Below are 1,153,433 nucleotides of genomic sequence, written 5' to 3' on the forward strand. Positions count from 1 at the left end.
TGCCTTTCGTCCCCTCCAGCCCCCCGCTGTCTGGAGTAATGCCCAAGGGCACGGTCCTCTGCCGTTCCGGGTTATTTTGGTTTGTACCCAGCTCCCTTTGGAAACGCTCCTTGTCCCTTGGACAGCTGCAGGAGCTGTTGGAAGCATCAGGTCTCCGTATCTCCTGATGATGGAGCCCATACAGGCATTCAGGACAGCAGGTGGCTGGGCAAAAGGGCTGATCATCATTATAAAGCGTCAGAAAAACCACCAGTGCCACGAGACCCTCCGCTTTTAGCAGGACGAACATCAGCAGAAAGGAGGCCAGCTTTGATGGAGCCTGCACGTCTTACGCTTTTCAAACAATCTTGATCGCGTTGCTCCAGCTCACTGTGTGCACAAAGTGAGTCCTGCCCCACAGATCAGTATGCTGTACAGCTAGAAAGGAAACAACATTAAAAAACTCCAGATGTTACGCTGATGAAATGAAAGAAAGAGAGCAGCTCGGCACTGCGTGCACCGGTCTTCGCTCTTCGTTTTTCTGTGCTCCCTCTGTCTGGGCTCATTTCTGTCCTTCGCTCAGGATTTCGCCCGTGAACGGGCAGCAAGGACGAGCTGCTCCGATGTTTCCTGCACGCTGCCCTGGGTCTCCACTCGCAGCCAAAGCTCCTAGAGCTGCTGCCACAGTTCAAACAAGGGCTACGAATTCCGGGTGCTCCAAAACCAGTTCTGGAACATCATGATAAAATGGGGAGTGTCCTATTAAGGAAAGGTTTATTACTATTACCCATGATCTGAATTGCATTCTTCAGTTATTTGAACCTTTTGTGTTTTGATGGAATGGATTACTTGATTTTCATGTGAGCCTTCTGTAAACCCGGGAGTCACCGGTGGTCGTAAAACCAAAAGGCCCGTGTTTGTTAAAAATGAAAGCAAGGTCGTCGTGGTTTGGAGGGTTTGGAGCAGAGCGGGGCTGCCCACGATCGACACCGTTCAGGCTGCAATCGCCACGGGTGACAAACCTGATACCTTCTGACGTGCTCAAGGCATATGGGTACCTGTCTTCCCTTTGATTTCAGTAGCACTGGAACACCCGACTCATTTTAAATTGTTGTGCAGATTCCCACTGAGAAAAACCTCACCGGGAAATGACAGCAAATTACAGAAAATGAACAAAAGCCCAGATAAACAAGTGAAGCGATTGACCGTTTTGCAGGCTATCCCCTGCATCCTTGTAGAACGCTCTGTGGTTGACTGTGCGTCTTGCCAGATGTCAGATACAAAGCCTGTGGCAGATTGCAGATAGTTTTACCCAAAGATAGTGTAATTTTCGTGCTTCTTCAGGAGTTTGGGGGTAAAGAAGGATCTACTGTGCACCTGGGGCAGTAGGAGAACAGGTAATTGGGGAGCCTGGTTTGGTGCAAGGCGAATCCCCAGGTGAGTTTGGTCAGCTCTCCCTTTCCATCTGCGCCTGTAGAAAGGCTGTGTTGGTACTGACCCGAGTAATGCTCAGCCTTTTACATCCCCCTGACTGCAACTTTTGTTATCACTTACAACTTGGTCGTGTGTTGTTCCCTTTCCAAAACCGGCTTGAAAGTTCTCACTGTGTCCCTGGTGTACGGAATTGCATCCGAGGATTTGCCGGTGCGATCTGCGTGTGCTCCTCGGTGCTATCAAAGGGCTCGGACCTCGCCGCTTTATGCGTAAAAAGATGCAGACAGGAAAAGAGATTTATATCTCTGCGAGAATGGCTGGAGTTGCCACTCAGCAGCTTTGGTGGCTGACCTTCCCACCAGGGCTGCCCCCAGCGCCTTTTACCCTTCTTCGCAGAAAAACCGCATCATGTTTTAGCTGCGTTTCGTCACAAAAAATAGGTTCCAGAAGGAGAGAGGCCACTAAACTGGCTGCCTTAGAGAGGGGGAAAGGGGAGAAATTCAGCACTGGTTTATATAGTTGTCTGCGGGAAACCTCTAGAGCTTTGCTTTTTGAGATGGCCGGGGTGTGGTGGCACAGTTTTTTTTGTAATGGAAACCATTATTTACGCGACACTTAGACCACAATGCTCATTTCACTCATTAACTCAGCAACATTAAGACTGCTTTCCAGACAATGGGAGCTAGATACTTAGCGTATTGTTATTGCCATTCCTGTGCCCTTTATGCAATGGAAGATGTTTGCATATTACATTTGTCACAGACAAGTATGGGGTATCAGATGTAGTGGTATTATTTTAAAATAGAACTGGAAAATGCAACTAAATATGCTCAGCTGCAGAATGCTTTGGATTTTCTCAACTGAAAATTCCCATAATCTTATAAGAATGTGGTGCAATGTGAAAGTTAATGGCTCAAGGGACTGGGGAAGGGAAACAAGGTTTCTTAACTCCTGATAAATAACACAAATCAAACCCAGCTTGATCATGTCTGAAAGTCACTATTATTCTCAGATTTCCTTGTATTTTGTTTTGGTTTGCTTGTGGTTGGGCTATATGAATTTATGATCCAGTTTCCCAAAGAAAAAGGTGAGTCATCCTGATCTTAAAAAGAGAGCGGGGTTGAAACTGAAGAGCAAACATTTTTTTACGTACTGACACAAAACGAGGGCTTGCTCACCCGCCTCTCTTGGAATGAACACTCCTAAACGTACCCTCTCCGGGGGGAGAAACCGTTCTGCCCTCCGGGATGAGGTGACGGTGCTGGAAGTCAAGTCTGCACTCATTTCCACCTTGGCTGTTTTCGCAAAAGGTTTTTCTGCACCTTTGGCATGAGAAGGGAGGATTTCGAACCTGGGTGGAATAGAATAGCTCGGTGGGGACCCGGGTGAGGGATCCCGGGCTGCTCTACGCGGCCACAGCAGAAACCGAGCCGGTTCAGCCCCAGGGCCACGCTCAGCTTCAAGGGGGCAGATTTTGAGAAATTATATGTTGTATGTTTTAATGAAGGGGATGGTGAATTTAAAAAAGTCTGCGGAGGAGTGGTAGAAGGGTATGTAAAAATCCTTCAAGTCTGGAAATGGAGCAGGTAATGCTAAAAGACATTACGGTTGAGGTAAAATATAGAGCAATTTGGTTCTGCTATGTAAAATAAGCTTTTGATTTATGGAGTGTCAAAAATGTAGATTTCTACGCCTTTCACGATGAATTTTTTTTTGGCAAATTTTTGGATGAAAATGATTATGGGAAAAATGTTCAGAATATAATTATGACTTTGCTGAAGAGCCGAGGGCTCTTTAAAGATGTTTTGTGCTTGTATCTACCATTGCTGCTGTCAGGGTCCCTCACAGAGCTACTGGGTGGCCCCAGCTGTTCGGTATATTTCCCCCCCACCCATTCTCCAGGGAGCAGAAGCACAGTTTGGCCCAATACTTGCTAGAAATGAATTGATTCCACTGCAGGCTCCATGCAGTGCATGCCGAGATAATTAAATAAGGACGATAAACTGTTGTAATAGAGTATCATGATTTGAAGCAGGGATAATCGTCTTCGTTTTGTGGTAGGACAGCACCTATGGGTCCTGGCCCATAACGCCAGCAAAAATGATGATACAGAACATCCTTCACACGCCTCTGCTTCTTTCGGGAGGCGAAGTCCAGCTGAAAACATTTTGAATGCTGGTTACTTGAGTGAAAGTATTTTTATTTCTAGCTTCTGCAATTAGAACAGTGAAATTTGAGTGGGAACGTTTTTCTACCCGAGAAAAGCTTAGCCTACAATTTAGTCTCAATTTATTTGGTTAGAAGAGCTGAACAAGACGACTTTGGGGGGATCCACTGGGTAGTAACCTCACCGTGAACCGTTTGCGGTGTATCTGGGTTTTTTAGCACTTAGCGTCCCTCTCGTAAATATGCTGTGGACCCCTCAAAGGACTTTGGGCACCAAGAGAAGAGGAACCTCACCCGCTCATGAAACCGATGCCGACCCCACCTGAAGGCCCCACGCTGGTCATTCCCCCGGAGGACCTGGCCTTGGGCTCGGGGTATCTCTGAGCACCAGCTGCACCCCTTCTCTTCCGATCTCACCTTTTGTCCTCTTAGAGAATCGCAAACCCTTTTTTATTAGCAGCAGACCATTTAAAACAGCCACTTCTCTGCCATCAGAAATTCATCTGGTCGTTTTCAGAGGCCAGGGATGAATTCATATGAACCATTAATTTCCGTGCTTGGCTCTTCCTGCGGGCTGCCGTGAACACAAACCCCAGGCTGAACAGGAACACGTCAGTATTGCCTTGGAGAGATTTTATGTCCAGCAAGCCACTTATTCTTATCTTGCTGTAGTCTGGAGTGATTAAAGATATTAATTAACACTTCCCTCCGCACTACATAAGGTCTACATTATGGTGTGCATCTCCAGCAGGCTTTTGAGGGAGAAGACGTTGGTGCCGGGATGCGCCTTGGTGACCTGTAAGGAGCGTTCCTCCTCTTCATCGTCAGCCAGTGGGGTTGTTTCTTGCTTTAAACAGCCTCTACAGAGATGGATCAGATGCCGATTTGGTAAAAATCGGTGTAGCGTGACCCCATTCCAGCGTACGAGAGCTGGTCCTGGCTGCCCTCCACCAGGGCTGCCGCCTGCCTGCAGCGCTCTCTTCTCTTCCTCCCATTAGCGCGACTATAATTAAGCTTCTGCCATCATTTGCTGCCCTTTTCTACACATACACCCTCCTCCTACAGCTTTTGGAGGAATGTTCCCCTAGCAAAACAGTTTGCACGGCAATTGCTGGTACAACATTGTGTGCTGGATGCCATGAGGTTACGTTAGCGCTTGCGGTTGCGTGCACGAGGGTTGTTGCATACACGGAGCCTGGGAGGCTCCGGGCTCGGGGCCGTGCCGTGTTACTGGGCAATAATCTCGTGATGTAACCATAAACCTCGATTGTCTGTTTTATATCTCAGATGTTTCAATTTGCATTTCGTTAAAACTTGGCAAAAGGTTATCAGCTCAGATCCAAAATTCTCGCAAAAATTGTTCTAATATGTAAAGTAAGTTTTGATTTATGGAGTGACAAAAATGTAAATTTCTGAGCATTTCAGTTTATTTTTTTGCCAAACTTTAGACTAAAATGACTTTTTTAAAGTGAAATGATTCTGGATGGAGTTATTTTCATGACTGTGGAGTAAAAGCAGTTGAAGATGTTAATTTAACTGCGTTTACAAATAATTCTTATAAAGAGTGTTGCTTCCCAGGAAGTGAATAAGGCCTCTCTACTGACCTTATTAAGAGGAATATCTATAGACAGAATATTCTATTATTTTTGCAGGCAACCTGAGTATAAAATCATGTAAATACATTTCATATTACTAAAAATATATATTCCTCTTGATCTCCTCATGAAAGCTGTTTTCTCATTTCAGAGGAATTCTGCATTATTAAATATGACAAATCGTTGTGTAACACTTGTTGTAAGAGAGCACAGTAAAAATACGTGATGTTTCAGAGGAGGTTTGTCTTGCAATAGGAATACCTTTGACCACTGAGGAGAATATTCATTTCACGTTGTATTTACTGCTGCAATATCACCGAAACTAACACAGACTTCCAGTGTATATAGATGGATTTTGTAGAAGACATGTAGAACAGCAGATTGCCTTTGATAGCGTAACATTTGAACATTGGGCTAGTCTCGGATTTGTACTAGTAGTTTGGAGAAGGAAAGAGTATCAACACCTCTCATAAAAATCCTCAATTTAAATTCAATTCTCAGCTTTTCCTTTAAGATACACAGAAACATGATATTTCTTTCATAAATCCCTACTTTGTTGTTGTTTTACGCATAAAACAGGCAATGGGGTCTCTTGTGTTTAATCATTTAAATTAAAAGTGTGAATTTTGCCAGTTGCATCAGCTGGTCTCTCATGTTCTACGGAAGGATTTCTGCTGTGAAATTGGTTTTAAATCTGGTTACCTTTTAATATTTGAAATCCCAGAAAAGTGTTTGGATTCAAAGAGAAAAATATAACCCATTAGCTTTGCTTTTAATATTGGAAGGGTTTTATTTAAATTTGATATTTTCCATAAGTCCTTTAAACTATTCGTGGGGTGGGGTGCAAGGAACCGAGCCTTACTCAGTGTACTTGTAGGCACAGCTTCTCTAGATAAAGCTTGAAATATCTCATGCAAGAAATGTCAGCATTTCCAAATTCTTTTCCCCCAGTGAAACAAATAAAAAAAAAAAAATCAGAAAAGGAACATTTTCACACAGCAGGGAAAGGATTCTGAGGAGTTTTGAATGGGAAATGTCAAAACAGAAAGTGTAACTGTTTCAGTTTTCCATTTCTTTTCATTTTGATTCAAGATGAGATGTTTCATTTTGATTATCTCCATCACAGAATGAAAGGCCTTTGTCAAAACTGCCATTTTCACACGAAAAAGTTTCCAGCTCTAAAAAAAAAAAAAAAAAATAAAAATCACCTTTTTTCCAGTGAGAAATCGTGTTGCCTGAGGCAGGTGGCCTGGCTGGAAGGCGATGCTGCCCCGTGGCTCAGCAGAGGGGCTCGGGGATGCTCCGCACAGCGGGTGCCCCCGCTCTGCCCCTCGGCCCCCCGCGAGGGCTTTGCGTGGGCGCCGGGCGACGTGGGACACGGGCAAGGGAAGACCCCAAGGTGTCCCCGTCGCCAGGGCGATGGGCGAGCAGGGCTGGATGTGCCACATGTGCTCTCCGTCCCGCGTCCGCAAGCCGTCCCGTTAGAAAGGGGTCCAGGATTGCCGGCTCCCTGGAGGCAGTTGATCAGAGAGTTTCCCGCAGGCTTGTGCGTCTGAAATGTCAGGCGCTGCGCTGACATTTTCGGGTTTGACGCCACGGAGCAGCCAGGGATGGAGGACAAATCTGCGGGTTCCTCCCTCGCTCCCTCTGTCCCTGGCGGGCAGCAGGGCTGTCTCCTCCTCGCCGTGTCGCGTGGGAAGCACCAACCCCGGCGCTGGCGAAGTCTCAGGACAGGCCCTGCAGCTCTATCCCCGCTGGGACGGCTGGTGTCCCCGCCTGGTCCCCAGCCCCGCTGCTCCCAGCTTGTCCCCGTCCGCCCGGAGGTGTCCCCTGAGAAGGGAATCGGTCCTCTGCACGGGGACAGCCATACTTGGGGGTCTGAAGCGGGACACCCCAGCTCGCGTTCACCGGAACGACTTGGTCCTTCTTCAGGGCTTTTAAAGTGCGCGCGTGTGTGCAACGCGTCTCCCTGCAAGAGGGAAGGTACGTCCTAGGGAAACCTGTACGAGAACAGGACGGGCTTTGGTAAAGCCTGAAGGCACAGAAGGTACTACAATAAATCACCACGTAGGCTCCTGATCCTCTAGTTACGTGTTTCACGCCTCATTGATCTCATCAGGGTGACATGATTTTAGTAAAACATGTGAGTGCAATTTGCAGGGGGCTTCATGAGAGTAAAGTTCAATTTTTTGGTGACAGAAACCACAGCGAGAGTTTTTTCATATCCAAGAGGAAAACAAACAAACAAACAATTGACCTCTCTCAGTCTCAAACTCTGTTCAATCTTCCCCCATATAAAAGGACCGATTTTAACTTTTCCTTATTGCGTTCCTGATGCTGCAGGCAAACCTGTTACTGTATGTGCTATGTCAGTGTGATCTGCTTAGGAAAGTAGTATATATTTTTAATATATATCATTTTATATTCATATGGATATTATTTAAATCTGTATATGCATATTTAAAACTAAAATCTGCTGGATTTTTTCAATTGTTACAGCAAAGAGAAAACAAAAGTTTGGTTTTTAAATGCTTATAAGCAGTGCTTTTAGACCTCACGATAAAGCTTATTTTTCCATTGGAGTTCCCGTGTCTGAAATGTACTGCTAGTTGCTAATTTTGCAGCACTTTCATCCCGACAGTGTTCACCTGAGTTCTGCAGGTCTCAGGAGTGCTCACCTGGGCTCTATTTATGCGGGTTTGAGTGTACCCAGGAAATTGCAGTCTAAACGATATCATCGTTCAGCCCCAAGCCCTTCCCTATTAACACTCTGAGCCTTTACCACTTCTTTGATACGTTGATTAAATTTGTAATGCTCCTGCTCACGACTGCCCAAGCCAACAACCTCTGCGTGATATTCAGCCATGCCTTTATCGGTCCTCGGTGCGCGTGGCACTACAAATTATTCTTTGCATTAGCATAAACAAAAGAAACGCATTTCAAGAAACATTATTGTGTTTTCCCTATATTTGCGTTAATTATAAGTACACCATACCCAAGTACCGATATAACTTTATTGTATAGAAGCCTTCAAGTAAAACAGTATTTATTGTGAAAGATGATTGCAGTTTCAATAACAACTCCTTCTTATTACTTAAAAAACATGTATTTAGCCAGATACCATGAACACTAAGTTTAGTTCACTTGGCAGCACTTTAACCAACGCTTTTATAATCTTCATATTTAAAATCTCAAATAAGCCATAATTCACTGGCCATGCTGAGTAGTGACTGTACGTATCCTATGTTTTAGAATAAAAGTATAAAATTACAGAGATATGATCAATTATTTAAAAAAATGTAAATGTAGTGAAATGGTGTAGAAGAGAACCACGTTGGTCTTCGTTACTCTGAGAACAGAAATTGCTGGGAAGCGGGGGAAAAAGCAATCTGCAAAGCGCTGGTTCCTGGGGAGAAACGGCTTTTCTACAAATGGCACCGAGTGAATTCAAAAGAAAGTGGCTAACAAGGCATTTCCTAATAACAAGGCAAGGGTGTTTCATACCCTTCCATCTTTAAAATTACAAATGTGAAGTAAATGTACTCTTGTCTTATCACAGGATTGCTCTCTGGAACCCTTGTTTTCCTTTGGGACTGCGCAGTGTATAGTGTAGCGCGGGGTGTGAGAATCCCTTGGTGCTGCAGGCGGCCGTCTCTTGGAATGGTGCAGGGAATGGCCGGCGTCTGCCTTCTGCCACCTTCACCTAAAACGTTCTCCAAGGCCAAGAGTTGGGAGGAGACTGGGAAAATGTGCCGTGCTCTCTTGTGCAGATACAACCTTGCCTTTTTTGGTTTCTTCAGGAAATAAAGGGCCTTGGAAGGCTCTTTGCAGGAGTCTTCTTTGAGTTCCTGTAAAAAAGGGGATTTAGCTGGCATGCTTGCAGGGTGGATGGCCCTGTGGACTCCAGGGGACGTGGGACAGGGGGTCTGTCTACTTTATCAAAGTGTAGCATTTCGAAATTTTGGTTAACTCGATGAGAGTTAGGAACAACAAGAACGATTATAAATGATCTTTTGAGGCTTGGTTATAGGAATGAGCTAATATTTCAGTATTTTGAGTTTATGCTGTGTTTTTCCAAATTTCTGAGATGGACAGCATAGAAATAAACCAAAAAGAAGTGGCGCTACCCCGTGGGTAAGGAAACAAGCTTGATCCTCTTCTCATGGCTGAAGTCGCACGGTGTCTTCCTGCTTCGTTCTTCAGCTTCTTCTTCCCCCTGTAAAGCAGCATAAAATCGCTGCCCTCTCTCTTGAGAGAAGTGACCGCTGCAGACAAAGGCATTTTGGAGGTAGTGCCCCAGGAATGGTCTTCTAAATACTTTTGCCTGAAGCTTGGTCTTGATGGGATTTTTTTTTTTTCCATGTTGTTTTGGTTCTTCTGTCGGATGATATGTTAAGGATATGGGATTGCTTAGTAATGTTGTTCTGCATGTTTTGTACCACATTCCAAGGCAGTGGAAGCTGTTGGCTGCCCTCAACCAAATTGCTTGAAGCAGTAAAGGCCTCAAGGATAATTAATTTCCTAGGAATATACGTGGTTGGTTAGAGCAGAAAGGCTCTGTCGGTTTGGAGAGGTGGGAAGGACGTGGCGTTACCAGGCGTCGGAGGACACCGTATGTCCAGGGACCTGCAACGCTTGAGTAGCAGCTCAACGGCCCTGCGATCTCAGGCTTCGTTATTTCCACTGCTATTAGAAATGCAACTCAGGTTGCACGTTTGCTGCCACTTTGCTGCCAAAAACGCTAGTCCTACCATCCATCCCAGTCCTGCCTTCCCAGTCGCAGCCCAGTCATTGCGACAGCACCAGTGTGTCCACTGGGGAGCCCCCGCGTGACTCGCTCTGACCAAAACTGAATTTTTTGGGGCCAAGTTAATCTGTAGCTTGATGAGATCCTTGCCCTAGTCTCTGTGACAGGTGTGTCAGTGTTGGTGCTGGCCCAAGGGACGAGCAGGAGCCTGTACTAGGGATGGGGCTGCCCCTTTTGGTACCTTCGGCTGGTGATGACACCGAACCCTGGCGGTCCCAGTGAGCTATTTGTTTGTTGGGAACTATCTGTGTGCTTGCCCCACATTCTTCTGCTCCTGTTTCAGGTAAACCGTTGTGAGTGTCAGGAAAGCCACCCTGCATCTTTGTTTCCAGCCTTTCGGGTGAACAGCAGCAGCTTTGCGTTTGTGAATTTTCTTCTCTTCTTCCTAACCATATTCCAATTTGGAGTTTCTCATCTTTCTGTTTAACAGGAAAGATGCCTGCTCTAAAAATACAGACTATGGCTCCAGATCCCTGTTCTGAGAACAGCTGGTCACGTTCAAAATGAATGCCTAAAGAAAATAGCAAATTTGAAAAGAAATGTGAATTTCTGAATGCTGGGAAGTGAAAGGCTGGCCTGGGGTAAGGCAGCCAATTCCTGGATGACTCCAGCGCCAGCACCAGCACTTTTGCCTTCTCTCTTTTGCTGCAGAGCTGGTGCTAAGGTTTCAGTTTCGCGTAAACCGTTCCCCAAATGGTTCGTGCTGGAAATAACAGCCCAGTTCCAACGATGACACAGGTGACATTTTCAAAATCAAAAACTGGGACAGTTCTGTAGTGACATTTTTAGGGTCCCAAAATATCCCTGCAAAAGACGAACGTATGCTTAAAAAAACATGCTGATGTCACTGCTGCCGGTGTCTGCCTCGGCAGCGGTACGTACATACGTACTGCCCTGGGCGCAAGGTTTTTTCCAGCTGCTTTAATTCGAAGTGAATTGTGTCATGAAACACCGAAAGTGCCGCTCACAGTCGTTCTGATCTTGTCTGAATCGTGAGGCTGAACCAACTGAACTTAAATTAGTCCAGTAAACTAGTGGAACATGTGTGTAGAGCCTCCTGGGTTGTTTAGTCTCTGCCTTTTAGCCCACACAGTTGATCAGTGTGTGATGATAGATGGCCACGGCTGGGGTTTGGAATGTCACGTAGGCATTTGGGCACAAGGCCGCCTGTGACATCGCGTGGCTTTTCCCCCGCATTGGAACAGGCTGCCCAGGGCAGTGCTGGAGTCACCGTCCCTGGAGGGGTTGGACACACGGAGATGAGGTTCCCAGGGACATGGGGCAGTGCCGGGGTTGGACTCAATGATCTTGACGGTCTCTTCCAACCAGGGGAGCGCTTTGACCCTGTGTCTTGCACCTAGGAAGAAAGAAAACACTTGCGAGTTCAGATCGAAAGTGAAAACCTTGTACACCTTTGATGTGCTGAAACAAGCTCCCAGGTTCCTGAGTTGTTTTATGGGGCAAGGGCAGTCTTGCTAAAATAAATGTCAGCAGTCCTTAACAATTAGAAACTGAAATAGTTTTTCACACAAACTCAGAAGTCCCACTAATGAGAAGGGGTGCTTTCCTGTCTGTCGTGAAAATACAGTAAATCCTGGAGGTTCTGCGAGGCGTACAGATGTCGGAGATAAGAGAGCTATGGAGCTAATGAAGTACCGACCACGTTCCCCTCGGGGACTGCAAGGCGCACTGTGAGCGGAGATAATTGAATTGTCAGAAGAGCTTTGTGGAAAAGGCTGTTTTGCCCCAACTTGCAGATAACCTATGAGCTCGACCCTTGGTGTGCGTTGCCTGGCGTGGTGCAAGGCAAACGGGGGGGGACAGGAGCTGGCCCTGTCCCCTGCCAAAGCCTCGAGCCTCCGTCCTCAGTGGGGCCGAGGACACGGAGGGACCAGGTTTGAGCCGCTGGGCCCCCAGGAGTCAGCAAACGGACCCAAGTCGTTTGTGGAGACCCCTGAGCTTAAGGACGACTGCTTAAAGTACTTTACAATGTTAAATGTACACAGCGTAAGGTGACGGGTACACAGAAGTAAATTGTAGGCATCTTAAACATACCGGCTCTACCCCTCGTTACAAAATGGCTTTTCTGCTGATGGGTATTTCCTATGGTGTTTGTCAAACAGTAGGTTCATGGCTTAGTCAGGGACAAAGTTATTAAGGACATAAAACGCCATCTGGATGATGCTAATAAACATAAAACCTAACCTTCAGATACACTGCTGCAGTGACCAGGCTGCGCCAGACCAGCTTACCCTTTGTTTGTGTTAAAATCTGAGCCCCGTACTAACCCTCTTGGCTGCCCAACCTCATATATTTTACTCTGAAAACTTAAAATGTGGTTATTCCAATGAGACAACCAAGCGACCTGTCCCTGGCATCTTACTGGAACACTCTCTTATAAGGGCTGATTTCCTAGTAGAGTTTCCTTTTTGCTTTCTAAACAATTGGTGGATGGTTTGAAACTTTTATTTAGGATTTCTGCTTCTGAGTTTAGTTGGCAGTCCATGTGACAAAGAAAAAAAAAATTTAAACCCTCCTGCAAGCTGAAAAAACCCGAACCTATCCTATAAATGCATTTTGGACTTCTTTATACAAGAAAATGATGGGATTTTCCATTCGGAATATCTTCTGTGCTGTAGGAATGACCTAGCTGTGGCTTTCGTCCCAGCGCCTCCTGCAGAACGTATCGCTGGAAGGGAGGAGAAGGCTACACAGGCCTCACCCTAAGCTATCTAACGTTAAAGGACAGTTTTCCTCTGTGAGAAGGGTTTGGTTTTCTTTCTATGACGTGACACAGTTTGTCAAATGAATTTGTGCCTATTGCTGGCCCTTGCCACTGAAAGCCACTATTTGCTGACAAACATTACATAGGTGTGGTGGTTTACTGCTCTAAACACAACTGCTTTGCAGATATTATAGCAGATGAGAATCATAGAATGGCTGGAGTTGGAAGGGACCCATGAGGACCATTGAGTCCAAAGGCAGCCGTTCCAGCCCCGCCACCAGCGCTGACCTCGGCAGGGCTGGAAGACGAGGAGCGGCACCGGCTCCGGCTGAGCGGTGCTGCGTTCTGCCGGGACCTGGAGCACCAGTGTGATGGGAGCGGCTGGGGGACCTGGGGGTTCAGCTGGAGAACAGGAGCTGAGGGGAGACCTTCTGATCTCTGACCTGCCTGAAAGGAGCTTGGAGCCAGGGGGGGTCGGGCTCTGCTCCCCAGGAACAAGCGCCAGGACCAGAGGAAACAGCCTCAAGTTGCGCCAGGGGAGGTTGAGGTTGGATCTGGGGAACAATTTCTTCCCCAAAGTGCTGTGGGGCCTTGGAACAGGCTGCCCAGGGCAGTGCTGGAGTCACCATCCCTGGAGGGGTTGGACAGACGGAGAAGAGGTTCTCAGGGATGTGGGGCAGTGCCAGGGGTGGACTCAATGTTCCCTTCCAACCAAAGTGATTCTATGGTTCTAAGACTCCATGACTTGCACGGAAAGCACCGGCTCAGCTGGCAGTCGGGTACCGCACACCCTGCACCAGGACATCAGGATCTGACCCCTGCGGGCAGCACTGCAAATAAACACGTGCCTCTTCGCCCCCCCGGCCAAACGGAGCAGATCTCTCAACAAACGCAGCTTCATGTGTTATTCAGTGCTGTGAGGAAGATGCACACGCTAAGGTGTCCAAATCTAATGCCAGAACTAGTCAGATGCTTCCCAAATGAGCGTGCACATGTGTGAGAATGAAAATGTTGCACTTAAAAGGGATAGAAAGTGAAGTTTGCTGTCTAATCACAGGTTTCTCTGTGCCGTCAGGCTGATCTGCAGCTTTGTGTATGGCACATTAAAACAGGCAGGACAATCGTAAGGTACCCAACGGCCTTGCCTAAGTTTCCAACAGAACCCAGCAGTAGAGCGGTTCAATAGGTTTGCCACTGCCACGTGGTACTTGTCACATAGTGCCATTTTTTGAAAAAACAAATCATTAAACACGATGAGCCATGCAAATTGCCGTGCCAGCAGCAGCGAAGGCTTGAGCACTTGGCAGCATCAGTCTGTGCCCACGGGCCTGAGCAGCAAGCCCAGCAGGGGAAATTGCAACTCCAGGCACACGTATCTTCTTCTTCTCCTTTCTCTGGGTAGGCTCAGTGTTAGAAAAATGTTTTGTGCAGGAGTAAAAGCTATTTCCACTGTGGCTGCGTGATGATTGTAGGGGCAGTTGTGGGAGCGGGAGTGCAAGCAGCTGGCTCTCACTGTGCAGCGGTGTTGATGTTAATTATTCCTCTGCACTTCCACACCTCTGTTGCGACCATCATTTAATGCTTGCTGAAGCTGACACTTTTGTTATGTAAATTTAAAAGTATCCCCTTCCCTTCCCTCCATAGAATTCAGCTGCTGGACGTCTGTTCTCTGTCTCTTTGCTAATAACACCGCTGTGACACGAGCACCCCTCATCTTCACGGAGCGGGTGAGCACAGATGAAGCTCTTGTGAGGTCTCGGTCGTTTTGCTGGGTTTTCAGCAAACGTGGCGAGGGGAAGTTGGTGTTTTAGTGCAGGGCGCGGGTTTCCATGTGGGGACATGTCTTCTGCTCCCCATCAGAGCACTTGGTTTCTCCTCACCAGTCCCCTCATATGGGTTCTTTTTGGAACATCCGTTCAGAGGCACGAGGTGCAAATAAAGTGAAAATGCTCTGTCGGTACCATGCGCTCAACTCAACCAATTTCTGCTCATGAACTTTTAATACTATTAAGCCATTTGGTAAAAATCTTGGTTTGTCTGAAGCCATTATGGGTGTATGACACTCGAAGAAAAGTAGCATTTCTGGTTTTCATCCGATACATACTTTGGCTCGGATCTTACGTTCCTTTTCAAGAATATATTGCCTCTAGTTGTCTCCATGTGTAGTAGATTTAGCTTCCGGTGGAATAAAGTAGCAATTTTTGCAATGAAAAAAATTCATCCTTATGAAAATCGGTTGAAATTTAATAATTCATAGAGTAATATTCAGAACAAGAAACATCAGAATAGAACCTAACTAAATATTCACAGTTTGGGAATATCCATGTTTACTTGCTAATGCTTTTTGTAAAATATGAGCCCAAATATAGGAAATCTGTGCTATTATTCATTACAATTAAATGGGCTTTGGTTCTCAGAGACTCCTGCAAAAATCTGCACTCTGGTGAACAAGTCTGTACTAGATTATTTAGGGTCTGCTATTAATAAATATTTCATTGTGGTGCTGGAAAATATTTCTTTTGCTTTGTGATACAAGCCCATTTTTTGCATCCTGAAGAATATTTAAGGCTTTTTTTTTGCCTTTTTTTTTTTTTTTTCCCCTGGGATAGGACTTTGAGCAGAGGCAGCTGCTGATCTGATGTAGCGGTTTGTGTTGGGGTTAGTTGGGTGTGACTGAGCCGATGGGCTGGGGAAGGCAAATGGCAGAAGTGATAAGGAGCCCGAACCATCCTTGGGAAACTGTCCCCTCCTCCAGTGATACTGCGATGCTGCTGGATTCACGTGAGGCTCCTGACCTTAAACCAGGATTTCAAACGGAGAGGCCTTTTCAATGGTCTTTTTGTGGCCAATGGAAAACAAGCGAGTTTTCCAAAATCCATTTTTCAATGGAAACGTTCCTTAGCCAGAGATACCATGAGTAACCGCTTCCTGCCACCAGAATGGGCCCCTATTGTGTGTCGGAGGAGCGAGACGGAGGAGGAAACCTGGCCAAAACGTCTTTGTGTTTCACCATACAGCTTTGGGAAACCAAGGACATTTCTGACAAAAACTTTTCTTTTTTTTTCCCCTTCATTTTTATCAGACCATCCATGGGAAGGTAACAGAGCAGGAGGGAAGAGTGGGCAAGAGGGGGCAGGCATGGGGGTCCCGGCCAGGGCGGCTTCCTTGGCTGCACGTCCAGGAATTTCTGTCCCTCAGGACTTGACGTCTTTCCCTCTTCTTGGTTGATGAATTCAGTGGGCCCCAGCGATCCTACGGACCCAGGGATGCTTTCTGTGCTACTTACACGTGCTCTTCTCTGGTCTCGGCAGGCTAACTTCTCAGGAAGGTTTCTCTGATCGTGCAGCCCCCTCCATTGATATCTTTATATAGGGGTCGTGCACAGGTGAGCGTTAATTTAGCATGGGAGTCAGATTCGTTCCTGAATGAGATTCCAACACTCATAGAAACTATCGGGAATTGTCTTTTCTCCTCAATAAGAGCAAAACCAAGTCCGCTTCAGTCAGCTGGCTGAGATTCCCGCTCTCTTTGGCTGACATAGAGTCATCAATTTTCATGTTGAGTTTGGGGTTTTTTTTGGGAGATCAGTGATAGCGAAAGGACAATCTGCGAGGTAATGGTCCTCCATTACTTCAGGCAATTGATTCTATTTTCTAGCTGGAGGTGTTGGCTTTTTATGTTGAATGAGCCACATTCCAGTGTCCTTTCATTATTTACTTTCATTAATGAACAATCCCCCCTCCAGCCCTACTACCTCCCATTTGCCCGTAAGGTAGTGGCCATTGTGTCCTTATACCAGAATCACACACCCTTAACTGTTTTTAATAATCTGCGTGTGGTCTGTCTGGCTGTTCTGTCTGTCTGGCACAAGTTTCCAAGGCTATTAAAAAGGAAAAATAGCATTGGCTCCTGTCAATGAGACTGGGGAAGATTTTCAAGGTCAAATCCTGCAGCAAACTGCCTTCTTTCACAAATGTGGGAGACTCGTAAGGACCCCATTCACGTGATAAATATTTATGATTCGGGAGGAGGAATTCAAGAGTAAGTGAAATCTTCTGACATTGACTATCGTGGGAATTTGGAGGGGAGAAGGATGGGAACAAAATTAAGGGGAAAACCTTCAGCAATTTTAATCATTTCAATTGCTTTTTCTCAACAATTTACTTTTCACTTGGGAAAAATCCTTTTCCATTAGAAACAGTGAATGGGAGGGAATGTTTTTTCCTTTCCAGCCTAAGTTCCTTATATTGAGTCTTTAAATCCTGAAGTGGGACTTTCTCGGTGCAAAATACTCTCACAGTAATGGCTTTGTTGGCATCCCTCAAAGCTGAGGGACTACATGAATTTGCCGATGTATGGATCTGCTTTCTTTCATTCCAAGTTTCTCAGCTGACTTATAATTACATTACATGGAAGGCATATATGTTTTCTTGGGGTAAACTGAGATTTTGACCCAGAGGAGAAGTAACTTCCTACTCTTTTTTCCTGTCTTCATGTAGAAGCCTGAGGAGGTGGAGACCATTCCCTTTAGACTTGAACATGTTTCTTTGCCAAGAGCATTAGCTTGGTTTGAGGGATGAAGTGCATTGAGTAAATATCCCTTACCCATTATCGGCGAGTTTGAACCCTGGGTATTCCAGAAAAGACTGGCCAGATCTTCTCATTAGCACCTGGACATTTCTAAGAAAGCCTGGAAGCACAAGTCAGCGTGATTCCTGTGCAATCTGATTTATAGATGGGATTCTGACTTCTTTTTTTTTTTTTTTTTCCTCCCCATCGAAACCATCTCGTCTCTTTTTAGTGGGTCCTTCTGTGACTTGGACTTTTTCTTAAAAAATGAAATTCAATTACATTTTAAAATCTGACTATTCAGAAGCTTTGAGTAGAAAACATTGTCCCTCTAACAGAGACATTCCTTTGGGGATGCTGAAGCATCCACTCAGCCATGTCTGACAGAAATTTCATATTCCCAAATAGGAACGTTTTCCTTCTAGCTCAGTCTGACTTTATGCTCTATTTGTGCATAATCCAAACATACTCCTGCATGGACTTCGGTTGTTAGTCTGGCTACATCCTCCAAGATGCACCTTTTGCAAAATTTTCTGCAAATTTATGATAGTGAGAGCAGGTATTTGTGCTCCTGTGGCAGATGAAACTTTCTTTGAGCTGATGAGGGAAACAAAAGAAAAAAATGAAATTTTGTTCTTCATCTTTCTGCCTCCGTGGCCTCCCCAAACACCCCTCATGCCCTGGGTTTTGGCCATGGTCTCCAGCACCTGGAGGACCTGCATTTTCTTCCGAAGACCTGAGACAGGGCCAAACAAGAGACAGCAGAATCCCCAGGACAAGAGAACACTTGGATTCAAACTCGCCCCCTCCAGTTTTGTAATATTTTCATGTAAAACCAAAGCTTTCCAAGTGGTGCTCTCAAATTATGGGAAATCTGTTGGGCTGAGCACGCAGAGGGTTCATCCAGGCATGGCGTGTGGCTCTGGGCAGCCCCAGCGTGCACTGACCGTGACTTCTGTCCTGGGGAGAACACAAAACGTGGGTCACTTGTGTCTAAGCTGCCAAAAATCTAAAGGAAAAATTACATCTTCTGCTCTACTTTCACGATTTGTAGACAAACACGATTTCTGTGTTGAAGATAACAGCTTCAAATCTGAGAATCTTGGAATAAAGGATTTGAAATGGGACCTGCAGTCCGTCCTCGTGACGAAGTTACTGCCTCTCTCTTCCTGACACTGTGACCGATCTTTACAAGCCGTGGCGTGTTCCTCCCGAGTGGGCGAGACTTAGTTTTGTCACTCGCACATAATCTTTGGCAACACCACGGTAAACACAGTTCGACTTTGAGTGGAGACACGCAATGATGAGGTCAGTGGTATTATTTTACGTTATCATTTACTTAATACCGCTATTTACTTGATTAGTGCTTGCTCTATGTACCCTATTCGTAGAGGAAAACCAGCACGTACCTGTCAGTGACAGGTAAATGTTAAAAGAGACAAAACGGAAGGCAGGGATCGCAGTGCTGCTGTCTCATCACCAGAGCATTTGGCTTCAGACACGTCACCTCCTCCTTCCGCCCGCCGCAGCATCTCCGCTCTGCGTCATCGCTCCCTAAAGAAATCAGACACGAAGCAGGGGAATGATTGGTGAATCAGGCGCACGTTTTCAAGTCATGATCGTTACTCATTGATTAGGAATGTGGGTTTTACTTTTTAATTTTTTTTTTTTAGAGGTTTTGCTTCTTTAGGCTTGAGGAAAAGCAAACTTGTAGATGGCAGAGATTGCACAATGCTTCTTATTTTCGAGCAATTTAAGGGAAATCACAGACATGAAACCAATGTGCTGCAATTGCTCTTGAAATTGCTCTTTTTCTCATCCTCTCGTTCCGTTTCAGGAAAGAAGTCAGATAAATAACTTTAACTGAAATAGGTTAGTACTCCCTAGAAATGGCAGGGCCTGTTGCCATAGGACAAGGGCTGATGGTTTTAAACTAAAGGAGGGAGATTCAGGCTGGACATGAGGAAGAAATTGTTGCCCCTGAGGGTGGTGAGATAGATAGAGATAGAGATAGAGATAGAGATAGAGATAGAGATAGAGATGGAGATGGAGATGGAGATGGAGATGGAGATGGAGATGGAGATGGAGATAGAGATAGAGATAGAGATAGAGATAGAGATAGAGATAGATATAGATATAGATATAGATATAGATATAGATATAGATATAGATATAGATAGCAAGCGTCTCTCAGTCCTGCTCTCATAACAACTTTCATCCAACTCTCCTGCTTGATCTAAGTCCTGGAGATGAGCTGAGGGCAAGCTCTGCTCTTGGTTCCAGCCCCATCACAGCCTGGTCTCACCTGACTTCAGGTCCACGCTTAGGAGAGCTGTGTCTTTGGCTTTGTGTCGTTCATCACTCACGTTGTTTGAGTGAGATGATTAACCTGGCAGGGCTGGTGGCTGCCTGAGGTCAAACAGAACAAACACGCAGGGAGTTTAACGATACTTGGGGTGGTGGCATCAAGGTTCACAGTTTGCAGAAGTTAAAAACTCTCAATTTGCAAATAATTTTTTTCCCGTTAATTTGTGTAGGGCAGTAAAATAAAAATAACTTTTTCCACTTTCTAATCCCTGTGAAGAAAACCATGCTAATAATTAAGCTGTATGCCAAGACGTTTAAGAAAGAGCAGATACTGAGCTGAATTCTAAACAAAAGTGTAACAGAAAGCAAAACTGTGTTTTCTGTCTAATTTTCTCAGATGTTAGGGCCTATTTATGATCTCCCTCATGCCTCAGAAACCTCTCTGAAATCAACACATATGTGCTGTCATGCAACCTGGTTAAATTTAGCAGGGGATGAATTTTCATTTAGGACAACTGTTTGCTCCAAGCTGATCTTGTTTAAGTTTCAGGAGGAGCTCTGGCTTTATTTGCTCCTGATCCGCCGCCGGGAGAGCTGCGTGATGGTCCAGATAACGTGTTCTGCAAGTAGCCCTGGCGTCGGGGGCCAAATCCTCAGCTGGGGTGCCCAGACTGACCCCTTCCCAGTGCCCATACAGCTGGGTCGGTTTGCACCAGTTCAGGGTATGATCCCGCCTGCAAATGGCACCAGCAAGTTAAACCAAGCAGCTTCCAGTTTTATTTCTAAGTGGTCCAGAGGTGGGGTATAAGACATCCAAAGGTGGAGGTTGTTCCTCCCCCTCTGCCCTGCCCTGGTGAGGCCACATCTGGAGCTGCGTGTCCAGTTCTGGGCTCCCCGGTTTAAGATATTTTCCTAGTTTTGCATTAGGCAGTACTGATTTCACAGCTTTCATTTTTGTCGGAAAACAGTACTTAAGAAGCTGGCTGTTAGATGGGGAACACTAACGGGACTACCTTTTAGTAAACGTTACTGTTTTAGTGTATGTGGATGTGTACGCACAAGAGAGAGCATATGAATAGTTGGTAACAGCTGGAATTTAATTTAATAAATGAAAGTAGAAAATGCAGGGCTGACTGGTGAGGTGAATTATTGGCTTTTTCATCACTGAGATCATGAGCCACATCCAGTCCTGACCAGAGACATGAAAAACGCTTGTGATTAAATGTAAGGAGCCATAAAGGCAATTCGAGTAGAGGGAGGCCAGCTCTGTTCCGTGGTTGCCACGCAGAGGCTGCAGGAGATCCCAGCTCTAGTACCAGCTGCTGGGGAAGCATTCAGGACCTGTGGCCGTGGACTAACACAGTCTGGATCCCACCTTTAAGGACGCTGTCCCAGTATTAAAAACCAGAATCTGAGACAAGCTTCTCGAGCGATTCCCCTCACTCTACCTTACATAGCAGCAATTCTAGCAAATTTGGGGTGGGGAGGTGTTGTGGGGGGTTGGATTTTCTTTAACCAAAAGTATCAGCAGACTCCTAACCAAGGGGATTGGTTTTTGTAAGTTTGGGATTAAACACAGATGGCAGTTTGGACATACTCAGGATTTTTTTTTTTTTAAATATGGGCATTTTCATTGTTTGCCATCATGGCTTTCCCCTAAGAGACGATGGTGTTACCATATGTGAGAACGACTTGGTCAGAAATCTTGCATCTGTTTTATCTTGCTTGCTCGTGCTGTGAACTGGTGTGTTTGATTAAAGTTCTTAAGCTGTGTGCTTACTGTTGGAGCTCTTCTGTTCGCGACGTTAGGAGTCTGAAAACTTCACTGGCTACTTTAAATCTTATGTACTTAAACCCTGCAAGGAAGTTATTTTTGTTGGCCATTTCTCAAGCACCCGCAACGTGCTCGGTGACATGTGAAATGCTAATATCAGGAAACTTTCTTTCTCAAATAATTTACACTAGAGAAGGAACAGATTCAGTAAGACAGGGCAAAGCCCCAGGCCCCTGCCACGGAGTCAACAGATGTTTTCCCCCTCCTTAACCCAGGGAGGGTTTTTATTTCATACCGTTGCATTTTGGAAGTAGTGATCTTCTGAAACGTCGGCTTGTGCAGGGCACCGCGTGTATTTTAATGTCTCTGTGGCGGGAGGGAGAGCAGCTAAGAGGCAAGAGAGAGCCCGGCTCGGTGTGATCTGGGGACTAGGACAACCAAAGCCTTGCTAGGTCTGGCTTAGGGTGCCCGGGTGCTGAGCAGGGTCCTGGCAGCGTTTGCACCAACTCTGCAGCGGCGTCTGCAGCTACTCACGGCACAGATGACAGGTTAGATCTGCTTCAAGTGTCCCAGAAGTCCCTGGACTTGTCATTTCTCCAAGTTTTAAAGATATACTTGGAGATTCTAAAAATATTGCTTCTTCCCACAAAAAAAGTAATAAATTGAAAACCGTTAGGATTCATTAAGGGCACTCGCCCTGACCGTGCCTAAAATGAAGGGAGTGTCCACTTTAAGAGAGTACATATTCTTCCTGTTTTAACCCACACAAATCGCACTTACAACTTCCCCTGACAGACACTGTCTCTATAAATAAGTCCCCGTCACCTCCTCCGGGTACAATAACACAGTATACTAGAGGTGTCAAACATACGGCCCATAGGCCAGATCAGCCCACATATGTACTCAGAACTGACAGAATCTAATCTTTCATCTGAAGAAAACGAAGTCTCTAGACCTCAGAGTTTTAAAAAAAAAAAAGCTTCGGCAAGAAGTTGAAACTACAGAGTTCAGTAACATCTGCTTGAATCCGCGGGGATGAAGGGCAGGAATTTGTTGTTGACTTCATGGGGATGTCGATGCTTTGGGAGGATTATCAAGCCTCATGTTTCTTTGGCTGAGGGACCATAGTTCATTTAAACTCCCTGCAGAAAACATTAATGTTCATTTATGGCTAGCTGACTGCTTCTTACCTATCTCTTGCCAACACTATTATTGAAAAGTATTTTCCTCCGTGATGCTTATTCCTCCTTTCGCACGTCGGGTATTGAATCCCACCGCATTTCTACCACTCCAGTCATCCAGTTCTTCCAGTTCTTCTCCTCCAGACCAGAAATATCCACCCTATGCACTCTTTTCTCCACCTTTGTTATGCTGACCCATTCATCTAAATCATTAAGAAAATAAGAACACTTGTTAAAAAAGGATGTTTAGTATTTTTTATGTCAGGTTTAAAAACATAGTTTTTTGAGTCTTATTTCGTTTTGTAAGAAAAAAAAAAACATAGTGGAAAATGGAGTTGCTTTCTCTTGCAGAATTATTTTGGATTTGTTTTTTTGAAAGGTTGCCATTCTGACCTAGAAAAAAAAAAAAAGCAGTATGGATATTAATTTGATAAAATGCAACGACTCCCCTGATGCCCCATCTACATTGGGAGAAACCCTTTTGTCTGGGGCCCGAGACACCACTGAGATGTGCTCTGCCCCAAACCACATTCATCTCAAGTGGCAGCAGTACCAAAAAGCCAAAGTATGAAGTTCTGCTCCTTGCCCCAGTCAAGTTTTTGTTTTCCCTGACTTGGTCCAAAGAAATTGAGGTAGGTACAAATAATGCAGTTATCTAAAGAACACTGGTGGCCTCTGGTGACCGATGGCTTTACCTGTGATGTTGTAAATGCACTAAGGTGTCTCCTCCCACACGAGAAATTTGTGGGGCTGTGGGAATGTGATTTTTTCGTGATCAGCTGGTTAAAGGGACTCCCTCTGCCTTCTTCCTTTTCTGGTACAGAATGGGTTTAGCTGCTCAGTGCTCTCAATTCCTTATTCAGTAGTGAGGGAGTTACACCGTGTCCTGTCAACTACCTTGAGGGGCTTTTATAGCATTTAAGCACTGCTTCTGTTCATGTACATTCCTAGGCATGGCCGTTTAGGGCGCAGGTGACTTTTTTGGCCATAAACCAGGAGAATCCTGTTGGGGCGAAACGGGAAACCATCACACCCACAGTGAAAACACCGTCATAAAGTATCGACAGGAGAGTGAAGGTTGGGACTCTTACTGTTCATTCTCATTTAGGAGACAGAGGCACTCAGCATTGCCTCACTCAAAACTTTACCGGAGGAAAAATCATCAAGATAGATCTGTTTTCAACCACAACGCTGAAGTTGTTTTTCATTTTTTAAGACAGGTTATTTCTACAACGAGACTTTCGCACGAGGCGTAGAGCGCAGGCCAATATATCGTATTCATCGGGGCTGGGAAAACCAAAATGACTTTCTTTTTGACCCTTGAGAGTTTCTGATAGCTCCATTTGGTTTGGATTTTCCCAATCTCCAATATGATGCTGTAGCTGAGCAGAGCATATGGTCCTAATAGATATTCAGTCCAGATGTTAGTTGTCTAATATGTATCCTGAACGGCTGTGCTGAGCAGCGTATAAGAAAAGCTGGTGGAGCAGTTAAATAAGGAACATGCACATTCCAGTATTCTCACCAGTTTACGAAAGTTAAGAGTTCCAGATTGCAATACCTCCGGTTCTGTCACTTTGAATTTCTGGGCAATGTTAAGAGCGCGAAGCTTGCCGTACGTGCAGAGAGCAGGCGGGGAACGCGCCCACCTGAAACCGGAGCACCAACGCGAGGCCGCGAGTTGCTCCGCGCTGCAGACGGGAGAAGCGCTGGGATGTTTGTGGTCTCCTGGTGCGAGCGGAGGTTGGATGGCAGCTCTCGGGAAGGGGGTCAGTCCGAGGGAAAACTCCGTGCTTAGGGAGGGAGGGGAGCTTTGGGCAAAGAAGGACAAAGAGACGGACGAAGAGACAGCGTTAATCCTGCTGCTGAGCGGCACCCGAACGCCCCCCGCCAGTGGGAAGAGCTTCAGAGAAAATCCCACCGCAGATCACAAAGCCAAGGAAGCCTTCATGTTTTCCCTGCTGCTCGGAGAGCTGTTTATATTGTAGTGTTCGCCATAGCACGTAAGCTGAGAACAGACCGGCTTTTCTTGTCCCGTGCCGTGTCCTCTCCCTGCGGAGGTGATGCTGGGGCTCCACGCTGGTGGTTACTGGTGTGAGCACGAGGGGGGCTTGTGCACAAAAAAAAGGTCAAAAAACCCCTTCTCTCCTCATCCTTTCTGTTCATTGGCAAGATTCACTCCCTGTAACAACACCCCCGTAAGCTGTGACAACGTGAGGTCCTGACTTTACTCTCCGAGTCTTCTCAGCTCAAGCCTTGTTCTGTTTCTGTGGCTGTAGGACCCCAAGTCAGGAAATAAAGCAAATTGCTTTATAGTTTTAACCTGCGAGTGCAACTTACGAAGGAAATTAGCGGCTTCAAACACATGCACAGGTACACACAAGCCCTCTTATTACTTAAGGAAACCTGAAAGTAGTTTTAGAGCGACAAGTTTATTGACTGGGAAGTCAATAAAAAGGATTAGCTTTTAAGATTAACAGTAAAACTTGATTGCTGCTTTCAGCAGCTAACCTAATAATTTCAGGAGCAGAGACTCTGGGAGCTGTAGATCACATTCAAAAACTTGGTGAACATCTTTGAAAAGGAATGTTTTTTTACACATGGATGGAAATAATTTAAGCCACATAAAGCAGCCTAGATATGCTCTACTATGTGTGGTTTTTCTCCTTGTCAAGTAGAGAAAAGAAGACTTTGACCTTTTTAGGAACAAAGGGAGAGGATTTTCTTTATGACATGTACTCTTTAGTGATTAAGTACAAGTGTCTTATTGTGTTAATTCTCAAGGTCTATGCTTATTAATGTTCAATTGTTGATTAAAGGCATTGTCTGCAATTAATGCCTGTCACTGATGTTTGCACGTGATGCTAATATTTCATCACAAAAGGTAATACTGTTAATAAGTCGCAGCCCTGAGAAATAAGCAGAGTAAGATCCCGGCAGAGGACACTGAGCTCACACACACACACACGCTGCTGGGTACAAAAGCGGACGCTGGCGCATCGTCCCCGTGGTTGCTCACAAAGGCTTTGCCCCTCTGCAGAGGGGCAGGTTTTGGATCAGCCCCGGAGGTGACGGAAGGGGCGCGAGGGGCAACGTGACAACAGAGCTGGCTGGATCTCTGAATTCCTACTCTGTGGCCTTTGGAAAAATGTATTTGACTTTTCCTCCAGGCTTTCACAGTTGTACCTCACCACCTTTGAAAGACCTTTTAAGATATGTGATAGTTGGAGGCAGTACTGTCCCCTTGTGTTTCAACCTGCGGCGTCTTTCATGTATTAACAACGTGACTGTGAGTCCCTGAATGCTGAAGGGAATTTGCATTCTCAGCTCCCTCATCCTCAAGCAAAATCGTGGGTCTGAGGTGAAGCTCTCCAAGACCTCCCATGAGGGTGATACAGAAGAGGATTTGAGTTCTCTCTTCTGAAATCAGTAGCTGCCACTTGGCTGGATGAGATGCAAAAGAAATGTCTATCAGCGGTCCAGGCAGTTAGAGTCAAAGGTGGGAAGTGCATATTCAGCAAAATAGAGAGTTGTCTTTAACATCTTCTTGGAGGAAAGGTGTTTGTAAGGAAAAAAATACTATAACTGGGGAAAAATAATTCCAGTGCCTGTAGCACAATAGCTATACGTGCATGTATTGTGTTTTACTGTTAGTTCGTTACTTAGTGTCATACCTGAAGCAAATCCTGACTTTAATAGAGCCGAGTGATTCCAGTGACCTGGCACTAGCTCCCATCACTAGGAATCACTCCTCTCTGAGGAGAGTTTAACATCCAAAGCTCTTGTCCTCCCGAAAATAGACCTTGAAAGGTCCACTGCAAGGTGGATCTCTCCCACGGTGCAAAAAGATCCTTGGAGAACAATACTGAAAGTATTGCCCTTGTTCTGTCAGTCCCCAGTCCAGGTTCTCCAGTCAAGGCACTCTGACACCTCTGGCTTAGATTTGTCCAACCACGGGTGGATTTAAATACTCCAGGATTAGATGCTCTTCAGATGTTGCTAGTTCTGCGTCAGCAGTCAAGCTCCTCATTCCAAGATAACATAGTCTGTACCCATGGGAAGTGCGATGCCATGCTTCCACCAAGAAAAAGAAAAGCTTTTGCCCTCTCACCAATTGAGTTGCCATCATGGGGCTCAGCACAAAGCTGTGGCCAACTCTGAGTCATTACAAACATCTTCTGTCTTCATTTTTAAAAGGAGGAAGAAAGCAAATAGTGTCAGGCAATGTTCACTTTTGCTTCTCTAGAAGGTAACACTGAGATGCCAGTGGAAAGGCACTTTTGTGCGTTACAAGTATTAAACCCTCGTTTCTCAGTGGGCGACACGCGGTGGTTTCCACTCTCCCACTGGTAGGTCAGTCGTTCTCCATACAAACAGAGCTCCACTTCCCAAGGCAACCCATGTCAAAAGAAGCAGAACACCACCCGCCTCGTGTCTTTGGAAGTCTTGCCCTGTTCAGACATTCTTAGCGTACTAAGTTGAGCTTTGAGGTCACCCTTTCAGTGTCTCTATTTTCTTTGATGTGACCCACCTCATTTGTGGTGTTCTGGATTCAGTCAGGTCTCCAGTTTATTGATGGGAAGGTGCTCTTTTGAGGCCAAATCCCCAGCTCAGCTCAGCCACTAAAAGGGCCCTCGTTGCCTTCAGTAGATGCTGGATGAGATCTCTAACGTCTTGCTCCATTATCTTTGGCGTCTACTGCATAGGGAGCACAGCTTGCAGGCATTCCAGAGCTTCTGAATTTGCCCAGCATCTGCATCCCAGATAACCAAGATGCTTACTTCTTAAAAAAAAAAATAATAATAAATGGTGCCTATAAACCATCCTGGAAGTTTACATTACATCAAAGTTCAGAAGAATGCATAACCATTTCATTCTGCTTCCAGTCTCTTGTGCACAGTTCTAGGTTATCCTTTCTATTTTAGGAAAACCTTTAAATATGATTCGGGGTGACATAAAACAACCTCGCTGACAGTGTGACAAAGATAGTACACCCTTTCAGAAAAATCATTGTGTCTATTTAAATATTAGGCTTCAGCTTGTTAGTGAAAAATGTGTCACACACAGCTTTTTTTTTTTTTTGGTGTGGGAAAATACAGTACAGATTTTGAAGTTTAAAAAGTCTGGCAAATTACAAATTAGGATAATAATTCATGGGAGTAATAAAATATCAGACTTTTATTGCACTATTGAGCAGGGCATTAAAAAGCATCTGGGAACTTGAGGTTTGGAAAGATGGGCTTTGAAAGAATTGGTGGGTTAAATATTAATGTAGAAAATATGGCATCTGTAAATGCCTGAAAATATGCTAATAGGGCTTCATTCAGCAAAGGATGGAGCGTTCCTTTGGGGTGCAGCACGACCCCTCGCGTCTCCAGTGAGCTGCAGGAGCGCTGGCCAGAAACACCGCGGGTCCCAGCGCGGTGGGAAGGGGGCAGCTTTTCTTCTGGGGCCAGCAGGGCTGGAGCAGGAGGCCATCACATTCTCCCCGTGTCCCCTAGCTCTGGGTAGCAGCTATGGAAACCCTCTCATAATGTCTTGTTCTCTTTTTACCTTAATTCCAGTCAAATTTTTCAGGCTGTGATTTGTTCAGGTGCGCTGGTCTCAGGGGAACTGAAGTCCTCACTCATCAGCTTTTTATTGTTTGTGCTGAGGAAACCAGGCCTTGTTAGCAGTGGGAACCTCCAGAGACGTGTGCTTTTCGTGCTGTTTTTTAACGCGGAGAACCGGTCTGTGCAACTTACTGTCCTTTTGAAGATGCTGGTGAACTGGAACAAGACACCTTTCTGCTTCAGCCACCAGTTCCTGCCCGCAGAGGGCTGTCCTGGCTTCCCGCTTGGCTCCAGCAGCGGCAGGTTGCCAACCCCTGCTCTCGAAACACCTCGGTTTTATTTACTTTATTATTTTTAACACCCTTCTTTCTCTCTCCACGTTCCAACAGACTGAGAGTTGGGGTTGTTCAGCCTGGAGAAAAGAAGGCTCTGGGGAGACCTGATGGCAGCCTTTCTGTGCTTAAAAGCGGACCGTAAGAAAGATGGGGACAGACTTGCGAAAGGAGAAGGGGTGACGGTTTTAAGCTAAAGGAGGGGAGATTCAGGCTGGAGATGGTTCTATGGCCGGTGCTATGGTTTTTAGACGGCTGGAGGAGTTACTGCACCGTGTGCTCCGCATCATCTGTGTGCAGCAGCGGGGTGGTCGGTGATGGTCACAGCGGTGACAGGTCCTGATGCTCCACTGGTCACCAGGGGTGCCGGCACCGTCAGTGCAAGGTGCCGGGGAAGCCTCAGCGGTGCCATGGGCCTTTGTTAGCACTTGTCAGGGAGCGGAGCTGTGAGGAGGCCGCGGATTGCGTTTCCTGAGACAGAATAAATACGTCTCAGCTTTCTGGCATTGATTTTTGACAAAGGATTCAAGAAGCTGCAGCTGTGCCGGCTCCCTCATCCCTTCCCCCACTTTATTACAATGCGTGTTGTTCTGAAATACTCAATTCAGCTATAAACAATCTACTCTATCAACAACATGCTTTTGCACTTTTTGAAATGGTGCTTTGAGGCAGATAAATGAAAGTAAGTATGGCAGCTTGCCAGTAAAAATCCTGCAAACTGTATCATCACAGGGGCACTGACTAAGACAGCACATTATTTTATTTACTGTGGAAACTGAAAATCCATTTCTGCCCATACAATAGCTGTTTATTTCATCTTTGCTTGATGTTTGTTCTAATCTTTCTTGACACTTCTAGATAGTAATGGTTCACAAGCTGTTCACATCAGTGCTCGTAGGGCTCCGTCAGCCAACGCTTCTTTCTGGTTTTGGAAGTCCAGCACGCTCTTTGCTGGCGTTTGCCCTCCAGCCGACAGCATGGGCACCTGCGCAAGCCCTGGACACAGGCGAGGTGCTGGGGGGGTCCTGCAGCTCCCCGCGGCCACCCGCTGGTTAAATTAGTGCATTCACCTCTACCAGCCAAGATGTGCGCAGAAGCTCATATTGTGAATGTGTTGCAGTGGGCTGAGCCCCCAGGACGAGGGCTGATGGTTTTAAACTAAAGGAGGGAGATTCAGGCTGGACAGGAGGAAGAAATTGTTGCCCCTGAGGGTGGTGAGAGCCTGGCCCAGGTTGGCCAGAGAGGTGGTGGCTGAACCATCCCTGGAGACATCCCAGGCCAGGCTGGACGGGGCTCTGAGCAACCTGAGCTGGTGCAGATGTCCCTGCTCATGGCAGGGGGGGCACTGGGGGAGCTGGGAATGGCCCTTCAGCACAAACCATTGTGTGATTCAGTGATTCTATGACCCAGACAACAGAGCTCCTCGGGTTTTCAGTTTTTCTTTCTAGCCGCTCAGCTCATTGGATGTTTACATTGATAGTTATCTAAGTTATATCACGCATCCCATATTAGATAAAACTGATTTTGAAACGCAGAAGGATGAGGTGACGGGTGGGCAGTGCGTTCCTGCTGAGATTTGCGGGATTCCGCCCAGCCCTGGTGATCACACAGAGTCACAGAATGTTAGGGATTGGAAGGGACCTCGAAAGATGTCTGTATCCCGGCGCTGTGTCCTCTGCCGGCGCGGTGCAGCGGCTCCGCCGGCACCGTTCGGCACAATGGCTCGAGATGGGTAAGTCACAAAAAATTAAATTCCTACAGGGTATTCCACCTCCTGTGCAGGAGACAGGGATATCAGCAAATTTATACCAGGCTAACAAGAGCGGGGGCTTCACAGTTTTAAGTGGATGTATAGTTTTAAATCAGTACATCCTTTCAAATAAACACAGTCTTAGCCCTTGGAAGCCGGTGCTGCTTAAAACCCAGGGTGGGCAGGATTACTGTCGTAAGACTTACCCTAATAGCCCAGGGCCCCATCATTACATGAGTTTATTCTAAAATGACTGGTAATGTTTTGACCGCTGCAGAGCCCAGGGCAAAGCTATTGTGCACACACAACCCTTTTGACAGCAAATGGAAAATAATGGCATGAAAGTGTCTTGGTGAGTACAGCTTCCGTCTACTCCAGAACGCGATACAAGCCATGCCAGGCAAATACCAGCGCGGAAGGAGTCGTCACCCTCGGAGCAGCTCCCACCTGGACGCTGCTCTAGCCCAGGGAATGGTTGTTCCCAACCTGTGCAATGCCCAAGCGAGTTCAGAGCTGGGGGAACCAGATAGGAGGGCATAGGAAAAAAGGTATTAAGGAAATCCTGCTAAAAATGCCCCTGGGCCAGGAATGCCTTTGCTTGTTTTTTCTTACTGAAAAGCAAATGTTTTAAAAGATGTTTCTTCTGGATCAAAAAATCAAATTTTATCTTGTCAAGTACTGATAGGATTCCCAGCTGCTTCCAGAGGCTCAGAGAGCTTCCGTGGCAACGTGAGAGGTATCCCCCGCCGTGCGCCATGGGGTGACAGAAGGGGTGTGCTCCGGGTGCCCCCCAGGGAGGACATCTGACATCCCCTGGAGAGAATGCCGGTCAGTGGCACCAGTTATTTCAAAACAGGGACCTAGGGAGAAGTTGTCTGGGGGAAAGCAAAGTAAATTTAACTCTCCTCACCCCCATTCCTCCAAAGAGTGCTTGCTCCCTCAGCCTGCAGTGGGAATTTGCTACTAAACAAACAAAAAAAAGAAGTGGGATTTTCCATACCAAATGTAACTGCTGGGGGAGAAAGCAGGTGGAGAGATTAGACATGCCTGATGCTGACAGAAAGCATGTTTGTGCCTAATACGTCGGAGAAATTGTTCAGGAACAATTCAGCCATGTGAAAACGCGACCCTTACAATATTGCCAAGGTCAGAGAAGCCCGAGGAGATGTGCTGAGTAAGTGCTGGTCCTGCAAGGAAACGCTGTCCCGAGGCAGCGCGGCCGTTCGCTGAGGCAGTTCCCGTCGGGTCCCCGAGGGGCAGGGGCAGGAACAGGAGCTCCTGCTGCTTTTCTCTGTTCTTGCTGCTCACAAGGAAAACTCCTATGTCGAGGTCCACACCTGCTCGAGGTCAGCTGGCTGTTGGGTCTTTAATCACTTCCAAGTGGACTCTAAACAATCAGTCTGGTCCAGAAAGGTTCATGACACCTGTGGGAGTCGAGACTCCTATGGGTCCTGTTTCCATGCTGTCGTCTTTTCCTTTTGCTCTGTTCTGAAAATAATGAGGTTTAATAACCTGTTTCCTTCCTTCTTGTCAGAGCCAGCTTGGGAAACAGAGGGAATGATGACTTTTCATACCCTAAAACATGTCCCTGCCGAGAAAGTCCCTCTACAAACCCATAAGAGCAGTTTGGGGCAGTCCTGGGTTGCAACTGGGCATAAGCTTTTACAGCAAAATGACGGGCATAGAGGCAGGAATATTGCTCCTCTGAAGTCCTCTCTCTCACTTCCTTGAAGTTTTTATATAAAAGACCAGTCTCTTATCTGCTGGTAGATTTGAGCTGAAGGGAAGCAACAGCCAGGTGCTCTTCCCAGGCAACTGCAAAGTGCCGTGGGTTGGATCTGTGTCGTGCCCTGGCCAAGGGAGCTGTGCACAGACAAAACGGGCCTCACAACCGCACCACGGAGATGTGGAAGAGGCAAATAGTTTTGTGTTGGTGCGGGCAGTTTTCCCAGTGCCAGCTCGGCACTCCGTCACCCTCTGGGTAGCGTCTGGGGAGATGCTTGCAGCGAGAGCAGCTCTGGAGATTGTCTGAGGCTCTGTGAAGGAGAGGGGGAAAAAAAAGATGAACTGGCAAAAAGTTAATTAAAACTCTTCTGATTATGAAGTGGAATTTAATACTTTAAAAAATGCAGTGTGACACAGTGCAGCACTGCAGCTGAATTAATCATGAATCAGGGTAGTAATTTTTAATTTTGGTGTGCACGAGAAAAAACACTCAACAGATTTGACAATTAGAGCAGGGTAACAGCATTGCATGGCACAATGTGCAGGAGTTTTTCCCAGTGGTTTTTGAGAGGGAGCTAAACAGATGTGCTCAAATATTTACAAGTGCACAATATTCACATGCTTTTCAAATGCTGACCCTGCTGATTCGCAAAAGTCTGCTTCAATCTGGAGACCAGCTACTGCGGTGACACGGGCTATTTATCACCGGTAACACAGCGGCACTGCCGGCAGCTCCCGCTGCGCTCGTGTGCGCAGTCACCTCCTACTCTACGCACCGTGTTCCGACACCTCAGCAGCTCACCTGCGTCACCGGTTTGTCCCACTGCAGTCCCGGGAGCAAACTGGGCCCTGCTGGGGCCGCGACCTGTGGGGTAGGAGGGGGTCCCTGCACCACAGCAAAGAGAAACAGGTTTGATTTCAGCCACGGCAAGAAAAATCAGAGCTGAAGTGACACGAGGGCAAGGCAGTCCTGTACAGGTCTAATATTACGTGTTTACACTGTGTAGTTCAACAGGGTGAGCCATCAATTATCTGCGTCCAAGTGACCACCCAGAGACCCAGTGTCTTTGGCCTCATCTGTCACTTAGCTGTCCCCTGTCACGCTTCAATTAGGAGCCGAGAATGCAGGCTAACATTGTCCATGTCACCAGCAGTGCTGAGTGTTTCATTGCCTTGTTTTCCTCAAAAGCAGCCCAAAGAAAAGTCAGGTTTGTTCAGCACAGGCTGTAGCTGGGGAGGATTCAGGTAAGCCAGATGGCAATGGCAGTGATGGATGGTACAGATACCGTAGGGCTGTGCTGGAATATCCAAACTGGGAAAGCCGCTCTGGGCTGTGCCTCACTGAAATATTGACTATTGCAGCAGTTGCTTTACACTGTTCAATTGGCTGTGTAATTGCTTTCACAAATTAAAGAAAAACAATGGTGAAAATATGTAAAACGTCACCTGGGCTGAATTGTGGTTCAGATCCCCGGTGGCTGGGGTTGGCAGCCTCCTCTCCCTTCTTACCTGTTCGAGTTCAGCTTGCACGCCTCTGCTCCCAAGCCCAGGTCGGTGTTGCAGGTCAGGCTTTGGCCGCGCTGTGGCTGCTGGGTGTGAGAAGCCCTGCTTATCTGGCTCAAGCCGGGGTAATTAGCACCCCATTTTTTCCAAGCCATCCGACCCATTCCATGCCTTGGATACTTTCTGGTTTGCAGTACCTGCTCTCCTGCGCTTCTTTACTTTGAAGGGCAAACATGCAGTGCTGCACACTTCTCTTGAGCTCACAGTTCTTTTCCTTTAGCCCTGTAAATGTGATAGTCATTCATTTAGTGAAAGCAACTGAGGGAATGAGAAGGGGTCAGACAAGTCAACGGGTCCCATGGGTGCTGACTGCTCCTGTCCAAGCCCAGTGGCACAGACACGGTGCACAGCACGCCCAGCTCCATCCTCTCCCTCCCCGCTCCACCGAACAGCAGTTAGGAGGAATTAGGCAGCCGGGGTTCTCCTCATGCCAAAGGGTCCCAGGCACATATGCATTTCAGCGCTTTCTGCTGCACATTTGTGGGGGCCGCACTTGCTCCATTTTCTTTCTCTTGTTTTTCAGCCCGATTGTGTTACTGATGCGGTGTCCTACGTTTAGGAGCAGCGTGGAGCTGCCGCATCCAAAGAAGAGTGTCCAGAGATGCTGCCACAGACCTGCAGACGGTAACCGTGACTGCTGTGATCCATCTCACGGATTTTCAGGAACCAGAGGTTAGTTCACCCACCCCTGAGTGGGGAGAACGGCAAACTCTGCGTTCTGAGTTCCCGTGGAAATTATGATTATTCTCACATTGCCTTTACCCAGAGCTGTGAAGACCCCTAGCCAGTGTTAACCACTGTCTCGTCCTGGGGCCACAGAATAGCTTAGTTTTCTCTTCTTTAAGCAATTTAAACCGGAGAGCTTTTTTCAAGTACCAAATGAAAGATGGCTCTGTTTGAGCCATGCTCTCGAAAGCCAGCACGCTTTTAAATGCCAGTTACTGTGTATCCTGAAAAGAACGGGCAGCTGTGGGTTAGCTGGGTTTGGGCTGACAGTGCCCCGTGTAGAAAGAAAATGAGATGTCTGCATTCAGCCTGAGGAGCAAGTACAGTCTTCGCTCTCTGAAACTGGGGAAGTTTCTGTACCGGTGAGAATCTGCATTGCCACAGCTGGAATCACCATCAGGCAGGCACAGAGATACTGTGTTTTCAGTCAGGCAGGCTGGAGGAGCCCATGCTTCTCATCAGATAGATGTAGTAGTGCTTTTTAATACTTTTTAATAGTTTACAAAATTGTTATAAGCTCTGCAAGGCCGTTTAAAATGGATAATCTTCAAGTGGTATTAAGGATTAAAATGGGTCTGCCTTGTATGCCTTAATGGGCCCCTCACAGGCTGTTCAACGTTATCAAAAGGTGATTTTAAGAGTTTGTAATAAATACATTCCTTTGGGGAAGATTAGGAAACAGAGTGGGATTTACCGTCCTTCTGCTACCTCCAAATTGCTGTGCTCTAACTGAATTAATGACGGTGGGTCTGTCTTGAACTCCAGAGTGCCGGCTCACTTCTAATCTGTTGTTCAGTAAAGAGTTTTGTCCTTAGGGGGAAATGTTTGCTCCAAGAGACAGGGCTATTTAGTATTTGATAATCAGCCTAGGAGTTAAAGTAGTCAAATAGGGCTCGGCTTTGTGAACACTTAGGTGCATATTTAACCTTCCATTCCTGAAGGGTCCTTTATATTTCAAAGTGCAGTAAAATAAAGTGTGCCAGCAGAAATCTTACGGGGACCAGGGACTATAAGAGCTATTTATTCTCAAATCAGAAGTGAATTACTTCATTCAGAAAGTTCTCCTTGAGCAAGCTCTGCTTATCCCCTTTTAGTGTCCAACTCCTTGTCTTGGTTGCAAACCCAGCCTCTGTCCATGCCACTGGCAAGGGTTGGGCCTGAAATTCCCAGGACATTTGAGTATACGAGTGAAACTGGATACAATTACTGAAGGTACCCTCCCTAAGCGTTTATTTGTCATTTCACGCTTTTCCATATTGACAAAATCCATGTCCTTGGGCAACCAAGTTGTCAGAGTGGTACAAAACCCGCAATAATAATCCTTCTCTGTGAACTTTCTGAGGTTTCTTTTTACATATAAATTCCACTATACATCAGTTAAAGGGTTTAAAGTATGATTATGAAACTTTCGTATTCCACAAGATTTTGAAGGTTCAGAAAACTTCTCATAACACCTACTGCCAGTGTCCTGCCAGCAATGTGCCTACTGCTAATTTCATCTTGAAACACACTGGAATTCACTGATTTGTTGAAAATTAACAGGTTTGGAAGAGACAGTAGTTTCTTTTGGTTTTACCAAATCCATTTGTTCTTTCCTGTTCCTGAAGGAGGTTTTTACCCCCTTGTTTCCCCAGTCCCCTAAGCTTTGTGTTTTGGAGCCACTATTCCCAGAGCTTTCGTATTACCTGATTTTCAATTCTCCCTGCTGAGATACTGAAAACCCGTTAGGACTGAGATGGTCTATATTTTCATGGAGCTTGAGTGTCATTTGGCGGCCTCAGTTCAGTCAGAGTGCCTTCAAAAGTCACAATATTTTTACATCACTGAAGGATTTATTACTGGAAGCTTCCTGCAGTGATGTGTGCGTTTGTTAATGTCACCCAAATAGATGTTGCACACAGGATGTTCAATTTCTTATTGTAGTTTGCTTAACCATTGGACCGCAGAATAACAAGATGTAAAACAAGAACAGAAAACATTAATATAATAATTTGTATCAGCCACACAATATGATGAGAAACTGGCATCTGTATCTTCAGCTCACACTGATTTTGACCCCAAAAATATCAGAACTAGAGGTTAAGGGCTAGAAGACGTATTGAATTGGGCTGGTGATGGTTAATCTGAAGGAATAACGTGCGCATGAGGCTGCAGCCCTGCTAGCCCCGTGCTGGTGGCGTCCCCAGTTCACACACCACCCCGTCCCAGCTCTGCCTACGTTTGCTCCTTTTATTGTGACTGCCTCCGAGGACGTCGTTCAGTTAACTCTGCCCCAAGATACACGCTTCCTAAATTTCAGATTGTACTTTTTGAGTCCATGATCGGCGCCTAAACTCTGTCTCAGGAGTTAAACTCTGAGTCAATGAATTGAAGTGGGCAAGTGGTCCCGTTGCCTTCTGCATTTCACACCCTTAATCCTGTTTTTAGGCATCTTGGTGAATCAACCTAACACCCTGCTAATGAAAATGCTAAAGCTGATATTTTACTTTGAGCACATGAATAATCCTGCACCAATATTTGAAGGCCAGGACCCTTTAGATCCAAGAATAAGCTGGAGAATGCCAGTGAGGCATGTACTGCTTTCACTTTTACCCTACGGGACCGTGGCATTCACGTATTTTTGCCTGCAGGACCACGCTGGGGTACTGAAAGCGCGTGTGGAATCTGGAACATTTATGGTGCAAACATCATTTCAGCATTCTCCTACGCAAAGAGATGATGAAACTTCCTAAGATGAGAGCCCATGTAAATATGTGTTATGCATCGGCTCGGCAAACAGATGAGGGAATGTTGTTTTTAGAAGCTCCAGATGATGGCCGTGATCCTGTAATGCGATTACTATGAGCAGAGACATATATCCCTCTGCGGAGCCACCCGTGCCAGCTGTGGTTCGGGAGAACCCAGCAAAGCCAAAAAGGCTGAACCTGTCACCCCGAAAGAGGTGACAAGGCATCAGAAGAGCAGGAACCCTGCCATCCATACCGAGACAATACTTGTTCAGTTAAGCATCTTCTGACCCCGGGTAAAAAACCATTAGAGCTGCCACTCTAAGCTAGTTATTAACAGACCTCTTCTTTTGCAGCAGTAGTACTTGTATGTATATTTATATATATATGTAAAAGAATATAAAAAAGACTACCCTCCATAAATTGCAATAACTTCTGTATTCTTATTAATGCTGAATTTAAACTTTGATGTCTAACTCTTCTCGAGAATTCTTGAGTAATTAATTTATAGTTTGTTCTAAAAGCGTATCAGCAAATGGGCGTCAATGCAGATAGCCATTTATTGCTCCAGCAGTGAGGCTAAACAGCTTGTGCTTTTAACCACTTGGTACAAAAGACGTAAAACTATTTACTTGAGATATTAATCCAGGATGACCTGATATAATGTGACAGTAAAAGTGCTTTTCCCAGGAAAGGGAAATACATGCTCTGCTCAGTTCCTCCTGCTGGCTCTCTGCTCCAGGTGGATAAACTGAATTGTCCCAGACAGGTGTGACCCAGGAACAAGCTGGCAGCACATCTTGGTGTCTGCTAATGTCACTTCTGCCTCACAGAAGTGGCCCAGCAGCAGCTCCGCATTCAAAGTGCTTGCTCTGTTTTCTCAAGAATCAACACAGAATAGGCCACAAACACAAAAAAAATCGTCTGGTTTAAATCTCTAAGGACAAAGCACTATGGTTTATACTGGTATACAATGAAGTATCACATGCAAGAAGTGGTGTTTCAGGACTCAGCCACTGTAGATGAAACGGAAGCAAAAAGGGAAATCTTGCATGAAGCAGACAACAAATAATCTTAAAGACAACTTGCAAAGTCTAATCTCTGCAGAAACCGTAGTGATCTGAATGGGAAGGGCTTATGTTGGAACATCTCATCTGAACTAATCTGCTTCTCAGAACATAGGAGCCACACTCAGCCTGCAGCTGCCAGACTGTCCAGCAGGTCAGGCAAGGAGAATTGCTTGCTGAGTCTAAATATTTGTCCTGTATTTGTCCCAAGTTTAGCTCTGTGCCTTTATCTTTGCTCAGAAAGAACACCAAACACAGTTAAACTCAGCTCAACAGCTCAGGCTGCAAGAGCACATTAGCTCTTGACTGCAAGATGCACACATGGATTGGAAGAAGTCAACCTTGTCTTGGTATGGTAATAAGGGAAAAGAGGGTTAACAAAAGATGTGGTCATATACCTAAGGATAAGAGAAGCTGGGTGATAGATAGCAGTGTCTGAACAGTCTTTCACAGGACTCAGCTCTCACACAACAGAGGAAAAATCAAGCAACCTCATGGTTAATTATTGCAATGAGATCCTGATAGTTGCCATTGGCTGAGAAAGAATCCACGCATTTGGGATCCTCTAATTCACTGTGATCCTTTGGATGTTAAGCTCTGAAGCATTGCTGAGTTTGGCAAAGCGAGGACAAAACCCCATTCCTATTCGAAGCATGTTGCTTTAGCGACTAGCTTTTCATTCAAGAGAGGGATTTGTTGACAGCAAAATTATTTTCTTAGAAAAACACCAAATGAGAAGATGACAAATGCTGTTGTGAATGTTCACACGACTCCAGGAGCAATGAGCTGTGATTATTCAGACAGGGCTCCTGCAGGAATAGATAGAACTACAGTCTTGAAATGTGGCAAGAATATGGTCCTCAAAGGAGTAGCACTTAGAGTTGCTCTGGAGAAAATCTAGGTTCATTAGCCAGATCTATGCTGATTTGGAATTGACCATGTGCAGTAGAACATCTTGTCTGTATGGATGCAATTAAGAGATGCACAGTGAATAGCTGCCCTGCAGTTAGTGTCGCATGTGCTCCAGAACTTCCAGACGTGAGTACTGAAGTTGGTAGCAAAATCCTGATGTCTCCAACAGGGCCTTGGTGTTAGTCATAAAAAAACCTGCTACGTGTGAAAGCAGCTGGGGATCTCTCTCTTCTTTGGAAAAATGTGAGAAAGAGAAGAGGAATCCATGCTGAGGAACCGATGGAGAGGTTGGATCGGCCGGCAGCTAAAGCCCTGGCTCGTAGCATTCAGGAGACAGAACGATGCTGCTACCCAGACTGTGACCTGCTGTTTGCCTTCAGGCTGGTGCTTTTATATCTCTTAAACTCTGCTTTGTGCATCTCAATAACAAATCCTCGACCCGTGCCCTGCTAAAGGCATCGGAGCACTCCTCCGTGGTCTCCATAAGCACTGATGTGATGTGCTTAACTTTTAAATCCCAAGGCCATGTTACTGTACGCTCAGGAAGATGAAAGGCTCGATCGCTGCCCTGGACCACTGTCACAGCATCTTGGCCTCAGGGACTGAACTCACTCGGTGGGTCGCAGCCTGTTTGATACAGGACAGGAAGAGGCTGAGCTCTAATGAGTCAACGATCTGAGGAGAAGCAATCTCAGTCCCAGCAGCAGCTCTGTGTCTGAAGCCTCCTTAGCTCTGTGGTGCCAAATATCCAGGGCTAAACTCTGCAAATCTCACATATTTCCCCAGCGCCGGTTCCAAGCAGCCCCCGGTGGAAGGGTGTCCGGCTCCGCGCGGGACCTGGCTGACGTGAGCCATCTCTCATCACGACCAGCCCTGCGGGTGGTGCCCCGGCTCATCCCGCGCTCCAGTCCGTCACCAGCCCTGCAGGTATCAGGACCGTGCTGAAGCTTTAGACAGGGCAAACAATTTCAAGCAAGATAAGGACAGACTAGATTTTTGCCCAACCAGTACTTATTTATGTGAGGTTTCTAGAAGTTTGGTAGTTTTCATTCCACTGCTGTGTGCTTTACTGCTGATTTCTGGACTCAGGAGGGGAAGTAACAAATTAACACATGGGAAAGTGTTCTTGCAGCAACACCACGGTGGGAATAAAGTCATGAACTGCTGGAAATCCACCCAAAAACATTCCTCTGATCTTCCAAGATTTTTAATCCCTGTTCCAGATCCAAGAGGTCTCTGATGCAATAAGTTTTGGATAGGCCCTGAAGCCAAATTTGAAAAGGCATTTTTGATGCTCTCTCCTGACTAGTTTCCTTTTCCCAAGGCCAAGGGTTGGAACATTTCCCTCTTCACTCTGGGAGCGGATCTCCTGCTTTTAGCAGCCCCCCAGGAGCTGGGGCCGTGGTGGGAGCAGACGCTGGGCACCAGACGCTGCGCTCCGAAAAGCCACCCGGGAGCCCTGCGAACCGCGGCGGCTGCTGCCTCCTCTCCCCGGACTCCCCTGCTCCTTCCGTGCCCTGCACAAACGCCGTCCCCACCCAGGAGAGCAGGTCTGGCCACCCGCTCTTTCACTCTGCCCGTGACTCCAGGACTCTGCCTGTGACTCCAGATCCCTGCTCTGGAGCCAGAGCTGGGTTCTCCAGAACTAGTTTGAGCATCTGCATTTGACAGACTCAAGTTACATGGTTTAAAAGCAGGTTCAACCTGCTCAACCACAATAGCCAGCAGGTAATTCAAGTGTAAATCTGCAGCCTAGGCTGTGGATTTGTACGTATCACGAAAATAAATGTGAGCACCCCCTCCTCCTCGCTCCCAGGAAGGTTGTGGAGAGCACTGGCTGGCATCTCCTCCACACAGCAGTTGTTAAAGCATCGCTGCAAGGTCATGGACATCATTCCAGCTCATCAAAACTGCAGATAAACACACTTCCTTCCCAAAGAGCGTATGAAAACAGCTGTTCGGCATTAGAGTGTATTGCAAATGGTTTCTTGTCTCTTCAAAGGCAGTTGTTCGTCGCTAATCCAAAGGTGGCAGCCTGAGAAGCACTCATCACCTGCACAGCTGGGAGAGGAAGCTGGAGCAGAGGCGGTGATACCTCAGACCCACTGGTTTGCATCCCACACTTATTAACATACTTTTGTGAATTAAGTGGAGAGAAAAAAAATCAGGTGTTTAACGACCAGACCTCTGAGGCCGGCAATATGTCAAACATCCTGCAGTCTGACAGTAACACTCATTTCACTTTCCTTGCTTCAAACGTGTAGGCGGGGCTCAACCCCGCGAGGTTTGGGGCAACGTGGACCTGTGCAGCAAGGCACAGCCACGGGTGGGGTGCAGGAAGGGTCTGTGGGGAGCGCGCTGGTGCCAGGGGCAGAAACGGGAGCATCTCGTGTGGGGGAAGCGACACAGGGGCTCTGACACCGTGGAAAACCAGACCCGCTTGCACGGGGAAAGAGCAGAACGGGACGGGACCGAGGACCTGGCCTGGGCAGGCACAGAGCTGGGGGCAGACTGGAGGTGAACTGGGAGCTGTGGGTCCTCCCCGTGCTCTGACACAGCCCGGAGGGCAGACAGCTCTGCGCTTCTCCTGTCTCCTGGTCAACAGCCCCCAGACAAGGCAACCCATCCTGCATGGACCTGCTGAGGAAGCAGCCAGCATCCCCCGCGGGGCCTCCTGGCAGGAGGTAGGAAAATGTATGAAAAAACTGTGTTCTGGTACCGTCCTTGTCCTTTCTTTAGTTGTAAAGCTACCCAGGATAGTGTTTGTTTAGCATCCTCGGCTTGCATGTGTAAATGGAGTGCTGACTTGCTGTTTAAAAGCCCCCCGCAGTAGGCAAGCTTTCTAAAGCCAAATTAAAACCATTAGTTTGCTGCATGATCAATTGGGACAACTGACAATTGATGAAAATGCTTTAGTACAGACAGAACCCTCAGAAATAAATAACTCAGTTCTTCCAAACCAGAGGCAGCCCTCCATCCCCCCAAAATGTTTATGTTGAGATACTGTTTACACAGATTTAATCAGTGTTGTCACTGGGGCACAGCAAAACCTGCAATGTGACCTGCTGAGATTTAGCACCAGATTGCGATTTACAATCAAGGCACCAAGAGTCACTGAAGTGCATAGCTCCTGCCCCAATTACTAATTAATCAGACCAAAAGAGGTCTCCATAAAAGGCATAGCAGTCAGCTGTGAGCCCTATAAATTCAAAGGGCTTCTCCATCCTTTATGTAGGAAAGGTGACCTGGGAAGCTCTGCGTCCTGCAGTAGAGGAGCTGGTCCTGGGAGAAAACAAACTTTCAAAAAGTATTTTTGGTTTTGCTTTTGTTGTTTTTTCCCCTCCACTCCTTATCAAGAATGCAGCTAGCTTGTTTTCAGCAAAGCCTCGTTAAAAGATGCTGGGGTGAAATGAGTTGGCTGACTTTCTTTCTTGAAAGTGTGTGAATGCTCACATGCTTTCGGTTGGGTTTTTGTGTATGTGTGTGATGTTTGTTTGTTTGTGTGCTTTTTGTTTGTTCGCTTTAGTTTAATTTCCTTAAAAGCATTAACAAAATGGCACGTGAGTCCTGGGAGAGCGCAGCTGCCTTTGCATGGCAGCAGCCTCCCCCTCTGAAAAGGGCACCGGGGCTTTGCCACTGCCTCTGGCTCCGCTTACACCGCTGTGTGATGGGCTCTGCAAAACATCTCAAAGAGGACCTCCATCGTTCCTCAACGTAGCTTTTAATTATTCCAAAGCAAAAGGGATAGTTCTGACATTTAAAAAAAAAAAAAAAAAGAGATGGAAATGTGAAACTATGAGCTAGATCCTCCCGTTTTATGTTTTGGGTCACTTTCTTGTGCTCTCATTCCTTTTATGGTCAGGACAATACTTCTTGATGCTGACAGTCCAAAATGGAAAGTTATGGGTTTTAACATAGAAATAATGCAAGCTTTAAGATGAAACCGTGAGATACTGTGAAAACAGGAAGTCCAGTGTGTCATTGAAGTGGGTTATTTAAGTATAAATATTCTATTTTTTAAGAGTTCTGTCGATGTTTTAGGACATGATACAGAATTATTTTTGAGAGCTAGAAATAATAGCGTAAAAGCATGCTGGTGGCATTTTTCTAGGCATTTTGTCAAATGTGCGACTGTGCACATTACATGGGGGAAAGGAAAAACCATCCCTCTTCTCACCCCTCAGCAACAGAACAGGGAACAGAACCGCACATCTGTAAATAAATGCATCATTAGATTCTCATCAATTTGTAAGCTTCACTTGATGTACGGCTAAAATAATCCCACAAGGATAACTGAGGAAGTGTTTGCTTTTGAGCACACACAACGCAGACCAGCGGAAACGCTATTTCAGTTGAGTGGGGTGGTTTTGTTCTTCCTGTTGGCCATTTTTTTTTTTTCTTACAGCAGTCCACATTGAAGAATTATTTTAGATGTATTGCTACCGATATATTCATTAGCTGAGGATCTCTGGACATATTAAAAGAACACAATAAAACAACTAATGGTGCACTTGAGCAGTAACAGGTTGTCATTAGAGCAGCATCTGCTCTCATCAGAGTTAATTATTCAGTTGCTTTGTTTTCCAAGTAGGTGTCTGGTAGAATTTAGCAGAATCTTAATTAAAACACATTTTCAAACTCCATGGATGCTCATCTCATCTAAAGAAATCAAGACAATTTCCACCATAAACATCAAGCTTCAGTTGAGCCATCAAACAGCAGAAGGATCTCAGCCAAGGCAGGTTTTTGGCATTAACCATTGCAGCGCCAGTGGGATGCGGGTTCCTGTGAGCTCGGTGCCCTGGTGAACTCCCCCGATACACTCTTCTTGTACTAATAACCAACACAGGCACACGGGTAAGTACCCAGAATACTCGTGCTGCGTAATTACTTTCCTTGTACAAACGCCTCCAGTGCTGCCCATTCGTTCTGAGCTGCAGAGGGGCAGCGTGTGCGTGTGCTCCCCAAAAACAGGCGTTGCTCCCACACAGAAAGATGAAGCGGTCGCTGTGAGGCTGCCCTGACTGTCCGAAACCCGCTGCTAATCCAATAGCCACAGTCACGCCGAGAGAACTTTTCCCGTGGGATGTGGCGAACCAGGGAGCTGCTTGCAGGGAACTGGACAAACCCACGGCCCTGTGCTCAGCTCAGCTAAAAACTCTCTCTAAAGGAAACACGCCCCTCAGCTACACCAGCTTAAATTCAACCTGCTTCACTCCAGTGTCGTTATCTGTGGTCTCCTCTTTATTAGATTTCAGCAAGCGCATACCAAAAGAGTTCAGTCTGTGAGTAAAAGCTTAATTTCCCGATGGTCAGCACAGCATATGAGAATTGAATCTTAAGCTTGGACCTGTTTGCTGCAGTGTATTGACTTACACTTGGAGCTGGTCAGGAATTTTTTGTCACAAAAATTCTACTTCATCAAAAGAAAATGTTTCATGGAAATATTATAAGTATTATAAACAGGCTGAGACAGCTGGGTTCAGCCTTATACATGGGGATGGGAATGTTCTGATTTTTCATTTTGAAACTGTTTTTATAGAAACATCTTTATTAGTAATCTTCTAAAGAGTTTTTGGAAACTATAGATGAAAGAAAAAAAAACGGGATGTCTCCAGGGATGGGGCATCCAGCACCTCTCTGGGCAACCTGGGCCAGGCTCTCACCACCCTCTGTCAGAAATTCCTTCTGACGAGGGCTCTGCCTCTCTGCCGTGAACACTTCTGTGCCTGCAGAAGTGCGTTTTTCCACGCTAAGCGAGATCAGATGGGTTGCGATAGCGGAGCAGGCAGCGAGGGGGGTGCGTAGCGAGCCCAGATCCGTAAGTGGGGAGCTACAGCGACGCAAATAGCTCGTTCCCAGAACTCACACTTTCAGCTCAGCGATATGATCTGATCAAATTTGTCAAATTCTTTGACAGTTTAAAAAAAAAAAAAAAAAAAAGAAAGGAAAATGAGGACTTTATATGGGTAAATGGATTTTTATTAAAACCTTTATATAGACAGACAGAGCGAGCAGTCTGGGGTGCCCGGCTACCCCAGGCCTTGCAGGAGGGGCGGCTGCGGGGAAGGAGCCCCTGGGTGGGACCCAGCAGGGCCTGGGCACCAAGTGCTCTGAGTTACCCTCTGATTAACTTCTTTTGGTTTGTATTTATTACAGCTGGGGCCCAGAGGAGCAAGGCTGAGAGTGGGGCTGACCTGCAGAGGAGAAGCAGCGGTGAGAAGGGTTGAACCCCTTCACCCAGCCCTGATGGGGAGATGCGCAGTGAGGGCTCCCCAGATGCTTCCCTGCCAGCTTGGGGTCCCTGCGGCTGAGATCAGGCTCAACCTGCCCCTGGTGCACCCACCATCGCTGCGACAGAGCAGAAATGCTACGTGGAGACCACCCCGAGCTGTTCGGGCAATGCCGGTAAGACAGTGGGAGTCTGTGGCCAGGTGGTTTGTTTTGGGGCGCTCCAATGGGTTGTTATGCCTGGCTTCCCAGCAGCGATGCAACTTGTTGCCTTTTGTGCTGGTTTTTTTTGCTGGTTTTGCTGTGGTGGTGCATGAGTGAAGTATTGCAGAGGCTTCTTCTTGCTGGCTTTGTGAAAACAGAAATGAGAGCAAGTGATTTAATGTTAGTGGGAGAGCAGGGGGAAGCTACATGCTCGGGCAGAAAAATCTGTTTTTAAAACCAAGACGCTTGCTGTGCTCTGAAGTGTGTTGTTGCTGCCAGGGTTTGACCCGGTTCTCCGTGCAGCTGGGCCGGCTGGTTCTGGGAAACTCCCTCTCTCTTCAGTGCAAATACAACATCAGCTCAATTAATCGGGCTCCATACAGTGAAGCACTGAATGCCAAAAAGTCCTCTGTGACATTTATCTCTGCCTTCGTTCCCGGGGGAAAAAAACACAGGCACACAAACCCCTCCTAATGAAAATCAGACAGTGTGAGCAAGTGGCTCTGAAGCAAAGTTTTTCTGCTCCTAAACTGTACTTCAAGTCATTACAAGCTTTGCTTGCCAACGGTACAGTAGCTGAAGCAGTATGTACAGCCTGTGATACGCAGACTGGAGTAAAACCTTCTTCATGACATTTTGTTGTATGGGAAAGCTTGAGTTTTTGGAAGACGCTCTGATAACACAATATGGAAAGCATGCTATCTTAGCATTTCCTACGCCGACTTGGAATGCCTTCTGTTTGGAGAAGATCCACTGGCAAGTGAGGGAAGGTCTGAACAGTCAATTTAGATTTTTCTTTTAAATGTATTCTGTATGCATATACTGTGGTTATTTTGAGATTTTTGCCTTCTGGAATGATTACTGTCTGATACCAGATAGAAAAGTCATTACGCATAAAACATAGGTGTACAACAAGTTCAATAGCGTAAGGAAGCTGTGGATGAAACCGATTAAGTTTTGTTAGGAAGTACAGGCCTTATTTGTCTTTAAAACCCTATTCCACACCTGCAAAGCCATTACCATTTCTGTTCAGAAGTGAATAAGAAATGCTGTAATAAGCTCGTTGCATCTACTTTCTTGACCAAGGAAATTACCAGAAAAATACAGTTAAATTACAGTTGGTTGTAGAGGCTGCCTTTTTTTTTTTCTTTGAAGTGTGGTTTTGCTGAGGGTAACTAGACACTCTTAAGAGAGGAGGGACGTACAGTGCTGTCCCTGGGTCAAGTGTGTGATCTCTTTGTGTCTCAGCCCCTTCTGCGATTACGTCCTTCCATGCCCAGCTCAGGTGGGCTTGACGTAATTCTGGGCGGGGAGGAAAGTCAGAGTCGTAAACTCTGAGTTAGACTGACATCGGTTTCCTCTGGGCTGCATGGCTTACCCAGAGGGGAAGGGTTGTGACTTCTGTCTCTGTTTGAGCACGTAAGGCCAGCTCGTGCCCTGCGGGATGTCTCTGTTGTGCAACGGGAGCATCGTGTCTCCCTCCCAAGGAGCTTGCAGGGTGCAGCAGGGCCAGCGTGTGGCCTTAACCAAAACCGGGCTCAAGTAAGCCCCGAAGCTGCTGAGCTGTAGCTCCAGCAGCCTGATCCAGCTCTCTGCACATCTGGGCAGCACATCAAAAACGTGGGATGCTCAGCTCTGCGGCGGCTTCGCGGATCCCTTAGTCACAGCCCGCGTGGGAAGGGGAGGCGGTGAGCTGCCAGCAAGGCTGGCACCGGCCTTGGGTTGCTGTTGTCCAGTCACTGCTCTTCATCTCCGGTCAAAAAGGCATTTGCTGACCAGGCTGCGAATATCTGGGTGCCATTGCACCGCCAGCATGGGGGGGTGTGCATGCTGCCCCCTCAAGCGCTGCAGAGCATCCGTCGTGGACAGGGCAATGTCCAGGCCTATTGCTGCGCTCCTGGTTCATGCCGTGCTGTTTGCAGGCAGCAGCAGCTAAAACCTGAGGCTGTGAGCTAGCAGGGAGAGCAGCTTTTCCTCCTTTCCTCTCTGCTCAGCTACCAAAGTATCTGCTGATGCCTGCTCAGCCCCTGGCACTTGTGGATGCTATGCAGTACAAAGCCAATAACCTCTGTGCTGTGTGCAAGCAGCTAGAGGAAGGCAATCCAAAAAGAGCATGTGAACAGAAGGCTGGAAAAAGAGCCACTTGATTATTCAGTTCTTAAGAGGAGGGGGGAAAAAAAATTGCTGCAAGAGCAGCAGAGCCTATGAATCTTGCTTTTTCTCTGGCGCTCTCTCCCATGGCTTGATTATCTTGCATTCATCCTGATTAAAGCTTTTCCTGTGGCTGGAGTATTCGTAGCGTTGCTTTCCCATGTAAGATCTGTAGTATCTAATAGCATGGGTAATTTCACGTTGCAGTCTCGTTCCTCAGAGGGGACAGCAGTTCAGCTCTCTCTGCGTATTTTCTTGAGGCTCGTAGGAGTTCGGTACATCTGAGATTCCTCCACAAGGTTAAATTGGGCTGAAATCAGTCATTGGAGCACAGTGGTAGCAGAAAGGACTGAGAAGTATATAGTGCGGTTGCGTGAATCTTGCCTCCTCAAGCAACCGGACTAGGAAAAAATACATGTATTGACAACATAGCTATTGAATACCAGGTCATCTCCCACATGCCCAGCTGAAGGTGTACAGTGGTGCTTTGAGCATGCCTGTTCTCTTACTAAGCTCTAATCGTGCAAACACTTAGTTTTGCTGCTGTGATAAGTGCCCTGGAAGCTGCAGAGCTCTGGCAGGACCCGGATGAGGTATTAGGCTCGTTTGTGGTGGAGGGGGAACAGCCTGCGCACCTGAACCCCGATGACTTTTCACAAAGTCCTACTGCCGGGTGGCTGAACGTGCTGAAACACCGTTCCCGTGGGCAGAGGGATCTGCACCCTCCTGCGAGGTGACACCGTGTCCCTGTTCCCCGTGGGTGACGAGGGCAGTGTCCTAAACCAGAGGGTGCTGGGGGTGCCGCTGATGTTGGTGTCCTGGCTGTGGCACGAGCGCTGGGGCTGGCAGGGAAGGAAAATGTTGGGGGGTTTTTGGGGGAGCTCTGGCCTTTGGTGTGAACTGACATAGAAAACGAGGTGCCCATGGAAGGCATTGTATCCCAGCTTTGTTTGGGGAGGGAGGAACTCGAGGTTTAGCCAAAATCCAAGGTGCAGCCCGTTTCCGAGCCCCCGCCGATGGTGCCTCGGCATGGCCAAGCGCTGCTGGCAGGCGCTGCGGCTGCTCGGCGCTGCCGCCAGCCAGAAACACACAGGCAAAGTGCCACGCCAAAGAAAAGGGAAACGTCTTACTCCTTATTTAATCAATATCAACAGACATATTAACAATTGCATATCAACACGCGCTATTATTTGTAACCCACCAGTAAACGTGCTCTTTAGGCCAAATCTGGTGGTCCCCTGCGGAGGTGAGAAGGCAGGAGTGTGTTTAGGGGTGCACCATATCCCCTGGGAATAGGGATGGGACGGGTGCCACCGGGAGGAAAGCTGGAGCTCCAGGAGCATCCCAGCTCCCAGGGTGGCATGTGTTCCAGGCTGCCGTGCGTGGGTGACAAGGGCAAAGTCATCTCCTCTGCCCAGACCTGCCTGCAGCGACCACCACGTCTGCTCTGCACCCCGCGTGTGTTTACAGAATCACAGGACAATTAGGGTTGGAAGGGACCGCTGGAGATCATCTAGTCCAACTCACGAACCTTTTACCCTTGTGCAAACTTTGCACAAAAGCCTGGAGCTTCATTTTTGTTTGGCGGTGCTGCAGCTCCATGTTACGTAGTGCCACAGGCTAGAAAAAACGGTGGTGTCTAACAAGTAGAAAACCAAGGTCTGGCCTCCAGCAGAGTGATGGTGGCCTCGGTGCTTGGTCCCCCCACCTGCACACCTGGGGCTTCAGGTTCTCCCTGTGCGGAGTTGGGCAGTGCTGTTGTTATGGCATTGGTTTAAGAATAAACTAAGCCTCAGTCCTCATCCGTGCAAATTGCATCTCTAGGAAGTGAAAAGCAGAAAATGCCCAGTGCCAGGCTGCTTGCATTTTGTGAGTCCCAGTGGCTGCAACAAGGGTATGTCCGTAAAGAGGCAAAAATGCAGTAGTCCTCTGCTTTAATGTGAGCAATGCAAGAGCCTTTCTCTGGCAGTTAAAGCCCCCCCAGGTGAACGTGCTGTCAATGAGTGCGTGTGTGGATAGGAGAGGCAGCGCAGCCCGTTTGGGTGACAAGTTGGTGGGACAGATGCTGCCACCCCTCTCCCATGGCCAAGGGCAGCGTGGCCGTCCCGCCTGGGTGACACCGATGCTGGGGTGCGGGCTGCTTTTCCTCAGCCCTCTCGGTGTCCGCTCCCTGCAGTACTTACAAATATATCTGCCCCTAAAATCTGCCCGAGTTTATCAACAAAACGGGGATAGCATTACAGAGCTATGCGCACACATGTTATACATTCCGCCAGCAATAATTCCTTCCTCCAGTTATGCTGTGTATTTAGTGCATTCCTCCAGTATGGTAATCATAAACATGCTTTCAGAAAAAAAAAAGCTATTGAGGTCAAAACAGAGAAGCTGACCAGATAGTGATCTTCCGTGTCCATGTCATTCTTGGGCTCCAAACCCACTTTCCCACAGTTTACACGTGAAGCAGTGAGCAGTGCAAGGCTGTTACCTGTGTCACAGGCTCGTGTTTGTTTTAAAAATTGATTGGAGGGCTGATGCTCGGATACCAATGAAATGTGCTTGGGTGTCTGTGGCCAGTCTCTCCCCTTTGGCTTCTCCTGAGCAGAAAGCTGTTTCTCAAGCTGGCCCCAGCACAAAGCAATCGCTGCTCCTTGTCCTCTGTCCCACCTGCTTGGGGACAAGCACCCTGTGAGCACAAACGGTGGGTGAGGGTGCGGGCAACTGTCTGAGCTCGCTCTCCTCCCTTTGCCATCATCGGATGGTGACACGTTGGCCCCAGGTTTGTGTTCTGGTGGCCTCTGCAGTACTCTGGCCTGCAGTGTTGCTGAGAATGCTTTGGGCAGCATCTTCCAAGGCTTTCCTTGGCCAGGACTGACAGACGGGATCTTTTAGGGGTGAGAAAAGTGGAGACAAGTTGCCCATGTCTGTTTGCTCTCTGGTGAAACGGATGCTCGAGCATCCCGATGGCAGCACGCTCTCTTCAGCCTGAACTGCTCACTTGCTTGCTAGTAAGGAGGAGAAACATTAACCGTGACTGGTGGTAAAATGCTTCAAAGGTGGCTTTTCACAGAAGGATTTGCCGGGGCAAGGGCTGCTGGCTTTGGGGAAAAAAACAGCCCTTCCAGGACATGGCAGTGCTGAACGCTTCCCCAGACTTTTATTTTTTCCCCTAAAGGTGACAGAGGCATTTGGGAAAGACAGCAACTTTCTGCTTCCATCTCCTCCCACTACGCAGGCACTGACTATTTTTGCTGGTTTGGTTTTTTTTTTGTTTGTGGTGGTGTTTGTTTTTTTTTTTTCCATCCCCCAGGACAATTTAATCATAGCATTTCAGCCGGGCAGCCTGCGCAAGCCCTGCTTCCCAGGACAAAGCAGAGCTCCGGCTGTCTGATGGCGAGGAGCGTACGAAGCAGGGTCAGATGGGGTCCGGGACGAGGAGGAGGAGCAGGAGGAAGCTCGGGTTTAATGCCTGAAGTGCAAAGACTTGGCGAGTAGCACGCGTCGAAGCGCGACCGAGCGTGCCTCTCTGTCTGCATTCGTCTTTCAGGCAACGAGCAGCAGCACATTATCGGGTGTGTGAATACATATTTACTACGGTAGGCCCAGAAGGGCTTTTCAACAACTTTCCCTGCATGTGTTGCTAACAAGTCACTCTGCAGATTTACCAAGTGAGCAGAATCGCAAATGTTTCTCTTTACAATGAGAAGTAATCAGAGAAGGTCTAAATGGCAAACAGCGATCCAATATATACATTTGTCACAGATAGAATGTAAAGTCAGCTCAGCCTCTTTGATGTCACATAAACATGTCATTTTGAAGTGACTCAGTTTTGCTGGCGTTTCATCAGCGAGCGCACAACAAACAGCGCCAATTAAGCTCCGTCGCTGTTTATCGTTTGCCTCCTTTAAAGTGCCCATCCGTTACCAGCAGAGCGGTTTGCAGTGTTTAGTCTCTGGTGGGGATGGTATTCCATAGCCCGCAGCCCCGGGGCAGATTCTCTCTTTTGCTGTTTAACCCACTGGTTTAATTACTGTGTGGGTTTTTAAAAAAAACCAAACAAACAAACCAAAACAAAACTCCCACCACTATCACCAAAAAACTTTGCATTTTTAAAATTCTGTATTCCTATGTAATGGTTAGACGGCCTCTGGAAAAAAAAGAGATGCTGTGGAGAGATGTGTTGGGAGTAGGATTTCTGTTTGAGGAGGAAGGGGAGGACACATCCCCATCTCTTCAACGTCCCTGTTATTTATCTGGTTCCCTTCTCCCAAGCGCCCTTTCCCTGGGGAGCTGGGGCTGTGAATTCACAAGCAAGCGTCTGAATCCCAGCGCTTTTGCTTTAAAATACATCCTGGGTTAATTGAAGAAGGATGCGGTACAATCCGTTGTGTATTAGAAATACATCGTTAGTAACGTACGTCAGCCCCCACACGTACATATGACGTTGTCGTCAGATCCTATATTGATGTTATTTCAAAGAGTTTGGGAGATGGGGTACTATAAATGTGGTGTTTGGAATACTGATGCTACCAGCTGCTGAACTCACCGAAATAATACAGTTATTCCGTTTGCTTCCCTGGTAGTAGTTAAAAAGTAATGAGTCCTTTTATGCTTTCTTTACATAATAGGCTCCAGCCAGAAAACTGGATGTTTCCTCGTCAATAAAATAAAAAACAAAATTCCCAATATTAAAGGAACAAAGATGAAATTGAGCAAGTCGTATGTTATTGTGGTTAACAGTCAATAAGGAAAACCAGAGTTTTGTTCTGCTGACTTAAAAAAACCCATTAAGCTGTAAATATCTAACTCCATTCTATTTTAGTGTTGTGTGTTTTGGAGGTTTTTTTTCTTTAAATTTAATTAATGAAAAAAATTTCTTCCCAAAGCTTCCGTGTTAGTTTGCTTTCCCCCCCTCCTCTTTCCTGAAAGCATCAATTAAATTATATATGAAGGCCTTATCTTCCTAAAATCTACAAAACTTAACGGAAGCAGTAATTTTGCACCGTAAAACGTGACCACGCTCTGCTGACTTATTAGCGGTGTTTTTGAGGATTGTTTTCACATCTGAAGATGTTCTTTGACGGATGCTCAGTCCTGCTGGAAGTGATTTTTTTTTTTTTTTTTTTTTTTTTTCCTGGGTGGGAAAGCCCAGCAATCCTTGCCTGGCACTTTTCTTCTGAGCAAGGGTACGTCCAGGGACACAAGCTGGAGCCAAAGGCTGCAAATCCAGCATGGCACAGGGAACGCGTTAGGAGTAATAACATATCTGAATAATTCCGAGCAATTTATAAACAACAAAGTTGAACACATACATAAATGAGTTGGCCTACAGATTGTGCTGTTCATTAAACATAGCCATGCTGTAAAGTGTGTGCGTGCAAATCCGCTCTATATATTTTAAGTGCCCCCACAAAGGCTTTGCTTGCAGTATTTAGAGGAAAAGACTGTTTTCTTTCCCCTGAGCCCAAACTGTTCCCAATGAATAATTTGTCCAGTTCTAATGTATAATTAACATTGGAAGGTGGAGACTGCTGTCGCCTATAAACATTACCATACTTCTACTTTGCAACTCACCGGTTTTTAAAAGGAACCTGCACATCCATGCACAGAGGAGCGAAGTGGGGCCGGTGACCAGGCAGCAGCGAGTGGTTGCCGGGGACCCTCGCCCCGCAGCCCTTCGCCTTTGCAGCCCCATCACCTCCTTCACAGATGTTCTGTACTTTCCTCAAAAGCTTATTTGAAGGCCAGGGCTTGTGGGAAGCCGTGGGTTGCTGCAGGTGCAGGTTCCAGGTAGGAACTGAGTGGCTGTGGGTGCATGTCCCTGCGGTGGCCGCGCTGGGACTGCCATGAACGCACCTGCCAGTCCCCTCCCGCACGGACTAATTGCTGCCTACCAAAAACTTCCCAAGGATCTGTCCACAGAAACTATGGACAGGTTTTGGATTGTCTGCAGAAACTTGGTTTGTTATTTGGGCTTTATTTGTGAGAATGGTTTATCTTCCCCTTCCTCCCCCATACTTTATTCTAGTTCACTTAACAGATCATAGAAACCTATTCTTCTTTTTTTGGGCTGGTACCATCCGCTAGAATTAATCACTTGAAGGTGAACAGTGCTTGTGATTCAGGAAAGATGCATCGCAAGGCCTCCGCCTCCTCTGGAGCAGAACCGGAGCCGAGATGTGCGATGCTCTGCCTGGTGGGACACACGGCGGCTGGTGGGGTCGCGTTGGGGCCCGTAGAGCCGTGAACCGACAGGACAAGGGGTGATGGTTTTAAACTAAAGGAGGGAGATTCAGGCCAGACATGAGGAAGGAATTGTTGGCCCTGAGGGTGCTGAGAGCCTGTCCCAGGTTGGCCAGAGAGGTGGTGGACGAACCATCCCTGGAGACATCCCAGGCCAGGCTGGACGGGGCTCTGAGCAACCTGAGCTGGTGCAGATGTCCCTGCTCATGGCAGGGGGGGCACTGGGGGAGCTGGGAAGGGCCCTCCGACTCAAACTGTTCTGTGATTCCATGTGTGGGATGGAGGAACCCACCATCAGCTCCGTCCTTCCTGTGCCCAAACCGTGCGTTGTCTCCGTCCCGGTGCGGAGCGGGGGCTCTGGTCCGGCGCATCTGTCGGCCGGGGCTGTGGGGTCTCCGTGCTGTGCTGCAATGACTCTCTTTGCTCTGCAGCGTGCAGCACATGGGAGCATATGGCTCTGTGTCTGGTTTGTTTGTTTGTTTTAGGTTTTTTTGTTTCTTTCTATTTTGGTTTACTGTCACAAATAATTTAATTATCCCATGACTTGCCGTTTCAGTTATGCATTGTCTCTGTTCCTGTTTGACTTGGGGGCAGCTGTTGAGCTCTCCAGATTTAGGGCTCAAATCTGCTCATCATTACTTGTGAGCACAACACAGCCCATCTTGTAAAATCGGCAGCTCTTCGCAAGGTAGGCATGTGCGAGGGCTGATGTGCTGGGATGCAGCTCGTATCCCGCACTGGGAGACGGGACCAGCCCCGGGCCCCCCAGTGACCCACAGAGCCCTGAGCACACACTGGGTGTTGGTTAGCAGCCACCAAATATGACCTACCTGAAGGTAGGCTGCAAAAATCAACTCAGATTTCTTTTTTTTTGAATTATTCTCAACAAAACCAGCTGTGAATTGTTCTTAATTTAGCTTTTTTTTTTTTTCCCCTGTTAAGAGCCTTGAGTTTATAGTCCCTCCTGTTCTCAAAGTTGTTCCTCGTAGCTCTGACACCAAGTAGTTTAACAGCAATCCCCCCTCACACCACTTGTACAACAGGGAGAGGTCAATGAGTATGAGACAGAGATGTCTTGAATGTCCCTTGAATAGAGCAACCCAGGGCTTGAAGAAAAACGCCTTGCAATAAAATGCCAATTAGCATTGCATTGATGACTGATAAACTAGGTGCTGCAGCCCTTGCTCAGAAAATCGAATCAAATTGTGTGTGAGTCCATCACTTCTTATCAAACAATCTGTGTTGGTATTTACATCCCGTAAATCCCAAGAAGTAGCTGTAACCACTCTGCTGGAGATGGATGGATGAGTTGTGCCTACAAGGGGAACATTTGGTTGGCTTTTACCTATGTTTTTTCTCTCACGCAGTGGATTTAGGAGGCATGTCCTGTGGGAAGATAGGGAAGCAAACAATTCAACAATATCTCGCCGGAGCTCTGCAGATGTTTATAAGACATACAGCTGTTTCTCTTTTTAATTTGGAGGAATACAGGCCTCACAAACAGGGTGGTTGGTTGTTCCTGCAAATAAAAGCCCACAGCTCAAAGGCAAAATATTTTGAAGACAATGTACAATAAGAGCCTTTTCTTTTTTTTAGCCATGTAAAAGCTGTTTTATGAAATTAAGCTGGAAATATCATAAGTGGGAAATGACCACAGAATAAATAGGAACCTTTTAGAGAGACAGCAAACATGTGTTATTTATTTTCCTAGTAAATGGAAGTGGCAGATTCAATCAGCAAGAAACATCAGATAGTTATGACCATTTTAATCACATAAAAAAAAAGTTCATAAGTTTTGTTTATGGTACATTTAACAACATTTTCAGTTTAGTATGAGGGAAGCGACTAAGTCGTATTTACTTGTAAACCAGAGATAAGATGGGACCATTTCTTCAATACAGGCAGAAAGGGGGCAAGAGGTAGAACACTGAAGTGTCTGTGCTGTTACCTTTTGCACTCCGTGTACACATCTGCAAAGAATTATGACCCGTTGCATCAGGAATATTTTAAAACTATCAAACAGTTCCAAAGCATGCACTGTACCCCACGAAGGGAGCCAGCCTTCATGCCTACCCTTTCGGGAGGCTTGTCAGCCTGCCAAGGAGACCTATTTTACATGGGTATATCTCTGCTTATATTCGCCCGAAAGCTTTAAAGTCACGTTCAAAAATGTTAATGCTAGATGTTAATTTTAGAGGTGGGACAAGGCGAGGGTTGTGAAATAGCCGGCTGAGATGAGATCCCTCGGTAATGACAAGGTGCTGGTGTGCGTCGGTGGCTGCAGGAGGGTGCTGGAAGGAGGGGCTGGATGCGGCGCGTGTCCCTGGCGCTGCGGGTGCCAGCGCCGGCCAAAGCGACACCAAACCGGGAGGGGTGGCTGACACGCCAGAGGCTGTGCTGCCATCCAGAGACCTGGACAGGCTGGAGAGCTGGGTGGGGAGAAATTTGATGAAATAGAACAAGGGCAAGCGCAGAGTCTTGCATCTGGGCAGGAACAACCCCAGGTTCCAGTATAAGTTGGGGAACGAGCTGTTGGAGAGCAGTGCAGGGGAAAGGGAGCTGGGGGTCCTGGGGACAGCAGGGTGACCATGAGCCAGCACTGGGCCCTTGTGGCCAGGAAGGCCAATGGGACCTGGGGGGGATCAGAAGGGGGGTGGTCAGTAGGTCAGAGAGGTTCTCCTGCCCCTCTGCTCTGCCCTGGTGAGACCTCATCTGGAATATTGTGTCCAGTTGTGGGCCCCTCAGCTCCAGCAGGACAGGGAACTGCTGGAGAGAGTCCAGCGCAGCCACGAAGATGCTGAAGGGAGCGGAGCATCTCCCGTGTGAGGAAAGGCTGAGGAGCTGGGGCTCTGGAGCTGGAGGAGAGGAGACTGAGGGGCGACTCATTCATGGGGATCAGTATGGAAAGGGGGAGTGTCAGGAGGATGGAGCCAGGCTCTTCTGGGTGACAACCAGTGATAGGACAAGGGGCAATGGGTGCAAACTGGAACACAGGAGATTCCACTTAAACATGAGAAGAAACTTCTTCCCGGTGAGGGTGCCAGAGCCTGGAGCAGGCTGCCCAGGGAGGTTGTGGAGTCTCCTTCTCTGCAGACATTCCAACCCGCCTGGACACCTTCTGTGTAACCTCATCTGGGTGTTCCTGCTCCGGCGGGGGGATTGCACTGGGTGAGCTTGCGAGGTCCCTTCCAACCCCTGACATTCTGTGATTATGAAGAGCATAGTCATAGGCAGCCGTGTTGAGATTTTTTGATGTTCCAAGGTCTCGATCTTCTAAGTGTTCTTGTAGCTGACGTGTGTCACTTTGTCAGCCTTTGCAGACCTCGGCACGTTGTCCTTGCTCGGTGCGTGTGTGTGGTCTGGGGGAGCTGGGCAACTCCGCTTCCTTGGTGGGAAATGTTGATTTTTCTCTCAGCAAATGTTCTGTTACAGTAGGAGGGGAAAGCTGGTGTGTGAGGGACATAGAAGGAAGCTACACAAGCAACATAAATACAAGGGGGTGGTAACTGTGTGTGGAATAGACTAATTTGTAAGAGTGTGACAACAGCAGTAGACAGAGTGTAAGAGCATGTCTTTATTGCCCATCCTGAAAAGAACTTCTGTTATCAAATTAAATGGAATGTCTTGCTTTTGCTCTCTAGCTGAGCAAGGGGCAAGAGGTTATAAGATCCTCTGGTGCCCAAATCCTGAGAAAACCTTAGGAGCGAGAGCGGCAAAGGAATTTTCTTGTGGTTCAGCTTTGCTTGTCTGAGGGCAAGATAGAGCCATAAATCTTTCAAATAAACACGAAGCATGTTTTGGGCTTTAGAAGTCCGTGCAACTTCATACCACTCCATTTGCCTTTGCTTTAAAATAGCGTCTGTGAACGAAGTCACAGAAGGTGCTAATAAATTAATAAAACTGCAAAACCTCCTTGTTTTGTTTGGCCTGTGTGTCCCTAAATGTGTATTTATAGTGTGGGGAAAAAAGCTGTTGTCAAAAGCACAGTAGCTGTGCTGCAGGTTCAAGGCTATCGCTTATATCCTGACTGTCCCTTGGGCTCTCTTGCAGACTGCACTTAGATGTCCGCTGACCTTGGGGGTTTTCTTGGTTTTTGTGTATATCTGATACTGGTTTTGCGTGGACGTGGTGCTGTGTCAATGCGTGGTGACGGCCACGTTGCCTCGGTGTGACGTTGGGAAGGTGGATGCGTGGTTAGCAAGTGAAGAAACACAAGGGAGCCGGTCGGTGGCATCAGCCTGCTCCGAGTGAAAGGGGTACGAGGTCCCCTGCCTGTCACCTCGAGTTGTCCTGGGTGGGAAAGCACAGGTCTCCTCTGGCCCCTCGGCAGGTTCAGTGCTGGATCTGCCAGAGACTGGGGGGTTCTGGGTTCCCCAGAAGTTCAGCAGCAAAAACCGCGTGATGCAGTTCTTCTGTCAGAGGAAGCCTTGTGTCGCCTAAGAAATGTGACAGCCTTGTTCTCATAGTTGTATGGAGCAAATACAGGCAGAGAGCACCATGGTTTGACAGCTTGGCTTTTTGGTGAGGGTGAGAAGGAGCCCAGGAGGGCCCAGAATGGTTGGGAGAGACCAGCTCTGCCCAGGGCTTGGGGAGCGAGGGCACAGCATGTGGCTGCCGGGGCTTGTCCCTGGTTGGAGATTTCTTCCATGTCCTTCAGAGCACCAGCTCTGAGAGCACTGGTGGGAGATGGCTCCTTTCCCAGCGGGCTGGTTTTGGGGGACAGACTTTCTGGGAGGCTCATGACTCCCACTGCTTTGGCAGGGACCCGGAGATGGAGAGAACACAGAGCAAGAGTTTGACATGCTGGGAAAGATGTTGAACCCCTGAAATGCTGAAACACGGTTAGGCCATGGCCACTGCAGCAACAGCAGCCTCGGCGTCGCCTGCTTTGGACAGGGCTGCTGATCTCCCAGTCTCTGCTCTCCCTCTCTATATGTACGTATACATATATAGCTTAAAATAAACAATGCCACACAGCTGCTGAGTCAGAGGCTGGGAGCCCGCAGCTTGGCATTGCCTCTCTTCCCTCGGGGGATTTCCAGCATAATTTAGCCTTGAGCTTGATTGAGACCTTGAGTTGCAGCAGCCAAATAAAGGCTTATAATAATCTGGAAGAGTTAAAAAAAAAAAAAAAGTCATAATGCTGTGTATGAGAAAAGCGAAGAACAAGGGTCATGTAGCGGAAGGAATAGTCACCATACATAGCGGTACAGCCTCGCACGTGGCGTGGTGATGGATCCTGGGCACAACGCTGCTGCTTCCAGTGCAATGAGCAGGGTACAGCAAAGTCATGCAACGGGTGACGCCTGTTTCTTCTGACCCCTAATGGTTTGTAGAAAAAAAAAAAAAAGAAAGAAAAGAAAAAAAGGAGGGTCCGTGACACAACCAACACTCAGTTCAAATTACACTGTGGAAATACTGAACCACACCAGTGAGGAACCTCAAGGCAGGGTCGTGCCACCCCAGTCCTGCCCAGCACATGAAGCCAAGCCATGGGCTGGAGCCGGCCCTTGGAGGATGCTTAGTGTGTTGACTTTGGGTTTGGAAAACGGCACGCTTAACCCATAGAGAGATGAAAAATTGGGTTCTCCTGACCCGCACACGAGCAATGTTTCTGCATCAAAGCATGGGTGGTGGCAAGGTGCAAGCGTGGACGCGTGCAGGGGGAACAGCCCCTCGCTGCAGCTCGGTGGCTGGCGCTGGACCGGGGGCAGAGTGATGTCTGTTCTGCATTCAGGCTCACCTCTCTCTCCCCTTGCCCCAAACACACACAACTGGGTAATTAAAGTCACCAAAATGTTCTAACGGAGGAAGGTAGTCTGCGTTTTGTCAGGAGGGAAAAAAAAAAAAAAAAAATAATAAAAATGTTGGCTGCTGCGCAAGGCTGTGGACAATAGCTGGAAGGAGCTGAGCTCTTTTCTCCCTCAGAAACAGATCTCCCTTGCTAAAATAGACCTTGGCTGTTGCATTCTTCTTACACGGCTAAAAGAGACAATTTTAAAACAAAACATAATCCAGGACATGATGCTAATTCTTCTTTGCATCTCGGGGGTCGTTTATCCCAGCACGCTGTCACCCTGTGCCAGCAGCATCTTTGGACAGGCGCTGTGTCACAGGCTGTCCTTGCGGGAGCAAAGCGGGACACGGCGGTGCGGGGTACGGCATCCATGGCAGTGATGGTGCCTCTCGCCTTGTAAAGCTAGGACCGAAGCTTTGTACGTGGGACGGGTGGCAGAGTCCCAGCACGGGACTGGTCACCAGCTGCGGGGAGCAGGAGGGTTCCTGGCAACCCTCTGCCATGTGGGAGCGATTAAAGAAAGACTTGTGCTGGATAGATCCCAGATGAGTTAACTTAATAAAGTTGTGGCCTAATTAAACCACATCCCTTACATCTTATCTGTCTTCCCGCATGTCCAGAGCAGTGCCCGAAGACTGCGCTGCTACCGAGCCGTCACCTCGCGCTGCCACCCAATACCTGTGCCCCTGGTCGCTGGGCTAAGCACTTACGAAATTGTTGGGGAGATGTAATCTGATTTCATATTCTTGTTATCCGGAGTCGTTACATGCTGGTCAAGTGCCTGAGGGTTATCCCATCCTACAAATAGGGAGGCAGATGCATGTGAGTCTTTCGAACGTGGCTATTTCTATTAAGTATATCTGATTAACCTTGAGCAGTATGAAGATCTGAGAGCCGGGAACAAAACTCATCATGTAAAGACATGTGGAGTCTTCAGTAACGAAGTAAAACACCTGGGAGTTTAAAGGGTCCCTCCTGCTCACCCAGCACTTTGGAGGTTTATTACTCCCCAGCCTCTCCGCAGCCAGGCTGGAGATGTCACCCGTGGGTGACAAATCTGTGCCTGCTGCTGGTTAAACGAAGGAGGCGGCATTCGGTGGGCCTGGCAGGGTGGTTTTGCAGGCGGAACCTCGCACCCACGCGCCTGTAGGTGCTGCTCAGCAGATGCAGAAGCTGCTGGTGTGCTTTACGGTGAGCAGATGTGAATTTTACCGCACATCTGCAAAAACGCCAAAGCTGGAGGGTGGCTGGGCAGCCCCGGGGTGGCTGTGTCAGGAGCAGCGTTCTTGGCACGTCCCCTGATGCCCGTGTGTGCCAGCGTTAGGAAGGGCTGCCCGCACGCCGCCCTTCGGTGCTGAGCTGGCACCGGACGGCTTGGGGGACTGCTGGTATACAGATGTCAAAAAAAAAGAAAAAAAAAAAAAAAAATCTTTTCCCCTAGTTGTTTTTTAAGGAAACTAGCTAATGGTGACCTGTGGAATGCCACCGCTACCACAGGTGGAAATCCTCTCCTGGGAATTTGTGATTGAGCTGTAAGAACACAACCGAAAGCTGCTCTGGAGGGAGCACGGGGGTGTCTGCAGCCGGGACCGGGCAGGTTGTTCCCTCTCGCTCGGCGCCGCCGTCACGGCTGCCTTGCTGACTCCTGGCTCGCCGCGCAGCCAGAAAGCTGATCCCCAAAATTACAGGCTGTTAAATGACTTGGGAGGAAAAAAACAAACGTATACTCGCAAGTCCTAATAGCACAGTTTATATTCTGCATATCTGGTCTATGTCTCGCTGCAGAAATAAACAGCCCTTAACTGAGAAGTCTCTGCGGACAGGAGCATAATAGATGAAGGAGAGATGGTTGTATCATTTTGCTCAGTTGGTCATTACATGGAATTATACCTGTATTATCAATAAGCCTCAATGTCATTACCTCGCTGTACTTGGCAAACGCACACGTGCGCTCAAATAAACATTCTCTATTAGAAATATTGCAGCCCGTGAGCTGACTCTGGCCAACTCCCTGCTGCTCACCCGGCCGGCGGGACACCCGCGCCCCCCCTCCGGCTTTACTGGGATTTGGGCACCAGCAGCTGAAGTGTTTTGCTGAGCCTGAAAGTCCTTTTTCAAAGGAAAAGAAATTTTAGCACTCACATAGCCATATCAGCATGTGCAGCCTGTGCAGTAAATCTTGTTGCGAGTTTCAGGATATTTATTTTTAAAGGGAGAATTAATAATAATTGTTTCCTTCCTAACGAAGATAAGTATCACTGGAGACTTGAGCTATTGTGTATTTCATGTATATGTTCTCAAATTCTTCTGTATCCCTCTGCAATTTATTTTCACTCAATTAATTTTATTTTATGATAAAGTAAATGGCCCACAGTGCTGATGGGCATTAGCTGTGGAGCTATCACATTATAATACGATCAGGTTAACTCCTAGCTCTGTGAGTTAGCACTCCCATCTGCCACACGTGCCCCAAAAATTATCTTCTTTCTGGAAAAGCACATCTCTAAGTGGTAGTGACCTGCAGCTGCGATTCCATCACAAGCTGAAGGAGCTTGCATGCTGCAGCGCGGGACCTGTAATGCTGCTGAAAAACACCAGAGTAGCTCAGATGTGTTCGTTATCCTTTACGGGATTTCTTCTTTTTTTTAATTAGGCTGTTCCCAGTGTATTAAACTTTGTGGGTTTTGAGCAGCAATAAAAAAGGTTGGGTTTCACAGAATCATTTTGGTTGGAAGAGACCTGCACGGTCATCGAGTCCAACCGTTACCCCAACACCGGTACTAAACTGCATCCCTAAGAACCTTGTCTATGAGTCTTTTCAACCCCTCCAGGGATGGTGACTCCACCACTGCCCTGGGCAGCCTGTTCCAATGCCCCACAGCCTTTTCCAGGATTTGGAGGCACTGGTTTTCTCACCCCATATGTACCTGAAGATTTGAAGCCTTTCCTAGCGGTCAGTACAGCTGGAAGCCTTTTGTCATTAAAGTCAGCTATAATACCCCGCCTCTGGTAGGTGAAGCTTGAGAGAATAACTCAGTGATAGTGACAAAAATGATTTAATCAATAATAAGATATTCCTAGAGTCTGCGCCACTGGTTTTAACTCCTGGAGGAAATCTCAGCCGTTGGTGCTGGGGGTCGCCCGGGGGGACACGGGTGACAGGGCCCTGTGCAGGGGCTCCGGGCCGAGCCAAACGGCAGTTTTACTGCTAAAGTGCAACCAACTAAAAATGCTTTCTCAATGAGCAGCCAATAAAACTGTATTATTACATCCTGTGAACAGCTCCGAAATCCTTAACTCGGGGATATCAGCAGCTCCTCAGTGAAACTAAGCTAATAAACAAGTAGATAATTAACAAAGGCAAACATGAATCTCGGTACCAGTGACTTCATATTAAGAAACCTTCTGGTTTTAATATTTGGCATGTATGCATGAAATAATTTATTGCTGTTTCAAAGCAATTTCAACTGTTAAACATTCATTGGTTTGCTGAAGGAAACAGTAAAAAAAATTTCTTTCATGTGAACATTAGCTCTTAATTTGAACATTTCCTTATTTTCTATAGTGGGATTTGATGTGGCAAATAAGCTTTAGGAACAGACCTAGAGTGGGAAGATGTTGTTAGCAGGTGAAGGTTTTCTTACGGAAGCAGGTTTGGGTGGTGGGGAGGATCGCCCTGCCGCTGCCTGCCTTGGGGGAAATGTCAATTTATTGGAGGTGCATGGGAATAAAGCGTGTCGGCTCGTGACTGTGTGAGCCCCTGGGGGACCTGTAGTATAGAAATGGTGTTTAATCTTCCCCACGGGTCTGCCAGCCCTTGGCACCCCAAGCCCGGCCCCAGTTCCCTGCCGGAGCTGGAAGAAAAGCACCGTTTTGACCATGGCTAGCGGTAACTTTTAAGTTTGTCAAAAATTGAGTTGTATGTAGAAATCAGGCATTTTTGCACACAAATTCCGTGCCCTGCTATATCTGGTCTGTGTTTATGCTCTGATTGAAGAAAGAAGACGTTTTGCTTGACAGCACCGTACAGCTAAGAGATAATAGACAGAAACGTCTCCAAAATACTTTCAATCTATTTCTATTTTCAAGCAGTCCTGGATAATGTCAGGGCACGGTGCACCTTTAACTCGCTCTGGAAAAGAAAGTCCACGTGAGGCCCAGCATTGGGCACTTTGGAGATTCGGCTGGACAGGGTGCTGGACCAGCTTGTCTAGACCGTGCTTGTGCCGAGGAAGGTTGGACCAGATGGTCCTTGTGCTCCCTTCCAACCTGAGATTCTGCGGGATGTAGAGAGGTGTGGATAGGCAGGAAAGCGGTGGCAATGCTTTTGAATAGGAAATCTAGGACTTTCTTAAGGTGAGTTTTATCTCCTGCATTTTCCCCAGCTTGGTTTTTGCTATTAGTAAGCACAATTAAAAATTAGTAAAGCTGAAGTAAGAATTCAAGTTTGTCATCACGTTTTCTCTCCATCCCGTGGTTAGCATGAGTTTGATGTCGATTTACGAGGAAGACTCCCTTTTGCTGCAATTAGCTTTCAGAGAATTAGGCAGTAATGAAAAGTATTTGCTAAATTAAGAAGAGTATGGTAAACCGTGGCCATTTGCGGAGAAGGGTTAGCTGTGCTCGTTGCAGGGCTGGTGACAGGCTCCGGCGTCTGCTCGGCGTCCGATGCCGCTCCGTGTCGGTCTGGGATGCGCTGGAGTCGGAGGTTCCCTCCAGGCTTTGCTTCTCCTTTTGGTGCAAAAGTCAAATGGAATGACTCACGCCAAATCTTTTCCTCTCGTTGCTGCGACTGTCAGCGTAGCTGAGCCTCCAATATGACTATACTTATTGGAAGGGGTTATTTTTAAGTACCGAGCATATATTTATATGTGCAGCGATACTTCGTTTTCAGCTGATTTGATCTACCGGAGCACAATAGTCCCTCTTTATAATAATCTCCAACATGTTAACTCATTCATCTGGGTAAGGCAACAAGTTCAAGTGAGGCCTCCAATACGTTAATTATTCATGCATGAATCTTTTATTTCCTCTAGCCTCATCTGCACCAGACTGCCTTTTCTAGGAGAGCTCTCTGCTGAGAAGAAAGCAACAAATACTGTACGGTGATTTGAGGGGGAAAAAAAAATCAGCTGCGTATTCCAAACTATAAATTGTCTAGTCTCAGCCTTTTTTCTCTACTGCCATCTATTGTGCAGCAAAAAATGAATAGTTCACCGGCACAAAATCACGAGTTCTGGTTTAAATGAGAAGGGTTGTTTGGTGGTGGCTCCTGGGTGCTTGCAGTTGCTTCTGCTCATCAGAGAACCTATTAAGTTAATAAGGACAAGTAAAAACAACCAGGAAGCAGTAATTAAGAGGCCGCAGGAGCACCTGAGAATATAGACAGGATCTTGTAAAAAAATTTCTTGTAAAAATTCCCCTGTAAATTGGGGACTTTCCCCTCTGTTTGCTGCTCTCACAGGCCATCTCCTCCCTCCAGAAAGGCACCGTGGTTCTGGAGAATGGGTCGTGCCGCTCGTGCAGAGGGCTCGAAGATGCTGTTGGCCGTCTGTAGCGATGGCACCCGGGCAAAAGTGCCTTCAGCGAGGCGAGCTGGTCTCTTCCCCCAAGTAGCAGGTGATAGGACAAGAAGAAACGGCCTCAAGTTGTGCCGTATATTGGATATTAGGAAAACATTCTTCCCGGAAAGGGCTGTGGGGCATTGGAACAGGCTGCCCAGGGCAGTGGTGGAGTCACCATCCCTGGGGGGGTTGAGAAGACGTTTAGACGAGGTTCTTAGGGACATGAGTTAGTGACAGTGTTAGGTTATGGTTGGACTCAGTGATCCTGAGGGTCTCTTCGAACTGAAATGATTCTATGATTCTATGCGTGCTGTGGGCCAAGTGGGTTTTCCCTGTAGGATCGATTCAGGTGTATCACAGGTGCTTTGCCTGCTGCCCGTACTGGTCTTACACTAACCCTGCTCGTTGGAATGGGGTTAGTCCTGGTTTACACCAACACCATGGGAGAACTCACACCTAAGGCCATCCTTTTTAGGGACACCTACACCATATCAGCAAAGACAGACCTACCAGTAAAGGTGGGATTAGTGCCGCTGGGAGCTCAGGTCCCTTCCCCTCCGTGGCTCTGTTTGCTTCGAATTTTTGTCAACCATTTCCTGGGCAGTAAAGTAAAACTGCCCGGCAATAAAGATAAAGCCGGTCAAGGCCTCCTCCACGTAGGCTGCCTCTCGGGATGTCCCCGCGAAGACACGCTGTCTCCCATCCCCAGTGGCACACGGAAGGGGAGGTTGTGGTCATGTCCCAGCTCCCAACATAAATGCACCTGTACGGCATCAAAAGCCATAAATCCACAAACTAGAGGGAATTCAGCAGCAAAATCAAGTGCAGGATGACCACAGCGATGATGCATGCTTAAAAAAAAAATTTTTTTTTAAAAAATCCTAAAAGGTTACGACCAGAATATTTTCAAGGGAAGGTTAAAACAATGAAAAATAGGATTAAAGTAACAGAAAGCATATGAAAATTAACAACCATCCTTAATACATCTAGCATGAAAGACAGCTGAAAGCCGGTTGCTAGCGGGGTGTGTATGACAGAGCATTGAATTGGTTTTGATCATGTGAATGGTGTAATGCGCCGTGGCCCCCGGGCAGAAAGGGATCCAGCTACCACACCAAGTGTCGCTCCTGTCGCTGAATGCCATCGCAGTACCTGTTTTACAACTTCACAAATACTAAAAAGTCATCCATCTATATCTAAGCCAAAACGACGTTACATATTTTCTCTGATTTATTAGTAAACTACTAAGTAGTAACATTAAGCTTTTAGGAAAAGATTAACAACACTGTGCAGCGGTAACCTGTCATCTTAATTTAAGGGAAAGCCGCTGAAAATGCTCACTCTTTGTGAGGGAACATGCAAAATCCTTTGCCTAATGGATGTGGAAATGGTATTAGATCCCTCTCGCATCAGGACATTAAAAGCATGTTATTTGTTCTTTATTTGTTGAAGTTTTGCTCTGGTTTTCTTCGGGTGCAATTTCATCCTAGAGAAGGTGTGCGGGTCCTCGTGCCAGTAAAATATACGGGCCAGCATACGTTTTATGGGGAAGATACTCCGAAGTCAACATTACCATTTACTAATTCAGTAGAACAGCTGGAAAAATAAATTTGTTTAGCTAGAATAGCACATCTATTTATTGAGCCTCCTTCCAAAGCTCTGCACATATCAACAGTAGGATTGGTCTCTGAAACACGGGGGAGGAGAGGAGGGGGGTGGATGTTGAATTCAAATTGATGCGCTACTTATTCCACACTAGTAATTCAATTAATGATTTTATAGACCCCGCGCTGTCTCGCATTCTCAGTCATTCTCAGGCAAATGAGATGGGGAATGGAGCAATTAGCGGGGTTGGCAACGTGGCGGGTTGAGCCTGAGCAAAGTGCCACACAAAAGGTGACGGGGAGCTCGCCCGCGGCTTTCGGAGAGCAGCAGCTTCGGTCACCGACAGCGAGGGACCGGCCAGCGCTTCCATCTCATCGCTCGTTTCCAGAACTTTTTTTGGTGGGGGGGGGGAAAAAAAAACCAACAAAAACCGTAACTGAAGTTTTCCATACTCACTCTTTGCTGAGGGCTGATGACATAAGGAAATAGTTGTGTGTGATTTCTGAGTTATGAGCAAACTTTCGGTCAAAGCTACAGCGAAGCCAGTGCTTGAAACTTGATATGAATGTAAACTCGATCCAGGAAATTGTTTGGGTACCTGCCTAATTTTAAGCAGTGAAATAGTCCTATTGCGTTCACCTGGATTACCGAAGTGCTTAAAGACAAAGGTTTGTGGACATCAGGCCCTGAGCCCCCGATCTGTGTTTCTCCCAGACCCGCGTGAAGCCGGGGCTGGGTAACAAACCCAGCGTCTCCCGTAAATCACGCTTTGGGTATTTCATTTCTTTTGCTACTTCATAGCAATATTTGCTGATCTGCGTCAGGCCTCGTATTGTGCTGCCACTGAGAAATTCTTTTTGTATGTTCGTATGCGCCGGTCCCTTCGGGGGGTGTCACTGCTTTGTTTGAGGATGAACCTGTCTCTGAAGATGTCAAGCTGTGGTTTTGCTGGGGTATCTGACAGGGACCGGCCCCGATCGCGGGGATGCTCTGCACCGGGTGACTGCGGGCGCTGCTGCGGGGACACACTTGCTGCTTTTCCTCCTATGCAGCGAAATTACCTTTTTTCAGGAGGCCAGCGGAGGTCTCTTTATTTTATTCACATAATCCAGACCTTCAGTGTCAGTGCCTGAAACGAATTACTGTTTATATTAGAAACTTAGTTTAATAAATTAAGTCTGCTCTATGAACTGTCAAAGTTCCTATAGTCTGCAATTCATATAGAACAGATGCCTTTTCCATGACTCTCAACTAGAAGTGGCCAACTTGATTGCTTCCTTTTTGCCATTACTACATTCTGTAGGTTTAGTTATCTACTGCCTACAGAGAATTCAAAACAATTTAAAAGGGCATCTGGTATAAAGCACTCTCCGGGAAAAAAAGAAAAAATCTTTCCATATACAATAACTTTCTGTTTAGGTCAGAGCATTATTCAATAATTGGCACTTGTTTAACTAGACCATTCAGATTCAGTTTGGTTTGGGTTTTCCAATTGTAGGTAGAGTTACAGGGTTTTTTCCTTTCCAAACAGGCAGGTTTGCAAGTCCTAATTTCCAACATATTTGTGGCACTGCCATGATTAAGACCTAACAACTAATTTTTGTACAAGTAACAAACAATGTATTTCAAAAGTGCCATAAATAATTCAGTGGTTTTTTTTTTCCCAGATTGTTTATAAATTATAAATTTTCATTTACTCTGTCCTAGTTTTATGTAATACTGATAAAAATGAATAGCTATAAGCGATAGTTTAATTGAAGAACAGAAAACAATGGTAGGATGATCAGAACAGACCTCTTCGGCTTGTGTTCCGCTTTCCCAGTCACCATCATTTAAAGGCTGGACCCGCTAATACGGGCTGTTAGAAATCCTCGCTTCCAATATTTATGTTTTGCGAAGCACTTTTAATGCACAAACAGTTGCCACATGAAAAGTTAATAATGAAGCACATCTACGAGGATGAAAAGAGCGGGGCTGGTGCTCGTTGCCTCAGGAGTGGCACATCCAGACGTTTTCAGGTAACATTTTTTCCGTGTCGCACGTTAAAACGATTCTGGGCAGGGGACACTGGAGTGTCCCACTCGGAGTGGCCGTGGTTCCTCCGTCTGGTCTCACAGCCCATGGCAAGAGCAACCTGATTTAGAGGAAGGTGAGGGAAATTTTGTAACGCCAAGTCTGAAATGCAAGGTCTTGGACCTCTGCAAACGAGCAGCTGTTTTGTGTCCGGAGACATGAGGGGTCCCTGCCTGCAGAAATGCACTCTGCCTACTGCAGTTATGAACACTCGCTCTTCAGACTTGCAATTTCTTTACAAATTCTTTTTAAAATTTGGGGTTTTTTTGTTTTTTTTTTTTTAATTTTACTGTGATAGCTAGTACTAGTAAATAAAAAAATCTTGTGACAGTGGTGGAAATTGCCAGGAAGGCTGACGCAAGGAGGAACATGCTGACGTCCCTCTCCACGGTATCTGTGAGCAAAACCAAGACCCAGAGTTTATCTGTGCGGCAGTGACGCTTCCCCATCCCACTTCAGCTGCGGCAGTTTGCAGCAGCCAAGGATCAGGCCCACAAGCCTTAAAAAAAGCCAAACCCAAACCTGCAAGAAGAGAGAAGGGAACGTACGGGTGGCAGATCAGAGGGGATTGGGGCCTGCTCAGGGCTGGGAGGGGTGTGGGGTTGATTGAAAATTGATCGTGACAACGTGCATGATAATGTTACTCGTCATAAAAGTTGCTTCCCCTGTGGAAAACGGAACTGCACAAGGACGGTTATATATACATCTGTGTGTTTATAGTAAGTGTGCATCTGAATTATGTATACATGTGTAAGTAATATGTAGAAGCGTAATTTTGCTTGTGCGGGAGAGCAACATCTATGTTACTGTGTTTGTGTAGACCTGCGCTCTTGTGCAAATACATTTAGTTGGATGTTTAAACACAAACTAGAAATCAGGATTACGAAACTCGAATGTAAATGGCAAACACGTAGCGGAGCTGGGAGCAGGCTCTGTGTGTGTACGTACAGCCTGGATGCCTGGTTTGCTTTCGGGCAGGAGGACAAACAACTCCGGAGCTCGGGAGCACCAGGGAAGTGTTGTCGCTACACCCGTTTTAGTGCAGCCTCTCTTTTTCTATACGATAGATGCCTGCAGAACTTGTCCCATTCTATTTGCTGGCAAAATTCCGGTTGGCTTGGGTGTTCTATAACGTAGAGTCGCCTCAGGTGTGCCGTGCCAAGGGACACGGTACTAAGCAGGGCTGGCAAGCCCGTAATTGTAGGGGCTGCTGGGTCTGTGCCGTGCACACATTAGGACAGAGATTGGAGCCCTGGCTGAGTGGGGCTCAGACCTGGAAACATTGACTGAGGCGCTGCTGCTGCAGTGAAAGGCTTCTCCGTTTGTATAACTGATTTTTTTTAATTACCTGGCTTCTCCTGCTCCCAGTCAGGCCAAACGTGTGAGGGTCAACTCAAAATACGACTTCCAAAAGTAGTGGTTTTCTTCTCTCACGCTTCCTCTTTGATTTCTAATTTAAATCCATTCAGAAGCGCTGTGTAACTCCCAACTGTGTTTTTCTTGGTGCTTCTAAATTCCTTTATTAATCTCAAATTGCTGGGAGGTTGGTGGTTTTTAACTTGGTGCATGTCCTTTTCCTCCTGTACAAATGACAATTCCAATCTGTTGGGTACACTTTTCTCCTTCAATTATTCTGTTCCGAAACTTTCTTCGTCTCTGTAATCCTTTTTTTATTGGCTTGTCTTTTTTTGTCTTCTACCCTTTATTTTACTGCCTCTCCTCTCCACAATGCTCTAATTATCTTGACTTGCCACAGCCATTTTGCAAGCCACTAGCCAAGGCAATTTCAATATATTTGAGCTTGCCAAAGTATTCTTGGATGGTCCCTGCAATGGAATTATACTGTGCTGAACCTAAATCCGACCCGCTGCTGCTCAGTTTATAGCCCTGCTTGGTCTGCACCGAAAACCCCAGCACTTTTAAAGAAACAGGTTTCCTATTATCCTAAGAGGGAGCTGTCATTCTCCCTCATTCCTGCTTTTTCTAATTAGTTTAGTGGAATGGTGTCTGTCAAACCCGCTCTTAGCAGTGATCTTCGCACTCCATTTCTGGAGCTGAAACGCCATTGTCCGGTCAAGCCTCAAGGTCCACCGCCGTCAGCGGCTCGCTGTGAGCGACTCTGCTGCACAGCACTATGAAATAAAACATTTTTTTTCAGCCAAATCCACATGTGCCTGGTTCATAGGCCACTGGAACTAGGGGGCCTCTTTCCAGTGGCTTCGGGGCTTCGGATCCCTGAAGCTTTCGGCATCGTCCTCTGACCCACAGCTTTACTTCTCACATCTCCCACTCCCAGCAAAAAAAGCTGCTGTGTAGCTACCGACCCTCGATGACCTCCTGGGGTTGTTCCCCACTGCGTTGCGGGACTTCTCAACAACAAGCTCAACATCATGTTTTGCAGTCATGTACTTGTCCCCTGAGGTTTTTGCCGTTTGCAGAGTTTGGTATGAGGGCCCAGTTTCATGTAAGGAAAGGTTAATCCCGTGATACCTGCTGAGGAGCTCTGGTTGGGTTTGAAGGGTGTGTCTGAGGCACATCTGGCAGCGTTTGGCAATGAGCCGTGGGATTCCTGAGGCTGCTGTGCTGGCACTGCTGAATGCTGCCTAGTGCAATGCCTGCCGAGGTCAGCGAGAATGAATTTAGGGGAGTATCAGAATCATTTTGGTTGGAAGAGACCCTCAAGATCATCCAGTCCAATGGTTACCCCAACCTGTGTCCCTGAGAACCTCATCTCCATCTGTCCAACCCCTCCAGGGATGGTGACTCCAGCACTACCCTGGGCAGCCTGTTCCAATGCCCGACAGCCCTTTGGGGAAGAAACTGTTCCAAATGAGCAGCTTTGAGAGCCCACGGCCCAGGTGTGCTGGAAACCCCCTGTGTCATGGCCAGAGATGGAGACAACTTCTTGGGATAAAGAATAATACCAGGATGATATTTCAACACCACCAAGTGACAAGTCATAAAAAACTGAATTATTTTAGCACTACCTATGCACATACCTGTCTGCCTTTAGGAATGCTGCTTCCTTCAAACTGCAAAAGTCTGTTAATCCCTTTTTGACACCTCCTTCTCTTGGGACAAACTTTTTCTGAAGCTACCTCACCGACACCTCTTCTTTGCGCTCCCTTTTAAAGGATCTGAGAATTAACCGTGACCCTCCCAGCTTTCTTCCTACAGGCTTAAGTTATGCAGAGCCACAAGCAATATTTAATTGGAGCTACCCAGTCTGCCTGATGAGCTCCGTAGAGTCTTGAAGCCGTCTTTTCCCCTTTGATTTCTCAGCTGCTCTCCATCTATTTCTGCTCGTCCGCAGCTTCTCAGCGATGCAGCCGAGGGCTGAAGCCGAAGTGCAGCCCCCGGCCCTGCTCCATCCCTGCAAACTGCAAGGGACGGACCCCTCGGCACCTCCCAGTTATTTCCCACCCGCTGCGAAGCTTTTCCAGGCATTGTTTTGGCGATCAATGGTGCCTCGGTGTTTTTGCAAAAGGATTCTGCGTCCCCGTCCCTCGCCAGTGTTGTTGAGTCCCCACGTATTCGCTTCAAGGTCTCTGGCGACAGCAGATGCAGGTGGCTCGGGTCCTTGGGTCCCTTTCTTTGTCCTTGGAAACCTTGGAAGTTTTCCCCAGGTGGGAGGTGAAGAGACTGTTAATTTCACACTTCAAAATAATCTTTGCCCTCTGTCTCTCATTCTTAAATACAATTGTGTTATCCAAGGAGATGTTTTAGGGACTGGGGAACAATGTAGGGCCTTCTCCGGGTTTCTCATCCAGTGCTCCCATGATGCTTTTATTTCCATTGACTCGAAGCACTTCTTGCCATCCACAAAAGCCGACCACAATGCCCTGCGGGCTGCCACCCCTCCGGCTCCGCGCTCGGAGATGGCCGGCCAGGCAAACCGGCGGTAAATACCTAAATCTTGGCAATGGTAAGAGAACTGATTTTCCCCTGCGCTGCAAAGACTAAGGACACGGAGCAACCGCAAAATGTTTCTTTGCCTCTACCTTTGTGAAAGCCGCTTTTGCACGGTGAAGTGACAGAGCAATCGAAGTGCGGTATCTTTGATTTTACTAATTAAATGAAGGCTGCGCTAAGTTCACAGCGTAGTAACTCGGGCTACCTGCTGGCTTTGGTGGCAGCTGCGTGAACTGGGGGACGGGCGGCCCTTGCTGAAGAGCCCGCTCGGGTCCGCGCTGGCTTTGTTCCGCGGAGGTTAAGTGCACTCCAGCGCTGACAATCGCGGCGTGAGAGGCTCTCAGCAAGCGGCAGCTGCGGCGAGGCCGGCGCGGGAGGGAGGGAAGGGAGCCGCAGCGCCCGGCACAGACAGCCAGCCCTTCGTAAAACCGAGCGCCGGAGGGAGGATCGGCTCTGCTTGGGAAGCAGTTGCTCATACATGGGTCTCTCGTCGTGCTTAGGGAGAGCACGACATGCTTAGGGAGAGCCTCTTCACTTGGGAGGGCAGGCTGCCCCAAAATTGTGCTCTGGCTGCAGAGAACTGTAAGCAAAGCCTCCCACGGGTACAGGAATCTTTCCCAGATTCCTGCTGTGCGCTGGACCCGTGATCGGGCAACACCGCTGCGTATTTTATACTTTAACTCCATTAATTACAGAGCAAATATGTGCTTTCCTCTATGCATTTCAAACAACTAGGGAGACAGTATTACTCCACCAACAGTACCCAGGGCTGTTTGCCTTTGGTTCGTGCTACAGTGTCCAAGCCCTGGTCTTAGTTTCAGCAAGGAAAGTCTGTCCCGTGCAGCCCACCAGTGTCAGGAGAGCTGAGGCTCATTCTTCTACGGAGCTTATTAGTGGAAAACCCGGATGCTTAGTCTTCTCTTCCCCAAGGTTTAAAAAAAAATGTTTTCCAAATATTGTTGCGTGCCATAAGGTCTTTCCCCCACTGCCAGTCGCGTCTCCGCTGCTTGGATGGGAGTCACGAATTCGCTGGCAGGCTGTGCAGCAAACCCGCCGCTCCTGTCTCCTGCCACCCAGCAACTGGCCCCTACGAGGAGAGAAATGGCAAGTGGTTTGTTTGCCACCCGTATGGCAGCCCTGATGGGGTGGGCGTCAGGGGACACCCCCTCCCCACCTGCTTCTCTCAAGACCCTGCTCCTCCTGCACGTCCCTTCCACCCATCCTCATTTTGGGCATAAAAACGGGGGCCGTGGGGTAAATATCATAAAAATCAGGACGTGCCAGGATTCTGCTCCCCTTGGGGCTTCCCCACCTGCGGAGCATCTCTCTTAACCTGCCACCGGCGTGGTCCCTCCGTAACCCCCTTCTCCCGGCCTGTTTTCTTTGGAAAGGCTGTCGCTCCCGTGGTTGCTGACAAAGTTTCTTTCTAAGTGTCCCGCAGGCTGTCAGTGCCTCCTTCCCCGGCAAGGAGGGCTATCACTAATGTGTGCCATTCATCAAAGCAAAATTACATGTGTCCCCCAAAAAAAAAGGACAGCACGCAGACAAATTACAGCGTGCAGCAAATTGCTTACTTGCAGAGAGAAATAAAAAATACAGCGCGCTGTTTTCCTCCCCTCCCAGAGGTAGGTGTTTAATTTGACGTATCAAGACTGAGGAATCTAATTATGGCCGCGGGACGGGGGAAGCCCAATTGCAGCGGCCACGCTGTGAGCGGCTGGTGCGGGGAAGGGGGAGCTGGAAGGGACCCCCCAGCCGGGTGTTGGCCACGTGTCCCCAGAGCCGGTGGTCGTCCCAGCACCCGGGGAGCTGTGGTCCTGGCACATCCCTGGCACTGCACCCAGCACGGCTCCTCCGGCCCCCAAGGGAAGGGCGAGAGGGGGCCTGGCCCCCTGCCACCCTCGGGTCCCCCCACTGCCCCACTGAGAGCCCCCCGGCAGAGGTCTGCTCACCTGGTTTTAGCTTTCGGATTGCCAGAGCCCCTTTTACATACTTAATTGATTTTCATTAATCACAGTCTTCTCATCTACTTGTTTATATTCTTCACTACTTCACGATCTAATCTGACATCTGATTTACAGATTTCAGAAATTAACCTTCCCCCAGTGTTTCTGTTTCGATGTACCTTTATTTATTTATGTTCCTGTCAAGCGCCTTTCAATAGGAATGATTTCTACTTTTGGCAAGCAGAGGACCCTGTTGTTTTCCACAGAAATGTACGCTTTTGCCGATGGGGTAGAACCCAAATGGGTAATTATGGGTCAAACTGTGACACCCTTACTGCAGTTCAGCAGCATGGGGCTGTGAGGCATCCAGGATCGCTGGGCTGTGGTGCAACCCTGGGATCCCCAGTGTCCTGGGAAGGGGGAGCTGATGGCAGAGCCCCTGCCCCGGCATCCCTGGTGTCCTGGGAAGGGGAGCTGATGGCAGAGCCCCTGCCCTGGCATCCCCGGTGTCCTGGGAAGGGGAGCTGATGGCAGAGCCCCTGCCCTGGCATCCCCGGTGTCCTGGGAAGGGGAGCTGATGGCAGAGCCCCTGCCCTGGCATCCCCGGTGTCCTGGGAAGGGGAGCTGATGGCAGAGCCCCTGCCCCGGCATCCCCGGTGTCCTGGGAAGGGGAGCTGATGGCAGAGCCCCTGCCCTGGCATCCCTGGTGTCCTGGGAAGGGGAGCTGATGGCAGAGCCCCTGCCCCGGCATCCCTGGTGCCCTGGGAAGGGGAGCTGATGGCAGAGCCCCTGCCCCGGCATCCCTGGTGCCCTGGGAAGGGGAGCTGATGGCAGAGCCCCTGCCTCTCACCTTCAGAGCACCCTCTCCAAGCTCAGCCCGACGCTTTAATTTGGTTTGCTACAGCGACCTGGGTGCTCCTCGATCAAGCAGAGAACAGCTGCCTCCAGGAATAGGGATTCTGCATTTCTGAAGCAACAGTTAACCTGGCAATGACATTATTTTCTTATTTGCAGAGGACGGTGTGTGCATTATAACTGAGGCACTGCAGAAATAAAGCTCTTTGGCTCGCTCTGCCTTTGAGAGCTATTGTCTTTTATAAAGCATCATGCAAAGAGCAAGGGTAGCTTCTCCTGCAGTGACTGCGGTAGACCTTGCAAAGGAAATTAAAACAAACCGTGAACAATTCTTTATCAGAATGAAGAAGCAAACAAAAGGGGGAAAAAAGTGAGGGCACAATGCACCAAGGATTAAAGGTAATTTTGGAGCGGCCCCAAAATAATTGCCTCGGTTTTCCCGGGAGATGGTGGTGCCACGGGCGGGAGGGAGGCAGGGAGCGAGAGCTAATGGGCGGCACGGCGCAGAGGCACAGACCCGCACCATCACAGAATCACAGAATGTCAGGGATTGGAAGGGACCTCAAAGGATCATCCAGTCCAACCCCCCCGCCGGAGCAGGAACACCCAGATGAGGTTACACAGGAAGGCATCCAGGCAGGTTGGAATGTCTGCAGAGAAGGAGACTCCACAGCCTCCCTGGGCTCGCCGTGCCCAGCACCGGCACGCACGCCTTGCTGTGCCCAGCTCCAGCACCGGGCAGCAGAGAGCAAACAGCCATGCCTGAATAATACAGAGCAGGGTTTACCAGAAATAATATTGGGGGCTAAATGGTAAATGCAACATGCAATAAAATGCAGTGTGGGTTTACCAAAGGCAGTTGGTATCAGGCTAATCTAATTTCTTTATTTAGCAAAAGGTTTATCCAAAGCAATGTTATCTCTTCCCTCTCATACAATGTCCTGTGGGAAATAATGAGCTCACCAGGTGACGATGGGAACCGGTACAGGAGCTGCGGGATGGCGAGGGCAGCGAGCAGAGATGACATCTTTATCCGCTTCAAGGGGATGTGTTGCGTGACAAGGTAGTTACTTGTCCAGTTTCTCAAGTATCCTTCTAGGGAGCAGATTGCTTCTGTGTTTTAACCGGTTACCTTGACATAAATGTGGTGATGTGTTGATGAAATGTGCTGGTGAGGACAGAGCAGGACGTGGTGCTGGGGCAGCTGGATGGCCAGGGACAGGGTGCTGCCTGGAAGAGAATCACAGGATGGTTTGTGTTTGAAGGGCCCTTCCCAGCTCCCCCAGTGCCCCCCCTGCCATGAGCAGGGACATCTGCACCAGCTCAGGTTGCTCAGAGCCCCGTCCAGCCTGGCCTGGGATGTCTCCAGGGATGGTTCAGCCACCACCTCTCTGGCCAACCTGGGCCAGGCTCTCACCACCCTCAGGGCCAACAATTCCTTCCTCATGTCTGGCCTGAATCTCCCTCCTTTAGTTTAAAACCATCACCCCTTGTCCTGTTGCAACAGGCCCTGCTGAAAAGTCTGTCCCCATCTTTCTTATCGGCCGCTTTAACCATCATGCACTCAGGAACTCATAATTACCTCTGTCATTAGCCTGGAGTGCGTTGCTCAGGAAGCACGTAGGGGCTGACGGACCTGGCTGAATTAACCGAGCCCTGGGTAAAGCCTGAGCCTGCGCTGGGGGGTGGCCACGGGCAACCAGGGACGGGGCGTATCGGTCCGGGCAGCCCTGGAGGAAGCCGCACCAGCCAGTTTGATGTCGAGGCGGCAGATAATCGTCCACCTTCCTGGTGAAGTTGTGGGCGGCTCTACCGCTGCAAATGAGCCTGACCCCAGCGCAGCCCTCCCTCACCCTTGGCTGCTCTCGCCAGCAGACCACATCAGAGCCAAATGGCGGAGGGGATAAAAAGCCATAACCTGAAATAACCAACCTGAAATAGCCCAGGGGACCTGTTCCTGACCCCGTGGCCTTCCTGCCAGCGTCTCTGCCTGCGGTAGCGCGGGCGGCAGCCGGTGCCGACTGCCCGGTGTGCACCCTGGGGACCCCGGGCCACCCCCTCGTCGGCAGGGCGGTGGCGAGCCCTGTCCCCAAAACCCCCCATGTTGGGGCGTTGGGAGAGCTGCCGGCAGAGCCTGTGTGTCCCCAAAGGCCATGGCACCGTTTGGCTGCCCCGTGGTTACAAACCCAGCCGCGACCTTCCCTCCGTCATCCGGCCGCGTGGTAATGGAGGGGTTTCTATTCTTGCTGGGCTGAGCCCACTGGCACTGACCCATCCTGTAAACAAAACCAGCCCTCCGGAAGCCCACGGACGTCAAGGATGTAATTTAGTTTCTTAATAGCCTTGCTGAGGCTATTTCGGCACGCGGGCCGCGATGGCGGCGCCGCGCTCCCCACCGCCTCGGCCAGCGGTCAGAGACAGTGGGACAGGAGCCCAGCAGGACACACGGATGGTCAGAGTCCTGCAGGAGGAACACCATGTTAGTCTTGCTTCATTACGGTTATCTCGCTCAGGTGATCTCCTCACCTTCCTTGGCAGTTGCTGTAAGGTTATCGTACCAAGCACAAGCGCGTTGGCATTTCGTTTCCCTCCGAAACGCGAGGGCAGGAGGTGCAAAGCCCAGTTTTCCCCCAGCAGCGTCCTCTTGGTGGTTTTACTTCAGCCCAAACCGTAAATTTGTTTCTACGCTGGCTGTACTTTTGCCACGGTGTTGCTACATGGCATACTCTTAGCCTTGGTGGCAGTGCACTGTAAATCACTATTTATAAACATCAAGTGCATCCTATTTGAAGGCGGTTGCATTGGTTTGGTTTTGGTCTGCGGAGCGACGCGCGACTTTCAGAGCAGTGGGGCGGAAGGGCGTAATCAGAAATATATCTCTTTTGGGTACCTTTGAAAAGCAGCCAGGCGGCTGTAAAGGGAATCTTTCCTCTTCATAAAATATTAGAGGCAACAATTAATATCTTGTGTGCATTTTGTATTTCAGTCGCTCCCTCTCCTTTCCACTGAGCATGGACTGTGCAGCTTATTCGCCTGCAGCCGCTGGGATTTCGGTGGTTCGGGCACCCTTCGGGAAAGCGTTCCTTGCCGTAAATCAAATGGCTCTGACAAACCAGCTGAAACGCTGTCACCAACACCCCAAGGACCGTGGTGCCGCCGTCCCATCCCCAGCGTGCTCCTCTACAGTGACTCCGGTCTCGCTGGCAGCCAGGTACACCAAATCAATTTATTTAAACTTCAGCCCTCTGAAACGCTCATATATTAGAAACGAAGCCATTTTCCTTGGCACTTGCAGCTCTCCCTACATGTGCAAACTCATTCAAAACCCAAATTCCTTTTCTGAATTAAATTGTCAGCCTCCCACTCAGGCAGATACATTAGCACTGACTGTGTAACATCAGCTCAGCTCTCTGTATAACATATGAATAAGCCTTTTAAATGGTGTATTCTGCCCTGCAGCATTTATCTCGTATTTTGATTCTGATTTTTCTCTGCTAAAATGCTCGCTGGTCTATGCAAGTGCCTTCATGGTTTACACGCTTCTAATTTAGGGTTCATTTGGGACTTACCAGTTTTATGCTCGTTTGGTAACAGCTCGCTCAGTTACTAATACATTCTCAAGGCGTGGATTATAAAGAATTTCTGAAGTTGTTAAAGATAGTGACAAAGGATTTTTTCACATTTCAGAATGTGTAGATGTAGCAGTTTACATTTCTGAAGGGGAGATCTTAGTCACCATTTTAATCCTCTTTTTGAAAGAAAATATGTTATTTATCTTTAGAAGAAAAGACAGGGTTTGGGGGTAACTTTGAGAGCAGGGTATAAGAAGACACTTCAATTAATTAAAATAAAAAGTCATATTGGCTCGAAAAACGTATGTCAATACATTACTCCAAAATTAGCGGAGAGTTGGTGCCTGCCACAGAGCAGTAGGTTGAAATGTGGTGGTTAAAAATAATACCTCTTATTTTCAGTAAATCGCTTCATCTGTTGCCTTCGTGAAATTCCTCACGAGCAGTCCGGGTTACCAGCAAACCTTAAAGGCCAAGGAATAGCATCCTGGAGGCCAGGAGCGGAGAAGCAGAGCTTTGCTGGTCTGCAGCTCCGGCATCGGGCGGATCCCGCTCCATTAAAATCAACGGCAAACCTCCCGTCGGCTTCGAGCGAGAAAAACATCCCGTCTTTTCATGTGCAGTGTGAGTGATACTAGGTTGGTGCAAAAGTAATTGCGGTTTCGGACCGTGAATTTTAAGCTAGGCTCAAACACGTCTTTATTAATCAAAATAGGAAACATTATAATCAACACATTTTTGCCAATGAGAAATAAGCTTGTTTATTCCTGTGGTGTAAAAATCCGTGCCTCAGGATTTGACAAACTCTTGGAAAGCATTTTCTGCATCCTGCTGGTTGTGGAAATGTTTTCCCCGCAAAAAGCTGTCGAGGTGCTGGAAGAAGTGGCAGTGGGGTGGCGAGAGGTCAGGTGAATGTGGCGGATGAGGCGAAACTTCGTAGCCCAATTTGTTCAACTTGTGCAGCGTTGGTTGTGCGATGTGCGGTCAGGCATTGTCTTGGAGAAGAACTGGGCCCTTTCTTTTGACCAATGCCGGCTGCAGACGTTGCAGTTTTCAGTACATCTCATTGATTTGCTGAGCAGACGCCTCAGATGTGACCGTTTCACCAGGATTCAGAAAGTTGCAGTGGATCAGAGCGGGAGCAGACCAGCAAACAGTGACCGTGACTTTTTTTCGCTGCAAGTTTGGCTTTGGGAAGTGCTTTGGAGGTTCTTCTCAGTCCAACCACTGAGCCAGTCGTTGCTGGTTGTCGGATAAAATCCACTTTTCGTCGCACGTCACAATCCAATTGAGAAATGGTTCATTGTTGTAAAGAATAAGAGAAGACAACACTTCAAAATGACAGCTTTTTGTATTTTCAGTCAGCTCCTGAGGCACCCAAGTCTCGAGCTTTTTCATCTTTCCAAGTTGCTTCAAATGCTGAACGACTGTAGAATGGTCAATGTTGAGTTCTTCAGCAACTTCTCGCTTAGCTGTAAGAGGATCAGCTTTGATGATTGCCCTGAGTTGGTCATTGTCAAGTACGTTCCTCATCTTCAAGGCTCCTGTCTCCTCTGTGAAACCGCCACTGCACCGGATGTTCGTTAGCAGCTCTTGGGCCAAAAGCATCGTCGATGTTGCTTTATGACCAATTTTTAACTCAAATAAGAAAATGGCTCGAATTTACTTTTTGTCTAACATCATTGCCACAGTCTAAAATAAATATAAAACAAACAGCCAGTAATAAGTCAGTAGGAAAAAAAACCCCAGAAAGCGAGAAAAGTGCATTAAAATGATGTGTAACATAGAATACATTCTTAAATGAATGTGGTTAATATCAAAGAGCATCAACAATGCAAAAACTGTCATTCCTTTTGCGCCAACCTAATAATTAAAATAAACGTATGGGTTTTCAGCTGATGTACGGCCACATCAGGATTATCAATGGTATCTTCCTCCTGCTCCGTGTCTCTGCCCCATAGATCGATTTGCTTGCCCAACGGCATCGAAACTTGGCAAAAAAACCCAAAAAGGCGCCATGCTTCTATTGTGTGCCTACAACTGCGGCGCTACCTTTTTCTTTTCTCAGAAAGAAAAATGCAGACCGCCCTGCAATTAGCAGCGAAACCATGAATACTTTCTTCGTTAACCACAAATGGTTCTTTTCGCGACGAGCGGGCTCACATATGTTCTAAATATGTTCAGTTTCATTAGGCGGCGAAGCGCTGTGGATCTGCTATTTTATCCGGGAAGGCAAACAAGAGCTGCATATGTGCAACATAAGTTGAGGAGAATGGGAAAAAACTCGAGGCAGTTGCAGAGAGCCCGAGATGCTCGGACGTGCTGATTTAACGCTCCCAGCTCGTTCCCAGCGCCAGCGGAGGCCGGCGTGCTGGGGCCGGTGATGCTCCTGCCCTCTGCCAGCCTGAAATCCCTTCAGAAAGGTGGATTTTAGTGCCGCAGGTGACCTGCTTTGTCCCCAGTTTGTCCCATTGCCCGTGGGGTGGGGGTGAAGGGACAGGCGGCCGGGGGCTCCCACGGATCTTCTCCCATTTGGAGAAAATTTGGCAAAATCCCTCCCAAATGTTTGCGCTTTTAGTTTCGAGGGATTTCTTGCTCATTGCCTGCGTGTTTCTCTAGTTAGCTGGTCGCAACGTTTCAAGTATTGGAAATGCATTTTTTTTTTTGTAGCTGAGAAGCACAAACATTCACTTTTTCTTATTTTCTTCAAATCGTTGTAGACACTGGAGGCAAAGCAGCATGGCAAGCTATGTGTGAGCAACCCCCGGATGGCTGCACGGCCCCTAAAACCAAACTTTGGACATCAACACTTTTCCTCCTAAGGCTGGATCCCACCCCGACGTCACTCCCACACCCGAGGTTTGTTCTGCCAAACAAACTGGTGGGAGCCGGGACCTCGGTGTCACTTTTTTGTCTTTCCCCTGAAAGCGTGACCGACTGGTTTTAATCTGTGTAGCAAGTTTATATAGCGTAGAAAATGAAGATTTGTGTAAATCACATTTCTTATGTAAACACATACAGTGTTAAAAGTATTCACAGCCTTAAGTGTTTCCCATCGTGTGTGCGCTAATGAGTGGATTAGGAAATATGTTTTCTTGGTCTCGTACGTGGTCCTTCTGATCCGCTTTCTGCCACCAGCAGGGCCCCCCGAGGAGCTGGACGGACCTGTGGGCAGGGAAGCGCTGCGAGAAGCTTTTAAGAAAGTACCTTGTGCCCTTTATCCCCACCGAGAGCTGGAGGTGCCGCGTTACCGATGCCACACCACGGGAATTTGCATTTGTCACAGGGAAAACTGTCTGCTAGCAACTCGTGACCATGGCAGGTACGGGTGGGACTTTAGAGGCGGCGTGGATGGAAGTCGTATGAGATTATTCTTATTTGTTGCTGGTACAATGCTCTAAATGCCCCATTTGCGGCAGAGAAGCGACTGTAAAGCGCCAAATCAAATAGACCGGGGAGAGCTGCCTTTGTAGGAACAAGCCGCCATCAATAAGTATCCCAATATCTGCGGCGACTGAATTAATTTTCCTTCCCCTCAGCCCGGGCGTTGTGTTGATAAGGTCTTTAGCCGTGCTTGGGTTGCTCCGGTGTCTTTGTGCAGCCGTCCCCACCCGGCACCCCGCGCCGGCTGCTGGGAGCTCAGGAAGCATGGAGTTAAATAAGTTTGCCTTCTCCTCCATCCCAACGATTGGAATCAGCAGTTTGCATTATTTTTAAAATGAACGTTCAGAATCAGCAATTTTCTTCTTTTTTTTTTTTTCTTTTTTTTTTTTTTTTTTTTTTAAGATCTTGAGGGGTTTTTTTATTTAAAGTGGAAAACTACATTAAGTGCAAGGCACTCAACAAAGAAACAGTCATAAAGCCTAAGTATTCTTAGAGTTATAAAATATGTCCGTGGTGGCAATTCTACTGCCAACAATGAAGTTTTAAGCATTAATATGCCTTCATTGCAGTTTTAATGCCTTAATATTGACTCTATAGCTCTTTTGGGTAATTTTGCTTTCTCTGGTACTTGAAAGGTGATGATGTCAGCGTTCTTCGTACTGATTCATATGCAGGTTGATGAAGCTGAGTTATTTATTGAGTTCCATTATATTTTCTATAAACATTAGTTCTCAATAAACAGAGACATTTAGCCGAGGGTTTATTTATTAAATAGGTACTGTACAGATGGTTTTGCCACACATGATGTGCTGCAGAGGATATTACTCAGGAATAATCAGCTGTGTTATAGCTTGGCTAAATTAATAAGATGATAATGATGAAATTGATGCTTTTGAGCTAGGCTTGGTAAATGGTTTTTGCATAAACAAACTGATAAATTTGAGAAGCAATTACTTGCTTGTCAAAGATAAAAACACAACAGGGCCCATTTATAGTTAGGTCCTATTTATTTTTAAAGATTGTACCAGATTTTATGTTTAATACGCTGCAATTAAAAAATAATACTTAAATGAAGAATAATAAAAAACTAACTTTCGGAGCTCTCCTTCAAATTTGAAGATGCAGCATTGCTTGGTTAGACATCAAGTAAACTTTTTCAAGGCTTTCACTACATGGAGAAAAAAAAATAATTGTTTTATGAAAGATGCTGTGTGGAGTTGTGCGACGCAGACTCCGGCAGCACTTTGTGTAGCAGTGTTTGCTCTAAAATCAAGCTGGGTTTCATATAGAGAAATACGGTCTCCAGTTCTCTGTTTAATGTGGGCTTTGCTGCAGTGATCACGCCAGTGAACAAAACACCAACTTCACGTAACTCTCCAATAATGACGAATTGTGTGTGTCTAGATGTATATGTGTGTACATATACATATACAACAAATACTAATTGCTGCAGGGGTTCAGCCTGGAGAACAGGAGGCGGAGGGGAGACTTTCTCGCTCGCTACAACTACTTGAAAGAAGGTTGTAGCATGGAGGGGGTTGGTTTCTTGTCCCAAGGAACAAGCGCCAAGACCAGAGGAAACGGCCTCAAGTTGCGCCAGGGGAGGTTGAGGTTGGATTTAGGAACAATTTCTTCCCCAAAGGGCTGCGGGGCCTTGGAACAGGCTGCCCAGGGCAGTGGTGGAGTCACCATCCCTGGAGGGGTTGGACAGATGGACATGAGGTTCTCAGGGACATGGGGCAGTGCCAGGGGTGGGTTATGGTTGGACTCGATGATCTTGAGGGTCTCATCCCACCAAAATGATTCTCTGACTTGCCAGCTAACAAATGTGTGCGTTATGTGGATTTATATACCAACCAGAGTAGCTTATTTATGTTTATTTAGAAAACCAAATGGACAAGTGCAGGGCAGCCCTCACTTTACAGTGGCCATGGCCAGTAGTTTCCATCAGAGGGTCTGAAGGCACCTCGTGAACTTCTGTTTAGCTTTGTAACGTCCCCGGGAGGTCGGTGTTATCACTCACATCGCCGTCTTCTCGGCGGGAACAGGCAGGTCCCGTGTGCACCAGGGGGACAGTGATGCTCCCAACAATTTATTTTACCTTCTTGTGCACTGAAGGAAGGACTCAGACCTTCAATTAATTCAAAAATATGGTGCAGCTCAACCTGCTCATCTGGGACAGGTGTGCAGGGACAGGGACCTTGACACCACCCTTCCAGGAACAAATTGAGTGTGAACTGACATCCTGCTGCTGAACCGGATTGTTTTTAGCAAGAGGGTATTGAGCAGGGAAAGGCGAAGCCGTTTCCGTGCGGTGGTGCCACTTGCCCAGGCTGGGGGTCGGTGTGAAATGGAGCCGATGCCTTTTGGCTGGACGGCGTGGGGTGGCTTCAGAGTGTGTCTTGGCAAAAGATTTGGGGTGAGACCTTTCTTGGAAAAAAAGAGTCTATTCTTTTGAACATTGCCCAGTTTTTTTCTGCTGAGAAGGAAAAAAAATGCAAAAAGTCAAAGTCCCTTCCATGCTTTCAAAATAAAATTACTTTTTAAGTATTCCTGGCAATTTCATGTAAAAAATTGTAAGTTTATTCAGGTTTTTTTTTTTTTTTAGAAAGTGCCATGTTCAAAGAAAATATTTACTTTTAAGTAAAACAAGCTTGCTGTCAGTGAAGATTTTCTCCCCCTGCACAGCTTTACGGCACCCAAAGATATTGTCGATCAACAAAAACCGAGGCAGAATTTTCCCAGAACATTGTTGAAGTTTTTTCTTGCTTTAGACGAGGTCAGCACGGAACTTTGGGTTTGGTAGGAGAGTCAGCTCCGCACTGCCATTGCAAAAATAATTTACTTTGAATAGAGAGAAATCTGGAGGGGCAGCTGCAGAAGATGCCTGGGCTTAGGACTGCTGGCTGTGCCGTGCTGTGCCAGCACGGGCACCAAACCGCTTCGGTGGCATTTGCTGTAACTCCTGAGTTTGCCTTAAAACCCAGCGTACGGCAGCGCTTTAAATTAGAATCATTCGTTAGTAATTAGGTCGCGATTAAAAAAAAAAAAAAAAAAAAATCCTCTGGACGCATTCGTGACACTGAATGAGCCGGTCCCCAATAATGCGATTGTAATGAATTCCAAAGGAATAAATAATGACTGGCCATTAGCATAAAGTGCCAGCCACAGCTCTGCGCTGCCCGCCTGGCACCGCTGCCAAACCCACCCGGGGTTGGGGTCTGTCCCGCCATGGGGGGACACTGGAGGGGTCACGGTGCTTTGGTGGCTTCTGCCGGTGGCATCGCCCCCAGCACGGCCACCCCAGAGCCAGCAGGACAACGTGGGAGCGTGCAGGAAGATAGTTTTGCACCTCTTGATAATCAAAGCTTTTGTTCCATGGCTTGCACAAGCAAATTAATTAGAAAAGTGTCTGACCACAAGTTCAGTTCGGTAAGGCAGAGGCAACCCCTGCGCGCGTATTTGCTCTCGTCGTCATGGAACAATTATCTGCCCATTTAGGAAGTGCAAAATTTGTTTCTATTTTAATAGATGCTCCTAACCATTAAAAAAAAAAAAAAAAAAAAAATCAGACCGCTTCTGATTGTAGCGTGCTTAAAAACCTCCGGGAGGAAAACATCATTTGTAACCCCCCTTCCTCCCCAGGGCACGGCCCCGGGTGTTCCCGGGAGGCCATGGGGCAGGGACACGGGGACAGACGGACACAGGGGTGACCTGGGGGCACCCAGGTGAGCAAAAGTCCCGGACGGCAGGAAAATAATCCAGGAGGAGGCTGGAGGGGAAAGCAGTGTCAGGGGTTTGGGGGCCAGCGCCCTCTGTCACCTTCACCAGGCGCCCCGGCAGCTAAAATACAGAGACCAGGTATTGGGGACGGCGGTGGGACCCGTTTTGTCAGCATCCCCTTCCCTCCCAGCAGCTGAGCAGACAGGCGCGTCAGGTGCCTGTGCCCCCTCTTCTGTCTGCTGTTCAAAAACCCAGCCAGGGAATGTCATTAGAAACAGCCACACCATCTGCCTTTTCCTCCCCTCCCCTTTAAATAAGGAAACACCTTGTCAAACACGTCCCACTAAATATCCCTGACGCCCTCCCCGCGCGTGGTGCCGGGCGGTTCGCGGGATCGTGCACCATCTGGACCCGGCGCTGCGGCGCGGCCGCTCGGACCCGCCGGCTCTGTCACGGGTCACAAGCACAAGCAAGGACCGCACAAGGCACAAATAAGAAAACAAGCCCCGCAACTCCGCTTCGTACCGTTAAACCTAGAAAATTAACCAAGGAGGACCTTAAACACAGACATTTATTAACATGTAAATGGACTGAGTCAGCAATTAGTCAACAGTCAGCATAATTGAATAGAATATAGTAATTAACTTGCCATTTAATTATTCCCATTTCGTTTAAGGTAAATATTTACTGCGGTCATGGGTTTTCCATTGTCTTTCGCCTGGAAAACCAGGGTCTGTGCAGAGGGTCTGCGGCAAAGTTTCCCTGAACTTGGGCAGGGCGGGTTGTGTCCGGGCAGCGGTGACCGCGGAGCATCGCCCGCTGCCCTGCGCTCGGGACGGGCCGCGACCCCCTGCGCCCCCCGCGCGGGGGCACACGCGTGTGCACGCACACACGCACGCGCACGCCCCCGCTGCTCGCTGCCCGAGCCGCCGAGTCTTTGTTCTTGGTGATTACTGTGCAGACAACACACTCACCCGGCTGCGCCGAGACACTGCGGACGAAGCCAGCGATGTGCTGAGCAGCAAAATAGTGTCGAGAGGCCCTTAGGAGATGGACGAGCGTGATTTTTTAAAATTATCTCGGACATAAAAAAAGCAAAGGGAGGATCTGGCAACCTTGCAGCAAAAACCTCAAAACCAGTTATTCCTTTTAAATAAAAACAAAAATGAGAAACAGTAACTATTAGAAATCCCACCTGGTGCTTTCTCTGTGTTAATGATGCTTCTTAAATTGCATGTGGGTAAATGGTAATTTTGTCTCACACCATTAAAAACTAATGGAACCCTTGATGATAAGAAATGCCATAGCTAGCTTGTTGGAAAACGTTTAATTAATAAAGTAATAAAATTATTGTAAACTAGTGCAGTTTCACAGAGGATTCAATGGGATATAAAACAGATCAAACATCCTTGAGAGTTGGTACAAGAAATAAATGCTCCTCTATAAAAAGCAGCACTGTAAAGTTAAGCTGGTCTGCGTTAGCCTGAGTTAAGACAAGCTCTGCTGATAATTTAGGTATTCGGAGGAGCCTTTCGCAGAAAGCGGTGGGCAAACCAAACAAGGGCAGGCGGGTGGGGTTTGGAGGAGCGCGAGCTGCTCCGGGCACCGCTGGGACGTACGCACCCCCCCGCAGGACCCCGCCAGACTCGTTCCAGCTTAAATATCTGCAGGTGTTTAGATTCGGGATGGGGGTAATACAGCAGGTGCCCGAAGTTTCATTTATGAATAGCCTGAAGACCCGACCTGTACGTGGCTTCTTTAACCAGGGCTTGGTCCAAGCCCTGTCACAGCCTCTGGCTTTCACGTAACTGGAAGAACTGATCTTGCAGTACATACGACTTGTACATTGATGCACCATCAAGGTGCTTGCGTTTGTTCACCTCTTGTGGCTTGATAGTAACAAGGGGACGGTCGGACCTTAGTCCCCAAAGTCCGCTCTGCTCACCAAGTCCCCGCAGACGTTGTTGTGCCCACTGATGCACCAACAGCTTCTGGATGGTGTTTGCAGCATCATCTACTTGTAATTAGAGCGTCTTTAGTTTCCTCTGCGGTCTCCATCTTGATCCTTAGAAGCCATCCTGCATGAACGCTAGCTTTAAAATAAAGCGGGGTTTAGCGCGTTTGTTGGGTTTTTAGCACATCAGCATAAACAATAGTGCTGACGATACCATTGGCCCAGCCCCCCGGGTGCGACGATGCTCCGAGGGGCTCCTCACTCCCTTTGGCCTCGGTGCTTGGGCAGCCTGGCAACATGAGACCTTTTCCCCACCCAAAGCCTCTGGGAAAAATCCTGTGGTTTCCTCTTGGAGGCAGATTTATTTCTGAGGTAGCCTCAAAAATGCAGGCACAGGGAGAAGGCTGCCGGTCTTTACTGACATGCACTGTGAAAATGTTTATGGGGCTCCGTAATCCAGCCCCACTGGCAATACCGGCGATCGCTTTTTTAATCTCCTTGGAGTGTGCGAAATGAAAACACGAGGGGGAGTTCAGTAAAAAGCCGGTACGGCCAAGGCTGGGATATTCGTTCCCTGGCGAACTGTGGTTTGCTCTTGATTTAGCCGCAGTTTTCCCAGCCGAGGCTTTTGCAGAGCAGCTTTCGGTGCTCTGACAGCGGAGGCAGGGCTGGCAGCTCCGCCGCCTGCTCCCCAAACATGTTGCCGGTCCCAGGACCGCAGAGCTGCGGGGGCAGGTCGCGACGGAGGCTTCGTCTTTTATTTTTCCCGTCTGTCATAAGTATGTCGTCAGATGATGACAAAATAATAACGAGTTGGTGGCTGCTTGAAACTTTTTTTTTTTCAGCAGCTGTGTTTTTAGAATATTATAATTAACCACCCTTTTGACTTAATCACTTTAAGATTTCTAAAATAACTGGGAGCTTACTGTACCTTCCCTTGACATGAAGCTTCCCCATGTGGGGACCATGACTTTATTTTCAGGAAGGGAGGGCACAGCTAGAAACACACGGTCAGATTTATCAGTAGAAATTACAGCATTAATTGTTGAAAGTACTGTAATGATTTTAACTTACAGCCATTGTACTACAAGCAGGAAAAGAGGTGACATTGTATTTAATCTGCACAATGAGTCACTTAGCCCGGGCTTGCTTTTGCAAAAATTTAAATGAAGTAAGCGTGGTATTTGTCGGAGAAAAAAGAAAGGGTGAACTGTGAGTAAAATGAAGAATATTTGCCGGCTTGCCAGGGAGAGGCGTGATTAAAAGCCGGTTGTTAATAAAGCATGTGGGTGACAGGGCTGTGTCCCCTCGCGGTGCCTGGCTCAGGTAAAAGCCGAGGGCTGTAGCTCAACCACGCGCTCCTGTCTGTCAATGGGAGGGCTTTTTGTTTTTTTTTTTTTTAAATGACATGTTTTCTTTCGGCAGATGGGAACAAGCCTTGAAGAATAAATTTTTTTGGAGGCAGACAAATGGGCTGCCTGGAAATCTCTGTCTGTAGGAAGGTGTCGGGTGGCTGCGAGTGTCAGCGCCAGCCCAGCTCCGCGTCTCCCCGCGGACCCCCCGAATCCCCAGCCCGCCACAGCCGGCCCGAGCAAAAATGACAAAACCCATATAAGATTTGCTCTGGATATTGCTGATATTGCTTTGTGCCTGCCTTATAAAACGTCCCCGCTGGCTGTTTCTCCAGCCGGGGGATTTGACCCAGATGAATGCGCTCGCCGCTCGCCCGCCGGCTGCCAAAATCCAACTCATCTGTAAGTGGAAATAACGCCGGTCGATGGGAGCCGCAACGCTCTTTACAAGAGGAGGCGAAATAAAACCGTTCCCCGTGTTAACAGCTGCGGAGGCCGGTGTGCCGAGAGGTTAAGTGATTTGCCGGGTGTGAAGGAGGACGGTTCCTGGCTCTTGGGAGCCCGGGTTCTGCAGCGGGGGGGAGCACAGGGCAGCCCCGTGCGGGGGAACACAGACCCCGGGCATCGTCACCAACCCCGTATCACCTCCTTGTCACCACGCCAACAAGGGCGGCCTCGCCAGACTGGGCATGAGCGAAGTTTCACCAGCCAAAAATAGATATATTCTTCAAAAATCCCCCCAGCATTAGGTACTGAAAATGAGCGTTGGGTTTTGTGAGCCGGCGTCAGAAATGGGTGGCAGCTGGAAAGATTGTTTTACCATCTCAGCAGCACCTAAACGTTGGACGTAAGTGAAGGAAGAGGGAGATGAAGCCAAACCCAAGGTGCACACGTGCCCAGCACAGCTTCTCATCTGCCTCGGGACACTGAGGCCTGTTCGCTTGGCCAACAGAAACGGGCGCTTTTTAAGAGCAATTCAGGATGCCCAGCTCAGAGCCTGGGTATCTATTCATACCTGGTCCTTCGATAGAGGTGCTGCGGCATATGCTAAACCAGCAGGATAGTTAATTTCTAGAAATGTAATATTTATTGCCGCTTGATTAGGGAAATGTGCTAGACATGAAGGGTGTGGATATCTGCAGGTAGGTAATAGGGGAGCTGTGGTAAAGGCACATTCAAAAATAAGCAGCGTTGTTCCCCGGCGTTGAGGGTCGGTGGAACTGGTGGCAGCTCACTAGCGGTGCCTTCATCTCCACACTCGCAGTGTGTGTTCTTAACACCTTCCTTCACTGCAAAACTGAAGTATTTAACCCAAAACACACAAACAAATCTGTTATTCTCCTCCTTTACTAACCTTCCGAGTCCTCAGAAGTCTCACACGGGGAGAAAGCTCTTCCCTTTTCCTTTGTCCAAGTGAAGAGGTTTAGCTTAAAATACAAATAGACATGTGCGTACATGTAAACCTACCCATGTAATCAGATACATGCAGCCGGCTCTTTCTCTACAAATATATATATACACATGTGTATATGCACGGCTATACAGGCATGTGTGCATATGTGTGTGTACAAAGAGGGAGAAAAAAGACTCTCAGAAAATGAAAGACAAATGTTAGAGAATGATATTCCCAAGCCCTCAAATCCCTAATCATGAGTTTGATGCAATATTTGCCCTAATGGGAAATGATAACTGGCGCTATTCCAAAGCAAACCTCGAAGAAAGGAGCAATAAAAAAGGAAAATGCTAGCTTGGCAGTTAAAGAAAGAGGAGCCGAGGCGAGAACTGCTGTCGGAGATAATAAAGAATTAACCACAAACCCCTTTTCTGTTAAGCACAAAAAAAGGATATTAAAATAACATGCCCCCTCCCTAAATGTTTCAAGGCTTGTGTCACGCTTTGCCGCGCAGCCTCCCCGGGACGCTCGGGGCTGCAGCCCGTGCAAACCTCTCGTGCGAGGGCGGCCGCTCCGCGCCAGCACGCGCGAAACGCGCCGGCCTCAACGCGCTCCTGGTTTATTCTCGTTTCCTTTTTTTACCTTACACAGGATGTTGCAAATCTCGCCCTTTCCCACAAGCGGGAATACGGTCGCAGCCCGTGATGGTGTGGACGGTCAGGAATGGGCATCGTCTCCCCACGGGAGCCCACGCTGCACGCGGCTTTGCTGTGTTATCCGCAACGATGTCCGTGAAGTATACACCGGGTCTTAATGCTCTGTTTTCTGGCTACAGCGGCAAACATCCGTGCTTTTACCTTCACGTTCTTATGATGATTTTCACGTTCGGGGCATTTTCTCGCTTTAAGAATCGCACGCGATAAATTACACGGAAAGTGCCATGGGTTTGAGGACCAAAAAAAAGGTGCAAAAAAAGTTGAATCAGCAGCTGCTAGATATAGGAGAGGTGAAAACAGAGGGGAGGGCTCTGAGTCAGAGGCACTCGGAGGCACTTTGCCGTCCAGCATCCCCCTTGGGAGCCTGTGGGGCCATCCCAACACAGGGGGTTTCGGTCAAGGGGATTTTGCCCATTTCATGACGACCCGACCCATTTTAGCAGCAAGATCCAACATAACACCCCTCGAAATTTCCACCTCACCTAAATGGCAGCTTTTAAATTTGCGAAAGCAGCTGTTCTCAGTGGCCCACAGACCCGACAGGCTGACGTTCCCCCTTTATATCAAGTCAAAGAAACCCTCAATGATCTTATATTTCAAAGCTATTATGGACCTAGCTTTGGTTCATTAACACATAGGGAGGGCATTAATCGCACAGAGTAATGATATATAACAACTCCTTTGGTAAGTTGGTGTTATCTGGGCCTCTAATACGCAGTTTGGCAGGAGCTGGGATTTTGCAGAACCGGTGCTCGCCTGTGCACCAGGAGCGCCTCAAACCCAAAATCACACCAGCCAAAAAGATGAAGATGCAGTAAGGAATCACTAAGAGTCTATCATAAATGTTAAATGAAGTACATCTGCCAGTAAGAGCTTATTTAAAAAAAAAAAAAAATCGTATATTGCATTGATTTCAGCCACTAAGAGGGTAGAGCATTTAAAGAGGGGGAAAAAAAAAAGCCTACCTGTACAAGGCATTTTTTAAACCTACACATCTTACTCCTTTAGACTTTTAAAATTCTTTGTGAAGAAGATATAATCCAAAACTTGGGAAACTACTAATGCAATCTATCTTTCAGAGACTAAAATCAAACCTCCCTCCTGAGCTATGTCAGTCCAGAAAAGCAGAGTTAAACATCAGCTGCTTTTATCTGAGTGCCTGAATTTAGAAATACTTAACCAGGATGATACCAACTATTACACGGTTTGAAAAAAATGATCCTTTGTATGCCAGGACCAGCTTGGAAAAAAAAAAAAAAAAAAAAGAAAAGTAGGTGGAGAGATTTAAAAAATAACTACTGGCAATGGTGAGCCAAGATCTTTAGAACAACTTGTCTGTGCCTGAGGTACAGGCAGGCTGGTTTTCAGATCAGTCCCCAGAAACTGGTGTCATGAAGTGGAAAAATACCACTGGGAGTCATTTTCAGCGGAGAACACCAACAGCTCCCTCTCACATTTGCATCCAGTGAAACTCCATCCCGGTTTAGATTCATTGCCAAATTATCAATTCTCATTTGATTTATCAATCACCATTTTATATTGTTAATTCATATGTTCATTAGACAAATCTGTCCCTCCAAGGTAATCACTTAAGGTACTGCTGGCATGTGAACATGCACAAATGGATAATTCGTAATGACCTTCCAAGTTGACATATTTTTGGCATCAGTTTTCTGTATCCTAATTTCAAGCTGCCTTCACTCGAGAAGGAGGACTTGCAATTGGAGGTCGCTTTTCAGATTGTTCCCGTCAGATATCAGCAGAACGAGGCACAATTGAAATTATCTCCTTGGGTGAACCCCCCGTGTTTCTAGCTGGGGGGGACTGGTAAGCAGTCCTCTGGACTTGGAACGAGGAGAAAACATTCAAATCATACAGTTTGACTGGTTTTGTGACCTTTTCAGTATTTCCACAGTAAAAAATTTTTTTTTTTTGCAGCAGCAGCATTACAGCAACCAGAGAATGTAGGAGCGTTTTCCATATTCTCAGTTTGGTACCAGGGATTTGTCCATTATTAGCAGTGATACCCGGACGCCACGAGAGCAGCTCTTGCCATGCAGGCGTTTTCCCCACCATTCTCCAGCCAAGTCTTTAAGTTCTTTACGTTAGTCCAGACATCAACCTGTGGCTGATTGGGTTTTTTTTCACATCGTGCTGCTTTTACCCGGACCCCATCGGCGGCCTCACGCTGTTACAGCTGCTCGTCCAGCGCCAGGAGAAGGAAGAAACAAACAAAAAGGCCTTAAACACAAGGTTTCCAGGACTGCCAGTGTTTTCACGGTGCTTCCCAGAGCAGATCTGGGCAAGGAAAGAGCGATTTCTGGCATCTCCCAGAGGCTGAAAGAGATGGGAGGAAGAAATGTCAGGGGAAAAGCTGCGGTAGCCACGGAGCCGCCATCCACTGAGCTTGGGCGATCGGCTTCTATCGGTCGGTCTTGGAAGGGAGCAAGATGGGACGGGGACGAAAAGAGCCAGGAAAGAGCCTTTCCCCAACCGATGGCCACCCCGATGGCCACTGCGACCCTGGAGCAGGAGCCGCTGTCAGGGACGTGCCCGCGACGCGCATCCCCAAAGTTGTAGAGAAGAGTTTGCATCCCTTCCTCAAAAGCACAGCTCGGGTTGCGAATCCAAATGTATGGACAAAATGTAAATGCATTGTGACAAGCTGTACGGAGAATCAAAACAAGGAACAAGGAGCGTATGTTTCTTTTAGAGAAATGTCCTTTATCTCGCAGGCAGAATGAAGCGTGTGGCATTCAAATGTTAAGATTTTTACACACTTTCATGAAATACTAAAGAGAAAAAAAAAACCACAACACACCAAGTCCGTGTCACTTCTCAGCTAGTTTGGTTATTGCTGCTCCTGAGTACTGTAACATATGCACTTTCCCTTTTGAAAATGTATCAAAGTTGTTATTTTGGGGGTGGGATAAACTCTTACCCATGCATATCTTATGTTTCGAAGCCAAGAATGCTGAAGAACCTGCTCTGGATCCGCACATCAGATGCATAAGTGATTAGTGACAAGTGACACAGAAACAGAGAATGTGCTGTGTTACGATGAATAATAAACACGCGCAATTTATGCAGGCGGAGTGAGCGGGGAGATGGCATCCTGCACTTTTTCCATATAAATAATGTGAATCTCTTGGCGATGGAGTTTCTGCGGCCCCGGCAGCCGCTCGAGCCGGCGGGGAGCAAAGGGGGACGGGCAAGGAGGGGTCGCCCGCCAACGGACCCGTGGCAATTAGTTGTCTCTGAACTAGAATCGACATGGGAAAAAGATTCACCACGGGCAAAATTTTTCAGTCTCTGGGACAAAGGAGCATTTAGATAAACAAAAAAAACCGCACTGAAAAATAATCAAATTAGGTTTTGGTTTCTGGAGAGCATCACTACAATGGCCGTGTAAAAAAAAAAAAAAAAAAAAGCTTTGCAATAGGATTGATGACACCTACGTGAAAAAGCAAATAATAAGTAATCGTTGAATGAACAAAGTCATTTTTTAGACGAAGTTTCCCCAGGAAAGGTGAAACGCTCCGGAGGGCTGGCGAGTTTCCTGAAGGGCCGTGGCGTAGCTGGCAGGCACCTCATCCCTCTTGGATTGTCCATTAGCAAAACCACGCTTCACCCCTAAACACACAGACGCCAAAGCCAGACAGACACTCGTCCTTAGCCCAGCTGGCCACGGGGGCTCCTGCAACACCCCCACTTTGCCGCCTGCCTTCCTTCGCCCCGTGCTGCCATCCTCCAGGGAAAAGCGAAACAAATAATAAAAATTAAAAAGAAAAAAAATATCCCAAACGCACCTGCTACTTAACTCCGCACATTTTTTTTCCTAGCTGTCCCGGCCTGCCAACTCCGAGCAAGCTTTTCGCTCTCATTTTTACACTCTCTCTACACTTCCAGAAATGTACGCACTTGGATAAAAGTAGAACTGAGAGGAGAAAATGCATATTCTGTTAAATAAAAAAAAAGTTGAAAAAAGTGTCTAAAAGATGGATGCGTAAAGAAATCATACTTCAGCTCCGGGTTTGAGTTATATAAACTGAACCGTGGTAATTACCAAGCTCCTCCAGATTAATAAACAATTACCATAGTAACTACACCATCAGATGAAACCTATGCTCATGAATTTTTAAAGCATAAATGGAAATACACGCCGGTTGAAAAAAGTCTCCTGTTTATTTTGTTCCTGGAAGACGAAGGAGACAGATCCATTAAAGGATCCCGTCAAGTTATTTCTTCCTCCGCTGGTTCCTGCACCACACTCCGGACAAGTGCCATATATTATGTACTAACTAGGAAAGTCCATTACAGCCCCTATGCTCTCATGCCTTGTTTCCCTGGGGGTTTTTACCTGGCGTGATGCACCTCTTGGTTTGCCAAAATTTAAGGGGTTAGCTGGCAGAGCAAGTTCTCTCTGTTTGGCCAATGGGCGCTGTTTATTTTTTGATGGGTAACGTGTGAGAAAAGATTCCGGGTCGACGTCGCGTGGCCAAACGCGGGAGAGGCACCTCCATCAAAGGTTTGGTAAGCAGGCTGCGGTGAGACCACCCGCAGAACCAAATCGAGCCTTCCACTGCACGGAACCGGGGGAGGTTGGGGTTGGATGTGGGGAACAATTTCTTCCCAGAAAGGGTTTTTGGGCCTTGGAACAGGCTGCCCAGGGCAGTGCTGGAGTCACCATCCCTGGAGGGGTTGGCCAGACGCGGAGATGAGGCGCACGATGAGATGCAATCGATGAGATGCACCTGAGGTCTTCAACCAACGCCAACTCTCCTATTTTACAGTCACAGACAAAAATGCGGTTTGAAAGCTGCACCCGTATTTCAAAGCTGTAACACTGGCTTCACCGCACTTTGCAATTTGTTTGTAACCTGTGAAAAGAAACATCGGAATGCCATGGAACGGGATTATATATCAACCTGTTGATAATTCTGACAGGAAAGCTGAAAAGCAGCGCTGAGTTAAAAACCACTGTTCAGCATTGGCAGTAATAGTCTAAAAGATGAGGTGAGACCTCCACGCTTCAAGTTTGAGCCGCTTGCTTTTGATAATTTTGATGAGCTGAAATAATATCCTCCTTTTGCAAGAAAGTATTTCTTCAGAGACTCTGAGAGTTAGGAAAGCCATTAAATCCTTGTGGACTGAAGGTAGAAAAAGAAATTGTATGTATTTTAGACTTTGAATGATCTTCCTATAGCAATTTTCGGGAAAAAAACCTATGAAGAATTCTGCAATTTTAATCTCCTCAGTAGCTTCCCATTACTAAACAAGCAGAACGCCACAGCACAAATGTGGATGTTACATGTCATCTTGATCTGCTGTTTTTTTCTTTCATTAAAGCTTTAATGCAGCAATTATGGCTACGTTGCCCTATAAAAAAAGGAAAAGGCAGTTTACTTTAAAAAGTGAAATTGCATAGCCTACTATTTAATTATACACAAATGTAAATGGCCTATTTTTCCATAACTGGTTATTACAGCACTGTTTTACTTTCTGAGTTTTCACAATCTCTAAAACCTACAACGCTTCCTGCTATATAATTGTTTTGCTACATTATTGTTTTCATCTTATTTTTTCTTTTAATGTGAGTGCAGCGGGATAAATCTTGGTTTTAAGCCAGCCAGTACTTCATCTACTTAAGCTTTTATAGATGAAGATTGCTGTAATTATCAGAATACCCGCTTATTTCTGAAGTATTATCTTGGCAACCTGCTGGCATTTACAACCAATTAACAAGCTTTGCCCATTAGTTGCATAAGGGGTATCACAGAGTAAAGCCATTGTGTGCTAATTTTCTATTTTAGATAATCAGTTTGGCCATCCAAAATGGAAAGGGGAAGAAAAGAAAGGTTTGACACCCAGTGGCAGACATGTAAAAATGACTACATGCCTCCCAGAGACAAAGGTATCCAGCGACTGCATGATTGCTTCACTGTCGTCACCACTGGGTTTTAAGTATTTATTCCCTTTGTCTCTTTTGGAAGAGAAAATAGAAAGTACGGCTTCAGCAAAGTAATCATGTCCTCTTTTTATTTTTTAAACAGACTGGCTTCTCCCTCTGTCCTCTCGGGCTTGTAATTTCGCCAAATTGTACAAGTGTTAAACACGATTTCTGGGGGAAAAAAGAAAAGAAGAAGAAGAGAAAGCGAGCAAGAAAAAGAAACCTGGCCGGGGTGGAAATCACAGCTTTCCTGTCCTGACGAGGGGGCCGCGCACAGCCCTGGTGCCCAAGGCAGCCCCTCGCTGGCCGTGCCATGCGCGGGGCTAAGCAGCCGCCGCTGTTCCAGTGGGCTACCGGCCATCGCCCTGTGGCTACCGAGCTGTGTGCCAGCCCTGGGCGGGCGAACGGTCCTGCCTGTGGCCGTGGTGCTACGTCCTCACGGCGGCTGTCCTGGAGTCACTTCTGGGGTCCGCACGTCCCTGCGCATCATCTTCTCATGCTTCATTTATTGGCTTTATTGAAGACTTTGCGAATACCCAGCTAGAAAAACAGGAGAGTGACCCAAGGAACAAACGCCGGGACGAGAGGAAACGGCCTCAAGTTGTGCCGGGGAGGTTGAGGTTGGATTTAGGAACAATTTCTTCCCCAAAGGGCTGTGGGGCATTGGAACAGGCTGCCCAGGGCAGTGCTGGAGTCACCATCCCGGGAGGGGTTGAAAATACACAGAGATGAGGTTCTCAGGGACGTGGGGCAGTGCCAGGGGTGGGTTATGGTTGGACTCAATCTTGAGGGTCTCTTTGAACCAAGATGATTCTACAATTCTATGAAATCAGCAGTTTTGCGCCCCAGACCTTGCAGCACAGCGGCCTTTCCCTCCGCCTTCCCAGCCGCTCCGTCTCCCGGTCACCCTGGGCCCTGAACTTGGCCCTTCTCAGCGTCACCGTCCCCTCCTGCCCGCGGGACCATCGGGGCTCCCTCCGCGCTGGGGTTTGCCCCGCCATGGGCAACACGGGGCTCTGATCCTGCCCAGGGAGCCGCAAGGTAAATAACGCCGATGAAGTGATTATGCTGGAGGCGGCAGGGCTTGTCTGTTTAATTGTATATAAAATTAGATGTTAGACCTGGTATAGAAGCCTGCATTTTGTAATAAGGATAGAAACTAATCAGTTTAAAGATGAGCGCGGTCCTTAAAGCATGGTTAGATCCCATTTACTCCATTGAACAGAACGGGTGGATGGCTCATGTTGTAAAATGGTTTTATAAAACGTAGCGAACTGTACAATGACGTGTTTTATTTGCCTCCTGTGGTTTAGATTCATATTTTGCTTTAGCATAAGTTAAACAAAATTAAGACTATGATTATGCTAAGAGGATGCAGCCAGTAAAGTAAAGATAGAAAATGTTGAACTCCTCGAAGTCATAAAGAATTATCAACTGTGCAATTAGTAAAGACTGAACATATACACTGAAGTCTATTAAGTCATAAATGAATGAGAAAAATGTTGTGCTTGGCAATTTGATGTGTATATTTGTCTTAATTATTTTAAATTAATTGCTATTGGCTACCATAATTAGAAAATTTAAGATTTCGGTAAGGTACGGCATAAACCCCCTCCCATAAAGTTAATCTAGTTATATAGCCAAACTGGATTTTTAATTATTTAGGCTATTCTTGCGCGACGTAAGGACCGTGCCAGCGCAGCAGCTCACCCGGAGGCTGCGGGCACCGCGGGGCCGGCGTCAGGAACCGTCTTCTTGGGGGGATTTCAAGATGCTACAACTAGTCAAGGGTAGGAACGAAATGAAGCAAAACCAAGCATTTCAGAAAAGCCAACATGTTGGGGTTGGTTTTTTTTTTCTGATGTTTTGTAAGTTAAAAGTTTCCGTTTCCCGTTCTAAAATGCTTTTTGGAGATCTAGTCGTGTTTTATTTCTTTTTCAGAATAGAGACGGCTAAAACCGTAAGACAGATATGAGAAGGTATGCCCTTTTCCCCAGGTTTCCATTTTGCTAACAAGAAAAAAACCCCTGTATTTTTGGGGAGTTTTTTTTCAAAGTCTCGGGTGCAGAAAGCAGCTATTTGCCCAGTTCTAATTGAGCCATTCCCAGTCAAGGTTAGCGTGTCCCAGTAGCCTTACCAAGATGACAACAGGGACAATTGGAAAATAGATGAGCAGAGAAACTCTCACCAGAGAAATCAAACAGTACAAAAAACCCATTATGTGTTCTGCATCTGCAAGAGACAAGTTCCTCCAGGACTCTAATCTCCATCACTAATATTATTATTAAATATTTACGTGCCACCCGAAGTTTGCATGACACTTTACAGAGATAAAAGATGCTCTCTTTGCACTGCAGATTTTACAGCCTACGTCAGACAAAGGAAAAAAAAGCAAAGTTAGCAGAAGGAAGATATGATGAAGATTAAGAAACGGATCTAAGGCTGGTGACCCAAAAGCATTTTTAATTTGTAGCAGAGCATGGGAGCAGGGCTGAGGAAAGCTGGCGGCTTCGGGGCCCGTTTTGCTTTCAGTAGCCAGCCAACCACCTTTCCAGCTCACGTGGTCGGGGGGGCTATTTCCCCACAGCTTTGACCCGAGCGAAGAAAATGCTGGCATCCCGTAACCCCTCGAGAAAATACAGATTTTATCTGACTTGTCTGAGGAAAAGAGAAGCTGAGGCATCACGCAGGGGAAGCAGCATCGCTCACCCGACACGATGGGCAGGACCTGCAGGACGGTTAAGCGCGGTCTAAGGCATAGAGCAATATATAGACACACGCATGCACACACACATATGCACATATATGTATGTATACGCACATACACTCCTAGCAATTCAGTTAGATAAATCCGCCTTGGCTATTCCATTATTTTACTGTAGTCCTTGTATAGTACTTAAAAATCAGGTTAAGCGTTCTGCATTAGATACACAAACAATGCTGCTTTACCTCCGCATGGATGTTGTGAGACTTTAATTAATGTTTGTAAAGTGCTTTCAGATCCCCAGAAGAAAGGCACTATAGAAGTGTGAAGTCTGATTATTTCACAGCATACAAAAGTAGAGGTGAAAAGAAATATTCTCCCCCTTACACATAAAACTACTGATCTCAACTCCTGCATTTAAAAAACCAAGATGTTAAGAAAGAAAAGAATTCTGACCATGAACCTACTTCGGGCTTCCCCTTTGCCTTTTTCATCTGATTTCTGGTTGAGTGAAATAATAAACTATTGTATTGCTGTAAACTCTTTGTAAGTAGATTTGACTAAGACAACAGAGTTCAGTGCCAGCAGCTACTCTGATCATTCTTTTAAATGGAAATTTACCGTCTGCTGCATCACATGGAAAAAATATAGAACTATTTTTCACAGCTTGTTCACTGAACAGATTATTGGAGGGAAGAAAAAATAAAAAGGCTTCATTTTCTACAGATCCCAAATCTCAGCGTAGAAAGTCTTGGCAATTTCCTTTTGAGAGGAGACAGATTTCACTTTCACATTGACTTAACAATGAGAAGTGCGTCCAAAATGAGGGCCTGATTCTGAACAGTTACATGGTTGGCCATGGCTGATTCAACAGCTTATCTATGGGAGCAACATCACTCACATCCATAAGTCTATGTGGGATCTGGTCCTAATATAGAACCAGTTCTTGATGTCATAAAATCTTTTTTAACAGCATCTTGTGTTACATTTAATTTATTTCACATGGCCTCATAAAAGAAGATAAAAGCTTATAAGTCTAAAAGTCATATAAAGAGGGTGGAAAAAAAAAAAAAAAGTCCTACCATGTATTCATGTTTATTAAGTATTATCTTCATGCAACTTATGGAGTTTTAACTCCAGAATTTCTGGGTTTTTTTCTAATCCTAATAGCAGTCAGCAAGAGCTGGCAGTGTGTAATATAAACAGATGACAACACACAGGGTTTCTGGAGAAGAAAATCCTTCCCAAAGCTCTGTCCCGGCCGGGTCCTCCCTTTCGGCTTGTCCTGGCACAGGGTAAGCGGGTTGAGGGATGCGAGGCAAGAGGCGAATCTCGATCCGCGTTCGGGGCACCCAAAGGTGTGTGTCCCTCCGTGCTCCTCCAGGGCCGGCCGGGGGGGCAACTAAATGCCAAATGCGGGGGGGAACTTCTAATTCACTGTATGGGTCCTTTACTTGTCCAAGTGTGTAACAGAAATCTTTATAAAAGTGCCATCAGCATCTCAGAGCATGTCAGTAACATCACAGGGCTACTGGTATGAGTACTTATTTGCCAATAAGAAAAAAAAAAAAAAAGTTTAAAACCCAAAAACTAAACACAAAACAAACAAACATCACCAAAAAAACCAAACCAAACTAAACAACAACAAAATACCAAAGCCAACAGGGTGCCCTGATGGTGATGCCCAGTATTGGGCATCATTAAAAAGCTAAGGGAATGTTACATTTAAAAAAAAAAAAAAAAAAGGCAAACCAAAACAGTCGCTCTTTTCTTTTTTCAGCTAACATTTCCGTAGTTTATCAATGCTGGCCGTCACCATAAGAAAATGCTGAGGTCTTACCTGTTGCTGCTGCTAGTAAAACGCTTTCCCCGCCAGGCGGCCATCCCAGCCCATCCCTGTTTTAGGCACGATACAATTCAATTAAACGGTATTCCCTGAAAACAAAGCAAACAGTTTCAGAACAAATACGAGGCCTTGGTACTTATTTTTAGAATGTTCTTTGAGGTCCAGGCCTCTTTCGGAACCAGCCGCAGAGCCATCTCCTTTCCCCGGGAGGCGGAAGCCAGAGGGCTGAGCAAACACCGCGCTGCCAACCCGCGCCCTGGAACAGAAAAAAGTTACTTTTCATGAAGTACGAGGACTCCTGAGGACAACTTTCAGTAAAGATAAACTTTCAGGCACAATCCGACACAACTGTCAATAAATAGCTTCAAGATAATCGCACGTACCTCGTTGGTAGGCAGTGGTCTAACCCAGGCAGAGATGCTTTTAGAACATGGCTGTTCTCACCAGCCCTTGATGTTTTTCTTGCGATCCAAGCAACATCCACGTCGAAAAACCTACGCCACAGCTGCCAGGGCTTCTCTCCAGCAGAGAATTGAATTCCAACTCCATTGCCATTGTGACAAGTGAGCCGGAGTTCAGCGATAGCATCTCTGCCAACCAAAAAAAGCAGGAGAGCCGTCAGCTGCGCGCCGTCCCTGGCTTTGCTGCGAGGAGAGGTGGCTGCGGTGCTTGGAGACCCCTGACACCACCACGAGTGCGTCTCGAGGGCGATCGCGTTGGGCTCCGCGTGCTCAGGCCTGGCCAGAGTGCAGAGCCAACAAGTTTAAAGGACTTCCGAGATCTCTTCCAAACCGGAGAAAGGCAGGGTCTAGCTCGGGTGGTCGCAGGGTAGCGGTTTGCTAAATGGATATGATGAAGCCATTGGCATCTTCCCTTGTGGATTGCCCTCTCAAGTTGTTCTTTTAGTTTATTTTTTTTTTTCCTCTCCTACAACATGCACATCCTACGTTTCTTCATACATGTCTGTTTTCCGTAGAATATAGCTTTCAAACTGAGCTTATCCATCAAAAATCAGACTGCACATCAGTTGGGACCTACTTAACTCTCTAATAACTGCTTTTTCGTAACTATTTTGCTTCGTGTGTTATTTCCAGGCTAGTTATTGAGCTATCAGCATCGGCCGCTGCGTTGGGAGCTCTGAGGCTTGACGGCCCCTAAACGCTGGGTGTAGAGACTTAAAACTGTGGGTAAATAGGTTGGCCCCTTTCTAGATCTCAGCCTAGACTCTCAAAGGCTGAGTTTATTCATCACCCTATGTGCTTCGCTTGCAGCATTGGCTTCCCTGCTTGTCAACACGCCGAATTCTGAATTCTCAGTGCAAAGGAAGCCTTTCATGGTTTGGCATCCTCTTACATGTTTATGCTTCTCAAGATACATTCTCTAGCCAAGTCTTTAAGTTCTTACATTAGTCCCCAAGCCCAGACATCAATCTGTTGCTGATCAGGTCTTTTCACATCGTGCTGCTTTTATCTGGAATGCTGTTTTTGATGCTTCCAGGGAAGCTCTGGCTGATGTTTTCAAGAATGTGGTTAATTTTTTTTTCCTTTTTGTTTAAAATGACACTTGAGCACAGCTATTTCTTTCAACCTTTTGCTTTTACAGTAAGACTTTAGCAAGAAATTTGCCTTATAAATGCTATTACACCAGGGCAGTCCTGATTTGCATCTTTGTCCTTGGATAGTGTAGAAGCAGCACAGGGGTCCACAAACAGAGAGAGATTGATTTTTTTTTTTTTTTTTCCTTTTATAGTCTACAATAAAAAGTTTCTTTAAAGGGGAAGAAAAGAGAGGCACATGCTTAATATCGAAGAAAAGCCTGCTTGTGCTTGGTACGTCGGAGAAGCAGTTCAAGAACACTCCATCCTCCTGCAACTATCTCCAAGGTTAGGGAAACCTTGGCTTAGCTGCCGTCTGAATAACACGGGCTGGTATCAGTCTGAACAAGTTCAGCTGACTGCTTAGAAGATTTTCGTCTTTATTCTTCCTCCTGTTGTCTCTCCGCTTGGGCAAATAGAAATCGCCTTCGTCTTTGGGGGAGGCCTCGGCCTGAAAGCGCCCGACAAAGAGAATTCCCTGCGAGATGCTGGCGGGGGGTCAAGGTCCCTCCGTTGAGTCCCCGCCGTGTGCTGGCGATCAGCCGGCTCTTGTGAAAACAGCGCTGGAAATCAGCATGGGCCGGGACCAGGTGGGGCAGAAAACACAACAGCACAGCCTGACAAATGACTGAAAAATTACAATAACAGAAAGGCAAGAAAGATCCACCCTCCCATATGTAAACTCCTATTTTTTCACAAGAAACGAAGCGGCAGAATGCAGAGGCATGGCAAACTTTACCTCCTTTTTCATTTGACTTTCAATGGAAAACACCGCTGACCAAAACAAGCCTTGGATGCTGACTGTTTTTGCGCACGCAGCTCCTGATGTGCAAACCCGGAGAGGAGCAGCGCTGGGACGGGAACGCGCTGAGCGGTGTGGACACCCCGCCTTGCTTAACCGGAGACAACAGTTGAAGTTTAAATTTAAACTTTCCAAATTAAATTAAAAAAAAAACAACCCCGAACAAAAACCTAACAGATATATCTGGAGTGCCTCATGCAGAAGTGGCTTGGGTCAGATCTTTACGCCATGGAGTAGAAGCTCGAATGGGCTTTGCCAGAGTTACGACTGTTCTGAAGTCCATATAGCTGCCCCAGCATTTGTGCAGAGACGACGATGCTCTCTCCTGAACACATTCTGCGTGTCATAGAGAGAACCACCTGGGTAAACCTGGCCTGCTGGTTCGTAAGACAAAAATACAGCAAATTCCTCCTCTAATGGTTGTCTTCTTTGTAATAAGGATCGTGCCGATCGCCGCTTTCTCTCGCAGGACTGTGGTCTGGGCTTAAATGAAAGACCTGCAATCATTTAGAGGTGGGAAATGGAGAGCACAGGGATGGGGAAGAGCTTGAGCCCTTCAGCAGATAAAGGAGAGCAGCTCCTTGTCCTGTCTGCTCCCATGGGGAAGCTGCTCAAGACACATTACCTACCTCGGCAGACAACTCTTTTTCCCAATATTTTGTGGCAGCAGGAGGGATCGTAGAATCACCGAAGGGTTTGGGTTGGGACCTTCCAAACTCATTCAGTCCAACCCGTGTCCCCATCTTTGCTTTAAGCCCAAGGTCTCCCAGTTAAAGCTGTATTTTTCTTCTCTCTTCCATGAGGATATGGCGGTGGTGGTTCCCGCTGGCCAGCCCGCCTCTTCCTGCCATGCCTGCACCCCCAAAAGAACCAGAGAACGGGGGAGGACCAGATGTTTACTGGGGAGGAATGGGGGAGGACCAGAGGTTTACTGGGGTGGAATGGGGGAGGACCAGAGGTTTACTGGGGTGGAATGGGGGAGGACCAGAAGTTTACTGGGGAGGAGTGGGGCAGGACCAGATGTTTACTGGGGAGGAATGGGGGAGGACCAGAGGTTTACTGGGGTGGAATGGGGGAGGACAAGAAGTTTACTGGGGAGGAGTGGGGCAGGACCAGAGGTTTACTGGGGAGGAATGGGGGAGGACCAGAGGTTTACTGGGAGGGAATGGGGCAGGACCAGAGGTTTACTGGGAGGGAATGGGGGAGGACCAGAAGTTTACTGGGGGGAATGGGGGAGGACCAGAGGTTTACTGGAGTGGAATGGGGCAGGACCAGATGTTTACTGGGAGGGAATGGGGCAGGACCAGAGGTTTACTGGGGTGGAATGGGGGAGGACCAGAAGTTTACTGGGGAGGAGTGGGGCAGGACCAGAGGTTTACTGGGGGTAATGCGGGAGGACCAGATGTTTACTGGGGAGGAATGGGGGAGGACCAGAGGTTTACTGGGGAGGAGTGGGGGAGGACCAGAGGTTTACTGGGGAGGAGTGGGGCAGGACCAGAGGTTTACTGGGGAGGAATGGGGGAGGACCAGAGGTTTACTGGGGGGAATGGGGGAGGACCAGATGTTTACTGGGGAGGAATGGGGCAGGACCAGAGGTTTACTGGGGTGGAATGGGGGAGGACCAGATGTTTACTGGGAAGGAGTGGGGGGAGTGGGGTGCACTTAGTGATTGTCACATCTATTCTATGATACCTGCTGGGTTCCTCCCAACACCGCCCAACTCATCTGCAAAGAGGGGTCGCAGACCCCCCTGTGCCCCGCAAGGTGGCAGGTGGGGACGCGGGAGGAGATCCCCCCGCACCCAGAGACTTCATCAAACACACACTCATTTCGGGATTGCTCTAACATCGCTCATTTCTAGGTCAATTATTGACTCGAATCATGTTAAAGTTTAACATAAATATGCTCCTATATCACCTGTACGTATATTACGATAATTATATGGTTACAAAATTCTTTTAAAAGGCTAAGGAAACTAGCTACTGCTGGCAAGGAAAGGCTCACAGCTCTGAAGCCCATGCAAAGAAATGCAAAGATTCCCATTACCTTTGCATCGGCTTCAAAAGGAAAAATCAATTTAGATTATTAAACACGCCTACAAATTAATTACTCTCCAATTAAAATCTTTGCTTCCTACAAATGTTTCCTCTAAGCTCATCAGAGACGAAGGGAGATAGAGGGTGAGCAGAGAAAGGGAAAGCATCATATCATAAGCAGCTTGAAAAACTACAAAAAACATGTGAGTAATCTTTAAAAAAAAAAAAAAAAGAAAAAAAACCACCAACAAACCAACAATGCTAACTTTTTCACATTTTAGCAAACTTTTCAATTAGGATTTCTTCCTGGCTATTTAAATATGCTTAAAGTAATGATTTTCTGTAATTTGTCTTTTTCCTTTGGAAACATACCGTGCTATTGTCAGCTTTGAAAAAGAAGCAATTTTCTGACTTTTCAGATTGAGCAGGTCATGGAAAAATTACTACTGTGGGAACCTATAATTAAATAGAAAATGCAGCTGCACTTCTGAAAAACTAAAATTAAGTTTATTCTATTAATACTTGATTCTAGCCTGGTATTTGACTCTTCAGAGCCAGGTCTGCGCTGGGACTGTTCCTTACCTGCAGAACACCCCCAGCTGCACGGGGACTTGCACAAGCAGACATGATATAATATATGTGCAAACATATCGCCAGTTATTCACCGTTCATCTGAATCAGATTCCATATAGCACCACAGTCATTTACACGTGGAGTCCCCTTCTTGCCTCTTTTCCCAGTATTGGCACTTCATTTTGGGTGCGTGGCTCTGGTTTTGTTTTTTAGGGAACTCAATTAAAATGAATCTACATAAAATCGGTAATGTTGATTATAAATTTAACTGGAAAAAAAGAGGTGCAGAAAGGGACTTCTGAACAAAATTCTGCGGTACATCTGAAGTGAATAAAGATCTCTTCCCAGCATTTGACCAGGCGTGAAATGGAGACAAAATTCTACACGACACCATGACACAAACCCAGGCTTCGTGTGTATGTAAAGAAAACCTATCATAGTTGCCGACTGAATGTTTAGAGAGTACCAGATATGGATTTTTGAATTAAATTCTAAATTAAAATATTGAAAAGATATTTTTGTGATCCACCATAGATTTTAAAAGACCTAAAATATACAAGATTAAAAAAAAAAAAACCTCACCGAGCAAATAAGGTACAGATATGTTGACTAACAATTCATGAGACTTGCTCTGATGTTTGATGATAAAAAAATACTTGCATGGAAATCTTAAAAGAACTACATGAAATGAAAAGCAGGACAAATCAGCCTAAAATAACAATATTATTTTTATTTAATAATAATAATAAAAATAACATTGTTAAAATAACTGAATTTAGGATTACCAACTCTCATGATTTTCTAGGGTAATAATAGGTAAGATTCCACAACCCGTCCTTATTGCAGGATATTATAGAAATTACTAAATGCAAATGCTCTTCTATACACAACGCAGTAATCTGTAAAACTATATTTCCTTTAAGCCAGCACTAATTCACTAAGTTTAGGGGTTGTTTTTTTCTTTTAATAAACAGGAGGAAAATTTTCAATCCTCATTTCGTCAATCATTTTCACATATCCAGCTTTCTGTGCTATTATAAAGAATATACCTAAACCCATATAGTTTATATGAATGTCTATACCTATTTATAACATGTGAGCTGAAATCCTTTCTTCACGTGCAAAAGCAACCTCTCTGTTTTTAATACCCTTATGTATTATACCTAATACAGCTCTCCATAACTCCTGTGAGAATGAAAACAGCGTATCAGAAACGGTAAAAAAAAAAAGTGTAGAAACATCATACACAACCCAGAATACATATTTTTTTTTTTCCCCTTTCAGAAACAACTTGTGCGCAACAGTGTCTTCACACAGAAAGCCCACAAAACCTGCATCATCACGTACGCTGCTTGACTAAGATGCCCAGAAGTGAACCAGCAATATAATTATTTCAATTATTTTGATTTCCCACCTCTGCCTTGCTTTCCCTCAGCTGCCTCTTTGGTCAGCGGCACATTTTTTTGTTTCATTTTTTGTTTTTTCGCTTCGTGCCGTGGAGCTGGATTTCTATTTTCCAGCTGCATGTATTCCACGGAGGAAAGGAAAACTGATCCATGAAGTTCCTATTTGCATAAAGCGCAGAAACATCTGTCACGAGATTCTTGTTGGTGGATTGGAGCATCAGGAGATACTGCGCTGATCTTAATATAATATTGAATTCTTTTTCTGTCAGCAGGAGCTCAGAGTGAGGGTATTTCAGGAGGCACAGAAAAGAGAGGATTTGCTCAGACATATTCTTACTATTACTTGAAACGAGTGATGGGTTACATGACGCTGTCTCACAGAAACACTCGCAAACGGGCTCTGCCCCAAGATCAGCGGATACCCCGTTTCATCTGAAATCAGTTCTTTGCAAATACAGATCTTTTAAACGTACACGATGATTTAATCGGCGTCCTGCCGTTGCCTACAATGCACAGTAGTTTTTTCCTGTTAAACTTTCCGCAGTGAATGATCCGCGGTAGCAGGGCCAACATTGGAAAGCACTCAATCTGCAGTGCCGGTTTGAGTTCTGATTTCGGTTTAGGGAATCAAACAAAAAAATCTCGAGGAAGACTTATCTGTGTCTTAGATCAGGAAAATTTTCACTCTGTTTTTCTCTCTCTATATATAATGCATGTCTCCAATCATAAATATCAGGTGGAGCAGCCAATTTGTTTATACAGAACACAAAAATAGAGTGGAAACAGAGTGAAATATAATAGCAACTATTTAAAAACCGGAATTACTATGTTGGGTCAAGTGTTATTTTTAATATCACTAAAAGTACTTTTGGTAATAGCTGAGATTCATATTTCTGCATTACGTTTTGCTCTTTTTTTTAAATTACGGACTATTTTAAAAAATTCGCTAGCTCTGTTGGTACAATTGTACGAACAGATTTCAGGCCGGCCTCCTCTCACCCCACGGGGAGTCAGAAGTCGGTCTCACCTACGGTACGTACTGCGAAGAGCTCCTCTCAGCTCGTGTGTTTGCTGGAGTTTAACAGCCAGACTGAGAGGAAAATAAAGTTTCTTCACATTTACTGTCTGCTTATCTCAGAAGCAGCAAGAAGGTGATCAACACAGCGCACACGGTCCTCTCTGTTCTCTGCCAATAGCACCAAGACCACCAGCTTCCTAAACCAGGTCAGCAGAGATTAATATCACATTAGCAACATCTCATCCGTCATCGTCTTTGTAAAACGAAAAGGCTTTAGACATTTCTTATTTGGCGCAGGCAATACCTGCTCAGGACACAACGGGAGTCCAGCCAGAGCAACAGGATCCTGCGAAATAAACAATTGTAAAAATAACACCAAGAAACAGCAACGGGGATGATCTTTGCTCCCAGGCACATATTTGTGTAAGAAGTTTCTCTGGCAGTGGTTCACCAGCAGGCAGTAATCAGCTCAGATACTTCTTTGTAATTTTTCTGTTTCATAAATAATACAGGAGTTTACTAACAGGAAGTTTGTGGGAAGCAACAGTAAACAGTCTAGCAATCCATCTGTTATTGCGGAGTGCAGGAAAGCTGACTCAGGTTCCCTGCAAGTGGACTATTTTGGTTGTTTGTGCTAGCGAAGACGCGTGGGAAACGGGCATTTAGAGTCGCTATTAACACGAACTCTTGCAGACCTCCGTGGAAAGGGATGGCTGGGTGTGATTCCAGCCAGCAGCTCGAGTGGCTACACGGCAGCTTGGAATAAGCCTGAGCGAAAAAAAAAAAAAAGACAAGGGAGTTGTATCAGGTATGAAATATCCAGGTGATGGTTACAAAGAGATTTTTGCTTCCTCTGAATCAATCTCAGCAGGAGCAACTTCCAAACTAAAACACGCACAAACTCCCATTAGCACCTTCCTCAGTGTATTTATCAGGAGGAAAGTAAAGGTTTGGAGGGACCTGGAGAGGGAGGAAAGGAAACGAGGAGAAATGAGGTAACAATGGAGGTTGTGCTGACGGTCTGTCTGTGCCAGCGCAAGTAGAGAGTCAAGCAAGGGTGAAAAAAAGCTCGCATCTCTGCCGAAGACAGGCTGTTCTGCTGGCGTTCGGCCACCCTTGGTATGCTGCTTATGAATAGAAGGCTAGAAAGAGAGCGGGGGCAGGCGTGTAAATTAGTCACCACTACTACAAAAGCAAGGTTTTTGTGCTGGCAGCAATGCAGCGTCCCACCCCAGAGATTGATTTGTAGCACCCAAAGTGTGCACGCCAGGTAAGAAGTTGTGGCGACAAATAAATGAGCATCAGAAGGCTAAGAACAGGGTACTCTGCTAAGTAGGAACCATTTCATTTTAACGAGATAACAAATTCTGCTCATTCACAATATGTCTGAATATTGCACATGGCGCCCGGTTTAGATGAGACAGTGAATACAAAGAAAACCTCTGTCTGAAACAAAACCGACTGAGAAGATGTAGGAGGCCGTCAGGAAGCAAAAATGTCAAATTACCGGGCGTGATATCGGTTGATCGTGGCACATTTAACAAAGTGGGGACAGCCGTGCAAACCTGCGCTGCGGTAAGAACAATTTTCAGCAGAATGAGCGCCAGAGTTTCAATCTTGGCGAAGCCCTTGCGCTGGCAACGCACCGGGCGCGGGGTGCGGGGCGAGCCCCGCGGGTGCGCGGAGCGGCGCGAACCGGCCCGGCCGCCGGGGCAGCCCGTGCGGCGCGGCTGCCACCTGCCGGCCGCGCCGGAACTGCGCGGGCAGCGCCGAGCGCCTCCCGTGTGAGGAAAGGCTGAGGGGCTGCGGCTCTGGAGCTGGAGGAGAGGAGGCTGAGGGGTGACTCGCTCATGGGGATCAGTATGGAAAGGGGGAGTGTCAGGAGGATGCAGCCAGGCTCTTCTGGAGCTGGAGAAGAGGAGACTGAGGGGTGACCTCATTAATGGTTATAAATATATAAAGGGTGGGTGTCAGGAGGATGGAGCCAGGCTCTTCTGCGTGACAACCAGTGACAGGACAAGGGGCAATGGGTGCAAACTGGAACACAGGAGGTTCCACTTAAACACGAGAAGAAACTTCTTCCCGGTGAGGGTGCCCGAGCCTGGAGCAGGCTGCCCAGGGAGGCTGTGGAGTCTCCTTCTCTGCAGACATTCCAACCCGCCTGGACACCTTCCTGTGTAACCTCATCTGGGTGTTCCTGCTCCGGCGGGGGGGTTGCGCTGGGTGAGCTTTTGAGGTCCCTTCCAACCCCTGACACCCTGTGATTCTGGGATTCTGTGGTATGTCACCTCACAGAGGTTGTCCACACGCTTAGGGACAGCACTTCACATTCTCTCTTTTCAATTCCTTGTCTTACTCAGAGACCGCACGTGTCTCCTCCAGGACACGCTGGGAAAGCCTCAGTGCCTGTGCCAGACCCGCGGGACGGTGTCCGGGCGTTTGTACCACTGCACGGGGACACGGTGCTGAGCCTGCCGGGAATACTCACCACCGCAGGTTCAGAATGATTTGGGACCCTCAAGATATTGAGTCCACCCCTGGCACTGCCCCATGTCCTGAGAACCTCATGTCCGTCTGTCCAACCCCTCCAGGGATGGTGACTCCAGCACTGCCCTGGGCAGCCTGTTCCAAGGCCCCACAGCCCTTTGGGGAAGAAATTGTTCCTAAATCCAACCTCGACCTCCCCTGGCGCAACTTGAGGCCGTTTCCTCTGGTCCTGGCGCTTGTTCCTGGGGAGCAGAGCCCGACCCCCCCTGGCTCCAAGCTCCTTTCAGGCAGGTCAGAGATCAGAAGGTCTCCCCTCAGCTCCTGTTCTCCAGCTGAACCCCCAGCTCCCTCAGCCGCTCCACCACACTGGTGCTCCGGCCCCTCACCAGCTCCGTTCCCTCCTCTCAACTCGCTCCAGCACCTCAAGGCCTTTCTTGGTGTGAGGGGCCCAGAACTGCCCCCAGGATTCGCGGTTTGGCCTCCCCAGAGCCCAGCGCAGGACGGTCACTGCCCTGGGCCTGCTGGCCACACCGGCGCTGGTACCAGCCGGGATGCCGGTGGCCCTTTTGGTGATGTCCTGGCCAGCAAAGCTCACGCACTAACACTTTCTCAAATAAGGGTCTTGCCAACCAAACGCAGCCCTTCTTTTTGGGAGGAGAAGGCAGGCGGTGCCCGCGGGTGCCGGGGGGCTGGCCGGGGCTTTGCTCCCCTACCTGCGCACGCTGGCAGCAGCCGAGCCTGCGGGTCGGAGTTACGGAGAGGCCGGGGGGGCAGCGCCGGCGGGAGCCAGGAACGGGCCCGAGTGCCCGCGGGGCGGCAGCGCGGGCTGGGCGGCGGGAAGGGCTCTGCTGCCCCCTGCCGGGCCCCGCGCGCTGCGCCCGCTCCCTGCGGCCCGGAACGGCTCCGTGGGGCCCGTCCCCCGCTCCGTGGGGCCCGTGACCCGCTCTGTGGAGCCCGTGACCCGCTCCGTGGGGCCATGACCCGCTCTGTGGGGCCCGTGACCCGCTCCGTGGAGCCCGTGACCGGCTCCATGGGGCCCAAGACCCGCTCTGCGCAGCCCGTGACCCGCTCCGTGGGGCCCGTGACCCGCTCTGTGGAGCCCGTGACCCGCTCTGTGGGGCCCGTGACCCGCTCTGTGGAGCCCGTGACCCGCTCTGTGGGGCCTGTGACCCGCTCTGTGGAGCCCGTGACCCGCTCTGTGGGGCCTGTGACCCGCTCTGCGCAGCCCGTGACCCGCTCCGTGGGGCCCGTGACCGGCTCCATGGGGCCCAAGACCCGCTCTGCGCAGCCCGTGACCCGCTCTGTGGAGCCCGTGACCGGCTCCGTGGGGCCATGACCCGCTCTGTGGAGCCTGTGACCCACTCCGTGGGCCCATGACCCGCTCTGTGGAGCCCGTGACCAGCTTTGTGGGGCCCATGACCCGCTCTGTGGAGCCCGTGACCCGCTCTGTGGAGCCCGTGACCCCCTCTGTGGAGCCCGTGACCCGCTCCGTGGGGCCATGACCCACTCTGTGGGGCCCGTGACCCGCTCTGTGGAGCCCGTGACCGGCTCCGTGGGGCCCAAGACCCACTCCGTGGGGCCCGTGACCCGCTCTGTGGGGCCCGTGACCCACTCTGCGAAGCCCGTTACCGGCTCCGTGGGGCCCATCCCCTGCCCTGTGGAGCCCGTGACCGGCTCCGTGGAGCCCACTACCCCCTCCGTGGGGTCCATGACCCCCTCTGTGGAGCCCATGACCCCCTCCATGGGGCCCGTGACCCACTCCGTGGAGCCCATTACCCACTCTGTGGGGCCCGTGACCCACTCTGTGGAGCCCGTGACCCACTCTGTGGGGTCCATGACCCCATCCGTAGGGCCCATGACCCACTCTGTGGAGCCCATGACCCGCTCCGTGGGGCCCACGACCCCCTCCGTGGGGCCCGTGACCCCCTCCATGGAGCCCATGACCCACTCTGTGGAGCCCATGACCCGCTCCGTGGGGCCCATGACCCGCTCCGTGGGGCCCACGACCCCCTCCGTGGGGCCCGTGACCCCCTCCATGGAGCCCATGACCCCCTCCATGGGGCCCGTGACCCGGCCCCGAAAAAACCACCCGACTGGCGGCAGCATTCGTGCTGCCTTGCGGGGACACTGAGGGATCACACGCTGTCTGCAAATGAGGACTTGGGGCCCCGACATTTCTGACAACCTGAAACTCCCAGAGATGCCAACAGAAGGGGAAGGTGCTGAGCACGTTACTAGAGGTGCACAGAACCCCACAGCAGCAGGTCGGAAGACAACTCGGTGCAGCTTGACAACAGAGCCTCTTGCACAGAGCAGAGAATGAGCAAAAGAAAGGAAACACAAATAAATGCCTTCGCGCCTACAAAGGAAGACCTTGTCAGATCTTGTCCGAAAGCCACCTCAGCACAACACAGCCTGAATGATCCCACGGACTCGCTCAAGCACAGGCTTTCTGCTCTTTTGTCCCCCTACAGAAAGCCAAGCAGTTCAGATTCTCCGGTCATCTGTCCTCTTTGGCAAACCATGAATTGCAAGGCTTAAAACAAGCAAAAAATGTAACAAAGTTAGCTAAAATAGGCTAAATTCAAGATTAAGTGGCTGAAGACCTAGTACATAGTAGCAAACAATAGAGACCCGCCAAATAGGTTTTTCCCAGGCACTGATCATTCTTGGTTCCTAAAGGCACCAGAAACTGTTTGATGCTTTTGTATCCCTTGTAAAACTAAGATCAGCACAGATTTAGATGGTCCTAACCAGCCAGACCTCAATCCCACCCACTAACCCTCCAGCTCGGGGGACCCTTCTGCTCTGGTGTGCCAGGGAGTTTGTGTCTGACAGGTTTTGGGAAGACATTTACCAAAGCAAGGCCCCATGGCGTTGCCCTTGTCTGCTCAGCTTGCTGTCACACCTTCTCCGAGGTCAGCTCGTCCCCAACACAGCTGCCCACATCTCTTTGCTAGAGATTGAAAATTGCTGGAAATTTTTAAGATATCCAAGAAAAACAGTCACAGGAAAAAGGAACTGGGAAGGGCAAACTACTGGCACGCTTGCTGACAGAAACTGTATTTTCTTCAGAAGGAGAAATATGCTGATTCCAGTTTGGTTACTCACAGAAAGTGCTGCTGGGCGTATGCCAGAAATACATACCTACACATTCGTCACTCTCGAATAATGGCAAATAGAACTAGCGCTAGAGATGCTGAGCACTGCTGTGTATTTCCTCCCGTTGCTGGTATATCTCTGCAATAGGAAAAATTAACGTTGAAAATTCAAGGCATCTAATGAGCTCGGTGCTTATTAAAGACATCATGTTTTATTAATGATGAACAAATGGGTGCATCCCTAGAGAACAAGCTTAGGTTGCAAATGCAGCATCTCTGTGTGTGGGCTTTATAACAAAAGTTAACACAGGATAGGGTTAAGGACCTACAATATACTTGGCCAGAATGTGCATAACTACCTACAATCAATAGTTACCAAAAACTGTGTGTTCTGAAATAAAGAAATAATTACCTGGGAAACTGAAACACAGCAGCAATAATTTTCAATGTTAATCTAAGCAATATTTAACATTAATTTTGTTTTAAAGTGTTCTGACATTTCCAGTAGAATAGTTCCATACAGAGCCTCAGAGTTAAAAAAAAATTGCCAGATCTTCCCAGCTTTGAGTTCTAGCGAAGGCCACCGTGAGGTCAGTCTTTGTGATGTCCTCCCTGGAGATTTCTGTCTGCCCCGCTCTCCAGATACGCTTTTCTGTCTTGGGTCAGTTTTATTTCCCAGGCTCTCTCGTTACACGCAATAACACATTCTTCTGTTTCAGCTCTTGTGTAATGTTCTCCAAGTCACATCTCGGAACTTTCTTCTGCTGCCTTTTTCCCCACTGTCTGTCTGGAGTGCAGAGAGGTTTACCAATAGTTCTGTTCTTTCTTGCAATATTCCTGCTTTCCGTCTATTCCACGCCTTCTCTGTCTACACAACAGCAGCAATACCAGCATCTCTGAGCGATGTCCCTCTGCAGTACCTTGTACGTTCTCAATCCTTAGTTCTGCTACTCCTCGGCTTCTGCGAGGCACCACGGAGATCTGCGCTCCTGCGGGTAACACCGTGCGCCTTTGTAAAACTAAACGTTTTACAACACGGGGAAAACTTGCCACTAACAAAGTGCAAGTATCGGGGGGTTCCTCCTCAGAACGAGCACTTCAGGGTATGCAGGAATAAAATGAACAGATAAAAACAAGTGGACAAGCAAGCGTGCTACGGTTATAAATCAGACGCAAGACGCACACGGTGACGAACCAAAGCTCTGCTAAGGCGTCGATAATCCGCCTCTCGCAGAATCCGGTCGCAAGGCCGGGCGTGTATTCCGCGGAACACGACGGCAGCACCGGGCATGAGCGGGACTGAAACGACCACAGCTCGGCTCTCGTGTTTCAGGATTTCAACCAAAATGCAGATTCAACAAGATACCATTCTTCATGTTCACCCCACGTAACCCTGGAAAATTCTGGAATTGAAAAGTTTCTCTTAAGAGGACTGCAAGTTTTAAACAAGTCATCTTCATTACTTGCAATCCAAAAACCTCCTTTTTAGTATCTATGTGGAATCTAAGCATATATTTTCTCAATGCTGCAACATTAAAAGTACACAAAACAATTGTTCCTGATTTCAGCATTAAAGCTTTATTAATTCCAGGACTTGGCAATAATGTATAAACCTCAAGTCAATAGCTGTAAGTGAACCACATATTTTTGCCACAGTACGTTCAATGAAGCTCTCAAAGGTTTTAATTTTAAAAGACTTTTGAATAACTTTTTATTCTGCTATATCTTTCGTAATATAGATGGGAAGAGTTCCATCTTCAGAGGCTTCAGGACCAGGCTGAAGCCAGGACAAGTGAGAAAAGCCCATCGCGGGGTGTAACACAAGCACAACGTTCCTCAAAGAGAAACTGCTCCAGCCAGCAGATTTCAAAACAGTCAAACATCCACTACTTTCTTCAGGCTATATTTTCCCAAGGTCATCATTAATGGGTGTTTTGCCTATTAGATTGAAATTTCTTGAGAAAATGTATACTTTGCAAAAGGCCAAGTTAGCTGTTATTGCTACAGTGACATACAGTCTCATTTATGAGCTCTAATTATTTTGGAATAATTTTTTCTGTCAGTGAAAGGCAGCCAGAATGCTTGGAATTTGGCTCCACTGATAAAAGCAGCAAACATTTGCTTTATAGTCCATTTTCTGGGGGGAAAAAAAAAAAAAGCCTCATTTCGGAAAGGTCAAAATTTAGAGGGGGAAAAGGTAGGTTTAAATCCCCAAAATGCAGCAGGTTTAGCTCTGTCCCTTTTAATCACCTGGATTATTGGAGCTTGGCTGACACTAAATCAAGGAAAACTGAAAGCAGATGGTGTAGTTGCAGGAGTTCCCTATACTGATCTTTTAAAGCAGCGCTGACACATGTAAAACACGGTTATGTGAGGAAAGCACCAACGTACTAGAACCTACTAGTGAGACATTTAAAAGCATTGAGATCTTTGCTGGCTGCATGACAACAGTAACCGGCAAACACAGCGTGCAATGAAAATACATTCCTTTCTCCGTTATCCTCAGATTTTTTCACTCTCTTCCCCTTTCCACCAGCAGGAGTCTCACAGACACCAGGGCAGAGTAAGAACTGATCAAAGACTTGCAAATACATGGGATGGTTTTTTTTTTCTAATCAGAGTCAAGGAAAAACCTTCCATTTCAAGACACCATAAAGCTATTTCAGAGAGATTCCTCTATCAATAGCAAGTTGACCCTATTTAATGGAAGCCTGGAAAGTACACTGTCAACTTGAATTTGTACCCACATAAAAAAAAAAGTTTAGAAACCCATAAAACTGGTAGGAATGTTTACACAATTTAAAAACATTCCAGTAAGGACTGCAGCTATTAAACAAATCAGCATGTTCCAGAGTGTTCGAAGTCCAAACACTGAAACACTAAGTACCAAGGAATATAATTTGCCTTCAAACACTTAAAAAAAAAATGCACTGTATTGTCAAGGGAAGTTCCAGCAGAAAAAGGCAGGGACAGAAGAGTCTCGTGAGTGAATTCTGAGTGCGGCATAGACAGAGGGTTACAGGTTTGCAGGAGTGGTGCTGGTTGTCGTGTCAGCTGGGGACTGTGATTATGATTTATAAATTTGCAGCAGCCCTTTCAAGGGCACTTTAGGCCTTTGGGATGTGGACCTGGTGAAGAGTCACGGCTCCAGCGAAGTCAATAGCAAAAATTCTTCAGTGCGCACGACCCCACTTCTTTTGTTTCAGAGACTGCCAGTACTCACATACAGAGACTCTACCAAATTGCTTGCATACCACAGCCAAAATATGTTCTAATAGGTGATGAATTCTTCTCCTTTTTTGGCAAAGTCTCTGTTGAGGAGCACAGCAACTCAAAACAGCCAGTGCAACCCCTTTTTAAATGACAGCACTGAGTATCCCTAGCCACATTCCACCCGATCCCTCAACTCAGGGCTGAAGATGAGATGCTGCTCTGAAAAGTCTCTCACGGTGTCCCTTTTTTCCTAATGATGGCAGCAGGAAGGTTTCCTGCCAAATGGTCGAGCCTGAAACTCAGCCCAGATCCTTTTTTTTCCAGCCCTACTGCAGAATTAGCTTTTTTACAAAGAAAATGTGTTACCAGTTCCATCGATGATTAAGAGAATACATCTCAGCTTCTCTTAGTGTTGTCATTAATGAATTAGGGACTTTAAAAACTTGATTAGATTCAGCATACGCCAGAAGGTCAAGAGAGAGACCAGGAAGGTGTCATGTTTAGAGGGGCTTTCATCTGTCATAATCACAATCTGCATAGCAGAAATTTTCTTTGTGATCCCTCCCATCACAGTGCAATGCAGAAGGAATGGAGAGAATCGCACTGTGTCCATTCATGTTACCAGCTCACACCAATGCAGTTACCAGATGTAATGATCTATTTTCCGGCTCTTCCCAGCTGTGTTCTTCAGGGGACAATGTTCCCATCCAGTTGGATTTGAGAAATACCTGTGTAGTATGAACAACTCTCAGGTTTAGGCTTGGACGATTCTTTGCATTTGCCTCCTGAGAAAAAGAAGGATGAAAACATGAGAAAGACAAGATACACTTCACTGAATTCCCTCCACTCCGCCTTCTCCGAGTCCAGGAGTCAATATGTTTGTGCTGAAGAGAGGATGATATGGCAGCTCCTTGTCTTTCTGTCCCTTTATGCCCTATTAAACTGCCCCTCCTGTTCCACTTCACCACACATAGAAAGAGCATCAGCACAAATGGGAAGGTGCTCTGTAGTATTTCACAAGTGCGGGTGTAGACGAAATAATAAATACCACCTATTGGTCTGATTTAATGCACGCTTGTCACATTCATTTATTTTCCTAAAGGCCTGTCTGGGTCTCGCGCAGGGCTGCAGCGGGGACCTGAGGTGCTCCAGAGGAGCCAGCATTTGGAGAGTGTATTTGGGATGGACGGGCAGCCCACGGGAGTGCAGCCGGTTCTAAAACCATGGCACAGGTTGCAAACACTACGAATTTACCACACAAATCCAAATGTTCTCCTCCCCGTGGGAATTCCAGAGCATACCTCCAGGCTGGAAGTCTGCGTGGTGGATTCGTTCTGGTTCTACCTGACTTGTCCCAAGAAGTAAATTCCTTCCTCTTCAGAAGCGTCTTTCATACCCTTAAAAAAGAAAAGTCGGGAAGAACGACATTTCCACCACTCCAGAGAGAAAAACCATGATGACGTCCCCGGTGGCTGTGGCAGCTCAGTCACAAGTCTCAGGGCTGTGCTTGGGCATGCAAGCAAGAGGAAACGGCAGTCTGACTAGAGAGGACCAAAAAAGGAGCCTTTCAAAGTGACTCATTACAAAGGATGAAAAAAAAAAAAAAAAGGAACTTGCACAGATAACTAAGTTCTTTGGAGCACTCATGACCTCCCCTGTTTGCAGCTCTGCTTTGGAAATGGGAGCCAGCACCACAGTACGTGGGCAGATGACTCTGGCCAGCTCCTTCATGACATATTCCTGCAATCCATCCATGGCTCAGCAGTTTCCATGGTCATCATCGCACTGAGACAAGGCACAACAGGGAACGCCAAGCTGTGTTCCAGATAACAAGATCCAGACTCTACACAAACTGCTCTCGTGGCAGAGAAATCCCAAGATACAATGCCAACAACAAAACAGGGTAAAGACTGTTTGGCAAGCAGGTTTTGGCTGCTTTTTGATAGAGGACGCAGACTAAACATGTTCCTGTGGCTGTTTAAGACAGTTACGGAACAGTGCTAGAAATGCTGCTCAGTGTCCACATAAGAACCTCCACCATGGATATATTTGACACCAGATTATCGACAAGGGGCTTTTTTTCTACAAAAAAATGCCTTTGGAGCAAAGATACATGTGTTTGTGGGTAACTCAAGTACATACCAAACCTATACAAACCTCTCGTGCAATGGGAATGAAATCAAACAGGCCTGTGCAAGAGCTAATGTTAGCTGCGTCTCAACTATTCAATACTTAAATAAAAATCAATTCAAAAGCATTTTTTTCATTTAAACACGCAACATAAAATAAAATGTCAGCTAATGTTACTGAAGGACAAAAATGTGACTTTCGTAACTTCAAAAATCTCAAGTACTCAAAAGCCACAAAATGCATCTCTAAAGACATCAGTTCTCACAAAAAACACCCCGCATTCTTGCAAGCTATAAAAAGCACATATTTCCTCACAACAGTAATGGTATTTGCACACAGATTTATCAAAACTCAACACCACGTACTTTCTTAGCTGTGAAGCACAAGCAAACTCTGAAGAAGCAGCAACTATCAGCACTTCCTGAAAAAATCCTTGGTCCGAGGGTATCGCATCGCTAAAAGCAACTTGCTAAATCCACTAGTCAGAGCTGAAGTTGTAAGTCAACAGTAACGGTCGTTAGAGGTCCTGCACTTGATCTCCCGTGTTTGTTTTCTCTAAGTGACATAATAGCGACCACACTGGCACTTGAGCAGCTATAATGGTTTGTTTGGGAATTATTAACCTACCCCAACTTCATTCACATTCACGGCTCCTCTGGAATTTGTTTCAGCTTTCCTTTTTGACCTCCAAAAGAGCAAGGTGTTTCCTCTTTACCCCCAGCTGCCAAGATTTGTGGTTTGTGTGTTTCCCTGGTAACAGCCGGTGCTGTCAGACATCACTGAGCTGGTCCAGGGACCCCGGGGGACTCTGCCCAGTGCTGTGTCACTATGTTGGGAAATGGGGAAACAAAGAGAGCAGGCGTAACGCCCTGATTTCTGACCTGGAGAATGACATCCAGGAGACGTGCGTCTCCCAGGAGAATCCAAACACACACAAATGCGCTACAAGTTTCACTTTATTTCACGACAGAGTCACCTACAAGCATTACAGCATATGCGTTAGAGAAAAAAGGCTTTCCCATCATTAAACACTAGGAGATAAAAGGAATAATCACAGAATTACATCTATAAAAACTCTATTGTTTGTGTGCTGCAGTCACTTTCTAGCATATAGGGGCAATGGAACTGGCGTTCCAATCCTGAGATATGGCTCACGGCTACACTGAAAAGAAACAGGTCTGCATTTGACTCTTCCAGATTAAGCAAAAAGCTTTTTATCGCAATTCAGCACATTTCTCTCTGAGGAAGAGGCCAAAGGAAGAGAGTCAGGCATGTTACAGAACTATCAGTGTGGTATGAATCTGATTTACCTGATGGTTTCAAAGTGAGATCCTCCTTGACGCAGCCCCTTGTCATGCTTCAGCTGGATGCTTTGAAGAAGATAGAAAGTAAGGGAATTCTGTACATAAAAGAATTCCTGAGGCAGCTGGACAAACATATTTCCCCAGGACTGAGAGACAAAAGAGTTTTAATATTTTTCAAGGTCTGTCCTCCTGGTAGGCTAAAAACAAGCCTACCAGAAGATACAGAACTTCTGCAGAAGTTTCATCAGCGCTCTGCAGAGAGAACTTGCCTCTCTAGTTTTATGCCCACTTTGTATTTCTGATAGATCCGGGATGAGGAAACACCTGTGCACCACACTGCAGAGCCATGTGGCTTGTTAGCAAACCCAGCTCAGGTGTCAGCTCAAAGTCACCCAGGGCTTTACTATGGGAACCGTACCTACTAACAAATACTGTTCTTGTCTACGTTGGCTGTTCTTTCAGTTTGGTCTAAAGCGTTTTTTAAAGGTTCTCCATCTGCCAGCTGGTGCCTCTTTAGCTCTTCCTTCTTCCCCTCAACTTGCCAAATAATGAGTTTGCTTGGGACTCCATCAGCACCAAAAATTAATGAAGTAAAATTACTACCAGAGATAAGACCCCTGTTATTTCCCTTTTTATTTTTTTTTTTCATATACGGCTTTAGCCTAGAGCTAAGGTCTTGCATGAAACAAAAGAAAAACAAAAGGACAAAACCTTCCACAAACCCCAAAGTCCCTAGACAAATAAGAGGAATTCAGAGCACACTGATGAACTCTACAGCACTCCTTAGAAAAGACGCCTAGGAAGAATATTACTGCTAGAAAAGCAATCACCTTCACTACTGGTACACAGTGAGGGGAAGAAAGCCCAAGCCGAAATTGATATCAAGCTTATTTTATTAATTTCTGTTATTAAATCACATAACCCTTGAAATCACTAAGAGGCCAAACTGGGCAGCTGAGACCATTTATTCAGGAAAACATACTATGGGAGAGGAGAGCTCTCCCGAATATTAGCAAGAAACATGGAAAAGTGCCCATATGGAGGCATTGTTGGTATTTCAGCGTTTTCAGCAGCCGTGGCTAATGGACATCTCTAAACAGAAAGCAATTAGGATTTGAGGGCTCACCAAAACATTTTGTTAGCTTCTATAATAAGCATCAAAGTACCTGGACCTTAGATTCAAGCGTCAAGTAAATATATTATGATTTCATTTACTATAAGAGTGCACTCTACCTGCTAATAGGGCATTAAGAGCAATAAAACATGAAGGGCATCACCACGTTAGGCTTAGAACTAGGTAATGGCATATTTTAACAGCAAGGGTCCTTACAAGAGGTTAATGAAGTCAGACTGTGTTTTTCAAAATAATTGTCAAGCTAATCTTTAACAGTCTGACACTGCTGACATTGGAATGCAAGAATAAGGGGTCACATAACATTAAACAGCTGACTGAGGCATATTAGTTGTAGCGTAAGATGTAGAAGCAATGCATAAAATCTACAATATATATGTATTTTATGTTTTAACGATGATACAGGCATACCTAATGGTTTATAGGGAAAACAAGCTATTTTTCTAAGAAGTCTGTAACTGGTTTATCCTTCCTGCTTCCACCAAGCACAGGAGATTTTAATTCTAAGATAATTAAGAGTGTTATCCTTCAGAAGGTGATGCAGAATACTTGCATGATTTTAGTATAAACTTAAACCCTTAAACTTTTCTTGTGCCAACTACAAGATTTCCAATAATGACTGTAATCGGTGTCTTGTGACTTTTTAGAACAGCAAACCCCAGCTATTAAACTGTGCTGTCTTCACCTTTATGTAACAGGTAACAGCCTGATAGATGGGGCAGAAACGAGGGAGTCCATCTTCCTTCTCAGCTGCAATGTTTGTGAAACGTGCAGAACACAGACATGTTCTCCACTGGCCACAGAGCTGCCAACAGTATTTCTACATTAGTGGTCAATTACTTTTTACTGTTCTGAATGAGAGAGATTTTAAAGCTCCTATCCCAAATAATGGTGAGAAGTGGATGGAAGCCCACTGAAAAAGACCATCTCGGAGAAGTTCTGATTTGGTCTCTTGAGGTTTCTGAAGCTGAGAAATGCTTCAGATATATACCAAACCAAGGGATAAGTGCCAGATGTACTTAAAGCTTCAATTTCCCTATTTTTTTGTTTTTCTTTAGTAAGCAGTGCCGCTATCTTTGCGATCCAGAACTTAACTCTTTGCTTTGCTAGCATAAACTGCATTTCTTCAGGCATTGTGCCTGGTATGAAGACTGACACCAGCACAACATAGCCTGCTATGTTAGCAGCTATTCTGCCCAAAGAGGTCCCATTACCAGAGCTGAATGCTGGGATATGAATGGAAATCTGTTCCTGAAGAGGCAGGCGGTGGTTGAAGTGATACCATTCCCACTGGGAGCCTCATATCATCCCGAGATGTCTCCTCAAAAGAGACTTCGTTGTTACTCGTTCATGGGCCTGTCTCCCTTCTCCCTCTCTCTCATCTTTCATCTCTGTCACGTACCACAGTTCTTGACGCTGAGATTATTCCATCAGGCATAAAATTACCCCCTTGTCTATGGGCACGCACGTGCATTTAACAGCTTAAAGAGCTTCAAAGCCCTTACCTTGCAAGGAAACTCAGGTCCTGCTGCTCTGTAAATCATTAGCCAAGTGCACACGGGCAGGTGAGGTGAGGTGAGGTGCGGCTCTCCATCCTTCAGCGACCTGCACAGAAGAAAGGACCTTTTCTGTAAACCTCGTTCATACTTTCTCTCTCACTTCAAATGGCTTTAGCCATTTAGTCGATGAAAGCCACCGAGTGCTCCAAAGCGGCAGATGCTGAAGATGTGCAGGGGTCTGGAGTCATGGGCTCCAGTGAGCAGATTCAGGTGCTCTCAGTGCGGCGCTACGCAAGCTGACCTTGCAGAACACCTGATACTTACAATGAAGCGATTAGTCATGGCAATTCTTAAACAACCAAAACCCAAAATACAGTTAAACCTCACCAATTCCCAGTTGTGTCTGGAAAACTTAATTTTGTTGATTAGCAAATAACAACTGAGTTGCAATGGGAGCCTGTACTTTACCATGTACTAAAAACCAATTTCATAAGGTCATATTACATCTCACTATACTATCAGCATTCACAGACACAAGAACATTAATAAAAGACGAGTTCGTGTTTATATGAGTGTATATATCTACTTGTGTGTGTATCGATACACACATTTCTTTGAAACTCTGTGTTCTTAGATTAGAAAAGCTCCACTCTGAAACCTCAGGAGAGGAAGACAAAGAGGTTTTTGCACCGAGTAGAAGACATTAGCATTATCTGTTGCTGTGTCATTCGGACACCAGGAGAGACACTTGACAAACCCAAACAGGTAAATGTCAGTAAAGATAAAAGGTAAAGCAGGGCAGTACTGCTGCCTGGGGAAAGTGGCTTTCACCACTAATTGTCACCAACCTCCAGCCTTAAGTCTCTGCAAGGAGGAACCAGCCCTCAGCTATTTCATTTTTAAGTGCTGGTATACATTTTCCCTGGGGTTCTTGCCCTTCCCTCATGCCTGCCACCGTGAATCGGGATTTACTTCACTCAAGCAAAACCAGGGAGAAGAAAAGCAGGCCTTCTATTTGTTTTTCACGAAGAACATTTGCAGTCACTTTTTACCCTTTTATGACGACAAAGCAATCTCAGAATTTAACTTCACCAGCTCCTTCACCTTCTTCAAATAGTGACATTTGGCACAATTACCATAAGGCAGTTTAAAGAAGAACAACAGCCGCAATAACAACCATATCCTGAATTTGCCTATTCTGATTAGGAGAATGTCCTGTGGCTGTCATCAGCTAAGAAATTCATGTAGATTTAACACTTTGCTTAACTGGAGACCTCAAAAGGCCACATCCATGACAAAATCAGCACATCAAGAATGTGCTGAATGAGATGCAGTCAAGATCCCAAGGCTGTTTTGAAGCAGACATGGGTTTGTAGAAACAGCAATGTTATTAAGTCCTGTTTTCCATTTTATCTTAAAAGAGTATTGATATGACTTTTCTTGCAATGTTCAAATATTACTGTGATAAAGCTCTAACGCCAGTGAAATGAAATATATTGTAGATTTGTTGTTGACTCTGGCATAACAAATTGCTGTATTTCTAGGTTGCTGCTACTACTGTACCGAGAGTTTATTTAAAATAAGAAATAAATCTTCTGAGCAACAATGCATCCATGTAATGGGAAAAAAAAAAGAAAAATAGGAGAGCGAAAGATCACAAAGTGATAGCTTTGATCAGATTGCAAGCAATTTGACGTGAATATATTCTTAACTATAATTTGAAAAACCCTTCTCACACACACACCAAAACATCTCACTAGAGATGTCTGTTTTTAACAGCATCCAATGTCTGACAGAGGCAGATTTCATCCTTGCCTTTCACACACAGTGAGGATGAGGAAGAAAAGAAAGTAAAAGGAAGGAAAAAAGAAGAGAAGCAGCAGACACATTTAGTGTTCCCTTTACTGAAATAAAGCTTAGCTTATTTGTACCTGTTGGCTTCCAGCCTTTCCTGCTAAGCTGACTGAATTCTTCAGGAGACGCATCTGGGGAGGTTTCCGGGCAGTTCTGCCGAGGAACTGAAGACTCCCGGGAGAGTGATGATAGGATGAAATGATGGGTATGATAGGAGGCATTGCAGATACACCAGGAAGAACCAACCAGCTTCAGCTAAACACGGCCAAAATGCAGAAGCCTGAAAGCTCATTGAGAAACTCTCAGCCTGGAACGATGCCTGCTTCAGCAGAAATGACTCGCCAGGGGCAAGCAGCCCCTTTAGGACGTTTTGATCAGGATTTCCCCACTGCTGCACTGCAGTTGTTCCTCCTGGCAGCGTTACGCACTTGGCTGCCCGTCTGCCTGACCGTAATGCTTGTCTCTCGGCCTTTTTACTGGGCACCAGCAGGCTCTGGTTTCATTCTTCCTGGTTACTCAGCTTTATAAGGCAGCAGCCTTCCAGCTGCATGACACATGCAGCCCACAGACATCTACTTTTAACATATGCTGCACCTTGTCCTTCACACTGCTCCTATTAAGCCGACACAAACCGAGGAGATTGGGACTGCTCTGGCCTCTAAGCAGTCAGTACGTCCAGGAGCAAGAGCAGAAAAGCTGAATCCTGAAGGATTAGGAACAGTAAGGATTAAATTGCCATGTGTTTAACCAGGCCCTCACGCTGAGCGTTCTTGCCTTGACTTTTCCTTGTAAATTATCTTTCTTTTAACACACTCTCTGCTTTCGAATGCAGAAGTGCTCTGGAGTACTCTTGTAAAACTCAATCTGAATAAATCCTCAACGACACTTTAAATTAGATCACATCACTGCTCATGAGACTTACCAGGAGGCAAAGTACAGGTGTACGAATTACATGAGCTACTCCTGATTTATATCCATTTAAGCGACAATTGAATCAGAGCAGCATTTTTACTGCAGACCAAGATCAAAGACCTGACTGTTTTACCTGGCTAGCTAAAAAAATGTTACCATTCCCTTGGTCATTCACAGTCAGTTTTGAATTTGAGGTTCAGCCAGGAAACTTGCATTCTGCTGGATACCAGAAGTAAGCATTTGCTTGTGCAGAAACTCTTTGTTAGTCCTCCCATGGGTTGTGCAGAAAGCTCCTAATCCCACCACCCAGTACTTACTGCATTCTTAGCTTCAGGTTAAGCAGCTATGAAGATCTTTAGTTTACAGAAATGAGAAGTGGAAGTAGGTGGTCAAACCGAGCTTTTTCTCACTAATATATGCACCACATGAATATATACCCACACAACAGAATTTGCTGCATTCAAAACACAGATGACCCCGTGAGTCATAATCATGTACTGGAAGGTTTAAAATAGAACTATCATTTCCTGAATCAGCAGGTCATGAAGCATTACTTTGTGTTGGGCACTAAGTGCGACCTGAGCACTCTGACTTTCATGCTACATGTTCCAAAGCACTTTGCGGTCATGGAGTTGGTGGTTCTCCACTTACATCCATGCATAGTCTGCACATGGAAGGGAGCAATACATAGAAGGGGAAATTAGGGATGACAGACTGCTCTAAAAAAGCTTTAGAGGAAAATGAGAGTTGCTCTCCTACCTCTCCAATTGTCTTCCTCACAAAGGTGCACACTGTGGTTCTCCATTTCACGAAAAGCTGCAGTTTCATTCTTGATAGAGCAGAGTGCACGTGCTCAGCATTACTTACAAGAGTCAGTCTTGGCAAAAGGGGAGAAAAAAATAGGCTTTCAATAACCGGCATTTTTTTTAGCAACTTCAGAAGTGCTGGGAACAAAAGATCCAGCCTGGCTGTACAATTGTAAAACTGGAAAGCAATTTATGAAAGTCTGCTCTCATCAGGAGCTCAGAGTCTCCTCTTGAAGGGCTAAAGTTCTCTAAGTGCTGGTGACAAGCAGCTCTCTTTCTTTTTCCAGTGTCTCTTGGCGCTCTTCGCTTCCTATGTGAACCTGGGATTAATGCCAGGCTGTGCCTGAAGCTGTCAGACCTGCAGACCATTTATCAAACCTCTAAACCAGAGGATGGCCACAGTGCAGAGAAGGAGGGTCAATTAGCCTGTGCCAAGTCCTGCGGCTGGATTTCTCTGTGATATACAGCGCACTTCATTTAAAACTAGCTCAGGAACTTCTATACTCCACTGCAACTCAGGCAAACTCCCCAGGCTTTGTACCAAAAACACAACGCCTCTTTAAAGGGGAGTGTCATGCTTTTGATGAAAAATCATAAAGCAAGGAACATACAAGTCCTTAGTGTTCCCTTGAGCCTCAGACTTTCGTGGATGAATCTTTTGTGGCAGCATGGAAGCAAAGCCGCATGCTCTTGGGGCCACCACAGAGGCAGGACCGTGCAGCTGCCTGACACTAGACTGTATCCATATTCTAAAACACAATGAAGAAAAAATTACATGCAATTCTCCGGCAGGAAATGAAGAGGCATTTTGGTTATGTTTTTTGTTTTGTTTTGTTTTTTCATTTGGCAGGCAGAGGGCATACTCAGCCTAGACCTAAATATAGCCTTCTGTCTGCTTAGGGACTATTTATTCTGTCTCCTGACACCAGTACACACAAAATGTATTTAACATTCAGCAGATGCAGCACTCATGAAAAACCATACAGTGCGTTCCTGAGAAATCAGCAGCAATTTTAAGAAGCCATCACCATGCTGGGGGTGGAGGACCATCCAGCAGCACCACGACAGTCGCCCATTCCCAGCAAGGAACCACTGTTCTCCCCTACACACCTGAAACCGGTACTGGGAGTCAGGAAATTAGATGGTCAGAACCAGTTGAGGCAACGACCGATCAAGAGCTTTTCACCTGATTTTTCCAGTAAAAAGTAATGGAGTGCGCTCACCTCCAAAATAACTTTTTTTCTGTCATCAAATTCAGACCCATGGCTCCTTGCCCAGCAGCGTCTAAAGCTTTTGCGGTTTTCTTTCTGCCTCCAGGAAAATGGCCTTGTCTGGATCCCTACAGGTATACTAACCACATGGAAAAATGAGCAGCAATGAAAGTTTCAATGCAAAAGCATTATTTTCCATACACAGAGACTCTGCTGTCATTGATTAAATTAGCACCCTTAATCTCAGCTCATATATTCATCAAAAGAGTTCCATTACATAATAAATAGTGCAGTGCATATATCCTCACTTAATTTCATAACTATTAATCTGATGGATCTTTAACTATTAGAAATGAACTATTTCACACAAAAGATTTCATAGAATCGTAGAATCACCAAATCATTTTGGTTGGAAGAGACCCTCAGGGTCATCGAGTCCAGCCAATTTTGTCCATTTGCTGGTAAAACCAGTTACTGAATGCAGTGAGTCAATTTATATATACAGTACGCATCACGCAGAAACATTATTCAACGCAATATTTACTAATATCCTTTTTATCTTTTCAATATCAAATTTTTCTAGAAAAAGACACACTGTTAAAAACAAGCTGCACAATTGGGTCTCTAGGGGTGGGGCGGGTGCCTCAGGTGACTGGGTCCCTGGAGTCCCCATATGTCAATGGGTCTCTTAAACACCTGGGTTCCTGTGGGTTGGTGGGTGCCCCAGATGCTGGGGTCCCTGGCATCCCCAAATCCTCACACCTGGGAGTCTCCACAGGTTAGCCGTACCCATTGCCAGGGTCCTCAGCCTTCCCGGACACTAAGGTCCTTGCTTCCAGGACATGGTGGTGATGCTGGAGGTGCTGACCCAGCTGTGGGATGAGCCCAGCCCCAGCATCGCCTTTGCAAGGCTGAAGGGGACAGGGTGACGTGGGGAGACTGAGGCACCCAGGCAATGCTGCAGCAGCAGGTCTCCTGAGCCCCGATTCTTGAGCCGCGTTCAGTGCTGGCTGGCACTCACAAATCATCCTTTGCTCATTATCCAGGTTCTTTCTGCCCTATTAGTAGATGAGTCTGGACTTCACATTGCTGAGTCTGGGTCTCGCTGGCTCTAACGGTCTGAAATGACGGGTGTCTACGTGCACGGACTGCACCACGGCACGTGCCTTGTCATCCACTTCCCCTTCCATTTAAGATCACAACACATATCCATGGCAACTGCAACTCCTGCTTACAAGAAAACAGAGGCATGAGGAAACGTCTAGAATCTCCTACCACAGTTTGGCATCGAAACATGGGATGTAGATCCAATGCCTCTCTGTTCCCTGGGAATGATGACCATCTCCTTCCATGGTCTCCTCCAGAGACCTCAGAGCATCATAGTTACCCTAAATACACAGCTGCAACCAAGAACAGCGCTTGGCTTGAAGAGAACCATTTCCTGCTTGAAGGATCCCTGCAAAGTAGAAAAGACGTGACAGTAGAAGGAAGAGAGCGTAGGAAAAGAATTAGTTCATTATACAGGAGAAAGATACGAAATAGCAAGCAGCTTGCACTTCATATGGGCAGAAAGGTGAGGTCTAGAAGAAAAAAAACATGACGTGTTGGAACAGTCTGTTCCAGCGTAGCACAAAGCTAAATGTGGCACAGAGACATGCTATTCACCCACAAACTCCAAACCTACAGAGGAAGCATACGCCTGTCAACATTTCGACTTATAATAGAATTAGCCACACATTACAGCAAAACCAAAAAAGGCTTGAAAAGAGGACCCTGAAATGGAAGAGAAAAATGAAGGTAATGACAGGGCTTGTTATATTGTGCTGATCCTGGCAGGCAGGTACAAAGAGGTCAGAGGGGCTGAGGCTGTCAGGGCAGAGTCCTTTTGCAGTGACGAGGCTCTGAAGAGACTGGCCCTTGATGGTTTTCAGACCAGAAATGGGATGCGAAGAGCAAGAAATGTCAATGATCCTCCAAGGTTTCTAGACCTTCTGCTCCCATTGAGTGCTGAGAGGTGATTTTGCCCTTCACACATCCTGCTCTAAGCTCTTCAGAGCCCAACAGAAATTTATTGAAGGGTCACGGTTTAACTTGGAATTCCTTCCAGTTAGTCGGGCTTTTTATTTACTGCATTTGCCCATCAGACCTCCTCTCTGGTGTGCCCTAGCGCTGGGAAAACACTACATGGCTGCTTTATAGCGAGCTTTTATTAGGCTTGAGGAAGAGAGGGCAACCCGAGCGATGAAAATGTAGCTCTGCTACACCAAGTTCTGAGAAAGCAAGAAAGTGGAGTGCACGTGAATAAGCAATAATACGTGAACAGTAATATAAGAGGAGGCTATAGATTTATATGTTTTCTGGACATAGCAGAAGAACTCCTTAAATGCCTGGTGAAACCAAACATTTTCTTAGAAAGGAGCTACAGCCCATCTATATTTACATCAGGAGTCGGGGGAAGGCGAGTAGTGTGAATCCCTAGGGGAAGCTCTACTCCAAATATATATATATATACACACACACACACTGTACAAAGGCTGGAAGCATGGTGGGAAAACACTGCAGAACTGCAAAGACAAGGTAGGAGCACCAGCATGTGCATGGCTCCATTTCAAACCAAACAGGGACAATATTTGTTGCTTTTAGCCAGTTTCTGGGGAGATCAAATGCCACACTGTTCTTTGCTTTACGCTTGGTGTTTAGGAGGCCAGCGCTGTTAGGGAATTTTAAAGGGGTTTCTTTTCTTAACAGGTTTTACCTTTTCCAAGAAAAAACTTCAATGATTTAGAATTAGTTGCTGTAAAAGCGTATCTGCTTGATACAAAATTTGCAAAGTCAACTAGATCCTGGAAAGCTGACAAGCTCGTGAAGCCTTACACTGGTTTCAGTGGGAACAAACTTTAATTCAACACATACTGCCAGATTTCAAACAAGGCAGTTTAGACCAGACTGGAAAACAAAAGTAAAAGAAAAAGCTTTTCAATTAAAATAATCAGCTGTTTGTAACATACAGAAGAAAAATGGTTTTACCTGCAATCTGCCATTGCCCCTTTAAACAAGTTTTGCTTGTGATGATCTGCTTTATCTGGCAAGCAAGACAAAAGGATTCAGTCACTGTCCAGTAGAGCTTTCAAGAAGGAATAGCCAGGAAGTCAGTGCCAGAAGGAAAAAACAACCACAACCTGAGGATTCTCCAACCTTAAAGCAAGGCAGAATTTATGCTCAAAATGCAATTTTTTTTTTTTTTCCAAAGAATATCTTGGCAAGAAGAAGTGGAAATTTAGAAGCACCTTTGGCTTCACTCAGATGATTTCCATCAAGGCCAACATCTTCTTCCTTTGTATACTTGGTTACTGATGATGTGTTAATAGGGGACATATGAACTTTGTTCGCCGACACCAAGCGTGCTCCTCCAGCCGGGGTGGCGGTACCACAGGGAGCGGTGCTGGGTCGTATCCCTAAGAAGCACAAGGTGGGGGCAATGGAAACACCACAGGCAGGAATAACAGGGCAGCCTGCAAAGCCAAGGTCACCGCGAGTTCCCAAAAGGAGCCCTCGGCAAGCGGGTGCTCAGGCTGCCCCGCGCTCTGGCTCAGTGGCATGAGAAAGAAGCAAAAAATTCAGTGTCTGCTTCGGACACAGATGCACACAGACAGAATTTTATGCGTTCAGACTAGTTTTCCCCTTGGGACTGGGGCTGTGATGGAGCCGCTGGCCACCTGTGTCCCTTGCAGCTTCTTTCAGAAAACCCTGGGAGAAGAAATGCAGATATATTTCGGGAAACTACACAGTGATCGGTAGGGCTGGAACATCCTTCACGCAGCCAGCAGAGCCGCTGGCTTCAGCCTCTGCGGTTTTATTTCAGCTCCGGCAGCGCGGTTCAGCAGAGCCGTCGCTCCCTGCCCTGGTGTCGCGAGTACCAGCCAGGCTTGCTCGAGGATTAGGGACTTGCCCAAAACAATTCAGGAGGTCTCAAACTGAGCTTTAGGCTGCAGAGGGCCAAGGCAGCACCTCCTCGACTGGCAGTTCTTCCTCCCTTGAACACCACAGGCAGATTTTACAAAGTTGCAGCAGAATTTTCTGTGGGTTCTGACCGATGAGTAAAATCGCCCTGCTAGTGGCCGCTCAGCGGGAAAGCAAGCGCTACCGGTGGGCTGTTCTCCATCTCTTCAGATCTTTTACCATTTTAGTAGTGGTGTCAGCAGGGAACAGGAAATCTCAGCAGTACGGAAGATAAAAAAAACCTAGAAGTCCTTTATTGCAATACACAACTCTGAGTCATTAGCGGAGCCTGCCCTCAGCTGAGTTTTCCCATCAAAATAAGCCCACTGAAACCAGCTGTGATCAGAAGGTCTTTGCCCTGCCTCCCATTTACCCTCTCAAAGCCGCTTCCATCTGCGCCTCGGCAGGGAGGACAGAGCCAGCGCCCTGTGATTCCACCTCCTGTCAAACCCCCTGTGCCCTGCTGAAGGTGACAGACACAATATCTTCTGTAACATCCAACAACTAACTGTTACTGCACGTTAGGAGTATCACCTAGCACACGATCTCCCTGCTTTATTCCAATTTAGGTGGAAGCAGGACAGGCTTTATCCTGCAGTGCTTAAGAAACTCTGTTCAAATATACTCCCTTCACTGAACTTGTCAAAGTTCTCTGCTGTTCTGTTCATTTTTACCATATAGCGACACAACATTTCCCCCGAATGTCTTTAAATATTGGAGGAAAATGCTGGCTCTTCAGGTACTTCTGTCTGCATCTGATCAGATGTAGTCTTTGAGTTCGGAGCGGTTGTGATGCTATTTCTACTGCACTTCAAAAGAGCGAAGCTTCTCTTCTGCCAGAAATTCTTCTTAGAAAAGTGTAAAGCAAACTTAATATTTTGCATAGTGCATTCTCAGCAGCCAAGCTTCTGAAGAGTAAAAAAGTCTAAGTTTTCTGAATAGTCTGACTGCTCAAATGACTTCTATTAATAATTTGCCAGAAGGATTTAGGACAAGCTTCTTGAAGGCACATTGATCACTTTGAATCAATGCACAAGATAATAGCTCTGGAACAGCATGTACGAAGCTGCCAAGCGAAGGTCATCCTTTCAGATAATCATATTCATGAGGTCAGTAGAGTACAGTAACTCTCAGCACTTTGCTTAGTTTCCACGTGTTCTCTTCTCCCTGAGGGTATGAGATTAGATTGAGAGAGAAAAACCAGTTACCTCTCATCTCCCGACCAGTCACCAGCAGTTTTGCCTCATCCGCCACATTCACCTGACCTCTCGCCAACCCACTGCCACTTCTTCCAGCACCTCGACAGCTTTTTGCAGGGAAAACGCTTCCACAACCAGCAGGACGCAGAAAATGCTTTCCAAGAGTTCATCGAATCCCTAAGCACAGATTGTTACGCTACAGGAATAAACAAACTTATTTCCCGTTGGCAAAAATGTGTTAATCGTAATGGTTCCTATTTTAATTAATAAAGATGTGTTTGAGCCTAGTTATAATGATTTAAAATTCATGGTCCAAGCCCGCAATTACTTTTGCACCAACCTAATATCTCTATGGCAGCTGCCAGGGAGCCACACCGTGCTCATTGCTGGGGAGAAGGGAAGAAAAGGGAGAGTGGAGAATACAAACCGGAAAGCATGGAAGCCGGAAGAAGTTGGAAAACCCGAGTAAAACTCTGTAATGGAAGCATTTTGGGCAGCTCTCCATATGAGCAGCAGCACAGCATGAGAGAAGATGTCCGTGGCTTCTGCTGAGAGGACAGCACCAGCTCGCTGACATGTTGGAAGCAGTTCGGGTGCTGGAAACTGTTCCAAACCCCCTTCACATGACAAGTGAACCCCGCAACCTCTCTTGTATAACCTATATTACTTTCCTTCTTACAAAAAGATTCATTGACCTGAAAGAAGGATTACTAACTGAAAGACATTAGGTTTAGGCTCCCAAGCAGAAATCCTTACTAATCTTGGCTAATCTTGTGCCTGCTTAAACTCCACTTCCAAAATTTTCTGTTCAATCAGTTACAAAACAACCTACATTCAAAAGGCAGACTCACGTCATTAATTAACTTTATCCCTCGTCACATCTCTCTCATCTGTCTTAAAGAAAAGATTAACCCTCCCCCAAGTTAAAAGTTTTCCTTGGACGCGGTGGTTCCCGGAGGACGGGGAGGAGCAGGGGGCAGGCGAGCCCTGCGCTGCGTTCACAGAATCACAGAATGTTGGGGGTTGGAAGGGACCTCGAAAGCTCATCCAGTGCAACCCCCCCGCCGGAGCAGGAACACCGAGATGAGGTTACACAGGAAGGTGTCCAGGCGGGTTGGAATGTCTGCAGAGAAGGAGACTCCACAACCTCCCTGGGCAGCCTGGGCCAGGCTCTGGCACCCTCACCGGGAAGAAGTTTCTTCTCATGTTTAAGTGGAACCTCTTCTGTTCCAGCTTGAACCCATTACCCCTTGTCTTATTGTTGGCTGTCACCCAGAAGAGCCTGGCTCCATCCTCCTGACACTCCCCCTTTCCATGTTGATCCCCATGAATGAGTCACCCCTCAGTCTCCTCTTCTCCAGCTCCAGAGCCCCAGCTCCTCAGCCTTTCCTCACATGGGAGATGCTCCACTCCCTGCAGCATCTTCGTGGCTGCGCTGGACTCTCTCCAGCAGTTCCCTGTCCTTCTGGAACTGAGGGGCCCACAACTGGACACAATATTCCAGATGAGGTCTCACCAGGGCAGAGCAGAGGGGCAGGAGAACCTCTCTGACCTACTGACCACCCCCCTTCTGATCCCCCCCAGGTCCCATTGCCCTTCCTGGCCACAAGGGCCCAGTGCTGGCTCATGGGCACCCTGCTGTCCCCAGGACCCCCAGCTCCCTTTTCCCTGCACTGCTCTCCAACAGCTCGTTCCCCAACCTGTACTGGAACCTGGGGTTGTTCCTGCCCAGATGCATTCCCAGGGAGAAGCTCAGTTCCCTCTCTTCCCGGGTCCTCGTTAGCCCACCCCCTGTGCTTTCTGTCCCTGTGGCCCCAGTGAGAACATGCTGCCTCATCTGATGGATGTGGGACGCAGAAATATTTCAGGGTGCAATAGTGTTAAAATAACGACCCTCCGCCGCGGCTCTGCTCAGGCCCCAGCGCTCTGGCAGACCTCACCACACGGGCGACAGCGCTAAATCCCCGTCTGACGTCTCAGGCCTTCTGGATGCCCTTAGAGGCAATTCTCTGTCCAGCCGCCCGTTTTAATGGGATGTGCAGTTAAACAGATTCATCCTTTCAGCTTCACTCTGCAGAGCCTTCACTCTCCCGCCGCCACCGCTCCCGTTCCTGGGGAATTACAGGGCTCTGTGTTTCTCTCTTGCAGGCAGGCATGTTGCTCAGAGAAGCAGCTCTTGCCAAGAAAAGTGTATAATCTAGAAAGCCACCTGCTCAGCTTTCGTTCTTTGAACCCCCTACAATCAATTTGCCTTTCCCAGGAGAAGGTGCAACTGTCTGCAGTGTAGGAGGAAACGGAGGATTCATGATGTGCTACAAAAGCACAGCCAGTCCCAGCAAAAAGGTTAATTTGCCTCACTGAGAGGGCTGAAACCTGTTCTGTGGGAGCAGCAGACACACGCTAGGACCCCCGACGCTGACCTTCCAAATTCACGACACTGTCCTCCTGCCTGCTTCCGTCTCTTTAAGATCACCTTCATGTTCCCACCAGGCCAGGTTGTAATGTTAGTACCATACAAAACAAGATGTGGCCCTTTTCTTTCCTGGCAGGTCTCAGTTTCCTCCCCAGGGCTTTGCTCCTGCCAGAAACGCTGCTCTGCTCGGGATGGAGGCGTCTGGCGTTTGCTACAGGGGATTCTCTTGGCTGGTCACCTGGTTCACCAGCCTTTCCCATGCACATCGTCACTGAATAACTATTTAGTGAATTTTCACCTCCAATTCATATAAATAATGGGAGAAACCAAAACTGGTGCCATTCGTCTTCATTAATGTCGAATGACTCCACATCAGACACTTTCATCTGTCCTTAATTTGACGTCTGGTAGAAACATTTTTCCTGTGGACATTCGTGTTCATTTGATGTTAATTATGACCTTTAAGCATTAACAAAAGAAATCCCCTGGCAACAGCCTCTATGCACAAAGAGAGCATGACAGACCATGGTGTGACAGAGCATGGTGTCAGTTTTCGCATAACACATCTCCTCAATACCTGGGAGAGACGATTCCAACTGAATCACAGCTACAGGCTTATTGCAATCACCTTCCTACGAAATATCAAGTCAGAATCCATAACAACGACAACAAAATTATCTTCTATGGAATGGACACATCCTTCAATACTCTGTTTCTGCCCCTCCAGCACATTCTATTTCTTAATTTTTCACTTTGGTAGAACCCAGCTATGAAATGCAGCAGCGACCGACGCTTTGGCCCATTTGCTTTGTGCAGGATGGAGGAGCAGTGCCGCCCACCTTCTCCTCCGCACAAGGCACGCAAAGCTGCAAAATCCCCCCTGCGCTTTGCCGGTACCTTTCTCCATCCATCAGCATCATAAATAATCACAGCTGCTGCCCGAATCATAATTTGTATCATGTTTCTAATTGTATTATGTGTAGCTGGTCCACCAGACCCTATCTGAGGACGCATACAAATAATTCATCTGTATTCCTCCATTCTCCCCATATGTGCTTCCAGACAAGCCAGATTAATACTGATCTTTGTGTACTTCTAATCTCATCTCCATGTTGTATACCTAGTAGTATCTTATTTAGCTGCCTTTCCAGCTGCCATCTGAAAATAGTGCTTCACCTAGCATATTCAATCTCTTCTCATATTCTAAACTCTTGATTACGCACACTTCAGAGACTGAGAACTGTAGGCATTCAGTCAGGTTGACTTTGAGGACTGATACGTTCTGGGTCAAAAAAGATCACCACTGTTAACTCAAACTTGCCTTTTCAACCAGTCATTTCCAGAGTAGAGTGGTGTGGACTGTGCACAGCAAACAGCTGTCAGACGTAACGCCGCCTCCCACTCCTCATTGTGCTGTCTGCCCAGATTTTGATTTCTGCACATTTTCTTGAAATTCCTCCAGGAGTATTTTCTGCAAAAACAATTTGTTCACAAACTGTTTCAAATAACGGAAGTGAGCAGAAAACACTCATGTAAAACATGACCCGTTTGATGGGGGGCATGTCCACGCAGTGCTCTCTGCTGCAGAGGAACAGCTGGTGGGACAGCACTTGCATCATGTGTCCGGCCTGGTCGCTCACATCCCGGTTACTGAACTCACATATTCATCAACATTATTTTAAAAAGGAAGCTTTTTTTTTCAGGGACCTGCTGTGCAAAGCAAATGCAAGACCCTTCAGTCCCAGCCTGTGCAAAGGCAACCTGAAGGGACCGCGCCAGAACAGATTCAAACAGCGCAATTATACAGGTACAGTATCATGGAAATCTTTGGATTTTCGTGCCTCCCAGGGCGGTGAGAAGGGCTGACAAGGGAGGGTGTTCGGGTGCCCGGTGTTTGCTCCGTTCCCCAGCGCACATTCACTATGCCCAGATGTTTTCATCCTTCACAATCACCTTTCGCCTGCCAAGTGCTGCACTTTGCAAGGAGTCAATCTCGGATTCATTGAGTACGTACATCATCCGCTGCTGCAATATGAGCCGTGGCCACCACGCTCAGTCCTGCAGCAAGCAGTGGAAGCAAGAAGAGATTGCTCCACAACCCCTCACCTTGGTCTGTTCTGAAGCTTCTCCGGTTCATCCCCTTCACAAGGCTGCTCTCTGTCACTGTAGGAGCGGGACGGAGGCCAAGGAGGCTACGACCTAATGTTTTAGTCTGAACAGATAGATGGAAGAGATGCATTATTACACAGGAAAGCTCACTCTGTGCATGCAATTATCTGATAATGATCTATTTTGGGAGCTGAATCTCAGAGGGAGGAACATGCAAAGCTCCCACCTTGTTTGCACTGGGAAGCTGCATTATCTCTTTAAAAATGGAATAAAATGTATGAAAAATGAAAGCAGCAGAACAGCATGGTGCTTTAACTCGTGCTGAGCTCAGGAGAGGGAGGTGGGACATCAGGCAAATTGTCCCAGCACAGGGCCCGGAGAAGGTTCTGGTGCCACTGCAAGGAGCCAGGCATGTCACGAAACTCTTCCCCAAAGGCCAGGCAGTCATACCCCATGTGTTCTTGCTGTTGATGTTGGATAAGATTTTTCCATGTGTTCTCCTTCAAGGCTGAATTTTTATGAGGCCGACTGCTGCTTTATCGTCCACTCCCGGTGAGTTCAAAGGGGCCCGGAGGCCGGCGAGCTGAGCTCTCGCTGCCAGCCAGCCCTCCCCTGCCCAAGGTTTTCTGCTCCCTGTCTTTTGGCACAGAAACCTGGGCAGCGTGACCTTGGCACAGGACATGACATAAATGCTAAAGATTGCATGCATGCGATGGGATTTCAGTCCAGCCACCATCTTCTGGTTCTGCAAATACACATGGAGTGAGAGCTATGGGCACCAAAAGCCCTTCTCCGTGTAATTTTATGGTCATTTGTTTATAACATCAGAGAAGGAAGGAAGACCAGAACGTAATTTGCCAGCAGTTCCTGTACAGACATTCAGAGAGCCTTTTAAATTGAGAAACCCTCGCTATTTCTAGGTTTAAATGAAGCACCAAGAGGCAAGGCACTCACCTGTCCTGAAGGCACCTCTCCTATTGCCAGAGAGATGCTTTCCCAAGGCTGACCCTTCACAATCGATGCTGCTTGGTTAGCAGTTTCCGTCCTCTGTAACTGTAAATACTGACGGGCAATTGCTGTTTTTCACATAAACACAACCCGTGATGAAATCGGGATGGCAAAATGTGACCGCACACACTTCACCACCGATCTGGGCTTTAAGCCTCGAATGAAACGCAAAGGCCACCCCTCTCCAGACCTCAGTGAAGGCTAAATAGACACCCACAATCTGATGGAGAGATAAACAGAGGACTTAAGGCTGGATCTGAACAAGCGTGGCAAGTTTTACTGAAGCGGTATTTAAGGCATCTGAGTTATAACCTTTGCAATAATACAGTTCCTATTAGAGCAGGACCTCCTCTCAAGCAACTTACCCGCTCTAACCTACCTTTATCCAAGTCTCACTGGCTATCCCGTGTTAAATCACATTAAAAACATGGGTCAAAGTTGTTTCATAGCTTTACTCTCTCAGTAATGTGCAACATGAACATAATAGTGTTATTAAGAAGTCAAAAATAACTTAACACAATAGCTATATAAGATTCTCCAATGGTCAAACTTTCAGCAATTACTTTTTGTTAAGTTCAGAAAATTAGCATATTTGTTAATCAAATTAATTTTAAAAGTAGCTTTTCAAAATAAAAGCAATGCTTTAAATAAATATAGTCTTTTTTATAACCATAAAACACATAGTCCTGTTAAAGGTAACACAAATACTACACGCGAGCACAGTACTTAAACGATTGAAATGAATGTTGTGAGCACACAAGAGCTGGACACTGGGAGGGACGAGGACACATTGCATCGTGACATTCTCCATCTCCTTAACAGCGGCACAAAGAGGCACCCAATTCGCAGAACTACCCTAAACCTGTGCCATGCGTCAGGATATTTGTAACTGCTATAAAAAATGCTGGTGCCCTGTTGTTTTCCCCGAGCTATTTTCACCCGTGGCAGGCCTGCAGCCTCGCTTCACATTTCTAGCAGAGCACAGTTCTTCGCCACAACGTAAGGCCAGATCCCGCTTGCTTCATCCAGCCGACTCCGACATCTAAGCAGAAGGCGGAAAGCAAGACCTGACCTCTCGCAGCTCCTGCGGTAAAGCTCAGACTTGGGGAGATCTGTAAAACCTTCCTTCCAATCCTGGCACCGCGGGGTGTTTAGGAGGGCTGGTGATCACCGAAGGATGTTCACGCTCTCCTCGTCACTGCGGGGTTGACTCGCTGTGCTCCTTACTACACGAATTAATGCCTATCAGCAAAGACTACAGCTGTTCTGCAGATCTACAAGGTAGCAAAGATTTACTGGACTGAAATAAATCAGGTAGTTCTTACGTTAGGATGTGCTATCTGGGTGTATCCTGAAGAGCAGTTTGCTAAAATTCAGTAAAATATACACCTCAAATTTAACCACAATCTATCGAGCAACTCAGCCCATTTAATATCTCATTTACTTGGTTTGAATTGTTCATTAAAAATCACGTCCAGGGTCTGCAGTAAACCGCTGGTTTTGCCCTCACGAAAGCAGCTGTCGGTGACATTTGTTGCTGTATTTCGTTTGTTTAAACAGCGCAACAGTAATGTAGCCTGTAAGTTAAATGGTAAAAGCTGGAGAGTAAAATAAAGCACAAAACTGATACCAGTACTCTCTATTTGTTTTGATCTTCAGAATGAGCAGGCCTATTCAGAGATGACAAAGGAATAAATTAGCAAATGGCTAATGCGATGCATGAAAGGGCGTCTACGGGATTTGCATGTGCGCACATACGCGCACTTGCACACAGACAGCTCGGCTTTGACAGAAATCTCACTACCAGAGTTGAACTTAGATAAATTAACTGCATTAAAATACTGATGTCGTGAGGATTTTAATACTATCGACACCCTGTAGAGGGCATTCCCGTGTGAATTTTTAAACGCTTTAAAAAAATAATTTGGAGTTCTTGAAATCTGTGACAAATGCAAGGGCTTTGCCTGCCCTCACGGCCTCCCATTCTCGTCGCCGGTGTCCTTCTCCTGGATCGCCTCCAGGCCCCGTTTCGACTTGGCGTCCACCTGCCCGCTCTTGCTCAGCCCGCAGGACAGGCACGCCAGCTGGATCTGCTTCATGTTCTCCAGGGCTTGGCTCCTGGCGTTCTTCAGGAGATCCCCTTGGCCCTGAGGATGCACAGACAGAGTCAGGGATCGCACACATCGCTTGGCACCCAACGCTACTCCGGTGTCTCTGCTGTGGGATGGGTCCCAGGCCCTCTCCCAAATCCTCTGCCCCCCCGGGAAGGGTCTGGAGCCCTGGGATAGGCACCGCCCCCCCCGCTTCCAAGTCACCCCTGGGGAAGGAATTTGGAGAATGGGAACGTGAGACTTCACAAGCAAAGTCCTGCTTTTGTATCTAGCTTCTCAGAGCGCAGAGAGGCGAGGTGACGAGCGAGTTGTCGATCCAATCTGTAACTATCAGGAAAAATGTGTTGCATTAAATTTGTATTAGGGAGTTCGTGTTCAGAAATGCCAAAATGAATATTTATGCAATATTGATATCTCAAGTGCCATGAAGCGACAAAATCCTGGTGCTGGAGGGTACATAAATAAAAGCCAGGAGATGCATCTGGTTATTGAAATTCAGTATCACTAAGAACTTGAGCTGCTCTTCTGCTAATGTCACCCCAAGCACAGCTTGAAGCACCCGCCCAGGGTCACACACGTATTCCCAAGCAAAACCTTCACTGATTAAAATGTCACCCTCGCATCCCTGCCCCCCCAGAGCATCTCTCTGCTCCCCAGAGCTCCGAGCAAGGATTGATCCCACACCCACGGGCACGGTTCCCTTTTGCCAGCGCCTGGCACCGGACTCGCACCGCCTGAGACCCCGTAAATAACGATCACGCGAAGACACAATGGTGGCTTTTAAGTGCCGCTGCCCTGGTAAACACCACGTGGGGAACCACGTCAGCCAGAACGGGGCTGCCTCATCGCCCGGTGACAGGAGTCTGTCCCTGCCGAACAATGCCAATCCCTGCCCAGATGCTGGGGATCCAGCGCAACGCCAGAAAAACAAAAAGACTGCGTGAGCGGCTCTGTGCTGTTCGGTACGATGCTCTTTTGAAGAGGTTTGTATCTCGGCAGCGTGACGGTTACAGGAATACACAGACAAATAGCTTGGGATACAGTGAACAGACATGGTTTGAAAAAACAGGAATGATTTATCCAGGATTTATTTGCCATAGCTGTGATCTTGCTCACAGTTAAAGGTGGCAGGAGGACCCCAGGAGCACCCAGTCCCCCTCCCCGTTTGTGAATGGAAGCAAAGGCACCCAACAGCAGCATCATGAACGACATGATAATGTTATCAAAAAGGGTGGTAGGTTCTTCTCTACACAAACGCGGTTTTAAGCGATCAGGTTTCCGGATGAAACAGCCAGCTGCAGCAGGGCTGCTGCTTTTCCTTATCACACACGTGGGGCTGAAGACACCAGAGGCTGCGCCAACGTGCCGACAAAATGATGATGCTCCGCGGCCTTAACTTCTCTAAGTCAAAACCCGGCGCTGTGTATTCACGCGCAAGAACAGAACAATCCCCTTGCCACAAGAAACAACTCAAAATAGACACCCCTACAGCACCAAGAACAACTACATCCAAAACCTGGGACAGCCAGTGCCATGGAGAGGTAAAATGGTGATGATGATGATGCTCTCCCTTATACATATTCTGATTTCACTTCTAAGTCACCAGGCAATTCAGATTACGGGTTTCATCTGAGGCAATGCACGACACATCTTCGGGTTCCAAGAAGAAAAACACTTCTCCTGAGCATACTTGCAATATTTTGAAGGCATTCTTATTTTACAGTGATCTAAGACCAGAAATGGACTTATTAAAATAGTGCGATTCCATTCATGGACAGACCAACTGATTTATGTCTTAGTCTCCTTGTATTTTTTATTTTTAAACAGCTGGTTCATTTGAGCAAGCTGAAGGAGGAAAAACAATTTTGAATCATCTGTCACAAAAAAATTAACAACAAACCAGCCCCCCCTGACAGAGCTGTCATAGTTCTAGAGACACCATAAAACAAAAAATCTGTGGGCATGCTCTGTTTGAAAAGCCATCTGTTTGATTTTAAAAACTGGCTGTGAGCATAATCCACTTTAAAAAAGAAGTCAGCAAAATTGTGTCAATACCTTAACAAACCACACACTGGAGAGAAGGTGGAGTAAACTTTAAAAGTATGATTGCCTTGAAACAACCTTCCTAAATCAGCCATTGTGATGATCTCTGTGCGCAGAACAATCCTCTTTGCCCTTACAAACAAAGCGTCTCTCTTCCACACAAAGAGATGACGATGACCCATTTCAGCATCCATCCATCTCTCTCCCTCCTGCTATCGATAGCATCAGCCCTGCTGAAAATAAGTACTTGTAAAAAAGGCTAAACTCAGCAGTTGGCAGGACACTCAATTAAGCCAGAAGAGATTAATCGAGTGTTCTACTTGAAAAACTGATCGAGGGGCCCATTTTTACTTAGAGTCAGGGAACGTTAAATGTCAAGTTTCACATACCAAACTACAACTAACCACGGAGCCTCAGCACAAATTAACGCTACAGTGCAAATAACACAGTTTGCCAAGCAAGTGTAAGATTGTAAGTCTTTACCTTGATGGGCTAATACCACTTAGAAAACAGGGATATTCTGAGATGGTTTTAAATATTGCTCAGTTTCAGCAACAACTCCTGAAAGGCTTTAAGAAGCGTAAGGAGCTCTAGACAGGCACTGGCAATGGCCACGGATGGGATGAATTCTGAATGTTGGTTTGGTTTTGTGTTGGTTTTTTTTTTTTTTTCCAAATCAAACTCCTAAGTTTTTAAGAGTCAAGATGACAGTTCGTTATATCCAAAAACAACCCAGGTGCTGAGGTTGAGGAAACGCAAGGAGAAGGTAGCTTAGGCAACTGGTATCATTCTGTGTTCAACTCCAAAATATGTATATTTTTTTAATCTGTTGCATGTATCTCTCTACGTAAATACATGGGTATGTATAATATATTATTATTTAATCACAAAGTAAGATCTCCAGAGGCTGCCAGTGGTTGGCTGAAAAAGCCAGATGCGGCCAAATAAAACAAAGAGCATCACATCTCTCCCCATTTTGGGGGTAACATGGGGAAGGAAATGGCACCAAGGTCTGTGCCAAGGGACTGGGAAAGCAGAAAAGCTGGAGAGCTGCTGGGATATTGGGATACGCCATGGGGAGGTGGCATTTCAAAGTGTCACAGTGTGACTTTAATTGTGTTTAATATTAATAAGGAGGCACACGATTAAATGACAGCACATGGCTTTGAAAATGTAATCCCGAGGAGGAAATCTTTAATGAAATGATTAGACTGTTATGTTAAACTTCCCACAAAAGGCAGATATTTTTTCATGCCTCCTCCAAAGTTACGTGTGGGAACAATTGATATGAATTTGATTATGATACATCTGCATTTCAGAACAGAGCACTTCAAAAACAAACAGAGGGTTTCTGTATCAATGCAGCCTTTTCAAACCCGCCCTTTTCATTATGACTGTGTACAGTTTGTCAAGAGCTTTGATTTATTCTCCGTGATAGAGATCATAGTGCACATGTTGGCATGAAAAATTACTGTACACAAAGATTACACACAAAGCATATAACCACTTCTCGCACACCGAAAAATAAAGGACTGCAAAAATGAGTTACCCCACAGGAAAATCAAACCTTACTTGCCAAACTGTTTTAAACCCTTGCATAGCAGAATTTCATATATACATGGAGAACAGATCTGAGATGTCTGAAAAAAAAAAATCCACCCAGGGAGCAGCACTGACCGTTATACAAAGTGTTAAATCTCTGCAAGCAAGAGCAGGAAAGAGAGACTATTGTGGAATAGATGGTCGTGTGCAGCTTTGACGCAAGGTTACGCAATAAAAACAAGACGAACAGGAGCTTTTAAGGTGCACATTGGAATGGAATCAAAGATTGTGCCAAGGAAGGAGGTCAGAAGCCCCAGGGCTGATTTGCCCAACACACCGTAGCCAGCAGCTGGGACACATAGGACAGCAAGGATGAGGAAGAAGTTAACAGGAACAATCTCCCAATACTTCTGTATCTAACCCAGATTACTCCTTACTTCATCCTTTCTCCACTTACTTCATGAACTAGCCATATGGATGGCTCCAGGCTCTCCTGCCCGTCTCTCCTTACACAGGGGGCTGAGCAGGGTCAGCAGAAAGAAACTCCGGAAAAACCCAAGAAAAACACCAGGAGCGCGTGGACCAGCCTTGCCTGCACTGCTTTCCCAACTGCAGGGAGAAAATTCCTGTTCGCACCTGGTATTTGCGCAGGTCTCGGAAATGAAAGCACACCTGCAAGCACGAACCTAAGACGATGCACCCCCGGTGGCAGCCAGAAGAGGTCAAGGAAAATGAATAAATGGTAATAGAGTCAATAAATAGCAAACAAAGTAAAGTAGGATTCAGAACAGCTCAAACTTGTAACACAGATCAAATCTGAAGCTCACCTGTGACTCCAGTGTGATCACTCAGCATGGCCGTGGGCTGGACCATTCTGCCAACACACCCGATGGTTTTGTGACTGCGGACGGGTACCCTGACACTAAAATTGTAAATGTGGTGCGCTAAGAACACCATCCAGACTACCCAAAAACCAGTTCCATCTCACTGTAACTACTCCCACTCAAACTCCCAACGCAGACCAATCCACCAGTTGTTCATCGGGCTGCCCCGCGCGAACCTCAAAACTTTTGAACTGATTTCATCTGCCATTTGGGTCTCAGCCCACAGGTCTGCATTGGAGAGGACGATTCAATGGGGATCGACAGCGGTGTCCAGCATCAGCCTGGCTGGCTTTCTAGGATCTAAACGGCCGTGCTGGATACGGAGAGCCAGCCCTCTCGGTACCGCACTGGGTAACGCTCCCCAGTTCTTACAATTCCACCATCCCACCTCTTGTACGTTCCCAAAATCGCGCGATACAGCCAAACGCAGACCTCGAGGGCAGCCTGGGAGGTGTAAATGAACGCGGCACCTCTGCCACACAAGGAGAACCTTAAAACGAGTCATGCGATTAGCAAAAAAGCAAATACTTATAGAAACTTCTGATTGTGGCTGCTGGCTTTGCCAGCCCGAGTACATCGCTGCCCTGTGCAGGCATGGCAACTTAGGAACAAGGGTCTGTATTTGTAATTCTCCTACAGGATTTGCCTAATGAAATAAAGGTGAAGGGCTCAGGGGGCCAGTTTGCTCTCTGAAACACAGCCAAGCACCCTCCCAAACCCGCCTGGCCCCTCACCGAAGATGAGAAGGAATTAACGTCAACCATTTGCTCGAATACCCAAGTGGCAAAAGCGCTCAGGCCGTAGTGTTCCACATTGATCCGCAAACAGAGCTCTCCACCAAAATCCAGGGGCTCTTGCAAATCAATCACACTGTACTAACCTATTCCTTCAAGTAGGCATTTTATGTATAAAAAGAGTGGGCTATTTCCTTTTTTTTTTTCTCTCTCTCTCATCTGGGGCATTTAAATTAAATTACCTTATATCAGGCTGTCAAAAGCAATGAATGTGAACACCGACTGTCTAAGCGTGGTTGCAGCAGGAATTTGCTTTCAGGAATAATGGCATTAATTTGACATTAGCCATGTGCTGAGCGGTTCAGCTGCTCGTGTGTCTCTCAGGCGCTGCATCGAGCAGACGGTTTGCAAGCACAGACACAAGCGTATGGATTCTTGCTGTCAACCCAGGAGCCCGCCTTTTTTCTGGTGATAAGTCTGAAATCAAAGGGTTGGCTGGAAGCCCAGGAGTGCACAATCAGCACTAACAAAAGCCCACACTGTTGAAGAAATGGAGGCATTGCTTATTTTTGATACATAGCCGTGAGATGGAAATCAAAGCTGCACGTCCGGGTATTTATTTCTTGGTCCTCCTTTGGTCACGAAACCCAATTCCTCACATGTCCCGGTAGCTCCAGTAAAGTCCAGCAAAAAACAAAACAAGGGGAAGAAAAATAAGGCAGAGAGGGCAGACTTTTTCTGAGTAAAAGGACCAGCTACAGGAAAAGGTCTGTTTTGCAACTAACAAAACACCTGTGCAAGGCAAACCCTGAGCAAAACCCTTGTCTGGGAATAGCTGGCACCCGCCCAGGCTGCAAGCCACACAGTTCACCCCAAAATCACGTCCTTCGTTGCAAACAGTGACGGCAGAACGTCCGTTTACTTCGTCAGCAGCTGGAAAGGCTTTACTGGCCATCCCCGAGTTGATTCTGTCTTGGCTTTTTTTGTCGTTTGGTTGGTTTTCGGGTTATTCTTGGGCATGGAGTGCTACAGGAGATGCAGCGCAAATACTCACTGCTTTTCTTAGACCACTGCTTAGGGTAATAGCTAAAAAAATTTAAATAATAATACCTGCAGCTGTGCTTAATGCTAACCGCAATAATCTAATGAAGATGAGGCAGGTAAGGGAGCACCCAAGCGGCGCTTGCTCCTGTGTGCAGCTCCTCACGCTCTCGTCCCTCTGAGTGACTGCTTGGCACAAATGCTGATTCCTTTGCAATTCTCCGCTTTGCAAATCCTCCTGCTGCAGTGGCAGCTGGCAAATGTCTGGGGTGCAAGCACTTGCAGAAACCCCCCCAGCTCCCCATTGCTGCTTCCCCAGCCTTGGCTGCTCCTCTCCATCCGTGCCAGGTGCTGTGGGCATCGGTTTAACCTGTTCACAAGCAGCACAGACCGCAAACACCTTTGTGCTCAAGCTGAAAGCTTTGAGACCGAAACATTCCCTGTCCAGGGACCAGCCCTGTCACTCGGGTCAGCCAAAGGTGGATTTGCTGGTAAAAGCAGAGCTGAGCCACCTCCTCCGCTCGCCTTCCCACAGGTCAAGGATGAAGGATGCTCCATGGGGCCTGTTTCCCTTGGGGAATCCCACCCGCCTCCCAGGGAAACCAAGGACAAGGAGGAACGGGGACGGTTATTTCAGTGAGCACCACGCTGGCCCCGCAGGCACAGATCCACCAAAACAAAGGGACTGCACAGGGAGGACAAAATTCAGTGGGGTCAGAAACAGGCATGGCTGGAAGTGAGGAGTCTCCATGAAGGACGGGAATGGAGATGCCAAGCAAACGGAGTCAACCGAGCACAAAGATAAGTGGTGCGGGACGGGGACTGTATTACTTGTTGAGACACTGGTTGTCCCAATATCCAATTAAACCTCCCCTGGCACAACTTGAGGCCGTTACGCACATCCCGAGAGGATTCCTGTCTATGGGAGGGAGAGAGGAAGGACCCAACCTTCACACAGACACCAGCCCTGAGCTTCAACAAAGCACAAGGGATTTGACCAAGGCCACTGGCAGCGCCGGGGAAAACCCAACCACCATCTCGGCAACGGCAGAGGAGGAGGTTTCGATGGAGCAACCGGCAGCTTTCATCACCTCCCGAGCTCCCGCAGGGAATTTGCTTCGATGAGACACCTGTCCCCCTGCGGGGAGCGGGGTTTTGTGGATGCTGGCACGTAATCCACATGACAAAAGAGGCAATCAACTTCACATCATTTATAAGCACTCGGAAACCATATGCAATCTGCTGACAGTAGCTGTAACTAACTCAAAACACACCACAAAGGTAATTTTTAGAAGACGTTAAACCTCTTGGCACAAAGCTTACATTTAAAAGCAACTGCTTCAGGCTAGCACCAGTTTACAGCTCCCAGAGAATGGCGCAATTCAGATTTAACAATAAGCAAACGTCGGAGAAAAAACAATGTACAAGCAATCCTCTCTTCATGTCCTCCCTGTGTACAAATCAGCACCCCGGTCTCTCCCTGGTACTCCACAGCCCTACACAAATTCAGAAATGATGACTGTGGCCGGAGGCCTCAGGCAGCAATTCCCTCTTGCTCTGTCCCGCCACGGACCACCAGAAATGCAGCCCTTTGCTCACACGTGTGCTCCCTTGCATGCTGGAAATGCACGCACAGGCTGCCAAAAGGAAAAGTTCCCCAGCGGCACAAAAATCCACGTCTAAAAGAACTATTTAAAACACAAGGGAGACCAAACACCCCACAGGCACCACCGCTGTCATCTCCAGACGGGCCAGAAGTGGGAAGAGATGAGGTGAGCCCAGCAGAGGCCAATTCCAGGTTGTAAAGCAGATTTGCTAAATCATGGAGATTAAAATATGACCATTTAAAAATGTAACGAGTCTTTTCAGTAACAACCATGCAACTGAATCTCTCTTCTCATATATTATTTAAGGGATATTATTTAAGGAATCGTCCAAGTTGTATAAAGAGGTAACTGGAGTTTCCTAAGCAATATTCAGTCATCGAGTCCGAGAAAATAACATCAATTTTATGAGAAATACTGACCCCAAGGCCAGTGCGGGGAAAGGACAGGGAAGAAAGGCTCTGGCACCCCCAGCACTCTGTCCCACTGGATGCTCGGTTTGGGTTATAATGCAAAGCTGCTCATTTTCTGTCTTTGTTAGTAGAGCCATTGAGAGATAAAAGCAAAGCAATGTGTGAATTTCTGCTGAAACTCGTACTTTCAGCACAGCCCTTTTAATTCCTCTGAATGAGGTCATGTTGTCAGACTGGCACAAATAGGATTCCCAACTTCCATGTTGTGTTAATTAACTCCACCGCCGGGTACGGCGGTCTTTGATATCCCTGTCTCAGATGAAAATGTCACCATTGCAGGGGAGGGGACGGTGGCAGAAGCTGCTGAAGTTCCTGCGCCACTTGCAGTTCCTGCCTTCGCTGTCTCCTCCTCCAAGGGATGGGAGGTGACACTGACCCAGTTTTTACACCCAAGCAATCCCCATTTAGGGAGGAATCACCTATAAACGTTATTCCATTCAGTCATCTTCCCCTCACGCCCTTTCTACTACCCGCTTCCCAGCTCAGTTCTGCTCAGACACACACGCGCGCTGGAGTAGCTTTTTCCTCAAAAGACAAGTCCCTTCAAGGAACCTGTAATCCTACCCACTCGTTTTTCAAATAACCTCCTCATAGGTGCTAATTTGTCACTTCACTCAGAATAACAGGTCACATCACAAGACTGCTTGCCATCTATCTCTGGCTTACTTTAGTCAAATACAGGGAACATGGGCTAAGCAAGGTATCACTCGTGGCTTTTCATACCATCTTTCATTTCTCTAATCTGCTCTTTTTGTCCCAAAGCTACCATAGTTCTGCATATATATTTGACGGGCTGGTCTCGCCTCCTATCTACATAAAAGTACGTGTATTTGCACACACACAAATCCACCCCAGTGGAACTGAAGGGATAATACTTACATCCGAAATGCCGAACTTTGGATTACAGTCCAAAAAAACCAAACAAGGCAAAACGAAAAAAAAGGGTTTAGACCAAAGGAAAGCCGCTCACAGCACCTGTTTTCTGGATGAACTTCGGTGACTGGCGCTGAAGGAGGAAGAGGGAAGTAAGAAAAATGGCACAGACCCACATTTCTGCTCGGATGACTCCGGTCACCAGCTCCTGGGTCCCACAGAGAACACCTCAGCCTCACACCAAGCACCATGCCAAGGATTTGAGCAGGGCTTGGATTCACTGCAGCTAAATATTCGGTTTGATCCTGCTGGACAATTGCTTCTTGCCAGTCAGTGAAACGCTCCTGCTGTGCCAGTGTTGGACAAAACCCCAGGAATAAGCGACTAATACAGGGCAAAGCCCCATCCTGGGGCTCCGAGTCGTTACACATCTCTAATTTACTCCAAATCCGGTTCATGTTTTGAAATTTTATTTGGCAAGGAAACAGAGACCTTGTCAGAAGCCCCATTAGGGCTTCCAAAGCCGTCGGGGAGCAGGGGGCACCCCCAGAGGCCACACTGTACGTGAGGCTGCTCGATCTCCCCGGAGCAACGTGGCCGATGGCCAAAAAGAACAGGATATTGCAGTTGATTAACCCGCATCGCCGAAAGACTGGGATTATGCTCGTTTTACCCCGATACACGCCGCTGAAGCAACTCGAGAAGTTTCCATCACAACTGACAAAATCCACCGTGTCTTTTATAGAGCTTTGGGTCCCGCCTTCGGGCTTGGGCAAGGAAGGCAAAGCCAGCGCTGTGCAGGGTGGGAGGGAGCTGGAGGAGTTCGCAAACCGAATCATCAGAGAACAGCACGCTGCTGTGTACAAGGACCCACCTACCTCATAGTTACACCGGTTGGTTCTGCCGCTTACAAAACACACTGATCAATAACAGCTTTGCGTGTGAATCACGCACTTCTCCCTCCTTATCTCGTAACTCAGTATCATGTAAAGGACTCTAAATCTCCCCATCCCGGGAAGATGTTGAAACAGCTCCCCAGAGCATGGCCCAAGGGCCAGGAGCATTGGCTTTGCTGTCCAACAGCTCCAGCTCCTCCAGACCCTTCACACACTAAGGACCAACCTAAACCCATCTCCTCCCTCACCTTCCCCTCTACTTCTAAATAAACTGCTTCAAGCTAAGGTTGGTATTTACAGGACTAAATGGATGTTGAGCTTGTTGGACCTTTTCACCTTCTCTTTAGCACCCTGTCAGAAAGCCACATGGTTTGTGTTGGCTTTTTTTTTGCCTTTTTGTCCTTCAGTTCATGTGTCAGAGACCAACCCATCAGGTAACTACATGAATAATTAGAGCAGCTGTGCATTTCCTCACAGGTTTGTAAAATCAGGCTGATTGGCTTGGCCAGTCTCAGCTGTAGCTCGGAGGGAGGCAGCAGATCCTTCAAAAGCAGCAAGGGGAAAAATTCTGGAGAGGTTTAAGAGGCAGGGACACTCTTCTGCACTGCATCAGCAAAGGAAATGCAAACACGGGGATGAGGCAGCAGGAGAAGCATCGAGCCGCTCCGGAAGAAGAGCCTTCGGGGTAACCACATTCAACATATGTTTATCTAGGGAGATGTGGAAACAAGTAGACATGGAACAATACAAGGAGCCCTTAATTTAGAGGAACGCGTGGAGCCTCCGTGCCACACAAACCGCTCCTGCCTGCTGCTCTTGCTGGGCTAGCACTGTCACAAGATGACAGCAAATCACAAGAATTGGTTGCTAAGCCACTATGGCTTATATTTCATCTATTTTTGCCGTTTCACAAATTGAGCATCGATGTGCTTGTGTCCACAGAGATACGCTGCGAAAAGGAGGGATGTAGGTCTGAGGAATTTTTTGAGGGGCAGGGGGGAGCCTAACTGACACTTACAGGGAAAGAAATGTACGTTACGTGGAATTCTCCAGCTTTACGGGGACTCAGGAATTCACCGTGCTCTCGCTGAAGATCTAGATAGTGTAAATTGTTGTGCACATCCTTTGGCAGCAATTACATGACATATGGTAGAATATAGTGTCACCGTCGTGTCTAATGACATGAAATGTCCCCAAGATACTGCCATGCTGCTCTGTTGTCTACTCTGTAGAATGACAAGGAGTGAAGCCATGGTTCTTGCCCAACTACAGGAAAAAGGACTGATGTGAAAAGGCGGAAATAAATCCTACAAAGTACTGAATAGTATCCATTAAAAACACTTCCATAGTGCACTATAATAATCCTTAAATGAAGGCTGGGAGTGGACCTAGTTCTCCCAAAGATCAGCAGCAACTCCCTGAGGTACCATTGTGCACAAGGTGCTTCAGAACAAAAATCACAGTCTGATATATTGCTTTTCTTCCTGAAGAAAACCGATACCTTGTAGTGATGCTAAATTCAGTTCAGTTTACGTAAGGCCAGATAAGTATAAGGCTGTCTGTAGGTACATCTTTCAGAAATCTGGCTTTTGTCTCTCCGAGTAGCCTCAAAGTTCACACTTGGGGCTCTGTTACCCCAGTGAGAGGTCTGGATGCTGCAGATCTCCCAGGCGACTGGGATTGTCACAAACGACCAGGAGAAACGAACAGGTCACTTGTGAACATGACCCTCCAAAAGTGCTTTTTGTGCACAGTTTTGCTGCATAAAACCACTTACACCAGAGCTAACGCTGATCACGACTATGTCATAAAATTGTGGATTTCTCCCCCAAAGAGAGAACCACGTTAGCAATTTAATAATTGTGCGTGTTCTGCATTCAGCGACCTCTCTCTTTATACATCTCATCAGCATTAATTTGAATGCAGCACTCTGAGATCATCAAATTAACCCAGCACTGCCACATCCACCTCTAAACCACGTCCTTTAGAACCTCATCTCTGCATCTTTTAAACCCCTCCAAGGATGGTGAGTCGCTGATTGCGAAAATGGGCAAATATCTCGTGAAAAGGAATTGTGAGCCTTGGATGTAAAAGAGAGGGTTGGCCACGCCAAGTGGTTTTGCATCTCGTTTCTGGCATCGCGGTCCCCATGAGGTGGTAAACACAAAATTTCTTTTGCTACTTTTGCATTTCACTGGCATGTGATTAAATACAGAAAGGAAAACAGGGGCACAGAGGCGGTGGCGCATGGAAATAAAAATGAGAGTGAGACTAAATTTGGATCATAACCTTTCCTGTAATTACACTGTGAGAACATGATTCTTCTGTCTATTGTACTGACATTGTGCCTCTCAATATTACTGACTGCAAGCCTGACAGTATTTTACATGACGTGGGACCAAATAGGAAGATGTGACATTTTAAAAATATGTATATATGTCAAAGTTGACTGTCACCAGGTTATAATGTCCCTAAGATTTTCATGTTCTGGCAAACAGTTTGTCCTTCTAGTGGGTATTACTAATATGTAATTAAGTTTTTATGAATTAGGGAAGAAAAGGACATACTATTTTGATTCATTCTCATTAGGTACATCCTAAAAGTACCTCAGGGCATTTTTAAACATGAAGAATGCCCACAGTTATGATCTTTATAAAATACACTTTAATCTCGCACTCTGTAACTATTTAATGATTTTGCCAGTAGCAATTTCTTATTGCACGTAGCTGTGGCTTAGAAATGAAACATGTCAATTATTCCTTGACCTTGACTAGATGTTTGAAATGCTCTTCAATGTGTTGACGATATGTGCCAGGCAGCAATTATTTTCCATGGAGAATGTTTCTCTGATACTCTGCTTGCACCTTCATTAATCATAGGTCACCCTCAGAGGTCTGAACTTCTCTATTTGACAAATATCTGAAAATGGAAAAGTTTAGAGTTGCCCTGACCGCATTTAGAGTGACTCTGAGCACGAGGCATTTATTTTACCTAATACAGCTAAAGGTAAATTCCCTTCTACAGCTTCCAAACCAGAGCAGTAATTAGATATACTGGGCAAATCTCAATAATACAGGGTAATTTATACATCCCAGTAAAACAAAATATTGCTTCAGTATTAGTAAGACAGTACAAATAGATGAGCTAAAAGAGCAAAGGTTTGCTAATAGGAGACACAAGGGGGTGGTTTCTGTGCTTACCTTCAGCACTGTGATATTCCAAGCAAAACTCTCAATGGCTTTGCTTAATTTTCTTCCTTTCAAACCTTCCTTTGTCCCGAGGTTATGAAGCTCTTCGTGGAATTCCATCCCTAAAAAAACCCCAGATTTTTATATCACCCAGTGCAGGATTTCCCCTATAAAATGTTCAGTGAGCATTCAGCCGGTACTTCCTACAACCCTTTCTGCCTTTCCTCCCGCTTTCCCTGTTATGACCCCATCCTGGAAAGCATCTTCCAGAATAAAAAGTCACGTGCAACCTTGCGGTTCTGCTTTCACTTCATATGCAACTCGCCCTTCCACAAACCCAACTCCAGCGCTTCTGCTCGCAGCCTGCAGTGCTGGCAATATCGCGACAAAATCGTCACGCTCCTTCAAAAGACGATTTTGTACCTTGGAAGGCAGTCTGACAGACGAGGAAGATACCTGTTCGGCACGGCAAATACAGACTCAAATGCACAGCTCCTCATTAATCTTAATCACGGTCAGACAGAAAAGCCCTGGTACTGCACAATGATAAATTATGTCAGAAACGCACACCGCTAATCACAAGAGTGCTGTTCCTGCAGCCTGGAGAACTGAAACTTCCAGCCACAGACCTGGGAATTGTTACGTTTCGTTGCCAGTTCCTGCGGCAAATGTCTGCAAATCTGTTGCTAGATACAAGAATTCAGCAAATCTGGGAGCAGAATAAAAACCTGAATGATTCCAATTAGCCCACCAATTCCGCAAGATTTGCACAGTGTAGGCAAACATTTCTCTGAGTCTGGTGTGGATTAAGAGACAAAATAGAGAGAGAGCTGCTTGTGTTGCCTTAATTTGTACCTTACAAAGGCCAAATTGGCGCTAAATCGCTCTGAAACATCTGAAGCCGATCCTGGCTGAGCAAGTTCCACCTCCAGTTGTTTCATAGCTCTCCTTCCCCTAATGTTTTAAGGCAAATGTCACTCGTAAATTTGAGCTTCGAGGAAACCACATCAAAGAAATGCCCACGGAGAGAACACCTGTGCGGAGCAGAGGCCGAGGGCTGCTGAGCGGGTTGCAGAAGGAGTCCTTCGGTAGCCCAGAGCAGGCTGGCATTGCTGGAAGCTCGCCCAAAGCGCCCCTGGGCACACTAACAATAGGTTTCTTCTTGCCTTGCACCAGCTCCAGGAGCTCGATAACACCGAGGCAGCTCGACCTCGCCCAATGCAAGATTTCTCTGCTCTTGATTTTGCAAAACTTCGCCCACTCGCAAGTTTTGCCTGTCTGGGATATCAGAGCTCCTGCAGCGCTTCCCTTGGAAAACACTCTAAGTAATTGCACCCCAAGTCAGGTTTCCCTGCAGCTGTGCCTCGTGCCAACCCACTTACAAATCATTTCACTTCCCTAAGTGATAGAAAGCCTTCAAATTACTGGCTCCGTCTTCCAAAAAAAAAACATGAAGGCTGACACTGCTCAGCTCCATGTGGACATTATGCAGCATCCTTTTAGTTATTTTGCCCCTGGACATCACTTCCCCCAGCTGTAACCTGGAGACTGTTCTGCCCCGGAGAGAGGGAGCCACGAACATTTGTGAGGATGAGGGTAGGAGCACCAAGGAAAACATTTAGCACTTTGGTCCTCCAAGCTGCTGCTGACCAGGGCTGAGACTGCACATGAAAAAAAAATGAGAAGTCATCCGGGTACCTCTGACACCTCTTAATTTTGAGTGCTTCACCTCGCCACATTAAAAACGTTATTTAACAATTTGCCTGGGTGACACTTGCAACAAACTGATTGGCAATTGAGCGCGGTGAGGGATCCTCTCTCTCCTACTCCTTTCCTCCATCTAAACCCTGAGGCTTCAGAAGAGCACTTCATACCTCTCCAGCCTTCTTCTCAATCAGAAATGATATTTTTAAGGCTAAAAAAGCAAACAAATGAAAATACAAGTAGATAAGTCAGCAAAGAGAACAAACTTGAAAAATTAATCCTTTTGCTGGGGGAAGGAAGGAAAGGGGAACTGCATGAAACTCTGGGCATCAGCGTGGTGCCACGGTCCTGCGTCGCGTTCTCTGCACACACCTCCAGCCCTCTGCTCCGATTTGCTACAAAATATTAGTTTCATTCATTATTTAGATTTAATAGAAGCGAATGGGTGGCGACTGTGTCACTTGCCAAATCCAAAAATGTCTATCAGAAACAAAACTATTTACGATTGTTGTGGTCCCAAGAACATGAATTAAATGCAGTAGCAAGTGTTCGCATTGCTGACCTTCAAGGCTTGTGACAGGTTAGGAAAGGTGCAGCTGTACAACTAAACGAACTGAAAAGATATTTAAGTTCTGCAGTGTAAACCCCTAATAGAAATACACTGCGTGGATTTATTCAGCATGGTTTCCAATACACGCAAGCTGACGGATTCAGTTGTAGAGGATTACCACCGCCAAACACCTTATCTCTCTAGCAGGGCTTATTCTTGTGCATCAGTGGAAAAAGCAACGTATGATCTACTTTAAGCCTACTTACGGTGGTTTGCACCCGTAAACCTCATGTAAGTGATGCACAGGCACACAGATTCACTGTGACACAAGGGAATTATATTGGCGTAAGCACCCAAGATGTAAAGCAAACCTAACCAGCAATAAGTAAGTAAAGACAGGCAGCGGAGCTCAGTCTTGTGGTTTTCAAAGCCTCTTGCCTCCTATGTTTAAGGGAATGATTGTGGTAGAGAACCGAGCTCAGTAAAGGCAGCACGCCTTCTCACTCCCTCTTTTTAACTGAATGCCTTTCTAGTCCATTTGACTAATTTAAATGCTGTCAGACACCTCAGAGCTGCAGAGCAGATGGAGAAATAGCTTTTAAGGTGAAAGCTGAGGATTTTTCCCTGATCCCATGCCTGCATTACTGCTGGAGGCTGAGCCTTCGAGAGGCTGCAGTCTGCAGGGCAAGACCGGGATGCTCGCTTGAACACCAGGTGAGAGACGCTGCATTAGTCACAAACTATTATGGCACATTGTTTCCCCTCTCCCATCCAGAACTGCACAATAAAGGATTACCTGCTTTTTGGCACTGAACGATCTTGTCGTGAGTGATGTCTGCTGTCTCGATGAGAACCCTGTTCTCTTGAATCATCTGTCAGAAAATAAACAGAAAAAAAAAAAGCAGCAGCATTACCAGGGTGTCCTGCAACATCTAGTCCACAGAAAAGCACAAAGGTTCAAAATTAGAAAGAGCTCTGCAAGCAACACCATAAAGATTGGATAATTCCTTCACATCAGGGCTCCCAGATCTGTATCAAGCTAAGTGACAGCTGCTCAGAAAATGTTTTGCTCCAGAAGTTAAAGAACAGCTGGTTTACATCAGTGAGACACCACTGCAAATAACGCGATGGAAACAGAAACGATCTCAGGAGAAAGCGGAGTTAGCACGCAAACAGAATCCACTCTGTGTGAAACTGAGCCCTTTCTAATTAGTACTTTTCTTAAAACAAAAGGAGAAACAAGTACAGTCCTTGAGGTAAGTGGTTATCAGAAATGTTACCAAGTCATGAATAGCGCTGATTTCAAGAGGCACTTCAGCCTGTGCTGAACTTTACGCACCACAGCGGATCAGACAGCTACAGCTTTTCTTCAGTTTCTCTTTGGGGACATTCGGATCCAAATCCTATCTTAACCGCAACATTCCCATCCAAGTTTAAAAGACAAATAAAAAATAAAATTTAAAAAAAAGACGAAAGAGACAGGCAGTGTCAAAAAGCCCACTCACAAGTTTAAGGAGATATTCGTATTTATGCATCTTCTAGAGTAGCCCATTAAGAGCAAGCAGATGAAGTGTCATTCTGTGACAAATTTCCTGAGCCCCTCATTGTGCAAATGCTCTTCTCCTTTGACGGTAACAAACCTTCCAAAGCCTTTCAGAAACCGAGGCAAACAAGCAAATTGTTTCTATGCTACCTTCAGTGAAACCGCATTCTGTGTAACAACGTGTGCCTGAGAATCAGCTCGCTCTCCCGGGACGTTCACAACAAACCCCAACCAAATCCCAGCAGCGTGAGAGCCGTGCCAATTAAAAATGGTGCAAACCGAGTCCTGCCTCGTGTTACATCCCAAAGTTACAGCAGCCGCCACCTGAAAGCTTTGCCAAAATGCTACAGCTACTAAAAGCCTTCCTACTTTCAATCACACTAAATATGAAACTATAGCCAGCAGGTTTTGATGATTTGAGTGGAAGACAGTACAACGGTATTAAACTAACACTGGTAAATTAGCACATTGTATTGTTTTAATTAGATACAAGGGAGAAGAGATGCTTCCAGTTGTCACACCTGAACTTCCAAATTCTGGAGAAATTCAGATCCAGATTTTGCACCTCATGCTATCTTCATTTCTAATTAAACCTATTCATACAGGCTTCATTCCACAAAAACATCTACACCTTCGCTTTGATATAAAAAAGAGCATTAAAAAAAAAAAAAATCCATTACCAGTTTCACAGGCAGAAACAAAAAGGCCTGCTACATCTGCAGAGTGCAAAATTGGTTTTTAAGAGAACATGCCCAGTGGATACGCCTGAGATTGTAATGACTTTTGATAGTATCCTTTGCCTTTCATTCTTATTACCCGCTTGTTCATGCACCACGTTGATTTTTTCCTCTTTGATATTTTCGCTTGTCATCCGGAAAGATACGGCAATTTCTGCCCATCCTCTGGCTTTTCTGTACCACAGCACACGGTCCTTTTGTGCAGAAGGGGCCACTGGGACGGGACGTCCAAAGCTCCTGACCCTCCTGTGCTCAGATCTCCCAAGCAGAACTTGACTTGGGAGAGGGTTTTTTTAATATATATACATATGTATATATATATGGCCACGAGAAATTATCCTACGACGCGCATAAAAAGCAAGCTTGAGAACCATGCGATCTGGTAATCTACGTTTGACCGTATCTTCGTCCAACCACTGGACCCACTGTCAGGAGCTTCTGGCACGCCTGCTTCAGGATTCTCAGACGCAAAGGTATTACATTCATTTTTTAAGAGAAAAGTGGCGATAGGATGTCAATTTTCCCTTAATGCAGAGTGGGTAGAGCGGCCCTTCGCTCCTTTGATGCTGACATCAAAGTCTCACTGCTCCCGGCTCAGCAAGAACAAATAATTAAAAGCCGATCTCAGAGCAGAATTTAACCTGTTCCTGTCTTCCTGCTCAGCAGCAATCTCAACAAGAATCAGCAGCTTTTGTCCCATGACAAATCCTGAGAGTGGATTCTGAGCTCCTCAGCTCGGTGATGGGGTTTAGGGGACGCCCTTAGCGCTACCCCGGCATCCCACCTCACAGGCTCCTCTAGAAAATAATGGACCGGGTAGAAATAATACACCGTGGGCTAAACATGAGAGATGATTTTGGCCGGCCTACGGTGTCTTTGTCACCTGTGACGACACAGCGTGCAGGACACGGTGTCTCTACAAGACAGAGATCCTGTTCCCATCCTTAACCGCAGCGTTAGGATCAACGTGCTATGGCGAGGACGAAGCCTGGGTGTTCACTGTGAGGAACCAGAGACTGATTCATGCAGATAAGAGTCCAAACTGGTCTGAAAACCCACTTTTTTTCTTTTTTTTTTTCAAGTTTTCCCCTATCATACGTTTTCACTTACACACAAGGTAGCACCTCAGGGGATATTTACTAAGTAAATATTGTAAAGGTCACCTAAAAAGCTCAGCAACTAGTAACTGTTTGCGGGAATTAATGTTAACAGCTTTCAACAGGCTTATGGTAAAACAGAGTATCTAAAGTACCCAACTGGAACTTCATTCTGTAAGAAAAGCTCCAATCTGACCATTTCCAGGTCCTGTTTTAGAAGGGACACAGGGACATGGCTTTCAGAGACAGAAACGGAGAGAGTGGTGGGTAAATAAGAGAGAGGATTATAAGAAGTGGAGAAAGAAACAGGAGAATCACTTCCCCAGTCTGTGCCTGATTTGGGGCGGAAAACTCTTTAAAACACATAGGAATTCAAGACAATGTCCATGTCCTGGGCAGTTGACGTCAGTGCATGGTGACACTTCCTTGGCAGAGGATGCTCCGCGCTGCAACATCTCTTGTCTTCAGCCGCTCAGACAATTGTGAAAAACGTCCCTTTGGGGACAACTCTGTCCAATCCGTTATTGTGATATAAAAAAATCTAAGGATACTTGGGGAGCTTCTTTTATTTTTCGACAAACATTTCTGTATATATGCTCACGAGCCAAGAGACTGGGTAAAACCAAGAACATTTATTATCACTTGTTTATTGCTTTTGATTTGCAAATGATTCAATCATTTGATCTTGGAGGAAAAATAATGCTGAACCAGTAACTGAAAAGCAAAGTGCACAAGTGTCCCTCGATTCACACATGCCTGCAACAGCAAATTAATATATCATGCAGACAGCAAAACCACAATCTGTTTCTGAACAATTTGCAACCAAAAAAAAAAAAATCAAATCTAATTTCACAGGATAACTGTTTGCAATGAATAATTCAACCATCTGTCACGCCCAGCTGGGCCCCATCCCTGCTCTTCACATTGAGTATCTCCTTTTTTTTGGTGTGATCAATGAACACCAGCACCAACGTGAGGGGTTACAAGGCGCTGCCCACCTGAGCGAGCATCTCCCACCACCGGCCACCAAGCAGGGGGACAGGGGGACAGGGGGAGAGTCCTTCCTTGGAAAGGCCAGGCCCAAAGAGCACCACGCCATCCTGGGGTGTATGTGTGGGAATCAACAACACTACTGAGACCCATTCGTTGTACTCTCTCTATGGGATCGACCAAAGCTTTAAGTCGAAATAAACCGTTCTAAACTCCATTTCTGGTAGTTGACATACTTCTCAAACGTGTTCTGTGTATAGAATCATAGAATAATTTTGGTGGGAAGAGAACCTCAAGATCATCGAGTCCCAACCATAACCCACCCCATGTCCTGAGCACCTCATCTCTGTGTATTTTCAACCCCTCCAGGGATGGTGACTCCACCACCGCCCTGGGCAGCCTGTTCCAATGCCCCACAGCCCTTGGGGGAAGAAATTGTTCCTAAATCCAACCTCAACCTCCCCGGCACAACTTGAGGCCGTTTCCTCTCATCCTGTCACTTGTTCCTTCTCTCAACTCGCTCCAGCACCTCAGGGTCTTTCTTTTTGTGAGGGGCCCAGAACTGCCCCCAGGATTCGCGGTTTGGCCTCCCCAGAGCCCAGCGCAGGACGGTCACTGCCCTGGGCCTGCTGGCCACACCGGCGCTGGTACCAGCCGGGATGCCGGTGGCCTTTTCGGCTGTATTATCACTGTATTGTCAACGGTCCACCTTATTTTCTTGCTTTTGGCAAATGCCATTCCCTGCTCTCCTCTGCAGGGACTCCCGCACAACCCAGGACATCACCACAGAAGCCTCTTCCTCCACGAGACAAGGCCACGGTCAAGTTCCACCAAATCACTGCGGCGCGACCATAAAATAAATAAATAGAGTCTTGAAAAATAATCCTGGTCCCTTAAACAAAGCACACTAAATTTTATTCTAAAAAAGGCCTTTCTTGAAAGAAAATATTGAATGCAGAACACAATGGTGAAATTAATTGCCCAGGAAAAAAAACAACAAACAATCCGCACAAGCCGGGCTTTGTCTGTGTGCCCGCTGAGCAAGGCGAGCGGGGGAACAGACAGTTAATTGTTTTCCAGATCATCGGGGCAGGTCTCCGAGCACTCGTACCTCCACTTGCCCAAACTGTCAGTGCTGTCTGTGCCCCATTAAACACACAGGCAGAGTTTATACTTCCCAAGGAAAACAAAACAAAATAAAAAAAAGGTATGTTCAGTAGGCAATTTCCTGTAAAAGGAAAAAATTCCAACACTTTAGGGGTGGTTTTATCAGAGAACTTGAATAAGAATTACTAAAGAAAAAGCGAAATTATTTTATATTGCTTTCTAACATCATCTCCTTGTGCTCTCATTTGCACCACACACAGAAAATTAAAATATTACAATTAAAAAGAAACACACCCTGAATTGTATATGCCAAGTCACTACAAACACCAGAGACAAGAGGAGACCTTTCTCAACATTAAAACTGCAAACCCCTCCCCACACCGTATTTTCAAATATCAAGACTGATAGAGACAGTTCACTTTTTTAAATACAGAAAAGACTAAACAGATCTCGATATTCTGCTGCTGGAGTTGCCTCAAAAGGCAAATATCCAAAACGCAGCAAAAACGTTTATTAAAGCTGGCTTTTGCCTTTTCAGAAGCAAATAGTTTTAGCGAAGTGAGAGGCAATCCCAGCCAGCCAAAGTGGGTAAAAATAATTTAAAGTAAAATGTTCTCATTACATCTCAAATCAACCCTTACCTAGGCATGGAAGAATTTCCTTTTCTCAGCCCTCTGATTTTAAACTCCTTGCGCTGTCTCTTGACATTGGAGGTACATCTTCCTCCATCAGAGACAAATGTGAGAGCAAACATTATTTAAAACAGTTATACAAGTGCTTTTGTCTTCGTCGGGAAGAGGCCTTTCACCTTTTAAAATTGAAAAACTGTTCCCAAAGCACAAGGAGGCCTTGAAATGTCCCATGTGTACTCCTCAGTATATAATTACAAAGATAAGAGGTGACACATTCATTTTGGCAAAACTCCACTGAGCAGGCTCCCAAAGACAGAAAAATCTCTTATTTATGTATTTGCTCTTTCAACAGACATCACACCACATATCAAATCTATGCCAGAAATGTCCAATCTAAAATATGGCAATCAATAGGACGTACAAATCCTCATTCTGGAATTGTTACAGCTGGTATTTTATTACCGCAACTTAATCATCTTCAAGTAATATAAACTACTCTGGAAGAGACCCAAAGGTTATTTCAGCGTTTTTCTAGTATTTCTCTTTTCATCAACATCAGTGTCTCCCTCTTCCCCTCGAGCTGATTTTCTCATGAGAAGTGTGTTAAAACAGCAAAAAAGGAGAGGAGGCGAGTTTTTGGCACACTGAATAACTGGTTGAAGATGTGATCGCTCTTTGCAACACTTCAGGGTCTCTGGAAGCAATTTGATACCCCCAAATCATAAAATCAATCACAGAATAGTTTGTGTTGAAGGGCCCTTTCCAGCTCCCCCAGTGCCACCCCTGCCATGAGCAGGGACATCTGCACCAGCTCAGGTTGCTCAGAGCCCCGTCCACCTTTTTTTCACCTTTTTATTCCTTCCAAACACAAGCTGCAGAAACAAGTGCCGTGCACCGATGGTTCATCGTGGCTTAGCCTGGTTGCCACAGCCTAATAGTTAAGCCAGGGTTTGCAGAACCGTGCGGTTTGCTGTGGGTTGCTGCAGACTGTCCGCTGAGGAGGGGCAGCAATGGGGCAGACTCGTAGCCTGAGGGGCACAAAGTGACAGCAACTTCTGCTGCTGGAGGCACAAAGCGGCACAAAGCGACAGCAACTTCTGCTGTTGGAGGCACAAAGCAACAGCAACTTCTGCTGCTGGAAGCCACACGCAGCTGTTGCTCCATCACGCACGGCAGTGACATCTGTCATATCGGGCTGAGCAGCAGCATTCACCTGGAATGACTTCAGCTCATCTCTTTGGACCTTTTTGCAAGTATTTCTGTACCATACTGACTTCTCCCTCCCCATGCAAAAACAAAAAAAAGCATTTTAAAGTTCCCAGTGCCCTTCCCAATGGCAATGCTGACTTGGCAGGGACACGGGCACCACTTATAGCGCTGCGGAAAAGTGCGGGGATGGGGAGGGCTCAGCTGCAGCCGCCTGTCCGTCCTTGATTAAAGGACAACTTTGCATGGCCCAAGTCACCTGAAGAGCCTCATTCATCTAACTGAAACATTTGGGCTGCCTGTGCAAGGGTGTGGGAAGGCAGAGGTAGCGGTGCTGAGTGCCTACCAGGTCATAGGCGGCCAGGAGCTTTTTCTGCACGTCAGGCAGGGTCCCCAGCGGCTCGAGGTACGGAAAGGCGTCCTTCATGCAGAGGGTGACAGAGGGCACGTTGTCGCTGCCCACCAGGCGCGAGGACAGGGTGAGGATGCACTGCTTCAGGCTGGCCATGGGTGGCAGCCCGCACAGCTCCTTCACAGACACCATGGCATTCTGCAGGAAGGGAAAAGAAATAACACTTTGAGCACGTCACATTGCCACTTGCCACCCGGTCCCCCCCACGCCTGCAGGGACCTCGTCAGTGCCCGCCTGCGTCTCCCCACAACGTGGGGCAGTGCTAACCCACTTCTGAGGCTGTTTTGACGTCTCATTCTCCCGTCATCATCATCCTCCAGGAAGAGCAAGCTTGACACATCTCGTATTTCCCATGGGGAAGGAAAGCGGGGCAAAAAACCCACTTTGTTTTCAGCCTTGCGTTACCACATCATAAAGAAGCACAAATACTCTTTCCCCTTCATGGGTAACATGTAAGAAAATCAATACTGGGTATACAGGTCAAACCAAACTAACACACCAGGATATATTTATTTACCAAGTCAGTGGATGTACAGCTGACATGCTTTCATCATTTAGCTTCTCCAGTCATACAATGAATGACCAAGATGCACAAAATGTAAGTAAGCGAGTATTACAACACCCCATATCTTGTAAATGTTCCCCTACAACATCTTGCTGAAAAAACAGCCATCAGAAAGTGCCCAGCGAATTAATAGAGGTTTTCCTCATCAATAAAATACATTAGCATGCAGCTAAATCTAATGACTGAGTCTTTACAAAGCATTCCCCAGATCTTGTGCTGAAGTTTTGTTTGGAAGGCACATTGACGCTGTTTCTGAGTCAGCTTCAGACTATTTTCTTTCATATAGTTCAATACATAAGCCAGACCTAGACAGAAGGTGGAGTCAGCAGTTCCAACTAGCAGGAAAGGAAAAGCTGGGAAGTTTCCCATTCTTAAAAATATGCTTAGACTATTCCTTTGGGAGCGATTTAAAACTTATGTCATTTTGTAAACTTTTCCAGCTGCCAGCATTTAATTTGTTTTAGACTCTGTCCAGAAGAGTGGGGTCAGTGAAGTGCTACGGGTTTTTCTCCTGTTTTTGAGAAAGAAAACCAAATTGTTTCCATATCTTTACCAAGGAGATAGTTATGGGTGATTTCGGCTATTTATTAAAGAAAACTTGTTGTTTAATGCTACTCGGTTTTGTTTCTAGGCAGCGCCTGGACCTCTGAACGGAGCTGCCCCTCACTGAACGTGCAGGGAGAGCGCCGGGCGGGCTGGCTCTGGTTCTTCAGCTCCTGCCCACCACCGAGCGGTTGTGACAGTGATGTGCTCCTGGGCCTGGACATCTAGCAGGGAGAAAACCACAATCCAAGTGGCTCTGGGTGCACAGGTCAAGCATGTCCAGCCCTTGGGCAAACGGTGGCAACACACGCCCTGGGAAACGTGCTGCTCTTTGCACAGTGTTTCTCTGGTGTGGACAGGAGCTTAGTGACACATCCACTGACTGGTTCTTCTACTCAACCAGACAGGGAAAATCAAGGGCATAACCCTTACTCAGCAAAACAAAAGCTTGCTGATGTTTTCCACGACCAGAGAGCAAATGAAGTTTTTGAGACCTGAGGACCCTCATTTCTGCTTTCTCAGACAAATACAATCAGAAAAACATCTTTAGAGAGGGCATAAAAATCATAGAATGGTTTGTGTTGTCAGAGACCTTCCCAGCTCCCCCAGTGCCCCCCCTGCCATGAGCAGGGACATCTGCACCAGCTCAGGTTGCTCAGAGCCCCGTCCAGCCTGGCCTGGGATGTCTCCAGGGATGGTTCATCCACCACCTCTCTGGCCAACCTGGGCCAGGCTCTCACCACCCTCATGTTGAGCTTTAAAACATTTCTGCTTCCCACATTTGCTTGTTGGCTAACACCAGTAACCATCAGCCTTCTGAAGTCCGGTTAAAGGCTGACAACAGCTGTGGGTCTGAAGCTTCACCAGCTCGCGCCCGCTTCAGCAAGCTTGCCCTACTAGCAGCTCACCCAAGACCTTTGCTTCCACCGACACACACAACCCAAGTGTCATACCTGCATATTTTCCCTCAGGTCAGTGGCCTCTCGTAGCGGATGCACTGCCAGCTTGAAGATATCATCGATGGTCTTGAGGCCGGTGTTCCTCAGCATGGTGTACTCCCGTGCTTTCTTTCCTATCCTCACCGAGAGGCTGCGCTTCTGGGCCTTCCCACCTCCACTCCGGTTGGTTATTGCAATGTGAACAAAGAGGGTAACGTGTTCCATGATGTCGCCGACAAAAGACCGCAGCGGTATGTGCCTGTATCCGGGCTGCAAGCACTCCAGCGGGATGGTGTACTGCCCGATGAACTCATCCCCAATGTAGTCATCATCCAAAACAACAAAACGGATCATGGCCAGCTCCGGTAGATTGATCTGGAACTCAAAGCTTTCATCAAAAATGGGGTTATCACTGTTTTGCTGAACAGTTTTAGTTCTTTGTTCAGTGCAGTCTGCAGGAATCCCGTGTATTTCTATGCAGACATAGGGGTCTATGACATCCCCTTTTGCACATGCACCCTTGGGCTTTGGGAAGTTCTGACCGCTAATTATTTTGACATGTAGGACTTGGGGAGAGACCCCCGGAACAATGCCCTTGGTGTTTGCGCTGAAGTAAGACACTTCGTCACGCATCACCGAAGGCCTGAGAACGTACCCGCATCCCCCGTTCTGCAGAAACCAGCCGGTGTGTAGGTCCATCATGGGGCCCGGGGTCTGATAGTTCATCGCCACTATCTGGCAACCACAATTCCAAAAATCTTGAGGATTTAAGTTACTGGAGTCTATCCTCATAGCACTTGGGTACACCCTGGACAGAAACCTTTTGTTGTAGTTGACAAAATCTTCAGGGTTTTCATTTGCAATCCGACTGGCTTCTGCCTCACTGAAGGAGCACATTTCCCAATAATTTTGAGCTTTCATGGACGTCTTGAAGTCTCTGTATCGGACAGATTTGCATAGGGACACCAAGTCGGACAATTCCCTGCAGAGCCAGATCAGCTTCGGTTCCCTTGAGAAGTCCTCTGAGAGTCTCCGGGATATTTCAGCCTCTTCGTCTTCATCTGTGACTTCTCCTTCTAATATATCCTGGTCGCAGGGCAGCTTCTTCCCCTTCACAATGATCTTCATTTTCAGTTTCTCGGGTGATGGGAGGTAGACTTCTGAGGATAAAGGTTCCTGTGTATAGAGTTTGTTTCCAAAGATCCTTTTCATGTGTTGTACCATGACCTTCTGCTGTTGTACTGAGCAGTGGTTCCCCAAGCAGAGAATAAGGGGGTATTCTGAAGCAAAGAAAGCCAATTTATTTATTACCTCAATAACATTTCGAAAGGCAAGCGGCGATGTCATGTTGTTACGGTTACAAATAATGGGTTCATTATCTGGGCCGTCGCAGACGTCTAGTTCGATACTCCGACAACTCATCTTTAAAGCTCTCACATAACCATTGATATCAGCTGGTCCTCTGAGCTGGTCTTCTATGAGATACGTGTTGTGGGACGCATTGATGTAGTAATGTGACAAAGGCTGTGTCATGTCTTGGACAATTTTTTTGTGCTCTGGGTCAAAAATGTCACATTCTGGGGACAACAAGTATTGAGTAAATCCGTCAATCGCAAGAAAACCTTTCAAACGCCCTTCTTGAGAAAGCTCATACCTACGTATAATATCTAGACACATTTCTTCTGTTATGTGGGTCACTCCTTGCTCAGCCTCTAAAAACAGCATGAGGTCATTGGCATCTAGGTACTCTTTGTTTTTAGAGATCTGCACAAGCAAGAAATAAACTTCAGGTCTTGTGCAAAGTTCGCAGAATGCTTCACAAAATTCCTCCTCTGTTACTCGTGTTGTCAGTTTCTCTTTGCTCTTCTGGATTTCCTTAAATTTTAATCTAATCTTGGATTCCTTTAAGGTGGGGTTAAGCTTCTTTATTAGCTCCACAGATGTATCTTCTAACATGATGCCGTTACCATCAACATCTGCTGCTTCAAATACAGTTTTTAGCCAGGCAAACCGTGGGGTATTATGGCTGCTTTCCATCAAATCCAAGGGCTGTTTGCTACGAGAGACCAGGTACCTTAATCCTGATACCCAAATATTGGCCACATCAGCTGAATTAGCAACCAAGTCAAGCGACTCGTAGTTCTCACCGTGAATCACCGACAGCGCACAGTCCTCAGAAATCTGGTCTGCAAGTCCATTATTCCTGAACGTTTCCGTGTTCTTCCCTAGTCTGATTTCTTTTATAGCAGAAATATCAAGCTTGGCTTTCTCAAGGTCCTTCTTGGAAGGCTCCCAACGAAGAGCTTGCAGGTCAGGATCCAGAGTGAAAAAACGGTTATAAATCCGGGAATTTGGACGAACTTTCTTCAGTTCACACCCAGCCTGCATAAAGCTGATACAGTCGCTGGCGCTGCTTATTTTCTTCTCCGACGGCATGCTGCTGAACGACACCGTTTTCTTTCTTCCACACTTTTGGTTTGAAGGATCCTGTGGAATAATTACATTAAAAAAAATGAGTAAGTTTTCTTCGGCCATTCCACAAATGCATAAACGATAGAGAAGATACATTTATGTAAAGATAATTCATGTTCTCCTGAACCTCAAAACACAGCACCTTATCCCTTTCCACAATCCAGTTCCCTACTGAGCTATAAAATATACTGAGCTACACAGCACCTTGGTTGATTGCAGCATTAGAGACACCAAGTTTTCCTGAGCAACATTCGCATCTATTAAACTGCCTTCCAGATCTCATCAACTCGTGACGGTTGTGAGGAGATGGTTGTGTCACCCACATCTTCAAAACGATTCTGTTTGGGAAGCTTTCTGTAATTTTAGTGCAGCAACTACACTGAAATCTTTTCCCACATATTATCAACTCAAAACATTTCACAACAATTATAAATTTTTCCTCTGCATGATTTCCATCTATTCCATTAGTATTTAAACTATCCAAAGGCTACCAAAAATATTTTTAAAACATCATTCCAGGCTGTAATTAATAGTCAAACACTTGTTAAAATTGCTTGTTCCCTGGCCACCAGCAACACTTTTCCAGTTCTCTGCCTTCTGCTGTTGAAGGGACTTTTGGTGCCTGGCTGTGGAGTAGAAGAGGAGTCCCAAGGAGAGGAAAGGTCTGGAGAGGTGGGAATTGTGATGTTACTAATTTCTTTTTCTGCAGAAAACTAAAAGCCATTTATTTTTAGTACCAAGATACCTGCGCTTTTTGATGAAAATAGGCCACGGAATTAATCAGGGTTTGTTCAGGTATTAAGGTGGAAAAGAAACCTAATTGGCCTCATGGAGAATCCACAAAAGTTGCTTTTTAGCATTCAGTCTCAATCTCTCAGGGATTTGGAGGGAATCCTCTGTGTCCTCTTTCCCTGCTTTTATTTAGATGTCTGCTTCTGGTTTCATACTGTTGCGTAGGGCACATCAGAATAATCACACAACAGCAGTTCTTCATCTCTGGGCAGGACCTTCCCATGTCTTTTAATCAACTGAATAAAATCCAAGTCTAATTCATGGACTGATTGCCTAAAATTAACAAGATTTGAGTATTATTGACATTGATAGGATTATTTTAACTGATATTAACAACCTCCCCAATCTGCTGTGCAATACACACAAACCCTGCAAAACCGCAATTGCAATTAGAGCTGAGCTATTAGTGCATCGGCTGCTCCCCTCGCAGTCTCTGCAGAACAGGAACACACTCGGCCTTTCAAAGTTGAGAGCTGCCGATTTACATTTAACGAGACGGTTTTCATTCAGAATTACCAAGAAGGTATTTATCCTAGTGTGGCAAAAGCTCCAAATGTGCTCCTGTAAGCTCAAGTGCTGTTTTCTCAGCTTGAAGAGCCTGTTTTCTAAAGGTTTCTGAAGGAGGGGCTGGGAGGTCCAGGCTCAGCACGCTCCTAAAAGAGAATTTCTCCTGTTGAACACATCATCATCCTCGTCAGAGGGACTGGCTTTGGGAACAGTGGGACCAGTAAGTCATCGGCGGCTGTGGGAAAACTCCACCCCATCCACCCTGACCTTTGACTACTCCATCTTCTGCTGTTTAAATCAAAGAGCTAACAGAAATAAATACGCGGGACTGAAAAAAAATAGGAATAAACATGCTCTCCATCTCAACCTACCCCCTTTGTCAAAACCCTGGGATCTGAAGTTAAGAAGCAGGGCGGTCATAAGAGCTGTAGAGCAACCCTGCACACAGAGGTCAAGCTCATAATTTATTCTTTGTCTGAAATTAAGTTACCTGAAGGGCCCAGGATTGTGCTAAGGAGGATGAGGAGGGCAAAAAGCATCACTTACCCAAACACCAGCAGCCCTTAAAGAGCAGCACGGTTTCTGCGGAAGGAGGTGAAGTTCTAACGATGCTGAGAGCTAAACCTGTTCAGTGCAGCTAAGAGCTGCTTCCCCACAAACCGATCCACATTTTCACTGCTGCTAAAACAGCTTTATCCTGATCTTTGCCATTTCCCATGAACCTAGCGCTAAGAAATCAATACCAGACAGCTCACTAATCGAGCAGCGGTGCATCCTAAAAGCCATCTGCTCTGGAAACTCCACATGAGCCACTTCATCGGCCAAGTCATTACATGGTTTGGTTTTTTTTTTCTTTTTCCAGGAGAAACTAATGAGCTCTGTGGGGTAAGGTATCCCTTGTCCCTGAAAATCTGGAAGCTCGTGGTGGGAAAATGTACCTTTAAACATGAAACAAAGTTAGCGAGTCACTCGTGGCACCCAAAGCACCGTGCGGCAAGTTGACAAATAATGGTGTGACTTTTCTATAATGAAGCAAGCCAGAGCAGGGAAGGTTTATATAAGCTAAGAGAACAGAGAAAGTCAATGTAGGGGCCAGGGCTGCAACAGGAAATGGGAAAAAAATGGGAAATGGGAAAGCTGAAAAAACAATTTGATTAAGAAGGAATAAAAAGATAATTAGCATTAACCATTTCCAACATTACGGAAAACAGAGCTTGCCAGACTAAACTGATATTTCTTCTTTTATAAGATTAAAAGTTTGGTTGATACACATAATAAAGTCGTAATATATTTAGACTCTGTAATACACAATACACTTAGACTCTAATATATTGTGGTTTCTGCAATGCATTTGACTTGGTACTGAATTACATTTTGATTAAGAAGATGATACAGCAATAAAAACAAACTCAGAAGACATTAAGTGGATCAAACACGAGATAAATAATGTGTCTCAAATGCAACAGTAAATGTGAAACACTCATTGAGTGGATATGCTTCAAATGGGATCCTGCTGGGACCCGTTCGCAGCCCAATGCTATTTAGCATTTTTAGAGTGACCTGGAAGAAAGCATAAAATCAATATACGTGGAGTCTGGAGATGATACAAAGCCAGGATGTGATCAGTGATGAATAACAAATAATATGGGTCAGTGACCAAAAGTCAAAAGACTTTGCATAAAAAAAAAAAAAACAAACCTTGTTCCAATAAGGACCGCAATATGAGGTCATAAATCTAAAAAGGCAAGGGGCAGGTCTTATTTATAGGACTCTGATTGAGGAACCAATAATTTTGGAGAAAAACCCCAACTTTGTCATCACAAATGATCAGCACAGAATATAACACTAAGATCACAACGGTATACTTGGCTGTATAAACATAATATCTGCTCAGAAACAAAAAGTTCTAATATCTTTGTATTTGTGATACCCTTGGTTTAGAAATTACCTTGAAAACTGGAGAGAGTTCACAAGAGCCACAAGAATCAGGAAGATTTTGGAAAACACTCTCAAGTAAGAGATTCCAGATTCTTTCTGTTCTATACACACGCCGTCTGGTCAGAGCAACTGCAGGAGCCCAAATTAATATACGCGATAAATTCAAGGGACAATTCTTATGCCCTAATAAAGGCATATCTCGGCACTTTTATTCAGAATGTAATGGTTTCAGTTGAGTAGTTTAATTAAATACTGAATCAATCTATTTTAAAAAGTCTTTCAAATTACATTTCCTTATGGACACCGTAGACACTCAAGATGTAGACTGACATTGTCATGGATTATAGACGATTATATAAAAATCAGCACCGTCAGGGGACATATCCTCTCAATATCTGAAACAAAAACCAAAAACCAGACCAACCCAACAAACAAAAAAACAAAACCAAAAAACCAAAAGAAGCCAAAACCGAAAAACCCACAGGAAAAAAAGATGCTCTGGTATCATGGCTCTGGTATCACCAGGCACTTGGGGCCCAAAATACTGTGGCCAATTTAATTTCATTCTGAATCTTACAGCAATCCTCCAGGAATAAAATGTGTAATCCAATAAGCCACCCAAATCTCCACAGCCTAATCACATTATTTTAAGCCCTTTTTAATCAACTTAAATTATTTCTTCATTAATCACACTTATGCTGATTCAGATCAACCCGAATCCTTAGATTTTGCAATGAGGTTACAAAAATCAATAAATCAAGGTAATGAGCCTGGTTTAATGGGAATTTTTTTTTTTTAATTCTGATACAGTGCGTATAATACATTCAACATCCTTAGGCTGAAAAGCCGGGTTATAGGTATAAATTACGCTGCTGATATAAGAGCAGACTGCGTCAAACTGTGAAATATTCCACTACAGCGACAGCAGAGCTGACAGGGCTAAAACCAACATACAAGTGAAGCAAGGATATCAATGGTCTACTTAGCGGCAGGAGAACACATTAAACGGCTCCCTTAAAAGCAAAACACGGATTTCCCAATAATACAAAGGAAATAAATACTCGAGACAGCTGTGGCAGCCTCATTAAATCATATTATGTGAATCTAATAACTAGGCGTGTTCCAAATTTGTCCCAGCGCAGATGCTGAATGTTTGCGCGACTCATCAAACCCACGAGTAACTGATGTAGGTTACAGGAGCTTTGAGAAGCCTTCACAGCAACCTGCAGCATTGCAAGCATCCCATTTATTTAAAGAATCACTGACTTGCTACGGTGATGTGCCACAATCTTTATCGTATTTCTTCACACCATTCCTGAATGTTTTTTTCCCACTAGACTGCCTGGGATACCTTCAGAAAAAGCAGACTATATATCTGAAGCATAATCCTTTTCATTTCTGACCACAAAGATGATCTGAGGGCAGGTAAGAGAAATAGACTTGAAACCTCTTCACCTCAACTATGACCCTTTGACCACAAGTTCCCCAATAATTAAGCAAGATGTAATAAACAGTTGGGATGATACCAAATGTCGGTTCTTACCTAAAAGCTTCAGTGTAATTGTTCTTCCTTTTTGTGTTTGAGCGTTCTTGTTCGTGTGGCACCAGAGAAGATCCACAGAAGTGCCCGTTACCTCCGCCCTTTCCGTTTTATACACTTTAAACAGTGATGACATGAGAAAAAGCTTATTTCGGCAGAGTTTTGCGCAGAGCCGGCCCAACATAAAAGCAAACCCAGGTTCACGAGCAGTCCATAGGCACAGCCTCACCGAGAAAATGACACACTGCCCATAGCTGAACCACAATTTTCAGAGAAGGAAAGTGTCTGAGATGTAGGTTTTTTGCTACAGGGGGGAGTAACAGGCCTGGAAAAAATCTTCCCTTGTTTTCCTATTTAAGCCTGTGCAGAGAGACAGATGATGTTTGGCAAATAAAGGTATTTTAAATACGCATCCTAGACATGTTTATACTCCGTTTGTGAATAACGCAGGGAATGGAGAATAAAGCTGCATTCGCATGGTTTGACACACACCCCGGACGGGGCTGCGAGTGATTTTACCACCTCCCTTCCAAGAGAAACCTGCAAAATTATCAAAACAACATTCTGAGCCATTCCAAGAGCAAACATCTCCCACAGAAATACCTCCTTGATGCCTGGAGAGCAATTGCATTTGGCCAGGATGATCCAGAAGGAAACGGAGAGGCAGAATCCCAGCAAAGAGAAACTGGGAAAACCAGCACAAAACATCTCTCCTTATAATTACTTTGCTAGGATAACGGCAGAATTATACAAACGGAGCAACCGGAGCCCCTTCCATTGCTACCGCTTGGATTAATCAGATAGAGCTGTTCTTGAAACCACTACATAAACCGATATTAGTTCAGTCTGCATGTATAATTTAAATTCACTCTCATTTTTCATGCCAAATGATGTCAGGTTTTAATTAAAATCTTTTAACTGAAAATTAAAACATCAGTGGTAATGCACAGATGCTGCTGAACAGATTTACCTCCCCCCTAATGTAAATTAAAGGAAGAGGGAACACCTGAGAGCAAGAGTTTCAAGGCATTCTCTGCTCAGCCGGCATCAGGGACTGAGCGCCACTGAATCAAGTCCCGGGGCTCTATTTTCTTTCTAAAAACGCCTCCTGCACCCGCTACACGCTTGCAGGATCAGGGACTACCCAGCTAAAGTCTCTAATTGAAATAGCGGGGGAATGTACAAGCAAATAGCTCCTCAGCGCAGTGTATCAGTGCGACTCAGGAAAATCCAAAGCGCTTTTTCACTCATCAGACAGAACTGGGCAAACCCGCAGCCTTGAGCTCCACCTCGGGTACAGCCCTTTTAGCCCCGCGATTACCATCCAGCTCACAGCTATTTTTATCAACAGTGCGATCTACAGTGGCACAAAGTGAGACCTGCAGCTCTTTCTTTTCTCCAAAGCTGCTGTTTCTGATGCTTCCGGAGGTTGTTCTGTTTGGTTCAAAGGAGGCAGGGTTAAGAACTTTGTTCGTGGCCAGCAGCTTCAGCCCGAATTTCTGAGTTTACCCGTGGTTTGGCTGAGCCCATCGTCACATCCAGCCAGGCCCTACTGATGCTGCTGGCCAGTGGCAGAAACACCTTCTCTGGCTCCACTAATAAAGCCCATTCCGTGGCTTAACTTCATCCTCTGGCTACAAATTAAACGAAAGAGACAATAAAACGTTGCATATTGCAATGTACTCTTAGGGTGAACAGCAAGCTTTGGGTTTCTGCTGATTTGATGAGGGTCTGCTGCTCAAGCTGCTCATGGTTTGAGCTTGATTTTCTGATAATTTGTTTCTGTGTTCTCAGTGACTGCACTTATCAACCTTTCCTCACTGCTGAGGGATCACCGTATCTGCCGGGCGCTGGGAAGGGAAAATTATTTCTCTGCAGTACTAAAAAGGCTGAAAAAAGAAAATGGGTATTGCTAACGGGCAGCTCCAGTGCTGCTGTTTGTACAGGATGTGCCAGCTCCACAGAGCTGAATTTCATTACATATTTGCACATGGCAATTTGTGCTGGACAGGAAATACTCTTCTCCTTAACTGAGTCTCATTGCTAAAACAGACCAGCCAGAAAAAAAGAGAGACACCAGAGGCTGGGACGGATCTTTCCAGCTTTCCACCGGCCAGAGCAACAATTCCTTCCTCACGTCCAGCCTGAATCTCTGTCCTTTAGTTTAAAACCATTACCCCATATCTCCTAGTTTACAGTTAAAACTTTTACCTCGGTTCTCCTGCTGCTCATGTGGGGCTGGGGGCTGGCAATCAGGGGCACAGCTGGGGGGCCAGAGCTCAACAGCACATGCCCCGGACACCCCACAGTGATTCACAGCATCCATTTCAGTTGCCAAAACTATTTAATAAACCGGTAGTAGACTTCAGGCTCGAAATCTCGCAGGGATGTTTAGACTGAGAGCTCATACGGTGACAAACTTCTGGCTTCGAAAACAGGCTGTTAAAGCCTATCTTGGGTCGTTTACACATCCTCCCTTTCGGTGCGAGACCTACCATCTGCCTACCGCGATTTGCCAGCGACGCTGCCGCACCGCCAGCCGCCGTGCTGCTGCCACAATGCACACAACCACCTCTCTTGGTGTTGTCACCTGCATGCTGCTCGCAGCCAAATTCTTCCTCCTCGCATCAGTTCATCACCTGCAAGATACAAACTCACTCCACAGAAGGTGAGCTGGGGGAGCAGCACGTGGAACAGCATCGTGTTCAAGCGGGGGTCGTGTGTTCAAACGTGGGGCTACTATCTAATATGAATTAGACAGTAGTCGTAACCCATTGCAGGAACGTTCCTGAAAACCAGGCATTTGGATTTATCGTATTCAAACACCCAGCTCCGCTCTCGCCTCGCCTTAGTGATTCAGTTCCCGCTGTGGGGGGCTATTTATCTCATATTCCCCTTGCAACGTAAAAGCCATTGCTCCAGTCAAACCTCAGCATTAGAGATGGTTATTTCCTCCTTTATCATAAGCCCGCTAATAGTCTGTCTCCCAAGGAGGCAAAGCAGAGAGCTGAATGATGACGGCGGCGGCAGAGAAGCAATGCTGCTGGCGCGAGAGACCTCTCCCAGGACTTTAAGCGGTTTGCAAAGGGCTGACTCCAGTGCCTCGCTGGCTGTACATCACTGTGATTACACTGACTGGGTTATTCTGATTTACTGCGGAGAGAGACGGAGAGGCAGGAAATTGGCCCAGCAATGATGTACTAATGTATACTCCTCTCCAGAAGCTCAGTGCTTCTAAACATGAAAACGTTAAAACCATGTTTTTGATAAGCATGACAAATCACGTAAAGTCATTACAATTTTATTAGAGGAAACATTTTCGAATACATTGATTAAATTTAGGAATAATGACTTGGACCTAAAGATATAAACCTCTAATCTCATCAGCCCTAATGATCTCCTGAAATAGAAGGGAGGAAGTCAGTGTCTTCGGGGCCAGGACATAAAGCACACAATGCACAACACCAGCCCTTTATCGGCCTCACTGCAATGGGTAAAACTGGGTGAGAAGACAAAGATTGCGGAGAGCCACATCACAACCCATACGTTAAACAGCATCAGCTATCTGCAATTTTAACCACTGTTTAAAATCACTTCGTTCTCGAGCTCCAACAAACATCGAGACATGTATTGTAATCAAAAAGCAGCCTATATAGGAGCAGTAAGTGTTACTCTGTGCATATTCACAATGTGGCATATGGAAAAATGAATGTGTTCAACCTGTCGTTGTCTTCCCAATGCAAATGGCTCCTGGTGTGCACTTCCTGATGTATAAGTTGCATGCAAACAACCCACAGCCCGACCTGCTAACTCCTCAGTTTCAATCCGATTGCCCCTCACCTCCCTGACATGGACTGACAAAGAAAAAACATCGCCACAAATAAACCGGGAAAAACAATTATCATCATCTTACGTGTTTTCTGAAACACCAGCAAACATAAGAAGCTGCTGATGGAAGAAGAGTTGTTATAGCAAAGGTTGTATCTTTAAATTTAGCATTGCTAGGGAAGAATAAAATAGCAAACAGTGCATCTTTGTGGAAAACCAGAAGAATTATTTGAGTGCTTTCCCTCACCTTCCCTTTTCTATGCAGTTTGTATATGCAGTCCCTTTTCCTATGCAGTCTCTTTCTCGCAAGGACTACATCACAGGATAACGAATGATTTTGTTAAACTGTAATTCCAGATTCAAGGTATGAGTTTGGTTGTGTTTTCTTCCCTTTTACTTTATTACAGGAATAAACTTGCTATTATTCGTCTGTATCTGGCACTAAATCTGTAGAGTGTACAAACACTGATGGGTGTTTGTTTGCTCTATCAATCTCTGTTCTGTTGTAACAACTGGGAACTACATCTTATACGGCATTACACGTATGAAATATTTAGAATAAACAAAGAGAGAACAACAGGCTACCCACACACATTAAATATTGGGTAGTAAAGTGAAAATAATACGTGGTAGTGCAGCTGCACATTAAGATAACTGAGTCTGTCCTCCACCACTCAAGCCACTGAGTTTCAGCCTTTTTCAATATTCTTGAGTTATCTTTTTTTATCACTGTAAATAAAAAGACTTCATTTCCAAGCTCTTCCCATCGTTGGTTTTTTCCCTTCAACTCACCTCTGAGTGACTTAATGAGGACAGAAAATTGATCAGCAAGTACATTTTATGCCTTATTTGAAAGCACATGACGTTTCTCACAAGTCACCTATGTAGGGAAGATACTTCTGGCAAGTCCTTCTCTTCCATAAAAACATTAAGGATTAAAAACAGAGACGTGGCAGCCCAGGGCTTGTGTTTAACAGTCACACGCAAACCCCACCTTTACTTCATCTCTTTACGGACCATTATGTGGGTTTTTTGTCTCCTAGAGCTGTCTAATTCAAATGGAATGTACAGCCCTGTCTTGAGAAGCACAACACTAAGTACAGAGTGACAGGACGGGGGAAATAACCAACCTTTGCGGAGCACACTGGATGCAAATTAGCAAACATGCAGCTAAAAGAGGAGCAGGGAAAAAACCCACCTCTCTGGCCAACCTGGGCCAGGCTCTCACCACCCTCAGGGGCAACAATTTCTTCCTCATCTCCAGCCTGAATCTCCCTCCTTGAGCTTAAAACCATCACCCCTTGTTCTATCACAACAGGCCTTGCTGAAAAGTTTGTCCCCATCTTTCTTACGGGCCCTTTTAAGTACAGGAAGGCCGCACTAAGGTCTCCCCAGAGCTTCGGGTCTAGACATGAGGAAATCTTTTATGTGGAGGGTGGTGAGAGTCTGGCCCAGGTTGGCCAGAGAGGTGGTGGATGAACCATCCCTGGAGACATCCCAGGCCAGGCTGGACGGGGCTCTGAGCAACCTGAGCTGGTGCAGATGTCCCTGCTCGTGGCAGGGGGGGCACTGGGGGAGCTGGGAAGAGTCTTTCAACCCAAACTAGTCTGTGATGCTATGAAAGCTCTTTCTGTGCCTCAAAGAGCCGAGGGCAGGAGCAGGAGGCCCATCGCCCAGGGCAGCACCTCGCTCACTGGTCGCGCTGCAGCACGAACGGCCCAGCCAGACGCAGGGCAAGTCCCGGCCCGAGGGCTGCGGTTCCACAGCCATGGGAGGCAACGGCAGGAGGGGTGAGGGAGGCGAGAGGCAGACGAGGACACACCGTTTCCCTCCCTACGGGGTTAAACGCAACCCATGCTCAAGGTGGAGTTCACCAGGATGCTATGATTGTACCTGCAGGAAATGCGGCCATCGCTCCTGCCCATCTGCTGTGGATGCACAAGGCCTGCGAGGAGCAGGAGGAGAATCACAGAATCACAGGATGTCAGGGACTGGAAGGGACCTCGAAAGCTCACCCAGTGCAATCCCCCCGCCGGAGCAGGAACACCCAGATGAGGTTACACAGAAGGTGTCCAGGCGGGTTGGAATGTCTGCAGAGAAGGAGACTCCACAACCTCCCTGGGCAGCCTGGGCCAGGCTCAGGCACCCTCACCAGGAAGAAGTTTCTTCTCATCTTTCAGTGGAACCTCCTGTGTTCCAGTTTGCACCCATTGCCCCTTGTCCTGTCACTGGTTGTCACCCAGAAGAGCCTGGCTCCATCCTCCTGACACTCCCCCTTTCCATGTTGATCCCCATGAAAGAGTCACCCCTCAGTCTCCTCTTCTCCAGCTCCAGAGCCCCAGCTCCTCAGCCTTTCCTCACACGGGAGATGCTCCACTCCCTTCAGCATCTTCGTGGCTGCGCTGGACTCTCTCCAGCAGTTCCCTGTCCTTCTGGAGCTGAGGGGCCCAGCACTGGACACAATATTCCAGATGAGGTCTCACCAGGGCAGAGCAGAGGGGCAGGAGAACCTCTCTGACCTACTGACCACCCCCCTTCTGATCCCCCCCAGGTCCCATTGGCCTTCCTGGCCACAAGGGCCCAGTGCTGGCTCATGGGCACCCTGCTGTCCCCAGGACCCCCAGCTCCCTTTCCCCTCCACTGCTCTCCAACAGCTCGTTCCCCAACTTATACTGGAACCTGGGGTTGTTCCTGCCCAGATGCAAGACTCTACACTTGCCCTTGTTACATGTCATTAAGCCGCAACCTGGCGGAATCCACAGCCCGGCGCCACCGCGCTGCAGCATATGCTGCCGGGCTTCCCGGGGCTGCGTCCAGCTGCACGCAGTGAGACACCCTGCCCTGGGCTCTGCTGGCGGGGAGAGGTGCCAAGGGGAGGGCAGCTGGAAAAAGCCGGTAAATCCTTCAGCTCAAGCTAGCAGAGATCCTGCTGGGCCCCCCCCAGCCCTGACGGCGGGTCGGATAAAGAGCAGCGCGCTCCAGGTAGCTCATAAAAAGAGATTAAAGCAACGCAGTCCATGAGACAGTTTCCTTCTGTTTGCCCACTCAGGCAGAACAATTTCCCCTCCCGATAAATCTCTGCCTTCCTCCGCTCAGTGCAGGGGGCTGTAGATTGGCCCTGATGGGTGGACACCGGGGTGGCGCAGGTGGGGACATGGCAGAGCTGTGCGCAGAACAACCCCGCGTCCCCCCCCGGGCACCGGGCCGTTCCTTCGGGAACACACATGTAAAGGAACGGTCATAAAAAGGAATTTTAAAAGCATTCAGTTGTCATACAACTAAACAATCATTTCCACGGCGCTAGCCATGCCCTAGCCAAGCTCCAGGGATGGTCATCCGTCATGTCAGCATTCCCATCTTCCCCTAGAAGGGCAAGGCTGGCTCCCCAAGGCTCAGTATCCCTTAAACTTCTCCATTAGAACAGATAAAAGAGAAAAAAAAGAAGTGACAGAACAATACTGTACAGCAGCTATGCAATTACTGATTGTATGTGAAGTCCATGTTGGCTATGCTTTTCCCTGAAACCTGCAGAACACCACCCATGTAATATCTACATCGACAAAAAGCACTTGGCCACCTAGCAAATCCACTGAGCAAGCCTCGGGTACGGGTCTGCACAAACAGTTTGGAAAGACGGAGACCTGCAAAGGAACAAACACACCTACTCCTTCATCCACGTGCCCAACGTCTGTGTTGTACTTCATACCAGGTAACAAAACACAGCAGGACAAAAACAGCAGCACCCCAATTAACCAGCTACTTAATCAATCAAGATTTTGTGTGGGTTGGTTGACATTTCTAGGGAAATACAATGTAATCACGAAAAACAGTGCATTACAGGATTCTCTTCAATAGTATCCAGTTTGTTTTTCCAAGCTCAATAACTGATGGGTTAAATACCTTTAATGCACTGAAAATATTTGCTGTATAATCCCCAAGAACCCCTGCTCCCTTTAGCTGCCCTAGTCCTTGTAGTCTGAGGTTTCTGTTAACTGTACCATGAGTCTCAAGGGAACAGCAAGATAAAGAATCCACATTCTCGCTTCCGCAGCATCTCTATTGGAAGTGCTGCTCACAACACTCCTGTGTGGTGCCTCCACATATTCACACCTGGGCTTGCACTTACCCCAAGTTCTTGACAGATCATAATTTTGAACTTTCTTCCCTGTGGAGAAACTTCCATCTCTCCATCTGATTCAAGCTTCTACCACATGGCAGTTAAGCACAACATCTGAGCTCTGAGCTCAGATTATTAAAATTTATTTCAACATTGTGCATAAGACAAAGCATCAGCTTGCAGCGGGAATCCATGTGAACAATTAAAACCACAACAGAGGTGCCTTTTTCAGCTGTCAAGTGGCCATTCATGTTTTATTTAGTCTGTTAAGCGTATTGCTGATGGTTTAAAAGGAGGAGTAATACGGTTTGTGGACAAAGATAGTTTTATTGTGGAACTGCACAGGTGTGACACAATAGGTTTGGCCTCACCCCACAACAAAACCAGGCTGTTTTACCTCGATTTCTGCCCAATACCTTTGTCTTCTGCCATGCACCTCACCGTCAGCTGCACCTTCTGGGAAGAGCTATAGTGTTATTAATATACTTATTATACTTAATATATACATATATCTGGAGCTGCTGCGGTGCCCCCCAGCTGCAAAACAACCCACGGACAAGAAGGTCACTTTAATTAGCAGGTGACAGCGAGATGGTTTCAGACACGAAGAAGTCTTTCCTCTCTCATTTTCTGTTTCATGGCCTGTCCCCAAGTTTCTAATGATACATATTCACACCTCCACATAGAATTTAATGGCAGTGGAAAGAGATTGTTCACCTGCAAGCAACACATCATTTTCCTCTAAAATGTGGAAATGTCACTAGGAAAGGAATCCCAAGTGCCTTCGGATTATTTAACTGTCCACACAAAGTCTTCGCATACACCCTGAAATGAAAGGATCCTTTCCATTTTAAAAGTCCATATATTTTTAAGACTTTCTTTTAAGTATGGAAAGGCTGCAATCAGGTCTCCCCGGAGCTTCTCTTCTCCAGGCTGAACACCCCAACTCTCTCAGCAGAGCTGGAAAACACGAAGGGGTTGAAAGACTGTGATTTATTCTTCAGAAGATCTCAACATCCATAGGATTTCCATTAATTTGCCCCACAAAAATTCCTCCTTTGGTTCCAACTCCAACATGGAAGAAAGGGAAAGACTGACTATAGAAAGGAAGGAAGAGTTTTAAAAAAGAAACATGAGACACAGGGAAAACCCGTCATTAAATTTAACTTCATATGATAAGGAGCTTCATTTGTGAAAACAACAATAGGAGGAGGTTTTCCCCGTGACCAAAGCACATCCCCAAAAGATGCCTCCCACAGACACCAGGAAGCAACAGAGCAGCTGCCAAGTCTGTTCTGACATTGTAATCACTCGGTTAACCACAAATCCCAGTGACTTCTCTTTGCTACATAAGTTGGGGGTTTGTTTTGAGGGGGGGGGGGGGTTGTTTTTTGGGGTTTTTTTTGTTTTAAAGAAGCTTTAGAAATAAAGACCTTTTCCATTTGGTCTACATGGTATTTTAGTTCAACTGATGAGTCTGGTCTTGTAATTCCTACGCTCATTAATGCAGCCTACATTCGAAACCAAAACCTGCTCTAGAAGCCATGGTTCCTGTATATCTGGGAGCTGTGTTCACCACAAGAATGCTGGAAAGAGGAATAAATTTAAACCTTTCTGTATTCATTAAAACATCTAATGAGAAGATTGCTGCCTAGAGCAGTAAAAGGTAACTTGTTATGGCTGATGAAGGCAGCAGAGCTCATTTGTAAATACAATAAGTGCTATTTCAGCTACCCTGGCCCTGAATCAAAGAGCCAGGCTGTTGTTCATTCACAAAGTGATGGGTTTCCTGTGGTCTGGAAGTGCCCCAGCGTTGGGTATTGATCCCACTGAAGTGCAAAGCTGCAAAGAACAGGATCCTCTGCTCACTGCAGCCAGGACAGCTTTTGACTCCAAGGGAAGCAAATTAAACACTGGTGCCTCTGAGCTGCTAGACCAGTCCAGATGAACTGTTGTGTCCAGAGCTTTAGGAGTAAAAATAAAGCAACCCGCACTGAAAAAACAGGAGTGAAGCACGATGTTGTGTAATAGCCACGGTTAGTTCTGGAACTGCCCAAACCGGCAGGGAATAACATCTCCCCCACCTTTGTAATCAGAAACAAAACACAGGAATATTTCCTCACCATCTCGCATCACCAAACAAACAGTAACACTCTTCATCCTGAAAACAAATGATGCCACAGGAAACTATGGAGTCAGCAGGGCAATGGGAGGAAAATATCCCCAGGCAGCTCCTCAGTCTGTCAGTGGAGCCGGGAGCTTCATGGAATCAAATAGTTTGGGTTGGAAGGGACTTGGAAGGTACTTTCAAAGGCCATCGAGCCCAATCCACATTTGGGCTCCCCAGGCAGAGATGCGGCCCCTACCCCTGGCACTACACCAGTGCTGGTACCTTCAATATTGCATGATGGCTCTTTGTAACTTGTGCATCCTGATAGATCTATTGCCATCGTTGCCATTCAGACCACTACAGGCAGCAACTGGAGCCAGCAAGCCCTAAACTGGACTTTGATCTGCTGTTTCGTTTGTACAGGAACCTTTGTAGCAAAATCCATCGTAACCAGTTTGGTACAAACTAGCAGGTGACAGCAGAGCAAAAACTCCGAGAAACATCCGTATGAATCTGAACTGAGACAAAGACATTTATTAATATTTCACCACGCTGAGTTTAACACATTGCCTTTCACCTATTACATTAAGCAAGGGCAAGGCACTTTCCCATACTCACAGCAGCGGAGTCAAATTATGCATTCAGAGCTAATTATCTGATATGATGTTTAAGCCCTGTCATTATGCATGTCGAATAATGAGAACGCAAAATGTAGCTCCCAGGCAAGTAAGACGGACACAGAAATCCTGAGAAAAGAGCGATTCCTTTATGACCTAGAAAAGTTTGTCAAGAAATGATGGCAAAAGCAAGCATTATCCGTGCTTAACAGTCATGACTGGCAAGGCCAGATCATGACAGTGATTACTAAGAGTCCAAAAGGATGTTGTACCTCCAAAATTACACCTTTTAAAGCCATAAAAAAAACAGAAAGTGTGTGCTGCTTTGTCACAGTGAATATGTACTTGGTTAAAAAGCTGACCAAGCAGCGGGACACCAGAATTCTTTGCTCCATCCTGGTTTGTGCTACAGAGAGTGCGAGTGTGGATGGTCCACAGGGTACCAGGCACCGTGCAGAGGTAAAGCTGCCAAGCAGCAGAAGTAGCCAAGTTCTATTAATCACTGACAAAGCATCCTGATGCTAAACGCTTCACATTCATCCTTGCCTGAGCTTTTCACTTTGCAGTTTATTATAAACAGAGCTTGGCTCCAGAACCTCAGTGAAGCCCCACACAAAGCCGCATTTTTCAAACTGTCATCCCCAGCAGTCCCGCACCCTCCTGATCATCCACAAACGTTCCTCCATATTTACATTATGTACATTAAGAACATTTTTAATTATTCTTCAGCCCAACAAACGAGCGCTGACAATAATTCGGACGCTGGCACTATCTGCGGCAGGCAGACGCTACCGTGCTCCATAGATGAGGGAGCTATTTTTATTTTTAGCATGTGGGCAGGCAAAGCTTTACGGAACAGGCAGACACTAGAGAAATGTTTGCTCCTTTTTTCTGCTGCTCCCTGCAGGAACGGCATGTTTCAACTAAGTAAGAGATAAGAAACCTGTGGCTCTCAACAAGGGCTTGAGAGGTTTTTATATAACGTTCCCTGACAGGAAAAGCTTCCTGTTGATGTTAGATAGATTAGGCCAGATTCTTCCTTAGGGTAACTCTGAACTGCAAAATGGAATTGAACTAGAGATTGACTTGCTGTCGTCATCGTTTTTAGCTACACTTCTGCTTACCCTCTTTCCCAGGACTTCAGCTCCCCAGTGGAAGAGAAGGCCATGAGAGCTGGGAGAACATGACATGCCTTATGACACATCTGTCTGTACGCCTTTCTGGTGAGAGAGGCTTAAATTCTGGTGGTTCTGTCATACAATTTACCAGCGACCCAGCACAGGGCAGTTCAACAGACGAGACACATTTCTGTGCCGGTGTTCAGAGGCTGACAGGATACTGAAAGCTCTCGCAATTTTCTTGCCATTCAAACGGAAGCCTCAGCTGCACAAATCCCAAATCAGCAGAGTGCAGCAACTGTAGATAAGAGAGTCAACGTACCTTGGTTTCCAAGTCAGGGCTCTTTAAGTCATTACTCAGTAAAATACTTGTGCACTCAGCATCTCGCAATGCAGTGGGCTGCTTGCTCTCTTAAAAGTCAGTGCTTCTCCAGAAACAGCCTCCAACTTCCAGAGCGAAGGGGAGGCAAATCTCATGTTTGCTTAGCTCCATAGAGACCTAAAACCCTCTTAAAACAATCACTACTTCTTAGAGGCTTCTTCCAGGCTAGAGTTGAACATCAGGCCTTTCAATTGCTCTCAGAACAATCACCACAGGGCTAAAACTGCAGCTGCAGACCACGGGCATCCTGCACCGGTGACAAGTGACCCGCTCCGTTGGGCTCTAAAGAGACACTTCATCTACTCACTACCCGTGCATTCACGATGCTCCGTGTCTATCCAGGCTGGAGCTTCAACGCCTGTAGTAACAAGCTGTAAAAACATGTCAGCAGAATTTGAGCTGCAGTTGCCAAGTGTCAAAATAGGATAGCGTTGAAACACTTGCAAATTTTGCTTATGATACAGCAGCACAAGGCAAATATACCACCATTAGCATTTCAAAAATAGCTTCTGAGTGAAAGGAAGCTTTAAAAATAACTTTGTTTTCTCCTGGCATCCCTATGCTAATAGATTCTACTTTTAATTTTAAAAGTCTCTTGTACGCAGGCACAAGGCGTCACCATCTCCTTATGCAATTTAAGCTCCTCCGGCAAAGCAGATCAGACTGTGGTCCACCCCTCGCTTCTCTTCCACAAACCTGGGAGGTTTGTGCCCAGGTTGGTGGCTCGTGCCACTCCAGGTGTCCCTGTCCCACTCACAGGTGACAGTGAGCTCACGGTGACACCGTTCTGAGGGAGCTCTTCCAAGTGAACTGCATCACATCACCAAGAAATATGATTAACTTCTCTTATAGATAAAGCAGCTGAGCCAGAGAAATGAATTTGTTTATCCAAAGTCAGCAAATGACCTCTTGTCCCATCGTTAGTACCACAGCAGACAGGAAAGTACTAAAGCAACAGGAATCAACACAAAACTATAAGGCAGAAAAAAGAACAAAGTGAGATTCCTACTGGAAAAGTGTAATTATGTAATAAACAACAGTACTGTAATGTATAACTGCAGGGGCAGTGAATTCTATTTACACAGGCCGTCCTTATCCATGAGATGCTTTGCTGTGCAGCGCCAACATTTTTCCGGACCATTTTATGCGTGTGTTGCAAAACACACTGAGCTGTTTAATCTATCTGTCAGTACATGGTTTTTCCCCCTTTCATTATCTTCTCAGGTTTCCAACCCAGGTCTGTGGTTTGTAAACACCGCTAACTAATTCAAGAATGATCTACCCGGAAATCTCATTAGCTAAGATAAAGCATTGCTAACATAGATAATGATGATTCAGTTTGTTTCTATCAGCCAAAAGGACACAACAAACAGCTGAGAAGATCTAAAATTACACACTTAACGTGAAGTAACACTAAATTTGAGTACGGTGCTGAAACAAAAACACTGCGTAAGCAAGAATTCTGCAAGTAAGGTCCTCCGGAAAGCAAGTTATTAACCCTGACTTTTAATCTGCTTGGCCCAGTACAGCTCCAGTGGTCAATATAATAATACTCCACAAGCTCTGGGCAGCTCCAAGACCTAATGCACTTTTTGGTAAAGTAAATATGAAGGTAAAAAGTTATTTTCTTCCCATGAAGAAAATTTCTGCTGATCTCGATTGTTAAAAGAGAGAACAAATGTGATCAACTGAATTTTAGTCTAAACTTGCCACTGTGCAGGAGCAGTTCTGGCTCCTGTGTTTCTTAACATAATAAAATAGCGCTTTGTTTTATTTACCTTTTTCACATAGTACAATTCTGACAACATATCTTCAAATCATGGTTATACGCAGTATTTGTTCCCTCATTGTTTTTGGCCTTTTCTTTAACATGGGAGGCAAAATGGCTATAAGCTACCTGAATAATTTCTACCGAAGGAATACAAGTTAGTATTAAAATGACATAATCAGTCATTTTTAGTTCAAATATTTTAAAGACTACTACATTTTCAAAGAAGAGTTTTTAATGTGGGGGTTTTTTTTCCATATGCATTTTAGAATCCTGCTCTTAAAAGAAACAAACCCAAAAAGTCTTTCCAGGACTATTTTAGTATCTTAGCAAATATTAAAAGGAGTAGAATAGCTCGAACTGACAGTAAACTCAACTGTTTTGGGAAAACTTCCATCTTGGCAGTGTTAGCTTTACAGCTGAACTTGATGATCTTGAAGTTTTTTTCCAACCTAAATGATTCTGTGATTCTGTGCCAAAGCCCCTGTGCATCCAACGCTCATCTTCAAACCCCGACCAACTCGTTTGGAAAAAGAAATATAAGGAGGAAGATGTGAATTTAAATCAAATCACGCGGGCAGACTGCACAAACACAGAGAGATGAGGGAAACATAGAGTGCAAATGTTGTCAGAAATCCATCAGCACATGCTGCCAGTTTTCCATTTCACTCCTAACCCAGGCAAGTGCCAACCCTATAGCAACACGGTAAAGCTCAGCTTTGGCAGCTTAGTGTGTGCTAAAATATATATAATTATTGATGGTGCAAACTCGTACGTAAGAATCAGCAAAAACCCTGAAGTCCAGGGGACACTTTACCTCACAAAACCAACAGAATTCCTTCAGGAGCTTCAGGAATGGTTCACCTGTAGGTACCTTATCTGCCCAGTTATTGACGCTCACAAAACGCATCGCCAATATTTACCAACAGATTATGCGGCAGTCCCTCCCTGAAGCTGTCAGAAATTGTTATTGCCATCTTTTAGGAATTAGTATGAGGTATAATAAAAGAACTCCTGCGCGGCGCTCGGAGTGCGGCCTTCACTTCAGCGTAGGCGGGCGAAGGGCCGGAGGAAGGGCCTGGAGCGTCACCTTCAGCATACGTAAAACCACAATATTTATGTTGTGCTGTACAACTGTACGTGGCTTAGACAATCATAAATAGATGCGATTCAGCCTGAGGATTACAGCACTGATTTCATGTCTGGCCTTGAAAGGTCCCCAGACAACACCCGTACCAAATCCAGCCTCGTAAATGTAACCGCTGAAGGCGTTTCACGGGCACCGTTCCCAGGGCCTTGGAAAACAACGTGTTTTGTGCAAATAGCATCCGAACGAAACAGGCTCTTTAACCGCCAACAAAGCCCTGCTTGATGCGCCGCATTCCAGGAAGCACAGCTCAATATGATTTTATCTGTCTGTTGTCAGGCCTTTTGTTGAAAAACTAATACAGCTCCGCAACAGGGGAGGAAATATTCCTCGCTAATAAAGTATGCAGCCAGAAAACAGTTGATATTAAAAAAAGAACCGTCATACCAGGTTTCTCTGGCGTTACGCTTTCTGCTTTCTTCCTTCAATGACTTAAATGCTCACCTCCCAGAATTAGGGTCTTTCTTCGGGCCACCTGTAGCGGCCAAAGCATTTGTACTAATCCAGCTGGTAAGGCAAAAACCAGAACGTGTTTTGTTCGGATGCATCCCCTTCAATTTCCAATATCTGTCCATCGCTCAGTTTGCTTTTAATTCATTAGTCAAGATTATCATCCCACTGCAGTCAGCGGGAGGCCTTACAAAAGAGAAGGATGCTTCCTTCCTCCCAAGGGCAGGATGGAATACGTCTCAGCATAAATCTCATTTTTCATATGCGTGTAGGCCCACACAAGCAAATCGAGTACATTCTGCTTTAACGACAGTGCACATCCAGGAGGGAAAAGTCTTTGCTTGCACTTCCATATGCAAACTCGACCAACAAAACCCTGCACTGTCAACAATACGTATGAGAAGACAGGAACGGGGCTCATTGTTCGTAAGCACATGTTAGCAAATTAATGTCAAAATCTCAGGTTTTAAATCCACTTAGCAGGTTAATTCAATACAGCGGGAGTTTTTTTGGATTTTGCTTTTAATCAAAAAGACGCATATTACTAGTTCAAGCAATTTGGAGAAATCTGAGTGTATTATATAACCACTGGTTTTTAATCATGAAAGCATATAACCCTATCAAAACAAAAAGCAAGCTGACAAATCTACCACTGGTTAAAATATACTAAGTAGGAATTGTATTTTTAGCCTTTAATACTTTGGAGTATTAAATTAATAGAGAGTCCTAAACAAACCGTCCTGTCGGGCTGTAGCCAACATCAAATCACGTGTCCTACCAACCAGGGTTACACTTTAGGGCCCGTTTTAAACACTGGAAGGGTCTGAGAGTCCCACAGGCCTTTGGAATTTTCCCAGTTCCCCAAGATTTGTTGAAAATGAAGATGATTGTTTCAGAGAGTGCTGCAGCCATCCTGCCCTTCGGCTCAACACAAATAACCCCTGAGCATCTCTGCTGCTGCTGCATCTGTAATTACACCAAGCATCACCCCTTACACGTTAATTAGCTCTCTGGAAAGCGCCACTTAGCCTGTTCTCTCCTGAGACTGAGTCACCTGTTCCGAATCCCCATCTCCATCTTGTGTTCACTTAAATATAAAGACAACAAAACAGTTTTGAATAGGTCATTTTTATAAATACTGCCTCACAGATACAGCTACTTGTGCACTGGCACGTCATCTCCTTGTGCAGGCACATAAATCTGTGAGTGAATATATAGTCCTGCGCATATATCAACAGGCAATTGCGGCTTCTCACATATGGATGTGGAAGAGAGATTAACCCAGCGCTCCTTAAATAAGAGACTGCTTTGAAGTACTTCACAAACATACTTAGCATAACGCACTTTGCATCCTGAGCGGGGCTTCCGGAAACGACCAGAATATAAATAATATAAAGCAGGCGCTGGGCTGGGGCATCACCGAGCAGAGGTGACCCCGCGCAGCGCTGGACACTGATGTCCCCGGGGGACAGGGGACCTTGCCCAGCTAAGCTGGACCTGCCCGCTCAACTATTTCGAGCTCATTGTGCCACTTCCCTTTGCACAAGCTACTGCTCCATATGCACACAGATGATATTGCCTCATGCCTTTAATGGTCATTTGTGGTCCAAAAAAAAATTTAAACGCAGGTAGAATGGCGACAGATGCCATATGGGTCATATTTCAGACCCATATTTTGCATTGTGTAAGCAACCAGACTCCTTCCTCATTCCAGAAAACTTCCAGCCTTTCTTCCACGCTCCAGAATAGCAAGGGGTATACAATTAAATTTGAAAAGTTGCAGCACAAACTTTCTAAATCTCTGCTCTCACCTACAAACACAGGGATATTTGTCATTTCCAAGAAGGCAAGCAGCCTGCACCTACAGCTATCATTAACTAAATCTGTGCCTTCTGATACTTCTCACTTTCCACCCTCATCTATTATTTTCCTTCCTCTCACTTGCAGGAGCACACTCAGGCTCCCTGCGGTGCTGGGGTAAAGCTGAAAAACAATCTGTATTTAATAAGCAAAACTGTGTCTATTTTATTTATTTAGACAGTTTCTCTGAACTCACTAATCATATTTGCATTACAGCTCCTCATCTGGACTAACCTGATGCTACAGGAAAAAAAAACCCAAACCACCACAACTCATAAGTAATTGATATTTCATGAAAAACTTACACTTTGGGAACTCTTCTGCTCCTCGAGACCTTGCTGCTAATCCTTCAAAAACTGTCCACTACTTGTTGGCCAGTAAGGACCAGTGTCACCACAATGAAAAATGCTGTCATCTGCAAAATATTACTTGCTTTATTTCTGATGATAACAGCTGTTTTCATACACATGACACACAAAATAAGACTTTAACTTATCTAGGTTTTTAAAGAGTTTAAGTTTCAGCTACAGAATTTAGCTTTTACTCTAGAAGCGTTTTTCTGGTAGTTAAGCACTTGCAATTCAATTTCCTCAATTTATGAACTGTGCCAGAAACAGCTCTTTAAGACGCACTCTTTGCCTTAGGACCTTCATTCCATTGTGTTCATCCCGAGCACGACCGCTCTGACACTGCAGCACTGATTTTACCCACTCTCATATATCTCCAGCATCCCAACTATACCCACTCCGGGAACAGGGAAGGTCTTTTCATTTCTAGGAAGAGATACTTTACATGTAAAATCCCCAGGATAGCTGGAATTCCCCAGATAAGGGCGGGCAGCAGTGGGAAGAAGGGAACAGGCTGAGACAGAGGCAATGGTGTATTTGCAGGAGTCTCAATTATCTCCTGGAGTCGACTGCATCTCTCTCAGATCCTTGTAAAAGTATTCTACTGTCCGACCAGTACAAAAAAACCCAACCAACCAACCAAACCAACAAAAAAAACCGCAGAAAATGAAACGGAAAGAGCCAGGAACACAAGATATGATGCAACTAGTGGGAAATTACTGACTCCCTGACTTGAATTCCCTGTACATCTTTCAGGGGATTACCGATAACTCTTCTGAAGTCGGCTTAAAAAAACATGTACTTCCTTGGAGGAAAAAAAAGAAAAAAAAAAAAAAAATCACTTTCTCATCCATCCACCTCTCTTCTCCCTGTTAGTAAGACAGAGAGGAACCATAGCTGTCTGACAATTCATTTGCTCTAGTTTATTGATTTCTCATATGAAGCCATGCTCCCCAGACCGTGATGTCATTTATTTCCATGGCAACTGTATAACATCAGAGGACTAGAGCTAAGCAGGTGGAGGAAAACCTTGAAAAGAACAGCAAAATTTACCCTTCCAGATTAATATTTAAAACGTAAGTCATCCCATCGGTGCCAGCCGTCCCCGTCCTTTGCAGGATGAACTTCCGAAGCCTCTGGCCACACAGCTGGCTCGGAAGATCCTTGTTCTGCAAAGGAGATGGTGTGGAAGCGGTCCAAGGACAGAATGATTTGATTGCATTAATTACTAAGTACACTCATTACCTCTCTCAGAATGTAATTTCTACCCAAAGTACCAAAGCTTCAGGTCTAGACATGAGGAGGAGATCTTTTACATTTGAATTAATTACACTCATACAGATGACCCAATGCAATCAGCTCTTCCTACCATCAGTAAATATAAAGTAACTCTACTTCCACCCCTGGAAAATACTTCTGTATACTGATCAAGTATTCAAGGCTGATTTCTGCTTGGTATAAAAACAGAAAAGGAGAAATCAGCCACTTTAGATGGCAAATAAAAGCAGAACAAAAAGCAAAAAAGACTGGTTATTACATCTTTTTTCTTTTGTGAAAGTTGAGAGATAAACACCTTGAATGAGGTTCAGCTAAAGAATCTCTCATACAACAAAAGCACTAGACAGTAAATGTTGCCTGTTCAGCAGGTTGCTAAATCTCTTGCCATCAATTCCCGATCTAGTGCATTTTAGCAGCACAGAAACTGAGAGGTTTGATTTGAAAAACTTCAGACTGCCACAAGAAGCTGGTCTTCTCTTTTCCTATTAGCAAAGTATATAAACTGAGAAGGGATGTTTTGGGTAGATTAAAGACTTTAATTATTCATTAGCTTGGCTGATTAATCTGCAGTGGTAATATTTTCTTTAAAGTAACCACAGAACTCATGAAGACAGAGAGCAACAACTGACAGTGCAAATAGATTTTTCTTTTTCCTTATTACCACCACGTTGGGCTGTGCACAAAACTTGCTTTCGACATGCCAGTACCTTCCCATTGAGGTCACACAGTATGAGTTCAGATTACTGCTGCCGATGACCAATATTTTCCATTTTTATGATCTCTGTACCCTTCAGAGGCTTCTCTCCGCTTCATAACTCCATTGCCCATCCATTTGCAGTTCTCTCCAGTATTTGCAACCTGTTGCCAACCATGATTTGATTTGCTTTGACGGCAATGCCCCTTCAGTCTGTGCTTAAACATAAACTATATTGACAGCTAGAGAGACTTGACTGTTTAATGAGAAGGATGGGGGGAACAGGTACCCCAAGAAGCTGTTCAGCTGGGAGCAGAGTCGGACAGAAAGCACAGTTGCCCCTTTGAAGAGCTGTTACGGAAAGACACTGACGGCTGCTCCTCCTACACCTGTAGAAAAACTCGTGCAGAAATCCCTGCCAGACAATGGGGAACATCCTCCCGGCTTCCAGAGGGTCGCTGGAGATGTTGCCATTGATGATATTTACACATACCAAAATACTCCGATTTTCCAAAACAGAAACCTACACCTTGACAGGCAGTTCTTTATCTGGCCAAATTTTCCAGCTCAGTTCCCATTAGCCCTTCTGACTTGAAACTTCATCCTGCAGAGTGTCTGCTGCCCAGTGGTCTCCTAGCTCTGTGCTCCATCCCTGCCGGGCCTCCCACTTGCTCCACCTTCACAAATCATTACTTGACAGCTTATTCCATAGGAAATATCAGAAATCAACTAATTCTTGCTCGCAATTCAATTCAAATTTAATTAGACGTAATTAATTTGGAATGCAAGAACATGCTACCTTTTCCCAGGTACTAACTCCCTCTTACATATCTCGCAAATATCAAAATAAACTGGAAGCTCATTCTAACCCCAGCTGACGTTCATATCCATCGCTATTACCTCCAGCACCAGAATACAGTCTGTCCAGGTGTTCCAAGAGCATAATGAATATTGCAGTCTGTAAGATCACACTGACATTACCTAGAATGGGAAAGTGGAGCATTTAAAAAGTATTTTCAGATCTCCATTTAAACTTAACATGTGGAAAACTATTTTCACATGTGCAATTAGCTTCAACCCCAAGAATATTTTCCGACTGTATTCACTTGGGCAAGAGCGAGAGCTCAGCCAAAACAGGAGCAGAAACAAGCTGAATCAAGCCCATTTATGTCGAGTTCTGCTCCTCTGTCTTTTGTGAGCAGAAGGCCCACATCTGACAGACAGCTACCAGCCTCTTGAAACTGAATCGGCTTCTTCCAAAGAATAGTTGTATTTCGTAAACCAATTAAACCACATGAATAGTACGAGCATGAATAGGCTTTTGTTTTCTTCAAATTAAGATATTTTGGATTTGTGAAGATGCAAACAGATATGACAAAAAAGGTAACAAGTGTACAATAGAAAATTATGGAGCGGTGAGAAATTTAATTAGATGGCTGTTTGATTGCAAGTTCAAGGTTCTTTTCATATTGCTTCAAATCTAAAAATTCACAGACCCCTCTGTTTTCCAAATATGTTCAGGAAAATAAGTTGGTTGAATTTGTCCTTCCATGGCTTTTTATTTCAGTTGCATGCTATTTAGATCCTTCTATTTCTGTGGAAATGCAAGACCAGTTCCAAGCCATTAACTAATACGCTTCCTTTTCATGAAGATCAAAATCTGCAGTCATTCCACAACAGAAAACTCCTGCAGAATTTAAAAGTGCATGATAACCCCTCTAAAAAAAAAAAGGTTCAAGAAAATCTAAGACAGCCAGCAGAGCTCTACGACACTGTATTCGATGGTTGAAAGAAGAAGCTCTTCATCAAATATCGGAAGTTTTTAAAGCAGTTCTTTTGAGAACACCCTTATACTGGATTTCAAGCGGCAACTCCTACTGACACAAGTGCTGGGTTAGGACTTCAGCCACCTGGGCCTCGTCACACTCCCATGAAATCCAACAGGAATTTTGGTCAGTTTTATTGTGTGACACTGCTGGGGGGAGAAGACACCTCTGGAAAAAGGCACTGACCTGGGTCTTCATCAACTTCTAGGTGAGAATTCACCACAACGACACGCATGTGGTCACTTATGACGTGTAAGACGTAAAGAAATATAAGCCCTATCCGGGCCCTGATATTTCCCCACATCCTGTCAGTTGTGGGACACAAGCCAAAGATGCTAAAAGTGCGAGTTGCCAAGTACCTCGTGTAAATTAACTCCTTGTGTGGTCGGTCCTAAACGGGGATGCAGCCACACAGGCTGCTCTTACTGGAAGGCTGCTCAACGTAGGCCTTCACCTATTAATTACTCCTCCACATATTAATTACCCCTCCACGTGACAAAGAAACTGTTTGTAAGGACCATGACTTACATCAAAGGAAGCTCCTCCAGAGAGGAGCTGCACTTGAAATAAATTAAACCAGAGGAAAAGCGAGAGCACTGGGAAGCTCTCTAGCCCATCGGCCTGCACGAGGCAGTAGCTTTATAATAGCTCTTGCGGGGTAATAAATGTGCTGCCATTAATGCCAATGAACCTTGGAGTATATTGAAGCACATTTGGAGTGAATTAAAGCTGGCAGCACGAGGCAAGGTGCTGGTTTTAGACAACAGCCTTTAAAATTTAAACAACAGCTGAGGGTTTGGCCCAGCAAGCGCAAAGAAAACTCAACCAAAAATCCATCATCTGAGGCTTCGCAACCAATGTTTGTGGGGTGGAACGGCTGCAGTTCAGTTTTCCCTCTGAATTTCGACTGGATAAAACCGATCTAACAATTATAACGGGATAAATTCAAGGCCGTGAGGGGGTGTCACACTAGAAATGCTGCAGCTCTCAGTAGTGGCCTAAAAGCCACTTCAACAAATTTCACTTCGACACATTCCTTAAGGCTCCGAGACTGTTTTAAGCTTTCATAAAAGCAAAATTAATGGACATTGCTGAAACAACAAGTGTGATTTGATCTTTACAATAGTAAATAAAAAGCCTTGTAAAGCACAAGAGCAAGCAGCAATGAGGCTGGAAACTAGAAAGCATCAGGCTTCCTATTACACTCAATTAAATTGTTAATCATGTCATGTACTCACTTTTTAATCTCTTTAAACCAATACAGCAGTATGATAAGTAATAAATTTGGTTTTATGAGAAAGTTTCTGATGTATCCTTGTTTGCCAGGAATGAAAACTGTTTATGAAAAAGTAATTTACTGCAAAAGTTTATAGGAAGCATAGAGCTTCATGGATATCAAGCCATATGAACAACAATTCAGAGCAGACAGGAACATAAATATGCTAAACTTTAATATTAATTCCCCACATTTCTGGGACCTTTAATCTACAGTTTGTAAAGCTTATATTACAGTTTCTACTGTTTCATACTACTTTATATCGTCTCAGTTTTTCCAGGATTAGTGAAATCCTGGAAATAATGTGCAACAAACATTATGCAGCTGGTACGTTTTAAAAATTGGGACTTCACTATGGAACCTGTTACCTTTCTATATTAAAAAGGTGAAACAAAACCTGCAAGAAAATTAATCATAATCTACATGCCTTTGACAACAAAAAGTGTTTTTCCTAGTCCCGCAGCCTAAATGGATTCAACGAGAACACGAGCTTTTCCATCCCCTTTTTTTCTAAACTTTAATCCCCATCCCACTGAGACCTGCACCAGGCTTAGTCCCAGCTCCATCACATCCTCAGAACCTTGTGACCGACCAGCCTTTTCATACAAACCACCATCTCCTAAACCCCGAGCACAGGCAAATTCACCTCTGCCAACAGCCCCCTCAAACCACGGAAATCGCTCCAAAAATGCAAACTTCACCTCGCTTCTTTTATCACACCTTTTCTCTTACTTGAATATGAATCTAACTCCTAACTAAATCACCAATACCTTCGCAAAATGATACACACAGCCTTGGCGTTTGACATCACCAGCATTCACATCACCAGAATGATCCACATAGGATTCAAAATTATATTGAACTGCTTATCCCCTCCGCAAGCCCTTGTCTTCCCAATCATAACTCTAAATTTTGTCTATAAAAAACACAACTGCCATTCATTTACAAAGGTGACATTTGCAGCTGCCAGCCTTCTCCTTGCCCACTCCAGACACAAGATCAGACTCAGACAAAAACTGAACAATTCTCTCACCCAAAATTGTACCAAAAAATTTATGTTGTTAGACATAATTGAGTGATTATTACCTGCAAAAAAAAAATTACAAAAAGCACATTTGCATGAGTCAAAGCCAGCCACGCCACAGCTCTGGGTCCTGTTACTTTTACAATTGCTCATCCTCTTTTAACAAGAATGTCAATGTAATAAATGCCCAAATCACTCATCATGGCTGACTTCACTAACAAAGTTTAACATGACTCTTCTTCCCAATTCAACCCATATCCCACAGCTGAAGGGCACGGAAGATGTAGCAGGAAACACAAAGCCTCACTCTCGTGTTTTCAAAACGTAACCTCACCAAACCCTAAGTCCAGCCTTGAGGCACCGGGGCCACCAGCAGCTCTGCTGAAGATAAACTGGCACATTCTTCCCCAGCTCCATCTCCACGCACAGCGCTGGTTCCTTGAAGATATGGGAAGAAAGTGGCCTCTGCTCTTTCCTCACCACCACTGCCTCTATGTCCAACCTCCCACAAGCCAAAATATCCTGCGCTCCCTCCTGCCAAAGCCACCGCTCGTTCCACGCTCACTGCTCCTGGAGGGGATTCGGCAAGAAATCCATTGCTGCCTTCTCCAGGGGAGAAAAGCTGGCAGCTCTGACGCCAGCCTAGAAGGAAAAAAAAGGGGCCAGAGAAAGAAAACGCAGCGACTTTGATGAATTTGTCATTGCTTCAAACCTAAAAAGCGAGTGTCAGAACCCTCCGTGCTGGCTGTTGGGAAGCTCTGGTAATTCTCCCTGCATTTCCAGAGGCAGGATGATTAATAACCTCCCCTGTACCAACGGGGAGATGACGACAGTGACAGATCGCCGTGGCCGAGGCTCCTGGCTGCCTTCGGTGAGTTCTAAATGCTGGGATGTCTTTATCGCGCGGCTCAGGTGTGTCAGCATCCCTGCCTCTGGTCAGAGCCCGCGACCGCAGCCTCCTGCACGGAACTCGCAGCTGAGCAAACATCCTTCAACAGTCTGGAAAAGCATTGGCCAGGGTAAGACAGCTAGAAGATTCTCAATCACCAAGTCATAACATTTTCATTTTTAAAAACCCTTTTAAAATGTCTTTTTAACAGCGAGTGTGTGGGACAGATCTGCCCGTTCAGTAAGGCCTGAGAGCCCGTTGCTTTTTTCCCAGCACATCCCCTCGTGATCCTCAAAAGCTACCCAATCTGAACTCCTAGAGGCATCCTGCTAACTAACAAAGGCAAGTCCTTCATGCCACCCTCTAGAAGATCTAGGCTTGCTTTCAGATACCTCCCCTGCTCTGAAATCCTTGGAAATTCAATCTGCATGCCTAATTAGCATCTCTGCCCTCGTGCCACGCTGTTTACAAGCAGCAGTCCCCATTACACAGCTACGCATCTGTATCTCCTCTGCTTCTGAGTATACATTGTGCATTTTAATTCTTGAATCTGTGTCTCTTGCTGCCTTGGATGCAAGAGACACATCAACACTGTGAAGAGCCAGTCTACCACCTTTATTTCTGTTTTGCTCAGTTACATGTATGATCCAGCTCCTGAAATTCCTTTCCATGAAGCTTTTCTGAAATACCTGAAATCCACCACAGCTTCACCTGTGCAACTGTGAAAAGCCTTTCGATCTCGGAAGCAGAAACGACCCTGGAAGCTCGTGCAAACTTGAAAGGTAACACAGCGATGGACGGAGGGCAGGGCAGCTGAAATCTGAGAGCTGCATCAAAAGAATGATTTTTTTTTTTTTTTTTAAATGAGCATTCGTACTTGTTTTCTACACTTTCTGTTTGTCTCTGCTCAGCCCCCAGTGCCCTCTCACACGTACACAGGTCAGGCGTGCAAGGGAAACGCCACCTCGTAGATGGGGAATTGGACAGGCACACACAAAGGTGCTGGAAGAACTAAAGATACCACACAAGTAATGCAGTGATGTATCGCAAGAGGCAATTAAGAGTGCCATTAATGTATTCTCCGAGGGGTATATGAGTTGGCTATTTGCGTCCACAATGGATGAACAAAAGTTGTCTGGGGAAACAGGTTGAACAGAGTCTGCAAACAGCCCAGATGCCGTGCGGTGCTGCTGATGAAGCACGACCGAAAAAGCTTGTATGGCAAAATCGCCTGAGTGAGACTCGCCAACTAAAAAGTAACCCTATCCCTTTTATATCCTAGGCTTAATACCTAACCACTTAATTTGCCTGTTCTTCATTTGCTGACTCTTTGCATCTTCTTCACAAGACAGGTTTTCACTCACAATGGGTGAGGTGGTCAGAGGGCCTCAAACTTCTCCGTTTTGTGACAAAACACTGTCTGTGGATCTCGCCAAACCCACAGTAAGGGCAAGCCCCAAACAGAACTTCACATCTCGTCATAGCCTCTCTCCTACAGCTGCTGCACTCCGTTTGCACCCTGACTTGAAAACCCAGCGTGACCAGACACGCTTTTTCCTGCTGTGTGTAAATACCGACCTGGAACTACCTCCCAGGATAGCCAACTACTTGTTTGTATGTGATATACATTTTATGTTTTCTTGTTTGATTTATTACTTGGTTTTGATGGATGCTTGAGCATTGCGATATGCTTCAGCTGCTAATAGGAAACAGTATCATTTTAAGATGGGGCACAGCAGGTTCAGGCTCCATCATGGTACAGACCATGGGTGATAAAAGCTTGGAAAAAAACCCCTTTATCTAGCCTACACCTTCAGTTTTCAGAAATCCAGGGGTTCCCACACAGATTGGGAAAAAGGCATCTTTGCAGAGACTTAAAGAACTCTGCATACAGATTGCTGTTATTGATGCTCTTGTTCCTCCAGCAATCAATCAAATACGTCCCTCACAAGTAGCAGCACTTTATAGACCCATAAATGCACGACCCCTGCCTCAAGCACTTCACAGTGGAATGAGAAAACACGGTAAAAGGAAGGGACGTGGAACAACAGAATTGATGCAGCATCATGTCAAGAGGGTGTCTGCCCTCTCGGGCCAAGCATCCCGCTATTTCCAGCTTTTAAAGCACCGGCACAAGCCTTCAAACCTGTCTGCCCCGTGGTCACCGCCGTGCCAGCATGGTGAGCCGCACTTTCACGTGAATGATTCCCCCCTCCAAATCCCTCTGTTCCATTGCTTGCAACACTATTGTTCCCATAAGATCTCATTACGTATTAATAACCATTCACCCGTTCATTCCGATTCCAGACGGGAAACACCAGCTACATAAGGGCTGACAAAACAAGACTTTACTCACGGGTCTTAACATTTCTCTCCCTCCTATTTCCAACTTCACCATGGTTATTGAAGCAGAGAAAAGAAACAGCCTGGCAGGCAGCCATGCTTAACATCTACTTGACTTTTTCCAGGACTACAATCTCACTCTGTGCCTGCCTACATGAAGAGTTTGACTCTTTGTCGCCTCGTCCCTCGTTTTCCAGCCGCTGCCCCTTCTCATCGTGTCGTCTGCTCCCAACCAAGGCAGCGGCTCCGGCACGATGAACCCCCCGCAATTAACAGCCAGGGATCTCGGATCAGGATAGCGATGATAAGCGTATTAAGCGCCGTGTGAGAAGTTTAATCGTTTCACAGCCTTCCGCACTGGAGCTCCGCTTGGCATCTCGCAGCAAAACAGCGGCAACAGCTCCCGCAGACTTAACCACAAACACCAAACACACACCACGACAATTCTACACCGTATCTTATTCCTTCTTCCTCTTTCCCTGCACCATGAGCCTGGTAGTCACTCAATGAAAATGAACAGTCTTTAGAGTTTAAGCTCTTTGACCCAAGTCTTTTATTATCTGCTTGTAGAACTCCCGGCTGTCTGATTTCTCTCTCTTTGGAAATGGATCGATAATATATACTCAACAAGAGGAAAGGTAAGGCTGTGGAAAACCAAATATCTATCTCCATATCACACGGCAACTATGTCAATGTAGTGCCTCAGGTCCCCAGGCAAGTTTCCTATCTGATAATAAGAAAAGTTAATTACTAGCCAAGGTTTGAACATACTTATACCTTAGCTGTGAAAAACGACCATTCTGAATTGAGATGCTCTATTAAAACAAAACAACTTGAAAAATTTAGTTACTGGGACAAAAGGGTTATTTGTGTAGCAAATCACATCTTCAATATTTTTTTTTAATTGTATGTTGCTGTGATGTTAAGCAGGATAAGGTGTACATGCAGACAGACCATACTTAAGGGTATGTGAGAGGCACACGTGTGCAAACACACACACAATAAAAAGATTCAGTTACAGATAGAAATATTTTCCATATATAATTCATTTTTATCAGCATCTCTTAAAAGATAGGCTTGAACAGAATGTACTTTCTTGCATATGTATTTCAAGAAAAGCCTAGTACATCCCCTACAACAGCTTTCCATCCTTCAGTGGCCTGCACGGTTTATTTTATAGTTCATTATTAAGGTGATCACAAAAGCCATCTTCATTGTCCCAGAATTCAACCAGAAGACCAAAATCTCTCTAACATTTAAACTGTAAATATTGCTCACACGGAAAAATACACAAAGGACACAAAGTGGACTACAAAGGTTGCACGTTCAAGAAAGTTCCCCTTGAATAGAAGCACTCCTCAAGCATGAAAAAAAATAAACTTTCTCAATTACCTGTGCCTGGGAAGCTTCCTTTAAGCAAGGCCATGTTTTTTGCTTATTTCTGCAGAATTTAGACTCTCTGCAAAACATAAGTTAATAATCTTAGTGGGTAAATGACAGGTAGTTTCCAAATGTTAAAAAATGCTGGGATTCTTGCAGAGACCGCTGGTGTCTCTGGTACCACCGGTGCCGCCTTGTCAATAGAGTAAAATTGGGATGGGGGCGACTCGGCACACAGAAATAACCAAAAACCCCATCAACCTCAAGCCCTGGCTTGTGAGAACATCGAGCAGTAGGCGAGGGCAGACACAGAAAACCTGCAAAATTTAAAAAATGGGAAGACCAGCCCTCTCTGTTTAAAGGTTCCGAGAGCATCTCCAGTGTTTTGCACGCAAACATTCCACCTTCAGCAAAGTTTTCAGCCTGGACGTCTTTGCATTAGAAAGCACATGAACAGCGGGTGCATTTTAAACGGAGCTGAAGATGAAGACGCCTCCTCTTGTCCTGGCGATAACTGAGCAGTTGACACCAATGGGCACAGAAAAAGATGCGAAAAATCCCAGTGTAATAACCAACATTGATGCGAGGTGAGCTCTTCAACCCCTCTGGACATTTAGCAGACGGGCAAAGTGTTTAACAGAGGATTAGCGGAAAAATCGCCTTTCAGCGGGTGTTGACCACCAGGGTTCTGGTACATCGGCTTTCAGCACTTGCTCACAGGTTTTCTAGCCGACACTGTCTGTGCAAACACTTCTGCGTGTAAAAAGCAATAGGTAGAGGGAATTTGTATCTGCTACTGTCAACAGAAGCATCAAGATTTCTTTTAAAATATTATTTCCTACTGGAGCAACGTTTGCTTTCCTCCCCCAATGCGTTATGCTTTTCAGAAATGCAAGTTCAACCATTTACATCTACTGAAAATCCACTTTAAGACTAAAATCCACTTTATCTACTGGAAAAAAAAATAATCCAGCTTTAGTGATGTGTGCCCAGTCTTCTGTATACTCATGACAACTTAAAAAAAAAAAGAATGAAGCTATTTAATACTTAGGTCCGCTGGGACTTGTATACAAATAAATCCATCAGAAAGCATCATCCTTATTTTCCTTCTTCCTTATGCTAGGCCATCTGTGCAACCCACTGCACAGCTAGAGAAGGAAAAAAATAAAAGTAGACGCTCTAACATGAAAGGAAAACAGTTATTTGAGAGAAGAGCATTTTGGCAGTGGGAGCATCTTCAGCAGACACCATTTTTGGACTCGATGGTCCTTGCGGGTCCCTTCCAGCTCAGGACGTTCTGTGATTCTGTGACCATGCTCTGTTATCCCAAACTCTTTAAGTAAATGCCCACCAGCCAGACCTACAAGTCCTCCATGGGAAGACTGGAACATTTACTAACTACCCTGTAATTACTGAAGTCAAACGAGTGCTTAATTCAGGCTCACCAGTCATGATCAGTCTCTACAGAAACAGCCTGCTTTCAGTGCCTGCTTCCCACTTCTCATAATAAATCAATAAATAAAAATTACAGCACATAAACAACATGCCACCTTTGGGACTTTTGATTCTAAATAACAATCAATTTAAGGCACTCCAAAAACAAGCCCTATCCTTTGTATAATAAGAAGGGAAAAGGAGCGGTAGAGACTTATGCTTCGGTCCATATTATTTTTCAAACTGCTTTTCCAAACAAGCCAACCATATGGACATAATTTGTAAAAGCTTGAGTCATGCTGTCACACACTGTTCAGCGTGACCTGCGACAACAAATGGAAATCACTTTCAACTGAACACGAGTTAGGTCTTTTTTTCCAAAAAGTGAGAGACAAGAAATTGTTTGCTCTTGAAACAACATAACCCAAATACTGCATTCACCTGTCTGAACACTTCTTGTCCCTTAATTCTATTAGAAGGAAGAGGTTCATGCATATCCCTATTAAGATGGGTTTCAAATATGAAAAAGTGTCTTGTTTTCTGACCTCAGCTGTACAACTGGCTAGAATATCTCAGTAAAAATACAGGTTTTCCCTCCACATTAATACGAGGTCCAGGGGACAGAAATATCAGCTTTTACCAGGAGCTATTGGAGGCGTTGCAGTATTTCTGTACACTAGGAGCACAATAATTACGATATGCCAGAATGAAGAGGACTCTGTGCTGATGTGGTGACCGTGTTCACAGAGTCCGAGGTTGTTCCATCCGTTCTACTCCTGGTGCTGGATCGTTCCTGACAGGGTTTATTCCAGTACTTCATCCAGGTTAGTTTCAGATGCCCCTAGATGGAATGTGATTATTTGGCTTGGGATAATCCCCAAGCTGAAGGTGTCTCTGTGCCTAAGAAGAAACTAAGCCCAATGAACCTTAAGAGGAATTCAACCTGGCTTTCTGCTTTCTTTAATTTCACCTAATCAGAGCCCCTTGTAAGTATAACCTGATTGCAGCCGATGCTTTCACGATAAAGCTCGTAATCCATCAGAAAGTCATCCGCGACCACAAAACTCAATTTACGTATGACCTTTGAAGCCGTCCGATCAAAATTATTCCGAGTCGCTTTGGTTAACGTCAGGTCTGACCTGCGAGACTAAGGAAGCTCATCAAGCAACATACTCAAAGCACACACTGACGTTTCTCCCCGAAGAGGGAGAATATTTCTCAGGGGTTCCTCTGCCGTTCCCACGTGAATCACACGCTAACTCCCATGTTTTCTCTGCAGCTGTCAGCTGCTTTCGAATCGCAGCATCAGGACACACAGCAAAGGACATACACAGAAATTAAAACATTCCCCTAAGCCAATGTGTGGGAAGAAGTGGCTCCCCCGTGATAACGAGCACTTCATGGCTGATTGTGAAAAGTCAGAAAATAATGTGGAGGCAAACTGAGTCTGACATTGGGACCACAGAGAGAATCCACTGGACCGGTTTATCACCGTCACTGTAACATGATCCACCATCTTTATTTAACTTTACATCAAATACATCAGACCGATCAATTATCTAACAGTGTTTCTAAATTAGTCTCCTTCAAAGACGTGATTTTCTTTTTCAACATACCAATTTGTGCTTTTTTTTTTTAAGAGCCCAAAGCAAGCTGCTCACATTCAGCCCAGTTAAATAACTGCTTAAAATGTCATTAGCAGGTTAAGTGTCTATAGGGGCTGCAGGATTCATAATGGTAAAACAATCTCCGAGAGCTGATCACCGTATAGCCTGGGAAGAATGAGTTATTGTCATTCTGCCCCATTTGCTAAGAAGGGCTCTTCTGCTTGGCTAAACCCCGAACGGAGACAATTTAACTGTCTGGGCACTTTCTTATCTCATCCAGCCACGGCCAAACGACTTCAAAATTTCCCAAAGCAAAAGAGGGCAGCCAATTAACTACTGGGAGGGACACCAAAATATATTCCCAATCAAAGTAAGGATTAAGAAATTCCCAAAGGAAGGTTTTGCATCCGAAAAAGACCCACAGCTGAGTTGGAAGCCTAGGAGGGAGCCAAGGCTCCCCAGATCCCCATCATCTTCCGCACACACAATACCTGGATGGAAATAAAAACCATAAAGGCCCCCACCAGGAAGACCTGAACATGCTGCGAGGAGCCTGTGGAGCTAACCCCAAACATACAGAAAAGCAGATAAGAGGATTACTGCGCAGCCTTTTTAATTCCTGTTTATCCCTGCCTTCGTAAAAGTGTTGTCTCCTTTAAACTTCATATTTCCTTCTCGCCACTCGGAGGTACAGTGGATTTCCACTTACCATCAAAGCCTTCTGGGCAAGGCCAGAAATTGGGGAATTTCCAACCTGTACGGTGAGGGCACAAGAGGAAAAACCCGGATTGAACAGCACACAGAAATGGTTATTAGGAGAGCTTGCCACAGCTGTAACGAGGCACGGCGATCACACACAGCTGTGACAGAGTCCACCTGGAACCCTGCAAATAACAGCAAAGTGCAAAGCCAGCCGGCTGGAGTGGAATTTGCACACCCTCTAAACACAAAAGGAGTTCGCACCATATTCGCAGTCTTCAAAGAACTGTGTTAAAACACAACGGGACACTAACTTGTAAAAATCTTAAATGCAAAGCGTTCCCACCTCATCCTGGGACAGGAATACCGTGGGGTTAAAGCCTGCCCCAACAGGTTAGGCATCAATTTGGATAAAGCAGAAGAGGATGGTTTTGAGTGTTTGTGGAGGACAGGAGGTGCATTTGCCTTAATTAAAACAGTCCGAAAAACAGGGCTATGGGAAGTCTAAAACACAGCCCTTCGAAATGGGAACGATCCCGGTCCAGGCTGGCTGGGAAGCGCCTCCCCTCTCACTGCAGCATCCACAGGTCTCATTCCTTTTATCTAATTAACACTAACAGGCATCTGCTGCTGTTTGCATCCCTGCTCTAATGAGCGAAAGCAGCAGCCAGCGCTGGCTGGAGCTGGGGAGCAGAAACGTGAGCGCAGAGATTATTTTTCCTGAAGTTCATCAGAAGGAGATCCAGTGTCCTGAAATTGGGAAGAGGGGGAAATGCAAAGAGATTATAGAAAGAAGAGCTAAAAAGGAGGTAGTGAGCGGAAAAGTACATCCAGGGCTAATTCCTAACCCCCACTGCTCACTGGGGACAGATATTTTGGTAGGGCCCAAAAGCAACTGCTGCCTTTAAGACACACACACATCAGAATCTGAATTGTCTTTTCTAGTGCACCACAAGGGAGCTGTATCCTATTTCTCATGTAAACATGGGACGCGGCGCTCCAATTAAAGATGTCTCTAGCCCATAATAAAACTCGTAAGTGACATTTCTGGTTTACCAGATTTAACAAAGCCTATTTAAGAAAGCCTCGCAATGCACAAGGTGCTCTGGGAATCATCTCTCTCAGATGGCAAAGAAAAGATGGTTAGAGTCGCTCATTCAAAAAATTAGTTTTTTAACTTCTTTGCAAAAAAAAAAAAAAAAGAAAAAATGCAAACCTGCCTTTTAAAAAACGTAGCAACTACCCATAATTTTGTTCAAAATGTACACATATATTAAGGTCACTTACCTTGCAGGGAAAACAGATCCCTCTAAAAAATAAATGCTTAGGAAAAGCTATTACTCTGACAAAAAGGCACAGATGGTGGATTCAGTTCCAACGAGTCTGATAGAATGCTGCGCAGAGTCAATAGATGGAATTATTCTTTTTCCATTTCACGTCATTTAGACCATCAGCCCTGGACGACAGATGTAAAACATTTGCCTCAAAAGACAATCACTTGTAATACAGGTTTGGAGGAGAACACAGACAGGGGGTTTAGGATAAGTATGGGATTTTCTCTTTTATTTATTAGAAGTATAAACCTGAATAATGTGAGGTATTTCCTCCATATTCTGAGGAGCTACTACAGTCCTTCCTTAGCAGGAGTTTGAGTCGTTCAGTTACCTTGCGTAGAATTATTCCCATGCTTATGGGGATTGTCAGCCTCCCTCTCAATATTATAAACATTTTCCATATAGTTTAGAATCACAGAATCATTTCAGTTGGAAGAGACCCTCAGGATCATCGAGTCCAACCATAACCTAACACTGTCACTAAACCATATCCCTAAGAACCTCAATCTTTTACGCCTTTTACTCACCAAGCCCGTCATGATTAAATTTCTTTGTGCAGGAGCCTTGCAGAATTAAGCTTGACCACAAGTACCAATCCGAAACGCTTTGCTCATATTTATCGACGCCTTTCTATCACACTGATAGCCTCTCAGCAACAAGCAGAGAGTAAAAGCAGTTGGAACATGTTCCTCAGAACTCTGCTGGATTGCAGAGCTGGCGCTTTGGTGTTTTAAACCGAGATTACCGCTCATACTGATAACTGACTTTCCAAGTCACGCTTACCACCCAAAAAAGAAAAAAAATACTTTCCCTTATTGCCGTGTCTAAAAATCTAACTCGAAGGTGGTTTGTATCTTGAACGTTTGCGTAACGTTCCTCTGAAAATGCTCTCCAGCCGCATGCATGCTCAGAAAAGCTGTCGGACCACGACGAAACCGTTCTGAGCAACAATCCCAAAAAACGCAGAGAGATTATCCTGCTTGGGCTTCATTTCCAAAGCAGATCACGGGCAGGAGACGGGTTCTTTCCTATAAGAAAGGAATAGGGGGGAAAAAACCCCAACCTGCAGATGATCTATCCCTCTCTATTCCCAAACGTGGGAAATGCACGTGCACGGGCTGCTTAACACGGGGTAGTAAAGTCACTTACACGGCGCAGCGTTCATTAGAGGGTTTGGTTCGCTGAAATAACCCTTCCCTGCACGCTGAATCCATTCTCTGCCTCCCAATGGCAACGCTTGCGACTGCTGAATATAAGGAATATCCGCAACCACAGCTGGACCGCGGCCATGCCCTTCGGGTACGTTCTTCTCTGCTCATTAGAACAGCTACAGCCCTAAAATAAGTCTTTCAAGCAGAAGCTTCTGATGTTTTTAACCACTTCACGCTTCCATTTTAATGCCTGTTTCACACTAACCACACAGTATGCGATTTGGATGCAAAATCACTAGTATCCACCTTTTTTTTTTTTTTTTGCTGTACTTAACATAGCTGAGGCCCTTTCCTCAAACAGTAACAGGTTGTAGACCAGACACTTCTCCAAAAGAAATAAGATCTATTATAAAAATGAAAACTTCGAAAGTGCTCTTTACATAGTTTGCAAATGGATCGGTGTCTGATTTTTTTACAGACCTGACCCGCAAAGCTCCTCAGACACACCTCATGCTCAGGTTTGACCGCCACGCACCGAGTTGCCTTAAGACCCCGATACTTTCAGTTGTCCCAGTCTAGTTATAGAGCAAAACCTGACTCTTCCATTCCTGACATTCTGATTCTACAACCTAGACGCTGCCAGTGAAAAAAAAATCAAAACAAAACTTGCTTGTGGGTTTTGTTTTGGTTTGGTTTTTTTTTCAACAGAGCCGGTAGGAATTTTTCTACCACCAGCCCGCTCATTAAAAAAATATTTTGAAATACGGGAAATCCTGATTTTAAAATCATACTTCCTTGCTAATTTTGGGAAAGTGTCTGGCTTACGGCAGGGCGATCCAGAGTCCCATGAGCAATCTGGCCATCCTTTCCTAGATACACCGAGCGCTTCGGCACCTACTTGTGCCATTTGATCTGAAGGTTGGATCAAACCTGCCTGGCAGAATTTGGCCTCTGCGAACTGATGCTGTTTGTTGCTCGTTGATCTTCTCCAGACTTCCCAGCACAAAAGTACGCTAAGCCAATAGAAAAATCACAAACACTGAAAAGGACAATTCCAGGAGTAACGCCACAAAATACTCACACAACTTGGGTGCTAACTAAGCGTGTCTCATTCTGAGCGTCAGGTTAGCGTGATATCTATGTCCCATTTTTATTTTTCCCAAGGAACAAGGTCAGGACAGGCCATTCAGCGCCAGTAACATGGTGTGCACAGGGAGCACCGCTCTGTACTCTCCTCTGTCTGAACTCAGGCTTCAACATCTCCTCTTGCCAAGGCTCATTTATCAGTTTCAGTAAACGATAATGTAATTTCAAACAAAAGTTTTTCAAACTATTATAGTAGCTGGAATATTTCAGCAAATAGCAGGACTATTTTCAGTGGTTTCGAGACCAAAATAAGTAAAGAATATGTATTTTCTTCACAAAATAGTCATCTTAGGGGGCTCTGTTTTGTTTCTGAGATTATTGGCCACATCCCCAGTAAAAACCAATGGAGCTATGCAGCTTTACCCCAGCTGAAGTTCCCACATTCGCTGTATTATATATTTTATCAGCTAGTGTTTATTGCTTTGGATTAATCAGCCCAACACAGAATGAAGAAATGCGTTATCACTGTTGAAAACAATCCCACGTCCTAAACATCCCCTATTGCATGGCTCTATTGATCATACAGCTTTCTCAGAGTTCACTCACAGCATCTGTTCTGGCCATTTTCTTCCAAAAATGCATGAAAACCGCATTTGTTGGTTTATACAGTGAAGAGGATCATATGAAATGTTGCGATTTCCATATAATGACAGCTGTGCCATCTTTTCCCTGGAATATGAATGTTTTCTAATCCACGCTTATCTGGATCACAAGATTGAATCTAACAATTTATGCCTGCTGATAGAAGTTACTTGGAAAGGAATTATTTCAGCAAAGCCAGTATAATTAATTACTAATGATCTGATGACTAGCTACTCTCTTCAGATGCTTAGTAAACCATCCATAAATTCATCCCACCTACTATCTGTTTATCTTGTCAGGCAAGCTTACCGACAGGGAGTGAGAACGGCTTTTGAAAGGACAGAACCAAACCAACCACACACGCCTTTGCCCCAAGGGATAAACAACAGTATCAAGCAAAAAAAAAAACCCCTTTGAATCCAATTGTTGTGCCTGTAGCAACATCGGCGTTGCTCCAAATAAGTGTGTGGCCACATGCAACGTGGAATCACGGAATCATTTTGGTGGGAAGAGACCCTCAAGATGATCGAGTCCAACCATAACCCACTCCTGTCCCTGAGAACCTCATCTCCGTCTGTCCAACCCCTCCAGGAATGGTGACTCCACCACTCCACGTGCAGAGTCAGTGGGGTTTCCCCCTCCACCCCTTTTTTTTTTTTTTCTGTTTTTTCCCTCAAACTTGACTCCTTCCCTGCTCTGCCTCCTTGACCTGCCCAACTCTTTTTGCCTTTCCTTGGCTCCCCAGCGCTGGCAGCTCCTCCAGAGCAGGGAGCCAGAACCCTCCTGCAATACAAGCTGCAAGCGCAGCTGCTTCTCCCCAACCCCTACCAGACAGAGCGGATGAAGCCAATTAACAATCATCTGCTCTTTCCTGATCCGTTTAAACACTTGGTGAACTCCTTTAAACTTTCCCACAGCTCTGCTGGAGGACACAACCCGCTTTGACAACCGCAAGCCCGAGGCAATTTTGCTCACAAAGCAAAGCCGCGGCGGAGCAAAACCATCTTCACCGATGGTTCGCTTAAGGGTCCTGCCCTTCTGTTGTGCTTCAGAAGCACCCAGTGCTGCTGCTCTTCCAAACACAAGCTGACGTGTGATCTAAATCCACCTTCGCAGGAGCACCCGGCTTCTGGTAGGGAACAGCAGCTCCCGAAGAAGTCAAGTGTGGTGTCTGCAGTTGAGCTGCTTCAAGATGAGGAAGATACAATCGCCTCTCCACCTCAAAACCAGTCCCATGGCAATCGTGTTTGGTTTTAAATAGACTTAAGCCTAATCTTGTATACGCTGTTCTAAACAGAGCTATAACCATCACTTACTGTGCACTCCCGCAGGCCGCTTGAGTTTTACAGCTATCAAAAGCCCCTTAATATTTTAGTTGTTTGCATTCCATACTCTTTTGTGTTTATTTTTTAATAATTCAAAGGAACGTTCCATGGCAGGGAGTTACATTTATACAGTCCTAAAATTACACTGGGCCCTTTGAAGGCAACCATGAGGCTGATGTGTCCCCCGGTGAAAATGAGTTTGACACCCCCAGGGTTGGGGGTTTTGTTGTTGTTTGGTGGGTTGTTTTTTGTTGTGGTTGTTTTGTTGTTGTTGTGGGTTTCTTTCGTTGTGTTTTTTTATAAATAACCAATGACTTTTCTCCAAGAGTTAGTCGCAGTGGACTGCTCATTTTCTGGCATGTCTTCTGAGTACTTTGCAGCACCTTCTCAATGCCATCATGCAATCATCTCATTAGTCTCAACTGTTTCACTTGGCAGTCGACGCATTATAAAATGATGTCACCACTTGGAAAAATATAGAAGTCAGAGGAAGTGGCAGTTTCAGGGGTACACAAACCCTAAAACCACAGCCGCTTGGAATTCAGAAAGCCCCATTTGTATACCTGTTACCTCTCTTTTTCCCCAGTACGCCACATCATCATATCACAGTTACCAAACACATCCAGAGCTGCGGAGTTGCTGCCACCATCCTTTCACCCTCCCAAAAAAGGCACATTCTGGACCCGTTTTTCGAGAACCTTTTGGGCTACCAGAGGTGAACTCAGACCCATTTCAGCACCCAAGGCAAAGCAATGACATGAGGATGCTCCTCTGTGCTCTTCGCGACTGTAGGATGATGTGATGTGCACGACACGAGCCACCACAAGGTAACAAAGCACAATTTGTCACCACCTTGACACCCGACAATCATATTGAGAGGGTTTTACTCCACAAATAAAGACTTCCAGAAGCCTGAATACAGGACACACATCTTATTCTCGCCTTAAGTCACCCAGTGGTTCCTGGAAAGCCAAATGTTTCCAGAGCAATGGAAATTCTGCTGATGGAAAGCGCTGTTTCTGGAGCAGAGGGTCCCCTTCTCCACCGTGTGCCAGGTGAGATCTTGTCTTCAGGGGCTGCAGAGAAGTGGCAAACCTGTTCAATTTTGACATTTGCAGTTCTGATTTCCCAGACTGCCTCTATCGACCAACAAGCCTCCTTTCTGAGAGATCACACAGCCAAAGAAAGCCACAAAGACAGTATTTCTTCATAATGGTAGCAGGATATAGATTGCACCATGCAGCCAAATGGTAATTAACCAGTTGATATATAAGATATGAAAATCAAATCAAATTCCAGCTCTAAGTGGCAATAGTGGAAGATGGTGGTGTGTCACCTCCCCTCTCCCTGTGTCCCCACCACGAGGGCCACTTGCCTGTTACCCTGGGACAGATGCTCCACAATCCAGGAGTCCAACCTGGGAAAACGGCTGATCACACAAACCATCTCAACAAACAGGGTCCCCCAATTCTCAGCGAATTCCTGGGTGCCGTATTAACCCCTCACCACAGTCGTCATGACGATTTTATAAGCAATGAGCAATTAGAACAATGCGTAATACCCAGCGGAGCACAGAATTGCTGACAAAAGCGATTTCGCCGATATATGTCAATATTTTCTGACAAATATCTAGAGGAGTCTCGGTAAACTGCCACCAGAATGAAATATGCCACAAACGAGAATTCACATTTTTAAACAATGTCACTGAAATGAAATACCGTACATCAAGTGGATAAATAATTGTTCAGGGAACCTACAAGTAAAATTTGTAGGGTAAAGGCAAAGCAGTCAAATCAATGCCTCATTTTTGTAGCTAGAAGAAACTCTTGTTCTTCCTTTCAATGGCTGCGTTCCATTTTTAACGTGTTAGACTTGAAGAAGAAATGATCCTGAAAGCCTTTACAAATAAAACGGAGCTAATATTTGTACTATTCCTCTGAGCCAAGCTCCGCGAGCGCTACCATAAGTATTTAATTGCAGTGTCATGCATAAATCAAAGTCACTGGGAGCACAGAGAGGAAAGCAACAAATATCTGCAAGGACCACAAATCAGAGCGTGACAAAAATGTAAATAGGCTCAGTTTCAAGTGCACCTTTAAATACTGCCAATGTGAATACATTTCTTTTAAAAAAAGCAGACTGTATGAAAAGCCAAGAGAGGTTATTTACAGCACTACAATAGCATGACTTTTTTTAATACCAAAAGAGCACTGGATGAATAGTCTACGCTTCCAGTGCCTGTTGCACCATAGGAGTCACTGCCACATCTGCCACAGCGATGCCTTCAGCGCATACGCCGACCTGGATTTCCTTCTTCAAACTTGATCATTTTGCCTTCAGGGCACTTCACTTTAACCACTGTTCGGCAAACCACTTCTCAGGTGAGTCTCCTTGCCGGTGTTAGTTACCTAATAAACGCCCAAAGGAGAGCAGAGTAACCTTTTGAGCCTGGGTGCTGGAGTCAGAAATGAGGACCAGGGGATTACACGGAGTAGAAACAGAAACAGGAGAAGGAGGAGACCCCAAAATACTTCTCAGACCCTGCTCCTCAGGCCTCTCTGTTCCAGGATTCATGTAAATGGAGCCAGACGCTTCTCCGCACCCCCAGCTCTGATGAGCTCTCGCAGTCTTGTCGCTTCAATAAAGCAGAGAAACAAAGAGCGAGCTGGCCTTTATTACAGCACCATGCGGGATGCCATAAATAACCGCTTTGGAAGAACAACTAGACAAACACTTCAGACCCTATTTGTCAGATTAAATGGGCAGAATACATCTGGTGATCACATCAGCCTTGCTTTTGTATTCATGAACTTGCTTTTTAATCCAGCAAGCAACCGCGCTGACAGCAGGTCTCTCAGCCATTAATGAAGTCTAATTATTCTTTTTGACTCCTCATCCCCCGCCGAGGGCCCACTGAAAAGAACGGGGCCTTGGAGAGGGGAGGGCTGGCTAACCCTGCGAATGGGGAGCCAGACAGAGCCGGGCTTATCTCAGAGCTGGGCTTATCTCTGGGCCGGGCTTATCTGAGTTATTCAAATTCAAAAATGTGAACTAACAAATTCCCTGCCCTGACCATGTGCAACGTACTGGGATCCTGCAAACACCGCTTGTTCTTAGTAGAGAGCCTTTTCCTCAGACTTTTTGGAGGGTCTGTACCCTCCTATGGAAGGATTTGGGTTGCGGTTCCCCCTGCACAAGCGCAGGGCGGTGGGTGGGCTGCACCCCATGCGGATCCTTCAATACTCCGTGTTTGCAGAAAGCCCCAGGCCCCCTCAGCTTACAAATCATCCTAAACCCTCCTCAACAGTTTTTAGATCAGAGACACGCTCAGTTTATTGGATCAAGTGTATCTGTGCCTGTGCCTCTGCACAGATGGGATATTTTCTGTGGGACTTGCTTTGGGCAAAATTCCTAAGCTTTTGCATGGAAGTTTTTTCCCTGTGCTGTCCAATAACAGTAAACTGTAAAACAGAGTACATAAACCATTTCTTCTTCCTTCCCCTCAATCACCTTGCAAATCCAAAAAAAGTCTGAACAAAGTCTGTTCCAACAGGCACAAGTCTGGTTTTCTTTTTCATTGCAAATATTTGTTTAGGCAGCCTATCCAGATTCAGGATAATTTTGATGTGATACAATCCTGTTCACTTCTGGTCTCTGCCAACATTATCTTCCATTGCTATTTTGCTTCCACCGAAGCAAGTATTTAAATGAAAAGCACACTAGTCGTCTTCTGCTCTAAGATACACACATCTATTATAAATTCCTCGCCCTTCTGGAACACGCACCCTCCAAATACACACTTCACACAACCCAACATGCCTGAATTTCTGCTTGGCAACATGCAGCAAACCAAAGTGAACAAAGCTGATCCTACCACGGGAAGTTGTAGTAAACAAAAATGTTCGCGATCTTGAGGTTGTTCTCGGCAGTTTCATCAGGCCGAACTTTTTACACCCACTGAACAAGTCAGAGCTTGCCAAATAGCAACACGCATTTTGGAAAGTCTCGGCAGGGTCTGTCGGGGTGAAACATCATCCTGAGGTCACGTAACTGCTCTGTTTTTGAGAAATGTGAAGGAAATGTATGAACCAACAGCAGGAGGACCTCCTGTACAGCACACATGTGCCACTTCTCTTAAAATGAAAAAAGTGGAGGGGAAAAAAACAACCCAAACCAACCGTAACTAGCAACATAAACTACTTTAACCCACGCTATTAATGATGTATCATTTATCAGCATAAATGATATGTCGCTCTGCAAGCTCCCGATTGTTGAATCTCTGTGCATAACCACAACTGCAACTGTTACTTCAAAATAAGCAAACCGAAGCGTTAGCTCCAGAGGTCAGAAAACCAGACCGCTTTGAGAAAAGGCCAAGCGAGTTCTCCTGCGTGCACAGAGGACACGTAACACTCCAGCGAACGTGTGGGCTACGAGATCTGCACATTGTGGCGCAACCAAGAGTTTGTAAGTTTGTTTGTAGGCCACGAGAAGCCCACCAACCTCGCTCAGAACTGCTGGTGACACCAAATACCATGTTCTTCAGGTTTTGCCAGTCTTTCCACAAATACGGCGAGGTGCTCGAGGTTTACAGCAGCTGTGTCGCAGTGTCCTCAAGGCGTCACTCGTTATACCCATCGCAGACACATCCATGGGTTACCTAGAGATGGGTTCCCACCAAACACCCTACAGATCCTCATTTTGGGTTGTGACATTCACTGGAAGCCTTTCCAGACCACCAGTTTTGAAGATCGACACTGTCCTCAGATTAATCCCGACAATGCTTTTGCTCAAGGACATATTTTCAGTGGTGATTCTACTTCAGTTTGTGTAGGTCAGGTCCCCACAAGACCAGAATAAATCTTTCACAGCTGCAGCAAAGGGACAGATGATTGATGCTCAAAGCCACTATCTGCTCCTTCTTCCAGCCGCCCAATCGAGTACCCAGGGAAGGCCAGGTAGCGGTAGAATGCATTACTTTCACTTGAATTGGTAAATATACAGTATGAAGCCTTATTTCTACATATGTACGACAGAGGATAACACACAATCTCAGGCTGTGCAGCTGAGTACTCACTGTGGCTGTTCAGATTTGTCCAGCGCTTCTCTCTGTTTTTTTCCAAAACACTTCCTGTTTTCCTTCTCTTTCCTTTATTCTTTATTGATGCCAACAGGGGCTGGGACAGACCAGACGGACGGGTGTTGCGGTTTGCTCCAAAAATGGTCAGGCTTTGACTCGGTCTTATCTTGCATAAGCTCAGCCCAAGGTCAGTGCCTGTGGTAGGAAAACCCAGTTCAAGCCCCGCTCTCACCAGCTTGGTTCCAGCCGAGTAATAAAACATGGTTTTCAATCCCAGGAGCAGCTCGTTGTCTTCACCTCAACTGCAGGCGAGCGGAAAGTTTTCCAAGGTTCACATATATCAGGAGTCTATAGGTGAGGCAGTGTTAGTCATACAGTATTTCTCTGGAGTTGGATTTTTTTCCTTCTTTGCTTCGTTAGGAAACAAGTAAAAACCCTCCTTTAGGCAAACTTTATGCAAAACACAGAAAACCTCTCGGGCTGCCTCAAGACTCATGGTCTCCGCAGCAGAAAGAGCTTTCAAGTCAAGATGACTTAAATTGCTAATTTCAATCAAGATTTACTGCAACGTAATAGTTTTTAAAAGGAGATTTAAATCACTGTGCTGTTTTCTCAAGTCTGCTTCTTTCCTTAATTACTTTCCTAAGAAAAAGCCCATTCAGTCTGTAGGAGCGCAGCTCATTTCAGTAATGAAATTGCAGCTCTGTACATTCAATCTCGCTCTGCCCATTTTCCAGCTTGGAAAAAAAAACCCAAACCCAAAACTGAACACCAAGACAACCACATAAAACCATCCCCAAGTAATATTTCCTATAGTACCATGGGCCATTCCTACAAATGTCTCCATGCAGAATAGTAAAAACTACAATCCACCGCCTTCGTTTCCCAGTTTCTACTTTTTATTTTAATCCTACGTGATTCCTCTCAATATTTGGTATTTTATCATGCTCCCTCTAGCCTAATTCCAAGCTAAACCATTTTTAAACAGTGGAATTACTCGTTTCACCCCCTAGCAGCTGGGATGCAGATTTATAGCTTTCCATAGTCCACACTTTGCCAGATTCAGTCTGTACTTGCTGCTTTCTTCAGACTTCCCTCCAGCGTTTTAATTATTTATTGCTCTCTTATCTGAACTCCCTCCAGTTAGCCTGTGTCATTCTGACACTGAAAAAGCACAGAAACAAAACTGTGTGTTAAATGCAGGCACCAGAGCTTTACAAGCAGGTCTGTAACCTACAAGCAGAGTCTCGTTTGACCCAAGCCTCCTTTGCCATTGTATCTTGCCAGGTGTCTTGCCCCAGTTAAATATCTGGTTTACTTCTACCCAGTACACTTGCTTACATACGAGGCTGAATTTCACTGTTTCGTACTTGTGATGCATTCGTGGAAGCCTCTGGCACTTCTTTCTTGGGGAATAATTACTTAACCAACGTAGGATACACAGCATTTATGTTTTAATAATAGCAGTTTCTCATATCTTGGCTACATTTTCTCTCTTCCATTTTTTGCTTCTCATCTTCGCAACTTACTTTATTAATAAACTTAATGGCAATGCTGTGATTTTAATTTCAGTTGGAATATATCCAAGCCACTAAATCTACTCTGGAGACCTACTGATTTATGGTCATCTTTTAATAAGTTGCTATTGGTTTTATTAAAGCACCTCTGAGTGCTATTGCAGTGGAGCTATTTGCAATTGCAAATGAACAATGAGGCAGATTTTCTAAGGAAAAAAATCCAGAGGGCTGTGGCAAATGCACACAAGAGAAACAGCTTTACTTACATGATCGCATATAATTCAGTGAAATGCCAAATTGCTACGTACCGTGTTTAAACGAGACTATAACAGCTCTTAAGAAGAAATGTGGTTTTTTGATTGCTTCTGTAAACAAATCTGGACAAACCTGTGTCAGAGATGCACTATTCATGATATAGCAGAATTATAATACCCTTCCCATCCCAGCATCTTCTCTCAAACCACAAGCAGAAAATAATAAAGGAAAGAGGAAATAAACCTAGAAAAAAATAGCAAAAAACCCCACACCATGGATTGATTGGGCCTATTGTGTACTCCAGGGCTTTTGCTTTTTTCCTCCTTTTTGTCATGATTAATTCTCCTGCAGACACTCAGTTGCATATTATGGTACAAAGGGGGTTTTAGAATGAAAGACAAACTGTTGTTATAACCAAGTAAACACTGAATGGGCTCATTCTAGCTTACTGTATTGTGAGACTGCAAAATCAAGACAGCCAATCCGGCAAAACAGTGAGGAAGTCAGACAAATAAGTAGAAAGTAAAAGCCACAAGCTGTCCTACAGACTAACCATTAAAATTAATTTTGATCATTCTCTATAAAAGCCCCGCTTTCCTCTTCCCTACAAAAAAAGAAAAAAAATCCAAGGGACAAAACTGCTTATCACCTCCGGACGCCTTTGCAGCCACGTTCTGACCTCAGCTCACCTGCTGCTTCCCGCGGTGAATAAAAGTGGTTTGTAAATTATTATGGTTTCTACCAAAACCGGAATCTCAAAAGGCGTAGAGCGTGGGAGGGGGAAATCTACCAAGAATTCAAGTTCAGGTCTTTTTTCGACATTTAATGTAGCATTTGAATGATCTGTCATGTTCAGCGGGGACAACCACATCCACAATCCAGTCGTTCTTGGCCTGTGGAACAATTTAATGTTTGACGTAGGTGTCCAAAAACATCTTAAATGCTAAATTAAGTAGCGCAGAAATTAAGTCTAAACATGACGCATTGCTCAGAGCATAAACCAGATGCCTGGGGGGATGGAGAGAGCGAGAACACCATTAGAAACATAACCACTGAGTCAGGTCGAGCTTTAATTCCAGTGAAGCAAAACCCGATTACATCTTGGCACGGACCCCATCAGCCCCTCGGCAAGGGGAACAGATTTATCCAGACGACAAGAAGCAGGGACACGTAGAAATGGCATCTCCACTCCTCTCCCACAGACACATGTCTCATTGAAGCAGAAAAGGGTTTTGGACGCTGATCAGGAAGCATCGGGCAGAACAACTTTGTATGAATGGTGAGTTACAAAATTTTAACGCCTAGACTCCGATATTTTTTCTAGTGGCGGAGTGAAGTGCTCTGAAGTATCTTTGACTAGGAAACCTGCTTTTCCTTTCAGCAGATCCCTCACAAATATTCAGATGTCTGTGGTCCACGTGCCACAGCTGGTGAGAACACCATTGCTTAGGGAAAACAAAACAACACAGCTCTGTGATCAAACGAGAAGTTTGAAAGGTCCGTTTCCATCTCCACCCAGCTAATATATACTCTATGCACTCTAGGACGACATTTAGAAACCTGTTCTATGTAGTTCTCATGAGTTCTGTGGCCCTGGGAGCACCAAACCACAGACTGGACCCATTCGGACTCCTCCAAATCCACATCATCTCACCACGTACGACAAATGCTGACGGTAACACCCCATTTCCTTATTTAAAGGAATAACCTCTGTGGACGCAGAGCATTACATAAAAGACTGTTTCAATTTCATTGTGGCTCTCATAGAAAGGCTTTGGATAATTGTTGCCCACTAATCTCTCTAATCTTTAATTTCCATTTCATAGAAGACTGACTGTTTCATCGTAAAACATTAAGTGTCTCTAATTCTTCAGCTCACGGTGTTGGTTACATGAAGCCCTGAAAAGACAAAGACGCAACAACAGCACAGGCAGAAGCAGCATCTTCTTTATGACAAACTCACCCCAGAAACACAAACTTTTGGTGCTTTTCTCCTGCTTTCAGGTTCCAACTGCAACAACAAACCACATTTAGGGGACTGAATCCTTCTGTCTACTAAGAGTAGTTTAATTCCAGGCACTGAGCTGCATTTGGGCATTCACTTTTTAAAAAACAAGATTATTAATTTCTCAAGAAAAAGTAATCTGGATATACAAGATGTGCCAAAGATGTAAAGCCAGAGCCAAACACGTTGATTTCTCCTCCCTCTCCCAGACTAGATGGATACTCGGTTATGGTTCAACATTTATAAGCAAATTCACATACACACAGACCCTGGAAGAGAATTAAGGTACACAGGACTCCACAGGGTGAGCATAATGGTGATTACAAGAGAGTTAACAATCTTTGCACCTTCATTTATGATGAAAAGAAGGCAAATCTTTCTTCCTTCATACTCATTTTTATATATCAAGCTCCAAGCAGCAAATGTTCTGATAAACTTTTTTTTTTAAATGCAAAACAAAAGCTATGTTTATTTTGGAGTGCTCCTGTGCCTGTTTTCATAACATCATCTCCACTTCGAGCCAACTTGCATTTCTAGAATGCAGGTACAGAGGCAACACTTCAGCAAGGTGCTCCAACGAAAAATCAAACATAATTTCCTCTATCGCTCCTAAGAGAGGAGCCCAAACAAGCCCTTATACCCAGCGGGAATCCTGGTCTGACAAGCAGGGATAAATATAAAAATCACGCAGTGCCTGGGGTTATAAACACAGCGTGCAACTGCTGCTCGCGAAGCGCCGGGTGCGCAGGACACCGACCATTATCTCTGCGCTTTATTCTCCCCACGTGCCATCTGTGAAGCGAGATAAACCGGTACCAGGCAGAAAGAGGTACGGTGTCTTCGAGGACGGGTTAAATCGAACCATGCCATGAAAGCAGTGTTGTCTGAAATGTATTTTTAGTATAATCCCAAGGATGTGGGTTTATCTTGCTCCCACACAGTGACTTCTTATCGAGTCCCGCGGTCTGTGTTATAATTCAGGGCAAACGGCCCCGACTGCTGCATTCTGCTGTCGCCAAGAAAAGCCAGCACTATTTACTGCCTTTGAAGCACCACATACAAATGAACTGCATTGCTCGTACAAAAACGGTACCAAAAAATATCCTTAGACCATTTCACTTTTATTCCAAACAGGAGAGAAGTCACTTCAAAGAAATACAAATTGAGAGGGGGAGGGCTCCTGCAAGGCAACGTTTGTGGAGGCAAGACGCACTTGTTTTATTTTGGGGTAAACTAAGTAAGGAGAGTGCTCAGGCCTAATGGAGCAGCTGCCTTCAACGGAGATGCAAATGGTTTGCCTTTAGTCGCGATTTCACAGTGAGGTGTCTATCGTCATGTTTCTTACCTCGTTAGAGGTTTTAAAGAAAATCAACTATTCGAAGCCAAAAGGGTTATAAATTTGGCAGCTAAAAGGAGCTCTTTTTGTGGAATAACCCTCCCGGCATTCCCATCATACAACAAGTGTCCTGGGATAGCTGGAAGGATCCTTCTCATGGAGCCATCTGCAGCTGTTACCGCTCTTGTGCGTCCTCACAAGATCGAGCTATTTTAGTTGGGACTTGGAATAAAATCTTTTCTTAAGCATCCTTGGCCTGAGGTATGGGCCCAGCAAGAAGAAACTGAACCCAAGTGGTTAAAGTTCAGGGGGAAACAAAAAAAAAAAAAATCTCCATACAACTAAAGCACAACCTTTGGTTGCTTTGTGGGGTTTTTTTTGTTTGTTTTCTTGTTTGGTTGAGTTTTTTTTAAAAAGGAAATGTAGTACCATGTGCCTTAAAAAAGGAGGCATGGCTTTGGAATACACAAGCAAGCAACAGCTTTAAACAGTCTTAACCTTTACTAATCTACAACTTGATTAAAATCTCCCCATGAAGATAAAAGTCTGGTTTTTGTTAGGAGACCTCTCAGCTGTAAATTTTCCTGCCAAGAGGAATGCTTGCGATATTGCCTATCAACAACTTGATCTACTTTCTCTTCCTGCTGTCAAAAAAATTAAATCATTATATTATTTTACAAAGATTAGCATCATCACTATGGAAACAAACCTATGACCTGGAGAATACCATAAAATAATGCGGCAAGAAAAAGCAACAAAAGGAAGTGCAACAAAGAACGGAGAACAGTTCTGGAAGCACTCCTCTGCCTCAAAATATTCCTTTTTCGGGAAACTCGATTCAGGAAATCTGCGGGCCCACTTAGCAAGGAAACGAAGATGAAGTGACTTCATTGAAGTTTACAGGCCCCAAGCGCAGCCCAGGATTCCGGCCCAGGCCAGGCTTTGCTCTTCAGCAGGGCCTAAGACATTTCTGCTGGGACTACTCATATACTGGGGTTATTTTGCACACAAGAATGATTAAAGGCCCACAAGGAACTCGGCTTAACATTGCTTAAACACCCTTTTTTGGCAGCCCATTAGTGCTGGCGACTGTCTAACAAAACAGTATGGCTTACTCCGTGGCCTACCTTGTAATAAGAACTGTCAACACAACGCAAATAACCAGCAGTTTTGACTGTGCGCTGCAGCATCCAACGGAGTCCAAGAGCAACTAGAAAATAACTTGGCTAGAAAATAACTTGCCTTGAAAGCAGCCAGGGACTCCAAAGGTCACTCTGAGTCACGCTGGGCCTGCAGCTCAGACATTTCTTTGCGCTACAGCAAAACGAAGCCTGGACTTTACATCGACACTTTCCTACTCAGGGCAATGATTTCTTGACTTAGAAAGAAATCAAGCCGCATTTCCTTTTCATCCAGAATGGGCTTTGACTCCATTATGTAAATGTAGAGCGGAATTTGGCCCTTCTTTATATACTCTGAACCCCAATTCACTTCAACACTCTTTTACTGTTCATAACTTAAAACCTTTTCATATCTTTTTTTTTTTTTAAATGAGCAGACAGAAATATTTCCTAAGGCCATCCAGAGGTAATAAAGCATCTTTATCATCTTGAGCAATCCCACTTATTAAATGTTAAGCCAATGTCAAGTTAATATTTATGAAAGAAGTGGGTTTCCGTGAGTATTTCACAGCCAACACCATAGATGTCATTCCCACCCCACATTTCTAACTCTTCGGTCTCAGCTATTTTGCGAATGGAAATCAGTTCACTGCTGCTGCTGTTCGTACTACAATCAAGGAAATGCAATGGAGATTAAAAAGGTTGTTTAATATTATCACAAAGCTTTATGCTAGCAGACGGTCTTATTTTTAATTCATGTAACCACTGAATTCATTTATAAAATGCAGAGCCTGTAGAAAAGGCAGTCGGCATTCGTCTGTGAGATGAGAACCAGACTTCATATTTTTCAGCTTTTGCTTCAGACAATTCATTTTGTCAGGACTGGTACTTCGGGGTAACCAAAACAACAGGTATATACAGATGAATTTTGCTGAACGCTTTGGCTGCAATGAAAGAAAAAAAAAAAATGCTCCTTAGGTATTTTCACACCAACAAAACTTGGGGTCCGTTGGACACCCATCTAATACTGAAGTGACAGCTGGGGAAAATCACGTATGATTTTGGTTCGCTTTGCATTGCACAATCAAAGAATAATCCTCACGTGAATAACCTGCATGTGAATAAAGTTACTTGCAAGAAAGGAACGTGCAATTGCACGGGCTGAGAAAGCACAGATCAGAGTTTGTCTTCACTAAAGAGCAGCAACATGGTTGGGAGTGTTTGACTTAAAAGCAGTTTAACCTCTTACTGAACTTTTTAATGCTCATTTTCATTGAGCCATGATGACAAAAACATTAATACAAAACTAAGTTCACTTACAGATATTCAGAGGCGCAACACAAACATTTCAGGTTTTCTTTCAGCTCTATTTATCTAGCCTTAATCTTGTGAAATGTGTTTATGGCAATTTCTCAAAGTTCTGTTGATTTTACAAGTAAACAACGCTGCCTACTTACAAATACATCTCTGACTAAAGCAGCACTCACTTGATATTTAACAGGAAGCAACCAATTTTCTCCACAGCCAGAAAACTGTTCTACAGCCAGTAACTTCTTTTATAAATATACATTGATGGTGCTACTAATCATTAAACACAGCTTCTAACACAATCAAACATTCATCATTAATGACATTAATTGCCAGTTTGTCACAGACTTGGTAGTCTCTTAAGTGAGCAAAAGCCTCATTTATTGTAGACTCCAGGCACTGATTCCCTGGGTGATGAATGCAAAGTTTTCCTATTACACTAGTGAGAGCATCATCAAGGTCTTCACTGACAACTGTCTTCTCTGAAGATTATAAACCAAATGCATCTTGCATTTTTTTCCCCCTGAAAAGAAAATTGTTTGGTTTTGGTTCACTTGATTGGGTGCACAACGCATCAAGAAACCTTGAGGTATGTTATTTCTTATGAAAAAAAAAAACCAAACCAGAACAGCCTGCAGCTCTACTGCATAACCGGTAACTTTGGAAGAGGAAAATTATTGCAAATTCTTCTATCTTCATGTCAGAAAAACAGAACAGCGAGAAGGACCAGAGAACATTTGCAACGGGACCAACTGTTAACCCACCTAATTAATACACAGTTATTTGGGAGCCAGTTGGTAACAACAGAACAACATCCTTCCCATTCCCCAGCAAAGGACATAAGAAAAAACATCCAGCCTGAGCTGCACTGGAAACCAAGGATCTCCACTTAATTCACAGGGAGTTCCCATTTAAATCAGAAAACCAGGCAGAACAGGTAGTGACTTGAATATTAAGAGAAGGGAGAAGGACAAAGCACATCAACAACATCGTACATAATAAAAAGGTAAAACTGGGAAATGGGGAAAAAAAAGCCTTCTTGTTAAAGGTTCTTTTTTCCCCTCTTTATACAACAAAGTATCAGATGAGGTCTAAAGAAGTATTTTTTTTTTCCCCACAGCTACCCAACCAGGCTTCAATTTAAAAAAAGCATCCGTATTCAGAATGGAAAAGGACATGCTAAAGTTCAAACAGGGGATAAAGTCCAGTTCTCATGGGGTTTAACACCAGGAAAATATTAAAAGGCTTGTCTTGAATAACAATATCCTGAAGACTAATATTTAACTGCTTTGTTGAACCGGGGCCACGAAGGAACTGTAACCCTGCAACTGGGTGGGTAGAGCGGTAACTTGATTAAAAAAAATCAATTGTACATTACTACTAAGATCAGTGGCCGCAGACGCGTATTAGCGTATTTTGGTTTGGTTTCGTACTTGAATTATGTTTTGCCGATTTAGAAATCTGGAGGTAGGCAATTCATGCCTTTCCACCACATGAAATAGCTCCTGTGTCCCAACAGCAGTTTTTATCCACACACCAATTCCAGTGTCACAGAGCTCACCCACGCAGGAAGGGGCAGAACAGAACACCCAATCTAAATTCATGGTGTTCAAAGGCCACCTCATACATCCAATGTTTAATTTACTGTTAAACCTGTCGGAAAAAAAAAAAAACCTATTTTAATTCAGCTGCTGAAGGACTGCTTAAATCATTTGCGGGAAAAAAACCACTTTTAAATGCTCCTGCCAGGAGACCCAACTTCAAGACTGCAGCACAAGCCACCAGTCTGCCCAGTTGCCATCTGCTCTTAGCACTGGGACGGTGGGACATGGAGTTTCCAATGATTACCAGATGCCTCTCCCAGCACAAAAATAGCACCGATCATGGCCATTTGCAATAAAGCAACCCTGCAACACAAGGTATTTTGGGTCCATCTTTTTGAAACACCCTGTTATTTCTTCTCAGAGAGGGGATGGACCATAGCATACTGTACTGAAAAAACACCACTCCCTTTCCCATGGCTTCCTCTCGGATGTTTTTGCTTTAGATTTTCTTTTCTTCGACTTTTGTACTTTTTCTTGACATTTGTGGTCTTTTCAATTTATTTATTTTTTTCTGTATTCATTGCTTATGGAGGGATCAAAAGAACAAATGTCAGAGTTACAAAAACCAGATGCTAAGTACACATCCAACACCATTTCATAGGTACAGGTGCTGTGAAATATTGACAAGATACAAATCCAGGATATAAGCAAGGCCAAGGACCCGCTGCAGCACAGCATCAGACAGCTCCGCCACATCCCTCAAATATGGCTTTTCTTTAATTAGTGTAACAGGAACGATGGAATATCATCAACAACCCAAACCTGTTCTGCGAGATTGAATGGCATCCAATACAGAGTAATTTTTACAGTGGATTAACCCCCACCTCAAAAGAGGGGTCAGACAAAGCTGAGGCAATAAATGAAATTAATTTGAGCATCTGGTAATCCTACTCAGGCATAAGGAAGCCCTAAGCAGCAATATTAACTTTACTTTTAGCTTTCCCAAAAACGTTGCTTTTAATTCCTCTTTTTAAAAGCTTCAAAGAAAGTTATTTTAAACACGTGTAAATGCAAAGAAAAGAATCCATGTTTACCCATTCCTTCCTGAGAAGCAAAATCACTTATAGATTCCCACAGCTTATAATAATTGGTGGTTAAGATGCATATCAGAGCCTGATTCACCTGAGTTGTATAAAGCCACTATACAATCACCCATCCAAGGAAAAGTAATCCACACCTTATAACAGAAATGTAAGGTAAAGTCACTTGGAAGAAGGAATTCATTCAAAACCCAGCCCAAATTAATTACAATAAGATTCTTCTGATTGACTTGAATTGACTTGAGATCCGGTATTTTCTAGCTGTGCTCTTGGAAACCAGCGGTGAAGATCAAATAGCAAACGTGTTTTGATTTAGAGCCCTCTCATTTGCAGTGCACCGTTCAGCTCCATTGCACTGTTCCCCCACGAGCACTTACAACCAATTTTACACTTGAACTCACCAACAATCAGCGCTTCCCCACTTAGGAGAACTTCAAACCAAAGTCTTTCGGCGAGTTAAATATTTTTAAATCCTAGGAAGGAAAACAAAACGGAACAAACAAACAAAACGCCACACACCAAACAAGTAATTAGGAAGCATGCAGGATTCAAACAGCCCCTCCAATTTTAAGAAGCAGACAAAGTGGCCACACAAAGATTCTCCGTTTCCCATTCATCTCCCTCAGCACCGCTGGCTGCCCCCACAATAACTTATAGAGCAATCCAGGTTTGAATACTGTCCTTCGTACGCATGGGGTGAAATCACAAGGACCGCGGAGGTGACAGTGCCATGCGATTTCTTTCTTTCTCATAGCTTTTAATGAAACAAACAAACAAAAAGTTTACAAGCCCTATTTCCTTCACCCAAGATGAAAAGAAAAACTAGAACCGAAAGGGAACAGAACTGATTTAACAAACAGAGAGCTGGAAACGCTTTCCTATGGGTCTTTGGCTGGGTTGAACCACAGTTTTACCTCAGATATCCTGAACAGAGCCACAAAAGCAACATTAAGGGTAGTTATTGCACTCGGGTTTGGAGCCAGTCCTAAACCAGCACGCCTCAGTATACACGCTCCCTCTGTCAGGCTGCAAATAAACAAAATATTAATATTTCAGCCTCTGCAGCTGGGAAAAAAATCCCAAAATCAAAGCCCCGCTGCACCCGACCCATCTATAATCAGAGTAAGAAAAGAGATGGGATGCTCGTGTGGCACTGATGGAGACCATGCGTATCGGCTTTGAACTCCTACCTCTTTTGGGAAAGGTCTCATTATTATCACAGGTTTTCCTTCCAACATTACTGTCAAAGAATGATCAGGCAGGTGGAAATCTGAAATTTTCAATTTGTTTACCTTCTACACTTGACAACAGGTATTTTTCAGAGCCAGAACTAATCCCCCGAGGAGCGTTAATCAATTTCCTTTGCTGTATATGGATTTTCACACAGCTTGCAGGCAGAAAAAATATTTTTAAATGAGATAAAGCGATTGCAAGAAAACCCACCAAAAAATCAGAGAGATTAACTTAGATGTTTTACCTCTTTTTTTTTTGCCTAGAAAGGAGGAAAGAAACTCCCAACAACATATTGCTATACACAAATTTCCTTCTATCCCAGCATTTTAAAGGATAAGAGTGTAATAAGGCAGGACAAGAATAACAAAAGTAAATAGGTCTCTTAAATATTTGGGTTTTTTTCCATTAAGGACACTCAGAAAGGACTTGACTAAATCACTTTCCTGCCCACGTGTACAGTACGAGTAACCAGCAGAATGTATGTTATCAAAAACAGGCTTTATGTTGTGTTAGCGCTTCACCTACTGTAGCAAATTTTTATTTAAATTCTGCTGTGATTGTGATTCTTACACTACTGACCTTAAGCATGGGGTAAAGTTCTCTGTATTTTGGCTTTGCTGGTGTTGCTTAAGTGTTAGTGCTAAGATTTATTGTCTCCATGTTAGTCATCTTTGCTATGGATTCTGAAAATTCTGTAAGAACTTTACCTCTATTTCACCTAAACAATATGTGCTTCTGAAAACATGCTGCCCTTGGGGTATGCTGAGTGACATGGTACTATATAAAAGCCTTATTTTTGCACCCAAACCATTAAAAAGAAACAACTGTATCCTTAAGAAGACAGCTCCATTTACAGGGTGACACTCTCTTCAGTAAAAATTGGAATTTTTCAGAGACAATAAGATCTAACAGAGCCACAAATACTCCCTAATGCTGATACGATGAAGCAGCTTTTTGCAGTTGGGTTTAGATGCTTTTTAATTCATATTTTCATCATGTAAAAGCTTTATAATATTAATGCAAATACATTACTCATGAAAGAGAGAATCCAAGGGCATCAGCTTGACCTCCACAGGTTGTGAGCAAACTGAAAGCGAAAACAAACAACTGCTTTCTTGAGACTGTCATCAGGATTTTTTTGTGCAGATTAGATTGCTGATAGGTAAATGCGGACTAAATATAGAGTGCTGAGGAAATGTTTCTGGCTCTCTTTGAACTCTGTGTTCGGAAGTCAGGCACGTTGAAGGCCAAGACGATGAAACCATCTATTGCTAATTTTACTCGCTAGCAAGAGCTTGCCTTTTTTCAGTTGCTCATACACTTGCCAGCTGAAATTTGCCATATCAGGTGCCTGCCTTTAAAGAAGAAGGAAAAAATTAAAAGTATCAAAATAATTCAGCAGTTCCAAGAGCAAAGCTAGGAAAAAAACTAAGTTGCCTTGCCAACATTTGAAGAGTGGTCAGGAGAAGGTTCAAGACGCAATTGCACATAAGGACCTGTGCTTTGAGTGCCCGACTTTGCAACCTTACCGAACGTGCATTTGAAAGAGCTTTTTGTGTGTAACGTGCTATTAGATGGGAACTCGTGTATCAGGTAAGCTCACCTCAACTTGCAGTTTAAATGTGAAGATATATGCTACTGCTCTTGCAAGTTGTCTTTTCCCATAGCAGTGGATGGGGGGGCGACCGCTTGTAGAAAGCTGGTAAGGATCGGGGCCTGGAGCATTTGTGTTTTCTTTCTGGAGCCTGTTCCTATTGAAAAACATTTATTAAGCATGTAGCCAAGAGCTGAAGAACGCCCTGGTTATTCACATTACCCGGCCGATACCCGCCCGCAACCCGACGATGCAAAGCAGAGCGTCCATCTCTGATTTCTGCCCTTCCCTCCAGCCCCACAAGATCATCACTATGAAATGATGTTCTCGCCAAGCACGAACAGCAACGCAAGGGCCAAGGACGTGAAGAATCAGCTCTGCGAACCTCCGTGCTGTAGCAAACCCAGCAGGAGCTGAGCATGGCAAGAAACAGAATGAGTAAGCAATAAGTGGGTGGCTCAATATGTTCATTTTCCTCCACTATTTCCATTTCAAGTGTCGGCTTCCCAAAATGTATTTAATTTGTACTATAAACCTTGATTCCCAAACTCTTGCCATGCTGTTCAACAAAACAGTCTGCACGTACGCATGTAAAAGGAAATATTGCACAAAACCCTAGCGACAGCAAGGGCCCTTGTATAAAATCTGTTGCAGATATATTTGCTTCTAGATTTGAAATAAAAAGGTAAAAGGTTTTTTTGGCTCTATGGCAAATCCCCCTAACCATTCTTCCGTCACTCCGCAGTTTGCACCAAGCTTTCAGCCAGCAGCAAACTGCTGAACATGTTATCAAAGAGGTTCCTGTGGGCTCTTAATCATGGTTGTAGCCTCTATTATCATAATATCCTCCTAAGTCCTCATTAAAGCCCAGCATTATGTTGGAATAACAACATTCTACTGCTCCTGTTATTTAATCTTTAGTATCTCCTGTAAATGCAATAGAATTAAGGAAAATGCCATTCTGGAGATATCCTTCATTGTAACGTGCAGCAAAGAAAAGCTCCGTGTTGTAGAAGGCAGGTGAAAAAATCACGTCCCACAGCCCAAAAAAGAACGAGAGCATCTTTAAATCTCAGTCCTCCGTTGTCTCCTACATTGGCAATGTGTATCAACTACTTTAATTAAAGCATTGTAACTAACAGTAGAGCAATATTTAGCGAAAGGCAGGAAAACTTAACTGATGCAACTGATACAAAAGGGGGAAAAAAAATTCCTAATGATCAATTATATACCCATCGAACCCCATTACTCACTCCAGCTGAGTGGGAGAGTGGAATTTTGTAAGCTTGTCACAGAGCGGGATTTACCGTGTCAGCTCTAATTTTAATTGTCACTTTGCTCTGGAAACGTGATACAATTGGCAAATAAATATTAAAATAATGGACTGCAGACTTAACGCTGTTACAATTGCAAAACCTGTTAAGCTCCTTGTATTTATATTAAAAACCTACAGTCTCTGCGCCCATCCAAATACTGCTGCAGAAGTAAATTATTTGCAAACGTGTGTGAAGTGGGCAGGCAAAGCCTGGAATTATTACTTATTATCAATACTGCGGTCAGTCCTTCAGGTGTTATTCCAGCTCAGGAATCTGCTGTGGCAGAAACTGTTTGTATGAAAACTGGACAAAGACATTTAACGGCAATTGGTACAGAGATGAGCCAAACAGCTCAGTCCTCAAACAGATTTTGCTTTAATTCAAATTCTAACCTGCCGCTGCTTATTCCTAAAAGCTTTGCCAGTTCACAAAAAATCAAGTTATTGCCCACAGAGCCACAAAAATTACAGTCCTTTACCACGGCTGACCCTGAGTTTTTCAAATGCAATATGAAGTTGTGATTTAAAAGCTGTCTGCAGGATCCAGAGCGTGCACTGAAACAGATTAATTTGGTTTTTTTAAAAGGAGCAAAGTAACTTGTCATAAGCCTGAATTTCCTCACCAAGCCTATTCCACCCTTAAGGCTACTAACAGTGGGAAACAGCTAAGACTGAAGCAGTCATTCCAATTATTTTTATTTGTAAAGAAAACGTTACTTCTCTTACATCTCTTGCGAAGCATCACTAACCAAGCAAAGTCCTGACCCAAGCGATGGCAAAGATCACACAAGATTTCACATTTCTCTTCTCCGTTAAATCGCTTGTTTGTGATGATCTCAGTAAATGGCTAAACAAAGGCAGCTGCTTGGTTGTAACTGGGTCTTTGTGTAAGGCACATCAGTCTCACACCCTTTCTTTCCTTATTGCACATCTTCTGAAATATTCACACATACAGAACCGCTTCACTGCCGAATGCGTGCTGCAAATTCACAAAAACCGTGACGGTTTTTATCCCGAGAGTATTAACTCACCCAATTCAAATCAGTTTTCACTGGAGCACATCATGTTCATTTTACCTCTAGAAAAACAGGCTTCTTGCCAAACATGCGCAAGATCAAGATTATAAAGTTGCGTGAAATCGTGTATATTTTTATCTTTTACATGGCATTTCCTGCATATATTTGTGCACGTGCGGTCACTTTTTTCGACCAGTCGAGAAAATTGCCAACTCAGAAAACGAGTTTCACAAAGGTAAGTCCAAACAGAATCACAGAATCATTAGGTTGGGAAAGACCTTTAAGATCATTCACCAGGGCACAGGGAAGAGTCTCCTTTTAACACGAACCACCGTGACCTTGGAGCCAAAGTTCTACCAGATGTTTCTAATCCAACATTAGAACTGACCAGTAAAACTGCCCAAAGACAGTTGAGATGGAAGCAACCTAAATATGACATTAAGTGTCCATGCAGGCAAATGGTTTCAACACCCTGTCTCGCTCTTATTTTAATAGCTGCCCCATCCGGGAGCTTGCAGAGGTAAAGGAAAGCAGTATCTGGCTCGGTCTGCTTTCGTAGCCATTTACCTCAAATTCTGTGGGTTGACGCTGAGGGCAAAGAACAAACGCACGCGTACAAAAGCGGTGCTTTAAAGTCCATTGCCATGATTAGAATGAGTAATCCAAGCGCTAAGCCTCTCGCTCCTCAGAGTTCTCCAGGCCGTGTTGCATCACGCCTCAGCAAAACATACTAAGCTCCTGTTTACATTGCTTGGGTAGAAATAAAACTATTGATGAGCTATTTTTGTATGTGCAGACTAACACCTCTGTGTCTCAGTGGCAACGTTTGCTTCTTCGCTGGGACAAATCCTGGATCTACGTGGTACCAACGTTTTGCAGCAGAGAAGCATCATTCGGGAGAATTGTATCACCTCCTTTTTATAACACACTTGCCTCCCCAAAACACATTTATCTAGTCCAAATTTATCCCTTAAATTGACTTTTATAGCAACATAATTTAACACCCTGGGCTTAGCTTTCTCTCCAAGGCTACCACAGGAGGGCCAGCGCACTGAGGTCTTTGCTACCTTACACTGCTTTGTTTCACACATTTTAAAAATCGTTAGCATCATTATTATTGTTGAGAGAGCAATGAGGAGACTAAAAGTCAATCAGAAGCGTATTACAAGTGGATCCAGCACCTTTTGCAGCCGGCGATCCTGAGGATGCTTCAGCGCAGGAGCAGTTATCCCTCGCTGGTGCCACAAAAACCCATCCTTTAGACCCAATCTCTAATTCCTCTTAGATCAAAATACATGAACATTTTTGTTAAGTCGCTCTCAAAAGGCCCAACGAATCATTTAAACATCTTTCTTGGGTTAACAGCCCCAAAACAAGGTTTTGCTAAACAGGAGTATTTTAATACAAACATCTAATCCGTGAAAAGCCTGAAGGATTTAATTTGTAACCGAGCCTGCAGTTATCTCCACCTCCTACTTTCACAACTAAATTGACAAGATGAAGACAGGAAGGGGAAATAATAATTCATCCATCAGCTTTGAGACCTGTCTAGAACTTGGAAGAGTCACTGGGACAGTGTTTAGAGGAAGGTCCCAGCCAGCACAGGAAAACTGGCCTCTCCAACCCCTCTAAAAACAGAGAGAAAGAAAAAAGCAACCACTTTCCATTGATATTTACAAGATAAACCGAGAAATAAAACATTTTCCTTGTGTTTTCAGTTAATTGTATTTTTAAAATGTATTAATATGAAATATTAAGCTAGAATACACCTTACCTAAATTATATCTGTGTAAGAGAACTATTAATGACATTGAAACTTAATTTGACCCAATGGTTTCTGTTGGACAGGGAAGGAATTACCAGTAAACGAACCCAAGGGAGGGTGTTTGTTCTAAACCATCGCACTCCATTAAATTAATGGTCACGCTGGCCAGGAAAGCAGCTCATTGCTTTACGATACCGCTTTTCAGGGCATTTGACACCCGAAATACTGTAGCTCCCAGGGAAAAGGGGAAAGCACATTAGTGTCCTTTATGTGGAATTGAGAGACTGCCATGAAATGTTCTGCACCAATGCACTGCTTAACAAAGAGGCTATAAAAATATTTACGGATTCTGCTATATCAAGGCTGGGTTGATCGGAAAATAGCTATCATAAAACAAAGCATCTGGAGGGACGGGGAGCATAAGGACATTTCGGTACATAAACACAGAGCGAGAAAAAAATTCAGGCAACTGGGATGGTCACTATAAGCCAGTGCGATATAAATTAGCGTGAGAAAGATAAGAAATGACGCTTTTGAATGAACAACCTCCGAAAATGAGAGGTGGGAGTCGCTTCAGACCTCAGCAAGCAAACCCTGCCTGGAGGAGCATGCAGTATCCATCCTGCACAGCTTTTCCTTAGCGATCCTATGCGGTAATTAGAGGTGAGAAAACACGGTTCCCCAAATGAAACCCTCCGGAAAACACGTCCCCTCAATTACCCAAATCGTTCGAACAGCCACTTTGGGCAGGAATCAAGAAATTGCAGATAGGACTTAAGGATTTCTTGGCCATAAATAATGTGCTGGTGGCAAAAGTGAAGCAATAGGAAATCAGTTATGAATAACTCGTCTTCATAAGAAGTGCCACAGTTACGGCTCTGTCAAAGTAGCAGTTAAAGGTTTTTAATATGCTCTAAGCTCATACCTACGTCATTTGCTTCTTCAAAGGAAGAAAAGAACTGGGAAATCTGCTTTTATTTTTATTTTCACTAGTTCCATGTCATCCCTGGAATAGATGGGGATGGGTGCTTTAGGGAGGGGGTTGTTTTAGCTGATATTTCTGCACCTTTTGAAAAAACAAATGAGAGCTTTTGCATGCAAAAAACGCTCAGGAGAATGAGCGTCAGGAAGAAATTAAATCAGGCTCAATTGCAGAATTTTCAGTTCTCACCACTACTCACGCTCAGCTTTAACCTCCAGGCATGGGGTTTGATTTATGTGGAAAAAAAGAACACGTACATATAGGCTTAAACATCTCTGTGTGCTGCCCACTACGTACATACAGAGTACGACTTTCTATTGAAGGCCATCGATACCCAAAATAAACCCAAAATAAACTTGCAAAGGTGATGAACACAGAGAATTAGGTCTTATTTAGATGTGACAACCCACTAAAATAAAGATTTTTCGGTAGATCAGACCTTCTCATAGCTAAAACAATCTTTGGAGAATAAAACAGGTTACCGATTCAGAAACTATATTCTGGCAAAATACAAATTTTTATCCAATACGTAATATACAATATCCAGCATAATGGCTGTTTGGTGCCCAGCACTAAGGGTATTTCTCTTGGTGGTCTCTCTTGAGAGAGAAGGAGGTTTCATCACCCTGAAAGTCTCCAGAGTTTTGAGAAAGTAATCTGCTTTTTCTGTGGAAATCCATATGTCAAAGTATTTTGTAAAAGCAGCAGGAATAGCCATTTCATAGACAGCACATTTCCGTTCCCATGGTTGTAACCTTATAAAACAAGATACATTTGAAAAATAAAAGAGAACTACACAGATTTTAAGTAGAATAATAACTCGCTGGCTTTTGGTAATGGTAGCCTCTAAGGAATTATATTTTTGCTTGGCTGCAGAAGTGATCATTCTGAAATCCCTTTCCATTTGTTTCCAAAGTAACCCCTCGGGAAAGTTTATTTCCCTTCCTAAAAACCGCAGGTTGAGAATTTTTTTACTTGTCAAACACATTATTCCAATAATTCAGTACATCGTTCAATCGCTCTTGCCATTATTTTCTATAAAACTGATTAGCGTAATGCTACCTGTATCCTTCAGTTATTTTCCTCATCCATTAAAATATGGATAATTGAAATCTGAAAATATTTTCAGCCTAGTATTTTTCTTTATAGTCAGAAATTACAATTTCTAGGACACATAAAATACAAAACAGTTTGGAAGCTTCTTTCCAAAATAATGGAATGCCAGCAAATTTCAAAGGGAATGTGGGAAGAAAACTAAACTCACGTTTGGTGCAGCTCTAAAGGGCAGAGCAGGAAAGAATGAAACGACGGGTAATTTTGATTCCCTAGACTGGAAAAAAAAAAAAAATCTATTAACTTTTCCAGTAACTGACTCCAGTAAGACGCTGGAGAACAACGAAGCTGAGAAAGTGCCGTTATTGCACTGCAAGAGGAAAATTCTGGAGCAAAAGGAATTCCATCAGTCTGGAAAAATAAGAACCCTAAATAGCTTTGGGGCACAGTCCAGCAAAACGTGAATACTGAATACTTGGATTACCATCCAAGACTCTTCAGGTTTCCGTGTTAGTCGGGAGAGTAACGTATATATAATCTCCATCCTTATGTGTCTTTTCTGTGCCTTCTCATTTCTTTCTCCAACCTTCTAACACTGCTTTTTGGGAAGAAGCTTATAAAAAAAATAAAGCAGCACTGCAATTTTATTGTGCTGCATAATGTCCTTGGAAATGTTAAAATTTGAGAGTGTCTTACCATCCATCTTAAATGCACACAAAGCATTTTATCTGTGTCCAACGCCTTGTATTCCTTCCCAAAAAGACAAAGCATGGGGGTTTCATAGCTGAAATTATTCTAACACACTTGAACTAAAGAATCACCACTACATTATTGTGGCAACAAAAATAATACAGCTTCAAGTGGGATTTAATCTGGACTTCTGTGTGTTGGTTTTGCATCTTTAGTCGATTCGTCTTGCGTTTCCTAAGAATTTCCCAGTGTAGTCAAGGCCACAGAGCAAAATCAGGGAGCAGATTCTGAGCTGACAGTAGCAAGGTTACGATGGATAGCGGGTGGAAAAATAAAAGATCAAAAAACCGTGTGCCCGAGTCGAAATTCACAGGTTGATCAACCCCACTGTGGCTTGACCAGCCATTTGGAAACCAGCGCACACTCCCATAGGTTCAAAGCAGCACGGATTTAATTCCAACATACCGGGCAAAAACGTTACTACGTGGACAAAAGGTTGCAGATTATGGGTTTTTTAACTCGACAACTGTAATTAATGATCTTCACCATTAACCGATGACCATTTCCTTTGCAATAAAAGAAAATGTTCTATTTTTAAGTGACAAGATGGAAAAATAGGAAAGAGCAGGCGGGTTTGGGCATAAAATGAGGTAAAGCAGCTATTTTTAAGTGGCTGGCAGACTCTGGTAAAGGTTAGAAATCCTTAATCGAGGCGTTGTTAAGTCCCACTGAGTTTTCTGCCCCGCTTACCCTGCTCCACACATCCACGTTCTATGATGCCAGTCTCCTCTGTTCCCGACTTTTAGCACCAGATATTGGCTTCGCGGAACGGACACAAGTGGCTAAACAGGATGAAGCTTTCACACACGAATTATCCTTGCTTACAGAAGAACGGAGAAATTTTATTAAAAAAAAATTCGACCTGGGGTTATGGCACATTTCCCCCTTCACTGTGCCCCAGGATTCTGTAGGTCCATTACTACCTTCGTAGTTTATATTAACAGATACTCCAGTATCCTCCTGTATCTGCCTGTGTTTTGGCGATAACAGACACTCCGATACCATCCTGAATCCCGCTGTGTTTTGGCACCAAGCACACACTGCAGTAATTAACACCAGCAGCATCTTCTCCAGCAGAATATTTGTATATTGTGCAATTAACTCCGTACAAGCTCTGCTCTCTCTCCTGTCCATATAGCCCTTCCCCTGCAAGCACAATATTGCACAACAGACTTTAAAGCGAGCGCGAGAAGGGAATTATTTCCTAGATGTTCGACTCTTTGAACACTTCTACGTGCAGTTACTTGGCAGTTAATGTTTTCTTCTTGCTTTTCACACCTCCTAGCAGAACACCCAGTGGTGTCCTCAGGGAAAGAGGCACTCAGACTGATCTGCAAAACCAAATATGAATCCGTCATCCTAACGAGTCAATTAATTAGGCAGCCAGGCGTGGCTGGACGTGACCGCGACACTGCAACTAACTGGTGGTTTCCACAGGCGGCATTTATCAGTCCTACCCTGAAAGATGCCATTCATTTACAACCACCAATATTCACCACTCACTGAAACTTATTTTAATTAAAAACTAATGCAAATCTTGACATAGACGACCTAGTACCGGCTTTAATTTTAGCTAACTCCTGATGACTGTCAGTTTAAAAAAAAATCAAGACTTTTCTATACGCAATTTCTTTTTATAAAAATCCTTTTGAATAAACCATTGAAATTTGTAGAGTAGGAGGTAACTAAAAAAAAAGTTCTTGCAATATAGGCTAGTTATTTGGCAGTGTAAACCCTCCTCTTAAACATATATCTCTGCTGCAACGCTGAATTAAAATGGTCTTTTTTTGCTTTTGAAAAAAAGTTGTATTTCACAATAATTACCCAGTTTAGCTCTTGGGTTCACTAAAGGAAACAACATTACCATTTTCTGCTGCTAAAATTATGTAATAATGCAAATTCAGCCTAAAAAGTCAATTTAACATGTTCTGGGAATTTCTATTAGCATGCAAAGAATATGATACATACGAAGATAGATGGGTGGAAAGATAATAAACTGAGCAAGTGAAACTATGTTGTTTAGAACACACAGATACCCAGACATGTGAACACTTCAGTATTTTCCTTGAATGATATTTGGAGAACAGTGCAATATGTGCTCCTGGCTGCAATACGCCACAGCACAAGCCAGAGACATTCTATGATCCCTCAGCAGGTGTGCAGGGAGGTAAACAAAGTACACGACATTTCAAATGAAATGAAAAATTTCTGGAGTATACCACATCTGCACCACATAAACGGTGTGTCTCAGCAGGGTCGTGTCTTCTGCCTCACAACTGCCCAAAAAAAGACGGAAAATGCTGCAATCATTTTAGGTTAGAATGCAAATCTTTCCGCTCCTTGCCCAGTGAACGGAACACGGTGCCCACACTGTTCCTTTCACATCCTCACATTTCTGAAAACGATGCCAAAGGCGCTTGCAAGAGGATATAGCTCCGTTTATTCCAGCTGAGAGCTGAGCATCTTTGGCAAAGTTAAAAGCTGGGCTGAGGGAAATATGCAGCTTTGCAGAGAGGGCTAAGTGGAAGCCAGACAGCAGCTATATGCCAATTTTCTTAAGAAAGCTAAGAAAAATGTACAGTCCCCTCCTGTTCGGGAGGCAAGGCACTGCTGTAGGGTCTGAGTGTGCTCTTAAGCTCCAGGGTTTTTACTTGACAAACCGGTAAATGGGATCAACCATCCCGAATCAGCTCTGATTGAACTGCGAGTCTGGACATTTGCCCTCAGAAAGGTAGGCCAAGGGACATGGATTTCACCACCACACATGAAGGTGGGCTCCGTCGGGCCCTGTGCCTCCCTCTCATCCAGAAAGACGTAGCAAAAAAGCCTCGAATACGAGCAGAATGGGTGACATTCAGCACACAGACCCCGCGGCAGCGCTGCCAGGCAAACAACTCACAGCAAGGGCATCTGTTTATTAAGCCGTCTCTTCTTTTTCTCAGCTCTAACAGCAACCTAACTCTCTTTTGGTGTCTTTCTAATTAGAGCAACTGTTATCTGGAAATAATCCCCTAAAAGTTATTCTTCAGCAGTGATGTTGCTCTTGTTTAAAGCAATACAGTTTTGCCGAACGAACCTCACCTAGGTCAACGTAGGATCAGCATAATTAAATTAACAATGTTTTAAGTCCTTAAGGGCCTGAAAAAGAAAATTTCAGAGTAAAATCACAGTGGTTAGTGATCGGGTATTTGTGTTGAACCCAATCCTTCCTCCATTGATGGCAATGGGAAAATTGCCACTGATTTCAGGGACTGCAGAATCCTTGTTTCCACTCAAAATCTGCATCGCTTCAGGGAGTAAGTGCCACCGTGAATCATAACGCTCGCAGAAAGAAATTCACAGGCTATATACACTGTGACTTACATTTGCAAATCATACAACTGATTTTCCATAACGCTGCAAGACGAGGCTCCCTTCGGGGTCCCTCCACCCACATTGCCCAGAACAAATCTGTCCTCACCCCAGCACCAACACTCGGGTCTGGGCTCCATCACCACAGAACACAAAACCTCTGTGCAAAGTCCTTTTTCAGACATTTAATGAACTCCAGCGCGTATTTTTTAGACAGCGCTCACAGAATTTTTTTGTTACAGTATTTATATGAGGTAGCCTGGAGGTGCGTCATACTTCAATGGAATAGAGTTCTTCTATTAAACTGTTACATTTGTTAAATTAATTTAATACGCTCCTACATAATCTCATTTGGAAAAAGAAGAGAGATCTTGCAGTGATTCATAGTGCTCTCTCCTGATAGCTCTGGCTTGAAGAGATCAGCACTTACTTTGGCTGAGCAAAATGCAGCTTCTAATCGGGCATTTATGAAAATTGTTATAAAAATAATGTAAAAGAACAACAAAAAATAGAAACACATGGCTCTTCCAAGCAGAAGTACGGCTTATAAAAGCATTTAATGCAAGAACCCAGAACTCATCTACATTTACAATGAGTTGCCTGTACTATATTTTGAAAACATCTAAGGAGGAAATCCTGTGCATTTTATTCAAGCAACTCCTTTTCTCTTGTGTTTTCCCCAAAAACTACCTGGAAAAGCTAAATAAGATTTTTTGTATCTTACAATCAAACCAGATTAGCAATCCATCAAAAACTGCCTAATGCACTAAAACCATGCAACACCTACCCATGATACAATACACAGAACTAGATTCAAATTATGCTGAAGGATCACGGCTCAACACAGCTTGACAGGCTTTGGGTCCGTAAAACTATAAACCACGAGCACTATACAGCTCAGGAGGAGAATCAAACCTTCACGGTATAGATTTACAGCTAGAATATTTTTTAAAATCCTCTCAGTACAGTAGCAAAGTAATAATATTTTGGTGTTGGTTACCTTTTATACTTTGATGCTCCTTTAAATAGGCATTACCTGGTGCATGCTGCCCAAAATAATCCCATGACTAATTTTGTTCATGTAAGTGGCTCTGGAACAGGAATACTTATCTCTGTTTGATTGCATTTAATTACTTAAATTAGGACGTGCACACAATCTTAATGGTTGGAGACTTTCAACTTAATAAATACATGTGTTGAGAATGAACCACGACTAATCATTACAATAATCACAGAATCACAGAATAATAATCTCAGTAACTTAAACACACTTCAGAAAGGGGCTCAATAATCATTAAAACTGCAACTTTCTGACATAAACACAATCCCCCAGAACACAGTATTATATGTAAGTAGACTTCAAAACCAAAAATGTTTATGAAACGGAAAGATTTAAGAACAAGGTTTTGCCTGTAAATACACTTCTACACCAATACGTACAAATACATCGGTCTTCAGAACTTGTTAGTCTTTGGTAAAGTCATTTAGCCTTTTGCAGAACTTCACTTTTTAATCAAGTCTCAAGAGTTCCTAAACTGTTTTGCATGTCAAAACCTCCAAGTCATATTGGCTAAAAGAAAAAAAAAAAAAGGCGCTAGAATACATGTGTAATGAAAAGCTATATTAATCAGCATTCCCCACTTCTTAGAAAAATCAACAAGGTATTACCAAAAATTAGACCTACCAGGTGCATCCTGCAAAGCAAAAACCGTGCTGGTTAGGTTACGAGCATCACCACAGAGGCTGCAATATTGGTTCTACAGAAACTGCATTTTCACACCTACTGTGGGGAACAGCAGAAAAAAACCCATGCCATTAGCTCAAATCAACCATTTTTACTACAGATGGAGTTGATCTCAGTGGAACTACAAAATGAATAACGTATTATCATAAGGAACAGGATTTGCATCTCTGCACAGATAGGAAGACTTGGTTTTATTAACAGCTGCTGAACATATTTGGAAAGCAGCAGAAAGCATTCCTCACCGCTGCTCTACCCACCAGCACCATTGCGCCAACAGAACATCATTTTTCATCGTTACTTATGTACATCTGCAAAATAGTGCACATAGCATACTTGAAAAACAAATCAACCAGTATCACCCAGTTCATCTCTTATTCCTGACCAAAACAGCTCCTACTTCTTACCTAGAAAACCTATCAAACAACTGCTGGAACCTGTGGTTGCAGATCCCTGGACTCGCTGGCATCCTACAGGAAACATACTGTCTCTCCAGTTTGAAAAAGGTCACCTTTAGGTAATTTCAGTGGAAGATACACCCAAATAATCTTGACTATTATGGCCCTGCATGGAAAGGCACCACAAACACAATGCTATTGTCCATCTCTACCCACACGTTTAATGAGATCACTGGTCGTGTGTCACATTATATGGAACAGACAAGAAAACTACTCCAGAGTTAGCACTCAGCATAACAGACACATTTGCTAGAGATGCAGTGTGCCCTGGATGTAGGTTGTTGAGGTTTGGGTTTTTTGAAAGTATGAACTCAAGTTTACACAAGTCAGTGAAAAGGCTCCAAGTTCTCCTCGAGCACAAGTTAACTTAAATAACTTTTTAGTTGAGCGCAGAGATGGCTGGAAATTGCAATTATTGTATTCTGTGGCAAATCCAACCATCAGAAACAGAAGGTCTGAATTAAACATGAAAAATTCCAAGAAATCTAGTGGAAAGAAACCTTCAGCTATTATTCATAGACTGGCTTGGCCACGAGGTACATATTAAAAGGCTCTGCAGCATGTGTGAGTGACTCTGGGCCTGCACCAGAGAAAAATATCTGTAAGAAACTTTTCTGGCAAAACTTAGATCCCTGAAAGGCGTAAGAAGTTGGGGGTTTTTAATCTTAATTCCAGCTAAAATTTGCATTCAACACCTGAGGAACATTTCCTAGGACATCAGAAATTCCTGAAGGTTGCAGACAAATACGTTTTTTAATTCCTATCCCAAGTTAAAAGTATTATCCATTCACCAGTATAATGCCAAAGGAAAACTGAAATTCAAAACACTTTTGTACACCACCGAGACAACCTTGTGGGAAAATAAACGTAATATTCTGTCTGGGGTCCCGACAACGTGCCTGAGAGATGCATAACCCACAAATTCTCAAGTTCATGTACCTGCTATCAAACACAACCGTGTTATCTAACTTAATTCACCATCTTAACAACTAAATTTAACATGCTTTTCATTCCATTTCTACCGCAAGACCATTCCAGACCCTTACTGTGATTGGGATAATTCTCTAGTTTCCAGACTGGATCTGTGCATAGGCATTCTTTGTTCTAAAGGCGATGTTGTACTAGAAATCAAGTTTTCCCTCATGTAATATTCAATCCATTGCCCTTATCAGCCCACCCTTGTTATCTTTCTTTGCACCCACTCCAGTTTGAACGCACCATTCTCTAAGCACAGGAAACTGAGTTCATCCCGTGTTTCAGATGAGGCTTAACAGTTCCTTAGATAACAACATCAATACTTTCTCATCTCTATCAGAAATCTCTCTGCTGATAAATACCACCCCAGGATGGATCATTATCACTCCCCATAGTATTGCTAAATATCGAATGTAGTAAAAATGCTCATTAACAGTTATCTACCATTTGTGGCATTAGAACGTATCTACCACACAGCACTGGTACAGTCTGTAAAAACAAGGATATGTCCTCTAATTTAAATCTAAGACTGTGTCTTTACAATTTTTGAAAACTTCAGACAATTCCAAGGGAAAATACCATTTCCATACCAGAACACTTAGAGAACTTTGCTCCCGATTTAGTAAAGCATTTATGTAACGACAGATTGGAAGCATTCCCATCACATGCAGTGGATGCCTTTAGACGACTAAAACCACGCTTCAACGCTTCGTTAGACTTAATGGGTTAATATTTCAAGGTGGAACTTTCAAAGGATCCTCAAGGCTCTTTTGCACTGGTCTCCTCTGAATGTTAAAGCTTTAAAATGCAAAAAAAAAAAAAAAAAAAGGCAAATAATCTTGTTTATGCGTTCCTCCTTCGAATGGATACACCAAGCTCTAAGAGCTGAGCATGTGTTCTCTGCTCCTTGCCATGAGCCGGAGCTCTGCCTTCACACATTTACACAAGTGAAATCTCGTTTTCCCGATGCCTTCCAAGTGCAAATCACTACACGGGGACCACGTGTGGCCATATGCTAAATAAAGTTTCCCAGGAGACTTCATTCATCATCTCCCGAGAAACTACCGATGAGCCTACGCACTTGCAAGGAGATACCATTTCATTCGAAACCACATAATTTATTCTTAAAAATTAAACTGGGGGGGGGCAATATAAAAATAATCATAAGGCTATTTTCATTACCAGATTATAACAAAGACGGAGGCTTTTAAGGTCACGCTCGACCTGTTAATGTCACACAGAGAGTGTTAAACACAGTTTGCTCCGTAGCAGTCTGTACTACATCCAGCCTCCGAACACGCCTTCTGTTAATTTGTGACGCTGCATATTTTGCTACTCGAGAGCCAAGAAAACCATCGCTGCAGAAGCTATTTATTCTGCCTTCAGGTGCTTCATAGATATCAAATAAGCACAGACACGAGCTGCTACACAAAAACTTTGCAACTCCTTGGGAAGCTGCCTCGCTGCGAAATCCCCGGGGCAGGCGGGAGCGACCCGGCCACCCCCGCACAGCCCCGCTCCCCCGGCACCGCCCGGCCGCTCTGCCCCTTCGGCAGCCCCCGGCAGCTCCGGGGGGTGGGCAGCGCCGCAGCCCCGTCCCCCTGCAGGTGCGGGCAAGGCAGCCGCTTCACCGGCCGCTCGCCGGCGGGCTCCCAGCCCGGCCCATCCCCGGCCGCCCCGCACCGGAGAACCGCTCCAGCCCGGGCAACCCGGCGGCGGCGGGACGCGCGGGAAGCGCCCGGGCGGGGCAGCCCGTCCTTACCTTGATGATGCTGCTCCTCCGCGGGGTGGCCTTGGCCGCCTCCAGCAGGCAGGCGTCGGGGTCGGGCGCTGCGGGTGCCCCCAGGCTGCTGCCGGCCAAGCGCTCGGCGGCACCGACGGCCGAGACGCCGCTGCGGCGCTCCCGCCTCCTGCCCGGGGCGTCCAGCGCAGCCGGCTCGGGCTCCTCCTCGGCACGGGGAGCGGCGTCGGGAAGGGCACGGCCCGCCGCCGGCGGCTCCCTGCTGCCGGCAGCCTCTGCCATCGCCCCGCCGAGCCGTGGCAACTTCGCCGGGGCGCTGAGAAGGCGGGGGACGTGCACACACAAACACACACACACACGGACGGCGCCCCGCGGCGCTCCCCTCACGGCACGGCGGCGGCAGCGCCAACTTTCCCCGGAGGGGCCATCCCCGCCCGCCGCTGCTGAGCGTGCCCCACGGGGCTGCGCAGCCCCGCGGTGCTGGAGGCACGGGGAGAGCGGCGGCGCCGAGTGACGGGGCGGCGGGGCCGTGCGCCCGGCGGGCGCGGCAGCGCGCAGGAAGTGCCGCCGCGGCACCGCGCTGTTGTGACAGGAGCCGGGCGTGTTTTGACTGGCGGCGTTGACGGACGGGGCGCCGGGCCACTCAGCGCTGCGGCTGCCCCCGGGGGCTGCGGCGCCGGCCAATAGGCGTGACGGGGGGGCGTGTCCGCGGGACGCCTGGATAAGCGCTGGCAGGTAGGGCTGTGAAACGGCGCCCGCCGCAGCGCCGAGCGAAGCGCTGCGGGACGCGCCGTCCCGTCCGCTCTCCTCTGGCCGTGGGGAGCGCGCAGAGACAGCCCCGCGCGCGTTTTGCGAAGGTCTGGGCTGCGCCCGTGTCACGGTAAAAACCGCGCAAGGGGACGCAGGTTACCTCCCCTGCTGCGGCGAGGCAGGGACCGCGGTCAGCGAGGGAGCGCGGGGCAGGCGGCGCGAACGGAACGCCGCGCTCAGGCCCCGGTTGCTGAGGGCGAGTGAGGGGTGTGTCGCAAAAAAAAAAAACAAAAACCAAAAAACCACAACCCACGGCAAAGGCTCACGTCGCGATCCCGCATCCCTTGAAAATGAGGCCAAAACCCCCCGCCCCGAATCACGCCGGGCTGCGATTTCGCCGCCTTCTCCCCTCAGCTCGCTGCCCTGACGGCCGGCGGCCCGGGGCGCGCCCCGCACAGCCCCGGCGGCCGCCGTGCGCGGCCAACAGCGCCCCCTGGCGGCGCGGCCCCCGCCCCGGGCCGGACACCTCGGGAGAAACAGAAGAGCAAAGGAAAAGCAAGCAGGCTGATGATGAATAGGTTCTATAGAAAGGTGAAAAATAGGTGGGGTGGGGCTGGAGCAGGTGTTAGCCATTGGAGACGTCAGTCTTCAAAAACTACAGCTGTTGGCTTGAAGGGCAGTAAGACTCAGTGGAAAACGTAATTTATTTCTGATTTCTAAAGTAATTTCTTGTGTTGGGCACCTGTGGGAAGTCTGTGACGAAGCAGGAAAGGGTAAGAGAACCATCTTATGGCAGGCAGTCAGTAGCTACTAACAAATACCTAGCTACAGAACATAATTACCACTTAAAAGCCATGAACTTTCATATATATACCCACAATATATATAATATTTGTAATTCCATGTAAAACAGAACTTCTGTCAAGGTTACCAAGTCATTTATCATGTTCGACACAAAAAAATTCTAATTGAGGGACAGAGCTAAATACCACTGAACGTTTTTATTAGGCTCCATCTACATTCGATGTGAAAAATATGTCGTAATACTTGTATACAACAGTTGGTTTGTTTGTTTTTCAGTGAGAAAGGCCTCAATATAAGTAACCCTAAAAAAGATGCGAAGCATTCACATTGAAGAAACATTTATCCTAAAAAATACTGGAGGACTCAGCCCCATTGTACAAGAGAGAGAACATGATACCAGGTCATTGCAACAAATAGGGGAAAAAATAAAGAAAGAGGGAAAAAAGCTGATGGTTACATATCCACATACTGTCCCAGAGACTGACCTACAACCAGTTTAAAGACAATGGAAAAGGTAATTGCTGTGCAGTATGTTATCAGAGGGAATTACTACTTCATGTAGAAATACATTGTAGCTTTTTCATATATTGTGTGAGGTCATATGAAGTTAACCACCAGTTTTACACTAAAAGTGCTTGTGTAGAAAGTAAAAAAAAAAATCACGATTGCTTGGTGATAAGTGCGTTTTGAGATGATCTGATGCAGCTCATTGTAGAAAGATACCGCAGTGTCATCTACAATTACTCGAGACAGAGACAGATTTTCAAGAACAGTCAAGGAAAGGCAAGATGATAGATAAAAAAATCTATTTGTGTTTGCCTGAACAGATGAGTCAGCAAGTGCCTGCAGTGTCTATTTTAATGTGGTTTTTTGTACACTCAACTTACTCCATCCACGAGGCACACAATTGTTCCTGAGTGGGTGTATTTTGTATCATAAAGCTGCTGAAAATGCAGTTGTGTTGGAGCCATGCTGGAGCACAGCTTACATAAGCCAGTAGTTTCCACCTAGATGAGGCATTTTGGGAAGCTCTTCAAATCAAGTGTTGTGCTGGGAGTGGTGCTCCTGCACCCATTGACCGTGGCTGATGAAGTGTAAAAACTCACATATTTTCCTGTGTCAGGAACAGCTAATTTGCAAGACCAGGAAAAAGCAATGGGGAACAAGTTGTAATTTCTTCAAGTGTGCATTCGCAATGATAGCAAATCATAATTCATTTTAGAATTAATGAGGCTTATGCAAAGCTATTGGTGAGAACATGTATTGCTAGGTAATTCCTGAAGCACTGATATTTTTTTTTTTAAGTCTCAGTGGTTATTGTGTCTGGTTTTGCTTTTATATCCTGCATATGATATTACAAAACAAAAAAGCATGTTAATGGTATCATTTATTTATACAAAGCTGTACTTGTTGCTAAGCTTCACTCAGGTTTTGGCAAAACGACCCCAAGTCATATTTTGCATATAAAACTATTATTAAGTTTTTAAGCTGGAAAGAAAAAAAGAAAGGCAAATTAGCATCAGTATGAAGCAAATATAGACAAAAGGTCATAATCTTTACTTTCAAATGTACTGCATATGTTTTCAAGTTTTGTAAAATTTTAAAAATATTTGCACTAATTGAATCAATGCCTCCTAATTTTTTTTTGTTAATTCTCGTTTTCTCTTGCCTCCTACTTTGTTGGAAAAGCCTCAGACAACTTATTTTATTTTCTAGGCAGTTCAAATGTTTGCTGTGGTTTAACCCCAGCTGGCAACTCAGCCCCACACAGCCGTTTGCTCATTCCTTCCTGCTGGGATGGGAGAGAGAATCAATCAGAAGAGTGAATGTGAGGAAACTCATTGGTTGAGATAAAGACAGTTTAATAGGTAAAGCAAAAGCCGCGCACACAAGCAAAGTACAAGGGATTCACTCCCTGCTCCCCATGTCGGGCTCAGCCATCTCCAGGAAAGCCGGGTTCCATCACATGTAACGGTGACCGGGGAAGACAAGCATCACCCCCTTCCTTCTTCTTCCCCCAAATATAAACTGAGCATGACGTCACATGGGATGGAATGTCCCCTTGGCCAGTTTGGGTCGCCTGTCCTGGCTGTGTCCCCTCCCAGCTCCTTGTGCACCTGGTGCAGCCTGAGAGGCTGAAAAGTCCTTGACCGCTATCCAGCAACAACTAAAACATCAGCGTATTATCAACATTATTCTCATTCTGGATCCCAAACACAGCATCATGCCAGCTACTAGGAAGAAAATTAACTCTATCCCAGCCAAAACCAGGACAATTCTTCTTCTCTAACTTAGCAAGACATACTTTTGTGATATGCCTCAGTCTTAATGATGTTTTTCCTCCAGCTGAAGTCACTAATTAATTATTTTCACCACCTGATAGTACTTTCAGGCTAATCCAGTGGTTTTAATAACCACAGTTATGGAAGATTTTTGCCAATTCTTAGCTCCGAGGGATAATCCTTTGTTTTAGCAGCATTGTTTGCCCAAATAGATATGCCAATTAAGTATGAGAAAGGGTAAAATCAGAACCTCAGTTAGGTCGTGTTTAATCCTATTTCACAGCTACTGCTTCCTATCTAGACACATGCCCAAGCCCTTGGAGTGGAATGTATTGATTTCCAAATGGCGATCAGTGCATGTGGCAAGCACTACAACGTTGGTGAACACCAGAATTAACGTTTGTGGTCCCAGTGCATCAGAATTTTTCTATGGGAAGACGGTAAAATGCCACGTGTTTCCTTGTTTTTGTAAACAATTAAAAAAACGTTTTTTTCCCTATTCTGATTTTCAAGGGTAGATGTTTGACAAGAACCCATTTCCCTTACATAAGCAAAGAACCGCAACATGAGTTGTGATTCAAATTTTTGGCCATCTTCAAATTTTTGGCCAAAGTGATTGAAGCTTGGGAAGTTAACAAGTCATTGAAAATAAAGTTTTTAATGGACAGCTAATCCCAGAAGTGGTGCTACAACCCGGGCAAAACAGAGTTTATTCATTCATGCAACTAGTGAAGCTTTCTCAAGTTCCAAATGTTTAGTTGCTGGTTGCTTAAGTTGGGAGGGCAGAGAAGGCACGTGGTATACATTATAACAGAAATTGTCTTGAGGATTTGGAGGAGTCTTAAAGATCCACTCTTATTCTAGTGTAATAATACTTAATAATAATAATAATAATAATGGCTCTTGTTTGAGGTAGGTGGTAATTCCACTTAATGAGAACATTTACCAATGACTGTCTTTTTCACAGAGCTCTTTTTAACTCTGATCATTGCTTTTAGTATTTCTTCGGCTGTGACACGTGCATAGAAATGTAATTGTAGTTGTTGCTGCCTTTCAGGCTACGTGAACTTACTTGTTAACTACTATGAACAGCATGATCTAATAGGTGTGTGCTATTTCCTCCTTTCTTTGGTCATTATCTATCAACAAGGACAATTTCATGCCAGCGTACTACATTACAGCTTTTCACATCCTTGCTGGCTCAGTGTTAGAAATATAAATGGATATATTCAGTGTTAGAAATATATGTGCCGCTAAGGTTCCCATGCACTTACATGCAATTTTGGGGGAACATTTGGATTATCATGAACTGTGCAGCTGCTGGGGAAGGAGCATTAGTGTTAAATGATACCAGGAATTCTTCTTATTGAGAAGAGAAAGCATTCTGGTAATATCCCGATTAAAAAGCTACTGTTATGCTCTCTAATCTTGCCACCTCAGAAGAAAATTGCTAGCAATGTCACCAGTAGCCATATTCATACTTATTTTGCAGTTAAAGTCTTTGGAGGAAATGTGGCCAGTATACCAAGCACGGAACCTTGGCTATTCATCTGCATTATTATCTACAGATAAGTAACAGAAGCAAAAAGCCTTTTCCAAGGTCAGGGAATCAATCAGTGAAACGGCAGTCTGTTGCCAGGCCCATGTATTACTCATAAAATCATCCTTGTCTTTTTGTGCCTGGACAATTCTTCTTTTCTCCTCCCAAGCCATTTTTTCTCCCCATTTTTCTCTCTTGCCTTTTTTTTTCCCCAGTTTATCTTTCCTCGCTTAACCTCTGACATTCTCTGATGCTATAAGGAAAGGAGAGCCGGTTCCTCACCAGGAGTCTCTTCCCTTAATGAACCCACCACATAGCGCTAGGGCAGCCCGGCAACTTTTGTTGTAACATTTAAATCCTAAATGCAAGGCATTTTTTTTTCCAGCCCTGCTAGTAATCTTGTTAAATTTACAGAGGTGTTGGCTTTTCAGGTTTTCAGTTTTTAAATTATCAGAATAAAAAATAGCTCAATCTTTCTCATTTATTTGCAACAGTCCTATTTTTGTCGCAACTGCCTTATTTTAAATGTAAATGTCCCAGATTTAGTTTTTTTAACTTGAAGAGGAGGTGTAATGTAGAAGATCCAACAATTAAAACTATGCAAAATACACTTTCATGTCTCTGAATGTTTCTGTATTCTCTCAGCTGTTCTGTCTTCAAATTCCCCAAATCAAGATATGAAGTTCATGAAAGGCTTGGCCTATTCTGTCTTTCACATAATTAAAATGTATTGCTGTTCTTAGGATAAGCTTTGTTGTCATCTGATAAATATTCATAAAAGTCAGTGAATGCATTTCAGCAGAGTTCTCTACTCTCACCAAAAAAAAAAAAAGAGAAACTACTTCTAAAAATCTCATCAGCTCTACTAAAATTGCCTTTACTCTTATGCAGTTTGCTCAGACAGCTAAAAATACGCCACTACTAAGAGTCAAGCATTATATTGTCACAAGCACAGAATTATTAGAATGTCTCTTTTAGATTTGTGGGCGGTTTCTGTTGTTGGTTTGGGGGTTTGTTTTTTTGGTTTTTGTTTTGAGGTGGGAGTTTTGCTGTTGTTGTTGGATTTTTTTGGTGGTTTGGTTGTCGTCGTCATGGGGGTTTTTTTGTTTTGTTTCTTTGGTTGGTTTTTAATTCCATGTGGTAACAATAATGTTGCAGAAGCTGGTAGATGTTGAAGCAACACCAGAAAATGACGGAGCAGTGCAGGGTCCTGTGAAGACAGCACGTCTGGCCCTGCCTGCGCTTGGTGAGTTAAGTGATGAAATTTATATGGAAAGTAGGTTTAGGTTGGATCAGTATAATTTGCACAAAGCAAACTGAAGCAGGACACGAAGATTTGAATTCAACTAAAATGTATTCTGTTGTAGACAATATCAAGATAATCTTCCTTGAAGTTTTTTATTTTAAAGCACCTGGAAAAGTATGTCAGGAGAGTAGCCAGTGATGAACTGACCTCACAGTGATCCTGATGTCGTATCTCAAGGTTGCGCTGCTGTGATTTAGCCCATGGACACTGGATCACTTTGAAAAGCAGCTTTCCCGCTGGGGTGGTTCTCCCAGCACACATCTGTCCACCTCCCAGCTCCTGCCGTCATCAAATCAAGCATTTTTGTAGGGCCATACCTTATACCTACATTGGTTATGAGCTTGACATTTGAATCACTGTTTTGTTTCGTTTGTTTTTTTTTTTCCAGACCTGTTTAAGTAGCAGAACTATTTTCAGGGCAAATCGCATTTGCCAACAGGATGAAATTGCAGAGCAGGGGAACAGGTTGTAGTGCTGCTCATTAAATGACCGGAGAAGTACACCCGACACAAGCGTTACTCTCGGTGCATCTCTTCCAGTTCAGTAAGGGCTGAAAAAAGAGTTGGAATATTTTAAGAAGTGCTTATGAGGGTGAGTGATATTTTCTAGTCATCTCTGCTCATGGACTAATTGCATGTCTGAGGTTATCCCATGTCTGGAGTTGCACAGCAGCTTCTCTCATTATGAAAATATAAGGTCACTACAAGTCCTCATTAAATAATGGATTTACTGTGTTGTGTACTCTTTAGATTTATTGTGGTAAATGAATTGGATGGCTCAAAAGACCATCGGTAATTTTTTTTCGATTTGCAATGAACAGATTAGTACAGAGTGCTCACTTCTGGCTTTAAAATAAGACAGACATGTGGATGCTGACTGACATATCTGCCCAGCTGTTGCAAGTCAAACTGACAGAAATGTGGAGCTAAGACAGCAGAGAGTAAAATCAATGTAAGAAAACTTAGAAAGTTGTAGAAGTATTCCTCAGTTTTAAGTATAAATCATAGAAATATTAGTTTTCAGTAGCAGGTTGACTTCAAGTGCTCCAACGGCTAAAATGAAGATAAAAGCATAAATAGACAAAGACCTGTTCCACATAAAATCACACACAGAGTTCTTAGTAATCGAAAAATATCTATACAGTTGCACAGCGGTTTCCAGGGCGGCCTGCCTGCTTGAGTGAGGGTCTCTGTGGGAGCCTTAGGAAGTCTCTCTGAGTTGAAGGACTTTCACCTCTTCATGCCGACAGTCATAAACTCTGAACTATGTTTTCTGGTGAGTCAGAGCTGGGGAAGAGCCTCACTGGGCTTTTCTGTATTTCTCCCGCCGAGGCCACAGCTGAGGTGACATGCAGGACCCATGTAGAGGAGAAGAGGAGACTGAGGGGTGACTCTTTCATGGGGATCAACATGGAAAGGGGGAGTGTCAGGAGGATGGAGCCAGGCTCTTCTGGGTGACAACCAGTGACAGGACAAGGGGCAGTGGGTGCAAACTGGAACACAGGAGGTTCCACTTAAATTTGAGAAGAAACTTCTTCATGGTGAGGGTGCCAGAGCCTGGCCCAGGCTGCCCAGGGAGGTTGTGGAGTCTCCTTCTCTGCAGACATTCCAACCCGCCTGGACACCTTCCTGTGTAACCTCATCTGGGTGTTCCTGCTCCGGCGGGGGGGTTGCACTGGATGAGCTTTGAGGTCCCTTCCCACCCCTGACACTGTGATCCTGTGATTTAACTCCCCGGCTGAGCGGATAAAACCCCGGCGGGAATCCGCCGCCTGCCTCTTGAGGCGGTGAGGGCAGAGCTGCAGGAAGGGGCAGAACCGCCAACCTCCTCCCGTCCCAGCCTCCCGGGCGCCGTTCCCGGGGGCGGGCTGGCCGGGGTGGGGGGTCCCTCCCCGTGCCCCGGCAGCGACCCCCGCCCGCCCGCCCCTCAGCAACGGCCGGTGGCTGCCGGTGGCTGCCGGTGCTCGCCCGCCGGGCGTGAGGCGGGGCCGCGGAGCGCGTGCCGGGGCTGAGGCGGCGGCGACGGCACACATGGAGCCCGGCGGCGACGGACACACGGAGCCCGACGGCGCGGTGAGGAGCGCGGCGGGAGCCCGGGCCGCCTCCCCGGGAGTCGCTGCGGGGAGAGCGGCGGCGGGGTGGGGTGAGGTGAGGTGAGGTGGGGTGGGGTGGGGTGAGGTGAGGTGAGGTGGGGTGGGGTGGGGTGGGGGGAGCGCGGCCTTCCCGCCACAGCGGCTCGGGCGGGCGGTTGCGGCCTCGCCCCCGCCGGCTGCGGCCATTTTCTGTGGTAACCCGCTGCCCTGGGCGCATAACCTCGGGAAACGGGGGGGCTCATTTCTGACGTTGTAGAACTGTAAAACGTTGGTGGTTTGTGAGTAAGGTGGGCTTAATCCTCAGGCCTTTGTAGCGTTCGGTTGGTTGATGGTGGATGTGTTCAACACAGAGATGAAAAACCATCAGCTGTGGTAAAGAGCAGTTGTCAAACATGGTAAATAACACATTAAAAATACTGACGAATATACATATCCATACTGTTTGGAAAAAAAAAAAGTTTAAAAGTGGGTTTAAAAACCTGTAGAAACACAAAGGGTTAGGCAAGTGACATGCAGTTAGCACATAATTTGTCGGGGTTTTTGTAAATGCTCTTTTCTCACTGCTACGCTGGCATTGAAGAGAGGAAACAACGTTGAGAAAGATATCAGAATACAGATTTCAATGTTTTGAAATTTATTGGGGTTTACTATATTGTGAGCTCACAAGTTACGTGTTCGGCTTCTCGTTCCGTTTGGGGTTTGGGTGGTTGGATTTTGGGTGTGTTTTGTGGGGTTTTTTGGTTTTTTGTTTTTTTAAAATAAGACTTAGAACTCTTTAAACTCACGTGGAGAAAATGGAATTTGAGATCTTTGAGGTAAGAAATACATTTTGGCTGTGGAGTCAACTCTTAGTGGTGACTTTATAGTTAAATTCAGGTATTTTAGTGCTGTACACAATTGCCCGATGGTTATATGAATGGGATATTTTGTTCGTTGTGAGAGATGTAGAGGTAACCTGTTCCATCAGCCTCCAGAAGTTGTTCTCGGCAGAAAACTCTCCTCCTCCTCCAGTCTTTGCGACTGTAGGGATAACGATTGTTCTTGGCCTGCGAGCGTTGGGTGTTTTTTTCAGGTTAGGGACTATTCCAGGGTCGTGTTCCCAGGAGGAGGAATGGACACTTTCTCCTGAATAGATCAGGTTAAAGACTTGGGTTTTTTCCTCAGCCCCAAATGTGTATGTTTTAGTAAATATGGAAAGGATTTTCGTCTTCCCTAAAACTAAAAAGGCATGGGCTGAGCTGGATTTATTGTCTTTAAGGTATCCAAAACAGGGCTTGCAGGGCAAACAAAAAGACAACTTTCTTCCTAACGCTCTTCGTTATTGATCTTCCATTTCTCACTGCACTTTAAGTGTCAGCCTTCATTTTTTTGTATTCTCCCAAAGATAAGGGATTTGTTTTTACCTGGGCATGCTTAAGGGCGAATATGAGAAAATGCTGCCCATGTGGACAGGGTACTATCCTGTGGATAAGACAGAAGGAAAATCAGGATGTATAACACACGGTGTAAATGAAAGGGGGATTGTTTGAGGAAGACTGTTCAAGAACACTTAATTTTCTGCTCTAGTTTTTGAGAGGCTAGAAGATACGGATAGCGCAAGAAGTGAAAGAACTTTCTACCGGATACGGGAACTGTTTTAAAAATATACTTGCAAATTGTAAAGGTTGTGCAATGGTAAGAAAAACGCATTTCTCTTGAAATCCTTTCAAAAGAAAGGTTGGAGGCTGAGGTACCTACTTAGAGTTTTCACTGCCCTGCTGATGATTAGTTTTTGTTACCTGCAGCAGCTGTTTGTCTTTCACTTTGGGCTCCTTCCCCAGTAGTACTGGCAGGGCACAAAAGCCCAGGCTGAAAAGGGTTTCCAGTGAGATCCAAGCCTGGATTGTTTCACAGTTTACAGGTGTAAGCATGGTGGAAGTTAGAACATCAGGCAGATTTCGCTATAATAAATAATAGTTTCTATGATGTTCCCCCTGTACTGCATTCCCCTCCTTTACTGGGGCAGGAGTAATCTGGTGGTTATCTTGCAGAGGATTTCTGTTAGGCTCGTTGTGTGCTGTGTTTGTGGGCCAAGGGAGTACTGAATTAAAAGACTGGTCTTCAAGTGCTGTTCTCATCAGTTGTAATGAGCTTGTTGATTTTGTCTGGTGGGCGCTCGGTGCTTAGAAAATCAAGCAGAAGCCGTTGCAAAGAGTTTTGTAGATGTGTGTGAGAGTGCAGGTTGAGTTGAAAAGGTACTTTATATAGACTAAACTAAGGAGCTTCTAATAGATATAAATTAAGCTCTGAAATAGAATTAATAACTTGGGATTCAAGGTGCTGTGCAAAAAGAAAAACTATGATTTGGGGCTTAGGCCCCAAATGTCTAATTCAGAAAGGTATTACAACAGAAGCCAAACTTCAGACCGTAGTGTATTCACTATTCAGTAGCTTACTGGACGGCTTAAAACTAAGCTTATGATTAAATATTTTGAACTGCATTCTGAATAAAAAGATGTGGTACACATTCAGTTGTTCAGCATTTGCTGAGCCTCCCAAAAAATTCTGTATATATTTTCTGTTGAGAATTTTTTTTTTTATTTAATAGCTTATGACATGTAAGACATTGAAAATATTTTCTTTCAATCAGCAGACCACAAATCAGATGCAAACAGAATCTTTATCTTCATCTCCAAACGCTGTGTCACCGGTGCCATTAAATAATCTGATCAGTGCTCCGGGGGTTGGAAGAGTTACTCCAAATCGCATCTTTGTAGGAGGAATTGGTTTTAAGGTATTTTCTCCTCATTTTACTGCTAACTGATAACTTATAACCCTATAAAAATCAATAAGAAAATGCCAGACATAATCATATGTGCATTTGTTTAGGTGGTAAGTGTCCTTCGCTATAATGTTCAAATCAATAGTAGAGATTAAAGCTTGAATCTTCGTACACCTGGCTGCTAGAAGCTTTTGCCATACTGGTTCTTCAGAATTTTCTAAGAAGGTGGCTTCTGTAATCAGCTGAGCTTATGGTAGAAAAGTATGTAGAAGGTTTTTTTATTTGTATAACATTTGGTGTAATTTAATCAACCATAAACACAATGCTATAGATTGCAAACGGAGCAAGTGTCAGTAGCTTCAGTTCCTCTGGTCCTTTTTTCCAAGGTCATACAAAGAAGGAGCTACAGTACTTGTATTCCTCACTTACCATAGCAGTTTTCTGAAAAGCCAGTGTTTGTTTTAAAAGAAATGTTAAAGCTTCTCTGGGCAATGCACAATACTGATCTTAATTCTTAAAATGCTTGTGCCTTTGCGTATGTCCTAAAAGCCTCAAATAGCAGTGAATCTTGAACTGTTCCTACATTGTTCAATCGCTTTGAACATTTGCAGTGAGATATGCACCACACCTTTATACCAGCTACTCTCATTTTTCTTTCTTACCACTTAAGAGGATGAGTTAAGTCACTGGCTCCTGTGAAACATTCGTGGTCTGCTTAGCTGGTTTTGTTCCCACCAATAGTATTTCTTCTGCCTTAATCCTCCGAGGCTGAGGATCTCTTGAGCACTGACTCAGATGAAGAGGAGGAAAAGGGACAATTCGCTCAGACTATTTTGCATAGTAAATACAAGAAATTCCAGCATCTTCTGGCTCCTTTGGCTGAGATAATTCGAATGGAGATGTTCATAATTCGAGAGATGTTGTACAATATCTTCAGTGTATTTGGGCTTTAGCAAAGAGGCACAGTAGCCTTTTGCATTAGTAGTAAGCAAATTCCTAGGGCTGTAAAAAGACCTGTCTCACACTGTTCTTTTTTCACTGCAGTTTCAAAGCTTAAAACACTTCTCTGCATAACATACCAATATTCTTGTTAATTGCCATATTTATTGTTCCTCGTGAAGCATCCCTTTTTGGTTCGGTCAGGGATAGGTCAAAATAAATTGTGAATCTTAATTTCAACAATAGAGGGATTGTGTTTGTATCTTTAAGTATAAAGCAGATGGATTTTGTTGGGAAAGGAAATAGAAGAGAAAACCTCTGTAGACACTTGAGCTACTGTTCCATTTCCTGTGACTGTTGATAAATTTCTTGTCATAGGAGATATATGTCAGTCTTGGATCATTTTTTATTGTGAATCTTATGGCCAAAAAAGTTGGTGGTTTTTTTGTAGTTTAGTGGAAATTTTTTACATATTTGACCTGCACAAATCCCACAAACTGCCATTTTGAAGTCTGAAAACATCACAGTGATGTTTTGTATTGTAAACAGCGCTCTAATGTGTAATTTACAGAAACTAAAATTCAGATCTAGTAAACCTGCTTCGGTGGTCTGACACAAATCCCACTAAAAGAGGAATTCTAATATTTTTAGTGGCTTTCTAGCATTATTGCAGAATATGAAAATGCAGTAATTAAACAGAGATGCCATTCTCTTGCTGTGAGGCTCATACGTGCTCATTCTCTCTTCCTCTACAGGGTTATAATTGGTTTGTAGCAAACTTTATCCAAACTATATCCATTAAAAGTCTTATGGTAAATATTCATTAAATAACTATGAAAACCAACTTTTCTTTTTTCTCCTCTCTTGATTTGCTATAATAGACTAAAGAAAATGATCTGAGGAAGTTTTTTGCTCAGTATGGCAGTGTGAAAGAAGTGAAGATAGTCAATGACAGAGCTGGAGTATCAAAGGGGTTGGTATAGTAGAATAAGCATATTGTGGGTATTGAAAATAACAAAGCTGACTGACTATAGTAAACTTGATTATAATTTTTGTAGTTGAAATATTAATTTTATGTCATTGTTCCCAGTTATTCCGTGTGCACAAGAATCTGCTCTTGCCCTTGAACATCTACATATAAATGGCTCTCTAATTAGTATAACTGTAAAACTCTCTAGTCCTGTTATTGTAAGATGAAGCTGTGTGCAACTAGGGAAAAATCAATAGTCCTTTCAGGTTTTTTAATGTCAATGATAATTTAAATTTATGACAATAATAATCCTAAAAAGATAAATTAAATATACTTATTTCTACTGCTGAAAGCCAATGTGGAAAGGAACCTAAGGATGGAGTAAGAGGCGAGATATACCTGGTTGTGCTGGAGTGCGTGGCAATAACTGAGATTTTGTGTGAAGATTTTTGGAACAAGAACATAGGGGACGAATCTGTGTAGAAAGCCTGTTGGATTTGTTGGAGTAGTTGGAGGAGGTGTGGTGGAAGGGTTGTACTGTCTCACAACGTATGAGAACACTTCACCCTTGATCACCACAAAAGTCTTGTTTGATGCTAGTCATTTCAAGAATGATGAGTAATTTGCAGATAAACACTAACTCTGCATTGCTGCTTTTTCTGAGAATTTGATTTAATATTGTGGATAGTGCTTGTTGGAAGCATGGAGCATTCACAGTTGTCACTGAAATAGGTGGGAACTGTGCTGTGCAGTATAATAAAAATATCCCAAGTGTCTTATCTTGGACACCCATAATGAATGAGGAGAGCTTCAAATCAAAATGTTTGTTTAATAGCAGTGAAGGAACTAAAAGAGCTGTGCTGAGTAACAAGGACAATACAGAGAGTTTTGCACAGCTTTCTATGTGGGCTAGTCATTCATTGCACAGAGCAGTAATATATCACCACGTATTTAAATATATATTAATAAGCAGACTGTAACAGGGATGTTAAATTAAGGTTAGTTGCCACTACAATCTTTATTTCTGCGATTGATTTTTTTTGCCGTTAGTTTACCTATTGGTGTCACTCGTCCTGTATATCAAGTAATAATGTGCAAGGCATGTAAATATGAATTGCAGAGGCTTAACGTCTGCTCTCTTTGTTTAGGTATGGCTTCATTACTTTTGAAACCCAAGAAGATGCGCAGAAGATTTTACAAGAGGTAAGTGATGGTCCCCATTATGATTATCTCTTAAACGAAATATTTAATTTCATACTAGACACTAAGTAGCCCTGGTTCTTTGGTCCTCTTCAATTTGCCAGCTTGCACTTGAAGATCTGTTAAGTTTGGTCTCCGCAGTTAAGAAGATGGCTTAGAGAGATCTAGGATAAGATTTATACTGAGATCCGCTGGAACTAGGGAAGGGGAGTTCCCAGTTCATAGTACAGCTCTTGACTTTGACATACAGTCTTTACTTTTCTAGTCTATATGTGGTCTGTAGTACATATAGAGCTATAAAGGCTCTATCCTTCACAATTGCTTTTGTTTGCTTTACTAGAATAAGATTTTATGGCAAGTTGGGAAAGATAACTGCTGTCTTTTACTCTGACATGTTTGTCAGAGCTGATGTAATTATTTTCAGGAATAATTAGATTCACTTGAAGTCTTAACTAATGAAGCTCGCTTTATGTTATGTAATTTTTGCTTCTCCTCTTAGCTAATTACTGTTCTTGATGCATCTTGTAGAACTTCCCTTGAGACGTGGTTACCTCTTCAGCTGTGCGTTAGCTCTTTGGTTTGTTTTGTATTGGTTTTAAACATGTGCTTCATGTTCTGGTTGGAATGTATTGGAGAAATCTGTCAGTCGGAATCTTTGCAGGCATGTGAAAGCATCTGGGGGGAACGGGACGCAGAACCCACACAGGAAACAGTATCCAAGACTTGCAAATTGCCCTCTGCCAAACATAAAGCTGGTTAAAATGATCAAATACTGAAAGTTAGTTGGAAAATAATATATTAAAATTCAAAATGAGAACTGGGACACATTCAAAGAAATTTTCAGAGTATTTTCAAGAAATATGGTTATATGGTGCCAGAAGAGCATGCAGACAGGAACTTCTTGAGTCAAGTATTTTTCTCCCCCTGGTTTTTTGGTTTTATTTCTGTGAACTAGGAAGAATATCAGTGGTACCGAGTACCATTGGCAAACTGGCTTAGGATTTTTGCCTCTGGTGTAGCTGAAAGGCTGCTCCATGTGAAGTCTTACTGGGGTCTCATTCAATGATACTAATACATCGTTTGTCTACTATAAGTGCTTGAATTTAGATGTCTTACAATTCTCTTTTCTTTTTCATCCTTGCATCATGCTGCTATCTCATGTTCATCTTAAGATCAAGTAGCATCTTGGTCTTTTTCAGACATCTTAAGCGGAGAGTTTTTAGGCTTTAATTGTGTATGAAATGATTTTTTTTTTTCATTTTGTACTCTTGAATTTCTTCTCACTTATATTCTGATCATCCTTTGCACTAATTTTGTTTTCGTTTGTGTGGGGTTTTTTATCCTACTTTTCTATCATGAGTAACGTCTCCAGAAATTTCTTTTTCTACGTTGCAGTCTTCAAAAGTATTCAATTGCATTAGTAGTTAGAGCAGGCCGTGAAGTTTCGCCAGGATCCTCTTTCCAGTCGTGTGCTGTAACTACTAATGCTCCCTCTTCCCACCTTTCCAAAGTATAAAAGTAGTGAATACATGAGAAAGGTAAAGCTAAAAAAACCTGTTGACAGATATAGGTATCAGTTCTTAGTCAAGAGGGTCCATGAGTAATAAGTAATACTCGAAATGACTAATGATTGATTTTGTGGATGTGGAAGCTCCGGTTAGGACAGAAAAGGAATTAGTGTAGCTTTTGGTGGTTTTGAGATGCACTGTAAATAAAAAGCAGGAGAGAGTAAAACAAGTGCCTTGTCTACTTCTGATTTTTGTTTCTTGGATGCCTAGATATGTGTAGAAAATACACGTACTGAATGTCTTTTTCCTTCATTCTAGGCTAAAAACCTTAATTATAGGGATAAGAAATTGGATATTGGTCCAGCAATAAGAAAACAACAAATACGAAGTTCTGGTATGTATTTTTATTTACATTTACATGTTATGTAAGTGACATTATGAATGTAGGTTTTTAACCAAGATGTGCCTGGTTGTGCATTGCATTAAGAACTGATCTTTTGTTTTCTATATGACCCACACATCTAAAAAAAAAATCTACCGGTAAGTAAAGTTTAAAATATTAATTCCAGGTTCTGCTGTAATACCAGAAGCTGGTACAATGTACTTAACTACTTCAAGTGGATATCCTTACGTTTACCATAATGGAGTGGCTTATTTTGATATGCCTGAAGTTGCTTCTGTTCAACAGTCATGGCCAGTAAGTAATTTATTTTTGTATATATGCTTTTCTATGCACCAGGGTGAGTGCAGTGTTACGGCTGTGCCTCGTGTTTGGTGTTTAAACAGCTTCCGTAGATTAGTCTGTTTATTTTGTGCTTTGTTGGGGGTTTTGTTTGTTGGTTGTTTGTTTTTAATATTACTGAAGTTTATTGTTTTTCTGCAAGTGACTTCTGGTTTGATGTGCCCTATGGACAGGGTAGTTCAGAATCGGTGTGGGCACTGCCTCAGTAGAAGTTTTACTAAGGAGTTGTCAGTGTTAAAACTTGGTAAATCCATTTTCAAAAGGGAGGGGGATGTAGTTCAGCATTTTAATACTTTAGAACTGTTCTTAATAGAAGTGGCAATTTATGAAATTGCTGCATTAAGACTTGTAACATTTTTCGTTTTAAGTTGCGCTCTGCTTCCAGTTCACCGATGATGGTAGCTCAACCGGTTTATCAGTCTCCTGCATATCACTATCAGGTATCTGTTTGTGTTTCAAACCATCCATATTGCTTCTAGTCGTGCAGTTTTATTTGCAGCACTGTCTCAGGTCTGTCTGTTCTTAAGAAATAAAAAGACTGTTCAAAATAGCTGTAAAACAAATTTTAATTTCATCAAAGGCTTTCTTTTTACTAGAATACAACTTATTCTGCCTATGTAACTGCAGGGAAATGTAATAAATGACAATTTTTTATGTTGTTGCTAGACAACTGGCTTAGTACCATCTTTAACTTTGATAATCTAAGCCAAACTCCTGCTCAAAGCAGGGCTCGGTAGATCAGACTTCTCAGGAATTTGTCCAGTTGAATTCTAAATATCTCCAGTGATGGAGATTCCACGACTTTTCTGGACAGCTTCTTCCATATTTGACCCTTGTCATGGTAAGAGACTTTCTTCCTTTTAACTAGTTAGAATTTTCAGTGCTCCAACCCGTGTCCATCGACTCTTGTGCTCGGAACACCTCTGACAAGAATCTGGCTCAGTCATATTTATGCCCCATAGGTAGTTGTAGCCAACAATAATTATCCCCTCTCACCTTTATCCTTCTCAAGGATGAACAAACCCAATTCTCTCAGCATCCTGATGTGTCTGTTCCCCACTCCCTTTTGGCCCACTACTGGATTTCTGCAGTATGTCTATGGTTTTAATGTGTATTTGAAAGTTTACTGCATTTTATATCTTCTGTCTTCATAATTAGGTGTGTTTCTGAGATGCTTCAGTATTTTGGAAGCTTATGAAATGCCCAAGCTGGAGCGGAAGTAAACAAAACTATGTTCCTGAATTATTTGGAGGCCTATGAAAATCATATTTCTTCATTTTAATTAAGAATTGATTGTTGATTTGAGATGGTTTTGATTATAGTATGTTGAGAATTCTAGTATGTGCATGCATATGTTCTTAATCACCTAAGTAATATCTTTTTTGTTTGAATTTAGGCATCAACCCAGTGTCTTCCAAGTCAGTGGCAGTGGTCTGTTCCCCAGGTAAATACAGTTCAGAGTTGCAGCATTTTACCATTAGTTTGCATCCAGTTTAAAGGTACGCTGCACTTATCTAACAGAGAAATTTCACGCTATTTGGAACACTCTTGAAATAAACAATTTCTATATTTTAGCAATGCATTTGCAACACTTTCTGATACAATAGAAGGCATAAAACAGCATTTACTGAAACATCAAACGCAAATCTGATGTAAAGAAAGCATCTTGCCTTCCCCTCTTCCTCTGGCAAGAAGTTTGTATTAAATTATATCGGAAGTTCTCAGAAGCAGGTAAAAACTGCCGTGTTTTGCCTGATGGTTAAAATGAGTTTTAACTAGCTCATTAACTGACACTGGCTGTGATGTTTCATTGGAGTTAGACCCAGACCCTTGAAATGGGAGGAAAAATTTGAAATGGCTGAGTAATTTGGAGTAGAAACTATCGGGTTTGATTCTGTACCAGAGGACCTTGATATGGAAATGGTGTCACTCAAGGCACTGGAAGAGGTTGAAGCTAAAAGGGTGACAGTGTCGTCAAACTGTTACAATGAGTCCTCATTGCTTTAGTAGCAGCCAGCCCTGTGCAGTTATGGTCAGGTCCACTCTATTAAGAGATGTCAGCCTGCTGCTGAGTTAGAGAAATACCGTGGGATTTATTTTAAAACAAATATACTTGGTTTTTAATGTAACATTTTTGCAAGAGAAAATGAAACTGTTATGTTTCTGTGATCTTCAGAGTGTCAGTTTCATAAAGTTCAGGATTTATCTAATAATATTCTCCAAAATGTAAATAAATCTGCAAAACATATAAAAATGGACATTTTTGTTTCATCCTACTACTTAACCTTTCTACTCACTTCTCCCTCACTTATTTTCTTCAGGTTATCAAAGATGAATTTGACACTTCCTTTTAAAGCTTTATCTTTGTTTATATGTAGCAAAGACTGTAAAAGAAGCTTTAGTGTTCATAGTGCATAAATCCTACAATTTACGAAAATAACGTGTTTTATTTCAGTCTCCTGCCTCTTCACCTTCATTCTTGTATCTGCAACCATCTGAAGTCGTTTATCAGCCGGTAGGGATCACCCAGGACAGTGGCTGCATACCTACTCTTGTCCTGGTGGAAGCTGCAGTTCCCGAGGTATTTTCCTAAAAAATTGTACTTACAACTGAAGTGTTTATCTGCAATTGAAAAACATAATTTTTTTGTTTAAGCGCAGGCAGCTCAGAGCGCTTATGTCGACTGTTGCCTGTACTTAACCCCACACCCATGCTGATGCTGTTAGATCGTTTCAGGTGTCCTCAAGCTAGAGTATTTCTTGCAGTTTTCTAGGAGGATGCTTTGATTCTGAAATATTTTCGAGTATAAAGACTAGTCAGTTTGTTTTGTTTGAAAATAGCATTGAAATAAAATGGGAGTCAGACTCTTTCGAATGCTGGATTAGTCTACCCCAGCCATAACGGTCTCCTGAAGCAGATGTTTTTTTGTGTGAGTAGAAGCTGGTTTCTAAATATTCTGAAGATCAGAATTAATTAAGAATAGTTGAATGACTAAATAATGGATTTTTCTTTGGTTTTTTTGCTTCTGTATCAATAGCATTTCTGATGTTCCTTAAGAGATTCTGAATGTACAGTGAGGCTGTTTCTTTTTAATTGGATATTAAAAATGACAGTAAATAATTGGCTACAGGAAAACTTATTGTAACATTGAAAATGTGTTATGATTAATTGGTACTTTTCCTCTTCATTAATTCATTCCTCATTAACCAGAATGCCAAAATTAGAACAGTAATCAAGTATTTTTACAAAAGTTGAAGAGTATTTTATTGCTTCACGAAAAGTTCCAAAACTGGGATTTCTAACATCTTAAGCGGGAAATCGTGACGTAGCTGAGTAATTTAATTTTTATAAATAATGCAAGTCTTTGGTTGTTGGAGGCTTTCTTCTATTTTTTTAAAGTGCATAAATCTCAGTATTTATTGCATAGTCATAACTCTTATTATCAATGTTACTTTTACCTTTTTTTATTTCATAAATTGCATATCAGTTTATACAGTGAAATCTGAAATCTGTGAGCACTAAGAAAAACCATAAAATTAGTTAAGGAATATTTGGATGTAATATGCTCTCAGTTCACAGGTACTTAAGTATGTGGAAATTTGGGGGATGTAAAACTCAAAGAAAAGCCTGTGTATTATTTTTATGTAAATATCTCGTAAGAGGAATAATGCTGGAAATTGCATTTTGATATGCTAATCTGTACATTTAAACATTTCCAATTGGAGCTGAGTGAAATGGATTTGTAATAGAGAAGCACACTAATTCTGACAAGGAAAGTGCTTTTTGACACTGCTCTAGATAAACTTTTTACCAAACTTTGGTACGGTAGGGAAAACCTAGAGTTAAATATTGAAATTTTTATTTTAAAAAAATAAGTAGTTTAGATGAACACAGCCCACAATTTGAAGTTTTAACTGATCTAAATTCATGTGAAGGATTTGCAAAACCATAAAACTGTGTAAACGAGCTTTTGGGCTCATTTTTTTGTATCTTGTTTTCTTGTGTACCAGCTGTATTCTGATCATGGCGTTCAAGCCCCGTATCCCCAGCCCTACACCCAGAATGCCATAGCTATGCCTGCATCTGTGAGTATGAAACCAAGAGTTCACATACGCGCTGGAGCCGTAATGTCCCCTTCCTGAGGGGGAACAGTCAGAGAAGAGGGGTGGGCATGGAAAAGGCTTTTATTAATGGATTAATAAATAAGGAACACAGAAATGTTGCAGAGAAACTGATTTTTCTTCACTTTGGGCTTTGTTACAGAGCTAATAAGTATTACTTATTTTGGAACTATATGGAGAAACTAAAAAAAAAAAAGCTATTTTAAAGCTTGAGGTACAAAGAGAACTGCAAATGTAAAATGTGTTTTGAGAGAAAACAGTGAACCTTGTTCAGTTATTTGAAATTATGGTTACAGATCCTTGTCTCTCTGGATCTTGAAGTTGAATTCATTTCTTGCAGCCTTAGACAAGCACCTCATGTTGTGGGGAGGTGGCGTTTTGGAGCACAGACCATGAAAAACTGTCCCGGTTGGCCACTTCTGGGTGTTTTTTTTCTCCAGTTCTGATTTTTGAATGGCCATTCGAAAATGTGATTCTTCCATGTCACCAAGTTATTGGGGGTTTTTGGGTCCCAGTTTAAGGTCCTTTTGCCTAAATTAATAAGGTTGTTAATGTATGAAATAATGTTTAAACGAGATTAGCCAGTATTTGCCTAGTAACAAAGGACTACAGGTATCAATAGTTTGACCTGATGTTACAGCACTTATTCTTCTGTGAAAGGTGCTTACTCAACTACAACTGACAGGCTGAATGTGAATGAATCAAAGCCACATTATTTGCTCCTTTCTGTATATTTTTTTCATCTTTTTTACATTTATTTTAAGAATCTTTTTTCCAGACTATTGTGTAACAAGAATACTAAATATTTCCAGTAGAGGGGGCTGTGACATTAAATGTTGTCTTGGAATAAAATGTAAAGACTCCTATTAAAAAAATAGAAGGTGAACATGAGTTTGAGAATACTAATCCTGAGTGATTCACAAAATACTTAAAAGGGACTTGATGTAACATGGTGATCTTAATATCCAGTTTATTTTCTGTTTTCTAACAGTGTATGAGAACACATTAAAAATGGCAATAGTAGTCTCAGAATCAAAACCAAGTGCATACTTGCTCTATCAAATAGAGAAACAAGCTTTTTCACCTTGGAGTTTGACTTTTATTACCTTTCCTAAGGCCAAGGCTGGCATGAAGATCGACAAGGTCGATCTAGAGCACGATAAGCTCTTCATTTTCTGCAGTAATTGCCACAGCACCATGCTTTGCATTATAGCAGAGGCCAAGTTGTTTCCTCTTGTGCTGAGTACTGATGTGTTCATTTACAGCAGAATATGTGCGTGCATGGTAAATAGAAAAGAATCTGCAAATTTAGACTCTCTTATCTCCTGATGTTTTTCTAGGCTTCTTCATAGCCTTAGTGATTTCACACACAGCCAAAGCTGGCATAACCCAGCAAGTCATTCTGCTTTCCATGCCACCCGTTTCCTGGGCTGGTAGAGGTTTTTGGGAGGCAATATGGTAAAGGAGCTCAGGGAACTGATGTAGTTAAGATGAAGCCCCACTCCCACCACCCCAAAAGAGCCAACTTAAACTTAGATTAGTTCCTCAGACCAGTTTGTCAAGCAACTGCACGAACTCTTGTACCTATACAAGAAGTTTGGGGTAGGATAGTGGAAGTAAGGCTTGTGTTAGCAGTGCAGATTTAAACTTGATGAAACGGAGCATGAAATAGCTAATGCTGTGCATTCCTGCACAGGATTTCTTGCTCATCCTTGCCTGCTTTCTCTGAAGTCTTTTGTTATCCATAATTGAAACTGCTCTGTTCAGGTCTCAAGTAGATTCATGGGTACAGTTAAGACCTTACAAAGACTTGCTGAATTCTCACAATTTTATTCATTGCAAGGTGATGCCAAATAGTTTTTGTCAGATTTTGGGTTTTATTTATTTAGTTAGCTTCATTTAGTAGTAACTAGTAGTTCTGGAATGTAATTCTTACTTTCCACATTTCACCTTACCTTTTCACATACAAGGTTAAAGTTTCAACTATATTCCATGTGTAATGAATATTATCGGCTTGTAGTGTGTCTGTCACGGTGGCTGAGCACTCAAAAATGATTTTTAAAAAGAGCAAATGTTGACAGCAGACTGTTCTCTGTCCAACAAGTGGCTGTGTCATTACCACCTGCTCCCCAGCTGCAGAAAAATACCGTCTCCAGGATGTAGTCTTGTTAAAATACCTTAACAATTGTATCTGCTGCCTGAAAATTGTATACATGTTTGTATATATACACGTGCATGTATATATTCATAAACTGCGGGGCTTATAAGGAGAAGTCTTGGTGTAGTCATTTTGGGAAAAGTATGGCGATTTTATGCTAGTACTGTGTGCTGTTGTATGATAATCTATCTGGAACAAAAAAAATAAACCTTACAAGCCGTTTTCTGCATAGGTAAGTATTTTTTTTTAATTTATCCATGAAGAGAAACTGAGAGAGAATAAACCGTTTGTTTAAAGTTAGACTCAGAAACAGGAGTATAACTTCATGGTTGTCATAATATGTGACTAACAAGGCCCTGTCCCTAGCTGTAGTGAGGTCTGTAAAAGAGGTATTTTAAACTCCACCCAAACCATATTTGTTAATTTGATATTAACATGGTAAAGTGCAGATGGCGTGTTGTGTTTTTTTTTTTTCTTGTGTTGTTTCCTTCTATGTTCTCTTTACAATCTCATTTTTGTTCTCATTCCACTTTAGTGTTTTGTTGTGTTGGTTTGGGTTTTTTTGGGGGGGGTGGTTTCTTTTGCTTTCCCTGATCTGTATATTCTCTCTCTTTACTTGACAGACACTATGGAACGTTCACTATTAAGCCATTTGGGCGGCTCTACTCTACCTGTCCTGATTTTCTTGTCCAGTCCTTCCCGTGTGACTGAGATCCATCCTCACCATACCAGCCAGCAGCCGCCTCTTGGGAAACTTGGGGTCAGTTGTTTCATTGCAATGCTTGCTGTTTACAAATTGGTAACTAATAAAACATGCTCAGATAGAATTTAGCATAGTCTGCAATGTTACTTAGCTGCTCCCTGCATGTCTGTACATTTTCTAGTAATTTTCTTATGTAAAAAAAAACTTTGTACAATCCATGTCATTCATTCCTGGGATAATCATGTGTATGTTAATTCCATCATTATTTAATTTCTAGTTCAACTTCCCAAGTTCTGTGTGTGTTTGGATTATTTTCCTTCAACAGGGAGGGAAAATTTCAGCACTTTAGTGTATGATTTTTGTTTCTGAAACTGTTTCTATTCCTTTATTGACAACTCAACTTTCTCCTCTTTTCTCCATATTTTGTTTCATTTTTACAGTGGTTTGTATTTATGGAATAATATTCTGGCAGGTGCTTCCCCATGCTTTTTATTGAGAAAAAGGTGCTGCTTTTAGTTGTTTACACTTCTTTAAAAAAATAGTATTTTAATAAAATAAAACTAGGGAAGGATACATGTTTTCCACATGTTAAAATTTGTGTCCCTTTTTTATTTGATAGACTTTAAACAGCCAAGGGATTTGTAGCAGGGACTTGCAATTTGTTTAGGTGTGACTTGTCTGTCTATGTCTGTGTGATTTATGCCCAGATTTTAAAAAATATCAGAAGTTTGCCGGGAGTTAAAACTAAAGAGTAAGAGAAATAGGTTGGGACTGAGGTCCTGTGGGGCTGGTGTAATGAAAGCTGAAGTGGGCAGGGAGACTGTCACTAGATGGCCACAGAACCTAAAAATTCAGGAAAGCAATGCCCAGCACGATGTGGAGCTAGCAGATGATGCAAAGAAACTGAAATCTCGACATTAAGGAGCCAGAAGGGAGGGGAAAAAGATGAGTAAGTTTAACAAAACAGAGTGATGAAAAGGCCTGAGCTGAGAAGATAAGGTTAGAAAACAAAGGTAGTTTGAGTCTGTCATATGGCATGGTAGGAATGGGAAGAAAGGACTCAGATTGGCTACATAAAGAGAATAAAACAGGTGGGAGTCCCATAAATGAGCTACAGAGCAGCTGAGATACAAAGGGAGGCTGTAAGAGAATTGGATCTTAAGAAGAATAAACAGAACGGTACCAGTATGCTAAAAACTGCTCTTGGCAGCACCTCAAACGGTGTTTTCTGGGTCTTGCCATCCTTTTGTCAGCAGCTTAGTGGCCTCTGTTGATAAGTTACTTAATCACAGTCCGTTGCCTGTTTGTTAGTTTACAAATAAGACAGCTGTCAGTTATTCAGCTCTGGTTTTTAAAATCTGAGTTTTAGCTGCTGAAAAAAAAAAAGCATTATTCTAAGTTCCAATAGTAATGCTGTGCTCTAATCTACATTACAGAGAATGCAAAAGTAAAAATAGTACTGGCTAACTAGTTTTACACGGTAACATATTCTAAAACCAATTTTTCCTACCCAGTTAGAAAGATAATACAATTGCTGTAATAACGTGACATACTTTACTAAGGCTGTATGATCAATGAACAAAAGTTTGTTTGGATTTTTTTTCAAGTAAATTAATTCTGAAGTAATTCTAAGATTCCATACTTGTAAATGAAGGAAGATGTACCTTGCCACTATTGACTTCACCTATGTACATAATTGAAATCCGATTTTCCTTCTTGAACTAAGTCTATCTAGCTGATGCAATATCAAAATGGCCTGTGACTTTTCGTTGAAGCATTATTAATGTAGTAAATGGGACGCACTTTGAAATAGAGGAAACAACATGGCGTTTTTCCCTCTCTTTAGGAATTGAGGTCACATTCTGTGAGAAGAAATTTTTCACAACATTCATCTGTGAGTCTGAAACATCGATATACATGAAGTCCCTATCATCCTAGAAAAGATGATAGAATGGAAGATAAAATTCTTACAGCACCTTCTTCTACAGATTCTGTAAAACAGATTTTTAGCTATCTGCTTTGTTGACATACCTATCATGTGGCGGGTGTTCTTCCTGATGTCTAACGTTTCCCTGAAAATGCTGAAGTTAAAATACCACTCCCTTTTGTAAAGAGACAAAATGAAATTTTGTCATTTGGACAGGTAAAAGCACACGAAACCATTATTTTGTCCTGCATTTCCTTGCCTCAGAAAGGATAGTGTTACAGGACAAAATGATGATTTCTGATCCACAGCCTGCTGTATAACTTTGGTTACTAACACAGATTGAAAACCAGCATACTTCTATTGGAGGGAAAATTTAATGTTCAATTTCTGGATTACACAAAAGATCCATTAATTACAAAGTAAAAGGCATTTCCCCCACATACTGACTGTGGTTTAAAATCTGGTTATTTAAATCTGTATGCATTTTGTTTCAATTCCGATAGAATTTTTCTACTCTTTTTTTTTTTTTTTGCCATCAGTATTCTCTACTTTTTATAAGGTGTTCTACTTATGTGTCATCTTAGTGTGTGGGAATAATAACGTTTTAAAATAAAATTTGGTTTTTAGTTTAATAATTTCTTATCCTCATATAAGGCTGTCATTTTTCTTGCATATGGTAAGCAAATAAACGTGGTTTTATGGTAAGTTTTTAGCTGTAGAAGAAGGCAAGAATTGACTTCTTATCATTATAAGACCATTGAACCCTTCTACTCCTTTGACATTTTCTGTTGTCTGTGCAGAACCTGGAAACTCCTTAGAAGTATCAGGAGTTGAGATGGAATGTTACTTTCTCCTCAACTGCAGGAAGACAGTTTTCTTTTTTTTTTTTTTTCTTCCTTCTCCTCACGTTCCCCTTGGATAGGATTCCCTCTATGTTTTATAGAAGTCGGATTCCTCAAAAGTTAAAATGCAGCCTCTGTAATTAATAGGAGTGCAAGTTATTGCTTATGTAGTGCTGAGGTCTTTATTTTATGTATGTAAAATATCCTTGAGCTTTTCAGGTTTTTTATCTGCTCTGTAGTAATTTGGGGATTTTATGTGTGTGTGTGTGGTTGTGGTTGTGGGGTTTTTTTTTCTTTTAGTTACTCAGGGATCTTGGAGTGGGCATTATAGTCAATAAATAATTGATGTGTAGTATGTAGATGTATTTAAGGCTGGTTCTATCAGTCAATAGCATTATTTTGTATTGTACAGGAGGAGAGGTGGACTCTGGTTCTGTTCTCATGCTGGTTTGAAATTGTTGTGAAAGGACATGCCATGTACTATATCTTGGTTACAAGTTTCGTTGGTCACAAGTTTCTACCTTTTGCTAGGTAGAAAAATCTACACAAATATGATTTAATAGTTTCTGTTTTTTAAAAACATGTTACCATAGCAGCTGTGGGGGGTTGTTTTACCAATAACTATCAAAAAATATATACAATTTGCTGGATACGTGGGGATCTCAGCCTGTTTTTGAGGGGGGGGAATACTCATCTGCTGGAGATTGTCGTGGTTGTGAACCAATCTGTGCCACTAAAAACATCTGTCCAGTTGTTCTTCTGTTTGATTTTGAGCTTTCAGAATTCATCTATATAAATATATTACACAAGTCTTGGCACATGGTAACAACAATTTCCATGGAAGAATTATTACATAGTAAATACTTTTGTAGATGAAGTTGCGTCTCTGAAGTTGCCAAAGAAAGTTCGTATGTTCTGTTAGAGCCTCATTTCTTGTATCATGAAACAAACACGCATTTGACCCAGGATTCAGAAGACCTACTCCTAAGTGCATCTTTTTGGAATTCATAATTTACCAAATGTCACTTCCCTGTTTTCCAAATGCTTTAGAGATCAAAGAAATAAACTCCACAGCAAGTGCTATAATAAAAAAAAAAAGTGTTTAAAGGGAAGTATTTTGAAGGAATTGCTTGGAACTGTACAAATACTGTGCAGCCACTTACGTGTCATCAGATTGTGCCTCTAGTCCAGATACTCACAAAATGTAGTTTATTTTCCATTAATTGGTACTGATGTGAGATTGTTGCTAATGCGCTGATCCCATGGTCTTTGCTTCAAAGAACATTGTCTTGGATGTGAACTTGATGATCTGGCAAGATGTTCAGCATTGGGCACAGAAGTAAACGTGGTGTTCTGCTGCCTGTAACTCCAGTCTGGAGCTATTCTTGGTTAGGGTTCTACCACCAGGTCTTAACAAAGCTTCACTTTGATTTGAGAGACCTAGAAGAGACCAAGACAAAGCTCTGAGCGTTGGTTTTTCTCCAGGGGCCACAGGTTGCTGTTGAAATACTGAAGGGCTCTCCACTGATGTTGCTCATCTCCGCTCAGAATGCTTGCCAAGAATAACGGCATAACATCCATGAGTAGTAACTGAACCTTTTAGCTTCCAGGACTTGAATCCTTCCATAGACACAGCCTTGATAAGAGGCACAATAACTAACTTGTGTAATTCTATTACAGGGAGACACAAATGATGTGCACTAAGAACTACATCATTTCCTCGCATAGTGCCTTATCTTGGCGTTCTAGCATTCACGACTTTGAATCTCTTACACTACGTGGTATTATTCTCCTGCCGCTTAAAATGTCCGTAATACGAAATTCTGTGCGTTTATACAGAAGCCGTTTAGTTACCTGCAGGTACTAAGATCCTGATCCCTCTCTGATGTGGGGGGCTGGAGAAGGGGAGCATTCTCTTTGACCTTCTGCAGTTTCCCATTGATAGTTGCAAGGCTTTTTAGGAGGGAACACATCAGAATAGGACAGCAAATCATCATTTTTGTCTTGGTGCTGCTTGTCCCATCCATCTATTAGCAAACTAAATTAATTTTCTGTCTTCCACCCTCTAGAATCTAAAGACCCTGCTGGTATCTTCTGTTTTCTACAGAGCCAGCAGTTACAGTGTTTCTAGCAACCCTTGTCTACTTAATGTTATATTTATGTGGCAAAATGTTAGTTTTAACATTCTCTATTAGATAACACTGGATTAAAAACCCGTAAACAGGCAGAAAAGTTACTGAAGTTATCTTTCTCCTTTATTTTTATGTGTTTGATCAAGGGCTATTTGCTTGCGTTAAGTAGAATTCTGGTTCACTATCATTTTTGGTTCCTGCTACTTCTAATCTTAAGCATCACAAGTCCATCATCCCTGAAAAACTGTTTATATTTTCACATTGAATTGGCAATTCTTTGTATTCTGATACTCATCTTTCAAAATCGCTAATACTAAGTCAGAGGAAACTGCATTCCAATAGTAACTGAGCAAAATCTAGTGGAACACATGGGTCTCTTGCCGTGTTTTTCTCTGTTTAACATAGTTCTAAAATGTGAGAAGTTGTATGGTTGTAAAATAGTTTTTTTACAATAAAATAGGTTTGTGTCTTTGTGATGTTGAGGTACTACAGTAGCTTCAGTTCACCTGGTGTAGAAGTTTCTTACTTTTCCTATTTATGTAAAAAATACAGTTTAAATCAGTATTTTAAGGATCCAAAATACAGTGCCGTTGTCTTGATAGATGTGTGCAGTTCTGTGCACAAAGCCTTATAAGCTGTTATGCAGAAAATCCAAATAGAAATGCAGGAAGCAGAACAGTAATACGTAGCTCTCACTTTAACCACGTTTAATAATGTAGCTGAGATGTAACGGGGAAGCGTAGGTTTGGTAAGGCCTCCTTAGACTTAATTTGAAGGAGTTTTGAACCGTAGTTTTGAGGGCATCACGTGGTCACTTAGTACCTGTGTCGGTGGAGCTGCCGCCTACCTAACTGCGTACATAAAGGTGAACAGAATACTGGTCATAATATTTCCAATGGGTTTAATCAGATAAACCAGAACATCCAGTTTCATTCCAGAAGGCGTGATTTTAGTTGCTCACACGGCCATGTTCTTTGATGCTGTGGCGCAGATACAGATTCGTGCAGCCTTGATAAGCGCGATACTGTGGATGTGCGTAGGGAACAGCTTAAGAAATTTGCAGATCTCATTTTAGAGAACTGTTAGCAAGCTTGTAAATCGGATGCTTTTTCTGTTGAAACTACTGTAAACCAGCAATAATAAAGTTTATGTAGTTGTAACTTCTAGTAACGTTCTGTGTTGGTAACTAAAAGTTTAATTCAAATGGGTCTTTATCTACTGTTTGGATTGTATCTTTTGTTTATTGTGACATTGAGAAGTTTAAATAGGGGTTTAGAAAAATGTGGAAAATGGAATTGATGAACTTTTATCATTAAACTGTGCTTTTGCAGTCATTAAAACAAACTACTGTTGTCATCTCTGTGTTAATTATTTTGGGAACATTAAGTTAGTATTATTTCAGAAAAGCTGTTTTTTCTGCTCAAGTTAACATGTTGTGTTTGTGTTACATTCACAAAATTATTCCTTCAAAGGAGAAAAAAAAAAAAAAGTTGCCAAACCAAGGAGCCTTCAGAATGGAACTCTGCTACTTTCATAAAATCTTTACATAAACTATGGGCAAAACAGTTTCAATGAAATAATTCGACAGAAAAAAAACAATTAAATGTCAGTGTTTTGTTTTAGTTAAGTAATAGTTCTTGGGGACAGGGATGTGAAAAATATTTCACAACCGCGTTGCAGAATTTTTCTGATGGAATTTTTTTTTTTCTGTCGTCCTGTCCCAAGCAAAATCTTTATATTTGCCTTGAGTAAACAAAGTAAACCTAAGAAGAAGTTCAGAAAGGAACTGTGAAATTCTAAAGTGTTGCAATTCGAGGTGATGAATGTTTAGGGGGTTTTTAATGTGTTGGGTTTGTGTCCTGTGGCTGTTCAGATAGACTCAGCTTCTGGAGAAGTCTGACTAGCTCAGCTTGTTTGTAACTTGCCCCCTTGGATCTTACTTTACATGTCTGTTAGAAACGTTCTGTGTCAGTGATAACTGATCTATAGTTGATCCTAATTCTGATTTTATTTTTGTATTATTTTGTTTTTAGTGGTGCTCTTTTATGCCTTTGTAAGCTGCAAACCTGGGTGGTTATAACCCCAAGTGGGAAACATGTTTGGTCCAATTATTTTATGTTTTGACTTTGTCAGAGGAACAGAGAGTTATCCCTTCTGTTTCTTGTTAGTTGAGTCAGTTTTGGTCCTACTGAAATTTTTCTAAATAGCAATAATTTATTCTTTAGGTAATAGGTATGATTTTAAGCTATTTGTATTTCTGATGTTAACTGCTCTTTAACCTTGAGAACAGGAATTGATCTTTAAAGGCTCTGCAGCTTGTTATAGTGAATTATTCCAGGTAAGCTCATCAGTTAAAATGTTGTGAGTGAATAACCTGCCCACACACGTCCGGCCAGCGATGGGTTTGTCCCAGTGGTGGCCTCGCAGGCTGAAAAGCGGGAGATGTTCTCTCGAAGCTTCAGCCAGTTCGAAATCATGTCAATGAGCAGGAGTCAAATTTTATAGCCCTTCTTATGAAGTCCTTTGTTTATATTTTAAAATTTAAAATACTGCTTTTGGAGCTTTTTGAAGTTAACATAATGTTGAAGCAGTATGAGTCATTGTGCTTTTAACATACTAGCGCTTAATCAGAAAGAGAGATGTCTTTAAGGAAATATTTGCTCTGGATCCCGCTGTAGCCGGCTCTCTGAATCGCAAATACAATGGCTTATGATCTTTCTTGACTTTCGGTATCCATTAAAAATTAAATGCTTATAGTCAATTTCCCTGTATTTTTATTTATTATTTTTAGCTTTTATCTTGATGTTGTGCATGCACAGACAAGGAAGATCTTCTTTTTTGGGAGTAATTTTTGTGTAAGCCGACATGCAGGGAGCTGAAGAATTTTGCTTCTTTGGTATGTTTTCCTAGGTTTTAATCAAGAAGATGACGCTGAGGGATTTACTCTTGTTTTCAGCACCTGGGAGTTTGTTTCAAAGACTGTAGGACTGAAGTTGTAATTATTGTATAGGGTCTGCACTCAGTCATTTTTAAATTCTTCCAAAGTTCACTAACTTTAAACTATAATGTGGATTTCAAAGGGGATATAGTTTACAGACTTAGCATTCCTGGTAAGCTGCTTAAATAAAAGCTAGATCACTTTGCTTGCAGGACAGGAAGAAACCCACAGTGGTCAATGCCTAACTTGCAGTGATTGATTATAGAAAATGGGGGCATTTTTTCTAAGATTAATATTTTTTTCAGTTAAAAAAAAAAAGAGGAGGGGGCAAAAAAGCTTTTTAAATTCAAATGTCGGGTTCCATTCATCCAAAATAGTATTATAGATCTCTGGTTTTCTCTAGATGACTCTTAATTTCTCTGGATGAAGTCTTAAAAGTAAAAAGGTAAATTTTCTAACCAACCATCTGGGCAGTAACAAGCCTTAGAAAATCAAGCACTGTTCTTTTTTTTTTTTCCTATGCATTATCAGAGTCTGCATCAGGTGTAATACAGTTACCAGTGACTTGCAGTAGTTAATGTAAGAATAATGAGAGCCCTTAAAGTTATACTAAATTTTCAGGACTTAAAATATACTTAGGAAACAGTGTACTGAGGTCATCCTGACAGAGGAGGATTTCACTTGTTCAATACCTGTGAAAAATGGGGAATGAAGTCTTGTTACTGTATTAATCTATAACTTTGAAAGTCTTTCTGCTTTGAAATGAGGAATATTTCAGTGTTTATCAAAACCAATTATGTAAGTTGATTTTAGCAATGTAGATGCTTATTGTAATCACGTGATTTTCTTGTTAAGAAATTTCTTTATTGCATATTTTTACATTCTTACAATATTATTATGTTATTATTATTATATTTCTTTTTTCTCTGGAAGAAAGTTCCTGTGGAAAGGAAATAGGAGCCAAACTTTGAAATCTAAAATAAAGAGTAAACTGCTTTTCATGTACTTTTCTGCCCTTTGAGATGCCAGAAGCAATTTCCTCTGGAAGCTAACTTCCTTTCTGGAAATGATTTTCGTCTCCAACCATGTTGAGGCTCTTTTCTCATTCCCTCATTCTGACTAACTTGCTTTTTTCCCCTCTGCCCGGCTCCCGCGCTTGAGTAGAACTTGTGGAGGTAAGTAGTTCCAGCCCAGTTTCTCTGTAACTTTCTTTTTTCTGTTCTTTTTCCCCTCCGGTGCCCCCCTCTCCCTGTCGGTCCAGCAGGACAAACAAAGCGCTCTTGGTGTCCTCTGCCCTGATAGGGGCTGGCTGTAAATTGACGTGGCATGGAAAATCTCTGCTAGTTCGGAGCAGCTTGAACGCCGCTGCGAAATCCGGGCTGCTCTGCCCAAGTTTGTAGCTTCAAATCGTCACGGGCTTACAGTTTCTATTTAAAAAAATGAATGGAAAGGACCTTTGCTTTTTGGTTTGGGACCTGGACTTTTTCTGTGTTTGGATTTATGGCTAATAGAAAACAAAATCAAAGGGAATTACCCGGTTACTTTTTTTCGCTGTAGCGAGAGCGACAGATCGTGCTGCTCCCCACACCTTTTCCTGCCATTTAATTGTTTGCAGATCTTGCCATGGGGTGCGGACTGAGGAAGCTGGAAGACCCAGATGATAGCAGCCCTGGAAAAATCTTTTCTACGTTGAAGAGACCACAAGTTGAAACAAAGACGGATTCTGCTTATGAATATGTACTGCTGGATTTTACTTTAGAAGGTATTTTTTTACATCTTTACTATTGTGAGAAAGCAAAGAATAGAATTTAACTTAGTTCTGTCTTGTTTGTAGATCTTAGGTAGTTTTATCAGAGCCAGCCAAAACGTTAGACTTTTATTTTGAAACACGAATCATGACGAAAGTCCTCACTTAGATAAAGTTACAGTGGAAACTACCGAAGTATTTTTAACAACCAAACCCTCCAAACTACACAACTGCCCTTGTGAAGGAAGCTGGCTAAAAACTGCTATTAGAGATTTTCCTCGTTTCCTGTGAGTCAGACTCTGCTGTCTGTGCTCGCTCTGAATTCAGCGTGCCAGTTCAGAAAGTACAGTGTGCCTGAGCATTAATTGAAGAACAATTTTTAAAATGCGCTCAGCTTCTGCAAACAGGCTGTCATTGTCCTTGTCACTTTATGCAGAAGTGAGTCTTGGTTGTGTCCCCGGAGCGGTTTCCCCTCTTCTGCCCGCCCCAGTCTCTCGGTAGATATTTTTAGTAAGAGTCTTACCATTTCATCTTTTTTTTTTTTTTTTTTCCCCCCCCTCTCCCCCCCAATGCTTTCCTTGCGGTTGTTGAATAGTCTTTTGAAATGGTGAGCGGAACGAGAGGGGATTTGTATGCGTGGCTGGAGGCAGACGGCGCTCCGTGGGACGCTTCCTTCCCCGGGCTGGCCCGTCTAACACAGCAACTCCCTGTTCCACACGTTCCAAACATCAGCCAGCCCAGATGGCTGCCCTCTGAGCACAGCTTTGCAGTCACTTCGGGGGAACTTGTGTTTTATAACAACCCAATCGACAGGAAATTCTCAATAACAAGGATTTGAAGTAAACGCAGTAGCTGGGGAGGGTCTGATAAAGTGCAAGCGCCTGTCTTGTTACGTTTTCAGGAGCTCTTTCAGAAACAAAACTTGGCCTCTGCTTAGTTTTACTCCTAAATTAAAGGACTGTAGTAATAATTTGCTTAAAATATCAGGCTGTTCGTTGAAAAATTGCAAGATACTAATAGAAGCCACATTCTATAGTGCTTGACATCCAGCTGTATTTGTTCTCTTTATTTGCACATCTAAAGAGTTTCTCACTGGCTTGTTCTTTTTGAAGAAACAAAACTCTGTGGTGAGTAAGTAGTAGTGGTAATGTACTGGAAATAAAGTGAGGTTGCCTGATGCATACATGAATTGCCTGCTAATTCACTGACAACAGAAAGGATACGAAAACTTTTTATTTTGAGACCAAAGAGCATTTAATGTTCTTAAATAGTCCGTGTTCTGGATAGTTTTGCTCTATTTTAAAGGAACAAGTTTCTAGAAGTGCTGTGTAAAGGATTTGTTGTAAAGGTGGTTATGACTTTCAAGAAAATGCACATCAAACAAGTGCAAATCAAAGGTGTGTCTCCGTATTATTTTAATAATGTCACTACAGCAGTAAAAACCTAATTTTCTCCTTTTTAGTCTGATACTCAAAAGTGCTTAGCTGCAGTGGCTTACTGTGGAATTATGAATGCTCAATAACAGCAAGATAATTTTTAGATAGTTGCTTAACTTTTTTTTTTTTGGTTTCTAACCGTAAGCAAGTGGATTTGTAAACACAGGCATCTTCCTGTCGAATCATTCTAGCTGTGTGTCTATTTGACCTTAAAATACTACTCGAGGTCTCTACTCTTTAGGGTAAGATCATGAATACAGAAAAAAATGGTGTATACACTGTCTTGGAGGCATTTCTGGATTTGGTTTGCTTGTGAAACATGGGGATTGGCTACGTGGGGATATCTTGGGTGCTTTTTTTTAAAAAAAAAAAAAAAAAAAATTAATTTCTTCTACCCCAATCAGCTTGTTCACGTACTTGCTGCTACTTGAATAACTGGAGTCCCTGTGCATCTTAGCTAATTATCAGCAGTGTATTGTACCTTGGCTTCTCTCCTCCTGGTCCTCAAAATACTCCCATCCCTACTGTAAAAACCAACTTTGAGTTCCATGGACGTTCTTCTAAATCGGGAGAATCCCAAACAAGAAAACGACAGCCAGTCTTTTATTTTGGTGGGATGGAATAGCGCAAAGGAAATGGAGCGGCGGCCTCTGAAGTGTGATGTTAAATGCCTGTCAAGGATTGTACATTCTACAGCCTCAATCTTGAGGCTCATCTGGGTTCCAAAAACAGCTGTTATTTTTTTGAGGTGTGTTTAACCATCAGGTAGGGATAGTTTAAATACTCCTATCAAGCAGAACGCTTCTGCCTTTTCCACAACTCTCCTGGTAGGGAAAAGAAGGAATATTGATGCAAGGGTATTTCACATCAGCCCACTAAGATGACATGCCATGAAGTTCTTGTCACTCTGAATAACAGTATGAATACAGATGAAGTAGCTGTTTCGGTGTCACCTTCAATATTGCGCATCCAAAGTTTACTATTCAACTAGCGAGTTAGTAGTTGTGTTATTTGTAACAGTATTTTGGCTGCCTGTTGACAGCACATCAGGAAGGACATTTTCTTAATGCAAAAATGGCAGAGGCATTTGCAAAATGAAATGACAATCCCGTTGCATTCCTGCTTTTTTGGCTTGTGGGCTGTAGAGCAGCTATTTCTTCAATACAGATTTAATGTCTCTCGGATTTACTGGGAGTGGAACTATGGGATGGAGGCATTACTAAACAGGGCAAAATATCATCCATCTATGAAAAAAAATTCTAGTTATCAGCAATAAACTGTCAATATGTACATTAGTGCTGCTCGTTGACAGTGTGCATCTCACAGTATACGCTATTCTGGCTTTTCTCCATAGTTTTTCTGAGCTGTTAAGGCTCTTACAGCAAGAGGCAAAAGAGTTTAATTTGAGTGTTGTAAGCCATTAATTTTTTTTTTTTTTAAAAAGTCCTTCATAATGTACCTAAATCAATATTATCCCCACTTTATGGTGGGAAAAATAGTATAGAGATTGAAGTTTTACAGAACACGTCACTCATGAACCATCAGAATTCTAATTCAGTTTATTAGACTAGAAGATTTTGGCAAACTAAAGACTCACATGTCTGATTTATGATACTTTAAACCAGTAGGATAGGTAGACTTTGTGACATGCTGTGTCTTTGATAAGTCTTTAAATTCCTTGCTAGTGCCCATCTACAAGATATTAGAGGGAGGTAAGAAGATATATAAGAACACAAAATTAACTCCAAGTGATCCAATGCTGAGTGAGGTCTATGTGATGGCATTTACTTGTTGTTTTATTCATCTGACACCACTGAGGAATCTTCCTTTTCTCTGTGCAAAACCTGTGCATCAGACCATTCAGAAAAGGTTCTCCAAACGGTTTTTCCCTAGTTTCTCTGTAGTACCCAGCTGGTTTCTCTTGATCAGAAGTGCCTGCACACAGAGGGATCCTCCTTAGGAATTAGTGACAACACATGGCTTGCTTAAGTCTCCTAGAAAAAAGGAGTTGAGACTATGTTCAAAATTCAACCTACAATCCACAGATCACTTTTAAGGGGTCCAGAAAATGTGTTTAAGAAAAACAAACCAATTGTTCTAGGCTTGAATTCATTGTATGGGAACTCACCTCTCAAGCAGGGTTAAAGGATGCTGCTTTGGGAAGGCTTGGGCCAGACAAAATAGTCGCCTTAAGGTCAGGCCTGCTGTGTGTTTAGGTGTCAATGCAGCTGTTAAATTAGCTTGGCAAAGCTCGATCCAACAGAAATGTTGCCAGATAGGTTAAAGATAGATCATATCAGCTTGTAAAGATATGTGCTTCAGCTAGTTGCATACTGTTGAATCAGCTGTGAATCTGCTTTTTCTTGTATAAATATAACTGTAGCTTTTCATTAAATGCCTTGGGATAGATTGTTGCGTGGTTTATATAAAAGGAACTCGCTCAAAAGTATGCTTTCAATGCTTTTAGCTTCCTCAAACCCAGAAGTTATCCAGATTGGCTCTGTGGTGGATATCGCATCCAAGGTGGAAGAATATTACAGCAAGGGGTATGTTGTGGGAGCTGTTCATCCCGTTATCCTGCCTGTCGGACGCAGAAGGAACTTCTCTGCAAGTCATATGTACCGGGTGGTGCTGTCACGCTTGAAATTGAGGTAATGGTGAAGTAATTTGAATACATTAGTCCATTACTTAAGCCATTTGTAAGCTGACTGCTCCACATGCATAATACTTTATCAGCTTGAAATAAGCACCTTAAAGAATCAAATAACTATTCCTTGTCTAGAAAGGTGAGCGACTAAGTAATGTTTTTTAATTAATGCCGAGTGTGCAATAGACTGACGTTTACTCTGCCTTAGTAAGTGTCCAAACAAAAATCCAAATTTGCTTATCATAATTTGTGGGAAGATAACTTGTTACGGTTTGCCTTTTTATTTTTAGTACATTTTTATAATAAAGTATCATCTGTCTTGGAACTCGCAGCAAATACAAGATTAAACAAAACACTGGGAGAGTAGAAAGCTGCTCTAAGTTCTCTCAAGTCCAGTTTTTCTTATCAATTTTCAGAATTTCTGTGGGTTTACTTTTTCCCATAAGAGCATTATTCAGGGAAGCAACCTCTAGAGTGTCGTTAGTTTGTCAGAGATAAATAGTTTGTTTTTTCTTTCTTAATAAAAAGGACATAATCATTCTGTGATGGGGGGTGTAGAAAAGTTTGGTTTTGACACTGAGTGGGGAGAGTCAAGAGTTTGTGTTTGTTCCAGCTCCATAGCCGTGTTTATTACACCTATTTTCACTGCATTGTCATCACCCTGTGTTCATAAGAAAATGTACAAAGGAATGTTACCATTAGTTCCTTTGAATGCAAAGAAGATAACCTTTTGTTCGATTCTCAGCTCTTAGTGATTTAAACATCGCTTTGGGTTGAGTAATCATTACTGCATTGGATTTCTAGTATTTGCCTGTCCTGTGTTTCATACAATAGCTGCAGCTCTGCTTTAGTTACAGAAACTAAACAGCAGCATGTTAATAGTGTAAAAGTACCATTTCTATTCATAGTGTGTTTCCTACAAAACTGAATCTATCTTGTCCTTGCTATATTTATAGCTTAAATTTATATTTTTTCCCATTATCAGGGATTTTGGGGTTTATTTATTACAAAAGCAAGGCTGGCTGTTAATCAAGCTCTGTCTATTAGCCATCTTCAGCTGAAATTCCTGTTCAATATTCATATTCTTACCCTGACATTGTATCACACAGTACCTGTCACTTTGTGTAATACACAGAACACCCAAAAAACGCTGAGTTCTAAATAAAAGTATGAAGAAGCACAGCCAGGATTTCATTCATAACTATTCCAAAAGAGAAGAATTCCATATGCAAGCACAAACTCTTGACAAAGACTTTCTTTCTTGTAGCCAGAAGCAGGCGGCACCCAGAGCACAAAGACACCCCAGGCTGGTGATTGAGGAATGTCCCTTAACGTGTGACACGCTGACAAACGAAGTGGTGAAAGAGCTGTTAGAAAAGGTAACTGAGGGGTTTTTCAAACTTCTCTTAGATTTTTATTTCTACCGTCCATGTAAGTGATATACGGTGTTGGTGGTGGTTTGTTTGTTTTGGGGGGTGTTTTTAGTTTTGAGGTTTAACCACAGTTTATTTTATAGAAGCTACACAGGCATTTCGTGATGCAAGAGAGTTATTTTTCTTCATTAGTTGCTTTTTCTGATTTAGGACTTAATACAAAGCCCTGTAAGGCTTTGGGAGACTGGCCACTTATGCCACTGAAAGCAGAATCAGGCCCAAATTCTGAGTCTTTGTAAAACGCTTGTATAATAGCTTTTTCTGGAAATAATATTTAAAAAAAAAAATCTGAAGTTTTATGTTGTTGTGGGTTAAGTAAGGTATTCCCAAAGAACACTAATATATTCCATTTCTAAGAAATATGTTTTTAATTCTTTAGCAGAAAAACAAAATACATAGTAACTGCATAAAGATTTACTTGGCAGGGCTTTTGAAAACATTGTATAGTCAAACCAAAGTAAACTTGCACGCTCAAGTTCTAGAGGGTTTTTGTGTTTAACTTCCTCTGCAAAACTGAAGACTTAGCGAAACAGGAAACTATTGTTATTACAAGAGTTAGAGTGATATCTTTTACATTGGTTGCCAAGGAAAGAAGTAGAGGAAAAAGCATATTGGAGATCTCTAATGCTCTTCGAAATTATCACAGGGCTGTTTAAAATTTCTAAATGGCTCATTTTGAAATTTTGAGGTGTTTCAATTTTAAACTGGATTCTATTACCCATTTATACTTTATGTGTGCTGCCAGGTTAGTTGTATCACATACCAGGCAAACGTTTAAATGAAAAATACACTTGAAATCAGCAGTGATTGTCTTGCAAGCAAATCTGGAACAGAATTAGTATGTGAAAAATATTTTTTAAATGTTCCCGGTGTTTTAAAATCACGGAGCTAGTAACCCAGTATAAAATGACTTCAGATTAGTTCTAAATGAAGGATTTTGTGTACACTGAAGTCAGTACCAGTGTTGGCCACCTTCCTTGGCCCAAGTCCAAAGACATGCTGCATTTGCTGTGGAATATGGGCAGCGTACAAAGACGAACCACCCTCTGCAACACAGCGTGGTGTCCTCATGTCCTTGGAAATCAGAAGTGTCGTTAAACAGAACATGTGTATGCAAGTTGGTTTTTAAAAAAAAAAAAAAAGTTACATGCAATTCTAAAATCACTCTGCAGATAAATTTCTTTTGTAAATACAGGTTAATGAAGCTGCTAAAAGAGGAAAGAAGTTTGTGGGGTTTGTAATGCAGCATTTTCCTCAACCTAAATCCTGTAATGGAACCAGCACAGATGGAAGCACAGAGCTGGAGTCGACTCTGGGCAGAAGAAACAGAGAACACAGAAGAAGAAATTCTGATGAGAACTATAAAAACTGGAACGAAGGGCCGTTGAGCGGTCACTCATCTGAGAGCGGGATGGAGGAGGAATTGCCTGGAGAAGGGCTGTTCCAGGATGCGGATTTCCAGTTTGGAAAAGAAGTCAGCCCTGGGAAACCACAGAAAGGAGACGGTAATAAATGCTGCTTGTTTCTTGCAGAAATAAGTTATTTTAGCGAGACATATTAAAAAGATGTTGGAGTGAAACAACAGAGCAGCATGTTCTGTTGTCTCACATACTGGTTTTTGAAGACTCAACTCCCTTAAATATAAACATATTTCTTAAAAAGTCATCAGTTGAGGAAATGGAAAAAATATTTACCTCCTGTTCTATGTATGTGTGAACTGTGATAATATACTAAAATGATATTTCAGTTTTCATATAGAATATTACAAGGGTACTGTCAAAATTCTAGTTTATAATTTAAAGAAAAAGGAAAAAAAATTGCCCACAGGGTAATTCTGATTTTTGTTACAGTGCAAACAAATAGCTTTCTTGCTTGATATGTGTATGATAAATGTGGGAGTAAAAACCTTTTGTTTTAGAAGGATGCAAGTGCTTTAAAACCTTTTCCTAAATACATATAGTTTTCACTTGCTCTTAATAGAAATTCATTACATGTTCATAATTTAATAAGAATATGTTATGATTCCAGCTCTGCCTGTTTCAGAACTGACAGCAAAGATCTTCCAGCTAGAGCTGTAATTTTATGTGCTTCTGGCCAACTCACATAACGTGCAGCAAACAAATCCGTTCCTAATGGATTCTTTCTGGTTAACGTGCCTTCAAGAAGCATCTTGAAAGAGATGACTTGAATGAATGCGTTGACCATGAAATCAAAGAGGATAATTGTTACAAAACGAATTGACACCAGAGGAAAGTAAGCGTTAAAAGGTTGTGTGGGAAGGAAAAGTATCGCTGAAAAGTGTTGGTGCTGTAGCGGAAGACTGAGTTGTGGAAGAACCTGGGGGACTTGGTGTAGCCTGATACCAAAACACCGAGGCCTCCCGGTTCGCTGGGAGGAAAAGGTGAAAAGGAAGGAGTAATCTGAAGCATGAGAACTGATGCAGCGTGGGGTTGTGTGGAAAATGGGCAGCATGAAACCTTCAGGTCAGGGTTTTGACATAATAGGTTCTTCCCTGATGGGCCAGCTGTGTTTTAATTGCTCTCCAAAGCAACCTCTTCACTTTCCTGGGAAGAGTTAAGCACCCTCTCTGGCTTGTAGACCGTCAGGATAATGACTGAGCACTGAGTTAATCAGTGTCCCTCTTATTTTTAACACTTGAATTAAAGCAGTTCTTGTACAACATGCTGAGCCTTTATAGCAGGAGCTGTTACAGCTTAACTCTGTCCTTACAGCTCGAACCAGTACGTGGCAGAATAGAAATCCTGTCAGTAAAACGCTGCAAACTCTTGATTCTGTTAAGGAGCTTTGTTTGTGCGGCTGGCGTGAGCAGGAACCAGCGCATCCCTACGTACGGTGTTCTCGGGCAATTCTTCCAAAAGCTCAGGCGAGGATTTGCCAGGCTTCTCTGCTCTACTCAGGAAAGTTATGGGAGTTCTGAGGCAAAACCTGGGAAAACTTCACCACCTTTCTTTGCGAGTGTTGTCTGTAACCAGCACTCGAAAAAATACTGATGTGAATTTTCAAAGTCAGTCTTACATGGCCAAGGTATGTACTGCTGCTTCAGCATGCCATTTCTAGTTAGGTCTCCAAAGATGCAAAACTATGTCTGAGTTCTAGATTTGGGGGTCATAACATCTGGATTTTGACTATAAATACACCCATTGCAGAGCCAAATTTCTGATATGCATGAGGAATTGAATAGTTGTATCAGGAAACTTGATTTTCTTTTTTTTTTCCTAAAGAACAAATATAAAGGTGATCTCACTTTAGTATGTGGGAAAAATGATTTGTCAGCACAAACATGTTTATGCTACTACAGCCAACTGTGGAGGTGATAAAATAAAACCGTATGGAAAGGAGAGTCATCTCTTACTGATAGCATTCAAAATTTTGTCCCAAGTGTGCTCCAGCTGATCCAGCACCTGATGTTGCAGTCTGAGGCAATCTGAGAGCATTTGTCCCCAGCTGCTTTGTTATTTCTCCCCAGCACTGACATACACGTGTGTTTGTAGAATACATTTAGAAATCTAGGACTTCACAACTCTTCACCAGTGATTTTCCTAAAACGCTGTGGATTTGTGAATTTTAATTTGGGGTGAGTGCTTGTTTCTGACTCTTTTTGTAACAGCACTGTATCAATATCTACATGTAAAAGCGTTTGAGGATACACAGATTTTGCATGCTTGATTCACACACTCGGCAGTTGCTTTGTGGGAATTCCGAGTGGGCAACTAATTATACTGGTACTCAAGTAACCTTCAGAAAATAATGGGTAAAATTCAATACTGTACACAGCATTCAGAATATAAAACATTTAGAAAATTGTCTTTAATCTTCAGTTATAGTAATTTTAAATACTTGTCGTCAGAAGTTCTCTGAGTAGCAGAAATGAAGGCTGTTTCCACTGGGTTTTTTCTTAGCTGTAGCATATTTTCCCTATGCAAAAACCCACCTACCTAAAAGGTCTAGCAACAACCCACTCGTAATATGTACAAATTTTTCTTATATTTGGCAGCATACTCCCCTCCCACCTCATCCTGAGTGTGTCTAGGGCTCATGCTGAGGTTGGTCACATCAAGAAACAATTCTTAAAACTGTTGCTTAGAATTAGAAAACCATACTGAAATAAGAACTTACTATTTTTAATTTGGAGCACTGTCTTCCAGAGGTTAATTCTTCTTCCTCTTTCTTTTCTTAGACAAGCTATTTACAGTCTTCAATGTTTTTGATGATGATTCTACCTGCTGGACCTACCACGAAGGCGCTTTGTCTATGAAAGTAGCAAGAAAGGGGCCGGTTATTAGTACACTGGACGCAGACTGGCTGGAATTAACCACATTTTATTATAAACAAGGATTGTCCTTAATTGATTCTTTTGTACACTGGGAAACTTCTAAAGGTGAGTACTGTCCCAGAATACCATGAAGCTTTTACTTGTTTATGTAGAACTACATAATTTTCAAAAAGTAGATCACGTTTTGCTGCTTGGTGTGAAGGGCAATATGTAAACATGTCATTGTGAATGTATAGAATTCGATACCCAAAAAGGGAATAACTTATGTTCTAGGAAGTCGTAGCTCTGAATAATTGAAATTTCTGCTTTGTTTCGTCAAATTGATGACTTCCAAAGCAGGAAAGTCATGGAGCACTATAATGAAATAAACCTTTTATACTATCCTTTTTTTTCATTGTTTTGTTTTAATAAAGGAAAATATAAACGGGGAAAAAATCATCAGATCCCTGCATCCCTGCTGTTCATATTCAGCTGCTCACTGCTTTGGGTCCACAGGATTTTCAGATTTTCTCCTTTGTTCTGCCAGTTTCAGTTCAATCTCAGTTTTTATTCTGGTGAGATGATCCCACTGAGCTTTCCGAGTTCCTGCCTTCATGTCTTGCTTTTGTACCAAGTTGTTGTTCCTTTAGAGTTGCTTATGGCAGCTCAGTGTAAGCGAGCAAAACACGGGGCTGCAGTGGAGAAAAGTCTTGTAAAAAGTTTGTGAAGATTTCGGAGACCTTAAATGATTTTTGCGACACTAAGGCTGATTATCAAGTGCAGTAGTTTACTTAATTACATATTAAAGTGGCTTTCATAAATCATTTTACATCTGCTGCTTACATGAATTATACGAGGAGGGTAGGATTACTGGGATTTTGAGTAGTTTTTATATTTACCATATACTTTATTTAAAGCTCTTTTCCCTGATGTTTTGATTTAAAATAATACGCGTTTGGCGTCCTTTTCACAAGGCCTGATTATTGAAGCATTTAAATTAAAAAAAAAAAAAGTTATAGCATATTTGGAATTTAGATGATCTAGGTTCTTCAAAAATCAAGCCCTAAAAATAATGAGAACTCTTCAGTTTTTGTTCTCAGTAGTTTAGTTTTGAGTGTGAATCTCTGCATTTCTGTAGCTCTGCAATAAAGTAAATTTAGTGATTGCCAGAGGAAGACGAGCGCGTCAACACCACTGTATTTACCTCAGATGGAATTTGGCAGCCGGTCCCTCTCAAACTGCGGATTTAGTGCACATTAACTAACGGTACCATTTGTATTTGCCATCTTTTTTTCTCTGAAATGATTCCTGTCTGTTGAAGGCCGTGCAAGAGCCAAGTTTCCCTTGGGGGATGAGAGGTCAGAAATCAGACTCCAAGTTTTCAGAACACACTTTTTTTTTTTTTTGTGGAGCTGGAAAATACCTCAGGAGCTATATTACAATTCACTGAGGGGTGTTTTTGGCAGCTGTTGAAATTAATCTTTGCAGCTGTTGTCCAACACCGGTTTCGCAGTCCTGCCATTCCCTGGAGCTGTCGGAATAACCATCCCAGCTTCCATAGCCATAGCTTTGGGCTGGGAGTTCTGCAGCAGTTGGTGCTTCTGCTTCAGCCCCACTCGACCGGAATGTGTGTGTTAGACCCACGGCTGGGACGCTGCTGAATTAAACTGGGTATATTTGCAGGCACAGCTTGCTACGTGGATGGAATTCTGCAGCTGATCGAGTGTCTGTAACCGCAGCGAGAAATTAGTTTAGCTACTGAGTTCTTAAGCTAAAACGTTTGCTCTTGAGGTGAGCGTTGAAGAGTTTTATAACCATGTAGAAGTTTGGCATCTGACAGAGGGAAACCTAAAATGCTTTTTTGGGGAAAAATAAAAGTCTTCAAGCACTTATGCTCGTTTCTAGAATTACATCTTGTATGTCTCCGTGTACATCTAATTGTCATTTTCACCCCATGTTAGTTTGCTTTCAGACCATGAGGTGTCTTTAGCAGTAGTTGTCCTTTTATACAGCTGTAGTAAAATGAGCACATTTCAGCTATTGTTGTAATAAATATAAAGCCACCGGATACAAGTCCGGCAGCTGCAGAAATCCTCCTCGGGTTTGGACTGTATAGATGTTCTGCAGAGTCAGCACAGTTCTGATGCTACCAGGATCAAAACGGAATACCCAGTTTAAGGCAGGAGGAAGTTTTAACATAAAAGGAATTGAAAAAAAAAAAAAAATCATTGACAATTCTTAATAATTACCTGTGTTCTGCTGCCAAAAGAGGATACGGTCATAAAAATAACCAAGGTAGGTTCTCTTTTAGCAGCTATTGGATCACTGTAGCGCTTCCTACACTTGCAGCTGCTTTGGAGGCTTTTCTGGTCATAGAAGTACCGAAGATTAGTAGAAGTGCTCTGGCAATATTTTTGCTTTTTCTGGTTTGCGTTATCTGTCATGCAGCACGTTTTTTTTTTTTGAGTACTGTTATTAACAAAGATAAACTCTTGTAATTGGGGCAGATGAACCAGTTAGCCACATCTGTAGCTTTTTCAATGATTTTTGATGTGGTACGCTATGAGTTATCAGTTTGTCCCAAAATACCACTGAGTGGAGGTGTCTTGTGTCAATAACCGTTTAAAATTTAGAGTTATTCTAGCATGTTTGAAAAATGATAGGAAAATAAATATTCTCACATGTCGTAGGCGTACTGCCCATTTTAAGTATCTGCCTGAACGCTGGAGAAAGCTTGAAGTCCATGAATTTATAAGATGGAGTATTTATGAATTGTTAGGATCCTGTGCAGATATTCATATGTTCATATTCAGTTCCATGTACAATCACATTATATTTATGTGTAATCTAAAATATAATAACATATTCAACATCTCTACAAGTGCATGGAAGAGATATATATGCATGCAAGTATCTAGATAATCATAACTCAAACTACATAAATCTGCTACATGAAATACAGTAAAAAATAGTATGAATAAATAATTGGTGGTACATCTGCAGAAGAGGCTTCCCAGTGACTCTCAGGAGAAGCAAAACCAGAAAATGCAGCAATATTTGGTGCAGAGCATTAGTTTGGGCCAACCGGATACTGTCGGGCTTCAAGTAAATTGGGAGCTGTGCTCTGAAACTTCCTTCCCAGCAGGAATCTTCCTACAATTACTTCTGTTTCAGGCTCTTCCTGTGGCCATTTATGGCTTTATTGAAGTACCAGTAGCCAGGTTTTGCACTTCATGCTTCATTCATCTTCACGCTCTCTCCCACCACGTCAAAAGCTGCATTTATTGTCAGACACGCAATATTGAATAAATAGGGTCTGTGCCCATCAGGGATACGTTGAATACAGGAAACCAAAACTCAGATTTGAGCATGGACATGGTTAATGGTTTTGAGAAAATGAGGTGGCTCAGAGCTCGATTTGTGTAGAAGAAAGTTGTGAATAACCAGTTGACTTGCATACTTCATTGAGTTGTAACTAGACACAGAAATAGCCACAAATTTGAGGCATTTGCTGTCTCAGTTCATTTTAGAGGACTGTTCAATGAAAAAAACAAACCCATGTGTACATCTCAGTAAGACATCAGCGTAAAACTTTGTCTTTATGTTCACAGGGGACTATTTGCCCAAATCTTTAGAAGGATTATTCATCTACGAAGAAGAAGGTGCTGGGGTTCCAGGTTCTAACAGGAAGGGAAATGATGCAATAGTGGTTGAACAATGGACAGTCATCGAGGTAAGCTGGTCATTATTTAGCAATGCAATTTCCTACATAGTTTCCTTTGTGTTTTTCCCCGAATGCTGGTACCAGTGTCTGATAAACATGCAGGATGGTTTCTTGAAGCTACCTGTGTAAGTTAAACTGAAGCCTTGAATCGTAAAAATTGAGTCAGGCCTGTGGCCACTGGGCAATGTGCATAAAAGAAATAACGCTGCAGGGATTCTGGCCTCACACTTAAAAATACTCATACCAACAAATACAACCAGCGAAGAAAATGTTTTCGTGGGGTTGTTTTGCTTGTGGTGTTTTGGTTTTTAAGTATGTGTTTCGGACCAATTTAGATATAATTTCAGCAAGTGCAGCTCCACTGACAATGTGCTGAAGTATTTTTTATTTAAAAAGGAGAAGAAAATAACAAAAAACTAGAAGCAGAACAGTAAAAAATTGATAGTGAATTAATTGGGTATGTTTTTCAGATGTATATTCTTAGTGAAATTTGACTGCTAAATATGACTGACTTAGTTGTTCCTAATAAAGTTACATGCACTACTGTAGCGTGGTGCAGCAATAAAATTATTTCATGTTTTTAATGTTATAAGATTACTTTCAGATGTCGTCAATTCATACCAGTAATCGTTGCTGGAGGATACTAAGGGCTTGCTTTGGAGATACTCAGTGTAAATATGGGTGTGAAATAAAAGCCTAAATACATCAATTGAGACACCTATTATGGTGTTTAAAAAGTTTTAGGCATTGATTTAGCAACACGACAAGTTTAACAAGTGAGATGTGCTTTGGATATCTTGCTGAATCAGGGCCCTTGCCTAAAGTCAGTATGTTCTGCCTGCTTTCCTAGTTTTGCATAGTTTTGAACTTCTCAAACTGTTTTCAGTTTTCAGTAGTGAATCTCCACCAAACAAGAGTTTGTCGTCTAGAAGGATTAGATTCTCTCATTATAGATGAGAGAAGAGTCGTCACAACTTGTGTAGAAATGCAAATAAAACCTGTACGGAGTCTCTTTACTACTTTTTATGATTATTAATGTAGGGGTGTGAAATTAAAACAGATTATGGACCTTTACTGCACACGCTGGCTGAATTTGGATGGCTCCTGACCTGCGTCCTGCCCACACCGATTGTTCGACACGACAGGTACCCAGACTGTACATTACAGAATTTTGGGTGGTTACGTCTCGGAATTATCAAGTGATTATTTGCGTACTTAATGCAAAAGGAAGAAAAATGCTAATAATGTTAACTGCATGTAAAAATGTGAGATGTAGGTAGCATTATGGTGGAGTCTTTTTATACCACGCTGCTTTAGGACAGCTGACTGCAGTGAGTTTCAAACTAGACCAACGATCTTAAATTTAAAATACATTGTTTAGATCTAAACATTAAAGATATTATTTAGGAAACTTTTTATTGTGTACCCCGTCCCCAGCAATGGGTTACTCATATGCTTCAAGTTTAAACAGAGTGTTGAAATGTTTCTCTAATTTAGGACCTGGGTGAGTGGTTGTCACAAGACAGTCATACAATGTTGGTTGCAAATTAGGGTGGAGAATGTGTTAATCCAGCAAGTTATTGGGCTGTTTCTTCTCTTCTTTAACATAGACGTTACGTTTCATTTCAAATCTAGTACCAACATACTGGATTTCAGTTGTCTTACTGCAATATTTATTTAGATACACATAAGAAGAGCTGAATAGCAGACCTGGATGCTCTATAAGGTTCCAGGTTAGGGTGGTGGTTGTTTATTTAACTGTGCTCGTCTTCATGGTATCACGCTAAAAAAGGCAAATGAAACACTGGATTAAGCATACATACGCCTCTTTTCCATTTTTTTCTTTTAAGAAAAATAAAAGTCTCTTCCTATTAGATTGCCAGGACTTGAAAACAAACAAATGTACTGAGGCGCAGCTACGGGCTCATTAAGGACAAGGGAGAGTGTGGGCAACTTGAGTAATCTTTGGATCCAGAGCTCACTGTATTAAATCAAGACAGCATGAAAAAGGATGTGAATGAAAGGTTTGAAGAGAACTGCTTCAAGAAACTGGAATTTTGCTCGAGTGATTTGACATAATTAAAGCAACTCACCCATGTGAGAAGGAGGTTTTTCTAGTCAGGAAGTGTTGTGGTTTATTTTAGCTGTGTTTCTTTCAATAGTTGATTTTTACCAAGTGGTTAAACACGAAGAAGAAATTGTGGTAAAACAATATGGCATGTTCTGCCTTTTTTTTTTTTTTTAAGGATCTCTGTATGTTTTGCTTTCTTCTGCAAGTTATGAAATTCTGAACTTGTAAAGCTTGTGCTCCAGAGGGAAGCAGTTCTGAGTGTGAAACAAAGTGGTTATCCTTTAATTCATTTCTTCAGAGAAAGTAGCTGAAGTGTGTAAGTATGGCCAGCAGGACCAGGACAGTGACGATCTCCTGTCCTGGGCACTGGGGAGGCCAAACCAGTAGCGTTAGACTGGACCTGTTCCTTGAACCAGTAAGAAGGGAATATACCAGCAAGAGATTTAAGTTGCACTGGGTGTGTGGAGCAGCATTGCTTCCGACATGTGCCACAACCAGCCCGCTAATAGAGCTGTGATCACGCAAAACAGGGTTGTAACCTGGCCAAATCTGAAATAGGATTCGTTTGGTATCAGCTCTAGAATAATTCAGACTGATAAAAAGCATATGCTTTCTGGGCTGAAGGGCTGGGTGGATGTCTGCAGGAATTATCTAATACTTGTTGTCCTCACGTGGGTCATGAGATACTTTTAGAAGAAAAAGGATGAATCAAGTTTCGTGTGCCTGTTATGTATCTAATATACAGCTATTCCTTTTCTTTTTTTCTTTTTTTTAAAAAAAGCTGATGAACAAGAATTCCTAATTAGGAATTAAGAATCCTTAAGAGTCCAAAAAAGATTGTTTCTATCCTGATAGGCTAAGTAGTGAATGACAAATACTATTTTTAGGCATCGATGTTGGTATTTAAGGAGAAGAAATTCCTGGATGTTTACTGTGTGTCTGATGTGAAAGATGCCATGACTGCAGTGGTGGGTTATCCCAGGAATGCAAGTGAAATGGCTCAATAAAGAGGACACTTGATGCTGCTCAACAGCTGTTCTTTTCCCAGACTGGGAACTCTGACCTCAAAACCCAGCCTTGAATATTAACAGGCTTCAAAAACACCGAACAAACAAAATGAGCAAAAGTTCCAGAAGTTCTCCTCTTCTGTCAGTGATTCTCTTTTCCAGGGGTATGAAAAAAATGTGCCTATGATGGAAGCCTTGCTGTATCTATATTATACATACCTTGGGTATTTAAATGTTGTCAGCAGTCACTATAGAATTTTTTTTGAGCAAAAATGGATATAAGAAAGACCCTCAAATAATATTAGTGATCCAAAGAGCCTCCAGCATTATATACAACTCTTAACTAGGTAAATGTTAACAAGGTAAGAATTTGACAGTAATTAAGCCAAGTTCAGAAGCTATAAAATTAGTAGTCCTTTTAGGAATTAAATCTGGTAACTGGAGGATAAAAAGAATACCTTGGAGAATACTTTGTTGGTAACGTAGTGCTACTGCAGTTACTTATATTATCATGAGTTTGTAGAATTTCATACATGTTTGGTCTAAATTTCCTAAGGATTTTTAGTATATTTTTTTTCATTAAACAGAACCTTTAAGCCAGGAGACTTACCTGAAGCTGCCGTCTGTCTCATAACTGCAAGTCTACATGCTGTGCAGTTCCAAAGGAGGGCAAAACTTTATTTTAGGGAGGGAGAAAAAAAAAAAAAGGTTAAAAAGAATTAATTACCCTGCTCCTTTTATTCATGTTTCAGAAAACTTCATCTAACCTGAATTTTAAGGGCTTGGTATATAAAATGTTCCTGTAAACATCAGAGCCATTGGCAGAAGCTTTCAGCTTGATGGTTGTTTTGAGGGCCTTATTAACTATGTACGTATAATAAGAGGACATAGACAAGGAAATTGCTGGTGTTTTAACAATAGAGTCTCTGTTGCTCTTCATTGCTCTTGGAAGAAGAGCCAGGAAAAGCCTTCAGCGGCTTTTCTCTGTGGTGACCTTTATTTCCCCTCCTCGCAAATGGGCAGGGAAGCGGGCAGGCACATACAGGGCAAACCCACGGATTTTTGGAGTTATTAATTTATCGTGACAAACTACTCAATCGAAGTTTTCCAAACACCCTGACTTGTGAGGCACAGCCGGAATGAGGAGAGGAGAGGGAAGCCACGGAGTGGTTTGCTCCGAGTGCTTTTTCCTCATTTAAATTCTGCGGAAATCCCGCTGTCATGGAGTTCTTTGTGAATTAAGCTCGTAGCCGCTTTCTCGTGTGTGGCATTTTAATAAGGGCAGACTTAGAAAATTGTTAATTTACTTTTTGTCTGCTCGCCATCGTGTCCTTTCTCTGCTCTAGTAGAATTTGTACAGGCTGTATCTTAATGTTTGGCGTTTTTTTCTTTTCTCTGGAGGAACGCAGACACTGTTTCAAAATAAGCCGGAGGCTCCTCCCCGTGCTAGGGCCTGTGCTCAGGAGATTTCCCAGCTGATATTATCAAAACAAACATAGCTGCGGCAGGGAGAGACACCTGGCCGAGTGGAATAAGGTTGCAGGATTGCTGATTTCCTTGTTGTGACATAAAATTTTAACACGTTTTCTTTTAATGAATGCAGATAGTGAGGTGGGGACTCTCAGAGCAGGAATCCTTGATAACTGAAGGGAACTAATGAGTTTGTTCTCCTGACTCCTCGTTTCCCCCAAACTGGAGTTTAAGGTAGTTCTGTTCTCATCCAAGGATGACGTGCAGAGACGTGCCATGACCTGAGTTCAGGAACATTGTGAGGGTCCAAACACCATCACAAAACCATCACCCCTGATCATTATCAGATGTACACTGGGAATAGCTTTGGGTGTTTTCTCAGAGCTGCGCTGGGGCAGGCTGTTAACAAGCTTTCCTGATCTCATAGGAACAGTTGTAATCCCTGTTTTTTCTTGGAGCAAGTCCCTATTGTCAAACATAAATCAGGTGTATCAGTCCTAGCCCTGGCATGAAACATGAATCAGTTATCTCACATTTATCTGTGTAATAAAAATGTTTGTGTGTTTTATGCCAATTTTCATGTGCAATATCTTAACCCAGCTCTATGCTTGTTTCTTTTTTCAATGTGATTATAGAACCGTTTAGGAATTAATAATAAGGCAGTTAATGCTTGGTAACCTGTCCTCACTCATGGACTCACACACGTACAACTTACAGTTGACTCGGGAAGGTATGAACATGTTACAGTGACTATTATTGCCTTTAAAATATTGAAACCATTTTCTTTCCGTTTTAGTGAAGGAAACCTGGCCACAAAGCAAGTTGTTTTTCTTCAGAGACCTGTTATGTGGAATTCTGCTGTCCAGACGCCAGAGGTGAGTAATGTGTTCGTGGTACTAATACAAACAAATCAGTTCTTCACATAGTGGTTAGGTACAGAAACAAGCTAGACTTCAAAATTCATGTGAAAAAAAGAGGTAGAAGAGGATTTCACTTGAAATAAGTTCGTGGAGGGTTTTTGCAGCTGAACTCGTATGACATTTTTTTTCTCAGCCGTATGCTTTTTAAAATTAAGCCATAGAGAAGAGCACAGGCATGCTAAAAACCTGCTTTGTGCTAAGAAATCACCGTGTCTCAGGTGGATGAGCTTGGCTATGCTGTAGGTATTTCTTTAGAAATCTTCAGGAAGTCTTAATTGTTCTGATTCAAATCCTGGATCCTGTTGCACATGAAAAAGAACATGTAATTTTGACCTTCTAAACATCCATTTTCACACTCATAGAAGAACACAAGTGCCAACTGTGCTGTAATCTGGAAGTTAACGGGGTGAAGGGCTCTTAGCTGTTGCTGCATGAACACGTGTGTGGCAGAAATACAGGATTTAAAATTCCTGCAGCCGGACCTCAGCAGCTCCTTGTCCCATTTGAGCGGGACTCCCATGATAGCGGTTGTACAGAAATACTTGGAGGATTAAGTAACGCGCAGTCACCGTGTTCTGCTCCGACAAGGTCGCACCAGTTATTGCACTTGTGTAGCACTATAGGAAATCCTGCTGTGGCCACAAGGATGAACTGGTGGCCCCTTCTTTACCAAGTCTTCACAACATCCCATAATGGATTTTCATTTTTGCTATTTCTGGTTTTGTGTTGTTTGGTTTTTTGTTTGGTTTAGGTTTTCCCAATGGCTATTCAACCTTTCTCTAATCAACAAGGCTTTTTTGTGATGGTCTTAAGCAGCTGTGAAAACTATGGACGTTTTCAGTCATGTCCAGTAGTAACTTCACAGACTTTGTCATTTGTGTTATCATATCCTGTTACGAGGGAAGGATACCTGCTCTCATCTTTCTCCAGCTGTATGAATAGTTCCACAAGTCTCGGCATTTCTTGCATTCATATTTGATCTTTCTCTGTCCTTTTTACCTCCTGTCCAGACTGTTACCATCATCTGTGTTTTCCTCTGCATTGTGTTTCTAAAATATACTCTCACTTTAATTTTTTTTTTTTTTCCCTCCAGACTTTAGCTTCTCTCCAGCCTAACTTCCCCCTCACTGTGTCCCCTGATAATTACTATTTCCATGCCTGGAAGAACTGCATTCAACATGCACAATTAAAAACTTGTTCTATTTTTCATCTCTCCCATCATCTCAATTCCCAGCTAGTTCTTTTACACTATCTGTAGTTTATTTCCTCGATTACAACATTTGAGCTCCTTGGTTGTTTTCTCTTCAGTGTTCTGTGTGATCTCCCTTGACAACATTTTAATCTCATCTTCCATTCATACTCTAAATTCTGCCAGTCCCTCATACGATAGCAACAGCATGACACAAGTGAGAAGGGTTAAGACTGGATTCTTCCAAGAGACATAACACAGTTCTGTAAAAACATTCTGTCTGAGAAGCTGCTGAATCTTTGAGATGTGGTTTAAATTAAAAATAGGAAGCGTTATGGTCACAGTTTAAATTGTCACCCAGCTGGGAGGTGAGCAGCAGTTGAATGACCTTCGCTGCTTTGGTTGATACAAATAGAAGGGGTGCAGTGGTTTGTGGTCATTGTTTCGCTTTGTAATGGGAAACCTTTGGCTTAAGCAAGATACTGGAAGTAAACAAGAAATAGCTGATTTGTAGCTGTTTACATCAGGATTGCCGTGTTTAAAATCTGAACAAACTTAGCATCTAAATATGCTCCTTCAGCACCAGTGAATGTTTTACTTCTCCACCAGGAAATTTCAGCATGCTGAGGTCATTTTAGTCTGGGATAAATAGGTAGTTGAGGCTGAAGCTGAAACATTTAGCAGAGTAACATTTGTCCTTCTGTTTTTCCAATTATCCTGTTATTTCCCCTAAATTTAAAATCTTTTTACTTCATTGAGGTTTTTTACCAAAAATGTCTGAACTGCCGAACAGCATATTACCTTTGTTACAATTCAAATTCGTAGATTTGCTACTAATATGTAACTGCTATGGAATGTCATGCTAGGTTTGCCTTGTGTTCGCATTACAAATGATTTCAGGTGCAAAACAAGTTACTGAAATTTGAAAGCATTACCTTTTGCTCTAGCAACTTTAATAAATACATTTATTTAAAATGTCCCCTGCACACTGGCAACATTGCAAACACTTCAGTAAAAACATCTGATTCCTGTGATTCTGTATTGTTGGGCATGACATCCTTATTTTCATTTGTACTGCATATCTTTTCAGTGATGTTTAAATCACATTAAAGCTGTTGTTTAGAAAATTTTCATGTCCATGACTTGGGACATCTTTGAAACACAGAATACTTAAGACAACTCAAGTGTTTTAAGTTAAAAAAAACCAAAACAACAAATGAGGCATCACAATCCAAGATTGAACCACAGAATGCATGAGGTTTTTCTGGTTTGTTCATTTTTGTTTGGTTTGGGTGTTTTTTCTCTTTTAGGCAGACTCCTCCATCCTCTTTCTGTGGCATCCAGGCAAAGCTTATTTCATTCTGTTTCTCCTGAGGCAACACTAGTTCCTCTAAGTCTAATTTCCCAATCTCTCCCATCACGGCTTCCCTAAAAACACTTCCTTTAGCCACAGGGCTGTTATTTTTACTGTTTCAAAAGGGCTGGAGAAAAAACTTAGCAATGTAGCGAAGGGGAGCCAGAGCCTGGCAAAACCAGTGTGGGACGGTTTGGGGTTTGAAGTGTCTGCATTTGGGCAAACCCTCCTGCAGAAGCGCTCGTGTCCTTCACCCAGCGAAACGCAGCTCTGTGCTGAGCCTGGATTCCTCCTCGGGCCCATGTCTTTTCTTTTTGACATTGGCAACTGTCACTTCAGCAAGAAACACGTCAGGAGATCCCAGTGCTACTGTCAGGTTGTATTTACGCTGAGTTCTTCCTGCGCAAGGTCTCTCAAGTTTAAACCAGAGTGTTAAATGCTGCCTTACGTTAAAATGCAGTTCATATTAAACCCATGCATGCCTCGCTGCAAAGCGTTTGTGGGGTTTTTTTTAATTTCCTAAATACGCTAACATGTAAACATCCTCTTGTGTTTCAGAAGAAATCCCTAAGACAAGTTATTGGGGAGGAAAGAGGCAAAGTCTCCAGCAGAAGTGTCGGATCAGACACGGCTGCTTCTCACCCTGGAGAAACGGGACCCCCAGGAGATGAGTTTCACCTGTCTGCTCCCAAACAGTGTTGGATCAGGGAGGGATCCACGCACTACGGGGGTTTTCCAGGGTTCAGTAGCAGCGATGGAGCGTTAAGGGAACTGGATGATGGACAATTTGACCAGGAAGATGGAGTCACTCAGGTCACGTGTATGTGATGAAGTAAGTAACTGCATCAGATGGACATGTACATAATTCAAACAAATGTTTGGTTTGGTTTTAAATCGTACTACTTTAAACGTGTTGGTATAATCCTATGACTCTTCTCAGATTCTTTTTGTACTTTTGTCTGTTTCTTTGTGTTAATCCTACTGTAGTAATACTACTACTGCAAAATAATTTGGTTTTCTGTCTCTCTTTAATAGAATAACTACATGACTGGGTGCTCTGCTAACTTGTTAATGCTTTTGACAAGCAAGAAAGCAAATGCTGCTGAACAGTGACAGTTTGAATTGTGTAAGAGAGAAAGGAATGAGGATGTTTAGTATTTTCCACAAGCTGGAGGAGTGTGTGTGTGTGTTTTTGGTTTGTTTTGGTGTGGTTGGTTGTTTTGCTTTTCTTTAAGAGTGTTGTAAATATTGCTGGGGGGGAAAAAAATTAACTGTCTGTTAAGTTTCAATGTAATTTTCACTTTACTTGCCTTGCATAAATTGAAAAGCCTGGAGAAATGTAAGTCTTCCACTAGAGTGGTGTTAATTTAAGCTACATTCAGACTTGGTGTGTACAAAAAACCCTCAGGGGGTTGTAGGCAGACACTTGCTCCTGTAATATAATTTCACCTATGCGGATTTTATCAGGGTTCCTTGTACATCTAGGCCAAAAGCACATAGCTTGTATAATGATGTATTCATAGTTTACACAGGAGTGGAAATTAAGAACCACTCAACCCCTGCAAGAGAACTTCCAGTCAATGAAAAAGTAGCTTGAGAAACTCACTGCGAGGCATTGACAGAAAGGTGCACAGTGATGCTGATAAACTTCATAGGCAGTAGTGGATAGACTATACACAAACATGCTGACGTACATGTAAAAAACTTTGCAGTTAAATGTATCTCACACTGGGTAAAGTATATTGAACTGCATCAAATAGCAAAATGGATGTTGAGAGGAAAAGCCAAAGCTGTGGTGCTGCTGCTGTGGAAGGGGCGCTGAACAGCGGCCGGGCTCTGCCGTGGGGGGCGCCAGTGGGAATTGTTTTTATGCTGCTGCCTTGAAATTACATTTTACAGAGGAGAAGCTGAATAAAATAGCATTTCCAGAAGATAAATGTGATTTTCAGTTAGTTTAGAAGCAAAAGCTAGAAATGCTCATCAAATAATTTGGTCAAAATGAGAAATGGGAACAGAACAGAGTGAATGTATTCACGACACTTCTGGCGATGTTTGCAGTATGGCGCACGCATCACCCAGGGATTTTGATACCGGTTTCTGTGCGTGTTGTTCTGCAAACACTGAGAGAAATGCTGCAAATATGTGTAACCCACAGCGCCTCGCACGCTTGGGAGCCTCCCTGTCTGCACCGGGAAATTAAGCACTAAACACAGTTGGCAAATGAATGAAGTGACAGGAACAGCGATAACTGACTCCAGACAAGGACCTCAGGAGATGACCAGTGTCTCACACTGTGACCTCTGCTGCTTATTTCAATAAGCAAAAAGTATCTCATGAAAGAAAAAAGTTATGCTTGCTGTGATAAGCAAAAGTAGTACAAATCTTTAGTGCTATTTCAGTTTATTTTTACGAGGGGAGAAGAAAAAAAATGAGAATCACTTACCAAAATATAGCAGTATGGATAAAGAAACAGTTTAATTTTATATCTTTTTTTTTTTTAACAATATAATTCAAAGACAGTCTTGATTTCCCTATTATATAGAGTCTAAATTAAGCCTGTTAATATTTATTAGACAAATCAATGGTTTGCTTAGGCTGACTGAAGTTTTACAGTACCATTCAGGCACGTGTGTACACAGTACTCGTAAACAATAGCAAGGGAAAAAATACAAGCAGTGTTTTCATGTAGGTCTTATAGAAAATCAGCTTAGTAGAGCAAGTCAGTTTTACAGTGCACGTCTGAATGAGAATGGACAGGATGAAAACTTCCCCAGTTTTGTTTTGAAGTGAAACTCTTAAAGCGTAAGAGGAAGAAAAGAGGTTTAAAATTTTAACGCAGTCCTGAGCACCACCTCGTTTTCTTCAGTTTAGCAGAAGAAGCGTCCTTAGCAACACCAGCTCCGTGGGTTTGCGTGTACCGGCCCCTGCAACTGTCCTCAGCACACAGCAGGGCTGGGCCCAGCAGACTGAACAAAACTAAACACATCTTACTACCTCCAGGCTCCTACCTGCAGTACAAGCTTCAAGATGTCTATAAAGATCAAGTTACCTGGTCTCTACACTGCAAGTTACAGCTCAGTGTAGAGACAGTAACTAAAGCTACTTTGACTAAGACATCTCATGCAATTACCCTGCTGACAATTAAATACAATGATAAACATGAGACAAAAGGAGCTGCTGAAGAATACAGCTGTTGAAGTACTCTCTTCTCATTGTTTGAATTCCCTTTGCATACAGGTGGTACAGTTGCTTTTGAGGTGTGCTTGATTCATATAGAGAAAAATAGAATTTAAGGCATGTTTAGCATATTATGAAAAAAAGACTTATTAAAAATAGCTGGACTCCCTTCTTTCCATCTAACTTAAAAAATGAAGTGTAGGTTACAAAAACGAGCCGAGTGAGCCCATTCTGACCTGCTTACAGAAATACATGAAGGTCCCTGGCAACCTCAAGAGAGACCCAAGCAGCCAGCTTCTTAAAACAGCTATGCAAAATGGAATACATGAACACTGCTCGTCCTTTTAGACCTGCGTTCATGTACACTTAGCAGTATGTCTGCTATACTCACCTCTAAAACATTGACTTCTGTCATTCTAGACACAACACGATTAAGCAGCACTCATGGAAATTGTCAGTTATTGCAAATCTGCAAGCACAGCTTGAAATAAACATCTGATAGAGAACAGAAGCATGAATCCAAATCTTTCTGTCAAAGAATATAATTCAGGTGAATGAAGAAAAACAAACTAATGTACACTGAAAATATGATTAACTGTTGCAATGAATCAGGTCCAAAATTTCAAGTACTTAGAATATTTTTACTAGGAATACAAGCGAAGACCGCGCTAGTGCGTTATGTAGTGTAACGTGAATATTGAGGTGAGGTATAATCCATAAGCATTTGCCATAAATACGCACAGGTGTCAGCCACTGACGTTCCTGCCACAGTTGTTGGTTAGAGAAGCTGTGGGCTGGAGAACAGCAGGACAGAACCCATCCCCTGCTCCACACACCTCCGCTGGTCACAAAATACAAGTTTAGGAAGGATGTTAGATGTATAGCAAGAATATATATGTTCAGTGGCATCATGAAATTATCCTTTTGGTATTAGTAATACTATAGATGCTATTAGTATTTGGATATACACATACAGGAATATGCACATCCAAAAGTAAATCTTCAAAGCCATCTTAAAAAAATAAAAGCTAAATTAGGACAAAGCTACATTGCAAGAAGCTTCCTGCAGAATTCCATCTTTAATGTGATAATCTTTGAGCTGAGATTTCATCTAGCTACTGCATTTAAAAATGCCTTGCTGTGAAATCTTCATCTCACATTTGCCCACCCAATCAAACACGCCTTCAGGATTGTGATTCAATGATTGTTTAGCAGCAGTTTTAGAGAACTGTAAATTCTTTTATTAACAGGCATTATAAACAGATACTACTACTTTTATTTAAAAACCATGAGTGCCACATTGATGAATATACAGCTCATGAATAACTTAAAAGTATTTCCCATATTAAAAGGCAATGCACACAGCATACAAAAAGTATACTAACCAAAGCTATGAGGATACGTGATTGAAGTGTCTAAAATTATATATACAGTACATAATTAATGTTTGTTTCTATTCAGAACTGCCATTCCCATCATGCCTCGCTCTCCCCTGACACTGAATTCTGCACCTCTTCTTCCAAAATGGGAACAATCAGGTTATCCTTGGACATCAGATTATACTTCATCACAAACTTAGTGAACCGGTGACACAAGAAAGTTTCATTCTGGAGATGAAAAGAGGGGCGGGAGGGAAACAATATACACAGAAGGAATATTTAAAACAACTGAGGAGAACATACTAAAAAAACTCTGCTTATGTGTAATTGCCTCATTAAATTTACAAGTCTTAGAACTCCTTAACTCTTTGCGTAACATATACAAACAGGAACCATATGTACGTAAGCAGCGTTAACTATACCAGGTGCTTGAATACATTCAGGAATCTTCAAAACAAGATGCATTGGAGTTGTTTGTACACAAACTCTCAAACTCTGACCTTTTATCCAAATCAAGGGACACCATAACTGGGTAAACTCATTATATAAATTATTTTTCGTGTATGTATGTATAATGTAGCATTTCTCATAAACTAATCTACTAGAATCAATAGTTCACCTGAAGGCAGAACTTCTGGTAGGACTACAAGCAAATGTGTAATACAATCACCTCACAGCTATAACTTCAGTAAATGCCCTTCTTTCAAGATGGAATCTGAAACTACTTACCTCATATTCATCGAATATCTGCCGGTGATGAAAATAAGCATGTGAAAATATTCTGTAAATCCTTCGGCACACTGATCCTAATTTGGCTACGGAGGATTCCTTTATGCTGACCCTGTAAGCACCAGGAGAAAGGTTACAAAACAGCTCTGCCCAAAGAACCTCCAAGAGACACGTTGATGTGAATTTTGATTGTTAAACCATACTATATAATTGCATATGAAATTCAGGCTTAAGTGTTGCAGGTACGTGTCTGCAATTGCTTATTTTTGGAAGGAAAATCAAAGTGTTGGTGCATACTGTCAGCTCCAGAAAATGCCAAATTATTTGAATAAGGAGTAATTCCTCCTTGGCTTAAAAGTGGCAGTAGCTCTACCAACAAGTGGCACGTGCTGCGGCGTTTCTGCTCTTTTCCGTAGTCGTCCATAAAAAATGCATCCTGCATTTCCACGTGCTTTTGTTCAGTGTTCAGGTGCCACCCCCTCCCTCCCTCCTCCAAAAAGGAAACATTTTTTACCTGCTGGGGAAATATTTATTGCTATTCAGGAGACAGGCAGCTCCATCAAGTGTGTGTCTGGTGTAGTCTATAGCAGGACACTACAAAAACAGACATGCACGAGTGCATACATGACATCGTCGGATAACTTTTTAAAGACAAACATTTTAGTTATGTTTCCTGATGCTTTTAACTTCAGGAGTCATTTTTATTCCTACATGTTTCACACAGCTGCTCTGAAGATGTAACTACATTTCTTCCTCAATTGAGCCACTTTTCTGTTTCACAACCGACGTAAATTCTTTCAAGAAAAAAGTTACTATTGAAATGTGATGATGCACGAGTAGTGAGTTTCATGTCTTTAAATAAAGCTGTACAAGATACATACTGGCAGAACACTGAAAGGATGAACATTCCCTCACAGACTTCAGTTGTTTCCCACGTAGTCAAGTTGCCAGATTCTTTTACAGCCTAAATTAGCACCTTATCCAAAAACCCAAGTGCGAAGTCTCTTAATGCTGCAGTAAGAAGCAGCTCCATCCTACCTCATCCCCTTCTTTTATAAACCACTACAGAATGGGAAAGAAAGAAACCTCAAGTGATATTCTTAACCTGCAGAAGCCCTCAGACTGACTAAGAAGCCGGCAGTAATGGTCTCCCCGTGAAAATATGAACTGTGAAATAAAAACCCCACATCAACAGGGTCAGTTTTCCAAAATCCATCCCTACCTCTTTGGGAGTTTTATGAGCTGCACAAAGAAAAATCCATTGTTCAGTTGCTGTCATCTGCGTACATGTGTCTGGGTGACATTCGCTCTGTTAAAACAATTGTTCGGTTATGAAAACTACCCCAAAATGAGCTGATCTTTTCCGATTGCTTTCTTGCCCCATCCCACCCCACAAGACGGGTTTTTTGCCAGAGGTCTTTAAAACCCTAAAAACCTCTTGCATCAAACCACTGCTTAAGGCTACGTGGATAAATTGAGAAGAAGCAGTTCTGCCAAACTCTGACTTTTACAATACAAATAAGTCTCTTCCCTGATACAACATAAAAATATCAAGGAAAGGATTACCTGAAGCTTGACAGCCAGTCCGTTGAGCTCCAGGCAGAATTGTCTAAAAAAGTTGGAAGACAGCAGCATCAAAACCAACAACTTGTTTTCCTACTGGAAACATCTAATACAAAACGAGGTTATACATTCTGACCTTCACAGATCTCAGTGTTTCTGGAAATGGTTCTTGGGAAGTGGAAAAAAATACATCAGAACATGAAAACAATCGTTCTTAAATAATACCATCAAATAATTTCAGCTGCTGTCGGTAAACAAATTATATTCTAATTCTTATCTGACAGTAGAGGCTTAACAACTAAATGATTCTTAGAATGTGCCTTTTGCAATTGTACATATACATTTTCTACTCTTTAGAGGATTCTCTGTATTTATTTGAACTATTCCAGACCAGGGCAGAGAAAAAGAAAACGGGAGGCAAAAAATCAGGATACATAAATCTAGGAGTAGCTTAGAACTACTCTTATTCCTGAATTTGATAAAGTTACACACAGGTATAAAACACACTTATAGGAAAAAAAAATCAGGACACAAGGATACTAAAGTAACGCCAGGGAAAAAAAGGATTACTACAAAGGTATTAACAGGGTGTAAACCTACACTGCAACCGAAAAACCCTGTCAGGCACAAAGTACCCAGGCTGAATGTCTTTTTTACACTGCGTGAAACAAAGAGAAGACAAAAAGTGGTGTGTTTCCCTACAACTAGAAAATGAGCTCTAAGACACGGGTACTCCACCTTTCCCAGCTATTTTCCTGCAAGTCCCAGAAAAAGCACTGGGAGCATCTGGAGGGAGGGAGATCACGTTCCCAATTAGTGAAGATGAACTGATGATACTTAGAGGAAGCACTATGGAAATTCATTACTATACTTTAACGTTCAAAACCTGCCAGTACAACTTTGTAAGTGAGGTACAAACATTTTCTTAAAAACCATCAAAAACTAGATCAGAGCGCATCGTAAATCTTTAGAAAGAACAAGGAATTCAGAAAATCATTAATACCAAAGTATAACAACATTTAATAGTAGAAATACCAAGTTTCATTTAAGTTACTTTTGATCTGTCATATTCAAAATGGCTCATTACCACTGCCAATGAGCAAAACTTAGAACTGGGACACCATGTTGACAAAAAACTTGATTCTTACCTTAAATGTTCATACTTCCATACACCTTCATCCTGCCCTTCCGGAGGCTCGAGGATCTTGTCGATGTTGGAACAGTCCGCCCTTATGTTCTGCTGAATATACTAGGACAGGGGGGAAGAGAAATCTGGATCTCTAGATCTCGTTGCAATTACGGTAAGGATATTTAGGACATCACATCTTTGAGGGACTTTTTCTCTTTACTTCAGAAGTGATTGATGGACTAAGAAGTTACAGAGTAGATGGGCAGGGTAAAAAACTGGTATTAGAAAAATGCCTTTAATCAATTTGAAAAGGTGAAAGAATGGGTAAGTTTTACAGCTTTTTTACAACATCATCTCAAAACAAAACCCTGCAGGAAACCCCACCATTTGCTTACATCTGATTTGTTTAAACCAGACATAGGAATTCTAGTTATTTCTGCATACACAATTAATAATTACTATTTTTTGAGTATATGTAGGGCACTTATGAAACTCACTCCGTTGCAGTAACATTCTAAGCAGATAAATAGCATACCCTGTTCCCTGCTTTTTTACCAAAATACAAAATTGTGAAACTGAACTTCCTAACAACATTTCCCATAAGTAAGAATACCTGCTGAACAGCCAATGTACTGTCCATTTCTTCAAAGGATTCATCAGGCCAATTGTAGAAATCCTGTTTAAAAAAAAAAAGAAAAAAAGTTTAAATCGATTTAACAAAAATAGAGGGGGAGGAAGAAATACGCACAACCTACAGCAAGCTTGAACATGCAGGAAAATAGATGTGGGGGTAGTTTATACAATTCCAGGAAGCTACATCTTAACAGAGGCAGCACAGCCTTGGCAAGAACAGGGTGAAATGTGACTTGTGCTCCTAACGTCACAACAGTAGAACATCTTGAAATGAACATCTTGAAATAGTAGAACATCTCGCTGTAACACCTATTTTTAAATGAAATACTTGCATGCAGCGCCCATTTTACATGTTGGACTACGTAAGACTGGGGATGAAATGAGGTCTGTAGAAAGCAGCATTATATAATTATTATTAAATTAAAAATCCCAGGGTGTTCTAGTAATAACACGCCACGGAGCACATCATCTCTGAGCGGAGATGATAACGTAATGCGGAGCTGGCCAGACTCGGTACCACGTCCCCTCGGTGTGGTGAGTGATGCTGCGTAAGCGGATGGTTATCGGCGCTGGTTATTGGTGACAAAACCCTCCTGGAGTTTCACCTCCGACCAGCTGCACTGCAGAGTCCTGCAGCAATTCACCCAGACATGTGCACTTTCTTACTTTGCATTTTTCACAGCTAAAATTTAGTGCTATCCCCTCTTTTCTCCAGAGCTGCCGCACAGCAGCCTCCCACAGCCGTCCCAGCAGACGCGGTGACTCAATGAAAATGTTCTGACTGCAAAGCTTCGCAATCTGTTCCTGAGCAAACACTCATCTCTGGAGAGAGGAGTGGATATCCCATGTTGAAACAGCATTAAGTAATTGTATTTACATACTGAGTAGCTATAACGTGGTGTCATCCAAAAAATTAAATGCAGCCACAAAAATATGTTGATTGACTCGCTCTACGCAAAATTCTTAAACCTGCATGAACGTTATAATATTTGAGAAATCTGGGTGTGTGGCCAGCTGTTTGTGAGAATACCCCAAACGTATCAAACAGCAGGCACACAACGGCTGTTATTGCCTGTTCCCCAGTGTATTACGATGAAACGCAATTGCTGTGTTACTGGAATTCTGAATTGTGAAATAAGCCCACAATTTTTTTTCAAAGATATTTTTCATAAACTACCATGTATTTTCATCTTATTTTTTCTTCTAGTGGTGTTATGTAACAAGCAGCAACAAAAACCAAAACCGAACCTTACATGTGGGATATTAGCCACAGAGTTAGTCAGAGGTTGCCTTGATTCTAATCAATGACTGAGCTTACTTTTTGGAAGCTTTTCTTGGTGGCATTTTAGCACCTTAAGGCTACTTGTATTAATGCAATAACTCAAGATTCCTTGGGAAAAGAAAAACCTTAATTTTTGAGAAGAGCATCAATTCTGAGACGCTTGTTATATTGATGCTCAGTTGCCAGTTACTCTGTAAAATTGTTCTTGTGAAAGGCCTTGCTTTTAGTTTTACGTGCATTTAATCATTTTTTACTTGTCAGCGAGCAAATTTGTTTCTTTGATTAAAAGATCACGGAACATTAGGTCTTTGACATAAAAAAGGAAGAGGGACAAAAAAAAAAAAAAAAAAAAAGGCAGGGAAGTTGTACACAAACCCAAGAGTTACTAGCTTGAAAAAAGTTAAAATAATTTTGCTCTATTTCCTTCAGAGATTAGATGTAGAGAACGAGCTGATTTACAGGGTTGTGTAACAATTTTACCTCTGCACGTTATGACGAAGGAGGAAGGAGACGCGTTTTCCTGCAACCCCGTGTCATGAAAGGCCTTGCTTTCAGTTTTACGTGCGTTCCATCATTTTTTACTTGCCAGCGAGCAAATTTGTTTCTTTGATTAAAAGATCGCGGAACATTAGGTCTTTGACATAAAAAAGGAAGAGGGAGGGGAAAAAAAAAAAAAAAAGCGGGGAAGTTGTACACGAACCCAAGACTTGAAAACACACCTTGAAAACCCAGTTGAACCCAAGCTTGAAAAAAGTTAAAAATAATTTTGTTCCGTTTCCTTCACAGATGAGAGGTGGAGAAGCCGCTGGTTTGCGGGCTCGTGTGACAATTTTACCTCAGCGCGCTACGACGAAGGAGGAAAGAGACGCGCGTTCCCCTGACAGTGTCGCACCCTCGGTGTCTGAACGGCGGCCCCCGCCCCGCTCGCCTCCCGCCGGCCCCTCTCCCCGAGCCCCGCCGGGGAACAAAGCGACCCCGCGGAGCGGCGCCGCAGCTGCGGGCCCCGCTAGGCCCGGCGAACCCCGCGGCGGGGCCCTGAGCGCCAGCCGGGCCCGGCGCCTCGCTGGCGGCGCCGCCCGTCCCCGGCAGCCACCCGGCCGCGGGCCGCGCGGAGCCGGCGCCTCACCTGGGCCTTGGTGCCCGGCCTGTTCCGCCGCAGCACTGCCGTCCCCTCCGCCATGACCATAGTGACAGCGGCGCCAGGACCCGGATGCGGCGGCGCCGGGCGGGGCGGGGCGGGGGAACGGGCGCGGGGCGGAACAGCCACGGCGGCTGCGCGGCGGGCGGGGCGGGAACAGCCGGTGGGCGGCGCTTCTCGCGAGAGGAGCCGTGAGGGGGCGGCCTGAGGGAGGCGGGAGCGGGTGTTCCTCCTCCTCCTCCTCCTCCTCCTCCTCCTCCTCCTCCTCCTCCTCCTCCTCCTCCTCCTCCTCCTCCGAACACATAGAACACGGTGCCGGTGCTGGTCCCTGCCGCTTTCAGTGGCCTCGAGTTGCGCCAGGGGAGGTTGAGGTTGGATTTAGGAACAATTTCTTCCCCAAAGGGCTGTGGGGCCTTGGAACAGGCTGCCCAGGGCGGTGGTGGAGTCACCATCCCTGGAGGGGTTGAAAATACACAGAGATGAGGTGCTCAGGACATGGGGCAGTGCCAGGTTTATGGTAATGGTTTGGGCACGAAGATGCTGAAGGGAGTGGAGCATCTCCCGTGTGAGGAAAGGCTGAGGAGCTGGGGCTCTGGAGCTGGAGGAGAGGAGACTGAGGGGTGACCTCATTAATGGTTATAAATATATAAAGGGTGGGTGTCAGGAGGATGGAGCCAGGCTCTTCTGGGTGACAACCAGTGACAGGACAAGGGGCAATGGGTGCAAACTGGAACACAGGAGGTTCCACTTAAACACGAGAAGAAACTTCTTCCCGGTGAGGGTGCCAGAGCCTGGCCCAGGCTGCCCAGGGAGGCTGTGGAGTCTCCTTCTCTGCAGACATTCCAACCCGCCTGGACACCTTCTGTGTAACCTCATCTGGGTGTTCCTGCTCCGGCGGGAGGGTTGCGCTGGGTGAGCTTTGAGGTCCCTTCCAACCCCTGACGTTCTGGGATTCTGTGATCTCGAGGGTCTCTTCCAACCAAACCGATTCTGTGATTCTGTCCGGGTCGCTCAGTGCCTGCCTGAGGAAGCCTGAGCTGCACGGTGAGGCCGGTCTCACGACAACAGGGCTGTGGCAGTGAGCCGAGGTGTCAGTTTTGTGAAGTCTCCAGAGATTAAGGAGCTGACTGGTTGTTGAGAAAACACGTTCTTCAGATTTCACCCCATTTCATCAGCGCCTGACTGTGTGTGCGCTCCCGCAAGGTCAGTCCTCACTCGCTCTGTATAGCCAGTCTCTGTACAACACAACTGGGTCTATGAAATTTTGTACAGTGTAAACCACGAGGGTGTGAATTTTAAATTCAAGTCCTATATTAAAGATATATGGTTGTTAATGCTAAGGATAATGAATTAAAAAATATATATTGGGGGCTAAATACTTCAAACAAGGTAAATATGAAGCCATTCTAGGTCTTCAAAGGCAGGATTGACAAACTCGTGTGTTTGGTGTGCAGAGGTCACAGACTGCTGTGCTAATGTAAAACAGAGCCTGGGTTTCAAGGTTTACTGAGTCGGGTGTTACACGTGTTGGCTGTATTTGAGAAGAAAACATAAAAAAGGCACTGTTAGCCTATAGTTGGCTGAAAAATAGGTCTGTGTTACAAGCAAACAGCCATTTTGGAAGACTAGAGTGGCTCATGTAACTTCTACGGGATAAATGAAAAGAAAATAATTTGGAAGCTGCTGTGTTTCTAGAGAACAGGTGGTAGGAGGGAGTATCTGTACTGATAGGTAAGGAAAAGTGAATTGCTTCTGTTGGTGGGCAAGAATGATGGTAGAGATACCTCCCCTTATGCCATCAGGAAATAAATGGTTGCTGTTGTGTGGTGTCTCCTGACAGGTGGAGAACGCTGGTACCTGATGCTGCCCCTACTTCCACTGTGTTACAGAGCGAATTCTAGGTGTGGTTTCCCTCCCTCACTCAATTAATTTGCTCTAAATAACATGTGCTTAAAACCTCTCCTTTCCACCCAATGAGACTTAAGAGTATGTGAAACATTTCTGTATTGAAAAAAATCTCTAATTAGGTTTTCCCATCAGAAAGCAAAGTGCTTTTTGAATACTCGTGTTGCTTGGGCAGCGCCATGACCAAGATCCAGCCTTGTTCTGGAGGCCAAGTTAGAGCTGCGAGCTGGAGAATGTGCCAGCGATGAGAAACAGGTAAACGGGGTCACCTCTAACCAGGTTATATTGGGAGCAGGGGCAGCTCCCTTCATGTTACACTGTAACGTGGAGCTGGAATTCCGAACTTTAGGCACCTGAGTTCAGTTTGCATTAGTTACTTTTTTACCGCTGGTCAGCATTCCTGCCCCAGAGATGTTGGCTCTTCCAGTCACATGGCGATAACTTATGGTTAACTTATATCTAAACTTATGGAAAACCTAGGGCTTAAGGTAAGAAACCATGAAAAGGTTATTAACATTAGGAGAAACTGGTGCATGAGAACAAAGGATATGAATGTCCTATTACCTTGTTAGATCAGCTGTTATCCAACATTATTTTTTTATGAGATTGATTTTATAATTAACTAGACTCAAAAGCAATTCTAGCTGTTAAAATACTTTAAATTTCAGCAGCTTGTTTGTTTGTTCTTCTTCTATCATCATTTTCAAGGTTTAACTGATATCTAAAGCACAGAGGAGTTGGGGATTTGACATTTCCCTTTGTCCCTGACTTTTATTTCATGGACATCTTGCTTGAACAACACAAATAAATCTGGCTCTCAGAGAAGTACATATCTGTTAGTTCATTGTGCAACGGGGTTGCGGGTTTGCAGAAAAAGGAAAGAAATCTGCAGAAATCTTGACGAAGATGTTGAAGTCAGTAGGTGTCCCGTGTTGCCCCTTGATAATTAATCTCGTGTTCCTGGAAGCTGCTCGTTATTTTTGTTTTATTGGGTTTCGGGGCAGGGTGGGGGGGTTAAACAAAATCTGATCAACAGTAATTTCACACAGAAAAAAAAAAAAAAAGAGCATTTGTTATTGATTCTGTCCTCCCCTACAGCATCTAGGGGTTACAGAATTTGGCACGTGGTTGTGGACTAAAAACCAGTAAGAGCAGATGGATCACCTTGGATGTGTGATGGTCACCCTGTCCTTGCTCGCAGCGATAGCCTCATGGGGCAAGAATAAAATGTTCTGTCTGCCGATCCATCAGATGCCCAAGCGTGTCCTCCATTTGATTGCGCCTAGGAATGCTTCCCCCCATCCATAAATTACTTATTTCCGTGGAAGTTTTTCAGGAAAATGTGACTTTTGTTTTAAATCAGTTATGTAAACACTTGTAGATATAGCCACGCTAAGTATTTTATTAAATAAGCATGATACCAAGCTGCAGCAAGTATAATAGTAAGGGGGTGTGTGCTGCCGCTGGGTCACCTGCCCTCAGATTGCACCCCCATGGATTGTAGTGGCTCCTCATAAACGAGCACTGTAGAAATTATTTGCTGTGAGCGGAGATCCTGTGTAAAATGTGTTTCTAAAAGATATTATTGAAAGAAATGCTGAAATGTTGGGAGCTGATTCCTCCTGCATGGTTTTCTCATTGAGATGTTGTCTAGTTTCCTTAAGTAGTTTGCAAATATGTTAAATACCTTCCCCTCTTTGGTATGTGCCTACAGCACAATACCTGCCTTATCAGAGAAGATACAGGCATGCTTGCTCCACTGCAAGATAAGGCTTCTCATTGAGTTGGTTTCATTACACAATCAATTGTCTTTTACAATACTTGCTCTGTGACAAGCCTAAGTTTCAGCTGTAAAGTGCACTGCTATAACTAGTTCCTAAAGTAAAACTACCATAGAGCGGATTTCAAGAAGCAGACCTTCTAAACTAAACCCTCTATTTTTAATTTGGCATCTTCCCTGTCAGGAATGATGGGAAGAATTGGGGCTGATGCTGATCTTAAAGCAAGTTTCTTTCGTGATTACTATATTATCTCAGGCCAGATCTCCAGCTTTCCCAAATTTAGTAGAGAGCTGATATGACAAATTGTATTTCCTTCATCCTTAATGCAACATTTGTAAATAGCAAGGCGTTTACTGAAGTAATGCCGAAGCAATCAAATTTGCGTATTTCTAATTCCCCCCATCTTGCCTTGGAAAAGGATGGTATGCGTACATGGATCCAGCACAGTCTAAGAATATGCACCACCTTAAAATCCCCAATTCTCCCACTCCTCCAGTGGGAGCTTAACCACCTGCAGGGTGTAACTTTTGCTGGTTTGCCTCCAGCTCCGAAGAGGGTGGGTGGTAACCAGCAGCTGTGGGGAGCAGAAGCCATTACAGACAAGATTGTCAGGAAGAGCTAATTGGCACCTAGGGAAGAAAGTGGCTCCGGCTCAGAGCTGTGCTGACATTTCTGTTGGGCAGAGAGACCCACAGCTGCCCTGGCAGAAAATACAGAGTATATATGTTTCGGAGTATGTCAAAGCTCAAGTACCTCCCCCCCTGCAGCTACTCAAGCGTTGAAAAATATTTTTCATTACAGCAGTGCTTTCCCGTTATCTCCAGAATAAGGCCTCTAGTGTATCTGGCAATGTTGATTTCCTAACAGCTTGAATGTAGTAAGAAGTACTGTTTAATCACTGCTATTAGTTTCAGTAGTAAAAAGCCATATACTGATTTATTTCACATCAATCTACATCAAAACATTTTAAGGCGGTGCATATTCTTAGACTGCGCTGGATCCATGTATGCATACCAACCGAAGGCATCATTAGGAACACGAACAACCTTGAATCCTTTTCCAAGGCAAGATGGGGGGAATTAGAAATATGCAAATTTGATTGCTTCAGCATTACTTCAGTAAACGCCTTGCTATTTACAAATGTTGCATTAAGGATGAAGGAAATACAATTTGACATATCAGCTCTCTACTAAATTTGGGAAAGCTGGAGATCTGGCCTGAGATAATAAAGTAATCAGGAAAGAAACTTGCTTTAAGATCAGCATCAGCCCCAATTCTGCCTGATAAACATCTGGAGGGTAGAAACTTGTTTTTGTAAAAAAAGCATGATCATTCTTATCTGCTTCATCTCTGATGTGGCTGATTTTGTTGTAGCAGAGATGTGACCAGCACCCCCCTCTTTGCAGCCGGTTGTGGCGGGGGGTTTGTGCGCACCCCCCTTGCAGCGTACACGTGCCTTAGATTGTGCTGAGAGAGAAGTTCAAAAACCCATGTGACCCTAAGATAAAGTTCCATGTCAAGGGAGCGAGCTGCGAGTCCCCTTCATCGCTGCATCTGTGCGATAACATTTGGAACTTATCTCCCAACTTCATACAAGCTGAAGGAAAATGTCTTACTGCAATTGAATTGTGATTCAGAGAGATTAGTTCATCGCACAACCGAGACTCGGTTTCACTGAGCAATAGCAGAAACTGAAGCAGAAGCAGAATAGTTTTAGAAGTTTATTGTAAAGACCTTTACAATCTCGGTACAGAGAAGGATATAAAATGATGTTGTTTGGAATAATTAAGGCTGGTTGGCAGTCATCTGAATTTCACTGTTCAATGGAATGCAGGCAAGAACAACTCATTTCTGACTGTACATGTTTTTATTTGTTTTCCATCATTACAGTGAGATCACAAGTTATTTCAGAGACTCAATGCCTGCTTATTATAAAATAAAGGACATTATTTACATGATGAAAGAAAAATTTCAGCATTTTAGTGGAATGGACAACTGATACTGCAACAAGTTTAGTCCACGTATTTCCCGAGAATGTCACCATCTCTAAACAAGTAGTAGTCCTGCAAAGAAAAGAAACATTAGTACTGTCGCATCAGTTGTTTTGCAAATACTGTCTTGTTCTGAAGTCAGGGCTACCAGTCACAAAGGACGAGATCAAAATGAGCTAACCAATGTGAACTCTACCTCTTCACTTCTTGAATTTTTTTTTGTTGTTGTTCATAAGATACCTTTTGGGAAAGCTACCTAGTGACTATTTTTAGTAGTAGGACATGCAAGAGCTGTTAGAAGACAATTCTGCGAACTCTCCCTGTCAACAGCAAGGATACCCCCAGGAATTTCAAAGCCTTTTAGGGGTCTGTCTTGGCACATGGAGCCACTTTGTCCACCCAGCAAAGGTCAGGCCAGAGATTTCCTTGGTGACTCCCTTTTGAGCAGGGGTGGAAGTAGCAAGTACTACAGGTCCCAGAAGCTGCCTGAAGTCAGCTGCTCCCACTTGAATACCAACAACTGCATTTCTTGAATGCTGAGAACCCCATGAAATAACTACAGAATCTATCACTGGCAGTAGGACATCTTGGGAGCCGGCTTAATTTGCATTCACAAGGCTGGCAAACCTACCTTATCTTCTAGTACGATCTTAGTGCCACCGTACTCTGGTAGCAAAACCTTTTCACCAACTTTTACACTCACTGGCTGAATCTCACCATCCTGAAAGAAAAAAAAAATCCTTAGTCTTCCACAATTTAGACAGATGTAATAGAATTCCTCCAAACTACACATAAAGCATTCAGGAACTCACAACAATGCTGTATTTTCATTGTACAGTGAAACCAGAACATACAGGTTTACTAGGAAGAGAAGCACACCAGTCGATTCTCAAGCATTAGAGTCCTGCGATAATTAGGCAGTAGAACTGCAGTGGTTTTCTGAATATCATTGATTTTCATTTAGTTTTAAGTGTAAATACAACTGTGAGGTCTTCACTTGACACACTGAATAGGACTTAATAGGAGAAATTAAGTGGTGGGCTATAAAACCCCCTTCTAAAATGAAGAGGGAAACTCTACAACCACGGCTAATTTCTCCACGTGCCACTTAAAAGTACTTTCCTATCTTGGTTACTTTGATCAACTTGTCGCTGTTGCTGCCAAATCAGTTTAGAGATACCTGATAAAGCTTAATTATATTTCTGTATTATAAATATATTATCAGCATGTTAGTCAAATATTAGCACCATTTCACAATGCAAAGCTTTAAAAAGCAGATACTGACACAAACCAGCATGATACGTACGGAGGGATTCATGGTAAAGAAAAAGTCTGAGTCAGCATACCCAGGTTGAAATTTAACCACTATCGCTACTAACTGAACATTACTGTGGTGGGGAAAAACCCCTGGTGCTGAAACCCACTGCCACTGTCGTTTTTGTGAAATGAGGACTGCCTGTTTTTATGATCCCGGATGCATGTTCAACATATAAAATTAATTAATTTTGATTCCTGATTTTCTTTTGTCCCATAAGCCTAATCCTTATGGACAATGATATTTTGCACAGCACAAGACAGTGAGTGACACCACCTGGGATGACACCCTGCGTGCAAATCACAGAAACGTAGGCAAGTAATCGTGTTAACACAAAAGGCTGATGGTCCTTCAAGATTCTGGCTAAGTGATGAAACTAGATATCCCCCAAAACACTGTTTATGTATTTAAAACTGAAAAAAAACAAACAAAAAAACCTCACGCCTATACTGTTTAAAGCTGCTTATAAAAATCAATAAATAATATAGATTTTTAAATGGCACGTATTTTCCATTTTACAAACGATGAGAGAATGCTGGACTCCGAGGTCAGAGCCAGTCACGACAACCTGAGATTTCCACCTCCCCTTGGAATCTGCACTTCCAGCTTCAGTCATCGCCGTCCTCCATTTCTGTGAGCTACCGCTACATTTACACTGCAAACACCCCTTTCTGATGAAAATATTCCAGCTACCACCACACCATCACGAATTCTACCCAGACGAAATGCTTCAGGATATTTACCTTCCCTCTGGCTCCCGATCCAACTGCTACTACTGTCGCCTGGAGCACCTTCCCTTGAGCTTTCTCTGGAATCATGATGCCTCCTTTGGTTACGGTCTCAGCCGCGCAGCGTTCGACCAGAACGCGATCGAAGAGGGGAAGAAATTTCCTGAATGCTTTTCCTGCCTGTGGAAATAGTTGTACATTGTAACAAGAAGAACATTTCAACAAAATTGCAATTACAGGTTTAAAACACCAGGCAGAGCAGCCTCCTCCCCTGGCTGGTCCCAATCCCTTCGTTACTGTAGTTTGGCGAACATAGTTTTTGATTATACGTTAATATAATTATGCAGTTCAGAACCAGATGTAGCGATGACCTCTTGGGACAGTTGCATTTTTATTCGTGGAGTGTTTTACAGTAAAGCGGCAGCAGCCTGGCCAGAAACCCTGTAGCGGTCTTTTTTAGGGGCTTTCAAAGCCTGGCATTTCACATCCTGCTGTGCAGCTCTTGCAGCCTGATGCAACAACGCTGTTACTTGTGCTGCCTTCTACAGACTGCAACTGTACAAGAAACTTTAGGTTTAAGTCCCTAAAAAAAAGAAGGCTGGTCTACTTTGCTCTTGACTGCTTCAATTCAACTCTGTTTAAGGGTTAGGGGTTTTTGGTGTGTGTTTTTTCTATTTATTTTGGGGTTTTAATTCAACTACTTACTGCTCCTAGCTGCATTTCAGCACCAGCAGGCTGTCTACCTGCCGTGTAGCAGATAAACGCTGGCACCGAATCCCAAGGCGCAGGGGTCCGGAGCCGCTTTGATTCCCCAGGACAGCCGTGGCCACCTGCCAAGCCACACGGAGCCAGCGCTCCCAGACAGGTACCCAGAGCCCAGCTCACAGAAACCGCTCGAAACACGGGCCTGGCGCCCACCTGTCCTTTCCTGACACTGACCAATGCGCACAGACTCAGAATTCCTGCCGCAGCAGGAACCACGCGTATGAAAGATGTGTCTGTCCCCCAAACTAATGTTACTACGGCAATGATGAAAAACGGCAGAGGAAACGGCTGCCGATTTTGATCATTTTGATGCTGTAAAGATAACAGCTCTGATCATCTTTTTTAAAAATTATTTTTAGAGAGGTGTTCTGTGGTCAGCAGAAATAAGCAGCCAGAGTTATGAGTGGGGGGCGTTTTACGGTAAGTTTTAAGCAGCGCTATTTCCGCACGTCAGCAGGATCATAGGAAGAGAGCGTCCCTGCAAGCACAGGGGCAGCCCTGCTGGCCGTCCAGGTGAGGTCTCCGCAAGAGAATCATCAAGTCTAGAGAACGAGTGGTCGGGAACGCACCACGAGCGGTTCGTCCGCCCGCTCCGCGGGGTGCGCGGCCGGGCGGGAGGAACCCGCAGCCCCCGCGGACACCCCCGTACCCAAGGACTGCGCGACCTTGCGGCGGCACCGGACCGCTGCGGACCCCCCCGCACGGAGCGATCGCTCCCGCCCCCGGCGGGGCTGCCGAGCGCGGCGCCGCTGCAGCCGCGGGCCCGTGCCCTCCCTCCTCCCCGCCCTCCGCTCAGCGCGGCCCCGCGGGCACACCGTGCGCGGCTGCGGGCTGCTAGCGGGCCGCGGTGCAAGCCGCCCCGGGCGCTGCGCGGCCCCCCGCCGGCGGGCAGGCCCGGCGGAGCGGGGCCCGGCAGCCCCGGGCACTCACCATGACGCCGCCGCGCTCCCGCCGCCGAGTGCCCGGGCCGCCGCGCCGCACGTGAGGAAGGTCAGCGGCTGCGCATGCGCGGCCCGCCCCGGGGCGGAGCCCGGCCCCCCGCCCCGGCCCCGCTCGACTTTAATTCCGCCGCGGTTTTTTTGGCCGCCGGGGTCCCGTCCCGGGTCCGGGGGGTGCGGGTGTCCCGGCGGCACCGCGGCCCGCGCTGCGCAGCGCCCGCCGGCTCCCGCGGCCCGGCACCCGGCCGGAAGTGAGCTCAGCTCAACTTTGACCTCCGGCGAGCATGAGCGTTCCAGAAGGTTCTGGAATCGGCGGGCCCCGGAACCTGAGTGGCTCATGCTGGAGCCTGCCGCGCATGCGCGCCGCGCGCCCGGCGCCGCAGCCCAGCGGGAGCGCGGCGGGCGGGGCCGGGCGGCTATGCCGGTTCCCGGGCCGGGCGGCGCGGAGCCCCACATGGGCCGCTGGCTGGCGGGGGCGGGGCCGAGGCGGTGAGTGCCCAGCGCCTTCCCGCCGCTGCGCGCAGACCCGCCCGCTCAGCCGCGAGTCCGGACGGCGGAGGCGCCTGCTGCTCCCCGCAGGTGAGCTCGGCTCGGCCCGGCCCGGCCCGGCCCGGCCCGCGCAGGGGGCGCCCGCAGCGCCGCCGCGCCCGTTCCCCCCGCGGCGGCCGTTGGCGCTCGGGGGGTGCCCGCGCGGGTAACGGCCGCCGGTGGGCTGGGAGCCCCGCGGGCCGGGCGGCGCGGCCGGGCCCGGTGCAGCGCGGCGGGGCGGGCGGCAGGGGGCGAGCGGCCCTTGACCTTGCTGAGCGCGTCCTGCGGCGGGGACACGCGGCCGCAGGCCCCGCAGCGCCCGGCGAGCGCGGCCGCGGCAGTTCCGCGGGGCCCGCCCGGCGGGGCTCGGTGCGGAGCCGCGGCAGTTCCGCGGGGCCCGCCCGGCGGGGCTCGGTGCGGAGCCGCGGCAGGGCAGCCCCGGGCCGGCCCGAGAGCCGCGCTCCACCGCCCTGCGATTTTCCATCTTTTTCTATCAACCAGCCGAAAAACTAAAAGTTCCCGATCACTCGCTTTAGCTCCTGAATCCTTTTTTCCTCTTTTACTCTAGAATTAACTGTGCAAACCCGTAACGCTTGTCTTTTCCTCTGGATTTGTTTGAATCTTTTAGACATGCTCCGTTTGCCTGCAGTGCTCCGCCAGATCAGGCCGGTGTCCAGAGCGCTCGCCCCACACCTCACACGTGCGTACGCCAAAGATGTGAAGTTCGGAGCAGACGCCAGAGCTCTCATGCTTCAAGGAGTGGATCTCCTAGCAGATGCTGTAGCCGTCACCATGGGGCCAAAGGTAATGCAAGACTTTGCATTCATCGCTTGTCGATGCTTTGACCTGGTTGAAAATGCCGCAGCAGGAACCAGCTGTTATTTTTGCCCTGGTTGAGGCGCGCGTTTGCCATCTGCAGATCTGTAACGCGAGGCTGTAGCTGCATGGACAGAGTGCTGCAAGCAGCCATGTTCTCGTTTTTGTCACCTCGGCCGTGACAATAGCGCCTGTGCTTTTCACAGTAACAAAGTAAAAAGGATTAGATCACTGAAAGATGCAGAATGTTTGTTTAAACAGTTTGAAGGTGAAGGGGATGTGTGTAATGGGTTACAGTGGCTCAGTTGATAGCCTGTAACAATGCACTAGATCATTTAACTATTTACGTTATGAGGTGGGTTAAATAGCATGTGATTTTTTTTAAATTTTTTTTTAACAAATTACAATTTTGTACCCCTTTGCATTTTAGTATTAACAAGGTGAAAGAAACATTGCAAGTGTCCTGTTGGGTTTTCAGTTGGCTGGTGTAAATGTTCCCAGCGTAAGTGAAATTGGTGGCGGTGCCATTCGGTGGGGTTGGTTATAGGACAGAATATAGTGTATGATGCCCTGGAAGTTCTCAGTGTATCCTGCACAGTCATGCAACGTGCAGTAAGGCTTCAAATGAGAATCCTTTTGAAGGAAGAGACGCTGTTTTTTGGGCTCATAGGAATATCTGTTCCATAGAATAACAGCATATGTACAGTAGTTCTTCTCGAGACTGCCTGGCCTCTGCAAAATCCATTCATCTATTTCTTGCACATTTTTGTGGTCTCTTAGCTTTAGTCAAAGGCAAATGTGCCATAAGCTGAGCAAATGAAGGTTAAGGAACAGTGATGCGAGCGAGCGGTGGCTGCTTTCCATAAATGAACAAAGTTTAAGTGTAGTCAGTTAATTTAACTCATTTTTTACCTGGATCTGGCTACTTTGTGAATGCCTAAGCGCGGTTCTCATGCACTGGTTAAAGGTCAGTTCTTCATGCAACTTAGTGTAACCCGGGAGGGCTTGTTCCAGTGTTCTCATTTTGTCTGCTGTTCTGCACGTCTTTGTGCAAATGTAGGAGTTGTACTGTGATACCTGACTCTGTTTCCAGCTTTTTGAAGAAATACCACTCTGGTGAGGAATGTGCCTTTGGCATTGTTCTGTATTTAAAGAAATGTGGCTTGTGATCTTGCACAATCTTTTGATGCTGCTGCCAACACAGTGATTGCTTTGTCAGAACTAGATTATGTGGGTGCTTGGGTTCTTGATACACAAGCCCATTCCAAATGCATGTGTGTTTATTGGTGGTGGTCCTTTCAGAAACACAGACAAAAAGGGTTTAAGGCCTTTAACGTGATGGGATATAAGAAAATTTTGTTGTGCTGCTGTCTTCACAGCTACCAAACATTTGGAATAAGGCCACGTTAAAATATAGAACAGAATTGGGCAAAACAAGGAGAGGCTACACGAGGAACTTAGCAGGATTCTCCAGAGAGTGTTTGCTTAGCATCAAACCGCTTTTCGATTTGGGAGAAGTGCAGGTCAAAATGAAGCAGCAGTAAGAAGTCAAATGATGCGTTATTTTGGCACAATTGTTTTATAGCCCGGAGTTAGAATTATGTAAGCTCTCCGACAAGTTCAACATCAGTAACTGAAGCTCATGGCTGCGCTGGGGCGGGAGCTCGGAGCTGGGGCTGGAGTGGGGTCTATGGACCCCACTCCAGCCCCAGCTCCGAGCTCCCGCCCCAGCGCAGCCCCAGTTTCTGAGCCTATCATAAGAAGAAAACATAAAACCTTGGAGCCATTTTTCCAGTTTTGTAGAACATTGGTGATGTGTGCGCTGGCAAAAGGTCCCAGGTGCAAGCTGGATGCAGGGGGATGTTTCTGTTCAGCTGGGGCTGCTGAAAAGGATTTTAATCTTCAGTTGAACTTTTACAGGAATGTGCTGTGGATTATGTGGCTTTAATATTTGTTCTTTGTCGCCCTAGGGAAGAACCGTTATTATTGAACAAAGCTGGGGAAGTCCCAAAGTGACAAAAGATGGGGTGACAGTAGCGAAGGCAATTGACTTAAAGGACAAATACAAAAATATCGGAGCAAAGTTAGTTCAAGATGTTGCCAACAACACAAATGAAGAGGCGGGAGATGGTACCACCACGGCGACCGTGCTTGCACGGGCTATTGCCAAGGAAGGCTTCGAGAAGATCAGCAAAGGAGCTAATCCAGTTGAAATCAGGAGGGGTAATTTTTTTTACCTTGTTTTTAATGTTCAAGCTTTAATGTCATCTTTTCACACCCCAAATTTGACGGGCTTCTTGAATAAGTTGCCTTCTTTTAAAGAGCCATGTAAAGCTTTATATGAAGAGCAATGTGTAGAGAACCCACTTGTTTGTGTGATCTTAATCTGAACAATTCTTCATTTTTCTAAATGTTTCACTATTTTATATGCAGTTAACTTGTTTAATTGATCAGAGGCAAACTCAATTTAAAGCTGTTTCTGCATCGAATTAATTTCTGATAAGTATATAAATTTACTGGTGCCATGTGAATAAATTTGCCACAAATTTTGATCATGAGGTAAAGTACATCACACCCACTCCAAAAATAATTGCTAGGTGTACAAATGACAACATGGAATTAGAACTGCCAGGGACTTGTTTTTGAACGTGCTAACTTGATGCATTTTTGCAATGTTGACTTTGGGTTGAAACTGAACCTGGTTGATAGGTTTTGGTTTTATTTTCTGTGCTGTATACCTTGTTTTATTCACTCACGAGTATTCCGTTCATCTTTAGGGGTGATGCTTGCAGTTGATACTGTCATAGCTGAACTGAAGAAGCTGTCGAAACCTGTTACAACTCCAGAAGAAATTGCACAGGTTAGAAAAAAATTAAGCCAACTTTACATAGCTGTTCTTTAGAAAAAGGCTTGGGAAGTCAGGCTTAACGGAGCTGTATTGTAGGGGTATGACACCTGAGTATTTGTACTGAGAATATATCAAGATTCAGGGTATGTTTCATTGAATACTCTTCATTTTCTGGAGTTATTTAAAATTCCCAGTGTTCTGCCTTCAGCTGCACTACTGGAAGTTAGCGCAGAAGTAGATGGTTTTTCTCATTTTCCAGTTTCATTCCAAAATGTGGTCTTAAAACGTAAATTTGTGTACTTGCGAAGACCTGCCAAGAGCAAAGCTGCGGTTTTGGATGGGAGGGGATGGCAGAGGTGTGGGAGGTTCAGGCTGAGGTGGGTGCCCTGCTGGGTCCCAAGCACTGCGTCTGGTGGCCTCGGTGGCTCGTTTCTGCCCAGGGCTGCGGATTCACACAGTCTGTGGGTCCTGGCGCGGGTGCCACAGGTGCTGCCCTGGCTTGGCAGGGGATGCAAGCGCTGAAAATGGTTGTTCTGGTTTTCTTCCTAGTGAGGAAACAAATCACTTGTGTTACGACATGATATTAAATGGCGTACTCTTTCAGGTTGCCACGATATCAGCAAATGGAGATCAAGAAATTGGGAATATAATCTCGGATGCAATGAAGAAAGTTGGGCGAAAGGGTGTAATCACTGTGAAGGTAAGAACTGACCAACACACAGAGCAGGTGTGAGGCAGCTGGCTCTTCTGCAGCCAGGACTGGCTTTTGTGGCCTGTGCTGCTGCTGCTGCTGCTCACATAGAGTATCGTGCTGTGATTCCTCCCTCCAGAGCTCCTTTCAATCAGGGATTGATCGCTGTCCCCTCTTTTATTTTGGATGGGAAGTGCATAAAACTGATAAATGGTTCAGAGCCTTCTATTCTGTTGCGTGTAGCATGTATTTGTGCTTTTGGTAGTAAACAAGGGATCTTTAATGCAGACTTTCTTGCATCTAAACAGGATGGAAAAACTCTAAATGATGAATTGGAAATCATTGAGGGTATGAAATTTGACAGAGGCTACATCTCTCCATATTTTATTAATACAACCAAAGGTGAGTTACCAGTAACTCATGTCAAATACCTCACATTGGCTTGTGTAAGTTAGAAATAATGGTACCTGTTACAAAGATTTCACAATGTCATACAACGTGCCACGGCAACAGGACAGCAGCGGGTCCTTCCCCGTCAGAAACATTTAACTCATGAAAACTTGAGGTTTGTGGGTTGGTTGGTTGTGTGGGTTTTTTGGTTTTTCTTCTCAGTTAAGTGAGGATGGTGTCCATGCTGACATCAAGCTGGTTCTGCCACACTCCAGTACAATGTACAATTGAAAGCGGAGTCCTGGAGAAAACAATTTGTGTCTTTTTTTTTTTTTTTTTTTAATGCCCTTGAAAAGTGGTAACAGTTGCTCCAAAGTAGTTCCTTGGGTTTAAGAGAATGCCTGATATGTTGTTGCAGTCGGGTTGTTCAGATAATATGTGGTGTTTTTCAGGGCAGAAATGTGAATTCCAAGACGCTTACGTTTTAATCAGTGAAAAGAAAATTTCTAGTGTACAGTCCATAGTTCCAGCTCTTGAAATTGCCAATTCTCACCGCAAACCTTTGGTCATCATTGCTGAAGATGTTGATGGAGAAGCTCTCAGCACTCTAGTCTTGAACAGGTGAGGCTTAAAATCCATACTTTTAAAGAAATACTGCTGCTTTTTTTGTGTGTATTCATCCTTCAAAAGGAATACACACAAAAGCATATATTTGAATTTGCTGTAGTGGAGTGCTATTGTCCTCTTAGCAGTACCAAAGAAACAGCAACTTTTGTACGGAGTTGCATCAGTTCAGACAGAATTTCAGTGGTTTGCTACCTTTTTGAGTAAAACCAGTGCGGTTCATGAAGGTCTCTTTGTTTGATTGGTAGAGCAGTACTGAAATGGCTGGTTTTTAGCCATTAGACTCATTCTCTGAACACACGTGGAATGTTGCTCTCTTCATTTCTTCTCTTCAGACTGAAGGTTGGTCTTCAGGTGGTTGCTGTAAAAGCACCAGGTTTTGGTGACAACAGGAAAAACCAGCTTAAGGACATGGCGATTGCTACTGGTGGTGCTGTAAGTAATGATTTTTAATTGGATTTTTGTTTGAAGAAATGCTAATGGTATTAAAGGAGGAAGATAATATATATTTTTAAGTCCATGTCTTGCTGTGTTCAGGCTGTGTCCTTTCAAAAATGTAACTAGTGTTTGAATATCAATGTTTCTCTTGCATGCGGATATTGATTATTGCTATGAAATACAGCCCTGACCAACCAAAATGTCCTTTCAACTGACAGAAGTTACATGCTGCAGGGAACTGGTGTGTAGGTTGTCAAGGTGAAAGAGGAATATCAAGGAAATTCCTTAGAAATAGCAAAACCTTCTTGCCACTTCAGAAAACTGATTGTCTCACAATTGCGTAGACTTGAGTATGGCAAATGTAAATGTTTGGAATAGACTGGATTTTTTTTTCATTTTTTGTACTCGCTGTCTCTTTATACTTCTTTTTTTTTAATATACACACTTCAAATATGGAGAAGTTGAGATTTCCAACTTTTCACGTAATTTGTTCCAGGTGTTTGGAGAAGAGGGTTTGAGCCTGAACGTGGAAGATATTCAGCCTCATGACTTTGGCAAAGTTGGAGAGGTCATTGTGACAAAAGATGACACCATGCTTCTAAAGGGGAAGGGTGAAAAGGCTCAAATTGAAAAACGCATTCAAGAAATCATTGAGCAGCTAGAAGTCACCACAAGCGACTATGAAAAAGAGAAACTGAACGAGCGATTGGCCAAGCTCTCTGATGGAGTAGCAGTGTTGAAGGTGAGGAGTTAAACTTCTGAAAGTGGTGGTGTCAGTCCTCTATTGCTGATCTGAATTACTGCTGCGGGGTTGTCTTGTCATCTTAGCAGCTGATTCGGATCAGGAATTTGGCTTCTTACAGCGTTACACCTTGGTATTATGAACTCGATGAAATAATCAACTAAAGCTACGTTTAAGCCTCTCGAGTGCAAAGGTACAAAAGAACACTGCTGGTATGGAGAGCACAGCTTTCCTTCCTGGCCATTTTGGGTTAGGTTCGAGTTTGCTGTTGAATTTTGCGCCGCACAGCCAGCAGTGCTCTCGCATGGGCTCCCTGCGTGGACCTTGACGTGTGGCCTGTTTTGTTGTAGGTTGGTGGCACGAGTGACGTTGAAGTGAACGAGAAGAAAGACCGAGTGACGGACGCCCTGAACGCGACCCGCGCTGCTGTGGAGGAGGGCATCGTCCCGGGCGGTGGCTGCGCCTTGCTTCGCTGCATTCCAGCATTGGATACCATAGCTCCAGCCAACGAAGATCAGAAAATTGGTGAGTAAATTACTCGAACAGACTTTGCTTCTGTCCTGAGGCTTTTAACTACAGATTGTCTGCAGTGGGTTTTTTAGCTACTTAATCTTCAGAACCTCGTATCCCAAGGGTCTGGCAGTCTCTGCTTTACAGTGGGAAGGAGCTTTCACTTGGATATGAAAGCAGCAGTGCCCCCTGCAAAGAATCGCCAACCATGAGAGGAAGAGCTGACTGTTAAACCATTGCAGACAGGCAGAACATCTAAGAATGTTTGAGATTGCGTGGCACATCAAATGCGAACAGGCTTTGTGCTGTTACAGTAATAATGCTCCTTACCACCTTTTGCAAAAGCATGAATGGCCTGCAATGATTTCATTTGTTGACAAATGCCGAGTAGCAGAGAACTTTTTTTCCCTGGGACTTGTAAAAAGAGTTTATGTTCTTGCTCAGAGGGTTCTCCCTTTTTTGTGTTGATCTCCAGCACGATTCCGTGCCTTGGCAATAGGAGCAGCGTATATAATGTGTAACTCTGAACATCCTTTTGTTCCAGGCATTGAAATAATAAAGAGAACACTGAAAATCCCGGCAATGACTATTGCAAAGAATGCAGGTGTTGAAGGATCATTAATAGTTGAAAAAATCCTGCAGAGTCCAGCAGAAATTGGCTACGATGCAATGCTCGGGGACTTTGTAAATATGGTAGAAAAAGGAATCATTGACCCCACGAAGGTAACCTAAAATAGTCTGAATTCTCAGCTTTCCTTCTTCCCAGCTCATGTGATAGTCAGCAGGCATTAAGTTGTTTCTTTGCTATTTTTAGGTTGTGAGAACCGCCCTCATGGACGCTGCGGGTGTTGCGTCTCTCTTATCCACGGCAGAAGCGGTGGTGACTGAAACTCCTAAGGAGGAAAAGGAGGCGGCGATGGGAGGAATGGGTGGGATGGGCGGAGGGATGGGAGGGGGCATGTTCTAATTCCTGGGCCGGGGATGCATCATGAGCTGTGCTGTGAGACTGACAGTTCTGACTTCAAAACCTTCAGCTGTCAGTGCAAGAGGGTGGATGGTGACTGAAGTGAGGCTGGTGTTTAAAAGAATCACTGTAACCGTCAGTTACCGGATTTCATTTAACACACACGTAATTGTTTACAGTCATTGTCCATGCCTACAGATAATTTATTTTGTATTTTTTTGAATAAAGACATTTGTACATTCCTGATAACTGGGTGCAAGATCCATCTACCCAAGGTCCTGATTTAAACTTAATTAAGGCACTTGATATTCTGTTTCAGAATTCATTGGTGCTTGCCAGTACTAGGAAGAACTTGGAAGCCACTGTGCGTGAGACTAGACAATTGTGTACAAAGTAGGCAATGATACAGTTATGTGACCTTTATGTAATAAAACAAACTGCTCAAAAGTTACAAAATGTATCACCTTATTCATCTGCACACAAAGCCATAGTCACAGGAGAACCATGACCCACCCCCTTGTTTCTAAGATTTACTAGAAATCTGACACATGCTTGGAAATGACAGGTCATTTCCCTCCAGGAAACATTCCTGTGCCTAGAATGTTTCTCTGAAATACAAGTGACTTTTAATTTTGCTAAGAAATACCTAAGCTGAACTGACACTGCAGTTCTTTGGCATATTAAACAATGCTATGAAAAGAAGGCACGTGCACTGACTTTATTTGCCAGGTCTGTAGTGCTTGTTCCGTGTTCATCTTCCACAGCACTGTGGGATCAAACAGGTCGGCTTTGCTAACAAAGGGTTGGGGGGGTGGAGTTTTAATACTTCTCTTGCTCAGGTGTAGTGTCTGGTTATCTCTTTGACTTGAGACTTCCAGCTTTCTGGTAATGTGCTCCAGGATTTAATTATTTTGCACTAGATGCTACTTAACATTAAAAAGATGGCTTTGTTTGCCACCTACTGTTTTTTCAACCTGATACAGCTGGTGCCATTGATGTGTAAAGTCTTTTCTGCCTGCTTTTCACCTCTGCTTTCCAAACTTGGGTATGTTAATCTGTCTCCACAAACAAAATCGCTTTACAAACTTCTCAGTGCTTTAAAACTGACCTCTTCATCCAGCTGACACTTTGCCCAGCTTCCTACCTTGAGTAAGAACTATCCTTCACAGATACAACCTGTGAAATTTCAGTTGCTCTTTCGGAAAAGTATCTAAATGGCCTGAAACACACCTTCCTGTGTAATTTAACGCACTATTCTTTAGTAACCATGCAGATTGCAGACACTTGGGAGCAAGGACCAGCCTCAACGCCTGCCCTGGACCTCCGCCTGGTTTTGGTAAGATGTACTAAAGAGAGCACCAGCCAGGAGTTACAATCTGTTTCATTTACATTTTTTCAGAGGTTGGAAAGAGAATGTTAATGTAAGGAATAGAACTACTGACAACTCAATCAAGATGTGGAACAATTGTAATGGACTAATTAAATAAACGATAGTATGGTACTGAAAAAACTCTTAAGAACTGAAGTTGAGCTGTATTGTCAGATTTAGTGACAAGCGTCCCTGGGGTGCTCGGGCTGCAGCCAGCAGAGGACAGACAGACGGTTGTGCATCCGTGCCCCAGCACTCGCAGAGGTAATGTTTATTGACTTGAAGCTTTGTTGGAACGGGAACTATTTGCATTAGCTGAGCTGTGTAGCCCTTACATCTAACTCCTGGAAACTCAGGAGTGCTCAGGCTGAGTTTTCCTTGCAGAAAGCAGCAGCTGGAGGCTCCAGCCTCATGCTTGTCACTCATTTGGATTAAAAGCACCTGCTGCACAAACTGTTCTGTACTCCCCAAAGCCAGAATGTCAGCTTCCCTGGCTTGAGTTGATGCTGTTAAGTTACATTCACGCTCCTAATAACTTAAACTGGAGTTAATATGTTACAATGCTGAAAAAAAAAAAAAGCTGTAAGCTTGGAAAAGGCAGAACTTACGCTGTGATGGGCAAGTTCATAAACGGCAGCCTGAGATACCTTGTGTTACAGTAGCTGCCAGTTATCTGTTACTGGTAACACTTGACTGTAGCTTGAACATTCTATATACATCTGGCTGAACGGGTGAGTTTGTACAGTATAAAGTCACACACAAAGCTCAGACATGAAATAGATGCCCCGAAGGAGGACATGGCACCTCTTGTACAAATGAGTTTATGATGGAGGTTGTTACAATTATTCCTTTTACGTCTGATGCACTTCGTGAAGCATTAGCTCCCGAGGTATGGTTGTTTCTGGGCCGTGCAGTTTGGATGCTCTTCTTTCAAAGGCAGCCACCATCTGCTTTACCACTTCATCGAAAAAGAGCGTAGCGAGTTTTGAGTGTAGAAGTGAACGAAATTCAAAAGAAACCTGTTCAAGAAAATAGAGATGATTGTTTCTCCTGTAGGTACTGTTGTGGTAAAATGCTGTTACAAATAGAAGATTCCATGAAAGGATCTCCAGTTTGCAAGTAAGCTGTGGGAGAAAGAACAGCTAAAACTGAACGATGGGTGAGTGTGCCTGTGAAGAAAAGCCTTATTCCATGGTCAGAAGACTCTCTTTTGTTCAGAACTGTATTTTACTTAATAAATGAGGCATCACAGAATGGAAGTAAGATATCCGGGATAATGAAAAGCTACTGACAAATAACTTATTTACTTTGTACACAGAATTCACTTGGGGAGAAAAGCTGTCTGAAGAAAATCCTGCATGGCAAAACGGCAGACTTACAGGTAAACTGGAGCCGTTTTTAGGAAAAGCAACACATTGTCTTCTGTGCATTTATCACTTCTGCTATAGAATGTCTTTTGGATGGAGATTCAAGTATTTTTGTCATTCCTGAGGCATCAGCAGATTAAATGCCAAATGGGGCAAATACAGCTTCTCCGAAGTTGCTTATGCAACGCATATTAACTGCGAAACAGTAGCACACAAGTAATTAAACTACTTGGACTATGAGCCAGGTGTAGCTTCATTTATATTTGCTTGACCTCAAGCATGAGGAAAATTAATGTGCCTTTGGAAAGTCTGAGATTTGTCATGTTTGGCATCATGTTCAGTAACTGTGTAAAAGCTTGAGGTATGATACGCGTTTATGAAGTTCGCAGATGGTAAAAAGAGTATTGTGCTTTAGTCTATATACTAAGCCATTTAAGAGCTGAAACCAACCTAGAAAAGTTCCCTGCTGTACTCACTTGCCTGGATAAATTAAAATACCACAAGCAAATAACATGGAAACGTTGCTGGCAAATCCCACGAGAAATGTATTTTTGCGTGCTTATAGATTCATTTTTACTGTTCAACTGTACAAAGTGCAATACAGTAATAAGCTGAAAGTTACTAACCCAAGGAGATTCATGCGCTAGTTTACAAATAATCCAAAAGTTTTTTTCATAGTTACAGAAGATAATTTTTAAAGCAGAGTATCCCAGTAGATGGCAGCAGGATCAACTCATTTCTCTGTACTTTTGTAGCCTGTTCTGAACCTCAGTTATGTGCTCAATGCAACACCTACTCTACAGACTATAAAATTTAAGAAAAAATGTGATGACAGACTAAATAGACAAAATGGAAAAGCAATAACTTGAGTGGAAAACAACTTGTCTAGGAGTAACAGACTAAATCAGATACTGCATTTAAAGAGCTGTGGTCTTGAGCTGCAGTGATATCCCATCATTAAGACAGCAAAAATCTATTAAACCTGTTATTACAGAAGGAAGGAGTAAGACTCAAAATACATGAAAAATTGGAAGCCAGGAAATTAAACTGATCAAAGTGCAGACCAAATAGGACAGATGGGAGAGTACCTACTTTCTGGTACCAGGAGCACTTAAGTTGTAGAGTAATTAAAGGAGATAATGGCAAAGTATGTTTGTTATTTCTCCCTCTGTATTTGACTGTCTAAAAACTTCTGCACGATCAGAATTGTATAGCAAGAAATACCAATCCCTAGACTGTTCTCTGATGTCTGGACAACTCACAGAAAACTCCTGTCTCTAAAGGACAGTGTAGTGGTTTCCATATACTAAAAGTTTGCAAAAGGGTTTTTGGATAGTAGTGACTAAAAATAACTTTTTTTCCTGTGTGTATGTATTTTTAAAAATTAATACCAGGCATTTAAAAAAAAAGCACAGTTAGAAACACTGTTTCTATACCTTGTTCCTAGCATGTGGAATTCTTAGTTACAATACTTACTGAAAAATCCAATGTACATGTCCTTGGATAACCAGGGATCCCAGGGCTGAAACGCCACACTGTTTCCAGGTGATTAAATAGTTTTCCATCTGTGCAAGAGGCCTAAAATAAAGTTTAAGAAGTCAAGCTACAATTAGGCTTTTACAGATGTGACAAATCGCTATTACTAAAGTTTGTGTTTGTATTTTGTTAGACAGTGGAAGTCGTGGCATAGTTATTGTTTTAGTGCAGCCAGGATGAGATCCCATTTGGACAGAGTCATTTAAGACAAAATAATTGAATTCCTTTTAAGGGAGAGGGGAAAAAAATTGTACTGAGGCTCATAAAACAGACCTCTAGCATGATGCACAGAATAAAAATAATGCTAATGCTATTTACCAGAATTTAGAACAACACCGCTGTAAGCAAAAGATATGGATTTTTACTGGGTTTGTCTACTTTTTTCGTCATACATGCAGAATATTTTATATTTTATACCAGTCTGATATACAGTCTGATATACAGACTGGTAGCCTTGGGCTATAGGAATGCTTAGCATCAAAACAAACCTGACTAAGACAAACTCCAAACATTTTCTGTCACAAGATACTATTGTGATCAAGAGCCACCACAAAGTCAATAAGACTACAAGTTCAAGTTCATAATCAGCTTCAATGCTGGCTTTTAGTTACTGGCAAGCCATATTTCACTAATGCATGCAATCCTCCTCTAAATAAAGTATTTGCAATAGTTGGCTTCATAGTTTTCATGACAACAGGGTCCTGATTTTCACTCATTTTGCGTTTAGCACATTTAGCTAATTTTCTGTGGCTATAAGAGAAAAAAGATTGATTCAAAATCATCCAAACACATAACCTCAATTGGCCTGGAGTTTCTAGAGAGAATTTCTGTACCTTTTGTGTTTTGTGGGGTTTTTTTACCTTTTTTTACAAGTTCTTACTGTTCCACAGCAGCTCTGCTCCAAGACCACTACCTGTGACGCACAGGTGTTGTGTGGTAAGGTAAGCCATCTCAAAAGGCTAACCAGCAGCACAGAAAATACCTACATTTTTCTGCCCAGGAACAAGCCGCAGTTTCTTGCTACTTCTACAACAGACGAGGAGGAGTGAAGGGAAGATCGGACACGAAGAACTGGCCTTGCTTTGCTTTTCGTGCTGCTGCCAAAAGGGCAAGAAGAACGGGAAAACTGCCAGCGTGTCCCTCTTGCTCCCAGCCTTATAAGTAGCAAACTCACTCTGTGCTTTACGGTAAGAGCTCCTGATTTTTTTTTCCATTGCTCAAGCACCTGCTGTAAGGAGCAAATCTTGCTTGTTTTGCGGCCCGCGGTAGCACACTGTGCTGGACCAGCATGCCAGCTGCCTTTGCCCAGTTATTCCTGTCGCTTCTCTAGAAATGTTCCTACTGTTATAGGAACGTAATGTAAACTTCTAGGAATAATAATCCCAGCAGAGAAAAGGCTACTACATTTAGGAGGAGGAAATCTAAAGAAATGGTTCTCCTCGCCACTTTCATGGTCTTTTCTGAGACAAGAAATCCTTTTGAGTGAATTAGAGGGGGGAAAAAAAGTTAGTAAGCCAATCTAACAGCTATGTGAAAGAAAAAAGCCTGTCTTGTCAGGGAAGAGTAGAAAGGGAAAGCAGCCAGCATGTAAAATGCAGATTTTCCACTGTAGCTGTTCAACTTTATTAAGAAAGGGAGAAAGATAATTTTTTTTCTTTCTAGAGTCACTAAGTGCTTTGAATAAATGTACTTTGCATATTCCCCTTCCAATTCATGTCTCCTCTGAACTTGAGAAACCCAGTTTCTGTTTTGAGCGGTGTCTCTTAAGAGGAAGCCTAGAAAATAATAGTGAAACACGATATCCAAACAATTATCTTGAATGGCAATTGACTGTTGTAATTCCACTAGTTATTCCAAAACCCAGTCAAGATCTGCCACAGGAAGGGAGAAGTAGTTTTGCTATAAGGAATCTGTTCCTAACCAGAACACATTTGAACATATAAGGCAAACTAGTCAGAAGATCCAGACGTCATTTAAAATTTCTCCCTTGATGTTTTCAATTATCACTCTTGAAAAGATGAAAGGAGGAGAAATACAACTGCTTCTATTCTGAACAAATTAATTCTAAAAAATGGACTTCAAATCTACCCTTCTATCTTATCAATACACTGAATAACAAGCTCTTCAGCAGATCCTACACTTACGTTAAAGACTTCTCATATTAGCGAGTTAAAATTGTCAGAAGAAAAGTAATGACCGATACCAGTTTTGCTAAGGCACCAGAGGCTACAGTTGTCAAAGATAACTTTAAAGTCAGTACTAATCTTGCATTTAGAGAGGCTTGGACAAAACTTTAACAAAACCAAACAAAAATGGTGAATTAATGGCTGCTAGTTTCTTCAGAAAAGGGACATTAAAAAGGAATTCCTCCCTCATTTGGCAGCTTATGCTTTAAAAGCACATTGAAATTCTCTCCAGTTAACCCAAGTCTTTAAACAAAAGCAACACAAAGCACTTTCAGCACCAATTTTGCTTTGAAGCACTAATGAATTTGAATTTCACCAGAAAAAGTTTACAGAAAGTTACAGCTAAGAAAAAAAATTAGTTACCTTAACTAAATGTGGTCTCACTAGGGTAACAACTGACGTATATCTCTCCACTACAGGAGGGAATCCTATTTCTAGCTGTGCTTTGCAGTATCCAGAGCGCTTCGATAAGATATCTGACTTCTTACACCAAGGAACAAATAGCTTGTAATTCTCCACAACAGCAACAACTTCATACATTTCCTGCATAGAATACCTGGGAACAGAAACATGAACATTATTTACAAGGTATTAACTTCAAATTCAGTGTTAAAAAGTTTCGAAGATGGTATAAATGGCAGTTTGCAAGGTGAACATCCAGTCACCTGAAAACATTACCACTGGTTTTGGAAATCAAAAAGGTGTGTGGGGGGGGAAAGTAATAAACGGGGAAAAGTCTTTGCATAAAGATGCAAAACACCACACAAAATCCAATAGTACAGTTAGTGAACAGTGAACCTGCAGTCTGCTACCTTCTGCAGTATCAGGTAAATACACATACATTTCAAATGGAAAAACAGTTTTTCCAGTACAGCAGCGTCTCCATTTAGGTAGCGCTTAGACATTCCACATAAATAATCTACACTTCATGGCTACTAAGAAAAGGTGTATCAGAACTAAAGTACTGTATTTCATAAGGTTTAAATAGAGGAACACCACTTCCCTTATTTTAGCCCAAATAAAAACAATTAAGTGAAAAATGCGTGCACTGGAAAAACCTCACAGAACAGCTGAGGTTGGAAGGGACCTCTGGAGGTCATTTTGTGCAGCCTTCCTGCTCATGCAGGATATTGAAATCACATGAAAGAATATGATGGCAATATTTTAGTTGATTCTATTGTAATGTGGCAAAGTATTACAGAGCTAGGGTTTTTAACTTTTAGTTCTGACACCAAAAAGGATTGAAGCACACGCTTAATTCCATCTGTGTTTAAAATGAAGCATATGGTCAACAGTACTCAACAGTGAGTGCTATTGGACAAAGGCTCTTTTGAAATGACTAACATAAAGCAATGTTAAGCATAGTAAAAAAAAATTACGCTAACAAATAGTTTGTACTATTGTGGACCAGAGACTGGGGGCAGTTCCGAGTTTCATTAAATGACCTGGAATTGTCCCACTAGCTTTAAGGCAAGCAGAATTTCAAAATCTTTTTCAATGTGCCTAATTTTCTTCATTACACAACTAATTATTTTCCTTCTCTTAAAGAAGAAAATCTCAAGAAGTGAGAAGCACGACATAATGTAAGTGCGAACACTAGCATGTATTTGGGACAGAAGGGAACAAAGTGACAATTTTCACACCTGTTGGTTTCACCATTTCACCAGATGTGAATTCTTCCCTTTCAGGGTTGGTTTTGTTTTGTCATAGAATAGAAGGGTTATTTCTGCTGTTTCTTTCTATGGGGCGAGGGGTTCAGGTTCCTACATTTTTTTTATACTCAATTTCAGACTGGAAAAGCCTGATCACTACAAATTCTGACAGTCAAAACTCCTTTGTAGTCTCCAGTTGAGCAGAGTCACAGGGACATGTGTCTTCAGGGATGCTCAGTCTTTGAACATCTAGTGGTTTGGGTTAATCACAGCAAACACAAAATTGATAAGCACACAAAGTCTCTTTCCACACTTCTATACAAACCCTATAATTCTTCTTTCAGAATATTCTTTTCTTTTGTTGACTAGTGGTGCAGCAATCTTGAAGAAAGTTCTTGAAAAGGTATGGCTCACTAGAGGTACTTGCAAAGGAGAAGTTCTGGTCATCAGAATACCACAGGAAGCCAAGTGCCTGCAACAATGAAAATGCTTTTAGATGTGTTTTGTATCAGCAAAATAAATAACAGCACATTCAGGTGAGATGAACAGTCTGTTGTATAACATTACAGAAAATGTCAGAGTCAGATGGAAAAACAAAGGCTTGTAACAGTATACGAAGTGTTAAAAATACAAGGGGGACTTTTTTTTTTCCCCTTAGGCGAAACTAAAAATAGCCCCAGTCACGAGAAAAGTAACTGGCAGAGTAAAATACAAAGGGCCCCGTTAAACATTTGCTTCGCGGCAGCCTGAGTTCATGTACAAGCCTCATATGCACTTAATTTGCAGAACAGACTTTCTTAACAGCAAAATCAAGGCACAGTGTGCAATACGTTACCCTTTTGGAATACACAAAGAGAAGGTTCCACCTGGAGATAACAAATTGGATCTGCTGTAATCCTCTGCTGCCATCCTTCCTTCTCTTCAAAAGACAGTTTAATTTTGAAAGTCCTTTCAGAAAGTGCATCGCTTGCCTAGATTTCAAAATTTCCTCCAGAAAATATAATGCAAAACCTTTGACGCAGTATTTTCATAAATAAAACTTAACAAAACCTTTAAGAAACATTAGTAATTCTAAGATTGCACCTCAGTCTTCTCTGTCAACATCTACACATCTAACCAATATTGTGATTAATAGCTCTGTTCTGCAAAATTATTGATTTTTGCCTAGATCAGCTCAGTTAAGGTGCAAAATCCTACCTCAAAAGCTCTCAATTTTGGCACCAGAAAGCTAAAAATGCCCCTATTTGCTGTCAGTGATTCTACAAACAGAAGCTGATGAGCAGCCAAGGTCTTTTTCTGCCCTTTCTCTAATGAAACTATCAGGACTGTTATTAATACTCCGGGATTCACATAGTCAAAAATTGAACCAAACTTCCTCATTCAACATCAGGCTGGTTTGGTGGTTTGTTTGATTGGTTTGGGTTGTTTGGGATTTTTTTTAAACATACTGAACAGATAGATGCATTTTTTACTAACCACCGAAGTAGTCTAGGAAATTAGAGTTACCAATTTCAGACAATTGAAATTATTAGTAACATGTTCTTTAAAAAGCAACATAACTTTGAATTCTGAAGAAACACAGTAATAACCCAGGACTGACCACATCAGCTTGTATGGTTCCTGTATTAGGAGATAGGCAGATAATTAACTGGTAGTGAGTTTAGAGGAAAATACTCATCACTATCAGCTGTCTGCACAGACTTTAAAAATAAATAAGCAACTGTGATACAAAGCAAGATGACTGACACCACAGATTGTAATCACTGCAGTTGAAAAGGAATTACTGCAGATGGAACAGAAGTACAGTATCGAAATTAAGAAAGAATAGGTTGACTTTAAAAGTCTTAAGAGATCAAGCTCTTCAAATGTTTGCAACTGTATCTCAAAGGATGTGGACATAGTCTGTATTTTTCCACACAGTCTGGAGAAGACTCTTAAGGAAAAGCATTGCTTTGACAGAAATGCTGGAAGGGTGCCAGTAATATTGTAGCTGCCTCACCCAAATTCATAGAAAGTGTTCAAATGTTTGGACCAGACCCCATTCCGGAGAGTGAAGTCACTTTAGTTTCTCCACCTGGGGTTACATGTGGTACACAGTCCAAACCAGTTGCCAGGTTCCTTCTCTTGGTTTGTTTTTTTTACTGCCACGCTACACTGGTATATTGTTTCACACAATTTTATCTAGACTTGTTTCAGCTACAAGGCTGAAAAACAATCTCTGCAGGTTATTATTAAAGATTATTATCTTTTAGCTGCTGTAAGACAATGTCCTTGAAGTTCTTTTCACAATTATATTGCCAGTCAAGGAAGGCAAGGTTAAGAGAGGTTATAACGCTAACAAACATGGTGAGACTTCACCTCTCTCCCAATTTTATCTGAAGGAAAACAGATGCTGTGAGAACATGCTGGGCTCAGTCCCAGTTCAGGAAAGCAAACCTCTTCAAGAAACCGCAAAAGCAACAGATTTCGATGGACCGTCACACGTGTTTTGTGACCCTGATCAAGGCTGCAGAAGAATTCAGACATGCCATCCACCCATTTATCTTCTGACAGCAACACCCCTGCTGCTCATACAGCATCGCTCAGTTCTGCCACTCGCTGCTTCTTCTGAACATCTGGGCAGTGATCGCAGTATCACTTGACTGCCGTGACCCCAAAAGGAAGCATTTACCAGTGTATGGCAAATGTACATACATGATCCATATTCATATTATTTTTAATAGCTACAAAATTTTCAAAGCCTAAAGATCAACTTAATTTTGAAAAAAAGGGACCTCCCACTCCTGACCGGGGCAATTGTGTTTACTGTTATTCCCAGCTGCTACTTCCATAAGGTGACATCTTCACTTGTATGAGCCCATCTCATTCAAATTCTTTGTCGACATCTGTTCACATCCCCAAAAAACGAGTGTTGCCAACAAGCATCCTCATTAGTATCTCCGTCTGAATAAGTGCGAGAGGCCAATTTACCACCCGAGTCCTTGAAGTCTGCTGCTCAGCACAGGAAAGGCTCCGACAACAACTGCAAGAGGTAAAGAGCATCTGGCTCACGGCCACAAATCACGCGGCATCCGTCTGGATTCAGCTCGCACTTTTCTAAAGCCAGCTGCCAAGATCCTCGCAGCTTACACTAGAAACTAAGGTTGCAACCAGTTAATGAGTTTCCTTATCCGCCCACCCTTCCCATTTATTGATTTTTGCCCTCAGTTCAGCACTCTAATATACTATTTAAAAAGCAGCGATTTTGTTTTACCAAGATTGAACTATTGCAAACACATCCTAAAAATTAAACCACAAAGAAATGTGGCCCAAGTGAAATGACAGATGATACAACTGCACAGTAACAGTTATGTCAAATGACTGCTTGAAATTTGACATCCTGAACCAACCTCTACTCCGCTTTTTCACTGGTTTTATGAGGATGACAGTAAGGCTTTGAATTTAACAAAGAAACAGAGCACCACTGCCATAACAGTAGTAACAGGTGAACTTTTTTCCTCCTCTTTTAAGATTTTCAGATTACACTCTCATCTGCTTGTTCATTTTCTTCCAGTTACCAGATCAGCTCTTCTCCCAAGGCACGTTTTGTTTTTCAGGTTGTTACATGCGATCGGGAGACAAGCAACTTGTTGCATTTTCTGAAGTGGAAAACATTTGGGCACTTGACTCGGTTTTTCGTTTCTTTAATGGATTGCTCAAAGTTATGCCACTGGCTCAAGCAAAGAGGCAAGTTTATAATCTGAAAATCGTTTAGTTCTTCTGTCCCCGCGTTGGAAGGAGCCAACAGCTACTGAACCGCAGAATGCAGAGCCGGGGGGCCGCGGGGTCCCTCTCCCCTTCACAGAATCACAGGGTGTCAGGGACTGGAAGGGACCTCGGAAGCTCACCCAGTGCAACCCCCCCGCCGGAGCAGGAACACCCAGATGAGGTTACACAGGAAGGTGTCCAGGCGGGTTGGAATGTCTGCAGAGAAGGAGACTCCACAACCTCCCTGGGCAGCCTGCTCCAGGCTCTGGCACCCTCACCGGGAACAAGTTTCTTCTTTCCCTTCCCCAGAGCCACCAGCTTCCCCCGGGCAGCGTTCACTCTGGAGCCTACTGAGGGCCCGCGCGCCTCAGACAGCCCCACCCGCCCCCGGGCCCGGGGCCGCTCGGCCGGCGCTCTGAGGGGCGGTGCGGCGGCGGGGCCCCGGGACGGAACACGGCGGCGAGGTCCCGGCTGTCATCCCAGCTGTCATCCCAGCTGTCATCCCCGCGCTCGCTCCGCCTCGCCCCGCGTACCTGACAGCGGCGGTGCGCGGCGGGGCGGCGTTGGCGGCGGCGAGCCCCCGGGCCAGCGCCCTGCCCAGCGCCCGGCCGCTCCGCGCCATCTCGGCCCCGCTCCTCACCGGCTGCCCCGCTCCGCCTACCGCCGCGCGCTGCCTAACGGCCGGGCCGCGCGACCGCGCCCCCCGCCCCGCCTACCGCCGCGCGGGGGCCGGCGTCACGAGACAGCGCGAGCAGGGGGAGGGGAGCGGCCTCGCGCCTGATTGGCCCGGCGGCGCGCGAGCCCCGCGCACGGCTATAATTGGGCTTGCGGGCGCGCGGGCAGCAAAGGGGGTTCCGCCTCTTTCCTCGCGTGTCTCCACAGGCCGGGCCGCGCCGGGGGCGGGACCTGCGGGTCCTCCCTGGCCCCCTGCGGGTCGTCCCCGGCCCCCTGCGGGTCCTCCGCGGCGCAAGGAGCTGCCGGAGCCCCCGGTAAGAGGAGCTCCCCCCCGCCCCGCAGTGGAGGCGGCCCAGAAGGTCCTTCCCCCTCGGTGCGTGCCAGCCCCTCATCCCGCGCCTCCCCTCCCCTCCGCAGGGGCTGCTCCCTCGGGTGTGTGGTGCTGCGGTGCTCAGCCTGCCGCTGCTCGGTGCGGGCTGGAGTTGAGAGTAACCCGCGTCATTAAAGCTCACCAGTACCTCCACAGAGCTGGCTGTAATCATAGGGCATCGGTTCACAGAATCCCAGAATGTCGGGGGTGGGAAGGGACCTCAAAAGCTCACCCAGTGCAACCCCCCCGCCGGAGCAGGAACACCCAGGTGAGGTTACACAGAAGGTGTCCAGGCGGGTTGGAATGTCTGCAGAGAAGGAGACTCCACAACCTCCCTGGGCAGCCTGGGCCAGGCTCGGGCACCTTCACCATGAAGAAGTTTCTTCTCAAATTTAAGTGGAACCTCCCGTGTTCCAGTTTGCACCCATTGCCCCTTGCCCTACCACTGGTTGTCACCCAGAAGAGCCTGGCTCCATCCTCCTGACACTCCCCCTTTCCATATTGATCCCCATGAATGAGTCACCCCTCAGTCTCCAATACAAATTGGAACAGAACACTTGAATTGTTAACTTGTGCTTTCTCATAGTTCGCCTTTCAAATACAGCCTCAATGAGCAAAGTGTGTTTTACAACTATCCTGCAATTGAACAACTGCTGTTTAAGTATCATTTATCTCATCATGCATCTCATATGCTATATTGTGTTACATGTAAGTTCTTTAAAAGTAAGTCTGCAAATTCTATTTCCATACAACAGTATTTTTTTTTTCTTTTTGTAATTTAGTACCTGATGAACTGCTCAGCTCTTGACTGGGAATGTTGAACTGAGCCTTAAAACTTTACAGTATTTACACGTTCTTAACTTGAACACATGCCTAGGTTGCATCAGGCTAGAAAAACAGCTTGGGTGCATGGTCAACAATGTCCCTTCAACTGTGTGATGAACCTGTTCCCACTGATTAAATGCAACTAGAATTTTAGGTCCGGTGTAAAGCTATGTTAGTTAAATCAGTTAAATGCTGAATGCAGGGAAAGTGTGTTGAGAAATACAAGATAACAGATATTTGAGGGTACTTTGAGGGGGGTTTTGCCTTTTCTGTCCCTTTGGTAGGTTCAGAATTACAGTTCTTACACCTTGCTTGATATCTGCTGTTGGAAAAGAGATTTGCATTTACTAACTTTGACAGGAAGAGTGGCCCAAATTAATACTTAACACCAGAGAGATGCAAGACCTTTCTGATACACCAGAAGGAGCTGTACTGCATGACCACAGAGATTTTTTTTAATGCTATTTTTGTAATGCCACGATCATAAGAAAAGGTTCAGTTTGAACTCTGATTATGAGGTCTATGCTATTTTGAAACCATTTAAGAATTTCAAGGACCCTTTTAAGTGGGCGGGGAGACAGAGTCAACCTTAGATGTGGCAAGCATATCCCTGTTTAAAAGCAGGATATTTTTTACACAATACATTCAGCTCTTTTCCTACAGATGACTGAATAGGGCACCTACTTTACTATGCTCCTTCGGCTTGCAAGCATATGCTGAGTAAAGCAAAAATATAGCCGTTTTATTTATTTATAAATGAGTTTTGAATAATACTTGCCTTTGAAATATCTCAAAATCTCTCACAATCATACATTTAGGCTGGGAAAGATGATCTACAAGCATAGGTGGTTATTAAGTTGCTAGTTACATGATCTGCAAATGATGCAGCTAGGAACTAAGGGCAGATTTACTGTTTCAGATTTAAGTGGATTAACGAGGAGCTACAATATAAAATCAAGAGAATTTTCTTGTATTTCATATAGCACCAGTGAACTGAGTGTTTCTGGCATAGCAATAACTAAAGTACTCAGCTGTAAACCTGTTGTGCAAAGGTTCAGACTTGTTACACCTTCGTAAGACTTTGGTGGGCCTGTAAATCCAAAAAGAGGTTGAAACCTCAGTGCACACTCACTTATAGCCAGTTTTGAAACCTTTCATTTATGTTTGTCAGCCTGTCCTTACCAGCAGTGACAGACAGAGCTGGAGAGGTTTGTGTTTGGGTTACACACACATCTGTGCTGCAAAACACAAAGTAGCCCTCATTCAAACCCCTCCAAAAAGTTTATCATCCAAAGCCTGGGTTTTTAACTCATTGGCTTTTCATTGAGAAAAAGGATCCTTTTTTACCTTACTACTTCTTGATATCAGAAGCAAAAATGGGACTGGAAGAGATTTTATTTCGTGTTAATTTTTTCTTACCCATATTGTGTGAGAAACTCTAAGTTTCTATGGAGCTGAGACATAGCTGCCGCTGTTAAATATTTCCTCTCTTTGAGTTAGGAATTCTTGCCCTTTAATAGACAGATAAATGTCAGTGAATTGTCCCTGGCACATGAAGCTGAGCACAGACCTGAGGTAAATTGAAGGACTGGGAGTTTAGACCAGGTTTGTGGTTTGTTGCATAATGTCAGCTCACTGTGCAATTCCAGCATTGGGTATGGGAAAAAAAATAACACAAATAAGAAGTTCTTTTTGGAAGAATCATCAGGAGGATGTAATCAGAAGTGTGGCTTCTTTGAGTGAACCAGTGCCAGAAACTTCTCCTGGCATAATGGACAGGGTCAATCAAGGACATAGCGAGTGGCTGGATGCTGCTTCCAGCAGTGGTGCCAGCTAGTGATAGCTTAAGCTGGCCATGAAATTGGACCTGAATCTGTTACGTAAAGCAGGACCTCACAGGTCTGTAACTTAGGTGTGATTCCAGATCTGCAAAGCTCATGGGCTTTTAAATCTAATCTGTTTCCAACCCATACTGGGATCTCTGTGAAGTGTATGTTCATGTGTATGCGGGGAAGAGGGGGAACTTGGGCAGGCAAAATAGGAGTGGTAAACCACTAAACTACTACCTTGTCCATGTCCTGTGGAAGCTATGCAATAGAGAGGTAAAAAAATTTATATCTGGATTCAGGGCTTTGACAGCCAGACACAAATTAAATAATCTGGGGCAGCATACAGAATTTGGCAGGAGAGGAGGGAAGAGACACAAGCACTTTACAATGCTTCATCATAGCACAACTCCCCTCACAACACAGAACTCCCTCTTCCACAGAAAATGGCATACTCCACAACTACTATTTAAAAGTGTTCTTTGGAATCGCAGCCCCTGAACTTGGTTCTGTTTAAAAACAGAGGAAATGCAATATCGCAACTGTTCTGCCTAACGTAAGATGGAGGCCAGGCTGAAGAAACAAGAGAAAGTTCTTGCAAATTGATCTTCATAGTGAACCTGAGCATGTGACATTTACTTAAAATAGTTACATGCATTAAATTCCTGCAGCAGGGCATTACTGTCTGCCCCGACCTTACCCTCACATGTCCTTGGGCAGCTCAGTAAATATCTCCTGTTGTGGCCTGTGAGTATGTGCAAGTGCATCTTTCTAGAAATGCAGAACGTGAGTTTAATGGCACTAAGAGAAGAACCAGAAGACCCTCTGCACCCTCAAATGACAGTGTCTCCTAGGAACATTTGAATACTTGTAGTTTATGTAAAATATTACAAGCAGAACTGTTCAGCAGACTTCTGCAAGGTATGCAATGTGGACAGTATCGATCAATTGACTGGTCAAACATACATATTCATAGAAAACACACAATCTTGGCTTTCTTTAAGTCAATCTTCACAAAGCCATAATATGAACTGCCAACTTTCATAAGGGGAATGATTAGTCAGTAGTTGTCCTGATTTTGGCTGGGATAGAGTTAATTTTCTTCCTAGTAGCTGGCATGATACTGTGTTTGGGATCCAGAATGAGAATAATGTTGATAATACGCTGATGTTTTAGTTGTTGCTGGGTGGCGGTCAAGGACTTCTCAGCTTCTCAGGCTGCGCCAGGTGCACAAGGAGTTGGGAGGGGACACAGCCAGGACAGGCGACCCAAACTGGCCAAGGGGACATTCCATCCCATGTGACGTCATGCTCAGTTTATATTTGGGGGAAGAAGAAGGAAGGGGGTGATGCTTGTCTTCCCCGGTTCACCGTTATGTGTGATGGAACCCGGCTTTCCTGGAGGTGGCTGAGCCCAACATGGGGAGCAGGGAGTGAATCCCTTGTTGTGCTTTGCTTGTGTGCGCAGCTTTTGCTTTACCTATGAAACCGTCTTTATTTACTTATTATTATTTTATTTTTATTATTTATTTTCTCACTTTCACTCTTCTGATTCTCTCCCCCATCCCCCCAGGAAGGACTCAGCGAGCCACTGTGTGGGGCTGAGTTGCCAGCTGGGGTTAAACAATGACAGTAGTGAATATGAGTTTTACCATCATGGATTTATCGCCCTTTATGCAAATATTTATGCATTTTACCATATTGGAAGTTCTCAAGTGGACTCAACTTTGCTCATTGCAAAGATGCCTGAGGAGATTAGAATCTTAGCAGTTGTACAATAGAGCTGCATGATAGTAAATAAGCTATGTAAGATTACATATTACGGTGTTATGAAATATCATTAATGCATTGTATGATTAAGCAATCGTGGACTTTGAACTTGTGTGGCCAGCTGTGGTGTTTTACTGAGGTTTGTGCTTGCTGCTACTGAAAACTGAGAGAATGAAAAATGAGGTCATTCACAACACCTGGCTGTAAGGGAGAGTTTCCAGGGCTTGGCACGTGGACAGAATCCATCCCACTCAGTTATGATCTATACTGTGGGCAGCGATGTTGAAATATGTATATGTTACATCAATAGAACCAGGGGAAAAAAGTTAATAGCTTCCAAATGAAATGCAGAAGGTGCATAAGGACATTTATTGCAGAACAGCTAAACAATTTCTGTTTGTTAATACATTCCCACCTAAGTCATGTTTCATGAACCTCTCATCATTCCTCCTACTCTCCTGTAGACTGTGGCGGCTTCGTCCATGCCTTTGTTGAGCCGCAGTCCCCAAATGAACCCTACCATCATGTGCTCCACTGAGGGCTTTGACTCTGCCAAGTGAAGCAAAGGTTTTATATGCAATGCCAATTCAATGGCCTACAATTAGATTTACTTCCTCTGCAGCAGTTTATTGCTACTGATACACGTTTAGCTCTGATTTGCTATCCACGTGTGATCGCTGTTTATTTTGGCTACTTCAAATTCATATACTTGATTTCAAACTCCATTATGTAGTATTTTTGACTCTGTTGTTAAAATTCACCTCCTTGATCTTAGATTATTTCTTGCATGGATTAATATGATTCTTAAGTCTTTCTTTCACCTGCTAGTGGCTTTTACCAATTATAGAACCATAGTTTGCATTCCCTCTTTCAAGCCCTTACTAAACTACTGAATAGACGATCTGCCTGAAGTGCTGCCGTCCAGTTATGCCCCCATCTTGTGGCAAGCGTACATCTCAGTGCTTTATTCTGATATCTCGCCATTCGTGTGTTGGTGCTGGGCCAGTGACTGCTCAGATAAAGCAAACAGAGCCGAGTGCGCAAGCGCAGTGGGGCTGGAGCACCCGAGCCGTGCCCGCCTTCCTGCCGCTCAGCCGCGCCCTCATTCGCTAGCCGCGCCATCCATCACGAAGTGGGCGTGGCTTAGGCCACGGTCCGGAGGACTGCGCAGCCGAGTAGGAGACGGCAGCTCGCTGCGGTCACTGCGCCTGCGCAAAGCGCCAGCTTTTCTGGGGGGGGGGGGGCCCACTCTGCAGCCGCGCTTGCGCACTGTGCTCTCGGCCTTCCCCCTTGTAGCGGAAGTGGCGGGGCCGCGCCAGTTCCGCCTCGGCGTTGTTCGCTGTGGACAAAATGGCGAAGATCGCCAAGACCCATGAAGGTAAAAAGCCCGAAAAAAACCCCCACAAAACCCCCCGCAGCGGCGCTTCCTGCCCCGGCACCCTCGGCCTTTGTCTTTAGGTTGTGTTTTTGCCCGAATCCGGGCAGCGTCAGGCCGGGCTCGGCGGGCGGGCTCTCCCCGCGGCGGGCGGGCCGGGCCTGTTTGTAATGGCGTCTGCGCTTGTGGCACCGCCATGGCCGGGGCCGCCGTTCGCGGGCAGGGGCTGGAGGGACGGGGCCGCGGGGGCGAGGCCTCACTCGAAATGTCGATACCACGCGGTTATTCTCTTGCCCGGGCCCTTCGGCCTGGGTCCGCGGTAAAGCGGAGGCCGGGCGGGGGGGGTGCTCGCTGGGAGCCACCGCGGCCTGAGGTGTTCTGAGCGACGTGGGGCACACTGAGAAAAATGCCCTGAAGGAGGGGAAGAAACAGCGTGAGATCTCGAGCATTTCAGCTGCCGGTTGAGCGCCGAGACCTCCTGCTGGCTGGGGCTTCCCCCAGGAAAACTGGTCTCTGAGCGGTTTAATGAGCGAGGGCTCTCCTGGGCGGTATGTTGTTATTTTCAGAGGTGCTGTGTTCACTGCTGCTTCCAGCTCCTTGCAGCATGAATCAAGGCTTTCCTGGACAAGCTTGCCCTGCTCTTAAATACCTTCAGGCAAAGAAGAATATTTTTTTTTTCTTTGGGGGTTTTACTCATGTTTCTGTGCGTGATGAGTGAGCTGCTGCGTTTTATGTAAATTTACATCTGCAATTCAGTCATCAAAAAACTACCTCGGGACAGTCGTTGTGCACTCGGAGGTAGGCAGGGCACCCACATATTCATCGCCTTTGGGGACAGTAAGTTTTGCACTGAAAAAAACTTGAAATGCAGAGGTGTCATTTCCGGTGGAAGTGAGGTTTAATGTAGTCTTTAGCACCGCAGACCTGGTTTGGGTTTATGGATGAAGAAAAGCTTAAACTGTTCCATTCACTGTTTTTTTTGTCTTTAATCTGATTTTATTTTCTTACGTTCCAGAACATTTTTGTAGAATTCTCTTTTTTTAATATACTTTGACATGCATAAGGCTTATGTGAGATACTACCCAAGTGAGTATTACCCATCACAGTGCTCTGCCTGTCCTATTATGTAAAGAGCTTTTAATAATAAAATAGTGGATTAAAAAAAAACCAAGCCACATACACACAAGATAAAAAAAAAGAAAAAAAACCCAAACCAAACCCCCAAAATAGCTTATTTATTGAAGCAAATGGTGCCCCGTTGAATTCAATGTTAACATTGACATGCTTATAGTTGCATGTGTTGAATCAGAGCAGATTTTTAAAGGGGGAGATTGTATGTAGGTAAATTAAAAAATATGTATAACTGGGTATGATCATGTAATGCTGTCCTTCACAACATGAAGGTATTAGCTGAACAGCTTATTTTTTTTCTGAGTTCTATCTTTTTTTCAAATCCTGACCGATTTTCCAAATCGAGTAGTTTGTTACTAAATAGTCTTAGACAGTTTTTCACATCTTTGTACTGTTTGTTAAATACTTGTTGATTGATGTGTTCAAGACACAACTTGAAAGAGGTCTTGAAATATTTTGGGACTGTTTCAGTTGGGTAGCTTAGGGGGAAACTGTTTTGTTAGGTTGAGGAGTCAAGTTTTAAATGGCAGCTTATAAAGCCTCAAGAAATGCCTGAGTTTTGAATGCTGTCCAAAGTGGTTCTCAATTTGCATCATTTTTTTTTTCTTGCTCAGAAACGGACTAAGAGATCTCCAAATGTAATAGAGAGACCTAACATGTATGAGAGTGCTAAGGTTGCTAGAAGTAAAGCTGCACAGCAGAAGCTAAATGTGCAAAAATATGATAAGGCATGAAAACACAGAAACTATTTATGCTGTAAAATGCTACTTCAGCAGAGAGTCTGATTCTTCTTTCTTCTTTTGTGCTGAATAATGTTTTACACTCCAAATGTTGCAGGTAGAACTACATGTATGGTAATGGAGTATATATTTTGAGAAATACTATCATGATCTGGCTCTGAGCTAGATTTTCAGGGAGTTCAATTTTAAATATGTTGGCTTTAATAATATTCAACATTTATCATATGTTTCAAATCAACTGTGCATGTTAAAGTTACTTCTTTCAAAATACCAAAATATATTGAATAGAGTAAAATACAGAAAAAGGAATGATCAGTAGGATATTATCCTCCCACCCCCGTCAAAAAAAAAGAAAAAATCCCACTGCCTTTACTGTTTCTCTGTCTTTGATTGAAGTTTCTGTTTGTGTCCTGGTTGACTGAGTCATCAAACAAGTACTTTGCTTTACACAAGGTGTTTTTAAGCCATGTGATTACTCTTTCTTAATTTGATTTGTATTTAAGTGCTTTGTGAAGTAGGATGTGAGCTTTTTCAAGAAAGCGCCAGTTATCAAAGGAAGGGAAACACATCTTTAATGCCAAAATAATCTTTCCCAGCTAAATATGTGATGCTTTTTAATCTAGCAATCTCTGGCTGCAGACCTTTTACATCTTCTGCTTTTGGGGGGATGTTAAATGTTTGTTGGTTTTACATATATTAGTGGTAGTTTGTGATAAGAAAAGGACCCAGCTTTGAGTTCAGCTCCTGGAGTTTACAGGGCTGACCACTTACTTTTAAACTAACCAATTCTGATCTGCAGTCTTTCAATCATTTAAAAAATAAAATCCACCAAAACTAAGCCACGCCCCCCAATTTACATCTCAGGTCTAATAATTTGGATTAGCAGTAATCTTACTGTAAAAATAATAATAAAAAAAGTATTCTAATCTTAATTTTTGTCAGGTTTCTTAGCAGATGTTGTTGTATAGTGTCTTTTGCAAGATGTCTCAGTGGGAAAACCTTGGGAAATGTGTTTGTCTTGATAAAGAGAAATGAGCAACAATAGTAGAAAACTAGTGAGTAGTCAAGATATAAGACTCTTTGTGAAGAGAATTTCCTGCAGTGTTGTAAATTGGCAGTTTTCCCTCAAGTTAATGTAGCAGGAAATACCACTTCAAATGGGAAAGGGTGAATCACAGAATTGCTGAGATTGGAAGGGACTTTGGAGACCACATAGTCCAGGCGTGATCCTTGCTTGGTGTTCCTTCAACCATGAAGTGCAACTCTTGGCTGTTCTTTTGACTGTGGAAATTAATTGCTTGATCTACTGAAATTCCCATTGTACATGTAGTTATCTTTACATATCTGTTGAATCAAATAAGATTTAGATGGAAACTAATAATTTTCATGGAGTTAGCTGTGCTTTGGTATGCCTATGTCACAATTAAAGTCGTTGAAGACAGTTGAATTACTGTAACTTATTTTCTTGTTACATTAGAACAGGTAGGAAGAAAGCATGGTTTAATTTGCTTCCTTGTTTTCTGGGTTAACAAGTTAATGTTTTTTTCTGAAAGTACAAAATTTCTGAGGTCAGAGGTGGCCACCCGAGTTGATTAGAGTCAGACGCTGATATGTTAAAAGAATGACAAAGCTCCCGTTAGTCCTGTTGGAATAGGCAGGAATGGTCATGAGTAAATAATATTTGAGCTGCCAGAGTGGAAAGAAACTGGCCCTTTTAAAAATTTTTGCTAACTTGATATGCAGTAGCGTATTAGATGGTTGTTTTTTTCATTTGTTCAAAGATAATACAGCTTTGCAATCCATTAGATAACACAGTCCAGTGTTGTTTTGTTAAACGTTCTGAGATTTGGCAACTCATATGGTAGCTCTTTTGAACAGATTTGCTTTAATTAACAACATTGGCTTGTTAATTGGTGATAACATTTTGAAAGGCTTTTGTCACGAGAGGATTACCTTTGTTGCGAAAGGGTTAGTGTAGTGTTGAGAAATATTGCTGTGGTGTAAATTACCTTCTCTGCTACCTCTGGCAGATAGTGGGTTTCAATATTTTGCTTCAGGCCATACAATTGAAGTTGTCTGTGCTGAATAATACTACAACTTGAGGAAAATCTGCTTATAAACATCATGTCATAGTTTTATGTGTTGTATTTGTTTATTTCTTTAGAGGTAATCTTTAAAATTGAGTGAAGAGCTCAGTTTGTTGTCCACAGTAACATGAATATTACATTTTGTATGTATGTTTAAAAAGACCTGAAGTTTTTTTTTTGTCTTTGCCCTAGATATCGAAGCACAAATTCGAGAAATTCAAGGAAAGAAGCCTGCTCTTGATGAAGCCCAAGGAGTAGGCCTCGATTCCACAGGATATTACGATCAAGAAATCTATGGTGGCAGTGATAGCAGGTTTGCTGGATACGTCACTTCTATTGCAGCAACTGAATTGGAAGATGTAAGTGATTTTAAGTATTTGCTTGTTTAGCGCATGTGTTCTAAGTGTATTGGAATTTATTTTGAGTAATTTTTAACAGCAGTTGCTGAAGTAAAAGCAGTTATTGTTGTTAAAGCCATACTGGACCAAATATGTCTTATCTGGGAAGCCCGTAAGCTCCAAGTCTGGCTTGTTCTTCATGAATTGTGCTTTGAAAGTCAGGTAGGCCTAAGCAGAAGGCAAAACATTGTGGCCTGCTGCTTAATCAGTGTTAGCCTTGACTGGAATAATTAACCTTGTTCTGTTGTTGCTGCCAAGATGAAAAATAATGGTGAAAAAAAATTCTAATAAAACTTGGGCCAACAAACTTAAGTGACTATTTTAAGATTTCCGTTTCTACTTTGTTTCAAATTTCAAAGCATTTTTTGAGAATTGGCTTTTTCACTGTATTATGTTCTCCTTACCTGTCCTGCTTGTAAGATTACTTTAAATTCTAGTGTTAAACATTTGACCACATTTTCAGTTGCAGGAGCAGTCAGAAACTACAGTTCTGACCATAAATACATAGGCAACTACGTATTACATTGAGTTAATTATATTTTTGAGAGGAAGGAAGATTGTTATATTCAGTTTAGTACTAGTTGACGTTTTTCACATCATGTACCATGTGTCATTTATGGAATTCTAAAAATTCCTTGATGAAAAATTTCCATTACAGGGTGTCAGTGAAATCAGTTCATAGTTTTAAGACCAGTTTTTCTTTTGGATTGCTTTAAATTATTGCACACAAACTGGCTACTAATATGAGGAAATAGCACACTGTTTACTTGTTATTGACATTGTGATTGGGAAGCTGTAACTAAATCAACATTAATATATTTCTGAATTTTTCACTGTTTCTGAAGCGTTTATAGAGTTATTTACTGAAGTTTTGACCTATATCTAGATGACTTTTAAGAAAAAAGGATCTGAATTTCTGTGGACCAGTTTTTGCTGGTGCCAATGCTGACTGGTGCCAATATGAAATACAGACTTTTTGTATAACTAATGTAGATAGCATACTTGATTAACTGTAGCGTATTGCGGAATACTTGAGTCTTGTAGAGAAAAACTAATCTTTTTAGTGATGTGGATAGGTTTATTTGATTCAGCAGTTTGGGAGTAATGAAACAAACTATGGAAAAACTTGCTAAAATTTGGAATTAACTACTTTATTTGTCCATTTTAATCTTTTCTATGACCACAGTATGTTAATTTGATGTTATTTTATCTAAATACGGTATCAATATGAGAAATTTACCATGTCTTTTTACTGCCAGGATGATGATGACTACCCTTCTACAAGTTTGCTTGGCCAGAAGAAGCCAGGGTACCATGCTCCAGTGGCATTGCTTAACGACATACCACAGTCTACTGAACAGGTACATCCTAATTTATTCTTATAAATAAAATATAATCACTTAGGTTTTATATTCCTGGAGTGTCTTTCTGTGAAATTTTAAAAGCTTGTGAAGAAGTGTTAAGTCCCCATGCAAAAAGAAGGGGGAAGGTTGACAGCATGAAACGCTTTGGTAACAGGTGAATAAACTTCTTAAAATAGCGAATTCTTGTCACAAGTTATTTCATAAGACATTTCGTGTTTAGAAGAAAGGTAAAATTCCAGTTACAGAAGTAAAATTTATATTAACGTAGTATTTTGACATTCCTACGTAGTTGAGATTAAAATAAAGTAGGTCTTTTTAGTAATACTGAAAATGAGTACAGGCTTACGGTCACCAGACACTTTTCGTATTGTTCTTCTTACATATGCGACTAAGCAGCTTTTTTTGTTTGTTTTTAGTATGATCCTTTTGCAGAACACCGCCCTCAAAAGATTGCGGATCGGGAAGATGAGTACAAAAAGCACAGGCGGATGATGATAATTTCCCCTGAGCGTCTTGATCCTTTTGCAGATGGTAATTTATTTTGACTTTCCTATACCCTTTATGAGCTTTGTTGTCTTTAATTGTCTTTAGCCCTTTGATTTCTGTTGGCATGCTTATAAACTTAGTTTTGTTTTAAACATCCCCTTTTTATAGAGATTTGGTTGAAAACCTAGATCCCATATTCTTCATCTTTATAATACAAGTTTTCTTTCCAGGTAGAAGGACAAGAAAATAATGAGCCATTGCCATAGAAACACAAAGGGTTAAAGGTTTCTCTTTTCTTTTTGTTTTGGGTTGTGCGTTATACTTTGAACAACTTGTGTATTGAGTGCTCAGATTCTTTCAGTATCTTGAAAGTTTTCATTCCAAGTTGTAGATTTACAGGGTTACTGCTTTTGAAATGCTAGTTCTCAAAATAGAGCACCTAATTCTTACCATCCTATGTAAACTTAGGTGGTATAGATAAAAGAAACAAAAGCAGATATAAGACTTCGATACTATTAATAGTTCAAGTCTGTTCTGATAATTTTGGAATGCAAGTCAGGAAAAGGGGTATAGTGGGTCCGACAAACTTTCTTCAGATGAGTTTCACGTGTGGCAATAAGGTGCCTGTTGGCTTAAAATTCGCAGCTATTTTGCAGGTTTTACAAATTAGAATTTCAGCCTGCATGAATTAATAGGGATATTAATTATTTTACTTGCTTAATTGTACTTGCTATAAACATGTATTGTCAGAATTCACAGGCCCATACTAACTGTCCTTAATTTCTTTCCTACAGCAGTACTGCTATATGCCAGTCCTGTCTGCATTCTTAAGGGTGCAGTTCAACACATCCTGTGTAGATTATGGTGAAAAAGTATTCCAAAGGAAAGTCTTATCAAAGCTAGTGTCAGAGTGACACAGCCAATTGGGCAATCATCTCCAGCATAGAAATGTTTCAGAAGTTGGTCTTTTTTTTCCCTAAATCAGAGTGCTATACCACTTGTATAGCAAATCTGCACATTTTTCTAAAAGAAAAGTGGTTTTCTTGTCTTATTTTTATAAAGTTGGGCTTCTTGTAAAGTATTTAAAAGTTTAGTTAAGATACACAGCATAAACCAACATATGGTATACAAACCCCATTACCTGTGAGTATCTTTGTGGTGGTGTGTGTACAGTATTGCATCCAGCTCCCAATCACAGCTGTACCTTGAGAAGAAGGGGAAAGTGCCATCAAACAGTTTTTTGGGGTTTTTTGTTTTGTTTATTGGTGAAGCCCTATTGCAATATGACTCTAGAAGATCTGGGAGAGGTCTCCAGATTTGTCAAACTTCTAAATGGGTCTTTATGCTAAAACATTTTAAACATTACGTAGGTATGCACTAGTTAGTTATAGTCAGATACAGCTAGGATTGAACAGCTTACACAAGGTAATGTTTTGAATATAAATATCTTTCCAAAGTGTTACTAATGGTAAAGAGATAATTTTCTAGGCTTCTATTCTGCTGCTTGAAGTCAGAACTGCTGATGGACACAAAGGCACGAAAGTGTACGTATTCCGGATTAGCAACCCAGGAACCCATCACTTCTGAAGACTCTTAACTGTGTTGTCATTTTATCATTTATATCGTCTTTAAAATATTTGTTTGAAACTGCAGTAGTTATGTTTGTGTTCAAACAGGTTAAATTGATCAGCAAACTGAATAAACGTAAGATACGTGTAATTTTTAAAATTTTCAATCAAAAAGTAAAATTAAATGATCACAGAATAATATAATATTAGAGCAGGACAATAGAAAAAGGCAATAGTTTCTGCTTATCCTGTACTCATTGTGCTCCATTCCTGTTGCTGTTCTCTTCTGCAGGAGGGAAGACGCCAGATCCTAAAATGAATGCCAGAACGTACATGGATGTTATGCGTGAACAGCATTTAACCAAAGAAGAGGTGTGTATGGGGAGGGTTTTCCACTTGGACTTTGTTTCATTTTATAGCCTTCGAAAGCATGTTAAGAAAGTGGGAGTGGAAATTTTTTTCCTTGACTTATAAGTCTTTGGAAAATCCTGTTTTTCACATGTTGAAAGTCAGTAGTATTTAAAGGATGAAAGTTTTGAAAAGCATCTGTTCTGTATAGTACCTAAACAATGGAGGGAGAAATAGTCTCAACATATTTTAATCTGGGGTTTGTTTGTTTGTTTGTTTGTTTGTTTTAATAGCGCCTAGACCTTTTGCTCTTTATTTTCTTTCAGAGGATGAGAGACAAAAACTAACAGTCACTGAGGGGGATTCAGTGTCAGAAATGTTCAGTTTTGTGAACTCTGTGTAAAGGGGATCCAGGGAGGTTTTAAAAGGCTTTTGTTGAAGCATTTACAACATATATTACGGTACTAAGAGTAGGTTTAAGGTTGACATTAGGCTTTAAGTATTTTTTTTAAAGTACATGCTTTATTCATGACTATTAAAAATTCATTTCATAGGTAAGAAGATACTGGTAGTACAATCAAATTTCTTGTGTGATACCGACAATGCTATCTTGTTGACTGCAGCAAGATCTTGTAGTTCCAGTGACCTCTGTAGACTTATATTGATCTACCCTACTCGACTTACCTTAATTGAGGACTTAGTTCATAATTTTGACAGTCTTCCTGTTCATGGACCCGTTGATAAGTGAAAAACAGTCTGGGTTTATGTGCCATTTTAACAATGTCATCTCAGGATTTTAAATAGAATTTCAGGGGTTTTTTATGTTGTGGGGTGTAACTCACATGAACCCATTTTCTAACTCGTCCACCTTTTAACTTGCTGAAGTGGAACTTGTTTTTTAAGGCATACATGTAGGTGGCAGAAACTGATAGCACTCAAAATTCCCCATGGGTTTGCATTTCTTGTAGTAATGACTTTTATAAGATATCGATTTGAAAACAACCCCTCCAAACACATAGCTGCTGTGTCAGTATAGAAGAATTTGAAAATCAGTGAACTTGAAATTAAAACAGTAGCTAATCGCATGTTGTTTGAGCAAAACCTCTAAAAACAGCACAAAAAGATTAAGATACAGCTGAAAAATCTCCTTTGGAAGTATAATCTGAAAAGGCCTTCTTTAGAAATCTGTTTCTTGTGTTTGTCTCTTTGTGCCCTTGAATAGAGGGAAATTAGGCAACAACTAGCTGAAAAAGCTAAAGCTGGAGAGCTTAAAGTCGTCAATGGAGCCGCATCTCAGCCGCCTTCAAAACGCAAACGGCGTTGGGATCAGACAGCTGATCAGACTCCTGGTGCTACACCTAAAAAATTATCCAGCTGGGATCAAGCAGAGGTAAGAATCCTAGTGTTCATCATCTTATCTGCAGAAGACATTATTAATGCTAATCCTCTGGAATTTCGGAAGTTTGTTACTCTACTAAAAAAACAGTAACTAGCAGACTTTTACTGGATAGTACAAGAGTTATTAATACTTCGTGGTTTGCGTTGTACAGACTCCTGGACATACACCATCTCTGCGATGGGACGAAACTCCAGGCCGTGCAAAGGGCAGCGAAACTCCTGGTGCCACCCCAGGCTCAAAAATCTGGGATCCAACTCCCAGTCACACACCAGCAGGAGCTGCAACACCTGGACGGGACACGCCTGGTCACGCAACACCGGGCCACGGAGGGGCCACTTCTAGCGCACGTAAAAATAGATGGGATGAGACACCTAAAACAGAAAGAGGTATTTATGGCAAACTGGAAAGCGCATACGTTTTGCGTGGTTAATAGTATAGGATTTTTTCACCTGAAGGGGAAACAGTAGATTGAGAAGCCAGGCAAGAAGTGATTATATTCTGACATCTAGTGGCTGGTGTGGTGGTTTTGCCTGAGTTCGTAGAATTGAATTCTGCCTGCTAAAGCTTAACTCGTGTCTGTGCAAACACCTGGGCTCAAAAATTGAATCGAAGTTTTGTGGTATATCTAGTGACTGCTGCGGGTTTGGATTTTAATGTGTAAAGGAGCTCATGTAGAATTGGTTTTTGTGAGATGTTTGTGTGTGGTGTTTTTGAACTGTTTAATTTTTTTGAAGAGGTTAGCATTAAAACAAGTTTTGGAAGCATTTTCTCACCTGCCTAATTGGAATAAAGCTCATGTGGCTGGGAACAATGAAACGCCATTGTTCCCTAATGCTTTTGTTGAGAGAGTACATGGAGTACTTCATCCAATTTCTAGAATATCTGAGTTCTCTTGTATTTTTTAGAATTCTATCTATTTAAGCTAAGATTAAGCAAGGAGATGACATGCTCTTTTTCATAAAATGAAGTTCTCTTTGATGTTTTTAGTGTAATGCATGTGTGTTTTCAATATTCACCGAAGACCAAAGTAGTCTTTACTTTTTGTCTAGTGTATTTGTTTACCTGTTGATTTGTGTAGACAAGAGGATGAGATATTGAAAATGGGTTTCTATAGTTCTTTCTGCAGAAGTTGTTTTGTTTTTCCTTAGACACTCCGGGACACGGCAGTGGCTGGGCTGAGACACCTCGTACGGATAGAGGTGGTGACTCCATTGGGGAGACACCAACCCCGGGAGCAAGTAAAAGAAAGTCGCGATGGGATGAAACCCCTGCCAGCCAGATGGGCGGCAGCACTCCCGTTCTGACGCCTGGCAAAACACCCATTGGCACCCCAGCTATGAACATGGCAACCCCTACACCAGGTGAGCCCCGTCCCTTCTCAAAGGCTTCAATGTCTTGTGGAAATGAACCATTTACCTTTATATAGTGTTTTGAAATAGGCTCTGCCTAATGTGTTCTCCTGCCTGTATGAAAGCAATCAGAATACGCACAGTTTGCCATTTTTAATGCCCATAGCAGCTCAGTTCTGGAGGAGAGAATCAAAACTAAGGTTACATGTCTGTTCCTGTGCAATTTAGTTGGTAAAAAATAGATAAGAGGCTCTTGGGAAGTTTGATAGGCTACAGATTTCAAGTCCTTTGGAAACTTTGGCTCAAGAGAACACTTAACCTTTAAGTGAATAAGTAATCTCCTTCTGTATACAGAAGATTTTATTTTAAAACTTTTTTGAATATAGGTCATATCATGAGCATGACTCCTGAACAGCTGCAGGCTTGGCGGTGGGAAAGGGAGATTGATGAGAGAAACAGACCGCTTTCTGATGAAGAATTGGATGCCATGTTTCCAGAAGGATATAAGGTAATTCATCTGGATTAAAATGTAGCAGACCAGGTTGTGGTGTTTGGTTAGTTTGTTTTCTGTGTTCTTCTTCCTCTTCCTTCTTCCTCTCTCCCTGGGGATATTGATTTTTTTTTTTTTTTTTTTAACCTAGTTGTCCTGGAAGTAGAATGTTTCACATTAAGTATTGATTATTTGTTGTAGATGCTTGTTTAATTTGGTTACTGATTTATTGTAACTCCATTAGAAAAGGAGAACCAAAGTTGATCTCAAAGGCCAGTTTTTATTCTGCTTCTCAATGTTGTGAACACCTGTCAAGGCCAGAAATGAGCTGAGTGGACTGATAAAAATATTAAGTCCAGATGTAGAAAAACATAAGAGTGTCACAAATTCTGAGTCAGCAAGTATGCTGTGCTGATACAGACACTGAAGTGCTGCTTTAATATTTTATAAAGAGACTTAAAAGAGACTTCAAAGTTTATTAGCTAGGCTCTCAGCAGCAGAATTGAGTTTTGTTCTGAAATATCGTCAATACAGGATAAGCATGAATTACAGACTGTCTTGGTGAATTTGTATTGCTGTGACCATGAAATCTGATGTATGCAATAACACTCTCACAAATCCCCAAACAGATAAAATGGAAGGTAGAAATTTAGTAGTGTTTTGTATTCGATGCCTTCCTCTTGTTATATCTGTTGTGATAAGATCAAATTTGTTCTTTCTTGTGTAGGTTCTTCCCCCACCAGCTGGTTACGTACCCATTCGCACTCCAGCTCGCAAGCTCACAGCAACTCCCACACCTTTGGGGGGGATGACGGGATTCCACATGCAGACCGAAGACCGGACTATGAAGAGTGTTAATGACCAGCCGTCTGGCAATCTTCCATTCCTAAAACCAGATGATATCCAATACTTTGATAAACTACTGGTAAGTGAGATTTCACTCATGCTGGTTAAAGTTTCCTGAAGTTTTTCTTTTGACTATGTAGTAATGCGTGTTTATTTGTCTGGAATTATTTCTAGGTTGATGTGGATGAATCAACTCTGAGTCCTGAAGAACAGAAGGAGAGAAAAATAATGAAATTACTTCTGAAAATAAAGAATGGCACACCTCCCATGAGAAAGGTAAGAGGAATCGTCAGATGCATTTATGTAATTTCGTTATATAAATTTGTTTCCATGTTTAGTTTCAGTTGTCTGTGGGATTCTCTTTAAGATAATCTACTAAACTTTGATATCTGTTTAGTGCTCTCTTCCTATTCTGTGGCTTTTTGTTAGTCATTCTATGTAATTTATTATTGCTGCTCTTTGTACAGTAATGTAAGTCACTCAATAGTGTATTTTATTTATTTTATGATTATGAGAAACTAGATTTATAGTGTGTTTTGGTTACAAGGCTTCGTAACTTTCTGGATTTTGCTTCTTACTCTTAAATTAGCAGCGTAGCTCTTATTTAAGTTTCAGCCTTACACGTTATGCAATACGTTAGCAATCTTTTCTGCACAGTTTTGCTCTGAATTGACCATAGCTCCAAGCTGCCTAGTTGCAAGTAAGGGCTGTGGAAGCTACTTTTCAGATGGAGCCACTCGTAATATGAGACCAGGAGCATACTTTTCTCGAGAATTGAACATCTGGGAGCTAAGATCAGGGTGTTTCTCTTCACGCATTCATTTTTAAACAGATCAGCATAAAATTGTTTGAAGTACAGTTTTACAGTGGTAGGAGCAAGTATTTTGAAGGCTGTGGTTATGGTGAATTACATTTTAACTTGGTTAATATCTACCTGTTTTGTAGTTTTTCGGTGTTGTTTCCTTAGTTTAGCTGAGGCTGGTTTTGGGTTTTTTTTTTAGGCTGCATTGCGACAAATTACTGATAAAGCTCGAGAATTTGGAGCGGGGCCGCTATTTAATCAGATTCTGCCTCTGCTGATGTCACCAACACTTGAAGATCAGGAGCGTCACTTACTTGTCAAAGTCATCGACAGAATTCTTTACAAACTGGATGACTTGGTCCGACCGTATGTGCACAAGGTCTGTTGCAGTTTACTATTTCATCTTTGGTTTGCTCTTTCTGATCATTGCTAGGAGAAGTGTATATTTTAACTTCCTGTCGGGTGATTGAAGTGTGGGCTTTATGGTATGTAGCATGATGTAAAAATGAAATATGCGCACTTAGGGCTGGGAAGGGGATCTTATGTGATCTAGGTAGTATCTTCAGGCCAGGTCCTTTTAGAGACCAAGAGCTCTAGAAAAAGCGTAATAGACTTTTTTTTTTTTTTCCCCCAGTCATCATAAAGCTTTAAGCTTGGGTCTATGTAATCATCTCTGCTCCATGGTGCTAGAGTTACGTTATGGTTGGTCTTCATGATCCTGAGGGTTTCTTCTGACCAAAATGATTCTATGATTCTATGGAATCTAGTAGAGCCAGAAATACTGGTAACAGTATTAATGAAAGGAAATATTAATTTGCTCATCTCTTTCAGATCCTTGTCGTCATTGAACCACTGCTGATTGATGAAGACTACTATGCTAGAGTGGAAGGCAGAGAAATTATTTCAAACTTGGCTAAGGTAAAGTTCCATCCTTCATTAAGGCACTGAGTTAGCTTACACATAGCTAACTCCTGTTTATAGGCATGGCAGAAGATTTATGAACAGCATAGTTAATTCCAGTTGGTATGTTTTGCATGTTTTTCCTTCAGGCTGCTGGTTTGGCAACAATGATCTCTACAATGCGACCTGATATTGATAATATGGATGAATATGTCCGAAATACAACAGCTCGAGCCTTTGCTGTCGTCGCCTCTGCCTTGGGCATTCCTTCTCTGTTGCCCTTCTTGAAAGCTGTCTGCAAAAGCAAAAAATCCTGGCAGGCCAGGCATACTGGCATCAAGATCGTACAGCAAATTGCAATTCTTATGGGTTGTGCTATCTTGCCTCATCTCAGGAGCTTGGTTGAAATCATTGAACATGGTAAGTTCTGCTCTACCAGGCAAAGACTGTTTGATTTGCTTTATATTTGGAAAAATTTTCATACCCCAGTGAGGCACAGTGGTAGTAAGGTCCTTGTTTTGTGTGGTCTTCTGACACCGAGAGAGACTTTGGCCGAACTGTGAAAGAGGAAAAGTGGTTGATTTTTCCCGAAAATAAGTTAATCTCTTTTATAGTGCCCCTACATTTTTGCTATTTTGAACTTGAATCACAAGATGTGGTACTAAACGCTACTCTCTTGCAGGTCTGGTGGATGAGCAGCAGAAAGTTCGCACCATCAGTGCTTTGGCTATTGCTGCTTTGGCTGAGGCAGCCACTCCCTATGGCATTGAGTCGTTTGATTCTGTTCTGAAGCCTTTATGGAAGGGTATACGTCAACACAGAGGAAAGGTATATCTAAAATACTTTCTTTAGTTTGAACTGACATGGATGTGTACCTTCTGTAACTCACTAGAGACCTATTTCTGCATTTCACTAGGGTTTGGCTGCCTTTTTGAAGGCTATTGGTTACCTGATTCCACTCATGGACGCTGAGTATGCAAACTACTATACCAGAGAAGTCATGCTCATCCTTATCAGAGAGTTCCAGTCTCCTGATGAAGAGATGAAAAAAATCGTGTTGAAGGTGTGTCAGAGTGATTGTTTAACATTAATATTGAATATGTATGTTTTTCCTTTTCTTAAACAAACAAACCCACAACCAAAAACTTACACAGAATTAAAATTGGTGGATTTTTTTTCTTTCCTGTCAGGTGGTAAAGCAGTGTTGTGGTACGGATGGTGTTGAATCAAACTACATCAAAACAGAAATCTTGCCACCTTTTTTCAAACATTTCTGGCAGCACAGAATGGCACTGGACAGAAGAAATTACAGACAGGTATTTTGGTTTCTTTGATTGGAAAATTTATTTACAGGAGAACAAAATTCACATTAGAATGTTCGTTCAGGCTAGATGCTTAGTTTTGTCTGTGTCCTGAAACTGAATTTTGTATGGACTAGCGATTTAGAAGTTGCGTAGCCGGAAGATTCATGAGTTCTTGGTAGGCTACCGGACATTTTACGTCTGTGAATGAGCCTACGTCGGTTGTAAGTTGGGGTACTTCACCCCATTTGTGTTGCTCAAAATAGTGCATGATTTCTAAAGGTAAAAACAATTGTTCCTAGTGCGCTTCAGATGTGTGGTGCTGTTTTTCCTCTTCAGGCTAGGGAAATTTATATTCAAGATGTAGAAAGTAGATTTCAACAATGTTTTGCTCACTTAACACTTGTATATTTCAGTTGGTTGATACAACTGTGGAGCTGGCAAATAAAGTTGGAGCAGCAGAAATTATTTCTAGAATTGTGGATGATCTGAAAGACGAGGCTGAGCAGTACAGAAAAATGGTCATGGAAACAATTGAGAAGATAATGGGGAATCTGGGGGCAGCCGACATTGATCATAAACTGGAAGAACAGCTTATAGATGGCATCTTGTACGCCTTTCAGGAACAGACCACAGAGGTATGGCCAAGGGTGTTTAGGATTTGTTTGCTCTAATTGTAAGCTAGTTCACCATTAGTCACACAGAAACGGATGCTTTTGAGTTAGATTTTTAGAATCATTTTTAGATGTCAGTGCTCGAATCAGTGAAATCTAGAAGCTAGCTCTGGAATGTTAGCATTTTAATAGCAATTTTAGAGGATGTCAAGTTTAATGAAAATGTTATATTGCTTTTGGTCTGATTTTTCTTTTGTTTTTACACCCAGGACTCTGTGATGCTGAATGGGTTTGGCACAGTGGTCAATGCTCTAGGCAAAAGAGTGAAACCCTACTTGCCACAAATCTGTGGTACAGTTCTGTGGCGTTTGAACAACAAATCAGCCAAAGTTAGGCAGCAGGCTGCTGACCTGATCTCTCGTACTGCAGTTGTCATGAAGACTTGTCAAGAGGTATTGTATCCACTTCTACCAAGTTTGCTGTAGCACGTCATAGTAACGAGAGGGAGGAGAAATTTAACTTCTGAATCTTTTTACTTGCTTGCAGGAAAAACTGATGGGACACTTGGGTGTTGTGTTGTATGAGTACCTGGGTGAAGAATATCCCGAAGTACTGGGCAGCATACTCGGAGCACTTAAGGCTATTGTGAACGTTATAGGTATGTTTGTGTATTGATTACATGCCCGTTCAAGTGCGAAATTAAAAGGCATTATAAAACTAAATATGCCTCTTTGAATTCACTAGGTATGCACAAGATGACACCACCGATCAAAGATCTGCTGCCACGGCTTACACCTATTTTGAAGAACAGACACGAGAAAGTCCAGGAAAACTGTATTGATCTTGTTGGGCGCATTGCAGACAGGTAAGCTGACCAGTGATCACATATTTGACCCTCTGGGTCATTATTGTAGCAAAAGCTAAAGTTGAGTATCAGGTTTGGCATCTGGGTATTTATTGTCATCTCTCTTGACATTTCTTAAGTTGTGTATAAAGCTTAAGATGAGATATTTAGCAGATGGTCTGTTGAATGTGTTGTAATTACGTTACTTTTTACAAAGTGTTTGCAAAATATGTTGTCCATTTATGCAAATTTAGAATGCACACAACAGAATAAGTTTTGAGTAAACTGTTAACCAGTGAAAGTCTAATGTGAACAAATACCTAATTAAGGAAATTACTTAAGCAGTCTCCCTCTGATAGCAAATGAATAGGTGGTGCAGTTTCTGTGGTTTTATTTAAAAACCTTAACATCACTGAAGAGGTAACTCTCTTTTCTTTCAGAGGTGCAGAATATGTTTCTGCAAGAGAATGGATGAGGATCTGCTTTGAACTGCTGGAATTATTAAAAGCTCACAAGAAAGCTATCCGAAGAGCCACAGTGAACACTTTTGGTTATATTGCGAAAGCTATTGGGTAAGTTGGTCTAATACTTATCCACTTCTACAGACATAGAGATAATTGTGAGTTTTCTGGTGAGAAATATTCAAACTTCTCTACATTTAGCATGTTAAATGTGTAGACTTGATTTTACTCATTTTGTAGAACACAGTCACCTATTCTTCATTAAAATAGGGTGCTGTACTTTTGAACTAAATGTGTAGATGTTAGAGTATAATTTGGTAGTGAGAGCTGTTTGTCTCATGAATTTATGATACTGTGATATGCATTCAGACTCTCTCTGTATTCTTCATAAACTCTACTTGAAATAGTCTATCTTCTCTTATTTTTCCCCGAATCAATACTTCTATGGATTTGCAAAGATGATAATGCAAGTCAGTAATTTGTAGAATGAAGCACAATTCCCATCTTTATGCATGTTCTTAAATAAGTGACCATTTACTGACTCAATGCAGATAGAGCAAGCAACCATGGAATGTCATAACTGCGCTTATATATGCAGGACATTGCCCGTCTCTGTCAACCTGTGTGGTTTTGTACAAGTTTGTCATTACCTGTGGGATCAGAGTAACAGTGGGGAGTCTGCTCCTGTCCTCCGGAGTTCACAAGAGGTAGAACAGAAGGCAGGGAAAAACCTAAATCTAGAGAAAATAAAAAATGTTGGCTATGAAAATGAGATCATGTAGTTGCTTAAACTGTTTTACAGTTTTGTGGTTTCTGTTGTTTCCCAGTTATCTAATTTTTTTGAAGGGCTAAACCACTTGCTGTCTGAAACTTAACTAACTTTAACCAAATCCTCACTGAATCTGTTGACACACATGTTATCTCTTCCAGACCTCACGATGTGTTGGCTACACTGCTAAATAACTTGAAAGTACAGGAAAGGCAGAACAGAGTATGTACTACAGTAGCGATTGCTATTGTAGCTGAAACATGCTCACCTTTCACAGTGCTGCCTGCACTCATGAACGAATACAGAGTTCCGGAGCTGAACGTCCAGAATGGGGTGTTAAAATCTCTTTCTTTCCTGTTTGAATACATTGGAGAGATGGGAAAAGATTATATTTACGCTGTTACGCCATTGCTTGAAGATGCTTTAATGGACAGGTGAGTGCACTTCTTTCTACCCATAGTACAGTTAGCCATAGTCATATTTTAAGTATATAGCTGGGTCTTAACAATAGCAGATATGCATGTTGTCCTCGTTTGCTAAAAATGTTAAGTGATCAGCATAATTTTGAAGCCATTGTCTGCAAATAATTCAGATTATATACTCCTATTTTACTAGTACTTTTGAGGATTGAAATGATACAAGCATCTTAAGTGAGTCAAGAATTCTTAAATTCAAACGGCTTTTGATAATTTCTATTGTTCATATTTTTGCTGCGGAATTAGAGTGCAGTAATTTGTCAGAAAACTGCATCTTTTTAAATTTACTGATTTTCATTACTCTGCCTATTGCTGTCAGTAAGTATGGGTTAAAAGTGTCCACTAGTACTTTCTAAAAAAGCGTTATTGAAAAGAAACGCTATGCTTATCCAATCACATTGCTTCTAAGTATACTTTCTGAACAGACCACTATTCTCTTTGCAGGGATCTTGTGCACAGACAAACAGCCAGTGCCGTGGTGCAACACATGTCTCTTGGTGTTTATGGGTTTGGCTGTGAAGATTCTCTTAATCATTTGTTAAATTACGTCTGGCCTAATGTGTTTGAAACCTCTCCTCACGTCATCCAAGCGGTGATGGGGGCTCTGGAGGGTCTCAGAGTCGCCATCGGGCCCTGCAGAATGTTGCAGTATTGTTTACAGGTACGTCCCTTGTCTGCCACAATAGCAGAGACAGAGATTGTCGAGCAGGATGTCTTTCCAGGAGACAGAAAAGTCCATTGAAAATGGTTTTCAGCAAAGGAGAAGAGTCTGGCTTTTGCCTCTTTAAAGTGTTCTTTAAACATGGCATTCTGTACCAAGGACTTCAATAATTGACATACACAACAAACAGGTTTTTGGGTATTGTGAGATAGCTGAATACATTGAGGAACTTGCAGAGAAGTAGTAGGTAACTTAGAATAGAAATTGGCTATAATGGCCTGGCGCTCTGACTTGTAAAATGTAAGTATCTCACAAATTTTGAAGTGTCTCACAAATTAATGACTGAGGAGTAAATTAATAGTGCAAAGGTTAGCAGAACAAGTAGCAAGTGAGATAAATAAACGAGAGGATAGACAATATTAAATCAACATTATTTGTAGTTAGCAAAGAAAAACAGTAAGACATTGAAAACTGTGTAAGAGTGAAGCACTAGAAGACAGCGCTTTGGTCAGAGTCTACACCGTTACATCAACACCAGGCACTTCAGCTTCTGTAAATGTGTACGTGGCAGGAAAATCTGAAAGCGCCTTTTCTGTGTGATTACACCTAATAGGTCTTGTGTAGAATATAGAATCTAAACTCTTGTAACAGGTGGGAAGCAAGGATGAATGTAGAGATGTGGCAGCATTTCGTTAATTATTTGCAGATACGGAATTTTGCTGTGTGGTTTGTTTTGGTTTTTTTTTTAATGTGGGAAGGCCTCAGCATAAAGATACTGACATCAGTAGGAAGGTGAAGGAAGTCTCTTGCACAGTGTATTTTTTGCAAATACTACTAGTATATTATTATTTAGAACTGCTTTTTCTAGAGCTTTCTGCTTTTTTTTTTTAAGGTTTAGTGATAGCTTATCTCATGTTTTCATATCTAGCTCTCTGTAAAAAATCACAGTTAGCAGAGCCAAAGATCAGACTCAGTTCCAGCCAAATATCCTGCATCAGGTTTTAGTTTTTATTTTAAAAGAAGAAATCAAAGCTAGAAATACATCCAGTGGAATTTCTCCCTGCAGAAAAAAAAAGATAAGAAAACCTGCCTCCAAATAATAGCTAGTTTAGATAGTCGCAAAAATTGGGAATGACTGATTTAGCGTATGTTCTTTCTTATAAGTGGTCTTACTGTAATCGCTTTTTTAAATGCTTTTGTGCAAAACTTGATTAAATTCAGTAACTTCAGTAACAGACAACTAGACCTTAAGTTTTAATAAATTTTGTTCCATTCTGTTTTCTAGGGTTTGTTTCACCCTGCCAGGAAAGTCAGGGATGTTTATTGGAAGATCTATAATTCGATCTACATCGGATCACAGGATGCTCTGATATCACATTATCCAAGGATCTATAACGATGAAAAGAACACCTATATTCGTTATGAACTCGATTACATCTTATAATCTTCTTGTTCAATTGTTTGTGTTTAATGCACAGTTGTTATTCAATTAAATGCTTCAGATTCGACGATGTAAAATTTTAAAATATTGGCGATCAGTATAGAGCTGGTCAGAGGCAGAGCTAGGAATCCAGTAGCATGATTTTTTTAAATATGTCCTTGTTTTTTGATGTTAAACAGTTAAAGCCAGTAGTGACCAAGAAAACAGTGATTACAGTGTACTGGAGGGATTTCGTTTTGGGTTCATCTTTATGAAGATTTAGATTTCATTCCTTGTGTTTAAAGGGGAAGTTTATTTGAGAAATAAACATTTGTGTATAAAAACTAATGGATGTGTGGTTTTTGGACAGAGGGGCTGGTAAAACAAGTCCCTTTGGATTAAGTATTTGTTCATGTAATAAATAGCTGGCATAAAACATTTTAACCCTTTTTGTCATCCTCTAGCTTTTGAATAAATAAGAAAAACATCCAAACTGGAGTTAATGTGTGTATCTTTGTCACGCAATAATGTAGCCGTAGTCCGGCTGATGGTCGTAGTAGTGGCAGTTTATTTTCATGGAAAAAATAGTGTTTAGTTGCTTCTTGTTGTTATTGCTTCATCCTCAGTGTCATGGTTGTAGGGATGGATTAGCTTGTTAAATTTTCAGAAGTTAAGCCATTTATTGTAAATGCTATGTGTAGAATCCATTGTGCAAGTTACGCGTATTGATCACATTTAGCACATATGGCTGTATATAAAACAAAATATTTATAGACTGTGCCATAATTCCTATAAAGAGGCAGGAAATAATGTCCCCAGCACCTGAGGTGAGGCAATTTCTAAGCTTGTGTGTGACATAGGAAATGCTTCAGCTCGAGATAAGAAATGCTTTTCATTTCCTTACTTGCTTTTTTCCTTCTGTGCATGTACTAAAGTAAAAAAGGTCTTGATATCTGAGAGTAAAGCGCACAGGTTAAATCACCCTGGTGGTATCGTACGTTATCGCGTGTTCACAAGATAACACACGGGAGTAGTTGGCTGTTGGGCGTGTTGTTCTCAGAGTCCTTGATTCCATTTGAATGCTGAAGTTGCCTCTCGCCAAGGCCAGTGCAGTGTTGTTGGCTGATGTCTCTCTGCTGTTCTGCATAAGCGTGCGATTCTTCAGCTGTTCAGCACGTAAGAAAATTCCACCCTGGCTTTCAAGGCCTAAATTTTTGTTAAGGGGCTCGGGGTGGCACAACAGCAACTTGGGACCCTTTTGTTTGTGAAGGTACAAATTTGTTCGGAACTGAAGGAAGTGACTTGGTTTATTCTAAAATTCTTTAGGTGAAAACAGCTGGAGCGTCTTACTCTTTGTTGCTGAACTCTTCCCTTGGAGAGTAACGCGTGCGATATAGTTTTCTAGTGCTTTCTCATTTAATGCTATCGTTTGATTTACAGCTGGCCTGCCATCTTCAGTAGTTCTGCAAGACAGGACCAAGCAAGTGCCAATAGAGAGGGTGGAGGGCTGAAAAAACCCAGAGTTTTGAGAGACTAACCAAAAGAGAGCTCTGAAACAGGTAGGAATGGGTGATGGCTCATGACTTCTAGATGCATCTTAGCAAAATAGTTATTTTATAATCAAGTCAAATTGTAAAAAATTTTGTACTAAGATGGAGGGGAGCAACTTCAGCTTGTTGTCACTTTTTGTATCTTTCAAGCTCATCACTATAGTTCTCAAAAGTATTTGCATAGATCTTTTTGAGGAAGATACAAACCACATTGCTTTCCTGAGAAAAGAGGGAAAGGGGAAAGATATCTGTTTGAAACAGAATTGCACATAAGATTGTGGTGTTCATTGTTGCGGGTTTTTGCTGACTCGAGTACCTGGTATGAAGTCTGGTTTGAAACGGCAGTATTGAAGCACGATTCTTTAAATGTGCTGTCATCAGTAGGTCTTTTTTACCTTCCTGAGACTTTTGTGCATCTGTGGAACTCTTACCTAAAAGGGTCATCTCTGGGTCACACGCTCTGACTTTCTAGGAGCCTACAGCACCTGTGAAAGAATTTTATGTCCTTCAGCAACCATACCAAGTTTTATTTTAACATTAAGGGGACAATATCTAGGAACACTGACTTACATTTTCGTTCTGCCCAAGGGCAAAAAGTTTTAGGGATGTTACTATCTAGATACAGACTAGTATGGCATCGGTCCATCTGTAGACAAATGTTTATTTTCCAGTAGAGATCAAAATCAGTAATGAATGGAAAAGTTTGATGCTAGTGCTCACCTGCAGACTTCTGATTTTGGACAACAAAGGGCAAAATGTTAAAACGAATGGAAAGATTGGGCCACCGCTATTTAAATTCTGTTAAGGAGTAATTAATTGTGCCATCAGTATAGAAAAAAGAGACTAGGATAAGTGAATAAAAGATCTACTTCTGCTGGTTTGCTGCTTGTGTATAAAATGGGAGATGTGCCACGGCTTGGCAACTGGGAAGTTTACCTTGCTACAGAATTACTGTGTGGTGTAAAAGCATAAAATCTGAATGTCCAGAGAGTCTCTCGTCTTCCTTGTTTAGGTGTCTATAAAGGGAACGAAGTGTTCCTTCCCAGCTTCCCCCCGCATCGTCCCTTCTGGCTTTACATGCAGCTCCTAAATTTATCAGTGAATTGCAAAAGAAACTGTGGACAAAGGCCTCACTGACGGTCCCAATTCTTCTGAACAGGCTCATCGAGTATGCAGAATGAGGTGGAGGGACCTATAGGAAGAAAAGGTATGTGATTTTTCTATTTTTTCTCTTAATTACAATGCCGCATTTGGCAAAGGGCAGTGAATTAAGAGAATGTAAGCCATCCTGCGGTAAGCAATGCTGCCTTGGGCTTTTCCTAGTTTAGAATATTTGATTTTCCAACTTCATGTGGTTCTTGATTGTAACTGCTTTTTTTTGGTTTTGTCCTTTTTAATGGCAAAAGGGATGCAATAATTGTGTATACCGACATTTTCTTACCATCTAAACTTCTCCATCAAAGCATGCCCCTTTGCAGCCTGAGCCTATGGGGCTAAAATTAGTAAAAGTTAGTAAAATTCTTCAATAACCCTGAAACTCACCTTTTTTCAGAGATCCTGAGATTGCTCAAGGAGTGGCATTTTTTTCCACAAGAACAGAAGTTTGATGCCCAGCATAAGCTTTTGGGGTTTTTGGCAAAATTTCAAAGAATTATGCAGCCAAGTACGGATGTGATGATTTTTAGGTAAAATTGGCTGTAAGACTCCTTGAAAATTAGCAAACCAGACTTCCAACATTTTGTTGTTGTCAATGGAGGAGTTCTGCTCTCTGAAAAATGGTTCATTATGAAGTAGCTTCTAACACATTAAGAAAGGTTGGAGCTTAGTATGCTTGTAAGAACGATCTTAACGATAAATACTAGGAAACCTCAATGTTTGCTATCACTGGCATACATTCTGTTCACTAGCTTTGCAGACAAACCAAAGTGTTTTCCTTACCAATTTTACATCCACGTGACTCCCAGAGATTAGACGGTACAAGTTTTTTCAGTGTTACTTTTCACAAGTTTGTCTCTTCAGGCTGCTTCTTTAAATCTTTTGGTGTAACGACTCTTGTGAAATCAAATTTCAGGCAGTGTTGCTTCACACTGATTATTCCCCTACGCATTTTTCTCCAAGCTAAGCAACATACTTTTTCCCTCTAAGCTGCTGTAATGAATAACCTCATTACTAATAGACTGGGGTGGGATGGGAAACAGCTTTCTAATTTGTGGTTCTTCACTAAATGTGGGAAGTGTCGATGTGTGAGTGAAGTGCCTGTTATTTAATGTACATCTGTGAACCAACTGCAGAATCTCGCTTTTTGCCTGTTGATTAAAAAGGAAAAAAATGCTCTCCGAGTTATGCATAAGTTGTTTTATTTGCAAGCAAACCAGCCACAAGTGTTTTAATGAATTTGCTGAATGGACTTGATCTGCTTATCCCAAGACTGTACCTGGTGGGTCTCAAGGCAGTTGCAGTGATCATAATTAGAGTTTCACGTTTGATGAGAGCTTGCTTGCTTGATGAAAAGCGATTTGTTTGTTCACTTGGTTGTCTTTAAGATCTTCTCCAGGGTCTACGTCCACTGATTTATTCACTCCGAATCTCCTGTTCCTTTCACGAGTAGGAGACAGTTTCATCACCTTTGTATTGAAGTGTTCCTTTCTGTTGATAGGGAAAAAATTGTTTTATTATCCATCATCTTCTGCACGGATCTGGCTAATAAACCACTTCAGTGAGCTGTACGAGTAGTTTTCCCCCTCCGCCCCATCTCTAACAACTTGCATTTCTCACTGCAGAATCCCAGCTTTCACTGCTCTGATGCCCTGTACCAGGTTTTTGTGTTAAAACCAAATATGATCTGAGCTTTTGACCAGGCCAGCTGTGTCGTTACTGCCTTGTGATTGAGACCAGATGTGATGGCTGTTAACCACCGCAGGGTGACATGGGGCTGAGGAGACTCATTTTCAGCATTTTCTTAGGTAACCTCAGAAACAGTGCCCTTCAATCCCTGCCTGTCATCCAGAACAGTAGAACAGAGCTGTATTCAAATACAGGGGTTTTCCTCTGAAAGCCAGACGTGTTTGCGTCCGTCAAACTCTCGAGGGATCTGTGGATCTTGGGCCTAACTGATAAAAGGAATAGAACTGGCCATTTATTATTTTAGCTAATAAAAGAGGATATTGTATATTAGCTTTTTCACATTCCAAGGCACTAGCAACAGAATGAGGGTTAACGGTGTCTGATATTCACAATTAAAGAATGGAGCCTTTGTTTTTAGCACAGTGTACAGCTGAGACAGAGGGAATAGGCCAGGAAATTAAAACCAGGTGGCTTGGGTTTGAGTTTTCAAGACCAAAGAAATGACCTTCAAAAAAGGCTGTTTCCCTATTTAATAAAAATAAGTTAAACATATACAAAATCATTTCATTATTCTCTGCATTGGTTTGCAGCTGTTTCTGTATGTGTATCTTGTATTTCCACAGAACAAACATGATGATGAACAGATTTGTCTTAAAAATCCTGCTGAGATAAGGCTGAAGATTTCTGTAATACTGGGTTCTTAGTTAATTGTGACAAGACTGGAAGGTACATAATATCCAGGGAGAGCAGGCAGAAATTGGACTCACTGCAATGTATGTTAGACACTCAGCTGCATACAAATATTATCATTAATATTGCAGTAATTACACTATCAGTGACATGATACTACTGGTCTTGTGTCAGTACCTTAAAAAAACGCAACCAAGCTGATATGTAAAATAAAATGTAAGCAAAATCAAGGGCACGATTGTTTCTTGTTTCTTCCTGTTTATTATGCTATTTATTGTAATATGTAACCATGGTAACTGAAAGTGCCAAGTTATCATTTAACACAATTACCATTTCTTCAGGTGCAGCTTTCATTTAATGCTTAGGAAACTGGAGGCAACACGCTTTGCAGATCAGCTTGTTTTTTGTGAAAACGGTGAACGTGATTTCATAGTGACAAGCTTGTAGGGTCATAAAAATTACCCGCTCAGCAGAACCATTGCAACTGCCTTAGGGTGCCACAGAGCTCTGCGTTGCAGCTGTTGTCCCCGGCTGTGGCATCGGCTCCAAGGTTTGCACAGGTGACACTGGAGAAGTGCGATGTACCACGGGTGTAAAGCATATTTTCAAGAACAGTTTTTCTTGTTTGTGCTTCAGGATGTTTGACATGTTCTGCCATGTGCGCGCAGCGTGCGATTGCAAAGGACAGCGGCTGACCGAGAGTCACAGCAGAAACTCAACCTACCTTTTCCAAAGCTGACTCTGACATTCTACTGAAGATGCAAATGGGCTTCTGGGCTTCCTAAGTTTAATGAACAAGTCCATCTTCGTCCAAAATGCTTCCCTGCTAGTCATCACCACCCTACGGTTCTCTGATTTTGTTCTTTGTGTGTAAGATCTTAGTGGAACGTTCCTGCAGAGTTGACAGGAACAGAGATGTTTAATTACCAAATGCTGTCATATGCACATCGCTTGCTCACGACTTCTAGGAAGTTCCAATTAGTAATTGCATTAGCCTTCACACGACCTATATATTAAGATCCTTCTCTGAATCACTGTCTGAAGATGGGAGAATAACTTCCCAGTATTAATATACATGTACTTGCTCATGTGCAAGTAAAAAATGCATATATGTTGAGTTGCAGGTTGCCTTTTCTCTTCTGGCCACTTATAGTTTCTTTCCAAACTACTTGGTGTTGAGGTAGCTCTTGGGTGTTTCAGTCAGTGGAGACAGGCCTGCAGTACAAACTTTTAGGAGTTATTACATTTTCATCTGTTGGTTATTCTCTTGATGTTAGAAATGCCAGTCTGCTGTTGGTGACAGCTTGTCAGCTGCCAGCTCTGCATCCTTCCTGCTGATGGAATGCCAGGTACCGTAGTTGTCCACCCTTCAAAAATCTTATTTTTCGTGTCGTGTAGGGTATGCAGTGATTTCAAAACACAAAACAAACACACAATCCAGCCACCACATTTGCATTTTAGCTTGAATCACTAGTTGCTTGGACTGCACCCATTTTGATTGGGTTATTTTTAATCACTTTCCGAGCGAGTCTTATCAAACTTCCCCCGTGTCAGAGAAGAGCCCCGCAGGCAGGGCTGCTGCTCTCAGGGACACCCCTGTGATACAGATGCCGCCGTTCGCGACATGTTTTGAGATTTCCTGTGCGGTTCAGCTATCAAAGAGCTTCCTGACACATCTGGTAAAGGTTTTACCTCTGTTCTTGCTTCCTTTGGATTTCTTGGGGCCTCCTCATTACCTACCCCTAGAGTTGTGCTACGGATTGTAATCCTTCTCCCAAAGGAATTAACATGCATCTGACTGTAATACTTCTGTTACTGCTGCTTGCAAATCATCTCTTTGTAAACACGTGCAGTCCTTTTATTTGTTGTCCCCATTTCAGGAATGTGTGCTCTTTCCATCGATAAAAGCTGTTACCCTTGACCACGCTCGGTTCGTCTTTTAACACCCCAATTGATGAGCAATTATTTTTACCTTTTTATTTCAAACATGTTTAATCTGTTCAGTTTTTATACGGTTTTACTCAGATGTTTTTCTTCTTTAACTGGATCGTTTTCTTGTTACATCCCATCCATTTTTTAGGACTTAAAACCAGAACAAAACTCCAGGTATCCTAATCAAGCTGGTAAAGCTGGACTTTGTCTAAAGTACCCGCTACCACTATGTTTAGCTCAAGTGCTTTCTTGTTTACCCCGGAATATATTTTCTGAGGATGGAGAGTTAAGGTCTGGCTCCTTGGTCCAGTGTTATGTAGAACACGGGTCTCAATAAGTAAACAGTTTTGCTTTGCTCTTTTGATTTAGGGTTAAATGTGGAACTGTCTAGCACACCTTGTGTGTTGCCTTGTCAAAAATTTGATTTACACACTTGAAATTGGGCAAGCGTGGGTGTAACGAAGGATCAGCGTGTAGTGATTGAAGCATCGTGGTGGATACTGGGACTCCTGCTCCACCGCAGGGTTTGCTCGGTGACTCCATAGCTAAACTGTTCTGGAAGACACAAATTGTGACACTTAGTTCTATCAGTCCATGGAAAACAGACTGAGGGGAGTCAAGAGGGATCTTGTAATAAATTAGAGGACAATTGTTACCTGCTTCCAAGGGGTGTTGTCAGAATAGAAGAGGCACTGGCTGAAGCACTGTTCCCAGGAAGAGAACAGCATGAAAATGTATTTGGCCTGCAAATTATTGTTTTTACCTGCTATTCTCTTGCACTTTATCTGTGTGTACATTGCTTATAGTTACTTTGCGAAGTTTTCTGTTTCGTTTTAACTATATCCCTGAAAGTTGAGACTTTTAACCCCAGTTTCTGCGAGGATGTATCTGTAGGAAGAAGGCATTTATACTGGGGAAACCATGAGCTGAGCTTTAGGGCCTGCAGGAATGAGTGCCAGGGTCTGAGCTCTGGGGAGATTTAGGTCTGCAAGCCACGACTGAGCTGGTAAATCCACCCAAAATCCTGGGGGTGTTGTTGAGGCTACCCAGCTCCCTGGGCTGTGCCGGCAGCGCTTGCCATCCCCTTCTCCTCCTTTTGCCAATGGTATCCGAGTGGATTGAGCTGGTTTATTCTCATATTCAAGCAGTCTAAGAAACAGATTGTCCTTCAGGAGGCAGATTCCCCTTCCTTCCCAGGGCTTGGCTGTGTCTCGTTGCTGCGATCAGAATGCTGCTTAGTGTTTCTTTTTTCATACCAGCTCGAGCGAGTTGCTGGAGCGAGCTCGGGCCATCTGTCCTGCTGCTGGAAAGGAGGAGTCCGGCCGGCTGGCAGTGGCCTTAAGCCGTGAGCAAATCAGCAGTGGGACGTGGAGGGCTTAGTGAGGAGTCTCACGCTGAATCGCAGGCCATCACGGTTAAAACCAGTCTGCCCTACTTGGCGTAACTGGTTGGAGATGTCGCTGTTTAGCGGGTAGCGTTCTAATAATACAGGTGTAGCTTTTCCTGCCTCTCTGGCCGTATCCTCCTCCTTCCACGTAAGTGGGTTTGAATCCATAACGTACTCTTTGGAAAATGACAGTTTCCTGCAAAGTCAACACAGAAAGTCATGGAATCACTGATATACTGTAACGAAACTTGTTGCTTCCTGCGCTAAAGGAACTGCAGAACCCGCCAGGAAGTTCTGCGTGATAGGGGTGTGATTTGCTACGCGTTATTTATTGTAAGTACTCGTTACTTCTGCTGGGCCTGGACAGCAGAGTTAAGATGTTAATGCATTAGTAAATCATTAGCGCTAGTATACAGGCACAAGGTTGTTTTTAACGTGAAGTAAGCAATCAAAGAAGTTATATCCTGATACTTGGGTGCAGTTTTGTTTTGAAAGAAATGAGCTCTCGCCTTACCATTCCCCAGAGATGCAGGTTGGACATTTCTGGACTCCAACATTTACCTCTCGTACCTGAGCAGTGGCTGCTCCATGCCGCTGTTTTTCTACCAGCAAGGTGTTTTTAAATTCTCACTGTGTTCTGGGATTTAGGGAGCTAGAAGGGAGTAAGGTAGCTGTACTATAAGCTTGGAAGCTCGTTTCTGACCTGCTTTCTTCTTGTGGCTGTATCTGTGATTGTGTCTGGGGATGTTAATAGTGACGTTATCTGGAGCACAGCCATTGACCGAACCTTCTGATCTTGTAAGAGGCTTGGGGAAGACACCTGCACTTACACAGAATGTTATAAATGTCCTTGAGGCATCACACAAGTGCAGGACCCATCCGTATAGGCTGAATCCATAGACTTTTATCTTGGGACCAGGCACGTGTGCTGAGCATTATTTATTCTATCCTTTGCTGGGTCAAAATACTGTGCAAAACGCACGTTTAAGAATAAACAACGCCAAAAGAACTTCAACCGTTGCATTCTGCACACATAAAGGGTACTTCACTTTTTTTTTTTTAGAGAACATATAGCAGATATTCACGTTGTATGAGCTGTACAAGGTTTCTCCAGCGAAAGAGAAAGTCATTTAAAAGGATTTTAATAGACCGCAATAGAGTTACTCACTCTTGGAGTCACGACTGTCCTCTCTGATACATTGTTCCAATAAATAGAGTGCAGCTCCTCCTTTCTTAAGAGGGAAAGTAGGGTTTTAATCTGTTGGATCTTTTTCATTTGTTTATTAAAGACTCTCAGCAGCTCTTCCCCACAGAGGCCGGGTTGTGGTAAACGTGCAGGATGAACTGGTGTTTGTAAGGCAGAGCAAGGTCGTGTGCTGTCCAAAAATCCAGTACGAATAAAACCAGCCAGCCACGGGATCTTTCTATTCATGGCACTTTCTGCCTCTCTACCCTGTTTCTCTCCAGTCACTACAGAGCTTTAAGTGATACTCCTGATCTAAAGAAAGGTTTTTCCCTCCCTGGAACACAATAAGCCCCTGTCAAAAAAACCAGTTGTTTATTCCGATGAACGTATGTAATTATTAAACACAGAACAACCTCTTGGAGAAGTGGAACTTCCATCAAAATCTTACACATTTCTCCTTCCATTACCTTGTTTGGAAATGAAAAGGGGTTGGGGTAGAGAATGCTTTGTTTTCTTTTTCTTTGGAAAAATCCTTATTTGGCATCTGTAAAGCATTTACATTCCCTAGTTCTGGATCAAAGTCTTTTCATGGCTCATGTTACTTATTTCCTTCTTTAACTGAAGCACAGAAAGAAAAATTGATTTTTCCTGCCTCAGGCTTACAGTGTAAACCATCGTAAAAAGTCAAATCCCAGTTTCCAGCAAGGAAGTAGCAAGAATGAGGAATGAAACATCTCGAGATGGATCATCTGATGAACCGTATCAGAATGAATGCTGTCAGTAAATGCAAGTCTATGGCAGTTCTGAAGCATGTGAGGTAAAATCTAGTAAAACTAAACTAAGATAGCTGTGGTGCTGGATTTCCTTCGTTCCTTATGTTCCAAAGGTTTGTGCTCTTCAGGGGAGGAACTTTGTCCTCTTCAGCGTGTGTAGCGGCTTGTACAGCTGGCCAAGTGTTGGGGTACAAGCTGCAGTTGGACCAAGCACTAGAAATGTCAGAAGCAAAACACCATTTTCTTGTATTGCATGAGTGACAGGCTGAAATTTGGGGTTGGCAGAATGATTTTCTGCTGGAAGAACAAGAAACTCCTGTGAATCAGCTGTGGCACGTGATCTTGTTTAAAATTTGCAGGAGAGTGGAGATAGTTCTGCATTCAGAAGCAAACCCAAGTGTTTCCAAGCCTGCCCCTCCCACTGATTCTGTGTCCCAAAGAGGCTGGTGTTTCTGCTTATTTTCAGAGCCATGCTGGCCATTCCTCTGGTTTGCTTTCTTTCGTAGACACGTGGAGCTGAGCCAAATCACCCGCTTCAGTTTGCAGATGAGCTTCTAGGCTGTGGCCTGTGACTGTCAATATTGGCGCTTTGCTGTCTCCAAATATCTCTACAGCAAAAGGGCGTAGAATGGCTGTTTCTGACTTATCTTCTAGGAAGAATTTGGACATCATGGCCCGTGATGATCCAAGTAGCTTGAGGTAAGTCAATACCATGCTATATGTGCCTTTTGTTCTTCAGAAAACAAATCATAAATTGTCATCTATGTTTTAATGTATTCAGATATTTTAATTGATTTACATCACAGACCTTCACTCTGCAAAGTTCTAGTCTAGTGTTCCCTTTTTGTAAGGGAATATGCACAGCATGTTTTATATTTAACTATTAATATAAAGCAACGTGGACTAGAGTCTCTTAGGCTGATTTGTTTCCATTAGCTTTCATCCAGCTGATCTGAACTTAATCCAGACTTCCAGCATTCCTCCAAAAATACTGTTACTGACACCCCCTGTCACACTGGTCTCCCCACAGAGCTCTTGGCCACGTAATGTCTCTGGTGGAAGGGAAAAATAATCCCTTTGGATTATGACCTGAACTATTAGAGGACAGGCAGAGACCAGCGGCATGCTAGATATCTGAAGTCATCAGAAATGGTTAGAGATAAATGTGTCTTCTGCCGTCAATCCTGTCTCATCTGTGCTCAACAGTGGCAAATAAACGCTGCTAAGGAATACACCGGCTGTATTTACTTCAGCTTTCTTCACCAGGCAGGAGCCAAGTGAGCGTCCAGGAGCAATTGCACCCTCCGTCTGCGAGTGATCAGCCTGCTTAAATACAGAAGCAGAGCTGATTTTGGAGAGCAATCCGGAGCCTCTGCGGCGCAGGGAGGAGGGTGGTGGTGCAGACTTCTGGCTGCCTTGAGGTGACCACATCCTGTTGGGCTGCGGAAACATCAGAGCAGCGCAGAGATCTGTTTGTCTGAGATGGAGGAGCGCTTGTGGGGACCCAGCAGATAATTTGCAGACACGTTTGTGTTGCTGCAGGAGGAACAGTGGTGCAGGGAGAAATCTGGACCTTGCTCCTGCACTTGTTCTGTTCACCCACTTCTCACTCATGTTCCGGTTCTCTGTAGCATCTAAGCGCAGTGCAAATGGATTTACTGCGATGAAGTTTCTTTCTTTTCCTCTGATGCAGCTCCCAGATACTGTTTTCCTGATGCTGCATGGAAAAAATATCACGGAGTCTGTGATGGCAGAGTGATGTTTGGGGTAGCAGCTGGCGGCCTTTACCTGAGATCTTCCCCCAGCCATGTCAGGGTGCTGCACCTTGTGAGGTGAGAGAATTTCGGTGTACAAGCAGGAATCTGGGCCCCACAAGACCAGGATGCTCGCCCAGGATGAGACAGGAACACTGTGGCACGACAGAGAACTGATAGTGAGTCTCCCAAGTCCTGAGTCAGTGCCCACACCAAGACTTGGATATCACACCAAGTGAAAGAGCCGTGTGGCATCTTAACAAAGGGCAGATTGTTCCTGATGATGCTTAAGTTCTGTTGAAGGCACATACTTAAATCTAAGCGTGCCTGGGAGTTTTGGTGAGCCCGGGTGGGGAGGAGAATGCTGAGTGCTTTGCTGACACATAATGTGAATGAGGAAGTGGCTCATGCGTGTACAACTGCTAATAGCAAATGGTGTTCACCCAGTTTCAGATGGAACTGGAAGAACTTTGCTTTTGCTGGGGACAAAAATTTAAAAAAATAGGAGTAGGAAAAAAAAAATAGGCCTGTTATAGTGAACCAGTATTCTACAGAGCCCTATGGTGGTATGGCCGGGTCAGTAATCTCAGTATGGGCAACTGCAAAATATTTGGGGCAGTTCTTTTCTTCCTTGCCATTGGTTAGAAATTGCTTAAGTGCTAAAGTCCAAGGCCTCATATTCCTATATTGCTTTTTAAAATACGTAATGGGAGGTGTTTGTGCCTCACAGAAGGGTTCAACTGAATGCACAGAACCTTCTTACTATCAGACATGGGTCAGTAAGGAGCAAATGCTCCTTGCATTCTGTGATGATTCTAAATGCAGCAGCCATCCTCAGAGGGTTTCTTTCCACTGCCGTGTCAGAGGCCCAGTGTAGCCCTAGGGCTTTTTCCTTTCCAAATACAGCTTTAATCCAAAATGACAATATCCAGCAAGCTCAAGTGTATTCTCATTAAGGCTGTTGCACACATCTTTTGATGACGCTTGTTAATGTGTCGGTATGGAAAGTCAACATAATGCCACAGGTTTGAAAGTCACAGGTATGACTATTGCTAGGAAAATTAGCTTTGGCTACTGATGTCTTTACCTCTTCTTCCCAAAAAAGACAGTTGAGCATAGTGCATCATTTCACATGAAAATGTGCTATGAAATTACTGTTGTGTACCAGCCAGGGCTAAGACGTTTTTGAGTAAAATAGCTCAGAAAAGAGAGTAGATTCTGCATGATAAGTCAGAAGCCTGTTATGCAGTTGGCTGTGCTATTTTGTGAACAGGAGAGGAGGGCATCGTACCTTGAGACAGCTTGGACTCCTTGACTCTGACGGTAATGATTGTGGCACTGCGGCGGATCTTGGTATTTCATGCAAATGCCACTTTAGATGGAGAGTGAAAATATAATTGTAAGGACCCCTCTAAACTGAGTGCTGCCCTGTGAACACAAATGCAACACTTGTTATCCTCCATGCCCTAGGGGACCTTCCCGAGGAGCAGGAGATGGTTGGTCCTCCCAGACACCATCCTGCAGGGGCTGGGAAAGAAAAGCTGGCACAAGACTCTGCTTGTTCAGACCAAAAAGTTCAGCAAAATATTTTAACGCTAGCTCACATCTAACCCAACTATTTACTCCCAAGGAACTGGGCTCCAACTGTATCAGCAGATTTCCATTCAGACTGTAAACCATCAGCTTAGCTCCCTGACGGGATATTGTTGGGGCTCCCAAAGAAAGCTCAAGGGTTTAGACCAGATTCTTAGATCAGGAAGAGAGAGGAGCACAGAGCAAATCTGAAAAGTCATTTTCCGTCTGTATCTACCAAGTTGAACTGCAGGAAAAATGCTACGGTGAACGCTAAGCCCTTGGAAAACGGGTGGAAAATCACAGAGCAGACCTTGCCTCAGAATGCTGAAAGTTCCCTCTGTTTTCCCTTTTTTCTCGCTCTGAGCTGGGAGCTAACTTCTGCTCACCTCTGTTTTCCCCCAGAGCCTGGGAGCGTTACTGTCAAAGCAGAACTTCTGGATGGAATCAGCGGGACACAGAAAAGGCAGCGCAGAGCTGCCAACTGCCCTTCTTGGTGCCTGGTGTGACACAGAGCAAACCTGCTGATGCAAGCCTGATGCTTCTAGGGATTCTGGCATGGTGAAGATACTAAAAAGAAAAACCGCCCGAGTTCATACATTCCTAACAGGTACTGGATCCTCTCTTGCTGTTTCTTGACGTTCTTTAAAAGAATGATTTGGATTAATATGATTTTTGTGCGAAGACCTCTTTAAAATAGATGGAGTCAAAATGTGTTGTAGCTTGTACATTATTTTTAATCCCCATTTATAATGATGCCTCAGAAGCCTGAAACCAATATCTGTTTCCTTCTTGGATTGTTTTTCTTCTATAGAAGACACTTCTCTTTTTTTAACTACTTAAAGTCGCCCCATTCTGTAATGAAGTGGTGAAAAGTCATAAATCACAGTTACATCAGATGTGTTGTGGGACAGGGGAGCTCATTGCTCCAGAGTGTAACTTGAGGGGAAATACTTGGTCTCTGTGCGCAACAGGGAGGAAAGGAAAAAGGAATCTTCAAGCCTTTGCTCTTCAGTTACGTGTCCTCGGAAAAAATGTAATTACCCCTCATTACCTTCATTGTGTTTGTAACTCCTGTTGCTCGCATTGTGCCAATGATTCTAATCAAATTATGTGCTCCAGGGATTCAGCCTGTCAGCTCTGAGAGGCAAGAAAGAATTTGCACCTTTGTGCTTTTATTTTTTTATAATTATTTTTTATTTTTCCCTCCCCCCGTTATGTGCTGGGCTGTGCGGTCTTGCTCTGGTGCTCGAGTCCCACTGACAGCCACACGTGAGGGTGGAACTGAAGCTGAACAGGAACACTGGATGATGCTCATTTTCCTTTGCAGCACCTGGCAGGGACTGTGTGGCATGTTTGGTTGCTGCTTTAAAAAGAAGTACAGCTACTCCTTGGAAAGTGAAGTAATACATTGAGTATGAAAAGACTTGGGCTTGCCAGGAGTTACCAAATTCTGCAGGGCAGCTGTAAAAACCCTGTAATCCAAAAAGAGGTAAAAACCCCCAGAAGGTGATGTCAGGTCTGACTTTCCCTCTAAGAGTTGCGCTCGTGTGATGCGATTTGATGAACACTTTGTTCCTCTGCATGTGCGTACACACATGGAAAAAAGGGAGAGGCAAAGGCCTCGGTTTCCCTTTTACGTGGGTTTGCAATGGCACGTTCAACCCCAACTATTCTGTGATTCTGTGAAGGGCCCTCCCCAGCTCCCCCAGTGCCCCCCCTGCCATGAGCAGGGCCATCTGCACCGGCTCAGGTCGCTCAGAGCCCCGTCCAGCCTGGCCTGGGATGTTCTCCTTGAACGTTCCTCGCCTTCCCTCAGCACGGTGGGAACCAAAGTGGGGCTAGAGCCCTCGGTCCTGGTGGGGCGAAGCCGAATTGGGGGGAGCGGCGCCCTGAAGCGGGGCGGGGGTACCGCGGCCTCCCCCGACGGAGCCGCGGCCGCTCGGCTGTCGGCTGCCTCCGCACCCCGCTCCGCGGCAGGTGCCCCCGGCCGCCGCTCAGGGCGGGCCCGGGGCGGTGCCGCCCGTCAGCCCGGCCGCCGCTGCCCGGCGGGGCGGGGGCGCCGACAGCCCCCGGGGCGGCCGTGCGCTCGGCTCCGCGCAGGCACCGCGCTCCGGCGGCAACAAAGGCGGCGCTGGCGGCCCGTGCCAGGCGGCCCCCCCGCCCCTGCTTCCTGGGCCGGGCCGGGTGAGGCCTCCGCGCCCCCGCCCCGCCGGCGCGGAGCGGAGCGGAGCCGCTGCCGCCGCCGCAGCAGCGCGGGGCGCGCTCGCCGCCCGTGGCAGGAGCTGCATGTGCGCGGGAGGAGCGGCGGGCCATGGCGGTGCTCAAGCTCGCCGACCAGGTAGGCACGGCACAGCACGGCACGGCACGGCGGGCTCCCCTCGGCTCCAGCCGGCTTCGCTGTGCGAGGCGGCCGAGCCGCCGCGGGAGGCCCGGCGGAGAAGCGCGGGCTGGGGCTGCGGAGCGCAGGCGGCCGCGGCGGGGGAGGCGCGATCCCCTCTTCCCCGGGGGTGCGCCCTGCGGTGCCGGCTGCCCCCCGCCCGCCGCCGCGCTTCTGTTCCCCCCGGCGGACATTGTGGCGGCCGGGCCGGGCCGGGCGCCGCTCGCCGGGCGGCAGCAGCAGCAGCCGGGGCCGCCGCAGCAGCAGCAGCCGGGGCCGCCGCAGCAGCAGCCGGGGCCGCGGGCGCTCGCCCGGCCCCGCCGCCCTCGCCCCGCGGGCTCCGCTGAGGCCCCGACGTCTCCCGCCGGCCGGGTGGGATGGAAGTGCCTGTTGGCTCGTTTGGAAAGGCCTCTGCTTGTCCTCGGGATTCCTCCCTCGTTTCGTTGCCGTGCCGTACGGATAAATTGTTTTTCCTGTCGCCTTTTTGCTTAGGAAGTGCCTGCTCGGTTTCGCTGTTGTTCGCAGGCTATGAGGAAAAACCAGAGTGTTAAACCCGTAGATCGTGTTAAATTTAGCAATGGGCAGACAGCTGTAGTCAGTGCTAAACTATTTCTTATCTCTGGTAGTTAAAAGCATTTAAAAATAATGGTAAACTGATATTATGGCTCCCGCATCCTGACTTATGCACATACTCTACCAACTGTTAGACACTTTGCGTGCTTTAATCTGCTATTTTTAATGTAACGTGGCCTGCCTGTGATCTGCAGCGTGGGTGTCCTGCAAGCCTCAGACCTTCCTGTTGGGTTCAGAAGGGCTCTGCAGCCAGCCCCTCCAAATACCCCTTACTTACAGCTCACAAGCCTCACTCGCAGTCCATTTGTGCTTTTCTAAGAAAATCTTCCACGTGTACAAAGCTACCACACAACACATTGAAAAGAGTTTTGAAAGGAAAAAAGGATAAAGCTGCTTCTAAAGTAAAAGTGGTACTGTGTGACTGAGCACGGGCCGTACCGTGTTTTCCGGTGTAACAGAAGGCAGTATTTGTGGGCTGTCTCCTGACATGTCCCTCGAACATCCTCATCTTTACATGTGTGGTGCTTATGACCGGCAAAGAAAATGTTTCACACCATGAGGCTTCGCAGCCCTGTGGTGCACAGACTGAGTCTCGTAAATAAGGAGGTTCCGGTAGGACCTGTGTATTAAAAATACGTATATTACACCACAATTGTATCATTTCAGTGCTTGTCACATTTAATGAAGACCTTGAGTTTACCGCCTTCAGAGTTTTAAAACCTTTGCTGCGATCTTGCAGCAAGGATTTTGCTGCAGCAGCAGCAGCAGAAGTCAAAACAGGTTTAAGTCAAGTGGATCGTGTCTTGACGAAGTCTGTATTGCTATAAAAAACGACAGGCTGCTGTCTTGGCGTTCTCGCTTCTCTTCTGAGAACCCTCAGAGCTGAGGGACGAGGCTCCTTAGAGCTGCCGCCGTGCCCCTGCGGCCCACCTGCTTGGGGGATGCTCAGAATATCGGGGGATGCTCAAAATATTGGGGGATGCTCCTGGTGGTTCCTGGTCGGGCTGTGGCCTGGGACAGGATGTGACAGGCTGATGGTTTTTCTTTGTGGGTACGTGTCTCCTGTCATTTACAAAGGGATGTGTCGCTCTACCTGTACTTGTCCTACTGGATCTCTTGATTTTCTTCGGTTTCTTCACCAGTTCTTTTACTTCTGAAAGGCTGGAGGAGGGGGAGGAGGCGTCCAAAGCTGGCTGTGGTGCTTCCTCTTAAACCGGGTGCAGAAGTTTACGTGTTTCTGCGCATTTGGAGCCTTTCTGCGGTGCAGCCGGAGCAGCGCGGGGGCCGCACAGCCCGCAGCAGCAGCTCTGTGTGCAGCAGGCCAAGCCGGACTTCTCATCTACATCAGGTTTGAAGAGCACTGTCACCAGGCTGTCCCACCTTTAACTCAAAGAGACGCCGTAGCAGCAGCCCCACGTGTTTGTAGACACTCAGGCCAAATAGAGGTGAAGCAGGGACCAAGAGTGACGTGTCTGGGAAGATTTGCATTCGTGTCACAACTCGTGCCCGTGCTCAGACTCGCTGAGGCTGCAGGACCAGGCTCCTTCTGGGTTTCTTCCTGCTCCTGAGGATCGAGGCAATTGTGGCAGCGATTCAGGAAACCTCACTGTGATTTATGTAGCATGCGCTTTCCTCCGGATCCACGGCTTTCTCGACCAGTGAGGAGAGCTTCATGGAGAAGACTTAGAGAACCCGCACACTGAGGATTTAAACACGTGTTTCTCTAAGTAATCTGCTTCCTCACCTCCGTTCTTGACTTCTCTTACCAACTACGTCTAACAGCACATGGAGCATTCAGACACGAGAAACTAATCGTGCTGTTTCTCATACGGGCTTTGAAGACAGGCAGACTTTCATTGTTGCTTCTTTTTGGATATACTCTGTTTCTGCGAAAATACGACCTACTCCAAAAATAAGCCCTAGCATGATTTTTGAGGATGCTCAAAATATAAGCACTACTCCAAAAATAAGTCCTAGTTACAGTTCATTTTAAAAGTCAATTCAAATAGTGTCCAGGCAGCTATTCATGTAAAAAAGTAAGCATCTTTTGGAGCAAAAATTGTGTAAGACCCTGTCTTATTTTCAGGGAAACAGGGTAGCTGAAAGGTTCTAAGGTATTGCTCTGCTTAATCCTGCAAAGAGGTTATTGGTACTTTTGGCTGCATTCACTCCTTAGGCAGGAGGGCTTAATTTAAGAGTTTAGCATTAGTGTAGGTTACTTCAATTTGCTTCCAGTGCTGCTAATTGCTAGCTCGTCAGTGGGGCCATGAGCAGCCCTTCAATCAGTTAACCACAGGAAGTGTGTTCTGCCATCATCCGTTTCGGCATTAATTTCTTCCAGGCCTTCCTTTCTTCAGTAACCCCTGCTAGCCATCTTTGAATGACTAAATGTTAAGCTCAAAACAACCTAAGGTAATTCATAAAACTTAAATTAAATGCCCGGGATCGTAACCTTTGTGGCGGTGTGTCTGTGCAGTTGTAAACATTCTGTTGTTCTAAATATTTCACTTGTCATGTACAAATACTGCAAAACTAAATCTTAAAACTTTTATCCATTTTTTAACCATCTCCACAGTGAATGTTGAGAATGCTCCTGTTGAGAGGGTAAAATATCTGAAAACGTTTCTCTATGTAAACTTGTGTGAGTTAGCTTTTGGAATATCTAAGTTTCTGTAGCGTGTCCATCTCGCTTCGAGACACAGGCTCTGTGTAGCCTTGGCCCAGGGTACCTGGGGGCCAAAATTTACCGTGACTTCAGGTCCCGTGTGTGCCCAAAACAACAGAATTATTTTTAGGCTGCCCCTACAAGCGTGCATATGCATGCAGGAGGATAATGAAGCCCAGATAAATGGTTAGTGTGTGCACTTAGGCTGCTATTAGCTGCAAAACCTCATCCTGTCTGCTGGTATATCCTGCCTGTAGTCCTTGATTGCTGAGAGTGTGACTAGAACTGAAAGGACCATTTCTCTCCCTCCCTCTCTTTCCCAAATGTTTTCCTGTGTTTGACAGTTCTCCACTGACCGTCAGGATCCTTTTTATTATGGACACAGAGAAACAGCATTAAACAGATGTTTAAATAATTTTAAACAAATGTCAAAGATCATGAAACTTGGCTGGGCAAAGGCTGGACTTGGCGTCTGAATACACTTAAAACCGAAACGAATACAACAGTAACAAATGATCTCCTAACAAAACTGATTAAATTTCCAAATGTGAAATAAGTCTTTAACTTATTTCAGAATCATTCGATTGACAAGGTTGTCTTTCTGTGTATCCTTTCTCTCTGACAAGTAAAAGCACCTGAGAAGATGCCCCTGAATCTGCTGTGTAAAACAGGAGTAATGACCTGTGCCCCATGGCCACAGCCAGCCTGAGCATTCATTTTGTGTGGCGTGGGATCCAATGATTCCTCCCCTCCTCATATTGCTGCTAGATAATACTGAGGTATGTATTAATTTGCAGGCTGTTTTTGAAAGGGCTCACAGCAAGGAAGAGATCGTTGGTTTTAGTACAAAATACCCAGGTAGCCACAAAACAGAGGTAACTGGGGGGAAGAAAGGAGGAGGAATATACCCACAAGAGTGTTTCTGTTTTGTGAAATGAAAATGTGGTTGGACTAAAATAACTCCGCCGTGGCAGCCATTCGCTTCCTAGAGCCGTGGTGTTCGTGGGCATGCCATACATACCGCTCCGTGCATTTCAGAATTAAATAAAATCTTTGCAAAAACTGGGGTGTACCAGCGTTCCTGCCCCTGTTCAGACCTGCGGGAGCGATGGTCGCTGCTGGCTGGTATAGGTGGCAGCTGAGCTCTGGCACAAGAGTGTCACAGAATCATTTTGGTTGGAAAAGACCTCTGAGATCATTGAGTCCGGCCATTAACCCTTCTTGGTCCACCTCTGAACCCTGTCCATATGGGGCTTTTAAATGCCTCCAGGAACAGTCCTGTTCAGAAAGGACAGGGAGGGGGAAGCTCTGAGTTGCCAAAGAGAGCAAGATACGGCCTCAAAAAGGAAGCTGCTTGCTTTTTTTGGTCGTGGCTTCTGCAACAAGTATCACTTTCTGATCATTTTTGCAGCTTGTTTCAAGGTACACAAGCAGCACTTCAATGAGAAGAAGTTCTGGAGTGGTGTAACGTACTCAAATCTATCACAGATACTCCTTTAAGCAGAGAAATCCTCCCAAAGTTTGCTGGTTGGTAATACCGCAAGGGTTTTGCAGTGGTTGCACCTGGATGCCTGGGCTGTTTTGAGCGGTGTGTGCCTGTCACATTATTAAGATGTTGGTTTTCTTGAATTGCTGATGGCATTCAGCAAAACTGACCCTCCCGTGCCCACTCGGGGCGTGGTATTTTATTTTATCCCTGCGTGACAAATGCCTCATGACCTCTTCCCGCTCATCTCTTAAATGAAGATGTGGTTGTCATGGCTACGTTTAGCAGAGAGATAAATGTTCCGGCTTGGGTGCTTGTGTAATGACAAGGTGGTATTTTTATCTGGATCCTCACTCAAGGGTGGGCAGAGCATCTCTGTGACCCAGGAATAAAAGCTCCCCAGCTGGAGCGAGCTGAACGCGGCGCTTCTCCTGGGCACGGTTTCATGCACCACTCTTGGGGGCAAATCCCTGAAAAACAGCCAAGAAAACTTGTAAGGGTTGTTTCTAGCGGTCCGGCTGTAGCTGATGCTGTTTGCTCGTTGCCAGAGAGGCAGGGACTCTGGGATGTGGTCTGACCAGCAGAGCTCTGATTGTCGCTTGTTAGCTGATTCCATGTTAAAATTAACAGGGTTTTATTTTTTTCTTCAGAAGTGCATATCTGACATTTGTCGCTTTTTTGTCAGCTGCAACGCTTGGGCTGGAAAGTTCCCACAGCTGCTGCCTGTGGCTTCAGTTTTGTTTTAATTGCTCCTCTAGAAACGTGTAGCAACACGCTGCTGGAGCCCTTCAGCTGGTGATGGGTGGGAATCAAAGCATTACAAAATTACATTTAAAGGGGGGAAATTATTTGGCAGTTTTCTCCAAGGGTTTGAGGTCATCTTTGGAGTTTGCAAGCAGTTGGGCAACAAATTACAGCATTTAGCTGTGGCGAGGTAATTGTGACATTCTGAAAAAGTACGTGCTTTTTGATGGCAGACATTTGCATGTGTTTTGCTTCTGAGGGAAGAAAAAGTCTTCCCTGGCTGCAGATGCACAACCAAAAATTGCAGCTGTTTAATACGTTCCTGCCATGCAGTGCTGAGCCTTCTAACCTAACGCAGGCTTGTCTGGTTGTTGCTTGCACTCCGTGTTACGAGCTGGTTTTACGTACAAACATGCATTTCGGTGCTGGAATTATTTGTAATGGCTTGTTTTCTTGTTTTACAAAGAGTACTTGGGGAGAATGTCCTCACAAAGCCCTCGCTTGCTCCTCGCAGCTGCATCCTTAGGAGGAAGTCAGCAAAACCGAAAGGGCTGACTTCTTACCGCGATCTTAACAGATGTACCTGACGGCACCTACTAACTGAGCTAAGGCTTGAAGGTTTTTTGGCACCAAGGAGTTGATTTCTTATGAAAAATCCTTGTACTATTGAATTATGTACGTGTAGGGTTGCTCCAACGGCCGCATGTTGGTATCCTTAATGACACAGAAAGTCTGCACATACTCGCTAGTGATGAATAATTTGCTATCTAAGCATTACTGTTTCTATTCTTGCATATTATTGGATCTCATTACGTGACCTGTTTTTTCCCCATCTTGCAGCCTTTTTAATTTTATAGATTTGTTGCTTGACCTGATGTTGTCTGTCCATGTAAAAGCTTTTAGCAAAACAGTTGTTTGGTACCTACTGAGTTGCATACCTCTAACTGATGTCTTTGTAAATGAGGTATTACCAGCAGCAGAGAGCATGTAACTCGAAGAAATTTAGTAGTAAAAATGTAAAAATCCAGTATTGCTGTCTGCAGTATATGAACTGAAAAGAAGACAGCAGTCTGCTGCGCTGTTAGATGCGCAAGCTTCACATTCTGAATACGATCAAATCATTTCTGGGAAAGGAAACTAGTGTGAACATTACAAGCTTTTATATGCATTTTGTCATTAATAATGCAGGCAGCTCCATCCAGATGGAGAACATAACCCGTTTTATCACAGCATCTTTTTAACACAATAGCCTCCTTGCCTTTCCAAGGTGAAGAGGCTGCAGATTGCCTCTGAAATCCCATCCTCATGCTAAGTTTTGCTTTTGGCTGCATTGAATCTAAACCGACTTTGCAGGAATATGGGGAAGCTGCTTTGTATTTATAGTAACGTGCTGGTAGCAGCACCTGCGTTTCCGAGTTTCTACGTATAAAGTTATTTTTTTCCATGCGTTTACTAGACAAAGGTGGGCAACACGTCCTTTTCATTAGTGTTTTCATTTTCCCATTCCTAGGTGGTGGGGGTTTTGTTTGTTTGTTTTATTTTTTAATAAAGGTGATGGGGTTTGCCTGTGAGTTTTGTTAGTTTTGTGTGCGATAAAGCAGCAGGACAAACCATGGCTGTGCCGTGGGGTCCGTGGGCCACCAGATTGGGGCTGGTGCCAGCAGGGAACCTGGGATTTTTGAAGCTGAAAGCCTGCGGCATTATCTGGTAAAACACTGATTTGCTCAGCGTGGTCTTTAGTTGTTTAACATGCCAAGGGTAAAAAAGGAGAGAACAAAGGCCTGAAATACCCCATATTGTCTTTGTGCTTCCAGCTGCTTTAATGTGCCTGCCAACGCGACGCGCGGCATTTATCTCCAATTTAAAATCAAGAGAGGGACTTATTTAGTCATTGACTCCAGGAATGTTTCCAACGGGCACTACCAGCGAACGCCGTGTGCCAGATCCTGATCTGTTTGAGGAGTGCGCTGGGGTCCTGCTGCATCCCGCTCGGCTTCAATCCAGCCCCGTGCAGGGAGATTTCTTTCTTTTAATGCAAGCAAACCCCGATCCTTTAGGTATACGCGTAATCCCGCGTCTCTGGTAGGAGATGCGACCCTGCTTCTGGTGGGTTTTTCTGCAGACGGAGCACGTGGCTCAGATCCCCTCGGCTGGGCGCAAAGCTGAGGTTTTAAGAAGCTGCCGAGGTGGCTTTGGAGGTGGGAAGGAGGGAGGAGGAGTGGGAAGAGCTGCCCCGCGGAGCCAGGGGACGTGAGGAAGAGGAGGCGGAGGAGAAGGGCGCGTGTCGGAGGTGGTCGTCAGCCCAGTTGGCAGTGGGAGAACTGGGCTGCAAAGCAGCCCTGTGACAAAGATCAGGCCGAGAAGGGAGTGGGCGACAGAGCCAGAGCCAAATCCTGATTTACTTCTCCGCTCTGCCTCCTGTTTTTGACTCTGTTTACTGCGTGGGCTGATGCCAACCTTAAGACGTTGCAAGATGAGAAATGAACGTGGGCATGCAGCTCCACAGTGCATGTGAACGTACAGTTTATTTAGATATTTGTTCTATAAAGTGTAGAATCGGCATTGGCGCTGCTCAAGAGAAAGTGCTGTGTTAGGAAATGGTTTCTAGGTCACCTGGTAGATGGAGGATCATTCGGGCTGATTGCCGTGGGTGGCTGTATTTGGTCACTAATCTGTGTCACAGGCTTTAGCAGCGCAAACCGTAAGAGTGACATCAGCCTGTTGAGTGTCTGTGCCGCTTGTTTAGACTAAAAGTCCTGATAATCCAGAGCTGTGCGACTCTTGGCCTCGGAGCACGCACGCGAAGCTGTGTGGGATCAGAGAAATGGAGATAACCTCTCGAATATGAAAATGTGCTGTCAGTGAATCAGATGGTGCCCTTTGGTATGTTCACACAAGGTCCATTTCATCTCAGGCTGAAGCTGAGCAGTCTTCTCTCTAGGTTTTGTTTTATTACATGTAAATATTTATAGGCATATAATCTAGTTTCTAATCAGAAGAGGATGCTCCTTTTAGAGGCATTTTCATGAAGACTGGCGAACGTGCACACAGCTTTCCCAGCCATCAGGGATTGCTTTGAGGATCTCCTGGTTCCTGTTCCTGGGTAGTTTTTTGCATATCCTTAATGTTTTTTTTTTAATGAGTGCTTCCTGCCTGGCAAGGCAGGTGTGTGATTTACCGGAGAGCTGCCTGGAAAAGGAGACACAAATGGTGGGAAACCGCAGAGAACTCCAGACGACGGTCTGAAAACCCTTCTGTGACTCCTCATAGATGACTCTGCGCAGACACATGGTCTCCAGCACTTCGAAAGAGGTCTTTAAAGACCCGCAGGCTTTCAGACAGTTGGCTGGAGAATTTTTCAGTCGCCTCTGTTGCAGGGACAAGAATTAAAAGTATTATCTGGCCCTGTCAAATTATTGAAATGCTCAGAGTCTGCTGGATTGAATTGTGCTGCTGCTCGCTGGGATATTGGGGTATCAAAAGTAAGTGCTGTGTGAATAGCTGTGGATGCGGTCCCAGTGATAACGATGCATTTGAGCCAGAGCGATCATTTCATCCCTGACACTGCTTCTCCTGGTGTGTTTTGGTTGCTTTCAAGCAGTAGGCTTGGAGAGAAAACAGCCCGGATTTTTGTGTGTTTTTAACAGACCATTCAGCCGATATGTTAGTTAAGCCTTGAAAAGTGCAGTTGTAATTCTAAGCCACGGTAGATGTTTCAGTAACGAGGTAATTCTCTCTGCAGAGGGATGAACAGTTTGCTCAGGCAGAGGAGAGCTGGGTTACTCGTGCCTTACCCCATCCATCCACACACGTTCTGTTCCCTGGGGAGCTCTGCTGATCCCTGACGTCCGTAGCGTGACAACCAGAATCAACGCAAATCCACGTCTGCTTCAATCGAGTTTACAAACCAGTCAGACCTGGTTTATGCTGCTCATGCCCCCCGCCCTGTTTTTTTAGGAAACAAATGTGGTTGTAGAAAAGCTTTGAGTTACCGGCAAGCCCTTAGAGGGTAGTTAAAACCACCTGCAGAAGTATAAATAGCTGGGCCGTGGGTTCGGCTGTTAAAGCGTTTGCTTCCCCGTCCTTTGCATCAGGGATCCGACCTGTGGGGATCTGCTTCGTTCTGCTGCCAGCCCCTTCCCCAAACACGGGCTAACCCCGGATTGCCGGATCCCACAAGGGATGAAGTGTCTTTCTGATCTTTGTTGCTGCCCTCAGGCGAAGTCGGATCCTTCGCCGTGAGCCCATCTCAGTCCTGCTTGGAAATTTACTGAAACAGCTACTCCAGAATAATAATTCTGAATAAATGTTCTGGTGTGGGCGCTTATGTTCTTGCATAAGAATGTCTTTTGCTGGTCTGTCTTAATGCACCATGGAAATAGAATAACTGCTGACTAATTATTTTGAGAATAGCTCTTTCGGTGAATGCCCGAGCACAGCAAAGCCCCGCTACAAAGAACAAAGGCTCTTCCCATCCCACCCCGGTTCAAAAGAGGAGGTTCTTCCCAAGATATTAAAGGAGTTCTATTCATTCATGGCTGTTTAGAAAAGAGCATGCCAGCGGTAAGTTTTATGGTGCATGACTTAAAATATTTCATATTAATTAACAAACAAGTACCGATTAATTTTACTTTATGATGGTTAAAGAGTAGACTGCAAGGAATGGTATTTAGCTGTGGCTGTTTGGCAATTATGACCTTGTATATAATAACAGACTCAATAAATTCTTGTTGTGAGAGGGCACCATTAATCAGCGCAGAGTTAATTAACTGTGCTGCATACAGAGGAAGCACCAGCACAGAACTGTCTGGATCTCTGTGGTGCTGCGGGCTGGAAATGTTTGATTTGTCTGACACCTGGCTCGGTCCCACAGGATTTTCTCTCCAGACTGGTACCATTTTCTTGGTTTGTTTTATTGTTGGCTCAGTGTGCTTATTAATGTGAAGGAGGGATTTCTAGCCTGGGATCGTACATTTGAAATCTCCTGGTTTACCTGCTTTTCGATGTCCTGTGTGTCTGCGGTCACTGTAGACTGTGTCAGGAAGAATTCAGCGGTTCCTTAGAGCCACGCTTATTATTCATTTTCTCCTCATTCGTGGCTCATAATTTTGTGCATTTCTGTAGAGTCTTTCCTCCGTTCTTTTTGCCCTTATGAACAGCCCATGTTTTTTCCCTTTAAACAAAGTGGAAATGATTTTATGAAATATGTTAGATGTGAGTTGAAGGCAGTGATAGAGATCTGTTGCGTGATGTGGAAGGTGTGGCAATAATGGATGCAACCAGAAAAGGCTGAAAAATTACAATTTAAAACAGGCATAGCAATGTGAAGTTTTGTACAGATTATTTTTGAGCATGTGAAGGATGGGGAAAATACAAGACTGGAGACAGGCAAGTGTTATGGCTTTTTTTTAAAAGGGGAGAAGTGAGGAGCCAGGGAATTGGTCAATTTAATGCCAACATTGTGCAGGATACAAAGCAAATTGTTGGACAGCAGATTTATAGGCATCTAGAGGACGTTAAAGTAATTAAAAAAAGAAAACAACGAAAAAAAGCGCACGGAAACAAATGTTAAATCTAATGAAGGCCCATATCTTTGCAGAGATTCAGAGAGATGGGAAGGTGTGGTATTTCAGATTTCGAAATTGCAATACCATTTTTTATGGTTGGTTCATGTTTTAACAGCTGTAAGTATGATGGGCTGTATCCTGGTCCCCCAAATTTCAGCAGCATTTGTACTTCCCTGCTGTAGATTTTTCTACTACATTCAGGGAAATGGGACTTTTTTGCGCTCATTTAGAAACTAGCATTCACGACGGCAGCAGGAACAACCTCGTCAAGGCTCTGCACTTTTGTGAACTGCTCCAGCCACAGAGGAATAATAAAGAACAGCAAGCACTGGGCTTGTTCCTCATACCCTGTTCACCACAAAATAAGCCCTACCCCAAAAATAAGCCCTAGCATGATTTTTCAGGATTTCGAGGATGCTCCAAATATAATCCCTACTCCAAAAATAAGCCCTAGTTACAGTTCATTTTAAAAGTCAATTCAAATAGTGTCCAGGCAGCTACACATGTAAAAAAGCAAGCATCTTTTGGAGCAAAAATTGTGTAAGACCCTGTCTTATTTTCAGGGAAACAGGGTACGAGTGTGATGAGATAAGGCAATTTTTGGCTGTTTTTAAGTTGGGAAGCTGCTAAAAGAACCTGCAGTCTCTTGGCCACTGGCTTTCCATGACTTTCCTTTGCAGACCCTTGCACGGGTGCTCTTGGCTTTCTGCGGGTGATACAACTTGCTTTGCTGAAGCTGCAGCAAACTTGGCGATACAGGAAGAAAGACGCTTTTGGCACGAATCGAAATTCCAGGATTTTGTTGCCAAGGCAAGCGATTCCAGTTTCAGCACGCAAAGGGGGAAAAAATATCTCATTGTCTAGTTTAATGAAAGTTGTACAACTGAAGGAAGATAAATGTACTCCAAAGTATCCTTTTAAATATGTACGGAATTTAACAGCGTATGAATCTACCCAGCATTATAAGGTAGCGGCGGCTTGTAGATACCGACTCTTCTATTCAGAAGCATTTTTAATCCTTAAATGGTGCACGATAGTTGCTTTCTTGCGTGCCAGTACAAGTATTTCCAGCATGTTACAAGACGGATGAATGAACGGAGGGGAGAGAGATAAAGTGGCATTTTCCTATTAGAAGTTTTACTTTTAATAAGTCTAGAAGAGCTGTCTGTTCAGGGCCCTTTGGTTGTATTGGTATGGCTGAAGGATGACTGAATGGAAATTTTCATTTTAGGAGGGTGACGCGGGTCTGTTAGTATCAGAACTCTTCCTTGAAAAAGGTTTTTTTGCTCAATGGCTTGTCAGATGTACAAGCTAACATAACATTTGTTAAATATTCAGAATTTTGAAGACTTTATTCTTCTGGCTGCCACTGGAAAAAACCAGAATTTCTGCCGCTTGTATGGATTTTAAAGGTTGGATAGATTTGGCTTCTTTTTACGTTTGTAATAAATGCCAGCTGAAAGGAATAGCGATTTAAGAGACTTAAGAGCTGATAACGACACACAGCAGATCTGAGAGTACATTGAACTGTTTCTCACAGTTGCAGAACATACACTTAATTGCTCGAGAGGCCTTCAAGGTGAAACGAATTAAATCAAACATTGAAAAGAGACAAGTGAGATGGGGAGAGTAAGAGCAGGGACCGTGATTTCCGCATGCCTTAAATACCTGGGACAGGTTGTTTTGTGATTTGTGGAGGCTGTGTGATAAACGGGAGCTCCCTGTGGCTGATGCCAGTCCTTGCTTTGAAGTCCGTGCTCTCAAACCACGCTGTAAACGCTATTTTTACCCTAGCAGGTCAGCTGGGTCTCACGGCTCTGTTTAATGCATTCTTGAAAGCATTTTGAGCTTGTTGAGCTCTTTCCCGTTCCAGTCGATTCTGAATGGAACCAGCACAGGTGCTTGTTCCAAAGAACTGGAGCCCTTGGCGGGGATGGGAGTGGAGAACAGGAATGACGCTGTGTTTCCATTGGGAAGGAGCAATATGGACATCATGCTTATGGTTTTTTCCTTTTCTGCTACTGGATGGCTTAGGTGAACCCCGTGTTCAAAAAAACAACGATGCTGCTTTTTTCCTTTTTTACCGTTCTCTTCCAGAGCTTGTGAAAGTCAATATATACCGCTTGCAGCTGTTGTCTGTCTGTTGCCAAACTTGCATCTTTCATAAAAAGTTAACACCTTCTTTCCCACCTCATCCTGGCTCCAAATGGTTATTAAATTCAGCATGTTGATCCCCCGTGACATTTCTCTCCTTGTTATCAGAGAATAGCTGAGACCCTTTGGCTGCCTCCGCTTTTCCCTTCCCGAGCTTTGTCTTGCTTCTTTTTAAGCCACCCAAAGTCTGTCTCCGAAATCGTCTTATAATTATTTTCATCTGTTCACTCCCTTTGAATTTTTCTCCTGCTTTATTCTTGTCTCCTGACGTTATTTCATGCTCCGTGTTCTGCTAGCTGCGATTTTTGCTTGGCTTGCAGGGTTTGTGTAGAGAGAGGAGGGCTCTGCAGACCACGCACCAAAGCACCTTGCGAACATTGAGCCTTCCAGATAGTTTTCCCTGTTTCGTAGTTAAAACCACTCAGCCAAAAGTTCCTCCTTGAAAGTCATTCCCTATCATAGTGCCATAAAATACTGTGCCTCATTTTTTTGGTATTGTGTCTGGTTTTGAACTATCTGGTGCTAAAGCATGTGTGTGAAGCACTGCCATGGTATTAGAAGGCACCTGCTTTTGTAGCTGTGGTTTGGTTTGTAAAAATGTCGACTTTTTTATCAAAAAGAATTTCTTCTGCTGGGTGGCTCCATGTAGCTTCGTGCTGAATACAGCAATAAAACCATATCCTGTCTCTAAAGGGTAAGAAGTGTTATGGAGTGTTCAGGAATGTGTTCAATATACAGATATAAATTAAAAACTCAATCCCTGAATATCGTAATAAAAAAATAAGGACTAAAATAGCGGTCGGCCTGTGGGTTTGATTATGTCATGGCAAGATTTTCTGTGAACAATGCATAAAAGACCTGGATTCTGCCCAGAACCAGCCAAGGCTCCTGCTCCTTAGGAGCCGGGGCTGTGGCCACCAGTTCCTGCTGCTGGTCCAAGCACTGGCTGCTAAAGGACCGTCCAGACTGGAGTGATGCTCCATCCTAGCCAAGGAAGGGAAGTTTGTTATACTAACATAAGAAAAGTGTGCTGTAACCTAGCCTTACGATGTCTTCCTAAAAAAAAAAAAAAAGAGAAAAAAAGGCAGCAAAAAAAAAAGCCCACCCAAAAAACCAGTCTGTAGCCACTTCTTTTTGAAGGCTCAGCAGATGGAGGATGTGGCGGCACACGACAGCGTTACACTCAGTAACACGCTGGTTTCTCTCCTCCATACTTGTGCTGCTTTAGCAAGATGCCTTACAGCCGTGTAATTTCACCTATCTGATTTATTCCTGATGCCTGTCTTCCCTCTCCTTTAAATCACAATTATTTCCTTTGTGAAAAGGGCTGACGGTATTTTAGTTTGCACAGTATCTCTTGCAACCTTGGGGCGCTTGTAGGTAGAACATAAGCTTGATCGTGAACCTAAGAGCCAGGCTGGGATTTCTGAGACCATCAGAGGACGCAGGAGCTCCTTTATCTGGAGGAACAAAGTCTAAGGAACGTGGATTTTTCTGCAAGGCGTTCGTTCCTGCTTCGCCTCCCAAGGTGAGGATGGTGTGGCAGGACAAAGAGGCGCTTGGAGCGTTGGCTGTGGCTTGTGGGGCCATCTGTTTCACAGTATAAACTCTCTGCAAGTGCGTTGTTACTCTACAATATGTTTACACAGTATGTGCAGGTTCAGGCTAGCAGCAGAAATGCATCTGTCTTCTGCCGGCAGAGACAGCAACCTGGTAGCACTAACATAAAACATAGTTGTTCGCTTGTGGGATAAACAGAAATCTCTTCTCTGATTGTTAACCAATTTCTTCGAATGTCACTTTTTACGATTAACCTCTCATAAAATGCCCTAACAAAACCCTTCTGGGATTTCCCGCCCCAGCACGGCTTTCTGGGTTTACATTAGTTTTCTATAACAATACTGGTAAATATTATTGCCATTCAGGATACGTTTTAGATGCGCAGACACAAAAGCTTGGCTCCACCAGAATTTACAGGCGTGTTGCCATTACGGTGAGCGGGACCAGCATTTCCCCCTGGATGCTGGGAGTGCTCCATGGACACTCTGGTTTGCATTTCTCCATCATTGTTGGCATGAAGCTCCTCGGGCTGGAGTTGCAGTGCTTGCGGAGGAGCACGTTGGAGCTTTTGTACTAAAGTATTAATCCAGAGGAGTAACTGGGGCCAAGGCAGTAGGAATTCCCAGCTTGTATTTAGAATTTTGGAAGATCATCCTAAAGTTCTAATTTTTGTCTTTAGTTTAGGCCCGGAATTTTTGAAATCGAGTATTGCAAGTGACTGTTCAGCCCTGGAGCCTGCATGCTAACAGCACAGACGGATCTTGTTTTTAATTTAGCCCTCATAATTTGCTTATGTTAACGAAGCCTGCTGGAGGAAGCACCATGATGCTGGCAGCTGGCCGTACGAGGCACCTTGGAGAGGTTGGAGAAGGTTTGACAAAGGGTGGGCTTTGGGATTTCGCCCCTTGAAAAGACCAGGGTGCCCTTTGGGGCACTAAATCTTTTGCTTAGTGGGTAATACTGAAAACAGAGGTGAGTTGGGTAGAAAATAGAGCTGTACTGACACATAAGACATTGATTTGCTCAGCAGCGGGCTCTTCGTGGCGTGTGCTTCTCGAGTGCTTCGGTCGCAGTGGTCACGCTTGGCTTCCACCCCTTCCCAAGCCACAGGTATTTCCACCGTGGTGCCACGGCTGTGATCAAGGTGTCCTCCATCCCTGTGCCAAACGTCTCCTGCTGGGCCATTACACCAGCTTTATTCCTTGCCAGAAGGAGAAGATGAAGTCTGAACTCGGTCTTTTGCTTGTGGTTGTCTCTGTCTTTCTTGTGGCTGCCGGAGCAGCTTGCAACCGGAGCTGGTTTGGGGATGTTGATGGAAGGAGCAGAATGGAAAATCATGGGAGTGTATCGGATGGCACGGGCTCAGGAATTCTGTCTGACGTGTGGCTTTGAAGCGATGAGCTTTGCTGCGCTCATCATCCTCCTGCGGGCTGGATGCATTGGGCGATGGGCACTTGGGAGACGAGGGAAGGGTGCTATTTTGGTAAATGTTGTGTGTGAAATACACTCCTTTTTTGGTCTAATCTTTTGTGGGGATGGCGGTGCTGTCAGTTTCTGAATAATTGCTTTGGATTTTCTTGATACACCATTGCTTGCTTTATGTCCTAACCTCTTCAAAGGTGTTTTCAACTGTTACACAGTTGCCTTTTTGCATCCGACCATAATCATTTATATCCCTTTAAAATCCCTGTGAATAACTTTATTTCATTACCAGCATATTTGATAGTCGTCACAGACAAATGCCAGTCATTCCTGGCCTCCTTCTTAAAGGAGACAGGATGGACCTGACATATACTGTCCTTTCCCTTCTGTACACCTGGTTAAAAACTAGGAAATGTTATTTTTTTATGTGATAAGATTTAGTTTAATTTGTTGTTAATGACTGAGTTGAGGGATCTCTTTTCCTCCCAATGAGGCTTGTACTTTCAAGAATCTGCTCCAGTTATTTGAGGGTGAAATTATTTATGTCTCAACATTATAAAAAAGGGGAGTACATGATGTATTTGCCAAGTAGTTGTTAACCATATTATTTTAGACACTGAAGTGTGGTTTACTGATTTTTTTTTTTTTTAATTAGTAAAATATAATTTCTGCGTGTCTTCTTGTTCATGATATTAACTGCAAGTTTAAATGAATCTCTGCTGTCTTGGATTACATATAAACTGTCAGTTTGCTGCAGTTAATGGCAGCACCATTCTGTAATCGCAGTATTCTGCATTGTGACAGACAATTTTATATGCATAGATTTTTCCGCCATAATATCTCGTGTCCAGGGATCAGTGGTCTGTGAAATCTGATCTATCTGACTATTCCTGGTGTAGTAGCATTACCTAATTTTCTGTGACAAACTTTGGTAATGCAATATGCTGGAGGTTTTTGGTTGCCTTTGTTCAGCTGGAAGTGACCTTAATTATACGTGAACTTGACACGCTGTGTGGCATTCGGGTCTAGATATACAAATAAACTCGCTTGATGAAGTGACAGCCGCCTGTTTTTCTAGACGGACAGGTACCGACTGACTCAGTCTAGGTAGATCGAGAGAAGAGGGATTAAGATTAGGGTGTGAGGAAACAGACTGAATCACAAAATGGGTCTGTGATCACCATCCTTCCACCTCCCTGTTCCTTTTTGATCTTGTGCCTGTGCGGCAAGTTGTGAGAAAAACCTGTTGTTGTTCTCACCACCTATTTGATACGATACTTCACCCCTGCGCTTCTGTCCATCCCTGTCTGCCTGGTCTGGTTTGGGCCAAACAAAAGCACAACTGGTACAAGCAGGTAATCTTTATTTTTGGGAGCTGGGTGCTGCCCTGAGCAGTAGGTGTGATGACACAGAAAGGAGATGAGAGATGGTGAGTCAGGACGGGGAAAGGTGGAGGTCTGCTGACCAAAAGCTTCGCCAGGGTCTGCTGCAGGCATCAAAGCTGCTTATTTGGTTTTGTGTTGCTTGTTTGGTGTTTGCTTGGCTGTTGTGGCTGGAAGCTCTGCTAGTTTCTGTTTTGAAGTATGAGCAAGAAGCCTGTAGGTAACCCAGAAGCCTCAAAGAGATGGTCTTGTTTTGCTCCACTTCTTAATACATATATATATATATTATTTTTTTTCCCTTTGCTCAACCTCGTGCTAAGGAGACTTTTTGGGTTACTCGAGGGGTAAGGCAGAGGAGCGGGATGGATCGGCTGTAGGCAGCAGATGCAAACAGGGCAGCTGGTGCTGAAGAAGATGCTGGTGCGCCCTGCGCTGCAGCGGGAGCTGCTCTCCCTGCCCCTGCCGCTCGCCTCGCTCCTAATTACAGCCGGAGATGTCTCGGTGGAGGAAGTCGTTTGTAACCCCGTGTCAGTGCCGTCTGGTCGTTACTCATCCAGGCTGGTGCTGGAGATCCAGCGTTGCAGGGAGCTCAGGAAGCCCTGGGGTCAAGGGCCCTGGAAAGCGGGCGGCCAGCCAAACCAGGTGGCTTTACACTTCCCTCGCCTCTTTTCACAGCGAGATGGTTATTAAAGTTACCGCAGACAAAACAGCACCTTGCCCCTTCCTCTCCAGTATTCTTATGTTAGTCATCCCAACCTCTTAAATCTTTATACGTGCGTGAGCAAGATTTGACTTGTCACTGAAGTTCAGCAGGTGCATAGATGTCAAAAGCGCCGTGTCTTCTGTAATTTATCTGATCTAGTGATTTGGCGTTTACCAATAGCCCTGCATTTACATGGCACGGGATACAAAAGAGGAATTAGTTATGCTGCTATGCTTGTTTTAATAACAATTTGAAGCAATGCCCTGGAGTTTGTGGGGACGTACACTAGCAGAAGTTGAGTTTCAGAGGCCTGGCATGGCGCCTGGCTTCTGCAGTGGCTTTCTCAGAAGTAAAACCCCTTGTTGGAGATTTGTGGAAATGCAGGGGATTTTGTTAGTGTTTGGGCTTCCCCGCATCAGTCGGAGGAATGCTGCGCAGGGAGCTTTCACATCTTTAAAAAGACACATAAAGCCTGAGTCTGGTTTTAGGGGGGTCAGGCCTAAGGCCTGGTCTGGGCCTCTTGCCCTGGGACCAGCCAGGGCAGGGGGGCTCTGGTGCAGAACTGGCTGCTCCTCCCTGCCAGGTAAACAGCAGCCCCAGCTGGTTCGTCTGGCGTGGTCGTGGTGTGTTGTGCCAGTGATGTAGCGAAACTCTAATGTATCATTTCCCCTTGAATCCTATATATACTGTACGCTACTATCCTTGCTCTGTTGTGACGCAACAGCCATGTAGAATGATGGGATCCCTAAATCCACTACTGATGTTACAGTAGAGCAAAATCAAACTGTTATTTGAGGTACTCGTTGTAAAACAGAGCTATGTTTACACTGAAAAAGGGGTGTATATGATTTTATTTTACAATAAGGTATTTATTAGGAAGAGTTAACTGCAGCTGTCTTTTCCAAGGCAGTTTAAGTCTCACAAGGGTACGATACTCAGCTCAAATATATCTCACCTATTGACTGGTGAAATTTGGATACTGAAGAGCTCTTGTTGTAATAGAGCCTCTAACAATGGCCTATGTGTGGTTAACGTAGCAGTTTGCTTGTTTTCTGGTTCAATTACCTTTGTCTATCACTTAGGACGTGACAGCATTTATAGCTTGTGTTACAGCTCAGACTGTCCCTTTAGTCGTCCGTACCCCTTTGGTGTGACACAAAGGCCCAGAAGAGACTTGACAGAAGGAACTCCCAACAGGCTGCCCCCAGCAAACTGCCCCTGCTCCCCCCTGCAAAAATAAGAAGCGTCTGATGGAAACCGCAAGGATGCTGAAAGAACACAGATGGTGGATGATCTCCCCATCCGCAAAGGTTTTCTCATAGGCCCCAATTGTTTGAGTTGGATTAAGGCCTGAAATCCAACTTTGTAGATCTTTTTCGGAAGATGTTTGTGGTTTATGTGTGTGTGTGTGTAGAATGCATGTGTGTATAAAATATTGCATATGTTACTTACGAAGTTTTGACTTCTAGGTACAGCAGATTTCTTTGCCTGAGGAAGCACAGCGAAAGGTGTAATTACTAGATATTTTCAAAACCGCCTGGCCTTGTCCATGTTGAAAGAGAAGATGAATCGCCTGTCCCAGCAGAAAGTTGCAGGGTAAATTCTGCTTGGCGTAATTTCTTAGAAGCTCACGACTGGGTCTGTGTGGGCAGAGGGTCTCGGGGGTGAGCCGAGCGCCGCACAGACACGGAAAGTGTGTGAGGGGGACCGCGTGGGACACGGCAGCTGCAGCGATGCCCCGGGCCCTGCCGTGTGAATCGCTGCTCTTCAGAAGCCCTGTCCAGTTCGGGAAGGGTTTCTCCTCTGAAGACAATGATGTTGGGGAGGAAGGAGGGTCATGCCGTGGACGCGAAAGGTTAACAGACTTGCTGAGGGACAGATGCGTCGTTGTTTCTTTGCTGTATGAATTCAATTGACGATGAACCCCAAGCAACATTCGGTAGCCTTGGGTGGTTTCAAATGCCTTCAATGTTGTTGGCTAAAGCTGAAATGAATAATAATATTTAAAAAACCCCAAACCAAACCACAACATAGTAAATAAACCAGCTCTAAATTTTGCAGTTAAATCTTCCTAGTGATGATTACCTGATATTATCATTCTTGAGGCTGCTTTGTTGTTCCTTACTCCTTTGATACTGTTTGACTTATGTATCCTAAGCTTAGATGCTGCTCTCCTACGCCAGCCTTACAGCTATTTGGCATGAATACATGGAAATGACACACAAGTTCTGCCTATTCTTGTTTAAATGCCAACGAGCTTCATTAATGCTGTCGTTGTGAGTCTGGTATTACAGGGCTTATGTGAGTATCTACTAATATTTTAAAAAATATTGATCCTTTTTCAGCTACAAAAGGCCTGACTTCCAGAATAAAAGTTGACTTCTTTATGCATGTTTGCTTTCCTTTAACTCTGAGAAACTCCAGCCTTTCATTTAGACTTTGAGGGTGTTTTCCGTCCATGTCATAAACTCGGTGCTTGCTTCAAAGCATACATGCAATTTGTAGACTTGTATATAGAAATTTTTCCTAACAACAATAATAATAATCTCGACACATTATTTGTTATTAGATTGAAACTGGTATTTTTGCTCAATCACATTGCAACACGACAAAAAGCTGGTTTAAGGGTTTATTTTGAAATTGCTGCTGGGATGTCAAGCTCATACATGTGTTGGGTGAGGGAAAGACCAAAGTGCAAATCCAAGCACATTCATCTACAAAGGCTAGAAAGCCACATTTTCTTAAAATATATTTTTCTAGGTTTAACTTAAAATAGTGATTAATGCTTATTATTTAACACAGGAATTCAAGGACTTATAGACTTTTTTTCCCCAGATTTTATATTGCAAAACGTGAAACAGGGGTTTGTTATGTGAAGAGTTCCTAGAAGACTTTGGGATTTGCGTTAAAGAAAATGAGTCTTTTTCCTGACAGCTTCATGCTGTTAAATACCATCTCCATGTGGGCTGTGACAGCATCAAAGATTGCTTTGGTTTTGCCTCCTTCGTGACCTCCAAAGCGAAGAAGCAGAAGAACATTAACCTTTTCATATGTACATGTTCGAAATTACAAACTTAAAAATCCATGAATGTGCTTCTGGAAAAACTTCTTCCCAGCTGGGTTCCTGTAGTCCAGCTCATTTCACTGTTATCTTTCAGGACTGAACAACGCTCTTGCTCTTTACCATGCATTTTTTGGCTAGTTGCCATTTCCTGCTATATATAGTCAAGTTAAGCGTAGCTTAATGTAATACTGTTTTGCTTGGTTTTGGTAGTGGAGACCTGTAGACATTGGTTTGGTATCCCAGCTCTGCTGAGGGAATTTGTGAACATTTCTTTTGTATATCCTGGTTATCGCCTACTGAGCTGCAAGCTACCCTGGCATTACTCAATAAAATGGAACAGCAGCTCATTTTTTTTTTTTCTTCATGTGTATAAACTGAAAGAGAGATAGAGATTGAAATTCTTCTACAATTTCAGTTTCTGAATGAAAACAGAGCAAAGATATGTGAGAAAGTGGTGTAGTGGTTGGGCTCACTTTATTAAAAATTGGTTTAGCAAGCTTTCAGGAAAAGGTTACTTTGGCTGTAACAGAATCTGTATCATCAAAATACTGTTTCCAGAAGAGTGGTTGTTAAATTATTTTTTAAAATCTACTTCATCTGGCAAAATGAAGGTTAGTTTTTCACTTGTCTGAAGTGGGTTAGAAATCCAGACATCGAATGGTGGCCTCTGTAAAGTAAATTGCCTTTCTTTTCTTGTTTTAGTCTCTTGATGAATGGGGCAGTCTCTCTCATCCTTAAGCATTTTATGAGGAGCTCAAACTTGAGTCAAGTCATCTGTTTATTCTAGGCCTGGGAGGTTTTTTAATAGGGCATCTGCCAGTGTGAAAAATGATTTGGAAAACAACTTTGTACCTGTTCCCGGTCCATGTGTGTGGCTGGGACTGAAAGTAAGTGCTTATGATACGTGAGAATATTTGCTAAAGACTCTTCTGATGTTTGAAGAAAGCTCTGATCCAAACTTCAAGCTGGGCTGAAATACTGGGGTCACCTGTAAGGATTTTAGGAGCTGACTTTTCCTCCAAGTTGATTGTGTTCATGCAGGTTTTGGATGTGAGCTGCCCTAAAATAATGCGAATGTTACTCTTGTCATTTGGCACACACAAACCACGATCTTCCTTTTCGCACATCCTAGTATAGCATCGTGACTCTTTTTTTTAGGGGGTGGGACTACCCAACATGTAGTTTGTAATGGAAATTCTCATCCTCCTCTTGCCACCCCTTGGATGATCTGTCATCTCCTTCCTTCACCCAAGATGCTTTGAAGAAGTTAGTATTTTGAAGCAAACATAATTGCAAGTAAATGCCACTATATTGCAGCACATCCTTCCTTTGATGCCAGCCAAGCCGTGCTGGCAGGAAGCAACGTTAAAACCTTCAGAAGAAACTATAAATCCTTGCTGTAGCACATCTAATTCGGTTGCAGGTCTGAAACGGCTGCCGATGAAAAGCGATTCCGTGTTCTCGAGCAAGAAGTGGTGGCATTTAGAAATAACTGAGTCTTTCCTGTTGCTGTTTTCCAGCATAATGAAGTGATGGAGCCGCTCACGGACCCGACTTTGAGCATTGACGTGTTTTGTTTATCTTGAACGTTTTCTCCATGTGGCTGAAGGTTACTGAGCAACTCACCTTCTGGAGACCCACATTCCCCTGGAGACTTGTTGCTTGAATTCTTACCTGACACTAACAGGTTGCTCTTCCCTGTGTTTTTCTGCCTTTTCACAAAAGATTTCTGGTGTCCTCTAGGTAGTCCCTCTCATCGCCTCAGAATCTACAGAAGTCATCTTGTATTTCAACAAGACGTTTTGTTGTATTTTTAGTTTATTTGGAAGGAAATAAATGAAACAGCCATTCAACAAGAGTCTATATCAATGATTTCGTCTTTATTTTGGAATGATACCTTAGCTAGTTGTTCTTGCACAAAAATCTCTGTAAACATAGAGAATTGCTGAGTTTTTCATGTTATTTCATAGAAATCAATAGATTCTTTCCTCCTCTTCTCTCCTCCTCCTTCTCCTCTTCTCTCCTCCTCCTTCTCCTCTTCTCTCCTCCTCCTTCTCTCTCTCCTTCTCCTTCTCTCTCTCCTTCTCCTCTTTTTCTTTCTCATATGGACAGTTTGTTATATCAGCAAGGGAATCCTTCCTCATGAATTAGGCAGTTATTGTGCCAGCTGCCGTTCAGACCCCAGCCAGCACAAGCGCTTCCCCCAGCAGGACACGCTCCGTGTTCGCCGGCGAGGAGCGCGCAGTTGTAAGGCAGCCAGGTTGCTGCAGGGTGCTTGTAGCTCTCCGTCCTCTTGCAGACAACCCTTTGGTTGCCTGGGGAGGGTGGTGTAAACATCCACGACAGCTCTGCTCCTCCACAACCCGCCTGAGGAAGCCATTAACTCGGATCCGGGCTGGGCTGTGTAGCTGCAATCACATGAGCGTGGTGTGGCTGAAATCGCTTGCCTGCGGAATGGGAAACATTTTTCCTTTTCCCTTTTTGATGGGCGGGAAGCCGTGATTCATTCACGTGCTGGTCTCCACACCTTGGCCGCGTTGCTAGCGGTGACGGCGGGTGCGCAGGCGGTGCTGTGTCCTCACCTCTCCCTGCCTGCAAAATGGGGCAAAACCCTCAGACATTGGGTGCTTGTACGGGCCGTACCGAACGGCAGATCTGCAACGTCGTCTCCGCTTCCCTTCTCCCCATCCGTTGTTTATGCTGAGCCTTAGATAAGATGAGTATCTTTTGTTTTTCCTGTAGATAATAATAACAGCCTGTCTCTACCGATACAGGATTAGTTAATTCTTTCAGGAAGACTTGGGAAGAAAAAAAAAAAGTGAATGTGGGTTTTGTAAAGTATGTGTGATAGAAGAGGTTTGAGGGCAGGGACACAGGAGGCTGAACTCTGGATGGGGATGCAGAAGTGCCCTTGGAGAACCTCCCTGCCCCAGCCACATCAGCCATGGCAAGATCTACTCAAGGTCAGCATTTTCCCTTCATGAAACACTATCTTGCTGCTCAGTGGCAAAAAGCAGTTGTCACATTGCTGGTAACTGTGATGAATATGTTGGAAATGTAGGAGTTGCATGTGTGTTGATGGGTTTCCATCACCGATCTGGTCAATCTTTGGCCTCTCGTCACCTTTCTTTTCAAAAGAAGTGTTGTCCCTTCCTTATGCCTGTTCAGATATTTGTTGGTATGGAAAACTGATCTGCTTTCTCTGCTAATGGTAGCGACCTGGATTCAGTTTCAGGTCTCAAAGTGGGAAGCTCCGTTGATATCTTGTTGGCCAAAGCTAATGAGGCAAAAGCTTTCTTTTTCACACTGTGTTTGTGGGAATGTTCATGTCAGTCTATCGCTCTGGATATTCTCGGATATTTGTAGGAATGTAGGTGGGTGGATTGACGGATCAATACCTGAAAGTCATTTGAAATCTTCAGACTCATCATGTGTGAATTGTACTGCAAGCTGGGATAGAGGCCTTTTCTCTTTTTCTCGCTCTACGCTGAAACGTAGTGGCTGTAAAGTAATTGGGAAGCATGTGCAGAGTGGAAACTCCCCGGAGGGTATTCACATTTTTCTGTGTTCATTCTGCTGTTGCGGGGGGATGCGTGGTTTGTTCTTTTTTTGTTGCTGTTCTTTTTTTACCCCCTTCTCACTAATTCGTTCACTACCTTTAGGTAAGTCAGTCTTGTAGATCTGATTTTGTCAGCAGAGGCTGTATAACTGGACTCTTTGCTGTTTACATGATTCCTATCTGCAGTGTGTCCTCATTATCGTACGGCTTTGCTGTAATGTGGACTTCTAAGGCTGTGAGGACATATTGGTTCCATTCTGCCCCAAACTGCATCCATGATGTTTGAAAGCAAGACCAAAATTTCCTGGGGCCTCCTTTATCTCTTGTTCTATCTCATGCCTCTTTTTTTTTTTTTTTTTTTTTAATATTTGTATATATTTTGGCTGTCTTATCCCGTGAAATGTGCTGTCATTTAGCTGTAACCCGCAGTTCCTCATGATTTATTCCCTCCTTGCTTTCAGAGTTTTTTCTTGCTTTAAATGGGACTTATTTGGACGGCAGCCTTTTGCACTGCAACTCCCTTCCAGAACATAGATCACTGGATCTTGTACTTACCCAGCAAAATATGACTTTGGAGAAAAGCGGATGGGTTGTCACAGAGTGCTGCTTTCTGTCTTTTGATATGGTTATGTTAAATTATCTTGTGTTTTCGGTTGCTTTCTGTGATACTTGCTAGCAAAACCCTCTAAGGTGTCAGCTCCTGCCATTCATCTTGCTGCTCCGGAGGAAGCGCTAATCTGAGCTAGTGGATGCATTTCCCTTAACTCGCCAACGACACGTCAGGGAGAAACTTTGGGCCAGCACAGTGTGGCACAGCACGAATCGTTTTGTAATTTCCAGCAGGAATTTTCGATCGACGTGTCAAAATCAAGGCATTAGTGGTGGTGTCTTCTGAGAGGGGCTGCATGAGTGGAGGAATCCTGGTGGTCTTCTGCTCAAAATGAAATTGCTGATGATTTTGAGATGTAGTTTAAGAACTAGAATATCTTTTCTTATAACAGATTCATGAAATGTAGGATGTGTGCTAAACTTGTAGGCTGAGGTTTACCTTGCTTTTTCTTTGCCTGTATTTTGCAATGCCAAAATCCCAAGGCTCCAAGCGTGCAAAAGCAGCAGAAAGTGTTTGTTGTCCATGCAGCTTGGAGATGTGTTTATCCTTTTGATCTGAACAGCTGAGGCCTAGCGCACTGCTGGGTGCTCATGGCAGCCCTTTTACGTGGGGAGAGTCTTTCAAACTCTGCGTGTGGGTTTCTGTTTGGGTTCTGACCTTACAAGCGCGATTGCCCTAATTATGCTGTTTGTCTTGACTGAAAGGTTGGCTGGTGCAAAGGATATTCTAGCTGGGCTGTAACAGACACCTGCCTTCAGTAATAAACCTTTCTCTGTTCTCAATTCATTCTAACGTCATCTGAGACATTGTGATCTGCGTTTGAAACGGGGGAGGGAAGAACAACCCTCTTGGCATCTTTCTTTTAGATACATATGGAAAAGCTCTGGGAGGGCTCGGTGTTTTAGACGCTGTTGCTTAGAAGTTGGCTGTGTCTTTAAGAAAAAAACCCTAAGTATTTATATTTGGTGCCTATCTGAAATAATGTTTACCCTACAGTGTTTATTAAACCTGAGTTAATTTCCCCCCTCTCTATGGCTGCAGGAGCTTTGCCAGTAATGTATTCTAGTGACTGGTTGTCCCAGTTCCCTGGTCCTGTGCTGTGGCTGGGGACTGGCTGCAGGCTGGAGAGCTGGGCGAGGAAAAATTTAATGAAATATAACAAGGAGAAGTGTAGAGTCTTGTATCGGGGCAGGAACAACCCCAGGGTCCAGTATAGGTTGGGGAACGAGCTGTTGGAGAGCAGTGCAGGGGAAAGGGACCTGGGGGTCCTGGGGACAGCAGGGTGACCATGAGCCAGCACTGGGCCCTTGTGGCCAGGAAGGCCAATGGGACCTGGGGGGGATTAGAAGAGGGGTGGTCAGTAGGTCAGAGAGGTTCTCCTGCCCCTCTGCTCTGCCCTGGTGAGACCTCATCTGGAATATTGTGTCCAGTTGTGGGCCCCTCAGCTCCAGAAGGACAGGGAACTGCTGGAGAGAGTCCAGCGCAGCCACGAAGGTGCTGAAGGGAGCGGAGCATCTCCCGTGTGAGGAAAGGCTGAGGAGCTGGGGCTCTGGAGCTGGAGAAGAGGAGGCTGAGGGGTGACTCATTCATAGGGATCAACATGGAAAGGGGGAGTGTCAGGAGGATGGAGCCAGGCTCTTCTGGGTGACAACCAGTGATAGGACAAGGGGCAATGGGTGCAAACTGGAACACAGGAGGTTCCACTGAAAGATGAGAAGAAACTTCTTCATGGTGAGGGTGCCAGAGCCTGGCCCAGGCTGCCCAGGGAGGTTGTGGAGTCTCCTTCTCTGCAGACATTCCAACCCGCCTGGACAACTTCCTGTGTAACCTCATCTGGGTGTTCCTGCTCTGGCGGGGGGGTTGCACTGGGTGAGCTTTCGAGGTCCCTTCCAATCCCTGACACTCTGTGATTCCGTGTGACCGGCTGCCCGGCTGTAAAGCCCTGCGCAGGCTCAGCCTCGCAACCCAGCGCTCAGCTGCTTCAAAATAATCATTATAAAGCCTCAATTACTCTGTTTCTGTCCCGTCTCCCTCCTGTCCCTTACTCTGAAGGGTTCTTGAAATAGAGCAATTAGCATCACTCTGTCACATGGCAGCCTTGCACTGTTTAAAAAAAAAAAAAACAAACAACCACAGCTCTGTGTCTATTGCCTTTTATTTTGCATGATGACTGAGGATTACTTGCTGTTTTTAGTCCCGTGATATTTTTGTCTTGGCCGAGGTGAGCACTATGAGTCATGCAGCTCCATCAGTGTTGGTTTTTCATCTGGTCTTCCTCAGGAACAAACATTTGCAGCCCAAAGCCCGGGGAGCTGATGGGCTTCTTGTCACGATGCTTTCAGAGGCAGAACTTGCTGTGGGTTCAGGCCTGGAATCTTGCTTGGCTCGGCTATTCACAAATGGAATTTTCAGAGAGATGTACCTGTATCTGATATGTATGTCTTTGGCAAGTTTGGAAGAAGTTGTTGCAGTCTGAGGTGCCTACAGATGTGGATTTACCTGAGGGCGACTGAAGGTTTCCCAGCGTATACGAACAGTAGAAAGGTGCTTGGTAAGTGCCCATGACCGTCTGAACAGCACAGAGATATCTGTATTTAGGTATTATTTCCTTTGTGTTGCACATGTTCTGGTAGCCTTGCATTTTACTGGCGTTCCTGGGCACAGCCCCTTTGTCTCAGTTGGGTTTTCTGGCAGTTATCCCGAGAGTTCTCTTCCACAAATAAAACATTAAAGACCTGAGGATTGGGGGAGTATGAGAGTTGTTCTCGGTCTAACAGTAAATCAGGGATCTGGGCTGCGAGGCCATGAGTTTTTGAGGAGGAATGTTCCTGGAAAAGTAAAAGTGAAGATTTTTTTAGTAGGTCAATCCTACTCCATTGGTGTCATTAGGTTGGCTGGTTGTGGAATGGAGAGACAATACACAGTGCATGGATCCACATACACATATATTTCCATGTGAATTACAATATTTACGTAATATCCTGCTTACACTAGAAATTTCTGTTAACATGTCCGTGCCAACCCAAGGCATGTGGGGATTTTCGGATTTTTTTAATTTTCCTTTTTTGGCCTCCTGGTATAGACAAGGTCATACCAGTTACACCAAATCATACCAGATTTAGTGCAGCTGTATTTTAGTTTGTTCAATGAACTGCACAGACTAAAATTAAAAGTCAAAACCCACAAGAACGTTTAAAATTCTTCTAATCCTTCTGGTCTTCACTAGGGGGTTTTTATTATGCAGTCACATCAGCAAAACTAAATATGGACTATCATTTTCCTTCTCCCTCAGCTGGATGGTTCATAGATAAGAGATTATTGTCTTGAGTGTCTTACAGCATTTTAATGCTCAGCAGAGCGTATTCTCAGGATGTTTGTAAGGGACGAGTAAATAAGAACCATCGTTCCTGGAGATAAAAACTTAATTTTTCTTGTTCTGCTTCTCTGCTGATTTATTTGTTTGTTTCGTGTTGCAAAAATCTGGTTAAATTCAGTTACCACCTCAGAGAATTGCTCTAGTGTGTAGCAGTAATTGTGATTTCTTGCAAACGAGCTGAGTGCATGGGAGCGATGCCAGCGGAGCCGTCGTGGGCTGTAAAGTCACCTGAGCATGAGATGCTCCCATCTTGATGAGATTTGCGTTGATCGTAGGCGCGCAGAAGCAGCAACACGGTTGGTTTTCATTTTCCACATTTTGCTTTTCTAATGAATTAAGCTCCGTTTTGCATTGAACTTCCTATGAAGAGACATTCTTTTTAGGACTATGGATCGCTGGGTGAGCCTCACATGGCAGGTTTGTCCTCCTTGGTGTGGGCTGGATGCAAACTGGTGTTCAGTGTCCTGTTACATCTCTCTTGTCCCTTCCCAGTTACTTTGTGAAAATGAATTTCCACCACTTGCAAAAAAGCATTTTATGGGGTTTATTTTGTCCAGACTCTATGGCGTTATGATGTAGAGAACATAAACTGCCACTTGGGGTTGTCTGCTGCATCAAGTTTAAATGTCAGAAGACTATTTGTCAGTAAATGAAAAAAAAAATCTGAAAAATCTGAGGAATAATTCACGCTTTATGAAGCAAAGCAGCTACCTCCTGCCTAATTTAGAAGGAAACTTCCTCTGTAGATAGGGTTTGACGAACGACATGTCTTTATGTGATTTAGATAAGAGTTGGTCTACGCACAGTAAGCAAAGACAGTAAGAGCAGACTGATGGTGCCCATTGAAAATGAGTAATTTCTGCAGGAAGAAATGGCCTCAGCAGTGAGCAAAATGAAGGAAAAAAGGAGCAGAAAACAGGACCGCAAACCAGACAAACCCAGAGGAGGGGATGTATGTATATTACAGAATCATAGCTAGGAAGTACTACCTGGAAATATGTAGGAAATATAATTTTTTATGCAGCAGGTTTTGCAGTAAACTTGCCAGTTTTCTACTAGCTGAAACATTTGGTCCTTAGCAAGTTTTATTTTGAATTCTGCTCCAAACCTGGCACGTTATGTAGGTAGAGAAATCCCTGCCACATTTTTGGCCATGGAATTGTTGTCAGTGGTGTTGTATGGGTGAAATTGGGATGCACTGAACTTAAATTTATATTTTGCTTTTAATTGCATCTTATTGAAGCATGAACGGTTCCCTGATACTCTCTGAAAGGCATGATGGTTTCATACTCTGGTTGTTAATTTTTACTGCTACTTAGCTCTTTTTCTCCTTGAGGGCTTATTAGCAGGTTCTTCATTCAGTGACATTGTTGCCCTTTTTTAATCAGCCTTCTAGATTTTAACATATGACGTTACATGTGAGGATGAGAACATTATTACTTCATTCTTTTCGCTCCAGTAATTTTTATATTATAGTGAACACCCTGATTAAACATTTATCTGGAAAAGGCCATTATGAAAAGAAAATGTAATTAAATATAGAAACTAAATATTGAACCCCTGACTTGAAGCTGAACTGATAAATGTAATTAAATTTACACAGTGAAAAATAAAAAGTATTGTAAAACTCATCCAGTATTGCATTTTAATGTTTTGGTCAACTAGGTCTGCAAAGCAAGATGTGTATGTCAGCTACAGGAACTGATCAATTTCTCAAGGTCTTATTTAGACTCCGCTTATTTTGTTTTATATATACATGTATATGTGTATATATATCTATGTATATGTATGCCGTCTCTGCATGCGCGTTCAGACTTCTTGGCACTCACTGTAGCTGAATCAGGAAGACAGAACTGTCTTTCCTGTCGAACTAATTATAGTTCTTTAAAGAGCTTAATTAACCCTTCTTTCTCTAACCCAAGGGACTTTGTCGGTGAATCCCGTGTCAGAGGGGAGCTGCAGAGCACTACCTGCTGCTTGGGAGTATTTCTTGCTTTCTGCTTTATACTTTCTGTGAAGTGCTTTTCATCTTCTGCATCTGTAGCACAGGAAAGTTACCTGTTTCCTTCCTTCCTTGTGCGGTGGGCCTGAGGAATGGATGGTTATTTCTGTGCCATGTTGCGTTCTTCTTTGTTGATCCGAATGTGGTTTTCAGTCACTTGATGCGATTTCCCCTCTGGAAATCTTTGTCGATGTTCTGATGGGCGGCCTTTAAGGAGCAGTGTTTTAAGGGTGTACATATATGTCTTTGGTTTTGCAACCAGATTCAGAGCTAGGTGGCATTTTTCATACAGCCCTGACTTGATTTGGAGACTCCCTTTTTACAAGGAATCCCTTGGAAAAGATGAGGGGCAATGGGTACAAGTTACTTCTGGGGAGATTCCGACTGGACACAAGTGGGAAATTTTTCACAATGAGAAGAATCAGCCACTGGAATCGTCTCCCCAGGGAAGTGGTGGATGCCCCAACATGGGACACTTTCAAGATTTGGCTGGACAGGGTGCTGGGCCAGCTTGTCTAGACCGTGCTTGTGCCAAGGGAGGCTGGACCAGATGGTCCTTGTGCTCCCTTCCAACCTGGGATTCCGTGATTCCGTGATGGGTTTTGCGGCGCCTACCTTGGAACGGGGCTGGGACTGACGTTCGCAGCCTGGCCCCTTGTTTCCACAGGAGAAAGCAGAGAGCTGGGAGCGAGCATGAAGTCCTGGCAGAGAGTAAGCACGAGCAAGGGGTTTGAAATTTGGCTTTTTGAATGAATGGTGGGTATGCAAATATGACCCCAGTGCTGCGATGCCATGCACACTTAGGCCTGGTTCTCTGCTCACGTAAATACCTTTTTTTGGTTGGAACAGGACGAAGAGGAGAGCACAACCCTTTTTTTTCCTGGCTTCTTGTAATTCCATGTATTCTGGTGCCTGGGAATTCATTTACAGATCTTATCATCAAGTCTTCTATACATCCCAATTTACTTCTGAAATTTAATACTGCTGTCACTCAACAAAGTGTAGTGGAGAAATATTCTCGGTGTTTTGCAAATGCTGAAAGCCTAAAACTTGAAAATACTTGAAAGGAGCATCAGTCCTATAACAGTTTTACATGTGCTTTTCTCTGCTTGTTTCTCAGTCTGAAGTTGGGATCCACCCTTATGAAGTGTTTTGAGGTTGTGGGATGATAAAGTGTTGCTGTCTCCAACTGTGAAGCGTGGTAGCATTTCATCTACCTGTCAATTTTCATCAGTTTAGGTAACACAATTCTAATTTGCTACAAACCACCAAAGTTACCCACTTACGGGCTTCAGGAACCTCCAGCTTCTTCAGTGTGGGTTTTTTACCCCTCCCATCATGCAAAAAGGCTTGTAATTTGTTCGTTTATCTAGAACATCTTAATTACACTTTACACACAGGATGGTGTTTGAGCAGCAATATTTGTGAGAAACAATTGGGAGAAACGAACGCGAGAAGTGGTTTTCTGACCACAAGAATAAAGTTCCTTACCACCTTCTTTTAAAAATAGCACAAATTAGAAACTCTAAAATAAACTGGCAGAGATGTGCAAAGACATCATCGTCGTGGGGCAAACTTCACGCTTTACTTGAAGACTCTAATTCAGGGTATAATTCTTGACTTTTTAGAAGTACAGTCTTTTAAAATAGTGCAGTGCATGGTGGTTTGAACTGAAGTGATCATTCCAGGTGCTTGATAACATTGAGAGTTTTCGTAAATCCATCCTGGACAGCTCTAAATGCTTGCTGTTGTTTTAAAGCTATGTGATCTTTAATATATACATTTCTTCATTTCCTTTTCATTATGTTGGTTTTAAATTTTCAGTTGAGGGAGAACACAGCATTTATTCCTCTCTGCTCTCCGATGTTTGTCCCTGCTTTATCGTTAGCAATCATGGTTCTTCCCTGCAAAATTGTCGCCTCTCCAGGCTGATGGAGTAGGGTGTAGCCATTTAGAAATGAGATTTGTGTTTTTCTTTCTTCACAGAAACCCGCCTAAAGTATTTCCTGAGGCTTTTCTCAGAATCTGTGTCTCAGCGCAGTAAGTTAGCAAGTGGTAGCTCTGTCTCGCAGGGAAATTTAGCACAGTGACACTATAATATCTTCATAAGATGACCTAGATTAGAAATGTCTTGTTCTTGGTTTGCAGAAATCTGTTCAAATATTTAATATGACTTGGAGCTGGTTGGTTTTTTTCCTGGTTTTTTTTTTTTTTTTTTCACTCCTGTAGAGAGAGAAACAAAATTCAAGTCGGAAATGCCTCCAGGACCCAAACAGTTTCAGGCAACAGGGGAACTGGAGTTAATATACATCAGAAACATGCGGTCTGTCCCCATGGTGTCTACGTACTTCGTCCTTCTCATCTTACCCCAGAGGAGAAGGGAATCTGGAGCCTACGAGAAGTGGCTGCAAGCAGAACAGTCCTGTACTTCCCCGTGCAAAATTCTTAGTGAAAGCAGTTGGGCAGAGTTTTGGGAACAGGCTGCTTCCTTTTTTATGTCTGTCTATCTATCTATCTATGTATCTATCTATGTATGTATTTTTAATTCCTTGAATCATGGTGAATTAAGATGGTGAGAAGGCACAGACTTTCCCACCCCTCGGAAGCTTTTCCCATCCCTCCAAAAGATCGTGCAGCTTCATACGTTGAAGGTGGAGGTTTTCAAAAGCACCAAGCATCGCTCTTGGTCTCTCAGCACGGTTTGAAAGCTTTTGCCATCAACTTAAATGCAAACAGGGTTAGGTGGCCCTTAAATGCATTTTGTTTATCCTATCCTGAAAAATCTAAGGTCTGTGATACAAGAAAACTGCTTTCCTGCATACCCTTCGGAAGTGTTGGGCAACCAGTGAATGGTGAGCTACAAATACCAGTGTAAACAAGACATCAGAGAAGGAGAAATACAGATCTTGAATTACCATCAGCACCACAAAAAGCAGATGAGAGCTTCACAAGAGCTAAGAAGCAGCAGCTGTGAGACGCGGAGAGGTTTGCTTTGTTTAGCAGAGTGGCAGGGTGGCCTGAGAATGAAGAAACCAGACAACAAAATAGGGCAGTGCCAAACCAGTTCCTTGACAAAGAGTTAAGCAAGCGAAGAGCAAAGCCTGAGCTTAGCTTAGGCGCTCTCAGATCTCACCAGCTTCTGATGCTTGACTTGAGTCACTTGTAAATGAATGAACATGAATGGAGATGATGACTAATTCAGCTCCACGGACTTTGGGTTGGCATTTACATGGAATTTAGAAGGGAAAGAGTAAGGTCAACACCTCCGCCTTCTTGAGTTGATGTAGGGGGCCCATCTCCCGTGGCACGATCCCAGAAATACATCTCCTTTCAAAAAAAGGTCGTCTGGGGTAACTAGTGGCAGCGCAGACACGTTCCCCAGGCTCTTCCTCAAACACCCTCTTCTCCGAGGGGCAGAAGGACTTGAAGAGCTCCCTGTTAAGTGGAAGTGTTCAAATACCACAGGCATCCAAGGCGGTGTGGCCGAGGAATCGTAAAAGAACAGTCAAGTCAGACTGGATTGGGAAGCCCTCTGGTTCGTTTTGGTTTTATCGTTTAGCTAGGTTATGGTAATTCAGCTTTCCTGATCTCATCAAGTGGTTGATATCAAGCTGTCACCAGCTCTTTCTGCTCTTGTCGTTAGAGAGGGGTTGAGAATAATGCCGGCTTAACAGCACAGGTGAAAATGAGTGTAGAGCATGTTGCCACTGCCTTGACCACAAGCACTTACATGTGTTAGCCGATTAAGTGGCGCTGAGTTGCTTTTTGTTTTGTAGTAGGGTTGCATATTTTTGGGGCTAATTTTGACAAGACTAATACAGGAATATTTACGAAGGAACTCGGGAGGAGATGGTGGGCTGTAGTCTTTTGAGACTCAAAATCCAGATTTGTTTTTTCATATAAAACCTCTCTTCAAGAAAAAATAACACTTTTTCTAACCTTAAAGTATTCCTTTCTGCAAGTGTTCCTTTTGGCACCAGAGTTGTGATGCACGACAAAACAACACAGAATAGTAAGGGTTTTTTACTTTTGAAGTGGAACGGTTCATAGAAAATGAGAGGCTGAAGTGTTAGGCTATGCAAGTCTGATTAAACCTTCTTTCATCTTTAATAAACTACGGCCTCTCTAGCAAAATAAAACATGGGATTTGGATTACAAATGGCACCTGCAATTCAGGATTAAAAAATTTACATTTCATCGCTTTGGCCTGGTTACTTGACATTGCATTAATCAGCAAAGCTTGATTTTTAATTTTTCTTTCACTGGTTTGGTTGATGATGAGTATGAGGGTATTCTCAGGATATATTGAATTAAGCTAACGTTGCTAATCTGTTCCAGATTCAAAACAGAGGTGAAACATCTGCTTTCGTTGTGGAGCTGGAGCCCCGTGCCAACCGTAGCATGCCTAATGCAAAGGGAGAGATGAAATGCTGTTACGGACTGATCTGCATGTTCACACGTAGTTACTCTGCTATTAATGGAAATAACGCTGTCGTCAGCCTCAGTTGGCAAACATTTTTAATCTGAGTTTTATACTAGCTTACCAAAGGCAAATGCCAGAGACGAAAATCTGCAAAGGATTTTACTGTTTTATGAAAACAGTAATAATTGACCACAGTGAGCTCCGTGACCCTCCAAGACAAATCAGGAAACAAAAGCATTCGTGTTTAATGTCTTTTAAAGTGTATTTGACACCTGCTTATGTATGAAACAGTACATTGGGGGAATTTCGGAGTTTTCTGGAGCTGACAGGAGGATGGCTGTTGGGATGGCACTCCTTCACTAGAAGGAATGAGCTACGTAGCCGGGGACAGGCGCTGCTGAGGCTTTGCTGTGATGTGCAATGCAAGAGGAGGTTACTTGAGCCTGAGCAAGATCCACCGGTAATATAATAAACTGAAGGTCTGCTGGTGTCGTGCCACATGTTGGTGTGTTTGTACCCAAAGGCACTAGACTTCCCTCGAATTTTGGAAATGTGTATATTTTTATTGATTTCTGTAGAAATTTCTCTAGCGCCAGCCCCACGCTATTTAAGTAATTGTCCCTTTTATGGTGTAATACCCAGGGAAAATGCTAGAAAAAGCATGTTCTCTGCTTTTTATTGGGAGCGCAGTCCGCTGTAGCTTATCCTTTTTGCGTTAAGCTTTCTACTTGTGTAAGCGTGGTGTGAATTTCGTTTGGGTTCTTTTGCTTTTGTATATTCAATCCCTTGCTGTACTGAAGAATCCCTTTGACCTTCAGTGATCATTGGACTAGATCTGTTTCTGAAATGATGGGCTGCAGTTCACTGTAACTCAGCCAAACCGGTAACCAGTGTCCTGGTTTGCATTGCCTTTAATGGAGCAGAAGCGCATCCTCCTTGCGTGCAGCCATTCGAGCTGTGTAGGTCTTGGGTGTGGAAAACAGATGATTTCTTTTAGCAACAACCTTTTACATATTGCAAATCGGTCTCATGCTCCCTTTAAATTTTTTTCTGTGTAGGCTGAATAGCTCCAATCTGTTTAGATGTTCCCTGAAAATCATGTTTTAGAGCTCCGTTTTGCTTCTCAAGTGAAGCGATGGCCCAAATTGTCTCACTGCCGTTGCAGCCTAAGCAGTACTGAGCGGCGTGGAAGGACTGCTGTGTGTTTTGCAAGCCGTATTCCTATTTTAAGGTCTCCTCCTCTTTCATAACATTGTTCACTTACATCCCGTTAGTGAACTGTGGTTCCAAATTCTTTCTTACACAAAGCGACTCTGGATTTCTTGCTCACAGGCATACTGTGTTCTCCTCCATTCTGAAAAGTGTCCTCGTCTCCCTCCAGTTGTTTGTGTAACTTGTCGAGGTGGTTGTAAATTCTGATCCTGCCCTTCGGCTTTCTTGTAGTCGCTTGTATAACAGCTCAGAAGTATCTGCAAATTTATTAAGGCACTCTCTGTTTCATAGCTGCCTTCTTTGTGTGTACATTAATATAAACCAGACACCATTAACCAGCGGAAGTCCTAATCTTACTGAGTAAGATCTTGCAGGCTCAGATACCACTTTATAGTTCACTAAATCAGGGTTAATTTTCTAAAACTGATTTTTGTGAGGGTGCACGATGAGTAGCGGTGCGTGCTGCGTCGATCAGATGTAGCACTTGGTCGCGGTACAGGCGGATTCACTGGGCTGTTGCTCCGTGGGCCGCTCAGGACGCGAGATGAAATGCAGGTCTCGCTGCTGCTGCACTGAGGGAGGAAAATGAAAAAGTTGCTTGAACCAGCTGCGGTGTGTGATCACGCTCACCTCAGTGAGGAAGAGAGGGTTAAGACACGGTTTCATAAACTGAAGGAAGATAAACTTGCAACATTTCCGTTTCTCTCTCTTTTTTTTTTTTTTTTTTTCTTCTCGGTTGCTGCTGGTACGGTGGGGGAAGGCGGGATGTCCGCGTTCTCCAGAGGACGTGGGGCCCCTGAACTCAGCCAGCAGCAACCTGCTTGCTCCCCAGAGCATTCCCTTGCTCATAGAATTGCTTTTATCGCCTTTTTTTTTTTTTTTTTCCTCAAATATGATTGAAATTGGCCAAGAGGAATTACCGCAGGGAGTCCAGGGGCAGGCTATGAACATGGCGAGGGGCCTAGAGCACCTTTCTTGTGAGGGGAGACTGGGAGAGCTGGGGCTGTTCAGCTGGAGAAGAGAAGCTGGGAGGGATCTGATCGACGTTTATAAATATCTCAGGGTGGGTGTCAGAGGATGGACCAGACTGGTCAGCGGTGCCCGACAACAGCGTGAGGGGCAGCGGGCACAGACTGAAGCACAGGAGGGTCCGTCTGAACATGAGGAGAAAGTTCTTCACTTTGAGGTGCCAGAGCCTGGGCCAGGCTGCCCAGAGCGGGTGTGGAGTCTCCTCTGGAGAATCACAGAATCACAGAATGTTAGGGATTGGAAGGGACCTCGAAAGATCATCTAGTCCAATCCCCCTGCCAGGGCAGGAACACCTAGGTGAGGTTACACAGGAAGGCGTCCAGGCGGGTTTTGAATGTCTCCAGAGAAGGAGAATCCACAACCTCCCTGGGCAGCCTGTTCCAGTGTTCCGTCACCCTCACTGAGAAGAAGTTTCTTCTCACATTTAAGTGGAACCTCTTGTGTTCCAGCTTGAACCCATTACTCCTTGTCTTACTGTTGGTTGTCACCGACAAGAGCCTGGCTCCATCCTCCTGACACCCACCCTTTATATATCTATAAACATTGATGAGGTCACCCCTCAGTCTCCTCTTCTCCAAGCTAAAGAGACCCAGCTCCCTCAGCCTTTCCCCGTAAGGGAGATGCTCCACTCCCTTATTCATCTTTGTGGCCCTGCGCTGGACTCTCTCCAGCAGTTCCCTGTCCTTCTGGAACTGAGGGGCCCAGAACTGGACACAATATTCCAGATGCGGTCTCACCAGGGCAGAGTAGAGGGGCAGGAGAGCCTCTTTGACCTACTGACCACCCCCCTTCTAATACACCCCAGGATGCCATTGGCCTTCTTGGCCACAAGGGCCCAGTGCTGGCTCATGGTCATCCTGCTGTCCACCAGGACCCCCAGGTCCCTTTCCCCTACACTGCTCAAGACATTCAAACCCGCCTGGCCCGACCTGTGCGATCTGCTCTGGTGACCCTGCGTGAGCAGGGGTTGGACTGGGGGATCTCCACAGGGCCCTTCAACCCCAACCAGCCTGTGACTCTGCGAAACGTGTTTGATTTCGTTGCAGTACAAGTGAGCAGGAAATGAAGCTTTTGGTGCGGTTGATGTTTTTGAAGTGATCCTCTCCCCTAACCGCTTTATTCTTAACTCTCTGGTGAGGAGCGGGCCTGCCACCAGGGTTGCCATTGCTCTGCCGTACTGCCAGACATCTTATTTCTCGTGAGGTTCGCAATCTCGTGCCGCCTGGCCACCTCTCCACCCTCCTTCTGGTGGGCAGAAAGCACAGGGCTTTTCGGAAAACACCTCACGTAAAATTATCTACACCGGCTGGAATTTATGCCCCCAGAGATGGGACTTTCTGCTGCCCTTTTGGTCAGAAACACCGCCGTGGTGCCAGGCCTTCTTCCCTGCTCCGACCCGGGTGGTAGATGGGTTACGGAGAGAGGTAAAGAAAAAAACCAAAAGGGCAAAAGCTCTGGGAGTCAAAATGTCGATGTAACAAGAAGGAAATATCGATGTGACAAATGGATTAGTGGCAGCACTCGCTGCTGGAAATGTATAAGAAGAATATGGATCTTTTTTTGGTAGTGCTGTTACAATCCCGGGCTGTTATTTAACAGTGTTGTTGATATTGTGTTGTGAGATATTACGCAACACACACTTTGGATCAAGACAAACCTCCAAGAAACTTCTAAGGAACAAATTCAAGAAGATGAAATAAATTCAGGATACCGTTAGATCGGTTATCCTCAATCTTTGTAGATATTCCAACCAATTTTATTATGCTGTCTACAACAGACTTTTCTCCACTAAAATGGGTAACAAATGCTGGTGAATATCACAAATGTTATGCTACGATGTTTATTGTCGTTTCCTTTAAAAAATGGTTTCTTATTTTAACTAGTCTGCAGCATGCTGAGTCTTTGTCTCCACTTGACTAATGTAACTTCAAGACAGTATTAACTAATTTTCTGATACGATCTGCCAGCACTTAAAAACCCCGCTTACCCCCCCAACCTCAAAGGCCAAAATTAAAACCCACCACGGATACCAAGATCAGTGGACAGCAATGAGAATGAAGGAAAGGACACGGGGTAAGCTCAATTAAACATGCTTAACTCTTTTCCTTTTTAGAAGTGATCTAAATTTAACATGCCATGAGTTATTTCGGTGCCTGTAACTGATAAGTCTAACGAAACATAGGCCATTCAGAGCACATTTGGCGTGTGAAGGAATTTTGGGATTCCAGGAGCGGCAGGATGTAACCTTTGCTTCACCTGGAAACTTAAGCAATTCTTGAGGCCGTTGATGGGCGTCGTAATGAAAAATGGGAGGCAGCCAAAATCTGGAGCTAAGCTAAGAGCCAGAAATAGGTCTGCTGAGAGGCTTGTTTTGCACCGTCCGGAATGGCATATCAGAAATGGTGTGAACAGAAATACCGGGCTCGACCCAGCATTGCACGAGCAGAATGAATCCCGACCGTTTTCCTTTTTAAGTATCATGAAGGCTTGACTAAATAAACGCTGCGTTAAAGTTTCAGCAGTTGTTTCTTGCTATGTTGTAATACTGTTTCTCTGCATAGTTTTCATTTTGCTTATGGTTTTCTTTCTCGCTTGAAATGCAAGTGTGTATTGGATAGTGTGCTTTCTTTTTTTTTTTTCCCCCCTTCATTCTGAGTGTTTAACAACTTCTGAATTTGAAGAATTTTAAAGCAAAATATTTCTCTTGATGAAATAACCTATTAATGATGTTGTCACAGCTTTTATAAATTATTTCCAAAAATATGCTGTATCCATCTTTGATAATTAGGAAGTGTCTATCTGCCCTTCAGGAATTAAAAAAAAAAAAAAAGTTATTTAAAGTTGAAGTCATTAACGCATGAACATGGTTATCGCTGAAGATCTGTCTGTTTTTTCCAGTTCACAGGCTCTGATCGTTCTCCGTTATCTCTGTCTCTTGCTGTTACAATTAGCAGTGATAGATTCTATTGTATTTGATCTATAAAAAGTAAATCTCATGGCAAAAAGATCGGAAGGACTAGGGCCCTTGCAAATGGGTATATGGCAGCTATCTCCTGTCAGCAAAGGTTATGTACATCAGCAGTGGGACACTTATAACCTGCTTCAGAGGCACAATAAATACCGAGTTTTGATGTGAGGAACTGCATGTAGATATGACTGGGGTATGGTGGACAAAAATTGAGATGAGGATCTTGTATGTCTTACAGGTCTAAAGGGCACGGTGTTGTTCTCAATCTGCTTTCTGTGTTAAGCAGCAGCTGGTGCTAATTAAAAAGGTCAAGCATTTCCTGTAAAACCGGGTGTCTCGTTCAGATTTCGGGCAGAGGGAAGAAGGGTCAAACCGCCTCATTGTACACTTTCCTCTTTTTAAAAATGTAACGGTGCACAGTACTTTACTCTCTCCCTATTAAAAGAAAAACATCACCTGCAGTTATTTGTAAAAAATCCAATAGATTTGAAGTTCTTTTGGGTTTTTCTCTTGTGATGGTGCCTCTGAAGTCTCGCCCCCAGAGCCCGGCTGATACCTTTAGTTGGGTGCCGGCTGTGCCTGCAAGCGCGTTCAGAGGCTCATCCGGCTATTTGTTGCTTGGCCATGGGGTTTTGTTGCCATTCAGCTTGAAATTGGGGAGTTCTTTATTTCATTGGGGAGTTTATTATTGGGGAGTCCTGTTTATTTCATTATTTAAATATTATGCTAAATGTACATGAAATGGAAATATTTTGGTGTGAGCATTCTAATTTCATTCATTCACTAGTTCTTCCTAGCCGTTCGTGTTAGGTTTGTGCTAAGTCTATGAAATACTAATTTTTATTAGCATGCATAAGATTAGAGAATCACTTTAAACAAGAGAAAAGTGCAGAAATGAGACCCCCTCAGCCTTAGGTAAATTCTGATTTGTTTGAGTTTGGTAGAAGGGAGCAGACTCTCAGGTTTGGCGTTCGCATTCTCTGGTGAGGAGTCGTCTGTGGCCATTCTGCTGTGGGTTGGGAAGGAAACCTGCAAAATGGTTCAAGTGAAATGCTTTTATTTTTTCTTTTTCCAAACATCCTCTACAATATGTAAGACTTCAGACGGTTGTGATAAAAGGTGCTGCTTTTCTCCTTTTTTCCATCGGAGGAGCGGCAAGAATGAATTTCCAGTGTGAATCTTTCTCAAGGACATAAGGGATTAATATGTCTTAAAATAGACACCATCAACTTAGAAATGTATTTTCTACATTTGAATATGATTAATTTTGCAGTGAAAAGCTTGGAGCGAAACAGTATTTCTTCTGTTCTTCCAGCTTGTTTGTGAATTTTGAGATAATCCGTTTACAAGACAGTAAAATTGTGCAGAGTCTTAAGAACTGATGTGGTTTTGCGTGCTTAAGTAGTCATGCTTGCTTCCATTTTGCAGGATTATTTTAAATTCTGCAATGAGCAGGGCAGATTGTTTCTCTCGTGTGCCTGATTATTTATTTATGCATTCTGATTCATAATAGCGTAATAACAGACTTGAAACAATAAGATAATTATTTTGCTTCTTGGGTGGTTAAAATTAACTGTGCTCGCTGCATACTTATTCAGTAAAAAGATACAAGATGTTTATTGCCCAGAAATTCATTATCTGCGTGACGTTCTGTTTCTAAATGTGTGTTGCGTGACCATTAATCTGTGCCAACAGCAAGCACGCAGCAATATCTGATGTAATTAGTTTTCCCTTTACATGCCAAGAGGAACATCTGGGCTAATTGTGTGTTGTTGACAAAAGTTGCCATTCTAATGGGGGTCCCTGATTGTGCACACACACGCTCATTATATGTACAAACATACTCGTGATTTCAGTTTATCCTCAAGCAAACTGATAGTTCTGACTGATGAGATACTCTTGGTGATTTGTTACTGGGGTCATACAATGTCTGTGGGCAGCGTTAATAAACATCAGCAAGAATAATATGCTCTCATTTTAAAAAGAAAACAGACAAACCTATAACGCTGCTGCTTCTGTGTTTGTTTTTTCCAGCCACCACTGGTCCAAGCGATTTTCAGCGGTGATCCAGAAGAGATACGGATGTTGATCTACAAAACTGAGGATGTCAACGCCTTGGTATGTGCCTGGGATATATAAGTACCATGCTTAGGAATTGTTGCAATGACAGTATTAATCATATCTTTAGTAATTAACACATAACAGAATGGAAATTATTTGGAAGTTAGAGATTTGGGGCTTCAGTGGAATCCTAATTAGTAGTCTGAAATATAATTATCTCCAGGAGGTGACTTTACATTTTTGAAGTGTATGGTGATCATTCTGAATGTGCAGGTCAGTCAGGGACATTGTTTTCTCTCTTACTGAGAAAATGAATGAAAACAGCTGAAAGCTGCATAGTTTTACTCTCTGTAGACTTTGCTTTTATGAAGAGTCTTTGCAGATCAGGAGCTGTTATTCAGCATTTGACTGTATTTGAAATAAAGTGTCACTATAGGTCCCAGCAGAGAGAGTAGGGAAGCAGTATCTTGGCCATGATTTGCCCGCAAAGGAATTACTGTTCTTCAAATTGGCTTATTCGAGCCAGAACAATGGTAAGCAGCTGTAAACAAGTAGTAGTTAAGTAGTTTTGGCAGTGGGGGAAAAAAAAAAAAATCTCCATTTGAACTTGGTCTTTTTGCAGAAGTTGGGTGTTTTCCCTCTTTGATTTTTAACTTAGATCCTTACTGTTAGAAATGAACCATGCTGGTCCTGACCACCATCTGTGGCCTCTGAAAGCGGTGAGAATATAAAGCAGAAGCAGAATGGTGATTTCCAGGTGTTTCCTGGACTTTTGAACCAGCCTGCCTTTTCTTCGTGTCTTTCCCTGACATAAAGCCGTCGGGTAATTCGTGCCTAACTCCAGCGGTTTGCCTGGTGGAGTCTTGGCTCTGGTTCAGAGCTGCACAAAGGAACTGCAGAACTGATCCGACATCTCCCTTGAGTTTCCTCCTTGTTTTCCCTGATGGTCTTAGAAAACAAAAAAAAAACCCCAAACCAACCAACCAACCAAAAAAAACCCCAAATCCAGATGAACAAGATAGTCCTAAAATTTCCTCTCTGTTTCTTGTTGTTGTTGTTTGTTTTTTTCAAAATAGCATTTCCTGTACAAGGTTGTTATTGTAGGCTTCTCAAATGTTTTTGTATCCTTTGGCTGCAAGTGTGGTAGTGATGGTTGCTAGGGAGATGTTCTGAACGGTCAGGTGTGATATTAAATGAAGAAATATGTCTTTTATAGATGAGTACCATAGTACTTAATAGGAAAGGTCATTGAACTTAAATGGGATTCTGGGCAAGACCATTCAAGATGGTAAAAGTCCACCCATGGATGCTTTGCCTGAACAGCTGTTTTGTCAAGAGCAAAACCCAAAGCTGTTCTTTGGAGTAACGAGAAAAATACCGGTCGACCTGAATCCTGAAGATTCTGTTCTGGATAGTGATCGCAGACAAGTGGCAAAAGCTTAAAGTGCCACTAAAGAACGATCAAAAGATAGCGTTTCCGTCCTTGTGCTGTGAGCTGGCAGTTTGCACCGCGTGCTTACACTTCTATTTTAAGGGTGTTTTTAATTACTTCCATGTTAATGTTTGCCTAGTGCTTGGTTGTTCACGTGAGAGGAAACTCTGACAGTGTTTGGCAGCGATTTGTCCTTTGTTGATCATTCTGGTTAGCTGCATTAATATTGGGATAGTTCAGATGTAGGTAGGACAGGGAAACAAAATAAAGCTGTGTTTTCGCAGCAAGCTTTGCGGATTTCTGAAGTTTTAAAACTGGTTTTCTGGAATCTGCAGCAAGAGAGGTATTTGGAAGGCAGAAGAAAAAAGCACATGGAGAAACTAAGCAAAATTAGGGATGTATATTCATATTTCCTAAGAGAAAATTAATCTCAGAGGAAAGAGTTTAGAGCAAATCGGAAGTTTAGAAGGTTACTTCTTTTTTTTTTTTTTTTTTGGTCTGGTAAAATAATTAATATCTTTCCAAGCTGGGAACCGTATGTTGATGGAAATGGCTATGTTCTGGATGCTGCTATCGTTGTGACTTATTCTTTGCAACAAAACAAACACTGTGGCTGTTTGGCTTAGAGGTCTGGAAAGTCTTCTGGAGGATTTAGTCAGGAACTTTGGAAGCTTCTGCTTTGACACAGTATGACAGTTTGGTGCTAGGTAATAGCTGCATTTTCAGTGGGTATTTAGCCTCTAAAGTGCTATTTGATATGATGTTAATTTAAGTGGGAAACGACTGAGATTTTTTTTTTTCCTACAGAAGGAAATTGTGAGCATTTCAGTTGTGTAAGGAAATTTAATACGAAATTGCACTGATGTTTGCAATGCAAGGTAACCAGCATGACTTTCAGTTAGAATAAATATTTTTTTTCTTTTAGAAAAGAAATATAATATTTTATATTTTATAAAGAAGGTGTTTGAACTGCGAAGAAGATTCTGCTAGAGTTCCCTGAGAGTCTGAAATGTTCTGAGTTCCTTTGTAAAGCATGCTCGTATACTAGTGGGTACTAAGTTATATATATTTATGCTGGTGACTCATGTTATCAGTGTCCTCAAAATATTTGATACAGTAAGGATGTATAGGCTATTAAAAGCAGGATTTGGCTTTCGCTGCTTTATTTTCTTCTAAGGCAGCAATGCCAGCCTGAAATACCTGAATTTTCTGAATGCGCATTCATGAAAATGGAGGAGTTATTATATTCCTTACATTGGAAACTTGCTGCTATAGACATTAAAATATTTCCATTAATTAGGATAACAGTTCCTACAGTCTCAATCTAGGATTAGTAATTAATTTTAAAAGTTCTCTTTTCTCTAGCGTGAAATCTCCTGCCAGCCCCGTGGAACCAAAGTGTTAGACGGGGTGAGGCAGAGGGAGGATAATTTTTCTTGTCTCTAGAAGATTGAAGTATTCTTCTCTGCCACTTCCTGGACACTTGGCAATTAAAGACTCAGTCCAGAAAAAAAAATTCGTTGTTTCTGAGGCTAAACTGAAGCCTGTGGGGATGAGAGGAGCTGGAACCAGGATCTGCATTTTCGGATGGGAATTTCTGTGCTTGGTAATAGCAGAAGAAAGAGCACGAGGCATGAGTTACACAGCTTGACTGTCACCTCCCAGCTGGTGCTCACAGTTAAGCTTTTCCATTTCCTCGGTGAATTACGGGCTTTAATAAGAGAATCTGGGAGAGGGAGAAAATCGTAAAGTGGCAGAGATTTTCTTTGTATGGCATCAGCTTTTTGGCTCTGCATGGTTGTAACTAACCCAAGAAGTAGCTGCTCAATTTGTTTTTAGCCTCTTCAGTAGTTCTTAACGCAATGTTTAATTTACCTGAAGTCAAGTTGGATCTGAATGTCTGATTTAAAAAAAAAAAAAATTTTAAAAATTTTTGAATCTGATTTTTATAGAAACATTTTTTATTTTTTAATGGTACCAGCTACTTTGCGCTATTTAAATAGGGTGTACTCAGATGTGTAACAACAGTGTGAGCTCTGTCCCAAGCATCTTCTGATCTGAACAGCTGCGGTTGATATCAAAGTTCAAGTCCATTACCTCCTTTGAGATGTAGGGTGTGTTGAGGAGGAACTATTGGTGTTTTTCTTAATGTGCCTGTATATCTCACATGTGCTGATATGATTTATCTGAGGCGCTGTTCTGCTAATCTTCATGTACACTAAGGCTCCGATCCAATAAAGCACTTAAGGACTAGCCTAACTTTAAGCCTGTGAAGGGCCTTATCAGTGTCACTGTGATCACTTGAAGAGTTTAAGCACGTGTTGAGTGTTTTTCTTGCTGAGAACCTCTGTCCCCGATTGCCCGTTTGTTAAATTCTTAATTTCCTTTATCTGTATTTTTTTTTCATGTGTACGGATAATGTTAACATGCAACATCATCTCTTCTGTGGACTATAAAAGTCACTAATACAGTGTTAATCTCCTCTCAGCATGGTTTTCTAGCCATTGTTTAGATTATCTGCTGTCTCCACTGACCTTTTGTTGCTCTGAGAACCGCACTTGAAGCAGGTCCGATGGGCCCATGTTATTTCTAGTTCGCTTTTTGCCATTAATCACTAAAGCGCCGGATAGCCTCGGTTCCTTGATAGAAAAAATTGCTTGGTCTTGTATCGTTACCGTTCCACTTCAGAGTACTCTGTTCTGTTGCCAAACTTGGCCGTGTTGCAAAAACCTGCCGCAAAATGTTATCACTGACAGGTACGATAGCTATTACAAACGCTACATTGTGCTAAAGAGAGGTTCGTGCGTTAAAACGAACAAGCTAAAAAAGAAAGAAAACTGATTCTATTTTTGTACAAACGTTCGATCAGTCTTAGCGTATTTTTCGCCGTGGTTAGGTAATACGAAGCAGTACTTAGGAAAGGTCCTGTATGCACTCGTGTAGCCTGTAAAAACGAGTCTGTGGGGGATTGTGTCTTAGGAACTGGGCATATGAGAGAATGCAGTTTGTCATTTTGGTTCCTGGATGCACACTGCTTAATATTGCTTTAATTTGCCTGCCAGGTGACGTTCTGTAAGGTATCTTTCCCTCTGACTGTGACAACCAGGGTGTCACGTCATCTGTATTTTGAGTGGTTTGTGTGCGTGATAAGATCAAAAGCCGCTGCAGCAGAATCCGAGGACTACATGGACCGCATATGTTTGAAAAAAACCCATGCAAACATTAAAATGAAATGTCACTTCTTCTGGTGGCCGGTGGCTCTGAGGCTCACCGTGCTGGAAAACAGTTTTCAGCATTCCCATGACAGATGGTTCTGCACTGATTTGCCCACATGTCCAACATACTTTGAAGACAGTCCAAACCAGCTTGTGGCTGATGACCTCTTGGGCATGTTAAAAGTGAGATTTTACTTTACAAGCTCAGAGAAATGTTTCGGGGGAGCGTGTAAAGACCAGTAGGGTTTCTGTGTTGGTATCATCTGAACCTGTTACCAGCTTACAGGATTTAATGCTGGTGGGTTATAATGTGATAAGTTTGATTGATTAGACTTTTAGAACTTCTTTTGTATTAGTGGTTAAGAAACCAAAGTGCAATACGGGTCAAATAGCATGATTAGCAGTATTAGCGGTTCTTGTGTGATTTTTGTTGCCCGTATTACAATGTTTAGAAGTCTCTTTTAAAGGCCTGTATTCTGGAATCATCTGAATAAAGCAATAAAATAAAGGGTGGGGTTTTTTTGTAAACACTGTATTTACAGCCCTTGAAGTTAAAAAATAAAATCCTGAAAATGTGACTCCCTGAGGCTGAAAATTACAGAAATCAAATAAAAGTAGATCTATTTTGGAAGATGTATATATGATTATTAGCAATTCTTCTAGGTTTAAAGGTACAGACCTGACTGGTAATATTTTCTTTATTTGTACAAATTGCTGTATTTGTACAAATGGGTGTACAAACCCATTTGGGGCTGCTGTAGACAACCAGGCTAAATGGTGTGCAGGAACCTTTGTGGACTAAGAGGACTGCATCTCGTCCTTGTGTGGAGTTCTAAACCATTCTCCAGAGATATTCTTCTGAGGAGTCCGGTGTTGTATTGTTAATGCAAACTGCATTACAAAGTCTGATGTCCAGAAGCATGCGAGTTATGTTGTTGCAATACTTAAAATGGAAAACGTTTCTGAAAGAGACTCAAGGATGATGTCTTCGCTCATTTTAGATTCGATTCGATTTCATTTATCTACCTGTAAACAGGATATCAGGGTAAAGATAGTGTCTCTGCAAGGTTTGATAGAAACAAGTGATCAAAAAGCTGAGGATTATTGGGAGGAAACGTGTTATTCAGACCTTGAATGTTGTTGTTACGGTGGTTGAGATGGCATTTCTAATTATAAACAGAAATACAAACAGAAAAATGAACACTATATACAAATCCATTGCTCTTTAACACTAACGCTTGCAGTTATTGACCACGACTTATAACTGAACGATATGGTTTTGTAGGATGCTGAGAAACGAACTCCTCTTCACGTTGCATCATTCCTGGGGGATGCAGACATCATTGAGCTTCTCATTTTGTCAGGTAAGGTACTGTCCCTCACTGTTATTAGCTGGTAAATCACCTAATTTTAAAGCTCCAAGGAATACCCAGAAATGCATATATGGATGAGCTTTGGGCAGTGCTCATTTCTGAGTTTCACAGAGCTGGTTGCAGTTGTTGCATGCATAGAAAATATATTTAAATTTGGTGATACTGGTATAAAACATGCACTTTGAGCAGAATTGATAAACAAAGCAACTAGTTTTAAAAAACTTTTAAAGCATTCAAACTTACAATATTTGTGGATTCAAAAACTTGCTACGTACCACGTACCACAGCTCATGTTTTCAGGAAACAGTTGGGCAAGATTTTCAGTGTCGCACCCACGGCATGGCTGTAACCTCTGCTGTTTCCTTGCAGGCGCTCGTGTTAATGCCAAGGACAACATGTGGCTGACTCCACTCCATCGAGCGGTTGCTTCACGGAGTGAAGTGAGTAAGATCTGATTACTCTGCTTTTGCACATAACCTACGTGCTGGGGTAAAAAGCAAATCATTGAGAGCCGTAGTCACACGAAGAGGCAAAGCATTTTCTGTTAGCTGGGCCTTTAGCATTGCAGCTGAATGTCAGATTTACAAGTTCGTTATAACTGCTTTTGAGCCTCGATGTGGTTGATCTTTGCCTTGTGGAATGCTTTACGTTACCAGAGCAAGTCATACTGAGCGACCGTCAGCTGGAGTGGGTGACCACGGCTGAGGGTGGGGTATAGTCCACAGTGGTCTACAGTGGCCACATCATCTTCGAATGGTGAAATAAAGAGGAATAAATCCATGTGGATGGGTGCACGCTGTGCGTGTGCCAGAGGGGAGTGGATGCGTATGTGATCCAACATGTATTACCACATAGTTTGGTTTGGTTAATTGCATTTAAAGGCATCCAATAGGTATTCTGTTAATGCATTTGATTCATGCAAAAAGGGGGGTTAGCCCGTATTTCCTCTACTTGACAACTAGAAATCTTCTGGCATCATGTTGTTCTTCCGCTGCTGTCTCCAGAAGGAGCAGCACTAAATATCGGGAGTGCAGCTCAGGCATAACTGCGTTTTCAACTGCACGATTATTCTTGGCTTTCCATTTTGGCCCTCCCCGTGTACTTTTATCCTCCGAATACTTCGTTAACAGCGGGCCCAACGGCAGACCGAACGGGCTGCTGGGGCCGAGGGGAGGAGCTGGGAAAGGGACAGAGGGTGGCTGTCCTCCAGGGCCTGACGCCTGGAATCACCTCTGTAACAGCCCCAAGCACTTGCCAAGCCTGCAGGCCGGAATCCTGGGCTCGCCTCTGAACTCCGGCATTGTTTGCCTGCTGGCTGAGCTTCCCAGCTGCTGGCATCCGCTGCAACCCTCTGAAAGGAATATCTGATAGACTGTGAATGCGGTAATGGGGCAAAATACAAAAAGCCGTGTTGGAAAACAAAGGTCAGGCTTGAACCTTAAAAAACAGCCGCAATCTTTCTGATGGGGGAATTGCAGCGCGCTTGGTTTCTTTTTTTGGATGTGTCAGAGTACATGGCTTTTATTGTCAGCGACAGTCCTAACAGAAAATGCCTGTCTTTCTATGGGTTTGTGTCTCATCTTTAACTCTTTGTTAGCTGAAGGCCAATTGCACAACGAGAAGCTGTGATGCCAGCAGCGCTGGTACCTCCAGCGGGTACCCAGGTGTGATAGTGATGCTGAGCCTTTGATGCCTTTTCATGATCTGCTCTACATTTTATAAACACACACGGCTTTCTTCTCCTGGTCTTTCTCCTTTGTTATTTAGATCATAATTGCTACTTTTAGCAGCAAGTTTCAGCTTTTTGAGGCTCTTTCAGTGCTGTTCAGCTTCAGTGTAATCGGACAAAGCTGATAGTGATAGTAGGTGAATCCAAAGTCCACATTGATAGTAGAAGATGAATTCGTGGTCCAGAAGTTGTGCAGCAGGACTTGGTGTGGTTTTTGAAGTTCCTGTGGACACAGTTGCTTTTAGAATGGTCACCTACAAGTTTTAAATTTTATTATCAATCTTTTCTTATGAAGCTTTCGCAGGATTCAGAAGCTGTCTCTTTGCACCCTTTCATAGGTTGTTTAAAAGCATGAACACATTTTTACTTAAGCCTTAACGATTTTTCAAGTGGGCTTTAGGGATTTAAATGTTTGTTTCCAGAACGACAGCCCTCAGGTGTGTCTGCAGGATTGTTAATGGATGTAACAGCTTTCAGCCTTAGATGGTTTGAAAATGTAAAGAGATTTCGCTCTGATAACTTGGGGTAGCTGGAGACACTGAATACAGAAGCTGACACCATTTTCCTGCTGACTTCGTGTCCCAGCTGGGTAGGTCTCCAGTGAATTACATTTAAATGACTTTAAAAATAGTAGGCTTGTAATTTAAAAAAACAAAATGCAGTTGGGACATCAGCAGTGATGTATCATTATTGGTGCTGTAGGAGACGCAGTGTCACTAACTGAACAAACCTGTTGGAGGCCACTGCGAGATGGCTGTAGAAAATGGAATTGCTGAGGTTAGCTGAGGAGAAAGAACTAAAGCTCCTAGTGATGGACGAACTGTTGATACTCAGGCGCTCTCCTGGGCCTTTCTAGATAAAAAAGTGCTATCTAAACACACTGTATGTTTTATTCATTAATAAAAGTTTGGCTGGGCTTACCAGAAAACTCCTCAGTTTATGGAACAAGAATAAGGTACTGTGTAGGACGAGAGCACTCCCACTTACCAGCTGTGACTCGCAGCCAAGGCTATGTGAACACCACTGTGTCCCAGTGTTTCCTTTGTGATTTGTTTGTTTGTGGGGAAAAAAAGGAAGAAGAAACAAAACATACTTTTGAGAGAGGCTTGTTTTTATCATCTGACTTGCTTAATGGCAGATGCATGGGGAGAAGCAGAAAAGACCTGGCGGTGAATTCTGCAGTAAGACCGTCTCTCAAGAGAGAACGGTACATTTTCTCACTGGGAAATATTCACTTTTAACCTTCAAAATTAACCTTACAGGATGTTGTTTGGTCTCAGGCTGACAGAATGGATCTTGCAGTGGAGACCCTTGGCCTATGCTTAGCCCTCGGGGAGTGACGGAATGCAATTGCTAATATGGGGACACCAGCATCCATCAACCCTTGCCTGGGATTCTCATGTTTCTGCAAAGCTAAATTTTTGGTTTCGCATATTTTATTTTATCCTTTTTCCTGTTTATAAATAAAACCTACAGCGATTTGCTATGATTTTACCGTCCAAAATTATGCGCTTTTCATTTTGTAAATGATTTCTGTAACAGTGAGCTGAAATAAGTACATTCGTTTCTTCACTGAGAGCACAGTTGTGATGACTGAGGTACTTGAAGGTTCCTCAACCAAACAGGCCGGGCTCTCTGCACAGGCCCAGGAACCGCTTGGTTATGGATATAACTGTGTTGCAGGAAGCAGTGCAAGTGTTGATCAAGCACTCAGCCGATGTCAATGCTCGGGACAAGAACTGGCAGACTCCATTGCATGTGGCGGCCGCGAACAAGGCGGTGAAGTGCGCAGAAGTCATCATCCCCATGCTGAGCAGCGTCAACGTCTCTGACCGAGGAGGGCGGACAGCACTGCACCACGCGGCTCTGAACGGTCACATTGAGGTGGGTGGTTGAAGAGCCTCATGGATCGATGTATTTTCCCAGTTCAAACGGTCAACTTGCTGTGGCTGGGTCTAGACTGAGCCCCATAGCCCTGACCCTCATGATTCCTATCGTTCAGCTGCTTTCCAAAGTGTGCGACAGGTTTCCTACCTGCAGAAATGAGACAGTGGCTGGTAAGTTGGGTGGCAGTGTTGATCTGCTGGGGGCAGGAAGCTCCACAGAGGGATCTGGACCGGCTGGATCGCTGGGCTGAGGCCAATTGTCTGAGGTTCAACAAGGCCAAGTGCTGGGTCCTGCCCTTGGGTCACAAAAACCCCATGAACGCTTGGGGAAGAGTGGCTGGAAAGTAACCGGTGGAAAAGGAGCTGGGATTGTTGGTCAACAGTGGATGAACATGAGCCAGCGTGTGCCCAGGTGGCCAAGAGGCCACCAGCATCCTGGCTGGTACCAGCACTGGTGTGGCCAGCAGGCCCAGGGCGGTGACCGTCCCCTGTAACAGATTTGTTATGACCTGTTGAGTGTGTGATCTACAAAGTTGGTTTATTTGCCGTTGTTACTTCTAGATGGTGAACTTGCTCTTAGCCAAGGGGGCAAACATCAATGCTTTTGACAAAAAGGACAGAAGAGCTCTCCACTGGGCAGCGTACATGGGTAAGATTTGGGCTGTTGCTCCTTTTTTTTTAATTTCCTATTTGCAAACCAATGGTATGTTTTAAAATGGAGAAGAGCAGACCTGGCTATGGCAAGGGAGTATTGTCTTTACCCTAAAGAGGGAAGGGTTCAGCTGATCTAAATACACAGTGTCCATTTTAGGTTTTGCATCTGCTGAGAACTTGGCTGTGATTTCCTTTTTAACACAGTTAATGGTGGGCTTTTTGTATTCCTTTTTTCATTTTGGTCTTTTTATCCTGACTCTTAATTCCAGCCTGAATTATGTTTGGTCTTGAAAAAATACAGGTTATATTTGTTTCAGTTTTTGCTAAAAACTACTTTATATGAAATGCAGATAAATATGATAATAAATTTTGCTGTTTATAAGTAGCTAAGTGATGATATTGTTAGGAAGCGCTTCATAGGCTTTCTTCCTGTTAAAAGCAAATTGTCATATTTTATTGCAGAGTGGACAAGAGCAACCAATTAGCCTATTCAAAACATCAGTGGTGTTACCAAACACCGCTCAATTAAATCAATTGACCTTATCATTCCTTTCGAGTTGAAGGAAAATTTCTTGTAGTGGGGCATTATAATTCAAAAAGACTAGGACAAGATCGCCTGTGATTGTGGTCACACTTGTTCAAGAGCTTTTGTTGGCCAAGCAATATGTTCCAGATTGTAATGTGTGAGGTGGTGTGTGCCCTCGGCCAGGAACTCCTTCATCTGACCTGTCAAAATCTTGATTTCGATCCTGACACTTTTAGAAATGAGATAATAGGAGATTTCAAACTGTGAGAAAAGCATATTGTGTGGTTTTTTGCCATACACAGACAGATGGAAGACTCTCACCAACGAATGTGGTTTGGCTTTTGAGCTTTGAATCCATTCCGCAGAGGTGAAAGGGTTTTGCATTGTGCTGTGCAATTCCACATCTTTTTTGCTGTTAATTATTTTCAGAAATACATGATGTACTTTTCAAAATATTTAGTTTACATTTAAGGCCTAAATTAGCAATGGGATTTAGGAGTCTGTAGTGTAATTTGGACAGAATTTACATAATGATACCTGAACATCTTCTACTGTAAACCCTCATGTAATTCCTGGAATGCTTAAATATCTTTAGGCACTTTGCACTTTCACCATGAAATTTCCTAGCTCCTGCACATGTCCAGAGCTGCCCCTGTCGTGAAAGCGCTGTACAACTCAGATACTTTCATTTGAGCATTTATTAAAAGTATTTTGTATTGCTAACAAAAAAACCACCACCAAGTGTTAGCAGTTGTGTTTGCAGATGACATCAACCGGACGCTGTTTCGGGAGACTCGTGTTGTAATGCTCCTGTGCTCACTGTAGCAGGGAGAGTAAACCACAAACTGTTACTGTTAGATAAATAAATGAGAAAGAAGCGTGTTGTTGTTCTTTTAGTGACTGGAACACTAATTCAGTAAAGAAAAACTGCACACATCTGGTGAAGGTGAACGCATGGATTTCTCGACAAGGCCTGGAGCTAGGATTAAGAACATTTATGTAAATGCATTTTTTCCCTTGTAGAACTGTGGGAGCATCGTAAAACAGCAGCAAAAGGGCCAGCGCATTAGCAAGAAAGCCATAATTTGGGAGAAGTGGTGCTGTAGGATGACGCACTCATTGATTTCTATCTTACCTCTTTTGAAGGTCACCTGGAAGTTGTTGCCTTACTAATTAATCATGGTGCAGAAGTGACGTGTAAAGACAAGAAGGGTTACACCCCGCTTCATGCAGCTGCATCCAATGGGCAGATTAACGTTGTGAAACACCTCCTGAACCTGGGGGTAGAGGTATGTGGTTATGTGCTCTTTGTGGCTTCCGTGTTACTCCACACTTGGAGATATTCTATTCTTCTTTCTTGTGGATGCTGCTACAGACATTGGCAGAGCTTCTAAAAAAGAGAGTTCGCATTTTCTGGATTGCCTTCTGCTTCATGTGGTTTGTTGGTTCAAGAGCCAGGAAATATTCTGGAATAAAAAATGTCTGATATGGACAGTAAATTCCAGGCCACCTTGCTGAAGAAATCAGAAAATATATGCTGTTCCTGCAGAGGAAGATGGAATAATGAAATATCCCTTGGCTCAGTGTTCCCCAAAGGGAATCTCATGAGCGGTTGTTCTCAACATATACACTGCGTGCTTTACTGAACAGCAATTCAGGCTGTTTAAGTTTAGGGACCTGTATTTCATCTATAGCTGATGGAGGGCAGGAGAAGGATTATTTTTCACTCTGGGAAGGAATATTTTTTTCAGGGCACAGACTTTTCTTAGTGTAATATTGTCACCTCAGTGGTTCGAAGCAGCAGTGAGATGACCAGAAGAGCCTGCACTGGCTAATCAGAGATGTCAAATAAAGCCATTGCATTTGCCTTTGCATTTTCAGCTGACTTGACCTGCCAAAAAATATCAGAAGTCCGTGTTCACAGGCTGTTGACGGTGAAGGGGAGTAGGTGTTTCCTGTTATTAGCAGTATTATGCTAATAACTACCTTTAACTTCCACGTTTTCCACCACTGGGGACGTGATCTTTGAGACGGCTGTTATTCGTTGAAGGGTATTCACGTCACCCCTGCGTCTTTTGTACAATCTGTCTTGTCCTATTTTACAGAACAGCACTTGAATACTAAGCCTGTCATCAAGCAGTAACGTAATCTTAATTACATCTTTATAATACTGAGCTACTGAAAGTGGTTCCTTATTGAAGTGTAAATGGCTGTCCAGTTTCACCTCCCCTTCATGCAGACATCTTTACTCCCTTCCCAAAAGAAATCTGTGGAAAGAGCTCTTAAGCCTGATTCTGTTCACAAAAATTCAATAGTCGACGTTTTATTTTATTTTTTTTTAATAAGGATTGTGAGCTTTTTCTTTATCCTACTTTCCCACTTATACGTAAAAGCTTTTCAGCTTGTTAGGACTTTTGTCATCATCATCATCATTACATAGTCCAGCTATCAGCTTTAAGCTTCAGACTGACTTTTAGAAATTGCTGGTAGGATAAAAAGTTAATAACTGTAAAGGTAAATCTTTCCAAATTAAGTTTTCTGGGGGTATATTTTTGTCAATGAAATTTGCTGGCAAGAAATATGCCCTACGACAGTTGAAGCCTTCAGCTATTTCCACTTGCAGCATGTGATGCATTATGTAAAACACTAAGCTGGTGTCTGTAATTTTAACCGTGTCTCCTTGTCTCATTGTAGATTGATGACATGAACATCTATGGAAATACTGCACTCCACATTGCCTGTTACAATGGTCAGGATGCTGTTGTTAATGAGCTGATTGACTATGGTGCTAATGTAAATCAGCCTAATAATAATGGATTCACTCCCTTGCATTTTGCTGCTGCCTCCACTCATGGAGCACTGTGTCTTGAACTGCTGGTGAATAATGGGGCAGATGTCAACGTTCAGGTAAAACTCGCATTGCAGCTCTTCGGTTTTACTTTACCCTGTTTTGCATATCTCAGGAGACTGGAAACTACAATAACGAGTACAGCGAGGCTTTAAATCCTTGATGGAAGTAGAGTGATGCTGAGAATATTGATCATTAAACTGTTTGGATGAGATTACTTCCCAGCAGACGAGGTCTCAGTGCCTTGATAAGGGTAATGACAGCTTTAAACTCTAGGCCAGCCGTTCTCCTGAAGGCACGAATCACTGCTAAAATATAGTCCCAGGAGCTCTGCCAAAATGTTGTCTCGGGGAGTGGTGGTAAGTCAAGGAACTATTCCTTTCTGGTGTTTTGCTTCCCCCTACAATATGGATTGAATTAAACCTGATTCTAAAAATTTCCTTTTGACCTTCCCGGGGAAGTAAGAAACGAAGGTTGTTAGTTTATCTGGTTTAGAGCCTGAGTTTATGAAGTCCGATTGCGTTTAGGATATCTGAACGCTCTTGATATGTAGCTGGTACATCCTGATGAAGCTGAAAGGGACTTGCTGTTATCCAACAGAGAGTACTGTAGGTACCAGGAGACTTGAAATCTCCAAGTTCATACAAGGTTTTGACTGCTTGACTTTAAACTCTGAGTGTTTCAGTTTCCCATCTGTAAAACTGGTCTAGCATAGAACATCTCTGGCAAGTCCCTTGAGATTAGTTGATAGTCTGTGCACTGTTTAAACGCAGAATCATTAAAATGAAGTTAGGGATTGTGCTTGCCAATGAATGCAAAGCCTCATGCCAAGAAACATGAAGTGATGTGAGCAGTGAGGCTGGTAATTGCTGTTTTCTCAGCTCCTCAGCCTCCTCAATCTCAGTTTCTTTCTCTAGAACCCAAAACATCAATCTCTACTTGTTGTACCTTTCCTTTCATATGCCTTCCCTATTTTCTAATTGCCTTTTGTAGACATCCTATTTTGGATTGCGTGGAAATTTATTAACCAAAACTTTTTAATATAGTGGCTTTTATTCTGGGATGTGTCTACAAAATGCAGATTGATAAACAGGATGTAGTTCTTGAATCTCTCAGAGACTGCTCCTACACAGCTCTGTGGTTCCTTTGCTTGTCATTATTCCCCTTGTTGCAAGGGTTAGGGAAAATAATGACTGAATGGGAAGTGTTACTTAAAAATAATATTAAAGAATAATATCTGGAACTGTTTTACTCGTATGCTTATACCTCCTGCATTTACCATCGTGTACAGATTCAGTCCTACAGTCTTTTGAAGCCAGTGGAGGTTTTATCTGAAGAATAGCTGTAGGATGTTGAGCCGAGGGACTTCAAACTGTTGCCAGCGCTTCACATGCTAAATGGTTGTTTTTCTGTTTTGTTTCTGTTAGAGTAAGGATGGGAAGAGCCCTCTGCACATGACAGCTGTCCATGGGAGGTTCACGCGGTCGCAGACCCTCATTCAGAACGGTGAGTTTCTGTGCCTGTTTAGTGACTCTCCAAAAGACAAGGCATCTCCAAGGTTGCAATTGTCAGTTGTTCTGTCCCAGAGTGCCAAAGTTCTGCGCTGAGAGCTGCTTAGCTCTCTGTCAGCTTCTGGCTTTGAGGTGCACTGACAGCTCTCATTCCAACCTGCCATCACAAGTCAAGGTTTTGATTGTTAACAAAATCCCATCTTCCTCCAGCTGACAGTGGTCCAGCTGATGTGTTGTGATTCTTAACCTGAAAACAAGACTTCAAAGCTGCGTTTAGGTATTTTTTTTTTCTGCTGAGAAACAGGCACAACTTTCTTCCTGAAATTATTTAAAAACTAAAAAAAGAAGTTGTTTCTAGTTTCTTGGGAGCAGTGATGCCCTTAGAGCTCAGACTTTCTCTGCCCTCCACTCAGCAGCTGTGCTTCTGTCACCTCCCGCTGGCTGCATTAAGTGTTGGATAAATACTCAAGAGAGTGAATCAGCACCATACTGTTTGTTCTGACATAGGCAGGATTCCCAATTATCAGTCACTTATCAGGTATCTCTTTTGTCCAAGAATACTACAGAGTATAACAAATGTTATTGTTGGTAATAATAAGAAATCTTATTGTTGGCAGAGGCCTGTTTCTGATTGACAGAGGTTGCTACTACTGATCGTTTACTTGTGCTTCCCAGCTTTGGCCACTGTACCAGACAGAATGGTCTGGGGTTTGTTGGTTGGTTGAGTTTTTTGCTTGTTTTCCAAAATCCCAAACTTGGAACTTAAGTGTGAAATGTTGAAGATAGCTGAACAGTTACCCTTACATTTACACGAGGTTGTATGTTAAAATGGAGGTCTTCAGTACATCATGCTTCCTTCAGGTCATCATGCATTGTTGTCGTATCTCTCTTTGGCAAAACAAAATAGTAATAATAAAAGGAGTTTGGGTAAACCGGAAGAAACTGTACTTTAATGCAATTTTTAGTTGTTTAGTCAAATATGCTGTCTGACTTACAGCTGTCTGCTCTCTGTTGGGTTTGCGTGTGGAAGGACTGACAGTTCGGCATCTGTCCTTAACACCTCTCTACTCTTCTTCAAGTTATGTGCATTTGGCTTTCATAAAGTATTCCCACAGCGAACTAGTGGAGTATTACAATACTGCGGCGCTGGTGCATAACTAGTGGAAAAACTACATTTGGAGATTAGCGATAAATGGATTGTTGTTGAAATGGAAGGTGTAGTGAGGGCAGTAAGATGAGCAGTAAGTCTGAATCATGTACTCGACTGTTCTGGGTCATCCTGTTCTTTTATTTTCACCATTTTTCCCCACCGCTGCACTTGCAGAGGGAGGTGAAAATGCTGCTGCCAGCCCACACCCAGTACCGGTGGCTGACAGCTGCCGCTTGCCGTGTGCTGGTTCTCCATCTCTGTGGCTGGACTGGTTACGCTGCAGAGACAAATCACATTTGTGGTCACTGGTTCACGCTTAATCTTTCAGTCTTAAACTGTATGAAAATGCCTTTTGCAGGAGGGGAAATCGACTGCATTGATAAGGACGGTAACACCCCTCTGCATGTGGCTGCGAGATACGGACATGAGCTTTTGATTAACACCCTCATCACCAGCGGAGCTGACACTGCCAAGTAGGTATTTCTAATGATCAAGTGTTCTGTCCGGTGCCTGGAAACACAGTTACCCCTCAGGTTCTGAAGTGTGAAGGTTAAAATGGATAAGCACAATTGTACTGTGCTGCAGTGGGTGACATGGGGCTAAAATACAAACACTTGGGAAATGCGGAGGAGAAGAAAGCCCTTGCAGAGTCCCCGTTGTGCCTGGTTACGCGCTTACAGGTGGTACAAGTACTGCTGCTTTTGCCCAAAGCATCGGTCAGTCCTGGAGGCAACGGCATTTGAAAGGGAAAATGTGTAAGTGATGGGAGGAAGCAGCGTGAACAGCACTGTAGAAGCGTGCCGCTGGTTAGCAGGTTTGCAGCCAGTGTATTTCGATGGAAATCAGCCAAAACGTGCCGGCTGGAGATCTTGAACTAAAAGAAGAAAAATATTGCTTTGGATAACTAGGTGGAGGACGAGATGGCGGGAAATGCGTGTAGGAAGAAGCTCAACAATAGAGAATGCTTAATGTTAGCTTAAATAAATGAATCCACAGCTAAAAATTTCTACCTGTTCATACAGATGCAGCAGGTTGGCAGAGCTTGTGCTGTCTCCTTCAAAGAACGGGCTGTCAGATTGTCTTTTAGTAGGTTGACTCTAAGATGTAGATGCTGGCACCAGCAAAATTAAAATTTGTACGGTGTCACCAGTCACTCCTCAGTGAAGTGAAGCAGCAAGGACAACACATCTAATGTGAAGACAGAAGAAGGATGAGCCTATGGATTCTGGAAAGAATTTTATTTTTTTTTAAAAAACAAACCAAAATTAGTTAAATACGTATATGTGTAAAATGTTGGAGAGAGCAAGATATCTTTATAAACGTCCACATTCATTTTTGTTTAAAGCTTCATAGATAATTAGGATTTATGATCTTGGAGAAGGACAATTTCCTTTATCTTTGGGTCCGTATCTGAAGTCCTCTTCCATGAGGTGATCAGACTCTCCCATCCACAAATTGTCCTGCAGAAACGAAGGGCAGATGTGAACCTACGTGCTATTGTTGAAGAGCGTGTCATTTTTCAAAAATATATCTGCCGAAGCAGGCAGGAGATGATAATCTTGTCAAAATAACTGGTTTCAGAGGCTCCACATTCATGTGCAATTGGAGGGCTGCCAGTAGCATAACATTTCTAAAATAACAAGATGCTTCGCACAAAACAATGCTAAATGCCAGAAGCTAAGATGCGCAAACCCAGAAGTCTTCTAAGACAGTAAACAGCAGCGTGCTTGGGGACTGAGCCGGGATGATTTGCTGATATTAATAAAAGCTACTGAGTGCTCAGCTTGTTTAAAAACTATGTGGTTGCCTGATACAGATTTAGCATCACGATAGGTGCCCGTCTTTTCTTTTTTACACAGCTTGTCTGCTCTGAGGGGTTTATGATGTAGTTGAAAAGAGGGCTCTGTGTTAAAAAGGGGAAAAAAGTGAAAGGGAGCGTGAGAACAGCTGGAGCGAATGGGAAGATTGGATGTTTAGTTCCTAGGATGTGGGATGAAAACTGAGAGAGGGAAGAAGGGGAGGCTCGGAAAACCCACATGAGAGTCACGTAAAGGATGTTAACTGTAGGAAAAAATGGGTTTCAGAAGTAACACTGAGAAGATTTCAGCATTTGCTTTTACCCTAGAACGGCAGGTGCAGCGTGTGTAGCTGATGCAGAAATTGGTGCATCCCGCACCAGGGAACTGACTCCCAGCAATATCTGCTCTCTCGCTTCCCCCCTTACCTTGGCTTTCACCTGGAATTTTTAGAAACCTTCCTACCACGTTCTGTTCGAAGCACAATGCTAAAAAATTTTGCTGCCTCAGAATATTTTTAACTCCTGAGAAGGCCAGTAAGGAAATATAGATAAAAATAACGCGACAGGAAGAATCTTCCTTGAAAAGGATCACAGATTCCGCCTGTGTGGAAGGAGCTTTTGATGCGTTGTGTCTGTGTGCAACCCTCATTTTTGCCTGACTCTGTGTAATGAGGCTGTTGTGCCTTGCAGGTGTGGGATCCACAACATGTTCCCTTTACACCTGGCAGCGCTGAACGCTCACTCCGACTGCTGCAGGAAACTGTTGTCGTCGGGTGAGTAAATCCCGCAGGCTCTGCGGAGCTCCGGCAGCGTCTGTGTCTTTTTTAATACTTTAATACTCGTTGTTGTGAATCGTTCCAATGAAAGGCGTCCCGTGCTGCTGTGTTTGGCCGTACGGGAGCGTGCGAAGCTTTCCTAACAACATGCTGATACTTCTGTGCATCCTGTGTTCTTCGTGCCTGAAGCTCTTTTCTCCTGACAGTTTCAGAGAATTTAGATTAATTCACCAGGAGGAGGGAGGAAGTTTAGGACCCTTTTCCAAACTGCAGGAATGTGAGATACTGGTTTGTTTTGCTATTTTTTTCCCCCAAAGAAATAATTGTGGAAATTATCTCCTTGGGCCTGCGCTGCACTGCATCATCAGTATTTCCATCTCACTGGTGGTGATGTATTCTAAACACAGCTCAAATGTGTGTCTGAATCCGGACAGACTGAAGGAGTGAGGCTGCCCAAAGCCTGTGGGCACGAGAGGGGAAACGAGGGACAGTGTAGTGTCAAGAGAGCGGCTGCAGGGTCTCACCACAGCCCAAAGCAGAAGCAGCAGGAGTTTGCTGACGCGACCATTTCAAAAGAGGCAGTATTCAGGTGCCAAATCCTCAATTCTTCTTCCCCAGGCAAGAGTTCCCATGAGCTAAAAATTCACAAGGTGGATGGCATTCTTTTTCTAGAAAATTGCTTCATTACTTAACACATAAAATCTCCTACAGCTACTTTTTCCCCCTAAACTTGAGTCCCATAGGATGTTAAAAAAAGTGTGAAAAGTGGCCATTACATGCCCCGTGACATTAAACCTTGGTGCTCTCTGGCCTTGACCACTAGATCAGGAAGGAAGAGAAGCAGCTCTGGGTGACCAGAGTCAATACTGCCAGGCTTCTATCTCGGTGAATATCCCTGTGTGCTCCTGGAAGCCTCTTTCCAACCTGAAAACCACATGCACTAAAAATGCCCCCATTTCATGCTCAGGCTGAATCTGTGGTTCTTGCTCATTCCTTCATGTTTTCTGTCTTTTTCATCTGCTGTCGCAGTCCTCTTGATGAATATCTGCCTCATAAATGCTTGTCACATGGTTATAAATAGGGATGTGGTGCAGAGCTGGATGTGGAAATAGATGCTTGTCGGCTTTGCAGCTCTTTTTATAGAGCTGCCAAACTGGAGCAGCTGCTCGCCGTTCCCCTGACAACCTCTTTCTGACTGTAGTTGCTTGCATTCTGTTTTTTTTTTCTTTTCCAACTAACTGATTTTTCTGTCTCTGCGATGTTTCTTGTGGTTTAACTAGGACAAAAGTATAGCATAGTGTCCTTGTTTAGTAATGAGCACGTGCTGTCTGCAGGCTTTGCCATAGACACCCCTGACAGTTTTGGAAGAACGTGCCTCCACGCTGCCGCCGCAGGAGGGTGAGTTGCTCTGACTGGAGCTCTTGTTAAATTATTTTGGGGCTCCGTTGCAGATTTGGTGCCAGCCAACCTGACTGTACCATCCACAGAAGAATTTATAGCGGTACGAGGGAATCACAGCGGTCTCGTGTCAAATTTGGGTCACTTGAGGCTGGTTTTCACCACTACCCTCACGTAGGGGTTGCTTGCAAAGTAAAGGAAATCATCAGTTCCTACAGCAAAGCGAAAGAGGAGCAGGAGTTATTCCTGGTCTCCGCTTTTGGACTGTGTGCTTGTCCAAAAATGCAACCGCACAACAGTGCCCATCGGATTGCAGCCCTGGAGTCCAAACGCAGCTCATCTCCCTCTTGCCCATTTTTCAGGCGCAAGTTTAAAAGCTGCTAAAAGAAAAGCCAAGAAACCAAAACAACAACAAAACAAGCCCAAACCAAGCCCCAACCTCCAAATTAGAAAGTCAAAAGACGGTAATTCTCTCAGTGTGATGCATTCCTGCTAAGTGCTGGGAGGCCAGAAATGGAAACGAGTGAAAACTGAAATACATCCTTTTAAGTTGTAAATGTTGCATCCAGTTAGTTTAAGTATTTCCCAATAATTGTCAGTGGGGAGCTGTGAAGTGAACCTAGCAAAAGGACTAAGAACTTGGCGAGCGTTGAGTTTTGACTCTTCTGTGCAGTAGTTTGTGGCTCAGAAAACAGCTGAGATGGAGCCTTGGCCGGAACCCAGCTTGGATTCTAGCTTGGTTCTGACACGAAGAAATGCTCATCCCCTGCAAATACTTGGCAGTCTTTCTGGAAGTTGTTTTTTCTTCTCAGTGGACCAAAACGTATGTCACAAAGTTTTTGTTATTACAAAAAAAACCCCCAGACAAACAAAGAAACAAACACAAAACCCTAAAAAAACGGATGCAAATGCAGTTTTTATTATTCTTATTGTATTACTCTCCTTGATACTTGTCTCCCATTAATAGAGGAGGTGTGACTGTTGCTTGGATGGAAATTATTATAGTATAGTTCAGATGCCACCTCTTCGATAAGGCTGCACCCCAAGAAAATAATAAAACCAACCTGGAAGGCTAAAGACAAACAGAGGCTCCATGAAAAGAAAAAGTGGCTTGTGAAATTAACCCGTATTTTCCCAGTGTTTTACTACAACCGTCATCATTAACAAGTGTTTTTATTTTTAGTACGTTGTGGTGAGTGTTCTGTAGCTATTTTATGCCACGGCAATTTAGAATAGGGATGAACATATGCCAGCATATTGCATCTAGTCTTTTTTTTCCTGAGGCTGGAGCTATACAAAAGGCATTAGTTTCTCTCCTGACATATGCCTGGTACTCCCATTACATTAATGGGAGTTGCACGGGTGCGAGGAAAAGAACAGACTTCAAAGGTCTGCTGGTCTGATTGTGAGCACAGATGATTTATTTATTGCCCCTCGGAATGCCAAGGAGTCTTGGAAAGTGCTGCGCTTCTTGACATCATTTTCTGGCTTGGAATCATACAAAAGATGTGCGAATTCACACAGGCAGCTACGTGGTGAATTCTTTCAGCAGATACAAAGCAATGGAGCCCAACTCATCCTCTTATGTCAATGCAATATTGATATGTCAGTCGCTTGAAATAGCGATGCCCCTTATTCCACAAAGCACTTAGAGATATGCTTAGATCTGTCAATAGTCAACAGATCATATGAGAATAAACCTCCTGTGATTAAATCTCACCAAGTAAACAGGATTTGAGCAAAGTGCTTGCTGTTGAATGCTTTGCTGAACGGGGGTGGATTTCGTTAAATGTCTCCTCTTCGTTATTAGGCTGGCATTTTACAAGCCTGCAACAACTTTCCTTTGAAGTCCTCTTATACAGGTTGAGTGTGGGAAGCATTTGAGTACAGCTCCCATCGAAAATCTCCAAACGCACTGAATTCCAATCACATTTAGTGTGCTCTCTTTGCAATTTTTTTTTTCTTCTGCAGAAGAGAACTTGGAGGTTTTCTAGAAAAAAATAAACCAGTTTTTTAAAGCTTTGTTTTCATGGAGTTTCACATTGTAGTTGTCTGTACCCTGTTTCTGCATGGCAAATAATACAAAAATAGAGTAATTTTGTTCATTTTAGGGAGAGGGGGCGACACAGACGTAAACTTCTTGTTTGTTCATCTTTTGTTTTCTTCTCTTTCCAGTAATGTTGAATGTATAAAACTCTTGCAAAGCAGTGGAGCAGATTTTAATAAGAAGGACAAACGTGGGAGGTAGGTAAATTATGAAGCTCATTTAAGAAAGGAGAAAAAAAAATAATCTGTCAGGCAGGGAAGAAAGACCTCAGTCTGGAAATCACATGTTCTACGAAAAATGACAGTGAAATAAAGCAGGAGTTTGGCCTTCCCTGCAGAACTCTTGCTGCTGCAGTTAAATGCCAGACAGACAGGTGCAGGCTTCATTAAATACATAAAAGCCATCGCACCCTCTTGAGTTTTCTGTTTTAAAAATATCGCAGTTTGGGGTTGTGGTGGGTTTTTTTTTTCTCTTATTACTTCTCTTATTGCCTAAATTCTTGTGCTTTTGTGCCCGAGACAACACCTGGGTTCTGATGGGAGGATTGCCGCTATATGACTTGCTTCCTAGAGGTTTTTTGTTCTCCATAGGACGTGTTGCTGTGAGTGTTGTTCTGCCAGCTAAACGAGATGCTGCAGGAGCACCAAAACTTCCTATTAACACCATATTTTGTTAAATTTGCCTAACTTTAGATTTCAGCACGGGAACGTGAGGCGCTGATACTCCCTGCTGGAAATCTGTAGGAATTAAGATTTATCGCTATCCTCAGTGGTGCATACTGGAATACGAGGTAACAAATTGTCGCTTATGTTCCAGGACACCTTTGCATTACGCAGCTGCAAATTGTCATTTCCACTGCATTGAGACACTGGTGACAACAGGAGCCAACGTTAACGAGACAGACGACTGGGGCCGAACCCCTTTGCACTACGCCGCTGCTTCCGACATGGACCGAAAGTAAGAAAGCCTGTTCGTATTCCTCGTTTCGTTTGACGCGTTTTGCCAAATCCGTGTAATTCTATTCTCTTCACGACGCTACGTCCTGTGAGCCAAAACCCCAATCCTGCCAGCAAAGGAATGTCTCTGGGATGGATGTGTAACTCCACATGGAGTTGCTCTGACTCTAAGCCAGATTTTCAGAGGATGTAGCATTTCAGCTCTGCGCTTTACCTTTGATGGAACGCGCTGGTTTGCAGCCACCTTGTCCTACCCAACTATCTTCACAACATTTTGTCTTCTGTTTTCTCCCGTGTGGTTTCCTCACAGGAGTAAGCTCGGAGAGTTTTCTGTATGTGCTTTGTAAGTCCCTCAGAAGGGTTGGAGCGAGGACCGGCAGCAGGGGAGCTGTTTACTGGGAACTGCTGGCTGTTCCAACAGACTTGCTGGAAAAGCTGGGATAGATGTACCCGTCAGTCTCTCTCCACTGGCAGAGCTGATAAAAATGCTCACCCTGTCCAAACAGGTTGCTTTTTAGGGACTTGAAAAACAGAGAGGCCTGGGGAATATGCCTTGGCAGAATGCAGTGCTGTTCTTGTGAGAAAGGGGGAAAACAGCTGCAAAACTTAAAAATCCTGTGGTTAGTGTCTGCAATTTCTAATTCCCAGATAGTTGCATATTTTGGCAATCCCTTCCTTTTAACATACTGTATAAAACAGGCTCAATTACTCTGTTAGTTCTCTCTTAAAACTGTTAGCGACCTGTATTTGTTTTAGGTCATCCCATGTTTCTCTGTCTAATTCCTTTAGATGCTAAGGAACTATTTTTTGGTTTCTTGTGGAGAGATCTGGTAAAAATATGTCTGGCTTCTTCCCAGCAGAATACCACCTCAAAGCCACTGCAAGAAAACTTCAGCTTAACTTTATGGCAGAGCTTTGGATGCCATACCAGAGCCTTGGGAGCTTCTTCATCATTTGCTGTGATTATACTGATAAAAAAAGTCTTCCAGTTTGAGATGTTCTGGAAGAAGCCTTGTTACATAGATGAAATGCTATTTGCAGTCTATGATTTTATAGGTCAGCATATATATATTTTTTTTTTTTCCTGCTGAATGGCAAAAAATTCCCAAGGTCGGGCAATCTCAGTCCAGAGAATATTTAGAATTATTCTGTCCAGGGAATCTTATTTTGGGATCTCATCGATTTGTAGTTAACTGAAAACAGATGCAGGTAGGACTTCAGCACAGGAGTACTGTCTATGAGCTTATGATGTTAATATTCAGGGGAGTTATTTTATTAATAGTTAAATTTTTTTGAGTCAGTGGACATCAGACAGACCCTGGATTTGTAGAATAACCTGGTATTGCCAGCACTCACAGGAAGAACATCAAATCTTGCTGTTAAAAGTGGGAAATTTCATATTAAAGAAAGAATGTCCTCTTCTGCGTTGTGCAGAATGCAGTCTGGAATTTGTGTGTTAAATTGGGATTGAGATTAGCAAACTGTCCTTCTACAAACCTTTCAAGATCCTAATCCCTGATGACAGCAGTTTGTAAACGTATTCTGTGTTAGCCTCGGTGGCCAGGAAAGATCAAAACGCAAGTTTATGATGGTAAGATCACAATCATAGTATTTTCCCTGCTATCTGTCCAGCTGGGAAGCAGAGATACCAAAAAAGATCCAGGTGTGCAGGGTGTGAAGACGTGCCGGGCTCTTTGAAGAATCTGACCGGGAGATTCACACAGTGTTGCCGAGATATTTCACAGAAAGTGAGGAGGGGCAGCAACCTGGCTGCTGCAGATTCAACAGAGACCAATTTAGTGTCAGTCCTTAAAGTTTCTCTAAGTCTGAAATGCTAGACAAGTACTAGCAGGTTACTGTCAGAAGAAGCAAGCTGTAGTAATCCTGAGTTCCTCTCCACAAAGAAAACAAAACGCACAGCATCGCTGCGGGAGAAACAGAAGGATTTGAGAAAGTGATTTACAAACTGTTTCTGATAGAAACCAGAATTTGCAGGTTTGGTTGGTTGGTTTTTTTCCCTGGCACTGACTTGCGGGACAATAAACGACCGTGTTGTAGTCGTTTCCGTAGCTTGCAAAACTTCCTGACTGCAGACCCGTGCAGTACACTCATTTAACTTGGATAATTCTTAATGTTGGCTGGAGGAGGTCAACACCTTGAAGAGGCCATTGGGGATGGGTGGCAGACTGCGTCAAAATCAGTGCTATGATGTTTGGAAAATAAGTTGCGTTTTTCTGTCCTCTGTGCTAAGAAGAAAGAATATTTTAGGTAACTCCCACGAAAATGCTGAAGAACTCGAAAGAGCCAGTGAGATGAAGGAAAAAGAAGCTGCATTGTAAGTTTGGTGTCAATGAAGCGGTTAGACCTCATTTCTGGAGAATGCCACTGCTCTGGGCTGCGGTTTTACACTCTGCTTTTGCTCATGCATCGCTCTGCTAAACACAAGGCTTGGCTCTAATGAGGGCTAACCTAAAGAAAAAGGCTCCATGCTCTTCTCTGTGCACATAGTCCCTAATATTTCTGTTTCTGTGCTGATTGCTGTTTTGTAGTTGAAAATACACTGCTTCGGTAATTTAATAATTCTTTAGTGTCATGAACTGTCTTATTTGAATGCTTTGCACTGAGTTTGTATGTTGCAAAAAGAAGTAGCCAATGGCTAAGTCAATGCATTTACCCGGACTGACATTTTCATGTAGCTGCTTCATGTTTTTTTTGTTTTAAAAGTCCCCTTCTTCATATGACAGCCTCACATTCACTACAAATTACAAGCTATGGAAGAAAATACTAATAACAAAGTTATGATAAGTGGCAGGAGCTATAAAGCGCATAAGGGATCCTTTGAAAAACACGATATTAAAAAAAAGCGTCAACAAAGAAGAAAATATATTTATGTACGGAAATTAACTCAGTTAAGTCTTTATTTTTCAGCTTGGCATAGTGCATGTTTGGAGGGCAACTGTTTGATATATGAGTTTTATGTCAGCAGTAGCAATTCTAGGCTGCTTACATCACAGTACAAAGTTGTGTAGTTTTCTTTCAGGCTTTGTAATAGAAAATAATTTTGTAATCTAGAGTAGCCACAAAAGTTAGGTTGAAGATTGAAGTGTGGATTTTCTGTTAAAAACAATGTCGCGAACGTGGGGATCTGTTGGTGAAAAGTGATTTGAGGTGCTGCTAGAAATAGAGAATTAACTGCCAGTTCTTGGTGCTACTCCTGGTTGCAGTGAGGGATGAGTCTGTTAAACACTGTGAGCTCGCATTTACACTGGTGAATTGTCCACAGGTGTCTAGAGTTCCTTCTGCAGAACGAGGCCAATCCAGCCATCCAGGACAGAGAGGGGTACAACACCGTGCACTACGCTGCTGCCTACGGGCACCGGCAGTGCTTGGAACTGGTGAGTGCTCAGACAGCTCTGGAAGGCTCTTATCTGCTGATATATACGTGCACACGCTCGTATTAGCAACTCTCCTCACGGTTACTGTTTGATTCTTTGGATATCCACAAATTTGTGAAAATCTGCAATGCAGTGCAGTAAACTCCAATATATGCAACCAGGTGTATCTTAAAAACATGTTAACCTTGACGATCCAGTCCTTGTTCAACAAGCTGGTGCTTAAATACTGTCTTTGGGTGGAGTTTATGTATGCTCAAATTATTTTGAGCTGTGACCCCAATATTCCCAGTGTGTGGTTGTGCCAGCGCTAAGGGAGAGTTCCCAAGCTGCACGGTGGTGTATGTGCACATTATTTGACTTGCAAACCAAGTAAATAGCTTTTGTCAGCTGCAAACCTGCCGTGCCTTTTTACCTCTGGTGAAACAATAGCAGTATTGATAAAGTTACCATAATTGAGTTTAACCTTGTGTGAAATTTAACTTTTTTTTTTTTTTTTTAATATCCTGGACCTGAATGATCAGAAATTGCATCTCACAAGAAGCCCAAAATTTTTAGCCAAAAATTGAATTCGGGAGATATATAGTATGGATTTATACAAGTTTATGACTTGTAAAAATAAATGTCATGAAGATGGGCATTGACCGAACTGCTTTGATATACAGGGTGATTCAAAATTATTGTGTCATGTATAAATAGGTTTTAATTGTTTTAAAAGAAAAGCTTTAATTAGAAAATCATATTGATATTCATGCTTTAGTAAGAACACTGTGTGCTGTTTAGTGTGTTATGTTGTTTAGTTTTTTGTTGAAGAGTCAAAATACTTAATTATTGAGAAGGAGCTCTGCACAGCACGTGCTGCTTTCACGCCACATCGACCAGCTCTGCCTGTTAGTGCTGCCACGGGAGAAATCCTGCAGCAGGTTACGTCAGGGTTACAACAGCTGGGGAACCGGGATTTGCAATTACGCCAGGGCAGCCCTGGCTCAGAATTTCAGGTGGGATGTTAAGCCTCTTTAGCTCCCTTGAAATGTCACTGCTTTTTTGCTGCTCGTGGCAGCGAGTTTGCCCTTTCCTTGTTCAGAGCCCGTGGGGACCGAGGGCTCTTCTGCTGAGCCTGCTGCCCCTTTGGAACAAGAGCAAATGTTCTTGGGATTTGAAGGGTGGATTTACAGAGTAGCCTCCTCTGCGCTGTGTACAAGCCAAGGCTTGTACAGCCACAGCAATGCGCGTTGCAACCTTACCCGCGTCTTATCGGCACGTTCTTGCGTGACTTGCTCGAGCGGAGATCTCTGTAACGACGTCTTCACTGGGGAATTCTCTTTCAGCCTTCACATCGTAGTCGCCGTGTGCCACGAGCAGGCACGGAGCAAAGTCTCCTCTCTTTTGCTTGTTGCAGTGCATATTTTCTGGCAACGTTTCAGCTGCAGACAGTGACCTGCTGTCGAGTGCTCGTGTGGCTTAGGCTGGCCAGACAAGGAATTGCTGGGAATGTAGTGCGTATGAGCGGTGCTGTGGGTTGCAGTTCTTTTTTTTTTTTTTTTCTTTTTTTCTTTTTTTTTTTTTTTTTTTTAAATTTTGGAGGGTGAAATGCAAACTGTGGACTAGACAGCTGTGCGGCAAGTGTTCTTTTAAAAGTGTAGCTTAAACCTTTTATGCCTGATGAAAGAAATTAGCTCCTTTTCTGCCTAATGGTAATTTGAAATTACTGAGATGCTCCATTAAGCCTCTTTTTTTTTTTTTTTTTTTCTCCAGAGCTGAATTTCAGAATATATTACAGTCTGTAAGGACAATCGTAAGAACTACCTTGACTCATTAACTGGCACATTTGAGTAAAAAAAAAAGCGAGGGGGAAACCACCCCCCCCCAGCCATATAATCCTTTATTATAACCCCAGAATAAAATCTAGCAGCAAAGCCTCTTATGTCTGTAAATACCCTTACTGTACAAATAAAATTGTGAGAACAGTAAATGTTATTAATCTTCATACCGAACTGGGGGAGAGAAGACAGTTTATAATAGCAGTTGCGCAGTGCTATTAGTTTGTAACAATAGAACGGAATAATTGACATGTTTTAGCTTACTTTGCATCTCACTCCCGAACCATTCAAGTTCCTGTTTCTGAGTGTGAAGAAGACTTTACAAAATCATTACGTACAGTATTAACTAGCACCGTTATGGGAAGTGAAGGGGTCACGCTGGGAATTTCCAGGAGGCAGGAAGAGAAGTAAGGGTGTCCTTACCTTTTAAAAGCTTCTAACCTAACCAGAGGGAGCCCTGCGCACCCATTTCACTTGCAGTGTCTCTGCACAGGTCTGACATCTGCTAAAACTCTGCGGACAAACCAATACGTAAAAATGCAATCAGCTAAAAGACATAATTCCAATGGCACGAGGAATTAGAAATCAGAAGTGCTGGGCCGTTCTCCAATCAGCCACCAGTAACCATAAATTGTTCGTAATTCAGGCTTATTTGTCTGTCTTCGGTGAAATGTGCTGTCGGGCTTCTAGCAGGCAGGGATGGATCGCAGGTTTTGGGTGATAAGTTCACGTTTTTCAGAAACAGATGCAACTGTGGGTACATTATGGAAGCATTATGGAGCTAGAGCCCTGCAAAGACACGCTGTTTTTTGTGTTCTTTTAACAAGTACATGTAATTGACTACAAATGCATTTTTAGGACCATGGAAACACTGGTGAAACTGGGGAATTTGCTTGGTTACTTGGACCTGGTACTTTCTGTCTCTTCGAGCATGATGTTTATCCTTCAGATGACCTTGTTTTAGTTGTTATGAAGCGGTGCTTGACAAGGCATACTAAAAATTATTAGTGCTGTGTCTTTAATCTTCCTCTTCTTGCTCTCCTTTATAATTTCTCTTCTGGTGTTGTCTGGCTATGTATCTGTGAGCTACCAGGTTTGCCATCAAATTCTTGTTTACGCTTGACTTTATGATGGAGACATTCAGCTTTATGAGTAATAAGCTCATTAAGCCTGGTTTGCATCAGCTTAAGCTGCTTTAACTCTAAGCCATGGAGATGCCTTTTGTGAGGGGTTCTCCAATCCCACAATTTGTTCCTTCAGAGCCTTAATTTTGTCCATTTTCTGTGTGCGTTTTTTCATCTACTCAAAAGGCAATTATCAACCTTGTGCCAGGAGGCTTCTGACAGGTTAAGAAAAGTATTTCTACGTTAAGATTTTGATCCTGGAGTTTCAACAGGTGATGATAAATGTAATTAAAAGTGATTACATTAGTGTGCTGGGCCGGACTCAGAGTAGAAGCCAGTATTAGGCAGGCAGAGGAACAGGCTTAGTGCTTGGGTTTGTTTTGTGGAATTTTTTTAGTTTGTTTACTCACCGTAGAAAATGAGAATGTATTCATGTATTCAGAGCTGGCTACTGCTTCATCCTGTTTATAGCTGTCTTGTATAAGAGAAGAGCAAGATTTTAAACTGGAGGTGGCTCCACATGGTAAGACCAAATGTGTTTCCTAAGCCTGCCTCAAACTTACTGAAAAACTGGTGTGCAAATTGATTGTTTTTTTTTTCCTTAGCTGCAGGTATGTGTTAAAATCTGTATTACCTGTTAATACACACGCCCACTTGCTTATGAGTGGTAATTGCATCAACACACATTTCTTTCGCAGTCCTGACATTTTACTAGGCACAAAATACACAAATAAACAAAAATATTGTTTAATTTTCTAGCTTTTTCCATAGGATTCAGGTTAGTGTCACCGTAGTAAGAGATTTGTGACACCTTATGTGTTATTAATACTAGCTTGTGTTCCAGTTTGATTTTTTGGATAAATTTGTCCTTGATGTAGATCTACCAAAGACTGATTTGTTACACCAAAATTTCAGGCATACCTCAGAGTTTAGGATAAGCCATCATGTGGTGCAGGCAGGTCAGCTCTGCCCCTACCATAGGCTTTCACTGGCCTCTCTGGAGAGTTTTATAGTTTTATAGTCCATGAGAATTTACCCTGTCTGATGCAAAGATGTTTTCAGACCTTTTTCTTTTTTTCTTTTCCCCCTAGCTTCTGGAAAAAACCAACAATATATTTGAGGAATCTGATTCTGCAGCTATGAAAAGTCCTTTGCATTTAGCTGTAAGTATGAGATGTGTAAACTGTTCGAGCATTATCTCCTGGAATAATTCCTTAATCTCTGTCTTTGAAGCAGGTTTAATCACAGACTTGTTTTGAAAAAGCTGGGAAGGGATGTAGGCCTAGATATAATAAAAACAGGTTCTTACATAAAACATCCCAATTTCACAGTTCAATTGCAGCCATCCTGGAGTGTCTCTGACATTCGTTTCAAACCCTCTCATATATTGGGGTGCCTGTGGTCATCCATCCCCAGGTCTGGCAGTGTTGGCACCAATGTCTCCACACCTGGACCCAGAAAGCTAGCAACCTGCACCAAAACGTGCTTAGTTTCCTGGCTACAGTCTCATTTGGGAAAATCAAGTTGAAGAAAGAGTCATAAGGAATCAAGAAAACTGTGGTATTTCTACTGTATTTAGGAGACTGTGATAATGATGGATTTTATGTTTGACATGAAAGTCTTTGAAAGATGAGAGTTGTGTTCTTTACGTGACTGATTTCCGTATTTCTAGGCCTATAATGGTCATCACCAAGCCTTGGAGGTACTTCTCCAGTCTCTGGTCGATCTGGATATTAAGGACGAGAAGGGCCGCACTGCTCTGGACCTGGCCGCGTTCAAAGGACACGCAGAGTGCGTGGAAGCTCTCATCAGCCAGGGCGCTTCTGTCACCGTAAAAGACAATATCACCAAGAGGACCCCCCTCCACGCCTCGGGTGAGCGTGCGCTTCTGGCATGCTTGTGGCCTCTCCTCTCTTTCTCCTCTTCTCTTTCATTTCCTCCATCATTTCCTCTCTGTTACCACCTACTCTTTAAGATGCACGATGTTTTCCCTCTTAACGGTTCTTCAGCCAAAAAATCAAGGAAAGAGAGAACGCTTGCCTCACTGCTTCTCCTGAGGAAAGATGGTTGAAAATACAGGTATGCTCTCATTGGTGATGAAATTGTCCTGGGGTTCAAAACAGTCAACTTTTTGCAAGGGCAGCACTGCAGAAATTCACCCTCTTTCAGACATAATCCTCCTCCTGAGCTAGCTGGTGAGCTTGCTGTTGCTGCGGGTCTGCTCCATTCCACATGTGTTGAGTGGTAATTAAGCCATGTGCATAATTAACTGGAAAATGTAGAGTTTGCCATTTATTTAAAGGTTATTGTTTAATTTGTACGTGTCAGATAAAACGCAGGGGCGCCAAAGGGAACGTTGCTCCTCTGGCTCTTCATCGAGGGGCTCAGTACAGCAGAGCAGTGACCTCTAATGAGAAGTAAAATTAATACTTCATTGGATAACAACTATTTTCTAGGCCAGACTTAATTGCCTTTCTGATTATGTTTTAATTTTGCTTAGATTAAAATGCATATACCTGTAATATCAGTTTGCTCTTCATGCATGATCATACAAGTGCAACCTGGAAGCATAAGGTCAAACAGATCAATTTTGTGTGCAGTACTGAAGAAAATAAAATAAAACAGTAGATTTAAAATCTTATAAGATTTTAAAAATCTCCCAGGGATACAAGCAAGATGTTCTTTAAATCTGCAGTTAAACAAAATTAGTTAGGTGTGCATTTTTTTAAAAAGGGAAAAAAAAATAGGCAAGAAACAAGAAAGCGCTACCCACAGGAATGAGACACAAAAGAAAACATGTACCTTAAGAAGGGAAAATACTGCACAAACAGGTTGAATATTTGAACTCTTAGTAAAGGAAATATATCACTGTCGTGAATTTGGAGGTTTTAAAATGGGAGACAAGTGCACTTTGGATAAATATCTGTTAAGACAACGCTTAGATCAAGAGCTGTGCAGAGTTCTGCGGAAAGTAGCTCTGGAATAAAGCTTTTTATCTCCAACCATTATGAAAAGCCACTTGCAGTCTGATGATTTTTATTATGCTGTTTTGTAACAGTACACTTTGTTTAGGAGTGTTTTAGCAAAGAACAATGCCACCTATCGAAAACTCAGTGTGCTGCCGCTGTAGTATCCAGCGTTTCTTATTTGCAATGCAACTGTAAGAGGTAAATTGGCACCTTTTGAGAAATCAATCAGAGTTCTTGCCGAATCAATCCCTGGCTTGGCAGTGCGCATTTGCATATGCAAAAGTGAAAACTTGCATGTATTTCACTGCAAGGAAACAAGCAGGCGTGTGTGCCCATCCCCTCAAACGTGTTTGCCTTCATTCCTGCTCGTTACACAAGCCTAACCGCAGAACACCATGGTTAAGGAGACCTGACGCGGGGGCTGGATCACAGGATTCTGCAGAGCTCCCTTCCCTAAAGGCGTCTGTAGCATAACTAAAAATGTCTTTTATTCTTCTGAGTAGAGCAACTAAGTTTATTTTTGGATGAGTGATTTAAATGTGATGATGTCCTCCCGTTTCTCTGCCAGAACGATGTGACATAGGTGGTGTCAAAGGTGGTGTGTAGATACCTCAGTGGTGAAAATCGGGATTTCTGTTTTGCTCGTTGGGGATTTTTGTATGTAAGAGAACTAATTGTCACCTTACTGAGGTCGAGGGGAAAACGAGCTCACCGTTTCATCGGCACGAGTTAAAAGCAAATTGTGGGAATACTCATTTCTTATGTTGTGGAATATTTTCCTTCTTTATAAAGACATTTCTTATCCGTACGCTTTCCAATGGAAAACTATCTGAAATTAAACATTTTAATGAAGCTTTTTTTGTTTTCTTTATAGTCATTAATGGCCACACACCCTGTTTACGGTTGTTGCTGGAAGTTGCAGACAACCCTGACGTGACAGACGCCAAAGGACAGTAAGTTTGCTTCGCGATGGTTTTCTTTCAGCTCTGTGATTCAAATCGTCTCTCAGATTTCTTAAAAAAAAAAAAGCGTTTATTTGAAATACCGTATTTCCCGCACCTCTCCTTCTAGAGTTTGGCAGAGATTACAAAGCGCACATTCAGTTGATCTAAGCCATGTGGAAAGGATTAGTCATTAATCTCAGCCTTTGCTTTGTACTTTAAACAATTTTTCATAGATGCTGAGGCCAGATTCGGTAAAAACTAACAAGGTCCTGAGATGCTTCTATAGAGTCTTTTTCTTTCTAAAACATTTCTGTTTCAGGGTTTAGTTGGTATATAGGGCTGGTTCAGTGAGACAGAATGTTTATCTGAGGTGACAGATGAATCTGAGATGTTCCTACAAAAATTTCACTTCTCTTTAAATGACAGTTATACGGGGAAAATAAATTATAATTTTAAAGTGGAAAATATGAATGGTTTTAAAAACTCATTTGGGGTGTCTGGAACATATCTGACTATACGTATAATTTTAAATGGTATTAGTCTTATCTAGAAATGGAAAGAGAATAGATCCCTTTCAGAAAAAAATAAAAAGGAAGATACTTTTGTCCAAACTTTGGCTTGAATATTTTCCTCATGTCCCTTCATCTCCTTTAGGCAATTGCAGCATTTGCAAAAGAAATGTTTTGGGTGGTTGTCATCTTGGTAACTAGCAGGGACATTCATTCACAACACTTGGGTATTGGAAAGCTCATGTGTCGCTGGAGGCAACAATAATTGTAGGTTATTAAGATTGTCTTGAATGACGTTGCTCTGTAAACTGCTTACAAACGTGTTTGTTTCTGTTTCAGTTGTGGTAGTTGGTTGTTAAACATCTTAATTTCATACAAAAGGTCTTCACTTGGGTGTTGTGTAGATGAGTATGGTGAAAGAACCAGGTTTGTGGATAGGAATGGAGAGAAATGCAAGGCTTCCTGATTTCTGTGTTCCTTTATCTTAGCAGTGGCAAGTTGTATGTCATTTTATAGCTCTGACTGTTGTGTGCTGTTGGTTTTTTGTTTTTTTCTAGAACTCCGCTAATGCTTGCAGTGGCATATGGGCACGTTGATGCTGTTTCTTTATTACTTGAAAAAGAAGCATCTGTAGATGCAGCTGATCTCCTGGGATGCACAGCTTTACATCGAGGGGTGACTTCATTTTTATCATCCTTAATTATTTGTTTTACTGTGGCTACAACTCACCTATGAATACAGGGATATTGAATGTGGGGAATACTGTAAATGACTGGAAACCTGACCAAGCACAGTCACTGTGGTAAAAAGCAGGACAGATCTACTCTAAGTAATGCTCTGCTTTTGACTTTATGTCACATTCACTTTAATTAATTAGATGAAAGACTGATTAGGCCAGTTTTTCTTGGCTCTCGACACTTTGCAATAGCAGTCACTATTCTTAGGACAGAGCACCTTATGAATTCTGAAAACAATTTCTTTAAAAGAACTGCCCAGCAGTTATTCTCATTTTTCTTGGGGAGGATGGTGTAAATAAGTAAGCCGTAGGTTTTGATCTGGAGGCAGTGAAACTCGAGGCAGATCTGATCTTTCCTAGGAGTCCGCTTCTTACCCGATCTGAAGTTGATGCAAGAGATGATACTTATGCAGAACTTGATAACTTCAGTGAGCAGTTCAGCTTAGGAGTCCAACACCTTCTGTAATAAAAGCTATGGCATAAAATTTCTGTTCTGTATTGATAGCAATACATGAACATGACCGAGATACCAGAGCTAACCTATGGATGACGCAGAGGGCACTGATGGCAGCTGGCCAGCTGTTTGAGCTGCTTTTCCTATTTCTGATGATATTCTTGATATTTTTTTCCCCTCAGTTCTTCTCTCACATTTGTACGTGGTTTTGAGAAGCCAGATGCCAGTTCCCTGAACCACACCCCTTGTTCACCTGTTTCCTTAGTCTTAAACTCCTCCTTGGTTTTGTGCCTAACTTAGTGGAGTCTCCTTGCACAGACTAGGAAGCAACGCCTTTGCAAGACAGTACCAAATACATGTTGATGTCTCAGTTAACATACGTACTCACAGGAGCAAAGGAGCTTTCATCTCTGCCTTCTGAATCCCATCCAGGCCCTTTCGTGTTCACAGGCATCAATCATATGCCATATTTCCTGGGCGAGAATCTGTATTATGTCAACCTCTTTCCTCATTTCTTTGTTATCAGATTATGACTGGGCACGAAGAGTGTGTTCAGATGCTGTTAGAGAAAGAAGTATCTATTTTATGTAAAGACGCCAGAGGCAGAACACCTCTGCACTTTGCGGCAGCTCGGGGTCACGCCACTTGGCTGAGCGAATTACTGCAGGTAGCACTTTCCGAGGAAGACTGCGGTCTGAAAGATAATCAAGGTTACACACCGCTGCACTGGGCTTCTTACAACGGTAAGGTTCTACCCGGGGACTTCTGCCAAGTTCAGATGTGGCCTCAGTTTTAGGGCAGCATGATAACAAAGCAGCCTAACACTTTGCGAAGCTCAAAATGAAGCCTGGATCTACCCTGTTTCTGCAAAAATAAGACAGGATCTTACACAATTTTTGCTTTGCTCCAAAAGATGCTTAACTTTTACAGGTATAGCTGCCTGGACACTATTTTAATTGACTTTTTAAATGAACTGTAACTAGGGCTTATTTTTGGAGTAGGTCTTATATTTCAAGCGTCCTCAAAATCCTGAAGAATCATGCTAGGGCTTATTTTTGGGGTAGGTCTTATTCTTGGGGAAACAGGATATCTTGCTTCTGCCATTAAAAAAACCCCAAACCAAACCAAAAACAAAAAAACACCACCTGTTTATTATTTTATCACACAGGAGTTCATATACACATTGTGTTCAACTTTGAATTTAGTGTTAAATTCTAATCTGTATAAGCCTAATATGGATTAAGTGAATTACTTGCTTTGTGCAACGCTGTGAAATTTCTGATCTCTTACAGGTCATGAAAACTGCATTGAGGTACTATTGGAACAAAAACTTTTCCGCACATTCTATGGTAATAGCTTCTCTCCATTGCACTGTGCTGTGTAAGTAGAAATCTCCAGTAACAAATGCTTTAGGATAGGTCCGGAAAAAGTAGCAGTATGAGAAGAGTCGCTTTTGGTTTTATTTCGTGGTGGTTTTTTTTTTTTTTAGATTATTTGTGAATAATTTTAAAGCTGATCATAAAATTGTGCTTATAGTAATACTTCTGCTGAAAAAGGGGCCGAATAAAGTGGGTTTGCATAAATGTAATACATTTAGGCTATTTGATGAGATTCTGACTTGCAATTAAATAGCTGCATTTCTGCTGCCTTTTTAGTTTCTTTTCCCTTGCTTACAACTACAGACCTGTGCCAAATTTAAAATGAAAACATAGGTATGTGTTAGCTATACTAGATGTCCAATACTGTTACTAAACACTGTTCATTTTCATAATGAAATGAGACAGATTGACAATAATCAGCAAGAGTATTAATTGAGTATATCCATCAAGGAAAAGTATTACATGTGTGAGTTGGAAGAGATGTGGGCTTCAGTACCTGAAACGTTAGAATAAAGCTTTTGTAGGTAGCTATCTGTGACTGAGTGCCTTCCAGATCCAGGTGTGTTTGACATTCAGACTAAAGGATTTGAAGGTATTACAGTTTTAATCCTAGGTTTGAGCTGCAGTTACCTTTGTGCATAGTGAACTGCAGGATCAGCTTTGCTTTAGAGCCCGAAATTCCTGGTAGCAGAGGCAGTTTGGTTAAATGGAGAGACGGTGAACAATCAGAAATGTGACTAAAAGCATTAAGGCAACGGTATGTTAGGATAACTTATAAATAACCAATAAAAATATTACTGGGAAGTGAAATAAATGAATATTGGAAAGTGGGGAAAGATGTAGACTTTTTACCTTTTTGAAAGTGTATTTCTTTGGCAGAATCAATGATCATGAAAACTGTGCATCACTGCTCATCGGAGCCATCGATGCCAGCATTGTCAACTGCAAAGATGACAAAGGAAGGTAAGAGTTTCCTAAACAAATGGCACTTCACCTTCATGAATCCATCTAGTATTTTTCATAATTCTTTCTGAACCTCTGGAGCTAATCCTTACCTAGTAGAGCTGAGCTCAGATTTATCGTCCTGACTCTTTCAGACAGCAGTTTACACTGCAACAGAGTTAAATGGTGGCTCACATGAAGCAAGAATACTATGAAGTATTCCATTTCATAGCACATATGAAAAGAAATACAAAAGAAACAGTGTTCTGTTTGTTTAGAACAGCTATGACTATGGGCTGTTTCCCTGAACCTGTTTTCTTTGTGAAATATTTAAACACGTTTATCTTTGCTAAATGATGTGTTACGTACACATAGAAAAGTATTTATCTAAATGCTTGAATGTTATGTTAGCATTTCCCGGGCACGCAACTGAAAACATCTATGCAGCAGAATAATACTGGTACAGCAAGAGATTAATTAAAACAAATTCAAGACCTTCAGTAATGGTGATTAGTTACTCCTGTAAGGGTAAGACCACCTCACCTTTACTGATTAGCAAAAACCAAAGTGACACGGTGAGCTGGGTTGTGCACCGTCTTTCATCTCTGTTAGTCACGCTTCAGACCCCAAGTACCATGGGGAGACAGCGAATGAATTCTAGTGTTTCAGTCTTGTGGAGACTGATAATCTTCCAAGTGGATGGAGTTGGAGTTCCTTCTGCATTTTATAGTAATGCTCTTATTGTAGCTGGTCGCTGCAGTATCTCTGACTACGACTTAAAATATTTTAGTCTTCTTAAGCAACGGATCTGTTACTTTCTGATAGTTCTTCCCATCTTAGGCTTGTTAAAAAAATATCATGGAATTACAGAATAGTTTGGGTTGAAGGGCCCTTCCCAGCCCGCCCAGTGCCCCCCCTGCCATGAGCAGGGACATCTGCACCAGCTCAGGTTGCTCAGAGCCCCGTCCAGCCTGGCCTGGGATGTCTCCAGGGATGGTTCATCCACCACCTCTCTGGCCAACCTGGGCCGGTATTTTACCGTCCTCATTGTAAAATAAAATCAGATGAATAAAAATGAGGGATTGTACTGCTTTTCATATTACACAGTATGCTCCGCTAAAATAAATATGCTGCTAATATGAGATTCTCCACGGTGTCATATCTCCACGCTGTCACATCCACCTTCTGCTTCCCTTTCTTTCAAGTTTCTATTGCATCAGGACAGAGACTGTAGATGTTATTTAACTGATTTCAGATGCTGCTAGTATAACTAGCTCATATAACTTTCCCCTGGTGATAACTTTAAGTTTTGTAGGAAAAAAAAAAAGAAATTAAAATATCTTGCCCCTTCTGGTTCTCGGGAAAAGAGGAATATTGTCGTTGTTTAGCAACAGCTGTGCTGCCGTTGGTGTCCCCGCAGGACGCCCCTCCACGCAGCCGCCTTCGGGGACCACGTGGAGTGTCTGCAGCTGCTGCTGAGCCACAGCGCGCAGGTGAACGCGGCCGACCAGGCGGGCAGGACACCGCTCATGACGGCAGCGCACGGCGGGCACCTCGGGGCTGTGGGTACGTACGGCCTCGGGAAGGCCGAGTGCTACTGCGGTTACTATCCCAAATAGCCAGGCGTTTTTTTCCCGCCCGTGAAAACGAATGAAGACAAATACAGTAAATTGTGTGGATGTCTGTAAGAAGCTACCTTTCTATCTGTAAAAAATTTCTTTTGCTTCTCAGTTGTTGTTTCTCAGCAGTCTTGGTCAACATTTGCAATAACAAACTTGGGTCTTATTTCCTCATAAGAGCACACTGTAAAGAGCACGAGGGGAGTAGCAGTTCTGTTCTCCTGTTCACTTCCTTGATTTTATGGACCAGTGAAACTACATGTGTGAAAAACATTGTGTAACCCTTTTTTCTGCTCTACTATAGGAACTCCTGTTCTTGAAATGGCAGCTCTCAGCAGCTGCTTTTTCCAAGCTAGACGGTATACTATAGACACACAGATTAGGGTCATATTGGCTTAACAGAATTCTCTTTTCTCTGGCTTTAACAGCACAGACTCATTTTTTATATTTTTATATATTATATCTATTATATTAGTTATTATTATTAAATATATATTAATTAGTTGTTAATAATTAAATTTATTATTGATTATATATTATTGATTATATATTTTTATATCCATTTAGCCCTCTCAAAGCAGGATCCACAGTTTTTCTCCAGAGAGGGCGATTCAGGCAGAACGTGCCGATTTGCAAATGGCGAAGTTTTAAAATAAACAAATATATGTTTGAGGCACTCTGAATCAGCTATTAGCTCTGCCTTTGCTTGCTGATTAGTCTGTTCTCATTCCTTATTTTCACTTCATGTTCATGAAGCTTACATCACATAAAGGCTTAATTGATTAGCATGTATGCACACGTATATTGAAACAGTAATTTTTTCCCTCTGTTTTTACATGTTCGTCTGCCCATTGTTCATTGATTTCTATTCTATACTTCAGACTTTTTGGTGAACATTGCCAAGGCTGACCTGACGTTAAAGGATAAGGACTTGAACACATGTTTGCACTTGGCTAGCAGTAAAGTAAGTTGAAGACCTCTGTATGCTTCTCTTCACAGTCTGTATGTATGTGTGCGTTTATGCTCCTGGATGGTTTTCTGCAATGGAAATGCGATGGTCAAAGTTGTGGTGAGGAAGGGAATGTTGTTCCAAACTTTTTCTCAAGTCTGTCTCAAGGTTTAGTAAATTGAGAAACAAGGATGCCTCTTATGACAGCTGAAACATGAGGAAGGAGAACTAAGTAATGGAAAACCCTTTGAGATTTTACCAAATAATCTCACTGTAAAATATCTTAACATAGGTTCAGTGGCAAAGAAAAAAAAAACAAAAAACTTTTTTCTTATTCTTCGATTCCCGTGGAAAGAACCCAGAATTTTCCCTCATGGTCTGCAGCAGTAAAACCAGAGGCATTGATTAGATTGGTGGTGGTGTCTTTTCCCACCTTTTCTTCCTCTTAATACCAATTGCTACTGCTATTTCTGCAAGAAAAAACGTTCATGGGATTCCCTCTCCGGGGCTTTTTCTTTAGCTCCTATTCACAGACGGGATTCCAGGGTGATAGGATTGCTCCAGTTTCTGCAGACACATGAGCCTCGCTGAATTCTCGAGGTCCTTCACCTGCCAGGGCTGTAGGATCAGCATCTGCAACTTGCTGTGCTGGAGCAGTACCACAAATAAGGCCCAGATCTGTATTATTTCAAAGGTTTTGTTGTTAGAGGTCTCATACTGAAGGGGATTTTGTAGTAGCTTATTAATAATATAGAAAGGCATTTAAAGATCCAGAAAGTATAGTATTCGTTTTTGAGATTAAACTGTGTTACTGTGTCGTTCTAATAAATAATCCATAAATAATCCATTGAATACTCTCTCAAGATGAACAGCAGTCTTCTCTGAAAGCTGAGGAGGTGAATGCATATAGAATGAAAGGAGCCTTGAAATGGAGGGTGAATGTCTCAATTTCTAAATGTGCTAAAGCATTCTAGCAATGGTGGTTCATAAACAGCATTTTAAGGCTCCTCCAGTTCACCTACTACACATCCTTATAAACTGAGCAGCATGTATTTCAAATTGAGTTGTTAAATTTCACTTTTATATGTAACATTTCTTTTGCTTCAAACTCCTCAGCGAAGTAACACCACTTGGTTTTTTGTTGGTGTTTTGTTTTGTTTTGTTTTTTCTCAACTACAGGGTCATGAAAAATGTGCCTTGTTAATACTTGACAAGATACAAGAACAGAGCCTTATTAATGCAAAAAATAATGCATTGCAGACGTAAGTATAGCCTGAACCTCTCAAGATCAGTTGACTTACCAGCAGATTGTGATTTATCATTTCAAATTCACATCTCAGATTTTTTCATAGAACAGTTAATTTCTGATTTTTTTTGAGTGCTTGCCCTTGAAAAGACTAGATATGTATTGCATTTTCATTGTTAATTTTGATTCCTTTTATGCCAATTCTGTACATGGCCTGGTGTAAAAATTACATGAGGTCATTTATTTGAAGACTATGTCCAAATGTCTATTAATCATGTGAATGGGTAAGTATACATCTGGCATTTCCTAGCTTTTTGAGCTTCACCTTAAATCTAGATAATTTGTTTAGACTTCAGGTGTTACATTTAATTTTCAGAGGTTTTTTTAGGTGATAGCTTACATGCAACTCCTGTCCATACCATACATTATCAGCAGAGGGAGAACCATCGATATTCTTACTCCAGCTGCAGCAGTTTGACTGGAAAGGGGGAATCCCACAGGAGGAGATTCAGTCACGAGTTCAGGTGGCAGATTGTCTAATGTTTGCAAAAGAATTCATTCCATCTCAGCCCTTTTTCCCCTTTCCGATATGGAGTTGTTTTTCTTGTTCCACTAGCTGTCCCCAAGCAGGGGCACTGGGTGTTGTCCCGCAAAGGGAGCGAACCAGTGGTTATTTTTAATTTCATAGAATTGGAGAATAGTTCGGGTTGGAAGGGACCTTCAAAGGTCATCTAGTCCAACCTCCCTTTTTTCCCAGTTGCTCTGTGGTAACAGAGATTAGCTCTTGAGTATTCAAGGATAAAAAGCCAATACAATAATTTTGAACAGTCTGTAGCAGGCAGAATGAAGGATGGAACAAAAGCCTTTCTTCAGTCTTAGATCCATTTTCCTTTTAAATATCAATTGTGTGCTGCAAACAGTGAGAAAATGAGAGCTTTTAAAGAAAACCTTTAGACTGGAAAGTATTAAGCAATCCGTGTGTAAAGGTAATTGTCTTGCACGTATGTTTTATAGATGTGGAACATGAGGCTTATTTTAAAGGCTGTAATATAATTTAATTTCTACAATATAATTGTAATGATGCAAAAAAGGAAAACATTCTCTTTCAGATGCCAGGTACGCTTGAAGCATTTTTTTTTTAGAAAGTCTGTTTTAAAGTGATCTTGACTGTAGTCGTTATGTTTTTGTAGACCTCTCCATATTGCTGCCCGAAACGGCTTAAAGATGGTGGTTGAAGAGTTGCTGGCCAAAGGGGCATGTGTCCTCGCAGTAGATGAAAATGGTAAGTAAATAAGACACTTTGACAATCTTCAGTAAGACCCAACAGGTAATTTTACAACAGACCAAAGCAATAGACTTATAAGCTGATGATAGGTATCACTGATGCTTTTATCCCTCCAAGAACAATGAGCTGTGTGAGTACCTATTAAAAAAAAAAAATCAAGATACTATTTGTTTTTCTTTAATATAAAAATGTATTCTAAACATCACGGCAGTCCCTTTTACTGTTCATTTTGCATGTACTGTCAACAGCTAGTCTTTTTTAATGCTTGAGTGCAGTGGTAACTTGAATTTCCTAAACATGCAAGTGGCACCGGATAATTCTGACGCCTTGCAGAAGAATTAAGGATTATGCATTCAATCAGCGCATGTTTTAATGGGTAGGAAGAAAACCATCGACATATGTTTGATTGTGTCCTAGTTCATTCTGAGATCAAAGCTTGTGCTTACAAATTGTCTGACTTAATCCGAGATGCAAGTAAATTACTGTTGCCTCATAAAATACACGATTAGTTAATGAATCTGATAATTCTGTTTCAGATCTCAATGAAGTCCTTCCGTAAACGTTGTAAAGCCCATAAGGGCTGTGCTTCTGTAATTAATGTTATCAAAAATGTCTTCCTGAAATAAGCTGGTCTTTCTTAAAATACTGACTTCATGGCATTAATGTAACAATTCGGTACCTCCATCTTCCCATATCTGTAACGTATCAATAATAACACTCACCCATCCTTGCAAGACATTTGAGATCTATGGATTAAACGAATTGAGTGGTGAGTATTTACTATTAACCAAATGCTTCCTAGATATACTTGCATGAATGAATCCCATTGAAGTCACCTGGGCCATAACCTCATTTTAGAGATGGAGACAGGAAAACGAACCAGACTAGTTTCTAACCACAGTTTTTATCACTCAAATTGTACGTACGGATCCAGCTAATGTGAATGTATGTACGGAGTGAAAATCAAGTTTATATTTTATACACAATTTTTCTAGGAACAACTGCATATGCAGTTTAAAAGAGAGAAATGTAAGTGCACTCTTAGTATAAACGCAACTCTGAAGAATATTCATGCTTGGAACTCGGTGGAAGAGGAAGTTCCATTCGCTGCAGTCAGTGCTTAAATGTGGGTAGTTTGGTACAAACCTGTTCCGAGGTTTGTCCACCGAACTGCTCTGCCCTGCAGGCGTTCTCAGCTTTAGCCGTCTTCAAAAGAATTTGCTCTTCATATAAAGGAAGATTTGTTGGGAAGTGCTGGAGTACTACACAGCAACCAGCAAAATGGATAGATAGCAAGTGTCATCAGCATACTGGTTTCCAAGATTTGTATATGGGCAGAGCTGCTTTAGGGGCAGCGCTTGGACAGGAGCCACGTTAAACTGCAGTGAAGACAAGCGTTTAGTAGCTCCCCAGTTCTTTGTTTTACTGATATCTGGGGAATATTCACTTTGTATTGGAAGTGTATGCCATACTTTCTGAATACAGACATTATTCTAACATAATGTAAATTTGGGTAACTAAACACCCATGTAGTCATACCTGATATACATGTACTATGTGCACCAGTCTAATTAATTTATCTCGTAATTTAATTCCTAAATAAACTGCTTTCTGAGTTGAGGAGATACTCAACTGATTAATCTTTAAAATCATTTGCTTACTACTTCAAAATGTTTTTTAAACTAATATCTTTTATGTTCTAACGAAAGTCATTGTTCTCAGAATGAGACTTGTTCATACGCACAGAAACCGAAGCTGGTTTCTGTCCCTGTTGCTGTACTCCCCCTGTTCTGTACCCATCACACTGCCTGTGCCGTAGACCTGTGTTTAGCAAATGCTTTTATTCATATTGTAAAGTCTGTTTGCTGCCTGATTTAAAAAAAAAATACATAGTGCTTGTTGTGGTCACATTGATTTAAATGCTCCATAAAGTGTGTATTGCCCCAGCATGTCTAATTTAAAATAAGTAACATACCCCTGTTGCCTGGCATGATTGTACCGAACATACATCTCCTGCTCCCGACGTCACGTAGAGATGTATCTGAGGAATGCCGGGTGCCTCTGGCGGTTCCCGCAGTACTAACCATTGCCTTGTCTGCGTTTGTGCCCAGGTCATACGCCAGCCCTGGCTTGCGCTCCTAACAAAGACGTGGCTGACTGCCTGGCACTCATTTTGGCTACCATGATGCCTTTTTCTCCTTCCAGTTCAATGACGGCTTTCAACTTCGTTTGTTTTAAAAAAGACAATTTGGGCAGGACGCATCTCTGCGATGGCTCCAGTATGGGTAGCATTAACTCTTACAATAAGCCCTTGAGTAATGATGTAGGAACAGAGGATGGATACAATGAAAATGATTCGGATTCTGAAACATTTTGACCTTTTGGTATTCCAAAACTTTTTTTTTCATTATTATTTCATTTCAGCTTTATTTTTGTCTTTTTAAACAGCTTAAATCCCATGGCTACATTCTTAACTATTATTCTTGACAAGTAGATATTCAAAGATTTGTAGTGTTGAGGAGAATCAAGCCTTTAAATAACAAAAGTTAGAGGGATTTACCAGAACATAATCCCATTAATGTTCTGCAGCTTTTCGGCTTCCTCACTTTTGCTTTAGGCCCAAAGTGCCCCTGTGGAAAGTCTCTACCTCTTACTTTAAGTAGAAAAAGGGAAAATGCCTTTTTTCTTTTTGACAGCACAAATAGACAGGGAACTGTTTGTAAAAAGTTCTTAAATGTTTTATCTGTACCTTTAGCTCATGAACGTATTTCTAGTGTAGCCTTCATCTATTTGAGTATCACCCCTTTCCTCTGTCTGTTTCCTGCTTCCAGGGGCTCTGTTAATTTTTTTTTTTTTTTTTTTTTTTTTTTTACACAAACCAAAGGTGAAATTGTAAATCTTAAAACTGCCTGTGTTACTTTTCTACAGGAAACGAAACCTTTCACATCCTGCATGTCTTAAGCACTTAAGCCTACGGAAGGCACTTTTTACAGTTCTCAGTTGCAGCACACAATTAGAAAAATATAGTGATAAACTCTGTAGGCCAAATTCTCCTTGTCTTACCATATTTTCCCAAAGGCATTGGTGGAAGCACTTGTGTAAAATGAAAATCACTCGGCCCTTATTTTTTTTCAATTCAGCACAAACATGTACAGTTTATTTGCACTACAGCATTATGGTAATTTGATGTTTGTGTCACCTTAGCCATTAACCATTAATCTACTACCAGGAAAAAAACATTGGGGAGGGGAAATATCAGGTGTAGACGAAGGTGTATGTAAAAATTTATCATGACTTGCCAACTTAAATGGATTTTTTTTTTCCTTTTCTATGCTAAAATAACTTATTTTTACTGCAAACAGTATCAAATCTTAAAATACTTTTGCCAGCGTTTGGATTAACAGAGCAAAGGCAAAGCAATGAAAGTGTAACACCAAAAGTTGAAACCCCAAATCCCAGGAACCATAGCAGTGTACCGTGCAGGAGATGGGAAATACGTGCTAAAAAAGCCTGTTGTCACCAGCTTTTAAAGCAATGTCAACTTTGTGAATATGTTTACTCCTTCTGCCAAAGTTTCTAGGTCAAATGGACCACGACCCTCCTCTGCAACAGATGTACAAAAGGAAGAATGAGACTTTGTAAACAAAAACTAAAACTAAACAAAAAGCTATCAACCAGCTGTACCAAGAGGACCAAAATGCTTCAGTAATTAATGGAAGACTTTGCTACTTTTTTTTTTCTTCAAATGTGAGTGACATAATGAAGTAGTTTTTCTAAACCATAAAAATATAAACTTTTGAGGTAATGAATAATCTTGAGCGAACTTTACATTTTATGACGCAGGTTTCAAGTTGACATTTGTAACTGATGATGTGTTGACCACAGTTTGTTTGGTGGTTTGTTTGTTATTTTTCAGACAAAAGAATATGTTCATATACTTTTAATGTAAATGAATTTATATTTATTTGAAATGAAACAAATGCCCAGGAAATATAACCTATGGCTTGTTCTCCTGCTTAGCATTTGTGCATATTATTTGGCATGATGCGAAATGAAATGTGAATCTAGGCAAGGCTGATGGCCGGAGCAGAAAAAGGAAGGGCTGAGGCACCCTGGATTGCCCATTTTCTGGGATGGAACGCGAGGAGAAAGTGTAAAAGCAGAAAGCAAAGCACCTTCCCTCATTTAAGAGCAGAAGGAAGAGATCCAAGCCCTTGCTATAATTGTGCTTTTGAGCCATGTTCCACTGAATTATTAAAAATCTGTTGGCAGATTGCAGTTCTTGAATTAGGAAAAATATTTATGTATTAAGTTTATTTTGCCTTGCTAAAATTAAATAGGATTTCCTTAGCAGTAGGTAAAATTAAATATTGTTTCCTCGAACATTAACAAATCTCCAAAGTTTACAACAAAAAATCATAAGGGATAGTGTCTCTGAAGGTGAACATTTCTTTTCCCTCAGCTCTATATTTTCTGCCGAATGACAGAGCACCTGAACCCCTGGTTTTCTCCTCAGACCTAGCACAGAATAACATTTTAATGATGGATTTTTCTCAACGGTTTTGCTTTTAAAAGTTGAAAAATAGCAATAACCACCTTACTTTAAGCACTGAAAATATGAGGAGAGATCAGTTGCTAAAGTTTTCAGTGGTGTCTGTTTGGAAATGAAAAGAAATCCCAAATCTTGCTTTTTTTTTAAAATGTGGAATGATGATATTGGAAACAAATAAACAAGGCTGCCACCCGTCTGACAGCAGGATCAGCCTTTTAATCTTATTTTAACCGGAGATGTAGGTAGGCCCCTTAGCAGGATTAGTTATAAATCTCAGCCTGAAATTCGGCAAGTTATCCTACATGAAGTTGCTTCATTGGGAGAAAACCAGTCCTCTTTACAAAGAGGATGGTGTATTATTTTAAGCAGCCATTTAAAAAATGTCAGTATTTTTACTTGCTACCATGCAGAGTTACTGAAAATATTTGTGTACATTTGCAATACCTTGTAACTCTGGTAATTGCAACAGCTGCTGCCTCTTAATGATGTTACAGAGCACAGGTGATCACTGAATGACTTTGATCCTTCTAGGAAACAAATCTAAACCTTACTGACTAAACTTTTCTGTAAATGATCTAAGTATGCAATATTCCAGAAATATGATTTGTTAGCATCTTAAGGGCATTGGGAAAGTCATGTTTTGAGTACGGTGTATTTAGGAGGAAAACTGTCACGAGCCAGACACTGGGAAGTGCTCAGTATTGGTCTATCCCACATCTCGCCAGTTACCAGAATGCCATTCTTTGTATGCTAGTACATTAATCTGCAATATAATTTATCACTTGTAGAAACAGATTTGTAATTTACAGCAGGTATTTAAGCATGGGAATAATTCCACTCTTGTAAATAATCACCTCGCCTTTCTGCGGACTTTTTACAAGAGTTAATCGTATGTAGTTGTTGCACTTCACCCTGGATCCTGCGCTTTCCAGTACGTGGACGACTTGTGCGTGTGCACCAAGCAAAGGGTGTTTGGGGAGGGTTCAGCAGGATCGTTTTAACCACAGCAGGACAGGGTCCCAAGTCTCTCTCATAAATACCGAGTTCCAACCTCCGGACTGCCTGAAATTGCTGTGAAATAGCTCAGGGGATTTCTGTTCATCGCTACTAAAAGGGCAGCGTAATGTGTTTGGTACTTTTCAGCAGTAAACAACTGCCAGATTATTGAGTTAGAACAAACACATGAAATGAATTGTTTATCCATTGTACTGTTGAGAAACTTGGTTATGTATCTTGCGGATGATTTTTTTTAAAATTGTGATTTTTATTCTTAGTCATGTAAGAAATATTAGAGTGCCTTTTTATATTTGTGTATTATGGAAATGTTTTGTGAAACTTGTCTTTTTTTTTCATTTGAGTGTTATAAAAGCAATATATTACCAGTAAATTTTAATTTCAGACCTTCTTTGAATGTATAAAGTGTTTCTTCTTTTCATATGTTCTACCTGCATTGAAATGAAAATTAATATGCTAAATTTCTATAGGAATAATGTATAATTTTTGCAGTGCTGAAAATGCTTTCTTATTACACACAAAGTAAACCTTAGGTCAGTGTCATAGGAAAGGGCGTTTTAAACTAGTGACAATCTGAGTGTGTGTATAAAACGTAATTTTATGCATTTCTTATGCAGTGATCTACATATTAAAGCCAATATCTTATGTTTTGTAGGTTTTGTCCTATATTTTATGCTTTAGCATGTGCAATATACCTTTAAAACCATGGTGATACCGATCTGGTGCCAGTGTTATATTTTGCATAACATTTGTAATAAACAATATAAAATATTGTTGGATGGTTTCTGTGGGGTTTTGTCGGTATTGTTTGCTTTTGTAAATTGAAGATTAAGGACTTGGGTAAACGTCACACACGAAATGAGGAAAAAGACTTCAGCAAATGACTTGGAATTCAACCTGAATCTTCTCAAGCACAGTTTGGTAACTTCTTCGACTACTGAATGCTGTATTAATGTAATGAAGAACCCTAACTGTAAACTACTCTTTCAATGCATTCAGATGGTTATTTTTACAAATAAAAATGGTACAAATACTGTTGGAAAACTGAGTAAATTTTGTGTCTTGTAAAGGAGGGGAAAAGGCTTAAGTATTTAGCAGTGAAGATGAAAATGCAACTATATGTATTTCTACTTTGTACTTCCCTCATCTGTAACGACCCCGTGTCTTAGTAAGCTGATGTTAGTGTTGCTTCCTCTGTAGGTTGAAAACAAACATACACCAAAACAAAACCAAAAAACCAACCACAAACAACAGTAACATTTTTTTTGCCAGATATTAAATTTTTTTCTCTTAGTTTTCATTGATGAGCAACACCAGATACGCATTAGGGTGGGGTGGCTCTCCCAGAAACTAAGAACCAGTGAGGAGTTCCTAACGATAATAAAAGATGATAAGTTGCTGGAAGTGTTTAATTAAAGCAAACAAACAAAACCGGTGAGAAAAATTCACTCTGAGCTTCCCAGTTTAAGAAGGACAAGGAATTACTGGAGGGCGTCCAGTGGGGGATCTGCTGTCTTTCTGATGAGGGGAGACTGGGAGAGCTGGGGCTGTTCAGCTGGAGAAGAGAAGCTGAGAGGGATCTGATCGACGTTTATAAATATCTCAGGGTGGGTGTCAGAGGATGGACCAGGCTGGTCAGCGGTGCCCGACAACAGCGTGAGGGGCAGCGGGCACAGACTGAAGCACAGGAGGGTCCGTCTGAACATGAGGAGAAAGTTCTTCACTTTGAGGTGCCAGAGCCTGGGCCAGGCTGCCCAGAGCGGGTGTGGAGTCTCCTCTGGAGACATTCAAACCCGCCTGGCCCGACCTGTGCGATCTGCTCTGGTGACCCTGCGTGAGCAGGGGTTGGACTGCGGGATCTCCAGAGGGCCCTTCAAGCCCAAGCGGTCTGTGATTTTCGGCAAGGTGAAGCACACGGCTCTGCCCCCGCACTGCTATGCCTCGCCCTATCATGGCGGACACGCCTCCCCCCCCGGGGAAAACCCGTTGGTAGGTTCCTGACCTCCCCGTAATGGCTCCCGCCCCCCGCGACATGGCGGACGGGCCCTGCCCAGCCCGGGGGAGCGGCAGCCGGCCCAGCGCCGGACCTTCCCAAGATGGCGGCCGCCCTCCCGCTGCCTGCGGCCGCGGGGTTGTGTCGCCAGCCCGCCCCGCCTCCCGGGCGGTGCCGCTCCCCGCCCCGCCGCGCCTGTGTGCGCGGAGAGCCCGCGGCAGGACGGCGGCTCCGCTGGCTCCGCGCCGCCATGGGGCGGGCGGGCCGCTGGCTGCCCGCGGTGGCCGCGCTCTTCTACGCGGCGCTGGTGCTGCTGGGGGTGCGGGACGTGTTGTTCCTCTACGAGGAGAACCGGTGCAGCATGACCTACATGTACGAGTACCCCGAGTACCTGGTGAGTGCGGCGGCGGGCGGTGTAACAGGTGGGAGGGAGCCCGGCGGCGCCGCTGGCTGCGGGAGGCGCTGCCTCGTCTGGCGCCTTCCCGCCTCTTCCCCGCTGAGGGGAGGAAAACAGCCGCCAGTAAACAGGAGGCGCCTCGCAGGCTGTCGCGGAACTTTGGGGTCAGCCGGCTCGCTGAGGCGGGCCCTGCAGAACGGCAAGCTGGAAATGGGGGGGGAGAAGAAAAAAAAACAAAAAAAAGAGTTTTGGTTTGTTTGAGGGGTTGGTGTGTTTTGTAAAAGGCGCTGCTTTGGCTGCGTCATTCGGTGCACCTCGGATAGCTGTAGAAGCTGCCTGCCTGTGAAGCAAGGAAGTGGTTCACGCTGCGACCCGTACGAAAGAAAATTAATGGAAAAGCTTCTTATTTTCTGACCGCTAGTTACCTGTAGTTCTGGTAAAACCGGCCAAAAGCTCATCCGAGCAAAGGAGGAGGCCGGGCCGGGTCCTCTGACCACACTCGCAGCTTCAGTCCTTTCTGTGAGTTTACGGATTGTGAAGCAACTAATGTGTCGGAAAAGCGAATAACTGAGTGTATTTCTCAAGCTAGAGAGCAGGTTGCGCAAAGTCTTCTCGGTGAGCGCTTTGTCCCACAGTTTACGGCAGGACTTGTAAATCCGCCTGCAGTCCCTCTCGCTTTGCTGACCAAGCCTTTTAGAAACCTCTTTGAAGCCCTCATGGAAAACCTCGGATCAGTTTGAGAGAGAGGACTGCCGATGGAACTGCTGTTTTCCAGGCAAGATATGGTTTAATAGCGGGAGGATGTAAATATGTGAGTATATGTAGGTTCACAACTAGCGCTGCATGCAGCTGTTAGAAAACAATTTCTCTTTTTTAGTAGTAGTTCTTACTACAGGATTTTCTGTCCTATTAAAAGCATCCCAAAGCATAATTTGGTGTCTCCTTAAACATTAATTTAGCGTTATCTAGGATATAATCCATGCCGGAAAAAATATTAAGTACCCTAAATAACATTCTGAAGTAGGTTGCAAGCTGGCTTGCGTAGTAAAGAAGATCTTAAAGTGAAACCTTAGTACCTAAATTGGTAATGAAGCAGCAAGTTAATTTTTGTATCTATTAACCTTCATTTGCTAATCTTGACATAGTCCTGTTAACCTGCAAAAGAAAACCTTGCCATAGCTGCACGGGTTGATTGGTCAGTGCTGTAGGACACAATTGTTTAAGCAGCTATAAATACTTCAGTACGACATGGTAAGTTTTCAGATCTCCCAGCAGCCAAAACCCACTTCAGCTTCAGTCCGAAGCCACCTGGCTGAAAGGCACTAGCAAAAAATCTGTGCGATGTTGTTGGAGGTTGCATGAAATTCTCATCCGCCACTACACGTCTTTTGTATTTACTCTTTATGTCAGGACTTAAATTCTAAGCATCTTCAGGCAAGTGTTGTGCTGGTAAGAGGCTTGAGGGTCAGCAGCAGTTCCATGCAGGAGATGCAAGTGGCCGCTGGCTGTATCGCCCTCTGAATTTCTGTTCCCTGAAAAATCACCTTTACTGTGTGAAAAACGCTACAAGGGGGGTAGAAAGTATGAATTTGTCGGGGTTTGCTAAGGCGTGATACTTCTCAAGTACGTCTTTATTGTTGGAGGTGGTGTTTGTGTAATTGTTAATGTCTTTGTAACGCTGGCCTTGGTAGGAAACCACAAGGTAGGAATTTTGGGTGGAGGAAACCTGTCCTCCCTTCCAGCTTTGGTATCGGCATTACAAAACAAGAAACTATTTTAGCAGTTAAGCATCAGAAGTTTCTTTTCTTTTTATGTCTGACAGGGTTAGCTCACAGTCAAGCTAATACTAAAAAATGGAATCAGTTTGGACTTTTTTTTTTTTTACTTAATCCCATCTTTTTTTGCACAAGTTGTAGAATTGCAGTATTTGAATTTAACCTGCCCTTGTCGTGTTCAGCTAAGCTTGGTAAGAGCTTTGGAAGTTAGTCATGGGGGCTTTTTCACATAAGCCCAATTTCTTGAGGAAGCAGGGTGAAAAATGAAGCCTACAGCAACATTGTAAAAAGTTACTGTAGCTCATTACAACCAGTTATGTAACCGATGTTTTGGGAATTCAGAATTTAAAACTACTGTCATGGAAGATGAACATCTGTTTTCCTTTGGAATTAAGCATTCTCCTTTTGCTGTAATATTTGAACACCATGATTTGCAGAAAAAACCCCAATATTTTGGTAGTGCCAATTCTCGTGGATTGTGTAGGCTTTTGCTTTCAATATTGATGCAAAGAAGGACCTTAAAAGTTGAGTTTTGACATGATTTTTTTTCTTTCCCCTGTAGTGTAAGACACAGTAATACCTATTTAAACAAAAAACTTGATTCCTTATTTTTAATTATTTTTTAAAGCAAAACCCAGTTTTTCATTTTGTATGCTTTAGACTGTAATATAAACCATAAGCCAGATCATTTAAATTACCAAATAGCCACTGTATTTTCTTGTTTGCAACAATATAGACAAGTTAATTGGTTTCTTTTAAACTTTTGCAACAGAAAATAAAATTACCGAAGAAAACAGCCAGACGATACCCAGCATATGAGCTGTATCTCTATGGAGAAGGGAACTATGCAGAAGAAAATAAAAATCTCCTATTGACGGGAATTCCAGTTCTCTTTCTTCCCGGGAATGCTGGCAGTTACAAACAAGGTAAGTTATTAGGTGTGTTACAAAGAGCTCTCGTATTTCTGCATTACTTAATGGCAAGAAGTTTTCTGTTTGAAATAACATCAACAAAATGGTTGATCATATTATGGTGTAGATATCCTTGTTAGTCCGTGGTTAAAAGACTTCATTTTTGTTTGAAGTCGATTGTACCGTTGAGAGAGAATATTTTTCTGGGGTAAGACTTTGACTTTTGGAAGCCAGAAACAGCACAGTTTGTGCTGTGCTGTGGCAGCTCTGCACCATTGCAGTGGTTTTGATCACAAACTTCTAGTTGGTTTTGATTTGAACGAGGGTTAGTGCAGTTATGCCAAGTAAAACGAGACCTGAATTTGATTAGAAGGAACTGAACCAGCTACTATGTGCGATGTGACGTTATTACATGCTATAGAAATAAGCATCAGCTTGTGGCTTGCCCTGTGTCTCCGTTGTTTCTTACCTCTTGATGCAGGAGTGTTTTTTCCGTAGCATCATCTTCCCACTTTACATAAAACCTGCTTTTCTTTTCCAGGTTATTGCCTCTAATGCTTCTAGGCTTCACATGAAAAGAAGGGATAGTTTTAAAGCATTCTTGTAGCTCATTGTAAATACTGAAGTTAGTAGTTTGAACATGAAGTATTATGTTTAAGTGTTTATTCAAGTATCTGGTATTCCTTCCAGGCTGGGTTTGTCAGTTAGTTTCTCTCATGATTTTAGCAAAATTGATGTGCATGTATGGGCAAAACCACCACAGCCTGATCTCTTACTGTGATAATTTTTCCTTGTATTTGCACTGAACTGGAAGACTAACTTGTCAGATTTCAGAGAACCTTTACAAAATTATTTTCTTTGAGAACATACCTGCTTCACTTACAACAAAGAAAAAGATTTTATCAACTCGTGCTTCCAGAAAACCCATCCAGATTGTCAGGCACAATAGTATCCAAAGAAAGTTATGAACATAATGATGACAAGAGATACCATACAGACTTGTGTACTTGTGCATAAACTATTACAAATCTTCCATGAGTTAATGCTGTCTCTAAAAACGCGGCAGTACATCACCGTGCAAGAAGTACAATGGTACTTTCAGGGTATGTTAGGAATCAAAATAAAATACATGAAGAAAAACTTAAACTAGGTGAGTAGAAGTACTAGGTGCTATGGATATAATGTGCCACTGGAGATCAGTAAATATTTAAATACTTATTATGTACTCAGAGAAATTGATTTAGGGAAACTGGCAGTAAGTCATACGTTCATTTTTCAAAATCTTTTTAAAATAAGTTGTTCTGCTTTAAATGAGTGGCTCAGAATAGTTTTTGCTTTATTACGGAATTTATGAAAATTAACGTTTCATACAGAATTTATTGTGGGATAACACATTTTACTTCTAATACCTAGGTCAGCAGAGAAGGTGGTGTTATTGGTGTTTTCATACTTGTTTAAGATATATTCATATTTGCTAGGCAATGAAGACAGAAGTGCTGATGCTGCCTTTGCTGGCTTTGTTATTGTGAGGTGTTACAGGCACTTTTGAAACATGTTAATTCATCATCTTTCATGGCCACTAAACCAAACCTTTAAAAATGTACAAAATTCAGACTCTGAGTAAAAGATGTTGGTCTAGTTTAATTGCTGGGAATGCACATGAGGTTGTGAGAATTGAGATCCTGAGTTCTGTTTAGGAAACTGTCACACACTTGCCTTATGATCTTTGGCAACATTCTTGTTCCTTTTACCATGGCTTCTGAGGTATAAAGTTGTGATGTTTATCTTGTAAATACTTTTTAGGTCTTTTCAAATAATTTCGAAGGTGTTCTTATTGCTTATTAGTTTTAGGACAGCCTAGCAGCAGCAACGCCTCTAGAATTGGAGTCAAGAGCACTCGTTCTGTCACCTTGTCCTGGTGGCATTAAAAAGGTGCAAATGAGATGAGAAAAACAGCCTTCAGGTGGAGGAACATAATCCTTGATTTTGTATCTGTCTCTCTTCTTTTTTTGACATGAAATAGTCAGCAGTAAACTAGTTTGCCTGGTTAACTGCCATAAGCATAGTAGGCAGCTCTTGGTAACTCATTCCAAACTTTCTTTTCATCCTAGCAGGTTTGTTCTTTTTCACATTCTTCTGTAAGCTCTCGTTATGCTAAGTTTGCTAATATTCTTTTATCAGAGAGATTCTTATAAAAATAGGAAATAATTCTTTCTTTTCTCTTTTTACAATTTGGTTCTGACAGTAACTTTCTGATTCTTTCGCTCTCATTATTTATATCTTCAAATCTGTTTTTATAACACAAGTGTGATTGTATATTAGGAAAGAGCTTATTTGCTTTTGGATGTCTTTCATCAATTTTTTAATTTTATAAATGATTTGAGATGGACAATGGATGTAAGATAACATTTGTTTCTTAATATATTATATATTTATGTGTTTGTTTACCAATGATGGTAATAGGCAGTGACTGTTAGACTCTTCTAATTGATGTGGTTTCTTTTCCTAGTACGTTCTCTTGGCTCCATTGCGCTTAGAAAAGCAGAAGATATTGACTTCAAGTATCATTTTAATTTCTTCAGTGTCAACTTTAATGAGGAGTTGGTTGCATTGTACGGTGGTAGTCTGCAAAGACAGACCAAGTTTGTGCATGAATGCATAAAAGTAATTCTTAAGCTGTACAGGGTGAGTAGTGACGTGCGCTGAATAATGTGCTTGTATTTTGGAATGGAATTCTGGGCTGCCTTTTCTGCTGGGAAACTGAAGAATGACGAAGAAGGGAGGGGGACTTTATGCTGTGTGGAGATAATCGAATGTGATAATAGTGCAATAGAGAAGTGCTGCTCCTTAATAGGTTTTTAATGCTTGTGATAATCCCAGAGCATTGGTGTTAGGTTTTATATTGTATTTCTAAATAAATACTTTGCTGCACAACGTGTGCTTTTTTTGGTAGTGGAGATGTAAAACTTACCTAGCTTATTAAAATAGTAATATAGCATCACCTTATAGCCACTTTTCTCTAGGAAAGTTCTTTGGTAGCCTATGTCTGAGAGTTTCAGAAATTAAAATAAGCTGAAGTTTCCTGTGCCTACACAGGCTATATAATACTGCCTTTTGAGCTGCAAACTTCAAGATAATCGTGATTTTTGAGGTAGCCATGAAATTTATATTCATTTTGTAAACTTTTTGATACTAGTTATATTATCATCCTTGAGAGGACATAAGTTAATCTGGGGCAAGGGGCTGAAGTACAACTGATAAACATAGTTCAGCGTCAAATCTATTTTTATGTGTCCAATTACTCTTTGCTTAAGGATCGAGAATTTGCACCAACCAGCGTTGCAATAGTAGGTCATTCCATGGGTGGCCTTGTTGCAAGAGCATTGCTTACTCTGAAGAATTTTAAGCCTGAACTTATAAACCTCCTCATTACACAAGCCACGCCTCATGTTGCACCTGTAATGCCTTTAGACAAATATCTTACTGGTAAGTGTTGCAGGTTATCTAATTATGTTGTGTTTCTTTGATCCTCTCAAGCATTAATTGGTGAGATTCTTGCAAATCAACAGCAAAATGTGCTGGTTTGCTTACTGTAATTAATCTATTCCTTTGTTACTCAGGTGGTTGGTTGAGAGCGCTAGAATACTGAGAGAAGGTGTTATGTAAAATGGGTTATGTGGACTGGAGCTCTCAATAATTCGTAATTTTAGTAAGTTGAAGAGCATGTTACTAAATTTATAAGCTCTCCAGGGAATGACATTTTTTCTTTCTTTTTTTGTAAATCTTGACCTCGGTAATGGCTTTCTTTGTCAAATGAATTGCCTAAATAGAGTTGCTAAATTTAATGCTTGTCATGCCCAAAGGTTGGGGGAGTGAGAATATTGAATATAGATATAATTATATATTTTATATTAAATATTTACACAAAAGGCAGATTGTCTTTCCTGCTCGCCTAAATAGCTGTGGCATAAAAATGAAGTATAATCATTATGCATACACTGTATACTTCTTGAAAAGCTAGATTTGACTAAACTATGCTGACGAAATACATGCTCAGTGCTAATTGTGCTGCGACATGGAGATGTAGAGTGGATTGGTGAAGGAAAGGGAATAGACGTTTATTTTCATTATTCTCTGTGGCACCTGAGAGGAACAGATTCTCTTTAGCTGCCAAATTTGATTTATTGTGCTTGTATGAATTTTCCTTTGTACAATTGATTGCAATGCAATGTGTCTTCCTTGCTGACTGTTTCTGGACTGTGACTGTCCTTAAAATAAACCTGTGGTTTGCTACTTAAGTGATATATGTGCTCAGCTGATACAGAAAGTGTAAGTTTATTTGTCTTTCCCAACTGGTCCTTGCTTGAGGTTAAAAAAATAATTTTCCTTCCTTATATGAATCAAAAGTGAGAACTGGAGCTTGAATGCCTCCAGGGTGCTTACGGAAACTTTTAGTTAAATGTTTCTATAGCTTTTTTTCTGTATCAAATAGACTAATGGAGAAATTGTGATTGATTTTAATAGTTAATTTATTATTTTATAGATTTTTATACAGCTGTAAACAATCACTGGATTCTAAATGCCCAAGATTTAAGAAATTTAACTACCCTTTCGGTGGCGGGAGGATTCAGAGATTACCAAGTTCGTTCAGGACTGGCTTTTCTACCAAGACTGAGTCAACATGACGGTGCCTTATCTGTTGTGGTAAAAAAGCAAACTGTTTGTTTTGGTTTTGCATGCAGCTATGTTAGATAGCTATTTATGTAATGTATGTATCTGCGTCTAATTATAGTCTATATGTGCAGCATAGTACAACTAAATATGAAAATACTAATTGTGAAAACACAATGTAGATAGTGTACGGTTATAAAACCATAAATAGTTGAAATAGCAGAAATGAGTGTCCTCTGGAAGAGCATGCGCTGGGGTGGATTTGAGTCATCTGCCACTAGGTGCTGTTTCTTCTCACTATATTCTTGCACGTTTTTAGTTTCAGAACTCAGGTTTTGTTTTCCTGCGTTTTTACAAGAGAAGTGTGTGTGCAGACTGGACTCTTCTTATTATATGTATTGTTTTTCAAAAAGCTAGGAATAGAAAGGATCTACTGGATCATCATGCCCAACCTTCTGCTTTTGCAGGCATTTATCTCCCTCCAAAATGAATCAAGCAATATCATAAAAGTAGTCAGGTTTGTCATTCCATCCCCACGCCATCAACATCCCAACACGGAAGAAGCTGGAAAATGCTCCTCAACAGGAAGAAAATTTGTAATTTCCAACTTCTGTTTACTGCGCAAGCCAGCTTTTATATGTTTGGTCTGACATCAGCTTGAAATGTTACCTGAAATAGTTATTATTTCCAGTCCATTGTACAGAAAGCTGTCTATAAATAGTCTCAGTTCTGGCTCTGCTAGGCTAAGAAGATTAACTCTGCATTCCCTTTGTCCTAGTAACCCTGCTCTGCATCTGCTCTACTTTCATTTCTCTTGAGTGTTGGTGACCAGAATTTTGGGAGGGATCTCATATGTAGTGGTACCAGTTCTTTCTCATCTTTCTCTTGTCTTTTTGGTTTATGGGTTTTGGGTTTGTTTTGTGGGTTGTATTGTTGTGGTTTTGTTTTTATTTTTTTTTTCCTGGCTGTAATGCAGTGGTAGTTCATAGCTTACTCGAATTGAGTTTGTACAACTAGGTGATGAGCTCCATTTATGGGAGATGTTTTTGATATTACCAGTCTGTCAAATGCAATACATCTATACAAACAAATAGCTTCGGTTCTTCCTGCATGGTCTTCTGATGCTCCTTTCTGTTGAGGATGCCCTTGATTTTCCAGCAACAGCTTCCATTGGCATGCTTCTATTCTTATGTGCCAGGATCACTTATTGAAGTAGTAAGAGTACTCACAGAAGCAGTCTTTGAAGAAATGTTTGGTAGGTTTCCTCCATACCATTATTTGCCCTTTCACCATCAGTATCTGCTATCTAACATAGAGAACTTGGTCATTTTGGTTTACAAGTCCTGCTTTACAAGTGCTTCAGCACTTATAAGGTTTTTAACTGAAGAATTCATTCTATCGTACCCTAGTCCCTGACACCAATAATTGAGAAAACTTGTTTAAATAAGGGGGGAAAGCTTGCTTAGAATTTTAAAATGTTGAGTACTAATAAGATCTTAACTTTTTTCCTTCCGCAAACAGAGCTCAGCTGTGCCTAGAGCATGGGCCTCAACAGACCATCTCTCTATAGTGTGGTAAGCTAATGGAACAAAGGTTAATTGACTCACTGTACATCCCTCTGTTCTCTGCTGTTATCACATTATACAAGAATTTAACTTCAACGTTATATGATGGTGATCTTCTGCTCATTTTTATTCCCTGGATATTGTCTTTCGAGATTTAGTTTTACTGATTCTGTCTTCTAGGTGCAAAGAATTGATCCTGGCTACCATTAGAGCTTTTTTTGATCTTATAGATGAAGACACAAGACAGGTTTGTATATGCGATCTCCTTTATATTTCCCCATCACACGTTCTTCCATCCCAGAATACTTAATCAGGACCAATGTCACCTTATTACACAGAAAACTCCTTTTTGATTTTTCTAAGTCACGCTGAGAAAATTGTTGCTGTTTTGTACCACCCTCAGTGTCAAAAATTTCTTCCCATGGCTTTGTGTTGTTTTACCAATGTGTCAGAAATAATTAGGTGTTAAGTCAGTTTTTATTATTGACTACTTGATGCTTTGTAGCTGTGGTGTGAACTGAACTTTTCTTCCATAATGCAGCAGGTCTAGTTGACCTTGCACCAGGATAAAGACATTTTGCTAGCTGTGTAGCTTTGGATGTGACCTCTCCGTGTGTGTTTGACTCAGCTTCTCTGACTAGTATATAGAGAGTGAAAAACTGTGATAGTTTAGCTCGGACATAGTACTTCTTTAACCTACCCATGTGTCATCGTCATAGTGGCCAGCATGTGTTTGCGGTGTTCTTTTGCAAATAGCACTTATAAAACCAGGATGCAAGTAAAATACTAGCGTATCTATTTACCTCCAGCTACCATTATTTATTGTTTTTCTAGATAAATATCCTGCATCTTCCGTTTTGAAAACTGTTGGAGAAGTCTGCCATTGTGCTCTGTTCTCTTTCTGAAATGTTATGCAGCAATAAGCATATATTGGAATTGGGGTCCGAGAGGTTGAAAAGATGGAAGAGGAAGGTTTCCAGGTGTTCTTTTTGAGGCTGTTTGGAGCAGACTTCTCTAGTTTCTTAGGTGTACTCATTTCAACGTGTGATTTAGAGAGGCAAGAAGGTGTACAGTTTTTCTGGAGTTGACTGGCAGTGTGTGGGAGGATAGAACTTTTCAGAAATCTCTTGTATTGGACACAATTTCAAAAAGCTGAATAGACAAAAATAAGTCCTGGAAATGTGATTTTGAAAAAAAACCTTAACCAACCAACCAACAAACCCCAACCAAACAACAAAAAAACCCACAAGCCCAAACAAAAGCAAATCCCAGTGTAGCTCTACAGCTTTGGCTGCTTGAAATATCAAGACGCACTGTAGTAAACTGGATTTGGGATCTCAGACTTGTAAATATAAATGTGAGAATTTTTCCTGAACTTCAGCATAAGTGTGTCACTTCAGGAAAAATGCATGTGTGTATATAAAGAAAGTTTAATAGAATGATTTCCTTGTGTTTAAAGAGTAAAAAAGGATATAAAACTGCTAATAGTTTTAGCTATGCTTTATAATGTGACTTTCTGCATTGCAGTGATTGACTATTGATGGCACTTTATTCAGATAATTGAATTTAGAATGTGTACCATGTTTTCAAATAATCTCTCATGCTTTCTGTCATCCAGACTGTATTGCTAGCTATGATCATGTGATGATTGTAAATCACACAAATTGATAAAATAAAATTTGGCAATGTTCTCTTTTTGTAGATAACTGAGGATCCAAAGAAGAGAATGTCTGTACTGAATCACCACTTTGTGAGACACCCTGCAAAGATATTTGAGGAAAATCCTGAAGCTTTAACGGAACTCACAGGTGTGCAGCAGTTTCCTTTTGAACAGGATTCTTGCATGACAATTTGCAGTGTTTGTGTCTCTAATCTCTTCGTTATTCTGTCTTATTCTGTTCTTTTTCTGCAGACATACCTTTAAACACCTATTGTTTTCTTGTATGCGTTACTCACTACTTCATCATTGACTTGCTTCTACACAAGTTTCTGTATTAGTTTTCTTAAAAGACTGGCAGGAGCAAAGATTCGGGCTGTTTCTAATGTTGCCTCTGCTTTAATCAGCCACCCTTAATTACATTAGTATCATTCTGTTTCTTATTTGTTTTGTTGCCTTGAGAGCTTTGTTCCAAGATCCACAGAGGTTTTATTTCACAGTTAATATGCAGTAATTAGACCCTAGGGTTTTGCTGTTTCCTGTGTAACTGATAACTGTTGTGTGTAATTCTGAGCAGTAGCAATCCTGAGTGCGATTAAAGCTTATAAAGTTCACAGCTGCTTACAGATAAGAGATCAGACCTTGGCCGCAGGTAAAGGGTATGATTTTTGGAGATAAGGATGATAGTTCCTGCAGTGTGGCATGTAAAAACATATTTATTTTTAGGAGCTTTCACATGGATTACAGTCAAAGCCTTGAAATGGACTTACTCGGTTTACAATGTAAGTAACGTTTTTTCCTGATTGTGTTTTTCGGCCTTTTTTTTTTTGCCTCATGAGAATTTTTTTTTTCTCTTTCTTTTAAGGATTCTGATGGGAAGTATTTCACATTTCCTCTTGCAAGCCACAGAAAATCATACAGTCATGTTTACTGTGAAAACAGTATGTTGGTGAGAAAATACTACTTCAATGTCTGGAGTTTGTTTATAAAATTGTGTTGTTTCAGTTTAGATTTGCTGCAGTTTTAAGAGAGTTTAATGAACACTTATTGAAATTACTGGCATCCTTTTATATTCACAGCCAAATATGTTGTAATAGATATACCTCTTTTAGTGTGTCACGCTTAGTGTTCAAAGTCTGAAACCTTCAATGCCACGTGAATGTTTTATGTTTGACTCTCTTATGGTTAGCCCTAGCTTACTTTCTCCTTTAATTTAGTACCAGTGTGTATTGAGGATTTCGAGTGAAGAAGTTGTTGTTAATGCTGCCAGGATTCAGCTGTATGTCTAATTTGGGAAAGCTCTTTATAGGTTTGCTTTCCTATAATAAAATTTGAGTGAGCCTGAAAGGCTACAGAGATCTTCCACTAAGCAGTGGAAGCGAATAGAAGCCACATGAAAAAACAGCACCTTCCCACTTGTCTCTCAGTGAGAGAAGAGACCATAATGTGCATTTCTTGAATTTTTAGCTACATAAATTCAACCAAAAAGTTTTTGAAATATTTTTCGAAATTTTTTTTTTTTGAAACTGGAGATGGATAAATGTGCTTTTCAGAATGATGTATTTTAGATTAGTGGCAAGAAAATTGAGACGCTTTGCTGATTCATCCTGCCTGTCCCTGTCGCTACTCCTCCCTCTCCCAAAGAAGAGGTTCGTTCTGCCGTTGTGAAAAAAGATTGTATATTCCCAGTGCTTTTGTAATTGTCCTTCCCAGTAGCACTTTCAATATTTACACATTGTTGTGGTCTTAGTTGTGCTTTAATAGGGTAATTTTGCCCTTGTTGTAATATCTTAAAGACAGGACAAGTACTGCTTGAGGAGCAGGAAGTACAGAACAGTGCCTGAGATATTTGCATCATGGTGCTATCGCTTCAGAACATTTATATTCTCAGGGAGGGGAACAGTAAAACGTTAAAAATCTAAAGTATTCCTCAACTACTTCGGATAATACCTTGAAGCATTTCTTTTAGTTAGAAAAGATTAATAGAATTGAATCCTGCATCATATGTAAGGCAGATATTTTTTTGAAGAGAAACAATGGAAGTTTGTTTGCTTAACCTTGTATCTGGTTTTAGAAAATGTATTGATTCATCATCACCAGAAAAGGTGGCAAATGGAAGTTATTTAAAATGGTTCCTAGAAACCCTCACCTTTCACTCTTAGGCTTCATCTTTCCGTCCTTGTAATTGTAATTCCAAGATTATGATATCACACTGTTAATGGAGGACATCGCTTGCTGTTAACAGAGAGGTCTGACTTCATTGTGAAATGAAGAAGAAAAGTTGGTGGATATCTTTCATTATAAATAATGGAGGAAATCTGAGAGTCGCTGTTTATACCATCGTCTTTGCTTTTAAACTTCAGCATTTGACATCTTTCTGAGAGTTTGGTTACTCTAGTGATAGCTACTGCAGAGACATTAAGAAAAAAGGAGTGAGATGGAGGGGTTTTTTTTCTCTTTAGTAAGTTAGTTGCACCAAGATCTTGCTGTCAGAGGATTTTTAGAAGAGTTGCTGACATCTGGTATACTGAAACAGCTTATAGACATTTTGGAGAAGATTATCGGCATTAACTCCTGCATTGTTTGGAGTAAAGATCTGCTATTTTTAGTTTATTTATTAATACATTCACATATAGCTAATGTACTGTTTTATGGTATTGACTTTACAGGACACAAGTAGCTGGATTTATGGCTGTATGAACAGTAATTCATCGATGTGGTGAGTATAAACAGTTCCTGTTCTTTATTCGAATGGATCTTGTGAGACTACATTTGAATTTAAAGCATATGAAATATCCTTCTCCCTACGAAGGGATTGGGAAGAAAAGTAAAATTCTTACTGTGAATAATTCATGCACATCAAGAACGCAGGCAAGAATAGGTTTTCTCCAAATTACTGCATGAATGCAGAATAAAATAGGTGATTTTTTTCTTCTTTAAGCTATATTTGTGACCTTCATAGCATTGAAGAGTCACTCCTGTTGCTCTCTTGCAGGCAATACTGCTGCCTAAAACCTCCTCTAATAATAATAGTGGTTTTCCCGTGGACTGCGTGTCCAGAGTCCACGTAACATATTTAGAGAAACAGAAGTATCCTGTTATTTTAAAAATCATAACTTAAAATGACTGAATGTGTTGCAGTTCAGTGTGTTAAGTACGCACCATTTTAGAACTGGTGCAAGCTTTGTGGCCGCTAACAACGTTTTTGTTTGATATGATAAGTTTTAGATGTTCCCATAGGAAAAATTGGTACTTCTGATGTTTAAAAGATGCTAGTAAAACTGTGTGTTAATTCAATGCCAGTGCTGTTTTAGCTCATTAAGAGTTTTCATTTTGTGTCTGAAGTTGCGTGGCTAATAACTGCTCAAAGCTGTGTGTATGACAAAGCTAGAGCTGGGCTTGCTGCGCTTTTTTTTTTTTCAAAAACCCCAAGATTTGCAGTATCTGAAATGATTACAGTTTGATAAATTACTTTGGTAGCTAACTGCAGTAGACCTAGACTTGTTCTCAATTTAAAATCATGTGAATCCATGTAGAGAGGGAGAAAAGCTGGTATGTTAATCCACTGCCGTGATGTAGTGACTGCATAATGAATATGTTCATCCTTTAATGTTCACGAATTTTTACAGCCTGGAAGCTACTGATTTATCCTGGAGAGCTGAGTTACTTCCAACCACCAAGGTGAGTATTGTACGTAACTTGTAGGAGGGTGGAGTAGTTGCATATCACGGGAGAAGGATCCATTCTGTTCACAGCGTTGGAACACACAGTTGTATTCCAGAGCAAAGGGACAAGACGGGGACATCTGGGAGCTGGCACGGGGCATACTAAGGGGTATATTCAATAATGGCTTTTCTGTTTCTTTCTTTCTTTTTTTAGGTTGTAATACTGAAACTTCAGGAGTATCCTTCTTTGTCCCACATTGTCATTCAGGTGCCACCCGCAGCTGGCAATAAGGTAAAAAAAAAAAAGGGGGGCAGAAGTTGCTCGCTTAGTGTGTTTATAGCTTTCAAATGCTATGTTGGAAAGAAAAGGAAGTGTATTAAATAGTTACTTGGAGAAACCATAAACTTACACTCCAGTGGGGTCTGAAGGTAACTTTGTTGTCTTCTGTAAGCTCAAAAACATTTTCATTTGATAAAATACCAAACGCAAGGCATGAGTAATACTTGAAACATAACAGAGCAGCGCGTCTCAAACCTGTTCTTGTTGGAGGATCTAATGTTCTTCTTCCTTGTTTTTCTGAATTCTGGTTGCATTTCTGAATATTTACGTTTTTGACCAGTCAGTTCTCTTATCCATGGTAGCGGAGAATGCTGTAGATAATTGAAGACAACACACATGGATTCTGGGGAGCTTGGTACAGATACCTCTGTGAGCTCTGAGGCCATAAATAATGTGGCAGACTGAGTTCTGCAGAGTTTGATAGTTCTGGATCTCACAGATGAGTTGGTTGTCTTTGCATCAAGGCCCCTCAGGATCCCAGTAAGAGGAACCCTTGCAGTGAATCTCAGCAGACTTTGTGTTATTACGCAGCTGGGCCTGGCAGGCCTTTCTAGTTCAACCTGAAAATGGCAGAACACTGGACTGGAATTTAAAGTCTAAGTAGATCCGACATGCCTTTCTGCAACACAAATACAGTCTCTGCGTCTGTGGTATAATGATGTAAGAAATTATTCTCAGCCTAAGGGATTATAATGCTTGTCTATGAGTGTATCTTCAGATAGTTGTGACAGGGACATCTTGCAGTTAAATTAGTATTCTACGGCATTCTGGATAAGCAAAGACAGACGAGATCACCTGTGATATGTTACCTGCTACACTGCAGTACAGAGTTAAATCTTGGAAACTGCTTGTATGAAGTAAACAAATACTGGATTTACAGTGGGATGGGAAATAATTTTCAAGTGAATGAAATACTTACTAGAGATGATGCAACTTGTACCTGCTGGATACTTCGCTTTGCTTTTGAATGATTAAACTTCAGGACACAAACTAAAGATTATTTTTTGCTTAGGAAATTGTATCCGGAGTCTAGACAAGTCACTCTCCTTTGCAACACCCCCCCAAAAAAAGAGATGTAGCTGAGAAGGAGGGGTGTGAACTGGATTCTAGTCGTTGTAAGCTATTTGAATAGCCTTTTAGACACTGTTGTAAATGTGTGAGAGCAAAGTGCAAAGGCTTTATTGTCTTGCGCTGGGTTTTGATCTGTATTTAATATCCTGAATTGCAGTATGCTTTGGACTGTGAATTCTTCCAAGAGGATTCCAGAACAGTACAGCTTCCTGTAACACATCTCTTTTCACTTGGTAAGTATAGCATATTACTTTTGGGGAAAAACAAACAAACAAAACAAAACAATGGAAAACTAATATTACCAACATTTGGATAATACATTTGCCTAGAAATTCCAATGGTCAGGGAAGTTTTTCGGGGGTTGTTTTTGCTAGAGGTAACATCACTCTTGTTAGTAACAGACAAAGACATAAGAAATGTGGGGGTTTTGACAATCAGATATAGAAGCATAAATATCCTTAAAAAAATAATCTGAAGATGTAGTGAGTTCTCAAATAATTTTATCTAATATGTGAAAATAATACATCCCTAACAGGGCTTTCTTCAAGCAAAATTGTATTAAATTCAACTGGCTTACTTTATAACGTACAGCTCCAGCACTTTAACCAAGTAAGAACACTACTTAATTTTTGAAGTTAATGTAACCGTTGTTTGGAGAACATGATTTTTTTTTTTCTATGTTCTAGATATATCAAGCATTCAAAATTCATGTAGAGAGCCACTGCCAGTCACTCAAAGGTAAAAATAAGTCTTCTATAGTATAAATTTCTAAAACAAAGCTTGTTGAAAATTCTCAAGGCTGAAGTTGGTAGAAACAAAAGTCCGCTCACGTAATGGGCTTTAGGCAGGACTGTTACAATCTGCTCAAATGTCTCTGGTAATATCTCTCACTTTCTACTTTTTGCTAAGAAGGACAACTCAAGGAAAATGTGGAGTTAGTCCTCAGGTGCTTGGTTTTTGGACTTCCCAGCAAAGGGAAGTTCAACTTTCAGCGGGATTCTGCATTATGGCGGAAGTTTTTCTCCAGAGTAGCACATTTGGCTAGGATTTTTATTTGTTAATTATGGGACATGAATTTGAATGTTGAGCGACATGAGCCTAAACAGAATGGGATGCTAAAGGACTTCGTTTCCAAAAAACCAAAAAAAACCCAAACCAACAAAACTCATGGATTTAGTATCTTGAGTTGACAGCTGTGTCTTGAAAACCAGGAGTTTTCTCCTAACTGTCCTGCCTTTAAACCTTGATTTCTTCCTGTCTTGTTCTGTAACAGCATGTGTTAAAAACCATAATCTTTATTCCATATTAACTACACTGATCTGCATTGCAGTGTCAATTGCCCAGGGATGCTGTATAGTGATCTACATGCCACTTCTGTTTTACTTGCGTTTTAGTTTTTGGAGACAGTTGCCACATAGTGTTCTTAATTAATTTTATATTTATTTAATTATCTTCCATTTCAGAAAGGAAACCTAATGTTTACAGACTTCATATACCCTGGTCACATGAAGACTCAATAATTGTAGCAAAGTAAGGACTTTAACAATTATAATTTGCTTCTTGATATGTTTTTGAAGGCTGTTTACATCCTGTTGTGGTAAAATTCCTGGTATGAGACAGTTTCATCCATCTTAAGTGTTTGGCTTCTGCATCTCTTCCCCATTTATCTTTCTGCTATTGTTCACAAAGTTGTTTTGACTTTTCCTTGGAATAAGAATTTATACAAATTGTTTAATAGTTCTCACTGATTTACTTGTCTGCTTTTATAAGTACTGTTCCGCGATAGTTCAGAGGACAGGGGATTAACAATGTTACATAGTTCTTTGCGATAGGAAAAACAAGTTCATTTTACCATTTCAGTCATAGCTCGCGGTGACACTTGGTGTCCTAGTTCTGCTTTGTGTGTGCTTGTCAAAGACTAAGGCGTGTTTGGCTTTTTCTGATTATAAGGACAACGATTACCAATTAAATTGCTGTTTCAGAGTTCCGTCTCTTACTGAGATTTCTGCCAAACTGCATATTGCTCAGCCTCAAAATGACAGCAGGGTTCCAGAGCTAAATATTTACTCTTCCTCAGACTGTCAGTATGAAGTGAGTAATGCACATTTATTTTATAGCTATTTTGCATTGCTGTATAATTTTTGCATAATTCGGTCTTTTAAAACTAAATACTAAGCAAATCTAAAGGGTGGTCTGTTTGGCCTTTTTAAAAATGTAGTGCATGTTACAAATACTTTGCAACAGTGGGAGTAATGTTGAAAATGGAGCTCTCATTTCTAAGAACAACTTTAAAGCATTTGTTTTTGAAGTCAATAATAAGCTGTTGTACATTTTAGTTATGTGATTGCTGTATTCTAATACTTAAATTGTCTTCTTAAAAATGAAATATTTTTTATATATGCTTACAGTTGTATAAAATAATAAAATATTTGTTTTTTATCGAGGTAATTCTGCAGACGTCACTTATACAGATTCTTGGGCAAGTAAGAAAACCGTCTAGTACTAGATTGGTTTTTATGTCTGTAGCATCCACAGAAGTTTTCCCATCTTCCCTTCTCTCCTCTGGCACTGCAGGTTCCACCCTGATGCCAAGAGGAACACTATGCAATGGTCATTGAAAACCTTGGCACTTGTGTATTAATCAGATATCCTGTCATGACTTGGGACAGTGGAAGCCAATTAAAACACAGATGAAATAGCTTCCAAAAATTCGTTGCCCAAAAGCATATGTAACCATATGCAGGCTTTGCTTGGAAAGTGGCCTTTTAATTTTTTTAATTTATTTTACTGAAACATCATTAACATGCTACTGTATTCTTTTAATGTTTTTCTTGACTGGAAAAAAAGCATTCATTAAGAATGTGGTCATTTATCAAAACACATTTGATTAGCCATTTACGAGAGGTCTGAGTATTTTCCACATGTAACGTTAATTGCTGTGGTGGTTATCAAATACTTATGCATCAAAACAAGAAACAATTTGTATCTTAAAAGAAAGATTTTCCAGTCTTTCCAATCAGCCAATGCTGTCTTCATGATAATATTTGTATGTATTTTAAATATTTTCGTACATGTAAATTGAAAGTTATCCTTATATCCTTGTCTTTCAGATAATGAGGTTCCATGCTGGTGCTCTTCCTGCCTATGTTGTTTCTAATATTCTTCTTACTTACGGAGGACAACTGAGCACATGGATATCAACAGGTAGCTTTCTATAATTTTTTTTTTAATCCAGTTTCTGTTGAAATACTACTTGTGAATTTTTTAAGCCAAGTGTCATTGAACTTGGTACTTGGATCTATGCTCTTGAGTTTTGGTTGTTGTTTGTTGGTAGTTCTCCAGGGTTGTGTGGTAGCAGAATATTTCCTTATTATTTTACTCTTCACTCCCTCCTTTGTGAATGATTGATGTTACACAATATCTTAGAATTAATACAAGTCTACCTAAAAATACATCTAAAAGTTTAAAATAGATTGTTAATACGCACAAGCACTTTATTTCTTGCGTGAGGATGAGTTTTGCAGACTAACTTTTAGACGTATCTTCAGACAAAAAGGCATTTTGTTTAAATTCATGTGATGTTTGTAATAAACTCTCTACTCTTTCTAGAAGCTTTTCTGACATATTACCTGAATATGAGTGGTTCACCGATTAAGGGCCTTGCTGATGAAGTATGCTGACTTACTGGACTGTTATAAGACAGGAGTGTCTTGTTTTAAAGTAAACTTTGAAACCTTTGTCTGAATTTGCTTTTTGTTGTGGATTTTCTCTGTTGAAGTTCATGACAAAATAATAACTGTAAATGCTTTCTGTTCTTGATTCTAGGCCAGTGTTCAGACTTTACCCTTGAACTAGTTAGGACAGCTAAACCCTACAAAGTAGAACCTCTTATAAGCGTTGTCGTGTTTCTGCAGGGGTGAGTTTGCATATCTTATCTATTTATGTAAAACAGTTTCCTAACCAGAAGTTTCAGTAAAGCTATTGGTTATTTTATCCGTAGTCATTGTGAGCACCTGACTGTGATTTTTGTTGAAAGGCTGTAGTAGGAGGCGTAGTTGATATATATCTTTCTGTAACGGTGATTGGAAGTGATAAGTAATACTGCTTTCATGTTTTTGGCAGGTTTAACTGGTTTAGAGAAATATGGGAATCACTGTCACTGCCAGAGGTGGATGCAGCTGCACTGAGTAGTCAGGACACGTGGTTCCCCCTTGTGTCCCTGATTCTATTTCTTTTTGGGACAGGCATTGCCTACTGGAGTGGAGTATTTTTCTCTATATCTCTGAGACTCTTCTCTTCGTTATGGTTCACTCTGATTAGGTAAAACAACATTATGCTGTATAATTGTACTGTTCTAGATGGCTGTGACCCTGTCAGTTTTTTCTGTTTGCTTCACTCTGAATGCTTGGGCAGACTAAATTCTGCAATATAAATGGTGTAGGCATCTCAGTTTGTCAGTACTAATGAAGTGTGAGGATTGCCTCGTATTCCTTATTCTGCATCTCTGAAAGGGAACATAAATGGCTTTCTTGTTTCCTTTGCCAGCTGTTATGAAGGCTTTCCGTTTGTTTTTGAGAAAGGTTCTTGGGGAAAAGAAAGCACCTGGACTGTTCCCTTTTCAGCAGCTCAAAAAATGGATGCATATATTTAAAAAAGAGACTATTAGCATTGCAATAGTTCGTATTATTCGTATTGGATAAACTGCACTGAAGAATTTAAACAGGCTTGTAAAACAAAAACCTCTTGGATGTTAATTTCACCATACAAGACCGATTAATTATATGGATCTAGGAACACTGGAATGTGTTTTGCTTGTAGAGATGAGTATTCAAATATGAAAGGGGTCTTTAAAAAAGCAAGGAAGATAAAAAGATTTCGAAGGAGTAAATTAGTAAATTGGGTAAGATGCTTAGCTGTTGTAATGGTTGGACTGTTGCCATGCTGATAACAGTCCTCAGCTAGATTTGAGCCAGCTCTCTGTCTCCAGAAAGTTGGTTGGGATGCTCTTTACTCAGAAAATATCCAGTAAATGGATATTTGAAAATCCATCACTAGTGCTTTTGGTCTTATTCTACCAAACATCAGATGTCGTATCAGCTATTTCTTCTCAGCCGTCTTTTTTTATAAATTACAGTGGATGCTCAGAAACTTCAGTATTAGTTTTTGAGTGATGAAGTGATGAACTTCTAAGTTTTGAAACTACTCTTAGTAAAATTTAAAGGGGTTTAGCTCCGTTCATACCCTTTTCATTAGCACATTTTATTTCCTGCAAACCCTGAGAATGTCTTGGGCAGAGGCAGGAAAGTCAGATTTTGTGTGCCTGCCTGTAGGTCAGCTGGTTCGCTTTGAAATTCTAGTACCTTACACAGGCTCTGGTCTCGTCCTGAATTTATTGATGAAAAAAAATTTTCCATAAATCTCTCTGAAGTAGATAGTATTGACTTTTGCTCAGTGTTCTGAAATGATCTGATAATGGTCAGCAGCAAAGAATGTGTCCGTGGAATTCTTTGTTCTTGCCGACTAGCCTTCTTTTTGTGGTTATTCTCCACATTTGTTGCAAAGGCTTTTAAAATAGTATTTTCCAAATAATGCTTTTTCTGTTTTCAATGTCTCTTTTACTACTGGCACATCCCATGAATGTGCAAGAAGTACTGACCTTTTCATAGTTGTGTTGCACTTGCTCCCCACCCCATTCCCCTCGTCACACCTCAGCTCGTCTTTGCAGCTTCAGATTCATACTCATCTCTTAGTCCTATCAGCTAGAATCCAGAAACTTAAAATAAGCTTTTCTGTGTTTCTTGGACTGAGCAAGCAGAAATTCCTGTCTGGGAAGAATGCACGATTGTTTTGTCAGTTGATTTGATAAGAAAGGTGTGTTGTTTTTTTTTGCAAAGTAGCTTATGTAGCAGTTGGTATGTATGTTCAAATGTGTCTTTATTTTTCCAGTGTTTAATCAATATTCAGGAGCAATTTATTCTTTCCAGTCATTCACAAAACAGAATTAGTCTTTGATCACTGTAGTTATGATGTTGTTACGAGAGTATAACAGCAGTTTTGTCTTTTTTTTTTTTCTTTTTTTAGACCTACTGTATTTCAAAAAGATACCAAGTTACTGACACCCAGAGGACTCTGTGGAGTGTTATCTCTTGCTTTGGTCAGCTGGACCACTTGCGGTGCATTTGCTATAGTCATTATTTACCTTCAATACTGGTTTAAGGTACTGAAAGGCCAAACATTTTTCATTTATATCTGAATTCAAAATTTTATATGCTTTGAATTAACCTCATGTTAAAAGCAAAAATACAAATTACCATTTTTCATACTTAAAAGAAATGTTATTGTTCGCATACTTCAAATAATGCGTCTTTTTCAAACTTACCAGGCTCTAATGATCTTGTAATCTTTAGAATTATTTTGTTCTTCTGATAACGCTTCTTACAAAAGAAAGGTACAGTCCCATTTGTCCACTACAATAATCCATCTAATTGTGATTTTTCAACTTATGGATAGGTAATGTTATAAAATCAAAGACTAATAACTCCCTTGAAGAGAAACTTTAGCAAAGAGAGGACTTGGAACGTTCTGTCAAATACTTCTGTGAAAAGTCTTTAAAGATAAAATCTTTGTGGAGTGAAAGGAAAGAGAGTGGATATATTGTAGGATTAGAATAGTCTTAGATATGCAGATTTTCACTCTGTATTCTCTGTTGAGCAGAGTGGAGGGGACAAAGCAGAGCAGCAAAAGTTTTCCATCTGTGCCTGAAATCCTTCCTTAAGAGAGCACTTGAATGCTGCTGATAAAGGGAGAGGGAGTTCTTGCTTTGCAGCTCCATTGGCGCCCTAGAATCATCTAGCTATGAAAAAGGTCAAAAAATAATTAACCCAAATTTTTTTTCTCGTATACTGCAGCTTTTGTGTGAAGAAACATTACTAAAAAATTCAACTGTCTGTCTTACAGGTTATAAAACTACATGTGAATCTAAGAGCAGAACAAAACACGCTTAATGGGGTAAGTGTTTTCCAGTTCAAAATTGTGACCAAAAGCTGTTTGGCAAACCTATGCATTATGAATTGTTATCGACTTGGTAGCACGAGGTTGTGCTGTGATGACCGGATGGCTGTAGTTTAGTTATTGTGTGCATGATGCAAAAGAAAAGCCAGGACATGAGAAGCCTGTTCATCACATATGACTATTGCATTTGCTGTTCAAGATCACTGCAGTGTGAACTTGTCTGAGGTACATTTAAGAAGAAAAGTGAGTCTCCGAATACACACAGAACAATAGTTTTTGTCTAAATCCTGGTATTTGACTGTGCATGCCTTATCTGAAGAAATAAGTTTAATTTCTAGATAATAACCTATACTACAGGTAAATATTTTTTCCAAGTACATAGTTTCTGGAGTTTAGAGGTTTTTCAATTAGAATTTATTAGATGGATATGGACTGAGGCTGCAGTACGCTGGGAGCCGTTTAAAAAGGAGGGAAGAAGCACTGGGTTTCATGCATAGTGAACATTGTTTGTCTGTTCAGTTACTTTAAGGTTTAAGTTCCAACATTTAAGTGTGTGTGGGAACAAGCATATAAGAACTACCTGTTCTTTTTTTACAGACATAGTTAAGAAAGTAGTCTGCCAGAAAAAGCTGTTGACAGGTTTTTTTGGGTTTCTCTGGGTGGTTTTCCTTGATTTTTAAATCCCCTCCTTCTTTCATCTCTGTATTTTTTGGTTTTGTTTAATTTGTGGGTGTTTGGTTTTCTGTCTGTCGTTGGAAGTTAGCATCTGCCAACTCATTAGTTTACCTCGTTATTTATTCCTACAGCTAATGTTTTATTCTCAGTTGCATTACCTCCTGTATCTTTTCCCATGAATGAGCATCTTTCATTTTCACCCACACGCTTTATTACTCATTTTATTCTGTTCTTTCTACATGCAGGAACTGCATTTCTTATCACTGCATCGGTGTCAGGGCATCTCTACTCTCCATTCTTTTCTTCCAAAGATTTATAAACTGTTGGTGTAAGAGAATTTTCTGGTTAAATCTAGATGCTCTAAAATTGAACTATTGAATTTTGCTTTCCAAGTTCTCTTGTTAAATCAGAGCTGGTGTGATAGTGTTGTGATAGTTTCTTCCTTCCTCCACCATGAGTTCTTATAAGCCTGTGGATTTTTTTATTATGGCCTTTGTCTTTTGTTTTCAGGATTCAGACCGCTCAAAAGAAACTTCACGGAAGTCCAGTAAAGACACAGTCAAAAACCAGAGTTCGATCGACTGTACTTCAAAAGCAACACAATCTGTTCCCAACAGTACAACTGCTGAAGCTGTTAACAGTCTTAAGATGCATGTTACAGTTCTCCATTTATTCACATGGGTTATGCTGCTCAACTTGCCATCTTTAATTTATTGGTTAAAAAATCTCAGGTAACTTCTTAAATTGCCAGTAAGGTGGAAGAATATGCAACTTTGAAGACAGTAAAAATGGAAAATGTTTGACTCTCTACATTATTACCTACTTATAGTATCAAAGACTTCTGTTAATTATAGCTTTCTTTTACGCGGTCTGGTTTATGAGTAGGTGTTAAGTGGTCGGTGATATGCTGAAGGAAGTGATGGTTCAGAAAGGATTTAAAATCAGGCTGTGATGCCATATACATTTTGTGTATGTTTGTTGTTATCAGCACGTGCTTGTTCCCAACTTGGATGTTATTTGGTAGCCTAGTTTAGGAGGTAACATGCTTTTTAATCCATTTTTTGCAGGTACAGCGTTAGACTTGATCCTGATCCATGTAGATCTACAGCTATTATCCTCGTATGCATTTTGAAAATTCTCATTAATTCAAATATTTCTGAATTGAAATCAAGGTACTGTAGCCTGATCTTTAGTTTTTGTTTTCCTGCTTCTTTGTCACTACTTCCATTTGTGTGGTGAAACTTAATTTATGCTGCACAGACACGTAATTGTTCACCTTACACAGAGATTCATAAACTCGTATAGTTAAAGACTGGGTAAAATGCATGCAAGGTACCTGTGATTCAGATAAGTGGAGAAAATAATTGGTATTTACTACATGGACTTAAATGAAGTATTTGCTATCACAACAATCAGTTGCATAAAGACTTCTTTAACTGGAACTTTTTCATTCACAATTGACTGAATCCTTCCAAATGGTACAGAATCTTAGTATATTTAGCAATTATTGTCAGGAAGTTACAAGAGAATTCTAAACCATTATAGTTCTGCTCTCGCAATTCCTCCTTATGGGTACACGTGTGGAAATGTTATGTGCTTTCCAAGTGGGTTAAGAAGTTTTGGGTGCTGGGCTTTGCTGACAGAGCATTTCTAGTTCAAATATAAAATTAGTGCCTTGTGAAAGACAACGAATAATAACCAGTGTACTTTGTCCTCTTGAGCAGTACCTGTTAAATGATCTAGAACATTCAATCTATCTTTGTTACAGAAAGCTTATTTCTAAATTAATATAAGAATATTTTAAAATGACATTTTATTAGCCTTTTTAGATAATTGCTCTTATGCAGCAGTTGTTATTGCCCATTACACCTATTTGTTCTGTTTTAAAAATGAACAAATCCTTGACATCTATAAAATATTTTTCAAAAGAAAGCGACGTATGATATTTGTGTAGCTTCTGCATGTGTGGCTACAAAAATGGCAATTTTTTCTTTATATTCTTACAGTAAACTACTGAAGATCGCTGCCAAAGTTCCACTCCCTTTGTCTGTTGCAATGGTGGCCTTTGGACGACTGCATTTATACAAAGTACCCCACTTCGTAACCTTTTCTCTTCTTCTACATGTGCTGTGTTGTATTGTGTAACCTTCAGTATTACATAGGAAGAAAGGTGCAGCCTAGAAATTTCTCACTGGAGATGGGACAAATTTCAACAAGAAATGCCTAGAAGTAACATCCACAGAAGTTTACGTTATGTGGGAAACTGGACAGAACTGTGAATACTTCATGAAAAGTTCGTGGTTCTGTTCATGTTGCTTAGCAAACTTTTCATGGTGTTTATTTCCCACCTCTGAAAATTAAGTGAATTAACTCTGTATGTGTGTAAGCACATAAACCATATTAGAGTAACATCTCAATACTCTGCCTTGTAGACACTTTGATATTTCACTGTACTCCTGTATTGAAACAGACTTTTTTTTTTTGACTCACTGTACCATACAGTGCGTATGTTCTGAACTTGTATCTCTTGCAGGTCTAAATTATGCTGGTTAAAACTCGACACATTTCAAGCACACTGTGACTATCACAAAAACTACACAGCCAAGTAGACTTTTAATCATTTTATGCTACATTTAAAAGCTGCCACAGTTGTGTCTGGACAAACTAGAATGTACTGCTTATATAGAACTGTTATTTTTATCAAATCGTTTGTTCAATCAGTGTGACTTGAACATTTGTGAGATTATTGAAAGTCTTACACATTTTACTTTTTGTGAGAGTGAGAAAACAACAATATTCTGTGTAGCTTTCTATTCAGGAAGGATACCAGCAGATTCATAAACAATTTGCTGTAATGTTGTTTTAAAACATTGCCAGTTTTCTCTGGAATTTTGTAAATTCTGAAATTACTCCTTGTCCATATGGAGAAGGTAGCCAACGCTGAGGTATGGTGTGAGTTTCCAGTGCAGTTGCTGAACCGCACTGTTTCCAAATAGACACGGCAGGGGTGTTTTTTCCCTATCGTAAATGGAGAATCTACTGTCTCGTGATAAAAGTCAATATGTGAAATGAATATGGAATAGTTCCAACGCTGTAAATTCCTGCCCTGCCGTACAGTGCTAACTTCCACACGTGGACAAAGTCTTAGTAATAGTGGGAAATACTGACCATAATTATTAGTTCTGTACAAAGTATGATTTTAGTGCCTAGATGCTACAGTGACTGCCATTTATAATAAAGCCTAAAATAGCTATGTGTGAGGAATTCTGGCCCCTGGATGTGTGTTTTGCCAACAGAAGGAACCTCTGTAACCGTTAGGTTGAAATGATATATTGATTCTGTGTAGAGATGAACCTACAAATTGCTTCTGTGTTAGCTGTCTCCACTCTCTCCGAGATACTTGTTATTTTCATGTGGAAATACTAGACTAGCTCAAGCATCTTCTACAAATAATAAGAGGAAATCTGCTACCCACAGTCAATCAAGTATATTCTTGATATAGTAGTACAGCCAGCCTGACCCATTAATTATATCCTATCTCATTAATCTTGCCTAAAGTGCCTCAGGTTGAATGTGTTGTTAGGGCCAATTTATTTGAGCTGGCTGGAAGGACTCAATTCACATAGTGACTTTCCAAAGTGAAAGAGAAATGTGAAGCAAGCACTTCTTTTGTCTGCTTACATAAGCTAGCAGTTCAAGCTCTCAGTAAGTCATTAAAACTGTTTAACTGAGTTAGATTATTGTAGTTAACCAAACCATGATCGCTGTTAACCAGTAACCTATGTGCTGGTATTCTAGTCTTAACCTTTTTAAAAAAATATTAGATTATACATAGTGTCTGTACATCAGAAAAGTTATATGTATAGATGATACTTTGATGCTCTCTAACCAAATGTGTGCTATGGTATATCTATATAAGATAATTTGTGTGTCTAAATATACATGTAGCTAAATCCACCAGTTGGTTTAACCTAGAAGTTGCTGTTCAGACATGGAAGAACAGAGTAGTTTTTCTACTTTTAAATGGCCGTGAATGAAAGAGGCTGGCAGAACTGCATTGGGGCTGGTGAAGGCTGGCTGTGAAATGTGCAGGATCTGATTGCTGTGGAAGATCATTTTCCTTGGCCTTTGTGGGCCTTTTGGCTTCCTGTTGTATTTTACTGCTGATTACGTTTTGCTACCTTAAGAGGTTCTTTATGCATGAATCCATTTGTTGAAGTCATTGGTGGAATAAAATAATCAAAATAAGGGGAGCAAACAGTCTACTACTGCATGTAGTAGCTTTGATAGCTTCCAAGATCTGTCACAGTGTGAAAAGTACTGAATTATAGCAGCATAGAATAACACCATTTATTTCCATTTAATGGTATTTTAAAAGCTGGGAATTGTGTTGATAGTTGTTATCACTCTTCATGAAATAGGTTACAGAATCTTGTGTAGATTCCTACCCTGGTTTTCAAGTTGGAGGTGGGAATAGATACAATCTGGAGTCGTGAGCTCCCAGATGACAGAATTTATCACATCTCCTTCAATGCTCCCGTTTTCATAGATGGTTTACCTTTGCTGAGGGAAGGAGGGGAAGTCTGACTGCTGCTTTGGATTTATATGCATGCTGTGTTATCTGGGGACAGGATTAGAACCAGTTCAGGGGACAATTCATCCCATTCTAAGAGAGGACGAATGATCCTACTTGCCATTCTGAAAAGGACAAGAATTTATAACAGTCTAAAATGTTTTTTCAGGTAAAATGACAATGATTGTGTGTTGTTACTTTTGGAGGAGACGCTTCTGTTATGCAAATTTCTAGTTCTGCCACTGTTCACAATTATCTCAGCAGAAATGTGGGGTAACCCACTATAAAGACTTTTAATTGAGTGTATCAGAAAGTGTAAATATTACTGAAATATCCTTTATTATGAGTAGGCTGCGTTTATGAAACATCTTTTGGAACACCTTTAACTACATTAAAATTCCAGTTTATTCTTTAAGTTTTAGATTATCTAGACTGTGTGGGAGAAGATAGACACAAATTAACTTGTAATAGATTAGACCTTGCTCTGTAAGGGAGGATTTCTGTTAAGATGCAGACTCAAATTCTGTTGTTCTTTTCTTTTTTAGAAGTTGAGGTATTAATTTCGCAGAAGCACTGTTCTTCATCCATGTGGATGTTTGCCACGTTTAGATGGAGATTATGCCATGTAATCAAACCTTTACGCTTAGATTAAGCCACCATTTTTTGGCTTGTTCCTCAAGATGCATTCAAAATAAGAAATATTTGTGTGGCTCTTTTCTAATATTTTTATAAGCTATCAGGCACAGAATTAAAAAACAAACAGGGTAAGAACCTAGAGTACCAAATGTCACTAATTTTAGGTACAGTTTATATGTAGAGCAGATCCTTTCTTTGACAGGGCAGGGAGAGGTTTAGTGAGACATCTCCATACCCCGAATTGCTCTTGAAGTCTATAAAATTTTCTGGTTGAGGTGATCAAACGTGTTCCTCACAGTCTCACCACACTGCAGTTGTTGTAGCTACATGTGTAGCGAACCGTTCATAAATGGTCTATATTCTGTATTTGTCTGGCAAGGAAAAACTGTTACCTCTAAACTAGAATTACCAAACCTACCTTGAAACTGAATGAACAAATGTTGTCCAAAGGTGGTATTTTCAGTTTTCATTTAACAGATGGTTGTGGTATGTTGTGTTTCAGCGTCCTTTTAAAAGGGGGGGTTGTTTTTTGGGCTTTGGTTGGGGTTTTTTTTATTGTTTGTTTTTTGTTTCAGAAAAATTGCAGTAACTGGAATTTAAGTTAATATTATTTCTAATATTTAGAGTTCAGCTCTGATTTTGTTTTTCAGTGAACTGATACCTGTAGCAATTCATTCCACAATATTAGTTTTCTACATTTTAAACCAAACAAATAACACAATGAAACCCTAAACAGCGTAGTAATAATATATTGCAGAAGAAATAGAAACAGTCTCTATGTTTAAGTGAATTTTTCAGCTATGACCTAATTGGGCTACCTTTAAAGTCAGTGTTTAAAAAGACAAACTAAAATGTATTGATACTTTAAAAAAACCCAAAAAACCAAAAAAAACCAAAAAGCATTTCTGCATAGGTTGGTATTTGATATGAAGTCTAATTTTCCATGCGTTTGCCAGTAACGAGGTTATAAACTTGTTACGTTTTTCCAAAATCTGATATATCTGCTTCTAAGCTCCGACAGGACAGAATTAAGTTGATTATGTGCTTGTGAATACAGGTCAACGTTTGAGAAACTTTTCATGTGATCGAGTTTATTTTGATACAGTGATGAGTGTGTTTAGACTTTTGTCTTATTTATACTGAGAAAAAACCAGCCATTTGTAGACCTTCAGTACACTCTTCAGTTATTGAAAATGTTTTTGGAAGCAGTTATAGTGTCTGTACAATAATTGTGCTGGTGTTTTAAGTCACTAAGCTACCAGAAAACTGTTAACTGTAAACCAGACTCAATTCTTAATGCTGCTTTTCCATTTCATGGTGAATGTTACTCCCTTAATTTACAGCTTTGACTTTTTACGTCTCTTTTTCTAGGAGGTAATCAAGCTGGGTTTTTTAAGTACTTAGCATTGTACTGTAAATGGTTTTAAAACTTTTCTCACCATTCCTATAGGAGAGACATGCTTCTGTCACCAAAGCTACATGCTGTTCTTACGTACCTCTGGAAATGTGTGCCAGTGAGTGACAATTGAAAACAAATCCATTTTTATGTTAAAGTAAAATAGTTTTTCTACTTCCGTCTTAGAGTCAGAACTTTAAGCTACTATTCATAATAGAATCCTTAAAGTCTCAGAAAGTTTCTTTGAAAACCTTTTACAAATCCTGTATTTTCTGACTTGCATTCTTATTTATGTAAGAATGTATTCAGAGCTTTTAATCAGTTCATTTATCTTAAAGCTTAAGTAAAATATATAAATTTCATCTTGTTAACAAGCATTACGGCTCTTAAAAATAAATTTTAAGCATTTAAGGAGAAAACTCTATAGCTCTTGAGCACATCTGCCCAGCTCCTCAATTTTTCAGGTATTTAAGCACGTAACTGCCTCAAATACGTGCTTATTGCCCGAGTCAGAGCTGTGATGTTTTGACTTGAGTTTTGCGTCAGGTTTAGGGTCTCTTTCTACATTCTTGAATGCAGGCAGATGTTGCTACTCATGCCATCATAGACAGATCTTGTGCGTGTGGCCTCTCTGCGGTTGTTGGCAGGTTGCGGTCTAGATTCTGTAGGAAGCATGTGGTATCCGAGCTCCTTTAGCTGATTTTGTGTCTCTAAAAGCCAGGCGTGGCACACACAAACTTGTTCCTTCGTCATTCCAGTTCCTCCTTCACCACGCAGTTATCCCGGGTTTCCAGTGAGTAATTTCAGAGTTTACACATTAACTATCAAATGGCAAACGCGTTGATTTTTAGTTTTATAAAACGCCAAGGGCAATATTTGGGGATCAATTCAAGCTTCAGTATTTTCCACTTGTGTCACTTGGAGTACGAGAATAGTATTTGAGACTGCAGCACCTGACAACTCAAATATTTTACAGGTGTCTACAAGCAGTAGATGTGACATATATAATTAGAGTGCCAGACCAAAATTGAAATGTGGAATTCCTCACTGTGACTTTAAACTTGTAGCTTTCTAGAGGAAAAAAAAAATACTGTGCCTTAAACCAGTAGATGAATACATTCTTAACTGTAGCCTGCGGACTCCTGTAGCCTTATATTTGATTTTTGCAGTTGACCAAAAATATTTGTGTGAATCATAGTGAAATTTGATTTGGAGAAAATACTTGTAAAAAATTATTTTGACCCCCTTTTACTATACTTACAGAAATGAAGATTTATTACAAGTACAGTATATTTGTGGGTTGGAATCATACCAACCAAAGTCAGAAAGCTTTAGCTGACCTTAATGTCGGAAGTCTTTCTATTGTGACAAAAATAAAGATAAGGAAGAAATACTAGTCTTAGCTGTCTGTCTCAACTTTGAAGTCTCTGTGTCAAATTATTATTTTTTTTAATTGCTCTTTAGTTTCTTCAAAGTAAAAAAATCCTCTAATTGTAGTTTAAGCAATATATTTTATTTGAGCCATTCAGTATCAATATCTACGGCAGTGTGACAAGAACACTAGAAGTTGCTGGGGTGGGGTTGTTGGTTGTTGTAAAGCTCCAGAAGTTTTCAATAATTTAGTTAATTTTTTAGGAAAAGTGCTCATATATAAAACCCTGAAATGGGCTTTTTTTGGAGGGAGCGAGGGGTTGGGGATGAGAGGGTGGGAAGGTTTTTATATTCTCTTTTTCTCAATTCATTAAAGAAAACCAGAAATAGGCAAGATCTTAAAATCGTGTTGTGATATTGTTGTGTAGGAGGATTTCTTATGTATATTTTTTAATATGAAGAGCTCAGTAGAAGCCACCACTGGCTTTCCTTATGTGTCTATAAGATTCTTTTTATGTTTTGAACAAAACTCACCAAATTCTGACTTCCCCCTTCCCGCCTCAGTATTGATTCTATGTAACACTGGATCTTGAATAAAGAAGCCATCTCAAAACTTACAGTTGGACTGTGAGTAGTTAAATACACACATGGAATTGCTGCGTGTCAGAATCAAATTTATTAACCTTCTCTAGAGAACTGACTTGTACCCGGCTGCCGCAATGCTGCAGATGCTGCGGCACAACAGATAATAGACCGTTTTTGTGTCTTCCCTGCTCCTTCCTTCTGTGTGTTCATTTAGGGCTTTTAAAGCTCTCGTTCTGGTCACCTAATTTTCTCCTCTTTCTTTTGTGATGATGCGGTTTCAGTAATCCTGGCCATTCTTGATTTCCCAGCTACAGGAATATTCTAGTATTAAAATCATGGAGAGGGCAGAACTTGAAGACCTTCGTATATGATGATTAGTCTAGAAAAATTGTGTAACCTCAGCCCTAGTAACTTGGTTCTTTACTTACCTTTTAATTGTTCTTCCAAGCACAAAGACAGAATCATGTTGGCCAAAATACCTGTTTTGAGTACTTGGAAGAGAGGGAGGGTGCTGTTGGTTGTTTGGTGTTAAGAGGACTTAAAACTTTGAAGAACACATATATAATTTTTGGAAAACTCTTATCACTTCTCAGGCAACCTGTCTTTCATCTTTTTAACTCCTCCTCTGGTTTCAGTTCTTATATAGCTGGTGTAATTTGGTGATGTAGCTGCAGCTAAATAGCTACAGGTTTTTAGAGATGTTGATAGGGTCTTATCTAGAAATGCTTGAATCATGCTAGAATAAATTATTGTGCATATGTTTATGACTAAATTCTCAGATACAGATCATGCAATGCGTGGTAAGCTTTGGCAAAGTCCTTTTCTTGTGAGATACAGAGAGAACCTCAGAGAATGGGTAGCGTCTTCAGCGAATGTTGAAATTGCTGGTAACTGAAATCTCAGAATCCTTCAAAAATGCTTTAGATACTGGTACTTTTTTGTTGCAGCCGAGGGCAACTTGAGTGGGAGCAAGTCTGGGGTGTTCGTATTTTATTTGATGATTTCCCTCTCTGCAGTGTATGCTTCACATGTTTTTATTTGTCTTTACCTAAGTGTGGTTGACATAAGAGTACACTGTATAGCATATGCTCTAGCTACATAAAAACACCTCTGTGTATTTTTGTATGGTGTCCTAATACGTTTGTGTTAGTACGTGTTAGTACAAATGGTTGTAATTCACAAAAAGTGCCGCTTACCAGTCATAGTGGGTAGATTGTTGTGAACGTTACCTGTACTGCTGTTGTACAAACACGCTCATGAGTGTCGTGATCGACATTTGCCTTTAGTCTTTGCTCAGGTACTCGTGTGGAGCAGTTTGGTGCTTTTCCTTCTAACTTGTAATGTGTGGGATTTTAAGCAGAGAATAAAATCAGTGGAAAAAAGCATTGTGGTTAGAGTGGTACTTTAACTAACAGACACTTTTTTCACATCTCGGGTAGAGTACAGTAAAGATCATACCTGATGAAGCTTGTCTCAGTATCTTAACTCATGCACCTGTTACACCTGCCTTGCAATAAAATGGAAAATGTTTGGTGAATAATACAGTTTATATAGAGCATCATATGTATACAACTTGTTCCCAGCTAAACCATTCAGTTTCAAATTTGCCTTTTGTTCTAGAACAAGATTTTTACCTTTTTGAAGTTAATCTGCCTGAAAACTGAACAGGCAATGCTGAGAGCGTTTTCAGCTTCAGTGCAATTTGATTCAAACATACATGAATATTCCTCACTGTGCCACAAAGGCTATGTAATAAGTGTACCCACTTTCAAAAGGCTTGCTTTACTGAAGATGTGTCTATATATGTAATTTGTCAAGAAAGCCTAGTGCTTAAATTTGGCTGCGTTAAAAGGCATGTGGCTTGGAAAGCATTTGTTAAACTAGCTACAGATCTCAAAGGTGGATGCAATTTTGTTCAATCAGTGTAACTATACTAATAGTATTTTAATATGAATGTCTTCCCCTTATATTTGACTTTCACTGGAGGAAAGAGCTGTAATGGAACGATCTGGTTTTGATTTTGTTTTTTAAACAAACACCCACACCAAAAAAAAAAAAAACCCAACACATTAAAATGAGCACTAAGTTTAAACAGACTTTTAGCTCAAACGCTTCTAGCTCAGAAAGCAACAATACAAGTTTCTAGGGATTTTTTTTTTTAAGACAGCTCAGAGAAAATATGTGCTAATTGAATCTCTTGCATATCTGCCTAAATTTCTACAGTAATAAAACTTCTGTCAAATTTACAGATGACTTTGGTGTGTTTTACTAGTGAATATATTGGGTATCCCCCATTTTTTTTCTTTCTAAATAAGTCAAGTGAATAGAAGAATTGGTGTGTCGGGGGGAAGATGTAAAGTTTCAGGTGAGGAATAAACATCTATAATCTGGAGTGAGATAATGGCCAAAAATCTTTAGTATTAGCATGTCCACTTAGAGATATATTTTACAGGATACTAACTAAATATTATCTAAATAGTGGAGACAAGAGCGTGATGAAATTCTAAGCAAAAATTTGAGCCGCTTTGAGCTGAAGAATGCTATGAAATAAGGCCAAGGTAAATTAGCATAGTCCTCCTGCAGCTATTGTCTTAGTTCCTAGTCTGACAGGAGGATATTGACTGCTGATAAAATCGGGGTAGGAAAGCAATGCTTCCATTAAAATGTTACGATTTTGGATATTGAAACAGACCTTACTTTTCTCTCTCCAGCATCAAGAAAATGATCCCTATCTCGCTTGAAAACTATTCAACCAGCTGTAATTATCTGTTAGTCACCATTCTAGAGATATGGCTAATCACTTTTAATTAAAAGTAATGTTTTGATACAGCTGTCCTTTCTCTGCTGGGAATTGTTTTAAACTTACTACGTGCTTACCACCAACCTTCTGCAACAGGGCTTAGGGAGGAGGAATTTGCACTGCGCCGTTCGATAGCAACAGGTCTTAATACTCTTAAGGATGAAATTCTCAAGAGTCTTTATGTCATGGATGGAAATGGAATCATTACTGTATTTTTGAGCTCCTGCTGACGTCATTGACACCCACCTACAGTCCACTAGAAATATAAGTGCAGAGATCAGTTTGTTCACAGATTGCAAGGAGACCAACCAAGACGGGGCAAGCCAGAGCCAAATTCACTGGTAAGTTTTATTTTTCCATAGAATCAAGTTGTGAAATGAGTCTCGGGCTGTCTTATTATTGCACTTATTAATATATGTAGTACACTTCCATTTCATGCAGTTTCAAAAATTGAGCTATCTGGATCTCAAGCCATATTTTTGCATTCTCCGTGGAGCACACAAAGATCTGATGCTGTAACTCATCAGCCAATGCAAATGGCTGTACATAGTAACAAATGTAAATATTTTGTGATAAATGTCATACTAGTCCCTTTCAAAAAGAGAATCCAGTGTCTGGAAATAGCATTAGTACTAGAAAAACAGAAAGAGTTGATAGCACATGGATGTAGGCAGATTTTCCTTGCCGTGGATAATGATTTTCAGCACTCTGCTGGATTTTCATGCTTTTTTTTGTTACCAGTGGCAGCTCTAGAGGACTTAAGGAGCGTGGTTTGTTGTGCTTCTTACAGATAACAGTTCATCTCCAGCATGTGGAAAGTGCTGCTCCTGGGGCTATATACAGTATTGGCCGTGAGAGGGTTGGCAAAGGGCGCTCCGTTCCAACCAGAAGAAAAATGGAAACCTCTAGATAACCCGAGAAACAGAGAGCTGGTAAGGAAATGCTGCGAGAAAGATAGCCTTAGTTTCGTGCTTTTTTGTTTTGTTTTCCATCATGAGAATTTCTCTCTTCTAAATTTAAAGGTAAAATGGGGCCCATTAAATGCAGCGTTGGCGAGTATGCACTTCAAATAGTCAATAACCACAACTGGATGAGCATTCCTCAGTCAAGATGTGCTCCTTCACTGGAGAGACATTCTTGGTGTGCACTAGTGCATAAAACCTCCTTGTATCTCCATCCAGCAGCTTTAGTTTTTAAAAATGTACTTTGATTATACAAGCACTCTTTTTATGAAACAGAAGAGGAATGATGATATTTCTCTCACATGTGTACTCTGTGGATTCCGTGTTGTCTCATCTGCTGGAAGGACAAGTTTGCAGCTGACACATTGTCGGGAATAGTGGCTGAAGATCTGAAAGTTAATTACAGCTAAGAAAATGTCACTAAGGGAACATTTGCAAGAACTTATAAGGAGTTTGTGATGGAAAAAGTAAAATAAATTTCCCACAATTTTTCCTCACTGTTTTAAGCAGCATTAATTTTTACTTTTAAGCAATCTAAGGGGCTCATTCAAATCAATTGTCCCGTTGTTTACTCTTTGGAGTACATTTCTCTAGAGAAACGTGTGCCAGAACTGTACTGCTTGCCCTCAGCAAGGGTTTTCATGTGCCTGTTTTGTAAGCCATGCAGTTTGAATCCTCTGTGGCTCCGTGGAGAGCACAGATGGTCACTAAACCGGTGGCCTTTGGACACCACGTAAGGTGTACAAGCCATGGATGGAGTAGACATGTCTCAATTATATTGCCTATATTGTACCCGTTAATGATAAAAACAGAGGATTTCATCCCACAGAGGAAGAAAAATTACAACTCCTTTGTGTCAGTAGAAATAAGTGATCTCTGTTGGGCATGCTCTGTTTTCACATGTGAAATATGTTCAGTTTTTCAGAACGCTCCAGGCTTATTTTTCGGGCAGGGGTCTTGATCTCACAAAGTTCCCAGCTACTTTCACTATGAACAATGAAGGACCAAGGCCTGTCATGTTCTACTCAGATCCTATTGCTTCTGCATTTGCAGATTATGAAGAAAGGAGAAATTCTTTTCCAAATTATTTCAAAGGCTGAAAGATGCTGCTGACCCAGGTAAAAGAGGGTGTTACACGTAGCCAAGTGAAATACTTAGATTCAAGTGATTCTCATTTATGCCTGAAGTATAAAACCAGCTTCTTTTTCAGAGGAAATTAAAAACGTAGCACTTGCCTGAAGTTGCTTTAAAATTGTTGAAGTAGAGATTTATAATGTATTTACTGTTTTGGTAAAATAACACATGGTGCTTGTGCAGACCTATAGAGATGGTGCTTTTTAATTTTCTTTTTCTCCCTTTTTTCCATGTGAGGGATTCTGAAAATGTACAGATAATAGAGAATGCAGGTCTTATTTAAGTAATTGATATCAGTAAAGTTATAAATTGAGACCAATGGTTTCATGTAGTATATGTATATTAAGGAAGTTAATTTAGATATAAGATACTGCACTAACAACGCATACATTACCATTTGCATCTTTGACCATTCATGCTGTTTTCCTTCTGTCAGCCACTAAAACGGAAGGTTGAATAAAATTAGTGCAAACTTATTCACATCTCTCTATAAATATGAAATAAAATTGAAGTGGGTCAAGATGGCATTATTAATAAATCCATCCTCAATTTATAGCAGGTACTTCTGAGCTATTTTATCTATGCATAACCATACTCTGTAACAAATAAATCCTTTCATACCTCATTTTTTGAGTCAGTGAACACTGGCAGTTCGGAGGAAAGTCAATAGCTGCTTTCTCCCGTTTTACAAATAGGTGAAGAGCTCAGTAAAATTTGAATCTAAGAATTTTGGTGATTTACCCAGTACCTTGGAGATTTATTTCTAATCAATATTCAGCTTAGTATTTGTGTATATGTGCCCTCCTCTGCTTGCTTAAGAATGTGTCAGTTACAGCAATGCTGGGTAAATAGTGGATCCTACAGAATTCAGGAGGATCGTGGTGGTTCCCTTCAGCGTTTGAGCTGTTTTCTGAAATGGGAGATCTGCTGGGGTATTTCAGCCAGTGTTACCAGGTCTTGCTCTGGATCATACTCTGGTTGCATATAAACATTTCTGTATTTGTCTCACATCCTTTTTTTCTTTTCTCTTTTTCAGGTGTTGACTTTTGAACTCCACGTGAAGCGGTAACCTTCATAGCAAAATACTACTGCTTTGACTTTTTAACTGTTACCGAACACTTTCACATTTTCCTCACTGTCACGGTTTTTACGTATGGGATCTGATGTTGTGCTGTAATGAGCACACTTGCTGTCTATTGACAAATAACGTGATGCTTGGCTGCTGCTGTTTGCCCAGAATTGTGTGTGTTTAAACGCCAATAAATGAGGAGTGCAATGGAGCGCTTCTAACTACTGCTAAGTGTCTTTGTTCGAAACGGTAAATAAATTTTACCTTTCAGTTTATTGGAGCTAGACTTCATATACTGTTTCACAGTGACTTTATTTTTTTTTTTTTTCCTCAGTTATTTTATCAGAAGTCTTCTAGTTTCTCAAAAGGGGAAAACAGCCACCCAGGGGATGGCTGGTGGTTCCTCACCCCCACTCATGACCCTGCCCGTAAGCGTACACGAAGTTAAATCCTTTCTGTTTAAATAACACCTATTTCTGAGGAAATAAAAGGTGATTAACCCCTCAAGAGTGAGACCGCTGACAGGAAATCAAGGATTATCTGACCCCCCTCAGAGGGAGGCGGGTACCAGAGGGGCTCTCCTCACGGCTCCCGCCCTTACGGGGCGGCCCCCAGCACCCCGCTCCGGCCCCCAGCACCCCGCTCCGGCCCCCAGCACCCCGCTCCGGCCCCGAACACCCCCCTCCGGCCCCGAACACCGCCCCGGCTCCCGGGGGGCGACGCTTCCCCGCCCCGCGGCGGCGGCAGCAGCGGCGGCGGCAGCAGCGGCGGCTCGGGCGGGAACTGGTGTGCGCGGCCGCGGGGCGGGCGGGCGCCATTACGGGAGGGACCCGCGTCCTGCCCTGAACAAGGTTCCGCTGGTGCGGGGCGGTGCCGGCGCGATGTCGGGCTTCAGCCCGGAGCTGATCGATTATCTGGAGGGGAAGATCTCCTTCGAGGAGTTCGAGCGGCGGCGGGAGGAGCGCAAGAGCCGGGAGAAGGTGAGTGTGTCCCGGCTGACGGGCCCGGCCGCTCCCCCCGCCCTGGCAGCGCCTCAGAGACCGGGAACCCGCCGCTCTTTGTGAGGGGGCTCGCGTTGAGTGCTGCTGCTACAGCTCTTGGTTGCTGTCTGTTAATGTCTGCGCAAAAAATACAAGCAGCTAACTGCTGTTTGTAAGGGCCGTTAGGTACTTGTACAGCAAGCTGTTCAGGGGAGGGCCCCCCTGTCAGAAATGAGCTCTGGGGATCGCCCTCCACAAGCGCTCCAGAGACTGGATGCTCTTGCGCTGCTTATATCCACGTAATTATTACATACGCATTACAATTTTTGGAAATTTTGACATACGTCTATGCTGAGAAATAATTGGTGATGTTAGTTAGAATTGTTTAGTTTGTTGCGTACAATGCATCTATTAATTGTTGAATATAAACTAAGCACTCTGCTTCTAAACAACGCATCACTTAATCATCTGTCTCCCTCTTGTCATGCAGAAGGATCTAAAACTTGAAAAATAGCCCCTGTTTTTGCATTTTGCATTTATCATGTCAATTGGTTAATGATGGGTACGTCTTTTGCAACTTAATCGCAGTATACGTTAATTTAGCAGCCTCTCTTCACTGGAGCAGTGAGCAGAAGCAAGTTTTGATATTAAATCATCCAGTGTGTACTAGTACAGCTCCCCCACCATCTGCTGGGCAAGATCCGAGACATCCAGTTTGACTCTTCGTGGTAACGACTGCGGCTTCTGGGCAGCAATAAATGCAGGAACACCCAGCTTTTTAGAAGTACGCAGGGGGAGCTGTTATGAGAAATTCTGCACACAGAATTGGAGTGTTGTAGTTGGCTTGAGCTTTACCATCTTTATGTCAAAATGCAACTGAATTTTCTGTATTTCCTGGTCTTCAAGAGAGCAAATTCAGCAAACTCGGCTGTCATGGAAGGACAGGTGGTACCCTAAGGCAACATTCTTACTGCTCGAACAAGTGCTATTTTGAGATTTCTTTTTGTGTTTAAAAAGGTAGGCTTCTTAAAAGGATTTGCCACACATTTCTAACTTTTTTATTATTTTAATACAGTCAACCATGTCATCTTATCGCACTGTAATGCCAAATAAGCACTGGACTAGTCTCTTCAGTCAAAAATAACGTGAACAGTCACCATCTGAGTCACCTTGCATTGATAAGAGCATAAATGTCTTGAAAGCAAGTAATGCTGGGTTTTCTTCGTTTAAAAATATGGTGCTTATTCCACCTGTTTCACTGGCAGTGCAAAACTGGAAACCCACGGTCTAAATGCTAATTGTAAATATTGGGGGAAATAGGAACGAGTCATGTTATAAAGCTGACAACTGATATTGTTGGCGTGATAGGATGGCGAAAATGCATCTGCTGAGGAAAACACTGAAGATGTAGAGGCTCCATCTTCATCCAAAAAAGCACCTGGGAAATCCCAACAGGAGGATGAAACTGATGGTAAGTGTTAATGTAATAATTTCAGTAAAAATGTAGTTAAAAGGCTGTTGAAAGCATTTGCTCTTCAGTAGCTGACTTTATAAATACCTGGCTGCTTCTTTTGAACCTGAGGGTATTGAAGCACATTGTTAGGATGTATATCATTGTAGGATGTTTCGAGTCATAGCCAGAGTTTTAACTTTGTTCAGTGTTTTTAAGGGGCTGGGGCTGGCCAATTAGTCATGTTTTACTGGGAAACCCTCCATTTCTCCCCTTGTGGCTTCTTAACCACACGGTCTCAATTATTTACTCTCTCGAAAGTAACAAATAATTTGAAGCTTTTAACTTACATGGAAAAGTCTTCTGTCTGTTTTGGTTTTGCTTTCTTCATGTTCATCTCTTTTCTAGTCTTTTGCTGAGACTTGAATGTTTCAGAATATTTGATTCTACTGTGCGAGTGTTGCCGCCTTCCATTGACATCCAAAGTGAAATAAAATATCTAAAAAGAGGAATTTATTTTTTTCTCTGTGTTTTTTTTCTCCTGCTTAGTTATCCTTTGGCCTGTTTAGAGTGCCTACATTTATTTATCTCAATTTCTGCCCTAGCAAAATAAGCTTAACTTCCCTGCGGTTCCTACCTAACGTGCGTCAATGGTGCCTCAGTTTTTGAAGGCATGACCGTACCTCATCCTGGAAGGACAGAAAATTAACACTGCAAATGTGGTTGGAGCCATGTATCTGTGGTTCCTTATTGACCTCTTCTTTTTGCTGACAGCTCTGAAATACTTCCAGTCCGCTCTTTTCTGCTCTGTATTCTATCCAGTCCGTTACATGTTTTTGCATGCATGTCATCTTTATCTAAGAAAAAACATCCTGATAGATTTGCGTGACAGCGTTACTTCTGCTCTGACTGCAGGGAACACAGAAGACTCAAGAGCGGTCAGAATCAAGGAAGCATTGATAATATTTATCACTGTTTAAAGAGCTGTTATTAGAATCTGACACAGGATATTCAGAAGGAAACTTGGAAAAGGTCAATGTTAAAATCACTTTTGACACACAAATCTTCAGAGCTAACCTGTTACAAGCTTCAGATGATTCGTGCAGCCCAGGAGACTGAAATAAAAGGGAAAATAAATTAATAATCAGTTTTTTTCCAGACAGGGGGAAGAAACATCTTGATTTTTAGAAGCTTAATATCCAAGTCAGAATAAAAACAACAAAATATATCCAAGTCAGAAACAAACAAACAAACAACCCCCCCCAAATAACCATAAACTCAGGTGTAGTACCCAATTCCCTCTTGTATAGAGGCAATACATGAAAGATTTCTTTTTTGGTCCGAACTTGATATTGTGGTTATTATTTTATCAAATCTTTAGATGCCCAATCCCCCAACTGGAACCTTTGAACACTATGTATTTTGATATTTTGCATAGGTCTAGACTTGTGGGCAGTTAAACCTGGATTAACTTAGTAATGACAAGTTGTAATTCAAAAATCTGAAAATTTTTAAAATTACATGCTTTGAGCATATTTTTTTGGGATATGTAGCATCATATTATTATTTATTTTAAAGAATTTGATTTCTTTTTTCTGGAGAAATGTGAATTATCTGGATTTTGCGTTCACAGACGTTAAAAGGTACTTATTATCATGGGTAGAACAGTTACAAGATCTTCTTTTAAATTCTAAAAATTGTTTGCTGGGTTACTGTTTAGTATAATTGTCTGCTCACTTAGCCTCTTCAGGTGAAAAGCTTTATTCCATCCAACCAGTTCAGTGCTTGAAAATTGCTTAATATGCTTCTCTTGCATGGATTGAGAAAAATGTTGAATAAGCTGTTGCTTCGTTCTGTGTGTTCCTCCATGCTTTCAGTTCAAATATCCAGAAAATGTTAGAGGCTGGGGTATACTAAGGCTTGGTGATGAATAATGCAGAGTTTTAAAACCAAAGAGGTTGTTAATAGTTTTTCTGCATTTCTGCAGGCCTTTTGCTTACAGAATAGCTGTTTCAAGTGGGCTACTAATTATGAAGGATTCTGTTTTCTCTGCACTTGTCCTGATAAGCAGCGTGTACTCTTCATTATATCATGAACCTTTTTTGCTTCTTTCTCAACAAGGAGAAACTTCAGATGGCGTCAGTAAATCTGTTCATCGGGTCTTTGCATCCATGCTTGGGGAAAATGAAGAGGAGGAGGAGGATGAAGAGGAGGAAGAAGAAGAGGAAGAAGAAACTACTGAGCAACCTACAGCTGGAGATGTTTTTGTGTTGGAGATGGTACTTAATCGAGAGACCAAGAAAATGATGAAAGCAAGTATTAAACTTTGATGTAACTTCCCTGTATCTCCTGAAGCATAAATGCCAGTTTGTGTGATTTTAGCTACTTGCTGAGAAACTTGCCTGAAAATAATTCTCTGTAGGATACTTCTGCTCCTGTTGGCGTTGCCTGTCTTCGGTTTTTAGAAAATTGCTGTAGGCTACTCTTCGAAAACTTTCAAAAATAATGTAGCGAGTTTTTCCAGTGCCTGGATTTTGTTTGTGTTGGATATCAGCGTTACTCTGTCAGTTACGAAAATGATCAAATATTTTGGTCAGTCATTGTAAGATCACAAGTACTTAAATAACTTGTTGTTAGGCTGTGTTAAGCACAAGTGTGACTGATGCCTCCTGAATCTGGGCACAACTGAATCCTTGGTAGCAATAATATCCCTTTTCCATTTAGGAGAAAAGACCCCGCAGCAAACTGCCTCGTGCCTTGAGGGGTCTGATGGGAGAAGCCAATATCAGGTTTGCTCGAGGAGAACGTGAGGAGGCGATTCTAATGTGCATGGAGATCATTCGACAAGGTATGTTAGAATGGTAAAAAAATTTGGCTTTAAGGATAGGGTGAAACTGTCATGTGCATCAGGAAGATTCAGTGGGGTTTCACTGATGGTCAAAATACTCAGGACAAGGAATGTCACTGCATAAGTGGTCTGGAATTAAGAATGTGTAGTGTGTATCCTTCATTATTTTGCTTATACAAAGCACCTAGCACCCTAATTCTGCAGGGGTCTTGGCCTTTGTTAGCTTTACACAGTTTGCTTTCATTGTCTTTGTAGAACCAAGGTATAAGCATCAGCATGACTTCCAACGTAAAATAATGGTGTTAGAATGTTGTTAGATTGTCTGTTGTTAGATTCAGTCAGGCTGCTTAATAATTTATAAAAAGGAATCGGAATCCTGTCTGCAAGTTTTTTCTAAATTTAAACAAGCAATGTTGATGTTTTGTATAATTCCGCTATTTTTGTTTGCAGAAAGGCAAGCTATTTGTTTTCAAGGTGGTTTTAAAACAAGAGTTCTTAATTGTTCTTTTTGGCTTTACACAGCTCCTCTTGCTCATGAGCCATTTTCCACCCTTGCCATGATCTACGAAGACCAGGGTGACATGGAGAAGTCGTTACAGTTTGAACTGATTGCAGCTCACTTAAATCCGAGTGACACTGAGGAATGGGTTAGACTCGCAGAAATGTCACTGGAACAGGACAACATTAAACAGGCCGTTTTTTGCTACACGAAAGGTAGCGTAGCAACCATTTAAATATTTTAGGATAAATGTTAGGTGCTAATGGCAATAATTTTGTTTTCTTCTGCTTTCTAGTTTGCTGTGATTCTAGTACCTCTGTCCAGACTTTGATAGAAGATTCATGAATCTTTAATATAGGACGTCCTTTTCTTACAAAAATCTCGTGCGTGTCTATTAATGTTCATCTAGTCAGGGAAATGAATAGGTGAAATCCATTGTTACTTTTTTGCTAAACTAGGCTACTAATACGCCTTTTTTTTTCTTTTTTTTGGTAGCTCTGAAATATGACGCGACCAATGTGCGTTACCTGTGGGAGAGATCAAGCCTGTACGAGCAGCTGGGGGAACATAAGCTGGCCATGGATGGCTACAGGCGGATTTTGAATCTCCTGTCGCCCTCTGACGGAGAGCGCTTCATGCAGTTGGCTAGAGACATGGCAAAGTAAGGTGGATTTAAAAGTACTGTGGTTTGTTTTCCCAGAGCTTCTCAAAAACTGGTCATTAATAAGCTTTGCAGCCGCTTCAAGCTGGGTATGTAGCTGAACTCAAGGAATGCAGGTGTTTTTGCTGGGGGTGACCCCCACGCAATCACGCACCCCCTAAATATTGTGATGTTTCCGTAGCCTGACACGTGGGAATTAGCCGTGTGGGATCAATGCATCATCTTAGAAGTGCTGTGTTTTCTTAGAGGAAGAGAATAAAATGCCAATACTGGTGACTGGAAAAATGCGAATAATATACAATTATATACAAATGCAGTACATTTTTAATCTATATAATATTACTAGACACCTGGAAACTTACTGCCAGAAAATCTGAACGAAACAAAGTATTCAATCTGAAATACCAACCGTCTGCAACAGAATATAGTTCATTTGTCATTTGTGATTCATTCCTGGAGCAAGTAGAAATCTACTTCTTCCCCTCTTATCGTAGTTTTTAGTAAGTTTTTTAACTACTTTATATCTCAACTTTCTCATGTACAGCTTGTAGAAAGCTGTTATTGGCCTGTTTCGAAATAGTTTCAAGTCTTGATCTTCATGGTTGTGAAAAACACCAAAAAAATGCAATTATGTCTATTGATACCTGGCTTGAAGTGGGGAGACATTGTGATGAAACTCCAGTAATCTCCTAATGTATTGGCTAGAAAATAATGGTAATTATTTGAAATACATAAATATTGTCAACAGTTGTAAGGAAAGAAAAAAACACCCTCATTCTCACCGTCTTTTGCGACTTACTCTTGCTAATGAATATATTTGCTGATGGGCAAAACCAAAAGAAATATGAAAATCCTTTGCTAGTGTTCAAAGTACATATTGGCAGTTATCTCAAATACTTAGTGTGTGATATCTGTGTTTTACAGGAGTTATTATGAAGCCAATGATGTGACCTCTGCTATTGACATAGTAGAAGAGGCCTTTACTAAACACCAGAGCCTTGTCTCCATGGAAGACATTAACATTGCAGCTGAATTATATATTTCGTCCAAACAGTACGACAAAGCATTGGCGGTATGGAGAATTAAATGTATTTCTATATCGTGTTCAGCACCTCTTTGCTTGCTCAGGGTGGGCTGTTTATTTTCCTATAGTGCTTAAATCTGATCATGTTTCTACAGTGAAACAGCTGATCAGAATCAGGTAACTTTCTGTTAGTTCTGTAGTAATTAGTATTGAAGTTAATGGCTTGATTTAATAAATTGGGCACTGATAGACTTGTATGCTGTTACAGGTTTAAAATTTTGGCATCCTTCCTCTCCTTCTCTACAGTTGACATGACCTTAGTAGCCAAAAAAGACCTATGAGCTGGTTTTGTGAGTACTGCCAGCAAAGGGAATTCTCTAAGGTGAAGGTTAAAAGCGTGACACTGAATGGTCTCATGTTCAAATGCAAACCCTCATGCTGTATCTGGTGTACTTGTATTATGGCTCATCATTTATGCATGAAGCATCAAGCATAAATTCCAGAAAGATAATACATCTTGACTCTAAGGCATCAGGAATTGGAGAAGATCACTAATCTGTTCCAAATTGGTTCTAGCGGTTTTTAACCCTCACTTTTGAGGCACGTTTCTGAGTTGATTTGATCTGGCTTTGAGGGGAAAGACTTTAATATCTGGCCATTGTTTTACTTTCCAAGGTAGATCGAAGAGACGCTAGTAGTTGAGAATTTCTCCTCTTCTTATTTGCTGATACTAAATCAGCTCTTTTTTTTCCTCCTTAAGATTTTATTTAGATCTCTCTCTGTCAGTGCAAAGTATCATGAGCCTGCAAACAATTCCTCTGACCCTTCTCTGTACTTCCCATTTTAAAAATCAAAGTCAATTCTATGTACACAGTGTTTCTGTCAGATTTATTAATACAGTAGTCTGTCATAGAACTGTTCCCCTGTTTCTTCTTAATGGTTCTCCTCGAGTCTATTCCTGTGATGGTATTTCTTTTTCCTGGATCACTGAGGCTGTGTGAGCTGGTAAAGTGGGCCTTGCAAAAATAATTATCTTAATACAGTCATCTGCTATGTTCCTTTAAGCGCCATGTACTCTTTGTTTTAATGACTTAAATATTTACTTTTCAATTAATGAACAAAAGTACTAACCTGCATTGGGTCTTAGAGCAGCAGTCCTTCACCCTTCTGCATTTCCCCCTCACTGCTCCCCATGGCAAGTGAATGTCTTGAACTGTTTGTCTTTGATTTCTGTTTTTTTGATCAGTTGTTCTATTGAATTGTGCTAGTTTTATTGAGGTCATGATGCTTTACCTGGTGCTTTGCTTTCTTTTGCAATCTTCTTGCTGAAGAGATGCTGATTGGATCATCTAAGTAGTCCAAAAATACTGGACAAAGGCGTAAGGTGATCGAAGTCAATGCTAGTCAAATAACCTCATGTGAAATTAATGCAGCTTTTCTTCTGATAACTTTTGTGATGTCTGAAATAACTGCCTGTGGGCTGGTTACTCCATAAATCCTTTAAATCTTTAATATGACATGAGTTACTCATCTGTTTTAGGTTATTACAGATTTTGCTGGAATTGTACTTGAAAAGAAACTACCACAAAAAAGTCCAACCGAGGAGAAGAAAGGTAAGTAGCTAACAAGCGGTTAGCATGACCCTGCCCATCGTCAAATATGGCATCTTTCTTTCTGTTACCTTTTCAACTCACAGATATATTTTGATGCATGTTGATAGGCTTTTCTCTTTTGAAACTTTTCAGTGTTTTTAATGAGTTACATGGCATGACCTCAGCTTTCTATAAGGAGTTTTTCTGATGTCCAATTAGCCCTGCTGACTCATTAAGGACAAGGACTGCTCTCCAGGCAACTGGAGGCCTTTTAAAGTTCTGAACATTCCTCTGAGTGTTCACATCAGACTAGTTATTTCTGCCAGCTAAATAGCCTCTGAAAAAAAATTACATGAGCTTATTGGCATCTATAGTCAAGAATATTAACCTTTGACCTGAGACTAATACTATTCATAAACTGTTATAAAACATTTAAGTGTTTTGGTATATATAAATCTAGGAATATTGGCTGGTAATTGAATAAAGTGGGTTGTCTTTGAGAAACCTTTTCCAATTAAACTACCAATCAATTTTGGATTCAAAAGCAAGTAACTGTTGGCATAGGTGGTGCCACTAGGGTAACCTGTTAATCTTTTTTGAAAGATACAGAGGCAGTGGTAGAAACTGAGGAAAGCCAAGAGACAGCAACTGATGACCAAAGTCACCCAGTTGCTGAATCCAGTGCTGCAGGTAAGTAACTTAATTTCTTAATTTTGTACAAGTCTATGAATTGATTATATGCTCAGGAACCAGGTTGCAATCATATAAAAATTGGGAAAGATTTCTAAGAGCAGAGAAATAGGGCTTCATCCAGAAAAGGTTTCTTGTGTACTGTCGTCTTTACTCAAAACTTAGTTCTGACCCAGCCACCCACCAAAGCGAAAAGCATTCTTCCAAGGTTTCCCCACTTTGAAAAGAAAATTTTTGATTTTGTAAGAATTTATCAGTAGGTGAATAGTTACTCTCATGCTGGGTATGTTCAGAGAACGATGAATTAATCTGCATGTTGCGATTTGCAGTAACTGGATGTGGATGTAGAAGGTAATAATGAAGCCTTATGTTGGAGATCACATTTTTTCAGGTTATAGCAATCACCCTTTGAATGTCTGCTGTAAGAATTAAGGTGAAGAAAAACTTAAAGTAGTTAAGGAGTTGTCATGACTGCCTGTGAAGGAAACGTGATCATGGAGATTTGCTGTGTGACATTTAATTTTCTAGCATTATCATGGGTAACTACTTTGTCTCATGTTTGAGTTCTTGTCAGATTGCATTCTGCCTGTGTGTTATGTGAAGTTCTGTAGTTATCTGTGTTTAACGATAAATACAGCCAGAACCCTGGTACACAGGACTTAGCTTAATAAGAACAAATACCTTAATACAGGGTTTTTCCTTCAGAAAGCAAGGAGAAGAGGATACAGGTGCATAAACTGCTAAAGGAAAGCTTTATGATGCAAGTACGTCTTAAGAGGGCGAAGGCTTTATGCACATCCTAGGGGATCCTGCTGTTGAAATCAATGCACACTGTCAGCACTGGATACTCCAGATGGAATTAGGAGGATCAGAGCCAGTAGGAAGAATTTGTTCCAATTATTGGGAAGATACAGCAGAGGGAGAGAGGCCAGGCCCACACCACCATTTGCTGGAGTCAGTGAGAATATATTTTCTTCACTGGAGCTGAACATGGCCTGGGGGGGATGTGGAGCTTGTGAAGTGCTTCTTCAAGCCTGTGGCTTCACAAAGAAATTCTCTGTCTTCTCACAGCTGTGGAGAAAGTCACCTGCTGCATACCCGAGGGTGTTCCCATAGACATCACGGTCAAGCTGATGGTGTGTTTGGTTCACTTGAACATCCTAGAGCCGCTCAGTGTAAGTAGAAACCAACTCAGAAGTTGGGGGATGTTCTAATAAATTGCTAAAAGAAGTAGTTTTTCCTGCCTTTATATGACAGAGGTCATTGAGAGAGCTGCGGAGATTCTTTTTGCTTCCCTCCCACTCCAGGAGAGACACCCAGAAAACCTGGATAGCAGAAATGCTATTTTTGTTCTTATAAATTTTGCCTCCAGTGGAAGTGTTAGTAAAGCACAGCAAATCACAGTAAATGTGCTGTGACAGGCCCAGGACCACAGTGTGAAGTTGTTGCACACTAAGGAGCACATCTTTGCTCTGTTTTAAAGCCCTGCAAATCTGAAGACTGTTCTTTCGTAAAGAGCACTGCTCACCGATGGGCGCTTGCACCCACTGGATGTGAAATGTCTAGAATAGAAAAATGTGGCTTTATCAGGAACTCTGAAATTCAGATATTTATTTTTCACTTTTAAACTAACATTTAAATAAAGGAAGTGTAGCTCAGAAGGAGAGTAAAAATCATGGCATAAAAACATAAGCTTCCAATAACCATATCTTAGAGAAATGTTCTCGGTTATATGTGTGGGTTTTTTAAAGCCTCTTTTGACCACCCTGGTGGAACAAAATCCGGAAGAAATGGGTGACTTGTACTTGGACGTCGCAGAGGCATTTCTGGATGTTGGAGAGTACAACTCAGCGCTGCCTCTCCTGAGTTCCCTGGTCTGTTCAGAGCGATACAACCTGGCTGTTGTCTGGCTTCGGCATGCAGGTGAGAAGCGAGAGCGCTGAACACGTGGTACTGAGAGGTGACAATACAATGCCAAGCATTTCCAGGGACCTTTAGCGAAGATCAATGGAATTTTACATTCACCTGTTGAATCATAATTGGTATTTGCAAAACCATAATTGGAGTTTATTATGACAACCCTGTCGTGGAGAATTTTCTTGTTCTTCCTATAGGTTGAAATTTGCTTCAGTTAGAAATACTTTACATTCATTTAAGTGAAACAGCATTTATTCTGCATTCCATCCTGCGTCAACTGATGATACTTTAAATGAAACTGTGGAGGCATCAGTACATAGTTCTGAATACTTTCACTTTAGTAATACATGTTTTGGGTGGTCTTAACTGAAAAAGTATGTAAAACGTATATTTACTATTTTGCAAGCTTTGAAATCTTTTTCTGCCATTTAAGTGCATTGTGTTGTTTGTGGTATTTCTAGAGTGCTTGAAGGCTTTGGGACACATGGAGCGTGCCGCAGAGAGCTATGCCAAAGTCGTTGATCTCGCTCCATTGCATCTGGATGCAAGAATCTCACTTTCAACACTTCAGCAGCAGCTGGGCCGACCCGAAAAAGCTCTGGAGGCTCTGGAACCCATGTATGATCCGGATACACTGGCTCAGGACGCTAATGCTGCCCAGCAGGTGGGTGAAGTGTTCTGTGCTTCCAGTTTGGGATATATTATTCTGCTAAACGATGGTAGTCATCAGCTCTATAGCACCAGGGCTTGAGACTTGCTCATCTACAGAGTCTCAGGCATGAGCTCTCGTGGCTCTTGCACCCTGACCATTTTATCGGTATTTCCCTGGTCCCACCTGATTACTTCTGGACACAGATCACTTTGCATCACCTTGATCAGCAGTTGCGACACACGAGCTACATGGTTTGGCTTCTGTCGATTGCAGCTGATGGCATAGCAGAAGTTCTGTATTCCCTCTCCAGCAGCACCCTCGCTATAGCTAAGAGTTATGCTGAATTTCTCTGAAATACGAGAATTTGAAACAGGAACTACTGCACGGCAGCTTAGGGAGATCTTATCTGCTGCTGGTAAGATTCTTACAGGTCCCTGGAAGCTTCTACAAGCCTAGTAGCACTGTATTGTTTGTTTTGTAAACTCTCTCTGTGCAAGAGGTTGAATAATGATGTTCAGTATTCTCTAGGAATTAAAGCTGCTCCTCCATCGTTCGACACTGTTGTATTCCCAAGGCAAAATGTATGGTTACATAGACACTTTACTGACGATGCTGGCAATGCTGTTGAAGGTAAGCCATTTTTACAGCTGTGAAGAAATCAAAAGAAATTGGGCAGCTAGTTGGGTTAAGAGACAAATTCAGGAGGAAAGCTAGGGGGTTTTGTGTGCAAATGGTTTCAGAACGTCGTTAGATAATAATCTCGCAGAGAGTCTGTAGCACTGGTGTTCAGAGCAGAGAACCACCTGTGTGTATGAAACAGCGACTTCAGCTCTGCGTACATAGAATATGCTGAAAACTAAAGCTGCTTCTTACTTTTTAGCAGTCAGCACAGTGCTTTCTTGAAATTTTGATACTGGCTTCTATTTCAACAATTTTATTTTGAATTCCTCTTTCTCTTTTTTTTTTTTTTTTAATGTTTCCTCATGATGACCAAAGAAGAATTTGTTTAGCCAGTAAATACAGTGGTGATGGGTTTGTGGTGTTTTTTGTTTGTTTTTAAATAGCGAGTGAGGGAGAAGAATATTTAGACCTTGATTTTAGCCATCTGGTCAGAGCTATTCCTGTTGTGTAACACTGGCTGAATAGCTGACTATCCACATATTTCTGAAACTCACACAGAAAGGCATTGTTCTTGTTATGCCTCTATGCAAATACTTTGGATTTCAATATACACAGAGATGTTCCAATCCCATGAAAAGTCTTTTGAGTCGTTGAAAGAGTTTGTGTTTTTCTTTTGCGAAGCCCAGGTTGCACTGGAGCCTTAGACAACGCAGAGATAATGCTGCTCTTGGGGATGTTCTCTCTTGTTTTCTTGCTTTCTTGTGGCCTTGTGAAGTTGCAGACTGTTCTGGCACGCAACATCAGCAAGATGGATTTATCATAGGATGCTTTTATCATAGGATGTATAAATGTAACCTGAAATGCTGCCCTTAAATTTGTTTCTAGGTAGCGATGAGCAGAGCCCAGGTGTGTTTGATATCTAGTTCCAAATCTGGAGAGAGACACCTCTATCTCATTAAGGTGTCAAGGGATAAAATTTCTGACAATGATGACCAAGAGACAGCAAATTGCGATGCAAAAGGTAAACAGTTATTTTAAAAAGTGCAACAAGATGAACTCGTTAGTTCTGAAAAATGAACTAAACGTTACTATTTTGCATGCTAAATCCATGCAGTTCTTGTTAACATTGCTTTATTTCTAGGGCAAAGAAGGCAGCAAAAATGAAGATAATATAACTTAAAAGAATAATCCTCATTCAAAGAAAAATAGTAACATTACACAATAATTTAGATTGGGAAGGACGTCTAGAGGTCATACGGTCCAACGTTCTCCTCAGTGCAAATATAATACATGCAAATCTAGAACCTAATAAGAAAACATGTTTTAAAAGCGGTGTGATTTTTTTTTTTTAACTGAGCCAGACCACACATTCTTAAGCACTGTTTGGTAGATTAGGAAAAGTAACTTCAATGCATTCATGTAGTGTGTTTACAACTTGAACTGCCTGTATTTCTTGCCATTTGTTCCCAAGTTTTGACTGGGTTTTTTGCTGCTATTTTTAAAACCGCACTTAAACTGAAGAAAGTAAATATTCTATCTTTATTTTACCTGTTAATGCTGAGATATTTTTGAAAAGATCAGTTTATTGTATGCACCTTCTTTTTTCAAGATTTAGCTCTGTTGTTTTAATCTTCTCGACTTACTGACTTAAATATTTTTAGCAATCTTTGCTGTTCTCACGAGTGTTCTGACAAAAGACGACTGGTGGAACCTCCTCCTGAAGGCTATTTATTCCTTATGCGACCTCTCCCGGTACAACGAGGCAGAGCTACTAGTGGATTCCTCATTGGAATATTACTCATTTTACGACGACAGACAGAAGCGCAAGGAGCTGGAATACTTCGGCCTCTCGGCTGCAATCCTGGACAAGAATTTCAGAAAAGCGTACAACTACATCAGGTGGGAGATGGAGAAGGTAGAACACTCTGTTCTGGAGCTGCTGCCACCAAGGCTGCAGTCGAACAGCTGAAAATATTGCTAAAGCAGCCAGGTTGATGCTTGCCAGCTTTCGCTAAAACAGATAAGGCTATTGAAACTAAAGGAGCTTTCCGATGATTCAAAAAAAAAAAAAAAGCATAATGTAGTAGATTTGGCCAGAACTGTTGGTTCTGTCTTTCACTCTCAACTTTGCGTCAGTCACTGACCTGCTTCTTGAGCGTCTCTTTGTTTTCTTCCCTAAACGGTTGAGGTTCTATTGCAGATACATTATTTACTACAGCGTTTATTCATTTCTTGTACACTTTTCATTCTCTAGGATTATGGTAATGGAAAACGTCAACAAACCTCAGCTATGGAACATATTCAATCAAGTTACGATGCAATCTCAGGATGTTCGTCACCATCGCTTTTGTCTCCGCTTAATGCTGAAGAATCCTGACAATCATGCACTGTGTGTCCTGAATGGGCATAACGCGTTTGTGTCTGGCAGTTTCAAGCATGCTCTTGGTAATGTCATTCATGTTCTAATATTAACAAATATAACAAGTGAATGTTTTTTCAGAGAAAGATTTATTGAAGTAATTTTTTTCTTACATCAGAAAAGTTATAAGTGGCTTCACAGTGTTAGTCTGGTGCAAATCAAAAAGCGTTGCTAAGACTTTTGCTAATAAAAATTAAGCTGGTGTGTTTCCAGTTTAGCACATTCTGCAAGTAAAACCATCTTGCAAAGATAATTGAAGGCTAATGATAATAAAGAATAAGGAGGACAGAAACAGACTGATTTAAATGGCAAATAAAGTTGGTTGGACATTTTAAGCAGGACTTGGAAGCAAACCTGCTGCTTCCAGTCAGGGCCTCCAAATGTCACACTTCAGATGTGTGGTCTCCAGATATAAATCCCAGCACGGTCCTTGTTTGCCTTCTGTCTGATTCTTTTCTGCTTACATTTTTACATCACAGTTTGCATTTTTCCGTCAGAATCCAGGGAGTGCTGAAAACAGACATTTTTCTTTGAGGTTTTTTCCTGTATATTTTGATGTAGGTACGTTAAACTGTTTCTTTTCTTAGTTCACGCTTCTAATTTGAAGATTTTTTTGCCCTTAAATTCTTAGGGAATGCTTGTCACAACAAACATCCTGATTCAGTGATTTGCTTTTAGGACAGTATGTGCAAGCCTTTCGTGCAAACCCAGATGAACCTCTGTACAGTCTTTGTATCGGCTTGACTTTCATCCACATGGCTTCTCAGAAATACCTGTTGAAAAGGCATGCTCTTGTAGTACAGGTGAGTTAGTGGGATTATTTTTACCTGTAGTGTCTCCTGGATTTGTATCTTGCTATGATGTACTCTGTTTAAATATCTTTTAGTAATTCATGTGGCATTTTAAAAGCGAGAACTGGTATAACGTGAACACAGATGGATATGCTTTTGAATGCTGGTTAGACCCACCTGAATCTCCTTTTAGTTAATTGTAGCTTGCTCTGCTGTGTACAATGCTGACTCACACAGATGTTAGCAGCTGCCAGCTGGTTGTGAAGACATCACTGATTTCAGTCTTGACGGCTCTAGTCTGGATTTTCTTGCAGATTTTTCCTCTTGTCCTGAGCAAGTGCTGTAGAGTGGAATCTGTGCCGTGCGCCCTTCATGGACATGTCTCATAAACTGCCTTGTTGAAGCAAATTTGGACTTGGAAAGTGGGGGTTTCTCCATCCATCTTTTTCTCTTCCCCCTTTTAGATACCTCTTCTAGCTCTCTTTGTAAAGAACTCCAGTTAGACTACCCTCCATTTTTCAGCTGCTTTATTCACATTTTTCTTTCATCTACCAGATCCTGTTACAAACCACGGGCTGATTATTCCCAAACAGCATCTTGAAAGTAATTGCCTCGACACCAAGTATTCTCATTACCTTGAAATGCCTTTTAATTCTTGTGGCCACTGAGCTCAGTCAGCAGAATACGGTGAGGATCCTGAGCTCTCCTGACTTTGGAAATTGCTGTAAAACTGCAGCTTGCACTGATTTTGACAAAAGCTATAGGTCCTCAGCTAGTCTAAATGAGACCAATAATGTCAGTATCCAACTTAAGACATTTTGAACTTGTAAACTTTGGCCTAATTTTAATATTTTTGCCCATTCCTTTCTGTAATCAACCTGCCTTTCTTATATGGGCTGCTATGTTCTCCTTTTTAAATGTACTTGAACCATGTCCTATTTATGTTAACACAGTTCCCTGCTTTCTCTTTTCTCCTTGCTTGCTTACTATACTTGGTATTTTTACATCCTCTCTTGCTCCTGTTGTAGTTGATTGATAATTCAACATGGTGACATACACTGGTAACCTAAATGATGATCAATAGCTGCTTGTGTCTGAACTAATTACTCATGTTGAGGGCGCTGTTATCTTCTCCGATTACCAACATGGTCCCTAGAAAGAAAGTCCTCTATTTACAACAGAATCATCACACTGAGAGTGGTAACAAAATGAAATGCACGGGAGAGGCTGGCAGAGAAATGATGTATGCCTGGGGTTCTGCTAGCCATCTCCTTTAAATATATCAGCATATATTTTCATTTGAAACTAAAAGCAAAATAAGAAGGTATAGCTCTTACAGAATGCTTTGATTTTAAATTCGTTAAGGCACAGCACTGGAATTGCTGGGTATGAGTTTCCTTTCCAGTTCTCCTGGAAGCTTGGCAGTAAAACATCTGCTGGCTGCAAGAAGGGACGTGAACTTGTGCTGCCGATTGCTTAGGATAGATGAATTTTTCATGTGCTCATTCAGTGAGGTTTATTTTTGGCCACTTCATAAAATGATATACTGGTTTCCCTGAGAACTGGTATTGGAGTAAATATTTATATAGGGCACAAGATCAAGAAAATAATATGCTTGCATTCCACAAATAGTACACTGATATATACTTCACGGAATTCAGAATTTTGTAACATTCTGACAAGTTGTAGAACTAAGCCATTTCTTGGTTCTGTGGGGAAGCATGAACCAGAAGTTCGAATATATACATTTAAACATTTGTTCCCCCACATATTTTACCCCCCATCTTCTTCAAGGGAACGTTCATGTATGTGCATAATGTGTGTACAGGGATTCTCCTTCCTGCACCGGTACCTGGACCTGCGTGGGCCCTGTCAGGAGTCGTTCTACAACCTTGGCCGTGGCCTCCACCAGCTGGGATTGCTGCATCTGGCTATCCACTACTACCAAAAAGTACTTGAACTTCCTCCGCTTGCCCTAGAGGTACGGGATCTTTCCAACTTACATACAAGGTCACGTCAAAGTTCGTAATTTCTCAGCCGTAGTTGAAACAGGTACATAAAATCTGCATAGTCCAGTTGCCTTTAATTTGTATTTAAATCTCTGTTGTTGGAAGCCCAAATCCGATTGCACCTGGCAATGGATTTATGCATGTGCTAATTTCAAAGGTTTATGAATTTGGGAAGTTTTACTAATAGGCTGAAGTAGCAGCAAAAAGAGTTGCTAAACAACCTGACCTGAACAAGTTACCTGAACTTTATATATAAGACATGCAGTAAATGATAACTGGCAGTTCTATGTGCTCACCCGTGCTGGAGCAGTATGAACCAGGATTAAGAATGCCTAAAGGCATCTGAGCCACGGGTTTGCTCTAATTGATCTGGATTAGATCATCCCAATTGACGTGTCGTATGTTTACAATCTGGTCTGAAAGTTTTTGCCCAGCTTTGGCACTGGTAGGTAGAAAAATTACAAGTGTATTTTGAATATTTAGGAAAGGGGAAGGGCTGGTAAAGTAAGAAATGTGGGTGTTGGTCAATGCTGGGAGTTCGAAGCCACAATCGCATTCTAATGACAGAAACAACCACTGGGCACACGAACAGGAGTTGAGATAGTCCTTTCCTGTTTTACGAGTTGGCTACCTAATTTACAGCTAATATTTGGAGCATGTAATTATATAACTCTGTGATGATTAACAAATGGAAACTCATTAAAGAGGGAGGGCACGAGGAACATTGCTTTTGTTTCTGTACAACTGAAAACCCATATAAACCATGAATATGTGTTTCGATTTGCTGCAATTGCTACTCATGTTTCAATTTTATACTATTTTTACATATAGATAACTTTTTAAAATATTTTTTTACAGGGAATAGAAACTGATCAGACAGACCTGAGAAGAGACGCTGCCTTTAACTTGTCCCTGATTTATCAGAGCAGTGGAAACACGAGGCTGGCTCAGAAGATGTTGTATACTTACGCAGTTGTTTGATGAGCTTTGTGGCAGGTGGAATTGTGACTCTTTGTATGAACCTTTGCATTATGTGGTGCTGGGGAAAGCAGGTTCGTGTACAGCTTTTTCTATAGGTAGTAGAGACATGGCTTGTGCTGTATAGAGCTCTATGCACCTTTTCTACTTTCTTTTTTAGGGAAAATCTGCAATGTGCAGTATTACAACTAGTGACCAGTGAGGTTGTTCAAGAAGACATATTCACTGGTGACGAGGGTTTTTTAATGTGTAGCATTAAATTACTATAATACAGATGAAATGGGCTCATACTAATCCCTTGAGGATGGAGAGAACAGTATTTCCAGATCTTTGTATTCAGAATTCTCTAGAGTTCATATTCCTAGCAGCTGGTCTATTTGAAGGAGACTGATTTCTGTTTTACTGAAATCAGTGTGACCTTTGTTCTTCTGAACTTGTTAATAAAAATTCTGGTGTTAATGTTTACTCATTCTCAGCAACCTATATCCTACTGAATCGCGTATAGCAAAAATTAGTATAATAATATCATACAGCTTATTATTTAATATATATTGCAAATGGTCTGGGGTTTTAATTATTTCTGACAGTAGCAGATGATGGTGGAAGCATGTTGCTTCCAACCCAGCAGGAAAGCAGGATGCAATGCTTTATCATCATAAAGAGTATATAGTTATATGGATATACAGAAATGGATGCAAGTTATGCACTGCAGCAAAATTAGGCTGAAAAATATTTTTCGGTAAGGAGTTTGCTGAATCAAAACCAAACTGTGCCGTTGCCTCCAAACACTCTTGGTACTAATGGTATCACAGCTACCTACTATGTGCTTTCAGCCCACTTCTGTATGTACTTGTGTTCTGTAATTATTTCACGCAATTGCAGTCAATGATTAAGAAATGAGTCTTACAGATTTGCCTAGACTCGTTTTAAAGGTAAGGCAATTTTATCTCAAATGTTAAAGTACAATATATTGCATGTCCACTTCACTGGGCCATAGTGAGAATACAAAAGTAACAGACAAATACCAAGAAGGTCTCACTAACTCGGAAAACTTCAGGGTGTTTTACTTGGAAATAGCGCTCGGCAGCACTGCCCAAACACAAGTTCCATACCAAGTGTGCAGAACTGTAATTAAATAACCGTTTTGGGTATTCATAAGCTGCAGAAGAAGGACGAGAAGGACTCCCTTACCTCTAGTTTGTTTCTCATTCTTTGCAATACCTTGTGAAGGTTTTTGACATGATAACCAACTGTTGCTGCGTGACCTGGAGCTGACTCATGACATAAGTACAAGCGTTATATTGTTGCATCAGCTTGGGATATAAACTCTTCCCCTGGAACTTTCCTTATTCTTTACTGGCCTCTCCACATCCTGAAACCCCACTGATTTTTCTTTTTCTTCCAGCAAATGACTCCTGTCCCTTCATACAAAAGGTTTATCATGTCCCAGGCAATACAGCCCTCAGCACTGAACTAATGCTTAGAAAACAGAAGCCAGAGATCCAGCACACAGATTCCCTTTGCATTATTTTCCAAAACTGAGTGTGAAATACTCAGAATCCTCGTACATCTTTTTTTTAAATAGACTTGACACAGAGGAAGGCTGTGGGGTGTTTTTTTTAAGAATTGTCTTAAAAATTGACCATCATCAAGGTATTACAACTAATTACTTTGTTTCTGGTCCCTACTGCTGCTGGAATTCTGAAGCAGTTTAATTTTTAAACCTAGGAGGTATGAATCTTTAGCATTCATACAAATAAAAAGGAAAATACAATCTGAACGCCGATGACTTTTAAACTGCTTTCTAAATTGGTTTTAAGCACCAAATAACAGAAACTTGCATTTAATTAAACCTCATCAATATGGACTGGAAAATTCATAGTGCTAGCAAACAGTGTTCTGAAAGGATGTTCTCAACTATTTTGAGCATCTGGAAGGGAGGGGTATTACACTTGTCTCAGTGCAAATTATCTACAGCTTTCTTGAATGCTTGTGGGAAAAAACTATATATGAAGATAAAACTTACTTAGGTTTCTCCATAGCTATCCCCAACTTGCACTTATGAGATAAACAGACTTTTAATTAGATTTCACTTTACAAAATATTACAAATGTTATATTTAACAGTGCAGCAGTAATAGATTAGACTAGGCAAGACTACAGACAAAGCAAGAGACAAAACAGACACTGTAGGAGCATGAGCTCCCTAATAAAAAGACAAATATGAGATGATCTTTAGTTGAACAAGCATGAAAACTGCCCGTGTTATAATCTTCAACACATTATGATGTAAGTCATCTTTTTCAACTACTCTTTCCCCAGCGTGCTGGTCCACGGTCAGACAGGTTAAACAAATTCCAGTCATTCTTTTGAAGGTGAGACGATGCGTGGTATAACAGCACACACCTGGTAAATTCCTTATATACTCCTAAAATGAGCCCAAGGCTTACGTTCTCTTGTGACCCAGGTATCATCTACCATCGCCAGTCCTGCCAGTTCCTCCCTGTCCCAGTCACGTCAGCATCCAGCCACAGAGACGTGACTCCGCCTTCACGCAAACCTTCTGCAAACCAGTCTGAGATGGGTTTTGATAACACCGGCCAGGCCTCCGTCTGAAGCTGGCAAAAGTGATGAAAACAAAGATGTAGCATATCAACAGCATATAGTTTACAGTAATGATAAATAAAGAAGAATTGTTTTGCTATAAATAGCAGTTTTGTCAGTATCAGCCTCACAATGGAAAGCACCTGAGTCAAAAAGCCATGTATGAGTTAATTCAAATCAGAGTTTATGATTTCAATGAGCATTCCTACGTCCCCTAGATATGGGTGCCCTGTGAGCACCTTTTTTTTTGCAAGGCTTTCCCAGTGACACAGCCCTACCCAAGCACGTCAGCTCGAGGTAAGTTCTGGATTTCTCGCAGGGGATGCTCTCCTGGGCTGGGACTCACCCCGGCACATGAGCTCATTTCCTGCCCAGCTCACGTGGGATTCCTGGGGCTGAGCTGGAGGTGCTGGCTCCTTGTCCTGCTCTCCAGGGAGGTGCGAGCGGGAAGATCTTCTTGCCTTTTCTCCTGGGAAAAGATGGAGCATTTTATGAAGCTGATGACTGTTTGGGGAATCGTTGTCATTACTGAAGACGAGATTAAATTTTTAGCAGTTTAATACAACTCTAAAAAGCTGATTACACAGCTGTACAAGAACTGTCAACTATGGAGAAGGCTGATGAGTTGACACACGCAAGGTAAGCGCGGCTTCCGAAAGGGTATCTGGAAATGTATGGAGGATGGGATGGTGAACCACTGAAACAGAGGTGAATGCAGAGGAGAAAATATGCTGTTAGCTTTCAGATGAGTATTTGGCTAATGAACAAAACATGAAGTATCTGCAGTAGAACTTTTCTCAGTACAGAAACAATCCTTTGAAGCTATTTTGTGCCTGTAATATTCTTTGCTGCTTAAATATGTCCTTTGGCAAAAGAGGAGGAAACAAAACCAGAAGAGGGACATCTGTTTTCCAGCCCTGTGGAAGGAACGACGAAAGTTTAGGAAACTGAAATCCTGACTGATAATGAGCTACAAAGTACTTCCCCCACCTATTTTCTTTGCTTCCCTGTTTGAAACGAATGTGCTTGCTTTCTTGAGTTTCTTTTTGGAGCTGTTCTCTTTGGGGTTCTTTGGCTGGTGGTTTTGCACAACTTCGAGCTGCAGGCTGTCAAAACTAGAGTAAGAACATAGAATCATTTCGGTTGGAAGAGACCCTCAGGGTCATAGAATCCAATCACAACCTAACTCTAGCACTAAAACTGCTTTAAAGCAGTTTGGGGTTTTTTTTCCGCCTTTAACCTTGGTCCCTGCAAGGCGGCATTTTTGAGCTCTCTATTATCTTTAGAAAGGGAACACTTTTTTTTTAAGTCTCTTTTGCTTTGCCTTTTGAGCCATCTGTTCACTTTTTTCAGTCTCTTTTGTTTTCCGGGAGCTGTTTTTGATGGAGGGTGACTGTGTCACCTCTTACCACATCTCCCAATGTTGCGATATGGTTTTGCTTGCGTTGCATTGGCTTTCGGGGTTCGGTCTGGCCGTCGCTATTCGGGGTGCTGCCCTTCTCCCCTCTTCCTCAAGTCACTGCATTCCCCAGGCAGGGCCTCATGCCTGCTGGGAGGGGCCAAGTCACCGCAGCGGGGACTTGAACCCACAACCCCTCCCTTATGCCTAGTGTTTTATCCATTAGGCCCCTGGGGCTCCATTGAGCTGCTTCCAGGCTAGGGGTGATGTAGGCAAGACAGCGTAATTAGAACTGCTATTAAGGTCTCTTTGTAATCACAGAACAGTACTCAGACTGATAAGCAGCATGTAAGACCTCAGGCCGGGGCATTTTTTTTTTTTAGTTTTGCTTTTTGTTGGTTAATACCCTATAAAACATCAAACTCCTGAGATTTTCACCCCAAACTACTACAGTAATCCACGCAAGCTGTAATAATTTAGATATTGTGGTGGACTAGTGGAAGGATGAGGTGATGCAAAGACAAATGACTTCTTGGGGTGGAGGGGGAGATGTGGTTTTGCATGATGTCACGTACAGAGTGACATAAGAGCAGCTCGGGGAGCAATTTTCTTGGCCGCAACACTTTTGTTTGGTTGTTGAACGCAGATATCCTGAACCTGATAAAAACAATCGGCTGTGGGGGACAAAAGCTCTTCTTACAAGCCCCACTAAATTGAAGAGATTCACGGAAAAGATTAAAACTGTATTTTTTAAAAGTATGATAAATGCTGCTTAGTTGAAAAGGTCGTACCTCATGCTTCACCAGAGACCTATATCTGAGATTAAAGGGTTACCTGGTACATAGGCTGAAATACTATCTTGTTACTTGCGGTTAATTATGTAACTGGTCTCACCTGTTCTGATTCCATGCTGGCTTCCTCCAGGTTCTTTTTTGCCTCCTCTTTATATTTCTTCAGTTGTTCAACTGTTTTTTTCCAGCTTCTAGGTAGAAAAAGAAGTAAATATTAATTTCTATATTTTTTTTTGTGACACAAATGAAAAATTGCAATATAATGGAAGGACTCACCAATGTTTACTTTTTCCATTAACTGTTTCCTTTAAAAAGAAACAAATTCAGTTATTCATGTTTACATTTAATATACAAGATTAAAAAAAAATAGAAAAGACAATTCCATTGTAAATACTTCTGTCTTGGATATACTCTGCACCACTGTGGTTTAAAGATAGGAATGTGTTTTCTAATATTTCATATTCCCTTTAAATAAAGGAGGTTCAAAACAGCTATGCAAGGTAAAGAGCCTTTTTGGAAAAAAAACACTTTAGGACAACTTACTCTCCTTCAGAAAATTAAGTGCCTAAGCCTGTTTAGACAAAGAATGAGGAGATTAAAACTGCACCTACACTTAGGTTTGAGGGGGTTTTGGGAAGAAGAAAACATGTCCTTTGCGACCAGTGAGTGCGTTTGGGTTGTGAGGTAATCCTTTTGACACTAAGTGTTAAGAGGAGCGATTAAAGCGATTCCTTGGGCTCTTTTCCCCCCTAGAACTTGATTTCTGTCCCCAGTCTGATGTCCTCTGTTCTGAAGCACCGAATGTAAGAGTGCAAGCACTACATAGCAACACATTCTGTAACACAATTAATGAGACTGAGTGACATATTCCATTTAAGTTTTCTTCAGGGAAAACACTAACAGAAGCGTAAGACTGAAATACCAGAGAAATGTAAGTTCCTGGAAAGAGAGAGAAGCTATTGAGAACTCTATGAACTAAAGCTGGGATGAACTTCAGTCATGAAAATGAGAGAATTACAAACCTCAAATATTTTTATTCTTGATTTGCTATGTAATTTTGTTTAATTGACAGAAGAACAGATTCTTATTATCAAAAGTGTCTGCTCTTACTGCCAACAATATATCATAGGCTCCTGAGTATACTTTCTGTTTAACTGTGCCAGAGACAAATGTGCCTAAAACCAAGTCTGTCAATACCCAAAACTATAATATCATAATGTTTCGTACCTCGGACGCAGTTGTCACCTCCAGAGCAGTACTCTGCCTCCGAGGTGCTTCTTTTTGCCTTTCCTTCAGCCTCTTTTGTGTCGCTTGGGTGCTGCCATAGAATTACCTCGCTTGGCAGAGACCCCGCAGGATCGAGCCCGGCCATCACGTGACCCGCCCCCGCACGCGCGCCAACGGCCGCGGCCGCGGGGCATGCCGGGAGCTGCAGTCCCGCTTTGGGCGGGAAGGCGCCGGGCGCGCCTGAGGGAGGCGGCGGCGCCTGAGGGAGGCGGCGGCGCCTGAGGGAGGCGGCGGCGCCTGAGGGAGGCGGCGGCGCCTGAGGGAGGCGGCGGCGCCTGAGGGAGGCGGCGGCGCCTGAGGGAGGCGGCGGCGCCCTCTGGTGTCGAGGTGGCGCCTGAGCCGCCGGTAAGCGGGGTCATGGGATTCGCACAGGAGATTCCTCTCTCCCTGTCCCTCCTCCTCTCCCTCTCCTCTCCCACTCCGCTTTCGCCTCATGATGACATAGCTCTCTCAGCGAAGCGTGTTTTACAACAGAACGCTGAGGTGTTTCAAGGTTCGAAGGTGCTTAAAATCAGTTTGCGGGTTATCTGGGCTCAAGGCTCCCCAGGGAGGATGCTCTGCAGGAGCACGCTGCCCTGTGGGCTGCTCGTTATTTGTGGTTAATTTACTGCGTATCAAATGCCGTCTTCACTTCCAGCTGTAAGCGCGCTCACTAAGGGCTCTCCTGTAGTCTTGGTGCATATTTGACACAAGGTTATTTGCCTTCTGTCTGTGTTTAGTTTTGCAAAGGAGAAAAAAATCACAACTAACTACTACAAGCTTAAAATAAAAGATGGGTCTTTTGTTACATTGGGAGTCGCTGGTTCAGTTGCATGAACCCTTGGACTAAAGAAGTAGAATACATTGTCTCTAACAAATACAGTGGTTTCATAAGTACTTTTCCCTTAGCAGAGGTGTGTAAACGCTTATTGCTTTGCCCCATTTTCAAATGAGATTTGACCTACTGCAGTATTGAAGAAGAGCCTGGACAAGGTCCTCAGACACACAGTGTGACCTGTGGGGTTGTCCTGTGCAGGGACAGGAGTTGGACTCGATGATCTTTGTGGGTCCCTTCCAACTCAGGATATTCTATGATTCTATACTTCCTGGGCATGCAGTCACTTAGTACAGATCAGCAACCTTACTGAGTTATTCTGTCTCCACGTCTGAGGTGTCAGTCTTTTAAAAACGTACCACTTGCTGCCTTTCATTTTTATAGAGAGAGGAGAACTGACTTTGTAGCCTGCCAGTTAGAAGATACAGTTGCAAAACTGGAAATGTGGTGTCTGAAGCAGGTGTCAATGCTGCAACCATTAAGCATTAGATATTCTGAGGACTCTAGCAAAGGTACCTAAGATACCCATACTAGAGACTTACAATCTCCTTTTCACTTTTGGCAGCTCATCGGACCTCTGAGGGGCGTCTGTGTACGACTTAACTCTTCCCATTCACTGAAAAGGGAACGTGAGCCCCTAGTTCCCAGCCAAGGACTTTGCACAGCTTGCGGAACACCTGGGATCGAGCATCACTCAGAGTGCAGTGCCGCAACATCCAAATACCTTTTGACGACCTGTCACTTGGGCTCAGCTTTGCCTGAAGCTTCTAATATGTTGAGGTAATACATAAATGTTTGGGATGAGCTGGTTTGTAGGACATGTTGAGATCTATTGTTATAACTGGAAGTGAAAAGTAGGGTTTTTTAAAGATTTGAAATGTGTCTGTAGATGGCAGCAGAGAGGAACAGTATTTATTGGAACATCTAAACATGGTGACTACGCATTTTATAATTTGTGCAACTGCAGCTGGTGGCTATCCATTAATGCTGAAAATTTTGCGTTCTGTTGATGAATATAATTACTTAGATTTAAGAATCTTTTGGCATTACTTTTATTTTGGAGGAAGCGTTGCAGCTTTTCTGAGCAAAGAGAGTGACGCCGTGGGCAGACCAACACTGCATTTGATCAGTAGTGTGTGTGTAATAAAAAGATCCTCAGCTACTGTAAAGCTGTCATTGCTCCACTTGAGAATCTGCTCCAGGAAACCTTTGCCTGGGGGACGTTGCCAGGAGGTTTATGAAGAAACGTGGGATGTGAGAGAATATAAAGATTACTAGGGAAAAAGGAGATTAAAAATGATAAATTAAGTAACTCTCAAGCTTCTCACCTAACAAAGAGATGCATAAATAACATTGAATATTAAAAGTAACATTGGTTTTATTGTACAGTTTCTCGGTAATTACCGGTGTTGTACTTAGGCAGTTCTTTAATCAGAGGTATTTATACAGTGGTAATGCAGGGATGCTTCGTTTATGCAGTAGAATAGTACGTATAGGAAGTGAGAACATAAAAGAGCAACTGATATGTGGGTCGAATGGAAACTATATTTGAGAGATTCTTTCATGAGCTGAGGTAGGATAACAATATTTGACACATAGTTAATTCTGAAGGCACTGTAAAATTTTTGAAACAAACAGATCAAACGCTATTCTTAATTTAGTTTGCACTAAAAGAGCTGATTGATCTGAGCTTTTTTATTCATACTCTTTATTTTACTTTCAGAAGTTGGTGTATACTTCAATAACGGTAACTTCATGTAAAAAATGTCGGAGTAAAACGTAGACATCAAACTGTCTGTGGCATGTTTTTCATGGGAAACTTTTAAGATGACAACTGTGATCAAAGAACTGAGTGTTGAAAGCTGCAGTTAAACAATTTGATGTCCTTTTCTGCTCAAAATATTCTGCCCAACAGTTTCACAGGAGCCTACAAATAACTTAAAAATGGTATTTTCTTTTATTTTTAATATTGTTTGTATGGCAATAGGAGATGGGACAGGCAAATGCGTTATGATGACAGATCACCTACTTTTTTTCTTCAAATCAGTATAATTTCCACAGTAGTTTGCCACCTACATATATGCCTGGTGGAATCATCATTAGTGCATGAAGTTCCAAGCTAAACTGTGGTATAAGAATGTTTTGGTTTGTGGTTGAGAACACAGGTGTACTTTTGTTTCTTATCAAAACACCCATGCTTTGTGTGACGTGTACAGCAGCTCGCATATCCCAGTAATACTTCCATGTGAATTACATATATTGAAAATTGGATAATTCGTATAACGTTTTTATTATTTCAGCAGTTTTATGGCTCTAGTTTATTTTTATATATTGTCTCCAACCAGCTTTTCAGTCTCATTTCAAATTTTTCAGCGAATGAGACTTTCCCTGGGAAGTTTTTCCGTATTCCAATAGAGCTCACTGCTTAAAGGTGCTGTGAGGTTTTTATTTTCTGTAATGGCATTTCTGTTAGTTACAGCTTTTTTACTCTTTGATAATTTAATTTCTATTTAGATTTGCCATGTATTTGTAGAGAATTATGTGCTACGATTGTCATAGTTAGGAAAGTTTTATGGCAGCATATGTAAGATACTTTCCTTCTTCATAGTTTTGTTATCTTTCTTGAATTCCTTCCACTGTGTTGCAGTAGGACTGAACTCTTTGTTCAAGGTGGAATCTGAGCTGCCAGCACTTCTGCAGTACTTTTCTTTAGAATTCTTTTCATCTCACTCAATTATTTGCTTATGCAGAACTCTTTGGTATGAAGGTAAATCAGAGAGCAAACACTAGTACAAAGATCTCTATTTTGGATTCCTTGGACGGTCTGAGAGAATGCTGCTGCAGTACATGGAACTTGCAAGTTTGAGTGGAGAGGTGGGATAAATCAGCTCTGTTAAATTGGGTCAGTTTGTCCATCCAGGTCAGCATTCTGCAAAGTACTTCGTAGGAGTAAGGGCCTCAAATCTATTCTGTTACTGCTGTAAGTCTGCTCTTCTCCAGTCTTGCTTCGATTAGTTTCTCCCCTTCTTCTAAATTACCCATTTTTTGTTGCGTCAGATACAAGTTGTAGAAATTGTTTGCTGAAAGTTTCCTCTTCAGAACCTGTTGTGATTTTACTTCATCCTGTCTGGCATGTTTTATTGTTAATGAGATACTAACTCCTGACTTTGCTTGGCCCATGTTGCTGGGCTCCAACATGCTTTAATTTAATTCTCATAAACACATATGTGTTTAATTTATTTATTTATTTTATTTTTATTCTCACCATTTGTACATTTAGAAGGGTATCAACATAAATATGCTGAAAGCACTGTTCTTTGATCCATCCTTAAAACTCTCCTACACTGTTATATCTGCAAAACTTGGTGAGAATTCAGGTTGTCAGTCTAATTCAGCCACTGTGGTAGTTTACTGGCAATAACTGTACTTTGTGCTGTTTGCATCCATCTGCTCCCTGTAGCAACCTGATCTTTAGGAAAGCTGGAGACCAGCTTTTGAGTAGAGTGGCATGAACAGATCATCCCCGGCTTAGTGTTATTAGCCGCTATAGACTCTTACAGTAAGTATATTATTAGCTATATTACAGAATAATATAGCAGTATACATATCTTTTCTTCCTCGTGCTGCCAGTATTGATAATAAGTATTTTGTATACCAGATAAACAATGTTCTGGTTTTATCTCTCTATGCTTACCTGCCTCTGATCTGCCATCCTTTCCCCTTCCTCTTTTTTGCAGTGAGCTAACACAATATTTGTGCAGTTTGACAGCTTTGTCTCAGGGAAAGAGGGATAATAGTCAACAGTGAACATAAACAATAGCAGAATCCTTAGATATCCAACCTGAGTGTTAAATCAGTATTGCTGACAGAAAGTCACCTTTTTTTGCAAGTATGGTATAAGGATGTTTATGCAAACCAATGAGCATAAAGGTAATGTTTCCATGAAGATGCTATTGTATTAAAATATTAATCAGCAGAAGACCACTTTTGTTTTCCGGTTTCCTACTTACCATGTCATCTTTACTGCAGTATAAAATTAATGTACGATGCTAATACTCCGATTTATTTCATACAGCGTAGACCAGAGCAAAAGGGAGTTCCACAGGCTTTCAGGTGCCTTGACACAGAAGTCTAGTGCCAGTTTAGATATTGCAAGCCCCTGAGGATCTTCTCACAGGGCTAACTCATGTTGTGCAAAATGTAAGGGGGCCCCAAGCCAAGGGAAGCCGGCTGACATACTTGAGGTTGTCTAAGATGGCCCCTCTGTAAGCAACCAAATTCCATTTGTGGTGTCCAAGAGATCATTTGCATGTATTAGGAGGAAAATAAACACGTTAGGTGATTAGTAGTGTTTCATTCCTCTTCCTTGAATCACCTACTTGTGGTTAAGATAAGGTTTATGAAAACATAGTTCAGATTGGTATGACTAATTTAAATTTATTCTCTTTACTTTCCTGAGATAGTCTGTAATACCAGTAGCATCTTTAGAATGACTGATGATGATGATGATGTCACGCTGAGAATTATGAGTTCAAGGACATAGACACTATGATCAAATAAACTAAAACAATCAGATTTTGTATGAAGACTAACATATTTGATAAGAAACATGCAAGGAGATGATTCTGTCTGTATATATGTGTGTAAATACATATATGCAGAAAATATAGCGGTAAACTTGCATCAAAGTTATTTAGCTAAGTCTTCCCGCTTTTTGATAGGACATACTGAGTTACTAAGTGCTTTTCCATCCTGTTGCTTTTTCTGAGAATACTGATTTTTTTTGTTGTGCTGTTGAGCCCAGACTGAAAGCTTTAAACAAACAAAAAAAGTCTTGAAGTTTGGGTGTGTATAAATACAGTTCTGATTGATTCTCACATGTAGTTTATCTTTACAGTTGACTCTAGTACCTGTAGTTCAGAACACTGTCAGAAACATTTGAAATATAAATACAGGTTCTGCAGCTGTATTCTGTTTTTACTTTGTAGGCACATAAGAATTCTCTAGTTAAAATGTTGCAAAAATAAGACTTATTTCTCCTGCTTTGGTTTTCCTTTCAATGTCTTACAATTTCAGTAATTAAAAAATGAACCTGCTGCATACATCATGTACAATGTTCTGGCTATGAAGGTTCATATTCTCTAAAGAACAGAGGATGCAAAACTACTTGTCAGTCTTTTCTGCACAACTTTGTGGACAGGATAAATGACGTTCTTCTTAAACTTCATCGTAACAAATATTCCAATAGACAATATTTCTAGTGTGTAAATGTATATATGAAAGTGTGGAACACTTGTAAAAGAATTGGCATTTTATCTGTATTCTATTAATTTACTTAAAGAAGGGTCTGATAAGGTGGCAGTTTAAGCGGTATATTGATTCTGAATCAGAACTCTCACTTTTGGAAATTGGGAAATGGGCTATAGAGCACTAGACCAAGGGACAATCAATATCTGGAAAATGTGTCAGTTTGCTATCGAGCTCCTCTCTGAGAAGTTTGCAAAATATGAGATGGCATCTACTCTTTTAGGAGTGTGTAAAAGTCTTATTGCTTTAAATAAAGAATGTTTTCATGCTCCCAGGTTTATTGCAGCAAGTAGTTATTAGCCAAAGTGCAATTATTGATCATTTTTTAACTGCTGTGTACAGTACTAAGAAATTAGAAGGACAAGAAATAATGACAACACTTTGATATCATTCATGATTCACTCTGAGATATGGGAGCAGAATCAGCTTTTATCTTACCTGGTTTGTATCAGCTCATCAGACCAGCGTCTCCAGGGGTTATAGCATTAAAAACCTGATGTGGCACTAGATGTTCTTTCCCTTTTACCTTTCAGCGATAAGTACCCCCTTTTTGGGCACTGCACTAAGAGTAATCAAAGTGACATTGTACGTGACAAGTTAATGCATAAATTTCAGCAGATTTGAAGATATATGCCAAGTCTAAATGACATCTAAACCAGTTAAACATGATAGTCCTGCAATGACAGAAGTGTTTGTCATTATTGCAGTTGTCACTCTTTGCACCTCTTTCACTGAAATCAAATGAAATCACACCAGAACATTTGGTACGTTTAGATTATAGAACAGTGACCCCCACTCCTGCTGAGCAGCAATATTTCATGTAAGCAGAGTACAGTGAGTTCTTCTAGATGTTTGAATCCATTTCAACAGATTGTCAGTAGTACTCCTGCAAACAGTAGCATTCCTTATTTATATCTGTGTAATTCAACAAAGTGTGAAACAATTTTATAACTTTTGTGAAAATGAAAGAAAAATTCTATTCTCTGTAGATACCTCTCTTTTCTCATGCTTTAGGAGCTGGCAGTGGAAATGTTGATTTTTAATGTAAGAAAAATATTGTGTGAATGCAAAAAGATTTATAATAGCTTTTATTGTTTTCCATATTGTGACTGTCTATATGTTCTGACTACCTGGCTGAAAGTCTCCAATCCCAATATGTAATATCACAAGTTTCAGTTGTTAAATCAATAGCAATGCTCTCAGTATTTTTTTTCTATTTTAAAATTCAAAATTTGAAAGGTGTAAATCCCATTTAAGTGCTTTTTGTAAAATAGAATGAAATTCTGAGCAAGGGTTTGCCTCTTGCCTTAATGCCAGTGACACATCAGCTTAACGTATCCGCTGGCCTATTTCTGAAGTGCAGGAGTCTCTAAGGGTAAGAAAGACACTGACATGATAAAAGAGGTAAATTACTATTGTGCTTTCAATTTGTTACTGGAAGAATGATTCTCCTTCAGAACAAGTGAACAGCAAAGCGGGAGGACCCCATCAGATAGTAAGATAACTAGCGGCAGATTTAAACCATGCGTAGAAAACAAAGGCATCATACAGAATACATTGCATTTGAATTTACATTTTGTGTTTGAGTTCAGGAATTGTTTATGCTGTCCGTACGACGAATGTTTTCTTTTCGAATATAATTAAAATTCAGCGTATATTTTTGGGAGGGATTTTGCTGTCATTACGCACTAAACCTGCATGGTGCACTCTTTGAAGTGCTGTCCTATTTTTGCGTGAATAACCAGAGACTGCTGCACAGCTTTGGTGAGCGTGGCCCAAATCCCAGAGCTGCAGACTGACACGTGCAGTAAACCAGATGCCTGCACAAAGGGAGAACACGGCTTGCCTTTTTTTCATTTTCACTTCAGATTCTTGTGTCCGCTTCATCTAGAATTCATTCATCAATGGGAGGGCAAGTGTCATTTATCTGCATGAGAGTGATGGTGGTTCTGTTGGGACTGAACCACAGGCCTGAGGGATTTGAGCCTGGATTTGTCAGCAGCAGGGAAAAAGGAGCCTTTTTTTTGCAGCTAACACTTTTAATTATCTTGAGTAGCAGAGTTTAATTTATATTTGAAACTTAATACATTCAGCAAAATATATCACTCTGCTCATTGTTTTGAATGTCCTGAAGTTAATTAATCTATCTCAGCAGTATTCTAATATTAGTGGTTTTCTTTTTCTCTACTGGCTGTCATTTTTGTTGATGTAATTATGAAAAGGTGATAGTCTGATTTGAAAGGCTTAACCGCATTTACAAACAATGGAGGGGTTTCCGTACTTCCAATGGTGCAGCAATTAATTACGTTAAAATGCATTTGCCCTAAATACTACTTTATAAAAGACTATTTCTCCCTTCAGACCTTTTTTTCTTAAATGCCGACTGACAGATTTTATGTTCTTAACTCTCTACATCAAACTGCAGACAACATCCTGGTTCCTGCTCAAAAAAAGTATTGATGAATAAATGCTATTTATTTAAAGAGAACATTAAAATTGTTCCGCTAACATTGACCTTTGACAGTCTGCTCATGCCATATGGAATTTGACGTTTTTCTCCCGATTTTTTAAAAAACACAGATAAGTACTTTGGCACTGGAGACATTTTCAGTGACTTTTCCTGCCACTTACAAAGATTTGTATGATTATGGCAAGAATGCACAATTGCGTTCAACAGGGCAGTGTCAGACCATTTAAAAAAATATCACAGAGTTAGAATATCTTTCAGTAACTGATAGGCTGCAGGATGCAGGTTCTTACCTGTATGGTCAAAATTACTGAATCATAGAAAATACAGAGAGAATTAAATGTTGGCTTTTTCTGAAGTCTGTAGCACTTACTAGCTGCGTTTACTAGGGCACAGTTTTTTTTCCATTATATTTTGTAATCAGAATTCATAACTGTGTACACCAAAAGTGTATAATATGCTGTAATCTCACTATCAAGGTGATCATTACTCTTTATAGAATTTGTGGCCAAAGACAGTGTTGTGATCATTTGTTCTGGTTTCCTGTGTAAAATATCTCAGAAATGCTTCGGTCATAATTCATGCTACCTTAGGGCAGAAGGATGGACTAGACCTATATGAGTACACCCATGATCCATAGCCCCTGGTGGTATCCTAAACAAGAGATAATGGCTTCATCATGTGCAAATAATTGCATTTACAAAAAGCAAAGTAAAACCTCATATGAATATATTTTTGTGCGAGTTAGCAGCTATGTGGCCAAGTCACAAATTATTATTATAATTTTTCTAATGAATATTGTAAATGAAGCTGGTGCATATGGTAATATTTTAATTTAGTAGAACTTTTCCTAAATGCTAAATATTTTTCATATGCCTTCCCACCAGCAAAAGAATACAACATTTTCCATAGATTTTTTTTTTTCCTGAAGTGCTATCTGGCCATTGGATTTTACAGCAGGTTTGGAAGCAGTGTCCTAGATGACCTCTGTCAATTCATTCCCATCTTTCCCATTTGAAAAAAACTGGGAAAGCTCTGAACGTATACGGTGCAAACAGACTGTGGCAAGAATGTGCCACAGAATGGAAAACCAGAACTTGGTGGCCAGGTGCTCGTATAGTGTCAGGTATTTTATATCAATGTATGCTGCTTGAGAATCTGATATCAGAATTCTGGGGCTCTAGCTGAGGGGCTGTTTTGCCAAAGTGAAGCTTCTTTATTGAACTATACTGTATGTGTAAAATAATAATGATAAAAACCCTTAATGCCAGAGCAGCAGTGAGGTTTTTGCCAAGCCCCGCTGCTAAAGTAATAAAGTTTGCATTAATCTGTCAAATCAAGAAATAGCATCTTCCCTGAGCAGAGTTCTGATGGAGCACATTGGGAAAGGTCTTGGAGGTACAATAGCCATCATTTGCAATGCACCACTATAGCTCTGTAAAGTATGTGAACACCTAAACACTGTAAATATGCTTTTTTTTTATAGAGCTGCTAGTAAATTTACAGTTGAAGTTGGTTTTAAGTAGTGTTCTTCACTTACTATGTTAGAGGTTATTTACCATTCCATGAGGTTTTCAGTGACATGGAAAAACAGGACTACAGAACCATTTCATGGGTTTATTGTACTGGAAGAAGCTAAATTCCAACATTTATGAACATAGGAATTGCAATGTTTAGGTGACACTTATGGAAAGGAAAAACAAATACACAAAAACCTTAAAAAAAAGAAATGATGGAACCCTTCAATTACATTTTTTCCCAGTATACAAAACCCATGGGGAAACTTTAAGCCGTTTGTAGCAATAGTGGCAGGGAAATCTGTTGCTACATTGAAATGGCGATTGCAAAGGAATTAAGCCTTGTGGATTAAAATATTGCAAATTATTTTTTTCCGGTGAACTGAATAGATGCACTCAAATACATTTATAATAAACAAACAAAGAAAAAACCCCCACCATCTGTCTATAAAAGCAGAATTTAACCATAGGGTCTTACATGGAATTTAAAATCAAGCTTTTACAATCTAACATAAAAGCTTCATGTTTGGCTGACTTCATTATTGCCAATTTTTGGGTTAGGATTTTCACTGTAAAGAACTTTCCTGTGACTTTTCTATTGCCTCAGATAATCTGATGGGAAAAATTCATGACCTACTTCAGTCTGATATTGTATCTACTTTTGGGTCCATTATGGAATAAATGAAATACACAATCTTGAATGAAAAATTTACATCTTTTCCTACGCAGTCACGACATTCTGTGTTCCAGACCTTGATATCCTCTCCAATACTCACTTGGATAAAATTTGAAAGTGTAAGGTATCTTATGTGAATCCAGAAAACTGTATATTCAGTTCTAGTCCTCTGGTTAAAAGATTTGAGAAAGTAGCGAGTCCTGGACACGTTCCAATCAGGGACTGATAAATCTTTGCTTAATTGAGCGTCAGCCATATGGTGCAGTTCAAAAGGTCTAGGCAAAAATGTGCTGCTGCTTCATTTTTAAGCTTTACATTAGTGTGCTTGCTGTGGGAGAAACAATATTTCTTTTCCTGCCACTTTCTGTTCACGTGTCAACCTTGCACTTCTCAGAAAAAACTAGACCAAATACCTGAAATAAATACTAGTTTCAGCAAGCTCCTCCAAATCATGTGTAACTTGAGGCAAAGGTTTAATAAATATATACTAATGGTATTCTCCAAAATACCCCAAGTTGTAATCATAATGATTTTTAAACAGTTACATTGCATGGAATATTTTGTTTTTCTCAGAATGTCATACCTACCTTTGTGGAAATGTTATAACTTCATGTGAAAGCGGTAGCTCGATGCCTCAATATCATTCATTATTTATGGGAATATTATGTGGAGCTGATGTCTTCTGCAGTAGTATATTATAGCACTTTATGAAAGTTATTCAGACACCTTTGATAATAGTGTACTGAAGTACCACGAATTACCCATCAAGGCTAAACTAAGTAATGTTTACTCCTTTTTTTAGCAGTGCTGTTAATCACTCCACAGTTCTTATTTGGGCCTTATTTCCCATACTCTGTACTGTATTGTTATTTACTCTGTAAAGCCAAATATTTCTTGTTCTTTGTCAGTGTGAAGATTTCTAAGATTGTTGCTGCCCCTAATGTTCTTTGCTACTATCATTTCTTCTAGATGTGTCATCGCACTCTTCTGAGCAGTTTTATAATATTGAATGGGATTGTTTTTCACAGATACATGTGATGGTTTTGCCTGTTGATGTTCGGCTTAACTTGAAGTGCGTGTTTAAATTTGTCCCTCTTCAGTTAAGCAGTTGGATTTGTGTTTGAATTTAAGTGCGTGCTTAATGCACAAGCACTTTGCAGCATGTTAATATGCCTCATTGTGGCTTTAGTTTGGAGCCTTTATGTTTTGCTCAGCCAAGGTCCCCCTTCTTGGCCGTACTGGTTGCCACACCACCACATCACTAGGTCTGGGTGTTCAGAAGCCATAGGCCTCGAAAATCTACTTTTTTTGTTTATTTTTTGTGTGGTATGTACAACATATGCTGGAAATCTGAAGAAGAATTCTGAGTTTTGTCAAACCTTTCTATTGTAAGGCAGAGGAACATGTTAAAAAAATATACTTACATTACATTTTATGTAAACTTTCTAACAGAAAGGTACACCTACAGGCCTTTTTCTAGTCCAATGGTTGTTTTCTGAATGTTTCATTTATGAAGAAAAGCGTTGGCTCACACAATAGAACTGCCCAGTGGGCTACTGTGTAATAGATGTATATTAGGAATGGACAGGCTGCAGCATTTCAGGGTGGTCAGATAGTTTACACCACATTAAAAACTAGATTGTTAGATGTATATTCTGGTGGAATGCATGTTGCCATTGTTAACAAACTATTGGTTTGCCACTGCTGTCTTTCCATGTGTTGCCAAGGAAAAAAAGCCAGGTTAAAATTGCCATTGAATTTGTATAACAGCTTGCAGTTAAGAACAAAGTAAAAATCCAAATACAAGCTCTTCCTTTTGTTTTGAGACTTAACAGGGAGTGAGATTATATTCATGGCTGTTAGGATTTTGCATTTATCTTTGTAATGGTACTGGATATGGTTATGGTGACACTTCTACACAGAAAACGAACTGAACAAGGGCTTTAAGGTCACCATCATTTATATATGATGAATAGGCAAAAGAGTTGTGGAAGGTAAAGCCCCAGTAATTGTCACCATTCTGAATTGAATTCTTAGCCAAAATAACAGTCTCAGTGTCTGTACTTTAGATGACTCTGTGGATTCTTAAATATAAATGGATAGTCCTTTCATAAATTGAAGAGGATATAATGGGTAAGAAAGCCATTGTGGATGGAAATCATGTCAAGTATCTGTTTCGAATGGGATTTTAAGAAAGTTTAGCTGGATTAGGCACGAGCAAAAAATCATCTTTGTTGATTCTTTAGGCTTTCAGAATGACTTTATTTTTCTAGCATTAATGTTTATTTGTTCTGTGTAGGATAAATGTGGCTCAAGTGTTTGACCGTTCTCTCTCAGTTCCTGATACATTGGAGTTCCCATTGCTGATCAAGCCTGTTAGTGAGATGTATATTCATTTTACCTGTTTGATAAAGAGCAGTGAAGCACAATTGTCTCCTGAAGAGAAGCTTCCACTTAGAGTGAGTATATTATTTCTGCCGCAGCTGCAGGGGCATTTTCTAGCTCTTCTAATTCCACAGTCAATCCTATATAGGATGCAGAAGGAATTAACGTCACTAGGGTAACGTGCTGCCTGGTTGCCAAAGAAATAACTGCTTTCTCCAAATCATTTAAAGAAAATTAATTGGTAGTATAGCTCACTCACTTAGTATCTGCTTTATTTGTTTACTAAATGGTGTTGTGGGAAGTGGTAAGACTCCGAAAGAGACTATTTGAGGATTTTAGTCAAATTATTGACCAAATCTATAATTCAAATAATCATTGTTATTGTCTAGAGGTGTAAACTAACGCCAAGAGGGGCACCGGCTAAATACTCTGGGATTTGAATCCTAGTGATATTAGTGATGTGCCAGTTCTGCGCACCTGCCTGAGCCTTTTCTGCTCTCCCTTCACTGGGGAAAACCAGGAATTGTTCCACTACTGTCACTACAGATGTTTAACTTCTCCAGGCTTCTAATACAGATTGGTGATCCTCTTTTCAGCTTCACTAATGTATTGGTACCTTCACAATCTCTGTGTCATTTGTCTTCTCAGCATGATGTTGGGCTGTTTCCTCACAGAGTCCTTTTATTTGCTTCAGCAAGAATATTCCAAAAGAACAATACACTCATTTGCTTGAGTTATGGAAGCTTCCTGATTGTACAAAAGCATGATGCATTGATAATGTAACATACTACCTTGATAGAGCCTACCTCTACTGCAGGCTTTCTCTGCAGGTTTGACTGATACATTTGTAAGTCAGATAGCAAGATCATGAAAGTGTGTTTTACAAGTGACATTTCTGTATGACTTCGGATGCAGTGTGCATGGATCTAATCCTATATTATTTCCCTGGGGGTACAGTTCTAAAACTAAATCTCTGCAAGTTCCAACAGAAACTGACAATTGCTTTTATCATCATAACTTTAACCCCAGCTCAGTGATCTTTGTGCACATTTCAGTAGCTATCTGGAAGCACTAGGAACTGCAGCAGATTTCATTTCTGTACCCAAGAACTACTTCCATAATTTCATAAAACGTTATGGGTAGGAGATTTCTTTAACGCTTGTCATTAATGGTTTAAATGTTTCTGAATCAAAACTTGGCCATGAGTTTGCTTTATGTATTAATGTTCCTCTAGGTCCAAGAGCAGAAGGCCAGCTCAGGTAAATGCTCCGATATATCCGTGGGAGTTTTGCCAGAGGAGGGTCTGCAGGTTTGGGGCTGTGACCAGATGAGCCCAGCTGGCCCTGTGCAGTGGGCCTGTTCTCCGTACACCAGAAGGGTGGAGAGCTGCTGGGGAGCCCCTTGGCTCTCTGGCTGGATTAATGCCCGTCCTGGCACCAGGTAGTACCAGATGGCCACAGCTCTGAGGGCCTGTGGACCAGCTGCGGGTGGCTGGGGCAGCAAACCCCAGGTTTGCATTCTTTGGCTGTGCCGTCCACTGTCCCTGCTCAGACTGCAGGAGCATATGGCCTCCCATGGGGTGGACAACTCCACAGTCACTCAGGGGCTCTTTTCTATCACAAAAATCCCCAGCTGGGGACCTGCAGATGATTTTCACTCTCATTAAGTCTTTGTGCCGCACAAAAGAGGCAGGCCAGGCCAGAGAGTATGTCCTGCAGATTTTGGCACCTGAGGTGATTCTTTCAATTAGTAATTTCACCTGCCGCAGAGTAATCTGTGCGGAAGTCTTCTGAAACATTTACATTTCCATTCCACGTGAGCGTTCTTCCATTTTAGCCTTTTTAAGTTTGGCTTTTTAATGGTCATGTAAATAAACTCTTATTGGGGGTATTCAGCCTGACCCCTTGTGTTGCATTGTCTCAATTGCTGAGAAAATGTGAAATCTTCATGTAATATAGACAGCATTTCTCGTCTTTTAGCACTTCTAGCTGTTGTATAGGAAAGATTTCCTCTCAAAGGGCATTGTTGTTCAAATACTCTACTGCTGATCACACAGTGCTGGATTATGACCTTCGGTAATGATTCATCAAGTCCTTCTTTGTTTAGTGTAAATGATAACCAAAAGGAAAATAAAGGGATGGGAAGTAGTGAAATATTGCTTTATTTTCTTTATTTACCGTTTGCTGAAAAGTTATATTTTGCTTTTTCTGTACTCATCTCTTGAGTATTTGTGTGGGAATTAAGTATAAGTAATGCTGCCAGGCAAAATGTATATTGCTTTTTAATGGTGATCTCTAATGAATTATATTAAGTAAATGTCTGCATTTGTTAAGCTACCAATGTCAAAGAGCAGCTGAAAATCCCTTTTGTAGAGGGCGCATCTGTATATTGGTATGTCATAGGTTCTCATCACATACAGAACTTCAAGAGCATTAATTAGAAATTTTGGATGTCTAATTTATTTTCATGGTAAAAGATTTTTACAGTTCATAGCGTTTTTCAGGTGTTTTACTGAATTATTTTTGTGGATGACTGAGAATTGTTTTCTCTTCAGTGAAACCATTTCCAAGAACATAACACTAACATTATTTGGAAGTTTTAGGATTCTAGTACTACTTCAGCTATTTTTAGGTCCTAATCTCCAGGTGAGAGTAATATAATTTTTCCAACTTGAACCCAATAATAGTTAGTTAGCCTGTTCCTTATTAGCATAGTGTCCATAGGTATGTGAGCACCCATGGAGACAGAAGTAGCGATTCCTCTACAAAATGTGTTTATTTTCTAGTGTGCACCCATCTCCATTCAGTTACAGCCTGAGTTACATCTGGGGAAAATAGAAAAAAATCCCTGAATCACACCAAAGACACAGGAACTGTTAATAGAGAGCTATGCATGTAGCATTATGTATAATGTGAATCTAGAGAAATAGAAGCATAGAAATCAACAGGTTTGTTATTACTGGAAAACGGTAGTGCTGAATTTCTACAAATACTTTATATTTTACTATTGTTGTGATCGCAGCCATTTATGTTTGGGGGCACATCAAAGGGATTGAAAGATTCATATGAATTAACATTTTTGCTCAGTGGTAATAGGATTTTTCTAACATGGGCACTAGAACATTCTCACAATCCATTTTGAGGGAGAGCAATGTGAAAATCCAGTGTATGATTTATGTAGTTTTTTAATTTGACAGATGAGAAGTCTTAACTTAAAGACAGTCTGCGCTCGTGTCACACCGTCAAAGGGCTTTTACAGCTTGTGAATCCTCTGAGAATAATTCATTAGCTAACAGTTTTCATCTTCTCAGCTTCTCATCTTATCATCATAAAAATGTCATGATAACCAACAACAAAGCACAAATAATTATAAATGTTATGAAGCTCTTGGCATTACACATACTTTTTTCTTTTCTCATTACGTTATCAATGCCAAGTGGAGGTAATGCTGAAGAGAGAGATGTATCTAAGAATGCCCAAATTACCACTAACCTATATATGATCATCCAAACCTGAGCCCTTAATGTAAATCCAAACAGATTTATTGCAATGATACATTGGAGTATAAGGAATCAGGGAAAATTTGTATGAGACTGAGGAGTTGCACCCTGATCATTTGGACACTTGGCACGTTTAAACCACATTGTAAGTGCCAGTACACGTGCAACTCACGGGAAAGAGCTAAAATAAAGTTTTAAAGCTTCAGGTAGATGGAAGAGTGTTAATGACGTTCAAAGCTTGACCTACTTTGGAATCCAGCCACACAGTTCCTATCTGGAGCAGTTTGTCTCATGTTGTATGGATGGGCTGAACAGCAAATTCCTTCTTCTGTTGAAGCCCAAGATAAAAGTGCAGAAAGGATTTCAAGCGCAGGGCTTTGAGAATCCGCTATAGGCTATACAAAGTTTACTTTGTATTTTGATGTACATTTAATTTAAAGTAGTTGCCAGCTGGTTTTTCTGAAGAAAGTGTCTACAGAAACTTGTTTAGTTGCCCATATGTTGGTAGATATTTGTAATTTAGAAAACAGATGTAGAATACAAAGTAGGTAAGATTGATGTGCTCTTCGATTGTGGGAAGATTTTGCCTTAATGTGACTCAGGGAAAAAAAAAAAAGGCATGAGGTCTTGTCTCATAGTAATAACCAGGACCTGGATCATGCGAGATTAGTCAAATGTGTCAATTTTTTTTCTGTCATTGGCGTTACAGTGTTTTTGTTGGGCTGTGATCCTGCAGTGCTTCACATCACCGGTCCCTTGATAATTACTGTGCGTATTTTAAGTTTTCGTTTCATTTACATTTTTTGTAACGACATTTTCCTATGAAAACATTCCTGACTTCATTGTGATGGACAAAGCACGGATAAAATTGCTGAAAAAGTGTGAAACGTAGAGCTGATTGCACCTACCTGCTTTCAAATAGAGGGCAATTGACACCGAGAGAATGATCAAGGCTGGCTCATGCTCCCGCTGGTGACACTGGTAACTGCCCGTGCTTATAGCTGTGTGTGAATTAGAAGGAAATGGGCATAGCGAAGCACCATGTCGATGGTGCTTTCTCACGAAGAGCGGTTAAAATGTAGCAGCTGCAGCAGCACGTTCCCCCGGCTCCGCACGGGGAGGGGCATCTCCGCAGCCTGCCCGGATCCACCGATTCGGGGAGCGCGTACCGGGGCTCGCCGGGCGGATCAGCCGCAATCCCCCTCCCGTCGCTCTGGCCGCGGGGGCGGGCGGCTTTGTCAGCGGCTGCCCGCGGAGAGCTGCCCGCCCCCGGCGCCGCCCAGCGCCGCCGAGCTGCGGCCTCGGCCCGGCCGCCCCCCACCCCGTTCTGCCGTGCCTGGCGGTGGCTGAGGGGAAGATGCCGGCGCGCAGGCGGAGACCGGCGGAGGGGCGGGGGGCCCGGCTCCGCCGTTGAGGCGGCGCGGGGGGCTGGGGGCCCTGCGCGGGGAGGCGCTGCCCCCGCCGTGGGCGCGGAGCGGCCGCCGGCAGCGGGGAGCAGCCTGCCGCAAGGACGGGGTGACTCCGCAGCAGCGCAGCGCGGGAGCCGCGGGGCCGCAGTGCGCGCCCCGGAGAGGTGAGTTGGCGCCGCGGGGCCGTGCGGGCCCCTGGGCCGGTACCCGCGGGAGGGGCGCGGCAGGTGCGGGCCCCTGGGCCGGTACCCTCGGGAGGGCTCGGTGCTGGGCGGGCCGGGGCGGCCGCTGCCTCGCCCCGGGCTCCGCTTCTCGCCCCAGCGCCCGCCTCGCTTGCCCCGTCATGCGGGAGAGCCGGGCGGCCGCGGAGCCCCGCACGGCCCCTTTGGGCTTGATGTTAATCGCTTTTGGGCTATTTAATTAGGACTCGTTTCTTGCCTGGTAAATGCGTTCAGCAGCTTGAGCGCCGCGTTCATTTCCTCCGCTCTCTTCCCCCCTCCCCGCGCCTTACTATATTTATTTATTTATGTATAAGGTTATTTTCCAGATTTCATATAGCAGTCTCCGTGGAGGGGAAAGATCATTGCAGATTTCAAGCATGTTGTTTTCCAAACAGTGAGGTTTAATGAGTGTTTCTATTCTTGTATGGACGAAATACAGCACAATGGCAGTGGGGGAAAAATAGGCTTATATTTGTGTTGTGACCATTCTGTGCATTATTTGTTGATGTGGAGGTCTCTTTTTTTCTTAGTACACTTGTCTTGTTCTCTCAACCTTTTCTGTGCACGTCAGTACAAACCATGAAGGTATTTTTAAAAAATAAAAAAAAAAATTCTTTTTTGGGCTGTATGATGTCAAAATACGAGGAGCGTGGTGTGTGTAGACAGTAATAGTTACATAATTTAATAGATCTTATTTTTTTGCTAGATGTATGTCAGGAGCATAGAGAGAGTATTTATCACTTTTAAAAAATTATTTTATTTTCTAGGAGTCTGTGCACTACACTACATTGCGCTGGAATGTTTGTAAGAGATTTGGCCCTGAATCCCTCTTGTACCAAAATCCCAGCAAGCACCTCACATTGCTTCACTTCACAAATGTCCAGGACTGCTTCTTGTATGCTCAAAAACTTCTTTTGTAGGTTTTTTTTTCTTCTTTCCCCAACAATTATTTTTTTGTTGTTGTTTTTTAAAAAAGTCAAACCACTATAAATATTTCAGTAGTAATTATTCACAGCACTAAGGAACAGAAAGAAATCTGTGTCATGGATGGATTAAAAAGAAAACCTTCTTCTATACGCAGGTGAGCAGTTTGCCCAGTTCTTAGATTCCTTTGGAAAAATTTCCCTTATTCCCTTATAAGACAATAGTGTGCGGCTGCAGCGTTGAGCCATAAGGTGTGATGTCATTATTAGCATATGAAAGGAACAAACCTAATGCTATCAGACTCTAATTCAATCAGACTCTAAAGTTGGAAACACATGGATAGCTTCATGTGAGCTGGAGATAACCACAGTGCATGACAGACACTAGTCCATGTGTGTGCATATCTATTTACGTCTTATGCTGGAATTTAAGCATATCGCCCTAAAACAGACTCTTGAGATTGCATGGAGCTCATCTGTTTGACTGGAGACCATTTTTAAAGTCATGCTTAGTAGCAGTTTAACTTCACAGGACTGTAGTTGCAAAGTCTTCCTTCCCTTGGTGTGTCTTTATGCCTTCTTGTGATGCCACTGCAAACTCGTGTATCTTTCTGCCTTGTTCGCACTGGTTTGCTTGGAGCATTTGCCAGTCTCCACAAGGACCCTCTCCCTTCCTTAAAGACTTACTTGCTATCTTGCTATTTAAAGTCAGTTTAGCTCATGGGCATTTCTATTTGTTTTACACTTCCCGAGCTTTCTCAAACCTGGTAGAATTCACGGTGTTACGCCTTTAAGAAGCGCTATGATGGTACAGTGGCTGCCAGCCAGAAACAATATGCTGTTTTGTCAGGTTTCCTGAGAAGAAATGGAATGAATTTTGTGTTGCACCCTTTATAAGATGAAATAGTAATGCCTAACTGAAAAAAACTTAACTTCTTTTTCTTTTCTTCTTTGTATGCCAGCATTCTTTGAACTGCAAGTAAAGCACCAGTATGGGACTCAATCAGCAGATTACTTTCTTTAGTGTAATTCCTTTTCCATTTTTTTTCCTTTTTTAATCCAACTCGGCATTCTGTTTTTCCAAAAACTCTCTCTTAGTCGGACAGAAACGGATTTTTAGGCTGTTGCATTTACTCCATTGACTAATTTGATAAAGGGAGATGGTGCCCAACACCTGTTTGGGTTGATGTTTCTTAATCACTGAAAATGAGATGTAAATATATGCCTAAAATTAAGTAGCATGTTCAAAACCTCTTATTTGAGACTATATCCAGCAATGCTGCCTTTCATAGTATGGGATGCTCTGAGTAGCTGAGCCTGATTTTGTTTGATCCTGCTATCATCAGGCACAGCGTGGTCACAGCCTTTGTCTTCACATAATCTGTTGGTGATCTTTTGGTTGGATTCCAAAGTGGGAGAGGCTGGAGTGGAGTTAACCAGTCAGAAGACCATTAATTTCATTGCCCGACAGATGGAACCGAACTGAATGTTTTCTATAGAAGTCCTCCAACCTAAAAGGGAACAAGATGGACTCTTGCAACCCGGTGGGTCTGTGTTTTGGCACTTTGAAGCTAATGGCAGCATATGGGGCGTTCATCTAATCATATCAAGGCCCTTTGCGAGATGAGAATGGGGTTAACTGCTATTAGAATCATAGCATCGTTTCAGTTGAAAGAGACCGTCAGGATCACTGAGTCCAACCAAAACCTAACTCTGGTACTAAACCATGTTCCTGAGAACCTCATCTAAGCGCCTTTTAAACCCCTCAGGGATGGTGACTCCAGCACTGCCCTGGGCAGCCTGTTCCAATGCCCAACAACCCCTTCTGGGAAGAATTTGTTCCTAATATCCAATCTAATTGTTACAAATTATTTTGATATTTGAGTTTAGCATCTAAGTTCCACGTCACTTCCATTGAAATGGAAAAGAACTGTGCACAGTTTATACAGACAGTGATACAGGGATTCTGTGGATTCCTCCGCAGCAGCTTGTTTGTGATTGCTTGGAATATCAGGGATTTTGAAGAAAAGGTTGAAAATGCTCGTTTCTCTGCCAATAAGATTGACAGTGGTGATAAAGCTTTATGAAGCATGGACACGTGTTACAAGGGCACTCTTCCAAGCAGGATGTGATCCTGAAATACTCTAGTATTTGTGGAAGAGTTAAATAACACTTTTTTCCCTCTTTCATATTTTTTACAGAAATGTAGACATCAGTGCTTGAAACCTCTGTCTTTCCTTAAAATTGATTGCTGACAGGATGTATGAATTTAGATTTTGAGGCCAACAACTAGTCAGAGCCTTCATATCTCTCTGTCCTACTTGTGGAGAGCTGTTCCATCTTCTCATGATACCCTCTAGTACTGGGGAGAAAATTAAGAGTGACTAGGGCTAAATGTGGTTTGGATGTAGACACTTATGACAACTGTCTTGATTGTGCCGGTATTTTGTGTTTTGTTCCATTTACACAGTTTTGTGTCACAACTGTATTTCTTTGTGATTGGGCAGGACTTGGTATGCTGATAGTTCTTTAGTGGACAATAATGCTTGTATTTCATGATTAGTTTAGTAAATTTGCCTTGAAGTATGCAGTTTAGAAAAAAAATAATTGTGTGTGAAAGATAGTTTTGAAAGATGAAAAGAAAATTTTGGAAGAGGATCTTTTCTTTGAAGTGTAGTCATCAGCCTTTCTGTGTGGCGTGATTGCAGCTTGTGTGTGTTCTGGAGAAGCACTAATAATTGAATTTGAAATTGAGATGTGAATCCAGCATTATTTGTCCAAAAGACCCCATTAGTACAGTCAAGCCCAACTTAGTTGTTGAGATAGTGTACTATTTGTGCTTTAGAATGAAGGAAGTATCCAAAAGTGGATGATTGATGGGTTATCTCAGCTGCTTGATTCTGGGGAGGTCAAGGAGTCATTGTGACATAATTAATAGTAGCATGGGAAATGAAAAAATCTTGAAAATAAAGAACAGGATGTTTAAATTAAAAAAATACCCAACTATACTCTTGGTGTTGATGCTGGTGTACAACAAATCATGAGATCAGCAGACAAACCAGGGGGGTTGTTCAGATATTGTGTTGGCTCAGATTTCTTAAGGTATGTGCCTCTGTTTATTTGTGAAGCTGGATTTACACAGATATGGTTCGACTTGGGGACTTTTAGTCATGAAAACTTTAATAACGTGGTCAATATGCCTGTATGCCTTGTATTGGACCACAAGATAGAGACATTAGGTAACAAAAACTATCATTTTGGTAATAAGCCCCACCTAAATATTGCATGGAGGAGAGTCAGATGTGTTTTGTTAAGTGCTATGGTGGCCAGGATCCATTGGCTAGGATCCATTTGAAAAATCAGATTAAAAGTTTCTGTGCTTGACAAATACAATGGCATTAGTTAAAAAATTCCCTGAGGGCCGGTGTTGGAATTAGATGAGCCCCAAGCATGAACAGTAAAACTCTGTTTCTTCCAGGAATGACCAGCAGCATCTTCAAAAACTGAAAACCTTGACTGATCCATGTAACAACTAGCTTCTTGTGTTTTCAGTACTGCTGTGTTGAGTGATGTCCAGATCTTCCCCAAATGTTGTTAGATATTGTAAGCATGTGCAGCAAGGTTATCAGAAGTAGAATAAATGTCAGAGTTCATGTTTGTCTTACGTGATGTTTTTGTATCAAATGTTCACCTAATGATCTCTTGAGTGTGTAGATATGACACCATTTCTCTGTTTCATTTCCTAAAAGGTGTTTTGTCCTTCATGGAATGAAATAACTTCCAGCAAAATATAACTTAGACTGAGCTCAATGTTTTTAAACACATTCTATTAACTTGAGTAGGTGTGTATGATGACATTCTAAGCGGTGGACTAATCACTGGTTTGAAATTTTGCCCTTATTTTCCTTAATTGAATTTGGGTGGGTGTTTTCATTTGTTTATTGTGGTGAGTGTTGTGTTTATTTTGCCTTGTAGTCTTGAAAATACTAATTTCCAAAGAGTGTCTTTTAAAAAACTGATTCACTGCTTTGGAAGAAATCTTTGCTTTTATATTCTTTGATTCCCTCTTGATACTGATAGTGATGCTGACCATGCGCAAAGGCATAAACTTAAATACTGGATTTCTAGCTCAGGTAAGTTAATAGGTGAAAAGCTTTGGCTTAGGTACCATACCAAGAAATCTGGTTTTGACTTATGTTGAACCCTGATAGGATAAATCACGAACTGAAACAATTAACTGCCAAGGCTCTAAGAACATTAAGTCAGGAGGTTTGCACCTCTTTTAAAGCTCGCTTATGCTTCTCTCAAAGAGTTCCAGGTACTATAGATACAAGAAATATGTTCAGCACCTCTTGGCGTAAGCTTCATCAGTTGGCAGCTGTATGGAGACAGCCCTTCGTTAAGAGGGGGTAAAGAAACCTAACACGTTTTGTTTCTTCTGGAGATAAACTCATTGTGTTTCTTGATTATAAGTGGCTGGGGCAAGTAAAGTCAATATAAAGAGGACTAATGCATGTATTTAATTTTTCTTTTCATTTTAATGGGAAAACTACCATGTGTTGGCGTGAAAGAAGACTTTGTTTTAATCTCACAGCTTTTTTTTTTTTTTTTCTTGCTGTAAATTGCGCATTCCTCTGCTGCCTTTTTTTTTTTTTTTTCTAAGTGACACAGTCCATTTTGAATCTTCATGGAAGAAAATGTAAGCCTCACGTCTGTGCATGTCACTGTGTCTCCTCTCCAAGGTCTGTGTTATGATGGTTACCATGTAGGTGCTTTTTCTTACCAATGCTTTGATAGAAATCGACCCAAACAAATGGGAGACTGCTGTGGGGGAAAAAAACATAAGCACTAACAAACTCAAATACTCGATCTGGAAAAACAGAAATACTTTTCCTCAGATCTTTCTTTTGTGTAATTTCAAGGAGGTTTTTTTGTGAAACTCCAATACATGGAAACTTTTCTGATGCATTAATTTGATTTTTAAAGCAATGAAATCCCTTTATTAATGCATAAGACAGTGTTGGCTATCTGTATTTTAACAAAGACCTTGTTAACTAAAATATTCATTGATTAACCACAAGTGAAATGTTTTAAAACAGAATAGAAACAATCTTTGTAAGTGTGGGTGATGAGGAGTTCAGTCTTCCAAATGCCTCAGAGAAGTCATATAGCCAAACTTCATTTCCAGAGGAAAAACATGTTGATTTGGTGTCTTAGCTGATCGTGTGTCATTTGGAAAACAAAAAGCATCACTGAAAGAGTAAAGGATTTATCTTTCTGCTGAATGTGCTTCATGACTGGTGGTGTAGGCTGTAAGTCAGCTGCAAGCAAGCCTTATTTGTCAAATTATTTTGATCTTAGTTCTCAACCCTAATGTACACTGATTAATGTTTATTCATGTAAGTAGCCTCACTAAAAATCAATATTGTGATCATTTCTTGTTAGTACAGAATGGGCTGTGAAGTCTGGACAGCAGCGGGGCCGGGGCGATCAGGATCCATCCAGTATCACAACAGATTCTGATCCAGTGTCTTCTTGCTGTTGTGGATCCTTTTGTTCCTCCCCTCTCCAAAATACACTTTAAATGTAAATCTCATTCATTACCTCTTGGGAAACCAGTGATGAAATCTAGTACTTTCAGACTCACAACCTAAGTCTAGTGCAGATTGCTGAAGCCTAGAAATTGTGTCTCCTAAGGAAGGACAAAGTTTTGCATCCTGTGGAGAAAACATGAGTCTTCTCAAATGAGTCCTGTACTTAACGACTTGAATAGGGGAAGCTGGTGTTGTGTGTCATACTATTCTTATTTTTTCAATGTTTTCAAACTTGCTGAGATTTACCGGAAAAGGAAACACTTGTAGGTCCGATTCCAGCTGATGTAAATGGGTATAACACTGAATTGGGCTACTGTGATTTACACTTCCTAAAGCAGGCCAAGTACAGTTTAAATGTTAAGTGTATCGGCAGAACGTAACCTGCTTTGATTGGTGTCTCTGATCAGTTTTTCCTTCGATCTGTGCAACGTACTAAGAAACTAGTTAAAAAATCTGGTGAAATGTAGTTTACTACAGAAAAATAGAATTATTGCATGAGACATTCAGATTTCCTGTACATGGGGAAAAAGTTTTCTCGTATGAATGTTCTACTCTCCAAGTTATTTCCAAGTATTACTGCACATACTCTCATCTTTGTAAAATCTTAGATAGTTCAGTCTAACTGAACTTGATTGAAAACATTCTACCTCATTAAAATGTAAATGTAGGTAATCATACTTAGCATTTTTGTAGCTCTTCTCTTAAAAAGTTCAGTTCTTGTTGTTAGTTACCTGAAATTAAAAACAGCCCATACGTGATCTGTAGTGCATGAATATTCCAAGCTGTAGTTAGGTGCTGTAGGCACGTTTTCATCTGCAAGTAGTATTTTACCTAGCTATAGTTTATATTAAATAGCATGGCTAGAATCTTACGGAGGTGAACAGAATATCACCTGTTTTACAGTTAGCAAGAACTGAATGTGTAAGAATGTGTAAGAGTGCAAACGATCTGCTTTTTTGTGGACAGAAATATAGAATAGATTTAAGTATTTATCCATTATTCATACATGGAAAGGACCCAAGGAATACAGAATTCTAAGTGTTTTTAGCACTGCTCCTCTCAGACCATGCAGGGAAAAATTTGTGGTGGAAAGAATGAGTCAGCCTGTGAACTCTCCCATATAGGTGTGCCCTTCTGGCATGATGCAGTTAGCAAAGCCCAGCATTAACGCTGAAAGAACTGGGTGTAAAATGCTCTTGGTTGTAAGGATTCAGCAATGGAACAGTCTTTGAAGTGAAATTCAGTGAAACCTGAACTCCTACAAAGGTTTCCAGACTCCTGGTTTTGAGAAAGCCCTTTCATGACAAGTGATGTCTCAGTGTGAAAAGCCTCCTCATGCCATCCTGATCTCGCTTGCAAAACGCACGTAATAAAAAAAGCTGCTCTAAACAGTGCTTTTGTTTCTTAAATGTGACAACTTCCATTAAATCCGTTAAGGACCTCACTATTACTTTTGGTTTTTAAACACTGTAATATTGATCTTGAATAGAGCATACAGCCTCCCGTGTGCTGTTGGAACTTAGGACAGGGCAGGAGTGTGTCCCCAAAACACCGTCAAGCTTCATAAGTATCGCACCGTCACAGGAGGAATGTTCTTTAAAGAGTTAGGCCTAGCTTAACCGCCAAGTTCAACCGTTATGGAATTATTTTAGTTTCAACTTGCTTATTGTAAGAGTCCAAGTGATTTTATGTAATATCAGATCATGAGATTCTTTTTCCCCTGATTATCATTAGTGTGTTTTAATGTGACTTTTTAATTACAAAACCACAGAGCTTTAATCAATTTAACCACAGAACAAGAACAATTTGAGTTTTAAGAATACGTATTTTGAAATGTCGTGTATCCATTATCTTTAAATTATTCTTTTGATTCTCTTCTTTGAACTTCTCCTGTCTTATCGTCCTATATGCCCCAAAGCACATTCTCTTCTGATTTCCTTCCTTCACCGATTTCCCTATCTCTCTCTCTCTATTAGTTCTGTCTTCAGGCATCTCTGTGGTTCTTTCATCACTCTTCTCCCTCCCCAGACCTCCAGTAATTTTGAATTTCTGCAGTTCTCTGCATACACATTCATACTGATGGTCTTGCTGATGCTTTTCTGGTTGGGTCAGTCTGCAAACTCATTTGCTGCAGGTGTGCATATGGGTTGTTTATCAGCTGGAGCTGAGCTTTACTGTTTGTTGGGGGTTTTAAAATTTTTTTTTCCATAGAACTTAGCTGTAAAAGATTAAGGTTAGCACAAAGAATTTTTTTAGTCTCTTCAAAAAATTAAAAATACAGTGGTATGCCCACACACCGAATACTAATTTTAGGTTAGGACTTTTTTAGCAAAATAATGAAATTATTAGAGCCATTTCTGAGCTGAGAACAAATTCGCAACATTTTTCCTTTTTTTTTTTTTTTTAATACAGTAATTTTGACCCATCAGTCTAGAAGTCATCCACGATGCTCTATTAGGTTTGGAAAAGTAATTTTATCAGAAGCCAGGAGTGTGAGTAATAAGTAAATGTAAGTGATTTATATGTACTTTTGCAGATATAAGTGTTGCAGAAGTAGTTGCTGCATGTTAGTGGTGCTTCTAAGATTCCTGAATAATGAAAACACTTTTCTGTTTCTTGTAGGACAGTGGTGCTTTAATTGCATCTGCTCTTGGACTTCTTGACACAGGCAGTTATATTTGTTTGAATTACTGGAAAAAAGTAATTCCTCTGGAAGTTATGATGTCCAATAACCTCTGGTACTCTTGTTTGCTTTATTAGATTAGCATCAACAGTTAGAACCTTTACATAGGCTAACCTTACTGTCATAACTGATCCTACTGAAATGTATTTATGTCTAAAATTCTGAATTTGGATCCTTTTGGCTTTCCTGTTTAACAGTCTTGTTGGATGCTCACAGCAAAGAATTTAAAAAGCAGCTGTGTAAGGATTTCCAGTCATTAACTCCTATCAGAGTCCTCCGTTCTTTCAGGCTGCCTGAATCCATATATTGTACTTTGACTGCGATTGTCTCATTGGAGGCACAAAATTGTAGGCCATGCTCTCGAATTTCTGTTGTACTTGATGAGAATTTAGCGTTGGCTTATGGCTGCTGAGCTGCAGCCACGTTTTGCCCTGCAAAATAACATATCAGGTATATAATTCATAACAAAAAGATCAGTTAGGAAAATTAGAATACCCTTTTGGAAACCTATGGAGGCAAACAAGCATTTTCATGGGAGATGAACCACTTTTGCAAAATCAAATGCACAAGTCACAGTTTCCTTGCGAATATTTGGCATAGCTTGATACTTAACACTGTGTTGCTCTGCAGTTGTACTCAATTGCCAATTTACAGTTTATTTTCACTGTTATTAACACATTTGGAAGAAAGCTCATCTCTAGGGAGAGAGGAAGAGAAAAAATATACATGTCAAAATGCAATTAAATATTTAGCCATCATTATTTTGCCTGGAGCAGCCTCAGGGAATTGCATAAGCTGTGTGTTGGATGTGTCCGTCTCTAGTTGTATAAACCAGCATTGCGTGACTGGAAAAGTGTCCCATGGTGGGAGGCAGGTTCACCTGTGTAAATGCAGAGCGTTTCAGCATGCAAGGCAGGGTATACAAAGCAGCTGCGAAATATTGAATTAACCGTTTTATTAAACTTGGCTGACTGCTGTTTCCAGTGTGGTTAGCACTACTATTTTCACAGAATCACAGAATGTCAGGGGTTGGAAGGGACCTTAAAAGCTCATCCAGTCCAATCCCCCCGCCAGAGCAGGAACACCCAGATGAGGTTGCACAGGAAGGTGTCCAGGCGGGTTGGAATGTCTGCAGAGAAGGAGACTCCACAGCCTCCCTGGGCAGCCTGGGCCAGGCTCTGGCACCCTCACCGGGAAGAAGTTTCTTCTCAGGTTTAAGTGGAACCTCCTGTGTTCCAGTTTGTACCCATTGCCCCTTGTCCTGTCATTGGAGCCAGGCTCTTCTCGGTGACAACCATCCTCCTGACACTCCCCCTTTCCATATTGATCCCCATGAATGAGTCACCCCTCAGTCTCCTCTTCTCCAGCTCAAGAGCCCCAGCTCCCTCAGCCTTTCCTCACACAGGAGATGCTCCACTCCCTTCAGCATCTTTGTGGCTGCGCTGGACTCTCTCCATTTTCCAAGTTGTGAGGGGCATTGTAGGACCTGTATCTTTCCCTGTGTGGGACATCGGTCTGTTTATAGCAATTTTTTAAAGCAGTGTTTTTTCTTCGAAGAAAACAGTATAAGACCCCTGTCCTTCTGGAACTGAGGGGCCCAGAACTGGACACAATATTCCAGATGAGGTCTCACCAGGGCAGAGCAGAGGGGCAGGAGAACCTCTCTGACCTACTGACCACCCCCTTCTAATCCCCCCCAGGTCCCATTGGCCTTCCTGGCCACAAGGGCCCAGTGCTGGCTCATGGGCACCCTGCTGTCCCCAGGACCCCCAGCTCCCTTTCCCCTGCACTGCTTTCCAGCAGCTCGTTCCCCAACTTATACTGGAACCTGGGGTTGTTCCTGCCCAGATGCAAGACTCTACACTTGCCCTTGTTCTATTTAATCAAACTTTTCCCCACCCAACTCTCCAGCCTGTCCAGGTCTCTGGATGGCAGCACAGCCTCTGGCGTGTCAGCCACTCCTCCTGGTTTGGTGTCATCAGCAAACTTGCTGACAGTGCACTCTATTCCCTCATCCAAGTCATTGATACATATATTGAATAGTACTGGCCCCAGTACCGAGCCTTGAGGCACTCCACTAGATATAGGCCTCCAACTGGACTCTGCCTCCTTGACCACAACTCTCTGGCTTCTGTGTGGAAGAAATGACTCTGGGTTGGCTTTACGGTTAAGATATGTTCACACAAGTACAGGCAGTCAGGAGCATTTTTAGGGAGATCCCTGATCCACACTGGAAGTGTCTGTCCATCGCCTGAAATACCATCGGTGCCCATGTGCGTTGGGCCTTAACGTGAAACTTGTGCGGTACAGGCAGCCCGTGGTGTGACTTCAACTGCTGTTCCCGGTGGTGGAACAGCTGACTCATGGGTGGGGGGGGTTCACAATAGGTTTGGGAAATCTAGAAATAAACAAAATGAATGGGAGGAAGAGAATTTCGAAAATGCAGTTCAACAAAATGGATTGGATCATGAAGATTAAAGAACAGCACGTGCAAGAATCAGGCTTATTGAAAAGAGTTGCAATTTAAGCAAAATTAAGTTTGTTGCAAGCCTTAATGAATCCGTACATCTTCATTCGTTTTCGTTAAAGTCTTGGAGTGCAAGCTAACTTGAAAAAAATATTGTATTTTGGTAAGTGGATGGAGAGTTTGTCAGCTTTTGTGGTGCAGAAAGAGCCTCTGAGATAACATTAATGTGAAACTCTGAACAGTAACAGCACTCTAAATTACTGTGTCTTACCCTGTTCTTCCTGTATTCATCAAACAGAAGGGGTAATAAGTTTTGTTCTTTTAGCCACTGAAGAACATCAGCAACAGAAAAATAGAGGCTCAGCTGCTTTTTCTAGTGTGTTTTTAAAATGTACTGTCTAAATCTGTAGGAATTTCAGAAGACTAAAGAAGACCAAGGCAAAAGATGATCAAAAGTATGAAAGAGCTTTAATGAAACTAAGTTGAGTACAGCTTTTTATATCTTTTAGAAGAAGGCCAGTGAGAAGGATGTGACAAATACCTGTAGAATCATGCAAAATACAGAGAAACAGAGTAGAGATTTTATTTTTTTCCTATCGTTTCAGATAATGTGACATCTAGGAGGCATCTAGCAAAACCATCATGGAACAAGCTTTAAGAAAGCATAATTAATTCATGCTTGTCGTAAAATATCGTGGGAGCCAAACCCAGATACATTCCATGACAGCAGTACTCAGAAATGGCTCAGAGCATTGCACAAATGCGGCAGAATTTGAGGGGAATTGGAGGCGGAATATATAGCTTGTACTGAGTGAACTGGGAGGACTGGGGGGAAGGAATAAACAGGCTTTTGAACATACAGGTCCTTTTTTAGACTTCACATAGCAGCACCCATCTTTGAAAGTAAATGCACATTGAAAATAACACCTCTAAGTTTAACTAGTAAGATAAATTGAGTGCTAGTAGGTTGATGGGTACCTGAGAGAAAATGTTCTCGGAGACAATAGGATCTGCAAAAGGTACCTGCAGTTTCTTTTCCTTGTTTGCAGACTAAGCTTATAATTGTATTTGTTGTTAAAGGGAGAAGGATTTACATAATCCCGCTGCTACCATAGTTTACTTCCCTCCTTTTCTGTCTTTAGCTGGTTGCCTTTGTAGATCGAGTGATGCAGACCCCAGAAAGAAATGCTGTTAATTTCACAACCTTTATATAAATTCTTCCAGAGGTAAATTAAAGCTTTCACTTTACAAACACATCTTGTGGCAAAGATTCTGCCTGATGGTAAGCCTTGTGTTTTTGCCCTCTATCTTTCCCAGTAAACTGCTCCAAGGTTCAGCTGCAGTCAGTGTTAGGAAATTGCAGGCTGTTTCAAGGTTGAATTGATCTGGCTTTAATTGTTAGCTGCTGGATCCTATTGCATTATCATCAGCAAGGCTGAAAAGGTCTTGCTACCACATCTCCTTCTCAGTGAGTAAATGCTTATGCCTGGTAATCAAATGACCTCTCAGCCTTCTCTTCATTTAGCTGACGTAGACAGGACTCCCTGAGACTTCGGAAATGGAAAAGTAGATGGCAGAGGAGAACGAGTGGCGACTGATGGCAAGAGCATAGGAGGTAAAGCAAATAAGATGACGTTGATGAAACATTTCCCACCTCAGGAACAGAAAAATTGTCCGAGAAAATTCGAGTAGACCTCTAGGTCCTTTCCCAGGTCCTTGAAGTCCTTCACGGCCCATGAAACGGTGCCTGGCATGGCCAGCGGTGCCAGCATGGATCTCAGCCAGGCACTGTGATGCAATTTTCAATGACTGTCTTTACAGCAATTACAGTGAAACAGGGAGGTGTTAACACAAACTCACAGCTTGGCTGAGACACTGGGAAAGACGCTTCTTGGAATTAGTATTTAGGATATTAATCCACATGTTTCATTAAGAAAAACAGAAGAAATACCACATGCGGTATATGAAAATGTTTAAACACTTTTTCCCCCTCCAGCATTGTTGACTTTCCATTTTACATCTGTATCCAGTGTTGATTTAAGCTCTAATTTTGGGACCACTTACGTTTGTGCAAATTTCCATTACGTTCATTATGGATGTGCAGAGTCAGCTTGCACAGAAAGAGCTGCAATGTTGTAATCCTCTAAATTCAAGGATTTATAAGGTAACAGAGGGCTAAGAATAGCTCTAGGAAAATGCTCATTGAAGGTTGCTCCTACCAGAGCCATTCATCCAGCCTGCAGCCCACTCTGTGTGCTCTGCAGCTGGGCCAGAAAATAGGCGGCAGAAATAATTTGGACAGTTGTGGCCTATTCCCTGCTTCTTGGCTGAATTTCAGAACGAATCGGGAGGCGTGCAGGCGCACGTGCTCTCTGGCAAAATACCCTTTTCAGAAGGGTTGGAGGAGGGTGTGTAACCCAGGAATGTGTATGTCCAGACTTTGGTGCACACAAGGGACAGAGAGGAGATGCAGGATTTGCTCTCCCATTGACACTGGAGGAATCTCAGGTGTCTTGCCCGGCCAGGAAAACTGGATATTCTGTATTCTCCTGCTGAGTACAGGTCAAAACTTTTCCTGGCCTTGTTGGGTGGGTTAACGCACAGCGTCTGGGGAAGGGAGCTGCAGGATTTGACGGGTGAATTCTCCAACCTGTGCCATGCAGGGAGACAGATTAGACAGATGGAAGCCAATTCTGTGGCCGCTGCTCCATCTCCCAGGCTCAGGACCTGTACATGGCCTGTGTACAGTTTTCAAGCGGTGTCACTTGTCTTTTTCCCACGTTTTAAAATATATTTACTGCATTCCTGTGTTTTCCTTGTCATTCCTTCTACTAGCTTTCCTTTTGTGGCCTTTTAGCTTCTGCCAGATATTATTAGCTCTGATCCCGTTGGTGTAACTTTTTTTCGTTTGAAAAAAAATGCAACTTGGCTGCTGTTGTCTGGAAACAAGCCAGGAGCAGCTAAAGAACAAGTGGAAACAAAGTCTGCCCAAGTTTCCTCGGTTTAGATGAACCTGCCTGACTTGGATCTCAGCAGTTTGAATTTTAATATTTTGTTTTGAATGGTCTTGTGAACTTTATTTTGTACTATTTTGACATCAGCAGGGGAAGTGGACATCCTTCCAAGTACTGTACCAGCTAATTAATGCAGAGAAGAGTAATCTTTATGTCTTGTTTTTGGTGAACTGTGAATTGGCTTTCAGATTGAAGATAATACCATAGAGATATTGCAAATAGGATAAACGCAATAAAGAATACAGATGTGTATTATTTGATAAACTTAAAGCTTTGGTTTAGGAGGAATTTTGAATCAAACTGTATATGAGCATTACAATGAAATGCAGATGAATGTGAGACTTAACTCAGGGTTAAGCTTCAGAAACATTTAACTAGACTTAAAAATTCAGTGATTTTAAAGGTGAAATGCGTGTAGCTTTTAGTCTAACGAGCTGTAAAATCAACACATCAGAGTTTCCTTTATTTTCTTCTGGCATCACTCTTCTGGTTTGTCAGATTTTTTTCTTGTGTGGAGAAATTCAGGACCAGTGTCTAAGGATTAACAGACTTTTTGGATAATTTGTTAGTTTGATAAAAAGGGCACACTGCGAAACTGGCACTTAATTTCGTTTCTTCTTGAAATTACTGTGTTGGGACATACCAGACTGATGAATATATTCAGTATCAGTGTAAAGATAAACTGTGATTAGCTTTGAATTTTTGTGGAAGGAAATATACTTGCATGAAGGGAGGGAAGGTGACCCATGTCTTTTAAAACTCAGATCAGATAGATGTTGCAAGATCTCTTTGTGAAGGTCTTCCACAAAATAATTATTAGCGTGTGGTAAAGCTGAAGTGCGTGTGTTCTACAGAAATGAAGAGTAAGAGTGTTTTAATATAATTCCCACTATACCAGTAAAGCTTCCTAAAAAATAACATTACAAGAATGAAATAGCAGCTATCAAAAGTATGTATTAGTCACGCACTGAAAATGGTTTTCCATTTAATCCTGGGAAAAATAGAGACGATATATCCCATTTGATAAATGTGTGGGTAATTTAGGGTGAAGGCATGTGTCTCTGCAAAAGGAACAAACGCTTTGTTCTCCACAAATGTATTTATGAACTTAAAAAGTAATCTTTGTGTAGGAGAGATGACAAAGTTATATGAGTTCTCCTAAACACTACTAAATAGCTTTGGAGGCTCAGCTGTAACAAATTGCTGTTAGGAGCTCCTTCCTTTGTCCACATAGAATCATTTCAGTTGGAAAAGACCCTCAGGATCATAGAGTCCAACCGTAACCATGCACTAGTGAGTTTTATTTATATAAAGTATGTAGGAGTCTGTACCCATGCCCCACTGAATTTGAATGCTTGTCCTGAGTTTTGTCTAAGTTCTGCATAAGGATTGTGTAATTTAACATCATAAATACATTAGTAAACACAGATCTGTATCTTTTGGTAGATAAGCTTCACTGGAGCAAGGGCCTCTACTTGCAAATACAAAACATCTTAATTTTTTATTTAGTTATGCTTTTGAGTTTGAGATTAAAAAAAAAATTATAACTTCAACCCTGGTAATTTCCATTCATATACTTATATGTGTTTGTATAAATACATGTATGTTTATGTGCACACATTTTTTATAGTTGTATATAATATGTAAGCATGTGTGGATGTGCCTCCACACAGGTATCCTTTCCATTTTACACCAGAAAAACTGCAAACGCAGAAGTGAGACACAGCGGAATGGAGCCGCGTGGAGGGCCCGTTGCCTTGGTTACCAGGCAGCTACATCTTTTCTGGACTCTTCACTCAGTGTCTAGTATTTAAATAGAAAAACGTATGGATGCTTTCACAGCGGTTTTGCTCTCACATTGTTACGGTGTATCAGAGAACGCTGTAGCCAATAATTCATTTCCAGTCCCCTAATGCTAAACTTATGAATGATTTGCTCTCCACAGCAGCAAAAGCTGCATAATTTAAGAGAACGTTAAGTAAGGATGGCTTTCTGCTGGTTGCGGTAGATGCACGTGCATAAAACAACTTTCAGGTCATGCTGGGTTTTTTTCTACACTCAGGAAATACCTTTTAGGAGCGTGAATATAAATAGGAGAGAGTAGAGGACGCCGGAGTTGAGCGTTCCCTTGGGAAGGTGCCCGATGCTGCGCGGTTCGGCAGCCAAGGGTTGGGAGGGGAAGGTCTCCAGCAGCCCCGGGACATGGGGTGCAGCGAACAGAGGAGAACTGGGGGCTAATGCACTGAGGGGGTGGGCCCTGGATCAATTAGCAACATATTACACGAGGAAAGCTTCTTGGAAGGAAATTGGGATATGTAATTTTTATGGGTTTTACCATCCGTGCCACATCCGATCTGAAACCTCTTAAAATCTGCAGCTTTGTGAAAGCAGCTTCAATCTTTTTTTCTTTGGTTGGTTTGATACTGTGCTTGTGACTTACCAATACTGTGCTGGAGGTTTGTATTAATTTTTAAAAAATGCATCGTATATCTTCATTTTAGGATTTATTCTACTAACCTGTTGTGAAAACAAATTTCGTAGTGTACCTCTTAGTATCTCGGTATCTTAGTATGACCTAAGATACGTTCCTGTGTGAAATTACAGATTACAGGTAGCATTCATCCTTTGCAATGTAGCGTGGCTGGATGGGCTAGCAAGAGCATAAACAGCATTTATTGAACTGCAGAAATAGTGTTTTAGGCTAGATTTCACAAGCTATCCAATGATTTGGTCTTCACTGTACAACGATATAAAAAAAATACATAGTAATTGAATTTAGCTCCTTTAAGGCAGGTTTTCAGGCAACTTATCTTTGTAGTAGTATATACAGTACTGGTACACAGTAAGTAAGGTACCGTAATCCTCGTTCTAAAACATTTAGCAGAAAATAACTGATGAAGGTGTTACCATACTAATTAGCCCCAATATGGAATGATCAAATATTTGTTACCGCATTATCTTGGAACAACAGCGAAAAGCTGAAGCTTTTTAATGTCTTGCTGAAGTCTTTAGTCTCTCTGTAGTACTGGAACAGTTTCCTTGGATGAAGTGACTAACAGTCGTTAGGCACAAGGCTGGAAATAGACACCTGACGGGATTCTGCCCAGTGTTCTGTGGAAAGCCCATTGGTGTTACGTTGTGATTTACCAGATTTATTGATGTGTCTTACAGCTTGTACCGCCTGCGTGATTCCCAGGTATCGCTAACTGGCAGTTTTGATGCTTCAGTGCTGCTGAAGAGAAGGAGGATTCTGGTATTGTGTTTTTACACCATTTTCTGGGTTAGGACCTTCATCTCCTGGGGCAGGTGGTTTCCTCCAGTAGCACCAGCATGATTTCAACAGAATTCTGGTGAGTTTGGCTACTGGCGGGAGGCTCTGGAAAGTATCTGCAGTGGCCAGAAGCTCCGTGTGGTTTTTCACACTCTGCCAGCGGATCGTAGTCCCTTCAGAATAAACATCTTTATGAACAAGTGCTCGGACTGTATTTGATTTTTGAAAAAATCTGATACACACTGTGAATGTCCAGAGAAGACAATAGCAAAACTGCTTTTATTCTAGCATTTATGTAATTGTATATTATGGCCATTTATGTGATATACCTGTATTTGTGTTCTATTTGAAAGCAATGGATGTACGTTCTAACCCAATAATAGATGATGCTGTAAGTGACCGAAAGAAAAAGAAAAGATCCAATCTCTTGGTAGACTTGATGGAAATACTGATTTCCAATTCCAGTTAGTGATTAATTAATGCATTGATAAGTGTTTTAATGCCTTCCTCTTTCTCCTGCCTTCTTTGAATACTTTAAGGAAACTCATGTTTCTATAAAATCAGATTCATTACTGAGAAAGGACTCAGACAAAAAAAAAGGACACTTGAGATAAGAGGCAAATAACTGCTTTACTCTCTCCTACTGCCCAAAGATGCCTTGATAGAGGATAAAATTAAATTATTGTTGATTTATTCATGCTGATTAGGTGCAGTTCTTCTCTTAAAAAGATGGAGTTAATTAACTTATGCATTTACCAAAAGCAGAAAGGAGTCCTCCTAAATCCCAGCTACAATGCAGCAGGATTTTAACTACATTGAAAAGATCTCTGTGAATTCACAACAAATCTTTTGAGGAGGCTATAGAAAATTATTTCTTTCTAAGAAGTAGTTTATCTAGGGTAAAATCAATTCGCTTGTTCCTTGAGAAGACTCTGCATCTTTTTCAGGTTTTTAAAAAGGGAAAAAAAGAGTGTTACAGTAATTTCACTAATAAAAATTATTTAAGAGTGTTTCTGAAGGATAATCACAAAAGTACAGTAAGTTACGTAGTAAAAGCAGCTACGGTGTGTGGAGGGTTTTCCTGTTTTAAGTCAGTTATTTTTATCAAGTAATGTTTAGCATGAGACTGAATTCTTCAGGCTTCTGCTAACAAATAAAGTGGTACTTTGATCTGTTGTACTATCAGTTTTGTGCTTTACTTAGAGTCAATTTCAATTAACTTCTTGAGTGGTATTTGGCTAACACTTAGTGGGATGCCGAAATAAAGATTCCAAACCATTTATTTCCCCCAAAGAATGCTTACATGTAAATCTTCCATGTTCTGAAATTTTGGGCTTGAAAAGGAAAAATAAGCCACCCCAAACCCCTAAGCGAACTACTCTTAATTTTGCTGTCTTTTAAATTCCTGAAAAATTCTGGTTTTTCTTATTTATTTCCTTCAATTTACGATTTACAAAATGAAAAGTAAGCTGAGTTTGCAGGTAGTGGTGACTTTACAGGATGGATTTTCCTTCTCCCTGGAGCAGGTAGCCTTGACATAATGCTCTTATGACCCTGAAACCCTGTGAAAGTCAGGATTGCTACCTTGGAATTCCCAGTTTGGTAAATACTTTTAAAAGGAGAAGATATCCTTATATTCCTCTAGACTGGAAGCTCTTGCTCTTTGTGGGTATATCTGTTGCCAGTTTGCCGTGTCACTGAGCATGAATTATCGCTGGAGATTCTGGAAGGGAAGAGAAAAACCTCGCATCTAAGTGTTGTGGTTTTAATTCTGAGAGGAAGCAGGTTGCTGGGAAATTGTTTTACCACTAATTAAAACCAGCAGTAAAAGTCATTGGAGCTGGCTGTATACATTTAACCACAATCTTTCTGTGCAATCGCAGTGTCAGCATGGAGGAAAGCAGCAAAGTTCTTATTTTCCCAATGGTGGTGATGATGAGATGCGGTGAGGTGCATTCCGTGTAGATAGAATTCCTGCTCGAGATTCTCTTTCTTCATATTAATTATGTTGAATGAATGTAAATTGGCTTTTGGAGGATTTGGATTTTGGAGCTCCGTGCGTTAGTAATATTCCAAGGTACTGTATTTCAGCGAGATGAAGCTCAACAAGGGCAAGTGTTGGGAGAACCACAGAGACGTGCTGCGGGAACTCGGTGACGGTACTAGATGAAGCTGGCAGAGACAGGCTGGGATAGAAAGAGCATTATAAAAAATTATAGCATAAGGATGCTGAAACTTCATTAAAAACAGTTCTGCTGTTTAAAACTCTTTCACCTTGGCAGCAAAATGTTATTTTAAGCTGCCCCTCAGCACTTTTAATTGCTCAGAATGAACGAGGTGTTGTGTATGAATCAACACAGTGCTTTGCAAATATCGGCTATAGCTTTAAAATAATCAATATAGTTATTGTTGCGGAAAAAACGATAAATATTTTGAGATGAAAATAGAGAATGTCAGCCACTTACTGTGGAGAGTTTGGCATCCTTTCCAAATTAGGCAATTTGGACTAGTTTTGTGTTATTTTTGGCCAACTTTGCTGGCACTGAACTGATCTGTCAGAAACATCACAAATAAAGTGAATTCTTTGGGAGAAATAAGATAGCATACATTGTATGGGAAAAGATTGTATATCTAAGAGACTGACCTATGATAGAACAAATCTTCTTTTTACTTATTTCACTGAGACATGAGATCTTTGAGCGCTGGAGGGATTATGCGATAAGCCTCAAACTTACTCATTCCCTTTACAAAGCACCAAAAGACTTGAGGAACGTGCACTTGATCACTGCAGTAACTTTTGGTAATTAGAAGCGTGGAAAAATACCTTCCTAAAAAGTGTAGAAAAAGAGTTGAGACTGTTATCTTTAGGAAAAAGAAGGAAATATGCCTAGTTTCGAACTATTGTGTTTCTACATCCTGCAAGGCACAGATTAAGGTTTTCCATGAGGCAAAGGAGAATGGTGAAAATAAGGGCAGGTGGCAAGACTTGTGGGTGTTTTCTGAGTACATCTTGACAATCAAAGCATGGACATTTTCTTCTGTTACTCTTTCTGTTTTTCAGATGTTGGACTAGATCGAATGAAAACCACAAAGGTTTCCAAGGATGAAAAATTCAGGAAAACACAAAAAGCTTAAGGGAAAAGTTTTAGCAAAGAAATCTCTTTATCATGTGCAAGAGAGCTTCCCGTCTTTCCTTTGGTTTTTAGGACATGACTTATCTTCTGCCATGGCTGCTTTTTACCAAATGTTGACCATGTTATCCTTGTTGGCATATTCCCTTGATTTTGTCCCCTTGGAGAACGCTTTACCCTGTTGTGTTTAATAACTAAAATAAATTGCTTGTGCATATAGCTTTAAAATGTCATACTTGGAGTCTGCTGATTTTTTTTTTTTTTTTTTCCCCTGACATGTTTCCTTTGTTAGACAATGAGTCACAAGCTGTCTCATCCTATTAATAGCTTGTTAATTCTTAATTTCAAAGCCTACTTTTGTAAATGCACTGTATTTAGTAAATCATTATGAGTACCCTGCTTCTCTAAATGCCTAATTATGTGTTTCAGGGTAGTTTTATCAGTTTAATTCATTGACTACATACAAATGGTATGGATTAACAAACACCTCCAGCACCCTCTGGGTGAAGAACCTTCTCTTCAATCTTTTTTCATAAATATTTTGAAAGTCATTTTAAATATTCCCCTAGTTAATGGCAATGCAGTACTAACACCTATCGAGGAGCTGTCAGGGGTGCTGTGGTGAAGTCAGGAGAGCTTTATACTGCGATTCTCAGCTGGATGTGTTGGGAGGGTTTAAACCCTTTTCCCAGCATATCATACTTGGAACAGTGGTTTTGGGATGGTTAAGATGATGTTGATGTATTTTGATAAGGAATCTTGAAGTAAGTGGAGGAGGAAGAACCTTAAACCCAGGAAGTCATGAAAAATCTGCTCTGAAAGTAACAGTTTCTGTGGTTTTAATATTTATTTAACAGAATAAGAGCAGAGATTTAGTCCTGGGACTCTCATTATTTAAGAAATTTCATTCTGCCTGTCCAGATGGTCTCTGACCAGTTCCTGCCTTTTCACCACTCTGTTTCCTCCCCTTCCTGCTCCCTACTATAGATCCTAAATCCTGCCTCCTAAGAATTTAAATTCTCTTAGAAACACATGCCTATTATTCTTATGTGGAGTCGTTGCGAGAGGTAAAATAGATTTTGTATTTCCAGTATCTCACCTACTTCTGTTTTCACCTTGAACAAAAATAATGGTGTGTTCTGCAATGCAGGGTGTCTGCACCATTGTGTTGGCTAATTGAAAATGGTAACGCTTTAAACAAACAAACAAAAACCAGCCACCCCCCCCAGCACAACTGTTTAATGCCCACGAGGTGGCTGATTGTGTGAAGCTGAATATTCCACTGTGGAGCTATTAATAATAGAAAAGGTTAGTCATATCTGAACCGTGACTGTGGATGCACAATGGGATCGTTGTGAGTTCTCGGTAAGGACAAACAGCCGCCGTAGCTGTGACTTTTATGCCTCTTACGAGTTCAGGCTTAGGGGTGCTTATAGGAGATGACATCTCCAAAGTGGAAATTTAAACTGAGTAAAATATTTGCTACATTAAATGCCTTTTTGAGGATAATGTTTCACTGTCCACACTGATACTGGGTAACATTAAACTGCATTTTACTGCGTGCCCCACCAAATACAATGGGCAGGCAGATTTGTGCCTTAACACAGAAAGTTTAGGCCGTCTGTTGTGTAGATTGTAAACAGGTTTTAGGCAGGAGAGCCCCTGCGTTCGCTGTGTGCGCAAGAGAACAAGTGGGAGTATTTGAAGAGTGGAATGAAAGAATTGCAGATTCTGGTTAGCTGCAAAAGGCCGGTGACATGACATAGAATGGGGAAAATGTAATTTTCTGACCCGCTAGAAAGTTCTCTGGTAGATCTGTGGCAGTATTTTCTGATCTTTTAATTACTGTGCCTCTCCCTTTGCAAAACAGTCTGTCCAACGGCTAAATGCGCTATTAACACATTTTAACCGCCTATCGGTTTGCTTTTGTGTAACCTCTGCTCCCTGTACGTCTGCAGGTCAGCAGCACCAGCTGCCCCTCGCACTGATGTCCGGCGCTGGGCGAGCGACGAGGTCGATTCCAGACCCAGCTCGGCTCATCGGCGCGCACGGGCAGGCTGGCGATGGAGCTCAGGGCTCAGAGGTTATCAGCTACCTCACTGAAATTCACAGCCAAGAAAGCAAATTTTAAATCTTTTGCGGTCATGCAATACTTCAGCTTTGAAACTGCCCATTGTTACTTCTGCCAAACTTTTGTCTTTATTTATTATAAGTATTTAGCAGTTTGCTTTGAAGATTGGAATATTATCCTAGGGATTTTCGTTTGCAGATCTCAACACTTGGCATTCTAATCGTACCTTTGCTAGGTCTTTTATTACCATTTGCTTCAGAACTATAGCTCTACGGTAAGGTACTAAGGAAGAAGTACAATTACAGTGATGATCCACATTTACGCTGCCAGTCCACTGCACTACAGATTGGTTTTGCCAGCACAGCACTTTTGGTGCTAATTTTCTACAAGATGCCAGGAAGGAAAGCAATAGGTTTCAGAAAGTTATTTTCATAGAAAGCAGTTGGCATCCGTGTATGTTGTGTATATGTATATATGCTGTGTTAGGTTGGATGCGATCATAAAGCAATTTTTTTTTTTGAACTGATAAGAAATATTAGAAAATAAGTGTGTTTGAGAATAGCATGTTTTATAATGGAAGCTCTGTTTTTGTTCTAGATGAGATACAGCATCTGATGGGAGGTCAACGACACGGTTATATCTGTTCCTCTGTGACCAAGGAGAAACAGATTTAAAGTAATTATATTTGTGTTGATGACTTTCAGAATAGTCTGCTTTGTTTCCTGCAGTCGGTACTAGTGGAAACCTGGATATTTCTATGATTGATTTCCAGTGAATTTCTTCTACTGATCACAAACTGGTGACTCAGTGTTATGACACTTGGATCCCAAACTCTTGCAGTGTCCAGGAGGGATATTAATTAGAAGTGACCTCATCTGGTTAACATTGGGTTAGTACTGGCGACTTGCCGAGCTGTTTTCAGCGGTTTTCCAGCTTTCCCAGCTGCAGTTGCCATCACTGGTGTGTGTTGGAGTCTTGCAGGGTGTTACTAAAGGCTTCCAGGGAGCTTTTTGGGTGAACGATCTGATTCCCCAGTGTCTGCAAAGCTGGTGGCGCTTCAGAGCAGACCTGTGTTGTCACTGGACACGGTTGTGACGGCCAGAATAGCTAATTTCTGATGGGGTTCGTGACTTTCTGAAGTGTCCAGTTTCTGGGTTCTATCAGCAAGTTTTAAAAAGTGTTTTTCTGTTCTATCATTGCTTTGTCTAAGAGCTGGTATTCTTTTGCAGCTCTAGCATCCTTCCTGAGTTTTTGATGTGGGGAGCTGTAAGATTTGGTTGTATTTGAACCTGAGGTTTGTGTACATGTTGCAGGTGGGGTAGGATTGTTAGTGAAGTACAACAACATCCTCCACCTGATGCTGCTGCCGCTGGTTAGGAAACACAGCTTAAACTTGCAATTCGGCAACCCAATGGAAGGTAGTTGCCTAAACCTAACATTTTTTTATTATTGAGCTACTGTAATGACATCTTAGGGATAAAACTATTTAATAGTAATAATTAGTAATTTAACTGTAACCGTATGGTCACATCATTTATTAGACAAAAAAAAAATCAAAGCAGTCTCAGACTACATAGAAAACTGCAGTGTTGGTAGGAGAATTCATTTGTATGTCTTAAAATAATGATGTAATTTTGGCAAACTATGAAGTCCTATCAGGATGCAGGTATTTGGTTTTAGTGATTTCTTTTTAATTCTGCTCAGTACTAACCTACAGCAGAGGCTGGCTGTGACAATTTGGCATGAGTGCAGGCCTGACACAGAACCAGAAAGCTGCATTGCATCTTACTTCTTTGGGAAGGTCACCCCGTGAAGTTAAATTCCAAATGTGGGAAAATGCAGGGACATTTACATTAGCAGTAAAAAACCTCAGTCCCAGTGCGAGTTGGGCATCTGGCCGCCAGATTTCTATTTTTTCCCCTTTTCTCCTCTCCCCTTTTCTCCTCTCCCCTTTTCTCTTCTCCCCTTTTCCTCCCCTTTCCCTTCCTTCTTTTTTTGAGGGGAAGAGGGTGCTCTTTCTTCAAATTCCCATTGATGCTTTAAAAATCAATGAATACATAAAATTTATGAATGCATAATAGAAACCTCTCAGCTGCATCCAATGTTACTGTTCTCTGGGGCCAGATTCTGCCTCAGATGTGCAAAGTGGTACCCAGAGAGGAGGTGGTTCATCCCCCGTTGTCACCGTCACTACCCAAATTATCGGCTAAAATCAAAGGCGATGTTCCTGTTTGAGTCCCTGATTTTCACAAGTAATCCAGCTGTAGGAATTCTTGCGCTTGGTGCAAGGTTAGTAACCGTGTTTTTAAACTGTATTTTTAAAACTTGGTATTCAGAGGGTGCATAGAGCAATGGCTGCTCTAGGACAAACTGGGTTTTTAAGGCTGAACTGTGTTGGAGCAAATAGGTTGTTGGTGGGTCATGGTGCCACAGAGTCCTTTCAAGGTACTAGGAAAGGCCCGAGGGGCGTTAGGAAAGAATCTCATCCTGCCATTGTACAGAAATCAGATATTGAGAGACAACTTGTTCTGGATGAGGACAGAAAAGAGACAAACAGGCCTAATATTGTTCCGGATGAAAAATCCTAAACTTTGCAATTAAAAAAACCCCACCACTGCCACCAAAAACCAACTGAACAAAAAATCCATCACAAAAAAAAAGGCCCTCGGCTGTCCCCCAGTCCCAAACACCTGGATCCTGGATGGTCAGGGGAAGGGGGTTGTTTGAAGCCCAAAATGCACCTGTGTTTAGTAAAGGCACCAAAATAAGGAAAGATCTCAATGTTGTGATGTGGTTTGGTTTTTTTTTTCCTGGTTCTGTGTATTTTTACAGCTGTGGTGAAAGACAGATTGTCTCTGAAACGTCTGAAAAAATCTGTGTTTCTGATCACTCTGACTAAAGTGTGTCATAGGAAAAACAAACGTAAATCTCGAGGTTCTACTAGGATGGAGCTCTAAGGGAGGAAGAAAAACGTGCTTTGACCATAATATTTGAGCTTCCAGAAAGTCATGTCAGTTTTACTCTGAAGTAGTAGTTGTATCTCTATGAAAACCTGAAATTCTAAATTGTCTTCACAAACACTAACCCAAGGACATTTCAGTGAAGGTCGCTGTTGTGTTGTCGCACCTTTGGTACTGAACCCCAGAAAAAAAAGATGGAAATGGTAATAGGTGATACAAACATTTTTGGTTTGATAAACTGTTATTTAAAACTTCGTATTTATCCATAAAAAGCTGAACATTAGGTCTGCTGTAAGGGGGTGATGTGCTGTTTGTTTGTTTAAATTAGGAATGTATCTGACGTGGATTAAATTACTTTTTGTTGTTATACATTTAAAAAAATAGAGAAAATTCAAAATCAAACCAGGATTATTTTTATAGTACAGATTTCAGAGTAATTTAAGAAGATACTAGAACGCAGCGTTGTATCATTTCTTTGGTTTTGTTTTCTTTTGCCACACAGCATTAGCAACGGCTTTGATTTAAATAGAGCGAAGCCATTTTAAAAGCGTGAGTACACAAGCCAAAACATATTTAAAAAAAAAAAAAAAAAAATTCCTCAACATGAATAAGTGTAGGAAATTTAGGCCTCCAGATGAGATTGTCCTAACGTTTGTTTCTGTATTTTAGTGGTATGTGTGTTGGGGTTTTTTGGCTGTATTTATAAACACTGATTTCAATCTTGTTCCGTTTCCTGGAAGCACCTACGCCCTGGGCTGGGTTTATATGGGATTGTGGTGCGTTCCACAATCGCTCGCTCGCTCGCAGCCAGAATTAGCACAGTTTTATTAAAATCTTTTGTTCATTTCTATCTGCCATGTGACATGATGTTAGAAACGAATGTTAAAATCCAAACAGAATATGTGGATTTGTTGCATTTGCGTAATTTTAGACTTGAAGGAAATGGGGAGAATATGAGTATTTTGTTTTTTAAATGAAAGATTTAAGATTAAAAACGAAATATTTGAATAGTTATTTCAATTTTATTTAAGTCTAGTGGTTACATCTGCTGCTGTTTGTTATTTTTTCAAGTGGACTCTTTCTAAACACGAATTGGGGATGGGGACGAGAGACGTGTTCCTGCTGATAGATGGGTGGGCAGAACATGAAAACCCACAGTTTGCCACAGATTCCTTCAAACCTCATGGCAGAGGGTTGAGATCTTCAGAATCCTTTATGCCTGGATCCCAGAGGCTTTTTTTGTGTGTGTAACGCTGAATTTGGGCCAATGACAACGATGTAAAAATGCAGAGCGAGAGAGTCCTTTTAGCACTGGCCCACTTCTCACAGGATGAAGATGAAGTGGAAATTGTACAGCCTGGAGAAATCCTGTGAGACATGGCTCTATTTTTAGCTATACTTATTAAAAACTCATGCATACTTAATAGCAAAAGTGATGATCCATAGTAGGCCTCATCTTTATATAGCCCATTTTGTATTGTTGTCTTTTCATTAATTGCTCGTTTAGATTCTGAAGGATTTCTGCTTCATTTCATGCACAAACTGGGGAAGGCGGCAAATGCAGCAGTAAACCTGCAAGAAAAAGAATTACCGTTTGCGATCGCTGAACGAAATAATGAATTGTAATGTGTACTCAGAAGGCAGGGAAGCGTGGGCGGTGATGGCTGTGGCATCTTGAGCTCCCCAGTGGCCGGTGTTCCAGCTGAAAGAATTTTATCGTATAGAGAACAGAGAGCAGACATGGATCTGTGTGCTGGCTGCGCTTGCAGGTGATGCTGGTGTGTCACTTACCCCAGGGGTATCAGGTTTGACTGTAGCTAGATATAAATCTGAGTTCCTTTTACTAAAATGATGAAGTATGCTACTTCTTAAATTATCCAGCTAAACCGTTTGCTTACAATTATTTAAGCAGTGTTCTCAAAAAGACAGTAAAGTGTAAGAAGTCTATCATAGTGTTCAATGATGAAATTCGGAGCTAAAATACGTTTCTGGGAAAAAATCTGAAGAAAGATATAAAATTGCAATTTGCATTTCTTTAAAACAAGTTGTTAGACCTGGAAATGTTTGTGTGTTGTTATTTTCTGGTTTGCAAAAGGCAACCAACAGATGCGGTTTGGTTTAGAGCCGATATGTGGTATTAGAAGTGATGTGTCCTGTAAGCACAGAATCATCTGCACCTCAGTACACAGCCCTCCTGACCTTCTGCTTGGATTTATTGAAGCTGGAAATCAGCATCTGTGTATAACACAGACGAAGAGTACAAACAGAATGCAAACAGCTGGGGTTTTTTCCTTATTCTGGGCTCTTTTTTGCAGGTTACAAATAAACAGTTTAAAAGAGGTAGAGCAGGTAAGGTTTGTGGAGGGGGAACATCTCTAGTTTCTGCAAAGATTATATACTTCTTTGATTCTCTGCAATATTTGTAGCTTAATATACTAAACATAATCAGCACTGCATTTTGGCAGTGTGTTACTGTGATAATGCTCTAAGTTCTGCTCAAAAAATATATATGAGCATGGGGCTTCATTTTTACCTTTTAGCTACAGGTTCTTAAGCGGTTTGAAGTGTTACGAAGAAAAGCTGATTAAAGGAAATTCCTAGTGAATACTGTTATTCCTAGATTCACTAGGAATTTCCTTTAATCGGCTTTTCTTCGTAACAAAATACCATAGTTTTGAAATGGTTTTGCTAATGGCACCTCCTCCTTGAAGACATACCTTGCACCATCCTGCTGATTTCAGGGATGTCTTTGGTAGCTGATTGCTCAGGATATTATGAAGCAAAAATCTCTGTTAAACTGTGGGCAAGCAGAAGTGGTCTGATGTTTTATTTCTGCTGTAAGAGTCCCCTCAAATCTTTAGGGAAATGCAGCTTTTTTGGGGGAGCAGGAGGTTGGAAATTTGAATGTATGCTGATGGATGGTTAAATTCACCCTAGCAAAATTTGTCAGTTTTTAAAAATGATTGTTTCCTGTTTTCCCAATCTACTGATGGTATCTATAGTTTTATTTATAAGACTTAGGTACACAAAGCTCTGGGTTGGTTTTGTTTTTAATTTTACTTTGTTCTTTAAGGAGACCAAGTGAGTCTTTTTTTTGAATGTCTTCCACCCCACTTCGCAGTCAGTTTTACCAGGCGAGAATCAGGGGAAATCACTTATCTACAGACTGCTGGGAACTCTTTTTTTATTTCACTTTTAGTCTGCTAGCATGTTTCAGTTAAGAATTCTTGAATTTGAAGTTGGTGAATATATGTTTTATACAAAGAAATGCCATTTTTCAAGTTGATAATACCCCCTTTGTGGCAAAAATGAATAAATAACATGAGGAATTGATGTGCTGCATTGAGAACATTCCTGTGTTTCCTGGTAACGTGGGAATCTCTCAGCATGAGAAATGTACCTGTTCTGTGGGGGTTTGATACCATTTCACTGAGTGAAATCAGTTTTACATGGTGGAAAACGGAGCTTGGACAGGCTTGATAATGGGAATGATTTTAATGGATTTGGACCTGGATGGGTGGGATGGTGAACATTCATTCATACTCACTGTGTATTCCAAGAATTTCTATCAGTATAGAACAGATTTCTAGCTTAAAATGGAACAAAAATAAATTATACAATCCGTATTGCACGGTATATATGCTAGCTTTTAATAACTGCCAAATAAATACTTAAATAGGAATTGCTACAGTGCAGCTGTCGTTTATGGATGTGACACTCACTGAGCAGGATCTGCATTGGTACGGATTGCAGGGACTTGGAATCAAACTGCAGAACTACTCTGATAGTCAGTAGTAAATAATTGTACTCCTTTTATAAATGGCTTTTTGAATGGTGGCTTTTTTGGCCTGGCATGTTTCCTTTTTTTTTTTCCCCCAAAGGAACACATCTTTTCTTTGCTGTTTGTCAGGCTTTTTGGCATTCTAGTCTATCTTCTGGTTACGCATTTATTTACTTTCCTGGACAGACAAAAGCTAAATTGTTCTTTTCTGTAAAAGTTCTGTATTCAGGTCTTTACTGTCTCTTGTGAAGAAACCTTGGGAGAAGACGTAGTAATTGGAGAGCTCTGGGCTGGTGCTGCTGATGTTCTGGAACTCCTAAAGACAGGAGGGACTTTCAACAGAGTTCAATGGGCTACTCATTTTTCTGGCCATTAATATATTCTTGCAGGCTTTCACATATGCATATATTACAGTTTATTCACAGAATAATTAAATTCACATTTTCCCATCCTATAGCTTCTCATGGAGATTATATTCTGTCTTTCTGGTATAGACATTTGAAGGAGTCTCTACTTTAGATGGATGGTGTGACCTGACATCAAAAGGCTAAACTGAGAGCAACTGCATCAGTACTTCAAGCGAAATTCTTCAGGACACCCAATCGACAGCAGCTAGCAGCAGATATATTAGTGTCACGAACACTGAAGATCAAAACTCTGGCAGTGGGGATTCTGATTTTAAAGTTTTTATAGAGTAATATTGTATGGTGAATTATGCAAGGCCGTAGTTTCCTGGTACAGTGGGTCTGTACCCATGACTGTACCTCCGGTCTCTTCTGCCTCATTTGTGAACTCAGCTCTTTGAGGGGAGGTGCTGCTGCTCAGGTTACTGAAATAAATGAACTTGGGTACAGTAGTTGCCACTCCAGGAGGAGGTTGAGGGGCTGTATAATACACACAGAGTGTAGCCTCGTGGCTATGAAATTGTGCTGAAATTTCCAGTCAAGTTTTGTTTCTTCATGTGCATAGAGGATAAGAGTGTATCTGGTATGTTCCGCTTACATTTATGTCCAGTTCTTGTATTGCAGCTTCCAGTGAAAGATGGAGATGAATTTTAGGCCACAGGCATCCTCTTGTAGTCTGCAGAGCAATACTCAGATACATCTGCAGGCCAGCCAGAAAGGATTGTGTAAACCCCCCATAACCTTCTCAGTTTCTTTGCTCTTTCAACAGAGCTTCTGTGTGCGAGAATTAATACAATGAGTTTTACCAAAAGCAGAGCGGTGCCTGATGGGCTACGGAACAGGGTGAGCAGAGCTGTCAGAAAGCTGCAGAACCCTTTGAACTGCTGGTCTTCACAACAGGCTTGAGCAGCAACTTCTGCCTCACGTAAGGGAGTCGCAGTTGGCGAGGTGGGAGTTGTAAGCCTTCCTCAAGCAGCTAAGGAAACATGATGAGTGACATTGGTTTCCAGCTTTTGTTTGCCACGAAGATGTATAAGGACTGACTTTAAAATTGAACTGTACAAAAATGAGTTGACAGGGTCTAAAATAGGTATTCTGTTACACTCGGAATTAACAGAGTTATTCTCTGGCCAAATAATGTGCCACATAGACTGGTTTTGTATTGTTTTTTAAATACATATTTATGCTGAACTGTATGCTTCTTTCCTTTAGGGAAGATTTTCAGCCAGTCTAAATTACATGGTGGATTTGTAATCTGAGCTGATGTTGAACATCTGAGCTGAGTCACCAGGTTTGAGTCCAAAGGAGACTGGAGCACGCACACTTTCTCTCTCTTTCTTTTTTCTCCTCCCTCTCGTGTATGGCAACATCCCTGCAAAATTTCAGCACAAAAATTTTTAGCTTTACCTTAAAACGTCTGAATACAGTTTCCAGAAGGAAATTCTGGTTTTGTTGAGTTCATCTCTTTGTCTCGGGCAAAATCAGTTACTGATGATCTTGCTTGAAAGCTCTTCAGTCTTGAGAGCAGGATAAGTGCAGACAGGTTAAGCACGAGTTAATCATATGGTGAAGCATCACCTAGCTTCTTAGGCAGGGTTTGCAGCCAACAGTGAATATTGACTGTTCTGCTTTTAGCAAGTTTGAAGCCAGAGTATGGATAGCTGCAAATGGACTGTAGTGATACCTTATCCCAGAAAACAGGCTAGTTTTGAGTTCTGTGCAGAGAAAATCCTCAAATTCCGAGTTTATTGAAGAAGCGTTGTCTCAGCCATGTAGAGCTCAGAGCTGGTCAGTCTGAGCCCTTTATTGTAGCATTTTATAAATCTTTGTACCGAATAAAGCAATGTCATGCAGTATAACTGGGAAAACAGCACGCTTTCTGTTCTTCGTATTCTTATTGTGTTCTTTTGCCTGTATAATTACGTGGATCGCTTATCTCGGCATGGAAGTGGCATTTGAGAGACGAACCAAGAATCATCTGAATGTGTCTAGAGAAGGGAACAGAGCTGGTGAGGGGCCGGAGCACCAGTGTGGTGGAGCGGCTGAGGGACCCGGGGGGTTCAGCTGGAGAACAGGAGCTGAGGGGAGACCTTCTGATCTCTGACCTGCCTGAAAGGAGCTTGGAGCCAGGGGGGGTCGGGCTCTGCTCCCCAGGAACAAGCGCCAGGACCAGAGGAAACGGCCTCAAGTTGCCCAGGGGTGGCCGGTCCTGCCCTGCAGCCTCAGTTTGCAGTAAATGCTGTGGGAACAGCCAGTCAGCGAGACCCGTTCGCCATGTAGGAGATTGCTACGTAAACAAGAAATGAATCATTGTTGGGAGTAACATAAACAGGGCAGCATGTGAAATCTGGTTTGTTTTGTATGGTGGGGTGGGATGTTTTTAGTTATTCCAGTGCTGGAACTCCTGTTCTTTCATTCATGTATTTTTTAAAACTATTGAATGTTTGACTGCCTGTCACAAATGGTTTCACGTTTCTTTTCTGTCTCCTCTAGTGAAGAAGGTTGGGCAAGGGGATTTTTCCTGTCTGTATTTTGTATATTATGTGGAACTTTTTCCCAGTTCTTTTTCTTCTGTGATTAGTAATCGAGGAGTATATTTAGGTAGAAATAATCATGAACTTGTGCTACTTAAAGATTAAGAGGAAATCAGTCCTATTTCTCTCTAAGCTTCTTGTCAAGTATTGAAGCAAGCGCTGTGATACAGATAAGCAGCTTTGGTATAGGTTTTACTTTTCGACTAAAATACTTTGCTACTTACTTTTGCAGGCAGGAAGGCACTGTGTAAGCTTTTCATCCATTTTTGGATGGAATTTTCAGACTGCAAATAGTTAAAACAGTGGCTCTTTTTCCCCTTCCATCTCTCCTGATGGTTTGGGTTTTATGGCAGTTGCCTTTTCCCCTTTTACAATATGCGTGTCATAGTTCTCCCTTCACAAATCTCCTTAATTAATGTCCCTGCTTACCGTGAGATCCTACGTAGCAGAGTACGGTCTGACACTAGGGCCCCTTTACAACATATTTCACTGAATTTAGAAAAATATTCTAAAAGCTTACGAGCCCTGAATTTTTGGAGGTATTTTTTCCATAATAGGAGCTCATTTACGTGTGAGTTTAACTCGTGCATTGCAAATTGATTTCAATTGCTTTAAGTTACATGATTTGTTGGGTTCATTGTTTAAATCCCAACCTTAAGACACTTGGGTTTATGAGTAGGATCAGAGAAGTTACCCAGCACTTAGATTTGTGTTTTACTTGCCTTTCGGAAACTGTTAAGATGTCCGTGATTCACCAGTGCGAGAACAACATAAGAAAATGGGCCATTGCAAGGGGGTTAATGTTTTTCTCAGGCTGTTCTCAGCTCTCAAGCCGTGGGATAGTCCTAACTACTACAAGTTAGTTCTCATGTGTCCTTAAACATGGATGAGTTTGTCCCATCTGCCACAAATAAATTTTCAATATGTTCCAACAAATGCCAGTACTGCCTTGGGTGCACTGTACAGCTCGGCAGCTGAAGGAAAATTGTTATCCCTCCTATTAAAACTTTGTCTTTAACTTGTAATCCTCCTGCATGGCACTTCTTTTGCAGTGATTTTACTGCCATAAAAATTGGAGCTCTTCCTGCCTAGGGGTACAAATCTTTCACTGTGACATTTAGGACTTAACTGTTAGCGGGTGCTATTGCCCAGATCACAAAGCAAAAAATAAAGGGGGAAAAAAAGAAAAGGGAGAGGAAGTTGGTGACTGTTTCTTATTTACCCTCTGCTCTCAAGTCACCCAGGATTTTCAGATATAGGGAATAATATTCCGCAGAGAGAAACAATACACTGACTTCCTGACTCTCATTTAAGGTCATTTTTACCAAAGTTTCCTTTTTGTCACCGACACCGGTGTTGGAGGCGGAGCGTGCGGGAACACGACAGAGGAGGGGTTAGTGAGTCCCAAAAATAAAATGTTTTGTGTACACAGCCCAGTCATTGCTAATGCCAGGAAGGACCGTGTTACGTACTTTGTGAAGGAAGTATCGTCATCTCCATGTCACTTCTGTACATGTATAATTATTGAACTCAAGTTCTGTTTCTTTCCTTTTCTGCAATATTTGATGCTGCACCATGTGCAGTGTGTGATGAACTGCATACAACTGGATGAGTTGAACTTTATTAGTTCTTAATATTTCAAAACATCTCCAATTTAAGAAAAACTGAAAAATAGCAGAAGAATTTGCGATACGCTGGAAGAGTGCATACACTGAAATGTTACTGAAAAGAAAACCAAAGATGAGTGAGAGAAGTGAAGAGGCAGGTTTTGAAGATTGGGAAGGAGGGATGAATAGGAAAAGAAAACCTTCAAAATATGAAAATGCCTTTTTTATTTATTCTTTTTTTGTTTTTAAAACAATTTTTTCTCAATCGTAATCTTGTGATCTCCAAGTGCTCTACTTGTTTTTTCTTTTTAATAACTAAATGCCTTTTGACCTCTAGAGGCAGAAGTTTCTGTTTAATGACCCAGTTGTCAGACGTTTGATGGGTGGTAGGGTGCTGTAGGTCTAATTACAGTTATAATCCTATGCAAGCCACCACCTAATCCACTCACTTCTCATGGGCTCTGCCTAATTCTGCATTACAGGCTCCCTTGCTTGAAACAGGGAACATTAGAGCAGGTGACACCTGGCACTGTCCGACAATGCCTGGGTTTATTTTAGGAGAACAAACACATCCGTGTGTGATAGCTGAAGGCTGTGGCACCAAGAAGAAAGCGCAAGAATAATACACAGGTACCTCTTATTGGCTCTTTTAATATGTGTGCATCCACACATTTTTCTTATAAGTGGTTATTCGAATGTGTGACAATAAATCTTCCTTGTGTACGTCCCTCGCAGAAGGTGCTATAGTGGAATAATGTGGTCACTGGTGAAGTTGCAGTCTGGTGAGAAATGTTGAAATAATATTTTTAAATTGTACGAAAAGTGTTAGAAGCCCAGGACTTCACCAGCCCGGTGAGCTCTGGAGTTACCACTGGGTAAGTGGGCTGGCTTGGTTTGGCTTTGGGGGAAATGGCCGGTTCCTATTCCAGGGAAGTACAGTACAGAAGATCATCTTCATGGTTTTGACTGAAAAACACATTACCAGAAAATTCAGCTGCTTCTGAAAACAAATGGTTCTGCCAAACGTGAGCTGTTTCTGTCAAATAAAGAACCAATGAGTTGATATAAAGTGCAGCTTTTGAAACAGGCAAACAGCTTTGGTCAAAGTCACAGAGCTTAGATAAGGAAACTTCCATGTTCCTCCTATGGCAAGAGGTTCCCCATCGCTGATTCCTTCTGTAAGCCGTTCTCTCTTAATATTTTGCTATTCTTGTTTTTCCGATCATTTATCTGGGATCGTGAGTGATGTGAGGCTTATTTTCAAATGCTGGTATTTTTAGTAGCCGTGGATAGTTCTGGCATGATGGGACCAGCGTGACCACGGCAGTGACAACCGCCCAGAGTGTCTCAGGGCTAGAGGAAAGCTCTGGAATTTATAACATGAGACCTCTGGTTGCTGATGGAAAAGACCAACAAAATCCGACTGCACAGACAAGCTGACAAGAGTTAATTGTATATATATCCATAGTCTAAAGTACCCCAGTCAACGGTCCGGCATGTTTTTGTATGGTACAGAGGATCTCAGAAGCTATGCTTCGTATCTTAAAAAAATAAAATCCTTCCAAACTGATTTTATAGTAGCATAAATCTGTGATACTGTGTTGCTACTGAAATATGTCCGACCTTATTAAATATCTTGAATACTTTGCTGATTCTGAACATACAGCGCTTAGAGAGTATTGTTGGAAACTAACACATCTAAATGAAAGTACGTCATATACTGCTGCGATTTCTTTGGAAGACGAGTTCATTATCTCTTCACTCTTCAGGCTACTTGCCAGACTTCAATTAGCTTTGTTACTGCGCCTGTTCTTGCTTGATAGATGCTCTTGGATGTTTTGCTTTCCGGCTTATAAATGTTATTTCATGGTGTGTGGTTAACTCTGAATTTTGTCACAAGTCTTTTTTTTTTTTTTTTTAAATTTGCACTAAGGTGACTGCAGTGGAGCAATGAAGTAAAAGAATTTACTCAGTCCATTTCAGGCTTCTGTAGGAACATTTTTGCACTAATGCCTCTCCATTTAATATTTGAGTGAGTAACCTGCTGTCTCACTGTGACACTTTATTTTTTTCTTCTTCATGATAGATCTCTGAACAACAACTTCTTCACGTAAACTGCCAGCGGTGGAGAAGAGATGGCCAGTTCAGCCCGCGAACACCTGCTTTTTGTGCGCCGGCGCAACCCGCAGCTCCGCTACACCCTGAGCCCGGAGAACCTGCAGAGTTTGGCATCTCAGGGCACCATGGCCGAGAACATGAACCTGCAACGCGCCAACAGCGACACCGACCTGGTGACCTCGGACAGCCGGTCGAGCCTGACAGCCAGTATGTACGAATACACCTTGGGGCAATCGCAGAACCTTATCATTTTCTGGGATATTAAGGAAGAAGTAGACCCGACTGACTGGATAGGACTTTATCACATAGGTAAGTCAGAGCCGTGTTGTAATATTTCGGTGTGTTTCTTGCTCTTTTGCCACTTCATCTTTTCTGAAACGCGTTCTGGCTCGCTACGTAATTAATCTAAAGTTGAGGTAAGACTGCAGAGAATTACCTTGGATTTCTCTTTGATTTTCTTAGTGCAGTGAGCTATGTAAAAACATGATTCTAATTAATGCAGATCTGGTTTCATGATGACCCCCTAGAAGATGAAATGTATTCTTCTTAAACAACAAATGTGCACACAGTTTCCTGTGTTCACCTTTGGTGGCTGGCTTACATGCTGGAAAATTCAGAATATCATATTCATCGTGTAACTTGACATGCTTACTCACCAATGTTTATACAGTTTTCTGGACAAGTAAAATCTTAATATTTGTGAAAATGTATTTTGCATAACTCTTTGATTTTGTAGAACTGAAATTGTAGCAGTTCCAAAGGAGTGAGAATTTGTGTAGAAGTACACACAATTTCTACTTACTCCTTTGGAAGCTGAGGACACTCTCTTCTTATTTGCTCAGGAGCCAGATGCTCAAGGGTGAATATATTTAAAACTAAAAGCTCCATCATTATTATTATCATTATTATTATTAATAACAACAACAACAACAATAGTAATAATATATTCAATGTAGTTACTTGAGATTATCCATCCTGTTCTTTCTTTAAAATGAAAACCATTTCTCTTGCAAAATTCCTCTCCTCTGGCACTGGCTCCTGAAGGCAGCGAAGATTGTGCGTGGTTGCTAATGTGAGACAACATGTACCCCCATGTCCGCCCATGTCTCTAGGAAAGCACCGTTTTTCAAGGAGCTAGGAACAGAAAAAGGCAAATATTTTGCTCTTATTTATTTACAGAAACAAAAGCACGGTTCTGTGGCTTTTTTCTTATGTTGGTTGTAGAATTGACTGTCATGAAAGATGGATCAGTGTGTTTTGGGGGAAGAAAAAAGGTTGTTCATTCTGTAAATTAACAGAAGATGAAATTCTGAAAATGAACATCATTCTGTGCTCGGGCACTAGTACAGAGAGATCTGGCAAAGGTCTGAAGCAATCCAGGTAAATGTTCACTTCCAATTAATTTCATAGAATACATCCATTATAAGAGGAATTGAAAATGACACACTGGGAAACTGCCTTCCCTCTTCATTCTTTCGTTGATTCAATTAGCTGTCTCGTTAGTTTTCTATCATGAGGAAGCTGTTAGTTCTGTGCTTCCGAGTGTGGTTTTACTGCATGGAATAGTAGATGAAGATTTTTGCAAGTGCAGTACAAGCTCAGTGAAATGTTTGGCCTGCTAAGTGGTTATAAAAACAGATGTTATCTTTTTTAAAAATAAAAAAGCCTAAGCTGAGAAACACAGTATCATCTTACTCTGAAGGACTGATTTTTTTATTTTTAAGTGCGTGTGGATTTTTACCAGACTTCTGTTGGTTTTGTTTGTTTGTTAAAAAAGGAAGGAAGTCATAAATGGACGAATACTTTGTAGAGAAGACTGCATGTTTTATTGGACGCTAATTCAGTATAACGTCCACAGGATGCTCCTCTGCAGTAACTTTGGATCTTTCATTTTTAAATGCAAGAAGTTAAACCTAGCTGTGGACAAAATCTGCATAGCTCCACATAGCTAAATTCGTGCTCAGTCATTCTGGAGTTTTCTATTTTAGGAAATGTTTTTGGATACTTGTGAGAGTTTGCTGCCTTGGGTACTTTACACGTATCTTCCTCCGTTTCACCACTGTGTACAGCTCAAATGTGATCTGTTTTCTTTTTGAGGATCTTTTTCTTTTCCAACGTATTCCTAAGGATTCCCAGGACAAAAGCGCGTGCGAGGGACACGGCGTATACTGGGAAGGCAAACATCCTTTTTCCTGATTATTGCTGGGTTTGTACTATCTGAGCTCTAGTTTCAGCAGCACTTCGAACAGCCCTATCCATCAGGGTTTGTTGAAGCAGCTTTCTAGCTCCAGAGGCAAGATTCTCAATTCTCTCAGTTTTTTTTGAGAGCTAAACTAGGATTTAGAGTGAAAACCTTCTTCATCTTTTGAAGTGGTAGAAGACTATGGAATTTAACAAACACACTTTGCATCCTGTTAGGCCCATGAGGTTTGCTTGTCCTGTACTTCCCTAGCTTTTGCTTTGTACATGTGTGTTTTCAAAATGTTTGTTCCATGCCATATTTAAGCTATTGGAGTTTTAAAGACATTTTTTTCTTCTAATTAAGAGGAAACTGAATCTTGCTATGGCAAGAGCGCTCAGACTCTGAAGTTCTCCAGTGAGGAAGGCTGCACAAAGTATTGGACCCAGTTGGAATCGAAGAAGATAATAAATATTCAGTTTGAAGGGAATATGAGACCATCCCAGTTTTCTTGCCACTGTGTAGCACTTTTTGTCTAGTTTCTTCCCCACCGCCCCCCGCCCCCTCCCCCAGTTTTCTTTCCACTATTGCAGCAACAGGGCATCAAGGCTTCCTTGGGAAGTGGGAATGGTTCAAGGATTCGCCGGTGGACACTCCACCACTCATGGGATGCTCAGGAAAGTTGAATCTTGAAGAGTTTGATGGATTGCCACGAAGTCTCATATTTAAAGAAAGCGGAAAGTACAAAATAAAGAATAAAAAAGTCAGGAGAGAGAAGCAAACCCTACTTTTGGTTTAAATAGATGAACTCCCATAGCCAAATTGCCCAGGTTGGCCTATTTTGTGTTAATTTATGCAGTCCTAATTATGAGATGCACGCCCTTATTCTAGAGATCCTTAGCACATTTATAACGCTGCCTATCAAAGGTCATTATTTCCATTAGTTACTTTTCACAGACTGCTTGGCTCTTTGTTGCACTTACTGCGTGGATCCACAATAGCATTACAAAAACAAAAATCAAACCAAAAAAACCTGTTGCAGAGTTATATAGGGCAATTTAGATAGGATCTGGGTTTTCACTAAGCCTCCTGGGGTAATGAAGTTTGGAGCCTTTCCATTTCAGGTCAGACAAGATTAAAAAGAAAAAAGCTTTCACATAAACTGCCTTTAATACACTTAAAATAGTGGCTTATGTTAGACAGACTATAAAATGTTAAGATACTTTATACCCAAAAGATTTCTCTGGCTTCCATTATAGAAAAAAAAGTAATATCTTCATTATCTTCCAGAAAAGCCTGATTATTCACTTGAGTTTTTCCTTCCTGTTTTAGCGATGTGAGTACTTTGCTGCACTTTAAAATCCGAGCAGTACTGTTAATGTCTATTATGTCTTACTAGGCATAACAGTGTTAATTTGTGGTTACTCCTCGTTTTGGCTGCTGCTAACGCCTGCAAACCATGGGCTTGACAATATTGGCACCTTCAGTAACCTCCTCCAGTTATAATATAAGAACCTGTGTGTCCAATATCAGCATATATTAAAAGGTTATGTTAAACATACCCACCAGTAAAATGTTCGTTTCAGAGTCCTCATATGCACGTTTCTTATCTTTTTAAGTGCCACTAGTTTTAACTTCATCAGTCAAGTCCTTAACATACTATATTTAACATTCAGCTTATGACACTTTTTCATTAATTCAGATTCTTATTAATAAATCCATGCAGATGAAGGAGCCAAGAACTTCATAAAAAATTTACAGGAGGGATTCTAACACTGTTCGTAATGCAAAATTAATCCATAATCTATTACTTACAAAAAACAAATCAATAGATGAATTAATGCAACTGCTTTTTCAATCCAGTTGTCAGTGATCTTGTTTTTCCCAAATTATTTTGAAAATACTGGATGGCGTGTTGATTTGATGATAGAAAACAGCTCAGCAAATGTCGTAAAATACCATTGTATTGCAGTGAGTGTATCTTTTAAGGCATCTGCTGCATGCAATGAAAATACATAAAGAAAGCACCTTCTGCAAATGTTGCCTAGCTTTTGCAGTAAAGAAGAGGTTATTATGCTGTCCATACTCTGATTTTTGAGCAAAATTCACTAGCTCACAACTGTGGACAAAGTACCAAATTCCATGTTGGGGAAAAAGTAGCTTTGCATGTGGGTCGGGATCTAGGAAGAGAGAAAAGAATGTGACTGAAATGCAGCACTTGAAGGTAAAGCTTTTAAAAAGCCTTGGTTTGTACAGATTTTATTTTTTTTTTTTTAATCACTGCATCTGATTTCAGGCTACAATCCCTGTATTAGACTGCCTTTGCTTTTTCATCAGCCCACTGAAGAGATGGCCTTCCCTTCAATATCACTAAGTCAGCAGCAAGTGAGGTATTTCAAGGCAGCTTTTTCCACATGCTTGTCATAAATACCAGCATTAGACAGACACAGACTGGTGCCAGTTCCAGCTGTAGACCACAGCAAATTCAAGTTCTTTGCCAGCCCTGCACATCTGCAGGCGTCCCCGCTCGGTAAACATCAAGCCAAAGGCATCTGTTCAGCGTTGTCGCGCTGCTAAATGTATGTCTAATAGGCAATGACAGCGAAATGTTTTGATGAAAAACTGTCTTTTTTTGCTTAATGACTGAGAATACTCAAAATACTCGTCACACTCTTGACGTTTCATAAGTATATGAGAGTGCAGATAAGGGCAAAGGCAATTTGTAATAACTACTTTTTCATGAAAAATGGATTTTCATTTGCTCCTGTCGTGATTTTATATATTCAAAACCATGAAACCTGGGTCTTGGAAAGGCTGCAAAGGTTTGCTTCTCCCTCCTGACTTTTTTATTCTTTATTTTCTACTTTCCGCTTTCTTTAAATATGAGACTTCATGGCAATCCATCAAACTCTTCAAGATTCAACTTTCCTGAGCATCCCATGAGTGGTGGAGTGTCCACCGGCGAATCCTTGAACCATTCCCACTTCCCAAGGAAGCCTTGATGCCCTGTTGCTGCAATAGTGGAAAGAAAACTGGGGAAAAAAAAGGCTTTGCTTTTTGTTTTCAAAGACTTTTCCAAGATGGTGCACTTGATTGCATTGCTGGAGAGCCTTGAAGGCCTTAGGGACTTTGTGTTTCTTTGTCCTTTGACCAGCATCCCAGTGCTCTGGTCTGGGGGAAGATATTCCTGCTCATGGCAGGGGTTGGACTGGATGAGCTTTGGTCCCTTCAACCCAAACCGTTCCATGATTCTTTATCGAGGTGGTTCTGTGGTTGCGTTACGCATCTCGCTGAAATTCTTTGTCTTGGGGTGTGTGTTATAGTTTGACCAGAGATCTGAAATAAAGTTCTCATGGGGCATAATGGCAGCAATTTTTTAAATGTAAATATTGGGGAGTTTCACTAAACTATATCAGGGAAGGTTTTTTTGTCTCTACAGGAAAAAACAAAACAAAAAACCCCAACAACAACAAACTAAACACCCCCAAAATGCTTTGCCTTCCTGATTAGCCAGAGTGCATTGCTTTTAGAGTGGGCAGAAGCAGCGTTATGATGATAGGAAACAAACCTTGTGTTTCACAGAAAATATTTTGGTTTTTTTTAGAACTTCCTCCTGCTCATTTCTGTAGAAACCTTAAGACTGACTTATTTTATTGTGTGTGTATCGGATGAATTTCTTCCAGGATGTGTCGGCTCATTTCCTTGAGTACTTCTAAATTTTCTGAATTTTTTTCAGTCACAACAGATAGCTGAAAGAGCTTTAAGGAAATGAGTCAACCTCCTGAAATAAATTGCTTACTGAATAGAGGATACCGTGTTCAGAATCGTAGACACCATTGAAAGCTATGTGGATACTAATTTAGAGATATTCTCTGAAAATTTATATATACGCCATGTTGCAAAGGGATTTGGGAGGAAATAACCCAAAAGAGCCACCTGAGCTTTGCTGTTAGAAATGTAGGACGTGTTTTCAGGTTCCCAGGTATCAGCGCGAGAGAGGCGCAGATTGGGAAGACAGACAGACAAACAGAATCTCTGATGCCAAGTTAAGGAAGCCACAGAACTTGAGTGTAAATTAAGAAGAATAATGTGAAGTTGCTGAGCTGCAGGCTACTGAGGTTTCTTAAAACAGCATCCTGGAATCTGAAGGCTGCAGGGGCGATGTCCTTCTCTCCTGATTCCATCATGAACAAACAGTTTACATCCTGAATTTCAGGAGCTTCTCTGCACGTTGCTTTGCTGAGTCACCGCGTTGGCAGCTGGCTGGAACGCTGCACGGTTTGGTTAAAAATAACTAAGATGACACCATTTTAGTAACATATATGACTTACACAGCAGGTAGGCAAGGCTTTGAGATTTTCTTTGCTTCCCAGGAATTACACAGCAAATCAGAGACAGAAGTGAGGGAGCCAGAATCAAACGTCATGGTTTGGGGTTTTCTCTCTGAGCCAAACTAAAAGTAAAACCAGATGTTCTGGAATTTTTAAGAAGTTGGACATCTGGATGTAGATCTGAACTTTGAACTTGGACGCAGCAGTAATTAGCCGGCTTGCCCTGCTTTGGTGTATTACGCGGAAAGTCCCTGATGTATTTAGTGTGTTACACAGAAAGTCCCCGATGCAAGCAATGAATATCCCATCTCCAAACAGGTGACACACTGTCGACTTCTCAGGCACTCCAGAAAAATTTGAACACATTCAGATCACAACGGAGAGAAAAAGTGCAGAGTAACTGCATAGGAGTTGAGCCTATTGGTATGTAAAGTGTCTAAAAACGGTGAGAGCTGGATAAATGCAGGTATGAAATAAAAATCCAGCTGCGATCCTCTCTCCAAAAATTCCTCTGCCTCTGGTTTTCTAGTTTTTGTCAGTACTTGTCCATGACTTGCAGCTATGAACAGTTGAGTTGCTGCATTGCTCTCGTTGGAGCGTATGTGTTGGCCATGGTACTTTAATACTTTGATTTATAAGCTTTTTAATATGACCTTTAGGAGTGAAGTAGCAGCACGTATTAGGAGTTGCAGCTCCAGCAGTGGCTTTGCCGTCGTGTTCAGTGCAGCTGAAATATTTTCTGAAGAAGGATTACAGTTATTTCTTAGTTATTCTGAAGTGTGTGACCAAGTTAGATTTCCTCTGCTTGTCTACCTCGCAAAAATAGCATCTTTGACAGTCCGTGTGCAAATTTAGAATGCGCCGTGCTCCTAACTGTCACTGGCTTATCCTGGGTCTGCTCGAAAATTAATACCATGTGTAATCACACTAAATTGTTTGGTGGAAATGACTGAAAAAAACTTTCTGAAAAGTGAACTGGGTCAGACTTCAGTCTGTGCTTTTCCAAACCCCCCTTCGCCTCATGTGTGTAGTGATTCCTTAATTGTGCAGTTAAATTCTGCCATGTCAGCGTGCTGGTGCTGGGACACTCCGCATTTGCAAGTAATCGATGATACACGATTTAAAATTATACAGAAATGCAGCAACCACAGCTCAGCTGAAAATTATGCCCCAGGGACTCAGTTCACAAAAGGTATTGACAAGGTTTTCAGGATCAGAGCTTGCTCTATGAAATTGTTCATAGTTAGGTGTAATTTAACCAATCTGAACAGGATTTTTTTTTCTGTAAGAAAGCATTTTTATATGCTTCTAGAAGCATAGGTTTATTTTTTGTTGGTTTCGTATATTGCTTTTTGCATATATTCTACCATATTGAGTACTTATGGCTGTTGTCATCTACCACTAAGGGACTCTGTTAGCGGGTTTTACATTTGGTTTAGGTTACTGAATAGGTGAAGTGTGCCATAAGCGTATTGTTTAAATATAAATATTTTTCTCTGCTCCAAACCAGCAAGCTCTCTGACTTTCTAATAAAATCCCTAAGAAGCCTATTACTGTCAGATGACAACAATAGACTAGTTTGCATTCCTGTTTAAACAGATCACAATATTGAAGGTAAACTTAAAAAATAACAGCTGCTAAGGGAATATTAAATCCCACAAGATCCTTGAGAGGTGTGCACTGCAGAGACATATTTTATTGACAACTTTCAGAAACTAGAAGGATTTGTAAAAGGCAGTGAGAAATCACAAGGAAAAAAACAACCAAGCAAAACATCTTTAGAAATGTTTCTGTATTAGACATTGGAATGGACTTTGAACCCTGGGAATGAAATGCCAGCTGATACTGTGACTGTCCAAAGGCTGGGACAGATTAAGAAGAATATCGATCAGACAATGTCAGAAACTGCAAGAAATAATGCGGTGAAAAGCGAAGCTGAGGAATGCGGGCAGTCTGCCCTCTCCTTTCAGGGGTGAATCGGTCGTCTCACCCGCTGTGAACGGACGACACACTGGGGGAAATCCAGAGATATTTACACCATTGCAATAGTTGCAGGGTTCAAACCCTGCAAACCCTTTGAGAAGGCAAAATCCAAACTAACCTCCTGGATCCCTAAATAGTTGCTGTATGTAGGAAAACCCCTGCTCCTCCTGGGCATTGTTTCTCTCCTGTGGGTGTACCGCAGCTGGAGTTTCTTGGTTTAGCCCTTCAGCCCCAGCAATAAATAGAACTTTCACACAGCATTTAAAAAAAAAAAAAAAAAAATCAATCTTTTTATAAATAGAAATCTTACGGAAAACCCTCAGTGATTCTGGTTGAAACTTTCACCTGCACAAAAAGCCACGTGTAACTGGTGGAGGGTATGCATGTGTGAGCAGTTAAACCATTTTTTGTGGTGGTTTTGCGGTTACTCTCATTTTCCCCTGTGGCCATGGGCAGAAAGTGCCATCTGGCCAGGGAGGGCCTCCTGCCCCTTAACGCCTGAGAGCTCCCCGCTAATGAGATTTCAGCTCATTAGGATGCTTTAAGCCCTTACAAGGATTTAAGAAGAAATACATACCTTTTATCTCTCGTGCTTCCTTCTGGGTTGTGTTATTTGTTCAGTTCTAGGAAATAAGTGTATTTACTGAACTCAGCCTTTTTGTTTGCTTGCAGTTTGCATATATACAATTAAAGATATTTCTCTAATTTATTCAGAATTATTCTGTATACCTAATGAATCTCTTTGGGCCTGTGGCTCTTTCACGCAAAGTTGTGGCGTGAATTGAGGATTAGCAGCGCAAGCTCTTGCTGAGTGACACAGCCCTTGTGCTGATGGGCTCCTTTATTGTGATGAGTGAAGATGGAGAAGTTATTTTCCAGGTGTAGCTGCTTACACTTGGTTGGTGTTTGTATCTCTGCGGTGCTTGGAAGGTCTTGTTGCCAAGATGTTGCACACAGTAGTAGGTGGCAGTTCTCGATCTGTAGTGATCGAGCTCATCCTTTGTGCTGTAGGAATGTTCTCCAACACTTGCTCAAATGTAAATATTTCGGCCAGTAATGTGTCTGTTAGAATACGAACGGAAAAACACATAATTGGATAATGCACCAGGGAATTCGGGACAGGTTTTGTAGAAGATAACTGCAGAAATTGAGGAATTTGAAACACTTAAGTTAGAATGGGGCTTTTAAAATTATTGCGGACTACTCCGATCAATACCTACTTCTTGCTTTCTAGCAGTTTTGAGGATTGTCTGTCAGGTGAGGTTTTTAACTTGATAAATGTCTTAACCTGAAAACCTTGCTAATAAATTATAATTTCTTACAGTGTATCATAAACTCAGTGTTAGGACCAGAGGATGAAAAAAGGAAATAAGCACAGTACTTGTCAAAAAGTGTTCGCAAAACCGATGTGAATTTTTAAAGTACTTGCATACCATTATTAAGTCATAGGGCAAGGGAATTAGGATGGGTGGTGATAATTAGGGTCCTGTTAATTAGGGCAGGAAGTTTTGTAGTCTGTTATACAGGTAGTAACAGGCTTGGTTCTTGCCTTAGATACTTCTTGGGGTACCCATCGTACCACTGACAGGGGTTCTATAATAATGTACCAGTGCTACTGTAAAGCCCTTATGAAGTGGTTAGATTCTTCTAACTGGACTGGAGGAAAAAGGAACAGGGAGCAGAAGGATGGACAAAAAGGAAAGAAGGCAACTAGAAAAAGTTCTGTGCCAGCCTGCGGATCAGTAATAGCAAATATGCTGGTGACACATGTACTCTGCTTCATGGGCAGCCAGTGTAAGGTGTACTGCAAAATGTAACCTGGAAAAATGGTGAGTACTCAAGCCCAATGGGTCAGTAAGTTTTGGCGGACAATTGCCAAGTACTTGTTTGCTAGGATCCGATTTTAAAATTTCATAAATATCAATAGAACAAATGATACTTGCGACTTGTTTCAAAATATAGATTTAAACTAATGTGTGTGTTTTAAAGATCTCTTGTGTTTTTTACACGTGTGCGTTTCAGTGATGTGTGTGATGTTTAAAGGGCAGATGTACGTTCCATAATGAGTCAAAATGGTGGTTTATTTTTAGATTTGCAAACAAAAAAAAAGTAAATAGCGCATATGGTCATCTTGGCTCTATTTTAAGGCCCTTTGGTCATGGCAGTTGTGTTTGCTGACCATTCCACAAGAATAAAACACTTTTTGAAGGGTTAGTTACAGGAGGATGACATGTGGAATAAAGTGTACTTAAGGTTAGTTTTTGAGCTAGTAATGGTTCTCAAATGAGCATAAATTTTAGAAAAATTAAACCCAGAAGAGATTGTTACATCATTCAGTCTGGTTTCCTTTATATTATAGGTGATTCAGTGCTGTCCAAACTTTAACTAGCCTGAATATTTCAGTTCACAGAAAGTTAAAATAGGTACCATTGTCAAAGAGCAGCAGCAAACTGAATTATAATAATAATCTTATTGCAGAGGAAACAAAAACCATGAAGCAGAACTCCCAGTTTCTCTGGTACCTTTCTGCGTTGGGTATCTCTATACATGACTAGATGCCGGTGGTCCATAAAAAAACAGCATGAAGGCCATGGGATAAATGACCCCTCACTTTTTCTGCTAGCGGTGAGATGACGTACGATCTGTCCAAAGCCAGCCTGCCACAGAAAGCCGCTCTGTAAGCGCAGCTGCACGAGCAAAATTGTGCTTTTGTTGATAATGTTTATTTACCAACAGAATTTCTCCCGGGGCAGGATAGGCTATGTTGACAAAAGCGCAGCTTTACTGGTATCATGTCTTCCCCAGCAGGAATACTTTGTTGTGTTTTCCAGTTTTTCTGGCAAAGACTTGTGATGGGAACACGGTCGCAGATAAAAAGTGTGTGCCCTTTATTCTTCGGAAGCTGCAAATCCTCTTCTGCGCGCGGCTCGAGCAAACGAGTGCTTATCTGACACCATATAAGGTTGTGGTTGAGAAGGAAAATGATGAAAAACATTCCACAATAAACTTGGACTGGCACAGAAAAGCGTAGATACAGTTTCTTCCTTTTTTTTTTTTTTTTTTTTTACATTTAGCTCTGACAGTATTTATCTCCAAAATGACCTTTTACACTTAATTAGCAAAAATGGCTTGTGTTTCTAGATTTGCTGAACAGTCCTGTCCCAGAATAACAGGCCTTTAGGATACTTGTAGACACAGAGGTGGTTTTTTGTTTGTTTTTTCTTGCACTTGCTGCCATTAAAAGCAGGAGATGATGACATTTAGGCCACAAGGTTGTGGGAGTGTTGGGATGTGCTTGGGGTTATGGTTGGGAACCGGAAGGGAGTGTATTGTGCAAGAATTGTGGCTGTGAAGATGGGTTTGGATCAGAATTTTAACAAGGTATGAGACACAGCAAAGTACTTAAAAAAATGTTGCTGAAAGTAACAAGGGTGATGCTATAGGGGAGATACAGGCTCCCATTTTCCTCAATATATTGCAGTATGATCAAGTATTTAATGGTCTTTATGGCTACGGGCGTGCTGTACCATCTGTCGGAGTTACTCTCTAGTTCAATATTTTTAAATAAAAATACTTTTATTTTTTGTCTAGCGTTATGCCTTTCTCGTAGCATGCAGTTTTTGCGGCATGTTGCAGAAACTCCCTGCGTTGCGTCTGTGTGCGGTGCAGGGTCTGGCTTCCAGGAGAGCCTGGTCTGTGTGTGGAACCTGACGTGTACGTGGGAATGAAATGCACGTCATTTTTCTGGAGGAGAATTAATAAGATTTTCAGGAAAGAGGTTAAGCTTGAGGTCATTTCCTTCCTATTGTTACGCTTTTGAATTTTTGCCAGTGAGATGGGTGAAAGGATTTATTTTTGTCTTTGAATGCTTTGAAATTAAGTGATGTCTTTGCTTAGGACACGCAGAAGTGGAATTCCACTTTATTCCTGCCATTATACTGTGCCATGTATCTGAAAAAAGTACTTGTACTTTTTTTCAGTATCTTTGTCCTGCATTCTAGTTAATTAATCCTTAGAGCTGCTGCTGCACCTCAAAGTATCACATCGTGTGAGGGCACATGGACATGCTCTGATCCCCACGTTGAAGTGTTAGTGTGCATATAGCAGGAAAAAAAATGTAATATTAACTACTAGTAATATATAATCCTTGAAAAAGAAGGCAAGTCTGTCTTACGGCTGGTGTCAAAATAAAGGCTGTGTGTGAAAATGAGAGCGAGGATCTTGCCACTCTTAATTTAAGCTTCAATAGCAAAAAAGGTTTAACCGTGTGGTGTTTGAATGGGCTGGATGGGGTGGCTTTGCTCTGTTTCTGCAGCTGAAGTGGGAGTGAAAGGTTTGAGAAATACAGCTTATTCCTGACCATCCGGAGTCACAGGTAGAAAAATCAGTGATCGCTCTTGCTGTGTGAAGTAGTCGAGTGCAATAAATATCAGCAAGATAATCTGTGTGGTCCGTAGGGTGTTGCAGAGGCCGCCCAAGGGAATGCCAGTGGAGTCTCTTACTTCTCTGCCCCTGCTTTTCTCGGCTCAAGATTTGTGTCTTATGTTTTTCATTACTGTCCAAGTTTTCCGAAGTGTTAGGAAAAGACATCTGTGATAGCATGTAGTAGGATCTCGTAGCTGCTTAGGCAGCTTTTAAGACTGTCCAAGAATTCTAATCTCTACATTTTGTGGGTTTGCTCTGTTGGCATTCAAGGGAGAAGAGTTTCCAGCCCTTCAGCACACAGCAGTGTTTGAAATGTCTCTTCCAGTAGTCCGGTCCTGGTGTGCTTTCCTCTCCTGTTCTTTGAAAATACAATTCCTAGAGGGGCTTATGCAAGCATAAATCAATGCAGGAGCTTTCAGTTCTTCGTTAGCAGAAAGTCCATCTTAATTTCTTTGTCTGGAAGCATTTTTTGGAAAGCCTTCAAGCCAGGTATGAATAAATATTCCTGTAAGACTTTCCCCCCCACCCCCTCCTTTTTTTTTGTTCTCTGATTATTACTAGGAAAACCAAGATTTGCTTTGAGAGCTTGAACCTAGTGCTCCACAACCGTACAGGTGCATGAAATGTGTACTGCAAAGGACTCGACCTACAGACCACGGACCAGATTGCAAAGATACCTTTAATACCCTTTTTCTTCTTGTGGTTCTGGGGCCACTTTGGCAAGGTTTGGGTCCTTGCTGTAAGCTGGAGGAGCTATAGGTCACCACCAGAAGGTTTGTGAGCAGTCACAGCTTCTGGCAAAAGAGTCTCGTCCGAGCCCCAGCGCCGAGGTGGGATTGAGCAGCCTGCGAGAGGAGAGGGGGCAAGAGCAGCTCTGGCATCTCCTTATCTCCTGCTCAGGAGTACCCAGTGCAGTTATCCTGGGTTCAAGGCTTCATCCCGCCCACATGTCACGGAGCAGTCCCATCTTGTCTAAAACAACTGGATTTGTGGGGAAGTTGTGCAGGAGGGTGAAATCATAGAATCATAGAATGTCCTGAGTTGACCCACAAGGATCATGGAGTCCAACTCCTGTCCCTGCACAGGACAACCCCACAGGTCACACTGTGTGTCTGAGGACCTTGTCCAGTCTCTTCTTGAACACTGTCAGGCTTGGGGCTGTGACACCTCCCTGGGGAGCCTGTTCCAGTGTCCAATACCCTCTGGGTGAAGAACCTTTTCCTCATGTCCAGCTGACCCTCCCCTGGCACATCTTCCTGCCGTTCCCTCCCTGTGTAAACAAAAACCAGCGGTTCCAATGGGATCCCGCTGTGCTGGTTGCTGTGGCTGCCTCGCCGTCATCTCTGGGGTTTAAGGATCCTCGGTGGCTCGGGATCCTCCCCAGGACAAGGCGAGGAAGGAAGCGCAGGGAGGACGGGGCTGCGCATCCTGTACCCTTCGGAGGGGAGTGGCCGCAAATAGCCGAGCGTGAAGGACGTAAGGCTTTATATGTTTTAACTGGGGCTGTTTGAACCTAGATAAACCCTCGGTTAAAGGAGAAGAGGCAGAGGATCGTGCGTAACGGCTCAAAACTGCCGGGGAGCTGGAGAACATCCGTCTCAAACCCTTTCCTTCAGATGACAAGAGGAAGGGAGAGCTGAGGTTATGCAGCAGAGCTACAGCCTCCGAACTGGAACTGCACAGGCTGGAGCCAGGAAGCAACTTTTGTAGAAAATACCATTTGTGATTGGGAACAGGGATGCTATTTCCAGGATCCGTTCCTGAAAAACATTAATTTTTTTGTTATGCTTCGGCTTGTTAATTGGGCTCAGATGGAGGAATGCAGTTTGGGATCCATCCTTTGGATTGGCCAGGTGAGGCTAGAAGGTGCAACAAGGTGTTGATGTTTAATTTCAACAATGTGCTGCGCACACTAGTGCTGTCTTCTGTGAGCAATGTTTCCATTCCCCCAGAAAGCCTGTGAACTGTTCACAGTCCGAGATGGGGAATTCTGAAAATTGCAGAAGGTAAGCTGTACATAGTGGGTTAATATTTGTTTGTACGGTAGTAAGTGATATGTAGTGTATTTTAAATGAGTTGACATAATATTATTTATTATAATAATTACTTGCCATGGAAGCTCAGCCTTGAAATTGTTAATTTACTTACTGGCTTTCCAGAAAAGGAGTGAGGCCTCAGGTGGTAAAATTTGTCTTCTCCTTTAAAGGTGTCCTGGTGCAGTTTTCAATTGCTTTTAAGCATATCTTGGATATAAAGGAGAAAATGATTTAGTTCGTTAGTTCGGTAAATATTGTGCTGCTACTTTAATGATTAATCATGGAGGGTTTTTTTTAGTATTTCTAGAATTGAAATTATCAGAGGTTACCCCTCTTAATAATGGGATGCCTCGCACACATCATCTTCAGTGTCCAAGAATTTATTAAAATTAACCTAACGTGCTAAGGAGGAAGTCAGTGTTTTAACAATCTGAACTTAATTTAAAATTTTAAATTAAGAATAAACAATACAAGCAACTCAAAAGATTTTGAATAAAACATCTTCCAAGAAAGGGGTGAAAAACAGAGATTGGGATGTACATCCCAATTGAGGATAACAGAATAATTCAGCAATACAATGGTGTCACCAATGTGATTGATCTTTTCTGAGCTAAGCTGCGTGGTTTTTTCAAGAGCTGTGAATTAGAATACACATATATGGTGGTGAAAGATAAAAAGTATGTATGATTAAAACCATTCAGTGACATTGGGAGTCTGTTTAAGCATCCCCTTCTCTCTGAGCTCTACATAAGCATCTTCATAAATGTGTTATAGAAAAGAGATCAGGATGCCGAAGTCTGAAGCTCTTACATTGCTATATAGGGAATTTTAGAATTTTTTCCTATGCAGTAAGCAACCTGTGGTGTTTCCACAATAGGAGGTTGTGGCTTCTGTAATGTTTTTGCATTTGAAGAATAAAAATCCTTCATATTGCTGGAGACAAGCCTTTTATCACATAACCTGACACTACTGACCACAGAAACTGGGACTGGAAAGTGAGCACTGGTTTGCATATGACCAGTCTGTGCACTGGGACTGTACGGCTTCTTTCACATATTAATTGGTAGCAGTTCTTGGGTTTTAACTGTCTTATAGAAGACAGAAGATCTTATTTATTTGTTGATTTAAGTTATGCAAGATGACTCTGTGGGGTGATGGATTTCAGGTAGTTTGTCCTTTTTTCCTAAGACAGAAATAGGGAAAGAAGTAAGATGCAAAGAACAAAACGTGAGCTCTGCAGAAGGCTCCCGATGGCAGATACTGGCTCAGCAGGGTTTTCAGCACCGTCTCCTGGAACTGTCCTGCAAAACAGGGAGTAGCAGTCGATAAACCAGACCATCCAGACAGGCTGGAGAAATGGGCCAGGAGGGATCTCACCAAGTTCCAAGGGAAGTGCCAAGCCCTGCCCCTTGGGGACACTTTGCAGATAATTTTATTGTGAAAATTAATTCTGCAAAAATGATCCCTTCTTCTTTCAATGTGCTGTTCATCCATTTATCCCATATCTTGGTATCTCACTTACATTTAAGGGTGGTGTAATGATGGTGAAGCCTGAAAGTAGAAAAAAACGAGTTCGATTCTTAATACCACATTTGGATAGTTGCTTAGTAGTTAAAGAAAGAAAACGTTATTACTTGGAACACGTTTGCTTTACAGTGATTTCAAGGTGCACTAGTCAGCGTGAAGTTCCACACAGTGATATGTTTGTTACTACCCACTTTGCATGGTAGAACATGATATCTCACGTGTGCTGGTTTGTGCAAGGGCTGTAGCTCTGAAAAATGAGTTACCGTCTGTAATATTTTCTGTCTAAGAACTACCGAAGACAGAAAGACACTGTGCATCGTGCATTGTTTTCTTTCTTTCAGAGTGTAGATTCACTGAACAAGAAACCAATGCAGTAAGACAGTATTTTGTTGCATATTTTATGTTCTGGGAAGGGATATTTATATCTACGTTTTGGCCCAGATTCTGGAACAGCTGCCAGTTTCACAAACCACAACAATTATCTGCTAAAAGGGGACTAGAACTTCTTGGAATTGAAGTTCCCTATGGAAAATCAGATATATATTTCGACGTATATATATAGTAATTATATATATGCAGTGCGCCTGTATATATATGTGTGTGTATACACGCGTACATACATATATATGTTTTGAGGAAAAGGAGATGTGAGGTAGTGGTAATTCTGACACTGCTTTTTGTGCTTTCAAACACATTTTTTTTGCATAGCTGAATATTTCTGAGGCTATAATTGTTTAACTGGTTTTTATTGCAGTGTTGATAAGCAAATTTTAGCAATATTGTGTACTTCAATGTTTTCACGCGCTTTGATTTATTTTTTGCTCTTCAGTTTCTCGTTTTTGAAATCCATAAACTGAGCTTTGAAGTCATGTTTCCATATGCATTAGTGATGTTATTTTTCCCCTATGTGAATATCGTAAGAAAAGTAGAAAAAAGGAACCCAAACAGCTGTTTCAGAGGAAAATCAAAGCTATCCAAACGTTATTCTGCGATTTGAGTTGATTGCTGATGGTCTGTCACATTTTTCATCCGTCTGTCTCCCAGCACCTTCTGTCGCAGTGGCAATGTGCCTGTGGGCAGAGTATCCCTGATTTCGTCCCCATTGGTACTGAGGAGACTGTTCTTCATGAAAGGGCTGAAAACCCAAATGCTGGATTTTGTTCAATAATGTGTAAGAAAATGTTCTGCTCTCTTGTAACCATCAGCTGGGAAGCTGAGACTCTGTTATGTAGGACCCTGTAAAAATGACCATTGACTTAGTTACTGATTTTAAACAACAAAGAACAATTCCTTGTGCCTTAATGCTGGGAATCTCCCTGTTAAAGGCATATTTCATTGCTTCAGAGTTTCTTGATTTATTGAACCATAAACGTGACATTTTTTGTTCTTATAATATACCCAATATCTGTCCTTCTGCTTAGAATTATGAACAGACTCCAACTGATTACAGAAGAACTAGAGCACGTTAAGGGAGGTGTTTTTTTTTATAATACAATACATCTTTATTTACGTAGATGTAATGAGAACACTGAATAATTGAAGACTTTCTGTGTTTCAGTTAATGGAATTTTAAAGTAATCTGCTTGCTTTTGGTAGTGATGGTTTGGATAACCAAGTTTGTATGGTGGACCAGAGCAGACACCAGTGTAGTTTTGCTGGAAATTAAGCTTTTATCTCATGTCTTCCAAAGTTCTGCCTGTGGAAGATAGTACTGGGGCCTTGGGTTAGGAAGGCACATTTAAAAATAAAAAAGGAAATAAATAAGTCAGAAGTGTATTATTTCAGTTAGTGTGTTATTGTAAACCATACACAGCTTTTGATGTGCGTTTTGTTTGTTTCGAGGCCCATGAGATGATTTATGGGCTGTACTTTTGGAGCTTCTCTTTATATTTCTTTTTTTGAAAAAAAAGAAATATATGGGTGAGATACAGCTTTGTTTCCTCTGAAAGTTTTTGCGGTAATGAAGAATAGCTATGCATATTTTAAGTTTTTACTGCCTGCGTGCCTGACTTCATGGTATACACAGTTTATGCCCCATCTTGTTGATTCAACAGACAAAGTTGTGCTTGAGGGTGTTAAAAGCTCGAGGATCACAGGCGTTAGGAGAACCCTACTGTCCCTTCTCATTGTCATAATTATGAGACTCTTTTGGACTCGTCAAAGTGTTCAGACCACAGCTTTCTAAAAATTTTCAAAGTCTCCCATGCCTGAAGGCATAAAAACGTCAGTGCCTTGGCTGGGCCGCCTCTTGGCTTGAGGAATCACAGAAGTCCAGCATGTGTCTGGTAACACTTCTTTGATGGGATGGGAATGTACGGACCGCACTAAAGATTGCAGAATGTGCTCAAATATATATCATAAAATGGGAGTTGTTATTTTTTGTTTGGCTGTTGTTTTTGTTTTTTTCTTTTTACATTTTTTTTATTTTAAGACTAAGGGATATCAAGTACTGGAAAGAATTAGGTTGCTGTATTTGAGGTCACAGGTATAATTATCTAATTAAGAATCAACTGCCTATGAATGTAGTTGTACAACGTTGCGATGCGTATTTCCAAAGAACTTCATGTACTGAAGAAATGAAGTTGGATTTATGTTGGCTTCCTTTGGCTCATCATAACTAACCTTTGTGCCCTTTCAAATAGTCCTCTCTTCCCTCTTTCCCTCTTTCCCTCTTTCCCTCTTTCCCTCTTTCCCTCTTTCCCTCTTTCCCTCTTTCCCTCTTTCCCTCTTTCCCTCTTTCCCTCTTTCCCTCTTCAGTGTTTTGAGTGCCTGAATACCAACTGGTAAATAAAAAACAAACCCCAAGACTTTTTTTTCTTTGGTCACTGGTAGGACAAAAAGCGTAGTTTGTGAGGTTTAAACACGGCTGTCGCTCAGCTGAGCTGTAGGTGCCATTTGCTTCTCAGTTCTTCTCTTTTGAATGTATTTTGCTGAATTGCTTATTTGTGTCTCTGGCTTATTAAGTGACAGTTCTGCCCTATGTGTCAGGAAACTGCAAGTGTCAGTTTTTTCAGTGTATACATAAAAATACTCTCTAGTTTCTAAAATATAGGAATAGATGAAAAACGGATGTAAGTCCTGATACCTGTATTTGCAATTCCGTACTTTCTAGCTAAGGAATGAATGCTAGATTTTCCCATCACGGAGCAGGCCCGCTGTATAGAACGGTGTGATAACACTGTGATGAAGCTGCAGTCACCTCTATGTTCCCAACAGCCTCTCCAGTGAGTCAGGGAAGTTTGGGAATTTAATTCTTTACCTTGGCACGTCACCTCTTCCAGGAAACCATGTATTTACTTTGGCTGTGTGCATGTCTGCTCACTCTGCATAAGCTGATCTAAGTATCAGCTGTAAAAGATAAGCCATTTATCTTTTACTAGTTAGTTTATTTTTTTAAACAAAAGTTGGATTTTGTTTCTCAGCCTCTTGAACTGAACAGGAATTAAAAAAAAAGGCAAAACCTGTTATAACCACTACTTGACTAAATTTTTTTTCTTTCCTCTTTCAGATGAGAACTCACCAGCCAATTTCTGGGATTCCAAGAATCGGGGAGTGACTGGCACACAAAAAGGACAGATCGTATGGCGAATTGAACCTGGCCCCTATTTTATGGAATGTAAGTACCTGTTTACCCAGTGTAAGGCAGACATGCTTTTGTGTCAAGGCAAGTCAGCAGCACGGCACTTGTTATCTGTTTTGTCAAACTCTCTGATAAACCAGAGGAATTGATCGCATTGCCCTAAGGGGCAGCATTTTCCAGTGTGTTTGCTGGACATTCTAAAAAATAGAGTTGAGCTTAGATGTACATTTGTATTCTTAAGTGTTCTTAAGCAGCGTGCTTCATTTTAAGGGAGGAAGAAATTGCCTTGCGCAACCAAGTCCCTTCCCAAGAAGTTTAAAATTTCAGCTGGACAAACATTAACGGTAAGTGCACCCGAAGGAGAAAGTAATAAGCTAGTAGTGCTTACTAATGGTTGTTAGTGTGCAGCACAGGTTAGATTTGACTCTAGGAAGTGCCACGCTCCTGTCCAGTTGCATAGGTATTTCTCAGCTGAAGTCCTTGCAAGTATTTTTCAATACTTCAGTTTTTCTTCAGTGTATGCCTTTGGAACTCGTCCTCCTTGTAGCAGTTTCATTAGGTTAGAACAAATGGCAGTTCTGTATAATGTATAGTAATGGCCAAAGATGATGTATATCATGTTTATACAGGTTTGTGCTTTTAATCATTGTCATAGGAAAAAACCCACTTATTTCCATAATACGTATGACACAAAGTATTAAACTTGCATGATAATAATAGAGTAATACTAGGTCAGTTAAAATTAAAATGAAGTATTTGGGATTATGAGATTCCTATTTGCTTCTGTTTTGTATAACTGTATGTTTGTACTGAAAACCCCCTTGTCCAACCTGTATGGGTGTCTTCCAACAGTATCAACCATTCTTAACAGAATATTACCATCTCTTTGTTTCGTATTTCTGTGTACACATATGCACATATATGTGCATTTGTGCTTATGTAGGTATTCCTATGCCTATAATGTCTATTAAATGGTATAATGTCTATTAAAAATGTCAATTTGAAAAAATAAAGCAACACTGAATATTCAAGTAAACTGAATATAGAACTAATAACTATCCACTCTCAGTTTCAAATCCTTGCAAGGTACAAAGTCCAGCTCCCCTTGACAAACAGCCGCTGTCCCGAAGCTGTCACCTTGAGACAACGTGAGTGGCTCTGAACTGCAGAGCCAACCGTTCCAGAGGCAGGTGCTCCTCTCCCCATGCCCCGGGGAAAGAGCAGAAGTGCCACGTAAGCATGAAGGGGAATTCTGTCATTCTAGAGATTCAAGAAGGTGAATTTGAGCATCAGTGTGCCCGAGATGGCGTTTCCTTACTCACGTAGTAGAGACGGCTTTGAAACGTCTTGCTCTGAGGCTTGCTAAAATGTGTGGAAAGGAAAAGAGCGACTCAGTAGGTGACTGCCTGTGTGAAGTACGGAAGGATTGCTGAACGTGGCTGCAGCTCTGCAAACAGTTTCCAGCTGTAAAAGGAAAGAACAAATTCTTGGAGTATTATTCTGAACAAGAGTCAATAGCGTGAACGTGCAACACAGCTTAATCCTTTTGTGTTTGGTGTGGTCATCTGGTATTTAGCTTGACATCGGGCCGTTCAGGTCCTTGAGGACATCAGGACCTTTGGTCTGTGGTGCAGGAGAGGCTGCAGTTCCCCCAGGAGTGATATTAGAGGACAGAGTGTTTCTCTGTGAGCTTGTGATGGCAGGGGCTCCCCTTGGGGCATCGTGGTGGGACAGAGATGATGGTGTTCCTTACAGAGAGCGGAGTTAGCAGGAACGTGGAGTGAAATGATCCGTGGAAAGGCTGGTAATAGAAAAAGCCAGCCCTTCCTCCCATGGCAGGGACGCACCGTCATCGTTCGGCACTGTGGATGGTGCTGTGCTCGTACTCGAGTCCCTGCCTGGTCCTGCCTGGCTGATCAGTAAAGCACAGGCCAAGAGCCTCCTTTTGGACTGGACTGGACTGGTATTTATTAGTTACAGTCTTGGTCCCATGAGTATTAATTACAGTATCCACAAGAAACACCTTCACCTACTTTACCTGTAGCGTGAAGTCTTTGTTGTTATTTATAACAGTCAATGTCATGGTCACTACTGTGAGTGGAATAGAAATACATTGATTCGCATATAATTTCTTTACCGATGCTGTGGCTTTGTGTCTTGCACAGTAATCCATAGTGGCAGCTGTTGAGAGTCATCCAGAGACTGCCAGTCTCGTCACATCAATCTTTTCCAGATCACCGTGGAGATGTTTGTGGTTAAATTACCTGTGGTGCCACATGGTGATACCCAGACGCAGTGACTGTGCAAATGCTGTCTGCTTTGTACTTAAAATTAGAGGTTTGTGGCACGAGTAGGCTACGAGATGCATGCAGAAAATGTGGCAGTATACGTGTCTGCATTACATGGGGATTATGTTACAAGTGAGGTTTCGCGTGGAGTTCTCTGTATTCAGTTGCTATTTCCATGAAATTATAACTTTTGCAAAAACAGTGTATTGAGCCTGAAACTGCCATATTTTGTAGGGAGCAGAGCGGACTCCTAGGTCGCTTTTTTGTTAAAAAAGCTAATACGTATTGAAGGAAAAAAAATCAGTTTAATAATTGAACTTGATGTGCTTTTAGCTTTTAATGGCTGCTGTAGCAGAGTTGTTCTTACTAGAGATATGAGCACAGTTAAGTATTTTTAGTGGTTTTGACCAAAGTGGTCAATCTTAATGAACGTTCTGTCAACATCATTGATTACTTGTATCCAGTCTTTATACTTTGTGGACCATTTAAATGAAATTCTATGGAGGTTTTCTCCCGTGGAATTGTTGTGAGCCTGCAGCACGTGTCTGTGGAGTGCCCTGCAACCAGCGCCCTTTCAGTGCTCTGGCGTGGTTATAGTCCCTACCCTATTGATACACACATCTACTGAGCTACAAATACCTCTATTATTCTTCTGTTATTTATATCTGTTGTCTCTTAACAACTATTTTTGAGTATCACAAATAACTGCAACGCAATCAGGTCTCGTGGTTTTTTTTACATTTGTGGCAAGCCTTGCTGACTTCCTTAAGCACATAATACCCTCAGTGTTTTGTTTTAAAGGTTAGATTGCCATACAAAGCTTCGCCAAACCGGGATATAATGGGCAACGCTGGTGACTGTGAATAGGAATGTCTGGGAGTGACAGCAGATGAGCGGGGCTGGCAGGGACACATGGGCTCTGGCATCTCAACAACCATTTGCCCAAGGAGTTTCCTTTGAAGCAGCTTAGATGAAAAGAGACCACTGGGACATAAACATTTTCTGTTATTGATCCTAGTTTATCTAAAAAGTTTTCTGTGAGTCTGCTGAAGTCACTTGCTAGGTTTTATTTTTTTCTTTTTATCCTTCCTTCTATTAAATAAACTCTGTGATATCCTTGCTGAAGAAGATGGCGAGTTCCCAGTGGGAAGTAATCAAAAAGGTACATGGTTAAAGTGATGCAGAGGACAGAATGCTCAATGTCAAAAAAAAAAAAGGTTTAACCCGATGCCTTTTCCCTGGATTGCATCTCCCTTTATAGCTTTGAAAGCCTGGACGTGAGTGACTGAATTTGTTCTAGTGACAAAGTTTTCTTAAATAAGTTTCGCGGAACACGGTCTCATATTTTTCAGAGTTCATGTGATGTCAGCTTTCTCTTCGTTCAGTGTTGGGTATATCTGGAGCAAACTGTTCTTACAGCAGAAACATTTGTTTTCCTGAATTATCAGTCTCCTGGAAAGAATGCATTCTTCTAGAATTATGTTCATGTGTTTCTGTATTCCAAGTTTATGTATTCCAAGTATCTTTCTATCCTGAAGCAATTATTTTGATGGGCAAAGTTAAAGTACTGAAGGCGATAAAAAGGTAGTTAAAATGGGGGACTTGAGGCAATTAGTGATGTTTTAAAAGCAAGCTGTTATTTGGTGTAAGCTGATCTCATCATTGAAGAGGCAGGAGTGTACGGTCCATAGAGGGAAGTACAACACTATAATTTCATGCAGGAGTTCTTTTGAAATTCAAATGTCAGTGTTTGACTCCCAGAAGCCTTTGTTAATTCCAACATTTTTATGTAACAGATCTGAGCTATAAAACTATGGTTATAAAACGATAACAGCTACTGCCTTCCAAAGAAGGGGCGTATGGTTTTGCGGAGTATTCACATTATTTAACATATATATCACTTTTTATATGACTGTGCGATATCTTCTGGAGAATCATAGATACCCCAATTCTATTTTTATCTCATTTTTAGATGAAGAAGGACTTTCTTGCGGTCTGTATGATGTCTGGAGGAATGTCAGTGATAATGGGGCATGTGTGGTATCAAGACCACAGAGCTAGGCACAGTCATTCTCCCCTCCCTGAATGAAAATATTTTTTGTTCTGAAATGTAATATTTTTCTTCAATGAGACAGCAGATAGGCCTGTGGTCAGGTAAAGGTGTCTTTCCCTTGCCAGATTTACTGGCATTAACTGTTTCATTACAGATCACATGCAAAGCAAGCTAATTAGCTTGTTGAGGGAAGAAGTAGGAAAGAAAAAAGTGCAAGTTTTTCCCTAAAGGGAGCACATGAAAACAAGGTGGCAGGAGGGAAAAAACTGGGAAAACTGTGTAGGTGACACATGCTATTGAGCAGTTTGTTGTATGGAACAGATCTGAGGAAGCCTGTGTATTAATACGGTTTTGAACTCAACTCTCTAACTATTAAAGTCCTGTTTGCAGGTGATTGTACTTACTGTTTCTGAAGAGGTCTGTGTATTTATGGGGCCGTATTTATAGGTGGTAGGCTGAGATGTATTCTAGCAGGAACAGCCACAGATACCTGTTTTCAAGATATCTGGAGCTCAGGAATCCATCAGTCATCAAGAAAAAAATATTCTAATCAACATTTTTTCTGATGCCACAGTACAAGTAGTGTCAAAATGTGAGATTCTCCGCTGGTTTGAACTGACAGGGTTCTGCTGAGATTTAAGTGTTAACTGCAGTTTCCAGTATTGTTAGCCACTAAAAATATTACTTAGGGGTCTCTGGTCCCGTGAAGGGATTGTATTCTTGCTATACATAACATCCAGCCTTGCAAACCCATAATGACCCTGGCAATGTCTGCATGCTTCTGGTGGGTGGCCCGTTTTACAGTTTTGTGCTGAATTTCAAGCACAGCTTCTCTTGTGTTAATCCCATGGCCACGGTTCTATTGGCTCTGCCGTTCCTGTGCGTAGTGCTGTATAAACCCAAACCAAAGCAGTGCTGCTTCTGCTGGGAACTGGGAGAAAAGGTCTCCACGCTGGGGTTTTAAGTGCTCTGCTTTTTCTAATTATTTCTAGCAATTAGTCCTGGAGATGCATTGGATAGTCCTGAATGCATTGCATCCCAGCCTTTTGGGGAATGTACATATCAGTGTAGTGAGAATATATAACAAACTTCTGTCCATCGTCACATTATTGACTGTCTGCGGACAGAAGCAGCAGCTGATACCTTTTCCATTGCCGGGTTCTTTTCCGAAATGATGAACTGAGAGAAGGCAGTCAGTGACAACAGACTGAATTAACTGCAGCTCCAGAAACTCTCTGAAAAATAAAGTTTGGGTTGCCATAAAGCTGAGCAGTGTAGCTGGAAAGTCTTGGTGAAATGGTTCATAGTCTTACCCTGCTTTCGTGCGGTCATAATGCATTCCCAGGGTGATTAAGAGATGCTCAAGACTTGAGTCTTGGTTACTTGAACATGTATTTTACAATATGGAGTGTCCAATACTTTGTATAAATACTGCCAACTTTTGCAAGTGCTGAAACTCCAGTTTTATGTGAGCTAGAAATCCTTGCGTGTCCATTTGGATCTAAGTATTGTTGGTAGGTCAACAGAATTTCTCAGTTTAGGGAGAACCTCCAGGTCTTGACCCATAATTTTTAGGTCTGGTAAATCTTTCCAGGTGATAAGAAATCCTGTTTGCGTTTTGGGATTTTGCTGTAAAGCTTTTGGTAAATAGAGAATAAATGTTGACCTGTAACTGCAGCAAATTTAGGAGTAAATAAATGATCCTTTGTGGCTGAGCCAGCTTGCAGGATGGATTTCTGATCCTTCTGAGTAGGGATAAGAGAGTATTTTATCTCGCGTTAATGAAGTAGCGCAGCTCTCAAGGCATGCTGCTGTATATCTCAAAGCCTTATACAAAACATTGCAGGTTTGTATTTTAGAACTACTGACGTATCGTTAAACCGAGTCAGAGGAGCCGAACTGCTAAAAGTTTCATGCGCGTGCTCTGGTTTGTGTGACCTGGCTGCTGTAATTCCTGCCTGCCCGTGGCCATTTCTGTATCTAGAAGTAAATCCTCATCAACCTAATGCAGAAGAGTTATCTCAATGAAGAAGGAAAACAGAGAGATTGTTCCAGATAGGGAAGATCTCACAGGATCAAGGGCAGCCGTAAATACAGCTGTTCTGCTGGGCTGGAAGAACACAGAGGAACAGCAGCAGAGGTCAGGCTTTGCTTGAACATAATGCTCTCTCGTGTGCAGTAAATGCAAAAAAACCAGTTACTTTAACTATTTTGTAGATTAACAAGATATAAAACCTTTAGTCCCTCCTCTCCGTGGTAGAGAGAAGTCCCATTTTCATACGATTAAATAATTTCAGAATAAAACATGCGTAATTATTTTTACTTGCAACTTGCAAGTCTGCTGAAAAATAATAATTCATGTTAATCCTATTATGTTGCAATGAACTCGTCTTCAGAGATGAATACTGGTCTCGTTTCCTTCCCTCTGGACCGACACAAAACGTACACAAGTGGCTCCGTGTGAATTGTGGCTTGTGAATGCGCAGATAATTCTTACCCCAGAGTGCCCATGGACATCTCGCTGGAAAAAACGAGCCATTGGTTTTTTACTGACTGAGAGGAAATATAGTTAAAATTAACAATTTTTTAAAAAGGCAGCATTTACCAGCTCTTTAGTGAAAAATGCTATTCAGACTTTCTTTGAGACAGATTCCCAATTTTCTACACGTTGAGAGAAAAATATATTTCAGTTACAGTTATTATGTGTTTTTACAATGAAGGCGTATCTGCCCAAACTGGGGCTCTGGGAACACAAGTGAACCACGACTTCCGTTGTCTCTCTTTTGCATTTGAGTTGGTCGTGAAGGGTTTAATGCGATTTTTGTTTTGTTTTCCAGCTGAGATAAAGATCTGTTTTAAATACTACCATGGGGTTAGTGGAGCCCTCCGAGCTACTACTCCGTGCATCACTGTGAAAAATCCTGCTGTGATGGTAGGTTTAGCCTATTTAATACTAACTGTCAGACACACCTATTGATATGTCTCCTAGTTTTACCAGTAACTGCAGTTTTTGCAGAGAACTATATCGCCTGAAAAAAATCATTAAAATTGGAAAATGCTTTTTGTGGTTTTGTGTGTTTCATGGTAAAATGACATTAAAATCACTGAGCTTAGCTGAAATCTTTTACGCTAAGAACTTCATTTTGCTTGCTTTCAATTTTGCAGCTTACAGTTTGCTGTAATTTAACACCATAGTATAAATTTCTTCACAGTGGTTATCTAACTCAAACTGAATCCTTATTAAAAGTCTCAATTTCTTTTTATTATTTGTTAATATTAAAAATGAAATTGTTGTCGAAATAGCAATTGTTAGTATAAAAATGAGACTTGAGAGAAATCTGCTTTTGCAGAAGTTCTTGATTTTTTGGGGGTGTTTGTATTTTGATAATTCCTTGACTACTGAGAACTTTTGTCAGTGTCTCTTTGATCTCTTTGCTCTTTTTGTTGCACAGTAAACGATCTATTTGTAGAAGGTGACAAAAGTTGCACTTGCTGTCCCTGGCCAGCTCAGCCTTTGGTATATATTACCGATTCACACTGTTGATTTCATTTTACAAAAGGGAAACCTGTAAGAAAATACAGTCTTCTTTTCTCAGATGAATAGTGTCTGCACATGTATTATCCTATACATGTTTGGAAGATTCCAAATACTGCTGTATTAGCACTGCATGGCAGGAATAATAGATATTTTCTAGAAACAAATGCTGTAGATTTGCCTGTCCATGGTGAGATGCCGTAGTTGCTCAGGTTCTTCTGCATAATATCTGAAAATTGCATTATCATCCTCAAGCATATACAAAGCAGACAAAAACTTCTGTGGTATATTTATTTTTTTTTTCTCCTCTTCAGATGGGAGTTGAAGGCACAGATGAAGGTGCTTCTGGAGCCCAGCACTCTAGGAAGTTGGTCAGCTTTACCCTGTCAGGTAAAAAACAACACTGCTCTGTTTTAAAAATTACTGTTAAAAAAAAAAAAAAGCTGTTTAAAATAAGGTCAAAGATAGAACACTTTTTCTTCATTAGCCTCTGTAGGAGCACACTCTAGTGGCTTGAAAGATCTCATTTCTTCAGAACTCCTGGTTGTTGAAAACAAGCCAGAATTGTGAATCTCCAGGAGTGAAAGAAATGGATTTGATGGATCCCAGCATGACAAATTTGGAGAAATTTCCAGTTTGCACAAGACAGAGTTCCTTTCAGATTGGAAGAGTGGAAAGCTTAGCTTCTAAATAAAACGCAAGCTTGTTCCATCACTTCGAAGTAGTAAAAAAGCAATGGCTGCAAATGGTGGTTTAGAAAGAAAAACAAAATCTTTATTTGTAACAGAGCTAAGCTGTCACTACAGCAAAAGAGCTGGAGGGGTACAGTCTACCAGCTTCACTTGTTTTGATTAGCACTTCATTCCACAGAAAGTTTTGTGTGAGTCTAAAGCATATTCAGCTTGAGCAAAGGCAGAAGAAAATTCCTTTTGAATCTTAAGAGCTGACAATGAAAACATTTAGAAAGTGTAGGGGTAGAGCAGAAAAAAACCCCTTTTTGAAATGGTCTTTTAGCAGTTGTCTAGGATACAGCTGATAGGTTGTATAGACTCCCATAGAGTACTATAAAAAGTAATTGTTTTGTGTATTCTGAAAAACCTGGTTTGTTTAATAGAAGGTTATGACTCAGCCTGAGGAGCCTCCTAAGTTAATTTTAAAGATGTCTTGACTGATAGGTCTGTAGCTTATTTCCTGCAACATTTTTTGTTGCTCATTTGCACGTGCAAAATTGTTGCTTTTAAAGGCAATTACACTTTATTTCATGGTATTTCTACTGTGTGGCTTAATTTTGAACATTGGGTAGATTTTTGGTTTTTTTACTGGATCCACAGGTGTGGCATTTCATTTGAGTGCAGTGAATTTTGCCTGCGTGTATAAACCGCTCGTGTTGTATGTGTGTGCTGGTTGCATTAGAGTCATGAAGACTGCACGCCGCATTTTGGGGTACCTGATGGAGAAAGACACAAGAACCTTGTGCTTCAGCAAACCTAAACACAGAAATATTTTACAGTTATGTTTAAAATCTAATATGATGTAAAAAAAGCCTCTTTCTTTTTTGTTCTTGTTGAAGCTTGTGCTATCATTGAAGTGATTCTCACATCTTAGATGTGAGAATATGCACCTGAGGAAATTATTATTTATTGTTGCAAGGGCTGCAGTACTGAGGTTTCCCTAGGAAGAAAGAAGCTTTTTCAAGAGACTTTGTCTCCTTTTTTGTGAGATAGGTTATTTTTTTTCTAAGTTGGGAGGAAGTGTCCAGGCCAACCTGTTTGACGGTATGTTTAGCAAAGTCTCGACTCTGGGCAAGTGTGGGATCGCTACATTACCTCCCATACAATGTTTTTAGCTTAGCCCCTTACTTGCAAACGGAGTGAGCACTGTGTTTCATTGGTTTTGGTTTTTCTTTTCAAGAGTGGAAATACCTTATGTACTGAGAAAAACATTAGTAGGTGAGTTACAAGTTCATGCTTTTTGTTTTACAAATGACTGGAAGCTAAAATGTAAAGGAGGATGTCGAGACCTTTCCTCCCCTGTATTCTCTGGGGAAAACACTTGACCTTCTGCTTTATCTGTCTTCTGTACACTGGATCCAGTTAATGTATGAGTAATTTTAAGTTGCTTTGTTTAGTAGTTTATTGTGAATTGATTTCCTGGGTAATACTTAGGAACGCACTACTATGTGTACTAGCTTAAATTCGCTCAATTCCTTTTTCTGTCCCCGTTTCGCTTTATAGATATTAGAGCAGTTGGACTTAAAAAAGGCATGTTCTTCAACCCTGATCCTTATCTAAAGATGTCCATTCAGCCAGGCAAGAAGAGTACATTTCCTACATTTGCACATCACGGCCAGGAAAGGAGGTCGACTATCATCAGCAACACGACTAATCCAGTTTGGCACAGAGAGGTAACGTGTCCCTTTGAGAGCTGCCTGCCAGCTGACGCAGTGTATTTCCTCTTTATGCATTAGTCCTTACACCCCGAAAGCTGTGAGCTTATTTTGTAGCTAGTCATTTAAACTGACACAGAAATTGTAGTCATTTTAGGATAGAAACAGCTATCATCTGCATATTTAAGCTGCACTGCTGTGAGGTTTTCATTCTCTTCTCTGCTAGCAAGAGTTGAACTCCGTAGATTTCTTGAAATCGCAAAAGTAAATTAATTAAAATGGATTATATGTTGTGAGAAGACTCTTTAAAGTACAATAAGTGAGTGTTTATGCCCAGTGACTGCAACAACTGTTTATTTGGAATTGATACTCTCATTGTGCCTAGCGGGTGCGCGCTTTCAGATGCCACAATGCTACACAGGATTAATTCTTCATCTTTCTGTCTGTCCATCCATCTATCCAGTAGATGGAAAGAAAATCTACTCTTTATTTTTCCTCTTTTTTTCTCCTCCAGTTCTCCTTGGTTTTGAAGCTTATTAGGGAAGTGTTACTGTTCGCTGGTGCACACATTATATCAGCTTGCATTAGCTGCTGGATCTTCCCTGTAGCAACGCTCGAATGACAACAGCTAATGATCCCATTACATATGCTGTCCTAGTGGTGCGGAATTGATCCCGTTTTACGTCTCTGCTCCTTTCTGCAAAATAATTTACGATTTTCTAGCAAACTGAGGACGGCAAATTTATAAGTTCTGTTTATCACAGAACCTCAGCTCTGACAGTCACCCAGCATGAGAAAGTTTTTATTCCTGACCCAGTTTAATGGCTGGTTTTTAATATATCTAGCTGATGTCCACAGCTGAACGGAAGAGTTGTTCCTCCTTTATTTCTTTGCTCAATACATCTTACCTCTCCAGACAGATGTGTATTAGGCATTTTACTCAGGTTGTGATTTACTTGCAGGTCTTAAAGATGGCAGAGACTAAAAGTATAACCAGCTGACCTCAGCTTTTCTGAGTAGGTTATCCCATACTTTTTTGTTTATTTATCTGAAATATCTTAAAATCCAGAGGAAAAATAAAAATCCATTGTTCCTAAGGGAATTTGTTATCACAGTGTGTGTGTGTCTCCCAAAATGCCTGTTCATATATTTGCCCTGTACCGCTTTCGAAACTTTTGGCTGTTTTCAGGCAGACTTGACTGAGCAGCACATACCTCAAAGGTGACATATTCATAAACCGCGTGAAAATTGATGCTCGGCTGAAGAGAATAACGGTGATAGTGTTCCCGCACAGGGCAAGGTGGAAGAATGATATAACAAGACATCCAGAAATCTTCTATAAATTAGCACCTTATTGTTGAAAGGCCCAAGCACAGAGAAAGCTTCTGTTGGAGCTTGCTGAGATTTGTGAACTTTGGGGCAAAAATCTATACAAAATTCTCTTCCTTTAGTTACACTGCTGCTGGAAATACTGTAAACACATTGCCCTTTTGACTTCTCTCATGCATGCAAAAAATGAATGCAAAGAGTGGTTCCTCCCTCCTGTGTTGACCTGGCTACTCTTCTAGAACCTGGCAGAGCACAGCAAGGATTCCTTCTCTTTTTGCTTTGAAATTGCAGCCAGCACTAGGATGCATTGCTTTCTCCTTTCTGATGGAGACCATGAACGTGTGCAGTTTCTTTCTGAGCAGTTCTTTTCAAGGATATGGGCTTCCTGAGGGGCTCGTTACGTATGCAAAAATCCAGTGCTTAATAAATGACGTTGGCATTATTTTGCAATGTGGAAGCTGCTGTCGTTGCTTTCAGGGTACATGGCATGCTAGTAGTAATTATGTATGTACATTCTGATTAAAGGTGTATTGATATGGTGTCAAATATGTTCTTTCCTTCCAGAAATATTCTTTTGTTGCACTTCTAACAGATGTCCTGGAAATTGAGGTTAAAGACAAATTTGCCAAGAGTCGTCCGATCATCAAGCGCTTTCTTGGGAAGTTAACCATACCGGTTCAGAGACTGTTGGAGAGACATGCCATCGGGTAACTAATACTTTCTTAATGCATGCAGCTTTTTCTAATAAATTTGCACACTGCTAGACACTCAAAATAGCACTGTGATACAGGCTGGTTTCAAAACCTTGTTGAGGGTGTTCATCTCCATGCCAAACCCCAAAATGTGTTTCTGCTCTGGGATTCCTTGTGTTGTGAAGTCTGTAAATCACCCGTTTGCTGTGTTCATCAGTTCTTGCCTATTTTTTTTCAAACCAATGCTCTGGAAGGCATTTCCTGTTTTCTTCTCCATCCTTCAGTTCTGGATATTTGATATATCAAATCTTTTAGGAAAGGAAGGGCTGTATAATAAATATGTAGCAAGAATATAGGTAAGTGTTCAGTTTGGCTTTGCCATACTGCTGTTAGAACTGACATTAAATCAGTCTCGTGGATACTTTTGCCTCTATACCTGTACCTTATTTGTCCATTACAGTTAATATAAGAAGTTAATGTTTGAATGCCAACTGCTGCAGGTTATTTCAGTAATGACCTTGCATTTGTTTTCGTCTGTCACTCATACTGCACTAGGAGTGCTCCCAGTAAGGGAGAGGTGTTTATACCAGTATAAATTTCTTTACATAAATAGCAATAATTTCTGGTGCTGAGGGCAGCCGGGGCTGTGAATTCTGGCTGTGCCTAAAAGAATAGATAGCCTAGGATCGGTCTCAAGCTGATACAAGCACTTAACTCTGAGTCTCACTGCATTAAATAACCTCTAAGAATGTATTTGAAGTTAAATCAGAGCCTTAATAGCTTTTCTAAATAGGAATGCAGAAGTGCTTTATTGAATGAGAACCAAAATGTGAAGAAACTCTCTGGGAATTTTGTATATAGTAAAAACCACAAGGGGGCAGAAGGTTTTAAAAAAACGAAAGGTTTTGTTAATTATAAAACATATTTGGGGTTAGGAGAAGAAGGAGGTTAGGGGAAAGGGATCCTTTGAAGCTTGATTTCTTTACAACTCAAGAAGAGATTTAGGGATGTATGAGAATTGCTGGGGCATGAACTGTATTTGGAGATGATCAAAAATAGTTTGTTAGGCTGTTTTATTTGTTAACTAAAGGTATTTTACACCATTGCTGGTGGTTGTGCTTTTCCATACAAGTCAGAGTATGTGGCTAATTTTAAGATTCTAGTAGAAATTATTTCTTTGTGCTGACTCTTATCTCATAAGAGCCTCTGATTCAAAATAATAGAAAACCAAAACCAGTTAAAATTGTAAAAAAAACCCCAAACGGTATCTTTGTTTTTGCAGAGACCAGGTTGTCAGCTATAATCTTGGCAGAAGGCTCCCAGCTGATCATGTAAGTGGATATCTCCAATTCAAAGTGGAAATCACATCTTCTGTTCACGAAGGTGAGAATTTGTCAAGGATCTGGATTTCCGCGTAGTTGTATGGAGAGAGTTTCTACGAGCTCCTATGTCCAGGATTTTCTGTGATAGTGGACTTTCTCATTTGTGTACAGTGCCTCTGTTATGAATTTTTCTATTGGGATTCAAAGCTTAGATATATCAGGTACCACTTGGGAGATGGTAGTTCCAAAACACCAACACTACTCATATTATTTTCCTGTTTTGTTAGATTTTAAACAAATCTGCTTATGATTCTCATTTTCTGGGACAGATTGGGTCATCACATTCATATGTGTTTATTTATATGTTTATGATCTTAGATTCTCCTTCATTAGACTTAGTATAATCTCTTTGGTAGTGAGATATTACTCTATCTTTTAACTTGACGCAACCTTCTTCCCTTCTTTGTGCCCACGTAGTCCTGTATCTCAGTAGTATTTTTGCTCTGTCATTGATTAAAAAAAAAAGCTTCTGTCTTCAGTCCTGTTAGTTGCCAGGCACTCTAGTTCACAGACTTCACTGTTAAATTTCTTGCAGACATGTATAGACACAGCTGGATTATTCGACTCTATGCCTGTTTAATGTACATGTGGGCAGTTACTGTCTCCTCTCTCAAATGAGGTGGCTTATTTTCATTGTCCTTTTCTATGCATTGCCGTCTTGTGAACTTTACTTAAGTAGATTCACATTCTTTACAGTGGGAAGTCCTATAAATTAACTCAAAATAAATGTGCTGTATAGAATTTGATATCTGTACACTTTATGATTCCTCGTGTGATCTCGGCTGCTGGTTTGCATGTTACTAAGGGTGTAATGACAGCTGGTGTCAGTGACTGGCTTTGTGTAAGTCCTGCTTTTGGGTGAGAACTGGTAGAAAACTGGTTCTTTGGTTTTGAGGCTGGTTTTACTGACAGTTTGGCAAGATGCTGGGCAGTGCTCTGTCTTTTGAAAGCAAATGGGAGTCCTTAAAAGTCATACTTCACAACCCTTAGATTTCTTACATCTTACAAAGTAGTGTAAACTTATACAAAGAAAATTCTGTAATTGCTGTTATAATGCTGTGGATGCCTCCGTTGTTTTAATTGTATTTTCTTCCATTAGTTGTCTGATTGAAAGAAGCAAACATCTTGAAAGAAGTGTATTTTTATATCACTTCGGTGATGCAGAGAAAGCAGAATGACTGTCTGTTGCTGCAATGTGTTTCACATTCAGTCTTTGTGTCTCTGCAGATGCTTCACCAGAAACAGTTGGCACTTTGTTAGGGGTGAACTCTGTAAATGGAGACTTGGGGAGCCCCTCCGATGATGAGGACATGCCAGCAGGACATCTCGATACATCCACGGTGTGTTCCAATGGTCCGGTCCTCGAGGATTCTTCTGGAGAAGGAATCCTGAGACACTCTTTAAGGACTAGTACAACCCTGGAAACGAACCAGGATGATTTGACCTCTGGTGCTTCAAGATCATCACCTTCCAGAGGTCGCCAGGACTCACTAAATGACTATCTGGATGCAATAGAACACAATAATCATCCCAGACCTGGGACATCTGCCTGTGGGGAGCGTCCACGTGGAGCCTCCCCAAAACTGAGGAGTAGCTTCCCTACTGACACGAGACTTAATGCTATGCTTCACATCGACTCAGATGAAGAGGAGCATGAGCTACACCAAGACTTGGGTTTTCCGTCTTCCTTGGAAGACGATGGTGGTTTAGTAATGCTTAATGGTGCTACGAGAAACGTTGAAAGAAATGGTTTAAGTTACTCGTCAGATCGGGTAATGCAAGGGCCTGCAGAGAATGAAAACGTTTTGGCCTCTGAAGCCCCTTTGCCATCAACCGATGACCAGCAAGAGACTCTCGCAGAGCCTCCACCGTCACAGGTGGCAGGAGGTGACAGCCCGCAAGGTTCCCAAAGCGAAGCGCCAGCAGAGCAGGTGGGCAGCGAGCCCTGCGCCACTCGGGAGGCGCAGCAGCCTCCCAGCAGTGGCGAGACCGGAGCTGCCGATGCCGCTGCCGGGGCCAGACGGGGCGTCAGCGAAGCAGAATCCATTGATCAAGGGTCTGAACCTTCCCAGATGTCATCAGAAACCGAGCAGAGCGATCCTGCTCGCACGGAAAGCGTCAGCGAGGCGAGTACCCGGCCAGAAGGGGAGAGCGACGCGGAAGGGGCAGACAGCTCCTGCAACGAAAGCGCGACCGTGCGGCGTCCCTCGGTTGAAATGCGATGTTCATCTTTTGAAAGTGCCAGGTTTCCTGAGACTCCGGCCTTTTCCTCTCAGGAGGAGGAAGAGGGAGCTTGTGCCGCTGACGGGACTGGAGCCGAGCCAGGGGCTCAAACCCAGGACGCTGCAAGTGCTTCTGGTTCCCTGCCTGCTGTCCTGATCCCTCGGGAGGAGGCACAGGAGGCTGAGGCAGGTGAATTGCAGGACCAGGAGGAAGCAGAAGAAATCTGGCAAAGAAGAAGAAGCCTGCGGGCAGCTGCCGCCAATAGCCAGTCCCAGGATGAAGAAGCCGAAGGAGCCCAAGCGGCTTGTGAGGGGGCCACGGCACAGCTTGAAGGAGCTACTGGAGGTCAGTACTGCAGGAGGCACTTTCTGAAGTGACCTTTCTGCAGCAAATACAAATTCTTTTAAAAATAAGCATCTAAAAGTAAAGATCTTCATTTCACACTTTCATTATCTTTCAAGATTGGGTTTTTTTTTTGTTCCTTTGAGATTTATTCCCTTCTTCAAGAGACTCTTGGGGTTTTTGATTTAACAAAAAATCAAAACTTAAATATCCAAGACTTCTTCATTTTGAAACTGGATATATTTTAATTCCTGAGAAAGTAATAAGGAGGAGGATGAAGAGGAGGAAAGAATTCCACAATATTACCCTGCTTACTGATCAAAATGGTAATGGAGAGGGGGAAATAATCCCAAAACTATGAAATGCAAACTAGAATTTGTATTTGGGTCTTTTCTTCAGCGTGTTTATAGGGGAAGGAAAATATATGCATATATTAGCATTGAAACATATGGGTGATCAGAAGGAAGGAAACAAAAAAAAGAATATTTTTTAATTCACACTTCAGGCTGTTTATCTTCCCTTTCCCAGTCTCTTATCTGTGCAGACACATCCTAGCACAGCTGGACCCGAGGGAGGAGAGGAGTGAGCTATTCAGGTTAACACTCAAACTCTTACCAATTGTAAAATTATTGTAACGGTTGAGAATTTTGTGTCTCACTAAAATCACTGGAAGTAGAAATGTGGATGGGTTGTTTCTGAGCGTGTTTGAAGTGGATCTGATCAAGCGGTTTTGGGATCTATTAATTTCTTCTCTTCATAAACAACCCTTTGATTTGGAAAACGTAGTTTTGGTATTTATTTCAAACACCATCAATATGTTATTTTACATAAGTTTCTAGACATTTGGAGCTCTTGGTTAGGCATGAGGTTTCAGATCAGTGTGGCTGCTGCAGGGAAGCTCAAGGGGCAGTTTCACCTCCCACTCTCACAGCAGCTTCTGTGGTGACCGAGTGGAGCGTTGTCCTTGTCCCTCGCTGGGATATGGCTCTGCCACACGCTCTTGTCTCTGGATTCCGCCGGTCACGGGCAGGTGTGACATGTCCTAAGAGGTGACATTTTCAGGACCGGGACTGCAGCACATCCCAGAGGAATAACCCAGAACTGTAGGCGTAACTTGTTTTGCCCCTGAAAATAGATGACTATTAGATATAACTGAAAATATCGTAGTCCCGTAGAAGCTTTAGCGTGTCTTGTTCACTTTAGAGGCAACTCTAGGGCTTCCCCGCATCGACTGAAAAAGTAATTTGTGGACGTTTTGATTGCAGGTTCTCAAGCCAACGGCCATCAGCCCCTGCGGTCGCTGCCATCGGTGCGTCAGGACGTCAGCCGGTACCAGCGAGTGGACGAGGCTCTACCGCCAAGTGAGCTTCTCCATCCTTCAACTGGGGGCTCGGCTGCCAGGATCTCATTACTAAGATCTCATTACATTTCTTTTTTAAACGTGAGAGCTGAGAATGAACAGCTGAGAAGTTAAAAGCTGAAAGCCTAGTGTTGTTTTGCAAAAGGCGTTGTGCTCCGTTTGCCAGCTATCAGGATGTGTGATGATAATTACACCTGGTCTGTGTTTTCCTTGCGTTTCTTGAGGCAGCGTGAAGGGTTGTTGAATTAAAATAAACCTGGATATTAAGCAACAGTTAGCTGAGCCTAAATTGACAGATTTGCTATGACAATTGCAGACTTGGCAATTCTGGAACATGCATTTCATATATGAAGGCTTTTGATTGTTATAATTGTCCATCTTTTCTGGCAGGTCTGCTTGCCTTTGATGTGTAAACCCAGGAAGAGCAATGGCATCTGTTTTATTATTAATACTATTAGCTGGGGAAAAACAATGTCAGGTGTCAAGCTTTGCAAGGTTTTTGCTACTTATCCATTGGCCTTTTGCACTGGAATAAGCCTCAGAGATTGGATCTTGAATTACTTCAGTCCAAGAGAATTAGACTTAAGTATCCTGATTTTTTTTTTTTTCCCCCCCTGGGACAGTTACTGGTTAGTGGGAAATAGAATAGAGAAAGGCATAGAAATTATTAGATATGGATTCCACAGAACCTTAACTACAGTGGGAAATGTGATTTTGGGGATAAAATAGGGAAAAGCTGTATCTCGTATCTTTTCAGTAAGAAAGTTCTGCGCTGAAGTCATCATGTAGAAGAGAAAGTTGGAAAAATAGACTCAGCTACAAAAGTGACAGACCTAAAATAAAGAAATAGATAAACCCCAAGCCCTCCGTAGTTCACAATGTTTTCTTGCTACTTAGACTGGGAGGCTCGAATCGACAGCCACGGCCGGATTTTTTACGTGGACCATGTGAACAGGACAACAACGTGGCAGCGACCCACAGCCCCCCCAGCCCCACAGATCCTCCAGAGATCAAATTCCATCCAACAAATGGAACAGCTGAATCGCCGGTAAGAATGACTCCTGTTCTTTATGAATTATGTGCTCTCAAAACTTCATTCCTCATTGTAAGACTGACTGTGGAGACAGGGTCACAGTTGCTACCGCAGCTGGCCATGTGTGTTTATTTTTATCATATGTGGCTGTCCCTTTTAATTTGCATGTGGGCTTCCAGGGTTTTTATATTTCAACTGTATTCATAAGCTATATGGCTAAAAAAAAAAAAAAAATCTGATAATGGTTTTCAGAAATTAGGAAGGCTACTAATGCAGAAATTAGAGGTCAATGTAGATTAACCTACATGGCAGAAAAAATGGGCACGCTGTCTCGGAGCCAGAATTGGATCATAGTTCCCATGTACTATATATAAAGTCCAGTTTTCTAACTCTAGGTACCAGAGCATCCGGAGAACAATGACTAACGACAGGCCCGAAGAGCACACAAATGCCATGGATGGAGCTGGAGAGGAGACTGACTTCCACCATTCTAATGCAGGTTGCAAAAAAAAGTATTTATTTATTTTTCCCTTCTGAAGGGAGCACTCATAGGTGATTTAATGAGAGTGACATAAGGCAGAACCTAACGTCTGCCCATGAAACTCTGGGTGAAAACGAAACCATTTGTTTTCATTGCTCAGCCTGTTCCATATGCTGAAGAGATGAATGTGAGATTTGGAACATTTTTCTGTCAGTACCCGACTGGGTAAAAATATAGGCAGGACATTCGCAGTGAAAAAGTATAAAATTGCATGGTCTGCATTACAAATATTTTGAATCATCTTCTGCATTTTGAAATGGTAGAATATAGGACTAGAAAGGATTTTAGGCAGTCATCAGCTTCATCTCTGTGCTGAAGATAGATGGGATGAGTTGTACCTCAACCATACTTGGCAGATGCTCTCTCATGTGTTTTTATAACGTGTTCTCCAGTTGATGGACATTCTCTAACTATTTTTAGACAGTCTACTCATGTTGTTTCCCTTACAACGTATTCTTAATTCCATGACTTCCTAGTCTTTCCTCATGGCTTGTGTTTTTAAGTCTCCAGTTTTGTCGTTGGCCTTCTCAGGGCTGTCTTCAGTTGGTTGCATCTCCTGAGGAATATTTCAGAAAATCAAATAGAGCTATGACTCTGCTGTACTGAAGAGATTGCAGAAACATCACTTGTCTTACATACAACGCTTCTGTAAAATTATTACTTTTCTTTTTTTTATTTTTTGGTGATAGTTTGACACTAACCACCACTGTCCAAGTCTTTTGATCTGCTAAAATTGGGTCCAGACCCTTGCGTGCAGATCTTTGGCACAGATGTCTGGTTTTCGCCTGGTCTTTGTGCCATGGTTGTCCCCTTCTGCACACAGCTCTTTGCACTTTTCTGATGTGTCACTACGGCACTTGGCCTTGTTGAACCTCAGACAACTGGGCTCAGCCCATCGATCCAGCCAGTCCAGATGCCCCTGTAGAGCTTCCTACCCCCAGCACATCAACACTCCCACCCAACTTGGTGCATCCAGATGTCCTGTTGATTTTCAAACCTAACTGAGGGGAGCAGTTTCAACACAGTAGCAAATACCACTCTTAAATTTTCAGTTCTTGGTATGATTGAAAAATCAGTGAGCTTCTACAGTTGCTAGGAGAAGACCCATAAGGTTACTGAAAGTTGAAACTTGAAACTTGAAAGGTACTTCCTTGGTAACCATTTTCCTACTTACATAAACTGCTTAAATACTGTATTGGGATCAGGGCTGTGTTAATGGCGGTGATTTGTTGGTTTGGGTTTGGTTTTTTTTGAGGAGGAATTAAACATTTTTAAGCATACAATGACTTTTATATCCATTAGTTAGCATTTTAAAAACAAATTATCTGCATATAGTTACAGTATAGCAATATAGGGACCTTCTTGCATCTTTGACACGTTTCTTAACTCAAATAACTGGATGTGATTTTTTTTTTTAATGATTGTTCACAAAAAGCAATAAGTAAAAGTTACTAAAGTAAAATTGTCGTATTTTCAGGAATGTCAGTGCTATGTTAGAAGAAATTCAGGTCCACTTATGTGAAGAATACTTAATAAATCTAAAATAATTGTATACCTAGTGCTTTTCTTGCTTGTGTGATTCAAATCGATATAGTTGTTTGCAGTGATGTTTTGGTAATGATTATTACTGGAAGTCTTTGTCACTCACTTTGCTGTTAGATTTTCGAAGAGAGAATGTGCTGCCTCACTCTACCTCCAGATCCAGACTTACGTTATTGCTCCAGTCTCCCCCTGTGAAATTCCTTATCAGCCCGGAGTTCTTTACAGTGCTGCATTCTAACCCTGTAAGTATAGTGTCTACAAATGAAAAGCTTTCATAAATACGTCCTAATAAATATAGTTGTCATGTGTACAAACATATTGCTCAGTGTTTGATGCAAAGATATTAGTAGTACACAGAGGGGCTGGATAAATTCAAACACCCATCATCATTCCTTGCTATTAGAGTCATCCTAGTTGGCATTATTTTTCACTCTGTTCCTCATCTTTCTAATGATACAAACCTCATTTGTTTATGGAAGCAATAGCTTTCTTGCTATGCTTTGCAGAGGGTGAGACACAATTCTGAGAATGAAAATTAGGCTTATTTTTTAAGATCACTTTGCAGCTTATGGGATGATTTGTTTTCTCTGGGATATTTTTTATCAAAATATATGAGAGGTCACACTGATCAAAAAGAGATCTTAATGTATATTTTCTGTTTTACGTGTTCTTCAGTGCAGCTTCTTATATAAGTTTTTTCTTCAATGTTTCTTTTCCTTTGTGTCACAGGTTGTATAGTGTAAAGAGAAGTAATGGAACGAATAACTTGTCGTCAGCAAGCAAACTTGTTAATAATTCAATGTTTTTTAAATTACTGGTCAGCGTTAGTTTGCTTTCGATATATATGTATATACGTCTGTATCTGAATGATTCTGCTTTGCTTGCACAGCTTTATCTTGAATATCTCAAACAGACCAGCGGTAGATAAGAGCTCTGGACGCAGCGGTGCAGGGTGATTCGGGTAGTAGAAAGTGCAATAGCAACGCCGGTGTCTTGGCTTCTGTCTGTTGCTAATCCCGAGAGAAAGACTCTGTTTCGGGTTGGCCAGGTTTTTTTAGAGGGAAGGACACTAACTGTTTATTTTCCCTTTTTATTTAAAGTTTTCTCTGTTCCTCAGTGCTTCCTTTTACGCTCATATTTTAATTTTATTACATGGGCATGCAATCATAGGGTATTTTTGAAAAATGAGTAGGTGGAAACAACATTTATGTAGATGTGTGCTAAGTTCTGCAAGCGTATGTATCTCTGTCCTGCAGAAAACCGTCTGAGCTTTATTACTATGTTTTGTGGCTGCATTTGACTCATTATTCCAAAATTAGGGAATATCTATAAAAACTCTACTTTTAAAGCAGTTTTCAGTGTTATAGGATTCTTTGCAGTTCCAGGAACGAGTGTTTTAAATGGCACCTGTGGCATATTTCACACTTTGCTGACGTGAGTCAATTATGAAATTTTGTATATCTCAAGCAAAATAAGAAACATCAAACACTTATCCCAAAACCTCAGAAAAAGGACCATTTTTTTTTTCGTATCGTTGTGGCTTAATTGGAGATAATTTTTAAGATTTTATAGATGATGATTTATTTACAGTGGAAATGTTGTCTTTCGTAGTAAGAAGAAATGTTACATTTTAAAAGTAATTCCTTCTGCCTTTTTTTTTTTTTTTCCCCCAGAGTGCCTACCGCATGTTTACAAGCAACACGTGTTTGAAGCACATGATCACCAAAGTCCGGCGGGACACCCACCATTTCGAGCGCTACCAGCACAACCGGGATTTGGTCGCCTTCCTCAACATGTTTGCCAACAAGCAGCTGGAGCTGCCGAGAGGTTGGGAGATGAAACACGACCATCAGGGCAAGGTAACTCCTGCACCTGTGGCTCTGAGCTCTTCATCTTGGATGTTGTGATGTTGCCACAGGGGAGGAATTTAGGGTTCTGCTCGTGCAGAACAATGTTTAGATTTCTCGAAGAGAAGTGCGACTTAAAAGAGTTTGGTGGCAGGTTCAAGCCGGGTACCTGCGCAGAGGTTCCGCCTCAAACATTGCAATTAAAGTTGCGTTTGTTGGACAGACTTCATAGTTTTTGGACTGTGGAACGGTCAGTTTCACTTGTGTGTCTATCAGGATGTCAGATGATCAAAACAGAGTTCTGACTGTTTAATGGGATTCCTTGCTTGTAGGCACAGGTTACAGGTACAGGCGATGGTTTTGCAACTTCGGTGTCCCTCTGTACGCTTCTCCTTCCTTCGGAAGTGGAAATATGAACTGTGAACAAATGGACATATGAAATACGTCCCAGCACAATCTAGAATGTTATTTAGTTGCTCTATAGCGTGACACACTGGTTTGTCCACGAACCTTCACAGCAGTCAGCAGAACTGCATTTTCTCTGGTCTGGCCGTACCAAGCAGTCAGAAACCATGATTCCCTGGATGCTATAAGCTGGTGTTGTCGCCACAAGAGCCAGTTGTGCTCTCCTCTGACCAAGGGTGGAGGAACCAGCAGAGAGAGGGACAAAAAAAGAGTAATTTTATCCTGGACCAGCTGCCCAGTCGGGTTCAGTGTGTGGCTACACAAACACTTGTGCCCGCAGGAGGCGGGAAGGGTGGGCGAGGGATGCGGCAAGTGGTTCAGGATGGGGGAAGACGAGAATGTTTCTTTTGCTGACACCGCAGGACTGAATTGGTTATGAAATTGTGGTCCAAGTACCTCCCTGGTGTGCAGACACAGCAGTGAGTCCCTCAGCCCCAGGCCACCTCTCTGCTGGTCCAGATTCTTCAGTTCCTCAAGCCAGGAGTCACTTTCCTGTAACTCTCCTGCTCAAAACAGGCATCTTTTTTTTGCCACTTCCACATTTTCCCAGCACTGTAACCAAAAAAAACCAACAACAACAAAAGAGCGTTGAAATAGAACAGTGCTGGTTTCCAAGTGCACCACTAACACTGGAAAAGTTTAAATTTCAGGGCTTAGAAACCTTTTTGGTTCAAATTGGACAGAGCTGTAGGACGTTTTTCATTTTCCAGTGTACATGCTCCTGTGACCTTGCTTTCAGCAAATGTCTGACCAGCCAACATGTGTTATTTCTCACCAGCTGCCTGTTTAAATGTTTGAGGTTTTTTGCCATATTTGTGTCCCTGACTGACTTCTCTTTTTTTTTTTTTTTTTTTGTTTTGAGGTTAGTGAACTTAGCATATTTCTGGCGAAAATGCCTGTTGGCCTGTAATCAGAGTTCATCACAGGAGGCAATCATACACTTGATATATATACACCCAATTGTGATCATAATTATATGGTGAATAATTTACAAAAGGGAATGTTTTTGCCACTTAGTGTCATCTTTTTAGATGTTTATAAGGAAATAAAAGGGAGAATACACCAGGTTTACTTTTATTAACTACTTAAATAGTCTCTTTACAGTCATAACAAAGCTTCCTACTGATGATGCTTGTCAGATGAGAATTTCAAAGGGCTTTATAGACATGAATGACATAAGGCATTCAAGAATTCATCCCTCCAGTGAGATGGAAAAATGTTATGTGTCTTCTGCTGAAGGGAAATGAAAGCCACAGTAATGGGAGGAAGATTTTTCCAAAGCCTCACATCAGCGAACGAAACCTAGATCCTGGAGAGATGTTAACCTTGGACAGAGTGAAAAAAAATAATAAAAATAAATGTTGGCTGTAAATTCTTTCTCCTTCTCCAGGCTTTCTTTGTTGATCACAACTCCCGCACCACCACGTTTATCGACCCTCGGCTCCCGTTGCAGAGCAGCAGGCCCACGAGCGCCTTGGTCCATCGGCAGCACTTGACCCGGCAGCGCAGCCACAGCGCTGGGGAGGTGAGTGGGAGCTGCCCCTTCTCTTCGTTTGGGAACCACCAGCTTCTTAGGATCATCCTCTTTCCCATCACTCTGTTCACAATTTCATGTTGTGAGGAGTGTGATTCTTCTGTGACCATACAGTACTCATCTGCGAATATTTATTATTTTATTTGCTAGCCATCGTTGCTTTTGAAATGTATGATTTCAGAGGAAAAATAGCAGACATGGTTTCTGTTACTTTAATATGCAGTAACCCCATTTAACCACAGGAGAGCATCTGATTACAGATTGCCAGTATCTGTATCCTGCCTTTCCATGTCAAAATAAGTATTGTTGTCTAGCATGGTGTCTGCCAAGTGTGTTGACATAACTTTGCAAATAAGAGGGGAAAAAAAAGTACATGTGTTTATATACAGCTAGATGTGCAGCTTTCCAAATAAGTATTAAAAAGCCTTAACCACAAAAAGTCTTATCAGACTGATAAATGCATCTCTGCATTCTAAAGAGAAATACATGGAGAACACTGTTTTGTTGACCATTTTCACCAGCAGTCTCCATATTGTTTTTACCTGCGAGCAAGTGTCTGTACCATGGCTTTGGCTTCATTTGTACTTTATTTAACCTCTGTGCTGTTGGCTGTAAGTTGGCTTTTCAGAGGAGGGCTGTTCATCCTTGCAGAAGCTCTGTGCGTAGAACAGAGAGATTCATATCAACTGTGCTGCTGAAGCTCTCAATACTGAAAAAGAAAAAAGTAGTTTATCTGGCAGGAAGTCATCACATATATTCATTATATGCAGTGCCGATTACCTGACAAAATTGTCCACTCCATCTAGGTACATGAAATTCCTTAAACCATGTTTCTACATGTAATTTTAGGAATATTTCCTTGATATTGTTACGGTTGTAGCTTGAAGTATAATTCTAGATAGGAATCTCAAACATAGCAATTCAATCCAGTATTCCCATTGTGGGATTCATGACGTAATGATGTTAATTTATGTGCATGTTTATGAATCTGAACACCACTTTTTCTTCTGTGCTTGTGACTTAAGTGTTGCATATTTGCAGCTATTTTCCGTATTTTTAAACTGTTGCGTTGAGGAACTGTACATTATTACAAAAGATGAAAACTTAATGAAAAAAATTCTCAAAATACTTTCTTTGGATTTGCCTTGCCACAAACTTGGATATTTTGAAGCCACTGACCCATTTTTTTACAGGGAGATGCTCTAAAGCAAACGTTAACCAGTATAAGGAATGCCTTTTTAGTTAAAGCTGAACTGCAGTGTGAAGCCAGAGCTGGTAATAATAATGTAGTAATAATGGCATTCCTTTGCCAGCACAGCGCCTACAGGAAATAATTTTTCATTTTTCTGATGTAGTATTATCAGAGAGCACAAAGATCTTGGGAGAGATACCTCAGGACTTTTGCTGCCTCATGATTTATATTTTGTAGTTCGATGTTTTAGAGATCTCTGGAGCTTTGAAGTGTAGTTCAGACGCTAAGCATTACATGTAGGCACAGGAACAGAGAACGAAACATGAAGGTCCAGCAGAATGAAAAAGTAGATAAAATACAAAAGACCGAGACTGTAGAAGTGACTGAAGCCTTAGCTCACAGAAAACTGCACAAGTTGCCCTGACATCACAAACGCTACCAGGAATAATTTTACATTGTGGTTCTACCCTAAAAAATGTTCACATGCAACATTTTTTTAATCCCGGAAGGTGAACACAAAAAAAATCACGATGATTTTACTGGATGATTGTAGGAAACATATTTTTACCGGTTTTGGACTCATTTGCCTTGCCTGAATATGAACTCCCTTCTTTTATCTTTCTGCTTCAGCCACAAACTTGTTTCCAGTTCAAATTTAGGGCAACTCCATTCATGCACAGAAGTAACAGAGGTGCTAATGGAGGAGCAGAATTTGATTTTCAGAACCTTTGATATGGATAAAGATGCCCATGAAGTACGAAAGGCCCTCAGAAGGAATGCCAGTTTGAGTTTTTTTAGTCCCTTTTCAGAAGGGGACTGTCACTTGGAAACAGCAATAAACTTTCAATCAGTTTTGATTCTCCATGTGAATAGGCACAGTTTACTGTCACACAGCACAGCTGTGGTCACTGGGGACGGGGATCAAGCGAAGCGTTGACGTCCATGCCCAGTTTTAAGCCCTATGAGTTCTCATTTTTATACATCTGCTGGAATAGAGACACTCATTGTGGTTCCTTGTGCGTTTTCAGGTCGGGGAGGACTCCCGCCATTCGGGACCGCCAGTTTTGCCAAGACCATCCAGCACGTTTAACACAGTCAGCAGAGCTCAGTACCAGGATGTGGTTCCAGTGGGTACGTCCACGTGTGGCCTCTTCTCAGAGAAGTTCTCCATGACTGAGGGTGTTGTGTCCATGCGCACTCCTGAGATTTTCATTTGTTTGGGATGGGTGGAAGTTATCGTTTGTTATGATTACTTCATCAGCATTTCCCAATTGTTCAGTGACAGCCTGCAGGAATAATACTAAAAAATGTCTGTGCAGAACCAAATAATGTAAAACTTCTGCCTTCCTTGCTCGCTCTATGTGGTGACAGGAGGAATTGAAGCCAGTGAGCCAAGTTGTGTCCTAACTGGAGTCTGTGTATTCCCAGTGATTTTTGTACAACCTCTGAGCATCTATTTTGGCAAGGTTCCAGAAAGTGTTAATCAGCCTGGAATTAGTCGCTAGCTTAACGCCTGTTCTCAGTTACTTACACGCAAAGTTACTGACTTCTGTGCCACCAAGAAGATAATTTAGCTTATCGAATCTAACAGCTGTCACGTCATGCTAAATCAAGATAAATTCATCCAATGGACTGTGCGTGGCTCTTTGTACTGTAGCATGTTTACTTGAAAATCTCTGCTGATTTAAATCCTTCCCCTTGCCATGGACATGGTGTGCACCCACTCCAGGCTCAACAATCAGTGAGGATTTGATATGGGTGTTTCTGATGACTAATATTGAGAATAGATTTCAGTGCACTGAAAACCAAGGTCCCTGTAGTTTTAGTCTAGCAATGAATATTCTACCTCAGCTCAGAGTGTGAGTGATAAAATATAATAGAAATAGCTAACAAAAGTAGAACTGCTAACAGTGGGAAGAACATGTCGCAGTCAGGTTTGGTTCGTAATCAAGAAGCATGTTCCCCGAATGATAGTAGAATTGATGGCCTTACATGAAAAATTATTAACGTAATATTGCTGAACTTAAAACTGTGAAGATGAAGTCTTGCCGTTGTTATTGTTTGAAACTCAGAAGGAATGCAGTCCTGTCTTCTTGTTTCAGCATTATACTTTTGTTGATGTTTTCAGCTTACAATGACAAGATTGTTGCGTTTTTGCGCCAGCCCAATATATTTGAAATTCTACAAGAGCGTCAACCAGATCTTACTAGGAATCATTCGCTCAGGTAATAAAATTGGTGAAGTCCGCTATTCCATTTCAATACAAAATGGTAATTAGAATTTGTTTCTTTCATTAATACTAGCAGTGGAACCTAGCAGATTGTAGCCTTGTGGCCTATTCAAACTTACTCATAAAGCTGTGGGAAGTAGTTCTTTATTTTTATATAACTGTGAAATAAGATTTATAAGAACAGAGGTAATGTGTTATTACCAGATAAAGGTACCTACAATAAAATGTTTGGAACTAGTGGCATAAGAGATTTGTTGATGTCTTCAAAATGTGCCAGGCCAGCTGGATGGCACGGCAGATGAGTACATGTCCAGCTGGGACAGTGAGGCACTATGGCACAAATGGTTTTGTCCTTGTCTTCTTACTAGGTCCTGACCTAATGACCTTGGAGGTAGTCTTGTATTGATCAGAATTTTTAGTGTTTCTCCAAAATTTAAGAAAGGAGTAGCTGCAGGTTTTTGCATAGTTCAATGAGCCTGAACTTGAAGGACTGATGTTTTGAAATTTGGATCACTCTACTACCTGAAGCAGCCTGCACATTGAAGAGATGAGGGCAACAGGAGGATCGTTCCTCAAAATAAATTAGGTTTTTGGTTGTAATATTTTGCTGCTCACAAGGACATGGTGTGGCAGGGAAAAAAATGGTTTCTGTAATGCCTGGAGGTTTTTATGATGTACCCTGTACTTTTCTTGTTACTGTGGTGTGTATCAGTGCCTTATTTGCAAAAGAGATGTTGGAAGCTTTTTTTTGCTTCCCCAGGGAGAAGATCCAGTTCATCCGGACAGAGGGAACACCTGGGTTGGTGCGTTTATCCAGCGATGCAGACCTGGTCATGTTGCTCAGGTGGGCACAGCTGCTTCCCGTGCACCTCTGGACCGCGCTGGGGCCGCTGCTGAGGGGCCGTTAGGTGGGGACTGTGCTGATTTGGGGACCTCATCATTTCCCCTTCAGTCCTTGGACCTGCAGCTGGGACAGCTACGACTCAAGGCTCAGATTTTTTTATTTTCATCATGTTCAGTTTCTGTTAAGTTGGTGCAAAAGGAATTGCCTTTTTTGCACTGTTGAAATTTGCCATTTGATATTGGATACATTCTGATATTTAGATATTCTGTCTCTTTTTGGATTTGCTTCTGTTGACTGAAATTTTACCATCTATGCAGACTCTATGTACACAGATACAGTGATTGGGCTGCAAAATGTTTATTGTTTTTCTCTGAAAAGTTGTGTAGCAATAATAGATGAGGCATGAAATAACGCAACCTAAGCAGACGCAATGTGGTGATACCCATTTCAGCAACAGTGTTAGTAGTAAAGATAAAATAAGGAAATAACTTTTTGTGCCCACGAGCTTATTATTCAATAAACCCAACAAGTTCTGATGTGATTCTTAATCCTGGAGGCTTAGAATGTTTGTGTCTGTTCCTGGTCTTCGTGCAGTATTGCAGATCTTTTTTCCAGGAAAGTGTGACTAAGGTTATTGACCCCTTTGTAATGAGAACACAATAGGGGGGTTTTTTGGTTGGTTTCATTTTTAAAAAAATTAAAAAAATTAAAGGCTGATTAAATATATTTTAACCTTGAAAACAAATACCACATTATGTATAGTGATGTCCCACAAAAGTAGTAATTACTGTTGTCTAGTAACTTTCGAGGTCTGGTTGAGGGCATGGCAATAAAATATTTTGTAGCACTCTAAGTGTGCATAGTAGAGACAGCAGACTAGAAACTAAAGATTTGTTCCTAGAAAGTGAAAAATGCCATTTATTCAAATAAATGTGTTATTTGCTCCTTTTGACCAGCTTGTTTGAGGAGGAGATCATGTCGTACGTGCCGCCACATGCCTTACTTCATCCTAGTTATTGCCAGTCGCCGAGGGGCTCACCGGTGTCTTCGCCACAGAACTCCCCGGGTAAGTTGCTTGGGCACAGCAAAACCATTGCTCCTACTGGGTAAGGACCAGTTCCAGATCAGTAAACTCAGTATAGCTCACTCCTTCTGCCTTCCCTAAAGTCAGAGAATAAAAACAATAGAAAAAAACATTTTGACTCTCATTTTTTGTTGGCTGTCAAAATTGAAATTCGTGGCAGACTAAAGCCAAGATACTGCTGTTGGGAAGCTGTAACCTATTCCCCGTTGCAGTTCCCAGCTTTTAGATGGGTAAAGTTAAATGAGCCGGAGCATCTTCCGGGTGGTCAGTGAGCTTATTGCTGCAGTACTTTCATTACAATGGTATCTGTAAGATACTGCAGTAGAGCTAGTTCAGTTTACATTAGGCTGCATGTCATGACTTTCCACCTTCCTGAAGATGCAAGTTCTGTTGCTCCACCACCAACAAAAGATTTAGTCCTATTTTTGAGCAAAGTCGACTAATGTGATTGCATTTGATTGTCAAACTTGAGCCTTTGCCTTGGGCTCACAAAAAGTTTTGCCGGAAGAAAAGATTGGTGGATTACAACTTCAGAGGCTGTGATTTTGTTCTGACTTGTAAAACATGCAAACTTGTTTTTCAGTGATGAGAAACAACCAAGTGACTGCTCATGCCAAGATCCTGCTGCCTAGAGAATTAAAACTATGAGATCTAGTAACTGTACATTAAAACGCCAGTGTTAATGGGGCTGTGGGGCAACGAGTGCCAATTTTATGTAAAACCACCTTGTTGTCCCTTTAACATGAGTCCAAAAATAGCATTTTGCGGCTGTCTGGAAATACGCATATCAGAACGGAATGAAATTGAAATTTCTCATATTAACTAAGCTGCAGATCAGAATTATACTATTTCCAATATGACAAGTTGCATTTGACCTCTGAAGGGTAAGTACAGCAATTTGAAGTTTATAGGTGTCACCATTCTTAGTTTTCTCAAGAAGATAATAGGTAAATAAAATAAAATCACTGCAGTAAATTGGAAGTGGCCTAAGGGGATTTCTACAAATTTGAGAACAAAAGTATAGAGAAATAGGGAATATTTGGGATGTAAGCAACTCTAGGTAGTTTCAGACAATAAGAAAATTTTATCAGAAAAAGTACGGTGATTACTATGGGCATTTCCCAGTCCACAATCATAAAAAGCTCTGCCTTTTCAAGAAACCAGATTAAAACCGTTCATAAACATGTCCTGAGTGGTAGCTTTTCCTGCTGCTGGACGCAGGACTTCTGTAGGAGGTATTCAAAGAAACCGTATGAAGATCTTAATGATCTTACGACATTCTGCAAAACAGCAAATATAATACTCGCATGCATTGATATTTTTGATACATGTATGCTTTGGATATAATTGTTTCCCTTTGAAAAGAAAGGAAGAATGAAATCTGCATGTATGCATTTTATTTTCAACTGCAAACCTGGCAATCTTTGAGGAAACACAATTTTGGCTTTTGGAGTTACAATTTCTTCATTACTAGTGCATGCACCAAAGCACGCTGGGCAGGGCTTCACTCCAACAAAGTTATTTCAAAACGCGTTCAGTCTTTAACATGTGATATTCTCATCTGTTCCTCGAAGAAGTAGCACACAGTAAAGGATGGACAGGGATGGTTTTAGTCCTGTTCTCCTTAAAATTGTACCCTCTATTCCATTTCATAGAAAATATAGAGACCATTGAATCTCTCTGTCAGTCTGCAAGTATGCATGTTTGTGTTGGTGTACAAATGACTCTTTTGATGAGAAATTGCAAATAGCTCATGGTTTCTGTGGAGGCTCTGTGGTTTTTTGTCAGCTAAACTGGCTGTGCTTCAGTGCACGAGGGTGTGCGTTAAGGATCCTTTGTTCACATCAGTCACAATCGGTTGTACTTTCTCTTTTGGGGCAGATAATAGTCATGAAGCTGCTCTTTATATCTGTTTTAGAATATAACCTCTTTGAAAATCAAATATGATTATCACATCACTGGCGTTTTTTAGCTCTTCCATTAACATCTTTTGTTCCCAAGGCAGAAGTAATCACTATAATTGCCCAGGAATTTCTTGGCGCATGCATCTGATTTGCAATGAGAACTTGTCATGTGCCGACAGAATCCTGTACTGCTGATTTCTGAACCGTGAAGTCATGTGTTACCAGATTTATGTTCTGTGGTATCTCTCAGCAAGAACTTCCTTCGGGGGTTAAGATTAAAGTATGCTTTAGCTGCGTTTTTTTGGTGACTACATTTTTGTACCTACTTTGGCCCAAAGCAAAATAAACAAAGTGGGGGAAAAGGCCGATAATTAAAAGGCTGTTTACAGTTTCAAGTTCCTGTCAGTTTTCTAGAGAATTCAGCCGAGAAGCCCTTGGTGCTCTCAGTAAAAGAGGATACCCACCGTACAGTAATCAGGGACCGCGATTTGTTTTTCCAGAGTGGTCCTGCACGTTTCCATTGGAGCTCCCTGGATTTCCTGACACTTTCTATTCCTCCTGCACATCACTCTAAGCCTAGAACAAGTGGCAAGTGCCTTTCTGGTCAGACAGGTCTTGAGAAGACCTCTCATTCTCTCTCTGATCTCTGCAGAGAGATCGACTCTGCAGCTTCTTCCAGCAGCCGCTTCCGCAGGATGTTGCTCATCGTGTTTTCCCCCAGCCCTGTGTGCTTTGTGGCCGAGCAAGCTGCCCACAGCCTGAACGGATACACGTCCTCTTTCTTTCATAACCTCAAACGTTACCTTCCCATGCCTTCACCCATAGCAGCAATAAATGTTTCTGTATTGGCCTGATCTTGTACAGGGAGTCAAAAGAAAACTTGTGTAAGGTACTGGTTGTCACTTAAAAGACAGAAATCTACATGTACGTGCTTCTAAAGCACTCATTTGCGTTTCCAGTGAGTGACAGGCCGGTTAGATGACCACCAGTTGCAAATAAGTAGTTGTCAACCTATGTATGCTTTAGGGCTTGAGAAATTGTACATGTCCCCTGAGTTTTTGTGGGGGATGTCTACACAGCCATGCACGGGAGGAATTTCATGTCGGGAAAACTAGGGAAGAGGAGATGAACGTTACAGGGCTAGCATTAACTGCCTCTTTGGCACACTGTCTTGCAACCAAATCAATTGAGTTAATTTATCTAGGGAGGCAGTGGACGTTCTAATGGTTGTAATATTCAGAACAGATCAGACTAAACACATCATTTGTATATACTAGACTTGTACATGCAGATGTGGGGGTATGACATTTTTTTGGCATACAGATCTCATCTCTACTTTTAAGAAACCGACCCTCAAAAACAGTTTTTCAAAAATAAGATGACCGTCACCAGCACGTATGTTCCTGCAGTCACAAGTGAAAAGTTTCACAAAGTTAGATTTGGTAGACTTTTCATTTTTCCAATATTTTTCTTCCTTGTACTTCCCCAAGGAAAAACTTCTACTAAGGAATTTCCAAAAGTCTTCCTCCTTCAGCTTGACGTGTTCAACAGGGACACAGCAGAATACAGTCTGTTTAGGCTTCATTTCTGAGTTGTGGTTTTTCCTGCTAATATTAAAACCAGAACAGAGCAGAACATTTATTACATGAGCTGTCGTAAAGGTTAGATGTAAAGTGTACTTGACAAACAAAAGTTAAGTCTTTCCAGTTGATTGTGCTGGGTTATTTTATTCCATCTTTTGAATTGACCTGGATTTGCTCTTTTAAGACTTACTTTAGAAAGATGATACTATTGGAAATGAGCAACCAAAACATCTTGGATGCGGAGCACATTTGAAGTTATGCAGCTTTTACTCTTTATAAAGGTGACTAAGCTGAACACTTACTCCTTTTGCTGCTAAGGAGTCTTCTCAATAGAGGATGGGACATTAATCAGTTCATGTCACCACGGCTCATTCTTTGCTTGTTGCTTCCCGCAGGTACCCAGCGTGCCAATGCCCGAGCTCCAGCTCCTTACAAAAGAGATTTTGAAGCCAAGCTGAGGAACTTTTACAGGAAGTTGGAGACTAAAGGATATGGACAAGGCCCAGGGAAATTGAAGTATGTTGAAGAATCTCATGAAACCAGAGTTGTTTCTCAGGCAGCTTGCCCTGCCTTGTATGTCTACAATCTTCTTCCTACTAGAAGGAATGCAGATGTTATGGTTACCCTTGTACTTCAGGAAATATACAGCCTGCCATAAAATACTTAGTGCCAGCATGTGATTCATAGCAGGGGATACAGCGAGTTCTGAGCACTTCTTCTCTGTGTTTCCTCCAACTATATTTTCATACAAACAATATTACCAATACAGTACCAAAAAGCACTTTGGGAAGAGGCATACAGAACAGGAGGCATGTGAATTCTTCCATCATAGGAATTGCTGTGATAGAAACAGTTACGTTTTGTTATATCTTTTTCCACTGGAAAAACTAGACGTGCTTATCTTTTGTACAACATTGCCTGTATCAGTATCACAGTCCTCTTTAGTAAAAAGGACTCATAAAATTAAATGTTATTAAATTCTAAGCATTGCCTTAAAAAGTTGTTTATATTTTTACTTCAGCGCTCTGAGTGCTAGAGTGCTTGGCGTGAGGTCTTCCCTCCTTAATTTATTTGGTAATCATGTGTTTACATGTTAAGGGTCATCACAAGGCACTTTCCTAATTTTGTAAATTACCGTATCTTGTGCCAGCTATCAAACTTTCATAGTTTGATACTCTCATAGTAGCCATGAGGCACTAGAACTTTTTTAATCGTTTATTCTCTTAGAATAGGGAGGTAGGATTTTTGAATATACAGCAAGCTAAGTTTCAGGAAACTAATTAGACAAAGGTTTTTTTGGCAGAATATAAAGTGTTTAAGTAAGGAGGATTCTTTCACCTGTTATTTTTAGATCTTTGTGACACTTTCTCACTTTCACAGTCTTTTTTTAGAAAGTACGTTATGTTTTCACATGCGATGCTTCGGCCTGGTTTGGGGCAAACAATTGCCATTCCTTCTAGACTTTTTGTCACGTCACACTTACACTGGGGATAATGTAGGGATGTGTGATTCTGGAGTTACCGTTCAGTGCCTTTACCACTGGTTTTATCTTTTTCCTTGTTAAGAGGTTAGATTCTTGCTTACGGTAAGACTGATTTAGAGGCCCAGCCTTACAAAAGGATTTAAAACTTAATGAAATTGCTCACATCGAGACCCTTCCCATTGAAGCCTTTAGATAAGGGAAGAAGCAGGGTAGAAAAAATAAAACTACGCTTCTCTGTATGAGAGACGTTTTACTGAAATCTAAAGTAGATCTTTGAAGGAGGTAGATGAACAGACAGAACCTGCCTGATCTGGATCCAATTATCTGGCAGAAACTTGTATCTCAGTGAAGTCATCCTGTTACCTTGCCGTGTAAATAGATGTTTCCAACTGTGCCTCATGTTCACGAGCTGCTGTTTCAAAATTATTTTGCCCTTCAGATTAATCATCAGGAGAGACCACTTGCTAGAAGATGCCTTTAACCAGATCATGGGCTACTCAAGAAAAGATCTGCAGAGAAATAAACTCTATGTCACGTTTGTTGGTGAAGAAGGGTGAGTAGAACAGGGAAGTAAATGTGATCTCAGAATTCAGTGTGTCTTGCAGCTGCTGTTTGACCAAGCCTTGTGGTCTGGAGTGAAAAGAGGAAGGCTTGTGCTCAGGAAATGCCCCATACATAAGCCTAGAACATACAGCTGTTCAAGATGTCATTGTAGGCATTGTGAAATGTAACATATCCTGCCTTTGCAGAAGTAATGCATGTATTCATGTGCATTTTCACAATAGTTGGTGTGTGTTCCGGAACGTTGCTGGGAAAGCAAAGAAAAAACAAACTGCTTTCTCAGGTTGGACATAATTCTGTTCTGTCAGTGCTGCCATTATATCCCCTGTGCTGCGGGAGGTGTTCACTGCTGCTCCAGGCCAGGGCCTGTCTCACAAATAAAAGCAACTAAAGCAACTAGGCTGTCACTAGTGGTCAAATAAACACAAATATTCCTGATGTTTCAAAGGCACTTCAGGAAATGCTCAGTCTGTGTCTGATGAAAGTCTAACATGTTTTATACAGGTTGTGAGATGTGCATTGCAAAGCAAGATGTGGTTAGATTTTCTTGCAAGTGAAACTAGAACAACGTACTGTCTGCCTCTTCAGTCTCTCGATTTGTGCCCACTTCGTCAGATCTTAAAGCCCGCTGCATTAGGCACTAATATTTTTGTTTTATACATTTCATGAATGTATTTGTGAATACATTCACGATTTTATTCCTTGATATTTAGGAAGCTGCAGCACACCGCTCTTGCAATGCTGCAGTGCACATTATTGCCATGCTGTGTGAGTCTTTAAAAGAGCTCAGTTGTAATAGAAACATTTCATACAAGATTAGATAAAATTAATCTGTCTTGAAAACCCCTAAATCCTGTTGTTTGTTTGAAGTTCACCCTGAAGTGCTTAATGTTAATAAGGACTGAGTGAAGTCTTAAAATAAAAAGCGTTGACAGCTGAGAGCCAAGTGTGGACTTGTTCATCTAAATAATATCACCGAGCTGTGTGAGAAGAAGCTCAGAACTGGACTGACAGGGCTGGTGCAGGATGAGATTGCACTGTATTGACAGAGCAGGGCGGGGATGCAGGAACCAGGCTTGTCTTCCACAGCCCGACCAGCCGTTCCTTTCACAGCTACAACCTCCACTCACATTTAAAAATGAAAGGGAAGAATTTAAAATTATACGCGAGACAGAGGTCGACCCAGATAGACTGTCTCATCAGATGTCAGGCTGTTGCATTTCATCAGTCAGGACACTGAGGTGAAGAGTGACCTGGAAATGGGGCTGACATGTCCTGTTCCCATTATATCCAGCTTTACAGAAGAGTCTCCTCTTAATGGAAAAGAACGAGTTAATTAAGAACAAAGTCAACTTAAAATGACGTCAATTCTCGATTTACAAATCTGTGTTTTGAATGCAGAAGGGCTGTGTGCAAACAGTATTGTTTCATCAGAGATGGTGCAAGGATAAATCACATCAAACCGCTCATTTGGCTGGGTGTACAAAGACAGGCCAGGGTGGAGGAGAGGAGGACGAGGAGGTGGAGGAATACCCAGAGTTAATTGTTTCCTATTTGCTCCTCCTTTTCCTTTTTCAAGTTTTTAAGTGAGAGTTTGCCCTTGCATTGCTTTTCCTCTCAGTAAAGAGGTATAAGTCTTAAAGTAATGGGTAGTGAAATCCTTACAAATGAAAACATTTTAGTAATTAATGATTTATTATTGTATAAATTAGAAAGTGGGGCAACTCAGACATAGTTATTGCTGTTCATATGATTTTTCTCATAAGTCTCATGATGTTTGTACCTTCCTTGAACCTTCAATTTCTACAGTCGTGATGCTAGTTTAATGTCGTTACACTCATACCTCATGTGGTGATAAATGAAGAAAAATTTATTACAAAGTATATGGTTCTTTAAAGTTATTTTCCCTAAGTTCAATTAACTATTAGTAGAAGCTGCTTTGCATTTCAGAGTGGTAAACCTGAAGTATTAATGGTGCTTCCTAGGAGACGTGAGTCATGTTGCCAACAACAGATTTCTCTGCTCCCGAATACCCAGATGCCCCACAGTTGCAGCTGCTCTGTGGTTACATACCTCTCCTATGAAGTTTTCTCGCCCCTGTGCCAAGCCTTTAATTGTGGGATAAATCTGACTGGCAGTGCAGGACTCTCATGATTGATTTATTTAACATGACTCACAGTAACTCTGCGTAGAAAATGAGCTGTAGGAAATGGCTGGTAGTCAAGCACACAGTTTCTATTCTATCTTCTATTCTAATGAGTCTGATTATCCCAGAAATTTGCAAGAGTCTTCCAGGTGACCCTTAACTTAATCCTGGTATTTGTGCCAAGATTAGGATCCAACAGTTGTCTGTGATATCGAACCATTTTAGGTTTTTTTCTGCATTTTGAGGATGGACTTTGCCCTTCTTGCCAGGGTAAGGATTGGTTACAGTACCTCACTTCCAAAGCTTAACAGGAGCTAAGTGTTTCCAAATGACTGAGGGGAAAATGTTTCAACAGAGGAAAGAGGCTTTGTCCTCAACTCAATAACGCTACCTAGCCTTTACTTTTCTGACAACTTCATCCTCACAAACAACTCATATCTTCTGTAAAAGTTGATGAGCCAAAACATGAGTAGCAGAAGTCCTGAGCTTCTCTGTGATACTCCTGTCTGTGCACTTAGTACTAAAGGAACACCAGCTATGAAATCTTCAATCTATAGAAGATACGTCTTTGTATTTACTTTGTTAGAATTATAACAATCTCTCTTCCCCACGGAAAATCCCCAGTTTTCTGTTTTCGAAGTCTACCAGAGCATTGGCTTCATATTGAACTCATTTCACTGGTGACCTGCAGCATAATGTCAAAATTCAGTCTTACTGCTTTGTCAGCAATGAGTTTGTTTACGATTCAGGAAAAGGGGGTTATTTAAATTCCTTATTCATTAGTCCAGGAATCTCGACATAGCAAAAAAAAAAGGAAATGCACTCTCCAAAAGGCATTTAAATGCACTCAAGTTTGGAAGACAGACAAGAAAATTTAGACCAAGAAAGATAAATCACTGAAGCAATCTCCGATTATATTGCTAGGGAAAACAAATTCAAATTGTCCTGTTGTTGCAAATCTGCGAAGACAAAATAGGACCATTGTTCCTTTTCGTTCTTAATTTGTCAGATGCAGATATGTCTAATGTTGGCTCTTTTCATGTTTCGTCCCTGACCCCCAATTATTTGGTGATATTCCTGTGGCAAAGAGGCGATTACAGCTGGAGCCAAAATGTTTGATGAGTGCAGCCCGCACAGAGCACTTGATTCCTGCCCTCCAAGCCATTCCATTTCTAAGTAGCCCCGCGAGGACTTCACATACCTTGGCATGAAGCAATCTGCAGGATAAGGCTTCTGGTTAAAATCTTGCGAAATTTTAATTAAAATACAGCGTAAGGAATGTAGATTCAAAAAAAGCTTTTCTTTGCACAAAATTAACACTTTATAGTAATGTCAGGTTTCTCTTTAAAGGTTGGACTACAGTGGGCCTTCAAGAGAGTTTTTTTTCCTGGTGTCCAGAGAGCTCTTCAATCCATATTATGGTTTGTTTGAATATTCAGCCAACGATACCTATACAGTACAAATAAGTCCCATGTCTGCTTTTGTAGACAATCACCACGAGTGGTAAGAATTATTTTTATTTTTCTTTTTTCAGATAAGTTTTCTGCTATTCCCACTTGTAGAAGATTACTCATATCTGCTCAGACATATAACACAGAATCTGATCTTTTTAACCAGCAGCAAAATAATTGCATCTCTTTAGACTTTCCTGGTTTTGTTTTCTCATGTGGTTTTAAATGATGTTATTTCTCACAAGGTCAGCAAAACTATGATTTGGAACATGTGCCACAGGATTGTCTCACAACACAGCTCTCTGTGTTTCTTGTACGTTAGCAGCCATTTCATAAAAGCAATTAAAAAAAGAAAAAAATGAAAGAGTGGCTTTTTGTCAATAAGGAGATGAAGGGAGATTTCCAACAGGTGTTGCTGTATGTAGTTTGATTGAGTCTTACTAAAGAGCACAGAGGTCTCCTCAGTGGGAAAAAACCAACATTATCCATTGGAAGGAACTCTATGGAGTTACCTTAATTGGGGGCAAAGGGAAGATCCTGTTTACATAGCTCTTAAGCAAATTCTGTACACACACACATACTTCTAAAATAGTTATCAAGGATTTTTTACATAATCTCATTTTCACACTTATAAGTCAGTTTAAACTATCTGCAGTTGATTTAAGCCGTCGCCCTAAGTCTGTAAAGCTGTGCCATGAATATTAACAGAGGATTCTGTTGTGTAGGGAGTTAAATTACAGTGACCATGGAATGACAACTGCTCATCTGTGTGCGACAGATACTTACAGAGTTCTTATTTATTGCAAGCCAGTTATGAAGAATGTGTATCAGAAAGGAATCTCATTACTAGTTTTAAAAATTAATAGACAATTCAATGGTTTGCTGCGTCCAGTTCAGTTAGTTGAAGCCACCTACCTGTTGAACCCCAGCGCTGCAACAATAAATGGCATGTGCTGTATTGGAAAAGCAGAACAGTCTGGCAAAAAGGGAAGGAAGAAAAACTTAATGTGCCGTGAGGCTTCTGCCAACATTTTGTGTTCATCCCTGGCTCATGCCGTGCTGGACCAGAGACTTGGGGTGCGGGAGGCACGACCCCTCTCTCATTCTCCTGGGAATATTTGCAAAGACCCTACTATTTTGAAGTTGCTGCCATCTGATCTCAAATCTGTCCAACTCCCTCCCTCCCCTCAACCCTCCTTGCACACCCGACAAAATGTGTGTAAAGAAAATGAACAGTGGCTATCATTTTGGAAGATACACTTTTATAAAGAGGCTGGTCTGGCAGGGGTTGATGGGGTTAATATGGATTTGACATTTTTGAGAAGTTGCAACTTAGGTATCTGAGGGATTTTCCACACCCCGCAGACTTGCATTTTTTCTGTGCCTTACTGAGAATGTAAAAGAAACACGAGAAAAAAAAATACCACAATTCAGACATAGCTATCTGATTTAAAAATGCTATTTGGAAATATATGTAAGTTTTGATGACAGAGCAGTGTCCAAACCACCAAGTTTCAGTATAATGATTGTAACTCCTTCTCTTCCAGGTTCAGGTTTAGTGGTCGAATTCTTGGTCTTGCTCTGATACATCAGTATTTGCTGGATGCCTTTTTTACACGACCCTTTTATAAAGCCCTCCTCAGAATGTGAGTACAACTGTTCTGTCTCCTTTTTTGTTTGGTTCCTTCCCAACGGACAATGACATTTTGTGTATGCATAAACTATGAAGTTTTATCGTCAAAGAAGACAGGCTATTACTTATAATTTGATGATTTTATTTCAGTCCAGGACTTTTTTGAAAAGTTCACTTGTTTCCGCTTATAGTTTTTAGCCAGTTACGTAGTACTCAGAATGTTGTTTCTGATTGGTATGAAAACCTCATGTTTTGTTTTAGCCATGTTATCAGCTTTCTTCTACAAAATCTCACATTTGAAGTTATACAATGAAACGCTGTGGGTTTATTCCAGATTATTAATAGAGTTCTTATTCATTTGTCTTGTAATGACTCAGAGGATAGGATATGAATCACTTTGTAGCTTAGACTGCCAGACCCGTTCTCAGAGGTAGGCTGGTTGGCGGCGATCTCCATGTTGAGGAGCTTTACTTTGATAACAGTTCAGACTCTGTTTTCAGAACTTCTTTATTCTATGGATTTTTCTCTTGGCCCCTGTTCTCAGTCTGTTTTTCAGACCCGTCCTATCTCAGTGTAGTTACTGAGCACACGCCGCTGCCGTCATCTGAATTTCTGTGTTTTCTTCTTGTTTCCGCCAGACTCTGTGACCTGAGTGACCTGGAATATCTTGATGAGGAATTCCACCAGAGCCTGCAGTGGATGAAAGACAATGATATCCATGATATCCTCGATCTCACATTTACTGTAAATGAAGAAGTTTTTGGGCAGGTGTGCAAGATTCTTAACTTAATTTCCTTTGGGTATTCTACCGCTAGATAAACACTTATTTGGACAGAAGAATGATTGTCATCCCGTGCTCATTTGACCTTGTTTTTATAAAATTCTCGCTGATGAAAACAATGTTGAAATCTAAGGAGGAATTGTTATTTGTAACCCAGCAAACATGTATTTCTGGTTAAGGAGATTTTCTGGAGACTATCTGAAATACCCAAATTTTGAACTGCTCTGCTGGAGGTAGTTCACCTGAATTTAATTGTGTCAGCATACAAAGGTATTACAATGCCTTTGTTATGATAGTATTTAGATTGCTTCACTACTTTAATTACTGCAAAGATTGTTTCTTCTTCTCTGCTTAATTCTTCATACTAAATGTGAAGATTCTTCAGACTAAGTGGGATTTTAAATATTATTTTATCAAAAAAAAGATTTCTCTTATGTTCTCTTATTTCACATGCTAAAGTCAGTCTTGGCTACTGCTTTGGAGGAATTACTTCAACTTAAAAGTTTATATTACTATAATTCTTTCTTTTGTCTTTATAATACCGTGTTGTCATTTGGTCATATTTTTTTTTCCAAAGATCACAGAACGGGAATTAAAGCCAGGAGGTGCCAACATCCCTGTCACCGAAAAGAACAAGAAAGAATATATAGAAAGAATGGTGAAATGGAGAATTGAGAGAGGAGTTGTACAACAAACAGAAAGTCTAGTTCGTGGTTTCTATGAGGTAAAAAAACTCCAGAAAAAAAACTACTTTCTTCCTTTATCCTTCCAAAATATTTTTCTCCTGATATACATTTCCCCAATAGCATCCCAAAAAGCAGATACAAATGTAATGAGAAGTGCCCTTACAGGTATCTGGGAGGGTGGGTGGAAATAAAATCATTGTTAGTCATTGCATTAAACACTATGGTTATATCTCTTCTTTCATCTGGAAAAACAACTGATGACTGTTGGTATGATTAGCAGGAATGTTTGTTAAAGTGACCCATTTGTTTCTTTGTTGGGCCTTTGAGGTTTTTTGTGTGCAGGTCATACTCAGTGTAACATGGTAGATTGAGTGTATTTCAAGGTATTTCTCTCTTACCTGTTTTAACATGGACAGTTAAATTGAATGTATTGAATTTAATTTGTCCTGAAATAATTCAGTGTTATTTGCCACTGTGATCCTGTAATGAAACTGAATGGAACTGCAGCATAAGAAAAAGAAGTCCTTTAAAAAGAAAAAAAAAAAATTCTTTCCACTCGTGAGAGAAATGTTACCTGGTAAACGTCTTAGTAGCAGAAAAGCTATGGGGAGATAAAAATCACTAAAGGAAGATATGTTTCTAAGCATTTGATTTCCTTTCACAGGTGGTTGATGCGAGGCTGGTGTCTGTGTTTGACGCCAGAGAACTGGAACTGGTTATAGCTGGAACAGCAGAAATCGACTTGAGCGACTGGAGAAACAACACAGAGTATAGAGGAGGTGACCTGAATTCTGAATTGTTCCCTGGCAGTGGTGGGGGGCCTGGAATTACCCAGTTTCTAAGACACTAAAGACCATCATATAAGATACATCTTTGGTATCTTCTGAATTTCTGTGGTTAAGGTTGCATTAGGAGAAGGTAATTTGTCTGGTTGAATTCTGAGTAGGACCTACCTCCTTTCCACTCTCAAAGATGACAGGGAATTAGAAGCAATCCCAGTGACTGCGGGCCAGCACTTGAGATAATTTGAGAACAATGGAAGATTTAGGAACTACTTTGAAGAGAGGTGGTTGCAGCATCATTTGTAGCTTTAGATATATGAAAGGTACAGCACTGGAATATTTCAAGAATTGGCATTCCTAATGGAAGAAGTGCTTGCAAAAGAGTTTTCGCTCCTTTTTGTCATAGTAAGTTAATTCTCTGCCCTTAAGGTTTTTAAACATTTCAGGAGTCTTCTTTCACCTCCTGTCTTTTGCTGCAATTGAATAAGAAACGTGGCATTATTGTCGCTAGGGCCAAACTAGGAACTATTTACTTACTATTCTCTCAACCACTTTTGTAGCACCTGAAGGTATAAAGACTCTTCTTGTTTTAACAGGTTATCATGACAATCACATTGTAATTCGGTGGTTCTGGGCGGCTGTGGAGAGATTCAACAATGAACAACGACTGCGACTTTTACAGGTAAGAAATCGGCTGATCTGTGTCGAAAGAGTGTGCATCATTAAAATTATGTGCTAAACTCGTCCCATCCAGGTTTATGACATCTAAAAATTATGGTGATGCTGGCTAGTGGGAATAACCTGACAATAAGCAGAGACTAACTGTACTAATCGTAAGGGACTGAAATAAACAGCAAGTAATAAGTCAGTAGCAAAAAAAACATAAAGGGAGAAAAGCATGTTTAAAATGATGTATAACTTAACCACATTTATTTAAGAACGTATCCAACATCAAACGGCAAATTTCAACAATGCAAAAAATGCAATTCCCTTTGTACCAACCTAGTACTTAAAAAAGATCTGTAAAAAGCAGCGCAGGACATTTCATTTTCTGGAGAGCCAGAGGTGTCTGCTGATATGTTCCTATCACATCTGTTAGTCAAGTTTTTATCATATCCAGATCGTTAAATATTAAGTAGCCTCTGATCTGTCAAAATCCATGTTTGATCTATTAGTTCAGAACAGGTTCTAATTAAATCTGCTCAATAGACAGCATTCTACCTAACCTTCAGAATTTAGTCCTTTCCTTACAGTATTTAGTAATGGTTTATGAAGATAGAATCATAGAATCATTTCAGTTGGATGAGACCCTCAGGATCATCAAGTCCTACCATAACCTAACCTAACTCTAGCACTAAACCATGTCCCTAAGAACCTCGTCTAAACACCTTTTAGACCCCTCCAGGGATGGTGACTCCAACACTTCAATATTGAAATCCACATTGCCAAAAAGGCTTAACACAAAGCCATTATCACACATGATTACTTTTCTCTTAGTTCCTCGTAATACAGAATAAAAACAGTAGGGAAAACCTCACTTAGGTAAGTTACTTCCTATTAGTAGTGTTTTATTCCACAGTATTTATGTAGAATAATTACTCTTTTAAAGAGAAACGTTTGAAGGAAATCAATCTGATAAGTTGTCTCTTCTGGAGCCCTATCAAGGAATAATGATCTATTTTCCCTTCTCCACCACCGAAAGTAGCATTTCTTATTTGTGCCTCACAAATTTCAAATGCTTTTACATAAGCATTTGGACCCATTTCTGTCCTGCACCATCTGCGCATCCCATCTCGTGATGCTTTGTGTGCAGTTTGTTACAGGCACGTCCAGCATCCCGTACGAAGGATTCGCCTCTCTGCGGGGGAGCAACGGTCCCCGGAGATTCTGCGTGGAGAAGTGGGGGAAGATCACTGCTCTTCCCAGGTACAGCTGCGCGTGTGTTAAAGCTAGAGATGCTTTAGATAACCAGTCACCAGGATGATAGATAAGCTGTTTGAGAAACACAAGCAAGTTTTAGCTGAATATGAAATATGCTCTGCCTTACGTGAAAATTTACTTCCCCATTGTTCCAGTGTCTGATGCATCCGTTTTTCTTTGAACTAATTTTTTTTTCTAGGGAGATGGACAAGGCAGTGTGGCTGACATCCATACTTTAATGCTTTTTTTGTGGAAAATTATATTAGAATGAGAACTACTTCTGAATTTGATTTTGTTATATTTTGATTAAATGTGCAATATTTACTCTGTGAACGTGCAGTTCATCACTTGGGAGCAAAGACTAATATGAATTCAAATTAAATATCACTTGTGACTCTGAGTGAAAGCTAATATCAGACTTTTTGGATTAGACACATAACGGTATAATTTAGTAATGTAATTTTTATGCTTTGTCAGAGGTCAGGAGTGTTAACAAATACGGAAGATGCAAGTTATGAACTGCAGAAGGGGTGTGTTTTGAGGAGAAGACCATTTGACTTAAGAGGCAGCACAGGGACAAGAGAAGGCGAAATTTTAAAGAGCGCAAGCAGGGTCAACTGAAATACATGAAAAGGGTAAAGGAAGAGCAGGAATTGGGTTGTGCAAGGCGGGTTCCAGCCTTTTCTGTATTGTGATCAGGCCGATATGTTTCTAGATTTCCTTTCATCCAGTTCTATAATTCTGTGGCCTCAAAAGTGGGTTAGCAGTGGTTAGAAATACAGATTAATGTGCCGAGTGTGGGGGAGCTACCACCACTTAATCAGATCTCAGCCTTAGTGTGCTGCTTATAGCCTGTGGTAGGAGTTTTGGGCTGGGCTCATCCCTGGAGGACATTCAAGCCTAATCCTCGCCCATTCCTCTTAAACAAGATTCCTCCGGAGTAACTTGCATTCAAAGTGTCTTTTTAGACACAAAGCACCTGTCAGGCACACAGAGAGCTCCTCTGACCAACAACCCTTAGCTTTTTCCCCCAGGTCACTGCAGGAAAAGTTTGGGTTTCGTCTCTTGGGTTGGGTTCTGCCTGGACGCTGCCATTTGAACCGTATTGAGAAAGTCAGAGGCGCAGAAGCGGCACCGAAATCCACAGGCACAGCAGGTGGCCTCTAACAAAGCTACCTTGCCAGTTTACAGTACAAGTGAGAGCCAGGCGACCGAGGATTAAAGATAAGCAAATTCTGGAAATTGCTATTTCAAATCAAATTCTTGACTATCTTTTGGCGGCCTAGTAATGCCTTGTAGCCTGGTAAGTCTGCTTTACAGTTTGATTATGATTGACCTATGCACTGGCTTTGATTCTGCTTAAAAAGAAAAAAGCTTTGATTTAAAAAAAATAATTTCTCACTTCAAAATGTAAGATTTCTTTGTGAGTTTAAGTAAGAAAAGAGATTGTGCGAGTTTTTCCATATATTGTCTGGTACTGGAATTCCTGGTGCTGACAAGCACGGCTTGCAGTGTGGAAAAAGTCAGGACATGCCTGAACCCGATGCTCAGAATTTCCTCTGGAAAGGTTATATAGAGCCCTGATTGTAATAAACTGCAGAATAAAACTGCTTCCTGTAGAGCAACGTGGAGAAACATGTCAAGAATCTCTGCTACTGTTCAGCAAATACAGGGGAAATGCCAACTCTTCACATTTAGGAGGATGTATCATACCCTTGAAGTTTCATTTATGATTCCCTTGGGTAGGAAACATTTGATTTTTGTCTCTGTGGATAGTTTTTAACATGCATGCGTGAGAATTAAAGTAGACTAACACCACACTTCATAAAATAAGGAGCTGCATATGACACATATCTACAGCTGTCATGAGCTGGCAATTCCTGCCATTCACACGTGGAAACTCTCATAAAAATAAAATGATCTTCCACGTTTATGCTTAAAATGGGATAAGCCCTAAGCAGAAAGGAGTATTTGCATTTTTACGTATCTGGTTCCTGCCTATAGTTTTGTGTAGCTTCAGCCTGTGTCTCACCAGCTTCAAGGACTCGCTGTGTGAACACCAGGTAGCACTGGCTTGAAGGGAAGACGCGGTTACAACCACCCCGAGACGCAAACTTTCCACGGGTGTCCAAACAAGCCCTGCCTGGGTAAACACCTGCTGGTTCTGCCCAGAACGCTGCCCTAGGACTCTGCGACTCTTCCTGATTCTCAGATAAGGAAAGCGTTTGTGCGAAGGCACCGTCACTCCCTCGTAGCAGTGTTACACTTTGCAAATTGTCCTGTTGATCTCAGCGGGAGCGCTGGTGAAATTCGGTAATACTTGGTGTGAGGGTGGCAAAAGCTCGGACTCAACAAGCTAGTGGACTTTGTTTCTTCCTCTGTCTCTAAAAAATCTACTGTGCTGCTGAAAACACATAAGAATATCCGTCCCCATCTCTTTGAGACACAGGAGGCGAGTATTGTAGTTACTTAGGTATGAGATTGTGGTCTAAGGAGCTGCGAATAGAAACACAAAGTATTCACTAGATGTTTATCTAGTTCCCGCTGTTCTGGCTGCTGTGTAATCAGTACTGCTGAATCAAAATTGCGAGATTTGTGAGAGGCGCACATCAGGTTGCCTGGGTTGTATCACTGTCTTTTACGCTAGTAAGTCACTAACATGTAAAAGGGCCTGAAAAGATTATTACAGGTTTAGTTAGTGCCATCCCCGATGCCACTTCTACCATCCCGAGGTAAAAAAACCTTTCTTCTCAAAGACTTGCAAAGCTCCTTGCCAGGGTGAGAAAAGCATGTGTTGCCTCAGAAGACAAAGATCTTAAGTTTTTGTCTGTTTTAATGACTGGTTTTCCAAATCAGTGGTTGCATTTTTGAAACTGCCCTCAAAATTAAGATCGAACTCAGTTCTCTCAATAAATGTAAACAACATGCCGGCTTACTATTAAACCAGTTTGGAATGAATCTCTTGCTAATTATATCCTATGTCTTTTATAATTTGTGGTTTTACAGCCCACACAGCGTGATCCATGGTTCTAATGAGCGGCTGTCAGCCCCATGCAGCAGGAACTTGTGGTTAGACTGTTAATTGCCTAAGATTCTTCCACACTCTGCACTGAACTCAAGGGATCACTGAGTTCCAGTTGCCCAGTTGCTGCTGGGTCTAAATCAGTCTCTTTCTTCAGAAGGGAATATTTTTTTTTCCTTTTAAGTATTCTGCAGGAAATGCAATAATTTAATCTACAGCACAGATGTTACTTTGTAAGGTTTTTTGGAAAGGCAGATGAGGAGTAGAAAGCAAGCTTAGAGGGGTGCCTGGGTGGAGAAATTTTACCAGGCTCCTGGAACACAGGGTGGGGAAAATGCCCTCTCTGCTATACAGATACACTATGTATACTATCTGTATATATGCTATGTACTGTCTGTACTGGCCATGTACTTCTAAGTACCCTGTATTTGGGGACGGCGCAAAATTCAATGCTTTTTTAAGCGACTGCACATTTGATGTTCAGACTATATTTATAATAATAGTGTGAGCTTCTGTACAGTGTATACATTTCTTCAGCCTCATATTTTTGTGACACTACAAAGCTGTATCTAAGCGAGTGTTGCACCTTCAATGAGGGCTTGTAATGGACTCTTATGTTTTTAACAAATGAGATTAACCCACTTCATGCTCCATCCCCATAACTGGGAGCCAAGAGCCACTTAAAACAATAATGAATGAGCTTGTTCCCATGGAAGGCAATGCTTTCTGGCTCAGAGAAAGCTCCGTACAGGTCTGTTGTAGACACTCGCATTTCTGGGAGTGGTTTGGCTAAATGAGGAGTTGTATTTGCTGCAAAGAGCGACCTTGGTCAGTCCTTCCATTGACATTATGTTACCCGTTTACACTTAATATGGATCATCGTGACGAAGGGCAGGTCACTGCAGGAAAAGTTTGGTTTTCAGCTGGATCTTATTTAAATAACACCGTGATGCGTTTTATTGCAAAAGAATAAAGTATTTGTAAGCAGAGACCTGCCAAAATACAAAAAGGTTTTAGTCCTCTAAAACCAGGCTAAATGAGGCTTTGGTACAAAGCTTCAGAGTGGCAAAGATGCCTCCTTTGGCTTCTCCTCGCATCGTTTCTTCCTCCAGAACCCATCCCATTAGTAGTTCTGCTCTCTATTTCACTAGAGCAGGCTCATCCAGGGTAGTGTTTTAGAAAGTGTTATCCTTAGCCTGCCCTGAAGTCAGGCAATGACATCCGTTATTCTACTACAAGGGAGATTGTCATCTCCCTTTTCATTCCCTGGAAGGGGTTTTGAGAGTCACTTCCAAGCATGTCAGAAAAAAACTGAGGTAGATGGACTTTGGGAACTGAGAAATGAGGCCTGTGGTTGGCCTCTTAAGGAAGCAGGGTGGAATGCTAGAGGAACGTGCATAGTTTCATGTAATTACAACAAGTATTGTTCTAAAGGTCGTTGGCTTGCAGGGCCAGAGATGTGGACAGTGTAAATCAGCACAAACAGTAATTTCCCAAGAACATCATCCATATGCCAAGGAAATGTAGAAGGAGGAGCATCTAATTTGTCTGTTCCTTTACTACTGTGGGATTGTTTCCTGTATATCTAGAGTATTTTTTAATACGTCATCAAATCTAATATCTTATGCATATTCAATCTATTCTAATATCTTGTTTATGATTACAAATACAATATTTAAGTATCATCTCTACAGGAAAAAATACTACTTCTCAGAAGGTATATTTAAAGCCAAGATTTCAGAACAGACTGAATTGTACCATGTTATATCATTCTTTTCTCATTCTTTACCCCACGCCTTTTGGGCTGTCAGTGTGTTTCTAAAGACCTTCGTAATGCTTCTGACTGGCTTAGTTTAATTGGAAAAAATTAGATTAAACCTCACTACCTGTTCAATTGGAAAGCATCATTTGACAGAACAAAGTCTTCTGAAGGAATACTGCTATCTGCCCATCTCCACACAAGCACATACCAGTCTGTGTGTTCTCTTTTGAACTTTTTAAATCATGTACTTCTTCTCTTCTTTCTTTCTTTCTTTTTTTTTTCTCCCTCAGGGCTCACACTTGTTTCAATCGTCTGGACCTTCCCCCTTATCCGTCATTCTCTATGTTATATGAAAAACTGTTGACGGCAGTTGAAGAGACAAGTACTTTTGGACTTGAGTGATACACAAACCACAGTGCCCAGCTCGTTGGACTTTTGTGGGTCTGTCTTCTCAAGGAACGAATGAACGTTTGTAGTGGATTTCCTAGAGGAAAGTTGTTTTGCGCTGCAATTCAAATAATGAGGTTCCATGAAAGATCTTGTGAAGCAACTAAAGTGCGTTGTGATAATGGCAGAAAATTCTCTGCGGTGAAACTAGAGTGTGCCTGATGTGCAGGGGAAACCAAATCTTGCAGTCTGTGGTTTTTCGAGATGGCCAAACTTGTGATGTTCTGAGCAAACAAGAAACGTGATCCCACACTGTGATCAGCCTGGCTACTGCAAAACTGACATGTCCCCGAAAACTGGATTTCAGCAAAGCTGTTTAACAGAAAATTCAAGTCAAAATGTCAAATCATTCAGCCCCTTACCTACCCAGTAACTTATAAAAAAATCCTACAATAGATTATTATTTTTTCTTTTTTTTAATTCATGAAGGTACATTATTTTATGCCCTATGTTACAATTAGCATATCCAGTACTTGCTTTATCTTAGATGACGAGTGCCTGCATGGTGTGCACCACAGAGCTCAAGGTCCCGGGGCAGAAGTGAATTGGAAGGAAAGTCAGAAAGTCAGAAATTCAGCACCAAAGGATGTAGCAACACCGGCTGGCATTGAGGAGGTTTGTGGAAATGGGCTGGCCAGGGGTGTGTATGACAAAAGATGAGCTGTTCTAATGAACTTAATCACTTAATAAGACTGATTTTATGCTTTATACTGCATGGAAACTATTTTAAGAAGAAACTAGCAATTTATCACAGCATATCAGGAAAAAAACCCTAACACAGTGACTTCTGTTTATTTTTATAGGTTCATTATATTATGTTTCTTAGAGTGTAAGCAGGAAAGAAGCAAACTAAAATGCTGTTTCTCTTTTTGTCACTTTCCATGCTTGAACAGGCATTCTGCTAGTGTTTATTCTTTAAGCACTCTCAAGGGGAAAAAAATGCCTTTTATTTTTATAAGAGTAAAAGACTCCCCAAAATATTTTGCACTGAATGTACCAAAGTTGAAGGGACGTTACAATCTGACCGATAGCCAACTGCATCACTATCGAGTACCTGTAAAAATGCTTAGGAACCAGGCTTTCTTCACGGTGCCACGTCTATAGATATCAGGACTGTGCACATAAGTAATAATTTTATAATACTATATGTGATATTGTAATATGCATTTATTTTAAATGCACCTGGGTCATTTTTCATGCGTTGGATAGCTTAATGCAGTGGAGTTGAATACAGATATTTCATGTACTCCCCACACCTTTTTGTTTGTACAGCACCGTAAAATACTTGCTCATTTGGAGACCACGAGTAACCTACTTTATGTCACTGGTCACAGTGACACTGTCCCACGTCAGGGAACACCTGCAAGATGGAGACTGGTCGTAGTGTGTCTACGCTTGCATTTTCACTGAGAGTTTTCTTAGCAAATGTTACTCGAGTTTTTATGGCATACCAAGCACTGCATGGACACCAATTTCTTTATGCTTAATTTTGCTGAAATACACGAGGCTTCCTCGCATCTATTTTCGGTGTTTTCCTCCAGATGGTCTTGTGGAACACTCGCGCAGCTGCTGTCCCGCAGCACGTCCGCCACATTTTAAAATTCCAGGAAGTTGCAGTTGGATACCGGATGAAAAGAACATGAATCTGCCTTTGCGCAGCCCCCTTGGTCACCCTGAAGCACAGCAAGCCCTGTTCTGTGGGAAAAGTAGCTTTTCAAGTCACATCCTCACTTTGGAGACTCTGGAAAGGCCATCTCAGGGAGGTATCCTGCTTGGTCTGGTAGGATTTTTTTTTTTTGTTCCAACAGAGGTGAACATCAATGGAGATGCCATCAGCAAAGACCAAGAAAACCCCTCAGGCTCACTGAGAAAATGTTACCTGTGCAAAGGAAAACCCACTTGTAAAATCAGAGTGAAGGCGTTATTTTATTTCAGGAATAACTGAACTTCTGCGTGACATCTGGGACTTGCTTACTTAATATAGGTTTTCTTACGCTACTTCTGGCCAGTATGAAGTGGCAAAGAAAAGTCTAAACATGTCACCTTATTTTTACGCATATCTTTATCAGTCTTTGCTAAGATCGCATGTCACAGATCCTAATGCACATCTTTTTTTCAGAACACAAATGAGCAGCAGGCAAACTGACTTTTCATCAGGTCACTCCAGCATGGCTCATGTTTCCTATGATCCATTCACTGAGTAACTAAAACTCTGGCACTCGAAGCAGAACGCGATTTTTGATCAGCTGAAGGACTGCAGAATTCTGATTTTACAATACTGTGTTATCTGTAGTCTAAAAAGGAGATTTCCCAGGTGGAAACTTTATCTACAAGTTTTGAACCAGAAACTCTTTGGAATGAAACGTTTAAATATTTGGCACAAAGTAAGTTTATACTAGTCTGCCTTTTAAGTTATGCTTTTGTACAAATCGAAAACAATAAATGCATCTTGTCAATTTTTATTTAAATATGTCTACTGCACACATTTTTTCTGTATTTATGCATATATGAATAACTTAAATCAGTCACGATGACCCGGTGTTCTGTAAGATGTGACAGGGTCACCAGCTGGGGCAGCTGTCAGTTAAAAAAAATAAATCCAGAATCCCCATTGCATTAAGACTGAGAGTTTTAAACAGAACTTTCATTAGCCTTGTAGTGAGCCCGCCACGAAAAGGTGTTTGTATGGCTTAGAGGGTATCCAGGGTGAAATCCGTCTGCGTACGCAGGCACCACGTGAGGTCCACATAGAAGTGGTTAACCTCGGGTCATACAGTGTACGGTGAATATATATATGGAATTTGGGGGGAAACTGCAAATCTAGGCAGTGGCAGGCTGGCAGGACATTAGAGTTTCTGGCATGAGTTAAACTGGCAGAGCACCGGAATGGTAGTTTGCTCCGTCTAAAATTATAGGAAAGAGGAGAGCTTTGTGGTTTCTTATATATTCTTAATCCTTTTAAAAGTAAAAAAGAAACAAAAGCTTCCTTCTGAAGCATTCAGAATGGTATAAGCTGGTTGCTACATGTCATCTCAGCAGTATTAATTGCAGACGTTTGCTGAATTACTGCAGTGGTGGCTGCAGAGGTTTGTGCGGATACTTCCAAGCGCAGCGTCGCTGGACGGGGGAACTCCTGTTCCCAACGGGGAATGTGGCAGCTGTGTTTGAATAGCCTCTATAAGGTCATTTCCCATTGCTTGAAGCAAGTTAATTCTTTTCAGCAAATGAAAATCATTTGTATTAAATTATACTAGTAGTTCTGTTTCTCTTGCTATTGTTTTGATGTGGAGGGGTGATTTATTCCTGTTAGCACTAATGGGAATTGAGCAATAAGTGTGGCCTCCAGTTGTGAGATTACAGGCTTGGCTTTAACGTTAATCTTCCAGTAGTAATACTCAACCACTGCTGCTGTTTCCCCTTCTCATCCGTTCTTCCCTGGGCGAGCAAATTGAACTCCAAGCGAAATTTCAGGATAATTACTCAAACCTAGCTCCTAAAACTGTTTGCGTTTTGGCTCAGTTATGCGGTACAAAACAGAACTGAGGGTCTTTTCCAACCAAAATGATTCTGTGATTCTATAAACATGCAGTTTTCACAGTGTGTACTGCTTTATGTTTTGCATCTCGTTCAAATACACCACGAGCTTCATAATGCTGCTGTTCAGCTCCAGAATGACTAGTTTCAGCACTAGGCTGCTACTATTTAGTATGTTCATTATTATGAAAAGTTTGTTATTCAAACGTTTCTAGTATTTTCTAAAACAATTTTACTGTCAATTAAAGAAGTTGTTCGGTTGAAACTTCATGTAGGGCTCTACTTTGTAGGCTTTGCTCAGAGCCATGTTATGCCACAGAGCATTTTAAGGTGAACTTGTGATTAACTTGAGAGTTCTGTTTAATATCAGTGACATTATAATGACCTGGTCAGTGCTTAGAAAGGCTCCTCCTGACTCTCGGTGAAAGGATGATGGGCAAGGACTGCTCTGGAATGGTTACAATCCATTGTAGCCTCTGTATGTATTCAAAATCCAATTAAAATATCTCCTGAGGGCTATGTGAAATAATTACTACACTCATTGATTAGCCCCCTCCTAAATCAATAATTGGAATTTTGAACTTGTTTCCTTTATGTACCAAATGCAGTCAGATTCCATTGCAGAATAATAATAACAATTTAACCAGATGTATTCTGACAGATCTCTTACAGTGAATGCGAAAGGGAGCTGAGCTATGCTTCTTTCAGTCCTTCTGAATAATGAGAATTGTATTTTGGTTTTCAGTTGTTTCTTGTTTAGAACTTTCAGAAACTTCTCCCTCTGCCCCTACTAGAACAACCTTGTCTGCTTGGAGGGCTTTGGTAAGCACTCAGGTGTATCGTTCCACTAATCTCACTTCGTTTTGTGCTGACATCAGTGTAATCAGCTTTGAAACGTGTGTGCCTACAAAAGTCCACAGGACTCTGGTCTCCCTTATTCTGGGCTGCCATCCAAAGGCCGCCTATCCTCTCCCTTTTAATTGCATATAATCCCAAGGTCACTCAGGAGACTATTGCTGACCACCTATGCTGACTGAAGCTGGAGCATCAGAGCAGGTTTATTTTTTCATCAAGAATTAAACTGGTCTCCTTTGCAACAGAGAGAGAGAGAGTGTTAATAGGATCACAGTCACTCTGACATCCAGATTGTGAGCGGTCTGAGAGAAAAAGTCATACAAGATTTTTGGAAAACGGTTGATTAGGTATCCAAGACAAAAATTGCCCTTTTGTTTTGTTTTTGCAAAATTAATAGTGAGGCAAGGAGTTTTTCTTGCAATGCATATTAGGAACAGTTTCTTCCCCAAAGGGCTGTTGGGCATTGGAACAGGCTGCCCAGGCCAGTGGTGGAGTCACCGTCCCTGGAGGGGTTGAAAAGGCGTTTAGACGAGGTTCTTAGGGACATGGGTTAGTGCCAGAGTTAGGTTATGGTTGGACTTGATGACCTTGATACAAGCAGCTCCTGACATACTCCAATGACTAACTGGCATCATTTTAAGTGAGAATTACCATTTTTATAGTTAGAAATACTCATCTAGCAGTAAAAATCAGGTCAATAAAAGATTCCTCTGAGACATCATATTTGATTGCCATGCTGGCTGCAGTCAGACGCTGGAGCTGAGTAATTTTAAAATCAATTACTGTATGAATAAGCAAAACTCTAAAGCCTGATAAATAATGCTAGAAAAGGAATGTAATTGCAGGTGCTGTAATGATAAGATACGGCAGTTCCAGTCAGCAGGTACAGGTTACAAAATGCAACCATGGAATAGTGCAAAAGAGAAGGCTGGAAGGGGAGGCAAAAGGACTTTTTGGATGGGGAGCAGTGCTGACCACTGGCTGTACAAAAGGGGACACATTTTGCTTGAAAATTAGGCTATGAGAATGTACCCAGGAAAAATGCCTGTTCATTCTGAGATGCACTAGTGCTACTTGCCACTGCAAGACATATTTTACCTAAAGTACACAAGTAGAAAATTTCTGTGGGTTTTTTTTTCCTTGTTTTATTGGGTTTGGGTTGTTTGTTGGGGTATTTTTTTGTGGTTTTGGAGGGAGTTGGGGTTGGGTTTTTTTTTTTTTTTTTGGACTACTCTCAGGAAAACGAAGGTTTCTAAATAAAATAAGGGTGGTGTCTGGAAGTCCTCTTTGTTCTTATTGTTTGTACAAATAAATACTCTGCTTGTTACTAGCTGCATTTGGCAAGAGACATAGTATCTGATAAAAAGTTAAATCACCACCACCAAAGGTGATGTTTGTTTTAAATGAGATGGGCCAAACCCCTAAGATTTAGATGTGTAAAAATACAGAGGTTTGTTTCAGATGGTTGGGGTTTGTGTTACGGTTGCATAAGAACCACGAATTTCCATGAAGAGTGTTTTGTCATTCTGCGATTGATACAAGATTTCTAAAGCTTATTTAAGGTAATAAAAATATTCTCAATGATCTAGTTAGCTTTGGCCAAGCTGGCGTGACTCTTGACGCCAATGGCGCTCTAACGACATTATCAGAAAAAATACTGTATAAGAGGGTGGGAAGATCTCAGGACCTGGTTCTCTATGGAAAAGCTGACCTGGTTCTCTATGTAAAAGCCAGGACTGTTGGATAAATCAGTATAAGAGTCAAAGGAGTTTTCTTCTTCAACATGGGAAGTGATAAGAATTCTATATAAACTTAAAGTCCTCAAGTAGAAGATGACTCGTACATTGGACCATAGTGGTTCCATAGTTCAGAGAGCAGGACATTTTTCTGCAATGAGTCTGCAACACTCAGGAGGCTGCTGGTTATGTCAGCATTGCAGGGAGGGAGAAGAATTATCCTACTATTAAGAACATAAATCATTTAGGAAGATGCTTTTTCTTTCTTTTTCCTTAGAATGACTTGGCCTTGAGGGCATCCATGGATCCTGATCAGCAAGGCTGCTTTTTGTATAAGCGACTGAACATTTGTACTTGTAAGGGCTGGTACAGCATGGAAAGGGAAAACTTCAGAGGAAAAAAAAAAGAGCTGTTGAGGGATGTGTTGTGGAACAGTGGTACCTCCAAGTCACTTGATATTCTTGCCTTTACCAGGCTACAGTTCGAGTTATTCAGCACGTTTGAGAGCGCATGTAATTTTACAAGTTTTTGTAGTGGGGATGCAGGCATCCAGAATCTAACAGGCGTAGAAGTGCATCTCCCTCATTTTTTGACAATTATTTGATATAATTTTATACCAAGTTCTTTGTTTTTAAAGAATTTCAGGCACTGAGAATAGAGAGTGCGTATTTATTTCGAAGCTTGAAGTAGAACACACGTGGTGTATTTTTTAATCCTTTCCATGCTTTTCAGTTAAGTGTTCACGGGACTGTATATCGAATACAATACCAAGTTTTTCTACCTTTCTACAAGGCAATTTAAGTTTCATCCGAATTTGGTATATGTCTTTCACAAAACACTAAATGGGAAATATGTGCTTCAAGCATTAAGGTGGTCTGCGTCCTTTCCTCTGTTTACATTGCGTTACACTTCACTTTTTTTCCTTTGAGGCAGAGAGAGCAGATACAAAATGTGTTGAGTGTGTGACAGGGACACACAATGTGTTTCGTTGTGCCTGGCTTCAGGGAACGGACTATAATGTTTGACTGCTCACACATTTGCATCATTATTTACTCAGTTGAATACATGACTGTTTTGTTGTATTTCCTGTTATTCAAAAACGTTTGGGGAAAAGATTTTTCTGTGTATAATTTTATTTTCATACTGATCTCTATTTTGTTTAAGACCATGTTTCATCATGAAATCACTTAATTAAAATAAATCTTCTTACAAAATCCACTTTGGAAATCGACTCTATTATTGTGCCTCCGAATATGTCGTAACATCGTTTTTTTAATCTCTAGATCATTTAACGTCCTTCGCAGCATTTTAAAACCTTCTGGTGGCTTATGGAGTTGGGCACGTTAACAAATTGGAATTTTGGAAACAGAGAAAGTAAGGATTCTGCAGCCATGTGCAACATCATTTGAACAAGAGCTACGTATGAAACAAAGAGTCTATCACAAATGAAGCGAACAAAGCACCAGATGCTGCAATCGACACGTCGGAGAGGCCCAGACATCATGAAGGAGTTTCTGCCTTTGAATGGAGCATCAGAACTGGCAGGGGCTGTAACGCAAAGCACCGTTATCTTCATAAAAATAGATTTTTATGCCTTTAGTAAAAGTTGGTGCCCCCCACCAGTGTTCTCTTCCTCCTTTTGTAACAGGTTATACTTGTTCCAGGAAGAGATACTGGTCTTTATTCAGCACGTAGACGAGGGTTCTCGCTGAGGCACCGTCCAAGACCTTTGCTCTGGAATGATTGAACGGCAAGTTGTCACTTCTGTTTTATACAAACTCACTTTAGAATCTAATAATGAAGTGAATTTTCTTTTCTATTATTTTAAAGCTATTTCTAGAAAGTAATTTTGCGGTATCTTGCTGCTCCCAGAAATGTGATGCATGCCAATCTGAAGCCTTGAAGGGGAAGAGAAGGGGCTTTGAGAGCTGAGCCCTTTCAGACTCTGTTCTCGGTCATAGTTCTCGATCTTAGACTCACAAGACATTTGCATCCAGATCACTGATAACTGGTGCCCCACGTGTTGAGCAATTGCTCATTGTTCCCTCAGACTCGAGTTTGTATGAAGCTCGTGCCAGGTGACAGAGGCAATTCTGGTGAGCAGTGGCTGGTTGGGATACAGGGACTTTGCCCATTGCGTTGAGAATTGCCTTTTCGTGCTTCTTTCCCACGTGCAGAGGTGGGGAGATTCCTGCAGAGATTTTGGCGTGGGCAAAAAGCCGTGTGATGGATAGATAATTAAGGAAGGGAATAAATTGTTAAGAATGGGACTCACGAAGCTAACACCTGTGGGATAGTTAAAAACCAGCCATGAATGAGGAGATGCATGCGTTAGCAAGCAGCACAGTTCACGATCCCAAACTGTTGTGACCTCCAGCCTGTCATTCCCGCTCCTCACCCTTTGTTCGTGTTTCTCGGTGCTGGTGGATCAGAGTAAAATTCCAAAGTCCTCAGGGTGGAGTCCAGCCAATTATACCCTTCTCGAAGTGCCAGACATGTTTCTATGGCATTATATAAACAGATAACCAAGACTACAATAACACGCATGTCACGAAGCATTTTTAGTATTTTTTTGGTTTTCGGAACTTAGAGCAGAGCAAATCCTGGCCTTGAAAAGGATCTGTAAAGACACCCAAGCAGCTAAGGAGACAAACATAAGCGCTGGCATTTACTTTTTGGCACCATGTGCTATAATAACCTAAAACATCTTAATTGCAGCCATCATTTAATTTGACTCCTGTGGATCATTCGGTATGTCTGGAATGCTGCTTGTTTTTCACCCTGCACAAAGAGCCGCTTCTCAACAAAACCGACCTTTTCTACATGTTGTGTTTTTATTTGGCAGATCTATTTGAAGTCCTGTTATAATGAAGAAAGGGTACGGTCTGGACCTCTGCTGAGACGGTAGAACAGTGCGGAAGAGAGTAAAGATTTCGGACTTTGTCAAAAATATCCACAGCTCAAAATGCTAAAAATCTAGATGGAAGCTCAAGAGAGCAGGAGTTGCGCTGGAAAAGCAAATTCTTAGTAGGTGTATCTCATTGTCCCAGCTCATGGTATGACGTATTCCGAAGTCTTCGAGAATACTTTTAATTTTCTCAAACTGCGTATCTCATCTTCATTTATCCTCCTTGAACTACCTTATGTCAGCGTTGCAGCGACAGCGTGACTCACCACGCGTGTGGCAATTACCCGCTTCACTGGCAGTGCCACGGCATCAACAAAATGAACCCGGTAACTCTAATGCTGCCCTGCCGAAATTCAATTTCCAGGTCCTAAGATCTTAACGCTACGTGACTATTACTGCCTTCACGGCAAAGCTTTTATAACATGGATGTTTGCAGATTTCCAGGGCAGCTGGTTGGGTTGCTTCACAGGGGAAATCAATTTGACAAACAAATTGCAGCTATTTTAGAACACTTTCTAGTTTCAACTTATTTCTAAAGCATGCCTTGGGCCATTTTATATCCTCAAAAAGGGGCTTTGAAACCACAAGTTAGTCTTTTAACTTTTTTTTTTTTTTTCCCCTCTGGGCTCCTTGAAGCAAGAGGCTCTGAAGAACCAGTTGCCACTTACAGGCATTAAAAAGCATCGTCAAACAGGCTCTGTGCAAGATGTGTGCTGGTATAAAACCAGTACAAAGTAGGTTCTGTCCCTGTTTCAACATGCGAGGGTGAGAACTGATGCACCAATCGCTGTTTTTAACTGGGTGGGGGGGGCGGCTGGTCCGCCTCAGCGGGGCCGGGCAAGGCCGCGCCTCCCAGCACGGCGGGAAGGGGGAGAACAGGAGCGCGTCCCGTCTCTCCGGGTCGCACGAAGGAGCCGGGCGAGGCGGCGGCCCGGCCAAGGGGCACCTGCCGCTGCCGCTGCCGTTCCCGCTCCCGCCCGCCCCGGCAGCGCCTCGGCCACCGCGGCCGCCTTCCCGGGGCGAGGGCAGCCGGGCGGGGGCGCTCCCGGGTCGGAGGGCGCCCCACCAATCGGCGCGCAGACGGCTCGCCCCGTTGGGCGCCGATTGGCTCCCCCGCGGCCGAAGTGGGCGGGGCCGGGCGGGCGCCGGCGGGGCAGCCACATCTCAGCGGGCTGAGCGTTTCAAACGCTGCCTTGCGCGAGCGCGGCGGTTGGCGGGCGCGAGCGCGGGCCGTTTGCGGCGACCGTTGGGCCCCCTGAGGGGCTTCCTGGGAGTCCGGCGGGAAGGGGTGAGTGTGCCCGGGCTGCAGCTCCCGGCCTCGGCCGCCGCCGAACAGGGCGGGTGAATCCGCTGGGGTGCCTGGGGAGAGCGTCCTGCTGCCACCCGGTGTCGGAGCTCGCCGGTGCCCGAGGCGCGGGAGTGGCTGTGAGGAGGGCTGAGGCGGACCGCGGGCTCTCGGTACGGCAGCCCCGGGAGCAGCGCGGGGGGCGGCGGCCAAGGGAGCGATTCGCGGCTTCCAGCCCTGTCCGGACAGGGACTCGGTCACGGGGGGAAGACGGAGAAATAAACTTAACAGCAGGGTCAGTTATACTGTTAAGCGGCATTCTTTATTTTATCAGTGCTGGGGAGCTCTGGGGATCACCCTCCATAAGTGCTCCAAAGACTGGATGCTCTCGCGTTGCTTTTATTCACATAATTATTACATATGCCTTACAATTTTTGAAAATTTTGACATACAATACACCTATACCACGAAATAATTGATGGTGTTAGTTATAATTGTTTAGTTTCTTACTTACATCTATTAATTATTAGTTAAATATAAACTAAGCACTCTGCTTCTAAACAATGTTTCACTTCATCTTCTGCCTCCCTCTTGTCATGCAAGAGGATCTAAAGCTTGGAAAACATCCCCTCGTTTTGCAGGTGGTCAGAAAGCATTTATCATGTCCGTTGGTTAATGATGGGGATGTCTTTTGTAACTTTTAGTACAGATGTATGTCAAAATTTTCAAAACATGTAATGCATATGTAATAATTACGTGAGTAAAAGCAACACAAGGGCATCCAGTCTTTGGAGCACTTATGGAGGGTGATCCCCAGATCGCCTTAGCATGGAGCAGGGACTTGACTTTTTGGAAATAGTTGAGTTTTTGCCCAGTTAAAGATAGTTTGGTGGGAAGTTTGCAAATTTCTGTGCTATCCCTACTTCTAATGTCCGTTACTCAGGGCTTTTGGTGCAATGTGTAACAACACAAGGATCGCTTAATTTTGGAAATAATTAATTTATTAGAATTTTCTTTTTGGAATGAGAATTGCCTATTTTTTTTTGGTGACTAATTGGATTCTAAATTTGATCTCATTCTCCTCAATAGATTATGTGCCTGTTTGTGGGTTTGTGCCTGCTATGAATATGTCTTTCTCTATTATTGATGGTACCAAACCAAAAAGAGGAGACTGGTGTCTTCTTAGAGGAACAAAGCTAATTCAGCATGACAAAAGTTCTTCTTAATAGTTAAGGAATAATGATATAAAATGAAAGTTGACATAATAAATTTGATAGAAATAAACTCCTAATCAGTTGTCTAATACCGATAAATCTTCTGGTGCTGAAGTCCTGCAGTAACAAGATAACGTTAACTGTTAAACTGTATTTAGTGAGGACAGCTCTAAGGAGAGTCATGTAAAATTTCAGACATTTGAATCAGTCTCTTAAATGACAAGCTGTAAAAGAAACACATACATGTTACAAACAAGGTGATTTAGAGACTTGTATGTTAGATTGCATTGTAACACCTTGATAATTTTTTAAGAAGTTATTTCATGCTCATCAAATGCTACTTGGAAGATATTCTTAAACTCTGTAAATTTTTTTTTCCCGCTAAAGCATGAATCATTATCTAAATCCCAAATAGTTCCAATATGAATATCCACGTTCCAAGAACTGGTATTTGAACAATATTTGATGGGTACTGAATTATATTTGAATTGTAACTAGTTTGAGTGCTCTCCCGGGAGGTTCTGTTAGTACATTTCTATCATTTAAAAACTGGAAGTGTATTTCTGTAAATTTGTTAACTGTATCTGAACTGTAATTTGACTTGTGATTTTTTTTTTTTTCTCTTCACTAATAAAGGTCAGCCTGCTCTTTAACTTAGAATAAACTGTCAATTAAGACTTCTGTTATCCTTCAGTAACCTTTTTCTGCTTTGCTTTTGCATTTCGCCTGAAGAGATGCTTCAGGCCTATAAATGTGAATGCCAAAACCCAGTAGTTTTACGGCTTTGTTTGTTTGTTTTTAACAGTAATAGAAATAATGTAGGTGGGTGTATCTTCATAATGTGCTGTTCTTCTAGTTTAAGGTAATTTAATCAGGATTACTACATCATTTTGTTCTAAGTGATCTGAACTTGCAAGGAGGATGTTGTCCATTCATGCTGCTTTCCGACAATCTAGCATTAACATTCACCTTAGATAAGCTATGAGTGAGTGTAATAAGAAATGTGACTCTTCCCACTGGAAAGAACCTTTTTTTTTCCCCTGTGTTTGGCTATTCCTGCTGGGTTGCAGACAGCAAACAAGAAGGGTTGTTTGGTTTTATTTTCACAGTGATTAAATGCGTTGTTTTCAGGTCACTACTGAACAAAATCAAGGTTCTTCTAGTCTGATAGACCTGAACTCTAATATTTGTTTACTTTCCTGCACTGTAATTATGGAATTTCCAAAACTCTTAATTATTTTGCTTTAACAGGTGACTAGTAGAAGAGAGAGACCTGACTATGTCGAGGAGGAAGTTGGAGAATAAAAGCCTTTCTGGCTTATTAGCTACATCTCTGCAGACACAAATCAAGACAGACAATTTCCACAATTTTTATATGCTTGAATCAAAAGAGCTAGGAAGGTAAGATTATTCCTATTTATTTTATTTAAGAGAAATTTCTGCTGCAAGAGAATTCATTGTGCAATGACAAACCTTTTCTGGCAAACTTTTATGGTAGCAGATGGGGAATGAAGAGATTTAGCCTGTTCTCATGGTCATGTAGAGCTGGGATTATGTTCTTTTTCTTCCATTTCCCCTGCCTAGTCACACATCACATTACAGGTACATAAACTAAAGAGATGACATAGGGTAATATGAATGGGGGGGGTTGAGTTGGTTGGTTGGTTTTTTTGAAGTCTAGGAAACAAAGACCTTTTTCTCTCCCCCTCACACCCTCAAGCAGTTAGTATAAGTTTCTAACTACCTGCTGTTTCAGAGTAGTTCTGCAGCTTGCTTCGCTTGTGTTTGCAACAGTAAAATAGGAAATAAAAGGCAAAAACCCCCTTGGTATTTATGTTTGTGTTTCAGACATCTGAGTTAATGCTTTTTGAAATAATTGTGTGAGTCTCACAGTTGTGCCCTGCTGTGCTACAGAGCAATCCTGTGCACCCGTAACCTGTTTTGTCAGCAAAGATGCTCCTCTACATGTGATTTTGTAAGCTCTTTAGCTTTCATTGTTCCCTGGTTATCCTTTTTTTTTTATTTTTTCCCTAACATGTGCTGTATCTGGTACCCTTTTACCAAAGTGCACCTTGAGGCTCATCACTTTCCTCTTTTCTTACCCCTCTGTCAGGGCTAGTTTTGAATTCTAGGCTCTACAGAAGCAGTTTATATACACAGTCATCTGGAACTCCAGTATTCTGGATTTTCAGATTATACATACTTGTGAGATGATGTCTAAAGCAAACAAAAGTATAGATTTTATGTGGATTCCAGAACAGTCTTTAATACTTCCTGCACATGCAAAACCAGGCGTAACAAAATAAGTGCCAAAATGCAGAGAAGCAGAGTAGTATGTTTTCTGACATACTTTTGACTTTTCCTGGCCTCACAGTGTGTGTATGCATTTTTAAATGTTTTTCAAAAATGTTTACAACACTGAAATATCTGTCTTTGTAGTTTCTCTAAAAGATTAAATATACTTGCAATTTTCTTCTTCCTTTTCAGGTTATTTAGTAAATAGTTCTTTTGTTCTTCTCTGCTTAAGCTTCCCAAGTCCCATTTCTTCTTCACACACCCTGATCTTTGAGGTCCTTTGGTATTTGAGACAGTGACTCAGGAGGGAGTCAGGTTCTGTTTAGTGGGTTAAGCAGTTTTGTCCCCAGTGTGTGGATGGCTTGGCTTCTTTTGATGTAGTTGAATTTCTGTGCTTTATAACGTGGGATATGTAAACAACCTGAAATTGGTTTTTATCTGATAAAACTGGGCTTTAAAGTTTGATGGTTGAGCAGTTGCTTTGCAGGCAACAAGGCCTGGGAACCACTTTGCTTGCTTCAGTGCAACTTTTCACATCTGGGGAAATTCCACTGCTCTAAACTGATTTTATTTAATCTTAATAATTTTGTCTTAATTGGCACACTACAAATACAGTATAAACAAGCGGAAATTCTTACATCGTCAATCTGGAGATAGTGCTGACCCTTTAAAGCTCTTATATCCACAGCGACTAGAAGGAAGATGTGCAAAAACTACAGGGGAAGATCTTGCTGTTCTCATGAAACTCAACCAGTTCCTCTTTCTTAATTTTAGAAAACTTTTGTGGTTGACAGGGTGATGTGATGTTAGAATAAGAATGTTAGCTGTGGTGCAGTATCTTAAACTTTTGTATATTATGAAATTCAGCTCAATAACTTCAAATGTTCTGCAATAATAAGCCGATTTAACAATTAGGAAAGGACTCAGACATTTCGGGCTTACAAATAGTTGCTAAAATGAAGAGTGTGCATTACCAGATTGTTTACAAAGTTTACCTCTTAAATTAGTTTTACTTTTGAGTTTTGTACTCTTACCTTTCTAAATTTAGTGCTTAAAAAAACGGACACAGAAATCATATAACTAATTTGCTGTCAAAGTAACTGATGAAAGAGAGGCTTTTTTTGAATTTATTTCTAAATAAGGAACAGCAGTTTGCTTAAAGGTCAACTTTACGTGGTTTATGATTGTCAGGTTTGTACAAACTGGATTTTACATGGTTATTTGCAAATGGAAATCTGATTTTTTGGTGAGATGCTCATACCTTTTTTGATTAAATACCAAAGTCTAGATTTTTCAAAAAAGCCTCAAACATGCTTTTTTTTTTTTTTTTTTTTTTTTTTTTTGATAAGGAGAGAGAGAGAGGTAGAGATAGGGGTTTTTGCACAACAGAAAAGGCAAAGCCTGAAGGGCAGCATAACCTTTTCTAGTGAAGAAGCTAATTTAGTTGAGAGAAAGTGCAGGACAGGTAGCTCATACTGAGCTTTAACAGCTTGTTCCTAGTATGCGGTGGTAACAAAAAAAGGTGTTTTTTCGAAGACATAAGTGTAGATCTTGTTCTTTGTACACAGTTTTATAACTGTTTTTAGAACTTTACCCAATTTATTTTACCTCTTCGAGTTTTTGGTTTGTTTTTTGAAATAAAGTTTCTTGTATCATTTGGAAACACTTTGCAAGTATGCACCTTGGCATTTCTGGGAATGCAAAAACTTTGTTCTTTTCTGGAGTTTATAACTTGGCTTAAAAAAATGGATTTTTTCCTCTAATTTTTTAGAAGGTCAGGTCAGTGATTTAACTAGAATATGTGGTTTTCTTTTAAAAACATTTCTCTGCCAAAATACATTTTTGTTTCCGTACCTAAAAAGTTGGCTAGGAAATAAAGCAGCACACTTTGTTGAACTGAAATGGAGAAAGAGAATGATAAGGAGGAGGTGTTTTCCTGTTGAGATGTTTTTAAACATTTTGCAGATACCTGGTTTGGGGGAGGTTGTGTGTTTGTTGTGTGGGGTGTTTTTGTTTGTTTTTTTTATTTGCTTTGGTTGTTTGTTTGGGTTTGGCTTTGTTTTAGCAGTACTACATGATTTGTGGAGCAGAATTATTTTTATGACTCTCAGATTTTCTCCTCAAAGCTTTATCTAGCTTAGTATCATTGCTCCTACGTTGGCTGAACGTTCAGGGAATAGTCTAAGAACAGGCCAAACGTAGGTTTCCTCTGATAATTTTTTTTCTTCGTTTCAATTATTTGCCATGCCTTTTTATTTCTAATGTCAATTTATGTACTTCTTACGTTTTGGGTCTTTAATGTTTTCTCTTTTATTTTGCAGAGGAAGATGTGCTGTGGTTAGAAAATGTATAGCTAAATCCACAGGCCAAGAGTTTGCAGCTAAATTTTTAAAGAAAAGAAGAAGAGGTCAAGACTGCAAAGCAGAGATTCTTCATGAAATTGCCGTGCTTGAATTAATGAAATCTAATCCTCGCGTAGTTAATCTCCATGAAGTCTATGAAACAGCAAATGAAATCATCTTAGTCTTGGAATAGTAAGTATGCTTTTATCAGATGCTCCACATTTGTAGCTACAAATCTGTCAGTATACTTGGTTTTTTTGCATGAGTCGCTTGAACACCCAGAAGAATTACAACAGTATGCTATCTACATTATGCTAATATTTTATTATTATAAACTCTATAAGCTCTTAGGGACTTTTTTGGGTATGATTTTTTTTTCATGTAAATGCAAGAGTTGAATCTACTGCTGTTCATTTGAATCTTTGTTTTTGTATGTGTGTTTTGTTACATCTACAGCTAATGAGTTATGTCAAAACAGTATGGAATGAGGCATCAAACAAAATACACCAAAACCTATAGTAATTCTGTGCTCAAAATTTTAAAAAATGGACTGAAAGATTTTTTTTTTGACAAAAAGCTATAAAAAAAATTCAAAGAGATTCTTCTTTCTTCTCCCTGCATAGCTCAGTTTCATAGACAATTTCACTCAATTTCAAATTAAAATAATTTTTATGCCTTTAAATACTATCTCAAGAGGGTAATTTTGAATAAGATTTGCTAATTTAAGCAGATGATTTCTTCTGCTAGTTGGATTTTTTATAAAACAGCTCTGATCAGCTTTCAGGTCAGCCTAACCTAATGGAAAACCTGAATACAAACTCCAGGCTGTAATTTTTTTTTTTTTTTTTTTTAAATTAACTTAAAGAATCTTTCATGCAAGCTGACCAGAGAGAATATCCTTGAATCCCCCAGAAAGCGTATAGTGCTTTGATGCATCTCAAATCATAACAACAACAAAAAAGTATCCACTGATGCCAATTACACAGATTTCAGAGAAGCTGAGCACGTGCGTGTTCTATGAACTTCAGTCACTGCTTGACACATTTTGGTGACCGAAAACTCACAATTCATTTGTGGGTTCTGAACTTCTAAATTTAGTGGGTTTATTGTTTTAAAACTGTTTGGCTTTTGGAGTTTTTTCCAAAATTCCCATGTCTTTTTAGATGCCCTTGTGGCTTCTCATAAACTCTGAAAACAAGTCTTAATTTGGAAATCTAATTTGAATTGTCTATCATATTTGTTGTATGTGTGTTTGGAATGTGAGGAACAAAAATGCAGTTTGTGAAATTAATTTGGGAAGTCTCTGTCTCCCTTTCTCAGTTGGTACTGAACTATAGACTCTTATTTTTTCTAATGATGAAATTCAGGCTTACTAATCTGTAGTTTTGAGTGAGCTCTTAAGGACAGAGGGAGAAGAGCAGGTTAAATAATGATTTCAAACCCATCATGAAACAGCTGACACTGCAGCAAAGTGCAGAAGTATAACTAATAAACCACATGCAACATGGTTATTTCCCTGCTTCCTTTATGCTGTACTAATAGTAGGGGTTTCTGTAAGTAAACAGGAAGACATATTTGAGATGCTATGTGAAAACATGAAGCTTGTCCATCTCTGTTAGTGTGGAAATCATAGATTTCAAAGCGACGGAACTGAGTCCTTGTATTTCTGAGTATTCTGTGTGTACTAGAGTTCTGGCAGACACTGCTCACTAACTGATTAGGCAACTGGATATTTAATCAGCAGCAGCATGCTAGATTTTCTTCCTGGTAGCTCTCTGATAGAAATATCAGATTTTCAGTCTTCCATCAGAATGGTAGGACCTTGGGTGGCAAGTAGGCAGTTTCCTCCCACTCCAGAAATATTATTCAGCAACTCCAGCTGTTCATTGCATTGTGGTTCTTAGATTTACTTTTACACCACACCCATATCGTGTAACAAAAAATAATTTTTTTTTTTCCTTTTGTAAGTGTTTATGTGCTGTGTATTGGCATAAGTGTGTGTTTAAAAAAATAACAATATTCCCAGCCTCTCTGAGAATATGAATATGATAATTGAATATATATTGTATAAATAGGTACTATGTATAATTTTTTTTTTCCCACTTAAGCTTGAAAATTCAACCTTAAGATGTAAGTGTTCTTGAATGTATTTCAGTGCTGCTGGAGGAGAAATATTTGACTTATGTGTCCCAGATCTGGATGACAGAATTGGTGAAAGGGATATTGTAAGACTTATAAGACAAATACTCGAAGGACTTTGCTGCTTGCATGAAAACAATATTGTCCATCTTGATTTAAAGGTGAGGCTGCAGCACACTTTTTATTTTAGTACTTTATCTTCTATTTAATATCACATTAATCAAAGCAATTCGTTAAATACGTGACAAAGATGAGGAGAAAAAGGAGTGTGTTAGAGATTAACTGATTTTTTTAAAATAAAATTTAGCAATAGGTATTACATAATAGAAACTGAAATGTCTTTCTGTACATTGGGGTTTTTTGCAGCTTATACTTGATTAATTGAGAATTAAATCTTTTCTATTCTAGCCTCAAAATATTTTGCTGAGCAGTGTCAATCCTCTTGGTGATGTAAAAATTGTAGATTTTGGTATGTCTCGGAAGCTTGAGAGTTCTAGTGAACTGCGGCAGATCATGGGAACAACAGAGTATCTAGGTAAGGAAGAGTTGCTTCACAATTTCTGCTGTGTGGTTTTGGGAAAAGAGGAACAGTTCATGTAATGTGCTTATCAACTTATCAGTCTTTACTGGAGAAAGAACAGCAGGACAAGGCATCAAATATTTGCAACAAAAAAATCCCAAATTATATTGATAAGTGCACCTCTAATTTTATGCTATAGTATTTGCTGTGATGCAGACTGTTAAATCAGCACAGATTGGCTGTTAAATTCTTTTATTAGATCTGAAATACAGCATTAACATGCACAACGAAATGCTCTTTGGATTAGGAATGTGTTTAGAATGATGATTTAAAGAGATTAAAATATTCTTTGGGAATGGAAAGCTTGCCATTAACACTCAGCCCTCTCTGAGGGGCAGGTTTCCTTAATGATCTGCCAACACTCCATTTGAAGAGCACTTCGACCTGTAGTGAGTAACTCCCTGTCTAGCATACGTTAACAGACACTCATCCAAAAATTGGCTTGGTCATCTGGCATTGCAGTGTTAACATGCTGAAGGCTTTATGCATTCCCCTTAAAAAGCTGTGTACTTGAAAACCTCTTAGAAGAATCTTTTATGTGATCCATCTGATCAGAAGATATCTTGGGACTTGGATAGAATAGACTTTAGAATGTATACTGCCATTTTAGTGTGAACCAGTTGAGCATCGGTGTGTCTAATCAAACAGAAGCAACTTTTTTCACTTTTGTGGCTTGAAAAGAATAAACTTGATTATTAAAACTGGATGTTTAGTCTCATAATAATGGTTGGCAAAAAAAAAAACCCGCCAGAAATGTAGTATATGATTCGAGGTCAATAAATAAGTGTTTTTCTTCTCCTCATCTCTTTCTCTAGCTCCAGAAATCTTAAACTACGATCCCATTACCACAGCTACAGATATGTGGTAGGTCATATATTTTAATTTAATGTATGGAGGTAAGCGTGACCATTTATTGATCTAGGGGCCAGATCCAGATTCTGATGCAGTTTTATCTGGCTTCCAAGAATACCCTTCTGTTCGCCAACCAAAAGAGGGAGAGTTGGGAGGGGAAGGAGCACTCAGGATATAACCTGGGGCTTGCTGCGATTACTCCATTATGTTTTATCTGTCTATATATACACACACAGGGGGTTTCAAAAAGATGGACACGGGGGTTTCAAAAAGATGGACCCAATTTCAAGGCAGTAGTAGCGATCAATTTGGTCCATCTTTTTGAAACACCCTATATATGTAAGTGAGTAATTTGCATAAAATCCATTTAGTGAGATACATACATAGCTTTCCTTGTGTGCGCATGTGTATGCATGCTTGAACCACATAAAAGTGAGCTCTCACATGGTGTTTCTAGTTCTTTGAGTGTGGCACACATCAGGAAGTTTGGTCTGCAGCACGATAAATATGAGGGGTATCCTAGTAGGGTCATACATTGTGTTCTTATTTCAGGAACATAGGTGTTATTTCATACATGCTGCTGACACAAGAATCTCCATTTGTGGGAGCTGATAATCAAGAAACTTACCTTAATATATCTCAAGTTAACGTGGATTATTCAGAAGAAACGTTTTCATCAGTTTCACAGCCTGCCAAAGACTTCATTCAAAAACTTCTCATAAAAAATCCAGAGTAAGTAACAAACTCCATCAGGCAACAATCTTATCTCTTATGTTTGTGGAGCACCTAGAAAAAGTGAATGTTAATTTGGGTGCTTAAAACCACTGATACGGTCAGTCAGACATTTCGCAATGCACTGGTATTATCAGCTGGATATTTAAAAGTGTAGATTTATGCTTTTCCATAATGTATGGAAAGGAACTTGGGTTCACTGTCTGGGTATTATTGTAGTCAGGCTTGTGCTTTGAGTTTTCTATTTTGTATTTCTTTATATTTTCATTCAGAAGATAGATTATGAACAAATCTGATTAAATATATTCTAGAAAGGTCACATTCTTGTCTATAACTCAACCTTTTATTGCACAATTTGGAGAGAGAAAATGCAGTCTTTTTGATGCAGTGCTTTCTTGTTTCTTATCTTTAATGTATCATTCTATTTGAATACATTTTATATACAAATTTGGCAATCTTGTGACTAGCACATATTCTTCAAAAATACATAGTATTTTGCCGTGTGTTCAGTCTTTTAAAAAAATGTTCTCAACCAAAAGTACAACCTTGTTGTTTGTCAGGCACATTTCCGTAACTTTGCGTTCTTTGGGAGTTCAGGCTCTAGTCAAGGCATCTCAAAGTAGCTGAACTTTGAGAAGATAGCCGTTGAGAGTGGGAGAATTACACACATGAACTGCGTCTGCTCTTGCTGTGTAGCATTAAATCTGGGTATATTTTTAACTGTTGCACCAGCAAATATTGTCATTTTTGGTGACCCAGAAGTCCCTGTCGTCTTCAGAGAGCCTGCAGCAAGCAGGAGTGACCCTGTTTGGCTGAGAAAGGAGAGGGATGATGGGGCATGGTATCCATGAAGTGCTACTTTGATGAAATAAGGACTCCATATAAACTCATGTCTGGACAGGGTTTGTCACCATCTGGAATAACTTGTAAAGCCCACGCTATCATGCAGGAAGTAACCATGAAGAGCCTGCTTTGCTAAACGTTGGTGTGGACCTGTGGGATGTTTGATATTCTGTCACAGTTACCACTCCACTTGCTTTTTTGCTTCTGGGCATCTCGGAGTCTTCAGTAGAACCTCAGTAACCTTTTTTTCTCTTCCTGTTCCAATTCTTGATGGCTATACCTTCTTGAATCTTCAGAGGAAAAAATACGTCCTCAGGTAGTCAAGTCTGTAAGGTCAGAGTTCTCTGACCAAAAAATATTCACGTGTTCTGGTAGAGTTAAGGACAAATAGGGGGCTCTGTTGCATTTATTGCAAGTTCTCTGGAATTTAACATGGTGAGAACTGTAGTAGCACTTCACTAGGTTATCCAAAGGAACGCTTTGTAAGTCCGTGGTCTGTTTGGTAGTAAATACATTTTGCAAGGGTTTACGCCAGTTTATGATGACTTGCAAGAGTAACAGACTGCAAAATGTCTGATAGAGTTGATGACATCGTTATTTGGCCCTCCTTGAAAACCAGATGACTAAGTATTCATTAACCTACATATTTACAATGGTCTGTGTAACACATAGGACTTCAAAAGCATAAGAATGTGCGCATATATATACGTATATACATACACACACACCATGTTGAAAACGTTCCAAGGGACTGTGAATACTGGCTGAGAAGTGCCTGTTCCTTGTTGTGAGGAAAAGCTTACCAGTCCTGACACCCAGTGGTAGGGGAAGCTGTCCACTCCAATTTACATGCATGTTGCCAATACTTAACTATGATGGGGTCTAATGTGCTTTTTAGCAGCAGTGGTAGGGGTGGGAAACCAGCAATATTAACTTTTTTGTGTCAGTTCTGCTTAAGATTTCTTAGCGTGTGTCAGAGCTATTGTAATTATGTTTTCAGTATTTCCGAAGTTAACTGAAGCAACTTTACCATTTTCTCTTTCAAAGGGAAAGACCCACAGCAGAGGCCTGTCTTTCTCATTTGTGGTTGCAGCAAGAGGAGTTCATCCTCTTGTCTAGCCCTGAGGAAACTTGTGGCTTTTCTCTGATGCCAGGACACACAACGAAATGCTCAGAAGAGCGGAACGTAAAATCCAGTTGTAATGGTACCTGTAGCAACAAGGAAGACAAAGAAAACATTCCAGAGGACAGCAGTACAGTCTCCAAACGTTTCCGTTTCGATGATTCATTGCAGTATCCCCAAGACTTCGCGACAGACTTCATATGTTAATACGTAATATAGACTTTTTTATAAAAAGAATTTAGCATAATCTATTCCAGTGGCAAATATAAGAGTATAGCTTGCCAATTCGTGCAGCATTGGCATATGGGAAATGCACTTTGATCTTTTTATGCTGGTGCTTCCTTATCTGTCCATTGCTGGCAATGGATTTAACTCCTGAGAAATTGGGGTTGTTGCACCAATAAAATGAATTATTTTTTTTAAGAAGATATAATTAAATATTTTTGCACTTTTCAAGTTTTAGTCCAAAAATTATGCCAGAGGGAACAAATTAAATCCTGAAAATGAGTTTGTTTAAACTCAAGCTTTGCCAAACAGTGGTTGAATACATGCACATTTGTATGACTAGCCTTAATAAGAAATTGGTATAAGCAGGGAAACTGGGCTTATTTGTGACCATCCTCATAGCTTTAAATGGAAGCTGAAGTTGGTGTGGTTTGGGAATAGGATACATCTGTTGGGGCCATTTGGAGAACTCCTTTCTCTCAAGGATCACTGGTAGCTGAGGAAGTGTTTGTGCCTTATAGATCTGGTCCACTTGGGCTTCATAAGGCATAGTCTGTGTGTTTGCCCTGTGTTGGATCTCTGGAATGTTTCAATAGAAAACAGACTGTCAGTCCTTGCATTAGTGGTCCTTTTTTATCAGCAAATTAGATTTGAGTAGGATGAGGGTCCCATGCTGATGTGAATATTTGATACACTCGTTAGTTTGCTGTCATCAAACCTCTGAAATAGTATTGTCTACCTGCATTGACCTATTCCTCATCTTAAAAATAATAATTAAAAAAAACCAAAAGAAAACCACCACCACACAAAAAATCCCAAACCAAAAAGTCTCTTTGAAGTAATAACTGAATAAACTGAAAATAGCCATTTTTGCCAGTGCAGCTGCAATTAAAAGCTTTTCATTATGCACCTCAATGTAGCAGTGCAGTGCATCTCTGTCAGTTATTGGTATTGCTAATGACTTGGCTTCCTGCCCACTCAGAGAAACGGACTGCAGTGTCAAAAGACAAACTACCTAATAATTGTTTTAAGCCTTTAAATTTGGTATGTTTAGTAGGCTTGTTATTTTTGAAGTTATATCCCTTCAACTTCCTGTTTCTAGGCTCTGAGGAAATAATGCCTTTGTCAAGTTTTGACTTGGAGCAACTACCAGTCATGCCCTAACAGCCTGAAACTCGTACTGACAAGGTAAAATCCTCATTGTAACACTGAGGCTGGAGGTCATCTTGTGTAGGGAATGTATTAAAACTCTTATAAATGTTTTGGAAGTGGCACTTTAAAATACTTTTGGGGTTTTCCACTCCGTAAGACTTAATCGTCTTTGATTTGGTTCGTATAATAAAATATCACAATTTAATAATATTTTTTGAGTATGCCTGTGGGCTTGTCAATTGCAGATTGAAGTTTTGGAACAAGCTGTGATTGAGAGGTGAACATAATGAGTGCTAAAAGGTTGTATTTTATTTTTCTTCACGCAAGGAAGGCACAGGTTTTTTTACAAATAAATTTCAATAGAAGGTATCGCCAGAATGCTGGGGGAATTCAGGACTCTTGTCTCTATTTTGGGTGACGCTCATGTCGAGAAGTGAGCAGTCGACTGAGATGTAAGGTGTGTAAGACGCTTTCAGCTCATGTTTGTCAAGAGAAGGAAAAGTTTTCTGAGACTTAATCTCATGTGAAATGAAGTAATGGATATACTCAGCATGGATGATGCTCAGATGCCTGGGTATAAATGAACCACACTGAGTCTCCTCTATGGGTTAATTTTCATGGAACTTTTTTCAGTGGTACTGGTATTGTGTATATAATGATAAAATGACTTTGGATGCAGTTGTTGGATTGTGTTCAGGTACCTTATACCCTCACGTTTCAAAGTCATTGGCTTTTCCCACTTGGAGTCTTTTCTAACCCTTTGTTTTTCTCTACCAGCATGGAGCCTAATTTGAACTGAGTAAATTAAAAATGCAAACTATTTTGTAGATACTCAGAAGTTAAAGTTCACTTAAGATGAAGAAAATATCAAAAAGCTCTAATGGAAAAAGGTAGAAAAGAATGTTTCTAAAATTATTACATTTTAAAACTCTGCAAAAATATTACTGAAATTACAATGGGAAGCTTCGTACATTAGTATTCTATTTTTAACATATGGAAAATAAAGCCGAAAGCTTATACCAGCACTTTATGACAAAATTGTTATTTGTTAAGATTTTTATCATGGTATCTGATGTTTACATTTCGTACTACTTTTGGAGCTAACTTATCTTTAAATTTAAATAAATGAAAATTGGTCTTATCCAAGGAACTTAAGCTTTGAAGACTTTATTTGTACTTCATGTAAACTTAAAATACACATTGAATCCCATCAATCAATCGATGCTTTTGATTTATTTTAAAGTCTTACTGTGCATGCGTAACTTGTGTCACCTCATCTGGGTGTTCCTGCTCCGGCGGGGGGATTGCACTGGCTGAGCTTTCGAGGCCCCTTCCAACCCCTGACATCCTGTGATAACTTCAATGTAAATACAGCTCTTGTTTCCTGCCATGTTACCGGGAATTGCCGAGCGGAACTGAGTGATGAGGCACATTTTAAGATGGCTGAGCGGGTGTTTCTGTGCGGCCAAGCCGAGCCCCGGGCGCGGCTCCCCCTGAAGCCGGCGGGCGCGGCCGGGAGGAGCCGAACCGAGACCCCGCCCCGGGCGGGCGCGGCGGCCACGTCACCCCGGCCCCGCCCGCTCCGGCCCAGAGCCGGATCCCGGCCCGGGCCGCCCTTCCGCCCGGCGCGCTGGCCCATGCTGCCCCGCGCCCGGCCCGCTCCTCCTCCGGCTCCGAGCCGCCGCTGCCCGGTAAGCGCCGCGCCGCTTCCCCGGGGCCGCGCCACCCGGAGCCCCTTCCCCCGCCGGCCCCGCGGGGCTGTGACCTCCGGGCTCCCCGCGGCCCTCCCGCGGCAGCGGGGCAGCTCCGCGGCCCGCCGGCCCCCTCCCATCGCGGCTCCCCGGGGTCCGCCCGGCGCCGGAGCGGCTGCTGGCGCAGAACCACCCGCTGCTCCCGGCAGAAATGGCCCCCCGCAGCGCTAAAAGTGAGTCTGGAAGATGAGTGAGCCCCGATAAAACCGCTCTTTTTAACGGGATGTAAGTGGCTGGTACGTAGTGGCATTCTGGAAAGCTTTGCGTGATGACCTCGTTCACAATATACATCATCAAGAGATGGTCTGTCACTTGTGTGGCCTTCAGAAAGCCATCCACATACCTAGTGTTCATGTGCAGCCCGCACAAGCTGGTATGGGCTTCTTTGCTAATGCATATTTACTGAATAATTAGCAAAATGTACTTATTTGCTTTTTCCTCCCTTTTCTTACAGGTTGTAACTTTTGCAAGACTTGCGACATGCGGTAGGACAACCAGCATTCTGAAGAGCTCCGTCCTAAATCCAGCTGGATCTCTGAATGCTGGTGGATTTACTGGAGACTCTTCCCAAACCTTGCTGGGATCAGAACCTGTAAACTTTCCAAAAGCTTCATAATGGAGTTCTCAGTATGCAAAGGAGATTATATTAGATATTTCAAAAGATCCCTATTGCTAGTTTTAGTATGTGTCCTAGTTCTTGTGTGCACTGATCAGGACTACTATAGTTTACTTGGAGTGTCCAAAGAAGCAAGCAGTAGAGAAATACGGCAAGCTTTCAAAAAACTGGCATTAAAGTTGCACCCTGATAAAAATCAGGTACGTTACATCTTTAACAGGTCAAAGTTGTCGAATTAATGACTCTTAATGTTTTAACAAAAAGTGGGTTTAATTTATCCGAAGTGTTTCTTTGTTCTTGTGAAGCAACGTAACCACCTGATAATGCGGTTCGGCTCAGATTTTCTGCAGAGAGAATTTACAAAAAGGTATAGACTGGTCATACATGGTTGTGCTGCATTTGGGCTATATTAGTTTGCTGCAGTAAAACAAAGAGCCAAGGTCATTTAATTCTCGATTATATTTTTGTAAATTAAGGAAAATGTAAGCCTGTACCACATGACATTGTTGGTAAACTTACGAGTTTGTTTCTTTCCACTTGGTTTAGGGGATCTTACTGTTTCCCTAACACAAAGTCTGTGCTGTGCTGAGACATCAGTCTCCAAATATTGAATAGGCCAAGGCAGAAATTGTGGGACTGCCGAGGCAGAACGAGGGAGGGGGGTGAGGAGCTCTACCATAACTAGAGAGAGGACTTGGAACAGCTCAGTCTGTGCTACCACATTTTCTGAAGTACAAAGAAGTTGATTTTAAATTTGAACGTCATCAGTTTCTCCTCAAGACTTCCTGAAGTAGTCAGAAAGATTTCCAATGATTATTTTCTCAGCATTATATGTACAGTATGCTCTATTACTTACTAATTATAGTTTTCCTTAAATAGAACGATCCAAACGCACATGAAAATTTTTTGAAAATAAATAGAGCCTACGAAGTACTTAAAGATGAAGATCTCCGGAAGAAGTATGATAAATACGGAGAGAAAGGGCTTGAAGATCAGCAGCAAGGAGGGCGTTATGAAAGCTGGAACTATTATCGCTATGATTTCGGTAAGTTATTCTGTACGTCTGTGATTTGCTTAAAACAGTCAAGTAAACGCAATATTCAGATCTATATCAGATCTTTTTACACATTTCTGCCTGTTCTGCTGTACCTGTCACTTGCTCTCAGTTGACCCAGTCTTTTTATTTACTCTATTAATAGCTACCCCCCCCCAAAAAAAAAGTTACACTCTATTTACCTAGTCTTTTGTTTCTGCTGCTTACCTTTTTTATTGGTCATCTGACTTTTTTTTTTTTAAGTGCAAAGCTTTTTTTTCACTTTAATTCCAATGTCAATGTTTCATCAGTATCCTTTAATGTAGGAACACCCTGTTTGTTTAGATAAAGTATTCTCAAGTGGATTTTGAGAGGAGACTTTTGCACTGTCAAGCCTGTTTTACATGCAGTTATACAGTTAGAGATCAGTAAAGAGGTAGTAGAAAACAAAAAAATAATAACAGAATCATACTGGAAATTATATTGAGACAAGTTATTTAAGGTGTGTCTAAACAAATTTTAGGTATTTGCAGGGAAAGACTGGGATGAACTGTTCTCAGAGCTGCTGGAACAGGAGTCAGCTAAAATAGGGACCTGAGGAACATTGCTTTGATTGCTATGAAACAAAGAGCTGAAACAACCCTCCACCTTGGAAAAACAATTTTTCTGGTGTAGTTGGATTTAATATATCCCAATCTCTAAAACATTAATGTCTGTGCAAATGGAAATTGAGTAAACCAGAGGTGCTACTATCGCAGGAAAATATGGAAATCACCCTGAAACTTCTTCAGATAAGCAGATTTAAGAGATTTTATTTGCCTGAAGTTGCACTGCTTGATTGGGAAACAGCATCCTTGAATGTCTATTGAGCAGAGTGTCCATATTTTTATATTTAACATGTATATATAAAAATACAGATATCTCTATGTATGGCTGAATGTCTGTATTATGTTACATTACATATAAATGGATAGTAATCTAAAAAGTACCTTGTCACCTGTAGAAATTAATTCTCTTGTTATTTATTTGCATTTAATTTCTGTGTACTTCAGGTAAAATGGCATTTCACCACCTTAGGTACTGTAAAAGATCTGTAGCCATAGTAGTGTAATCTAATGCTGTCTAATAGTATTTTTGGTGTCTCTGCCTTTCCTGTGTCCTTGGAGCACAGACTGGCTTTAGTGCCGTTCTAGGTAGGGCTGGGTAGCTTTTAGAAAAGCTTCTTACCTTTATTCTGTCCGCTTCATTCCTCTGTGTTCACACATTCTGCTCATGGAAGAGGTTGTGGCTGAAACGCCTTTGTCATCTACATAGTTTAGATAACCAGAGGCTAAACAAATAGAGCTTTGTTGTAAAAACTCTCTTTGTCAGTTCACTATTTCAACCTAACTGTAGCGTCTTCTGGTTTCCGCCTTGTGATTAAATGGATAGTTTGTTCCTTCATTTTAAAAACGGCAAAAATAAAAAGCAATTGTTGTTTTTCTAATAGGTATTTACGATGATGATCCTGAGATTATAACATTGGATAGAGGGGAATTTGGTAAGTTTTAAATAAATAGCTTTGACAACATGGCAACCCAAAGTAACAATTTTCACACTCTGAGCAGTATATCTATAGGCTTCTCTACATATCTATACAAAAAACTCTCGGAAAATCATCCTCAGATGAGAAAACAAACAAAAAAAACCTCTTAACACTTCCTGGCAAACGGTAGTTGGCAAATAGATCAATATCAGTAAACCGTTTAGGTTAAGTTTGAAAGGTATTTTGTGAGATCTGTAAGAGGAAATGATTTGGATTAAAATTTGGGTTCTCCTAAGTTATCGTTACTATTTTTTTGGTCTCTTGTCTGAAAATACACTTGATCGAACTTTTATATTTCTATTAATTTTTTTTTTCTGTGAAACCCAGTTAATTGTGCCTTGCACGAGAGGTTCAAGACCAGAAGGTGATACTGGGTATTAAAAACACAGCTAAGAAAAACAACGCTTTGAGTGAGGATACAATCCAGTTTATTTCTTTTAAAATTATGGCTAGAATGTTCATATCTAAAAGAGACTAGAGGGAAAAAATGTGGGGTTTTGTGTGATTTTTTTTTCAGCTGCATTCTGAGTACAGTTTCCTTTGTATGGACAGGATCTACATGCTGAACCCGTTTTGTAAACTGTTCTGACAGCAGAACCTCGTGATCTCTCCACGAGAAATTGGTCTTGCTTTGGTGAATTGATTTGCAGAATCTACGCACTCCTTAGTATTCTTGTTTGTGAAGATATTTTAATATAGGCAAATATAACTTGGAAAATTCACTGTAAAAATTCTGACCAAAACCGGAGAGACTGAAAGCCGTGTCATTCAAGCTGATAACCTCTGTGTGTGTGTGTTTTGTTGCTGTTCCCTTTTATAAGCAAGAGTATTTAATTATGTTTCCCTTGACTTTCCTAGTAATTGCATTAACTTTTTAAATTGCATTTTCACCTGTTAGACAAGGATTCTACATAAAAAGATTGCCTGGTGGAACCCAGAAAATACATAAAGTGATGTAAGGAAATGGAAACATCTAGTGGGTAAAAATCTTTTAGAACTTGCATTTTGTTTTTGAGGTAACCAGATAACACTATCTCACATTTCAGCTAGGTTAATCTGTAGAGAGTACTTTTATTCTTAATTAATAGAACAGATGTGGAAAGTCCACGTGATGGTATCCTCTGAAATACGATTTTTGTGCGCTTGCCTACAACAGCGAGTGTGTGCAAGTGAGGTGCAATCTTTATCTCACCTCAATTACTGTTACTAACTGTGTCTGGTGTATAAATACTTAATTCAGCTTTGGGGAAAACAATATAGTAAAAAAGTACATCACAGATATGCATTAGTTCCTTACGGTTTTCTTTTCTCCATCTAGATGCTGCTGTTAACTCAGGAGAACTGTGGTTTGTGAATTTTTATTCTCCTCGATGCTCCCACTGCCATGACTTAGCACCTACGGTATGTATAGCAAGCAAATTACCTCTGAAAATTCGTCGTTTTTAACAGTATAAAACTTAATGAAGTGGATTTTGACACTGAAGCTCAAACCAAAGAAAACAATTCAAGATGCCAGTAATAAAAGGTACTGTTTTTTCATTATAACTTGATAGGAAAATATCCTTCTTTTTTTTTTTTTTTTCTTTCCCTTTTTTCTAGTGGAGAGAGTTTGCTAAGGAGATGGATGGAGTAATACGCATTGGAGCTGTCAACTGTGGAGATAATAGAATGCTCTGTCGAATTAAAGGGATTAACAGTTATCCCAGTCTGTACGTTTTCAAAACTGGAACGGTGAGTGATAAAACCACAAGTGTTTTCAGGAGGATTGAACTCTGGAACACTATTTCTTTAATACTTGTTCAATCATAGATCTTTACATAAAGATCTTCTAATATATTACTTCATTTAATAATTTATTTTTTCTCTTCCCTCACCTTGGTTAAATTAATTGGTGTACAGATTGCACTTGAATAACTGGGTACATTCTGACAATGATAAGAATTAAGAGGTTGAACGCAGAGATTGCGCGTGCACTAAATGGACTGACGCAAGCAATTTTTATTTAAATAGAAATGTGATCATTGGGAGTCGGTGTTTTTAAGGCTAAATTATCCTTGTGTTGCTGGACTTGGAAAGAAATCACATTACAAAATTAAAGTTAAATTCCAAACATTCCAATATGGGAGGGAGAGAACAGTTAGGGCTGAGGTTTTTGGGGATGGGGTCCTGCAGTTGCGTAAGTACTGTTATTAAAAAAAAAAAAAGGTAGATTTTGCATTGTTTTTTTTCTTGTTTTGAATTTTACAAACTTTATTCTTTGTCTTCTATAGCAACCAGTGAAATATTATGGAGACAGGTCAAAAGAGAGCTTGAAGAACTTTGCTATGCAGTATGTTACCAGCACAGTCACCGAGTTATGGGCAGGTAATGTTCACGTATTTTGCTTGAGCTGTTGATCTTGAAATTGCTTTTACAATAGAAAACATGGCAAGAACTATGCATACAACTGAATCTGTTAACTAAGTGTTGGTTTCGACTTTAAAAATAGTTTACTGTAATTTGCTAATATAAATAGAAAACCTTCTCGCTTCATAGTCACGTTTGACTAGTCACAGACTGATGCAAATTGTTTCACTCTTAGGAAACTTCGTTAATGCCATTGAAACTTCATTTGCTTCTGGCGTCGGTTGGCTGATCACGTTCTGTGCTGAGCGTGGGGGTAGGTGTATTACATACTTTTCATGTAAGGCAAACAGAAAAAAAGTACTTTCGCTGACAGTGGCATAATCCCTTTCGCTTCTAACAAAAAGTCGTAAAAGGCGATCACGGTATTTGGCCCATTGGTCGCTGAAGCTCTGTTTTAGAGGCAGTTTGACAAAAGGGACAATAACAGAAAGGTGGTGCTATTGGGTATGGTCCAGAGAAAGTTGCCGTGGTTCGCTGGGAGAGCTGAGTAAATGCGCTGCGCCTTGGACAAATAAAGATTTCTCAGTCTTCCGAAGAGACCTTTGCTCTGTGAATGAATAACCAGAGCTGCAGTCTTGGGTTTACATTTGTGAACGCCTTGATTTCCAGTTGCAGTCCTTTCGTTAAGTCTGCAGCTTTGGTCCGATGAAATAATCTGCATCAGAACGTAACTGTTCAAAGGCTGGATGGGTAATTAGAGCATATGGTGTATTTATTAGAGTGAGTTATTTGAATCACAGAAAATTGATCTTTCCGTTGAAATCTCATTCCAAGACAGTATGTAGATACCTCTTTAAAAAAAAAAAAATTAAAGGTCAACCTTAGTATAGCAAATAAATCATTAAATTTTTTTAAATGACAATTCTGTGTTGATGGAAGCAAGACAATGTTATTCATGTTATTTTTAACTTAGACAACCATCAGGTGCTGATAACCAGATGTTACAGCTTCAAGTCACTGAACACCAGAGGACTGGCCAGAAAACGTGGCTTTTGAAGCCGTTCCGTTGCAGGGAGGAAGGGGGTCATTCTAAACGAGTAGGTTTAGCGCATTAGTAATTAGAAGTTTTATGTTTGTAAATAAGTAATTTTTATTTTGCAGATTGCCTGAGTTACCAAACCCGCCTCAAGCTCGCCGGCATGTTGGTAAGCGGTGTGCACCTGTTACCGGCCAAGCAAAATAACACGCGTGAAAGCATAAAGTTCAGCCAAAACTCCCACCGAATTTAGTGGAACCATTAACTTTCAGAGCAGTGAAATATTTTGGCTTAGCAGCTATTGAAATAATAATTTATAATAATAATAATAAAAAATCAATAAATAAATAAAAATAAATACTAATGTTTTTCTAAAATATGAATATTAACTAGTGAATTACAATGTGGTCTCCTTCCATTTTCTAAATGTCGTATATAATTGCTTGTGTTGGGATTTTCGAAAACGTTTCTGAACCTGAAAGTAAAAAATACTCTTCTTGGGTTTTGTGTTTGCTTCTGTTGGTTTGTGGTTTTTTGGTCTGTTTTTATTACAGGAAGGTCTCGTTAATGTGGGCTGGATGGACTGTGGCACCCAGGGGGAGCTCTGTGATAATTTAGATATCTCGTCCAGCACGACAGCGTACTTCCCACCTGGAGCCACCATCAATAACAAAGAGAAAGGAGGTGTTTTGGTACGAGTTGTTATCTATATCTTTAAAAGGAGGAAATGAATTTTTTAACCTACCCGCTTTCAACCTTGTAATTTACCAACTCCCAGTTACTGATTCATATTATTCCTAAATATAAAAAAAAAAAATCACTGAAACTTAAATATCAGCACAGTGCAGTTAAGGAAGGCTGTAAAACTAGATTGGGAATCTTGTCAACTTGATCGTAAAATTTGGGTTGAAATTTGGATTTTAGACTTTTAGCGCCCATTTTCACAAAATATGATATCTTCAATGTTGTGGGAAACCAAGCTAAAAAGCAGTATTCTGAGAGTGACATTCGTGAAACGATATGTGAAAAAGAAATCGATCAAATAACGTATTATTAACTGTACTTTTCAGTTGATGGAAAGGAATAAATCAGAATAATTTCCCTGACACTTTGAGTACTAATCATCAACAATCAGGTTGATGTTTGCAATTCTGTACAATAAACACAGTTAATTTTTCTTCGTAGTTTCTTAACTCCTTGGATGCCAGAGAAATATATCAGGAAGTAATGCAGCACCTGCCAGACTTCGAAATTATCTCTGCAGCATCATTAGAGGTAATTTTTTAAAAATATGTTAAGATTTCTTTAAATAATGCATTTTTATATTTTTATCAGTACTTTTTACATTTTTCAAATCCTGTTGATACAAACTAGTATTTTATGTAACTGAAAACAACTATTTTTTTTCCCCGTAGCCAAAATTATTTAACATTGTTTGTCTACATTTATTTTTGTTGTTTAGCACAACAACAAAAGTAAGGGGGGGGCTTGTATTTACTAGGAAAATGGAAAACTACAAAAACTGCCATTGCAACTCACTCTGCAACTAACTTCCTAGTTATTTTTTAAATCAACTACGTTGCGGAGAATTTTGTTTTAAATGTATTTTGTCAGTAATGTAAGAAAGAAAAAAATACTTGTTAATCCATGATAAGTTATGTATGAACTGAAATTAGACGTCATAAAAGTTACTCATGTCTTGGAGGAAAAAAAGAGGAAAACTTTTCGCACTTGTAGTTGTGCTTGTCAGCTCGATCTACAACAGGGAACGCACATAGAAATTCAAAATTTAGAGGGCAGCGTGTAGCCAGCTTGTTTGCAGACTTTTCTCCTCTTTCCTGCTTATGATGCAATAAATTGAAGTTTAATGGAAGGACGACATGAAATAATTTCTTGAGTAGAGGAGGTCACTCAGAGATCAGATGAATAATTGGGAATTTGCCTTTATTAAACATATAAGCAATTTACACGGTGGTGTAAGTTTGGAATAATATTTTTTTTTCTCCGTGTTTTTGTTGTTTGGTTTGTTTTTTTTCCCTTGGTATCAAGGACCGTCTGGCTCATCACCGCTGGCTGCTTTTCTTTCAGTTTGGGGAGAGTGATAAATCAGGTGTACAGGAATTTAAGAAACTTAAATTTTTACTTAAAGATGAACACATTCAGGTAAGACGGCTCACTCATCTAGTGTTAAACACCATTTGCATTCAGACAACAAGTCGGTATCTTTTTCATTATTATTAACTGTTACAACCACCTGCCACCTCTGGTACTGAAAGACGTAGATTATCGTGTGGTAGATCCGTAGTAAAGTTTTTAATGTAAAGCAAGCAGTGAAGTTTCCCGTACAGTTTCAATAATTTAAAAGTAGTTAGGAAAGATGATCTTGTAAGTCTGCTCTCTCATGGGAAATGTTGCTGCAGATCCCATTCAGTTAACAATTAAAAGTTAACACTTCATCATCAAATTGATGTATGTGAAACTGTATTTTAATTACTCGGAAAACCCTATAATTGAGAATTTTCTTAACAAAAAGAAACCAAATTCAAAGTTTGTACTAAAGACATATGGATTGTGTTATTTATAAGGTGTGTACTTTTTAAAAAATTGTTGCATTGACTAGAAGAATTTTAACATCACATTTATTTTAGGTTTGCTTCCTTGCTATTTTATTTGGAGCAGGGGTGGAAAAAAAGAGGATTCTTAAAAGGTTTTGTTCTTCATTTTGGTCTTTAAGTTAAAAATTAGCAAACAACCTAATACAGCTTTGGTAGTAGTTTTCCTCAAACATCACAAGATTGGTTTAAGCCTCCGTTTATAAAAAAGCGACTACTTTTCTGTATTTTAACCGTTTTTAGTGACTCTTACTGCCTTTCAGGACATGTTAATCTGTACAAATTAGGATGCCTCCACTAAAATGTCACTGTCTGTTAATCAGGTGGGCAGGTTTGACTGCCTTTCCTCACCAACCATCTGCAACAAACTGTACGTCTATCAGCCTTGTTTAGCCGTCTTCAAAGGAAAAGGAACTGGAGATTATGAAATTCATCACGGTAAGGGAAACTTTGGCAAGTTTACATCACTAAAGCTGTGTCAGAAGGAAGTTGAGTTAGACCTAAAAAGCTGCGATTTATCAATATCAGTTATTTTGCTTGAAGTCTTTCCTGTGTCAATACCTTTGCCAAGGCAGGTGTATCTAGAGTAGTAATTTTTTAATTCCAACAAACACTAGTAAGGTGGTAAAACAGCCAGTAGCCTGGTCACCAAAAAAAAAATCATTTTGTCTGACAAAACCATGTTTTGTCTTGGATAAAATATTTATTTGGCTAATACTAGGTAAATATCCAGTTTAATGTCAGCTGTGAGGTAGAGTGTGTCGTACCTGCGGATGTTTGGACAGTTTAACATCGTCTTCCTGAGAAAAAGCGAACAGTGCCCGTTCAGTGTATTTAAGCCAGGGCCATGTTTAAAGCTCCGTCAAGGGAACTGAAGGACTCCTGTTGCTGTCAGTGAGTTTTTAAATCACACCTTTCATAGGGAAAAATAAAGTTTCCTCTCTAAATTGTTCTTTGAAGGAAAGAAGATCTTATACGACATTGTTGCGTTTGCCAAAGAAAGTGTCAACTCTCACGTTATCACACTGGGACCTCAGAATTTTCCTGACAAAGAGAAGGAACCGTGGCTTGTGGATTTCTTTGCACCGGTAAATACTTAATATCTATATTTCCCGTCTTCTAAAATCTGTTATGAAACTACGTAACAAAGTACTAGCAGTATCTTGAAAGTGCCCTTGGGTGTCATGAGATGATTGCGGGGAAAGCAACCGCGCAGTCGCGCCGACTTGTGTCTTGTTTTCTAGTGGTGTCCTCCTTGTCGAGCCTTGTTACCAGAGCTGAGAAAAGCATCAAAACATCTCTATGGGCAGCTTAAATTTGGAACACTAGACTGTACTGTCCACGAAGGGCTTTGCAACGTGGTAAGATGCAGGAGCTAAAAAAAAAAAAAGTTATATATTTTATATATATATATATATATATAAAAATCCTTTCAAAGAATACTGTTTTCTTCTAGTTGGGGATGGGGGCAGACAATGCTTGTTGTTTAATATTGCTTTCTTAAAGGGTAGCGAACCAAACAGGACACTTGTATCATCATATTTTTCAAAGGAGCAAGCTTTGTAACCACTACTATATTAATGCAAAAAAACATGTCACGTTTTGCTCTGATTTCATAGTCTTACTGGAAGACTCTGGAAGTGTCAGAATTCAATAATTCCTGGCATTTTTTTAAAAGGAAAGAAAAAAAACATTAAACCCAGAAAGTATTTTCTAGTGTATATATAAATACATACATGCATTCTTTTTGTTCTTCACATAGGATAAAAACAGTAAAACATTTAAAAATACAAGTTTTGTGTTGATACAACACTTTTGGAAGATGTCTGCAAAACCACTTCTAGTTCAGTTTACCCGACTTTGCTTCTTGCTTTGTAGTGCTTAAGAAGTGCAGGATCAATTTCAAAGTAAAAGAAAAGTTGACTACTTACCAGTTTACACTTTTTTAAAGATATAGTAGTGGAATGAAAAATATTTTTAAAAAATTCTTGCCCGATTTTCCATGTTTAAATTTGCTTAACTTTTTTTGTTTCAATGAATTTAGCATGGTAGAAATTATTGATGTTACTTTTCCTGAATTCCAGAAAATACTGCATTTTGACAGCTTTCCTGCAACTGCACGTTTTATCGTTCACAAGAGCAATAAGCAAAAAAGAACAGTTTTTTGAAAGTTTTATTTAGATGCGTTTACACCCTGAAGAATTCAAATCACAGAAGTATCTATTCAACAGTGAACAATACAGTTTTTCATACACTACAAGCATTTTCACCTGAACACTGGGAATAGCTTTAAAGTTAATGCTTAGAAGGCCCATCGATTAATTCCTGTATTTGCAGAGCATGGCAAACGAACTACTGCCCGGTTTTTAAATTGAGAAATTAAACGATGCCATCTCTGAATACAATTGGTGTCTTTTCTGTACTGATTTGTGATGGTTTCAAACTCCCACCTGCATGTGAGGCCGAGCAGTTGTACTGTGCAAAAGGGCAGTAAAAAGACACTACAAGAAACCTAATAATTCCTTGCAATTTCTTACTGTCTGTTTTGTTAGCATAACATTCGAGCTTATCCAACCACAGTTGTGTTCAATCAGTCCGATGTTCATGAATATGAAGGACATCACTCCGCGGAGCAGATCTTGGAGTTTATAGAGGTACGTCAATTAGAATCCTTGTTGCAGTCGCACTCTGTACGCAGCTCATCCATCTTAGGTGGAAGAGTCTAAGTTTGGCGGCGTTTGGTTTTGGTTTTTTTAATTGATTAGACTAGTAAGATAAAGAGTGAAAAAACCTTGGGCAGGAAAAGTGATCCAGCAACTGTCAGTGAGGGACTTGACACTCAGTGGATTCATTTCCCTACTGTCAAGTAATTTGAGATCATTAGCAAATAACTTAAGATGTCTTCCAGTCCGCAAAGTAATAGTAAGGATTTCTATCTCATAGAGAGGAGAAAGGAATTAAAAGTCTGAAGTGCTGTAATATTAAGGTGCAAATGCCTCAGGTACACGCCTGGACGCAGGAGGACGTGCCCAATGTTGTCAGTGAGCATTCTCAGAACTCTCAGTCTGTTTGTACGTGATGGCACCAGACAAGGAATAACTTACTGCAAAGTATATGTCTATAAACTGTCTTTAGGATCTCAGAAATCCCTCGGTGGTGTCCCTAACACCAGAGACTTTTGTTGAATTAGTTCAGAGAAGAAAACGAGAGGAAATCTGGATGGTTGACTTCTACGCGCCGTGGTGTGGACCTTGTCAGGCTTTAATGCCAGAATGGAAAAAAATGGCCAGGGTAAGTGACATTCAACCGGTTTTTCTGCTGTTGTGTCCTGTTCTGTGGAATTATTGAGATGGTACAACTGCTGTCATAGGGGTCTGTCAGCTGAGAAAGTCTAGTGATTAATATTGCAGGCAAAACAGGGAATTTGTACCTGACAGGTTTATATTGTTTCACATACAAAGGGTTTTTCTGAGGTTCAGTACATTGATACTGTAATCTGTTTTTTTCCTGTTGATAACAATTGTGTTTACTGAGATCTAAGAAACTTCAGAGTAACTAACTCGCCTTGATGTTTAGTGCTTCACTTTAAAACAAAATATGAAAAAAAAATTTATCTATAAATTAGATAAGAATTGGTCGAGGTAATTTACCATTTTATTCTCAGTATTCTTTTATGATCATTAGTTATCTTTAGCACTTAGACCTTGGTGAAACCTCTGAATTGAATTTAAGATTAAAGGAGTTTAATCTTTTCCATCTTAATTATTTCCTATATTAGGAATTTTTTTTTTTTTTTTTTTTTGAGATCTTACTTTCTTCACTGAAAGTAAATAAATGTTCGGTACCACCCACTTTAAGGCTGATTATCCATTAGCTGAATTACACATGCTGAAGTGTGGAATTTGTTTTGCAAGGTCATTCCAGTGCTCTCTCCTTTGCAAAGGCAATATTACCGTACTGACAACCACCTGGGTTTTTCTGGACGTGTTTACAGGAATTTGAACTACAAACTTATACTAAAGCTTATCCTAAAATATATGTACACAATGGGAATGTACCTGGGTGGCTCCCTTTAGATACCAGTAACCCACTTACCAGAAGAATAAAGCCTTGTGGTAATCTTGGTTTGGTTTGTTGGGTTTTTTTCCCCCAACTAAGTGTTAAAGACTTAAATTGTGAAGTATTACTGAAATTGTAGCAGTACTGATTATCGTATTTGATTGTGGGTTTTCTTTTTTTTCAGATGTTAACTGGGTTAATCAGCGTAGGCAGTGTGGATTGTCAGAAATATTATTCTTTCTGTCACCAAGAAAGTGTTCGGGGATATCCTGAAATAAGACTCTTTCCTCAAAAATCAAGCACAGCTCATCAATATTAGTAAGTAATTGAATTCAGTTTGGGAAATGTTTAGATGATGTGGACCATGATGATAGTATTTTCAACAAGAAAAAATTACACTTTAAAGAGAAACTTTAAGTTGTTGAATATAACACCTGCCAAATTCCTAATCATGAGCCAACTATTTCCTGTAAAAGGAAAAAGAGTTTGTCTCTTAAAATAAAGATGACCAAAAACTATCAATTCAGATTTTGACCAGGTAACTCTATTGAAAAATACTTCATTATAAAGTTGTAAATTAGTGGATGTGAATCTTGGATTAATCTTTTTTTCTAAGCTGTCACCGGAATTTCAGAACTAAGCAATGCCCTGAAAGTCCAAATAAGAAATCCTTGTCCAGGTAGCCAGTTCGCCTGGCTCTTCTACCGTCAAATCAAGGAAATGTAGATAATTAACAATTGGTTTATTATAATGAATGAACATCAATTAGAAAATATATTAAGATATTTCAGTTTAATTCTTGTGTTTCTTAGAGGATGCAGTTCTATCTGGAGTTATTACCTTCATTCAAAATAGTTCTACTATCAAAGCTTATGTGCTCCAAACCAAGTTTCTTACTGTCTTGACATGGAATTTTCTTCCCTTTCTTCTCTTCATCTTCTAGTCCTTAGTTCTCTATCTTTGAATTGTATTAATGAGACTTATTTATTCAGATTGGAAAGCAAGGTAGAAATATATCCTACAACATACACATTTAAGTTCATTATTTCATCATCTCCACTCTAGATCTAGAGTGATTTTTTTCAAATGTAATTCAAACTACTGTAGAGCTGGACTTTTATTTTCTTTTTCATCTTTTTATAGTAGCTACAACGGATGGCACAGAGATTCCTATTCACTGAGAGGCTGGGCACTGGGGTGAGCTACTGCATTAGACTTTGTTCAAAAGACACATCGTTTGCTTGCTAGGAGAAATTCATATTTAAATGCTATGTAAATCAAGAATGAGAAACAGCTGTATGTATTGCTTAATTTAAAATGTTAAACTTCCTACGTCTTTTAACTCAAGCTTTTAAAATGTGGAGAAATAGCACACTCCTTATTGTCCCTCCGCTTTCTGAAGACCATACTATTATTTTGTCTACTACTTTTAAAAAGTGATTCTCTTATAGTACAAAGGGTAAAGCAGGGATTTCCAGACTACTAATATTCTTAATTTCAGAAATTCTTCTTGTGCTTAAAAAGAATTTGGATGTGCTTAAAGTTCGGAATGGATTATGACTTATTCTTCCTTTCCACAGCTATTTACCCCAAGTGTCTGTAGACCTGACTCCTCAGAGTTTCACAGAAAAGGTTCTGAATGGCAAAGATCACTGGGTCATTGATTTTTATGCTCCTTGGTGTGGACCTTGCCAAAATTTCGCTCCTGAATTTGAGATCCTTGCGAGGGTAGGTTTTTAACTGTATTAGCGGATTGTTGTACTCGTAATGGTCAAAATAGAATTCATCATCACTTTATTTCTTACCAATCATCTGGAAATAGCATACCCCAACTGATGCTCCTTCTCACTGAAAGTCTTTTCTTTGCAGACGGTTAAAGGCAAAGTAAAAGCTGGCAAAGTCGACTGTCAGATGTACGCTCTGACCTGTCAGACCGCCGATATCAGGGCCTATCCCACTGTTAAGTTTTACCCCTACCACGGAACAAAGGTAAAGTGTCTCCTTTGTGTACGCTGGCGAGTGGGGACGGGTAGTAAATGTATTTCATTTCATATTAAGATTTAAGAGACCGTTTTTGTAACATATTAAAGTGCATTGTTTAGATATTCAGGAGATACAATAAATAATCAATGTCAGTAATATGTGAAATACCGAGACAACGATACAGTAATAATGTTATTGAAAAATGAACTGTAAATCAATAGAACAGTAACTAAAATGTGGACTCAGCCAGAACCAAGGTTTAATTTTGCAGGGATCTCACGTGACAAAATGTTTTTCAACCTTTAGCGATTGTACCACCAGCCACCCAAATCAGGCAAAGTCTCTCTCTAAATGAAATGTGGACAACTTCATTTTGGCTAAGGAGAAATATTCTTTCAATGTAATCACAGCATTTCATTATAATTTTGACCTAAGTAATCTATTTTAAGATAGAAAATAGTTTAAAAATATTTAGTTGTGTTCTGTTTCAAACCATTTCAATTATCAATGTGACTCTGTTGAGATCACCATTTCCTGCTAACATATTAATAATAATAAATTAAGAAGTTGAAAAGTATCCAAATAGTTCTAGGTAATTGCCATTATTCTTGTAAAACCATGAAATTTCAAGAATATTGTAGCCATCTTTTTAAATGTATAATGCTGAAGAGAAAGCGTTTGATGAATTCCGATAGTTTTAATTATACTTTTTTTAACTGACTCTCTTATGGGAAGTTCTAGAAACCCTTCCTTCAATGGGACTTGTCAGTAGTAAAGAGGCTTTTCAGCTCTCAAAAGCAGTGACCCCCACCAACAGATTTTGTGGACACAGATGCTGAAGGGGCAGACTTTGCAGTGGCTGGCTGGGTTAAACACCTGAATAAATGTGAGAAAATTATAATGATTACAGGCTTCTTTAAGGACCAAGACAAAATTTGTTTAGTTTTGAAAGCTAGCAGCTAAGAGTGGTTCTTACTATAAAGACAATTAGTATTGTTTAAATGGAGACAAAAATATATCGATGACTTAGAACACAACTTACCAGAGCTATTTTCTTCCTCCTTGCATTCAATGTAGAGCATAGGTAATATGTGACACAATTTTTTTTTTTTTTTTTAAGAAAAATGTTCTTGGTGAATATATAGACAGCAGAGATGCCAAAGGTATTGCTGACCTTCTGAATGAAAAATTAGAAGCAATCCAAAATAAAGGAAAAAGAAAAAAATCTAGAAATAAGGTAAGAATACTTATTGGGGAGGCTTTTGCAGAAGACTCATTTTTGTAAAGAATAGCCTTTACAACGAGAAAATAGTAACATTGTTTTAAAAATATTAAATCCCGAATCTTCAAACAGTACCAGGTACATTTTACTTCTAGACTTGTTTTCTTTACTATTATTTATTGAAGCCCAGTTCTCCATGTCCACAGATGTAACAGACAATACTGCCATTGCAACACCAGTTATGGCAAGACATACAGAATCTATAGGTATCTGTGTTAAAGACAGGTGCGTGAGATGCGCCACATCCTTCAGTGTAATCCTTAGACCAAACTTAGCAAGCAGGACCCAAATTACTGAGGCCAATGAGTGTAAGATTGGAATTGACATTTTAACTCAGAAAGAAGATATTTATATAGAGCTGTTAAGAAATATTCTGAATTCTATTTAAGAAACGTTTGTCCAGTCGAAAAATTAATGCCGCAGATAAATTTAAAATCACAGAGAAGGAAAAAAAACCAAACCCCAAAACCTTGATTTGTATTTGTACTTACAGAATAACTTAATTGTTTATTTTCTTGTCACTAGGATGAACTCTAAGTGGTACTGGAAGTAAATACAATTCCAAATATTCTGAAGCTGTGAATACAGAAGACACCATGAGGAAAATAAAAGGCTGATTACAGGACAGGACGAGATGAAAACGAGTTTTTGTTCACGGGCATAGGTGACTGTTCGAATTCTGTTTAAACTGTGGGGAGATGAAAGTGTTTTGGTTTTGGCATTCAATGTTTCTGCAAATGGATTCTGCACATCCCTCTTCTGATACAGCAACTACCTTCTTCTAGTCAAATGGTGGAGCTGACCAAAAATGTGGACTGCGTCACTTTTGCCTACCCATTTACTAGTTCTTTCTATTTTTCTGTCTCTTTTCAAACACTTTTGGAATGTGGCACTCAGCCCGTGGCTGAATATGCACTCAAACCACTCTGCAATGCAGAAACATGACGAGGGATTGTCTGTTGGAAAGACAAACAGTTTACCTGGTGATTATTCTGCTTTGGGGTTACATTATTGTCTAGTCCATTGCTAAGAAATAAAATCCAGAACTGGTAGCAGGTGTCTTGAATCACAGCGCTTCTGCCCTTGCAGGGATTACTGTATCGTGGCACTGGTGAGAGCGCCTGGATGGATGAACTTTGAAGAGCTTCTTTGGTTGCTTTGTGCTTTTTTTTCTATTTTATTTTTTTAAATAATCAGAAAAAAAAAAATCAAGGACTTCAAACTCAGCATTTCGTTGACTTTCAAAATCTAAGTTATGCCATAGAAGCATCTGCTTAAGACAGTAGGTCATAACTTCATTATTGTCTATTAAATACGAATGTATTCTGTGGACATATTTAACCTCTTTTGGTATTACCATTTTTCCTTTCTCTGCAGACCTGTTTTGGGGGTTTTGTTTTTTATATAATCTTTAAGGCAAGCAGGATAGCAAGTGCCTTTTTTAATTTAATAATGAACACTGTACATTACAATGTCTCCTCATACATCTTAATAAATTCCTACTCTTTAGTATTTTTTATAGCTTCTCAATAGACAAGAAAAGTTACAGAAAACAACAAAACGTACTGCGTTTAGGAGTGCAACATTGAAATGTTTCATGTTTTTAATAAAATGCTGCTGAGAACTTGTCAGATGGACTTTTCTCCCTGCTCTCCCTGTATTTAGATTTGGCATGACTAGTATTATAAATTTGTAAATAGTTTGTTATCTACAAGTAACTTATTTTATAAAGAAGGTAGCAAGAAATAAAAGGAAGAGATTCAACTAACTGAGACATTCAAATGCTTCTTCCCTCTATTGCTTTGCAGTTTTGGAGTATATTAATCTGAGAAAGAAGAGAATGTATTGTGGCTGGTTTTTAATAAAGTAGATCTTACCTCATCCAAGTCAAACTTCAAACTCAATCACAGTCAAAAAGGCAAATTTTGGTATTTTGTGGCTTTAATACAAACTCTGTTCTGGTGAGGTTTTCATTTATGTTTAAGTTCCTCCTACCTTCTTCTGGGGAATGAGGTCCTGCTGACATACTCGAAGATCCTACTCTTAAAAAATCTAATAAGAAAAATAACCTAGTATAGGCATTTATACAGTTTCTTCTTTATTCCTGTTAATGTGCAGTTTCTCTACTATTTCTGCTAAGAGGAACAGACTAGGAGGACAAAAAAAGTGCTTCCCAGTACTCTCCTCCATAAGGTGACAGCAACACAAGAACTTTCTGGCTTTACTCACACTTCAGCTTTTTGTAAAAAATTACTATATCCTTTCCTTTGGGTTTAGTGGTTTGAAGCATACAGATAACTATTATGAAAAGACAACACTACTGTCCTCATTGAAATACCTTCTCCACTGACTTACTTTGTCTGGGTTCCTGGTTTTGAAACTCATTTAGGCTGTGGGGAAAAGGATTTAGTTTAAGTAGCAATAAAATTCATTTTTAAGATTTAATTCTCTATCATGATACTCTCTTTGCATCCAACTTTTTAAATTTCTAAGCTAGAAACCAAACAGAGGTATGGATGTGTATAGGCAAAGAGCTGTAGATGATTTAGGTTTCTAAGAAGTTTTTCCAAGGTGGTTTTGGGTTTTTTTTCCCCCCCATCTCTCCTTTCTGACAGTTTTCAATAAGCAGCTTAGGGGAAATGCATTAAGAAAAACCTTACCTTTATTCCTAACCGTACAAAGAAATACATAGTTGTATTTCCAACCTGTAAGGACAAATTCACGTAATTACATTATTCAGTTTTTACTAATCAAGGGTTTAACCCTCAAGACACTTCCGGAGCAGCACTGGTTTTAAATAGGAACATCTGGAGGTAGCCAAGTCCCTCAGTTTTCTCCTGTAGAATCATGGACACATCAGCATTGCCTCATTCTTCAGAATTACCACCCCCAAGCCACAAAACCCAATCACAAAGATCTTCTCAAAATGCAATGAAGAACAGATATTTTGCAATATATGCCCCACCCCACTGTCAGACATAGTTCTAAACAAGTTATAGCCGTGTTTTGGTAACTGTTTTGAAACTTAAATTTCTTTTCATATTGTAAAATAAAAACCTTCAAATTCACATATCCAAGCAATAAACTACATGTGCCCAAAGAAAGGGCAACATGTAATACAACACAAGACGCACATCTGCTGCAGAATAGGTGGCATAGTACATATGGTGGCCTAATGGCTTTAAGATTTACCTCTGGCATCCTATTTTGCTTTAATTAAAAGAAGGCCTGTGGCTGTTCAGTGTTACCGAACTGATGAGCTATCATGCCTTAGATTAAAACAACCAAGTTCCCAAGACACATTTGGCCCCTTTAGTTTCTGCTGCTAAAACACAAAAATTGAGTCGAGATAATATCACAAAAGTTTTAAGAAATATATTCGTTTTATATGATCTGCAGTGGGAAAGATCATGTTTTGATCAGATTTGGCAAGTTTGATTTTCTCCATTCGTGTGCATGCTCCAGGTTTAAGTAGTTCTGGAAGTTCCATGTATTTTTATCAGTTTATAAAAAGGCTTAAAATGTTCTAATATTTAAAGTTTCCAATAGGAATGCACAAAAAGAACTTATTTCATTTACTGAAACTTTACATCTGAAAACACTGACATTACAAGTCCAGATACTTTCAACCTTGGTCTTCTCTCTATGCTAGAATTCAATACTAGTTTATTCTTCTTTCCATCTATATGTAAACCACCACACTTTGGATAATAAACAGCTAAAGGTAAATCAATGCGATATTAATCCCCAACGTTAAACACAAGCCTCCTTGTACCACTGATTTTCTAAGTTCTAATTGACTGCTCTATATGTTCCTAGCTGCCAAGATTAATTAATTAGTTAATTGAGTATAAAGAAGAATGTTTCCTAAATCAATGCATAAGATCAGTGTATTCTGCAGACTATTTCTTGACTAGGACTACAAGAGTCATGCCTGTTAACATCTGGCATGTATTCTTCACAAGCCAACACATCTTGTAAGAGAACATATACCTTACTTAGAATGTCAGCGTTTAAAAAAAAAAAAAAAAACATTCAAGAGCTGAATTAAACAGGAGTTGGGACTTTTTAGAATATGATACACAGTAAAAACAGGTTAATTGTGGTGAATTCTTACCATACAACTGAGCTGGAATGGGAAATACTCTCCCCCCATGGTGGGACAGCTGCAGCTGCTGATGCAGTTTCATACCGCAGCAGATTAAAGTACTCAGACTCACCTGGCAAAAGTGGTGATGACACATAACACAGGTAAAATCCTTGGTTTAGACTTTCGGCTTTATATTCTAATAGTGACCAAATCTCATTCCCAGAACAAATCACACATCAATATTAGCTTTAAGAGAGAAGGTTACTAGGTACCAAGTTAGTATGAAGCGATCAAGATATGCCAACAATTTTCAGACCTCCTTGGATCTTTACCTAGTGCACTTAAGAGAAGACTATGGAAATACCTGGAGATTTTTCCTGAGGAATGTGTTCCACCTCCTGGAATAACTGGGACACAGCAACACCATCATCTGCTGGACAGACCTGCCTCCCTGTCTCACACAGCACCGCGTGGTGAAAAGCAGCTGGTTATTTGCACATTTTCCTGCCACTGAGCTGCAGAGCTGCCCAGAGGTCCCGCTGCTTTCGAAGAGACGAGCTGCAAGGCACAGAGACATGACAGACATGCTGACGCTGCACACAAAGCTGGCAACCCCAACAGAGCGAGAGTGGTAGAGCAAGCAGAGGGCGAGATCAAACACATGGGATGCTATGAGACCCAACTGCTCCACCACAGGGAACAGACTCAAGTACATGTCAGTCACTTTATTTGTATCTATATACATTACATTTTGATTCTCCAAGTAGTCAAGGCAGTTATTCTCAAACAGCTCAGTACATCAGTTTTATAAAATACAGCTGAACCAAGGTAGATTAGAAATACATACATTATTGTACATTAAGTGCTTTGAACAACGATCAGTCTGGCCACCTGCTAGTGAGTGATTCGTTAGGTTTTGGTCATTCTCACAGAGGAGAGTCCACTCCACAAGTAACTCCCCTGAGCCCAGCAGAGCTACTTACCCAGTGAGAGTCCCTTGTGTGCTTTTGGGGACAGAATGCATCACTAGGCTGCTACAAGGCATTCTACTGTCCGCATGACGACTCAAAGCAAGTCATCGCTTCTGACCGCAACAAGATTTAGACATTTGTCACAAGGCCTCAGATCATAACTACAGAAGAGCCGCCAGTGTAGCTCTGAAGAAATGCAGTCTTCATTTGCAACTGGGATTTGTTTACACATGTATATGCTAAACCCGCGGTATAAAGAAATTAAAAAAAAAAAAAAAATCTAATCAAAAGGCTTATGTAATACTTCGGGTCTTCCCCTAGGACATCCTTAGGCATGCTGCAGGGACACAACACCCCACAAGGAGCTCTCAAAGATCTCTTCCGCACAAAGTATCACTCTCCTCTTGAGACAGCCAGCTTCGTAGCTAGTGAAATGCCAGGTCAATTCTTATTCTGAAAAGGGAATGGTTTGAAGAGATCTGTTCAGCTGCTGGGATTTGAACTAGAAATGCTTACAGGTTTGTGTTACATGGCACCCAAAAAATGTCCCAATTCCAGCTGATATTGCAGCTACTGTGTTACCCATGACTAGTAGTTTGCTCTTCACTCCAGTCTGGTCAGGACCAGCCCGTCAGCCACATCCTGCTCCATCAACCAATCCACAGACTGACAAAGGTGGAAGATAAGATAACATAACCAGCTGCTATAGATAGGGTCACCTTAGCTGGTCAAGCAAGTCAAGTTTCTTCCCTGTAAACTTTAGGAGGGAAAAGAAGAACACATGTAAACTTAAACTGAGACTGGAATAGAATCAGGCTGCATGGCCCAAGGCAGAAGGTAGAAGCACAGAAAATGAGAGCAGTATCGAGCTGATGGACTGGTTGGTTCCTCATTACATGAGGTCCCACACACAGCCAGCCATCCTGGGAGTGCGTTTCAATGCAGGAGGCAAGATGTGTCCCAGAAGTGCCAGCTGTACCTGATGCACTGTGTTGGACCGAGGGATTCAAGAGGAAGCAAGGAGTACTGTGTCACCTTCCCACAGCACACATCACTGCAGCCTTCAACACCGCACCTGCAGAAATAGCGATTACGTTGCACAGAGGAAGTGAGAATACTTTCATTGCTGTTGCTTCAAGGTCAGCATGTTTGCTCATCCTCCAGCCGGGCTTTGCAATGGAGTGGGGATGACTTTTCCAACACCAATGACTCTTCCCTCCTGGCAGCTCAGACCTGAGCTGCACTGGTTGTTTTTGGAGCAAACAGTTCAGTTCTCCCTGCTGGCATTCTCCTTTGTCCTGAACAGAGCCAGCACCATCTGCTGCAGAAGAAAATACTGAACACAGGAGTGAACGAAATGCACAGTTGAATCCATAGGCGCGGTGAAGATTGCATTACCAGGTAACTGGTCAGAATGAGCAAGTGGTCATAAAGAGCTACACTGTCCCAGGCTCTGTGCTTGTTTGAAGCCCTTCCATCACAGACTAGAAGTCAAAAGGACAGCATTCTTCCCTCTTAAAGTCATAAAAAACCACCTTATTTACTGGCCTACATTATAATGGAGCTAAAAAGTAAACTCCTCACCTACAAAAACAGGTAAAAATTAATAAAAATGGAAAGTAGTGCTTATTGTCATAACATAGAGATTCACAGATCTCTGCACATCTTATCCATCATACAAGATACCTGTTAGTTCAGGTTTTTGTTGGTTTGGTTTTTTTCCAGAAAAAAAATGACTACATTCATCTCAGTGGTGCAAAAAAAAAAAAAAAAATCTAATACTGCTGAAGAAACAGTTTTTCCATTAGGACTGCACAGTGGGATGAGATCTGGATGCTCATTCTCATCAGCATGTCACGAATGCAAGAAAAACATTCTCCTGGCAAAGTTTCACCATGAGGTAAATGCACTGTTCGACAGTCCTGGGGAACTGAAATGGATTTGGAGTGATCTGCCAGGAACGATGGTTTCATTAAGGAGAACGTTGTCACTCTAAGGCAGTAATGCTTCATTTTGTCTAACAACTTAGTGCCTTCTGCTAAGGAAAGGGTAATGGGTGTATTTTCAGTTACCCATTTCCAGGGATTCAGGCAACATTCAGACCAAAGTACTGTTTAGGATTGAAGGAATATGTTTCAGGTTGCACAGTACACTGATGACTGACAACCCATTTTTGTGGGATTCAGCTAAAATGAAATTATGACAGATAAAGACAGTTGTACTGCAGTAATATAACTTAAAAGACAGAGTGATACAGCATTACAGCTACAGAGCTGCCTCTAACAAGAATACTGTTGAGAGAACCCAGGAAAAATTGAAGCTACAGAGCATAAGCAGGACAAGTTATTCATGGATCCTAAACAGGTCAGCTACAGACCACTGCAACAATAGCAGAACTCAGGAATTTACTTCATTCTTCTCTCATTCACCCACCCATTGTGGGGTTTATTTCACATTTGCAGTATCAGGCGTCCACTACAGAAACATGAGCTGTCCGTATTGAACACCGCTTAGGGAGTGCAAGCCTTACAGAGATCAGGTTCTTCTACACCATCATGAACTGGAAAGTATCTGTTTCAGTGCTCTTACATGGAGATAGCATCACCTTCCCGACTGACAGAGGGAATGTCTCTTATCAATGCTGTCCAGTGGTACCTTACAGCTCAGATCCTTAGCTAGGCTGGTTGGCTTATCAGCCTCCAGGAGAGGATTAAAGTGCAAAAAGCAAATTTCATACTTCACAACATGATGCACGTGGTCAGTGTAAACATGGAACTGCAATCCTCTTGCTTACTGCTGGACAGACCACAGGAAAAGAGTGGCCTATAATGTCATTGTCCTCTTGTGCTTTCCCAATATGGGCTTTAGCTTAGCAATTCAGGCCCAGTCCTGTCCAATGGTCTGGCACCATCAGGAAATACTTGTCCATAGCTTCACAAAACCTGGTCCGGTACAGTTCTGGAGAGACCACAGTTGGCATCTTACCTAATGTGCAAGAGTCAAGAGCAGTTAGAAATGGGCTAAAGAGGATGCTGCAGTACAAACACGTCACATGAGATTACAACGCCAGACAGCATCATCATGAAGGCACATAGTACATGAAGTGATCTTGGAACCAACAAGCATTACCAGCTGCCTTGTTTTGTTTTGTTTTTAATTTTTATTTTAAGCATTTAGGAGAGAAGACAGATCAAGGTCTGGACCCCTGAGTTGAGATACCTAAAGATGGAGGACTCATCTAGGCTTTTTGCATCAGCCCTAATCAGTTTGTTTGTTTTTCTGTTCTTCTGTTTACAGGTCTTTGAGGTTTTCCAGCAAGGATCAAAGTTTCTCCCATGAAAAATGTCACTCTATGGACATGCTCTTATCTTCTCCAGACATTTATGCAGTGGTACATCATGTGTTCACCTTGCTTTCTCGCTCCAGCCCTCCTACTAACATGTAGCCAACACTAGGCAATGCTGCACAAAAGGTCCTCTACTCACTTCCACAAAGGGAACTCCTCAGCTCCTCAAAATATGGGCAGTAGTCAATCATTTGATAAGGATTCCTCCACACTAACTCAGAGTGTATCTGGTTTTCTGGACTCAGAAAACATCATCTGAAACCAGGCAGCAAGGTTTTTTGCCAGTATCTCTGTATGGATGACTAAGTTTGTATGTAAGTAGTCAGTAACTAAGAAACAGAAAAGAACAGTCTGATAAGTAAATGACATTTACTCAATTCCCAGTAATTATAGTACTTAAAGGGCCACTCATGGAGGAAGATCAATGTATTAATTTTCCTGAAACTTGTTACTCCTTCCCCTGTTCTGGGTAACTTAATCTAGTGTTGCAAATCTGCATGGTGGGGAAGTTGTGGCTTTAGTAGCGCAGTTATGAGAAGCTTCCAGATAACAAGGAAACACAATCAAAAGTTTTGCTTTCATTGTGCACTTACCTTGTCCTCCCAAGATGCCAGTTGACTTCACCACCATTTCAAGCTTTTTGTCCCAGGTAAAAGTGCGAATATAGTCTGTTGCAATTAAAAAAAAAAAAAAACCAAACACACAAGCATCTCATATCTCCTATATCAGTTTGTGCATTAACTACTGTTACTTCTCCCCCAAGGCCCAGAGTCCCACACAACAGAGCCTACAAATAAAATAAAGTCTTCACAGCTTCTCACAGACTGAACTTTCCTGTATCACATTAGGATCTAAAATACGTAGAGATTCTCACCTCAGATTCAAACTCAGTCCAACCTAATGGTTTTTTGTGCTGGCCTCACCGCAAATTTAGCTTAAGTACCTTCTAAGTTCTCAGGGTTTCATTTATAGAACATTGCAATAGTCTGATACAGCAGGCATGTTCTCTCTTCTTGAAGATACTTGTGTTAAACAAGCCCCTTCAGATCATGAACAGCTGTTATCATCACATTGAATGAACTGATAGATTTAAACATCATGTAAAATGTACTCTTCAATCAGGCACGACTTTCCATAGGACAGCAAAAAGCCACATCTACAGAAGGAGCGGAGTCTCGCCCCATTTACCCAAACATTCAGAAGTATGCAAAGTTAGCAAGTAATAACGACTTGCAGCTCTTTATAGCTGGGACTTCAATTCTCAACTGGAAGTGTTATTGGAATATCTTTCAAGCTTTATCAGAAAAACAGTAATCCAGATCTCCTGGCTTGAGATCTCATCTGGAAGCATTTCTGAGCATCTCATTTCCAAGAGTCACTTCCACATCCTGCAAAATGGCTTTATCTCCAAGTCTTTCGCACAATACAGGTTTGCCTGTCTGAAGATGAGGCTTTACTTTCCAGCCACAAGTCAGAGGATGTGGCAAGGTAATGACTGTGTTACCGCCCATATTATACAGGTCAGACTACTTGATCACAAGTGATCCCGTGATGTTTAGCTATCGTCTACCGATACTGGATCCCCTCCACTCATTAAAATTTAAATGGCTACATAAACATTACTGAACTTAACTTTAAACACACAGAAGTACACAAATAACCTCCCCTACTTCAACTGGAGTCAAAGCGTTGGTTAAACACCAACTTAACTGCTCTTTCTCTACCTGCGATGCCTCCTGCATGTATTCTTAGTAGTGCAAACACTAACACAAGCCCATCCAAGAGCTGGAGAGAAGATTTCCTGCCTCCACTTTGAATACCCATTGCAGGTGAGAGTGGGATTCCACCATAGAGAAGACAAGCTTTCCTGACACACATCTCTGTGCTGGTGGTACAGTTCTAAGAGTATTACAAACATCTAAGCCAGCAGAAAGTAGTTTCACCAGCTAAGAGCAATAAAATATAAAAGATAACCTACCAATGATCCCAACAACCAGCTCATTGTTGGTATCATCACGACCCACCAGCAGGGAATAGTCAATGATGAGGTGGCTGGAGAGAAACTGGGAATCACTGTGTATGGAAGCTCTCAGCACAGCTTTGCAGTGGGAACGGATGTACAAAGGATTGTCCCGGACCATCTTCAGGAGGTTCTCATCCAACAGGACTACATCACAGCTTTCCTTGCCTGTGTCTGTTTTAACATTTCTGTTCCGGAGGGAGCCCTTCAGGTCAAAAACCTGCAAATGGAGAACAGCACCATTTTGTTCATTGTTCCGCGAGGTTTAAGACTTCAACGTACTTAACTGCAGTGTTTGAGAAGGCAGCACAGCAGGGCAACTCTTTCCTTCTCTGTAGGAAGAGCACAGTTAACAAAAACCACTTTCGTGCTACAAAAATGAAAGTTTCCTGAGTGGAGAGTAGCACGTAAGCCCCACATGAAAGCTCTGCCACCACAATTCACAAGTTTTAGGCAACTTATTTCATTAATATTTAGCCTCATTTAAGGGAAAAAGGGTGTACCTATTTTTATATTGTATGGATAAACTCAGTTTTCCAGCCAGCTTTTACGGATTCAAATGCTGACAAAAGTAAAAGCCACTGCAGAGGGAGGTGGGTCTTGCAATAAGAATTGTTAAACATCTGTCAGCAAGGCAAGAAACAGGGCATTGTTAGGCTGCAAAGGATCTCTGGAGGTCTCCAGTCCTGTGCCCTGCTTGAAGCAGGTCCTGGTAGAGAAGGTTGCTCAAGCCCTGTCCAGTCAAGATTCGACCAACTTCAGTGATACAGTCCACAGTCTGTCTGGTCTCTGTTCTAGTTCCTGATCACTCTCATGATTTTAAAAAAAAACCCCACACAAAAAGAAAACCCACAACATTTTACATCTGTCTAGAATTCCCTCAGTTGACTTTCTCCCATAAACATCCCCTGTTTGAGGCCAGGCACTCGGAGGGGAGGTGGAAAGAATTGATACTATCTAGTTTTAGAAGTGGCATTTGTTTGAGCTTCCTTTTCAGCATCACCTCTGTATTTGAAGATCATTTTCCCCAGTCATTTTAAGATCTTCATTCTATTGCCTCATAAAGGTCACTTTACTAAGAACAAGACTGAACTCTGTATCTTGTCCCACGCATGAAGCAGTCCAGAGAGAAAACGGCAGGTTCAAAACACTGTTATTTTCTCCCCCACTACACAGTAGCTTGCCATCTCTGAGTGAGGCTTTACTTCTAAACAGATTAGTCTGCAATCTCAGTTAGCTCTTCTAAAAACTCTGCAAACAGGTTTCGCATTTTCCTAATTAGGTTGGCGATGCTCTCTCAGACACCGGAGATGCAGGGACAAATAAGACTTCTAAAAACTGAAGGCTGCACTAGCCAATGTAGGCATGAAGTCATGGAGGATCACAGAACAAGGAAACAGGCACAGACTGCCAGCTTTGAGCAGCACAAGCGAAGTTCAAAGTTACCCAGACGGCTCCTGGTAACCCTGCGCTTGCTTTGATTCAGAACTGCGCTGCAAGGGAACAGACGCTTGGTTCTCACCTGAGCCATCTTCCTGCCATAGAAAAGGTTTTCCATGACAAGCAGATCCAGCTTCTTTTCAGTGTTGTTTTGAGAGTTCTTGTATCCAATTCGATATACCCCAAGGATTTTGGCCAGTGCTGTGGGCTTCTGATGAGGAGAAGACATGGGGTAAGATCTCTGCGTACAGGCAATCAGCAATCCAACACTAGAGGTGCCACTGTTCTGTCTGACTGTATTACAGCTTAGAAACTCCAGCAAAATGCCCACTTTTCATCTTAAAAATTAATTATTAGTACAACTCATACCCTCTGACATTTTCTTTTACTTAAAGGGGTAATGGAAACTGTTTCTAGTCTGTAAAATACAGGACACTGCCTAAAATAAAAGGCAATTTTTAAAAAAATACCTTCTGCTGAACTGCATTAGTGATGTAAGTGAAGTAGTGTGGAGCAAAGTCAAGGAACGACTGGACTTCCAGACGAGGCATCTGCTTCAAGATGAACCTATCATCTGTTTTAACATCAGACAGAGGCAGCAGGGTTATATACAGTAAGCGATATAGTCTTTGCAAGTTCTTTAGGACTGTCACACAGCTGAAGTGGTTTGAAAAATTAAAGGATTGCAATTTTCTTAAATGCTTAGCTACAGAAGCTCATTTCTAGAAACTTTTTTACTTCGTGTATTCTGAATTTCAGCCTTTCTGGATTTCACAAATCTTTCTAGCAAATCAGGGAGAAGAGACTGCCGAAGTTATATTTTCCTCAGCTATATGGACTTCCTACACAGACAACAGAAACCACCTACAGACCCTTCCATTCAAGACTTGTTTTAAGTATGGGCCTAGAATCAGCCACGGTTAAAAAAAATCCTAAAAATCAACTACAGCATGTGGGATTATAAGAAACACTGAGCCTATAATAACTAGATTTCCTTGAATTATACTCAAGCTTTGTTTTCTGAAGCCTGCTTAAGAGAGCACGACCCTTCTGCTCAACTGGCCTCCCTAGCTACTACTACTGAAAAACAGAAGTACATTTTGTTCTCCTGCACATACAACAAACCAAACAATCCAATATTGAAGATGCCAGAACAATCCACTTAATTGGCTAGAGGTGATCAGGGATTTAACGACACACTAACCACCATCCCCCCTAAAATATCATCGTTTAATTACAAAGCAGGAAGCAGCTGCATTTACCCTCAGTCACATAGAATGCAGCCCCAGATTTGCCACCTCGTGCCTGCCAGGGCATGGAGTGAGAGAGGGATCGGATGAAATCCTCTTCACTGCTCCCCAGTATCACTTCACGCATCTTGTGAAACTCTCCAGCGTAATAAATCCGGCAGTAGAACTTGGCATTCGCATCTGAAAACTCTGGGGGAAAAAAAAAAAGTTCTTCCTCAATAACGGCATGCAATACTCACTGACTACCTGAGGTGACACTCAGAGATTTTACTGATGTCTAGAAGAATATCATTGTGCTAAACATTCCTCTCTCACACCTACTGTACTTTGGAACTTTAAACCAATAGGATTTAAATGTAAAACATACAGGAAAGTCAACTCCCTTTAGGTTAGCTCATAGTATACATCATGGGAAAGTGTCCAGACAAAAGATCAATTAAAAAAAGTTTTATGGTGTATTTCTGCAGAGAGATTGATTACAATAAGTAAAAACTGCATTGCTCTATTCTTGATTTGTTTTTCCTTCCTACCCAATACAAAGAAAAAATAATAATTAAGTTGAAGGTTTCCATTACATTTGCATGCAGAAAGGAGTTTGTCAACTAAGACCTCAAGTTATTATTTACAATTACTCACGGAGTTCCACATGGGGATTCACCAGCTGTTTCTTCTGTCCATCTCCTCCATCTACGTCATCTGAAGGCATAAAAGTCATTCAGTCAAGGTTGTTCTTTATTTTTACTGAAAAAACCGTGTGAGATACTACTTGTAAACTCACATTACAAGAAAAATATTGTCTTTTTTCAAGAATACAGAGGGAACTATACAAAGGGAACTAGACACACAGCTATATTGTATGATATGATATCCATGCTAGGAGGGCACTGCTGTTCATTGGACACATAAGTACAAGCTTTCTCTTTGTTTTCCATTCGTTCATTTTCCATGAGCTGAAATAATGAAAGTTAAACAGGACGCAAAGACAAAAGACTGGGCTGCTTAACTAGAGTCAACTCAGTCCAAAGGCATTCAAGCCGAGACCCCTCAATGCTCCTACAGTCACCACGGTTTGAAAGACCCCATTTCTCTTCTCATAACGCAAAGCAACGTCTTTAGGAGAAACCTACATTAGAGGCCCAAATCATTCATTTTCAGTGCATGTTGAGTAATCCTGGACTGTTGAAAAAGTCTGAGCAGGAATGCATTCTGGGCCTTGCAAGTACAAATGGGGTTGGGGAGAAGAAACAATGCAAGACAGAAGATGGGCTCAGTCTTGTACCTTGAGAGTCTGCTCCTTGGTTTTCTGCTCCCTCCTTGCCCATTTGCCCAACCTGGTAGTAAGCACTGTCAGCACCACGCAAGGTCTCTTTCTTCTGGGAAGACAGGTCTGGGCTCTTCCCTCCCGTGCCACGGAAGAAAGACAAAACGCTAGATGGTTTCTTCGCTACAGGGAAAAGGAATCAAGAAGTTTGCCTTGGCGTTTCCACGGGCAGTTTAGTATAAGCATGACTCATATGAGTATTCTCCATTCATTGTTCTAACTGCAGGAATGATGCCATTCAACACTAACTCATTTGCTAGTCTTCAGGCAACCAAGGTCCATCATTTTAGCTGATTTAATGTTCTGAGTCGCATTCTGGAACACTATGTCATTTGAAAACACAAACCAAGCGTGAGCATCTTTAACATAGTAAGAAGCTCACTTCTCCATTTCAAAAGATTTTAACTGCCATTTTTTAAACAAGGCAGTGCCAAAAAAGGTCAGAATACATGGGCATCGCTGCACTGAACAGGCTGGATTAAAAAACCACCTAAGGTCCACTACATCATAACATATCATATCAGGAAATGATAGCCTGATCTTATAAGAATCAGAAAGCCATCACCGGCATAGACTTCAAAAAACAAACACACACACCCTCCCCATGTTCTACATCAAGTCAACTCAAAGACTAGTCAGAATTTCAACTCGGAATGCATTTTCTTTGTTCTAACTTAACATTCACAAGAGCCAGAACCCAGGTTAAGTGGACTCAAGTCTAAGCTGAGATTAGTACCACAGATAGGATTTTGACAAAGCGGTCTTACGCTGTTCTAGTTCTGCACCACGATTTGAAGGACCCACGTTAGCCTCAGGCAGGCGGACAGGGCTACTGCTCTTTGGTTTGCTGTCTGACATGCTGAAAGGAGAAAGAAAAAAATAAAAGTAATGAGCCTAACAAATACTGCCACCCAAGACACTATTGCTATACTCCTGTCCATTTATTCCTCCTGCATGCCTAGCACGACGTACTGCTAAAGGCAGAGGATAAAGTTGTCAAAGTGTGGGTCTCTGCAAAGCTGTGATTCTCCATCTCCCTGAGAAAAACCTCTCAGGGCTCCATAGCAACAGTTCCATCCATCAGCACAGGACAGGTCAGTAGGCCTGGTAATCCCTGCCACGCACACGGCCAAGGAATCGGGTGATGGAGCCAGCACAGTCCCCAGCATTAAATGGAAACTCAGATACTGCAAGTATGTATTTGTTACATGGAATGTGTTAGATTCCATCAGAAAGCAGAGATCTGAACAGAGGCATATTTTGAGGGTCCTTCCCCATCCTAGTTTTGGCTTATTCACTACACTTTATGTACTGTAGTTCCTGCATGTAACCTGTTCGGCTGTAGTCCTTCTTCAGAACTGTTCTTCAGAGATGCTTTGGACAACTCATCCAGGGCATTTCTGTACTCCTTGCAACTGATGGGGAAAGAAAAAAAGAAAAAAAGAAAAAAAAGAAGAGAGTCAGCTGTTCTCTGGGAGACTCTGTAAAACTACCCAAAGATTCAGTTCAGAGACAACCACAAGAAATAAAAGCCACAGTCGGAAAAAAAACCCCTCCCCTTCTTTTTTCTTACAATTAGAACTTGATTCTCTTAGAACAGAAGCTGCTCTAGATCATACTGCAGGAAATAACCCTCCTTGTTTCCCCCTCTCCCACTTCTTTACCAGTCTGCTGTTTTATGACACACAAACCCCAAAATTTACTGCAGCAGTTGGTTTGGAGAGCCAAGTAGTATCAAGAGCTGCCCCATCTGAAGGCAGGCAAGGGACAGACTGCAGTATGAATAGTTAACTGTTGTTCCTTAACTCAGCTGAACTTCGTCCAGGCTGGAGAGCTGAGCAAAGTTTAGTTGCAGTTCTTTCTCTAACAATATCACATTACAGAGAACACTACCCAACTAATCCATTTTTGTGTCCTACAGTTCAGCAAGAAAAGCTCAAAACCCAGTTGCAAGTAGGAAAAATCTACATTCCATATCTCAGTAGTAAAAGAAGAGAACTTTAGCTTTGGCAGAAACTCTCAACACAGCTGAGTGAAGAAATTCTGTCATGCTTGTTCTCTACCACTAGGATTTAAATATTCCTTGCACAGAAAAGCTGCAAAAGTACAAAATGTGTCAGATGAACAGCAAAATCACACCAGTACCTGAGAGCAAAAGCTATGATGGAGCTTGGTTCTTTCTCACAGACTGCAATAGGCACACGTTCATGCTCATACATTAGGTAGTGCTTATCCGGCTCACTAAATGAAAACAGAAAGGAGACTGTTAGTAGGCTGTAAAAGTTTGTGGAAAGTAAAGGTTAAGTTTTCATCAAAACCCAGATCTCATCACTGCACTCCCAGGCACAAGCTGTAAGTCTCAGCATGGAACCCAACAGACACATTCATAGCTATGTGGTTAAATCTAAATGGCAACGTGTTAGGGCGATCAGCACTTCAAGCAAGCTCCTTATATGAGAAGATCAGCTCCAAGTTAGAGTGTATTTCTGTTTAGCAGCCACTGTTTCTAATGGCAACAAAACCTGCCTGAGGTTATTCTGACTGTCCTGCAGCATAGCCTGCAGAGCAAAGTTTGGGGACAAACCTGGACTCTTTTCTGAACAAGCAGTTTAGCACAGAAAATTCCCAAAAGCCTCCTGGGTTTCTGTAAGATGGATTTTATTTTACTCTCTGTAGGGTCCAGTCATTTAATTTCATCTCATTAGCCCATGGCCTCCACTACTGCCCCGGGGGTAGGATTAAGAAGTTAAACTCAGGCTGCCAAACGTTAGGCTCGTGTCAAACAAGAAACACTACAAAGCACGCAGACCAAGTAGCTGAAAGACTTTCCAGCCTGCCCATTTTCACATGAGAGGGGAGCTTGAGGGCACATGCAGTAGCCACTGAACCTGACCTACACCCAAACAATGCCAATTTGAGTCCAACCCTTGGGAGAGGTCTGGAAGCAAAAACAAGAGGCAAGCATGTAGCTTTAGTGAGTCTTTGCTACAGAAGGACATTTCTGCTCCCTCCCTGCAGCAATGAAGTTAGAAGGCACCACTTTCCCCATCCCCACCACTCCTTTCCCTCCCACAAGAGTTCTGAGGAGGATAAACTGATCATGTATACGCACAAGGGTGGATCATTAATAAGACAAGCGGGTAACCTACAAACACCTAGAAAGGACACAGAAAACCTTCTTGCCTTGAGAAAGTTCTATAGCTTGCTCAGAGGCAAACCAAGTGATGACTTAAATTACATACTGAGCAGAGGAAGCATGCAGGGCTCTGTTTGGAATTTGACCAGGCTGCTAGTTTTGTATATCATATATACTATGCTGTACTTACAAGGGAAACGGAATGGGGTTATAGTTGTTTCCAGGTAAAAAGTTAGCCAAAATAGCTTTCATAGTAGACTTCTCCTTCACTTGGCTGTCTGTAGATCCCAGTGAGTGTCCATCAAACACATCTGGAACAGAGGTAAGTTAAGCACGCATCACAACTTCAAATTGTAAATTCAGAAGGAAGGTTGCAGAGCACAGTTACCAGATTTGCTGTTTCCTAAATGGATCAAACACTTGATACAGAGAAGCAAGAACACAAGACCACCATTGAACTATACCTTCTGAGCTGCTTGTTGTATCCTGTTCAGACAGCGCACTGGCACCAGTCATATGCTCCGATACCAGCTCTGGAGGGGTGGGCAGCTGAAGATGGGTGGAGCCTGTGGAGCTCTGACTTGATAAAGCAGTCAGGAAACGGTCCTCTGAGAGTACAAGGACAGAAGAAAGAATTTTACGTGGCTGGCAGAAGTGATACCGCTTGCTGTCAGGCTCAGCTATCACCAGTGTCTACTTTCAAGAAGTTTTTACTTCCAAAGGAAGTAAGGCCACCCAGAGCAAAGGAATGGGTGGGCTGGTCACTGCAGCACATAGAACCTCCAGAAGATGCACACTCTTATACCCACTACCTTCAGTTCCCACAAACTGCTGATATACCTCACAGCTGAGAGGTCTCAGCACCCATAATCACTTCACAGAAGAGGCGAGGGGCATTTCCTAAATTCCATGTATTTATTCAGTTACTTAGAAAGCCTCTGAAAGTTTTTAAACTCAAGTTCAAAGGAAAACCCTTGCTGGCCAGTGTAGCATCATTAGTAATTCAGCTTCATATTAGAAGCAGACTTTGCTTTTTGTAACAGTAAGCAGGGTTCGCTGTTTCTCAAAATTGTCAAATTTGACAAAGGCTCCCATGTTATGTCAGGTAAAGGGTTAGAGCAAGCTTCTTTTGGCAGCCTAAGGAAAATAACCAGATAAATAAATAAACGCACAAACAGACCTTTCTCTCCATTTTGCAGCGCTGGAGAAGCATTGCGTGGGGAAGCATCCATGTTACTGATCTAGGCAGAAAAACAAAATACCAATGTTGATGCCAAGCTCTTTCTGGCTGTATCCCTTCCTCTGTGGAACACTTGCAAAAGCAGATGTACCACAAGAGAGCACTCCCACCCACTGCACTGTCACTGTATCTGCCACCACAGGGAAAAGACAAGGCAAGAGCAACCCAGCTTCACGAGATGCTTACGACTGCTATCATCTCTGTATGCTGCTTTGAAGAGTACACTCTTCCTCTATATAAACCCACTTGCTGCTAGATCAAGGTTAAGTGCATTTCACCATCTGACAAATATGTGTTAAGTGGAAAGGACACATACGTACGCAGCAGAGCAAATCCAGCAGTCCAATAATTATTTATACATTCCCTCAGCCAAATCCCACAGGACACATCACAGAACAGAGATGAGCCTGCAGATTCACTATCAGTCCTTCCTGTGTTCTTTGCTCTGCCTCTCCTGATATTTTTTGCCTTTTCTTTTTCACAGGGGATAAACCTGATGGGCAACAGCCTAAAGCCTAACAAGGTGACCTCATTCGTATCTCGGCATACACCTGGCAACGAGCGCAGCTCTCTGCTGTCGGTATTCAGGTTAACTCTACACCAACGCCACAGAAAACCAACAAAGCCTATTCATGCTTTGTGAACCAAGAGCAGAAGAAGACATCTTCAGGAAAAGATACCTATACTAACATGCAGTTCCAGCTTTTACAGCTGAAAACTACACGATGCAGTAAAACAAGTTTACTAAGTGAACTGAAGCCAGTCTTAAGACTACTGTGTTGCCCCAGAAAAAAAAAAATTCAAGTAGCTTCTAGCCTGCTACTCATACCTTGCTTTCTTCACCTTGCCTCAGTCTCCCAGGGCTGGGTGGTACTGATGGTCTTTTTCTCCCTTTCTCTTGTTGGAAGAGATCCTGTAATCTTAAAAAAAGAAAAAAAAAACCACACCACACACATACAAAAAGAGAAAAATTAATCAAAATATGTTACAGGTATTAGCTGTGAAAGGCACAAGTTATGAAGTTTCTCCATACTAGAAGAGAGCCAAGCATGCCTTCACAAGTCTTGACGGCAAACTCAGATGGTTGCTAATGTGTGTCAAAGCTATGTTTCAAATGGCCAAAAGCAGAACATTTTCTTTACCTCCGAGATAATTTTACCCAATTAATTGTGTTCCCATCCCTCCCTCTTCCCCTTTCTTCCTCCTTTCTTAAAATGACAATTTCTTATCTCAGATGTAAGTTGTCCTCTACAACATAATACTTTTATTATCTGGCCTCAAAGTGATTTTCTGTTTCAACCAATCAACTCTGTGGTCTTAACCAGTAGAGGACATTGACCACAAGCTGTCATAAAACATTATACATGGCAACTGAACTACAGGGAAAGAAAGCACAAAAGAACTTCTTCCCTTCTATAATCAACACAGTATCAGTGTCGCTCACGATTCCAACATGTGTCCTCTTACCTATTATTCCATGCTTGTAGCATCTCACAAAGTCCTTGTTTTTTAGCTATCAGAGACTCAAAAACAGATTGCAGCTGTTGAGGTGTGTCTAACGATGATGAAAGCAGCCTCGCTTGGATTTTCTCAGTCCAGTTTAGAAACTCTCCCTCTTCCATCTGCCAAAAGAAAAACTGTCAGTGTTCTGTGACCAGAGGTGACACCAGATCCAAGTGGCTTCTCCACACACTTTGCAGCCTCTGGCCTGCTGATGCAGAAACGGTCCATTACCTCCTTTTGGGCAAAGAGGTCTTCCATCTTCTCTTCTCTTGTTTTGCTGAAAGTATCCGTTTTCAGGGAAGCAAGGCGATCATCAACAGCAATATACACTTGTGACACCCTGTCGACAGGGGTGCAAGGAGTTAAGCTGTGACTACTTGGAACACTTTCAACACTCTTTAATAAAAGTCTGAATATGTTAAGGTTAGCATTTAAGAATACGAAAGACAATACATGACAGTCTTCTAATGTAGGTTGTCCCACTGAATACAAGAAGACTACAAGAAGGTACCGGACTGACTGCTGTTGCCATATTCAATAGTTAACAAAGGCAATGTCTTTGACACACTACAGAGTTTAGTTGCCACATGACCAATATAAGGAAAACAGTTCTATTCGGACAATACATTTGAGCAATGCTTTCGCACTTTTTCTGGGCTGAAGGCGGGATTTAAACTTGGTCAGATCTTTCAAAAAGGAATGTTAGGGTAAGGGTACGAAGTGGTAGCTGCAGTTTTCAGATTAAGCCTTCTAGGACCATCTCCCCCTGTTCCACTTTTAGTATTAGCGGGAGGAATTAGGAATACTTTAGTTGTGCTTGAGAAGGCATGTAGTAAGAAAACGTGACACTTCAGACACCAGCTGACGGTCAACCTTTCAGTGACTATTGGCAACATAATTCAGAAACATGCTACATCACTCAAATATCAGTGCAATATTCAGAGATGGAGAAGATAAGAATCTTCATTTCTACTGGCTATGTTTAAGCTGAATTGCTACCAGATGAGAAGGTGAGTGATTAGTACAGACAGAGGAGGTAAAGGTAATAAAGAAGGTTCCTATACCACCCTCCCTTAGAAGTACATGCACATATAAATGAGTTTAAAACCGTTACTTTTGTATTAAAAATGAATATTTAGCGAGTCTTAACTATACTACCAAAAACGGTTTTGTGTTCTGCTAATACAAGTCCAAACTACAAATAAGCTGAGGAAGGCATTACAAACAAAGCTTACTTTTGAGAGAAATCCTTGAGATCCTGCAAAATAGTAACCTTTGATGGAGCCTGTCGTTTGATGTAGATCTTGGGGAGTGGGACACACACTTCAAGCAGCCGGATTGGAGAGTAGCTGAGAAGGCAATACAACAGCTATTAACAAAACTCACCCCCACAGTACTAGCTCTACACCATATTGCAGTTTGTGGCCCTTATATGAAAAGGGGCACTGCCAACGTGTCCAAGGCTTTAGTTATTTTAGTAGCAATAACACCCTGTTCATTTATCTCCTAGGCAAAAACCACAGATGACATTGCAAAAACAAAATTATGGAAGTTTGAGATTAGACAGGGAAAAGTGTTTTCCTTCTGTATCACAAACTGGAGCCATCCATTCTTGGGAACACTGCCCGGCCCATCCAGGACAGTGACAGCACCCACAATGGGCCCTGTAAGCCAGCACACAACCCTGCACTTGTGGTTTTCGTGCAGTTATGCTACCCCATGCTGTACTCAAAGTGAAGGACAGGCTTGATGAATCCTTACTGGAGCTCTATGCTTCACACAGAACTAAAGAGAGAAGGAAGTTTTCAGCAGTGGACCTCACCTGAAAGATGCCACCATCTGGTTATAGGAGAAGTACTGGTGATAGTCATGGTGAATGGAGTGACCACAAGGCTCTGCATTGGCCCTTCGAGTGTACTGGTGCCCATAGAACCTCAGCTCAAGGTACTTCGCAAAAGACATAGACCAAGAATCATTGGAAAGAGGAACAACTGGTGTCACCTGAAAAATGGAAAACCAAGTGTCTTAATTTCAACCTTCAACCAAGATTAAGGTCAGGCTAACCTAGACAGCAATCTAGTATTTCTAGTACCAGAAGAGCCCATGACCCTGAAACACACTCAAAGACAGCATTTCTGCACAGCTAAGACCAACACACAGTTACAATAAATTGCATAAACAACTGACAGGTGATAAACAGGAGGTACAAACATATCCTTGATGGAAGCCTGTATCTGGGATGCCATTTCTCTGCATAAAGATGATTTCCAAGCAACCCACTGAGCAGCAGTGGTTTCATCATATACTTTTTCCCTGGTGCTTCTTCAGCTACAAATACCTTGGTATTGCTCTGCAGTGTATTTCAACTTCAGCAGCACTTACAAACTTAGAGTAGCCACTGCTTCATACATACTTAATAGCCACGAAGATATTAGTGTTTACAGGAGCACATGGAAATAAAAGGTTATAGAACAGGTGTATACACAGCAGCTTAGGGCTTGCCTTCAGCAATTACATTAATTTTCTCCAGGTATCTTTACATCCAACACCCATGTTTAAGGCAGCACACGTAGGTGAATTGAGTCATCCACATGAGTAATTGAGATGTTTTGCATTTCAGGCACTGTATGAATCTTTAATTAAGTGTTGTTCTTGTCTCTTTCAAGGCTCTTAAATTTTACAATGTTTAGCTAGAGAGGAGTATCCAGTTAGTAATGTTTTCTTAGCTAAATTACAGAACAAGTTCCAAATAATACACGGTCATACTATCTTGTGTTTTTTAAAGCAATTTATCATTCCTCTAATGAATGATTTTACCTACTTTCTAATGACTACTACAGGAAGTCTAGACATCATCCTGACGCAGTGCAGACCGTCCAGTCCACAGCAGATCAAAGAACACCACATGGCTTTGGCCAGTTACTAAGCCAGTAGGTCTCAGTGTTTGCCCTTCCCCACACACACATTCTTTTGACGGTCGTACTGATTCACTGCAGGGCAGGGACCATACTCTTCACCTTTAAGAGGGCAACTCCATTTTTCCCATGGGTCAGAAACCAGTTTCCAGCAATATTTCAGCTCCACTTAAACCTACCCTCTCAGAGCCAGGTTGGACACTTCCCAACGGGACTACCTAACACAAGAAGTTTCGCCCTCAACAGCCCTAATTCTACAAGAGGAATTTGTAGATAAGTGAGAACATCTGTATCAGTTACAGGTTTTGTGCTAGTTTAGCCACAGCTCCAGGGATGAGCCCTTTCTCAAAAAACCTGCCTTTCCATACAAGGCCAGTCACAATGGAAATACTAAAGTGGAATAACAATGACTCTTAAGTCCTTACCTCATTAGGTCCTTACCTGTTTGCACAGTCTACACCAGGAGTAAGTGAGAATGGTGTGCTGGTACCCAGGGACTGGGGAGTCCAGTTCCTTTAACACAATCTGCACGCAGCCTTGCCCATGAACAAAGCGGCGGATGTGGTGCACCATCGGTGTTTCACAGAACATGCTGGGGCATTGGTAGGAGGGCCTTACAGAGAGAAATGAAAACACGTATGAGTGATCATGTGCTAGGCACTGCTGAAGAACCAATTCAACATCTCTAATATCACGGTACTATTCATCTTCACTGTATAAGTTTCCTAAGCCTTTAGCGAAGGCTGTTTCTACCGAGTGAACTGTATTATACTCATTTAGAAGCAGCGTGTAGGGAAGTTCCCTTGCCAGCAATGGCTGTATAGGTCCTGAAAGCAGTGACGGGATACCAGTTGCTATCATAATCTTTTTACAATGAATCGCTTTCTACCAACATATTCCATATAGCTCACAAAATACAGATCAAGCATCTGGAAGTCCCTGGCACCAAATTAGAAGACCCCTTTGCCAGGGTACCAGAGCAAAGGCTACTGAGGACAAAGATGTGCCAAAGAGCCTTCAAAATGATAATGTTTCAGCTCCTGAAGGAAGAGGTGAGCAAAATGGTGCCATATAATGTCTTTAAACAGAAAAAAACATGACCTTTCTTTGGCTTGGTTTAAGTCAGAGACTGACAGTAGAAAAATAAAAGCTGAATTGTTTGGTGAAATAGGGAATTCTTCAAAAATTGAAAGAGCCTAAAAAAGCCCGGATCCTACTTACTCATATGAAAAAAAAAAAAACCACCACACCACAAACCTACTGAAACTATGGAGATTGAGAAGCATTCACTGTAGCACACACGAGCTAGTCAGCAGAGAGGAACAAGAAAAGTGGGCAGCTAAGCTCCTCCTCATTGATCAGCACAAGCAGAAATACTTGTTCCTCCAGAAAAGGTTGAACATAAAGAGCATTTTGCTACTGCAAGCAGCCAATGGAGAGAACAGAGTAATCTTGTCTTTTGAGGAGACACAGGCTGCCTATCCAGCTCCACAGCCTGCTGAGACTCTGTATGACGTTCTGTCAGTGCTGGTTATTACTGAAATGTAACAACTTGCACCTTCCCCAGATGAAATAAATTACACAGTACTTTGTCAGGGCTAAAAGTGTTCTGGACCGCTAAAATCAGCCACCTTGCAGATATGACAAAGCCTTACCCTGAGACCTTCAGATAACACTAAAGGAATAGGTATTTTTTCCAGAATTTGTATGCAAGTTCAAGTAGGAACCTCAGAACATTGTGATGAGTTCAGCCGCTCATCCGGAAAAAAACAGCGATTTGGAATACATGCTCAGACTCTTATCTAGGCCTTTAGAGCCCTAATTGCTACAAGAAAGTGCTAAGTGAATATATTCGCCTTTATGAACGTATGTCTTGGTTTGTAATCTCTTCCACTTCCTCATTAATGGAAATAAGAGGGACAGAGCCAAAGTGGGAAAGCAGGGGATGTGTGTGCTTGTCAGAAGTGAGCATGGCTAAGTGGATTCTTAAATCCAGGTCCTGTTTCAATACAGCATGATAATAAAGCAAAAGGAGCAACAGATGCAGTGGTAAGCTTTAGTAGGACACAACCAGCTCCGCATGCTATTCTCCTAATTGCACAGAAGTCGAGTCTATGAAGATAGCAGCGGGTCAACTTCACAGAGCTATCAAAGGCTTTTGTTTTGTTTAGAATGAGATTTCAAATAAGTTCCTCCTCACCTGAAACAGTACCGCTCCAGAAAAATCCCTAGGGTCAGGTCATTTTTCCCATAGAACTCCATGGTCACAATCCTAAAGCAGACAAATAAAAGCTTTAGAAGGTGGATGCTGCCACTTGCAGCTGTGCAATGGCCTTTAATGCACAGATCTGCACCCACTGCTGGTGTGTTTTCAGCCTCGGCTACCTTCAAAGGCTTTTTTTACCCCTTGACGACCCTTCCTAGATCCCTGCTGTCAAGTTTACTAATAACGAGATCAGAGTCCTGCTGGAACATCTCTAGACTTGACATTGAAAAGTCACATACAATTCAACTGCACTTTGGAAGATCATGCTCAAGAATATCTAGGCACAGAAATCTAGACAGCTTGAAGCCTCAAACACTAACGTTTAAACGGTTGCAAAAAGGGTACACAAAGACGAAAAAAGCCTTAGGAAAACCTTATTCTTCTAGAAGATTTAACAGTAACTTTTGTTTTCTCAGAACCTGATATGACCAAGCCACTTCAGATATGGAAGGATCAGTTTAAGCATCACAATTCAGGCATCTCTAATATCAACAATTTATATCCTCTTACTGTTGCTGTTTAGTGAGCTTATTACCACCTTCTTTGGTTCATTCCTAAGCTTTTACAGGAACCTCAGACCTTTCACTGTAAGGCAGCCATCTCTGTATTTTCACCTGAGCTAGCTGATGAAACACCAAGACCTTTCCTGTTTAGCAAAGCCGAAAGCATGTAATGTTGCACACAATTAACAAATTAAAGCCCCCTAAGCTGGACATACAGTTAAAGCCCTTAATGTTGCTGACTATAATACAAGAAATGTAATGATATAGTCAAACGACACTCACAGATAATACAATCTAGAAGTATTCTGAGATTCTCTCAAGGCTTATTTTTGTGCTTGGACATTCTTCCGTGTTTATATCACCAACTCTTCCCCACAAGACTGCACGCAGTGTCCTCCCCACACGTACGTTACTCTGCAGTGAAAGGACTAACTAAAGCATTCGGTTTTAAGCTGGGCTTTCTCATTCGTGCTTGGGGATGACCCCAGCTGTGGGATCCTGCTCTGGATCCGCCTGACCAGGCAAGTCAAAACTCTGCTGGCAACAGTTCCTGTGACAGGATGGGCACAACCTACCCAGGAGTCCTCAAAGAAATATAATACCACTACGAGGCGAGCACTGATCTTGACTTAGGAAAAAGCACAGCAATGATACAAGCTAGAAAGGAGCAGTTTTCATACCAGGGGCTAACACAGGCACTTGGAGCATTGCTGGACTGAGCAGAAGAGCTACTGAAGAGAACACAGAGCCTCTGATGGTTTACTGGACTCAGGCAATCCACCTGGCAGAGAGAAAACAACCCATTTACTGGTTACAGACACCTCCTGATGACAAAATTCTATTCTAGTAGTTTTATTTAAAGAGGAATCTCTGCTTGCTCCTTTTGTACACATTAACCTTGCATTATCTCTGAGCTTCAGGCAGACCTGTGCCACTGCTGTCATTTTTAGAACAGCATAACTAATATGCATAATGAAACCAATGCACTCATGTGTTTCTGCGGAAGGCAAGCTAAAGGAAACAGAAAACAACAAAAACCCTAAGACAAACATCCAGAATCTCCAAAAGTTTAGGACACCATAGAGTCAAAACTCCACCAATATAAGATACCTCAATTAGTCGTTCCAACTTTCTTTCCTCTGTGAAGAGATTTACCACAGTGCTGCTGGAACGGAGCTGTTTCCCCTTCCACGCCCTGCAGAACTATGAAGTTACCAAATACTTTTCTTTGATCACTGAATAAATTTAAAGCAGCATCAACCAGTCTGATCCAGAGCAAAGGCTACTCTTACCGTTTGTAAGATTATGGCCTATGAAGCTACACAGATTTACATTTAAGCAACAATTAAAAAGTGACTTCTCATGAACTTGGAGGCTGATTGTCTCAGGACTAAAAATGTTTGGCTATTTCAAGAGATGAGTTCTGCTGCTCTTGTTCATAAATTCTTCCCTGAACAGCTTCCAGCTCAAGGAAATCCCAAGATCCTTTTCCTCAGACACAAGTTTGTTGCTTTCAAAGCAGTTTCCCAAAACTTTAAATATTTTGATTACAAGCACATTCTGCCTTGCTTTGAAATTTCAAGGAAGATTCTGGCCCTCCATTATGAGATTCTCACATTTCTTCAGATCACTCAAACTTTTACAAACACTTTAATGTAATTGCAGTCTACTGACATTTCCATGACACTAAGCCCTCTGAAGATGAAAATGTTACACTTTTAGAAATTACCATTACAAGCATCAAGAAAGCGCAGCTTCAGAAACTTCTTTAAGTTTGCTCCCCCTTGATGTACCCATTTTCAGAAATCAGTCATGTACACACCGATTCTGGGTTGACTTTGTGCATTTCTCAGAAAAGCGGAGTCTCAAAACATCTTTCCTTCTCAGGGAAATTTTGCAGTCAGTCTCTTGTTCTGCTTTCTCATATCCGCACAGTCCCTGGTTATATTGGCTTAAGTGCCCAGAGCACTGCAATCTAAACTGCAGTTTTGAACCAGTCAAAAAACAATAATCGTCAGCTCTGGTTTGACATTTAATACAAAGACACAGCTTCTCTACGACCAGGAGAAACTGATGTAACCCTGGTTTTCAGCAGCATAGCTTTGAACCTTACCTTATGAGACCACGAGGATTCACTCTGAGTCAGTCCCTTCTCATCCTCTTCAGTTCTGCACCCAGTTTTTCCAGTAGGAACACCAGACACATCCTTACTTTGGGCAAAGGGATCTGTGCTTTTCTGCAGTATCCGCCCTCCTCTGGCCCGATAGTCAGCCAGCATCCTGGCCAAGCTCTGGCTATCACCTACATGTTCTGCTATTCTAGTGTTAACCAACTCGTGAGAAGGTAAGATTTGGATAGCCTTGGCTTGGATACTCCCATTCATCCCTTGCAGTCCAGAGAGATCCCGCAATAATTGTCTCTTCCTTCTGCTCTCCAGCTCCTTGTATTCCTTATTGAGGAGAGGAGACCAATACACTTGCTCAGGGAAGTATTCCCGGGCAGGGCACCTCATGCCTTTTTCAGTCAAAAGAAACGGTTCGCGGAACATCATTACAGGAGAAATACAGAGAATGACATCTTTCAACTCCTGCTTAAATGCTGCAGAGTAAGTCTTGAGACGATCCTCAGAAGAAGCTACCTCTTCTGTGACATATAAACCAGTATCATCCTGGAGAGGGTCTCTGAAGACTCTCATCTGACTCTTGGGCTCCTGCAGATCATCTGCCTGTTGAAGAGGCTCCAGTGGCTGGCTATCCAGAGTGCCCAAGAGCTGGTCCATGCCATGGAGGGGCAGCAGGGATGTTTCAGGTATTGCAGCAGGTACAGAGTTGAACACTGGAAATGGTGACTCCACTTTGAGGTGCTCCTGCTGTTTTGAGGATGCCATTTCCAGCTGACTGTTTTCCTGGTCATCTCTCTCAAACAAACCTCTTTGTTCCAGCAAGTTGACCTCATCAGAGGGCACTGACTCAGAGATCACAGACAGCTTTTCAGAGGACAGTTCAATGTCTCTGACTGCTGTGCTGAAATCCTCACCGTTGAAGAGGTTCTGTTCTTCGTTTTCATCTCCTGGCTCCTCAATCAGGGAGTGAAAGGAGGCGTTTTTGGTCAGAGTAGGGGGCATGGCAAACTCATCCATAAGGAAAGATATTTCCAGCTGGGAATGATAAGCCACACAGACCATGAAGATCAGGATCTCCTTCACACGGGCCAGCTCGTACTCTGCAGCACCACACAACTTGATCGTGCAACCCAGGTGCTGGGGACACCCTTCAAAAAACATCAGGGTTTTTGTCTGATCTAGAAGACAAAAAAACCCCAAAACAAACACAGAAGTTAGGATGACAATTATAGTTAACCTGCTCCTATGTGTCTCACACTGAAGAGACTCACAGAAACTAAGAGCAAGTAACACTGGTAGCACAATTCAGGTGCAGAAATTCACACTGCTGTACGGAAATAACTTATTTCTGCAAGTAAAACAAGCATTTTCTATAAAAACTTTCCAGTTTTGTAAATTAAGGCATCATAAAGTCCAAGTGAAGGCCACATGGAACACATTGGCCTAAACAGCATATTCTAAGATCACTGTGGACTCTGCAGCAGTGAAGCAAAAGAACCACTGTCCTCCCAGGCACATTTGCTCATCCTTAGAAGTTAAAAGCCTACAAGATTTTGAATGAAATTTAAAGGCTGGAAAGGGGCATGGGGAAGTGATATAAAGATTGCACTTCCACAGAGATTTGCATCAACAGAATTTATATGTACCAGCACCATTGGTAACCTGCCAAGCAGCACCTCTTCCTTCTTCCTTCGCAGACTTCCACCGCCTAAAGGGGTTACAGAGGAAAAGGAACCCGATTTCTCAAAGGTGCACAATGACTGGACAAGGGGCAGTGTGTACAACTTGCAACAAGGCAAATTTTGATTGGATATGTTAAGGCTGGACCAGATGCTCTTCTGAGGTCACTTCCAACCTGTGCTGTTCTACAATTCTCTGTACCCACATAGAAAAATTCTTAATGAGGAGGACGCTTAAGCAACTGAACAGGTGCTCAGACAGGCTATGAAATCTCTGTTCTGCAATGTTTTCAACAGTTGGCTGACAAAGCCCTGAGAAATCTGATCCTGCACTGATATTAGTCCTTCCTGCTTTGAACAGGAAGTTGGTCCAGACGAACTCCAGGGTGGTGGGAAGAGAAAAAACAGTTAGGAAGGAAGAAGCCAGCCTAATTAAAATTTAGTGTGTCTTATCTTAGTAAGGTCATGCTTTTTTGTCCACAGCCAGTTCACTGTAGTGCTGAGATGTAACAGAAGAAAGATGAGTAAGAAGAATAATAACTGATCACACAAGGTAACCAACAGTTCAGGTCTAGTTAAGAAGAGCAAAGCATTTAACCTTTCACACACAAGCTCAGACACATCAAGCTTTACTCACCATTGGGCAACTGAAAAACTTGCATATAAAATTTATGACACGTTCCCAAACGCGGCTTGGTCAACAGTTGATCCATTGACATCACTAAGTCTCCCTGGGTCATTCGACTCACACGGTCTAACACTTGCTATAAATACGAAAAGAACAGTAAGAATCTGAAGTGCAAAGAGGAAAAAAAATGGAAAAAAAAAAAGCCAGCGTGATCTAGGAAGTGTCTCACTGAGACATAAACTCTAGGTTATACCTAGTCACACAAACACACATCCACAATATGTACAAGAATTTCATTAGAGGAGAGAAAAAAAAAAAAAAAAAAAAAAAAAACAACACCCAGACAACTTTTTGCTTTTTCTGGGGATTTGCTACAAGGAGAAATTACAGAGATCCACAACAAGGCCCAGTCTGACTCTGACAGGAAGCACTCACCGGTTTGACGTTGATGACCAGAGTGATACCATGCTCCAAGAGCATGTCCTGGGCAATTCGCGACACAGTCTTCTCAACAAGGACCAAATTAGGCCTGACATCAACTATCCGCTGTACGTAATTCTTCAGGAACTCCCTTTCCTGCAGACAGGAAAAAAGTATGGCAGTTAACTACTGCAAACCCATCTGAAAAAACCCCACTTAATGCTTAATATTACTTTCTCTTTCATTTATATGCTGACCTTTCCTATAAAACCTTTCCTATATGTTTGAAAGGTGCTAGAAGTAGAGCATCCTAAACATTCACGTTAGTGTCGCAAAGACAAAGCTTTTGCTAGAAGGTCCTATGGGACTTTAACGCAGATACACAAATAGTTATGATCATGTTCTGAAGCAGGCACTGAAATAATCACAGAGATCAATATTTAGAAAGCATAGCAGATACATCTACCTCAATCAGATGAAGGACAGGTCTCAGTTTAAGCTTCTACTAGAAAACCAACTCACTAGGCAGAGACAAGTTTTATTGCTAAAGCTTTCATACCTGTAATCCTGTCTATTAATCAAACAGAAGCGGTCTTAAACACTTGCTAAGGAAATAGTCAAATACAGAAACAAACATGGGCCAAGCTCAGTAGGGCACCTTGTTACAAGTGTCCTGGCAAACACCCAAAGACTGACTCTCAGACAAGAATGCAGTGTCAAAGAAAAGTTCTATCCACTTCAGTGTTTTCATACTTCAGGCATTTCCCTGCTCACAGGGCATGGCACCTGTTCCCAAGTGACATCTGGTAGCTTGTCACTTCATTATGTTGGTGGTTGTTCCATTTTTTTCAAGCCTGATAAGAAATAACACGGGTGCAACCTAATCCTTACCTACACCAACTTTTCTAATATTTCTTCACGCACCTAAACCATGTCTAGTGCTGACCTTCTGAACTGTATGTTCCTTATACAACGTATCATTAAAAACAAAAAGCGTTTCCTAAAACATTGCATTTAATTGTGAGGATCAGGAGATCACTCTCAATACATGTAACAAAAACCCTCAGCCCAAGACTGCAAGCTCGTACTGTATTTACTGCAGCAGGTTTTTTAGCTAGCTGCTAGAAGAGGAAATTTTTCTCTTTCCTATGCAATCCCACTCACTCAACTCCAGCTTACACAATGAAAAACAAAACAAAACACCACCAAAACCAGATGTGCCCAGATCATCATTTTGTTTGAATCACGAGACCTCAGGCAATTTTAATCGAGAACAAAAGCATGCTCTCACCTGAAGTACTATAGGGTCTATGCAGGTAAACTTTGTTTCTTCTCGATAGAGGTACTCAATTGAGCACTTCAGCAGAAGAATTTTGGGATTTTTTAAGCAGGAGTTCATCTAAGAAAGACACAAAAATAGTTAAAGCAAAAGTACAAACACCTGGACGGGAAAAAGTAGACAAGGAAAAAAAGACAGACTTCTCATGATTGATTTTTTTTTTTCCCCCCAAAAAAACTGTCTCAGTTATCCTCCCTCCCTGCAGACACGACTACACGTTCTTCCTCCTTACAAAGAAGTTACACCCAGTTCTTGGAATTTCACAGCTACTGTCCAGTAAGTGCAACACTAGAGGTTTCTGCTGTGACCCCCAAGAACCCTGAAGTCTTGATACACCTTAGAGCCTCCACCCAGGTCACTTCTCTCTTGACCTCCTGCTTTATTTAAAGTCTCGCTTTACTATGTTGTCATAAGTCAGAACTACAAATGCCTATTTCTGGCTAAAACTTGGGGCAACTACTAGATGCCTTCTGGGGTAGGCAGACGTGGAAAGGATGATTTTCTATGCATGTATGAGGAAAGCTTTCCCCTTAGAACCTCTAGGCTGAAATAAAACAGCTTGGAAAAAAATGCTTTAAAAGTAATTCTTGTTTAGGGTCTCAAACTAGAGAAAGCTCAGAAACCTCCTGAGTAGCGAGAAAAGCTTCAAAACCCAAAAATCAAGTCACAGCACACTTGTTTCCTCAGAATGCACTACAACCAGCATTTGATTAATCAAGCCTGCATTACCTTTTTGTGTGCAACGTTCTTAGTGCAAACAAATCCATTCACCACCATGGAGTCAAATTTCTTTCCACCAGGTATCTGATAAAGCAAATAACATTTTTAGAACTGTCATATAGTCCCATAACTTCTAATGCAGTCAAGATAATACATAGAATACCTATTGTAGCTGATGTGTGAGCTTCAGCTACATCCTCAATTATCAGATGAAAGATCAGATACAGTAATGCTGGACACAACTCTTTAAAGTCTGGCAAACTAAGGACAACATGAAAACAAGTACTAAGTTCCAGGATCTCTACGCTCCTCCCAACAGATGCATATTTGTTAAACTGGGAACACTCTGGAACATGATAAGGGAACCCAACTAATATAGGCCATGGGAAGCATATACCTTGGCACACGCTAATTCCATTAACAACAAACGAGTTGTACAGAAAGAGAAGGAAAAAAAAAGAAAGAAAAAAGAAAACCAAGTAAATCTCTACTTACTATTTGAACACAAACACTTGACTGGTGTGCCTACAGTCACAACTATTCACAAGAGTAATAAACAACATGAAAGAGACCTCAGAATAACTTGTTTTTCAGAGGACGTTTCTGTTATCAGTATGTGAAAACAACAGGCAGCTACAAAGAGCTTTCACCCCTGAACATCTCTTCTTTGAACTGGAGTTTCAGGAGACACAGCCACAACTGATGCTGCTTGAAGAGATGCCACAGAGCTGCCATCGGCATCATAAGGCTCTCATATTTTACACGGTTTCCAAACAAAAGGGGCCTCCCAAGGTAAATTTTGCCAAAGAAAAATAAGACCAAGCCTTTGATCCTCAGTCACACCAGCTCCTTGGATGTTCTTGTCACATCAGCCTCCCAGAAGAAACTCCGTATGCCACAACTCCAGGCTTACAGTTCAACAATGTCAACACTGGGGCATCTGGCAGAACCGGATGCACCATCCCATAACAATTAAGTTTTCCTCTTGAAGAAAGTGGTTGTACTTCGCATGGGAGGAGCTCAGTCCTCCACAATGGATAGTTACAGGGCAATAGATTGCTACAGAATCCTGCAAGCTACTTATCCAGTATTCAGCACATTTCCAAGTCCAAGCAGAAACCAAAAAAGGAAGCAAGACATTACAGAAGAGGTGTTGCTCTTCGCTACCTTCTGCAGCCTACAGCCTGGAAGAAGAGGTTAACTCCAGGGCATTAAAGCACCTTTCACAGTATGCAACATTCCTTCTGTGCAACTTCTTCTAGAACCCCACCTTATCCAAAGGCCATGTTGGCCAATTACACCACTGGACGTGCTGGGGGCAGTGGGAAGGGGGCTCTTCTCTTTGAAGAAGGGGTGCTGCCAGCAGCTGCATCCTTTTGTTTCCCTACATCCACTGTTTGGAACTTACCTTTTTGATGTGGACAAACTGGCGGATATCCATGTCATCATCTCTGTTCTTGACATCAGGCCGTACAGTTTGAACTACCTGGCACACCACAGGCACAATGATATCCCTCCAGGACAGTGACAGGGACTCATTGTACAGAAGTTGCTGAAGCAGTGCCATCATGTGGTTGTGATTAGCAGATCTGTAAAAAAGGTGAAACAAATAGATTTGTTGTGAGAAGAATACAGAGCAGTGATTTGATGTCATATTTCAGAAGTCAGTTTCTTAACATCTATACTGCAGAACTCCACTGAACGAACAGCTGCCTAGAACCTTCTACGGTCAGCTCTGGTCCTGTACTTTAGTATATAAAAATCACAGCAAAAGAAACCCAATCAAAATATACTGTAAAAATGCTGTTTTCTTAATGCTGTTTTCTTAATGCAAATTAGTTTCTTGCATTGTCCACTAAATCAAGTCCCACTGAAAGTTGGTGGAGTATTGGGGCTTCAGGAAATATTACTTGGGATTTGCAAATTCCTTTTTCTACATGTTGCTTACAGCAGCCTTTCCATGGCTTGTTTCTCCCCATTCTCTTCTCTCAGCAGCTCCAGACTGCTGTGGTGCCAGCCTAGAGGCGTGAAAAAGAGTTCTTTGGACTTCTCCTCCACCCTTCTGTTGAATAATGACTCTGCAAGAGACAAACAAACCTTGTTAATATAAGGTCACAGCTGAACGCCTGTGCCTTTCTGAAAGGCTACTTTGAAAAGGAAATAATTTACTAAGACATAAGTCTAAGCTTCTTGAAATACTGAGTTTGTGCTAGATGTGGTAACATGATGCAGCAAACACCATTGAGTATAACAGTGGTGAGCGTACAAAGGAAAAGTGGGCTACTAAAATTCTTGTACCACCAGCACAGAGCAAAAGGTTCTCTTCTTGAATTGAATTGTTACTAAGTTCATTAAGACAAGGAAGAAAAAAAAAAATTCAGCAGATTCCAAATATCATGTATATTCATAATACACAATCACAATGGCTTTTAGACTTAGGACACTGGTCAAAGGCACTAATTTGATCCAGAAGAAGCTGCTAATTTGAGGACATCTGTGTATAAGTGGCATTAAAAAGATCCAGTTATTCCATTCAAGCTGCAGCACAAGTATCTAAAATATCTTGGTAAAGACCTTTAAAGAAATGCTATGCTAACAATTCATATGCCGGATTTCTGAACCTTTATGTGACCTGCAGCCCTGATCCCACATACAGCCCCTCTTTGCTGCCAGCAGGCTGGTTCATCTCACCTACGTCACACTATTTAATACTACAGAATTCTCAAGGATCTTCTGTCAAGAAAGTGGCACAAGCTTTTCAAAAGATCTCAGCATATCTTCTCCATCCACATAACCATCATACACTCTGCTACAATAAACAGGATGCTCATGAAGGCTACATCCACTGATACAATTTTTTAAAATCCTGAATGTCAGCATGAGCCATACCCATTTCTGTTTTGGAAGCACAAAGCATGTTTCAACAGTGTAAGACAGTCCTCACTGGGAGGGGGCCCGCCACTTTCAATCACTGTATTGTCTAGTAACCCCTTAGAACTGTTCTGTGTTTTGCCGTGCCAAAAGGAGAGGTTATTTCAGCACAGTTTTTGTGCTTTGAAAGAGTTACTAGGTTATTTCCCACACAGGTATTTATGATATTACAGAGGGAAGTTATAAACTTCCCCATTCTCATAATGGCTGACTATATTATAAGTCATTTATGTCAGTAGCATATAAATTTTCATCAGCAAGCATGTACGCTTAGAACTCCTCAAAGTGCATGATACAGCTGCAAACCCCTTATACAATAGTAATCTGAGCAGGACTACTGAAAAAAACCTCTTTGAAAACAACAATTACATTCCTCTAGACTCTCCCAATCCAAAATTAGCTGTGTAGAAGATCAGCAGAAGTTACATTGCTTTTTCCCCTTTCCTTTCTCCTGCAAAAGCTCAGTTAAAAAACTAAGCAAAGACGCTGTTTTTCCAGCTGCACAGACATTGGGGTTTCCCCCTTATTTCATCCTCATACGAGCTCACCAAAATCAACATCATTAACTGGGGAAAAAAAAAAAAGCAGCCCCAAAGCACCCCTGGCCATGATATTGGAAGGCACATGGGTTTTAAAACTCACAACTGCATCTAATTGCCTTTCATTTCAGAAGTAGTAGTGGTGAGGGCAGTGGTGGTGACAGGAAACCCAGAAAGATTTACGATATGAAGCTTTCAGCTGCTCTGTAGAAGCAGTGCAATTAATCATATCACACGTTGATTTGCTTGCACAGAAAGTTAAAACTGGTGTCTGTTACATAAGTTTGTAGGTAGGGAAGTTTTGAACAGACTTGCCACTTACACTTACTAAAAAAAAAAAAAAAGTAAAAACTTTTGAGTACTTTTGAAAGAAGCAATTTGAGAATTCAAAGAAATTTAAGCTTGAAAGTTCATTCAAAAAAGAGTATAGTTTATATAAAAGTTTTGCCACTAAATAAGTTCAGATTTACTGCCAAGTAAATATTTCTAGAGGGTCAACGCTCTATTAAAGGAGTATTGAGTTTTCACCATTATACTAAAACCCCACAACAGCAACATCTGAAGTTTCTCCTTACCTTTAATAAATGCATCACTTATAGAGAACATCTGCTGCCCTCCGTTTTCAGGATTCAAGTACTCTGAAAGAAGAGAGGAGAGGGAGATAGGCGGAGACAAAGCAATGACAGGTTACACTGGTGCGCCCGTATAATTACAATGTGCACGCCCACACCAGAAGCAGCAGCATTACTCATCTCAGTGTTCAGTCACCAATTTAGCAACAGCTTGATGAGTGGTCAAGACAAGAATATCCTCTCATTCTCGTTCTATCAAAAACTTCTAAGACTGCAAGAAAATAGTACTTACTACTGTAAAGAAACAAACAAAGTAGACATGAGCAAAGACTGAACCAGAAATTAAAGAGTTTACTCTTCCAATTGAACCACACCGCACTTTTCTAGGTCTGAATATAAACGTGTTAAGCTGTGAGTAAACGCCGTGAGAACATCCAGACAGGGAACAGCCTCCTCACTCTGCTCTAAAAATTCAGCTTCAGAAGCCATTTTGCTCTCACACTCCAACAAAATATCTCAGACCAAGGGAGACCAGCCATAAGATTTATTTTACACAGTGAAGGAACAGAGGACAGCCTGCCTTTCAAGAGCTGAAAGTCTAAAGTCTCAGCCAGCCTGAAGTGTTTTGAGGAATCCATGCTGACAGAGGCAGATTCCCAGCAACAAAGGAAAGCAAGAATTATATTTCATTTTACACGTCAGAAATAGGATGAAGCTCCATCAACTACACTTGTTCAGCTTGCTAGATCTTGATCTTTCATGCAGGCTGGCTGCCTACAAAAAGCTTGTTTTCTCCAGAGACTATTAGCTTGTTGTGCCTTTAGTTGGTTCCTTGCTTCTACAAAAAAAGATTGTAGAGTGGGAAGACAGAAGCATTAGCCCAACTGGTTATACAGCGTGATGATCTGAAGTCCAAAGCTAAGCCTTTATCATCTTCCCTGAGAACGGTCCAGACCTACTGCCACAAAGGGAACGCAAAGCCAGGCAGCTTCAGACATCAACAGAAAGCAACAGAATGTTAACAGGACACAAGCAATCACAAGTCTGAAGAGCAGCACTCAAGAGACACCTTACATGCCACCAGTTTAAAAGTCTGAGCTTGTCTGCAGATGCCGAGTTTGCAAACAGATACTCATAAGATGATTGATATACCAAAGAGGGGTTGCAAGCATCCCTGCAGCTTGATGGTTATTTTCAGGTTCCTTTCATCTCTTGCTTAGACGAAGAGTTTAGCATTACAAGCAACCTACTGCCTGATAAACGCTGGCTCACCCTCAACATTCATTCACCCACAGACTACCTAGAGAAAGTTCTGCCATGCTGTACCTACACATCAGCATGTCTACTGGCACCTCCATCCCTCTCCACTTTGCAACAGCTCAGAGCACCAGCTCTTCCTGCAAACACACTCAAATTAGGTCTGACACATGTCCCTGACTGGCAGAGCCAGGGCAGGAGTTAATCCCAGCTGAAATCTTGCCTTGGCAAGCACTGGTGATAAGGAACTGTGTCGTGGTTACTCAGATTCTCTTCTCCTTCCCCTTCCTAACTAGATGCAGGCACCAAAAACTACCCAAAATACCTGCTGCCAGGATCAAGGACACTGGGCTGCAAGGACATCTAGAAAATAAAGTTTCCCGTATTGACAACAGTATCTCTTTAAAATAATAACTAGAACCCACATTTAAAATAAATGAGTCACTTAATCTCTTCCCTCCATTTAAATGCAGAAAGAAATCTTACTTTGCTTCCCATTTTGATACATACTATAAAGTGCCACTGTTTTTAGGCAGGCTATACTACAAATGAGTCACTGTACTCACTTGTGAGATACTACAAGCCAGCTAACTGGAAGTCACTAGAATTTCATGGCAACACACCGGCCATTAGTCAGCCTGCAACATCACAAGAAATCCTGCCGTTAGACTCAGACTATATACAAACCACTCTGCTCTAAAACACAGCTGGTACCTCCCAGGCCATTGCCTCAAAGCAGCTGACCTCTGTGACTGGTGGAAATTGCATCTCCCTTACTCATTTCAAGAAACTCACTAACCACTTGGACAGAAGTTGACCTGCACTTCTAGCACTGATGTTTGGTCCTGCCAGTCCCCCCCAATGACTGTAATTTACTCAGTTGTGAGGAAATAGTTTCCTAGCCTCAAAAGGTGGGTGTGATCTTCAGTTTTACTTCATTATTTCACAGAAAAATAAGTCATTGTCATCCAGTCTAAGAAAAAAAAGACAATTCCAAAGAAATCAAGCCAAATACATGTGCCTGTAACGGTCATATGGAAGTCACTGACCCTGACAGCAGCAAACACCTCATGTTGCTGATTGACAACAGTGCTCTGCTCTTAAAATAACCATGTCCCATTTTGCACAGAAGCGGATCTAGTTCTGGCTGTCTAATCGTTGTGATACTCCATAACATCCTGGATGGCATCTTTTGTTGAATACAGCCAGGATAAAGCAGGAACACAAGGTCTTCACACTCTGACTTTAATATTTCCAGAACAAAGTTTTTAAAGTCACCCTTTTCACTACTCTAGGCACTGCAGTATCACTGCAGGGTTTTGTCCTAATTTTTGAGGGCCTTTAATAACATATATATATAAGTACCTACAAAATTTCAGTTGCCCTATTGCCAAGAAGTGTTTCTGGCTATCCAAGATGTTGTCACTCTTTTTAACTTGTTGCTCCCTAGTTATGTCTCTCCTCTAGAAACTCATGCCAGGAACCCCCAAAAAATATGTACAGTAAGTCCTCTGTACTTGCAGAGGATACAGATTTTTTTTTTTTTTTTTTAAACTGCAGGATAATACCTACCTCTCCACAGCGCATTTTAGTGACTCACACCTCCACTCTATCCCAGTCCTGGGCATACTACTGACACTTTCCCCTCAAGGGAAATCCATTCTCTTAAAAGGAATTGTTCCCAATTTTCTACTATGAATTACACTCCTACAGAATAACCTGGTTAAGAATCCACACATTTCAGGAACAGATAACAAAAATCAGTCAGCAGAGATTCACCCAAGATAGCAGAGTGCTGCCAACATATATAATTCAAAGGCAAAGGTCTGTCTCCTTTCAGTCCCCTCACCACTTGCCTTTTCTGCTGATCTTCTCTGTGCTCTCCATCACCAAAATCCTTCTCATAAGAGCTTCAGTTCTGGCTATAAAAAGCCTTGATTTAGTCAACAGTTTCCGAGAGAGGTAGACTCTCTTACGTTCCCCCTTCATCATGTACTGCGTTTTGTATAAGGAGATAAAGACTAAGATATGTTTGAAACCAGGACTATTACTCTAGGAGTCCTTTAACACACTGAAAGATAAACCTGCTACAGCTGTAAATTCATATGATAATGCAGCACACCTGGGCCTGTTTCAAGCTCACTTAATCCAGCAGTAGTGCTGACAACCTGTTCCTACTGTTGAATCATCTGACATCAACTCAGATTTCAAACCTGCTCTGCTCCTCTCTTTGGGGGAAAAAAAATAAGCAGTTTGACTTTCTTCTTCTAGACAAGTTCTAAGCAAATAAAAGGTGACTACAATAGGCACTGATAAATGTCCCCTCTAATTTGCCTCTCTTTCTCATTTCTAACATACTTCAAAAGTCAGCTGTGACCAGTTCTCCTGCCCTACTCTCTCCAATGAGCATTTCATCATTTCAGAAAATTCAGTCTGTAAGCAAGCATAAAAAGTCTTGCATTCTGATCCACAACAACAGAAGAGATCCGTTAGACTTTATAGAATAATGAAATCATTAGAAGAAGTCTACATTATTTAACAATGGAACATCTTTTAAGGTTGGAAATATCAAAGAGGTGGGACGAAACTATTTAAGAATAAGAAACTCCTCAGAAGCAGCAAAGAGAGAAGTCTACAAAGCTGATGTAACCTTAGGTAAGGAAGCAGAGCAAAGGCATCAATTGCTACCCAGCATGTAAAGCAACTAGAATATACGAGACCCAAGCCAGCGGCAAAGCCTGGTTTCAGTCAGCCCTTGTCCAGTTTATAGAATGCAACTGTCAACAGGCAGGCACATTGTTTTTTCTATAAGAATTGTGCTTAGAGTACTTCAATTTAATATTTATTTAGGAGAAAAAAAAACTTTCAAAAGAAGTCTTCAACACTGAGCATTTTATTTCTTCCTACTTTGCTTAAGTGGATTTTTGCTTTTGAACAAATGGTACATATATGGACTAAGGCTTTATTCCACATCAGTAAGATTCTTCTGTCAAATGTAAGCTTATTAAGGTACAATTAGAAGTCAGCACAGAGCTCTTCCAAGTTAATTTTGTTCACTTGTTGTTTGAGTGTTTCTTCCTTGCTTGCTTTTCCAGCTTAATCTCCAACTGTAGAGACACATATCAAACTGGTTTATGCACAGATTATTTTTCCACCCCAGTTAGCCAGAAACTGTATCTGTGGATCTGCCCTATTATGTATGGGCAGGAGACTTTGCTTCAACTGCAAAGAGAAAGTCACAGGGGAAGTTACACACTCTGAAGAGAAGGCGTTTCGACAGGTCTACTGAGCCTCCTCAGAGGTGAGCACATCAAAACTGCAAGTGAGTGCCAGCTAAATATCGTATTTTCCCCTCTGTAAGACAGCTACAAAAGTAGTGTCCAAACAGGTCAGTATTATTAGGGCCCAGCTCTCTCCATCATGTGCAACTCCAGCTGGTGACTACCTCGTACCTTTTTGGTCGGCAGGGTGAGGGGGCACATGTGGGTACTTGGAGTGCTTCTTGATATGGAAGTTCACGTTGTCCAGCTCCACGTTCAGGCTGATGGAGGCGGCTGAATCACTGTCCATTGTGGACTGGAAGCTGCTGACTGAAGTGCGCTTGCTAGGGCTGGCGGAGTCTTTTAGTGTTGGGTAAGGGGGAAGATACGGGGAGGAGAAGGGTTCAAATGGGTATCATGAGGGTACCGGAGAGGAGAAAAATTGTCTTTAATACATAAAGACCAGTGTGCAATACTACAGGAACACAGTATTTTCATAGTTCCAATCTTATCTTCATGTGTGCATGCTGATATATTGGGCATTCTTTAGTGCATCACTATAGGGTCCAAATCAAGCAGGAGTCTGCCTGAGAAACAGAAGGCAGCAATTTACACGCTTCTCCTCCATTAGAAGTATGAAGCTTTGCCAGTTCCACTAAATACAAAATACTGTATCCATCGTAAGAAAAAGGACTAGCTAGCTTATAGTTTGCTTAGATCCTTACAGCCCCATGCGCGCACACAAACACACACACATAAAGCAAGACATGGTTAAAGTACTGTGTCCCGAAGGACTGGGGACAGCAGGGGAGAAGGCAGAGTGAGAACAAGACTCAGGTGAAACTCACTGGCCAAGTTATCTTCTCCTTCATCAGCAATCTGCTCTGTGTCACTGTCATCAAACTTGATGTCTTTGAACCAGGATGGCTCAGAGTGCCCCTCTACAGAGTTCACAGAGTCGCTGTCTGGAGATGGGGTTTCTGAGAACTCCGTGCTCTAGGAAGAAAAAAAGATGTTGAAATGCAGCTCTGCTGAAATATTAAGCAGCCTTAGAAAGCAGCCTGCTACAAATGCAGATCAGACATTTTTAAAATTAGAGGATACTCTCAGTGGGTCGAGCCAGGTTAGTCACAGAGCCACCCTCCTCAGCACGAAATAGGAACTGGGACAGGAAACAAGTATTTCTTTATACTTCCCATGTGCTTAGTCTCTGTGTCCTCCCCACCTCCACACAAGTTGTGACCGAGTGGCACGAAAGGACAAGTTTATTCTACTGCACATTTTCTGTCACCTCATCCAGCTAAGCAGTTTTGAATGCTTCTCATCCCCAGCTGAGGGGGGTGATGACCATATCCTTTGCCCAGAAACCACCATATACATGCAGCTTTTGGTGGAGGCTAATTCTAAGTCACTGGAGCAATTCTGTGACTGACCCAAGCAGCTCTAAGAGTTTCACTCACAAGTCAGGCTCTAGCTGGGGCTACTGCGTCAAAACAAAGCCTGCCTAGAGTGCCAGAGAACCTGGAGAGCATCTAAGCAATTTCCATCAGTCATCCCAATGCCTCCAGTCTCCTCAAGAGGAAGTTCTCACTATCGTTCCTTCGGCTACAGTGAGTACAGCAAGCAACTGAGTCAACAACACTGTTTCTCCTGACTCTTGTTCAGGAGCAGTGACATCAGACAGTGCTTTCAGCTGATGAGAACAAAAATTGGCTTTAAACCTTGCATAACATAAGCCCCTTACAAATAGTTACAAACAGGGATCCACAAGCACTTGCTAGTTAAGGGCAAGCTTTTACTAGCTAACAGGCAGTGCAGTTAACTAGCTGAGATGCCAGATAAAGCCCAGACCAATCTCAATGGAAGACCATGTGATTGTGGCCAAGAGATGAAATGCATGAAGAAGACAAGATGCTAATGGCTACAAGCTTTCTGACTGAGGTCCACGGGACAGCTGAGCCATTCTTATTGTGAGAAGCTGCAAAACACAGAAGACTCTCAACTGAATGCTTTCAGGTAGGAGAGGCTACAGAGATATCTTCTTCAAGTTAAAAAAACAATCCAGTCACTCAGGCCAGTGACTGCTCTTACCCCTCAGCAAGTTTAATTGCAATGAAACGCAGTAGGGTAGCACCTCTGGTCACTGGCCCCCTGCCTCCCGCTCAGCTAGCCAGTCCTATTTGGGAGGTATGACGAAGAACACCTCCCAGTCTCACACCACGTAGCTAAGGTACTGAATTCTTTCTTACTGCCATCACTGGAGATCAGAAGGTGGTGACCAATACAACATAGGAGAAGATCCCATACTGTATATCTAAAATATCCATTCTTTGGAAGTTTTTAAATAAGGAGTTTTGAAATAGAAGTAGAATACCACCATTGTGTCTCAGATTCTGCACATGATAGCACAGCTACCACAAGCACAGACTGTGCCACGCCAGGGCCTCTGTGGAAGATGTCCACCATGAGAGGTACTGGCCTAGATAAGAGACCCTTTCCTCCACTTTAGGCAGCACTACATGCAACAACCCATCCTCCACAGAGGACACCCCAAAGCTTTCTGGGAAAACACAGCTTCCTCAGACTTTAGAGCATTAAGGACTCCAATTCTCTGTACAAAAGAGCTGATTTAGAAAACATATAATGGCTGCTGAGAACAGGATTAGAAAAGATTCTAGTGAGCAGCCAAACTCAGTAAGTACCATAGCTTTCCTAGTCCTTTTACCTGTAATGGTCTGTAGAGAGCATACTCATCTCTGAAGAGCTGATCATGATGACTGACACATTCTAGCCAGCGTCCATCAACCAGCGCTTGTCCTATTGCAATAGCTTGGACCCTGGAGGTATAAGAACAGAGACGTTTTCTAAGTCTAGTTCTAAACACACATGGTTTATGGTACAAGCATGCTACAAAGAGTCGCTTGCTACACACTATTTGACTCAACAATATCCCATTGCCATGTTTAACCAGACACTATTTAAAATATTGTGGAGAGGCAGCAGAGTGTACTGGTTCAAGCATGGAGCTAGATGAAGAGACAGAGACTGCCAGGACTCTGAACACTCACTTGAGGTGTCCAACAGACAATGGAGACATATTGTATGTGCTCCTCCAATATTGTTAGCTTGAGTTATACATAGTGAGCACCTCTGCTGAATGAGGACTGCTGCTCTGCACTAAAGAACCCTATCAGTTTTATCACCCTCTCACATAAATACACCAGATCCTTTATACTCACAAGGTTAATAGCCTGACAGCCCACCAAAAATTTAGCTAACAAACACTATTAGTGATATCCAATTACAGGGGCAGACTTGCACTTCAGAGCATCAGTGAACATTTTTGGATAGTCTTTGTAATACACTCACTATTTTCCAGCTGTTTTGAGTGATACTTGTCCCAAAAGCTGCTTCCCAAAGCAGACACCTCCTGTGCCCTGTTGTTTTGGGCCGCATGGAGTCAGAACCCTGCCAGTAGAGATCTGAATTTTCCTTCTTTCTCATCTCCCTGCAAAGGAGTCTGCCATCTAAGGTATCCTATATCAGCTAAAATTCACAACCTCCTGTCACAGAGAAAGACGACACCTGCTGTCCTAAAGCCTCAGGGTTACCTTGTGGTTATGTGCCCATTTCTGATGAGCCAGTTGACCAGCTCTTTTCCCACAATGCAGTTGGGATGTGTCCGCAGCCAGTAGCGATGGTCTTGAAACTCCATCCCACTGTTGTGGTGGCAGATTTTCTTCCACAAATCTTTCAGCTGGACCGAATCCTGGACAGGGAGATGTGCAAGTTACTGAGTAGTCTGACCTTAGCACTGGTTTTAAGGGCATCAACCTGTGCCCTCAGATCAGCTTCTAGATCAAGAGCTCTCCACAAACAGGCATAAAATCTAAGCCGTTCTGCACAACCTATGCAAAGATGTAAACAGAGACAGCAGACACAAGACCAGCTCCTTATATCCTTCCTTTCATATAAAGTTGAGAATAAGGAGGAAAAAAGTGGGTACCCTCAGATCTGGGTTTATTTTGAGAGAGAACAGAGCATCCCAAGGGGTGAAGAAGAAGCACTGCAGCTCACTGCCTCAAATGCCTCACTCATTCAATTTTTGTTGAAGAAGAAAAAAAAGGAGGGGGGGAAAAAAAAAAAGTGCTTTATTTAAATTTTAACTGGCTTCAGCTTTCCAGTGAACTGCCAGACTCACATTACCACACTTCCCAAGGGTGCCCTGAGATCCAAGAGTTTTGCTCCACTTCTGTAACTGGACCAGCTTTCTGCTTTTATTTCCAGCACTGGCTGTCCTGGGAATTATCCTAAAACCAATGTCAGCAGCTTCCCTTCCATAACAGGTATAGAGTCAAATGGATCAGTAACAGAACACGTCACAGGATCACAAGATTTGATGCCACTGGCGATTCCACAGTTCAACTGCCTTGTAGTTTACCCTTAGTTTACACGGTGAATTCAGTAAATTGGACAAACTGGCAGAAAACAGCAAATCCTTTCAACTAAAGGATTTTGACCTCTAGTTCACAGAAGTATGTGCTTACTTACTTCACTGTACATACATCCTCCCCTACCTTTTATTTCATGAGCAAAGTTCCTTAATCTTCTGAATGGAACACATTAAACTTTAACTCCTGATATAGAGTCAGCTCCACATGCAAAGTGCATTAAACAAACAGTGGGAATTCACAAAAAATCCTACATTAATTGACAATGCATCTTCTGCTCTTACCTGAACAGAAGCAATGCTACAAACCCTCTTTTTCCCCAGGGAAGGAAATAGACAAAAATTAAACCACATGAAGCTGAAGTGCACTGGGACTTGATCAAATTGGTCCAAGTTGTGTTCATAGCATTTAAAATATCATTTTTCCTGCAGTAACATACACACACTGGGCAAGGCGGTGTAAAGACGTGCCTTAATGTTTCTCCCTCACGTGGTTATCCATTTACAGAGCACGCTGGAAGGAGTTGTGCAACCGAGCAGGAACTAGAGTGTTTCTGCACCCTCAGGAATACTTGTATGCATTTTGCTGACAGCAGGAAAATACCTGGCACAGAAATTAGTCTTCCTGATTTTAAATTGGCAATCTTGAACCTTTTAATGTGTGAAAAACACTCTCTTCCCTTCTCCTTATCTTCTTTGCCCTATTTGTTGGAAACACTTCCTCACCCTCAAAGAAATAAACCACTGTTTTCTGCTGAACATTGTCTAGTAATTGCCACCTACAACACTGCTTCTGTCAGGGAGGGATAATAGGATTACACAGAACACTGTGGCACATTGGCTTTTCTTCGAACAAGTACGTCACTACAACCTTCTACAAAATGTTATATTTATTCTGCAAACAAGGGGAGGGGCCAATAAGCTGTAACAGCTTAAATTCATTCATCATAGCGTAACCATTTTGAGGCAGCCATTTAAAGTTTCCGATTATGTGGCCTATGAAAGGGCAAATCTGAACTTGGAGAAATACAGATTCAGGTCATTGCATTACAGCTGCAACCATTGCAGGGTTTAGCCCACAAGAAGCCACGTGCACCAACTCCACAATGCGTAACACACTTCCCAAGAATGAAACTGTAAACACCTTTATGGGAACACCACATGAAACTATGATTTGTTTCAGGAACACAGAATTTTCCAAAGCAGCATCAATATTCCCCATCCCTGCAGCACCTGGAGGAAGGGTCCAGGTAAGAGTGCTCAGACAAGAGCCTTTAAAGGCAGCAAGATACTCCTGCTGCATGACTCAAGAAAGGTAAACTTCATTGCCTTCACAGAACAGGACAAACACAAGTCTGAAAGGTACCAGAAGGATTTTGCGCTCATCCTCACTGGTCTCTGCCTTCATATGCGTGCGGCTGGCCTGGGGGCTGACGGATGTCTCATAGGCAGGGACCATTGGTGAACCTGAGCGGTCCAGTGACAGGTTAGTAATGCTGGCTGACCTGTAGTAGAAGAGAGAAGAACTGAAGTATAAGTGTTCATCATATGAACATATGATCATATGAACACCTCACCAGAGCAGGCATTGATCTTGTAGCATGCTAAAAATGAACTTAAACCTGTGACGTTGTTCATTCTCCTCAGTACAGACTTAACACTTAATGCTCCCTCCCCTGTCAAAGCAGAAGAAAGGATCCCTAGGAAGCAAGTGTATTGCTTTGGAACGTCTAATTTAAACACAGACTTTTGTAAAACTCTTTGTAGGAAGCAGTTAGAACTAAGTTTAGGCACAGAAATTAATATGTCTGTGGATTGGATTCTGGGTAATTAGAAGCTCCAACAGTTTGGAGGCAAAACAGATGACAGCAAGGGCGGCCAGCACCAGGATCCCTGTAACAGGGCACTGACATTTCCCCACCTCCTTGAACCATTCAAAATTCCCTCTCCTCAGCTCTCTGGAATACACAGCTGACCGCCTGCAGAGTCCGGACTTTTGAGCACCTGTTCCCAAGGGTAGCTACACTGTCTGCTGAAGCTGGGGGTCACTCCAGCTGACGATCTTCCTTGTACTGCGATATGGAGCATCCACCTGATCTCAGCCCAGCTGTTAGGAAATCTTGGTTATGTACTGCAGCAGACACACGCCGTTTTGCAATAATCATTGCAAAGCTACAAATGCAAACACAAGTTTCCAGATACCCTCTGCTCCAATATCCCACAACGAGACAAAGCCTCTGAATAACCAGAGTGCAACTTCTCACGCAGCAGCAAAAAGGACATAGTGTAAACTATTCATGTTAACAGTGCTCCAAGGAGTGAGGATGGAAAATGCTTCTGCACACAGCAACAAGGAAGCTCAAAATGCCAATGCTGAACTGACTCAAGAGGCTTGCAGCAGTCTCAGCAATGGGAAATGTTGCCTGCCTCTAGTCCTTGGAACGAAACTCAGATAACTTCACAGAGCTTGCTAACTGGCTAACAGATACTTTAATTATTCCCAAGAATTCCCAGTGGATGTTGTGGCGGAGCCCAGACATGAAACAGCAACGCTACTCTATTTCAGCTTTTGTACTGCAAGGACGTGGGCACTGAAGGTACGACAGTCTCAAAATCACTGCTGATTCCTCCTCTATCTCTTAAGGGGGAACACTGGGCTGGTAAAGGGTTTTAGTTAGGTCCTTTTTAGTCATTTATGCAGAAACAAAGGAAACTATGTTGGCACTACATCCACATACATCTAGGGGCGATAAGCAAAAACTTTCTGCCATGGTCAGGCACTCAATGCAAACTAAAACTCTGCCAGTCTTCTACTGTTCAGATGATCTCAAGTTAAAGTTAGAACCAGCAGTTATGCAGCTTAACAAAAATCATTCTCATGTGGAAGATAAGGCAGACATGAAAGCCCGTCATTAAACACTCCTCCCAGTTGTTGCACAACAGCTACTTCAATTGAGCCACCTATCTGTAAGCAGTAGGTGTTTTTAATTTGCATAAAAGGGCATTAAGCAAGAGTTGAGCAGTCAGATTTCATATCTGTGTCTTTATCATCACCAGTTACACCTGGAACTTCATTTATCTTTTCTAAAATCAGAGGGGGAGATTTTGCAATGAAAATCCCTGTCCTTTAGGGGGACCTGCAAAGGAGAAGTTCAAATCCCTCTGCTTGCAATACTGGACTGTTGTGCCATTTTTTTCCCCATAAATAACCAGTCTGAGGAAAAAACCACCACATATGCCCCACCCACAGGGAAAACAAATAATACTAAGTAACTTCTGCACTCAACCTGCACCTTTTTTGCTTCATCTCAGCTAGAAAGAGGCATGGTCAAGCTTGCCTCAAAGGAACAGCTCCGGCTGCTTTGAGAAGACCTAAACACCAGTATTGCTTAGCCCAAAGCCAATAGCTTTGTTTCTGCAGGTTCAGAATTTTGACAGCAATAGGCTATACTTTATCATTACTTCTCAAATGTGAGTCTAGACAGGTAAGTATGATGGTGAGGCCGCGAATAGCCAGAGAGTTCAATTTTAACCTGAATGAGCAGCTTGGGCCTGCCAGATCCAGCTTAGAACCCTCTGACTACTGCACGTGTGAGCAAACAGCAAAGGCCTTTTAAAATAGACATCATCAATTCAAACGGGAAGCAGAGCAGCATCCTCAAGGTTTCAGACATTTCTTGACGTCACTGCAGTTATTTAGCATTGAACTTTTAACTGGACTCCTTGCCACGTTTGCCCAGAATTGATTTTTGGTACTAGTTTATTCACCAGTATTTTACTCCCCCTAGGCAAGATCTTTGGTTCTCAGCTGTACAGTCTGTGTGCATCTCCTCCTAACCACCCCATCACACAGGTGAGGAGTCTGTTCCCTGAAAGCCACATCCAGCATCCTTCTCAGCTGAGTTCCCCAGTCACCACCGGTCCTGCCAAATGCCTCCAAACCACTAAACACTCTGCATTCCTGTAACACCAATGCAAAGAATCTTCTGAATATCTCCTGACTCCAACATTGAAATTTGGATTATCTTTGCTCTGTTCCTCAGATCCTTGCCTCACCTTTATTTCCTCAATTTAACCATAATGCAGATATGTAACCAGAACCACAGCAGAAGCACCGTGAAGTGGAAATTACTTGTTCTTCTAATACTAGCCTACTGAGTGGGATTAAGCTCAAGCATTCACATTTTATACTAAAGCTCTCATGAACATTTCCAAGTTCATTTTAATACTCTTGCATAAAGACCTATGATGGGATTTTAGCCTAAGGAAGCCTGGTAACTTAAACAAGATTATACTTAATGGAAGAGCACAGGGAACAGATAGAGGGAGGAGGTGGGAAAGACTCCACAAAACAAGCAAAAACTACACCCCTGCTCCTCCATGACCTCAGTCTTTGCCTCTCATTACCACGGCTCTGTTACTCCCTTTTCTTCAGCTTCCTCAGAACTCTACCTTTCTTAGCCACTTCTTTCCCTTTCTGTCCTCTATACCACCACCTCTGTTTGACTGACTCAGCAGGTTCCTCAAAAGCAGTACATTTATTAATAAGAATATGTACATAGATGGTCTTTCCTTACCATTACATATGGGTAATGCGGTGTCCCATTTTGGACATGAAACAGCATGCTCAGTAAAAATAAGCACCAAAATACAGGCTTTGCAGTGAAGAATGTGCTAGGAGTGCAACCAGAACAGAAAATACTTAGATATGATCAGTTCACCTGTTCCTAGCTGGTGACTTCCCTGCATCCTCCTGGACAGACCCAAGGCGTGCAGACAACGTGGTAGTTGAGGAGTCTGGGTGAATCAAACTGCAAGGAAAAGTAGCATGTTACAGATGTTTGAGAGGTTTGCCCCATGCAGCAGTGGCAGAACAGCTAGAATTAAAATACAGTTAATTATAATGTTACCTCTCATCACACTCACGATTGTTGAATCAATGAGGGAATAGGGAAATCATTCCCCACCTATAGGCCAATGATATCTGGAGGACAGTGCTCAAGTCTTCTCCCTTCAGACCCAAGTGCTGGACAATACAGCCTCTTCCCACTTCCCCTATCATCCTGCCTTCCTGCCCTCTTCCCCTTTATCCCTTTCTTACACATTCTCCTTTTTTACAGGCTGCTATTCCATGCTTTGGAGGTAGAGGCATTGTCCCCATCTCCCCAACACATCATCTTTGCAATCCAAGTATTATTAAAAAAAAAAAAAGCACACTGTAGCCCACTGCAAAGTTTTACATTTTAAGAGCAACAAGCACTGAAGAAAATATTAATTCTCCTAAAGCAACCATAAACTACCTAATCTCAGTCCTTCTCCCTCTCACAAACAAAAGCAGCCCATGTTTACTCAGTGACTCCCAACAAGATTTAAGTCTTCCAGTATAGACAGAGTTATCAGACTTCCAAGAATGGGCAGTACTTTTCTCAAGTGCTACAAGCTGCCCAAAATAAAGATACAAATCCTTTCTTTACATGTTATGTCTCCAAGCTGTTGAATTTCTGTAATAAAGATACTAATAACACATTAGAAGACAGAACTAATGATACCTTCTATATTTCACAGGCCTGAAGAGAAGCATTCCAAGCACACATACTTATTCCCTAGTTCAAAATTTTGTAATATTTATCCCAAGCATTGCAACATTACTGCTTTAGCTGACCATGACGTTAAACCAGAAGTACTTTCATTTATTTAGGCCTAAAGCTGATTATTTAATTGCTTCCATATAGGAGTACCACGCTCTGAAAAGCAATATGCAAAGCAAGAGTCAGGGCATTTTCTGAAGATGGACGGTTTTGAGTTTTTTCTTTTAATCCTGTCAGAACCACTAGAAGAGATCTGCTGGGAGAGGCACATCACTAACACTACCCCTCATTAAAGACAGGCTCCGACTCAAGACCTCCTCAGTAGTTTCACGCCTGCCTGTTCTTCTGTTTTAGGAAAACGAGCACAAACACACACACACGTATCTGATTACTTCTTCCTCCCCCTACCTTAAATTAAATTGAGGTCCTCAGAAATTAACCTGCATACCACTTGATAAGTAGTACAGTGTTCTTTTATTCATCTTCCAAAAATAAAGATCCCCTCATTCAAGAGCAATAAGAAGAAATATACTTTGAAAAGAGACCAGAGAACCTCTACAGCTGTCCTTTCAACCCCATTTCAGCTGAAACAGGTGGTTAATTCCACCATTTCTCTCTTACTTATACAGACAGCATCTCTTACATTCTCTTGCCCAATCCAAAACCTGACAGGTAAAGCATCAGTGTTACATTGACTTGTCTCAACACACTGGTGGTTAGAAGCAATGTCTTTTGGTTCTGTCTTTCTAAACTTTGAAGCTAAAAGCCTGCTCTGTCACTGGTATAGAATCACTGATTCAATAGGTTGAAGGAAGAACTGCAAATAATATGAAACTCCACTAGAAAAGTTTCCACATTTCAACTTGAAGAACATTAGAAGCAAGCACAGGATTAGATTCTTTTTACAGAAGACACACTTCTAAGTTTCCTGGATGGAAAGCACTAGCTTGAAAACACAGTTAAGATCCTGGAGCTCAGCATGAAGCCATTCGCTTTACCTTTGCCAGGTTAGATCCTCCTCCAGAAAGATGTTGCGGCTGGCTTTCCGGCTCCCGACCGGTGTGCGTGGCTCACCAGGGTCCAGCACTGACACAGAACATGCAGAATCCGACAGAGCATTTAAGTCTTCTCCAATGGAGTTACTGTCTGTGGAGTGCGCGTAGCTTAAGGCTATTTTGCGGCAGTAAGTGCAGGCTCGGAGATCCCCTATGGAAAGGGGAACCAGAAAGTGTAAGTGAACAGGAACAAATAGCGCTCTGTTCCTGCAGGATCAGAGGTGTGTCGCAGTGGGAAAAGAAGGATTTCCTGTTTCAAAACCTCTTTACACGTTTAGTTCTCATATTCCCTTAAAGAGCAAAACCCCAGATAATTATACACTCGGGGGATTTCTCCAAGTGTAATGATGCATAACACATGATCAGAAAGAGAGACAGGCTGTGAGGGCGGGGAGAGAGAGAGCGCGCACATGTGCACACTGAAATCATGGTACAACAGTAGCCAGACAGATACGATGTACCAGCTGGTGTCTGGAAAACATTACCTCCATCAGGAGATGTCTAGAGTTTGGTAACTGGTATTTGAAAGAAATTCCCTGACCCTCAATTAGAACAAGCAGCTCATTACATTCTAAAACTACCATTACTAAGAGCAGGTTTCACCGGAGCACACATTTTGCAGTGAACATCTTTGTTAAGTAGTGGCCATATTTGTTTTGTCATCATGGACACAGTGTTGGTGAAAATAAGCAGCATGGCATAATCTATCATCGTGCATGAAGAAATTGACAGAATTAGGTCCTGTGATTCTTTTTTGCTTATTTCTAAGCCCACTAGAGAGCTGTTCAGCATTCTCTATCAGATGCCAGAATCTAAAATGCAGTAGTGCAAACAGAGCTGAGCACACAGAAAATGTTCTGCATCTCAATAGATAAACCCTACCTGTGTAGCCCATGAATTTTCCAGGGATTTCCTGATTGCAGCAGCGACTACAGAAGATCTGCCCACAAAGTCGACAGTGGTGCCTCCGCCGGAAGGTGGTGAATTTCTCACTGCAGTCGTAGCACTCTTTGCACTGGCTGTCAGGCATCCAGTACTGCTTCAAGTCACTGTCCTACAAGGGAAGGCAGCAGAGAAAAAAAACCTTCCTTTTGTAAATGAAAAAGCATGTTTAGACTCACAATTGCTTTGTAGATCATGCACATATATGTGTGTGGGTGCACGCTCTTGTGTATAAGTACACACATGCACAGAAAGGATTTTTCATATGGTTTTATAAGGAGCCAGAAGGCTGAGTGAGTTTCTAGCTGCGAGAATAAATCTAGTAAGCCTTTGCATTCTTCATACAAGATGGAAGCAAAGCAGATAAAACTACCATGAGCTGTAGATAAAGGCCAAGAAGAAACAAACATATGAAGTACTGTTCGCTCTTCCCTCTCATTTGCCCTGAGCAAATGACAGGCCCTCAACTAGCACAGTTTTTTTAAAAATACACACACCACACGTTAGTTGAAGCTGTTATCCAGGGGCAAATCAAGTTATCGGGATTTATCAGTGCAGGAAGATCATTTCAACAGCTAACACTGGGATGTACTTTGAAAGGATTACCGGTACATGTAAAAAGTTTTGTTATATGACCAAACTGTTCAAAACCTCAGTAAGCAGTTGTAAAAGCCTGTGTCCCAGATTGATGTTGTTTCAAAACTCTAGGTTAACTGCTACGTGAAGACAGCTGTGGAATATACATTCGGCAGATAATGATATTTACTGGTTTACAGCATGGGTGCAGCCACAGGAATTTTTGTCTGTTTTTAAGACTTGAAAACAAGTAGTTAAAACTTCCTTTTGGTGTTGCAGCTATAAACAGAGCAAGAAAAATCTCTCAATTATGATTCTGAGCACATCACCTACAATTACCACAGATGGAGACAACTGCTAGTGGTCACAAGACAACTCTGACCATGAAACACTGTTTGCCAGTGTTCAGTGTTCATTACGCCTTTTCAGGGGGACTGAATACTCTGCATTTTTCTTAGGAAAAGAAAGCGCTGCAAGAATTTTCTCAAAACAACCTGAGAAGAGAGTAACCACAGAGAAGAAAGGTGAACCATACTCTGCTTTTCACATAACCAAAAAAGCATACCTTGAATTGGAGTTTATTTTTGGATGTTTACAAAGTGAAGTTCGACATAGCTGCTAGCCCAATTTTCACACCAAAACAGCTATGATCAAAAAGACAACAATTTTATGCTGTCCTCCTGCAAGAAAACTCATACAGAATGAGGTCAAAGACTGCTTGAGGCAGTCTAGTGTTCAAGAGAGCCTAGAAATTTTTCAGTGAACACTAAGCTTGGAAAGATGCAGTGAGGAGCTTTGCCAAGGAACTGCTGCAAAGCTGCAGGGGATGACGATTTACAGTCCTTGCTGTGGCTCTGCAAGACAAGCCAAGCCTCTGGTTCTGCCATTGAGAGAGTGGCTGTTCCGCAAGTCAGCACGCTGGCAATTAACACACCGCTTTCAGAGAAAGATCTAGACATGTTCGTTTACTGCTGCATTCTGTGTGTGTGAGCACTTCTCCAATAGCCTCAACAGACTGCTGAAAATCTCCAGGGCCTTCAGAAGGTGCCACAAACTGAAATATTAGTAGGGGCCACACTCAATGCCCCGCTTACTGCAATGAAAGGCTTTTGGTTCACCCTCAAAAATATCACCCTTTCTACCAAAGCAAAGTTACTCTTACAAGCAGAAAGGCACTGGAAGCTGAGTTTACTCAAAGTCTACCTGCAAAAGCTACCAACCCAAAAGCCTTTTTCCTCTTCACTGAGCTTAATTAAGCACACTTTGGCTTGTCCATGTCTTGCTCCCAGACAGAGCTATTTATGGCATCACTTATAAATAGTTGCGGCTTCTTCTCTCAACTAGCTCCTGCCCTTAAAGGCATGGTCCAACGCAGCAGAGGGAGCTGAAATCAGCAAGTTAGTAGCAACCACTAGACCCTTATCCAGACAAATTAAAACTGATTAACAGGACAAGCCTTTCAAGCAAATATTGCTGACTGATCATTACCACACTAAGTAGCAAATTTAATTCATCTTCAGAATTCTCACTACTATTTGTGACAGCCAATGTGTTTCACCTGCTCATGCTCAGCCTTGAAGGGAAAAATTAAAAAAAAAAAAAAAAAAAAATCAGGTAATACAGAAGTAGGAAGGAGTCTAAAATGAGAGCATCTGGTCCAAGTTCAAGAAGCTGAACAGCTGCAATGCTTCACTCCCACAACATGACAGATGTTTGACAAGTCAGAAGTCAGCATCCGCTTGTATTGTTTCCCCTACATTCACATAGTGAGTTTTGAGTTTATTTGCTCATCCTTCAAGCATCTGAAAATATCTCCATGATGTATGTAAAAATGAAGCTCCAAGAAACCCAGTAACAGTTCAGGTTTTAGATAGTTTAGCCTACAAATCCCTCAGAAGTAGTACCTGGCTCTTCCCCTCCATGATTTCTTTGAGGCGCTTTAAAACGGTGCTGAGGCTTCTCAACTGAACTGCTGTTCGAGGATCATGACCTCCAAGAGGTGGTTCTACTTTCCTTCGATTGTCTGGAAGGGAAGGGAGAGTAATATTCATTTCTTCCATGATGCATCAACATTCACGTCGCAACACAAAACCCCATCGGAGGGAGAAATGTTCACATATGTTTGCACTTTATGAAGTTACAGCGTGTATAATTTCTTGCCCTTGCACTCTCCTCCCTCAGCAGGAGTTTCTGACAGCAGACCACTTGCTCTGATTGACATTTTAAATACCATCCTCTGTGTTTACAAGAACCGATTTAAGTTTTCTGAGAATGAAAACATCTTTTAAAGAAGTGATTTTCAACCTACTATCTGAACCCTGTAATAGCTTTTTAGAAAGCACTGAAGTCTCATTTCAGAATGCCCTCTAGGATACTAATACTTGAAAAGAATTGCAAAAATAGTCACACTCACCCTAGTATTGGAATAAGTCAATACCTTAACCTGAAATTATTTATAAATGACTACAGCAAATCTCAATTGCTTAGTTTCTATTAAAAACAGTAACTCAGAATAAAATGCATCCAGAAGTTCATGGTTTTGAGGGTTTTTTTGTTTTGTTATTTTCTAAGAAAAAAGCCAAGTTGTTCAGAACTTGTACAGTCACTCTTGATTACCTATAGCAAAGAGACTCCTGAATAAAAAGATACTGCAGCTAATTTCATTCCTATAAAATGCTAATTACTTTGAAACATTGCTGTACAAGGTACAAACAGGATCCTTCTCTCCAGAAAGATCTGCCAACGCAGCACTGTATCTACCCAAACACTTAAACATCTTCAGAGTCACTTTTCTACAGCTTAAAGTTCCTTACCAGCTTCGCTGCTCTCCATCTGACCAGCATTTTATTGCGATCCCCCAGCACAGGACGCACAGTCATGGCTGTTCTGTTTACTGCTTCAGCTCCCACTGATGTCAGCGGGACTGGCAGCACCAGCACAACCGCATTAACTGTTTCCGTGCAGTAACGACGAGGCCGCTCCTTTGTGCGCAGATCAAAACCCTTACAGTATATGTCATTAAAACTGGGGGATTCCATGCCTCCTCTTCATGTTCTTAATGGATATTTTTAGTTAATCAGCCCACATATAGCTGCTTAATGACCCATGCACAGCAAAGAATCCACAACAAGAGATGATTTTAAAGAGATTCTAGGGTGCTTAAAGCCAGTTTTGTGGCTAGCCACTTGGAATTTAGTTAAAAAAAACCAAAAAACCCCAAAAAACCAAACAAATATACTTTTGGACAGTAACAAATTGAGTATTTAGGGCGATTAAAGGAACTTTAAAATTTCAAGAAAACACTGATAATACCATAGAAGCCTTTGGCTCCTCCTCACTTCTGTCACAAGACCTACGCTGCATTTACTTCCTGGACTTTCCTGCTGTAACTTTTTAATTCAAGAGTATCTTCTTTCCAGGAATGTTGCTTCCAATTCACAAAATTACTGTAGTCCTTCCTGCCTAATTAGCTATAAATCCCATCAGGCAAGTGACTCCAAAAGTATGAACATACACAGCACTGAGGAAATGCCCCAGTAACTCCACACTGGCTCTCTTGTTAGTTAAATGCCCTTTTCTGTGTTACATAAAACAGTGTCAGAAGGATGTAACCTCCATTTAAAAAAGCACGCCATCAGCAGCGGGAGCACAGGGCTAGCCTGTTTATATTAGAGAAGCTGACTGATTATCGGATTAAAATTCAGTTGGCTCTTTTTCTTCTCAATCACATGGTTTCTCCCTTTCTGGAGGAAAACACACTGTATAGCAAGAATGCAAGAAGTTATTCCTGCAGTCCAGGACACACTGTGTCTAACACACTATCCTTATAAAAGAATTCTCATGTAGCAACCTTAGGTTAACTCTTACTTCTGATTCAAATTCCATCACTATAAATACCACAGCCATTTTCTCAGTTAATGCATGCGCAATTAACAAGTGTATATGTTTTTCAACATTTTAACTGTATTTCCTTATTTCACCATTAAATCTGCAAAATTCATGTTCCCTTCCACAAACACGGAAACTATCAGAGTACTTTTCTTGCTTTGCTGACACCATCATCCCAAGCCATCAGTGGCCCTTCTGAAGAGATTTCATTTATTCTTTTGATATGATCCCAAGTAATGGTAACCTTTTTTAGTGCTTCTGAAGCAGCAAATTCAGTATATGCTACTGGAAGAAAAACAAAACAGAAGGAAAAAAACCACAAAACCTCACGCACCCCACCAGCCAAGATTAAAATTACACATAAGAAATTAGGTTTTTAAAATAAAATTAAACTTGATTTAAGTGTTATTTAATCTGTTATGAAAACTGGATCAGCTCCACAAACTTTTGCTTGTCATTGTCCAGCCAGCGCAAAAACGACCATAGGAAACATAGAATCACAGATTAGTTCAGGCGGGAAGGGCCCTTCCCAGCTCCCCCAGTGCCACCCCTGCCATGAGCAGGGACATCTGCACCAGCTCAGGTTGCTCAGAGCCCTGTCCAGCCTGGCCTGGGATGTCTCCAGGGATGGGGCATCCACCACCTCTCTGGACAAGCTTCCTCATGGTTTTGATATATAGTCCTTAAACTTCCTCAGTTCACAGCTCTACAATATCTTCATCCGTTTAGTCTTCGTCCCTAGCCAAATGCTCATACAAGACAGTCATTTTTCACTTTACACCATTTTGCATTTAACAAACAAAAGCCAGCTGCATCTCAGCCCTCCAGCATAACACATCAACCCTCATCCTTCCTATATGTATTCATGGCTGCTGATGCTTGGCAAAACCTATACATCCTCTGCAATACTATTAATGTATGTTTTTCTCCTCTTTTTCCTACTCCCCCCATCTGAACTGTGATCACTGGGAAGGAACCTGCATTACCATTCCAGCTACAACTACCTGCTCAGTACACTCTTCTGAGTTCAGGCCACAGAAAGATTTGCTCAGTAAGTCATGCAATTCATCTGCATCCTCAGTTACTGAATCATTGAAATATATTTTCCTAGGGTTTCTTTTACGACCCTACGTATTTTAGCATAGATTTTACAGTGAATGACAAGTCAAAAACATAACAAGAACTACTTTTTTGCAACTTTACTACTAGTTTCAGTTTACAGAAAGAGAGTTGACCATAGACTAACAAAAGAGGTACAGAGTATCAACAATAAACAGATACTCCCACCAGGGATACCACAGTTTTGCTTATACAAGTCAACATGGATTGCTTTCTAGGTACTCACTGCCAAAGCATTTCATTTCATATTAAAGTTCACTATCACAGTTCAAACATCACATCTTCCTCAAGTCACTGCTACACAAAGTACTGACATGAGAAGTATGAAAGCTCTCTTTAACTTCATTTTACAACGTGCATTTTCATTTTCCACAACCTTTTTCAGTAGAAAAGATGCTGCCTGGTAATAAGACGTCCTTTATGATTCCCAGTAACGACCACGCACTTTCCCCAAGCCTTTGTCCCCCCCTCATATGATCGTTGGCCTTTCCTTCCTCCTCCTAAGCTCCTTTGCCGTTCCCTATTACTGCCAGCCTGCTGCAATTGTCTCGCATTAACAGCATTATCCTGCATGACAGGGTAATAAGCTAGAAGTGCTTTTACTCGCAATGCTCCATCTCCAATTGGCCAGCACTTCTAGTTCTCCTTAAACCGGATTTGTCAGCTGTGACGCTATCTCAGTACGAGACTATTTTGGTTCAACCCAGCTCCTTGAAAGCACAGGGCTGACAGCACAGGCAGGCTCGTGCAGTCCCATACAACTGGCAGGGCCCGCGGTCTCTGTACAAGTGACACCAGCTCTTCAGCATGTAAAGATGCAGCAGATCACCCCGGAACAAGGCTGCAGAGTCTCAGCACTGGTTCTCCAGCCGTACAACCCACAAAGTATCTCTGATGTCAGCCACGCATCCAGGAGCTTCTCCTATTTTCACAAAAGCCAGTAGGGTGCTATTATAACATTTTCACGTAAGCAGTCCTGAAGGGAAGCACACAACTGAAATCCTACATACTTTGACAGTAGAGAGTTTCCTACAAAAGCCGCCATCCCTCCATGTTGTTCTGCATTTGCAGTTGTCAACCAGCATGGTCCCTGAGCAGTGAGAATATCTGCTCTGCAGACAGTGCAAGCTAATGGACAGACAAGCTATGGGAGTCAGCATCTTCAGGCACAATTTCATTCCATCACTATTTAGAAGTACCAGCAGCCTTTTATTTATTTATTCCTTTCAGTTTGCTTGAGTTTGGCATGTTATTTAAACTCAAGTAGGCTACACAGGCCTTTGTGAAGGACTTAAAGCATTTTCCTGCCTACATTTATCAATATTATGAAGTATCTGAGTAATTGCCAAGCCTAGAGAGACATTTACAGTCCTACAGATCCAAGGCTGCAAGAAGACTCAACCGTATTAGACATGTCACTGAACTGAGTGGGTGAACTGACCTACCAATCCACGTGTTTATGTAAATCACATAACTTATTTTCATCCTTTTCATTCTTTAGATATGAGAATAATTTCTAAGATTATTTGTGCAGCCCAGCATCAGCTGCAATGGCAGAAGTAAAATTCTCCTCTGCTCAATGTTCAGAAATCCTCAAAGACCTGATTATTCAGCAACTTTTACGACAAGAGAAGGCATGAAAACTAATTTTCTAAAGTTTGCTTGGAAAAACAATGCTCGATTTTTGGAGAGGGAAGATGCAAGTACTTTTCCCCTCTTTAAATACAGTGAGATGACTTGAAAAACTCCCATGAAACCTCCCCACCAACCCAGTACACGGAAATCTCTTCCAAAAACCAGCAATTCAGCAATTCCTGTTTGGTCTAACTTCCTTCCAGGCTGATTCACCCTCACATTTTCCTAAGCGTACTTTCATCCAAACCCAGGGACATGAATGGAAGTCCTGAAAAGGAGCTGGAATAATGTAGCAAGAGTTCCTCCCCCGGACCGTAGACTAAGTCTCATTTCCCTGGCTGCCTATTCCCAGTGAAGTCAAAGAGCAGGATTATTTCTGCCTTCTGAGTACCAAACAACCCACCTCACCTAAAGGTTTCTAACCTGTAATCCCCAGATAAATTCCAAGTGATTTACAGGAGGTAACTAAGAATGAAGTAAAATAAATTGGCAAATCAGGCAAGAGCACACTGTTGTACTTTGGGCATTTGAGAGAAAGCCTTAAAAAACCAAAACAAAACACAAAAACCCCACACCTTAATTAGTTTATTGTGACAGGTACAACTGAATAGCACAAACAGTACTAGAGGGCAAGGAGGAAGATGATGAATGTGCTCAGCTATGACAGAATGCAAATGACAGAAATGAAAATACTAGTTATCTGCACCAGACTTTTGCCTAGTTACCAAGACTAGACATCTTTCTAAAAATCCCATACACATTAACAACGTTTAAGATCTGATTTGTTTGCACTAGGTATCATACTCTTGCAAATACCATCTTGCACAGGATTTTTACCCAACTGAGCATTTTGCTCAAGGCGGTCACAAACAGCCAACAGTAACTGGGCAGATCAAGAGTGACCCCTGCAATCTACTTACTAGTTCTTCCGGATCTTCATAAAGCCATTACACAGTTGCACATTTGAAATCACATTCAATTCCCATTCTAGCTAAAGAGATTCAGTATTGCATCTGGCAATAGTTCCAAGGTTAGGAATGAAAAAGGTTTAGACACAAGTTCCTATTAAATGCTTCTCAAAACACATACAAACAAAAACCTGCATTTATAACTCCCTTGAAGACACAAACATCAACCCCATTCAGACTGAGCTCTAAAGTTATAGTTTGCATGTGGCTGTTAAGAAACTGAAGTCTCTCAAGACAAAGCAGAAATTTTCAGGATCAAGGTTCAAGTGACTTTAAGACATTGGATCTGTTTTGGCAGCCTCTTTTGCTTCAGACTGTTCTGCAATTGAAACAGTAGAGCCCCAACAACCATGTCTTGCTGGAACACTAGGAAGGGTGGAGAAAACATGTTTCTGAGGTTAAAATGCAACCTCACTAACAGAAGCAGTGTAGCTTGATACCAAATTCTGCTATCAAGCTGGACAGTCAACAAACCTTTGTTCACCTCTTTCTGCCTCACTCTGAAGCCTCCCAGACTGGCTAGTACAACATTCCCTTGTAGCACAAAGAGCTGAAATTACCCAAGGCTGCAGAAGATCTTCTTTGTAGCTCGCCAGTCAGTTGTTTTTTGTAAGGAATCGGTGACCTCAGAGACTGAGCCCTGGTGGGATGCTGAGGACTGGACCAGCCACCACTCAACACTTGTGGATCATTCTGTCCTGCCTCTGCTCGCTCTGCTGGGGATGAAAGCCTGCCGTCATCTGGAGTTGACAAAAAGCAAGAAACCAACTGTTCAGACATGATAAAGAAAACCAGTAGTGCATGCAAAACTAACAGTAAGAAACTCTCATAAATAGAGCATTTGGGTCATGATTATACATAACAAAAGACAATAATTTTTAGTCTGAAAAATACCGTACAAAATAAGGAAACAGGCCCGTATGTAGAATTTGTCTGTCAAGGCTCAGGCTTTTTCAGAAATATCCCTAATGTGAAAAGTGTCTAAAAAACCAAACTGGCAAGCGTGAATTAATCTTGCTACATTATCAGCTTCTGCCCTGAAAAGAGTTTTTCAGTTATGTTAGAAGCCAGTGCTGAGGTCACATTGAAGTTACCACAGCCTTTAATAAACCACTCTTTTCCATCAGAGGATCAAGTACAGACAGGTTCTCACTGATTCCAGGAACGTGCCCATTTCATGTGCCGTTTCAAGGTTGTTTTTCCATTCTTTCAACACAACACTTTGCTGACTCCAGCTACATTTGTCAGAGACAAACAAGTGAAGCAAATATTGACCACATTTTACATTACTTTCAATAAATGAATAATGACAAGCAATATTCTACTATGCAAACTAATCGCAGTCATACCAAGTAATTATTTTTAATTCTGCATAAGAGTCTGAACAGATCTGTTTACTTATGCAAAAAGCTATCTAGACCCTTTTTCCCTAGCCCAAACATTGCTTAGCAGAGCTGGATAACGAAAAGACTAAACAAAAGCAGCTGACCAGTTTGCCATCTCCAGCAAAAAGTTTTGTACAAAATCAAGGTGCATTCATTCACCATTCTTCACAGTATATTTCTTTGAAACAAAAGAGAAAAACTCATATAGTTCTTTAAGAGCCTGCCTACTGAAAATGTGTTTCATGATACGCATGGCACAAAGGCCAAAATCAAGTAGTAGTTTTTAATATACAAAACTTGCACGACATTTCAGACCTCTTGATGGGCAACACCTAAGCCATGCAAATTAAAGGTGGATTTTCTGTAAACACAGCTTTATTGCAGCTCAGCTGCCACCCAGCTGAAGGTACAAGATGCACAGGAAGGTGAGGAGTGAAGGAAGTCTGGAGTAAGAACTTGCACTGAAAGGACAGGCACACATTTTGCTCACATAGGCTGGCAGAGGGTTACTCCTGCTTTTAACCCCCAAAACTTCATACAAACAGAAATCCAGACGCCCAGCTAAGAAGCTATACCATATTATCTGCTAACTGGCTTGTCTCTGACCTTCACAGGCAGCCACAGGTTTCTAGCTGCAAGATGATGGCTATCTTCTCCCGCAGCAAAGCTCTACTATGTCACCCAAAAGCAAGATGCAATATTTCCCACAAAAGAACTGACTCACCATCCATTTGCCCAGCCACCTGGCATTATGCTCTTATATCCAGAGGTGTTTTTACAAGTTCATGTGGTAGCAGAGGGCATCAATAAAACAGACAGCACACACAATCCACACACACGGTCCCTCAAGCGCTTACCTTTGCTGAAACGGAAGAGATTTACAAAAGAGCTGTAAGCTGATTTAAAAGGAGGGTCATCTTGGTCAGGAGTCAGGGGTTTGAAGTGGGTGAGATGAGACGGACTACTAGGAGAATGAGGTAGATCACTGGCGGAGTCCAGCGTCGGAGACCGTTTGTCATCTGCAGCCATTTCAGGTGCCCTGGAAAGAGTTCGGCAACGTGCATTACACACAGGGAGGTGAAACAGAACATCTCCAGTCAACTGAAGAGAAAGTGTCTCATTAGATGCTAGAGGGCGGACATTCACCCCACCTACCCCAGACATCTGCTGTTAGCACAGGTCAACGGTGCCAGAGTTTGGAGCCCATGTCCCCTGCCTTGTCACCAGCAAGAGACCAGCATCTCTGCAGAGAGCAGTTCAGAGCCCCAAATTAAACATTCCGAGCAACAAAAGCAAGTGAACAGCAACTACGCCGCCTGACAACACACTCTGGTTGCTGTTTTATGGGAACTTGAAGTTTTCAAATGGGGACTCCGCATGCAGATCACAAAGAAGTGAACTTCAGCTCAAGAGGAGAGTTGTCAATGGACTTCCGCAGTCCTTGTAACAAGAAAACTGAAGGCAGAAACACCTGAGCAAGCACAAGACATACTCGTTGTCTGGCCAGGTTAACTTCAGAACGAGAAATAGAACCAACTGCAAACAAAAGCAGGACTGAAAGATTAAGTTTGGTGGCACACTGCCTTCCCCTCCACGCTACAATACAGGGCCTTGTGCAAGTTACCAGGCAAGCAACCCAAACTGTGGCTTATTTGTTGTCATATCTAACACCTCCAAACCTCCTTGTTTTTGAGAGTGCTTACATTAAGGAAAAACAAACAAACAAAACCCAACACACACACACATACAAACCCCAAACCAAAACTAACAAAAACAAAAAAACCCACAACCAACCAACCAACACACACAAACGAAAAACCCCAACACAAACGAAAACCACACCACAGTCTCTATTAGGGGAAGCCAGACTTGTTAAGCCTACTTGCTGTGTACCAAAGCCTTCACACAACCAAGAATCATACTTTCTCGCGGCCCATATTCTTTAACGTCAATACACATCTGATTTTTCCCACTCCACCCCACTAAGCCTGCACTCCTAGCCTGCGAGGCTAAGGTGCTTACTACCTCCATCTTTGTTTAAGCAAGACTTAGTGAAACGTTTGACAGAGCAGGAACACTGGGAGCTGATGGAATCTATGAGTGATAGCTGACTTTGACATATTCTTGACATGTCAAGGATAAAACCTTACAAGAGTCTACTTCCTGCTCAGCAGCTCATACATGCTCCTTCATGAAATACGAGTTTCCACAACTGCTTCCTACAATCTACAGGCATATTTTGCTGACTAGAACATTTTCTTCAAAGTTCTAAGCAGCCACACTAAAAACTTATGCAGTGCAGAGAAAATCCACATGGTTCACTGAAGTGCCAGCAAGCTGCACGCTGCTCATGTGACAAGGTTTGACCACTTCTACAACAAAAGCATGAAAGATGGTATCTGCAAGTCAATCAGATGACTTCTCAGGGGACTTAAGCTTCTTGCTCTGTATATTAAGCACCTTTAGCTCAGAGTTTCTCCTGATATCCACATATCCTTAAGAAAGACAACAGAGAGACACCATTCGGAAAGTTTGGAGAAAAACTCTGGTCAGGTTCTTTATGTAAGGTTGGGTCTTAGTCTGGAATGCTTTTGCATCCCTTTCCCCTGTAAGTCATGGTACGTTTTGCTGCTGTGCATTTCAGCAATATTATTCAAACAACAGATTATCTAAATATGCTTAAACACCAGAGTTCATGGGAAATGCCCTCAGGAGCATATCTTCAGGTAAATTTTGAATTGTTTCTTCAATATTTAAGGCAACTGATAATTTGCTTTTTAAATGCTGAATGCATCCCATTAAAAATGCTGTTATGAAGTCAACCAGAAGTTTGATATGTTCATCTCTCAGCAACTGGCTACGGCCTGGCAAGACAACAAAACAGGGAAGTCTCTGAACTTGCATACATCACATATGCGATTCTGGAAAACTAAACTTTAGCTTCAAGGGGGGAAAAAAAACAAAACAAAACAAACACCACACAGTAATTACTTCTGTGGCAGCAGTACGAGTCTCATTAAAACAGATGGAAAAGAAGAGCGCTGTACTTGGCATTAGCTCCAGAAGCACCTGAATTTTCTGTGCTGCACAATACATTAGCCATGGAGGGTATCACCTTTTCTTAAAGCGCTCTAGTTCTCCCACTAAAAGGAAAACACTCCCTCCCCACTCTCAACAAACAGGGAAACAGTCACTTATTCGTATGTTGTGGGAAATCAGAAAGCAAGGCACACGTACTTGGCACACAAGGCACACAAACAGACTGCATCTTCCTCAGGACGTTTATCAAACAGCCTCAGGGCATTTATCTACAGCCACTTTGGGCTGCAACACCTTCAGCAATCAGCAGCTCACCGCCCATAAAACACCGAGCGCAAGTACGGGCGGAACCTCCACACACGTTCAGCATTTACATCCTGAACGGCTCCTGGACCCACAGAACCGCCCAGCGCCAGCAGGGCCCAGGCACCCCACGCTTCTCGGATCTCACCCCCAGGCACCCCGCTACCGCACCGCGGGCGGAAAGCCCGAACAGCTGTGACTGAAACAACTGCGCGACTCACACGCTTCGCTCCCAGCCCCTGCGCGCTCCCCTCAGCGAGGGGACAGCCGCCCGCCGCGGCCGCGCTGACCGCTGCGCGCTCCCCTCAGCGAGGGGACAGCCGCCCGCCGCGGCCGCGCTGACCGCTGCGCGCTCCCCTCAGCGAGGGGACAGCAGCCCGCCGCGGCCGCGCTGACCGCTGCGCGCTCCCCTCAGCGAGGGGACAGCCGCCCGCCGCGGCCGCGCTGACCGCTGCGCGCTCCCCTCAGCGAGGGCACAGCCGCCCGCCGCGGCCGCGCGCCCGAGATCACCTGCGCGGGATGGGGAGGGGGCGGCAGCGGCCACGCAGCGACCTCGGGCCAGCCTCGGGGCAGCAGCGCCGCCATGGGCCGGGCCCCACAGCGAGAGCTCGCACACCCGGGGAGCCACCCCTGCGCACCCACGCAGGATCGCGCGGTCCCGGCCGCGCTGTCCTCACCTGCTCCCCGCGGTACCGAACCGCGGACCCGGGTCCGCGCCGCCTCTTTTCACATCCCCGGCCCGGCCCTAGCAACCCGCCGCCATCCCTGCCCAATCGCCCGCCGATGGCGGCGCTCCTCGCCGAGGCATCGCCAATCGAGGCTCCGCGCCAAGCCAGCCGCCGGGGCGGGGCCCTGCGCCCCGCCTGCCCCGCAGCCCCGTCACCGCGCTCCGCCTCCCCGGCTCCGCGCTGCGAGGGCTGCCTCCCGGGCGGGGCAGCTCCAGGCCGCCAGGGCGGGAGTCGCCGCCTGCCTGGCAGCGGAGGCAGCCCGGGAGGCGGGCGTGCCCCCGCGGGGTTCCTCCCCGGTTCCCACTCCCCGCAGGGCCGCGTTCTCCTCCCCCTCAGGGCGGGCAGCCCCGCTGCTCGGCGGGCCTGTCGTGCCGACGTGGCCGCCCCCGCGCCAGCGAACGTGTCCGTGCCCGTGCCCGCCCGCGTGTGCCCTGGGCTGGGCTGCGGGCCGGTCCCGCCGGAACCCCGCGGCGCGGTCAGGCCCGCACAGCGCTGAGGGCAGGGTGGCCGCCCGCGCCCCAGCCCCTCGGCGCCCAGGCCTTCGTGCCCGCCAGCGCCACCGCCTGCCCTGTGGCAACGCAGGCCACTTACTGCGGCTGTGCTGGGAGAGCGCGGAGACGCCCCGGCTCGGCGGGCAGGCCACCGCGCTGCGGGCTGCCCGGCCCGGCGGAACGGCCGCGGTGCGTTACGTGCTGCCGCGGCTTCCTCACAAGGAGGCATCGGCGCGCAAAACCCGGGCCACCGGCCGGCCGGAGAGCCCGCGGGCCAGGCCCGAGCAGCCGCTCCTGGGGCCGGCCCGACCCCGCCCCGCCACCGGGAGGCGGGGCCGGCAGGGGGCGCCGCAGCGGCGGGGGCGCGGCCCCATAAAAGGCCCCGCGCACGGCCGGGCCCCGCATCGCCGCGAGAGCCGGACCGGCCGCGACCGCAGGTAACGGCGCTCGGCGCCGCGGGGCCCCGCGGGCGGGGCGCGACGGGCCCGCCCCGTGCTGCGGCGCGCCGTGCTGCGCTGCGGGGATGCGCGCCCTTTGTCCTTCCCCTCCCGGGCGCGGCGCCCCCCGCCCTGCAGGGGGGCCCCGAAAGGGCGGGTTTGCGTTCCGAGGGTTTTTTTGTGGCGGTTCGGGGTGCAGCCTGCCCGGCCGGCACCCCCTCCCGCCGCAGGTACCGCTGCAGACGCCCCGGGTGCTGAGGGGGTTCGGGCACCCCGGGTTCGGCCTCCCGGGCCCGGGTTTTCCCCCTCGCAGCCCAGGTCTCAGTCGGTGGTGTCACCTCAGGCGGGTGCGGAGGCAGATCTCGGTTAGCGCCAGCCATCTGCGCTGCTTTCCCTGGGAGCACATCTTCCGTAAATCTGAATTAAGGAGCTGTCGCAATAGTTAATTATTGACTGTAGGCCCCGAGTCCTTCCCGAGGACCAAGGGAGTATTTGGAAATTCACAAAGTTTCTTTTAAGCTGCCTTGGCTGAGTGCCTGGGTTAAGTGTATTTAAAGAAGGGTTGCTGTAGGAGAAAGGCCTTGCCGACTTTTGGCAGTTCTGGAGCGTATAAAATCAAAGCCAGAAAGAGCTGAACTCCAGGGAACGTGTGATCTGTAGAGGAACTTCTGGTCATGTTGGCTGTGGTGGGCAGGAGATGGATGTTACTGCAGCACTGCCCTTGTTCATAGAGGAACTGGGGACATCGGTGTTTGGGGAGGGAAGCACCATAGAGGTGTGAAGCCAGCTTTGCAAAACATAATCTGATTTGTCTTAGTTACGTGGGGAACAAGCCACAAAACAAGTGATGGCAGGTGGGTGTCTGTGCCCGTTTTGGCTTAAATGAATCAGACTGTGTAAGTGTCAAAAAGAAAACGGAGTAGTAATCCTGTGCCCAGGCCATGGGAGTGCGGTACAGTCATTATTTAGATAGCCACAGTCGAAAATTTGGCCTAAAACACTTGCATAAATAAACTGATTTCAGAGAGAGTGTTGTCATGTGAAGTTAAAGATTCCCATGAGAATTAGAGAGGCCTAATACATGCCAAGATATTATCTTTCATTGGGATAGGAGTGCCTCAGACTAGTTAATTTTTCAAGTTTATGTGCTCATAATAAATAGAGTCTTAGTAACTCACAACCTCATTTTACTACTTGTTTTTTTTTAAATTTTTGCTCTTTAAAAAGTTTGGAAAAGCTTGATGCAGTAGCTAGAACATATCTTAGAAAGTTTATTCTCTTCCCAGGCTAAAAATGTGTAACAGATTGCATTTTAGAAATACAGCACGAGTTAGTTTAGTTTAAAAATAATAATTAAAGAAATTGAACCAGGGAGCAGTCTCCACACGTGCTTGTAAATGTGGAGCCCCTGCATTGCAAACCTCACACCTCTGGGTAACTTCACCTACCTGAACAGATGCTGTGTACAGCAGGACCCCTCGTTCTGGATAAAGCCATTCATGGATCTTGGTGTCTGAGAGACTGCAACCTCAGGCACGAGGGCTTGGTATCTCACTGTAGTATCCTAACAGCTATGAACAAGAACAGGGCTGTCTTGGGAGGAAGGACTTGCCAACTCATAGCTCTTGCATAATCGGAGCTGAGAGGCGAGAGCTGTGGCTGTTAGAAAGCAGGGTATGTGTTAGAGCAGTTCAGTGGCTTGTGGGGTTGTTTTTTTGTGGAGGAACAAAGTGCGAATAGAAGGGCAGAGTTCAGGTTTATTTTTTGAGGCTTTGTGAACAAATATCTTGGGGATCCTCTGTTCCGTACAGAAAACAAATCTGTCCAGTATTTATTTTAACAGCAGAAATAAAGCTTGCCAGGAGAAAGTACTCTTGATGTGGCCCTTGGATTTCCGTACCCGTTTCCTTCTTTCCTTCCTTCCTGGAGAGGGAAGCTAATAAAGAAGCTGACAATGCATTAATCTTAATAGTGCCAGCAATATGAGCTGTCATTAAAGTAATGTCCATTAACCCCCGTTTTTCAGAAGAAGGAGGAGAAACAGGCAGCTGGACTAGAACTCATGAAATGCATTAAAAAATAAACAGCGCTCATCTATTTCTGTGGAGTCTGGGGGAAGAGTGTGGTCATGTTTTCAAATCCCTTTGTACAACCATAATTAAAGCTCTTGCCCTTAGAACACACGCCATTAAATCTCAGACGTTAACCTTTACTTTTAGTCTCTGATAGATCTCCCTAGGACCTGGGGCTTTAAGAAAAATACCAGTTAGTATGAAACTAGGGATAAATGTGTTTATTTTCAAGATTTTAGGAGAGATCCTGTACGCTACATTAGTACTTCTTTCCTAGTTCTGTTGTAAAAATGCAGGATGCATATATTGGTGATGTGTGTTGGCAGTTTTTAACTTAGATTGGGATTTTTTGTCTGTTACAGCTCAAGATGTCTAAAAAAATCTGTGGAGGCTCCGTTGTGGAGATGCAAGGAGATGAAATGACTCGGGTCATCTGGGAACTAATTAAAGAAAAGCTGATTTTTCCTTATGTAGATCTGGATTTGCACAGGTAATGGCTTTTTATGACACACAGCCACTTTGTACTGCAATTTGAATATGTCATTAGGCATTGAACACGTTTTGCTTAAGCACTGAGAGCCTTATAGCTACTCCTGCACTAGTGCGGAAAGGCTAACTAGCCCTTTTCAGACTGGTAAAGTTGCCAGTAGAGTCCCCTGCTTAACTCACTTAAGGGCCAACCTCACTAAGTACTCTGGAAAACATAGGCTCATGGTATTTTGTCAAAATCTGTTGGCATCCCGTTTGGGGTTACTCACAGCAGTAAGCAGTGAATGCTTAATTGTAAGTTAAATTTTTTCTGTACTGTGCCTCTAAGAAGGCCTCTCACAGACACGGTCAGCGTTTTTGTCTCCAACATCTTGGCTTTCCAGCACCTGGGCAGTCTGCGTGGCTTCCTGCAGCCCAAACAGTGAGAAACTGGGGTGTTTCAGCTGCTCCCTGACTTGAATCCTAGCATCTGTGGACTCTGAGCAGGTTTATGGCTTCTTGCCATCTGTGTTTGAAGATCTGCCCAGAGTGCAAAAGGGTGGTTGTAGGGCACAGACTCTGTCCTGATATCTGTAAACCTGAGCTCTGCTGGCAGTGTGAGCTAACTGTTGCAATTATTCCCCAAGCCTAAGCTGTGCTTCTACATGCCATCCTGGAAAAAAACAAATACTAGCAGCTGGTATGGCGAAAGGGACATGTTATCTACAGCATCTGGTCAAGCAGAACAAATAACCTCTTCCCTTTCTAGCCACGAAGCTATAATTATTAGAGAAGCATCCAGCTGCATTGATCCTAGCTGCGTGGACAGAGGCCTTCAGTGGTATCTGCCATTATTAAACCCACGAGCCTGGCCTCTTCCCCTGCTCTTGGAGCCATTTGTATGCCACTTCCATTAGGCTTTCTGCTTGCTGGTGTTGAGAATGAAGCAAACAGGAACCCAGCAGCATGCCCACAGTCTGGAGAACACCACTTTTCAAAGAGGGATGGGAGGAGGGAAAGCAGACCCCTGGCTGGGGCAGCACAATGGCCAGATTCATGTCCAGCTGGCTGTGCTTCAGGGCTGTCCCCCGCGGGGCACCCGTTGTTCTCCAAAAGCTATTAAAACTGAGTGTGGGAAATGTGCTTCCTGTGACTGTTTGAGGGGAATATTGGCAGTTTTGCTGCCAGAGCGGGATTGTGGGTCCATTGTCAAAGCAGTTTTTATTTGAAGCCTAGTGTAGCTTCGTATGCTCAGTATATGAAGGAAGCCAGAACCCTCAGCACAAGAGGTTTGAAATAAAGGCCCGAATTCTTCAGGGGATTGTGCTGGTCTATACCATTAGAATCCCATACTGAAAGTTTCTATTGCCAGGAAGCTCAGAAGGGAAGACAGAGGAGATACTGGCTATGTCCCATGCTGGCAGAAAGCCTCAGCCATAAACTGAAACTGTCCTTTCTCCAACCTCCTACCAGCAGCAGAAGTACCAGTATATGACCTTATGTTTTCTTCCATGCCAGCAGCATTTGCACTGGAGGAAAGATGACTTCAGTTATGGCGGAGTGCTAGAACTACTCTCAGAGGTGTATATGGGGTCTGGTTTCTTTCCTGTTGGACATGAACAAATGTCCTGGGTAGTTCTGACCATCTTTGTGTGTTCGTTACAGCTATGACCTGGGCATTGAGCATCGGGATGCTACAAATGATAAAGTAACCGTGGAAGCTGCTGAAGCCATAAAGAAATACAACGTTGGCATAAAGTGTGCAACCATCACTCCTGATGAGAAGAGAGTGGAGGAGTTCAAGCTGAAGCAGATGTGGAAGTCTCCCAATGGGACAATTCGAAACATCCTCGGTGGCACTGTCTTCAGGGAAGCCATTATCTGCAAGAACATTCCCCGGCTGGTGTCTGGATGGGTGAAACCCATTGTCATTGGCCGTCACGCTTATGGGGATCAAGTGAGTCACTTCAGTGCTTACCCCTCTTGTATCTGAACAGGTTTAGTCCTGACTGATATAGAGCCACAGGGGCTTAGACATGCCTGTGTTGCTGCCTTATCCCTTGCCCTCCACCTGGGAGTGGGTACTTGCTAGAGCTTTGTTTGTACAGCACCTGGTGAAGTGTGGGAGAGGCTGGTTCATGCCTCGTCCTTAGACAGTGTAGCTGTGTAAACAGCATTCAGGGGTCTGTGCTTGGATGAAATAGGGCTGTACTTAAAGGGTATAACTCCCAAGTTATTTTTCTTTACATCTGCAGAACCCTCCTCCCTACACAGCAATAAAGCAACCAAACATGACAAAAAGTCTTCTAGAAGAACCAAGTGCTTGAATAGATGGGTAAACTTACAAACTGAGGGCAAATCAAAAGATTAGCTGGGGTGTGAAGGGAAAATAATAAATTTCCAAGAGGAAAATAATTGCAGAGCCCTGACACTACAGAAGAATAGGGTTCAACATCCTTAACAGTACTGAATAACTGAAAGGTCAAAATAATAATGGGAAACAATGGATTAAGGGAGAGGATTGAAACCCTGCCAAAGTATGAGATTAAAGTGTAAAGGAATAATGCAAGAACATATAAAGGACATATGAGCGAGACACTTGTGTAACTTCAGAACAGCTCAGGGAACCAACTTGCTCAATACGAAGGAAACTACATGAAAAAGGATGATGAATTTCGAGGAAGTGTAACCTTAAATAGTACTGTTCAGGACAGTTGGGAAGATGAGACACTATTTAAAAATCTGAAGTACATCTGGGCTCTTCTTTTGAGTCTGTAGCTCAGAGGAGCAAAATGTGTACCCACTTAAAGAATTCAAAGAACTCTCGCTACAGAATTGTCTTTCAGATGTCGTATGATAGATGGAAAAAATGGCTTCTGTTAAGTTGCTGTATGATTCTCCCTTATTTATGAGATCAGTAGTTGTCACATGAATGGCTTTTTTTGACCACACAATACTCTGGATACTTTGCACTTTAAAACTTTAGTGCATCTGCAAAAATACATATTCTGCCAATTGGTGGGGCCCAAGAACCTGTAAGCTTTTTCCCTTAAAGAGGAAGATCTCTTCTGAAACAGGCAGGTTCTTGACTACTTGTTTTTCTAATATCTAGTAAAATAATTCAGTTGCCTCATGGCTGAGTAAACAGAGCCTGTTCAGTGTGTTTTTTGGTACAACTGTTTATGCTTTCCTGCACCCTGTTCTCTCAAGTGCAAGTTGTCTTTTATGGTTCTGTCTTCCTGATAGATAAAATCATCATGGCAATTTTTTTTTTTTAACAGTATAGAGCAACTGATTTTGTGGTACCTGGGCCCGGAAAAGTGGAGATGACGTACACTCCAGAAGATGGAGGCAAACCAGTCACATATCTGGTCCATAACTTTGAAAGTAGGTATTATCTCTAAATCATGATTAAAACTGATATTTTTTTGTTTAATTCAACCTTGAAATCATATCCGTTTGGCGTCAGATCTGTTTGACGGTAAAATACGACTTTGAGGTAGAGTGGCGGAGAAGGTCTGGGCCTTCTTCGTTTATCTGGGAAGTACGGAAAGTTACTTAAAATCTTCCTTGGATCAAAGAGACATCAAACACGCACTCATACTAGGCTGGCCACCTGTCATGCTTTGTGTATGATGACATGTATGTTTTTCACTCTGATCGGAGAGAAACTTGCTGTCTAAACAGGGCTTCACCTAAGGGAGGATATATTTGAGGGCAATTTGGGTATAATTCTTTCTGCTTTTAGTTTGTCTTACTGGGCTCTATATCTCTTTGCAGTTTGTACTAATCTTTATTAAGCAGTCTTTTTTTTTCAATAGAAATGAGAACTGATACTTACTCAGCAAGGTGGAAAGGAGATTTGACAAGGATGCTCCTAACTGTGTAGGCTCTAAATGTTTTAACAGATGCAGTCCCAAAGGTATTGGTGTCCCTTCTAGCAATATTGCTGTGCTGGTTGTAGACATTGCTAAGCTCAGGAGGAGGAGTCTTGACATCGCTCAGCTGTGTTGCATGAAAACAGTTACACACATGTTGCTGGAACCCAGGGTGTTTCTCTAGGGGCAGGATTCAGGAAAAATCACACAAGTCATCTCTCTTGCCTATCAGTGATCAAAGGGTTCAGGATTTGAAGCCTTCTGGTGACCTGTGTATGTGAGTGCAATGTTTTGATTCTAGCTATAAAGACCTAATAGGTCCACGTAAACCACAGAATCCTGGTTTGTACGCAGTCGGCTTGGCAAGCAGGTACCGTCTGCCACATGACCCTCTTCTATAATGCTTGATTTCTCTGGCATTCTTGCTCACACTAAATCTTTGTCTCCTGTTGCACACCCTTTCATCTGGAGTTCACCTGCTACACTGCCAGTCCTAATCCGTTTTGATTTGATAGGTGACTGGTGAGCCTGTGCTGGAGACATGTGGTGGTTCCAGCTGCCAGTCTGATTCTCTGCTCTGCGTTGTGTCCGTGAGCAGAGAGCGAGGAAGTGCGGGGATGGCAAATTGCTGCTGGTGCTCTGGGGAACTCCCCTCCCCACAGATAACTATTGTGCCAGCATATCTTCTTGCTGCAGAAGGGAAACTTGTCCTATTCCTATACTAATACGGTCAATATCGACACTGAATCAAGAGGTGTTAGTAGGCAGTAGGATTTTATGATTGCAGTAATGTTTGGGGTTTTTTGTTTTGGTGTGGTTTTCGTGTTTTTTTTTTTTTTTTTTTTACTTATATGCAAGTAAGTATTTGAATGAAACTTCATAGCTGTCACCGTGGCTCCAAAGGGCGCACATAGTCTTTGTAGCTGATCAGACTCTGTTCTGTCCTTGACTCACTAAGGGAGGCAGGAGGACAATGTGTGTTTTTGCTGGTAACAAGAGGAATTTCATTCCCTGCCAGTATCAACTTTAAATGACCTTGTTGTTTTGGCAAGCAGATAAACCACCTCTGGCCTCTTGTCTTCATTCTGCATGTGTGTCCATATAGTAACAACCATCTGGAGTTAGAGAAAAATGGATATTAGGAAAGGGTATTTTCAAAAATATAAAATTAAAATAATCTGGGGTGTTTCCAGAACACAGATCCCTAATAAATGCACTGTACAACAAACTAGAGAGGTGGTGGTAGTGAGGTGCTTAAAATTAAGTACATGGTACCTACTTTTCACTAGAAACACAAGGACCTGGGCTCTGAAGATGACTAAGCTTTTTCATGAAGCCCTAGATGCTACTTTCACCCTCTTCCATGGTCCGAATGCTGCTCTCCCCCAAGTGAGCTGGGCTGCAGGTTCAAGGCACTTCCATTCAGGCTGCTAACACACCTGGATTACACAGTCTAAGTCATGTGAATGGTGACAGAGCTGTCTCAGGACTTTCCCTTTCACCCAGATGCCTGGCATGTTCTTCCCACAGCTTGCTGGAAGTGAGCCTGAGCAGGTGGAACAAAGCTGCAGGGAGGCCAAACACATGCACTGAAAAGACACAGGAATGCATGTGGAGACTTGTTTACCTGAGCTAGGCAAGGCAGCCTCTGACTGCTGGAGCTGGTTCTGCAATGCAGCCAAAGCCTGAAGGTACACAGCACTTAAGATGGGAGCAAGGCCTTTTCTAGCTTTGACTGAGACCCTTGCTCCAAACTGCTGCCTGTGCTTTGACAGAAACATACTCTGTAGTATTTATCTGGGTAGTAGGAGTCCAGGCTCGCTCACTCCTGTCGCAGTTTTGCTGCTTAGGCTGGATTAGGAAGAAACTTCTTAGGAGTATTAGATCATACTATTAAGATGTACCTAGCTGTAAAACAAACCCACCTTCCTATCCGTGTGCCACAGGACTGCTGGAGCTTTGCGCTGGTAGTGCAGAGTGAACCTTCTGCAAGAACCAGCCTTAAAGTGAGAACTATGTCAAGACGCCTGGAGATAGCATATGCCAGCAGGCACCCTGGTGTTATGGGGAGACTGTCAAATCCTTAAGCAAAACTAAATCTAGTTGGTTCGTCTCTGTTCTTCCTCCACTAACAGGCTGTGGTGGTGTAGCCATGGGAATGTACAATCTTGACCAGTCTATCAAGGATTTTGCCCATAGTTCCTTCCAAATGGCACTGTCTAAAGGCTGGCCCCTCTACATGAGCACCAAGAACACCATCCTGAAGAGATACGATGGCCGTTTTAAAGACATCTTCCAAGAGATCTATGAGAGGTAATTAGGATAGTTGTGTACTTCCTACCACAGTGCATAAGTCTGCAGCAGGAACTCCCTCTCCAGCCTTGTGAGCTGCTACAGTTCATTCAGCATTTTCAGACACTCAGCAGTACTTTGTGGGCACTGCAGGCCTTCCCTATTGCAGTTTCCCTTGTCCTGCAGGACTCCATGTTTAAAGCTCTAAATGTGGCTCTGGTTCTCATCTCTCCTGACAGTCACAGATCCTCTATGGGCTCCTCTGTGATTCTGAAGCAGACTTGCAGTAGCCTAGCAAAGCAAGTGAGGTGGAAAAAAAAAGAGTAAAGGGCTTGCAAAATTATTTAAAGGTTGTTTACTTTTTTGGTTTTTTTGTTTGGTTGGTTTTTTACTCATATGTCTATGTACCTCACTATGCATAATTACTGAATTACTTACATAAATTGTGCAATCCCTGTATTTATCTATATATCAAGCCATTATGTACGTTTGTTTGTTTTCTTCCAGAGAATACAAGTCCCAGTTTGAAGCCAAAAAGATCTGGTATGAGCATAGACTCATTGATGACATGGTGGCTCAGGCCTTGAAATCTGAAGGAGGCTTTGTCTGGGCCTGCAAGAACTATGATGGAGACGTGCAGTCTGACTCGGTTGCGCAAGGTATGAGATGTTCCCTGTGTTACACTGGAGCAGGCTCAGCAGTCTCTTGTGATCTTATGTCGTATCTTCTGTAATGGCCAAGGAGGTGGCCTTGCATCTCAGAACTGACTACACTTTTCAAACCTGTGGCCAGTCATGGAGATATCAGGCAGGCAAAGAATTTCTAATTTCACTTTTACAAGAAAATCCATTGAATGCAGACTGCGTAGTTGCAATTCTTTATCAGATGGCAGTTCCTACCAATATAACAACCGATAGGTTTTCCACTCCAATGCAAGGTATCCAGACAGCTGGAATTCTGTCACTGACAGCTTCAGTTAAGCTTGACTGGTGCTGAGCATACTGGCAGGTGCTCAACAGATAAGAAAACCTTCAGGACCTAAAGCTACCTGTCAGGTGTAAAGAGAGAGATTGATATGTTTGACTTCACAGACTTGTAGTGCTTGATCGAAAACCTATATAACTGAGCTGCCTGGTGCCAAAACAAATACAGATGCAGAAACCCACAGTGGCTTTATGTAATATGCTCTTTCTAAAGTCATGCCAGTAAACTGCCTCCCACAGGACCAGTGTGTGTGTTGGAGTACTGAATAAAGAAGCTTTCAAAGACACAGATCTCCAAAATCTCAAGGGTTAGAAGTGATGTGAATGTCCAGTTTTGCCAGCTCATGGTTCCTTTTACTAGAGCATTTACTCTTGGTATGAAGTAGGTTTATTTCTTGTCACCCTGTGGGGAAAATAGTGATTGTCAACCCAACTCTTCCTATTTAGGATTCTTTGTTCTCATGCTGCACCTTTGCAGTAAAAAACTGTCCAGCAAGTTAGGTGAGAATACTAATTTTCTTGAAATGGTGCAGAATGTCTGCATATCTATATCTCATGGTTCAGGAGCACTTTCTGTTCAGACAAGCTGGTATTTTGATGTGTGAGGACTAGGCAGTTAATTACAGCAGCAGTGCTGCTGTTCAGCAATACTTATATCAAGGCTGGGAGGATGTAGGGGGATTGTAGGATGGGGGAATTTAAGGGAGCTGTGTGAAGGAGACACTGAACTTGTTAAACTGCATATTCTGTAGGTTATGGCTCTCTGGGGATGATGACCAGCGTGCTGATCTGCCCCGATGGCAAGACCGTTGAAGCAGAAGCGGCTCACGGCACAGTTACTCGTCACTACCGCATGCACCAGAAAGGCCAAGAAACCTCCACTAACCCCATTGGTGAGCTGCTTTTCACTGCCCTTGAGTGATCTCTACACATGAAAGAACAGGGTTGGAGTAAGAACGTCTGCATCCCTTCTGCAGAGAATTGCACCACTGAGTGGTGAAACTGGTAGTTTATAATGCTTTTTTCTTCCATGGAGGCAGCTGCAGCCTGGGGTAAAAATGGGCTGGAATGGAGCGTGAGCAATAAGCTAGACCTAAGCTAGCCTTTGAGACATGCTCTCACTCTTCAGCAAACAATAGCTTATAGCCACAATGGCCTCAAGGTTTAGGTTGGTTATTTTTTTTTTTTTTACTCGCCTTCCTGATGCTGCAGAAGACCCAGCCACTCTCCAAACCATGTATGTACTTAAAGTATAAGTGCACCTAGAATGGGATGTGAGGGAAAGAATCCTCTACAATTGCATAGGGACCAGAGTGTCATGTAATACAGGAAGAAGACTGCACCCTTCTATCATAAGAACAACTTTCTGTGTAACAGAGCCCTACCACCAGTGATTGTTTCTGACTTGGGCATGAACAAAATAAGATAAAATGGCACACACATAGAGATTACTGGAGGCAGTGAGTAGTTTCTAGCATTTGCTTTTCTTTAGAGCTGTGCAAAATGCAAAGAATGCCTAGATGAATACAAGTGTTATCTTTCCCATACCAGATTTATGTTTTCTGTTTTATTATTTAATATTAATATTTTTAAAAAATTACTGTTCCACATGACAGTTTAGAACAATGTCTAGGGAGTTCTAGAAGGAGTAATGTTGTGTTCTCTGTCAGCCTCCATCTTTGCGTGGACAAGAGGACTAGCCCACAGAGCTAAGCTGGACAACAACACCAGCCTTAAGAACTTTGCAGCTGCCTTGGAAGAAGTCTGCATTGAGACCATCGAATCTGGCTTCATGACGAAGGACCTTGCTGCCTGTATCAAAGGTCTACCTAAGTAAGTGTATGGAGTATCAGCTGTGCTTGGAGGTGTTTCTGAACAGCATTTGCTGGAAAGTTACTTTAGTATGGTGAAGAATTGCTGGAGTCTGGTCACAGAACAGGGCTCATCTGTACCCAGTGCTGTACAGAGACTCCCTGCCCCAAGTAGCTTAGTGTAGGTTGCTCTGTTCCTTCTATTGTACCAAATGCATGGGGAAAAATAAAGAAGAGACTGCAAAAATGTCTCTTATGACAGGCTGGCTACAGTGGCCAGATCCTGCCCTGTCTATTTATTAGGATGGAGACATACTTCACTGCAAACTACCACCTGGCTAGCTCTTCTCTGGAGCCTTTTGACAAAAAAATCATCAGCTTGAAGAGTAGAGGAGAACTCTTGGTTTTAGAGGTCAGACTTAGAGTTCTTGATCTGCTTTGAGCATTTGAGTGGCTTTACAACTAATGTCTGTCTTGTTTTGTTTCCCCCCTCAGTGTCACACGCTCTGACTACCTGAACACCTTTGAGTTCATGGACAAGCTTGCTGAAAACCTGAAGGGGAAGCTGGCTTCTATGCCCAAACTTTAAGGCATGGGTTCTACTCAAGCTCCACTAACAAAGTGTCTCCCACTTACACTAGAGTGTAAGTGGCACTGTATCACACTCTGTGTAACATTTCAAATACTAGACAAAAATGAACATATACATTTTTTTTAAATGTTTAAAAGACCATGTTTTCTTAAACCCCTTGAGCTGCTGGGCTAGGCCTTATTTTTGCTAAGCAGCTGAATGTGATCGTATTCAAGCTAAATGTGGGTCTGGGTTCCTAATGTAACTCCCAGCAGACCTGAGATTTCTCTCCATGGCTTTGATCTGTGTTTCTTTTCCCTCTTCCTGTCAGACTGAAAGCCAGTCTGTGTCACAGCCCTGGTCAAACCAGTGGTGACTTACTGTCGGACAGACCTTAGAAACAGAGCCGTCCTTATCTCTCCAGTACTACCCACTAAGTGTAAGTGAGCTCACAGGGCTGTGCCAGCTCTACTACAGCCCATCTCTTACTTCATCTTTTAGTGCCAGCCAGAGCATAGAATCTTAGAATCATTTTGGTTCAAGGAAACCCTCAAGATAGAGTCCAACTGTTAACGTGACACTGGCACTAAACTGTGTCCCTGAGAACCTCATCTACACATCTTTTAAACACCACCAGGGATGGTGACCACACCACTTCCCTGAGCAGCTTGTTCCAATGCCTGACAACCTTTCCCTGAAGAATTTTTTCCTAATATCCAATCTAAACCTCCCTGGTGCAACTTGAGGCCATTTCCTCTTGTCCTGTCACTTGCTACTTGGGAGAAGAGACCAACCCCCTCCATGCTACAACCTCCTTTCAGGTAGTTGTAGAGCACGATAAAGTCTCCCCTCAGCCTCCTTTTCTCTAGGCTAAACAGCCCCAGTTCCCTCAGCCACTCCTTGTAAGACTTTTTCTCTAGGCCTTTCACCAACTTTGTTGTCCTTCTCTGAACTCTCTCTAGTACCTCAATGTCTTTCTTTAGTGAGGGACCCAAAGCATCATGTCTTGATACTAAGGGATTTGGTCCCATTACTACAGTCAGGACTGTAGCACTTGAGAAGAAGCACTTAGTAAATGCTGGAAACAAGCCCTATAGGCTAAGAGCCTAATAAAGCCATGCTGCAGGGTCTAAATGCAGGCCCTGCATTTAGTTGTACTCCTTCTGACTGGATGTGAAGCATAGGAACTGTTACCTCTTCCCCCACCCCACAATTCATAAAAGTGCAAAACTTCTTTCCAGTTGTCTGGGCTCTTACTTAGCCCTCCTGTTGTGATACAGCAAGTCAAATTATGTCTGTGAAATTATGACTGAGATTATTCCATCCATGGTTTTGTGTTTGAGGTTTTTAAAGCATATTTTAGTCCAGACTAAAATAAAAGCCAACTAACATTCTTTGTGTCTCTCCTTCTTTTGTGTGAGTAGCGGATATGGGGAAATTCTGTCTCAGGCTCCAGTACCTTTTAGCACAGTCCAGTACAAGCTGGGACAAACTGTTGGAATGTGATATGAACACAAAATAACCTCTCCCTTCTTAGAGCAGATTTTTTATTTGTTCTGGCTCATGGCAAGATGTGATCTGTAGTGTGGTGGTAAGCATCAGGTAGTGCCTAAGATCTAAACTTGAAGGTACCATTAAAATGGAAATTTTGGTTTGGGACTGATTTAAACTCAAACTGATATGTCGCCACTCAAAGATCAGAAACTGGTTATACCAGACAAATGCTCACCCTGCAGCTGACTAGCTGCAAGTGTTGGTTAGGATAGAAATGCAATGTTAATTAGATCAGCTAGTTTTGGGATGAGCGTGTGTCTGAAATACAGCTCTACAACTGCTAGCAGCTGTCACTGTGTGTTCAATATGAATGAACACACTAGTCTGCTATTTGTTATTAGCTCAAGCATGGAAGAAGTGCAGCTGAAAGAAGTCCCATTGCTGACCCATAGAAGCAATGGAAACAGTCACGAACATCTGGAGTTCTATGTTCCTGCCTGGCTTCTGACATCAGCAGCTCAAATTACTGTGCAGTCAGGCAGGTCATACTAAAACAGTATCTCTAACAAATTCCCTTTTATTTACTAGCTCCTACCTGGCTTCTGGTGTTACAGAGTAGCAGAGAAAGCTTAGTAGCTTTCAGGAAAATGAACAAATAAAGGGGTATTTAAAAGTATTACACTTTTTGTTTGTTTTAATGACTTACCATTATAGCTTAAGTGTAAGCAATGTAGTAGCATTTACCTGAACGCAGATGACACTATTTTTCCTCTGTACTAACAAAGTTTCCATCTTGTGGAGGACTCCGCAGAGTACGGCAAGACCCAATTTGTCCTCCTGAACTGATGGATGTTGCTGCAGTGCTGAGGAGAAACAGAAACACTTGTCTCAGTGCTGGGAGAAGCAGTAGTAAGTGTAATCATAAGAACAGAGCACCCCTCTCCCTGCTCTGCTGTGGAGAAAGAGGAAACATTTTTTTCTTGCTTCCAAGGAGGCACATTCCATTCCCCATTACTACTAATATGATCACTTATTTTCCCCACCACTCCCTCAAACATTTAATATCAATAAGCCCTCAAAGTTAGATACCAGTAGACCCTAAAAAAATCAAGTGCTGGAGGCCAGTAGGTACTCAGTCCACAATGGAAAAGAGCACAGGATTTACCAAAACGATTGTCTGCTTCGCAGTACACCAGCTGCTCCACAGAGCTCTTGTGCAGGGCCATTGTCGTTCCCACCACCAGTGACAGCCATTTGCACCAACACTCCCATCAGCAGACCCCAGCAAAGGTTGATTTCAATCAATGTATAGCTTAGCTTACCTTTAGTGCAGACACTGATGCAGTTAGATGTGTGCATGTGTCCCAGGACTGGTGAAAGGCTCAGTTTTCAGCTCCAGAGTTCTGCAAATCCTCACTGACAGCAAATACGGTGAGAGGGGGTGTATCAGTTTTCTGACACGGCTCCCTTCCAGAACAGCACAGAGCGCCGACTTCTGGGGCTGCCCAAGGCTTCAGTCAACCTGAAATGTGACTTCCCAGGGGGCTGCTTTACCTGTACAGAAGCCGCCTCATACAGGAGACAACGCTGGGCAGTATGTCCACATGCCTCTTCTGCTGACTGTCAGAGCCTGGGCTGCTGCAACATTTTCATACCATTTCAGCAGCTCTTGTGGGTATCTGCAGTGCCAGAAGATCAGCCCTCTAAGGTGTACTGTCCCCAAGCTCATGCAGGGCCGGGAGGGAACTGGCAGAGCCAGCCACCTGTCTGTGGTGCCGCAAGCATCTGCACACAAAGACTTTGCAGACAAGCGCACCAGCATTTAAAGGTGGAGCAGGGGAGGGCAGGGAATAAATGTCACAAAGCTTTTATATTGTCCACATAGACTTTATTCATACTTTAAAATTAAAATAAAGAATAAGCTATGCAAAACATTGGAATTATTCTAGCAAAGATGCACAAGCCCCTAGGAGCTTGGAGGCTGCCTGTTCAACCAATAGTTTACTTCCGGCTTCACGTCCATGGGAAATGTTGTTACTAGCTTGCCTGCCTTGGTGCTGGGACATCCTTTAGGAAGCCATTCTTTTTCCTCTTTGATCTTCTTGGTCCTTTCCTTGGCTTTGGCAAGTTTCTTCTTTTTGTTTTTGTAGAGAGGGGAGTGGAGGAACTCTGTGTTTGTAAATGGGTCGCCCCGCCTCAGTTTACTGCAAAACCAAAAGGGTTAGATTGAACCATCAAGGTATTTCTTGAATACTTGTATGATTTTACTGAAATGCTTCCCCTACAAGATGACTGAGTGGTACAGTTTGTTCCTTGTCCAGTGCAGGAACAGCTGTACCAGTACAGAATACCTTCTGACCCAGTATAACCAACTCCTCACTGAAAGTTCAAGCTGTGACACTTTTCAGGGAAAAAACAGTATTACTCAGTAGCATAACAACAAAGTCATCATTTTAGGAGTTAAATGGTTCTGTACAGTAGCCATTGAATGTACTGAATCTACAGTTTCTTCGGGAAAAGATACAGCTACTTATTTAGGTACTCGTATCTGCCAGAAAAAGCAAATATAAATACAGCCTGCTCACAGGGGAGAACCCTCCTCAAAACCTAGAATTTCCTTCACTGAAATCCCATTAAAATGGAAGTATTACTCAGTTGTTTTATAAAGCTTTAGATATCACAGAATGGCAGCAAGTAAAATTAGGGCTTCCACGTAGCTGTCTTTATTAGCCTGTATTTTATCCTCATGCTAATCTTTCATTAGCACTGGAGTATAACAGGTGCAGTCTGCTAAGAGATGTACTTGATTCAGTGAGAGAAATAACATCATTGGTAGCTTGTTACCAGAAGCCTGCACATGCATCTATGCTAATGCAGAATTTTGGCTTAACCACACTGTGGTAGAAGAGGAGCATCAGAGAAACACCAAGGGTAAGAGGAACTTAAAGACAAACAGAGTGACAGAGTGTCCAGCCCTGGAGAGTGAGCACATGAGAGCAAATCAGGGGTTGCAATGTGGGGGCAGCCATGGGAAGGAAGAGTTTAAAGCCCAACCTGTTGAGTTTAGGCTCTGCATAGCAGCCTGGGTCCTGCCTGCGCCTGGATGGGCGCCCTGACACTTCTGAGATGGATGGAGTCTTGGCATTGGTCAAGTCCTGTAGCGGCCTGATCTCTGCAAAGGGAGACATTCACACATGAGTTGATCAAAGCATTTCCAAATCATTTCCAGATATCCTAAGAAATACAGCTGCCAAATAGAGAAGGGCTACATTACCAGGTTTCTCTGAATACTGCACAGTCCTGAATCCAAACATGTTACCTCTAAACTCAAGAGATCATTTTTGTCTAAAAATCCCAGACCTGCTCCTCAAAAGTCAACTCATGAACCAAATTACATTCCTCACTGAAAAAAATACAGGCCACTAATACTGCTGGCATCATTGGACCCTGATGTAGTAGAAAAATTATACAACAGTGATAGTTGATAGTTCTAATGCCCAGGACCTTATAGCCTGGAAGGGAAAGCAAGTTTATGGCACCCAAAGAACCTATGAGACTTCCAGCAAGACACAGGACCCTGCCAGTGTTCACTGCAGCTGTCAAAGTGAAGTCAGCCAAGACAGGGAAGACAAGAGAACAAACTCCCTCCCTTTCTACAAGTGTAGCATGCTCTAGCTGTAACATGCCTGTTTGTCAACTGCTACAGGAAGGAAAAACCCCACAGAACAACGCTACAGAGTATCCAGTAATGATAAGTTCCCAAAAAGGCTCAGCTTAACTGCTGTATTACCAGCCAAGGGATACACCCTCCAAATCCTTTTAAAAAACAAACCAAAGAAACACAACCAAGATAATTTAGGTAGCTCCTGATGAATTTCCATGGAGGACACCACCTAGAGGCATAAATTCTGAATCCTTGCAGTGCTAACCCATCTGGACCAAACACCCGCCATCTTCATCATATTCTGTGACACAATTAATGCCAATTCTAATAGGCAGGGTCAGCAACAAATCATACTTTTCAACTGCTTGAGTAACTGATTATCTAAATTGACAGGCATGTCCTGTAGGTAATAGGAGTGGTAAAACAGGACTCATAGCACATGGTCCTAGTCTTTTCCCAATATCCACACATGAACAAGTCACCAGAAATTCTGATAAGAATGCTGATAAACTAGAAGCAAATGCAGCCACAGACATGACTGGCCAGCACAAGTGGAAGCATAAAGATCAGTGTCCAATACACCATTTAACTCTAAAAAACAGAGGGGAAGGAAAATATAAGCACTTGCTGCATGGATTTTTGGCACTCATCTCCAAACACAGGTCCCCTCCCCGGCCCTGTGACCTACCAGGTTCCCGTGAAGGTGAGCTCTGAGAACTTGACTCAACCTGCTTTCTTTCCCCAGGTATTTCATCTGAAATAATTTCTTTAATTATCAGGGGGCTTTCTGGCCGAACAGAGGATCTCTCTCGCATTCTGTTGCCCTCAGTACTTAAGCTCTTGGAAACCAGTACATCTGTAAGCCTGGAGCTGACAGGCGAAGGTGGAGAACAGGTCACAAAGGAGGATTCAAAACTGCATGAAACATCCAGAAGATTTTTTGCAAGCGATATCTCAGCTATCTGCTCCTCCAGGAAGGCATCTGGCCCAGACAGCAGATCTGTAATGCTGGAAAACTTCCCTGTCAGGACACTTTGCTTGGCCAGGGAATCAGTCTCTGGAGGACTAGAGATGTTCCTCTTCCTCTGAGGCTTCAGTTTGGCATAAGCCTCTTTTTTCAAAGCCTTCATGTTGTGAACTTTAGCTTGCTCCTTTTCTTGAAGGTCCTCTGTCTGTTTTTTATTGCTCTGAGCAGCTACCATCCTTTGAACTCTGGGGATTTTGCTAGCTTTGCTCTCAGGAATCGATACGGTAGGTACAATTTCATCCCCTTCAAAATATGTCTGGACACAGCCCAAGTTTTCTGCAAGATCCAAAGGATGGACAATGTAAGTTTTCCTGCTACGTTTAAGATTACCTGGTGAATCCTTTGTGCTCTGCTTAGCTACTTCTTGAACATCTGCACATGGCTCAAAACCATCAACTTTATTTCTCTGATTGCCACAACTTCTTTTCCTGATAGCTGTCTTCCTCCTTGTCTGGCTTCTTTTAGGCTGTTCTTCAGCTTTGGCCTCTGGGATTTTCACACTGTTTGGCAGATTCTCACCACAGTCATCTCTTTGCCTAATTATTCTAGTTTTTCTGTTGATTTTCTGTCTGATGCTCTTTGCACTCACACTTGAGTCCTCCTGCAAAGCACAGGCACTTGAGGTCTCTTCCCTCAAGAAAACTGGATTTTGTAGACTGGAAGCATCTGATGGAACTTCGTGACTTGAGAAGGTACAAACTGGGCTTTTTGACAAGCTCTCCACACTTTGTATCTCCTCCTGCTGCAGTGAGTCACCACTTTCAAGACTATGCAGTTGCTCTGGATGCACCACATACGTTTTTCTGATATCTCGGACTTTATCAGGAGAGCGGGAATGCTCCTTCGCACCACAGTCCCTGTTCTTCCTGTCGAAAGCCCCCACACAAGCCTTCTGCCTCATCTCAGAAACTTCAGATTCACTAGAACATGTTTCAACTTTTGGCTGAAGAAGCTCCTTTGCATTTTGAGCACTCTCTTCCCCTTGAGGTAGATCAGGACAACTTTCTGCATTGTTTTTAATTGTATTTGTTTTCTTTTTTCCTGTGCTTGCTTTTTTAACGGTTGTTTTCTCACCAGTTTTACAATTACGTTTGCTTTTAACCTTTACCAGAACAAACTCCGGGACTTGGCTATGGCTGAAGTCTGTTTCAACGCCACACCCAATTTCTTTAGCCTGTGGCTGATCACAGAAAACCTCTTTACCCAAAGATTTTCTATCAGGAATAACAGTGGTTTCAATAGGCGAAACCAGGCAGCTTTGAAACGTCAGCTGTGGCTGTGTGCTGCTCTTGCTGGAGCTGCTGCTGTCCTTTGTGATACTGCACCGAGCTGCCTGAGTGGAACTGACAAGTGGGGAGATATCCACACCAGAAGATGGAGTGCTTGTTGCAGTCAGGGTGGAACGCTTCCTCCTCTGAGTAATGTGCGCTTGTGAGGGACGATCCAAGAAACATTTTCCTATCTCATCACCCTCATATGAAAGAGCATGACTTTCCCAGGCAAGTGCTGGCAAATTAATGAGGTTTTCTTGCGTGGCGCACAAGGCCTCTGTTGGAAAGACAAAATTAATTCCTAAGACTGAGAAATGCAGCAGGCAAATGCCAGCTTTCCCCATACCACTAAAAAGCCATGTCCCACACACTGCCATGAATCCAGAGCATAGAAAAAGCATGATTTTGCCTCTATAGGGACTCCCCAAACATACTGTGTAACAGAATTGCTCAGCTGGCTCCTCTCAGAACAGAAAGGCAGCCCAAAGCAAGATCCCTTCACCAGCCTTAATATTTAGGAGTGCTCACGATCTATATGAGAGTTATTTATGTGGCAAATCTACAAGGAACAGAAGATGTGCATCTAGTCAGGTTCTGCACCTTCAGACATTTCTGAAAATCTTGTCTAAGCTCAGTGCCTGTTGCTCTGAAAGCCTGATGAGCTATCTTGAGCTATTGCAATCATGCCAAATATCCCCACCAAGACATCCCATTCTGGAGTATAGGTAATTCTAGTGATGTCAGCATCACGGAAGCATGCAGCTCTTAACAGTAATTAGGAGCTGCTGGAGTGATGGTTAGGAGCTAACTGGAGCTATGGCACTGCTCTCATTCATTTCTGAAGACAAACACCTGAAGTCATAGTAGAAGAACAGCAGAAGATGCACATTTACCTCCAAAGATGCAAGAGTCAAGAAAAGCCTCTTGTGCTTCCATTGCTTCAGTTGGCCTCTTCCCATTCTGTTCCTGGTGGGACTGAGGCTTCTCAGCAGGTTGTAGTGGCAAAGTGTCTTTGGAGGCAACAGGCACAGTTTCCAAGGGCTCGTTAGAAGCAGGTCTCTGAAGATCTAGCAAGGGTGTCTGTAGAGCTGTGGAGCTGCCGCCTGGCTGTCCTGCATCACAGAGCTTGGAAATGGGCACCCTCATTGGCATCCCTGCAGCCCTGGTGGGAAGGAACAACAGCACTGGAGCATGTTCATTACCTGGGACAGGCCCCAGAATCCAGCAGAATAGCTACAGTTTTCACCTCCGTCAAGAGCTGCTGAAATACATTTCTGAAGACTTCAAGTGCTGAAGAGCACACCCTGCCCAGCCAGGACAGATTTCCCATTTTTGTGCAAGCACAACTCATAAGGAAAGCACACTGCTGCAGACGCAGGAGAAAAGTACACTGGGGAACAAGGAATGAATGCCTTCCAGTGCACACATTTTGACTACAGGTTGGCTTCGCTGTGGAACACCAACGTGGCTGCTTGGAGGTACGTGTGTGAGCAGCTCCAAGGGCTCCCCTGTGTTCAAAGGGGAGACTAGATAGAGGAGAAACAGAACTTCAAATATATTTTAAAAGATCCTCTTCTGACCTTCTTTCTAAAACACAAATTTACATCATACAATCAGATGACTATTAAGCATTTATATCTAACAAACAAAGCAGCCAGCTATGGCACTCACTCCCTTTAGAAAATCTTGCAGTGCTTACTAGCTACAAAGAAAAAACTGCCTAAAAGCAATGCACTTTCAAACGACAGAGAAGGACCAGTTTATGCATAGACTTGGCATTAGGACAAACAAAACAAGGAGTGGCAGCAGAAAGACACAGAGTAAAGGAAAATACCAGGCAGTGGTGGTTTAGAGAAGACATCTCTTGTAAAACAGACAACTGGGCACACGTGTAAAACACAAGAGGAAGTTCAGCATATAGATATTCAGGACAAGCTTGGTAATATCTGATATTTTAAGACCCACCTCACAAGCTGACCATTTGCAATATCATCAGCCCAGCTTTCTTCAGTCATGCTGCTCTTCCGGCCATTGGGCAAGGATATAGAACTTGTATGGAACTGGAAAGCAGAGAAATGGAAGGGTGGTTTAAAGCTCTTGCAATGCCCTGTGCACCCCCCTGCACAGAAATAGCAGAAGCTCAGTTTCATCCTGGCAAGTAAGTCAAATACTGCTGGTGACCCTCTCCCATTGAAAATTGCATAAATTATGGAATAAATTGCAGCAGAGTCAGATTCTGTCTCCACAGGTTTAAGGATGAAGTTAAACTACTTCCTCTGAGAGTAGGAAGCAGGAATATTTTCCCACCCACCCATGAGACAGGACACATGGAAGAGTGTCCTATTCCCTATACCAAGTTGCCATGGCAACACTTTAAAAAAGAAATGGAAAAAAAGTCACAACTTGTCATAGCAGAAGAGCCTACTGGCCAATACAGCCAGTGACCCAGAGGAAGGCAGTTTAAAACTGTAGCCTTTCCTACAGAAGACATTACCCTGGAAATGGTTAACACCGAGCTAAAAATGACAATGCAGCCAGCACAATTCAAGCAAGCAAAGAAAAAGGGTTGAAGTGAGCAGGCTAGACAAAACAAAAGACAGAGCCAAACACAACCCCCCTTCCCAGAGCAGTGTGCTCATGTTTCCCATGGTTTACCTCAGACAGCCGGGCCATCTTAACTGCAGCCAAAAGGGTTTCAATTTCTTTCAAGGTGTTGTTCTGCATTGAGATAATAAATTAAAAACAAAGATATTAAATCAAAATATCTATTCCAACAGGATGCTGATAGCCAGAGCAAGGTAGGTTCTGGGGAGAATGCAGCTAGGTAGAAAGAGTAAGCAATTAAATGGTGATATTTTTCATGTGCAAAGAGCATAGACAATCATTGCCAGCTCCCTTCTCCCCAGGCTGAGATGCTAGTGCTGCATAACTTGCTCACCACCCCTCCCCATGCCAGCCACACCGTTAGTGCCGTACCAGGCAGCAGAGCCTGTGCCGCAGCACAGCGTTCTGGAAGTGACACTGCTTCACCTCCTTCTGCAAGATGGTCTTCTCCTGGGTGAGCCGCTTTGCGTTGGCTTTCTCCGCATTGAGGGCCATGGCCAGGGCCTTATTGTTGTGTTTCAGGGAGATCTTAACAGTGGAGGAGTTATCTGTAAGTGATAGAGAAATATTATACAGAATCAGCATCCAATGTCTCATCTATGCCCCTTCTCTCGTCACACTGCTTCCTCTTCCCAGAATAGCGTTCCTCGGGCTCAGATCCCTACAACTCAATAGCTCCCACACAAAGTCAGCAGTTTAATTCCTTCCAGCAACAGAAGTCTCCAGAGAACAGCAGGAAAAACTTTCCATAACAACCTGCAACGCTTCAGACAGACAGTGTCTCCAGCCTCACGCTCAATCAGCAAGCTACTGCTTCAGTTCTTAATGAAAGATGGTGTGGTCAGGTGCCAAGTTTAGAAAGATATGCTGCTGACTTTGAACAAGTCACCTATAGCTCTGAGTCCTCATCTCCATCCAGAAGAGGAAGAAAAACCCACTTTCCTCTGTAGTAGCCCTTAAGCAGATTTAGATCCATGTTTTCCAATTTCAAAACAAACAAATTAAAGTAACAGAAATATTTAACTTTTTCAAGGTAGTCCAACTTATCTCATGCACTATCGTTGCATTATTTTCCCCATAAAAACAAATGACAGTTGAGCTAGCTTCTGCACAGGATTGCATAGACACTAAAACGACATCCAACACCTCTTACTTCTGCTGTTTGGACCCTGAGGACTTAGTCACCCAGACGCAGCTGTCTAATGCCATCCAAGATGCTCCCCAGCTGCCTGTGATACCCCCAGCTGCTGCTCCAAAGGTTCTGCATTAAACCTACTGGTCACAGACACTTTTGGGCACCTCAAGTGGCACTTGACACTCATTTAATAGAATAATAATCTCAGTGGGAAGAGACCCTCAAGATCATCGAGCCCAACCATAACCTAACACTGTCACTAACCCATGTCCCTAAGAACCTCATCTAAATGCCTTTTAAACCCTTCCAGGGATGGTGACTCCACCACTGCCCTGGGCAGCCTGTTCCAATGCCCAACAACCCTTCCCATGAAGAAATTTTTCCTGATATCTGATCTAAACCTCCCTCGGCAGAACTTGAGGCCATTTCCTCTTGTCCTGTCGCTTGCTACTTGGGAGAAGAGACCAATACAACCTTTCAGGTAGTTGTAGACAGCTTGCATTTGTTTTCCAGCCTGCACTTTGGATTGCTGCTTGCAGGGTACCAAATTCACTAGAAACCCAGAGGCTGAGAAGCCACTGTTAATGGTTACAAGCTGCCATAGCTACCGGCCTCTGTACACACTAAAAGGCAGAATACACTCACTAATGATTCTCGTTTTGATTTTTGACGCAAGCGAGGCATTCAACTTCGCAGCCTTCAAGGCTCCGTGTTTCTTCTCCCGCATCCGCTCCCTCACACCGCTCAGGCTGAAGAAGGACGTTTCCGAGGCCTCCCGAGATGCCATAGCTGGAGAGAGAAACACGAGGCAGCGCTAACACCCGCCTTTTTCTCTTCAGAAAGCACTTAACCGGCCGAGGCCTACCGCCTCCCCGAGGCCGGGGCCTGGCGGGGCGGAGCGCGGCCGCACACACCCGCACCGCGGGCCGTTACGGCTCCCCCGCCCTCCCGCCAACGGCCCCTCAGCGCCCGCGGGGAGCGCCCCTCGCCTCACCTGCGAGCGCGGCGGCAGCCGCGGCACCCTCCGGCTGTACCCCGCCGCGGCCAGAGGAAAAACGAACCGGGCAACAAGAGCCTTGCCCGCCGGGAGACTTTTGAATGCAAGCGGGACGGCGGGCAGCCCGCCCCTCGCCCCGCCCCGCGGGGAGTGGCAGATTTTAACTGTCCGCCGGGCAAGCAGCGAGAGCGCCGGGAGGGCGCAGATGTTCTGTTCCCGTCGGTGGTTCGGCGGAGCGGGGACGTTACTTCTCCCGTCCCTTAGGGCTGCGTGTGCGGCGGGACCGCGGCACCCGCGCCCTCGGGTCGGGCCGCGCCGCCATTTTGCGCCGCCATCTCGGGCCGCGCTGCCGCCGCGGGGGAGCTGCAAAGGAGACCCTGAAACGCCGGCGGCTCGGCCGCGCCGTCCCCTGGCTGGAGGCGCCTCGCTCAGGCCGTGCTCGGGCGGCGGCTCCGCGGGGCCTCGGCGCTGCTGCCGCCGGCTTGAGCCGGGCACGCCGAGCTAGAGCGCTCCTGGAGCGCCTCAGGAAAGCCCGTGATACCGTAAAATCGGCAAGTTAATAAGCTCTTAAAACCACATTTTAGGGGTTTAGAAGAAGCATTTCTTATTTAGCGCTGGGACTGGACCGGGGGTTGCCCCTCCGTAGGTCCAGTTTGTCATACATGGCTTATACTGACAGAAAAAGTTACATATTCAGTACAACTCTTGGCAGCAGGCTCTGCGAACGGCGTATGGGCCGCTTTAAAGTGGTAGCAGATGTTATGTACTTATGTATCCAGGCTCCTAAGCTCCGTGGCGTGTGTGTGAAGCACACGTATGTGCTCGGTGCCCTTCACCACTGGTAAAGCGGCGCGGGGGCTGCCCGCGGGGATCGGGAACGCCGGGCCGCACACAGGCCAACGCCTCCCAGGACCGGCTGCCCCTCAGCTGAGGCGCCGTGGGCTGCGCCGCGGCTCTGCCGCCGGGGCGCTCCGCAGCGGCCCCGGCCCGCCCAGCACGGCTGCCCTTGCTCCAGCGAGCGCTCCGGACCGGGACGCCCCTCCGCAGCCGCCGGGCGGGCGCTGAAGCGCAGCCCCGAGCGCTCCGCCTACGAGGGAGGCGCCACCCTTGCCCGCAGCCAAGATGGCGCTCGCGGCGTCTCTCCCGCCTCCCGGCGGCGGCCCGGGGCGTGTGCCGGAATGCGGGCGGGGCGGGCGATGTGGCGAGGCCCGGCCCCCTCCACCGCCCCGCTGCCGCGCGGCGCTGCCCGGCCGCCACCCGCCGTGGGCCGGGTAGGCTGCGGGGAGAGGCCGCGGTGGCGCGGGACGAGCTGGGGAAGGCCGAGGGCTCGGTCGGTGTCGGCGCGGGGCGGCTGCTGCGGCCCGGGAGCGGGCGGCGGGGCAGCGCAGGGGAACGGGAGAGGCCGCGGCCGGCGTCTCTGCCTGGGCAGCCGCTAATCTGCGGTAAACGCCGCTGCCTGGGCCCGCCGGGCTCCGGGGCCGGCTGCGGAGCCCGGGAGTGGGAGGATAGGGCGGCTGTCAGTGCCGGGCCGGGGTTCCCGGCGTGCGGGTTGAGCCGCGTTCCCAGCGCCGCGTCCCCTCAGCAGCCCGGCTGCTTCCCCCCCGCTGACTCCCCGCGAAAAAGGGCCACAAAATGGAGAAAACAGCCTTCTCCGGCTTAGGGGTAACACTGTCAGAGACGAAAGCAGCGCGACCTGCCGCCGCTTAATTCCCGAAGTCGTCTGTGGGCTTGAAGTACGGATTTGGTTTTTCCTTCCTCCACCAAAAGCCTGATGGGTGTGTTTTCACTTTCAGAGATTAAAACCGAAGGAGCGCTGGCGAAGAACGGACATGCTTGGCACTTGTCTGCAGTCGCTTGTGTTGCGCTGCGTTATTTACCCGAAAAGGAGAGACTGAGACTCTGTTATTTGGATCCTTGACTTCTTCTCGGGTTATGGTATAACTGTAATAATAAGGCAAAAACTGTGGAAATTGCACCTGGGAACTGAGCATGGTAGGATCTTGAAGAAAAGTAGCTGCTATCGACGAAAAAAGGAAGGGAAGGAATGGCATCCCGAGAGAGGCTGTATGAGCTTTGGATGCTTTACTGCAGTAAGGTAAATATTGGGGGGATGGTTTGTCTTTTTCTTGCTTTGTTTGGAAGTCAGGTGTTTAAAATGTATCTTTAACATCTTTTAACACTTTTTTTTTCTCTTAGAGTTACGTAGGTCTGTCTGGCTTCTTTAAGGATATAACTGCACTTCTTAGACTATTTACAACCACATCTTTTGATTTACTGTTCAGGTTGGGCTTTTTCGTGTGCGAGATGTGAATTGCACGGTGTTCATGGCTCAGCTTAAGCAGTTATTGTAGCTGTATCTTTTAACTATGTGAATGCATATGCTCACGTAATTCTTTCTTTTGTGGGGCTATGGCATTAAGATGTATTGTATTCACTGAATTCACAGCTGTGTAGTATTTAGCTTTATACTTACTGTTTTCTGTGCAGTTCCAGTTTCATTTAAACTAGATTAACGAAAGCCTTCCCAAAGAGCAGATTTGAGTTACTCCCGAGTCTTCCTTTGCTGGTTATCACTGTAACATCTAAGTACTCCATTAATAATAATGAATTTCCTTCACCTGGTAGGAATGTTATTGAAATACTGTCCCGTCTCCATTTGCATTTTATAGTGTAGAACAATTCATGTGTTTAAAGCACAGGTCCAAATTGCTGCTGGGCATGCTGAGCATGTACACAAATTGGACTGCAGATTATCTAAATAGATATCTGTAGAATAAGGAACATACAAAAAATAACTGTAAAGGCAAGGGAAAGGACTGGCCTACTGCCAGGTAGGAACTCAGTGGCAAGGATAGCTTTTGGTGGCCTTATTCTCTGGTTTTCTTTGGCTTTTCTCTTTGCAGTCTCGTGCTTTGTATGTATCACAGTTTATTTTGCTCTTCAAATGTAAAGGGTAAAACAAACATTCTCTTGTTCTTCTTACCGTTTCATTTCTAGAGAAGGCCCATCTTGAGAGCATAGTTTTTAAGTACAGACCATCTCAACAACACAAATGCACAAAGCAGTGGATGAAGGTTGCACAAAGTAGTCTTAACTGTAGCTTTTCTTATTCTTTTCTTTTCTTTTTGTTTGTGTGTGTGAGTTGGCAACCCTAATGCTTTGTATGTAGTTAAAAATAAAACTAGTGCAAACATAACAGCATGGTATGATTTCTGCTACCCGTGTGGGAGATCTGTTGGGTTGAAAGATATTTGCATAGACCTTTGCCTTTTAAACTAATGTAGTAATGCCAATGGCAGTAGGAAATGGACTAGCGCTGGAGGAGATGGATGTTTTGCCAGTGAGTTCATCGATGTGAGAAGAACAAAGATGCTTGGAACAGACTCCAAGAATCCAGGCTTTCCTCAGCTTTGGGAGACACAGGGCTGCAGAGATGAGCCCAGCTCTGAATTCTTGTGCCCAGCCAGTCTTCGTCTCTTTCTTCCTTAGTTCTTTGTAAAATTCTTTTGTCTGTCTTATACGTTCTCTCCTTTTGCTTGAATCTTTCATTCCGATTGTATGCTTTCCATCTCCGTGTTGGCTGCATGCTAGCAGGAAGTTTGCATAAATAAAAGAGTTCTAGTTAAAATGTGTGCTTTAGATCACTTGGAGAATGTTCAATTTCTTTATGGGAATGATGTGTATGTGGTCTGGTCAGCTCTCAGGTGATAGAAGATGAACCATTAAAAAAAAAATTCTATACTCAGCCTCCCTGAGCTCTCAGTGACATTTTTGGCCTTTTTTTCTTCCAGACCCATATATTAAGGGCACAATTAGGTGGATTCGTATCTTGATAAGGATTTGTTCTTCAGTAGGAAAATAGTTTTGGTTTGGTTTTTTACATAAAAAAACTTGTCTTCCAAATTTGAAGGTAACTAGAGTAACTCCAAAAAAGGAGTCTTCACTTTTTCAAAAAGCGCTAGACACAAAACTGCTTTTTCCTTCTGCCTCTCAACTGGTTCAGGTTAAAACGATACGTTGTTCTGCTTGAGGCAGGCATCCGGTATAACAGTATTTCATCTTGGATTAAGTTGGGTGAAGTTAAGAGCAACTGAAGAAGCTAGGTCTTAGGATGTAAAAAGTTGTGAAGCCTTAATGTAAATTAGAGTGTTCAGTCACATATTGAAAACATCTGTGTGCTGTACTTTGTTCTCCTCAGAGAAGGTGTAGCAATAAATAATTAGCAGTGACAGGACACAGAGAAGTCTCTTTCTACGAGGCACTGCCCAGCGAAGTGTAGTAGCAAATCCTGTATGTTGCGCCGTCGTGACCTTGTTGTGGCTGCTATCCTGGGAAGGAAAGCCAGGCAATTTCTCCAAACTACAAAACCTGCTGGAGAGCCACACTTGAGTAAGATGGGAAGTTGTTGTGCCACAAATCCTAAATATGTGGCTTTAGCTGTTGCAGCCTTGCTAGCTACAGTGAAATCCAAGCTCCTTTTTTGTGCGATGCTTCAGATTGTTGCTAATAAGTAGCCTTGTTTGTCTTGCCCTTTTTAGATAATCAGGTCTTTTGTGATAGTAAGTTAAATATAGCACCCTGTGCTACAGCAGCAAGGCTTTCCAGAACTTTGAGGTGATGGATAGTGCTCTGTTACCATCTTACCATCTATCCTGGGTCACAACTCTTGTGGTAACTTGACATCTCTGGCAGTGTAAGGTGTCAGTTGCTACGATTACTTTTGTGCAAAGTAACATTAGGAAGGCATTTCTCTGTTTTCATTGCCTCTTGTGAAGTCTAGCAGTTGGAGATTTGGTCAGACAGCAGCATGTAACTAGCATCTCTGCAGAAGCAGTCTTTGAATGATATCATGTATGATCTGATTTATTTTTTCTTTGTTTCTTTCTTTTAAGATTATGTTTCAGTGGCTGCAAAAGTTCATTTTTAGTTGGCATTCAGCTGTTTTTCATCTGGCAGTTTCTAATCTGAGGTTGGATTTCTTTTTTCCTGCTTCTGTTCTCCTAAAAGCTATCCTGTAAGGCAAGAGCTCCAAAGCTGCAGATCACAGTCTGCTGTTTAAGATGCCCAGTGAAAGTAGTAGCCACACGTGATTTATGGTCCTTCTGATGATGCATGGAAGCAGTTTAAAAATTCATTAAATTTAGTGAAGTTAGATGTGAGTCACTGGGGTTGTATTGCAGGATTGTATTGTTAGTAGACTGAGCTGTTCCTGCCTTGAGGTGTTTGTTAAGGATGCATCTTGCTGGCATGTTTTTTCATGATTTTCAGTTTCAACTGTGGTTTTTGTTGTTGTTTGTTTGTTTTCCTGTTCAATTCTCTGTACAATGCTGTTATACACTTGAATATTGATATGGATGTAAGCTGCTGTCCTCTCATCCAAATGTAAGCATGTGTGCATTTCAAGATAGTTGAATTATGTATAGAAAGGGCCTGTGTTACCTATTCTACGGTAGTCACTAGGAGAAATTTTCTCCAGTAGTCCAGGTAGACAGTAGTAGTATCAAGCGCATTGATTATTGGTTCAAACCCTTCAATAACCTACACAGGAACATGAAATACTTCTTATGTAAGTGGAAATGCAGCAGATACCTGAAAATAGTAACGTGGGTGTATGGCAGGAGAAGAGCTTTACTAGGTGAACTGAAGTGGTCAGGGAGAAGGACATGCTTTCATCTACATCTGTGAGCTTTTTCACGTTCATGTGAGTGAGGTCGTCTCTACCAGTTTTGCCTTGTAGCCTCAGACCACCATGGCTGTAATAATATTACTTTTAAAATATTAGTTGGTTAACCTTGTCTTTAGATGTTAGTTATGTATCAATATACAAAATTAATTCATGTTTATAATCGTCTGCAGTAACTGTTACTGCAGATTGAAATTAAAGAGATTGAACCTGTGTCTTATCTGCAAGATTTTAACTATGTGTATTTAATCTCCCCCAGTTGTTCTGGTAGGTTTTTCAGACTCTTAGACATGAAGCATGTCAGATTTCTGATATTTTTTTTATTTTACTCAGAAAGTGATCCGGTACTCTTTTATATGGAAAGAGATTTTTTTTTTTCTCTATTTAAATAAAAAAAAATCCCAGTTGTCTTCAGGAGGTGTTTCAAAGGCGTAAATGCCAACACTTAGCTGCCATACACACCTCAGAAAACCTTCAGTTTTCATCGTATTACAGTGGTTCCAAGCTTTTTCTTAACTCTCATCTTCAGTAAAACCCTGATTTCATTTAAACACTGCCCTATCTTATAGGTGATACAATAGTATGAAAGCTGAGAGTCTGTCTTTCAGCCAGTTTCTAGCCTCTACTTCACATTTCAAAGAGGGGACATTCAAACTTAGTGTCATTAATGCAGTAGGGACTCTGTGTTAGCAGCTGTAAAGCTCATTATAACGCTCTGGTTTAACTACCGGAGATAGCTGAGACAATCGCATCCCTTGCTGTTTTGAGAGCAGCAGATTTGTGTATAAGCTGTCATCTTAAATGCACTTTCTTGTGTTGTATTTCTTGTTTGTTTTGTCAAAATTTGATTGTATCGTGATAAATATATTGTAGTTTTTTCTCTGGCATAGTGAAGGATTTCTATATATTTTAAAACCTTATTGTTTAATGCTGTAGCACAGAAAGAGATGTGTTACTTTTTTTTATAGAAGAGCATTTTCTAGTACTAGATTGAAAACTGGACAGAAAAAACTCATTACATGTGACTGTATGTATTATCCTAAAAATATCCTATAGTGGTTAGAGCCCTGTTACTTTGAGTTATTTTTGTCCTCATGTGGAGTCTTTAGCCTGCCTTACAGAAATCAGAAGAAGATTTCAATGAGAAAATAAGTGGTCTTGGGAGAAATCATAATTTCTTTGTTAGTCAGGAGCAGCCCACTGTGATGAATGAAGTTCTACTGTGGTGTGCTGCCAGTGCCAGCCTGTCTGTAATTACGTGGCTGTCTCCACGATCAGAAGGCCATTGCAATGTGAATACTTAGAAGCTGAAACTTTAACATATAAATATAATTGGGTTGAATTAAACTTACATTCGTATTATGAGGACTAAACAGGTGATTTAAATTCATGTGTACTCTATGCTGTGAGAAGAGTCTGTGAAAGAGAATAATTTCCATTAATTCTTCGTTCCTGTATCTTAATTCTAACATGCTATATAGAATTCAGATAAATTTGACCTTGAATTGTGAGAATAAATTTCTGTGATTCTTCCAAGGATGTGCTCCTTGAGGGGAATTCTTGTGTTGGTCCAAAACTAACAAAAAAGAGGGCTATCTTGATAGTCAGAAGAGTTGGCTTGGAGCAAGAATGTACCAGTTCTCTTAGTGTATGGTGTTACGGTCTTGCGAAGCTGACCTACTAGCTGGCTGTCAGTGACAAAAGGAATCCTGCTGCATGGTCAGCATGCCTTCACTACTGTATTACAAAGTACGGCTTCCTAGACAGTATTTTATAGCTCAATGGAATCCCCCAGTCACCTGCATCCAAAGATTGGGGCATTTAATGGGATGTTCAGCGAGTGACAGCAAATGTATACCTTCCAGAAGAGTGTTATGAAATTGCAAGGGATAGTTCATCAGTGTATGTTAATTAACCTTTGCTTGTAAGATGTTTTTAACCTCTGTTGCTGTATAAAATGAGACAGTATTTGTAAATAAACTAAAAACGTTTATGACGAGATCAGCTTTTAGACATTACTATTGTACCTCTGCTTAAGGCAGGATGATTGAACTGGCTTTGTTCGCTTAAGTGATGTTGTAGTTGAGTTTCTCAAAGAAACGTGGTTTTAAGCAAAATCACACTTAATTGTGGTGAGATGCATGTATTTCAACAAGAATATAGTCTCTGTTAAACTGTAAACCCTGTGTGAAACACTGACCTTTGCACCCCAAATATGATCTCATCCTGATTTTGTGTGCATCTTCCTTCTTGTACCATTGCTGATTGGCCAGTGATTCATATCACGTCACTATATATTGCCTTTGTTATATTAGATAAAGAAGTATTCAGCTTGCAGCTAGATGAATGCTTGAGCAAACCAAATGTTCAGTAAAAGTAGTTTTTCATAAGTCACTGTTGTGTAAATTCTTGCTTCTGTTAAAACTAGCGAGCGAAGATTCATTAAACAATTGCTGTGTAAAATATCTTTTCTGCAGAATGTTTTAAATTTCTGCATTCTGAGAGAGTATAACTTGTAACAGACCATGTCACTCGTGGCCATGTATTGGTGAAAATATTTTTGTCCTGTCTTTGTGAGATGCTGAACTAAGAATAGATATAGATAAACAAGAGCTGTTGGTTTTCAATTCTGAATTTACTGTCTGCTATTTAAAGAGATGTCTCATAGTCTAACAACTAACGTAATTCTGGTATTTATAAATATAGAACTTTTCATATAAATAACTGACATGTATATACAAGACGCTAGTCTCTTAACTTGTAGTAGCCGTTACCTTCCTTAATTATGAAGCAGGGTGACCTTGTGCTGATGGTTGTTCAGACACAGAACAGGGACTGACACAGAGAACGCAGACTTCAGGTTCGAATGAGACAGCACGTAGATCTGAACCGAGAGAGATGGAAGAAAACCATCACGTTTTACAAGCTACAGAGGAATTATTTTTGCTTCTTATCATTCTGTAATGTATTTGGCAATACATATATGTAGCTGCTCTGAGGTTTGTCCATGCTTTTGCTGTACAATTTAGGGTTTTACTGGTGTCCAGCATGAGGCTGAAATATCTACATGTCCACACGTTTGTGGATTAGTGCTTTACAGACCAAATGAGAAATGTCCAGTTCTGAACATACCAACAAATTTATTTCAGATCAAGCCTTTACTGAAATGAAAGAATCAATTGCTTCTTAAATTGAATGATTTATCACAAAGCTAGAAACACGGGCTTTTGGTTCTGTGTGTTGACATACTAATATGAGAGTGAATTTAACAAACCCTGGGCTGTTGTGTGGTGTCTGAATTATGGCACTTTTAACTTGGTCATCTGGTTCATATCCGGGGATAGCATGTGTCCTGATAAAACAATATTGCAGAATCAGCTCAAATACGCAATATGTTTGTGCTGTAATACGGAAATGAGAGAAAGGCTTGCCAGCTGCCCGTTGAACAGCATTGTAGCTTAATGCCTGAATCCAAATGTTGTCAATAGATACTGTTAAAATATTTACAGGCTTCAGAAAGGTTAAACAGCTGCCATAGAAAAGAGAAGAGCTTCTTCAATTACTGAGCTTTTCTTGATGAAAGAAATATACGTAAGAAAGAAAACACCCACCAAAACATGCACACTCTCAACAGTACAGATAAGCATCTTGGTTCATTTTGTTCAGATAACTTTTCCAATTTATCTTGTAGTAAATGGGAAGCTTCAGTAGGGGAGGATGGAAGGTAAACAGGAAACACCAACAAATTAGAACTATACTTGATTATTCTAACCATAAACACTGTTTGAAGTTTGACATCTCACTAAGGCTCCTCCATGCATCTGCAAATCTAAACAATAGCTGTTAGATTTCCGTGCTGATAAAATATTCGTCTGTTGATGATTTCTCTGATATTTAAAGCATTTATGATGTTTGTCTGATTTATGATTGAGGATTGCATGTATCTATAGTAAGGAGTAGGAATAAGTGGCATTAAATAATTGTTTGACCACTGAGTAACACTGCTAACTATGGCTGTCTAATATTAGGAATTAAGTTTAACTGTACTAGTATCTAAAAGCAAAGCATATTTTGAAACAGTGAGAATATTTAGGAGGTTAAATTCCGAAGGGTTTAAAGGCTTTCGAATGCTTTATGTAAAGGACATTTGAAGGAGGCAGAAACAAAACCTCAAAATAAATTAACAATTAAATACTACTGTAATATAGCACAAAGAGAGCATAAAATCAAGGAGATGCTAAACCTTTAGTTACCTAATAGATAGCAATTTACCATGGAAAATAGCCTCCTAGTAATTCTGGCTTTTAGACTGAAGTTGGGAGGATAGAGATGAAGACAAATTTTTGAGGACATATTCCTGAAATCTGAATGAAAACAGCGAATGAGTTTGCTTTTATTTATGAATATAGGGAGAATTGGCACTCTTTTTATTGTCAATTTTCAGTCACCAGAATCTGCATAAGAACCTGCAGGAGCATCCCATAAGACATTTAATAACTAATAAGGAAGCGAAGGCAGAGGTTGAAAAGGTAGCACTTGTATTGGAAAGAAGAATTTAGCATTAATGTTTATAAAAAGCAAAATGAAAACGAAGCAGTTTGGGTTTTACTCCTTTAAGGAAGATAGCAAGGTTTGTCTTTTAATATTACTAGTAATTTCAGGAAAACATCATACCTTTATATGGTTTACTGCCAGCTTTCACTTGGCATGTGGAAGAAGAATTTAGGAGCTGAAAAAAAAATTTAAAAGCTGTTGAAACTTCTTATTCTAAAAGCATTGTGCAAAAAGAGTAAATGCTTGGCTTCTGTGGAAGAGTGATTGGAAATGTTAACCGACAACTGCGAGGCATCAGCCCAGAGTTTCCAGTGGCGTAATCCTCATGAGTTTTGTAGCAAGCAGTTGTGGTATGTGCAGGCTGCTCGTAAGTCACCCTAGCAACTCTGTCAATAGCTGCTTGGCTAATGCAGTCAATTAGAGAAAACTTGGTATTCATTTACTGCTGCTTTTGCTGAATTTAGAACTAGCTGGAATCAACAGTTTTCATTATAAATGACTGAAGCTTCATGGGAACTATAGGTTAAATGGTTTAGCATGTTCCGAGAAGCAAGGCAGGAAAACGTTTTATTTGAAGTTCCTGATTTTTTTTTTTTAATAACAATTTTGGTTAGATCTGTAGTGTTCACATGCTTTAAGGACAAACTTGGAATTTGGGAGAGAAAATACGATGATGAGAAGGATGGTCCTTTAATATTTGTTGTGTATGATAACCCAGGTCTCAAAAATGGCCACAACTATAGTGGCTCAGGTGTGGTTTTTTTTCTCCACAGGATACTGCATCATTCACTGTACTGAATGGGTAAAGCTCTTGAGAATAAAGCAGGGTATAGAGAACAAGGGTGTTATTTACAGAAATCTGACCTCATCATTTGCCTGTGCTAATCACTTAAAAACTATACCAGCAAAAGTGTGGTGGATGCCAAACAGCCGTTGCACAAGGAACCCAAATTCTGCTGTATCCTAGTTTTTGAGTCTTGGATTTTTTTTTTTACGAGTGCTTTTGAAAAGTGTATAGCTGAGCTGCAGTACAATGTTAACCTAAGGCCTGGTGTGATTGAGAAGACAGTTAAATCCATAGTTGAAATTAAAAAATTCTTTAAGTTTTCTGTAAAGTAATCAGATGACACTTTGAAACAAATACAGCCTTCTTTTGAAAAGCTGTACGCAAGTTCTCAGCCTTTATCTGCTGAAAGACTTGACAATATTTGATTGTTGGTATGGTGAAGTAACAGGCTGATGATTTTACTGTTGTAGCACCATCCTGCTTCCTTTCAGTCTGTCTGTGTTAAACTTTTGTCTCTTACATCACACTGAAAGTTAGAAACTCGATGTGGAAAAACTGGCTTTGTGTGTGTGGTTGCTAAAACTCAGCCCTTTTCTCATTTAAAACGATGGCATAACTTCGAGTCTCAAAGCAATCAAGCATTAAACTCCAAACATTTCCAAAGCAAGAGTTTGAATTTTCATTAAATTTAGGCTTATCTTGACGCTTTAGACTTTTGACATCATGTTGTTTTAGCTTCCTTTCAATTATTTAGGATGCTTCGTGTTCCCTTAGGCTTAAAATACAGCTTTCAGCTTTTGCTGCTGGTGGTTCGTTGTGTCAACTTTGATGGGAAAAGCGAATGTTAATAGAATGTGCTGTGTCGTCTTATGGTAAACTCTTGGTAAGTGTAGTGGGCTCTGGAACATTGAAATACTATATGGCAGCTTGTACATGGAACTTGCCTGGTGGTACTTACTATCTAATGAGAAGATATTAAAATCTGAGTTTCGGTTGACTAGGTTTGTCCCAGGGATTGTATCACTCACATGCCGGTTCCAAAGCTACAATGCTGTAATTGTATTTGTCATTTTAAAACAACAACAAAGAGAGCAAGAGAAAGAAAAATAGTAAGCAAATTATTTCATTTTGTTTCTCCAGTTTTGTTGGAGACTGAAGTAGAAAGGAAATCAAATGATAGCTCTCCGATAACTTTTTCTTTAACATAAGGCACTAGTGGAAGATTATAATTATTATTCCTGTTTTGAAAAGAGAAGAAATATATTAACTTTGACTTCTAATGTTCGTGAGCTAAATTTTATCATGTTTGACAGCTGTAAATTTATTTTGGTATAAATCTCTATGCCAAGTAGAAGTTTTTACCTTGTCCCAAAATAGTTGTTTCTATCATGATTCACTGCAACTCCCATTTATAAAACAAAACGTGCCCTTCTCTGCTTTTCTCTTAATTCCAGAAATGGAACAGAATGCTTGTGTGAATTTTGAAAGAGGAGGTTTATAATTACTTGCCAGGAGTGTTTCTTCTTTTGGATCAACAGCTGATTCAAAAAATAGTGTTGTAATTAAAATGAAAAGTTGTGCCCAAAGGTGATTGCCCTGATAATTAGAATTGGTTGATTGAATTTGTCAAGACAATTTAGCCAGTTTAGAATGGTTTATCAGAAAGTCTTTTATTAATTCTAACTATAGTTTTGCTGCCATAATGAAGCTTCAGGTTTTATTTTGGTATTTTACAGATTTGAAAGGTTCACAAAAAGCATAAGCTCTTTGACATATTTCAGAATAAAGGCTGCTAGCAGATCTTGTGCTGAAAATGTTGCCTTTTGTTTCTGAAAACACGAAGAGGAAAAAGCTCCCTTAAAACAAACCTTCTAATCCCTTGATGAGTAGTTAAATAAACTACTGTGGTGAGGAATGTTCTACAGTTCTGCATTATGCAGACTGCTTCAATTAGTTTTAAGACTATTAAACTCACCAGTGATCTAAAGGCAGCATTTCGTGTTTAATTTCCTAACATTAATTTTTTGTAGGTCTAATTCAACCTTAACACCAAGGGATTGTTCTTATTTTAAATACAATGCTTGGGGGTGGGGGATTACTTGCTGTAATACCAGTGCCAGTGAGATTTTATGGTAGCGCTTGGAAGCTGCAATTCCCTTTGAAGACTGACGGGCAGCTTTATAACTGCATGTTAAATTTAACGACTTCAAACACCTGTCTGGTCAGACAAGTCGGGCTTGTCTGACAGCCGGACTCTGGACTGCCCTGCAGGGATTTTTGCCTTTAGCCCATGGAATGTGACACTGCAAACAGCCTCGGGCAGAGCCGGCTTTTGTTTTTAGCAACTCACGCTTCCTGAACACAGCTGTAAAAATTATACTGAGCTTTGCCCTTCTGGTTGTGTCCGCTTGCTTGGAGCCATAGTAGAAATGGAAGTTACTGTTAAATCTAAAAGCAAAATGTATATAAATACATAAATAGTGTGGATTTGAAACCCTGGGTAAATGTACCTGTGTTCCACAAGCACAGGTCTAAAGACTTGCAGTGTGAGGACTTCAATGCCAGACTTGGGTAAAATGTTTTCATTCAAGTTAAAGCAAACTGTAAGAGTTTAATACTAACTGGCTTGTTATCAGTTTTAAAAGTGTTACTACTGGTGCAAAAAATTATTTTTCTTGTTGACCTTCTTACATAGGCAAACTAGTTACTGAAAAAAATGACTGGATTAGAACATTTCTTTGTCATTCGTTTAATCAGTCTTCATAAAGACTAGAGAAAGCTGTTGTAATTTCTAGGTAATTTAGTATGTCAAAGACAAGCGCCTGTCCCAAGTTAGTGTAGATTTTGGTTATATTTTCTCTTTACTTCTTTGCCTTAGAGAATGTCATATCGTTTGGAAGGGCATTCAGCTGCTCCTCCACTCAGTGGTTGTTGTAGTTTCAGTGGTGTTGAACGCTAAAGTTGGTGTCGGCATTGAGAGCTTGTTTCCCAGATATGCCAAGTCTAAGGACGGCCACTAGAGTTTGTATGTACATATATTGCAACTGTGAAAATGTTAGATACTTGGGGTACTTGCTAATTGCTTGACAGTGTTTGGCCACAATATTGGTATGTGTACTGTAGACAAGTGTGAAAACCAACTGGTTTCATTTAGCAACCTTTTTTTTTTCTAGCATTGTGCTGCGTTGGTAAAGAAAACCAAACAAAAACACAATAACAAACCCCAACAAAAATCCGCAATCTGAGTCTTTTGGAGGGGGGGTTCAGTGTGGTGCTATGTTTGGCGTTTGGTTTGGTTTGGTTTTGGGGTTTTTTTTTTAGGTACCTGTTAGAAACACTATACTGCTCAGGCCTGGCGGTCCTCCTTTTTAAAGTGTAAAGAGCTATGACAACTATTCAACTATTATTGTACCAAAAGGATCTTATGAAAACGGAGGCCCAAAGGGTGTTGTGTTGTTTTGCTGGTGTTTTGTTTGTTTTGGTTTGGTTAAATACCAAAAGTATTTAAGGGAGGGAAGGAACAAGGAAATATTTTCACTTCCAGGTGGTATGAGCTACATTTGGTTTAATAGGCTTAAAATACATTCTTTTTTTCCTTAGTGCAGGTGAATGACTGAGTGTTGCTATAGCAGTTTCACAGGCTTTCGTTACAATATGTTGAGCTCAGATGCCTAAGGTTAGGCTCTGCAGATTTGTGGTTTGCTTTGTAATTATCAACTAAAGGGCCTTTTACTTTCTTTTCTTTTTTTTTCTTTTTTTTTAAGATTCACACATATCCTTACAACGGCACCCTTAAGATAGCCTTGTGAAAACTCTGGTTGTTTCAGTTTGTCACTATGAAGAGAAATAGCTAACAAGTTAGATTTTAGCTTCTGGGAATTTCAAGCTGTGGAGAAATTATCTTCCAGAAGTTTTAAGGCATGCAGTTTATATATATATATGAATTATTATTCAAATAAGATACAGAAAATTGTTGTGCTCAAAAGTTAGGCAAGTTTCAGGTAAATCAATGAAATGCGTAGACTTTTGACTTAGAAAGCTGTAAGGTTTCCAAAATCAACATTTTCTCTTCTAATGATTAAAAGTTGTAACTAGTGCAAGGTGTTTTATTACTACATACAGCTGCTTTCTGCTTTTACTGCTGTGTACAAATCAGAAATTTCCTTCTGCATTTCTTGCTGATCTCAAAAGGCGTGTTTGCAGAGCGCGTGTGGTGGGGCTGGGAAAGAACACCAATCTAAAATTGCTTTATCATGGTTTGTCCTTGTGGTGTATTACCAAAACATACATTGGTCTGTGAGCTGTGTTTTAAAAGCATGGTGCACACCGAAAACAATTTGGAGCTGTTGTTTGCCATACAGCCTCCAGCTACCTGTCTGCAGAGTGACAACAACAGGGTAATTATCCAAGTGGGGAATAAGAGAATATATTCCACAGGTTTCACTGCTTTTACTGGTAATAAGGCTTCTGAATATTTGAGATGCTTTATTATGGTCTGGCTGAGTTACACATCTTCCTTTGGAGACTGCAGATATAACTGTGTAGCTAACAACTTAGAGTGCATCAGTTGGAGCAGGGGTTGCAGTTCAGTGGTTTGTTGCTCTCAGTAGCAATACAGATCTGAAGCGTTACCATACCCATGGGCTGCAATCTTCTGCTGCCTGGTAACGCAGATATTTGTCAGATTGCAGCAAGTGCTGGCTTGGAAAGTTGATCTGGCATTGGAGAGTACAAATGTATTCGTGTTAAAATTAGGTCAATTTTTGTTCTACTGTTAATTTGGTTTACCACTTCTGTCATGAGAAAACAGAGGAGAGTTGAAAAGGTGGTGGGAAGAGAACTCAACAGAAATAAATTCTAAAATCCACTGACTTTGAACTTCAGATTATACGGCAGGAGCTGACGTCAAAAAAAGAAAAAAGTTCAATTCAAGATAACGAAGGTGCTGGGTAGGATGATTGCAGTGTATGTATGTGGTGCGCAAGGAAGCAGCCAATGCTCATTACTACTGTCTATTTTTATTATGAAATTAAAATTTTAAACCAATCTAAAAAGACAGTTTTTCTCCTAAACTGTCATGCTGCTTCTGGTTTGGGAAAATATAAGATGCCTTTGAAACACAGAGGCTGGTCTTCAGAAAGGTATGTGTTTAGCCATGTTTTGTTAATGAACATTTTTGCGTGGTTTGCCATGGGTGACACCATTATTAGTTTCCTTTCTTAAAACTGCTTCGGTAAAATTTAGATTTCTCGCATCTTTCAACAGATGACTGGTGCGTGGGGTCTGAGCTGATCACTGCTAATAAAGTAAAATGAAAACCTGGGCCAGATTCAAAGTTTGAAAGCTGTTTTTAGCTTCTGTTTCCAGCATCTTTGAAATAACTTATATGCCTTAATTTGTAGCAAAACTGTTAAATATTGGGTTGCTTTTTTTCCTGGAATGATGTACTCCTAAGACATAAGTCTTCATTTTTGTTTGTTTCTGGAAAGGTGGCATACTTCCATTAGGTGGTTTTGTCGGGTTTTTTGTTTGTTTGTTTGGAGTTTTTGGTTGGTTGGTTGGTTTTAGTCCTAAAAATCTGTGTATTCTTTCCTTTCTCCCACTTGAAATGCATTGAAGAAAAGCTTTCCATTCAAGTTAGTACTACAAAGTTGTGGATGGATAACCCTGAGTGCAATATTGCCTAATGTTCTCCTTTTTTACAGAAAGATCCAGATTACCTGAAGCTCTGGTTGGACAGTTTTGTCTCTAGCTATGAACAGTTTCTGGATGTGGACTTTGAGAAGCTGCCGACTAGGTATGTACATTTACAGACCTTTTCATCTTTCTTTGATAACTGAAACAGACCTGGCTGAGAGCCTGTTTTTTTTCAACAGCAATACTGCCTTGAAACACAAGAAAGACTTTTAGTTGAGTGCTCCCATTCTTTTGAAGGTCGGGTTGGGCTGCGAATGATGAAACTAGGCAAATACTGGTATTTGCATTGTATCAGGAGATGGCATGCATATTCACTTGTTCTGGCTTGTAGAAATACAATCATTATTCCTTACGCATTTTTTTAATAAGTATTCATTAAATGTTGCATATGAAATAGTATTAGTGCTTGGTATCTGTATCAGCAGAAGTAAGGTATGTGTAAAAAGTTTTGTAATTTTATTTCAGGAGTTGATTTAAGATTAAAGATGAGATGAAATGCTTAATTGAGGATTTGGATATCTTAGCTGAAAACCTTTTAAAACTTAAAATATGTACAAATGATAGACTTTCAAGTGATTTCTTTGTTTGCATCCATGAAGACTTCAGTTCAGGACAATAGTGTTGCTGACTTCACCCATGTTGCTGGCCACAAGTTCTCAGATATAATCATGAGTTGGTATTGAAACCTGATTTCATAGTTCCATATTTAGCATCTTGAATTTCTCTGCTGTGCTCTAAGGATTGTACTTTGAGGACTAACTTTGCAAACAAGGAGTAGAAACTTAGACACTGGCTGTTTTCTCTTGCTTTTGAGATGTTTGTGTGAACTAAGGGTTTTAAGAAAAAACAAATGTAGGATTCAGAAATCATAAGAACTGGTGTCAGTATTAGAGCTGATAGTGCTACTGGTATTTGAATGCAAAGAATGGCTCTCCCTGCATGATGGCTGCGGTCCAAGCCCTGGTGAAATCAATGGAAATTCCATAATGGGCTTTGGATCAGATCCTGTTTGAAGTGCAAGCGATAGCCTCCACTGTTAGAAGGAAACGAAGAATGCTGCATCTGGATCTCAGTGGGTAAAAACTGGGCTTCTCAGCTCTTTGTATTAAAATTTTCCTCATAATGCCTATATGAATGCAAAATATATAGTCCTATTATCAATAAGCAAGACCTTCAAATTAATTCTGTGCTCATTCAGATCTGTTTTCTTTGCAGTGTCCAAAATGCATCTTTCTGTGTTTAGTTAAGGAAAAAAGTTAATCCTTTGACACAGGTTAACTATTCAATATTGAAATTTGAACAGTTGAAGAGAAGAATATCTTGGTACTTTGGGGTTTTTAAGTGTTTTTCAGTTTATACAAAACACAAACATCATAAAAGATAAAAAAACAAACATGAAGCTTAGTTGTGCAGAACAATGGCAGCATCTTCATTGTGCTAAATGATCGCTTTGAGAGCACTAAAATAGTGTATTTTTCTGAGGTTAATGACAGGATTAGTGATTTAGTCTGGAAGAATAGGGCCATGTGGATTTAGACTCATTCATGTAACAGATGTAGAGAAAACGTATCAAAACAGCATAGGGATGAAGGCAAATCATTCTTGTGCTTTGATGGCTGGATTAAAAATGACACTGAGAGCAGATATGAGAATTAACGAAGAATTGCAGTTTCTGCCCTTATTTTAATTTGTGAGATAATCAGGCATGTGAAAAGTGGCATCTTTCCAGGATTTGTCAATTTATATTGCAATTGTCAATTGATTTGTCAATTTGTCAATTTATATTGTGGAACTGGTATTACTGAGGCTGCAAAAAAGAGCAAGTAGGTCAGTGTAGAACCACCAAATACTGATTTTCAGTGACTCTTCTTTTGGGGCCACAGGACCCTGTGGACTCAACTTTTTTTACTGGAGTTGCTTATTAAATAACTAATTCTGTCTTTTGGTCTTGGAAATAATACATGATGCTAGCTAAAATGAGAAACTGAGTGCACTAATACTGTTTGGTTTTTTCCTTGTATAAACCTCAGTGTGCTTTACAGCTCTATACCTGAAAGACCTTCTCTACTGAAGGACAAATGCCAGGAAATAATGAGAAACTGTGTAGGGAGAAGAAAGTTTGTACGCACTGCTGAACAAAACTAACCTTTTGGAAGAGAGGTGTGAAGTTTTCTGTCAATGGTTTTTTTAGCATGTAATGAAACTTAGTATGTTGGGGTTTTTCATTTGTTTTTCTGAAAGGACTCTGAATTGGCACTGTCGCTTGCTGATTTAGCGGCTAAGAGTATTTTGTCTATAAATCAAAATATATAATTTCCTGAAGTCTGCTTTGGAAATCCGAAAGTTGCTACTAGTGCAGCATTAGGAAATCTGTAAATATAGAGGATGAGCGTATCCTCTGGTATGATTTGACTGTATAAGTAGAGCTTATACAGTTATGCAGCTTATAGGCTTATACAGCTTCAGTTTTACTTCCATCTTTGTGCATCTACCCTGTATTTTTCAGTGAAATGGTTCACTAATAGTGTTTTCAACGATTTTACTGAAAAGGTGAGGTGATTTTACTGAAAAGGTGAAAGCAGTTATGCTGATGGCTTTGAGAATTGAGCACAAAAGATGAGTGCACCTGTCCTTTCCCTAAAAACATTTAGTCATCTCTTATCTGTTTACAATGAAAAGGATAAAACCTTTACCAGCTGGTGGGAGGTTTTTTTCCTCCTCATTGAAGGAGAGGAATTGTCATTTGGTTTAATACTTTTAGAAAAAGAAAAGGCCTCTGGAGTGTTGCTGTGCTCTTTTTCTGCTTTTGGTTTGCATGATCTTGATTGAGCAAAGGAGCTTAAAGGAAGCTCACTCAAAGTACCATAGGAACAGTACTTTATTAATTCACTGTCTTCAAACCCACATAAAAATGATGCAGAATCCGGATAGGAATACTGATTGCATTGTTTCATGGTTGATGAAAAGTAAAGCTTTGTTTTCCACAGCACTTTGTTCCAAAGCACTTGCCACTGGCAGAGGAGATGTTGAAAGTTGCAGTGTGTGAGCTTGGACTGTAACAGGTGAATACAATTTAGAGGCAAATTTAACTTCCTTTCAGAGCCCTGAGATGGTGGTTTGTATTGCCGCCTAACCCTGTTAATGTAATGGAAGGAAATTATAAATAAAAAGAACCCAAATGTGTCAAGGCCTTTTTCATATTTTTGAGGTAAGGTACCAGCCGTCAAATAAGAATGTCAGCTAAGGTATGAATTTTGAGTTGTTTTTTTGTTTCTTTGTTTGTTTAAAATTCTTTTTGGAATACTTAGCTTACGTAGCTAGTCTTGTTGGGAAACATGTCTACAAATTTAACTTTTAGATTTTTGTGGTGATATAATCGTAATTTGCCTTGAGGTGAAAATAAGTTTGATTACTTCTAAATACTTATATTTATTTATATAGTGTCTTGCATAGGGCAGTACATTCTTGCAGGTTGTGCAACAGCACAGACAGGCAGCTACTGGAGAGCAAACATTCTTTGGGCCGTGAGGCATGAAGACTATGCTGTTTGCTCTCTTGTGAAGCATTTTATGATCTTACTGAAAAAGACTTGTTGGCCATTTTAGGGAAATTACTTTTGGTTATATGATTTCAGCTGTCAAAAATGAGGGTGTTCCTGATACAGAGATAGCAAATGATCAGATTATGAGGAGCCATGCTTGCAGTCCCAGAGGATATGGATCTGCTGGCATCTCGAGGGGTGAAGCTGCTATCACAGAAATTAAAATTTCTTTCTTGGCAGTTGTGTTGGAAAAGAGCAGTTGTTCTCAGTTTCGTGGTTAGTGTCTCTATCAATTTAGAGCCTAGGCCCCTATAAAATTTGTGTTAAAACTTTCTGTATCCCTTGAGATTCTGAATCCCAGGATCTGAAAAGCAAATTGCATAACTCTGAGAAGAGGGAGGGGAATGAACAGTATCGGGTCCTCTGTATCTGTGTAGGTAACACTTGTTTTCTAGGACATGGGAGTTTGCTATCACTTATACCTGTCTAGTTGCTAAATTGGATCTTAGTTTTTCCCTTTTATGTAGGCTTTCTTTTCAACTTTAGCAGCTAAACAACCTATTGCTCCCAATTTCCCTCAGATAATTTGTATGTCAGTGTTTAGCGCCAGTCATTGCATTGTTTCTCCTTGCTTTTTTTTTTTTCCTCCCCCTGTGTAGAGTTCATAGAGGATGTCTCAGGGTAAACACCTGATGCCAAAGGCAAACCCTCTTTACTGTGTGCAGCAGTGGATCAACAGTCTTCATCCCAGAGAGTGTTCTAACGTGGCTATATATTTCTGTACTGTTGCTGAAATGGGTTTCTATAGGGGTGTTCTTAGAAATCAGTGTTCCAAGAGTCAGAGGGATTTTTGAGCGCTATCTCTCCTGCACATTCAGACACTGATTTTCAAGTCTTCCTTTGTTTTAATCTTATTGTGAACAGCTTTCTTTTTACATTTAGTTTTCTTTTGTAAGGCTTTTTGTAATTGATGTAAGAAAGACGTGAGGTGCACTGTGAATGATACCAATTGGGCTTCAATAACTATTTAATAATTGGCATCACATTTATTTGGGCACTTTTAATCTTCAGTAGCAAGTCGAAAATGTTCCCCTTGTGTTTAGTTTTCAAGTTTCATTCCATTGTGGCTATCATGTTCCTTATTTAGGGATTTCCCAGGCTACCCTGCTACCTGCTGAAGATCATGCAATTTCTCTGTGGCAATTAAGGCAGATCGTTGCATGGAGGAACATTTAGGAATCCACTTAATTAACTTTTAACACTTTTTTTTCAATGCAGTTCATTGCTGGGGAAATGGAAGCTCAAGCTGGCATATTGCCACCAGGCATCTCCTTGGGGTTCATTAGAAAGCGTTTGTGAGCCATCAGTTCAGTAACCTTTCTTTATGGAGGTTTATTGGAACACAACAGGAACACAATGGAATTGATTGGTAACATGTCATTTGCATGATTAACAGGTTTGTGTGTGGCTTTTCTCTTTAGAGTGGATGACATTCCTCCAGGAATATCGCTGCTTCCCGATAACATTCTTCAGGTCGTCAGGCTCCAGCTGCTGCAGTGTGTCCAGAAAATGTCAGATGGACTAGAAGAGCAGCAGCAGGCTCTGTCGCTTTTACTTGTGAAATTCTTTATCATCCTTTGCAGGTATTTGTTCTGATTGTTACCTCGGCAAGGCTATTGTTTTGTTTAAGGAATCTTGATGAAGCCTATAGATTCTAATGACACAAACAATGTGATTTGGCACTTTCCGATAGAAACAGAGAAATGCCACTTCTCACAATCTTCAAAATAAAGGAAGAGGGAATAAAAGAGAGAGAGGAGAGCAATGCAGTCATCTTGTCAATAATGTTTGCTGTGAGAAATGGAATAGAAGGGGATTAGACATTAAATTCCTTGTGTCTACATAAGGTATGGTGTACCTGGTATAAGAAATACTTGGAAAGAAAACACACATGCTAACAAATGTTGGCTATGAAATAATTTGAGAGAGAATTGTACAGGAAGAACAGTTTCACATTCTTAACATGCTCATGATTCCATAAACAGCTTAGGAAACTGACTTATTACACTACTAGTGCAACCAGCTTCTTTCTGAAACTTATGCCTTCTTTTTAAATTCTGTTGAAACGGGTGAATAAACTGTACTTACGGATCTATTCCTCACTATTTCTTCAGTCTTCTGTTATAAACTGCATTAAGAGACGAAGAGAATAAAATATAACAGGGAGTCTCCTTTTCTGAGGAGTATTTGAAGCAAATTTTGAGTCCTTTGTCACAATACAAAGGGCTGCAGGACAGTGTTGAAGTATCCTGGAATATTAAATGTAAGCTGTAAGAGTAGATGATGGTAATGTGTTTCTGTATTACAAACTGTTGTTAGTCTTATTTAATTGCTGAGAAGTTCTCCTTACATCATCACTTCATTATCTGATCTTTGTGACTTGTCTTCAAGACTGAGAAATAATATGCAGATGCTATTTTTTGTTGCTATTGATTTATTTAGGTTCTAAAATAATTTGAGATGTTTGTTTTCCTTAGAATAATTCAGAGTGAATAACTGCTTCTAGGTAATATGTTTTGCTAAAGCTTTGGAAAGTGTATGCGTTAGTAATGTGGGAGAGGTGGAAGTTATTGTCTTTGTTTTCAGATGCCATTTCTGAGCTTTCTATTTGGAGTGTCCTGGGAATCTACTTAACCTCTGAAACCCCAAATTCCAGCTAGAATTGGTCTACAGCAGAGTGACTCAGGCCTTTCTTTTCCTTCCTGTTAGAAGAAAACTTGTGAACTCTGTTACTGTGACAGAAATAAACATTTGAATGCATGCAGTCTTTTGGAGGGAAATGCTGATATACTTTTGTATGATTATAGACAGAATACAAAAACAAACATTGTTTGAACTAGCCTCAAATTGTACACTGTGTACATTTCTGTGGTTTTTATGTTGTCTTCATAGAAATTTGGCTAATGTGGAGGAGATTGGGATGTGTTCATACGTTAACCATGTTATCACCATGACTACGTTATACATTCAGCAGGTATGTGTTTAACAATTCTCATCCGTTATTCTTGCCTTCTGATGCTTCCTGCTTATGTGATCCATTTTTTTTCAATAATACTGTTGTGTGGGCAACAATTTAAATTTGTGGGCTCAGAACTGTTCTGGAGGAGATGAAGATTAACCTTCAACTTCTAGGAGTCTTCTGACCACAGCTTGCTTTTTTTCCTCAGTTAAAAAGCAAAACAAAAGAAAAAGAAGTGGCAGATCAGACCCCCATAGAAGAATTTGTGAGACATGCATTGGCTTTTTGTGAAAGTCTCTACGATCCATATCGAAACTGGAGGCAGCGAATTGCAGGGTATGTGTGGACTAGGACAGCATTATAAATACTGTGGTTTATGATAACTTTAGATAAATAATGTATAAAGTTTGACAGAACTACTGCTGCCTGATGTCAAACTAAAATTAGAAGTAGTTACATGTATATTCTTCTGCTGTTGCATTTTACAAGTGATAGAATTGACAGCCTTGAGCACTTACTACTGTGTTCTAAGTTTTCTTTTCCCAAAGATGCACTCTTTAGAATAGCACGAAGGAAGTAGTTTTTCCTATCAAAATTAACATTATGAAGCAGGCATGCTTGAAACTGAACTTCATTGCCACCAAAGTTGTCAGAATACTAATATGTCCTGTTCCATTTAGTGGAAAGGGGATTCGTGAGGTTTTTTGAAAGTTGGGAAGTGTAAAGAACCAGAAAATGGGCTTTCCAAGATGCTTGATTACTGTCATTCTAGGCACAGGCCCTGTTCTTTGAAACTGCCAGTGATTCACTTTATCTGGCTCTTCAGAGACCTCCTACATATTTCTGCGAGATCTTTTTCATGTACAGTTCTCCCTTATTAGCCCCAAATTAATTACAGTAATGTTAAATGTACACAGTCTTATATCGTTAACATGTTTTTCTGCTGTGTGTACAAGGGCTGAAGTTGTTGTTTGCTCCTTAGTGCTATCCTTCAGAGCTGCATTGCATTCAGGTCCTCAGTTTTATTTCTGTCAGGACCATTTTGACATGCATCAAATGTTGGACCTGTACATGCAAATAACTAAAGGCATAGAGAGATCATATCTCACGTTAGCTGGTCTTATAAAACCTCAGGTCCGTTCTCACACATACATTCTGTAGAGGTAGCACAGCATTGTGCTAGCTCTGTGACTTGGATTTGTGCAGCAAATCACTTGTCCAACTCTGTGCAAAGAGTGGGGATCATGTGAGCTGTGTTCCTTGGCTGCAGGGCTTTCTTTGTCGCTGGAAACCTGCAGTATGCCAGAATTCAGCATGGACTGCAGGTTTCATGAGGCTGTTACAGAAACAAAAGGTAGTATTCTCAGTAACAGCCTCACTTATTGTGCACAAAGTTTTAAGGAGCATGTAAGGCTCATAGCTTGTGGTATTTTTGTGCAACATGAGAATTCCCCTTTTCTAGGCCGGAGCATGAATTGATACCAGTTGTCACGTATAGCTTGCCAGCGTATTGCCAAGCTGTCTTCAGATTTAGTGTAGGTAAGGCCAGCATATCTCATGGTGTCTTAGGCAGAGTATAACTGCCCAAAATCAGTGAATTTACAGCCAATAAAGATGCAGAATTTAGCAATGAATCGATATAACCACACCACAGAAAAGCGTTATGCTTTCTGAAACTGGTTATGATTTAAATACCTTTTTAAAATTATAATGTATTTACTGGCAGTCTAAAAGTTAAAACAAAATTAAATTTGAGGATACACTAAGAGATGTTTGGTTGTAACTGACCAACATGTAAGTCCTTCCCTTGCTTTCCCCTTTCAAAAACTGGCCTATTTTTCTAAACTAGTGGAACAAAGAAGCCAAAAGGAATGGGGTAGGCAGACCTGGTTGAATTAGGGCAAAATAAGTTATTGGAGATCACAGTTTAGATATGTTGCATCTTTGAAAACAGGTTTATAATTATATCAGTAGAAAGATATCCCTTTAATTCGATGGTTCCCTCCCACCCCCTGATGAACCCATAATAACGTTTTGTGCCCATTTCAAACACATGGTTCGGAAATCTGGCAGTCTTGCTAGTGGCTTAGTTACAATAAACAAGGGCTAAATAACCGATTGCTGCCTTTTTTTTTTTTTCCCCAACTAAACTGTATTGTAAATAGTTAAGGTATTTCTAGGAGCAGAACAGTAATTATGGGATTAGCTGTGATTCATTTTTTCAGGATGAAATACTACTTGACTATTTTTTTGATCCTGCAGACAAAAGGTATCTCCTGATTTTTTGGCAGTATTTTCTAATAATAGAAATCTTAAGTAAGTAATAAACAAAGGCATCTAATTTCTCTGGTGTATCTTTTAATGTAATTGCAGACGCTTCCTTAGTACAGTTGAAAAGAGCAGACAGAAGTATAAACCAGCTTCCCTCACTGTTGAGTTTGTCCCTTTCTTTTACCGTAAGTATCATCAACAGCATGTTTAAAAATAGTCATCTTTGGAGGACTGAAATTAGTGATTTCACGTTCCTCTCCCCTAAGAGTGCCTGATACCTGTAAAAGCCCCTTGCTTGATTTCTGAGGCTGAATGAAGTGGGTTGCTTTATTTGCTTGTGTTTTGCTTTGGCCATCACCATCGTGCCATTCCTACTCATCTTTGAAAGCCTTGCTTTTTCAGACTCTTTTGGTATGTAACAGGGTTTAATGGGGTTGGCTCTGTGAACTGCTAACTTTCCCATTTGTTAGGGTGCATATAGTGATTGCACGTAAGATCCCTGTAGCAACTGTAATGATAACTCGCATGGAAAAATAATCTTAGGGAAGTGTTCATGCATTTTTTTGTCTCTTAAGATAGTTTAAAAGCTAGAAAGAAGGAAACTCTGTGCCATCCCACTACGCAGTGCTCCTTGGATTGCAGCTTGGGAAACTGCTGTGTTGGCTCTGGTTAAGTCATTAAATATCATGATAGCTACTTTGGAATTCATGTGTTCTTGCCATTGCAGATTGGCTGTGTTGAAGAGAACGATGTATGTGGCTAGGTTGTGTACTTAAATCTTAGGAAGATGGGATGCCCAGCTAGTTTGCCAGTTTAGCACACCAAAGTGCTAGTGCCGACAGAATTGCAGTAGCAGGAATATGCTGGGGAGGTGGGGATATGAGTGAAATCAGCCCTTTTTGCAGCTATCCATTAACTCAGCTTTAATTGAAAAGAAAAAAGGAAGGTTCTTTTCATGTAGTGGTACTATTTATGAATTTGGTTTCTCTAGGTTTGAGTCACATACTCCTGTTCTTTGACATTCCCTCTCTATGAGTGTAAAATAGGGTAGTCGCCAAAAAGGTCAAAGAGCTGATGCCAGGAAAATGCCATTATCTTTGTGCCACAGCACTGGAAACTCACTCTAAAGGCTGCTACTGAGGAATGGCATCCGCAGGTCCTCTCCTCCCCATTCATTGCATTTCACTCTGGTTCCTCTGAAATCCCTTCAATATTGTACTGTGACTGAGCTACAAGTGTACTAATTAGCCGGCAGATACTCATCTGTGGGATGGCCAGCTGGCAGGAAAGACACAACAAGAAATTGCTGAGCGTGTGCTTTAGACCTTCTGCCATGGCAGCACTAATTTGAGGCTTTTTTGGTCTACCCAGCCTAATGATTTATTCACAATCTGCTATGAACTGCTCTTTTGAATTTGTCTGAGGTTCCCCAAAAGATTCAGAGGTTCTAAATCAGGGAGTGGTGGGACTAACAGTGTGATCATCTAAGCTTTGTTTCCTTTGAGGACTAGATTTAAAAAATAGCTGTGCAATTTTCTTTAAAAACAGGCTTATACGTTTAGTATATAGTCAGAAGTCTTACTTGGCAAAAATTGGTAATTGTATTAAAGGTTATATTATTATTTTACTGAATATAGATTTCTGGCATTTTCAGTATCTATTGTTGTTTTTAAAATCTCCGTTTTTACATTATCAGTTCTATCTCATAAAGTTATTGGAAGTTTTACAATTGTTAATTCCAAATAAAATAATCCTTTGTAGTTTGTTGCAGCTACTTTGAGTCTAGTGTTACCACTATAACAACAGTATCCAGGTTATATCTATTACTAAGAAGAGTTCCTGAGGCTGTTTATAACTAATTTTTATCAGATATGGCATGAGAAGAGATGCAGGATAATTATCTTTAAAGAGATCACTGCTGGAAAGGTTCCAGACATGCACAGGTTGCCCTGGGAGGTGTGGCTTAAAGGCAGCGAGCTCAGGGACTGTGCAAATGGTGTCAGGCTTTCTGCGCCAAAATCGTTCTGACTTTTGCCATGCATGCTGACTGCTTACGTGTTAGCATGTCCTTCTGTTTCTCATTAGTATGGACAAAATGGGCTGATTTGACATTACGGATCAGATCGATAGTTGTTATATGTGTATAGTTCTGTCAGCCTGCATGAAAAGTTTTATCCAAGCTGAAGGTCTGGCCCTGTGAACTCCTGGTAAATGTGGGCTTGACGTGTGACTTTGCTAATGCTGGAATGGATGTGTTTTTGTCTGATTTATGTAAAAGGAAGTGGAGATTATATAGTTGATTTTTTTTTTTTTTTAATTTGCATGATAACAGGGAGTAGAGGAGCTTTTTTAATAATTTAGTTTGGTGGTGGGTTATTTTTGTTTTGTTTTTGTTTTGGGGTTTTTTTGTGTTGTGGTTTTTTTTTGAAAGGAAAAGCTTTGTATAATTTATATGACCGAAGTAAGGAATCTTTCTCTTTTTTGTTTACTTCAATCAGAATGCTTTCAAGAAAGTGAACATCTCAAGGAAAGCCTGAAATGTTGTCTGCTACATCTCTTTGGAGCTATTGTGGCTGGTGGTCAGGTAAGATGTTCTGAAATCTTTTCAGCTGCTGAAGCCTCCAGATGCCTGTGTATCGTTTAAGGCTTATAAATACCCTATAACCCATAAATGAGAAGTGTTTATTATTGACTATGAATTGTTTGTTTGTCTTATGAAGTTTGGGGACATTCTGTGCAGTAGTATCTAAATACTAAAGGCTAGGTCCTGCTTTCAAATAACTGTAGCCATTTGCTGTCTACAATAACTACACATTTATATGAACTTACTGTGATATTTTCATATCATGAAGAAAAACGTGGGTAACTAGATTAGGAGTTTCCGCCTGCAAAGATGTACATTTTGGATCAACACATGCTGGAAGTAAGCTGTTTCAGAAAGAGCCACAGGGCTTTAGAGCTTGGAAACTGTTGAAAATGCTTGAAAAAATGTGAAGAAAAGAGCAAGTTTCTCTGGCTGCAGTGCAGCACAGGCAGGTAAAAGGCTGAGAGCCACAGTTTGAATGCAGCTCCCTAGAGAAGGCCGAGAGTCCCTGATGAGGCTTCTCGAAGCTTTCTGCGAGGCTGGGCTCCCACCCCAGATTTGAGGTGGCCCTGACCCTGTGCAGCCAGGAAGAGAAGTGAGGGAAATGCACTTGGGACACAGATAAATGTTTACCAATTATTATGTTCTCTTCAAAAATTTTGAAGTATCATGAATCTCATGATGTAAAATGAAAATTCAAGTGAAGGTTTACCTGGAACTAGCAGTTTATCGAGGCTACCTTATTAGAATTTTATAACATGCATTTAAATTGTATTTCCTTTTCCCTATAAGCATTCTCATTGAAAAAGGAAGCCTAGTTAAGTGAACAAGATTGGATGCATTTCATCGGTAGTCATCAATATAATCCAAGTAGAATGCTTCCTATTTATTTAACAATTACAGGGCATTAACAGACATAATGCATGTTCCATGATTTGGATAGCTCAGATTGAAACTGCTCGTTTGATTGTATTTATTTCTTTATTATTTTCTCCCGTGGGTTTCAGAGAAACGCTCTTCAAGCAGTATCTCCTGCCACCATGGAGGTGTTGATGCGTGTTCTGGCAGACTGTGACAGCTGGGATGACAGGAGCCCTGAGGAGGTGAGCAGGAAGGCAGAGCTGACTCTGAAGTGCCTGACAGAAGTTGTCCATATCCTCCTGACCAGCAGTTCTGACCAGCGGCAAGTGGAGACAAGCACAATATTGGAGAACTATTTCAAGTTGCTTAATTCAGACCATTCAGCTTTACCTAATCCCAGACGATGTAGGCAGTGGGAGAGCAGGTTCATAGCACTGCAGATCCAAATGCTGAGTAAGTACTCAATTGTGCAGTTCCTTTAAATATCTCTTGATAACTCTGAAGCAAGCAATGATTGAACCGTGGTAGTAATATGACTGAGTGTTCTACCAAAAACGTTCACTTGGAGAAGCAATTGAAACATTTTGCTTATTTCGTCATTGACATTGCTTCAGATGTATTCTTGTTTAATCATTCACTACAAAAAAAACAACAGAAGAAACCATGTTGGATTGCTACCATTTAACCAGAGCATCAAGGTTCACAGACTGCCCATCTCCATTTAAAAAAAAACAAAACAAACCAAAAAAACAAGTTTTGCCAGGCAACAGCTAACACTGATCAGCACCTTAATAATGGAACAATAAGATGGGTCTGTACTGAAAGGCCCATGTGGCGGCTGTTTTGTGATTGTTTGCTTTTAAATGGCATTACTGTAAATGCTGGCCGAAGGCGATGGTCTGAAACACTTGGGTTTAAGTCATTGGATAAGGATTCGGGATTTGGATTTTTTTCCAATTTGATGTTCAGAATAGGTAATATAAATAAAGGTATTTCTTTTCACAAACTTCCAAGAAAACTGAGGAATAGTACCAAGGCAATGAAGAATGCTTACAGTAGAAGGCTGCTGTAGAATGCAGAGTAATGGCTTGATGAGAAAGCGTTTGTGTGCTTTAAATAAAAGGCCTGCCGCTTATGTACTTACAAATGGCAGTAACTTTAAACAGAGCCCCAAAGCAATCCAAGATGTTTGGTAGCTGAATTTTTCTCTAGATATAGTAGGTTATATGATAATTTTTACAGCATCAAAACATTTAGCTTTAGGCCTAGTGCTCTGTGCTTAAAATGCACGTCATTCTTGATCAAAGAATTCACAGCACAGTTTGTCATATGGTTTTTTTCCTCATGTTTATTATGTAATGTGCAGAAAAAATGCTTGATGGATTTGGGAAGTGTTTTGTCTTTGATGCCAGTTCTGTTTTAATTTTATAGATACCATCACAGCCATGTTAGACTGCACAGATAGACCTGTTCTGCAGGCGATTTTCCTGAACAGTAACTGCTTTGAGCATCTCATTCGACTATTGCAGAACTGCAAGGTAAATTTTCCCTTATCAGCATATTTTTAACAAAACCTATCTTGTAATATTGCAGGTATATTAATTACCTTTATGTCTTCTGTCTGAATTAGATGCAATTTTATAGTGTCTACATACTAGAAGTAAAACTTTGAATCAGTTAGCGCCACTAATGCCATGAAAGTTCTGAAAGATCCAAGTTACTTTAAAATCTTTTTTTATTACTAATGAAGCAGAGGTAACTCTTGTCTCTTATGGTTAAAGCAATGAATGTTTATTCTGAGTCCTGGGCAAAATACCTTTACAGACAGCACTCAGTCTCTAAAATCTGTTAAGATCGTTACTGGAATCAATCCCCCCCCCTTCACTTTTTGTGTTGTCGTGTTTGTTTGTTTGTGGGTTTTTTGTTTTCTTTTTTGTCGTCGTTGTTGTTGTGGGGTTTTTTTGCGTGGGTGGTTTTTTTGTTTGTTTTTGTTTTTAATATTCTGTCACCAGATTGCTAGGGAGTCCCAACTGCTGCCAGATGGAGGTGTAAATTCTAATTTCAGAGGGATATTTTTCTATTTAAAAAAAACCTTGCCAGTGTGCCTTTAAGTGTTTCAAAATATTTGAGTCTTGTGTAGCTGACAGAAAACATGAGCTCAAGCTGTTACAAATGTTCTTCAATTGTTCTTCTCCATAGGATTAGTGTTTACATAGATGTTGTGTTTTCATCTCAGTCCCAGACGGTCATATTATAATATGCAAGCTATAGTATCTTCCACTGATTGCTTCATAGATTTCATTTTTCCCTGTGCAAAAGGACATAGATATGATGTAACTCTGTGGAATATTTTATTTCTCTTTTTGTGATATGTTGGTCACATAGCTCTTTTGAGCTCTTCTAGTGCTACATAATTTAATTGTAGGTACAGTATGCAATTTGATTCGAATCCATTTAGATTTTGGATTAGAACGTAGTGCAGTGATATATTAGAAATAAATGTGCTTGGATTGTGTCTTAGCTGTAGTTATAATCAGTGGCAGAATGCCAACTGACTTGAGGTGTTTTGAATACTGTATGTGGTTTTTAATCTTCTTGTGAAAATACATTGTTTGACCTTTCCATTCTCCTCTGTTTTGAAATCTGTGCCTATTTTCGTGCTGACCTTGTACTCCATAAGAAATTTCTTTTTTAGTTTCTTCCTAAATTATCAAGCAGTGTGGTGTTTACCTATTTGTGGAGACTCTGTGTTCCTGCTCTTATATGAACAAGTTGTGGAATTTAAGCAAGCAGGAACTGCTGCACTATTTTTGCAGCTTGCTCCTTTTATTTTTACTCTGCCTGTACATACTCTTCCAAGGGTTTTTCCTGTGATAGTCTCACATATTACTGTGATTGATTTGACATCAGTGCTGCCAGTTTGCTACATAGTGGAGTTCTTTTTAACCTTTTACAGTCAAAATACCCCCAAAGATGAGAAGTGTGGAGAGGGTGAAGGCTGCGAGGGTGTTGTGTGTATTTTCCAATATACTGTATCTGCATTCTTTCTCAAAGCCAAATAGGGAAGATGAATTTAGCTGTGGAACTAGGATTTCTCCTTATTAGTTTGGGGGTAGAGACCCTATTTCTAGATCTTTTTCTTTACCTATGAAACTTTTGCTACTGGATTCACCAGCAAGCTGCAGAAAGCGCAGTTCTGCAGCTCCGCAGGCAGCGGGAAGAGTCCAGACGTGGATCTGGAACTCAGGAAGCTGATGGATCTGCAGCAAATGTGAAGTGCAAGAAACTTCCACGGAAACGAGCGGTAACAGAAATCCATACCACTATTTCTGCTGTAGAAATCCCAGAGAACTTGGGGTATTTGAGGCCATACTTCTAGTCATTATTCCTAGTTATTTGCATTTAACTCTTCTTTTTCTTTTTTTTTCTTTCTTTTTAATATTTGCTGGTTTTAAGGCTTATGCGCAAACTGTCTTCACTTAATTATGCTCTAGGGTTAGATATCTGCACAACAGCTTTTTGAAACTGCTTGGTTAAGTTTTGATGATCTGAATGTTGCTTTTTCCTGCAACATCCAAAAAGAGGGACTGTACTTTGGAGGTATCAGGAGGTGTTTATTCTATACTGAGAGTCATTTAACAAGCTGTTTTGTTGGGCCTGAATCTTTTCTCATCTCCTAAACTCTCTTAAAGGTCAGACTTTGATCAAAGCACAATGACCTCTAGCAATATGCCTGGTTAAAAAAAATATTCTTTTCTGAACAGCTTTAAAATAGAAGAATTAAAACCATGTGGACATTGTAATACAAGTTTGTGTATCCATTTTACATGTATTATCAGAATTGAAGTAACCCATGTGAATTTCTTGTTCGTGTGTCTGTATTTGCTTCCCTTTGATGTTCTTATTTCTGACTGTTAATGTTATAATCCTCTGAGGCATATTATAGTTATTCTGCCATATTAGGTGCCCTTGACTGTGAAGTATCTTTCAAAATGACTTGTATTTCTATGTGCTTTCACACCTATGTAAGTCCAAGTAGTGTCTTGAATGTTGTTCTTCTGTTTCCTGTGATTTTAAGAAGTTGATTTCTCAGGTTGTTCCTCTTCAGAGACACTATCTAGCACATAATGTAACACAATGTATGAGGAAAAAGAAGTATTGTTCCCTTTTTGTTTGGTTTTTGTTTTGGTTTGGTTTTTTTTTACTATTTACAAAAATACAGATTAATGGAGGATTGTGTCTCACTGGTGTGAGAACTCTTCTTTTGTATGTGTGTATGTGAAATACAAGTCCAAGGCAGCCTCCACAGGTTTGGCTGCAGGTAACTGTTTAATGCAATTATATCCATTATTCTTGTCTCTGTTTCTAACAGCTGTTTTTAAATGCTAACAATAAAGTGGCAGACAAGAGTGAGAAAGACCTTGCCAACAAATTACTGACAGAAATGAATGAGGACCAGGTACCTACCTAACCTGTATTTTGCTCCAGTTGAAGTCAAGACACAATCACAGGAGAACTGATTCTTGTGCTTCACCTTAACCATCTTCTTTAAGCCTTCTGCAGCAAGATGAACTTGTGTTGCTGCATACATCAGTATTTCCTGTCTCTGGAAAATAATTCTTCTGAATAACAGATTGAAATCAACCTCAGTTTTGTGCATCTGCTTCAAATTGCAGATATTTGCAATAGCTTGAGCCTCGGTTATGCTTTTATTAAGGAAAAGGTGAAGTACATAAATGGAATCCAAATGAATTCTGTCAACCTGGTGGTGATTTTTTTCCCCCTCCCTTTCCTCTTTTTTTGCTTCTTTGTCTCAGCACTGTGGTGTTTTGGATTCTGGGGCCTTGTTTGTGAATCTCAATGGTTGTATTTGATGTCCTGATTCTTTGCTTGTCATCAAGAACAGATGTTCACAAAACAATGGACAGGCTGAATCAGGGAGGTAGGAATACCCTGTTGCTTTAATTTTCCCAAAATATTGTGGAAAGTTTCAAATGCAAATTGCTGTTGTGTTAATTTTATAGTAGAATGATTTGTTCTAATTAAAAATGTAAAGAAATGCTAAATACAAGGTATAGTAATCTACAAATTGTGATTCTAACTAATAGCTTTGGCTTTTTTAGAAACGCAGTTTGACACTCTAACCACATGTAAATGTTTCTTCACATCTAACACAGTCTTCAATTCTTGATATTTCGTTTTCAAAATATGTCTGATATGCATATATTTCAGAGATGATGAAACCGATTTTGTTTGCACAGTTTTGCTAATTAGGTTTACTGATGGATGTGAAACAGTGCTCCAACATTTTTGTCCTTAAAACCACCATGGAAATATCAATATGAGCAAGAATTATAGAAAAAACCCTCAAAAGATAAGTTAAATTGGAAAAAGAGTCCCTGGTCAATGCGATAAGGGCAGGGGTGAGGCAGCCCCCTTACTGTGCTGGTGTGAGTTCTCTCTTCTAATTTTTGTGTGTGTGTTGCACTGGTACGTAGGGACTCGGATGGAAAAGAAGATGCTTATTTGAGCTGGCAGTGCCCGATTGTCCAGCAGCATGTACACACACACTGCAAGAGGTTTCCTAGTTTGTTTTCCTCCCTCCCTCTTGAGGTTGTCCATTAGCCGCATGAGGAAAACCTGTTTGTCCATAAGAATATTTGAAGTGCGATGTGTGTTGTAAATGCTTCTCTCCTCTCAAAGTGTGTGCCTAGTTGTCTATTGTTATGTACTTCTGTGTAGGCCTTGGGCTTATGAAATCTTGACTGCTGGGAAGATGATTTTGGAAGCATGTTAGCGAGCTCTTGGTTTCTCTTCTGGCAGGAGGGCACCGTATACATTTTGGAGCTGTACTGTCTTTGTGCATTTGTATATAACTTCTGTACCTGCTGCTTTCAGGTGTTTCAGGGCCACCTAGACCGCTTGGCAGTGTCAACCATTCAAGCCCTCACTGCAGTCATGCACAAGTCTCCAGCTGCTAAGGTAACAGTATCTGTGAGAGGTCTGCTTGCAGGAGGCTTCTTGATCCTCTTCCCAGTTAGTGTTTTTATCACCATATCTTGATAAACCTTGCTAATGAAGATGTGCAGATTATGATCATGCATTCCTGCCAGATTGGAGTAGCTGATTAACATCCTTTATCCCTTTATATGTGTCCAAAGGCTGGACACTGACCCATCTTTCTATCAGAACTAGAAGGTCAGAGCGTTAATGGCAGTTGCAACCTGTGTAAAGGAATTACATGGTTACTTGCCCCAAGAACATGTGGGGTAGAATTAGTTTTTAGAAAAACTTCCTTAGAACACTTTCTAATTTTTGAAGTGTTTAGAATGGGTAGTTTTTAATCAAGCTGGTCTAGGAAAATCTTTCACTCGAAAATTAATGTCTGAATACTTCTAATTCTCAATGTAGTCATTTCATCCTGTAGTCTGCATTAGAAAATAAAGCTATTAGTATTTTGTGATTAAAATTAACATTTTACTTATACCAAAGGAATTATTTTATAGGTAATTATTAAAATGTAACTTTGATCTTTTGTTTGTCTGCATGCTGCAGTGAGATCCTTCTCACCTGCAGTATGCTGGACGTCACAAAGGGGACATTATCAAAAAGAGATTGCTAGCCTGTAAATGTCATTCTTGCATTCTAATTATTTTGTATCTAGTATTGTATTAAATTAGAAGCTGCTGCAGTAGACGAGCAATTTGTGTCCATTTTATTTGTTAGTGAGACTGGGATTTTTATCCTCAGGAGGTCTTCAAGGAGAGGATTGGTTATGCACACATATATGAGGTACTGAAATCACTGGGTCAGCCCTCACGGGAATTGCTGGAAGAACTCATGAATATGGTGAGACATGCTTGCTTTGAATGCTAAAATGCTTACATCTTTTCAATCTTACATCTTCTGGCGCTATTTTATTGTATTTCACGTCTGAGTTCTCTGCTGATTTTCAGGCTGTTGAAGGTGACCACATGGCTGTTGGGATGCTCGGCATTAGTAACGTCCAGCCCTTACTGCTGCTTATCCAGTGGCTTCCAGAACTAGAATCACATGACCTGCAGATTTTCATCTCAAATTGGTTGAGGCGAATCTGCTGTATTGACAGACAGAGTCGTGCCACGTGTGTCAATGCGAACATGGTCATCCGGATCATTGAGACGCTAAATTCCCACTCAGCGCTCCATTGTACTTGTGCAGAGAACTTGATTGCCCTTCTGGGCTCTTTGGGGAGCCAGTCAATGGGCTCAGAAGAACTGCTTCAACTCATACGGCTCCTGAGGACTGAGGAACCGAAACAAGCTCACCCTTACGTTGTTCCAGCGATGCGAGCCGTTCTGGCCATGGCGCGGAAGCAGGGCATGGCCAGTGCCTTGCAGTATTTCAACCTGAACCACAGCATGGCTGGAATTGCTGTTCCATCGATTCATAAGTGGCCAGGCTCTGCGTTTTCTTTCAACGCTTGGCTCTGCCTTGACCAGGACCGGGTGGACCCCGGCATGACCAGCAAAAGTGGCAAGAGGAAGCAACTCTATAGGTATAGTTACTATAACTACTTCAACAGCACATATCCGGGTAATCTGTTCCCTGTGGCATGTGGTACCCTATGACATGTGGTACTCCTGCTTATCTTCATAGAATGCAATATGTAGCGCTTAGTTTGTGAAAAGGAGCAGTGTCATCTGTCACCAAGGCTGTGGTACAGAAACAAGCTTGTAGCTTCTCAGTTTGTAATGCTTTTTTGTCTACAGTTTTAACTCCAAATTGTATTAAGGTTCATAGCTCAAACAAACAAAACAACAACCAAAGAAAAAAGCTAAAAAACCCGCACTCCAAAAGAGAGCAGCCTTCCCATTGTGTCCTGTAAAGGTAATGAAGTGTGTTTCCTATATTAGAGTGCAATAAAAGGACACCCTTATTTGCTTAAGTAGCAGACATTGGCATGGGTGGTTCTCGGTATAATTTAACTTTCTAGGTACTAACATTCAGCAGCAAACAAAATGTAGAAGGGGAGAATACCAGTTGAAGAATCTTTTGCTCCCTTCAGTCCATTTTACTGCACGGCAGTTTCAGGGGAAATGTTGAAGAATACAATCCCAGTCATAACAGAATTAGTATTTTCAAACCCCCTACGTCTCAGTGTTACTTCTGTTTATCAGTAACCACAGGGGCAGGTGGAGACCCCTTGGATTTGGTGGCTGCCCTGTGTGTTTGGATAGCACAGTCCCACTGCAGTTCTGAAGTAGGCTGTAGTTCTAGAAAATTGCGGTGAGATTGCCCTACAAAGTAAAAAAGCTATGATTGGATTTCAATGTGATGCTATTATACCAATAACTGACTGATTTTCTCTCATTTTATGTACAATTTTGAAGACATCATTCTAGTTTTGGGAATCTAAAACAGTAGCGTTTTGAAATTAATAATAATTTTAAAAGGAAATGTTTAAATATTCCAGTTTCAGCTTGAAATGCTAAGCACAGAAGTAAATTTAAATATTTAAAAATTGATCTAGCTAGTATGTTTTACAGTGTTTAACTGTAAGATAGCTTACATCTGTTGAGGTGTCTGTAATATTCATGCTCTGTGTGTGTGTATTTGTGGTTTTTATTGATAGATGCAGATATTTGATAATACAGTAGTTAAAGCACCCACTTTGAATACTGGTGCCTAAGGGTGTGTAGCACATTTTGATAGCAGTTCAAAATTTATATATTGTTTTTTGTACTCAAGTGCTTAAAAATTGGAAGGTTTCTCAATGTTGGCAGCTCTACCAGGGGGCTGTCAGACACAATTTCATTGGTAGAAAACAGCAGAGGTTGCGGACCAGTCTGTTTATTACAGTATTGTAGTTTCCAGAGTCTGCAGCGGGCAGGACTTTGCAGCAGAACCAGCTTGAGCTGTGTGGGTCAAACTGAAGCATTACTTGTTAGGACTGAGGTTATGTTCTCAAGTAAAAGATGGATGCTACGAGCTGCTCTGAGAGCTTTGTGGATCACCTTTTAGCCTGCGTATCCTGTGCCTTGGGGTCCCTTCTTATGAGGCAGTTCTTCATCTTGTTTTTTCTGGAATAATAGTAGGAGCCAGTCAAATAGTAAATATTGGACCAGTGACAAACGACTTAAGTTGGCTCGCTCCTTAGTGAATGTACTGTTAGGTGACTTCCAATAGTTTCAATGAAGTAAGTACTTGATTGTGTGTTTTGTTGTCTTTTTCTTTAGCTTTTTTACAGGAAGTGGTATGGGGTTTGAAGCATTTATTACATGCTCTGGGGTACTGGTGGTTGCAGTTTGCACGAAGAGGGAATATGCAACAGTGATGCTGCCTGACCATTGTTTTTTTGACTCTCTCTGGGTAAGATTTGATACTGAAAAACACTTTGTTCAGGATAGTGCTGATAGCTCAGAAGTCAAAGTTCTTTTTTTTTTTGGTTGTTTTACGAATGGTCTATTTTATTGTATTTAAGTAATTCATTGCATAAGAACAGAGAGAATCTCTAATAATGCAAGCAATTTCCATGTAGTTTAGTGATTGATTGAGCTGAGTTATGGCTATGTTATTAGGCATTTGTTATTGATAAGCTGGTTACAGCACTGTGCTTAGAGATTTTTTAACATGCAGAATTCTTTTATATTAAATTATAACAAGCATAGGTGGCTGTGGTGCTATATGATTTAATAAAATGTGCTACTTTGTTTCTTCCTTGCCTTGTTCCTTGCCCATACTTAAGCACTAATGTGAAAGAGCTGTCTCTCTTTCCCTTCAAAAACCTGTTTACATGTAAACTACTTTAAAATGGAAGCAACTGACAGGTGGTCTTATCACCTTGTTGGTGCTTTGGATTTATTCTCTTAAGTGATTTTCTCACCAGATTAGTAGAGCTGAAGTTGAATAGTTCCATACAGTCATTTCACTGCTTTATAATAATGACCTACTTACTTTATATTGCTTAACCAGCACAACGTAACTATTGTTCACATGCCTGGCAAGAGGCCCTTTGGTCAGAGCCTCGTGTACATCTACGTCAATGGGCAGCAGAAGGTCTCTGCCCCACTTCGATTCCCTGCCATGAATGAAGTAAGTTCAGCTTCTGAGTCATACCCTGTCCTGACGTGCTCTCGTGGAACACTGAGAACATAGTTGGCTTTTTTCATTTTGGAAATTGTGTAAGAGCTTAAGATAGCTTAGCCTACTGCTAATAAGCTACTGTTCAACTTTGGACAGTGTCCAGGGTATCAATTTGGAATATAACTAACCATTAATTAGTGCTCGGTTAGTCATCTCAGTTTAAAAAAAACCCAACAGATTACCTTGCTTAGATTGTGGCGTTTTCCCCAACATAGTTACTTGAGAATACTGACATAATTTATGATGGGTAATCATAACAAACCACACATCTGCCAGCAGGATTGATGTGACAGTACTCAATGAGGAATATTTCTTGTTGTTTTCAACAGTAATGTTTTTTCACTTGTATTTTCTGTATGTTCCCTTAATATCCTAATCTCATACCTGCTTTGTTAGTGGGATAAGCAGTTTACACGCAGTTAATCTAACCATTTTGAACGTGTCCTCATTTAGCCTAAAAAAGAAAAAAAAGCAAAGTATATGTCAAGTTATTTTTCTTTATAAGCATTGTCCATTCTTTTTTGTGGAACAAATACCATTTAACCTGGGCTACAACACTGAATGTTCTCTGTCTTTCATAAGTCCTAATTTGGTATTTGTTAAATATGTTGACCAAACACTTAAATTGGACATAATCATAGTAAAATCTGTATAACAATTAAAAAGTGAGTGTAAATGTAATTTCCATTGCGAGATAAAACTCTGGATTTGGCACTATAAACACCAAGGTAGTTAAAACCATGGCAAGTAAGGTTTATTTAGTTCGGGTTTACCAGAGATAGTCTTCAGATTTACTTTGTCGACTGTGGGGAAAAAAAAAAAAAGTTAGATTTACAGTATGTGTTTTGTTTTCTTTCTTCCATGTGTGACTTTCCAGTCTTTTACATCTTGCTGCATTGGTTCTGCTGGCCAAAGAACAACAACTCCTCCTCCATCTCAGATACCAGATCCGCCTTTTTCCTCCCCTGTACTGCCCCATCGGACGTCGCTTGGGGGCATTCTCTCTACTGGGAGTTGGGGTGGGATGCTTGGAAAACCAGAGCTCATCACCAAGATGATCTCAGCAGGGACTCAGGACAGTGAATGGGGATGTCCAACATCTTTGGAGGGCCAGCTTGGGTCAGTAATCATCTTTCATGAAGCACTGCAGCCTCCTCAGGTGAAAGCATTATATTTAGCAGGTGAGTGGTGATTGTACTGGTTTTTGTGGAATAAAAGGGATGAGTAATGGAGAAGAACCCATGGAGCTTTGCTCTATGTAGTCACATAAAAAGGTTACAATCCAGAAGAATTGCAGAGCTGACCTGAGTGAGAGCGCCTTATAACAAATAAGCTTAAAATGGAATGATAAATATTTTATTACTTTTATTTAAAGTGTTATGTTTGCAATAAGCTCATCTATCTATCATATGCACAGACCTGCCAAAATATTAACATTAGGTAGTATTTTCATTTTTAAGTTCTTAGTTTTTGCTACTGTTTGCCTACACTTGAGTTTACCATTGAGACTCTTTGAAGTATTGCCCTTGTTTTGATAGGCTGCTTACAGGTGATTTACGCTTGAGGATTTTTCCACAAGAATTAATTAATAATTAAGGGTTTATTTTTAAGAAATATTCTAATAAGCTCTGTTTTATAGTTCAAGGCGTTAAGCTATTAAATTTCATGACTTCAGGTTGTTAGAGATTAGCATGAAAACACTTCCATCATTTAAAGGAAATAGTTTGCATTACTAAACAAAAGCTATCTTGAAGATTACTCATTTTCTGGACATTCGGCCTTGATGACAGAGATTGGTGACAAATATGAGATAGATATTTGTAGAGACAGAAATACTAGAGCTGTTTGAATGTTAAAAAAAAAAAACAAAAAACAAAAAACAACCCAAACAAAACCCTTTGTATAGTTTAGGTATGGTTCAGAATGTCCTATGTGTTGCAACGAAGCATAGTAGTATAAAATCTGTGAATTAATGAACTGCATTAATATCCAGTGGATTCTTAAATATATATGTTATAAAGATATAATTGATGCATAATTTTATAGATATATATTTATATTTTAATAGGTCCAAACTGTTTAACTCCATGGAAGTCTCAAGAGGCTGAAGTAGCAGATCTCCCCAGTAAGGTGCTTCTTCATTATACACCAAAGGTATGAAATAATACATAGCTTCTCTGTGATTTCACGGCGTGCAGTAATTTCAGAATATGTTCTAGATGGTCTCTCTTTTTTTTTCTGTTGCTGTTTCATAGAACAGGTGAGCATACCATCTTTACACTGTGGTTATTATGGGAAGATAAAGAGCAGTGAGAACTTTCTTAACTGTAGTCTTGTGCAGAGATAGTAGATGTTTTTCTTGTTTGGCAAAAGAACAGAATTGTCTTGTATGATTGTGCATGTCGAATCTAAGATAATATATATATGAAGTTTCAAGGGTTCCAAATTGTTTAAATACTTCAATATCAACACTATGGCACTAACTTCCTGAAATGTATGATGTGTTATTCAGAAATCTTATGTGTTCAAGGACCCTTAACTTGTTTCCAAAATGATATTGTAGCCTCTTCGTTTGTTTAACAGGCCTGCAGAAACCCAATTTGTCTTGACCTGTCTGCAAATCTTTTACATGGAAGACTAACTGGAAACAAAGTAGTAAACTGGGACATCAAGGTAAATGCATACTGAAGAAGCAGAACCTGATGTAAATATGGCAGTAGAAGTTGTATATGTTCATCTAACTTTTGGAATGCTGGAAGTTATTATCATACTGCAAATGACATTTAGCAGACACAGCATGTTTTTGTAATGGGCGTGAATGGGTTAGTGCTGTAGCTGGAGTAATATTACACTTATTGAGAACTTACAGGTGCTACTGCTCTTAATGTCACAGATAATGCATTGAGATATTTTTAGTAGCTGACTACTCTTCATAATCTATTCAATGTGTGTTGCGTATTGAAAGCATTTTATCATCTCTAGGGAGTTCTGTCATGGTTTTCTTGCAGTCTTAAAGTCTGAATTAGATTAAGATTAATGGGGTTAAGTTAACACTTAGGACTTCTGCTGTGTTAGACGTATAAAAAAATATTATTGAATTGCAGATGACAAGGTCTGGAGTTAAAATAGTACAAGAATCTAGCATTTTTTAAAGAGATAAATTAATCTAGTTATCTTATTTACTTTTGGTTTTGGGTTGGCTGGACTAGGTGATCTCACAGTCCAAAAGCCTCACTTCAGAGAAAACAACAAGTATTCACTGAAGTGCTGGACCTTATTCTGTCTCTGTACACTAATTGTCCAATATTTTTTCCTTATTATTGGGTACATTGGGATATCTGATTCTTACAAGCTATGCAAATCATCTTTGTTTAACTTTCTCTAGCAGTTGTAATCACAGGAATACTACTATATTAGTATTGGAGCTTAAGAATTAACATTTTCTGGCTAAACCTGCTTATAGTCTCCTGCTCAAACATTCTATTATAGCAAAACTGTCCTATATTTTGATTTTTGTTTTCTTAACCAACACATAAGGTCCTTATGTCCTTCTGATAAATCAGTTAATTTCTTAGTCTCTTGCCACTGACAGTTCCAATCTGACTTTATACTATAGAATTAAAACTCACAATTTTTCAAACTGAACGCTGCCAATGAGATTTAGTATTAGTGGTTTAGACTTTCTTGGTGCTCCACAAACAGAACACCATTTAGGCAAGTTACACGTCCATTAGATGTCTTCTGTGTAAAATAGCAAATAGTCTCTACTTGCTAGTTCATGGAGAAGAGGAGGAAACCATGAAATGCACTCCAGCTTAATAAATAGCGCCGTGTACCTGTCTGCTTATTTGTTCCCTGATCGCTAGCACAAATTAATATCAAAAATCAGTCAGACTTAGCTCTGTTATATGCAGCATCAGAGTTTGATCCAGAAACAGTGGCATGAATAAGAGTTTATTTCTTTTAAATTTAGGTAGAATACATCCAATTCTGTTTTATGGGCAGAATCTTTGATTAAGGGCTCCTAGCTTTAAGAAAAAATAAAATCCAAAGTCTAAGTGTAGAAAACTTGACAGTAGAATACCACTTTTTTTTTCTTTAAGGAAAAATGTATGTACAAATAAATATGAGCTACTTTTTTAAAATTTAAAAACAGCGAATAATCTACTCTACTAGCAAACTAATTAGTGAGGAAATATTGTTGGAACTACACTGTGCATATGCTGATTTACAGAGATTAATGTTAACAAAATTCAGACTCTCGCTAGTCAATTTTGCCATGATACAAACAGTTTGAAAAGACCGAAATTTGTTCTCTTCACTCAGTAGTGGGAAGAGGGGCGGGTGAGGAGTGCTTGTATCTCTAGCTCTATATTGTGAATCGAAGTCCTAGGAGAATCATTCATTAACAAACGTGGTGGGGTTTAGCACCCTCTTGAGGAGAAAACCCAAGAGCTGATCAGGAGCTGGTGAGGAGACAGATCCGGGCAGCCCAGAAGGTGCAGTTACTGCCGTCTTATGATTCAGACAAGTTCTGGTTTCCAGCTTTAAGTTGATTTCTGTTTCCAAAAGCTGCAGGTCTGTGGTGCCTCTTGTTTTGCTCAACAAACATATAAACCTTCATCCTTGAGATAAATTTTGTGGATTTAAAAAACTTCCTTAATTTAACTGTTCAGTGTTGTTAAATTTACCTTAATAAACTGGATGGAGAGGGGGCATCATAAAGACACATGGAGCAGAGTAACAATTGGAAAAGTAGAAAACAACAGAGAAGAAAAGGATTGATTTCTCCACTTGTCCCAAACATTTCTGACTAGAAAGCAGAATGATATCCCACGTTAATAGACTGGCTTATAGGATACTGACATTTTTTGGCTGTTGAAGTTTTACTACACAATAGTTTTCATGGGACGAAGCTGGATGATTGAATAGGTGCCTGTGGCTGGCTTGCTGAGACCCTGATTTTCTAAGCGGCATTGTGAATTGCTTCTAGAAATCTTGTGATTTGAGTATGTTCTACCTTACCGTAAGAAGCATTGTTTGAAGTCTCGTGCTATTTCTGCTTGTGAGGAAGGGAGAAGAGAGGGGCTTTAGGAGAGCTGAATTTTAAAAAGGGGCTTAGAATTGAGGTATGTGTAAAGTTACTTCAAAAAAATAATTATTTTTTTAACTGCCTTATGTTGAAATCTTGCAGGAATATGATTAAAGCACAGATGTGTATAATCTTTTCTTACTGCGTGCTGCGAGTAACTTAGAAATCAGAAAAATACGTTCTTCCTGGTTTTCAGATATATTTAGCAGAAGATTCTTCGTAAGATTTGTATCCTTCAGTTTCTCATGTTTATGTGGGAGGAGGAGGAAGGAAATGTAAAAATGCACTCTTAAAACAAGAGCTGACAGGAAGGCGTGTGTGATTGCAGTGTCTAAAACTTGGGCAACTCTGTTGTTAAATACAGTGTTTCGAAGGAGTTTCAAAGTGGCATGTGAAACGTGATTAATTTGTGAGCACCTAAGTTTCCTTGTATTTGGAGGAAATTTCTGTTACCTAGTTTATGGGATTTCATTTATGCTGATGTTTTACCTCCTTTTTCTCTTGATTTAGGATATGATCAACTGTATCGGTGGAATAAACGTGCTGTTTCCACTGCTGGAGCAGATCAGTTTTCTTGGTGGGCCGATACCTGAGAAGTCTGAAGGGGAAACTCTCCCTCCAGAACTACTTACTCCTGTAGAGGGAGACTGGGTGGTGACGCCATCCACAAAGGCATCAGGTGGGCAAGTACAGCTGAACCAAAAGAATTTTTAAGCTTGATTTTAAAAGTCTTTCTGTGAATGACAGAAAGCTGTTTTATTATATGCTGGCTTTTCCAGTGTCTCTATGTAAAGCTGAAAGGCTCTTTCTGTTCCTGGGTATCTGACATGGCTGCTGAATATCAGGAGTTCAGCACGATGTAAAATTAACTTACTAGCATATTTCAAATATAGTTATATTTAATAGCATATTTTTTTCTTTTCATAGTTTACTATTACATTAGTGCAAAAGTATGCAGGTTTAAAATTGCTGTTCTGAAAAGTTTGTTCTGATTATTTTGAGAAATTATATTTGATGTGAAGCCTACCAATACCAATAGTAGGAGCTTTCCTACAACTTGAGTGCTAGGTCCAAGAGCCACACAAAGACTTAGCAGCATCAGAACAGTACTGTTTAGCCTTTAGCCAAACTTTTATTTTCTTAGGAAAATGTTCAGATGCCTACCCCTTCCACACACAGTCAGATTTTTAGTATTAAATTTTTTTTAAAATGAAAAGGAAGCTTTAAGAATAGATTCTTTAAAACTGTCCTAATACTGAGAATGAACTTTCATCTTAACAGAAACCACTGGGAAATCAAACCTTGCAAAGAGACCCAGCATTTTTTTGTTTCAAATATTAAGTGGCGAAGTAAAGTAAATAAAATATTTTTCTGTCTGTCACTTAATTTTTTGCATGTCATGGCTAGAAAGTGTCAGTTTGCAACTACAGAGGAAGAATAACTGCAGCATCTGTAAAGGATTGTAACTGAAAGAGAAGTTTGTCTGTAACCTACAGCCAGATGGATAAAGCAACTTAAGTCAGGACTGGGGTCACTTTGTTCTGGAGTGGCATGGAATGTCTATGATTCTGCACTGGAAAAATGCAAATACAACCTACAGCTAGGGAATGAACAGAAAAAGAGTTGAAACATTCAGGAAATAGTGAGGAATACAAACTCTTGATTTTACTTCTTCCCCTCTACTTTTATGCGGTGGTCCAACAATAAACCATGAGGCTTTTGCTACGGTTGTGTTTTGCAGAAGCACGCCTGGAGAAGAACGTTGTTGCAACTTTCATCTTGATGATAAAACACTTTCTTCAGAGACACCATGTCAATCAAGAAAATCTCATCCACTCCCATGGAGTTGCTACCCTAGGAGCCTTGTTACAGAAGGTGAGCACATTTGAGCAACATCCTTTAGGAATGAAAGTTAGGGATGAGGTCCTGATTACTTGGAAAAGTTCTTAGTTTGGCCAGGATGTGAGGGTCTTCAAAAAGGTCTCGTTAGTACATGCTTTTCTTTCTCATGTTTCTGAAAACAAAAAGATGCAAGGAGCTGGTCTTGATCTACAAAGTGAAACAGGGTGTTTTGTCTTTTTTTTAATGTTCTGCTTTTTTGTTATAGATACTTTGTTGTATGATTCTTCAAACTACACTGGGTTTGTGTTTACTGAATTGCTTTAACGGAAGAAGACATTACTGTAGAAGACAAAGAATCTCAAAATTTTGGCTTAAAAAAATGAAGTTTGTTAGGAGATTCAATATTTGGAGTGCTAACAGCTGCTGTTATTTTGAAAGGTGCCAAGCAACTTAATGGATGTGAATGTACTGATGGCTGTGCAGTTGCTGATAGAACAAGTTTCAGTAGAAAAGAACATGCAGCTTTTGCAGCAGATGTATCAGCACTTGCTTTTTGACTTCAGTATCTGGAACAGCGGGGACTTCCCCTTCAGAATTGGTGAGCTCTGGGACTTGGGCAACTGTGCAAAGACACGGTACCCTTCACTTGACATAAACCTTCATCTAGGTTCTAATAGAAAACTTTATATTGTAGGGCATATACAATATCTTTCTACGATCATCAAAGACAGCAGAAGAGTCTTCAGAAGGAAATATGGTGTGCAGTTTCTTCTAGACACACTCAGGATTTATTATGGGTATGAGTTTTACCTCTTCCTAACTCCTCCTCATTTTATTGTATGTAGATATTGTTTGTTTTGTTTGGGTTTTTTGTTTGGTTTGGTTTTTGTTTTGTTTTGGGGGGATTTTTGTTTGTTTGATTTGGTTTTTGTTGGTTTTGGGGGGAGGGAGGGTTGTTTTGTTTGGGGTTTTGTTTTGTTTGTTTGTTTTTTCCCCAACATGCTAGTGAGCAAATAAATAAATAAAACTGCAGGTTGGCTTTTGATAGTTGATTTAACTTTCAAAATTGCATTTTTAAAAATTTTTTCCATTTGGTTTCCTACTTTTCCATGACTTTAATTTTTATGATAGGCTTATATAAAATGTATGTCAATGACACTAGAAACGCTTGGAAAGGTTGTTAAAATTACAAAATGGAAGGACTTGTTATCAACAATGCAAATTAAGTCATAGATCATTACCATTATGAAAAGAGAGGGTGTTTATCATTTTAAGCTATTCTTTTTTTTTTATAGCCTTATAGAATTTGAAGTAGGACTTTTTTAGGAATTTGAAATTTTAGCTTCAGTCTTGGTGATTTCTGTCTGTGTCTGTATGAATGTAATTATGTCACTGAGAAAGACTGGCTAGAGACCTTGCTCTTTGCTTTAGAGGGTCAGGGTGGGGGGGACCTGAAATCCTGCCCTGTATCCAGGTGAGTGCAAGTCTACATTTCTGGGCTTTGTAGACTTGGTAAGTCTCATCTACTCTTTCTTATTACTGTTCGTTTGCCTTACTTCAGTAAAAATTGGTAACCTGTGCCATGATATCTGGGTAGGTGAAAAATCAGGAAACTAGGACAATGAAATTGCTGTTAATGAGGCATGAAGAACTTTCTCCGGTTGCTTTTCCTGTCTGTCGTGTATAGCAGTGGCTGTAAAGATGGTGATTTGGCTCCTGACGACCTGAGAACAATACGGATGTCCCTCTATGGACTGATCAGGTATTTCCTGAGCAAAGGTGGAACACATGAAGAAATACAGAGCATCGTAGGATACATAGCTGCCACCACTGAAGAGGAGCAGGTATCCAATATGGTCTAAATTAGTAGTTTAAACTGTACATATTTTGGTTTTGTTTCTTGGTGTTTAGAAATCTTGTGTCTGGTGTGCTTGAAAGAGGGGGAAACAAAAAAGAAAAAGACCACAAGCAAAGTGTTATTTGATGCTGAGGCAGGTTATAGGAGCACACTCGAAACCTGACGGTGCTCTGCAGATGGCCATACCTTACAGGTTATTTTTTTTCCATGAAAAGGGCAGAAAGGACATGATATGTAATACTGCCATTAGAAAAATTCTCTTAATTTACTAAACCAAATTAACTGGACTTCAACTCATCAGAAGTTGTAATGATGTGGTTTTTATTTTGTAAATGCCAACTGAACTTGAACTCTAATTACAGTTTGGTAAGGTGTTCTATATAGAGAAAAAAATGTATCAAAAAAAATCTAAATACAGTAATATTGAGTAGTCAAAATGTCTATTTTGTAAGAAGCCAAGGGTAAAATTTCAAAGCCAAGAAAATTTCCCCCAAACGGAGCATGCAGACTGAATGAGCTGTGGATTAATTTAGTTGTCTTAATTTTGTAGCTCTGTGGAATTCTGGACATTCTCTTCAGTCTACTTCATTCCAGCCCGACCCCAGACCAGCTTTTTTTATTGCTTTTTGAACCAGGGAATGCTGATATTCTTTACGCTCTGCTACTGCATCAAAGATACTCTGACAAGCTTAGAGAACTTGTTTTCAAGGTAATTAATTGAATTATATGTTCTTAAATCGATCAATTGAACATAAATTTGTATTTTTTTCTGTAGTCTGACACCGCAGAAGTGCATGCAATTGCAAAGATACCCATCCTCCAAGTTTTAACTTTTTCTTTTCTGTTCTGTTAGCTAGATGTTATTGTTTACTGCCATAGTCGCAGTGGAATTAGTGTTCTCTTGAAGTACTGAGATCTTTAAAAAAAAAGTCCACTTTGCTTGAGTTAGCTTACAAAGTAAACTTAAAAAACAGTGGACCAGCATGTTATATCATACATATTAAGTTGAAGAGGTCTGGATGCTCCCTTGTGTTTATTTTGCATTTGTGTGTGCTTTTTCTTGCAGATTGTGGAAGAGATGCTGAAATGTACTAAAGTTTATGAACGTAGTAAGCACCGAATGAGACTCAGGGAGGTGGGGTACTCTGGACTGGGGCTCCTTCTGAATGAATCGGCGGTTACTGTTTCTCTTATTAAAAACCTTCTTAACCAAGTTCTGTATGCAGGTAATTGGTAGGTGTTGTGTCTACCGTTAGTAAACTCCTGCTGCGCAGAGGCAATCTTATTGATTTTGTTTGTTTGTGCTTTGTTTTGTGTTGTTTTCAAGGAAAACCAGAGCTGTTACTTTACAGAGCATTTCTATTCAAGGTTCCCATTAGTCTCAGCTAACATTGTGTTAGTTCCCTGAAGTTTGTTCCCTTTACTACCCCTGAATGTAGGGATGACCTCCAAGGCAATTTTTAATATTTAGCTGTCACATTCTCTTGCATGATATCATTTGTGTTGTTTTTTCTTTCTCCCCTACAGATCCTGCTGTGAATTATAAAGATCTCCTAGCTGTAGTGTACCTGGCTCATAGATCAGATATAAACATGAGAGTGGTCATCTGCAGAAAGGTTAGTTGTCTTCATTAAATCCGGAAGCTGTACAGTGTGATATCCCAATTATTCGAGGCTTTATTTGTTGCTACTGCTTTCTTTAGCAATGATTTACCTTAAAAATGAAGCCCATCTGTCACTTAATGTTGAATTTTGTGTATCCAAGTCCTTTTAAAAACTGAAACACAAAGCAAAGCCTCTGTCATGATTCTCAAATAGCTGTATTTTCTACAAGTTAGAGATTGTAGGCTCCTTGAGATACTGAGTTTTCTCAAAGGATGCTTAAGACCATGCTCAAAGTTTTGTATCCTTAATATGGTTTTTTGAAATAACATATTATGGCTCAAAAGAGTGGTTGTGGCTGCAGGGAAGAGATAGGGAAGAAGCAGCGACTTTTTCTAAACCAAGCTTTCTCTGGTTTTTATCACTGAAATTAGTAGTAGTGAATGTAGCTGTAAGGCACTATATTGTCTATTAAGGTTTCTCAAAGTGAAAAAAGTGAAATTATAATATACATTATCGGAAAGCTATTAATACTGCAGCTTTCTTAATTTTATCTATTGAATAGTTCATAATCAAGCATATTTTCTGGTCTACATTTTCTTTTTTTTTTTTTTGTAGACTAGTGGCTGAATTAGGCTTATTTGTTGTGATAACTGGCTTGCTGGAATTGGTGCAGAAGAGTGGCTGAAATATGAGGACTTAGCAATATGCTTTGGAAGCTTTTCTTCCCTACTCCTGAAAAATTTTTCTTTTTCCTTTTTTTCTCAAACATGTATATTTCTAATGAGAAAAATTATTTTATGGCTTGTTTGCTTATTGCTAACCTATTGTGGCTCTTTTACAAGGTTCTAAAAAAAGGCAAAAAGTTGTAGATTGTAAAATGTCTAATTGAAAAGCTAGAATGAATGCAGTTACACACCAAAATTAATGTGTAATTATGGGATATCTTCTCCTATCCTCAGGTTTTGCACCTTTTGCATTCCCAGTTGGATGCAGCACAGCAGATTTCTCAGCAGCTGGGCTGGCAGGACACTTTGGTTCGACTATTCCTGAAAGAAAACTCAGAGGTCCAGATTGGCTTGAAAGAGAGCAGGGCTGATTCCTCAATGGAAGAGGAAAAAAAGCCTTCTCCTGAAGAGCTTCAGAAACATCAACCTGATAAGACAGAGGGAGACAGAACCGGCAGCTTTGCATGTGTTAATGGCCTGTTTGATCAGTGGAGTTTAGAAGACACCAAATCCCTGGATGTCCCTGCTCATTTCTCTGTCATGCCACTGGAAGACGCATCCACAGCAGAGATGTCTTTTAGGCTGGAGGACCGGGAAGAATTGTGGCACAGCAATCCTTCACATTTGAGCTTAGATCTGTCCAGTGTTGACTCTTACGAACTGGCGGATGTTGCAAATCGGCTGACAGACAGCCAGCCCAGCACACCCTCACCCATAGAGAACACAAAGTCGTTCTCTGGGCAGCCTGACAAAGAGCTGGCTGTTACAAATGATGTGGGCTTCGCCGCCGATCTTTCTTTATTTGAAAACCAAGGAGTAAGTAATGCACTCTCTATGTGGTTAATTTTTCCAAATGTCTGCAATTGCTTTTTATTTTTCTAATCATCTCCCTAATGCATAATTATTGTCTTTTTTCCCCCCTCCTATCTTCCAACAGAAAAGCAAACAATATAGCTATTTTATAGAGTAGGGGTACTTCCTTTTGTAACATGTCTCCTTTTATGGTTCTCTGGTTGGAATAGCTTGATGTTAAAACAAAGAAAAAAACTACAGACTCCCCCCTCCTTCTATATTTCAACATCTTTTATCTTCCAGAGGAGGCATAGAGCAGACTAAAGGTCAGGTTGAAATAATGATGTAGGAATCAAGTCAGCATGTATTACAACATACAAGCAAGCCACGGTCTCTTATCTTTGTATTTTCATGTATGTAGCAATTGGACTTTAGACTGCAGAGTTTTCAGAAACACCGAAGCGTGCAAACGTAGACTGTGATGAAGGAGAAATGTTTTGAAGGTTTTCTAGACTAGAAGGGCTGTAAATATTTCTGTTCTTTTGTAGGGGAGTGATAGTGAACTCATACAGTTACTTACAGACATCCTACTGTGTATAATGTGGAAAGGCATTGAAAAATCTGATGCTGCTGCTTGGATTGAGAGAGGACAGGTGTTTTCTGCACTGACCAAACTGGGCGTGTCTAATGAATTGCTGCAACCTTCTGATGAAATAAAACTCAAGTGAGTGTCCAGTTCAAGGACGGGTTGTTTCATCTCTTTAGAGGGAAAATAGGGAAAGTAAGGGGCTTTAGTGAAGCTGGGAAGGGGTGGGTGTTTCGCAACAAGATGTACTTTTCTTCGCATACTGTCAGAAGTATATTCTGCTACCTATTTAGTAGTGACACACAGCCATAAGTTTTGAAAATGTATTGCTGGTTTTGTGAGCTTTTCAAAATCTTACCTCATTGGCTTATCGAGAAGATGACAGTTATGTCACTGCAGACTAAGAGGCTCAATTAAATACTTAATTGGATTTTTGTTTTTTAGGCCACTTACACTTAGAACATGTAATAATTACTTTGGGATTTTGTTTTCCATGCAGCTTGCTGGAGAAGATGCTAGAATGGTCAGTCACTGACAACAGAGATTCAAAAGCTCTCCCTGCACATGCTGAAAATGCCTTCATGCTCTTGCTAATTGTACAAGATTTCCTGCAGGCAGAAGGACTAGTTAATTCAAATTTATGGACAGAAAAGGTACAGTAACTGCATAATGGAAGTACTGTATATAGGCTGAAATAGTACTGAAAAAGTTGTCAGCTTGGATACTGTCATTTCTTCTAGGCTTGTTTTTAAATGATAGATAGTACAGAGTAAGTGTCTGCAGTGGAATGAATTAGATTGCCCCTTAAGGAGTAAAAAAGCATGAATACGTACTACAAGAAATATAGTTAATTTTGCAAATGAAATAGGCCTATAAGTGGTACTCTTTATTGAAGATCCAGGTATTTTCACACTGGAGAAATATTTAGAAAATGTAGGAGCTAATGAAACAGTGTCAGTTGTAGCCCACATTTTGCACCATTTATCAGCATGTATGATGCATTGTGTGTGTCCTGAATAAAAAACCAGCCAAAACTCTGCTCTCAGTGGCAAGCTGAGAAGTGTCACTTCTGGGCTTTGACCCATATTGGAAGTTCAGCATAATTTTGTGCATATATATGCAAATAGCTCAATTTTCTATGTCAGAGTCAGAAACGTGAGGTTTGTGGAAGAAAATTACTAGTCAACGCAATAAGTAGTAATGTAAAGGAGCTTTCTGCCATCTGGCTATTTCTCCTGCCTTTTAGACTCCCATCATTTGCCTCAACATTTGTGTCATTTCTGGCAGTGGTCTTGTTTCCTTCGCTGAGTTGTCATTGTCATCTGTTGTGATCTAGCTTCGTGAAATCTAATGAGAAACGAGATCTGAACTTTGGAGTAATGAGAGCTGTGCTTATTGCCAAGTCTGAATTGAAAATAACAGTACTTTCATAAATTATCTTCCCCTGTGCCTGGGGAGAATTTAATACACTGTAATATTCTAAGCAGGGCAACCTTCAGTCTGCCACAGAAGCATTCCTGTGATTCTGTGGCTTAACAGAAGAATTCTTTTACATTTCAGTAATTTATTAGGGAATGTATGAAGGTATAGTGGTTTTAAGCAAACACATCTGGATAGTGAAATGTGCCATTTACCTGAAAAACCTACCCTAGTGTAGAAATACTGACAGAAAGGATTGCCTCCTATATTTTTTTTATTTTTTAAAAGACATTTATAGCTTGTTACAAAGTTTCAAGTGTTTCACTAAATCAGATATTCATGAAAGAAGCCTTGTTTTCCTTCTCAGGGCACAGTGTGTATTGCTATTGCTGGTAAATCATACTAGCATTACAGTCAAATAATTTAAAATACAAAGCAAAAGAATAAAGTCCTATATATACTGAACGCAGAAATTGCAAGTTGGTGTGGTGTCTGTGCTATTTAATAATAGTGTCTTTTCGATTGTAGAAATCCTGCTTCTGGAGTCTTTAACTTTTCTAAGGAAATGACATTTACTGGACATGAATTATAGGAAAAAACATAAGCATATATACCATATGCTGGTTTTGGCTTTATTCAGGGGAGACACTTAAGTTAACATATGGGGCTAGAGATATTTTTTTTTTTTTTTTTTTTGTAGTCAGGAATAGTTTCCAATTACTGGTTTAACTGCAGTGTTCTGGGGTAATTTTCTGGGTTTGGGTAGGTTAGAACCGTGAACACAGTTTCTTCTTCAGCTAGTCGAAATTATTGTGTCTCCAGCTGGAGTAGCTGTTGTGAATTTTATTTCACGCCAATCTGTTTTTACGATAGCTCTTGGAAGAACTGGTGACTCTCATGGACAGCCTGTCCGTCTGGTACTCTGCTGGCCCAGAGGCAAACAGGCTTTCACAGGTACAAGTCCGGTTGCTCCTCGGATTCATTGCACAAGATAACTTACAGGTTTGTGGCAAATTCCTACTAGTGGTGCTGTGTTTTAAGTGCATGTTCGATGTAACCGTTGTGGTTTATGGGGGAGCTGCTCATCTAGTGAGCAGACTGATGGCAGTTCTTCATCCTTGTACAGGGAAGATGTTTGTCTTGATTCTTACCATTTGCAAATTTACAGTCTTGCCAGCGTGCGCCTTCGGAGCATGAGAAAGAGGTAGAGGCCAAGCTGTTGGAAGCTGGGACTATGTAGGCACTAGTGGCAGTAAGATAGCAATTCTGATTGTGACTTTTTGTTTCTACCATAAAATACATCTATTAGTGGTTTGGGGTTTATGTATTTTAACTGCACATGAACCTGGCCTGTTCTGCCAAATCAACATTTGGGAAAAAGGCAGCAGAGCTGTGCCTGGAATGAGCCCTTCAGAAAAGCCAGGCTTGTTAGTTTGTGTGTAGGATTGTCTTAATGCAGCTGTTTGTGGTTGCCGTGGACTCAGGTTGGGTCCATCACAGGATGGATAATTGACCGGTGTCCATATTTGATGGATATGTGCCTTAGGCTTCCCGGGATGCAGCCAGAGTATGTACATTTTCCTGTGCTCGAAATTACTATTTTGAGTATTGCATTCATTTTTTGTTTTTTTTCTGTGTAGGTCTGTGCTATGGCAGCAGCCAAACTAAACACGCTTCTTCAGACCAAAGTAGTTGAGAGCCAGCCTGAAGCGTGCTACATCCTGGGGAAGCTGGAAGGCATCTTGAGTAGATCAATTGAAAAGAAGACAGAAACTTACTCATTTTTGATTCCTCTTGTTCGGACATTGGTATCCAAGATTTATGAACTTCTTTTCATGAACCTGCATCTCCCTTCGTTGCCTCCTACCAATGGCAGCCCATCTTTCTTTGAGGATTTTCAAGAATACTGCAGCTCTGCTGAGTGGCAAGTGTATATTGACAAATATGTAAGTAGTAGATTATTTTCCATCATTTTCCCTCTCTTTTTAGCCATGAAAGCAGAGGAACTCATTCAGAAATCACATTGTGCTTTTTGTTTTGCTGGAACCAGATTATTCCAAATATGAAGCAGTATGAAGAGAACTCATTCAGACATGATCATGAGCAGATGGCACTTTATTGGAAGGATTGTTATGAAGCATTTATGGTGAACATGCACAAGCGAGACCGGGAGAGAGGAGAGAGTAAGCTTAAATTTCAGGTAAGGTTTTGAGAGAGTGCAAGTTTCTCTTAGAACTATCTTGGGAGTTGCCTTCTAAAAGATGGAGAAACTGAATTCCAGGATGCTCCAATTCAAGTGATTGCAGGCAGGTTGATTGTTTTAAGATTTTATGGGCAATGTGACTCGATACACTTGTAGGATATGCTTTTTAATTCTGTTCTTTCTATTTAAGAATCTTATCTGTAAGCAGAGTTATGTAGGGACATGAGGCCTTTCTCGTAGTGCAGCAACCTGGAATTATGCTCAGATATAAGCTGCATGTTCTTTTACTTTGTTTTGAATTATTAAAATCTCTTTTCCATTATGAGTCAGTGTGTGTGGTGTGTGTGTGTGTTTTGTTTTGTGTGGGTTTTTGTTGGTTTTGTTTCATTTTTGTTTGTGTTTTTTGTTGTTGTTTTTGGTGGTGGTGGTTGTTGTTTACCCTACTTCAATACAATGAAAGTGTTTAAAATAACGAACAACTCTTATTTAACATTTGGAAAAACTGTTTCTCAACTGACCTTTCTGTATAAGGACCAGACTCAGTTTAAGCATATAATTAACCAGTAGTTACAGCAAATATCATAGCTAAATTACATTTCTCTTGTTTTCTCTTTGTCTTCTTAATAAGGATCCTTATAGTAAGTCATCTTTTATTCAAGTAGCTAAAGGAAGAATAGAATAGAAGTCACATTCTAGAACAGGAGTTTAAAGAAAAATCCTACCTATTAACAATAGGATTCCCATACTGATCAGTTTTCTGATGATGAAAAATTGTTTTCATATGGATTCAGCATTGATAATGCTTTCTTCACATCTTTAAGTCAAAGTTTGGTGCCATTTCTTCCAGCACTAAGCTTTTTAAGATTTCTCTTGTAAGCATCGCCTTAAATTTTCAGAAATGTTTACCGCTTAGCTTTTGTTGTTCCTCCTTAATTTATGAGAATTCTTGCAAGCCACAAAACTGTGTTTTTGAAGGTCAGAGTTATTTCAGTGCTAGATCTGCTTTTAATGGTCTTTCAGGAGCATTTTGTGGAACCGTTCAGCAGAAAGGCTCGACAGGAAAATCTGCGCTACAACAGTATGTTAAAGCAACTTCACAGTCAACACACAGCTAGTCTGAGACAGTGGAGAGCAGCCCAGCTCTACCTGCTCTCTGAACGTGGCCCTTGGGCTGAAATGTAAGGAGTTCTTAAATCAAACTGTATATGATACTTAAAAGGAATTCACTCACATGACTAACTTACTGTTTCATGTGAACCTTGGCAAATTGACTCCGATAACAATTCTTCAGATGTAAAGTTAATACTCAGTGCATCTTTTATAATGTTTTCTGCATTTAGTTATCAAAATGCAAAGTTTGAAGCATAGTGCTGAGGTAGCTTTCTGGATACTCTTGCCAAGTGACAAAAAAAATTAGTTATCAATGAAGTGATTGCAAAAACTTTTTGAGAGATCCTGCAGATTGGTGCTTCTGTTGGAAAAGAGAGAACAGACTTGTAATAAAGACTTTGAGTTCTTATGCGTTAAGCTGATTTCAGTTTAAAAGAATAATAATAATAACAGAAAATAAATACTGTTTGCAAAGTACTTTAGGTTGATCAGAGCTGCAAGATGAAATATAAAATTAAAATGCAGTTTATTGCTTTTCTGTTTTACAGTGTACAAGTGGATCACCAGTATTTTTCTAAATATGTACTCTTTTGTAATTAATTAATTCACATAGGTCTTTACCTTCTTTCAACTGTTTTTATGGATATTCTTGTTTTCGTAGGGAGCAGCGTCCTATTCACTGGAAACTCTCAAATGTGGAAAATTTTTCACGTATGAGACTAAAACTCGTGCAGAATTACACCTTCAACTCTCATCAGGATGCTAGTGACCTCAGAGATAATTTAGGTAAAGTTGGATTGTATTTGCTATTTCACTTGAGGTTCTTCAGTCTGTACTGAAGAAAGATACACACTTTACTCTTTGTATTTAAGAATCAGTGTATGGTAGATATTTAAATCTTGATATTTTTTTTTCGTTCTTTATTTCCTCTGTAGTAAAACGTGTAACATAAGAGTGGTACTTTGACCTGAAACAGCATCTTCCTACCGGGTAGAATTCATTTCCCCTTGTTTATTCAAATGTGTATTTTTGTGCCAAAAAAAAAAAAAGTTAAAGAAAGCCTTTGTTTTAAAATAGTCACAAAGCTTTCTTGCATAGGATTTTTTCAAGAAAAAGAAACAATGAGATCAGAGTATGCAGGCACTATTTCTTTACAACCTTTTAGAGCTTATAATTAAAATGTGTAGATATGAAGCGCTTTGTTTCAGAAATATGCCAAACAGTAGAGTTAGGGGTGCAAACTGTTATTTAAGTGAGGTGTGTTGGATGTCAAGGCTCGAACCAAAAAAACCCACACTTTTAAACCCAAGCAAGCAAAAAATAAATGCAGTGTATTTCCATGAAATCTGCATGCTTTAACAGTGTTTGGCAGAACACTGCAAAATATTTTGTTGGAAATGTCCACAGCAAAATTCGGTTTTCTAATGTGTTTGTGTCTTCCTGTTATACTGTTACGATTTGACATATATTTCATGTAGTTCAAGGAGTATCTTTAGTGTTCTGCTTCCCCCAAAAGTATCTAAGAAGTCTGGTTGTTTCTTACTCAGGTAAAACCAACATTTGACAGCAGAAGATACACTCAGGAGTTCAGCTTTCCCGAAGTGCCGTAGCAAACATTTTCTGAGCTGCAATGTCTGTTTCTGACAGGTGTGCACCAGACACAGCCTTCTAGTGACTCTCTGCTTCTGGAGGTGGTGAAGCAGGTGAAAGTGAGTGACTTGGAAGATGATGTTCTTGAACTACCAGAAGAAGACACAGCAGCCAGTTCCAATTTGTAAGTACAGCAGAATGGAACTGGGCATGTGATGTTGTGCATGCAGCTATGTGTGTCTGTGCTGTTGAAGTCCAGCAGAGAAGTGGCACTTTTCTGAGTGATACCGTTGTATTTTCTTGTACCATAAAGGTAATTAAACGCTTGTTTGTGATGTGTCACGTCTATAGACTTCTGGGCAACCATTACTTCAAATACTTCTGAAGGTAACTTTAGTCACATGAACCAGGACTTAGCTCTGCTCTGGGCCAGATAATTTCAGCACCTAGCAATTAAATAAGAAAGGGAAATGCAGCCTCATGTTTTCATACCTCAGGGGAGGTCAAGTCCATTGTGCCTGAGACTGAAATATCAAGCCCAAAGAGTGATGCTATGAAATGGTGTTTGGTAGTCTAGTCTGAAACATGCAAGACTGCTGATGGAAGTACCTTCATATAGTCATTTATGTTGTACTTTTAATGCCATTCAAATTTCATTATTTTCTGAACCGTACTCTTCCCAAGTACCCAAGCAACTGTATAATCTTCCGAACCCTGTAACACTTAGTGGTATTTTTATAGAGATGAGAAGGACGAGCAAAGCCAGAAAGAAAAGCTGATATTGTCTGAAGACTGTGAACTCATTACAGTAATTGATGTGATACCTGGCAGGCTGGAGATCACTACCCAGCACATCTATTTCTTTGATGGTAGCATTGAAAAAGATGAAGGTGAGTATGATCACTGTCTCTTTCTGTTCAGTGCAGTTCAGCATTCTGTTTTCAGTAGGCTGAGTTGGATTTTTTTTTTTGAGAATGAATGTCAAACTAATTGTGAAGAGACAAGTTGTGCATCTGTACTTGAAATTAATATTGTACTTGGTGGTCAGTGGCTGGCTGATGCCTTCAGAATCGAGAGTCTGGAACTGTACTTGCTGAGCTGCTAAATGGATTCACCACTCTGAGTATTTCTTAATTTTTTTTAATAAGTTATTTTTTTAAGTTTGCTGACTAAAAAATGTCATTACCTCTAAATTGTTGCTCACATGGCACCTCCATGTTCTCCCTGACAAAGGTTTCACTCTTACATTGATTAAAAAGTAGTAGTAAGTGATGATTAAAAAGTAGTAGTATGTAAACATCAATCATGTATATTAATTCAGTGAACTTTATTAGAATATACATAGTTGAGCATGAAAACAGTGAACTGAAATGTTTGACGAATACTGGTAAAATTTTCAATACCAGTGTATCAAGAAGTTGACCTTTTGGGAATTCTGAATATAAAAGCTTCTATTTGAGCCTGTTTAAGAGAGCAAAGGGGTTTGGTTCATGTTTTTTGTCAACAGAATACATTTATAAAGTGTCTTTGATCAGAAAGCAAAAACAAGTTCTACACTCCATCAGAAATTCCCTGCTGCCTCTTTCTTTCAGTAGAACAATAGCTGAAGAGAGATTTTTCCCAGCAAAATGGTTAATCAGGCCACACATAAAATTGACCTTTTCTAGGAATAACTCTGGGGTGATTGGAAATGATACTGCATTATGTCTATATGAAAAGTTTTTGATATAAGCCACGTCAACAATCAAAGTTGTCTTCCTAGGGGTAGGTTTTGATTTCAAATGGCACCTTTCTCAAATTCGAGAGATCCATTTGCGTCGGTACAACCTGAGGAGGTCGGCTTTGGAGATCTTCCTTACCGATCAAACCAACTATTTCCTCAACTTCAATAAGGAGGTAGGAGTTTCCCAGATTTCCTTGATTTATATAGTTAGGACAAGTGTCAAGTTAAAGTTCGCTGATCGTGTCTAATTTGAGTCTAGTGTCTTTCCTAATACTGTAACACTAGTAGCAAAGGTTTTACTAGACTGCAGTCTGGCATCTAGAAACTGATAAACTATGAAAAGATGGATAAAACAAGATCCTTCTTTTTCCTGTCTCTTTCTTTCTCTCTGTTATGATAGAGAGCAATTACTCAACTAAAACTACATCACTAGCAATCTAATCTTGGAGCCCACACATCTTTTTAAAATATTCTGAGCAAACGCATTACAAAGCAAAGGAGACTTTCTAATTTACCACAGCATTGGAAGTCATTGCTGTTTCTATATTCCTTGGTTTAGGATAAATGAACTTTTTTTCCCCCTCTGGTATGTGGGACTAAGATAAATATCAGAACTTAAAGTGAGTTACATACTAGTAGATCGGTCTATGAATAGCTCCTATAAAATGTTGTGGTCAGTTCGTTTTGTGGGTTTTGTTTGTTCGGGTTTGTTTGTTTTTAGCAAATAAACCTTTGCAATAGTTTTGTAGGAAAAACATTGGTGTAACTTTATTTGAACAGCAGCAGTATTTCCTAGAAGACTTCTGTGGCAACAATGATTTTTCTGTGTAGCATCTACAGAAAAATAAAAAATCACTTCGTATTATATGTTGCCTTTATATCCTGTAATTGAAGGATGTCATGTCCATCCATGTCCAAAGGTTTTATGCAGCAAGAGATAGAAGTGTTTAAAGCATAATTGTATTCAATTTATTTCACATTTTAATTAGCAGAGAAGTTGTTTACTTGTCAGCTTCAATCTCCAGAATAATTGTTTTATTCATGCTGTTTTCTGACAGGTACGAAACAAAGTATATAGTCGAATATTGTCACTACGTTCTCCAAATATTTCTGGGACAAGATCTCCGCAGGAACTTTTTAAAGCTTCAGGTTTGATGCAGGTACGAGACTTCAGCACAAACGGTCTAAAGCATTCCTCTGCCTCCTGAAGGAGTCCTGGAACATCCTAGACTACTGATTTGGCTTTTTTTTCCCCAGTATGTAGATGGCAACTGCCAATTTCTGTACCTTCAGTCTGGCCCCTGAACTTTCACCTGCATTATTTTTAGAATCGCTGTGTTTTGTTGTGTACAGTCAGTGAGGTAAACGGATCTCTTGTTGATGATATTAGGACAAGTGTTCCAACAAGAGTAGAAAACAAGCAGCAGACTTGCTTCTGTTTTCAGTCCATGATCTTGAGTACCCATTTTGGAACTTTTTTCACTACATGTGCAAATAGTTTTCCCTGCTACCTTTTCATGATGGGGCTTTCAACGAAACTCATGAAGATTAAGCAGGAAATATGGTCTTAAGGGAATTAGTAATATTGGTATAAAAGGAAAATGTCAGTGTATGTATTACCCTAAACATGGATAAATTTTTAAATGGAGTAAATGTATTTTTAACTTCCATCTCTTTATGCCACAATATTGTTTTCTCTGAGGGAGGAAGCTTTGCAAATGATTTTTAAAATATTGGAAATACTTAGGGTTTTTTTTGTTTCCCTAACAATAAAAGCTATCAAATTGTGTATTTAAATAGAGAAAATATCATCTGTAATGAAATGGCTCCATCACACTACAGACAGATATTGAGCCCTTCTGAATACAGCTCTGTATGTTCTTTGTTTTAAAATGTAATAGTGGAGCAAAGGTGCAAGAACAATGTTAGTTGACAAACTCCTGTACTGTTAAACAATGGGAGAACAATTTATAAATAAGTGTTGACCTTAGAACTGTAATGGATTCAAAGTTCTGGTCCTCTTTTTCTCAATACTTGTTTACCTGCTGCCTTTTTGTTTCTTTAATCTGTTTTTCTTCTCTTTTTTTTTTTTTTTTTAATTCTGAGGCTGCTAGTTGTCTGCTGCCCTGTGGTTAAAACAGTACTGGCATCAATCATGGACATTATTTCAGTGAAATATAAGTAGCACAGTCACTGAATCAAAGCGAAAATAAACTTTATTAAGAGAAATTAAATTTGGACTTTCATACCATTCTTAGAGTCTTGTGTCTTTCACTTGCCAATACTGTCCTCTGGCAGATAAACACTGCCAAGACATGTGATTTGTAGTAGCGGTGTCTTTGCTGTAGTGACTTCCATTGTATCTTTTTATGTCTTTCAGAAATGGGTGAATAGAGAAATATCCAACTTTGACTACCTTATTCAGCTGAACACAATGGCAGGACGAACTTACAATGACCTTGCTCAATATCCTGTGGTAATTAAAAAACCCCAATTTTTAATTTTTTTGCCAGATGTATTTCTTCTATTTTGAAAGATGGATTTTTAATCTCAATTTTATCTTTGACTCTCTTATAGTTCCCTTGGATTTTACGAGATTATACTTCAGAAGAACTAGACCTGAACAATCCTGCAGTCTTTAGAGATCTGTCCAAACCCATAGGGGTGGTAAATGAAAAGAATGCCAAGGCTGTGAAGGAGAAGTACGTACCAGAACACTCAGTTCTATTTCTCTATCTTTTCTGAGCCTTCAGGCTAATAACACATTTTAAAAATAAAGTTGTGACAATGAAAGTTTTAAAAACTAGTTTTATAACATCACAGGTGCATTTGCAAAGGTTATGATTTGTTGTTCCTACTGTATTCAGATTAGTTAGCTTATATGGCATTGAAAGGACAAATTTTCAGTTGTTTCTGAGATGTGGAGATAAAAAAACTAAAAGGATGGAGAAACACTTAAAGACCCAGCAGCTTGAAGAGAGAATACAATGTCCCATGTCTGCTTCAAGATAAGGAATGCGAAACCATACTGTGAGTTGAGCTGCCTGTGCTGAGAGGTAACATTGAGCCTGAGTCTGTGCTTCCTGCTCTTTTTTTCAAGCATAGATTATTATTTTTGAAATAAAACATAACTCAGTGACTTCCAGCAACTCCTCTGTAGGTAGGAATGACAAGTACTTACACCCACACATCTATGTAGCGATCCTTCCTTCTTTGCTAGTGTGAGGAGCGAGTGTGCTGTCATACCACATTGCACCAGTCAGGCAGCTTCCAAAACCAGCTTTCTTTGGAAAACTTGGAACATGGAGAATTTTCTTTGAATGATTAGGCTCTGTCCCTGACTGTATTGAAATTCTAGTTAGTTGTACTGCTGGAGAACTGATTTCTCTTACCAGCCTTGTGCCACTGAGGAATATATCAGTGGCATGGCACTGTAGACTGAGTTTGACAGTAGAAAAGGAAACGGGCATGAGTGTCAATTAAATCTTTTCTGCATCCTGACACAGTCACACACACAATCTTTTTATCTTTTATTTTTTTCTTAAATCTCGCAAGAAACTGTGACAAGTCCCTTCAATAATATCTATACAGCTTAGTGACGTGGCGGGGGGGTTGTCTGTTGTATTAAGTCATACTAAATCAGTCCTGTCTTGCCCTTTATCCAGTTTCTGACAGCTGATAGCAAATGCCTAGGGAAGAGTATAAGAACAGGTATGCAAAGGCTTCATCCAGTGTACATTTCTGTCTTTCAGCAGTCTTTTTCTTAGGGACTTTCGAAGTCAGAATTGGAGTCCTCATATTTAATAAAACACAATGTATTTTTCTCTTATAGAATGCTGTGATCATTTCTTTTGAACCCTTGCCTCCAATAAGTATAACCCACATGTCAGTCAACTGAAGTGCTCAGTTGTATTTATAAATCCTTATTTTTTTTTTAGATATGAGAATTTCGAGGATCCCCTGGGGATGATTGACAAATTTCACTATGGGACACACTACTCAAATGCTGCTGGTGTCATGCATTACCTCATTCGGGTAGAACCTTTCACAACACTTCATATCCAGCTTCAAAGTGGCAGGTATGCTGTGAGCAAATGAGCAGCACCTTCATTTTTCTTCATTATCATTTTACTGAGGGAATGATCCAAGTCTAACCTGGGTTTTCTGATCTGCAGATTTGACTGTGCTGACAGGCAGTTCCACTCTATCCCTGCTACCTGGCAGGCGCTCATGGACAACCCCAATGATGTCAAGGAACTTATCCCAGAGTTCTTCTACTTTCCAGAGTTCCTGGAGAATCAAAATGGTAAACTGACTACACCGAATATTCTCATAGAAAGCTGTTCTTGTGTTCTTCAGAAAAGAATTGTTACAACCATTTGTGAATGCTGTGGAACACTACTTATGTAACCTTTATAGTGTGCTTGTAGAAATTACTTTAATTATCATGCTGGCTTCAAACTGTTTAATGAAGACACCAGTTGTGATAAGCAGCAACCTAAATGTTGTTTACAATTCAGACTAGGGACTTCAGGATGGCTAAAAATAGTGTTGTTTACCTAATGTAAAGTATCAGAGATTATCGTTTGGATGTTTGAAAAAGAAAAAATTAGCAACAGTTAATACTGATTAAATAATTAGCAAAAGTTAATATAGGTTAATTAGTATTCTTTTTACTGAGTTCATTGGATGATAGAGTTAGGACATCTTCAAACATGTGAGGTCTTTTATTTGTTCTAGGCAACCAACATATTTTCTGCTTGCTACAGTTACCTTCCAATGCAATGTTAAATCACCTGATTTTAGAGCTATGTAAGGTTTCAGTGCCCATAACAAGGAAAAAAAAAAATTCACTCATAAAGCTGATTGCAAAGACAGCATCCTGCATTCTGATGTGAGACTCCCAGCTGGTTTTTAATTCACATTTATCGCATAGTGAATGGTTTCTCTACCTATTACACAATTTTAAAATGGATTTGTATGTTTGTGTTGCTGCTAATTGATTCTGCTAGCTACAATCTACAAGAGTTCTAAGTTATAAAAATTGGAAACACCCGAGTCATACTTTCAAAAGTCATTTAAGTATTTAGAGTTGTCCTAGTGAAACCTGGTGGGATTTAAGGCTTCTTGAAAGCCTTGATTCTACAACCACTTAAACCTGAAAGTAACTTCATTCTTATGAATAACCTCATTGAAATGTTTTGGACTCGTAGTCCTGCTAAAAGAAAGCAAATGCAGATCTGTTTACAGATAGGTGTGTAAATAATTAATGCTACTTTTAAGGTTGGGACTTCAGCTTTGGAATAATTTAGGTGCTTCGGACAATTGTTATCCTGTATTATTTAACTTCTTAAACATTCAGGCAGAACTTACCCTCGGTGGTAGCGTTGCTGGAAATATACATTAAGAATTTTTCAATATCCTTCCCTTGTATTGAGATAGTAATGCTTTTTAATCATTATTGAGAAATCAAGATATTTGAAATATTTTGTAGTAACTCTTAAAATTCTCCAAATTCTTCACTAGGTTTTAACTTAGGTCAGCTTCAAATATCCAAAGAAGTGGTAAATGATGTTGTTCTCCCCAAATGGGCCCACTCCCCAGAAGACTTCATTTATAAACACAGGAAGGCTCTGGTAAGATGGGGTTTATGTGTGTGAAATAATGATAAAGCAAGTACACCTACACATTTTCATTGTGGCTTAAGTGTGAACTACTGAGGCTACATTTGAACTAGAGTTGTGGTTGCGTTTGACATTACAAGTGCCGTTAGAACTTTCAGTTAAGAGAACTGTGCATGTCCATAAAAGGCGCAAAAAAAAAAAGAAAGGAAGAGCCTGAAGATACAAATCATGTGGGAGTTTGCTGCCCTAGGACATAGAATGCAGAATTAAGTAAGTTTAGGGAAGCCTTATCACCTTGCTTTTTAAAGATTATGCTTTATGGTTCTAGGGAACTAGCAGCTTACCTTCCATTGCATGGTTGCATTTCAATAGTCTAGATGTGCTGCTTTGCTGGATTAATTTTCCCTCTTACTGGCAGTTACTGCCCTTAACGCACATGGATATTCTTATACTTCTGCACTATACATTGGTGTATACCTACTTTTGGAATTAAATATCTTTTGGAATTAAATCTCTTTCACAGCAAATAATAAATATTTCAAGAAGGCAGCAGTACTTCTCTTATTCTTACAAGAGTATTTTTCTGTTCTAGGAATCTGAGTATGTTTCCGCTCATCTTCATGAATGGATAGATCTGATTTTTGGCTACAAGCAGAGGGGACCAGCTGCAGTGGACGCACTCAATGTGTTCTATTATTGTACTTATGAAGGTACAAAGCAGTATGCTTTCTTGTCATTGTCATCAGACTTGGGGATTTTCAGTGTTAGACAGAAAACACTTGATTTGTGAGCATGCCATATAGTAGCATATGGTAAGGCAAAAGAATTATAGATGAAGCATAACTTGCAATTTATCATAAAATAACCAGAATATTTGATTCTTTGATCAGAAGTTGCAAACTTGAAATTTTAATAAAGGTGTTTTTTTAAAAGGGTGGCTGTTCCTGTCACTTGTATTTTGTTTCTTAAAGTGCTTGGAGGGTTTTGCTAGTTTCTCACTTGCTTGCTTAAAAGCATTTGTGGGAAGAGGTTTCTTGTGGTTTAGGAGTCAAGGCAAGTTGGTCAAAACCAACAATTATTGAAGATAAATGATAGACTGTTAATTCCAAAGCTAAATTTTGAGTGGCTTTTATATGCAATGTATTGCATGCATGAAGTATATTAAATTTGTTTGATAAGAAAAAAGCCTGCAATTCTTGCACTTACAGATACACTTAATTCCACATACTGAGTGCAGTTTTCAGATGGTATTTAATATGGAGGCATTGTTTGGAAGCTTTTCTGGGGTAAAACATGATAATGCTGCAATTAAATTAAGTTTGGCAACATTATTGACCATTATCAGTTCTCAATAAGTTGTCTGGATCATGTTCTTTTTCCATTTTTCTACCTTTCATCATTCTGGTTGTGGTCTAGGGGCTGTGGATTTGGATGCTTTAACAGATGAGAAAGAAAGGAAAGCTTTAGAAGGGATGATAAACAATTTTGGGCAAACTCCATGTCAGCTGTTAAAGGTAATGTTCTTTGTTCCCTCTCAATCAGACCTTTATGGTTAAATCCATCTGAGTAACAAAGGACTTTGGAAAAAGAATGAAAAGATGATGGTTTGTAAGGGAATGGTTTGTCATTTTAGGAATTTTAAGTCTTTGCTACATTACCGTTGGTAAAGGTCACACTGATGGAAATTTAGCATACCATTTTCGAAAGAAGTTAATATACTTTACCAAGGGAAATTAGGTGCTTAAGAGTCTATTTTCCCATTGATTATCAATAAGTTTCTGAGTATCATGTGACTTGAACAAATGGATAAACTTCTGTAACTTGATATTCCTTCAAATACTGTCTCCTAGGAGCCCCATCCACAAAGGCTGTCAGCAGAAGAGGTGGTGCAAAGACTCACTAAAAGTGACACCTCCACTCTGAATCTCTTTCAACACCTCACTGAGCTGAAGTCATTCTTCATCGAGGTAGATGTTGCTTGAAATTTTGTGAAATCTGATCTGAAACTTCTGATGTACTTGAAACAAAAGGTCGCAACCTAGATGAAAATAAACTTGCTTCCTATCTAGACAAAATGTTTTTAAAATGCAAATGTGTCTAAAATGAGCTCTGTCTTCTTAATTAGTTTCATAGAGGTTGAATCTCCTAAATTTGTATCTGCTGGCTGCTTGTGTGGGTGGTTTTTGAGTCACTAAGAAAGCTAAGAACATCAGTGGTGGTATCTGAGGACTCACTGAACTTGATAGCTAAACTCCCTGATTTAGGACAGAGCCAGGGTTTCATTTCTGGTGTTGGCAGCAAAGCATCCCTGCATGAACTGGATATGTGTGTACTGGTGCCTTAGAGGACTCTACAGGTCTGACGTTACTCCAGAGCCTTTGGGTCTTACTCTTCGCAGATTTGTGCTTTAGCTCTTATATATAAGCAAACCAAAACCATGTCCTTTCTCTTAGGGAATCAGTGATGGTGTGCCCATCGTCAAAGCTGTTGTCCCCAGGAATCAGGCACGTTCCTTTATTTCTCAGGGAAGCCCAGAGATCTTGGTGAGTTGCATGTGTCAATACTATTCTTAGACTGCAGACAGTCAAATAGGTGTGTATGTTTCATACAACTTGTAGAGAAACACTTCTTAACTGTTCCTGTTCAAATGTATTCCTTTAACCCATAGTGAATGTCAGCTATAAATTAAATATTTGTCTTCTGAAGAGAAACCAGGTTGATGTGTTGAATGGCATTTAAGAACTGATGAGACACGAGTGTCATTTGTCGTGAGGCGTGGTGTAAGTTGCCCACTCGATCCACTTCCATAGTAGCAATCAACTTCCTAATGCAGTGCAGCCCAGCTTGAAAATGACAGTTTTTCATGGCACCATTATGTTTATCATTACTTTCCAACCCATATATTAAACTATACCATATGTCATGTATACATACTTCAAAGGCTGGCACTGTTGCTAAAATTAACTTTTGTGCTGACACTATGGCAGGTGGCCAAATGATGAAAAGAGGAGAGTGTTTTTGTGTTTACATCTGTATGTATGGTCTGCACATGGGCCCCTGTGCAATAATACCTTGGTTTTGCAGGAAAGAGTACTATTTTCCAATATTCCTGTTTTGTAGGTCAAATTTACTGTCCTGGCTTAATGTGGTATGTGCATATATAATTTAGAATTTGGACACGTCTGAAATTCTCATTGTAGTTTTTCTACATATCTAATGAAAATATCCTTGACTATTTACATTCCTTTCTTATTTTCTCAGAAATAGAACTGTAGTACAATTTTTTAAAAAAATCTTCCTGTATTAGTATGTTAACGATTAATGACTGCTATTTCAAATAAGAGAAGCAGCAGCTGGCTGAGTTTTTTGTATTTTATCTCTGCTACGTGTTCCCTCTCACTGCTTTCAACTTCTCTGACGTATCTAGAACATATGCTATTCTAATTTGTTAATGTGTACCACATGTGCATTAACTCACCTGGATTATTTTTTAAATTTGTAGATGGAAGTGGTATGTGTTCTTTTTTACTTTGTGGTAAATTCTCAAGAAGCCCGTACTGGGTTTTATGCAAGCTCCATTGCCATCAAAGTCAAGCAGAAAATATACCTCTGGGTTTCACTGATTTTTCCTTTCAAACTTTTTTAGGTAACAGCAAGTCTGAACTGTGTCATTGGAACTCATGGTTGGCTGCCTTATGATAAAAATATCTCCAACTATTTTACATTCATCAGAGATACCACAGTGACAAATCCCAAGTAAGCATATGATGAGGCGAGGTGCAGATGAATGCGTCTCCAGTAATAAAACATAGTAATTGTTCAACAGTCAGTGGATTGTACTGTTTTCATCGGCTGAGTTTTCACATAAGAATGCATCTTCTGATGTTCAATAATATTACCTCTAATCTGTAATACTGTTCTAGTAAAGAGTTATTTAAGCAGCATTTCAAGGTTCTTCGTTCTTAGATCTACTTCTAACTTTTTAAAATTCTAATTATCATCATAAATACCCATCTTTGAATCTGAGATGGTCAGTCTTCATACTTTCTTACACTGTAGTGCAGGTATATGTGGTGGTAGTGCAGGTATATGTGGTGGGTTTGTTTCTTTGGTTTTTGGAATATTCTTTTTTTCATTATTTTAACAATCCTTAGTAGGGACATGAGTTATTCATACAGGACCAAATTGCATGAAAGACTGAAAAGATCTAAGGTGAAATCTTGCTTCCACTTGCTGCTGGTAGAGAGAGTATTGCCATGGATATCAGGGTGCCAGAATTTCACCTATTATTTTTTTTTTGTAGATATAGGCTCCTCTATAGATGGAATTTCTTATTAATTTTTAAGGATATAGGAAGTGCAAAATACATTGGTCTGAACTAAAGCTACCCTTAACTGCTCATCATTTGCCTACAGAACCCAACGCAATGTGAGTGGTCCCTTTGCACCGGGGCTGGAGATCACCTCCAAGTTGTTTGCAGTGTCCCATGATGCAAAATTACTCTTTAGTGGAGGACACTGGGACAACAGCATCAGAGTGACATCTCTTACGAAAGGCAAGCTGGTTGGACAGCACATCAGGCACATGGGTTAGTAATTGTTTATATCATGAAATGAAAGGTTTTACATATTGTGCCTCGGTGTTTGGTCTTTTTGGAAATAATTATAGCCAGTGCACTTGAGCAGACAAACCCAGCTGTTATAGAGGAATGGAAGCGTAAGAGCAGAAGAATATTTGAACCATGATTATACATAAGTACTTCAGCATGACTTTTTAGTCATTGGAGTGATGGTTTAATGTAGTTTCAAAAGAAGGCTTGACTGCTGGTTTTAGGTAGCTAAGCTGGTTAAGTCAGGTTGGTACACCAGGCTGTACAAGACGTCATTGTTTAATACAGTCTCATCAGCCCTTATCACAGTGAACTGACTGCAAATCAGGATACATTGTTGATGTATTACATGCACATTGTCACTCTGTGGGAAATTAGTCTTAAATATTTATGTGATGATAATTTCGTGGGTTTTTTCCTTTATCTAGATATTGTGACCTGCTTGGCAATAGACCACTGTGGAATTCATTTAATTTCAGGCTCCAGAGACACTACCTGTATGATATGGCAAATAGTTCAGCAGGTAGGTTATTTAGGCATACTCTGAGAAGCAGTTTCTGAATGCTTTTTTGTGCTTCTCTGTTTTGCTGTGATGGTTAATTGATTTCCTTTCAGGTTGGCAGGGAAGATAGTCCACTAAAATGGATTAGCTTACTAATTTTATTACTCCCATTGTCTTCTGTGTTTGAAGTATTCACTATGCACATTAGTTACTTTACAGCTGAAGTACAGTATTTCAGAGGCACCCTTAAAGATGTCATAGATTATTTTCAGGATAGGCAAATATTATTCCCCGTTGTACAGATGGAAGAACGGAAAGAGAGACAGTACTTGTGACTACCCAAATTCATTAGAACTGTGTTTACGGTTGGGGATTTTCACATTTGTAGGCTGCTATTCAGTGTACTAGTTGCATTTTAGCATTTTGTTTCTTCTGTGGGAAGTACTGATGAGTACACTAGGAGTTAGCAAAGACAACGCTAGTCTGTGACTTGGATTTACGCTGGCGTTTCAGAATTCTGTAATATTGGTCTTGTGCTTTCACACAATGAAAGTGGTTGTGTGATGCATGCGTGTACTTACACGCAAAACATGAGGCCATTTCCATTGTTATGCATTTAAATGTTCGTTTCTGATTGCTGCATTACAGATACACGAGTAGGATTAACTGCAGGGGGAGCTGTCATGTTATGGACAGTATGTTTTGTCAGGTCACCTTGTTATAACTGAACTAAAGTCAGCACATTAAACCAGTACAGTGGTGCGTAACTGCATGTCTTTTTGTGGAAGCTGTCTTTATGGTGGGAACATTTAGAATTCTTTCAAGAAATACTTTGTACCAACAGTGTGTGATCAAAAAGGTGAGACCTTAGTGCTCACAACAGTATTTTTTTGTCTCAAGTGAGGATAAACGTTGGACATTTTTTAGTTTATCTTTTCAGTGTGAGTTAAATAAGTCATCCTTTGGAGATTATATTTGTTTAGAGTTGCTTTTTCTTAAGACTTCTAATGTATTTTTTAATTATTACTTAATGGATATCTAAATGATCTTGTATGTATTCTAAGTTCTTCTTGTGAGAATTTTACCTCGGTCTTTACAAAGTGGCAGCGATGACTGCATACTGTCACCTCCATTCTGCTTGTCTGCTCTGCATTGTCACCTTCTTTCCCAGCTCTGTATTTTGACACTTGTTCTGCATTCCTGCATTCTTCAGGCTCCCAGGCCTTGGTTGGCTGTCAAATTTCTATCACAGAAATGACAATAGAGAGTCCTCTCGGAACTATTTACTAATACCTTCTCTCTAAGCACAGGTCTTGCCTTAGGACTGGTCTGAGGATGTCTGTATATGCTGATAGTACACTCACTGGAACAAAAGTACTAAATGATTTTTTACACCCTGCAGTCATGTGGGAAAATTACTATTTTTAATGAACATTACTACAAGATTTCCTTTGTATATTGTACTACTGGTAGTCACTGAGAAAGACTATTAGCTTTTCCTTAGAAAATGGAACAGAGTTGCTGTAATTTTAAGCAAAATAGCTTTCAGCTTCTTTAAGCTTGGCTGTGAACATAGTGCTTAATTGCAACGTCAGCTGTAAGAACTGAACAAGCCCAGATACACAGGTGAAGAAAAAGTGGATAGACAAGAGGGTCCTAACTCCTATTAGGATTGCTAACTGTGGTGTAACCTGGACATCTGAAAGGATATGAACAAGTCAACTAAGAAACTCTGTCTTTCACATGTCCTTCGTTCGTTCTTGTGACTTCAGTAAATAGGGCTGCTGACATAAAAGGCAAGAAATTGGAATTGGGACAGATGAGTTATGCCTTCGCTTTTGGTCTATGTCAAATATACATCTCCCACAACTGATAGTGAAGATACCAGAAATTTATTTTTTGTTTGTCCTTCAGCTGCAAGAGAATGTGTCATTGCACTTTTTGTTACTCTCAGGGAGGAGTGCCTGTAGGTCTAGCACCTAAGCCGTTACAGATCCTTTACGGGCATACTGATGAAGTTTCAAGTGTTGGCATCAGCACTGAGCTGGATATGGCGGTGTCAGGATCCAGGGTAAGCATTGTCATACTTTTCCCTTCTTTGCCTTTTCTCTACTCAAACCATACGGCATGGTTGAAGTTGATTAAGAATAATACAAAAATGTGACTGTTTCATGATGTTTTTCTTCAGCCTTGTGCATCAAGATGCTATGTGTCCTCTCCCTTGCTGCCTGCTTAAACCGGGCTGTCTCAAACTGACCTGCACAGCACAGGCCTCAGCTACCATGTTGTGTATTCTGCACAGATGAGCTTTAACGAGTGTAGACTTCTTTGGAGATCTCAAGCTTCTCATAGAAACAATTCTGTGATAGTTTCTTGCCTGCTTCCTTAACATTGAAGGTTCTGTGCAGCTTATTCACGTTCTGCCTTACTTTACGACTCTGGCAGGCTGCTGAACTCTGACTCTATCCTGCACTTAATTCTTCCTCATAAATGTGACCTGTGAAATGGCTGATTTGCTGCCTATCCTTCCCCTCTTGCCCTATTTGCATTTGTTTTTTCATATGCCTGTAGTACATTGCCTTGAGGGGAAGGTTTCTTTGTGTAGAGTTCCTAATGCTCAGGAGTCTTGATCTCCAGTTAAGGATTTAAATGCTTTCCTAATATTCCCTCTCTATTTAAATATTCTTCCTGTGCGTTGCGGTAACTTACCGGCTGAGTAACAACTTACCTAATTTGACTGCAGGATGGGACTGTTATTGTCTGCACTATTCGGAAAGGTCAGTACGTGAGGACTTTGCGACCGCCTTGTGAGAGTTCCCTCCTGCTGACTGTTCCCAACCTGGCTGTGTCCTGGGAAGGCCACATAGTTGTCCACACCAGCATAGAAGGAAAGACCACTCTTAAGGTACTTAGCTTCATGGAATACCTCTCTTTCTCTGAAGACTTTAGTCATAAGTGTTGTTAACTTTATCCTTATTTTCTAAAGTAATAATACTTTTTGGGCATCCTGTGTCTGTTTCTGTATTTATTTTATTTTGCTAGCCAGTGTGAGTGAAATTGGATTAAAGGATAAGTCACAGACATACTGTGCACCTGTAAGTTTCATTAAAATCTCCCAATACCTGCAAGGAAGATGCCCAAGCATGTCCTAATGAATCTTCCTGGGAGAGCTGCTTTGAAGTTGAAAACTAGGGGAAACAAGTTCCACTGTGCACAGAAACAGAAGCTTGTAAGGCGAGCAGTAAGTTTGGGGTACAAGATGCCCAGTGACTACGCTGATGTTTTTTAGTTTTGAGTTGGAGAGAGAGCTCTAAGGTTCACAGTGTAGCTTATTCTGTCTGTTGAGTAGCTGTGTAGTTGCTTTAATAAGGGTAGAGGTGTTACAATTTCTATGAACATGGAAAATTTCTTGAAGACAGGTTTATTGGATGTAGGCATGCTAGCTGCATTGGGAAGATGGGGACAGAAGAGACCAAGGTATTGTCAGGCTGGAAGAACTTCAGATGGTCATGTTAGCTATGTCTTTAATCCATCAGTAATTCATTGCCTTGTCCAGAAAATACTTCTAGATCTAGCTCTGTGGAAATATACCTATTTCCTTCTGCTTTTCAGTTTGGGTTGTGGGAGAGAGGGTGGCAGCAGGGCTGACAATAAGAATGCTCTCTTCCTTTCTTCTTCCTTAACAAAAACCTTTATAAAATAGGGATGTGTCCATTAAATCCATGAATGTTTTCAGAAAATTTGGAATTGATTAGATGGATAGGTAAGACGTTACCATGTTACATCAACAGGTGATGCGAAATAACTTCAAAAATTTCCATACAGAACCTGGTGTACATACACATTGTGTATAGGCTCAGTAGTCTTATATCATTCAAGGAGGAAACTCTTGTCAGTAGTATTATCTGTGGGTTATTGCCCAAGTTAGCTCCTTTTAGTGAGCTAAAGACACAAATAATACAATCTTAAATCTGAATTATTTTTGATCTTTTCAGGATAAGAATGCATTACATCTCTATTCTGTCAATGGAAAATATTTGGGTTCTGAGACTCTGAAGGAGGAAGTGTCGGATATGTGTGTGACTGGCGAGTATATAGTGATGGGCAGCTTACAGGGATTTCTTTCCATACGGGATCTCTACAGGTAGTGTACCACCATCAGTAGTTTATTATTGAGATGCAAATATAAAGATTTGTTGAGAAATGGCTGTGTAATGTGGGTTTTGCTTGGTGCTGTAGGTGGTAACCATTGCTTTTTTTCTGTGTTCCTGAAAGAACTCTTCTACGGGGGAACTAAGATAAGGAGAAAAGAAAAATGAGAGGTTATACCAGGCATTTGTGCCAATTATGCACCTAGAACTGACAGAATTTGGGAAGAGCTGTGTCTGACATCTGTAAGCTGTGATTGTCCCCATGTCCGATCAGTCACTGAGAGCTCAGCAACTGCAGGAGCACGTCTCATGTAGTTCTGTACTGAGTTTCAAACTCTGCTTACTGCTGCACTCTGTAGAGCTCCATTGCTCCTCAGAATGGGAGGGATCTTTGTCATTTAGGCAGTTGTGGGGGTAATGTTACTGTTCTTCAGTGAAAATGTCTGAATTTACTGCCCCATCTATGCCTGTTCCTGTTATTGGAACTCTATTCTGGAGTATGACGGGGTCATTCCTTAGGAGTTTGCAATAATTGAAATAGCAAACTGGATCCTTGAGAAGCTGTGTTTTATAGTGCATCCCACAGACAGCAGTTTCAACTGCAATGTGATTCTTTGCAGTATGTGCAAACAAATACGTGATGTGCTTTGTCTGTGTGGTTTTTGATCATTGCAGCCTGAGCCTGAGCATCTCCCCCTTAGCCATGCGACTGCCAATTCACTGCATTTCTGTCACCAAAGAGTACAGCCACATCCTTGTTGGCTTGGAGGACGGCAAGTTGATTATCGTCGGTGTTGGCAAGCCCGCAGAGGTAAAACCCACCATCAAGAACTTTTTCTACCGAACAGTGGGAAGCTCACTTATATCTGCTTTCCAGTTGAGCAAGAGGTCTCCTCTATGGCAGGGTAAATTTAAGAGCAAGTTTCAGTTTTCAGTGGGAAAAAAATAACTTTTGAGACTGCTCTACTGAAATTTCTCATTAAGAATCAAAGGTATATAGGGATCACAGATGGGAAGCTCAGCTGGACTAACTTCCAGACTTTATCACTCGCATCTGAATAAGCAAAGTCATAGTAGCTAACTTTTTCTGAACATGATAGCGCTGTCAGCCACTTCTTGATGAAATAATTTTCCAGAAGAAAATTGGAGACGAAAGAGAGCAAGCTACTTTATTTCTCATGCTTTCTGTCAGATCTTTTGATACGCATTGATTGACACTGGGGAAAAAAAAATATTACTGCTTTCTGTTCAGAGTCTCTAATTGCAGTGCACAAAGAATCACTTGTGTAGGTTTCCAATATGCTCTGTGCTCCATATGGTGAATATAAACTTGTTGGTACTGCGTATGCAATATCAAATACAGAGCATCCATCTGTCAAATAGCTGTGCCCAATTTTGCTTGTGCAGAACAACGATTTTGCTTTAAGTACTTCTTGTCATGATTTTCAAAGTCCTTGAGTTAGTTTAAACCTGCTTCTCTTTATAACCCGATCTCCATTGTGCTGCAGTGTATTTATTTGAACGTGTGATTATTGCTTTTGCATGACCTTTAGTAAATGCCAGAAAAGTGTCTTAATTTAATTTTATATTTTAATTGTGAAAACAGAGCGACTTTATTTGCCGGTAGTTTAAAATGTTTTAGCTAGGAGACACACGGTTTAACATTTGAACCAGGCTTCCCACAGTGTTAGCCTGACTTTGTTTGCAGTGGATGGGAAGGGATGTTCCCACTGACCTCCTGCGGCTGGACGGCTTTGTCCTACTGCACAATTGACAGAGAGGTGCTTCTGATGGGGTTAAACATATGTTTGTAATGGCAGTTTTAAAGTCACTGTCATTTCAAACCTTCCTGTTGCTTAGCAAAGATCTTTTGTAGGCTGAAATGTATGTATATCATTAGACTGAAGGCTTTTTTTTTTTTAGTTGTTAATCACATCTATTTTTCTAACTATGGAGAAAGTGTTGTTCCAAAGACTGGATTCCTTTTATGAATTTTTTTTTTCAGGATAATCTGTTTATAATTCAGATGATCTGCAAGCTTAATATCTATGTGAATAGATTTTTTTTTTTAAATGCAAACATCTAAGGAACAGCATTATGTCTCAGATTTTCTAGTTTTCTATAATGCCATCAATCAATATATTTGAAAAGCATATGTCGGTGGGGTATTTCTTTGATTTATTCATAGTTTGGAAGGAATATATTAATTACTAGAATTTTATCCTTATACAGAAGACAGTGTTGTAGTTCTGGCTCTTAGTGGTGATACTGATCCTTGGGATAAAGAGGGAGACCAACTTTCTTTATTGTGCATACGGTGAAATGCTGCTTGGTATTAAGATTGGCCTTTAGTGTTTCTGCATTGACAGTGTCCAGTACGAAGTGAAGTATAACAAATGTTATTGTATTTTTAACAATGACGTCGCAGCAGTCTGGGGGATGCTCACCCGTCTGTGCTGATCCCTGCAAGCGCTGTGCCTTTTCTAGCAGGCTGCTGCTGCAATGACACCGTTCTTGAGCAAGCTTAACTTGTAGTTCTGACCACTGGGAGCTGTTCTCAAACCTGTGCTCTTCAGACACGCACCTTGTTCGTTGAACTGCGAGGGATTTCATAACCTAATCAGCTGCCAGACTGATCGCTACTGGCCAATCTTAAGCCTTATATTTAAGAAGTAAATTAAAACAGTTTCTTACAAATTGTTGTCAGATTGCAAACCTACCAGATGCTGGATTTAATGTGGCCTCTGGTTGCTTGTTATCTGTCTGTACTTCTGTATACCTACTCAGTATGAATTATTTCTGGTTTAAATTTTACTTTGGGCACTTCACCCAGGATCTTTGGAAGACTGTATAAATCTGACACCAGGAGATAACCTTTCTCTCTTTCCTTCATTCTGCTGTCACTGCCTTGCATTTTGCTTATCTTTTCCTTTTCACTTCTAGCAATTTCTGCTTGAAATCTCTAAAATAAAATGTCCTTTCTTCTACTTTGGTTCTTTTTTGCTACACGTTCACCTCTTTTTTCCTTCCTATCAAAATAGCAATCGAAACACTGTTTCTAAGCCATTTGAAGTAGGATAAGTAATAAGTCTGCATTACTTGGTAATAACCCTTTAACCGTTCAAAATCAGAGAAGGCTTTGATTAGTATGTTGTCTGTTGTTTTTTGTCAGTCCCAAGAATCATCCCTAAGTGTAACTTTTGGTTTGTTTTCAAATAATTTTTGTTGGTCTAATTTTGTTTATGCAGTACATTGTAGTGTCTGCATTTCACCAGAATCAGTGTCTGAATTCCTTTTTAATTTATCCACCTTATCCCTTCCCCTTCCTTTTGTTTCTCTGAATTACTTTTAAACAGATGCGCTCAGGTCAGCTTTCCCGAAAGCTGTGGGGATCAAGCAAACGGCTCAGCCAGATTTCATCAGGAGAGACTGAATATAACACTCAAGATTCCAAGTGATTGCTGCTTCTACCCTCTCTTGTGGATTCCAGAAACATGTCTAATGTTTTGGTCACTTTAAATGTATATCTCAACTTTCAGGGGCTTGATTCTTAAATCTGTTGAAGATGAACCAATGGTAGAGGTACAGTAATAAGCATATGTACTCATGCAAGTTAGCTTGCTTGCATATTTTTCCTTAACTGTGTTGACTTGCTCACAGCACAATCCCTCTCTAAGTGGCTGCTATAACTGTGTTTCAGGAAAAAATGAAAGAAAACAAAACAAAAACAAAGACACCCAAACCTCCAAACCCAAGCTTGCTAATTTAATTTAAGATAAGTAGCATTTGATTTAAAGCTGAATAGGGCCAGATGTTCCTTGGTCACAAAGAGGGTATTTGGCTTTGCTTTGACAGCATTGTAATTCCCCAGCAGTAAATTAAAATTCTGGCAGTTGCAGTGGTTGAATTCGGAATTGAGATAGGTGACAGTTACAACCTTTTCAATATGTTTTTAGCCCAATGAACAATTTATTGCAATTCGTTCCTGTAAATGGCTATTGCTATCTTTTTTGTAGTTCCAGTCTTAGGCTGTTCTGCAAGGAACACCTGTGTTGCACTACTTGATTATCAGAAATTGGTTAAAGCACAGATACGAATAACTTCAAAGGAGTTGAAGGTGGTGAAGGAGCTAAAGGAGGTAGGAAATACTTGCTGCTGAAAATTATTTATATTGTTAAGTAGACTAAGACATACACCAAGAAATACTGTAGTATATTTAATATCTTGAAGAAATGCAGAGAAAGAATCAGTATCTATATTGGTCAAAAATCAATCTGCTTCATTAGTAGGGCAACTCCTACAAACAAAAGATTAATTTCCACTGCAAAATCATTTAAACAGCATTGCAGCACAATTTAGTTAAATGGCACCTTTTCGTTTCTTGGCGTGATGTTCAGCAAACTAGTTGTTAGCCGTATTTTTTGTGTGTGTGTGTAAAACAAAGCAGGGAAACAGATAACGTATCCATTTTCAAGATGTGTTTAAGACCTGGGAAAAGAAAATATCCGATCCTTATGTGCACTATATCCAACAAAATAGTTATGGATTTTATGCTGTATTTTGGAGAAGCCATTACTGGGTTTTGGTTTTTTGGTTTAGCAATACATAGTGATAGAAGGGTGTGTATTTTCCTGTCATTCTGACATTTTCGTAATGTTGATTACAATTATAAACCCCATACTGTTAGAAAACCCTAGTACTGAGGGAAAAATAGGAATTTTTGGATCGGTGTACGAAAGTATGTGTGCACGTGTATAGATGTGTGTATGTTTGTGTATATATATGTATATACATGTATGTATGTCTATTAAAAGGAGAAAATACCATGGGGTAATGGGAATATAGATATAAGACAGAGCTATAAGTGATTGTTGGCTAGTATGTTCCCTTTTGGCTATTGCTTTCTTCCCTCTACCATCACTTTTCTTGTTATTTTTATTTATTTATGGAAATGAATGTGTGTTGTATCTCCTATAAATGTTACCAGATATTCCCTGTGTCTGGGGAGCTGTTGAACTACCTGAGGAACTCCATAGTGTATAATCTCATTTCATTAACTTTTAGCACAATATTTATTAACTTTGTAGAAATAGTAATACCTCCTTACCCAGCAAAAGGAGAACCTTCACGAGTTCTGTTAGTCTCATTGAAACTGTTTTCTCCTCCTCAACTTCTTTACTGGAAAAAAGAAATCCCTCTTAATGACTGATTACTGTGCTCTGTAAAGAAGGTTGTGTTGCTTCTTCTTAACTTTTTAAATGAAACAATAAATCAGACTAGTGAACAAGTGGGGTCTCTGCATAGTTGCAATATTCTAATTAATCACTGTGAGAGACTGGATTGTCTGGAAAGTTAGGAGAAAATAAGAATTATTTCCCTGAGTCACTTGACAAGAGAGCATTAAGTTTCCAGAAATAGAGTGGTGTGGTTATTTTCAGGCTTGATGTACGTAAAAAACCCACATCCCATATTTTCAAATAAGCTATAGAGAAGTGAAAAATACTATTTTTAATCAATTACCTATCCAGTAAGAATACTAAGGATACTATGGAAGTATTAAGTGTGTCTATGAGAATGTGATGTATGTCTGTCCATTTTGATTTCATGAAGAAAGAATTTCAGGGAAGCTCTTTTGGGAGCAGTTGAGAAGAATTTCAGCTCAGATGTGAGATTTTCCTCTGTTATGGGAAGCTGAAAACAACTCATTTGGGGCATTGAGTTGGTGGTTTTTAGAAGAATGCATATATGTTCTGTTCAAATGCATAGATGAGTTTAAGTGTTTACTTGCAGGGGAAGGGGGCAGGAAATGATGATGTTTCAGGCTGGTAGAATCAAGTGGAAAAACTGAGGAGACAGGTTTGGTGAGAGCATCGTTTTCTTTTTGTGACTTGCACAGAGAGGTTCGCATAAGGGTTTGAAAACGTCCTACAGTGGTTTAGGTATGTTTATACAACAGTAGAATTAATGTTTTTAGTAGTTCAATATTAAAGAATACTGAATACACTGTGTCAGTTTAAGTAAAATATCATGTAGTTGCAATTATTGAGGATGAAAGAGTTTATGGTGAAGAGCTTTGACATTTGAATACCATCATTTAAGTGCATCACAAGCATGAGGTGACGTTCACAAACATCTGGGACGGGTTCGAACGTGGAGAGTTCTCAGGCTTTCAGACTTGAGGCTGGTTTATGCTCTGCACGAAGCAGCGGAGTGAGGAGGGAACGGGTGAGCTCGGAGCTGCCTCGTGCCCTACGCACAACGGCAGCAGCCGTTGCCTTTTGATCTTTTATCTGGTCCTCGAGGACGGGAGGTGCGCACCAGCTCTTGTCAGAGCCTCTCTGGAAAGACCCCTGTAGCTTTGAAGGTCTGCACTTTGCTTTTATCTAAACCCAGCTCTAAATAAAAGATATAGGTGGTAAATGTGAGCATTAGCTGGTGTGTTGTTTCTTTCGGTTTTAACGTTTGTGTAAGTCTTTTTAAAAGTAGACAGTAATTTTTCCGATCAGCTGTTCGCATTGGTTGAATTGCAGTCTGTTATGCAGTGCACTGTGAATTAGTGAACTGACTTTCATAATTCTTTGATTTCCTCAAGCTGCTAAAGCTTAGGATTGCATTTTGTTTTTCATGTAGGATTGGTGAAATAAGATTTTCCTTTGCTTTTGAAACGAGATTTATTTAAGTGTAAAAGTTAAAGCTGTGAGATGAGAGCATTCTGATCAGGAATTCAGAATAAAATAGTCTTAAGCAACAGTTGTTTCCTAACACTACATTTGTCAAGATCTTCTTGGTGGTATCTTCTTACATTTACTTTTTGGAACAACCCTAATGATATTTATAAAAGTTTAAGATATGCTTACATTCGAAGCTGAGCAAGTAGGAGTGTAAATATAGATATCTAAAAGAAACTGAAAACTGACTCTTTTCGTAGCTGCATATAGATGAGATCAAGTAGCTTGCAGTATTGAGTCACTTCTCCCTAGCACAGTTCTGAACTTGCATACCAAAGAATGATATTTAGAAGACATCTCTCCTTTATTTCAAGTAAAATGTTTGTTAAATTTATCTTTATCAATTCTCTTGTAACTCTTGGTAGTATTTTAGTTGTCTTTTCATCTATAGTGAAGAATCTTATCTAGTCTGTGCAGTTTTTCTACTATACGAGCATTCAGAAAGCGAAATATTTGCTGTTCAAGTTAGCATCTGACTTACGTGGATTATTCTATAGCAATTTACTTATACTCACTAATAGGATATCTAAAAACCAGCTTTTCTATCATCCATGTAGCTTACCAACACCAACAAAAAATAATAATCCCAATCTTAAACTAACTGCACTTCTCCTCATGGTTAATATACGTTGTGGAAATCAGGTTTTAGGAAGCCTGTTTCATTTTAAAAAGAAAAAAAGAGCAGTAAAGAGGAAAAAAGGCAGTAACACACACACACATTACAGTTGTTTTGCTAATCTGCAACATTGATATAAACAAACTTTTTTCCCCCTGATGTACCTTAGATCATGAATGTTATCACAAAAGAGGTTTATCAAAGTCTTTACAGGCTTTAAATAGTCTAGGTCAATTAGCTGCTTCATAAGGATCCTCTTTAAAGTTGTATTTCTGTGTCCCTTAAATTGAGTGCAAAGAACTGAGTTTCTGCACTTGTAAAAATTCTGTATGGAACTGGTAACAGCCCTACATCAGTCTGCTTTAAGGTAGTCTGCAGGAATTATAAATTTATTTGTAATGCTCAATAATTAAGTAGGTCTTTTAACTCTTGCTCTCGTCAATGGGAGCTGTATGGCTCGCTTCCCTAGACCATGGCTCCCTCCTCCCTGTTTCCTCTGTCTTTCCCAATCTCAATTAACAAAGTCATTACAAAACACACGCACAGCAGCCAGATGCTTCACCAAGCTTTTACCGTATATCTGTATTTAGTTGAAAATGTGTATCTCTGTAGGAATTATGGTATGGTAGGGAGCTTCAGAGCTGGGGAGGGCAGTAGAATTGTCAGCCCTTCTGCTCCTGCATTGAGTCTGTGAAGACACATGCTCTGTATTGTCACCTGAAGGGACTCCTCTGTTCCACCGCTAAAGGCACCTTGATGGCTAGGTTAGATGCCGAGGCTATGTGCTGTGAATACTTCATTTCCTGTCAAGGAATCTATTAAAAAAAAAAAAAAAGCACATATAAATGCATACCCTAATGTGAACCTGAGGCCTAATATAATAAATATTGTTAGATGAAAGCACAACATAAGGTTATATTTAATTGGGTGGAAATTCAAGAATTCAAGCATGTGCTTCCGTGCTTTCTAGAATGAGCTTTTCATGCTCTTTGGTTTAAAAAACTATGTCAGTTCCAGCTGTAAGGACAACACTTGTTAGCAGTCTCCTTTGGGGGAAATAGTTTTTGTGCGGTCATATGCATCTGGGTTCACTGTATACCAATGTTAGACTCAACTGAAGCGTTTGGAAGATGTCTTTCCTTCCATCCCAAGGAGCCAAATTCTCCTTATTATTACTAATTGCCCTTGTTAGCACATACTGTCATAGGAAGCAAGGGTTTTCTGAAAAGCTGCCGTTTAAAATAGCCATCAGATGCCTGAATGCAGAAACGCCTCCGAGGGCAGCACAGCGTGTTCTGCACAGTCTGAGCCGAGTGCCGTTCATCTTACGGCAGTCTTGAACACCCTGGACGTGAGGAACTGCTTGTGGTGTTTATTCAAAGGTACCCTTTGGTTTTAATTCACCTTTTCACTGTGCATCTGTGGAAGAAAACTGGTGTGTGTTTCTTTGAGTTACCATTTACCCAAATAGCACACATAAAATAGGTGTTTCACTGCTTTTCTTCGGGAGAGTGTTCCTCCGGTTATGTATTCTTTTTATTTTCATCTGCTGGACTGGGAAATTTGTCAAGAGCTTAGATCTGTGATTATACTCAGCACAGACACAATTTTAAAGCATGTCTTCTGTCCCAGAAGCATGATTGTCAGTAAAGATTATGGTTTAAAGCTGCTAAGGTGTTTTGAGATTGAAATATAAAACATCCAGCCATATATATCAGAGATCTAACTGAATTTACAGGCCACTTGTTTATTTAGCTTCCTGTCTTAGTATTTTCCTCCTGGGTGAGCCAGATTTTTTGCCTTGAAGTAGTAACTTTTAAAAATAATCTTAGTCTTGCACCTGACAGTGCTGCTTTAGTCATATGTAGCTGTGAGCTATTGCTTGAAGAAAGCCACGAGGGGAAAAAAATCATCAAGGAAAACTTGCGATACGTGTTCTGATTCAACTCCTCACTGTGCAGAAGCAGCTTAATCTAAGATTAGAGAAATGCTGCTCTTAAGATTTGCCTCCCTTTGATCAGTGTTTTGGTGGAAGCCGTGATGCTGCTCAATTTGCGTGATGGATTTTCACTAAAGCTAATAATAGAGTGGAAACAAAGGCCTTACAGCAACGGTTAACCATATCTTCTGATAATTCTTACAGATTGTGCAATTATGTGATTATCAATGGATTTTTAAATGCCAAAAAATGCCTTTTTAAAGAGTTAAATGTTAGGTGTGAGGAGCATTGTAAATATCTACTTTCAAAAATGAGCCTTCAGGCACTGTAATGAACTTGCTGACAGTCTTCTGTGCAATATCTTTTTCCCTTCTGGGTGCTTTAAGAGTATACTGTATGTCTTATTTTGTTTTGATCGGTATGTTTTAAGAGTGTGTATATTGGCTAATGATGGATTTTTTTTTCTGTACAGCATGGTGGAAGATGTTTCAAAATTTTGCACTTTTCTAGGATTTGCAAGTTTGTAACCTGACATTTTTTAACATGCACACTTTTGTACATAATTAGTATTGTACATATTTAACATGAGTCTGAAGCAAATAAAAGTAATTGAATGCATAACTTCTCCCTTTATTAACAGCGCAAAAATGAAACTAACGGTGTGGGAGTACACTAAAGGAACAATTATTTCATTTGGCAAGTAAAGCTGGGCAGCAGGAAGAGCTGACTTGCTATCCTGTCTTAGTTGTGTTGAAGTAACTTTTTCTCGTGGGGAAGTAATCAAAGTGGATACATGAATGTACAGATGCTTTCAGACTAAGAATAGCTATGATTACTCTAGTATTTCAATAAAAATTGACTTTTTGCTGGTAGAGATGTCCAAGAGATGAGTTAGGTTGGGGAAAAGAGCCCACTAATGCATATTTATCTTTATAAATAAAGATAAGGTTCTCCACCCACCCCGGAACTAGAAGCATCTCTCTGCTTCCTCCTCATTACGTTACCATAAAGTGACTTTTGCTGCAGAATATGCAAGGCTACAGATTCTGGAGATTACTGTCAATCAGGAGGAAACTGAAATCTGTTCCAGGCTCATGTTCAGTTGGTTTCTTACCCCTGTAAACAAGACAAAACATGTTGTGAGCTTTAACAGGAGCTAGGACAACTGTGCTTCCATCTGTTACCAGGGATAGAACAAAGCATCCTTATTCATAACAAGCAGAGTTTTGACTCTCTTCCTTGCCTGCATCATGGGAAATGCATATTAGATTTCTTGGTAAATGTTCATATGACTAAAGACAGGAGTTCCCGTGTTCTAGAGTTCAACGCGTTAGGGCCAAGCTGGCAATTCCCCTGGCCTTCAGTAACAGAGCTGGCTACTGGGGCTCTGTGAATGGGAACTATTGTTTGGAAACATAAGCATCAAAGGATGGGATGCCATATCACTTCCTGGGTAAGGCAGACATCCTTTGGAGTGCTCTCATACCACTTGCTCCTTTGGAGCATAAAGCAGCACTCAAAGAGAAAGAGAAGCAAGGGATTAAGTAATTTCTGATGTGAGGATCAGGCAGCGTGGACAAGGAGTCTTAACAGAAGTCTCTCTTCCTTTCTGTCCGAAGGAGGATATCCATTTCAATTCAAGTGAAGCATTTACCTCAAAAACAGACGTGCTCCTGTCACTCCTTGCAAGGTGGCTTTGTCTCCTTCCACTAGCAGCATCGCACCTTCCCGCAAGCCCTAATGTAGGTGTAAACATTTAATATTATTTTCAAGCTATTTGAAGGGCTAGAATGCTTGTCGCAAGCAGTCTTAGTGCAGCTCGCCATGACTACCAACAAGACTTTCTTGCTCACTTATTTCTAACAAAGATGCCAAGACAAAATTAGGTGAGTTATCTTGTTTTAGAAGCTGGTTTTCTTGCTTATTTTTCCCTTCTAAAGAATGACAAACCATTAAGGAGAAAAAGAAAATGTGTGTTTCCAGGTACAGGGTGTTTCAGAAAGACAGACTCAAAACACCTTGTGTTGTGATTTCAAATTGGGTCCATCTTTTTGAAACACCCTGAACTTGTGCTGCCACCACTCTTAGATGCAGTTTGGGCCAAGCACCAGCCAGCTGGGTTTGTTAGAGCACAAACTTTATACTCCAAGCTGAAGCACAGGGACAGGAAACCCAGAGGTCCCACTTCCCCAGACAGACGTACTGTAATTACTACTGAATGAGCAAGTTCAGAACCTACAGAGAATAAAACATCATGTAAAGTTAAGAATATCTGCAAAAAGATGAAGCGGAGGTATCTTACAATCTGTATGCACACCACCCCCAACATATACCATATGACTGGTGGCCAGTGACTGGAAAGATCAGAGCTGCCTAAAATATAGTGTTTGGCAACAGGACTCCACACATTTAATCAGCAGAATGCATTTCATTTGTTCTAACACATTTTCTGCAAGTAAGCAAAATCCAAGGTTGAAGCTCTTAGCAAGAATTTAACTAGCTTTCCATGCCCCAGTTCTGTAAGGCTTGTCAGGCAGGGAAACCCACACTGAAAGCTAGCAAGAATGTATTTAAAATATTTACTGTGCTACAGCTATGAGCTTCCTGACTGGGAACTACTACTCACCAGAACTGGAGGGGTGTTTGGTTCTTCGTGGTACTGGTGAATTCTTTCCTCTCTTGTCTCCTGCAATGAGTGTAGATTTAGCTGCCCAGGCAGTAAGGTGGGACTTGGAGCTATCCAAGTAGCATGACATGGAGCGATTTCATAACATTAAACAAATGAGGCACTTCCCCTCAAGCAGAATGCTTTCATTAGACTAATGTATTGAAGGTAGTGGCAGGATTTACTTTAATAGATACATGCTTTACCCTTCTTCACTAGCAGCAATTGCTGTAGATTGATCAAACAGAACTGACACAATCCCTAGCCTGAAAAGCCTTAAATTTTACTTCCACTCAATTCATTCAGCTCTCTTTTTTTTTAATGCTATCTCTTCATGATCACTCTCAGAACAAGAGCACTGAGGATGGTGGTGGAAGCAAATGCCTGTGATGCCAGCCTTCATGAAAGAGGGTAGTGACCCATGGATTTCCACTGATTACATATCTGCTTGTTTTGTCCTCAAGTAGGTAATCCCTGAAGAATTTCCTGCTGTGAACAGCTCTGTCGTGTTTCCTGAGCGTTTGCTGCTGAACTGAGCAACTGTAGTTAAATCAAACCAGAAGGATTTGTTGGTAAGGAAACACAGGAACACAGCAGGGTCTTGGTACAGCATAGAGCTTCTAGCCTCCTCTGGGAGAAATAGCAAAAGCTTTTTATAGGGAAAAGAGTGCCTGCTTATCTAGTGACAAGCTAAGATGATTAAATGAGTACCTATAACTTAATCTAAATTCTAGAAGCACACCCTGATCCTCCATCTCTTTAGTGTCCCCTAATTCTTAATACTTCCTCTACCCATGAAGAAATTTGATTACAAGGAGAAAAGTATTTGGCCTGTTAAAAGACACACCATAGAAACTGTTCCCTGAGGAATTAGCTCCTGACTGGCTCCTCAATAATCGGCTCCTCCCTATAGTGGAGATGTCAGTCTTTGTACTTGATGGTTGAAGTGTTTTTTCTTTCAGCTACACCAGTGTGCCTGCGTGCTCAGTGATGGACATACAGGGGGGTGCTCTCTGCAGGGACACTGGCGCCTGGGTGTTTTCTCACACGACAGGTTTGTGTGCAATCTCAAGATCTCCCTGTTCTGATGGGTCCTTCAGATATTTAAGCCTCTTAATGTATGTTTAAGTTAGGTCTTCTCAAGCAGCAGGCAAGACAGACTATGGCAGAACTTTCCAGAAACACTATGCATTGCATCTTAACATTTCAAGTTCCGCTCTCCCTGCCCTGCCCCAAATTTCACACCAGGTGTGAAGCAACAGTATTTCAGACATTACAAAGTGTCAGTGAGAAACACTTTGTTGCACCTCACCAATACTATTGCCAACTCCTCTTCCCAGGCACAGGAAAGCTTTAGGAGGGAGTAAAATGTTACTGCCTCACTGGCATTGCCCCACTGGCATTTCCAGCTGCTCTAGAGAGCAGCTGTTAGAGTTATATAGCTTTGTAAGGCCTCACAAATTCAGACTGTTGTTACACCTCTGCACCTTGGTTACTACGTTAGCTCTGGCATGATTTACTTACACCCATGTGAGTGCTTTTAACATCTGGGTCCAGGTAGTGGGGGTTAATATTAAAAGGAACTAAGCCTAGGGCCTGCAGGGAAGGTGGATAAACAATGGGCATGTCATTGGTAGTATTGATGCTGATTGTGGCAACGTTGGTTCCTGCACTGGATCCCACGTAAGGAATCCCATCCTGGAAGACAAAAGCAATGATTACTATGCAGTATTGCAACTAAGAACTGCGTTTTATACCATCCATCAATCTCAGAGACTCAGCAATCAGATCAGACTTAGTACTTCTAGCTCACTTCACTGCTGATTTTATAAGTGAAAAGCAGACGAACAAGAATTCAGATTTTGAGGTGCGCAATGGTTTGTATATGCCGTGATTGTCGGAGAATTAGCTGTTGAATGTCCTGCACTCGCAGCTCTGTGACCCCATCACAAGAGAGAACTTATAAGGTAGCCAGTGCTTCTATTGGACTTCGCTATTAAGAGAGGAGAGACTTGTCTACATTGCAGTTAGAGGAAATATCTGAACTAGCTTTTAACTACCTTCTGAAGAGACTGGGCCACCTGAAGCTGAGTACAATGTTGCCACAGCATCAACTTACTGGTACCATGACCAGCCAGTTTAGCACTAGTTTAGGTATTACTATTATGTACATAGCACTATGTACATAGTAGTATGTACTATGCTGTACGTGGAAGGATTCCACACAAACGTACAAGCATATGGATAATGCTAAACAATTTGTAAGAATAAGCTACCTTGAGAGAACTGGTGCGAATATAACCAAATACCTATCTAGACTTCACTGGGAGCCCAACATTTTATGATTTTTCTGCCCACAACAGGCATTGAGCTTCTGTATATTAAGACAGCCTGGCTAACCTTCTTCTCGGCACTGGCCTTTTCAAATACTGTGCTTGCATAAATCTGCCTGGAGTCGTTTGCTGTTCCACAGTGCTAGGGGAACACCTTGCTTCTGTTCTCTTTCATGGACGGCATCTCTTTGCTGTGCTGTACGAGATTCACCAGCCAGAATGGGGCTGCTGACCAGAAGGGCTCAATGGCACTCGTACCTCTCAATTCCAGGTCAAAGAGGTACCCAAGGTAATCACACCACTTTCAACATCAACAGGACGTTGTCTAAAAGGCAGGTATGGATCCAGCTTTATTGCTGGTTTATTAGCAGACAACCTGCAACTTGAACACGTCTGTATCTATTAACAAGATACAAAGTGGATATCTCAAGCTGAAAAACAGGGTTTCTGAACATAGATTAAATCCTGCACTGCTCTTCATTAGTATTTAAAGTTGAGGGGCTTCCTTCTAAGGTGCTATGCAGCATTGTCCATCCCAAGGTCTTACAGTCCAACATGTGGGAAACTGCTCTAGAAAGACAGATTGCTACCTTATTCTTTTCAGGCTTGAATGACTAATGACAGCCTTACTTGGCCACAGATTTCAGTTCGTCAGGCTGCGTGAGATGGCTCAATATTTGAAGTATATTGAAAACAAATATGTAGAATCAAGTTGGATTTGTCTGAACAAGAGCTTATACATGAGATCCTGCCTTTCAGACTTGGCCCAAACCCTGTAGTTTTTACCTCAAGAACTCTTTTCCTGATCTCCTGTATAAGGCTGTTGTCATAGAGAGCTTTCAGGAGACGGAATGTGTTCCCACCTCCTGCAGAAAGAGAGTCCAGCTTATTGAACGTGCTTTCACCAGCAGTTTGAGTTGAAGCCTTTACAAACAGGGCAGGCCCAGTGATTTCCATGCTCTGTTCAGGGTATTACCCTGATTTGAGCAGCACTGAAACCAGAAGCTTCAGACGAATGGTCACTGAGCAGGCCATGGGCTCATGCCCTGAGTTGTCCTTGTAACACCGACACTGGCTGTTTGGCAGCAGACACTGTTCTAATATGAGAAGCATGGCATTAGGACTCTGCTCAGTTTGAGCACAGTAACCCTGCATCTTCCAGACTTCATAAGGTGATGATGCAGCTGCTATGATCATGTTTTAAACACTGAAGTATTGTTCAAATTAATAACTTGAAACTTACTGGAGATGAAGTTCCATTGATAAATCTTTCCTACTTCCCACCACTAAATTCAGGGTCTTACTGTTCCAAATTAAAGCACTGTTTTCTGTAGTTTCTAGTAATCCCTAGGCCCACCTTCTTCATTGTTGTCTCTACAGTGCCAGCTCTGAGCAGGACTAATCCAGTGCCCTTTATAAACCCTCATCAGGGAGCAAAAAGTAAAACTTACCAATAAATATTGCTTCAGATTTTCTTACAGCTTCCACTGGATCACAGGATTCATGAATGCTGTCCAGCCCATAACCTTAAATGAAAAAGTATTCACTTTTGCCACTCTAGTTTGGAGGAAGAATGTGGTATGTTCAATCCCTTCTGCCTTTTCCCCCCACCCACTCGAGACAAACGTCTCACCAGACAGCCAGGGATACTTTGGAGAACTCTACACCACCAAACATTGTATATGTCCTACATTAGTGCAGGGCTTCTGCATTCAGCTGTAGCAAAGCAAACGTTTGCTATATGGATACACATGCTCAGTGTCTAAGAGCAGAGCATTTCACTCAGCAGGTGCCGCCTGAGGCACAAAGTCCCCCTGAGCATTACCGGATCACGAGAAAATGAGAGAGAAGGAAAAAGCTGTCAGTGTCCAGCTTGATTGTGAGGCTGTGATGTGCCATCATTGGTCTAGCGTTACTACAAATACCTGATCTTTGTAATTTGTTTTTTGGTAACAGTTAAAATGCCTGGCTGTGACAGATTGGCCTCGCTGGGGTTCACTAAGTACAGGAAGTACCAGGAGAGCCAGAAGAACATGGGACATCTGATAGCAGCAACCTCTCTGCAAGATAAGGAGCAAGGTGTGCTGCCCAGGGAAGTGAGTACTGATTATTATTACAGTAACAGGTCCAAAGTTATCCTGAAAGGTGATAGATATTAGATGGAGGTGCTGCTGCAGGCTGCTCTGGAAAGATCTTTGCTCGAAGCAAAGCTTAGTTACTGTTCATCATGGAAATATCTGGCTGGTTGAAGTGCATTATAATAACAGTCTTCACTTAGCCCCAGTCGTTGCATGGTGTGAGCAGAGGTTTAAGATGTATGGGAAGAAATATTCCCCTATGTGATTAAGGAGGATAAAAAGACGCCACTTAGTATTCAGGAACAAAAGCTTCTCTGTAGTAGTTAGCAAGTGTTTGCAACAACATTTCTTCCGGAGGCCTCTAAAGCATGGACTTCTAGGCACAAGTCAGCAAACAGCTCCGTGCTGCTGTCCCTCCTGTTGCAGCAGAGCTGGCCAAACCCCTCTCTCCTTCTCTGCTGCACCACCCCCGTTCGGACCCCAGGAAAACGGACTGTGGCAGTGTTGCTTGCCCAGAGGCGTTCACCGCCTCGGCCCCTCTTACAGGAGCAGCTGGCGAGGCCGGTCCCGGGCACGGCTGTCCCCCCGGCACGGCCGGTCCCTGGGCACGGCTGCCCCCCCGGCACGGCTGCCCACCCCGGCACGGCCGGTCCCTGGGCACGGCCGGTCCCTGGGCACGGCTGCCCCCCCGGCACGGCCGGTCCCTGGGCACGGCCGGTCCCTGGGCACGGCTGCCCCCCCGGCACGGCCGGACCCTGGGCACGGCTGCCCACCCCGGCACGGCCGGTCCCTGGGCACGGCCGGACCCTGGGCACGGCTGCCCCCCCGGCACGGCCGGACCCTGGGCACGGCTGCCCCCCCGGCACGGCTGCCCACCCCGGCACGGCCGGTCCCTGGGCACGGCCGGTCCCTGGGCACGGCTGCCCCCCCGGCACGGCCGGTCCCTGGGCACGGCCGGTCCCTGGGCACGGCTGCCCCCCCGGCACGGCCGGACCCTGGGCACGGCTGCCCACCCCGGCACGGCCGGACCCTGGGCACGGCTGCCCACCCCGGCACGGCCGGACCCTGGGCACGGCTGCCCCCCCGGCACGGCCGGACCCTGGGCACGGCTGCCCCCCCGGCACGGCCGGTCCCTGGGCACGGCTGCCCCCCCGGCGAAGGCGCCGTTTCCGCATCAGCTGCCCGCGGGACTCCGCGCCGGGGCGCTCCGGCCTTACCCAGGCTTTCAAACTTCTCCCTGGCGGTCCGGGCGTAGGCATCTCGGTCGTGCAGGGCGTAGGGAACGAACAGCACCCGCTTCACCTTCCTGGGAGAAGAGAGGGGAGAGAGCGCTTAGGGCGGCGGGGGAGGGCCCGGGCAGGCTCCCGCAGCCCCTCCGCAGCGCTTACTCCCCCAGGAAGCTCTTGATGTGCTGCTGGCAGTGGCCCAGGTACCCCCCTCCGTGCAGGGTGGAGTTGGACACCAGCAGCAGGCGCCGCGGGCCCCCCATGCCGGCCCGGCCCGCCCCTTCCTGCCCCGCCGGGGTGGGGTGGGGCCGAGCCGCCGCCGCCGCCCCCACCGACCCGGCCATGCTGGACTTCGCCATCTTCGCCGTCACTTTCCTGCTCATCCTGGTGGGCGCCGTGCTCTACCTCTACCCGGTAATGCTGCCGGCGGCGGGGGAAGGGGGCGCGCAGCACGGCCCGGCGGGCAGGGAGCGAGCGGCCGCGGGGCTGAGCCCCCGGCGCTTCCCTTCCCGCGGCCCCCGCGCTCGGGCGCTGTCGGGCTCGCTGCCGCGGGTCCCGCGGGACGTGGCTGGCGCCTGCGGGAGCGCTCGTTGCGTTCCCGGCCGGCCCGGCCCGCAGGCTGCTGTTCTACGTGCCCCGGTGAATCCCTCTTACGAAGGTGGTGTCTGCTCGCCTTGGAGTTTTGCACGTGTGATGCTGTCCAGGGCAAAATCTAGGTGTAAGATCTACATCACAAACCTGAACCTTAAAATGTTTATGCGGGCATCTTTCAACTAGGTCTATAATAATGTTTTAGCCAGTGAGAGCAGGTACACACAGTTGACTGGCTTCAGAACCCTTAGTAGGTTTGAGGCCTGAAGATGTGGCTTATCCAGCTTTGGTTAATGTTTGTAAGTAGTGCAGCAGTATTGATGTGGAAAATCCAGCTCTCCTGCTGGAGAGCTTAATCTTAAGATGAAGGAGGTTGATCCGTTTCCTTTTACTCTCTAGGCGTCTAGGCAAGCATCAGGCATCCCTGGGCTGGCTCCAACTGATGATAAGTAAGTGCTTTCCGTCTTCGTATTGATCAAGTTCAGCATTGGCAGAGGATGCTGCTCATGACTAGATATCCTCTTTGTGTTCCTTAGGGATGGCAACCTGCCAGACATCATTGCCAGCAGCAGTTTGCATGAGTTCCTGGTGAACCTTCATGAGAAATATGGCCCACTGGTCTCTTTCTGGTTTGGAAGGCGTCTTGTTGTCAGCCTCGGCTCCATTGATCTCCTGAAACAACATATCAACCCTAACCGGTTGTGTAAGTGTCCTTTGCTTTGTCTTTGAGTCCATTTGTTCCTTCTGGCCTTGCTTGGCATCCTTTGTCAAAGGAAGCTGGGGCTTCATACTAAGTAGAAAGAAAATGAGACTTAGTTTGCAGCTGTCATGGTGGGTCAGGTATGTCTTTGGTCCTTCTTATTGGACTTGAGTATCAGTGACCAAGAGTTGCTGCTGTCCAATGGCCGTCAAGAAATGAGCACGCTTGTGTCTTTTACCATCTCCCTGCAAGCAAATGTCGATGGAAAACATAATGCTCATTAGTAACTTGAAACTGTAAGGTGAAGATCCTGGAGCCATTTGGCAAACATTTTAAAAACAGCTTGAAATAAAATTTAAGAGAAGGAACTTTGCTAAATTAAGTCTGAAAACAGCTGTGCTAGATTGTGATAGCTCCCTTGTGTGGTTCAGTGTGGAGGTTTTTAAAGTAGTATTTGAAGTGCTTTAACTTCCATTTTTCTTTTGTGTGTGGAATTTTGTGCTGAAAACTTAAAATGATCTTCCCGACTTGGAAGTGGTCAGTAGCTGAGTTCACCATCTTAGTCCTGGGAGGGTATTTGAATTTATGGTGTAAGCCTCTTAGGTGGGTGCTTTTCTTCCTAAGGTGATGACAGACAGTAAGTTAACTCAGTTGACGTTTGGGTTTAACCTCTTGTTTTTCCAGTTTTCATCCTATAAGGTTGAATAAGGTGCTGGTTGCACAGCTCTGACCTGATACTGTAGGCTGTCTGTAGGCACAGGCACATATCTCAGCATTGCTTTATGCTGGGGTCGTGACGGGTAAGCTTTTTGTACAGTTGCATGATGGACTCAAAAAAAACGGTGACAATCTGGGGAAGGAGTGGGAGTTAGCAAAGATCAGCAAGACACAGTAGATAGCAGTGACACTCCAGAAGGTGGAAACCCACCCTGAAAGAGCTGAATGCACTCATGTGTTTTTGGGAAATTGAGCAGACAGTCACTTTCTCAACACTCAGAGAAGTGGTGACAGGCCCCCGAGCAGGGAAGTTCTCAGAAATGTACTGAATTTGGGAGTACCCAAATACTGGAAAAAAGAAATACAGTGCCTGGACTTAAATACAGGTAATTAAGTGACCCAGGCAGCTACAGACTAGTCTGGCATCCTGCTATGCCCAAGGACTAAACAGGTTTGTTAAGGATGGGGATAAATAGGAAATGCATGCCGTACTTCTTTGATAATTAGACTTCTAGACAAAGAAAGTATTTCTGTCAGGGTTCCAGTTCAGAATTTGCTTGGACACCACTTGGGTTATCACTCAAGGTGGAGGCAATGGGATATGAGAAGTGAAAGTGGCAGCAAGGCTGGATTGTGTTGGGAAAGTGAAATGCTGGGTTGGGGAGGTTAAACACTCCCAGTTAGGTTGGCAGCCTGTCCTGATGGAATCGCACTGGGACCCCTTGTCAGCGCAGGGAAGCAGAATGTCAGAGCAAGGAGATGGGTACCCCCGGGGCTGGGGTAGCAGCAACAGAAAGGGGAGGAACAAGAGCAGGCTAGATTAATGGCCTGCAGGATGACATGGCCACGTAAAAAAAAAAGAAAAAAAAAAAGGGTGCACTGAGTCATGTATTTTCTGTAGAGAGAGGAAAGAATGATGAAACATGAGCCAGACCTGGAATCCTGTATATGGCTCTGGCCTCTGCACTCAGCAAGATTTTGAGTAAAGAAAGTGCAAAGAAAGGCTGTTAGCCTTGAAGTTGGACTAATTGCATTCATAGTTATTAACGGGTCCCTAGTGCCAGGAGACTATTTTTCCGTATGTTTAAGGAAGTGTTTGAAGTTGGTACATTTTCGTGGCCTCTTAGAGCTTTGTTGAGATTAGTTTGCAAGGAGAATTCAAAGGAAGTAAAACTTTGGTGCTGGGACTGGCAGTTCCTGTGAGATGCTCCAGGGAAGCAGTCTAGGACTGCGAAGGGTGTGGGTGTGAAAAGGGTGGACTAGCTCAGGATCGCCAGGAGCAGTGTGTTCAGAGACCCACTTGGAAAACTCCCATGAGCTGATGTTACCTTTTGGGTTGGGACAATGAACCTGATGCACCTCGAGTGCTGGAGATGGAGCTATGGCTCCTGGCCTGTTTGAGCAGGACCGCTTTAAGGACTGCTTTACTGCTGTTCTGTGTGCATTTGTTCTGTGCAGGTTCAGAGGCCCTTTCCATTTGTGATACTCAGTTCCGCTTGGCATTTGTTTTGACTGTCTCGAGTTAGATCTTTTCCCCACATTCACTTATAATGGTGTCCAGGATAGCACTCTGAGGCTCATGGAATGAGGGAGATTTCCTTGTAAGTGGAAGGAACATTTGAAATTTTTATATGCTTCACTAAGAGGACTGAAAATGTAACCTTAAGATGTTTTCAAGACAAGGACAAAGGAAGAAGTCCGTGAAAGCAGTGGCAGGACAGAGCTCTGTCTCCGAGAGACCGTTTGTGCCTTGTGGAGTCACTGTGGAGAAAGAGCCATTTCCCAAATACTGCGAGGCAGGGCCAGCCCTCAGCAAAGGGCAGCCTGGGCTCTGCAGTCCTGAGCACACAGCAGGGGGTGGATCAGTGGTGTGACACTGCCTTTTTGCACTGGAGACAGGGGAGACAAAAACTGAGCCCGTGCTTGATCCAGCAGTTTTCTTTCATCTGCACCAGGAGAATTTTGCAGTTTCTGCAGGTGGTGGTGCTAAGCATCCTCTGGCCTCTCCAAACGCATCTGCTTGCCAGATTTGCTGTGTGGGCTTCACCACCAACCATGTGTCTTTCTGGCTACCCCAGCACTATACCTTGCTCTGCCAGGACCAGTTAGCGGGCGATTGTGGCACGAATAGCAGCAGCCCCTCTGTGGCAAAGTAGCTTGGAGGAGGAATTGGCAGCAGCAGCTAGAGTCACATAACAGCCTGCTCCACGTGGAGAGCCACAGGTACCATCTGCTCTGCCGAAAGACACACACACATACTCCTTGTCATTCAAAGTGGGAAAGAGGGCGAGATGCAGAGCTTAAAAACATTGGAAGGGAAATGATGTGAGAGAAAAGTATTTAGGAAAGTTTACCATATTCATGCCTCTGGCCTCATTAGCCACCTCTGTGTCATTAGGTAGTAAGTCCTCTGCAGCTGGGAATTGTCTCTTCTTGTATGTTTGTCCAGTAGCGTAATGAGGCCCTGATCTCTGCTGGGAATCCTAAATACAGCCACAGTTGGTAAAGTCATATGTGTCTAGCTCAGCCTTGATGTTTTCTGGTGCCTCAGAGGTTTCATTTTCCATCTGGGAGAAATAACAAACTGTGATAAAATATCCCTCTTGAAAACCCCTGATTGCTGCTTCTAAGTAGTTCCTTAAAGATTCTACCAGTTTTGCAAGACCCATAGAAAAGTTTACAGGAAGGGAAAAGCATATGCCATTCTTTATTGCATAGTTTTGCCTTGACATCTAATGTACCTTAGCAAATTTATTAAGTAAAGGCCCCTGGTGGTGAAATTCGGAACTGAAGTGAGCTGTGGATATGGAAGATGGAGGATGCGTGGTTTTGTCTAGTTTCCACACTGTTACAAGTGTCTGTGCAGAAGGAAGATGGAAAGTAAGGCAATTAGAAGTAGAAAGCATTCTGTAGCTTCGTGGGGCACTGTTTTCTGTCAGAGCTCTGCTGGAGGCAGCCCCCGACTGAGAAAGGCAGGTGTTAGTTTGGGAAGAGCTCATCAGCAGGGAACTCGGTAAATGCAAGAGAAATCATGCAGGAGCAGTAGGGTTGTAGCTGAGGTTTGCTGGGCCGTGAAGCGAGGTGAGGAGTGCACAGAGCAACCTCTGGCCCAGTCTCTCATGGGAGTTGATATGTCCTGAGCACGCAGCCATGGTCAGGGCAGGAGGGCGCACCAGGTGTCAAGAGGGAATGTGCTAGAGGGGCTGCAGGTCAGGCTGGAGGAGAAGGGAAAGGAGCACGCCACGCTCGCTGGTGTCACCAAGTCAGTGACACCACCAGCTGGGAACTGGCAAGCTGGGAACAATGTGTTACTGCTAAAGAGTTACTTGGCAGAGCCAACAGGCCACCTCTGCAGGGCTTGCTGATCACAGGATGGTGCTCTGCCCGAGAAGAGACCTTATGAGGTCCCAGCCCACTGAGCAAGGGAAGCTTGGCAGCCCAAAGAGGTGCACAAGTAACACTGCCTGATTAAAGAGGTTGCCGTTTTTGTCATCTCTGTGTGGTGTGACTGCCTGACTTTGGAATGGTGTTTCCTTTATTTGCTTTCAGCGGATCCTTTTGAGACAATGCTGAAGTCCCTCCTGAGGTACCAGTCCAGCCTGAATGCGGATACAGGAGAGAGCCACATGAGGAGAAAGCTGTATGAAAATGGCGTCAACAAGTCCTTGCAAAGTAACTTTGCTCTCATCCAGAAAGTGCGTAACTGCCTTTGTACAGCAGAGAAGCCCTGTGTGGCTCACAGGGGAACATTTAGTGAGAATGATCACTAGGATAAAGGAGCTGTGTTCAAATTAGTGCTGGAACTATAAGCATCCGAGACAGCGAACAGTCTCTGCCCATTCAAGCACGGTGTGAATATTTGGTTTCTCTTAGCTCCAGTGGGTTAGGGGGAAGGCTGAGCTTGATGACTTTTTGTGCCAAGATACCAGATGCAGTTAAAGATACTGAAGCATATGAATTCTAGATTTATTTCCCAGGACAGGAAGGAGGAGCAAGGAACCAGCTATTCGGACCACAAACAGGTGAAGAACTGTTCTGTTGACTCAGTCCAGCAGCCAGAATTTGATCTGTTTTCTCAGTGTGGAGCTACTAACATTAAAGGTTTTAAGGTTTCTTTTGTGACAGAGGGAACAAGAGAGGAGGACAGGGCTACCTTGTTGGGGGGAAACCTTGGGAAGAGGCAGGAGATTCGAGGCTAAAATGTTACTGTTTGCAAGTTAATGGAAGGAAACCCTGGAAAGAGTGTAGCTTTAATAGAATCATAGCCATGAAAATATGGTCTGCCCTAGGAACTGGGTGGGAATGTCTCCAGGGTATGTTTGGTAAATAGGCTGCTGATATTACTGCCAACTAATGGTTCCTTCCCTCTCCAGCTGTCAGAAGAGTTGCTAGCCAAATGGCTGTCTCTCCCTGAGGCACAACACGTGCCCCTCTGCCAGCACATGCTGGGCTTTGCCATGAAGTCTGTCACGCAGACAGCTATGGGCAGCAGCTTTGAAGATGACCGGGAAGTTATCCGATTCCGCAGGCACCACGATGCAGTAAGTCTCACAAAGAGCCAGGAAATCTCATATTGCCTTTTCCCACACCAGCAGCACACAGCTTGTGTCTGTGTACAGTTTAGTACAAGCTACTGCTGAGACTTTAACATTAAGCTAACATTAAGTTTAAGAGCTTGAGGGCTCTGCCTCAGTTATCCCAAGCTGAAACTGTCAGAAAGATCCTACTGCTAATCCTGCTGTCATTAGTCTAAGATGTTTCTAGAGGATCTATGGGGATCGGGAACCCAGATCCAATGGCAATTGAAAGGTGTTTGGTACATAAGTGAGTTAAACTCTACTGGGAATGCTAGTGGCACTTCTGCTTTTCAAAGATCTTCTAAAGGCTCCAGGACATTGTGGAGACAGGAAAATCAGAGAAGGTCCCAAGCTGTGTCCTCATCTGGGGATGTTAAATCTGTTGGTGATAGGGTGGGAAAGAAACAGTTAATCTCCCATTAAAGATTCCCATGCCTTTTTCCCTACAGTTGTAATTACAGTTGTTTCATTTCAACTCAGTTTCAGCTATCATAGACGTAATATCTGGAATGGGACAGGCTGTCCTAGAGAGGAGACCAGTTTTGTATTCACAGGAAGTCTTCATTTGATTTGGTGCTTTCGTATTACTGAATAGGGGAAGAATAGAAGGGTCTCAGCTTGCGGTGAGTGATGGTGCTCTTCTCTCTGTCCTTTCAGATCTGGTCAGAGATTGGGAAAGGTTTCTTGGATGGGTCCCTTGACAAAAACATGACCAGGAAGAAGCTTTACGAAGATGGTAGGTACCTCCCAAAATCAGAGTCTTCCTTCCACTCTGATTAATACTGATTTTCAAGTCTGTTATGGCAGTGCTTTTACTTCTCATATATTTCACAGTAAGTTGCTTTATTTTTCCATTGTCCTGTCTTTTTTGTCATTAATTGTTAAAGCCTTTCAGTATTGATTGAGAAGATGTTAAAAGTAGTTTGTATCCAGAACTAAGGATTTGCTTGTTAGTCCTCCACACCCAGTGTTTCCGTCTTTTTGTTGTTAGTTCTTTGGGTTTCAGAACCTGAGGACAACTACTGTCCCATTAAAATGGGCTTTTCTCATAGGCACTTGTTCAGGACTGTTGCTGAGTTGTAGCAGTATGATGCATCAGGACACAGTTTCACAAACTCCAGGTAGTGCGGCTTGTTGTTTAGGTGTTGCTGATTTCAGCTCATCGAGTACATGTCTCAGTTATACCTGTAAGGTTGGTTTTTTATGGGCAACCTGTCTTACTTGGTTCCTACCTTTTCAACTAAATTGGAGATATCGCCTTCCAAATTGACAGCAACATGTGACAGAGGCTGCCTCTGTAAGTGAGCCCAGCAGGGACAGCTGGTCTGAAAATCTGCTTGGGGAGATGGATTTGCTTCTCTGCGGCACTCAGGATGACCAGGTTTTAAAATAAACATGTATTTTTGCTTCCAAAGCTCTGATGGAAATGGAATCCACCTTAAGGAAAGTTACAAAGGAGCGCCGAGGGAGATCATTCAACAGACACGTCTTTATAGACACCTTGCTGCAGGGGAGCCTGAGTGACCAGCAGGTCTGTGCAGCTGTTATGTCATTACACAGTAATGGACTTTTGTTATTACGAGCACATTACATTGTAGCCTTTGATTAATTTAAGCTTTTGCATCTTAGATCAGATTCCTTACTAAAGCAGAGTTTCTTGTTCTTTTTCCATCCCTACAATGTTTAATTGCATTAGACTTTGGTAGCTTCCTTGCTGCTGCTTCATTGCTATTTTTATAAACCAGAAGTATGTTAGCATTATGCATGTCTCATGCCATCCTAGTGCAAGGTCTGTAGAGAGTTCAGTGTGTGTCTTCTAGATGTATTTCCTGCTCTCTGCACTAAAGAGATTTCATGCACTTGAATGGAGAATGTGCCACTTCTTTTTTATCTTTACAGTCTCATGAACTTCATTCTCTGAAGTAGATTTTCTTTCCTAGATTCTGGAAGATACCATGATTTTCTCCTTGGCAGGATGCATAATCACTGCTAACTGTAAGTACAGATTGTAAGTAACTTTCCATCCTCAGATTCAGCTGTCTAAAGCTCTGTGTGATGACATGAGACTTATTCTAGGCTAATGAAAAATTATAGTCATCATTCTGTTTCTCCTGAGCTACAGATGTGTAGAAGATGCTAATTTTACAGCGGACTCTCAACACAGCCTCACAGCTAGTGATTTGAAACTAAGCTGTGTTTGACAACCTTCCCAGTCTTTTGGTGAACCTTAGATTTTCTTCCCATTGCTTTTCGCTTGCACTCTCAACCCAGCCAACTGAATGCTAAATTTCATGAAAAAGCACCAAAAGATGTCAGCCACAAAGATCATGTTGTAAAATAGGCTCTGGCACATGGGAAGGAAATTAGAGCAGAGTGCTGTAATTTGACTGGCTGCTTTGAATTTCTGGACGATAGGTGTGTTCCATGTATGGAAGACTTTCAAAGAAGCTACTTTGTGATATGTGCGAAGATTATGGAAAAAAAAATGGATATAAATAAGCTGGAGGTGTGTAAAATCTTTTATGATGGGGGATGACTATCAGGCCCTGTATCTCAGGCAATGGGGCTGGAACTCCAAAGAAAACCTCCTAGGTGCAGCTGGGTGTTAAAGAATGTGGAAAGTAAATTTGGCAAATATAATGCTCTTCTCAGAGAATATCCTCTCCAAGAATGCCAGGAAGACTGTAATTTTAAGGGGCTTGACTCCTCAGGGATTCCAGATAGTTCTCATGATTAGACAGTTTGGAGTGGTAGAAACATTTACTTGTAGCTTTAAGGAAACTGCATCCTACACAGTTATTTCTTATGCAAGGTTTCTTTTTCGCTCTGCTATTGAAAACATCTCTTGAATACCTCACAAAATAGATGTAGATGTAGAGGAGACAAGTGCTGGCCAGCCTGCTGCAGGGACCTCTGCTGCTCTTGTTGCTCCCAGTCAGGAGCCCCAGATGTTGGCTGGCTGCAGTACCCACCTGAGATGTGCTGGAGAAGCCCCCTAAATAAGGGAATTTTTTGATGCTTTGGACAAACCAGCCTTTCATTTGCATGACTGGCCCAATACCCTGGTTCCCCAGGGTTTGCTGGGCTGTGTGGTCCCTTCCCAAGCCTGCTGCGACCAGAGGTCAGCCTTTTGTGTGCCAAAAAGTAATGTTGCAAACACAAGAAGTAAGAAAACTGAATTCAGTTTGTAAAGGATTGAATTTTCTGGGTCCAGTCTTATCTTGACTTCTTCCCCAGTGTGTACCTGGGCAGTCTATTTCCTGACAACCTCCGAAGATGTTCAGCAGAATCTCTACAAGGAGATGGACGGCGTTCTGGGGAAGGGACCAATTACACATGAGAAAATTGAGCAGCTCAGGTGGGTCCCATGGAAGGAACTGCAGAGGAAGGTTGCGTGGGGACACGGGCTTCATGTACTGGAGCCTGATGCCCAGCCTACACTGGGACAGGAGAAGGCATCCCAAAGCTACTCTGTTCTTTTTTCTGGAAGTGATCAAACCACAGGATGATTTGCAGCACAGACAGAATCTGCTGTAGCACTCCAGACATGGAAACCAAGCTGCTGTCTTCAGGGTGTCTATAGGAAACCCTTTAGGTTCATTGGCAGAGGAGAGCACAGAATCAGTGTCCTGGCTGCCAGGCCAAAATTTTTTTGCTTACTGCTTTGTTTGGTTTCTCTCCTGGTTTTCTGAAAGTAATCGGTCATTTTAATGGTTGGATTCATTTTAGACATATTTAGAGAGAAAGCATGGAATAATCTTCTTTCAAAAGGGCCACAGAACTAGGATGATGACTGGTCAACAGCGTGCCTTTATTTTTCATGCATCTGTTGGTGCAACCGGGTACATTTTGTATTTGAACTAACGTTAGAGTTTCAGTAAGGCAGTATTGAGTGTGTGGGTTTCTTGCCCCTTCTTGTATGGGTGAGAGGTCCAGGATAAGGACTGGTGTGTTTATGCTTTTAAGCAGAGTTAGTTTGGTTTAAAATTGGAAAAAAGTGTGGTGAAGAGAGATTTCAGTAACCTTCCCTAAAAGCTGCTAATGAGATTCAATGCTTCTTGCAAAGATGCTGGGACCCTTTGCCAGAAAAAAAACAATGAAGTGCCTCGGTGTGGCTTGAGAGAGCTCCAGGAGCAGACTGTGGCCCCAAATGCAGCAGGTGCCGCCACAAGGACAGGGACAAACTTCTCTCTGGGAGGGTTAAACTAAGCAAGTCTTACTGGTTGCAGGTACTGTCGGCAAGTCCTGTGTGAGACAGTGCGAACGGCAAAGCTCACTCCCATTGCTGCACAGCTGCAGGAGCTGGAGGGAAGAGTCGACCACCACACCATCCCCAAAGAGGTAGGGCAGTACTGGGAGCACCAGACCACGTTCCTTTCCTGGAGGGGAATTTGCTGTTTCCTCTTCTTCCCGCAGGGTGGTGAGGCAGGAAGACCATTTCTTCTGACACTGTTGAACCCGAGCAGCTGCTCTGGCATCTTAAAGTACAGCTTAGCTCAAAGTTTGTCCTGTGGTTCCTCTGTGGGAGAGGCTCTGGGAGTTCATGGTCTCTTCCTGAGCAGATTTGCTTCCAGTTCTGGGTCCACTAGGGGTGAATCGTCTTTTGAAGGGGCTTATGGGTTCAGTCGTGCATAAAAGAGCATGATTTCAGGCCTGATCATATCACCCAAATTTCCCAGAGTGGTACCTTCCATTGCAGAGAATGAATAGTCCATACATATATGCCAGCAAGAGAAAAGGAGCAGGATCAGACCCTCTCTAACCACCGGCAGTTGCGGTGTTGGCCTTAGAAGTTAAAATCCTAACATCTGGGCATGGATTATGGAAATCTGTAGATGAATATAGCATATTATCTTTTTAATCCACCTAATAAAGAGATGAGTGGTCTACAGAATAATCATCATCCAGCACGGCTGTCCAGAGGTGTCTTTGATTGTTTCTTTCTTTCTGCTCTGACATATATCTCCTAATTTTCTTTGCAGACACTTGTGCTTTATGCTCTTGGTGTGATGCTGCAGGATAGTTCATCATGGCCATCACCATACAAGTATGTAGAATCGAGACTTTTATTGCAATGAATTCCTTTCCTTTTTTTAATTAATATTCTTTAGATCTTACATACAGCACAGACTGGCTGCAGGGCCTGCTTCAAGCAGATTTTGGAGATGAAAGGGAGTCTATAAGACAGGCCGTTTATGAAGGTCTTGGGTTGTTTGTCTCCATGGGTGGGATTTTGGGGCAAATCAAGTCATGATCCTCCCCTGCTCCAGTCTGTGCGTATGTGTTAGATCTTGATAACAATTTTTATTGTGCACACACACAGCTTCCCTGGCAAATGCTGGTAAATTCTTTTAAAGGTTTTCTGTGAGAGAGAAACAGTGATTTGAATGGCTTTGGAATCACTGCTTGTCATCATGAAACAATGATGGAAAGGAGGAAATGTCAGTCTGAAGTTTTGGTTTTTTCAGGGGGAAGGAAATTAATACCTCATTACTTCTATCTGTGAAAACAAAACTGGATCCAAGCCAGTATTTCAGAGGGTAAAGAAAAAATATTGCTGTAGCTTCCTGTGGCCTCCAGGTGGCAAATACTAACATGTATCTGACTTAATTCACTTGGGCTGGGAAAAAATCTGGGTCAGTTATTCTAGACAGAGAGAACAAGCAGCTGAGGTTTAGGAGGAAGAACAGTGCCTTTAGAACAGCGTTTGTCCTTTTTTGCAGGTGTAGCTCTTACAAAAGTGTCAGGCATTGATGCACTGATCTACGAGCATGTTGGCAGGGATTGCCAACCAGAGTAGGACGCGCACTGTGTTTGGGAAGGGTTTGCTGAGGCCTCGTGGGAGGGACAGTGAGGACTGCTATGAACACAGTGTCTTTATTCCAAGGGGAAGGAGGTTGACAATTAGCCCAATGTAGATATGTATTTTGGTGACGGAGATAGAGGATCAGCTCTTTGCGATCCTTTCACCTGCACACTGTACAAAAACACTGTGCGCAGCTGTATTCCCTCCCTATTTTTTTGCTGGGCAGCTGCATTTTCTTTCCTATTACAACATCTGTAATTTGCCGCTTCAGGAGAAATGCAAGTTTGATGCTGCTTTTACTGAGGATCAGCACCCACATGCTTTTTCACCTTGGTAGAAGCAGAGCTTGCATATTTAGGCAGTGAGCCAAAGGTCTGAAATATAAGCAGAAATATTTAGCAGCAAGTGAAAGAGAACTGCCTTCCATCCATCAAATTTCCTGTTTATTTTTTTTATACTTAAATTGGATGATATTTTATTAGTCTCCCGGTGGTTAGTTGATTATGGGAATCTTGTTTTAACTCATGCCAGTCCTGGATAATAGTTTTCTCACAGCCTGCACCATCCTAATGCTGGAAACCACTTTTCTCACTCAAATGAGTCACCAGCTTCCCTCCCCCACACGTACACATACACTCACCAGCTGCTTGAAGAAAAGGGTGAGGTGCGAGGAGAAAAGGGAAATATCTTTGAAAGTGAGAGAGGAAGGGATACAGGGCAAGAGAGAGGGGGAGACACAACAGATGGTGTGTGCCCTGGAGGGGAACAGAGGGCAGGTAGCAGCATCAGCTCAGCTGTGTGCTCAAGCTAAATATCCACTGCTGAGAGGTAATGCACATTAGTTCCAGCCCTGTGTCACACTAACTCGATTTATCAGCATTTTGACCAAGCTTGGACCCAGCTGACCACCTGGGAACATAGATGGAATGCATGCACAATTGCCATCATATATCTGTGTGGAATTACTCAGCATGATTTATAGACAGCAAATTAGTGAAATTCTGTATTTTGTTGCCAGTTTCTTACTCATGTGTGTGCGCACACATGTGTCTAGGGAAAGGATCCTGTGCTCACACAGAAAGGCTCACTATATTTTGTGTTTCATAGGTTTGACCCAGAGAGATTCAACGAGGAATCCGCCATGAAAAACCTCTCCTTGTTGGGTTTTTCAGGGAGCCAGGAGTGCCCAGAGTTGAGGTGAGCATAGGGAAGGTCTTTGTGTATCTCTGTGGCAGACAGAAGAGAAGATGGTTTCAGCCCTTTCCTATTACTGCTGGGACAATCTGTCCAAGCTGGCAGTTGTCCTTTGGCAGATTTACCTCACAGCAAGGTTTTATTCTTTTCTCCTGTCTCTTCCCTCAGGTTTGCCTATATGGTGGCTACAATTCTGCTGAGCGTCCTGGTAAGGAAATTGTATCTCCATCCAGTGAAAGGACAAGTCATGGAGACCAAATATGAGCTGGTAACCTCACCAAAGGAGGAAGCCTGGATAACGGTATCTAAGAGAAGCTAAGAGCAAGCAAAACAAGGGGCTGAATGTGCCCGCAGTGAAGTTCTGAGCAAGAGTCTTAGGGGGAACCACACTGGTGCCACACTGACTCAGCCAAGGAATTTTATGTCTCGATTTTGTTACCTTCCACATTCTTAACCACATACCTCTCTTGGGTGCTTTTTCTAACTCAACCAGTAGTCATATTAAAGTAGATTTAATCTGTATGCCTTTTTTACATTTGCTTTTGGATCTTCAGTCAAATAATTGCAAAGGAAGCAAAAAACCTTTCAGCGGTGTGTGGATGAACTGTTGGGTGCCAGCTAGTCGAAGACCAGAGCTCTGGTTAATCCAGCCCCTTTCCGACAGCAGCCAGAGCTGGATCAAAGCACCTCTCTTATCCAGTGGAATGCCTCTTCATGGATCCTAGCTAGATAAGACCTTGGAGACTCAAGGACAAAGCCTTTATATATAGGTATTTTTATTCAAAGTGTCTTTCCTTCCCTTGAGCTATAGCTATAACTGTCAAGAAGAGCAGATATATCTTGTGTGAAGTATATGTGAGCGTGTGTGAAAGAAAGAGAGAAATGAAAGTGGGGCGGGAATTACAGCACTGGTTCTCTTGCTGTGTAATCTTGCCATGCTGTGGGGTTGCAAGAGGAGGATGACTGAGAAATGCTAGTAAACCAAGAGCAATAAAATTGATTTGGCCCCTGAGAAAACAGAAGCATCAGTAATAATATAATGAAACGAAATAAAACCACAGAACAAAGCCCTGAGAAGAGGATACTCTATGCTGGCAGTTCTGAGGGCAGTGTCTAATCTAATCAGCATCAGCAATGGACAGATGTGGTTCATTCAGCACTGGGGCAGCCTGAGACTGGTCATTCAAATACTGGAAAAGGAGAGTGCTGATTTGATAGGGCTCTGGATTAATGTTGTACTTAAGAACCTAAAAGCCTTTCAAAGAATCCTTTTCCTCCTCCCAAACGGGTGCCGGCCAAAGCAGCATTGCATGCCACATGTTCGCATGCTTTTCACCTGCTTCTTTTTTTCTCTTTTGGCCATCATAGGCCAGCTCTGGAAAGATTTTTCAGAGCCCCACTGAAGGGCTTGCGAGCCCTCCCAACAGGGCTACTTTTGATTGCTTCTGCATACAGGCCACACTTCACATAGGGGACACTTACCTGGTAGCTGCAAATCCCATTTCTACAGTCATTGTTCCTTTCACTGGCACCTTCCAGGTCAGAAAATGTCCTGCTCTTATAAAAATGTTTTGGCTCTCGTATTGCTGCCGAGTTCCAGCCCGAATGCAGTCCTGTCAGCTCCTATGGAGTTAACAACAGATGCCTGCCTCTGTGGGCAGGAGGCAACGAAAATTCTGCTCTTGGGTTTAATGTGTCAGCTGTGCTTTTGGTGGAGCTGGAGAGAGTCAGATCATCCCCCAGCGCAGTTTGTGTTGGGGAAGAGGTGAGACAGAAATGCTGTTCTACAGTTTCTTGTCTGCTGGGCAGAAAAAGGAGGGTTGTGCAGTTCAGCTTGCTGCCTCTCTTGCATTGATTTTTATAATGAACTGCAAGCAAGCTCTTGCTAATCTCACCTCCGTTTAACTGAAGGTTAGTCGTGTCCCCAGATGGCAATTCATGTTAGGCTTTGCTTCACTGCTTATGTAAAAAGGCTTGTTTTTCTTGAAGGTTGTAGATGTTTCCTAAAACTGAACAAATCAGTGTGGTAAAGGATTTTAGTTTAAAGATCCCTGGTGTGCAGAGGAGGCAAAATTATTGCCTCCTAAGTTATTGCCTTCTTGGGGAAAAATGGTAGGATATCACTGTCCATGCTAGGAACTGGACAAAGAATAGCTGACTATCATAAAATTGAGTGGTGAAGATCTGCTTTCTTGTAGCCATGTAAGAGCGAAGCTTTCAGACATCAGAAAAGCTTCCCAAGTGTCATCGTCCAAACTTCTCTTACAGCATTTCTCTGCCTTGCTGGAGCTGTACAGGCCAACTGCCTCACAACAGCACTTCCCCAGTTACAGGAAACAAAAATCGGAATAATTCCATATAATTTGTTACAAATTTTCTATCAGCCTGCACAGGTATTGCATCCCGTGAGAATGTGCTTTCAGTCCAGGCCAGTAACCAAGCGTGCTACAGGAGTTTGTAACTGAAATGGGAGAAGAATGTGGCCCAAAGTGCTGGAGAAAGTCAACAATTACTTTGTGTTTGCTCAAAACTGCTGTCAAGAAAACACCCTGACTCATCAGTTAAGGAAATGTGTTGAGCACGGAGGGGAAGGAGGGGGACAAGGTGCTCTCAAGCATTTGTTATGCACTGCTTGGAGTGACACTGAGGTCACAGCCACATTGTTTGCTGAAGTCTGTAATTTTCCATTCCGCACTCGATGTGTATCGGACATTTCACGCAGCCGAACCAGCAAGATTTAGTGCAGCGCTCATCAGCCCAGCTGTGGATCCTTTTCTTGTGCACCAAACCCCCTTTTTGTATGGGAATATTCATGGGTCAGAGCTTTCTGGTGAAGTTTTAATCTATTTGGATTGGAAGCTTGAAATACCAGTTTTATCCCGCTTCTCCCCTCACTGTCAGCTGGTTCTTGTTTGGCCTGATTTCCTAAGGAAGACTTGTGTTCGTAGAACATGCCCCACTCCCCACTTATGTTTGGCTATTTTCCCCTTCCTCTTCTCACAAGAAGTAACTTCTGAGCCCTTGGGCCAAATCAGCTGCATTGACAGGGACTGGGGTTTGAAATCTCGACACTATTATGGTCCTGCAAATTTTGTGAAAAAATAGACGGCTGGGCATAGGGAGTCTATGCTAGATGTGTCAGAAGGCTCCAGCCGAAGCCTTGTCAGGTGCCAGTCTGGGGAAAAGCCTGAGTCGGTGCCTGCACTGTAGCAGATAGTCAGTCTCAGGAGTCCCGTCAACAGAGAACAGAGTTCCATCAGTGCTGCTGCTCAGCCCCACGTGCTGAGGACACAACTAAAGCCCAGATATCCCTTCTGGCTGTAACATGGGGATGCAGGCAAGCATTGCAACCCGTGGAAAAAAATGCCTTAGTCTAGGAACAAAGCCAAGAGGAGGAGGTTGCTTCTGTTTTATAGGGAATTATTGCTTTTGTGCTTCATGTTCCTGCGCTACACCAGAAAGCTGCTTCACGAATTCCACAAGAAGGTTTTGAAAAGCATGCAGAAAAGCAGTCATTTCATTTCTTGGACTCTTACTGTAGGACAAGCTTCTACAGCGGTCTACAAACTCCTGGAATATAAGAGGCTAAATTTATCTCTGTGCCTATGCAACCTGCTGCTCTCAGAGCAGGCAGCCAGCACAGGTGCTGGGAGCAGTCAGGCCGTCACTAATTGATTGTCATGGCTGTTTCTGGCTGACAAAGCCTTTTGCTTTTGCCTCTTGTACTGGTCGCAACTGGTGAGACAGTTGTTAACAAAACTTTGAGCACAGCAGACAGCTTATTGAGCCAGCCTCCCACTACCTCCAAAATATCCGTGAATGGTGTTGCCTCTAGATTTAATTAACCTCGGCTGCACATAGAGCCTTTATTGCAAATTAGTAATATCCTTCTGTTCAAGGACTTGCTGGGAATGGCTGTGGCATGCAGCACAAGAGTTGAGGGCTATAGATTTTATTTTCCAACATTAAATGGAAAGGAACATCTTAGCAACTTCTGTCCTACTTGCTGCAGACGCTAATGTTGGTTGTTGAGCAGAGTGGACGCTCGCTGATTTAAAGTACCTTGGGCGGCTCTCGTGCCATCTCCCCCGTTAGCTGTGCAGTTATATGGGGCGGCTGGCAATCCAACTGAGAAAACCGTATCTATCTCATCTGCATAGTTTCTGAACATTTTGGTACTGCTTAGCTCACAGGTAAGTAGCATTGCCTTCTCACTCTTTCTGTCTCCAGTAGTGCACATTTCTCACTGACAGCAGGAGATACCCCTGAGTTTCACCCCTCAGCAGGGCCATGTATGACCTTCCCAAGGTTTCTGTTAATGCTACGGAAGGGGCACCCTGGCACTGGCCCTTGGATATAGTTATATCCGGATCAGCAGAGTGAAGTCTACAGTTTATTGGCTTCCTTTTTGTGCTTGGATCCTCTTGTAACTTTGGGGCAAAGGATGGGGTGGAGCAGTACCTTCAGGAAAGCTCTTTGAGCATATGGGACTTCACCCACTTCCCTGCCCTTTTTATCAAAAGTGACAGGTAGGGAGAAAAAAGGCTTCTAATGGGAAGGAAAATCTTCATCACTTGTGAGTTATGCCACCAAAAAGTGGAACTGTTGTAATCACCGTGGCAGCTCTTGCTGCTTCTTTCCACCTGTCCGAAGCAGGAATTGCTGGAAAATATTCCAGGCATCTTTCTCTGGAGCCTGAGAGTATGTACCCATCTTGGCATCTCTCTCTAGTTGAGCTCAGGACTGGTTTTTAGCAATTACTTTTCAACTAAACAAAAGGCGTGTTTGACATCTCTTAGGATTCAGTGCCAGGTTTTTGGTGGTAGCAGACGGGGAAGAGGAACTACCACATGCAGGGAAAAAAAAAGATGAAGAAAATGTTCCTCACATATGGAGGGTGGGGAAGGAGAGAAGATAGGGGTTTCCATGGCAACATTCCTTGAAGATAAGTATTTTTAAATCTGTGTGAATTTTAGCATTCAAAACACAGTTGTGTTTTCCACAAAAAGATTTGAGGGAGGGCTGGAGTGGAAAGAATTTTTCTCCTACTTTTCAGGTCATTCTTATTTCTTTTACAGAAGAGCCTGAGCCCAAGATAAATGAAGTACGTGGAATTGCTCTGGTGTTCATGCTCCTGTAAAGAAAAGCCTTGCTTCCTTGAGGCAAAAAGCATCAGTCATAGTTCTGTATCTGCACCAACATCTTTGGCACAAGCACTTGATTATCTCTGTAATGGGAAAAATAGTTTAAATAGATCAATACCAGGCCAGTAAAAAGTCACAAGGACAAATCTTGCAGGATTCCAGATTAAAACCAATGTAACTTGGAGCAAAATCTTAATTATAATTGACATACAGATAAGTGATAGTAGTGGTGGTAAGGTAGCTGAGGCCTTTTGCCTTGGCCAAAGAGGAGAGGATGCAGAACTGAAAGGGCAGAGGAACCAGGTAAAATATGCCCCTGGTGAGTGTCTCAGTTACCTCGACAACAGTGAAGCATTGCTGCAGGTGGCGAAGTGATGCTCCAGGGATACTATTAGGCAGGAAATGTTTGCTCTCTATGTGGGATATCAGTGCTGGGGCCACCTCTGAACCTCTCAGAAGCTCCTCTGCTCCAGTCTCTGCAGTGCTGAGCAGCTCCCGGGCGCTGGCACGCTCTGCTCCCCGCTCCCTGCTGGCACCCAGGCAGGTCAGCTCTGTCACCAGCCTGGCACTGAGACATCCAACGCTGTGCCGGCTTGGCTGCCAACTTTCTAGTCTCACCAAAAAAGGTTTTGTTTTTTCTTTTCAACAGTCGCTTCCAGCTCAGTAATGACTCAGACACTGCAGCAAGGGTAAAGTGATCTTCTTCCCCTTCAGAGCTTTACGGCTGAAGGCCCTGGGTAATCTCTCTAAAAGAGAGCTTGCTGGGCCCAGCCATCAGTTGGACTGAGTTCTTTAATTTATCCGATGGAGTGAGATGCTCCAGCAGTGCTGTGTACCTGCTGGCTTACAGGCTGTGTTTCAGCAATAGACTAAATAATCCCTACAAGTTCAGAAGCGTTGGGGACGGGAGGCTGGAAGGGAACGAATAGTCATATATAGAAGCACAGAATCATTTTGGTTGGAAAAGACCCTCAGGATCATGGAGTCCAACCATTAACCTAACACTGTCACTAAATTCTGTGCTATTCACCCATTAAGGCTCTTGCCCTGACCAAATCTCCTTAGGCTGTGAATCCAGGAAACAAGCAAAAACCTACTGGAACAGTAAGAGAAAAACATTAAGTCGTATTTGGTGATTTATCTTTTGGGGTGAGGGAAGGTAATCAAATAAGGGTGTCTGAAAAAGCAAAGTTCGTATTGTCAAAGTGTGGAAATTGGCACTTGGTAGCATTGTTTTAAATTGGCTGAGACTTTGATACAGAATAAGCAACGCTCAGATCTAGCTAAGGTGACTTCATTACCCTTGTCAACTTCCCTGCATCTTCATTGATAAAGCCTACTGGCAGCATGGAAAAAACCTGCACTTCTCCTGGCACTGTTGGATCCTCCATTGGAATTCACTGTTGGTGGATATTTTATTTTTAATTCTGGGAATAATATTCATGCCCTGATGTCAGCACTAACATGAAAACGCCTACTCCAGCTTCGTAGTCTGTTGGACTGAAAAGCAACTGACTTACTCATGCAGGACTTGTTAGCTGTGAGTTATTGATGATATTGTGCTGCGTGCTGATGCTGTAGCTCCACACATTTGCCTTACAGCTGGAGATGCCGGAACACCACAATACCTAAATAACAGAAATGCAGCAACTTCAACCCCTGCTCAGCAGCCTTCAGTATCCAATATGTCACAAGCTGACTCCTGCTGCGTCCTCAAGTTCCTATGAGTCAGCCTGGTACAAGGACGGGGTTCGGGGCGCCACGGGTGTTAGCAGTAACTGGAGTGCTGCTGTGCGGGGAGTGAAGAACTGCTGCCTTGCTGCAACATGTATGAGTGTTCTCACACAGCTCTAAGCTTCCACAGATAGTTTCCTGGCCAAAAAACCTTGCCTTCTGGAAGCTTGGCTACCACCTGCCACTATCCAGTGTGGGGAGAAAGGAGGTTGCCCACCGTGTGGCAGATTAGTTTCTGAGCATGCCCTATCTCTGAGCTGGCTGTCCTGCTTTTGCAAGCTATTCCAGGAGTCTGAATGGGGGAAAGGTGCCTTGGGAGGAGAGGAGCGAGCTGTGTGAGTTAATGGGACTTGACAAGCATGCCTGCAAGAATACACCATCGCATATGATGGAAAACCAACTGGAGGAATGGTTGCAGCCACCCCACATTCACTGGTGAGCAAGATAGTCAGGAACAGAGGGTGCATGAAGCACTTAGTCCTTCCACTGCGCAGAATTCGTATTAAACTTGCCGGAGCCTGCGCCTTGCTTTGATGGTATTGTTCTTGTAAAAAGAAGGAGCAAATTGATTGCTTGCTAACATACTGCTCTAAATTAACCTCAGGCGTGGGCCTGGGACTGCAAACCTTTGTATGACTGTGACTATTATTTATGCTGTGTGATTGCTTTGAATACCACTGACTTTCATGGATTGGCCTAGCACAGTTGCGCATAAATCTGAATTGTGGCTTTCAGTCATTAGAAACCAAATTTTTGAAGCTGTTCAGGTGTTTGGAATTTGAATATTGCATTAGGCACCTACTTGATTATTTAAATGCCTAGATGTCTTTCTAAGTCTAGTATTGCCATAATATAAAGAGCAAGAAAATGATGTAGAGGGTTTGCTGGATCAGGCCTCCAGTTTCATATCCCAGCAGTGATAACTAGGTAGGGCTTGTTGCTATATACACACCATAGTTCATAGTGAACCTCTTTTGTGCTTGAGAAAGCTTGATGGCAACTTTTACACAGTAAAGGCAAAAATACTGCCAACATACATCCTGTATTAGCCTTTATATATTTTACAGCTGTACTGTTCCAGTGTGGTAAACTGAGCTGAGCAATTACATTTTCTCAGTTACCCTCAAGAACTGGAAATCCTTATCACCTCTGTGTTTCTTTCTCCACTACTGCAGCACTGGTCTTTAAATTGTCACCACAGCTAAAAAAATCCTCATTCTGTCAATTAAACTGTGATTTAAAAATTTTTTACAGTGCAGCTTCCTCATAAAACTCCACCAAGTCTTTTGCTGATGTGACTCACTCAATTACTCATGTGGGCAGACGTTCAGATAATAAAAGTAGTTAACGGAAAGCTGTGAGAAATACTGCTGGTTCCTGAGGAGGCAGGGGAGGGGGAAGGCTACTGCGGATATTTTATCCTAAGAGCTGCTGTATTTGCTGAGCTCCCAGCCATTTTTTTAAGATAAGGATTTATCCATTCTGCTTTTTCATTTGTATAAAAACAGCTTGAAAAATCAGATCGGCGGTAGAGGAACAAAAGCACACCAGCTGTATATGTTTGCTCCTCTTCCTACATATTAGAGATGATAACCAGTCTGTGCCCTGAAATAATCTCTTTATCCTGGCGATGTATATACTTGAACAACCCTCAGTACTCTAATGAACTCTGGATTCCTGAATCAAGGAGTACAGCTAGCAAGTGGCTAAACGAGCCCTTCGGTTGGAAGTGTCACATATACTGACAAGGAGCAGATTTTTCTGGAATAAATAATAGGCCCTTGAGATTTGGTTAGGGTTAGGGTAATGAAGTCAGGCAATACAATTAGAAGGCAGATTTCAATAACATTTCAGTGAGTGCACATGAGGGAATATGGCACTTTTTGAAGCTGGTGAGGCAGAAAGTTATTGAGGAGTAGTAAGATACTACTTGGCTGCGAGAACTCCCTTATGCAATGAAATTATACATGTATGATGGCTTCAAAGAGACTTAGAATTAAGCCAAAACTGAAGTAGTGGAAGTGGACAAATTGATTAGAGCTGAGGGCTAGCTGGCATTTGCAAAACAACCAGAACAGTTAACTCTCGGTTGCCTGGCTCTGAGGCTGCTAGATTTTGGCTGTGCAAGCCCCTTCCAGCAACAGTGATGGGTGTGAGAAGGGAGAGGACACGAGGATGTGCTCATCCCTCATGCAAGACGAGCTGGGAGGGAGACTACAGCTTGACTTGTAAAACAGAGCTTCGGCACAGAGAAGAAATGCATGGGTGTTGAGGCTGTGGACCTGAGAAAGTAAGCTGTCAGGTTATATTTAGCGAATACATGCGGCAGAGAAGCACAGAGAGGGAAGGAAGGGAACTAATGCGTAGCTGGGTTCCATGGGTAGTGAGCACGCAGAGCAGGGAATGAGGCTGTTCAGAGAGGATGAATTGCCTTGGTGTTTGAGTCAAATAAATCGCTATGTAAGGCCAGAGATCTGCACAGACTTGTATGATTACTTTGAACAGCACAGCTCAGTTTTATTAACCTATCAGTAACAGCCCAAGCTCAGCCTCCATTCAGTGAAGGGTGACCAATGCCTTTCACCATTGTCTCCCACAGCAATCCCATTCCTCAGCTGGGGAAGCAAAAGTCTGACAGGGGCTTTTGAAACCTGTGTCACAAGCTGTCGTACACCCCAGCTGCACACCCAGCCGAGCCCCAACCCACCAGAAGCTTGTTAGTTCAGGTTGGCATCTGCAAAATACAGGGTGTTTCAAAAAGATGGACCCAATTTCAAAGATGGACCCAATTCCAAATATCGACACAATTTCAAATATCAACACAATTTCAAAGCAGTATATTTCACGATGGCAACATGTTACAATTACACAAAAAATTACAAACCGTTTAATGAGTTATCAAGTTTTAGTAATCTTTTTAGAAATGCTCTATGTTCCCTCGTTCACGGGCAGTTCGTGGTTGCAGTGATATAGTGATTTCAAATTGGGTCTATCTTTTTGAAACACCTTGTAGGTTAAATATCTTGCCCCATTTGAATTCAGGGGTATGAACAGCTTGCTCTATCATGTTCTCTCAAAAGCCCAGTCCTAACGAGACAAAGATGGAAAAAAAAATCCTGATGCCTGTATGAGACAGATCAAACCTTGTTTGCTGACATGATAGTCGGTCATTTAGGTCCTGTCTTATATTCAAGGGTGTAGAGGTTGTGACTTTGACTGGTTTGTAGCAGGATGGGTACAGCTTAGGCTCTCTTTCCCACTAAAAGCTCACTCATATGGTTCAGAGATGTCTTTGCCTTTGAAATAAATGAAACCTTTAAGCTCCATCTCAGAGGAGACAGTGCGGGAGGCCTGGCTGCCTTCTGCGCATAAATATTCAGTCAAACCAGATTCAGGCTGAGGTGGGTGAAGCTGCTGTGACTGATGGGAAACCATCAGCCTCCATCTCCTGTTGGGCAGTACTGCATCGCTGAGATTTGTGCTGGTACCACACTGTCAAAAATAGCTGTGGGGGAGAGAAAGGGCCGAAATGCTCCCATGTGTTAGCCAAGTGGGAGGGCAGAGCAGTTAGTAGGAGAGAAATGCAAACTGTGATAGCGAACAAAAGCTGTGTGAAGAGGAGCAGCCTTCGTAGCCTTGTGAAAGGGGATTACTTGACCAGATGCGTGATGGAAGGATGAAAGATGACTTCACAGATGTGATTTATTACCCTTCCCATGCAAGGGAGTTATGCTAATTCCAGGAACAACACACATTTGTTCAGTGGCTCCTAAGAATATGCAAACTTTTTGAAGTGGTTTGTGTGGTAAAACTACAATTACAAACAGGACAGGATTAAAAAAGCTCCAGGGGGCAGGTTCCTGGAGTTACGCGAGTACCTAAAAATCTGAACTTTAATTACATACAGAAGAAACGAAGACCTCAGAGAATCGTTCTAACTGTTGTAGCTGCAGAGCAAACTTGCAAATGTGAAAAAAGCATAGGTAGGCCAGTAACATCTGTTCCGGTGTGTAGTGAGCTGGAATCAATAGCTGAGAGGGGACGTGCTGTAATGGAGCATTAACTCCGCTTCAGGATCTGTCTCCTCAGCAGCCACATCAGACCTTACCTGGAGGATGCCACAAGGGTCAGGACAGGGTGGGAAAGGACTGGCAGTTGGTATCTTTGAGAAGGAATGCTGGCAGGAAAGAAAAATAAATTAGAGTGTTTCTTTCCTCCCCCTTTCCCCTCAAGTGCTTTGTCCTTTGAACCCTTGGAGGGAAACTGATGAGCAACTATGCTTTGTGCTGGCTTCTCTTTGAGACCATTTGTTGCCTGTTTTCTTTTAAAGTCTGAAATGTTAGAAAGAGATCGTTATTTTTCCTATTTAGCTTGACCTCTTCTCCCTTGCAGAGTTTCTCCTCTTGTATGGCTCTGTTCTTCTCGCACGGTGCTCTGTTGAAATAAAGTTCAAGAGAAAACTTGGATTCCTAGAAGAAAAGCTTGGTATTTTGAATGAGACGTCCTAGAACAGACAGTCTGAATCTCTGCAACATGTCCTGTGCCTCTCTGGAGGTGTGAGCTATCGGATGTCAAGCAGGCACTGCCTCTGAGATGGTTCTGAAATAGCAATGTTAGGGTGAAAACTTCCATGAGATGTAAACTACCCCATGGGTCACTTCTCCTACCCTTTGTGCAGCAAGTGCTTTACCCAGCTGCAGTCTCTCCTAAGCAGAGATGTTATCTGTGGTTACAATCTTGATTGCCCAGCAAATTGCCGAATGCCCAAGGAAGCAGGAGGAGAATGTGCAGCTGGAGGAGTGTGTGGGTTTTTCTTTCTGTTCTACAGCGAGGACTGGAGGTTGAGTGTTTAAGATGCCTCAGGATCCTGACACCATTTGTTGCAGCACTGGATGTGTATGAGCTGCGTTCTGTGCCAGGAGGCCACCCCTGGCGTTCCGCAGGAGCGGTGAGGGTTAAATAAGCTCCTGTTGGCTGCAGGTGCTTTGGATGATGAGACTGGCAAGGACCTGTCACCCAGCCAGAGGCACACCAGACACTGCGAAGTGAGCAGGATGGCATGACTATGTCTTTATTGAAGGAGTGGATGTACTTCAGTTACAGGCTATTTTCTTCAATCCCTCGTTTCCCTCCACCCCTCCAGTAAATGTTACCTGCTGGCTAAAGGGCATGGGCCTATGTACATGATCAGTACACATGTTTGGTGTCAGAGTCCCTCTGTCCTTTATCCAGCTGCAAATCTGCTCATCTCCATGTGATGCACAAGCACAAGGATTTTAGCTTTTGTTTCTGCTGTTTACGAAATGTGAAAAAAAAGATTAAGGCAAAAATGCTCAGAAATGAGAACCTCAAAAAACTAGAGCAGAGTTATTTACCTAATTGAACTGAAAACCTGCAGCAGGATCTCTCAGAGATCTGACCTGGTCATCTGTCTAAACTGGATGTTTACTCACATACCCCAATGTGGTCATTGTGCTGTTCAGTTTTCCATATAGCAAAGAAAATTTAAGAGGCTTTTGACTGTGATTTCTTACCGTGGTCCCCAAAATAGGTGACCTTTGAGCTACCCCATTATTACTTCTGTCTAATTAAGAATGAGTAATTCAACCTGTGTTATGTGGGACATTCACAGAAAGTGCCCAGCTGCAAGACTGCAATGACCAAAGGATCTGCTTGTCTGTGCGAGTTTTTGTGACTCCCTTGGGTGGTTGGTGGAGGTACAAACCTAACGCATGCGAGAGAACTTGGAAGAACAGCCATCTCCCTGTGCTTTTGGATCTGATGTCCAATTTGGGGTCTCCAGCTAGGTGCTTGCCTTGCTGTTTTCTGATGACTGTTTGAACAGCATATTTAGGTGGAAAGTATATTTGCTTCCCAGTCTTGAAGATATTGATCTAAGGGAAAGTCTTGCACAAAAGGATTAAAAAAAAAAATTGGAAAATTTGAAGCGTGTAATACTGTAATTAGGGCTGAGGGAGTATAAAAACTAAAAATTACTTTAAAACATCACTTGACAGATGGGCAGTCATTTATGTAAATTTAGGGAAGTGGTAGTTTGATTCAGTTGGTCTAATTTAAACAATATTTCTAATTATTTTTGGTATGTGTACAGAGGATTATAGGATGGCTATTATTCTGACAGGAGGGCTCTTCATATTTAAATTTAAATCCACAAAAGAGTACCCTATTAAAATGTAAACATGCTGTGATAACAAGCACCTAATAATGCAGACAGTTCAGCTACTCTGGTGAACAGCTGTGTGCACTTATTTCAGATAACGCTTTTTCTTATGCCCTGAAAATCTCTGTCAGGGCCACCAAGAGGTCATAAGGTGCCTGACCCCCAGGTGGGAGCTCCCTGTCCGAAGGCTGGTGATGCTGAGCGCAGATTGGAGAGCAGACGGGCTCTCGCAGGTTTCCACTGAAAGCAGGTTTCCACTGAAAGCAGGCCCCGATGGCACCCAGAAGCACAGAGAGAAGATGACGCAGTTAACAGTTCCCCCTCCCTACAGTCTGGTGCTGCTAATCCAAGTTAAAACTCCCACCAGCATCTTTGGAGAACCTTCCCTTTTACATCTGGACAGCTTTCTCCCTTTGCCAAGAGAAAGATGGTGCAGGTTTACTGGGGAGCTGCCAAATGACAGCTTGACTTTGCACCTGAGAAGCAGATGAATGAAGAGAAAAGGAAAGCCTCAGCCTGGCACAAATGCCAAGAGTCCTGGGAGCGCGAGTATGACCAACTCCTGGTGCTGCAGCAGCAGCACGTGTGACATGAGCAGAGTCCAGCTGTGGAGGAGGGTGCAGGGGGGACATCACCAAAGTGTGAAGCTGTTATTTGCCAGCTGCAGGCCCCAGGGTGAGACAGGGACCTGGCCATGGCTGATTCTTGGAGGTGTGGGGCAGGCTTGGAGCTCCACACTGTACAGCACCCCTTTGTGAGCTGGTTTGGTTGGCTTTTCTTCACGGAGCCCTTGCAGCAAAGGCTCAGATCAGTGCTCTCAAAAGGCATGTTAACAATCAGCAGGGTGGCTGGCAACCAGAATTTATTAACAACAGCAACATTTTTGGATGTGCAGCTCGTGGTTTACAAACTTTAGGGGTAGAAGGCACCAAGAGCAAGGCTGCATGACACTAATTTCTTGAGTCCTTGTCATTTTAGGGCAGCTGGCACCACACTGGCACAGTCCTGTGCCAGAGCGTGGCCGCTGGGTGACACGGTCCAGGTGCTCCTGAGCCGTCACCTCTCTTCTCCCACACGTATTGTGGTGGGGGGTCTCCAGCAGTGTGTTTTGTGATTCTTTAACCTTTTTGTGAGATTAAGACTACTGCAGTTGTAAAATATGAATTACCCTTGGCACTTCAATTGCCTGTACAAAAATTAAACACACAATCGAGTAGTTGAAGTTGTGAATTTTAACCCACATTTAAAAATGCTTTGCACATGAGGGTTTTTAAAGCAGTATAATGAACACTGTGCCTGACTCATTTGTGGGAGAGCTAAGCAAGCTAAGAGGAAATGTCTCCAGGCAGACATTCCTCAGGGCAGGGATTTCTATCTCATTTTTCTTTCAAGAAACTTAAAAGGACTGGCCCAAAGACTACGTTTGTTGCGTGACCCCACCAGGTGTTTGCAATCTGTAATTCTAGAAGTCACCTGGAGGCCAGGCGTATCCAGCTGGATGCCTTTGCAACAGCTTTCCAGGCACGAGAACAACTGTTCCTAGGGGTTGGTGTACAAGGACTACAGAACTGGATCTACCTGAGCTGGTGGCTACCACCGAAGTGTCCGTAACATGAAGGCTGGGAAAATACCAGGCTGTCGTATCAGAGTCCGTAAGGGATGTCAGATAACCCAGGGCTGCACTACAGAGGCAGCAGGAGCTCTGTGGAGCCTCATGGGAACATGGGGTGAGTAATCACAGCTGCAATTCATTTCAAAGAGAGAAATGAGCTCTCCTGGAGAAACCTGGGACACTTGTGCTGAGAAGACTGATTTTTTTTTTTTTTTTGGTGGAACGAAGGGCTACTTTTAGGTTCAGGTGCAGGAACTAAGTGGGAAAGCCTTCCACATTCCTCTAAGGGCAGGCATTTTCATCACAATTGTAGAGATGCTGAGTGATGTGCCTGGGACATAAGAAAGTCAGTGTTAAAGCCAGGAGCCCACTGAACAGATATCCCAGCTTATGGCTCCAGTGCTGTCCTGCCTGTTTCTGCTGGCTCTTAATTACACACTTTTCCCTGTTAAAGTTGAAAAGCTGAGCACTTGGCGGCTGAGAATTTGCTCTTCCTCTCGCCCCTGTACCACAGCAGCTTCTCAGACAGAATCCGCACAAAACAAACATTTTTTCGCTGCTCTGCTATCAGCAGCTCCACTGAGAGCGCGGGGGTCTGACCCCGGTTCAAGGACAAAGCTGCCGGCGATGCGGCCTTACACCCGTGCTCCGAACCAGCGCCGCTAGCGAGCTGCCACTGAGGAAATTAAGGCAAAATGACAAAAAAAGGCGCCAAGACTTCCTAAAATGAAAATATAATATTTGGCGTTGGGCGTTCGGACCAACGCGGACGCAAGCCCCCAAAATAACGCAGGAACCGCTCGCTTCAGCGGCTTCTCCTCCGCGACGCTCCCGCTGCGCCCGGATATCGCCGGGCCGGAAGTGGGCGCGCGGGGGGCGGAGAGGGGGCGCCGGGGGGGACGCGCATGCGCGGGGAGGGGTTGTCGCGCGGCTCGCCCCGCCCCCGCCGCGGTGGGGGTCCCGCGCGCTGCCTGCCCGCGGCGCGAGGCCCGGCCCGTGCGGCGGGAAGCGCCCTGGGGCTGGGGGGGGGCGGGCTGCGGCGCGAGCGGGGGGGGGTGCGTGCGTGCGTGCGTGCGCGCGCGCGCGCGCGTGCGTGCGTGCGTGAGTGAGTGAGTGAGGAGTGAGAGGAGCCCGGACGGACAGACGGCGTGAGAGGATGTGAAGATGGCGGAGCTGCAGATGCTGCTGGAGGAGGAGATCCCGGGGGGGCGCCGGGCCCTGTTCGACAGCTACACGAACCTCGAGCGGGTGGCCGAGTACTGCGAGACCAACTACATCCAGGTGCGGCGGGCGGGGCGGGCCGCGCGCAGCCTAACGGTCGCCGTCCCCGCCTAACGGTCGCCGTCCCCGCGTGCTGAGGCGGCGGCGGGCGGGCGTGGGGCAGCCCCGGCGGGCCAGGGTCGCGTCCTCGCTCCCTCCCTCCTTCCCTCGCCATTTGCGGCGGGGCCCGCGCTCGGCGGGCAGGTGGGGGCAGCGGGTCCTGCCGCCCCCGTCCCCTTGGCGGGGAGAGGCGGGTGGCAGCGGCCGCTGCAGCCCGGGGAGGAGGAAAGGTGGTTCAACTTCCAGAATGAACTGCCCCGGCGTGACGAGGCGTTTAAATAATTGATTTCTAAATTAAATCCTTTCACTTTGTGAGCGTGTTGAATACTTACTGTGGATTGCGTCTCTGTCGCTCCTTTTTGTGCCCTTCCCACCTTCCGCTCTCCTTTTGCTGACAGCACTGGGATGATGTGAAAAACCGAGTAGGTTATCTGGCTCCTGTAAATGTGGTATTTGCACTTGTTAATTTAGAGCACAATCACATATGTTTTAATTGCGATATGCCTGTTGGTTTATATTTCCCTTCCCCAGCAGGTCTGCAGTATTCGATAGGATGGGCAGCTGCTGAGTGGTAGGTGCAGGATGAGAGCATGATGTAGAGATGATACAGAATTACGGAGAAAGAGATCAAGCACAAGTTGCTACCGCAGCGTGTGATTTTTCCCATGACCCCTCTGAAGCCAGGTTGGTGTTAGGGCTGTGGTTTTTTTCCTTTCTTTATTTACTAGGAAGAGAAGCAAGACATAGTCAGTTCACCTTGATAGTGATTGTAGGGCCAAATGAAAGAGTTTCCCTCAAAAAAAATGAAAAAAAACCCCCAAACCGCGTTAGTTGTGGGTCATTCCTAAGAAGGGCCTGAGAGCATAGGCAAGAAAGCACGGGGACATGGGTTTGTGGTGTCAATGTTGAGAGAAATACAAAGGGTCCCAGTTTTATTTTTGCTTTCAGTCACCGAAGTGGAGAGCGCTTGTGTATTTCCAGAGGACAAGCAGGGATGGATGAGGTCTGTGGCGAGATCATTCTGACAGTGAAAATGGGATAGAATATTTAATCAGCGACAGAGAATACTTAAAATGTCCCTGTAAAAAAGCTCTGACTGTTCCTATTGAATTGTTCAATGACCAACTGTCCTTTGGAGAGAAGACTCTGCATATTTTGAGTCATTTACAAAACATGTCAATTACAGTGAAATTATATAGATATATTTTATTATGTTATAACTTTTCCTATGTAGAATTAAAATCACCTATGTTCTTTAAGAGAAATATATTGAAATATTTCCTTGCAGTCGTAAGTTGACATGCAGAACAGGAGGCTGAGGGGAGACCTTCTTGCTCTCTACAACTACCTGGAAGTGGGTTGTAGCGAGGAGGGGGGGGTTGATCTCTTTTTCCAAGTAACATGCAACAGGACGAGAGGAAATGGACTCAGATTGTGCCAGGGGAGGTTTAGATTGCACATTAGGAAAAATTTCTTCCCAGAAAAGGTTGTCGGGCATTGGAACAGGCTGCCCGGGGCTGTGGGGGAGTCACCGTCCCCGGAGGGGTTTAAAAGATACATAGGTGAGGTTTTTAGGGACATGGCTTGGTGCCAGTGTTACGTTACCAGGTGGACTCGATGATCGTGAGGGTCTGTTCCAACCAAAATGATTCTATGATTCTGTGTACTTAAATTTATGCTTTCTTGAAAACTGGGAAACTGATTTTTCTGGAATAGGGGAGAGAAGTCTTGGAAGGCTAGAATAGAAAGAAGTGGGGGTAGTTTGCTTTTTTTGTTCTTTCTCTGACCTTTTTTGTCGTCTTAGTATAAACCAAACTTCATAAAATCTGTATTGAGCAGCTCCACTTTTATTGTTTTGATAAAAACTACAAAGGAGGACCCCATGCTGTTCTGTACAAATAGAGAATGAAAAAAGATGGTCATTGCCCCAGACTGCATACAGTCTGTAAGGACAGTCTGAGATAATAGGAGATGGATACAGACAGATGGTGAAGGAAGGAAAAGAATGAGGCACTCCGGTCAGCCTGATGGATTCTGGCCACCACACAGCAATACCCTGACTGCTGGCAATTTATCCAAGCATCGTGACAACAGAGAGCTTTAAGTGGGAGGTGAGAAGGAAAGAATGGAATTGTGTTGTGAGTGTTGGCTGTGAGGTGCAGTATGGGTCACAGCATGAATATGTTTAAATTTTAAACAAGTGGGGAATGGAGCTCATCAGCCAGGCGACAGGCCTTTGGAGTTGGCTGAGAGACCATGGAGTGGGATTATTGTAGAGAAGAGATCCAGTGTGAGGGGATTCTGGATTTAGTGATGTGATTGTCCTAGTAACAAATCTGTCAGTGAACCCACCTGCCTTCATGGTGCAAGAGCTACATAAACTCCTGCACAGGTTCTGTATACAAAGATGATTTTTTTTTCTTCTCTGCAAGAGTGGGAATAGGTATATGGATGTAACTATTGGTTAACTGGATATTAGTGATTTTGCTTCTAATTATAATTATTATTCCGAAGTTGTTATGTCCAATTAAGTCCAAATTATATTAAAAAACTGTAGCCTTAGATTTTGTGGCAAAGATGGGCTTGTGATTGCTCCCAAGCGTGCGGAAGAGTAATCATCTGGAAAGTCATATAGTGAAGATAGACTAATTCTACTGTAATCCTTCAGTGTTTCATTGTTGACAGAAGGTTTTGTCGTGCATATTCCTGAGATCTCCTAGAGAAGGCTCAGAACGCAACTGAGATCTGAACTTGACCTGCAGGGCGATGGGCAGTGCGGTCCTGGGGGCATCAAAAGCATTACGCTGGCCTGTATTTGTCAGTAGACAAGCCGCTCCCTTTCCGTGCTGGTTGGTGCTTTTGAGGTTTTATTGTCAAGTACAAAAATTGTTGCAAAAGTCAGTGGAGGCACAGGTCAGTTTAACAGAGAATTTGAAGTTCGGTGCTAATGTGTTTTTTCTCTTTCTCCCCATTAGCAACATCATAGCAGCTTCAAAATAATTGAACATTTAATCTCTTACATGGGGAAATTGCTACTTCATAGTAGAAGGGTTGTGGTGATTGCAACTCGTTTGACTTCGGCTTATGAAATGAAAAAGCCTTTTTTAAAAGTTTTGGCAGTGTTTATCCAAATTATGGTTGATACTCGGTGAGCTCAATTACTTTAGCAACAGGGAGTGTTACATAAATTGTCACTCTTCCCTTGATACAGTAGTATAGCAGAGGACATCAGCTTAAAATTATGTGAAAAATGATTTTTTTTCTGTGATTATGATTCTAGTTTAATAATAATAATAATAATAATCCAGTTGTAAGCACAAATGCCTCAATTGCTCACTTTAATCTGTTTATATTACTAGTGAAATCAAATAACTTTTCTCTCCAAAAAGGTCTTATTCTTCTAATAACTTGGAGAAATCATACAGTTATTTCTATGTCATACTTCTTAAAGAGAAGGGGAAGATACACATTTTTATTTAGGTGGATGTTTTTGTGGTATCTGACACAGTGTCATTCACAGGTTAAATTTTCTACCGTCCAATGCTTTATGCACTAGTGCTGTGTCCTCTATTACCAAGTTCAGTCTCTGTCTAGGCTTTGTAGTAATTATATAAAATTTGTTTATCTAATGTACTTGATATTATAATATTTTATTTTCAGTCTGCATTGATTTATCTGGGTCTTTCATAAAAAGCAGAAAATAGTTATGCTGGACAGTGTGCCATGTTAATAAAATTTTCATATTCCTGCATTGTTTTTGTTCAGGAGTATCCTAGAGAAAATTTCTAGTTATGATGGTGTAAGTAACAAAACCAAGCAATTGCGCCATTTTCACATCTTGTTACTGGTGTACTAGCATAAATTCCAATACCATCTTGGCCTGTCCAGTTTCTTTTCTCTTATCCCGTATGTCTATTCTGGAATAATCTTTTGTTTCTCGTGATCATCACTCTTTTAAAAAATCAGCTTTTCATTTTGTGCAGTGCATGGAGCTTTCTAGAGTAACTGAATGCTTGTGTCTGTTTACTTTTTGTTGGAAGAGTCAGAAAAAGTTACCAGATGGAGGCATTTCAGGCAGTAGTATCTATCAAGAACAGATTAGGGGTGGGGGGAAGTCCCACCGCCAAAATGAGCATGCAGAACCCAGTGAAAAACCAAGCCTCTGTGCTCTGCTCAGCTTGCAGGAGTGCAGGCCTTGTGTGTGTTGTGCTGTCCAGTTTCTTCTAAAAAGCTTCTGTATTTCTTAGTTTTTCAAGATTATTATGCTTGTCAGCTCTAAAGACTGAAAAGGAAGAGTGAGCTTCTGATTTTCCTCTCTTCAGTCTTCAGAGTGCCATGACTGTATTGCATTTTATGTGCAGAAACAGCCTTCTGGTGGTTGTGGAGGATGGAAAGGGGATTTTTATTCTTGTACTTAATATGCTATTCTGGTTAGTAGAAGTACCTGCTTTCAGCTCCTGGAGATAGCTTTATTTAAATAGGCATAGTGGTAAAACCTACTTGTTTCTCGGTAACCTTACTGCAGTCCATAGATCGATGAGTTTCATTGTTGTTTTCCACATATCTGATAATTTTACTTAGACCATGTAAGTAAAACCAAGTAGCTGTAGATTTGGAAGCATCTTCCAGTAGGTTGAACAAGAGAATAAGGCATCTGTTAGCATACTCATTTTAAATTACAGCAGTGGTGGTCCTTTGCAAATACTAACTGAGTGGTTACAGCTTTAGTAATGTAATGTGAAATTTCTGTGGAGCTGCTTGTAATGACTGGTACCAGTATATATCTTGTGTAAGTGTTTAAGGAATTGCAGGTATTATGGTTTATAAACAGGTTCAAGAAAGGTCTCTATCCTCTTTACTGAAGATGAGATGTGTATCACCTTAACAAAGGCAAGTGAGTTAGGACTGTAATATTTATTTAAGCATCAGAAATGCGAGGAAAGCTGTTTTCAACCTTTCTGTTCCTTAAACTTGCTGCTGTTATAAGCCAGCTTTGGTGAAGAGGTGATTAAGCTTAGTATTGATGGAACACTTGTTCTGCAGGCATGAAAGTGGGTATTGATTAGCTCCAGTGAATATTAGTCTAGAACATCAGGAAGATGCTGACAAGTTAAAACTCTTTAAAAATACTAGAAAACTAGTAAACCAGTGATAATCTAGATACAGGACCATCTTGTCTGTTTCTTTCTAAGTGAGTCAATTTAGCTGGCAAAGTTGCTCAAGTGTTTATCAGTCAACCAATCTACTTTTTCTTTGTGTTAGCTGTGCTGCGTTTTGCCAGGAAACTAATTGAATGCATTTAATAGTGTCAAAAGTTCAACCTGGAGTTCAGGAAGAGAAGGATTGATTTTCTATCGAGTCGATGTGGAAATACCATGAGCCATTTTATTAGTGGTAATGGGAGTTACTGGTGGTAGTATTATATGTGTAGGTGTGAAAAGAAAATTTGTAAATATGCATGTTTCAAATATAAAGCAAGCGTTGGAACCCTGAGTGTTAGTGGCATTCTAGTTGTTCCCTTCTATGGTTTATTTTCAGATTGTGGTTCTTGAATAATATTGATCAAGAATTGTAATTCAGGGTAGCAAGCCTCTGCATCCTACAGTTAATAAGTTCTCTAAAATGTATTGTCTGTCGCTCATGTTCTCCTTGCGTGTGCAGTCATTAATCTTTGTGGCTGAGTGCTGTATGTTTTAAGGCAGGAAGCGGTGCACCACCGCGGTGCACCATCTGAGACCAGAGCTTCTCCAGGCAGTGCTTGAAGCAAGTGAAATCTCACTCTGTTACGTTGAGCAGAATATTTGCTTGAAGAAAGCATTGATTTAAATACCATGTTGTGTAGCAGATTTTCAGCAGAGTCTATGTCTAGAGTCTGCTAGCCCATTTTTCTTGGATTTTGTTTTCAAATGCTGTATTTTCACACTTAATTGTGCACCTGTAATTAACCTCCTGCTTATTAATCTAAATTCTGTAAATTTTGCTAGATTCCCGTACCTGGAACTTCAGTCATTGGGCTACTCATCTTCATGAAGCAAAACTGCGTTGTCAGTGGATGAAGCATATAATCACAGCACACTGAATTTAGGTGCATTTCCTCTTTTCAGGGTTCTCACAGGTTAGGTTGTCAGTTTTTTCTTGAAGTGAATGAACTAACATGTTCTTGCAAATGAGTTGTGCCTATTTCAGTGAGAAATCTTGATTTTTCTGGTTCCCAGCTGCAGCGAACAAGTTACTCTGTCAAATTTATAATGATATGCTCTGAACTATGGACTCTGTGTATGCTGTTCACTTTTTCTGTAGTTTATTTCCCAGTAGGTGTCATTGTAATATCTATTCTTAATGATCTTTCAGTTTGAAATATATGTGCTTGTTTTATTATTATTGGCTTAGCGTTACTGTATGAAGTTTTTTTTTTATGCTGGGTGAATTGCGGGGTGAGGAACAATTATTATTTGTTTTGGGGTTTTGGTAGCCTGTATGTGTTGGTTACACACATAGCCAAAGCTAGTTTTGTGTTGAACTCGTACATTTAGTGTTGTGGTTTGCCCCCCACACCCCAGGTAAATGTCCATGTTTTTATTAGAGTATTTTGTAACTTTGTTGTGAATTTACTGCTTTAATATGTATGAACTCTGTCAAAATTCTTGGGAATAACTTTGGGATCTTTTGTCTATTTTTGAGCAGGCTGCTGTTTTGTCAAAGTTGTTTTATACTATAGATTGTATCAAAATTTTAAAACTACTCTTAGAAGATCAGATCATGGCTATTAAATTGCTATTTCAGCTGATATTCTTAACTAGGTTTTAGGGAAGCCTGGGCTGCCTCTGTTTGAACATGCTTATTTCAACCTGCATGCCATCATTATCAAAACAATTTTAATTCTTTTCAGTTTGCAAACTGATATTTAAACTTGTAATTCACTCTAATTTTTTAACTAGGTGGTAAGTTTGTAAGTTGGTGTGAGAAGTGGCGCTCATCTATAGCTTTATAAGTGAGGCAGAATGTTTGCTGCACGGTGCAAAAGTTTCTTGTCTGCCTACTCTTTTTATTGGGTAAATGTCATGGTTTAACCCAAGCCGGCACCCAGGACCACGCTACTGCTCACTCATTGCCACAAAATCCAACACAGTTACTAGAAAGGAAATTAACTCTATCCCAGCCAAAACTAGGACAGTAAAAACCACAGGTCTGCTGCAAGTTGTGGGGAATGTAAATATGTTAAATGTCCCAAACTAAACAGCCATCTTGAATCCGTTTATGTACATTTACCTGTCTGGAGAGTGTGTGTGGGGAGGACACAAAGTATTTAGCTAAAAGGAGAAAAAAACAACTTATATAATAGAATACTACAGATACCAAGCTATTGTGGAAAGTTTATAGTAATTTTAACTGTTTATAAATATATCTTAAAAAAACAATAGTAAAAACAAAAGCCGTGATAAATCAGTGTGCAGTGTTTTCTGATATACTTCTCAGTTTTCTCACTTTATCTAGCTGCTGTTCTGATCTCAGAAATTATCTTCAAAGGTTTAGGCCTGTTTGACTTCGTGTCCTTAAGGAAACGATGATTGTGGAGTGGCTCTCAGAGGGGCAGAATGATTGAGAATGCAGAGGCTCTGAGGAGCAAACTCTGAATGCAAGAGTAGTCTGTAGTCAGCCTAAAATAGTGCAGGTGTTGTTTTTGCAGCCTTTTTGTCAAGTTCTTGATGCACTGCCATTAGAGCAGTCCTTTCCTAAAAGAAAGAAGAAATTCTTTCTGACTACATGTGCATCTGTGTAAATCAATGTGTTTGGATAATAGAAGGTAAAAAGTTACCTGTAGACTCTGAATGTCTGTTATAGCTGTCTGATGGCAATGACAGTTAATTTAAGCTGTCTCCACATCGAGGACACTTCTATAACTACTTGATGAGGCAAGTTAATAGAACTATTGTAAATTGTTACCGTGTTGCGATCTGCTTAAAACTTAGGTTTTCGATTTTTAAAATACATGCATAGTATTTACTTCTATTTTAGTCAATAATTTGATATATAACACAAATACAGTAGGCTGAATGCAGTTTTGATGACTGGAGCAAGAGGAAGGGATAAAAGTCTAATGTTTTTTTTCTCATTTGTATACATAAGTCAATAATAATTTATACCAAATACAGAGATCCTCGAAAACAAAAATTTTCACTGTAATGAGCCTGTTGTAAACATTTGTGGCATATTAAGATCCCTCATTTAAGTAAAGTTTAGAAATTGTATGTATTATGCAAGACAGGCTCTTATGAATTGTCTCACTTGATCAACAGATAATTAAGGCTGAGGTATAAATTATTTAACCACTTATACATATACAAAAAAAGAAATTTTTCTTGAAGTGGACAAGTGGGGAATACGATGCCAGTAATCAACTTGTCCTCTGGAAAGGCTGTGCTTAAAAGCACTGTAAAGAGAAGGAGATTTTGCCTTTGCTTATTTTCTTATAATGAACAAAACTTAATATTTTCCTTGTATTTCACTTTCCATGAGATTTACTTACCTTTTTTAAAAGTTGTATCTTGTGTTAAGGATCCAGAGAAAAATGAGAGATTTCTTTGCACCCGCTGAAGGTTCAAAGTATTATATTTTACTAAATTGACCTTCTTTTATAAGCAGCATGCTCAACTTTTTAATATTCTGTGTATAACCTCAGTCAGATTTTCTGTGTGACATTTTAAACACTAAAGATATTTAAGAAAATTATTTCTTTTTAGCTTTAAATGAGTTATACAGAAAACCCCCCAAACCAAGCAGCATTTTCTTGCATTTTCTGTGCCACCCTTGAGGCTGCATAATGATACTGGTGACAGTGGGAGTTTCTGTGGACCTGTCTTTTTTTCATAAGCAGTGTGATGTGGTTTATCATTTGAGGATGAAAGGTGTTCTGGAGATAAAGCACCAATTTTAGATCTGAAGGTTAGTTTTGGGCATCTACTGTAGAGTTACTTTACGGGTATGACTTCAATTTGCCTTCTGATAAAGCGAACCAAAAAGGCCCTTTTTTTTTTTGAGGGAGAGAAATTATAGTCTTCCTATGGTATTTTTTGAAGTGATTTGACCTTAGTTCTCAAGGCTCTTGGCATTACCCCATGGTAAATACTTTATTCAATGAAACTCCCAGGGCATCTCTGAAAGGCCAAAATCCTGAAAGTGATATTTGTTGTTTAGGTTCTATTGGAGATGGAGGTGTTAGGCTGTGGAGACTGAAATGTGAGGATTATTTAACTTTTTTTTCATATTGTATGTATTGTGCTAGTTGGTCAAACAGCCTTTTTTTCCCTAAACAAATAGATGCCATTCGCCTCTGCACAACCCAAATCCCAATTTGAGCAGTCAGCTTCTTCTACCTCATTGTTTCGGTTCGAAGTAACACAGCTCTTATGCGATGCTTTTCATCTCTAGATCTCATAGTTCACATATCGGGGTAAGTACTGCTTTTGTTTACAAACAGAGTGGAAGGAGCCTTTTCTCAAGGATATTTTGGTCTGGATTTCTTATGCACTTAAGGCTGTGTTTGAGTGTAGCCCTTCAAGAATTGTTGGCGTATGTTTCTTCTGCTGAATGCAGAGGGGAAAGAGGATGGTATTTCCTGTGTTTTAGAGGCAAGCTGTTGAATAAGGTGACTGGAAGATGGTGAGTGTTACAAAAAAGTCAACTGCCTGTGTCTAGAAAGGTGGAGGATTACAGATTATACAGTTGGCGGGCATTCTGCAAAATGGAGAGAATTGCTTGCCTCAATAGCAGCTTGAAAATTCCTTCTTTCTTTGAGCCTCTCTGTGCCCCTCTGTCTTAAAGCCTCTATCATTCATGTTATGAAGCTCTTCTTTCTTTCCAGGATAGTTCTATTTATTGCCATAGCTAGATAGGTAGAGAGGTGATATTATTTAAACGTTTCTTGTCAAATGAAAGGTCATTTGTGCAGCACTTTGATTCATTAACGTATAGAGAAAAGCCCTTTTTTGATGGTAGTAGAACTTGCTGAATATACAGTTGTATCAATCTGTTAGGTTAACTTGAAAACAAATGAACTTACATAAAAAAGAAAGAATGTGAGGTAAGAGAACCTTTTGTGACATAGAAATGGCATACTGCATTTGAAGTGTTCTTATTTCATTGTTACATCTCTCTAATGCTTCTATTCTTGTGACCATCAAAGAGCTCAGAATTGTCAGAACAAGCATGTTGTTGAAATTGGGTGAATAAGCAAAGTCTGAGACTCTCATTCTGTGTCATAATTAAGGTGAATGTAAACACAAAAGTGGGGATTCTTCATATCCTGTAGTGCACAAAACTGCTGTGAGAGGAATCTTGTGTTCTTTCACAAGTTTGCAGTGTCATGTTCTATTTTTATCCTATAATCTTTCATGTCTGTAACTTCGGCGTAATACTGTTATGCCCTCTAAGCATAATGAAGTGAGTAGCCACGACATGACAATACAGTTGATGCAGTTTGAGTAGGCTGGCTTCAAGACGGCGCATAATATTTGCATCCTTAGTGATCCGTTTTATGGCTGAGAGCTCTTGCCATCGTGAGAGTTACCAGAGTGCGTAAAACTCTCTCGTATTGCTGCTATAGTCGGATATCACAAAATTTGGCGTATATGGGGAACAGCATAATAATTCTCAACTGTGGGATTAAAGTCACTCTTTTACTGAAATATTTATGACCTAATTTAGGTTGTATAGCAGGAAGGAATTGTTTTTCCTATTTGAGACAACCATAGCCTGTATATGACTTTCCTTTGAAAATTGTGTGTAGAATAGACTTTTATGACTGTTGCATCTGAAAGTTCATTAGCAGGAATTTTGTTAGGTGAGGATAATAATGGGTTGATTTACTTCATGGAAGTTCTAGAGTTTAAGTTTTATTGGGCTACTCTGGATGTGGCTATTGTTGGGGAAAAATAGCAGTACATTTTTAGCTTTTGCCAACATGTCTGTGACAGATGGTGTCTTGTCTGTCCAATATGGATTCTTTCTGCTCTATAAATATTGATTAGAGAAAAAAAAGTGGTGTTCCATAGCTTTAAAAAAAATGTGTCCTGGTTGATATAGGAGTGACTAAGGGATATTTATACAGGTCTTGGGCAGAACAGCACCAGGACGTGCAGAAATCAATATCTGAACAGATCAAAGATGGGCAGCTGCTAATTTTTGGGCGTTGCAGATGCTCTGTACTACTTTCAGAGGCCTTGTCCAATTCATCTGTCCTTTTCTGAAACACCCTTCCAGCTCTTGTGATAACCAACTTTTTTGGGACAGACCTGGTAGAACTTCTTGTGCCATTGTATGTGCTGCTTATCTTTTGTTTTATAATTGCTGTCAAGTTACAGAGCTCTACTGTGTGTTGGATCCCAAATGACTGGCTTGTCTGATTCTTTGCAAGCAATGTGGGTAGAACTATGTCATTGGCTACTGCCTCTGCAAGGTCCTGCAGAGATTTGCTTCAGGATGCTGACTGGGTGTCCTGGTTTTGGCTGAGATAGCTGCTAGAAAGGAAATTAACTCTGTGGTTTTGATTTCAGATGAGAAGAATGTTGATAATACACTGATGTTTTGGTTGTTACTTTGTAGTCAAGGATTTGCCAGGTGCACAAGAAGTTGGGAGGGGATGCAGCCAGGACAGCTGACCCAAGCTGGCCAAAGGATTATTCCTTGCCATGTGACATCCTGCTCAGGATATAAACTGGAGCTGGCTGGGGGGCAAATATGACTGCTTGGGAATGAATGGGCTGTCAGTGTCATGAGCGGTGAGCAATTGCCTTGTACATCTCTTGTTTTGCATATTCTATTATTATTATTATTATTATTATTATTATTATTATTATTATTATTATTATTATTATTATTTTCTCTTCCTTTGCAGTCCTCTGAAGCTGTTCTTATTTCAACCCACAAGGTTTTTTTTTTCCCTTTCTGATTCTCTCCCACATCCCACTTGGATGGGGGCTGGGGTGTGAGTGAGCGGCTGCGTGGTCTTAGTTGCTGGCTCCGGTTAAGCCACGACACCGGGACATTGCTGAAATTTCAAAGAGTCTTAGCATGAAATTTTGTGTGGTGTTCACACGAGTTATAGTTAAGTGCTGTCTTCAACTGACATTGAAATGTTAGAACTAAGGAACTTAAACTTTTTAGAGATAGAAACTCTTGTTTGGTATTGCTGTCATTCTCATGGGATTAGTCATGTTCATTTAAGTTTATTAACCTCCTATGCTCTTGATTCAAAGAAGGTATTTGGTACATAATCTATTTTCTTTGGGTGAATAAGTAAAAACAACCATGTAGACTTCACAGAACTTCTGCTGAGGTGTCCATTTCCATTATTTTGGCTGTCAGGTAATGCCAATGCTTTGCTTTAAGACAGCAGTCTTAAACATGCACTGTATGAAATCCTTGATCTGAAGGAATTTTCAGAAAAATATAGTCTCTGCAGGCTCATCCTGACTTGATATTCCAAACCATGGCCTTTTGTAGCTAAGCAGGAAGACCCTTAGTGCTTGTAGGTTACGTGTTTCAAGTTCTGGGTGTTCTTTAGTAGATGGAAAACTTTCCATATTGCTCGAGAGGAATTCTGAAATGGCTCTGTGACCTACAGTACAATCATAGTGTATTCCGGTCTGGGGAATGTAAGAATTATTGTATGTGGAAAAGAACTTTGCCCGACTTGGATTTGTTTATCAAGTATATTGTTTTTTATACCTCAGTGTGATACTTGTTAATTCTTAAAATAAGTAATTGGCTAATTCACAGAAAGAAATAGGATTTAAATTGTGTGGAGATGATTGCATTACAGTTGCAGTGTAGTTAATATGGGAGATTAAATGCAGATCCTTTTATGCATGTAAAATGTCCTTATATTGCTTTAAAAAATGGAGTTACCACTGGCGTAAAACTGTCTCTTTCTGGGCAAGAAGCACTGCAATTAGTGTGAAAGTAGGTCATGCTCAGGAAAATGTGTGTGTAAAATACAGATCTCACTGGCAATAATTACAGAAAACTTGATGCTGTGATGTTAAGTTACATGCCGCAGCTTGAATATAGCAACTTTGCTTGCTCTTCTTGAGCCACATAGCAATTCACAGAAGGTTCACTTCTAATTTTGAAGTAAATGGACCAAAAGTGCTGGTTAAACTAGGAAAAAGAGAATAACTACTAATTACAGTGCCTGCATAAAAGTTGTTTTTTTTTTTCCCTACTTATTTTCCAAGATTCTAAAATTGTAGCAGCATAGCAAAGTTTTAGTCTAGTTAAATGAAAAGCCTCCTGCAACCTTCTGTTGTTTTTGTATGTGTTGGCAACTCTATTACAAACATAAACAAAATTGATAAACTTCTGAAAAATCCTTATTTCTAGCAGTCTACCCATGGGAATTAGGCTGGGTCTCCTCTTTTGAGGACATGACTTTTGTATTTATAAAATGTTCACTAGTTAGTCAGGGAGTGCAGAACAGAGATCTAGAGTTTGGCTGACAGTCTCTGCAAAAGAGGCTTGAATCCCATTCTCACTCCGCCAATATTGTGTTTTGTCCAGTGTTATGGTAACGGGAGCAAAAGGTTGTAAGAAAATTCTGTGGCAGAAAAGTGAGCAGATAGAGCTCTTAGGACACATAGGGAACAAATCTGTTGAATAAGAAGATGCTGCTTTTGCCTAGCAGTTTTCAGCGTGAACTTTCACTGACTTTTGTCGACTTTTTTTTGTTGATCATGTTAGTTTGTTTAGTTAGACTTTACCTTTGATTCAGTTATGGCTGGGAACCGTTGGGTGTTCCCATCCCTTTCAGCGGATGGGTGGTACAACAGAGCCAGCTTTTGGCAGCTGAGCATGGACAGCAAGAACATCTCCTTGCTCCTGCTCTCCTTCTGGCAAACCCTTCCAGTGCGGGCAAGGAAAAAGGCCTGTTGTGATTTTTCAGAGTCAGACAAGAGTATATTTGTGTCTGGTGATGTAATGGGGTGCAAATATGCATTTTGGGTGATAGGACTTTTGCGTGTGTTATGATGTAGCATTGGAGGAGCTGGAGACTTTGACCTTTAGATGGTTCTACAGTAGGCACGGAAGGCTGTCCTGTTTGTTTGTATAAAAGCAAAAAAACCCAAAAAACAAAACAGAACAAGAGAGTTTAGGAAGCCTTTAATGGAGAAAGGCAGGGAAGCCTCTTCTGAGATTATTATTATTATTTATTTATTTATTTTTAGTCCTCTGCTTTAGGGCTGGTGAACTGGCACTGCAGCTCTCCCAGGCTCTGCTAATTTGAGCGTAAATCTCTAGGTTTTGGAGTTCTAGTATGCTGCCAATGGTTCTGTTGCCTCCTAGAGGAGTGCTGTACGTAGCAACTCCTGTGTGCAGATCTTTTATTTTGATCTCTACTTTTTGAAACAAAATAAAAGATTTTTTTGTTGTTCTGGCAGATTGTGGGCATATATCTGAAGACAGTTTGTTCCTTTAAGTATGTCTGAATTGGCAGCAGCTTAAAAAAGTGCCAAGTAAGAATAAATTCAAATTTAGAGTTAACTGATCACTGTGAAGGGATTTGTGTAATCTGAGTGTGGTTATTTCATAGAAAGGGAAGAATGATAGTGCGGATTCCTGCCCCCTGTTAGTTTAAGCCCTCTCTTCTATCTACTACCTTTGAAATGTCATACTCCTGTTACCTGGCAGCTGTGCCACTTTATTTCTCTTAAAGCTGCTTTTTTTTTTTCCACATAGTGATCAAAGGTAGCTAATTTAAAATACAATAACTTCTAGAATTATAAAATTTTGGGGCGTGCTCATGTGAGGAGGTAGGGGCAGTGAATGGCAATTAAAAGACTTATGTTAGCTGACTTGTCAAGGTGGGAAGAGTTCTGAGGGTAACAGAACTGTATTTGTTGTGGACAGACAGGTTGTGTTCTTGGGTACCTTGCTGCTTTGTGCAGTGCCTGGTGAAATGGGACCCTGTGGAGCTGTGGTCACTGCAGGTGCCACTCCAGCTTTGCCTCCCTCTCTTTTGGGAGTTATTGGCTGAATAGGGTATGTATCTTCCCCTTATACACTGCAATTGCACTCTGGCAATTACAAGCTGTCCCGCCAGTTGGTTAATTACATTAGGCTATAAACTGTGATGGTGGCAGACATGGCCGCGTGTCCTACTTAGCTGTTCTTGCTCTGGAATGGTAGTGGTTGGCAGTGGACATTTGGAAGCAGAACCTGCTTCTACTGCCACAGATAACTGCCTGTGATTCTGAATTAAAGCTGTTAGTTGGCCTCAGCCATTGCTGTGCAATGAATTGAATTGATAATTTGGGGTAGAATGAAGAAACTGGCAAAGTTGGGAAATAACCCGGATGTTATATAAACCCCTGTGACTGGATCATGTTTTGAGAGCTGAAGTAGACATCCTGTCTTAGGAACAGTAGATCTTGTCAGATTTCTTGAGAGATAAAATCTGTTCATCTGATATTGCTAAAGAGAAAACAATCGGTGTGAATAACATTTTTTCGTATAGCGGAATGTAATTCCTCTATGATTGCAGTTTGTTCTACCTTCTGAAGGCTACTTTGCATCCAAAAAGTAACTTTTGCAAATTCTGCAATGACTTTTTTTTTCAAGTAGCTGTAAAATAATACTTGACTTTTGTTGAATTAGTCGATGATTTTTACTTGTACACTCAGTGAAAGCTCCACACACTAAAGTGCCCTTGGTGAATGAAGAATTGTAGAACAACAGCTACATGAGATGCTAGAGTTAAGCCTGTGGATCTTCGCTGATGTTTCTGATGTTCTTCGTTCAGCCATTTGTATTGACATAGTCTCTTATGGCCATAAATATGTTGATTTTGTACTGGTATTAAAGCCAATATTGTCCTTGTATTTGGAACTCTAAAAATAACTATGTTGTTGTATGAACTAGAAAATGATCCACTTCTCTCAGCTGTGTTATTGCAGGAAAGCGATAAGAGGGAGGTGAAGCCTGCATTGATTAACGCAATGAGCAGTCTTAAATGCACGTGGGGAAAAGGTTTCTGTCTCTGCGACTTGATTCTTGAGCAGGAGCTACATCTGATGCTGTAAAGCAGTGATGAATAGCTATTAATATAACTACATGTTAACTACATTTCAGATGCAAACACATTTGGATACTATTGTGTTATTAGGTTTCTTGTGATCTGTCATTTTAGACTATATAATTTATGTGTTGAACAAACTTTATTATAATCTTTTCTGGTAGGTTTATATGAATGCAGCATGCCCTGTTTACGGTGGTGGGGTGTTTTTTTGCGTAAACAGGACTTCGGCTCTGCTTTCAAAGAAGAGAGACTTGACAGTTTTGGTGGGAGCAGGACATCTGCATTTGAAAACTGGTCATCTGTGCTTGTGAATGTATGGAAGTAAATACTATGTTTGATCCTGCTGAGGCTTAAGGGAAGCAGATGATGCAATGATGCTGGCAGCATGAAAACAGTGGCACAAGTGATTAGATGTCAGGGAAGCCATGCTTGTCCACAGCTGTCATTGTTACCTTTTTCTTTTGGGTGCAGTAGGCTGATATTCTTGTCATTGAATTCAAAGCAGTGAGTTAGTTTTGTCCTCACTGGCAGCCTTGAATGCAGTATGTATTTTACAAAGTTGCTTTTCCATTTAGGAGATTAGGCTTCATATATATTTCTTTGAATGTTAGCTTTACTAGCTGTTAATCAAACCTACATTTTGAAGCTCAGCACAAAAATAAAAGTAGCAAATGAATCAACTGCAACAAAACCAAAAGACTTCAACTTAATGCACATGAGCTGATGGTGACTGCAGTGGATTATTAATACCAAGTTTCAGATGGCTTAAAAATCAGCAAGTCACACTTAGGATCAAGAAATTCTAGTGACATTTAGGGCGTCATTACAGTGTTTTAGTAATCTGAAAACCAGAACAACCTGATGTCAAAGACTTTACAAAAGTATGAATAATAAGAGCACATTCCTCAACTAGCATGCTTGTTATTAGTATGCAGATAAATTAAGCTAAATTATTATAATTTAATTATAAAAATGGAAATAAGCTTATTTATATTTATATCATTGGGATATGATTAATACAACTAACCTTGCATTTGGAAATGGCTTTCCTTTTTTAAATATTGCATTTATTGTTTGCTCTTTGAATGTTGTTCAAAGTATAAAATCTAATGATCGTTTTGATGCATTCTTCATTCTATAATTGGTATATTCTGTAATTATTATATTTGACCTAAGTGTCAAAGTTCTTTATGCACCTTTGTTGATTGCTGTGCTTAGCTTACTGTGTCATCTCAGCTCAAAAGGTGATGTGTTTGACTACAGAATTCACAGTACTGTGAGAGTAGTCCTAATCTCGTTTCTTTTGAGATGTATTCAGAAGAGTTGACTTCAGTAATTTAACATTTAAAGATGTTTAAATTTTAAAAACACTTTCGTGAACATCAAGTTAAACACTTTAATTTAGGTGTTGAGTAGAGACTTTTGATGATATTGTGAAGAGATGTACTTTTCAGTTTGAAAGGTGTTTATACGGTGGGATAATGTAGGTGCCTGACTGTAACTTCTGTCTGTGCCTACATGGTCCACCCACAGCTCAGGTTTCCTCGTAGTGCTGATTCTTGTGTTGTGTATTGTTGCTTCTGCGAGTAGCTCACTAATAAAAAAGGAGTCATGTCACTGGGAGACTAACATGCTCCATTCTTCACAGATGGGACAAAGAATTGTCAAGCAGGTTATTTTAATTAAAGTTAGCTGTCCAGATAAGGTTGTGTTAAAACTATTGTGAAGTAAAAATATTCTTTCTCTGAAGTCTACTGCTACCATTTCTAGTAAATTGTATGCCAAATTACCAATTGTGTTAATCTTGTTGCTTTCCCCATTGTGTGGTCTCAGTGTATCTTGCTCCTTGTGTATTCTTTTGAATACAGAATAACAGAAAGTTGTCAGAGAACTTATCAGTGAGTTTGTGGGAGGGCATGTGCAAAGAAGTGTTTCCCATTTGTATCTGAAATGTTGTTTGCTTATGTTTCTTAAGATTTGATTAATTCATAATGTTTGTGGTGTAGAGTACATACAAATGGGCAAGATGACTACTAAATCTCCTTAATTTAAAAATAAATGTATTTACACTTGAGTAGGCTCATGAAGTGATCAAGCTAGTCTTCCCGCTTCCTAAAGTAATGATAACAGCAATAATTACGCAAATAAACAATTGTTTAGAAAAAAATGTTTACATGTAGAGATTAATAGTTTAGAGACTATAGTATTACAGTTGACAGAGAACAAAAAGATCTACCCTGAACTCCAAGTACTTTGGAGCTGATATACTAAAGAACAGGTAGACTGGGTTTCCCCTTGTACTCAATGTTCTAATAGAATACATTCATCCTCCTGCACATCCAAAAGAGAAATTTTGCAGTTTTCTGGTAGTTCTATGGCATTTGTTTTTTTGGAAATGTGAGAGATCTCATTTCCATTGGTTCTAATATGTCAGTGATTGCTCGTGCTTTTCCAGGCTTGTTTCACCTGCATTTATAGACCAACTGCCTAACGAGTTGTATGGTACATGTATTGCATGCTGGGGATGAGTGGTTCTGGTACTGAAGAAGGAGTAAGGGATGTTCTTTAGCAAGTAAGTATTTAATGAGGTAGTTTGTTAAAACAGAAAGCTATTGTAGTTTTTGCTGGCAGTTATGTAACTTTTTGGCATGATTTTGGCATAATTATTGGATAATGATGCTCAGTTTTCTTCGCAGTCATTATTTCCAGCTTACGAAAGGACCTTAGAAAGCACTTGGGTGGGCTAAGCAAATACCATCTGTGCAGTTGAATAAATGTGTGTAAAATATTTAATTATGTATGAGGCTTTCAGTAACTTCGAGGAATTCAGTAACAAATAAAATGGAAAGGATGATATAAGAGCATAATCTTCTGTTTTTCACAGGAAACCTGAAGTGTGCTTTGTCAGTATTGCACTTGGGCACATTTGGTACTGAATAACACAAGCTTGTTGAACTTCGTGACATGCAGATTTTGTTATTGAGAGTTCTTGAATCTGAGGCAACCTTAACAGAAACCTCAGGGGTTTTGCTTGCTGGTCTTAGACAAATGCCTGCTTGGGTTTGTATTACCAGTAATCAAAAGAAACAACTGTTATGATGATTAAATGAAACGAATCTTCTGTTTCATTATTAAAATGTCACTGTTACTTTTTTGTCACTTATATTAAATATTAGGTTTGTTTCACTAAACAGTACTGTTTTGAACAATAGCAAGATATGTCTGTGCTGGGAAAGTGATTATTAGATTCTGGACATACCTTTCAGTGTAGTTAGTCTGATGTCAAACTGTTTAACCGTAGTTTCCACTTTGACACCTAAATATTACGACATAAACACATTGTACTCTGAAGAGTTGATTTGTGTATGAATTGAGTTTTTTTCCATTCAGAAGACTTTTCCTTTTTTCTAAGAGATTATTAGGTGTAGGCTGGTTGTGAGTGATAGTAGTCTCAGAAATTAACAGCTCTCTTTTTTCCTCTCTCTCAATTAATTAATTTTGGAAGAAATTTTTTTTTTGTCATATTGATATTAAAGGCAGCAACTTGTGTTAATCTTCTGTAATAAGAAACACGATTCTTGATCAACTTATAGGTCCAGACTTTGTGGCTCATTTAGTAGAAATTGTTGTATAAATTTTGTTAGCTCAGCTGAAGACTTTGAACTTCTAAGTTGATGATGACTAGTGGTTAAATATTTGTTTTTTTTTTTTTTAAGAACTAGAGCAGAAAAGAAACCTAGGTACAATAACCAACTAATCTGCCAGCAGCTTTTAGTGCTTCCTCTGATGCACCACTTTCAGAGCTCTCTTAATTAGCTCTTTCCAATTCATAGGAGCTGTATTTTTCTTTTTCGACATGTTGCTGTCTTTGAAGTTTTTCCTTTACTTCTAATTTTTCTTGATAGCATTTCTCCTTTCATCTAGTTGGGTTGATGTTTTGTAAATCTTACTATAGTGCTTATGTTGGCTCCATCCCTTGTTTCTCTGTAGTATTTCTTTCTCTATTAATAACTGTCTTTTCATACAAAATTGTTCAAGTTCTTAACAGTGGCATAGCAGACTTTATCACTATGTTCTGGCTGATCTCACTTTGGGGTAGGAAAATACATTAAATCCTCAATTCCTTCCTAGCCCTGTTTTTTTGTGCTCCATATGCACATAATATTTTCTTTTATAATTCATATAGCCAAATTATTATGAAATTTTACATACCTTTCTGCATATTTTATTCTCTCATCTGCCCACACTTTCAATTCAATATATTTTTTCTTCCTTGAAATTTCTTTTTCTATTGCTCGTATCAATTCAAAAGTTTGTATTTTCCCAGGCAGGAAAAAAAAAAAAACATTGAGAGGTTTAATTCCTAAAGTGGAGGGATATCTGATATAGTCAGCAGTCCAAATTGTTTCTTACTCAAATCTGGTAATGTAATTGTGCTATGTAAATGGAGCTGTCAGAGTGGATAGAAAAAGTGATGGTGGGCTCTGCATCCTGGCATGAGAAGTGGTCGCGCTTGCACTTAGTGCAGCTTCAATTCCACGTCATTTCTAATCCTAGCAATTTGGGTTATACAATCTAATATAAAAATGAGAAATATTTTCAGGTGAACATTTATATCATCACTCCTGAGCTAAGGCTTTTCTGGCATGAGGAAGTGGAAACTGTTAATAGACTGTGTGTCTAATACATGCCTTTTCTAGCTGAGTTTGAAGCCTGTGCATTAGTAGCTGACTTGAATGACTTTGATCTTCTCCTTTTATCTTAAAGTCCAGTTTTGTATAGAGCAGTCACGAGTCTATGTAGTATGACTAGCTCTCAGACTGGATCCATCCTGTGAAATATTTCCATCTAGCCTATAGTTTTGTTTTGTTTCCTGGAGGAGGCAAACCAACTGTTTCAGTAGTGGGTGCTTCCTGCAAATGGCAAACATTCTCCGGGGGCAGCCGCGCAGAGCAGTGGCTGCTGCAGTGTCTGGGAGCGTGGGGACCATTTCCCGCTGCAGCAGAGGAGCAGCCAACACCGTCCTCGCCCCATATGTGCCGGGCAGGAGCATCAGCTGAGCTCTCTGCTGTGAGTTTAAATGGTGCTCTCACTGCTGAGAGCAAGAGAAAAGATGCTGCTTTGTGACTCAGCGTGGACCACCCAATGTGTGCATTGTGTGGAGAAAAATGATAAACAGAATAGATGCTAAGCTGCTGCATGGAAACTGGATAACGTGGGCACAGAAGACATCAATGGTCCAAACATTTTATGTTTTGAAGGCTGTGAAGATGATCCAGCTGTGATGCTCAAGTATCTTCTTAATGTTGTTTGAAAAGTTGAAGCTGGAAGTTTAAGAGGTGGAGACGCAGCAGCATTCTTCACAAAGTTAGTGGAAAAAATTGAAGGAAACACATGAGACACTGTTCAGAGGTCTTGTGAAAAAAAAAGTTGTTGGTAGGAGAAGGCTGACAAAACTGCAGTGATGTCTACTTTGCAGTACTTGTTCCTTTTCTCTAGCGAGCACAACACTCTGGATAGTTCTTCCCTCCTTATTCTTGATTGTGTGCTTCCCTGTGTTTTAGTGGCCATGCAGTGGTTTGGATGAGGGAAAACTCATAATTTGGTTTATGGAATCGATAATTTTCATCTGGGACTTGCCTCCTGGTCTAATTCACTACAGCAAAGGGAGCGATCAGTTCGGGGACCTCTACTCCTACAGGTACTGCTGCTGAAACTGGAACCTGAGTCTCCGTAATATGATTAGTTGCTCATACCATAATTCAGCAAACATGATTTGCTCTTCTTTTGTGCCATCTACTTTGTTTTGCTAGTGCAGGTGTTTGCAAGTTTGCATGGCAGGGAAGATAATGGGATTGACTGAAGTTTAACATGACCATTTGTTTCTTAGGTTATTTGTAAACTAGATTAGGTACTCAGTCCACCATGTGGCCCTGCAAATCCAGTACTGTCACAACTGAGTGGATGTGTTAGGATGAGGAATGAGAGGCTGCCGATGTTGGCAGTGTTGTAGAAGGCTTATTTGTCAAACGGTGGCTTTGATGTCTTAAATTTAATTTTTAGAAGAGTACTGATAAAGCTGATCTAACAGTTGGAAGCATTGCTTCCCTGCGAGTGGTGTGTGTGTAGATGTTATGCTGTACGTTTTTTTCATAGGCTTGCGGAATTTTATGTGTATGGGTGCTAGATATTTAAAAACTTTAAAATTAAGAGATATTCAATAGTCTGTTTCATGCCATTTAATTTAGGTCATTGCACTGAAAACATACTTGCTACCAGTTCTTGATCATGCTGACTGTGATGTTTCTGAGAACTGAAGGGCTTCTGGGATCTGATTAATGTCCCTGAGTATTCACGGTAACGAGTCGTCCTTTTGTCAGAATGAACATAGCAGAGCATGTTTCCCTTGTTTTCAGTATTCTCCATAGAAACAGTATTCCATCTGTAACCGAGCCTACTGTACAGAGACTCTCAGTTCGATTAAGGCCAAATTAGTATTTTTATCTTTCACTTGAGAATTTCAATAGGTGTGGATATTGAACTAACTTTTTACCTGCCTTACAGTCAGATATGAAGCATATTGGCTGATATTTCAGTGTTCTGAAGATCAGAGTATCACATCTTAGTCTGATGAGGTTTATGTCTGAATTTGGTTTACTGATAACTTGAAATCGTGATTTTTACTTGCAGAAATCCCTTCAGTTCCATGGTTACATACTCAGTTATCAGTGTACCATTTAGTTGTCTAAATCTGTTGCTAGGTTTGAGCACGGCAGCGGTTGTAAGCAATATCATTTGATGTCCATCAGGAGTGTGCATGGGGAACTTGTTATGTAGGACCATATGATAAGATAATATCTTGGGAAATCTATTTTCCATAGTGAAAAGTTTCATTTCGTGCCAAGCACAACTTACCATTTCAAGTTAAATTTTAGCATTTATTATTACATCTCCACAGGGGAACTTTAGATTTGCTATAACTATTCCAGAATGTTTTTCCTAGTCGCTCTGTGAGACCCAAGTTTTCATCTCTTGAAAATTTTTAGGGTAAACTTGATTGTTTTAAAATGCTGTCATTAATTTTTTTTTGTTGTTGTTGTGAAGTGGCTTGACAACAGTCGATTCAAATAGTCATTTTAATTTGAAAATTGAGCGCATTCTGCAACTTTTAGTATCCAGGGAGAAAGTTCAAACTCTAATTTTGCTGTGCCAAATATGAGTGCAGTTTGCTTCAGAGGATTTTGGGCTCTGTATAAAGGCACACAGAGCAAATCATAGTTGTTCAGGTTGTCATCCAGATACACAAACTCGACCTCTCAATCAAAAGGGGTTTTGTGCTAACAAGAGTTTCAAATGTATAGGATTGTTATATGAAATTTTTAACGTGTTTGAACGTTGAGAAACCAGTTCCTTGTTGGTTTGAACTCGTGTGAATGGGGGTGACTTGAATTTAGCTATTAGGTTACATCAGTGTAAGGACTAGCTCTGAAGACTTACTCATATTCGTGCTGCTTTAAGCAGTAAAACCATAGCAGAGGCTTATAATTTCTAAAATGATAGATTGTCTTTTGTTCTCACTTTGGCTGTTAATGACAAAAATTGTGTTTGCTGGCTTCTACTCAGCTATTCTGGATGTACAGTGTGCTAATGTAAATCAGCAGTTTCTGCTCCTATAAATAGACTTTGTCAGCAGCTGCAGAGCAAAACAGACAAGCTTCTGGTCATTTTTGTTATTGCCATTCAGAAATCGTTTGAATAGCTGTGGAAGTGTCCTGTGGTATGTGTGCCTGCTGCAGTGATATTTGCAGTCCGAGCTGAGGTTATGAGTAGGGAGAGGGAAAGACATAGTGCGTTTAGAAGCCAACAGTGTGAGAGTGGAGGCAAAGACCTCTGTATTCCTTCATTTGGGAGTCATTAAGCTGCTTATTTTGTGAATAATATATACATGAAGTAAAATTGCGAACTATATTATTGTAATGGTAGATGAGAGTGGAGAACGTTTGTCAACTGTTGCTTTAGAAACATGACCCTCAACCTGTGAGGTGGTGAAGGATCACCTAAAAGTGAAATTCAGTGTATTCCAAAGCCTTGGAAACTGGAAAATTTCTTAGCATCTTAGTTGTATATTTTACCAGTATTTTAATCTGTAATCTTTGTACTGAATTATATCTTAGTGGTGTTGAATATTATTAAAGAAGAAACATGAGATCCTGTCAATGAGAATCTTAGCTTATTATTTTTAATGTTGTTTGAAATGTATGTATGTTTTTAAACTTCTAATGGATATATTATGGCTTGATAGCCTAAATATTTTTAGGTGCTCCACTAGTACAAAAATGGATCATACTAATTCTTCATAGAATAAAATACTGACAATGTGAAAAAGCACAAAACGTATTTAAAAATATGGACTTTAAAAAAATTATTCCTCTCACATTTTAAATCAGCTACCATTTTAAGGGAGTAATTGTAGTTCATTCACTGTGAATGACCATTTGTGGCAATAATGAGGTCTAAAAAACTGGGGGAGATAAGGAATCTGGTATTTGGCAGATCCTTGCAGGCTGTTATGAGATCAAATTGAAGTACAAAGTTTAGAAGAACTTAACAGTAAGTATCTCAAGTTTAGTGCTAAAATGCAATATAAAAAGTTGCACTTCATAGTAAGTATTTCCAGAAAATATGAACATGTGTGGTAGCTTAATTCCTTTATAAAAGTAGAAACTCTTAAAATACAAAGTTACTGTCTTTTGGGGAATGAATGGAAAGGAGGAACATTCTAACTTTTATTTCTGCTTTTAGTCAGCAGATAAGCAGCGAGCCCTGGAAGAAACCAAAGCCTACACAACGCAGTCGTTAGCAAGCGTAGCCTATCTGATCAACACTTTGGCCAATAATGTTCTCCAGATGCTGGATATCCAAGCATCCCAGCTTCGACGCATGGAATCTTCAATCAACCATATTTCACAAGTGAGACTTTTTTCCTGATTTTATTTTTTTTTCTCTTTGTTCTTGAAATTACACAGCAAGTAAAACTCTCACCTGAACATTTTGTGAATAATAGTCACATTTAAAACAGAAGAATACATTTCTTCTCATACAAATTCTGGGAATTGGTCTCATTATGTGACTCTGTATCTGTGTTAGTGTGAGCATTTTACACAGGATAAGAGATTAAATGTATTCTTGGCCAGTTCATTGTTTGGAGAGGAGTCCATTCTGCATAAGTGAAAAGCACAGAAAAATTGCTGATGGAAAAATCAGAATATTATGTTAAGGGACAGATTAAGCTTTCTAGCTCCTATTAGGTGACTTGCTGCACTTGGTATTTATTTGCTACAGGTGCTTAAAATTAAAAGAAAGAAGTATGAAATGGATGGTAGAAAACAATACTTGTCATATTTTTACTTTTCCTCTTACTGTACTACTGGTACCTGATGACAAAAGCATAGATAACAGGAATAGTTTGCTCCTGGGTTTTCTTAACAAAAAGTAGTTTGCAATGACATGAACAGAAGGCAAAATAAATGATTAAAGTTTATGTGTGACTACAGAATGCCTCCTGTTGTTTGCAGTTTTTCTGAGCAGCAGTAAACTAAGCTTTATCAGGAACCCACTGATGAGAGAATTTTGACTGCCAGAGTGGGCTGAGGATAGATGAGAGATTTATTGGAGGTTTACATGCTCATGATGGATTAAAAGAGAAATTGAGAGCAATGAGACCGTGCTTTCTGTTTGCTGGTGGTTTTTTGTTTTGTTTTTTGTTACTGGAGAGCTTTTTGGCATCCTTACTGAATATTTTGTGTCTTCTTTGACCAATGCATTTTGCCTGCTAGGGTTTCTTGATCTCCATGAGATAATGTTGTGAATTAAAATAAATAATATTGTGGTGTTTAGAAAGACATTTGGAAGTAGGACCTGTATAAGGTAGGAAATAAGCAGATTGAGCTGATCTTTTAACTTGCTGGTGCTGAAAGGATTGTTAAGCTAGTAGAGGCCTGAACCAGCAAAATAAGTGAATGATTTTATGCCAGTTTAATGACCAGAATTGGCTCATGGAGGAGTCAGATGAATTCCAGAGCAGGTGCAAAGGAAGGGGTGGGGAGGGCTTCCCTTCTGCTAGCAGTATGCTGTTAGGTTGCCTCAGTTAGCTCATGCAACTGCATCCTCAAAAATAAGCTGAAAAGTTTGATTTCTTCCATTATATGCTTCTTGATAATCTATGGAAAAGTCAATTCGATTTTTTCCCAGAAAACGTTACAAATTACTCTGTGTGTATATGTGCTGTGTATGCGTGTATATGTGCTGTGCATGTATACATGTGTGTGCGCTTGTGTGTGTATCCATGTGCTTCTAGACAGGCTAGTGCCAGCTGACAACTATTTCAATTATTTAAAAGCCTGACACAAAAGAAGTATATGAATAAAAATATTCGAGGTTTACTGAAGTTACGTTTCATAGGTGTGGAAAGTTAATTTTGTCACGCAGTTTCTGTAGAGGAACTTTTGGGGAAAGAGCCATAGCATTTTAAATATTTTGCTTCTGAGGAGTTGAGGTGCTAGGTTAGAGTGTCTTCAGCGTTTATATGAAATGGCTAGTTATTTAAAATGGAGCACTAAATCACCAGCGCCCAACACCTAATGAAGATGTATGTACCAAAATTCATAGGCTGCCCTCGACCAACCAAAAAAAAAGTTGTGGGATTTTTCTTTTAATATTGCTGTAAAATTGAAAATTGAGGGGGTTTTTTGTTGTTTTTTCTTTTTCTCCTTCGTGGTTGGGATTTTTTATAGGATTCCTTCCAAATCTTCAGGGAAGAAATTGTATCAGAGGAGAAGACTGTGTTTGAATTTTGGATATTACATACACAAACTGTGTTGATCTAAGGAACTTTATTAAGTTGAATTCAATACATTCAGAAATGGCTTCATCCCATGACACCAGTGTTGTAGCTGTTTCATTTGTCTTAATTTTGATGGTTATTTTTGTTTAAGAAACAATTTTCTTTTGTCACATTTTCTGTGTAATAAATAATTTGTTTTCAGGAAATTTGATTATGATTCTGGAACAAGCCTAACATGAGAAGACTTCCTTGGTCTTTTTTTATGTTTCAGTCTTTTTTACATTGGCCGTAAAGTTTAGTGGACTGTTTCTAGTACCACTTAAAATGCCTCATGGTATAACACCTCATTGCCAAATTATCATTTCAGTCAGTCTGAACTGAAATGATGTCGGTAATGTAGAACAGATAACAGGCGGTAATTACGATCTGCTCACTGCATTAATGCTTTGGTCGGTAGCTATTGATATTTATGTTTAGAAAGCACTAATGCAAATTATGATACCTGGATGTGTAATCCTGCTTTTAGTTCTGATTTGGAATTCCACATATTCTCCAAAGAAGGGAGCAAAATCATTTGGCTCTTAGTAAGAAATTTTTTTTCAAAAATGCTTGTTTTGTTCAAGTGTAGCTCAAACTAGAAGAGACATGATTAGAAGATAAAATATTCTAGTTCTCTGTTCATTGATAGAATGCCAATTTATATGACTTTCTATGTTTCCTTCTAAATGCCACCTTAATCAAAGAGCTGAAAAGGAAGCTGATAATCATTTGTTGTTTTTCAGATTATATATAGATCCTGAATAAGGAAATCGTTACTATTGAAACTATTTTTATGCAAGTTATTAAATCCTATTGATTTAAAATTTGGAATTACTTTGATTTGTTCTAAAAGCTGATGAATCCATTCTTATTTGCCTTCTTGAACCTTGTCCAGAACTAGATGTTATACAGGGTTTCATATTTGGCAGAAAATTTAAATCCTAAATACAGTTCATCTGTATAAATATTTATACTTGTTAAAAAAATTGTGTTAATTTTACAAGTTAGCAAGCACTGCAAAATGTGGTTAACGTCCAAATTATTTAAATCAATCTGGCAGATTTTCAGGTTTTAATAATGTTTTTTTTAAAACTGAATTTTAGAAGTCCACACTAACAGACTGACAATAAAATGATAACTTTAAATTAGAATGTTTTGAGAAGAGGGAGAAATCAAGGCTGCTGGAGACTTATTTCTGAAATTTCATTACAGTTTAGACTTTCAAAGTGCTAACTTAATCCTTCAAGAAATTTCAGTTGCAGGTAGAAGAGACTGTTTCTCAAAACTCTGAGTTTAGTGACTTATAAGTGGTAAATAGTGTTACCTTTGGAAACCCAGAAATGATTTAATGGTTTTTCTATTTTAATCTTTACAGATCTGGAGGTTGTTTTTATTGAATTCAGTATGGAAACTTGATGTTTCCAAATGGCCAGAAAATTCCTAATAGAAAAAACAAAACAACAAAACAAAACAAACACGCAAAAATGCAGCTGTTTACACTTTCCCCCCACCTCCTTAAGCTAGCCCTTGCCTTATTGTAGATGTCTTGGAAAAGGTATGAAAAGATGATAGTAATGAGCCTAACCTCTAACAAACTGTTATTTAAAAGCTTTTGCCCAAGGTCATGGAGCTATGGGGTGAAAAAAGGTGTGTAATAATGTTGCCAGGAGTCTGAAAGCCCTTGTTAGAAAACAGTGGTTTAAGTTAAAGATGGGCACAGTGTATCCCATCTGCTTTTCCTGACAGACTTTCCAAGTCAGGTGTTTCCTTAGTTCAGCTCTAACCCCCAAAAACTTCTCAAGAGAAGTTTCTGAACTGCTGAATAAACATTCTGCTAGAATTCTCACGTCTCACTTAAGGGATTCATGCTAGTACTGGAAGCAATAATTACCTGCGTCTTGAGAATGTTTTCATTTTCTTTAATAGCAGGTTAATCTTTGTTCCTTCCTTAACTAGTCAAATACCTCAAATATTCCTTTTTGCTGCTTTGTAGGTGTCTTAAGATCTAATGACTCCAGTACTCTACTAAGCAAGAAAATGAAATTTTTGAAAAACCTGCCAGCGAAATGCTTTTCAATACTATTTTAGGAGTATGTACCAGAATTAGGGGCCACTTTTATACTCTTCTGAATCATCATGCAAGATAATTCCCATTAGATGAACTGAGGTTTTAATTATCTTTTATGCATTTCATTGTTTGTTCGTGTAGTCGAGCCTCGCTGATCACCATAATCCTTAAGGAAACTGGTTGTACTCACAACTCCTATGAATAATTAAAAAACCAAGCTTTTTGTTCATGGAAACAAGTATCCACAGTGCCAAGATACCGTCACTACAGTAACATGCACATTAAATATCTGCACTCACGTAGTATTTATAGATATTAATAATTGCATAAGTAAATACTAAAATAACATATTTAAATTTGCAGAGGTCAAGCACTCAAAATGCAGAGAGAAGAAATCATCTTGCCAGCACTGCACTCATTACTTACCTTCTGATTTGTGGGTTGAAATTAGGCACGGAGAGCATAGTGTCCAAGGCATAAACTAGTTCTGAATGACCAGATTCAGACCTGTAAGACTTTGATGTTTCAGTACCTGTGAGACATTGTACAGCGTAGCAGAGGGTTCGGAGGGGCAGCTGAGCTTGTTTCACATTCTAGGAAATGGTATCAGAGGTCTGTGAGACAAAGAACATGCAAAGAACAGTGTAATGTTTCTGCAGGTCTCTAGCAACATGTCTAGATCACAGATGAAGTCTGAGATAATTGTAGAGATGCAATGCTGCAGTCCCATTAAACACAAGGCTGTCCTCCAAGCTGTCGCAATTGCATACTGTTAGCTTATCAACCAAAGTATGTGCTTTCTAACTCCTCCACACAAGGTGAGGATTCTGTAGACGATCTCTTTGGTACGACTGCTGCTTGTTCCAAAGCTGCTTTTTCCAGTATGCTGCAAAACCAAAGGTCTGACACAGAGAAGGGATAGAAACCTGTGATGGAAGATAAAATACTGATCCTGACCCTGACGCAGAATGCTACACTTTTGGTACTCTGGCCTGGAACGTGTTCATGTGCTCTGTTTGCACTGGTACTTGTACAATGAATAATATCTTAAGAGCTGTGGAGATCTGATCTGCACTATTGTATTGGGGGATAGTATATAGACCTGGTCATCACAGGGAGCTTCAGGAAAGACTTCAGCAAATTTGGTTGGGAAGTCGTTTAGTTGTTAAATAGTCGTAGAAATATATATATTTCTGTTAAGCTTGTATGAACTGCAAATTTCTGCAGAGTTTATATATTGGCCAAATCTGAGTGGGTTTTTGTGAGGGTGATGGCAGATGTGTCCTATATAGTCTAGCTACTCCCATTAAATTTCAAATCATTGCTCAAAAATCTCAAGCTTTCCAAAGAGAGGGTTGCCAACATATTTTGACCTTGAATAATCTATTTTTCTGTAGCTTTGTTTTAAGAAATAGTTGTGCAGCTTTAGTAGAAACTTTACAGGTCTAGGCAGGTGGTACTAAAGGTGGCAGAAATATACGTGGCAAAGCTGTATTCAGTGCTTAGTTTTAGCAAAGTTGCAAGATCTTGAAAATATGTTGCTGGGAAATACTAGGTAATCTTTATAGATAGTAATTTAAGCTTCCCTATAAAGCCCCTGGTATTTCTGGAAATTCTTCTCTGGAAAGAATGTGAAGATATGACTTCTTGGAAGTAGTTGTTTTGGGTTTTTTTGTTCGGTTTGGTTTTTTGTGTGTGTTTTTGTTGTTATTTTGGGTTTTTTGGGTTTTGTTTGTTTGTTTTGTGTATGTGTGTTTGTTTTAAAGATTATTATGGTTGCACAAGATAATACAGGCTCCATTTTGCCTGTTTTGGTATCAGTAGCATAAACAAAGAGTTAACAGTGTAACCAACCCCACTGCCCAAATCCCTACTTAAAGAAAACTAAAATTTTAAAAAGTGTGTTATGAAAAAGAGTTCTCATTTGTACGTATTCCTTATTTGCCATAGAGCCTGTCTTCTAACTGTGAAATGTATTTCTGGTACCATTCATAATCACTGAAGGGCTAACAAGAAATCCTGTGAATGTTTAGAAATCCTAATGGTGGCGATTCCGGCTGTTTTCTTACTTTTTTTTTCAGCCTGCATCTAAAAGGTTTGTTCACAACTGTGGCAAATTTCCTATAAGGAAAGCTGTTTTATGAGCAAGGAATTATTTTTGTTTCTAATGATGCAAACAACACCATGCACTATGATGAGATATATATGTATTTTATTTTTTTCCTCCCCCTGAAAGGGGTAAGTAGACTTTTTGGTAGCTTTTTTCTAGTCTTGTTACCAAATAAGATTCAAGTACATGGTTTTGCGCAATGAGTTTTCAGTAGGGCTTTGTCTTACGCTGGAGGTTCTCCTGTGGTACTTGTAATATGTGGAGGGAGGAATTTTCAGTGTTGGCCTCAGGCAATCGAAGTGGAGGCGCTGGGTTCAACCATCAGCTTCACTGTGGATAAAGTAGGACTGAGCACCTTCTAAAATCTAATGATTACTTGTGATGAGTGATTTGTAATGACTGAAACACCTTGTTGGTTTGTCCAAGTGAAATTTTACTCTATTGTATGACTACCAGTCCTAGTTTAGCAAACCGGTTTACAGTGTAAGAAAACCTGCTTATTGTTTGGTTTTCAGGCCATAAAAGTTAAGGTTTGGGAAGGTATCCTTGCACTTCATCTAGTTGGAGAATACTTCGAAGACAAACTTAGAGAGCAGCTGTAAAATTGAAAGGGATAATTGAAAGAATATTATAAAACAGTGTCAGTAAGTTAATGGGGAGCTAGTAAGAATGCAAAGGAGAAGGAATTTTGCTGAACTGTAAAGAATGAGAATAGCAGAAAACCCGAAGAACCTGTAGCTATTAGTGTGGGTTTAGAGGTGTCAATTGAACAAAGATGGTGTAATCAAGTATAGGTAGTGATATGTTTAGCAGAGTATACAGAGATCTTTGAAACATTGGAACTGATACAATTTTTTTTATACTGACTCTGTATTCAAATGCATACCACTGTTAGTAAATACACTGCGTCTTTTGTAGACGGTGGACATTCACAAAGAGAAAGTTGCTAGAAGAGAAATTGGTATCTTGACTACAAACAAAAACACCTCAAGAACTCACAAAATCATTGCACCAGCTAACTTGGAGCGACCAGTTCGCTACATCAGGAAACCTATTGATTATACAATTCTAGATGATATTGGACATGGAGTGAAGGTAGGTGATATTGTTAAAACAGCCAAACTGCAAATACATTGTCTTTGTATATTTTCAAAATAACCTGCTGCTTTTCATGGTACTATACCAGTTTCTCCTTACCTGGCCAGTGTGTCTATAAATGTAAGAGGAGTCCTTGCCCATTCCTGTTCCCTTGCCCCGATGTTTCTAAACTTTGCAAACCCAATGAATCTTACTGCTGAGGATATTCGGGACTGTGAGTCTCACCTTTTAAAATGCTTCTGAATATCTGCTTGTGTGATGCTGCAACTGTTGTTTGACTCAGTTGCCACGGATATACCTGGGGGCTGAAAGGCCAATGACCATCACTTTCCTGCCTGAATTAGCACCACAAAGTATGACCCAGCTGTAATTGCTGCTGGTTTACTTTGAAGCTCAACCGAATAAAGGGTTTGCATAAAGGAGTATTACATGCTCCCTTTTCTTCTTTCTGTCAGTCAGTTGTACCTGTATCGTGTGATGTGCTGTGTTAAAGTGAGGTCTCTACAGCTTCTGTGCCATAAGGAGTTTCAGAATGGGAATATTGCTGCCAGGCTCAAAGCCAGCTGGTTCTCCCTTTCAGACTAGGAAAAAAGGAGGAATTTCAGGGCAAAGATCAGACTGAGACACAACTGGTGGCTGTTTTAAGCAAGTGTTAGATCAGTGTGCACAACAGCAGTAATATCATGTGTGAGATTAGATAGGCATTTTTTAAAAGCATGTCCTGAATGTAAACACAGTCTCAGCAGGTCTGAGCTCATTGTTAACTCGTGCTGCCAGGAAAACAAATACGGAAATGAGAACACTGACAGTATTAAAGTTCCAGGAGAAGAAAGGTAAATAACACAAAGCAATGTCATTTTTACATGACAAACTAACAAATCTGTGAACTTGTTAAGTAGCAGTAAGGTAAGATGCTTCTTCCAGTCAAAGTGCACCAGAATTTCTTTTGCTTGACACCTAACTAGATTAGGTTATAGATGTTGTTAAAATGACAATAGCTTGTTTAACCAAACTCTTAAAATTAAAATTCTGAATATTCCTATTTGAATATCTTTTCCAAGCAATTTTATTCAAGGCCTTCTCAACATCCTGTTTGTTAATGGAAAATATTTTTTCCGCATTTCTTACCAAAGGAGTCAACCTCAGTTTGTAACCCTAAACAGATTTTAAAAAGACAAGTGATTCTTTAAGCTTGATTTGGAAAACTAAACTAAGCAAAAAAAGACTCAGCATTAATAGCTATAGATTTGACCAGTAAATTAGTACCAGTCTACTGCCAATTCTTATAAATTTTGAATTTATGCAGGTCAGCAGAACTCCTTCTGGATATGGATGGAGCATATTAACCTGTAGGATTACTGTTGCTAATATTTTAATGATCACTTTTGTTTTAATGAAATTATTTTAGAACTCATTAAAGAATAGTTTGTAATTGCTCTGTAGCAGAATCTTATTTAGCACTGGCTCTAAACCATTATAATTCCTGTCCCACTTACCTCAATGTAGCAGAATCATACTCACGGTGATGCAATGAATTACGTTCTTCTGAAAGAACATAGTTCATCAAATGGATGATGACTCAAATGTGTATTTACATCCATTTGTTATGCTCGTGATATGCTTGAAACATGTTACAAATGATATTTACCATGTACTCGATTTATCTAGAATATGAGTAAGTATTGTGTACTTGTGAAACAGTAAGCAGAGAACTTGAAATCATACTATCCTTAACACTAAGATCCATAGATCTGTTCCAATGAGGTTAATCCTGTGTTCAGCACAGAAGAATGAAGCATTCTTGCTGATGAGAAAGTGGCCAGTTGTGCTTATGAACCTGTTCTGTTTGAGTAACTACAGATTAGTTTACTAGATCTCCTGCTGGAGAGCAAAGAAAAAAAGAAAAGGGGTAGGAGCTTTCAATTTCCCTATTTATAGCTCTTTATTGTTTGAGCTGTGCCACTTTTGCCTTCAAATAGCATTAAAGTTCCAGATATCATCAGGGTGCCTGAGTTTGCATTCTTTGTCCTTCTTCTACTTTTTCTGCTATAGGGCTTCCCCTTTAGTACTTGAACCCAGAGTTATGCATTGTCAAGGCAATCAAAGAGTTAATGCAGCGAGCATTCAGTGCAACCCCTGAGAGAGATGGCAAACTGGACAGAGAATGATACAGGATTAAAACGGAGTGTCCTTGGCCAAGAAATCCCGTGTGCCATGTTGAGAGAAGTAGTTTAGGCACTTGAGCACCTGTTCGTTCCATTCAGAAATGTGAAGCATCAGTGGATATCATCTTAAGGAAAAGGTGCTCTACAATACGGTTTCTTAATAGGTGAGAATTTAAGTGCCACTATATCACTCCAGCAGTCCCTCCTCATCTTCCTTCCCTGAAGCTACAATGCTGCAAAAATTTTTCAAATGTTTCCTGAGTTACCAAGTCTTCAGATCTGTTCATCCCTCCCAAGAGTTCTTCAGTCAAGAAGACGAAAAAAACCCTGTCCACTCTGGCCAGTAGTACAGGGGGACCTGGTTTCCCAGCATTGCTGTGTGAAGCAGAGACCATTTTGGTTAGTAGGTGCGTGGAACTTTAAACTCAAAGACAGGTGATTTTCTAGTAAATCAGGATATGTTTCTTTTTTAATACTTTCGGGTCTATTTTTGATTTAAATGAATGAAACAGAGTAGTCACTCTGGAGTCACACAGTTGAGATTCTGCGTATTTACTGTTCGGTGTTACAAAAGGTATAAGAAATGTGATAACGCGTTTAGATTAGCTGAACTGAAAACAGATCAAACAATATTCAAATGGAAGGACTAGTATATTTGAAAAAATATTATGAGGAAAGAAGGTATATGGTATTTTGCCAATAAGATGTAGGACTTAATGTAAAAAAGGCTTTAAAATAAGATTTCACTGTTGGTTAATGTCTTAAGACATAGTTTAGAAAATACAGATATGTGGTGCAGTATCCATATAAAGTGCTCTACTTCTTACACGACGTCATGATTTGCTCTTGATCTTTGTTCAAGAGATATCTCATGGCATCAGGTTAAGAGTTAATTAACAGCACTGTCTAGGAAAGAACTTGTATTAGCTTAATATTCTAGAGGCTTCTGTTTCAGCTAGTCGTAAATGTGCTAATACACGTAGCAGTTTTAATGAACTCAGGGTATTGATAAGGCTACTCTTTGACAGCTCAAATAAATTAATCTCTGAAGTTAATCCATCTAGATCTCATGTTCCACTCTAAAAGAAGCTGACTTTTTGTTAGCTCTCTAAGAACTTGAGTAAACACTGTACAAGCATTTGAGCATTAATTTAAAGGTGTTAATGTAAAGGCTTTGTTATCAATGTATGTTAAAAGTTTCAGCTTGAAAATCTTCTGTTCATGACACATTCTGCCTTAATCACTCTTTCTATGATCTACTGATACATTATTTTGTTAATGCTGAAAGCTTAACTTTTTTCTTTCTTTTTCCTTTCTCTTCATATCCTGAAGTTCCAACTAACCTTTCAATGCTTTTTTTCCTTACCTCTTTTATTTGCTCCATTTATGCATTAAGTGGTTGCTTAGATTTAAGGTAAGAAACCCCAGGGCTGGATTTCCATTCTTATTCTTCTGAGACTATTACACACGGGGAGATGATTAATATGAATGTTACTGATTGTTTAAAAAAACGCCTGCTCTCCCTCCTGTGTATCAGACCTTCCGTTGAATGATTTCATTGCAGATAAACATTTTGTGATATGAATTGATGTATTTATGTAACAAAGCTGAAACAGTTCATTTTAAAAGTTTTGTGGCAAAATATCGACTGCCTTCAGCACATCTACCAGATCATTTCCAAGGGAAAAATGTTGTGCTAACCTTGTGTAGACAAAAAGATATGGTGAATAGCTAGTGGCTGAATGAGCCTCCCCCTGTGTAATAGTCTTTTTATCCTATATGCGGTGTAAGTTATTATTTAATTGAGATGAACGTTTCAGTGTGAGATTGCTCAGATAATGGGCTCCAAAGGTGTGTAACAAATTCAAATCTGTATGTTGTTTTTTAAAGTTGCAGTATCCTTAATTTTTTTCAGAAACTGCTAGTGCTATTTAAATACTGAGAGGCACTCATATGGAAATTGTCACAAATTTGATAGTTGTGTAAAATATTTAATAACCCTTAAACAACAAGCTAAGTGGTTTATTTAGTCAAATATTAAAAGAATAGTGCATCAAAGAACTCAGACTGAAGCAGGTCAAATTCTCAAGGATGTTGAAGAGGTTTAAATGTTAGTAGCCTTAGTGGCTGCAGAAGTAGCAAGATAAATCATAAAATAAATTAGACAAGCACTTAAATGAAGTTATATGATACTATGTTGGAGTTCATAGCACATTAATTGATAGTTATACCCTTTGTTGAGTATTATGAGATCATCATCCTCCTGAAGTGCAACTGGCTTGGGGCAAGAGGGTACGAAAGTTTTTTTTAGTAGCAGCCGCCACAGTTTAAAAGAGAGAACTGTATCTTAGAACATAGAATACTAATATGTAGTATGGGTATATTAATTAAATGAAGTTCCAAGTTGATGTGGAATATTTTTAATGACTAAGTATTTTCTGTGGCTGGAAAAATCTAACAGGAAATCGTGCACATTCCTGAAAAGATTGCCTGTAAAACCAGGTATTACTGTGGTTGTCCCAATGATGTCCCTATGACATTGGCCAGGTGATACTTTCATTAAGGTATTGAAGTGTATGTAGCACATCTGATCACAATGGAAAATGTTTCATAAGTGAGAGATTTCTCACATGTCATTTGAAATTTATTTCTGTATGACTGTGTGATGTACAGTATTTCAAGTCACATAGTGTTTAAATGCTTTTTATTTGAGAATTGCAAAATATTTCTCCTTCCTGACACTGTCTGCACACACATATGCCTTATTCTGGGCGCTGTTCATATCGGATGATGGTTTTCTAAGTGATCTTAAAAGCATAACTTGCAAACTCAGTTTTCTTTGTTGCTTTCTGCAGTTGCAGTTATAGACAAGTAATGGCCATCTTAAAAAATATATAAAATTGTGTAATTATAGATTATGTGTCAACTGCCAATATCTGTGGACCATCTGTAGCAGTGACTAAGAGTCTCTTCAGTTTTTCAGATTTTTTTTTTTCTATTTATAGGTTTGGAATGAAAAGAACTTTTTGTTAGAACGCCAGTTAAAGTATTTCTTTATTTTACTAGAGTGAACCCGATCAGAAATTCAGTATGGGAAATCACAATGTGTCAGTCAAAAAAAGAAAGAAAAAAAGGCAGAAGTCAGCGCAGCACCTCTCAGTGGTCCTAAGTTATTCATTAAGTCTCACTCTAGTCACCGTGCATCAGCCTGAAAGAAGAAAACTAAAAGGCGGCTACTAATTCTAGTTCTGTGTGAATAGTTTAGTTTACTTACAAGAGGCTGGGTATGAAGTTTTTAGCCTGCGTTTATTTTTCATGGCTGCAAAGAAACCTTAGCCTCAGCTAAGGCGAACTGACTGTAGCAGAGCTAACTGTGCCCGTGTCTAGGTAGCTTGAATTTAAATTTTAAACAGATTTTGAAGAAAATTCCAATTCCAAGTCAGAGGGGTATCTGTACCATCTCCTGTCAGAAAATCAATTGAAAATGACAATGTTTAAACCTTTTTGTATTTACCAGACTTGGTCCTTCAATTACTTTATGTAGGTGGATGTGGTAAAAACAAGTAAACTTGCTGAAGCTGCTACTTGCGGTGATTTGCCAAGACAGGATCGAAATTTAGACATTTCACTTCCATATCTACTGGTTAATCAACTAGACAAACATGGTTTAATTGGACATGCAGCGTAAGTATTTGAGTGACTGAAAGGAATTTACTTTGAGACAGCAGGTGATGGGCCAAGAATCTGCTCAGGCTCTGTTGTAGCGTTACCCAGATGAAGGCAGGCGTGGAGCAGGAGCTTGCATTCAGCGCTAGCTTGGGTTTGCTGAAGAAGGCTGGGTAGCTGCTTCAAGTTTCTGAATATCATCCATGGAGCGTCACTGATGGGCCACTTTTTTTTCTTATTAGAGTTTGGGCAAAATATGATTCTTTTGACATCCTGAAAGTTCTAGAAAATCCAGTTTGACTATAAAGCACCACATAAAAATGTCTGGGCTGAGTCCAACTTTGGCTTTAGAAAGTATTTCCTCCTGAGGTGTGATTGTGTGGAACATCTGGTATTCAGAATTTTTGGAAAAAAAAAATCCCACCTTTTTTTGGTAATTGAACTGACAATGAGAATGTTCCTCAGAAGAGTAAAAATGTGGATTGAAGTCTTTGTTGCAGGTGGGTGTCTTACAGCTGCGAAAATACACAGTGCATCGGTGCAAATAGTGTTTGCACGTCTGATGACCGGCTCCTTTATCTGACCAACTGTGTATTCCTGCACTTCTCATCCAGAGAAGTATTTTACTCATGAAAACATTCCCAAGAATTGAGTTGAGTGAACTGTAGGATTTCTCAGTTTCAACCTGTTTCACTACAAATTGCTTATACAGTGGAGTGCTAAAAAAGCTCAATCTGCTTATTTTGTTTATGTAGTTTCTCTCAGCAAAACTTCAAATTCCAGCTCCAGCGCTGACAGAGTTACAGCTTCGGTAGAAGATGATTTCTTCTGTAGTGCAGGTGCTTGATAATTCACATATAAAAAGCTTCTGCAAGGCATCCAGTAAAAGAAAAAAAAAATCCAAGATCTCCCTAGAATTATTTGGTGTTCCACCATGTAATTTCAGTTGGTGATGTTTTGTACTATTTTGCTTCCGTGGGAAGAGGCAAATAAAAGAATTGGAAAAATCCCTGCGTGCGTTCTGCATAGAGCCTGTGCATGACTTGGCTCTTCCCAGGGTTAGCTTCCTGCTCTCAGAACAGGCAGCTGTTGGAGTTTTGTCTGATCTTTGTGTCCAAATCATTACTGCCCCTCTTTTTTTTTTTTTTTTTTTTTTTTTCTTTTGGTTAGCTGTTTTGGCAGGTGTGAGCAAAGGCAGAGATACTCCTTTGTGTTTCTGGTTGCAGGCTCTGTTTTGCCACACAGTTTCCTAAAAGAATTTTCAAACTCTGAACTGCAAACCAGGCCCAGCTTGTGGGGTCCTGCAGTCAAAGAAACTGCCAGCAGCCAGATGCATTGCTCTGCTTTCACCCTCTAATTAAAACCAGTTGCATCTGGATAGTTCCAGCTGTGTGGAGATAGGGGAAAGGTCATGAAAACAGTTCAACTTCTGGCAAATTCCGACTTACTCCAGAAAATGGATTCTTGAAACTCGACAGCAGATGCTGATGTGACCTTAAGTTCTAGGGGTTGCTTCAGATTGTAGATGTTTGTAAGAGGGATGTGTGTGTGGATGAGGATTTGGATTTGTGCATGGAAACTATCTTTACAACCATATGTGCAAAATGGAAAAGACAGTAAAGTTTTGCAAGGGGAGACATAAATGGCTTTCCTTTTTTTCTTTTTTCTTTTTTTTTTATTTCCCTCCCTGTCCTAGTGGAAGTCATCATAGAAGGGGACAGTTGGAAATGTTACAATGTTTGTGTCTCAACTGAAGTTGCAACTTGTATAGTTTCGAATTTTTTTTTTTTTCCCTGCATGCAGTCTGTAACCTTTTTTAGTGTCATCCATGGTATTATTTCCACAGATCTGTCCATTTTGATGGGAACTATTGGAATAATTTTATATTCTTCATTTCTGTTCTGTGATTATTTGGCCATAAGTCCAAGGGGCAGTTACTCAGATCGGGTTGTTTAACTTAGAGTAGCTAATATTAAACCATCAATCCTGTCAGACTTGAAGACAGCCCTGTAAACTTTATTACTTGCTCTTTCAATATTTCAGTTTCAAATGTTGAAAGGTCATTTCAAAGAGCCTGAACCTAAGCTTACTGTCAGTGCATTTCCCCATCTTTCAGTTTAGTCTTATTTAAGAATGGCTGCTTTGTGACAAAAGTTTTGTTGGCTAAAAAAGGATCAGTTTTTCTTTGGCCATTTTTTTTTTAAAGCTTTCTTCCCATCCGGTGTCAAGGGTGTGTTTATTCGCAGTGTATAGAAAAAATAGCTTTTTCGTGGTTAAATAGATAGAATTTATGTTAAATGTAAAGCGATAGCTGGTGGTTACGTCATCTGGTAAGAAACAATAGTGTAGTCAGTTAAAACGCCTAAATGGGCTGTTCAGGGGCACACAGGTTGGTGTGAGTTTGCTCATCTAAAGACACCCAAACCCCTGCCCTACTGGGCTTAATGGGCTGTTTGAAATATAGCAAGTGACAGTGCAGCAAGTGTTTAAGGTGGCAGTTTTTGTTTGTTTGTGGTTTTTTTAGACAAATCAAGTAGGTCGGTGAGTGAAACACATGTGTTTAATGAAAGAGGAAATAGAAGGGGTGCTGCAACTTTAAAAAAAATTAAGATTTTGTGCTATTTCTTAATATTCCGTGTATAGAATAAAATATACTTCATTTTACACTTTCCCTCTTCCCTTCAAGTAGTTGTAGTTCAGTGCTTACCTCGTCCCTCACTTGAATTAACTTTAGATTTCTTGTTGCTTAGAGTTGGCTTAAAGGACTTTGTAATGCTGTGCAAAATAATATTGTCTTAAATAGACATTACAAGGTACTCTTGAATGACTAAATCCCTAAATCCAAACATCTGGTTTTGAATCTGACAAAAAACCCCTTCCAACACTTGGTTTTCTTTTCCTCCCAGCAGATCGAAAATGTGATAGCACTGGGATTATTTAGAGCTGGGGAATCAAGTTTCGGTGGATTAGAATACTGAATGTATTACTCTCTATGCTGTTCACAACGTTTTTCAATTCACAAATCTAAACATTGACAGGCTTTTAAGCGAGTTGTACAGTCGAATTTTAAAAGAGTAATTTGCCTTTAATTATGTTTGCAAATACTCTTACTGCCTTGATCAATGTGCCTTCTTTACATGAGAGGTGGAGGCAGTAGGCAAGACTTACAGAAACACTGTGAAATTGAGGATGACAGGAAGAGAAAAAGGGACAGAACATGCTTACTGAGGATCGTTGAATATCTCTGTGTCTCAGCAGTAGTTTGAGCATTCACAAATCAAAGCTGTTTAACAGAGACCTGTCAGAAGACAGTGTCATGATTCCTGTAAGGTGCCTGCACGGAGAGAGTTACGCTTGGTTGACCGTACACAGATAAGCAAAGTGCTGACATTGGTAACAAGTGCTTATGATTCCTACGCTGATCAATCAGTCAGGAATGCAGATGACTTCTTTAAAAGAAATTAAATTATTTTTATATTACAGTTACCTTGTTAATATTTTAACCTGAAAGAGGAGGAGGGGACAACTGCAATTACATCACATCACTGCTAAATTTCATTCCATTTCTTTATCAGTTCTTAGAGATTAAATTGCTACAGATTTGGTGGGGGGAAAAGTACATCTGTGTATTTTTCTCTATGTAGGTTTCTCACTATGTTTATATATATACATAAATAATATTTACAATAAATATTATCATACTGTGAAAACATTAAAACATTAACGGATCATATTTGAAGATTACTTTGACTTCTCCATATTTATATGAATTACATTAAATCGTGGCCTATTAGATAAACCTTAGTATTTTTGAAGAGTATTCAAAAATATTTTTGCAAATTTAGCACTCTAGTGCAATCTGAAATAATTGCCTTTATCTCAAGAGATGACTGGGAGGTTTAACCAAGTTAGACATAGTGTCTGTATTGTCAGTGATTAATCTTTATGTGAAAGCCGAAAGGCAAATTCACTTTTTGTTTATACAATTTTTAAAACCCCTGTGTAATAAAGAGTCCTTTGAGCGCAACTCTTGACTTCTAGCAGAGTGGAAATTGCCTATAAAATGCATGGCCTCTCAATTTTTTTGTTTGTTTAAAACTTCCCCTCCTTAAGAGTGAATTGCTGAAGGCACCTCAGCATCTGTCCCAAGCAGCTGGGCTGAGCGAAGGCTGTTCTTCTCCCCGTTCTGTCCTGCAGGTCAGCACACAGAATATGAAGATGGGTGGGCTGCCTCGTACAACACCACCCACCCAGAAGCCACCAAGTCCACCCATGTCAGGAAAAGGAACCATTGGGTATGTGCAGTTACTGAACGTGTAAACAGCGTTGGGGAACAGAAGGGGAAAAAGGGGAGATTTTCTTTTTCTGTAGTGTGGAGTTTTGTAGTGGTTTTTTTTGTTTGTTTTAACCATTTGCAAAGGTCAGGAGTTGTTACTTCCACGTCCTCTTAATACTGATCGTGTCTTTAATATGTATCAGTTAGCACGTTTTTGCCAGAAGTCAGTGAACATCCTCAGCCTTTCCCAACAGGAATGTTTCTATCATTGCAGAACACTTGCAACAACATGCTTTAGAGTAAAAACTCATTAACTGTGTGGCTTTAATAGGTGGTGCTAAACAACTGGAAAATTAATATGTGACACTGTTCATTATTTGTGCTGTGTGTGATAAAAGGACTTTCCTATTAAGTCTATGAACTTGTCTTTGACCTTAGGAAAATGTGGTATTATCTTGATTTGCTTCTGAAATGTGCCTGTCGTTGTGTAGGCGTCACTCTCCCTATCGTACGTTGGAGCCAGTACGTCCTCCGGTGGTCCCCAACGACTACGTGCCTAGTCCAACACGCAATATGGCTCCATCTCAGCAGAGCCCTGTTAGAACAGCTTCTGTGAACCAGAGGAATCGCACGTACAGGTATTCAGTGTAGTCCTCTACAAAGTGGGGTTAGTATTGGATAAGCATATGGACAAAAAATGCTATGAGAAATATCAAATCCGCTCACACCTCTCAGTGAAGCTTGCTAATTCATTATATGGACTGGGAACATCACTTGGCATCATGAGAATGCACTCAAATTAAACCAGAGTAGTGAATCATGTTAAGATTCTGCACTTAATCCTCTGGTCACCTTAATTTTAGTGCTACCACTTGGTTACAGTGCTTAATGAATTACTACAATTATGACATCTTTCAAGTAGGTAGATTGTGATATTATTTTATGAAATGCTTAGAAAACTGGGAAAAGACTTCGTACACAACTTGACTCCTGTATGTTGAAGGACTACATAGTACGCTTATATTTTGCATTTTTGTTTGAACAGCCTTTGATGTTTATAGATTGAGTAGCTGAAAAAGCGTTGTATTTTGAGGATACTGGTACTTCAAACAGAATACAGGTTCTGCAAAAGGCTAGCCTTTTCTCTAGGATAAAAGGAATTTCGTGATGTGACAGGTTTAAATACTTCCCCTGAAATCTTTACTTTTTAAACATCATAAGTACTTGGGGAAGGCTAAACCAGATGGATTTAAAATATAAGAAAATCTGACTTTACTGTCTTACAATGTCTAGATTTCAGTAGTCTCATATGAAAGCATATAAATCAGAGTCTAAACAGTCTATGCATTTTATAAGTTATAGGGAAAAGGTGAGTATTTGCTCAGCGGGGAGTTAACAGTATTGGAGTGACATGCTCTGGAACAAGGTTCTGGAAGTGGTTCATTTTTGGTCATGTTCACTAAGACTAACTGAAAAACCCATTGTGTTGTAGACAAAGTGAAGGGTCTTAGGAAAACTAAGCTTTATATAAGTTTGTATCATCCTTGTTTCTTTTCTCTTGTTCCCTGTTACTTTTCTGAATTAGTAAAATGCTGTATGAGGGATCTTAGGTTTCAGCCTGCACAGCAGCGTGTTCATACCGGTGTTGTTGTGGTTCCTTGCAGCAGCAGTGGCAGTAGCGGAGGGAGCCACCCGAGCAGTCGGAGCAGCAGTCGAGAGAACAGTGGCAGTGGAAGTGTGGGTGTTCCTATTGCTGTTCCCACACCATCTCCTCCCAGTGTCTATCCAGGTAAATGCAAACATGCTGTTCATCTTTCTGATTCAGCGTTAACCTTAAGCGTTTACAAGTCTCCTAAACACAGTGCTGAAGAAACCCCAAGAGAAGTCTTAAAGTTCATTATCCAGAAACATGCAAGCCTCGAAAATTGCTTGCTATTGATAGTATGAGTTTGAATCAAGTAGTATCTTTTCAGGGAGTGTCTGATGTGCTCTAGTGCTTCTTTTAGAAGAATTGGTTTATCAGAATGTTTTGCCTGGCTGGCTGCATGTGACTAGGCAGGACACGGCACCTTTTTCAGTGGGCTGGGGAAACTTCTCCCTTATCCTTTTAAGCAAATAAATTTTTTTTTCATGGGCTGTTCATGCAGATATGTAGAAGCATGCTTTTAGAAAATTAGATGAAATAAGAGGCAGGCACAGAGTAAATCTTTAGTACATTAATGCAAACCTAACTTGATTTGTCACAAAAAAACACTTGTTTGATGTAATTGCCCCAGGCATGCCAGAGCTAAGAAGGGGTATTAGTACTCCTTTTTCCTTTGCTCAGCCCTTTCAGTGAAGAAGACCATATAGCTGGCTTACAATGATATGTTTCTGAACCAAAGAACTGGAAATTTCTGGCTTTTCTCTTCTGTTTGTTTTCTGATTTGTACAAAAGCTAAAGACAAGTAATGGCTTTCAGTGAAAAATTCTGGATTGTTCCCTTCAGACCTGGGAAGAAGAAGTGGATTTGCTTGACCCTAATTTACTGTCTACGTAGGAGCGCGTCTTTCTTTAGCAGCTCCATTTTTCTCTCATTTCCTCGTGCATTCTCAAATACTATGCATCTAATAAATAGCTAACACTGAATACTCAAAGGCTGTCTCTGATCCTTGCTAACAGATCTCCTTATTAACTCCACCTCTTCCTCCTCTCTTCACGTAGCCCCAGCTGGCTCGGCTGGCACTTCTCCCCTTCCTGCTACCTCTGCTCCTGCCCCCGCTCCTCCTGCTCCTGCCCCTTCCTGCGCTGCCCCAGACGCTGCGGCTGCTGCTGCGGGAGCGCAGCCCCTTGCTGATGGCTTCACCTCTCCAACTCCCCCCGCCGCTTCCTCCACACCCTCTGCAGGTGAGTGTCTGCTCCAGCTGCTGGGCAGGTGAGCCCAGACGCAGCCACCATCCGAGGCTTTGCACAGGCACTTCAGGAGCAGTGGGGCTCTTTAATTTATTTTAAATATACCTAGGAAAGATCTGGCAATACCCAACTATAAAGTCATGGTTACAGTAGACAATTCAAGGTGTGCTACTTTTGCAAACAGCAATAATGTAATTTTCTAATTTTATAATTTTTACATTGATAAAATTATTTATTATATTATCATTTTATTGCGATGTGGATACTGAGATCTCATAGAATAATTGTGTTTGTGGGGAACCAGCCCTGATAGTTCTGAGTCTGATTATTCCCTTTCAGTAACAGAGTAAAAAAAGTGCATCCAGCAAAGTATAATCTATGTGACTTGTCTCACCAATGCTTTCAAATGACAACTCTCCTTTCAATGAACTGATAAAAGGGGCAATTTTTGTGTGTTCAATGTCAGGTAATATACAAGTTTTTATTATGTGGAATAGTACTAAAGCATTTTGTATTATTAGGTGGTACTTATGGCGTATATTGCAACTTGCCTTTTTTTAATGCTTATAAAATCCCCCTACATTTTTCCTTTTCCCCTGTGCTGAAGTTGCAGCATATAGTGCTTATTAACCCTGATATTGTTGTGTCAGCTTTTGCTGAGGAGTTACACCTGCATTGTAAAGATCTCCTGTAGACAGCCACATTCATACATAGTTATCTACATGTGTCATTACTTTTCATTATAGTGGAGGCTGATCACAAGGGTGTGGATTGGTTTATGTGTTTATTTGTGTTGGTCTCTCAGTAAGAATTCCATTGCATGCCAGCAGCATTCTTGAAATCGTGTTTAGTTTAAGGTGCTGTGGTTTGTATAAAATTAGAAAATACTTACACGAGAATCCATGACTATGATTAGAAGCTTCAACTGTGATGACTTTTGATATCAGAAGAGGATCCTGATGTCCAAACTACTTTCCTATTTAGAAGATAAGCCTGTGTTACATGGGCCCTCAATCAGTTTTCCATTTTTAATGCGCTGTCAGTACACCAGTTCTTAAGCCATATTGCTTCTTTCTTTTTGACAAGTCAAAATCAAGAAGAGATTAGTATTTTAATGGCTATAATTTGCATTCACAATTCCATAAGAGAAATTTCAGGTTACTTAATATTTTTAATATCTCTTTTAATATCCCTGGCGCTATTAGTGAGGTTGCTAGCATGGCTTCTCTGAAATAAAATATTTGAAGAGACTGGATAGTTTCTGAGGTTGTAGTTTTTGGTCTTTAAGGATCTGTTATCTCGGGTTCTTCTCTCCCTTCTCTCCAATAACCGCTAATTTCTACCAATGCTTTAAGTAACAGAGAGATGGGGAGATAGACACATTGGAAAGATGCATCAGGGAAAACGTAAAAATGCCTGTATACGAGGTGGATTGCTGCTTAACTGTTCTTCCTTATCTGTAAAAGTGCATTTTTTGAGATGTACATATCTGCACAAAGCAGGAAGAATGTGAATCTCTAGTTCATGCATTTGCTTTTAGAAGCACGTAACACAGCAAGCAACTTGAATTTTATTTACTGACCTAGTGTGAAGTTTTGCGAAGCAGTCAAAACGTAGTGGAGAACAATGCAGATTTTTTTAAAATTGCACATTCATTTGTTCTTTTTCCTCATTTACTTCCCTGCATGCACATCTCCTCAACCACAGTGCCGTTCCCTTCTTCCCGTCTTTTCTTCAAAGCTCAAATTTACTTCTAGCACAAAAGATGGAGTAGGAATAGTTAGGGAGGGTAGTAACCTGTATAGGTGTAACAAATCCAGTTTACTGTCAACTGTTATATACAGTATATAAGCTAGAAAACTTTATGTGACCACAGAAGATAACTTAATGGTCTTGCTTGGATTCAGCATCAATTACTCTAATACAGGAAATTATTAAAATGGAGAACAAGTTTTTAAGGAGTTGTTTCAATTGGCAGCTCCCTGAAAAAGGGTCTTGGAGTATGATTTCATTTATTGCATCCTTCAAGCAGTTTCTAACATGCTCTCCTCCCCAGATGATTCTCTGCATATTTCCTAAGCAGCACTAAGTATTGTGGTTCTCAGATGTAGAAGGCAATAACTTTGAATCGTGGAAAGGGCATATAGTTAGTTTCTACGTTTGTGTTGCTGAATTGCTGGACTGTGAAGTGTTATTTTTTTCAGGTTTATAAATAACTAAATTTGCGAGAAGTTATTATAATACATTATAAAATGGATGACTGGGAATTACTTTCTTTCATTTTAAAGCTTTGTAGCTTAGACACTTTATTATTTCCTACTGGCTTTTGTGAGCAGTGTTGAGTAGAGGCACCTGGGAGAGCTGGTTTTGTGTTGCTGTTGAGACATCCAGAATCCTGCCAGTCTGGCAGCTGAACGGGCTGACCGCTCCTAGGATGCAGACTGTCTTAAAAACAAAACCAGAATCCTTTCACAGCCTTTGAATCTCGAATGCAGATATCAAAAAGGCAGGCATCACTCTTCCCTTTGCTAATACAATTCTCTTTCTAACCTAGGTCACCCAGTTCAGTTCTACAGCATGAACAGACCTGCGTCTCGACACACCCCCCCAACAATAGGGGGATCTTTGCCATATCGGCGTCCTCCTTCGATCACATCACAGACAAGCCTTCAGAACCAGATGAATGGAGGGCTGTTTTATAACCAGAACCCAGGTAAGAAAGTTTTTCTGCTCTTTTGAATTCAACGCAGTGCTGAATGGCTTCAGATCTCTGAAATCTTACGTTCTGTCCCCATTCTAGATCTTGCAGTTAGTCTCAGGTAACTTCCAGTATACTGCTGGTGCCTGTGCCAAAGCTGCAGTCCAAGTACAGAGTGTTCAGCTTCTGTCATGGCAAGCAGCTTAAAACAATATTGGCTTTGTTGGCACCTAGGTTACTTTTGACCTCACAGTCCCTATTAGACAAGCCTTCGTCCTTCACTACACCATGTGCAGTAGGATGAGGTGCTAACAACGAGTGGCATGTGTCATGTGTCAGGCAGAACGCAGTAGCTTTTTATCGAGGGAGTCCTTTTCCCTGTGCTTCTGATGCGACATGGGGGTTTTGATACCAGAGTAGGGGGGGCTTTCTTTTTTGACAAAGCCACAGAAAGATGCAGGGGACATACTGAAAGTTCCCGGTCAAGGAAATGCCCTATTACTAGCAAGATTGAATGTCAGCTTGCAAGCACTACAGTGCATTTGTGTTTCGTTGTTGGTGTGGTGGTGGTATTTGGTGTGTTTTGTTTTTTTTTTTCATTGAGCACTAAACTTGCAATGAGGTCAAATGCTGCAATCCGCATTGAAGGGATGTGATCAGGTTCAAATATTATTGCTTGTGAGTTACCCTGCAGAGAAGTGTGTGTTTAACTTGAGAAGGAAACGGATGGTCCTGCTGGGGACAGGGGGTGGAGGAGGTTATATGACTAAATCGCAGCCCAGTTGCCTGAAATATGTGCTATTTGTTAAGCACATTATGTGCATATTGGAGACTGAAGAGGAATAGGCAAGCAGGAAAGGGTAATAGCAATAAAAGAAACCTTTCAGGATTACCTTTGCCTTAAGGAGGATTTTCAGTATATCCAGGGAGTTTCTGACAACTGCTGTGTATTTCTGCTTTAGCAAAGGGATAATTTGCCGCAAGCTGCCATTGCATTGTTAATAGGTAATCACAGAGGATGCCAAATAGACTTTAAATGTTACATAACCACAATTCAGTCTGTGTCGCTAAAAAGAAGATAGTGATTATGGTGATTAGTCACTTGAGCTGTACATCACAAAACTTCAATTATACTGGCATACTTGATACAGCATAAATGAGCAGTTGTAGTAAGAGACTTTTTTAATATACCTAACAGAATACAGAATTTCTTAGCTTTGCAGATATACTAGTGCTTTTTTGGCCCATACCTTGAAAGAAGAGGATTCTCAAGCATAATGCATAATAGATGAAAACCCTCAGAACAGAGGGGCTGTTGTGTCAGGGTTAGTGGGGACAGGACAGGGGCCACAATTGCTTCTCAGCGTTCCCGAAGAGAGGGAGAAAACACAAACGTAAGAGGTGAAAAAGAGACCTTACAACAGCAGAGGAGTGTGCCAGCTATGGCTTGTTCTTCTTTGCAGGCTGTTTGGCAATAAAACAGTACTGTTTTTTCCGCTTCTATTTTTTAGTATGTTGGCATCGTGGTTTTTGTTTATTCAGTACACAGGAAAATGAAAGACTTGCCTTGCCCTATTCTTTTGAAAGCCACTTCTAAGATAATATAATTTCTCCACTTCATGGTGAGACCTTTTTAATGACTGAAAAGAAAATATTAAGAAATGCAGACCCTAAATGATCTCAGCATGTGTCTGTCCCAAGGCAACTCTTGTCAGCCATGCCACCTAACAAGTGTTCTGACTTTGCAGCCTTAGATACCAGTATCTAAGTTTATTTTTCTACATGGAAAGCCTCATTATTTCTTTCGAAGAAATATACATAACACAGGAACAAAGGACACTGAAGGGTCCCAGGAAACTGAAGTTGGTCTCATATCATAGATTGGAATTGTATGAATCCATATGATGTTGAATAGAGGAAACATTTGAAACTGAACACTTCTATAGCATATATAATTAAAAAGGCAGCGACTTCATAGTTGCACAAGAATGCTGAACTCATGAATATTACTGCATTTCAGTAAGACTTCGCATTCAAGTTCCCTTTCCCTGCTCTGAAAAAATGCAAACCCAAATATTTTTCCAGCTACTGTGGTTACACTTGGAGGAATAAATACTCCTAGAGATCACATTATTCAAGGCAGAGGAGCTGTAATTAGAGATGTGTTTCAGTTTTTCTCAAGAAATATAAATTCAATGGTGAGATAAAGGAGCTTGCTTTATATGTAGGTACAAAGATATTTCTACAACAGAAAGGATGGTTGCTCTGTTGTTGGGTTTTTGTGTGTTTGGAGTGTGTGGTTGTGAAAGGAACGTGAATGTGATCGACAGAAGAAATTCAAACCACGTCAGATAATTGTTACTGAAATAAGCAAACAGAACAAATTTTGAGACATGAATTTTAAATACCCTGGAGTTCTTCTCATTTGCTATGATGATGTGAATCAAGTCGGAAAAATACTACATCATACCTGGCAGCTTTCTTACCGGCTCTAGAATTAGTCTGAAATTAATTTAGTTCTGTTCTGCAAGCTAAATAAATGTATTGGCACATGAAGTGTAGACCTTTTTGCCTCGTTCTTTTGGACATGACTAAATGTTCTTGTGTGCCACTACTAACAAGAAGATTATTTAGTTGTGCTTTTTGTGAGGTGTGCTTTCTGAAAAATAATCTTGCAACTTGCTTAAAGAATGTTATTGCATCACTCTTGCAAAGTAATACTAAAACTAGATAAAACTAGTTAACTACATTTTTTAACTTAACTAGATAACTGAAACTTTTATTCCTGGCTTAAACCACAGTTCAGTGTTATAATATTTGCAACTGGCTGATGGTATATTTTTAAAATTTGAATTCATATGTATTGTATGAAGACAGTTGTTGTGGTACCAGTAAAAGGGCTGTTCATAGTTCAGTGTAGTGGTCTGTGAAATCAGGTGGGAAGGAGACGCGGCAGCACATCTGGAACAAAGGCAGCACATCTGGAATAGGCCCTGTTGTTCGGCAGCACCACAGTGCGCTTCGTTCTACCAATAAGCTCAGAAGTCCTGTGTCTTCCACATACACCCAGTTCTCAAAGGTGTCTGTTTCTGTTTCACCTAAAATAACTGCCTCACTTGATGGGGGTTTTTTTGGCCTATGTTTTGGAGAAAACTGGTTGTGTCCATTTTCATTACTAAGGATTTGTGGATGCTGTTACTGAAGTCACCTCTATAAATATAAATTTGATGTGAGAAGTGGAAGATTATAGGGAGAGAATCCTCTTGATGTATTTGTTAGGTCGGTTCATATAGTGCAAACTTCAGCTTTAAGGAAATCTCATAGTCAGATCAGAAAAGTAGTTCAGCATGGATTCTTAATCTTATGAAAAAGAGCTGGGCTGGAAATTTTAAAAATAGAGAAATCAAATATGCTTAAACCACCTGAGCCTTTTTTCTTTGAATGTCGGCCTTTTTGTCTCAGCTTCCTGGCAGCTTGCTGCCCTGTCTGAGTGGTGATGATGTCTGCTTTCCTGTTTGCTGCTTTGTTGTGTTTCTAACTGAATGCCTCTCTCTTTTTAATTTCTACGGCAGCCTCCCTTGCTCCTCCTCCCCCCTCCATCCTACAGGTAACTCCACAGTTACCGCTAATGGGATTTGTGGCCAGAGTTCAAGAAAACAGTAAGTTTGCTGCTTCCTTGTGCTATGATTTATTACTGGATGTGGCTTTTGTTTTGAGTGGATGAAAGATTTGTCTGTATATAGCCAGAATTCTACCTTCTCTGCTGCCTCTGCAAGTCTGTCTGAAATTGTGAAGAGCGGAAAAGATGATAATGTTATTCGAGAAACCTGATTCTTCCTTCTCTGAATTTTATTGTCTCTAGTGTATTTCTTTAAGTTCTAACTATTGGTCCCAGTGCAATTAATTGGGACAGAGATTATTACTTCAACCTGCTACTGTGGTTCTAGAGATGTTTTCATGGTCATACTGTTGCTTATTTTCAGTTTCAGATACTCCTCCCCCCCCACCGCCTGTGGATGAGCCGGTGTTTGATGAATCTCCACCTCCACCCCCACCTCCCGAGGATTACGAGGAGGAGGAGGCAGCTGTGGTGGAGTACAGTGATCCATACGCTGAGGAGGACCCTCCTTGGGCACCAAGGACCTACTTAGAAAAGGGTAGGTTTAGAGTTAGTAGAGATGGTATTTTGAAAACTAGATGACTAAAACATCTAAAGGTTGGTCTGTTCTTAAAAACACTTGTAAAAGTAATAAATTAAAGTGCTTACAATGTATGAGGAACTGTTGAACAGTAGTTTTAGGATGGCAGAAAAAATGAGATATTGACATAGGTGTGGATTCAGTTGTAGTTGTATGAATAGCTCTACTTATATTTAGCTCATGTCTTGAGATTTGACTGCTTTGCTGGAGTTGGGAGAGAAGTTTTGTAGCAAACAAGCTTTGAAGTTTACGAAAAGTCCCATGCTATGAGATGACTGTCACACTCAAAGAATGCGTATACTTATCCTGCTGTGAACTAATAATGCTTTATCAACTGCAAAATAACTATTCTTGTGGCAACCCCTTAAGTTCCTATAAACAGGATTCTGTGCCACATGATTCAAAGTGGACAAAACTGATGGAAGGAAATGGCTGTTCAAACACTATTACCCCCAATAAGTAGAGCAGCAGTTCCTAGGATTTGTGCTTGTTTTGGTATGACTGTTCACTTATTTAAGTTCATGTGAAAGTGTTTCTAATAGGATTAGTTTAAATAACCTTTGCAAAAGTGAGAATGTAAAAGCTGGGGCACCAAGGAGGTGTCAAATACAGGGGGTTGCTGTATTTTGAGCTGGCATTCAGAATGATCCTGCTCTGTGAAGGGGTCATGCGGTTTGGGGTACATGTAACACCAAGACCTGCTCTAACCAACAGCTGAGGAAGGAAGTGAATAGCAGCTCCATTTTGAACAGATGGAGAAACTCTTAGGTAGGATACAGTTACTGGGAATGTTGAACTTGAGGATGCTGCCACATGGCTGTGATAGCAACAGCCAGCCAGCCATGTCCAGGAAAGCGCACCGGAGTTTTCCATTGAGCTGTGTGTCTGGGTGTGTGGCACGAAAAGGTAAGAAATTGTCCCAATTTGCAAATCAGATGAATAGAAATGGGTGTCCAGGGGGAAAAATTGCCCTCAAACCACATAGAGAAAGTGTGTGCTGACAGCTATCAGATTTCTGTTGGATAATCAAGTCTGGCCTACATTTGTGCTCAGCTTGATGCACCAGAGTTCAGCCAAGCTCTGTGTAACTGTTGAAAAACCAAAGATCACTGATTGGAAGAATATCAACCTAAATGAGTAATTCTGTTTTTCATATCTGTATTGAAATGTGTTCAGATAGAAACCAAAAGAGGTCCTGGCTGAGTCTCACCGGGCAGGATGCCACCTCCTGAGTCAGAATTGCTGCTTCCTGGCCCGTCTGGAGCCATTTTTGCAATCCTGGCCTGGGCTCCTGGTGACTCGTGGTTCGTGACAAGCTCACAGCTTGAACTGGTGGGGTACAGACAGGAGGACTGAACAGTCTTTTAGAGAGAGGAACGTTGCTAGTACAAAAGTAACGTACAGGAGGAAGCAATGCTGATGTAAAAACAAAACTAGGCTTCAGGTAGTTTTCTAAGAGGCTTAACAGGAAGGGAACTTTCGTCGCAAACTTAGGGGAGAGTTGCCTACTTGTGATCATGAAATACTGAATCCATTCAGTGTAAGAAAGGACTACAGTATACTCAAAAATGAGAAAGAAAGGAATTGGAAGTTTATTATTATCGAGAGAATGAAGAATAACAGTGCAGTGTCTCTAGAAAGAAATGTTTTAAAATAAGCAGGTATAGAAGGCAGTGAAAAAAGTATGAAGTGTTCATATAGTAACTTCTGGTTTTTAAGCTAGAAATTTACTAATTTCTCCATTTGTGTTTTGTTTCCTTACTCACACAGCTGTGCTGGCATAAGTGTAGAACCAGCAACATGTGTTTTTTAAATATGCTCTGGTCAAATTATAGAAATCTCCTGTTTGGGAGATGTATTAATTTTTAAAAAAAAAAAACTCTGTACATATTCTGATTCTCCACCAGGACTGATTTATATGTTTTACTTTATAATCTCCTCAGGATGTAGGTTTCCCTAGTAAATATTTGTATTGATTCTTTTGCTCCTTCAAAAGGAAATGACCTCTTTTCTTTTGAAAAGAATGATGAGTTTAATAGGATGCTTGGACACTGTGCTCATGAACACATCCTGTTAATTTTTTCTCCTTGCTTTGGCTTAAGAGTATCTTCCCTTCTATCTGCAGTACAAGATTTTAGGATCCCTGTCCAACATTCATTTCGTTTCAATGGCAGCACTGCCTGTTTCATTGCCAAGTGCTCAAAGCGGTGACTGGTGTATTTGTTAAGGTACTCTGAGTCTGGCGCAGCTTATTTTCTCTATGGAACACATAATGATAGGACTGAGAATGGAAAAACATACCAAGTTGATGTCTATTTTCTGCCACTTGAGGACAATACTCTTTAATATTTGCCAGTGCTTTGTCCAACTTCTTTGACTTTCCTAACAGCTTTTGCGCCTTCAGTAAAACATTCGCAGCTGTTAGAAAAATGCCCTGATACAGTAGGCATACATTTTGTTCCAGAGAACCACCTTACTCCTTCCAGGCTCCTCACTGGGATTCACCCACCTTGGCACTGTATGCCCTGGGAGTGACTTCTGGCTTCTGGAGGCGCACATATGTGTTTTGCAGATTGAAGTGTGGAGGTAGCTAAGGTAGATGGAAGTCTGAGACATCCGCCTTGGCTCATTCTCACTGTGAGCTGAAGAGAGCTCTTATTACTCTCCCTCTTCTGTGTTTTCCTGCCGTTAGTTGTGCAGAGATGTAGTCTTGCACATATATTTAATATATCAATCTCAGACTAGGTCTGATTGTTCATAACAACGGGGAGTTACATCCACCTCCTTCTATCATTCCACACCAAAAGTGTGGAATGATATTAAATTTTTCCTCTGGTGGGTCTGGAAATAATAAAATTTATAAAAGAGTTAAAGTAGTCCTGGTGCATGTGCTTCAAGGCACGAGCTCTTGTAAAAGGAGTTGGAAGAAGCTGCCCCTGTCAGCAGGTCGCTCTGCTCATAGATGGATGGTGCAGTGCAGTTCTCTGATTGCCTCCAGTGTCTGCAACTTTGTACCAGGTTGATTTTCCTCCTCCTCCCTGTGCCTGTCCTAACAGTCATGCTCTGTTCTTTCCTAGTGGTGGCGATCTATGACTACACAAAGGACAAAGAAGATGAGCTCTCGTTTCAGGAAGGTGCCATCATTTATGTCATCAAGAAAAACGATGACGGCTGGTATGAGGGTGTCATGAATGGAGTGACAGGGCTCTTCCCAGGGAACTATGTGGAGTCGATCATGCATTACTCGGAGTGAAGACCAGAGGACGGAACACCATATCTCCTGCTGCAGGAGCTGTCAGGGCTTCCCAGATCTCCACCAGCCTCTGGGGCCCCATCCAGTATAACTGAATGAAGGATAATTGTAACAACCACTCTTTTTTTTTTTTTTTTTTTCCTCATTATAGAACAATAGTGATTTGAGTTGTTTGAACAAGCAGCTCTTCCGGCTGCCAGCAGAGGCTATCCTGAGCCATCTGATGTTGAATTAAGCTGACCCATTCAGATGTAACAAACTCATTGAGTAGCTGATACTTCACTCAAATTCTGACTTCTTCTGACAGGCTTTGAGATCTGTCTCAGGAATCCTCTGTGCCCTCCTGGTACCACCCTTGGCAGCAGTGCCTGGTGCTTGGGATGTCCTGGATGCTTGCGGTGAAGGGTTACTGGCCAGTGCACATGCCTCCTGTTTCTACACTACGCTCCTGTGCAGCTGGAAGAACAGTCATGTGCTGGGATTGCTACACAGAGCCGTTCCTGTAACTGACTTCCAGATAGCTGGATACATCCTTAGCATAAACACTTCTGCAGCTGCTCAGCATATGTAGGCTGACACGGGCACACAGAGCTGGCTTTCATTCACTCACCTTTCGGTTTAGACAATTGAGATGGCTGCAGCCCAGGGGACCCCCACCCCCATTTCCTCATCTTTTCAATGCCACTGATTTGTTCTGTGTTCTGCACTGATGTAAATGTGCTCCTCTCCACAGTGAGCTACTGGCCATGGGTGCTGCTGGTTTAAACAGAACTCACAGATGCCATTGATGGTGAACATGGAACAAAGTTCACAGATCCTCCTGGGGTCTGAGCATAAACGCTAGGGGCTGTGATCTAAGGTTCAAATCTACTCACACCTGCTTGCACTAGAGGAACTTACCCCCAACTTTAGTCTTATGCACAATATAATCTTAAAAAATCCAGTCAGGTATTGTAAATTGGCTATTTTGTACTTGATGACTAGATTTGCATATGTACTGTGAGAGCCCTGTGCAGAGGCAGGACAAACGGCAATTGTCGTCTTCATGTCTGATGCCAAAATCTCTTCAGTGGAAGTGAAAAGGGCTGTTGTGTGTACTGGTTTCCCATGGAAATCCAAGCAGTAACTAGTAGTAGTCCTAGCTCTTCCCCCAGCCCTCTCCATTGTTTATTATAAAGAAATAGATATTTTGAGCTGTACTGGTGGATCTGGGGTGGAGTAATACCAAGTGAAGGCTCTTTAGCCCCTTGTGTTGATAATTTGCTTTTTATTAATAATCTAGTCTCAGTTAAAAACGCTGCTCGGTGATGGCTGTTCTAGTCTGCCCTTAGGAAAGACTAAATGGTATCTTTAGGTAAATGTGATGCATTAACAGAGTGAACTGATTAAACTTCCTGTTGCAGTCCTGTTAGCCCACAAATTGAGCTGACCTGTGTATTGCGAGAGCCTCCGGGGCCAGGGCATCTCCTGGGCCAGCTCTGGAGTGTCGCCTGGCCAAGTTCCAGCCTGTACCAACAGTAGCTTGTCAAAGGTGAGAGAACACTGCAGCTGTCTGCTCAGGGCTGTATGTAAAACAGAGCAGTGCACAAGAGACCCAGGGATGGGTTTGTGATGGTATCGGCAACGATACAGGTAATTGGCTCAATCCCTTTGCTTGATAATTAGTGCCGTTATCAGGATGGAGGTGTGAGTTTGGTGCACACCTGGGCAGGAAGGGACCATAGCTGCTTGAGGGGGAAGAACAAGGAAGCAAACAGGTGAGGTGTGTTTGTGAGATACAGGTGAACATGATCTCCTGCAGTTAGCTTGTGGAAGAGCGCGCTGACTCCTGTGGCAGTGCACAGAGAACTAGTTTGGTTGAAGCCTACAGGAGGTACAACTGGTGCAAAGACAGAAGTTAATTTCTCCCCGCTTGGTTCACAGCCGCGTAGCCAAGACGCTGTTTTCTTCCTGGAAGCTGACAATTATTGCAAAACCTTGAAAGTGGCATGTGTGAAGCTCCTTGAAGAACTGGCGTCGGTCTGATGGGGTTAGTTTGGTTCCTGCTGATAGCATGTAGAATTGTTTATCTTGCAAGAGATGCTGAGGATGGAATTTTTGGGTCACTTTCTGCTGGTTTTATGCTTTATTATGTAGTACTAATGTAATTTGTTGAGCTTTATGCATATTTTTTATTTTGTACAGATTCAAATTCTGTGGCTTGTTTGGGGATGATGTGATGTAATGGTCATAGACCAGGCCAAGGTAAACAGGCACTGTATATTAATGTTACATAGATTGCATGCTAGTAAAGTCAGTGAGGGTTGTGTTTCCAGTTTTGTCCCTTGTTCTCTCCAAAACCACCTTCTCCCCTTCTCTTTTTAATTTACATGTTTACTTTAAAAGGGGGCGGAGAAGGAGAGGGGGGAAGCAACACCTCAGTATTTCTAATAGGCACACAGCATCACTGAGTTCTGCTGCCACGGCTGAAGGTGTTCAGCATCACAGGCTGTTGAATCAGCAGTGTGCATGCATGAGAGACACGGGGGACGGAGACACTCCAGAACAGGCCAAAGAGTGCTGTATGGCCAAAATGAGTAAGTCTCTCACTTTGTGAGAGCTGCCTTAGCCCAGCCAGCTGTTTTCATTGTGCACAGAAAGCGGTGAGCATCCTCTAATACTGTATTTTGCTTTGGTTTGCTGTAGCAGAAAGTTTTTCCTTGCTCTTGGCACGAGGGACAAAGCTGTTAACTACAGCCGCGCCTCTGCTATGTGCCTGCATGAAGAGGGCTGGCTGAGTCTGTCCCCATCTGTTACAGGTACAGAAGCAAGTTATTTTGGTGCCTTCATTCCAGCCTAAGAGGGATGGCTGCGGTTGCATCTGTCTCACCCATCGTTCTTGTTTCCTTCTCCCTCCCTCCTTTTTTTTTTTTTTTTTCTTCTACCATGGCTTCATCTTCTTTGTTTCTCTCACTGGCTTTTGTAGCAGAGGGCTGAGAGCGGCAGGAGAGGCAAGCTGCAAATTTTGCTCTCACAAGGACAAGAGGTCAGCGTGGCTCCAGGGCTAGATGGCAGAACGTGCTGTGTGTTCTGAGGATGCTGACCGTGTTCCTGGGGCTCAGCTTGTCCTTGTGGTTAGTTGGTTCCTGACAGGCTGGAGAGTGCAGTCCATTTGAACCACAGCTCCCCACAGTCCCAGTGGTCTGTGGCTTACCAGTGGGTGCCAGATGGGCTTAGACCCAGCTATTTCTTGCTAGAGCAGTTTGTTCTCCTTTCACAGCTCCTGGGCATCTTCTTTCTTTGCTGCTGAGAATTCTTGGTAACAGGCAAAGTTGACAGTGGCTGTGATGCAGCTTCTGAAAAGTGGCACTTTTATCTAGGGCATTTCAGGTGGTCATGAAAAGCAAGCGAGGAAGCGGCAGGCCCAGTGCTCCTTTTCTGGCAGAAGGTAGGCTGCCTGCTTGGTGTGTACGTGCACGTTGTTGACTGGACGTGGAAGATGGTTGTGCAGTGGTGCAACCTGTTGTGCTTCTGTGGTGTCTCCCACCTGTGCCTGATGGTGATTTAATGCTGTGCTCTTCTCAGCAACTTCCACTGCCTTCTAGCAAGTGCCGCAGATGTGCCTCTGCTAGAAGTGAGCTCTCTTTTTATTAGTTCTGTGTCTGGGCTTCAGGCATAAACCAAAAGCAAAACTTCCATGTTTTCCTTTCTGGAAAGGGAAGGACTTTAAACGGATTGGTAAACTGGAGACCATTTACAGGGCTTATCCTCCCACAGGTGGGATGGGACATCTTGTGGAACAGGTGGCGTCTGTATTCTCTGCAGGGCAACTTGTTGGAAGCTGCTAGAGAATTCTGTTGGAAAGACCATGGCACTGTGGCTCCTACTTGCATTGAGTGTAGAGTCACTGATTGAGCAATGCAGCATTTCTGGAAGCATCACAAACCCACGCAGAGACTCCTGCTCCTATGTTGACAACAGTAGCAGTGAGAAATGCACAGAGCTGTTGCATTCACTTAGACAAGTATTTACAACTCTTCTCTCTAGAGAAGATGGTGGCGTAAATTGCGCCCCAGCAGGTAGATGATGGGCTATAGCTTATGGGGCATCACTTTCAGGAATTTACTGGGCTTACAGATACATTCACCTTTCCCACTGTTTGGTGTTTCTCAGTATTAGGCACTGCCACATTTCGTTGGTAAAACAGTATTTACACAGAGGCCAGAATAGTGCAAGAAGGGAAGAGTTTGTGGTGGTTGTTTCTTGCTGTGTGTGTGTTGGGTGTGGTTTTTGTTGGTTTTTTTTTTTTGGTGGTTTGTTTTTTGGTTGTGTTTTTTTTGTTGTTGTGTTTTGGTTTTTTTTATACCCCTCCTTCCAGTAGCTGAAGTCAGTGTGTAATAACAGTCCTATTGCTGTACTTTTGATTTTGAAGCTGCAGGAATAGTGGGCCTCCCACCTCATGTCCATGGGATGGTTACTGAAAGCTTTGCCAACTGCTGTTACAAAGAACACTTCACAGACCAGTGTTTCTGCTGCTTTCATTCAAACAAAACCCACCCCTGTGTTTTGTGCAATCTCCTGCCCATGCAGGAAGTGTTTTTTCTTTGGTACGCTAAACATATTAATTTTATTAGCACCTTTACAAGATGTATTACAAACCAGTACAGTCCACAGCAGCCTGTTGTCCAGAGGTAAGCCTACACCCAGCATCCTGCTGAACATCGTGGTGACTCTGCTGAAACATCTGCAGTACATTTGTTCCTGTTTCTCTTAAAACTGCCTAAGAATCCTACCACTATTGACTAATGAGGAAGAGCTGTGTACAAATTCATTTCCATTACAGCACCTTGCTAAGTGCTGACATGTCTGAGATTTTTTTTTTTTTTTTTGTAAAGACCAAGTGCTTCTTTTCACATTTGAAAAAGTGTCTTCTGCAACTTGCATGGACAAGTAGTTTCTATGAATTTGCTGGAGATGTCAGTGTCTAACATGGATTTTGTCCATGCACTTCTTTCTGAAAGCAGATACCCCCACTCATGCCCCCACTTTGGTTTGCAGTCAGTGGAGAAGCACTCTGTGCTTTTGCTTTTGGCACTGCTGATGCAGTGGATGAGTGCAGAGCCCACTGTAAATGACCAAGCTTGCAGGACTCTGGGGAGCTGTATGCCGCCAGTAACGTTTTATTGTGTGTGCCATTTGAACCACCTTCCAGTGAGTGCAAACCCCAATTTTTAAATTTTTTTAATTGTACTTGGAATTAACTGTTGCTGTGTACTAAACCCTCTTGTTACGAGCCCTAAATAAAAAGAACAAAGCACACACCATGTGTTCTGTGAGCGCGCCACTGCTGTGTCATGTTCCTTGTCTTTGGCTACAGGCTTTTCAAGACAGCGAGGACAGGGACAGTCGCTCGCGATGGTCAGCTGTGGCAGGAGCTCTGGGCACAGCGCGTCGCACAGCAAAGGTGTGGTCTTCATCATCCAGCCTGCTGCCTTCAGCAGCTCCTCTGCCCACTTGTGCATCACTACACAGTTGCTGTAATCACCACTATAGCACCTGCAATCTCTGCTGTACAAGCTGGTGAGTGATGCAGGGCCAGCCTGTGAGCATACCCCAGCAGGAGGTGAACAGCTGGATTCCCTAGAGTGGAGCCCAGAGGTGTTGCAGAACACTTACCAGCCATCAGCTGTTGTTGCGTGAGCAGAGCCCTGTGTGCCTGTGGGAGGAGGCAGACGGAAAGGTGAGCCTTCACACCGGGCCTCTTACACCTGGAACTGCTGTGCACCATGTTACTGGCACAGCCAGCTCTGACCCGCTGGAAGGAACTGTTGCAAAGGAACAATAAAAAGCAATTTGATTGAGAGTGAGCATATAAATGATAACCTGTAGGCCATCAGGTAGCTGAGCACTACGGAGGGGAACCACTGCTGCCCTCAGAACAGAATGTGGGTTCTGAACTCATGAAAAAGGGAAATGGCAAGACAGAGGATTAAAACAGATTATTAAATTTAACTACATCTTTATTGAATTGTGCATATTCCATTGTATAATGATCTATATTGGGTACTCTATAATGTAGTATTTCTTTTGTCCTCTCCCATGCTTAAAAAAGTATATTTATACATATATTTATATATATTTATAATATGGCAAAGCTCCCCCCAACCTGAAGTTATCAGTCTAAAAGAGCTTTGATTTTCTTTTTGGAAAGGGAAGAAGAGGGGAGGCAATCCCATTGAAAGATAAAATGTGCAATTTTCTTTTTAAAGCAGTAAACATGAATGTATTTACAGCACTCAGCACAAGTTTGCTGCACAGACAAATCATCATTGCAATGACACTTTTTTTCTTACATTTGCATCCCCAGTATTATACAGAATATCATCAGTGGCTGCTAACAATTAGTGTAAGCCATAAAACAAACTGCTGCTCCAGTTAATTTCTGGTCCACTGCAGTCCACTAGAAGGAGACCTAAGATTTGCAATTACAACTTGTGACGAAGTATTTAATATTCCTTTTAGAAGTACAAGCTTTACAGTGCTACACCAAATCAGCAGCAGGGAGCCTTGGGCACAGCTTCATTTGCCAAACTGTCTTTTGCCCCCACCCCTAGCCAGTAACCCAGTAACCAAGTGGTGGTTAAAGGCAAGAGATGCACAACATCTGCAGATAGGCAGCACTTGAGCTGCTGGCAACTGGGCCTCAGGAGAGGCTGGTGCAGGCACATCTGTGTACCTGGAATTTAGCTCTGAATGTATCTTTGGCATCTTGGGAAAGGTGGGAGGAAACTATTTTCCACTGTAGAGAACAGTTAGTTCGATACCTAAGTCTCCTAAAAGACAAGTTGCCTTTAAGCACTAAATAAGGGGTCATGTGTGTGTCCAAAAATCTGTTACTCAATTTCCTTCTCCCTCCTTTCCCTCAGTAAATCCCTGCCATGGGGGACTGTGCATGTAGCACTTGTGCCTCTTCATCCTGCTTTTCCAACTTCTCTAGCTCTCCTCACCAAAGACACGCACTTCTGATGAAGAGAGCTCACCGAATCCTTACCCGCTGAGTGCCTCAGAGCACCAAATAGCCATCAACCCAAATTGCTATTTTGCCCATGTTAGTGGCAATTACTTTGATATTATGAGAGAGAAGCAACCTTATCACCTCACTTTAGTGTCTTAAACTTTTCAAAACTAGACAAAGCCTGTGACTCATTGGATCACAGTAGTAGTGAGTTCTGACCCCTGCAGCACAACACTGGGGGTGTCAGTCTTCATGGGCTTTTTTTTTTTGTAATTGAAGGAGAAAAATTCCAAAAGGAAAGTTACTCAACTTTAGACAAACTTATAATTCCAAAATAAAAGCTTAAAACCCACCACCACCACATTACAAAATCATCTAAGAGAACTGTTCCCTGTAGTGTTAACTCCTCTCTGGTTTGGAGTATGCCCTGCCTGCAAGGGGATACAAAGCTAAACAGCAAGGACCACAAATTGGAAAAAAATCTCCCCCTGCCCCGAGAAGTGAGACTCCCCTCACCTCCAATGAGAAGCACTGTTGGAACAAGTATGTAATCTACATGTTGACAATGAGAGGGGAAAAAAAAAGAAGAAAAAAACCAAACTCACATGTTCTCGCTGCATCCTCACTACCTTCTGTCAGGAATTCATACTGCTTTCCTGGAGTGCAACTGGTTTTAACATGACTCTGTATTTGAAGTAATACTCATAGTAACACCCACTTAAACTCTTATTTTTAATAAGAAAAATTTACCTGCAATGGTACCACTGAAGTACAACAATTTAGTTCTATGCAGTGTTCTGTAATAAGCAGAAAATTTCTCTTTTGCCCTTCTGCTGTTGAAACGGCACTTTTGGTTCCTTTAACTGTGGAAAAAAATAATTTTTACTCGGGAAAACTGGCCACACTTCATCTCTGAGCTGATTTGTGTTATCTGTTTGGCTAAGGGACAGAACGAAGTAGTTAGGAAACCTTTAAATGTGCAAGTCCAGAAGAGTTGATGCACTTCTTAAAAAAAACTGCTCCCTCTCTCATCAGACCTGAAACCAAAGTGATCCAGGTACTTTGACTTCGATTCCCTGCTGCAAACGTGGAACAATTACCAAATTGTCTGCTCTGCTGCCCCTGCAGCAGCAGCGCTTTCCCGACACCCACCTTAACAAGTGTCACTTATTATGTAACACAAATACAGCTGTATTCTTAGTGTTTTAGGATCAAAGCATCTGTGATCTTTGTGTCCCGAGTGTGAAAGCTCAGTTCTCATATGCTCATTTTAATAGTGCCAAAAGGATTAACGCCCATGTTTGTAGCAGGAAACTTCTTGCTGTGTGTCTGAGATCCGTCTCCTTTGTTTTCTGATTTAAATAAATATAATGGAGCAATTTATGAGACCAGTGCACACAGGGAAAAATAACTTACTTGCAAATAAGGCATAAACATTTACTGTCACTAAAACAGTAAATACACTTGAAAAAGCAAGTTAACAAGCTGAAAAGGCAACCAGGTTGTCCGAACCACACTGTAGCCAGATTTCAGTGCTCAGCTGAGAGAGCAAGCTGCAGCCACTCACTGTATTTCTGTATCACTACTGGTTTAGCAATTAAGTTCTAACAAGGAGGAATACAGGGTGCCACCTGTGCTGACGCGCATTCTTTTTGCTGCAAACTCAAGAATTAACTTTCTGTCTCCCAGCAAGCTGTGCAGCAGCCTGCAGTACGTAAGCACAGAATCATTGTCTAGGGAGAGATACTGGGTAAATGAACTTGGGCACAGGAAAACGAGAACAAAGCTCAAATGCCTCTGAAGAAATTGCACTCAAAACATTGCTCAGTTGAGTTCAAAGCCCAGAGGTACCCGCGCTGACTGAACAAAGGAAAAAGGGCTGGAACCCACATGCACCAGAGGAGCTGTCTTGGGGGAAAAGAAAAACAGATGGGGCCAGCACTATTCCCTGAGCGCTCCCATCGGGGAGCACACGCTGCATCTGCCCAGATGCATCTTGCTAGGGAGTAGGAGAATGTGCCCACTTACCGATCATCACTAACAGCCGGGGAGTTACCACCGCATCTGCGCCTTTTGCTCCACTGGTGGGGATGAGCCCCAGGGGCTGCATACAGTACAGAGCAGCAGGAGGACCAATGTTGAAAATTACAGCACCCATGAACTGCAGTATAGCTTAACAACCTTCCTGGGAAGTTATTCGCCAGCTACACTGAGCCTGCTTAAAATCAACAATGCAAATGCTTTTAAGGACACTTTATAAGCACAAAAATAGTAGAAACGAAACTTTGTGAACAATTTGAAAGATACAAAAAAGTGCCTTTCCATAGCAGTGCTTTAAAAATGCACACAATGGTTTATACTCTTATTGCTCAAAAAAAATAGTCTGAAATATTAAAACAATTTCCAGAGGTGCTGAAACATTTTAAAAAAATCGTATGAAACAGGTCAGCAGAGACAGCACCGTAAATTTTCTCTCTTCATGATGCACTTATTTAAAACTATATAGTTATAGATGTGTCATTTTTACCCTCTAATTAGCAAAGCTTTTTTTCTATTCATAAATTATTCACAAAGACATTTATTATTTGCATTTTTTAGAACACTTTATAAAAAAAAAGGAATGGGGGACACTGTCATAATATTTCTTGAATCTATCAGCCTGAATTACTCTAATGAGAGATTAGTTTACATCTTTTTTACATGCTTGAGGATACTGCCAAGTCAAGCTACTTCTTTTTGCTTCATTCTTTGGGGAGAAGAAAAGCATTTAAACTTTGCTTTTGGAGAAAAGGTAAACAAACAGTAATATCGTTTTCCCTCTCAGCCTTGACAGTATCCCTGGGGTGAGGAGGGAAGTTGTAACAACTGAGGATGGGGTAGGTACAGCCCAAGTATTTCAGTCACTTTTCAAAGGCTGTGTACCACTGCCCTATCGTGGACATGCATGATTCGTAAGACCACTTAGGCCAACTACACTACCTTATCACAACGTCCAAATATGTAGGTAAGACTGTACAATCCAGCTACTGAAGTACACGCAAAGGGACTCTATTACTTGATCTAGCGATTGACTGTGAATTCATGGCAAACAAAAAACCCAAAGCAAATACAAGTCTACTTACTACTTGTATGGAGCCTTAAATTAAATTATTAGCAAATGTTATTGCCTCTCAAGGTTGGGGTTTTTTTCCAGTCTTCTACCCTGACTGCTAGAAGTGCAACTTTGTGATTACCAGGTTTATGCATTGGTTGCAGTCTCTGGCAGGTCAAAGAAACGAGAGAGAATTCCCACTGCGCTTGGCCTGACATCACCACACCCTTCTCTCTTTCTAGAAGGGAAAGTTTCCTGACAGTTTCTAATGAATTACAATTACAAACAATACTTTCTTTAAATGTTTCCAGACGCTTGTTTTTGTAAAGATAGTACATCTTACCAGGCACAAGGTGAGACTGTACGCTGTGTATGTTTGTGCGAGAACAGAACGCGCTCTACAGAAACCTACCTGTTCATTCAGGGAAAGAATTACGTGTACAAGTGGTGTATCGGCGTGGGTCAGCCACGGGGGTCAGCATCAACTGCAGGAGTCCTGGCAGCTTTCAGAAGGGGTTAACACAAATATATTCATCTTGAGCCATAGAAACAAATGATCAAGCCTACTATAAAGTTAGAATGCATAATGGATTGGAATAACATATATTTATCCTACTTACTGCATGGACAAATAACTTTGAAATAATTTGTAGCAGGATATATTTTTAAACCATTTGGGAGGGGAAGGCTCTTTATAGTATAAATATATTTTACTCCAGCCCACTATATATAAAATCTATTTTCTTCCTCAGAACATACTCATTTTCAGTAGTATTATGACCAGAATGTTTTGGTACGTTGCATCTGTACTTTTTAATCAATGGGCAATGTACAGTTAACTAGCAGAACACCTCAGCTCTGCACCGTGCACCACCACAAACTGCCAAGAGGTTTGTGGGTGTGTTGTGTGTTGGGTTTTTTTTCTTTCTTCCTTTCTTTAAAGTGCCCCCTACATCTTCATCTTCGTGGTAAGATTTGACTAGCTACAGAGTCCAATTCCAGATAATACAGTGACTGAAACAATAAATAGGGTTCTGCAAAAACATTCTGGTTATCTTCTATAATTGCGATGAAATATATCACAATATATTATATACCTACACTTATAATACATGCACAAACATGTCTCACATGGACAGACACTACAAAAAATTATCTTCACCCCTCCCCTAATGCAGAAAAAGTAAGAAAATGAGGTTTTGGTCCAATCCGTAGAAAGGGTAAAAGAAATTGAAAGGGTAAGTCAACGCCTCTCTACCCACTTTTCCCAATAAAATATCAACACCCTCAAGCCCCCATTTTTTTTGGCCTAGCCGTGAAGGGGAAAGTCTTTACATTTAGCCTTAGCTACAGTTTGAGATCACCTCTTTCGATGGGGCTATCCTCCACGTGCCAACATTCTCTCCAAGCACGCAAGATCAGGTTGGCTGATCACGGAGCTGCTCCCAAGTCATGGAGAGCATGGGGACGGACTACCAGTCCCGCGACAGCTTGGTGTTCTGATCCCTTTTGGGAGGTGCTGGGGGTGGCCCCCTCCGTAACGTTGCATAGCCGGATATATGACTGCCCCCGAAGCTGCTTGTCTTCTGCTGGTCAGCCAGCAGCTCCGGCGGAGGCGGAGGCAGGGCCATGTCGTCCATGGTGGCGGTGGGCTCTGTTCTGGACATGCGCGCGGAGGACAGGGAGCCGTGCCGGGTGATGGATTTCCGCTGCAGTGTCCGGTTGAGGTCTGCCAGGAATCCCGGCTGAACGCTAAGGCTGGACTTAGGTGAAGTGGGCACTTGAGGGCCAGCTGACCCTGGTGGCTCGGAGACCTCCGCTTGCGTCAGTCGAGTGCTGTCATTCCGCTTGGGACGTGTGGGTGGTGGGGCTTTTTTCACCGATGGTTTTGACCACACCTGAGGCTGAGGATTGACGACAGCGACTTTTGGGGAGATGCTGCCTGAAAACACGGATGGGATCTCAACTGGCGGGAGAGGAAGATCTATTTCAGGTGGTGGTGGTGGAAAGTCTGAATCGGACGGTGGTGAAGGGAATTCGACCACAGGTTCCTTTCCAGACACACCTGGAGCAGGAGGCTTGGCCAGGATCCCTCCTTGTGGAAGGACAATAGGCAGGCCCACCCCAGAAAGGTTGAGCTTTCCTGGCTTTGGAGGGGGTGCAGAAGGCGATGACTCCTTGGAAGGAGACCCTGACGGCTCTGGTGGGTGTGCAAATTTGCTGACGAGGCGGTCCACTGAAGGTCTCTTGGACTCATGGTACTCAGTGGAGCTGGTGGACTTGATGCTGGAGTTTCGCTGAGGTGTTGGAGGTGGTTTCTTCCCTCCGGGGCTTGATGTCTTGCCGGTCTTTTTGACTGGAGACCCTGATTTGTCAAGGGGGGGAGAACCTGCAGAGGAAGCCGGGGAAGGAGGTGGAGGAGGAAACACTAAGCTGCTCTCTGGTGGAGGAGGGGGGAAATCTGGTGAGGGAGCGGAGGCGGGCTGCCATTTGGGCTTTGCCTTCACTGCTGGAGGCGACTGTGGAGCCACACTCAGTGGAAGGGGTTTCAGAGGCTGAGGCTCAGTGGCAGGTGGGGTGGGAGGGGGTGGGAACTGGCTGACTATCTGTTTCACCACCGACGGCGCTGGGGACTGAGGGGACGGAGGGGGCTTCACAGAGAAGCTCTGCTGCTTTGGGAATGTCGGGGGAGGAGTGGGGCCGGGAGGGGCTGGGGGCAGCGGAGGCACCTGGGGAGAGGTGACACTCGGTTGTTTCTTTATTGCAAGGGGCAAAGGAGCTGGCACAGGGGGGGTGACATGCGTGCCCCCTGGTGACGCTGCCTTTCCAGCAGGCTGTGGGGGGAGCGCTGCCGTGACAGGCTTTGGGGGGGCCTGTGGCGGTGGCGGGGCAGGCACAGGAGGAGGAGGTGGTGGCAACGAGGAGGCGGCAGTGGCAGTGGCCTGGCTTAGACTGGGTTGAACTTGATGGATTTTGGGGGGCGGTGGTGGCGGTGTGAACTGTGGCACAGAGGGGGCACAAGGTGCCGGCTTCAGTTGTGCCATGGCTGAACCCGGTGTGGGGGGAGGCGGCGGAGGGGGGGGAGGCGGCATGACACCGTTGGGGGGCACCAGCATCTGAGCCTTTGCTGAGGCCGGGGGGGGCGGGGGGGGCTGCTGCACAGCAGGAGCTTTGGAGAAAGGCCCGCCATGCTGGGCAGCGTTCTGCAACCTGGTGATGGTGCTGTACTTGACAAACATGGTGGCGGGAGAGCCCGCGGACGGGGCGGCCTGGCTGGGGAGGGGGGGCGGGGGCGGCGGCGGGGGGGGCGGCGGCGGCGGCGGCGGGGGCGGGGGGGGCAGCGGGGGGGCCGGCTGCGAGGCTGCGTACGGGGCCGCCGCTTTCGTCTGTGGGGACACAGGGGCTGCGACAGACGTGAAGGGCCGACCTGCAGGCTCCATTCGGGCCTATTGGGAAGGGATTTTTAGTGAAAGTGGAAAGGGAGAAAAAGAAAGACATAGGGAGAGAGAGAGAGGGAGGGAGGGAGACAAAGAGATTATAAAGTCAAGGTCTAAATGTGCCTGTCATTAAAAATTAAGTGGCAGATTACAGCATGCAGGAAGTATTAGCAAAACAATGCAGCAAGAGACAGCTCTGTACGCTGACCAGCCTGGAGCGGGTGGGGAGGGAGAGAACCAGCAGAGCCAGGTGTGCTCCAAACGGGGCTGGATGTCAGGGAGAAAATACAGCAGCCTTGTCGCGTCTTGGCGCACGTACCAAAACAGAGCACGCCCCGGAGGCCACGGGCCATGACAGAGGACATCACCGAAACCCTGAACTGCTCCGAAACACATAAAGAGCAAGCTCTGCGCAGGGATACTACTGAGAACTTTCCACTACACACGCTCTGATATCCAAGACTGACAAGGGCAAAAAGAGGAAGAACTGAGATTTCCTAGGAAAATTTCCCCAGAAGGTAACGTTTTGAGATCTGCAAAAGAAAGTTAGCTTGAGAAAGAAAGGCTGGACATGCAACTATTACACGAAGCAGAAAAAGAAAGACAGGGAAAAACTGACTAGGGGAAGGAGCAATGGGAAAGCAGCAGGCAACGTTTTAGTCTACTCGCTGGGTTTCGTTCAAGTTAAATTACATCTCTAAAACTGTAAGCCTACATTCCTGTTAAAAAGATAGTTGCATTACTCAAGTTTATAAACATCCTCTTAACACAAAGTGGTCCAGCTACAAGCCAAGTTGTGAATTTCACAGTGCACAGCATAGAAACATGCATTAGAAATGCAATACCAACATGGCAAACTGACCACACCGGGTACCTATAGTTCATTAGCAGATACTTTGCCACAAGTTAGCCCAATTATGCTCATTTGCACTGTATGAGCAGGTTTTCATATTGCTTTGTTGTAAACACAGGTGCACACAGCCTCTATATGCGCAAAAGAACACCAAAAGGATTAGAGTCAGAAACAACAAACGGTGATTCACAACACACATGGGGTGTGCCTCTACCTGCCACATTAGCTCTGGAGGGCAGGAGTGTAACAAAGTTCTGGAGCTAAATCGAAGTGTTCACATAACAAAACACGAGAGAAATCTTGATCTCTTGCAAGCGTTAGTCTGTAAGTCACCATTCTGCCAATCACCCAGGTTAATGAATTTTCAAGTAGCAGCACCTGACCTTAGCTGTGCCCTGTATAAGGCACCCCGGGTGTGCTGACCTCAGCTGTGCTGAGCTTCACTTTTGACACCTGAGACAGCAAAAGGCAACAGGAAAAATAAAAGCGGCATAAAACAGAGAGGGAGACCAAGGCGTAACAGCACAGCTACCCCTGAATGGCAAGACCTTGGAGAATCTTGACTTTGTCGCTTAAAGCACACACAGTGAGTATGCATTTTAATGCCTCTTTCAATCTTAGATATATTTGAAAGAGAGAGGAATTTTCCTCAAATCTACTGATGACAGTCATCTTCACAGTGAGCAAATTAAACACTCAGGACAGGGAAAAGAATTTTGTGTATCTCAGGAGGGTGCCCCCCATCTCCACAGAATTAAATTTCCACAACCAGAAACATATTCAGTGATACTTTGGTTACAGAAGAACCTTGAAACAGATCATTGTACTTGTTTGTCCATATAACCATGTGATGTCTTTCTGGGTATCTTGAAAAATCACTTACTGCACGCTATTAATTCATATTTGTAATATCATGACTATCTGGAACCCTCAGAAATGCTATAAAAAAGTATCTATTTTTCAAAATAACAACAGTACTTTTTTTTTTAGCTCTTTTTCCTATGAAAACAGGCTTTTGCAATTGAATTGTTTGCCATCTCTTTTCCTATGCCAGTTGGATTCTTTGGAAGTTTTAGTGCAATCCATCCCGGTGTTACACATGAAGAAGAGAAATATAACTTTTCTTGGATTTGTGCGTAGGAAGGAATTAAAATTGATGAAATCTTGAAACATGGATGGCCCTCAACAGGGGCCAGTCTCAATATCATATTTTTAAAATGGCTTTAATCAGGTAGCATAAAAATTCTTGGGGTTTATTTAAATGAGCAATTGCCAGCAGCACTATGGACTTGGTAAGAACAACAGTGACCCCAGAGCGGTAAACTTCAAACTTTTCTCTAAAAGCTCCCAGAGAGTGTAGCAGGAAGATTTTCACATTAAACTCAAAACTTCAGGAAGCATTAATATTAGAGTTCTCATAGCAGTGCTCTCTCACCTCTATCAGATACGTTAGACAGACTCGAGTGCCCTATCTTTTGCATCGACACTCCTCCTGCAGAAATGGTGCACCCTGTGCACATAGACAAGGCATCTGCTGATGAACATGCACCAGGTGTTGCATCCATGCAGTAGAAAAATTTGGATCACAATTTAGCAAGCTACATTCCAGGTCTGAGTACTTCATTACTATTAGAAATAGACAATTTCCAAGCCAGCAGGCACTGCAGAAAAGTTACAAATTCCAAAGAATGCAGCCATGTCAGTTTTCACATTGTGCCACATGTGCTTTGTATTTGAAAATGTCATGTCTTGTGTTATTTTTAGTTATTTATTGATGCACCAATGTCAGATGTAGTGACCCATGGTTTTAGTCTTAAAAAGCTTGCTTCTCTAGCTTGAACCTGGGGTCTGGGAAAGATTCAAAAGTGGCAGGAGTGAGGACAGCCTCTCATAGCCAATACACTTCCACGTGTAACCGCTGCGGTCAATACTGATGTCATGGCTGTTTGGGAACCTGGAAACTCCTTTGATTCTGACAACAAACAAGCTTAAGTGGCAATTCTGCTGTGTTTGGAACTATTCCCCAGGAACTACACCAGCCAACTACCACAGAAAAGGACAGAAAACTCACCAAACCACAACAGACCTGAGCCCCAGGCTTCTCTGGGTTAAAATCTTTGTAACTCTCTGCCAGCAACAGGAGATACCAAACCTGCCTCAATGCACAACTGCTGTCAAGTTTAGTACTTCTACTTTAACCATACCTATGGTTACTGTTTCCATTTCCACCCAGTATAATAGAAAACATTTGAGTAAAAACTACTGGAGTACTTCTTAAATAGACATACCTGTCTTCAGGTCTCAGTTATCCACATCTTTACAATGGAAAGATGTGGCTAGTTAACTGAAGAAATATCTTAGTGAAAGAATTTCATTCAACTTGTTAACAGCTGATCCTTTTATTTTGTCTTTATTCAACATTAGTTAATAGGATTCTATGAGTGGGGGGCTTCTGTGCACACAAATAAAAGCAAGAACAGAAGATTCCGGGGCTGAATTCCCTGAAAAAGTGATACCTGAAAAAACAGTTATATGGCAGTGTGTGTCAATAACGTAGAGTAAAAAAGAGAAGAAATCCCACTCAAGACAGAGGTGGAAGCGGTATCACTCTGTCTCATACATTTTGTTGGGCGCTGGTTCTCAAACTAAAGTCTTCTTGTTACCTTGCTGGATTCCTCCAGTTGAGTGCCTCGTTTCCAGGCCTCGGAGAACATGGAGCTGACGATACTTTGGGAACGGACATGTCCAGCTGGCTGGGTGTCAGAAACTCCACTGTCAGACTGATTAGAATGATTTGATTGAGATTCTGTTTTGAAGAAAGTTAAGAAACAGTTAGCATGTGTTTATGAATGCAAGAGTAAAGTCAGTGTGCTTATGATGCAACTCTGTGGGACATTTATTGGTCACACTTGTTAAATACGTTATCCCACCACAGGACATTGCTCCCACTAACTGCTGCATAAGCTCTAGCTCACATCCAGGCCGTTGCTGTGTGAAAAACAAAACAGTGCAACAGATCCCTGGTATTAACCAAATCTGAAGCTCCACAAAGATGACAGCATGTCAGATACGCAGCAAAGTAAAAACACACTGCAGCTGTATAGGTTGTGAAACACCCAACGGCTCCTGTACTTTGTGAAAGCCCCATTTAATGCAGTGCACACAGCCTGCTCTCCCCAGCACTCCTTCCCAGCACAACCTTAGAAACAGACACTGGACACAGGCTGAGGACAGGCGAACTACACCAGCCGAGGCAGCAGTCTGCTCCTGACCGCTCCATTCCTCAAGGGAAGGGAAGGAAGGATGCACATCCTGCAACTAGCAAAGGCAGATGATGCTCTGGGCCCATGGCATATCTTGAAAAGACAGCAGCACCCAGTGCGAGACTGATTTAACCAGCCTGGCACCTGCTTTCTGTGTAGTCCCAAGCCGTCCTGGGGAAAAAGAGCATCCAGGACAGCTGGACTGCAGCTCTGGCAGAACACGCATGACTGGTGGGCTGTGGCTCAGCCCCCCTGGAAGAGAAACTTTATCAGGAAAACAACCCGCTTGGATAGAGAAATTGGCAGTAACTGAGAATTTACTGCTACATCTGGCAAGCTGTTCCACACAGTTCAAAAACCATGGTACCTTCACAGTTAGGCTGAATTTGTTCAGCTCATTCTCACAGGCTACTTTCTGGACCTTTCTAAGTCAGTAACATTACTTCCTAACCTGTATCTGTGATGGACAAAACACTTTCACACAATAATCTGTTTTCAATAATGCAATTTGCCTCTGAGGGTTCAGAATAACCTGGCAAAGCGTCAATCAGCTCTGAACAGTGAAATGAGACTATATAAACCATCCATTTTTAAACTGTTATAAACAGGAGCATACTACTGCAGGCACACACAGTTTGACACGAGAACAGAAACAGGATTTTCAAAGTTTGTCTCGAAAGAGATTGTTCGGATCTTTGCCTTTGGGCAGGGACTAGTTCTCATTTTCCAATTTCGAATATTTCAGTCAACAAAAGCAGTTCAAGAGCTACACATAGAAGTCTCTATGCATCATTAGAACACAGATTTGACTTCTTTTTTCAAATAGGTCAAGACAGAGGCAACAGGAATTTGAAAGCAAGTTTCCTCTTCTCGCTATCAGAAAAGCATTCTTAGGAGGTGAACAAGAAAGTGCTATATGTTCCAAATACATAAAACACTGCAAGTAATACAATAAAATAGGTTTTTATAGAATATGTTTATATATATATGTTAAACATAAAGTCTACATTTTAGACTAAATATAACATAAAAGACTTCGGAAAAACAGTCCACTTCCTGCAATAGTCTCTCCTGAGGTCTCCAGAGAGTGGATGACAAAAAAGGTAATTAAATCTTTGTATTACAAGACAGATCACGTTATTACCTGGCAAACTAGATGAGCTGGAGCCTGACTTGATACTGGAGCTAGATAAGGAAGTCCAGTCATACGCAGATTCCGTTCTCTTCAGTGCTTCCTGATAGTTCACGTACAGTTGCTTCCCATACTACGCAAAAGGACAAACAAATTTAACAACTGTGTGGGCTGTGCACCCTTTAGACTGCTGAGCTTTACCTCTGGCTGCTCTATTCCACCTGTTTTTCCCTCTGAGAGAAACAACAGGCTCTTTGTTAAGGAGCTCAGGCAACATTAATTCAGTGCAATTTTTTTTTTAAATTTCCCAAAAGTGGCAACCCCCTTCCCCCAACCTTTTGCCATTTTATTAGAGAATTTCTGAAAGAGAGAAAGAAAACCAGTTTACTTATGCTAGAAGAGGCAGCGTCAAGCAAGAAATGGGCCAATGGATAAACTAAGCCAACCTGGGAATCTTAGAAAACAATTCTGTTTTCTCAATTCTCCTTCTTTTACCATAAGCCGACGGCTTAAAATCTGTAAGGGAGCTGGCTAAAATCTAGCCATGGTGTCGGTTGGAACTTTATCATGGGACAAAGAAGTGCAGCATAAACAAGAAGAAAGGGCCCAATTACTGAATTGACATAACAACAAAGCCTAGCAAATTTGCTAGGGAATAAAATATGTAAGAAGATTGCACAGTTCATGTTCTGAATAGTTAAACAGAGGGATGTTGGATTTAGCATGTATTTTGCTAAGCAACTGTAAACGGTTTCAAACAGGTAATGACAACAACTCATGCCAGCAGTGCAAGCAGGAGGTCACCTTAGCAATGCGGATGCCATTGATCCATTGGTGCAGAGTTCTTACATCATCACAGCAAAGGTACTTTATATACTGGGATTTCTTCTGGATCTGAGGATGCTGCAGAAAAATTGTTAATCCTCATCAATATTTTAATAGCCAGGAATGCAAGGAAAGCCATTTATCTGTTGAGGTCTATACAGACAAACAATGCTGGAAGCTCTTCAATGGGAGTCTGGTTTTTGAGAATTCAATCCTGTTTAATATAGTAATTTGGTGATTTGTCAGTTCCACACTACAAACATAACTTCACTTTGTCTAAGTTATCCAACTAACGCCATTTCATTAATTTACTTAAATAAGAAAATAATGGACAATTTAGTCACATTATTATTTTACTTCAACATTTTCATGTCTTCATTTATGCTCAGAATGGCTTAAAAAAAATTTACTTAGATAAGGTTTACCCTGTGTGGTCAACAAGTTCGAAAAAATGATTCACTTTTAACCTGTCCAAATGATGTGGACAGAAAGTGACATGTGAGCAGAAGAAATCAATTGACTTCAAGGAATTCATAAATACCTACAAACACTGACATTTTTGCTTTTAATTGCATTCAATTAACTGTGCCAATGACCTATAAGAGCATAAGAAAATATTTTCAGTTTCAGTTGTATGCTTTCTTCCTTAATATCATGTCCCATTTTTGACATTCAGTGTCTACCTCTCAGTGGGCACAAACGCACGTTGCTCTATCTATTGGAACGCTCTGCCTTTTTCAGAGAGTGGACAGGCAGCCACAGACTCCAGGCACACAAAACATTCCAATGTACTGACAACACCACATGAGCTACAAATCTGACAAGGTAAGTGGTCAAAGGAAAACTCTAAGTGCAACTATAACCACCTCTTGTTACTTGCACCATTTTCAAATCCACGAAGACACTTCGCTTACTGTGAACATACTGTGAAAACCTGTTTTAAAATAGCTTTGTAGTAACTGACACCATTGTGAACACTGTGTGGGAGTCAAGAGAGACGGGGAGATGAGTAGATGCAATTTAAAATAAAGTACCTAAGTTTTTAATCTCACAGTTTAAGATCACATCACTGCTTTCATAACATTTTTTTCTACTTGTTCTTTCTACCTGTCCTTTCTACTTAGAAGTTTCTTCCTTTACAGCCTCCCCTTTCCTGCAGGTTGAGAAATGTGGGTAGACTTGACTCCGTAATACCAATTTCTGTACAACTCTGGACTTGCGCTCTGAGAAGATGGCAAGTCCCTGAAGTTTCAAGGGGTATTATCTCACAGAACCTGAATTGTTGTAAATTATGGAGTTACCAAAGGGAGAAAAAGGGTTTAGTGTTATGTTTTAGAATATGATAACAATTGAAAAGACTAGGACTCATCAATCTGGAAGTAAGACAATTCAGGGCAATATGAAAACATTTACAAAGTCACGAGGAGCATGAAGAAGAGGAAACAACCGTTTGCTAACTGTTCACTTCCTATATTAATTTCTCATATGCAAAATGAAAATAATTTAGAGATTTGCCCTGAAAACTGACAGGCATAGTTTTCCAATTGTTATATTACTATAAAAAGTGTATTCTAAATTATAATCTCTCCCAAGATTCATATTGTGTTAGTCTGCTCTTGCTCACAACTAGGAAGTGTAGTCATTATAAGGGACTAAAATTACTGTGGAAATGTTTCAAGCTCTTTAATTGCTCTTTTCAGTATGAGAATTTTTAAAATAATTAAGAAGTTACCTTCAGCACCAAACAATAATCTGTGGGTGCTTTGTATTTGTTCCGATAGTCCTGTCCATAGTAAACATTGACATGATCTAGCTGTAGAAAGCACACGAGATCCCTTGAGACCTATTAAATACAAAAAAAAAATTACAAGATAACCACACTCACGGGCAAAATCAGTCTAGTACTAAGATCCAATATTAATAGAAGGTCTAGTTAAGATCTAACATTAGTTTCAATCTGATTTGAAAACTACCAATGCAAGAACAATACAGCCACACATAAACTCTTGTATCAGATATTCATTTTTAACTAGGATATTATTTTCTAAATTCAGTCTGGGGGTTTTTTTGTGTTTTGCCTGCATTTTGCCTTTGACAACATTTTGGAGCAAACTACTGATCTTTATTCAGAGTTGGTATGAACAGAAAGTAACTAAGATTGGTCGACCAGGAACTTTTTAACAGCTGCTGGTTACATTTCATCTTGGCAATAATCAAGGTGTCCAAATTCCAGTGTGACGGTGAGTATAATTCTAATGATGTTTGGCAGTGATTGTAGGGCAGAGAATTTCAACAGGCTATCTTGCATATAGATTGTTTTAATGAAGGAAAAGGCTGTGGAAAGAACGTATTCAGCTCTAAAGAGATTTCACTTTCGTTGGCAGGTGTGTGGGAAGCGGAATTCCTGCACTGGGCATCGGCTGATGCTGGCAGGACTGAAGGATTCATGGACAACTTGAACTCACAGTAGTTCAGCCTTGAAGCTATAATGCATTTATAGCGGCTTTCTATTTACTTTTCATTATTGATATACATAGAACAGCAGTAAGCGACACTGAAGAAATGGGATTGTATTCACCAGTTTAAAAAAAACATAGCACAAATTGGTCCAAAAATAATCCCATTTACAGGAACTAACTAAAACCAATAAAATTATGCAGACTAATTGTGCAGATCTGAGATTTTATGACTGGCATTTGCAGTGCAATTTGTCCTTCATCTGCATTCTGCCTGACAAAAGACAACTTCTTAACTCCACCAATCATTTTTCCTCAGGTGTTTCTGAACACCTAACCCCGAGCTCACTCAAAAAGTAGACCCTTGTCTTCTTGTATTTTTAAATTTGGGGTTACACCCTTAACACCAAGCATTATCACAGTAATTTACGCACTATTTCCACTATAAAGCTGCACTTTTAATTGAGGAATGTGGCACTAGCCAAGGCGCAGCTAGGCCAAAATTTAAGGCCGACTCTTGTGTGCACAATTTACTGACAATAACGAATTCAGCGAAATTGCTTTAAAATAGCATACCTTTGCCTTCCCTTTAGGGACATAGTAGATTCCAGAAGCTCGAAGAAGAAAGTAACGTTTCTTCCAAGACTTCTTACCATCCTCTTTCAGCCACAAAACTCCCTCAATCTCTGGTACGGTTACAGAACTTCCACAGAAACATTCCTGCCAATAAACACAACAGTTTGGGAAGAGGAAAAGACACAGAAGATACAGCATGCCGTGATTTGTTTTTAATGACTGAAATGCTGAAATTCTTTATCTAAGGAATGCACACATAAGAGGGACCGCTCTTTTTTTCCTGCAGTAATATGAATTAGAGATTAATTGTAGAAGCTATAAGGTAATTCGGACGAACACAATAGGGGATCTTAGCATTTTCTCAGTGTAAGAACAATAATAAAAATATTAGCAGCTACTGTAAACATTTTCTAACCAGTGCTTCTCAGTAATAGGTGCCCCAATGGCTTTACTGGCTTTAAAGTTGTAAGGTCACCCTACAGATATAGCCTCACAAGTCTAAGTATACACAAAATCTAATTACATATCCATCAGATACAGCTTTAATTCATTTAATGAGTATTTGGTTGCTACTAACTGCCAACACTACAACTTCTGTGAAGGTCCTATTTATAAAGAGCTAACAGAGGAAAACAAATGCTTTAAATACACTCCAGATTAATATGCAGCACAGAGATTTGAGTAATCCTAGACGAAAGAACTAGACAGAATTACACGCCTCTGCATGTCATGGCTTCAAGCATCTTTTTGATAAACAGCGTTCATATGAACTCTTATTAAAACTCAATAATATACTAAGAGCATGCATATGCTACTTATTGCATTAAGTATAAATCCAAAATTAATTACCCAAAATGTTTACTTTTGTGTAACTATTGAAATCATAATCATGATTCTGGAAATCAAGTAGAAGTTATGACACTTCAGCACGGTCACCAAACCATTCAGTTTTCAGCTTGTGGAGGCTGTGTTTACTGTTTACTGTATTTGCTTGGCAATTTTTTTTGTTGTCCTTCATTCTGTATGTCCTTAGTTCTGTAAACTACTTAATGTATTCCATATGAGACGCATCTCCCCTTATCTTCTATAGCTTGAAGACTCTGAGGCTTTTTTTAACTTTATGAAGCAGAAAGTTTCAAAGGTTCACAGCTTGCAGAAGTTATGCCAAGCAAACTTACTTATGCCAAGTAAATTCTATATTAGCAGTTTCTAAACAAGTTCTACAAGAAGCAGTATACCAAATAATTCAAGGAGCTAAGGCAGTCTATTTCCTAACACATATTAATTGACTTCCTTTTCTGTCACTTATTTTTTAAATTTAATATTTGGTTGTTTATTTTAAAACGTAATTGAAACAATTTTAAACTATTTTGCTTACTAACTATATTTAAAATATTAACATAGACCAGTCACCAAATCGATGCTATAGAATTTTGTAGAGAATAACCATTTGGAGAGTACTAGTAAAAAAGTCTCTACCACTGCAGGTCAAAAAACCAGGTGACAGTTCTGCAGACTTTGACAGGTTTTAGCCACAGTTACAGGTAACCTCATTTTATCACTGTGTATGCTGTTTTAGTTATTAAACAAAATAAAGACACATTTTTATTAACTGATTGTATCTGAAACAGAGTAACATCAAAACGTAACATCTCCAATGTACCACATTCTGTTCTCAGTTGTTCCAGAATTTCATCCAGTCCAATTTCAATCACCGCAACCTTTTAGAGTTCAGCATCGAACTCTGAAATGCCCACTAGGTCCTTTTTGTTCTGGCAGCCTTACCTCCAGCAGCACCTCTTTATTTCTGTCTGCCATCTCAGAGGTTTCTTTCTTGCCCAGAAGATAGTTCTGTAACAAGAGAAAGCTTAATATTTCTACGGGTGTTCTGAAAACAAGCCAAGTAACATTTCTCATTTATCTTTCTGTAGCAGTAAGAAAAAAGACACTTATCTAAGAACAACACATTAATTGAACAGAACTTTGTAGTCCAATTGAAACTACCTGTCAGACCGCTAAATCATACATGGAACTAAGTTATAACCACCCTTTTCCAGAAATATCAATCAGTCCATTCTCCTAAGTACAGCCTCATGACAACATTGCCCTGGCTTCCCACAAAACAAACAGCAGTCTGGTGCAATGCATCCAGACAGAAAAATACTGCGAACTTGACAATCCCACAATAAAAATATTTTAAAACCCAGAGATCTTTAAACTTGTTAGATACCGCCATTATCTATGTGTTCAAAGAACACACACATAAGCAATGTACTACTTTCCACCTTGCCCTGACAGTTTTACCAAACAAAAATATTTTTTATGAAGAATTACTAAATACTCCTTGTGTTCTTAAAAGGAACCTAACTAGGCATAGGTACTGTATCTTCTTAAGTAAGAAGTTTTGTACTCTTCCTCAGCTTGGAAAGGACTGAGATAAAGACTATCTTCCCCTTCCTAACACCTAGGCTCTTATACTGGAAAAAACCTCAATATTCACAAACTTTACCTAAATCAATATTTTAAACCATGGAGAAATCTTGGTTTTATGCTGGAACCTCATTCTTGTTGACAGTGCCTACCATATGTACTGATAGTAAATATATCAACTACATGCTTTTAAAAGAATTTAGAGTTTTGCTGCTTTATCGAGAAGCACTTAAATAAGACCTGGTTTTCAATTCTTGCTTAAAATAAAATCAAGTACACTGATGATGTCTCAAAGGATGAACATGCAACACTGATAGTTTAAATCCAAGAAATTACCACAGAGATTCCATACAGATGTAAACACAATCTATGACTCCAAAACGGAATACATTAGGTAGGAGTTAAGAGAGAGATCAAGCGATATTATATCCAGTTCTTTTCAACTCAAATTCTTCAAAGAGCCATCTTCTGCTTTTCTGTTTCTATTCCTCCACTCCCTTACAGTATGAACTGCTGCCAGATATCAAATCTGTAGCTACCGTTGGAGAGAAGAGAGGTCTCTGAGGCCATGTGAGAGAGAAGAGAGCCCTTTGGTTTCCTAGCCGGGGAACAGAGGCATGTCCCAGCTTCCACCGGGAGGGACACGTCTTCTCTCCACTTGCCATTTGACCACAGAGTAGCTATGCTCTTTGATTTTGTCTTCCTCTTCTTGCCAGCAACGTAAGAATGCACAGAGGAGAGGCATTACTATTAGCAATATCTGTAAACACCCTTCTTGCATATTTGCACAGCACCTAGTGTTGGTGTAAATGCCATAAAACCGCTTGCTATTAAAATTACCCACAAACACATTAGCAAACAGACTGCTTCAGCTCATGGTTTTCTGCCAGGGACTTGATTTTGTGCCAAAACGTAAAGTTGCCTGACATTTTAATACATATGCAAGTACTAAAATAAAAGTATGGAAGTGAATGCTATTTAAAAAAAGCAAGAAACCGCAATCAGGCATGCATGTGTGCACGCACACTCATTTAATAGGATTCTCAGGCTTACCTGGGGATTCTTGAAAAGTGCATATTTCTCTATACGTTCCACGAACATTAGTTTGTTTTGACTATCTCTTGTCCAGTTCAGGAGATTTTCTACTAAATTTTCATGATCTTCAAAGATCCTTTCTGCAGCAACAACAAGAGAGAAATACGTTTGAATCTGTCACATTTTGTGATGGAAGCTGCTCTGTAGTCATATCTGGGAGACAAGGCATACATGTAGAGAAAACAGAGTTCAGGATCTACTAAGATGGGGAAGAAGTTTACACTAAGGAACTAGAAGAACTTAATCAACTTTCAGACGTGCCTGGTTTAATTTTACACATACACACTCAACACTCGCACTCCCGTCTCTTGAGGTTTATAGTTCCATCAATATATGAAGTGTTTTTCTTTTTTTTTACCTGACAAAGCTTTCCATCCCACATGAACAAGCGGACTCAAACAACGGCATTTCAAATAAGTACAAATAAGACGACTATCATATTTATAGATATTCTGGTCCACACAATCCCTAGAGGAATTTATTAGGCAGCCCTTTCAGCACAAAATCTGTTTCTATATCCCCAATCGCTATCTCACTCATATCAAAACAAGTAACAGACAATGATCAGGGAGAAAACAAAATGCTTCCAAAATGCAGAATCCCCATGTGGGGGTATGGTAGAAGACTGAAAACTGGCATTATTTCTTACAATCTATCTTGCTGAATAAATGATGTACCAACAATGGCTCCTCTGAGCTTTGACTCTCTGTTGAAACAGTTATCACTAGTACAAGATAATGAAAATAGGCAAAAGAGAAGACAGGAAGAAAAAAGAAGAAAATTTACTGAAATGGTAGAGAAACATCTGAAAACCCTTGTTCTAAAATAAATAACAAAGAATACATCTTTGGGAAACCACTAGACCAACTTTCTCCTCCTCTCAAAGATACTAAAGTAGAATCTTGCTTTCTGCAGTTTGTTCCCTTTTCACATATGCCACACAGTGGCAAATTATTTCTTACAGAATGCTTAGGGACTTGCTTGGCCTTTCAATTTCGTCTGAAAGCAGAACATGTTTTTTTCCACAAAATCAATTACACCACATTTTTACAGATTTTACAGGCGCTGATCACATCAAGTCCTAGGAGCAATCACTAATGAAGACTGACATAACAGATGACACCTCGGCCTGTTTGGTAATTAAGAATACTAAGCAGAGTGAATGCAACAAAATGTCATCTGTAGGAAATGAATTAAGGATTGAGATGACAACACAGTATTACTGAGGTCTCAGTGAGATCTTTCTAAAAAGCTTTCAAGTTACAACTCACAACTTCCATCAAGCTCTATCAGCAACACGGTAATACTGTCTTCCAAGAAAGTAAAGAAGGTGTTACCTAACAGAAGAACAGAACAAAAGTAACCTCCAGAGGACTCTGGCACAACAGCTTAAATCTCACTGCAGCCTCATTAGTGAAACTGGACAGCTTTCAAAAGATATCAACTGTTATTATTAGAACAACAATAACTGAACTCAGACACGAAAAAACCAACTTATTCACTGAGTATATATGCACTTATAGTATGTAAAATGGCATATAATGCCATGTTCCTGTTATTAAATATACTCTCTAAAATTAAAACATTGTAGCTCAGAGATACTTCATAGATGTACTCTGCTCTAACTAAAAAAAATGAAAACAACCTTTGTCCCGACCAAAAGAAACCTTCCAGAATTGTTTCTCTTACAAACTTGCTGGGTAAAACCAGGCAAAGCATTTCATTCTGCATCCTGGAAATAATACCACTGAGTTCTTCTGAAAGTACATATACAGCTCCTGGTTAAACCATTAATAGTAACAGGTAGCTTTCTACTTCAAGTACATGTACCTGAATCAGACTCCTCAACTCTTCTGAGTTATGCTAAAGGAAAATATTATAATCAAGGAGTTCCTTCCTCATACATAGGCATTGCCAGAAAAAATGTTTCAAAAGGTGAAGCACTGGCAAAATAACACAACATACAACAGTGCATAGTGTGAGGGCTTCGTTGTCATCTTTTTTCATCTGTTTTTCAAGTTCCAGTATAAAATACATGAATCAAACAGGCTGCATTTTGGAATGCCTTTTAAAAAAACACAAATGGAAAATCTATGAAAAACTACCTAACAGTTGCCCTACCAAGGACCAAGGAAAGTCAGACTGAAAAATGAGAGAGGAAACTCAATTCTACCCTTAGGCTTATCATGTTGTACTCTGAATTTAAAATTCTGTAATTATAATAGGTGCTCTTTAGCTTGAAACTCATTCAATACAGCAGCCAAAATCTGTCATTGCCAGTATGTCACTGAGCCCATACGCAGTAGGACATGCATGTGCTTCCAAAACATCCAGCAAGAGATTTGTTAACCTTGGTTGCAGTTCAAAATAATCTTAATTCAGTCACACTGTTAATTTGGATAAATATCAGTTTATCTTGCTGTCTGCCACCTAGCTCTTTGTTTCTAGTAGAAGTTGAAAATATTTTTTCCAATATTTTTTTCCTTTATTCTTTCCAGGCTGCACAGTGAATGGAAGAGTCTTAGGAAAGCAAATCTAGGATGGGAATGACCACTGGTGGAACCTTGAGTCCAGGATCCTGCTACCTATACATCCAGAGATTCTTCAGTGATATAAAGCTACTGCAGAACCAATGAGGTTATTTATTCATAATATTCTCATTGGTTGAATGTAACAGAATTACACCTTTGATTTTTATATACCTAATTTGGATTTACATGGACATCCTTTCTGGTTCCAAAACTAGGCAACTTTTAAGACTTCATTTATTAAAATTTTAAGGTTTTGAGCCTGGTAAGATGCTATATTTTATATGCAAGGAAGAAGATTCAAAGAATACCATGTCACCCTACAACAGCCTTTTTTGTCTAACAATAACTGAAGTTAACATGTTATGTTGCCTGAAATAGAAAACATTTCACCAAAAGAAAGAGGAAACACTAATTTGCATTTTAATTTGAAATCGAGATATTTGGGTTCAGTTCTGGGCTTTTCTTTAATCAATGGATAAAGTGCTTAACAGCTCTTTGATGTAATTTTTCCCTGATAATGGGGATTAATTGTTTTCCTATCATTTTTTTCCCCTTGTTTTCCACTCAGATGCTACATCCTTTGGGTAAATGAACAACTTACACTGTGGCATGTGCAATGCAGCACAAAAGAGCTTTAACTGCCCTTAAAGCCATATTGCCAACTGCATTAAAATATTTATCAGAAAAAAAATGTAGGCAGCTTTTTGTAATAAGAGCTATTAGGATCAGCACAAAACACTATTTACAACGAGAAAGATGCATGGTAAGTTTTTTATCCCTTACCTCTTTCTTCTGTGAGGAACCAATCAAAACCAAGAGGCTCTGTGACTAGATATACGTAAAATTCCTATACCACACCTTAGAATTTAGACACGTTTTTAATATGAAAGAAGAAAACATTCCCAGATCATTCTGAAACATCATTCATGAGCTTTATTACATGAATGAACACTTACTACGTGAATGATGGGATGATGAACATTATGAAGACAAGAATTTAAATCATTCTGAGGACACAGATCTAGATAAGTGTTACATCAACAGGTAAGAATTATAAATGTTTATAATTACTTACCCATTTGCAATTCAGAGATGGTTTCCACCAACGACCAGTCTAAACTGTAACCGCAATGCGATTTGTCCATCAGATTGTCTAATACTTGTCTCACTGTCTGCCTCTCATCCACCATCATTGTTTTTGAGCTGTCATCTGACATATGGACTCTGATCACCAACTATTAAGCAGAAAATTAGGAAAACAAGAAAAAGGATTAATTTCCCACACTTCAACTAAAATAATCTATTTATGATCTTGTTTTTTTCCCTAAGATTTTGTTTAAAATAGCATAAAATAGTAAGTTCAATCAAAACACTCCCTCAAAAAGTAAAAAGCCATGAACGATGGTTAGATATTTGTATCACAGACACTTTAACAAGATACTGTTCTCCTTCAGTATAAGAGAGTGAATATAAAAGGTCTTCCCAGTACAATGACAACGTGCTTTAGTTGTGTGTTAGGGATGAAAAACCCCTTCTGCCAAAGTGTCCTGTCCTGATTAATAAAGTGTCTTTGTGCCAATTTTTCTCACATATCTAGGTGGAACAAACATAGATACAGAGTTCTGCATAACCTTATATACAACTAGAATTTTTCAGATCTGCAATTCAAGCTTTCTGGCCACTTTCTCCATAAGTTCTAAGAATGCTGATTATGCAAACAATATATCTATACTAAGTCTTCCTTTTCTGGGGAGTATGAAGCATTAGTATGAAAGAAATCTGCTTTTAAAACACAATGGCTTTTCATACACCCTTTAAATAGGTCATTGTCCAGAAAGAAAAATGCAGCCATTTCTTAAACCAAACAAAAAACTTAAGTCATGTCTGTAGACCTTGTCCACTTGGCAAAGCCTGTCTGTAGCCTGAAATGTTTGTATTCCATTTATCACTGGAAAAATCCTCCTATGTGTAATGCGAAGGTGTCTCTAAAGAAAAGAGACGCAAATTTTAAATTTGTGACTGCTTAATATAAAGAGACAGTCTCAGGAGGCTAGACTTTCATTTCAGCTCTGGGTGGAAGTCAGCAAAGTCTTCTCAATGTGCACTAGCTGCAAAATAAGCTGTTTCTTACGAAAAACACATTATTCCATAAGCTAGGATTTTCTTGATTAGGTCCAGTCTAGACGAGAGAATGCAGTATTACTCAAGATCAAAACACTACAGTGTTCCTATTTTACTTAGGGCAACTTAAGGGTAATAGACACAAATAAGAAGAATTTCGTCTGCATTTTCCAGAGAAATAAGTATAAAATAAAGATCTTATAAACCAGTATAAATAATTTACCTTTTTCACTTGTGCCTCTTTAATCTTCTCTAATGCAACCCTAATCTTCTCTGCTTTGAGTTTAGCAGCCTGTTCCTCCTGGTGGGGGAGACACAAAACAGAATTCCAATTAACACAAACTTTGGTCTAGTTTTAGTGGACTTAATTTTGAGGCTACCATGCTTTAAAACATGAACTGAAATGCTGATTTACCCATCTACATATCCTCAACTATTTCCTAGTGATGATAAAGACTATTGTTTTTTAAGACAAAAAGAGCTACTATATACATCTGACATTTAGAAATACAACCACTACTATGTCCAAAAGAACATACTGGAGATACATACTTTGTACACACACATTTGGCATTTCTCTGTTCTTCCATATATTAAGTAGCCTTGTGCATTACTACCAAGTATTTTTTAGCATATAACGTACCTAGTATCATAGATTTGGACAATACATATTGAACAAGAATGTACAATTCAGTACAACCAATGGATATTTGGTTGATCAACATAAAACATGAACAGCACACTAAGAAATATCAGAATTTAAGAGCACACAGAAAGTATGAAAAACAAATCCTATAAATAGGATTCCATAATATGTGCATTGGTTTGGAAGATTTTAAACTATTAAATCAGTTTGCAATAAGTAAGTAGTTTGAGGACTCCCTTTATCTTTATTAAATCCAGGCTGTATTTCGCCTTGCTTTAAGTATTTTAAGACACGTAAAGCAAATGAGCATTCTTTTCTTTGATGCTCTTCTAAGTAATCTATTTCTGCTACACTGGAAATGCATTAAAAATTCAGATAATTTAAATCTGCTCTATCGGCTAATGCTAAAGAAATCTGTATATTCTAAGACTAGCAATACTGTTTTTTTTAATTTTGGGAGATTATTGATACTTCTGTTGAAAGCAGATTTGAAATGCACAGCTAAACAAACAACAACTCTTTATAAGATACCAAATGCAGATTTCAGATTTTAGAAATCTTAAATTGTGGGTGTTCATGATGGCTAATATCTAAAAGCATCAAATTATTTAAAAATATCTAGAACAATAAACAAACCTATTAAATAAATGAACAAAAAAATCCCCTCCAAAATATTCAGTCTCCCCTAGAAGAGAAAAATTAAGATTTTCTTCAGATCGAAAGTAGCACAGCCCTTCACAACACTTAGCATGCCATTCTGCATTGGTTTCTTGTACGAATGCATGAATTTACCGTGTGTTTAGATGTCTGCTTTTCTTGTAAAAGTCAAGATTCAGCTATCCTGAAATCCAAAGAGTTTAAGTTTTCCACTTGTCAGTAAATTACTGACGCTCCTATCCGCTGCTAAAGGGTATTCCCTGCGCTACTTATTGTACTCAGCAGCTCTTGCTCCGTCCCACCTGTGGCCACACTATGCACTGGGAAGAACTCAGCCAGGGCACTGGGCTGCCTTGTGAGAAACAGAATTCTGTTCAATAAAATGAACCAGTAAGTTGACAGGAGCAGAAACAATGTGAGCTTGAAACATTATCTGGGAACTCAATTACTTGGGTTTGTATTAGTCTACGAGGAACTACAGATTTTTATTCACCATAACAACGGTTGTATAGCTTAGAAAGGTTAAATCAGATTAGCGTTCTATTAAAAACAAACGAACAGTGCCATGATACCTACAATAATTTCAATGTAAAACACACCAAGAATTCTAAAATATTCTTCCTCTTCCTTAACTATTTGTATCTGTAGAAGTAAATTACTACCAAAACCCAAGGCTTTAAATACTTGTAAGGTTCTAAAAGTGATGCTAGGCACGGGTGCATTATGAAACCAGCAAAAGGCTTTTTTAATTTTAGCATGCATTAGGAGAAACTGTAATTTACAGTTTAAAAAAGCTGCTCATTAACCCAACTATAAACATTTATTGCTGTACAAAGGTTGACAGCACATTTGGTTTTGCTCTTCACTAAAGTCAAGCAGCACAATTTTCCATCCCATTTCACTGTACACCTGTGCAATGCAACTACCTCTAGCAAACCCCAGCAGGAGCACCATTTTGATTACAGAATAAAGCAATTTAATAACAATGGAATTCTTTGAAACTCACAACAAGTTATTCTGTTTCTCTCCTAATGGCCCAAGCAAACAGACATCCCACCAAAGCCACCCCAAATCTGCACTCTCCTCAATGGGAGGAAGCACGTGCAGTCCATCAGCTTGTACTAAGCTAACAATGTTTTGCATTGCACACAGAGAGAGGTGACAGGTGGCAAAAATACGTGACTGCAAACAATTCAACACCACCAAGTAACAAGGCCAGGACATACAGTCCAATCACATTCAACTTAGATATTTATTTCCCCTTTGCTAGTAAATCCTTCTAGTAATAGTGATGCAAGTTAGGTTGGCAAAGGGTCATAAACACGCACACAAATGGCAGGACGGCTACCCAGGTCGTGGTTTCACAAGTGACATACACTAATGTAAATCCCTGGTACGGTTGATACGCCTGCCTCCCTTGCACAGCATTACTGCTCAGCTCCAGTCACAGTGCTGCTGTGGCCATGGTTGAAAATGAACACAGCAGAAAGATCCAGCAGAATCCACTCCTTGCTAAGACTGCCTTTATAGTCTCATGCATGCTATGGAAAAGCATAAAGGAGATAAATACATATACCTGCTGTGTAAAAACACAAAACATAAAGGAGTGCCATTTCCACCTCTGACAGGAAAAGGATATTTTCTTTCAGTAGCTGTACACGTCATTGTCAAACTGCAACATAAACTCCTCACTTTAATGGGATGCCTTTGAGAGCATTGTTACACTGGCATTTTAAAGCTGTGAGCTGGCATTGCTTTTGGTTATAGAAAACACCACACCTGATCTAAAGAATGCTTGGCAACACACGTTAAGAAGTTGTTCATCTAAAATATGTTAATATATTGTGAACTAAAATTGAAAGAGTACAGCTCTGAAGTGCAATGACCTTAAATGAATGACTTCATATTTTTATACCAGAAGTCAGTTTTCAATAATTTTAGCCTATACTGGAATATTGAAATGAATAATCCCCCAAAATTTAAAGTTAATTATTTCCTTAACATGACAACAATCAGTTTTCTGTCCCAGTTTCCAGTTAAATGTGCAGTTAAAGATATTCCAGCAGTGTTTTAACATTAAATATGCAAGATACGTGCTATGACAGAGCTGACCTTGCTCAAATGACTTTATGCTGCACATTTCTAGGTTGGGGGTTTATTTTTTGTTTCATTGTAGATTTCAAAGTGTCATTAACTGATCCCTTTTACAGAGATCACAGGCATAATGGAAAAAAAAAGGGGGGGCCGAAAAAAAAATCACTTAAGGATGGTTACAGTATTTAGGAAAGTTAGCAATTACACGGTAAGATGTAAGTAATAAAGTCCACATTTCAGTTAAGTTAGAAGTGTAGATACACAGATCACAGATGCATAAAAGAAGAAATTTCTTTTATGGTTAATATTTGAATCTTTTCTCTGAAGTCTTTGAGCACAGCTAAGAAGATAACTAAATATATGAGTAGCATTGACTTCTGAAGGGCTAGAAGCAGGTTTCCACTGTTTATTTTCCCAGCCAGAGTTTAGCCTCAGGTAGAAAGGCAACCACTCATTTTGCAAGGACTTTCCTTCCTGAAGAGCTTTTATTGAAACAGAGGCTCCTGTTGCCTGAGAACATCACATTAACATCATCACGATTTGTATGCAATTCCCCCAAACTTCAAGACACCTTCATTAGCCCCATGTTCAATGTGTATTACATTAATGTAGTGCTTTCTACTGGTTGTTTTAATTTATTAAAAAAAAAAAAAAAAAAGGAATACTAAAGCAAGTGTGTATGTCATCAGCACTGGAACAGGAAAGCTGAACAAGTGAATATTAACAGTAGTTCTTCTGTATTTCTTGATAAACTCATTAGGACAGGCAGAAGAGCCCTGCCCTAGAAAACAACATGTGGCAATGGTGGCACGGGCTGCTAATAAACAGTGAATTTGTGTTTACAGTAGTAGGTAGTGACCATTCTCAACACACATTTTATTGCATCTCTTCTCAAAATAACCCAGAATGACCTACATCTGAATAAAGGAGAAAGGGAAACAAGACCTGACTCTCTTTCGAAGCTCACTAAATACGAGTGTACAGCAGCCATGTTCCTGGTGAGGGGTCCGTCCTCTCTAGACTCATCCTCCATTCCCTTTCTTCCTTTCCAACTTAATGTAGAGTTTCCTATACCTCTGGCACATTCCTGGCTTATTGTCACCATATTGCATTATGCTAATAAATATGGAAATGCATGTTAAGCAGTAGTATAGTTCTGGGAGTTGTGTATAAGAATTATTCACCTGGAAAGTTTTTAAACATTACAATGACACTACACTATGGTAGTGCCATGTTTTTCTTTTGTTCTACTTCCATGCACCATTCACAGACTTTTTGCTATTAGAAGCCTAACTGCAACACAGAAGGTGGCTTCTGAATGGAAGTTGTAAGCAGAAGTTACATTTTAAATGCATCTTGAAGTCACACTGGGCCTTGTCACAAGTTCCTACAGAAGGGATCTTTTCCCCCCACACTCTATCATCAGGGCAAAGAATAAAGGCCAAGAGATAGATGACAGTTGCTTATGAACTTCAATGCATAATGGCACCTATGAATCTCTCCAGAACCTCCCTTGTGCTTGGTCAAAATTACCCAGTATTTAAGCTTTTCACACTCTCCCCAATGGTTGTGGACCATATTACAACAATATATGCTATTTGTTTAAGTGTTCATGCTAGAAGTGTGACGCAAATAAATTTTCACAGACAACCCTGGCAGTGCTACTTATTAAAAAGAACCACTGCACAACTTTAACAAGATTGGAATTTTATTTGCTTGTAATACCATTAAACCAACTGGTTGGGAAGAAAACTGCAATGCTGAAGTTGAGGAAGAGAGGATGCAAAACCAGTACCTCAGCTAGCTCAAAGGCTGAGCAAACGTTAAGTTTGTCCATATGAAAAAAAATGTGGATGTCCCAATCTCTGAGGAACCTGTTTTTCCTGATTTTCTCAGAATGGCTGAGGTCATCTTGTCCAATTCCCCTGCTCAAGCAGAGCCACCTAGAATCAGGTGTCCCAGACTGTGTCCAGATGGCTTCAGAGTATCCCCAAGGATGGAGACTACAATCTCTCTGGGCAACCTTGTGGCAGTGCTCAGTCACCCTCGTTGTAAAAAAAAAAATATTTCCTAATGTTCAGACAGAGCCTCTTGTGTTTCAATTTGTGCTCATCACCTCTGGTCCCGTCACTGGGCACCACTGAAAAGAGCCTGGATACATCCCATCTTCTTTACACCCTTCCCTTACATATATGAACATGCTGATAAGATGCCCCAAGCCTTCTATTTGCCAGGCTGAACAGTCCCAGCTCTCTCAGGAGAGATGCTCCAGTCCCTTCATCATCTTCGTGGCCCTTTGCTGGACTCTTTTCAGAAACTCCGTCTCCCTCTCGTCCTGGGGAGCCCAGAACTGGACACACTACCCCAGGTGTGGCCTCACCAGTGCTGAGTAGAGGGAATGGATCACCTCCACTCACCTGCTGGCAACACTCCTCCCAATTCAGCCTAAGATAGCGTTCGCCTTCTTTGCCACAAGTTAACAGTGCTGGCTCATGGTCAACTTTGTGTTCACCAGGACCCCAGGTCCTTTTCTATTGAGCTGCTTTCCAGCTGGGAAAGCTGCTTTCCAGGTGGTTCCCAGCATGGACTCATGCACAGGGTTGCTCTTCCCAAGGCACAGAACTTCACACTTCCCTCTGTTGAATTTCAGCCCATTTCTCCAGCCTGTTGAGGTCTCTCTGGATGGGAGCCACTCCTCCTTGCCTGGTGTTGTCAACACACTTGCTGAGGCCACACTCTGCCTCATCAGCCAGATCAGTAATCGAGATGTTAAAGAGGCCCTGACCCAGTATTGGCCCCTGGGATACACCATTAGTCACTGCCCTCCAACTAGATTTGGTGCTACTGATCACCACCCTCTGGGCCCAGCCATTCAGCTGGTTTTCAGTCCACCACACTGTTTGCTTATTCATCCCATGAATTAACAGCTTGTCTAAGAGAGTTAGTTTGTCTATAGAGTTAGGACTGAGTGAAAAGCACCTAGAGGGGCCATTGGAGTGGTGCTGGAATTGGGCAGCCGAAGGCAAGCTGGAACAAAGAGATCAGTGCTGAGGGAGGTTTTGGTGTGGGCCAGAGGTGGGGGACTTAGGCCAAGCCTGAGCCAGAAATTAGGGTTAGCATTTGCACCACCATCCAAATCATTAATGAATGTTGATGTTGAAAAGTACTGGACCCCGTACTGACCTCTGGGGTGCAACACTGGCCTCCAACCAGACTTTGTGCCATTTTGAAGGTATGCTTCAAGGTATGGCAGAATAGAATCCTATTCAGCAGGGACATACATTCTGCTGTCCCCCTGAAAGAATAGTCAAACTAGATTTGACAAAGCTAGTGGCAATGAAGAAAACAAACAAAAACCAAACCAACACAAAACAAAAGCCCCACAACCCAACACTAAACCAAACAACTCCCCCCGCCCCGCCGCCCCCCCCCAAAAAGAACCACATTTCCAAGGAGTTTCACTGGCTCTTTTTCCCCTCGGGGCATCCATGTGCACCAGATTATCTTCCTGCTTGCCTATGAATAGGACCTGTCCTATAACAGCTGTAGGCCAGGCTTCTCACTGGGGCTACCTAAGGCAAATAGTTATAGGAGAAAAGGTACTAGATCTGAGACCATGAAAAAGCAAGAAAGGGGAGAGAAAGTAAGGAAAAAACCCCATATAAACAAAACCCACAACACACCACACAACCAAACCAAAATAAAACATAACAAAAAAATCCCCCACAATCCAAAAGGGAGAACATGCCTTAGAAACCACGGTAAGGAAGTCTGAGAGAAGACTACAACATAACATTACACTGGGACTGACTGGTAAGGAGTTTTATCTGGACAAAAAGCTCGACCGATATGCAGAATCGGGCAGAAACATAGATTTGAGAATATAGACTGTTTGTCTATCAGTGTATTAACAATAGCTTATTATAATTCATTCTAAGACAATAAACTACACAGGAACATCATAATAATCACTGTGGATTAGTGCAAAGCAGCTTGTTGAATAAAAGTTTCATATCATCATTTTCAGTGTCACACAAAACCCTGCTATACTAACCACCTACATCCTTTTTGTGGTTTCCAGAGGTGACCATCACAATTTCCTCAAACTGGCTGTAAGAGGCTGGAGTTTTCAGATTGTGCTTACAATCTGTGCAGATTAGAAATCCTTTGCTGTATTTTTAAACTGCATTTAAAAAAAAAAAAATCTCAAACAGATGCTTCATTCAAGAATGAGCACATCTGAATCAGATCGACCTAAAATGCACGAAACCAACTTCACGACTGATTTATTCAAAGGTCTGAAGGGATTACAGTATGTAGTAACCAAAAATCTACAAACCAGAGAAATCAACATTCATAAGAAGAATATTTGCCTTTCAGGTCAACAAGAAAAGAAGAATGAAGTACTAGATATTTGGGAAAAGAAGTCATGATTCCTTTTCTCCAGATGCTGACATACATATCTGAAGCATTACATCATTAAATCACCATCATCTGGCTTCCTCAATGTAGTTTCAGCTTCACAGGCATCAGAATAGTAGAAGAAATGGTAACTTCAAAATCCAAAAAGTTACAATCCTATTTTCACATCCTAAGCTGGGATATTTTTGAGCCTTGAATACTCTCTCAAAATTATTTGCATGTGCTCTATATTTTTAGAGTCATAAGCTTAGTTTCTTAGTTTTCATTATTCATTTGATGGCTTAATTCCAACGCTACAGGGAAACAAGCTTGCAGATTTGACGTTAAAGATACACTGCTTCATTTTTAATATTAAATAACTTACTTCACTGATAATACTTTCACTTCTGTTTTCAAAGAAAAAGGGTTTGAATGTGTGTGAACAATAATACAAGGAATTACATTTAAAAATTACATTTAAAAAACCAGAAAATCACAACGAACAGACCATTTTCTGTGCTGAGATCTGCCCTATACTGCAACAGGAACTGTGTGCATGGCTTTAACGCAAAAGGAATCTAGTCTACGACTAGAATTTTTACAATTAGCTATATTACCAGAGGACAAAAATGGTACTATCATTCCCCCAAAGTGTCTCTAGTCTCAGTATAAGAGGTAAACAGATCAAAGAAGGGGAAGAACACAAGAAACAATAAGACAATAAGAAACAGTTGACACACCAGAGACACCAACATAGAGCTGCAACATGATCCTACAGTTGAATGATCTAACACCTTGCTACAATTGCAAGGAAGAGCCCCATTTCTTGGGACTGCTGCTCTCATACCGGGGCTTATCTAATGTTACAGCAAGCTGAAGAGATCTTAGCAGCAAAGTGGACTTCCATTTCATCATTTAGTAAAGATATTTCTCTCTGCAGGAGGTCAGAAAAGAACCAGTAAGTCTCTACAGCAGGACTGTGTGCTCAGTAATCAGAAGGCACAGCTGTACTGACAGTCCTAACCTGAGCTAACAAAAAACATTATCAACACCAGCAAGCTCACCATGAGCACCTGACTCAAGGGCTTCAAAATCTAATAAGCTGAGAAAAAGATTATAAATCGAAATATTCACATTCAGGAGCCTATTAGAATCACTGATATGAGGTAGCTTCATGGTCATGTGGCACAGATAATATTTTGTGCGTTGTTTTGACTTAAGTTCCATATGCGAACAAACACTCATCCTGTATAAAAATAACCAGAAGGGAGGATACGAAAGCACATGGAGATGAAAGAGAGAAAATGATGGTTTCTGTTTGTGCCACAGCCGTTGTTAATCTATTTGCAATCAAGCAAGCTGTACTGGTTTGGCAGCTCTTTGCTTTGTTGGGGATGTGAGGGCAAGGAGCTGACAGGGGGCAAAGAGGTATGCACTTAAATTTTAAGCAAAAGAATCACAAGACCAGAAAATTACTTGCTTTTGGCTGTTTATACTCCTCTAGAAGACAGGCTGAAAATTGGTTGTCAAGATGCATGCTGAGCATTTTGAGAAAAATGTTAATGTATTTAAGAAAAAGCATTAAACTAGTTCTAAACTTTTATTGGAAAGAAAATACAGACTACTTCAGACTACTTATGCTGTGCAAACATTATCCTTACTGTTTTGAAGTTGCCCAGGTACATTTTGTCACTTCAGGTTTGCCTGAGGTTTCTCCTCTAGAGTGTCTGTTTTAGAAAAATAATCCAAGGAGTGGTTTGCAGTAGGTAGCAGCATCAGACGTATCTGACACCTCAGCTACTGAACATTCAAAGTTTTCTCAACAATGTGAAGCTCTATGTTCTTCATCACAGCTTATTTTTTCATCAGAGGTTTATAGATTGAAACTAGAGTAGGAGGGATGGAGCAAAAGGAAATATGTACAGAAAATGTAATTCTTAACAAACTGAATGGCAACTTGTGGTCTTAGTACACTACTGACCTCTTCCCTGTGAAGAGAATGAATTTATAATCAGGATTTGTACATACCCAACTCATTATACCACTGTCTTACTAGGGTATTCTCCCCATATTATATCAGGACAGCATTCAAAATGTTAAAAAAAATTCTCATTACTTACTATAGTTTATCTTCAATATAGCAAGTGAACTTATTTTAAGGATACTACTGCCTTTTGACAGTACTGAGTACTCCCACATATATTCCACAGCTGTGATTTTTTTTTTTTTTAAACTAGTGAATGGGAATAGAAACAAAAGAACTTCCAAAAGAACTTCTAGTTCAGTGCATTTCCTTTTCAGCTAAGTCATTTTGCTTGCTGACATGGCTATTAAGTATTTGCCAAGAACTCAAACACTTTGATAAATCTGCAGAAACAAACAATAAAATTCAGCCTTTAAAAGCACCTGGGATAATCAGGCAAATCATGTAAATAAATGCACAAGTTCCTGGAAAGGACAGGGGTGGGAAGAGCACAGCACACACCAAAAGCATTCTTTCTATGTAGAAATAGTCACATACAGGTGGAAAGAAGAAGCATCACCTTGGTCAGCAAATGAGAAGGCTTTCCTGCAATGTTTCTCAGAAGGAGGGAGGTTTCCCTGTCCAAATAGGAGTGCTTGTGCAGAAAGAAAGAGAAAGAACAAAAGTCAAGAGAAGTCAGCATAGTAATTTTACAGCGTCTTGATTACAAAAGATGGAGTTGAGTTTAAGGAAAAAACGCCTACGCCATCACTTTATTTCCCTCCCATAAAAATGCGAACATTCCCAAATACTATGAGCCTAACACACTAACACAAAAGCAGTTGTGCAAATAGAGGACACAATTTTAAGCTTCTCCTGTAAAAAATGTCACACAACAGAATTAAGAAGTTTTGCTTACCTGCTAGTTGTTTCTTTTCTGCAAGAGAACTTATTTTTAAAGACATTTAGAACTATAAAACATGCACTTCAAATGCTTTTCAAAATCCTATCCAGTCTTCTAAAAGTGAACATTCTACTTCTGTTACACAAATATAAAGCCACTAAAAACTGGTCATCCTGGAGACAAAGAACTGGTTTCATGCTTTCTACACTGGCTGCCGTTTCCACAGTTAAAGAAAAAAGATGCTACCATAATCCAAACCTGACTTACAATTATTATTATTATTTTTTTAAAAGTACTTAAGTTTCTCTTCTCTTGTACAGTCCAAATTATATCATCCAAGAAGTCAGAAATTATCAACTTATTTCTCTTGGAAGAGAAATTAGCAGAAAGTGTATTTTAATCTGTTTAAACAGAGGAAGCAAAATCAGTTAGCGACCAGTAGAGAAAGACTTCTCAAAAGGCAAAAATCAGTTAAGGACAGTTAACAGGGCCGTTATTTTCTCCAGCATCTGCTATAGAGGAACAATAAAACCATGAGCCCACAGGAATTTACAGAACATAGTAACATAGTCACAAGTCTAGGTTAATACTGTGGCAATTAACAAGAACGTTAAGTATTAATGTATCTTCTGTGTACCACCACTGTACTGCAAATTTTGTCTCATGTGGCTGTGTCTGTCTCAGTCTTATTTGTGTGCATTGGTCCAACGCTATACAGAACAAGGCACGACACCTGAGCAGCCTACTAGACTCTTGTTTAATAATTAGCAGCACAGAACTCCTGTCTCTTCTTCAGAGCCACAATAAGGTATAGTCTACTGAAAAAATGAAACTACCACATCTACAACTGCATGCAAGGCAATATCAAATAGTTTGGTGAATAGAGTTCCTGCAGGGGAAGTTTACTTGATGTGACTGCCACATGCTGGGATGAGTAACTAAGGATCTCTAGCAGGCTTTAAAAGTTACCGCTCAGAAAAGACTTGACACAGCATCAGAATTCAAACTTAGGCTCCAGCCCAAGCTCCACCTGGTATTTACCCACTAATACAGACACAGGTTGTGCTACAGACTGAATGAAGGTTTTTTGGCCTGCAGATTAATTACTGTCTGTGTCTACATCATATGTTTTAGCAGCACAGCAGTGCTGCCTAGTGACAAATTTTTCATGCCTCAAGTACACACTGATGAGCTTTGTGATGCAGGACCACGTATAATTAGAAGGTCTCGTGCATGGTTTACGGTCATACAGAATTCTCAGATTAGCCGTTCTGACATACATAATCACATTAGGGAACTGATGAACCAATACATTCTGCTTTTTCTACACACAGAGGACTTCCAGCAACTTCAAAGATACTTCAGAAAGCCAATCATTTAAAGAACAGTTCATTCACTCAGCCCGAGCAAGCCTGAGGCAATGTGAACATGGCTGGTTAATGATGCGGCTTTTGCTTAACCTGAAGGCAGACTGATCCTCTTTTTATGATTTCTGCTAGGTGTATTTTCACTCCAAATTGTATCCTTTCCTACACAGTTGCTCTAACTTCATGCAAAGTCAGTTCAGAATGGTCTCATTACAACATATTACTACAGAACTTCTGGAATAAATTGGTTGGCTCAATCCAAAGCTCAACAACATACACAAAAATTCAGAGACAAGTGGATCACTTTTTCTTGGTGAATGGAGTACTGCAGGAGAAAGAACATGACAATGTACATTTGTAACCTCTTCCTGAGGGTTTAGCCACCTTCTGTCCTTAGCCTATCAGTCAAAAACAGTGTCAGGATAAAGAGATGATAGTGAATCTCTCCTTAAATGAAATACTATTTGTTGGAGACTATTTATCCTACAGAGAAGCTCAAGGCAGATCGTTTAACCTTCTTCCTACCATTTTGGCTGTTGCCATCTTGCATTTAAGTACAGTGGAATGTTTCTCCTCTAAGGAGCTTTTATTCTATCCAGAAATAGGAATGCCATATATTTCCTACAAAATACTAACCACCAGGGACTTCGCTAATACTGCTTTCCAGACCTGCAGCAAAATATAAAAACAGATGACCACAGGACAATTATTCTGGAAATCAAGAATGATGGTATTTCATGGGAACAGGTGTTGGCCAGTAAAGTGTGAAATAACAGTGTGATGACAACTACCTATGTGACTTTGAGCTGGAGAGACACCTAGAAACAGGAAGGCAACAGTTCTTTGTCAGACACCTTTTGTGCACGGCTCCTTCCCATGGCATAACACATTCTGCAGTTCTGGAGAGATCCAAAAGTTAGCATGAGCAGAAGAAGCAATAGGCATTAGCAGATATTAAAATTTTCTACTAAAAGGGGATCTTATAAAACCACTCTGTCAGTAAAAGAATTTTAGACCAAACACTTATACTTTAGTATTTTAAATGATGAATACAGAGCCAGACTCCACTTCGGATTCCCAGTTGATCTACCACCACCAGTGCTCAGGCAGAACTCAAAATACCATAGCCTGGTGAGCAGGATTCTTAAGAGGCAATAAGAAATTTTTCTCCTTGTCACATCAAATCATGTAATTTGCACTTCCACAGAAAATGTTTAAGTGAAGAATTTGCCGATATAAACATATACACTGTGCTATGAGACTTCACAACAGTAGCAGCGGACAGGCTGAACACTGGCTGTGCTGGAGACTGAACTTCACTAAGTCTGTTTGTCTATGATCTCCAGAAGACACTCTTCCTTCTCTAAAACAAGCAAATAAGAAGCCTACCATGAGGTATTGAATATGCTTGCAACTTCTTTTCATGCCAAAAATCGTTTCTTTTGGGGACCACTGTTACATAATACATAAAAAGCTATTGGATTATGGTTTGGCACTTCCTCATAATATGGAACAGACTTTGAACTAAGTTTCAGAAACTCAATTTACTTCAAAAGACCTGCATAGATGAAAAAATAGTTAAAAGAAAACTATCAAAAAATAATAAAACTATGTTTTTAACTCATTTTATACATGAAGCAGAAGATGATATTGCAATGATGATGGTTTGGGACTGTTTTCTACTGTAAGTCCCAGCAGCGGTTATTCCAAGCCATGCTGTAACTATGGATGCTAAGAATAATAAATAATCCTCCAAAAATTATAAAAGATACGCTGATCAAAGCATTTATGTTCTATAATGTAAAACGTATACCTTCCTCAAGGGATGACAAACCAGCTGTGCACAGAAGTATAAAGTACAGAAACATTCTTACACTAAAAAATGGGCAGGATGATCAAAATATCAGAACTAACAAAACCAAATAAATAAGCCTATTAATGTCTCCATAATGAACTTTAGGCTGGTATGGATAATCACAACATAGAAAACTACATTTGAGTAAAACTAACATTAACATTTAAAAGTCCTAGGTGCTGTTAGGACAAAAAAAATTAAATAGTTTTCTTGTGTAGTTCATTCAGCAAACACGGCTAGCCTTGATGTTTATAAAAACATAGAATATAGTCTTCCAAATTAGGTTTTGGACTTCAAAGATTTCCTATATCCTTTCTTTGAAGACAGGAATGTAACATCCGTTATCTTCAGGCCTAAATACCAGAAGTTCATGGACCAGCTGTTGAATATTGCATTTCAGTGTCTTCAGAGAAACTCAAGGCAATACTCCTCTTAAATACAAAGTAGCTGCTTATGCCAGAATGCTTTTGCAATGCTGAAACATTTTTATACCCATCACCAACCCTACATCTACAAAACATGTTTGCTAAACATGATAGAACAGAAGGACTACCAGGAAAAAGAAAACACCTTTCAGATTTTCAGAATACAACTGCTTGCACTGTACTAAATTACAAGTAATCCTCTACATGGCCAAAACCTCAAGATTTTCTCCCCTATTATCCTTGTCAGTTCATTCATGAAAAGTTCAGTGGGTTGACTTAATTCTTGAGGTTCTGAGGTCTTGGGATGAAAGTCAATTTCAAAAATGGAAAAAAAACAAGCACACCCCCCCAAACCAAAAAAAAAGGGAAATAAACCAAAACCAACACCACAAAAAACCCCACAACCAAAAAAAACACCACCAAAATTATTTCTAAACTAACACCAAATTACTGAGCAGAATTATTTTTTGCAGACAGTAACTGACGGATGGATTTTAGGTTCTGAAAGAGGCAACTGTAGCAGGCCATCAGTTCACAGGTAACATGCTATTAATATACATATTGCCTCATTTCTTCAATTCTACTTGCGCATTTTTGCAAAACCTTGACAATCGTATTCATGTCGAACACTGACCCATCTTCTTGTTACACACCTGATTATTGCTCAGTACTGAAGTGAGACAAATTTAGAAAGATTCCATCCCTAGAAAGTGAAGCAGCAGCATTAGATAACAGAACTGCCTGATACTTCCACATACAAGATGTGGTTTCAGTTGCTTATAAAAAAAATTTCCAAGCTATAACAACTAAGACAGGAATTTTCCATGACAGGCTACTGTTATAGGATGATTACTAGTCATTTACATTAGACAAAGTATTTCCAGGGGAGGAAAGGAAGGTGCATTTCATTTAAAACACACTTTTTTAAAGATCTCTGTACATCTGACCATGAAGTCGATTATTGGCAGGGGCATCCTCAAAGACTTGCTTCGTGCTTTCCCATGGGAAGTTACCCAAAAAAAATTTAGAAAGATTCCATCCCATCACAAAGAGACAGCGTTGTATCTAATTCCTGTAATTTTAAGGTAATGGCTCGGAATGGATATATGCAGGGTTTAAAAACAACACAATACAGTAAGAAAAGTGACAAATACATTCTCCACACTCTCAATTTACGAATAATGAACAAAAACTGGGTGGGACAAGTAAGAAAAAGATGACCTGGCAATCTTCTAAGGTATTTTATTTTATTGTTCTAATGTGTTAGATATCTTAACTAGACAAAACTCCTTTTTGGTTAAATATTATGTGTAGGTTCAAAGACATCCTTCACTCCAGGTATGTAAAACAGAATAACTTACCTCAGTACATTAAAAAAAAAAAATTACAAGATACTGAGGACTTGTGTACATAAATATCTTGCCACATTTCTTGCAAAACTCTAACAATGTAACATTAACACACACATCTAATTAAACCAGCTGGTGGCACTCTTGTGCCACTGTTTTAGATTTAATAGGACAGTTAAGAAACACGACAAAAATATATATATATTTTTTTTAAAAGACTCCTTCTGTCCCTTATAAAACAAACTAAAATGAGGGAAACTGAGTAAGCACTATTCAATAGAGAGCTACATGCTTACAGAACTTTGTTGAAAACACAACTACTATAGCTTGCATTTCAACTACATCAGTACATTGAATTCTTTAGACTCCAGCTTAAAGAACTAGAATCCACTATTTTCAAAAGAGAACTCAAGAATTTAAAGTAGTTTAAGGCTTATTTTTGTAATTTTGTCCCAAAGCGGAACAAAGATGGGAAATGAGAACTGAAACTTCACTCTGCAATCTCTTTGAGATTATGTGTTCATGTATAAGAGCACATAATATAAAACGTTGAACATCTTAATAAAAAACCCCATTTTTTGCTTTCCTTTGCTATGACGGTTGTTCAGTCTGGAGAAAAGGAGGCTGAGGGGAGACCTTATCACTCTCTACAACTACTTGAAAGGAGGTTGTAGCGAGGTGGGTGTTGGTCTCTTTTTGCAAGGCACAAACGATAGGACAAGAGGAAATGGCCTCAAGTTGTACCAGGAGAGGTTTCGATTGGATATCAGGAAAAATTCCTTCACCAGAAGGGTCATCAAGCACTGGAACCGGTGCCCAGAGGAGTGGTTGTATTGCCATCCCTGGAGATATTTAAAAGACACGTACATGTGGTGCTTAGGGACACGGTTTAGTGGTGGACTTGGCAGTGTTAGGTTTATGGTTGGACTTGATGATCATAAAGGTCTTTTCCAACCTAAGTGATTCTATGATTCTATTCTATGAGTCTATGACTGCCAAGAGCAATCGTGCTTCAGAAAAAAAGTGTATCTTAAGTAGCCTTGCCCAATTAATAACTAGAAAATAGGCAATGATCACCTTCAAGAAAACTATAAAGCTTGACTGTAAGGATATACATGGTTACCTTACTGCACTGTTGGGATACTAGAGAATTAAACTCAAGTCACTAGTGTGATTTTTCTGTTGCACGCAAATTGACGCATCTATTAACAAAAAATGAAGCCATATAAACATGTAATAACAACTTACAGGAGTCAATTCAGCTGCTGCTTCTTCTGGAAAGTTAAAGGGATGCTTGGACTGATTGATGGAATGTCCCATAGAAACAGTAAAAAAATGTATGAAAATGGAGAGAGAAGGATGGAAGAGGGGAAGAGAGGGGGAGAAAGAAAGGCTTTATTATCGCTCAGAAGAGGAAAGAAAGAAGCAGTGATGACAAGTGACTTAAGCAAAGGAAACAAAAATAGATCAAGAAGCTGCAATGTCCCTCATCCAAACTTCTTATGGACAAAATGATCAATGATTTGAAGACAAAAGGAGATTCAGGCTCTCTCCTATGGGAAGGGAGGAGGAGATAGGATACAAGTATCTTTTCAACCACAGTGAGAGGGGAAATAGTCAGTCAATCTCAGATTAAAGCACTTCAGTGAAACATCTGCAAGCACACACAATACACATTTTCTACCTTTGTTGAAACAAATCATAAAATAAACTCAGGTAATTAAGCCAACTACTGAGACAAATTCTCTAAACACTATAAACAGAAAAAAACCCATACTGTTATTTTACACAAGCTTATATGCTTCTCAGGTAAATTCCTCCATACCGATAAATAACATAATGCACTCTGGTCACAATTACAGAATCACAGAATCACAGAATGTTAGGGATTGGAAGGGACCTCAAAAGATCATCTAGTCCAATCCCCCTGCCAGGGCAGGAACACCTAGGTGAGGTTACACAGGGAGGCGTCCAGGCAGGTTTTGAACGTCTCCAGAGAAGGACAATCCACAACTTCCCTGGGCAGCCTGTTCCAGTGTTCCGTCACCCTCACTGAGAAGAAGTTTCTTCTCAAATTTAAGTGGAACCTCTTGTGTTCCAGCTTGAACCCATTACCCCTTGTCTTACTGTTGGTTGTCACCGAGAAGAGCCTGGCTCCATCCTCGTGACACCCACCCTTTATATATTTATAAACATTGATGAGGTCACCCCTCAGTCTCCTCTTCTCCAAGCTAAAAAGACCCAGCTCCCTCAGCCTTTCCTCGTAAGGGAGATGCTCCACTCCCTTAATCATCTTTGTGGCCCTGCGCTGGACTCTCTCCAGCAGTTCCCTGTCCTTCTTGAACTGAGGGGCCCAGAACTGGACACAATATTCCAGATGAGGTCTCACCAGGGCAGAGTAGAGGGGAAGGAGAACCTCTCTGACCTACTGACCACCCCCCTTCTTATACACCCCAGGATGCCATTGGCCTTCTTGGCCACAAGGGCCCAGTGCTGGCTCATGGTCATCCTGCTGTTCACCAGGACCCCCAGGTCTCTTTCCCCTACACTGCTCTCTAATAGGTCATTCCCCAACCTGTACTGGAACCTGGGGTTGTTCCTGCCCAGATGCAAGACTCTACATTTCCCCTTGTTATATTTCATTAAATTTTTCCCCGCCCAACTCTCTAGCCTATCCAGATCTCGCTGGATGGCAGCACAGCCCTCTGGCGTGTCAGCCACTCCTCCCAGCTTGGTGTCATAATTACTAAGTATATATAAAAAGAATGTTGATTTAGTAGGATTTATCTTATTTCCAGTTGGTCCTATTATTTTAAATCTCTGAGTATCCTTATACTGTAATTCACTCAAAAAGAAACGAAGAGGAAGTACTTCTGTATTTCCATAATCTTCAGTAAGGGAAGGAGAAAACCAAAAGAAAACCACCAACAACAAATATAAACCACCAGTGTTGTGGCTCAGGACACAGTGTTCACGGGAGTGACAAACTTATTAGTGTGAAGCCGTTAAGAGATCAAAAATTGAGTATTACGCTACTAAAAAGCAGAGGACCTAAGATTTCTAGTGCATCATCCAATACTTGCTCCTTTTCTGTCAAAGGTACAGAATTATTTGTTTCAGGCATGTTAATTTTGATAACTGGGTTACACAGTTAAGGTTTGACAGATGTAAAAGGTGTTACAGTTTATTCAAAACCTCAGGAAAGGAAAACGGACACCTAGAAAGTGAAGCAGCAGCATTAGATAACAGAACTGTCTGATACTTCCACATACAAGATGTGGTTTCAGTTGCTTATAAAAAAAATTTCCAAGCTATAACAACTAAGATAGGAATTTTCCATGACAGGCTACTGTTATAGGATGATTACTAGTCATTTACATTAGACAAAGTATTTCCAGGGGAGGAAAGGAAGGTGCATTTCATTTAAAACACACTTTTTTAAAGATCTCTGTACATCTGACCATGAAGTCGATTATTGGCAGGGGCATCCTCAAAGACTTGCTTCGTGCTTTCCCATGGGAAGTTACCCAAATTTGTCTGAGCATAACCCTGCAGAATTAAAATTTCAGTCCATGAAGTCTCAGTGAAGGCTGGAGCATCACAATTAAAAATACGTCAAGGTTACACCCTCTCACAGAGCAATGCCCAGACCTTCAACTGGACTCTACACTACTAACTGAAGAAAAGATTGGCCAAGTTTGAGAATGCTGAGGTCCATGGTGGAACGGTATAACAGCCTTCTTGAAATTGCAACGCTTGGCTGCTGCAGAACATATTGGAGCTCGACATGGGAAGTGAGGATCTGGAGATATTAGTTTGTGCTGCCAAGTGGCAAACCCTCCTCCTGGAACTTGTGCAGCTCCATCTTACTGCAGACGACTAGAATTTCCTAACTTTAAGTTTTCAACTCTGCATTTTTTTTTTTTTAAGCAAACAAAAAACCCACAAAAAAACCCATAAAACAAACAGCAAAATAAACAGGACTTAAAAAAAAATATATATACATATATATATTAATTTACAGCAAGTATTTCTTAACTACAAGGGGGTCCTTATAACTTCATGCCAGTTCTGGCAGTTACTGTCAAAACCTACTGGAACTGCAATTTAAGAAACACAGCTGGGGACATTTCAAGGTAAGAAACTTTTGCACTATTTGCCAGTCCATACACCTCCCAGGCCAGTTTATGACATCGAACACGAGTTCCTTGGGACACAGCAGGACGGAAAGGATTGCAAAAGCTAGTAAACATTTCAGTTCAACTTTAGTTTCATTACTGGTTTTATGCAGCTTAAGACTAAACAGCCACAAGAAAGAGGCAGTCCTGACCTCCCCCCAGACATGTGTTCTCACATCGTTTTTGTGGAGACAGCAATGATTTTGACCATACGGTCCAGTGGATCAATGATCAACTAATTCAGAAGGATTATTTTTCAGGGAGACCACAAGTGGATCCAAATCACTGGGCAGCTGCACAAACACTAGTGCCAACACAAGATGGGGCAAGACTGCCCAATTCAGCAGTAGCATGGACCTAAATTAGCATAAACCAAACACAAAATCCCAAACAAAGTTTGTCTGCAGGGAGGAGGTATCAAGCAGTGGAATTTTCCCAAAAGAAAAAAAACACATAACAGGAAAAAGCAAATAAGATGGAGACGATTTCACAGAAAATCAGATCACATCTGATCTGTCCAAAAAAAAGAGGCATTAAGTGGAAGACTAAAAAAAGAGACAGAAAAAACACCCGCACTTTATTAAGACTAATTCATGCAAAATTGCATTAGTTAGAATATCAGATACTTCATCCTGTGAAGGGCTTTACCTGTAGCACAGAAAATAAGGCATCAAAGCACCTAAGATACCTAAGGAAGCTACCTAAGGAAGATACCTAAGGAAGTACACGTAGCTTTAACTGGTTTTGTTTGAATCTGCTGCCCGTTACACTAAGTAGTAACTGTATTAAGTAACATTTGCTTATATGTCTGTTCAACTCTGAACTCTGAATCAGTCCTAAAAAAATGATTGTAGACATCACATTATCCAAAGATCAATCACTAGAAGAAAATGGGTATACACAGCTGGGGAGTTAAAAGTCACAAATCTACACTTTTGGTTAAAAGCAGATAAGCCATATTAAAAAAATTAAACCTGCATTCATAACGCAAACGACTGATTTGGCTGGTCTAAAATCTTGAATAACTTTTACAAACGAGATACTAGTAAATGTCCAACACAGGAAACTGTAACCAAGGCTGTTAATTTGGTTAACTAAAAATGAAGACTTTCTTTGCATTTGCAGACAACTTTCATTACACAATAACAGCCTAAACACTAACCAGCATGCACAACACTGAGATAGTTACAAGGCCAGTTCTCAGTTGTTTCTTCAGAACATTAAGTCCTATTTTTGGGGTTCAGACTCCTCTACAAACCTCGCAAACTCTAGTTTTCATCCTATAAGTTGGAAGTATACATAACTGAAGAAAACTGCATAAGTTCTTTTCTCATTTTAAGAGTTTAATGTTCCACAATCAGCTGCTGTGCTCTTAATTTTTGTCATCTGTTCCAAATTGAATTTTTGGCAACCTGAAGGCCAAACGAGTAATCTGTTGCTAATTTCCTACAGATGTAGTATTTCTCTTCCCTAATCTAATTAGATGCTGCAGAAAAAGTAAAGGAATTTGTCTTGGTTTTAAGTGGACTGGTGTATCTACAAAAAAATTTGCCTGTTTTAAAAGCTTCATTAATCACAACTTGTAGAATGATATCTTCACTGGAAACTACAACCAAAACATGCAACTCCCTGCAGTGCTTTTGACAAAATTTGGTATCATCACAAAGCAAGAATTCTCATTTCTCAACTCAGTTCTAGTGGCTTTGTCCAAGATTGCTTCTTCCGAGAGGTATGTTGCCTAGATTTACTTAGTCATTGATCTATGGTATTGTTTCCCTTGCAGATGATTCTAGCAAGAGCTCCAACTTTTTGAGCAACCTTTTTCATAGCTTGCCTGTTTTAATGATGTAATTTTTTTCTCAGTAAATCCATCATAAACACAAGTATTTTTCTAAAGTGCTTTGGAACCAGCATGAAACGGTGAGATTTATTTTTACATGTGGTTATTTAGACAGCATCCAATTCAAACTGGCTTTCCCAACTGATGAAATCTGTGATACTGACTTCTCTAATCAACGCATGTAAAGAGGCAGGAGGGAAAGCTAAAAGGATTAAAAAGGTCACTGGACTTCAGAGAGCTTCCATCAGCACCAGCAGCTGTTCTACTGTTGGCATTACTAATTAAACAGCACATGTACATACACACACAGCAATCTAACCATTATCAGAGGATACCAGCTCAGCTGACTGCCACCAGCTCATATTCCATTCTCACAACAGCCAAGAGTCTACTGCAACTGGAAAGCGAAGGCTGATGAAACTTGAACTGTGTGCCTACATCTTAAAAAGTCAGAACAGCTGGAAAACAGAAACCACTGAGTGTTTGGTATCTCCAGAAAAACACAATGGAAAAAAAGCACAAGCACACTGCAGGAAAATTCTAAGTGATACAGTACAATTTGCTGGAGACAGTCATGTATCACACTGCCCATTTTCCTGTTCCTTCCAGGGAGGAAACTTTTCAGCTTATTCGTCAGTGTGAGACAACGCTGATAGGCAAACTCAGAGAATAAACACATTCGTACATGTTTTATGGTTCACGCTAGACTTTAATTAGTGACCTATGTGGAAAAAAGTTATTAGGTTGGTGCAAAAGTAACTGCGGTTTTGGACCATGAATTTTAAATCATTATAACTAGGCTCAAACACATCTATATTAATCAAAATAGGAACCATTACAGTCAAAACATTTTTGCCAATGAGAAATAAGTTTATTCTTGTAGCATAAAAATCTGTGCTTGAGGATTCAACAAACTTTTGGAAAGCATTTTCTGCATCCTGCTGGTTGTGGAAACATTTTTCCTGCAAAAAGTTGTCAAGATGCTTGAAGAAGTGGTAGTCAGTTGGAAAGAGTTCAGGTGAATATGGTGGATGAGGCAAAACTTTGCAGCCCAATTCATTCAACTTTTGAAGTGCTGGTTGTGCGACATGAGGTTGGGTGTTGTGGAGAAGAATTGGGCCCTTTCTGTTGACCAATGCCGGCTGCAGACGTTGCAGTTTTCGGTGCATCTAATTGATTTGCTGAGCAGATTTCTCAGACGGAATGGTTTTGCTGGAGTTCAGAAAGCTGTAGTGGATCAGACCGGCATCAGACCACCAAACAGTGACTACAACCTTTTTTTGGTGTAAGTTTGGCTTTGGGAAGTGCTTCGGAGGTTTTTCTTGGTCCAACCACTGAGCTGGTCATTGCCAGTTGTCATATACAATCCACTTTTCATTGCGCATCACAGTCTCATCAGGAAATGGTTCATTGTTGTTACGCAAAATAATTTTTGATTTTTCGGTCAGCTCATGAGGCACCCACTTACCCAGCTTTTTCACCTTTCCGATTTGCTTCAAATGCCAGATGACCATAGAATGGTCGACATTGTGTTCTTCAGCAGGTTCTCATGTAGCTGTAAGAGGATCAGCTTTGATGACTGTTCTCAATTGGTTGTTGTCAACTACGCTCCTCATCTCCTTTGCCAACCTTCCTGAACCACCACTGCACTGTACGTTCATTAGCAACTCCTGGGCTGAATGTGCTGTTGATATTGCGAGTTGTCTCCATTACTTTACAACCCATTTTGAACCTGAATAAGAAAATCGCTTGAATTTGCTTTCTGGCTAACATCGTTTCCATAGTCTAAACTAAACATCAACCAGCAAGCAGTAAGTCAGTAGCAAAAAAACAAAGTGAGAGAAGTGCATTAAAATGAGGTATAACATAAACACATTTAAGAATGTATTTCAATATCTAATGGCAAATTTCAGTAATGCAAAAACCACAATTCTTTTGCACCAACGTAATACACGGTACATTTTAAATTCATCTCTATGAAATAAATCAGATACACTGATCAGAGAAGCAAGATTTATAAATACGAGGAAAATGTTTAGATTCTCATTTCCCTTTTGCTTATTTTCAATCTTAATAACCCAATTTTTAAAACCTACTATTCCATGCAGGTGCAGTAACTTAAACCTTTAGAACATCTCCCTTTTCCTAAAAAAAAAAAAAAAAAAAAAAAAAATTTCCCCTTCCCATCATTTGTTTTGCAGATTCCACAAGTATAAAGTGGAGGGGGGAAAAAAGATGCCAGTTTTGCAGGCATTGGTGGGAAGAGTATATTAGTAATCTTTGGGTTCTAGTGCATCATATGACGAAAATTGTTTAACTGTCAAGCATAATCTTCATGATGAATAGCCAAGTACATTTGATTACCAAAATACATAAGTATTGTTTATATTCCATAAACTGATATGTTTATCTCTGGAGATGTTTTGAAAGACTCCAAAAATCTGGCAAGTGAAGAGTCATTTTACATGTATTTCAACAACATTTTGGGAACTGGACGGCTCACACTTCTTATGCCAACAAGATTGGAAGCCAACGTAATGCTTCAAGATGATAGATATGCACCGTTTTCCTTTACTGTTGACTTATTAAAAATAATTTGTGACTAATAATTGAAAAAAAAAAAAAAGAAAGAGGAAGAGATGGTCTAATCGTGTTTCAAATTAAGTCTTTCCACTGACTATTTTCAGCTTAGGAAATGGATAACTGGAAACACTCCAGAATACACTTGGTGTACAAAACTAAAGACATAACAGAACTGGCAGAAAATGAAAATAATTTAATTTTTTTAAGAATCTTTAGAAGAAACACAAAAACATCTGCCATGCCTTGTTTGTTGTGTATCTGTGACTACTCTTACAAATCGAAGACTAACGTCCTTAGCAGCTGCTAACCACGCAAAACATGGAACATAGGGAAAACTACTCAAACCTCAAGCACCTCAAATACAAGAGCAAATAATGCTCTATTCCTCTGAGAGCTAAAACAGATCACAACTGTTCTTTAAATCATCTACAAATAGTATGTGAGGTTCAGAAATGCGACTTTATTTTAAGATACTGTTGCCTACGAAAACCATAAATATTATGGTTGATCTCCCTCCATACAGAAACAGTTAACTGCATTGTCATACAATGTAACATTTAGTAATCACACATAAAACATGACCTACAATAATCTTTAATGGGTAGAAAAGCTTCTGCGTTATGCTACTATGTAGCAAGTATTATTTTAGTGACAAAACATCCATACAAGAACCAAGAAAAAATTGCTACGGAACACGAACTTTGTCCTTCCACTTTATCCCACAGGAGTTATGAGCCAATACAGATGTGTCTATGTGTGCTGAGCTCACATCACAACCATCACTAACTGTCATGCCCCTAACGTTCCCTTGTTTTCCCCCCCAAAAAAATGGTTACATTTACTCCACACTGCCACCTTCTCTGCCAAGTGAAGCAAAGAACCAGTAGTTTTAATGCACTGGCAATTCCCTGTCACGATTTTCACCTCTTACACATCAAGTCTAAAAATACAACGAATTTAATTAAAAGCAAAAAAAAAAAAAATCATGCAGAGTTACTGACTGCTAAATTATGCATTATCATATGTAAGTTGGAATCTCTCAGCTGGGCAAACTGGTTTACAGACATAAAGAACCCCATGGTGCTGGAGGGGGAGTGATGCTGTACTGTTTCAGACCAGAGGGCAGCCTTCAAACTTATCTGCATCCTCTTCACTGAGTAGATGCAGGACAGCAACAATGACTGGCCATGAATGGACCCTTTCACCAGTCAGACATGAGCATCATCAACACAGTTCTCTGTTCTCTCCCTAGTACTTACTTCTATTGCTCTAGCAAAGCTCACTGAAAATACAGACAATTTCTTGGTGGCAGAGGGACCAAAGGAAGAAGGAAAAAGGTAATATGGGTGGGTGGAAGGGACAAGTTAGTCATACAGTCAGCACTTGCCCTACCTTTACTCATGTTATTACATCAGTCTACATTCAAGCAAAGTATCTCACAAGCAGAAACCACGATTTTAAGTGTATGTCGCTCATTACACAACTAAAGCACAGAAGACAAAAGTAACCTATCAATTTAAGGAAGAATACTGTTTAAGCAAGGACTGGGGAAGTAATTTTGTGAAAGACAAATTTCAATTTAGTGAAAATTACAGGGGGGTAAAAAAATCTGTTATTCAGTAATGCTTAGAGGACAGTGAAGACAAGAATATAAGGACAACAATTAGTACCACCAAGACCATGAGACTACAAAGCAATAATCTTTGAAGACGTTAATATTCACAGTGTCCAAAGAGAAAGGGTAAAGAATTGTTATGAAAGGGGGAAAAGTACACAATTTGTGATGACAACTAGTAAAAATATGATTTTAGACAACCTGGGGAATTTCAGTCAACTCTCCTGAAAGTGGCATAGAGACAAATTCAGAATGAGAACAAGGATGATCCCAGCCAACAGGACCACCAAGAGTTATCATCTGTCATGATGATGATGTATCTTCAACCCCAAGAAATTCCTACAGCACAGCCTGCTAGGAGGGGATTGACACTAAGGTGCCTATCCAATTGCTCAGGGAAAAAGATTTAAATAATCCATTACCACCAATAGGTGTATTCCTGCTCTTCCTTCCAGCCTCCCGTTCTTGGCTACCATCCTCCTGCTGTACATCGGATCACTCTGAGCTTATGCAATTCACCCAAATAACATAGACCGAGCCTCAGAATAAAAGTCATAAGTTCTACAAAGTATCAAAGCTGGGACAAGGGAGGAGGTGAGACAGCGCATTGCATAGATTAGGTTCTTAGGGACAGACAGAAGGAAGGATCATATTCTCACATTTTGGTGGCTATGGAATTGCAACCTCTTTCCATAGTATTTCTCACTATTATCAGTCAGAACATATAGTAGACATTACATTACATTCGGCCCTTTGAAGGCAACTGCGAGGTTGATGTAGCCCTTGGTGAAAATGTGTTTGACCCCCCTGTACTAGACTATATATACTTTCAGTGGGCCAGTGCATGGCAGTTCTTTTATAGGATTCCCCTACATTTCCAAGTCAGTGAGCTCTTAAATGTACAGCAGAATTATTTTTTTTAAGATAGAATACTGAAGTTAATAACTGTAAAGCTTAATTTCCTTTTTCAGACAAGCATTTTCTCCTATTAAAACAGTCTCTCATTTTACTTAATTTTATGGTCTTCCTCTTGTGCTTCCAACAAAACTAGGTTGCAGAAGAAAGGGTGACTTTTAAAGTCCCTGTACTGCCTGGAGAGAACAAAAAAGACCGGTCAAAAGGGCAGAGCTGCCAAGTCACTGACCTCTTTCGCAAAAGCTACAGCAGCAAAGAAAAATTTTAAAGGTCAGCTTAACTACAGTCAGTCTCTAGGAAGACAGGAAAAAAAGAGCTAAATTGAAGCACTATGCGAGAATAAAAAAAAAAAAATCAAAACAAATCTGCTGTGGCTATGAAGTAATAGCCTCTCCCAGTTTCTGCACAGAAATCGGGTGTTTTTTCCTATATGGGCACTAGGTCATCTTCGAAGGCCGCTTCCTCAGGGGTATGTCCTCCATGAAAAACAGCACCATTGAGTCAGCTGTGTGGGTGGAAGGGGAAAATTCAGCTATACTAGGAAAAGGTGTTTCGGTTTATAACCTAGCCATGAAGATTAATAAACTCTAAACAATAGTTTCAGGCACTCAATGAATGAAAAAGGAAATAAATTCCTTTGTCAGTACCCAGTGATTCTACCAAAGAATCCTTGGATTTCTGCCCATTTATAAGGTAAATTTTATTTAAAAACCACCACCACAGAATCTGTCACAAACTCCAAACAGATGTGATTTTTCACTTTTCCTTTCATCAGTGATGAGAAAACGAAGTTGCTTCACACTAAAAAGTCCCATCTCATAACAGTTTTAATACTGAATAGTTGAACATCAATTCTGTAAACTTGGGGAAAATTTCTCATCTTCCTCAGGCTACTGAAATTAAAACCAACAGACAGAGCAAAAACAAAGCAGCACTGTTAATAAGTGTAGAGGTTTCTGCTCTCAAGAGGAGAACAGAATTTGGCTCTCAAATTACCAACACTTTCTGGTTACCTCCTTCAAAGGAATCATTCTTATCAACTTATCTGGGCAGAAAAACAATAGCCACATTCTGTGAGAAGCAATCACCAGGTTTACAAAGGCAGCTATCGCATGTCTTTGTGAGAAAAGCTCGTGGGGGTAATTTTCAGCCTTGCAGACAGTGGCTAAGAGCTCAGAAAGCAACTGCAACACTTGCAGCAATAGAGATTAGCTTCCTGTGAAGACAAAGCAAGTTCTTGCCCTCTGTCTCTTGATTCACCAACATCAAGTTACTTAAGTGCAGCAGGTGGGTTGTTGATTACTCATGCCACGTGAAGAACTGAAAAATCTTTGAGACAAGAAGGACAATCTTACTGATGCCTCAAGCCTATCAGTCCTTAAGAAAGAGAGACTGAGGTCTAGAGGAAGACCTGCAAAAACAACTGCAGAAAACATCTTGCATTTTTAAAAATTAAGAAATGCAAAATTCAAGTTTTTCTTGTGCTATACAAGTGACAGAAGCAATTAATTCAAGTAAACCATATTATAATCAATGACTGTCACAGGCTGGCTGCAACTCTTAGGCCTACAGCAATAATGCAAGTGTTTGCATTTGAACTTTCCAAAGAGAAAAGGACACAGTTCTATCTACCTCTCTTTTGCTTCACTCAATACAAATCTCCAATAAAAATATGACCACCAACTTTTTATGCAAAAAGAAACTTTACGTAAACTCTCATTCATTTCTCACCATTTCAAATAGAGATTTAAATCTAAGTGTGACCTTGATGAGTTGATCATTGGACTGACAAGCCTGCATCATTTACATCAGATGAACTTTGCTGCAGATGGGTAGAGGCCAGCTTTCAGCACAGGTCATTCAAATTAGTGTTAATTATTGATGAGAATAAACTCAGCTTGTTCCACTTTCCTCCCGTAAAAGTGAACATGCATATTAGCACAACTGACTTTTGAACGTGCCAGATTTCTGTTTCAGAAGATAGTTCTACAAGACAGCTTCTAGTTTAAGTTCTTTAATTTCACTGTAACATTTTTTCCTATTTCCTCACATAAGTCACCAGCACTTTCGATGTTCCCCAAACCGGCTGTGCTTTTACTGATATAGTTTCCTCTCTGATTAAGCAACGCCAAGGCACCAAAATCCCAAATGAACATCTGCTATTGCTATATCCCAGCCCAGTTGTTTTTCTGTGTTGTGTGTTGCTTCAAAGAGTTCTCCCTGTCATACATTAAACAACAATATTAAGTAGCAGCAAAATACTAGTATAGTATAGCTCCAGATAGACACTCAAACTGCTCCATGTGTTTCAGGTATTAAGTGTACTGTAACAGAAATGCAGTCTCATCAGTTGTACTTTCTTTTTTCCACAGCTGTGCAGTCCTCAGATTTAAATTAAAAGCAACAGATTTACTTAGAATAAAAACATTAACTTAAAACATTAAAATTTATGACTGGCTTAGGAAAGAGGGGGAAGCTCTTAAAAAATACGTAGTACACATTCTTTAAAAAGGTTCCTTGCAGACAAACAAAAAACACAGAAAGAAGTAGCCACAGCATGTGCAGTCCATGCAAAAGCAACCTTTAATCAGTGCCACTGCACTGAAGATGTTTAGCCAGGAATGTTGGCATGAGAGATGGAGGTGGGGGGGGGAAGAAAAAAAAAAGAAAAAAGAAAGAGTTTGAAGAGAAAAAAATCCTTAACCAAACCAAAATCTTGAATTAATGACACTCTACCTCAGTGATAACTTGCCCTTGTGATGTCAAGTCCAGTTCCTGAGGTCTCGTCACCTTATCGATATCCAAGGAGTCCATGCTGGAAGCTGCAGAGGTGATGCTGGAACGGGAGGAGTTACTGATTGAGCGCACCTCAGCATCACTCACTGTGCCAGCAGATGCTGTCCTCCTGTGCTGAGCAGTAACTACTGGCTTGGTGTCTTCCTCAACAGACTGCTGGGCTGCCTCATCCATGCTCAAAGAGGCCTTCTCTAACTGTGCAGTGATGTCATCCAAAGATACGTTGGCATGTGATGGTTTAGTCACCTTACCAGATGAGGAGGATAATCCTTTCATGCTGCTGGGCTTAGCAGAAGGTCGGCTAGCAGGTGGTTTCTGAGCTTTGGATTCTGTGGCAAGGTGTTTCACTGCAGCATTGTTTGCTGAATGAGACCCAATGCTGCTGAGCTCCTGCTCTATGGAACAGAGATCAGCCATGAGGGCATCTAGATCCACAGTTTCCCCCTGATTCAGGGCTTCTGCAACAAACAAGAGTTTTCAGGACATGCAGAGTTACTTCATTTGTCTGTGCAACTCAACTTTGTATTATCGAAGTTCACAGTGAGGGTAAGGGAGCAAAGGCAGCTGTATTTTCTTTTCCCATCTGTATTGCAAAATCTCTGCTCACTGCTAAGCACAGGTTTATTTGCACTACTACACTTGATCAGTCTAATAGCAATAAAATAAAACGACAAACAAAAAAAAATCACCCCCAAACCTACTTAAATACATTTGCCTACAGAAGCAATCTATGAATGTTCAGATTACACGTGAAAAGTTTAAACTGCTGTCATGCAAACAGAATCTAAAAATACATTTGTATAATAAAATGCCTCAACTTTTCAAAAAAGTGTAGGTGTTTTGCTAAGCATTTTCTGCTAAAGCAATGCAAAGCATGCACACTGCTTAAGAAAACCCACGAAATGCTACACACATACTCCACCCGCAAAATACTATACACATACTCAGGCCTTTAAATTGATGCTTCCTGTATTACAAGCAGGGGAAGCTATTTTAAGACAATGAAAACCATGATTTTTGTTTAACATGAAAGCATTCTGTAGCTATATTCCCGCATCCTGTCCTACGAAGCAAGCCACTCTTTCTTCCTGTTTAACAGATCTACATCAATTCATTCTTCCATGAGAACAGATCTCAGAAAGTGTATTTCTGTAAAAACACTGGACTACAATTCTCAGATACTAGGTGCTGTAAAAGATACTGCTTTAGGATACTCAAGTTTCTGTGCCATCAGAAAGCAATGCCTTCAGCAAACATGTTCTCACCTCAGCCAGAAATGTATTTAAATGCTCTTATATTTTTACAGTGTTTTCATTTATAATTGGAACGGGTTTTTTCCTAAACTAATATTTGAGGGTGCTAATAATTCAACAAACCGTTCAAATTGTACATGGAGAAGCGATATGAGAAGTTGGCAAGATTGGTCTCCTGACGGAGAGGCGATCTCTTCACTGGTGCCACTGCCTTGTCCGTGTCCAAACTCTGAAAAACAGCAGAATAAAGTTTGACAAGGAATTGGGCAAGCAAATCGTCAAGATGAATGAAAATTAACTTTCTCTAAGATACTTTTTTCAAAAACTCCTGGGATATAAAAAAAAAAAATCCCCACAACTCTTTTTCAGGTTTTGGACTGAAAACACGTCACCATACCACAGAGATTTAGCTTCACATATTCAATGGAGAAACGATGCTAAATACATCCTGGTTTTTTTAGAATCGAAAGTATGGAAGCATATTCCAAATGCATTTTTAAGTGTTGCTACATACTAGCTCATTTTGAAACACAGCCAGCTTGCTTACCTGTAACAGCTTCTCTGCAGCCAATTGCACCAGTATCTAAACGCATTCAAACTGGCAGCCTATCTAAGAAATGTGTCATTAACTTCTGAGCATAATCATGGCATAAGCACACAAAAGCATTCAATGAAGAATTCTGTTTTATGAAAAGGGATTTTAAATTGGCTAAATTCAGACATGTTTCTCAATAAGCCTTTCCTGTGAAAAATATTAAATTGTGAAAACAAACCCCAGCGAGTTTATGTAAGATAATTTTTTTTCAGAAAAACTAATACAGGTTAAAAAAAAATATAGACACGTCTTTCTACTCAATACACTGAATTGTTATGTTACAAAGGCTAATACAGGCATGCTATTATAACAAATACCAGCATTTTTGTAAGTAGCAAGCAGTGAGGCACTATGATCTGGCTGGTGACCCAAGAGGTGCATGACAAAGTCCGGATCTGCTGCGCTCGGTGTGACAAGTGTTACATGGGGAATCCAGCTCTTGCTGTCGCTGATGCTCGACAGGCCTGGAGAGGGTCTGAATTTAAGCAATGCTTGTACTGATAAAGCTTTCCTGAAAATATGCTTGTCTAAAAGAAAAGTATGTTCTAGGTCTAACAGAACAAAGTTTCTCACGTAAGCTTTTTTATTTCCATTTTCTACATCTTTACTCAAGCCTTTGTTAAAACTCAGATACACTATTTTTTTACTTCAAATATTAGTTTTTGCTGAAGTCCCTCTCTCCTCAGGTTGGCTTGAACTTGAAAAAAAAAAATCATTTTATTAGCATGTCAGTCATCTTAATGATAAGCCAGTGATGCAGCCTTGTCTTCCATCAGGTGGAAAAAACCTCACCTCTAGTACCTCTGATGGAGCTTACATATTGTAACATACAGAATAACTAAAAGAAAAAAAACAATTGGAAAAAAAAAAAAATCTACCTATCTATAACCCTAGAGGCAGCACTGAAACTGGAGATCAAGAGGCAAGTTAGGGCTCATTCTTTCAGACTGAACCCATAGACAGCCACAAAAGATTTCCTGTAAAGCAAATACATTCCGGTTAAAAGCATCTAAAATGTGTTTTACTTAATTTAATAATTAAGTTATTTCACATTCTTGGAAACACACATGATATGCTGTCACTATTATAAGAGTACATTCTCCATAACACATTATGATGCTAAAAAAGCAGTTTGAAGAACTGCTGAAAAATGCAACAGCACCAAAAGCTTAGTTCTGAATGATGAGAAGCAAGGTATGATATCCCCCATTTAACCTGCACCATAGGGCAGGATAACTAGAGCAGGATAAATGTTAATGTACTCTGCATCAGTGCCAAACACTATTCACACATGCTGCAAATTTTGTGACTATATTTTATAATGCTTTTATTACATCAACAGTTAAAGAGGGAAAAGTGAATTCAAATGATCTCATGGGCATCTTAACAATTACAAATCTTTTAACAAGCACTTTCATCTGGAAAGGAATCTGGGTCTTACTTTCAATCCCCTCAAAATAAACACTTAGGAAATCTAAAAAGGAAGTTAAAGTTCAAGGAACTCAGGGACAAAAAACCTTTCCTCCTATTGCTCTTAGAGCACAGCTGATAAACAGCAACAAATGCTGAGACAACAGGAGAACGCACTTTGGAGCTCATTAGCTCTAACCACCTCCTCCTTTATTGGAACTTTATTGGGACAGCAGCATCAAGACACAATCACTTTCCAAAAACACAAACCGAGACACAACTAACTGCGTTAATTTGTTTATACAAAAGCATATGAGGTCACTCAAAATTTGGGGGAAAATGTCACTTATCAGTAGTTGGAAAAGACAGAAGGGCAGCTGTCAGGCTATGTTGCAGACTGTGTTGTACAGCAATATGAAAGCGAGAAACAAATAATGTGGGTCCGCCCCTTAACTATCTGTCAGTAGGTTTTAAAGAATTTTGCGTGGACCAGCACACAAATCGAGACATCAACATAAAATCCTTCATAGGAAGTTAAAAACAAACCACAAGAATTATGATACACAGATTGATTTCACTGTCTTCCGTTCATCTCAAAAGGCAGGATTCTTTATTGCTCTGTGTGCACAAGTTTACCAAAAAAAAAAAAAACAAAATCATTTTCCCCTAGGGTGCTATCTACATTTAGATCTTGCAGGCAGAGATTTAAGCAGAAGATAACGTAGTTGAGTCTGAATGTGAAATGCTGTCACATGATTAGCTCAATTTTCCTTCAGTCTTTGGGTAAGATGAAGATGAGAAAATCTGCCTCTTCTCTAGATTACTGAAATTTGAGGTATTGTACCTTTGCTAAGTCTATGTGACAAAGAGGGAGAAGATGAAATACATTATTCAAGAGGGCCAGCTCACATGGCTGAAAAAAACGGGAGACAGTCAGAAAGAAATGGCCCATCACCCCAGGAGTCTTGCATACCATGCAAAATGCAAGATCTGCTTCTGAAGGAAAGGAAAAACACAAATACTGTCATAGCTGGACCATGTCCAACAGTGTTTCTCTATATACACGAGGACAAAATACCAATTCCATAGTTTTTAGAAGGAATCGTACTCTCTGGGAAAGGTCAAACTAGCAGCTTGTGAAAAATGAATTTAATAACTTTGAGATGGGGAAAACAAGCCAATTTAAAAATCTTTAAAGAGTACTGAGTTGGTCATATGCTACAGTATACCTTGTTGCAAGTGGCAGTGCTAAGTACCTGGCATCCAGCTGAAAAAAATGTGATACGTATAAAGAATTCTTCTGTGAATTGATCGAAACCGCCCTAACCTGTGTGAGTTTGTCCAGTTCCCCCAGCCAGGCCCCAAACATTTTGTCCAGATCCTGATCTTCCTTATCACTATCTTCTTCTGCACCATGGTCAAGTTCTTCATCTGATAATTGCTCCATCTGAAAAAGAAAAAAAAAAAGTTCAATATTCACATTGTATCATTGTCTAAGAAAACTGGTGCCAACTACTAAGTTTTCCGAAGTCAAAGCACATGTCTGTCCATAAGCTTTATAAAAATTGCATACATTCACAGTTTATTATCTGATTCACAAGGAAAGAGTCAGTGTGAAAGCTGCAATGGATAATTACAGAGTCATTCTTGCAGGTCGCTTTTGTCAGAACCATGCACAAAAAGAATGGAGTCCACAATATTTAATGCACCATCAGGAGTTATTTCATGCTAGCCTTGCACGTGCATTCATTGCCACCTAATTTTGGCAAAGTCTACCGATTTTACATTACAAAAACTCAACTCTAGTCCAAGGAACTCAGCTGACCACAGTTAAGCAACATCACCGAACTCACAGGAAGCGCAGTCTCACTGCACTGCAAATAGCTGACTCTACACGTCTGTAAACAGAAATGTTTAAACAGGCCACAGAGAATGCCAGCAATGTATCCCATGAGACAGTTCAAATCCTGGACACTGTCCAGCTCACTTCAGTGATACTGCACAATTTTTACCCGACAAAGAAACTCCTCCCTGGAAGCAAAGAATCAACATTACAGCTGTCGGAGACTTCTTCATTCAACGAATCTGAGTGACCAAGATGAAGACTCCAAATTGGGTCAAGTCATGGGCTACACAGTAATTTGCTACATAGCTTTCAGAAAGCACTAGTTTACATTTTGTAGATTTAAATGCAAACTTTCTAGATGCTACTCTTCAGGAAGACAAATCCTGGTCTAAAAGACATTAGTGTTGCAGCTGAATTGATGAGAGATGTTATGAACGATGATAAAGGTGATCTCAGAGAAAAAACGTTCAATCCGTTTTTGACTTCATATGACAATAGTTCACGCAAAAAACCCTCCATGATTTAAAAATAGCCTTTCCTTCTATTTATATGTTGCTTATATTTCACTTTACCTTGATAAAACAATCAGGGAACAGGAGACTTCAGAGGTGATGTACAGTTCTGAGGTCAGCAGAAGCCAAGGCCTTCCCACGGATGCAAGACACTGCCATCCAGTTGCTCCAGGCAATGCCACTTCAGTCTCCTACTGAGATTTTACTTTTGTGGTAGAGCACAATGCAGCTGCTTACCTTGAAAGGGGCAATAATATCACAGCTAACCTCACACAGCACACTGCACTGAGCAAACACTGAACAGATTAAATTCGCCATCTGAAACTCGTTTCTTCCAACACTTGTTTTGTGTCCTGCAAAGTACTTCTAGCACTCCAGGGAAGAGAAGGAAGGTCTTCCTAAAAGTTAAGAGCGAAGCTGAGCTCCAAAAAATGCCAATATGCTTATGTAATATAGCTGCATCCTTCCACCAAGACTGCCCCAGTTTTTCTGTTCTCTAAGTCAAGATTCCTCTCCGTGGTGTCACCTGAAATCCCTCCCACACACAGGAGTGGAGACAGCAGGGCAGCAGCAACTCACAACCTGCCTGAACTTCTGCAAAACAAACAGAAGCCGGATTCCACTTTCACACCCCTTCAAAGCTCTGCTTTACTATTCCTTAGGCTTTTATATGGATGAGAAATACTGTAAATTCAAGACAAAACACATTCACACTTAAGGTGACATGGTCAAACTGCTGTAACAGTGTTTGCATTTGACAACACAGCATTTCTCAATGTCTAGATGCACTTGAAGTAAAGAATTTTTATTTGAAGGCTGAGGGAAACTATTAAAAGCATGCCTTAGGAAATATGACTACGAACTGGCAAATCAAATAAATGGAAACTGTGATATAAAACAGACAGAGCTCGGTATTTACAGACACTTTACCCTGCTAGCCTTTCCCTCTCTGAGCTGTTTTAGCCACTTACTCTACAGTTGACGGGGCTTGTTCTGTAGTGCATTCGTTCTATGGCACTGTTCATAACCCATCCTTTCATTAACAGAGAAGCTTGTTCTTTCTACTAAGCCATGGAAAGAAACCAGCATTCTCAGTTTCCCCATAAACAGTTGCTTTAGCTATTTTAACTTGGCATCAAAGACACTGCTTTAGTTCCAGTTACTCTGAAGACAGAATTAGCAAGCCTAAAGAAAACTCTTACAAATAACGTACTGTTGTGTCATCAGGTCTGGCACTAGACCCTGGAGTATTTGCCAGCTCCTTGTAGTCCCCACCCAAGCTTCCTAACGTCAGCTGCATTTCCTGTGAGCCTGTCAACGTTTGCTTGGAAAAGACACACAGAGGATAGTGTGTCACTTCAGAAACTGCTAATATTAACTTGCTAGTTCTTTAAAATGGAACTCTTTCAGCACAAGTTCCACCACTGGAAGGAGATATCCCAAAGGACATTAATTAAAGGATTAATTCAATAAATTAAGGCAGAGACAAAATGCTCAGATAACGGTATCTGAACTTTTGGACATAACTCAAAAGAGTAATAACTCAAAAAGAGTGCACATTCCAATTAAAAAGCTTGAAATTGTCCTTTTTACAGCCATTTTCTTTCTCACTGTTGTTGATCACATCAAACATGCACCACACTTTAGCAAACCACGACCTGAGATCTATCACACCTTTCTAAGGATACGACATTTTTATTTATAAGAAGAAATAAAAATGGCATAAGTTTAAGAGTTGGAGGGGTTCTTTCGTTTTGGTTTTTGTTTTGGGGGTTTTTTGTTTGTTTGGGGGGGGGGGTGGTGTTTGCATGTGCGGTTTGGGGGATTTTTTGTGGGTTTGGTTTTTTAATGATTATTAATTTTTGTTTGTTTGTTTTCCTTTGTTGTCCGGTTTTTGTTCGTTTGATTGTAAATGAGTCATTTAGAACTTAATTAGATCTAAGAAAAGGAAAAGGAATAACTGTTCTAGAGTGACACCATGAAGTAAGCCACTTAAACTCTGCTGCCCAGCAAATGCTTCAGGAATGTAAGTGGCTGTTGCTTCTGCTTAGTTCATAGCAGGTGAAGTGCCAAAGTAATTCTAGGATTCAAGTTATTTTTCAACACTTCGCCTTCTATTCCGTTAATGTCAGAATAGAACTTTATGAAAATGAGCAACACCATTCTGGGATACCTACATAAAATAAGGTACCAACACGGTATGGTCTTCCACATGCAGGTTAGGCTTCCTGCACTGAAGTATGTACTATTTCATCACCCACTGTGGACTGCATCAATCAACTTGGTCTCTTTGAAATGTTCTTTAAACAGGCAGACCCATAATCGCTGTCAGTCAACTGTCTAGTTTCCAAAACAGTTCATTGAGTTTGTCAACCTTTAAATGCATGAAGCACAGTATTCTAACATTATTTTATGAAAAATTACTGAGGCTTTCATTAGAAGTCACCAGTTGTAACGTTTAATCATAACCTACTATTTTAATCACATTGTAAGGAAAAAAGCACTTCCCAACAAATTAGGAAAAAGGAAACATTGACTCTTTGAAGCTGATTCTTATGCAAGCCATTGTAGCTTTTAGTATGCCAGGACACACATGATGATGTGGTATCAAAACACAGAAAGATAAAAAAGCCCAAGAACAATGCTTCGAATATACCATTTTGACATTTTCAAGAAAATACACCATCACAGAATTCTAAAAGTAACAAATTGCAGTCATCAGAAAGCAACAGCTGATCTTTGGGACGAAGATAAGTCATAATCAGAAGTGTCTTTCACTGTGACCCCATTCTGCAGACCTGCACTTTGAGACAGTAGGTCCTACCTTTAACCAACCCAGTTCAAGACAATATGAAATTTTATTATATTAACGACATTTCCTTATAATAAAAACACTCTGCACTGAAAAAAGTAGCTGTAAAAGAATCAGACTGCAGGATTTGTCTACACAATTAGTGATGGAAAGATTATCAGACAACCAAAATAGAATTCTGAGTCCAACTGGAAATGCCAATGTGCTTTAAAGGGTCAGCAACAAGTATGTGTTTATTCACTATAATTTCAGAAGCACTATACCAAGCATTTTGAAAGAGAGATGCTTAAGTATGTTCAAAGGCAACTGAGAGCCTAAAAGCCCCAAATAAAAACAAACCATCTTTCTTGCAGGCAACTGATGTTTTCACCCCCAACCTTTCTTATTATCTAAACACAAGCTGCTACAAGCTCATGCTCGTTAATGAACTAAGGATTTTCTTCCTAAAAACAACTATGGAATTTGTTACAAATCTCACACAGAGACACCATAAACCATACACAAACGTTCAAAATGCCATCTGGACAAGTACCTGGATTTCTGCATTTTAAAATCTAACCTCAGGAACCAAAAGCACTGACACAGCATACTCTGGTTTGGAAAGCATACTTGGTTTGGAAATCAGAGTTCTTCTTCCATTTGTGATCATCCATGTGTTGTTATGCCAGTATCCATTTCTGTTTAAGAAGTTGTAGATGACAGACCACTACAGCAGTATAATGTACGGGCCCATAAGTGTGATGTGCACACAAATACAAGAGTAAGATTCTAGATGGTTTCACTTCTTACACATTTACCTGACTGTTTAAAGAAATAAGGTTACTTACACAGGAAAAAAAAAAAAAAAAAAGCTTTAACAAAACTGTCAGCCAAAGCTCACATCCAGGTTTCTATGCATTTTCTTGAAGTTCTGGTGAATAATGAAGCATAGTTTGAGCACATCAAATATTTGTTTCGTATTAATACTCTCTCCACATGACAGGGACCAATTAAATCCAGCCAGGTTTTCAGTAAGAAATAAGAAAGTCTTATACTGTAACTGACACCAGCATTTCTCCTTTGAATGTAACACTGCAGCACACTAAACCAACAATACAGTGCGGATCATTTGCTTTACTATTTCCATGTTTCTTCTTAATAAGCATAAAACATTTTTAAATTACCCCTGAAAAACAGATTTGGAGGGGGATTATAAAATTATGGAAACTTCTTTGTGCATTATCCAATGTTCTATAACCCAGTTTACATTAAGAGTAACCTAGATGAAAACCTGAACAAAAGAGCATTTGTTTTCTTTTACCTTCATATAGCAAAGGTACCAGCTGAATACATCCCAAGGATCCTACAAGCACACAGACATTCCGAAGCCTCTCGGATTCAAAAACTAAGGCTCAAATCTGTCAGCCAAAAAATTCAAATCCAAAACATCCCAAATAAAAATCTTGCACCAAGTGAAAGCCTCCTTCAACATACTATTTTGAGCCAACTTCTAGTTTTGTTTTTCTTTTTTTTAAACCATGCTTCAGGCAATAGTTTTCCAGGCTCGTAGTCACAGCACAACACGATGAAAATACATTGAATGTCTGATAAAAGATAAAGATTCAGCGACTTTAGGAAAAGCCAAGAGACATTTTATAACCAATAATCTCATACGTTTCTGTAATTACTCAGGCAATAATTTTAGAAGTTAAAATTCCACATTTATGTATTATACAAACATAGCATCTGTTGCCGCACTTAAAAAATCAAATAATGTCTGTGTACTCTTTGGTATCACCTAAACAGGTAAACCCATTCATGCAGTACTGCTTTAAAATGGAAAAATATTTAATCTATGCCTTGTGCACATGAAGAGATTCACATACTCAGAACTACTGTGGGTGACCTCTTGAGGTCCTGGACAATATCTACTTGCCTCAGTGTAAGATCCAAGAAAGAAATAGTTACACCTAATCACACATCAATAGCTTGAAGATATAATTAAGATGTATAAAGCGTTCATAGTTACTAATGTATTTCAATAATGGGTCACTGGATTATTAAGGAATGTGACAACTACCTGTTTCAATTCAACTACCTGTTTCTTGCCCCTCTTTCCCCACCGCCCCAACTCACTAAGGATATTTTCTTTACATCAACACATTATCTGGCACAATTCAATGGATCTGTCCTGTCAAACTCAACTGCATTCCAGCTATCAAGGAAGCAAGGAACTCAGCATTACTTTGGAAAATTGATTTTTCAAATTCCTTACTTATTTATTAAAATAAACTAGTAGCAATTTGGAGATAGGATTGGCAAAAAGGAATGAACAGATGTTTAAGCACATGGGGTTCTTTAACCTGTTCTTCAAAATTAAAATAGGGCGTTGTATTTTAGTAATAAATCCTATTCTTCAAACACACGAAGTCAAGAGCAGAACATGGAACATACAAGACCTACTCAATGCAACTGGGAGAAGACAGACAAATAATTACAGAATACATTTTAAAAGTTTAAAAAGCAATGTGCAGTTTGAGCATATTTCATTTTCGGGTCTTTTACTTCATGTCAGGCAGCTGGTCTGGACTGCAGCAAGTATGAAAACCAGGCACTCTCACTGTAAGGTCTTACTCTCGGGTGTAGCTGATTTGTGCAACATGCAAGAACGTATCTCTGAAACCACAGAAAAGAAATCTTTGCGTCTGAAAATGCATGTTTTGAATTGCGGGCAGCCTGGAGTTTCAATTAAAGATCAATTAAAAGTTGCCGAAAGCAACAGTTATTCAGCCAAACATATGCAGCATGATTTCCAATGCTACTCCTAAAACGAAGCACATGCCCGTACAAGAACTTGCCTCTGCCGCTAGCTGTTTGTATTTTAAGACCAGTCAAACAACCACCTTCTCACTAAGCTTTTAAAAATATTTTTCTTTACATTATCTGTAAGCTTGTAATAGAAATATTTATAGCAACACAAGTGAACACACAACTTACATGATTTTAGCAACTGCTAATGAAACAACTGTTTGAAAAAGCAACTAGAAGAAGAAAAAAGCCTTAATCAGGTATCAGATGGTAACATCAAAGCGAAGTGTCTCACTGTTCCTGGAATCCCCCAAAATACATCACTGCTGTAAACAGTAAATACAGGTTTTCTAAAACTCGGTGCTGTCAGGAGAGCACTTATGCCTTTCAGACTATAACAGGCTGCTCAACAACCACCCCCAGAGATTCTAACCAGGCAAGTCAAACATGCTACCGTTGCTCCCTGGTCTTCCACAGATTCAGCACCAAATCTTTAGAATGAAGCAGACAGTGTGCTAAGCATGGATATGACAACATAAATATGAAAGAATAAAGCTCTTTTTGGCTGGCAGCATGAAGAAATAGAAAAACGTAATTCTGCATATTCACATCCACTGCAGCTGGCTCCCTTTGTATTTAATCAAAATTTATGCACTCCCCCTGTAACTTTAGTTGACACAAGCACCCACAATTTCCTGAAATAAACACATGGAAGATGCTGGAATGTTTACTTCATCATCTTGATCTCTAACAAAGCAAAATACTTCTGATGTGCCACAGCAAAACCAACCACAAAATACCCACCCACCCACCCCTTCTTTCTTTGAAAGCTTGAAGAGAGAGGTGAAATGCAAAGTGGATCAAGAAGAAGTCAATAGTATATTCCACAGGGTTGGTTTCTCATTATCGCTTATGCTGTCTTTGTAATATTATTACTATTGACTCTAGCTTTCCATAACTGCAGTCCGAAATTTTAAATTTGTTTCCATAGCGTGACCCCTTGTATATCGAAACACATTTAAAAGGTCTTTCTTCCTGTAAGAGACGGGATATGCCAAAATTACCGAAATGTCTACTGAAGAATCTATCTAATTGCATCTCAAATTTGTGCTGCTGAGAAGGCATACAGTAAAACCTCTATTCCCTCCAATATATTTCAGTGCCTGTCTCGGATCTAGCCAAACAGATGTTGCTTTGGAAAGAAGGGGCTTTATCAATCATTGTGTCCCATTTCCTAAACTAAGATTCCAGCCAGAGTACCCAAGTGGACACTAAATTAATTCCCACTAAAGCAGCATCCTAGATTACATCATGTCTCACAGCAGATTCTTTAAGACGACAACCTGAAGACAGCTCTAAAAAAACCTGCTTAGCCAGAGAGCATAAAAACAGAAGCTGCTGTAGTCAAAATATTTTTCAAGAAGAGGATAAAATACAGGTGTTCTGTAAAACAATGACACTCATCAGTTGCAGGAGCCAACATCTTAGTCTTACCAGCTAAGACTGGAGAATTGTCAGTGTGAAAACAGAGTGAGATTATAAAAGCTAGGAAAATGTATAGCTTTAAATCTATAGTATAGTCTGCCTTCAGTAGGCAGAGAGATTTATTTAAAAACATACATTAGCTCCAATTTTCCAGAATCTTCCTTACGCATTATCATAACACAAGCACTATTGTAGCATCTCTTCCCATTCAGTTTTAGCTTTGGAACAATGTCAAAAAGAACTCCAAACCAAAACAAAAAAAGAGTAATAAATATTAACAACTTGATGCAGAAAGAGAAGCAGAACTATATTGCATGCAATAACTTCAAGAAGTATATTTCTGTATTTTTTTAATATAACTAACCTTTTAAAAATATTAGCAGGAAGTAGACAGAGGATGTATTCTGTATTATAAACAAAACAAAAATATGTTAGAGTAGCTGCAACCTTGCAAAAGACAGCTAAGTGTCCAGAAATGTTTCATAGACAATTTATTACACAATTTGAGAAAGTACAAATTCAAAGTTTTAAGGGAGCTATTTATGCATGACTCCAGACAACATATACTTTGAACATGCTCATGACAGTATTTGAAGAGGACATAAATATACAATCAGGTCAATCTGCCTTAGAGGTTCTTAGATAAATGGCAAATTTTGCTCAAGTAAATGATCATTAAAAAGCATCTCTTTCTCACCCACTGAAGAACCGCAAGTGACTCGCAGAAAATTCTGCTATTTCAGTCCCAAGTTCTCCTTTCAGAAGAATCCTTCCTACAAATCCTCAAGATCACACTTCCTATATGTTGCAAGCCATTAAACTTCCCTGAGGTTAAAGGTTGATTGAGCCGCTACAATAAGTGAAAAATTACTAAGCAAAATAAATTTCAGATGCCTCTAAAAGGTATTTCTTGGTCCATACAGATTAGGAAAAAGGAAAGCCCTCAGACGTTTCTTGCCAATTTGATCTGAGGGATAGAGGTGGAACAGATTTCAGGCAACTCTAGTCACTAGATGGAGTGCACAGCAAGACCAATTATGCAACCATCTCAGAATGAAGATTCCCTACCCTACCTCAGACCACTGGGCTCCTTGCTCTGCTTTCCCAATTCTAGAGTTGGCCATGCATTTCAGGAAAATAACACCCCTAAATATTTCATTGTGAAGCGGGAGGAGGGAGATGTGCAACAGCACAGAGAGCAGACCAACATTCCTGATCACTGCAGGCAACTCACTTAAATCCTGAAGCATAATATTCAATTCAATTACCGTTATTATCCTAAAGCACAGCTGCAAATGGTATGAGAGCACTAAGGGCAATGTAGGCAATCCCCAGAGTACGCAAAGGAAGTGGATAAGAGATCCAGAAGTGCACGTATCCTAATGACGTGGTGGACTCACACATACCAGTAAGAGAGCCTGAAGCTCCACTAGAGCTTACATAAAACCGTTAGAAAAGGAAATTAAGAACTTAGATGCCTGAACTTTTACTGAAGCTTCCCAATGGCTTCATGATTCATGTAAAAATGCAAGTCTTCAACATCTTTGTATGCATTTTTCATCAAAACTACAACGGACATGTTGGAAGAACAAAGATTTCCGTTTTACATTTTACAGATAAGGGACGAGACAAGGAAATACAAAGCAAACTTCTCATGGTTTGGGAAGACAGAGGAAGGAAAACTGCCTACATCTGTAACTGTACCTTCAGCTGTTCTGCTGTACATTCTGCATGTAACAGAACATAAAATCTGACCAAAAGAAGCACAGAAACGTGCATGGTATTTTACACAACCAGTTAGAAGGTTCTATTTTGCAATGAGGACAATATTTTCAGACATTCTACTATCAACAGTCCAAATGATTACCTGAAATGTCTAACACGTTTTTCAAATAAAATGGCACCTAATCCTGCTATGTCTCATTTGGTCCTCTCTTTCCTCTATAGCTGCTAATGTTGACTAAATTACAATAGAAGAAAAATAAATCAAAACAAAGCAATAACAGACAACAAAATCAAGGCTGTCTGATTCTGTAGGAGGGCCACACAACAGTGTTCAAAAAAAAGGATTCAACTGAGACACGAGCAAAACATCTTTTTGTGATGCAGACCTACTTTCTTCCCTCTCAGGCAGTACACAGTTTCATCTCTGAAAAACATTTAGGTGATAGGTCAAATTACAATGCAGGTGAGAGCATTTCCTCGTAAGACTCCGAGCTATTCTATCCTTTAGTCTGGTTAAAAACTACTTTTTGCTCAAGGCACCCTCTCAAAGGTTAAAAATAATCATGATGCCAGTGCTCACTTAAGATACCACACCAGACACTGGCAATCTGCATGATGTGGGTACTATCTAGAGTCAGAAGTAGTTGCCAAATCCCTTTCAACAAGGATCTAGTGACAGCCTATGAACCGTGGTTCAAAAAATGTTATGAGTAGTGCTTTAGCTGTGACAAATAACATTCTTCACAGGTTGCTTCATATAAACTTTCGTATCAGTGTATATATTCTTTACACTAACCTCAGCTGCAACAGGCTGGAAGCTGATTTAGGATTTCTGGTAAGAATTAAGATTACATTGTGAAGAGCTGCATTTCACTGTAGCTGGAACTACCATCTCCAGAAAACACACACAAGAAAAACAAAACAAAACAAATCACAAACAAACAAGAAAACACCAACCCCAGACAAGCAACCCACAACTGTATATTTTTTCAGAAAACTGACCAATGAACGTTTGACACGCCTAAAGTACATAGGTGTTTCATTCTTAGCATTTGAGTCAACACATTTTGTTGTTTATAGTGAGCCATTACAAACCTCACAACTGTAAGAAACACCACTTGGAAAAAAAAAAAGTGTTTAGAGGAAGAATAGGAAAATAATCTTTTGGCTGAAACATTATCAAAGAAAGCAAAAGTACACTCAATTTAGAAGACACTTGATTTACTTTAAACCCACTCCTAAAAAGCTAAGCCAAAGAACAACAACAACACTGGCTTAAACCAAAAATAAACATATCTAAACAACAGGCTATCCCAGTTCAATTAATTTTATATTTTAAGTCACTAGTAAAATCAGATTTAAGTATTTAAATTAGCAGTCAACTTCCATCCTCCAACTTCATTGCAAACTGTAAGTAGGGACATAAAACCCCTCTCTATCCCCGTCACTCTTTTTCATCACCAACCTCTCCACAGGAAGATGTCTGTTGAGCTGTGAGGCAGATGAGGATAGCCACTCTGATGGAGAGAAAAATGGATGCATGGTACTGCACATGACATTATCAGAAAAGAAGGAAGTATTACAGGAGAGGTTTTTCCATGGAAAAGCTGTGCCTTGTGGGAGCCTTGGACGAACTGCATAGAGGAGCGCCTTGTGAGTCTAGGGGAAAGCCTGATGTTGGGCACTGGATGGAGATGAGCCCATCAGTCAAGACTGGAAAGGCTGGAAGTCAGCAGGAATGGGGCAGTTTGCTGTGACAGGAAAGGGGAGAGGATCATTTGGCAGTGAACCAATACTGATCACACGGTAGTGATGTGAGGCACATGCACTGAAGGGGGAGCAACTATGTGGCAAGAAAAGGAGAAAGTACAGACAAGTTGTGCACCATATGGGTGTAGGTAGAAAAATGTGTTTATGAATCTCACAACTGCAGAAGAACCACTGCTCCGAGAGAGTACTTATCAGCATCTTCCCTTGGATCTTGCAGGTGATGAGGCACAATTTCAGATCCCCATAAACCTCACACACAATAACAAGACAGAAAGCCAACTTTCAGTTGCATAAACTCACCATTTTCCTTGTTGACACTGAAGGAATCAAGGCTGTGTTTTGACAATCTCACCAGGCAAGCAAAAAAAAAAAAAAAATCCCTTGAAGGAAGGGAAGTCCTGGACTTGCGCAACTCTTCTTCTCAGCACATGCTCTTTTTCTCCTCAAAAAGTAAGAGAGAAGCCATTCCAGAAGTTATCTCAATCCACAAAGCAACTTCTGTGAGACATGTGGTTGAGCAGGGTGCCAAAGCCTGTAACAATTCCACCAACACTATTCCCTAGTAAAGCCTGCACAAATTGCTGATGAGGAGAGGGCAGATATAGAAAGCCATGTTCACCACTGATAAAGGCTGAAAATATAATTTAAACTCTCCAAAGTTCCTAAAAAAAAAAAAAAAGGCAGAGAGAAAACTGACAATATTTCTCCCTGTATTTTTTCTTTCTAATGCTTTCTTCACTTGGGGTTTTGCTTCTACTGTGAATTCAACATCCTCTCTCTGGAATGATAGTTTAATTATCATAAACCAAGAAGTCCACATCATAACTCAAACCAGTATCAGTAATTTGAGGTATAAAGCTACAAAATTTATCTCAAATTGCTAACAGGAATATAAGCATTGCCTGTTGAGCATTGACCTTAATCTATAGATAAGACTCACAAAAATAATTTAAAAAAATTAATAATTTAGTATACTTAAGATGTGCTCTACAGATGAATGTTCATACTGAAAAGCTGCATTGTTTCAGTTTCTAACTAAGTATTGGCAGTAGACAGTAAGGTAGGGAAGGGGAGAAAAAACACCATTTCTGGACTCTACTGCCTGAAAAAAAGCACTTAAAGGAAGAAAGCAGCCTCAAAATAAATGTGAAAAAGTTTTCTTATATCAAAGGTTAGAGCAGTCTAAAAGCCACTTAAGCACCAACTGATGCATACCAAAAGGATTTTATCTAGAATTTAACTGTAGAGATTATGACCAAATGTAAATATTTAACACAGAATCAACATTTTAAACTACATGTTTCTGAAAAAGTAAGAAAATCAGCTTCCATGGCAAGTAAAAAAATAAAGTCATGCCACTGAGGAAGTGAACACAAAATTTCTATACAGCGGGACAACCATGGAAGATGAGGCTGACAGCTGGGTCTTGTTAAAGAAGGACTTTAAACAGAAAGATTTAAACTCATGGGATTAGGCCAGCATTCCTAAGGAACACTGTTCAGATCTTAAGCTGCCGAGGCCTTGTCTAAACAGCTCAGCACCTGAGTCACATAAACAACTACCGTAAATCTGCTGCCACCACACTTGGTAGCTTTGCAAATAGAACTTTTTCTTGCATATGAAAACTAAAGACAGAGTGCTTTGCTACTGCAACCATGGGGGGAAAAAAAAAACAGAATAAATCTAGTCAGACTCCATACTGCCACTCATGAATACAAGTTTCAAGATTTTTCCAAAAAGTTTCTAATCTCCCCCCCAAACTTTTAAACTAATGTGGTTTTTTTATTCAGTGAAGGACAATCCTGAGCAGGTGGCTGAGTGCAGCTATTATACACACAGACATATATACACTGTACATTATGTTTCACATTACATTTTGCTTATAAATACGCTTGGAAGTTCCACCACTCGGTAGTCAATTATTCTTGTCTCTCATTTAAGTTTGATGCTGTGGGGGGGGGAATAAAAAAAAAAATAAAAAAAAAAATAGACAAACCAAGGTAATGCAGGTTTAGACGATGAGAAAATAATACCAAGGGCTGACTAAAATAATTTTAAAGTTTAAAAAAAGTTTTTTAAAAGTCACAATTTGTAGATGAGCTAGTTTTAAAGCCATCTGAAAGCAACAAGGGTAGTTGCTTTCCATGCAACAATTTTTTCAATACAAAAAGTGAATGGGCCTTTTTAAACACCAGGGCTTCTTAGCAAGGGTCACACTGACTGAAAAATACTGTAGAGCACACTAAGAAACACAAGTTAATAGGGACAAGAATGAGACACTTCATGGCATTCATCAAGCCAGAGGACAGATATCCTCCTATCACCACCCAAATATGAACATCAAGAGACCCTGTAGCTTTCAATAAATTAAGAACAGTACTCTACAGGATGGCTCAAGGGTTTAACCAGACAGCACCTTCCCAAAGAATCCGCAGCAGTAAAATGCAGGATAATTTCTTTTGATGGCAGCTACCCTTTGACCTTGTATTGTTTCCTGGAGAAGGAAGAATGACCACTTCCCATTGTCCTTGTCCAGCACAGACACATCTCTCTACCGCACTCTCAAGGCTCCTGTCGCTCAAATGACATCTTGGAAATGTTTGGTTTTACCAGGTGTACAGAGCTTAGTACTCACACAAGGGTACCTACCACCTACACCCTCAGCTGTGGCTATGGTTCCGCACAACACTGTGCAAACAGCTTGTTGCCATTGAAAGCAGGGGCTTTGCCTTCCCATTATCTGGCCCTAAAGGTGATCACAAAACATATATACTGTATTTAGTATTATTTTGTTGTACAACTGAGAAGCAAACCCACGAAGATCATTAATCATCACGTAAACAACAGTTTGTCAAAAAAAAAAAAAGTTTCTGCCTCTTTTTGCCATCACCTCTTAATATCAGAAGCCATCAAGGCTCATTCTTTCCTGAATTCAATGGAAAAATGGAAAACTTTGCAAGACGACTAATTTATAGATGACTTTACTAGTCAGATACTTCAATTCCCTCATCTTTCCATGCCGCAAATGTAATACTACCAAAATATTGTTTAAACAGAGAAAAACCACCATTGATACTACAGTATAGTTAAAAAACCCAAACCTTTTATAGATGCATTATTTTATTATCACCACACACTACCTCAGGTTTTTTTTTCCTACAGAACATAAAAATTCATGTCCTCAAACGAAAACAATTACATGAATTTTTAAGCATTAAAAATTAATTAGAAAAACAGGGCTAAAAGTGACCTTATACTGCAACGCGTACTGAATTTGCATCACACTCGAAGAGCCTTGCCCTTCCTAAGGCAAAATACTAACCTCCGGGTACAGTATCATTGCAGCCCGTGTGTCAGTTCCTTTCCAAAATACTTAAGCCTGTGTCCACAAGGCTGATGGCCAGTGCTGTCATTTCCTCCAGTAAGATCTGGAAAGCAGCAGGAAATATGGCTCACAACAAATGCAGGAATACCTGACATACAGAAACACAACAGAGCCTACTGCCCACTCTGAGCCCGTTTTTGAAGTCTGACTACGGATGGTCTATTGCAGCTTAACCATAGTGAACTCCTACCAGGATTAAGGGCATGAATTTTCACAGATAATACTTTCCTGCCATATAAAACCAGGAGAAACTCTTATTCTGCACATACATTCTTTTGGCAGGACTAGGGGAGGAGGTTATATCTAGTTCGCAGAAAATTAGGTCCCCCATTTCATAAGCAAATATAAACTACATGTTGAAGTGTAAGAATTTAGTAGGTACTTTCCCTCAACATAAATTTGGGAGAAATTTATCACAACTTCTGCATACAGCTCCATTAATTTTAAATGCAGGAGGAAGGAAGTTCATATTTACAACCTCAGTCAAACAAAAAAACCATTATATCATCTTAACAGCTGTGTAACAATTTGGCAAGCCTCAGAGTGAAGTTTTTCTGAACATTCTAAAAGAACAATTATTTTTGTTTCCTCATAAATATATTCCCTTGGTATAAAGGCCTCCACAAGGATTGAGCGTGATGAATAAACTACAGAATACGACACTAAAAGTGGAATGTGTACAACAATGACTATTTCTATTGCTAAAGGAGCTGAGTTGACCACACTGCATAAGGAATGTAATTTGTGACACTAGAAATGGTAATCACTTGGACTACACATCTTATTAAGGACAAGGGTTGGCAAGAAATAACTGATCTGCATTAATTTGCTGTAGCCATAATAAGCCACAAAGTAGCAAAACTAGCTTTTTAAAAATGTAGGTGACGGCAACCAGCTTAAAAGCCACATTAAAATAAGTCTCTTAATTCATTTCCAAGTTGTGTTTGTCTATTGCACTGTAAAAAGCTTATGCAGATGCAGAAGTTTGTAGAACATTCCATTAGCCTACAGTCTCACTTCCTCAGATTGCTAACACTGAGGTGGGAACTGGCTGGACAATTTTTTTAGCATCAGTTTTTGTAGGAAAGATGATTATGCTTTAATCTTAGCTATCTCAAGCTGAATTAAATCAAATAAAGCAGCAACATGAAAGGATATACAAGGAAACTTTAAAAGAAATAAATTATTTCATGACTTTTATTGGGTTTCTATCTTCCTTCAGACCACTAAATGCCCATTCAGGTCTACGTCTTGCTGGCAACTTCTTCCTATTACCTTTCCAAAGGATTTATAAAGTTTTGCTGATAGAAGCTACAGCCTGGAATACCTTAAAGGGCCGGCTTGTGATAAATCAGAACAAGTTTACAAGCCAAAAAAGGAAAGACTTTTGCAGAATTACAAATTTCATTCCGGTTGGAGTTTTTTTGCACATTTTCCCTGCATCCCAACACATCTGTGCAGTAAAGATAGCTTATAATTACAAAAATATATAATTAAATTCCTTATTTATACTTATTTATGAATAACTTCTGTCAGGGGCCATGTCCAGGCTGTAAAGCAATGTTGCATTTGATAGTAACATATACCTGTTTCCATCAGCAGGAGGGAAACACTGAAATAAAACTGAGCTGCTCCTTTGGAGGTCTTGAAATCCATAAAGGTGATGGACTTCATCCATCTTTATCATTCAGAATTAGAGATGTCATTCCATCTAAAAGATGAGGTTTTACAGCTCTATTAAAGCACTACCTATGCTTCTTTTTTTGTAATTTTAATTTTTCTTTCTCCTTTTTGATTGATAAGCAGCATGGTCAAGTTGTGTCCACAAACAACAACAACACAACCATGAGACTCCTCACCCTTTTTCCAGTTAAGAAAAACAAATTAGAAAAGTCCACCTTCTGTAGGAAAAAGAAAAACAAGCTCAAAAGTCAGTGGAAGAAAGTTGGGAAAGATTTCCACACATCGCTGTTGTCGCAACACTAAACACTGCTGGTCACACGGAGCACGGATGGATTCCTCGCACTCACTGCTATCACCTTCTGGCTGCAGTTGTATTAGAGATGTCAGGAAGGAAAAAACTTAACTTTACTTTTATTTACACCAGTATAGTTTTTGCAGACTTGCTCATAAAAAGCACTAGACAAGAGGCAGGTAGTGTTACCAACATAATCCATTACTAAGAGTCCTCAAATACTTGAGTCTCAATAAATAAGTCTTTAGAACATTTCCACAGAGAGCACAGCTGGGTTTTGGTGTTGGGTTGGGGTTGTTTTTTTTTTTTTGGATTAAACTACTTATACACAAGGTAGGTTTTAAATTGTGCTGGTGAAGCTGTAGCAACTTCTGCTTGCACGCAGCCAGATTTGGCATTCTGTTGAAAATGCTCTTTTACATTTGACAGAAATCCTGCACCACACTTTGAAGGATGACACATAGAATAAATAAGGAAGCAATTACCTGAGCGATTTTCCCATCATATTGAAGTCATACAAACAATTCAGTTTTACTGAACTTAGAGAAAGCTGAAGATATGGGTCATGTTTTACTCTTTTATTGTTCAACAGTATTCTAAAATCTTAACCTCACATTCTGATATTGCCTGAATATACAGCAGTGTAGCAAAAGCCTGACAAAACCGTAATCAGTGCAAAGTTAGCATCATAACCACTCATAACCAAAAGACTGGTCATCAAGGTGCATTTGGAAATTTTAGTCAAGAAACTAGCCAAAATTCAATATTTACTGGACAGCAGCTGGAAGTATCAGCAGTGAATGACTCAACAGGTAAGTGCTCGTATGCTGTAACATCAGTGGCAGCTGTCCTGTCAGAGCTGCCAGCAGACCTGCACACTGATTAAGAGAACTCACTGGCTATGGTCCACAGCAATGCCGCTGAGAATGGCTACCAGGAATCCAGGCCTGGCTGGCAGCACTATTTCTGTGTCTGTCTCTATCCATTCAGTGCAACCACTTTTGAGATCTGGAGATGAAACAGCTCAATCACAAGTCTGAACATGCCCCACAACATCATTTATGAACAAATACCTGTTTAAAAAAAAAAAAAAGAAAGAAAAAAAGGATGCACCTGAAGACCTTGTTTATTCCTGGTCTCAACTTTTCATCTGATGTCACAACCTTCTCTCAGAAGAAAACAACTAAAAGTGCAATACATCCATGGAATCATTCACATTCTTCTGTGCTAAGTAGTAAGGTTAAATCTAACAGTACCTCTTTACAGCTCCATTATTCTTGATCATTCATACTTTTTAAAATGAAAGCAAGTCACAGAAAGGAAGTTCACATCCCCTTTTTCAATTCTTGTGCACCATCTAGACAATCATCTAAAGAATTTCTCCCAGCTGAGAATATGCAGAAAGCATAGGACCAGCATAGCTAATTATACTACCCAACCTCCCCTCAGGTACATTTTGAGATGGGGAACACCAAGAACAATATTCTGTCCAGTTCTCAGTGGACATTACCTCCTGTAGGGCAATTCTAGACAACAAAATTTAGAAGCACACATGTGAACATAAGCCCAAGTACAGAAAGGAATTGAGCACAGAAAAAAGGATTTTTTTACCAATCCAGTTTCAAATCAAGTAGCATCTCGGACGCAAACATTCCAAAACCAATACCTGAAAGGGAACAAAATATCTAAACATACTTCCTAAACTACTCGTTGTCTGCAACTTACCCAGAAAACTAGAAGACTGTCTAAAGAAAAGAATTGTGCATATAACAAGACAGCAGAAAAAGTGTGGTTCAAAGACAACAAGGTTGGCATTTAATCCATAATATAATGATTGCTCTGTGGCAGACCTAATTTCCTCTTTTTAAATGATGTTGTATTCCTTAAGACACTATAAAAGATCAGCAATACACAGAGGGCACAAATCAATTTTTTACAAAATGCAGAGTCAGAGAGATTATTTCAGTGCTTATCTTGCTCATCTTTGGAAAGATGAAAATGGTCATTGTTACAGCAGATTTTCTAAACATGGTCTATAAAATATATTAAGCATAGTGGCAATAAAATAAGAAAACTACAGTTGTCAATCTGTATTCCATTCAATACCAGGCTACCGCATGCACACCTAACGACAAGAAGATCATCACTAGTTTCAAAATACAAGCCTCAAACCATATGTTAACTATACAGAAAATTCTCAACACAACACAGGACCAGACTGCTGCTATCCCTCTTATTTCCCCCTTGAAAAGTTACTAATCACATTATAGATGCAAGCAGAACTTAAGAAATTACAAAAGAAATACGTAAACTAAGGTCTTCTTTTACTGGACCTTGAATTCCCCCAAAAAGCAGTGTTCTTTAGTTCAATAGATGACTATCACAGTACTACAGTAATTCACAATGAGTTGTGTGAGTCAAAATTTTAAATTTTCTCTTCAAAAAGTGAATAATATAGCATTTTAACTGCTTAACCATCTATGTATTCCAAATTCTATTAAAAGACTCCAGAAACTTCATACCATACGTACCACTGTTTTGAACAATGGCTGTCACTATACTCCAACAAGTTTCATACTTCAATCTGACTGTCTTAGAATAAACAAACATGATAAGAGGTGATGATTTAAGATGCATACTTTATATACAGTATCCAGATACAATATTTTGAATCATCCTGCAAAAACAAAGAAAGCCCTACTTTTGAATATATGCTAGTTTCCCATTCCTATCAATAATACTGCCTGAATCATGCTACAATACCAACATTTTAAGGAAAGCAATCCAGCAAAAGTCATTTTAGGAATGAAGAAGCAGCTGCTGAATTTATCAGTACGCTATGCCTTCTCAACTCTTATGGCACATCATAACATAGTGAAAACATGTGCAGTTGTAAACCCAAATATTTAAATCCATACTGGAAGGCAAAAAGAATGCAGACAACATAAGGTCAGCTGCAACTTAACATTTTCATAAGAGAACAACTGGACCTTTTTCTTGCTTCTCACCTCACTCTAAAGTAGAAAAATAAACATTTAGGCAGCTTTAACTGGAGCAATGTGCTACACAAGACATATCAATATCTTGTAATATTTTATCATGTTTCACAAGATCAAGTATATAGAAAAGTTCTCAAATGCTCACAGTCTGTCAAGGGTTGCATCGAAGAGTATGCGAGACTAACCTTACCTCAGAAAGTTAACAGTGAGCATAAATACAGAAAACTTAAAAGTTCTGGCCTTATAGTTTCAGATGAGGTACATTTTAAACAAAATGAAGACTGTGCACCTTCAAGACTGAAAAAAATTGAGAGGTGGAATTCAAGCTCAGAAGGCAGGAGGTTTATTATGCTCTACAAAATCAAGAAACTAAATAAAGTCTTAGGAAGACATTGCTTCAAAGCACACTCTCCTCTTTTACAAACGCTTTAGACTTATTTTATTATTCTTTTCAGGTTCACTTCTCATTTCTCAAATGCTCATGCACTTTTTACTTTACAATATATAAAGATATGAGGTTGGCCCATGGTCACATTATACAGGGACATAGCAATTTGTGTTGTCATCTTCAAAATAAGAAAGAATACATTTCACAAGAATTAGTGGAAAACATTAATCATCCAAAAGTACTAGATATGAGGGATAATTAAAAAGTCACAAATAATACCATAACATGCCTTATTTACTGCACTCAGATCAGGCTTTAGACCAGTTCAATTTAAACTCTTCTCCTGACATCGATAGCAGACAGCCTGTACATTAAACCAAAGTAATTTGTGTCAAGCGGGAATGTTTTTTCCTACACTGTATTTTAAATTTAAAGGCCACACAAACCTAATATCCTTCTAAAGGACCTAGATCCAGAAAAAGAGACACACAAAATCATTCCCAAAACTTTGGGCTCGACGGTCTATCCAAGCTAAGTTCCTACATAGTGCCTGGAACTGTATTAATGACCTGGTACTTCAGAAGAATGAAGATTGACACCTCTTTTCAAAAAGATAGATGTCCGAGTCATCACATTTCAGAAATGAAACACCACTGACGTTGAAAGCACACAGCCTGAAAATACTTTGTTTGCTCTACAGTGGACTTTCAACCCCACAACGCATGATAGTCATTCCAGGAATATTCCATTCCAGTTCATAAAAGATAATTTAAGATTTTTCATTAGAAAGTAGTAATAACTAATTACAGGGGCTTTTTAAAAAAGTTGTCAGTTTTGAGGACCTTCTGAAGTTTATGCACAGATTCAAGCTAAATAGGAATAAACAATATCAAAATAGACAGTTTCGCTCAAGGGAATCACAAGCATTTGAGTAGGCTCTTTTGGGGATTTGTTTTCTATTTTATTTTTAACAAGAAAGTGTGTGATTTTCACTAACTAGGATAGCAAGCACAAACGGTTAAGCTGTATGCTGCGATATCAACTGGAGTTTTGCTAATACAGAGCAGTCTTCACAAAAACACTGCAGGCTTCTCTTTAAGTGCTGTGACGTGGATATGTGGTTCCTCCTAAAAATTTCACTCATTTCCCTATTGCTTCAACTTTCCACTCTGTCAGCTGCCAGAAGGGAAGACAACATTCACGCTTTTCTATGGGGCCCTCCTTCTCCTTCCATGTAATCGCTGAAAATGAGACTTCTCACTTCTGCTATGCTGCTTAGAAAGAATCTTTGAGGTCTCTAAACCAGAAAAACGAAACATTTCTTTAGGAAAGTAATGCCTTTCCTTCCTCTCTGGGCAGGAATTTATTGTTGGTATTCAGGTCAATCTGACAAATAGCCTTTCAGTTTCACAGAACCGATCATAAGATATCACGAAGTTACTTATTGATAGACATAGCTGGGTAGAGGTGAAATAAAAAGTGACCTTCTGTTAGCCTGCTCCAGGCAGAGTTGTTCTCCTGACCAGTGACATGCTCAGAGATGGCCAAAGGAATTCCCAAGTTACAGTCAGTGTTACTACCTTGCAGAGTTACCAGTAAGTGAAAACTATCGCCTTTCCCTTCTCTCCTCCCCCGAAATAAAATGCCACTATTTAATGGATACGAGAGCTTTTTTTAAGCCCTCAGACACAACTGCTGTTAACTAAAATCCAAACTACTAGAATTGCCGGTCACCAATGTAACACAACAAACTTGCAGAGTGCTTTTCCAGGAACAGCGTGCAATAGCATGCAATCATCCAGGTTTCTATCAAACTCACTCAGAACTACATGTCCAAGTAAAAGGTCGTTTTCCTAAGTCATGCGTTAAAGAGATAAGTGGCAACTTCCTTGGAGAACAGGTCTGTAAGGCATTTTCCTTTAAAGGCTCAGAACCACTTAAGGAGTTTTTTCACTATGGGATTTTTTTTTTAATGCACTATAAAATGCATTTGTGTAACAGGTCTTCAATCAGCTGTGAAGAAGAATGATTACAGACACCTGGGAAGTCCAAACTTGCATTAGCATATTAAAAGAAAACAGATTCCAACAATGATTAACTCAATTTTCAATGGTGCAACAAGATCACAGCAATTCTTCTAGCAAGGAGAAAAGCAGGAAGCAAAATTACTAAGGATAAATAAAGAGACCTTGGAATGCTTGGCTTCTGGCATGGAATCAAAAATCTATGCAAGATGCCTCATCGCTATACAGGCATGAACTAGGCAAGTCAGAATGAAATCGAAAGCTACAATGTATGAGTGGGAAACTGCCTAGAACAGCCAACAGTGCCATACCAAAGACTGAGGCTTTGTTTAAGTCCAGGCACAATCCATCAGTGATGTACCTCCCACAGAACAATTACGAGGAACCTCCCTAGGTGGTGAACATCATCCTTGCTTCTGAAGGAAGCTAGAGTGGATATGCCATTTACTCCACATAGGGTGTCTTGTCCCTGAAGACACAGAGTTTCAGAATTAACACAAATTTAAGAACTTTATATCTTTGTGTATTTCCAGCCAATAACATGAGAAAACCTGAGGGAACACTGTCATAGTCATAATGAAATGGTTTCACATTTGTTGGAGTACTTCTCTTCCCACCTAATTCAATACTTCTTGTTCTAAACCATAGAGAAGAGAAACAAGCAATGAGTTCAGACGCAAAGTAGAAAAAACACAGGACTAAAATTAAGGCAACTAGTATGCAAGTATAGTATTTCTGCAAAACAAATAAGCTTCCCATGCCAATTTCACCTTCAGAAGATCATCATTAAGCCGCATAAAATCAATCTCATTCATGAGGTGTTTGAAAGCATCTTGCAAACTTCCCGTTTTCAATATTGAGCTAGAACCCACCTTAGTTTTGCAAATCTAATTACCTAAAATAAGTATAGCATATCTAGATGACAATGTTATCTAACTAATTCATTTACAACATCACAGCGCAAAGTATTTCTTAGGACAGATTCTGAAACCCTGGATAGATGCCTTTTAATACTCATAAGATGCAAGTAGCATTCTGGGAGTTTGTCTTTATTCTAAAAGATGTTTTTACATCCCAGAGATAAAGGAACCTTTAATTTCACAAAACTATATAACCACGGTCTAGGAAGGTGTATACAAGGATGTAGCTTTTCTTCATCTCTTAACATCTCCCCAAAGGTAGAACCTTTGACTGCCTCTCATCATCCCTTCAGTTTTACCAATTCAGCACGCTGTGGATCATGCTGTAAACTGGATCACAGAACTTGTGTGGATTAAATCTCACCACTCTCTTCTTTTTCAGACTATTTTTAACACAGCAGTTTAGTGATCACTAAAGCTAAATAAGACGTAAAGGATATCTCCACCAGCAAAAGCATAAGGAAAAAAAAAAGTCTCTGATCTCAATTGCTGCTTCTTTGTTCTTATTAATACCATTTCATTAAGAGGCCTACTAGAAAAAACACTGTGTGGAACATACAGTCCTTGAGACTGGGTCAGCACTGTCAGACATGCAAGTAGGGAGAACTGCAAACCTGCAGCAATTCCAGACACAGCAAATGCATCTGTACAGGGATTAATGACTGGAAGAAGTTTATAAACAACACATGGAGCGACTTCCTCCAAAGAACCTGCACATTTGTTTTGCTAATGGGGTCTTCTGTAACATCTCCAGCAAAGTCTATCAGTGACATCTCATCACGAAGAGATGGAAAAAGAAGGAAAGCCAGCAAGCGTGTACACATGCTGTTTCCTTCTGAACATTTGTTTTTTCAAGAATGATGTATCACAAGGATCAATTCAGCAACTTCATGGAGTTAAACATAGGAGTACAACTACAAATCTACAAGCCCTTTGACGGAGAGGAAAATCTGTCAAACATAGCTTCAGCATACTTTCTCAGTGATTAAACCAATCAAATAAGCATTTTAGACAAAGAGATATTCCATCATAATAATCAATGAAATTATTTAAAAGAAGTCCAGAGACATTAAAAAAAACCCACACTTTTTTTTCATCACTCATTGAAACAACACAGTTGGGGAAAAACTGTCTCAGCACCACCTGTAAGTTCCAAAAATAATGAAATTCCATACCAAAAAAGCCATTATGAATTTTATGTTATAAAGACAGCATTTTTCACAGTATGCAGTAACTCACTCAACTTAATGCTGCACTTAGCAGGCAATTTTATAACACATATTGAAGGGATTTAACTGCAAAGGTGATACCAGAGTAAGAATTCAACCGTTGGAGAGGGGATTGTTTTATCATCAATGCACGATACGTATTCATTATTTGCACTTCTAACACTACTTAATGACATAGCCTTCAAAATCCAATTTTACAAGCAGATGATGCAAATTTACCACTTAGAGTTTCTGTAAGGCTAGTAATTAAGTCTTTTGGACACTTCTGAAAACATTTTTGCTTTACAATGACTAACTGGATTTCAGAAAATAAACTAAAATTTTGCACAGAGTAATCCTTGAAGAGTTTGCAATACTTCCTCAAAGAATATGCAGAGTTTTTCACAATTCACTGATACATCGTGGTAGGAGAGCAGAAGCAGAAACTACTTGTTCGACACCAGGTTTAGTTTGGGGGAGTGCTTTTACCAGGACTCTGTAACCAAGACACTAAGACTATGATCACACAGAATGAACTACCTTCTCTGTGCTGAAGATGGCTGTTCTTAACGCAGAAAAATGGTAACAAATGACAGAATTGGCATCAAGATGGCAGTCTAACTATGCATCACTGGAAAGAGACAAGCTCTACTTGGAGCTTTTCTGTAGGGAGCAAACTACTCAACTGTTCCTTCTTCCTGGAAGAGCCATGAAGGCAACAGTTTTAAAAAGCCTACAAGAATTAATTGTGTTGCACATCTCAACATTAAGCACAGTGCAGTTACACTACTTTTTTTTCCCCTCATTTCTCTCTAACCCAGTATTAAGGACAAAATGATATGCCCAGGATACTACAGGTTCTACAAACAAGATGAGATAACCACAGCAGTGACAGTAGCAAAGGACCCTAAGGCAGCGGACTTCAACTCTCACTATCACGTGAATGAGTTTCTGCCAGTCCCCATGCAACTGCTCCTGAAGCTTTCTGAAGTATAAAGTTATCAGGGAGGATCAAGGACATCAGTCTCCCCCCAGCCCCTTTCTGTATGTATGTTTTATTTAGCATATTTTCCCACTTCATACACGCATTTGAGAGAAACGATCAGGTTCTCCATTTAACTTTTCCAAGACTTTTTTAGATCAAAGTGCAATACTGACACAAGTAATAAACCGATCAGAGCAACAAAACTGGAAAATTATGTCACTTCTTGCTCCTGTTTCTTTCTAACCCTGATCTGCTAGATACCAGCTATTGTGTTGCAATAAGCAGTAGGAAGCAGTAAGGTGGCTGGGATGTGTGCTGAGCACAGCTTAAGCAGAAAAGCACTGTTTTAGCACATGACCACGACTTGCTATTCTAAACACACTAAGTGTTAACGCCCTTACCCAGTGCAAGACCATTTCAGCAGATGTCAAATACAACAATTAGAACAATACAGTGTTAACATTCCAATAATGGATGATATTTAAGATAATTTTCACACAAGATGAGAACAATCCTTACTCGGTTTACCATTTGCTCTACGTAACATCCGTGCATCTTTATCAGCAACAACTTGAGTTCTTGAATACTTCAAAATATTTACTCAAGTAAAGTAAATATATCATAAGTTTTGCTACTGTGTAATTTCCTCAGACTCACTATAATATCTTCATATAAAAACTTTCACCTTTCTAAAATAGACCAGAGGCAATGAAGATTCAATCACCTTTCCGATTACATCAGTATAAATTAATCTGATGAATTTCTGAGACTAGAAATACAGTAACAAGAATTATGTTCTGTGAATAAAATGTTTTATAACTATTTTTATAGTAGCTCTTTAATTCCTCTTCCTGCACCCTCACTCCCCTACCCAAGTCCTCGTTATAGAATTCAGCCAACTCCTTATGAAATAAGATGGCAAAAAATAATTTTCCTAATATTTAACCTCAGGCCAGTTTCAAATTCTTGTGCAGTCATCTTCCTCCATACAATTCCTGACAGAGTGATAGCTCACAGAACAAAACATTTCAAGTGCTCTATTCTACATAACATCTTACATTAAACACTTCCATTCAAGCCTCTCCTATCAAATAATTTAAATGACTACATAGGACAAAACAGAGAAGTGACTTTAACTCATTGAAAAGTCAAAAAGTATCAGCCAATGTATCTGGATTGAGTTGCATATAAAGTATGCTGCAGACACTTTCCTAAGTCTTTATAAGATTTTCAAGTATGAAGAAGATTATTAGCAACCTGAATCATCAAGGAATTTTACTTGTCTTTCTCACAGGGACTGATATGCTTAATTGGATACTTATTACTAATTTCCAGTATTAACCTCTTGAAAATAACATGCCATTTTCAATGAACACAGTTTTTAAGTGATGATAATGCTTGCAGATTAATAAGGAGAAACTTAAATCCCTTGCCAATCTGAAGAACAATTAAAATGGGCAATTATAGAGCAAGTTTCTTCAGTGGCATCCCCTGATCTTGTAGACATTCCCAAAGGTGGAATGTTCAATGTGTCTTCTCACTCACAGTCTGTGACTGCCAGTTATATTTTTTGAATCCTCAAAAGGATTTAGTCAATATGACAACCCTGGTTTTGCAACAGTTATATTTCTTAAACAAAATTAACATTCCACATAGAAATGCATTAAACGTGACTATTCAGTCTGCTGTCATTTCTATATATTATTAAACTTCAGCAATAAAACAGATCTGGATTGCCCCTTTTATAAGGCTTGTTAATCTGAGATTGCCTGATGCAGCTGTAAATCGACATACGTTTTTTCCTTTCTCTGCAATTGCTAGAAGGTGTGAAACATCACAAAAGCAGCATCCATCAGTGTTTGGTTTACTGGTGGGGGCTGAAATACAAGTTGGACATTTTTGGCTTGGGTAAGTGCCTGTAACAAGTTCTAGATTTAATCAGCATGGTCTTCAGTATCCACTGATGTTAATAGGAAGATGTGAAGCACATTATTTCAGTTTTACTTGAAAACTCAGTAATAAAACTGTTGTTTGACATAACAGAAAAGGCAGTGTGACTATTTTGCAACCTTTGGCTTTATTTGTAACACAAGAGATTTGGATTTTTCTACTATTAAGAATGTGATCTAAATTATTTAATGGCACTATTCTTCTTAGTATTTGCTTAACTGGCTTACTCTTTCAGATTTAACTGTGTCCCAGTTTGACAGATTTCCATCACCCCACTACACTGGCTTTGAAGAAGGAAGGCAAGTGGTATGACCAGTAAAGATCAGATTAATACAGCATAAACATGTTAAATTAAGAACATAAAGAAATAACTATTTCTGGCTAGAAAAGCTAGCCAATTAGAAATCTTGATGCTGAAGGAAGAGATAAAGGAACACATGTTCATATTCTTGCAAAATTCAAGATAAAGAAGCAACACAATAGTTTTACAGCTAAAAAAATTTCAGTGGTTTGGGGGAATAGATAATTGAGGAGATATCCACATATTCTGATACTCAGAAGACTGAGACAACTCTTGAAAAATAAAGTCCCTTGAATCAATCATACTGAACCATTACCTACAAAATTTACCACAGCTGTGTCATCCACTCCTTAAACCAACAGGTGTTTTCTGTACCATGGCTTCCCTCATTAAGAAAGGCACAGTTTGAAACACTTAATATCAATGCACTATTCCCCTGGGAAAAAAACTATTTTAAATTCAAACCTGAAGGCAGTGGTCTCAAGATACTACACAGGGAAGGTAGATTCAAAAGATTATATAAAATTTGTCAGTGTCCCTTTTCACATTATTTTTTAATATTCTTTTCAGAGATTAACAGCTGCTAAAGTACTTTACTTTCCTGAACTGTGGCTTATCTCTTAGTAATACTTTTCCCTCTGTCATCCCATACTGAGTCAGAGAAATAGCGGTAGAAGGACTTTTCATTGCATGTCATATGAGTCTAAAAACCAAACCATTTAAAAAAAATGTCTATCTGGAAATGAAATTTGTAGGACGGCAATAAATAAATTCTTCAGTGCCGCTTACATCCTTTTTCCATAAAAGAAAAAACCTCCCCAATGTGGATTTCTGTAAGGTAATCTGAGTGTCACCCACTGACATGAAAAACCACATACCAACTGGAGTGCAGAAAACCAGTTCTGTATCCCGCTATCCACCACACCCAGCCACAGAGGATATCAGCATATTAAACATGAACATGTCTATGCCTTTATATAACATAGGTGAAAAGTATTCCCTAGAACTGGAATTCATGACCTATACTTTTGTTTTTCAAGATAATTTACCAAATGATTTTTCTGTTCTTCTATTTTAATAGAAAACTTATCAGCAGAGAAACGCTGATTAAACAGACAGTAAAATGGGAAGATTTACTGTTTTAAACATGCTGTTTCAGTAAACAGCTAAATTAATTCATCAATAAATTCATTTTTCTGCTCAAAGGTGTTTCATAAACTAATGTGTCCCTGTCTGGAAGACAGCAGAGTGGGAACAGATGAAAAGAGGTAATTTGTTTAAAATGGAATGGGCGTGATTCTACAGTCTCACAAAACGTTAGCTCCCCATTCCTCAATCACATGAATGGCAACAAATGTATTAGCCATATGAAATAGTCTACTTGTGCCAAACAGAGTGTATCTGTACTCCTCTAGTAAAACAGGAATTATACTACACATACTGCTGTTTGTTCCCTTCTGAATACCTATAACCAGGTAAAAACATAAAAAGCCTTCAAATACTAATAAAAATGATAACATGCAAAGACAGTGCCTGAACATGCAGGTGACTGTTTGATATCACACAGGATGACAAACCCAAAAGAAAAAAAACCTTCCAAAATGAACAGGTAAACCATTGCCTTCTTAAAGCAACCAGCATTAATGCAGGAGAAAAATAAGTATAGCTATATGAATTTTACACAGGTCATGTGACACTCACGTATACAGACACTCCTCCTTTCCCTCCCACCATCCGTGATTTTCCCCGTGCAAAAAAATATAATAAACCACTCTCCCCATCTCTGTGAAAACCAATGCAGACACCAGCCCTGTTTGGTGGGAGGCTCTTCACTAACCAGCCTGTCCCCAGCAAGCCGTATGGCTAAAAAGCTTAAAAAAAAAAAAAACCAAACCAGTTTTGTTTGTTTGAACGAGTGTTTTTTTAACGAACATTGTAACGAACGATCCAAACCCATCTTTCCTCTCTGCACCAGGAGGGAGGATTTGAGCGTGTTCCGTTCCCCAGGTCGCACAGACTGGGCTGCCTGCAGCTCCACAGGGTGGAGACTCACCCAGGCTGACATTGTCTGGATCCCTGGCGCATCCCCGGCTCATCCCCAGCCGCCCCCAAGGCACACCTCACGCCGGGAACCGCCGGGGCGATCACACACACACACAAAAACCCTCCACCGCTCACCAGCGTTGCAAAGCCCGTTTTGAAAAAAATCACCCGGTGCTGTTTGGGGCGTGGAGGGGCGCAGGGCACAGCCCCCGGCTGCTAACTGCTCGCCCCTCTAACACTTCGTCGCCCCGGTACTCCCGGCCCGGCCGCAGCGGTCCCTCAGGGCCGCCGCCCCGCCGCCGGGCTGAGGGGAAGCGGCAGGAAACGCCGCTCCCCGCCCGCCGCAGCCCCGCGGCCGCACGCCGGCTCGCCCACCGCCGCCCCCCAAGAAACCGACACGAAGACGGCTCCGCCACTCACCTCGCCCCGGCTCCGGGGAAGCCCCCGGCGGGCTGGCGGGCAGCGGCGACCCCCCACAGAACAGAAGGGCGAGGCGGCGGGCACGCTCCCGCTCGCTGCCGGCGGCAGCACCCGGGCTCCGCTCCGCCCGCAGCCCCCCGCAGCTGCTGCTGCTGCTGCTCCTCCTCCCGCCGCTAATGGTGGCCGGCGATACCGGCTCCCACCGCCGCTCCCTTCCTTCCCCGCTCCTTGTTTCCGCCGAGCGCGGAACCGCCTCCGCCCGGCCGCCGGAGCACGTCCCTGCCCGGCAGCGGAGACGCCGCTCCCGCCCCAGCACCCGCCGCCGCTCCGGGCTCCCCCCGCCACTCACTTCCGGCGCGCAGGCCGCACCTCGCCCCGCCCCACCGGGCCCGCGGCCAGCGCCCGGGGGGCGGCAACGGCCCCGCAGCGCCGGGGCAGCCGCCGGCCGTTGGGGCGGTTGGCCGCCCTCAGGGGCGGCTGGGCGCGCGGAGGAACGGTTGGGCGCGCGGAGGGGCGGCTGGGCGCGCGGAGGGGCGGCTGGGCGCGCGGAGGAACGGCTGGGCGCGCGGAGGGGCGGCTGGGCGCGCGGAGGAGCGGCTGGGCGCGCGGAGGGGCGGCTGGGCGCGCGGAGGAACGGCTGGGCGCGCGGAGGGGCGGCTGGGCGCGCGGAGGGGCGGCTGGGCGCGCGGAGGGTGTCCCGTACGCGGTGCCGTTCCGTACACGGTGCCGTCCCGTACGCAGCTGCGGGCGCTGGGGGACGGGACCGGTCCCGTGCCCATCGCCGGGGGTCGGTTTCTGTAGGCAGCGAATTACCTAATGTTGGAAGCCGTACGGAAAGCCCCGGCGGCAGCAGCTGCCCCGGACCGCGCCGGCTCGGCCACTCCGTCGGTATTTGTCAAGGAGAAAACTTCAGTCAGCTAAAGCACGGTGTTTTCCATAAATGAGAACAATTATGCCAAACCGTGCTAGTTTTTACTTCTGTAAATACTAATTTACCGACGAGGTTATGAACTAGGTCAAAAGCAACATGAAGAGGCAGCTTGTAAAATACAGGCTAGCACACGGAGAAGATTATTTTCATGTGTACCTACAATTAAGTCATTTGAAGGACAAAGTTCACGCATATAATTCTAATGTATTTAGCAAAAAATCTTAGCTATATAAATTAGCCTTAGTGTGTAATCATTTCCAAATTTTGGACAACGAAATGTTGACAACAATATGCCAGACAAGCTGAGATCAAAGTTATGAATGCGGAAATATCAGACAGTTTTGCAACTCTGAATTTCTTTTATAAATTATCAATGTGGAATATAAACACATGCATTCATCACCAAGGGACTAGAGTAGCCTTCTGGAGTTGCAAATAAAGTAATTTTAATCAGCCATTGAAAATAATAGACCACTGCTGCTACACTGCTTCATAGTTTGTGGGAATGTTCCAGGATTAATAAACGTCTGGGCTCACATTATTTAATAAAAGTGATAAGTACTTCAGTTTGCAGTGCTGTTCTGCACTTGATGGATATCAACTTGCTAAGTTGCCCTGAGCCAAAGCAGACAGCAAACACCACAGTTAATTTCATGCAGGGTGGAGATCAGAGCGTTTTAACCTCGAGGACCAGGTTGGATCTGTGCGCACCCTACAGAACCACCATCCAATTACATACATCAGTCACTAATGTAAAACCATCCCCCAGGCCAGGGAAATTGTACATACCTGCAGCAGAGGGTGGGTGAGGTTTTCAAAGTAGTACAGGGATTTAGTCATACATCTGCCAATAAAACTAACAGCTAATGAAATAATAAAAATAGTTAAGCCTTTTGAGTAGGTTAGAAGGCCAGTTTAAATGTATATCTGCTTCCAAATAACAGAGGGTAAAACTGATCATTGTTCTTAATCAGGGAAATAATTCCATGGCTATCGACCTCTCCTTCTCCCTAAATGTTGTCTATCAATCTCCATTTTAAGTATGTCTAAGCAGCATTGGCAGCTGAGCTTAACTTTGAATCCTTCAAAGGTTTTATTTGCTGTTATTTAAATAATTCTGAACAAGAAAACATAAATAAACAAAGGTTACGTAGGCTTTTGGATCGTTAGACAGTTGGGGGAATTTCCATAAAGGACACACCAGGCAAAGGCTGGAATATCAGAGTTCAAAACTAAAAGAAACAACAACTCCCACCACGATTGCTTTGTTGGACCCAAGAAAGCTCAGTGACTTGTGCAGCAGAAATTTTGTATTTTGGTGAAGACCAGCTGGGTCTGATCCAGACTCTATCAATCGAAATTATATATATATATATGTGCATATATAGGTACATCTATATATACATGCATCCTATCCTGGAACTCCGAGCGCCTGTGACCCCTGCCAGCTCTCACAAGGAGAAGAGCAGTCTGATTGTTTCCACCTGCTTCTTTATATTTTTTTCTGCCAACTACATTGTTCAAGGTACACAATCATTAAAAAAGCCTTTCCTGTGCATCGATAGTTTGCTCAACCTATGCCATATCTATTGCTGCTCAGCTTGCTATAATGGCATTTCCAAATGGGGGTTATGATGAAGTATTACAGTATTTCTTAGCAACAGGTATAGCACCCATAGCCATTAACATAAATAATTCAGCTCACCCAGCCTATACATTAAAAATTTCTTTTCTCAGATCTTATCTACTGTTCAGAGTAAACAAGAATATCTTGAAGAGGATCTGACTTTGAAGCAACAGGTATAATGACAACAGTAGCCCAGAATAGGAATGCGGGCTTGGACAAGAGCTTCTGGGGTTTCAAGCCAGGCAGCATGATACAAAACCCATCGCAGAGACCACTCACGTTCTAGGTTCAGGCTGCTAAGCTTTCTCAAGGCTGTTCTTAGGAAAGGCTGCAGCTATTTGCATGTGAGAACAAGTTCAAGCAGAGTAGCACCACAAACACTGGAATGAAAACACCATTTTCTGAACTCATTTCATCAGCGTAAATCAGGAAAATCTTGACTAATGGAGCTAAAGTACTCCTGATTTACAGTGGGATGACAGCTCTGAATCCAAAGCACAGAATGTCTGCATATGAAAATATGACCACTTTCCTCTTTACGCACTTTCCCCTCATTCCACCTTTGAGAACTAGAGAAGTACTGTCTTCCCATTTCTCAGGTGCTGATTTAAAGCACAGAGAGAGAACACTACCTCCCTACAGTCCAGCTATGAATGAGGCTTCTTTCCTAGGTCTGAATTCTGCTCTCGTCAGCGCCAAACCAGTCCCTTGCTTGGGAGATTGCTCTTCACCCCAGATTTAGACTGATACTCTTTTTCATGGAAGTACCAGCATTACCATAATACAGCCTAGCTAATAACCTACCTATAGCATTCATTGTCATTACCACTTTTGGCGAAAACTCAAACCATCCCATCACACATCTCAATAAATCATCAGGGCTAACACATGGCAAGAAAACATTTCTTCTTGATCCTCAAAGCAACCAGCTTACACTGCTGAAGCAAGAAACTTGCTTGTCCCCTCCATCATTGTAGTCTAGCACATGCAGCTGCAAATGTCATCTTTGCTCACAAAGCTTCACAAATCCCTTTTTAAATTCCACTAAACTCTTTGCCTTTATGACTGCCTGTGCAACTAGATTCCATAGATCAACAATGCACTGCGTGAAGTAGTATCGAAAGCATGTTCTGGAAGGTTTTGCTCTGTGAATTGAGGCTGCAATTAACTGATTTCACTAGACACTTGATGAAGTTTCATCTTAAATGAAGTCCCCCTTTCCTCCATGATGTATTTTACCCTCCATTACTCTTTATTCTGCAGAGCTGACGTTCTGGTGCCTTTTTAGGTCCTGTGAGGAAAAACCTGGCCCTCATTAATGTATGTGAGCACCTGTGCAGCCATGCACATAAAAATAGGGAAGCAACAGCACACACAAAGATTTGGATCTCCTGACATCCAGGGTACCACAGAGACTCTGGATCCTCCTCCCAGGCTGAAGTCAGTAGCAGATTTTAATGGGAGCAGGGCTGAGCTAATGCTGGCACTTTGGAAAATCCCACCCAAGGGATTCAGTGATATTCAAAGTACTTGAGGCAGGTTAGCTGTGGGGCATTTCCACTAATGGAGAATGGCACAGTTGTCTTTATTAATTTTCCCTCTCCAAAGTGCAATTAAAATGTATATATTTTTATATTTTTAGGAACAAAATAATGTAAAATGCCTCTGTTTCTAGAGATTCTTACTGATGGGCAGATGAGTGGCTTTCTGCAGCACAGTTACAGGCCTGAAAATCTATCACCCCTCAAGATCTATTAATACTCTCCAGCTGCCTTTCTTTTTCCTTCATCTCACTTAACATGATTACAAGGGAAAATAATGTAGCTGTGGGTCCCAATTACAGTAGTTGCACCGGTCATTCCTAAAACAAGATTTTTCATCCTTTTCTTTGAGATGGGAGGAGCCGGTACTTTTCTACCTAACCGTACATTTACAACCAAGAGAAAAAAAATCTCAGTGGTGAGGATGAATTGGAAAAGGTCCATTAGCACAGGAAAAAGAAAAGGTGACATGAACTGGAATGTGGGGCCAACAACAGCAAGGGGGTGACGCAAACAAATGCTAATGTAGAAGACATTGGTCCATTTTTCAGAAGTCACTACATGATAAGGATTGTCAAAAAAAAAGGTCAAATTTATGATAACTTTGCAAACAACTCTGCAAATAAACACAGCCTGGAGTATCTTTCTTTCTTTAAGTGATGCCTCTGAAAATTATGAGGTTACTCGTCCATAAGAATTGTGAGGTTCTGGCACATAATTCACTTAAAATGCAAATAGTGATTCTTTTCCAGACACTCATTCAAACAACAATAGAATTTTCCGCATAGAAGCGAACAGCACACATTACTTCAAAAGCATTAAAACATCCCATTTGCTATGGTGTAATGGTAGAGGTTGGGTCATTAGCATCACAGTGAAATGTCAGAATATACTAGGAGTTTTGCAGTCATGAGAACCATCGCTTTACAGAAAAAAACAAAGTCCACAATATGTTTAAAATACTCAGGAAGGCGAGTGGCAGAATAGGGTGGGAAAAGAAATTGGGTTTGTTTCTGCTTGCTACTTCTACTTTGCAGCTCAAATTTGTCTGGTAGTTCTGATGAAAAGTTCTTCTCCTCTTGCAATGACCTTTTCGATGCAATGCCATTTTAGCCTTACTGACTCATAACGGCTCTGCTTGAAGTCGAACTGGAATATCCCAGGATAATCCAGGGGTCTGGATTAGGCATTTCTCTGAGTCAGACTGGAAAGCACTTCTCAGGTCTTGGGACTCCATGTTACCATTACAGAGTAAGGCATGAAAGAATCAACGAGTAGTCATTTACCTTTCAGATTACTTTTAACCTCCTGTTTTCACTTCCTCCATAATGGCATTTCTCATTTTATGCTGAAAAGGTTCCACTTCATCTCACTTCAGAAGCGACATCTTTTGCTTACTGAATTAGTAAAAGAGCATTTTAGTGTAATTGTTGAAAGTGTTTTTCCTTCAAGACCAAACACCTTATATACAGTTAATCCTCACTACAGAATATTTACCTGCGAAATCTGATTCGATAATTATTAAAGTATAAGTGACTTTATGAATGTGCAATAAAATAGAATTATCAGTCACATTGCTGTCTGAGATAGAACAGAATTTTGGCGCTTCTCCTGCTGCACTGTGAAAATCCAATATACTACATTTAGCTTCCCTTCTTTATAGAGTGAAATATTTTAAATTCAAACAGGCCGTAACTGCAGGGGGAAGCTTTGTGTGTACGTACTGCAGCAACGCAGAACGGTTTCTGGAGCTGCAGGGGTAGACGCACACATCTCTGGTACACTCAGTGCTGGCACCACTGCTCATTTTTCCAGTCACTATTAACTGTTCTTTCCCAGCATCTTCAGCCACGTCGTGTCCTCAGATCTCGTTCTGGATTGTGACTTGCTCAAGTGGACTTTTTTTTTTGTCTTTCAGGAGCCAGCTGGCACCAATCAAGTTGCAAGACTGGGTGAAAAGTACAGCTTTCTCCAGAAGTTCTGTGTTATTTAACTGGACCAAATGTTTACAGAGCAGAACTATTTTTTTCCTGTCGTTTTTGTGCACATGTGAAATATTTGACATATGCCTTGTAAATCATACATTAGGATTTACTGGAATTTCTGTCTTGACCACTTAAGTGACATTAGCTGGACTTGTCACATTTTTTTTAAGAAGTAGTTCAAACTGGTGCAGTTGTTCTTTAACTAGGGAGCGACTGAATATAGTTGTGGGAAGTTTCAGATTCTTTTTTGAACAGCCGTAGATGAATGGACAGTAGATTTTTGAATAGTAAATTTCAGCTTTTTTCTCATTGTATTTTGAAGCTTTTACAATTTATTTAAAAACTCTCATTCTGAAAAGTGGAAAATAAACATTTCAGCATGTTTAACATGGTCTGTGTGATGTTTCGGGACTTATCAAATAGAGCTGTCATGATTTTTGGAATAATTTTAGTGATGACGTAGGAAAAATTAAATGGCATTTCAGAATAACTCCGAAGATTTTTATTCAAGATATGATGGGCAAAAATCCAAGCAATCCTCATTAGTAATTCTTGCAGAGAAAATTTTCTCCTTGAATCTTAATGTGTACTTTTGAGGTAGGTGACTTGGAGCACCTGTTTAGGGAAATTCAACTGCCTCAGCTATCCGTGTGATTTCTCTCTTAGTCTGAGAGACGCGGTGTTATATACAGGTAGACCCATACACATAATTTCTGTTTGCATGTAATTTGTACTAAAGTACTCAGGGATTACATTTACCTAAATGAAGAGTGGGATTAAGTGAACATATGGTGTTAAGAAAGCTGGGAATAAAATCCCCCTACATGTTACTCTGCCACACTTGTATTGCTTATTAGAGGATTACTTGTGAGGCTGCGTGGACAAGCTTTCTGAGGAAGGAATTGACAGGCATAAAGTTTCACAGGTTGGTACTGGTTATGAGGGAAATCCTGCAAAATTATACTGTCTAGGTCAAAGGTACTTTGTCTTCTGTTAGAATCCTGAAATTCATTTTTCATCAATATGTACATGCAGAGAAAGAGAGGACCTAGTGGTTTCTTTTCACTCATCATAATTTGGCAGGTAGCTTTTCTGCAAGTCAGACTACAGTCCTAACTGGATGCTATCTTCTTATTAAATGCCTTTTTATAAAGGTGACTGGAAAGCTCAGAAGCCTACAGTAAATTGACAGAATTTCAGCCAGAAAATCTATTAATTTACTTCAAAAAGTTATTTGTGATATTAGATTTAAACCCCACAATTTTCCTGATTATTTACCTGACAATTAGGCTTAAAAACAGACACAAAAAACTTGCAACATCTATTGTATATACCAGCCAGGAGCAAACTGAATATCACAGTGTGAAAACAGCTTCGAAGGACAGAGCCCATTGTCCTCCAGCAACTGTATGCCAGTGCATTTAGCTGCTGTAGTCAGATCATGCTTAGAAACCTCAGTGAGTTCCTCCAGACCGTGGATTTGGAAGTCACCTTGATAGCATTTATCTTCCCAGAGCTGTACGTACGCTGGGTTATTCTGCAGCCCTGCTACTTCCTCCACATCCTCCCAGAGCTCCATTCATGTTAACCAATTTGCTGAGTAGACCCTCTTCACATAAGTTTCAAATCCTTATAGTCTAATCATTTCTTCCTCTTCTACTGACCAGTTCTCCTCTTCTCCTATAAGTACAAGTTGTCTTCTTGTTTGTGTCCTAAAATAAACTCCCTGGACAGACATATAAAGCCACTGCACGATCCCTCACAGCCCTCTTCCATGTGCACTCCATTTTGACATCTGTGAAGCTGATAACGTCACCAGAGCAACCAGTAAGAATATAAATGTCTCAAAATAGCAATCTGGCAATGCTTACAGTGCACAAAATCAATGTGTGCAACCGCCTAGTTTTATCTTTGCTATCCTTGCCCTTCCTTTCCCATTTCCTCCACTGGATATTCTTCCACGTTTTGTATTGTGTCAGAACTGACTGTCAGCTCTTTAGGAAGATGTAGATCCCCTGTTACACACGTAGTCTTTCCAGGGACTTAGCCCTGCTCATTTAGAAGGGAGCGGTGATGATTGCAGCTGTGTCTCCTTTAAATAGTTTATGAGTGGTGCTCACTTTGTTTTTTTTGTTTCACAACCAACCAGAAATCAGCCCCAGCAGCCTCCCATATGTTCCTTGTCTTTTGTTTGCTTGGGTATATTTATTGTATGGGTTTACTCAGGATCCAGCTATGACTATGTCATGGGTTTGTTCTGTACACTGTCAAAGACATGAGACTGAGCCCAACACCTGTGTTTAAAACACCATAGTTGTGTCTGGAAAGTCAGAATTTTTCTGGAGTATTATCTGTTCTGAGCTATTCTTACACCATTGTAAACAATTTTAGCTAGCTAAATAGAAATCCTGCCACTAAATACAAGTGTCAAATTGCAACCAGATCCTCAGCATGCCAAGACCACATCAGTGCAGTTCCAGATTTCCCTTTCAGTGAGTAACCCGGCAGTGCCTCCTGTCAAGCAGCTGATAGCAGGACTGTTGTTGCTACTCCCTGCCCATCTGAGTGCTCTTGTGCTGATCCACCTGTCCGGATGTCACAGCGGACTCGCAGGATCCCTGGGGTGTACTGAGGGAAGAAGCATCACTTCTCTTCCAGGAGATAACATACCCAGAGCCTGAACTACTGCTGGTCAGAACGTTGTGTGCAGGACAGTGTAATTAAGGTGTATTGAAGCTCAGACCTACTCCTTGGAAACGAATGTCGTCTTACTTTCAAAAGACCTCAAAGAGACAAATCTTCCCTCTGCTACATCCTTAGGTCTCCAACACCTTCCCCAGCCCCACCTTACCCTTGCTCTCTGAAAGGTACGTCTAATTAACTTTCTGTTTCTGTTGAGCCCATGTTGAGACATCTTGGTCTGCAACATCCGCTCTAGTGCAAATGGTCAGACAATTTGCAGCCTTCCATAAATGCTTCCCACTTCAAGAGTTCAGGATCCAAATGACTCCCTAAGTGTTGGTGTATTTATTGCCTGCTTTGAACTTGAAGAATCCACAGGTGGCAAGGAGATGTATGCAAGCAACACATGCTGCTAATTCTCTCTGAAAGTCTAAGATTAAGGCTAAGACCACTAAAAGCCTGTGCCATTATATGAGTATCAATCAGAGAAAGGAAATTTTTGTAGCATTTATAGCTCTAACATATATGAGACCGTCCTAAGAGGAACGTATTTTGGTCACTCTAACTAATGCTGAACCTAGTGTAAGCTGTCGGGGTTAAAGCATAGTTGTTTTCCTTTGTATTAGTTGTCCCTCCAGCAGGACTATATGTTTGAACAGTTGGTACCTTCAATCTAGCACAGACCTGGCCTGTTGTATCCTGCTACGTGCACTCCTGTTCCTTTCTGATCAAGCGTCACATGGGATCAGCACAATAAATCTAGATTAGAATTGCGAAATGGTGATCATCGTTAATTTTCTAGTGTTATTTAGTTTGTGATACAGCCCAAATATGGCTGGAACCCAGTGTGTGTATTTAACTTCACCTTTCCCACTGAAATGTGTCATCTGTACTAACGAGAACAGTTCTGCAGCACAAATTCCCTTTTAAGTAGTAAATGCTGTATAAAAATGAGGTCACCCTCTCTGTAAGGAACTGTTTATGAAATTATTTATTTTGCATAAAAATAAAAAGGAATATTTTAAATTGATGTGGTTTTGTTGTTTGCTTCTGCAAAATTAGCCTTAAATGAATACTTAGAACAGCATGCAAACTAGGGCTGGAAGGGAGGAGGCCAAGGCTGCTGCTCAATGGAAGTGGTTTTCTGCTAAAGCTGGAGCAGAACTGCGTGAAGCTGGAAAAGGTCTCAAACCTGGCTGCTTAAAGTTAGGAATCTATGTGTCAATGACTCAATAAAATGGCCTGGTTTTCCAAAACGGTTGGCAGGCACCCACATTTCTCATTGAAATCAACAGGCATTGCATATGCTTAACACCCTGGAAAACCAGGCCACTTATATTTAGGAGTTTAAATATGACATTTGGAGCTTAAATTTCATCTCCTAGAGTTAAAATACTAAGCCAGAGTATCTGAAACCTATTTTGAAGTAGGATGTCTGATCTAATGGTAGAGGTTACAGTTAATTAAGATAAATTATTATTATGCCGACCTCCCACCGCCTCCGAAAACATTACCCCATATACTGAGACACCTTAGCTGTCTCCTAGGTTTCTAGCAGAGAAACTTGTTTCAAGAACACTTTTCAGGAACCCTTCTGACAACCATGTTCTTCATAGATATGAGCCCCAGTAGTCAACATTTTCACAAGCAAAACCATATCTGAATGCAATTGTTGGCAAAAGAAGGATTTTGCTATTTTGTCCATTTGGTTTTGAATTGTAGCAGGAAAAGTAGCTGTGCGGCTTCTATCCTGGGCAGAGGTACCATTGATCGGCTCCTCTTGAGGGAACAGAGGGACAGGCCCTGGGTCTTAGTTCTCACTTTGCTCTGGAGAAGAATCAAGGGCCACTTCCCTTCAGTCCTTGAGATCCTTGTGTCTGCATTTGTACTGGGGAAAACCGTCATGCGACAGGATGGAATTTGGCTCCATCTTTCTGTTCGTTGCATGGTGCATGACAAGCGAGTGCTAGTAGCCACAGCAGAACCGTGCCAATCACCACCATATGTTAGAGTCCATTCTCTCACTATGCTGGGTTATTACTTCAAACATTAATCAGAGCATCATACACAGCTCTGCTCACAGCCGCAGCGGTGCAGCCTTGGTGATGTGGAGATTGTCCTCTGTAGCTAGTTTAAAGCTAAAACCGCACTCACAGTGTTTCTGGAGGCTCAGTGATGCTCCTGTATCTGCATGGCTAATAAGAACTTCCAGCAAGTAGCCCATTCATTTTGCATGATAGAAAAGAAAAAATCCCTTAAACAAATTCAAGCTCCTTCAAAGAATTTATCTCATCACGACTCCTTATTTTTAAACGTTCTGTCAAGCATGAGATACCTACACATGGCATTTTCTGTTTCTGTTTATTTTCCCCCAGCCCCAAGACCTGGTGGTCACAGACCCCTCTCCCTGATTTGTCTGGTGGAAGGGAATTGAAGAAAATCACTACAATGCATGCTGTATTTCTGTGTGGTTAGAAAAGGGATTTAAATGGCAAGTACTGCAGGGAGATTGCAGGAATCGGAATGCTATTTTTTAAATAACCATTTGGACAATGCCCATGGTATAAAGCCCTTTATTTTCTAGAGGGCAAGACTTCCCCAGTTGTGTAAACACGCGCTCAGAAGGCAGCTGTGTGTTAGATCACCACTGAGCTATCCACAAGTGGGGAAGGCACCCTGCAAAACCTTGACTCCAACCCACTTGAATTAGGGAAGACCCGTTCTGATTTTAGTGGGCTGTGGACCAGATCTTACCCGTGAGCAGCAGTGAATGTATGTGTGACCCAGATTCAAGAATGAGGTCTGCTGGGTACATTTTCCAGGTAAAGGCTGAACACTGGTGGGGACCAGGGTGACAATGAAGGCTCCATGGAGCAGCCTCTGAGCACTGTGCATGACTGTAATCTGCCTCAAGCCATGACCTGCATCTTCAGAAATCTTTCTGACGTTGAGTAATTTATCCTTTCAATACAGCTACAGGGAAAACTCTGTGACTAGAGAAGCAGGGTTGCATTTGGAGGTGCTGAAGAGCGGGAACCCCTGAGGAGTGTGAAAAAAAGCTGAAGCTGTACCTTCTCTGAAAAAACCCGGGCTTCTACTTACTTTTATCCACAAAGCAATTTTGTCTGAAAGCCAGAATTAAAACTCAAAAGTTCCTGGCTTAGACCAAAACCCCATTGTGGGACAGTGTTTCATTATAGAAGTTATTTATCTACTAAAACTATTTAAAGACAGGAAGTGTTATCTGTGGCTAGGATTAATCATCTCTGTCACACAGCCTGTCTCCCGAATGAGAGATTAATGCAGAGTATAGCTTCTTGACAGGCAAGAAGCATGGTAGGGATTTTGTTAATTCTGTGGTAAGAAGCAAAGCCAAGGAAATTGCACAATGCCTGGCATGTTGCGACACTGTCAGCCAAAAATATCTCAGCTGAGACTGCTCATTGTGCCAGACTCAATAGACAGAAATGGGCAGGGAAACCTGTATCACGCCCCAACATCCAAGCCTGCTGTGCCAAAAAGGGAGAATGACCAAGATGTTGGACATTCAGTAGAAAGGAGGCAGCTTCCACTTTTCCTGCCAAACTTCTGTGCTCCCTCAAGAAAAAATGCGAGTGCAAGAAAAGCAGGGCACCACAGGGAGATAGAGCGGACACATGGCATGGCAGCACCAACGATGCTGGTGGAGGACCAAAGACAGAATAGCAGAAAATGCGGCGTCTCGAATTGGCATTTGCTGCCCCGTGTGCTCAGCCAGCCCCAGGCACCTTGACCACACAGAGCGGGCACACAGACAGGGCACGGCCAGACCTGACCGCGGAACATCCTCCCCGGGCTCTCGTCACGCTGCCAAGTTGCACACGTAGTGCATTGCGCTTTGTGCACATTCACAGGGGAGGGGAACTTGTGACAAAGAGCCAGAGTAACATTGTACTTGTTTAACTTGAAGGAAGGAGGTCATCACACACATCCTTTGTCTCCCCAGATGAGGCTGCCTTGTCTGCTCTGCTGTTTGTATAGCCGTCTACACAGCTGAAATATTTGCATTTTTTTCCTGGGCTCTGCAGCCAATGCGCCACTATTTGAGCTGGTAAGATGCCAGACTCTTACTCAGTTGTAAGAATGAGCTGGTGATCCAGTCAGCTTTATTATGTTATTGTCGGCCACAGCAGCAAGATAGCAAACACCACCAGCAAGACCATCAAAGAGAACATTCACTCTTAAGAATAAAGAAGAATAAGCTGGGTCATAAATTACACCACAAATCTATTTCTAGCCAAAAATAATATCTATTATTATCAGAACATGTACGCTAGAAAAAGGTCAAGGCTTGACTTGCTCTTGTCAGATGATATGATGTGCTGCTGTTAGTAATGATATGATTGGAGCCATATGGGATCTCCAGAAAATTATGTGCTAATTATGCGTTAATGTGATCAGTTCATATGTGCCTCCTGACTGGCTCTCTAGTGCTGCTGTACAGTTTATTCCACAGCAGATCAACTAGGTGTGAGAACTTCAGAGATAAATACAGGAATTTGCTATTTGAAGAAGAAGAATCTGTGGGCTGACTTGCTTTTTTTTTTCACCTTAAAACGGTGATGGGGCTGTTAATTTCAAGTGAGAATTATTTCTGTTCTGGTCGGGGAGAAGACGGTTTTTCAAGTATAAGACAATAGAGCACTGTCTTGTGTGCTACAGCCTGAGAGTAACAGAACAGGATCAACCCAAGGCAAACATCCCCCATTTATCTTAGCAGGACATGCAAAGATTATTTTTAATCCTTTGAGTGCTTTGTACCTTTAAGACGGTATTTCTGAAACCAAGAAGCGCTCACTGTAACATTAAGTATTGATCACTTACAACGCAGCCTACATTCAAAGTGGTTTTGTGGTAGACTACTGAATTAATGCAGTTTATATTTTCACTCTGCTCTTCCTTAAAGCTCTCACGTTTCAATGAAGCGATGGGCAGCTTAGAGCTCTGACGCGCTTCTTGTTCTCAGTCATCCCTACGCAGCGTTTGGAAGGGCCGGTCGGCAGCCTGCATCCCTTCTGGTCCCTGGTGACACCGGCTCAGCCACGAGCTGCATCGGGGCGGGCAGTGAAATGACAGCGATCTCACACCGAACGCTCTGATCGGCTGCACCGCTCCAGAAGAACCGGTTAATGCATTCGTTACATGTCCTGTTTGGAGAGTGCACTCAGGATCTAAAGGCACTCTCTGGCAGCTCAGCTTCACTTCGTCCTCAGCGTGACTGATGAAAATAAGGTGGATCTTCTACACTGCGGTAGACACAACAACTGAAACTGTGCCTCAAGACACAGCTGGCCTTCTCGGTGTGATTTTTCCCCTCTGTGCTGCTTTAGCCTTTTCATCCAGCTCCTTATGGGCAGCAGACTGTGTGTTTCTCTGCAGATAGCATTGTTCCCTGCCTTTGAAGCGCCTGCACGTTGTAGTTTGCTCTTTTCTTCACTCCTCCCTGTGTAACTAGAGGGGCGGATGCTTCCTAGATAAGGACTGGGAAATTGCTGAGTGTACATGTCTATGAAACATAATCAAACAAAATGAAAGCTGGGACTGACCCTCGAAATGTCACTGCAAACATTTTTATGCATGCAAGTGGCTTAGTCGGCTTCAGAGAGGCTGCTCTTGTTCATAAAGGATATCTGTGTGGAGGAGACAGCATGATGGACACTCCGTTTATTGTTATAATAATCTAACTAGCTTGAGGCTGCGAGATCATGATAAAGGATGTCTAAGAAAGATAGCGAGTTCATAAAGTGTTTCATTTTAAGGCATGTAGAGAATCATTAGCAGAGCAGCTGTAGCTTTTTATATCATTTTGTAATGCATGTGATGTGGCATTTTGAAATTAAAACCGTCTTTGTGGCTGACTTCTTGTCACGTACATCACGGCCAACAGTCCACCTTTTCCAGAGCTTTCCCTGACTTGGTCTGCACAAAGGCTCAGACACCTCTGAAGGGTAAAGCCCTTTAAAGTGTGAAACAGTTTTCCAAGAAGAAAGCGAGGCGAGTTTGCCAGATTGAACTAAGCAGCTCTAAGGAAGAAGCAGCCTGTGTTTCTGCATCCCTGCAGCGAGACATTCCCAGGCGTGGCCCTGGCAAAGCCCAGTGCCCATGTATTTCTGGAATGAATGCAGCTGCCTCCGCGGCTTCTTGCTCGCACATCGCAATGCTGGGCAGTCAACGCCACCAGGACTCGCAGGGAGCTCTGCAAACCATCTCAGGGGAAAGTAATCTAGGACCTTTTGCTCTTAAAAAAAGAGATCCCTGAAGCTGGAGTCACTTTACTAGAGAAGAAAAGAGGCTTTTGACTGAAGAACAGAACCTGCAAATTCTTTACGCTTTCACTCCTCCAGGAACTCCTGGATATTTCACCTCAGCCATTAACTCTCCCAGAAACAATCCCTGTAAATTTAGAACTCATGCTGATAGCTCTAAACAGAAAGACGGGCACATGGAAGCACGTAGCTGTAACATAACCTCTAGGACACAGAAAGGGTAAAGGACTCCTGCCACTAGATTCAGCCACAAAACCTCCCTTCTTCCATCAGAGACATGAAACAGGCTCCAAGTCATTGTGTGAACTCTGGAAAACCACTGAATCATTTCTTGTTTTAGTCTCCTCACCTCTGAATAAGGAAACCTTTTTGCAGAGAGGAGTTTAGCTTAAGGATCCATGGAAAGCTCCTTCTACTCTGAAGGAAAATATGGCAAGCATATGACAGTGCTGTCATACAAAGAAAGCAGCACTAAGCCTGCTCCCCTATAGTAGGCTTGTAAATAACCATCAACTTCCAGTGAAGATACTAAAATCAATGATATCTCCACACATAGAGGAAGGCCCTTTTGAGGCTCAGCCACTGAACACGACCTTGTAAAAACATTACATTCCTATGAAAAACAAGTTTGGACACTGACAAATGCTGCTGGAACATTACACTCGATCAGGCAGACTGAGAAGCATTAGATTGTTAATCTCTTATCCCTCCAAAGATCCCGTCCTCTTGGAAATGAAAATCCGTTGTTGCAAAGGCAGGGAAATCCACCTTTTCAGTGGATTAACTGCTGGCTACCTAAAGTCTTTTGTTCATATGCCAAAGACTGTGCAGGATAGTGCCCTCTCTTCTCCCTCCCCAAACGCCGCTGCAGATAAAGCGAGTTACTGCCTCCCGAGCGCTTCTCCTGCCCGCCGGCCATCCTGCCTGAGCCACCTGGGAAACCTGCCGTTTTACCCCCCTGCAGCGGAAGGCAGGTCCATACAGGCTCTGCCCCTGCATATCTCTCTCCCCCTTCAACTGCAGTAATACCTTCGCCTGATATTTTGGTTTAAGGGGGCTACAGACCAGCACGCACCCTGCCCGGGGCTGCGGGGTGGGCTCTGAGCATCCCATTGCTCCCTATGCCGGTGCTACATAGCTCAGGGACACGGTGTGTCCCTTCCCTCACCTCGGCCAGGCTCATTCCAATCCCCACCCACCCGCACCTTGATCTAATACCTGGCGTTCGGAGTTGACTGACTTCCGAAGTAAACAGGGCAGGTTATTTGGGAGAGGCTGCTGGGTTGCGATTGCGGTTCTTCGCGTGCTGAGTCACCCTGGCAGCAGATTTCAGCTGCTTCTCGTTCGAGGGAGCGGCACGCAGTGAATTAAAAATGCAACGTGCGCTGCTGAAATCTTACGCAGCTGTATTCAGCAGCGATGAGTGGGAGTAACAAGACAGTCAAATTACAGGGGGTTCTACTACGAAGGCAGAAATTCAGGGGAAAAGCTTTTGTAGAAGCGCTTAGTTCAGTTCTCCACATGTGCTTCAGCGAACTGGCTAAATATAGAACACCCAAACCATTGGAAAAGCAAAGGAAATGGAGACCCAGGAAAAATAAGCCACTGATGGTGATTCAGGAAATTCTTCTGAATTAAACCGTTTCCGCTGTAGCCTTTGTAATGTTCTCAGAAGACCACAGTTGTAAAAAAAATGAGTCATTCCTGGGCTCGAGTGTAGCACTGGCTTGATATGGTTGACAAGGGATCGCAAGGGATCTGCGTGGCAGTCGGGTAAATTGTGTTTGTTTTCACAGACATGTATAAAAATACACATCGCTAGAAAATCAAAGCAACAGCCACAACAGGCCAAAGACTTTCCGTAGGAGACAGAGAGCCTAATTCTCTGGGAGCCGGTGACCCCAGCTGCTCTCGGAGCTGTGAACGTCACTTGCTCTCAGGACCTGACCCAGAAGAAAGGAAATCGGGGCTGCATTTCATTATTTTGGCACAACGGACTCCAACAGCTGCAACCTGGGTTAATGAACTGCAAGTCAACTTCCAGAGGCACAAACGGCCTGTCCTCCCTCAGAATCAGGCACATTTGTGTCCCTGAAAATCCATCAAAACCGTTGCAAAACCGAGGCTGTTTGTATGCGGCTAAAGCTGCTGAAGTGGAAGAGATACCCTGAGTAAACATAGGTCAAATGGGGTTAAGCTTTCTTTCTTCAAAGAGTTATCTGGAAAGGATTATGAATCCAGCAGCAGCCCTGGCCATCAAATGTGCTCAGACGTCTCAGCTGAACTCATGGTATCTTCCGGCAAAAAGCTTGGGTTTTGTTCCTCTAAATGTACTTGTTCTTGTAGATGTTTATGGGACTTACTGGCAACTGACATTGGAAAAAAACCCCACACTTTTAGACTTGTGTTTGTTGAAAAGAGGGAAGTTTTTACTGAAACATTTGCCTCTGGTTTTCACAGAAAGGAAATCGATAAATTTCTACCAGATTGAAAGTTCTGAAAGTGCGGCCTGTTGGCTGACTAGCTGGGTTCACGGTTACAACCCTGTTTCGCTCTTCCTACAAGGCCCTGCGAGTTCTGAAAGCCAAAGTTTTTAACCTCTAAACAGTCTTGGTTGTAAATGTAAAAATTCTGCCCCTTTAAATCACCTTAGCCCAGTATCTCACTCCAATTTACACCAACAGGATTTCAGGAGAGGGAGGCTGAGCTCTGTTTAGTCTTTCATGACCTTTAAGATGAAGATTTTAAATGTTTTTATAAGATTAAAAGAAAAGATTTGTAGAGCTAACCAGGGGATTTGGAATACCTAGTTCCAATGAACAAGATTTGAGGCAGTAATTTCCCACAAGGTGACTTGGAAATGCCTTCCAGGCGATGCAGAACCCCCTAAATCTGGGAGATTGCCCCCGATGAGGTTTGTGCAGCTTCATCTTCCCCAGCCCAGCTCGGTGCCAGCTCAGCCCTGGCAGGAGCCGAGATCTCAGGGCTTCCCACATGCTGTTGCGAGGCAAATTTCACATCGTGGAACTAGAAAGCACTTCAGATCACACCATGAGCTTTGGAATATTTTAATTTCGTGGGGGTTTTTTTCTGCTGAGATCTATTAATTAAGACATTTGACTAGACTGGAGAAAACAAAAAGGAAAATAGACTCCAGGGAACTATCTCATCTTAGTTGGGCAAAAGAGCAAATTAGCTCATGGATGACTTCTGTCTTTTTTTCCAATGATATTTGCTCTTTAAAGGCTTGGGAGTCAGCTTCACATTTACCAAAATAAAAGACAATATTACTGACATCAAAGGCCTTGTAAGTAATTCAAGAAGGTGTGCAACAGTTTTCTTCTTCAAATAGTCATGGATTACATGGCCCTGCCTGTGAAATTTCTCTGGAGAGAATGGCACAACTTGCAAACTTGCCCTAAATTTCCAGCACTTCATTCTGCCAAGGGCAGATTTTCTTTAAAATATGACGCTTGAATTTAGTAACGAGCAGCACACGTTAAAATTACGAGGCCAGTTGCCAATACACTCAGTGAGATGTACTGTATGCGGTGGTGTTATGTACCTTGATTACTGTAGCACAGAAAGGTCCCATGACAACGTCTGTGTTATCTGGTAAGAAGTGCCCAGGAAGCAAAACCTTGAGCCATATGCAGCCCTGGTGTAAGCACCTGCATCTTTATTTTCCTTGGTTATATATTTTGCAGCCCAGAGTAGAAACCTAATCAGAGCTGCCGATCCTCACTGCTTATATAACAACTTTCTCCACTCCCCCTCTCCTTCTGTGGGCTTTACTTTCATTAAAAAAAAAAAGAAAAAGAAAAAGAGGATGAAATATTCTTCTAGAAATGCAAGCTGCCTAAGCCTGGCTACCTGTTAGGGGATGTGGGGCAGTGGAAGATTTCAATTTGTGCAATCAGGGCAAGTATAGACCACCTAAAGACATGTACGTTCTGTCTGATGGCACTAAGTCTGTCTTTGGGCATAATTAAATCAACATACGATGTGTTTGGCACATTATTTGTGGCAATTTTCTCTTATCTGTCTTGCTGTTTGGACTCAGTGTCTCTACGCATCAGACTGTTTTTAAACAGCCAGTGGGTGATTTTCTACATTCCGTCAGCTCTCAGAGTTAGATCACTGGAGCTATTTTCCTTGGATGGGTTTCATGCATATGGACTGTTGACTGCCTTCTCAATCTGGTTTCCTGCCGGCGTGAACATTTTGTCAAGGGATCTCTCTGCTGTAGTGATGCAACCGCTGTAGGTGTGTGCTGGGAGGTGTCTCATTAAGTGTCTTTTATGAAGTAACTGGAGTTGTTGAAGAAAAGAAATTCAGGCTATTCTGAAAACAGCCTGTACTGTCAGTCGCAAATGTGAGACAAACTGCAAGCTCAAATGTCTGCTTTCTTGTGAGAATGCTTAGTAATACCATCGAAATTCGGTCAGTGATGAGATGAGAAAGCCCCTGGTGCCAGCAAACTGGGCAAGTTTATACAATGTGGCTCAATCATTCTTGCTCTTTCATATTAGAGATACGGAACTCACAGTTTTGCGAGAGTCCTAGTAGATTACATGGTTCTCAAGAAATTAAAACATCCAGCAAAAGTAAATCGGCCCTAACTGCTGCTTTCAGAGAGTGCTGCCTTCTCCTCCCTCTTCTCTCCATTTTACAAAACCAACATGGCCAAATTTATGATTTGTAGTGAGAGGTCTTCATTTAAATTTGGAGCTGTAGGAAGCCATTTAAACCTTCAGCACAAGAAAAACTGCCTGACACAGTCATCATGGGTTTACAGGGCAGCACCAAAGCTAAGCTAGCACACAAAATATCCAGCGTTTCAAATAGCTCATTCACAAATCTGTGTACTGCATTCTGGAGGGAGTCAAATCCTGTTTGCCTTTTGGGAGTTGTCACATTGAAGCCAATTGGATTACTCATTTGTTTGAGGCAAGCAGGATTTAACTCTCCAAGAAAAAAAAATTGATTTGCTAAACGAAAGGGATTCGGTTTTTTTATATATAATGCTATGTTATTAAAAAAAAAGGCATCTTTCCTCTCTCTCCTTTTTTTTGGTGCAACATGAGCAAGAAGCTGAACAAAACTCTTCCGTGCCCTATGTTTAAATCAGCATGCTAATGCTAATGGATGCTTTTCAGTATGCAGGTCATACTGGGCTGAATTGTTTCTGGGAGCTGCTCTCTTGCTTTGGTGTTTGAGACAGGGTACACTGTTTAGTCTCAGATGCAGACTAATTTGTGGCAGATTTAAGGTTGGGCATAGTTTCTGATTTGGCAGTGCTACAGGCTGGTGAGCCAGCTGCAGGTTTTTGCCATTCTTGGGATGTGCTGAGAGAACAGGTCAAGTGTTTGACGCTTTCTTGAAAATGAAATGAAACTTGCGTTCAAGGTCTGGGTGAGCTCTGCATCTGGATTCATTCAGCATAGAGGGAAACTCTCTGGCAAAGTAGATAGTTAGGCAACAGGTCCTGTTGTACTGAAAGAAATTCCAAGGCGGAGCAAGGGGAGCCCCTCTGAGACAAACCGGGTGGGCAAGGTGATGCCATCCAGGACCACATCCAGGCTGAACGTAACCACCCCATTAAGATAACTTACCTGGTAGTCTCTGCATTTATACCCTTATGTGGCTCACTGATTTTCCCATTACTTGCTAGAGCTGTGTTCTACCATGAACTTGCTCCTCTCAGAACTTACAGTCTGTCCTGAAACCCTGAGCGTAAACTTGGAGCAGTATCTGTATCGCGCATAATGAAATTCCTCGACAGGACAGAAGTAAGTCCTTACAGCCATGTCAGATGGATGCTTCTTCTCAAGATGGGGCAATATTCAAATGAGTGAGACGACAGTCTGGCAGAATTATAAGGGGTTCTCTTTGGAAGATCCCACACAGATAAAGAAGTCCCTCTCTTCCATCAGTATATCTAACGGGAGTTTCACAAAGAGAGGAACAGACTGCAGGCTTTCAGTACAAATGTTTCTGAATCTGATCAGTTTGAATCTGTTACTGATTGCAACGCTATCTCTGAATTCGTTCTTATTCCTTCCCCAATTCAGAGAGACCCAACAGAGGAGTTGCTTCACAGCAGATAGTCTCTTCAAGCAATGCTAAAAAGTTCTGGATGTTAAGACAATTCTTACCAAGGCCAAGATTCAATGCAGGAGGAGGCAGCATTTATGGAGAAGAGATTTACATGCACATTAGTTCTCTACATAAATCTGTCTCCTTCCTGAAAAACAGCTGTGAGCTCCACAGACCCATAGCTGTAAGACACAGAGGGTCGAAGATTTATTATTTCTTTTAATAGTTTAGAAATGATGTTATTTGTCTGCCAAATGACAGACCCCTTGGTGGCAAGGATTTCATGTTCAACCAGACTGCCATTCGAAGTAGCCTGAAAAATTTGCAATCTGCTATGCAAATAAGAGAAGGAGAGAAATCTTGCCCAGAAACAGCTGTAACCCATGAAAAGCAAAACAAAATCCACTCTGGCAAGGAGCTGCCTGTTTGAGGCCAGCTACTACAGTCTGCACAGCACATTGATAACCTGCGTTTTCCCCTCCAGAAGACCTCTGTTCTACCCATGCTGGTACCAAGGAGGAGCAGAGGGCATTAAGTGAGGAGCAAGTGAGGTCAAAGATGGGTGTTCTGAATGAGCTGAATGATCAAACTGTGCCACGAGCTAAATTCAGGTTAGTGTGAGAGAGCCCTCAGACTACACCACTTTTTCATGTTGCTGCTCAGGCAGCCACAGCCTAAGGCCTCTGTTGCCAAGGAACAGACAGTGCAGGATTGCTTATACCTCTGGTGCACTAACTACTTTTGACCAGCTGCTGCTGAAAACATCTGCCCTGTGCTGACAGTCCAGGTTGTCACATCGACAGACAAGGTATCAGGAAGAGGCAACATCTCAGAGACTGAAGTTCAGTCAGGAGAAAAGCTCCCATCCTGTCATGATGTGCATTACTGTGTTGGCCTGTGGATTTTCCACCATTAGTCAGAGGAGGCAGCAGGAAAGGCCTGTCCTTGCTTCAGAAGAACAAGGAAAGCACTGTGTGTGAGGGGCTGCAGCAGCTGGTGGGAGAGAGAACAGAGGTTCTGTAAAACGTGGGAGATGCTCTGCTGGATGCTGCACCCGGCCCGTGTGCGGTTTCGGGAGGAGAGATCCGTGCCCGCCCCAGCCAGCGCTGAGGGTGCTCCTGGGACAGGCTCTTTGCCCCCGCGGGGTTTCCCCTCTCAGCTCTGCTGCCCGGGGCACAGACGCACCAGATGCTGCACAGGCAAAGCCCTCTTCAACACTGACCTCATCTGCATTCAACGCCAGACGGGTGCGATGCTGCCTGGGGATTGCATTAAACTGTTTACTTTTTCTTCTAATCTATCAGAAGACTTTGCCAAGGTATCTTCGAATGCAGCAGAAATGCCTGTTATTCTTGGACCTAACTAGTGTCCTTAGCTCCTGCAAATTACAGGAAGGGTGCACGACACAGAGTGTGCATTATCTTCTAAAGAGGCTTTTTATTATTGCAGTGCCAAGCTAGGAGAGAGCATGAAAAGAGCAAAGCAGGCAGTGAGTATTATTTGAGTTGTTGTGCTGTTCAAGGCTTGAAAAGAGTTGTGCTGAGCCACTGTCAAATGACCCCTGCTTTCAGTGCGGCCGGGTGGATATTCTCTAGTGTAGGGCTGCTGGGCTGAATCCAGCCCTAAATCTTTGAGAAAAGGGCTGCCGTGAAGAGGTACATGCAGCTTTTTTTCTACGTGGGAATATCAAGACAGGAGTAGCTTAAAAAAAAATAGGTCAAAGTATTTCTATTTTAAGTACCCGTGAAGAAATAAAGAGGTGCAGCTCGGTTTTTCTGGTTCGCATTTCAATATTTGTGAGGGGCGTCACGGTGACGGTGCCAGAGCTGAACTGGCAGCCTCCCCTCCAGGGCACCTGCTCTGCTCCCGCTGCCCGGGGAGCAACTGTACGCTTGGGAAAATGTTCGCAATAAGTAAGAAATGCTCTTACAGGTTTTGCTTTGTTGATGCTAAATAACTGCCAGGCTGCTCTGCAATAAAACAAAGCACAGTACCAGATCAAATGCACTAATAGCAAAATCTTATTAACTCTGCATTTTCTCACCATACAAAGGCTAGTCACGGGATCCTCGGTAACAGTAGTCTCATTCTGCAGAGCAGATCGTATTTTACGTTATTGGGGCCAGACAGTTGATATAAGTAAATGTATCTCCGAGTTGTAGCTACCCTGGTTTAGAGTTGCTGCAATGCTGACCCTCTGTTAATTGCACACATTACAATTCTCTGGAATTTCTCTTGCCACAGACTGTAATAAAAAGGCATTTTCTGGTGGTGAAAGGTCAGTAAACAGATCTGAGATGAAACAACCTCTTTGTGATTATCGTTATGCTTTAAGAATGATTTTGTCCTTCCACAAACATAATATACATGGTCTGCCTAGGAGTTTTGAACAAAAATGCTTGTGCACAGCAACTACAAATAAAACAATAAATTGTTTCCCGTTTTAAGTACAATTGTTATTCCTGACTTTAAGTCTGTCTAACTAATGCAATTCATTCTCCTAGGAGCTGCTGATTGTTACTTTCCTATTTCCTTCACTTATGGCTTATAAGACCATCCCCAGGGCAATGCCTGTTAATTTCTAATTTAGCCTGGTTTAACTAGCCCGGTTGTTCAGCAACCCTTAGACAGACAGAACTAGATTTCTGGACTTGCTTTTCCCCAAGTAAACTGCAATTGGGCTGAAGGTGAAGAGCCTGTAAAGTGAAATATCAATTTACGCCCCTCTTGGAGCTGGATGGTTTGGCAGGGGAAGACATGTCCCTGGTGGCAGGGCAGGGGCAAACAGCTGCTCCAGCTTGTACAGAACATCTCATCTTCCTAGCCTGAGCTGGTCTAGTTTTTCATCGAGCACTGCCATTGTTTCAGCCACACCTGCTGTTCCCATAAGAAACGCTGAACCAAGGCTCGGGGGGCCATAGACTTGTGTCTCCCCACGAGAGGCAGCAGCAGGACGAGCACTCTCGGCCCACGTGGCCTGGAGGGGCTGTCCCGAGGCTGGCTGGTGTGAGCCACCCTGCAGACTGTTTGCTCATGAGGAGCTACACAACAGCCCGTGGCAGTGACAGACAGGCCAGGAGGAGCCCAGCTTTGAGCTGCTTTGAGCATCAGGATAATCCGTGCCTTCGTCGTCTCCTCTTTGCCTGCCAGGATGCTCCCTCCCATTTACGTCCCATCCTCCCAGAGACACACGCGGGAGAGGCTCAGACATAGACCCTGCGAATGCCTGATACCGTCCCATCCAAACCTGTGTCTGCCCCACCAAGTAAACATTACGATGCTGTTAATATCCTGCGTTCCTCCCACCCTTCACGCCCGCTCTGTTTAAGCATGAGTGCCTCTTTGCAGAGCTCAGGGCCTGCTCCAGGCCTGCGGAAGCCGTGCGTGCAAGCGCCTGTCAGGCAGCTCGCTGCGCCACGAGCCCACGGCATCATTTCACTTGGCTGCCATTTGACTTGACTGCAGGCTGTTTCACTCACCCTGACCTTACCAGTAAGCGTTTCCAGTAATCACCAAAAATTTATTGTGGCACTACCGAGCGAGTGGCAGAAGCAGACCCTTTGTGAGGAACACACACGCTATTCAATAGTCTTCAGAAAGAAAAGAGCTAAAATCAGCAGCAGACATTACTACTAAGAGTTCCTCCCTGGATTTCTAACTTGATAGTATGTAATGAAAAGAGACTTTGTAAAACAGAAGGAAAATAATTAGATCCCTTAAGTTTTTTGCATCTAAATGGATGCACATACTATAAACAAGTATTAGTCTAAGAACTCCACAGGCATCTGCAATTTCAGAGCCACTTCAGATTTCACAAATCACAGAGTCTACTCTGGATTTTCATCAGAAGTATTAGCATTGATTTCTTACTAAACCTCCATCTAGTTGCATAAGGGAATAAATTTAATATTCTCTTTTCCTGGTTTGGGTTTTAGTCCTTCCATCATGCTGCATGGAGGTATGATTTATTTGTCCTCGTAAGAACCCATAATTAAAGTACAGATTGATTACGCAATGTCTGACATAGCTGCAGACTACGCATTGCAAGTCGGTTTTGAACCTAGGGAGTATGACACAGCTGAGACCACATATGGTTTACTGTTATAGGGAGGAATTTATGGGAGATGCTTGGAAGCAGAAATCAGATTAAAAGAGAGAATTATTATTTTTTGCCTGCCTAAATGTGAACATAAATAAGGCTGTACATAGATTTTCTGCATTAGTCGAGGCAAGGATTATGAACACTTCCTCTAAGTGATGGCATTATTAAATGTTCACTTGACATGTGAAAAGCTTTATTCTGTGATCCAAAAAACAATGACATAGTTATTAGGTCAAACTGACCTGTATTACTGTAAATGTTTGCCACATGCATGGAAAATAATTAAAGCACAATTGAATATGGAGCATTCAACTGACATACGAATAGTTCTGGATTCCTTCTTTGAGGTAAACTTTCAAAAAATGCCAAAGAGTGTAATCAATTTAACAGCAGGACCAAGCCATCAAGGAAGCATAGATAGTATTCATTCAGGCACTGCAAACACATTTGAAGATGGAAACACATTTCAGCCTCAGGCTTCCAAGAAATGCTTACACAGGAGGGACTGAAAATGGCTGTAAAATGCCAGCTACCTTGATGGCTTTTTTATTAAGCAAGGAACTAACCTGAATCTGTTTTGCCTGGAGATCTGGATTTATCTGTGTCATAAGAAATGACAGCCTTTGGTGGGACTTCTTAAAAAAGAAAAAAAAAGTAGAGGCTGAATTCAGTCCTTTTCCTGTCCAACACTTGCTGAGACTTTATTAGCCAGCATTGTTCACATCTGCTTATAGGGAGCACATCGGAGGAGCATGTGATCCAGCTGTTGCTATGGTATCTAGTGGGATTTTAAGAGAACAGTGGCAAGAACCCCTCCAGCTGACACCTGAGTTAAAGGGGCATTGCCAAAAATCATGAGTTGAACGTACTTAACCTTTATTTGTCAGATTTTTCTGAAGGAATTGAGTATTTAGCACTCCAGTGAGAATTAAGAGCACCTGGAGCCTCTGGGGGAAAGGATAACAATACCAATAATACCGTCATGCAATTTGTTTTTAAATGCCTCCTTAATTTAGCAGAATGACATCTGCTTTAAACTGAGCTCTGAAAACACTTAGCAAGCATAGCTCTTCATCAGTGCAAGAGGATAGACACCTAGTTCATTACAGAATCAATGTGTAGGCGACGGCACAACAGCTAAGCACCTTGAACCGACCTTTCCTGGTCTCTCCCTCATTCCTGCCAGACTATAGATAGTAGAAAGACATCAAAACCTTGTTCCCCAGGTGCTTCCCAAAGCAATACTGCTCACCCTAATGCCCTGCTGCTGCATTACGCACACAGCCTATCAGGAAAGCAGACATACAGAATGAGGTACACACAAAAATCTGTTTGGGGGTCTGTTTTTCCAGCATCTTCTTCAGACAGAGGTTTTCCAAGAGCCGTCAACTAATAAGCAATAGAATCGCAATGAGCGTGTGTTTGGCTGAGCACAATACTCAGCCTTTTGTGAGCCAGCCAGCAATTTGGAGCCTGCAAAGCCTCGGGAGACTGGGCTTTCCCCTTGTTTCTGCTGGTTCTTCCCTTCAGTGGGTCCGTCAGCAATACTGGGATTACTGTTCTGGCTCAGTTGCATGCCTGCGGCCAGCCAGGCTCAGGCTGCGATCATCTGTTTTGTGAAAGTAAAAACAATGTCCTACACATGGAGCGTGCCTTGCTCTGGGCCCTGGGAGACATCCAGGGATAAGAGAGCACCTATTTGAGATTATGTTGGATTTGATCACAGAGTGGCTGTGAAGCAGCTGTCCTTGCTCCTGGGGACATTTTCTGTTGCTGCCACACCAGACAGACAACCAGACATGACACTAATGAAGTACCAACGCACGCGTTGTTGAATGAAAGCGATCACGGAATCTGCCTTCCTGACTTGAACACAGATAGTTTTCTCTGCCAAAGCTATGTATTTCTTCTCCCTGGTTCCTTTTGAATATTATAGTCTTCATGAATTAATCAGGAAAATACTTGGTACAGTAGGTGGAGATATGAGAGGCTGTTTATGTTCAGCAGGAACACAAAATGCCTTGTAAAACTCATCTACAAAACAAAGACTTGCAAGAATTGCATGCAGTTTAAAAGTTCACTTATACAACCTGATGACAAAATATGCAGAATCCAATATTATATGGCTTTTTTACCTCTGATAGAATATGAATAATTTAAGATTTCTTTTTCAACCACAAACTTCTTGCCATGACCCAGTCAAATATTATCATCTCAGAATGTATTACCCTGCAAACTAAGCCAGGAGACATCCCACTCTGCACAAGCAGCCCTGCTGTACACATGCAACAGGACAGCAAGGCTGGGCTAAGAGCTTGGATAAGCAGAAGTGGCTCTCATCTGCTTCCAAGATGTTTCTTGTAATTGGCCTCTGAAAGTTCATCTGCTAATTCCACGGTAGAGGAAGGCTGTAACTGTTAGTAACACGGGAAGAGGCACTTCATGGCGACACTCCTCAGCTCAGGAGTGCCAACAAGCTGGCTTATCAAAATGCTGATAAAGAAGGAACAGAAAAGGAGTTTGTGAACTTCTGCTGAAGGGCTGCCCAGCACGCCAGTGAATGGAGTGAGCGGGAAAGTCTGCAGTTAGTGATGCTCCTGCCCAGGTCCTGCCTGCTCCTCATCCTGCTATTTCATTGCACTGTATATTGGCATCACAAGTTGCTATTTCCAGTCCATTTTCCCCCCTTTGTCTATGTATTTTTGCATCTTTGCCTAAAACAAGCAGAAGTGCTTTTCAATAAAAAAAGCTATTTAAGCCATGAGAATTTTCTCTGCCTTCTGCTTCTGTACATCCCACGAACCTCTCCTTCTCTTCCCACATCCTCGACACTTTTATATTTGCCTTTCTGTGCTCCTGCTGCTCAGGCAGCGTATTAATGTGATCTGCCACAGTTCTTAATCATTTCCTCCTGCCCCTTGCCATTCATTTCCCTTCATTCCCTGCCTGCTCTCTACAGCCCTGCATATGCAGTGGGCTCCTGTTGCCACTTCCACATCTGCAGCGGGAGGTTACAAATCCACACAGTGATCCGAGCAGCTCTTGAGTGGCTGTTCAGGGATCTCAGTCTCCCATTATTCCAATGGGCGTGTGGAATAGAAACCTATTGACGTGGGAGAATGTGAAGGTCTAGACTGGCGTGAGCAAACTAGACAAAGGTGACACTGTCCATGCCCTGTATATCTGCAAATGTGTCTTTTTAAAATTCTCACACATTTGGAGACCAAGGATATTACTCTCAATAAACAATTTGCTCGGAAAATATCCTTTGTAGTCTTGGTGAACATTGCTAAGTTACCCTAAATTATTTCCTTAGTTACACTTTTATTAAGATGCCCAGAGTGTCTTGAGTACGAGGAAGGTTCCCAGGGATTAAAGATTAACATCACCAGGGTTTCCCTGGAGATTTCAGAACACGAAAGGGCAAATTGCTGGAGTACAGAAGGCAAACTCCCGTTATGGCAACGTGTTCACAGCTGTTATGGAGGCAAAGCCTCGCAAAGTGAGGTCAATAAACCAGACAGTAAATCAAGTTTATGAAATGGTGACTAGTGGGACTACATTAAAATGTTATCTGGGAAATGTATGACAGCCAAGGATGAAATGACTTTTTTTTCTCAGGAAGGCGGGTGAGAGCAGATTGATTTAATCTGTTGAAAAGCAGGAAAGAAACACTGGATACTGATACTTTGGGAACTGCCTGTGGACTAAATGACAGTGAAAGTCAGAGGCAAAACAATGTGTAGTGGCAACACACACAAGGTTCTGTTTAAAAGTTCTTATGTGACATAAATGGAAATAAAGTTTTGCAAAGAGGCTTGATCTTGTGGAAAATCCCACTCCCCCCTGCCTTTTTTTTTCTGGTTTATACTTTCTATAGCCCATAGTGTGTTTTGTTTGCCAAATGTACCTACCTACTGCCCAGTGAAAAGCAATTTTTTTTTTTTCCAATACAGAGAACAGGTGATATTAAGAAAGGATTCTGAGCGTGATGGCAGGGAAGTTAAATTTGTCGAATCTTTGTACCATCTTCACATATGGCTTTCAGAATTAGCTCCAGTCAACATACACTTCTGTTTGGAACTTCAATTTCAGTTAGTTCAATTTACAGTAACTAATGGTTAAAACGATAAATACTGAAGTTAGTGAGTCCAATTATTCTATTTATAAGTACTCTAGATAGGCCTGAAATCTGGTAACTGAATGTGGTGATTTACTTGAAAAGTAAGTGGGCAGCTGGCTGGCTTATCAGAAACGAATGATCCGTCCCCAGTACTGGCCGAGTGCCTCTGAAAGCTCCGACTGTTGCTGTTTTGCCGCGAGATACTCTGAATACAAAGAACAAAGTGTTAAATGGCTGCGTTCCAAGCGCACATGGCAGTGGCTTTGTTATGACCTAACTACACACCCTGTGTGGCGGTGCTTTTAACGTTCAGTAATGACTTCTGTTAGACCAATATAATTGGAAAACCAGGCAAGTTTTCTTCCAGTCTAGAATACAAGCAGTAGCCCTCAAAGCTAAACACAGGTTGAGAATAACTACTGTGAATTTAATTTTCAAATCTCTCTAACATTCTGTGTTTGAGGTTGCCTTAAGATTTGCAGCTCCCTAACAGAATTAATTTAAGTTCCAAATTTGAGTGTCCACCTGAAGTTCTTTGATCAAATAGTGAGAGCCCAAAATATTACTCCGAGTGGCACCAATTCTATCCTGAGCTTCAGGGGAAAAGCAAAACACCAATATTTGAATTACACATTTGGTCCCCAGGCTGCATCAAGCCTTTAGAAGAAGCTCTCAAACTTTGCATCCCTAAAAGTAGTAGATGAAATAAAGAGAAACGTGTAGGATAGGGGAAAGAAAAGAGATTTACCAAATGAGAAAAGACATATTAGACTTGGTTTCTCCCGAGAATGCTGTCTGCCAGGTTGGTATAAAACACAGATATGCTCATTCAGAGTTCAGGCTACACAACAGTGCTTAGCTAACAGATGTTTCTGGATGTAAAAGGACACTATTGTCTGTAGGACTTGCATGCTCCAATGGTATCTAGCCATTAAAATCAAATTATAGAATCAGGAAGAACCAAATCTCATGTAGCAACATCTGTAGGATCCAGAAGTGAGGCAAGAGCCATTTATAACCATCCTGTTTGTCCTAAGTGCTGTATCATATTACACCAAGGTTTTCTGTAGATGCTCCAAGCACAACAAGGAAACAACAAAAACAAAGGAGAAAGGAGGCAGCAGAACTTAAAAAACCATGTTCGGCAATGTCTGCTCTTTACAACACTCACTATTACGTACACACACTCACTCATCTTCCCTGTCTCTCCTGAGTCAAAGACTAAATCGGATTCAGCCAGAAGGTGGCCTAATTAGATTGCTTTTATATTCAAGGTAGCACCACCTGGAGTCATTAACACGATAAATTATAGGAGTTCTCTCATGACAGTGCATTACAGTGCTTGATGAAAAGGGGGAGGTGGAGCTGAGTGGCTTTAGAAATCAAGACAGAAGGAATCAGAAGAACATGGGAGACTTCTGGGGCTGCGTCTCAGTGGCTTTTATGAAACAACACTATATATTAAGAACAAGAGGACAGCATAGGCAGGGAAAACATCGGCATGGATAGTGTTCATGCTTTATAGACTCAGCATGAAGCTTTAGACCCTAGATGTGCTTTCATTTTCAAAACAGAAGGGGGAAAAAAGGGAAAGATTTCTCAAATATATGATATTTTCAATACCAAACAACACTGCTATATGGACATCTTATCAAAACTCCTAGATCACACGCAGTTCCTGGCTCTGCATTTCTCTAAGACAGTTCCAGTATGACAGAGGAGCAGAGGAGACAGAGTCTTTGACTGTTATTCCCACTTTTCAGAGGTTTGGGAGCCCTTGGATGCTACACAGCAAAGCCCTCGGCAGGCACCGGGGATACGGCGTGGCCAACTTCAACCACTTTGGCATGGTCCTATTCAAAGAAACCCTGGCGTTTAACATTATGTGAAAATAAAGCCTTACTTTGATGCATCTACAGATGCATCCAGAAATCAAGCCATTATTCAAAAAACATCCTCGCCAGGGGCTTTATTCACAAAGAGCTCATGAAAAGCACAGCTATCAGAAGTCTGACACCTGGAAGAGAAAACCAATGTGCAGGTCAGCCACTCTGTATATGAAGCAGGTAAGAACTAGAAAATTGAGGTAGGTATAGGACAGCATCTGAAAGAGAAAGGTACAAATGTAGGAGTGTCTGAGAATGGGGTAGAAAATACCTAGCCAAATTATTTTCAGTGGTATTTTTTTTTTTACTAGAAGGCCAACACAGAACTGAGATTCCATATACAAGATATTATATGCATAACTCAAGTTTCCAAATGATGGAAGTATGGGATCTTTTTTTAAGATTCACAAGAGCTGGGTGACCCTGCTGCACCTTCCATCATGTGCCAGATGATCATCCATCATCCCAGGCAAGAACAGCATTCTGATTTTTGCAGTGTGGGAGTTGATTTGGATGCCTGGTAAAAAAAAAAACCAACAACAACAACCAAAACTGTAGAATGCATAGGGAAGAACTTTCAACATGAAGTTAACAGTAATGGTCACGAAGATGACACTGAACTCTGCAGCCTGTATCAGGACACAGTGGTGAGGTAAAGAACGAGCCCAGAAGAAGTGGATTTTGAGGAAGATGAGGTGTCTTTTACATGACCAGACTTTCCATGCAGTAAATGATGTGGTGGTTTTGAAAGTTATTTTTAAATAAAATGGTGCAAGTTAGATCTTTTGGTATTTTGTGTTTGCTTCCATTTCCCTTTGCATCTCCACTGCTAAATGTTACAGAGTTAGAAATAAATAATAGTCAGTTCCAGCATGTTTGCCAAAGGTATTGCAAGGCACAGAAGGGTTGTCATGGAGACAGAAATTCTCATGTGAAGCAATCGAATCCCTAAAATATTTAAGCAACACTTACTCTGCAGGACAAACATGAAGTAGGATATTTGCAACAAGAATCTAGATTGGATTTCTCATGTTGAAATTACAAAAGAAAATAAACCAAAACCCACCTCAGGAAATAAAACCAAGCGGCTGGCAGATGTGTTTAAATGAGAAGAAAATGTGCACAGCCACTTTCATGTCTACACAAGGACATGTCAGCTCATCACAGAAAAAGAAATATAGCTCCATCCGTGACATTTACCTGCTGCCTGGCTGAAGTGACATGACGTCTTAGAGCAGGTTTCTCTGGGTGGTTCAAACCATCAAGAAAAATGAACTAGATTTTCATTTTGTCTGCCATTTCTCTTTGAGTGACTGCTTAACTTGCTGAGTTGATAACATGCAAAGGCACAGGGGCCCTCTGAGAGGACACGAAAGAGCTAGCTCAAACCAACAAAAATCTAATTCCTACCTAGCACTGTTTTAATACCAACCTTTCTCAGACCTGAAGTAACACAAGGGGGAGGTGCCAAAGGCAGTCTTTTGGTTGCCATCACAATTAAGTTAGTTTTGACCTGGTAATTACATCTACAAGTAAAAAGGTTGTGTTTTGTGAGACAAAAATGGGATAGCTGAACTCAAAGTGTAGCCACCAAACTGTCTGTGTCCAGCATTGCTGGGAAGTATTAGGAAATGAATTTTTACCAGGTTTCCAGTCCTTCCCATTATCCCTGGCCCTTATTGCTCCTTTCTGACAGGTTTCTTTTTCTTCCTCTCCTCTCTTTGCACTAAGCAGCAAGGGGAGGATACCGGGGAGCCAGAGGAAAGGAACAAAACATGGGCTGAAAAAAAAAAAAAGAAAGCAGAAATGGAAATCTGAACAGATGTCTCAAGCAAAACTCCCATGGACCTTCACTGGGATATCTGCCCGAGTAAGGGAGCATGGGGAGGGCAGGAAACAGCCTAGAGAGATCTTTAAAATCTTGCAGAGCTTGTAGTTAATTCAGATCAAGTGTTCCTGGGGACAGTTTGTGGTTATGACGGGAATGTACTGAAGGTGTAGGAGGGACACAGTTTTTGCAATATTGCTGCTTTCCCAGGCTCTCCCAAGTCTGTCATTTTGGGAACTATATGTTTTAGCCCTCAGGGGAACACCAACTGGAAAATGAAAAGGTTTGGTGTGAGGTAATTTATGGCAGGCCAAATACCAGCAATTTGTCCATTTGGCCTTATAATAAATCCCCCACTGATTAATGCAACTTCCTAAAGTCACTGATAAAGGAGCTGTGCGCTCCCTGAAAGCACTGCATGGTTAGAGGGCTGCAGCTCTGCCAGCTAATTTATATCCACAGCACGTATGGTGCAAGTGCCTTGCCACCTCCAGTTGCTAATTGACAGAGATGGGCAGTAAGGAAAAGTTCTCCGTGTGATAACTGGCCTGACCCCACATAAACCATTGACAGGTGATACTTGTCACCTGATGCAGGGGAATATGGGACGCTGAACTTGTCACACCGTGGCACCCCCACAATAAATCTGTGTCCTCTCTTCATCTTGTCATCCTGTTCCTCTCTCTTCTGCATCCAGCTCCAACTTCCTCTCCTTGTTTTCATGGCTTTGAATGTTTCAAAACTTGCCTCCCCTTTTTTTCTTTCTCATTCCTGATGAAGGCCCCCCCCCAGGTCTCTCAAACAACATCAAGCCTTTTTTAGCACCGGTGTTTACACCTCCCAGTAGCAACTTGCTCCTCCTCTTCTTCTCATGCCAAACTTCTACCTCTTCTCTATGCTCATTCTGCTTGACAATCTCTCTTTCACAAAGCATTTACAGCAATGCTGCTCCCTCAAAATACACAAATGTCTCAGCGCTCATCCTGTTATTTTGCGGAAAGCTCTTAAAAGCTTGAAAAGTCAGTGGTTATCGCATGCAGCTCAGGAAACTGATTGGCTTTTTAAAGTACTGACCTCTGTATATGTGCAGATCAAATGCAAGGATCTGCTTTCTGAGCCACGCACAGGGGGCTTCAGGGGAGCAGGGTCACACTTGGAGCTGGCCTCAGCACAAAGATGGCACTAATTAAACAGTTATATAAATAATAGAAACGCAATTAGTTATCAGGCCTAGACAACACATCCAGCTCCCACAAAGCACTGTCTTCTCTACACATGCAAATGCTGTAATTTTTGTATTCTGCAGATTCAGTAACGGATCATTTGGTAATCATTCGTTACCTGAAACACTCGTGTCCAACAGCAGCATAGTATCTCATCTCTGCACCTTCAGAAACCCTCGAGAGATGATTAAAATCCCCAAGTCCTCAGAAATGTCAATGTCTGTGAATCCCTTTGTTTTAAATAAAACTGAAGACCAATCTTTTCCCTGAAATGCTCAGCTTGTTCTGAATGCCTGTTTAAATCAAATGCAGATACGCTCTATTCTTTCTGCCAAGGCGTTTGCCGGCTCAGAGACAGAGAAAAGAACGTTGCACCATACGGGCATGCACATCTGCCCATAACGCAAACCCCACACCCAGGTCTGCGATCCGTTGGGCGTCCAGGGGGTGAGGAGGCATTTTGACAATGCTGCAGCTTGTTGGAAGAGAAAGAAGCGGAGCAGAGAAGGCATGGAGGGCAGAAAAAGGAGAACAGATTTTTCATTATAAGGATGACATTTACAAATACCATTCCCTTTGGGTGAGGTTACATTTAAGCTAGACAGCTCAGACAGTATTAAAACTGAGATGAGGCTTTATTTCTGAAGTGCTTTTCTTCTGAGGAACCTGAGACACTTTCAGAGGAGCATGAATGAAGCCTCAGAGCAGCAGCATGTACGAAGCAATGATTATTCCCCATTTAGTATAAAAACGGGGTATAAAAATGCCAAGAGGTCCCATGAGGGGGGTTCAGGGGCATGCAGGAAGCCTGTGGCACTGCACAGAAATCTTGACTCCTGGGCTTGTACTTTAACCACAGACTCACCCTTCTCCCCTTAAATATTCAGGAAGGTGAAAGCCACGCATCACCAACAAGTCAAGGATCTGAGCGATGCTTGCTTTAGATTTTGTAAGGGTATACCTAAAATAGTATATGCATAGACAGGAAGAGATAATGATCTGGGACGTTACACAGTAAAATGTAGTATAAATGGCACATTGGTATTTTTTTCCTTGGTGTGCTGCTGGAATAAGATTCCGAGTTCATTTTTGTTCCCAGCTGGGAAAGGATTTCCAGAAATGAAGTTTGGCGAGGACAGTTATGCGTGTTTGTTGACCTGGACCTTTCTTACTTCAATCAATGACATAGTTACAAGAAAAATAAATAAATACGCAGAAGTGTTTTGCACTCTGATAAAGATGATGCTACAAGGAGAACGCAGGAGCAAAGGATGAGCTTTTTTAGCTGTAGTAAAAGCTTCTAGAGAGTTTAAAAGAGATGTTACATTAGAACAGAAATAAACAACAAATAAGACTCGAAAGATTGCTGCTTATTGTCGTGTTTGAATGGAGGCATGGCAGCAAAGATCACCTCTTTCTGAAGTGTAATTCTTCAGTGTTAAACAGGAAAGGCTGCTCTCAAGAGGGATTTCTAAAATGAAAAGTTGTTTGTGTTTTCACTGGTTAATGCATAAAATCTGCCTTCTGGGTTCAATTCACCAACTTAAAACATCAGACAAAGAAGGCAATTTTAGACAAGTCTAACCTTCCTTCATGACTAAGGAAAAAAAAAATCCAGTCATGTTTTCCAGTGTTCGACCGCTGTGCAGGTTTGTGTGACGCTGGCTATTTACTTTTGGTCTGAAACAAGGCCCTTCCCAGAGCCTGGTGTGTGCTCTTTACTGAGACATCTTTGAGTTCCAAGGCACAGCTGCATCTCCAGTCCTGTCAGTTTGGTCAGAAGGCATTAGTCTCAAAACCAGGCAGAGACAGAAAATATTTGCCTCCCCTAAGTGGCTGGTCTTGGCTGAGGACTAGTAACAGTAAATTAAAAGGAAGAGAAAAAGGAGAGACCTCTTGCTCTTCTTTTTTGTTTTGTTTTCTAGCTCTAGTATTTAAGGCCTATTTGTCTCGATGCATGTGTGTGTTGAGTCTTGATTTCTAGCCTCACCATTTTACAGTGGTGCTTTAAAAAACGCATAATGGATCCCATTTAATTGCCAGGCTCCCTTAGCGAGCAGTCTATTGCACTCAGCAATTGAAACACCAAATTGAACAAGACACTGACACTTCAAAAGCAGTGCCTCAGCTCAGAGATATGCAGAAAAAAAAGCTAATTTCAGGGCAGGTCCTCAGACCTGGAAGAACCACTCTTCATACAGAGGTAAAGACAGACCCTGGTTTTTTTCACTTTATTCCAAAGTAAAGGAGAGCTGCAGCCAGGCTGGCACGGGAGCGCAGTCCAAGCAAATCCTCTGGATTCCAGCCTTCCCCCCGCACTGCAGCAATTCTTGATTTTGTCTATACATATAAGTAACAGGATATGGACCAACAAATGTGCAAGGAAAAGAACCAGCACAAGCCCAAGCTACCGGAACAGCAACATCCATTAGACAGCTCCCGAGAGCAGAATCACCACCCTTCATTAAGCTGTGGCCATTACTTGTTATTATTGCTGAGTTTATATTGCTTTGTCGGGGTTTCACAGTTGTACAGGAACACAATGTGTAAGGATCTGCTGGGGGATGGGTTAGACTCACTTTCAAATCAGAACTAATCTATGCTAGGCAGACTGGCAGTTGAGGATAATTTCTATTAAAGGGAAAACGCACAGTCAGATACATTCAGGTAGCAGCCAACAAAATGACGACTCATGCATCGCTGACTTCTGAAATTTTGTCCTTTTCCAAAGCCCCATCCTGACACTGCACTGTGTGATTTGAGGGCTGTACCCTAGTTGTGCTTATTCTGTGGGCTGCGGGTTAGAAAACGGTGCCTTTTTGCTGCTCAGAGCCATTCATACCTTCAAGCCCGGTTCTCATTATCGTCCTGCAAGCAGGTGAACCTCTAAGCTGGGATCTCCGGCAGTCTAGTGGCAACACAAATTACTAGATTTACTAATGAGGTGTTACAGGAAACTGATGGAGGTAATTTGTACAGAGAAGTAATCTGCCCAGATAAAATAAACATGGAGACGAATCTTTGTACAAAACTCATTGCAAACCTGAAACAAGCTTTTTGTCATATGTTATCTGTTTTTAATTAGGGAATATACAGTACGGGGCAGGTTTTCTAAACAGTGTGCATTTGTCTCTGCCATATAGATAAAATCCTGTGGCTCCAAAATGGACGAGAATTTCACAAACCTGAACTGGCAATAAGAAAGAGACCGAAGTCATACAAAGAATGGTCGCTGTTGTGGTGCTGTGACTCACCTTGCTGAGGTGCTGGAAAGCCGAAGGGACTCTGCTGCTGCACGGGGCTGCTCTCGCACCACAAGAATGAGGATATTGGAGCGCGACACATCAGCACACTCAGAGGCAGCTTTGAGTAGTGACAAAAGGTCACACTGTGTCTGATTCAAACTGGCAGAAAATAGTACCATGAAGATCCCCACCGCCCTCAGCAGAGGAAGGCTGAGTAAGGGCATGGAACACAACAGCACCCCGACAAGCATTAATTCCTCTGCTAAAGCTACCGCTGTTTGGTGCGGTACCAAAAAGACAGGAAAACCAGGGATCATTTCCTGTGGGATTTGTATTTTTCACCTTAGTAGCACAATCCCATTCTTTTTAAAGGCATTTGATTCATGAAGTTTGTAGATAAAAGCCAGTGAATGATATTTCGTTTATGCCTTGCAGATTTAACAATCATTTTCATCACACTAGTCACCTAGAAAAATCTTCCTCAGTATTGCCATTGGGCAATAGTGTTTCCAGAAGCTGCAGAATAGCTAAAATACATCTGCTACCTATGATTATCTTGATGTGTCCTGTTACTTGTATTGCAACCACACAGTTCTTGACACAGAAACATCTTGGCCTGAAGGGTTGTGAGAAATGGAAGAAGAGAGAGTGAAGAAGACCAGGGAGACCTCCAGGCCCGGCTCCTCAGACTTTTCCTTACCATGAAATGACACAGCAGTGTTTTCCTCCGTTACCATGGCATCCTGCGAACAACTCCAGCGCACTAGCTAGACGTGAAGTGGGCAAACCTCTAAAAGTTTGGCAGCTCAAATAAACATCTGCAAGGATCTGGCTGGACTTGGGGACGGGCTGTCCTTTGCAAAAGAAACCACAAAAACTGGTAGAGACACACCCTTTTCCTAAGGTCCTCTGCAGAGTCTAGAGGAAAAGGTATGAGACAAATAAGATCTATATCCAGAAAAGGAGAGTGGCTGGAAAACAAGTGTCCCATGGCAGGGAATCCTGTACAGCACAGAAAGGTAGAAGGGATTAGAAAACAGAGATGAATGGAGGAGACCAGAGGGAGAGGTGCTCTCTGTTCCACAAAGAATGGGATGCATATTGTATTGCAGATGCCAACTGCAGTGCCTTGTGTATCCTGTGTGATGACACGATCATGGGCATCTTCCCAGGGAACCTCTTGGAAAGGGCAGGTTCTCCTGAAAGATGCTACCAGCTGCAGGAGAAGCAGGGACCACAGACCGGTGAGCTGAAGATACTGATGATCTGCAGTCTGGGCAAAATTAGGAGTTCACATGGGGACCACTGGGGGCAGAAAGAAGCAGGTTGAACCCTGCCAGAACATTAAATCACAAATAGCTGGAGCTGTCTGACTTTCCCAAGGCTATTCTTACTTCTGTTCCTAAATCTTCCTATCACAGGTTAAGTCAGCAGTGTCAGACGCCTTGCATCTGTGTGCTCCCATTCTCTTGTACACACCCCAGTCTCAGCTGAGGCTGTAAGCAGGAATATTCCAAAACACCATAACAACAGCTGTTTGGTTGGATTTTTATAGCACCGAAACCCAGGAGTGCTGGAAGTCTTCAAATAAAGCATTTTCCTGTAAAAGAAACTTCCAAATGCATGAGACACGAGTGTCTGTGAACAAACAATGTTTGGCTAGTAAGCTTGCCCGTTTGATGTCTGCCATTTGCCATTTGATTTATAGTAAATAAATAATAACTTGCTAAATACCACAGTAACTCATGAGAACATTAGTGTATGATTTGGTGGTAAAGGGGTGTATAACTTCATTGGAGAGCCACCATTAACCTGACTGCATATTTGAACAGGGTTACCTTCCTTAGATAGATTGTTCTTGAATAAAACCCATAAAACTGAGAGCAGTCCTTACTAAAAGCTTTCACAGGTTTGACAAGCCAGTGAGCAAGTGCTATGATGCTCAAAACTACAGGTGATGTGTAGTATGTTAATTTTACCAGTCAAGGAAGCTTGTTTTACGTGAAGTATTTCAAAGAAAACCAGGTCATTTGTTCCACGGGCGGCAGGATGCTGTGCACAAATATTCTCCCTACATTTATGATCTTACAATAAGGTGAAGAGACTTTACCCACAAAAGATTCACAAAGCTTTACAAGTGCCGTATTTACTCACTGTGATGTGTTGTACAGTTTTCAATGGCTATAGAAAAAAGGGCATGAGGGGATCGTGATCCTAAGCAGGATTTGTATACCACCTGAACTGCTCAAGGTGGATGTCTAACCAGTGAAAAACCTCCAGCACTAGAGGTGGAAACCTGTGGTCAGTCTGCTGCTCTGCCTGGGTGCTCTCGCCTTCAGAAAGCTGTTCCTCATGCTCAGGTCCCGCTTGCTGCACTGCAATCCCGCTGCTACTTGCCTTGCCTACGCCAGACATGGAGGACATGTGATTTCCTTCCTCTTTACACCCTTCAATCCTCTCCAGCCTTCTGACTGATCTCTCTGCGCTCCTCTCACCTCCTTCCAGTGGGGCACAGTGTCCCAGCCACCACCTGCTGCTCCAGCTAAGGCACTGCTGATGAGGAGCCAAGCTGAAGGACGACTTCACATAACTTTCGGTCCAGTCTCGGTTTCTGCAGCGTGGTGGTTGCCTTTTTCATGATATTAGTGATTCATGTTTAGCCTGTGATCCATTGGTGCTCACAGATCTTTTCTTTTTTCTTGTTTCTCTACTGCAGAGCTGTTGCTCCTCACCGCATACTCCTGCTGCAGGTTGCTCCTGCATGGCTAGCAAACCACGTACTTCACAGGTTTTGTGTAAGAGCAGTTCTACAGTTTTTTCAATTTCTACAGTCCAAATCCTATCCCCCACGATGCCTGCAGTCCCTCCCATCCAGGGCTATGTGGAGATTCAAAAAGCAGAATCTATTAATCACCCAAGTTATTAATGAAAGTAACGAACAGTGCCAGGCCAGACCAGACTCTGGGGAACTCAGAACTGAGGAGCTCAGTTTATCTTTCTGTTTTGACAGCAAGTCGTCTGAAAATACTGAGCCTTGTTTCCGATCAGTTTGATACCCACTTTTCATCTGGCCATATTTCTCTCCCTTGCTTACATAAAGCTCTGCCAAAAGCCATATGAAAATCAAGATATATGGCATTTACTGCTTCTCCCTGTCAGCATGGTAAGGATTACCTCATCAAATGATGAAATTAGATGGTTTGACACATTCTGTTCTTCAGAAAGCCATGGTTTTTTCCTCTAAGTCCTTATGAATAATGACTTGAGTAATTCTTCCAGTATTTTTGCAGGAACTGAAATAAGCTGATCTCTCTATAACATCCTGACTCTTCTTTCTCCCTTTTTTAAAGAAAAGTATTACATTTGCCTTCTTTCCTTCTTTGATATCTCACCTTCCTTGAGAGAACCACAAACGATTCTGAGATTACATCAGGTAATTCTTCAAGTATTCTGGGCTATAATTCATCAAGCCTGGTTAATTTGAATATATTTGACTTCTCTACGCCCTTCCCAACCCATTTTCTTCCTGTCCTAGGTGCCGTGCTGTCACTTGTGTTGGTTTGCTGTCTGCAGCTGGCTCCTGAAGCCCCCGAGACAACATTTAAAAATACACGTTCTTAAGGCCTATACTCTTTATTTTGCTGTCGTCCTTTCCCTTCAGCTTCCAAAGGAAGGCCATGGAAGCTGGAAGCAGTTAGCTCCTCTGAAAATGAGACTTTAACTGTGTTTTTATTGTCTTGATCTCAAGGCCAGCATTTTAACAGCACAGCAAGAAGAGCTCTAGGCCTTCTGTTTCTTCAGCATTATTACGGAGACATTTTCTCCCAGGCTGCGTTACAGCGCGGATGCCTCTCAAGTTCTCTTATCTGTGCGTGGTATCTGATGCAAGGTGCACAGACTGCTTTGTGAAAGGTTTCAAAAATTGGCAGCGTCTCCAGCTGCTCAAGTCTCTTGTGTTTCTAGTCCCCATCAGGAGAAAACGGTCTCATATCGGAGTTTTCACATTATGTCACCGCCAGACACATTTGGTCTTGCTGGGAAATATACACCTGTCTCCATGGATTTTTATCTGCATCTGTTAAAGTGCATTTTGCCCAGGTATAAATCACCCATGCCAACTGCCCACAGTGTAGCACAACCGTATCTTTCTGAAATTGCAATCCATTTGAACACATCTGCTACCTAATAGCAAAGATGGCTCTGAAAATTCAGCTGACAAACTAGAAACTTGTGCATGTGCTCCGTGGTGGGAGGGCACACTGAGAAGGCTTTAGGCCTTATGGTTTCAAGAGCCAAACTTAGCATATTTTTCAAGTTGTGAACTGTTTGGATTAGAAACTGATCTCAAACCTTTCAGCTACTTCCTCCACCTACGCCATGTGAGATCGTATGCCTGGAAGTCATCAAAATTCAGCCTGCGTCTGTCTTACTTGAACAATAGTGATGCTGACGGAACAACCGCAAACGAAATAACAAATCAACAACCTAATCTACATCCTTCCAGCATCACTTCCTAAAATATGATGTAACCACATAAGCATACCACAGTCTATAGCTTACATGTCTCACACAAAACCTGAGCACCTGTAAACGGCAGAGACCTAAAGTTAAAATTTGCAGCTTTACATTAACTGAAGAACGCAGACATCTCTTGCCTTGCTTTCATATTCTGTTCAGAACTAAAAGCAGGATTTGCTAGTTATTCCAAGAAAAAAAAGAGAGCTTTATAACATTTCTGACCAGGATGGAATGTAGCAGAAACCGAAAAGTGGGGAGATAGTCTTCTCAAATGGTCTGCAGTTCAGGCTTAACAGCTTAACAGAATTCAATAGGTCAGATAATGAGCTTGTATGAAATCCTGGCCCAATGAAACCCATGGCAAAACTCCCATTGATTTTTCTGGGGCCAGGATTTCAGTCTAGCCAAACTGTGTCCAAACGCTGACCTTTTTATAAAGCGGCAAATGTCATGCAGCATTTTGTACGTGAATATATTCATATTCAGACAAACCGCTATGTTTTAGGCAAGGAAATACACATGAGGTGACTTTGCTGTCAGGTCAAAATGGGCTCTGGAAGACACTGTCTCCACTGTAGATGAAAGGATGGACAAAGACATACTCTATGGTGTAGGCAGAGAGTAGCCAAGCAGGGTGCTCTGTGGAGCTCTTCACAACCTCTTCACAACAGTCAAGTGGAAAGACTGAAAAGGGAGGTTGCACTTTTCCTCTGACACAGGTCAAATAAAGAGCTAAACACTCCTTCTCCTTCCCATCATTGCAGTACCACTAGAGACTGTGCTTTTCCAAACAGTTTCCCTGAAATAATCAGACATCTACCTTCTTTATACAGGTTTACTGCCCCCACACTGTTACTCCCCTCTAGGCATTCAGAAACAGAGGAATCTGTTTCTACTAGTTGTAGTAGTGCAATGCAGTTTTCCCAGACTCAGAGCTGAATGAATTGTTTATGGTAGTAAGTGATTAGTTTAATTTAGTCCATTTTTTCCCGCTTGTGACTTGACCATCACTTCATCCCGACTTCTATGTTTGCAGGATTAATTGTAAATATTCACCGAACAGAATATACAAATACATTTCAACTGAGGGGTTGTTTGCAGACCAATGTCTTTGAAATACCTAATTTATTTTTTACCCCCCAAGGGTATGTGGCTGGTTGCTGAATCCACATGCCATCATTTCTGACAGAGAAACTAAGACTTTTAAAATAGGAGAATAATGATGGGAGCTTATCAGTTACTGAACCGATGATAATTCCCCTGTATGATGATCTTCCAGATTAACACTAATCCGTGTTTAAAAATTGTTTACAAAATGTTTAGGATTCACAAATAAATTGTTGAACTAACATCTTAAATAAACATGACCCCTGGAAACCAGGAGTGAGATCTAATAATGAGAATAGTCACGAATCACTTCCTTCTAGTTCCAAAAGCTTACTAATTTGTCTTCTATCCTGCAGGGCTGCTTTGTGAAAACCACCAAGGATATTACAAATAATACAAAACCCACACGCAACTAATCATGGAAAGTTGACTGAACAGGCAAAATGTTCCTATAGAATAATTTGTTTTGTAAAAAACATTTACAAAATTACTTCCAATTATGAAAGGAGGGTTGAATTAATGATCGTCCTTTTGATATGCTACACAGACACTGCAGAGACTTGTAGGAATATTTCTTAATAAAATGTGTGTGCAAGTACCTTAAGAGGTAGAATTAGGGCTAATGGAGTCATCAACAATAATCTGCTGAAGCCAAGGAAAAATGACACCAGAAAACTTCATGTTTCTGAGGCGTAAAAGTAAAAGCTCAGAAATTTAATCTACCTTAGTAGACTTGGCTACAAAAATGTACTTAGATTTTTATAAACTCTCAGACTGTCCTGAAATCAGCAAAATCAGAGGTTTTACTTTGCTTTTAATAACCTCCAAAGCTTAGTGAGATATTAAAATTTGACTATATTTTAATATCCTCTGAAAGATTATCCAGACAGCTGCAATAAGCAGAATGTAGCAGGACCTCTTCAGGGTCAAATTTTGTGTATAGGAAAAGGAGAGATTATTCTGGTTTTATTATAAAGGTGTCTAAATATATAGGAGACAGCAGCAATGTGAAGCAGAAGCCCGTATACCTAATTCTTGTGCTGATGTGACTTGTAATAAGCTATCATATGATTTTTTTTCCCTCCTCTTTAAACCAGCAATGATTCCTATCCTCTGGATGTACCAAGGCCTTCGTAAACATCAAAATGGGTATTTTCAATTTCCCATTTAAAGGAATAGTTTAAAGGAGTGTTGGCTTGTTGAATAAAAGCAGGATTTCTTTCCTAAGAGAAAATCCATTATAAAATTAATAAGTGCTTGTCGCAATTCACATGCATATCCAAATGAGTAAGCAGGTGCTTCCTACTGTGATTTGAAAAGGGCTTCCTCCTGCTTTAGACACTTTTCACAGTTAAGAATCAGGAATTTCGATCCCTAGTTCCTGTGTGGAAATATTTAAAACTCTTTCTATTAATAATATATTTATGATGTTTTCCTATGCAGCCCAGCACAAACATTTCCAGTGTGCTATGACTCAGTACTTTTTTTGAAGTGGCAGAAACACAATGAAAAGCCTGTTTCTCATCGTATTTTGGCAGAAAACAACTCCGTGGGCTGGTGTTGGCAACACCACAGTCTAAGAATAGGGCACTTTTTGGGCAGCAAGCTGTTGAATTTGGACACGAGCTAGGTTTGCCTAGGCGGAAAGCAGCCACGGTCTTCAGGGAAAGGGGTAATGTGGAAATGCTTATCCAACAAGTTAGAGTGCATTAGTGTCTACCAAAATAATTATTTCCTGTGAGGGCTACTCAGAATGAAGTAATCTCAAAGAATATGTTCCATTGTACGAGCGAGGTCGCTGGGCAGCCCCTCCGACATGTCCTCAAATGGGCTCTCATTGTATGGAGAGCTCTATTCTAGTTTCAATTGTTCATAAACATGAGTAATGCTTCCTTCCATGTTTGTGTAAATGGATGGTGCTTCACCTTCCTTACATGTACCATGCTGATAGCACTACCACCACCTTTATAAAACATAGCATTTGGGCGAGAGAAAAAGAAACACAACAATGAGGAAGTTAAAGCTTTTAAAAATGGGCCTGATCGTGGCAGCTTAAAACCTGAGCTGAGCCTGGGCTGTCCTGGTTCTACTGAACCCAGGGAAGGTGGAAGTGTTTTCTCTATCTAAGGCTTTACCCATAAACACAGGCTATGTAGATTGCTTTCTACAAATGAAGGCAGTGCAGGCAATTCCCTGGAAACCCCATTCCCTTCCTATGGGTAACGTTTGCCAAGTGACTACACCACCAGTTTGATTTCATTCTTATTTCACCCCATGGCTCTGGTTTCCTGATTATCCATATTGTCCACATGCTGGTTTTGGCAGCAATAATTTTAGCCAATTATTTTTCTCCAAAAGGAGAGAAACTAAGAGCAACTAAGCACCACACAGCCACTCAGCTGGGATGGCGGAGAAAATCAGAAGGGTAAAAGTGAGAAAATAATGGGTTGAGATAAAGACAGTTCAATAGATAAAGCAGAAACCGCACACACAAGCAAAGCAAAACAAGGAATTCATTCATCCCTTCCCAAGGGCAGGCAGGTGTCCAGCCATGTCCAGGAAAGCCAGGCTCCATCACGCGTAACGGTTACTTGGGAAGACAAATGCCACAAATCTGAAGGTCCCTCCCTTCCTTCTCCCCCTAAAATATGTACTGAGCAGGACACATATAGTATGGAACATCCCTATGGCCAGTCTGGGTCATCTGTCCCAGCTGTGCCCCCTCCCAGCTTCTTGTGCACCTACAGCCTTCTTGGCTTGGTATAAAAATTGCTTGGCAACAATCAAAACATCGGTGTATTATCAACGTTCTTGTCATATTAAATCCAGAACACAGCACTATACCAGCTACCAGGAAGAAAATTAACACTATCCCAGCCCAAACCAGGACACTGGTACAGTTGGAAGACCAGGCAGATCATATTGGGTGTGCACCTCCCAGGCCCCAGGCAAGTCCTGCTCTATGAGATTGCCATTCAGCACAGCCCCAGAAGGGCTTCCTCTCTCAGAAGCCCTCTACAGACCCTCAGACCTCGCAGGGCCATGATGCTCCACCTTGCCCTCAGATAAGAGCACACAGAAGTCTGGCAGACAGAAGTCTTGTTATTGATATTTAGGGATCTATGCAACTTCTCGACAAGCTGTAGACAGGTGGGTCTAGAAGCTGTCTTTTTGTACAAAGCTGAATTCTGAGTTTGACTGCTTCAGATTTCTAGGAAGTTCTTTGGAAGATGCTGCTTCTCATTTAAAATTGCTTGTAGTATTCCTGCAGTGTTCATTCATATTTTTTGTTTTCAGCAAGATAAATGAGAGGAAAAGAAATTACCTCCCTCTGAGCTCCCTCATACACAGGACACCACTGCTTTGTTGCCATATCTTTCATGGCTCTACTGGTTATTTTCCAACTTTTCCCATATGCCTCTCCTTAGAAAGGACAGAAGATCACTGTCATTCACTGCAGAAATGGAACAGCCAGCCCAGTTCCCTCCAGCTGCCTGGCAGCAGCTCTTAAACAGAGCCTGAGAAGAGCTAAGGATTATTTTTCCAGGCTCTCTTTGCTCTGCCAGTCCCAAGCATCAGGTGCTCAGCTGAAGTAAACTGGAACAATTTTGTCAACTTCAATCGTAACATGCAGGGATCTCACTCACCTTTTCTACTCAAGAGAAACATGGAGCAGGCAATGCAGAGAGCAGACAATATATTTTTTTTTTTTTCCCCTCTAACCTTAATCTGAAAACCCTTTTATCACAGAATATTTATCATGTACATACTCACCTGTGGGCTTTATTTCAGGTGTTCCTATCTAAACATGTGACTTCTAATGAAGCAGCAGCCATATGTCAAATTACAGGCAGGTGATAGATGGAGTTAATCACACAGCTTTGAGCCATTCCCTCTGTAACTATTAATCCACCTCCTTTGAGACTTGTTCTAACAGTCCAAACCAGGAATAGGTACAGCCAGAAGAAACGGTTACAACTTTGAAACTTGGATGAGATCTTTAACTTGAAAAGAGCGAGGAATGTACATGTGTGAACTCCTGCCCCTTTCCCAACAAACACTAATGAACAGCTTCCAGCTATTGGCATTAAAAATAATCAGCCTGTCAGGGAAATGTTTCCTTCCCCAAATAGGGAAGGCTTCCCTCAAGCTCTCTCTCAAGTTTATATGTGTTTGATGGTAGCATTTAGTCCTATATTAGTGACACGTTTATGGGCTGCTATCTTGAGGTCTGGAAACAAAAATTTCACATCTTTCCAAAGAAAGCAAGCTCCCTTTCCACTGTGACATGTCATATTAAGCTCTGGCCCCGGAAGGTTCCTACATCCCAGACATCAGTCGTAACATTTTAAGGTACAGAAAACCTATTTAAAATTCCCTTTGAAGGAGTATATTGATTTTCCCTTCTAAGTGTGATGGTTGTACTTGTGGTATGAAGGCATCTAGATTCACAGAAAGAAGAGTGTGAAAAGACTCACAACGGTGAAAATTCATGAGTGTGCAAGGGAAGCGACAACATAGAATGGGGGCCATCAGAAAGCTGAGAGCTGGAGAGCACAGAAAGCTGGAGAGCTACAGGGCTACTCGTAGCGTTTCCAAGCTCTGCCACTAACCTGAGGTATGTCCTCCGGCAGATCTCATCACCTTGCTGTGATTCCATTCCCCATCTGTAAAATAAAGATAACAAAATGTAACTTTATGAAGTGCTGCAGATGACGAATGCAACATAACTCTTTGGGGTTAGCTTACTGGGCACGGCGCAGGGTGAACAACATCAATGATTCATTGTCTCCCTAGCCAGAAATAACATGACTATTTGTTAAACTCTTTCTGTCACCCCACTTCTGCATCTCCACAGCAGCTAGTTAAAGCACACTCTCCTTGTAAAAAAGATGTGAAAGAATCAACCTTCCATCTGTACAAAGTAAGTAGAGCACTATTCATGACAAATCATTACTTGTGGCAGCAACGGAAGAACAAAGATGTTTTAAGATTTGCAGTTGTAGGAAAGAAAGCATTTACTCTAGCAGCTGACAGCATACAAGCATGCAGAACAAGCAAAATAAAGCTCACGGAGGCTACTTGCTCAAGGGCTGCGTTACGATTATTCAGGGTGGGAAGAAAGAAGAAGATTCTCTCAGACAATTGTAAAATTTAATCTTTGCATAGAGTTGCAGGACAGTCCAGGGACTTAAAAGCTAATTATCTATAGTAGTTAAATGGGAATTTTAGTGACCTACTGTGCTCCCATCAGACTGGAGTCCTCAGGAATAAGTGAATTATAATATATTGTTGCAATTAGTCTTCTAGTACGCATGCGCATTTGCCTGAGAACAGGAATGTGTGCTGGGAACCGGCTGCGTGTGCTGGCACCGTACAGCTTCCAGTGATGGAAGGGACACTTCATGTATTTTAAAATTAGCTTCTAAACTATGCACTTGTTTCATCATAACACATTTGGAATCACTTTCTCAACTTTAACAGATGAACACTTGGCTCGAGATATCTGGGCCATTGCTTCTTCATTCTATAACATAAACTGGCAGCCTGCTTGGGATTTCTTAGGACTCTTTTAAAGATATCCAGATATCTGAGAAACCAAACTAGATCATGTCAGCATTTCTCTAAAACTGAGGTCGTAGCTCCTATCAGTGCTTGGTTTTCTAACAGTAGGCATGAAAAGCTACAAATACCTGGACTGTTATTTCATTTACACACTGTGATGAGTAAAAATCCCAAGCCCGTAGTCTAGATTCTTGTGTACTCTGAAAATCCATTCACAAACCTCTCATTTACTTCGCTTGGACTTCACTTTCAGCCATTTTGTGATGGGATTGAAACCTTATTTTTCCCAAACAGGGCCAAATTCCATTTTCAGCTCTTTCAGTGCTCTTGCAGCTCTAGCTCCACTTAAATTCTAGCGTTAGTCTGGATTTCCATCACTGTGACAGCAAGCAGAGCCTGTCTGCCAGGTACAGACAGACTCAACAGACCGAAGTCTGAATGGAAAGTGGAGTAAGAATAGGAGTGGATGGTACCTGAATTAATGCCACTGCAGAACACCCTCGGGAAATGCTCAGGTACTTAGAGAGGTGGGAGAATGATGAAAAATAATGAATAATGAGGGCATATCGAGGGACATTTTCAGTTTTTTTTTTTCCTAGATAAACTTTGATGTGGTTTGTCCTAAGTGCAAGACGGCTTGCTGAAAGCTATAATATCTTCTTCCCTTACCCACATGATAACTTGGTCAACAGAAAAAGATCATACACGAGAAGTAACAAAGTCAAGTATCTAAGTGATCGGAAATGAACTGTTTAAATTAGAGCAAGAGCTGCAATTTGGAGAAGGAAAGGAGCTGCACCCTTGGGAACACAATGATGATTTTTGCCCTTTTAAAATTCTAAAAATCCAAGAAGTGCGGATGAGCCAAGAGCTATTTTGGGAAAGAAAAAAAAAAAAAGTGCTTCCTTACTCCGGAGATCAAAACGGAAACCATTAGGCAAAACTGAAAATATGATGAAGGGCCGGAGGCTCTGGAAAGGGCAATACCAGCACCGCTGTTCATCCGTGCAGAGAGAAATGATACATCACAGCTTGGTCTCTAGGGCCACAGTGGATAATTTCTCAGTGGCCTCTCTTCTCTCTTCTATTCCACCAGTCCGGCCCCTGTTTGCAATCAGTGCCTTGGTCTGTCCTCACCCTGGGGGAGGCACATGAGGAGCAGTAAGGGATGGAAGGGAATAAATGGGTCCACAGCCACGCTGACGAGAGTGCACGCTGTTCCCTCTTGGGTTTCATTAGTGGCATTCCTGGCGTAGAATCTCTTCCTACACAACGCTTTCCACAACCAGGTTTCCATCTGAATGGTGCCCCTTTGCCAACAGATGCCAGTGAAATGAAAGGCAGTAGCTCTCTCTCTGCAATATACTCTGCTAGTTCTGTCATGATGGGAGAACGTACAGTTGCACTCATTTATAATGTGGGATTTTTTTCAAAAAGGGAAGGCATACCAGAGCACTATTTCTTGCACTGTTTGGTCTGTGTTTGGATGGCAAGCAGGTGCAGAAAAATGAAAACGAGCAAAACTAGATCATCTACTGCCAAAATATGTCGGTGTTGCCAGGGGCTGGGAAGGCAGGCGGAAGAGCCAGCTGGCCTGGAGAGGAAGGTTTCTGCCTCTAGGAGTGAGGAGAGATGGAGCTTCCTGAGGGGCCAGGGTTGGCCACCGGGAACTTGGAAACTGCTGTTTGCTTCTGCCGCGATGGTGGGAGCAGCGCACGGCTCTATGTACTCTTGGTAAAGAAACAGCGCTGCACCTCTAGGGAAGTCCATTTCTCCCTGACAGCAGCAACCCTGCAGAGCCCCAAACATAAGCACCCACCTTGCAACGCAGGGACGAGAGTCCCTGTTTCGAAAGGCGGGCTCCCACCACCTTGTAGGTGTTACTGAGCTTTGCAGAGGCAGCTTCCTAAGGCTCAGCTCACCAAACGGCTGAACTTCCTGCTCGAGCGTTGCCATTGCGGCGGTTTCACTTGGCTGTGCATCGTGTGCTGCGGAGAGAGGAGGAGAGAAGCTCCGCGAGCAGCTGGGGGTGCAGCCCGGCCCGTGCCGGGGGGGTGGGGACAGGGGCCACCATCAGCACCATGCTCCTGGGGATCCTCGTGGCGCTCTGCTTCATCCCCGCTGCCGAAGTGACAGGTAAACCCCCCCCCACATTTCAACCCTTTCCACCGCTTTTCCTCGCTTTGATCGTCAGGGTGGAGAAGGTCTAGTATAGCTTTGAATTAATTTTGCACAAATTATTCTGTGTTTGGATGAAAGGGGGACAGACAGAGCACACTGCCGAGGTTGCACACGGGTCACCTCGACATAACTAAGAGGCTGATTCTTTTCCTGCCACAAGTATTCCTCCAAGATATGACCTAAGAGCTTTGCTTTAATTTGACTTCTTTTTAGATGCATTTGGAAACTGCACGCATAGATAGAGGGGGGTTTATTTCGCCTTCCCCCGGGCTTTGCCAACTTTGCTCACACGTGTGAGCAGACCCAGTGCCTCACAGAACTTGCAAATAAAAGGACCAAAAGCAGAGTTGCTTACTGAGCTCAAAGACGGAAGGATGGGAATTGCCGGGTTTCTGATTTTTGCATTGTTTAGTAGTTTATTGATAGTTACTAGATATCTAGCTTCTTTCTGAAAAGATCTTCAACAACAAAACATGTCTATTTGTGATTTTGAAATCCTAACTCTTAGTGGATCTTTCTGAATCTTCAGTTGTTGTGGCTGAGGGTGTTTTGTCTTGGAGCTGTCTTGCTCATGCAGTGTTCATACGTTCAGAGTTAACGTGTCTTTCCAAGGGCTACATCAAAATGCAAAGCAAGGCAATGGATGATGGCTTTTGCTAGGATAATCTTGAGACAATTTTTCAAACCGCTGGCCTGTGAACGGCTGTTATTGGGCCTTCTCCAAATATCAGAGTTTTGTATTTTACAAGAAAGTAGCAGATAGGAACAAAAATCTGTTTTCCAGTACAAATCTTTTCACATATAGAACATCTTTTAAAAGGTGTTTTTTCTAATACGAGAGATACAGTTGAATCTATTTTTTCCTTATTTCTGCCTTATTTTACTATAATTCTTTTCATCAGTGAAGGCATTGTAATTTGCATGACACCACGATCTACATTTCTTTAACAGATCATAGGCTTTTTCTTCCTTATCCTTTTCCCATATTTGTAATTCTGTGTTTGCAATATAATAATTCTTTCCGCAGCGGGCCCCTGGGTTGTCAGAGAATACACTGATTCCAGGAGGGGATAAGTATCAGCAGTGGGTTAACAGTTTTGAAAACATTTCCATGAGGTGTGAACAGCTTTTAAGCAACTCTTTTGAATTGCAACGAAATAAAACATGGCGTGTGGTTATCAGACACAGGGGTTATGCCGCGACTCTATAGACATTTATACACTCTGCATGAAGAACTTGAGTTTCTCCAGTAGCTTCACTGAGACTGTTCAACTGCTCAAAGAGAAGCACGAGGTCACTTGCTTCTCGGAGCTCTTATCTTTTTCCCATATCTTTTCTTCATCTCATAATTTGATTGAGATGATTTATCCTTAGTACATGGAAAACACTAAGGCAGGTCAAGACCCTGCGAGACTTCCTCAAGCCATAAAGTATATTATAGGCCTCAGGTATTTTGTTTTGGGGAAGACATCAGAATTTGGCCTGTTCTGCTGATGTTCGACTGTACCAGTGAGTGCCACAGGTCGAGTTTGAATCATGGAAAGGGACTTCAAAGATCAGTTTGCTCATTTCCCTTTTGCAGTCACACTAACATTTACAACGTTTGTGCTCTCCCCTTTTTGCTGGCTAAATAATTACCTTGCTATGGTCTGTCAGAGGCAGCTAGATTAAGTTGCCTGTGCTGTGTATTTTGTGCAATAAGTAATATAAGTGCGTTCCCACTGCAGCGTACCACAAGTGACCTCATCTTTTTACTGCCCACAAAACCTTCTGCCTTATGGCCTCTGAGTGTTAAAATCACCCTCTAACCCACTAAGGTTACCAGAATGCAGAAGATGTATGAGGCAAGGTTAGCCAAGATTTGGATGAGATCAACAAATGCTTGTTTAAAAACAAAACCAGAATAAATCCCAAACTGACAAGAAACCTCCCTGTGCTCACACTGGGTTTGATTAAACAAGAGTGGTGCCTGGGCTTTATGCAGCACTGGCCCTCCCGCAGTACTCGCCCCAAAGTGGGAGAGATTGGCAGAAAGCAAGAGCATAACCATGAGATGGGGCAGATCCCCCCAGCTGCACGTTACACACACAGCTGGCTGACCTGAAACCAAACTAAAAAAAGACCTTTGTATCTGGGAAAGAAGAGTAAAGGTCATTGAACAACAGACCGTCAGCAGCCAAAATGGAATAGCTTTGTATGTAATATAGCTGTGTGTCTTTCCATTTGTGGATTAAGTAAACTCCTTTCAGGTTTTCCCCTACCCCCCCAGGGACTTAAGTGGGCCATTTCCGTACTGTGCTTATAGAAATCCCAACTTATCCCGGATTCCTTGCTCTGGCAAACAGCTCCTTGGAGTCAACCAGCATTGAAAAGATAGAGAGTACAAAATATTTTTAGCAGAATATTTTTTTCAATAGCTGATGTTGATTCATGGAAAGAGAAAAGAGAGAAAAGAAAAGAAAGGAAAAGAAAAGAAAGGAAAGGAAAAGAAAGGAAAGGAAAGGAAAAGAAAAGAAAAGAAAAGAAAAGAAAAGAAAAGAAAAGAAAAGAAAAGAAAAGAAAAGAGAAGAGGAGAAAGGGAGAGAAAGAGAGGAAGAGAGGAAGAGAGGAAGGAAGAGAGGAAGGAAGGGAGGAAGGGAGGGAGGAAGGGAGGGAGGAAGGGAGGGAGGGAGGGAGGAAGGAAGGAAGGAAGGAAGGAAGGAAGGAAGGAAGGAAGGAAGGAAGGAAGGAAGGAAGGAAGGAAGGAAGGGAAAGAGAGAAAGAGAGAAAGAAAGAGAGAAAGAGAGAGAGAGAAAGAAAGAGAGAGAGAGAAAGAAAGAGAGAGAGAGAGAAATAGAGAGAGAAAGAAAGAGAGAAATAGAGAAAGAAAGAAAGAAAGAGAGAAAGAAAGAAAGACCTCAGAATAGTTATTTCCCATACTTTGTTGTCTCTATTTCATTTTCTTGGCAAATAAAGAAAGAGAGAGAAAGAGAGAAAGAAAGGAGGAAAAAACTTCAATGAAGTTTTGCTTGCATCAGGAGTCCATGATTAGAGAGTCTCTATTTATGGCTACAATATATGGATGGTATTATTTTTTCATGATGCAAAAAACCTCACACGTGATTATAACACGTCTGGCATGATAAATAAGGTATAAAAAACCAAACATTTAGACATCTTACACGCCATTGCATATAAATCCTAAGATCCCGAGAAAGCTTGCAGCCTGTGAACACTGACTTAAACCATTTTACATTTTTAAACTTCACAGCTTTTTGAAACTGTAGACAATGATTTTTCATAACTGCCATTTTCTTGGCTGGGTAAGGCCAAGATATAGATATTTATTACTATGCGGCATGACTGAACACAGCTCTGGAAATGGCAATCACAACCCCATTTAGGGGAAAGCATACTCTAATGGAAACACATACTAAATGTTTCAGAGTTTCACCATTTTAACAAACCCAAAGTGACACTTATGAGAAAAACTGTCTCTGTGAAGGCAAAGGCCGCCTCTGCCCATGTTTGCTCAGAATGGTCCAGATCCTACTAAGAATATAATAAAATCCTATTCAGATCATAAGTGAAGTAAGGGATGTTCGACCTTACTCTGTTTTCCCCATGAAACTAATACACATTTTGGCATGATTGACTTTCTTCCATTCAAAACCAATCTGTCCATCATGCCCGCCTTGCCCCTGCTGCCACTGCAGCCCAACCCATTCACGTGCTTCTAATTAGTTCCTATGACTGAAAAGCAAAAGATCTCCCTCAATCAATTTAGATTTGACCTAGTAGAGCCACTTTGTGAACATGGATTCGGGTGCTTAGCTTAAATCATAAAGGAGCGGTCTCCATTTAATGATCCACAAATGAACTTTTCCCTCCTGCTCAGCCATCCTGCATCGCGACATGAGCAGCACGGGGCTGCGTTACCAACCCAAACAGGCTGGACCGTAAAGCCAAGAGGTGGAAGTAAGCTGAAAGAACTAATTTTTTTAGGTGGGTGTGTCAAAAGAGACTAGTTGCCAATTAGCACAATATCACAGCAAGGACGTAACTAGTCCTAAGATGCAGTTAAATAGTGGAGCTCAAGGCATAAAGCTATGGATTAAACATCAGGAGTTCAGATTAGCTGAGAGCAGCAAAAGGCGGGGGTAAGTCATTGGGGTCTGCAGTCGGCAGATGAGTCTAAATAATACTTGAAGAGGGTCCCTCAGCGATGAGGTTTTCAGTGTTCTTTGTGTTTCCTCTGGCCACAGCAAAAAGTCTGATCGGGCTGAGCAATAAACATCCATTAGTTCTCTGTAAGTACTCGCCGTCAAAAACGGGCAAGCATTTTTCTGAAGTCTAATGCTTCTGCAACTGGCTGTTCCAGAATGCCTATTTTGGTGTAAACACTGAGACAGAAAAGGTCTCTTCTGAAGGTGTATTCAGTCCCCGTGACTATGGGGTTGTAGTGGTGGGCACTACTGCAGTGCAAATCAGAATGACTCTGTCCCAAGTGAGATGTGGAGAATTCTGCTGTGATAAAGGCAAAAAAATTCTACTGCAGACTCGGACGTTGCCACTTAGGCCAAGGATCAATTTTCTGGCCAACAAAAATACGATCAAATACCTTGTCTAAAGGGGTGGAATCCAAACCTCACCCATATTAGAATGCCTTATAAGGCAATGTGAGAGCTTTTGTTGGAAAATGCTGATTTGATGAAACTGAAATGTTTTGCTGAAATGTCTTCATTTTGATGAAAACTCACCACAGGCAGCACCTCAAGTGGAAACCTGCCTTGTCTGTTATTAATCTGCTGCTCAGTTCCAGGATTCCAAGATATGTGTCTCTTTCTGCTGGGAAGTCTGGAAATGCTCATCTTTCATCAAGACAAAAAGCTTCACCATGTTTGGTTTCCCTGCAAACATGAGATTTCGGAGCTGTGACAAGCTCTGCTCCACCCCATACCTAACTATGTTGAATAAAGAGACATGAGGATGGACTTCAATCTCTTCCTTTGCTAAAGACGAGGCAGGAGAGCATTCCCCGTCTCATGTCTTCCTGCTCTCATGAGAAGAAAGGGCTGGTAAACAAGACTTTCAGCGAGAAAATGAACAGCTTCAGCAGTTTCGTGGGTTGGGCTGGTAATTGGAGAATATGCTGGCTGTGGGTTGTTTTTACTGCCCACACCCTACCACGAGTCCTGGCCACCTCCTGCACCTCTGTGTTTACTTTACGCCCTGGATCACGTCCATCCCAAAGGAGTACCCTACTCAAGAGGATGGGCTGCTCCATCGGGTGCAGGTGCGAACACACTAAATGTAGCCAATTTGTCCTAAATGTTTTTAAACATGGTGACTTACTTGTTTTTTGGGCATTCTGGATCTGGCCTCTTTCCCACTTCATTTCCCTTACAAGCCTTTTTTTAAATCTCATCACATGGATTAAGTAGAAAGAACACAGGTTTTGCAGCAGATTTTGAAGACAAGAGATCTGACTGTCATTCTCACAAGCACGGCACTTCTCAGGGACCTAGGAAAGGCTACTAAGACCTCATTTGATTTGAGATTGCACGAAGACTTGTGCAGTCATACACACACAAAAGGGTTGTTGTTAGCTCTGGCAAGTTCCTAGCTTAAAAGCTACAACTCTCTTCCTCTTACTTGCGGGTCATCATTTTAAATGTAGGGCCTCATTTGTACAGGATGATTTTTTTTTGGAAGAAGTTGTCTTTCAGCATAGTCCTTGCAGTGTTTCCTTGTTTGGCAGATGGTAGCACAGAGATCTACTTGTCAGAAAACGTTTCCTGTTTATGTATCAGTCCAGTCAATTCAAATCGAATTGTACTTCCATGTGACATCTTTTTTTGCAGGCCATTCAAGTGCTAAGTGCCAACGCAGTGTCAAATTAGTCAGCTCCCAAGTCCTTTGAGAGATTAAGAATCTACTACAGCTGCTAGCTAGAGAAATGACTTGTTTTACATTAAAATGATAGCAGTTCGTGCTTTTAGTGCTCACCGTCCAAGATCCAAATCCTTGAAACGGCTCAGCAAATTCCACCTGCAAACTCTTCAAGTCTGTCTTTGGATTAAAAAGTAAATGTATAAATAATATTCTTATCTAAACGAGGCATTTAATTCACAGCATTTTCACTTCATAATGTCCCCTGGGAATCTGCCTGCTAAGGAAAGGATGGACTAAGGTGGCCTTATAGATACACACACGCATGCGGAGTGGCCTTCTGAGCCCTGACATTAAATCTTAATCACACGACCACTTCGGTACTACTGTTCAGACTGCAGAAAAACACTGTTGACCTCACGGTCTCCCCTAGTGACTATGTAATTATTTACAGAGAGGGTGACTGCTGCAACAAGAGCTCCTGTGAGAAACTGCAGCTGCGGCGTGGCGGTTCCGCAGGGGAGAGGTGATGTGGACGAGAGTTGCACAGGAAGGTGGGTGGTTCTGCAGTCTCATGCTGTATTTTATAAACAAGTGTTTTTCTCACTTTCTCCCCTCCCCTCCCTTCCAGAAAACAAGATTTTAGTGGCTCAGAGTCCTTTGCTCATCGTAGATAACAAAAATGCAACTCTAGTCTGCAACTACACATACAATGGAACAGCGGAGGAATTTCGAGCTTCGCTGCACAAAGGAACAGACAGTGCAGTTGAAGTTTGCTTTATTTCATGGAAGACAAACAAAAATAGCAGTAACTCAAACGAAGAATTCAACTGTCAGGGGATTCACGATAAAGACAAAGTCATCTTCAATCTTTGGAATATGAGTGCCAACCAAACTGACATCTACTTCTGCAAAATCGAGGCCATGTATCCACCCCCATACGTCTACAATGAGAAGAGCAACGGGACCGTCATTCACGTGAAAGGTAAGCGGGGAAATCTCCGTAGCTCAGTATCCTCCCTATACACACACCCTATGTGATGGCTTGAAGCAGTTTGTTTCCTAAAAAAAAAAAAAGTTGGGTTGCCTGGTAAAACGACATTCCTGCTCCTGATGTCTTCAAGAAGACATCTTAAAATGATGATGAATACAAACGGTGCACTGGAACAAGGAGTAAATAAGCGGAGATTGAGGTTTTTGTTTTCATGTACTGAAGGTTTTCTTTATTCTTTTCCTTTAAGAGACACCGATCCAAATACAAGAGCCTCAGTCTGCAATTCCTTTGTGGATTATGGTGACAATGACTGGAGTTCTTGGTTTCTACAGTATGCTAATAACGGCAGTTTTTATTGACTACTGGGTAAGAAACTACTAATTTCCTTTGCTCCATATGCTCTTTGTCCCTAGTTCATTTCTCCGGCTATACTTGCCACGTTTACAACAAACTCCTGGACACCCCTCACTTGAGGATCACAGTGCTTCTTCACCCCAGCTCTACCAGCACACCCATGCTATGCCCCAAAAGAGCTGAAAAACCAGATGCTCTCCATGTCCTCTGCAGTAGAGTCCTAAAGCAAATGCCATCGTGTTGGCAGTGCCCTGCACACCAGCAGTGCTGGGACACTGTCCCTGGCTCTGCCTGTTGTCCCTGTCGGGGAAATCTAGCCCTACAAACACCCCTGGCAAAACTCTTTGAGACTATGCTGACAGGAGCTCACCTACAGTAAAGCCATCTTTAGGGGACTGTCAGTTGGCCCAAGACCATCTGCACCGGTACCTTGTGCCTATCCAGCAATTCCCTCAAGTACCCACTATTTCTGGCAGCTTGACTGCAAGGGAATAGAAGCACCAGGATCTCAGTATCCCTCGCCTGCCTCTGTACATTAACCCTACGAAAGGTGAGACTTAATGGCTCATTATTTTTCTTTCTGATCTCCCTGGAGAATTGGCTGGCACAGGTCCCATCCAGTTCTGCCCGCTGGAATAAAGAGAGAGTGAGGCATGACGCAGGACATCTTCCCAGACAAGTCTTAGCATCGTGATCTCCCAGAGCTCATTTACCCTGCACACTCCATGTGGGAAAGACCCGAACAATGAACGCAGAGAGCTTTGTTCCTGCCTTTCCCCTCTATCTTTGTCATTAAATAGTGATTTTCAACACATTATGAGGTAGCCTGTATAAAGGGCCCAGAGTCCCTGAGAGGTTAAATGTGGCATGTACACAGAAAGACACTCTCACACTTGCTCAATATATATTTCTAATGGAAAAAAAAAAGGGGGGCAAATGGGGCATTGCCATAGGAAAACGGGAAGGCAGGTTAAATGGTCCTTCTTTGTGCCTTGGATTCCAGCAACAGCTGCTGGTGTCGCAGGGCTGTGCCACCGTGGCTGTGCCCTGATGAGATATTGTAGCTTCAAATCCATCATTTACAATCCAAACCATTTTCTCTCTGCTATATTCGTTTGGTACCTAATGGCGACGCGCTGTGCTGCTAACATGTCCTCCCTGAGCAAGAGCGACAGGGCTGCACTGCAGTGTGCTGCTTGCTGCGTCGGTTTTTACCTGCTGTTATCGCTGCTGGTGGTATTCTCCTGATAACAGGTGCTCCGAGTGCAGATGTATTCAGAGTGTTGCTAAATGTAAATACAGCAGCCTAGAAGACATTATGATTTGTAAAAAAAGGCCCTAAAATATGACACTTGGCAACCATGGCAAGCCTGTTTCACTTGAGCTCCTGAAAGCAGCTAAAGATTTGTCCGTTTTCATACAGTTCTGCCTTCCCTGGATGAAAACCGCTTTCTTCTCCAAAAGGAGCAGTTTATGATCCTGTAACAGTCCAGCATTCACTCATGCCAGCAAAATGTCTTTCTCTTACCTGTCAGGTGAATTTAAAATCCTATATTATGGAGATGAACACATAAGGTAAAGCTTTTGCATCTAATGATTTACATGCATTGACTGTACTGCACAGCTTAAGCAGTATGTAACTTACATTCAACATCGTGCATACATATAACATTAATATAAAAAAGCTTAAAATGCTTCATAGTAACTGCCCCACACTGCACATCCAGTGTAACTCAGCCATCAGATTTTCTAAAGCAAACCTCCTTCAATTCCACAGCATCACAAGTATATTGCAAATATTATATGTATATATGTGCAAATATATGCAAATATTTATATGCAAATATTTATGTACATGGGGAAGAAATTTCAGTAAAAAGGAGACTGCAAAAGAAGGCTTGATCAATACTAAGGAAAAAGCATGGAAGCACTTTACCTAGCCCCTGATCAATAAAGCCTTATGCGATACAAAAACACCAACCTCATGCACAGCCTGCAGCAGTCTGAGGTTCAAACACTGCTGTTGCCACAAACTTCCTCTGTTGATTACAGGCATATTATTTCACCTGTCTTCTGCTGGGCTTATTTCTGAAAGAGACAATGCCTCTCTTGTCTCACATGGGCATTATAAGGCAGAGATTCAACAGTGGAAATGAGATTTTTGAGGCCCAGATAGTGAGACAGATAAAAGATTAACATCAGCTCTGATTTTTTTGCCCCTTGAAGGAAGGCTCAGAACAACATATACATTGCATGTTCCTGCTGTAAATGTAGGCAAATCATGATACATGTAGTCTGGGCTGACTTTTCCTGCTCTTATTCTGTTTGAGTCAAGCTAATTTATTTTTTCCTCCTAATAAATAAGAACAGCCTTCACTGCTGAGACTGTATTGCTTCTGCTGAGTGATTCCACAGCTGAGAATGGATGGTGAGAGGCATCAGTTTGCACCCTTGGTTTGCAGCATTCCTCTGCCTGGAGAACCAGCACTGCAAATCTCTCAGCAGATAAGACAGAGCCTTACATTCAGGTTGGGCAAATTCCACAGATTATTTGATGAGAACATGTGTTCTAATTCTTCTGTAAATGTATTCAAACCTGAGGCTGCCTTACAAATTTGCCTGCTTCCCTGAGCCAGGACCTAGGGCCAGAACTGTCAGCAGTTCCTATGAGAGTTGGGTGAGATGGTTTGTTAATTCAAAGAAGGAAAAAATAATCAAATCCATTATTAACTTTTGTCAGGTCTTATTACCAGTCAAAACCCCTCTGCTCAAAGGATCCCTGTTCCCTTTCTTCTTCTCCCTTGTCAAGCGTCCACCCCAGGCAGGACAGACTAACTGCAGAAATGTTTTCACGCTTCTCTTCCCCCTTCTACCACAGCAAAAATCCAAAAAGAACATGTACCATCAGAGCGACTACATGAACATGACTCCCCGGCATCCACCGTACCAGAAGAACAAGGGCTACCCATCCTACGCACCAACACGAGACTACACGGCGTATCGGTCCTGGCAGCCGTGAGACCCACCAGCTGCCCCCCCAGCAGCCTCCTCTGCTCCTAGGAGCTCACTTGCTCTTGGACGCGGAAGGACAGCCTCTCCTTTTAATGTTTGTCATTACTGATCATGGATACCTACACCATAGCAAGTATTGGCTAAACGTTGATATACTAAAAGAAACTAACTAACTAACATTAAAAGGGAGGGGAAAAGTAAAAAAGGATTGTTCACCATGATGGCTGAAAAAGAGATAGAACTTGTGTTGAGGGTTGGCAGTGGGTAAGACAGAAAGATGGCATGAGACCTCAGAGCTGGCCTCCTCCTCACATTTGTGGTTTGGGTCAGCCATTGGGAGAACCAGAACTTCTGACATTTCCCAATAACTGGTGCCTTAGATTTAACCCTTAATTTCCTTTTTTTCTGTATGTCTAATCCTCGGAAACCCTTGTTCCTGTTAAATGTGGCAAAATGTAAAAACAATAATATTTTCTTCTCTACAAGAAAAACACATGCTTGAAAGAAAGAGGGAAAAGTCACCCAGACAGCATCCAAGCTATTAAGCTATGGTGCAAATGGGCTGTCAGGACAAATCAAGGCGATCAATAGAAAACTACTAATCCTTCAACATGTGAGCCCTTAGGCTGGATGCTTTGTGAATGTTCATAAGGCCATTTGAAGTCATGACCAAGCAACTCCACAGGTGAGAAAATAATCAACCTGAAGACAAAATCAAGACAAGCAGGAGAGGAAGAAAGATCTGTTGTCGTCACGAAGAACCCCATCTCTGTTTTGTTTGCCTCCTACAGCAAGTGAACACAAAGTCATGTGGGAAGCATTAGAAGACACAGAGGTCGGATTTTGAAGAGCGCTTTACTTTCATTTTTGAATTTTTGTTTCTATGCAAAAGGCATTCTGCTAAGTCCTCCTGAAAATTCATGCACATCTTCCGGCACCTAGGTTGTACCAGAGCTCTTTTGAAAACGAGCAACTAAAGATCACTTGAATTTTTTTCCCATAAGCACCCAATTTTGGGAGTGTGAGTTGTGAAGTGGACCTGAAAGTGCTCAGTCACCTTCAGGGACTGCTCTGGGCACTTCAAAGAACTTTGTGGTGACTGGAGGTTACCTTTCTATCCAAACATGTTCTTCAGGAATGCTCCATGCTGGAGTAGGACAAAGTCTTCGGCAAAACCTGCTTCATTCCTTCAATTAAGCGTGTTTACATTAACAAGACATCCTAAACTGCAATCGGGGTTGTCTTGGCATAAAATCCCTTTTCATTCTGAAGAGATGAGATTTATTTTACAGAGACTACTAAATAAACAATTAAATTAAAAATCCATATTCCCACCTTGAAATAAAATGGGGACTGTACAACATTTCCTTTCCTTCGAATCGGGATAAGATTCTTTCTGTCTTTGAGGGGACATGACAAAAGCAGATATGTAGAAGTGTGGCAACAATCTGCTTTGACGTCTTAACCCAACAAAAAAGCTTCAGCACTTCCAAAGTTTTGAGTTTGCTGACGGGGCCCCAAACCATTCACGTCTTCTAGTGCAAATGTAAGGTGAGATGGCAAACGTGTATCAAAAGCATAAAACAGGGTAAATATTCTTTGTTTAAACTGCATGTATATATTTTTAGGTAGAGATGTATCTACTTCATTATATCTATATTCCTTAGAGTTTTACTATACTTTTTTCAGTTTCCTTTTGAAATTATTAAATAGATACAGTAAATTAAATCCTGAATAAATGCATTGGGCCTGAAGGTAGTCAGAGGAAAGTATTACTTTCTAAAGCAAATGTTGGTATAATTTGCTTTCCTTCCCTAACACTTTTGTAATTTCCATATTTAAAACATTCTGATAGCTCCCAGGACATGATACTGAAAGTCAGTCCTGGAACATCCGGAAAAAGTATTAATTTGACTGACCCAAAAGAAAGGGGGATACAGGGAAACATCCTAAACATATAATGAAAAAAATGAGAACAAGGACGGGAGAGACCCCAGCACTGTATTAAAGTGGACATCACCATTACATTAAAGCCCTGTAGGGACACAAATTACAGACTGTTGGCAATGAGATACCAGTAAATACCTTTTACCCACCACTGTAAGGGACTAAAAGAAAGTGTTTGCAGATAATCAAGCAAGTTAAGCCTGGAGTCTGGCTCTGCATATGTGGATTAGCATATACGACAAACAGAGCAATCCTAATTTATTCCATCTGGTCTTAGGCAATGCATAACATGCCAGGACAGCTCTGGCCCTCCCTGGCCCTGCCTTTGGGGTCTATATGCTGTTTACAGGATGATGTAAAGAGAAACCTCCCTCTGTTGCTGCAGCAGACTTGGCAACTGGCCCTCATGGTGGGCAGTGAGAGATCAATAGGGTTTTCTGCCTTGCACACAGGTCTTGATTCAAATGCAAATACAATCCTGCTGAACAGTGATTTCATTTTTCATCCTCCTTTCCCTCAATTTTGGATTTCAGTGTCAAAGGAATACGTGATCTGCGGTCATCATATCTGAACGGCAATCAACGTATGTTGCAAAGGGTCAACCAAGGGTTGTGCAGCTCCAGCCCCTGCGTGCTGATCCCTGTTCTGCACGTCTCCAGCACAGCACAAACCACCAGCCTGGCTCTGCTGTGCTTCCAGGAACCGAGCCCCAGGAGACAAATCCGAGGACATAGCCTGTGCTATCTTTGCAGCATCCTGAACCTTCACCACTGGGGCTCTCAGGTTTACTAAAGCCAAAAGTCTCAGACGTTCCTTCTAGTTTGAATCCCCCAAACTCCAGTATCCTCTTCCTGTATCAGATTTTTCAAAATCCCTCTTCTTTCCTCTGCACCTATAAACATGAACCCTGCATGTCTGCCAAACAATATCACATCTTCCTTCTTTGCATACCATTGCTTTTACTTTCATTTCTATATCAGACTCAGCAGTTCAGAAACCCATCAATTTGTTAATCTCACCATTGTGCAGTCTTCCACATGGACCCCTGACTAGTTATTTGCTTCACAAAGACTGTTTTGTATGCCACATTCCTCTTCAGTTTGGGTAAGGAGTTGCCATAGGAGATCGGAGCTATGTGGTAGCTGGATAGGTACTTGTGTTCTGTTTGAAGGATCTGGGATCTTTCATCCCTTTGATTTTTCCCACCACGTTCAGATTTTCCGTCATGCCAAACAACCACACGGGAATCCCACACACCACGTGCTTCCCGCAGAGCATTTAATTCCTGTACATTTCCTTTGCTGTGCATTGCAGGCTCTTGGCTGTTGCCAAGTTCCTGCTGCCTGTGGACGTGCCCTGACAGCAGAACCAACTTTGGCTACTGATGGTATGTTTGATACTAATAAATAACACAGTACAAAACCCTTGAGTTTTAGGAGCACACAAGCAAAGGCTTCAGTGCTAAAGATCAAATCTTTCCGCTTTCGCCAGGGCTTTTGCTGTGTGACTGGAAAATATTTCATTCAAGATGAATCACAGGCTAAGACCTGATGTTGTTAGTCACTCACACTAACCAGAAAACAGGTTAATGAGTACAATATCAGCTTTGTTAAGGTCCAACGGAGTAGGAAAGGCTGCAAACAGCAGCAGGCAGTAATTCGCAGCCAAAATCAGTATCTCTAAGTGAGAGGGAAACATTACTAACTGCTTATCTTGATGCAAATGGATTGTTCTTCGCAATTAGGTGCTTTTGTTAGAGCATCACATTACAGTATGTTACTATTCCATCCTCAAGGGCATGCAGACAGTCTTATGTGGCCAATTTGGCTGATAAAGTATTAGGAAGCTGCCAATTTCATACAAACCCATTTGCAAAGACATAAAATGTTGAATGGTCTCAAATTCATGGTGAGTTTTGTTTGGGTTTTTTTGTTGTTGTTGTGTTTTGTTTTGGTTTTGGGGTTTTGTTTTTGGTTTTTTGTTTTTTAACTAGATCTCCAGGATCAGGGCACTGGTTCTTACTTTTTCCCTTCTATTTTTGTCAATAAAAATGAAACATAACTTTACTTTCAGGACCCATAAGCTTACCAGGAGCACTTCAGTTTGGGGTAGCTGGCTCTGTCTGATTCATCTGACCATTGAAATGACCAGGAATTTTCAAATGCCACAGTTTTCCTACCAATTACATCATTCTGCAGCCACATCATTCCTTTTCCTCACTGGCTTTTTATTCCTTCAGGGGAACTATTCTGGATCAGGTTGAAATGTTCTCACGGGCTGGAACAACTCCAGTTTTTCAGTCAGGAAAGAGATTACTCTAACCAGCAAAAAGAAAGATGCAAACAAGCAATTTTTAACAGTACAGTTCTGTGGAAATTAACATAGTGGTTTCAATCTGGTGGGAGGATCAAATGGCCTTTTTACAAAATCCTTTTGCTCTAAAATAAAAAAAGCTTAAGAAATTATACAGAAGTACCTTGAAAGAAAAGAGATCAGCTTGCAAAATTAAGAAATCAAAGGCAGGAAATGCCAGGGGAAGGTTTCCCACCCAGCCTCTCTTCTGCCCCCTTCTGTGACCGCAGTGGCTCTCCAATTACAGTGGCATTTCTGTCCCTGCCTGTCCCTTTGCCCTCTCTGGGACACAGCTCCTGGTGGGTCCCTTGCAGCCAGCACAGGGTTGTGGTGACACTGGAGGGACAGGCTGGACACGACCATCAATCAGGCCAACTTAGATACCAGCTAAGTCAGGCCTGGCAGCCTTGTCAGTGCCCCATTAAATTAGATCACTCTGTTGTGAGTCAGAACGAACTGATTTTCCTGCTGTGCTTGCTGTCTGTGACAGCCCTTGGGCTGCTTTAATCTTCAAACGCCAGTGGTCAAGACGAGAGCTGATTTATTTTTACTTATGAAAATGATGAAGTATGCTGCTTGCATTTCTTCCTGGGCTTCTCAGAACTCCCCAGCCCCCTCAAAAAGGGCTGGAGAATGGTAATTGTTTCTCTGTTTGCATAGCTCATTGGGTCCTGATGCATGGGGACAAAGGCTGAAGTCCAGGGCAGAATGTCACCTTTGGGAGCATTATCCCAGCTACCTCTTTCTCTCATTAGCAGAATGCTGAAGCAATGCCAATGTTTTTTATTAACAACAACAAAAAAGTACGAGACTATGAAGATACACAAATGCACAGCAAGGGAACAACCTCTCTCCCTGCTGCAGACACACAGAGTCGACATTAATTTCGAATCCAGGCCTGTGATGGAGCAATCCACCACCAAGGAAGGGAGAAACAAAAGGGGTTAAAGGAGAAACCACTCTGAAATCACTTCAGTGAAATTCTGGACCAGTCCCTCAGGCGATGGAAATGAACAAACCAGCTGTGGGATGCACGAAGCAGACTTCTGCCTCTCCCTGGCCATGGGCTAGAAATCACAGTATTAAAAACACCCTTGTCCTTCTTGCTTCAAGAAGTGCTTGTTACTGCATGGGCTGCTGTGCATCAATGAGAAACGAGCTGCGCTGATGGTGAAAGCCAGGTTAGGTTTTGTGTGTGGACTTGGGGGAGGAAACTCTTGAGATGAAAGCAGCAAATTCTACGCAAAGGGCAATGGCCAAGCCAACCACAGCAGGCTGGAAAGGCAGGATGGATGAATGGCCGACCGCAGGAAAAGTGGAGTTAAGCGACTCCGGGGTTTGACTCCAGAAGCTAAAGAAATGCATTAGTTTGGACTGCAGCTCCAGTGAATTTCCTCCAATAAAAGCAGCCCTTGGAAGGACAAAGGTTCTGTGATTATTTCCTGAGATTTAAGTCAAAATAGTCATGCATATACACTTAACAAAAAAAGATATTTTTAAATACCCTTATTTCTGCCTTTTCTTCTTTCTGAACGAAAAGTTTACTTACAAATCCCACACTTAACCTGCATTATAAGGTTTTCAAATTAGAGTATTCCTTTCTTGTTACTCCTAAAAAAAAAAAAATATTAAGGAGTTTCTGTTGTAGTTCTGCAATCTGATTTCCAACCACCAAGGCAGAGAGACAAAATGAGAACCGGGGTATAAGCAGAGGATTTCATACTGCAGCTCAGCATTGCATGGCAGGACCCACATACTGTGAAAGGCACAAAATGAAGTTCAAAGAGTCCATAGGTTACATGAGCAACTTGGTGAAGAAATGTCAGTTAGAAACGAGCAGCAGAAAACAGCTCTGTTTTCCTATTGCTGTGGCTTTGCTTGGTGACGATGACATACAAAGATTAAGTCTAACTGCATGAGCTCCAGTTGTTTATCTCCTTTATTATCATCGCCAGTAAGTGAAGGAGATGTGTGGGTGTCACCTGCAAAAAAAGAAGCTGCATTTCTGAGAGAAAAACATCTGCAGATCAGAGAAGGCAAATGGTCTTGTTTAATTCATGCACATCCAGTTTCCTTCCCGTCACTAATCTGCAGCGCTGGATTTAGTCTCCTGGATTTCCGTAGCCTCACTGTGCTGAGAGAGAATGGGGGAGAGCGGGAGACAGAGGGACTTGAGCAATATCCATGCCCAGAATGATTGCAGATCACTGATGTAATTTGTAAATCACTAAGCCTGGTTCCTAGCACATGGAGTTTGATTTTTCCTCCCCTCTCCTCCCATCTGCTGAACTATGGGGATTTGCGACAAGAAAAACTATCTGCTGTGCAATCGATGTACAGAAGAACATTTTGTTTGGGCTGCCGTTGAGGGATGCTGGCAGAAACTGGAAGCCCTGGGTCACCACCCATGGCACGACTGTTAGCATCTGTGTAGAAGATGTAGAAGAGGTGACTCTTCTGTGCTTGCATGTTTGTGTCTGTGACAGAGTGAATTTCTGCACATAGTTAAACACTGCTTGCTGCATACAGTGGATAGAAATCACTATGTTAAGAAAGACCTAAAGCAAAGGCATCTCCTACATTGCAACTAGTGAGGGATACTTTACGTATGGACATGGAAACAACTGTACAAACACAGATGCAAGCTTCTGTCTTTTCTCCCTGTCATCATGTATATATGTAAAAATAAAATTTAAAAAAGAAAGTGAGCATATGTCTCGGATTGCACATCAAGCACAGTATGCTCATTGGCTCTAAGATATCTCTAGATGAATGATGTTTGATTTGGCTTTGTGCTGACTTGCCCTGGATCAATGTATCAGCCTCTGAGATATAAGAAATATCAAAAAAAAGAAAAAATATAAAGTCACAATACCTATATTTGAAAATAAGACTCTCATCCACCTCTAAATTTGCTGTAATTTGCTCTAGGCCTGTATTTGAGATATATTCATAAAAGTCTCCCTTTTACCGCTAAGCCGAGTGATAATTCTGCTGACCATCCCTTTTTGACTGTGGCTCAGGGAGGGGATTCCCCGTGGCTCTGCTACAGCTGTTCTGATCATCAAGCAGGAGTGCATGTTGCACTCTTCTTGTGCCCCAGCTACAGCCCAAGCAAACCGAGGACCTGGCTAATCCTTCTCACCCAGGTGCAAAATACGACATTCACCTTCCCCACTAAACAGACTTCCTTAGAAAAATTAAACTAATTTGTTCTCGATAGCTACCATAATGAATGCTTGGTTAATAATGATTAATTCCTTGTTCTTGCAAACAACAAATTCTTGTGTCCGTTTACAGAGGGGAGGAATCCAACTGATGTTTCATTAGTTGTGTGAGGAAGCTGCACATCTGTGCAACTTGCTGTGGAGTGTCTTCTTCCCCCATGTAAATGCTGGGTTGCAATCTGCGTCAAAACCCTAATGTTTAGCACTTTTGACTACAGAACAGCACAAGAAAAATATCAGAACCAGCGGTCTGTGAGATTTGAGGTACTGATCAATCCAGTGCTGCCGCTCTGAACGGCGTGAGCACCAAAACTGAGTGTCATTCCCAGATTAGTTAGGAGTGAGTTCACACTGTAATATCTCCAAGTTTAGGATCTCAGACACATACAGACTGCAAAGGCACAGCAAAATACTAAAGGACCCAGGGCAGGGGGACAATGCAGGGAAGCAGCAGGTTTAACTTGCTAAACGCAAACAGTGTTTGTGCTGCGAACAGGAAATCAAGAGACAGCGCAGAGGAGTTTGCGGGTGTTGGAAGGGCCACCGCTGCGGTTACGCTGCACACCTGGGTGACTCATCGTCACTGTGCATGCTGGCTTGCACTCAAATGTCCCTCCTGCCCCAGCTGGAGCCCTTGGACTCATCCTGCCTGGCCTCTCCAAGCTTCATCTCTGCCAGGGTATCATCTGGAAAGTAATCGGGCTGGCACTATGCTGGGTGAGACGTTGTACTTGGGACATATACAGACTATACACGTGACACACACAGGAGTGATGTGCTGGTCCCTGCTTCAGGAGGTTAAAAATGAAAAAAGAAAGAAAGGGGGAAGCAGAAGCACGGTCCTCATGCACATGTAGGAAGCTCAGCAGTTGTGAGGGCAGAAAGAACAACTGGGTCATTCTTCCCATCGCCTGTAAACTCTGCCCACTGCATCACACCACGTGTGCGTGTGCACCTTGTGGGGGACCCTCTGCTCCCCAGGAACAAGAGGAACTACTGGTTTGAGCCAAGAAATGCCCAGTCTGGTCACAGCTGCAGTTTCACTTCTGCCACAGCTCAGACCTTCCAGCTGGGCTTCCCAGACACAAGCTGCGGAGTACAATGGTTGATTTTATAGCCCACACATTTCTCCCATCCTCCCTCACCTTGCAGCACGGGAAACTGCCAGCATATGTGTCTGTGTCCCTGCGTGGACCTGCCTGCTTCTCAGGAACAAAAGGACCTAATCCCTGTCTGATCCCTTGTAGGCTTTGGGATTTTTGTAATGAGTTTTCCTGTGGTCAGCGTTGCCCATCTCTCACAGGCTTTCCATAGCCCAAGATGTCCCCTAGGACTTACGGACACAGAATGACAACCTTTGGTTACCAGAAGACAGGGCTGGGAAGCACGTGTCCGTTTAGGAAGGAGACTACACATCTGCTGCTGTGGGAGTGGAGGAGTAAAGGGGGTGGCAGATCAGAATTTGTGCCGCCAGGCTGGAGCCTCGTGAAGATCATCTGTTCCATCATCTGGCTGGCTTGGGAGCAGGAGGTTTATTCCTCGTGAAGATTGCCAGGGTATTGACAGGGCATCCTCGCTATATGTTCCCTCTGTAAACTGTGAAACTTGCTTTGTATAGCAAGAATAAATCAGTCTACCATTTATTCTTGCACAGATTGCAAGCGTATTTATGTACAGCAAGAACAGGGACAGGCTTGACCAAAACACTAAATAATAGATACTACTGTGTGTATTAACCTGCAACATACCTGCCACTCTCTAGAATAGATGGAAATAGATTCCTTTATTCCTGCAGATGCCCTGAAGCTCTTTGAATCTCTGGGTAGCTAAGAAGCTGATCTAAGACACCTTCAGTCCCTACAACTCGAACAATTTGGTGGCCAAGATCAACTGGGCTGAGGGGTCATTAGAAAGCCATGGCAGAAGCAGTGTAATGTAGAGACGACACAGCGAAGCAGAGACAGATAAGCTTTATCCTCTGAGCTCTCATTGGCATTTCCTCTGTATCTTCCCTACTGAGACTGCAAGCTCTTTGGGCTGTGTGTTACTAGTCCCAACATTTTTGTACAGTACTCCAAATCTTGGTCAAGCTCCTCATATTGTAGTACAAATTACAGTGATAACTTCAGAAGGTGGTATATCATATCCTCATCTCTTCCCTAGTGAGTGTCAGCACTAAAAGGCAAGAAGGGGAGAGTATAAAAACACCTGCAAAGTTACAGGGGCTGGGACAGAAACACACAGATTTCCCTTCCTTTCTGATGGGCTTCTTGTTTACCTCTTGGAACATATCTGGCCATCAGAGCTGCGGCCTTACCAGAGCTTATTTTTCACTTTATCACATATTTATATGGCTACACGAGCCATCATCAAAGGGAAGCGAAGAAAGCAGTATCAACAGAGAGCTCTGTAAGTGGTATCTCTGATTTCACAACCCAGAAACCACAGGTAATCCCCTCACACTGTATTCAAGCACAGCACTGCTCTGAGGCAGTCCCATCGAGCAAGAGAATTGCTGATGCTTGACTCACAACAAATTTGCAACATCACAGCAGTGGGGGTGATATAAGGAGGAACAGAGTGCATTTCAAGCACACATACACAAGCCAGAAGACAAATGAGTGTTTCTCAAAGGGCAAAAGGAAGCTCTTTTATGGTTCTCTAGCTCCACCTCAGCCCCTCAAATTAGAACATGCTGAAAATGCTCTTCCCCATGGGGAACGTGTGTATATGGTTGGGAGAGGCACACATATAGTCAGTTCTGTGAGTGCGTAATGTTTCTTTTACAGTTATGCCAGCATGCTTTTCTATCTCCCCAGCTTTGCTGTGTGTAAGTTCTTGCACAAATTGTCTGTTCTCTGCTTGGCAAAGTGTGGCCCTTTCTAATGGAAAAAAACACACCTGAAGAAACCTGCTGTTTGAATCCATCAGTCAGCCCTCTTGCAACCTGAACCTTACCAGCTCTCTTGCCTCATCCTGAGGGACCCAGAACTCGTGAGTTTTTCACATGCATTTTGCATCAGAGCATAAACACACAGACCTATGCTCCATCCAACAAACCTTCCTGCTCCACTGGAAGATATCAAGCCTTCCTGATGGACTAGCTTGTCCTGAAAGAAGTGTGTTTCCATCATTAGCTAGCAATCATCTCACGGCCTTTGACAGAAGCTTTGAGAAATAATCTTTATGATTTCCATTTTCTGCAATTGCAATCATTGTGATCGCAAATATGCATTTGTATTACAGTAATAATCAAAGATCTATTTTTTCACGCTGTACAAGCTGAAAAGTGATATTCCATGCCCTGAGGAGGTTAGAGGGTAAAGGCAAAACAAGTGAGAGCTGATTGACTGGGAAACAGAATACAAGAAAATGTAAGGAATTGTAACGTGATTGGCATGTGTGGTTGTTTGCTTTTAAATTGGGTTTATAACCAGGGAAAAAGGAATGAAAAGAAAGGAATATATATTTTTACTGCCTTACAGGCTTAGCTGGCTTTGTTTTCAGTCAACCCCAGCTTAATGCTTGAGAAGAGGAAAACATTCTACATCTCTCCACTGCACAACAGTGAACTGTCAGGGGTGACAGTCCGAGATTTACACTAGTGCAAGAGCGTGAAATTTGGAACTGGAGCCATCTTTGTTTGTTTATATGTTTCACAACAGCACATATAACCTGCCATAGCCAGCGATCCGCAGAGGAGCGTCTCCAGTTTCTGGCTAATTGCTTGAACAGTCTCTCTCTTCCTGGGCTACTGACACTTTCATTAACCTCCTCTCTGCTGCATGTATCCTTCCTGGAGAGTTTTGTAGGATGCTGCCAGATGCATGCGAGGGAGAGACTTCTGTGCACTGAAAGGAAAAGCTGATCCCATTTTCCTTTCCTAACAAACTGTGGTGCTTTCTCCTGCCAGCACGTCACTCAGGCAGAACTGAGCTCTCCATTTATGCCTCACCCTGACCTTGACTGCAGCATTTTATCCACTTCATTCATTAATTGCAACAGTCCTCTTTACTGCAAGCTGTAAAAAGGGAGTAATAAACCTAATGGCATTATGTGCTGTAGAGTCCAGCTCATGTTGTTACTCATTCTCTCAAAGCGGAGACTGCTCAGGAGAAGGGAGTGCTGCTTAATTAACCTCCTTCTGCAGCGAGGAAGCCTTGGCAATTGGATCACGTTAATCTAGATTTCAACACTGATACTCTATTATCAAGTAGCTTTTATTTCAGAGGAACTCTCCCTTCCTTGGATCAAAACAAATTTGTCATCTACAGCCCACTGGCCTCCAGGTTCCAGCTGTGCTCGCAAACATTAACTGACAGGACAGGGAAATTAGTTATTTGCAAATATTAACTGACAGGACAGGGAAATTAGTTGCAGTGATGCAGAATGAAAGCACAAGTACTGTGCCCTCTTTGCAATATCGGCATGTGCTGGCATTTGTTTGGCAAATACTGAATTTCACCGATGACACTAACTGTAGGAAGAGATAGGTCTACATTAGAGCAGGAATCTCATTCCCTAGGGAAATAGTATGGCAACACGTAAGTTGGCTTGAAGGACTAATACAAAAGTACAGAGGCGATCTAATGGTTCTTTCACCCTCAAATCTGAGGTCTCTGCTCCTGCAGCAGAGTCCTCTTGATGTGGCTTGGTGAGTCCTGTGCACAGAAAGGACAGCCATGTGAAGAAGGGTTCCTTCCAAACCTCTGAAGAAATGGAGCCATCCACTTGGCAACAGCCGGGGTCCTGGGAAGGTGGAAAGTCCCGCTGTGAAGACTGAGACTCACGAAGAACAGCTGCGCATGCAGAACAACCTCCTGTCACAAACAAGCAGAAGACAAACACGAGCTCTTCAAGGAATCAGATACTCTGAAGCCACAAAACCACAAATCAATATGGGATCCATACTCCCCAGAGATAAGTACCTGGATTTAAATAAGTCAGGAACTCCTGAGCCACCAGATGTACAGAGACCAATTCAGGCACTACAAGGCTGGACTACGCATACCACCTACATAATACATTAAGTTTCTAGGACGTGGATTCTTTTAAAAAGCCTTTGAATTCTCCGTGCACTTTGAAAGAGGCCCATATGAGACAAAAATGTCAGATCATCTTATCTTTTCCCTGCTGAATAAAGCAAATAATTTTGCAAAAATTTGCAGATGCTCTTACTTAAAAATTATTTCAGGAGACAGTTTGGAGCTTGAATCTTTCGTCTGAATGAAGAGCCTGACTCTCAACCTTTTCTTTCTTTCACACAGCAAGAAGTATGGAGAGGAAGTGGAAGCTGCTCCATTATCTCAAAGCTAAAATGGCAACCCTTACCTGTCTAAAATGTGTTTCCTTTTCTATTGAGTTGGTTTAGGTTATGAAGGGTTAAGTCACCAGTATGGAGCAACTCCAACGCTGCAGAAAAAAAGCCCATGAGATCTCTTTAGTGGTGTATGTGTCTATGCAGTGTGATGCATCTTCAAACCATACTGGATTATCTGATTAGAAAGTGAAAAAACAAAGGCAGTCTGCAGTGAGAAAATGAGACCCTGTGCAGATCCCATCTGCCAGAGCCGCAATTAAAAGGATGGACTTAGAACAGCAGTGATTGTCATTTGTGTATGACACATGATTTCCTCAGATAATACTCATGCATTGCAGCACCTGGTGAAGACCATGTGGTGATCACTATGTAGCCCACCACGTTTTTAATAGTTAGCAGTAGTTTAATCCCAAACTAAGCTATTTAACAGGTGTGAATGAGAGCAAGGGCTTACTCTCTACTCAGAGAGCAGGGCAGAAAGATTCGATTGTGTGGTTTTTTATTTCCTGTAGATGTGTTTCTTAGAAGGTTTGTGGGCATGTATCTCCCTCCTCTGGTGCACAATAAAGTAACACCCTGGTGGAAGATACGAGAATTCGTTGTGGCAAAAAAAAGGAAAACTAGGAAAGCGTCCTCAGTGAAAGAGTGCAAATACTCAATAAATCTCATGGGATATCATGTATTTCCTTAATTTCTCCATTTCATTATACTATCATCATATAATATAAATATAATAGCTGTCTTCTATACCTGGTCACCTTGTACTCATGAATATTTTGCCCTAGAAATAGTTCAGCCTCTGATTTGATGTCAAATCTCCATGATTTACTCTGAGCTCTGTTCTTCCATTCCTATCAGATTTACCCTCTTTCTCACCAGGACTATGCAGGGAGCCCTTTCCCCATTTTTCTAGTTGTTTTGTTCATTCACAAAAACAGTATGATAGTAAGTTTCCAGTCCATATGGATAAAATGACCTGTATTTCAATCTTTTTATGTAGATCTGTACTTGACAGTTGCTACAGTGAGTCCACACTCATGGCCAACGACAGAGCCTAAAGAAGTGGGGTTAATCTCATCTAACTTTCGTGCTCCACTCTACCTTGTCTTTGCTTCATCTTCTGTTCAAGCTGGCTACTCTGCCAGAAATACCAGGAGAATAGTATCACTGGCCCAGTCCACAACATCAGCTGAAATGAAGAGTGATCTAGGCAGGAAATAGCAGGATATCGTTGCTGACATCCATCTGGAGAAGAGCATATATTTCCTCATAGGTGGGTAGAAAACTGCATGTGAACTCCAGCCCCACTGCTGAGAGTACTGAGGCCTTTTCTTTATTACCAGAGAGGCTCTAAGGGCCCGCTCCTATCTGCTCTCACCTGGACCTGGATATTACCCAAGTGCTTGCAGATGAAAGACTCGACTGCTTCACGTCTGGAGTGACTTTTGCCCAAGCAAGACTGGTCAAGACGGTGCAGAAAATTCAGATTAGAAGAGAAATCCTTCCAGTGCAGACTTCTTTATTCTTTGTCACAGTTAAGGGAGCTATCTTCAAAGGAGGCAGTGTCCCCCTGCACACACACAACCCCTCTGTAGATAAATACATTTCATTCAACAGCTGCAAAAGAAACTGCTATTTTGAGAACAGAAATGTCTCACCCCCTTTTATGACTTGATTTTTAAAGTATTCTGACACTGGTTTGTCTATGTGCCAGACTAACAAGAGACAAAAAGAACAAACACATCATCACTGCAGTACAGAAAGAAGGCATTAACCCAAAAGTACTTTAGAACGAGACAGGCTTGTCAGTAACTCAACCAAGATTTCCTGCTGGATACTCCATCTTGTAACTACAGCAGCACATCCCCTCTGTTAAAATGGGTGTGTATTTGTTTAACGCAGCTCCTTGTTAGATCCAAAAGCCAGTTCTGTGAGCACTGACACCACATAAACCAGGCAATTTTTAAAAAATTTCAAGACATTGAAATGATCTTTCTAGAGGGACTGATTCTGCCCCAATTGTTCATTGCCATCTAAACAAACAAGAGCTGCAGCCAGAGCTTGCTGTGCTGTCGGTGATATTCTGACACATTCGACCAACTTCAGGTGCTGTGTCCTGACTTGCACCCCTGCCAGCAATGGGGCTCCGCTCTCTGGCACTGACCCACTGAAACACACTGATCGATAACGGCCCAACCTCATCCACCGCCCTAAACTCCTGCCCAACTGTTTCCTCTCATCAGTTAGGAGACAAGTCTGGGAAAACAGGTTGCTTTTGCTTCTTCTTGAAGTTCATCTGCTTCTGGCTTGAGCAAAGCTACGCCACAGACCCACAGCAAGAAAGTCCTGACCCGGCTGTTCACATAGCCTGGTGTGGATGGGCTCAAAACTTTCAGAGGCTTCATGGACGGACTTAAGCGGCACACTGTGCAAGCCCAACACTTAGAAATTCAATTGCTTTAGTAAGGGTAACACAAGCATCCAAGGCGGAGTGATTTTAAATGACTGAAATGACATTAAAATTCTGCAAACCATTTCCCTGGCTTTAAACTTGTAGAGTTTGTGCAGCACTTCAGTGTTGTTCCTGGACTAAAAGAAAAGGCTTCATTCTTGCACAGGAGCTTTTGAGTCATGGATCTTAAACAAGGAAGGCTCATATGTGGTTGAAAAGATGTTTTTCTTCTCCTAGCTCTCCAGTGAGTGGATTCAGTATGCTCCTATTTGCTGCAGGTCTACTTGTGGGTGCGCTGATGGAAAAGCACTGGGCTTCAGCGGTATCCAAAATTTACAGAAAACTGCATTCACACTGTCATCTCCTGTTAACCATACTGTGCTGTAGAAGTCAGTGAAAGCAGGCTGGGCAGGTCCCCTCCTGCCCGCCCCACCTCGCCAGGCCGGCTGGAGAAGGCCAGGAAATGCCCTTTTGCAGCGAATGTCTTTGCAAACCTCCAGCATGCACCTTCTGCCCACACACGCCTTCCCCCATGGGCCACACGTAGCCAAGGGGCGTATCCTAAAATCATAAAATCATAGAATGTCCTGAATTGGAAGGGACCCACGAGGATCATGGAGTCCAACTCCTGTCCCTGCACAGGACAACCCCACAGGTCACACTGTGTGTCTGAGGACCTTGTCCAGTCTCTTCTTGAACACTGTCAGGCTTGGGGCCGTGACACCTCCCTGGGGAGCCTGTTCCAGTGTCCAGCACCCTCTGGATGAAGAATCTTTTCCTCATGTTCAACCTAAACCTCCCCTGGCACATCTTCCTGACATTCCCTCGAGTTCTGTCATTGGTCACTAAAGAGAAGAGTTCAGTGCCCACCCATCCTCCTCCCCTTGTGAGGAAGCTGTAACCACGATGAGGTCTCCTCTCAGTCTCCTCTTCTCCAGGATGAACAAACCAAGCGACTTCAGCTGCTCCTCATACGGCTTCCTCTCCAAACCCTTCACCAGTTTCGTAGCCCTGACCCTGCTCACACTCACACTGACCCACGGCCCTTCTGCCACAAGCAGTTGGGGGGCAGGAGGGTGCAGCCAGGAAAGGTGGTATAGCTCCTGATGCCGCAATGAGCAGTGTATCTCCATCTGCTGATCCATCGGATCAAAATTCTCCTTCTGCCTTTAAAGGCCCACAGGGAGGTAATTAGTGGCACCCCACAGACTTTGGGATGCGCTTTGCCTCAGTTTTGGGCCATGCATCTAACTGCACTGCTGCAAAAAGAAGAGGTGTAAGTTACGTAGCTGGAGGGAAAGCTGCGCGTCCCTTCTCGCAAACCACCTGCTCCGGTGTGTGCTGCACACAACGGGCCACGGTCCTCTGCTCGGCGTGGGTGGACTGAGAGCTGAGCCCAGGAAAACTGCACGTGGGAAAAAGAGTTTGGAGGTGCCTCTTCTGCTGAGATCCCATTCAGCTTCTCCCTAGGGTCCTGAGGAATTCGACGCATTTCTGAAAGTGACAAATGTTCTTGCAAGCTGTGGTTTTCCAGGCTGAGCGCCAGAGGTCTGCCAGGCCTGATTAGGACAGTTCCCGCACAAGAGGATGTGAGGAGGGGAGAGAAAGGTTGGGGGCCTGTTTACGGCTTCTTTCTCTCTATGAATGCAACTTTAAGGAACTGGAGGCTCTAGGAGGTTCACCACTGTTCTCAAAACTCCATTCAATCCATAATTCTCACTTTTCTCAGTCAGTAAACAAAGCCCAATGGTACAAAACCCAGGAACAGGCTTTGCTTGATCTAGTTAACTATTCCTGGTTTAAACTTATGCTTCCCGCCCTAAACCTGTGCAAGACAAAGTATGACTCCATCCCAGAAGAGCAGAAAATATTCTGCACATTCCCCATAAGCTCCCAAACTACTGATACACTTTGGGTATCTCCCCTCACACCCGCATGCAGCGGTACTCCTTCAGGCCCGTAAGAGCTATGACAACAGCAACACGGAGCAGTGCACGGTGCTGATGAAATGTTCCCTGGCAGGAGAATTAGGCTCTGCACAAACATATCCGAAGGACTTCCACTGGTTTTTTTGGTTTGAGTTTTTTCCTTTTTTCTGTGGTGCTCCCACCAGAGTAGCTGCCAGGATGCTACGCCCACAAATTCTCAACTGCTGACTGGGGAATGGTGCTGTACTGACTGTGCAGTGAGGAATAATGTTGAATGGGTTTGTTCAAGCTCTGGGCTGGACCCCTGTGATATTAATAGTGCCTTTTCCTTATCTCTGGTAGCACCTGCCATGATGTGCCTTGTGTGCCTTGTCTGGGGCCACGTGGATCCCTGCAGCCAGACCTCAGTGCAAATGGGTCTGTCACGTGCAGAAGCTCACCGAGCTTTCAGCTGTGGTCTGCCCAGCATGACTGCGAGAAATACAGAGCAGAAAAAGCAGGGAGCACGTTCCCTTCTTGAGGACACCTGACAGGGGCACCCAGCTGTGCCAGACACCCATTTAGCATTAAAACCAAGAGCGGCAGTGCTGCGGAGGGTACGAAAGGAAAGACTTGGCTCACGCATGTCTCATAGTTACGCTTGATATTTCATCATTCCTGCCCAGGGCGCGGTGTTGCTGGTTCTCAGAATCTAGTATGCTAAATGACATTTGGCTGTGGTATACCTGTTTTACAATGACACTTCATACAAACCCACAGCTCTCAAAATGAGAAGGGGGAGGGCTCGCAAGAAATGAATTCTTCAGGAAGGTATGGCAGATGCTTTTCTAAGAATACGCCGCGTGATAACACATAACAGTCTTGCCAAAGGGGAAAGGCGAAAGTCTATTGCCCTGCCCATCTATCGAGGAGCTCTGATGAGAATATCACTGTACACTCAGCTCATTTTTTTATTTGTTTTAAAGTTAATTTTTCATCGCCCGTTTATAGCAGAATCTTTACCTAATTGGCTATACTTAAATACTTGGGGGTGACACTGAATTCAGAGAAATTAAACTGAAATTCATTCCCCCCCGTCCTTTTTGGTTCCCCCTTCTTTTGGGCTGGCAAGTTACAATGATCAGCAACTGTCATTTCTTGTTACCATGGCAATCACAGCACCATTTACAAGGACTAGACACAAGTTCACAAAACCTGGCCCTAAGGCAACGGTGAGGATGACCACATCATAATTGTGCAGCGTGTATATGTGGCTGTATTTAAGGGGACGGGAGGGGAAAAGCTAGCAAAGCTCTTAAGATTTGAGGCCCATTCTTTAATGTGAATGGAACGTTCTTCCTAGAAGGAGGGAACCTCGTGAGTTACTTATAAAGCCTCAGGGTGCCAAACCCCAGAGTTACAGGAACATCTGCTCAGAAAGCTTGTAAAAAAGTTCCCTTTGCACCATTTTCCTGGGGCTAAATCTTGCTTTGGACTGTCTGACTCATGTCTGTTAGTAAATCAAAAGAGTGCAGGAACACTCTTGGGAAAACCTGCCAGCCTCCCAAGCCTGGTGGCTGCACCCCAACTGCTTAACTGGGGCTGGTACTGGAACATCCCCACCCCGCACGTGCAGGGCCCTTCACTGAGGGCTGGTACCACCAGAGCTGGCAGCTGACACTTGATCTTTGAATTTAAATACCGTGCGACACTTGGGCACAGCTGCTGGAGAACACGTGCGGGTCCAGCCAGGGTATTCCTGAAGCCCAGAGCCATTTGTTCCAGAAGCAAGTAACTTCTGGCAAACACCCAAAGCAGTGTGTGCTGCTCACACAGGCTTGTGGTGGGTTCCTCATGTCTCTCTCATTCCTACAGCTGTAACTGATCCAGCAGGATTTACTTATAAACACAGAGAGATGCAGTGAAATTCTGGGCACCCAGGACTCCTTTTCCCTGAGCTCCCTCTCTCGAGGTCTCCAACATGCCCAGATTTGCTTTATCCTTTGGAGAGCTCAGCCCTGCTCTAACCCTATCGCATTCACTTGCCGTGTCTGTCTCTCGAGTGCAGTGTGTATCTGCCTCTGGAAGATGTTCCCCTGCCCAAATTCAATATCGCTGATATTTCTCACAGCAATCATTAAATCAGACTCTCCTTCAGCTCTTTCTACCACAGAAAATGTGGCATTTGCGTAGACTTTACTACTGCAGCCATTGCTTGGGGCCTTTGAGGTCAATGCTGAGTAAACCCCAAGTGTTTCACGAGGCAACTGTGCAGAAATAAATTTCAATTTCAAAGATGCATTCCATTGATTTATTCCCTAAGCTGTCACTGCTCACACAGCTCGGCTGTATCACATATCACGTGT

At 41.9% G+C, this 1,153,433-nt stretch overlaps 23 protein-coding genes and 1 long non-coding RNA gene across 65 annotated transcripts; 16 read left to right on the forward strand and 8 right to left on the reverse strand.

Annotated features, from left to right (window-relative positions):
- Window positions 1–140,491: 140,491 nt before the first annotated feature.
- PLCL1 (phospholipase C like 1 (inactive)) lies at window positions 140,492–246,885 on the reverse strand. The gene is given in 11 exon segments (XM_065637559.1): window positions 140,492–142,015; window positions 155,270–155,379; window positions 158,308–158,383; window positions 165,170–165,373; window positions 167,297–169,768; window positions 230,365–230,512; window positions 245,524–245,822; window positions 245,825–245,958; window positions 245,961–246,047; window positions 246,050–246,296; window positions 246,298–246,885. Coding segments are annotated over 11 exon segments (4,542 nt in total). The 3' UTR covers window positions 140,492–141,838.
- Window positions 246,886–254,214: 7,329 nt separating this feature from the next.
- BOLL (boule homolog, RNA binding protein) lies at window positions 254,215–271,299 on the forward strand. The gene is made up of 11 exons (XM_065637998.1): window positions 254,215–254,256; window positions 256,909–257,049; window positions 258,858–258,949; window positions 260,095–260,149; window positions 261,973–262,048; window positions 262,224–262,351; window positions 262,765–262,836; window positions 263,793–263,840; window positions 264,852–264,977; window positions 266,407–266,499; window positions 271,225–271,299. The coding sequence occupies exons 1-11, from the start codon at window positions 254,215–254,217 to the stop codon at window positions 271,297–271,299; spliced, it is 948 nt and encodes a 315-aa protein (XP_065494070.1).
- A 7,007-nt stretch (window positions 271,300–278,306) lies between these two features.
- RFTN2 (raftlin family member 2) lies at window positions 278,307–311,415 on the forward strand. 2 transcript variants are annotated; one of them, XM_065637324.1, is made up of 10 exons: window positions 278,307–278,392; window positions 278,833–278,979; window positions 282,868–283,051; window positions 284,315–284,426; window positions 285,676–285,985; window positions 288,679–288,879; window positions 292,365–292,486; window positions 293,519–293,622; window positions 297,822–297,900; window positions 301,047–302,385. In XM_065637324.1, the coding sequence occupies exons 2-10, from the start codon at window positions 278,841–278,843 to the stop codon at window positions 301,314–301,316; spliced, it is 1,521 nt and encodes a 506-aa protein (XP_065493396.1). In that variant the 5' UTR covers window positions 278,307–278,392; window positions 278,833–278,840; the 3' UTR covers window positions 301,317–302,385. The 2 variants fall into 2 exon arrangements, with proteins under 2 accessions (XP_065493396.1, XP_065493395.1); XM_065637323.1 differs by lacking the exon at window positions 278,307–278,392 and adding an exon at window positions 311,167–311,415 and having other exon boundaries at window positions 278,573–278,979; window positions 301,047–301,320.
- LOC135990038 (MOB-like protein phocein) lies at window positions 302,909–321,190 on the reverse strand. 3 transcript variants are annotated; one of them, XM_065637327.1, is made up of 9 exons: window positions 320,934–321,190; window positions 319,254–319,418; window positions 309,079–309,141; window positions 308,485–308,585; window positions 307,340–307,382; window positions 306,996–307,082; window positions 306,288–306,367; window positions 305,774–305,885; window positions 302,914–305,272 (listed from the first exon to the last, which is right to left on the reverse strand). In XM_065637327.1, the coding sequence occupies exons 1-9, from the start codon at window positions 320,934–320,936 to the stop codon at window positions 305,141–305,143; spliced, it is 786 nt and encodes a 261-aa protein (XP_065493399.1). In that variant the 5' UTR covers window positions 320,937–321,190; the 3' UTR covers window positions 302,914–305,140. The 3 variants fall into 3 exon arrangements, with proteins under 3 accessions (XP_065493397.1, XP_065493399.1, XP_065493398.1); XM_065637325.1 differs by lacking the exons at window positions 319,254–319,418; window positions 320,934–321,190 and adding an exon at window positions 311,507–311,757 and having other exon boundaries at window positions 302,909–305,272; XM_065637326.1 differs by lacking the exons at window positions 302,914–305,272; window positions 305,774–305,885; window positions 306,288–306,367; ... (2 more) ...; window positions 308,485–308,585; window positions 309,079–309,141 and adding exons at window positions 316,913–317,267; window positions 317,827–317,916.
- A 216-nt stretch (window positions 321,191–321,406) lies between these two features.
- On the forward strand, window positions 321,407–329,948 carry HSPD1 (heat shock protein family D (Hsp60) member 1). The gene is made up of 12 exons (XM_065638354.1): window positions 321,407–321,520; window positions 322,098–322,273; window positions 324,256–324,508; window positions 325,063–325,145; window positions 325,738–325,833; window positions 326,133–326,226; window positions 326,667–326,835; window positions 327,174–327,273; window positions 327,773–328,018; window positions 328,369–328,543; window positions 329,073–329,251; window positions 329,343–329,948. Exons 2-12 carry the CDS (start codon window positions 322,100–322,102, stop codon window positions 329,493–329,495), a joined length of 1,722 nt encoding a protein of 573 aa, XP_065494426.1. The 5' UTR covers window positions 321,407–321,520; window positions 322,098–322,099; the 3' UTR covers window positions 329,496–329,948.
- COQ10B (coenzyme Q10B) lies at window positions 329,675–342,084 on the reverse strand. Its single transcript, XM_065638355.1, has 5 exons — window positions 341,883–342,084; window positions 337,928–338,074; window positions 336,314–336,506; window positions 333,705–333,806; window positions 329,675–331,880 (listed from the first exon to the last, which is right to left on the reverse strand). Exons 1-5 carry the CDS (start codon window positions 341,969–341,971, stop codon window positions 331,713–331,715), a joined length of 699 nt encoding a protein of 232 aa, XP_065494427.1. The 5' UTR covers window positions 341,972–342,084; the 3' UTR covers window positions 329,675–331,712.
- A 6,039-nt stretch (window positions 342,085–348,123) lies between these two features.
- Window positions 348,124–368,991, forward strand: SF3B1 (splicing factor 3b subunit 1). 3 transcript variants are annotated; one of them, XM_065637717.1, is made up of 25 exons: window positions 348,124–348,192; window positions 352,340–352,506; window positions 353,805–353,906; window positions 354,326–354,440; window positions 356,256–356,335; window positions 357,534–357,701; window positions 357,862–358,096; window positions 358,859–359,071; window positions 359,446–359,567; window positions 360,277–360,474; window positions 360,570–360,671; window positions 361,397–361,576; window positions 362,029–362,115; window positions 362,247–362,517; window positions 362,780–362,925; window positions 363,014–363,160; window positions 363,288–363,413; window positions 363,815–364,036; window positions 364,282–364,464; window positions 364,559–364,670; window positions 364,757–364,877; window positions 365,297–365,428; window positions 366,248–366,520; window positions 367,007–367,223; window positions 368,509–368,991. In XM_065637717.1, the coding sequence occupies exons 1-25, from the start codon at window positions 348,165–348,167 to the stop codon at window positions 368,665–368,667; spliced, it is 3,906 nt and encodes a 1,301-aa protein (XP_065493789.1). In that variant the 5' UTR covers window positions 348,124–348,164; the 3' UTR covers window positions 368,668–368,991. The 3 variants fall into 3 exon arrangements, with proteins under 3 accessions (XP_065493789.1, XP_065493791.1, XP_065493790.1); XM_065637718.1 differs by lacking the exons at window positions 348,124–348,192; window positions 352,340–352,506; window positions 353,805–353,906; window positions 354,326–354,440 and adding an exon at window positions 354,641–355,939; XM_065637719.1 differs by lacking the exons at window positions 357,534–357,701; window positions 357,862–358,096; window positions 358,859–359,071; ... (15 more) ...; window positions 367,007–367,223; window positions 368,509–368,991 and adding an exon at window positions 355,884–355,939.
- A 15,564-nt stretch (window positions 368,992–384,555) lies between these two features.
- ANKRD44 (ankyrin repeat domain 44) lies at window positions 384,556–476,548 on the forward strand. Of its 6 annotated transcripts, XR_010606372.1 has the most exons (29): window positions 384,556–384,672; window positions 427,245–427,328; window positions 433,204–433,282; window positions 433,661–433,731; window positions 436,704–436,904; window positions 437,468–437,555; window positions 439,233–439,375; window positions 440,781–440,993; window positions 442,362–442,440; window positions 443,954–444,068; window positions 446,084–446,166; window positions 447,504–447,567; window positions 449,743–449,811; window positions 450,431–450,571; window positions 452,822–452,905; window positions 453,854–453,965; window positions 457,998–458,069; window positions 458,579–458,780; window positions 460,750–460,828; window positions 461,886–462,003; window positions 463,045–463,261; window positions 463,811–463,898; window positions 464,777–464,860; window positions 466,260–466,405; window positions 467,340–467,422; window positions 468,587–468,669; window positions 469,844–469,935; window positions 470,475–470,707; window positions 473,512–473,582. XR_010606372.1 is itself a non-coding variant. In XM_065637366.1 (28 exons), the coding sequence occupies exons 1-28, from the start codon at window positions 384,646–384,648 to the stop codon at window positions 472,313–472,315; spliced, it is 3,183 nt and encodes a 1,060-aa protein (XP_065493438.1). In that variant the 5' UTR covers window positions 384,556–384,645; the 3' UTR covers window positions 472,316–476,548. The 6 variants fall into 6 exon arrangements, 5 of the variants coding, with proteins under 5 accessions (XP_065493438.1, XP_065493435.1, XP_065493433.1 ...); XM_065637366.1 differs by lacking the exon at window positions 470,475–470,707 and having other exon boundaries at window positions 472,050–476,548; XM_065637363.1 differs by lacking the exon at window positions 470,475–470,707 and having other exon boundaries at window positions 472,867–476,548.
- Window positions 476,549–477,515: 967 nt separating this feature from the next.
- PGAP1 (post-GPI attachment to proteins inositol deacylase 1) lies at window positions 477,516–509,531 on the forward strand. Its single transcript, XM_065637539.1, is given in 28 exon segments — window positions 477,516–477,584; window positions 477,586–477,891; window positions 480,442–480,595; window positions 483,090–483,265; window positions 483,895–484,066; window positions 485,124–485,284; window positions 486,773–486,825; window positions 486,997–487,063; window positions 488,519–488,624; window positions 489,200–489,255; window positions 489,339–489,422; window positions 491,143–491,192; window positions 492,103–492,154; window positions 492,353–492,430; window positions 493,707–493,782; window positions 494,085–494,158; window positions 494,236–494,287; window positions 495,013–495,079; window positions 495,532–495,640; window positions 495,994–496,032; window positions 496,660–496,753; window positions 497,375–497,465; window positions 497,672–497,869; window positions 499,631–499,766; window positions 500,507–500,557; window positions 501,746–501,966; window positions 502,303–502,407; window positions 503,242–509,531. Coding segments are annotated over 28 exon segments (3,036 nt in total). The 3' UTR covers window positions 503,381–509,531.
- Window positions 509,532–512,832: 3,301 nt separating this feature from the next.
- Window positions 512,833–514,734, forward strand: C6H2orf66 (chromosome 6 C2orf66 homolog). The gene is made up of 3 exons (XM_065638219.1): window positions 512,833–512,937; window positions 513,387–513,528; window positions 514,476–514,734. Exons 2-3 carry the CDS (start codon window positions 513,406–513,408, stop codon window positions 514,656–514,658), a joined length of 306 nt encoding a protein of 101 aa, XP_065494291.1. The 5' UTR covers window positions 512,833–512,937; window positions 513,387–513,405; the 3' UTR covers window positions 514,659–514,734.
- A 1,704-nt stretch (window positions 514,735–516,438) lies between these two features.
- Window positions 516,439–535,367, forward strand: GTF3C3 (general transcription factor IIIC subunit 3). Of its 2 annotated transcripts, none has more exons than XR_010606385.1 (19): window positions 516,439–516,741; window positions 518,110–518,212; window positions 520,313–520,503; window positions 520,916–521,039; window positions 521,562–521,753; window positions 522,034–522,199; window positions 523,124–523,271; window positions 524,764–524,836; window positions 525,419–525,505; window positions 526,577–526,680; window positions 527,257–527,428; window positions 527,884–528,086; window positions 528,603–528,704; window positions 529,581–529,716; window positions 530,357–530,594; window positions 530,950–531,140; window positions 531,793–531,917; window positions 532,461–532,592; window positions 533,734–533,758. XR_010606385.1 is itself a non-coding variant. In XM_065637694.1 (19 exons), the coding sequence occupies exons 1-19, from the start codon at window positions 516,643–516,645 to the stop codon at window positions 534,893–534,895; spliced, it is 2,730 nt and encodes a 909-aa protein (XP_065493766.1). In that variant the 5' UTR covers window positions 516,439–516,642; the 3' UTR covers window positions 534,896–535,367. The 2 variants fall into 2 exon arrangements, 1 of the variants encoding a protein (XP_065493766.1); XM_065637694.1 differs by lacking the exon at window positions 532,461–532,592 and adding an exon at window positions 534,773–535,367 and having other exon boundaries at window positions 533,734–533,886.
- Window positions 535,368–537,204: 1,837 nt separating this feature from the next.
- On the reverse strand, window positions 537,205–540,986 carry LOC135990551 (uncharacterized). Its single transcript, XR_010606432.1, has 5 exons — window positions 540,913–540,986; window positions 539,962–539,990; window positions 539,789–539,876; window positions 537,842–537,964; window positions 537,205–537,509 (listed from the first exon to the last, which is right to left on the reverse strand). It is a non-coding gene; the product is annotated as an uncharacterized LOC135990551 (long non-coding RNA).
- A 17,931-nt stretch (window positions 540,987–558,917) lies between these two features.
- Window positions 558,918–673,232, forward strand: HECW2 (HECT, C2 and WW domain containing E3 ubiquitin protein ligase 2). Of its 2 annotated transcripts, none has more exons than XM_065637257.1 (29): window positions 558,918–559,210; window positions 595,794–596,134; window positions 615,815–615,922; window positions 623,065–623,159; window positions 624,077–624,152; window positions 625,997–626,166; window positions 628,042–628,184; window positions 629,452–629,552; window positions 630,779–632,119; window positions 633,382–633,477; window positions 634,374–634,524; window positions 634,905–635,008; window positions 636,710–636,834; window positions 638,266–638,451; window positions 640,295–640,429; window positions 642,659–642,761; window positions 643,759–643,855; window positions 644,621–644,704; window positions 645,661–645,770; window positions 649,671–649,791; window positions 651,198–651,311; window positions 654,816–654,968; window positions 656,464–656,562; window positions 657,188–657,317; window positions 657,908–658,054; window positions 658,681–658,795; window positions 659,395–659,480; window positions 660,612–660,724; window positions 665,793–673,232. In XM_065637257.1, exons 2-29 carry the CDS (start codon window positions 595,843–595,845, stop codon window positions 665,902–665,904), a joined length of 4,707 nt encoding a protein of 1,568 aa, XP_065493329.1. In that variant the 5' UTR covers window positions 558,918–559,210; window positions 595,794–595,842; the 3' UTR covers window positions 665,905–673,232. The 2 variants fall into 2 exon arrangements, with proteins under 2 accessions (XP_065493329.1, XP_065493330.1); XM_065637258.1 differs by lacking the exon at window positions 558,918–559,210 and adding an exon at window positions 594,314–594,337.
- A 2,929-nt stretch (window positions 673,233–676,161) lies between these two features.
- STK17B (serine/threonine kinase 17b) lies at window positions 676,162–690,838 on the forward strand. 3 transcript variants are annotated; one of them, XM_065637676.1, is made up of 9 exons: window positions 676,162–676,270; window positions 678,733–678,882; window positions 682,098–682,310; window positions 684,274–684,418; window positions 684,666–684,792; window positions 685,653–685,701; window positions 686,242–686,421; window positions 688,312–688,597; window positions 689,715–690,838. In XM_065637676.1, the coding sequence occupies exons 2-8, from the start codon at window positions 678,761–678,763 to the stop codon at window positions 688,592–688,594; spliced, it is 1,119 nt and encodes a 372-aa protein (XP_065493748.1). In that variant the 5' UTR covers window positions 676,162–676,270; window positions 678,733–678,760; the 3' UTR covers window positions 688,595–688,597; window positions 689,715–690,838. The 3 variants fall into 3 exon arrangements, with proteins under 3 accessions (XP_065493748.1, XP_065493746.1, XP_065493747.1); XM_065637674.1 differs by having other exon boundaries at window positions 688,312–690,838; XM_065637675.1 differs by lacking the exon at window positions 676,162–676,270 and adding an exon at window positions 676,488–676,562 and having other exon boundaries at window positions 688,312–690,838.
- A 533-nt stretch (window positions 690,839–691,371) lies between these two features.
- On the forward strand, window positions 691,372–709,940 carry DNAJC10 (DnaJ heat shock protein family (Hsp40) member C10). 4 transcript variants are annotated; one of them, XM_065637611.1, is made up of 23 exons: window positions 691,372–691,455; window positions 691,970–692,331; window positions 693,011–693,176; window positions 694,654–694,704; window positions 696,068–696,150; window positions 696,349–696,480; window positions 697,020–697,113; window positions 697,331–697,408; window positions 698,257–698,300; window positions 698,686–698,823; window positions 699,317–699,406; window positions 700,181–700,294; window positions 701,067–701,181; window positions 701,704–701,831; window positions 701,988–702,104; window positions 703,296–703,397; window positions 703,879–704,034; window positions 704,987–705,120; window positions 705,946–705,999; window positions 706,383–706,530; window positions 706,672–706,791; window positions 707,906–708,022; window positions 708,593–709,940. In XM_065637611.1, exons 2-23 carry the CDS (start codon window positions 692,131–692,133, stop codon window positions 708,602–708,604), a joined length of 2,394 nt encoding a protein of 797 aa, XP_065493683.1. In that variant the 5' UTR covers window positions 691,372–691,455; window positions 691,970–692,130; the 3' UTR covers window positions 708,605–709,940. The 4 variants fall into 4 exon arrangements, with proteins under 4 accessions (XP_065493683.1, XP_065493684.1, XP_065493682.1 ...); XM_065637612.1 differs by lacking the exon at window positions 691,372–691,455 and adding an exon at window positions 691,599–691,688; XM_065637610.1 differs by lacking the exon at window positions 691,372–691,455 and adding an exon at window positions 691,606–691,751.
- A 2,304-nt stretch (window positions 709,941–712,244) lies between these two features.
- PIKFYVE (phosphoinositide kinase, FYVE-type zinc finger containing) lies at window positions 712,245–775,965 on the reverse strand. 9 transcript variants are annotated; one of them, XR_010606369.1, is made up of 44 exons: window positions 775,161–775,277; window positions 771,999–772,180; window positions 770,317–770,496; window positions 764,051–764,169; window positions 761,511–761,682; window positions 760,572–760,779; window positions 758,707–758,796; window positions 755,352–755,490; window positions 753,147–753,304; window positions 752,261–752,372; window positions 750,384–750,531; window positions 749,728–749,895; window positions 745,022–745,084; window positions 742,925–743,054; window positions 742,385–742,565; window positions 740,986–741,060; window positions 740,209–740,316; window positions 738,933–739,073; window positions 738,507–738,633; window positions 736,182–737,368; window positions 734,749–734,849; window positions 733,500–733,571; window positions 731,741–731,912; window positions 730,207–730,385; window positions 729,620–729,733; window positions 728,616–728,724; window positions 728,349–728,503; window positions 727,711–727,801; window positions 726,822–726,882; window positions 726,106–726,249; window positions 725,832–725,952; window positions 725,399–725,443; window positions 724,651–724,746; window positions 723,837–723,920; window positions 723,273–723,364; window positions 722,464–722,628; window positions 721,821–721,880; window positions 721,197–721,373; window positions 720,405–720,508; window positions 720,017–720,145; window positions 718,453–718,714; window positions 717,068–717,142; window positions 713,141–716,113; window positions 712,245–712,715 (listed from the first exon to the last, which is right to left on the reverse strand). XR_010606369.1 is itself a non-coding variant. In XM_065637315.1 (43 exons), the coding sequence occupies exons 2-43, from the start codon at window positions 772,168–772,170 to the stop codon at window positions 715,998–716,000; spliced, it is 6,402 nt and encodes a 2,133-aa protein (XP_065493387.1). In that variant the 5' UTR covers window positions 772,171–772,180; window positions 775,803–775,965; the 3' UTR covers window positions 712,868–715,997. The 9 variants fall into 9 exon arrangements, 8 of the variants coding, with proteins under 8 accessions (XP_065493387.1, XP_065493382.1, XP_065493380.1 ...); XM_065637315.1 differs by lacking the exons at window positions 712,245–712,715; window positions 775,161–775,277 and adding an exon at window positions 775,803–775,965 and having other exon boundaries at window positions 712,868–716,113; XM_065637310.1 differs by lacking the exon at window positions 712,245–712,715 and having other exon boundaries at window positions 712,868–716,113; window positions 725,405–725,443.
- Window positions 775,966–776,059: 94 nt separating this feature from the next.
- On the forward strand, window positions 776,060–789,608 carry IDH1 (isocitrate dehydrogenase (NADP(+)) 1). Its single transcript, XM_065637673.1, has 9 exons — window positions 776,060–776,139; window positions 778,574–778,701; window positions 780,345–780,636; window positions 781,961–782,066; window positions 784,693–784,870; window positions 785,357–785,508; window positions 786,585–786,725; window positions 787,503–787,665; window positions 788,139–789,608. Exons 2-9 carry the CDS (start codon window positions 778,580–778,582, stop codon window positions 788,230–788,232), a joined length of 1,248 nt encoding a protein of 415 aa, XP_065493745.1. The 5' UTR covers window positions 776,060–776,139; window positions 778,574–778,579; the 3' UTR covers window positions 788,233–789,608.
- Window positions 789,609–791,674: 2,066 nt separating this feature from the next.
- Window positions 791,675–800,451, reverse strand: LOC135990135 (shugoshin 2-like). Its single transcript, XM_065637562.1, has 9 exons — window positions 800,404–800,451; window positions 800,055–800,198; window positions 798,647–798,822; window positions 798,326–798,388; window positions 797,636–797,730; window positions 796,564–796,832; window positions 794,061–795,947; window positions 792,763–792,880; window positions 791,675–791,912 (listed from the first exon to the last, which is right to left on the reverse strand). The coding sequence occupies exons 2-9, from the start codon at window positions 800,194–800,196 to the stop codon at window positions 791,675–791,677; spliced, it is 2,988 nt and encodes a 995-aa protein (XP_065493634.1). The 5' UTR covers window positions 800,197–800,198; window positions 800,404–800,451.
- A 1,160-nt stretch (window positions 800,452–801,611) lies between these two features.
- On the forward strand, window positions 801,612–881,053 carry NBEAL1 (neurobeachin like 1). Of its 6 annotated transcripts, none has more exons than XM_065638177.1 (55): window positions 801,644–801,736; window positions 802,200–802,501; window positions 817,136–817,227; window positions 822,150–822,311; window positions 823,621–823,702; window positions 823,896–824,023; window positions 826,061–826,143; window positions 828,457–828,542; window positions 829,550–829,856; window positions 830,835–830,941; window positions 835,302–835,385; window positions 836,154–836,252; window positions 836,360–836,940; window positions 838,622–838,754; window positions 839,358–839,477; window positions 840,406–840,709; window positions 841,597–841,682; window positions 842,112–842,201; window positions 845,131–845,299; window positions 846,362–846,495; window positions 846,901–847,060; window positions 847,157–847,259; window positions 848,150–848,306; window positions 848,871–849,029; window positions 849,387–849,546; window positions 849,848–849,936; window positions 850,884–851,465; window positions 851,990–852,165; window positions 852,527–852,680; window positions 854,320–854,448; window positions 855,087–855,392; window positions 855,497–855,646; window positions 856,670–856,827; window positions 857,421–857,545; window positions 858,407–858,533; window positions 859,091–859,239; window positions 860,112–860,245; window positions 861,131–861,232; window positions 862,453–862,548; window positions 862,650–862,774; window positions 864,011–864,151; window positions 864,248–864,378; window positions 865,599–865,708; window positions 866,289–866,406; window positions 867,113–867,210; window positions 867,547–867,663; window positions 868,150–868,239; window positions 869,343–869,452; window positions 870,112–870,284; window positions 870,734–870,828; window positions 872,762–872,878; window positions 873,551–873,712; window positions 874,803–874,951; window positions 875,634–875,769; window positions 878,315–881,053. In XM_065638177.1, the coding sequence occupies exons 2-55, from the start codon at window positions 802,451–802,453 to the stop codon at window positions 878,414–878,416; spliced, it is 8,088 nt and encodes a 2,695-aa protein (XP_065494249.1). In that variant the 5' UTR covers window positions 801,644–801,736; window positions 802,200–802,450; the 3' UTR covers window positions 878,417–881,053. The 6 variants fall into 6 exon arrangements, with proteins under 6 accessions (XP_065494247.1, XP_065494249.1, XP_065494250.1 ...); XM_065638178.1 differs by having other exon boundaries at window positions 848,153–848,306; XM_065638175.1 differs by lacking the exon at window positions 878,315–881,053 and having other exon boundaries at window positions 801,612–801,677; window positions 875,634–876,475.
- A 1,815-nt stretch (window positions 881,054–882,868) lies between these two features.
- On the reverse strand, window positions 882,869–892,816 carry LOC135990480 (alpha-aspartyl dipeptidase-like). Of its 2 annotated transcripts, XM_065638181.1 has the most exons (9): window positions 892,706–892,816; window positions 892,535–892,623; window positions 890,691–890,765; window positions 890,026–890,105; window positions 888,431–888,604; window positions 886,868–886,927; window positions 885,896–885,978; window positions 885,246–885,357; window positions 882,869–883,117 (listed from the first exon to the last, which is right to left on the reverse strand). In XM_065638181.1, exons 1-8 carry the CDS (start codon window positions 892,804–892,806, stop codon window positions 885,279–885,281), a joined length of 741 nt encoding a protein of 246 aa, XP_065494253.1. In that variant the 5' UTR covers window positions 892,807–892,816; the 3' UTR covers window positions 882,869–883,117; window positions 885,246–885,278. The 2 variants fall into 2 exon arrangements, with proteins under 2 accessions (XP_065494253.1, XP_065494254.1); XM_065638182.1 differs by lacking the exon at window positions 882,869–883,117 and having other exon boundaries at window positions 884,851–885,357.
- A 58-nt stretch (window positions 892,817–892,874) lies between these two features.
- On the forward strand, window positions 892,875–907,099 carry LOC135990216 (cytochrome P450 20A1). 2 transcript variants are annotated; one of them, XM_065637714.1, is made up of 13 exons: window positions 892,875–892,957; window positions 893,534–893,583; window positions 893,671–893,837; window positions 898,101–898,246; window positions 898,925–899,092; window positions 899,786–899,864; window positions 900,544–900,659; window positions 901,069–901,123; window positions 902,366–902,486; window positions 903,358–903,469; window positions 904,111–904,175; window positions 906,042–906,131; window positions 906,297–907,099. In XM_065637714.1, exons 1-13 carry the CDS (start codon window positions 892,886–892,888, stop codon window positions 906,445–906,447), a joined length of 1,392 nt encoding a protein of 463 aa, XP_065493786.1. In that variant the 5' UTR covers window positions 892,875–892,885; the 3' UTR covers window positions 906,448–907,099. The 2 variants fall into 2 exon arrangements, with proteins under 2 accessions (XP_065493786.1, XP_065493788.1); XM_065637716.1 differs by lacking the exons at window positions 892,875–892,957; window positions 893,534–893,583; window positions 893,671–893,837; window positions 898,101–898,246 and adding an exon at window positions 898,259–898,573.
- Window positions 907,100–921,749: 14,650 nt separating this feature from the next.
- ABI2 (abl interactor 2) lies at window positions 921,750–982,789 on the forward strand. Of its 7 annotated transcripts, none has more exons than XM_065638290.1 (10): window positions 921,750–922,080; window positions 946,994–947,161; window positions 954,170–954,346; window positions 964,378–964,475; window positions 964,948–965,094; window positions 966,121–966,245; window positions 969,903–970,061; window positions 973,619–973,705; window positions 974,030–974,203; window positions 977,323–982,789. In XM_065638290.1, exons 1-10 carry the CDS (start codon window positions 921,964–921,966, stop codon window positions 977,496–977,498), a joined length of 1,428 nt encoding a protein of 475 aa, XP_065494362.1. In that variant the 5' UTR covers window positions 921,750–921,963; the 3' UTR covers window positions 977,499–982,789. The 7 variants fall into 7 exon arrangements, with proteins under 7 accessions (XP_065494362.1, XP_065494363.1, XP_065494364.1 ...); XM_065638291.1 differs by having other exon boundaries at window positions 966,124–966,245; XM_065638292.1 differs by lacking the exon at window positions 973,619–973,705.
- Window positions 982,790–983,513: 724 nt separating this feature from the next.
- Window positions 983,514–1,073,016, reverse strand: RAPH1 (Ras association (RalGDS/AF-6) and pleckstrin homology domains 1). 4 transcript variants are annotated; one of them, XM_065637893.1, is made up of 16 exons: window positions 1,072,684–1,073,016; window positions 1,042,476–1,042,595; window positions 1,039,267–1,039,372; window positions 1,037,831–1,038,348; window positions 1,025,212–1,025,262; window positions 1,018,644–1,018,718; window positions 1,008,526–1,008,603; window positions 1,007,257–1,007,416; window positions 1,003,609–1,003,730; window positions 1,001,911–1,001,976; window positions 1,000,126–1,000,269; window positions 998,826–998,936; window positions 997,073–997,171; window positions 996,281–996,401; window positions 994,537–994,679; window positions 983,514–991,029 (listed from the first exon to the last, which is right to left on the reverse strand). In XM_065637893.1, exons 2-16 carry the CDS (start codon window positions 1,042,593–1,042,595, stop codon window positions 989,056–989,058), a joined length of 3,888 nt encoding a protein of 1,295 aa, XP_065493965.1. In that variant the 5' UTR covers window positions 1,072,684–1,073,016; the 3' UTR covers window positions 983,514–989,055. The 4 variants fall into 4 exon arrangements, with proteins under 4 accessions (XP_065493965.1, XP_065493962.1, XP_065493963.1 ...); XM_065637892.1 differs by lacking the exon at window positions 1,025,212–1,025,262 and adding an exon at window positions 992,257–992,326 and having other exon boundaries at window positions 990,975–991,029; XM_065637890.1 differs by lacking the exon at window positions 1,025,212–1,025,262.
- A 50,483-nt stretch (window positions 1,073,017–1,123,499) lies between these two features.
- On the forward strand, window positions 1,123,500–1,133,869 carry CD28 (CD28 molecule). Its single transcript, XM_065638172.1, has 4 exons — window positions 1,123,500–1,123,586; window positions 1,130,134–1,130,487; window positions 1,130,744–1,130,862; window positions 1,133,729–1,133,869. The coding sequence occupies exons 1-4, from the start codon at window positions 1,123,532–1,123,534 to the stop codon at window positions 1,133,867–1,133,869; spliced, it is 669 nt and encodes a 222-aa protein (XP_065494244.1). The 5' UTR covers window positions 1,123,500–1,123,531.
- Window positions 1,133,870–1,153,433: the final 19,564 nt, after the last annotated feature.

The sequence above is a fragment of the Caloenas nicobarica genome, chromosome 6 (assembly GCF_036013445.1).
Source record: "Caloenas nicobarica isolate bCalNic1 chromosome 6, bCalNic1.hap1, whole genome shotgun sequence".
Classification (NCBI taxonomy): domain Eukaryota; kingdom Metazoa; phylum Chordata; class Aves; order Columbiformes; family Columbidae; genus Caloenas; species Caloenas nicobarica.

Excerpts from the sequence above, each read along its gene's own strand:
- BOLL (XM_065637998.1), top strand. The coding sequence starts at position 254,215 with ATGGAGCCCGGCGGCGACGGACACACGGAGCCCGACGGCGCG. Across the intron at positions 257,050-258,857 it reads TAGGAGGAATTGGTTTTAAG|ACTAAAGAAAATGATCTGAG; the intron begins GTATTTTCTCCT and ends TTGCTATAATAG. Across the intron at positions 263,841-264,851 it reads GGCAGTGGTCTGTTCCCCAG|TCTCCTGCCTCTTCACCTTC; the intron begins GTAAATACAGTT and ends GTTTTATTTCAG.
- RFTN2 (XM_065637324.1), top strand. The coding sequence starts at position 278,841 with ATGGGGTGCGGACTGAGGAAGCTGGAAGACCCAGATGATAGCAGCCCT. Across the intron at positions 278,980-282,867 it reads GCTGGATTTTACTTTAGAAG|CTTCCTCAAACCCAGAAGTT; the intron begins GTATTTTTTTAC and ends CAATGCTTTTAG. Across the intron at positions 297,901-301,046 it reads CTGCTGTCCAGACGCCAGAG|AAGAAATCCCTAAGACAAGT; the intron begins GTGAGTAATGTG and ends CTTGTGTTTCAG.
- LOC135990038 (XM_065637327.1), bottom strand. Across the intron at positions 309,142-319,253 it reads GATCGGGAGCCAGAGGGAAG|GATTTCTACAATTGGCCTGA; the intron begins GTAAATATCCTG and ends TTTTTTAAACAG. Across the intron at positions 307,383-308,484 it reads TGGAAGTATGAACATTTAAG|ACAATTCTGCCTGGAGCTCA; the intron begins GTAAGAATCAAG and ends CAACTTTTTTAG.
- HSPD1 (XM_065638354.1), top strand. The coding sequence starts at position 322,100 with ATGCTCCGTTTGCCTGCAGTGCTCCGCCAGATCAGGCCGGTGTCCAGA. Across the intron at positions 322,274-324,255 it reads CCGTCACCATGGGGCCAAAG|GGAAGAACCGTTATTATTGA; the intron begins GTAATGCAAGAC and ends TTGTCGCCCTAG. Across the intron at positions 327,274-327,772 it reads CGATTGCTACTGGTGGTGCT|GTGTTTGGAGAAGAGGGTTT; the intron begins GTAAGTAATGAT and ends AATTTGTTCCAG.
- COQ10B (XM_065638355.1), bottom strand. The coding sequence starts at position 341,971 with ATGGCGCGGAGCGGCCGGGCGCTGGGCAGGGCGCTGGCCCGGGGGCTC. Across the intron at positions 333,807-336,313 it reads TGAGACCACATTTAGTTAAG|GCCTCTTGCACAGATGGAAA; the intron begins GTAACTAATTTT and ends ACTTTATTTTAG. Across the intron at positions 331,881-333,704 it reads CATGTACATTGGATTTTTCA|GTTTCTTTTGAATTTCGTTC; the intron begins GTAAGTATTGTA and ends TTTCTTGAACAG.
- SF3B1 (XM_065637717.1), top strand. The coding sequence starts at position 348,165 with ATGGCGAAGATCGCCAAGACCCATGAAG. Across the intron at positions 362,926-363,013 it reads TACGTCAACACAGAGGAAAG|GGTTTGGCTGCCTTTTTGAA; the intron begins GTATATCTAAAA and ends GCATTTCACTAG. Across the intron at positions 363,414-363,814 it reads ACAGAAGAAATTACAGACAG|TTGGTTGATACAACTGTGGA; the intron begins GTATTTTGGTTT and ends TGTATATTTCAG.
- ANKRD44 (XM_065637366.1), top strand. The coding sequence starts at position 384,646 with ATGGCGGTGCTCAAGCTCGCCGACCAG. Across the intron at positions 437,556-439,232 it reads CCACTGGGCAGCGTACATGG|GTCACCTGGAAGTTGTTGCC; the intron begins GTAAGATTTGGG and ends CCTCTTTTGAAG. Across the intron at positions 468,670-469,843 it reads AAAAATAATGCATTGCAGAC|ACCTCTCCATATTGCTGCCC; the intron begins GTAAGTATAGCC and ends ATGTTTTTGTAG.
- C6H2orf66 (XM_065638219.1), top strand. The coding sequence starts at position 513,406 with ATGTGGAAAGTGCTGCTCCTGGGGCTATATACAGTATTGGCCGTGAGA. Across the intron at positions 513,529-514,475 it reads ACCCGAGAAACAGAGAGCTG|TTTTTCAGAACGCTCCAGGC; the intron begins GTAAGGAAATGC and ends AAATATGTTCAG.
- GTF3C3 (XM_065637694.1), top strand. The coding sequence starts at position 516,643 with ATGTCGGGCTTCAGCCCGGAGCTGATCGATTATCTGGAGGGGAAGATC. Across the intron at positions 528,087-528,602 it reads ACGCTAATGCTGCCCAGCAG|GAATTAAAGCTGCTCCTCCA; the intron begins GTGGGTGAAGTG and ends AGTATTCTCTAG. Across the intron at positions 531,918-533,733 it reads GGCATGCTCTTGTAGTACAG|GGATTCTCCTTCCTGCACCG; the intron begins GTGAGTTAGTGG and ends ATGTGTGTACAG.
- HECW2 (XM_065637257.1), top strand. The coding sequence starts at position 595,843 with ATGGCCAGTTCAGCCCGCGAACACCTGCTTTTTGTGCGCCGGCGCAAC. Across the intron at positions 643,856-644,620 it reads ACTAGGAATCATTCGCTCAG|GGAGAAGATCCAGTTCATCC; the intron begins GTAATAAAATTG and ends TTGCTTCCCCAG. Across the intron at positions 658,055-658,680 it reads TAGTTCGTGGTTTCTATGAG|GTGGTTGATGCGAGGCTGGT; the intron begins GTAAAAAAACTC and ends TTCCTTTCACAG.
- STK17B (XM_065637674.1), top strand. The coding sequence starts at position 678,761 with ATGTCGAGGAGGAAGTTGGAGAATAAAAGCCTTTCTGGCTTATTAGCT. Across the intron at positions 682,311-684,273 it reads ATCATCTTAGTCTTGGAATA|TGCTGCTGGAGGAGAAATAT; the intron begins GTAAGTATGCTT and ends AATGTATTTCAG. Across the intron at positions 685,702-686,241 it reads ACCACAGCTACAGATATGTG|GAACATAGGTGTTATTTCAT; the intron begins GTAGGTCATATA and ends TTCTTATTTCAG.
- DNAJC10 (XM_065637611.1), top strand. The coding sequence starts at position 692,131 with ATGGAGTTCTCAGTATGCAAAGGAGATTATATTAGATATTTCAAAAGA. Across the intron at positions 692,332-693,010 it reads TGCACCCTGATAAAAATCAG|AACGATCCAAACGCACATGA; the intron begins GTACGTTACATC and ends TTCCTTAAATAG. Across the intron at positions 706,000-706,382 it reads CTGAGAGGCTGGGCACTGGG|CTATTTACCCCAAGTGTCTG; the intron begins GTGAGCTACTGC and ends TCCTTTCCACAG.
- PIKFYVE (XM_065637315.1), bottom strand. The coding sequence starts at position 772,170 with ATGGCTGCAGATGACAAACGGTCTCCGACGCTGGACTCCGCCAGTGAT. Across the intron at positions 734,850-736,181 it reads AATCCTCGTGGTCTCATAAG|GTGGATTGCCTGAGTCCAGT; the intron begins GTAAGGTTCAAA and ends TCTCTCTGCCAG. Across the intron at positions 717,143-718,452 it reads GCTGGTTGTTGGGATCATTG|ACTATATTCGCACTTTTACC; the intron begins GTAGGTTATCTT and ends TAATTGCAACAG.
- IDH1 (XM_065637673.1), top strand. The coding sequence starts at position 778,580 with ATGTCTAAAAAAATCTGTGGAGGCTCCGTTGTGGAGATGCAAGGAGAT. Across the intron at positions 784,871-785,356 it reads TTCCAAGAGATCTATGAGAG|AGAATACAAGTCCCAGTTTG; the intron begins GTAATTAGGATA and ends GTTTTCTTCCAG. Across the intron at positions 785,509-786,584 it reads GTCTGACTCGGTTGCGCAAG|GTTATGGCTCTCTGGGGATG; the intron begins GTATGAGATGTT and ends CATATTCTGTAG.
- LOC135990135 (XM_065637562.1), bottom strand. The coding sequence starts at position 800,196 with ATGGCATCTCGGGAGGCCTCGGAAACGTCCTTCTTCAGCCTGAGCGGT. Across the intron at positions 797,731-798,325 it reads AGATGGCCCGGCTGTCTGAG|TTCCATACAAGTTCTATATC; the intron begins GTAAACCATGGG and ends TCTGCTTTCCAG. Across the intron at positions 792,881-794,060 it reads CTCACCTTCACGGGAACCTG|AGATCAGGCCGCTACAGGAC; the intron begins GTAGGTCACAGG and ends CTCCCTTTGCAG.
- NBEAL1 (XM_065638175.1), top strand. The coding sequence starts at position 802,451 with ATGGCATCCCGAGAGAGGCTGTATGAGCTTTGGATGCTTTACTGCAGT. Across the intron at positions 822,312-823,620 it reads TTCTTTATCATCCTTTGCAG|AAATTTGGCTAATGTGGAGG; the intron begins GTATTTGTTCTG and ends TTGTCTTCATAG. Across the intron at positions 851,466-851,989 it reads CTTTATTTGAAAACCAAGGA|GGGAGTGATAGTGAACTCAT; the intron begins GTAAGTAATGCA and ends GTTCTTTTGTAG.
- LOC135990480 (XM_065638181.1), bottom strand. The coding sequence starts at position 892,806 with ATGGGGGGCCCGCGGCGCCTGCTGCTGGTGTCCAACTCCACCCTGCAC. Across the intron at positions 886,928-888,430 it reads TTAAAAGCACTCACATGGGT|GAGACAAGAGAGGAAAGAAT; the intron begins GTAAGTAAATCA and ends CACTCATTGCAG. Across the intron at positions 885,979-886,867 it reads CAAACACCCCTCCAGTTCTG|GGCTTGCGGGAAGGTGCGAT; the intron begins GTGAGTAGTAGT and ends CACCTACATTAG.
- LOC135990216 (XM_065637714.1), top strand. The coding sequence starts at position 892,886 with ATGCTGGACTTCGCCATCTTCGCCGTCACTTTCCTGCTCATCCTGGTG. Across the intron at positions 901,124-902,365 it reads ATGCATAATCACTGCTAACT|TGTGTACCTGGGCAGTCTAT; the intron begins GTAAGTACAGAT and ends CTTCTTCCCCAG. Across the intron at positions 906,132-906,296 it reads CAGGAGTGCCCAGAGTTGAG|GTTTGCCTATATGGTGGCTA; the intron begins GTGAGCATAGGG and ends CTCTTCCCTCAG.
- ABI2 (XM_065638290.1), top strand. The coding sequence starts at position 921,964 with ATGGCGGAGCTGCAGATGCTGCTGGAGGAGGAGATCCCGGGGGGGCGC. Across the intron at positions 965,095-966,120 it reads CAGAGGAATCGCACGTACAG|CAGCAGTGGCAGTAGCGGAG; the intron begins GTATTCAGTGTA and ends GGTTCCTTGCAG. Across the intron at positions 974,204-977,322 it reads AAGGACCTACTTAGAAAAGG|TGGTGGCGATCTATGACTAC; the intron begins GTAGGTTTAGAG and ends GTTCTTTCCTAG.
- RAPH1 (XM_065637893.1), bottom strand. The coding sequence starts at position 1,042,595 with ATGGAGCAATTATCAGATGAAGAACTTGACCATGGTGCAGAAGAAGAT. Across the intron at positions 1,000,270-1,001,910 it reads ATAAAGAGGTGCTGCTGGAG|GAATGTTTCTGTGGAAGTTC; the intron begins GTAAGGCTGCCA and ends GTTTATTGGCAG. Across the intron at positions 991,030-994,536 it reads AACTGGAGGAATCCAGCAAG|GCCCGAATGGAGCCTGCAGG; the intron begins GTAACAAGAAGA and ends CCTTCCCAATAG.
- CD28 (XM_065638172.1), top strand. The coding sequence starts at position 1,123,532 with ATGCTCCTGGGGATCCTCGTGGCGCTCTGCTTCATCCCCGCTGCCGAA. Across the intron at positions 1,123,587-1,130,133 it reads CCCCGCTGCCGAAGTGACAG|AAAACAAGATTTTAGTGGCT; the intron begins GTAAACCCCCCC and ends CCTCCCTTCCAG. Across the intron at positions 1,130,863-1,133,728 it reads CAGTTTTTATTGACTACTGG|CAAAAATCCAAAAAGAACAT; the intron begins GTAAGAAACTAC and ends CTTCTACCACAG.